The following is a 1047608-nucleotide window of genomic DNA, read 5'->3' as shown; positions in this document are numbered from 1 at the left end:
ATCTCTGTGACTGCTTTGTAATAAAGCTATTTTTTTTTTTAATGCAGCCCGTTTTCCTTAAAGGAAAACGAGATGCATTACAAAAATGAAAACTGAAACATTTTCGTTTAATTTTTTCAGAGCAGGTAGTGGTCCGTAGGACCACTGCCTGCTCTGAAAAAATGCTTACAGTGCCATTCACAGCGGGGAAGGGGTCCCATTGGTACCCCTTCCTTTTTGCGACTGGGTTACCACCCATTTGAAAAGGGTGCAAACTGCGATTGGTTTTCGACCGCATTCGCGGTCACAAAGCAATCCTGCTTTGCACTGCGACTCGCAATTAGGAAGGGAACACCCCTTCCTAATTGCAACTCACACACCCATTTTGCGATTCGGTAACCAGGTTACCGAATTGCAAAACAGGGTTTGTGCTTTGCAATTTGCTTTTTGCACGTCGCAAACAGCGAAATTCGCTGATTGCGACGTGCAAAAAGCTTCGTTCATGTGGCCCCAAAAACTTTATTATTTTGCACCACCAGGTGCTTAGATTTTGACACTTACATGTCCCCACATTGGCCCAACTAATGATTTAGTTATGGTGAAGGTAACTGAATTGCCTATGTCCACAGCAACATGGTTGTGAGAGAAGGATACCACCTTTGTTAGGGAATTTGAAAATGAGTTGTCTAGAAATTCACAAAAAACTCTTTTAAAAACCTCCTCCTTTGATTCCTCAAAGTTTTCTGCCCAGTCTTCGCTGCTGTTAGTCTCCATAATGACTTAATTGTCACAATCCCCAGGGAATCGAGCCACACCAAAACATATATATATATAAAATCACATGTGTGAAACATTCAACATAATCAAATTTCTCCATACAACAAAAAAGCCTAGTTGTTGATGTCAAATTGCAAACATTTCAAACAGAAAAACAGTTTTTCAAAAGCCACCAAACATTTGTCTGTAATCAGCTTGAATTCCCACGGGCCACACCCGGAGGGGGCTAGAGGGGCACGCATGGTAAACGGCCGCAAGGCAAATAATGCATGTCCCAAGAGGGGGCAATGAAGAGGAAGTGGCATCCCCTGCCCCTGAGCGCAGGGGAGAGGGGGTCAAGGTGAAAAGGGTACCAAACATGCACAAATGGCGTGAAACTCGCCCCCCAATTGGGAGGCCAGACTGGATTCAAAATTTACCCCGAGGGCATCCTAACCCTGTTTAGAGGGGGGTCAAGCACCCATACCGGTCATTGTTCATTGTGGGACAGGCGCAACTAAATTTGCAGCCATATAGGCCCATGAGCAAAACAACCACCATTGAGGAGACACCATAAACAAGCACCGCACACCCAGTCTCCACAGAGGCATGGGGAAGTAAGGCGGAGGCAGAGTCCAAGGCCAAGATGGGGGCCGACTAGCACCAGAGTTTTACAGGAGGGGCACACTAGGTCACTCATTCATTGTGAGAAGGGCCACAGGCCTAGCGAGCCTGATTGGTTTGTCAATAGAAGAGCACATCTGGTGCAAATAATTCATAGACATTTTCACAATATTGCAGATTCAAATAGAAGGGCTAGACCTGGCGACATGTGACAAAAAAACAGGAGGACAGGAAAGAGATGGTGTGAGTTAGGAAAGAAAGGAACTTTTCTAACTGGCTAGATGCTGTTAGGATAATGGCTTGCATGATAGTCGAGAAGTTCCCCCATTGCGGGAAAGAGTTGTGGTTGTACGAGTCAAAGATTCACAAACCATATAAGCAATTTGTGGGGAGGCATGTTTGGATTACAATAAGAGGGTTAGGATAAAAATGCAGGCCCACCCAGACTCGGAATCGGGAGAGGAGGATGTCTCAAGCTCTATGCCTAAGATGATGGTAACCAGGGAGGCCAGGTCATGGTCTGGGAAGCAAGAGCAGCCCTTTCGGAAGGGCCAGTTCAAGGGGCATCAAGAGAAACAAAAGTCCTTCTTTAAGCAGACATTTTTCAAACTGGAAGGTGGGGGCGACAGAGAAGATCTTCCCAGCAGTATGTTTCAAATATGACAGGGATGAATGACTTGGGGCCCAGCATGCAAGTTTAGATATGTGTGCTCGACCTGTGGAGGAGGGGACCCAGCAGTCGACTGCAAGAATGGCAGAGGTGACAGAGAGATAGAGAAAGAATGAGAAGGTGAGAAAAAGTAGCTTGGGGGGTGAGAGGAAAAGAAAGGGATGGGGAGGCTTTCAGTAAGCACCCTCTCCCATCAACAACACAGCCTAAGACTGCTAGCTAATCAATACGACAGTAAGGCAGATGCACATTTGCTATGTGAATGCTTTGAGAAAGGTTTTAATATTCCGGTGACAGGACGCGTCAGGGCAGGTGAAGCCAAAAACCTTCACTCAGTGCTCCAACACCCAGAATTAGTGCACAAGAAGATCCTGAAAGAAAAAGAGTTGGTCAGGATAGAAGGTTCTCTAGGTGTAGAGAGGCCAGCTGACTTGATTCCTCCACTAGGGGTGGTACCCAAGAAGGAGCATGGCCAATACAGGTTAGTACACCATTTGTCATTCCCCGAAGGGGAGTCTCTTAATGATGAGATCAACCCCAAGAACTGCACAGTCGGGTATACATCAGTAGATTATGCTATTGGATTAGTGCACGCAGCCAGGCGGGGGCACTGAGGCAAAGGCAGACATAGAATCCACCTTTAGGCTCCAGCCAGTGCACCCCGATAGCTACCACCCTCTGGGTTTTTAATTTGACAGGGAGATATACTTTGTTAACTAGCTACCCATGGGGTGTTCCAAATCTTGCACACATTTTCAGTGATTCATCACCTTCCTGGAATGGAAAATGAATACTCCTGGGGGGGCTTGCACGCTCCAATAACTAGGCAATTTCCTATTTGTAGGTGAACCAGAGGGGGAGATGAGTGTGGGAACCTGCTTGGCACCTTTCAGCTGCTAGTGGCCGAGTTGGGTATGCCATTGGCTGTAGACAAGGAAGTAGGGCCAGCTACCAAGATTGTATTCCTGGGGATTGAGCTAGACTCCTTTGCTGGAACATCACACATTCCTGCAGACAAAGTTCAGGATTTCATGGGCAACATCAGAGCACTAACAGGGAAAGTGAAAGCCACACTGGGTGAGCTGCAAGAACTGAGAGGTAAATTGAACTTTGCTGCAAGGGTCATCTCTGCAGGGACAGTGGTCACAAGATGGCTGAGGCACCTGACGAGAGGACTGCGGAAGAAGTACCAGGGCTGGGTCTTGGACAGGGAACTAGCACTGCACACAGTCGCTGTGGGCAGCCTGGGTTTTTGAAAAATCCTAGGGGACAGGTGGAGCGAAAAGAGGTGGCTTGCAGATTGGTCAGCAGCAGGGACAGCTAAGAATGTATCGTTCCTGGAACTGTTTCCCATAATAGTAGCAGGACAATATGGTAGGCAAAGCTATGCAACATGAAACTGACCCTATGGACAGATAGCCAGGCCATGGTGCACGCCATCAACACCGGGACAGCCAAGTGTCAATGGGATTTGAGGCTATTGAGGCGATTGGTGAAGCTACAATTGGCAGGCAATCTGGGGGTGATGGCAAGACATGTTCCGGGGATCAATAGTGCTCAAGTGGATGCACTCTCTCATTTCTAGAAGGAAAAATTGAGGGAGCTGGCCGGAGAGAGTTATTACCCCCTTTCCAGAGGAGCTTTGATCCCTGGATGATGTGACCTGTCCCAGCTGCTAGAGCACGCTTTGGCACCCAAAACAGCACAAATGTATGCTACATACAAAAAGACAATGCTGAGAGTAATGGGCTGCAATCTTTCAAGGATGCGTGGAGCACAGCTGGAGCTACAGAGCAATTTGTGAGGTAGGCATTTGATCAGAACAAGACTAGATCCTGGGCTCAAACACACCCGGTGGCAATAGCCCATTTTTCCAAACTGGCCACCGGTGAGGATCTCACCACCCCTCACTACCTCAAGGCAGCACTGAAGTGTTGGTGGCTCCCTAGAGTTACATACCCTGGCACGCCTGCTAGGGGCCCCTGCCTGAAATATGCAAAGATGCCTAAGAAGTCACATTATTCAAGGCAGCCTTCTCGTTAGCTTTCCTTGGGGCTTTGAGTGTAAGCAAGCTGGTGGCACCATCCACGCATGACGTGTGGCTGGGTTCAGGGCAGGTAGAGGTAACACTGAGGCGGTCCAAGACCGACCAGCATGCAAGAGGAGCACTTATAAGGCTACAGTGCCTGTCGGACAATAACCTGTGTCCGGTGCACTGGGTGCAGGAGTACCAGGCAGTCCGCCCACTCAGAGAAGGTCCACTGTACAAACACAAGAATGGGGAATGCTTGAGCAAGTTTCAGTTTCGAACAGTACTAAAGATGGTACTCACAAAGGCAGGTTTGCCAGCAGCAGAGTTTGGCACTCATTCCTTCTGCATCAGGCAGTGACAACAGCTGCAAGGATGGCGATAGCAATGGATGGCATCAAACGTATAGGAAGGTGGTGCTCAGCAGCCCACAAGCACTACACGAGAATCCCACAAAAACAGGGGCCTTAGCACATCTCCCCTCACCACGGCACCCCTCACGCAGCTACACTATACAGCAAACTGTCACTTTTTGTCTTGGCGGGTGAGCGAAAGACGGTGTGGATTGTTGGACGCTCTTTCATTTGGAGAACCCAGGAATGGTGGGCACGGCGTGGGGGAGCCAGTCTCCCCAGACCCAGCAAGACAAGCATAAGATGGATGGGAGCACCTGGAATGCGCTGGAAACAGCTGGGGTCTACATTGGAGAGATTGCACAAAGAGTACCCGGCCGAACTGGACTTGCTTATTGCGCACCTAGGAGGAAACGACCTGGTGCATTTGGGAAGAAAGGAGCTGTTAGAGCACATCAGGCAAAATATAACCAGAGCTTCCAGGCTCCTGGGCAGCCCTGGCTTGTTATGGTCTGAGATTGTGACCAGGCAAAAATGGAGGGGAGTTTAGTCCACCAACGCTTTAGAAAATACAAAAAAAAGCTCAATGTGGCAGTGACCAAATACTGCAGGGTGAACGGATGGGACGCTATTCGACATAGTCTAATCAATTTGATGTGCCGGGAATATTCACTAAGGACGGGGTGCATCTCTCAGAAGCAGGAACAGAAGTATTCTGGTCCAGTCTATTAGCAGCCATGGTGCTGGCAAGCTGGCAGTAGAAACGAACACCCGGAGAAAGAGAGAGGTGCCCGAGGACATAAGCCTACATGCCATGTGGCAGTAAAGGAGTAAAATAAATGGAGCTTAAGGAGATTGAAAAGCCACACCTGACCACGGTGGGGTGGCAGACCTGGTACTTACCTTGGGATGCCTCATGGCAGGGTAATGCAGTCAGAGGAAGGGGGACACAGAATACACCACTCGCAGCCCAGGCCTGCTGGTGGACCACACTGAATAAGCAAAGATAGCGAGTTTGGGCCTAAAAAGTGATTGTGAACTACTCCTCCCCCATGTAGATGGTAAAACTCCAGCTCAAGGACTCCAGTAAACACCGGAGTGATTTGTGGCGAGAAATGACTGCCAAGACAACAATGTTCCAGTATGTTTGATTTATGACTTGATTTATGACCTCTGTTTGAGTTATGGTTTGAATTATGACCTGGTGACAAACTGAGCTGTTTTGATTTATGGCATGATTTATGATGGTGTTGTAGCCTCAAGGAGTAATCTGTGATTCATGATGATAATTATAGTCGATAATGATCGCTTTAGGAGCAATAGACGTGCAGGATGATGTATGACCCCAAATAAAGTTGAGGTGGGGTGACTATAGTGGAACATTGGTGTGAATAAAACTGTGGCCAAAAGCTTCCAAACATGTTCAGAGTGTAGCGTTTCAACGCAGAATAGGAGTGGCCGTGTGCGAAGTTTATAGATGCGTGTCTTTGCCTCTTGCTACAAAGTAGCAGAGTAACACCACCAGTGGGACTGCCTTCTCCTTTAATGCACGGCTCACTGGTAATTGATCAAGGCTCAATAAACAAGGTCGCAGACCCTGCTCTGTCACTGTCTGGAAGCCATTACAGGCCCTCTATATGACACATCCTTCATCAGTACTAATATTCAATAGCCTCAAAACTCTCCTCTCGCACAATGTGGCAGTGACCAAATACTGCAGGGTGAACGGATGGGACGCTATTCGACATAGTCTAATCAATTTGAGGTGCCGGGAATATTCACTAAGGACGGGGTGCATCTCTCAGAAGCAGGAACAGAAGTATTCTGGTCCAGTCTATTAGCAGCCATGGTGCTGGCAAGCTGGCAGTAGAAACGAACACCCGGAGAAAGGGAGAGGTGCCCGAGGACATAAGCCTACATGCCATGTGGCAGTAAAGGAGTAAAATAAATGGAGCTTAAGGAGATTGAAAAGCCACACCTGACCACGGTGGGGTGGCAGACCTGGTACTTACCTTGGGATGCCTCATGGCAGGGTAATGCAGTCAGAGGAGGGGGGACACAGAATACACCACTCGCAGCCCAGGCCTGCTGGTGGACCACACTGAATAAGCAAAGATAGCGAGTTTGGGCCTAAAAAGTGATTGTGAACTACTCCTCCCCCATGTAGATGGTAAAACTCCAGCTCAAGGACTCCAGTAAACACCGGAGTGATTTGTGGCGAGAAATGACTGCCAAGACAACAATGTTCCAGTATGTTTGATTTATGACTTGATTTATGACCTCTGTTTGAGTTATGGTTTGAATTATGACCTGGTGACAAACTGAGCTGTTTTGATTTATGGCATGATTTATGATGGTGTTGTAGCCTCAAGGAGTAATCTGTGATTCATGATGATAATTATAGTCGATAATGATCGCTTTAGGAGCAATAGACGTGCAGGATGATGTATGACCCCAAATAAAGTTGAGGTGGGGTGACTATAGTGGAACATTGGTGTGAATAAAACTGTGGCCAAAAGCTTCCAAACATGTTCAGAGTGTAGCGTTTCAACGCAGAATAGGAGTGGCCGTGTGCGAAGTTTATAGATGCGTGTCTTTGCCTCTTGCTACAAAGTAGCAGAGTAACACCACCAGTGGGACTGCCTTCTCCTTTAATGCACGGCTCACTGGTAATTGATCAAGGCTCAATAAACAAGGTCGCAGACCCTGCTCTGTCACTGTCTGGAAGCCATTACAGGCCCTCTATATGACACATCCTTCATCAGTACTAATATTCAATAGCCTCAAAACTCTCCTCTCGCACAAAGCACCACACCAAAAACATCAGCAGTAGCAAGGGGATGTTGTTGTTTGACCAGGCTTATTTATACTCCATTTCATTGGCTGGTGTTTTGTGTTACTTCCTTTCAGAACATGAAGGAGTAGGGGTGTTGTAGTGGGTTAAAGTGCTGTGTAAAGTAAAGTAAGAAAGAGACTGCATAATATGAACCTCCAGTCTTAGGCCCAGATTTATACTTTTTGTAGCACCGTATTTGCGCCGCTTTTTAACGCAAAAGCGGCGCAAACTTACAAAATACAACTGTATTTTGTAAGTTTGCGTTGATTTTGCGTCAAAAAAACGACGCAAATGCGGCGCTAAAAAAGTATAAATATGGGTCCTAGAATAAAATTCACCTTATGTTTGTACATACGCTTGCAGTGAAATTCACCATTGCACAGCCGCTACTATGACAACTGAAATCTTACAGAACGCGCACAACGTAAAGTACTAATAGCAGCTCACAACCATCTTAATTCAGGTATGGCTAGAGGAAACTTTTATTCACTCCATTGGTTATGCAATCCAAAAAAAAGGAACACTGTTGAGTTACCTCTTTGGCATCCTCAAAACTGATTGAAAGGCAATTGGACTAGGACAGTGTGGCAAGCAGGCGAACAATATAATTTGTTGTGCTCTTTAATAACAAACTCTCAATGAAGTATGACAACCTCTTGGAAGGAAGATCTTGGCCAATCCAGCCTCGCTCCTTCTTTCTGTGCCATTTATACATTCACAACGTGGCCACTGCAGTCTTTAATTACTTGTACATTTTAAAAAGAAAATGTAAACAAAATAGCAGTCTCGTTTAAAATGGCAATGCCGGAAATTTACAGACTTTGAAGTACCTGTTGTTTTAATGTATATTGTACCTTAATTTTATGGATTAACTCTTTTTCCTAACAGTTTTAGGTTACACAACTGTCTCACTTACAACCCAGTGGGCCGGTGAAACCAAGCCCTAGACAAAGCACAGTGAAACCAAGCCTCTAACTGATATACACTGCTCCTCCCAACCCAGTCCTCCTCACGCACCCTCTCTCCTCCCTTGACTATGTCCTGAGTGTTCTAGTGTAAGTTCCATCCAGGCTTACCACCAACAGGTCCTACCTGTCAGAACATGCACAAGGTAAAGTATAATAGCAGCTCAGGGTTATAATCTCTTGAGTTATAATCTAAATACTAGTTCTATCAGGAAGGTCAGAGATACCATGAGGGAAACTGTCAAGCAATTGAAACAGTTGATTTGAGTTGACAGAAATTATCTTCAAGAAACAACAGCAGGACCGTTCCCGAAAGCCTGAGTCAAGAAACACAACATAGGGTCCAAGCTCAGTTCAAACTCAGCTGCTTTGTCCTTTAGGGCAAATGGTTTATTTTTCAATACCATGAGCTTCCAGATGCTGGCAATCCAATCCATACTCTTATGTACAAGGTCCATGCACCAGTAGGTGGTTATAGATTGCCTGACCCCCTGGAGAACCTGCACCATCTGCCTTCCCCATCCTCAGTCAGGGCCACAGGAAGGAATGGTTTCTTACATGTATTCCCAGTTCTCTCTCAGGGGCATGTGGGCAGACTATTCAAAGCTTATGACTATTATTGGAGCTTAACAGCGAGAGAATTATTGATACGTTGGAGATGTGCGGTGCCTACAGTGACTCGCTCCCTTAATTGGTGCACTAAAGCAAAGTTGAGTGGTTATCAGGCATGTGGTTAGCAATTTAGCAAGGAGTAGTATATTGTCCAACAGCCCGAATTTGGACACTCGTCACCAGTAATCGGGCAATTTAGATTTTTTCTTTAATTAATACTGGCACAATATTCAACATGATTATTTACAGGCTTTGATTCCTTTGTCTTCCTATTCCAGAGGAGGCCTTGAATGGATATAGGCTGAAACACATTGACCTTTTATTAGGAGGAGCCCCACAATATATAGTACTACATAATTAGTATAGCCATAAGCAGCTAAACAAAGGGGCAGGAACCCCAGGACTCCTCTGACTTGGCGCATACCTCCTGGTGGATTAAAAGCAAGACTTATCATGTAATCACCTTTCTCAAAGTAAAGATGAAGAAATGGCCAATGTGTTCCCTTGCGGTGTGAAGACTCAGGGTACATGTGGCATGTTCAAGTTGTACAATGTGTTGTATATAATATTGTGTAAAAGTGTGATTATTTTAGTTGCTTCATCTTGTGTGTTGGAGACTAAAACCAATCACAGAGTGTAGTTCGGTGTACAGACAGGTTTATGCAATTGAATATAAAATTAGTAATCTGTGATTAAATTCATAACCCAGTGAAAATTAATTGTTTCATTGTGGATCAAATGTGTTGAACATGAATTTGTCCCAGCGGTGTACCACATTCTCATATTTAGTTTTAATGCCCTGATTATGTGGGGCGAGATGGGCAAATCCCCATTGTACCTTTTTCATGCACTTGAATTATGTGGCAAGGCATTACCAAATTATGAGTCAGAGTTAACTAAATTATGCACCAGAAAAGGAAAATTATGCAGCGTAATGCAACACCTTCTGTGTTAGTGGTGATGTAGTTGATAATTTAGTGCTGTCCCTCACGGCATAAATGTCATCAGTGTGTGACAATATATGCATTATGCTAATCAAAGTACTAATAGTTTGAATAAAGAAAGATGCACTGAGAAGTCATTTAAACTGTGCTTTGTCTAAACTAGTGTTAGGAACCCCGGTGGTATCGCTTATAAAGAAAATATTTGCAAGATTTAATTGATATTATGTTAGAATTTAGAACTTAGACTAACAGAATGTATTGAAACAATATTAAATTTTTAATGATTAATGATTTAAATAATTGTGCGAAAATAGAGAAATGCAGTTCGACGTTATACTGATTGAATGTATTAACCAAGTATTCCATTTTATGTGAATGTAACATGAATATTGATGAAGCATTATTGATGTTGATTTCATAAGTTTGCACATTGAAATGTGTATTAGAATGTATTAATTAAATGTATTGCTATAATTCACTTGCATTAGTCTACGTGAGGCCTATTAGATTTGTATTTCATGACTGTGCATGAAATGCTGATTTATTTTCATAATGTGAGTTCTCTTTCAGACTTCGTTCCCATGAAAAGACTAGCTTTGGTAATAGACCCCTATTGTTTTAGACATAGAGAGAAGTGCAACAATGTTCTTGAATGTGGAACATCCAGATCTATGGACTTATATTATATACAATTGTTTCAAACTTGTGTAGAGGTACCTGGATGGATGATGTTTCCATGTTAGACCTGGGAAGATTTATTGATGTTGTAGTTTGGAGTCATGTGATCGATGTTTATTAGATGATGCCCCTTCAACGTAATGTGGACTGTCACCTTTGGTAAATCATAATGCTGTGTGGACTTTGATATATCGATGACCAGTTGGACTTTGGTCAGATCTAGATACCTGAAGAAGAGATGCTGAGCCCCTTTCCTGATTCCTAATAGCTGAGCCACTTGGAGAGGTATTTTCCTCTTTATTTTGCCCTTTTAGAAGCTTTATTGAGACTTGAAGATTTTCTTCCAATCCCCCTTCAGAAGACTCTTGATAGAGCTTCTGATATGCTGAGGCTTTCCCTTTTTACCTATCTTTAACCCACTTCATTACTTTGTGGGCTGAGATTACCTATTTCTGAATTCCTTTTATCCTTTTTTCCTTTTTGTCTTTTGCCTGCATGTGTTCCTCCCTGTACGTTAATCCTTAATTTGGCAATGGTAGGATTTACTCTCTGATTGGCTAAAATAATTACTTTTTGATTTGAAATTGACTGATGCCTGTTAAAACTGAGCAATGCTTGTTTTCTGTTTATCAGATACTTTTGCTGATGTTCTGTGTTATCTTTATTGACTGCCTAGTTCTTTTAATGTTTGCCTTAATCGCCTTGGGCAACGCTTGGTGATTCTGTATCTTTACAACTTTGTTTTGCGAGTTGTCTATATGACTTTGAGCTTGAGTTTGTTATAAATCCCTTATTTTATTCCTGACTGGAGTTTTCCTTCCATGGCCACATTGGTCATGGTGTGCAATGTAATTGGTGAGTATTGAAATTGTGTTAGTGGTTCTACCACACCCTATTCTGTGTCCAAAGATCTGTCGACTTTGAGAGGGGATTGATTCCTGCAAAGAATGAAAATGCTCCAGCAGTGGTACCTCATTATTTTAGCATTTTTACGTATATCAACACTTTTCTGGGAAAAGCTTTCACCTCATTAGTACCAGTTTGACACCCAAACAAAGAAATAAGCAAAAGAAAGGTGGTGGTCAACCTTTGCAAAGGGCTTTCCACTTCCAATTTTTGTTGTTGCTGAAATCTGCAGATTATGCAGCAGATGATGGATTATGTGGCAAATCCATAATCTATTGAGACCTGCCACAGCTGCAAAATCTCATAATCCCAGTGGCAGTGTCCTCTGTGCATTCAAAATACCCCTTGCAGACAAATCCCTAGGAAGAACACTTCCATGGTCCTATGTGTCAGTTCTTATCTATTCCATGAAGGACTGACTTTCAGCATTGTTTCAGTTTTGGGCAAGACCAGAATAAATGTGTCAGGGTCTACCCACCCCCACCTTCTCCACAGCTGCTCCAGGAGAGGGCAGAGCACCACTTATCCCATTCATGTAACTTTATTTGGGTACAATACCAGCATTAGACAAGCATATACTTGACTTCCCTACATGTTGCACTCATCACTGCTTTGTGTGCTCTATTCTGTACCAGTTTTCATATTTTGTCTGTTAGTAGCCTTACAAGGTCTGCTTCTTATAGTTTATGTGTTTTTGGTTTGGGGTTAAAGTACACTAAATCACAAAATAACTGAAAACAAATGTAGTTTCGAGTCCCTGGAGCTTATCCATCTTTCAAAATTCATCATAGTCTTTGGGGCAGATTTAAGAGCCCTAGCACCTCCTTGCGCCACATTAGCGTCATTTTTTTGACACTAATGTGGCCCAAGGAGGCCAAAATCGCAGCCCCAAATTTTCAAAGTGGTGCAGTGCATACATTGCGCCAATTTGTAACCCTTTGCGCTACATTATGCCTGCGCTAGGTATAATGTATGCAAAAGGGGCATTCCACTGAAAGGTGGGGGCCGAAAAAATGGCACACAGAAATCTAGAGATTTCTTTTCATTGTTTGTTTCAGCATTTTTAATGCCTGCTCAAAGGAAGCTCCCATTGGTTTCAATGGGCCTCTGGGTGCTTTGCAGGATTAGCATCAGAATTTTTGAGCTAATCCTGCAAAGCACCAAACTAGTGTCAAAAATTCTAACGCTAGTTCCCTAACTACCGCCATGGTGCACCACATATTAAATACTATGCACACATGGTTAGGGGGTGCTAAGGGGCACAGGAAAAGTGTTGCTGCACTAGGTGCAGCGCCACTTTTCCTTTTCATAAATCTGCCCCTTCATTTCTTAGTAGATGTCCAAGCGGCTTTGGGAGGAGTAGGTCGGCCAGTTAACTTTGTGGTCATGGGAATCCTTCAGCAAAGTATGAGAGCAGCACACTGAGGTTTTCTTCACACCCTTGAGAGTCAGCAGCTATTTCACACATGCCTCTCTCTTACCCTCCCTCCAAACAATGAATGCAACAGGGTCTGAGGTACAATTCACTGGATGTGGTAAAAAAAAGTAGGTGACCCTAAGGAGCTGTATTAATCATGTTGCTGGCTGTTGGGATGGGAATGCCCCCCAGCATGGTAAAGGATGTGTAGTCTTACTTTGAGTGACCCAACTGCAAGAGAATTTAGTATCCTGAATTTAATTTGGCCTCAGCACATGCAAACTACTGAGTATGCGCTACAGGTCCAGGCCAAAATGAACACTGAGGCTTTCATTATAAACATGTCGGTAAACACCATCAGCCGCCATAGCGACGGTGAATAGAAGACCTCTATTGGCGGTGAACAGAAATCCGCCATATAATTATGCCAAAAACAGAAACAGCCAAAAATTCTGCTACCTTCAGCCACCGCCATGGTCCTTGTCGGCGGAAAGGCTGCACACCCCACCCCGTCACAACCAAGCAGACAAATCCCCCGCCCTCCAAATAATGATGCACAAATCACTGCAGCAGATAGTGGATGATGAACGACCATTGGCATGGCCAGCAATGGGACACAACAGCAAGAAATGCACACATTGGCAAGTTTGAAACCCAAACACCTCACACACATCCACAACACTATGAAACACTCACAGACACACCCCAACAATCCTTAGCAATGCCAAGTGCATGACAGATATTGAGAACGCTACACGCATACACCGAACGCAACATCACACAAGTCACACACATAACCACACAACAGCACCCTCACCAATATCCACACAACACTCCACCCACAACACACACCATGGCACCCTCTAAGCACCCACACTTCACAGATAGGGAGCTAAAGACCATGGTGGACGAAATACTCAAGGTCGAGCCACAATTCTTCAGGGCACAGGTCTAGCACACACCCATCGCCAGGAAAATGGGGTTATGGCAGACTATAGTCAACAAGGTCAACGCAGTGGGAAACCATCCACGCACGAGAGATGACATCCGCAAGATATGGCATGACCTGTGCGGGAAGGTGAGGTCCATGGCATCCAGGCACAAGATTGCGGCACGGAAGTCTGGGGGAGGACCCCCACCTACACCCCCCAACTACACTGACTGGGAGGAAAAGGAACTGGCAATCCTGCACCCCGAGGGCCTCACTGGACTCAATGGAGTAATGGTCTCTGGTAAGTCATCTACAATTACTTCATATCCACCACACCTGTAATGCATGCACCACCCCACCCGTCCAACTACCACCAGGACCACTACCCCACCCAGGCCACAAACACTAGATCTAGTCATCCTGCATGCCCACAAACCCACTAACAGGCCCACATCCCTCCCCGTGCATACCCACCCACTCCTGCAAGGAATCACAATGGTACCACACGACCCACAATGCACCTCGACGTCCCATGCAAAATGCAATGGAAACCCCACAATAGGTCCCTGCATGGCCCAACAGGGTAATAAACTGCACAACATAGGGCAGAGCTGTGCATCCTCATCCAATTAAGGAAATGTAACATACATGTCCATTCCCCCCACAGGCACCACCACCCATGCCACCCTGACGGAAAGGCCAAGGAGTGCCACGCCCCAAATGGAAACAGAGGCCCCACTCAGGACTGGAGAGCGAAGTGTGGACAGTGAGGAATACCATGGCCTGTCACACAGTCCTGGACTGTCACCCTCCAGCAGCCCCACCCAGGATACCACTGACACCCCTACCACCCAGCCACCAACATCAGCTCTGGCCAAACGACCCCACACCAGTGTATCCAGGTCACAGGCTGGTGGAACACAAGTACAGAGGCCAAAATCTCCACCTACTAACAGGCAGGATGACGATGGCCCCAGTACAAGTGGTACTGCCAGACCTGTGCAGGGGACACAGGTACAGGGGGCTAGGCCCAGTGGGAGGACATCAGTGGCCCAGGGGGGAGACCAATGGAAGGATGCTGCAGCCCAGGAGGTGATCTCTGACGTCCTGGGAGCATACCAACATACACAAGACAAGATGGGCCAGATCCTGGCCACCCTGGAACAGAGTCAAAGGTTGCAGATAGCTCAATGTCAAGAGACCATGGAGCAGTGGAAACAAACAACTGAATGCCACCATGGCCACCATAGCAGGGGTGCTGCAGCACCACCACCTTACCCAGCCTGAGACCCCCACAAACAAGGAAGCCCCTACCACTGACCAAAACACAGACCAGCCATCTACATCAGCAGCATCAACTGGACTGGTGGCTCTGGCAAAGGACACATAGGAGACCAGCACCCATACCTGTGCAACCCAGCACCAGCCCCTCAAACGGTCCCTCAGACTCAGATATGGCACAGGAACACCTGCCAAGACCAAGGCCCCCACCAAGAAGTGACTCTGACATGGACTGTCTCCCAAGTGTGCCACTGTGCCACCATCCTCACCCGCCAATAGCAACATAACAACGTGCAAGGGACAGATGGACCTATACCCACTGCCAACATTCGCTCAGCCCATGTACCTGTTATGGACATTAGCCCACTCCCTATCTCTGTAAAGTGCACCAATGCATTAAGGACACCAAATAAAACACATGTACACCAATTAATATGTCCCCTGTCATAATGATGAATCAATTGTAAATGTGAATGGATTTGCCAGTCAATTCCATAATCAGACCTTTATTGCAGGAATGGCACCCCGCACACAACATTGTGTGGAGTAAACAGAATGTACACCATGTACACTTTAATATTCAGGTAACAGTGTCAATGACTACAGACCCCACATCCCCATAGTGAATAAGTCAGACAGTTATTATGCATTGCAGACAATATCAGTGAACAGTACCTCATGATCACTGGAAGTATAGTTCGATCAGCTGGTTCCTGGAGTTGACATCTTCCCCCTCTTCATCCTCACCATCACTCTCATCCCCTCTCAGATGATGCAGGTCTGGATATACAGCACCCTCCTCCTCAATTTGGGGGATAGCATCCCTCACAGCCACGTTGTGCAGCATGCAGCGGGCTACCACTATTCTACACACCTTCTCAGGGCCATAGCACAGGAAACCCCCAGAGAGATGAAGGCAACGGAATCTAGCCTTCAGGAGACCTATAGTGCGCTCTATCACTCTCCTAGCACATCCATGGGCCTCATTGTAATTCCTCTCTGCATCTGTCCTAGGATTTCTCACAGCTGTCAGGAGCCAAGGCATGTTGGGATAGCCAGAATAACCTGCAAAAGTGTTTTGAAACAGTACTGTGACACACTGCCATTACCTTTTAGTTGCTGTTCCTCAGGAGAAATTAATCATGGACTGATCCTGGAAACATGGTGTTCACATGTGAAATGTACTGGTCTGCAGTACACTCCAATTGTATGTTCATTGAGTGGATGGTCTTCCTGTTCCTGTACACCTGTTCACTTACTCTTGGGGGGATAAAAGCTATGTGGGTGCCATCAATGGCACCTATCACATGGGGAATGTTAGCAAAAGGCATAAAATTCAGACTTGATGGCAGGGAGATCAGCCCTTTGGGTAAACTTCACATATGTCTACAGGTGTAGTACAAAAGCATCCAGGAATCTAGACAGGATGAGGCTAAACATTGGCTGTGAGAACCCTGCACCCCTGCCCACTGTCACCTGAAATGAGCCCGTGGCCAGAAAATGGAGTACAGAGAGCAACTGCACTTCAGTAGGGATGGCATTCTGATTCCGATTAGCCGGTCTCAGTACTGGATCCAATAATGCACATAGCTCATGGATTGTAGCACGATTAAGTCTGTAGTTGGTAATGATTTGACATTCCACTATGGTCTCCAAATCAACAAGAGGTCTGTACACAGATGGGGTCCTCCCTCGCTACATGGGTCTGTACCTAGGGGAAGTGGAGAACACATGTGAGGTACACATACACATATGAATAACTGCTGTACAATATAAAGGTTACACACAAGCGATGAATGATGTACAACTGTAGGGACATGTATGAGGTGATATCTGGACTGTTGTTGGGAGGAAAGAGTCAATTGTGCATGCGACTAAGGAATGGGGCCCCTAGGGCCTGCAGGGGGCCCATGACCAGGAAATATCTGTGTTGTGCTAGCAAAATGGCAGCCCCCTGCCATCCAGCTAGTTAGCAGTGGAAGTGACCTCATTCCACTGGCGGTTGATGCTATGGCATAATGCGGTGTTCACCGCCGTGCACCCATTCATTGGTTAACATGGTTGTCAATGGGGAACCTTGGCCTATCATGATTGCCGCCGGCGGTGACGGTGCACATTGCTGTGGAGAGTACGCCATGTCGTCTCCCCAGGTTCACTTGACTCCCGGATCCCGTGCATGAAAGTACTCCACTGAGTGTGCTGCTGTGTCCTGACTCTGGTTACTCAAATGGCATGAGTCACAGGGGAAAGGGCCCCGGCCTTCACCACGGAGGAGCTGGAGAAGCTGGTGGAAGGGGTCCTACCCATGTATGCCAAGTTATATAGGCGACCAGAGGTGCAAGTTAGTAGGCGGTTGACGTGCATGGATGTGTGTGATGGTGGCGGATGCCTGTATGCATGTGTGATCGGTATGTACCTGCACAGGCGTAGAATGTGTGGCAAGTACCGTGAGTGAGGTGGTGATATAATGTTGTGAAGTGTCCGTAACCACTAATTATTTATTATCTGGTCAAATAATGTGATGGTATGTTATGTAATTTTATGTTTGTACAATCTGAATACTTTATATTGGATTACATGTGTGGTGATTTTAGGGATAAGCTCATAACATTTCTCTCTTCACCCTACTCATATTCACCTTTAAGTGCATTGTACTGTCTTTTGATTGGTTACATAATAATTTATTTTCTTTGGTCTAATCCTATAAATCACTATTTGTTGTCACAATATAAACAATTTTGGGTTAAATGGTTACATTATTGTATACAATGATTTATATTGGATATCTATTCTAATGAGGTTTATCGTTTTATTATTTATGTAATATGGAAGCGCAAGGTTTAATCCGGCTCTATACACATAACGGATGGATTAATTGTCCACCGTTTTTCCAGTCGAATCATAGCGTTAGTCCTATGTTCTTGTTTACATGAACACTAGGTAAGTGGTCCTTTCTTTATTTTGTTAAAGGTCGAGTTTTTATTAGCGACCTAAGACCACGCCGTATACGGAGTTTCCATGCAGATCAGGTAACAGCTTATGAGCTGTTACTCGCTTTTATTTGGTGTTGGTTTTCGGAAAGAAAAAAAGACAGGTGGCGAGTTTAATATGGGAGCGGTGTGCAGGCAGGTCACGCTTCCCCTGTTAATTTATTGGAGGAGTACGAGAAGGTACGAGCAATTATATAGACATTCAAACCATGCAGATTTATTTATGGTAACAAGAGGTTACTAATGTATATGATTTGGGAAATATTTTCAGGCACTGAACTGGGCAGGCGATAGTAGAATTAGTTTTTGTTGAGGATATGCATCATTACATGACGGATTACGAGGTGAATAGCTAAAGTAGATTTATTTACATCTTTTCCTTGCAGGATTTTCTTTTGGGAGCCACGTATTGACTGAGTGGAAACATTATTGGTAGATTAACTCTGACAACGGAGATGCTAATCGTTTGGAACATTGTATAGTTTACATATATTTTGGATTAGTGTAAGGTAACTTTTGACTGCTTCCAATCTTTTGGGTGATTTTGGATTATTTTGGTGACAACAAATAGGTTTTATATTAACCATAACTTTAACTTTTTCTTTTATGGTCTCTCAATTCAACACAATTATATAATGTCTGCATATGGTTCCTTTCTTTCCACTTTTCGATACTGTGATGCATGATAATGGCAAGCCACTTTTTGGGTGTTTGTATGACTTAACATCTGAAGATCTTTTTGGGATACTAATTCATTCACGAAATCCTTTGCTTGGATACTGGTTTTCATGTCGGTACTAGCATTTCACACATCAGTTTTTAACTCATTGTCACTAAATTTAGTTAATGTCATATTCTCTTGATGACTCTTGGGTTCCAGAAAAACCTTTTAAGAGGAATGACTATATTCCAGCCCCGAGGAAGTCAAACGACGAAACACGTGTTGGCTGAGATGTCGTTGTAAGAAATTTGGACATTTTGTTTTACTATGGAGTTCCACCCAAACGAGAGGTGATGATAAGGATTTCAAGAACATTTGTGTTTGAACTAAATGGACTTTAGAAATCAACATAATATCTTTGGTGTATTCAGTTTACTTGGATTCAGACGGACTCATGAAATTGGATTTGTATAATTATTTAGACTGTATATTAAATGAGATAATTGTAGTAATAGAAGATTTACGACATGTTTATGATGAACTTATCTGATAAGTATTGATGTAAGTAAGTGGTTGCTCTGGCGTAATCGAAGGGGCATACTAGTGTAAAGCATTTAAGAGTCTGTACCTTAGGAAGTTTACTTTGGGTCAACGAGTGCCACGGTATGTACATAGTTAGTTTGACTGTTTTACAGTCAGCTTCTGGGGTTAGGGTGTATTCCCCTTAGTTGTGCACCGTTGTAGATAGTCAAGTCAAAAAAACTGTTCAGATATTGTTGAAACTTTCCTTGGTGCACTGCATCTCCCCCTTTTTAATACACCTTCTTTGTGTACAAACTGTCAAGCTCTTGAGAGCCTGATGCAATTCTGATTGATTGTTGGCCTGAAGACTGACTTTGTTGCTGATCCATACCGTGGATAGGTAGCTATGACAATGTGACTGATTGACTTTTGTGCCTTTTCTTTCTAGGTACCAACTGCGCTGTCTAAATAGTTTTTATTTTCTTGTCTTAACTTAGATGTTTTTCCAAATTAATGTTCTAAACTGTTTTACGCATGAAGTACCACATGCTAAAGCTAATCTGGGTTAGGTAGGGTTCCTATTCTGAGACGTTGACATAAACGGTGACAGACGATTGACGGACAGATTTTCTGAACTCTGCTACTCATGTTAACATGTTCGTTGTTATTGGTTTATGTTGAGGAATTAGAATGCATGTGTTCTGAAGTTCTGATTAGATTATGTTATTGGTGAGTGGATTTGAATAAAGTTTCAATTAACCTCATGGCTTTGTATTGTAACCAATAGGGAAATAAAATTGATAAAACGTATACTGAGTTGTGGTTATTCATGAATGTTGACACTAATAGCTACTGATAAATGTTTTGCTTAATGGTTATTGGGTTGAGTATTGATTAACATGGGTTACACCGTAGCTAGGATACTCCATGCGAATCAAAAGGTTCATTTACTTATACAAGTCCTCTTGTAAGTTTACTAAGGACCAGGTGCGCTAGCATCTGCATGACTTTTTGAACTGTGCCATTTCCTTGGGGCCATTAGGGAAATTCTCCTGTGTTTCAAGTCTAGAAGCGTGACAAAATCAGCAAGTTCATGACCATTTAAGGGGGGCTATGGCAGTCTTCACAACTAATAGGCTACCTCATACTGCAAATATCCAGTCCAGCACTGAGATTATCATTTTCACACTGGTCAAGGCAAGTTTTTTTTTTTTTTGTTATAGGAAAGTATTCATCCCTTATTACGAGCACACGCTTTTCTGTCTGTAAAGTTCCAAAGTAATCATTTGCAGTGTTGTGCTAGAACCCCCACTGAGATGGGACGTTTGAAATGGTGGTAGCTTGTTGACATCACTCACTATCTGACATTGATGACATGATCACATGGTGTCTTTCAACCATCTGCTCCAGTCAGGAAAGCCAAACAGTCACATAAGGCTCTTTTGGTCACCACCATCCCTCGCTTGCACTTCGTTGACTAGTGCAACAATGGTTTTTGAGAGCTATGGGGAGGACAATTCATGTGTCTTGCAGAAGAATGCCACCTGAAGTTACTTCCAGTTCATCATCTATTTGTCAGGAGGGAAGTACGTCATTGGTGTCCGCATCCTCTGAAAGAGAATCCCTGTCAATATGTCACCACTTTCCCTACACTTTTCTACTGTCAGGGTGGAGATCTCCACATGGTAAGGTATAGAGAAAAATAAAATAATATTTATTTGACTAACAAATAAATATTAAAAATACTTTTTGTTAACTATTGATGTAAATTAATTGTATTACATTTTCTTTAAATGTAGAACACAAATAAAAAATGCTACAGCAGTGTTAAAATAATGAATTAAAACTTAATGGAAATTTATTAAATTACATTAAAATTATTTTTCTGAAGTTTAAATTTAAAGCATGGATTCCCACGTTCAATAAAAATAATTTTATATGTGAAGTAGTAGTCATTGAAAGTGATGTGAATTAAAACTATTTTTAATAACATTTATTTTTGCATTATTTTTAATTAAAAACAGGTTATTACAATCTTTTATAATTAAATAATAGATTGGTAATATTTGTACTTTTTTGCAATACTTTACATTGATTTTTTTTTTTTTTTATTTAAAATATTTTAATTTAATATTATTTCCTGTGGTTTTTTTAAAAAGTCCTAAATGCCATGGGTTAAAGTGCAATTGGAACAAGCAGTTGCAAAGCCAATTGGTTGTGTGACTGGCAGCTCTGGGGAGTGAGCACCAACAAAAATAACTGAGAAATATATTCTTGAGAAAATAAAGCAATTCTTTTTTCTGTACATACATTTTTGAGGTACTTTGGTTGGTGCTTGCTCCCCAATGTTACTAGGGCCACTTGCCAACAGATCTCAGATGCAAAGTAGTCCCCTAAGCATTCCAGCGGAAGCAGAAACACACACCATAACCAAAAGAAAAAGAATGAGACAAATAGTACTCCTGTAGGTTGATCCCAGATATGATTGTCAAAGTCTCAAGCTCACGGTCAGGGACGCAGGTTTGGGGGCGGTGTTTTGGGTGTTACACCACCCAATAAATGTATTATGTAGTAAATAGTTGAGTTCAGGTGCTTTCAGTCAGGTATAGTGAGGTGGATGTCAGATTTCTCCTATGATTTCTACATGCACACACAGTAAAAAAACACACACACACACTTTCTATCCTCTCTGTTTTGAAGTTCTAAAAACATGGTTACTTTATATCATAATAGGGCTTATTCAAAAGCTCCATGTGCTGACTGTGCATCACGTTTTGTGATGCACTGGCAGTCCAATCTGCATGTCCATATCTACAAGGCCACGCAAAGCCACTTTGCTTGGCTTTTCATGGCCTGGTAGATATGTTTCAAGGCAACGCAGTGCAAGGGAGGCGTTCCATGGGCGTTGCAATGGGTTTTCCCATGTAACACCCATGGGTTTTGGCGCATTCACCGATTTACAAGGTACTGTAAACCTGTGAATGCGTCAAAATCTTACCCGTCCCCGGGGGAGGCGTAACAAGGAGAAATATCTTTATTTTTCTTATTTGTTCCTCTTTCTGTGTGTGCTGCATTCTGCAGCTTATACAGAAAAGGAAAATTCCCCCATGGATTGTTTTTGTGCAGGAAGGTATCCCAGCCTGCACAGAAACAATCCTGTCTGTGATGCAGATATCCTTGCACTGTTGTGCAAGGGGGCCTTCGTCGGCAATAGCTGCACATTGTGCACCAGCATGGGGGAAAGGACAGAAATGTGCGGTATCTTGTAGATACAGCACATTTCTGCCCTTTACCTGGGGCTAATGGCAGCCAGCAAGGTTACTTGCTGTGCTGCCGTGTGCCGTAGGGCTTGAGAGTAAGACCCATCGTCTTTTAAGTAATCCTAACAATCCACACTGCTATCATTTCCCATTGCCCCTTAAGCTTCTCTTGCTCTGCTTCTCAAATAATGTATTTTACCATTATACGCCTGCGTGATTGTTGGGAAATTTTAAGCTCACCCCTCCCCCAATCTTATTGGCCAAGCTACACCACTACCAACAGTTCCAGTAAAAAAGAGCTAGTGGGTGAAGGAGGCTGACCCAAAGCCCTTCATAGTAAATATAGACAATAGTGTGTTCATTTGAATTGTGCAAGCACCATACACATCGTACCTAAAAGGTCTGGTGCCCAATCAGGCACTACTATGGTAGTACATGATTGGGCTGCTGCCTCCTCAGATTGCAAAGAGGGATATATTCTGAAGTAAAAGTAATGGTGCAGGCGACTTAAATCACAAATACTGAGAGGCTGTGGCTTTTTTTAACTGGGGCCCTCATTTGCAAGAAACAGACTCATTGGCATTGATGCATCAGTTTTCTTGCGCCTGCTTCAAATGTTCTTACAACGCCATGGATGCGCTGTATTTACAATACAGGGCTCTATGGCGCAAGGATTCACGTATGTGTCAGAAATTCCAATGCATATTTTGGTGCTAAAGTGACACATTGCTGGAGTTAGTCATAAGACTGACGCAACTCCAGCAATGCATCATACCACACAGGCAAGTCCCATGTTAAAAGCCCTGTGTCAATCCTTACACCTGGTTTGAGGAGCCATAGGGATTTTGATGCAGTCAAGTTGTAGAGTTCTACGTGACTTTTAACGTGGAAATGCCTACGCTGCATATATTATACCTGGCACAGGTAAAATGTGACATAGGCCTCTACAAACTGACGCATTGGGCCCAATGCGTCAATTTATAAATATGGAGCAGTGTGGAGCACTGATTGTGCTACCGCTGCGTAAAAAAAAAAGCACCTTGTAAATGAGGCCCTAAGTCTTTAGGCAAGAAGATCCTCTATAGTCTGGAGCCTTTCTTGGTTCTCAGGAGAGCCTGAAGTACATAAACAATTATGATAGTTGTGATCATGAGAACAATGGGGTCAGATTAGTGAGTGTGGGGGCAGGGTAAGACAGTTTAAAAACAACAAAATGTTCTATTTTGTGGCCTTTCACACACATCTTAGAAGAAAGATTAATGCAAGGAAATGCATTGTTCTGGTAGGGAAGCACAGTTGGCTAATGTGATCACTTTAGATGCCTTTGTGTTTAAAAGGAGGGTCGCTGATTCAAATCTTTGTTGGTGCAATTGTGAATAATGATAGTATTTATAGTGCTGGGAAGTCCTAGTCTGTGACATAAAGCACTTTGAATACTCAAGACATTAGTTAAAATATGCATCACACACAGCATCAGGTAGATTGTCTCAGTTTAAGTAATTCATTAAAGACATTTAAATATAAATTGCACACAGTATAAGAAAGGCTGCCTCAAATGTGCAAAAAACATTTTTAAGTGCATGCAGTGCCTTAAAAGTTATATATTTAGTACTACACAATAAGACCATACCTAGAGCAATAATTTTTTATAAGTTTCAGTTGAAAGAATGCATTCCAAAACTGGCAAAACCCATACAGTACTTCTCAAAAATAATAATTCTATGCCACAATGAGACATAAACTGTTGCTATAAATTAAAGCCTGTAGACTCTCCCAAGGAGCACTTAGATTTGCTGTTTAACCGACTGGTCGTATTAACATTTCTTTCAGGTGGCATGCTCCGTAGAGGGAAGGCTTGCTTCCTCTTTAGCTGTCTGTCCCATCTCTCTTTTTACAATACAGGAGAACTCCTTTCTTCAGCCTTGTGCAACAAGAAAAGTAATAATAATAAACAAGTAATGGAATTGTTTTAGTAAAATGAACTATGTCTCAATAGAACCTGCCGCTTCAGCATTCTTTTAGGTAGTGGTTGGGGCTACATGGAAATGGTTGAGATTCAATATCTTCAAGCTGGCCAGTTGTGATAAGATTTCTTTGGTGCCAGTGAGGGACTGGATTTCTGGGAATGGAACTGTCACTGATATATATTTGTTGCCCCTAATGTCCAAGGACACCAGCAGGTTGGCCAGAATAGTAAGGCCTTGCAAAAATGAATCCCACGCCATGAAGTGATGAAAATTGTGTTTATTGGGATAAGTGTAACAGTACATCCAGTACAAACGGGCACAGAAATAACTGCCACAGAGGAGCAGAGAATCTACTTACATCAGACAATCTGTTGATGTCACCATGTTTCATACTCCTTCCGTGACATCACCACACTTCTCCCTTCCGTCAACAAGAAGTTACACTTTTAATAATTCTCACATCTTAAATGTTACTGAACTGTTAAATTCCAAAGTCTTGAATAAGTCATTTAAACGTTTCTATTAAACTTTCGATTCCTAAAGAAGTAAATTAACAATTAAATTCCTAATAATACCAAAACATTTAATTTACAATTCTCACATACGTCATTTCAGTTCTTACATACATCGCCACCACTATTTTCCTTTTCTCCTTCACTTTTTTTATTTCCATGAAACAATATAATCTTGAAATGTTTCGGCTTTGAATGGAACACATGTTCTTCTCCTGCCTGATATCATATTGTTGTTATGTTTATGTTTACATTTGTCACTCTCAGAATTCTTAAAAAGTTGCATATTGGTAGAGCCTTCCGATTTTTCCCTAGGACCTAATACCACTCATGATGTACTCCATCAACACCTATCTGCCATTTTTACAGCATTCCTAAACAAATGACATAGTGGTTTCTGTTCTTTGAATTCAGACCTTCCCTTTTTCATTAAAATGGGATTATTTTTATATGAACCCAGTCATCTACTCTCAATTTACACACATCATTATTGGCTTCAGTCTTGATTTTCCTCATTCCAAACACATTAGAGTTTGTTTCAGCTGTTTCCCACATGTTTTTTAGTTTACCACCTTCATGAAATAGTTTTAGGATCCTAAATGGACAAAACTCTGTTGGTGCTTTTCAGTGGCTACATGTGATGTGGTAAGCCCACACTAAATCTTCACTTGCTTGATCCCCATTCATGTTGTTCCTGTATACAGCTTGGACACATTCTACTAACACCTTATTAAACCGCTGTAATCTACCAGTGCTTTTTGGGTGGTAAAAAGGGGTTCTGATACTTAATTTCACATCTATTTAAAAAAATAAAGCATTTCTGTTGAAACAAATTGCACCCAATTATCAATCATGAGCTCCCCTGGAAAACCATCTTGAACAAACTTTTTTTGTTAAGCAGTCAGTTATACTTTTGGTAGTTGGGGCACTGATTGGTTAACTTTAACCCATCTGGATATGTGGTCAATTATGGCAATAAAATACCTCATACTAGACTGTAAAATATGAAAAGGCCATACAAAAAATCAAGTCTCAACCTCTGCTATGCTCTGTTTAGAGAAGGAACAAAATATTCTACAGTTCCCTTCGTGGCCAACACTGTCACTCCTGTTGCATCTCACACGCATCTTGACAAACTCTTTAATTTCCCTATCCATTCTGGCTTACCAGAAATTTACTCTTAATTTCATTTTGGAGATAGGTGACTCCAAATGACCAGTATGAGCTGTAGATATTATTCTATGCCAACACATTCAGGTGGTAGTATTTTCTCATCTCGTACCAGTTTATCACCTTCAACAGATAGCTCGTCAGATACTTTCCAGAACATCTGCAAATCAGTTGATACGTTTTTCTCCTTAGGCTATACCAATTTAACCAATGTCATTACTTAACTCAAAATGTTATCTTTTTTTTTACTGCATCTACCCATTCACTCTGTCCTACAGGCATTTATGTCACTAATACTAGCCACAACACACTCCTCAATCTGTTTTCCAACCTTGTTCTTCAGCATCCTTAAAGCGTAATCTAGACAAACAGTCTACTCCACAAATATTTCCACCAGGAATTGACTCTACTGCAGATGTAAATTCTAAAGGTTTGGCAGCTAGTCTTGCAATTCCAGCTGCCGAATGTTTCACTATCTTACCTGACAAAATATCCACCAAAGGGCAATGGTCAGTCTTCAACAGAATGGCCACTATGCACAGCCTTTGGTCATGTGCAGTGGGATCTCACCTCAGGGCCTTGCCTTTGGCCAGGTCCAATCTCCAGTGCACCCAACTCTGGCTGTGCATGACCGTTTCAACAACCAGGTGATGGATAGAATTCTACAGGTATGCCCAGACATGACTTGCATATGGCTGAGTCAAAACTAAGGTGGCATTGTGGGCAAAAAATGGGAGACTGGGATGCAGGCCTGAGGATTACCAGAGGCTGAGATTAATTCAAGCAGTCCATTCATCACCTTGTTGTTGCAGTTGACGTCTTTAGTGTGACGAGTGTGCTGAGATGTAGTCATCTTGCTCACTGTGCTTTAGGAACCATGGTACACCAGACAGGGCACTGTGATCCTTGACCAGCTTTACACGGGCTGCGCTCGCGCCCCCAACATATGGCAACTCTGCACTTCGCCAAAATAAGTAGCATTCACACCCAACTTTTTACAATCAGGCTGTAGATCCTTAACATATCCTAATAGTGCAAGCAGTGGGGTGAGCAGGAGCACTAGGCCAACCATCCCATCAAACCCTTCCTGCCAAAAGACCTGAATCATTCTGCAACTCCAAGCAGAGTGTAAAAAAATCTGCATCAGGCGTTGCGCATCTAGGGCAGCCTGAGGCCGAACGCAGACCCATGCGACAAAGCCGCAGCGGAGTATAATATAATCGATTTATAAACTTCAAATGTATGAAGTGCAACTGATAATTCGGGGATAGGGCTTGCATATGTGCATAGCAATATTTCCAGACATCATCAGATACGGGCATATCAATATCATGTTCCCATTGCGCCCTAGTGCGCAGCTTAGCAGAAGGAGCAGAAGCCTGTATAGTTGCATATAATTGAGTGACGAGCCACCTAGTCGTTTGGATGGAGTAAAGCAGCTCCAGCGCCTGAAACACCGGGGGAAGAAGGAAATTCCCGGTTCCATCCACTGTTCTCATCTGTAAATATGTATTATAATATTATGCAGTGTTGTGGGGTTCACGAAGCGCTGCTGCAGGGGTCACAAATGGACTCTGGGTACAGGGAGCCCATAGTGATTAGCTGCATATTACAAAGGCGTCTTTGCACATCACCCTCCTCCGTAACAAGCAGCTTGGGCTAATCTAGAAGTGGCATAGAGGGTGCATACAGAGTAGAGGACCCAGTACGGCAAAACAGCACCCACTAAGCCAAAGCTGTACACGCCATCATTTCAATGCTCATTTGCATCCAGCGCGGGGGAAAGACCACCGCCCTAGAGAGCGCGCATGCCAAATAAAGTCAGATTCAGGGGCGGTATGTGGCAGATAGCGGATAGGATGTGTCTAGAAGTGAGAAAATTGCACCTGGGCACAATTGTAATATAATGCAAAATCTGGAGCCGCCAGACCTCCTAGCTCAAAAGGCTGGGTCAGCATATTCCAAGACATTCTGGGTTATCTACCCGCCCAGCAACAAGCGAAACCTCTTTTTAAAACAGGAGGTCAGAGGCATGGGGGTATTAATGAATAAACATAGAAATTTAGGCAGGACCACCATCGTGACAATTGCGATCCACCCTGTGAGGGAGAGGGGCGGAGAACACCAGGCCACAATCTTATCCTCCAACCAGGAGATTGCTCTGCCATAGTTTTCAGTCCAAAGGTTACTCACGTCCCTGCACAGCCAGTTCCCCAGGTAGCGCACCAGCTCTGTTGCCCAGTGAAGCGGGTACCTCGTGGTGTGTGGGACTGTGGCGTCCATCAGTAGAAATACAACAGACTTTGCCCAATTTGTTTTAATGCCCGAAAGGTGACAGAACCTTATAAACTCTAATATAATAAGGTCCAAATTATTATATTGGTCCCGCACATACAAGGTGACATCCTCGGCATACAGCGTCAGCATATGTGGCGCTGCCAGAAGGACCACCTCCTGTTATTGTGATGCAGTTGTAATCTTATGGCCAATGGCTCCATCGCCACAGTGAAAAGAAGCAGCGAGAGGGGGCAGCCCTGTTGGGTGCCCTTGAAGATCTGGAAAGGTTCAGTGAAACACCCATTAATTCTCAATCTCGCAGTCGGGTTCGAATAAAGTAATCAAATCAATTGTATGAATCTGTGGCTTAGTCCCAACTGGGCAGGCAGCGCGAACAAAAAGGGTCATGTAAGGGAGTCAAATGCCTTGGTGGCATCTAAAAAAATCACATCTGCCCACCCTTTTGGACCTATCAACTAGGTCACTGCAAAGAAAGTGAGTAGGTTTTACACAGTTGAGTGGCCAGGTACGAACCCTGACTGGTCTGGCAGCACAATGGTAGGGAGCAGGGGCTGTAGTCTAGAAGCAATCAGCTTCACCAGAATCTTATAACCCACATTGATTAAGGACAGCGGCCTGTAAGACACGCAAAGGATAGGGTCTTTCCCCGGCTTTAATATAGTAACAATGTGTGACTCTCGAAGCTAGGGGCAAAGAGTGCCACCCTCAGAGGATTACACAAACATTTCTAACAAAAGCAGCAGTTCCTCATATACCTTATAAAAAGCTGCAGTTAGCCCATCAAGACCCCATGACTTATCGCTTGGGAGCCCACGTATCACTCGAAAACATCTTCCTCTAAGAATGGGGAGTCCAGGTACTGCCTGTGTCCTTCCCCCAAAAATCATATCAGAATAGTCAGTGTAACACTCAGGCTCTGGGTCATTTGTCACGGAATACAGAGAGGAGTAAAAGTCCCTCGTAATGCTTTGAACTTTCTCTGACTCGCATGTGTTACCCCCGTCATCTCTGAGCTCTACTATATAATCATTCCCTCAAGGTTTACGCAGCGAGGCAAGTGCCTTACCAGCACGTTCTCCCTCACTGAAACGCCTCGCAGTAACCTCCTTCCCCAAGAAACAGACTTCACGTTGTGCTGCCTCATCATACTGTGACATATTGTCCCTGGCCTCCACCAGGAGGGCACTGTCTAGTGACTCGTAAAAGCCACTTTCCAGATATGCAAGCCGACTCTCCAGCTCTGTCAACTCACGAAGTGCCCGGAGCACACCATGCTGCTTGGAGATACATATTCCCAGATGACCACCTTAAAAGCTTCCCATGAGAGTACTTGGAGAGGACACTGATCCCTTGTTGATGGTAAAAAAAAAAGAAAAAGTCAACAATAGCCTCCCGCACCTCCTTCCTGAATACCTGATCATGCGACGCGCTCATGGGGAGACGCCATCTAAAGGTTCTCCTTACATTTCCGGGAATTCACAGCTACAGAAACACTGGAGAATGGTGTGCTAATGTTTGCAGCAGTTGTCTGCCATCCGCCGTCCAGAGTTCTGTGTCTAAAGTGCCGCACCACAAGTCAATGCGGGACCTGCTATTATGCACAGTGTTTACGCAGGTGCCTTCCATAAGCATACCATGCTTAGCATGTCAGATATCAACCAGGGCATGCTCTTTCATAATGTGGTTCATAACGTTTACAGCAGTCAGATGTGGGGGTTGCGCGCAACTACCACGGTCAACAGCTGGATTAAGCATCACATTAAAGACCCCCCCTCCAATAGCAGCATCCCAGTGCCAAGCGTGCCCACCAAGCGCCATACCCCAGCAAAAAATTCTGGGTAGTCCACATAAGGTCTGCATACCGATACCAGCCGGAATGGCCTATCGAAAAGCACTCCTCAAATCATAACATAGCACCCCTCCTGGTCGAAGATCACCACCCTAGTACACCATGACAACCCCTTGTGGATAATGATCGCAACACCACGAGCATAGCTGGAATATGCAGCCATGTGGCACTCGCCCATCCAACCTGCACGCAACCTAGACTCCGCAGCCAAGTGGACCTCCCCTAACATACAAATATCTATGCCATGTCGGCAAAGATATGCAAACGTCAAGCACATTTGGAGCATATCAGTCAGCCCCCTTATGTTCCAAGACAAGCAGCGCAACTTTGTTCTATCGTTTTGAGGCAACATGTGAGCTCACTGAAACCTTACATCGCATCGCCCCTACCAGGGAGACACACAATTTGCAGGAGTGCAGGGAATAAGGATAACTCAACCACATTAAACTCAGTGTATAACATCCTGCATACCTCCCACCAACCACGTCTGCCCCCCAATCGGGCTAGACAGGCTACACCCACTCAAATCATCCTCTCAACTAGACCCAATAACTGGGGGCCCAGCAGTAGCCAGGGACTCATCCTTGGGGGTGCTGAAGAGGCCAGAAGTTCCTTCGCATTAGAGGGAGAGGTGGATAGGAGAGGAGAGAAATGTGTAAAACAGAACCATCCATGCCTCCAGTCATAATGTATAACTGTTCAGGACAGGGTCCTATTGACTATATAGTGTATGACCAAAACAGTCTATGTTCAATCATTGTCACTTAGGCAGCCCCGTTCTCTCCGTCACCCTCTGGGACAGCCAATTCAGGTTTCCGGGGGATAGTTTTTACAAATTGCGAAGCCTGCTTAGGATCTGTGAAGAAATGCAGCTTTCGTTGTGTTGGACCCTCAATTGTGCTGCGTAGATGTGTGAGTATTTAGCGACAGTTTGATTTGGCAAGCACTTTACCGGCAGAAAGGCCCTGAGTGCCGCCTGAACTCCAGGGGTGTAATGTGGAAAAATTGTAATAGTGTTGTTATAAACTATTCAGCTGTGCTCTCTGCCCGGGCGGAGAACTCTATCCCGGTCTCTATAATATAGCAGGCACACTAGTATAGGCCGGGCCGGAGACCCCGGTGGAGGTTGTGGACCAAGAGATCTGTACCCCCGATCCATCACAAGCACCGGGCGCCTGTGAAAAGCGACTTTAACATGTCCTCCACATAGTCCTCCAAACGGCCCATGTCTGTGGATTCAGGGATACCTGTGATTCGGAGGTTGTTCCTCTCAAGCGCCTGAAGATCCTTGTTTTTATTACGGATCACCTTGAGCACACGCTCCATTTGAAGAAGTCTCTTGTCAGAAGGATGGCACCCATCCTCTAAATCAGAAGTATGGGTCTCCTCCTGATCAAGCCGGGTATCATGGTTATCTACTCTGTCCTTTAACCTATCCATGCTGTCTGTGAGATGGTCCAACTTAGTGTCTATGCCAGTAAGGCTTTGCTTAAGGTCCAAGAACATAGTTTTAATGGATGAAGATTGCTCCTCCTCCTCTGGAATTGAACTTGTTGCAACCTCCTCCAAAGACACTCTGCTGGCATGCCCAGATTTCTTCCTGCCTTCAACTGTAAGTTTTGTTTGCTTGTAGTCGGTTTTATCCATACTGGCAGTCTTCCAACTCGGCTGGTCGCACCTCGGGTAGGCCGATATTCGGGATCTCAACAATCCCACGCTCCCAGAGTACAATCACCCTGCAGTTGTTCGTGTCTGGCGTAAGAGTGCCCAGCAGCGTGCCCGTTTTCAGTGGCAGACGAGGGCGGCCTCATAAATGCCCCTGCCCTCCTGCTTGGTGGCCCGGGAACCTCACCGCCCCTTAAAAATTATGTGGCAGCGCTCCTTCGCACACACCCGGTGCGCTCAACCTCCTTATGTCACAGCAAAGTTCAGCCAGACCTTGACCAACCGGGACTAGGTGTCCCATCTCAGCACTAGTTCATGCCCTCCTCCGGCTTACCAGCACTAGAGCTGCGCACATCCTTCGGGGTCTTACCACTATGACTTCCATGCCAGTGTTGAGCCGCAGCACGCCCAGACCTTCCCCACCAGTGTTCCTCCCTCCTGCAGGTACAGTCAAGTCAGGCCTGAATCTCTCTTCACTCCACTCGGGCTGCCATCACAGCCAGGGTGCAGGAAAGGACATACACAGCTCTGTGTTCTATACTGCGGCGTGTACCTCGCCCCGCATATCGGGGCGAGGTACATGCCCCGGATATCGGGGGGATATCGCAACGTCCAGCCCTGTGGTCGTCGGGAGTCCTCACCTCCATATCACACCTCCGGAGCTCTCCCTGCCTTCAGGGCCACAGTCTGGGTGGGCGCTTTTTTTAGCCAGCGCCCCCCCTCCACAGCTGCGGTGCAAGCTGTTCACCTGCCAAGAAGGCTCGGCACTGCATGACACAGTCAGCATAGTGGCCTCCCCCTCCACCAGGCCCTCTCTTCTGCCTCAGTCAGCAGTGAGGAGTCCCTCCAGTGCCTCCCAGTTGTTGGCACCCCGGCCGTGAGGCTGCCACAGCCCAGCCAGCACAACCAGCCGAGAGGCCCCCACAAGCAGGGCAATCTCTCCTCTGTAGGCCTTGGCCAGCCACGCAGCCCATCTCCCTCCACTGCAGCGTAGCCTCCGATCTGCAGGATGTCCAATTCCGTGTACTTTGCCTCTGGGCCTCAAGGCATGCTGCCACAGCGCGTCCACAGCAGCCGATGGTTCTCAGGGAAGAGTAGAAATTCAGGATTTATTCTCCTGTCCTGCAGAGCCTCATAAAGTGGCGGCCATCTTGCGATCCAGCCAAGACACCACACTAGCACAGGCTTCCCAGCAATCCTGGCACAGCTTTCATGCTAAACTCAGCATAAAAGCAGTGCCAGGATTGGTCTAAGTAGCTTGGACTGCCACTGAGACACAGCCCTGGGGGTCTGTGCAGTTTCTCCAGCCCGGCTGTGTACACTGCCGGGCTGGAGAAACCTAGGTGCACATGTGTGTTTAGTCAGCCTGAGACAGATTCATGGTGGCCTTGCGTCATTCCAATGCCACATTAGTGTAATTTGTTTTACGCTAATGTGGCGTTGGAAGGGCAAAAATGCTGTACCATATTTACAAAGTGGCGCAATGCTTGCATTGCACCCCTTTGTTACCCCTTGCGCCACATTATGCCTGCACCAGGCATAATGTATGCCAGGGGGGTGTTCCCGGCACTAGGGGGGCTGTGAAAATGGCATGAGATTCCTTTGTACCATTTTCATAGGCATTTTTTAATGCCTGCCAAGTGCAGGCGTTAAACAGAGGCTCCCATTGGTTACAATGGGCCTCTGAGTGCTTTGCAGGATTAGCGTCATCATTTTTTACGCTAATCCTGCAAAGCACCGGACTAGCGTAAAAAATGATGACGCTAGTCCCCCTGACTACAGTCATGGTGCACCATATTTAAAAAACATGGTGGCTTCAGGGGCGCGCTAAAGGTGCAAGAAAAGTGGCGCTGCACTAGGTGCAGCGCCACTTTTCATAAATCTGCCCCTTAGTGCACTCCACTTCTCCCACCTCCCATTGCCCAGCCCTATCTCACCCTGAACACGCTCCTGGCTGAGCCAGCAGATGAAAGATTAAACAATAATTAAATATGGTTTTATCTTTCATCTCCTGGGTTAGCCGGGAGGAGGGGTCAGGGGGCCTATGCTCCTTCGCCATTGCGAAGGATCCACCCCTGCTTTATTACCTCATATATTACATCATTCATGACCTGTTCAATGACATCATTGATAACATCAATGTGACAATTGAAATGACAATTAATGACAACATTAGGAATAGTAGGGGTGCAGCTTTTATTTACTTCAGTTGACTATAACTGGGGAATCTTTTTTTATTTTATTTTTTAGTCTAAAGCGGAACATTTTAACCAACATTGTCATATAAGTATAAAATCACTTTAGCCTTTTTGCTTGAGTACATTTCCCTGTTTTTTTAGATTTAAAGTGCAATATAATAATCATACCTAACTATAATATCACGTTAACCTTTGTTTTTAGTGAAAAAATTATATATATATATATCAAGATAATACCTTTTCAGGCTTAGAGTGATGAACAAATTATGAAAAAAAGGAAGCAGGGAACTCTGGCTATTCCCAAGTTCAGCTGGAGAACAGCTCCTTTACTGGGAGCACTGTACACGCCACCAACACGCTGAATCTGCTCACCTCAAACCTCTGTTCTTCTAGAAGTGTTTTTTAACATAAGATTAGCTCAGTGCTATCCACGCCGAGCTGAAAAATGACAAGACTTTTATCACTCTAGGCACAGTATTACAGCTTTGGAAGCTGAAAATCTGTTCACCCTAAGAAAGTTAACAGTCTTAGAGCATTATTAGTGACAGCAGGTAGGCATCCTGGAAACTGTTTGTATTTTGTTTTTTGCTCTGCTCGTGCTTAGGGTTTTAGGGTCTAGTCAGTGCAAGCTCTAGGTGCCACCAGCGAAGTGGCTAGCCCACTGGCCCGAGCCAAGTTGTACAACAGCGACGGGTTTCACCTGCACCACTCACGTCAGTGTCTTACCTCTCCGGCATTTCACATTCTTTTGTGTGGTCGCTGCCAGTGAGATATCAACTGTTCACTAAAGCACCCACCCTTTCTTCACTGAGACTCACCATGGTCCCATGAGCCACAGAGCAGACAATAATGGGAGGGGAGTATTTACGACTAGTGCTGCAAAATGTCTGAAATGCTAAGAGTGAAAGCAGGTAAAGACAATGTTCAGAAAAATTGCTCCAACCTTTCAATTTCTATTATGTTGTCTGTCAGGTGTCTCTTGTAGTTGCAAATTGAGCATTCCACTGCCCCCTACTCAACAAGCCACTACGAGCCCCCAACCCCCCCTTACTCAGTGCGCGTCATCTTTTCTGGGAAGCGCGGACATTAGAACTGTCTAGCTAAATGTCTAAAACACTAACAGTGGCAGCAGATACAAACATGGTTGTCTCTCCTTTGCAACAGTATCTCTTCAGGCTTCCTTTGCCTAACTGGTACAGAAATGTTGACGACGAGCAAAGCTGCACCCTTTTGCTACTGCACTCTAACGGCACTGCAGCTTCTGGGTGTCAGATAAATGCCATCAACAAACATTTAACACAAAAAGTAATAAAAGCCATGCCTACCATGGAGATTCTTCACTGGAGACATCTGATATGCTGTGGTGGGCGGCAGTTTTAGGATTGAGGGGGGCGGGTGGAAGCACACTCACACTTACACAAACACACGCACATCCACACTCATTAACGTTCAAACATACATGCAAGCACCAAACATTCATTTAAAAAGATCACACACACTTACCTTCAGCCTTGGAGATCCCAGGAGGGTTGGGACTGCTGCCTTCCCACATTGGCTGACCTTGGGTCAGCCAATGAGGGAAGGCAGCAGTCCCAACTGGGTCACAGAGTGGGATGGGGTCAGTGAGACTGCTGACCCCACCTCACTCTGTGACGAGGTGTCACTGATTGACACTCGTCCTGGGCGCTTCAGGGCTTAAACCTGAAACACCCAGGTGAAAGTCAATGGGTAACGCTTTCCTCGTCACCCAAGGGAGGGCCTCCATGGGCCTTTGCCGAGTCGAGGAGGTCACGCCCATAGTAGCTGACACCTCCTCAGCCCAGCAAAGTTCAGCTCAGGCAGCCAGGAGTTTGCGCAAATCACGCATGTCAGCTCCTGGCTGCATGACCTGAACATGAAGAGTCTCTGTCAGGCTGACCTTTTCTCAGCCTGACAGACACTCTTCATGAGGGGCAACAGGTGGGGGGGCGTGGCCCCTCCGCCCTCAAGGACCGGCCGTGCCTGCTGATATGATCACTGTATGTGCCCCAGTACCTCACCCACTGGGATGTACTACATATGTTTTGCTAACACTGAAGGTCACATCAGTAGCACCACAACTTTGAATAGTTTGGAATGCATTAGCAGCTGAGCAAGTGAATAAGCCCGGAGATGGGTATTGTTTTATAAGTGTCTTCACTGAAGGGAAAGTCAGACCATCCCTTGGGGTTTAAGGACAAGTACTTTGTTAGTATGGCTGTGTCCCATTGAAAAACAGAATGTTTTGGCAGCACACATGGCTCTGATGCACCTTGAAAGAGTTATGGCATTCAAGAAGACTTAAGTGGGTAAGGTTTGGCTTCCAAAAAACTAGCCACTGAAGCTGAGAAATGAGTGCAAGACCCTCTCTTTATTCATGGGTAGAAAATCGTCCAGTCAGTCTCAGGGGTAACCAGACAACCTCATTTTGTTTGAAGGATGTCTGAAAACTTGGGAAATCCAGGCTGGGGATGCCAAGATGACTGAGCTTTTGGGACAGACCTTGATTCTTGAAGCGCTCTCAAGAGTAGAAAGGTTTGGGCACATAGAACCCCTTCACTCCTTCCCTTCAGCCAGTTAGACATGAGTCTGTCCCCTAAAGATCTGCCCATCCAAGAAGATAAGGTGTGGCTTTTGACCCTCCAACCTTCTCTGTTGTGAGAGCTACTTCAAGTCAGTGAAAATCATAATGAGCCACTGAAGGCTAACAGCACATACATTGTTACTGGACTTGTGCATTCCCAGCTTCATTGACTTAAAGCCTAATGTCCATAGAGCCAGATCCTATAGTTTGAACAAAATAATTTGACTAGGGGCACTATGACAGTGCCACCATGTGTTTCAGGGAGAGCGTGGTATACGTGATGTATGAACATCTGTGTATGGGTGACTAAGCCTATGTTGTATGTACCCGTGTCACAGGACATACCTTTCCCCATATGTGGCACTGTTACTTGTGTAACACAAACATGCAACCATTTTTAAATGTGAGAAAAGTGCTCTGCAAAAATGATCATAATATGTCACATTAGTCTGCACTTTAAATTTCTCCCACTTAAAATAATATCTGCATTTTTTAAGTTATAAATATGGCACAAGGTCACCAATCACTGGGAGCAAGATGATGGCTGTGTGTAAAGACAACACTTTGAAATGAGAGAAAATGAAACTGAAGAGTTAACATATGTTATATGGATTCCATAAATCTAAGTTGTTTCAATGTTCTTCCATTTCCAATTGTCCCATTTACAAACAGCAGGCATCTTGCTCTCAGTGCCCTGTAGACATGGTGCCATATTTACAGCAGAAAAATACAGTCATTTGTTTAAATGGAAGGAACTTTAAGTGAAGAAGCATGCTTCATAAAACATTAGGATGTAATTGGCTTAATTGAAAGTGGAGAAAAACATCATGGGCCTGATTTAGATATTGGCGCATGGCTTACTCGATCGCAGCAGTGACGGGTATCCTGCCTGCCAAAATCTAAATCCCATTATTTCCTATGGGATTTAGATTTCCGATGACAGGATATACGTCGCCGTTGTGATGAAGTAACCCATCCTTCAATATCTAAATCAGGCCCCAAGACAATGTTTCATAAAAACAAAAAATCTTCTAATTAAATTTCTAAAAATGTATTTAAAAAAATACTATTTTTCAGTTATAAATATGTCGTAGTGTCTACTGGCCACTGGGATCAAGAGGCCTGTTTGTAAATGGAGCACTTTGAAACGGGAACATTTCCATTGAAAGCATTGAGAAACATTATTTTGCTTTCACTCTCCAATATTGAATTTACAAGAACTTTTATTTAAGAGTTACATTCCTCAATGCTTCAGTTCTTTACCACTGTGCCCCTACACTGGATGGGAAGGCCATAACCATTTTGAACACCGGTAACTGGGGATCAACCGGGTCACGGAGTGGGAAATTCTTAATACTGTTGTGCAGGGCCACTGTATTGGGATGATCTGTTGGGTCAAACAACAACTTGTTGCAGACATTGAAAGTCGAGAACTGAGATTGGCTACAGAGGTGAACTGAGCCCTGGCTGTCATTAGAGGGGAGGTGGTACAGGACCAACGGGATCTGCAGGGGCTTTGGGCATCCCTGAACAAACATCCTTACCTCTTACAGACAGCGACTACATCAGGAGGGAGATAAATCTGGTCGACTATTGGCCTGGATACGATGGTTTGAACAAGAACTCCCACCTATCCTACCGATTTGAGGCCCAGGGTGCAGGTGTGGACAGAGTGCAGTAAGATATTGACGGCCCTAATATCACACTTCCATGCTGTGTATAGTGAGAGGGGGAAGGTCTGTCCTGACAGAGTGGAGAGTTTCTTCAGGAGTTTTGTGGGGGGGTTGTGACACTACCCCGCATTGAACCTGACGTTGCTTGAGACCTTGATGTGGACATCACCCTGCAGGAAATGAGAGCTGTGCTCTGGGATCTGAATAGAACTAAGACCCCTGGGGTGACAGCTCTCCTTACCCTAGTTCTTTCAGGCATACTCTGATATTCTCTGGGAAAAATTATTAAATTTCTTCTTTGGAGGCATGAGGCCTCAGTGCCCTGACCCATACTATGCATGAAGGTGTCATCAGTCTTATGCTGAAAGTAGGTGGAGACCCTGAAGACCCTTCTTCATACAGATACATCATTATGATTAACACTGATGTTAAAATCCTTGCAAACTGCCGATGAAACGTCTGCAGGGAGTCATCTGTACTCCGGTTCACGAGGACCAGTGCAGATTTATGCCCACGTGCAGCACAACCCTTAACCTGCGACGTCTGACCCATGTCTTACATGAGACCGCGGAGTCAGACTAAGACCTTGCCCTCGTATTATTAGACATCAACAAGGCATTCAATACCATACAGTGGAACTGCCTCATGAAAGTACATCAGCAGATGAGCTTTGGCCCAGTCTTCAGGGAGTGGGTATGACTGTTCTACACATGACCCATCGCCTGGGTCAAGGTAGGTGGGGAGGTCTTCGAAGCCTGGCACATGAAGCAGGGCACCTGACAGGGATACCTCACTCTCACCATTGTTATTCACCTTGGCGCTCGAACCCATGGCCTTCCTACTGCACAGCGAGTTGGGAGCACAGGGCAAATGCATTGGCTAGACAACCCATATAATTTCTTTATATACAGATGACAAGCTGGTATATGTCTGATCCTCTGCTGAGGGAATACCTGTGCTGATGCAGCACCTGGAAATGTTGCCATGTCTGTTAATGAGGGGAGGTCGGGCAGACAAGCCAGTACCATATTTAATACAACATACAGCACATATATGGAAATGGTGGTGAAAAAGGTGCTGCGTAGAGCCCCCTTCGACAGAGAGTTACCCATATGGGACTTAGAACCCTTCCGCTCCATTGACAGGGATATGTTCATGGAAAGATGGAGGGCGAGTGGCTATCTTCAGGCCTATATTCAGGGGAAATGTTTATTACATTCCAGGGAGTGCAGACTGCATTTGATGTGGGGCAGGGACATTTCCTGCAAATTGGATAACACTGTAAAAGAACTTTGGCACACATACCCGGCAGCCCCGTCATCCGCACAAACTCTGGGGGGATTGCTTCAGTGGGGGAAGCATAGACACCTCATCTCGCTATACTACAGGGCTCTCAGAGGGAACCATGCAAACAGGGACTACAAACTGAGGGCTGATTGGGAGGCCAATGTGGGAGGAGCTATTGAGGATCCAGATTGGGGCTGTGCATGCAGTCTAGTAAAAACAGTATCTTATAATAATCAGTTTAATAATAATCAGTTTAAACTACTTCACTTTAATTACTTGCACTGCACCTACATTACACCAGGCTCACTTTTAATGACCTTAATAGGAGAGTGAGTTGTGCCTATTGAGGAGCGAAGGGGGCCACATTTTTGCATCTTGCCTGGTACTCTGTGGAAGTCCATGAGTTTTGTGAGGCAGTGGTTCCCCGCATCTCCCCAGCAGTAGGTATGGATATCCCTGTGACACATAGTATTTGCCTGCTGGGAGGGATACAACAGCCCAAGAGATGCAAGTTTACATACAAACTCCTCCAACTTGCACAGCGTAGAATAGCAATGGGATGGATGGGAACACGGCCCCCAATTGAGGTCTTGTGGGTTAATGATGTGGACAGGGAAGTTTCTGAGGAACAACATACGAGGCTGTCTCGTACTGATGACAAGGTCACTGAGGGTTTGTTGGCCGGGAGGGCTGATGTTGGATTCCTTTAATTAATATGATGATATGGATGGACTGGGGGGACACACAACCTCACTCTATGAAAGAGCTGAAAATGCCAGTCAGATTGGCTTAAATCCATAGTGCTTATAACCTGCTTCTTGTCTTGCCAGCCAAAGGGATTATTTCAATATAGTGGACTGGTGGTCAAGCCCATAAGTCTCAAAATCTACTAATGGCACCTGTAACCATGCACTTTGCGTTGAATTTTGCATAAATAAAGGTTTTTAAATTTAAAAATAAATGGTATAAACTAGGCCTGCAGCTGTTAGGTCAATCCACTCCTATTTCATGCCATTCTCATGATAAATATTATCCAACTATAAAAAGGTTTGCCATTTGTCATATATATTAAATCCATTCCCTTCTTCCCTGTGGTGGGATGGCCTGTTAAAGGGAGTCACACTTTAATATGACTCTTGGCTGAAGGTTAGGTTGAATCCATATGTTTCATCCCCTAGACTATCAGTCAATAGTCGCCTTCAACATAGGCATTTGCTGCCCCCTGTTATGTAGTATTTTGTAAGGAATTTACACAGAATATCAGAAACAGAAATATTGTGGACTAAAATATCACATCCATAATAGCGAGGATATGAATGTTGTGAAGGTAAGTTTAAAAAGGTAAGCACCGTTTTACCACATATAACTCCACAGATATGTACCTTAACCAGAGATATATCTTTAAGGTATGTAGATAAAGAGTTAAGAATAGTAAATTTATACTTACGTATTTGCACTTACCTTCTCGATATTTTGGTCCTCGATATTTCTGACACAATATGTTCTGTTCCCGATATTCTGTCAGTGACCCATTTTGTAGGAGATCTTCCTAGGTTTTTGGTTTGGTACTATTCCCCTACAAAATGGAATGAGGACTCAGCATGGAAGCTGCACCACTGATTTAAAAAAACCTCATGGGCTGCAGTCCAGAACGACTCACTCAGAGGTCTTGCCTTGAATATTAGTTGACCATTAATAATATAGACACAGAGTTTATGACCTTTACATTAACCTTGTCCAAGGAATTTTATTTTGACTATAGCATAAAAGTCTAGTTAATTATAAATGTTTTTCTATAAATATACATATTACGATTCCCAGCACGGAACTGCGGTGTTAATCGGTTTCATTCTAGCTGTTCAGAAAAGATTAATACCAATGAAAGCTTTATGGTAAATGTTATCTCAATTATGGAGGTTATCAAATTTCCTATTGGTGACCGCTTAGCAGAAAATATTGTATATGCTTACAATGATAAAAGGGCAAGACGTGTAAGAAGGCATTTGCTTTATCCTGTGCCTCGAAACATTCGATCCATAGGGAATTGGGTTGGCTATTGCTGCAGCAAATTTGGGGCCAGATGTAGGAAGGCATTAGCGCCTTGCAAACGGCAAAAAACGCCGTTTGCGAGGCGCTAATGCCCTCATGCGATGCAGAAACACATATTGCGAGCCGGTACCGACTTGCAAAATGTCTTTCAGACTTGCAAATAGGAAGGGGTGTTCCCTTCCTATTTGCGAGTCGCACCGCGATGTAGAGTTGATTTGTGACCGTGAAAGCGGTCTCAAATCAACTCGCAGTTACCATCCACTCGAAGTGGATGGTAACTCATTCGCAAACGGTAAGGGGTCCCCATGGGACCCTTTCCCCTTTGTGAATGCTCACAAATTTTTTTTTTCACTACTCTGAAAAAAACCGAAACTAAAAGGTTTCGGTAATTTTTCTATTTGCAGCTCGTTTTCCTTTAAGGAAAACGGGCTGCAAAGAGAAAAAAAAACTGCTTTATTGAAAAGCAGTCACGGACATGGTGGTCTGCTGTCTCCAGCAGGCCACCATCCCCGTGAATGCCTAGACTCGCTATGGGGTCGCAAACTGCGACCCACCTCATAAATATTTATGAGGTGGGTCTTTGCGACCCCATAGCGAGTCGCAGAAGGTGTCTGAGACACCTTTCTGCATAACATTTTGCGAGGTGCAAATTGCGAGTCGCTGGGACTCGCAATTTGCACCTCGCAAAATGTTTTCTACCTACATCTGGCCCTTAATCTGCTATTTAAAACACTTATGTTAGTAATATGCACAAGTTTACGTTTAAAATAAACATATGCTAAATGTAAATGTTTGTAGTTGGTAAGCATACTTCTAGGCTGCAAAATTAATAGAAATATTGATCTAATTTACCTAAGATAGCCTAACTGTTGATGCCATGTCAATTGGAAAATGCATGCACTGAAAGGCCCGTTTTCCACACTGAATAAATTTTTTGTGCTAGATGTTTTCTTCTTTTGCTGCAGATGTTGCAACCTCAGAAGCCTACTGTTAGTGAGTAAATAGACACTTGTTTTGTATTAGACAACTGATAGTGAGGGTCCTACCAGGAGCAGATGAAAATGACTGGAAGGATGATTCATGGCAAGAAGTTTCAGACCACAAGAAAACAACTATGTAACCTTTTCAAGGAGTAAAGTCTAAAAGTCTATTATGCTCTGGTGACTGCATGGGGAGTGGTGAAGAAAGAAAATAATGCTGGAACACAGATTTGTGTGTTTATATTAGAGTGTGTTCCTAGAGTAGGCAGGGCAGACATTAAGAATTATTTTTCTCAACATTCTGAATTGAGACTCATCCCTGATCTCTTAGACATCCACATATGAGGTTATTTAGCTTTATTCTATATGTCTGTGAATACATTTCCAGTATGATTTGCGTAGGCTTTTTGCTTGTGCATTGATCTTTCATTAGAGCAGAACTGACACTTTTTCTCTCATTAATTTCTTTCCTTTATGGAACACGCTTGTTGTATTATTGCGACACGGACTGTGATTTTAACCAATATTTTATTCTATTTGATAATCAAATATCGATTGATGGATTTTAATAACGTTTACTCTGAAATTTGCTTACTGAGTAAATAGATGGACTAAAAGTTTTGAAAATAAAACCCTTTTACTCACAGTAAATCTCTTTATTAACTGTATTTAAAGCCTTCTAACGATGTATTGCTTATGTAGATGATTGCTTCTCATTTCTCTTCATCGACCATCAAATTCCACATTACCAGTGGCGAGGGTTGTTTAATGATTACACCCGAAGATTGAGATACTGAAACCCCACTCCATCAAGTGGTGGCAAAGGATGGTTAGTGTCACAAGAGAGGGGAGCTGAAATACTTGTGCAACTTAGAATTTTACGTCTTTCAAGCCCAAAGCCTGAAACTTGAAATTCGAAGGAGTTGCGGTTTTGAAGGCAGTTGTCATGGTGGAGGTGTGAGTATCAATGGGGTTATGCATCACCATTGTCTTAATTCTGAGAATACACTAATATGTTGAGATTATGTTTTTGTGAAATGGTGGTTTCTGCTTAAATGTTGAGCAGTTGAAGTTGTTGTCAGTCTGGAAGTAGTCTATGATCCTGGGATAAACTGTTGAAACGGTGGTGTTATTTGTCTGCTAAAAATTTGTGGTGCAGTTTTGTGACTGCGCAATTGTATTAGGGTCTATAACGTTTTATTGTAAGTGTACCAATACTATTTAGTGTTATTGGAGCCTATTGCACAGAGGAGAAGCTATATCAGTTAGGGAGATTTCCCACTGGTCAGGAGAGAGTGTGAGTGTGTGTGTTGAGAGAGAGAGAGAGTGTGTGAGAGAGTGTGTGTGTGTTTCGAGAGAGAGTGTGTGTGTGTGTTGAGAGAGAGAGTGTGTTATAATCTGATTCCAGCTTGGTTTCTTGTGTGAATGAACTACCTTGAATTATTTGAAGGAGCAGGCCAAAGTTATTTGTTTGTTGTGCTTACTTAGTTTTGTAGAATCTTGTGTAGAAGAAAAATTGTAGAGGCGGCTGAACATCTGCAAGGATTGAAGCGTTACATCAGAGTGTGCTTTGCTGGGATTGGTTGGTTGGCATGAAAAGCCACGCTGAGATTGATTGACGAGGTGACAAGTTTTGAACTGCAATAGTTTTTTAGAGAAATGATTGTGATGGGATTGGAGGAAGAACTGATGTATACGGAATTGAGAACTTAACCAAAACATTGAAATTTTGAATTCGATCTCTGCTCATTTATTATTGAGGCTTTGATATCATGAAATGTTTTATGGCTGTTAGAGATTTGATGAGGGATGATGTACGAGTCCCAGTTTGGGAGGGTGAGGTGGCACCAACGGAAGGTACTTCAGCACATATGGTGACAAATGTAGGGCTACATACATGTTTGTAGCTTCCTAAGGGTGCAATATGGTAATTTTGATTGAAAGATTATTGAGAATGTATGAGAAACGTATGAATGGAGCCACCTCCCTGACCTACACAATATGAAGCGTTACCTACCTGGGAAAGAGCGGCTCATGCAAAAGAGTAAGAAAGGTATCAAAATAAAGCAAGGCGAGTGGTGCAAAATTACACAGCAGCTCAATGGGATGAAGGACAGCAAAGGTGGAAGACGTTTGTAGTCAAGGGGGGCAAGAATGTATCCAGCTATAACCATGGAAAAGACTAAAAAGGATCTGAAACAGGGAAATGATGGTGACAAAACTACAAAGAACAATTACAGTGGAGTATACTGTTCCAATATAAAATTCCAGGTACTATATTAAGAACCTATAATATGGTGGCTCACTAGGAGTGTCTGCTCATAGACGCAGGTGCCCTCACCCACCCAAAGGTGGCATGCTTCATCATCGCGCCTGCTCCTCGATGGGCTGGTGCTGCAAAGCCCAAGAGGCCAGGATAGGGGAATCTTTGCCAGAGATCTTTTTGATTCCCCTGAGAAAAGCTGGTAAAAATAAAACTGGGTTAAAATTGACTATATGTCCTTCGAGGTATGTTGTAATGAAGGTCAAAGATCTATGTCAGAGCTAAAAACGATTCATGAAACCTAAGGTCATAATAATCTTAGTTCCATGTTATGGTGTACTAAAGAATGTGAGATCAAATAATTTAAATTAGATGCAGCTTACTGGTCGACATGTACTACAAACGTACCATGAAGGATCTATAATCAATTTTAGATAGTTTGCCAAGAAGTCAGAGAGAATATTTGTACGCATATGCAATAGAAGTTGTTACTAAAGCTTGAATACCCATCAAATCCTGAGGGATGTAAATCATTCTTGAAGGTGAACCTTACGAGTGTACTCCAAAACATATTCCAGTATTGCAGAGGGAAGTTAGGAGTGGGAAGAGAGTAGTAGGGTTAGGTTCCCTAGTGCTAATAGGTAATTCCCATTTACCTTATTCCCCAGTAATCTGTTTCTGTTCCACCCCTAATCTGCATCTCACGGCGGAAAAGAGGGGATGGAGTGGTAATCCTGTCTTGTTAGTTTTTGGGAGGAAAGGGAACAGTGAGGGCTTAGGTCACAAGCATAAATCGAAGGTGTTGTTATTGCCCACAGGTGACATGACTGGCAGATCTCCAGACAGCAACAAAGAGAACACTCATGCATAAGCAGCCCAACCTAAGCAGAAGCAGTCTAGAGAAGGATAGAGAAGGACTTCTTTCTCTGTATTCCCATTCCCTTTCCCTTAAAGGAATGGTTGCGTGTCAAGAACTTTAAAGGTTCTGTCAGTGGCTAGTACTCAGGAGGACTTGGGAGAAGGATTCAGTGAAATCATCATGCCTCCACGAGACAGTACACTGAAAGGTTAGGGCCTAGAACCTGACATCTATGGTTAGTGCCTAGAATCTGACATCTGTGGTTTGCCGTGGCATTATATAGTTGCAGGAAATTCCCCTATTTTTAGTATGGTTACCCCCCACTTTTTGTCTGCTGTCAGTAAGCTTAGACTGTTTTCACTGGGATCCTGCTAACCAGGACCCCAGTGATTGTGTTCTCTCCCTCTAAATTTGGTTACCTAGGACTTCGCGCACCCCACAATTGGCCCCTAGGATATATACTTAGGTACCCAGGACAATAGGGCACCAGGGGATCCCCATGGGCTGCAGCATGTATTGTGCCACCCATGAGAGCCCATGCAAAATGTCCCTGCAGGCCTGCAATGGCAGCCTTTGTGAAAAGGTGCATGCACCCTTTCACTAAAGGTTACTCTAAGTCACCCCTATGGTAGGTCCTCCTGGCCCAGACAGCAGGGTGCAGGTACCTGTGTGCGATGGCACCCCTTCATGAGTAGAGATGCCCCTATAAACTCCAGCTTCATTTCACTGTACTACGTAAGTGCGGGCAAGCCATTTTACCCATGTACTGGACATAGGACACTACCTGTGTCCAGCTACGTAATGGTAACCCCGAACCTGGGAATGTTTGATATAAAAACATGTTGGAATCATACCCCACTACTGTTGCCAGGCTTCTGTCCTCCTGCTGCTTGACCAGCTCAGGCAGATGAAGGCAGAACAAAGGATTTCCTGTGGGAGAGGGAGGTAACACCCTTTCCCTTGGAAATAGGTGTTAAAAGGCTTGGGAGGAGTAGCCTCTCCAAGCCACCGGTTTCCTTTGAAGGGCACATTTGGTGCCCTCTTTGCATAAACCGGTTTGTACCAAACCAGGGACCTCCGGTCCTTGCTCTGGAGTGAAACTTTACAAAGAAAAGGGAAGTGACCATTCTCCTGTCCATCACCACCCCGGGGTGGTGCCAAGCGCTCCTCCATTTGGCTACTGGATTCTGCCATCTTGAAACCAAGATGTGCAGAGGCCTCTGGGAGCATCTGAGTGACCAGGTCAAGTAGGTGACATCACAGCACCCTCCTGATATGTGGTCACCCTGATAGGTGACTAAACCCCCTTCCTGGGCTATTTAGGGTATCCCTCTTGGGTGGGTCCTCAGATTCTATGTGCAAGATTCCAGCAGGGCTCCTGTGCATCGTTTACTTCATCTCTGGCCACTGGAAACGCAAGTAGACTCTTCAGGAACCTACAATCTGAAACTTTAACAACGACTCCGCTGTGCACCATTGTTTCCCCGGCTCCTTCCAGCAACTGTAAGATTAACCTGGCTGTACATCTTCTGAGGTTAGTGAGACTTCAGCCTGCACTAAGAAGCAAGAAGGAATCTCCCTTGGAGTGAAGGTGTCACTTCCCTGCCTCTGCAGGCACCAACTGCAATGACGACTGGCTGCATGGATCTGCACTCCTCTGGAACTGTGTGGATCCCGGTGGTGGTCTGGAGTGATCCCCCTGGTCCTCTGTCTGCTGTCCAACTTGGGAGACGGTCTGCCCTTGCCTCTCCTGGCAGGACAGTACCCTGTGCACCACGACTTTTGCAGCTACCAAGGCTGATTTACTCTTGCTCCAAGGAATCTTCAGGCTCCGTGTAGCCCCACCCCTAGCAGTTCTTCCCTTCGCCCTCAGCAGTTTTTCCCTCCAAGCACAGTCTCCTATCTCCTGCTCCAGAGAGTCCTCTTCAGGTGTGCTGACTGGGTCTCACTGCGAATGCTGTGCCTGCTGCCATTAGGTTGCCTGTGGGGGCTGCAACTACTTCTGTGGGCCCTCTCAACTCCGACTCCCCTCCTTGGGTCGAGTCCGTTAGACCTTGCTGGTACTCTTCAGCCTTGCAACTCATCCTTTTCTTCTTTTGCATTTGCCAAGGCTTATTGGTGGTTCTTCAGCACCACTGACCCATTTCAACCCGACAGCCGATGTGGAACACCATCTGCATTGCTTTTAGGAACCCCTCTTCATCTTCAGCGCTGCAGAGCTGGTCTTCTTCATCCCTTGTCGACCTGGTCCTGCATCCACAGAAGGGTGGGTAGTGGCTCCTGCCACGATCGGACAATCCATCACGAACTGGACTTGGTCCTCTTCCTTTGCAGATCTTCTGCGATGGTCCAGCTTTGAATTCTTCCAGTCTTGCTTGGATCTGGCACAATCCTTTTCCAAAGTCCTCCTGTTGGGTTTGAGGAAAAGCAGGTACTTACCTCTGCTCTTCTGGTCACTGGAGGGTCACACTGGCACTCACATGTTGTGATTCCTAGTTCCTCCAGCTCCCCTCTACCGATTCCACATTCTTGGGTGCGGGACTGTATTTCGCATTCTACTTATTTAGTGTATGGTTTTGCTCTCCCTTAGGGCCTACACGGTTTCCTATTACTTTTGAAAATGCTTCTTGTTTCTTATGCTCTTTACTGAAAGCTAATGTATGTGTAATAGTATGTTTACTTACCCCCAGTTGGGGGACTACCTATTACTATTCTAGTATTTGTGTTACCCAATAAAGTACCTTTATTTTTGTAACACTGTGTGGTTCTTTCATGTGTTTAAGTGCTGTGTGACTATAGTGGTATTGCATAAGCTTTGCATGTCTCCTAGATAAGTCTTGGCTGCTCATCCACAGCTTCCTCTAGAGAGCCCTGGCTTTCTAGACACTGCCTACACTTCACTAATAGGGGATACCTAGTATAGGGTGACAACACCGTAGGTGTCCACCACACACCAGGCCAGCTTCCTACAACAGTTATGTACTCCCATTATATAGCTTGAATTTCCATATATAACAGTTAAGGCCCTCAATAATACTAAAACCATAATACGTAGTGGTTGGCAACAAACACTATCTTATGCCTTTTACATTCACTTAAGGTAAATCTTCCATGAGCATTGGTCCTCACCAGCACTGTACAGCCAAACAACAAACATCGCCAAATGAACAGGCATGTACTAACTAACAACATCTGTCACATATTACTGCAACCTCAAAATATCTATACAATCTGACTTTTTTTTTACATCTCACAAAGACTCTCAGATATAAGATGATAATATGTCCAATTTGAAATTTCCATCTTGACAGAACTCTCCACTTCTCTTTTCTCTATCACCACCCATGGTATCCTGTCAAGTTAATAAAATCCGCATGCAACACCCAAGGCACATTGTCCATGTCCTGGGACACATTCTACTCTACCAGAGGGGGACCGATCATTAGACAAGTAACCATACAATATTGTTAAATGAAGGACTTTAGAGTGTTCAGTCATTAAAAAAATGGAGACAGTTTTTAATAATAAAATAGGATGTAATAACCAGAAAAAGCTATTAGAGCCTTTTTAAAGTTGATTGGATCTTTCCTTAAATATGATAACAAAGGTAGTTTTTTAAATGTCTGAACAGGTAAGGTTGTGCTGACCTATGCCAGCAGTCAGGCTTATACCTGTTATGAACAATTTAAAACCATCTTAACTCTAAGAATAAGTACCAATGTATTGGTAAACATTCTGCTTGTACATAGCATCCACCTTGCACTACGCTAATTAAGAACATTATTGAGAGTGATACAAGGTACACTTAAAGTAAGTTTTGGCCACATAAAAAAAATGTTTATTGTGACACTGTGAAAAAGAAAGATTTAGAATTAGAAAAACGAAATACATTATTTACCATGGGGTTGTGTTGCTGCAATTATTCTTATTACAATAGAATGTGCTGTAACATGATAAACAAATCTGCCAATATGAACATGTTTAGAATGATAGATTAGACATTCCATGTACCTTAGCAAGAGAGAATAAATGTCCCAATAACATACTTTTAAAGATTACATACCTACATACAGGCCTATGAAATGTTCAAATAAACATTATTAAACATAAATATATTATCATTGTTTTACAACATTATGTGTATAAACAAAGAAAACATTTTGATTTGTCAGAAAGATGGTCATTTTATGTGGATTATATACAGCCTCCTTTTTTTATTTCAAATTCGAAACATCACAAACAAATTATCTACATGAGAAAACATTTTCAATCAATTGCATCTAATTGATTTCTCCTCTTGTAGCCGTCTGCAGAATCAACTAAGTCGTGAACATTCAAACCATTGTATGATGCAACATCATCTTCATTTTCCCATTCTAAATTAGACTAGAGCCTATGTTATGCAGGACGGTACATGCCCCAGTCTTTTATACACACCACTGATAGACTGTAAAAACATTTCACTGCTGACTGCCTAAATAGCTCAATATTGATTTCAATATACCAAATCCCAGCTCCATGTTTATCACATGTTTTTAGATAATTATTATATCTCTTCTAAGCATCATTTTGGATTTGGGCAAACTGAATCATTATCCAGGCCATGTCCTTGGTCAACTAAACAAAAAACACACCAATATAGTGTTTAACAATAACAACAAGAACAAACATCACAAACTCTTAAAAAAAAAGAAAAGCCACTGAATAAATAGTTAAAATATGGATAATGCTAACTGGGGTGAATGCCAAGTTATATTTCACACTTCACACATTGTTAAAGTGAATAGGCTGTTAACATACAGTACATGATGAAATAATACATTTTAAAATATATTAAAGAATATGAAAACATTTAACATTAGACTAATGCTTTGAATCATTATTGACCTATAACTTAAAAAAAAAAGCATTTATGTTAAAGACATAAATCTGAATATGAAATACAATAGGATTGATTAACACCCGAAAAATATTATGGTGTGTTCTGCTAGCACCATTTGTTGGACTCAGCACCAACTCAGATAAACAAATGTGATATACTATTCAAGACAAAGGTCTTGAACCTTGACATGTTCCCAAAATACATTAAAAAAATTCTTAAAGGAATGGCCTGCATGACCTTGCAACAGGTAAAAGTAAAGTGACTGAAACCTGTATGGGCACAAGCACCAACACACTATAAAATCAGAACAACTATATTTGTTGAGACAAATACACATTGTGTAATGTGAAAAAGTGGAGCTACCATAGGTAGCCATAAATAAAAAGAATGTATTATATATTTATTTTTAATTATAACGTTGCAATCCTATGTGAACAAGTGCTGCATTCTGCAGAAACCATACAAAGATAAGCACAGTTTGAAAAGTTAGGTGCAAGAAGGTATCTATTTGTGTATGCAAAATATCTATCCACCAAGGCAGTCAAATATATCATGTTACATATTTGCCTGTGTTGGCTGCAAAAAAGTGTTTGAGGGCAAGGAGAGTTTATCCATTAAACATTTTCTTATCAATATTTTGCAAAATTTCACTATTGCCTTCATACAACGTTTAACACGAAACATAGTTTGTGCTGCTTTCCATTAAACTTTATTAAATGTGGCAAATGTATTTATTTTAAAGAGCATTTATAATGAACAAAATCATAAAAGTAAGGTTTTTAGTGAATGTATTAACAACTAACTTAGGGAATACAAATACTAAAAATATATGACCCACATACGACTGCTACAGAGAATATTTTAATTTTATGAAAAAATAAATCATTTTAATCAAGTACATATTTCAAACACATGCATATAGATTTTTAAGAAAGTTAAAAATAATAGAATAAGTATGTTATTATTCCAACATCATTTAACAAAAATAAAATTATAAAAATTTTAAATTTAAAACACCCAACAGGAATGAATTTCCATGAAGGCCATCCAAGAAATGCTGATTTATAATGTAGTGTCTGAATTTGTAGGCCTTGTGTATATCCATGATACTTGGAAACAACTTTGGTAAACTGTACTTTAGAGTCCACAATAGCATGAACATTAATGGAACAGACGTGCGTCTGATTATAATAAATGTGTGCTGTTGCTGAAGGTAGTCAACTGCTCCCAAGACGTGAGAGAAATAAGTAATTTGATAGAAAAACTTCTTGCATTTATGTTGGTCTTGCTTTGAATTTGGAAATTGAACAAATTGAGGAGTTAGTATAAGGACCACATCCTGGACAGTTGGCAAAAATGATGAAAACGCACACTGGGAAATACCTGCCAACCTGGCAGAAGTGAACTGAAATGATCAAGATGCCAACATATGAAATACTTCCATCAGTTTGACGTGATGGAATAGCAAATGAACAAGCTGTTGATGGTTTCAGACATGAACCAATCTTGGCAGTGAATCCAAGATGTTCTTCTTTAATATGTATATCTGCATCATCACCTACTCCCTGAGATGAATGAGGCTGATCTTCTGCCTGATCTACCAAAAGACCGTCTCCTTCTACCTACTCTGTAGCTGTTGATGTAGAGGTCAGCTGAGACACAAAATATCCTCCCTGGCTGAACATGTTAGGGAAATATTGTTAGGTACAATCCCCTTTTATAAGAATCGAATTGTGTGCCTTTTTGTACCTGTTAGGGCCATGTGTAGCCTTCTGAAGCATTTCAAGCCTTTTGATATACTGCGTCATGCAACATGTTCTTTGTAAATACCACTCTGTTAACCTTACGTTAGGATTTGTGTGGGAACACTCACTGTGCATACATTAAAATCTGCTTAATGCAAGGTGACGTACCATGCAGCCCCAAAACAAAACATGCAAAAAAACACTGCGTCGCTTTGTAAATCTGACTTAAGTCCTTGTGTCTACTTGCACGATGCACAGACTATGATAGATCTTCGTAAATCTGGCCAGAATCTCCTTTTCTAGCCTGTCTAAGCCCGACACATTTCCTTTAAAGTGCTCATTTGTTTTGCAGTGCAGGCTTCCCTTCTGACAACCTTGAAGGACTCCCATAACATACTTGCACTTTGGATCGCACCCTTATTGTGGGAAAAATAGTCTATTATATTACTCTTCAAACCTTCTCTAAAACCCAGTCTTATACGGCATCAGGTGACAGCCTTCATTTAAATTTCAACAGTGTATGCCTGGTATTTGAAGTACCAGAAGGACTGGGGAATGATCTAACAGTGTGCATGGCAAGTGTGATATGTGTGTCTCATGGGTGTATGTCTCTAGTCACAAGCCAATATTTTATCCGGGACCAGGCGCTATGAACACCTAAGAAAACCTTTGCACGTATGATGGTTCATGTCAATACGTTTTCTGTCATTTAAGATATCGGTTGGGCAGATCATGGGTGGTGGCTACAAGAACATCCTGATTGGTTGGGGGCAGGTTCTAGTATGTTTTGCATGCTTATTTGTAAGAGTATGTTTCTTCCTAGAAGGTCAGGGTGTTGCAGTTCGAGGCTTATATATGTTACTCAGTGTTAAGGGTTTGTTGTTGAGTTTGGTGCATAAAATTATGTTCCTTCTTCCTGAGCATTTTGTACCTTTCAGCAGGCATAGTGGTACCCCCTTTCTCACTACTATGCTTGCCCCCACAGGGTAATGAAGAGTAAGAAGCCATATGTTTTGATTTAACCCATTTAGCTTTCAACCAATTCTCAGTGTTTTGTTAGGTGAGTTTCCTGCTGCATGCCTATATCCACACCGTGTCTGTTCATGTATGCTATAACCCGTTGAACTTTGGACCAGGTTATTCAGTTCTCATATGTTCCAAATTATTAATTTAACAGTTTGCATGTTTTATCAGTGTTTTCTTAATGAGCTGGTGGTCACAGGGTTGTCTCATAGCAGTGATCCCATTGTGTTCTCATGCAGATGTGAATTTTATGCTTGCTGTTCTGTTGCTGTGTTCTAAGGTTGTCATATAATGTGTGTGCTGCCAATGTAAAGATCCCACCCTTTCTGACTTCCCCAATTTGTCAGGGAAATAAACATCACTCACTCACTCCTAAAAACTGTAGTTAGAGACTATCCTGTTTCGTGATGGTGATTTCATGTGGAGATCTCTCACTGGGATGGCAGAGAGCAAGAGTGAACCAGTTCTGCCATAAATGGTAAAAGAAGTACTTTTTAGTGCCAACCACAGGCTGTGCAGAGCCATTGTTGTAGAACACACTCTAACACTCATGTATGGATGATATATTTGGCATTTAATATTTAGTGTATATTGCAAAACTTCCTGTGTGCAAAGTATTGGATCATATTAAAATTTGACACCAGTAACTTTTAATGAAGTGACTCACTGTACCCAACCAAGGTGTAGATCTCTCACATTGGGAATACTTGCTTTTGTTGATGCTTCCAGCGTATGTATGGGAGAAACTATAATGATTTGTTTTCCCTGAGTAAGAAGACACTCCTTCAGTACAGCTGTCTGTAGTGCAGTGAGAATTTTCTCAGTAGCAGTAAATCCTCTGCAGAGGAATACTGGTGTGAGGTTGAAACATACATATGTGTAACCTAAAGTGCTAGGAACAACCTTAATTAATAAGTATGTCTTGTTATTCGGTGTCTGTAGATATTTAGGAGCATATTTATGAGAAAGTTGCATCACGTTTTCACCACACAACATGGTATGTGTGTGATGCAAACGTCTAAGTCAGATTCTTAAAGCCATACAAAGCCACTTAGTGTGGCACTGAGTAGTTTCAAAAATCTGGATTAGCAAAATGCAGTGCAAATTGCTGCATTGCGCTACTCTGCCCTGGGAAGGCGTTGTGTGGGTGTGACCCATTCCAAGATTTACAAAAACATGTAGACCTTGGAATGCACCAAAATCTTGTGCCTTTCAAAGGGAGGCATAAAGAGGAGAAATCTGTTTCTCCTTGTTTCTTCCTCTATGTGTGCTGCAGAAAAAGGAATATGCTTCCCAGAATTGCTTTTGTGCATGAAGGTGCCCTTCCTGCAGAAAATACTGCATGTAACAGGCCACTTCAACCATGGTGCAAGGGTGTCTTCATTTGCGCCAGATTGCCAAAAGGGTACCAGCGCAAGAGAAAGAACAGGAATACCCTGTATTGTGATCAATATGGAGCATTCCTGCCCTTTCCCCGTCACACAGTGCAGAACAGCAAAGTGACTTCCTGTGCTGCACTGCGTGAATTGGCCATAAATTTGGCCCCTAGTCCCCAACATGTTGGCTTGCAGCTCATGTAAGACAACTGTGTTTTTGTTAGATTTTTGTCAGAAATGTGGGTGTAATTAACTCAGACAAATACTTAACCTTCTCAGCATAATGTTGCAAGTAAGCTATTCCAAAGTTAAGAAACCCCATTAGGAGTTGTAACTTCCTTAAGGTGTTTGGATGTTGCAAAGTAGCATAGATCTGCAGAAAGCCAGGTTCCAATCCTTTATCCTTAATTGATAACTCACACCCTAGAAAAATCATATATAGGTATGTAATTTTATATTTCTTAAAATTAATTTATACCTATACTGGGCTTGGAGTGTCACTACCCTGTCCAGATGTTCAGTCAAGTCATCAATCACAACATGATGTCAACATACGATAGTGCATGTGAATGGTTTTGTACGATTTTCATAATCCTGGCTGCAAAGAGCCCCGGGCTGTTTTTCATCACCATAGAATCTTGTTTAACAGTACTGAAAACCGCTGAATGGAAAAGTGGTTTGATACGGAGATCCAGGCACTGTATTTTGACTAAAGAACCCATTAGCTATATCTAATGTTTTAGATTTTGTTTGACTAAATTCATCATCAGCCCAGTGCTATGAGCATTTTGTTCAGCACATGTGCATGTATGAGCATTTAGATTTCTATAATCTAAAATTATTCTATATTAATTGTCAGGCCTTAACACCAGAAAACAAGGAGTGCTTGTGGTGGAATGCTTTAAAAACTAAGATATAAGCTACAGTATTAATATAAACTAGTGCTATATCACACCTAAATTCTGGTTGCAGAGGGTCTTGCACCTCCAGGGAAACACGCAAGGAAAAGATTTGTCCCACTGTGCTTGGTTTCTACACAATGCAGGATCCCGCTTTAAAGCCTGCTCACATGCATATTTTTGCCTGAGGTTAACTAAGGAGGAAAATACTTGCATTATTATTTCCTCACCTTGAGGTGCATCCCCCTTAAAAACAAAGGCCAATCATCATCTGTGAAAACAAGGTTTTAATTAATGGGCAAATAAGACAAGAATAAAGCTTTGATTTTTTGCAATATATCACCCTCAGTTTGTATGTATACATCATAAACCCTGTTTGAATGGTTTATATGTCCATCCAGTGTCTCAACCTCTATTTATACTATAGCTGGAGTCACCATCAAGTGCTCCTCGAGAGTCTGGTAAACCGTTGTCACTTCTGTGCTGTCCAAGTTCCGCTCTGCAGAAGTCTCCATAGCCAGCAAGGCATGTTTTTTTTTTTTGTTAATCCGGCTACTTTCTTTTTCATAAAATGTGTCTGAACCTCTCTTTCCCTTATACTAATTTTTCAACCGGATTTATCAACTCACTTTTTAATTTGACTTATTTGTCCTTCCTGCAATAGTCAGTCCATTTTCTCCCTACTGTCCTTTAATTCTCCCAAGAGTCCTGAAAAGAACAGCTATAAGAATACTGCTTTATAAATGTATCTCCGTCCTGCCAATTATTTCCTCCTGCACTGGTGGTTTTTTTTTGGGGTTCCAGTTCTAGTTTTAGTTCAGATTTTTCTTATCTTCCAGTACAGCTTTCTCAAAGCCCTAAGTCTAATTTTTTGCTTTGAGATGCAGCTTTGCAGCCAGAGAATCAGAATTGTAATGGCCCACAGAGGTGTAAAATTCTGAAATAATTCTAGGAAGTTCCCGTTGACGGTCTTGAATGGAAACTGCTGCCAATACGGCACACTGCCAGACCTGCTGCTTCTCCCCGAATGTTACTCAAAACTGAAGAGGAAACAGTTTTGAAATTACCAATTAATTTCCTTCCGAACTCAAGAGCCGGTGTAGCTCTGTGCTCATTCTGTACCTGTTTTAACACATCCAGTAACAGTGCTAATGCAAGCATGCCACACATAGCAGTGTAAATACTTGCTAAGATTGATCCCCATGTAGTACACTCTTCCACAGGTGGTACCATACCAATATACTAAGTGGAGCACACAATTAAAAATGTTGTTTATCCTGGGTATTTTGTGTAGATGGACCTCTATGTGGTTAATTTTATGAGCAATTCAAAAAATCTTGTCTCAATATGTGGGCACTTTGCCCATAATTGCATTATCAGGCTGTTAACTAATGGTCTGCATCGCAGGATGCACTTAATGTGGAGGGATGGGAGTAAATTCACTTGTAGCAGTGGATTCTAAAACATAGCTGTATGTATATTGTGTGTCACCTGTAAATGGCCACTATATGATTTAATATACGACTTACTTCTGAAACTGTCCAATTTGCTGTGTCAGGATATCAAGCATACTCTGCAAATATGTGCCAGGGAGCCCCTTTATTACATGGGTTAGATGTCCACCAAACCATTCTTGATATCCTAATAGGACTTCCAAGTTTCAATGAAGTACATAATTAGCAGGTGTTGCAGCAGCTACGTATGTATAAACATTCCTTTTTGGGATCTGAAGCATCAAACTCCACCCATAAGTAACATATTTCAAAAGGGTATGCAGCTTATGCATTTAGAACAAAATGTACCCCTCTCCCCTTGCTTGAATAAACAGCACCATATTAGGTTGTTGCACCATTATGAAAGAGATTTAAAACATGATATTCAAAACAAATCAGAACAAGGAATTACTTTTATACATCAACCACTTGGCCAGCCTAGAGAGGGAGCACCTACCTGAATTGAAATTACAATTGATGTTTCTGCTATTCGTAATTATTTGTATCTTAAGTGTGTCATCTAAAGTTACTCAAAGATCCAGTCCCACATTGGGCACGATTAATACGTTTTCTATGTTTCTTTCGAACATACAGCCTGGAAATAGGTTTTTAGATCCTTTGGTACTAAGGATTTTAGTCAATATACCAAAATGAATCAAAAATCCCAGTGGACTGCAGTCATCTCACAAACCACTGAGCATTGCTTGAGTGAGATGCGCTTTAGATAACAATCAGTCCTGTGAGATTTTGTAGGGCAAACTTGTGGAACCCAGCTTCTCTTTCGTCATGGAAAGGGACATCCAAGAACACTATAAAAGTAGGAATATATTTATAAGATTTAAAATCAAAGCCCTATTTTGGTGCATACAATATGAATAGAACCTATTATGAAAACAAACAATATTGCAGCAACAATATTTTCCAGGGGGGTAAATAATGTAAAATACTGTACCATGATGATATCAACGTTTATTTATAGCAATATTTCCAACCTCTTTCTATCAGCTGACAACACTTAACTTTGCACCATAAGAGACCTATTCTGAGGTTTGTAGATGATTCACACCTACATATCTTTTCAGAACACTAGCACCAATGCTAAGCAATGAACAGGAGCATCTGTGTCTCAAAGTTGCCAGGTTAGCGGAGTGTAGTCGTGATGAGGATTTCCCATAAGAGGAATATATATTCAAGCAGACTAAATTATTGCATTGCAATGAATAAGGACATTGATAGATGTGCTTTTATATTTGAAACATAAGTCTAAATATATTATGTAGGAAAATGGCTCCCTGTTGCAGTTAACCCCCACATTGTGCCTGATATTGATGATGACTTGACTAAGAAGTGTGCTGGGACCCTGTCAACCAGGCCCCAGCACCAGTGTTCCTTCACTAAAAATGGACCATTGTTTCCACAATTGGCACAACTCTGGCGCCCAGATAAGTCCCTTGTAAAAGGTACCAGTGGTACCAAGGGCCCCTACAGTGTCTAAGTCCATTCTTAGTCATTGTAAGTGCAGGGTAGCCATATTAAGTATATGGTCAAGGAGTTTGTCAAAACGAACTCCACAGTTCCATAATGGATACACTGAATACTGGGAAGTTTGGTATCAAACTTCTCAGCATAATAAACCCACATTGATGCCAGTGCTGGATTTATTACAAAATGCACACAGAGGGCATCTTAGAAATGTCACCTGTATTTTACACAATCCTTCAGTGCAGGACTGACTGATCTGCGCCAGCCTACCACTGAGGCGAGTTTCTGACCCCAGGGGGTGAGAGAGCCTTTGTGCTCTGAGGCCAGAAACAAAGCCTGCACTGGGTGGAGGTGCTTCACATCTCCCCCCCTGCAGGAACTGTAACACCTAGCAGTGAGCCTCAAAGGCTCAAGCTTCATGTTACAATGTCCCAGGGCACTCCAGCTACCCACTTTTGGCAGCAAGTCAAGAAGAGATAATGAGAAAAACAAGGAGGAGTCACCCTCCAGTCAGGACAGCCCCTAAGGTGTCCTGAGCTGAGGTGACCCCTCTCTTAGGAAATCCTCCATCTTGCTTTGGAGGATTCCCCCCCCAATAGGATTAGGGATGTGCCCCACTCCACACAGGGAGGAGGCATAACGAGGGTGTAGCACCCTCAAGGACAGTAGCCATTGGCTACTGCCCCCCAAACCTAAACACCCCCCCCTAAATTGAGTATTTAGGGGCGACCCTGAACCCAGGAAATCAGATTCCTGCAACCTGAAGAAAGAAGGACTGCTTACCTGAAAGACCCGCAGAGACGACGGAGACAACAACTGACTTGGCCCCACCTTAATGGCCTGTCTCCAGACTCAAAGAACCTGCACAGCGATGCATCCAGTGGGACCAGAGACCCCTGAGGACTCAGAGGACTGACCTGCACCTAAAGGACCAAAAACCTCCCGAGGACAGCGGCTCTATCCAGAAACAGCAGCAAAGAAAGCAACTTTAAAGAGACTAACTTCCCGCCAGAAGAACGAGTCTTCCCACTCTGCACCTGACGCCCCCGGCTCGAGTTCAGGACAACCAACACTGCAGAGAGGACTCCCAGGCGAGTCCAACAACATGGACACCCTAAGTCGACCTCCCTGCACCCCCACAGCGATGCCTGCAGTGAGGAACCAGAGGCTCCCTCTGACCGCGACTGCCTGGTAACAAAGGAACCAGACGCCTGGACCAAGCACTGCACCCGCAGACCCCAGGACCGAGAGGAACCAACAACCAGTGCAGGGAGTGACCAGCAGGAGGACCTTATCCTAGCCCATTCGGTGGCTGGCCCGAGAAGCCCCCTGTGCCCTGCCTGCATCACCAGAGTGACCCCAAGGTCCCTCCATTGTTTTAAATGACAAACCTGACACCCACTTTGCACACTACAGCCAGCCACCCCCCGTGCCGCTGAGGGTGTGTTTTGTGTGCGTGTGTGTCCCCGACAGTGCTCTACAAAACCCCCTTGGTCTGCTCCCCGAGGACGCAGGTACTTACCGGCTAGCAGACTGAAACCGGAGCACCCCTGTTCTCCATAGGTGCCTATGTTGTTTTGGCCCTCCTTTGACCTCTGCACCTGACCAGCCCTGTGTTGCTGGTGCTGTGGCTTAGGGGTTGCCTTGAACCCCTATGGTGGGCTACCTATGCGCAGGAGACTGAACTTGTAAGTGCTTTCCTTACCTGGGAAACAAACCAATACTTACCTTCCTCATGAACTGTTGATTTTTTTGCAGTGTCCACTTTTAAAATAGCTTATTGCCATTTTTGCCAAAAATGTGTATACTATTGTTTTAATTCAAAGTTCCATACTTACCTGTGTGAAGTACCTTACAATTGATGTACTTACCTAAATTCTGAATCTTGTGGCTCTAAAATAAATTAAGAAAATAATATTTTTCTATAGAAAAAACTATTGGCCTGGAGTTAAGTCTTTATGTGTGTGTTCTCATTTATTGCCTGTGTGTGTACAACAAATGCTTAACACTACCCTCTGATAAGCCTACTGCTCGACCACACTACCACAAAATAAAGCATAAGTATGACCTAATTTTGCCACTATCAACCTCTAAGGGGAACCCTTGAACTCTGTGCACACTATCTCTCACTTTGAGATAGTATCTACAGAGCCAACTTCCTACATATTAGCATATATAATTCCAAAAGTTTCTATCTGGAAGGGAAATATGATTTTTAAAACAAACTGAAGTTTCAATTGAGCAAGCGGAATCAGCTGACAATTTCCTCTTGACATGAAATTTTATTATGTCCGTTTTTGGCACCACAGGCAGAATCTTTGATATGAGAGCTTATCAGGTCCTTATGAGAGGATGCTTGGCCTCCTTTAGAATGTCCATGCAATCACGTGGCAGATTTCAATGGCCATACTGTCTGATTTCAGATGCCATGCTGCCAAACTTAGCAGTGTCAAGTTTGGATGCTAAATTTGCCCTTCTGACTTGGCCAATGCGTTCTTTTCAAATAGACGCCTCTTGTTGGGTCTAATGGACATTTGAAGCAGAGTATGGTAATATCTTTGATCAAAGTACCAAAGGTCACTGCCCGCTCAGAATGGCCCTGGAACTCTACACAAAATCTAAGCATTTCTTAGTTTGAGCCATTGTGAAGAGTTCTAGTTTTGGAGTTCTACACAAAGGTCATCCAGAACCCACGTGTAGATTGCATCAAAACAACTCAGTAAGTCTGTTGATTTCAACATGTGACTTCTGGCCACAGCCGGATCTCTGCTTCCAGAGAAAGTGGTCTTGACCTCAAGTCTCACTGCTTGTTTAGGTAATGCCTGGTCTCAGTGTTGTTAAGTTCATTTTCTGACCAAGAACCTTGAACTGACTTTTGTCCTAGATGAGTTTCCTATCCTGTTAGTGATACACTTGTGACAATTGTCCTTACACTATTTCTTGCTAAAATGGAGCTCTTGCAGGAGTTTTATCTTTAGCACCACCATGAGTGATTCTTTTGCTAGGAGTGTTACTTGGACTTGGCCAACCCAAATGTATCATCTCTACGACCATTGATGATGGTTGCACTGCTGCAGGGGTTTCATACACAGTCTCACATACAAGACAGCGGAAATACAGAAAGCTGTAGGACCAAGAATAGAGGAGATTTTCGAAGATGTTGGCTTGGCTTGTTCAATAGAAGGTTAAAGCCAGAAGTATCTTCCCAGTTGATAAAGCCATAATTACTTGTCAGAACAAAATCGAGCATAAAGTTGTTCCCATATTAAGGGGCAGATTTATGAAAAGTGGTGCTGCACCTAGTGCAGCGGCACTTTTCTAGCGCCCCTCTAACGCCACCATGTGTGCGCCATATTTAAAATGCAGCGCACTATGGTGGTAGTCGGGCATACTGGCATCATCATTTTTTATGCTAGTCTGGCGCTTTGCAGCTTAGCATCAAAAATGTTGACGCTAATCCCGCAAAGCACCCAGAGGCCCATTGAAAACAATGGGAGCCTCCCTTTAACGCCTGCTCTTAGGAGGCGTTAAAAATGCTAATAAAAATGTTGCAAAGAAATCTCTTTGATTTCTTGGTGCCATTTTTTTTGGACCCCCCCTAGCGCCGGAACACCCCCCTTGCATACATTATGCCTGGCGCAGGCATAATGTGGTGCAAAGGGTCACAATGTGCTGCAATGCAAGCATTGCGCCACTTTGTAAATATGGTGTGGCATTTTTGGGCATCCAACGCCACATTAGCGTAAAAAAAAATGTGGCGCTAGGGACTCTTAAATCTGGGCCTAAGTATTTTAAATTGTCTTTCCAGGAGATAAAAAATGCTTCATTAATTTATAATCAACGAAATACAAATATGACAACGACAGGTTATTAGAAAAATGATTGCTATAAATTCTATAACAGCACCTAAATTCACACAAATACTTGGATTTGACTAACTGATGAGAAGTGAAACCGTCACCTGTGGAATGACATTACACGTGGTGGTAATAGAGTCCTTACAAACAAAAGATTTCACCCCAGTCCACAAATAAATATGTAAAAAGTGTGGGAATGGCTCTCCAACCACCTAAGTTATGGCAACTGCCAATGTAATCAATTTCATTAAGCGCGCACAGCTGGTCATGTCTTGGGTGCTCTTATTTCGCGGGTCAATGTTGATACGTTTCAATCACAATTCTTTGGGGGTCTCCTCATGAAAGGGACCTGGGGGGCAACAGTTAAAAAAATAAATTAGACGAACGTAAGGTCTAAATGAAAAAAAAGCGAAAAGAGGACGGTAAAGTAATGACAAACAGTAAAACCAAGCTCATTGTGGTTCATAATTTCAGAGATAAGAGGTGCTTTATATTATTTCAAAAACGTTCGATTACATTATGATGGAGAGCGACCCTCTGAGGAAAATCGAAAAGCTGGGTTAAAAGATTATGAGTTTGAAAACAATGTGAATGCTCCCACGTAGGCAGGATTAGATTCTTCCCCAGGGCCAGTTCCTAGAATACATGCCACCTGCACCACCGAAGGAGACTATTTTGAGCATGCCCTACTTCTGACTGAAGAATTTACAGTGGGGTAGCCGAAGAAGCTAAATAAAAATTCATCAAAATGTGCTTGGTTCACAGTTTGTGAACTACTTCTTGAAAAAAGAACAAAACAAGAAACATCCCAGGTGATATGCATCACCACGTACAACCCATGCACGAATCAGTTAAAAAAATACCCAGATTGGCACATTTTTCCTTGCACAGTTTCGAGCTGGGAAAAACACTTTCGAACCAATTAAGAATCGATCGGAATATTTGGAACCAACTTGTTAGGCTTACACCAAAGGAGACTGTTCCACCCCAAAAAAAAACTGACAAATTTGGAATTTACAGCTGATTCAAGGACACCATAGATGTGGAGAATGTACCGTTTGTCAGACAATTGAGGGCACAGAATTGTTGCAGAAGCACATCACAATTGTCAACAAAAAGTTATCGAACTATAGAATGAAGAATGCCGTCTATAGCATGCTTTTCCCTTGCAAAAATAAATATAAATCAATGAAATAAACTATGAAGTGCGCAAACAAACCTGCCAAAACAGATCTAGAATACGTTGCCAAAAGATGGCAGCTCCGCTGGTAAACACTTCAGAGAAAACGCACATAATGTAAACCTAGTTAAATGGATGGCTTTTGATGTCCCATTTGAATATCCCAGAGGTGGCAGCGTTGAGCGGAATCTTACTCCTCTTGAAATTGGATACAAATATTGCTGGGCTCAACAAGCGAGCAGAACTACAGAACTATGACCAATTGTCTGAGCACAAGGACCATCTGGCGTGTGGTGCATAGCTCCTAGGCAGAATCAACAGATGTAATAATTTCTTGAACCTAAACCCTTTCTTTGTAATTCTGTAATTCACCACATGTACATTTGACCATCAGGTTTCTCAACCTCCCTTGATACATTTCTCCCAACATTGTCAGCGCTAAAAACATGGGGAGGGGACACATTGAAATATAAGTACCTGATTAGACCATGATAATGTATGCTTTATCTCCATCCACTGGTAGACAATCCCCCATGCTCACATATAAGACTACATCGGCTTTAATTTGTCACATATGACATGGGTGTTCCAATAGCTACACAGCCTTTGCCACATCTACTACATGTCCATTAAGACTTATGGATGTGTCGCCCTTCCAAGATTGAATAATTAAGGAATTGGACTCCAATTTCCAGCATCCGGGCAGCATATCGCATCCCACCTTATGCGTGAGCCTCAGCATCGAAAATAAGGTTCACCAATTCCGGCATTCTAGAGATAGACATATGTACTTTAGGAGCACAATGGACAGTATACCCTCATTGGGGCTGGACACACTTCCAATATTGTAAAACTACACAGAAATGGGACTACAATTCCCAGAACCACTCTTGCATTGCGTCATGACACCTTAAGCAAAGCAATAGCCAGACAGTAAGCACATCAGTCCTGGGATTTAAAAAGAAATGATACTGCAGGTGCTGCAGCACCAAACTGGAAAGGTCCCACATACTCGACTCATGCTGCGAAACAGACTCCACAACAGCGCCTTTCCCTCCTTCTGAAAGCTTTGGCCCCTTGCAGCCACATGGGCAACCCCAAGAGTAAATAAAACAAGGTCTGAATCCAAGATTACTTATGTGAGCCCATCCACATTATTTCCAAATAAACATCTATTCACTTCGCTTTTCGATTTTCAGCCACCAGGGTCGCTCTCCATCAGTTTGCGCTTTAAAAAAAAAATTCAAAGTACCATTCATGCCAGAAGGTATGACCCACAAAGGGGTTGGTTTCACCGAGTTTATTACTTCTCTCCAGCACTCAATCCTCTAAAGCATTTACTCATTTAGACCCCAATTTCAGTAATGCCACTCACTTTGTCCCTGTCCAGGGGAGACACCCGAAGAATTGGGGCCGAAACACTTTTCCCCAGGGTAAAGGACGTCTGCGATGCAATCAGTAGGGCCATGTAAATTAATAACACTGGTAACTGCCCCACATAGATCAATGGGTTCCATTCATCATCACACTCTTAAGGAACTGGGAAGTAATGTTTCTAGATACATTTTCCCATAATTCCATTGCCTGTTTTTGGACTGGTCTTTCGCCTTGGAATCTCTTATGGTATCGCAGAACACTATTTCCACCACATGCACTGCATATCATTCTGTTTCTGAATCAATAACACATTGCTGATTTTAAAAAAAAAGATTGCGTGTAAAACCGGATATTGCAGCAAACGAATGATGCTTTGTTGTGATGGGTAATTACGAATTAATCAACAAGTGAGGTACTTCTTACCTTATCTCTGGAGTATTCGAGTCTAACCTTCCTCAGTCCAAAAGAGCCCATCACTTACCTTGGTTAAATAAAAGATGGCACTTATGCGAATGAAAAGGTAACATCCTCTCCTCCGAAGGTGACACTTATTTCTACTGCATTTACACCTAGATAAGATAAGCGTTGACACTCATTTTTGCTGATTTAGTTGAAGGCCTAGCGGATGTAGCAGTATTATTGTTTCGCTGAAATCATGCTTCATTCTTGACTGATCTCTGAGCATTGACTAGCAAATTGGTACTTCGATATTCATGGAGGAACAAGTAGTGATTCTGCCTTGGAACACAGAGTGCACAACTCAATATTCAGCTTCTGCTTTCCAATAAGAATGATTTCCATTCTTTCAGATGTTTAGATACCGCTCCCACAATGGAGTAACTAATTGAGGGACAGGTATAAGTTATTGTTGCCTGTTGCCAAAGGATTGCCTTCTTGATCTATTTGAAGGACTTTACCTTGATTTGGACTTTGAAGTCTTCCACTGGTAAGTGTACCGCTAGCCTTGATGCTGATGATATTACTGCTTTTGATGCCAGGGAAGGCACTGATCCCTCAGTGGGAAGCACTGCGCTTTAAGGCCTACTTAGAAACTTTTAGGGCCTCCACCTAATTTTTTGATTTTTTATTTCATCATCTCCTCCTCAGTATGTGTATCAAATAACGCATATCCTGAGAACCGGGGGGGAGGGGGGCGGGGGCGGTAGTCTGGACAGGGTCCTTTAATATCGGAGTGTCCAGTTTAAGAGTTTTAAGAGTTGTCAGCTGAAGCAGAGACTCCATGGCAGTAACCAGTAGCCACAAGTCCCACTCTGTTTACAGCATTACTGGTGATGTGGTTAGCTACCATGGATTCTTCTTTCACCATCTCTTCAAAGTCCAGCTGCCTGTGTCGAGTTAGCCATACATAAATTACTTCATCCCCTCCCAGATCTGACATGCCAGCCCATGATAGCTGTCGTTCATCAGAGCTATAGCTGCTATCCTGAACATCTGTCTTCCTGTTGTGTCTATATGCTTATTCCCCATTTTCGGTTCTGTAAGTGGCCCTGGGTCTAAGGCATATCAGCCACTGACTATTTTAGTAACTCCAGGGTCTAATTGCAGAGGCTTACTTTTTTTTTTTTTTTTGGAGTTGCTGACTGTAGGGAGCTAGGTTCTAGTAGCAGTACCCCCCCCCCCACACTTTTTTCCTAGTTTTTATGGTTTAAATCTTTTATGAGGAGTTTGGTAAAAGCTGTAACACTATCAAAATATGGAAACTGTCTACAAAACAGAACTGTAAACAATGCATACTTCTCTTCCCCCCCCCACCCCCCCCAAAAAAAAGGGACACGTAGCTTAGGACAGATGGAGGTATGTAGGCGACAGAAATTGAGTCTATGCTGGCAGTGACTCCCGCGTGCAGTTCGGATCGAGAAGACGCATCAGTTGTAAATATTTAGCACATGTAAATTTGTGGAATTCATGGGATAAAAGTGAGATGAATGGTTGCCACATCTCCTCATATGAGTCACTCTGTGATGTCAGGACCAAAGAGTCTATCCATCTCCAGGATGTTCCATAGTCTATGGAGTCAGGCCAGGTGTGTGGGTAGCGCTGACGTGCCCCAGTGTGCTGGAATTGTCTGATAAACCTATGCATCTGCCCCTGCAGGATTTAAGCCGGTATGTCAGTTGATTGGCGAGGGCCAAAATGAATTATGCCAGGAACCAGGGCAGCTGTGTCTGGTAATAGGTGTCGATGTCTTGTAGCACTTGCTCCCCAAAACGGGCAATATTAGGGCAATCCCATAAAATGTGTAAACAAGTGCCTGCTTGGCCGCGCTGTCGCCAGCACTCTGCGCAGAGTAGCATTTTTGTAAGCACTGTGGGGTGTGGTACCAGTATGCAGTAACTTTAACCACCGTTTCCATACTTGCCAGTTTGCAGGCTTTGTGTCGCATTCTCATTCTAAAGTGTATGTCTGCCCAACCCTTGTGCCCAAATCCCTCCCCAGTTCCTTTTCCCATACCGCTTGCCCAGGGGGTTTCGGCTGTGGGAGAGCCCGGAGTAGGAAACAACAGAGATCTGAAATCATCCCATTGTCAGTTTGTTTATTAATGAGCCATTGTTCGAATGCAGTTAAAGGCCTCTGGGCACCCAGTTTTATTGTTGGGTGTGTCGCCCCAGTGCCTGATCTGGACGTAGTATACAGGTTCATCCTCCAGCAACCCTAAGTCCTCCCTAAACTGCTTGAAAGAAAGGACCCCATCTTCCTCGAAGAGATGGCCAACCGACTTGCACCCAGTTTCCTGCCACCTGTGAAATGCCCTGCCGTCCATCCCGGGTGTAAAGCCTGAATTATCAAAAATGAGCATATGGGGGGATGGGAAGGTAGTAATGCCTGAGGCCATCACTGATGCACCCCACGCCAACAGTAAAGGTTTGGTAACCAAGGAGTATAGGCCCACGGTCTCTGTTTTGTACAGAAAGAGCACTTTCCATAGATGCATGCCCGCTATCGCTCTGTCCATAAAAAGCCACGACTTTTCAGACTCTGTCCGAGACCATTCCACTAGGTAACGGGTCTAGATAGCTTGAAAATATAGCTTAAGTTTGGAATACCCAATACTCCCTCCCCCACGGGCCTTGTGCTCTGGTTGTGCTGTAGGCATGGATACTTGTCTAACCAGACAAAGCAAGTAAATGCCTGTCGGAGAGCTCTAAGAGCTCCCGGCGAGGGATCCAAGGCAGTGCATGGATAACAATAAGGATCCATGGGAGAGCAGTCATCTTAAGCAACGCTATCCGGCCTAGCCACGACAGCAGATATAGACACCATCTAGCAAGATCCTGTGTAATTTGTGTGTGTAGAGAGCGGAAGTTTAATTTAGCAGTGAGAGCCACTGTTGTAGCTAGTTGAAGGGATTATGGTTGTGCTAATGTTTGTGGGAGGCTGACAGGTTCAGAGCCTGCGATTTTTGGATGTTTATCCTATACCCTGCTGCAATGCTAAATTGTTCTGCCTCCCTCAGGAATGCCGGGAGTGAAGCCCATGGGTTATCAAGTGCCAGTATGATGTCAGCATAGAGACAGATGGTGTGTTCCTCCCCCCTCAAAGCGGACTTCCCTGATGGTCGGGTTGTCCCAAACTTGTTGCACAAATGGCTCCATGTAGAGCACAAATAGCAGGGGCGACATTGGGCACCCTGTCTAGTTCCTCTACCAATAAAGAAAGGAGCATAGGTAGTCCCATTTACTCTGATCGTTGCTTGTGGGCGTGCATAATTTCCTAAGACCCAGTTGCGGAATCAAGGCCCAAAGCCGTAATGTAGCAATGTTGCAGCCAAATAGGGCCAGTGCACCCAATTGAATGCCTTTTCGGCATCAACTGCCAGGAGGAGTTTGACTGGCCTGCCTTATCTATGATAGGGAGGGGGCATTTGGTGTTTTCAGCGCACTACCTCGACGAGATTAACCTCGTCTGGTCTGGACTGATAATTCCAGGTATCAACGGGCTCAAGCGCGCTACCAAAATACCCGTCAGCAATTTGGCATCCACATCAAGGAGGGAAATCTGTTTTATAGGATGCACAATCCTGTGGATCCTTGTCGTGTTTGGGGATTACAACTATGGACAACTCCCTCATAAATGAAGGTAACCTAAGCCTGCCTTCTATAGAATTAAAGACTCTAGCCAAAATGGGTGCCAAAGCATGACAGAAGGTCTTGTAAAAACCAGCCGAGAAGCCATCTGGCTCAATCGATTTAAGAGGCTTTAAGCAAGCTATAGCAGCAATGACCACCTCAATGCGTATGGGCTGCTCCAATTCTCCTGCCTGGTACCTGGACAGATGAGTGATATTAGCGGCCTGGAGGTGAAGGACATTAAAGAGGGGGCCTACGAGCTACAAAGCATGCCAATCATCTGTGAGACACATAACAGCTCAAGTTCGAGCCTACAGACTGGATAGTGTCTGGCACACCAAGTAGGACATGTGAATGTCAGATTCTCCCCATCCTTATGGCAATTAACCACATTTGTTTAATGAAACGCTGAGGGCTAGCCCAGACCATACGAATGCCTAAATCTTTGCACTCATATTGTGGAAGAAATTAGCAGAAACCATAAGGAGTAGTTTTGGAATACGTATATTGTTTTATGGAATGTTAAAAATAGAACACGCTAGGAAGCCTAAAATCTAAGTAGATTCTAATGCAAAATCGAAGACAACAAATCAAAAAGATCAAAGAAAATAGTCATTTCAGGTAACCATGGCTTTTACTAGAACACAATCAGTTTGTGCTTAGAGCTAAAAGTCATAAGATCAACCTAGTATGTATACATTCTGTCAATACAAGCATGATTAAGTGACAGAAAACTGTTACTATCAGTGAAAACGTACTTAATGTGCAGGTGTCAGGATCTTTCCCTCAAGGAAGATCAAAACAGTCTTGAGAAGAAAACACTCATGTACACAACACTGACCCTATTATTCTCACAAAATTCTGCTTACCTTGAGAGGTTTGAAAAACAGGTTACAATGCTGGAAAATGTGCAAGGTACAACACTGAGCCAAGGGCTTCTGGCCTACTAGAGTCATGAAGGTTTACAAGCATCTTCATAGACACAGGAAGGTTCACGCTAATATAAAACAACATATTTGATAAATTGGTTGATACATTCAGGACTACACATGCAGTAGCTGAAATTGAACTTCTAAGGAATATATGATCAAAGTACAGATTGAGTTAATTTTCACAGAAGGAAAATAATCTTAAATAAAGTGGACCTCCGTATCACTGAGGCCATTGGAGGACTCTCATATAATAAGATGCCACAGGTGTGACGGTCCATTCAGAGATAGTTATGGATTTTCGTTGGCCGGTGCCCGCTGATTCTTGGTCATCTATGCCAGTATTCATGATGTTGAAGTCCATCTCCAAGGAATACCCTACCTCTGGGTGATGCCAGCAGTAAGACCCTAAGGGACTGTAAAGTGTGCTAAGGAATGACAGGTGTCACTTGTACAGTCAGGAGAGTCCATATTTGCCAATCTACGGAGCCTACGAGTAGTAGATAGCATCCTAGTTGATGTCCATGTACCTTTGTGACTTAAAACGAAAATGATTTGTGCAGTAGTATGGCTATTCCCCTACAGCCAGAGTGAAAGAACAGAGCGTGCTTTGTCTGCCAATGAAGCCACATTTAGAACCTAGAAGAGGAGCCTGCTGTAGGGGTACAATGTCTGAGGAACAACTTGTAATATATTGAAATACCACCCCCATTTTTATTTTGCTGATCAGGCCATTAACATTCCATGTGAGAGTGCAATATTCATCTGGATGTGTCATTTGTAAATATAAGACTATCAATAACAGATATTTTGAGCACTGCATACAGTGTCTCTTGACAATAACTAACTCATATAAAACAAACATTCCCAACTTCCCACCTCTCCATACTTTTGACACTGAAGCATCTATTGCCCAGAACTTAACGTCTTGTAGCAACTAAGCCTCCAAGGAGGGAGGGGTAAACATGCAGATGGCATGACACCCTTTCCCTCCCACATTCCTGGCATCTGTAAAGAATCAAAGAAAGATTGGAAAATGGTACATAAAAATAAATACATCAAAACCACTTATGTAGAACAGGTTTACCTCCTCAATGACCTGAAACCATTGGACAGTACTAAATGCCGCGGAGGGCTCTATCTCCTCCCCCACTCTGGATCTACAGTTGCGATTCATGGTCATTTGTCTCAGGTGCCCCCCGCCAGCTCAGCCTCGTCACCAGTGCCACATGGACTGGAAGTTTGTTTCCACTGGCGTTGCAGTCTCCTCCCACATTGCCTCTTTCCTGTTTCAGGGGGTGAGGAAAGTCATAGTGCTGTACATGGCCCATCCACTAGTTCACTCTAATTCACCTAGTCACATACCACCTTTGAAGTCTAGAATAAATGTGCCTTGCATCGCTTTCAACTTCTACTTTACAGAACTGAAGGACTGTCTCTGATCCTACACATACATAGTATAGAAAGGAAATACCATTAATCTGTTTGAATAAATCTTCACCTAGCCGACCTCTTGTGCTGCTTTTAGTACTGGGTAGTAAAAGAGGCAGTTTATCATTGGGAATGGTGGGACTCCAGCTGGCAGCCCAGGGGCCAACGCTTGAAGAGCTTTTTCTATCACAAAGCATCCTAAGAGGTCTCCCTTGGGAATCCAGGACTTGTAACAGCTTGCGAGGAACTGGATTGATTAGGGCCCTGGTTTGTTTCTGACACTGTTACTGCGGGCCCCACCCTCTGCATCTTCCACCCTCTCTGCTAAGTGTTTGAAGGACACTGTGGCAGAACTTAAGAAAACCACCACAGTCTATAGGAAGTCTTCTGCGGTTGAGATGAGTTTGTCCACCTCTGTAGCGTTAAGGGTATTTTTGGCAAATCAGGGTGACATCCTGATGCAACTCATCAATTCGGCCCTCTAGGAAGGTACAATACTATGGCTTGCAGGATAAGATCCATTATTGCAACACGTGGATCTGCCCCTCCAGACGATACAGTCTGAGGCTTCTGTGTTTTCACAAATGTATCTATATTTGTCTTCATGGTGGCAGCGGCCACCTAATTCTTGACTACTGTGACAGGTGTCCACCAATGTCCCCCAGTAAATTACACCACCAACCTAACAATAACACAGAGGGAGAACAAAAGGAAGGTACCTGGGACAGTTAAAGCCAGGTGGTAGTTCAAGGATCATACACTGGTGCAATGAGTAGAAAGCTAAAGTGGACTTCAATGAGGCCAGCAATTGTGGCTGTCCCAGGACTCAGCAATGCACTGTCCAGGGGTACCCCTGAGAAAAGGGTGAGGCCATCCCTCTAGTGGGCAACAAGTGGTCAAGTCAAGGAAGCTCCAGGCTCACAGTCCAGGCCGCCCTGAACACTGTCTAACAAATGGGTGCCCTAATCTTTATCCCAGGGGCTGGGTCCTTATTTAAGCTACGCAGATGGGTGCCTCTTTGGGCAAAGTCCATAGTCTCAAAGCAGCCGGGCTGACCAGAGTGAACAAGGAGAGCAACATCCCTCCAGGCCCCAAAGCAATGTGCAGACTCATTGTGGCCCTGCCCAAAGCCAGCACATACCAAGCCAACACGTCTTCTCCTCCATGGGGCTACCCACAAACAGCTACTTGGCCCTGGCTCACTCACCGCACCACTCAGGTAGGAGTACTCATCCAGACAAGCAAGAGCAGCCCAAAGCTTGTTGACTCACTAGTCTACCTTCATCATAACAGAACCTCTCTCACTGCCCAAGATCTCAGTCGTCAGGGATGGGGCCTAACAGGCCAATTAAGAGCTGCTGCTACCCCTCTGCCTACTCCACGGGCATAGAATCCATTGCAGGCAGAAAGATCAGCCTGCAACAACCATCTTGACATGCTCGCCATGCCACCTGTCCAGGCCTAATAACCTCATACGTTACTATTGAGCATTACTTCTGGGATTAGAGCTACTGTGTAAGTTAGTTTTAACGCATTTTCACCTCCAAAACCACTAACAATTTCCTTGCGCTATCTGGTCACAGAAGTGCTATTACCCCCACCACTGTTGATTTCATTAGTTCAAAACACTGATGCATCTCGCACTTGATCCAGGAAGACCAGAAAAAAAATAACCATACAAATAAACAATAGGCCTGACATAACACACTTGGGCATACATTGTGTAAATAATTTATTAAATAAAAATCATCAAAATGTAAGTTTTAAAGATTACAGCAGATTGTTTTATACACATCTAAAAAAGTTTCAATATTACATTTTATAAATCGGTAAACGAGAATGTAGCTGAAAATTATGTTGCAGAGTCACCACCACTGCAACCTCTGAGTAATTTCGAAGCCCAGGAAGCCGTTGTGCCAACATCAGGCATGCCATCTCGACCCACGATCCATGCAATCGTGTGCATCCTGTCTATCAACAGGTAAGAAACCATTGTTACTAGATGAGAGGATTCGGTAAATTGTTTTAAGGCCAGCGACATTGGTTGAAGACATCGAAGTCCTACTTGGCTTCAATTCTCAGCAAAAGGAACAGAGAAGTACATGTGCATTTCTCAGACAGTCTAATGTCCAACATACAGGTATCTGTTAAAGGCACACTCACCATTACTTTATTTGCTTCCTAAAACTCCCAGCTACAAAGAGCAACTGTGAAATGAGCACTAGAATCTGATATATTATGTTGAGGGCAAAGGGTGAAATTTGCAACACATATAGACCACCTCCTCAAACATATAGGACGACTATTAATGCACCACAATCATAGTGGAAAAGCATATCTAAAGATCTAACCATCTGAGGCATCCGCTCTAGCATTTTGTTATGGGTGAGCTTTACAAGAGCAACGTTAAAAGATACACTTGCGAATTTCATAGGAATACTTATTACCACCCCTAGTGATATCCTGGGATTTTGTTTAGGAAAAAAAGGTCCCACATTTAGCATAGTCTAGCATTAAAGGAACGGGATTGGGTGCGAGGATGTGAGACGTACAGTCATTAAGATACAAAAATAGACGTAGGTGACAGAAGTGAGGTGTTTCTGGGACAAGTAGCAGCTAATGTAAGTGAGATGAAAGCTAGTAAAAACTGCTGATTTTGGTTCAGTGCTTTCTGTAAAGTGCAGAAGATCGACATCTTCATCTAGCAGTCTTTGGGCATCTGTCATGAGTTGAGAAGTCTAAGAACAGTCATGTATTTAGGGGCAGAATGTGGGTTAAAAACAAAGCAAGACAGAAAAAAAACACAACAGACCCAGACCCTTCAAGTAATGGGGTTGACTTCGGGCATTTCAGCCTGGCCCTCTGACAATGACATTTTGTTTCTGATTACAACCTGGTAAGCAATTATAACGTTTAGGAGCACCAACCTCTGGAACAGTATAAACTGGAGTTCAGACACTGACAGGGGGAAACACCACGCAGTCGACTGGACTGAGCTTTCCTCTTTCACAGGAACAATTCAGAGCCGGGTTTCTAGCAGAGTTAGTATCACGCAAAGGCAGTGTGGCACATGTTTCTAATACCTGGATCGTTATCTTCCACTGTCAGTCAGAAACAGCAGAAAGTAGATGCATGCTACATTTTTAGCAGCACAGTTTCGTGTGATACTAAAATGTCTCCAATAAAAAGCTCATGTTATACACAATATAGTCTGGAACAAACAGTCAGGAGTGCAGAATCTTCACCTAAGGTCCATTACTTGCAGGAGAAGAATTATACAAATGATTATCCTATTTCAGTTATTAAATACTTAAAAACAACATACAAAGGACATGAAATTAAACGTAAAATGTAACCAAACATGAAAGTTTAAACTGGTCCGTCTGTCGACTGGATAGCACACAGTGAGGGATTCAGTAGCACGTTGTTTTTCTTTCATAAGGCATTACGTGTGCTTAATATCTTCAGCAGTAAATATGTTAGTGCACAGCACAGAGAAATTGTGCAAGAAAGTCTTAGACAGCCCCACTTTTACCATCCAAATCGGCCACAGGAGTGAAGCCGCCGTTGGAAATGAGGCGCTAGAGAATCGATAACCTCTCAGCTACGCCCTTTTCCTTTTTAGCACGGAATGTCTACAAAGCCATTCTCTAAAGAAGAAGCATTCAGCGGGAAATCCAGTGGCTTTGGCATCAGACGTGTTCGGTCTTGACCTTGCAGAGCTGCCTCTCAGGCACCATCACATTCAGTAGACTAATCTCCATTGGTAATGCTTGAATTCACGCTGCTGCAGCTCTGTTCATAAGATGGAGGAGCCTCTGCAGAAGAAATGGAAGAAAGTTAAAAGCTCGGAAGGGGGTAATATTAAGAAAAGGATCATGGAGCTCCTAGGACGTTTCCTTATTTTTAATCCTGTTTATTTTAACAAGGTTTTATTAAATATGAACACTTGCAGATTATTTGCGCAAAATATGATAGTGCTAGGTCATGGGCCTATAAAAGCCCAATTCACTGTAATAGCAACGATGTGAAATACATTTTAAGACGAAAGTTTAGTATATTTAATCATTATTCAAGACATTAACAGAAAACAGTATACGTCGACATTTGGATACACATTCTTCGAAAATGCGAAAATAGCCTCAACAGCCTTTAAGCATCAGTTTCACAAAGAGGAAAGCCATAGTTGAATGAAGCTAGTTCTATGGCTAACTTATTCTTCCTGCTGCCCAAGATTCCTATTTTGCTAGGTAAACTTATTTTAACAACAACGTTTGCATCACTCTAAGAACTAACACCTTGGGTGCTAAGACCGTGCTGGCCATGTCCTCAGCACCCTCGTTCAGGTGCTGAAGACGTGTCCAGCACGTCCTAGCACTCACATGGGGGAAGCGCTGCCGCTCTCTCCATGTGCCCCTTTGCAACATGCACCCATCAGCGATGGCAGCAGAATAGCTTCCGCTGCCACCCCTACCCCAGTGCGATGAAGACGTCAGCACGCACATGGCACACTGGAAGCCATTTGCATCTAGCACATCATGGTCCAGGACCTTTTCAAGGTAGGTCCGCTTTCTGGGGGAGGGATCTGGGTTGAAGAGGTGCACCAGGGGAAATTAATGAGTTTTGCTACACCCTCCAGTGTCTCTTAAGTACATTCCTGCTGTGGGACTGCAATCATGCATCAGTAATTCACCCACTAGACACCATGGATGTCTTTTTGGTGTGGGGAGCGTCTAAGATTGGCCAGAATTGCCCTTCAAAATACCTTCTGAACGCTCCTTCGTCTTCTTTCTTCTCTACTCCAGCAAGCCGTGAGTCAAGTATACCTTTTCTCTTGACTGGTTTTATTCCGCTGTGTGTTTAAACATGTCAGCGCGTGCTTTGCCTCCTACACAACTGTAGATTTCACTTTGCTTTAGCAGAGTGGGCCACTGATCGCTCGTCTGTGGTCGCTTTTTCCACCCCTTGATTAATCTGAGCCCATGGGCGCGACGCATTTAGCTGACCGCTAGAGGGCCACACACCAAGCATTCAGTTTCACTCACTTTCAGGCAGTGAAATGCACCGGTCCGCTATTGCATTTCAAACACCTACATGGGGATTGTACACGATGCAGGACCCTTCTGATTATATGGGGGAGGAATCCAATGAGTATTTGGAGGAGGAAGAAATAACCTATCTCCTTATTGATAACGATTTTTGCCATTCAATGGACATGACACATTCAAAGCGGGCTCCCAGACTGTGGCGCCCTTGAAGAAAATACTCCAAATACAAAACGTAGTGCCTACAATCTCTCAATTCAAGGAAGAGTCCTCTGGGCCTTCAGCCTCCTTACCTCCAGGCCAGCCTCAGGCACCATCAGACCTTATACGCAAACGCGCACACAAACCAGGGGTCGACCTGGATGCCTTCTCATGCTTAAAAACGGCTTTCATGGTGTCACATCCTCCTCCCCATTCCTAGTACCTCAAAAGCACCCCCAGCTCCCCCAGTCGGATACTGTGGATGGGGCAGATTCCCCCACAGACATGGATGGTGATGGGGAACCCACTAGGCCTTGGCGTCTGTCCAATACTTCATCATTGTCTGAGGAACATAAGTCAGATCGGGGGCCCTGCAGGGCCAGATGCTGATATGTTTGACCCAGCTGATTTACTGAACCCACGCTCTATGCAGTGGTCCCCAGCCCCCAAGGTAGTGGCCTATGTGGAGGGCCACTTGTGGAAACTCTTAGATAATGAGGTCAGCAGTCGTCTACAGGCAGAATGCCAGCACCTTTCGATGGACAGCAAGGTTGCCCTCACCCCAGACATTGATGAAAGGACGGATACCTTTTTAGCCAAATTTGTGAAGGATCCTAAGAAAGGGTTAGACCGCTCCTGGCGTTCATGAAAGGACAAACTGCTAGACGTAGCAGGTCCCTTAACAAAAATCTTGGACATGGCTGAGGCCTTGTCTAGCTGGGCTCAGCAAGCCATTGTCTTTCTGGGTAACACAAATTGTGCTATCTTCACTGAGAGACGCTAATCCCTGTTAATTAAAATGGACCACAAACTATGGAATTAGCAACATCTGAAGCAGGGCCCATTGCCCATTGGGGCCTTTTTGGCGCCCCCCTTCATATAGGAGGTAGGAAAATTCATCCGTGCATTCAATTCCCTGGATAAGGCTCAGACATCTATTAAAAGGATTTTCACGCCTCTGGTTTTTGCCCACGGCAGTTGTGGTAGGGGGCTCTCGGCTGGCCGTGGTATGTATCAAATCTCCTCCAGTGGACCTGGGATGCAGCGAAGACAGTGTCAGGACTCGTCCAGCTTCGAGAGCTTCTATCCTACCAGAAGTTACCCACACCATAGAGACCCCAGACTAGGCTCCGGGAACAGCGCAACCCTCAGTTCCTTTCAGGGTTAGTGTTCAACCCTATTCAGGGCACAAACTCGGGGGCAGACTGGTGGCCTTTTTCACAACTGGCAGGATCTCACCTCAGACGCCAGTGTACTTCAAACGGTAAGGGCTTTCACAGAGTTTTACGGTTCCCCTTTCATTTCGTTCCTGCTCGGCTCCATCCCTCTGGTCTTCTCAGCAATCTTTTCCTTGTGGAAAAGAGGGATGAAGGCCAATGCCCAGTGATAAATCTCAAACATTTTGAGTGGCTGGTATTCCACCATCTCAAAATGGAAGGAATACATCTCTGAGATCTGCTGCAGGTGAACGACTGGACGATTCCCATCTTCCCTTCCCACAGGCGCTTCCTACAATTCCAACGGTGGGCTCAAACTTTCGAGTTCACCTCCCTCCCTTTCGGTCTATCCTCTGCTCAGTGTTGTTTCACCATCATCCTCAGACCAGTGGTGGAGCACCTCCGGGCTTGCGTGATCAGGATGCTTTTTTATTTGGACAACATCTTGTTATTGGACCAATGTCCCAAGAGATTATTTGGGCATCTCCAACAGACCATCAACCTTCTGGAATCTCTCAGATTTGTGGTCAATGGGAAAAAAATCTTCCCTTCTGCCCTCCCATACCATGCAGTTCTTGGGGTTCCTGGTGGACTCTGTCCAAGCAACTCTGAGTCTTACCTCCCGGAAGCTATCCAAGATCAAGCATGAGCTCAAGAGGACTCTGGCCAAGCCCACCACGTCGTTGAGACAAATTGCACGCATAAGCCTTTTTCCCGGGTTCACTTCACTACCGTGTCCTTCAATGGCGCAAGATTTTCTACCTCTAAAAGGGTCTTACACATTCTCAGTCGGTTCCTCTTAAGGAGGTGGCCGAGCAGGAACTGTAATGGTGGATATCCCACATGGACACCTGGAATAGGTGGGCCATTTCTGGCTCTCAGCCAGACTTGATTATAAACTCAGATGCCAGCAGCTGAGGCTGGGGTGCCTGTTGCAGAGTTTGCCCTCCACAACATGGATAATGAAGTGGTAGTCCGATACAGCAACCATGTCAGAGGCACGAAATTGAACACCCTCTCGGATCTGGCTCGCGACTTCTGGTCATACTGCCTGGACAATCAGATCTCGGTAATGACAGAGCACCTGCCTGGGAAGTCCAACCAGGTAGAGTACTGGAAAATACTATACAGATATTGCAGCTGCAGACCAGACCAGTGGTGACAGATGCATTTCTCCAAGACTGGAGTTTGGTTGATGGGGTTCGCGTTTCCCCCCTTTGCCATGATCATGAGGCAGTCTACCCAACTTCGGAGACAGATGGCAGATTTGGTGGTGGTGACCCCAATATGGAGATCTCAAGTCTGCTTTCCAGTTCTGATGGAATTTTCTTTCGATTTTCCAATCAGTCTTCCCCTCTTTCTGTATCCTCTTCGGAATCCCCACAAGGATCGCTACTACCTAGTGTTAGAGGGCTCTCTCCGTCCCATGGCTTGGAGGTTTACAGGGAAAGCTGGAAAGTTCTGGTTGTTTCTCAAGAGGCTGTGGCACTTCTTGCCAAATCCTGGGCAGGCAGTACAACAAAGCGATACCTCTCGGCCTGGTCTAGATGGTTGGGATGGTGTTGTCAATGGCAATTGGATCCCGTGGGGACAGAAATTGTCAATTTCCTGAACTTTTCTAGCATCCTCGACTTTGGGTGGTCTGGCATGCAGATCCATTAACACCTTTCGCTCTGCCATTTCGGCAGGCCATATTTCGTTAGGTGGACATCCTGCTGGAAAACACCCTATTGTCTGTAAACTCCATAGAGGTATCAGACTGTCCCTTCCTCCAGGTCCCATATATTCTACTCTTTGGGACAGGAATAGAGTGCTGCGCCTATTCAAATCTTGGCCTGCTAACTAGTATTTGTCACGGAAACTGATGTCGGCGAAACTGGCTACCCTGTTGTGTTTAGTGTCCTGTCGTCACGTTTTGGATGTCAGAGCATTAGACATAACAGACAGTTCTGGATGGGGTGACATTTAACATCTGTAGAAGAACAAAATGCAATTCAAGGAGTGTTTCTTACCAGATGTTTCCCTCTGTACCGAAACTACATGTTGTCAGGGCTCTTAAGGTCTATGAATCCATCCCAGAGAACCTCCTCCCTCTGGGGGAGGGGGGTGTCAGTTAGTATTTGCCCTCACTAAACCTCCTAAGGCAGTTTTCTCCCCTACCATTGCACAATAGGTCAGGTGGGTCAGGCAGGAGGTTGGAAGTGACATCAGTGGTCGGAGCCCACTCAACAAGAGGGGCCATGGCCTTTAAAGCGCTCTCTTTGGGCACCAGATTAGAGGAAACCCTCAATGCTGCGGACTGGTCCTCAGATTCTACTTTTATTATTACCCCACAATTATAAAGTGCAACATTCAACTGGCAGGTATCTTGGTGTAAGAAGCACTACAGACAAAAACACATAATTAGGTGCAGATCTGACTTCTCAATTATAGCCCTGACTCAAATCTTCTACTACCTTTAAAGAGATTTACTTTAAAACAGTCCCAAATATGGCGTCACTGGTGTTGGAAAAGCTTTAAAGCAGCCTCCAGTCCAGCCACAGAATGAAAAATGTCCTAGTTAACGTAAAATGTCAATTCTATTGAGGACACAGGCGAGGATTATTTCCCTCCCTGAGTCATATCTCAGCCCCACCCAGTTCAAGGACTGACCTCTTCGTATATTTACTTTGAATCCTTCAAGTTAAGTGTAAATATACCTTGCTCTAATGTTACTTCCCCTGTGTTGGGTTTACGATTGTTCAGTATGATCTACCTTTGTACTAAGTAGTATTGATTCCAATGCTATGGACTTTAAGTTATATGATGTATGCTGGATCCTGACGGCTATGGTTGTAAGATGGTACATCTTCTGCATTAATATAATTAATCAACTATAAGTCATGATCGGTATTTGCTTCTGCAGCAGAGGCTGCATTTTGTGGATAATGCTACAGAATTGCCACAAGAGTACCCGGATTGTGACTGTCTCGTCAAGATTCAGCCTGTCCTTGAACATTTGTTAGATTGTTTCTAAGAGATCTGTGTTCCAGGGAAAGCAATATCTGTGGATGAGCCTCTAGTCTTGTTCAAGGGGCTTTTGCTTTTCCGACAAAGCATTCCCAGCAAGAGAGCATGCTGTGGTATTAAGCTGTACATGTTGTGTGAAATTGCCACTGGATATGTGTATAATTTCAGGGTGGACACTGGGAGGGGTTCAACTGATCCCCATGGTTGTCCTTTCACTTTTGAAGTCAGTGAAAAAATTGTGTGGGAACTTGCCAGATCACTTTTTCACAAGGGTCATCATTTATACATGGACAATTTCTACGCAGGCATGCAATTACTTAAATTGTTCAGAGTGGTCACTGTGGCATGTGGCACAATACACTCTAACCGTTAAGGTCACACTAAAAAGCCTGTGTGTAAAAACTTGAAAGACAAAAGGGCAGTGCTTTGCGTAGTAATGTGCTCCCTGTGAAATTTTCAGAAGAGATATCCATATGCCGACGACTATTCAGGATAAAAGTCCCGCACCTGTGAGTGTTTGGGGTCAGGCTGCAGAAGTGTGCAAACCAGTGTGCATTTTAGACTACAACAAACATGGGAGGTTTAGATAGATCAGATCAAAAGTTGGAGCCCAACAATGCAGCTCGAAAGTCCAGTATCTGATACAAGAAGTTGGCTGTTCATCCATTTCATTTAGCATCCTTCGATGCTTATGTTGTATTCAAAGGTTTTTGTCCAGAACCCAAGATTACTTTTATACAGTTTCAGCAGTGTATAATAGGAAGCCTTGTTGCTGCAGAGCAGGCACGCATTCCTAGAGTAAGAATGGTGGAAGATGTGGACAGATTGAAAGATCAGCACTTTTCTCAACACATTGCCCCAACACCCAAAAAATACTTTCCTTGAAGGAAAGGTAGAGTCTGTGCCCGAAGAGAATTATGAAAGGAGAGTTGTGTGTACTGCCCCGTGTATCCTTCTACTCAAGGCCTATGCGTGCCCACCTTTTAAATTTTACCATACATAACAACTGTTGGGAGCAACCATGACCTTAAAAGGCACTTGCCATTGCTCCATATTGCTATATATTTTCTGATTAGCTGCCTGGATGGCAGTAATTTGATGTGCTTAGTTATACCTGTTGTGTATGCAGTCATAGTTGGTATTTCCTATTCTACCAATAGGTTGGTTCTATCTATTTGAAAAAATGTGCTCTTTTTAGTTGGATGTTTTATGTTTTTTTCTGTCTTTGTAATCTGAACACTGTGGGAGTGTTTTTTTGGAATTGAAAGTGGTGTGGAGCTCCATGGTGATTTCTGAGTATCGATTTGCTGGAGTCTGGCTGGAGGTGTGTTTACTAGTGTTTGGCTGCCAGTATGTGTGTAGTGAGCAGCAGCAAGTCACTACACACACACCCGTCACTGAGTTGCTGGTCCATAGATTCTGCCAGCTGTCAAGTGGATTGCGATTGCTATGTCTGAACTGGCGTTTGGTTCGCTCCGCCAGATGCCATGGCATGTGATTGCTTTGTAGCTCTGTTTTTATGTGATTGTTGTAATGTGCTGGTCCCGGGCTGGAAGTGTGAATGGTTGTGTTCATGTGATCCATGAAAGGGGTGTGAATAGCCGGTAAAGCAGTTAGTGCCTTGGTGCGGCTATACAACTCACAAGCTAAGTCACTGGTTCAGTATTAAAAAAGTACAATTCTTATTAACAGTGATTTCTTTTTTCAAATTTTCGTGAAGTCTTTTGTTAATAAAATTTACATTTTGAACATTTCACTCATCCTGGTGCCAAATCCAACCTGTATGTGGGTGAACCTAAGATGTAGATTGTGGTGCAGTGATATTTGTCTTTCTTGCCAGGGTGTACATTGTTTTGAGGGGATCATTTAACAACCCTAGCTATTTTCATGAACTAGTGACGACAGTGTGGTGTCTTGCATGCATCCCACAAGGTTTTCTAACCCAGAAGCTCTTGCAATCTTCAAACATAGGCTAAACACATATTTCCTTAAAATGTCTGTGACTCAAAGTACTGGAATCTGCAGGGAGCCACAAATGTCCTGCCATCAAGAGTTCCCACATGTCACCTGATAAAAATGACACTTCACCTGAGTGGGTAGGCCTAGTGCCCGCAAACGTGACAGATCCATGACACAATGTGGCAAAATCAACAAAAGGGGTAGCTGCAGGTTTTGGGCCTGGGCTCGGCTGCCATCCAGGGAAGCTTACCAAATACAGGTATTTCTGAAAACTAGACTCCCAGGGGAGTACAGTGTGATGTGCCTCTCGTGGATTTATGTGATGTATTCTTCAAGAATCAGAAAGGTTCCACATAATCCCACCACCCCATGTTCCCCCACATGTCCCATAAAAATGCTGCCCCACTTGTGTGGCTGTGCCAGATGCTCGTGACAGGACCGTAACAAACTAAGGTCAATGGAAGTCCTAGCAAAGAGTCTCACTGACCTTTGTTAGATCAGTTTCTGTCACAGGCATCTATTTTAATGGCGAGGATTGGGGGAATAGTAGGTGGTAGGAAATTTGTTGCTCCCTACAGGTTCCAGAACTTTCCATCACAGAAATGCAAGGAAAATGTGTTTTTTAAAGTCAAAGTTTGAGGCTTGCAAGAGCTTCTGGGTAAGTAAACCTGGTGATATCTACATGTCATCCCACCCTGGTTTCCCCTCTAGTGTCTGGTTTAAAAATAATTGCAGGTCTGCTAGGATTCCCCCTTGGTGCCAGTTGAGCTAGGGGCCAAAATCAACACCTAGCCACATTGCAAAAAAACAGGGCCAGTTTTCAGTGGAAAAATGTAATGTATTCATGTTGCGGTTCGGGCCCTTTCTTATCACGGATACTAGGACTACCCACACAAGTGTAGTACTGTTTTTTATCAGGAGACTTAGGGGAACACAGAATAGTAGAATAAGTGTTAGTACCAAATATATTTCTCCTCGTCTGTGCCTTCCAGGTGTAAGTTAATGTGTAAGAAACAAGACATTTTGAGAAATGCTCTATATTTCACATAGTTAGGTGCCCACAAACTCAGAGATGTGCAGATAACCACTGTTTCCAAACTCTATATCTTGTGCCCATTTCAGAAATACATAGGTTTCCTTGATACCTATTTTTCACCCTATAGTTTACCATATGAATTGCTCTATACCTGGTACACAATGAACAACCACTGCAAACACTTTTGCAGAGCACTTTTTTCCTATCTGTCCCTAAAAATTAGTTTGCTTAAGTAACTGTAACTCATGCCCTAAGGTAACTATACCTCACGGCATGGCGAGGGATAAAGTTATAGTTACCTTAGGGCACGAATTATAGTTACTTGAGTTAACTATAATGTGAATTTCTGTGGTTTTATACATTTAAAACGTGAGCTTAACTATAACATCCCTGTAAACTTTGATTTTTTTAAGTGAATTTCTTTGTCGTTTTTAAATTCTATTTCCTTGTAACCATTGTTTTTTTCAGTGAATTTCCATGTTTTTTTATGTATAATACTTTTCATTACTATACATTTATCTAACCACTGCTGCACACAGCCTTTGGCCGTGTGTGGTGGCTGTTGGCCGTGTGCGGCGGCAGTTGGCCGCAGGGTCTGGTCTGCGGCCAGGCCCTGATACCAACCCCCTATAAGCACCCAACCTTGCGCCGTGCTGGGCCTTCGCCCATGCGCTGCACAGGTTGCATGCAAGGCTTGGCCTGCATGCAGTCCCTGCGTCCAACCTCCCTAACCACCCAACTCTTCCCCCTCCCCCCCAACCTTGCGCATGGCCCTTTCTCTCTGGGTGTGAGAATAGGTGTGAGAGGGTGTATCAGGGGTGAGTGTGCCTGGGTGCGAAAGTGCGTACATCAGTGTTTTAGTAGGTGCGCCAGTGAACCCGTGGGTCCGTGAGTCTGAGTAGGTGTGTGAGAGTGAGTGGGTCTGTGAGTGGGTGCATCAGTGTGAGTGGTGCTGTGAGTGGATGCACTAGGATTTGCATGGGTCTGAGTGGGTGCACTATGTTCTGTGAGTGGGTGCATAAGGTCTGAGTGGGTGTGGGAGAAAGACTGAAAAAGAGAAATTGAAAAAGAGTGAGAGCGATAGAGTTTAAGGTTTGACGAATCCAAGACTTCATCACCAGAGCAAAAGGGTCGGGGTGACTCTACCCTGGCCCCTCACAACCCCCCCACCCCCCTTTTTTTTAATTGTAATTTTTTTTTCTGGGACTCAGCTGAAACAAAGTCCCAAGATGGCTGCCAACACTTCTGTGTTTGAAGTTTTGACAGCCAATCAGACCTGTGCATTGGCCGTGCATGAGCTCTTTATCTTCAAACTCTCTGCTGCCAAAGATCTACAAATGTATTTTTTTTAAAATATTTCCCAAACTACTGGATGGATTTACACAACGTAACCTGCGTACAGAAAGCTAGCCTTCAGACAAATTTGGTGTAATTCCGTTCGATGGTTTGGGCTGTAGCAAAGTTCAAAGGTCCTATGGGAATGCAACTTTTATGACCCCCCCCCCCCCTCCTTCTGTTCTTGGCCCCCACTTGACAGATCACCCAGAGACTTTCAGTGTGCAACAAGAATCACCAGGGCTCTTTTTTGGGGAAATTTCTTGATTTGCAAACAGTGCCAAAGATATAGGCATGTCAAAACAACTCTAATTGTATGGAAACAGGGTCCTAACTATAATTACCTACTGGTGACCGCCACCAGGTAATACACACACATACATATATATATATATATATATATATATATATATATATATATATATATATATATATATATATATACATAAATGTATATACATTCAATATATATTTTTATAATTTTTTCCTGTGGCAACTGCTTTGACATACGTTACAATAACTGCACATTTGTTTCATTGTAGAAATATATTTAACATGTCATTGTCTACTTATGCGTATCTCAACATTTCTACAAAAGGATTACATGTATGCATATCAGGTAGTTAAGGCAAAAAGTGAGAAAAAAGAAAGAAAAAGAGATAACTGTATTCTTCAATTTTTCATGTATCAAAACATTATCATTGAGATAACCATTGCTATTTGTTGACAACATGTCTAAGTCTAACATCAAAACAGTGGTGCCCTTCTAAACTATCTGATCATCAATACCACTTGGTTGTTTGATCCCATGTCCACTACATATAGTCTGTCCAGTACAAGTACATCAAACGTCACTTGATATCGCTGGATCATACTGTTCATCAATGTCCAATACTGAGACACTGATCTTTGTCTCCCCATGACTAATCTCATCATTCTTAGCTCCCCTTTTGGTAAGGGGAGTTTAAGGTGGGTATGTTTTTTTGGGTGGTATGGGTTTTTTAGGGTTTAGAGTGGGTATTGGTTTTTGGGTGGTAAGGTTTTTAGGGTTGGAATGGTATTTTGGGTTTAGAGTGGGTATTGTTTTTTTGGGTGGTATTTGTTTTTAAGAGTTTAGGGTGGAAATGTTTTTTTTTGGTGGTAATTTTTTTTTTTTTTTTAAAGAGTTTACAGTGGGTATGTTTTTTTGGGTGGTTTTGGGTGGGTAAGGATGTTTTGGGGGTACGTGTTTTTAGGGTTTAGGATGGGCATTTTTTGGGTGGTGTTTTTAGGGTTTAGGTTGGGTATGGGTTTTTGAGTGGTACGGTGAGTTAAGGGGGTATTGGTTTTTGGGTGGTAAGAGTTTTTTGGGTTTAGGGTGTTAATATACACACACACACACATACATACTTACCACTTAAAAATTTACCATGCATATGCCTTTACCAAACATGATTCTATAATGAATATTTAATTGAAAAGGCATGCATGGTAACATTTCTCCTTGTAATTGAATGTGTGGTAGTGTTGCGGTTGTTGCAGTAACTGCGGGTAACTGCACGAGTAGTTATGGCATGTGTGGTTCAGTCAGACAACCAGCATTTACATCGCAGTACATTTGAGACAGCATGCATATCTACCAAACTCTAAATCAGGGACAGTTTGGTAGATATGCACCAAACTGCCAGTGCATACCCGGCATGAGGTGTCAGAGATAGATGCACTAACTAGTTTAGTTAGACCTGAAACATAAGCCTGAAACATAGCTTGAGGGGTAGCTGGATAAGGTGTGCATGTGAACAAAAAAACAGCAATTTTGATACAGACAATCAAAAGTGCTTCTTTGCAAGCTACATCTGCTAAACTGAGTATGTTTAATATGTTATTTACCTTCAAGTAACATTCTTTGGGATAAATAAATCTAACCACAGATTCTGTATCTTGTGAATTTCCCAAGGTGCCTGAATGAATACCAAAACACTTGCAATAGCTCATGCACAGTGGGAGGGTATAAATATGAATTAGTTTTACTTTGTCCAACCACCAGGTATAACATGGATCTGCACACAGGCACCACCAGAACGTCTGCTTTTTCATTGTTCTTTTCTGTGCCCTCGAATACAGAGCGCGACCAGGATTTTGAGAACCTCAGAGTGCAAATCTAACTTGGCCCTTCACTAACTATCAAATCTCCAGTCTACATAACAGGCAAGAGGATGGGCATTGAGGAATGTCCAGTAAGAATATCCACCAGAGATAGCATCACCAAAGGTAAGTAACTTACTCTTCTGTTGGCTACTTTTATGCAAAGATTTCACACATTTTTAATCACCAAACAATGCCGACTCTAAGGAAGTGGGTATGAGGAGTGAACTTTACATCAGTAAGTCCTGCAGGATCAAGGGGGCAAAATAATCCCCCTTGCAGACCAGAGTCTCGATATAGTAGTGCCTGGTGAAAGAGCGGATAGATGCACATGTGTCTGCCTGGAAGATGTCCAAAACAGGGACAGAATGGCACCAATGGAGGAAAGCCTCTGAGATGTAGGAAGATGGAACCTGGGCTTGTTGGTGGAAATACAGACCTGAAGGTGGTCTGCTTAGCTGCTGTGAACCAGTCGTCAAGCAGCCTTGACCTGTGAAGATGGGCTATCATCAATGACTTGTCATTTGCAAATATTTGCAGAGCGGTTATCTGTGTGACGGGTTGGATGGTAAATTGGAAGTGGTGTGACCCTAAAGTTATTTCCAATAATTCTGCTGGACCAGCACATGAAAACATGAGTCCTGCAGGTCAACGTACATCATCTAGTCCTTTGGGTCCAAGGACCGCAGAACCCACGGAAGTGTAATCATTCTGAACTACCTGTTGGGGAACAAATTCAATACTCTGCAATCCAAATTTGGTGGCAGGCCTCCACCCTTCCTGAGGAGCAGGAAGTACATGGAAAAACAACCCAGTCCCCCTCCTCCTTGGGTAAGAGTCCTCTCACCCCAATGGCAAGTAATATCACTTCTATGAAAAGAATAGGAGTATGACCTGCTGATGGCATAACAAAAACCAAAGGAATGTAATGTTAGGATGCTCAAGAAGGGAGGGGCATAACCCTGCTGAAAATTATGCCCTTATGCAATCTTGAGGACCCATTGGTCTGACATAAGAGCACCAGTAAGGTAGACAGGACTGGATCTGGCACCCCAACTGGCCCTAATTGCTGACTGCGGTAACAATAAAGCTGCTTGGTAGCAGTGGCATCTGTCAAAGGAGGACTGCTGCTGCTGTCGGCGAGCTTGTCCATCTACCACTGCTATTAGACCTGGAGCAACAAAATAGCTGAACTGGCTGCTGGACCAGCTGCCACTGACGATCATCAAGACCTCTAAAGAACCCCCAATCTTCCAAAATTACTGATGCATTTGGCAGACAGGGAATGCATTCCTAAAAAACGAGTCATTGCTGTGCTGTCAAAGCATACTAGAACCTGCCTTCTGGGCAAACAATCTAGCCCCAAAGAAGAGCCTGTCCACGAGAGAGGCTTGGACAGCCCTGGAAAAGCCATTGGCACACAAACCTGTGGCATCTGATTAAAACACTTATGGTCATAGCCTAGGCAAAACAATGTGTGGTATCCAGTCTGGTGTATATAGGGAGATTCATAATGACTTCATACACACAAGGTTTTGGGTTTCTGCACAATCCCTGTGCCACTGGAATAATTACTTAGCAAAGGCACTCAATCTTCCACAAAATTCTGATAATTCACCTGGGTTGTTAACTTTAAGTTCAAAAATATTTTATTGGCATTTAGAATCCTCAACAGAAGCCATACAGTCTTGTGTGAGATAATCCAGTGCGCTAGGTGTCTGAATGCTGCTACATGAGCTATGTTTTGCAGGCCAAGATCCAGGTACATTTGGGTTAAGGATGCATTTTGGGGTAGGCCAGGACCGATCTCATAAAAACGTTCTCAGCTTTTTCCAATCCTCCTACGTTATGTGCACCTAATAACTCTGCACCGTAATGTGCAACAATAACCCCTTTTGCTCGGTATATTTCAATAACGGGGGCAGCTGGCCAGAACATGCATGTTTTCAATTCCCTTAGTAAAGCAAAGCTAATGGGCTGAATGTTAAGCTTGCTTTTGGAAACATGTGGGGTCCAAGCTAGTGTGTTAGAAACCCTTATCCCTAAATTCTTTGACTTATTCTAAATACATTTGACCTGGCTTCACCTTACCACTTTATGATTTGTGGGGGCTGAATGCCATAAACTTTGTTTTACTAATATTGATCTCTAACCCAAGTTTATTACATGCCTCTGAAAATCTATTCCATAAGTTTTGAAGCCCCATTGGTGTTCTCGATACACGTAGTGTTATCATCTGCCGACAGAAATTACGCTACAAAACAGCCTGCGATCTTAGGTGGGTCTCTGTTACAGTTGGGCAGGGACTGAATTAACCCATTAATATACAAAGTGAACAGAGTTGGGGCCAGAACAAACCCTTGCCTCACCCACCTGCCCACCTTCACACATTCAGTAAGCTCCCCATTTTGCCCCAATCTTATCTGTGCCTACTTTCTCTGGTGGAGCCTTATAATGTAGTCCGGAAGGCCTAACTGTTCCAATGCTTCCCACAACTTGCACCTAGGGGTAAGATTAAAAGTGGCCTGTAAATCCACAAAAACAACATATACATGTTATTTTTTAAACACCACGTATTTCCATAATATTATCATAAACCTAAACACCTGATCAACTGTGCCTGTTTTTTCCCTGAACCCAGCCTTTAGGGGTGAAAAGATCTTTTTCTCCTTGTCCAATCCAGTAATCTTCCCAACAGATGCCTGCAGAACAATTTTTGAGTTATGACTATAAGGCCAATAGGCCTATAGTTTGTAGGATCACTTTTGTTCCCCTTCTTATATACTGGGACTACCTTTGGCCCTAACCATGAATCTGGGATCTGCGCTCCTTTTAAAATAGCGTTAACACATTGATTAAGAATAACGCTCCATACTCCTCTTTAAGAGAGGTACAGGGTTCTTCGGGATTTTATCTAGATCTGGTGCTTTCCCATTCAGTAATGTGGAGAGGGCTAGCTTAGTTTCCTCTGAGCTATAAGCAATAGGTTCTACTTCCCCTACTACCCTATGAGCACCCGAGACTGGTAATCCAACTGTCCCCATAACCTTGGGACTCTGACCAGCATAAAGGGTACTAAAATGGCTTTCCCACAACGGTGATCAAATATGATAGTCTTCTTCTATGGTGTGGCCCCTGGTGCCCTTTGCCACTAATTCCAAAACAATTTACTATCCTTAGTTTTAGCCGCGTTGAGTAGATCTCACCACTGGCTTTCCTTCCAGTCCCTCTTGGCTTCTTTTTGAGCTTTTATATAAAGATTCCTCTTATAGGCCACTGCTATTCTGCACCCAGATTTCAGTGCTCTGATCATTTCCCCCCTTGCTACCTTACAAGATTTATTGAACCATGTGTTTTTTTTTTTTTTTTTTAGTTTTTTTTTGGGAACATTTAACAGTGCTTTTCACTTTAAAAAAGAAGGATTTAACATCTTCCATTAGCTTACAATAGATGTTTACAATCCACTGTATCTCACTCTCACGGTTGCTTAAGTCTATAAGTTCCTATACTACTTTATTATATATCCTGGCCATATCATCTTTGCTTCCCTCAATCTTGGGCCATTTAATCCTTTTTCTATTGTATTTTTAACTATGGGATATGTTATCACGCTCACTGGAGTAGTTGTAGAGTCGAAAAACTTTATCTAAATCTTCAGCCAAAGCATTATGATCGCTATTGTGCTTATAAATTATCTCTATATCACTTGTGTTGTCATGATCATAAATCTAATAGAATATAGTTCATTCTTGAGCAACAGTTAGCCCTCTTAAATGTGTGCTTTAGCTGCTTATCTGAATTTGAGTGCCCATTACAAGCTTGCAAGCCATGCGCTTTAGTGTTAAAGAAGCAATCTGAAAAGCAACTTTTGTATGCCTGGCTGCACTCGCTTGACCCAACCGGGGGGATTCCCAACTCCTCATGTTCTGGCTTAGAAGCATCTGCCAACAGCTCTGAGGGTTCAAAAGTTGTATTTAGATCTCCTGTCACCAAAAGGAAATCAAATCCTTCAGTCCCTTCCAAAAAAATCATCCACAGCAGATACTGTGGGGGATTCCTGATGCTGCGTCGGGAATCTCATATATATTGACCACAAGTGCTGATTTTGACCCCTGTGTTTTTGTTAATTTGAGCACCAGTATATCTCTAGAACTAACTTCTATTCTATTTATGGTACATTGCAGATTGACATTGCCCCATATAATAACTCCCCCGTGAGCCGTCCCATTGTTGAAGGAGTTGCTTCAATACTATTAGTCAACCCCACCCAATGGGCCAATCCTGTAGCCCATGTGTCATGGAAGAGGCATACATCAAAGCCATCTATAAAATTCCCCCAACTCTCATAGTTAAGCTTAGACTTGATGCCAGCCAAATTCCAAGAACAATGTTTTAGCTTCCAAGTAGCTATAGGCAAGGGAGGGTGTGTAGAGGTCCTTACGTAACCCCTTAGCTCACTGCCTAAAGACTGCCTACCACCACGCCCCTTGAATTAGTGTCAAGGACTCCAACTTATTAGGACCAGGAGCCCGCAATCCCTTCCATCGACCTACCATAATGTTGTTCCCTCTTTTGTGCAGCCCCTTCACCCTCTGAACCTATAGTAGATGGTCTATTATGATGGCGTCAGTCCAGGTCATCCAAGGTGGCTAAAGGCTCAAAGGAATTGTGTTTTGGGGCTGCAAATAATGGTTTTCTCCAATTTGACTGGGATGTGTGTGTAAACAAATATGCACCAATTCGGTCAATTGCGCTATAGAAGTATCCCAATGGAACCACTTGACTGCTATTCACAGGATGATGTGCTTAAGAGCTGAGGGCATTAAGGAGGCATTTCACATAAGCTGGTGACTTAAAGCTTACAATCACAAGTTACCACTTTTGACCCTAGGCCAATCCAGGAGATTCTCCCAACCATTTTTATTTCTGTCTGGAGATTTATACATCTCCCCATTTGGGAGGGTAGCCAATCCATTGTTTTATTTTTTAAACTATAAAAATCCTAGACTATATTTGTGGCCAGTACTGGCACATTTTCTAAGATCAAAACATATGGAGTGCACTCAGGTGGAAGTTGGACAAAGAACGACTATTTAACCCCCTTATTAAATATTGGGTTTTTATTTGCCGCAGGCCTCCTAGCATCGTTTGATGATACTCCTACCTTTATGTCTTGAGCACCCTCTACAGATTCAGTAACTGGCCTGGAAATATTGCTTAACACAACTGGCTCAGATACTTGGGGGCAATGCTCCCCTGTGCTAACAGAACCATTACTCAAGGTGCTAGTTGCCGAAATGACCCTAGCTGTCTTAACCAGAAAATCAGGTCCAGAAGCAACCTCAGCAGTGCTGGTTAAGTTGTCGGCAGAACGCATCAGACCCAAACAGTTAAGTTTTGCTTTTATAATTTCTTAACAAGAAAAAAAACAATTCAGACTTTTCCGCCAAGAAAGTCTTAAGGTTGTCACAAATAGCCTTTCATTGGATAAAGGTAGGGCCCCCAGCTAATGATTCCATGCTGGACTGCAGAACAGGTTGTAAAGAGATTGAGTGTGCATGGGCTCTTGGACTTTGCCCCCCAGTCTGCCTTTTTCCTTTTCCCGGACTGTCCTCTGGTTTAGGCACCGCTTCAGAGGAGCGTGCTCAATTCCCCCATATCTACAGTCAGTGGGGTGATAATACTAGCTGGGTCAAAAAGACCAGTGTGACTCGAGCCTTCCTCTGCTGTAGAAAGTGTCCTATGAACATTCGATGCTGTATTTGGTATATTTGCAGTCTCTTGTAGGTGAGGCAGAGCTTGTAGGAGATGTCAGAGGTGAGATTACTGGCAACTTAGTGCTCTGAATTTCTTCATTAATAGCCCGACTGCCCGTTTAAAAAAAAACAAAAAAAACACCAAGTGCTGGCTCTGACACCCAGCTCCCTCACGTTAATGTAGCTGGAACCTTGCACTTACCCATGACCACACAGTACCAGAACTCCATGATATTACCCAGACAAAATTAAGGAGGGACATGCCCAGCCCGGACTCTTCTGGGCACACCATCGGCCCAGGCTTCACCCGCATGTGTCCCACACAGTGGGGGAGGTGTCCCAGATTTATGCAGCGGCTGATACGATTGCAGAGCGACAAGCAGCTCCAGTCGCAATAGTATATGAGGCCCATTGCACTTGGCCTCGTCAGTGGTGTCCCGTGGGCTGCGAGGGAGGTGTGCACCAGCTGATGCAATTGCAGAGCGACGAGCAGCTACAGCTGCAATGGTATATGGGGCCCATAGTCCTTGGCCCCATCAGTGACACCCTTAGTAGTGGGGGAGGTGTCCCAGATTTATGCACTAACTGCCGCAATTGCAGTGTGACGAGTGGCTCCTGCAGAAATGGTATATGGGGATTGTAGTCCTTGGGTCCCATCAGTGGTCTACAGACTTCAGCACACTCCATTTTCCCTCCAGTTCTTTTCTGATCCCAGCATTGACTATTTCACTGCAATTCACATTGGGCAACGGAATACCAGCGGGGTTGCTGGCATTGCCATTCCTCCTGCCTCCCTGGGATCAGTTAGGGCCTGATTTAGATCTTGGCGGAGGGGAATACTCCATCACAAATGTGATGGATATCCTGTCCGCCTTAATATGATCCCATGATAACCTATGGAGAGTGTAATAAGGTGGACGGGTAATCTGTCACGTTTGTGATGGAGTATTCCCTCCGCTAAGATATAAATCAGCCTCTTAGTAATTTTGAGAGGGGCTGGCTCATTTGCCCCTCCACACAAAGTACATCAGTTGTTGGATTTAAATAGCACATCCTGCCAAACCGGAGGGGGCTGAAATAAAGGAGGCAAGGGAGAATATTCATTTTGACTGTGTAAATCATACCCTTCTACCAATCTGTGAGCTAAAAAGGCCATTCCACTCCTAAGTCCTGTTTTATCAACACTGCTGGGGGTGCTAATTAACATCAAAGAATTCTCCTAGATTCTTGGGGATATTTACACCCAGATATTTGATGGACCTCCTAGCTCTACGAAAAGAGAGCATTTGGCTGAGTTTAGCCACCTCATCCTCTCCGAGGATCAAGATTTAGGGACTCTGATTTATCAAAATTAATTTCATAGGCCGAGAGTTTAAAAGGATCGAAGTATATCTATGACCCCGGAGAGGGGAGACCAAAGAGAACCCAAAACAAGCACAAAATTGTCTACATACAATGTGATTTTGCACTCATTTGCACCAAATGTAATTCTCTTGATCAATTCTGATTGCCTAACTAAGCAGGCCAGATGCCCCATAAGGAGGGCAAAAAGTAAGGGAGATAATGGACACCCCTGCCAGGTGTCTCTATCCAACGCCTGAGAGGTTCAACTATTTAAAGCCACTCTAGCAGTCAGGTGAGCGTAGTTAGAAAAGACCATGCCCTGGAAGCCTGGGCCTAGTCCCACCTTCAGGAAGATGAGACGAAGGAAAGACCAATCCACCCTGTCGAAGGACTTCTATGCATCTAATGAGAGGACTAATGCAGGGACATTAAGTGTGACCTTTTGACCAGGTGGATAGTTCATCTAACGCGGTCATGGGCCTGACGTTCCTGGGAGAAAAAAAAAAAAAAAAAAAGAGTCTGATCGGCACAGACCAGGGAGGGCAGGACCTCATTCACTGGGGTGGCCAGAATCTAAGTATAGAACTTTGCATAGATATTCAGCAAGGCTAGGTGAATCGTCTTTCAAAACTGAGGCTGCCAGAATTCCAAACAGTATTTAAATTCTACTTATAGGAAGATTCTTGTCTGCCAGCCTTTAATTCATATTAGGACAGCCTTCAAATCATATTGAGCTACTTCTCAGCCCCAGAGGTGTTAATGTGTTCCCCTTTCTTTGCATCACTGCTGTCAGAGTCATACTGACACTCCAAAGTAGCTCAGTGGGGAGAACCACACAAAACATTCTCTAATAAATAAGACTCCACAGTCCATCTTAGAGGCAAGTTCACATCTTGGTCTCCAAATCGCTCCTAAATTTCAGGGGCCAATCCAGAGTCCTTGAAGTGATGCATCAGCAATATCTGTCCCCTACATTCGGTAGGTGCCACCTCAATTTCTTCAAAGATGGTCAGATATCAGTTTAGGTTCAAATCAGAAAGTTCACTCTCTTCAGTCTCAGAAACATGTCCAAACAGTCCACTCCTAGTTTGGATCTAAACAGGTCAATGTTTTTAAGATAGCACTCCTTAAACAGCTGGCTTAACATATCCAGATTACCCTCCAGCCAGTCTTGTTATATCAACACTGCTGCTTTGTATGTTGTAAGGATGAGCCCCACACACAGCTTAGAGGCAAGGACCACATGATCTATCTAAACTGATCTGATAACCCCTAGTGCAGGATGTTCTCATGTCTGTTTTGGATTCCAATTCCCTGGGGCCCAGTTCAAGCCGTAGACTTTAAACACTCCCAGGTAACTCCATTTCCTCTCCGAGATGGTCCAACAGCACCCAGAGGTGTCACGCTTTATAGCATGTTTCAAAGGCTGGAAGAGGGAACCCTCCTTTCTCACATAAGGCAATTCTTTTCTGGCCATCATAGCTTTTGTTTTATCCCATATAATAGCTCTTTTTCTAACATATAAAATGACAGTTAAATAACGTTTTGTGGTGAGTTCCATGAAAAATTGAGGGTGAAGAATAGTTTGTCCTGTTGAGATATAACTTTAGACATCTGCTCACGTTTAGTGTGCAAGGTCCCACCTGGTGCATGCACAGGATCTGAAAGAACGATTTGAGGGTATCAGTAGATAAATATGAAATTCCATCAGAACCTGCGGAATAAACCGTGGATTTGATTTGAGCAGTGCCATTTCGTTCTTACACTGTAAATAGGACATTTCTATTATGAATGCAAGGTTTTTTTTGACTAACTCCTTTGGCCTGTGGAAAAATGTCCTACAAGTCCATAGGACTGTCTAGGTATGAGAACATATAAAACTAAGAAGCCAAGCCAACAAACAACAATCCTGCATTGTGATGATGGATCTGCTGAAGGAAATTGCTCAGGATTCATGTGTGCCCCCAACGGATTGGTGGTACTTAGGCTATTTGCATGAGTTTCATGAACTATCATGGTGCTTGGGTCACGCTGGTGCGATTAAGATGACCCACCATGGTTCCCTTTTCAGTTTCTCAATGACATTTGCAATCGGTTACCTTAATGTGGTAAAGGAAACAGACAGATACTGGACTCCATTGCTAGTCTAGTACATGCTGTATCAGCAGCATTCCTAATAGCAAAGCAGTATGAGGCATATCCCAGGTGACGTCATGCCTTGTAGTCTTTTAAGTAGTTGTACCTTGACATTTGGTCTCTTTAGAATCTGACTTGTCAGGGCTGCTACCCCAGGGGTCGCCAAGCTTTTCTGCATGGAGAGCTACTTCTGATCAGTAAAAATCATAGCGAGCTAATGAAGGCTAAACAACTCATACATTATTCCAGACACACCCACACCCAGCTTCATTGACTTTAAGCCTAATGTGCATAGAGCCAGATAATATGGTTTGAACAAAATACTCTGACTAGGAACATGACAGGGCTACTATGTCTACTCGCCACAGGGAGCAAGAGGCCCGCTGCTTGTAAATGTGACACTTTGAAATGGGAGAAAATTAAAATGAAGAATTAAGGTAATCATTAAGGTAACCATTTTAATTTTCTCCCACTTAATAGCATTCAGAAACATAATTTTGTTCTCACCCTCCAATATTGAGTTTATATAGACTTATTTAAAGAATTAAATAACTTAATGCTTCAGTTCTTAATCTCTGTGCCTCATCCTGGCTCATAAGTGACTCCAGGACAACTCATTTTCAGGCTCTGCTATCTGCAAACTGATGATAATAATGTAAAAAAAAAACACCCATTCCTTAACTTTAAGAGGAACGTGTGACTGTGTACTTATTTAAAAATAAACACAGGGCCACAAGCCACTCTGCAGGTTTCTGGGAGCTACTGGGAGCTCACGATCCACTGGTTGGAGACACCTGCGCAAGACTCACTTGTCTGTCATGCGCGGCATATGCGTTCATCTTTGGTGTCGAGTGTCCCTAGGAAATGAATTTTGTGTGAAATGGTGCAGGAAAGATTGCTCAGAGACCTAATTCGTGGAGCAGCTGTGTGCAGACTGTTACAGGTTGTTTGTGGTTAGGCTATAAATGCATATGATTTATCAGTTGAGGAATGTTGACCCACGTGTCCGAGATATGCTGCCTCTGGTGCCACAAATGTTGTGAATATCATCAGAGCAGACTTGAGGCCAATATGCAGCACTCTAAAATGGTAAAGGTAACAGACCACTGTTACCCAAAAAACATTTGATAACTAATTGGGTTGTGATAGTAGGCATCTTGCAGGTTTAAGGATGCAAGAAATTCTCTCTCCATTAGAAGCAGCAAATCTACATGTAAAATGATTATACAGAAAGACTGCTTGCTTAAGAAAGCGTTGAGCTAACATAGGTCTTGGTTGGGTCTTCATTTGCTTTAACTTTTTATTCTAGATTAGAAAGAAACTCAAGTAAAAGTCTGTTTCACTAATGTTTTGTGACTGGTTCCATTGCTCCCTTCCGTAGCATGAGGAGGGTGGCATTCTTCAGTAAGTCCATACCTTTGGGCTGGATTCTGAACAGTGGTGGTTGACTATGGACCAATTCCTTTGTTTTTCCAAGGGGCAAGTACTTATTTGCATGATGCCATGAGCTCCCATTTCGACCCTAAGGCTGCACCTCCAGGAATCCCTCCACCTTTGGGGTGAAGGTATCTGGTGAATAGTTAGTAGTAGGGGACATCAGTCAGAGACCTCTAAGGGTACATCCTTCTCAAGGTGACATAAGTGGCGACACGGTCTCTTCTGATTTCATCTGGTTACCACCCCTACACTTAGAGAGCAGCCTATTGTAAGATGCTGATGGTGTTGCTCCATCGATTTACTGCTGCTGTTGACACAGTAGTACTGACTGTAGTTGGCATGCTGTGTCTGGTATAGTTGGCACCTGTACCCCTGATAGCCTCAGTAGTTTGAGTGCTTATTCTGGTGCCACAGAAAAGGCTGCCATCTTTCATGTTGGACAGCTAGAAATCTTACTGTAAATGTATCAATCTTTATATTTATATTTTGAAGAACGTAGGCAATATGCTTTCCGAACAGGGACTCGAAGGGAATATCAGCCTGAAGGATGTCACTCTTAGCCAGCCTAGTTCATGAAGAACATACCACTCATGCTGGCTGCTGAAATCCAAGGTTTACATTGCTGCATCTATGGTATCCACCAAAACTCTTTCCTTGAGGGATGATCACCTTTGATTCCTACTTTTGTCTGGGGGAAAAGCGCTATGCAGGTCCCTACAGCCGATGTATCTGGTGATCAGCTGGGGTGGAGGGGGCAAATAGGGGAGGTTAACTGTACATGGGGTACAGCATGTGAATCTATGAAAGATTCCAATACTGGAGAACTATGGTTACAGGTAAGTAACTTATTTTCTTACTCCATTATGGGAACTTTCATAGATTCACGTGCTTGAATCAAACTATAAAGCAGTACTTAAAGCACACTGCATTGACAATATATCATTTGAAGTAGTGACAGGTCGCTGAGTTAACTGCAAAGACATGATAACATTATAATCTATAAAGATATTGTAACCTATTAGCATACCTAGTTATGTTCGATCAGAATTATATGCAAATGGAAAACACAACCATTAAACCATGCAATGTGTGTATCAGAAAAAAAGGATGGAGGGAGGTAAAATTAGCTCACAGTTACTGGAACGAATGTTCCAGGGCCGCCTGCCCAACCACTACATCGCCTTTAGGGATGGCATACAGACAGCAGTGTTATGTAAACGTGTGAGTACTTTTCCTGGTGGCTGCTATGCAAAGGTCCTGCAGGGGTACACCTGCAAACAGTGCCATGGATGCTGAGACAGATCTCATGAAGTGCACCCTTCCTGAAGAATGTAAAGGCTTAACAGCTGCTTGGTGACAAAAGTTTAGAGCAGCCACTATCCACCTGGCTATACTCTGCTTGGAAAGGACCTGCCCCTTCCATGGGGCACTATACACGACAAACATTTGTGTAGTCATGGGAAAATGTCTGGTTCTCTCCAAATAAAATTTAGGATTTGATGTCCTCTGTCGGAGATGACAGTTTGGAAATAAAGATTTCAATATCAAAGGCTTGTTAATATGGAAGTCTGATGGCACCTTTGGAACAAATTTCGGGTTAATACGAAGTATCACTCTATCATGTTTAAATTGAAGGAAAGGTTCTTGAATGGTCAATGCCTGCATCTCGCTGACACGTCTAGAAGTAAGGGCTAGCAAAAGAGCTGTTTTCCACAATAAGTGCTTCAAATCCACTCTGAATTTGTTCAAATGGGTGTCTCATAAGCTGAGAGAGAACATTTTTCAGCTGCCAAGACAGTGGAGGAGGTCTTAGTGCCAAAAAACTCGAAAGAGCCGTTTAAGAAATTGCTTGACCAATCTAGAAGACCAGAGAGATGGCGATGTCGGCGAATGTCTAAAGCGAGATATGGCCGCCAAGTGCACCCTGATGGATGCATTTGCCAACCCTGTTGTCGCTAGATGGAGGAGATAGGGCAATATGCACTCTGGTGGTGACAGTAGCAGATCAATCTGCTCCTTCTGACACCACAAACAAAATCTTTTCCATTTTAGAGAGTATGATTTGTTGGTGCTATCTGCTCTGGCTTTCGGGGTGAAGGTTTAAATGGGCAAACTCATTGTGTTCATGAGCCAAGCTGATAACTTTAGTGATTTGGGGTCCGGATGCAAAAACTGACCCTCGTTCCTTGTCAAGAGCAGTGGTGAGACTTTCTGCGGCATGTGGTCTGTCTCAGAGCAGGAGGAGTTCTAAAAACCAATGTTGGCAAGGACAATACAGAGCTATCAGTCTGCAATGTTCTCTTTTGATCTTTGTAAGTACTCTTGAGATCAGTGGAATGGGTGGAAAAGCGTAGGCAAATAGTCTGCACCATGCCATTGAAAATGCATTCTCCCACGAGCCCAGATGATGAACCCAACTTGCATAAAAGTGACATTTGGTGTTCTGCGGAGTTGCAAAGAGATACAGTTTGGGTTTCCCCAACCTTCTGAAAACTTGGTTGAGCACCTCCTGGTTCAGCTCCCATTCGTGACAGAAGGACGTCAGTCTGCTGAGGGTGTCCGCTGTCGCGTTCTGCCTTCCTGGCAGATGTTACGCTCATAAACTGATGCCATTCCAAATGGCCCAGTTCCAAATAGTTTGCGATTCTCGAGATAGAAGAAGCAATTTCGTTCCCCCTTGCTTGTTCAAATAATGCATCGCTGCAGTATTGTCTGTTTTTATGAGAACCGCCAAGTGCCTTATCCTGGGAAGGAAAGCCTGCACGGTCAGGAAAACCTCCAGAAAATTGATGATATTTCTGGAAAGAGTTGCTCCCCCTTTTGTTGATCTGAAGGTCTTAAAGATACGCTCCCCATCCTTACAGAGAGGCGTCCGTGGTAATGACCAGCGGAGGTCGAGGAGGCAGAAAAGGAAGACCGGCTGTGATGGTTAGCTGGTCTGCCTACCAATGGAGCGCTTCGATCATTCGAGGAGTTACTGTGATTATGAAGGTCTAGTTCCTCTTGCAGGGGACGGATTCTCAGTCGACAAAACGGGACTAGCTGAATGCAAGAAGACATCATCTCCAGAAGCGACTTGTAGCTGCGCGCTGAAAGACTTTCTTCTTTGTACTCTGTTTGTTAGATACATGAGTCTCGCTTGTCTCTCTAGCAAAGGAAAAGCTTTGCCCCTGATGGTGTTAATTGTCGTCCCTAAAAAGACCCATGTTGGCAAGATCTTCAATTTCTCCCAATTCAGAGCAAGGCCCAGATAGTCAAATAATTCCATGCAAGCCCTTGTTGAGTTGCGAGCTTCCTGATATGACCGCACTTTTATTAGCCAATCGTCTAAATAGGGAAAATTTTGAATTTGTTTCTCTCTTAGAAAAGCTGCTACCGCAGCTAGACACTTTGTAAAGATTCTAGGGGTGGATTTCAGGCCAAATTAATGAACCCTGAATTGAAATGGCTGCCGGCTACTGTGAAACGCAGATATTTTCTGTGGGCAGGTGAAATCGGAAGGTGAAAGTAAGCATCTTGTAGATCCAGGGTTGTCATAAAATCTCAGTGATTCATGCGGAGAGGAATGTCTTGCAATCTGACCATGCAAAAGGTTTGACGCTTGAGGTATTTGTTTAAGTCCCTGAGATTCAGGATGGGATGCCATGAATCCCATTTTTTGCGCACCAGAAACAAACGGGAGTAGAAACCTCTGCCTATTTCTAAAGAAGGAACTCTCTCTACTGCTCCCTTCTTGAGCATGGTCATGACCTCCAGCCGGAGTTGTTTTAGATGCTTTTGAAAAAAGGTATGAGGAGGGGGAAGAAGATGGGCACTGAATGAACTCTAAAGTATGGCCAAATTGAACAATCTTTAAAACCCACTGGTCCGATGCCATTCATTGCCACTTCTGAAAAAAGTGTGATATCCTTCCCCCTATCTTTTGAATTCATGGTGGGGGTGTAGCCAGAGCCTGAATCTGGTCATTGGCGTCTAACCACCTCCTTGCTCTGACGCGTTCTACCCCTGGGTGGAGGTCAAGAATAGGACGCTTGAGGTGGTTGCCTCTGAGAATATTGCGGTCTGAACTGCTGCCTAGTACAGGAGGGGTAACAAAAGCTTTGGTAACTCCCTCTATATGATGGAACTCCCCAACCCCTGGAGGCACGAAAAAGCAACTTCTTGAATTGATGGGTTCCTAAGGACCTGGCGGTGTCTGTGTCCGTTTTGATAGCTTGCAGGGCTTCATCCACGTGCTTGCCAAAAAGAGCCTCCCCATCAAACGGGCGATCCAATAGTTTATTCTGAACTTCCGGACGAAAAGAAGTCACTCTAAGCCAGCCCTGACGTCGCAGCACTGCCCCACCAGCTAATTGCCAAAAAACAGTGGTCGCAATATCCATTGCACAATCTAGAACCTCAGCCGAGGTGCACTCCCTCTCCAAGAGGATCTTCTTCACTTTCACCTTAGAGTCTTCCAAAAGGTGGTCCAGATATGGAGCAATATCGGCCCATAGCTGTCGTATCTCCCGAAGATTGCCAACGAGTTCGCTGCTCTTACTATAAGCCCCGACAGAGGAGAAACGCGTCCCAATGTTGTCCAGCCTTCTCCCTTATTTGTCTGAAATGGGTGATGGATTTTTTGAACGCCTCTGCACTGCCTGGGTTATGACCAAGTCTGGCTTCGGGTGACCAATGAGACAAGCTGGGGTGTCTTCTGGAGCCTTATATTTTTGGTCTAACCTTGGTAAGACTGCTGTCACCGTAGCTGGATTCATTACCTTTAGATCTTCCTCCCAGATGTAGCCCATTATGGGTATGGAGTGGATACCCTTTTGAAAAGGCTCCTTGAAGTTGTATAAAAAAACAATCCATCTGCTTAGATGGCATGGGAAGTGCAAATCTCTTCGCTGCTCTTTCAAGCTGATTATGGAAACCCTCAACGTCTCCTGGGGGAGAATCCACCGAGGTAGGCGATGAAGGGGTTGGCAATATATAGTTCTCCCAATCTGACTGCGCATCCTGCAGCTCTTTCTTCCCTCTCCTCATCCGAGGAGTCTATAACCTGCATGAAAGGGGTACTTCTCGCTGATCTAGGAGACAACCTAGGCTGTGGCACTGGACTAGCAGGTACCGATGGAGGAGGCGCCATTTGTATGTTCTCAGACTGTGGTGCAGACGGAAACCTCTTCTTGTAATCTGATAACATCAGTTGTAAATCAGAGATAAGGGAATTTGGAATACAGATCATATCCTCTAGCATATTTTGTTGGTCTCCGAGGAGAATAATACTGTTGATAATAATCTTCTTCATCCTCCTGACATTTAACATGGACATGGGAGGGACCATGGGCTGCCCCAAACGGCCCATCATTATCAGAATCTTCTTCCAAAAGATGAGTTGGAATTAAAGGTGTGACATTATTTGGGGATGTGGCTCTTGGAGTTATATCCCCTCTTCCAGTCAAGGCTTGAATTTGTCTCATCGACGGTGTCGACGATGGTGCCGTCCATAAAGTCGTCTCCAACTGCCAAGGTGCACCGGTCCCAGTCAATGGTGCCGCCGACGATGGCATAGTCATCGGAATCTTCGACGGTGCTGTTGACGGTGCCGCCCGAATTAACGTCGACAATTACATTTTTAGCTTCAACGTCGACGGTCTAGATTTTGTTGCCGTCGTCGAGGAACAGGAAGGCACAGTCGAGAGGCTGGTAATCGTCAACATTGTCGCCGTTGATGCAGCCACCATATATGTTCTTGTTGACGACAGTCGTCGTCAACCGTCTGTCAGGAGCAGAGGAAGGTTTTCTGAACGTAGTAAGATCCATTTTGTGGAGGTGTAGAAGGCTCTGAAGAAGGTTTAGACACCTCCTTTGAAGTTGAAGACCGATGCTTAGACTTTGAGGAAGATTTTTTTCTCATGAGGTGATGAGACGTCTGCCTTCACCAGACCCCTGGGGTCTTTTAAAAAGTTTTTGAGGGTTGTCCTGACCCCTTTTCAGATTGAGGTGATCTTTGCCTCTTTTGGGATCTTTTAGTAGAACATGAAGACTCCTCACTGTCAGAGTCTGAGACAGAGTTTTTCCTTGATGTAAGCTTCTGGAGCCATAGTAACAGTCTTCCCTCTCTATCCTTTAAAGTTTTTGAGGAAAAGGTACGACATACCTTACAATTAGAAGCAGAATGCTCAGGATAGAGGCAATATATGCAATCTCTATGAGGATCCTCAGAATGGAGCCTTTTCTTCCCACAAGTACTGCAGGCCCTAAAAAGACTTTTCCTCTCTCTGTCAGACATTGTGCTGGTAAAGCCAGGCTCCAGAAAAGTGTGAGTGTGAATCAGAAACACTCAATAATGAAGTAGAAATTCAGATGCAGTGACCGAATCTTCTCCAACAGGAACAAAATGAGCTGAGCTTAGAGGAGACTCCCTAGTACAACGTGCAGTGGAAAATCCGAGGTACTGGAGCTTCTCTCAGGAGGGTTCTAGAGGGTGGGGCAATCTGACTGGCTGAGGCTCAAGTTTAGTGGTTTTTTTACATAAGGACTTGGATAGATTACTAAAATGTAGAGTTTTAAGTTATTGCCGTTATGTCTTTAAGGACATTGTCTTTTCTAATGACCGGGGACTCCCATCTCAAGCATGTGAATCTATGAAAGTTCCAATATGGGAGTAAGTAGTCTATAATTGGCATGGATTTACTGATTTTATGGTCAGTTCCCGAAAATCTTAGAGGAAGTAGTCAGTTTCCTTGCTTGCAATAGGTAGTTCAAATTTGAGGGATGCTCTTTCAATGAGGACAGGAAATACGGCAGTTTCACCTGGAGACGACCAATATGTGGGGTGTAGTTAGATCCACTACCGGTTTTATAATTTGTTCCACTCCACAAGGCCTAGTGGAATACCAAAGTTCTCCTTCCACAATCTGAATAATGATCACTCATCAGATGTATCCACAGTGACCACTCTGGTGACATATGTCCTGGTATAGTCAATGTGAGGCTCTTGAGAGGCAGGCATCACGCATGAGTCTTTGGTTATAGTGGTTCGATTATCTGACAGCAAAGGCAATGTTTTTTGAAGAGTGGTGGAGGAAAGTGAGTTGGGTGGGCTGGTGATTCTGCTGGGAGGTGAGGGTAATATTTAGTCATATGCTTGAGATTCTTAAGAAGATCCACTAGCATGGTTGGTGTTTCATGGAGTTCCTACAGATCCCTTATCACAAGGATCAAAGCGGTGATTAAAATGGGCTTTGCCATCTGGCCATTTCTCATTTTTGTCTGAATTGTGGAAAACAGGAAATGTATTGCTGCAGCGATGGGTCACAGGCCTAGTGTCCTGGCATTTTACTTTGAGCTGCAGTTGGCTATATGCTGTCCGAAATGGGCTGTCTGTGTCAGTGTTTTCCCCCATTTCTGTACCAAATAGGTCAGTGTTTTCCTTGCATTCGGATTATAGCAGCTGGCATGTGGCTGCAGTGGATTCTTGCTTGGGGACATGTGCTCCAGCAGCATTTTTGATAGATGTACCACTTTCCTGACACCACTTACGGGATGGTTAACACATGGTGCTGCTATTGGTGGGACTGCCATTGGCAGGGTGGTTGCGGACTTGATAATCTCCACTGGTGATTTCTTCTTAACCGACTAACATCTACGCTGGCAGGCAACTGTTACTGATTTCTGCTTAAATGACAGTGAAGCCTTAAACAGCAGTGCCCTTGATGGTGGATGTATCAGAATGAATTTGGCTTCTTTGGTTGGGGTGAGTCTGGGTCATGGCATGGAGGAAGATGAAGGTCTCCTGTTTTAGTTTTGTTCTCAGGAGAATGAGATGCAGGTCTGCTAGTCTACATGATAGCCTTTTAAATATGGTTTCTTGAGGCTCATTTGAGGTGGAGACCAATTTGTGATCAAAGGATGATGTTATTGCTAATGTGGCAGTATCTAGATGGTGTTTAAGCTCTTTCTACTCAGTGGGTATGCCCTGGACTGACTCACCTCCAGAAGTGGGAGTATCAGCAGCCTTGGATTTTGCCAGCTTTGAAGCAACTTATGTTTGAAGACTACTCCATTTGTGAAAAATATTCCTTTCTCACACACCAAAGAAAAAGACCCATCTGCCTTAAGAAATAAAAGCTCTGGAACTCCCTTTCCACAAGATGTGCAGTAAAAATCTAATGTGAGGTGTACTGTGGGAAGGGTGACAGCCAGGGTACTGACCTCACTAGCAGCTCTTTGTATTTTTTGGAATGATGTGATCGGGCTGTGTGATGTTTTAAGGGTCTTTGAAGCTCATTATATTCTCATACTAGTTTTATAAGTTCACTGTTCCACCTCGAAAATGGAGAATGAATAAAGCATGTGATTTCATGAAAGATCTAAAGCCGGAGAATCAGGAAGCCACAAGTCCAAAAAATTACATTTGAGGAGCCATAGGTGCATTGTTCTCTGAATAGTGTGGCATTTTAGATGGTTAGAAAGCAGTCTGCCCTCTCATAGATACACCCTTGCCCCAAGACATTAGATGACCAGAATCAGTGTCAACAGTTCATTTGGTAAGGATTACATGCAAGTCCAGGAGATAGAGAATGTAGACTGTCTACTGAATGTTTTGAAGAACTAGTTACTTATCTTTGGTAATGCAATATTTGGTAGAGACTATATCTGGCAGCAGATTCCTTACCTTTGAATTTTCCAGGCATCACACTGGAAACTTTTGCTTTAGCAGTACTGCTCTGTGAGCCGTCAGGTGATTTCATTCAGTTCCACGTGGCGTCGGTGTCGTTTGTGCCAGGTATGATGTTGTGGTCACCTATATAGGTGCCACCCAGGCGTGCGGACGTCAGTAACTTTTATCACAGCTTTCCACGCCAAAGGTGCAGAGCCATGAAACAAACTGAGGACTGTGTGTCCAAACTAGGGCCCTTGAAGGGATCACCCTAACCCTAGCAAATGAGTCTGCAAAGTGGGGAGGCATGGGTGGGTATAAGGAATCTGCAGCTATAGTCTACCAGATAACGTGTTACCGAAGGTAAGTAATTTGGTTAATCTGATAGAGGCTTTTAGCTGCAGATTCCATACCTTTCAATAGAATACCAAAGCCATAACATCCTGGCAGTGGGCTGCGGACAAACATTCCTACATTAGGAAGTCCTGCAGGACCGAACGGGCAAAATGCCAATCTATTTGGACCTGACTGTCTAGGTATTCATGTTTTGCAAATGTGCAGGGATGTCAATGGTGATGCCTGATAAATGTACAGGACTGGAACACTGCACGCTAATGCTGCGGTTGCAGCTTTTCTGCTAGTGGAATGGGCCCTTAAACCCTCAGGAGACTGCTTTTTGGCCAGTGCATAGCAGATTTTTATATAGAGAACAACCCAGAGTGGAATGTTTTTTTCTGCACTGCCCAACTTTCTTTGCTCCCACATATCCCACAAAAAGTTTGTTGTTCACCTGGGACTCTTTTGTTCAGTAAAGGTACAACAACACTCCTTTTGGGTGCAGTCAGTGGAGTCACTCCACTTCCTCAGAAGGATGCAGGGGAGCAAAGAAGGTGGGCAGGGTGGCAGTCTACCCACAATGAAGAGGGGTCTCCATTTTTGGGAGGAAAGAGGCACGGTGAAAAGCCCCACTTTATCAGAAAACAATGAGATATGGAGGTTTGGATGACAAAGCCTGCAGCTCACTCACCCTCTGGGCAGATGTTATGCCACGAGAAAGGCTGTTTTGATAATCAGCAGCCTGAGGGCACAATTATGAAGTGGCTCAAAAGGAGCATACATTAGGAATGAAAGAAACAGGTTCAGGTCCCATTGAGGCATGATGAAGGGCAAAGGTGGAAATATTTGTAGAAGCCCTTTCACAAACCTATTTACAATACGGGACTTCAAGAGGGTTGGTTAGGTAGCTGCAGAAATGTCAAAAGAGCTGACAGTCCTTAAGAGTGCCCAGATCAGAACCCTGTTGGGCAAGATACAGAATGAAAAGAAGGACATCAGATAGAGAAGCAGGAAGATCTATAGACTTCTTTGTACTTTATTTTACATATTTTTACCAACAGCAGGCGTATACCATTTAGGTGGAGGAACACCTGGCTGCTAGAATTACATTACAGACTTCAGACGGATGGTCGAAGGCTGTCAACTATTGCTGCCCAATATCCACACATGAAGGTGAAGAGTTGACAGGTTCGGGTGGAGGACCCTCCCCTGCAACAGAAGATTCTCCCAAAAGGGGCAGCCTGAATGGAGGACCAATGCTCATTTTTAGAAGCTCCAGATACCAGACTCTGTGCCAAGTCCAGAGCCACAAGGATAACTTGGGCCCAGTTGTTCCTGATCTTCTTGAGAACTTAGGGTAGAAGTGGTATAGGCGGAAAGGCGTACAGGAGGCCTGAACTCCAGTCGCGACACAAAGTCGATGAGCGATTACTAACTTGGAACAATACTGATGACATTGTGCATTCTGGTCAGAGGCAAACAGATCTAACTAAGGCTCGACCCACTGCTGAAAGAGGCCGTGTGTCAGCTCTGAAATGAGACACTGCTTGTGGTTCGCCAGACGTCGACGGCTGAGTTAATCTGCCCTGGCTTTCAGAGAACCTGTAATTTGTTGAACCACCAGGGTTATGACCTTCTGTTCCAGCCATGTCCAGAGACAAAGGGTCCACAACCCCACATGGACCTGCTTGGTGCAGTTCCACATTGTGGTAGTGCTGTCCATGAACAGCTGCACTTCCATCCCCTTGACAGAGGGAAGGAATACTTTCCCAATGCTAGCCAGATCGAACAGAGTTCCAGCAAGCTGATATGGAACCCTGATTCCGCCAGAGACCGGAGTACTCTGACCTCCACCTCTCCAAGATGTGACCCAACAGTCACTACTGTAAAATCTGGTTGGGGAAGAGACAGGAGTCTGCCTTTGACCCAATCACTGTTCGAAAACCACCACTTCAGATCTTTTGCAGTTTATTCCGAGATCTGGACCATGTCGACGAGATCCCCCTGATGCTGTGCCCACTGGAACTTTAAATCTCACTGCAGAGCCCGCATATGCCATCTGGCATGATTCACCAGCAGGACACAGAAGGCCATGAAGCATAGGTGCCTTAGTCAGTCTCAGCAAAACCCAGGATAGAGTCCGAAACATCAGTATCATAACCTGAATATCCTGGATTTGCTGCTTGGGAGGATAAGCCAGAAACTGCACTGTGATCCAGAACTGCTCTGATGAAAGGGAGCATCTGAGAGGGAGACAAGTGTGACTTCGGCACGTTTATAGTGAACGCCAGGAATTGCTGGAGATTGGCCTAGTCTGGAGGTGGGACAACAGCCTTGGGCGAGCTCACCTTCAACAGCCAGTCGTCGAGGTAGGAGAAGACTGAAACCCCTAACCTTTGCAAATGAGCTGCAACCATATCCATCACCTTGGTGAACACCCGAGGGCTGCTGGTAAGAGCAAAGGGGAGCACAGTGAACTGAAAGTGCTCATGGCCTACCTCGAACTGCAGGTAATGCCTGTGGGCAGGCAGGATAGGGATGAGAAAATGCGCTTCCTTCAAGTCCAATGCTACCAACCAGTCTCTTTGGGCTAGCGCAGACAAGACCTGAGCCAAAGTGAGCGTCTTTAATTTCTCCTTCTTGAGGAGGAGATTGACGGTCACAAGTCCAGAAAAGGGCAAAGGCTCTTTTTATTTTTAGGTAGCGGAAATAGCAACCACTGCCTACTTCTGATTACGGAACCCTTTCTATGGCTCCCTGGGCCACGAGAGCTGTAACTTCCTCCCGGAGCAAAATCATGTGATATGCCACCAACTGTTCATGTGTTTTCGGTATTCTGGGAAAAAAGGATAGGAAAGGGAGAGCATATCCCGTCTGAATAATCTGCAAGACCCATGCTTCTGATGTAATGGACTGCCAGAGGAGGAGATAATGCTGAATTCTTCCTCCAATTGGGAAAGCATGGTCCTGAAAAATCGCACTAGGAGGGCTTAGAGGCTGCAGCTGCCAAGGGCTGGGTGGCGGATGATTTCTGGCTTCCAGACCCTCTAGGTCTAAAGGCACCACACCCACGTCTATGCATAGCTCGAGGAGCTTGGCAGGACAGTGGCTGGCACAGGGCTGGTGCAGTGGCACAAAAGGGGCGAAAGGCAGACTGTGGAATGAGGGGGATACCCCAGAGGCCCAACGACCTGGCCATAGCCTGAGATTTCTTAAAGCACTCCAGCACAGAGTCTGCCTTCTCGCCAAACAAATGAGGTCCATCAAAGGGTATGTCCAGAAGGTTAGCCTGGATATTCCCTGAGAAGCCAAATGTTCTCAGCCAGGCATGGCACCGTAAGGCCACCATCTGTGAAGCTGCTCTGCCCAGCGAGTCAGTTGTGTCCAAACCACACCTAATGGTTAACTTTGCTGCATCCCTCCCATCTTTCAGGGGAAACAGGATGGCCTGGGCCTTCTCTGGGACCTGTGGCAGTACTTGCGCAACTATATCCCATAAGGTGCATGAGAAACAGCCCAATAAGCATGAGGTGCTCCCCGAGCTCAATTCCAGACTGGTGTAAGAAAGGAGATTTTTCCCCAGTTGGCCCAACCTCTTAGATTCCCTGTATGGGGGAGCAGAAGGGAAGGTGCCAGGGGAAGTTTAGACTTGGACTACCAAGCTCTAAGGGGTTGGGTGTTGGCTGAGAAAACTAGAGTCACCTGGTTCAGGATGATGGTGGTGGGCAACTGTCCTGTTCACAGGAGCCACTGTGCTGGGCATAGATCACGTTCCCACCAGAACATCAGTAAGTGCTTCATTGAAGGGCAAAAGGGTTCAGAAGAGGTAGCCCAAGCTGAATCATTTGTCAAGAGGTTAGTCTTGACATCCACTGAGGGCAGTTCCAGGCCAAGGACCTCTGTGGCTCTTTGAACCACCACTGCGTAAGAAGCGGTTTCCTCCGTAGCCACATTAGGGACAGAGAGCAAGCCAGAATATGGCAAAGTGTCTAGTCCACTGGCATCTCCTAGTTCCTCATACCAGTCAAATGTAGTAGGCTCTAACTGGTGGTCTAGTGACCCATCCCACTCTTCCCCCCCATGCCAGGCTGCTGAACATAATGCTCAGACAACGATTTGGCACCCGTGAGCGCCATCGGCGTTGTGCGATGCCATTCTGGGTCCGGATCGCCTGGATCAAAATGGGGCTGAGAAGGTCGTGTTGTATGACTGGCACCGCTCTGTGATCGGATCCATGAGACCCCATTGGAGTGGAGGCTGGAGCCATCCGTGCAGAACCTGATGGGGCCGCCTCTGACCCCATGGGGCCAAAACATGATCCGGAGGGGTCGGCCCTCTCAAATCCACAGCAAAATGGCCTCATAAAAGTCCTGGACTTGAGCAGCGGTCACCCTGGCCTCCTGGAAATGGAGGAAGCCGTGGAGTTGGACCTGGTAAAGACTAAGCAGAACCATGCCTGGAACGCCGTTGTTCCTCACTCATCACATCAGCCGACAGACGAGGTGAAGTTGAAGTTCGCTTACACTGTGACTTCTTTTTGTGCCTCTTCCCTGAGTGTCGTTAGGACCTCAAGTGGGAGGAAGAGGACTTTGGGTTCATGGAGTGGTCTTGTGACCTTCTCCTCGACTGTGACCTCCGAGGAGTCGTGTTTGCCCGTGTTGACTTTCAGGTTGCAAGCAGCTTTAGGGACTGCACCCTCAAAGCCTTCGGCACTATGGCCCGGCAGTCCGAGCATGACTTCAAATCGCGGTTGCGCTCAAGACACCATAAGCAGACAAGGTGAGGGCCTGTAACCGACATGCTGCTGTGACAGGAGCTACACCATTTGAACCCTACCCTTTCTGGATGACATCCCTCGATATACTTTGAAAAGATATTCAACAAAAGTCAGAAAAAAGCCTGTCAAAGAACGACAACTGGATAGCTCTTTCTGGATTAGTGCTAACTGGTGCAGAAAGAAAATATATCCACACACCTGGGTGGTGCCTATATAGGTGACCGAGACGTCACATCCAGCACTGATGATGCAACGTGGAAGTGAAAGAAGCCACCCGACGGCATGCACAGGGGTACTGTTCAAGCAAGTTTTCAGTCTGACGCCTGGAAAATTCAAAGGTAAGGAATCTGCAACAAGAAGTCTTATTCAGACTTACTCTTTGCAGAATGGTTGCCTTGATAAGCCAGACAATAACAACTGGATATATTAAGACTATTCCAAAGTACCTTCTCCTTTATGCATATGTCTATGGGTTTTAAGTTCTGATTGCATCTTAGTTCTGGATCCTTTCTTTCCATCTAAAAGATAACTGGAATACATGAAATTTCCTTTGTAGGAAACAGGAATCTTCTCTGGATTGTTTTTTCAGATGGATGTTGACTGCCCTGAAGATAATGGACTGTCATTTTAGAGTGAACTGCTGGAGTACAAAACTTGAACACACGCTATAGCTAATTTGAAAAATTATACAGCCCTTATCCAAATTATTTACTTTCTTGATATTTTTGCAAACGACTGATAATGTGAACAAGAGAGAACTCTGTTTCCCTTAGGTTGGAGACTGCCATGTAGCACCACAGATGGTCCTGATGTCATTGAACTACTGACAAAGAAGCTGTAACCCAGCGCTTCCTATCTTAGGATAAAATGACAGCATCCTGCTGGTGGACCTCCCCTCAGAGTGTTGTGTCTGGTGCCCTACATGTCATTTGAAGAGATGGTGAGGCATATTCAGCTGAAGGAAGGGCTCTCTAACTGACTCAAGAAAACAGCACAACTGGCAACATACCTGTGAAAAGCTTTAATGATGAGGCCTCAAAAAACTTAGCTGGAGAAACGGTCTATGGGTGTTAAATGTTTCTGCACCTGGACGGGCGGTTATTAATCAGACATACCATTGATGATGATGAGGAACCAGTTAGTGTAAGTATCTCCTAATGCTTGAAGAAGTAGACCTAGATGCCATGGTGGTTATCCAAATGTTACCACTATGTGGAATGAAATATATACAATGAGAATGTTCTAAACTACTAATGCCTGGAATGATGCCTCTCCAGTGTGTAGAACTTTCTTCTTGGAGTGGCAGATCTTATAGGAGGAGCAAATTTCAATGGAGTCACCAGAAATGGAGGAATAGCCATCACAGGCTACAGATGCTGGAAGGCGGAAGGAAGCAATGAACCTGGAAGTAAAGACACTGGCACATCTACAGCTGTTTTGATGGTCAATAGAGTGGAAGCTGACTTCAAAGGCGGCTTTGAATTACTCTGAGTCTCATGTGGAAGCTAAGCATCTACCCTTCAGCTGCTTGATCCAAGACACTGACAGATTAAGTAAATTAATCTGTGTTGAGTGTTTTGATGTTTCCAGATTCAAAGGGCGCCTCTTGGCTATTCAGTTTGGAGGGCAACACCAAACACCAGACAGGACACCAGCAGAAAATTACATTACTTCTAGAAGGTAATGCCCTGAAACTTCGGACTACCACCTCAATCCTCAAAGGCATCACTTATTTTCTCCCAAAATGAATCTTGGTTGTGGTCAAAACCTGTAGGTTTTACCTGAATCGATTGGAAAAAAATATATATCACATATAACACTTTGGTCAGAAACCCTGATCAGAGGACCCACTCTGAAAAAAGTAGACTATGGTAATTCACATTAAGGAGGGTGTGGTCCTACTCTATGGCTCAGCTTCACTCGGACACTCACTGGCAAAATGCACTTAAGGGTTTTAATATGGCCTACCAAACTATTTAGAGAAACAGCTTATCCCTCTTGCAAAGTACCCCAGGCATTGCAGGATGGAAAGCATCCAGCCCAAGACAAACCTCTGGCTGTGATAAGGCCACTCTGTGAAAAGGCCTGCTGGCGGACATCTGATAGGAAAGGCTTAAAAACTTCCCAATGCCCCTTTTATTAGAAGGACTACTTGCATACAGCTGTGACTGTTGCAGCAATTTTTAGTATACTTCTATTAGACCCTTACGTCAAGGAACGAACATGAACAGATGTAGCTAGATAGGATGCAAACAGCAGGTAGCCCTAAAAAAAAAAAAGAAAAAAAAAAAAGTTACTTACCTTTGGTAACGCATTATCTGGTAGAGACTACCTAGCTGCAGATTCCTTACCTTTGAATTCCCTGGTGTCTGCTTCGAATCTGAAATCTTTTTGCTGAGCAATACCCTGCGCAGACGGGTGGAGTCATTTGGATCCAAGTGCGTCCTCCGGCTCTGCATGACTTCGTCAGCATCGTTGGAGCCGTCTGTGATGTCACCGTCGCCTATAAAGACACCACCCCAGCGCGCGTATGTCAGTTCTTTCATCCACAACACTTCCACGCTAAAAGCACAGTTATGGATCGAACCAACATTTTGTCTGGGCAAAACTAGGGCCTGAAAGGGGTAAACCCTAATCCTACTTAACTTTTCCTCAGAGGGGGAGGCATGGGTGGGTGTAAGGAATCTGCAGATAGATAAGAGTCTCTACCAGATGAACGAGTTACTTACCTTCGGTAACGACTTTTCTGGTGGATACATTAGCTACCTGTGGATTCCTCACCGAATGAATACTCCCATGGTGCCAGCATTTGACGGAAATCTTCTTCCTAGCTTCTGCACGTCGACGACGACGTCACATTTGCCCACGCAACGCACCTGACGTCATACAGGCAATAAGAAGTCCTCGCCGACGTGCCAACGTCAATACCAACATTTTTTACGTGCCTGAGAAAAATAATCTAATGCGATGACAGACAAAAGCAACATCTCATAACATTGTAAACCACACATCATTGCAAGAAGATGGCTATAGATTTAATATATACACTTTTTTTTTTTTAAAGAAATAAATATATACACTAAATATATATATATATATATATACAAATGTATATATATACATATATACACCTATAAACATATGTCCATATACACATAATCTATTGCAGTCCTCAAGACCAAGAGGAACACACTCAAGAATTACTTGGTGAGACCAAACAGGCAACGGGGAGGCGGGTGGGACCGTGAGGAATCCACAGGTAGCTAATGTATCCACCAGAAAAGTTGTTACCGAAGGTAAGTAACTCGTTCTTCTGATGGATACAACTACCTGTGGATTCCTCACCTAATGAATAGAGTCCCAAAGCAGTACCGCACTCGGTGGTGGGTGCCTGTATGGTCAAACCAAGAAATCCTGCAGCACTGACCGTGCAAAATGGCCGTCCCTTCTGACCTCCGAGTCCAAGCAGTAATGCTTCACAAAAGTGTGAAGGGACGACCAAGTTGCGGCCTTGCAGATGTCGACCACAAGAACACCTCTAGCCAAGGCCGAAGTGGCCGACTTAGCCCTGGTGGAATGAGCTCTAATACCATCAGGAGGATCCTTCTTTGCTAAAGAGTAACATATTTTAATGCAAAGAACAACCCACCTGGAGAGTGTTCTCCTGTGGACTGCCTTGTCTCTCCTCTTGCCCACGTATCCGATGAAAAGCTGATCCTCCAGCCTGAAATCCTTCGTTCTGTCTATGTAAAAGCTTAACGCCCTCTTTAGATCCAAGCGATGTAGTCTCTCTTCTTCCTTCAAAGGATGAGGCGGAGGATATAACGTGGACAGAGTAATTGTCTGGGCCAAATGGAAGGGTGAAACAACCTTCAGAAGGAAAGCAGCCTTGGTCCTCAACACCACCTTATCCCCATAAAAAGATGTATAAGGGGGTTTTACTGATAAAGCCTGCAACTCACTCACTCTCCTTGCAGATGTTATAGCCACTAGGAAAACTGTTTTAAGAACTAAGAGCCTTAAGGGGCAAGAATGCATAGGCTCAAAAGGGGACCCCATAAGGAAAGTCAGGACCAAGGATAAATCCCATTGAGGCATAACAAAAGGATTTGGAGGATATTTATTCATAAGGCCCTTCAAAAATCTAAGTACTATAGGAGATTTGAATAACGAAGGTTGGTCTGGAAGACAAATGAAGGCTGACAAGGCAGACAAGTAACCTTTAATAGTAGCCACTGCACAACCCCTCTGTGCTAAAGACAAAGCAAAAGATAAAACATCTGACAAATGAGCACGTAAGGGATCAATCTGTCTCTCTCCACACCATACCACAAATTTAGACCACCTATTAGCATAGATAGATTTAGTGGAGTGTCGCCTGGCCGCTACGATAACATCCACTACATCAGGCGGGAGAGAGAAGGAACTCAGGTTGCCCCGTTCCATCTCCAGGCATGTAGGTGCAGGCTCTGGAGGTTGGGGTATAAAACCTGCCCCTGCGACTGCGAGAGGAGATCTGCCCTGAGAGGGAGACGGAGCGGAGGGCACAGTGAGAGTTGGAGAAGGTCGGAATACCACATCCTCCTTGGCCAATCCGGAGCAATTAAGATTACTTGGGCCCGGTCTTGGCGAATTTTCCTCAATACCCGAGGAATCAAGGGTATGGGGGGAAACGCGTAAAGCAACTGGTCGCACCGGGTTCTCTGAAACGCGTCCCCCAAAGCTCCCTGCACCGGATACTGGAGGCTGCAGAAGAACGGGCAGTGCGAGTTCTCCCGGGTGGCAAACAGATCTATCCGAGGAAACCCCCACATCTGGAAGATTAGACGGACTTGATCTGGATGGAGACGCCACTCATGGTCGGCCGAGAAATGGCGACTGAGACTGTCCGCACGTACATTCAAGACTCCGGCCAGATGATTTGCTACCAATCAAATCGGATGGTCCTTTGCCCAGGAACATAGCCGAAGAGCTTCTCTGCAGAGAAGGTACGACCCCACTCCTCCCTGTTTGTTTATATACCACATTGCGGTAGTATTGTCCGTCAGGACCTGAACCGACTGACCGTGAAGGGATGGGAGGAAGGCCTTGAGAGCCAGATGTACAGCCCGTAACTCTAACAGATTGATATGAAACATCTGTTCCTCTGGAGACCAAAGCCCTTTGATCTCCAGGTCCCCCAGATGAGCTCCCCACCCTAGAGTGGAAGCATCCGTTATGACCGTGGTCACTGGTGGAGGCTGCGTGAACGGCCTTCCTTGGGAAAGATTGTCGCCCGCAATCCACCACTTCAAATCCGTGGCAGCATCTCTGGAGATCCTGACAGAACCTTCGAGATCTCCTCTGTGCTGAGACCACTGCCTTCGGAGGCACCACTGAAGAGCCCTCATGTGCCAGTGAGCATGCGTGACCAACAGTATGCAGGAGGCAAACAGACCGAGCAGACGAAGGACCTTGAGGACTGGAACGAGCGCTCCATTTTGAAACAGTGGAACCAACTCCTGAATATCTTGAATCCGCTGAGGCGGAGGAAAGGCTCGATCCAATGTTGTATCCAGTACTGCCCCTATGAACAGGAGGCGTTGAGGGCTCTAGGTGAGATTTGGGCACGTTCACCGAAAAGCCCAGGTCGAACAACAACTGGGTTGTCGACTGCAGATGATGCAACACAAGCTCCGGGAACTTGGCTTTGATCAACCAGTCGTCCAGGTAAGGGAATACTGCTATCCCCTTCCTTCTGAGCTCTGCCGCAACCACCGACATCACCTTCGTGAAGACTCGAGGTGCTGAAGTAAGACCAAACGGGAGGACCGCAAACTGATAGTGCTGCGACCCCACCACAAAACGGAGATACTTCCTGTGCGACTTGAGTATCGGGATATGAAAGTAAGCATCCTGCAAGTCGACAGACACCATCCAATCTCCCTTGTTCAACGCCAAAAGCACCTGAGCTAGGGTCAGCATCTTGAACTTTTCCTGTTTGAGGAACCAATTCAAAATCCTCAGGTCCAGGATTGTCCTCAACCGACCATCCTTCTTGGGAATCAGGAAGTACCTTGAGTAACAACCTTGACCCTTTTCCTGCTCTGGAACCAACTAAACCGCGCCCTTTGAAAGGAGGACTTGAACCTCCTGTTCTAACAACAGGAGGTGTTCTTCTGAACAATAAGATGGGCGGGGCGGGAGGCGGAAACTCCCGAAAGGGAAGGGTGTAGCCTTTTCCCACAATACTGGTAACCCAGGTGTCTGATGTGATGACCTCCCACTTGTGAAGAAAATGCAGAAACCTTCCCCCTACAGGAGAGGAGTGAGCGGGAATTGGTGGAAGCCTAAGGCTGCTTCCCCTGCTGCACCCCTCCAGAGGATGAGGAAGAGGCAGAGTGCTGCTGAGAGGCTCCTCTGGTACGGAACCTACCCCTCCATCTAAATGACCTAAAGGTGAGAGAGGAGGTAGGTTGTTGGAATCTCCCCCGAAAGGAAGAGGAGGATGAGCCGCGACCAAAACCTCAAAACCTCCTAAAAAACCTGGAGGAGGCAGAAGAAGCGGCTTGCAGTCCTAACGACTTGGCCGTGGCCCTGCTCTCCTTAAACCTCTCCAAGGGTGAATCTGCTTTGGCACCAAAAAGTTTGTCCCCATCAAACGGGAGGTCCAACAGGGTCATCTGCACATCCGAAGAGAACCCCGAGTTGCGAAGCCAAGCTTGTCTTCTCGCAACCACCGCCGTGCCCATCGCTCTAGCCACCGAGTCAGTTGTATCCAACCCAGATTGGATAACCTGGGTTGCAGCAGCCTGAGCATCCGACATGAGATTCAAGAGTCCTTGAGGAAGCTCTGTATGCGATGATGTAATCTCGTCCATAAGAGCATAGATGTACCTCCCCAAGATACACGTAGCGTTGGTGGACTTTAACGCCATGCTACAAGACGAATATACTTTCTTTGACTGTGAGTCCAACTTTATGGAGTCTCTGTCTGCCAGCACTGTTGGAAAAGATCCAGGCGCAGATCTCACAGAACAAGAAGCCTGGACCACCAAGCTTTCAGGCGTAGGGTGTCTGGAAAGAAAGCCAGGGTCAGATGGTGCAGCCCGATACCTCCTGGCCACAGACCTATTGACAGCCGAGGAAGATACCGGCTTCTTCCAGACCTCCAATACCGGTTCAAGCAGCGCCTCGTTAAATGGCAAAAGAGGCTCTACCGATGTAGAGGCCGGATGTAAGACCTCAGTCAGTAAATTTTGTTTCGCCTCAGCCACCGGCAAAGGCAGTTCGAGGAAGTTAGCCGCCTTCTTTATCACAGCATGAAAAGTGGCTGCCTCTTCAGTACACTCCCCTGGAGATGACAAGTCCCACTCAGGGGAGGTATCAAGGCCACTAGCTGTATCCAGTCCATGAAGACCCTCGCCAGAATCTTCAATTTCTCCTTCCTCCAGGACCCGTTGATATTCCTGTTCCTCCAAGAGACTGAGAGCACGTCTCCACGAATGTAACCTCTCCTCAATTCGCGGCGTCGACATGGCGTCTGCAGAAGTTGAGGAACGGCGCCACAGGAAGCTTCGACGCCGAGCCAGGAGTCGGAAGAAGAGAAGTGTGTCTCGGAGTCTCAGAAGGCTCTGCTGGGGTCACTGGCCGAAACCCCGAAGTCGATGGAGCCGAAACCTCCGGAGCCACCGGAGCCGACACCGGCGCCGAGCCCACATTCCCCAAGGGGAGAAAGGGCATGAAGGGTGCTGGCCGTATCGGCGCCGGAGCACCCAAGCTGAAAGCCAACGGGCCCGAGGACCAGTCGGAGCACTGCCTGGAGCCATCTGCTAGAAGATGGTAAACATCGCATTTAAAAATGCGGTATTATCGGCTCCAGGGGCCGGGAAAGCCGGATACTGGGGTGCCTGGATCGAAGGCGACTCCGACTCCGGCCTCGACGTCGGTGAGAACACCTGAGGCTGTGGCACCTCAATCACTGAAGACATCTGCCCAGGCGAAGTCGGCGAAGCCGGAGAAGGCAACGGCGTCGATGGATGAGGAGTGACTGTGGGACTGACCTCCCAAGTCTTCCGACGCCGAGCCGATGATGGTGACCTCAATCGAGACCTCTCCTTGCTCGAATGGCGCCGTGAGTCTCGATGACGTCGATGAGACTTCGGCGAGGAGGATTTTCTATGATGTCTCTTCCCCTTTCTCTTCGACTTCGCCATAAAGAGTTTGGCTTCTCGCTCCTTCAGGGCTTTCGGATTCATGTGCTGACATGAATCACACGTGGCCACGTCGTGGTCGGAACTCAAGCACCACAAGCAGTCCGAATGTGGGTCAGTAACTGACATTTTGCCCCCACACTCTCGACAGGGCTTGAAACCAGACTTCCTCTGAGACATGGTAACCTCAGAGAAAAAACACGGCGCAGAAAAACACACTGTAACTCGAAAAGCAACAGTAGCTCCCTCGAAGATAACCGTTTCGAATGGCACAGAAAAAAGGGAACCGACGTCGGCGAGGACTTCTTAGTGCCTGTATGACGTCAGACGGCATCGCGTGGGCAAATGTGACATCCTCGTCGACGTGCAGAAGCTAGGAAGAAGATTTCCGTCGAATACTGGTGCCATGGGAGTATTCATTTGGTGAGGAATCCACAGGTAGTTGTATCCATCAGAAAATGAGTTACCGAAGGGCTGCGGATACTTCTACTTACACTAAAAAGTCCTGTAGGAGTGACCGGGCAAAGTGCCCATCTCTTCGTACCAGACTGTCCAAGCAGTAATGCTTTGCAAACGTGTGCAAAGAAGCTCACGTTGCCGCCTGCCAAATCTCCAGGACTAGAACGCCTGAGCTTACACAGTGGTAGCAGAATGAGCCCTCAAGCCTTCAGAAGGCTGGTTCGTGGCCAATGCATAGCAGATCTTGATGCAGAGAACGACCCAGGGTGAAATGGTTCGCTTCTGCACTGCCCGACCCTTCTTTGCTCCAAAGTACTGCACAAACAGCTGGTCATCCTCCCGGAACTCTTTTGTGTGGTCAAGGTAGAACGACAACTCTCTTTTTGGGTCCAGTCGGTGGAGTCGCTCCTCTTCCTAAGAGGGATGCGGTGGAGCAAAGAAGATGGGCAGGGTGATGATTTGACCCAGATTGAATGAGGTCACTACCTTGGGGAGGAAAGAGACATGAGTTCTGAGTACCACCTTGTCTGGATATAGTGAGATATGGTGGCTTTGATAACAGAGCTTGCATCTCACTCACCCACCTGGCAGATGTTATCGCCACTAAGAAGGCTGTCTTGATGGTGAGCAGCAGGAGGGGACGGTTGTGCAAATACTCGAAGGAAGCGCACATTAGAAATGTGAAGGCCAGATTTAAGTCCCATTGGGGCATAACAAAGGGCATAAGTGGAAACATATGTACAAGCCCTTTGAGGAATCTATGTACAATGGGGGATTTAAACAGAGAAGGCTGATCAGGCAGCCAAAGAAAAGTCGATACGGCAGAAAGATAGTCCCCCAAGACAGAACCCTGCTGGGCAAGGGAAAGTATGAAGAGAAGAATATCAGAAAGAGAAGCAGAAAGAATATCAATAGACCTTTCTGCACAATATACAAAGCGTTTCCAACCGCAGGCGTATACAGTTTCAGTGGAAGGATGCCTGGCTGCCAAAATAACTTTACAGACTTCGGGAGGAAGGTCAAAAGCCATCAACTGCCACCGCTCAATGTTCAGGCATGAAGGCGCAGAGTTGACAGGTTCAAGTGGAGAACCCTCCCCTGCTCCTGTGACAGAAGATCCTCCCGAAGGGGCAGCCTGATCAGAAGATTGATGCTCATTTTGAGAAGCTCCTAATACCAGACTCTTCGTGCCCAATCCGGAGCCACTAAGATGGCTTGGGCCTGGTCGTTCTTGATCTTCTTGAGAACTCTGGGGCAAAAGTGGAATGGGCAGAAAAGCGTACAGGAGGCCTGAATTCCACTTGCGAAGAAAAGCGTTGCCAAGTGATTGCCGCCTTGGAAACTCCAACTGCTGCACTGCGCAATCTCTGTGGAGGCAAACAGATCTAACCAAGGCTCTTCCCACTGCTGAAAGAGTACTTGCGCCACATCCGGATGGAGATACCATTCGTGATCTGATAGGTATCGACGGCTGAGTTCATCCGCCTGCCATTCAGAGAACCTGCCAGGTGTTGAACCACCAGGGTTATGCCCTGCTGTTCCAGCCATGTCCAGAGACACAGCCTTTTGACAAAGGGTCCCCGACCCCACACCGCCCTGCTTGTTGAAGTACTACATTGCAGTGGTGTTGTCCGTGAACACCTGCACTATCTTCCCTTTCACAACAGGAAGAAATGCTTTCAATGCCAGTTAAATCGCCCGGAGCCCCAGAAAGTTGATATGGAGTCTGGATTCCGCCAGAGACCAGAGGCCTCTGAGCTCCACCTCTTCCAGATGGCCACCCCCATCCCAGAAGTGAAGCATCTGTCACTACTGTGTGATCTGGCTGGGGAAAGGAGAGGAGTCTGCCTCTGACCCAGTGCATTTCAGTAACCACCACTGCAAGTATTTTGGAGTTCCCTCCAAGATCTGAACCGTGTCGGAAAGATTTCCCTGATGCTGTGCCCAAGGGACCTTCAGGTTCCATTGCAGAGCTCTCATATTCCATCTGGCATGTTTGACTACCAAGATGCAGGAAGCCATGACTCCCAACAGCCTCAGATTCTGTCTCACCGAAATCCAGAACAGAGGCCGAAACATCATTATCATAACCTGAATATCCTGGAGTCGCTGCTCGTGAGGATAAACCCAAAACTGCACTGTGTCCAGAACAGTCCCGATGAAAGGGAGCTTCTGCGAGGGAGTCAGGTGTGACTTTGGCACACTTATGGTGAACTCCAGTGAATGGAGGAGGTCCGCCGTAGTCCGAAGGTGGGTGACGAGAGCCTGGGGCATAGGAGCCTTCAACAGATGAGCTGCCGCCACCGCCATCACCTTGGTGAACACCAGAGGGGTACTGGTGAGACCAAAGGGGAGCATGGTAAACAAAGAACATCAGGCCAACTGTAAGGAAATGCCTCCTTGACATGGTTACCACCTGATGTTTTGCCTTTGCTGATGCCAAGTTATGATTTGAAAGTGTGGTGAGGCCTGCTAACCAGGCCCCAGCACTAGTGTCTTTTCCCTAACCTGTACCTTTGTCTCCACAATTGGCACACCCTGGCATCCAGGTAAGTCCCTTGTAACTGGTACCCCTGGTACCAAGGGCCCTGATGCCAGGGGAGGTCTCTAAGGGCTGCAGCATGTCTTATGCCACCCTGGGGACCCCTCACTCAGCACAGACACACTGCTTGCCAGCTTGTGTGTGCTGGTGGGGAGAAAATGACTAAGTCAACATGGCATTCCCCTCAGGGTGCCATGCCAACCTCACACTGCCTATGGCATAGATAAGTCACCGCTCTAGCAGGCCTTACAGCCCTAAGGCAGGGTGCACTATACCACAGGTGAGGGCATAGGTGCATGAGCACTATGCCCCTACAGTGTCTAAGCAAAACCTTAGACATTGTAAGTGCAGGGTAGCCATAAGAGTATATGGTCTGGGAGTCTGTCATACACGAACTTCACAGCACCATAATGGCTACACTGAAAACTGGGAAGTTTGGTATCAAACGTCTCAGCACAATAAATACACACTGATGTCAGTGTACATTTTATTGTGAAATACACCCAGAAGGCATCTTAGAGATGCCCCCTGAAAATATATCCGACTTCCAGTGTGGGCTGACTAGTTTTACCAGCCTGCCACACACCAGACATGTTGCTGGCCACATGTGGAGAGTGCCTTTGTCACTCTGTGGCCAGGAACAAAGCCTGTACTGGGTGGAGGTGCTTCTCACCTTCCCCTGCAGGAACTGTAACACCTGGCGGTGAGCCTCAAAGGCTCACCCCTTTTGTTACAGTGCCACAGGGCATCCCAGCTAGTGGAGATGCCTGCCCCCTCCGGCCACAGCCCCACTTTTGGTGGCAAGGCCGGAGGAGATAATGAGAAAAACAAGGAGGAGTCACTGGCCAGTCAGGACAACCCCTAAGGTGTCCTGAGCTGAGGTGACTGACTTTTAGAAATCCTCCATCCTGCAGATGGAGGATTCCCCCAATAGGATTAGGGATGTGAACCCCTCCCCACCGGGAGGAGGCACAAAGAGGGTGTAGCCACCCTCACGGCTAGTAGCTATTGGGTACTAACCTCACAGACCTAAACACACCCCTAAATTGAGTATTTAGGGGCCCCCAGAACCAAGGAGGAGAGATTCCTGAAGACGAAGAAGGACTGCTGACCTGAAGCCCTGCAGAGAAGACGGAGACACCAACTGCTTTGGCCCCAGCCCTACCGGCCTGTCTCCCCACTTCGAGAAAAACCGCAACAGCGACGCGTCCCCCAGGGTCCAGCGACCTCTGAAGCCTCAGAGGACTACACTGCATCTAAAAGGACCAAGAACTCCTGAGGATAGCGGCCCTGTTCCACAAAAACTGAAACTTGCAACAAAGAAACAACTTTTGAAAGAGCACACATTTCCCGCCGGAAGCGTGAGACTTTCCACTCTGCACCCGACGTCCCGACTCGACCTGCGGAAAACCAACACTAAAAGGAGGACTCCCTGGCGACTGCAAGCCTGTGAGTAGCCAGAGTTGACCCCCCTGAACCCCCACAGCGACGCCTGCATATGGAATCCAGAGGCTCCCCCGGACCGCAACTGCCTGCTTCAAAGAACCCAACGCCTGGTAAACCCACTGCACCCGCAGCCCCCAGGTTCCGACCTCCAGTGCAGGAGCGACCCGCAGGTGGCCCTCTTCCTAGCCCAGGTGGTGGCTACCCTGAGGAGCCCCCCTTTGCCTGCATCGTTGAAGAGACCCCCGGATCTCCCATTGAAACCTATTGCAAACCCGACGCCTGTTTGCACTCTTCACCCGGCCGCCCCTGTGCCGCTGAGGGTGTACTTTCTGTGCTGACTTGTGCCCCCCCCCCCCCGGTGCCCTACAAAACTCCCCTGGTCTGCCAGTCGCGGGTACCTACCTGCTGCCAGACTAGAACTGGGGCACCCCTATCTCCATTGGAACCTATGCGTTTTGGGCACCACTTTGACCTCTGCACCTGACTGGCCCTGAGCTGCTTGTGTGGTAACTTTGGGGTTGCCCTGAACCCCCAACGGTGGTCTACTTTGGACCCAACTTTGAACCCTGTAAGTGCTTTACTTACCTGCAAAACTAACCAATACTTACCTCCCCCAGGAACTGTTGAATTTTGCACTGTCTAATTTTAAAATAGCTTATTGCCATTTTTGTCAAAACTGTACATGCTATTGTGATGATTCAAAGTTCCTAAGATACCTGAGTGAAATACCTTTCATTTAAAGTATTGTCTGTAAATCTTGAACCTGTGGTTCTTAAAATAAACTAAGAAAATATATTTTTCTATATAAAAAACTATTGGCCTGTGTTAGAAATGGGGTTTTTGGTTGGCAGTTAGGTTGCCCTCTGTCCAAGCAAGAACCCTCACTCTAGTCAGGGTAAGTCACACACAATCCAAAATCCGCCTGTGCTCACCCTCCGGTAGCTTGGCACGAGCAGTCAGGCTTAACTTAGAAGGCAATGTGTAAAGCATTTGTGCAATAAATCATACAACACCATAGCATAACACCACAAAAATACACCACACAGTATTTAGAAAAATATATAATATTTATCTGGGTATCTTCAGGTCAAAACGATCAAAGTTGCAATATGAATTTGTAAATATATCACTGAAAAGTGATATAAAGTGTCTTAAGTCTTTAGAAAGTAAACAGAGTCTCTTTCAAACACAAAGTACCTGGTTTCTGGTGGAAAATCTCCTCAGAGGGCCACAAAGGAAGAGGTGCGTAGAAAAAGGGTGTGTGCGTCGATTTCTCCCCAGCACACACGGACTTGCGTCGTTATTTTCCACGCGGGGAAGTCGGGCATCGTTTTCCGGCGCGCAGACAGTCTCTTTCTGTGGGTCACGGGGATTACCAGATGTCCCGGGTCTGTGCGTGGATTTTCCTGCTTGTTTTCCGGCTGCGCGTCGTTCTGCGGGGCTGCGCGTCGAAGTTTTGATCTCACGGCAGGCGTCGCGCCGATTTCTCCTGCGGAGTCGGGCGGCGTTGTCCTTGCGAGGCCGTGCGTCAAAGTTTTGATCTCACGGCAGGCGTCACGTCGATTTCTCCCGGGAAGTCGGGCGGCGTTGTCCTTGCGAGGCCGTGCGTCAAAGTCTCGGTCGTCCCGAAGGCGTCGCGTTGATCAGCGTCGGTGTGCGGCGTTTTTCTTGCCGCGGAACAAGCTGTGCATCGAAAAGTTCGGCGCACGGAGCGTCCAAGAGGAAGAGTGAAGTCTTTTTGGTCCTGAGACTTCAGGGAACAGGAGGCAAGCTCTATCCAAGCCCTTGGAGAGCACTTTTACAGCCAGGCAAGAGTTCAGCAAGGCAGCAGGCCAACAGCAAGGCAGCAGTCCTTTGTAGAAAAGCAGACAGGTGAGTCCTTTGAGCAGCCAGGCAGTTCTTCTTGGCAGGATGTAGTTTCTGGTTCAGGTTTCTTCTCCAGCAAGTGTCTGATGAGGTAGGGCAGAGGCCCTGTTTTATACTAAGTTGTGCCTTTGAAGTGGGGGTGACTTCAAAGAGTCTCTAAGAAATGCACCAAGTTCCCTTTCAGCTCAATCCGGTCTGCCAGAGTCCCAGTAGGGGGTGTGGCAGTCCTTTGTGTGAGGGCAGGCCCTCCACCCTCCCAGCCCAGGAAGACCCATTCAAAATGCAGATGTATGCAAGTGAGGCTGAGTACCCTGTGTTTGGGGTGTGTCTGAGTGAATGCACAAGGAGCTGTCAACTAAACCTAGCCAGACGTGGATTGAAGGGCACAACAAGATTTTAGTGCAAAGAAATGCTCACTTTCTAAAAGTGGCATTTCTAGAATAGTAATATTAAATCCGACTTCACCAGTCCGCAGGATTTTGTATTACCATTCTGGCCATACTAAATATGACCTTCCTGCTCCTTTCAGATCAGCAGCTGCCACTTCAACAGTGTATGAGGGCAGCCCCAATGTTAGCCTATGAAAGGAGCAGGCCTCACAGTAGTGTAAAAGCGAATTTAGGAGTTTCACACTACCAGGACATATAACTACACAGGTACATGTCCTGCCTTTTACCTACACAGCACCCTGCTCTAGGGGTTACCTAGGGCACACATTAGGGATGACTTATATGTAGTAAAAGGGGAGTTCTAGGCTTGGCAAGTACTTTTAAATGCCAAGTCGAAGTGGCAGTGAAACTGCACACACAGGCCTTGCAATGGCAGGCCTGAGACCGGGTTAAGGGGCTACTGAGGTGGGTGGCACAACCAGTGCTGCAGGCCCACTAGTAGCATTTAATCTACCTGCCCTAGGCACATGTAGTGCACTCTACCAGGGACTTACAAGTAAATTAAATAGTCAATCATGGATAAACCAATCAGTAGTACAATTTACCCAGAGAGCATATGCACTTTAGCACTGGTTAGCAGTGGTAAAGTGCCCAGAGGTCAAAAGCCAACAACAACAGGTCAGAAAAAATAGGAGGAAGGAGGCAAAAAGTTTGGGGATGTCCCTGTCAAAAAGCCAGGTCCAACATGACCCCCTACCAGCCTAAAGCCAGGGGAGAACAATCACTATCCTGATGTACTTCCCTGTTTGAGGCGACAGAACAAGGACCCAGGCCCACAACAGCAGGGGCATGCTCCAGTTCTTCGCCTTCCTGACTCCAATTGGATCACTCTGTCCATACTCTCAGGGCCCACTAAGCCATCCCATGGGGAACCTTTCTCCTTACCTGCGGATCCCATCTGTGCAGCACCTAACCTTACTTTGCTCACAGATGTATCCCAGGAGCAGGATAGTACCACCATGACCAACACAGTGGTGTTACCCACTCTACCCCTGGGGTGTGACACTTGTCCCCTCCCCAGGGATAACTCTGTCCACCCGGACAGCAAGCCACAGTGATTACTGCCAGCTGCCAGGGATGAGAGCCAGGCCTCTCAAAGCTCTCCAACCACTGTGGCTGTGGAGCGGGGGGGCGGTAGCCCCAGGTGCTGGGCACCCTTTAACCACTCTCCCTTCCACCAGGTCAGGGATGACAGCCTGAACCTGGTCCTCCCCTCTGGGGCTTTGTACCCTCCCTCCTGGAGCGGTACCCCCAGAGTCCAACATGGTCAGGGTGCTTACAGAAGTCACCCTGTACCATTCCCCCACCAGTGCAGGGCTGTTAACCTGCAACTGGCCCTCCAACCTGGGGCCTGTACCTTCAGGTTGGACTAGGGCCCGGGGTGAGGCTTCCCTCCCCCTGCCCTCCCTTCTGGGGTCCAGCACCCTCCAACTAGGAGTGGCCTCCTCAGAAGACAACATGGTAGGGGCACTGTTATCAGTAGCCCCTCCCTCCAGGTCCGGGGGGACACCCTGAACCTGGTCTTCCAGCCCAGGGTCTGTACCCTCAGACTGGATCACTGCCTGGCAAACCAGGACTTCCTGGGAGGCACACCTACCCCCCACCAGGTCAGAGTTTAACCTCTGCACCTGACCATTCAACTCAGAGTCACCACCCTGAAGTTGAACAATTGCCTGGCACGCCAGGACTTCCTGGAGGGCATACTGACCCTCCACCAGGTCAGAGTTTAACCTCTGAACTTGGCCATTCAACTCAGAGTCACCACCCTGAAGTTGAACAATTGCCTGGCACGCCAGGACTTCCTGGAGGGCACACTGACCCTCCACCAGGTCAGAGTTTAACCTCTGAACTGGGCCATTCAACTCAGAGTCACCACCCTGAAGTTGAACAATTGCCTGGCGCACCAGGACTTTCTGGGAGGCACACCTACCTCCCACCAGGTCAGAGTTTAACCTTTGAGCCTGGTTCCCCAACCCAGGGTCACCACCCTGAGGTTGGGCAATTGCCTGGCACGCCAGGACTTTCTGGGGGGCACACCTACCCCCCACCAGGTCAGAGTTTAACCTCTGAACCTGGTCATCCAACCCAGAGTCAACACCCTGAGGTTGGACAATTGCCTGGCACAGCAGGGCTTCTTGGGAGGCACACCTACCTCCCACCAGGTCAGAGTTTAACCTCTGAACCTGGGTATCCAACCCAGAGTCACCACCCTGAGGTTGAACAATTGCCTGGCACACCAGGACTTTCTGGGGGGCACACCTACCCCCCACCAGGTCAGAGTTTAACCTCTGAACCCGGTTATCCAACCCAGAGTCAGCACTCTGAGGTTGAACAATTGCCTGGCACGCCAGGACTTTCTGGGGGGCACACCTACCCCCCACCAGGTCAGAGTTTAACCTCTGAACCCGGTTATCCAACCCAGAGACAGCACTCTGAGGTTGGACCACTGCCTGGTACACCAGGACTTTCTGGGGGGCACGCCTACCCCCCAACAGGTCAGAGCTTATCCCCTGAACCTGGTTAGCCAACCCAGAGTCACCACCCTGAGGTTGAACCATTGCCTGGCAGGCCAGGACTTCCAGGGAGGCACACCTACCTCCCACCAGGTCAGAGTTTAACCTCTGAGCCTGGTTCCCCAACCCAGGGTCACCACCCTGAGGTTGGGCAATTGCCTGGCACGCCAGGACTTTCTGGGGGGCACACCTACCCCCCACCAGGTCAGAGTTTAACCTCTGAACCTGGTCATCCAACCCAGAGTCAACACCCTGAGGTTGGACAATTGCCTGGCACAGCAGGACTTCTTGGGAGGCACATCTACCTCCCACCAGGTCAGAGTTTAACCTCTGAACCTGGGTATCCACCCCAGTCACACCACCCTGAGGTTGAATCTTTGCCTGGCATGCCAGGACTTCCTGGGGGGCACTCTCACCCCCCACAAGGGACACACCGTCCCCAAGGGCCACACAAGAGTCTGGTTGGCGCAGGTCTCCCGACCTCTGCCCATCCGGCAGAGTCTGGGTTTCCCCCAAACCAGAAACGGTTTCACCTGGGTCATTCCTGGGGGGCTCTGCTCTCAGAGCTGTCCCCTGACTCTCAAGGTCCTCCACTGGGGTCTGCAACCCCCTCTCAACCCTATGTCTGGACTTCTGCACCCCCTCACTAGGAGGGGTACTGCCAGACACCAGAACTGTTGGGATGCTGGCTACAGTCACCCCCACAAGTTCTTCTGACACTGCGGGGCTTCCCTCAAAATGTGGCCCTACGGTACAGGCTAGGCTTCCCTCCTGGTGTTCCCTCATGGAACCCTCTAGGACCTGGGACCTACCTGGGACACTACAATCCTTTCCCACCACACTCGGTTGGGAACCACCTAGACCACTCCCTTCAGGAGCACCCGCAAATGCCTCTTCAGACTCTCTGGTACTCACCCAGAAGTCTGCCTCCATTGTAAGTTCCCTGGGGTCAGAGAACTCACACTCCACCTGGTGTTGGCGTAGCCCTGGAAAATAAGGACCAGACATATGCTCTCCAGCAATTACATCACTCTGCCCTTCACATGTATTAACCACAGTACCCTTCACCCAACCACCCAGTAACTCAACCTTGGAAAAGCACTCTACTTCACCCTCCTGAGACTGGTGAGACAGTATCTGTCTGTCCCTGACACTCAACCCAAACTCTTCTGGGATGTCTCTACACTCTATATCCAGGACGTCCACCAGGGGGGAACCCTTTTCTCTGTCACTCTCTGCTAGAGTCAGTAAAGTGTCCCTCCCCCCAGTAGGAATATGACTCCCTGTGCCAGTTCCCCAATCCTTCTCAGGGACCCTGTGCATAACGGGAACTACCTCATACCCTTGAACTGCCTGGGGTGTGTCAACTCCCTTCTTCAAGTTGGGCACCACATCTCTGGGCTTGTGCCCTTCTTCAGCAGTACTAGATGAACGAGTTACTTACCTTCGGTAACGACTTTTCTGGTGGATACATTAGCTACCTGTGGATTCCTCACCTCATGAATACTCCCATGGCGCCAGCATTCTACGGAAATCTTCTTACTAGTCTCTGCACGTCGACGAGGACGTCACTGTCTCGCACGCGACGCCGTCTGACGTCATACAGGCAATAAGAGGTCCTCGACGACGTGCGGACGTCAGTACCAATCATTTTTTACGTGCATGAGAACAACCAGGCAATGCAATGAAAGAACAAAGCAACATCCATTATATTGTAAAAATACACCACATTGTATGAATAACTGTAAATCTTTTTTATGTACATATATATATATATATATATATAAAACTCTTTCTTTTAAAAATATATACACACACCAAGTATATACATAAAAATATATACACATATACCCATATATATATATAAATATATTATATATATACATCTATTGCACCCTCAAAGATCAAGAGGAGCGCACTCAAGGATTACTTGGCAAGACCATAAAGGCAACGGGGAGGCGGGTGGGACCGTGAGGAATCCACAGGTAGCTAATGTATCCACCAGAAAAGTCGTTACCGAAGGTAAGTAACTCGTTCTTCTGATGGATACAACTACCTGTGGATTCCTCACCTCATGAATAGAGTCCCAAAGCAGTACCACGCCCGGCGGTGGGTGCCTAAATGGTCAAACCAAGAAATCCTGCAGCACTGACCGTGCAAAATGGCCGTCCCTTCTAACCTCAGAATCTAAACAGTAATGTTTTGCAAAAGTGTGAAGGGACGACCAAGTTGCGGCCTTGCAGATGTCGACCACAGGAACACCTCTGGCTAAGGCCGAAGTGGCCGACTTAGCTCTGGTGGAATGAGCTCTAATGCCCTCAGGAGGATCCTTCTTTGCCAAAGAGTAACATATTTTAATGCAAAGAACAACCCACCTGGATAGTGTTCTCTTGTGGACTGCCTTTCCTCTCCTCTTGCCCACGTATCCAATAAACAGCTGATCCTCCAGCCTGAAATCCTTTGTTCTATTGATAAAGAAGCTCAACGCTCTCTTTGGATCCAGACGGTGCAGTCTTTCTTCCTCTTTGGAAGGATGAGGCGGAGGATAGAACGTGGACAAAGTAATTGCCTGAGCCAAATGGAAGGGTGAAACAACCTTCGGGAGGAAAGCAGCCTTGGTCCTCAACACCACCTTATCCCCATAAAAAGTTGTATAAGGGGGTTTTACTGATAAGGCCTGCAACTCACTCACTCTCCTTGCTGATGTTATAGCTATCAGGAAGACTGTTTTTAAAAACAAATACCTTAAGGGGCAAGAATGCATAGGTTCAAAAGGGGACCCCATAAGGAAAGTCAGGACTAAGGACAAATCCCATTGCGGCATAACGAATGGCTTTGGAGGATATTGATTTAGAAGACCTTTCAAGAATCTGATAACAATAGGGGATTTAAATAAAGATGGTTGGTCTGGAAGACATATGAAGGCTGACAAGGCCGATAAATAACCTTTAATGGTAGCCACTGCACAACCTTTCTGCGCCAGAGATAGAGCAAAAGACAAAACGTCCGATAGATGAGCTTGTAAAGGATCAATCTGCCTCTCTCCACACCACGCAACAAATTTAGACCACCTATTAGCGTAGATAGATTTAGTGGAGTGTCGCCTGGCCGCTAATATAACATCCACTACCTCAGGCGGGAGAGAGAAGGAACTCAGGTTTCCCCGTTCAATCTCCAGGCATGTAGGTGCAGACTCTGGAGGTTGGGGTGTAGAACCTGCCCCTGCGACTGCGAGAGGAGGTCTGCCCTGAAAGGGAGACGGAGCGGCGGGCACGTTGAGAGTTGGAGAAGGTCGGAGTACCACACCCTCCTTGGCCAATCCGGAGCTATTACGATTACTAGAGCCCGGTCTTGGCGAATCTTCCTCAATACTCGAGGAATCAAGGGTATGGGAGGAAACGCGTAAAGCAACTGGCCGCACCAGGTCATTTGAAACGCGTCCCCCAATGCTTCCTGCATCGGATACTGAAGGCTGCAGAACAACGGACAATGCGCGTTCTCTCGAGTGGCGAACAGATCTACCCGAGGAAACCCCCACTTCTGGAAGATTAAACGGACTTGATCTGGATGGAGACGCCACTCGTGGTCTGCCGAGAAGTGGCGACTGAGACTGTCCGCACGCACGTTCAAGACTCCGGCCAGATGGTTTGCTATCAAGCAAATCCGATGGTCCTTTGCCCAGGACCATAGTCGAAGAGCTTCTCTGCAGAGAAGGTACGACCCCACTCCTCCCTGCTTGTTTATGTACCACATCGTGGTAGTATTGTCCGTTAGGACCTGTACCGACTGACCACGAAGGGAAGGGAGGAAGGCCTTGAGAGCCAGACGTACAGCCCGTAACTCTAACAGATTGATGTGAAAAATCTGTTCCTCTGGAGACCAAAGACCTTTGATCTCCAGATCCCCCAGATGAGCTCCCCACCCTAGAGTGGAAGCATCCGTTATGACTGTGGCCACTGGTGGCGACTGCTGGAACGGTTTTCCTTGTGAAAGATTGTTGCTTGCAATCCACCACTTCAAATCCACAGCAGCATCTCTGGAGATCTTGACAGTACCCTCTAGATCCCCTCTGTGTTGAGACCACTGCCTTCGGAGGCACCACTGAAGAGCCCTCATGTGCCAGCGAGCATGCGTGACCAACAGAATGCAGGAGGCAAAAAGACTGAGCAGACGAAGGACCTTGAGGACTGGAACTACCGCTCCGTTTCGAAACATTGGAACCAAATCCTGAATATCTTGAATCCGCTGAGGCGGAGGAAAGGCCCGACCCAATGTCGTATCCAGTACTGCCCCTATGAACAGGAGGCGCTGAGAGGGCTCCAGGTGAGATTTGGGCTCGTTCACCGAAAAGCCCAGGTCGAACAACAACTGGGTTGTTGACTGCAGATGACGCAACACAAGCTCCGGGGACTTGGCTTTGATCAACCAATCGTCCAAGTAAGGGAATACTGCTATCCCCTTCCTTCTGAGCTCTGCCGCAACCACCGACATCACCTTCGTGAAGACTCGAGGTGCTGAAGTAAGACCAAACGGAAGGACCGCAAACTGGTAGTGTTGCGATCCCACCACAAACCGGAGATACTTCCTGTGTGACTTGAGTATCGGGATATGAAAGTAAGCATCCTGCAAGTCGACAGACACCATCCAGTCTTCCATGTTCAACGCCAAAAGCACCTGTGCTAGGGTCAGCATCTTGAACTTTTCCTGCTTGAGGAACCAATTCAAGATCCTCAGGTCCAGAATTGGTCTCAAACGACCATCCTTCTTGGGAATCAGGAAATACCTTGAGTAAACTCCTTGACCCCTTTCCTGCTCCGGGACCAACTCCACCGCGCCCTTTAAAAGGAGGACTTCCACCTCCTGTTCTAGCAACAGGAGGTGTTCTTGTGAACAATACGAAGGGCGGGGCGGGATGAGGGGCGGAAACTCCCGAAAGGGAAGGGTGTAGCCTTTTCCCACAACACTGAGAACCCAAGTGTCCGACGTAACAGTCTCCCATTTGGTGAGAAAATGCTGTAATCTTCCCCCTACAGGAGAGGAGTGAGTGGGAAATGGTGGAAGCCTAAGGCTGCTTCCCCTGCTGCACCCCGCCAGAGGATGAGGAAGAGGCAGAGTGCTGCTGAGAGGCTCCCCTGGTGCGGACCCTACCCCTCCCCCTAAAAGATCTATAGGGGTGGGAAGAGGCAGGTTGCTGATATCTTCCCCGAAAGGAAGAGGAGGAAGAGCCACGCCCAAATCCACGAAACCTCCTGAAGAATCTGGAAGAGGCCGTGGAAGAAGGAGCTTGGAGTCCCAACGACTTAGCCGTGGCCCTGCTCTCCTTAAAACGTTCCAAGGCCGAATCAGCCTTAGCCCCAAACAGTTTGTCCCCATCAAACGGGAGATCCAACAATGTGGACTGTACATCTGCCGAAAAGCCCGAGTTACGTAGCCAGGCCTGTCTCCTTTCCACCACAGTTGTGCCCATTGCTCTGGCTACCGAGTCGGTGGTATCCAGTCCCGTCTGGATAATTTGGGTCGCAGCAGCCTGGGCATCAGAGACAAGATCCAAAAGACCCTGGGGAAGCTCTGTAAACGAAGAGGAGATGTCATCCATCAGAGCATGAATATACCTCCCCAGGATACAGGTCGCATTAGTGGCTTTTAACGCCAGACTGCAGGACGAAAAAATCTTCTTCGACTGCGCCTCTAGCTTTTTTGAGTCTCTGTCCCCAGGCACCGTCGGGAAAGAACCAGGCGCTGATTTGGACGAACAGGAGGCCTGCACAACCAAGCTCTCCGGCGTAGGGTGCCTAGATAGGAAACCAGGATCAGTTGGAGCCGTCCGATACCTCCTGGCCACGGCTCTGTGAACTGCTGGGGAAGATGCCGGCTTCTTCCACACCTCTAAAACCGGATCCAGCAGAGCGTCATTAAAAGGTAATAGAGGCTCCGCCACGGCTGAGGCCGGATGCAACACCTCTGTCAAAAGGTTTTGTTTCGCCTCCACCACCGGCAAAGGCAGGTCCAAAAAACTAGCTGCCTTCCGTACCACTGTATGAAAGGAAGCAGCTTCCTCGGTATATTCCCCCGGGGACGAAAGGTCCCACTCAGGGGAAGTGTCCAGCCCACTGTCCGACTCCAGTCCACGCAGCCCATCACCCGAGTCCTCTAGTTCTCCTTCCTCTAGGGCTCGTTGGTACTCCTGCTCCTCTAGTACCCGGAGAGCACGCCTCCTTGAATGCAGTCGTTGCTCAATCCGCGGAGTCGACAACACCTCCGCCGAAGTCGGAGATCGGCGCCGATCTTCCGAAGCCACCGACGCCGCATCCGGCGCCACAGGTAACTTCGGCGCCGACTGAAGAGCAGATGAAACGGATGGACCCACCGGAGTCACAGGCCGAAATCTCGACGTCGACGGGATGGAAATCCCTGGGGCCAATCCCTCCGAAGCCATCGGAGCGGCCACCGGCGCCGACACTGGCGCCGAGCCCACGTTCCCAAACGGGAGAAAGGGCATAAAGGGTGCCGGCCGAAGAGGCGCAGGATCACCCAAAGAAAAGGCCAAAGGCCCAGCCGGAGCACCCCCTGGAGCCATCTGTTGGAAGATGGCATACATCGCATTCAAGAATGCGGAACTATCGGCTCCAGGGGTGGGAAAAGCCGGATACTGGGGTGCCTGACTCGGAGGCGACCCCGACGCCGGCCTCGGCGTCTGCGCCGGAGAAAACACCTGAGGCTCCAATACCTCAATCACCGACGCCTGTCCAGGCGAAGTTGGAGACGTCGGAGAGAGCAACGGCGTCGAAGGATGCGGCGTCACCGTGGGGCTGACCTCCCATGTCCTCCGGCGCCGATCCGGAGACCTGGAACGAGCCTCCCTTGAATGACGCCGAGATTCTCTACGGCGCCGGGAGTCTCGATGACGCCGATGTCTTGGAGAAGACTTTTTCTTGTGATGCTTCTCCTTTGACTTGGCCATAAACAGCTTCGCCTCGCGTTCTTTAATGGCCTTCGGATTCATGTGCTGACACGAATCACAAGTCGAGACGTCGTGGTCGGAGCTCAAACACCAAAGGCAATCGGAATGAGGATCCGTCACCGACATCTTGCCTCCACACTCACGACAAGGCTTAAATCCAGACTTTCTCTGCGACATTATTTCCACAGAGAAAGAGTACGCAGCAAGATATACACTGTAACCGCAAGAGTAACAGTTGCTCCCTCGAAGATAACCGTTTCGAATGCACGGAAAAAAGGGAACTGACGTCCGCACGTCGTCGAGGACCTCTTATTGCCTGTATGACGTCAGACGGCGTCGCGTGCGAGACAGTGACGTCCTCGTCGACGTGCAGAGACTAGTAAGAAGATTTCCGTAGAATGCTGGCGCCATGGGAGTATTCATGAGGTGAGGAATCCACAGGTAGTTGTATCCATCAGAAGCAAGATTTTTGCTGCCACCATCTGAACTGGACTCAGCCCTTCCGGCCTCCAGTTTCAGCTCTTTACAGCTCAGCTCTTGAGCTGCAATCTTTTCTTCTTCCAGGGCTAAGAGTCTTTTTGCCTCAACCTCTGCAAGATACTCCTCTAATTGTTGCTCCTGTCGCCTTTGACTTCGGAGCCATTCATCTATTTCTGGGTCACTGTCCAACTCTGAGTAGTCTTCCTCCTCATCTGAGTAGTCTTCCTCCTCATGTGCGTAGTCCTCCTCCTCATCTGAGGGGTACTTAGTCATTTGGTTTCTTGCTGCCTCTCTCTCTGCCCATCTTTCCTCCCCCCAGACTATGTAGTGATGGAGCATCTCCGCTTTAGTAGATCTCCTTGCTACAGGAAGGCCCCATTGTCTGCAAAGCTTCCTTAGGTCAGCCTTAGTGAGGTGGTCAGTACGAACAAAGAATGAGTAGGTACACAATCCCATTTTGATAAGATCTTATCAGCAAAAACCAAAATCCAAAGTCCAAAATATCAATAGTATATCCAGGAGGACATCAGAGAACCAAGAGCCAAAAAAGATGAAAAATCAAGTTGACCTTCAACTGTGGGTAGGTAGTGAAATACTTAGCTACTGTATGTCACTGCACAAACACAAGTCCTATCCTCACCGCTGATCACCAATGTTAGAAATGGGGTTTTTGGTTGGCAGTTAGGTTGCCCTCTGTCCAAGCAAGAACCCTCACTCTAGTCAGGGTAAGTCACATACAATCCAAAATCCGCCTGTGCTCACCCTCCGGTAGCTTGGCACGAGCAGTCAGGCTTAACTTAGAAGGCAATGTGTAAAGCATTTGTGCAATAAATCATACAACACCATAGCATAACACCACAAAAATACACCACACAGTATTTAGAAAAATATATAATATTTATCTGGGTATCTTCAGGTCAAAACGATCAAAGTTGCAATATGAATTTGTAAATATATCACTGAAAAGTGATATAAAGTGTCTTAAGTCTTTAGAAAGTAAACAGAGTCTCTTTCAAACACAAAGTACCTGGTTTCTGGTGGAAAATCTCCTCAGAGGGCCACAAAGGAAGAGGTGCGTAGAAAAAGGGTGTGTGCGTCGATTTCTCCCCAGCACACACGGACTTGCGTCGTTATTTTCCACGCGGGGAAGTCGGGCGTCGTTTTCCGGCGTGCGGACAGTCTCTTTCTGTGGGTCGCGGGGATTACCAGATGTCCCGGGTCTGTGCGTGGATTTTCCTGCTTGTTTTCCGGCTGCGCGTCGTTCTGCGGGGCTGCGCGTCGAAGTTTCGATCTCACGGCAGGCGTCGCGTCGATTTCTCCTGCGGAGTCGGGCGGCGTTGCCCTTGCGAGGCCGTGCGTCAAAGTTTTGATCTCACGGCAGGCGTCGATTTCTCCTGCGGAGTCGGGCGGCGTTGTCCTTGCGAGGCCGTGCGTCAAAGTTTTGATCTCACGGCAGGCGTCGCGTCGATTTCTCCCGGGAAGTCGGGCGGCGTTGTCCTTGCGAGGCCGTGCGTCAAAGTCTCGGTCGTCCCGAAGGCGTCGCGTTGATCAGCGTCGGTGTGCGGCGTTTTTCTTGCCGCGGAACAACCTGTGCGTCGAAAAGTTCGGCGCACGGAGCGTCCAAGAGGAAGAGTGAAGTCTTTTTGGTCCTGAGACTTCAGGGAACAGGAGGCAAGCTCTATCCAAGCCCTTGGAGAGCACTTTTACAGCCAGGCAAGAGTTCAGCAAGGCAGCAGGCCAACAGCAAGGCAGCAGTCCTTTGTAGAAAAGCAGACAGGTGAGTCCTTTGAGCAGCCAGGCAGTTCTTCTTGGCAGGATGTAGTTTCTGGTTCAAGTTTCTTCTCCAGCAAGTGTCTGATGAGGTAGGGCAGAGGCCCTGTTTTATACTAAGTTGTGCCTTTGAAGTGGGGGTGACTTCAAAGAGTCTCTAAGAAATGCACCAAGTTCCCTTTCAGCTCAATCCGGTCTGCCAGAGTCCCAGTAGGGGGTGTGGCAGTCCTTTGTGTGAGGGCAGGCCCTCCACCCTCCCAGCCCAGGAAGACCCATTCAAAATGCAGATGTATGCAAGTGAGGCTGAGTACCCTGTGTTTGGGGTGTGTCTGAGTGAATGCACAAGGAGCTGTCAACTAAACCTAGCCAGACGTGGATTGAAGGGCACAACAAGATTTTAGTGCAAAGAAATGCTCACTTTCTAAAAGTGGCATTTCTAGAATAGTAATATTAAATCCGACTTCACCAGTCAGCAGGATTTTGTATTACCATTCTGGCCATACTAAATATGACCTTCCTGCTCCTTTCAGATCAGCAGCTGCCACTTCAACAGTGTATGAGGGCAGCCCCAATGTTAGCCTATGAAAGGAGCAGGCCTCACAGTAGTGTAAAATCGAATTTAGGAGTTTCACACTACCAGGACATATAACTACACAGGTACATGTCCTGCATTTTACCTACACAGCACCCTGCTCTAGGGGTTACCTAGGGCACACATTAGGGATGACTTATATGTAGTAAAAGGGGAGTTCTAGGCTTGGCAAGTACTTTTAAATGCCAAGTCGAAGTGGCAGTGAAACTGCACACACAGGCCTTGCAATGGCAGGCCTGAGACCGGGTTAAGGGGCTACTGAGGTGGGTGGCACAACCAGTGCTGCAGGCCCACTAGTAGCATTTAATCTACCTGCCCTAGGCACATGTAGTGCACTCTACTAGGGACTTACAAGTAAATTAAATAGTCAATCATGGATAAACCAATCAGTAGTACAATTTACCCAGAGAGCATATGCACTTTAGCACTGGTTAGCAGTGGTAAAGTGCCCAGAGGTCAAAAGCCAACAACAACAGGTCAGAAAAAATAGGAGGAAGGAGGCAAAAAGTTTGGGGATGTCCCTGTCAAAAAGCCAGGTCCAACAGCCTGGAATTGTCCGAGTGTGTGTGTTCCTCATTTATTGCCTGTGTGTGTACAACAAATTCTTAACACTACCCTCTGATAAGCCTACTGCTCGACCACTCTACCACAAAATAGAGCATTAGAATTATCTCTTTTGCCACTATCTTACCTCTAAGGGGAACCCTTGGACTCTGTGCATGCTATTTCTTACTTTGAAATAGTACATACAGAGCCAACTTCCTACACCAACCTTGAACCGCAAGTAAAACCTGTGGGCAGGCAGGATGGGGATGTGAAAATACGCATCCTGCAAGTCCAACTCTACCATCCACTGTCCTTGGTCTAGAGCAAACAAGACCTGAGCAAGAGTGAGCATCTTGAATTTCTCCTTTTTGAGGAAGAGATTAATGTCCCTTAAATGCAAGATAGGGCAAAGACCCTTCTTGTTTCTTTGAATCAGAAAGCAGTGGGAATAACAACCACTGCCTACTTCTGACATCAAGACCCTTTCTATGGCTCCCTTAGCTAAGAGAGACGTAACTTTCACGTGGAGCAAGGTTAAATGATCCTCCATTAGCCGTTCTTTCAATGGAGGGATAGAGGGATGGAAAGACTGGAAGGGGAGGGCATAGCCCTTCTGTATGATCAGCAAGACCCATTTGTCCAATGTTATGGACCACCAGTGAGGGAGATGAAATTGAATCCTTACTCCAACTGGGCGCATGTGGTCTTGCAGAACCATACTAGGAGGGCTTGGGCATTGTAGAAGAGGGGGGCGCTGGGTGGTGGCCGACCTCTGGTTAGACCCTCCAGGTCTGAAAGTAACTCGACCTCGTCCTTGCACTGGATGTTGTGAAGCTGGAGGACGGTGGCTGACCTGTGGTTGGCATGGTACCCCGCCCCTCCCGAAGCCTCGAAAGGGGTGATAAGCAGACTGCTGGTGAGCGGGCGCAGAGAGGCCCAAGGATCTGGCCGTGGCTCAAGAGTCCTTGAACCGCTCAATCGCCAAGTCTGCCTTCTCTCCAAAAAGACATCGAAGTGCATGCCCATCAGATGTGCCTGGACATCCCCCAAAAAGCCAGTGGTACGGAGCCAGGCGTGGTGACGAAGGGCCACTGTTGAGGAAATCGCCCTGCCCAGTGAGTTGGTCATGTCCAAACCACACCGAATTGTAAACTTGGCTGCATCTCTTCCTTCCTTGACAGCTTGCGTGAGTATCCTGTATGCCCTTCGGGACCTGGGGCAGCACCTGTGCCACTGTGTCCCATAAAGTATGGGGAAAAACAACCCAACAGGCATGAGGTGTTTACAGACCTCAATGCCAGGGTGGAGGAAGAAAACATCTTCCCAAGTTGGGCCAGCCTCTTCGATTCACTATCTGTGGGAGCAGAAGGGAAGGCACCACAGGAAATTAAGGCTTTGGACCACCAAGCTCTCCGGAGTGGGGTGTGAGGTGAGGAAACTAGGGTCTGTAGGAGCTGGTCGATGGTGGTGGCCAATTGTCGTAATTACAGGAGTCACTGTGCTGGGTTTGGACCATGTTCCCCAGCAGGACATCAGTAAGGACTTCATTGAAGGGTAACATCGGCTCTGATTTAGCAATCCCCGAGTGAAGCACCTCTGTCAGGATGTTAGTCCTGACCGGCAACGGAGGCAACTCCAAGTCCAAGACCTCAGACACTCTACGCACCACCATGGCGTATGATGCTCCCTCAACCATAGCCACTGAAGGAGGCAAGAGCATGCCAATTATCTGAAGTACCACTGCCTTCCCTTAGTTCCCCATACCAGTCCTGCTCCTCTAATCTATATTCTAAAGGATCCTCAAACCCCTCCCATTCCTAACCTGTGCCTGGCTGATCAAAATAAGCCTCATGCATTGATCTGAGCTGCGTCGGGGCTGTCGAAGTCGGAATCGGCATTGTGCGACGTCTTTCAGGCTCCGGATTATATGGAATGAGGATGGGGCTCCCACCACCAGTGGGTGGTGGTGGGGAGGGGATGTGTCGATGTCCACTTCGGTACCAGAGGAGGCTGACTGTGTGGAAGTCGCCAGCGTTGAATCCGATTGGGCCCCTGCTTGTCCCCGCGTGGCCCGAAGAGACACCCACCAGGCCAGCACGCAAAAAAATGAGGCGTATGGCTTCGTAGAAGTCTTTAATTTGAGCGGGTGTCGCTCTGGCTCCCGGATAAGGTTGATTCGAAATCTGCCCTGGCATTGGCTCCGCGGAACTGTGCTCGGAACGTCAATGTTCCTGTGATGCCTCGTTAGCCAACAAGCGTAGCAAATTCTTCTTTTGCCTCTTCTCCGAGTGCCTCAAGGACCTTGAGTGAGAGAGAGAGAGAGGGGACTTGGGGCTCCCGGAGCAGTCCCATGACCTCCTAGGAGTCACGCCAACCAAAGTCGATGGCTGGGTCACCATAAGCTTTAGAGACCGCTCTCTCAAAGTCTTTGGGGCCATGGCCTGGCAGTCGGAGCACGACTAAGTCATGGTCCCTGTTGAGGCACCAGAGATACCTGGTGGGGGTCCGTCACCGACATGGCACAATAGCAAGCACCACACAGCTTAAACCCAGTGTTCCTAGATGACATTCGGCGCACAGACACACAAAACGGTTGAAAAAGGCATGCTGAAAAATGCAAAGGGTAGCTCCATCCGGGACCTGCTCTTAATCGGTGCGGGAGGAAAAGAACTGAGGTACGAGCGCCTGGGTGGTGCCTTTATAGGCGATTGTGACACCACAGACTGCTCCAACGACGCGGACAAAGCCACACGGAGCTAGACAACGCATGCAGATCTGAACAACACCATCCAAAAATGCAGGGTATTGCTCAGCAAAAAGATTCCGGATTTGAAGTCGACACATGGAATTCAAAGGTAAGGAATCTGCAGCTACAAGTCTCAATCAGATAAAAACTTTCTGCAGCTTGCATGCCTTTGTCACAACCCGGTACACAATATAGGAATGTTCATTATACTGAGCATCTAATTTTGCATACGAAGTTAAGCCACCTCTAGTCTTGACTGTATCCTTCTAGAAGGTTATGGAGATGAAACCATTTATACCTACGATCATCTACTAAGAGCATCCTTAGGAACCATATGACGATCTCAAATTTCATCATCTTGTAAAGTGCAGAGTTTGCTGCTGACCATATAGTTTAGTGGGTAAAGGTTGGATTATGAAGAGTGTACTGGTTCTAAGTTCCTGAATGCCTGAGATGGCAATCATTACATTGTGCCTCTGTGGCTCCATGACCTCAAAAGTCTGTTGACAAATCAGTGCTTCATTTGATCCAACGACAGCATCGTAGCCTAGAATAAGATATTCTGGGAAAAATGCAGAATAGGCAAACAAAAATTCACAGTGGTGAAAACACATGATCCCTGGAAACAGAAAGCAGCTAAACACATGGTGCCCTTCCAAAGTGTCTGCACTTACCATATGGATATCCCCATGTACTGTACTCCGGGGGCAAGATGAGGGAGTTGGCAGTGGGTATGGGAACAACAGCTCCTTCAGCATAGTATGGGACTGTTGCTCCCGTAGACAGACACAGTGTGGGGTGATTAGGGGAACCACTGGGATCAGCCTCAGTCCTGCTTTCCGGGAAGATTAATCCAGGTGCATAGCTGAAGGGAGAATACTGTTGTTGAGAGTGGCTCTTAGTAGGAATCGAAACACTGTCCATTGGGTGATAACCTCCAGCGACTTCCTCATCCTCTGGTGGTGCAGTTGGCATAACAGCAGAGGGCAGACATGGGGCAGAGCACGCCACAGACCGAGGCAAAGTATTCACTGCAATATTACCAATAACTATTGGTAGAACAAGAGACACTTCTGGGCTCTTCATGGAAACCTGGTGGGTAGAAAAGACAAAAGGATAGTGTCAAGTATGCATAGTAGAAGTTGTGTTTAACATTTCCAAAGTATTTTCACAATACAGAGGGATTTAGGAAGCATTTTTAGAATGCAATCATAGGAAAATGACTGTTGGCATGGTCACCCGCCACTAATGTTGATGCCAGCTTTGATTGGAAGTGTGCTGGAGCCCTGCTAACCAGGCTCAAGCACCAGTGTTCTTTCCCTAAAACTGTACCATTGTTTCTACAATTGGCACAGCCCTGGCACACAGTTAAGTCCCTTGTAAAAGGTACCCCTGGTATCAAGGGCCCTGTGGCCAGGGAAAGTCCCTAAGGGCTGCAGCATGTTTTATGCCACCCTCAGAGACCCCTCACTCAGTGTATGGACACTGCTTTGCAGCTGGTGTGTGCTGGTGGGGAGAAGTCATCAGGGTGCCATGCACACAAACCACTCCCTGTGGCATAGGTAAGTCACCCTTATAGCACGCCTTACAGCACTAAGGCAGGGTGCACAATACCACACGTGAGGGCATAGCTGCATGAGCACTATGCCCCTACAGTGTTGAAGTCAATTCTTAGACATTGTAAGTGTAGGGTAGCCAGACTGAGTATATGGTCTGGTAGTCTGTCAAACACGAACTCCATAGCACCATAATCGCTACACTGAATACTGGGAAGTTTGGTATCAAACTTCTCAGCACAATAAACCCACACTGATGCCAGTGTGGGATTTATTGAAAAATGCACACAGAGGGCATCTTAGAGATGCCCCCTGTATGTTAGCCCAACTGTTAGTGCAAGGCTGACCAGTCTGTGCCAGCCTGCCACTTCCAGACAAGTTTCTGACCCCAATGGGTGAGTGCCTTTGCGCACTCTGTGGTCAGAAACAAAGCCTGTCCTGGGTGGAGGTGCTTCACACCTCCCCCATGCAGGAACTGTAACACCTGTTGGTGAGCCGCAAAGGCTCAAGCCTGGTGTTACAATGCCCCAGGGCACTCCAGATAGTGGAGATGCCCGCCCCTCAGATGAGCCCCCACTTTTGGTGCCAAGTCCAGAGAGATAATGAGAAAAACAAGGAGGAATCACCCCCTCAGCTAGGTTCACCCCTAAGGTGACCAGAACTGAAGTGACCACCTCCTTGAGAAATTCTCCATCTTGCTTTGGAGGATTAGGACCAATAGGGATAGGGATGTGCTCCCCTTCCCAGAGGGAGTGGGCACAAGGAGAGTGTAGCCACCCTCAGGGACAGTAGCCATTGGCTACTGCCCTCTAACCCTAACACAACCCTACATTTAGTATTTAGGGGCGACCCTGAACCAGGCTCTTTAGATTTCTGATGACCTCATCAGAAGAAGGACTACTGAGCTGAAAACCCCACAGAGAAGAGAAGGAGATGACAACCGACTTGGCCCCACCCCTACCGGCCTGTCTCCTGCTTCAAAGACCCTGCAACCAAAAAGCGTTGCGTTCTACAGGATCAGTGACCCCTGAAAAGCCTCCAGGGGACTGCCTGCAACACAGAGGACCAAGAACTCCCATGGGCATTGGCTCTACCTAACCAGAAGAAGACATCCATCTTTAAAGGGACTCTCACCTCACTTCAGAAGCGTGAGTCCCCAATACTCTGCACCCGAAGCCCCTGGCCCGTGTCCAGAGGAACCAACTATCTAGAGAGGACCCCCAGATGACTCAGACGACGTGTCCACCTGGGCTGACCGCCCTGCACCTCCCAGTACGACGCCTGCAGAAGGAATCCCAAGGACCCCCCTGGCCGCAACTCCCTGGGATGAAGATATCGGACACCTAGAGAAGCACTGCACCTGCAGCCCCCAGGCCTGTGAGAAACCAAACACTGGTGCAGCAATGACTAGCGCCTAAGTGACCCCCAGGTCCCTCCATAGAGTTCTATTGAGAATCCAACGCCCTGTTTGCACACTGCATCAGGCCGCCCGTGCTACTGAGGGTGTGGTTTTTGTGCCTACTTGGGGCCCCTCCAATACTCCTCCAAACACCCCTGGTCTGTCCTCGGTCTACGTGGGTACGTACCTGCAGGCAGACTGGAACCAGAGTTCCCCCTGTTTCCATAGGCGCCCATGTTATTTTGGCTCTTGTTTGACCTCTGCACCTGACCGGCCCTGTGTTGCTGGTGCTGGGTGTTTGGGGTTGACTTGAACCCCCAACGGTGGGCTACCTATGCTCCGGAGGCTGAACCCGTAAGTGTGGTACTAACCTCTGAAACTGTACTGTTCTTACCTCCCCCAGGAACTGTTGAAAATTGCAGTGTCTACTTTTAAAATAGCTTTTTGCCATTTTAATAAGAACTGTGTACAATACGGATTTGATTCAAAGTCTAATCAGTAAAACTGGAATTATGAATTGTTGGTGCCAACTGTGAGTATTGGGTCACGTGAAATCAGGCCAAAGTCAAAAGTTAAAGTTGACCGCAAGTGAGTGTTGGTCGGATACATGAGGCTAATTGAGCCCTGTCTCACCTTACTTTTGGATGTAAAAGAAATTTTGAAGAAAAGTCCAGAAAAATGTAGAGTTCAGCGGGGAAAAGCAGCAGGTTGTGTCTGAGAAGGAGTCATCGTAGTCACGGAGTGCTGGACGAGGCCAATGTGAAGCCGTTGACAATAGCAGGAAAAAGCTCAGACATGGAGAAGGTGAATATCCAACCAGAAAGGAGCCAGATGCCTTTAAGCCTATGTCTTTGAGCCCGGGGTAAGATTTTTACCTCTGGACTTAAAGAACTGTTTGGGAGTTGAAATCCTACAGGGATACTAAGCTGCAATACATAGCCAAAAAGGGCTCCATGAGGCTGGATACCATTGTGCAGAGGTCCAGCTGAACAGGATTTTTTGCTGTGAAGAAAGTAGCAGTAGCTGTCACGAAGTCAGGCTGAAGGACGATGCACCTTGGTTGGATAGGCTAGCAGGTAGGTCCTGGTCTTCTGTTGGTTCATCTGGCAGTTTTTGGTGAAAATTCCGAACATTTAGAGTTAGGCAGGAGCAGCACTTCTAACACAATTTTCCAGGATCCAGGAACAGTGGAGCCATAAGTTGGGGGTTAGGACTTACTCCAGAAGAGGCCAGGCACAGGGTTCAAGTTCTCTGGAGCCAAGGTATGTCCCTGTAGCTCGCACAGAAGGCCATGCAACTTGCCCTTGGAATCACACTGGCAGTCCTGGGTTCACGCAGCTACGCAGGCATCTAGCAGCAGGGCAGTCCTCTGGTAAACAAGGGAGGTCTCAAGCAGCAGGGAGTCCTTCTGGAGTCTTCCACACGACCAGGAGTGTACTGAAAAGTTGTTGTGAGGGTCCAATATATATACCTGGTGCCAGCCTTCGACATGGTGGGGCATCCTGGATACCCCCATAATCGGGTTCTTGAAAGTTCTTCTTTTCCCCTGCGAGGCTCCAAGGAGTCAGGGGTGACAGAAGACTAGTGAGATTCCATTCTGTGTGCTGGAGACAAGCCCTTTAAAATTTAAGTGGGGCAGGGAACAGCTCCAGCCCACCCCACAACCATCCTGCCAACAATCTAGTCCCCCTCTGTCTCACTGTCTGGGAGGAATACACAAAGCCCAACAGCCAAGCTATTCACAGTCACGTGACTCAGGGCACTGGCAGCAGGCACTAAATGGTTAGAGCAAGAAAAAGTAAACTTTCTAAAAGTGACATTCCCAGAATTGTGACAAAAAGTGACTTGAAATCCAACTTTACCATTAATGAGGATTTTAAATTACAATTCATTTGAGTCCAAACATGACATTTCTACTTACTCCCAATCAAACCGTAGCACGTATTAAATGCTCTAAGGTAACCCAATGGTATCCTATGGGAGAGATATAGTAGTGAAACACATTTAGGAGCTTTTCACTACCAGGACATGAGAAAGTTAAAATGATGTGTCCTACTTTTCTAAATACAATGCACCCTACCCTATGGGTTTCTGAGGCCTACCCTAGATGTGACATGTATTACAAAAGAAGGTTTAGGCCTGCAAAAGTTTATTTTGTCAGGTTGAATTAGCAGATTAAAAATGTTCTGCAAGTTTCAAGGACAAGCCTGAGACATGGCACGGTAGTAGGTGGCACAAAGTTTTGCGGCCCACTAGTCGCATTTAATATACAGGCCCTAGGGGCCTGTACCACTGTATACTTGGGACTCATAAGTAAATTAAACATGCCAATCAGGTGTAAGTCAGTGTTACCATGTTTTAGGGAGAGAGCACTGGCACTTTACCACTAGTTAGCTGTGGTAAAGGGCACAAAGTACTAATAGCAACAAAAACGAAATTAGGAAAACAGGAGGGGTGAAGGCAAATGTTTGTTTTTTGGGGGGTGGGGGGGGAGTGTAGTGGGGGGTGAGCGGGATGGGAGGGGGGTTGGGGATACCATCCCATTAATTTGAACAACACCAGGTCTAACTTACAAGAATGTCATAGTTTCATAACTGGGGGAAACCTCACAAACGATATAAGGCTGTTTTTTTTTATTCCCACGGTTGCAATCAAAATTGACTGAGAAGGACATTTGCATTGGCAATGATAACAGCCAAATGTACGTCGACAAAAGAGAAACAGATGCCAGATTTAGAAAGAAGTAAAAGGTAAGGAAGCAGCACTGCATCTAAATTTGTGAGTTAAGCTCTCTATCCAGAGAGTGGAAGAGGGATCTTTTCCACTTGAAAGCTTCAAGCAATTGTTTGGGAGGAATCTTTCAGAAAGCATAAGTAGTCTTGTGCAGAATTATATGTTCAAGTTTCATGTACTTGGGAGCAAGGCTATAAAGTCAGTGATGCTGGCTGTGTACTTAAGTATGCACAAAAAAGTGATGTATGGAATGCTTGAATTAATCTCAGCCACTGGTAATTATTCGGGGTGCATCTCAATCCACTGTTAACGTGCACACCATGCTACCAAAGTGTGGGCCCAGCTGTATGCAAATCAGTCTTGACCCAACTCCAACAGGAAGACCAGGCCGATCCCTAAACTGCAACACAAGCAACTCAAGACCTGTTTCGTCCTTATTAGAGCTGGCTATTGTACAGTATTGTGCCTACCATCCTGTACAAGAGATTTCTCTTGACAAAATGGTGACCAGGATCATTGTGGTAGCAGACACAGTAGTGCTAATGCCAGCATGAGTTGAAGCTATCCCCGCATGAGATGCCTTAATTAGATCATTAGGAATAGGTCCATCTCCAACTCCAGGTATAAAAACTGTAGGAACATTTTCTTTAGACAAGGTATAGAAATATTTAGAAGGAAATCAGTCAGGCCATTCCCCGTTCAACATTGTATTGCTACTAAAATGTCTGCATCGTTCTTTGTTTGAGATTGAGTAACAGAATCCACTGTTTTTGCAGGCAAGTGTGCTGCACAAGAACTCTGTTAATTCCTTTACTTTACAGGTCACACTGTGCATTAAATGGACCAAATGAAGCTTGTCCTATACAACAGCTACCTTCTTCCATAGTTTTTTTTTTTCATTTTCTTCCCTTTGAATCTCTGAATCTGTACAAACTCCAATGGGGTAAACCTGCTTTGTATCTTTGGATGCTGAAGCCAACACAACAAGTGTAGGAACAGACAGATCAGCCTTCTGAACAGCAAGTAAGCAACTGGTGATTTAAATAAAATATGCTGATCCAGCAACCACAGGAAAGTCAAAAGAGATAAGTAGACTTCATAGTGCCTGCCTAACCGTACCCAAGGCTATTCCTTCATGAGCTACAATCTAGATGGAAAGCATTTCCAAGTAAAAGCTGCTTTGAAACTCCATCCTCCCGAAGTCTGACATTGTGCATTATCTGTAGTAGAAAGAAGATCGCCTCAGTTCTCCTGATAGCTGGAAGACTGCCTATGCTACTTCAGAGAGTAATTGGCATTTGTGATCCGCAAGCCACCTGAAGCAGAGCTTAAAGGTGTGTAAAGATCAGGCCAGGTGGTTCACTAACAGGCATCTGGTCTCCTGGCACAGGGTCCAGGACCTCATACAGCCTAGCTTGTTGCAGTACCACATGGTAATGGTGTTGCACACGAGCACCAGCTTTCCTTAGATTGTGGGCAGCGCCAAGCAAACTGCCCTCAACTTCAACAAGCTGAAGTGGAGTAGAATCCACTGACCTCTGCAACTCCAGGTTTGGCCTTTCCAACCCAGTAGTGATGCATCAGTGACAACCATCAGCTGTGGGTGCCAACCATCAGCTGTGGGTGTGGTAAAGAAAAGGGCCTGGCACTTACCCAATCATGATCCAGCAACCACCACTTTAGATTTTCAGCAGTTTCATCTGAATACAATCCAACATATTTTCTTGATGTTGTGTTCATTGGTGCTTTATGTCCCACTGCAAGGGCTGCATGTGCCCTCTGGCATGTGATACCAGCAGGATGCAGGAGGCCAACAATCCCATCAGCCTTAGAGTCATTTGCACTGAGATCAAGGATGGAGGTCAAAAAATCAAGATCGTATCAATATCTTGGACTTTCCATTCTGGATGAAAGGTATGAAACCACAGTTTCCACGAATGGCTGAGAAGAAAGGGAGCATCTATAAAGGAGTCTGGTGTGACTCGTTGACAATGAACTTCAACAATGTTAGGAGATTCACCTTTGTCTGGAGGTGGTTCACAGCTTCCTGCGATAAGCCTGCCTTAAACAGTCAGTAGTCGAGATGGGAAAGATGGTAACTCTGACCTCTGTAGATGTGCTGTGATGTGACCATGTGAGAGGCACTAGCTAGCTCAAACTGAGTACTGTAAACAGAAAATGCTCTTGGCCCACCGTGAACTACAGGCCCCCAGGACAGGGATGTGAAAAGGGTCCTGCAGGTCCAACACCACCATCCAGAGCGCAGGACAGGCAGGCCCAGGGAGAGCATGAACATCTTGAATGTGTCCTTCTGCAGGAAGGCATTGAGAGGCTAATGATCTAAAATAGGACGAAAGCCTTCATTCTTCAGCACAAGGAACTAGTGGCAGTAACTCCCATTTTTTTACTTACGAGGCTAGAACTCTTTCAAGTGCCCATTTGGCCAAAAGGGCCAGCACGTCCGGTTATATGACAGGCAGTTCACTGACAGTCACCTGGATGGCTGCTGAAGGTATGTTGGAGTAGAAAGGAAAAAAAGGTCATAGCACCAGCTGACATTTGTAGGACCCACTTCAACTTGATGGCCTGCTGCCCTTGGCGGAAATATCAAATCCTGCCTCTGACAGGGTGGCTGTGTACTGGAAAGGACACACTAAAGTGGTTTCACTGATGCAGATACTCAAAGGGCAGAGGAATAAGATCCACATTGTCCTTGTTGTCCTCCTGGTCTCTGGGAACTTTGTCCTTGGTCACAAAAGTGCTGTAAAGTCTAGTTTGCAAAAGGAGGGGTCTGTCATGAACAAAAAGAGGAAACCTCTACAGTAACTATGAAGAGGCGGAAATTATCAGGAACTCACGATGCCTGTACAGAGATGAAAACGACAGACCTGCAACCCCCTATCACAATCTCGCTGTGGCTGTAAGGGCGCTTCACAAAAGTGCAAGAACAGGCTGGCTCCTCGCTCATCTAGGAGCTGCGCAGACTATGAAGGCCTGTGTGCCAGGGTCCCATGTTCCGGTGTGTATGAGGAGGTGCTGTGGCCTCAAGCAGTTTACTGCGAGTGTACTAATTTGGTTCTTCATTTTAGAGGGTCGCAGTTCAGAGGCCTCATTTCAACCTTTCCTCATCCCCATTAAGCTTGATCCAGGGATTAGCCCTCAGGTTCCTTCCATCCAGTAAGGTTAGAAGATCACATCAGAGAAAATACTGATCTGCTTAATTTACCAGAGTTTACTGCATTTGCCAATCAGAACCTGGTGTAACCATCCTTCAACAATGGGCAGGTTCAAATTGCCAGAGTCCCCTTCCTAGCCCCCCTTCTCCTCCGGCTTGCTGTGGTTTGCTTTCATACTCACTTGTGGCAACCTCAGTATGGCTAGGGCGGTACCAGGTACTATTCAGCCCCGTGTAAGTATCCCAGTGCCCTGGCACAGTCTGCTTGATTTCCAAAAAGACAACATATAACTGTTAAAGATGCCTGGATGTTGCAAGAGAAATCACTACACCACCCTCATGGCACGTCCTTGGCAATCAGTCGTGTCCTATCCTGAGGATATCACAAACCTTGCTGCATCGTATAGCCTGGTTGACAGACATGTATGTCATTTGGAAAAAACAGCAAAATCTGAGCCATCATATCCTAAAGTGCCGGGATAACTACCAAGAAGACCACTGCTATTGATCTATTTTAGAGTGAAGTTCATGGAGAAGAAAATTATTTTGCCAAAAGTCTCTATTTGTTTGGACTCACGGTTTGGGAAAGTGATAGGAAAAGCACTTAGGTTGACACTGCTGGTGGAAGCTTGAACCACTAGACTCTCTGAAATGGGATGCTTTGTGAGGAAGGCAGGATCACAGGGCGAAGGTGATTAGCAGTCCTGGACAGGGCTTGTCCCAAGTACCACAAATGGCGTCAGTAGGTGACTTGTTGAACCTCGTCAGGTTGCAAAACTTTGGTCAAAACATTGGTTTTTACTTCCATGGTCGTCAATTTTAGGTCTAATACTTCAGCTGCCTTTCAGCTGATAGAGGTGCTTTTCTCTGTACCAGGAGCTGGAGATGTGGGTTTGGGGGGGTGGGGGTGGAGGGGAAGGCACAAGCCCAGTATCAGGTGGAGAGTGGACAAAATCATCCACGTAGTTCAGAATCTGTGCTAAATAAATTATGTAAAGTCTGGGCCCTACCATGGGTATGGGCAAGGTATCCATCAGAGAGATTGGCAAGAAGTTGCCTGCCAGCAGCCATGTGGAACAACTTTGGTCAAGGTTATGGCATATTCAATTCAGAGTTGGATAGCACTGTAAACTGTATATCCTTATATAGTGTTGGCATTGGTAGTTGGACCAGCGCAGGGCATGGCATGGCAACAAAGCAGACATTCAGTCAGTGCTGGACCCGATGTGGGTAAAAGGGAGGCAGACAGTGCAGGGAGCTGCTCTGCTGGTGGAAGTCTGACCAGATGCCCCTACTGGTCCTGGGGCCCCATGGGTGCACAAGAGGAAACCAGTAAAGTGCCAAAGATGTGCAGAACAGCCTCCCTGAAGGTTTTTATAAGCTGCAACGTCACATGGTGACCTGGAAAGTCAGGGTACATTGGGAACAGAGATGTAATCATATCAGTTTGAGATCGGGAGCAAGATCAGAGGGCACATTGATGCCTTCATGCTCTCTGGAATTTGAGAGTGGCAGGAAAGGACTGTTTCCCGCTTTAATTTTTTTATGCTTCTTATTGGACCTGGCCCTTTTTGCAGGGTCATCCCCAGACTTTTTGCCTTCCTCCTCCTATTTTTTCTGACCTCTTGTTGTTGGCTCTAGGACTCGGGGCACTTTGTTACTGCGGATCAGTGCTAAAGTGCAGGTACTCTCCCTTCTGAAGTTGGTATGATTTACTTACACCTAACGCACATTTAATTTACCTGCAAGTCCCTTGTATGGTGGTAGCTCTATGCTCAGGGCCTCTAAATTAAATGCTACTAGTGGGCCTGCAGTGCTGCTTGCACCACCCACAGAAGCAGCCTTCCAAACCTGTCTCAGGCCTGCTAGCGGAGGGCCTGCATGTGCAGTTTACTGCCACAAGGACCTAGCATCTAAGTTTACTTGCCAGGCCTGGAACTCCCCTTTTACTACATGTGAGTCACCTCTAAGTTAGGCTCTAGCTATCCCTATTGGCAGGGTGCTATGTATGTGGAAGGCATGATATGTGCCTGGTTGTATGGCCTGTCCTGGTAGTGACAAACAGCCTATTTGGTTTCTCACGTCTGTGAGTGCTGCCTTGCTTATAGGATTGCATTGGAAATGCCCTGCCTTATGTCTGGGGGGTACTGTCTGATCTGTGAGGGGTAGCGTAGGCATGTTTTGTATGGTTGTAATAGTAGAGAGAAATGCCGCTTACTGGTGTAGGTTATACCATTATAGAAATACCACTTCTAAAGAGTGAGCATTTGCCTGCGCTTATGACTTTGGTGTTTAGCAGCTTGACTCCAATCCACATCTGGGGCAGAGTAACAGCTGGGCTTTGTGTATACTTTTCAGACAGCCTGTACACAGGGAGGGTGGAGGTGTCACAGAGATGCATCTCCATATTGAATGGTCTTCCTGGGCTGAGAAGAGAGGGGTGACACCTGCATTTGTAAAGGCTGTGCCCTGCCCTCACACAAAGGGCTTGTTTACCCCCAACTGATGTCTGGAGCCTGTGCTGGAGGAGAGGGGACACTCCTAGAACCAGTTGGAACTGGTTGGAAACTCTTCTCGACCTTTTGTGAAGCCGAGGCGTTTGGGAAAGTGCCCCCCCGGGCACCTGCATGAGCTGCTTCCTGGAAGGAACTCGCCGTGGCCCGGGCAGGTGTGATGAACCCTGCTGCCGCGCAACCAAGAATCACTCTGCAGGAGGACGCCTGCCGGTCGGGCAGAGGGAGAAGACCCCTGCTGGTCTGGAGGCAGTCCTTGGAGGAGGCACGAGGCCTCCCTATACAGAGTCTGGCTGCATATCTATTGGCAGTGGCCCCCTCGCCCTGTTTCGGTGCTGTTGTGTCGGGAGGCCCAATAGGGGGCTTCCCCATGTTCTCATACCTTTTTGGGGGCATCTTGAACATAAATGGCAAGACGGGAAGTGGAATCCTCTGAGGACATTTTACGAAGCAGGCGTGCAGCGGTATTTATGCACTACGGAATTTATCGCCCTACCCTTAAGAGGAGTGCAGGAGCTCTCGCACTACTTCATGTGTATTGCGATACCACCCCTCGTGGAAAGGCCGTGCAGGAGTGTATGCACTGCCGGCAGACTGTGCTTATTGAAAGCTGCACCTTCTCTGTATTTATGATAACGTCCTGGCATTTATGACAATGTGTTCTTCTATGATATGTGCAGTCATGATGGTTCATTTATGACAATATCCTGGCATTTTGGGGTAACGTGCTTACTAGGACATGAGCATTTTTGGTAACGTGTTTACTATTACCTGTGCATTGCTGGGGATAATGACAATAACCTGACTACTGCTTATGGTGCAGGAAAACCAGTAACCTACATATTTTTGTGTGACTACTGTTGGCTTTTGCTGACTATTAGTGACTGAGTCATGTTCTGACAACTGCTTGTGTAGCAGGGTGTTACGGACATGTGTTTGGTCTAATGTTGTTTTGTAAAATAAAGTTTATTTTTATATAACTTGGTGTTGTGTTTCCTTTGTGGTGCACATATTGCGTCAAGTGTGTTGTGTGGGTTGTGCAATCACTTTACACATTGCCTCAGGGATAATCCCGACTGCTCGTGCCAAGCTACCAAGGAGGTGAGCAGGGTTATCTTGGGTGTGTAACTCCCTTGCCCTGACTAGAGTGGTGGGTTCTGCTTGGCTTAGGTACATACCCTAGCCAACCAGAAACCCCATTTTTAAAATTTCTTCTTTGACTTCCCCGAAGACTTCGACGAGAACCTGCCACGAGAACAACATCTTGAACAGGAACTTCCTTTTGACTTCGACTGGCCAAGGCACAGAGCTTTTTTGGGGCTTGGTGATGTAGAGAGTGGCTTCACGTTCATGTATAGCTTTCGGTTTCATCTGGGCACAATCACCACAGGCACAGTCGTATTACTGCAGGAGCCAGAGACATAATTTGTGTCTGTCAAAGAAATGTGTTTGCAACAGTCTTTGCACGCCTTAAATCCTGTGGCTTTAGAAGGTGACATTTCTCTTTCACATTGGATACAGTTTGATGAAAAGCTTGATCAAAAAACAGGGAGAAGCTCCAGATCCATATCTGAAGGTGTGGAAAGAAAGGAAGTGATATTAGCTCTGAGTTGAGCTTATATGTGGCTCTGCTCGTCACTTCAGGACCAGAGCAGCTGCATGATGCAACCTAGCAACATGCAGGAGAACTGCTTTGAATGTTCCTGGATCCAGTCTGAAGCTTAGGAGCAAATCCCAAGGTGAGGAATATGTGGTTAGAGGTATCCATCAGAAAGTAGATATCCCTACAAATACTCTTCCCAAAGTGGTATACTCCTTTACAGGTGATACCATCTCAAGTGGAGCACAAATATTTAAAATGCTATACTGATCGTGAGGTGTTGTGTGAGGACAGACCGATTCTAAATGATTAGTTGTACATACAATCTTCTATAGTGATAGGGTAAGGAGTCATCTGGAGCTGTTCAAATTTGAGGGGTATGTGTAACAGTCCGTCACCCAAAGCGCTCATGTCAGTAACCTTTGAGTCAAGGACAGCCCCTATTGCTGGATATCCAGATTATCAATCATTAATGTTGCCTGAATGTCAGATAACATCTGGTGAAAGTGGGCCTGGATCAGCCAAGTGATCTCGAGAAGGTCGCCACCATTAACAAGAAGTCCGGAGTGCCAAATTGGAAAATGAATGGCAGGGGCTTAATTTGGTACGGGTGAATGCCAACGCTGAACTGGAGAGTTTGCTCGGGACCTATTTGTTACAGTATGAAGGCCTATGGGATGATTTATTTATTTATTAACTTTTTGTGTTTTAATAAAAAGTAGGAGTAAACTGCCTGCTTCTTATGATCACTGGGTGGTTTGACTCTGCTTTAACTGCTAAACAAACAGGAGGGAGGGTCTCAACACACTAGCAAGAAGTGAAGATCTTTAACACCTGAGCTGTTATCCATTTGAATGCTTTGTGGTGCAAATAAGGCAATATATACTTTTGTCCAACAGGTTGTTGAGAGGTGAAAGCATAGTTAGGAGTACCTGGGAGATAGCTGGTGGTTAATTTCCCAGAGCAGCTAGTGTTTGTCAGTGTCTGAAACCCTGGGCCGGCTGCAGTTTCTGGAGATAAAAATGTAGAAAAACAGATTGCTAACTGATGGTCCTCACTCTCAACCATGATAAAGCTCCTTTAGTTCAATTTAAAAAAATCCTTATCAAATTTAAAATGAAATACATCACAACCAGACGCAGCAAGGTCTATACAGCATCCCATACATGGTGATGTAAACAATCACATTATATATTGAATTGTGAACACCAAAGACTCAGGCCCTATAAGGTTGAATGAATAACTCCAATAAACCCAATACAAGGGTATGAAAGAACCTCAAGGCATCAACCCATATGGAGTTAAATTTCATTCAGCAACCAGAACAAAGATAGACTAAACAAAATCCAACCCATATTTAAACTTAAAAATAGTGATTTGTCTCAGTTATTACAGAAATATGCGTGTAAAGGTCCCAATATTTTCTGGGTGTGCCACTGGCGGTTGCAGGGAGACAACTCTGCACACTTGTTACAGACAGCTAGGTTGCTCAACCTGTCCTTAAATCTAGCTGCTTGCCCATTCATTCAGGCCATGGCAACTTATCATTTGGACAACAGCAGCTAGCCTCTTAACTGTAACAAAGGAATGCCAGCAATGGAGAAAAAGGGACATCAGAATTTTGGACAGCAGTCATCAGCTACACCCAAAAGGTTTGCATGCCAAGGCAGAAAAGTACACTTTGCTAAATTAAGTAGTTCAATGGAAACAGTTTACACTGCATATATATAGTCAGGGCTGGAAGAAAAGTTGAATCAATGAAACTTGGCCGGTGAGTGGTACATTTGGTACAAGAACCTTAAAATGTAATTGTTTATGCCTATCACCCATGGAAACCAAAGGAGGGTGCCAAGACGTAGATTTCCAATGTTAATTCCCCATAGGAAACTTCGCTCTTTGATATAGCAAAAATGGCACTATGGAATTACACCAAATGTGGCAGAAAGTTAGACCTTCACTCAGAAATAATGTTTTTTGTTATGTTAGTGCAAATGTATTGAGCTGTTTGAGGAATCAGAATTTAAAGAGGGGCTTGGGTTGGGAATGAAGGGGTTAAAAAGTATTGTATATCTGGACTGTTCACTCAGTGGGAATCACGCAGTACTCAAAATTAAAAAAACAAGGCCAGCTGATTGGCAGAGGGTGCTTTGCCTCCAGAGTTAGGTGCAATTTTGAAAGAAATTTTGTGGTTGCCATTACAGGACCTGGGGACTCAATCCTCATGTCTTGAAAAAGTTTTTTTTTTTTTTAAAGGCATAGGGGGCAGAGGAACCCCTTTCTAGCAGGTTAAAATTAAACTTTAGAAAAACTGGGCTGAAGGTATCATAGTACTTCTGTGGGGCACAGACTGTCCTACTGTGAGGTAATGTGTAACTCCTGCAGGAGTTGCTGTAACATGGTACTGCTGTACTAAGCAGGTTTCCCACAGTTAGCTCGCATGATACCACAGCAGCACGGAGTGGATGTTTGCTTGTCAGATATGGTGGGAGTAATAGAAAAAAAGTTTTACATTTTTTTTTAAAAAAAATGGAGGTTGGATGCCCATGCAGCAGAGGAAGGTGGAGTATAGGGTGCAGCAAACCCTTTGCCGTGCACGGCCAAATGCTGTACTCAGCGGGCAGTAGGCCATCCATGGCAAAGTTGTGCAGAGGACTGGGCCAAAGGTGGGACCCTATGGTCGACCACGTTGCGCTATGTCAAAACGGGTGGTGGTGGTGCTGGTGATGGGGGCAGCGGGAATTGTCAGAAGTCGTAGCAGATTGGTTTAAGAACTGGCCAGAAGCTAGGCCCCAAGGACAACCACTGCCTACACACTGCCAAAGTGTCATTGGCGGTAGGCTGCCTGAGAGCTGGGAGTATGCTGAGGGTGTTGTGTGCATGTTCAGGTGTGAATATGGAAAAAAAAACACAGAAATTACCTGGAAAAAAACACAAAGGTTGAAGTAAAGTCATAGTTGGGTGCTGAGATGAGGTAAAAAAAAACCAGTTTAAATAAATAAATAAATTAAAAAAAATATATATAATAATTCACCAGTTGTAGTTTACTGAGCTGACTACAACTTGCACCTCCGCCATGCACTGCTACGACCTCACATATTACATCAGTCAAGACATTTTAAATACTATCACTGATAAAGTCATCCAGTAATCATGAACGTTCCCTATAGGGTTTGTGGGCCTGATGTAATTCAACATGCTACATCTGTGCTCAATTTTTTTTGTATCTCCAATCACACAAAAAAAAGAGCATAACCTATGATCACATGCTGGACAGATGGCATATATCTGTCAAAACACCTACATTTGGTGGATGTTACCCTCTTTTTACTGGTATTCACCCACCAAACAAAACATCTTTATAGATTTTGATGGAGGCTACTTCTTACTTTTTAAACCTTAAACACCATCCCAAAAAGTTTGTACTCTGTTTACCTTAACAGGATTACCCTCCAAAAGGCTTCAAATGATTAGCAATTTTAAGTCAAGAGGTTGAAAGGTATGCATTTGCCACTGAAAATATACCTTGTTCCAGGCCCTATGGGCAACTAGCAGTAGTTTGGTAAAATACCCTACACAAATTCCTAAAATTGGCACAATGGCATGCATCTTGATTCCATGCTTACACCACCAGTGTGAGATAAACCACTTCTAAGTGGGACACCCCTGAATTCTTAAGTGTCTGGAGCACAGTTCAAGTCAGTGTGTTGTGGCAGGGGAAAGTGGAATTAACAATGGCAAAGTCAATAGGTCTGAATATCAGCTTTTTGGCTTTGTCAACGCTGGTTTTGTTTTTTCATAGTTTTTCCAAAACTGTTGTGAGGAAACTGCTGGGGCCTCTCAGAACCTAAAAACCAAAAATCAAAGGTATTGGTTAATATCAGACGTAAAAGTGTCTCCAGCTCATAGGCAAATGAATGTACATTATATGCATGATACACACTGAGCCTGGAGGAGAGTTCCACCAACGAAGAAGGGGCTTTAATCTAGTGCATGGAATGTCTTTTGCTTCCATTTTGTTGCCTTAACTTCTGGTCAAAGAAAGGCCTCCATGGTGGAATGCAAAAAAGAAAATTAGAAAAGACAGAAATTAAATGGAGTAAACCTACATCTCCAATAGTAGTCAAAGTTGAAAAGCTCTACTTTCAGCCAAGTCCAGCTATATACAAGATGAGGTCAAATAATCACATGCTCCATTTTGGCACACCACCATTACACCTAGAGAGAAATCAATATAGTCTCCCTCCACAGCTAAATTTAAGGAGTACTTTCACAACTTCATAGATAAAATCTGTTCAATTTTGGCTAAATTGAGCCCTAAGGTAACTATAACTCACGCTACCCACCATGCACAGTTATTGCCTCAACGATTTTACTTCAAATGTTACACTGATATTATCAATGATGTTCTAGAAGATGTCATGAGTGATGTAATATCTGGCATAATCAGCTGAATTTCTATGGTTTTGTGTGTGTAAAAGCTGAACCTAACAACCCCATTACCTTTGTGTTTTTTTAGGTGCATTTCAGTGTTTTTTTAATTCTATTTCCTAACTATAATGTCCCTGTAACATTTGTTTTTTTCAGTGAATTTCTTTTTTTTTTTTTTTTTTTAAACGTGAAGTAATATTTAATGACTTTACGTTTATCCAATTACTGGTGTGCAGAACTAAAGGCCGGACCCTGCAGCCGACCCCCTATAAGTACCCAACCCCACGTCCTACGTGCTGGAGGTGCAGCCAGGCCCTGCGGCCAACCCTCCATGAGCACTCAACCCCGCAGCAACCACAGTGGGGATGGACTGCAGGACCTGGCAGAATCCCCATTTGGCTACACTCCCTGCCAATTTAGACCCCGGGAAACACGTCCCAGAGGCCCAGCCAACTATTAAAAAGTGAAGGGGACAGCGAGCCCCCCCACTCCCCTTGCCAATGTTGGCCCTGGGGGCCCATCTCCCCCCCACTCCCCCCAAGACCCTGCCCCATTATTTTAAGGTGTGAAGGCCACCCACCCCAGGCTGATTATAGCCCTCGGGCCCCATTCCCCAGGCCGATTACAGCCCTGGGGACCTCATCTGCTAGAGCCCAGCCACTAGTATGTGGGTGCCCTGGGCCCATCCAGGGCACCCAGTGTACACTGATGGGGACCACAGGGGGAGCCTGAATTCTCCCATGGTCCCAGCCGGCTTCCCGCCTTCTGGGGGAGCCGGCACTGTCCCTGCATGAAAGGAACTGCAAGAAATGAAGCTCCATGCAAGCAGTTACAATCCTTTCACCTGTTTCCCTGCCCGCTTAACAGCAAGAGGGGAAAAAGATGAAAACTATGCTCCCAGCAAGCAGGAGTAGTATTACAGCTCCTGCTTGCTGGGAGCAGATCTGGTGCTTGCTCTCGCCTGGCAAAGCAAATAGCTATCGCCTGATATCAGGAGATAGCAGGAGCCCGCCCTAGGGGGATGGTTCCCAGGGCCATTAATGGCTCCAGGAGGGGGTCCATACAGCCCCCCTCTAATATCACAGTGCATGCCCTTGGGAGGTGGTGGTCCACAGGTCAGTATACAGCCCGGGAAGTAGGGGGGTTTGGGGTGTCAGCACAGCCCCCCTTTCAAAATGTTTACATTTAGCTCCAGGGAGGTGGTGGTCCTGTGGCATCCAGCAGCAACAGATGCGGGGGTTCTGCGTGATCACTCTCCATTAAAAAAACAATAAACAAAAAAAGAAAATCAAGTCCCAGGACGTGGTAGTCCCTGGGGCTCCTAAGCGCTCAATGGAGAGGCTTCAGCCACATCCAATATCTGTAAAAAGGCCCCGGAGAGGTGGTAGCCCCCAGGGCTCAAAAGATCCCTAAGAAGGGGGCCCCGTGCAAGCCATTTTTATTTTTTATTTTTAATTAACTCCTCATTCCCCGGGGACCTGACCCATCCGGGGGCTAAATTATGAACAAGTGCAGAAGACTTCATTTCTTTTATTTTTTTTAAGAAACAAAATAAATATACATAAAATGCTTTTGGCACTAGGCTTAGAGGGTCAAGATATTCCTACCATGTACTCTCTTTTTTTTGGGACTCAGCTGAGTCAGAGTCCCAAAATGGCTGCCAATACTTTTTGGTGGAAGTGTTGGCAGCCAATCAGATCTCTGCACAAGATCAGATGGGGTCACGACAGGTTCGAGCCTCTAGATATACAAATTTGGTTTTCATTTAATATCTCGAAAACTATTGAATGGAATTACACCATATCACAAAAACGGCTTTTTCTTGACCTAGTGCTACCTTTCTGCCAAATTTGGTATAATTCTGTTGGTTTGGGCTGTAATTGTGCTCAAAATCCCTATGGGAAATTGCTTGGGGAAAAAGTGTTTTGTGGCCCCTCTTTTCCTTGGCCCCTACTTGACCAATCACTCAGAAACTTTCAAAACAGCAGCATACTAGTTTTAAAATTTCATGAAGATTTGTCAAACGGAGCAAAAGTTACTGGCAAAACAAAAAACACTTCCTATGAAAACTAGGTCCTCACTATAGCTGCCTATTGGCGACCACAGTAGGTAATTTTTAGATTATATATATATAAATTCACTTAAAAAACGAAAAGGTTAAAGGGACGTTATAGGTAGGCGCACAGTTTACACGTACAAAACCATAGTAATTCATCTAAGAGTTACATCAAGAAACTAACTTCTGCACTAAGATAACTATAACTCCGACCCTGTCATGCAGTTTTTTATGAATATATTTTCAACAAATCTTACAGTTATATTATCAATGATGTTATAAATGATGTCATGAGTGCTGTAATATCTTGGGTAATTAGCAGGGGCCCAAGTTATAGTTACTTGAAATAACTAACTATAACAGCTTATTTTTATTTATTGTTATGTACATTTAAAATGTGAGCCTAACTGTACCGTCCTTATAACCTTTGTTTTTTCAGTGAATTTTGATGTTTTTTTAATTTTTATTTTTTTAATACAAAAAGTAATTTTAATTACTATGTTAATCTGCGCACGGCTGGGGTTGGCTACAGGGCCTAGCCTGTAGCCAGGCCATGCAACCAACTACCTATAACCAACCAACCACGCACCACTTACAATAAGAAATGTTCTGACAAACAGAAAAAATATTTATTTGAAAGAGTAGAGATCACCTTACTATATACACCCTAAATTTTTGAAGTTGAAAATAATTTAAAGCTGAGAAATGACAACTGACACCTGTTCTGGAACTTTCAACATTCTGTGTGAGGGTCTAAGACCTTAACTACTAGGCCAGAGGTGATTCCTTACTACGCAGTGTCCAATCAGCTAAATGACATTCAAGCTAAAGATGGTGATGGAGAAAAAGACATAAATGTTCCATCACAAGGAATGTTTAACATTCAAAACGAGAGTAAATAAATACACACTGCCATTAAATGCTAGTCTTTGAACCTTCAACCTACTGACTGGCAGTCCAAGAGCTTTATCAGCAGGCTAGACGTGAGACTGTTCTGGTGTGCATCAAAACCAAACATTCCATCCAAACATCTCGCTAGTGTGACGTTTTAAAGTCACTGTACGGAGAGACCACTGCAATAATGACAGAAAGTGACAGAACAGCGGAGGCTTTGAGGCCTCAAGTCCCTCACAGTCCTAGCCGGTTGTTCGCATCCTGCGGGATCCGGCATTGCTCCTGCAAGCAGGGAGTGGCTTTAACCACTTGGGTGCCCAGGACGAGCTGGTCACACCCTCTGCTACGGTTGCCCGGTGCCGAGGACAAGACCAGCTCGTCCTGCTATTGGCCCTCCACAGGGCAGGAATGGAAGAGGAATCGCTTCCCCTTCCACCCCGCCCACACCCTGACCACCCCCCCATGGCGTCTGATGGCATCTCATGATTGCGCGCTGACCTCAGAGGCCTACTCCTCCAGCATTTCTCCTCCGATCACGTGGAGGGGCCGCGAGAGGCATCAAAGGAAAGAAAAGGCCTTTCCTTTCCTTTGATGTCTTTCTCAGCATTTCACGATCAGGCAGCAGAAATGCCCACTAGACACAAGGGAGTTTTTTTGTTTGTTTGTTTATGCAGAAGGGGAGCGGCCCCTTGGGCAACGGTCGCTCCCAAGGGGGCAAATTATTTTACGGCTGTTTCTGCCCCCGGGGGGGCAGAAACCCCTAGACACCAGGGATATATATATTTTTTTTAATATGTGGGGAGCGACCCCTTAGGTAAGGGTTGCTCCCCTGGGGCAAAATTAATCCTATTTTTATTAGGCCAATGGCAGAAACCACTAGACACCAGGGATTTTTGTTGTTGTTGTCAATTTCACATGAGGGGAGCGACCCTTTAGGCAAGGGATGTTCCCCTGGAAGGCAAATTTATTTTAGGCAATTTTTGCCCCCCTTGGGGGGCGATTTTTATTAGGTGGATCTGCCCCTGGGGAAGTCAGAAAGTCTACTAGATGCCAGGGAATTAAAAAATAAATAAATAAATAAATAACTAATAGCGGGGTGGTGGCCCAGTATGGGCATGGTTATGCCCCCCACCCCAAATGAACGGGGGTAACAGTCTTTCAGCTTTCCCCCCACACACTAAAACATCTTATCCCACGGCAAGCAAGAGGACATTTGATTATTTGGGGTTTTACATTTACAAAATCGTCCCACTTGGAATGGTGAGGGCTGCACTTTTTGGACTTTGGGACGCTGCCAAGTAGAAAAATCCACAAGACCTAGACACATCTGAAAACTGAACATCTAGGTGAGTCCAGGGTGGTGCGCTTCACATTCACCCCACACCATTTTGTTACCCACAATGCCCTTCAAACCTCCAACTTTGCTTGAAATCAAACATTTTTCCACATTTTTGTGATGGAACCTTCCGGAATCTGCAGGAATCCACAAAATTCCTACCACCCAGCACTGCCTCATCAATACCGATAAAAATTCTGCCCCACTTGCCAGCCTAAATTATAATTTTTTTCTCCCTCAAACTGCCCTTTTGGACCAGCTTTGGTTCCCCCTCAATTTCAGCATGTTTTTGGCTCTTCCCTGTCACAGGCACTTGGCCCACATACATAAGTTTGGTATCGTTTTTACCGGGAGACTGAGGGGAATGGTGGGTGGTAGGAAATTAGTCCCAGTGTGGTGATCCCACACAGAAATGTGGAAAAAATGTTTTTTTAAGCTAAATTTGAGGTTTGCTCAGGATACTGGCTAAGAAAACAGTGGGGGATCCACGCAAGTCACACCTCCCTGGACTCCCTCGGGTGTCTAGTTTTCAGAAATGGTTGGGTTTGGTAAGTTTCCCTATATGGCTGCTGAGCCCAGGACCAAAAACGCTGGTGCCCCCTCCCCCTGCAAAAACAGGTAGTCTTGTATTTGATAATTTTGATGTGTCCAGATAGTGTTTCGGGGCATTTCCTTTTGTGAGCACTAGGCCTACCCACACAAGTGAGGTACAATTTTTATCAGGAGACTTGGGGGAACACTGGGTGGAAGGAAATTTGTGGCTTCTCTCAGATTCCAGAACTTTCTGTCCCTGAAATGTGAGGAATATGTTTTTTGGGCCAAATTGAGGGTTGCAAAGGATTCTAGGTAACAGAACCTGGTGAGAGCCCCACAAGTCACCCCATCTTCGATTCCCCTAGATGTCTAGTTTTCAAAAATGCACAGGTTTAGTAGGTTTCCTTAGGTGCCGGCTGAACTAGAGGACAAAATCCGCAGCTAGGCACTTGTTAAAAAAAAAAAAGAAACAGCTCTGTTTTCTTTGGGAAATTGTGATGTGTCCATGTTGTGTTTTGGGGCATTTCCTGTCACAGGCGCTAGGCGCACGCATACAAGTGAGATACCATTTTTATCTGGAGACTAGGGGGAATACTGGGTGGAAGGAAGTTTGTGGCTCCTCTCAGATTCCAGAACTTTCTGTCACCGAAATGTGAGGAAAAACTGTTTTTTGGCCAAATGTTGAGGCTTGCAAAGGATTCTGGGTAAAAGAACCTGGTGAGAGACCCACAAGTCACCCGATCTTGCATTCCCCTAGGTGTCTAGTTTTCAAAAATGCACGTTTGGTAGGTTTCCTTAGCTGCTGGCTGAGTTAGAGATCAAAATCCACAGTTAGGCACTTTCCAAAAAACACGTCAGTTTTCAATGTAAAAATGTGATGTGTCTTTGTTGCATTTCCTATTGGGGCGTTAGGCCAACCCACGCAAGTGAGGTACCATTTTTATCAGGAGACTTGGGGGAACACAGAATAGCAGAACAAGTGTTATTGCCTCTTGTCTTTCTCTACATTTTTTCCTTCCAAATGTAAGACTGTGTGTAAAAATGTAGTCTATTTGAGAAATGCCCTGTAATTCACATGCTAATATGGGGACCCAGGAATTCAGAGACGTGCAAATAACCACTGCTTCTCAACACCTTATCTTGTGCCCATTTTAGAAATACAAAGGATTTCTTGATACCTATTTTTCACTCTTTATATTTCACCAAATGGATTGCTGTATACCCGGTATAGAATGAAAACCCATTGCAGGGTGCAGCTCATTTATTGGCTCTGGGTACCTCGGGTCCTTGATGAACCTACAAGCCCTATATATATCCGCAACCATAAGAGTCCAAGAGACCAAACGGTATATTGCTTTAAAAAATCTGACATCGCAAGAAAAAGTTACAGAAAAATGGCTGTTTTTTTCAACCTCAATGTTTTTTATTTCAGCTGTTATTTTCTGTAGGAAAACCTTGTAGGATCTACACAAATAACCCCTTGGTGAACTCAGAATGTTGTCTACCTTTCAGAAATGTTGAGCTTTCGGGGATCCAGCTTTGGTTTCACACCCATTTCTGTCACTAACTGGAAGGAGGCTAAAAGCACAAAAAAATAGTAAAAATGGGGTATGTCCAGGTAAAATGCCAGAATTGAGTTGAAAAATGTGGTTTTCTGATTCAAGTTTACCTGTTCCTGAAAGCAGGGAGGCTGCTGATAGTAGCACCACAAACCCTTTGTTGATGCCATTTTCAGGTAAAAAACCACAAGCCTTCTTCTGCAGCCCTTTTTCCCCATTTTTTCTCAAAAAAATTAAATATTTGCTGTATTTTGGCTAATTTCTTGGTCTCCTTCAGGGGAACCGTCAAACTCTGGGTACCTCTAGAATCCCTAGGATGTTGGAAAAAAGGATGCAATTTGGTATGGGTAGCTTAAGTGGACAAAATGTTATAAGGGCCTAAGCGCGAACTGCCCCAAATAGCCAAATAAAGGCCTGGCACCTGAGGGGGAAAAGGCCTGGCAGCGAAGGGGTTAAACAGCAGCTCCCACGCTTGTGATAGCAATGTTTTCTTCTCTTTTCCTGAATGCACGTTTGAGTGCAGGAAAAGAAATGAAAACTCCACTTTCAGTAAGCAGGAGCTGTTTGACAGCTCCTGCTTTCTGAAAGAGAGCGGGCCTCTGCATACTTTTAACAGCATTCTCCCCGGGGAGGTGGTGTTTCCTGGGGTGCGGAGGGGAGTGAGGGCCAGTGGGCCCACCCGCATACATAAAAAATGATTGCCCTGGGGAGGTGGCGATCCTCGAGGCACAGGGGTTCCATGCAGGAATCTCTCATACATAATATGCTGTGCCCCAGGGAGGTGGCGATCCATGGAGATTTGATAAGCCCTGGGAGTGGGCCCCTGCGCCCCACCTCCTATATTTTATGGATGTCTCCGTGGCATTGCCCAAAACCAAGGGAGGGGGGTTTGTGGGGGTAGAGAGTGAGGATGGGGGCACAAAAAACAAGACAGCACTTGCTTTTTTCTTTTTGTTGGAATCCACAGCAAAATTTGCAAATATTCATGATTTTTGCTGTGAATTTTACAAAAAAATGTTTAGCCTTGGGTTGGTGGTGATGTCCTGGGGGAGACCCCTGGACCAAGGCTAAGGGGTTAGGGTAACGGTATCCTACCCCTTTTTGCTTTTTTTTCTTTTTTTTTTTTTTTTTCACTCTGCTGAAGCAGTGTCTCAAAATGGATGCCAAAAATTGCTGGCTGAAGTGTTGGCAGCCAATTAGATCTCGGACGAGATCGGGAGGATTTGTGAACACTTTGCGCCTCTCAACATACAAATTTGGTTACAGATTTACACCAAATAACAAAAAGGCTTCGTTCTGCCTTTCTGCCAAATTTGGTGTAATTTCGTCCAGAAGTTCGAGCAGCAGTGTTCAAATTCCCTACGGGAATTAACATAGAAAAAAAAAAACTTATGTTGACCCCCCTCCTTCCCCAGCCCCCACCCCCTTCCCCCCACCCCTTTTTTTGGCACCCAATTGACAGATTATCCTGAAACTTTCCATGCACAACAAGACTCAACGTAACACTTTTTTGGAAAAATTTCGTAAAGATTCGTCAAGTGGTGCCAAAGCTACAGGCACGACAAAAGACACTTTTTCCATGAAAACTAGGTCCCTATCATAACTACCTACTGCCGACCGCCAGTAAGTGATATATATTTATACAATGTGAGGTACGGTTGGATTACTCCAGTGAGCCAAAGTGTATACCAAAGTGGTGACTAACCGAGTTAATTATATTGGTCTGTGCCACGCTCACATTTTGACATTAATACAAGTATAATATAAGCAAGAAAAACAAAACGTAACTGTTCCGTGATGCATACAAATTTTACAATTGCATATTTGTTATGATATTATTCCATGCACTTAACAAAACTTTTTACTGATCTGTGATACACACACACAAACGTTACTATTGCATCTACTACTGGGGACGCTGGATGGCGCAGTTATTCCACTTACATCAAAGCTATAGAAGGGGACAACCTGCAACACTCTCGACATAACACTAGCTGGCAGGAGTATGCAGAGCATGTGTATTTACATCCACACATGCCATTGAACATTTGGTTTTAGGACTTAGATCTGTCTGTTCCTGAAAGCCGGGAAGATGGTTATTTTAGCACCACAAACCCCTCGTTGATGACATTTGCAAGGGGGAAAAAAAAACAGACATTTTCTTCTGCAGCACTTTTTTCCCCCATTTTTCCCCCAAAACCCCCCAAATTAGCTGTATTTTGGCTAATTTCTCAGTCCCTTCTAGGGAAACCCACAAACCCTAGGTACCTTTGGTATTCCCAGGATGCTGAAAAAAGGACACAAATTTGGCTTGGCTAGCTTATGTGGACAAAAAGTTACATTGGCCTAAGTGCGAACTACCCCAAATAGCCCCCCCCCCCCAAAACAAAATAAGGCCTAGTATGGGCGGGGGGAGGCATAGCAGCATAGGGCTGAAGTGTGGAGATGTCTGTAGTACAAACCATTGTATAGCCAAAGAAGAAAGTCACCCTATAAAAAATGAGAAGCCAATAGCCTGTTATTGATGTGGACGTTCCTCACATGTACCCTGCGATTGGGAAAGAGTGGAAGAATATAAGAATTGGCCTGGGACTGCATAACAGCGGAGGCTGAATTGGCTGATTAAGTATGTTCTAAGACAAAAGCTTGGTCAAAGATAGAAAAACTGAAGGAGTGTTTTGGGGGGTAGTGTTGGCAACTAAGCACAGAAAGTCATCTGTTAGGCAGGGTTACTATTTTAGGCAAAATATTCAATTTGATGGTTAATTGTGGTTTCCCCTAGGCCCATAGTTACTAGAGAATGATTTTGTGAACACTCCGAAAGACTGTTAAAAGAGGAGGGGAAAAGAACCTGCAGATACTGTAACTGAGTCTTTCAGTGGTAAAGCCATTGATTTTATAGGTTCTGTAAACATTGATTTGTGGTTCTTAAAGGGTTGGTCACACTGGGCAAGTTAACATCATTGAGGAGGTCAAGCCCTGTGACTGGGTATCTCCTATTGATATTGTCTGCAAATCTGATCACCAGCTGAGGTTGTGTGTACACGTAGGTGCATTGAAAGCCAATAGTTTTTGACTGCTATCCTTTACCAATTATCAATTAACTTGTTACTATCTTGAAGGTGCAAAGGTATTCTCTACGTTAGATCTCTGCTCAGCTTACTACCAAATCTTGTTAACACAAGACTCATGCCATCTTGCAGCTTTTCTCACACCACAAGTTTGGTCCCGTTCCTTTCAAATATCCTTTTGCCCCGGTGGAGGATGGACTATCACAGCACACACTGCCAGGTTGACATCTCGCCTCAGGAGTATTATTGATGTACAATCTGTACCCAGGAAGTAGATTCTTACTCCTGACTTTCTGTCCAGAGTGCCACCAAGCTCCTGGAGAGACTGACAAGGAGAATTACACCACTACTGTAGTGAGTGTAGGGCATAGAGATTTTTGTGTAATCACTGAAAATGAATGGTTGGAAGCAGACAAGTCATACTTAATTAGGTAGACCTAAGGGTGATGAAGGGTTGACCCAAGCACAAGAAAGTTCCTTTAGAGATTCTACCTTTTTACATATTTACAGAGAAACGGAGGTTGACTGAGTGTTATTACTCAAGGATGGAAAGTGTGTTCCATCTTCAAGTTTTAGGGAACAACTACTAGAAAAAGCTCATGAAAGTCACCCTGGAATGTCCACTAAAAGATTACTGCATTTGAATTTTTCGGTGGCCAGGCATTGACAGGATGGCTGATCCTCTGATGTGTGAATGTCCTCAATGTAGTTGTTGGGAAAAGATGTGTAAAGTGAAATCTATTCCTCCGGTCCTGGTTCACCGTCTGTAGTAGTACATGATAATCAAAAGTGAGAAAACCATTTATTTAACATTATACATTGTGTGCATCATCCACATCAGTGTGATACAGGATGAACACTGGCAATTGAGGTGTAGCGTCTCTTAGCTTCTCTCCAGAGGTTTCCATTGCACAGGTTTGGTTTTCATTAAGTGAATGAAAGTCTCTTATAATGGGTCGGAGTGCACATCGCAGAGAACCTATAATGTATCTAACTGCATTGAAATGTAGTTTCTGGTCTGCAACTTACCTCTCTAGCATTGGGTCTTTCACAGATTCACCTGCTCGAGTTAGGGACAAAAACAATTAATACAAATAGAGGAAGGTGGGAATGAGTCACCTAACTTGAAAAGGTTTCATATATCACTGTTTTCTGATCTTGCTTGTACACCTTAGCAGTAGTGTTTTGTAAAGGTGTGAGTGCGGTCAGAGTTTTTCCAAATGTGCATTAGCGTATACCCGAGAACAGAATTTTGAAGGTTGTTATGCCCTGGCAACGTGAGCATTGACTCTCGTGACCAAAAGTTCTGCCTGCTTCTGTGTGAAACTGAGTAATGGAGGCTGCCATTTATTGAAAAACATGGTTCAAGCACGGTTTGGTCTTTTCGTTTACAAAAACACGAATAATAGGCCTGGTTAAAATATTTGGTTTTATTTAGCTTTCAACATACGACATCTAGTGAGAGCAGTGATCTTTCAGCAACAGAGGTGGGTTTGCCACCGGTGGAGGAAATGCTGGATCCTATCTCCCACAGTGCAGCTGAGCGCTGCTTAGGGCACACTAAAGTGGTTTTGAGGCGGAGGTCACAGTGTTAGGGGACTTGGAAGGTCGCTAGCTCTGATTCAATATCTGCTTGATCCTTGTTGCGGATGCTGAAATGACTGGAATGCCTGCTACTGGGATGTAGGGTCCCTGGAGCTGCCTGTACACCAAACCTCTTGAGTACCTCAGAAAATGATAGAATTGAGGAGGACACCATCTGGCAGGGGTGGAGAGGCTCCGCATTTTCGCCCAATAGGCAAGATCTGTCCAAATGTAAATATAAAAGGGAGGTCTGCACAATCCCTGAAAATCCAGTGGACGTCACCCATGTTTGGCGACAAAGCACTAACTTGTGCCAATTGCTCAGCACAAGCAATCAGTGTATTTAGGCCAGATCAAATTACATACCAGGCTGCATTCCTTACCATGTTTGATAATCTGAGCAAGGGAGGCCACAAATTTTCTGGGACTGGAGGTACGATCTTGCTGACCGTGTCCTAAAAGGCATGAGTATGTCTCCCAAACTGACACGGACACCCCTTAGGGCAAGGCTGGACGAAGAAAACATTGGTTTCCCAAATGTCTCAATTTTCTTCGACTCCTCCCTTTGGGGGTTGGGGTAGGGTGGTTGTAGAGAATGATTTGCGGTCCACATTGGAGGTGGGAAGCTTGTACCACCAGAATGTCTGGTGGGGAAAGTAGTGTCAAAAAATCAGGGTCACCAAGTGCCGGCCTTTGGCGTCTCACCACCTGCTTGTTCACTGGTGGGAAAGAACCGGCCTTCGATGAGATGCACATTAATGTGTCGGTTCAAGCCTCATTAAACAGTAGCAAATGTTCAGTAGAAGCCTGTCCAGGAGGCCAAACCTCAATAAGAGCATCAACACCTATCCTGCACATCTTAACACACCAAAAGAAGCAGTGCCTTCTGTGAATGGTCCTGAGAGGATGGTGGAAGTTTGGGGAACTAACACAGAATTAGGGGGAAAACCAACTCCATATCCAAACCACTGGCCTCCTGTAGAGCCAATGTCAGTCATAACGTGGGGGTAAATAACCCTCATAACATTCTTGGTCGTCTTCGAAAGCTAGCTGACTTTGATCAAGAGGGCGGCTCCATTGTCAAGATAGTGTCTTGCACAATCTGATTATACAGGGACCGGGTTCATTAGTGTGAATTCGGGATGCGATTGTGGTCAAAGCCGAGACAACTTCGGCTCGGAACCGGACTCCGGCAGTAGTAACAAGTCCTCCTCTGGTTCTGGCGGGGTCGAAACCTGTGGCTATGGCGGAGTGGGCGTTGTCGCCAACACTAGTGTGGAACCAGACTTGTTCGGGAGGGTCAGACGGCACAGAGAACAGATTTGCCGGTGGTAACCTACCAATAGAGCTCCTCGGTTCCCTGGGACCCCGGGCATCCCAGTGGGAGTTAGAAGAATGCAAAAGATTTTGCAACACTGCCTCCGTAAAAGCCTCGATCGTTGCGATGCCGCTGATGACCGATGAGGATCTTAGGGTGCACCAGGATAAATGTGCAGTTGGCTACTTGCAAGGAGTTCGGGAGTTAGCTCGAGGTTCACTTTGATGAACTCGCCACTTCTTCGATGGAGAGTGGCAGGATAGGGACGCGTCCTCCATGGGATTCTTGAGCTTCCGCTTCAACCTACCCGAGGACTCCGGTGAGGAGCGGTTGCAGGAACGGTTTTGAGAGGGGCAACGGCTCTGTTCCCTCTGCTTCAAGCTAGTTTCTTGTCCGATGTTCGGCAATGCACAGCTTCGTTTCACAATCCTGGGTCGGCTTTAGGTTCATGAACACACACTCCTTGGACAACCTGGAGTTGTGCCTCCAACACCTAAGAGGCACACCTCTTGCGGGTCTGTCAGTGACATTAGCATTCGACAGTTCCCAATAAGCTTAAACCCTGTAGTCTCTGAAGATCCCTTGCACACTAGTAGTTTCATTTTTAAAAAAGTTGTCTGTAGAAAAACACTTGTCAATAGAGGAAAGTAAGTGGATGAGGCGTTCCAGACCCACATACGAGGCATGGAAAGGAAGGACGTGATGGTGGCACTTATAAGTCTTATTCATCACTTCGGCAGGAAAACAAAGCCAACGTGGAGCCATCTGATGCCACCTGCCGGCAGACGAGAGCAATGCTGTTTAAACCTTTTTCGGGATTCAGTCTGGTACTCGGTGATATTCTATATGTGAGTAAACTGTGGTTAGACGTATCCATCAGAAATTTAAAGTTTATGAACACCGATGAACAATTCCTGGAACTCCCTCAAGGACCAGGAACAATAACTGTAAACATAGCCTACGACGGACACTACCTAATCAATCACTGACTGGTTCAGTACTCTTAAACTGGTATCACAGATAACAAAAACTTGTGTGGGGGGTGGGGGATAGAGGGTTTATATTATGCTGCCTGACAGACAATACTGGCACTCCAGTAACACTTTTTCAGCCGTAGAAGAGAGAACAGGCAGGTTGCCAAACAAGTTAGTTTTCTGCTTCTAGTCATCACTGGCTATAGCAGTATTTACAGTGATTTCACACTGAAAGCCTAATCAATAAAAGCAGAAACAAAGCTAAAACTCTCCAACGTCCTGCGTTTTTCGGTTTTATACAAATAAAATATGATGTTAAAACAGAAAACATACCCCAAACCTCGCTATAACATTTTTCTTTAGGCAAAAGTGTAACTTACTTGAATATAGTAGTCAATGTGAATGAGATTGCAACCCTGAAGGACAGACTGTGGCAGCGCTGGAACTAAGATCTGCTCCTTCCACTCTGCACGCTTCCAAGCCTTCACGGCAGATCCCTCAACTTCCGCAATTGTCCGGAGGTCATATATTGATCTCTTGGATTTATATGTCACTTTCTGCACAGGTGGAAAAGATCATCATGGAATAAGTGACCAGAATTAGCCAATAAAGACAGAAATCAAATGAAAAGGCAGTATGGATTAGCTAGAATGGTATATATCGAGCTAGCAACATAATGAAATATTTAGCAGCAGACCTAGCAATGCCTCTGCTATCATAAAAACTGCTCAGTTCATCTTGCTTTAATTCTGTAAAGAGATGAGATTTAAAGATAGTGATGTTAAATAGATATGTGAGGCCTATGCAGCCTGCTCAATTTCCAGACTGTTGAAATACCACTAATTGTATCCAAGTGCGTTTGTCCTCTGGACAGATGAGACCAAACTGGAGCTGCTATAATGTACAACATGTTTTGCAAAAACTAAACACTCGGGTGTCGCCACGAAAACCCTACACCAACAGTCTAGTATGGAGGTAGAGTGGTGATGATTTGGGCCTGCTATGCAGCTGTAGGGCCTGGATAACCCACAACCAATAGGCTACTATAAAATACTCCCTGCACTAGGCCACTGTGGAGAAAAAGGAGTTGTATTCAACAGCTAAAGCATAGCTAAAAGCACGCCATGCAACAGGAGAATGAATTGAAACGCTAGTTAATCTACAAATGAATAGCTAAAAAAAGAAAATAATAACAATTTTGGAATGGCCAATTCCACTGGCAAGCTGACCTAAAGAGTGCTGAGCTTGCCTTCACCAGTCAGGTGTCCTGGTAAAGTTAAACTTAGATGTCCCTTTGCCTTAGGGCCACTGCCACTCCAATGCACTTTGAGAACACTCATGGGGCCCATTTCAGACTGAAAGCATGACCCTGAATTGTCACTGTGAATGCCCAAGTCAAAATATAACAGATCGCATGTGATGCTTGAAAATTTAGGCTGTGAAAATATGCATTCTGAAGGTCTATGAACACCATCTCGCCTCTGCGAAGAAAATATGGGATGATCCGGTAGAGCACCAACACTGTGAACCTTTCTCTTTTAATCTACTTTCGTTGGCACACTTCAGGACTAAAATCTCATCAATGTTCTCTACTCACGATTAAAAAAAAAAAAATCTGTAACAGGTTGTGTGTGTGTTTTCTTTAGGTGTTCTGGAACCTGCTCTAGAGCATTACCATTCTATATCAGGTACTGGGAAACCATCTGCTTCTCTCCAAACCAACCAACTTCAAGGGTTCCGCTTCAGAATTCATGTACTGGATTTATTTAGTAGCATGTGTTTCAAAGAGAAAATGGTATATTCAAGAATGGAGACAGAGGTGGAGAGGCAAGGGAAGGAGCAAGAAGTGAGAATGGGTGAGTGGGAAGGAAAGAGCGACAATGAGAGATGAAGTGAGAGAAGCAGAGAGAAAAAGAGGCGAGGCAAAGCCAGGAAGGAGCTTTTCATAAAAGGCCATGATATACATCACAAGCTGACAGACCTGTACAGTTCTTATCAGTGCATACAGACAACATTCAAGAAAAACATATTCACTTCTGAACATTCGTGTTGTCTTTCTGGTCCTCCACTGGAAGGACTCCTAGCCGCTAGCTTTCAATAAGATTTGGATGTACATTTCTATGATGGTGGTACAGCTAGCAACCTCCACAGAAGTAGCAGATGTTTACCTGACCCTTCTCTATGGAGTCAACCATATACTACATTCTTTTTCAGAAGTAGCAGAAGATGAATAATTTGCATGAGGAGGAGCTTTGATAAGGGAGAAGTGACTAAATCCCAGAGTCTAGTTTCCCTTTCCATGCTCCTCTTACTGGCTTTATATGGAATGGCAAACAAAAGCTCCCTCTTCCATCTCCTGGCCTTCTCAGTAGATGTCCAGGACTGATGCAGATGTTGAAGGCTTTAGCAGATACTTTTTGTACAGGATGGTCATCGCAATGGAGGTCATCGCAATATTTAACTGAAGGTCTTGGATATCCTTAAAATATCATAATGGGGAATGTCTCAACACTGAAAATCTTGACTATTTCTAAGAGCACTAATGATCTGAGGGGAGATCTAAACATCCCAAGGGGAATATGCGGCCAGATTTGGTTGGACTCAGGATACGTGAGTGTGAAGGATACCTTAGATTGATGTTGCTTGTGAATCACAAGCACACTGACCATACTTCCTCTTGCTCTACTCCAAGGCAGAGTGTCCACAGTACTCTTTCTTCAACAAAAAGTGTGCTTGTCAAATTGCTCGCAGAACTGAGTTAACACCTCCACAGCCAATCAGTGTTCGGCTTGGGTAATGCTTGGCTTGTCATGGTTTTTGCAAATGCTTTTTACTGGGATCTCGTAACTTAAAAAAAACTAAAAAAGCAATCAAAATAATTTTTCGTCTCTAAGCACATGTACCATGTATTGCCACAGTAGTCCCTGGCACATAAGAGAACTACTTTGTGTGTTGATGTGCTTCTTGTGAAAGGGCAGAATGCTGTCATTTACCTTGAAGTTAGGCAGTGGCTGAAGTGGGCCGACGCACAGTCCCACTGGAGTGGGTGGACAAATGTGAATGAAAATAACACCAACGGATGAAGAGGTTTGGCTAACAGCCCCATTAAGTATATAATATATAAAATCTTAGCAAAATTAAAAGGTCTTGCTAACGCCAGACTTAAGAAAGGGGAAAAGGCTCTTACATTATGACAAAATGCATATATAAAAGAACAGACATCAAATATCAAGAGTGCAAACAATATAAGACAATTTCAGTCAACAATAAGCCTTGGAAAAGGCAGAAATGCTTCAGTATCATTCTGTCAGCAGCAGAGAATCTAAAGTGTGTGAGTAACGCTGCACTGCATGATGGGAACGTTCGCAGGTTCTGCAATTCTTACAGCATGATTTTCACACTGTATGTGCTTGCATGCAGCCATTATGAAGGCACAGTTTCTCTTTAGTTTTCAGTAACAAAAACAGTAAATTATTGTTTCAGTCAAATGAATTCTTTGCTGATTGAATAGATTTAATACATTGTCTTTGACCAGCAGCTTTTAATTTATTTAATGTTTTTTAAAATAAATATATTGTAAAACGTGTTTAAGAGATATACTGTTTATTCATATCAGAGAGAATTCCATGACCCAGGAAACTGCGTCCGATCAAATGTTCTGAACCAAAGACCATTGCTGGAGCCCACATTATGTCACAGCCAGGGAAAAGTGACAGTAGCCTAGTCTACAATGCCACAAAAACTAAACTGATGCTATTATGATTAAGGTATACCACAGGTCTTACAACTACCTGCAATCAGACATCTGGGATGCCAATTACACTGGCCATCCAGGTCAAGATGCTGGGTGGTGCATTTTTTAAAAAATAGATAGTGATTACTCATCTTTTGAATATTCCCTAGTCATCAGACTAGATCTGGAAGCTTTTTAATAGTAGGACCGAGAGCCATAAGGTGGTGCTGTGCGGCTCCATAATGATGCGTTCTGCTCCGGAAAGGACATACTGGGCTCCTATAGACACCACTCATGCACGCTGACATACGTTCTTTTTTTTCCGCCCCACCATATGCAGATCTGGCAATTCCCTTGCCTCTCTCAGAAACATTTCCTCAAGATATTTTCCCGTTTGCAAAGGGGTTCACTCCCAAATACAACAGTTTTCAAACCTTACAGGGACGTTGCAAACAAATGTCAGTTACAAATCCCCTCCAGGTATGCCTGGGCTCAGGCAAAGACTCCCGGGCCTGCAGTGACTGCACATCTATTAATCCGAAGGCCGTCGGGGACCGTGAGGGGGAGTTCTACAAGGACTATGGCCTGGGCGAAGAGTTTGTTCAACCTTACCAGGATAATTGGTATGGTGACCTACATGATGCTAGTGGGCTTGATATGACTCCTAAAGCAGGTCTCCTCTCACCCTCTGGGCCGGCCTCAGAGGAATTTATTACACCACCATGGTGATGCGTAGGTCAGCCAAAGTTCTTGACCACCAACTTTCCACCATAAAGGTTAATACCATCGTCTTACTACAAGTCCTCCAACTGGAGGAAACATCTTAGCCCATTCTTCCACTTAACAAGACACTGACTGACACCTTACTCGGGGGTGTGGGCCAACCCTTGCTCCGTCTCCCCAGTTAATTGACTAATTGCCAGGTGCTATTGCCCAGCTCCATGCAACCCTACTTTTCTTACAAAGCACCCTTTGCCTGAGAGCCTGGGGATGCAAGCTTCCGAGTCGACCAAATACTAACACATTTAATAACCCCTCCCCCGACAAGGAATCTAAGAAGGTTAGAAACGTTTGGCAAACATATTTCCTTCTGGCCCTCAGATCTGTTAATGGTAGCTGCTTTATGGGCGGTTACTACCACAAACTTTGGGATTTGGTAACAAGTCTTCTCAGGTATACCTGAAGCCCTTTGGCCTGTTCTCGCTCCGGCGATTCAAGACAGCTGGGATGAGGCCAAGTTCACGATGGCTTGGACACCACAGATTCCACTGAGGAAGCCATAGGCACAACCACCGCCATTCGTCACTATGTGTTGCTGCGAATGACTGGGTTCTCCGGCAATGTGTAGTTCTCCCTGATGTACATGCCCTTCGATGAGACTCGCCTGTTCAAGGTTGATTCTGCTTCAGAGCATTTTAAAGAGAGCAGGGTTACTGCACACTCTTTGGGCCTTTCCTCCCCACCCTGCCACTGCTCCATTTGAGGCTTTGGCCAAGGTGCCCTCTACCAGCCAGTTAATTTAGCCTCCACAGGAAATCTAGCAGTTTCACAGCCGAGGTCGTGGTGCCCACTGCTCCCTGTAACCAAGGTCAACGGGTCGCTCAGTCTACCTCTGTCCCAACCTGCCAAACCTCTTCAGCGTGTACTTAAAGTACCACAGCCACCCAGTGGGAGGCAGAAACCATCAATTCTGCTTGCACTGGCAGGCAATAACATCAGACAGGTAGGTTCTACAGATTGTTCACTGGGGCTATGCCTTATCCTTCCTTTCTTCCCTGCTGCATCTTCCACCGTTTGCTGGACACTGACTGAGCACAATCTCTCCATTTTACAACAGGAAATGTAAGCCCTCATGGCCAAAGGAGCAATCGAGGGGGCGCCTGTGCCAGATGTAGGGCATGGTTGTTATTCCTGCTACTTTCTAGTTCCTAAGAAAGATTCAGACCAGCACCCTTTCAATGTCTTTCTCCTAGAGGAAAACGCAAAATGTTTATTTTGGCAGTCTTGTCTGCCCTCGACCATGGAGAATGGCTAGTAGCGGTGGACCCGCAGGATGCCTATTTCCAAATACCCTACCTGCTGTTTGTGGTGGGACATTAGCATATTATGTTTGCTGTGCTCTGTTTAAATCGCACAGGCGCCACTAGGGTGTTCATGAAAGTGATGGAGGTGGCAGCAGCATATCTTCAGAGGTGCCAGTCTTCCCCCTACCACAACTGGCTGTTGAAGGTGAGTTCATCTAAAGTAGGTGTCAACCACCTTGAGACTATGGCAAACCTCCTGTCATCTTTGGGATTCACTATCCAGAAGTTACGCCTAACTCCTCAGATGCCCCCTTCATTAGAGCTATTCTGAAGAGTTTGGTTTCATGTCTTTCCTCAGAGAAAGTTCAGGACATTCAGGCTATGATCCCAACCTTTCAGCCTTCGTCTTAGTGAAATTTTAGTGAGTTTATCTCAGAGGCTATTGGGATTGATGGCCTCCTGCATTATACCGACCAAACACACCAGGTTGCATACGCAGGCTCTGCAGCTGGTTCTGAGGTCTCAGTTGGCCCCACATCAAGGGAACCTCTTCGACCACATTCAGATTTCAGAAGAGACTGCAAAGGATCTGCAGTTGTGGCTGTTGAACTGCAATTGGGTTGGTGGCAGAATCTCCCTCCCTTTCCCATGCAGAACCTACAGTAGTGACTGATGTATCTCTTCCGGGATGGGATGGTCACCTTGGAGAGGTGCAGATCAGAGGCCTCTGGTCTCCAGCAGAGTGCTGGCTCCATAACAACCTTCTGGAGCGGAAGGCCATCCCCTTGGAGCTGAAAGCCTTCAAGAAGAGGCTGGTTCAGGTGCTCACAGACAACACCACCACCATGTGGTACCAAAACAAACAGGGCAAGCTAAGGTCACCGACCCTGTACCAGGAGGCATTCCACTTCTGGAAGGGGTAGGTCCACCAAGGAAATTTTACTGGTGGTGAACCACCTGGCAGGTTTTTCCACATCCCCGTCCTGCCTGCCCACAGGCGCTACCTGCGGTTCATGGTCAGCCAAGAGCACTTTGTCTGCCCTTATCTCCTTCAGACTTACCAGTGCCCCTTGGGTGTTCATAAAAGTGAGGTCTCTGGTTGCTGCTCATCTGCAAAGGTCAGGAATTCCCTATCTCGATGATTGGCTGTTGAAGGTGGGCACATCCCAGGCAGCTATCTCCCACCTTCAGACTATGGCAAAACCTCTGCACTCGCTGAGGTTTACTATCAACGTGCAGAAGTCACCCCCGAGTCCTTCTCAGATGCTCCCTTTCATTGGAACGGTTCTGGAAACAGTTCAGTTCAGTTTTGGGCCTATGCTCCTGAGCGGCGAGCCCAGGATATTCAAGCAATGAATCTGATGTTTTGGCCTCTATTCTGGATTATGGTGAGACTGACGGAGGCTTTAGGGTCTCATGCATTCTTCTTACACATGCACCTTGGCATATAAGGGCTCTGCATTAGGACCGGAAGTTCCATTCGGCACAGCATTAGGGGAATCTCTCCAACATGGCTCAAATCTCAGAGGGAACTACAAAAGATCTGCAGTGATGGCTAGTGAACTGCAAATGGGTCCATAGCAGAGCCCCCTACCTTCAGCAAACAGAGCAGACTGCAGTGACAGAATCGTGGCTTCTGGGCTGGGGTGGCCATTTGAGAGAGGAGCCTGGACTTCACATCAATCTGTTAGAGCTCTGAGCGATCCAATTGGCACTAAAGGACTTTCTTCAATCAGGGGATGGCTGGATCAAGTGTTCATGAACAACCCCATCGTTATGCTGTACTGCAATAATCAGGGAGGGGTCATGGACCTTTAGTCAAGAAGCACTGCTTCTCTGGACATTGCTAGAAAGTCAGGGCATATCTTTGGTGGTTCGACACCTGGCGTGTTCTCAGAACGCCAGGGCGGACAAACTGGGCCATCTGTGCCTAGTGGATCACAAATGAACAGACAGTATGGAGGGTTGTGCCCATATAACCCCTGGATTCTGGACTAACCAATTACACTACAGCAAAATGAATCAGCTGAATCAATTAACTCCTTTTTAATATCCAACAACACCCTTAACTGTCACTGGGATTATATTTATTACCTCAATTAATATATTTTATAGATTGATCACAAGGGAAATTTACACTGCTTCACCACCACCACGACAATATAGTATTCTCAACATATATAACACAAACATACATAAACCCAATTAAAATGTCCAATATACAACATGTTTTTTTCTGGGATTCCTTGTGTCTTCCGAAGAGTTCAAGATGAGGCGGTTACGACCAATCCTTCTGCGCATCAAATCCACCTCAGCTAGTCCACCATCTGCTGAGGTTCAGTGGGCCAAATGGCCTCCTTTTACCTAGCTATCTCTATGCTACCTACAGTTTTATAATTCTTTTTGGACTCACAAATCACATCTCCATCCAGAGGTGGGGCAAGGTTTCTTCCAAGAAAGGAGATAGGCTTGGTTAGCTCTGTTTGCTTCTGTCAACAATGTGCAATATCAGCAGTTTTATGCGCTGGACTTTCCAAAGTGGCTCTCGCTCCGAGATGCCTTATGTCTTGAGTGGAGTTCAAGCCTCATGTTGCCTTTCTGCCAATACCACTCCTACCCAGAGTTGTCAAGAAGATAAGGAACGACCGCCCCAAGTTACTCTTGTGGCTCTGGATTGGGCACATAGTCTGGTATTCCAAGCTGTTGAGCATGAGCATCAGTCCTCTGATCAGGCTTCTTTGGGAGATCATCTGTCGCAGTTGAACGGCAGGGTTCTGCACCCAAACCTGAAAATACTTCATGCATGGTGACTGAGCGGCGATAGTTGACAGTTTTCAACCTTCTACCCAAAGTCTGCAATGTTATCTCGGCAGCCAAAAGTCCTTCCGCCAACACGGTATCCACTTACCACTGAAGCAGGTTCACTGCATTATGTGCAAACATATACGTTCACCATCTTTCTGCACCCCTTTCAAGGTACTATTGTTCATGCTTATGTTGGCCCAATAGGAGACTGCTTTGAACGGCTTTTCTGCTTTCTATGCATTTCTGCCGTTGCCAGATCAGCCATTCCTGTTGAAGTCCCCTATTGTACACAGGTTTTTGTAAGGTCTCCAACACATGTTTCCACCTGCACCCTGCATTATGCCACAGTGGGACCTTATTTAGTCCTCACAATTCTAATGTGAGCTAATTTCGAGCCTCTATATAAATGCCACTCAAGCTCCTCACAATAACAGCCTTCTAGGATGGTCAATGAGCTACAGCAACTCTCAGCAAATCCTCTGCACCTTACCATCTATCCAGACAAAGAGGTCCTTCGAAATAGAGCATCGCTTTTACCGAAGATGGTAACTCCCTTTAATGTAGGCCAGTCCATCACTCTACCTACCTTCTATGCTCCACCTTACCCCTCTAAAGAAGAGGAGAGACTCCATTGGCTGGACCCAAAAAGGAAGTTGTTCTACTTTGACCACACAGAGTTCTGGGTGGACATCAATTCATCATGGGGTAAGTTGGAGCCAGGACAGGGAGGGGAGTGATGGATAGTGCTCTTTACCAACTATTTGCTACGCATTGGCCAAACAGTAACCTCTTGAAGATTTGCAAGCTCATTCTACGAGAGCCAAGGCTATGACCGTAGTGTTAGTTTGCAGAGTTCCTGCCCTGGCTATCGGTCAGGCATGAACGTGGGCTTTATTGCACATTTTTACAAAGCACTACTACCTGGGCAGTCAGGTCCTGCACGACTCATTTTGCCTGTTCGGTTCTACAGGACTTCCTATTGTAATCTGTACCACAGTCCCAATTCTGGTTAAGTATTGCTTTAGTATCTAGTCAAAGGTAAGGAATCTAGAGGTAAGCTAGAAGTCTAACAGATGAACAAGTTACTTACCTTTGCTAATGACATATCTGGTAGAGACTACCTAGCTGCAGATTCCTTACCAACTCACCCATCCTCCCTGCTCTGCAGACAGATTTCGGAGTTAAGGGATACCTTCCCTTTTAAGGGCCCTAGTTAATGCACCAGTGGTTGGTCAGTGTTCACCGTAGCTCTGTGCTTCTGTTGTGAAAAGAAACGGACATCAGCATGCTGGGGGTCGCATCTATATAGGCAACACTCACATCACTTTTGGCGCAGACAATGCTGACTATGTCACGCAAAGCCAGACAACACCACTAGGGCAGCAGGGGTACTGTTTAAGAAAATATTCTGGATCCAGTCTGATGCCTGCGGATTATTCTAAGGTAAGGATCCTGCAGCAAGATAGTCTCTCTACAGATAAGAGAACACCAAAGGTAAGCAACTTGTTTGCAGGAGGGGCATTTGCCCACTCGGTCCTACATACATAAGTTTCTGGTTTGAAGTATTCACAGACCTGCCTCCAAAAGGTAGTGCTTTCGTATCTATCCAAAAGGTGAGAAATCTGTGTCTAAAAGTCTATCAGTATAACAAGTTACATACCTTCAGTAATGCTCTTTTTGATAGAGACTAGTCACAGATTCCTCATTGACCATTCTTCCTGTCCTACCCATTCTATGATTAATGAAATCCCATATCTAAGAATCTGACCACATCAATTCGCCGTTGGGGTTCTACGTCTGGCACTACAGGCAGCCTCAAATGCATCTGCTGTCAGTACCCGGGGGGGCAACTACACGGGCCCCACACGTCATCTGTGGAACAGCCTCAGTGCAAAGCCGCACGGCACCATCTGACAGTTCGCTGCAGTACTATTGAAAAGTGTCTGGATCCAGTCTGATACTTGGGGATATTCAAAAGGTGAGGAATTTGTTGCCAGACATAGCCTGTACCAGAAAGAGTAATTTGTTCTAATCAAACATTGGAGGAACAAGTCAAAATGTGACAAATGTATGAGGTTATTGCATTTACCTCTCCTACAGAGCGAAGGCTACTATAACAATCTGCTATGGGCATGTGCTTATGGTGTTATTGCTGTAGCCTGTTCACTAGGGATACTAGAGACTTGGTGGGCATTGGAAGGTTCAAAGCTCTGCGGCAAGACCTGCAACCAAAGCAATGGGCCTAGCTGAATCTAATTTTGCTAACCTTGTGTTCCTTTCACTGCTTTCCTATTAAATGTAGAGTTCTGTTCAGAGGTCTGAAGCATACGCATTAAACAGTGCAATAGGTCAGACTCGAGCACTGGACCAATTTGATTCTCTTGGTACACAAGTAGCGCAGGTCAGGCATGTACTAAGCCATTTCTTTGAAGGGTGGATAATCTGTTCAAGTCAACAGACCCCTTTTGTGAGATGGTTTAACACAGGAGGTGAATGAAAACACATATCCTATCACTTAGCTTCTAACATACAAGGATAATGCAAGCGTCTTGAGCTTAGGCACTGTACAAATGGCCCAGGTTTGGATCTGTATTATGGCCATATTGATTTCCAGAGGAGAATTATGCCTTTTAGTGGGAATAAATGGTTACTTAAACACAGCCCTGGTTCTGCATCATAGTGACCTTCAGTGATATCAAGGTTAGATAAATTCCCTGCTACCTTTAGGGGGCCTAGTGCACTTTTTCACAAACGATGTCGAAATTGGTGTTGAATGTAACAAGGCACCCTCTAACTAGCCTATCAAAAAAAAAAATCCATAATTTACACCACTGTACCAATACCATAACAATAACACTATAACAATAACACCATACCAATAACATAACAAAAATAATTACAAAACTACATTGAAGAATCCTAATCTTAGACTGCTGCTAAAAGGTGGGTTAAATTAGCGTAAAAGGAAGTCTGATAGGTGTTACATTAGCACAGTGCAAAGTTCATCTGTGCCTTTAAGAAGCCTAGATTATTCCAATCATAGAATGCTCTTTACTGTCAGCTGTCTCACAGCCAGCCCTTTTTGACAGTTATGCATAGCTACATTCGCGAACCAAACAACCATGGCTGAGAAAACTCTGGGAAGTAATTTAACATTTCTTCAGCATAATAGATCTTCATTGCTAGTCAAACATTACATTAGAGCAGAAAGCAGATCTCTAACTGTGGTCCATGGCTATGAAGGTGGCCCAGCCAATTCAAAGACACTTCTTAGTGGACTTAAGCAAATTAGTGTTTAGGGTAGCACGCTTCACTACTGAGTCAACCCTTGTGCCAGAGCAAATGCAACTATGTTTATTAAACATGCATACATATTCCCAGGAGGCTGCCTTACAAATCTCAGCCAACAGAGCACTTTTTTTGTTATTTTATTTATTTATTAAATCAAGCTATAGTGACTGCTTTGTATCTGGTGGAACATGGTTTAGATTTTTCAGGAAGAGTTAATTCACCAATTATAGTAACAAAGGGATACAAGATACATCCCACAAGAAAAGTATAAATTTGATATCGCCAGATCTGTCACCACTGGACCATAGTTTAGGAATAATTGGACAGACTTGATCAGTTTAGGCTTCTTTAAACAAAACTATAAAAACCATCTTACATCCTTTTTGTAAGGAACACTCAGCTGGCGCAGCTGGCTTGCTAAAGAATACAAGAACTGTGATAAGGTGATATGTTTCTCAGATGGATGCTGCAAATAAGCCTTGTGAATGGGTTTGACTAGATGGCTCATTTTGGCAACTTTTAAATCTAACTCCCATGGAGGTGAAGGTCTCTTATATGAGGGTAGGGAATGCTGGTTACTTTTTTGATTCACTATATCAAGTTTGAAAAAGGAGGCCTGCATTGGACTTTTCTTGTATGCTGCTATTGCCACATGCTGTACAGTGGAGCCATGCTAATAAATATAAAAATGTCAGATTCAGATGGCATATTTGGACCTGTTGTCTCCTCAGTGGGTTTAGTTTACATGACAGCGTCTTGTGTAGGTCTAGAGACGTTTGGAGAAGGTCGGAGTATCACCACTGCCTGTTCCACTTGGTGTCATTAATAACAGTTGCTTTTGAGCATCTTAATCTCTGCTGGTATTTGAGGAATGGGAGGGAACATGTATAATAATCCTTCTAACCATCTCATAAAATTGGCATTGCCCAGAGAACCTAGATTCCTTTTTTGTGAAACCTTTGTACTTTGCTATGGAAAATGGATCATTTACCGGAAACCCCCAGGCCAGGAAGATGTTGTGCAAAACCTCAACACCTACAACGCATTCATTTTCTTTTAAAAATACGTGAAAACTTGCGGTTTGGTTTAGCTGCCCCAGAAGAGGAGCTGCCATTATCGAAAGTTTCCTGGCTAGCAACCACAACCAGATTTTCTGTACTTCAAGCAACAGGGGTCTTGACTTGTTGCCACCTTGTTTATTTATTTAAGTAGTGCATTGTGGTGGCATTGGAGGTTTGCAGTAAAATCTGATCTGCTATCAGAAATGGACTGAACACCCTGGGAGCTAAGAGGACTACTCTCGACTCCAAGAGTTTAATGCAGTATGAGGTTTCTTTCATGCTCCACAGGCTTTGAATGAACAGCTTGCCTTGATTAGCACTCCAGTCCAGTAACAAGGTATCAGTTACAATTGTTTTAGTATATAGATCTTGCTGAAACAACGTCTTGCATTGGACTTCTTGCTTTGCAGCATCAAGCTACAAAGAAGTTTGCTGACTGAGGCAAAATTAACTTGTCAACCTAGCTGTTTGTTCGAGTCAATCAATACTCAAGACATTGCTGTCGAGGCCTCATATGAAATCTAGTGTTTGATACAGCAGAAATGCATAAACTCAGGAGGGATTATATCGGGCGGACAGTTGGATATGGCGAGTTACTGAGAAATTTAAATGTTTCCCCAGATAGATAATACTCTGTACTTCAAAGGAAACACTTTTGCTTGTAACGTTGATCCCAAATGAACCAGTTACTTACCTTTGGTTATGCTTTTTCTGGTGTATACAGTAGCTACTTGTGGATTCCTCACCATATGAATTCCCCCAATGCACCAGAACTCAACTGAAATGTATTCTTTCCAGCTCTCCAAATCCACGAGGACATCATAATTGCACAGCTCCGCACGAGACTCCATTTGACATCTTCGGAGCAATAAGAAGCCTTCACCTGCATGCTGATGTTAGTTTCACCCACTTTGATAATTTTTTTTATTTTTTTTAAACCGTGCCTTTGAAGCGAACAGGTGAATACCAACATCAAAAGCACAATGGTAATGCCAAAGATATTCACCGCACTCTAGGTTGTTTGCAAAAATCCTGCTTTATTAAATATTACAGCAACCACCAACGCGTTTCAACTCATTACAAGTCTTGCTCACGGTTAGTGAGTCCTTCTACTATTTTCCTTAAATAGTGGAAGTCTGTTTTGCCCATTATGAGGCATTCTGGACCACGTAGTCTGTGTATACAACAAATAAAATAAAAACAAACTATACACTGAGAAAATATATATTCGCTAGCGATTCATGGCAATGTGATTTTAATAATATATTTTTTGATTAAATTGTAAACCCTTAAATGATCAGAATATAAACTTCTAATACAACTGGCTTGAGCTAGTCTATATATCCTTGTCAATTCAACACCTGAAAGAATGTAGGAAGAAATATTGTCTGATTAATATGAAGGTCTGAATTTTACTTTTTGGGGAAAACTAGGTTGAGTCCTCGTAACCACCCTGTTCGAATAAAACACAGTATATGGTACTTCTGAAAAAAGAAACTTGTGAGGGTGAACTTCTGTAAGCTGAGATGGCAGCAAGGTGCACCCTGATGGAAGAGAACTGTAACCCCTATTTGGATAAATGCAGTTCCCTCCTGACACGAAATCCATTTAAAAGCATATGATTGTCTTCTAGAAGGTCTTCTAGCCTCCCTCAGAATGTGAATACGCTCCGTAGAAGGTCTGGATGAATTCAGGAGCCATGCTGTCAAGTTCTAGGAGTATAAATTGGGATGTAATATCTGCCCGAGAACTTGGACAGGAGGTCCTGTCGACATGGAGCCTCTTGTGAGGCCTCTCAGAGATGCTGAAGGTCTGTGTACCACCACCATCAAGGCCACTCTGGGGCTACAAGAATTATCTTGGGGCCAGTATAGTTTGAGGATCACCGTTGGGATGAGAGGAGTCTGTGGAAATGTGTAGAGAAATCTCCCTGACCAATTTATCAAAAGGGGATTCCCTTGTGACCCTAATTGGTAGTATCTGGATGCAAAGTTGCACATTTTTTGTTGTTGGCAACTGTAAACAAGTCTGTGAGGATAACTCCACTCCTGATAAATTTCCTGCAATATATCGTAGTTGAGAGCCCAACTGTGTTGATATTGGAAATTCTTACTGAGATCATCTTCTTGGTCGTTTTGAATTCCTGGGAGATGGATGACTTACTGTGAGATACAGTAGCCATTTCCAAATGGTCTGTGCCTCTTAAATGAGAGGGCAAGAGAGTCCCCTCTTGCTTATTCATGTAATGCATCGTCGTTGTACTGTCTGTTTGGACAGGGATGCTGTTGGTCGTGAGTGCTGAAAAGAAGGGCTTTACAGCCACGTGCACAGCTCAGAGTTCCAACATACTGACGTGGTACATTTGTTTACGGACTGACCAAACACCATGTGTCTGAAGAAGACACATGAGCAGCCCATCCCTGAAGAGATGCTTCTATAAAAAGTGTTTGACTGGAAACCTCCTGATGGAAAGGAACCCCCACCATAAGACTGTTCCTTTGAGACCACCATGGACAAGACTGACGTGCAGCTTGTCATAGCATTGGTCTGTCTTCCCAACGGTTGGAAAACTGGTTCCATTGATGTTCCACTGGTGTAGAGGTTGCATGTGCAACCTCGCATTGGGAACAATGAATATACAGGAAGCCATCGACCACAGAAGAGATGCTATCTGTATTGCAGTACGACGAGGTGACTTCGGAAGAGTGTGACACTTCAGAGTGATTGATGATACTCTACTCTGAAGGATACATTCTTGCAGACTGTGTATCTAGTGTTGCTCATAGATAGTTTAACATCTGGATTGGTTTGACTGTTGATTTATGGAAATGTATGTGAAGACCAAGAGTTGCGGGTCTGCACACAAAACTGGAAATGCTTCCTTGTTTGGGACAGAGGAGCTTTTTTATCAACCATCGAGGTATGGATAAATGAATATCTTGTGTCTCCTTAGAAAGGCTGCAATGACAGCCATGCCCTCTGAAAACGTTCTTGCTGCAGATTTGAGTCCAAATGGTACAACTTTGTATTGGTAATGGTGAGATCCCACAGTAAAACAGAAAAATGTGCGATTCCTGGTGGATATCAGGATATGGAACTATGCATCCCGCAGACAGATAGCACACATCCAGTCCCCTTGCTGCAGTTGCGGATATATCTGGTGTGAAACCAGCATCTAAAACTTTTCTTGCCATATGTACTTGTTCGGCACTCTTAGGTTTAGGATGGGCCTGAACTCCTGCTTCAGGAGTTTTTTTCACCAGAGAATAATGGGAATAAATTCCGATTCTAGAAGAGACAATTGGTACGGAGATGTTCTTGCAGGAGGCATAGCTGGAGGAGGGGACTTGAAGCGTATAGAGTAGCCATTCTGCACAATATTCAAAACCCACTTGCCTTTTCTGATGTTGTGTCATTCTGCTGTGTAGTTGCTTATACCCCCCCAACCCAGCAACGGAGTAGAGGAACGGCGAAGGGGGAAGAATATCTTCACTGGTTTGTGGTAGACTTTTCTGGTGCTGCGGGTTGTTGTTGCTGTACCCCTCTACCTCTTGATGGTCTACAAGGATGGTAATGAGACCTTGACTGCGACTGGTGCTGCTGTTACAAGTGAAGGGTTTGAACCCTCTGCTGGCACTACCTCATATCGTAGGGTCTGTAGCATCTTGGGTATTCTTTCATTTTCTCAAAGCCCACCGCTTTGAGAGTGTCCACCTCTGTTTTCATTTTGGACATTTCTTCATCTGAGTGTGTACCAAACAGAGAAGTGCCAGAAAATAGAAGGTTAAGAATGCCATGTTGTGTTTCCGGTTTCAGTCCAGCAAGGCCTGGCCACGAGGATCTCCTTGCACATATGTCACGGGCATATTCATGTGCAGCCAAGTCAGAAGCATCCACGCTTAAGATTTGTTTAACCACAAGACCCCCTTCATTAAATACCTCCAGAAAATCTGGTCGATCTTCCTTTGGCAACTCTTCTGTAAATTCTGAGAGGGAGTCCCAAAGAGATCTGTCATAGCATCCCAGGAGTGCCAATGAACTTGCAACCTTCATGAAGGATGCAGAGGTACCACACATTTTCTTTTGTATTGCATCCAGGTGTTTACTTGGATTACCTGGTGGAGTTAAGGAAGAAGATGCAGAAGCAGTATGTGTGACTTCCTTGTAGCAGGGACTATGACCGAATCCAGAGGAGAGTCAGATCCAAGGAATAAGGGATATTGTTTGGGGCATTTGTATTTTTTTTAAGTATCTGAGATGGTGCTGATACTAAGGCTGCTGGAGTAAAGAATAAATGCATTACTGGCCTAAAAAAAAAAAAAAAAAAAAAAAAAAAATTACAGAGGAGGAGGCAGAGAGCGTTTGAATATCTAGAATTAGGTATTAGTTTTGTGGCACTTCTGATCAGGACATCATTGACGGTGATGAGATCATCCACAGGTGACATACGTGTATGAGGTGTATCTGAAAGTGTCGGAGAATAATTATGTATCTAAGACCTTGATGTAGTAGACCAAGATGGTGTACACCCATGCCTGGTGCGAGATCGAGGCCTTCTGTAAATTGTCCTAGATGGCCGCCTGGTGTGATGGCGACCACTACTTCATGATCTAGGATGATGCCTTGTTTGACTGGCAGACCTTTGAAATCTTGGTCCCTTAAGATGTCTTGTTTTTGTTGCAGAGGCAAGATGAGGAGAGAAACGAGGTGAAGGAGTTTTTTTTTGTTTTTGTTTTAGAGATGGTGTATGGGGTCTAGAAGGCTAATATACCTGGGAATATTCAGACTAGGATGATGTAGGTATTGGCCTTTTCCTCAAATTCTCTATATCCTGGTGACAGATGTATTGGTGAGTGAGACAGTCACTTTGCAGGTGTCTGAGAATGAGAAGATACCTTTGACACATGTACAGTCTTTTCTAGAGACGTTGACCTTTTCTTCGACGCCCTGCACGTCTCTCAACATTGAGGCTGACAGAGTTCTAACCACAAATGATGGGAAAGCTGAATGTGCTAATGTTTGCTTCAATGTCATGTCTGTATGACATCTGGATGGAGTCTGGTGCCTTGAGGTCGACAGGTGTCACGGTAAAGTAGTACGGTGTGTCTTGATGTCAATGAAATGACCGACGTCGACAGATGTGTCACCAGAGATGAATTCTTTGACGACGCGCATCGGGTACGTGCCGACGTTGAGGGATGGCCCATGTCTCCTTTTAACAATGTCTTTGACACCAAGCAAACTAATATTTTCTTTGACATTCTTCCCCTCGACCGGAGTTTTCAATTAAGGCATTTTTCACTGGATCTTCCTCTCTGATGCTGCTTTGAATGAGAGGAGAGCTACTGGAGGAAGTGGTACATTCCCCAAGGCCTCTCGTAGATTTTACTCTCTTTATAAGGCCATGAAGCCTGATCTTCTCTCTATCCCTCAGAGTGCGCTTAGATAAGATCTGGCAATGGGGACAAGAATCAGGACAGTAAGAATCTGGTAGGCAAACAATGTGGACTGAATAGGGATCAGTCTGAGCCTTTTTCTTGCCACAGGCTGGGCACTTTGCGAACAGTGAAAGCATTTTTGACAGGTTTTAAAAAAATGTTCCTGTCCAAAAATAATTTGCCAGTACAGTAACTAATAGCAACTGTGAAAAGAAACCGGATTACACCAAATGTAATTCATTTTTATTGACTTTTTAGTAAAAAAGGAAGAGCTCAGTGCAGGATCCAGGCTGAAGGATCCAGGAAAATGAACGGACCTGTCACCTGTGGGGCATGATGTGAGACAGGGGGTGCTGTGAGGTTGTTAATGGCACAGTGGCCATTTTTTCTATGTTTACTCTTTTAATGCAGGCTACTGGTCCACAATGCCACATATTATCTTTCCTTTTTACTTTTAAATAAAGATTTTGGAGAAGGCTTCCTATGTGCAGGTGTCTTTTGTATGCATTGTATTCATAGAATAGATTTTAAAAGAAAAGTTATTGTAATAATGCCTTGTGTTTTTACCTCGTTCATAGGTTATATATATATATTCACTTAAAAAAAACTAAGGTTACAGGGGCGTTATGGTTAGGCTTACATTTTAAACGTACCAAGCATAGAAATTCACCTGTTATAGTAAGTTATATACAAAAAGGAACTATAACTCGCGCCCTCGCCGTGCACAGTTAACTGATCAATAATTTTTCTGCATTTGTTAGTGACATTATCAATGACGTTATCAAAGATGTCATGACTGTTGCAACTTGTGGGGTAATTAGCAGTATAAAAACTCGTAATGTTTTCTGTTGGAGAATGTACACGGGTGTTTCATTCCGAGGCCAATTACATACTAACATGGCACTAGGTTAGTCCTTTTAGGCCTTAAGTATTGCGCCTGTTTGAAGATCGGACAAGGACACTGCTCAAAGACAGAGAATAATTTAAGCATGCAAATCTAAAGAAGGTCCACTGCTCGAGAATGCTAAGATTTGGCACCAGTCCATTAGTAATTCTCACAACATGCTGTAATTTGACATCCATATTTTTAGGCATGCTTATGTTTGGGACCTCTCATTTATTATCTGTCAGAGAGGTCAGTCTTTACTGAGTAAAGTCAGGCTGTGTGGCACACTCTGGGAAAACTGGCCTGACTGCAAAGCACTCTCAATTTGTGCCCCCATTTTTAGCGGATAATGGTGTTTTCCGACTGTTCCCTTGGCACTGCTAGCCAGTCCCAGGGAAGAGTCCTCTCTTTAAAATGATACATGCAAATTAGGCCTATGACAGCCTATCTGTAAATCTCTAGCACTTGGTAAGGCATGTAGGTTTAGGGACCCAGTATAGTTAGTGAAGGTGCACTGCTGTGGTGTCCAGTCTCATTGTAAAGGCAGGCCTGCCTTGCTGGGGTTTTTAAGTTAAAATTAACCCCAAATTTTACTTAGGAATTTAGAGTACTTCCAGAGTCTCAAACGATCCTATTTTGCATATAAATCACCCCTAAGGTCTGCCGTGGGTGCCCCAAGGATTGGTTGCAGTGTAAATAAGCAGGGACTTTAGAAAAATATGTTTTATAAGCCTTGTTGAGGGAAAAACTACAAAATGTATGTCTCCCCACTGTAGTTAATAGGCTGCATAGGTTAACACTTAAATAATAAATAAATAAAATAATAAAGTCTTATTTTGGACAGAGAGGAGCTACATATGTCAAATTTGGTATCAGATTAAATGTTATAAGACATCCAACAAATTGCCAAGGTTGAATTAATTATAACTTGCACAGAGAAAGATTTATAACTCTTTCTAAAAGTTCCCAAATTCAGCCCTGTAGTGCCCTTTCCTGATCGGTCAGCCTCTGGCAGCCTGATCAAGCTACCTTAATGAGATGTGAAGTGGCCTGGGCTGAGACCAATGAAGCATCTGGTGCAGCAGATGGCAGAGTAGGATGGGGAAAGAGTATCCAAACTGGTTTTCAAAGGAGGAAAAGCCATGTGGGATAGAAACTGGACCTCCTCCATTTCCTGCTCCCCCCAGACCGATGGGAGCCCCAATGATTTGATTAGGAGAGGGGCTGGAAAAGGTGTGTTAGGGAGACTTAACCACATCAGTGGGTGGACTCAGCCAGATCTAACCTCCAAGGAGTAATTTTCTCCACCTTGGAGTTTTAGAGAATGTTGCTTTCTGGGATTGATTTTTGCCACACTTCACAGGAAGTGGTCACCCCAGAGGATTGCGGTCTGCACCCTATTGGGCAGGAGCAACCCCCATGTTTCCCATCCCAGGAGCAAGGATAAGTATGGCAGAGCTGCCCCACAATTCAGATCCCTGCTGGAAGAAGATACTGGAGAAGGACTTCCCTGCTGAACCCCTGGCCTGCACCTGAAGAACTGCACTAAAGGGGACTGAACCAAGATTTACTCAGAAATACAGTTCCTTGAAGTCAATAGCACCACCTGGGGCTATCACGGCATCGTGATCAACAAAACCAACAGCTCAGGCCAGCCGCGGCATGGCGGGCCAGCTACGGTGTCGGGAAGACCCGCAAACAGTACCTTGGATGTGTCGGGTGTCGTAATCCTCACGGTGAGCTCAGGAGAGCGGCGTCACTGATGTCGTGGTGTTGGTTCCAGAGTCTGTTCAGGAGTCGTCGGGCCCTTGAAGTCACACGCGTTGCAGATCAAACTACGGGCTAATGAAGTCAGCAGCGCTGGCATGGACGGCGTCGGGCTGCGATGCGAAGCGGGGCGATGAGACGTGGGGTGCCCAGAGGTCACAGTGCAGGCAGCGGCTCGGTGACGGCATCCAGCGAGACCAGGGCTGCGGTGTGAAGTGAGGCGGTGCAACGTGCGGTGTCCACAGGTCATGGTGCAGGCAGCGGAGTCATCATTGCGGAAGCGCTGTTGTCGGTAGGCCCAAGCCAGAGGTGCAGGGCAGGACAGTGCTTCGTGACCCCCAAGACCGCTGTCCACAGGCCATGGTGCAGGCAGGGATGCCTGGTGATGACACTGGAGTCGATGGTGCTGGCTTCGGTGGACCGGGGCTGCGGTGCAGGATGGGACAGTGCTTTGTGCTCCTCGCGAGCAGTGTCAACAGTGCAGCCTGGAACGAGTAATTAGGAAGATGCAGGATGCTGCTGACTCCAGATGAGGTGAAATCTGACTGGCTTTCTGACAATACCTGTAGAAGACTACAGCTGTTGACGTACATGGAAGTCAGTATTAATTCTGAAGGATACACTCTTTCCACCTGAGTACCTAGTTCTGCTCCTAGATAATGGACGGATAGAACCAAAAATCAATGGATAGAACTGGGATCTAGTTATTGGAAATGGAGATGGAGACACTTACATAAAATGGTGTAGTCTCTTGAAATGTCAATGCTTTTACTGAGCCAGTTATCCAACAAAGGACATAAGGATTTTTTCCTCAGAGATGTGCAGGGACAATCGTCATGAGCCTGGAAAAAGCCCTTGGAGCAGACTTCAGGCCAGACATAAGAAGTTTGTACAGATAGTGAGTGTTGTAAGCTTTCAGAATTTCTTAATATCATGAATGCCATACTAATACACATACAGACGTTATAACTATAATCAAAATTCAGCATTCACATGGCCACCACTGCTTCCTCTAAACCAATGTCAGGTTTTCTCACAGTGAGCAAATATGATCACGACTTCACCCTCAATTACACGGATGCACTTACAAATATTGTAAATAATCTTTCAGGTGAGATTACATATTACACTGAAAGAGAGGACTATGAATGTAGTTTTGTTTATTGGTTTAGCAATGTGTCAATTATGTTGTGCTTTTAGAAGTTGGTACCATATCGGTATAAATATGGTGAGGTTATAATCTTTGCCTTTGGTGTGGGCTTTATGGTTTGCATGGCTACCGTGCAAGGTATAGACTACTCAGCTAACCACAACTTGCAAATTTCATTGGTTTTCTGTTTTAATTGATAGCAGTAACTAACTTCAACTGTAGTTTTTGAGGGAATTTCAGTTTTTTTTTTTTAAACATACACTGAAGAGTGATAAAAAAAAAGCTAACCAGAACTTCATTTTACCCTTGGTTATTTTCAGTTTTTTTTTAAATTTTTTATCATATACTACATACAAATTCTATGAAACTATGTACAACCAAAGCAGCTGGCCACAGGGGCAGCTCCTGCAGTCAACATCGGTACATAACAGTTGTTTGCCCCAGGATCTAGCCTTTGAACAGGCTGCGCACCCAATCTGCTGGCAGCAGCCAACCCCTGCTGCTTTTATGAGCTGTCTGCGGACCCTTGCAGACTCAGAACCTTATACATCCATATGGTTTGTGACAAATGCATAATCCTGCAGTAAACGCTGCATCCACAGAATTAGCATAAGTTTGGTCACCCTCAACACGGTTTTATTTATTTAGAAATTGTTCACTAAAGGTAAACAAAACAAACCTTTTAAATTTCAATCAGTGCTCATTTTATAGGCATTTTGAGGAAAAACGTTTTTTTAAACTAGGTGCCCCAAAATAAACATGCAAATACATAATGGATTAGATGTTTAATATAGTCCTATATTTGCATCACTATGTTATGGTGCGACCTACAATGCTTTACAAAGTCACCAGACGGCACTGCCTCTTGCACTTTTTATTATAGCTTACCTACCCTTTTTCGAATCTTGCACTGTTTTTATTAAGGGTTTTTTGGAAGCTTTATTGATACAAATCCTAGATAACTAGAATAACTGCACCAAACTCTAGTGTGCAGCAAGCCTGTTTCCAAGTTTGGTGGAATCGATCCTGCTTTCTTCACTCGGATATGGGTAATCTCAGATTTATTTTGACGGTTCTCCAAAACTGAAGAATACTTCATCGTCTTTTTGCCTCACAGTTCTTTGCTCTGGCCTTTCAATGAGGTTTTTTTCAACTTCATTTTAATATACCTGTTTGGAAGCCACCGTTTTTAATTCTACTTTTAGTTGGTCGTAAGAACAAAGAGTCCAGCATGACCGGTAAGTGCATTTGGGCATTTTTTATGAAATCCAATGTTTGGGAAAGAAGTGATCTTTCTTATCCGTGTAAATATGTATCACAGATATGAACTACAGTGGTATTGCTGAAGAGATTCTACAAAGCTACAGGATGCCCACAGAAGTGTGGAAAGATGTGGGGTCTTAAGTGGAATCAAATGGAGAGTTTCATAATGTAATCATGGCTGCAACCGATTCTATAAGGTTATAATGTAACAACAGAGTTAGGCCATGTCTAAATTATCATGTGTCACTCAACAATCCCCGACTGTTTGTTGCTACATTATGATTTAACATGAAAAAGAAAGCATTATGGAAAAAATTCTTTTTTCATATTTTCTGCATTTAGATATACAACCTTATGCTGCAGCATTGTTGAGATAAAGGCAGTGGCTGGATCATGAGGTGTGTTAAAAATGCAGTAAAACACAAGATGGGAGAAATTCGAGTGCGCAACAACATATTGAGTCTTAACCATAGGTCCAGAGTTAAGTGAATTTCTCCCCAGCTGGAATAAGAAGAAAATTAACATATAAACATGCATACAAGCATGTAAACATAAATAGCACCAGGCCTAGGTAAGGCAATTTAAGACTATATATTTTAGACACATACTTGAGCACATACTTTAGTATGGGTTATTTTTTTCTACAAATAGATGCAAGTTTATAGGTAAACGTCTTTCACCTGTATGCTTTAGATAGAGTGCTATGACGAAGACTTAATGTGGCAACATTAGTTGCGCGGATGTTAGAAAGGACACGTTCCGATTTGCTATTCCTGTAGAACATATCCAGCTTGATTATACTTTGTCAGGTCTGCTTAGTTTTCTTTCCATCGTGTATGGAACAGTGCCTCAAAGGAATTTGCTTCTGTTTGTTTCTTTAGCTAATAGAAATAGACCTTGGGCTGATCCACTAACTTTTAGCGAGATTCACGAAGGATTTACGTATCTACTTACTTATTTATCAACTACTTGAACTGGGAATGGTCCCAATACTCTTCTTTGGTCCTAATTTCTGCAGCGAGGGAATATTTCGACTTTCTTTTTTTCAGACAAAGTTATCACGTGCTTTTTGTTGTTTGACGTATTCGTTTTAGGTAATATCAAGATCGAATTACAAAAGGAAAATTTTAGTAAGAACATATCAGCAATGGTAAGTTTCAAGAGTATAAGTCAAAGAAATGAAATCTGGAGCTTAGAGTTCTTATTTTAGGTTTAGATTAAGGTTTTCGAGGTCCTAAGTATTAGTTCTATGCCTCGATCTGTAATAATGTGATGAATGTTGTATCATCACCACTGTCTGTTTGGAAAATTGCTGACATTGTGGCATTTCCAGGTAGCACTGAGAATGCATTTATCTTCCTCAATTAAAAAGTTGTTTAGCTAATCTGCTGAGCATCATCCTTTCAGATTTAATATTTTGGTCTGTGTCTTGGATCTGCTTTTTCTTATTTTATTTATTTATAGTCTTTTTTTTGCAGTCCAGTAGTGATGCAGACTTGGAAGTCATCTATTTTTATAACAATATTGAGCATTTATGGAAAAACACTATTGTCAACTATAATGTCTGCCAGACTCTTCTGGCGGCAAAGACGTAAAGTGTTTGTTGTTTGCCAAACAAACAGAGATACAAACAGCGAACAAACAAGCCATGGACTACAATGACTTTTGTGTACTGAGCATGCAATATTTGATAATAAACAATCTAATGAATAAAAATCAGGGATGAAAGAAGACTATGAAGTTTTTCAAAAGTACCCAACAATCTGAATTTAGAGATACAGGCCATTTGTACCCATCAGGGTTTTGAGATTACCCACCAGGTGACATGAAGTTAAAAAATAAAAAAAAATAAAAAAAAGGTATTTTGGGTGGCCACTGAACAGGAACTAATAAATATAGTGAAATTCAGTACGCAATAAAAAGTGTCCAACCACCCAGCCTTCACATACTTCAATTAATAGAAACAGACCAGATGTGTTGGTGGGCCGATGGCCTGTGGCTGGAAAGGCTCCAAAACATGGCAATGTAAAGGGTAAGAATTTTACAGGGTCCAATTTTGGGATGGTGGCTAACCCCTAAATTGTGTTTTTCGTGGTCAGCCGGTGCCCAGGGAAACCTGGCAACCCCAGACTTTCTGAAACTAGATATCCAGTAGTCTAGGGGGTTGTGGCTTATAAGGATCCCTGTACATTTTCTTACAGTTTCCAGCACACATCAAAACTAGGCCTTGAAAACTAAATTTTCCTCAGTTTCCACGGGCGAACAGTACCTCACTAAATCTGATAAATATTTGAGAGGCGAACTGTTCCCACAAGCACTTCCGTCAGTGAAATCCGCTTTAGGCGAACAGCTGCAACTGCTTTCAGTTTCACATTGATGACACCGGCGAGGTATGTGGGAAGATGAATTATGTTTAGCACAATCTGGGCAGTGCTGACAACGAGTCCAGCTCATCGGTTTCAGTGAAGAGGTGAACAACAATGCAAATCTATAAAATATCTAGTGATAAAAATGAAAGTGTTTAACTGATTGAGTATAACCCCAAAATGCTTTATTTTCTAACACACTACGTTCAATAAGTCTGTGCCAAAGTTCAATTAATGTATAAATAAAAAAAATAAGTATTTAAGTAAAATTTGGCGGAAACAAGTCCATTTAGTTCAAGAAAAATAAGAATAGCGAGACAAAGGCTTCGTTCATTAACGCATTGCTGAAAGCAAATGGAATGGCAGACAGCCGCAGTTCTTTTAAGTAAAACAAACACTTTTGGTCGTAGGTAGATCATGGAACAGTTCCATCCTGTAGTCCAGATCCTAAAGCAAACTACTAGGAATAGCAACAGATAGCATTCCATGGGAGTTGCCAAACTTTTTTCTCGTGGGCTACACTTTTTGGGGCTCATCCCAGGCAACTGGAGGGCTTGGACACACAACGTATACTTGATAAACATGATAAGGGCTACGTAAATCTCTAACTGAATAAAAAAATTAATCTAAGGAGATAACCGAGAAAATACTTATTCCAAAGTACACATACTGGGAACCTAATAAGCAGGGAAGGAGCATAACAGAAATCAAAGTGAAAAAGAATGTACTTTCAATTTCTCACCTGCTGCTAATATTTAAGTTCCTTAAGAGTTACATGTGTATGTTTTAGAATGTCTGTACAGCTTGTTCTAAAGTACAATATTCCGAGACAGCAATATCCTTTCACACTGTTTATAAACTGTGGATAACTCCTGATAAAATGGTCACCATCATATCGCAGGCATCCGAAGGGGTTAGCGTACAGTCAGTCTTGCAAAGGTATTTAGAATGTAACAGATGGCCAAAAAAAGTCAGTCATCATTTTCAAACCAGTTCATGACACGGCATACACTGCAGTCACCACACACGAAGTCAGCTGTTGCCACCCACAACTAGCAATCATAGACCATTTAAACTAATACTCCTACCTGTATCAGGCTGATCACGACTGAGCCAGTGTCCTTCCCAGATTTGTTCTCAATATCCGTCTGCAGCTTTATAACCTGACCCACAACATATCCTTTGAGGTCAGAAGACACACCAAGTGTCAAAGTCCCGGTCTTCAACAGCTTGTAGCTAAACTTTTTTGAAATTGAAGCTGTGTTTGGTTGCTGTGAAAAAAATACAACCCCTTTAAGTCACAGCACATTAGGAGTTGGAGCAAGAATAACTTGGCTTCTTAAAGAAAAAATATTTACCTGTAATCATAAGTTTAAGTCATGGATGTTTATGAAATTCACAAACAGAATGTTGCTGTCTAAAGTGTAAAGTTTATCAAAGCCATCTCTTCAACAAAAATACCTTTGAGCATATTCTTACCAGAAGGCAACACCATTTTTTTTTTTTTTTTACTATGAAGCTTAAAGTAAGAGATACTACCACCCTTTAATTTAACATTTTTTAAACTTGCAGGAAATGGAGAAAATGTACCAGAAAGAAATTGGACAACACAAATTTAAGACAGCAGGCTGCTCAACAATTACAGAATCCCGAGCAGTACCAGTCTGTTTAAATGGTTTCCCAGAGAAAGGACTAACATCTTCCTCTTTTGCTGTTTCTATTGTAGAGCTGGGAGAGATGTTTCTTACTTTGATGAAGGAGTGTAGTATTACAGATATGCAAGGTTTCCTATTCCATCATAGGATCTTCATTAAAGGTCATAAGCAGTGAATAAAAGAACACGTTTCTTGCTTTTGGAAATGCTCTTTCGGTTGGATACTCTCCCAAACAGCTGATTTCTCACCTTTTGATCCTTTTCCACCAAGTGCTTTCATGCACCATAGGTGGCACCATCAACTTTGCTGCAGCCTCGTCCCACCTCCTAAAGTGACCCTGTGAAGCAGTATACAGGTGCCACTCTTGCACGCTGACACCAGTTTACAACATAGCATTCCACACCCAGAAAAGCAGAGTATGAGAAGTGGAATGAGCACTGTGAAAAGAACCGAACACGGAGCCCTATTCGAACCTATAAGTGTACTTCACAGAACAGGGTGGAGGGTGGGTTGTGAGGAATCCGAGGTTAGGTACTCTCCACTAGATAGAGTGGTACCAGAGGTACGCAACTGTTGTTCTGAAGGAAATTTCTATGCACAGATGCCTTAATTTATCATGCAGTACCACCCTAAGAAGGGTCTGAGAAGTGCACCTCACACCAGAAAATCCTGTACGACTCTTCAATCAAAAGGGCCCTTCCCGTGGACCTAAGTTAAGGCAACAGTGCCTGGACAAACTGTGGAATGCTACCAATGTACCCACCTAGCAGATATACAGCAAAGTATCACCCCTAGCAAAGCACAGGAGGAAACATGTAAGACTTTAAAAAAAAAAAAAAAAAAAAATGGATCAAAACTGGGGACTTAAATAGAGGGCTAGTCAAGCAAATGTAGAAAGACCAAGAAGGAAAACATACAACTATTAATGTTGCAAACGGCAAGGCTTTGCTGAGCCAAATACAGGACAAAAAGAAGTACTGATAGGTTTGCCTGCAGTGGATTGACTAGACTGTCCTTGAACCAAGCCACAAACTTTGCCCAGCAGCCAGAAAGCATTTATTTAGTGGACTGGTGGCAAGCAGCCAGGTCACATTCACCATCTTTACAAATAAATCAAATCCACTTAATCTCCATGCATGGACATGTAGACTGTGGAGGTAGGGAGGCAGACCTCTGCCCTGCTGTAAAAAACATAGGTCCTCCCACAGAGGTAGACTGGGCGTGGGGCCAACACTGGGACTCACAAGGTCAGGACACCAGACCCTTTAAGCCTGATCAGAGGATCTCAGGATTAGCTGGGCATCTGCCCTCCTGACCATCTTGAATACACAAGGAAGCAGCAGCAAAGGTAGGAATGCATAAGGGAAACTGGAGATCCTGGAAGGCAGAACATGCCCCCAGGGAATCTTGAGGCAGACACTCTACAGAGCAAAAAGGTTAAAAAAAACAAATAGCATTTTCGGCTGTAGTGTTAAGATCTCCCCAAGATATACTGCAGTGGGCAAATAAGTCTTGAAATACTTCTGCATGCAGAATCAGCTCTGGGTCTGCTCAAATGCTTGTGATGAGCTCATTAGCACCAGCATTTTGGTACCCTTGCTGATGATTGACAGACAAGGAAACTCCCCAAAGACAACAGACAGGACTAAAACCTCAGGGCACCTGGCACAGTATGATACCACACATCATCCTGTTTGTTACAATATCACACAACAGTTGTGTTGCCATTTAACCTGCTTGATATAGCCCTTTCTGAAAGGGCCAGTTGACAGCACACAACTCAATACAGATGTGGCGCTTCTGCTTGAGGAGGGACCTGAAACTCTGATCTCTTCATCAAGGTGGCCTGCCAAGCCTAGACTGATGCATCTGTAAACACTGAACTCTGGATGGGTACGAAAGAGTGGCCTGCTGCAATTCACACTAGAATCCTTCAATCATCATTGAAGGTCCTGGACTACCTCCTCTGACATGACGATGTAGTCCGAGTGGCACCACTAGTGCATAGTCCTTTGAAGGAGGAGGTTCCACTGCATAGCCCACATGTGCTAACAGCAATAGGGTGCTAAAAGGATACACTAGGTCAGGAAACCAATAAGCTTCAAAACTGACGGAATGAGTACAAAAGGCAGAGTCCGAAGCATTAGGATCATATCCTGAATATCCCAAGACTCATTGAAGAGGTCTGAAACCTTTCAACCCTACAGTGCCCAGGATGGTTCCTACTGAGAGAATCTTCTGCACTGGCCAGAGGTGGGATTTTGCAATGTTCTTAGGCCTTCCATCCCAAAAACATACAGCAATCCTGAAACAGGACACTTAATTTGGAATCTTTTTAGGTATGGGATGATGACGTCCTCTTTGCAAACTGGGCCATGGGCATTGCTTTGGAAACGTAACATAGTAGATACTCTTTCAGAATTTCCAACATGCTGGTGCTTAGTTCAAATGTCCACCCTGCCAAGCGTCAAGAGCCATGCTATCAAAATCAGGGATAATGATTTTAGATGCTGAATTCACACTTGTAGCCTCATTAGGTTCAGTCTATATAGCAGACTTATAAGCAGTTTGATGAACATTTGAAGCAAAGCTGGATACCACTGTGATTGATTATAATCCATCAATGATTGAGAACTGTATGGTTTCAACAGCACAACTGGAATGAGTGGGATTGGAAAAAAAAGCATCTGGTAACGTCCTTGACCAACTTATCCACTAACTCTGGCTCCGGAGCATTGGAAGCGAAGTCTCTGCATATTTTGTTTTAAGATGATGCAAAGATGAATAGAGATGGCGTTCCCCACTCTTCAAAGATGTCTTACATAACTCTGTTGTGCAGCCCCACACATGGTTTTCACTGCAGAGGTGACTTAGGAATGATGCTTTCTTGTTTAGGGTGCCCAGGATCTGTACTGCTTTCAGCATGATGAACAAGTTACTTACTTTCAGTAACGCTTTTCTTGGTGGATGCAGTAGCTACCTGTGGATTCCTCACCTTATGAATTCTCCCAATGCGCCAGCATTTTTAATGAAAATTTTCTTCCTAGCTCTTCACGTCGACGAGGACGTCACAATTGCACAGCTCCGCACGCGACTCCGTCTGATGTCATTGTGGCAATAAGAACCCCTCGCCGGCGTGCTGATGTCAGTTTCACCATTTTTTATGTGCCTTTGAGGCAAACAGGTGAATACCAACTTCACAAGAACAATATATATATATATATATATACCAATTCAAATACAAATATGAATCACAATATTTGTTTATATTAAAAAAACACCAAAAACGTATATACATTTATAGGAAAATAAGTCTTTGTATGACCAGACAGGCAACGGGGAGGAGGGTGGGACTGTGAGGAATCCCCAGGTAGCTATTGTATCCACCAGAAAAAGCATTACCGAAAGTAAATAACTTGTTTTTCTGATGGTTACAACTACCTGTGGATTCCTCACCTTATGAATAGAATCCCAAAGCAGTCCCGCACTCTGAGGTGCGTGCCTGACCGGTCATACCAAGAAATCCTGCAAACAGAACGGACAAAATGGCCGTCCCTCCTAACTTCAGAGTCTAAGCAACAATGCTTCACAAAAGTGTGGACGGAAGCCCAAGTTGCAGCCTTACAATTTCAGCAACAGTGACACCTCTAGCCAAGGCCGAAGTGGCAGACTTAGCCCTGGTGGAATGGGCCCTAATACCTTCAGGAGGAACCTTCTTTACCAGTGAATAACAAATCTTTATGCAAAGAATGACCCACCTGGAAAGGGTTCTCTTGTTTACGGCCTTACCCTTCATCTTGCCCACATATCCAACGAAGGGTTGATCATCAATACAAAAGTCTCTTGTCCTTTCAATGTAAAAACTCAGAGCCCTTCTTGGATCTAGGCGATTAAGTCTTTTCTCCTTTGAAGGATGGGGAGGAGGGTAAAAGGACGAGAGGGTTATAGATTGCCCCATATGAAAGGGAAAGCCGCCCTGGTTTTCAGCACTACCTTGTCAGCATGAAAATATGTAAAAGGAGGTTTCACACTAAGAGCCTGGAGCTCATACACACACCCAGCAGACATGATAGCTGTGAGGAAAAAACGGTCAAGAATACATAGGCTCAAACAGTGAACCATTAAAAAAGTAAGAACCAAATTCAAATCCCACTGAAGCATGAGAAACAGAGTGGGAGTAAACTTGTTAGTCAGGCCTTTCAAGAACCTAATAACTATAGGGGACTTAAATAAGGAAGGCTGATCAGGAAGGCACAGAAAGGCAGACAGTGTCAATAAATACCTCTTTCACAGTAGCAACTGCCCATCCCTTCTGTGCCAAGGCAAGGGCAAAAAGCAAAACATCAGACAAATGGGCCTTTAAGGGATCAATTTGCTTCTCTCCACACCAAGTAACAAAGTTCGCCCATCTGTTAGTATAGACAGTCGCCTGGCTGATAAGATAACATCCATCACTTCTGGAGGGAGAGAAAAGAAAGAAAACAAGTTACTTACCTGTAACTACAGTTATCCAGTATTAGTATCTTTCATAAAATCAAATGCTTGAATCATCCCCCTCGTTGACGTGGTACATGAAAAAAGCAGTGAATAAAAAATTTCCATAGGCTATAATGCTAGCAAAATCACACATATAGCCTATTTATGTCCTTTTGTAAAAAAGAACCAAACTTGACTCATGACCAATCAGGCTCTAGCACCCTCTAGAATATTCCCCAGAGATGCTCATTCCCTCGGATTTTCTACCGCACGTCGTGTGAAGGGAGTCTCCCTGAGCTCTGCTCAGTTTTTCCCTCTCAAGACCAGATTTTCTTCAGAAAATGTCTGATTCTTCCAGAAGAGCAAGTTACTTACCTTTGGTAACGCTTTTTCTGGTGGATACATTAGCTACCTGTGGATTCCTCACCTTATGAATTCTCCCATGGGCCAGCATCCAACGGAAAATCTTCTTCCCAGCTCTCCACGTCAACGAGGACGTCACAATTGCACAGGTCCATGCGACTCCGTCTGACATCACCGTGCCAATAAGAGGTCCTTGCCGGCGTGCTGAAGTCCGTTTCACCCATTTGTTTACAGGTGAAAACCGACCTCACAATAGCTCCAATGAATACATATAATTCATAAAACCACAATGAATCAAAACCATCATTTGTATATACACATAATTACCAAAACCTATATACACCTGTAAAACAAACATCTTAGTGTAACCAGACAGGCAACGGAGAGGCGGGAGGGATTGTGAGGAATCCACAGGTAGCTAGTGTATCCACCAGAAAAAGTGTTTCCGAAGGTAAGTAACTTGTTCTTCTGATGGATACAACTACCTGTGGATTCCTCACCTTATGAATAGAGTCCCAAAGCAGTACTGCACTCGGAGGTGGGTGCCTGACTGGTTACACCAAGAAATCCTGCAATACAGATAGTGCAAAATGGCCGTCCCTCCTAACTTCGGAGTCCAAGCAGTAATGCCTTGCGAAGGTGTGGAGGGATGCCCAAGTTGCTGCCTTGCAAATATCCACCACCAGAACCACCCTCGCCTGGGCCGAAGTGGCAGACTTAGCCCTGATGGAATGGGCTCTAATACCATCAGGGGGAACCTTCTATGCCAACTAGTAGCAAACCTTGATACAGAGAAAGACCCACCTGGAGATCGTTCTTTTATTGACCGCTCTACCCTTCCTCTGTCCAATATACCCCACGAACGGCTGGTCCTTCAGACAAAGTCTTTCGTCCTTTCAATATAAAAACTGAATGCTCTTTTGGGGTCCAAACGGTGGCGCCTCTCTTCCTCCTTCGAGGGGTGAGGAGGACAGTAGAAAGATGGAAGGGTAATGGCCTGCGCCATATAAAAAGGAGTGACAACTTTTGGTAGGAAAGCCTCCCTGGTTTTCAGCACCACTTTATCAGGAAAGAATAAGGTAAAGGAGGGGTTTAACAGAAAGAGCCTGAAGCTCACCCACACGCCTAGCCGAGGTAATAGCTATCAGAAAAAACATCTCAAGAACTAGAAACCTTATTAAAAAAGTTAGAACGAGATTCAGATCCCACTGAGGCATATGAAAAGGAGTGGGAGGAAACCTATTAGTTAAACCTTTTAAAAACCTAATAACAATAGGCGATTTAAACAAGGAGGGATGATGCGGCAGACAAAGAAAGGCTGACAGTGCCGCCAAATAGCTCTTGACAGTAGGAAGGATTAGTTACTTACCTGTAAATCCTAGTTCTCTTCCAGGGGTATCCTCATCAAAGTCATAAACATTGAATATTCCCGCCCTTGTGCGGGGACCCCGGAGCATGTATAAAATACACACATATAAAGTATGAAATATGCACAAAAAAAAATATATATATAGCATTTTTAGTAGACATATCTTTCATACTAAATTCATATATACATGTGTAAAACAGCAATGCAGACTATAATCATAAACAAGCTAAAATGCTTTATTTCCATGGAGTTTTTATTTTTATTTTTTTAAACATTATAAAATTACAAAAGAGAATAAATATCTACCCAAGCCCCCACAACTGGGCTTAGGGACATAAGCAGCAGCAATATCTAGAGAAAAAAGAGAAAAAACGACATTGAAAAACAATGGAGCATTCTTAGCCAATAGGCTGCATGCAGGTTAACACAGGAGAACCATAAAAACTTTGGCACTGTGCCTTTAAGACCCTGAGCACCTCCAGTATCCCACCATGCCTCAGGGGTGAAGGAAAGGTGACAGTTGGTTCACAGTTAGGTCAGTACTTTTTTACTGTGACAATCTGTGAAACTGATTCGAAAGACAGTCTGTCCTGCACTTCTAGGAGACGTGCGTCCGGGGAGGAGGGTGGGTTGTTTATGACTTTGATGAGGATACCCCTGGAAGAGAACTAGGATTTACAGGTAAGTAACTAATCCTTCTCTTCCAGGGGATCCTCATCAATAGTCATAAACATTGAATAGATTAGCAAGCCCATCCCTAAACTCTGCGGACTGTCTAATAGAAGTGCAGGAATAGATACGTATTATGCAAATAAATTTCTCAAAGAGGCCTGCCCAACCTGGGCGTCTGCTCTTGCATCGGAGTCTAAACAGTAATGTCTAGTAAAAGCATGTAAAGACTTCCATGTAGCAGCCTTACAAATCTCAGAGATTGGGACATTGTTAAGGAGGGCAGCAGTAGCCGCTTTTCCCCTTGTGGAATGCGCTTTAGGCCTAGCTAGTAATTGTTTATTAGCCAGCTGGTAAGTATTAACAATACAAGAAACTATCCATCTTGATATCGTTCGTTTAGACGCTGCCTCTCCTGTCCTCAAATGACCATAATTTACAAACAAGTGGTTGGAATGTCTAATCGATTTTGTCTTATCCAAATAAAATTTTAGCACTTTTTTCAAGTCTAAGGAGTGCAATGCTTTCTCCGCCGGAGTCTCCGGATTGGGAAAGAAAGTCGGTAAAGATATAGTTTGATTGATATGGAATTCTGACACCACCTTCGGAAGGAAAGATGGGTGAGTTCGCAGAACCACTCTACTGTCGTGAAAAACTGTGTACGGTTCTTTGGAAGACAAAGCCTGAATCTCACTGACCCTCCTCGCGGAAGTAATGGCTACCAAAAAAGCAGTCTTCCACGTAAGGTGTTGTAAAGAGGCCTTGTGTATAGGTTCGAAAGGAGGGCCCATAAGTTTTGACAGTACTATGTTCAGTTCCCATGGAGGAGAGGGTCTCCGAATGGGAGGAAAAACTTTCTTCAAACCTTCTAAGAAATCCTTGACTACTGGTTTCGTAAAGAAGGATTCCTGAGAAGGTGACTTACGATAGGCTGTAATGGCAGACAAATGTACCTTAATAGATGATACCTGCAGACTGGACTTTGCCAGATGAAGTAAATAAGACAGTATGACATCCTCCTGAGCCCGTATGGGATTGTGCCCTTGTTGACAGCACCATATGTAGAATCTCTTCCACTTAAAAGCACAAGAACGCCGCGTGGAAGGCCGTTTGGACTCTTTCAAGATGTTCATACACTCCTGCGAGAGCCCTAGGTGTCCATACTGCAGGAATTCAGGAGCCATGCTGTCAAGCTCAGAGAGGGTAGGTTGGGATGTAGAATCCTGCCCTCCATCCTGCTCAGAAGATCCGGTCTGCACGGCAGCCTCCTGTGAGGTTTTTCCGAAAGGTTGAGGAGATCTGTGTACCAGAATTGACAGGGCCATTGTGGCGCTATGAGAATCATTCTGGTTCTGGATTTGTAAAGTTTGTTGATCACAGCCGGTATGAGGGGAATCGGTGGAAAGGCGTAGAGAAATATCCCTGACCAGTCGATCAACAGGGCATTCCCTCGAGATCCCGGACGGTAGAACCTGGATGCGAAGTCTGGGCATTTCTTGTTTACTTCGTCTGCGAAGAGATCCAATTGAGGTCGACCCCATTGAGCGAAGATGTCCTCGACGACTTCGCCGTGTAGGACCCAATTGTGTGCATCCTCTAGGTGTCTGCTCAGGAAATCTGCTTCCACGTTTTGCTGACCTGGCAGGTGAACCGCTGTAATTGACATTCCCCTGGCCAGGAGCCAATGCCATATCGTTTGGGACTCTCGAGATAGGGGTAGGGATCTCGTTCCCCCCTGTCTGTTCAAATAATACATTGTGGTTGTATTGTCCGTTTGTATTAGGAGAGATTTCCCCTGAACCAATGGAGAGAAAGACTTGAGAGCCAGATGGACCGCTCTGAGTTCCAGCAGATTGATATGGTAGTTCCTTTCCTTGTCGGACCACAGGCCCTGAGCTTGGAGGGGACCCAGATGAGCCCCCCCATCCCTGAAGAGACGCATCCGTTACCAGAGTGTCGGATGGAACTACCTGGTGAAACGGAGAACCTACTGACAGGTGAGGTCTGTGCATCCACCATTGCAATGACTGAAGTGCCGCTGTCGGTAGCCGCACTCTGTCCTCCCAGTTGTCCTTTGGCTCCAGTTGCTCTCCAATGCTTCTTGAAGGGGCCTCATGTGCAGCCTGGCATTTGGGACAATGAAAATGCATGAAGCCATGGAGCCCAGTAGCGATGTCACCTGACGGGCAGTAGGTGCGTCGGCTTTTAACAGGTCCTGACACTTCCTGTGTATCGATATAAAAGTCGTTCCTCCGAAGGATACACTCTTTGGAGCTCTGTGTTTAGTATAGCTCCCAGGTAGTGAAGGTTCTGTGTTGGAATCAAGGTTGACTTTTGGTAGTTGATTTGAAGACCTAGAGACTCGAAAACCCTGAGCACAATGTCCCGATGGCTTCTCGCCTGATCCGGAGAGGAAGCCTTCAGTAACCAGTCGTCTAGGTATGGGTAGACGAAGATCTTTTGTTTTCGAAGATGTGCCGCTACCACTGCCACACATTTCGAGAAGACGCGGGGGCAGATTTCAGGCCGAATGGTAGGACTCTGAACTGATAGTGCTGTGAAGCTATTTGGAAACGCAAGAATTTCCGATGCTTGGGAGCTATTGGGATGTGAAAATATGCATCCTGCAGGTCGATGGAGCACATCCAGTCTCCCTGATGTAGTTGCGGGAAAATCTGGTGAAGGGCTAGCATCCTGAACTTCTGTTTTCTTATGTACTTGTTCAGCAGCCGTAAGTCCAGAATTGGTCTGAAAACACCCTCTCGGCCCTTTTTCGCCACCAGAAAATAACGGGAGTAAATCCCCTTTCCTCTGTGCGCAGGTGGAACCTTTTCTATTGCTTTCTTTTGTAAGAGGGCGAGAGCCTCTTTGCGCAGCAGGCTGAGATGAGATGGAATGCAGCTGGCTGGTGGCAAGTGTGGTGGAGGCTGTCTGAAAAGAAGAGAGTAGCCATTTTCGACAATGTTGAGCACCCATTTGTCTTTTGTGATCGAGTGCCACTCGTGAAGATAACCCGTGATACTTCCCCCCCCACCGGAGTGGTGTACAGTGTCGAGGGAAGCGAGATCTCATTGTTTGGCCGGCGCTTTCGGTGTGGACTGTTGAGGTCTACTTGACCCTCGCTCCCTTGTGGGCTTACGAGCCTGAAAAAGGGGGTGTCCTTGCCGTTGTGGCCTTTGGGACAAGTGAGGGGTTTGAACCCTCTGCTGGAACGGGCGCCTGTCATAAGGCCTGTACCTCCGCCTGAAATCTTTCTTTCTCTCCAGGCCTACTGCCCTCATGGTGTCCACCTCTGTCTTCATGTGGGCCATCTCTTCATCTGCATGGGTACCGAACAGCGAGTTCCCGCTGAATGGGAGGTTTAGGATGCGCTGCTGTGCTTCCTGCTTTAAACCAGTCAGTCTCAGCCAGGAAGACCTTCTAGCACAGATTCCATGCGCAGCTAAGTCCGCCCCATCCGCCGCCGCGCTGATGACCTGGTTGGATACCAGGCATCCTTCTTGCAGGATTTCTTGAAAGTCCTGTCTGTCTTCTCTGGGCAATTTTTCTGTGAATCTGTGGAGGGAGTCCCACAGAGAACGGTCATACCTGCCCAGGAGTGCAGAAGCGCTGTAGACTTTCATTGCAGATGCCGCCGTACCGCACATCTTTCTCTCCAGAGAGTCTAGATGCCTGCTCTTTTTATCCGGGGGGACCGTGGAGGATGATGCCACCGAGTGGGTTTTTCGGGCTGCGGCCAATATAACAGAATCCGGTGGCGGATCCTTTCGTAGGAATAAAGGATCCTGTTCGGAGCCTTGTATTTTTTTAAAATCCTAGCCGGGGCAGACTTGAGTGTGGCTGGGGTCAGAAAAGTGTCCATGGTTGGCTGCAATAAGCCAGGCACTAGTGGTAGTAGCTTTTTCGACACTGATCTGTGCTGCAGAGTCTCAAAGATGACTGACGAGGAGGTAGTTGGCTCCGGAACCTCTATACTCAATTTCTGCGCTCCCCTTAACAGCACTTCGTTAAAAGTGGTAATGTCATCCACCGGTGAGATCCTAGCAGGTGGAGAATCTGTTAGGGTGGGGGAGTAACGCCCAACAGATGATCCTGACGACGACCAAGAGGGTGATCTTCTGTGTCGTGATCGTGACCTGGATCTCCGTTGGGAACGAGACCTGCTGCAAGAGGCTGTAACAGAGCGCCCAGGCCTTGCGGTTGGTTGACGAGGAGCAGAACGAGCCCGTCCTGCCCGCGCTGTCGGCGATGGTGTTCTCGGGAGAGAGGCAGTAGGAGAGTACATTCAAGAGTATTGTGAATCCGGGGAGGCCGCTGGTTTATTCAGGCTCTCTAACCATCTAGGTGATAAGTTGATGGGAGAAACATGCCCCGATGATGCCGCTCTCGAATGAGATGACTCGCTCCGTATGGAGACCACTGGAGATGGTGCTTTATCTGCTGGAGGACGATACTGTACTCCCTGCGAGACAGGTAAAACCTGTGTCGACGTCGACTGCTGTGCCGACGTCGAAGGGCACACTGGTTGGTCCGGTCTCGACGTTGAATGCCTCAACGTTGAGTGCCTCGACGTCGAGCGGCAATCTCTGGACCTTGACCTGCTCGCCGTCGTGTGCCTCGACGTGGAGCGGTGAGTGGCCGACGGCGGATGTCGCTCATGCCGTCGTGGCGATTTCGACGTTGTGTCTCTTGACGTCAAGGGGCGTGAAGTCTTCGGCGCCGAACTGGCGTGCCGGTGATGGCTCGAAGTCGATCGGCGGGCTGCCGTCGACGGAGATATGCCCCTGCGATGACCATGTTCCCTCAACGCCGCATCTTTCGACGTCGGGCGGGTCGCCGTCGACGGCGATCTATGCCGGTGAGACGGTGGCAGCGACGACATCGATGGGGAACAAACAGGTACTTTCCTACCTGTTGATGTCGACCTGGCCATTCTCTCCTGAGATTGGCCTGCTGGTTGCCTGGGAAGTGAAGAGGACGATGTCTTTTGCCTCTCATGAAGCCCATGTAGCCTGATCTTCTCTCTGTCTTTCAGAGTCCTCTTTGACATATTCTTGCAATGCTTGCAAGTGTCAGGGCAGTGACTCTGAGGCAGGCACACAATACAAAGAGTGTGGGTCTGACTGGGCTTTCTTCTTCCCACAAGAAGGGCATTTGACAAAAAGTGAAGGCATTTTTCTGTCAGGAAAAAACTGCCAAACTCAGACAAAGATGTTATCTGTCGAGTGAAACAGGAAAAAACGCTGTTTTAAAGGATTTTTCTGAGAAAAACTCAGAAAAACAGAGAGCTCAATGCTCCAGGATCCTCTCAGAAGAAGCCGGAAAAAAGAACTGACCTAACTGTGAACCAACTGTCACCTTTCCTTCACCCCTGAGGCATGGTGGGATACTGGAGGTGCTCAGGGTCTTAAAGGCACGGTGCCAAAGTTTTTATGGTTCTCCTGTGTTAACCTGCATGCAGCCTATTGGCTAAGAATGCTCCATTGTTTTTCAATGTCGTTTTTTCTCTTTTTTCTCTAGATATTGCTGCTGCTTATTTCCCTAAGCCCAGTTTTGGGGGCTTGGGTAGATATTTATTCTCTTTTGTAATTTTATAATGTTTAAATTTTTTTTTAAAAAACTCCATGGAAATAAAGCATTTTAGCTTGTTTATGATTATAGTCTGCATTGCTGTTTTACACATGTATATATGAATTTAGTATGAAAGATATGTCTACTAAAAATGCTATATATATATTGTTTCGTGCATATTTCATACTTTATATGTGTGTATTTTATACATGCTCCGGGGTCCCCGCACAAGGGCGGGAATATTCAATGTTTCTGACTATTGATGAGGATCCCCTGGAAGAGAACTGCACAACCCTTCTGTGCTAAAGCTAAAGCAATAGAACATCGGATAGATGGGCCCTCAAAGCATCAATTTGCTTCTCTCCACACCAAACCACGAATTTCGCCCACCTGCCGGCATAAACGGTCTTAGTGGAGTGTCGCCTGGCCGATAGAATAACATCCACTACCTCTGGTGGGAGAGAGAGAAAGAACTCAGGTTGCCCCGTTCCATCTCCAGGCATGAAGGTGCAGGCTCTGGAGGTAGGGGTGTAGAACCTGCCCCTGCGACTGCGAGAGGAGGTCTGCCCGTAGAGGGAGACGGAGCGGAAAGCACAGCAATAGTTGGAGGAGGTCTGTGTACCACACCCTTCTTGGCCAATCCGGGGCTATTAAAATGACCTGAGCCCGATCATGGCGAATCTTCCTCAGAACTGGAGGAATCAAGGGTTTTGGGGGGGGGGGGGGGGGGAAATGCGTAAAGCAAATGGTTGCACCAAGAGATCTGAAACGCATCCCCCCAAAGCTCCTTCCATCAGATACTGGAGGCTGCAGAATGACGGGCAGTGCGTGTTCTCCGGAGTGGCAAACAGATCTATCCCTGGAAAACCCCACATCTGAAAGATGAACAAGTCCAGATCCGGATGGAGACGCCACTTGTGATCGGCCAAAAAATGCTGACAGTGTCCGCACGTACGTTGAGCACTCTGGCCAGATGATTCGCTACCAAGCAAATCCGATGGTCCCGAAGCTGGGACCAGAGTTTCAGAGCTTCTCTGCAGAGTAGGTACGACCCCACTCCTCCCTGTTTGTTTATATACCACATTGCGGTAGTAGTGTCCGTCAGGACCTGAACTGACTAACCGCAAAGTGACGGGAGGAAGGCCTTGAGAGCCAGACTTATCGTCCACAATTCCAACAGATTGAAATGAAAAGTCTGTTCCACAGGAGACCAACGACCCTTGATCTCCAGGTCCCCCAGATGAGCTAGAGTGGAAGCATCCATCATGACCATGGCCACCAGAGACGGCAGTGAGAACGGCCTTCCTTGAGAAAGGTTGCTGTCCACAGTCCACCATCGAAGATCCGCTGCAGCGTCTCTGGAGATAGTTATCGACTCCTCAAGATCCCCTTTGTGTTGAAACCACTGCTTGCAGTGGCACCATTGGAGAGCCCTCATGTGCCAACGTGCATGAGTGACCAACAGAATGCAAGAAGCGAACAGACTGAGCAGGCATAGGACATTGAGGACTGGAACAACCACTCTATTTTGAAACACTGGAATCAACGCCTGGATGTCCTGAATCCGATGAGGGGGTAGGCCCGATTCAATGTTGTATCCAGTACTGCTCCTATGAACAGGAGGCGCTGAGAGGGCCCCAGGTGAGACTTGGGTACGTTTATCGTAAAACCCAGACTGAACAACAACTGAGTTGTCATCGGCAAGTGATGCAACACAAGCTCTGGAGACTTGGCTTTGATCAATTGTCCAGGAGCGATTCTTGTCTGATTCTTCCAGAAAAGGCCTTTTCCGCCCTTGTAAAACCTGTGGCAAGAAGAGGCTGCATGTGGATGATCCACATAAGGACTGTTTATATTGCTTACATCCTGTACATCAGGTAAAAGATTGTAAGATATACCGCATCTTCTCTGCGAAGACCCTTAGAGATAGAGAAGGAAAACTGTTGACCTGGTTACAGGCTGAATCCTGTACTTCTGGTGAGGAGAGTGATTCAGAAAGACCTCATAAAAGGTCCAGATCTGCAGACCTGGGGCATCCTGAGAAATCCAGAAAACACCAGAAAACGCACCATAAGGAGGTTGCCAAGACCATCCAAAGCTCAATTTCATCTGAGCCATCCTCTCCTCATTACAAAAAGGAGTCCCGTCACCGTTCTCCTTCATTAGAGCCTTCCACTTCTAGAAAGGTTTCTCTTAAATTCAAGTAGACGATGACACAACCGTCGACGACAGTGACAACGGTTTCCACAGCTCACATCTCCACCGTCTCGTCAACGTCTGTTATAAAGGCTTCGATTCCTTCAGTGAGAGTCACGGATAAGTCGCATCCATCGTTGGAGCAGTCGACAAAATATCTTGAATAGCATCCCTGACCCCTTTCTTACTCTGGAACCAACTCCACTGCACCCTTTAACAAAAGGACTTGCACCTCCTGCTGAAGCAACAGGAGATGATCTTCCATGCAAAACGAGTGATGGGGAGGGATGAGAGGGGAAACTCCCTAAAAAGGAAGGGCATAACCTTTCCTCACAATATTCAGCACCCACGAGTCCGATGTGACTAACTCCCACTCACGGAGAAAATTAAAATACCTTCCCCCTACGGGAGAAGTGTGCTTCAAGATGGAGAGAAAACTAGGGCTGCTTTCCTTGTTGGGTTCCCCCAGAGAAAGAAGATGAGGCGGAAGGCTGCTGAGTGGCTCCTCGTGTTCTAACCCTCCCGCACCCTCTATAAGACCTATAGAGAGGGTTGGCAGGATGCTGCATGCTGGACTGTGGCCTTCCACGAAAAGAGGACCTACGGCCAAACCCCCTGAACCTCCAAAAAGATCTAAGGGGTGTGGACGCTGAAGCCTGGGGCCCCAAGTACCTTGCAGTAGCCCTGTTGTCTTTAAAACATCCCAAAGCAGAGTCTGCCTTGGATCAAACAACTTCTTGCCATCAAATGGAAGGTCCAACAAAGTTGTCTGAACGTCTGGGCCCAAATCCGATCCTGTCTTCTACATCGGCATGTAGCTGGGGGAGATGTACAATCCTGGAATTGGCTCCTCCCCCACCCCTTAATAGAATGTCCCAGAGTTTGCTCCTGATAACGTTGTCAAAGGCTGCACTTAAGTACATGAACACCAAGAAGAGACAACCCTCCTTGAAGCTCACATACTTATCCACCAACAAGTGCAGGTTCAGGTTCAGGTGCCGGTCAGATGTTCCTAGGCCATGTCTGAAACTGTATTTGGCAGGTGTCAAGATACTGTTATCATTTGATCAACCCTCAAAAGAACTCTAGCCAAGATCTTAGCTGTGGCATCAATCAACGACATAGGGCGATAAAGAGGATGACTTCTGTCACCTTTTTTGAAGATCGGGACAATGATGGCCCTAGACCAAGCAGTGAGAGTGGCAGCCCTTTCCGTGCTCCTAAAGACATTTGCCTAAACGGGGGCCCACACCTCCAAGTTGCCTTTAAAAAGGCCAACTGGTACCCCATCTGGGGCTGGGGTTTTATTCAACTGACATCTTACATCTCCTAAAGTGATGTGCAGGTCTTCTGTATCCACCACATCAAGTGGATTATGGAAGAAGTGCTACCAAGATGACCGAGGGGTACCAACTCTAACACATGGTCTGCAATAAAAACCTGTCCACCGCGTTTAGGTTATCCAAATAAAACGAAGCATTGACCACTTTCCAGAACTGGGTTGTGTCCTTCACAGATGCATTAACCAGCTGCTCCCATGCCTCATCTCTAATTTCACCCATCCTAATCCTTATAACTTCTTTATAGCGTAACGGGCACATCCTTACTTCTACAGGACTCCTTGCATAATTGTTTAAGGCCTGCATAAGTCTGGCATAGGCATTAGAGCAAGAGCAAGTCTTATCAAACCATCTGGCAGGTCTCTGTAGGTGAAGTCTAATAGTATTTGCTAAGTGTTTCTTAACCAACCCACAAATATTCAAAAAGGCACCAATGGTCAGCACTGGCTTAGGATCGTAGGTAAGGCAAAGCTCAAACCTATCCTTGCATTTCCCCATTAGTTGTACCATGAAAACCTCGAGATCAATATCCCTCCATTTCCTTTGGATGCCCCCATTTCTTACATAGTCAACTAGTCTATTGATTCTACCTCCAATGGTTCTAGGGAGGCTAGCATTAAAACTAAATAGCAGTGGATTGTGATCGCTATAGACAATGTTGAATATCTGCGTAGTCGTTGACTTTGCTGGCCCATGCCTTAGAAACCACAGCAACATCTATTACGGAGTCTTTTCCCTTCCCTGTGTATGTTACCTAAAGGGAAGTGTCTTTCACTGTTAAGTCAATACCCAAGATTATATCATAAAGCTTTAACAGCCTATTGGAGTTATGTCCACACGGATTATGCTCAAAGTGTGAGAAATTGGAAAAAAAATAAAACAACACCATCAGATAACCCACACACATTGTCATCTGCAATAAAGCATAACCTAAGATTATAATCTCCTCACACTATAACAAAATCACCCTTTTAAACAACTGCCATCTCTTCTAAACGGAGTGCAAGAGACTCCATTATGTGAATATTACTTTTGACAAAATTGTTGTGATAAAGGTTAATCAGTATAACTGGAGGATACCCAGACATGGACAGAGATCAATTGGAAAAAAAGAGTCTATCTGGTGTGTGACCACTCAAGTTGTGTTTGAGGGATAAAAGTCTCCCACTAGATCACCCATCAGAAGTTGGTGTAGCATGAGAAGAAAGACAAAAAACCATTAATGTGTATATCACACCTCACCCAAGTTTCCTATAAACAGACTATGGGGGTCATTCTGACCCTGGCGGCCGGTGGCCGCCAGGGCCACCGACCACGGGAGCACCGCCAACAGGCTGGCGGTGCTCCCACGAGCATTCTGACCGCGGCGGTTCAGCCGCGGTCAGAAGCGGCAAGTCGGCGGGCTCCCGCCGACTTACCGCTGCTCGGGGGAATCCTTCATGGCGGCGGAGCGCGCTCCGCCGCCATGAGGATTCTGACAGCCCCTACCGCCATCCTGTAGGGGTGCCGCGGGGCCCCTGGGGGCCCCTGCCGTGCCCATGCCAATGGCATGGGCACGGCAGGGGCCCCCGTAAGAGGGCCCCGCAAAGTATTTCAGTGTCTGCCATGCAGACACTGAAATACGCGACGGGTGCAAACTGCACCCGTCGCACCCCTGCAACTACGCCGGCTCAATTCTGAGCCGGCGTCCTCGTTGCAGGGGCATTTCCTCTGGGCCGGCGGGCGCTCTTTTGGAGAGCGCCCGCCGGCCCAGAGGAAATGTTAGAATGGCCGCCGCGGTCTTGTGACCGCGGTGCGGTCATTTGGCGGCGGAACCTTGGCGGACGGCCTCCGCCGTCCGCCAAGGTTAAAATCAGGCCCTATATGGTAATTAGATAACAGCTCTACCCAACTGCAGTCTGATATTTTACTGTTAATGCCTGCAATGTTCCAAAAAAGCACATTTAAATCTGACGTTACTCCCCTACTACCACCTAGATCAAAGGATCCATCGACTACCGCCAGGGATTGACCCAAATCAACTTGGTCTCTTATCAGTGGGGCAAATAGGGCAGCCACATATTCAATGTACCTATCCTCCTCAATAGTCAACCAAATATTGGTGGAAATAGGAGGGGCAATAACATCCATACAGCCTCCATGGCATGTATTAGTACCCTCACTAACTCTAGTTTGATCAACTGCAGTACACCAGTGGGAGTCAGTTAACATCTTCCAGTGGGGCAAAGCAGTTATATGTGGATACAGCACGATTGTTTAGATCTGGTGCATATCCTCTGTGGCTCAGGTTAGGATAAAAGAAGCTCAAAGAGGACACTTTATTCATGCTTATTTTATTCTCCTCCACAGGACTCTACCCTATTCTCCTTTTAGACATTTTTTGGGTTTACGATTCGCTATTAGTAAGGGTGTGTTTAGGGCGTCCCTTCCTAATACCAGATCGTAGTGGTTTGTATGTTTTGCAACCAAAATGCTGTCACAAAACATTTGTATTTTACCACCAACTTCAAGTAGTTGATAACCTATTTGCAAATAAGACGGGGTGCCCAAGGGAAACCTTCCTCTTTAAAAATGGTTGTAAAATATTTTTAAGAGCAGGCAGTGGTCCTACACACCACTGCCTCTTAAAAAATGAAATGAAAAGAAAACTTTTCACTTTTCTCTCTGGAACACATCTCATTTTCCTTTAAGGAAAACGGGCTGCATTTCAACAAAAAACAGGTTGCTTTATGTAAAACCAGTCACAGACATGGTGGTCTTCTGACCCCAGCAGGTCACCATCCTTGTGATTTTTGCGATTCCCAATGCGTAGCAAACCAAGACCTAACTCATTAATATTTATGAGGTAGGTCTATTTGCGACCAACTGGGAATCGCAAAGTGTGAAAAAAAAACCACATTTGTACATTGGTGTTTGCAATTACCAAATAGAGATTTCTAAAAATTCACTTTTGGTAAATCGCAAACACAAATGTTAGTACATGTGACCCATAGATTTTCCCTTCATCCATCAACTAACTGTGTTGCCCCTACACCAGACTTCTTGGAATCTGCAGACATTTCACATGTCCTGCCATTACAATCCTTTCAATTTCTGCTATTACACATGCTGTACTCGTTCAGCAACTTCTACAGAAAGCATCCGAGTTAATTCATGATCAAAGCCAGAGAACAATTCAAGATTTTCCAAGGATCTCAACAGAATTCACAATCTCATTCTTCTTTGGTTACAAAGTTAATGAAAACTGTTGTTCTATAAGCACCAGCATAGAGAATGGCTCTCTTCAAAAGCGCGCAAACTGGAACTGAACTGGTGAGCCCATGCATATTTCCAAACCCCTTTTTGTCAGAATATGCAATTGGCAGATGAGTGTCAAAAGTGTGAGAGGGGGAAATGTCTGTTTCACCTATGTGACATACCCTCAGCTGCCAATAAGCAAACAAGACATCCAATCCATGCACTCAAACACCCCTAGATTTCCTGCCAAACCCATTTTGTTCTATGTATTATTATGGACTTAAGCTGCCATCAACTCCACCCATACAATTTACCTTAATTCCTTTATGCAATTTATAAAATTAGGTGGAACCATGGATTTTCATTGTCTTGCTATCACAAGCTTGTGTTTTACTGTGAAATAAGGAGTATGGTTATTTATTCTCCATGTAAGCTGGTGTTCAAACTAAACAATAAAGAGACCCTGTCAAAAACTGAAGTTATAGAATGTGGATTAGTAGGGCACACATGTGATGTGGAGGGCATCCTGCGTCTGGAGAAGGGGGTGATGCTCTGGCAGGGACCTACCTCAGTTTTTTGGGGAATTCTAGGACTGAGCTGGTGGAACTATTGGGCAAGTAGAGTTTCTGGGATTTGGGAGGCCAGTAGCTGAAAGTGTGGCCACCTGATCTAGAGATGAGATGGACACGGGTGAGCAGTAGGCTGGCGGAGCAAAGGTGTTTGGTTGAGGTGAGGAGGAAACTGATATGGCTGTTCAGGTAGGTGGGTCATTGGTGGTGTGGTGCTTTTCTAAGTGTGTGAGTAGTTAGAAAAAGGCATCTTTGTGAATGGGAGCTAATGGAGGGCTTTGAAATATGTAGATACGAGAGTGTGGGACGGAAGTTTGAGTGCAGGTCTGACCGCTGCGTTCTGGATGACCTGTAGTCGTCTACTGGTGAGCTGTGCGGATATTCAGACATAAAATGTTACTGTAGACCAGCATGCTGGTAATAAGGTCTTAAGTGACTGTCTTGAGCAGAAGTGAAAGCAGGAGGCGGTGATCAAGTAGACCTGGCTGGACATCAAGGTATGGTTGTTAATCACAAGCTCTAGGTCCCTGACTTAGCTAGGTGAAGTGGGTCTTAATTCTGATGGCAACCATGCGGAGGATCAGAGAAAGGTGTCTTTCCCTAGAGTACCACTTCATTCTTGAGTTGAGCTTCGGGTAGTAGGGCTTTATCCAATAGGCGATTTCTAACATGCAGTCGATTCATTTAGTTTGCGTGAGCTGCAGGTGTCGCTAGAGAGCGAGGAGGATGACCTAGACGTCATCGGCTTATGAAATGACGTTGAGTCCAGGGGCTCAGATAATGCTGGTGAGCAGGGCTGTATAGATGTTGAAGAGCGTGGGACAAAGAGATGATCCTTGAGGGACTCAGCAGATCAGGCTGGAAGCAGAGAGAAGTAGAGGGCCAGGCTGATGGCCTGCATGCTTCCTGGGAGGAAGAAACTGATCTACTGAAGTGCATTTCCACGTATCACAATACTGTGGAGGTGTTGGATGAGGGTCAGTGTAAAACTGTGGCAAAGGCCATTGAAAAGGATAAGAGCTGTGGTGTCACATTGATGTCCATGATGAGACCGATGTTGCTCGGGTGGCAATGACGGCAGTCTCAGTGCTGTGATTAGGTCCAATTCCTGATTGGGATAGGTTCAAGAAGCAGTTTTTGTTGAGGATTCCGGGTCGCCGTGGGTGAGTTTTTCCTGGACTTTTTGCTAGGTAAGGAACCAGGGAGATGGGTCTGTAGTTCAAAAGTTTGAAGGGGTCTCCAGACCTGCTCATTATTTTTCTTAGGACCGGCAGGATGAAGTGTATCCAGAAGTCTGGGAAGTGGCAGTGGTGAGTCACAGAATCAGTGTAACGGTGGTACAGATAGGCTTGAGTACCTTTGGTGACAGCAAAGTGCAGCCAAGGGTCAGAGGGTAACCCCAAATGGATAATCACATTGTGATAGTGGTTTCGAGGAGGGTGTTGGTGAGCCTCAAGGTCACAGCAGTTTTGATGTGCTGCCATGCTGAAGGGCTGCAAGATTGGAAGGGTTGGATTGGAGTGCAAAGTTTTTATGTATTGTGCTGGTCTTTTTGCTGCAGTAGTGAGCAATTTGGAAGCAGAGTTCTTGTGAGGGGGTGATGGTCGTGGAACTGGCATTGGGAAGGTGAAATCCTTCTCTTTGGTGAGAATTTCTCTCAAGCTGTTGGTACGGTTTTTCAATCCATTCGGTGAGCACTGGTTAGATATGAACTGATTGCGGTTAGTAGCAGAGAGCTGATTTGTAGGTTTGTCTTCTGTTGTTTTTTGTGTGAGTCTCCATCGGTGCACCAGTTTTTAAAAATTATATTTGATGAGTCACAGATCATCAGTGTACCAAAATTGTTTGTGGTCTGGTCGGTCAAGTGGTGGTTTTGAGTGAAGCAAGAGTGTTCGTGCAGGAGATGATCCAGTTGTTGGAGCGGGTGATGGATCAGAAGAAGTCATCTTGTTGGTGCCTCAGACTTTGGGTCTGGAGTTATGCAGACCAGGTTTCCTCAGAAATTGCGTTCCATTTTAGTTGTGTGGTCTTGGTGGTTGCAGTTCCCTATTGGTGGAATATGTGTAGGTCGAAATGGACAAAGGAGTGATCGGTCATGGTGAGGGGGTGGGCATGATATCAGAAGAGTTGGTGAAGATATTGGTCAAGGAGATGTTCGGCGCTACTAGTGGGTTCCTTCATTAGTTGAGTACGTTCGCGTGTGCTTAGGTCTTCCAAGAGGTTGTAGGTGTTCAGGGTGGTGTGGTCTTCTAAATGTAAGTGGATGTCTGAGTTAATTTTGATACATTCTGAGGCATCCTACCAGAACTTATCAATATTCGGACACATACTAAACATACATAGATAAAAAGGTATCCACAAAGTTGCAACTTGGGCAACAATCACTGCTCCCTCCAGATCTTCCATCTTAGTAGGAGTGATATAAAGGTGGCAGAGTATCTGAAAATATTGTTTCTTGTACTCAACACTGGTAAACATGCAGGTGCTTAGTGCACAAGTCTTATCCCACAGAACATGAGAGGCTTTGATGCTCCCGCCTCTCCTACCTTTTACAGTGTTTGTAACAATGCTCCAGTCAAGTCTGATGAAACAGACATCTTCATGTAGTACCCATGCTTATAAATCACTTAAAAAAGGATGCAGGTATCTGGGCAAGAATTAATACATACTGAATTAAATAAAGACTAACTCGGCAGCAAGGTAAATTGTTAATCTGTTGTTGGAGCCAATTCATCCAGTTACTTGAGAGCACCTGGACTAGTATTACATAAAGTGCCCATGGGGGGTGGGGGGATTGGTGGAGCGCAATGGATCTGTGTGCCCACTTTCAGTGGGCCAGGGGGACTTTGGAAGTACAGAAGGGAGTGCAAATGCATGCAAGGCCTCATCTGTAAAACATAGCATCAGCGTACATGTAGTACCTGCACTTTCTTAACTGGGGCGTTCTTGGGCTTGCATTGGGGTGCTAGCCAGTCTGCTTTTCACTAATGGGCTTCACTAGGATATGCGGGAGCTCAGTGCTGCTCATTATCAGTAATAGGGCAAATTGTCCTCGTTTGTGCCCAGTGCACTCAGTTAAGGTGTGCCAAGGAGAAAACAGTTTGCCCTTAGCATAATAACACCTAGGTGAGCCTCAATCAATGAAAACACCATGATGCCCCAATTGCAAGTGTACTGATGAATCCATGAGAATTTTAAATACACTTGTCTATCCTACGAGGCATGGATCCTTACTGTTTTCCTTTAAAAAAAAAAAAAAATGGATGATTGATTTTTTGACAAGAAAGCTGGTGGCGATGGTGGTGAAATCTGAGCCGTCCCCAAACTTAATTTGCAGCTCAGACATCTGCCTGGTGCCACACAAAACTGGAGAAAAATATATCTGCCCACCAAAAGTACAGAAGAAAATATGGTTGAGCCAATCCTGATTGAAGGAGACCCAGTGATCATTTTTTTCCCTTGAAACGAGTGGCAGTCTGGTTGACCATATGAAAGAATCCAGTCTGGACACTAGCCTCCCAAAGAAAGATGGCAGGACATACTCCAAGCGATGTCGAATTAGGAACAACAACTCTGGCAGAATTTAAGTTTTCACATGGTTTGCCCACCGAACAATGCACATCAGCATGTTCTAATTAAAATTGAAATTTCAGACCTTTTTCCCTAATAGCCAACTTATTTCAGGTTTTTCCAAGTTGATGGTGGTTGCTGCATTAAGATATTTAACTTGGGAGTTTACCATACTTCGATATTGTTTGAAGCATAATCTATGTGCCAGTTTATAGTCTGTTTTTTAAGCCACGAGTTTTATATCCAGGAACAATCTGAACTCCAACAAACTGCACAATATGTGCACAAGCTGATGTACGGCTTGATTTTAGCAACATGTCATCAGCATAAATCTTCATTAGTTCCCCAGCTGAAAACGCAATATCATAAGGCAAGGTCACATCTTAAATCGCCAAAGGTTGGATGTACAGTGCGAACAATAATAGTGACTCTTAACAGCTTTAACTAATGCCTGGCAATGTTTCTGCTAAATATTTTTCTCTTTCAGTGGCGTCAGAACGCGAGTGTGTTTTTCGCAGCAGTTTGTGGAATTCGGCTTGTAACAGTAAATGTTTTGCGGTATCTGCAACATTAGAGAGGGACAAGAATGTGGCTCCCTATCAGTGATAGGGTGAAAAGCTGCACAACATGCCAAGATTTAGAGGGGAAAAAAACAAGAAAAAAACAAAAAACTATTTTTGTGGATTTCTATTATTTGTATCCTCCTCTTTAAAAAGTGGGAAGGATTATTGTTTGTTAACCTGATCAAATTTTACAGTGCGTTTGTTACCCAAGAATTAGGTATTCTGAGACTAAGTACAACATTTAAAGCACACAGAAAACAGTAACATTTTGTCAAACAATGTGATTTAAAACATTTTAGGAAGACTTTCGTGGGGTTTGCACGTGTAGTTTTGGGCAAAGTGAGGGGCAAATATTGAAGCATACGTGGTCAGTAAGAGGTGAAAACAATGTCATGTAAATACATTTTTAATGAGCATATATTGTGTTGCTTCCAAATCTATTTTCTAAACAGGAGGTGGACATTTGTCCAGAACTAATGATTTTAAAAGACTGGAACGTAAATTTACAGGTGACTTCACTGATGCCCCTTTGGGAATTTTGGGCACAAATATATGTCAAATGATGGATTGTGAACTGGATTTGAGCGGGTTGAAAGCATTTCTAACTTAAAGGGATAGAGACCTGGACGTGACTGCCTTATACTCAGCGGTCGGTGCAGGTAGGGCTACATATCTAGATCAGTCAGCCACCTGCATGACAAGTAGTCACAGTAGGGCTAAGTTACTGGGTTGTGTGTGAACAGTGAGTTGGTGAGGACTGTGCGGAGGCTGAAAGTACTGGCAACATTTCCATTCACAGGAACAGAAGTCCCAAGCCTGATATATAAGTGATAGTTTGAGCTACAGGTTGGGTCAAGGCTCCCTTTTCATGCCAGTATGCCCTCTTGTCTCTTCTTGCACAGTGAATACCTATTGGCTAAGCTGGTAGTGTGCATAGTAAGTCAAATGGCAAAAATGCTCCAACCACCAAGGGAAAGAAGACCTACAATCTCTTCTGTATATGTAGCAGAGATTCCCTCTCTCCCCCTTAAAAATGCCACATATACAAATTTATATTACAAAATATTTAAACTGATAATTTACCATAGTAAAAAGATGGGTTTACTTAGGAGCATGGATAAGACTTCACATTGTGTGGTAGTCGCCTAGTTAATATAAAATGTAGCCATCTATCCCCTCACAAACATACTGACAAGAAGCACTTCTGAAGAGGCCCTCTATATGTTTCATGGGCATTACTAACTTCAAAGGATGGCTACCACTCTTAATGACACAGGGCCAACACGTCTCAACAGGATGGTCTTTACGAAGTTCTATTATTTAGAAACAATGTGGGGCTATGATTATCAGCCAAAATTTGTAGGGTTGTGTGAGGATTTTCTCTCCTGGCCATGTTTAAAAATGAATGCAAATATGTTTATTCAAAAGCTCAACGGCAACCGTGTTCCAAACGCAACATGCTTTAAATACTATACAGACCTAGCTCCCACTTCTCTCTATTTTTATTTCTCCGATTGTCCCTCCAACCTCTGTCTTCTCCCTCTTTATGGGTCTAAATACACGTGGGCAGTGTAAATAGCATTCATCTCCACTGTGACACAAGACTTGCTTTTTTAACCGCTGTCTCAGTCCCCACTGCAATGCCATATCGTACCTGTCGAGACCAGTTGCGGCTTGCAGGTGTTAAAGGGGGCGGGGCGGTGTGCACGCGCCGGGGGGTGGGGGGTTGTTTGGGTGGGAGTGGGTGGGTGGGGGGGGGGGGGGTGTTGGCGGGGGATGGAAGACTAGTAATAAAATAAAAAAAATATAAAAAAAAACAACTTACCTTGGCTCCTGCTCCGCTTCTCTGCTGGCTGCAGGCACAGGCTCCCAGTCTGTCCTGCGGCCAATCCTGACGCGGCTCAAAGCAGCGCCAGGATTGGCTGGGAGCCCCAGGCAGACTAGGAACCTATGCAGGCTCTCTCCAGCCCAGCAACAGTGATGCTGGGCTGGAGAGAGCCCCGTGCGCATGTGTGTTTGGCCGGACCGAGGAGGCCAGCCAAACACATGCGTTCTGAGGGGGAGTGCTGAGAACTCCCCAAGCACTCCCCCTCAGAGCACGTCACCCCGTGGCCCTGCCCCGCCCCTTTACAAGGAAATGATAAACACTGTTTTTATGGTTTCCTTGTAAAGGTTGTGCATCTGCCGCTGCTGGCGGGGGAAAGGGGCGGGCGGCGCTCCTCTGCCCTCATGAAGGAGCCCCCCCCGGTTGAGACAGCACACTCAGGCCCATAATTCAGAGAAAAGCTGATGTGTAACGCAGGCCCCTGCAACGCAGAGAAGGTCTCAATCCTTCAGGGTCCTTGATTAAGTCCAAAACCAGTGAATGGCTGATAAATGTGGGACTCGATATCAGCTCATCACATTACATGAGGTTGTCATCAGTTTGCTTTAGGCTGTTGGACAAAGGGGCATGCAGCAGCACACAGTGCACGCTGAAATATACATGATACAAACACGTACAAACATACAGCAATTCTTTTTATATTGTTATAGTTCATAAAACTCCTGGTAGCCCAGAATAAGTTGATGGTCAAATAAAATATAAAAGAAGAAATATAAAATACATATTCAGGTTAAACTCTCAAAACTATAGATAACTGTCAGGGAGCATGAACATTCATCTCTCCCCCCCATCACCCCCCACACACACACACATTTTTAAGAATGATGCGTGTTAGTACAGCATCCCCACGTCACCATTATGTGACCATGGGCAAGTCACTTCATCTCCCAGGACACCATACCATATCATTTAAAATACGAGCTCTTACAAATAGATTAGAGAATGAGGCACTACAGAAATTGACCTACACATGCATTAAGGTTACCTTTGCTGTAAAGGTTATCTGTGTTTAACCTCAGTATCAGGTCCTAAAAGCTTCTTACAGCGTTTTTACATTCGTACAGCAGTGAACAGTCTTAAGCAGACAAATCTGGATTTTATATGGGTCTGTATATACAGTCACTGAAAATATCCAAAGGTTACAGGGACGTTACATTATTCACACAAAACCATAGAAATTTAGCAGTTATCGTTATGTTATCTCAAGGTTATCTCAAGTAATAGTATTTCATGCCCTAAGGTAAATAACTCGCATCCCCTGTCATGCAGTTTTTTTCATTAATAATTTTACTGCAAAAGTTGTAGTGATATTATCAATGATGTTACAGAAGACGTTATCAGTCATGTTATAAGTGGGGTAATTAGCAGTGCAAGTGACGGCATGTGTTATAGTTACCTTAGGGGCATGATTAGTCTCCCCACAAACACTGATGCATGCAAGTAAACTTGTTAACTCCCACCTAGCGAGGCAGGAGTAAGCATGCCTGCAGCAACCAGCAGGCAGGAGCATGCAAAAAATTGATGCTTCCTCCAGGAGGGAGCAACATCAGCTCCTGCAGTCTATGGGTAGCCAGCTGGGGTTGAGGAAGCATGAGGATGCCGCTCCAGATTGTGATGCTTGGTGGGAGCCCCAGCTTTGCACCGGCCCACCCACCTATAATTTAGAGAGGCCCCAGGGGATGGTGATACCTGGTGCCACAATTCGGCTGGGGTGGGGCATTTGGCTCCCCTTAAAATGGATAGATATACACAAACACACACACACGTACGTCACTTACTGTGATTTAACATTTTTTTTTTTTAATGCAAGAAGGACCTTGGTATAAAAGTGGAAACAGATGTCAATATAGGACTTTGATATTGAGTAAAAGGATCAAAGGCTTTAGTAGAAAATACCTCTGTGATGAAAACTATAAAACGAACTGGATTCTGAGGGAAAACAAATATATATATATATATATATATATATATATATATATATATATATATATATATATCTCAATCAGAGTGTAATGAATACACTAATAAAAACCTAATTAAAATATGACAGGTATACTTACCACATAGAGGAGTGGCAAAATCCTTCCAAAGGAAGGAAATCTGGCACGCAAGTGGAACAAATGTAAAATAACTCCCAAAGATTTCAATAATGAATCTACACAATAGACTAAGAAAAATTGACAAAGAGATACATCTCTATGAAGACTTATATGGACTGTCTGAAGTCTGGAAAATAAATAAGAATGTGAAGAGAAGATTTTGACACTATAGAAAAGTTTACACAAAAGGATAGGAAACACAAAATGCAAGGAATACATAACACAACCCTATAAGACCAAAACAAGGAAGGTCTGAAAATCCTGAAGAAGAGAATGATATCACAGGAAAAAGATAAACTTACTTGTCACAAATTTAAGCATAACAGCTAACCTATTTGATAGCACAGGGGACACAGTAACTAATACTCTTAGTAGAATAGGAAACCCAAAGAGCTGGTAATCTCACCAGTTCCCTATAAGCGACACTATTAAAAAGGTATAAATGCAAAAGTTAGAAAAACTAACTGTCTGCTGTGGGAGACATGGGGGGGCATTAAAGTTGAAAAAGCTTAAAACCAGGTATAAATGGTCTTTAGCATACTAGCATAGGATGTAAATACTCCACTTAGATGTGTGTCTATACCAGACAGGTAACAACTCTTAAGCATAAGAGTGTCTTCAGATTGAAGCAACAACCTCACCTTACATCAGGTGTGCTATAAAGTATAACCTCCATTTGAGCAACATTGACAAAACCTGAAGCAGAAATCATTACTTTACATCAAATAATGATAATAAAGAAAAAAGCCTTAAACATCAGGCATGAAAACTCCATAGGGTGCCAGAGCACCACATTATTACATTGACAAGCCAGGGAAACTCAGCACCTGGCAAGATGAAACACCCATCGGGCATTCCAATGAAGCAATTGGGATAACTGAAAACCTCATGGCCCTGCAAAAGCAAGACTGAAAGAACGAGTAACATCACAGCTGTGATGAAGAAGCCAAAGGATAGTGAGAAACGAAATTAACTTGTTGCTCCACTCCTACTGTCTCGAAAACACCTCTAAGCTGATTCAGCCTGTGCACCAACCAAATGGGCACTATCAAATGGCATGTCCAGTAATGTAGATTTTATTGGCTATGAGAACCCTGAGGTACGTAACCAGGCACTGTAACGGAGCACAACAGGAATAAGAGTGATCCTGACATTATCTTGAAGCAAGAAGGAATAGTTCGCTAAAGAGCCCCATAATGAATGAGAGAAATGTCCAAGAACACAAGACATGTTCACAGACTGTAGAGCAGAACTTGCGGAGGAAATATTATGCCTGCCACAGACATCTAGTCCCCTCGACTCTGTATCGGGGGACTATGGGGGAGGGACTATATCCAGGAAAGTTAAAGCAGCCTGTGCCACTAAACTGCGAGGAGTAGGATGTCTGATCAAACAAGAGGGATCACCAGGGGCAGGATGGTGCCTGTGGGATATATACACACACACACTGGTCAACAGGGGCCCCTATTTCAGGCTTAGCCGAAGCACCCAACAAGACATCATGTAGGGCATCACTATAAGGAAACACCAGCTCAACCCCGGACTGGCTTTGATGGAGTATGTCAATTAAGGGATCTGAAGTTAACTCCATTAAGAGAAGGGTTTGATCTAACCCCTCCGCAACCCTCTTTAGCATGTCTGCAAAGAAGGAATTCACTTCTGTAGCAAGTCCTGGAGGGTAAAGGGGACTGAGGCTGGAGAAGAATCCAAGCCAATAGCTGTATTCAGATCAGACATCCATCTGTCCTTTCTAGGAGGATCAGACTCCAGTACCGCCTCTCCACCATCATCTGCAATAGGAAAAATAGGAGTGGAGTCTTGTGGAGGTATGACCAGCGTCTTTCCCAACATCGACTGGCATCAAGAAGGCGATACCTCGATATCGACCTCAGATGCAAGGAGGGAGTTGACTTCGATCGGTGCCTTCAGCAAAGTCGACAGAGTCGGCTGAATGGACACCGGCGCCAAAGGTGGGAACTCTGAAGGGCTGTGCACTAGCACTGTAACAGTTGCTTCAACTGATTCTGAAGGCCAAACCGAAGCAGAGGGCAAACACGCCAGCATGGGCACAGTTAAGGCACTTTAAACCTCCTTGGAAGGGATTGACCGAAGATTGCATGAATGTAAGAATAATATGCATGCATCTGGTCTAAAGTCGCCTCAAGTCCCAGAAAGGTATGAAGATGCAGGGCGTACCCCGAACCGGTCTCTTCGCCGAGGAAGGAAGGGAGGTAGATTGTAGTGAGGTTGGTAACTCCCGAGGCCTTGACCACTTGTGAGACTTACCCTTGGACACTGACGGAGAACAGCGTACACAAGAGCGACTCCTCAAATGGTTTAGTGCATGGACGTCCGACCGAGAAGGAGGCCTCATACGACAGGCAGACCAGGATTCCAACATTCGTGCCGCAACGAACGAGTTACTTACCTTCGGTAACGACTTTTCTGGTGGATACATTAGCTACCTGTGGATTCCTCACCTGATGAATACTCCCATGGCGCCAGCATTTGATGGAAATCTTCTTACTAGTCTCTGCACGTCGACGAGGACGTCACTCTAGCCCACGCGACGCCGTCTGACGTCATACAGGCAATAAGAAGTCCTCGCCGACGTGCCGATGACAGTACCAACATTTTTTACGTGCATGAGAATAATAATAATAACCCAATGCAATGAAAGAGCAAAGCAACATCTCTTAATATTGTAAATCACACAACATTGCAATAAAATAGCTGTAGATTTAATATAACCTTTTTTTTTTTTTTTTTTTTTTAAACAAATAAATATATTTATACATACGAATCATGTATATACCCAATATATATATAGATTTATATATAAATATACACATATATACAAATATCATACATGCAAAATGTATTGCAACTTTGAAGACCAAAAGGAGCACACTCAAGGATTGCTTGGAGAGACCAAAAAGGCAACGGGGAGGCGGGTGGGACCGTGAGGAATCCACAGGTAGCTAATGTATCCACCAGAAAAGTCGTTACCGAAGGTAAGTAACTCGTTCTTCTGATGGATACAACTACCTGTGGATTCCTCACCTGATGAATAGAGTCCCAAAGCAGTACCACGCCCGGCGGTGGGTGCCTAAATGGTCAAACCAAGAAATCCTGCAGCACTGACCGTGCAAAATGACCGTCCCTTCTGACCTCAGAGTCCAAACAGTAATGTTTCACAAAAGTGTGAAGGGACGACCAAGTTGCGGCCTTGCAGATGTCAACCACAGGAACACCCCTGGCCAAGGCCGAAGAGGCCGACTTAGCTCTGGTGGAGTGAGCTCTAATGCCCTCAGGCGGATCCTTCTTTGCCAAAGAGTAACAGATTTTAATGCAAAGAACAACCCACCTGGAGAGTGTTCTCTTGTGGACTGCCTTTCCTCTCCTCTTGCCCACGTATCCGACAAACAGCTGATCCTCCAGCCTGATATCCTTCATTCTGTCGATATAGAAGCTCAACGCCCTTTTTGGGTCCAGGCGATGTAGTCTTTCTTCCTCCTTTGAAGGATGAGGCGGAGGATAAAACGTGGACAAAGTGATTGTCTGAGCCAAATGGAAGGGTGAAACAACCTTCGGAAGGAAAGCAGCCTTGGTCCTCAACACCACCTTATCCCCATAAAACGTTATATAAGGGGGTTTAACCGATAAGGCCTGCAACTCACTCACTCTCCTTGCAGATGTTATAGCTACCAGGAATACTGTTTTAATAACCAAATACCTTAAGGGGCAAGAATGCATAGGCTCAAAAGGGGACCCCATAAGGAAAGTCAGGACCAAGGACAAATCCCATTGAGGCATAACGAATGGTTTTGGAGGATATTGATTCAGAAGACCTTTCAAGAATCTGAGAACAATAGGGGATTTAAATAACGATGGTTGGTCTGGAAGACAAATGAAGGCTGACAAGGCCGACAAATAACCCTTAATGGTAGCTACTGCACAACCTTTCTGCGCTAGAGACAGTGCAAAAGACAAAACATGTGACAGATGAGCATGTAAGGGATCAATCTGTCTCTCTCCACACCACATAACAAATTTAGACCACCTATTAGCGTAGATAGATTTAGTGGAGTGTCGCCTGGCCGCTAAGATAACATCCACTACATCAGGCGGGAGAGAGAAGGAACTCAGGTTGCCCCGTTCAATCTCCAAGCATGTAGGTGCAGACTCTGGAGGTTGGGGTGTAAAACCTGCCCCTGCGACTGCGAGAGGAGGTCTGCCCTGAGAGGGAGACGGAGCGGAGGGCACAGTGAGAGTTGGAGAAGGTCGGAGTACCATACCCTCCTTGGCCAATCCGGAGCTATTAAGATGACTTGGGCCCGGTCTTGGCGAATTTTCCTCAACACTCGAGGAATCAAGGGTATGGGGGGAAACGCGTAAAGCAACTGGTCGCACCAGGTTATCTGAAACGCGTCCCCCAACGCTCCCTGCATCGGATACTGGAGGCTGCAGAATAACGGGCAATGCGCGTTCTCCCGAGTGGCAAACAGATCTATCCGAGGAAACCCCCACATCTGGAAGATTAAACAGACTTGATCTGGATGGAGACGCCACTCGTGGTCTGCCGAGAATTGGCGACTGAGACTGTCCGCACGTACATTCAAGACCCCGGCCAGATGATTTGCCACCAAGCAAATCTGATGGTCCTTTGCCCAGGACCATAGCCGAAGAGCTTCTCTGCAGAGAAGGTACGACCCTACTCCTCCCTGTTTGTTTATGTACCACATCGTGGTAGTATTGTCCGTCAGGACCTGTACCGACTGACCACGAAGGGATGGGAGGAAGGCCTTGAGAGCCAAACGTACAGCCCGTAACTCCAACAGATTGATATGAAACACCTGTTCCTCTGGAGACCAAAGCCCTTTGATCTCCAGATCCCCCAGATGAGCTCCCCATCCTAGGGTGGAGGCATCCGTTATTACTGTGGCCACTGGTGGCGACTGCGCGAACGGCTTCCCCTGTGAAAGATTGTTGCCCGCAATCCACCACTTCAATTCCACAGCAGCATCTCTGGAGATCTTGACAGTACCTTCTAAATCTCCCTTGTGTTGAGACCACTGCCTTCGGAGGCACCACTGAAGAGCCCTCATGTGCCAGCGAGCATGCGTGACCAACAGAATGCAGGAGGCGAACAGACCGAGCAGACGAAGGACCTTGAGGACTGGAACTACCGCTCCATTTCGAAACATTGGAACCAATTCCTGAATATCTTGAATCCGCTGAGGCGGAGGAAAGGCTCGACTCAATGTTGTATCCAGTACTGCCCCTATGAACAGGAGGCGCTGAGAGGGCTCCAGGTGAGATTTGGGCACGTTCACCGAAAAGCCCAGGTCGAACAACAACTGGGTTGTTGACTGCAGATGATGCGACACAAGCTCCGGGGACTTGGCTTTGATCAACCAGTCGTCCAAGTAAGGGAATACTGCTATCCCCTTCCTTCTGAGCTCCGCCGCAACCACTGACATCACCTTTGTGAAGACTCGAGGTGCTGAAGTAAGACCAAACGGGAGGACCGCAAACTGATAGTGCTGCGACCCTACCACAAACCGGAGATACTTCCTGTGCGACTTGAGTATCGGGATATGAAAGTAAGCATCCTGCAAGTCGACAGACACCATCCAATCTTCCTTGTTCAACGCCAAAAGCACCTGTGCTAGGGTCAGCATCTTGAACTTTTCCTGTTTGAGGAACCAATTCAAGATCCTCAGATCCAGGATTGGTCTCAACTGACCATCCTTTTTGGGAATCAGGAAGTATCTTGAGTAACAACCTCGACCCTTTTCCTGCTCTGGGACCAACTCTACCGCGCCCTTTGAAAGGAGGACTTGAACCTCCTGTTCTAGCAACAGGAGGTGTTCTTCTGAACAATAAGATGGGCGGGGCGGGATGAGGGGCGGGAACTCCCGAAAGGGAAGGGCGTAGCCTTTTCCCACAATGCCGAGAACCCAAGTGTCCGTTGTGATAGACCTCCACTTGTGGAGAAAACGCTGTAATCTTCCCCCTACAGGAGAGGAGTGAGTGGGAAACGGTGGAAGCCTAAGGCTGCTTCCCCTGCTGCACCCCTCCAGAGGACGAGGAAGAGGCAGAGTGCTGTTGAGAGGCTCCTCTGGTACGGACCCCACCCCTCCCCCTCCCTCTAAATGACCTATAGGGGAGGGAAGAGGCGGGTTGCTGGAACCTCCCCCGAAAGGAAGAGGAATAAGAGCCACGCCCAAATCCCCGAAACCTCCTGAAAATTCTAGAAGAGGCAGAGGAAGAAGGAGCTTGCAGTCCTAACGATTTGGCTGTGGCTCTGCTCTCCTTAAATCGTTCCAAGGCCGAATCTGCCTTGGCTCCAAACAGTCTGTCCCCATCAAACGGGAGGTCCAGCAGGGTCGACTGCACATCCGCAGAGAACCCTGAGTTTCGGAGCCAGGCCTGTCTTCTTGCCACCACAGCCGTGCCCATCGCCCTGGCCACCGAGTCGGTCGTGTCCAGCCCAGACTGGATAATCTGGGTCGCGGCAGCCTGGGCGTCCGAGACCACATCCAAAAGACCCTGGGGAAGCTCCGTGAATGAAGACGAAATATCATCCATCAGCGCATGGATGTACCTCCCCAGAATGCACGTGGCGTTGGTGGCCTTCAACGCCAAACTGCATGACGAAAATATTTTCTTGGACTGCGCATCCAGTTTCTTGGAGTCTCTGTCTCCAGGCACCGTCGGGAAGGAACCAGGCGCTGACTTTGAGGAACAGGAGGCTTGCACCACCAAGCTCTCCGGCGTAGGGTGTCTAGAGAGAAAGCCAGGGTCAGATGGTGCAGCTCGATACCTCCTGGCCACAGCCCTATGAACGGCCGAGGAAGACACCGGCTTCTTCCACACCTCCAACACCGGATCCAGCAAAGCCTCATTAAATGGCAAGAGAGGCTCAGCTGCAGCAGAGGCCGGATGCAATACCTCTGTCAGCAAATTCTGCTTTGCCTCTGCCACCGGCAAAGGCAGGTCCAAAAAGCTCGCTGCCTTCCTCACCACAGCATGAAAGGAAGCAGCCTCCTCCGTATATTCCCCTGGAGATGAAAGGTCCCACTCAGGGGAAGTGTCCAGCCCACTGGCTGTATCCAGACCATGCAGTCCGTCTCCAGAGTCCTCAATCTCTCCCTCCTCTAGGACTCGCTGGTACTCTTGCTCTTCTAAAAGACGGAGAGCACGCCTCCTCGAATGAAGTCTCTCCTCGATACGCGGAGTCGACATGGCCTCCGCCGACGTCGAAGAACGGCGCCGATCTCCAGAAGCATCTGACGCCGCGTCCGGCGCCACAGGCAGCTTCGGCGCCGAGGCAGGAGCCGGAGGACGAGGTCTTGGAGCCGATGGACCAACCGGAGTCACAGGGCAAAATCCTGACTTCGACGGAGGGGCAACCTCCGGGGCCGAAACATCCGAAGCCACCGGAGCGGCCACCGACGCCGGCACCGGCGCCGAGCCCACATTCCCAAAAGGGAGAAAGGGCATAAAGGGTGCCGGCCGAAGAGGCGCAGGATCACCCAACGAAAAGGCCAAGGGCCCCGAAGGACCAGCCGGAGCAGCTCCTGGAGCCATCTGCTGAAAGATGGTATACATCGCATTAAGAAACGCGGTACTATCGGCTCCAGGAGTGGGAAAAGCCGGATACTGGGGTGCCTGGATCGAGGGCGACCCCGACGCCGGCCTCGACGTCTGCGACGCCGGAGAAAACACAAGAGGCTGCACCACCTCAATCACTGACGCCTGACCAGGTGAAGTCGGTGACGCCGGAGAGGGCAACGGCGTCGATGGATGCGGCGTGACCGTGGGGCTGACCTCCCAAGTCCTCCGACGCCGAGCCGAAGGTGACCTCGAATGAGACTCCTTGCTGGAGTGACGTCGTGAGTCTCTACGGCGCCGGGAGTCTCGATGACGCCGGTGAGACCTTGGCGAAGAAGACTTCTTATGATGTTTCTCCTTCTTCTTTGACTTTGCCATGAATAACTTGGCCTCGCGCTCTTTGAGGGCCTTCGGATTCATGTGTTGACATGAATCGCAAGTCGAGACGTCGTGGTCGGAGCTCAAACACCATAGACAGTCGGAGTGAGGATCTGTAACTGACATCTTGCCCCCACACTCTCGACAGGGCTTGAAACCCGACTTCCTCTGAGACATTGTTACCGCAGAGAAGACTACGCAGCAGACAATACACTGTAACCACGAAGGTAACAGTAACTCCCTCGAAGATAACCGTTTCGAATGCACGGAAAAAAGGGAACTGTCATCGGCACGTCGGCGAGGACTTCTTATTGCCTGTATGACGTCAGACGGCGTCGCGTGGGCTAGAGTGACGTCCTCGTCGACGTGCAGAGACTAGTAAGAAGATTTCCGTCAAATGCTGGCGCCATGGGAGTATTCATCAGGTGAGGAATCCACAGGTAGTTGTATCCATCAGAAAAGCTTCATTTCATGCTTTCGAAGAGCCTTTGGACAAAGTCGCTGACAGGAGCCGGAGTCCTCAGCGTCAAAGCTCACCCAGGCACCACATGCACACTGTATGGGGTTCCGTAACCAACACCTGCTGCCCACAGGATTTAAACCTCAAAGACCTAGGAGGGAGTTATATGGACTTGTCACATCCAGCGGACGCCGTCATTACGCAGTCACGTGACGTGCTCTACCGACACGCAGACTTACTAGGGGAAAAAAAAAATCCACCTCCTGGCTGGCACCTGGGGAAGATTCTAGGTTAAGCAATCTGAGGCTAGATGTCTCCATCAGTTACTGTGTGTTTTTCTCTGACTTTTTCGAAACAGCAGGAAGGGCATTTGCCAAACAGAGGTGGCACTGTGGGTAAAAACACAAGGTCATATGTCACTATTTACAGAAAGTTTTTCTTTTTGGAATAGGTTGAAAGATGCACTTTATACTACTAAGGTACAAATTCCAATTGGATTTGAAACAAAATACAGACATTTTTGCCTTTTGTGAGCTGGCCATACTGATCAACAATCACAACATAACACTCATACCATGGCACTGTATTGCTTTCATGCTTGTGGAATCAATGATGGACACATGGTGGCTGCAGAATGCCGTGTATGCGATGACAAGGGGGGGGAAGTTATATGACTTGTTGTCACATCCAGCAGACACCGTCATTACGCAGTCACGTGATGTGCTCTACCGACACGCAGACTTACTAGGGTAAAAAATGTCCCCTAGTCTTGGCAAATCTTCCTCAGAACTTGAGGAATCAAGGGTATGGTGGGGAAATGCATAAAATAACTGGGTGTCCCAGCTCAATTAAAACACGTCTCCCAAAGCTCCCCGCATCAGATACTGGAGGCTGCAGAACGATGGACAGTGTGCATTCTAGAGAGTGGCAAACAAGTCTATCTGAGGTGTACTCCCTAACCTGAAGATGTGAAGCACCACCTCTGGATGGAGATGCCACTTGTGGTTGGCTAGTGCCAGCTGAGACTGTCCACACGTACGTTCAGTACTCCGTCCAAGTGATTTGCCACAATGCAAATCCAATGGTCCTGAGCCCAGGACCATAGTCGCAGAGCTTCCTTGCAAAGAAGATACAACCCTACCCCTCCCTGTTTGTTGACGTACCACATTGAGGTAGTGTTGTCCGTCAAAACTTGCACTGGCGGACCGCAAATGTAAGGGAGGAAGGCCTTGAGATCCAGATGCATCACCCGCAATTCCAACAGATTGATGTGAAACAACTATTTTTCTTGAGACCAAAGTCCTTTGATCTCCAGATCCCCAGATGTGCTCCCCGTCCTAGAATGCCCACTGGTGGCAGAAGATGCAATGCTTTCCTTGTGCTAGAAAGCCCTCTACATCCCACCAACCGAGATCCGCTGCAGTGTCTCTATAGATCTTGACTGACTCTATGAGACCCAGTTGTGTTGAAAACTTTGCCTGCGGAGGCATCACTGTAGGGCCCTCATGTGCCAGCATGCATGAGTGATCAAGAGAATGCAGGAAGCGAACAGACCAAGCAGGCGTACGACCTTCAAGACTGTACATGCAGGGAGAACTCCAAGCCTTTCAACCAGGCAGCCTATTTGGAATTGAAGTTCTCATGGCTCTGGCCACAATCTGCTGTATCAAGGCCTTATGGCATCACCTGTTTTGCAGCAGCCTGTAATTTAAACACTCTGCAAAATGGCCCTGAACATCCTGCAGTAGCTTGGGAACAATGTCCCTGGTCGAATCCATCAAAGCATAGATATATCTGCCTAAAAGACAAGTGGCATTCACGGTTTTCAATGCCATGTTACCAGAAGAGAATATCTTCTTTGCAGATTGTTCCATTCGTTTAAATTCTAGATCAGGAGTTGTTGGAAAGAAACCAGGGTCTGATTTAGAAGAACAAGAAGCCTAGACCACCAAGCTTTCCGGTGTCAGATTTGGACTCAAAAACCCAGGATCTCCTGATGCCATCCTATATCCCCTAGTGATCGACCGTAACACCGCTGGAGTCAATACAGGCTTCTGCCACCTGTCTAACGCTGGTTCAGTCAGTGCCTCATTGAATGGCAACAAAGGCTCTGATGCAGACAAGAAAGAATGAAGGACCGCCCTTAATATATTTGATTGTAATTCCATTGTGGGACGAGGCAAGACCAACAGCTCAGTCACCTTTCTTATTACCCCATGGTATGATGTAACCTCAGGCCCCCCTGGTAATCATAACTCCCACTCCGGGGAAGTGTCCAAACCACTTGCTACATCAATGCCTTCAACTTCCTGGGACAGTATAGGAATTTCACTCTTCCAATTCAGGGTCTTGGTGTGCATCTAAATATTGTTACTCCTCCAGAAGCCTCAACATCTCCCTTCGAGACCTCAATCTTGACTCCAGTAGCGGCATTTGAAGGGAATATACTGGCATCAGCGATGTCTGTTGCGGCGCTGGTAACTAGATACTCAAATCAGTCAAGCTAGAGTAGAATGATGTGACGTCGGATGTGTCCTCTCAGAAGTCAGTTGTCAGTCGGTGAAAACGTCATCTTCCTCGGCACCATCAAAGGCCAGGGATACTGGGCTGTTGGCATACAAGGTAGGAACTGAGCCTACCAGAAAACCTCCAAGGGTGAAGGACAAATGACGCGTGGGGCCAGCAGGCGCACTAGAGCGAGTCGTTGCTCTGCTGAAAATGCTATACCTAGCATTTAAAAAGTTGTCCGGTCTGTCCCTAGAGCTGGAAACGCATGAGAATCTTGATCCTGCTGAGGAGGTCAAACAGGACGCGCTGCAGGCACTTCAGTGTCCTGATCCGGTGGTGTAACCAGAGAGAACTGCGCTATCGGAGTCTTAGGTGCCATCAGGATCTCTACTAAAGATGTGTCGGGGAACCTTTAGGCGACTTCGGAGGAGGAGACAGAGGCTGAGGACTGACTTTGAGAAGAAAGACGCCGTGAACCATGGCGTCGTCTCTTCTTGAGTGACCTCAGGGACCAATAAGAAGGGGACTCTGTTAGAGGTCAGGATCTATGACAGCCTCACTTGTCCTTTTTCACCTTAGCCAAGAACAATTTTGCTTCTCTCGCCTTCCAAGCTTTAGGATTCATGCTCTGACATGAAGCGCAGCCCCCAACATCATGATTCAAACTAAGGAACCAAAGACAAACTTTGTGTGGGTATGTAACCGACATGTGGCCTCCATACTCGAGACAATGTTTGACCCTGACTTCTTAGGTGGCGACATTGTCGTGTAAGGGGACAACAACATCGAGATTCCCTTGAAACAGTGTAACCACGTGGAGAGATAGGAAAAAACATTATGCGTTGAAGGCACGGAAAAAAGTGAACTGACGTCAGAATGCCAGCGAGGATTTATTGTGGCTCCGATGACAGACCGTATTGTGCGGAGTCGTGCCATTGTATCGTCCTCGTCAACGTGGAGAGCTAGAGACAAAATAAATTCTGTTTAATGCTGGAGCACTGGGGGGTATTCAGAAAGTGAGGAATACACAGGTAGATGTATCCATCAGAAATATTTCATTCTGTTAAGCTAAAACCTAAGTACTCCAATGGCTAAAGTATGCAAAGACTTCTCTGGGACATCAACTGATTCTTAAATAAAATTAGCAAACAACAAAACATTCCACTACAAGTAAGTTGAGATTTCTTGTAAGCTTAGCTTGTGCAAAAGAGCAAACACTTAAGATTTTGTAAAAGCAAATCTTGCTAACTATCTTCACAAGCCAGTCATTCATAAATAGATCAACAGTGGAGATGTGTAACCCTCACTCTTAGAATCTTTGTAAAATACCTAAAGGTCCAAACCCAGTCTGAAAGGAAGGACAGAAAATGGTATTGTTTATCGACAGTAAACCTCTTGAATTTTCTGTGATCCTGAGCTCAAAGCTGGCAGATGTCGTGTTTACCAAGTAGATTGAATGAGAAGAGGAATAGGCTGTTATTTGGCTGGATTCAACAGTTTTGCACAAGAACCCTTCAGCAAGATATGATTTAGTCCACTTGAATGTGTGCCTGCTGGTATTCTGTAGGGTAATATCTGCCCGGGGATTTTACCCACTCCTGAGGAGGGTCTTAAAATCTTCCCAATCCCTGAGCTTATCATAGTAACCCTAATTTTCCGTAAGACCAGCCTCATAATGAGCTCATGGTGATAAACACTCATCACTCTATAGTAAAAGGGGTGAATTAATCTTAGCCACTGTTAACTACTTGGGGCAGCATTCCAGACCATCGTTGTTGCCCACTATACCACCTCGGAGAGGAACCAGCCATATGCAAATCCTTTGGACTTGCTCTAATATGAACAGGCCAGCTTTCAGTGCCAGGCCAGGTCCCTTCTGAGGCAGAACACAAGAAACCCAGGACAGGTTTCGACCAAACTGGGCCTCTTCTGTAGGGTGCATCTTGATTCCAGTAGCAAAGTGAGCTCCTACCCTGGCATATGCTGAACTCGTGTGTTATGGATTGTGGGCAGTGTAGGATTGTCGAAAGGATGTCTTCTAAATTAATGTTTTATTCTTCTGCATCCAAAATATAGGTAGAAAGGTGGTCTGATTTGTTACTAGGCAGAGGATGGTACGTGAAGGTCAGCTGGCCATCCATTCTCTAAATTCATAGCTTCCTGCCATGTACAACCCTTGTTTCCAAAGACCAGAAGTCTATGGCAGTGTGAAAAAATAGGCAATTGTTGCCTGTCGACGAGGAGAAGCCCATACATAGTACTTGCCAACTGACACGATTTTGTCTTTAGAATATTTTTTGGCAGGAAAGGTGACAGAACGTCTGCCACAGCTGACTTTTCACATCTCATTTCCTGCTGAAGGGTAAGGATGATGAGCGCAATAATCAAGAGATTTGGAATGCATTTTTTTTAAGCAGATGCTGACTTTGCATTGGCTTCCATGCTGAACACCGCAGGCACTTCCTAATGTTTCCTCTTCTATGCCTTTTTAGTTAAAGTTGCTGGCGGGGCATCCCTCAGCACTGTCCCTGGAGGGTGAGCCATGGCTACAGGTGGAAATTTAAATTTTGCTCTTACAGTTTTTGAAGGGAAGAGCTTAAAAATGTCATTTTGATGCCTGATGTTTTGGATGAATTCAGTAAATGCTTTTAAGTTGTGGCTCATCCACAAAAAAAAAAAAAAAAATCTTCAATCCATAAGCTAAAAAGGGTGTTCAAGAGATTTCTTCTTTTCTGGGGGAGTGTGGCATTATGACTGAATCCACCCCTGGCCTAGGAGAAAAAAACTCAAAAACACCCTCTGATTTGGCAAGCGTGTTTGGGCCTGGGATGTTATTCAGAGAATGAATCAATAGGAAATCTTGACGTTTGAGGTTATAACAGCAGGCAGATCAGAGCTGCATACGGGGACTTGTTCACATTCAAAGTGTGATAATAACATTAGCTATGGTGGCTTCTAAAGGGAGTAAGAATACTTTGTGCATTCACCTCACTAGTTAATGCTTGAGTGCTCTTAAATGAGGTGAATGTGTTAAACTATTCCTGGACCACCTGTCACTAACAATATTTATTTGGCGGTTTTAAACTATCAGAGATTCCAAACCTGGTGATGGGAAACAGTTTAAGCAAAGGAATACATGAAAGAAAAATAAAATAATATCATCCTCCTAGTAAGTTATTAGGAGAACCCGGAGATGACTTGGGTATAAAATATTACATTAGTATCTGAAGAATCTATAGTTGGTTTCATAGGTTTTCTAATGGAAGGATTTTGAGTATGCTTTCTCAAGTTCAAGATAAATTCTTTCCTTTTACGGAAAATCCATTGAGCTCATCTTTTTGCTTGCTAGGCTTCTGAGCTGGAACTCCGCAAGCATGAGGCAGCCATAGCTCAGTTACTATGTTCCTCTGTGCTGGAAGGTCAAGTTAAGGTGTATGAAGATTTGAGGTCTTTGAATTAAACATCAAAGCTGAGTGTTGTACAGCAGATTTGCATTTTAGCATAATCGTAACTTGATACAGCTTTTGATGTTTTACAGATTTTAAAGACTACTGAATGGATTGACATGGCATGTTATTACCTCAAATGATGAGTGAGCCCCCAACATCGATACATTCTATGACTTGTAAAGGGTATTGCTCTTTAGTGCTGCATAGCACTGTATTCATTCTCGATGGCAACCTGGTAAAAAACCCTTTATTAACTCTGTTCAAAAACCTAAAAATTAGGTTTAAGGGACTATAGGGAGGTTCCTGAAGTGATAATTGGGTTACAGAGTTAAGAGAAAATTGCTTATAGAAATGGTAGCCCATTTTACAGAGTGTTTTAAACAAATTTAAAAGCAAAGTTCCATGGAACTCAAGTCACTATGAGACTCACACTATCAGTTGTTTGAACATGTTTCAGCCAACTCTGCCTACAACAGAGTCGGACTTTCTTCAGGTCCAGTAACGGATTCCCCTTGCTGTCCCAGATTTCTGGGAAGGGTTTTTTCCCCAAGAAAAACTGTGTTCATATCAAATATAGACTGTAAAGACATTTCAGTATGCGTGATTTATTTATTTGTATGAGGAAAACCTGAAAATACAATGATAGAGAGAAAGTTATAAGAAATTATGATGCGTTGGCATACTACTGCAGTAAATTCATAGACAAAGGGCTAGTTACAATATTTTTTTTAAAGATCCAAAGATGTTTCAGTTCATGCACCCCTGTAAAGAACATCAAATCAAATACCAGCACACATATGCAACATTTCCCAAATTGTGAATCAAATATGTAAAAACATATTGTAGTCTGATCCTGGACTGTCTTAACCTAACGTTTTTGGGTTAGTTCTTCATAAGGAATGGTGGTCATGATACACCCCTGTAGTAACTGGGGAAGGGAGCATATGTCCGCCGATGTAACAAACGTTATTACTCGATAAACATTGAATTCCTAGCAAAAAGGGCTTCACCCTTTATGTTTGATCTGTAATATGTTGAGGAAGATCAGCAAGAGCGCTGGTGGTGACCGTTACTGCCTTCTATCTCTAGAACTGCTCTATGAGGGTATTTACCAGGCTGCTTTTCCACACTTCATCCTAATTCCAGTAAACCTCTATGGCAGATTTATTTATTCTGCATCTTTTTATATCCTACAGGTTATCTTTTGCTAAAACTTGCAATCCCCCATAACCCTCCCCCCCCTTAATTCCAGGAGGGCCGACATACCATACATATGCCAGATGGGTCAATTGCTGCCTTTTTATTTCAGCATACTGAAAACCTGACAAATAAGGAAGGAATATCTTCACTCTTAAGTACGAACAAATGTAGTCAAATAGGTTGCCAATGATAAAACTGTCAATACTGTTAAATCTAATTCATACGATGAAAAAACAAAATCAATCATCTGGAGCCAAAAAACAAAGCACTGGCGAAACAGTACACAACATGCTAGGAGATGGAAGCTTTTGGTATATATATGTATATCTATAAATATAATAATTTTTTCACTTGAAAAACCAAAGGTTACAGGGACGTTCAAGTTAGGCTCACATTTTCAATGTACCAAACCATAGAAATTCACCTTGTATAGTTGTACCCTAAGTCAACTATAACTCACAGCTGTGCCATGCACAGTTTGTCAAAAATTTGACTACAATATTACATTGATATCGTCAGTAATGTTAGCAAGATGTCGTGAGTGCCTTAATTTGAGGGGTAATTAGGAGGTCATGGCGAGGGCACGAGATATAGTTAGTTATCTCCAGTGACTACAAACAGGTGAATTTCTATAGTTTGGCACGTTTAAAATGTAACCTTAACTATAACGTCCCTGTAATCTTTGGCGTTTCAGTCCATTTCCATGTTTTTTTTCCCCGTAAAGTAAAATTCATTAGTATAGTTTAATCCAACCACAACTATGCACAGCTTTTGGCCCTGTGCAGCAGTAGTTGACCACAGGGCCTTGCCTGTGGCCAACCCCCTATATACACACAACCCTGACCACAGTCGAGGGAAACCCCTATAACCATCGGGCCGTGGACACCGGGGGTTGGGCACAGGGCCTGGCCTGTGGCCACTCCCTGCAGCCAACACCCTTAACCACCTAACCCCACGTTGCGCACAGCCTTTGCCATGCACAGCAGTAGTTGGCCACAGATCTGCATGCCCCACTTCCCCGGCCGATTTCAGCCCCAAAGACCACAGCTCCTGGGGCCTACCTTCTGAAATGTATTTTTTTGAGGGTGGAAGGGGAGACGCACGCCCTCCTTTCCCAGGCCGATCTGCTGATCTCTCCCCGGGGTCCCCATTCTCTGGGGTGCGTTCCAAACTTTTTTTTTTTTTTTTTTTAAGGATGGGGGCCTCTCGTCCTCCGAAGGCTGAGCTCAGATCCCCTGGGCCTGGACTAATGATTTTTTATTTTATTTTTTTAACGGGTGCGGGCGGGGAGGCTTGGCTGCCCACAAGTCAATCTCATCCCTTGGGAACCCAACCCCAGGGGCCCGGGCTAAATATATATATATTTTTTTTTTTAATGGGGGGGGGGGGAAGGGGTCACATGGACGATCTTAGCCCCGGGGACATCCCCATCCCACAGCCATGTGACCTGGTTGCCCCCCAGGGCACCCAGTGACAATGTTGGGGACTGCAGGGGGAGCCTGAAGGCCCCCGCGGTCCCAGCCGGCTTCCCACGTCCTGGGGTAGCCAGCATTGCTGTCACAGCAAGGGAGTTGCTAAAGCAGCTCCCCCTCTGTAAGAACAATGCTTCCTCTGTTTCCCTGCCTGCATCTCCGCGGGCAGGGAAACAGAGAAAACCTTCTACTGCATGAAGTGAGAGCTGTGTGACAGCTCTCACTTCATCCAAATGGAGTGTTTATTGTGACTTAGTTGGAGATGTCAAAGCACCCTGGAACAAATTAGGAGCCGGCCCCAGGTGGTGGAGGTCCCCAGGGCCATTGTAGGCTCCACAAGGGGTGCTGTGTGGCCCACTCCCCCAACTCTACAATTTAGCCCCAGCGAGGCTCACATAGCTACATTCAAACTGACACTCGCACACTCACTCACAGACGCACTCACTCATGCACCTACTCACAGACCCACTCAGAGACTTATACACCCACTTACAAATCCACTGAGACTCAAGCACTCAGACCCACTCAGACTCACACATACACTCAGACTCACACACACCCACTCAAGAGACCCTTTCACACTGAGACACCCCCTTACACTTACGCTCACACCCAGACATACTCAGACCAACTCACATCCACATAGACCCTCTCACACTCACTCCCATACCCAGACACTCAGACCAACTCGAACACCCAGATACACCCTCTCACACCTATTCCCACACCCAGAGATACAGGCCCTGCGTCCAACTCCTGCCTCACATGGCAAAAGGCTGTCCGCAGCGCAGGGTTGGGTGGTTAGGTGGGTTTGCGGTGCACAGTGGTGGTTGGATTAACATACAGTAATGAAAATTACTTTACGTAAAAAAAACTAAAAAATGTACTGAAAAAAAAAGTTTTAGGGATGTTATAAGTAGGAAGCCGAATAAAAAAAAAAGAAAAAAAACAACACAGAAATGAACTTAAAAAAACCAAAGGTTACAGGGATGTTATAGTTAGGTGCTGAATTTACTCGCACAAAACCAGAGAAATGAAAAAGTTATAGTTCGTTATTTCAAGTAACTATACCTCGCACCCTAAGGTCACTATAACTCGTGCCCTCATCATGTACTGCTAATCACCCCAGAAATTACAGCACTCAGGAAAACTTATATAAAGTAATTAAAAATATAAATGAAACATTACAAGTCAAATTATTGAAGACAAAAATGTGCATGGTGCGTGCGCAAGTTATAGTTACCTTAGGGCGCAAGTTAGTTACTTGAAATATCTGTAACTGCTGAATGTCTGCGGTTTTGGTCAAGTAAACTCAGAATTCAATTATAATGTCCCTGTAACCTTTGTTTTTTAAGTAAGTATATATATATATATATATATATATACCACCTTTTGTCCCCTCATGAAGAAGGTGTCAGGCTGAACAAAGGTCAGCCTGACACACACTCTCCATGTTCATCTCAGGCAGCCAGGAGCAGACATGCGCGATTTGCGCACACTCCTGGCTGCCTGAGCTGAACTTTGCTGGGCTGAAGAGGTCACAGCTCCTATGGGCGTGACCTCCTCGGCTCAGCAAAGGTGCCTCGAGGCCCTCCCCTGGGTGACGAGGAAAGCGTCACCAATTGACACTCTCCCTGGGCGCTTCAGGTTTAAGCCATGAAGTGCCCAGGGCGAGTGTCAATCAGTGACACTTCATCACAGAGTGGGGTGGGGTCAGCAGTCTCACTGACCCCATCCCACTCTGTGACGAGGCTGGGACTGCTGACTTCCCCCATTGGCTGACCTAGGGTCAGCCAAGGGGGAAGGCAGCAGTCCTAACCCTCCTGGGACCTGGAAGCTGAAGGTAAGTGAGTGTGAGTGTGAGTGTGTGTGTGTGTGTGTGTGTGTGTGTATGTGTGTATGATGTTTTAAATTGAATGTTTGGTGCGTGCATGCTTGAGTGTTATGAGTGTTGTTAATGGATGTGCGTGCGTATGTGTGTGAAAGAATGTGTGCGATTTTTTTAGATTAATGTTTGGTGCATGCGTGCATGATTGAATGGTATGAATGTTGTTAATGGATGTGTGTGCGTGTGTGAAAGAATGAGTGTGTGTGATGTTTTAAAATGAATGTTTGGTGTGTGCATGCATGTTTGAATGGTATGAGTGTTAATGGATGTGCGTGCGTGTCTGTGTGTGAAAGAGTGTGTGAAAGAGAGTGAGAGAGTGAGTGTGTGAGTGTGTGTGTGTGTGTGTGTGTGTGTGTGTGTGTGTGTGTGTGTGTGAGAGTGTGTCCGGCCCGCCACCCTCCCTCCTAAAGCTGCCGAAGAGTGACAGCAAATGGAGAATCAGGGGTCGACAGTAACATTAATAACCCAGATAGCCATGCCCCATCCTAGAAACAAACCAAAATAACCCTCCACCCCGAGAAATAAAGATGCTCTTACCTCTATGTCTGTGATGTCATTTAGGTTGAGTGGACTCAAGATATAAAAGAGCTTGTTGCATTTATAGTCCTTTGAAAATCGAGGAGTGTCGATGACCGCTTTCACCTGGTGTATTACCTTGCCAAAAGGACCTTCAAAGGATGTAGGTGCAGAAACTGAAACAGAGTAGGAGAAACATGTCAAAAAGGAAAAGAAAATTGTACTTTCCTTTAACACTTGTTCTTTGCTAAGGGAAGCTTCATTAAATTAATTAACAGCGAATTGTTGCGCCCACACACAGGATAATAGAACACTTAAAAGCAAAGAATAAAACTATCCAATAAATCAGTACAGTGAAATGTATATAAAAAGGAAACGTTTGTTTTACAGTTTTGCTCTTTTTAAAAAAAGAACTAAGGAGTAAAACCATCATAAACCCCAATATAAACTTAAATTCGGGTTAGAATACATACAGCAGCTATGATGGTCAAAAACATTTAATCTGTTTCCCTTTTCAGAAGTGAGGAAAAATGTAACAAGTTTTAGCATAGGTACACAGCCTAGCAAAGAGGAAAAACTGTCCTGCCACTTTACGGTTGCAGTTGGGCCACCACAATCTCAGCACATGGCGCAGTGACAGTCCTCCAGATCATGTTGACAAGTTGATTAAAACAAATCATGAGTTCTTTTGACCAAACATTTGCAGCCATTCCTGTGACTTCACGAATAGGAAGGTGGGTGGTTTATGCATTTAAATGAAGATACCCTTGACAGAGAACTAGTGTTATAAAAAAGCAACGCTTTCTTCTTTCAAGGGTTTTTCAGTAATATTCATGAACACGGAGTAGACTAGCAAGCAGATCTCCTTTTCAGATGTGAAGCCACATGGAGTGGGAGCTAAGAGTACACCCTGACAGCAACAAAATAACTAAGATGTGCAAAGACATATACACACACATATATATATATATATATATATATATATATATATATATATATATATATATATATATATATATACATACACATACACACACATATATACATACACACATATATATATATACACATGTATATATATATATATATATATATATATATATATATATATATATATGTATCTCAATCACATCTCATATATGCCAGTATACCGGAGTAATTTATCAAGTGCGATAAATAGAACCTATTATGAGTTTTGGGGATTACCAGGTGGATTTTGAAGTTTAACGCATGATACGTGAATATAGTACACTTTAACCCTATTAAATCTCGCCAGGTTTGTCCTGACTAAATTTAACATAAGATGAGGTAGTTAACACATCTAGCAATTACTCGGTGTGTTAAGTACCACCCAACTCATGAATCTGGCCCTTGCAGAAACAGGGGTTTATGCAAACACTGACATACTAGTAATCATGGAATAAGATACAGATGCAAGGTAAGACTACCGGAAAAACTTCAGTATAGTTTTTATGTATTAAATTATCTCATTATTTTAAAAACAGTAGTGCAGATAATAGCTTTCAAGCACTGAGAATTGGTGATCAGAGAGAAAAGAAAAATAAGAACTACTAATGAGGGGAGACTGCACACAAGGTATTTGAAAAACATCAGAAAACAAGAAATTCTCCATTACATCTTGACAGAAGAAAAAAAAAGAAAAAAAAGAAAAAAAAAAGATGAAAGGATGCAAGAAGATTAAATTATAGAGCCAGGAAGATATGTGCAAGTTACTGATTAATAATGCAAACAAAGATAAGGCTTTCAAAAGAACAGACCGCACATAATCTGTGTCAAATCCTAAAAATATCTAAAGTTCGTAGAAAATACTGAAATATCTACTTTGGATTTTTTCTAAGAGATCACCATGAAACTGTGCCGTGCCTGACAAAACTATCTACTCAAATTCAGAAGTCTGAGGGAGGTGTGTTAATGGTGGTGCCCGAAACATTACAACTGATAAGAAAGTTATGCAGTTTAAGACGTGTCATGCTAAACTCTACTTGTCACCACCAAAAAGATGTACTAAGGAGCCTCCAAAAAACACTGCATCACTAGCTTGCCACGTAAAAGAATCATGCTAAACTTAACTGTACCGTTCATATCAATACCTTTGCTGTCGAAGCAGGTACCTGAAAGGACTAGCATAAATGCTTCAGGTCAACATAAATATGTATTTATGAAAGCACTAATTTAGTCAATAATATTCTCTGAAACAAATGAGGAAATTTGGTAATGCTTTATATAGCAATGTTTTACTGCAGACCATGCTGTTGTACAACATGTTTTACAAATGCTGACGAAGGCAGTTGTAATGTCTGTAATAAAATTAAGTAACTTAGTAGTGAGTGTGAGGTCTGTTGAATAGGTTGTCAATTTTTGTTTACTGGGAACCCAGAACCCCATTCTAGTACCCGAGTTTTATATGGCATTGAACTAGAGTACCGTATGGTGTGCTTAGTGTAGGTGCTGTATGTGATGAATGCACATTTTGGGTATATAACAATAACACTCAAAGTACTTATTGTACAGCTTGCGTTTTTTTATTTGAAAAACGAAAACTATATTTATTATAAACACACACTAACTTGTACAACTAAATATATACTTGAGGTAATGAAAGCTATTTTCAGACATTTATTTTTTCAATTGACGTCTCCCGGCAAATGCACTGAGATACGATTGATGTCATTGATACGCAACAGACGTATGACAAAACAGCTGCTGATCTATACTGAAATCTGCGAGTAGAAATAAAATGAAGTCCGAAAGCTAGGTAACAGAATGGATGTGTTCCGAAAAAGGCACAGTTGCACAAATTACATGCAGTCATCCAGGAAGCTTATTGTTGAAAAATAATTCGAACACTGAAATCTGTGAGCGTGGTAGAGAAAAGGAAGTCGATACAGAATAAAAAACAATGGATGTGTTATAAAAAATAAAATAAAAATAATAATAAAAATATCTGCACAAATGACAATTCATTGACACCCAAGCTTGATCACAAATAAAGTAGGTCCATGAAAAAAAAGCAGATGGAAACTTCAAAAGGAAGAAGTACTTGGTGCAGGCTCTACAGAAAGGATAAACACAAAAAAAGAAACCAAGAGCAAATAAGCTACAGCCAGAAAGAGGGAAGGAAAATAGAGTGACAAGCAGGCCAACAAACGGGAAGTAAGATCAGGCTGTAAGTATAAGTTACTTACCTTCGGTAACGAAATATCTGGTAGAGACATTCTAGTTGCAGGTTCCTTACCTTAGAATTTTCCCCCAGGCGTCAGACTGGATCCGGAGATTTTTTCTTCGAGCAATACCCTTGCGCATCAGTAGGTGTTGTTGGTCGACTCCACGGGCGTCGCTGGCATAGTCGCCATGATAACGTCGGGAGTAGTACATAGACACCGCCTCAGTGCAGTGACGTCAGTTTCCTTTAACGACTTTCCACGCCAAAGCACAGAGCTGCTAGGAGCTGCCGCAGCCCAGGAGACCTTGAATCTCTCCAAGGCAGAGTCCGCTTTGTCTCCAAAGAAACAGGAGCCATCAAAGGGCATGTCCATAAGAGACTGTTGGACATCCCATGAAAAACCAGAAGTACGCAACCAGGCGTGGTGTCTCAAGGCCACCATTGTAGCAACCGATCTGCCCAGAGAGTCGGTCGTGTTCAGCCCACATCAGATCGAGAACTTCGCATCTCTCCCATCGTTGACAGCTTGGGAGACAATAGCACAGGCCTCCTACGGTATCTGCAGCAGAACCTGCACTACCGTATCCCACAAAGTGGCTACAGTGGCCCAAAAGGCATGCAGTGTTCACAGACCGCAGTGCGAGCTGGAGGAAGAAAACATCTTCCCAAACTGTTCCAACCTTTTTGATTCCCTATCTGGGGGTGGGGAAGGGAATCTGCCTGACAAAGAATAAGCCTGGATGACAAGACTCTCAGACGTGGAGTGTTGGGACAGGAACTTAAGGTCTTTTGGGGCAGGCTGATGGCGGTGTGCGATAGTCCTGTTCACAGGAGCCCCTGTATTGGGTTTGGACCAAGTACCCAAAAGGACATCGGTGTGGGCTTCATTGAACGGCAAAAAGGGCTCAGATGTGGAAGCCCCTGGCTGAAGCACCTCTGTCAGGAGATTAGACCTGACCTGTACAGTAGGTAGCTCAAGGCCAAGGACCTCAGCCGCCCTACTGACCACCAAAGCAGAAGTTGCTCACTCCACCGTAACCACGGTAGGAGGAGGCATGCCGGCATCTGGAGCAGTGTTGTGTCCACTTGCCTCACCGGATTCCTGTGCCCACTCCAAAGCTGGGCCATCCTGGTATCCATAAGGGTCCAGGGACCCCTCCAATCCTTTCCTGAATTCGTACCCATAAGGAAAAGGGTCCAAATCCAACCTAGGATGAATTGGCCCCACTGAAGACAGAGGCGGCTGACGCTGTTCCAACTCTGAATCGTCGGGGATAAGGATTGGGTCAACGTCGCTGGTGGGCACCACCGTCATCAGGAGCACCGACAAACTGGCGCCGGGGAAGGTCTCAGTGGTATGACTGCGAGCAGATCCGAACGGGGCTTTGGTGGCCAAAGCCACCAGCACGGAACCCGAAAGCCCCTCGACTGAACCACTGGGGCCCGAAGGCTCTGTATCCGGGTTGGCCTGCCCAAAAATGAGGGGCATGGCCTCATAAACCTCCTTTAAATGGGCAGGGGTCGCTCTGGCTCCCAGAAATTAGAGGAAGCGTGCAGCGAACCCAGAGGCAGGCTCTGAAGTCAGAGGCCTCAAGCATCGACGTTCCTCCTGCGTCGCATCAGCTGAGCGACGGGGTGAAGTTGAAGGGTGACGGGACCACTTTGACTTCTTCTTACCTGTGGCTGAAGACTTGGAGGAAGAAGAATGGTGGTGGCTCTGCAAACGGTCTCAAGACCTTCCCCTTGAGCGGGACTGGGACCTATGTAGAGTCGAGCGCCAGGCCGCCATAAGCTTGAGGGACCGGTCCCTCAATGCCTTGGGTGCATGGCCTAGCACTCGGAGCACAACTTGTGGTCGTGGTTGCGCTCCAAGCGCCACAAACAGACCCGATGCAGATCCGTCACAGACATTATGCAACGACAGATCTCGCACGGCTTGAAACCGGTCTTCGAGGACATCACCGCACCAAAAACTACCCAAAAAATGACAAAACAGTTGAACTTGGGCAAGAAGGGACCAAGGTAGCTCTCTCCAGTTCAGCGCGTGGCGCGGAAAGAAAAGAACTGACGTCACTGCGATGAGGTGGCGTCTATGTACTACTCCGGACGTCATCACGGCAACGTCAAAGCCAATGACGCCCGCGGAGTCGACCGACGCCACCTACCAACGCCCAAGGGTATTGCCAGAAGAAAAAATTTCCGGATCTAGTCTGACGCCTGGGGTAAAATTCTAAGGTAAGGAATCTGCAACTAGAAGTCTCTATCACATGCCCTTTTTCAGACCCCCCCTCCCCCCCACCCCACACACACTTACAAGAGAATTCACAAGCAGGCGAAACCTAAAAAGGATTTTATCAGATAACGGTTTCCATAGACCGTCATCCTTCGAAAAAAATCAACAAAAGATTACAATATGTCTTCAGAAGCAAAGTTAACCTGCCAGAGTTTTAAAGACCTAGGGCCTGATTACAACCTTGGCGGATGGGATACTCCGTCAAAACGTAACAGATATCCCGTCCACCATATTAAAAGTTCCATTATAGCCTATGGAACACGTAAAACAAAAAGAAGGATATTAGTCACATTTGTGATGGAGTATCCTTTCCACCAAGGTCGTAATCAGGCGCCCAATGTTTCCCTTGAGGGCAGAAAATTGCCCAATGCTAATGGATAGAGGAATACCCCACATTTTTTCTACTGTACACCCTGAAAGTGAAGTACTACGATAGCAGGCATCTGGCATTTCAAGCCATCAAGTTGTATTTATCTTTGATGAACTAACTACACCATGGGCCTGATTTAGAGTTTGGCAGATAGGGTACTAAGTCATAACAGAAATAGCATACCTTTTCTGCCAAACTGTCAGTCTGCCTACCCGATTTACATTCGGGTGCACCTTAAGTAGGTCAGCCACTGAGCCTTTTCTGGCATTGTCAATGTCATACACCTCCAACGGCCCAATGGTGTACAGGCTTTTGAAGTTTTGGAAATTCAACCACCCACCCAATTTGGAGTGGGAAGTCAGGTAGCAGATTTTCACTCTCCTTTACTTCTGTGGAAACACCTGGTGGTAAGGGACAGTGAACAGGTTTAAATGACCCACACAGCACGGGAGAAAACTGCCATGCAGTGGGGGCATTAGTTTTTTTTTTTTTTTTAAACTGGAAAAAAAAATAATACGTTGGATGGCGAGACTTCATGTTTGGCGGGACCATCCATTAATCTTTTTCCACACTGACCAGAACTGCTGTTACAGTGGTTGCTTGCCAATTGCTAGAGATGTCCACATGCCCGATGGACATTCTAAATGTGCAGAACAGGCACTCAGGGTGACAGAGTTTTTACTCTGTCTCCCTGACAGAGCAAAGCAGGTCCTCAGCACTCTAAATCAGGCCCGTACCCATGTGAAAGAACTAGGTTACATTTTTACGTCAAGTCTATGAGACAGCCATACACAGTTTGTTGCCAGGCATACCGCAGAGTATCAAGAACAGAGGGCCTTGGAGTGGAACACTGAGGGTGCTTGGTGAAAATATGGGACCACGAAGAACCCTATCTGAAATGGCAGAGGACAGGTCATATGGGCTTAGGTAAGAGCATATCTCCTCTATGGCCCATGCTCGATCCTGATGTATGCTGCTGGAGACTCTCAGACCCAAGCCCAACAATGATAGTGACATTTTCCCCTCAAAATCCTTGGAGAAAAGCGCTCGTCTCTCCTCAGAAAACAAAATCAATAGGAATACACAAGGATTCACCCTGATGCTCTAGCAACCCCCAGAAACGCAAACCTTCTTGGCACAGGACCCCACTACGCCCTACTTGGTGCAGTACCACACAGCAATTGTACTGCCTATGAGAACTCGCACCAGCCACCCCTTGATGGATGACAGGAAGACCTTCAGAGACAGATAAGTGGTTTGTAGCTCTAGTAATTTGACATCCTCCACAGGAGACCAGAGGCCTCTGTTGTCCACCTCTGCAAGAAGACCCCCAAAACCTAGCAATGATGTGTTCGCCACCACTGTCCGTTCTCAGTGGGAAAGGAAGAGTGGCCTGGCGCAGGACAGACTGTGATCCATCAGCCACCACTGACAATCTTGAGTTATCTATTTCAAAATCTAGATGGTATCGGAAAAGCAGCCTTCAATCTGGGCATGCATACCGCTAAGAGCCCAAGAAACCACCCTCACCAGAAGAAATAGCAGGAATAACAACGCTCGCTCTTCTCAGTCTGGAGCACTCTCCACAGCACCCTTTGGGGCCAAGAGGAATAGACCCTCAGTGGGATGGACAGATTGTCTTAAATTCATTGTGAGCAGGAGAACATTGGTGGAGGAGAGGGTAGAGAAAGAGTATGGTGTAGGCCTTTTGCAAGACCCATATGTCAGACGTAATGGAGAGCCAATTGGGAGTGAAGTGTTAGGTTGTGCCCACCACTGTGTGTATATCAGCCGTGGAGGACAAACCTAATTTGTTTGTTGGGCACTGCAGCAGGGGAACAGAAGTCGGAGGAAGGGTGCCCCTGCTGGCCTGTGTGCTGTTTGCTGTTTCTGCATCCACAGTCCACACAGGACAGAGCCGTCTACTGCGATCTTTGCTGCCAAGGCCGCCTCTGGCTATATGTCAGACCCCAAAAATAGTTCCAAAAGTTTCACAAAAGGTGTCAAAATTGCTTTGCAGAGTGTAGGTCTGAGAATCTTTAAAGCATTCCAGAGCTGAGTTAATCTTCTCTCCAAAGAGATGAGACCCTCCTAAGGTCATATCCATTATCAATGCCTGCACATCAGTAGAAAATATAGATCTCCCCGAGACATGTCTAGGATGCTCAATACTGGTGTTGACTGCCCTGCTAATGCAGTCTGTGGTATCCAAGCCTGAATGGGTGACATACTTCTCTGCATCCTGCCAGTCCTGGATCGTATGAGCCAAAGAGGCCGTAAGATCCTTTGGGTCAGCTGCAAGATCTCACCATAGCCCAAAGGGAATGTGCATAACGGCCCAAAAGACAAACTACACGCATTCATGGATCTTAATGGCAGGCTGGCAGAAATAAGCACTTGTTTGCCATAGGCATCAATCTGTTTGGATTTGTTGGAAATGAAATCGGATTCACTTTACTCGTCTTGTCGCAGCACGACTTGAATCCTGTTGTTTTCTGTAGGGACACTGTTCCCTAGCACACTATTTAAATGTAGGTTTTAAGAGTTGCTGGAAGACTGACAAGGGGAGTGAGTGGAGCTCCGGGTCTGCACCAGAAGGCATGTAAAGAAAGGAACTGATATCTTCCAGGACACTATAAAGTCAGTGCAGAGCTGCACATGCAGCCTACTAGCACACTGAAGAACTGCTACAAAATTCTCTCTGGATCCAGTCTGCACCTTGGGGGATATTCTAAGGTGAGGAAACTACAGTTAAAAGTATCCAACAGAATGTAATTTTACATTGGATTTTTAATTATTAATCTCCTCAGTTTTTAAAAGTGCATAAATGTTAAGCAAACATTGCCTGTTTATCAGCATTTAAATTTTTCGATCTGTTGGATAGTTCTTCTCTCTGTTTTTAAAAGTGTTCCGGGGATGCACGCATAGGCGGCACAATTGAGTATTTATGAATATTACCAAAGATCCCTTGACAGATAACTTTAAAACATCTGCAATTTAAGACTTTTTGAAAAACACTGTCCCAAATCCAGAGTCAGTAAAGCATACGGTAACGAAAATGTTACCATGTAACCATCTGTTCATGTGGTGTACTGCTTTAGATTCACATGGTTTGCATACTCCTGCCATCTAATGTTGGGTACGGATGTTTGCATGTTGCTTTTCTTCCAAGTTATTTTTGAGTCACAAGATCTGTGGTAACTCTACCTTAGCCCACAATGCACCAAGACAAACACTGCAACTCAGATTGCTTTCTGCTTAGTTAGTGAGTAGGGACAGTTGAGTGAAGTGCTGAAAACAGAATAATATATGTTATGCAACATGGAACAGAACCATGGGGAAGACGTGTGATCACCACCACCTTCCAAGGAAAAGTGGGTACCTGTATCTTTACAGCACTAAACAATATGAAAAGATGGTTACAGTGCAAGTAGTATTTTCCATTTTTAACGTGTGGCAGTAGATACATATACACTGCATACTCTGCAAGCCAAATGTGCCTTGGGTGGTATGTGTAGTGAACACTGACCCTTGGTACAGCCTGTTTGTATCTATTAAACAATTCATCTGGCCCATCCCAGTCTTCAAACTGGGGTTTCCTATGAGAGACTCAAAAAAAGCCACAAACAGATAGTTTGTCTTGCAGACGGAATTGGTTATGTCCAAGATACATATACGTGAGTGTCCTCTTGACATCTAAAGTGTGTAATGCTCGTTCTGCCAAAGATTGTGGGTGTAGAAAAACAATAGGTAAATCAACAGTTCTTTTAATGCGAGAAAGGAAAAACACTGTGACTAGAATTTTTTTATTTGTTCTCAAGGCCACCCAATTACTTTGAACTTGAATGAATGGTTCCTTTATAGCCTGAAATTTACTGACACTCATATTTGATCATGATTAGACAAACTGCCTTCCAACAACTGCATGTCACAGAAGTGTACAAGTTTGAAAGGAGGACCCATAAGTCTGATGAGAATTACACTGAAGTTCCAAGTGGGTGCTGGAGCTGACCTTGAATGCACAACTCCCTCCATAAATGCCACAATAACAAGAATCTTAAGGGATGGACAAATACTCTCTAATCTGAATATAGCTGATAATGCATCTAGGTGTAAATTGACAGAACTGTATGTTAATCCAGCAGGCTGTAAATTCCACAATCAACTGATTAGCTCCTGAGCATAGACGTCAGAGTGTTCCATGTGTAGTACAGTAATAGAGGGCAAACCTTTCCTCCTAGCTGCATAAAAGGTGAGTGGTAGGAGTACTCAATATTTGCACAAACTCCTCTGGAAGTTTCAAGTAACCATACTAGGGCCTCAGGAGCCAGATGGCTAGAATCAGTGGACTGAAGTCTGGGAACCTAAGCGGGCCCTAATGCTTAATCAGACAATCCGGTATTTTATCATGTAGATCTACAGACATCTCTAGAAGCATGGGGTGCCAAGGTTGCCTCGCCCACGTTGGTGCCATTAGGATAAGAATTGTCAAAACGTGCCTCTTTGTGCACCACACACGGGGTCGGAATTAGTGGACAAAAAGATTAAGCAAATATACAGATCATCCATAGAGCACTGTCCCTGCAGTCCATGGGCAAGGATGCAATTTCTGGAATTTTGCGCAATGAAACAGATTGATGGTGGGAGAGTCCCACTGGTGAAAGTACTTTTGAAGAACCTGGGTATTCATCTCCCATTCGTGGACTTGGTACATCCTGCATACCAGGTCTGCAAGGTCATTCACCCATCAGAAGGTGCTCAGTCAGGAGCTCAATGTGGTAATGAATGGCCCAAGGCCACATGTTCTGGATCTGTGTAAAGAGCTTTGAAAAGATGATGTATTGGTTCTTTTTTCAAGCCAAGGGGAGATGAAGGACATTAAGGTGTTATTTCAGATCCAGTACAGATATGTTGAAAAGGCTAATCTCTTCTTTACTCTTTTGAACCTTCATTTACAATCTAGTGATATCAATCCTCAACGTGTTGGCCACTTGAGATGGTAAACACTTTTCACTGGCTAGGTTAGTGAGCTGGTAGGTATTGCTGTGTGATAATGCAGATCTTGACTATGTAAATTGTTCTTCAACGGAGTCAAGCCTGAACTAGAAATAAACTACCCCTGCACTGACAATGTCAAGTGGGGAAGAACAAGGCTTGTACTGTGGGCCTGAAATTCACACTGCAAATGTAAGGTTTAACTCTGCAGGGAAAATCTAGCCAACATCAAAGTCTGAATATTTTGCTGATTTGGGTCCTGAAGGAAGAGGCTGCTAATGGTGAATCCCTGCATTATGAACCACTTGTTCTCTGCTTTCATATAGTTTCATTACTGTCACCCATGAAGAGGAAGGTGCTTGTTTGAGCTCTAAGGAATGGGTACTAAACTATTCTGGGTGGAGTTTCAATTAAACTAAAGCGGTCTACATCCAGAAAGGTGAGGCTGACTGAATCACTTGATATCCCTGCTTGTCGACACTTTCATGCAGAAGTGTGACATCAGAATTCACCATGCTGCAAATTGAGCTTTTTTTCTAGGAGATACCATTTGTAGACAGACAATGGAATAAAGCTGCTGTTCCTAACCTTTTGACTACTGTGAATCCTCACTGAATCATTACTGGAATCCACGGATCCCCAATGAGTAATTACTGGATGCTGTGGACTTATGACCTAAGCAAATTTTATGCTTTGTACCGCAATACAATGCAGAAACACAAGTATAACCAAACAAATGCTCAAACCTCAAAATCAAAACATAACATTTCAGTTTTGCATCTTTATTTGTATACATCTTAAACATTTTAATGGATTAATTTTAATATTTCATTTTTGTAAAACAGCATGGACGCTCCTGAGGAGGCTCGCAAACCCCAATAATTCTTGGACCGCAGGTTAAAAAGCCACTGGGATAAAGCATTCAGCTTTGTGCTATGCTACAATGCACTCTGCCAGGACTCGAGGTTGCCATCTGGACATGATCACATCTGTTGCAGAGGTAATATGTAAACAAGAGAGGAGGTATCTAAACACATGTATATTTGAAAGGCATCTAGCAAGGATAGTTAACCGTTCTGCAGGCTGTTAACAGATCAAAGATGCTCAGGAAAAGGGTTTTGCCAAGGTCTCCGAATAGCTGGGCATTATCTAAGACCTGCAACAATTTATCACTTGGCGCCACAGAAAGTGGTCCTAACTATACTTTGTACATTTAATGTAACAGGTGTTAATTTGTTGCTGCAGTTGGATGGCAAATGCTTTATCTGTTAACTTTCTGAAGAAAGAATGAAGACTTTTGGGATGAAATTGACAGCCAGCTGGAAGGGAATTCGTTTTTATAAATCAAGTATTTACCTAGTTTTTGATTGGATCATGGAATATATCTTTTGTGAATGAGAGGCGGTAATTATGGTAGGATGATTTCACTGAAGATTCATTTCAAACTCATCACTGTTAGAGGGAAGAAAGTTACTCACTTGTATCCATAGGTCCCCAACTATGATATCTTTAACTGATTTACATGACTGAATTTCAGCATCGGGCTGGAAATGTGTAGTAGTCTATGTTAAGACTGCAGTGTTTCATTATGCAAAAACATTGGAAAGTGCCATAAACTATATGAAAGTGATCCACTTCATGTGTTCCTGCACATCTGGCCAATACGGTGGAGTGATAGAGGTCCAGCTATGAACAGAGGCTGAACTGTTTTAAAAGTTTTGCAGATAGTCAAGCAATACCTACACAAAGCACATAGTTGGGGAGTTGAGGGGGAAAGAATGTTGGAGAATTGTAGGAACAGGAAAGGAAATTCTTCTTCTCGAACATTAGATCTATAATAATTTCACATGCTCATCCAACTATTACCAAAGCAGTATAGATATGATATGTTAAGTCAAAGAGACTCACAGAAATAGACTGTCTGGTATTGCTTATTCCATGTCAGATATCATCTGGACCACAAGGCAGTAATACTTTTTGAAGGTGTGGGTAGACTTCCAGGTCTCTGTAGAAAATTACACTGCCTTGCAAACCTCTATCATTTCAGCAAATAACACTGCTTTTGCAGCCTTGCCTTGGTGGAGTAAGCTAAAACATTGCTCGGTAGAGAACTGATGCATTTTCTAGGATTTAACACGGTCCATGCATAGGCCCAGTGATCCTACAAAGCAGAACCTTTGCTCGTGTTACCAAAGGGAAACAAGGAACTGATCAGATTTCATCCATGGCTTAGTGATAACAAAGGACTTTAAACAACAGTTAATGTTCAAACAATACAGGTTCTATTTTAACAAGAGAGGCAGGCTGTGTAAAGAAACTCGAGAGACTGATCTTTTAATTCAGGTGAAAAGGCCCAAAGCATTTTCCTCTTAAACACAGGCTTGTTCCAATACATTGGACTTCGTGCATTTTAAGTATGGAGGCTCGATGGATATGGCTTTTACTCTACAATTTTCTTAGCTGATATAAATGGCAACAGGGAAGCTGTTTACAAGGCAGTATTTAAAGGTAAGTTTTGAGAATGAGTTTTCGCAAGAGGGCCCTTTTTATTGATCTCTCAAAACACCAGCCAAATGGACACAAATGGATGTGGATGCATAATTCAGGCCAGATTTCGTTAGATGTAAAAAACCGTGGAGACTACTCCGTGGGCGCATAATGATCTGGAGCTCAAAAGCATAATCTTTTGCGTTTTGAAGAACGTTTTTGGAGAAGAGGCTGTTCTAGCTGCTTTCAGAATTGTATGACAATCAGGTGGGAAAATCAGAAAGCCAAATTCGAAGTCTGCATCAACTTTGCATTTAAGCGAAGTGACTGCAGCCTGTGGTGAATAACATGACTAGGATTCTTGATCTGTAGATGAGTTTGTTCTGAAATTAATTGTAATGCCCACTGACCGTTCCAAAATATAGCTGTACAAGAACTTCTGAGTCCAAACATGTGCCACTAAGTGTTTGAGGTTGTGAAGCAGGACCCAGAGGTAGGGTCTCAACTTGCTGCAACTGTACCATATATTGTGTCCCGTCTTCTTTTCTCATGTAGTAAATGGTTCTCATATTGTTCATTCTGATGAGGACCCTTGCCTGGCAATGCAGGGTAGGAAAGCAGTTAGCACTAGCTTTACCACTCTCAGACACAGATGTGGAGTTGAGGTTCTTCTGGAGATCACACCACTGGTGGAGAGATCCTGCAGTTGGGCTCCCCAGCCTCAGAGGATTGAATGCATCTATGATACAGTGGATTTGGAGTGTTCAATGAACATATATTCACACACACATACATATACAAGTTACTTACCTTTGGTAATGATATATCTGGTAGAGAAATTCTAGTTGGAGATTCCTTACGTTTGAATTCCCCAGGCGTCAGACTGGATCCAAAGATTTTTCTTCGAGCAGTACTTGTGGGAAGTTGGCTCTGTAGATACTATCTCAAAATAAGATATAGTGTGCACAGAGTCCAAAGGTTCCCCTCAGAGGTAAGATAGTGGCAAAATTAAATAATTCGAATGCTCTATTTTGTGGTAGTGTGGTTGAGCAGTAGGCTTATCAGAGGGGAGTGTTAAGCATTTGTTGAACACACACAGACAATAAATGAGGAACACACACTCAAAGACTTAACTCCAGGCCAATAGTTTTTATATAGAAAAATATATTTTCTTAATTTATTTTAGAACCACAAGATTCAAGATTTGAAGTAAATACATAAAATGCAAGGTACTCCACACAGGTAAGTAAAGGACTTTGAATTATATCAGTAATATACACAGTTTTAGTTAAAATGGCAATAAGCTATTTTAAAAGAGGACACAGTGCAAAAATCAACAGTTCCTGGGGGAGGTAAGTATTAGTTCGTTTTTCAGATAAGTAAGGCACTTACAAGTTCAAGTTCCTTGGCATAGGCAGCCCACTGTTGGGGGTTCAAGGGAACCGCAAGGTCACCGCACCAACAACACAGGGCCGGTCAGGTGCAGAGGTCAATGGAGGGCCCAAAACACATAGGCGCCTATAAAGAACAGGGGTGCTCCGGTTCCAGTCTGCCAACAGGTAACCTGTGTCTTCGGAGGGCAGACCAGGGGGATTTTGTAGAGCACTGGTGGGAGGGGAGGGGGGGAACACAAGCAGGCACACAAAACACACCCTCAGCGGCGTAGGGGCGGCCGGGGTCAGTGTGCAAAGCAGGCGTCAGGTTTGTAACAGAAATCAATGGAGTGACCTGGGGGTCACTCTAGTGGTGCAGGCAGGGTACAGGGGGGCTTCTCGGGCCAGCCACCCACTGGGCTAGGCAGAGGGTTACTCCTGCACTGGAGTTCGGTTCCTTCTGGTCCTGGGGGCTGCGGGTGCAGTGCTTGGTCCAGGCGTCGGGTTCCTTGTTAGAGGAAGTCGCGGTCAAGGGGAGCCTATGGATTCTCTCTGCAGGTGTCGATGTGGGAGTCCAGGGGGGTCATCTCAGGTTACTCACGAGGTCACAGTCGCCTGGGAGTCCTCCCTGTAGTGTTGGTTCTCTGGACCTCGAGCCGGGGGGCGTCGGGTGCAGAGGGTGAAGTCTCACACTTCCGGCAGGAAGAGTGAGTTCTTTAAAAGTTGCAAAGTTGTTGCTGTGGGTGAACAGTGCTGCTGTTCTCTGGAGTTTCTTGGTCCTTTGGGTTTCAGGGCAGTCTTCTGAGGCTTCAGAGGTCGCTGGTCCCGGTCGGATGCGTCGCTTTGCAGTTTTCTTTGAGTCAGGAGACAGGCCTGTAGGGCTGGGGCCAAAGCAGTTGTCTCTGCAGGGCTTACAGGTCAGCAGTCCTTTGTGTAGGCTGCAGGAATCTGATTTCCTGGGTTCTGGGGTGCCCCTAAATACTGAATTTAGGGGTGTGTTTAGGTCAGGAGGGCAATAGCCAATGGCTACTGTCCTGGATGGTGGCTACACCCTCTTTGTGCCTCCTCCCTGAGGGGAGGGGGCACACCCAAAATCCTATTGGTAGAATCCTCCAAACTTAAGATGGAGGATTTTTAAAGGCAGGGGTCACCTCAGCTCAGGACACCTTAGGGGCTGTCCTGACTGATGGGTGACTCCTCCTTGTTTTTCTTATCATCTCCTCCAGCCTTGCCGCCAAAAGTGGGGGCAGTGGCCGGAGGGGCAGGCATCTCCACTAGCAGGGATGCCCTGGGGTACTGTAAAAAAAGGCATGAGCCTTTGAGGCTCACCGCCAGGTGTTACAGTTCCTGCAGGGGGAGGTGAGAAGCACCTACGTCCCGTACAGGCTTTGTTCCTGGCGACAGAGTGACAAAGGCACTCTCCCCAGGTGGCCAGCAACTCGTCTGGTTGTGGCAGGCTGGCAGAAACTGGTCAGCCTAGCACTAAGAGTCAGACTGGTATTTAGGGGGCATCTCTAAGATGCCCTCTGGGTGTATTTTAAAATAAATCCCACACTGACATCAGTGTGCATTTATTGTGCTGAGAAGTTTGATATCAAACTTCCCAGATTACAGTGTAGCCATTATGGATTCTGGAGTTCGTATTTGACAAACTCCCAGACCATATACTCTTTATGGCTACCCTGCACTTACAATGTCTAAGGTTTTACCCTAGACACTGTAGGGGCATAGTGCTCATGCACATATGCCCTCACCTGTGGTATAGTGCACCCTGCCTTAGGGCTGTAAGGCCTGCAAGGCCTGCTACAGGGGTGACTTACCTGTGTCATAGGCAGTGTGAGGTCGGCGTGGCTTGTTCCAATACATTGGATTATGTGCATTTTAGGTATGGATGCTGGATGGATAAGGCTTTTACTCTACAATTTTCTTAGCTGATATGAATGGCAACAGGGAAGCTGTTTACAAGGCAGCATTTAAAGGTAAGTTTTGAGAATGAGTTTCCGCAAGAGGGCCCTTTTTATTGATCTCTCAAAACACCAGCCAGGGGAGTGCCATGTCGACTTAGTATTTTTCTCCCCACCAGCACACACAAGCTGTGAGGCAGTGTGCATGTGCTGAGTGAGGGGTCCCCAGGGTGGCACAATACATGCTGCAACCCTTAGAGACCTTCCCTGGCATTAGGGCCTTTGGTACCAGGGGTACTATTTACAAGGGGCTTATCTGGGTGCTAGGGCTGTGCCACTTGTGGGAACAAAGGTACAGTTTAGGGAAAGAACACTGGTGCTGAGGCCAGGTTAGAAGGGTTCCAGCACACTTTCAATCATAACTGGCATCAGCAAAAGGCAGAAAGTCAGGGGGTAACCATGCCAAGGAAGCATTTCCTTACAGTACCTCTGCGCGCCGTCAGCTGGCGTCGGTCAACTACAAGTGCGTCGTTGGCACAGTGCTCGCTGTGATGTCGCGGTCGTATACAGGCGCCAGCCCTGCGGCAGACAAAATTTAATTTTCACGACTTTCCACACCAGTAGCGCGAAGGCATAAAGAACACAGAGTGGTGCGCCAAAACTAAGGCCCCTAAGGGGAAGTTACTGCCCCTTAAAATCAGTTCGCCGTGTGGGGAGGATGGGCGAGTCGGTAAGGAATCGGCAACCAGAATATGTCTCTACCAGATATTTCATTGCCGAAGGTAAGTAACTTGGACTTCTATTTGCAGATTCCTTACCTTTGAATAGATACCCGAGCAATGCCATCACCGGAAGTGGGCTGCGAACCAAGATCACACCAAGAAGTCCTGCAGGACTGAACCGCCAAAGTAGCCATCCCTTCGGACCTGACTGTCCAGGCCGTAGTGTTTGGTAAAAGTGTGCAGATATGTCCATGTCGCTGCCTGACAGATGCCCAGGACTGGTAGCTGTGGTAGCAGCAGTAGCTCTGGTGGAGTGAGCACGCAAACCTTCAGGAGGTTGCTTCTTAGCCAGAGCGTAGCACATTTTGATGCATAAGAGCATCCATCGTGAAATGGTCCTCTTCTGCACCGCCTTCCCCTATCCCACAAAGAGTTGATCGTCCACCCGGAAGTCTTTGGTACGATTAAGGTAGAACGCCAATGCTCTTTTTGGGTCCAGACTGTGGAGTCTCTCCTCTTCATGAGGGATGTGGGGGTGCATAAAGTGTAGGCAAGGTGATGGACTGTCCGACATAGAAGGGTGTCACTACTTAAGGTAGGAAAGAACCCCTTGTGCGAAGTACCACTGTCACGATGTGTGGCCAGGAAAGGTGGCTTAGATGACAGAGCCTAGAGCTCACTTACTCTGTGGGCAGAGGTAGTGGCAACTAAAAAGACAGTCTTGATGGTTAAGAGTTGTAAAAGGCAGTTGTGATGATGCTCGAACGTGGGTACACATAAGGTATGTTAATGCCAGGTTTAGATCCCATTGAGGCATGATGAATGGGACAGAAGGAAAGAGATGTGGAAGGCCTTTAAGAAACCTCCCAACTATAAGATATTTAAATAAGGAAGGCCAATATGGTAACCTCAAGAAAGCAGAGATAGCAGAAAGATATCCCTTAAGAGTGCCAAGGGTGGAACCCTGCTGGGCAAGGGATAGATAAATAGTAGGACTTGGGAAAGAGGAGCAGATAGAGGATCGACAGATTTGTCAATGCACCATGCCACAAATTTCTTTCAGCAACAGGCGTATATAGTTTTGGTTGAGGGACGCCTGGCTGCCAAGATAACGTTACAGACTTCAGGTGTTTGTTACTTAATGTTTACATTTTTTATTTGTTATTAATAGGGATTTATAAAGAATTAAGTCATAAGCCCTGAGGAAGTCGATGCGAATATTCTTCGCTTGACGAAACACGTGTTGGCTGTGTTTTGAAGGCTGTTAATTCGGAACTTGTAAATAAATAAGTATTTGGACTCAAGCTGCTGATTTTTTTTTATCATTTGGCCCTTTACAACAAGGAGAAGATGTATGGACACTCAAGATATGGACACTAATACTCTTTTTATTTACACGTAGTGTCTTGGAATATTTGTGTTAATCCTTGACATTCTCTTAGGGGAATTTTGGAGGAGTTGGGGAGGACCCTCCGACCAGGAGCACTGTGTCAATATTGGTTCAATGATGAATTAATGGTGTAGTTGCTGTGAGCGCCATCCCTTTATTTATTTTTCTCCCCTCTTTTCAGAAGGCAGGTAAAAAGAAACTATTGCCACTCAATTTCCACGCAAGGAGGCGGAGGCTGGACAGGTTTGGATGGAGGACCCTCCCCTGCTGCTGCGACAGAAGACCCTCCCGAAGCGAGAGTCTGATCAGAGGAGCTATAGCCATGCTCAACAGCTCAGGATATCAGACTCTTCATTCCAAGTCCAGAGCCACCAGTATAACTTGGTCCTGGTCTTGCCTGATCTTCTTTAGAACTCTGGGCAGAAGTGGTATGGGTGGAAAGGCGTACAAGAGGCCTGAATCCCACTCTCGACAAAAGGCATCGTCAAGCGATTGCCGCCTTGGAAATTTCAACATGCAAAACTGCTGACATTGCGCGTTCTCTACGGAGGTGAACAAGTCTAACCAAGGTTCTCCCCACTGAAGGAAAAGACCTTGCACCACCTTCGGATGGAGACACCATTCGTGGTCGACCATGCAGCGTCAGCTGAGTTAGTCTGCTCTGGTGTTCAAGGAGCCCACCAGGTGCTGAACCACCAGGGAAATGCCCCTTATGTTCCAGCCAAGTCCAGAGGCGAAGAGCCTCTTGATAAAGGGTCCACGACTGCAATCGCCCTGTTTGTTGCAGTACCACATGGTGGTGGGGCGTGAACACTTGCCCTGCTTTCCCCTTGAAAGAGTGAGGGAATGCTTTCAATGCTAGTTGAATCACTTGGAGCTCCAGATGGTTGATATGGAGCCCGGTTTCCGCCAGAGGCCTCTGATCCCCGCCTCTCCCATGTGGCTGCCCCATCCCAGGAGTGACGCATCTGTCACAACTAAGATCTGGTTGGGGAAAGGAGATGGATCTGTCCTTGACCCAACCCCGATTAGTTAACCATCACTGCAGGTCTCTCGCAATTCCTTCCGAGATCTGGACCTTGGCGGAGAAATTCCCCTGATGCTGCACCCACTGGAACTTCAGGTCCCACTGCAGAGCCTGCATATGCCATCTGGCATTTTGAACTAGCAGGATTAAGGAGGCCATGAGGCCCAGCAGCCTCAGAGTCATTCTCACCAAAATCCAGGACAGAAGCTGGAACATCAGTATCATAGCCCGAATATCCTGGACTCGCTTTTCAGGAGGATATGCCTGAAACTGCACTGTATCCAGAACAGCGTCTGAGAAGGAGTCATGTGTGACTTCGGCACGTTGATAATGAGCCCCAGCTAATGCAAAAGGTTCGCAGTAGTCTGGAGGTGGGAGAAGACTGTCTGGGCGAGTTTGCCTTCAACAGCCAATCATCGAGGTAAGGGGAAGACTTAGACCCATAACCTGCGCAGATGAGCTGCCACCACTACCATCACTTTCGTGAACACCTGAAAGGCACTGGTAAGGCCAAAGGGGAGCACGGTAAACTGAAAGTGCTTGTGACCTACCACGAATCGTAGGTAACGTCTGTGGGCCGGCAAGACGGGAATGTGGAAGTATGCGTCTTGCAAGTCCAACGCTACCATCTGGTCTCCGGGATCCATGGCAGATAGGACCTGAGCCAATATCAACATTTTGAACTTCTCCTTTTTGAGGAATAGGTTGAGGGACCGAAGCTCTAATATAGGGCGAAGACCCTTGCCCTTTTTTGGCACCAGAAAGTAGCAGGAATAGCAACCATGACCTACTTCTGGCAATGGAACCCTCTCTATAGCTCCTTTGGATTACACTAGCTACCTGTGGATTCCTCACCGTTTGAATTCTCCCTTGCGCCAGCATCCGACGGAAAATCTTCTTCCCAGATCTCCACATCGACGAGGACGTCACAATTGCATGGCTCCATGCAACTCCGTCTGACGTCACCGTGCCAATAAGAGGTCCTCGCCGGCATGCTGACGTCAGTTTCACCCATTTTTTACATACCTTTGAGGAGAACAGGTGAAAACCGACCTCACAATAGCTCAAATGAATACATATATACATAAAACTATAATGATGCAATAGAATTATAACCATCATCTATATATATATACACACACATATTTACCAAAATCTATGTACACTTGTAAAACAAACATCTTGGTATGACCAGACAGGCAACGGGGAGGCGGGTGGGACTGTGAGGAATCCACAGGTAGCTAGTGTATCCACCAGAAAAAGCGTTACCGGTAAGTAACTTGTTCTTCTGATGGATACAACTACCTGTGGATTCCTCACCTTATGAATAGAGTCCTGAAGCAGTACTGCACTCTGAGGTGGGTGCCTGACTGGTTACACCAAGAAATCCTGCAGTACAGATCGCGCAAAATGGCTGTCCCTCCAAGCCACCGAATCCAAGCAGTAATGCTTTGCAAAGGTGTGGAGGGCCACCCAAGTTGCTGCCTTGCAAATGTCCACCACCGGAACCCCTCTAACCAGGGCCGAAGTGGCGGACTTAGCCCTGGTGGAATGGGCTCTAATACCTTCAGGTGGAACCTTCTTTGCTAACGAGTAGCAAACCTTGATACAAAGAATGACCCACCTGGAGATCGTTCTTTTATGGACCGCTCTGCCCTTCCTCTTTCCAATATATCGCACAAATGGCTGGTCTTCCAAGCGAAAGTCTTTCGTCCTCTCAATATGAAAACTGAGAGCCTTTCTGGGGTCCAAATGATGGAGCCTCTCTTCCTCCTTCGAGGGGTGAGGAGGAGGGTAGAAAGATGGAAGGGTAATGGTCCGCCCCATATGAAAGGGAGTGACAACTTTAGGTAGGAAAGCTGCCCTGGTTTTCAGCACCACTTTATCAGGAAGGAATAAAGTAAAGGGAGGTTTAACAGAAAGAGCCTGAAGCTCACCCACATGCCTAGCCGAGGTTATAACTATCAGAAAAACTGTCTTAAGAACTAGAAACCTTACGGGGCAAGAATGCATGGGTTCGAACGGTGACCCCAATAAAAAAGTTAAAACAAGATTCAGATCCCACTGAGGCATAAGAAAAGGAGTGGGAGGAAACTTATTAGTTAAACCCTTTCAGAACCTAATAACAATAGGCGATTTAAACAAGGAGGGCTGATCCGGAAGGCAAAGAAAGGCCGACTGTGCCGCCTAATAGCCCTTAACAGTAGCAACTGCACAACCCTTCTGTGCTAAAGCTAATGCAAACAACAGAACATCGGATAGATGGGCCCTAAAAGGATCAACTTGCTTCTCTCCACACCAAGCCACGAATTTTGCCCACCTGCCGGCATAAACGGTCTTAGTGGAGTGTCGCCTGGCCGATAAAATAACATCCACTACCTCTGGTGGGAGAGAGAAAGAACTCAGGTTGCCCCGATCAATCTTCAGGCATGAAGGTACATTCTCTGGAGGTGGGGGGTGTAGAACCCACCCCTGCGACTGCGAGAGGAGATCTGCCCTAAGAGTGAGACTGAGCAGAGGGCACAGTGAGAGTTGGAGAAGGTCCGTGTACTACACCCTTCTCGGCCATTCCGGGGCTATTAAAATGACCTGAGCCCGATCTTGGCGAATCTTCCTCAGAACCAAAGGAATCAAGGGTATGGGGGGAATGCGTAAAGCAACTGGTTGCACCAAAAGATCTGAAATGCATCCCCCAAAGCTCCTTGCACTGGACACTGGGGGCTGCAGAATGACGGGAGGTGCGCATTCTCCTGAGTGGCAAACAGAACTATCCTTGGAGAACCCCACATCTGAAAGCTGTGTTGGACCAGATTCGGGTGAAAAATGTCGACTGAGTGTCCGCACATACGTCGTTGAGCACTCCGGCCAGATGATTCGCTACCAAGCAAATCCGATGGTCCCGAAGCCAGGACCAGAGTCGCAGAGCCTGTCTGCAGAGAAGGTACGACCCCACTCCTCCCTGCTTGTTTATATACCACATCGCAGTAGTGTTGTCTGTCAGGACCTGAACTGACTGACCGCGAAGGGAGTGGAGGAAGGCTTGAGAGCCAGATGTATCGTTCGCAATTCTAACAGATTGATATGAAAGGCCTGTTCCACTGGAGACCAACGACACTTGATCTCCAGGTCCCCCAGATGAGCTCCCCACCCTAGAGTGGAAGCATCAGTCATGACCGTAGCCACCGGAGGCGCAGTGAAAATGGCCTTCCTTGAGAAAGGTTGCCATCCACAGCCCACCATTGTAGATCCGCTGCAGCGTCTCTGGAGATCGTTATCGACTCCTCAAAATCCCTTCTTTGTTGAAACCACTGTTTGCGGAGGCATCATTGAAGAGCCCTCATGTGCCAACGTGCATGAGTGACCAACAGAATGCAAGAAGCGAACAGACCGAGCAGGCGTAGGACCTTGAGGACTGGAACAACCGCTCCATTTTGAAACACTGGAATCAACGCCTGGATGTCCTGAATCCACTGAGGCGGAGGATAAGCCTGATTCAATGTTGTATCCAGTACTGCCCCTAAGAACAGGAGGCACTGAGAAGGCTCCAGGTGAGACTTGGGCAGGTTTACCGAAATGCCCATACTGAACAACTACTGAGTTGTCATCTGCAAAGTGATGCAACACGAGCTCTGGAGACTTGGCTTTGATCAACCAATCGTCCAGGTAAGGAAATACCGATATTCCCTTCCTTCTGAGACTTGCTGCAACCACCGCTATCACCTTCGTAAAGACTTGAGGTGCTGAAGTAAGACCAAACGGAAGAACTGCAAACTGGTAGTGTTGCGACCCGACCACAAACTGGAGATACTTCCTGTGCGACTTGAGTATAGGGATATGAAAGTAAGCATCCTGCAAGTCCACAGACACGATCCAATCCTCTCTGTTCAACGCCAGAAGTACCTGTCCTAGAGTCAGCATCTTGATTTTGTTCCTGTATGAGGAACCAATTCAAAATCCTCAGGTCTAGGATTGGTCTCAATCAACCATCCTTCTTGGCAATCAGGAAATATCTCGAATAACAACCCTGACCCCTTTCCTGCTCTGGAACCAACTCCACTGCACCTTTTGATAACAGGATTTGAACCTCCTGCTTCAACAATAGGAGATGGTCTTCTGAACAAAACGAGGGACGGGGAGGTATGGGAGAGGGAAGTCCTGAAAAGGGAGAGCATATCCTTTCCTCACAATGTTCGGAACCCAGGAGTCTGATGTGATTAACTTCCACTCATGGAGAAAAAGACGTAATCTTCCCCCTACAGAAGTATGGCTGAGAATGGGCAGAAAACTAGGGCTGCTTCTCTTGTTGTTGTCCTCCAGAGGAAGAGTATGACGCAGGGTGCCCCTGGGTGGCCCCTCTTGTCTGAACTCTCACCCACCCTCTAAAGGACCTATAAGGGAGGCTGGTAGGCTGTTGGACTGTGGTCTCCCACGGTAAACAGCTCCACGCCCAAACCCCCTGAACCTCTGAAAGGACCTGAAAGGGGTAGTAGTGGAAGCCTGCAGACCCAAAGACTTTGCTGTGGCCCTACTGTCCTTAAAGCGCTCTAAGGCAGAGTTCAGCTTTAGCACCAAAATGTTTTTCCCCATCAAAAAGCAAGTACAAGAGAGCAGTCTGGACATACGAGGAAAAGCCAGAGGACCTCAACCATGCATGCCTCCTGGTAGCAATAGAGGTACCCATCGCCCTAGCCACCGAATCTGTAGAATCCAGACCAGACTGGATTATCTGTTTTGCTGCAGCCTGAGCATCCGACAGAGGTTCTCCAAATTGTCCCTGCACCTCCTGCGGCAGGTTCGGAACCATAGCCCTAGCTGAATCCATCAGGGCGTGCACGGATCTACCCAATACACAGGTAGCATTTGCTGCCTTGAGGACCATACTGCAAGAAGAAAGTTTTCTTCGCCGACTGCTCCATTCTCTTGGATTCCCTGTCCGACGGAATCACAGGGAAGGAGCCTGGTGCAGACCGTGTGGAATAAGAGGCCTGAACAACCAGACTCTCTGGGGTAGGACGGTTTGACAAGAATCCTGGATCCCCAGGCGCCACCCTGTACCTCCTTGCCACAGATCTGTTGACAGCTGATGACGACACAGGCTTCCTCCATACCTCTAAGATAGGCTCCGTCATTAAACTGAAGCAATGGATCCCCCGAAGTAGAAGGATGCAGGACCTCAGTTAAGATATTTGTTTTGACCTCTGCATTAGGCACCGCAAGATCCAAAAAATTTGCCACCTTCCTGACCACAGTATGGAAAGAGGCCACCTCCTCCGTAAACTCCCCTGGTGAAGAAAGGTCCCATTCCGGGAAAGTGTCTAGCCCACTGGCAGAGTCAAGCCCTTGATATTCCCCCAAGGGCTCCACAATCTCCCTTTCTTCCAACAACTGCCTCTGGTACTCCTCTTCCTCCAAAAAAGTCTTAAAGCCTTTTACGCGACCTCAGCCTGGCCTCTAACCTTGGCGTCGACATAGAATTAGCCGACGCGGATGACATTGGCTTCAGAACCGAAAGGCGCGGACCAGGAGAAGGTTGACTTCGGTCTAATCGGCAGCCATCCGGTGCCGGAGTGGATCCCATTGGCGCAGTGGACACCTGAGGCTCCATCATCGGCATCGACTGAAAGGGTGATGACACCGGCGCCGCAGGTCTAAAAGGCGACGTCATTGGAACTGCAGATCTCTGAGGCAACGTCATCGGCACCGACCCGGCACCCTCAGCCGGATACAAGGGCATAAACGGCACCACCTTGTAAGGAGCCGGGGAGCCCAACGAGAATGCTAAAGGACCCGTGGGACCAGCCGGTGCACCAGCAGGGGCCATAGCATTAAACATAGAAAACATGGCTTTTTAAAAATGCCGCCAGATTCGCTCCTGGAGCCGGGAAGTCATCCGAATCCTGCACCACAGGTGAAAAGCGAGGACTCTCTGGAGGCGCGACCACCTCGAAGACAGATGGCACCAGAGAAGGGTTGTGGAGTCAGTCGGACTAACCTCCACCAGTGCTGTCGAGACGGAGTCCTGGACCTTGAACGGCTCCGAGCCAAGCGACGCCGAGAGTCATGACGACACTGCCTCTTGTGCTTCTTCGACGAAGGGTGAGAAGACGACCTGCAAGGGCTTTTATGTCCTTTTTTGCCTAAAGAGCTTGTCCTCCCTCTCCTTCAGAGGCTTAGGATTCATGCTCTGGCAGGATACACACTCCTCAACGTCATGCTCGGAGCTCAAACACCAAAGGCAATCATCATGAGGGTCAGTGACTGACATGCGACCCCCGCACTCTCGACATGGCTTAAATCCCGACTTCCTAGGAGGAGACATTGTAATCATAAACAAGATTGTAACCAGAAACAAGATGGAACACCTCCAACAGTAGCGAGAGCTAGGAGAAAACAGTTAGCGTTGAAGGTCCGGAAAAAAGGGAACTGACGTCAGCACGCCGGTGAGGACCTCTTATTGGCACGGTGACGTCAGACAGAGTCACGTGGAGCCGTGCAATTGTGACGTCCTTGTCGAAGTGGAGAGCTGGGAAGAAGATTTTCCGTTGGATGCTGGCGCAAGGAGAATTCATAAGGTGAGGAATCCACAGGTAGTTGTAGCCATCAGAAGGGCTTGAACTTCCTCGCAGAGAAGTGCCATATGATCCTCAGATATTTGATTGCATGAAGGTGGTATGGCTGGAAGAGGTGTCTCGAAGGGGAGGCTTTATCCCCTTTGGACAATCTGGAGACCCACCTGTCCGAGGTAATGGATTGCCTGGGGCAGGTGATGGCGAATCCTGTCGCCTACTCGTTCCTGGTGTACCCGCAGACTAGGAAGGTTTGGAGGCTGAGGAAGAGTGGGGTGGACTGGGTGAAACACTGGCTCCCTGATCCCTAGGGGCGTTAGATCCCACGGGCACGCAGGGGCTGTACAGCATGCGTGGGTCGATGGCCAGGGGAGGAAAGGACACAGTTGGATGCTCCTTCCGTAGCCACGAAAGGTGGACTGCTGGGGTCTAGAAGTGGGCGCGAGGCCAAGGGACTGGGCTCTGGCACAGGAATCCTTAAACCACTCGAGCGCCTCGTCTGCCTCGTCTCTGAAGAGACGTGTGCCATGAAAGGGCATGTCTATCAATGATTGCTGGACATCCCCTGAGAAGCCAGATGTTCTCAGCCAGGCATGGCGTCTCAATCCCACTGTCAATGCAACCAATCTGCTCAGAGTCGGTCGTATCCAGTCCACAATGAATCATGAACTTCGCTGCATCCCTTTCATCTGTTACGGCTTGGGAAGGATAGTCTGGGCCTCCTCTGGAACTCTAGGCAGTACTTGCACAGCCGTATCCCAGAGAGTATGGGAATAGCGGCCCAAAAAGCATGCAGTGTTCACGGACTGCAGCACTAGACAGTTGGAAGAAAACAACTTCTTCCCCAAATTGTCCAGTCTTTTTGATTCCCTATCCGAGGGTGCGGCAGGGAATGCGCCAGATGAAGAGGAATCCTGGATGAAAAGGCTCTCAGGCATGGGGTGTTGGGTGAGGAATTTGGGGTCTGTTGGCGCAGGCCGATGGCAGCGGGCAATCGTCCTATTCACTGAAGCCCCTGTGCTGGGTCTTGCCCAAGTACCCAAAAGGACGTCTGTCAGTGCCTCATTAAAGGGAAGAAGGGGTTCGGAAGAGGAGTACCCCGGCTGAAGCACCTCAGTTAGGATATTAGGCCTAATCTCCACAGAAGGTAGCTCGAGGTCCAGGACCTCAGTCACCCTTCTGACCACCATGGAATATGAGGCACCCTCCTCAGTAGCCACAGTAGGAGGAGAGATCATACCAGTGTCAGGGGAGGTGTCTAGACCACTGGCATCACCCAAATACTGCACTCAGTCCATTTGGGGGGTCAATCTGGTATTCTAAAGGGTCCAGTGTCCCCTCCATAACCTCCCTGTATCCATACCCATAAGCATAAGGGTCTGGATCAACCTGGGCCCAGGACAGCCCATAGAGAACAGAATCGGTGTTGACGATGTCGCTCCGGCTCAACGTTAATTGTGGGCCCAACAGACATCGGGAGCATCGACGTCTGACCCGACACCAGGGAAAGTCGCTGTGGCACGACTGGTGCCGGGACAGATCTGCGATTGGATCTGGAGGAGTCCTCCGGAGCTGCGGCCGAAGCTGACGACTTTGAACCCAAGGGGGCCCCCACCAACTCACCTGTGCCCGAGGGCACCGAAGGTGGGTCGGTCTGCCCAAAAATGAGGCGCATTGCCTCATAAAATTCTTTGAGCTGGGCAGGGTTGTCTCTGGCTCCCGGGAAGTTGGGGGAAGCGCAGAGCCGACCCAGATGAAGGCTCCGAGGGTGGAGGCCTAGAGTGTTGACGCTCTTCCCACACCGCATCGTCCGAGCGACAGGGTGAACTTGAAGAATGCTTGTCCTCCTTTGACTTTTTTGTGACCCGAATGTCCCGAAGACTTTGAGGACAGAGTGGTGGTGACTCAGCAGCTGTTCTTGAGATTTTCCTCTCAAACAAGACCGTGAGCGCCGCGGAGTCGAGTGGCAGGCCAACAGGAACTTTAGGGACTGCTCCCTCAAAGCTTTCGGGTTCATGGCCCGACACTCGGAATACGACTTCAGGTTGTGATTGCGCTCCAGGCACCAAAGACACACAAGGTGCGGATACATCACCAACATAGTTTGGTGATAGGAGTCGCAGGGCTTGAATCCTGTCTTGCGGGACAAATTCGACAAAAGTGTTGAGGTAGTCAAAAAATGACTGAGGTAGCTCTCTCCGGATCTGTGCGTAGGCTGGCGTGGAAAGAAAAGAACTGACGTCAGCGTGCCGGGGTGGCGCCTATATACGACCGTGATGTCATCACCGCGAACACGACGCCAACGACGCCCGTGGAGTCGACAGACACCACCTGACGGAGCTCAGAGGTACTGCTCGAAGAAAAATCTCCGGATCCAGTCTGACGCCTGGGAAATTCGACGTCTATCAGATTATATATATATATATATATATATATATATATATATATATATATATATATATATATATATATATATATATACATACATACATACATACATATACACACACACACACACACACACACACACACATATACATACACACATACACACACAAACGCACACATACACTGATTTCTGGACAACACTTCGCAATAGGCAACCATGGCACAGAAACTGCCTTGGTTTCAGCTGTGGATAGCTTGTTGATGCAGGGCAGGCTGTGGCATTGATCCTATTGGATCTGTTTGCTGTCTTTGATACCATCTCTCCAGCCCTTCTGACAGGCTACTTATATCAGCTAGGTATAACAGACTCAGCTGTGAAACTTTTAAAACCTTCGCTCACAGAGAATTAAGATAGTGACCTTTAATCATATCAAGTCGGACTCTTCCGCTCTTGCCATGTGGGGTACCCCAGGGATCTTCCCTGAGCCCAACATAATTCATTCAATATCTATACCCACTAACTAAACTGATATGGTCATTTGTGTTATAGGCCCTCATATGATGAGGGCAATCAAATAACTGTGTCCATCACAGATGATAGAGTCCATCTCTGCCAACGTCATCAACTGCATGAAGGCAGTTGCTAGCTGGATGAGAGCTAATTGCCTGAAATTAAGTGCAGACAAGACAGAAGTCATCAACATTAGAAGTCAACCCTCCATATGGAACAACAACTAGTGGCCTTACATGCTTGAATTGTTGCTTACCCCCACTCATTCTGCTGGGTGCGGTTGTGGACAAAAATCTTGCATACGACCTTCAGGTTAATTGCACAATTTCTACATGCTCTGAAATTATTAGGATCCTTGGCGAAATCTTCCCCTACATCTCAGCATCAGTGCGCAAACAAGTGGTCCTGGCCCTAATATCTTCACAACTTGACGACTGCAATGCTCTTTATCTGTATATTAATAAGTCAGCCCTGACCAAATTACAAACTGTTCAAAATGCAGCAGAGAGATTGATATTATACATCCCCAAATTTCAATCAATCTTGGTGGGTATAAATACAAATAAACTTCATTGGCTATCAGTGAAAAAGTGTATAATGTTTAAGGCCTTGTGTATTGCACACAAGACCTTACAAAGCTCAGGTCCTACAGCAATCAGAACCATGTTCGTTTGGCAACTCAGAATTTAGTGGTGTTCCCCAAATTTAAAATAAAGTGAAATGAGGAGGTAGAGACTTCTCTGTGGCCACCGCCAAATTATGGAACTCCCTCCCCCATAATGTTACCAGTCTGAAAAGCCACACAGCCTTTAGGAAAGTCCTTAAAACTTAGCTCTTCACTCTAGCTCTGTTATAAAACATGGGCCTGTGGAGTCTCTGAACGGATAGCCTGTCTTCATCGGATCTAGCAAAGTCTTCTAGGGCCTTAACGCCCTTGGGTATTTGTGCGCTCTTACAAGTTTGTTTTATTTCACAAAGATCCCGACTTTCACTGATGCTGCAGTGGTTCATCCATCCAACTGCATTTAGCTTGGCTTTGGAAGGTATCGAGCCCAGGTTGGCTCAAACATTTGTGATCTGCTTCCATTGAGGGTCCAGCTGCATGTATAGAGTACAGTGAGCAGAAAAGAATTTCAGCAAAGCTTTAGACAAAGCAAATTTTAGACTTCTGGCGCTCCTTGATGTAGAGGGGAAATGTGTTGCATGGATTCATAATGAAGAGCTGGAAACTTGGGCCCTAGGGAAGCGCCTAGTGCCATTTTTTCAGACTGGGTTCCGAAAAGGTGGCACTATTGAAAATAACCTCTTCTGTCTTACCACATTGATTGAAGAATTGATGTGAAAAAAAGGGAAAGCTACTCTATGCATCGCTCATCGATTTTGATACCGCCTTTGACTTTGTGGCAAGCGATGTTTTGTAGATGAAATTGCAAACATGGGAATATCACCAGACCTCTTGAAAGCAATAATTGCACTATATGCCGATACCTGGGTGAAAGTTAGGGTTTCCTCATGCTGGTCAACTTCTGAAAAGATTTACACCAACAGAAGCCCGAAACAAAGCTGCATCCTTGCCCCATTATTGTTTGTCCTATACTTAGTGGACCTCCCTGCAGCTCTGGGCACTGCAATAGATTTACCCACTAACTTTACCATCTAAAATATTCAGCCATTACAATGGCTTTAATCGGGCATTGCAGAGTCTGGAAGCAGCAGACCTTTGGTGAGCTTCTTTGCTCCGAAGCTGCGTGCAAGATCACTCTCTAAACAGGCAAAAGCTATCCCTGCGCTGCCTTATGCAGAGGAGCTAGCACAACTATCTCACTGCAGTTGAGTCGTTAGGCTATATGAACGCCTCCAACTGCCTTATGTATTTAACTCAACTACTTCCGAAGATTCAGAAACCTCTATCAATGCAACTAAGATTCAGCCTGATTCCGCTAAATGGTTAGCGGTACAGAAGGCTGAAGGGGTCAAATTGTCCATGCCGCCTATGTGGCTACCCAACGGAATCATTATCCCACGTAGTTGGTATTCATGAAAAGCTCTCCCCTTATAAAAAAAATTTGGCTGCGGACAAATGTTGAGAATTCTTAACATTCACACCTGCAACAAGGCGGTGGAAAGCTGTTTAAAACAGAATCCACACAGCTGGCACCAAGAGTTTCTGAAGGCAGCCATCAATATTTCAACCTTCCAAGAAAGAAATAATCCCTAAAGCCTTTTGTCAGGTACAGAACGTTTTTTTTTTATTTTTTATAAAACACATCTGTTTTTACCAACATTTTCACACTCGTCATTTGTGGGGAGCCTACTGCCAAAGCCCGACCTAGGTTATTGGCTCCCACATTTTTACACAATTTATTAATATAGTCGGAAGTTCTCTCTGCGAAAGTAATTTGAATATATTTCAATATATCTTTGCTTAGACGTCCCCAGGTAGTCTTCCAATGCACTTTCACTTATCACGATCTTTCCAAAGGTTCATCAAAACGTCTAATGGCCAATGTAGTTGCGACTTATCTCCATCATTGACTGGTCTGAGAACGGTGCTCAGTCTATATGTTCTTACAAAGGATGTTTTTTTTTGTTTTAATGTTACTTTATTTCTTATTGTTTTTAATATTACCTAAATCATTTTCTGATACTTCAGTGCCCCTACAATGATTCACTCTCTGTATTTTAAGTACAGGGTGTTTTCAGCACTTTCTATAACTCCATGGTCAGGTGCTTTGTAATGTATTTTACTAATAATGTGCTCTGCTTTCTAAGAATTTATTATGTACTCAATGTGCTATTTCAATAGCAGATCGTTTGTTAGTTGCATTGAATTACGACTCGGGTCTCCCATAGTAGTTGTTCACGACCAATTAGTGAAGATTGATTTTAATACGTTTTCACGTTGGTGGTGTATTGGAGTGATTCTGGCAATTATTTCTATTCTTTGTGCTAAACAAAAGATTTATCTTATCTTTATCGGGGGGACACTATATATGTGAGTATGTCTCTGGACAGCAGCCGAGATTACTGGCAGCCTTGACTTGGTTAAGTAAACAAGCCAGGGCAGATACCATTTTAATTTAAAATTTATTTTCAAGTCTGGCGAAAGAGGTCAACCCTGTTCCCGGGTTCTTCATACAGGCAAGCAAGCCCTTCTCACAAGTGATCATGCTGAGGAATTAATTTTCTGGAGCATCTGGTCCCGTCTTTAAAGCCAACAAGCATTACAATGAGTCTCGCGTTTGCTCGAGTTAGAGCTATAAGGGCTGTAAATTCCTAACTGGACTTATCTTGCCACATAAATTGAAAATGTAAAGTAAAACAGTTGACATCAGCAAGTCAATTCAAGAGCGCCATGGCTGCCGTGAGAGCCATGGAGAGACCCTAAAGGAATAAAGTTTGCTAGCAGTCAAACATATTGGCAAAAGTGCAATTAACCATGTAACCGGGTCGGTCCCCAAGGCGGTAACAAAACCGCCCCACGGACGGACAAACGTATAGCATTTACAAAGGATTTTTGAAAGGCAAGTCCACGAACTAGTGAAGAGTGATGGGCGTGGTCAAAAGCCCTCATAGATACCAACACGTCAGAAAAGAATCACTTGCGTGCTGCTATGCTCGACCCCAAAAAGGAATGAGGTTTCTAAAATGGTGGACAGCAGCAGGACGAATTTACGAGAAATCCTGGCAATAAGACTATAAAACCAGTGTATATTGTGAGGTTGAGAGTGCCCTATTTGCAATTAAGACCTAAGATCGTCACCCTGGACATAAATAAGGAACTCAGGAGCCGAGTTATTAGAAATGCTGTCTTTATCATTGCCATTGTTCTCATTGCGGCCTGATCTGCACTGTCTAAATCAATCTTGGCTGTTGTGTTTCATTTCCCCAGCGGTGTGTCATAAGTGTTTGGTTTGAGGCACAATGGAAAGCAAACCCAGAGGTACATGCTGTACTACACTGTGTCCGGCATCTGGTGAGAGAGACAATGGCGGTGATGCCAATGGCCGTTGTTGGCTCAAACTGCCTGGTTGCAGTGGAGAAAGTTACAAAACAGGCTGTGCCATTAAAGTAAAAAAAAAAAAAAAAAAAAAAAAAAAAAGCAGAGGTGGATACTGCATATAGTACCCTCAATACGGTCAATTACAACAATTATCCATAATGTGTTTTAAAGTATCACTTTGTCTGCTGGGACTTGGCTAATCTACTTAGCCCAGAAGTTGCTTGTAGGTATGGTCATCAGCGAGACAGGGCATCCAATGAAAGTCCAAGTCAACAGGGTCAACTGCCTGGTGATTTTTGGACATCCCAGTACAAATCATTGATGAATATGTCTTCCTCTTTACATCACTCACTAATGTCTTTGCCTTCAAGGGCATCCAATTTGTAAACTGGTCAGTATTAAGGGCATGCTGAAGACCAAAGGACTGAATCACAAGAGAAAATACAGTTGTTGGTGATGCAATCATTGTCTGTGGCTCCAAGGTCAACAAGGACATGGTCGTCGACAGAGTGAGGTGGAGACCACGTACAATACTACACTGTTTTTTGGCTAGGCTCACACAATAGAAACCCTATAAACATATATAAAGAGTCCTCAATGTCATGACCATTGATGAAGTGGTAGTCATCTGTGTACACCTTGACAAGGCAGTGCAACCAGTTAGCCTTGTTGAGTCAAATCTGGAACTGTCGAGAAAGAGATTACTGGTGTCAACGAGGCACATTTGATTGCAGATGTGGAAGACTGGATCATTGAGCAGGTGGGATGCTAGCCATGAAGAGGACTCTGAGGTCTGAGTCAACCAAGCACCAAGGGGGCAACAAAAACAGCTTACCGTCTATAACAGTAAGCAAAATCCCAAGAAGATCAGACATTCAATGATGCTATCAGCTTAACTGCAGGGAAAAATCTCAACACGTCAGCCTCTGTGGGAAGTTGGATTTCCGGGTCTTATCTGTTTCACTGGTCACAGTTTGGCCACATATTGGGTTAAATACACTACACATAGTCCAGGCGTATTTTAATTGTTGTTTAAGTGAACTGAAGCACTGATGTATAGACAATGACTGAACGATTCCATGCCTGGCAACAGGGAATATTCAAGCATGCAAATCTATGAAAGATCTAATGTTGGAAAAGCATCAGTTCAGCTTTATAGAAGTGGACTCCTTCAAAGATGGACACCAACCACCATTTTTGGGACCTGCCTCATCCTGCTCAAGTATTTCTCTTCAGGGACCAGTCCATTATTGGGAGGTGGCTTCTGGTCTAGCAGTATAAATAGAGTCTCTGAAAGTGGACAATGTGTTGCAACTGTTATAACTTGCTCCAACTGTTGGAGTCTCCACTCCTGCTTCAGTTCTTCTAGCTGCAGCTCTGCTAGAGTCCTACCAGCTTCAGTCCTCTCAGCTCTCCTGTATTCCCTCCACGTTCCTGGTCTGCTCCAGTGCTGATCTAATTCAGGTAAGGAACTTCAGCCTTGCCATTAATGCCCTAACATTTAAACCCAGTACTTTGGAGATGTTCTGTGGTATTTTCCCTTCTGGTCCTGCCACCCACAACTTGTCCTCTCTGTAGCCAGGGATACACCCTTGAGGCAATATGGCTTCTAGAGGACGTCCTTTCAGTTATAGGACCAACTTCTATTTACAGCCATTGATAATCCGGTCAGTAGGCTGGGAGCTGTCACCCCTTTGTAGCCCAACGAACCAACTTCTATAGTTTTGGATAATTCTTTCTGCATCCTGCGCAATAGCCCAGACAATCCGGGTGAATTTCGCAGTGGGTGCCCCTTTCCATCGATTATTCAACAAAAACCCAAATGACTGACTCCAACATACAGCCCTTTACAGGATGCTGTCTTCATAAGGTGGTGGTTTAGGAAGCTAAGGTTGCACTGGAGGTACGTGTGTGTGCATGGTCAGAAGACTTATTTAAATGTATAGCATGAGGTGAAGGAAAGAACAGTGCTGCTTTTTTTGCATTGACAAATAAGACTAATGGCATTGAACTTGTTGGTTGAAGGAGGCGGTGGAGTTTCTGTTGATGAAGCTGTTCAACAGCCTTGAAGAAGGTTCTGTTTTTTTAATTTGTGGATTGAATGTAACAAGCAGCATCTCCTTAGATGAGGTTTTTGCAGTCATAGTGTGTTGGGTCCCTGAAGAGTGTGGGAAAGAGAGAGTGTGAGAAAGAGTGTGTGAGAGAAAGAGTGTGTGAGAGAGAGTGTGTGTGTGAGAGAGAGAGTGTGTGAGAGAGAGAGTGTGAGAGGGTGTGTGTGTGAGAGGGTGTGTGGTGTGTGAGTGGGGATGTGTGTGTGGTGTGTGAGTGGGGATGTGTGTGTGGTGTGTGTGAGTGGGGATGTGTGTGTGGTGTGTGTGAGTGGGGATGTGTGTCTGGTGTGTGTGAGTGGGGATGAGTGTCTGGTGTGTGAGAGTGGGGATGAGTGTGTGGTGTGTGAGAGTGGGGATGAGTGTGTGGTGTGTGAGAGTGGGGATGAGTGTGTGGTGTGTGAGAGTGGGGATGAGTGTGTGGTGTGTGAGAGTGGGGATGAGTGTGTGGTGTGTGAGAGTGGGGATGAGTGTGTGGTGTGTGAGAGTGGGGATGAGTGTGTGGTGTGTGAGAGTGGGGATGAGTGTGTGGTGTGTGAGAGTGGGGATGAGTGTGTGGTGTGTGAGAGTGGGGATGAGTGTGTGGTGTGTGTGAGTGGGGATGAGTGTGTGAGTGGGGATGAGTGTGTGGTGTGTGTGAGTGGGGATGAGTGTGTGGTGTGTGTGAGTGGGGATGAGTGTGTGGTGTGTGAGAGTGGGGATGAGTGTGTGGTGTGTGAGAGTGGGGATGAGTGTGTGGTGTGTGAGTGGGGATGAGTGTGTGAGTGGGGATGAGTGTGTGGTGTGTGAATGGGGATGAGTGTGTGGTGTGTGAGAGTGGGGATGAGTGTGTGGTGTGTGTGTGTGAGAGAGTGGGGATGGGTGTGAGTGGGGAGGAGTGTGAGTGGGGAGGAGTGTGAGTGCATGTGCGTGCGCGTGTGCACGTGTGTGTGCGCACGCATGTGTGTGTGTATGAATATATATGGGGTGGAGAAGATCTGAGTGGCTCGATGTCCCCATACTTTAATTTTAGACAGTTCCCCTACCTTTTGTGGAAAGAGCTGAAATGCTCCAGCTGAAGTGCAAAGCAGGGAGTCTCCTGTGAAACCTAGAGAGGTGCAGACAGCTAAACAAGCTTTCTTGCCAGGGTGCCTGCTTCACTGAAAAAGAACGTAAATCTGTTCAACTGGTCAACCTGCAAAATGTAAAGGGTGCTTGGAAGTGGTATGTGCTTTAATTGATGCATTCACTTAAACTTCCTAATGACACATTTATTCTTTTTGAGAGGTAGTGGAAGGGAGCTACCAGCTAAGCTGTGAAGAGTGTGTTTTTATAAAATAGTTGTAGGGAACTAGGTTCTGGTTACAGTAACCCCCTACTTTTTGCCTGTTTTTTTAGATGCAACTCTGACTCAAGTGACCCTTCCCTAAAACAAGACACATGGTCACTTCATCCTCAAGTAACCAGGTCCTTCAGCCCCCTGTAAGTCCCTAGTAAATGGTATTTGGGCCATGGGTTCTGAAAAGGGCCCCTCATAGCTGCAGCACACTTGTGCCACTCTGAAGAACCCAGCACCAACCATGCAGACTGCAATTTAGGCTGCATGACAAAGCGCTCCCAAAACTGAAAAACAAGACATCGTACACTTTTGTGCCACGTCCCCTAAAACACTGCTTGTAATATTTGTAAGTCACCCCTACAGCAGGCCTTTAGCCCTAGGGGGGTTGCATTATATTAAAAGTGAGGGCATATATGCATGAGCAAATATGCCCCTACTATGTCTCTAGATTCTTGGACTTTGTAAGTGTACAGGGAAGCCATTTCAAATACATGTGCTTTGACATTGGTCATTACGAGTTCCCCAGCTGCATGATGGCTCCTCTAAACCTAGGGATGCCAGGTATCAAACATCTTGTATTAATCCCTCACTGATTCCATTGATGGATTTATTAATATATTGACCCAGAGGAAACATTACAGGTGCCACTGAAAAAACCTACCAACTGCTGGTGAGCTCGCTGACTGGTTCCGGCCAGCCTGCCACCAACAGAATAGAATCTGACCTTCCAGGGGGAGAGCCTCTGTTCTAGACGTCAGAAACAAAAGCCTGTCCGGGCTGGGGTGTTACCCTCCCCCTCCCCACAGGATGACATGCATTCCAAGAAAGGAGCATCAAAGAAGCTCACCCCCTTTGGTTTGCAGATCTAGCCTTCCTCAGATGACCATGCCAACCCCCCTCTACCCCAGGGCCCATCTGGCACCTAGACAGGTGGGAAAATTAGCTATGCAGGAGGCGTGTCACACTTCCAGACTGGGAACACCCCTAGGGTAGTCAGCCTGAAGTGGATATAACTTAGGAAATTCCGCTATCTAGAATGTGTTGGAATTTAGGGACTCTGGACAGGGTGAAGCCCAATCCCAAGAGGAAGTAGTCATTTAGGTGGACTAGTGACCCCAAGGGTAAGTAGCCCATTGGCTACTATCCTTCACTCCCATTAATGCCCCTAAATTGAGTTTTTAAAAGACCCCGATACCAGATCCTCAGATCTTTGCTGGACACAAAAGGAGAAGTGGATGAGAAGCCTGCTGATCCTGAGATCAGAGGAGCATGTCTGACTTGGCACCACCCCTGCCGGCCTGCCTGCTGTACCCGACCCTTGAGAAGCAACTGATCGGTCCTGCCACTGCAGCCTCCAAGAACCTGGAAAATCTGCCAGTGCTCAGCAAATCGCCAAGAAGAACTCCCTTGGAGTGGAAAAGCTGCTCCCTGTGCAAAATCTCCATCCCTCCCAACTTCCGAATCCAAACAATAATGCTTCATGAAAGTGTGGAGGGAAGCCCAAGTTGCTGCCTTACAAATATCCACAACTGGTACACCTCTAGCCAAGGCCAAAGTGGCAGACTTAGCCCTGGTGGAATGGGCTCTAATACCCACAGGAGGAACCTTCTTTGCCAGTGAACAACAAATCTTTATGCAAAGAATGACCCACCTGGAAAGGATTCTCTTGTGGATGGCTTTGCCCTTCAGCTTGACCACATATCCAACAAAGATTTGATCATCAACACGAAATACTTTTGTCCTTTCAGTGTAAAAACTCAAATGTCCTTCTTGAATCTAGGGGATGAAGTCTTTCCTCCTCCTTGGAAGGATGGGGAGGAGGGTAAAAGGAAGACGGCCCCATAAGAAAGGGAGCAACAAACTTGGGAAGGAAAGCCTCCCTGGTTCTCAGCACCACCTGGTCAGCATGAAAGGACGTAAAAGGAGGTTTCACACTAAGAGCCTGGAGCTCACTCATACGCCTAGCAGATGTGATGACTGTGAGGAAAACCGTTTTCAAAACTAAAAATCTCAACAGGCAAGAATGCATAGGGTCAAACTGTGAACCCATTAAAAAAGTAAGAGCCAAATTCAAATCTCACTGAGGCATGAGAAACGGAGTGGGAGGAAACTTGTTATTCAGGCCTCTCAAAGCTCTAACAACTATAGGAGACTTAAATAAGGAAGGCTGATCAGGAAGACACAGAAAGGCCGACAGCACTGATAAATAACCCTTCACAGTCGCAACTGCACATCCCTTCTGTGCCAAGGAAAGGGCAAAAAGCAAAACATCTGACAAATGGGCCTTTAAGTGATCAATTTGCCTCTCTCCACATCAAGTAACAAATTTTGCCCATCTGTTGGCATAGACAGTTCTGGTGGAGTGTTGCCTGGCCGATGAGATAACATCCACCACTTCTGGAGGGAGAGAAAAAGAACTCTGTAGGAAGTTGGCTCTGTATGTACTATTTCAAAGTGAGAAATAGCATGCACAGAGTCTAAGGGTTCCCCTTAGAGGTAAGATAGTGGCAAAAAGAGATAATTCTAATGCTCTATGTTGTTGTAGTGTGGTCGAGCAGTAGGCTTATCAGAGGGTAGTGTTAAGCATTTGTTGTACACACACAGGCAATAAATGAGGAACACACACTCAAAGATAATTCCAGGCCAATAGGTTTTTATATAGAAAAATATATTTTCTTAGTTTATTTTAAGAACCACAGGTTCAAGATTTACAATCAATACTTCAAATGAAAGGTACTTCACTTAGGTATCATAGGAACTTTGAATCAGCAAAATAGCATGTACAGTTTTGGCAAAAATGACAATAAGCTATTTTAAAACTAGACAGTGCAAATTTCAACAGTTCCTGGGGGAGGTAAGTATTGGTTAGTTTTGCAGGTAAGTAAACCACCTACAGTGTTCAACGTTGGGTCCAAAGTAGCCCACGGTTGGGGGTTCAGGGCAACCCCAAAGTTACCACACCAGCAGCTCAGGGCCGGTCAGGTGCAGAGGCCAAAACGCATAGGCTTCAAAGGAGAAGGGGGTGCCCCGGTTCCAGTCTGCCAGCAGGTAAGTACCCGTGACTTCGGAGGGCAGACCAGGGGGGTTTTGTAGGGCACCGGGGGGAACGCAAGTCAGCACAAAAAGTACACCTTCAGCGGCACAGGGGCGGCCGGGTGCAGAGTGCAAACAGGCGTCAGGTTTGCAATTGGTTTCTAAGGGAGACCCAGGGGTCTCTTCAGCAAAGCAGGCAGGCAAGGGGGGGCTCCTCTGGGTAGCCACCACCTGGTCAAGAGAGAGTGCCACCTGGGGGTCACTTCTGCACTGGAGGTCGGATCCTTCAGGTCCTGGGGGCTGCGGGTGCAGTGTCTTTACCAGGCGTCGGGTTCTTTGAAGCAGGCAATCGAGGTCAGGGGGAGCCTCTGGATTCCCTCTGCAGGCGTCATTGGAGGGGGCTCAGGGGGGCCAACTCTGGCTACTCACAGGGTCGCAGTCGCCGGGGAGTCCTTCCTGTAGTGTTGGTTCTCCGCAGGTCGAGCTGGGGGTGTCAGGTGCAGAGTGGAAAGTCTCACGCTTCCGGCAGGAAATGTGTGGTCTTTAAAAGTTGCTTCCTTGTTGCAAATTTGCAGTCTTTGTGGAACAGGGCCGCTTGTCCTCAGGAGTTCTTGGTCCTTTTAGATGCAGGGTAGTCCTCTGAGGCTTCAGAGGTCGCTGGACCCTGGGGGACGCGTCGCTGTTGCAGTTTTTCTTGAAGTGGGGAGACAGGCCGGTAGGGCTGGGGCCAAAGCAGTTGGTGTCTCCGTCTTCTCTGCAGGGCTTCAGGTCAGCAGTCCTTCTTCGTCTTAGGTTGCAGGAATCTAGTTTCCTTGGTTCTGGGGAGCCTCTAAATACTGAATTTAGGGGTGTGTTTAGGTCTGGGAGGTCAGTAGCCAATGGCCAATGGGTGGCTACACCCTCTTTGTGCCTCCTACCTGAGGGGAGGGGGGCACATCCCTATTCCTATTGGGGGAACCCTCCAAAATCAAGATGGAGGATTTCTAACGGCAGGGGTCACCTCAGCTCAGGACACCGTAGGGGCTGCCCTGACTGGTGGGTGACTCCTCCTTGTTTTTCTCATTATCTCTCCTGGACTTGCCGCCAAAAGTGGGGGCTGTGTCCAGGGGGGCGGGCGTCTCCACTAGCTGGATTGCCCTGGGGCATTGTAACACGTAGCCTGAGCCTTCGAGGCTCACTGATAGGTGTTACAGTTCCTGCAGAGGGGGAGGTGTGAAGCACCTCCACCCAGAGCAGGCTTTTGTTTCTGTCCTCAGAGAGCACAAAGGCCCTCACCACATGGGGTCAGAAACTCGTCTCTCAGCAGCAGGCTGGCACAGACCAGTCAGTCCTGCACTGAACAATTGGGTAAAATACAGGGGGCATCTCTAAGATGCCCTCTGTCTGCATTTTTTTTTATAAATCCAACACTGGCATCAGTGTGGGTTTATTATTCCGAGAAGTTTGATACCAAACTTCCCAGTATTCAGTGTAGCCATTATGGAGCTGTGGAGTTCGTTTTTGACAAACTGCCAGACCATATACTTAATATGGCCACACTGTACTTACAATGTCTAAGAATAGACTTAGACACTGTAGGGGCATATTGCTCATGCAGCTATGCCCTCACCTGTGGTATAGTGCACCCTGCCTTAGGGCTGTAAGGCCTGCTAGAGGGGGGACTTACCTATGCCACAGGCAGCATTTTGTGGGCATGGCATCCTGAGGAGGATGTCATGTCGACTTTGCCTTTTTCTCCCCACCAACACACACAATCTACAATGGCAGTGTGCATGTGTTAGGTGAGGGGTCCCTTAGGGTGGCACAACATATGCTGCAACCTTTCCTGGTCACCAGGCCCTTGGTACCACTGATACCTTTTACAAGGGACTTATCTGTGTGCCAGGGGTGTGCCAATTGTGGAAACAATGGTACATTTTAGGTGAAAGAACACTGGTGCTGGGGCCTGGTTAGCAAGGTCCCAGCACACTTCTCAGTCAAGTCAGCATCAGTATCAGGCAAAAAGTGGGGGGTAATTGCAACAGGGAGCCATTTCCTTACACACTCATATAGCCCTTTTCAATCTCCAGGCATGTAGGTGCAGGCTCTGGAGGCGGCGGTGTAAAACCTGCCACTGCGAGAGGAGGATTGCCCTGTGAGGGAGATGGCGCAGAGGGCACAGAGAGAGTTGAAGGTCTGAGTACCACACCCTTCTTGGCCAATCCAGAGATATTAAAATGACTTGGGCCCCGATCTTGATGAATCTTCTTCTTCTGTCCGCACATACATTGAGAACCCCCGCCAGAAGGTTTGCTACTATGCAAATCCAATGGTCCTGTGCCCAGGACCAGAGCTGCAAAGCCTCTCTGCAGAGAAGGTACGACCCTACTCCTCCCTGCTTATTGATGAACCACATTGCGGTAGTGTTGTACGTCAAGACTTGAACTGACGTTCCGCGAAGGGACAGGAGGAAGGCCTTGACAGCCAGACATATCGCCTGTAATTTTAACAGATTGATGTGAAACATCTGCTCCACTGGAGACCAATGACCTTTGATCTCCAGGTCCCTCAGATGAGCTTCCCACCTTAGAGTGGAAGCATCCGTTATGACCGTGGCTACCAGAAGTGGTAGACAAAACTGCCTTCCTTGGGAAAGGTTGCTGTCCACACCCCACCATCGTAGATCCATTGCAGCGTCTCAGGAGATCATTATCGACTCCTCGAGATCCCCTTTGTGTTGAAACCACTGCTTGCGGAGGCACTATTGGAGAGCCCTTATGTGCCACCGTGCATGAGTGACCAACAGAATGCAAGAAGCGAACAGATTGAGCAGACTTAGGACCTTGAGGACCAGAACAACCGCTCAGTCTTGAAACATTGGAATTAACGCCTAAATGACCTGAATCTGCTGAGGCGGAGGATAGGCCCGATTCAACGTGGTATCCCGTACTGCCCCTATGAACAGGAGGTGCTCAGAGGGCTCAAAGTGAGACTTGGGCACGTTTACCATAAAGCCCAGGTTGAAAAGCAACTGTGTTGTCATTTGCAAGTGATGCAGCACAAGCTCTGAGGACTTGGCTTTTATCAGTCAATCGTCCAGGTAAGGGAATACAGATATTCCCTTTCTTCTGAGGTCTGCTGCAACCACTGCCATCACCTTTGTGAAGACCCAAGGTGCAGAAATAAGACCAAAAGGAAAGACCTCAAACTGGTAGTGTTGTAACCCTACCACGAACCGGAGAAACTTCCTGTGCGACTTCAGAATGGGGATATGAAAATAAGCATCCTGCAAGTCGACAGACACCATTCAGTCTTCCTTGTTCAACGCCAGAAGTACCTGTGCTAGAGTCAGCATTTTGAATTTTAGCTGTCTGAGGAACCAATTCAAAATCCTCAGGTCCCATATAGGCCTCAATCGACCATCCTTCTTGGGAATCCGGAAATATCTCAAATAGCATCCCTGACCCCTTTCCTGCTCTGGAACCAACTCCACTGCATCATTTAACAGAAGAACTTGCACCTCCTGCTGAAGCAACAGGAGATGATCTTCCGAACAAAAGGAATGACAGGGACGGATGGGTGGGGGAAATTCCCGAAAAGGAAGGGCATAATCTTTCCCCACAATATTTAGTACCCAAGAGTCCGATGTGACTAACTTTCACTCGTGGAGAAAATGAAATATCTTGCCCCCTGTGGGAGAAACACGATCCAAGATGGATAGAAAACTAGGGCCGATTTCCTTGTTGGGTTCCCCCAGAGGAAGAGGATGAGGCAGGATGTTGCTGGGTGGCTCCTCGTGTTCTAACCCTCCCCCACCTTCTAAAAGACCTATAGAGAGGGTTGGCAGGCTGTTGAGTGTTGCACTATGGCCTGCCACGAAAAGAGGATCCATGTCCAAATCCCATAAACCTCTGAAAGGATCTCAAGGGTGTGGATGCTGAAGCCTGTAGCCCACAAGGATCTTGCAGTAGGCCGCTTGTATTTAAAATGTTCCAAAGCAGAGTCGGCCTTGGACCCAAACAACTTCTCACCATCAAACGGAAGGTCCAACAAAGTTGTCTGAACGTCCGTAGAAAAGCCAGAAGACCTAGGCCATGCATGCCTCCTGGTCGTCACTGAAGTGCCCATTGCCCTGGCCACTGAATCTGCTGTATCCAGACCTGACTGAATAATCTGCTTGGCCGCCGCTTGTGTCCAAAAGGAGCTCAAACTGCCCCTGCACATTCTGAGGCAAGCTTGGCACCACAGCTCTTGCCATGTCCATCAGGGCATGAACATACCTCCCCAGCACACAGTTAGCATTGACTGATTTCAGGGGCATACTGCATGAGGAGAAACCTTTCTTGGCTGCTTGCTCCATTCTCTTAAGACTCTCTGTCCAATGGAGTAGCAGGAAACGTGCCAGGTGCAGATCGGGCAGAAAAAGAAGCTTGAACCACCAAGCTCTGAGGAATCAAATGTTCAGATAAAAATTGAGGATCCCAAGGAGCAACTCTGTACCTCCTAGCCACAGTCCTTGAAACCGCTGGAGTTGTGACAGGTTTTCTCCAAACGTCTAAAATAGGTTTAGAAAGAGCATCATTAAAAGGGAGTAGGGTCTCCGCAGACGTAGAGGAAGGATGCAAAACCTCCATCAGATGTTTGTCTTCACTTACGATGCTGGTAACTGAAGTTCCAAGAATTCAGCAGCTTTCCTTATAACAGTGTGATAGGATGCTGCCTCCTCTGTAAATTGCCCCAGGGATGAAAGATCGCACTCAGGGGAAGTATCCAGTCCACTTACAGAGTCCAGACCCCGAAATTCCCCCATAAGCTCAGAAATCTCTCCTTCCTCCAACAGCTGTTGCTGATATTCCTGCTCCTCCAAGAGCCTGTTTCAAGGCAGATTGACGCTCTGGTGGAGGAGATATACTGCGTCCCAACTGGAATCCATCTGGTGGCGGCATCGACTCCATCAGCGCTGTCGTTATCATCATTAGGGGCAATGACATCATCGGCGCAGAACCAGCAATCTCAGCCAGATAGAAGGGTACAAACTGAGCCTGTTTGTATGGCGCCGGCAAACCCAAAGAGAAAGTTAATGGACCCGTGGGACCGGCCGGTGCCCCAGCAGGGGCCATAGCCTTGCTGAAAATGCTAAACATAGCATTAAGGAAAGCCGCTGGATCCGCTCCCGGAGTCAGGAAGGCAGGAAACCTCGGTTCATCTTGAAGCACTTAGGTCGGATCTGAAACTTGCTCCACTGACTCCTGAGCCAACACAGGTGAAAAGTGAGGCGGAGGACTCACCGGGGACTCAACGATCTCAATCAATTACTGTGTCGGAGAAGACTGGGGACTCTGCGGGTGGGGAGTGATCGTTGAACTGACCCTCCCACGCCGTACGGTGTCGTCTCTGAGGGGACCGAGACCAATCTCTGGAAGAACTGCCAGTGCCGCTTCTTATGAGATCTCGAGGACTTGTGTGAAGAAGAGTCCCTTGCCTTAGATCTTTGATGACCCTTGTGTCCCCTCTTAGCTTTTGCTAAGAAGAGCTTAGCCTCTCTTTCTTTTAAGGCCTGCGGGTTCATCCGCTGGCAGGACATGCACCCCTCCACGTTGTGGTCCGAACTTAGGCACCACAAGCAGTCCTCATGGGGATCTGTGCTTTGGCGGAGACATTGTAACTAGTACAACAAGACACCTTCGAAACAATAGCTGTTTGAGAGCCAGGAAAAACCGTTAGCGTCGAAGGCACGGAAAAAAGTGAACTGACGTCAGCATGCCGGCGAGGACTTCTTATTGCTACAATGACGTCAGACAGTCATGTGCAGAGCCGTGCACTTGTGACTTCCTCGTCGACGTGAAAAGCTGGGAAGAAAGTTTCCATCAAATGCTGGCGCACTGGGAGAATTAATAAGGTGAGGAATCCACAGGTAGTTGTATCCATCAGAATACTGATTTACATAGTAACAGTGCTTTCTGTTACAAACTGGGAACTTTTAGCAATAAACATAGCACTAAACATACAGAAATTACTTTTCTGCACTGCACCAAGTGGTTTCCTAAAGCACAATAGTGCATTTTCTACTGGTTAAAATAACTTGAATTTAATTTTCATTTAAGCTGAGCGTTATTTTATATGTAGTTACTTTAAGGTGAAAGATCAAATTTACAGAATATTTTTTCTTAACCCCGCCTTTAACCAATGCCCACGCTCATCACTCCACCCCCACTGAGTGAAGCACCACGATTGGTATAGCTTTTTAATGCACTTCGACCACTGGTGCAAACCAAGCTAGAGAGTAACAGAGGTCTGAACACATGCACAAGCCCATTGTTGTGCACACGAAGATAGTATTTCCCTGCTTGCTGAGATTGAGATGTGGAATCATACCCCTAAAAGCCCTCAAATATGGCAGCCTGAAGGGCGCAGCAGATTTGCACTGCAGATTGTGGGAGTACAAACTTGAATCGTTATTGCCCATAGTCTGGGCCTGTAAGCAATCGAGGGGCTTGGGAGTCTTCTGGGTGCCTTCTGTGTGCTAAAGGCTTGGGATTAGAAAGTGTCAGAGTGCAGTTGTTGCACATTTAAACGGGGTTTACCCACAGTTATCTGTAAGATTTTAAAATGTTGTCAATGCAGCAGTCATATCTCTGAATAGGCTCGCAATACCTTGTCAAAGCAGTTAACATACATGCACGAGGCACAGGGGAAGTGGGGGAGGAGCATTAGAACTTTTGCTTACAGAGATAAAAAAACAAGCTCTGTATTTCATACCGCAGCAAAAAGGATCGATGTACCAAGGACAAGAAGTTAAAGACAGTAATAAACCTTACCTGGCAACAGGAACTGGAATGGGAATGAGTGTTGTCCAGCAGGCAGAGATCCTGCAAGAGATTGGAAGAACGGGAGATGGAGATGATTCAAAAACAACAATATAAATGCTCTTTTGATCACACATATGGGTCATTTGTCAAAGTAAACATTTAAAAGTCATATTACAGCTTTAATGTGCGTCCACATCAATTACAATGCCCGCTTCCATTACAGCAAAAACCATGCATGACGATTTGCTACTACCTCTTAAACGTACTGTGTGTTTCACAAGGTACAAAGACTACTAACTGCCTCACATGCTTTAAATACAAGTACACTGGTAATGCACCACTAATTGGAAATGTGAACACAAAGTCTATGCCCTAAGCGGAACTCTGATCTATCATCCAGCAGGATAACAAGTAAACTTCACCACCAACATCTCAGACTTAAAAGCCACATTAGCCATGACTTCAGTGTCAACATTCCTCTAGAAGATTTTACCTTCCACCTAGAACACCTGACTGACCCCCACCCCCTACTCAGCCGCACACCTTGAAATCCTAAGAAACCTCAGACTTACCCAATGCATATCAGCCCCCAGCCACGCTGCAGGACACATTCTGGACCCCGTTTTCACCTCAATTGCATCATAATTAATATACCCACTACCGTCAGCTGGACTGACCACACCATCATTTATCTATCAACATAAAAAAAGAACCACCATGATGTGCCCTGATCAACAACAATAGAACAAGCTATCTTGGGTAGATTGAGTCTCCGCTCTTCACAGAAACCAACCAGAGCACATAGGCCACCTATCAAACAAAGTCACAAACTCAAACTGGATCCCCACATGCACGAATACCCTGGCCTCTCGGAAAAGAAGAACAGCAGCAAGAACATGTATTAAGGTTAGCTGGTACATGGAAGATCACAGAATGACCAAATGCCATTGCAAACAACTAGAATGGAGATGGAGTGATCCAGGAAGAACTGGACAAAGAAGTATTCAAATCCACCTAGGGAAGCTTTCACAAGCAAATGTCGGAAACCAAAAGGAAGGTGGCTAGCTGAGCACAACAACCGATCCAATAACAGCAAACAGATCTTTGCTATCATTAAGGGCTTCACCAAACCAGCAGCAACCACCGGAAACATCACCCCAACCCCAAAGAACCTTTCAGGATACTTCTGTAACAAAATCACAGACACCTATGTAAACTTTAACCAACATCTGGACCTCATCAGCCTGGAAATAAGTCTCCTGGTATCAGACAGCAGCAAATACCCTTACAACATGGAAAACCATCACCACAGAGGATACCCCAGCTATCATGAAGACTATCCACTTCAGGGCCCTGTCTAACCCTTGCCCCACCACACCTTCAGCAAATCTCTCATCTCTATCCTCAACACCTCCATAGACAGCAACTTTTCTGCAAGCCTGGAAGCTTACAGCCATCAAGAACCTCCTGAAGAAACCTTACAAGACCCAGCCACATTGGCTAACAACCAACTGATCTCCTTCCTTCCATACCCAGCTAAGACCAGACAGAAAGCCATAAACAGACGACTCGCCAACCACCAGTTCCTCAATCCTATGCAATCAGGTTTCAGACCCCATGGTACAGAAGAAGCCCTGATAGCAGCAACAGACATTCATATGAGCCTCGAACGAGAAGAAGAAAAAGAAACGCAACCCTCACCCTTCTCAACAACGCAGTAACCTGCAACACGGTCTCCCACCCCATCATGATCAAACAACTTCATGAAGCCTGCATATATGGACCTGCCACCAGTTGATCTGCACATTTATCACTGGAAGAACTCAGTCAACCAGCCAATCATCTCCTGAGAAGCCTAGATACTCATCTACAGCATACCGCAGGGCTCCTCAAACAGTGCAACCCTCCTTCAACATCTACACAATACCGCTGGAAACATCATTGAAGACAGCAGCCTACTCCGACTACACACAACTGATATAGTATCTGACAAAACTCAACACCAGGAACAACTTCAAGCCCCTGCATGACTGAAGAGGCCACCTGGATGAAATCCAACTGCCTCAAACTTAAAGGCAAGACTGCAATAGTAATCTTCAGAAAGGATGCCCCACTGTGCAAGAACAGAATTAAGAAACCTCGGGTTGGGTGTGTGGATTGCCAGCAGATGGCAGACTCATGAGCCTACTTCTCAGAATAAGCCCGGCTACAATCCTGAGCATTCTGCTGTCCTGCGGCACTATCAGCCTCAGAGGTTGATTCCCCTAGTGGAAAGGAGAGGCATGGATGGGCCCCTGGCAGAGGTAGATCGAGAAGCTCCAGGGTGCGTGCCAGAGCCAAGATGGCAGTGCAGGCCCGCGTTGCGCTCCAAGCACTGAGCCCCTGAGCCTCACGAAGTGGCGAATACCTCTGCATTTCCCTTCAGGGGCTCAGACTCCTGTGGCGTGACCACCCCAACGCCCCACCCAACACCCTCGCTGGAGCTCGAAGCCGCAGCAGTGTGCCACAAGAGACCTGTGGCGGTGAGTAATAGACCTGTGTGACTGGAGCTGGGCAGAAGACTGGTGTCCCTCTGGGGAGTACCCTGATGCAGGACAGGAGTGAGACGGCTGACCCGCCAACAGGACAACAGTGTTTGAGCCCCAGAGGCAGTGGGGGTGGCAAAGGACTGGAGTGGCACTGTCCAGGGGCCTGAACATCGTGTGGGGCCTAACTGGAGAGGCGCTGCAGCACGCAGGACTCCAAGGGCCATGGCGAGACCAAAATTGCAGTGCCTGCCTGCACTGTGCTAACAACAATGAACCACTAGACCACACAAAGCAGCACATACTCCCTGACTTTGATTTTGGAGGCCCTGAAGCATCTGAAACTCTGCTCCTGATTCTGGACAGTGCTCAGTACCACAGTGGAGTTACTGAAGGGGGCTGGCGACAGATCGGTAGTGTTGTGTGCTGAAGCGAGGCCTGAGGCTGGTGCTCCTCGAGGGTGGTCCCTGCTTCAGAAGGGGAGCAGATCGACTTTCTGATGCCTGGAGAAGGGCATTGATTCTTGAGCCCTGTTGGGGGCAGAGGGGACTGTACACCCTGCGCAGCCTGGTTAAAGAGGCGCTGTGATCCAGGGCTCTCACAGGCCTACCTCTGCAGCAGGATGGTGATTAAGGAGGTGGTGATCCAACCTCCTGTTGTGGGGCCCACAGATGGTGAAGAGGGGGCTTGGGTCTCTTACAAATCTGCCTCCCCCCTTTGACTTTTGCAGGGGCAGCAGGCCTGGAATCTACTGGTTGGGATTGATCCTGGATGGTTCGAACTGGGCCTGGGGCGCCTCCAGTGCAGCGGGGGACATGGTTCAAAGAAGGGCCCGCTGCTGACTTACCCTGTGGGGTGAAGTGGGGGCCGGGCGGGGGGGAATTGTAGCTTTTGCCAAGCCTGGTCCTGTGATGCACCCCTACGCTTGGGGCCTCATGGAGTGTGCTTCTGCAGAGGGTGGAGAGGCTGTGGGCAGCCCCCATTTGTGTGGGTGACCAAGCCTGGGTGTCCGCTGGCCAGTGGTGAACGGCCTTGTTTTGAACGCTTGAAGGGAAAATCTATGAGCAGTAGTGCACGGTTGGGCTAGTGAGAGCCTTGGCCTCTTATCTTTCCTGTGGACACTGCCATGGGTAAATCCATGACGAGGGGGCAGGGGTCTCCAGCAGCTCCTATGGATCATGCGGATGGTATCGACTCTCCGCCACCTCCTCTTCAGGCTCAGCTTAAGAAGATATTGGAGGCTATTGTGGGCACTAAAGACAGCCCCAATTCAACAGGCACTGTGCCTTGTCAGGCTGGAGGGTATTACATGCCGATCACCACAACCTGGCCAATAGAGTAAAGGGGGCTGAAAAACACATCGAGGAGCTCAGGCCGGACTAGCAGGAACTGGCTGCACAAGTCACAGGCTTGGCAGAGAGCCTGTGAGTGCTGGCGTGCAAGCTAAAGACGTTGAGGGCTGCAGCTGGCACAATAACATTCACATTTAAGGCCTTCCTGGGGATATGGTGACCTACCTGAAGCCTGGTTGAAGAATGTGATGGCCTGACACTGCTAGTCTCATTCCTCACAATGGAGAGGGCAAACTGAGTACCGGTCCGTCTGCCTGCCCCTGGACGGCCACCTAGACCAGTGGTGACTGGACTGCTCCATTACAAAGACAGGGAGGTGCGGTTGCAGAGGTCCAGGCAGATGGCCCACTCCACGGTGGGAGGGAGGGGGAAAGACAGTAAGGTGTGGCTGTTCCCAGACTTTACTGCTGCGGTTCAGTCACAGAGAGACACCTTGGCAGTAAAGCAGGCGCTGCAAGAGAAGGACCTAAAGTATGCATTGCTATTCCTGGCATGGCTCAAAATCATCTTAGACGACAAAGCTCACTTTTGCAAAGATGCAGTTGAGACCTGGGCTTGGCTAGAGGCCTATAAGCTAGGGGAACGCTTGGCAGAAATTCAGGATGAGTGCCCGGCCAATATTTGCAAGTCCAGAAAGTGCACCCGCAATAATCCCCAGAGACAGCTGCTCAAGAAGCTGACTAGATCCCAGAAAGAGCTGTAGGAAGCATAGGTGTTGCTGGGGACAATCACTGTGCACAGCCAGGAAGACCTGCTGGAAGCAAACGCTCTGGATAGTCGGATTTGGATGACTCTGCGCAGGGCAGCAGGGACCACCCCCAAATGTGACACTGCAGACCGCTGAGGAACTTATTAGACTGCTTGGGCTCTGCCAGATGGACTGAGCAGTTTGGTGACTACCGAGTACTGTTACCTGAGGGTCTCCATTGAGAGCTGAGTGGAGTCATGACATCTTTAGTGTTTGTGCAGCCAGCTGTAATCAACTGCTCTTGGGAGGAGTTGTTTGAGAATGGTTGGATTGTTTTTTGTCTCTGGGTGTGCTGTGCGCCCTGGCTTGTGGAGGCTCAGGGGCAAGACTGGAGACCACTGAGATGTTTTCCCAATGGCTACTGAATGCTCCTGACTTGGAATATTAGAGGAATGGAGTCCACAGATAAGCAACACAGCTATGTTAGACACTGAGGGGTTCATCTAGCCATGTTGCGGGAAACGCATCTTGTGGGGGTGGAGGTGCGACTATAACAGCGCTGCTGGTGAGGGCAAATATTTGCTACTCAGTACTCTGTTTATGCTAGAGGAGCCCTCTTATGGGTGTGGTTGAGGACCCCATTTGAAGCATAGACCACTATCAGACAAGGAGGGATGCTATGTGTTAGTCATGCAGGCTTTATGGTAGACAGGTAACACTAAGGAGCATATATGCACCCAACAAGAACCAAATGGCGTTTCTTGAACTGCTGTCTTCTTCCTTATGACATCTAGATGCAGAAGCACAGCTATTGGGGATGCTCCAGATACTGCTGTACTATTTTATGAACCTCCCAGTTAACATGCCGGTGACCTATTTCAAGCAGTTGGACTCCAGCTCCAAGAGTTGGTTTGGGATGGGTCGGGGGGGGGCAGGGTCACCACAGAGTGCCTGTGCCCACCGTTCGGCACCCACTGGGCATGGTCGCCGGATAATACTTTTTGGTAGTCCTGCATCAATGGGTGGCTCATTGGTTAGATAGCACGTATTACAAGGCGCTCAGCCCAACCAGGGTGTAGAGGATCCTATTTAGTTTTAATTGGAATCGGGAGTTTAGCTTAGCCTTCTGGCTTGCAGGCCTATGCCCTCGTCACCTAGGGACTTTTAACATACTTAGCTTGCACTATCTTAGTCTATTTATTTATTTATTTCAAAATGTTCAAAATGGCCGCTATGTTTATAGTTAGTGAAATGTTTTGATTTTACCTTATCAGTATAAAGGCGTCCCTATCAGAGTCAAAGTTAACCGGTTCTGTGCCCAGGACGTAATGGTTACGTCCTGAGGCACAGTGCTGCTGTGCCCAGGACGTAACCGTTACGTCCTGGGCACAGAGCCAAGAGGGAGCGCTAGCGCTCCATCTGAGGGGTTCCCCCCCACCCCCTCAAGTCAGGGATAGAAGGGGAAGCCCTTCCCCTTCCACCCCGAGCCCCCCAACCCCATCCCCCGTGACGTCAGCTCGCGCGCTGACAATCACAGAGCCTCCCCCATCGCCATCGAAAGAGAAATGCTTTGCATTTCTCTTTCGATCACGTGGGGGAGGCCCGGAGAGGCTTCAAAGGGAAGGAAATGTATTTCGTTCCCTTTGAAGTCTCTCCAAGCGTTTCAAAAGCCGGATTGCTTGCAATCCGGCTTTTGAAATGCCCACTAGACACCAGGGATTTATTTATTTTTGGGAAATTGTCATAAGGGAGCGACCCCTTGGGCAAGTGTCGCTCCCAGGGGGGGCATTTTTTGGGAAGGCCTTTTCTGCCCCCCCTCGGGGGCAGATGGGCCTATTATTAGGCCGATCTGCCCCTGGGGGGGCAGAAAGGGGGGCCCCCAGAGGGGCACCAGGGATATATATATATATTTTTTCTTTTGTTTTTGTTTATGTTTTTGTTTTAGGTGTGGGGAGCGACCCCTTAGGCAAGGGTCACTCCCCTAGGGGGCAAATTATATTTAGGCCATTTCTGCCCCCCCTTGGGGGCAGATTGGCCTATTTTGATGAGGCCAATCTGCCCCCAAGGGGGACAGAAACCACTAGACACCAAGGAATTTTTTTTTAACGTGAATTTCATGCAAGGGGAGCGACCCCTTAGGCAAGGGTCGCTCCCCTGGGGGGGGGAAATTATTTTAGGGCATTTCTGCCCATCTGGGGGGTAGATCAGCCTATTTTGATTAGGCTGATCTGCCCCCAAGGGGGGCAGAAACCACTAGGCACCAGGGATTTTTTGTTTTTTTTGTTTTACAGATGCAGAGCGACCCCTTGGACAAAAGTTGCTCCGCTGGAGGGGAAAATTGTATTAAGGCCATTTTGGCCTATTTTTGCTACACCAATCTGCCCCCAATGGGGGCAGAAACCACTAGGCATCTGGATTTTTTTTTTCTGGGGGGGGGGGGGGGGGGGGAGGTTGAGGCAAATTTATTTGAGGCCATTTCTGCCCCCCCCCCCCTGGGGCCGGCTGAGCTAGAGGCCAAAATCCACAGGTAGGCACTGTTTTCTATGAAAAATTTTTATGTGTCCACGTTGTGTTTTGGGACATTTCCTGTTGCGGGCGCTAGGCCTACCCACACAAGTGAGATATCATTTTTATCGGTAGACTTGGGGGAACGCTGGGCCCATTTCTGTCACTGACTGGAAGGAGGCTGAAAGCACAAAAAATTTTAAAAATGGGGTATGTCCCAGTAAAATGCCACATTTGTGTTGAAAAATTGGGTTTTCTGATTCAAGTCTGCCTGTTCCTGAAAGCTGGGAAGCTGGTGATTTTAGCACCGCAAACCCTTTGTTGATGCAATTTTCAAGGAAAGAACCACAAGCCTTCTTCTGCAGCCACTTTTTCCCATTTAAAAAAAAAAAAAAATACGACATTTTCACTGTATTTTAGCTAATTTCTTGGCCTCCTTCAGGGGAACCCACAAAGTCTGGGTACCTCTAGAATCCCTAGGATGAAAAAAAGGACGCAAATTTGGCGTGTGTAGCTTATGTGAACAAAAAGTTATGAGGGACTAAGCGCGAACTGCCCCAAATAGCCAAAAAAAGCCTCGGCAAAGGAGGGGGAAAAGGCCTGCCAGCGAAGGGGTTAAGTGAGATACATAGGTATTCACATCATGTCCCTTTCACACTTACGTGTTACAGGAACATAGTGTACCTTTGGAGGGAATGGTTTATATAATTGCCGCCACAAGCATGCCTCCTTACCTACTGTTTGGGAACATACCTACGTCAGGGGTCCTACAAAATCTGTATAAATACATCTCACGCAGACAAGGTTATCAGAGTGATTCCTACCAGATGCTATTGACGCCATCTATGCTGCACGTCGCCTTGATGCAGACCCAGCCTTCGTGTCACCACGGAGTCTGATCTAGAGACCTCATTCCAAGTTAACAAGGGTATGGGGGTGCTTCACATGGACACAGTATTGGCAGATTAGGTTTATAACACCTAGCTCTCGTTAGGTTAGAGATTAGGTGCTCTGTGCTAACGTTTTAAGGATATTTTAGATTTCATGTTTTTGCATGATCGTGGAAGTCTTTGTATTTATGACTCATCTTTACAAGTCTGCTTCTTGCATTGTTAATTACCCCAATCATTGCAGTGCATGCATTTTAAAGCAGAATGCAGTATTTTTAATAAACCTATTAAAAACTCTCCTGCATCTCCTTTATTGCCTGTGTGTGACTGAGACTTATTACTAATGTGAGAAAAGGGTAATCTCAGTTCCACCACTAATCCCCATAGATGCTGCATTCTAGAGTCCTTGTGTAACGGCTGCCCGAAATCGCCTTTTACTGTTTCGCTTTTTGGTGAGGTACTGCTTGTGAGCCCGGAGGGTTGGGCTGACAGTTGTGACTTGTTGTAGGATTGGCACAGTCATCTACAAACAAAAGTGCTGTCATCCCTAAACCAGCAACCTATGACAAGGGCACGTTGCTGTGGCTCCACTGCTCCACCCAGCTATTGGAGGCCGGAGACTCTTGGCAGCAGCGCTGCACTGTTGGTGACACCGTGTCAGACACAGCTGGTTTTGGATTTACACCCCAGACCTCCCTTTGGTTGGGCTCCTGCATGGTGAACCACTAGTACCAGTCGCGGCTCCCGGGGGTTAACCGGGGCAGGAGAACGGGCGTTAGTAAAAAAAAAAAAAAAAAAAAAATGTAAACATTTTTTTTTTAAATAAAATAAAAAACTTTTTTGCTGCGCCGCTCCTCCGTCCCCTCATCAGGAACAGGCTCCCAAGCCTGCCCTGCGGCCAATCCAAACGCTGCATGAAAGCAGCGTTAGGATTGGCCAGAGCGCCCAGCCAGGGTGCTCCCAGGTAGACTGAGAGCCTCTGCCTGCTCTCTCCAGCCCGGCAACAGGGCCGGGTTGGAGAGAGCACAGTGCGTATGTGTGTTTGGCCAGCGCAAGACAGCCGGCCAAACACACATGCGCACTTAGGGGGGTCCACTCGTCCCAGTCATCCACTGCCCCTTTAACAACGAAACAATAATAAACAGTTTATTATCGTTTCGTTGTTAAAGGTTTGCAGTGGATGCTGCTGATGGGTGGAAGGGGTGTGGGCGACGCTTCTTTGCCACTGCTGACTAGTAGACTTCTCGGCTTCACAGCTGAGCGACTGGACTGAGAGAGGGGTGGTGACAACTGGAGACTGTTTTCACATAGGAGTCTTGATGACACATGGGGAGCTGGCAGAACACTATACACAGCAGCCAGGCGAGTTCCTGACAGACAAAGCTTTAGTTTGAACATTTAGAAACCTATGGAACAGTGGTGAGAACGGGTCCCCACACGCATGACGACTTTCAATTCCTGGTGACGATAGGGTTGGCCCGGGATTTGGCAACGTGGCTTTATAGGGCTCTTAATGAAATAGTACTCCATCAACTGACTGTAGGCACAGAGCGAAAGGAGGTGTCGACGGGCACAGAGTTCGCAGATAGCGAGTGGTCTTGTAGACTGGAATACCCACATAAAGGGTACTGTAACATGAGTTCGAAATATATCCAGTTTAATTATGTTCAAATGACCTACCTCGCGCCACAAAGGAACCGGTCCATCTATGGTGGAGAACCTAGAAGTTGCCCGCGATGTACGCAGCTTGATGCTACTTTTGGCATATGACTTGGGGCTGTTCCCATTTACAGACGTACTAGAGGAGGTGTTGAGAGGCTGAAAACCACTCTTAGTCATGTGCTTGTCTGCTCTCTGGAAGTGTGCCTATTGAGGCAATTCCGTTGACCCAAGAGCAAGAAAGTGGGTAACAGATTCTTAGACCAGGCTCTTCTGCTGGCTCAGCATAGGATGCAATGACTTGGAAGTCTAGGGACGGACCCCTAGTGAGGTTATGGACCAAAGATGTGTGCACTTGGGCAGTGGCAGAGGAGAGAGTACTGCAGCGAGAGGAGGCTCGCAGGGTGCACAGATGCCCGATAGCAGTGCTGTGGGCAAAGTCTTGAAGAATTGGGAGAACCCAATTGGAGGAGTGGAGTAGGAGGAGGAGGACTCTGATGGAGGCAATAACCCTAATGCGGGTGGCAGTGTGAGTGAGTGACAGTATAGGATGTAGAGACTAGCGACGGGGCCTCAATGTGGCGGCCTGGCCATTTGATGCACAAGGAGTCTTCCCTCCCCTCTATTCCGGACCTTGCTCCCTCCCTTTTCTTTTTCTTTCTCCCCTCCGTCCACTCGCCCTTCAAATACCCCCCAAAACCAACCTCCCCTCATTTCTGGCTGCTGCCTGTAGCTCGGACCACCTTCCCTGTGGGTGTAGTGGCAGCCTGGGAATAAGCTCCTACTCACTGAACTCCTGTAGGCTGTAGGCCACGGGTCTCCCAGCTCCCACCTACCTCCTTCCACCCTCGCATTTGCCTTCACATGCAGCTTGGCGCATTGACCTCCTAGAGAACACTAGTTGGACAGGCTGTTTTCCAGTTTGTTCACCTCCTGTTGGGGTCAGCTGGCTTGTGCTTGGTTACATTATGTTGCGAAATGTGAGAAAGTCTGTTCACTTCCCACGGGGTAGTGAGAAGAGGAAATATCTGTAGACTGTCCCAAACGCCCCTTGACTCATTAGCTGGACTATATGACTGAGATACAGCATTGATGTTATACTGTCTATTCTACATCATACCCTTATACATTGTTTTTGTATTCTGCATTATGTGCTGATACTCTTGACTTCTGTCGGAGCTCTTTTCAGATTACAGTTATCCGTTCCCAATTGCACTGCATTTGCTGTTTTTTTAAAATTCCAATATTATTTTTTAACGGCATTACCATGGCCTGTTTCCATCCACTGAAGATGCTGAATTGCTAGGAGATTGGAACACACTATGAAGGAATCACCAACAACCAAAATGACTTCAGTCCATCCAGAACACAGCAGCCAGACTGAACCTCAACCTTCAACGTTGGTCACCATACTTTACGGAAGTAAAATGGCTCCCACAAAATCAGCGAGCACAGCTCAAGCTCTTCAACCTACACATACAAAGCACTACACAATATCTGTCCAGCCAACCTGAACAGTTGCGTGAACTTCTGCCAACCCTCCACACACCTCTGCTCAGTGGGTCCCTCACTAGCACCCATACCAGCCATGCGATAAAGCAGAGGTCAGGCCTTTCCGTTCATCAATCCTAAAGCATGGAACAATCTACCACTTAACATCAGAGCGTGGTCATCGAATTCCACACAAAGCTGAAAACCTGGCTCTTTCTCTAAAGTTCTTCAAAGCAAGCACCAAAGAACTGCACAGTGCTGGGATGTCCTCACAGGTGATAGGGCAGTATGAAAATCAACATAACTGAACGTTACTAGAACTTTAACATTCTACTGACACTCAAAGGATTTCTTTCCACTCATCCACTGTGCCTACTACAGCACTTATTTACGAGTGAAAACAGGAAAGGTTAAAACTTATTTAATAAAATTTACCGTAATAATGAAAATATAATCACAACTGAAGGAATGTAAACCACACACTTTAAATACAAACATTCCTGTCACAGCAAAGGCACTTTTAAAGCACATAAGTGCTCCACTTAGGATTCACATACAATATTTGCTAACTTACTTATAAAGTTCACATTTTTCTACTCATGTTGTTACATCTTTACTACGCCAGTGACTACTCCTTGCTGGTTAATGTTACCCCTCCAACTCTGAGTTCAACTAGCTTTTTCTAATACTGTATTGTAATCCTCTGTACACCACACTGCAATAACATCAGCATATTCTACTGTACTGCAACATTTATGTAGCGTTTACTACTCTTAGGGGGGCACTGAAGCACGTGCCTTAATGGACACCACACTACACCATGTAGGATAAGTAGTTGGAAATAGAGGTAGGCAAGCACCTGAAAGACTGTCAGACTCGAGTCTGAAGCCTGGCTATGACTAAACTAGAGTTCATCGAGCCCATGGCAAGCTGAACTTTCATGTGATTTCTACTTGCCACCCTAATTCTATCCTTAAAACAAAGCATTAACATTTGAGTTAAAATTTGAGACTAATAAATATACTATAAGTGGCTGATTTGAACAATGCAAAACTGGAAAACCTGGATTAATAGTAGCTTTGCTGCTTAACCAAATTCTCTGTTCTTAGGCAAGTATTTAAAGTTACCGATCTTCGTTTTCTTCACCATTGCATATGAAAGCACCTTCAAATACCTGAATCCAGAACAAAACCTATTGTGTTTTATTTAAGAGACTACAATGTTGCTTGATCTATAAGAATCTAGGCCCAATACCGGGTTCACATAAGTGCATTTCCTTAGTTTACTAATAGAACTGTCGTGGGGAGTGGGGTGAGGTTGGAGGGGCACACGGATGGTGAGTACCTGCCCCCTGGGGAAGCACTGCCTGGCCTATGGAGGTTAGAAATGCTTCCTTGCTGCTCTTGTTACTGGGGGCAGATATTGCAGCACCGCTGCAAAACCGCTCCCCTGCAACAAACTCTCACCCCTTGCAAATCCAGCACCCACCCTTCAAGCTTCACTGGAAAACGCCAGATGCCCGCTACGGCAAGGTCGGCTCTGCTTTGCACATATGAGTCACTAAAGGTGGCAATAGTAAGGAGAGAAGGGTTACCCCAGGGTGTGTCGAGGAACAGAGACTGGGATACAGCATAGCACAGTATGGTCAAATCTGTGCCTCTTCAAGAGACTAGGGTCATTCTCGAGATGCCAATATGTAATGAAACCCTCAAAATAACTCCATGATTCAGTCCACACCATGTACATGCTTCGCTCCACTTGCGCTCACCTTACATCGACCTCTACCCGGATCCCCACCCTGCTGACATCAATGCGGCCCTTGACCACACCACAGACCATACTTTTTGGTCCCTGGAAAAATGTCTGCCTGTACCCATGGAGTCGGCACCACTAAACCACTGGTGCAAAGCCAAAAGGTCCCAAAGGTGATACCTATTGGCTTCGCCAATGTTTTTTTCTCACCTCAGTGGCTGGTCTGGTGCTCTAGCTTCCTTCTCTGCTCTTCATGCAGGGTACTGTATCCATCCTGCCGTCCCCTCTGTACAGTGTACTATACGTTTATGTTCAGCTCAGAACACCCTTGTGTCCTTAAGGTCACATGCAGAACAAGCTTCAATGATTAGAGAATACATCTGAAATAACATTTTTAATGTAGCAGGGAGATCTCAGATATGTAGTACTGTATACTGAACAACAGAGATTATGAGGTCAAACAGAACATATTACAGAAACCTAGATGTTATGATGATGAGAGAGGGATTTAGGTTTTTCAGGGCAGAACTGTTCGGTGCATTGTTAATTTGGAACTGGAGCATAAGTATTAAGAGCTCCTTCGTCAACTAAGTCATTTTAGCTCTCAAACCAATAACCAGGAAATAAAACAGGGAAGCAGGCAAGGTGCGGTCTCCAAAAGAAATTAATGATTGTAAACATTTACTTTAGATACGATGACATTCTGAGGCATACAGAATAAAGGTTTTGCCCTGAGTTATTAGACTATTTTTCCATTTGATCTGCCAAAACGGGGCTCAGAACGCCTGTTGCATAGTTTGCGTGTTAGCCACAAACTCACATCTCTCTTTTCTTATCACTGTCTCAATCTGCTGTGCTTAAAGCTCATAGCACTCACTCTCCTTCTCTTCTCTCCCTTTACAACTGCCCTCCAAGCTCTCTCCTTTCGGTGGCGGTGTGCTCCCTGCGCCTTCCTATCGCCTCAGTGCAGCTATCCGTCTCTTTTTCCTGTCTCTCCCCCACGGTCCTCGGTTATAACTCTTCCCCACTGCTTCTCTCCAACTTCTGCCTTTCTTTCACCAGTGGGCGCCTCTTCTTTCTCTACGGTTTGCTTTCGTTCTCTATCCCCACCTTTTTGCATTCCTGAGCCCTCCACTTCTGTGCCTCCCCCCCACCTTTCCTCCTCCCTTAGCTCACCTGGAGGGAGTCCGGGGCAGTCTCTAAAGGCACGCAGAGCTGAAGTCTAAAATGTAAATTCAAACTACCAAGGTTTAAAATGGAGGAAGAAGTGGGGGCGGACTGTACAGGTTCAAAGGGAAACCGACTATCAGGAGAGGTGAGAAACAGCTTGGAGGATTGCGAGCACAAAACAAGCATTGGCATGGCAATCTGTCTCGCCTATGGCTTTGACAATATATTTCTGCTGTGTTGTACACTAGTGTGGCTGCTGTTCAGTATGGCTAAAAGTTACTGGTGCAAAGGGCTGTGGACTGTAGTGTTATTGAATGGCGTGCTGCGGAGTTGAGTGATATGGTGTGTTATCGAGTGGCGTGTTGCGGAGTGTGATGTAGGGAGCATAGTGTTATATAGAGAAAGGACGTCGAGTTAAGTGAAGCAGATGTGAGTGTTAGAGTGGAGCAAAGTGCTGTGAAGTGCTACAGAGTGTTGTGGAGTGGTGTACAGCAGATTTGAGTGGATAAACGGTGCTGCATAGACTGGAGTAGAGTGGTTTAGAGTGGAGTAGATTGTGAGAGTGAAGTGGCGTAGAGAATACATGGGAGCGTGCGTCAGTGTATAAGTATAGGTGTTTATGTGACAGTCTACAGCATGTGAGACTTAGTGGGAAAGAGTGTGTGTGTGTGTGTGTGTGTGCGTGCGCGAGAGAGAAGAGAGAATACGATCGCAAGGCAATGTTTGTGAGAGACTGACCTCCAGGGTGAGGTAATTGAGGTTGACTATTACATGGACATAGCGGGATTGGTAGGGCTCACCACATCTATTTTTTGGAACTTAAGGTTTATACGTTTTGATCAAGTTCTGAAATGCACAAGTATGGGAACTTTGCAGAAGTTGTCTATACACTAATGAAATAAAATTCAGTACATCCATAGCGTAATCTGTAATAAATTGCAATTACTAACTTGGTGAACTTGAGAAAGTGTTTTGAGACAGTAAAAGGCAGTTAAATAACTGAGATACCAATAAAAAAAATATATTAGACACACGTAATTTAGTTACTATTGCGATTAGTTTACAAATGACAAAGTTAGCATTCCTGTACCAGACATATACGGAGAACTAGGTGTGAAAAGAGGAATAAACAGATTTGAATGAGCGGTCTGTTTATACACTGCACATTGTATTATTAATTTGCCTCTTAGCACTTGATAGTAAATGTAATGACACTCCTATTTCTTTTGGAAAGATGACAGACTGAGTCAGCAGATTCAGAGGTGGATCTACACACAGACTTCAACTTACTGAACCATCACCTTATGTATCGATCAGGAGCAATTTCTGGTATATCCTGCTCTCATTGCACAAACCTCTTGTTTTACAAATATGGTGAGGATATAGAGAGGCCCTGCGCCCTTGAAAGCAGTGGATCGATTTTAACCCGGCCAGAGATTGCTCTGGTGTAACAGCTGAACAAGCGGAGCACCGAGTGGAATCATGGGGATGCAGCGTCGAGCCCTGGCCACACTGTCAGCTCCATACTCAAGACAGACCAGTCAACTACACAAAGGATGCTGCGGCGCTCCCATTGCAAGCACTACTGATTTTTAGATAGACAGCTTGGTATATTGACAAGCACACCGTCAAGAGATGAGTGCAACACAAATAAAGGCAGGAGCGACTCCTCCACGATGCCGGAGGAGCGTCGCCCCCCGCCAGCATTGAAAGCCACAAAATCTTTACAAGGAAACAATAACAAAAAGTGTTTTTTATTGTTTCCTTGTAGAGGGGCGGAGCCAGGGGGTGTCGTGCTCAGAGGGGCAGTGCTCAGCACTCCTCCAGCACTCCCCCTCAGAACGCATGCGTGTTTGGCAAGCCGTCTCGGGCCAGCCAAGCACACATGTGCACAGGGCTATCTCCAGCCCAGCAGCACAGGCTCCCAGCCAATCCGGACGCTGTTTTGAGCAGTGTCAGGATTGCCCGCTGGGCAGGCTGGAAACCTCTGCCTGCCTCCAGCCAGCAGAGGAGTGGCACGTGAGCCAAGGTAATTTTTTTTATTTTTTTTATTTATTACTATCGCCCGCCACTCCCTGCCCCCCCCCACCAGCATGTGCCACCCTGCCCCCTTCAACACCTGCGAACCGCGACTGAATAAAGGTCATTTCATCCACTAATTTAATTTGCAGACTTTTTTTTTTTTTTTAACTCAATCTGAGTAACACTGTGATGAGGTTTGTAAATAGCATATATTTACCAAAAAAACTGGTGATCTGAATAGTGCACCAATGTCTGCAAAGCTTGCATATTAGGAACACAGCAAAAAACACCTAAATATGTTCTTAGCCATGAACTAACAAGCAGCCATTAGAGATTATTGGAAAATTAAGAACTCCAAAAGGGCAATTTGTGCATCTGCACATCTATTTATTTTTGTGTTTTATAGAGCACCAACAAAGAGGTGGGGGTGTCTGGTACTTAAAAGCAGATGAAGTGTATTCATAGTCCAAGTACATAAAGAACTTTATGTTCTCCAATAAGCATCATGGACATACATAGCTCCTATGTGCTGCACATGACTGCTGGTATACTGAAACCAGACTATTAGCTATGTGACTGAGATCTCCAGTTTCCTCGAAGAGCATCCCGCCAACTGGCTTTTGACAACAGCTGCACTACACAGAAACCGGCCATGGATGCTGCAACACTTCATACAAATGAAAAAGAAGGAATCTGACGGGAAGAGAAAAGTTTTCACTCACCAATTAAGCCTCCTATCAGGAACGCCAACATGTGTGTGTTTCAAGATCGGAGAGAAATAACAGTAATAGCAATAAAATACACAGTTTAAGGATGCATAGTGGATTTAAACACCGCAAGGTGGTGCAGAACTTTTACTCGAGTAACTATCCTTGTGCTCCTTCCTTTTCTCACAATACATAGAAAAAAAAAAGCGCCTTGGATAAACTAACCCATTAAAACGAACAACCTGGCAATCTTTAGGCTTTTACTGCTTAAACCCAAACGTTTTCAGGTGTGCCAGTTAAGATAATGATAGATGATCATCGTGCAAAAAAAACAAACAAAAACAAAAAAACACTATAAATACATACATTTAACTTTTGTTTTAACTTGTTTTGTTTGCAGTAAATTAAATATGCAGAACCACAAATACAACTACTTCGAAACAGATTGTGAATCCTATTATTAGTAATTCCATTTTTCTCACGAAGTTTGTTCGCTTGTTTCACACAGAACAAATCGCCTTTACAACATGGCACTCATTTCGAATTGCACTGAACTGCACTTTCATTTTAGTCCCATCTCTAGGTCTCGCAAAAATATGAGTTTCACTTACAATAAAGAAGAGTGTTCGGTTGTGACATTGTCAACAATATTTGCATATCCACAATGCTTCACGTTTTCAACTGAGTGAAAGGCAATGTTGTTGCAAAGACTTTTTGTTAAAGTGTGAATAATTCACTAGATATTGAGGACTACATAAGAAACACTAGCCATAGATGAACTCACGACTGAAAAGCCTATTTTAAATAAGCATCCCTACTTTGAAATATTGTAAAACATATTTTATATATCAGCTTAATCGGCAAAACACACAAAATTAGAACTTGGAGCTTAAGTAAATGGTGAGCGGCCACAAGCGTGCAGTGCTGCAGCCAGGCGGCTGATGCACCCATAGGCGACCTGGAGAGAAGACTCCAGTTCCCTGAGTGCCGCCTCGACCCACAGAAGAACAGGTCAACAGCGGCACACGGAGCCCCCACACCAAGCAGCGCCGTAAAGGACGAGGAACGAAACATGCTCACATCATGACATTACAAAAGAGATTCGTACCTTTAAGCTGCCACAAGGAACCCACCAAAAGAGAAGCTTCCACAGACCAGCAAAAAAGAAAGAAAAAAATAGTCCCAGACACTAACAGATAAGTACCAAAGTGGAAAGATACCAATAGTTACACCCTGTTCCGTGGGAGGAAACAAATGACAAGGCGGGACAAAGGTAAGATTAACTTCTATCAAGCAAGCCTTTGTAAAGGACATTCAAACTCACAAATAAAAAGCAATGGGCGGGAAGTAAGTCCACAAAGTCTACACAACATGTCTTGGAGCCAGAACAAGAGCTGTCTTGGCTCGACCTAAAAACAGCAGAGGAAGTGGCAAACTCACTGGGGAACCTTGTGGAGTTAAAAGAAACGTCCATCTCTTAGCACTACAAGAAGAAGGGTAGAGACATTTTGTAACAAAGTTTACAAAAAAAACTACAACAAAAAAAAGAAAAGGAGGAAAATGCTGAATGCACCCTCAATATATCCAAAATACAGCAGGGCAACGTTCCCAGACCTTGAAATATAGAAACAATATATTACACAAACATGCTCACGCGTCTAACATATAACCATCATACTTAGCAAGGATACAAATAGGCATCATTCGCAGAAAAAGAACCTAGAAATTAACAATTTGATTTTCAAACCACTCCACGTAGGGATCACACCCTATATTTATGATAAAGCATTAAATAAAGGTGTACATGCTCCCCTCTCGAGGCCAAGAAGATGGCAGGAACAGGAGCACAAACAGCGCACGCCCGCTACAGAGAAAGCAGCAGACCACAGCTATTGTACTGCCCTTCAGGGGTATGCTCCTAAGAGACTGCACGCAGCCACCAAAACATCAAAGTTGAGCACATCATAACTGAATAAACACGTACAAGCAGCTGTATGGTGAGCACTCTGCTATTACCATTAGGTGATAGATGAGAAAACTGCAAACACTGACAAAGGGTTGTTTATCAAATGTAAACTAAAAAGTGTCAAAAAACAGTAGCGCCTTGTGTTTGTAGTATTACTGCTGTTGGCAGGAAGTTGGATAACTTAATTTCTACACCCTTCTTCCCTTCTCCTCCAAAGTTAGTAGATTCAGTCTCCTGACTTTCAGACTATGGTGTCCCTTGCATGAATGGAGACTGGCCTCTCTCCCTGCGTGCCCACAGCAAGCCTGGGACCCCTCTGCAAGACTGCAGCTAGTGCCTGCCTCACCCTGAGCAATTTTAACCACTTACCTTTCCAAAGGGTCTCAAGTATCCCAGAAATGTCACATCCACATGCTGCCTGACTGGAGCCATTTACCCACCCTACCCCCACCTCCACACACAGGGAGGTCTGTAGCTAACAATCATCCATATATCTATGAATATGCTTATGCTAATATGGATGCTTTGGAAGATGAATGATACCTATGGGGCTGTGTGTAGGTATTACATATTTAATTTTAACAAATATTGCCACAACACGGTTTTGTACTTAGCAGAGCCTCGCATCCTTGTTGGGTATGGGCCAGAATAGGACTCCAGTTTGATTACAAAGTCTGTTTTAAGTGTATGTTTAGAAGTTGTGGTTGTTTAATATGGCTAGTACTGTTGTGAGATTGGTGATAATCATGACCACTGGAATTATGCAGCCGGGGACGACCAATTTATGAGGTAGGAGTGACTTCATTTTGCACCAAGAAAAGCCAAATCATGCAGCATAATGTGGCACATTTTGTGTCAAAATTACTTCCTTATTGTGTCTATTTGCTAACCTTGTGTTGGTAAATGTTTCACCTCATGGATACGGTTATGAATGTGGCAAATCCATAGCTATGGAGGCCAAATTATGCAGCACGGCTGAGTAAATTATGTGACAAGAAAAGGCAAATTATGCAGCATTAAGTGGCACATTTTTTAATGATATTAATTATTTTGTCATTTTTAAACTTGGTAACACTCCGTGCATTGGTTGCACCTCATTAATACCATTTTTACACCTAACTCTCGGAATAAGCAACAGAAAGGTGACCAATCCAGCTTTGCAAGTGGCCTTCCACTGCACGGCAACTAGTGTAGTCACATTTCCAGTAACTTTTGAAGCGTTTAGGCTAGAAACAACAATTTCTGTTAAAAACTGCAGATTATGCAGCAGATGTATTATGTGGCAAATGCGACAAACCTGTAAGTATGCGAAAATCGTCACAGCCGCACAATCGCATAACTCCAGTGGCCCTGGCTATATAGAATATCCGAGCTATGTGGTAGGTCGGACATTATGAAAACCACCTGCAGTACTCATATGCCAAACACTTTTGGGAATGTAAGCACACGGGGCAACTGGCTGTGCAGTTGTCTGAGCGAGCATCCTTCATCAGGAATACGGTTAAGCTCTCTCGCTATGCTTATATAACATTTAACGCTTGCATTTGCACACTGTTACTAAGAAGTCCGGTCATTTGCTTGTCTACTGAATGAATCAAGCCACGCAATGAATAAATAATTGGGCTACCTGTATGCCTATTCGTTTTGTTACACTCTAGTTAGAAAATATTTTTTATTCGGTAATCAAGTTACCAAATTTTATCTAAATTATGCAACTGTAACGTATTGAACGATCCGCTTGTTTGCCGCTTACTTGAGTTTCTTCTCTGATGAGTGGCACAGCAACAAACTGAAGCCGTAAAATGGGAAGTAGCTCCCTCAGAGGCGACATTTACAGACGTGAACAGCCCAAAGTGGGTCCTGCTCCCACAGTTCAGAAATACAAGTCAATACCAGACGTGCCAACTTACATGGTGCCGTGTGTCACATGACGTTGGCTCCCCTCACATGGTCGCCCGGTAAACAGCTGATTATACATAGTGATAACCTGGTGATCTGGAAACCCTTAGATTGTGAGTTTCCAGCTCGTTTGGGGATTTGTTATAGATTTCATAACTTTCAAAGAACCAGAAATGTGAAGGAATCGTCAGAACGAAAGACCTGAATCTCACTAAACCTTCATGCGGATATGATTGCTGGTAAGAAAGTAGACTGATACAGAGTATGCTGCAAGGTGGCCCTATGAATGTGCTTGAAAAGGCCACATTAGGTTTCCCAGAAGGAGGGGAGAGGTGGATGTTTTTCTTAATGGTGGACGAAACTTTCCTTATGAAAAATGTTTGTTAAGGACATCTCTCTAATAGGCCAGGGGCAGCAGCCACCTCCTAGTATGGAAAAGTAAAGTTATGTTGCCAATGCAGATGCTGAGCTGGGTTTCCAGAGTTAGATATTGTTGGGCTGGAAAAAAAAGAGAAAGCATATGATATGGGAGTGCACACAATACTTGAGGGTGGAAATGATGGTTTCCACACTGAGCCAGTCATAGTGCTCACCTTTTCTGCATGCACAGAAGTGCTGTAGGAAGGAAAGTTGAAAAGGAGAGTTGCTCATGTCTAGAAATGTGTGCATTCTAAAGGAGTTACCTGCTTGGTGACCATGTCATCACCTTTCAGGTTCCAATGGGCTGTAAATCGTTACAGCTGTGTTAATGTTGTTTGAACATAATCGGTTTTCATGCATGTGAGTTGAATGCAATAAGATAACATTACAACAGGATGCAACTGTCCTGTGCTTGCCAGATCAAGATAGACAATTATATCTCCTTTACTCAACAGTCCCATGCATACATTTGAGATGTGAGGCTGTTCAAGACCAGAAGTCGTGACCACCCCAGTTGCTTATTCAATGTTTTGCCTTCTGGCATTTATAGCCATATGTATTTGAAGTAAAAAGGAGAACCAGAACGAATAGTTATATCACCATATTTAATTTCCTTTCTTTTTGCTCTTCTTTCACAGCTCGCTTTTTATTCTTTGGAAATAACATTTCCACTTTTTCTTTTCCTTTCCTTTAATCCCAAGGTCCTTTGTGCTACATATTATTACTTGTCTTCTGGTTTCAGTAGTGGTCAATGTTTATCCATTCCTTTGTCTCACCTGTGTGCGGTCTCTTGTATCTTCTTTGTTACGTGCATTGATTGCTGGTCTTAAAAATCAGCTTCTTCCTCCAGCTGGACGCCCCATAAATTGCTCGTTTTTTTAAAGATACATTTATTGTTTGTGTTACATGATCTGGACATAGCAATCTACTTCTGCTGATAACTTTCATGCACTAGGAGTAAGCATATGTTGAAAGAAAACGTCAGAGTTATGGCATTTCCCTTCAAAATTAGGGATATTTTAAGTACTTCATAGTGGAATTTTCACACCTCGATTCTGAGGAATGTTATACCGTTCAGCATACCAGTCACTTCTCCTGACAGAAAACATATCCAACACACATGGCCGTGCCTTTCGTGCAGGACAGAAAAGGTCCAAAACTGTACCTGTCTGTAGTCAGTGTATTGACTTCACGTGGGCGAGGCTGCAGTATGCGAGCCCAGGGACACCTTGCACCACAGGTAACCCTACTATTCCCAGCCATTTCTGATTATCAGAGACACACAAGAATACATTGTGGTGTAGATTTCATAGAACCCAGCTTTTTTTAAAAACAAATGCAAAACACCCACATTTTTAAAATATGATTTAAAAAAATCCATTCATTTTCCTCTAGTACGGCTTCAGTATTTGCGCCAGTGGTTAACTGGCACTCAGGAAACCCTCTCAGACAGAGGTATATCTGAAAACTAGACCTGCACGGAAAAACCAGGTGGAGCGTGGCTTTCGTGGATCCCACTTTTTCCGTACCAAATATACCCTGCAAAAGCCAAAGTAGGTATAACAAAACAATTCCCAGTGATGGAAAGCTCCAGAACCTCAAGGCAACGCCGAAATGCCTATCATCCATTGTTTCCATATTTCTCCCGATAGCACTGGCACACCTCTTGCAGTGGCAGGAACTGCCAAAACTGGGGCCTTCTGAAGACCACACTGGCCCAAAACTGTGACCATGAAAATAGCACACTGACAGAACATTGACATTACAGTGGCAAAGTTTTGGCCACATCCTATCCAATTTGCCCACTCATCCATGTGGGGTACAATTTCAAGTGGCACAAGTTAGGGGAATCTGTCCGCTACAAATTCCAGAACTTGCTGTCACAGCAGTGTGAGGGAAATCCATTCTTTGAAGCAAATTTTGACTTATGACTGCATTCTGGCTAATAGAGAGGGTGCATTCATGCAAGCCACACCACCCTGAAAATAAATAAATCCAGTATTTGTAAAGCGGGGCAAACCACCTATGAGGCTCTCAAGGAGCTGAATTGTAGGAATTAAGTGATTTGCCTAGAATCACAGGATATTGAGCTGATGCCAAGACTCAAACCCAGTTCCCCCAGCTCTGAAGTTGGCAGCTCAGGCTGTTACACCACATCCTCCCCATGAACTCGCCGGTGTGTTTAGTTTTCAGAAATGTCTGTGATTCGAAGGTCTCCCTGGGTGGTGACTGACCTTGGCCCAAAGTATTGCAACTATCCCATTACAATTATGAAGCTAATTGAAAGTATCTTTCTTGTCCTTTCAGCGGTCACGTTCTTGCCTACGGCATGAAAGACCCAAGCGGTCTGCACACTCACGTGGGATACCGTTTTTATCAGAAGTGGTGGAACACAGGATGGTAGGACATTTGGTATTATCTATTAAGTTCTCTATTTTTTTTATAAGTATATTCATTTCGCTAATGAAACAGAAAAACTAAAATTTCAAGTAGCATTACTGTATTACCACATCTGGGCGTGGTAGAGCATACATTAAACACGTCATACACTTGTGGGTAACTGTCTTCGGAGGGTGATCTATGGTGCTCTGTGGACTCCATTTCCATCAGGGCCCCTACAGGCCTCGGATCTTTGTTCCTTTTTGACCCCCCACTGAGGTATCCTTCATCATCAAGACCATAGTAGCTTTCCATACTTAGATTTTCCTAACTTTTTGAGGGCATCCTCTACTTTAATAGACTACTCTTTCAAGTGAACTGTAGGTTACGTGACCTGGCTCACTTTGGATAGCTTAGAGCACATAATATGCATGCATCCCTGTCTAATAGATTTAAGATAGAAACTCCTGAAACCAGAAAATGTACGCATGGGGAGCAACTGCCAAGAGAGGTTACTGGATTTTGTGATGCAGATCTTACAAAAGTAGTCGACATCCATGTATATTTTTTCGAGCTTTCAGTGAAAAGACTATATAGAACAGGCTACAGGAAGGGACAAATCTTTGCAGTGTTATTTGGGCTATGGACAGTGTTATTCTTTAGCTAGGGCTAATGGTGATTAATAATATTGGGCCTGATGTATCAAAAGGGTTTTACCCCTACGGTTTGTGGGGAAATGCATTGGTACATAATGGCCAGTCCTTGTTTCTTTAGAAAGAGCCCAGAGTTTCAATCATATAGTCATTTAATACATAAGACCAAAAAAACTCACCTACAACTCCTTCATTCAAATGTAATAATTAATCTGTTTTTCTGTATAATGAAATGTTTAATGCAAGTTGACTAATAGCATAGAAAGAACATGTAAGATATACACCAATAATCCATCAGCTAAAGAAATTTGTATTTGAATAATTGTGTAAAATGAGTTACATGCCCTTTTAGGTTACTAATAGCTAAAAGAAATAAATACAAAAATGAGACTTAAAAAAAGACTAGTGCTCCAAGGTCAGGAGAACTGCACTGGAGACAGCTGGAAGAGTCAAATGAACAGAGGATGAACATAGGGAACCTATGCTTGTTCCCAGCAATATGTGCCCTTGAGACTTAACAAGAAGAATCGTGAACATAGTTATCAGTGACTCAGATGCAGTCATTGAGGCTCTAGTGTGTGAAGCTCACGAAGGACCCCAATTACATCTTTCTTTTACTATCCAGACAGGTTCATTTTCCTCACTAGCATTATGGTCCATGGCCCTCTTGTTATGCCACTGAGAGGAAGTCTGTTAATCAATAATTCTTTATTGCTAGATTTGTTAAAACCATTGCAATGTAATATACAATAAAAGCCATTGTTAAAATACATCAAACATACATGAGTAATCATTAACATTAAAAACAGTATCATCTGTAACAACCAGGGAACCCATCTAAACCAGAAAGTTTGAGGAAATTCGAGAGGAACTCGCTTCCTGCCCAGAGGCTTAATGAGGAATACAATTTGGCACTTAGGCTTTAAGCCAAGTGAATTAATAGCTGGAACGTATAAGTAGATAATGCCCTGATGTAAGTTATTTTTCCATGATGGTCCACTCTTCCCCAACTTTAAAAGGTTGTTATTATGGACTTTGTGACTTGAAAGTGCGCAGGAAGTAAGTTGAAGTGCAGTGTTTTGTGGCAGTAAAGAACGAGTGCTACAATATTAATAAATATATTAAGTAACAGACAAAACAACAGAAATTAGGTGCACCGTCCAATGATGGGGTAAATTAAGTTATATGGACATTGTCAACAGAAGGTGCCAGAGCAACAATTTCAGTGAATTAAGTACCTTCTCCAGCCGCTAGTGCCTTACTGCAAATACGGACTAGATAGCAGGGATTAAGAGCAGCATCAAAGGAAGTGGCCCCTGGGAGCAGAAAGTTAGATGACCAGGCTTGTTCCACAAATCATTCCCATGTGCTAAAGGAGTGTGATGTAAAGTGCAATCAATAGGATGAATGGGTGGCAGCTTTAGAAATTTTGCCATCAGCTTTAATTGTCACAGGGCCCCCTAGTCTTGAAAAGTACGGGGTCACGACAATTGAAATTAGAAGTAGAAATGCGGAGCTGTGAGCTGTGCCCTTTCAGGTTTTCTTACTAAAATGTAAGCTGTAATTTGAGCTAGTCACCTCCCTCCCCCGTGGCAGCTTGCCCATAGCCTCGAACTTTTTCCTGACTCTCTGGAGGAATTACACCTTTGGACAATTCAGCCTTATATCCAATGGTACGAATCAGGCCTTCACTGCCTGCAGGACCTTATGCCAAGCTCATTCCACGATCTCCGTAGTAGCTTGTGCCAGTCCTTTCTTAGGGTGGTGCACAGGCAGAGAATGTGAATGTAAATGTCTTCTCGACCCTGATCGCATAGCTGGCAGTTAAGTTGCACCTCCAATCTGGTCCAAGCGGGATAGTGGCTTGATATCGGCAGTATACCCAGCCTACGTTTCAAACTTTTTGTCTTGATCCACTCACTAAAGGGTTCTCTTAGGTGGCCCGAGGTTTCAGCCTGGTGTGACAGAAGCGTCATCCAGCCTTGCTTCCGTCATGAAGGGAAATCCTTGCCCTCAAGCAGTGACAACAGCTGTGTGCTTGTTTTAACCAGTTTTTTAAACTCCAGGTGACTAATAATTAGGTCCACATCGCTCGTTATGCTAAGAGTTCTCAGGGCCTGCAGCAGGTAAGACCTTGCGAGGAACTGTGCCTTGTTTCAACTTTTGACCAGAGATAAAAGCCCAGGGAGCCTTCCTTTGATGACTTAAGTTTGTGGCAATGCCGCCTTCTGTGCAAGGGACTGTTTAACAATGCCAAAATCCAGCCTGTTCTGGGCAGGCGATGAACAGAAGGCTAGGGGGAAGATTTTCCTGTACACCTTAAGTAGCACTTTGTCCAGTGCTGTGCTGCCCCGTCCTCAGAGTGCATTACTTCCATAGGTCAAAGATGGAAGTACTTTTGCTTGGGCCACCTGCAGAACTGGTGTGAGCGATGGACCTTTCAACTTTCTGTAAAGTGATCCAAGGTCGAGAGCCAGGACATTGACCTTTCTCAGTTTCTTGCTGTTCGCCATACCTCCCATTCTCGTTAAAGTAAACACTGAGATACTTAAAGCTTTTTACCAGCCCTAGTTTTTCTTGGTCCAGGAACCATATATGTTTTTGATTTCTAGAGCCCTGAACTGCTAAGATGTGTCTTCTTTCTGTCGATTGTCAGTCCATTCCTTAGGGAGAAGGCAGAGGCAGCATTAAGAAAGCGATGCAGACAGGCTTGAGTTCTACTGATTAGGACAAGGTCATCGGCATACAGCAGATTCGAAAGCTGGAGGCCCCCCAATTTAGGTGGATGAGAATTTAGTGCACTTAGAGTCGGAGTGAGATTTGATAGGAACAGGTCAAAAAAATGTAGAAGCTATGACACAGCGGTGCTTGAGGCTTTGCGTAATTTTAATTGGCCTGGATAGTCGTGAGCTATCTCCAATTTTGATTATGACCCATGTATATGTTTGCAGGAGCTCGAAGGCCCTGGGATGTTTAGGTTGGCCAGTTTCCACCACAGCTTCCTCAAATACAGAATTGTAGTCGATGACTTGACTGGCTGTAGGACTTTGCCCCGTCATTTAGCAGGGAAAGCGTCATGATGTTAACTGACTTCCCTGTGTTTTTAGTGAAGCCAGTTTGATTTGATGGGCAGATGGCATTGGCATTAGCCTCAGCCCACTGCTGCAGCTCCTTTAGTAGCACCGCTGCAAAATATTAAGCGGCGTTATCGATTAAAGCCACCAGACGATAATTCCCAGCATTCCCCTTGATCCCCCCCCCCCCTGGCCTTTTGAAGCCAGGGGGGGGGGGGGGGGCAACCAATTGTGCCAATCCCCAGATATGATAAGGTAATTACTTGGCCTCTCAGACCTTAAACCTATTATGATGTCTAGCAGCTTGTCAAAGAGCTCAGACCTTGATCTTGCATTTGGATGAATGTAAACATATACCATGGTGTTTGTGTTAGTCTGGCCATTAGATGTTTTTAGCATCAATCCAACAGTCTGAAGACACGCGTCATTGAAATCCTGTTCCTGACAATCAATTGCGCTGGTGGCAGATAGGTAAATGGCGAGACCGCCTATGCTGCATACATACTTGCATTTCTTGGTTGCTGGAATAAAATAGTTTGTGTAGCCCTCCAAGTAAAACGCCATGTGTAACCATGTTTCTTCTAGGAGCACTCTATGGAATGAGTGTATATATTGGCTCGTTTCAGGGTCTTCCAGCTTGTGAGCCAGGCCATTGACATTCCAAGAGCAGACCTTCAGCACCCTATCTTTGGAGTTGATCACACGAGTGCTTTGTCACTGTAAAAATCTAGTTGTGTTCAGGGCTCCAGACAGGAAGGCTGTCAAGTTGCATGTAGTGCAGAAAGAGGACAACCTTGTACCTGCAATGTGTGGACATATGCCACTGTACTCCTTTGATATCCACCCTTAAACACGCTTTAACCACTGACTTTCAACCCCTACTTCACACACCCATATTGTCCAGCCCCAAACATCCTTCTCCCAAGCCTTTACTAGGGCATAACTCTCAGGCCTCCTCCTCTATTACTCAACACTAAGAAGCTGCTCTGCTTTCCTTATGCAGCATAAATGAGATCAACCATTTACCAAAGGATGGCTGAACCAACTAACTTGTATGAATGAGATAAACGCATTACTAAAGAACAGATAACGTCTAAGAAAATGGTGAAACCCGGACCGGTGTGAGGAAGGTGGCTACTTGATTAACGGAGAGCTGAGTTGATAAAGTAAAGATAAAAGGTTAAATTCAAGAGGCAACAGTCAGATCTATGCCACCCCTACTGCTTGCAGGCCATGAATTTAGGAGGTGTGGTCTAGCAGCTGACCTGTTGATTGCGGGACCAGGAGTCCTGCCCTCCACCTCAGCCCTCGAACGAATCATTTCGTTTTGTCTCAGTTCCTGTATCTGTTACAACAGAGATCATGTAGACCTGGCAAATGCAATTAATAATACACTCATGCTAAGCTCTGCATTTGACTTGCATATTTCTTGACCTTTCAATGGCTATGTATGCGAATTATGTATTTCTCGTTGGTACAACGGCTGCTTCACCAAAACATTATTACCTCACAGCATTTTGTGACTAAGACAAAACAATCTTCGCCCGCCAAGCAATTCAGACAGTGGCCGAATGCCCTATTGGCCAGTCCGATTATGCACACATACGCCTACATTTTAGACTGCATCCCACATGTGGCTGTAAGCTGCCACCTGTCCAAACCTGGAGGAGCAACATGCATGGTTCAGTTGGAGTACTATTAAAGGGCACCTTCCTGAGTATTTTGGTCAGAAGATTCAAGTTCACTCATTACAGGGTTTTTTGCTTTGTAATCTGTGTGCCAAAAATGTAAGATGTGCAGGTGCTAGCGCAACAGACAACATGACTGCTCAAGGATCAGGTCCCATCAATGCCGAAATCCTGAGCAACGTGTTGTTGATCAGCCGCTTATGGGTAACTCTGGGAAGGAGAGAAGCCCGTGGCTTCGTCCCACTGGGTTTTCGGGCATGTGGTGCGCACTAGGGACCAGATGGTTGTTATGGCGAATAACACAAGCTGGGAAGTCTGATGGTGTTTTGAAGATAGTTTTATTATCAAAATTGCAAGGACAGCCCACGATAATTCCCGACAACCACTCCATGTCCAACGCAAACTGATTAGATCTGGAACGGTACGACCAGAACACCGGTGCACATTCTTAAATGGAACAATAAACAAATGTCCCAAAGTAATCAGAACTCTACACGCATCTTTCCCCTTAACAATATGAAAACAAATTATGAATGAAATAACAGTCAAATTAAATTTGCGATATATAGAGGACAATAAAATTACAGCCATCGCACCACACTCGTATTAGTGCTGTCCGTGGCCTCGGTCTGATGGTGTTCAGAAGATTCTCTTAGAACGAGATTGCACGGACAGCACAGCATGATTCTCGCCGACCGCCCCGGGCACAACGCTACCCGACTGGATAGTGGCCGTGCGACCAGGACACCGGCGCACGTCCTTAAATGGAACAATAAACACATATTGCAAAGTGAACAGCAGATTGCAATGGTCCATCGAATTGATATTCTGAGCCTGGGGTGGGGCTAGGTTGTCATTTGGTGTCTGCGATGTCACAGAGACCTTACTCGCTTGTGGCTGTAGACCAGCGAGGGCTTAGTTTACTATACCGACCCCCCCCCCCCCCCCCCCCACATTTTTCGTTAATTTGGGGGCAAGTTTTGTGGGCTGTTATCAGGCGGATTTTACCACTTTTGTTGTACCGATTCCTCTTTTTCCTTTCCCCTGCGGCATGCTCTAACATCTCTTCCAAATATTTTGTCCCGCTTTACTGGATAATTTTAGTTACAAATTGGCATGTATGTGGCTGTTTCTTTTGCCGCTGAAGGGGCAGGCTGTGCTGTTTTTTTTCATGCGTTAAGTCGGAAGGCGAGGTGGTCACCTTGGGCGCTGGAGGAGGGGACACCTGAAGGCAACGTTAGGGGAAGGCTGCAGATAGAGTGGTTAAAATGATTTTTTACAGGAATGTATTTTGGAGTTGATTGGGGGCGTTTTGTCGGGGTTCGGAGGGTTAAGTGTGTATGGATAGGTTCATTAAATGTATTAGTGAGGCGGGGTTGTCATTGTAATGTTTGAGGTTAACTGCTCACCTGTTCTAATAAAACTACCTTTTCCTCTCACTTTGGTTTCAAGCCGACTCGCTAGCTATATGTTTTGTTCGTCATTTGCTCACGCTATAATGTGCACAATGCAAAAGTCTAACACTAGATGTCACTGTTTCTCTATATAAGTCAAGGATGAAGTGGTTTCTGTAAAAAAAAAAAAATAAAAAATAGACCGAAGGAGTAAGGGACCACTGAGCAGCGAGGTGGGGGAAAGGGAAAATCTATCTAGGGGCGTGGAGTGGCAGGTGGCAGCAGAACCACCCTTGGGGAACCCCATTAGTATCACACGTATTCATTGGCTTTGAGCTTAGAGACCGAGGGCCCTAGAGGCGCTGAAGTATTCGTGCTGCTGCACCCTCAAAATAACCATGCTGGAGTTTAGAGGCTGAACGTGCAATAAATTCGCCTTGACATTTGTTTTTATGTGGTTACATTTGCCGTGCTCCAAAGACAGTGGTCAAATATTATTCATTAACTTCAGGCAAATTAGTGTTTAATGTTTTAAAAACATAGATGCGGTGCTATTGTTCTCAAACTGCAAAGTGAGATGATGTTGTAAATAACTATTTGGCAACCTTGCTGGAGGACGGTAGTCATTTGTTCTAAAACATAATACAGTTTAAATACCTATAAACGATCTGTACAAATGTGTCAGACTATTTCAGCTGTTTGGAAAGCACAATTCCTTTGCAATTCTGATGGAAACGACGATTTTATTCGAATTACAACAAATAAAGATATACTTTTTCCTGTAACCCGATTTCCACATAGTACTTGGGCACCGTTTAATCAGTAAAAAACTGTAAATCTGGACAAATTGCCCATTTGCTTGGCATTACGGAGACAGGAGGCAACAACTTGTTCTACCTGAGAGTCGATGTCAGGAAACCATACTTTTTTAGTGGATTCTCGTTTTTGTTGCGATTCCCTGATGTCTGTGGTGTGCCAAATGTAGGACGTTGGAAACTAAAGCTATGAGCATTACAAATCATCTTCCTCTACAGAGTAGCACCTCATCGAACAAGGACAACTCATCTAAAACTTGCTGAAAGATTCATAGCCGTGTCTGAGGACTAGGTGTTGGGTATGGAATGGTGGTCATTCGTGCTCTTATCCATCGGAAATCATTGCCTGCCTAACTCTTGCTAGACAGTCATCGCTTTGGGTGGTTATCATCTCTTCTTGTGCTATCTGGCTAGGTCTCAAGTCATCTATGAGCAAACACACCTAGTATTACAGGTTTGGTTTGCCTCATCTCTGGTAAAATTTGTCAGGTGCCTCAATAAGTAGTTTGCTGGGTTCCATTGACCAGGTCGACAGACTATCTCAAATTCGTACTGTTTAAGGTAGCAGATCGACTTCTTGATGCAGTGGTTTAGAAGCAATTAACCTGAGTGGGGGAAAGAGTATTTTGTGGTAAGAGCTTATTTGGAATTGGCTGCCACACAGATATATACATGAAAATGTGGACACCCCAAAGTAAAGGGATCACTTCCATTTCAATATAGGAATATCTCCATTCTGTCTGTTAAAGCTCAGCTGGCAAAGGCTTCTGGTGCCCACTAGCCAACACTAGCCAGCTGTCTGCATCTGTTGCAGAACAGCACCCAGAGCAGTGGGACTAGTGTAGACTACAAGTTCTGTGGTTATATTCAAGATGTAATATCTCATGGCAGTGCTCAGACAGAGCTTCCTTGGTATTCCAGAAAGCTTCTTATTAGTGCACCCAGACCCACGGGCCTTCAGCTTTTAGAATGCCTTGTAACGGCTTGGTAAGGGAGTCAAATTGGGAATAAAATGTCTACATTACATGCGCTACCCTAGAAAGCTAAGTATTTCTGTGACATTCTAGGGAGTTACTGTTTTGATATCTTGCACTTCAGGTCAGGGCTACCTTGTCCACTGTGAAACGGTATCCAGCGAAACCAATACTTTGCATTAAGAAATCACACATTTTTATATATAGGAGGCCAGTCTACTTTCCTTGGCCCTAATTAGGAGGGTTCTTAAGGATGTGGTTGTGTTCCTATGCAGATTGGTGTACATACACACACATACATATACACCCCCCCCAACTCCACCCCCAGTGGAAATAAAAAAACAAAGGTTACCGCTTCTAGGAATCCTAGATAATCTTTCTTTAGAAACGGTAGGATTTCTTGAAAGATTATTATTCAGAAACCTTTCTGTTCCTTATGTATGTGTTTTGTTTAGCCTTCTGATGTCTAAGAGTGCTTCTCTGGATTTCTTTCAATATAAGGATAAGGAAAAGAAAAAAAAAAAAACATAAATAGAACTCTAGATTTTCTGGTGATGATGGCACTGGTTTCATAGCGTCCTTGAGTACTAACTTGTGCACTTCCTGAAGCAAATGGTTTAAGTGTTTGTGGTTTTCTTTTGTTGGCGACTGCTTTTCTTTTTTTTTTTTTGTAACAAATTTTAATGTGTCCGAATTTGTATTTATTTAAAACCCACTTGTTTAAAGTGATAGTGTGCCAGTTTTGCAGGTAATGAAATATCGTCTCTCCCACTGGCTGTTTGAGAAAGGAAAGATGTATTCTTTCCAAGTCAATCCCTTTCTCCTTTGTAGTACTTAAACAACAGATTTCGAACCGCGTGCAATCCGTGTCTACACGCGGCATACTTGTGTGCGCCTCCGGTCGGCCAACCAGAAAAACAAATGCAGGACTCTGCCTTATTTATTCATTTATTGTAGTGCCGGCCATCGCCGACACTACATTTTTGGCGACGAGGGTGCGGAACCCTTGCAACGTGCCCTACCCCGCGGCGGCCGCAGCACGTGCGGTGCTCGTGCCGTGGGGGGAATCTGTGACTGTGTGCTGTTGCCTGCCAACAGTGAAATTGCCGTAGCCTCACTCCGGCTGGAACAGGAGTGTTCAGGCCAGCTGGCAAGCAGCCAAGTGCTCTGAGAAGCATAAGAAGGCTCTACCTGCAGTTTTTTTGGTTTTTCCAAACAACATGTGGCAGTGAGTACAAAACTGTTGATGGTGGTTGACTGCTGGGATGTGACACAGCACACATACTTTGGGCAGGAAACGTCCTAAAGCCCCTGGTGCCTGTAAACTGAGCTGCCCCAGCCCAGATCAACACATGGTAACACACTCTCTCTGTGTCTGAGGAGAAGGACCCATTTGAGTGAGTGCTGCTACAACCAGTTTGAAGGTGTTTTCTGAAAAAAAAACAAAAAAACTGCTCTGCGATATTGCCCCAAGTCCACGTTAGTCTTACAGACATGCCCCACTTTCGTCCATCATGTCTGTCATACCACCCATCGAACCGTCTGTGGAGGAAGGAGCCCCGTCAGCGCAAGCTCCAAAATGGAGAGACTGGGTGGCAAGAGTCATGTTGTTTTTGAGGCAACAAAGGTGGAGGACGATCAGAAGAGGGCAATGATCATTCATCTGGGGGGAAAGGACATTTATAATATATCCAAAAATCTTCAAGAGGACGCCCTCAAAACACATCACACCCTGATAGCTGCTCTGAACAGACACTTTGAACCAATGGCTAACACAGACTATGAGCAGTTCGTTTTTAGACAAGCAAGACAACAGACTGAGGTATCCATTGACTCGTTCCATTTGCGGCTGCGTTGCCTGGCCAGTACCTGACGATTCGCAGATGAAGCGGAAGAAATACGAGGGCAGGTAATATAGGGGTGTGCATCTATAAAACTTTGTGAGTGGATCCTGGAGGAATCAGGGAGGTCATTAGCTGACATTCTCATGATGGGACGCACTAAGGAGCTGTCAAAGGTGAGGGCGTCTCACATGGAGGCAGCGCTGCAGAAGCCCATCAAAGAAGAGGCGTTGAATGAGGTGGCTGCAACTGCAACAAAGAAAGCCGCGCATGCCAAGACAATGTGGGTATTGTGGTGGCACACCACATCGACCGACGGAATACCCGGCAAGAGGAAAGAAGTGTGCAGGGTGTGGGAAGCTCAATCTTTTCGTGAGAATATGTTGATCTGGTAAGCCACGCACTAGCACAGCAGCAGTAAATGTCGCAACCAGTAAGTCAGAACAAGGAAGTGACATGGATGACGACGAGGCTGAGGAGCATGTCATTCATTCGCTGTTTACTATTGGGTACACCGCCCAGTCGTCAAAAAGATTACCTAGATGCCAGATCACGGTGGATACCCTGACATTCTTGCTGTTGTCGCCACAGGGTCATCTATAAATATTCTTGCTGCCAGCGAATATAAGAAAATGAGCCCGTTACCGACACTCACAAATACAAAAGTCAGAGTGTATGCCTATGGACAGAATACCCCGTTAGCACTAAAGGGTATGTTTCATGCAACAGTAGCACATGAGTCTAACGCAATTAGTGCTAAGATCTATGTAGCCAAAGATGGACATGGAATGCTATTAGGCTGCCAGACGGCGGAGGACTTGGGGGTTGTCACTTTTGCATTTGGGATACATCAGGAAGCAGTGACAGAACTCTTAGCCCAGTATCCTGGGGTATTTGAGGGGATTGGTGGCCTCAAGGGCAAGGAGGTGAGACTGCATATTGATGAGACCGTCCAACCAGTGGCTCTCCGGCACAGAAGAATAGCATTCCACGTCAGGCCCCAAGTAGAAAAGGAATTGGAACAATTGGAGAAGGCTGGAATAATCGAGAAGGTAACAGGACCGACCCCCTGGGTGTCGCCCATAGTGGTTGCGCGCAAGCCAAAGCAACCCAGACAAGTGCGCATATGTGTGGACATGCACCTTCCCAACACTGAGATAAAAAGGGAGAGACATCCAACACCCACCATAGATTACATAATAGCGGAGCTGAGTGGGTCATATTGGTTTTCCAAGTTGGATTTACGCTCCGGATATCACCAGTTGGTTCTGTCGAAGGAGTCGAGGTATATAACAACCTTCTCCACCCATGTCGGTTTGAGGAGGTACCGACGTTTGAGTTTTGGAGTATCCAGCGCAGCGGCGGCGTTTCAAAACACCATACAAGAACTTTTGAGGTATCTGCCTGGCACAATTAATGTAAGTGACGATATTTTGATTCACGCCCCCACTGTTGCGGAGCATCACTCTCAGCTCCGCAATGTCTTACGGAGGATTCAAGAGTCGGGTCTCACTCTCCATCGCCAGAAGTGTGAATTCCTTATGGACCACATTCAGTTTTTTGGCTATGTCTTTTCTGCTGCTGGTGTAGCTCCTGACCCTATGAAGGTAAAAGATGTTAAGGACGCTCCTCCCCGACCTGTGTGACTGAAGTTTGAAGTTTTTTAGGGATGGTTAACTATTGTGGCCGGTTTATCAAAGACTTGGCGTCGTTAACACAACCACTTCGAATTCTGATGAAATCAGAGTCTTGGGTCCGGCTCACCAGGAAGCTTTTTAGGCTGTCAAGGGTGCTCTTTCAAGTGATACCACGTTGAGGTACTTCGACCCGCAGAAGGACACCAAGGTCGCAGTGGACGCGGGCCCAAAAGGGTTGGGTGCGGTACTGTTTCAGAGACAGAGCTGTGGAGACTGGTCCCCAGTGGCGTTCGCAAGCAGGTCTCTGACTGACACTGAGCAGAGGTACTCTCAGATTGAAAAGGAGGCCAATGCGGTGCACTGGGGCTGTAAGCACTTTCATATGTATGTGTATGGTCGTCCATTCTTAGTCACTACCGACCACAAGCCCCTCATACCTCTGTTTAACGGCACTGCTTCAAAGCCCCTGCCAAGAATTGAAAAATTGATGCTCTAGCTGCAGGACTATCAATGCCAGCTGGAGTATCGTCCGGGGTCAGACAATCTGGCAGATTACCTTTCTAGACACCCCAGAGCTGCCTCCGATCAAGAGATTAACGACACAGAGGAAACAGAAGAATATGTCAGGTTGATTTCTGACCAATCCCGTCCGAGACCTCTCTCCGTAGCTGAAATTGTTCAAGCCACAGCCAGCGATGAGTGTTTCCAAAAGGTATTCCGAGACATCCAGAGTAATCAGTGGTTTTTGGTCACAAAACGGATTCCCTTATTGAATTCTTTGTCGCAACAGAATCTGGGGAGTTTATACCATGTGAGGGATGAATTGACAGTAGATACGGAGGGGTGCCTCCTCAGAGAATGCCGTTTGGTAGTCAGGTCGCTGCTCACATCCCGCGTGATACAATTGGCTCACAATGGACACCAAGGTATGGTGAAAACAAAGAACCGGCTAAGGTCCAAAGTGTGGTTCCCACTCCTAGATGAACAAGTGGAAGAAGTGGTAAAAACCTGTGAGTGGTGTCAAGCGTCAGGAGAGTCAAACCGACCCGCTCCTGTGGAAACTGAACGTGGCCCGACCTCTCCGTGGACTTCTGCCAGCCTGGACTTCCGGAGTCTTCCGGATGGACAACACACATTGGTTCTTATTGATGACTTTTCTAAATATCCTGAAGTGGAAGTGATCTCCTCTCTTTCTGCGGAAGTGGTAATCCCTCGTTTGGAAAAGATAATGGCTACTCATGGCCTCATATCGAAGATCAAGACTGACAATGGGCCTCCGTTTCAGAGCAAGGAGCTGTCTGATTATTTTGAAAAGTCTGGTGTTCGCCACCGAAGGATCACACCGAGGTGGCCTCAGGCAAATGGTGAAGTTGAACGCTTTATGCGTACGCTAAACAAGGTGTTCTGCATCGCTCATGCCAGTGGCCAGCAGAGTGAATATGCTATATATTCTTTCTTGAGAAATTATCGTCAAACTCCCCATTCCACAACTGGTAAGGCGCCAGGGCATATCGTGTTTGGGAGGCCGGTTGTGGACTCCATACCTCATCATAGGACATAGGTTCCCAACCCTATTGATCCTGTTCAAGTCCAGGAACGCCGATCTGCCACCAACCGATGGGCAAGCTTTTTTCAGAGGGCTCGGACGTCAGATCTGAAAGTGGGAGATCAGGTACTGCTCAAGATCACCAATTCAGGCAGCAAATTCCACATGCCGTTCCATCCTGTGCCCTGGAGGGTTTTTAAGCGACGTGGGTCGTTGGTTGTGGCTCAAAGAGGCAACGATGTGGTGACCAGGACCGTGCCTTTGTTCAAGAAATTCAACTGTCCAGAAGGGTCTCAAGTGTATGTGGATGCTCACGCATCCAATGACGACCTATCATCGGTTACTGCTGGCGAGGACTCTGAGGAGCGCTGTGCCGAGAGTGGAGTTGGTGTTACACCTGTGCCTGTGTCAGATGATACGTCATCCCGTGTCAGGTTCGTCGGTAAGCACAGGGCGAGCCGAGAATACCCAGTACAATTTGCGCCAGAATCCTGCCCCCTCCGTCAGACTTCGTGATCATATGGTGGATGTTTAATGTGTGATATTCTGTGGTGTGCCCAGTTGTTTGTTTTTCAATTTTTAGGAGGAATGTAGTGTCGCGCCAGTGATTAAACTGTGCGCCCGGCACTACCAACTATGTTTGGTGCTGGAGGGGAGGTGTTCCTCCTCCACACCTGGTGGTGTTTCATCCTGCGAAGGGTGTGTATAATGGTTTAACCCATGGTCATGTGACCCGGGCAATAAAAGGGCTTGGAGGGCTGGGGACGACACAGCTGAGCCGCGGTAGACAGAGGTGCAATCCGTGTCTACACGCGGCATACTTGTGTGCGCCTCCGGTCGGCAAACCAGAAAAACGAATGCAGGACTCTGCCTTATTTATTCATTTATTGTAGTGCCGGCCGTCGCAGACACTACATAAAGCATGTATATGGAAGAAATTCCTTTTCAAAAGTGCCTTTGATTCAGACATCTGTAGTTTTGAAAAAGCTGACGAGATTGTAGTACTTCTGAGACCTGGCAGTGTCTGTCCTTTTCAACATTTTGGAGAACCTCATCAATTTGTTCCTGCAAATAGGTTATTGCCGTCGAATGGCATATTGATTATCTTCGACTGTACCTCTGGTCAGAAGGAGGTGCTTTTTAGTTATCCGTAACGTTGCATAACTGCTGTGTTGCCCATCTCTCTGTATATGCACATCAAGAAATTTCAGAACAACAAAATACCCCCGACTATACTTCACTACCATATTACCCTCTATCACACATTCAGACAACCATCAAATTACCACAAAGGCAAAAAAGAAAGGCAAAAACAGACAAGTTATGAACATCAGGAATTCCAGTTCCTGAATGATAGGTCACCCAGCACAACTGTTCGGTATACTCTCCCGAAAATCGCTAAACACCTACAGATTAGCCCTGGAAGACCAACTTCCTCTGGTTGTGGTTCAGTACTTGAACCCTGAAGAAAATACATTAACATTTTCATCAAGGATTTTGTGCAATTAACATGTCAGATATATATGAGCCAGTGTGGGCTTTATTAATCAAATAAAAGACATTCCCTGGAATAGCAACGGTGAATTTTTGGCAACTGGATATCAAATCATAATATATCCATGTTCCCCAAATGCTCAAATAGATGTAATTACTCAACCATAAAACAGTAGACCGGTACTAGTAATGGTCCCCACTGAATAGATAACTCAGTGAGGAGTCTGCTACTGGGCAGAATCCCCATTACTGCAACCTCGTCAACAGGGGAACTGCCTCCCATGTACGTGTCCTGGATATTAAGCAACTCTATGCAAGGCTAACATGACCTGGAGCATAGCCTGGACATCTTCCGAAAATGCCGACAGTGTACAGCGGGTCTTATAGACAGAGCAACCACATGGCCAGATTTACTCTTCGGGATCTGTTTTGATGATCCTAGGCCATCGCTCACTAGGTCAGAGAATGGCTTCTCATACATCTGGCAGATGGATAGTTGCAAGTTTCGCCAGATCCCATAAGTCTTGCGTGTAGCAGCCTAAAAGGCAAGTGGCATAAACTTTGCAGAAAGTGAAACTGCTAACAACAAAAACTCTATGACCCATGGCATCAAGCTTCTTTATCCCCAGTACGGGAAGCCGAGGGGAAGGTGTTTGGGTCCTGCTTTAAAAACCATGCCTGAATCACCAGACTCTCTGGTGACTGGTGGGAGAAGAAAATGAGTGGAGCTGCAGGAGTGGGTCTAGGACATTTGGCAATCTGTCTGTAGACTGCAAGGCCTGGAAAGTGTGTCTCACCTGAAGTAATTATAGGATCTAAGAGAGCCACATTAAACAGAAGCAATAACTCTACAAAAGCAGTGGAAATTTGCAAGACTTCTTAGACTCCATAGCCAAGGTGAAATTGAACCAAAAATCTCCACTAAACGGGCAAATATTTTGGCCAAAGGGAGGTGGTTACAAAAGGCTTTATGACCTACTTTGCCACATAAATTATATTTTTCCTTATCAACAGCTAGATCAGTGCCAGATTGTGGTCTGTACGTGGCACCACTATCTGCTTTGAAAGGGATGCCGAAAAAGTGCCACAGCAAATTGGGATGGCACGCAACCTGGTTCTTCAGTAAAAACAGCAACCCCAATCAGCCTTTAAATTCAAAATATGTTAATTCATCTCAAGAAAAATATAGATATATATGTACAGCTCAGAGGATTTTGGTCTTCATTTATATTTATTTTTCTATATAAAAATATATTTTCATATTTACCATCTTTCATATACAAAACATCAATACATTATAATCAGGCAATATGTCCTCAACGTCTTAAACACAGGTCTCGATGAAAACATACATTTTGTTTTATATAAAATAGCATATTGCTCATCTACAAACATACACAACACATACACATTCTTTCTTCTACACACCCAAGCATATAAAAATAAGTTACTTACCTGTAACTGTGGTTCTCCAGTATGTATTGGTATCTTTCATAAATTCACATGCTTGAATCAATCCCGGTCACTGAAGTGGGCGTCCCAGGGTACATAGAAAGCAGTAATTAATCTTTTTTTTACAGTGAATTTAATGTAAAATACATTCACTTTCAAAGCTTTTTTCATAGCTTATTAGTGTAATTAGAAATTATCCAAAGACCAGCCAATCATGCAACCGCACCCTGTAGAATCCTCACTATAGAGGTTCCAGGCTCTCAGATTTAATTAATACACCTACAAGAAGACCTAAGGGGGGCCTCTATGGGGAGGAGGGTGGGTCGTATGTGAATCTATGAACGATACCAATACTAGAGAACCATAGTTACAGGTAAGTAACATATTTTCTTCTCCGGTATTGGATCTTTCATAGATTGACATGCCTGAATCAGAATAGTTAGCAGTAAACATTCTAGTATTAAAAAATATCATACAAATGAAATAGTGTCAGGTGGGAAGAATAGTGGCTCACCTTATCGAAACAGATTATGTAGAACTGCTTGTCCTACTGCTGCGTCAGGTCTTTCTGCAGCATCAAGGCAGAAGTACTGAGCAAAAGTGTGCCTACTAGACCAAGTTGCTGCTCGGCATATCTGTTGAATGAGCACACCTGTGAAAAGAGATGTGCAGGTGGAGACAGTTCTGGTGGAGTGGGCTTTGACTTTAGTAGTCCATGGTTTTCCTGCTTGTTGACAACAAAATTGTATGGCAGACGCAATCCATCTTGCTATAGTCTGTTTAGAAACAGGAAATCCCTTGATGAGGTCCCCATAGGCCACAAACAACTAGTCTGCTGTGCGTAAGTTGTTAGTCCTGAGTATGTAGAATTTGAGCCATTGTTTGATAGCTAATGTTTGCAATGATCTTTCTGCTGGAGTTTGATTTTCTCAATACGACTGGCTCGTTTAAGTGAAAGTCTGATGGGACCTTAAGAATAAATGTAGGATTAGGCCTGAGGAGGACACTGTCAGCCTTAAATCGGAGAAAAGGTTGTTTGATTGTAAATGCCTGGATGTTGCAGAACTCGCTTTGCCGAAGCAAGCGCGAGAAGAAGGGCAGTCTTCAAGAAAATGTATTTGAATTCCGCCTTGTGATCTCGCTCAAATGGGTGTTTCATCAGTTGCAATATCACAATACTGAGATGCCAAGAAGGAGGAGGGAGTTTCACTGGAGGAGACAATCTGAATAGTCCCTTAAGGAATTGTTTTATTATTCTCGAGGACCATAATGATGGAGAGTTACTGGTACGACAAAATCTGAAAATGGCTGTCAGATGTACTTTAAGGGATGAGTGAGAAAGACCAGATTTTGGAATATGAAGTTACATAAATATCTGTTCTTGTTAGGATGTGAAAGGGTGGACCTTGAAATCCACACACCAGCCACAAAATCTCTTCCACTTAAGATTATATCTTGTTCGTGGTCTGCACTCTAGCATTAGCGAGTATCTCGACAATCAGAAGAATATCTAGGTTGGCGAATTCATGGATCTAAAGAGCCAGGCCGATAAACAAAATGTCAGGCTAGGATGACAGACATATCCTTGCTTCATCGTTAACAGGGTCAGTATTGGTTACAATGGAATGTGAGGCTACTCCGAGAGGAGCAGGAGCTCCGTAAACCAAAACTGGCAGGGCCACCTGGGAGCTATGAGAGGCACTCGACAAGGCTCTCTTCATCTCCCCCAGAACTCTTGGGATCAATGGAGTCAAGTGTGGGTGGGAGAGGGTGTGGGGGGTGAATTGTGAGCATAAATTCCTGACCATTTGATAAAAAATGCATTCTTCCACGATCCTTTCTGCGATTACCAACTTGTGAAGTACTGGCATTTGTTGTTCTCATTCATCACAAACCGGTCTAAGCTCGGCTTGCTTCAGTGATGGAAAAGATGACAGTTCATTGATTGAGTTCCCACTTGTGTCAGATCGTTGTGGTTCTGTTTAGCAAGTCTGCAGGGATGGTGGACACGCCTGGAGCATGTTCTGCCCTGAGAGTTATGTTGTGTCAAAGGGCCCAGTTCCATATTTCTTGCACGTGGAGAGTATGCCGGTGAACGTGCTCCGCCCTTGCTTATTGAGGTAGAGCATGCTTGTGGTGTTGTTGGTTCGGATGAGAACCAATGATCCTGTGATGTTGGTTATGAAATATTTGAGCGCCAGGGAGATGGGATTTAGTTTCAACTAGTTAATATGGGGCACGGTTTGCTGGGTGGCCCATTTTCCTCTCATTGTCAAGTCGTGGAGATGAGCACCCCAGCCCTACAGGGATGCATCTGTGGTCATGACATATTCTGGAATCTGTGTCAGGAATGAAGGACCCTCAGAGATGTTTGATGTCTTCGACCACCATTTCATGGCCTGCCTCATTGTGGGCATAATCTGAACAATATTGTTAAGAGATACGCTGGTTTGGAGCTATTGACAGTCCAACTCCTCCTGAAGTGATCTCATGCAGAGACTGCAGTTTGGTATAAGGGGAATGCAAGAGGAACGCACACCCATGAAAGACTTTTAGAGCTGGATAGAAGTGGAAGTTCTTTTGGAGAGGTGTAGTGTCAGGCTGTGAATCTTTTCCTGGTCTTGTAGGAGGCGAAGGCTCTTGCTTGTTTGGTATCTAGCATAGCTCCCAGAAAGGTGATGTTGGTTGTAGGAGTTAGATGGGACTTTTGGTAGTTGACTGAAGGGCCTAAGGAATGGAAAAGAGATAGATATGTTGCTGTGTCCTTGGCTGCTTGCTGTGATGTGCTTGCCTTAATGAGCCCATCGTCCAAGTACGGAAATACTTGAACTCCTCTTTGCATGAGATATGCTGCCACTGGAGCTAAGACCTTGGGGAATACTCAAGGTGTTTATCTCAGACTGAACGGTAACACCTGAATTGTTAGTGAGTGCTGATTAGCTTGAAACGCAAAAACTTCCTGTGGTTGGGGAAGATTGGGATATGAAAATAGGCGTCTTGGAGATCCAAGGCCGTCATATGATCCCCTTGATTTAGCAGGTCTAACACAAAAGGACTGTTTTATTTAGGAACTTGTTGAGTTGACAAAGATCCAAGATAGGGCACCAGTCTCCTGTCTTTCCGAATAAGAAAGAGAGAATAGAACCGATTCTCCTGTGAGACTTTGGTGCAATTGAAATGGCTCCTCTGCGTATCATTGTGGTAATTTGCAATAGGAGTTCTTTCAGGTGGGTAGGTGGTGGTCCTAGCGATGGTACATTCTGCGCTGTGGGGTTTGCTGAAACTCCAGGGTATGTCCCCAGGGTATGTCCCCAGGTGATATCGAGGACCCACTGGTATAATGTGATCTGAGACCACTGTGGGAGGTAATTGTAAATCCTGCCACCTTTTTGAGTAGTCGAGGTGTGGTGAGGGCTGGCACTTGCAGGGAGGTTACTATTTCTTGGCAGTCTCTCTACCTCTATATGAAGACTGTCCTCTGGCGGAGTTGTCTGTAGGCCACAGATGGTGATTGCCTATAGGGCTGCTGGTGTTGCTGGGGAGCGGCATGACGATATTGGCCCTGATAGAGTTGGTACTGATGGTAACCACCTCCATAAGAGGACACTCCTCGAAAGGGCGGTCTGCTATATTCGAGGGTGCCCAAAGATTTAGCCGTCTCAGTGACATTTCTTATAGACTGGAGTGAGTCGTCGACATGTTTACCAAAGAGCAATTCACCTTTGTATGGTTATGTCTAATATCTTCGTGTGAACTTCCGGGCGGAAGGAAGTAGCTTTTAGCTATTCCTGGTGTCATAGACTGCCTTACCGGTTTGCTGTCTAAAGCTTGTGGATGATACATTTATGGCACAGTCTATTATCTCTGCAGAAATCTTTTCTCCCTCATGTAGATCTTTTGTGCTTCCAATTTTTGCATCTGCGAGTAGGAGGTCAATATAGAATATGTCCAACCACATTTGGCGGTCGTATCGCCCTAAGATTGCAAAGGAGTTTGCCGCTCGGAGTAGTAGCAGTCATTGTAGAAAACTTTTCCCCAATACTGTTGAGGTGTCTCCCTTCTCTAGCTGGAGGCACGGAAATGGGAGACGATGGATTTCTCGACCTACGTTGGGCTGCCTGTGCTATTACAGAGTTAGGTTTAGGTTGGTCAACCAGAAAAGCCGGGGAGTCCAGGTGCTTTGTAATTCTCGTGCAATCTGGGAGGTACCACTGGTATTGAGGATAGAGTTTATCACCTTAAGGCCTTTGTCCCAAATAAAATCCACAATCCAGATAGCACAAACTGCTTTTCTAGATTGTTCTTTAAAGTGATATAGAAAGCATTCAGATTGTTTTGTTACTATGGGAAGCTGAAATCTCTTGGCAGCCCGTTCAATAGTACCATGAAATCCCCCGATGTCCACCGGCGGAGAATCTACTGGTGGTGTAGTAGAAGGGGGACAGTGTCTGTATTTGGTATTCATCCCACTCATTGGGAATTGAAGTGGTATCTTGAATTTTACCCTCCTCTTGATCGTCATCCATGGAGGGCGGATAGTCCACTGGAGGTGCAGAAAGTGAAGCAGGTAAAGTTGTCAATGGTGCTGAGGGTGTCGCAAAAGCTGGAGATGTACATCTGGGAGAAGGTCCCAGAGGAGATGATCTCTGTGGTGGTATCTGCGGCACTGGTGTTGCAGACCCTGATGATGGGAATCTGCTGTAGTAATCTTGCAGCATATGCTGTCAATTGGTGATCAGTGAAGCTGGCATTTGTACAGTAGGTTCATGCTGTTGTGGATCGGTTATATCTTGCTGGTGTACATATTTATCATGAGCATATTGTTGCTCATAATTTTGTAGGTCTTCTTCATCCTCTTCTTGGCACTTAATGATTAAGTCTGAAGGGCTCTGAGCCACACCAAACACTCTAAGTCTTCATCTGCATATTCTTCTTCCTCATCATCAAGGATATTATCTGGATGGGCCGGTGACACCTTACTGGGTGAGGTATGAGAGGGTAACAGTGTCTCCTACGATGATATGCGCTTTGATGGTATGAGCACTAAGTGTACAAGTGTGCTTCTGGATCAGGCCTTGTCAATGGAAATGATCCTGCTGTGTCAACAGTCTTTCCATAGACTCTGGTGTTGCAATCGAAAGTGCCGGCTCCGACGGTGCTGCAGTCGACGGTGCTGTTGCCAACGGTGCTACCGCCAATGGTGCTGCCGTCGCTGATGTTGACGATTATATTGTTGACGCTGATGGTACAGGTCTGGATATTCCTTACATCGATGGTTCCGGCAAGGAGGAACGGAACTCCTGTGTCGATGGGTTTATTTTAGAAGCTTTCGCCGATAGTTTCTTTACCGTCAGCAACGGTAATGTAGGCTTAGTTTTGATCTTGATTGACGATACAGTTGTCAATGAGAAGGGCGACGCAATTATCAAGAGCGAAGCTGGTGTTGTAAACGTCATTGTTGCTGTGGTAGCAGTCCTAATGGAGACTGCCACCAACAGGGCGCTCTGTGTCAGCAAGAATGAGCTTTTTATTCTCTGAGGTGAGAGAAGTGTTTTTGTCGACGGTGGAAGAGATCTGGTAGGTTTTTTAACCTTCACAGTCATGGTAGATGGTGTGGAGGATTTAGAATGACCCTTTTCTGGGGTAATTTTTTTTTTTTTTTTTAAAGAGATTGCTGGGTGTTCATCTGTCCTTGACCTTAATAAAAGGGTTTTCCTGACTGCCTAACTTGATTTTGTAGATACTCTCCACAAATCTCTCTCTTTTTTTGAGACCACAGCATTTAAAGAAGTGTCACTGTCCTCATCAGATAGGGGGTATTCCTTGGCTTTACGATTCGGCAGCCACAGCAGAATGTCTAGTCTCTCTCTCCCTTAGAGGTTTGTGAAAAAGCACAATGAATGTTACAATCTTTCACCTGGTGGTCAGGGTGCCTGCAATAGATGCAGTTCTTGTGAGGGTCTTCAGAGTGGCGAATCATTTTTCCACAGGTGCCGCAGGGGCAAAATAATCCTTTCCTGGCTTTAGTAGGCATGATGATAATAGTCACAGTCCGCTGGGCCAAGAGTAAAAACGCTGTTTGTCAGAAGAATTTCTGTTAGAAAGACTCTAAACTGAGCAGAGCTCAGGGAATCTCCCATCACACAACGTGCAGTAGAAAATTTGAGAAACTGTAGCCTCTGTGGTGATGGTTCTACAGGGTGCTGTTGCATGATTGGATGGACTTTGTATAATTTCTAATGACACTAATAAGCTATTAAAATGAATGTCTTTTGCATTAACTTCAATGTGAAAATTGTTGAATTACTGCTTTCTACGTACAGTGGGACTCCCACTTTGACAACAGGGAATGATTCAAGCATGTAAATCTATGAAAGATCCAATACTGGAGAACATTTCTCATATCCATGTCTTGATAATTTCAAAAAGTCTCAATAACTTAATTACATTGGTTAAAGTCTCATTTTCATTTCTAGATATAGTGCAATTCTATTTATAAAATTATGTTTCTCTTTATTTGCTACTGTGGCTTATGAAAAATACTTTCAATGCACATTTCAGAATGAAACATCATCAGGATAACACATATTCAAGATGTCACTGTTTCAGGAGAACTGCAAACACATACATTACCATACAACCCTACTTAGCTGCACAACCAAAAATACATAAATAAACCAAGGACATGTGAGAGAGAAAAAACACCTATGACCAGAGGGAAACATCATGTCCTAAGCAACAGTAAGAATGCAACATTAACTGTGCAGTCACACAAAAGGTATATTTAATCTATATATTGATTTGTGTTGTACACCACAGCTTACCCACACCAAAAAGGGGTGAGCAACAAGTAAAGCTGAATCTAAATATTTATGCGTGCAAACGAGGAATAAACTATTTTATTCAAGGATATGATGGAGAAGGTAACTTATGTCAGTATCCAAAAAGAGGACACTGCAGGATCACAAAGGGCATACCAGTGAAAGACATAAGACATTCTAATGGTGCATTAAAATATCTAAATCGTGAAGATATTCAAATATTGTAACCTCACACTCCGACACTTCAGAGGAAGACAATGAAGGCAGCTCTCATTTTGATGCATCAAGAAGGAGATTGCTCTAAGAGCAGGGACCTAACAAAAGTTCCCCTTTTTCAGCCAGAAGCAGGCGACTGGGACCACAGAGACAAACGTTTCAACTGAGATATCAGGGAGGATATCACGCTGGCAACAATGGGCATCAGTATCTGGAAACAAGAACTGACAGTACTGGAGACAATGAAAGAATCCTACCTTCAATCTTTCCCAGACACCATTAGATGAAGCTACCAACCTTTTTGAAGCCAAGTTTGTCTTATGTTCCTAATACCAATGCAAATAAATTTGAATTATTTCAGGACATCTTTTTCTTTTTTAGAAAAATGTGGCGAATTTTTTTGGGGCAGATAAAGATTTACCAGACACTAGATATTTTAATGCCTCTGGCTTCTCCATTTACCCACTCACTAGAACAACGTGGTCCAGAAGTGGTTATTTTTTAGAAGGGTTCTTAATGAACGTAGAGAATCTACTCAATGCATTCTGAGACCTCCTCCTAATGTCGAAAATGAAGAACGCGTAGCTCTCAAAGCCCTAATTCAGAATAAGCAAGTCAGAGTCAAAAGCAGTGACAAAGGAGGCGGACTAGTTTGACAGACACAGATCAATGTTTTTAGAAAATGAAACTCGCCCTGAGCAACATGGAGCATTACAAGGGCATTATCAATGACTCCACGAAGAGCGTCTTAAAAGATACATCTCACTACCCAAGCCCTTACTGTAGGCACCATATGCACAAAGGAATTTGAATTCCTGAATGTCAGTAACCCCCAGTTAGCAAGCAGTTATGGAGTACCCAAGAGCCATATGAAATCAGTACGATCCCCCATTGCGAAACATTGTTCCTACGTTTGAGTTAGTCACTGAACACTTACTGAAGTATGTTGATTCTTTTCTGCACCCCATAATCCCTCAGATTAAATCATACATAAAGGATACTAGACATACGATTACATCTATGGAGTGTTTGGCCACCAACAAACAAATTCTTGTCACACTAGATATTGAGACACTGTATAGTAACATTCCACAGGAGGCGGCCATTATTGCTGAAGATCTATTTGTACAACACCTTACAGAAGCCTCTAAAACATTTATAGAGGAAAGCGTTAAGATTGTTCTGCAAGAAAATACAATTACATTTCGGGGAGATTTATTCCTCCAAAAGAAAGGAGTGAGCATGGGTGCCCCATGTGCGCCCAACACAGCAAATATCTTTATGAACAATTTTGATGAGAAATATAATCGACAATGAACTGGCTCCCTTTTTTGAATGAGTTAAATCGTGGTCACGTTATAATGACATTTTTGTTATTTTGGGAAGGAGAGCAGGAGTATCTCCATGAATTTCTCAATGCTTCAACGTATGAGACCGCAATTTGAAATTCACAGCCAGCACAAGTAGACAGAAAGTAGAATTCTTAGCTATATGGATCCAACATAAATCAGGCAACCTAGAAGTGGATCGTTTTGTGAAACCAATTGCACAGAATACCCTTCTACATTTTAACAGCTATCATCATAGGAACCAAAAACAGGGGATTCCTTTTGGTCGGCGATTAAAAGGCAACAAGGGAGAATTTTTGTAAACTTGGATATCCCGAGAGGCTCATTTGTGAAGCATACAAAAGAGCTATATTCTATGACAGAGACCACCTCCGGTGGAAGGAAAAAGTAAAAATGACCCTAAACTAGTATGCATTACCAGAGAATCTGTGGTTAACGAAAATTATTAATTCCAATTGGAACCTCACCCATCGCCGAAATAAAACCCTCAAGGACAGCATAGTGAAATTGTGGCTTCAAAATAGTGGTTATGTTATTGTAAAAAAAAAAAAAAAAAAAACACATTGATGGTATGAACTCTACAAATGGAAATTTTAAATGTGCCCAATGTTTGGCTTGTGACCCAGCTTTAGAAACAAGTATCTGTACACATAATGGATACACGGTACAACTGCGAACATTCACCAATTGCAAAAGGCAAAATGTCATCTATCTTTTCAAATGTCCTTGAGGACAGGGATCTGCAGGCAAAAGAAGGTTACTGTTTTCATATTCATCTGGGTGAATATCGTTCAGCTGTCATGACTCTCAAATTAATTGCCCCATGGTAAAACATTACTTGGAAAAGGGACATCAGTCAGAGGACATCAAATGGCTTATTCTATAAAATATTTCTAGGGATGGTATAGATCTGGCAGAAATAAGAAAACTGCAAGAGGTATTTTGAATATTCATCAACAAACCCATACTTTATGACTTCATAGTGAGATTCCATGTGAGAATGCAACCAGTTATGGTTAAAGCAGGTTGGAGCGGATGGTATTTTCTATAGATATCCTAAGCTGCCAGCATTTGGTTCCCGGGATAAACATTAAGCGATGCAGTATAAGCTCCTCTGCCTGTTGCTGGGCATTAGGAAGTATTTTAGCAATTGAGGAAATCCTGATTTATCCCTGTAAAGATGGCCTCTGCGGTTTTCTCTCCCCACTAGCAGAGTAAAACAAGGGAGGAGTCCCTTGTCCATACCTAACAGTTTGGAAGTTTCCTATTCAACCCAGCAGTTTAATCGTTTCGACTGAAAGGCAAGTCATGAACCTGAAAAGAGGATGCACTTTATGCTGGGACCGGTTAAATTACTGAATCAATAAGTGAGTAGTTAACAGGTGTAAATACGGACACATCCTCTATCACTCTAAGATGGCTGCATAATAACTCATGGGAGCATTACGGTGCATTCAATCGGCCAGCATATTTTCGGTATTTAAAGAGACATGGTTGGGGATTCTGATTTAAGTACTATATATGGACACAATGATTTGGACATGCTGTGTTAAATGAGTGGAAGGTAAGAGCACCTCCTGTGTTGCATTCTTGTAACATACGCTATTTTGCAGAGCTTGGGTTTAGTAAATCCAATAACTTGTCTTTAATGTTGCGGTGTTGCAAGTGGGCCTCTTTAGGCTGAGGCGCAGCCATTTGTGAATAACCACCTTTGAAGCCCATGTTTGCATGCCGTATTTAACTTTTGGACTCCACATTGCAAGTTTGTTAGAAGTAGCCAATAACACAATTGCCATGCTCTGGTGTCCTCCCTGCATGAGGAGACAAGATGGTAGTCACATTTTAAAGTTTCATGATGATGCAAACTATAGACATTAATTTTAGGGAGCTCAGAGTTTAGTGAAGACAGATGGTCTCTATCTTTAACATAATCTAGGACGATACATAAAGGATTTACAACTTTATATCAGCAAACATGTGTGCATCAATGCACAGTTATCCTAATTTCTTCAATGTATTTTGTGCAGTCATTTCCAGAGCTATATCGATCAGCCCATAAAAACAAAGCATCTTTATCACTACTCATGAACAACAGCTTTCCCTTCTCTATGATTATTTGAGGAGCGACACAGGTAGAGTGAGGTTACAACAGCTCAGTATCTTTAAGATTTACAATCGCACCATTAAGATGTCTTTATTTCTTTTGTTGTTACATTCTGTAGTTAGCATCACCTTTGTGATCCTGGTATTTCCTCCTTTTAGATACTGACATGAAAAGTTACCTTCTCCAGCATATTCCCAAATAGGTATTCCATTCAATGTCTGCAGGCATAAATATGAAATTTTACTCTCCTCTTGCTCACCATTTTTTCAGTGTGGGGAAGTTGCAGTGTACAACACAAGTCACTATATATATTAAATATACCCTTTCTGTCTCTGCAAGGTGATCGTGCATGGTTACTCTTACTTGGGACATGGTGTGGTGGTAGGTAGTTTTTCCCTCTCAGATTTTCTTGGTTGTGCAGCTCAGTAGGGTTTTATGTTGTATCTTTGCAGGTCTCCTGAAACGCAGTGAGGTCTTGAATATGGGGCGTTCGTGAAGGCATTTCATACCGAAACAAAAGTTGAAAGTATTTTTCAAAAGCCATAGTAGCAAAGAAAAAAAAACAAGGATGTGTGTAATCAAAATTGCACCATGCCAAGAAATGAAAATATGAGACCTTGAATAATGTAATTAATTTAGAGACATTGTGAAATTATCAAGACCTGTGTTTGCATGGATGTGAGAAATTATTTTTGTACATGCATGAGTGTATAAAAGGATCAGTGTGTATGTGTTGTGTGAAGATGACAATATGGAGTTTGATTAAAAAATGTACGTTTTCATTGAGACATGTTTTCAAGACATTAAGGACATACTGCCTGATTATGCCTGCCTGATTATGATGTACTTATGTTTTGTATACGAAAGAGGTTAAATAGGAAAACATATTTTGGTATAGAAAAAGTAAAGAATCTAATTGAAGACCAAAATCCTCTGAGCTATAGCACACACACACACACACACACACATATATACATATATCTATTCACATGCTTGAATCATTCCCCCCACGGTACACAGAAAGCAGTAAATTAAAATTTTACATTGAAGTTATTGGAAAAATACATTCACTTTAATAGCTTATCAGTGTAATTAGACATGAGCCAAAGTCCAGTCAATCAGGCGAGAGCACCCTTTAGAACTCTCACCACTGAGGCCCCAGTCTCTCAGGTGTTCTAGCACAAGTGATGTATTAAAGAATAAGACATGAGGTGAGTCTCTATTGGGAAGAGGGTGGGGGGTTGCATGTGAATCTATGAAAGATACCAATACTGGAGAACCACAGTTACAGGTAAGTAACTTATTTTCTTCTCCAGTATTGGGGTATCTTTCATAGATTCACATGCTTGGATCAGAATAATTAGGAGTAAACATAATAATTACACACATATATATATATATATATATATATATATATATATATATATATATATATATATATATATATTATATATAAAAAAATGGAGAATGTCACTTACCTAGCTTACATCTGTTTGTGGCATGTAGTGCTGGAGATTCACATGCTTTGCATAAGTCCACCATCTAGTGTTGGGTTCAGAGTATTACAAGTTGTTTTTCTTCGAAGAAGCTTTTTGGAATCACGAGATCTAGAGACTCCTCCTCTCAGTGATAGTGCGCATGGGTTTTGAGTCCTTTGTTAGATTGTTTTTCGTGCAGGAGGGTGAAGGAGTGAAGAAATGTATATGTACATATACATAGTAAGAAAGAATGTCCATGCAATGTATATACATATTTACATGTAGAAAGTACCACAATGGCTATAGGTTTCCGGGGAGGAGGGAGGGCGCCTGTGACTCTGCAGCACTACATGCCACGAACAGATGTACACTGGGTAAGTGACATTTTTCATTCAATGGCATGTGTAGCCCCAGATGCACATGCTTTCCATAGACTGAACATCAATCCCCTCCTATAATAAGCTGTGGCTAGCCTGTAGGAGTTGGAGTAGTTTAAAATAGTGTTTTAAGCACTGCTTGACCAACATTGGCTTGCTGGCCAGATAGCACATCCACACAGTAGTGTTTAGTAAATGTGTGTGGTGTGGACCATGGGGCTGCTTTGCATATGTCTGCCATTGGTATATCTCCTGAAAATACCACTGAAGCATCTTTCTTTCTAGTAGAATGTGATTTAGGAGTTACTAATAGTTGCCTTTTAGCTTTAAGATAACAAGTTTGAATACACTTTACGATCCATCTGGCCAATCCTTGCTTTGAAATAGGATTACCCTTATGAGGCTGTTGAAAAGCCACAAAAAGTTGTTTAGATTTTCTAAAATCTTTTGCTCTGTCTATATTATACATGAGAGTTATTTTGAGATCAAGAGTGTGGAGAGCTCTTTCAGCAACTGAATCCGGCTGTGGCAAAAGACTGGCAATCCCACTGACTGATTGATGAGAAATGGTGAAACCACTTTTGGTAGAAATTTTGGATTTGTCCTAAGTACTATTTTGTGATTTGGAATTTGGAAGAAAGGTTCTTCTGAAGTGAATGCTTGAATTTCACTAACTCTCCTTAAGGAAGTTATTGCTACCAGGAAAGCAACTTTCCACAGCAGAAATTGAAGAGCACAAAAACGCATGGGTTCAAATGGTGGACCCATAAGCCTTGTGAGCACAATGTTAAGATTCCAGGCAGGAGCTGGTGGAGTTCTAGGTAGAATAACTCTTAAGGCCTTCCATAAAAGCTTTTATGACAGGAATTCTAAACAGAGAAGTATGCTGTCTGTTTTGGAGGTATGCGGATATTGCTGTTAAATTAATTTTAATGTATGAATATGCAAGATGAACGAGTTACTTACCTTCGGTAACGACTTTTCTGGTGGATACATTAGCTACCTGTGGATTCCTCACCTCATGAATACTCCCATGGCGCCAGCATTCGACGGAAATCTTCTTACTAGTCTCTGCACGTCGACGAGGACGTCACTGTCTCGCACGCGACGCCGTCTGACGTCATACAGGCAATAAGAGGTCCTCGACGACGTGCGGACGTCAGTACCAATCATTTTTTACGTGCATGAGAACAACCAGGCAATGCAATGAAAGAACAAAGCAACATCCATTATATTGTAAAAATACCCCACATTGTATGAATAACTAAATCTTTTTATGTACATATATATATATATATATATATATATATAAAACTCTCTCTTTTAAAATATATACACACACCAAGTATATACATAAAGATATATACACATATACCTACATATATATAAATATATTATATATATACATCTATTGCACCCTCAAAGACCAAGAGGAGCGCACTCAAGGATTACCTGGCAAGACCATAAAGGCAACGGGGAGGCGGGTGGGACCGTGAGGAATCCACAGGTAGCTAATGTATCCACCAGAAAAGTCGTTACCGAAGGTAAGTAACTCGTTCTTCTGATGGATACAACTACCTGTGGATTCCTCACCTCATGAATAGAGTCCCAAAGCAGTACCACGCCCGGCGGTGGGTGCCTAAATGGTCAAACCAAGAAATCCTGCAGCACTGACCGTGCAAAATGGCCGTCCCTTCTAACCTCAGAATCTAAACAGTAATGTTTTGCAAAAGTGTGAAGGGACGACCAAGTTGCGGCCTTGCAGATGTCGACCACAGGAACACCTCTGGCTAAGGCCGAAGTGGCCGACTTAGCTCTGGTGGAATGAGCTCTAATGCCCTCAGGAGGATCCTTCTTTGCCAAAGAGTAACATATTTTAATGCAAAGAACAACCCACCTGGATAGTGTTCTCTTGTGGACTGCCTTTCCTCTCCTCTTGCCCACGTATCCAATAAACAGCTGATCCTCCAGCCTGAAATCCTTTGTTCTATCGATAAAGAAGCTCAACGCTCTCTTTGGGTCCAGACGGTGCAGTCTTTCTTCCTCTTTGGAAGGATGAGGCGGAGGATAGAACGTGGACAAAGTAATTGCCTGAGCCAAATGGAAGGGTGAAACAACCTTCGGGAGGAAAGCAGCCTTGGTCCTCAACACCACCTTATCCCCATAAAAAGTTGTATAAGGGGGTTTTACTGATAAGGCCTGCAACTCACTCACTCTCCTTGCTGATGTTATAGCTATCAGGAAGACTGTTTTTAAAACCAAATACCTCAAGGGGCAAGAATGCATAGGTTCAAAAGGGGACCCCATAAGGAAAGTCAGGACTAAGGACAAATCCCATTGCGGCATAACGAATGGCTTTGGAGGATATTGATTTAGAAGACCCTTCAAGAATCTGATAACAATAGGGGATTTAAATAAAGATGGTTGGTCTGGAAGACATATGAAGGCTGACAAGGCCGATAAATAACCTTTAATGGTAGCCACTGCACAACCTTTTTGCGCCAGAGATAGAGCAAAAGACAAAACGTCCGATAGATGAGCATGTAAAGGATCAATCTGCCTCTCTCCACACCACGCAACAAATTTAGACCACCTATTAGCGTAGATAGATTTAGTGGAGTGTCGCCTGGCCGCTAATATAACATCCACTACCTCAGGCGGGAGAGAGAAGGAACTCAGGTTGCCCCGTTCAATCTCCAGGCATGTAGGTGCAGACTCTGGAGGTTGGGGTGTAGAACCTGCCCCTGCGACTGTGAGAGGAGGTCTGCCCTGAAAGGGAGACGGAGCGGCGGGCACGTTGAGAGTTGGAGAAGGTCGGAGTACCACACCCTCCTTGGCCAATCCGGAGCTATTAAGATTACTAGAGCCCGGTCTTGGCGAATCTTCCTCAATACTTGAGGAATCAAGGGTATGGGAGGAAACGCGTAAAGCAACTGGCCGCACCAGGTCATTTGAAACGCGTCCCCCAACGCTTCCTGCATCGGATACTGAAGGCTGCAGAACAACGGACAATGCGCGTTCTCTCGAGTGGCGAACAGATCTACCCGAGGAAACCCCCACTTCTGGAAGATTAAACAGACTTGATCTGGATGGAGACGCCACTCGTGGTCTGCCGAGAAGTGGCGACTGAGACTGTCCGCACGCACGTTCAAGACTCCGGCCAGATGGTTTGCTATCAAGCAAATCCGATGGTCCTTTGCCCAGGACCATAGTCGAAGAGCTTCTCTGCAGAGAAGGTACGACCCCACTCCTCCCTGCTTGTTTATGTACCACATCGTGGTAGTATTGTCCGTTAGGACCTGTACCGACTGACCACGAAGGGAAGGGAGGAAGGCCTTGAGAGCCAGACGTACAGCCCGTAACTCTAACAGATTGATGTGAAACATCTGTTCCTCTGGAGACCAAAGACCTTTGATCTCCAGATCCCCCAGATGAGCTCCCCACCCTAGAGTGGAAGCATCCGTTATGACTGTGGCCACTGGTGGCGACTGCTGGAACGGCTTTCCTTGTGAAAGATTGTTGCTTGCAATCCACCACTTCAAATCCACAGCAGCATCTCTGGAGATCTTGACAGTACCCTCTAGATCCCCTCTGTGTTGAGACCACTGCCTTCGGAGGCACCACTGAAGAGCCCTCATGTGCCAGCGAGCATGCGTGACCAACAGAATGCAGGAGGCAAAAAGACCGAGCAGACGAAGGACCTTGAGGACTGGAACTACCGCTCCATTTCGAAACATTGGAACCAAATCCTGAATATCTTGAATCCGCTGAGGCGGAGGAAAGGCCCGACCCAATGTTGTATCCAGTACTGCCCCTATGAACAGGAGGCGCTGAGAGGGCTCTAGGTGAGATTTGGGCTCGTTCACCGAAAAGCCCAGGTCGAACAACAACTGGGTTGTTGACTGCAGATGACGCAACACAAGCTCCGGGGACTTGGCTTTGATCAACCAATCGTCCAAGTAAGGGAATACTGCTATCCCCTTCCTTCTGAGCTCTGCCGCAACCACCGACATCACCTTCGTGAAGACTCGAGGTGCTGAAGTAAGACCAAACGGAAGGACCGCAAACTGGTAGTGTTGCGATCCCACCACAAACCGGAGATACTTCCTGTGTGACTTGAGTATCGGGATATGAAAGTAAGCATCCTGCAAGTCGACAGACACCATCCAGTCTTCCATGTTCAACGCCAAAAGCACCTGTGCTAGGGTCAGCATCTTGAACTTTTCCTGCTTGAGGAACCAATTCAAGATCCTCAGGTCCAGAATTGGTCTCAAACGACCATCCTTCTTGGGAATCAGGAAATACCTTGAGTAAACTCCTTGACCCCTTTCCTGCTCCGGGACCAACTCCACCGCGCCCTTTAAAAGGAGGACTTCTACCTCCTGTTCTAGCAACAGGAGGTGTTCTTGTGAACAATACGAAGGGCGGGGCGGGATGAGGGGCGGAAACTCCCGAAAGGGAAGGGTGTAGCCTTTTCCCACAACACTGAGAACCCAAGTGTCCGACGTAACAGTCTCCCATTTGGTGAGAAAATGCTGTAATCTTCCCCCTACAGGAGAGGAGTGAGTGGGAAATGGTGGAAGCCTAAGGCTGCTTCCCCTGCTGCACCCCGCCAGAGGATGAGGAAGAGGCAGAGTGCTGCTGAGAGGCTCCCCTGGTGCGGACCCTACCCCTCCCCCTAAAAGATCTATAGGGATGGGAAGAGGCAGGTTGCTGATATCTTCCCCGAAAGGAAGAAGAGGAAGAGCCACGCCCAAATCCACGAAACCTCCTGAAGAATCTGGAAGAGGCCGTGGAAGAAGGAGCTTGGAGTCCCAACGACTTAGCCGTGGCCCTGCTCTCCTTAAAACGTTCCAAGGCCGAATCAGCCTTAGCCCCAAACAGTTTGTCCCCATCAAACGGGAGATCCAACAATGTGGACTGTACATCTGCCGAAAAGCCCGAGTTACGGAGCCAGGCCTGTCTCCTTTCCACCACAGTTGTGCCCATTGCTCTGGCTACCGAGTCGGTGGTATCCAGTCCCGTCTGGATAATTTGGGTCGCAGCAGCCTGGGCATCAGAGACAAGATCCAAAAGACCCTGGGGAAGCTCTGTAAACGAAGAGGAGATGTCATCCATCAGAGCATGAATATACCTCCCCAGGATACAGGTCGCATTAGTGGCTTTTAACGCCAGACTGCAGGACGAAAAAATCTTCTTCGACTGCGCCTCTAGCTTTTTTGAGTCTCTGTCCCCAGGCACCGTCGGGAAAGAACCAGGCGCTGACTAGGACGAACAGGAGGCCTGCACTACCAAGCTCTCCGGCGTAGGGTGCCTAGATAGGAAACTAGGATCAGTTGGAGCCGTCCGATACCTCCTGGCCACGGCTCTGTGAACTGCTGGGGAAGATGCCGGCCTCTTCCACACCTCTAAAACCGGATCCAGCAGAGCGTCATTAAAAGGTAACAGAGGCTCCGCCGCGGCTGAGGCCGGATGCAACACCTCCGTCAAAAGGTTTTGTTTCGCCTCCACCACCGGCAAAGGCAGGTCCAAAAAACTAGCTGCCTTCCGTACCACTGTATGAAAGGAAGCAGCTTCCTCAGTATATTCCCCCGGGGACGAAAGGTCCCACTCAGGGGAAGTGTCCAGCCCACTGGCCGACTCCAGTCCACGCAGCCCATCACCCGAGTCCTCTAGCTCTCCTTCCTTTAGGGCTCGTTGGTACTCCTGCTCTTCTAGTACCCGGAGAGCACGCCTCCTTGAATGCAGTCGTTGCTCAATCCGCGGAGTCGACAATGCCTCCGCCGAAGTCGGAGATCGGCGCCGATCTTCCGAAGCCACCGACGCCGCATCCGGCGCCACGGGTAACTTCGGCGCCGACTGAAGAGCAGCTGAAACAGATGGACCCACCGGAGTCACAGGCCGAAATCTCGACGTCGACGGGATGGAGATCCCTGGGGCCAATCCCTCCGAAGACACCGGAGCGGCCACCGGCGCCGACACTGGCGCCGAGCCCACGTTCCCAAACGGGAGAAAGGGCATAAAGGGTGCCGGCCGAAGAGGCGCAGGATCACCCAAAGAAAAGGCCAAAGGCCCAGCCGGAGCACTCCCTGGAGCCATCTGTTGGAAGATGGCATACATCGCATTCAAGAATGCGGAACTATCGGCTCCAGGGGTGGGAAAAGCCGGATACTGGGGTGCCTGTCTCGGAGGCGACCCCGACGCCGGCCTCGGCGTCTGCGCCAGAGAAAACACTTGAGGCTCCAATACCTCAATCACCGACGCCTGTCCAGGCGAAGTTGGTGACGCCGGAGAGGGCAACGGCGTCGAAGGATGCGGCGTCACCGTGGGGCTGACCTCCCATGTCTTTCGGCGCCGATCCGGAGACCTGGAACGAGCCTCCCTTGAATGACGCCGAGATTCTCTACGGCGCCGGGAGTCTCGATGACGCCGATGTCTTGGAGAAGACTTCTTGTGATGCTTCTCCTTTGACTTGGCCATAAACAGCTTCGCCTCACGTTCTTTAAGGGCCTTCGGATTCATGTGCTGACATGAATCACAAGTCGAGACGTCGTGGTCGGAGCTCAAACACCAAAGGCAATCGGAATGAGGATCCGTCACCGACATCTTGCCTCCGCACTCACGACAAGGCTTAAATCCAGACTTTCTCTGCGACATTATTTCCACAGAGAAAGAGTACGCAGCAAGATATACACTGTAACCGCAAGAGTAACAGTTGCTCCCTCGAAGATAACCGTTTCGAATGCACGGAAAAAAGGGAACTGACGTCCGCACGTCGTCGAGGACCTCTTATTGCCTGTATGACGTCAGACGGCGTCGCGTGCGAGACAGTGACGTCCTCGTCGACGTGCAGAGACTAGTAAGAAGATTTCCGTCGAATGCTGGCGCCATGGGAGTATTCATGAGGTGAGGAATCCACAGGTAGTTGTATCCATCAGAATTACTTTTTGTAAGTGAAGCAAATAACAGACAATATCCTGTACTGATGCTTTAAGTGGATCAATGTGTGTGGGTTGACAGTAGTATACAAAGTGTTTCCATTTAGCTGCATAGCACTGCCTGGTTGTAGGTTTACGTGCTTCCTTTAGAATGTCCATACATTCTGATGGAAGCTGTAGATATCCAAAACGCCAGGTTGAGCATACTGGGATTGGGATGCCTGATCGGACCTATGTTTTAAGTCAATAGGTTCAGTCTGTTTGGGAGCTTGTGATGTGGTACTACAGACAGATCCAATAGTGTTGTGTACCAGCGTTGACGTGCTCATGTGGAGCTGAGTATCATAGTGAGGGAAGTGTGAAGGATCTTGTTTACCAGAAAATGAATTAGTGAGAGGAGGAAAAGCATAAGCAAATATCCCTGACCAATTGATCCATAGAGCATTGCCCTTTGAGCGAGGGTGTGGGTAACTGGATGCAAAGTTTGGGCATTTCACATTTTTTCTTGTTACGAAAGGGTCTATGTTTGGCATTCCCCCACATGTGAAAGTACTGTTGAATTACTGGTGGGTGACTCTCCCATTCGTGTATTTGTTGCTGCGTCCTGCTTAAAAGGTCCGCTAGTTGGTTGTGTATCCCTGGGATATACTCTGCTAATAGGTGAATGTGATTGTGAATTGTCCACTTCCAAACTGTCTGTGCTAGAAGGGACATTTGGGATGAGTGTCTGTCTCCACCCCCACCCCCCGTTTTGGCACATAATACATTGCTGTCAATTATCTGTCCTTATTAACACTGATTTGTGTGTGATCTGTGGCTGAAATGCTTTGAGTGATAAGAACACTGCTAGCAATTCCAAGTGGTTTATGTGGTAAGTTTGCTGGATTGAGTCCCATTCTCCCTGTATAGTAAGATTGTTGAGATGGGCTCCCCAACCTGTCATTGATGGATCTGTGGTGATTATGGTCTGTGGCACAGGGTCCTGAAATGGTCGCCCTTTTTATAAGTTGACGTGATTCCACCATTGCAAAGAGTTGTAACTCTGCCAGTCCAACAACACTAGATCGTGAAGTTGACCCTGTGCCTGAGACCACTGTTGTGAAAGACACTGTTGTAGGGGTCTCATGTTCAAATGTGCATTGGGCACTATTGATATGCACAATGCCATCATTCCCAAAAGTTTCATAATAAACCCTATTGTGTAAGTTTGATTGTATTGTAGTTGAAATATGAGACTGTGGAATGCTTGAATTTTTTATGGGTTTGGGTAAGCTAATGCCGACTGTGTTCAGAATTGACCCCAGATATGGTTGTATTTGCACTGGCTGAATGTGACATTTCTGGTAATTGATTGTAAACCCTAGACTGTGTAGGGTATCAATCGTATATTTTATGTGTTGTTGACAGGTTTGAATGGTGCTGGCTTTTATGAGGCAGTCGGCCAGATAGGGAAATACATGTATATACTGTCTTCGGAGGTATTCTGCAACCACTGCTAGGCATTTGGTAAATACCCTTGTTGCGGTTGTTACTCCAAAGGGAAGCACTTTGATTTGGTATTGCTTGTCTGCTATCACAAATCTTAGATATTTGCTATGTGCTGGATGTATGGGAATATGGAAGTAAACGTCTTTTACATCTAATGCTGTCATGTAGTCCTGTTTTTGTAGTAAAGGAATGACATCCGGAAGAGGGACCATGTTGAAATGCTCTGAGAGAATGTATTGGTTGAGGTGTCTGAGATCAAGGATCGGTCTGAGTACCATCCTTTTTTGGTACGAGGAAGTATAGAGAATATACTCCTGTTCCTTGTTGAGTTATAGGTGCCATTTCCATTGCACCTTTGAGTAACAGTGATTGTACCTCTTGTTTTAGCAGAACAAGGTGTTCTGGAGAAAGCCTGTGTGAGCGAGGGGGAATATTTGATGGAGTGGAGATGAGTTCTAGGCAATAACCATTGTGGATAATTGACAGTACCCATTGGTCTGATGTAATGGTGTGCCATTGATGGTAGAAATGTTGCAGCCTTCCTCCCACAGGAGATGTGTGCTGTGTGGGGATGCAGAGAATGTCACTGCTTTGATGAGGTGGAGGCACCTCTTGTGGCTGTGGATTACCCCCTACTTCTAAAGTTTGGTCCTCTATAGGATCCTCTGAAAGACCCTCTAGAGTAATACTGTTGTCCCTACTTTTGTTGAGACGTAGAGGCCGCTGATCTATGGGACTTAAAACCCCCTCTGAATTGGGGCCTGTGAAAAGTACCCCAAACAGGTGTTGTGTAAACGGCATCCACAGCCTTTGCTTTGTCGGAGTCCTTTTTTAATGTTTCAATGGTGGTATCCACCTCTGTTCCAAATAGCTGCTGTTTGTTAAACTGCATATTAAGGACCGCTTGCTGTATCACAGGTTTAAATCCTGAGGACCGGAACTAAGCATGCCTCTTGATTATGACACTAGTATTTATACCCCTAGCTGCGGTGTCTGCTTCATCTATGGCTGATCTAATTTGATTGCTGGCAGTAGCCTGTCCTTCTGCAACTACCTGCTGTGCCCTTTTTTGGTGTTCTGATGGGAGATATTGGAGGAACTCTTGCATCTCATCACAATGGATCCTGTCATACCTGGCTAAAAGAGCTTGAGAGTTGGCAATTCTCCACTGATTTGCAGCTTGAGTTGCCACGCTTGCCTGCTGCATTGAATCTGCAGCTTTCTTTATCAGGGGTTGAGCATCCCCAGTGGACTGACTATTTGCCCTTTTTCTAGCTGCACTGACAACAATGGAATCAGGAGGCAATTGTTGCATTATAAAAAGTGGACCTAATGGTGCAGCTTTATATTTTTGTCCACCCTCAGTGTTATTACTCTAACCTTTGCTGGTTCTTTAAAAATGTCATCAGCATGTTTTAGCATGCCTGGTAGCATTGGCAAACATTGGTATTGTTTATGTGTAGAAGATAGCGTGTTGAATAGGAAATCATCCTCTATGGGTTCAGAGTGCAGCTGCACATCGTGGTATGTGGTTGCAATAGCAATCACATGATTATAGGACGTGGTGTCTTCAGGTGGAGCTGGCCTTGTGGGATACAGATCAGGGTCATTAGATGGGATAGGGTCTGGATCATACACATCCCATGGGTCTACAGTATACGTATTGTCACCCATATTATCCCCAGGTGAAGAGCCAGGAGATGGCATAGAATACTGTGTGGGTGAAGGTGGTGGTGGAGTATCAGGTGGTGGAGAAGTGGGAAGCAAAGGAGAATGCGGTGGAGAAGGCGGATGTACTGCCTTTGGTTTCTCCTTGTGCTTCAATATTTTTGCAGGCGAAGGCCCAGCTTTCAAACTTTCTTCGAAAGACAGTTTGCTATTGGTTATAGAAGGAAGAGAGGCAATAATTTTCTCAAGGATCCTTTTGGGTTTGGATTTTTCGTTGTTTATGGTCCATCACTTTAAGAATAGGCCTAATGTCTGTTGACTCCTCTGCAGATGGAACATGTTTACTTCCCCCAGTGATGTGCTCCAAAAGCTTGGTGAGTGAGTGCTTTAAATCGGGCCGAAAATGTGGACTCAGAAACAGATGAGTTTTTTTGGCTCCGAAGAGTTTCTTGGATGCTTTGCTTCGTGGTGTTATACAAACGTTTCGGTTCCGTAGTGGAAGCCTCCACCTTGCAACTCGAACCCAAAACAGGCATGTCCGTCTGTTCGGTCAAATGCATTTTGGTCTTCAACGACGAACTAGAGGGCCGGTCGTTGAGATGTAACTTTCAGGTCCATCCCTGGCCGGCAAGCAGTGGTGGACCCAAGACCATCTGTGCTGACCTTTTGGAATGTTTTTGGTGCTGGGAAAGGGCTGGTGTACTGCGTTGCAGGAATAACTTGGCTGTCTCCATCTGAGTCACAGTCAGAATCATAGTCCGCGATGGAAACTGCAGCTTGTGCCTGTTCCTCACCAAAAATGATGGCATTTGTTTGGTCAACTTCAATGCCATCTGTAGCCGATACGCTCTTCGATCCCGCAGTCTTCTTGGAGCGGAAGGATCAGCTCTCCTCGCAGGTTTCTTCCTTATGATCCAGAGAGAGGCAGAGTTACACACCGAGTGTAGGGGAACTTGGCGTGGCACAGAGGGCAGAATAAAAATGGAGTCCGATCCATAAGCCTGTGACGCAGTAGGCCCGAGGAGGGCAAAGGTGCCCAAAAGGGCATTTATTCGATCCAGATGCTACAATCGGATCGAATGTATAATGGAAACTGCGTTTGAAAAAGATACTGATGTTTAAAGGAAAGATAGAGAAGTTCAGTACGGAACCGAGATCTACCGGAGCGAGCGGGAACACGTCTGAAACTCAACGGCAAAAGAAAACAATCTAGCAAAGGACTCGATGCCTTTGATCTCATGACTTGAAAAAGCTTCCTCAAAGAAAAACAACTTGTAACACCCGAGCCCAACACTAGATGGTGGCAAAGCATGTTTATCTGTAGCTACATATGCGATCGAACACACACACACACACACATATATATATATATATATATATATATATATATATATATATATATAAAATGTCACTTACCCAGTGTACATCTGTTCGTGGCATGTGGCGCTGCAGATTCACATGCTATGCATAGCTCTTCTGACATCTAGTGTTGGGCTCGGAGTGTTACAAGTTGTTTTTCTTCAAAGAAGTCTTTTCTGAGTCACGGGATCGAGTGACTCCTCATCTCAGTTACAGTGTACATGGGCATCGACTCCATTGTTAGATTTATTTCCCCCAAAGGGTGAAGGAAGGAGTGACAGAGTATAAGAATATAAAGAGATGTCCATGCAAATGTAAATGTATCTACATATGTACAAACGTTAAACTTGAACCACTACAGGCTTCCGGGGAGGAGGGAGGGTGCATGTGAATCTGCAGCACCACATGCCACGAACAGATGTACACTGGGTAAGTGACATTTTCAGTTCGATGGCATGTGTAGCTGGAGATACACATGCTATGCATAGACTACAAAGCAGTTAGTCCTCCCAAAAGAGCAAGTTACTTACCTTCGGTAACGCTTTTTCTGGTGGATACACTAGCTACCTGTGGATTCCTCACCTAATGAACTCTCCCCATGCGTAGCATTCGACGGAAACTTCTCTCTAGCTCTGCACATCGGCGAAGACGTCACAATTGCCCGACTCCACCTGCCTTCATCGTGGCAATAAGAGTCCCTCGCCGGTGTCAGTTTACGCCATTTTTGACGTGCCTTTGAGACGAATAGACATCTATAATCCAAACACTTCATGATTATAACCAATAAAACTTTATAGAAAACGCAAATGTCAATAACAGAAACAATACCAATAGTCCTTCTGAAAAGATCTACACCATCATGAACAGATTTAAGAACTTGCAAATAAGCGAAATGCAACTATATGGAAAATGTCACTTACCCAGTGTACATCTGTTCGGGGCATTAGTCGCTGCAAATTCACATGCTGTGCACATCCCGCCATCTGGTGTTGGGCTCGGAGTGTTACAAGTTGTTTTTCTTCAAAGAAGTCTTTTCGAGTCACAAGACCGAGGGACTCCTCCCATTTCGACTCCATTGCGCATGGGCGTCGACTCCATCTTAGATTGTTTTGCCCGCAGAGGGTGAGGTAGGAGTTGTGTATGCTAGTAATAGTGCCCATGCAATGGAGTGAATGCGTATGTACATAATAAAGTTTTAAGTAATATATTTACAAATGTACAAATGTTTAAGATCTACTTCTAAACGGCTACAGGCTCCCGGGGAGGCGGGTGGGCGCATGTGAATCTGCAGCGACTAATGCCACGAACAGATGTACACTGGGTAAGTGACATTTTCCGTTCGATGGCATGTGTAGCTGCAGATACACATGCTGTGCATAGACTAGTAAGCAGTTATCTCCCCAAAAGCGGTGGTTCAGCCTGTAGGAGTTGAAGTAGTTTGAAATAATGTTCTTAATACAGCTTGACCTACTGTTGCTTGTTGTGCAGTTAGCACATCTACACAGTAGTGCTTGGTAAATGTATGAGGCGTAGACCATGTTGCTGCCTTACATATTTCGTTCATTGGAATATTTCCTAGAAAGGCCATGGTAGCACCTTTCTTTCTGGTTGAGTGTGCCTTTGGTGTAATAGGCAGTTCTCTTTTAGCTTTAAGATAGCAGGTTTGAATGCACTTAACTATCCATCTAGCAATGCCTTGTTTTGAAATTGGATTTCCTGGATGAGGTTTTTAAAAGGCGATAAATAGTTGTTTTGTCTTTCGAATTAGTTTTGTTCTGTCAATGTAGTACATTAGTGCTCTTTTGATGTCTAATGTATGTAGTGCTCTTTCGGCTACAGAATCTGGCTGTGGGAAGAACACTGGTAATTCTACCGTTTGATTTAAGTGGAACGGTGAGATTACTTTTGGTAAAAATTTAGGATTGGTCCGTAGAACAACTTTATTTTTGTGTATTTGAATAAATGGTTCTTGAATGGTAAATGCTTGAATTTCACTTACTCTTCTTAGAGATGTGATGGCAATTAAAAATGCAACTTTCCACGTTAAGTATTGCATTTCACAAGAGTGCATGGGCTCAAAAGGTGGACCCATGAGTCGTGTTAGGACAATGTTCAGGTTCCATGAAGGAACTGGTGGTGTTCTTGGTGGTATAATTCTCTTTAGGCCTTCCATAAACGCCTTTATGACTGGTATCCTAAACAATGAAATTGAGTGCGTAATTTGTAGGTAAGCAGAAATTGCCGTAAGATGTATTTTAATGGAAGAGAAAGCTATGTTAGATTTTTGCAAATGTAGTAAGTATCCTACTATTTCTTTTGCAGATGCGTGTAAAGGTTGAATTTGATTATTATGGCAGTAATAAACAAATCTTTTCCACTTATTTGCATAACAGTGTCTAGTGGTAGGTTTTCTAGCCTGTTTTATGACCTCCATACATTCCTGTGTGAGGTCTAAGTGGCCGAATTCTAGGATTTCAGGAGCCAAATTGCTAGATTCAGCGATGCTGGATTTGGATGTCTGATCTGTTGTTTGTGTTGTGTTAACAGATCTGGTCTGTTTGGCAGTTTGATATGAGGTACTACTGAAAGGTCTAGTAGTGTTGTGTACCAAGGTTGCCTTGCCCATGTTGGTGCTATTAGTATGAGTTTGGGTTTGTTTTGACTCAACTTGTTTACTAGATATGGAAGAAGTGGGAGAGGGGGAAAAGCGTACGCAAATATCCCTGACCAGTTCATCCATAGTGCATTGCCCTGAGACTGATGTTGTGGGTACCTGGATGCGAAGTTTTGGCATTTTGAGTTTTCTTTTGTTGCAAATAGATCTATTTGTGGCGTTGCCCACCTTTTGAAGTAAGTGTTCAGTATTTGGGGGTGAATTTCCCATTCGTGGATCTGTTGGTGATCCCGAGAGAGATTGTCTGCTAACTGATTCTGAATCCCTGGAATAAATTGTGCTATTAGGCGAATGTGGTTGTGAATCGCCCAATGCCATATTTTTTGTGTTAGGAGACACAACTGTGTAGAGTGTGTTCCTCCCTGTTTGTTTAGGTAATACATTGTTGTCATGTTGTCTGTTTTGACAAGAGTGTATTTGTGGGTTATTATGGGTTGAAATGCTTTCACAGCAAGAAATACCGCTAACAGTTCTAAGTGGTTTATATGAAACTGTTTTTGCTGAATGTCCCATTGTCCTTGGATGCTGTGCTGATTGAGGTGTGCTCCCCACCCTGTCATGGATGCATCTGTCGTTATTACGCATTGTGGCACTGGGTCTTGAAAAGGCCGCCCTTGGTTTAAATTTAAACTGTTCCACCATTGAAGCGAGATGTATGTTTGGCGGTCTATCAACACCAGATCTAGAAGTTGACCCTGTGCCTGTGACCACTGTGATGCTAGGCACTGTTGTAAGGGCCGCATGTGCAACCTTGCGTTTGGGACAATGGCTATGCATGAGGACATCATGCCTAGGAGTTTCATTACTAATTTGACCTGTATCTTTTGGTTTGGATACATGGCTTGTTTGACATTTTGGAATGTTTGGACTCTTTGTGGACTTGGAGTGGCAATTCCTTTTACTGTGTTGATTGTTGCTCCTAGGTATTGCTGTGTTTGACACGGCAGAAGGTGTGACTTTGAGTAATTGATTGAGAAACCTAGTTTGTGTAGGGTTTGTATGACGTAATTTGTGTGTTTTGAACACTGTTTTTGCGTGTTGGTTTTGATTAACCAATCGTCTAGGTACGGGAACACGTGTATTTGCTGCCTTCTGATATGTGCAGCTACTACTGCTAGACATTTTGTAAAAACTCTTGGCGCAGTTGTTATTCCGAATGGCAACACTTTGAATTGGTAATGTATCCCTTGGAATACAAACCTTAGGTGCTTCCTGTGTGAAGGATGTATTGGTATATGGAAATATGCATCCTTTAGATCCAGTGTTGTCATGTAGTCTTGTTGTTTGAGCAGTGGGATTACTTCTTGTAATGTAACCATGTGAAAATGGTCTGATTTGATGTATGTATTTAATATTCTGAGATCTAGTATAGGTCTTAGAGTTTTGTCTTTTTTGGGTATCAGAAAGTACAGTGAGTAAACTCCTGTGTTTAGTTCTTGTTTTGCTACTAAGCCTATTGCTTCTTTTTGGAGCAATGCTTGAACTTCTAGTCCTAGAAGATTTATATGTTGTTTTGACATATTGTGTGTTTTCGGTGGAATGTTTGGAGGGAATTTGATAAATTCTATGCAATAACCATGCTGGATAATTGCTAAGACCCAAGTGTCTGTTGTTATTTCCTCCCAATGTTTGTAAAACTTGGTTAGTCTCCCCCCCACAGGTGTTATGTGTTGGGGATTTGTGACCTTGAAGTCACTGTTTGTTTGGAGGAGTTTTGGGACCTTGGAACTTTCCTCTGTTCCTTTGAAATTGTCCCCCTCTATATTGTCCCCGAAAACCTCCCCGCTGATACTGGCTCTGGTAAGTGGGCTTTGTTTGTGAGGCTGTGACTTCTGTGGTTTGCCCTCGAAACCCCCCTCGAAATTGTGTCTTTCGAAATGTGCCTCTGCTCTGTGGGGAGTAGAGTGCGCCCATGGCTTTGGCCGTGTCAGGGGCTTTAAGTTTTTCGATCGCAGTGTCCACTTCCGGCCCAAACAACTGCTGTCCGTTGAATGGCATATTCAGCACAGCTTGCTGTATCTCTGGTTCAAATCCTGATGTACGCAGCCATGCATGTCTTCTTATTGTTACAGCTGTGTTGACAGTTCTAGCAGCTGTGTCTGCAGCATCCATTGCTGACCGTATCTGATTATTTGAGATACCCTGTCCTTCTTCTACTACTTGCTGCGCTCTTTTTTGGAACTCCTTGGGTAAATGTTCAATAAGGTGTTGCATCTCATCCCAATGGGCCCTATCATATCTGGCTAGCAAAGCTTGCGAATTTGCAATACGCCACTGGTTTGCTGCCTGTGCCGCCACCCTTTTGCCTGCAGCATCGAATTTTCGACTTTCTTTATCTGGAGGTGGTGCATCTCCTGAAGTATGAGAGTTGGCTCTTTTGCGCGCTGCTCCCACTACAACAGAGTCTGGTGTTAGCTGTTGTGTAATGTACACTGGGTCTGTTGGTGGCGGTTTATATTTTTTATCTACTCTTGGAGTAATGGCTCTCCCTTTAACAGGCTCCTCAAACACTTGTTTGGAGTGTTTTAGCATTCCGGGTAGCATAGGAAGACTCTGATATTGGCTGTGTGTGGACGACAGTGTATTAAAAAGAAAGTCGTCTTCAATGGGCTCTGAATGAAGGCTGACATTATGAAATGTAGCTGCTCTTGACACCACTTGTGCGTAGCCTGTACTATCCTCTGGTGGCGATGGTTTAGCTGGATAGCATTCTGGACTATTGTCTGACACTGGTGCGTCATAAAGGTCCCATGCGTCAGGGTCATCTTGACTCATTCCTGTATGAGTTGGAGATGGCATCATTGGTGGAGTGGCTACCGGTGATGGTTGCGGAGAGTGATGTGGGGATGGTGGTGGTGTTACTTGTTTAGCCACCTTTGCATGTGGCTGTTTGTCTTTGTCTTGGAAGGCAAGCTTGCGTTTCATTTTGACTGGAGGAAGAGTGCTGATCTTCCCTGTATCTTTTTGAATAAAGAGCTGTCTTTGTGTGTGATCTGGCTCGATTGCCTATAATTCCTGTCCAAATCTATGTGTCTTCATTTGTGTGGACAGTCCTTGTTCCTCAGTGTAGGAACTTGTTTTCGGTTCCGAGGCCGGATATTTCGGTACTGAAACCTTTTCGGCTGCTTTTTTCAGCTCCGACGAAACGTTTTTTTACTTTCGGCGTCGTGCTCTCTCGGTGCCGACCCGTTTCGGTGCCGCTGTCTCGGTGCCGAATCTTCTCTGAGCCACTATCTCAGGCCCGAGATTGCTGTGTGCCGGTATCTCGACCGGAGTCGGATGACTTCGACACCAGCTCGCCCTTTTTCGGTGCCGATGAACGGTCACCTACTTTTCGGGTTAAGCCATGGCCTGTTGGCGGTGGTGTCCCCTGGGCTTTAGCGCTTTTCTCGTGAGTTTTTGTTTTCGACGTCTTACTCACGGTTTTCGGCGTTTCCTCAGGATCGATCTCCTCAGAGTCCGACTCCTGGGTGGAGAATGTTTCTTCCTCCTCCTCGAAACGCTCTTGTCCTGTCGGCGCCGACGCCATTTGCAGTCTTCTTGCTCTTCGGTCTCTGAGTGTCTTCCTGGACCGAAACGCTCGACAGGCCTCACAAGTATCCTCCTTGTGTTCTGGTGATAAACACAAGTTACAGACCAGATGTTGATCTCTATATGGATATTTGTTATGGCATTCTGGACAGAAGCGGAATGGGGTCCGTTCCATCAGCCTTGAAGAGACACATGGCCGGGCCGACCAGGCCCCAACGGGGATGGAAGAAAACCCCGGAGGGCCACCGGAGCTCTTCTTAATTCGGTGTCGATCTGTTGTAACTAACCCGATACCGAACGCAAACAATACCGACGATTTTTCCGAGATTCTAACTAACTTTCCGACCCGAAACACGGAGCGAAAAGGAACACGTCCGAACCCGATGGCGGAAAAAAAACAATCTAAGATGGAGTCGACGCCCATGCGCAATGGAGTCGAAATGGGAGGAGTCCCTCGGTCTTGTGACTCGAAAAGACTTCTTCGAAGAAAAACAACTTGTAACACTCCGAGCCCAACACCAGATGGCAGGATGTGCACAGCATGTGTATCTGCAGCTACACATGCCATCGAACATGTATGTACATATATACAAATATACAAAATTAAAACCGAGAAATGCACACCCAAGGTGATCCCGGTATGACCAGACAGACAACGGGGAGGCGGGAGGGACCGTGAGGAATCCACAGGTAGCTAGTGTATCCACCAGAAAAAGCATTACCGAAGGTAAGTAACTTGCTCTTCTGATGGATACAACTACCTGTTTATCCCTCACCTAATGAATAGAGTCCCAAAGCAGTACCACCTCGGAGGAGGGTGGCCGTCTGGTCACACCAGGAACTCCTGCAGCACAGACCGCGCAAAATGGCCATCCCTCCGCACCTCCGAATCCAAGCAATAATGCTTTACAAAGGTGTGGCGGGAAGACCAAGTTGCGGCCTTACAAATGTAACACCTCTGGCCAGAGCCGATGAGGTTGACTTGGCCCTAGTGGAATGGGCCCTGATCCCCTCAGGAGGATCCTTCTTCGCCAATGAGTAACATATTTTAATACAAAGAACGAACCACCTGGACAGCGTTCGCTTGTGGACGGACTTCCCCTTCCTCTTCCCCACGTATCCAATTAAGAGTTGGTCATCCAAGCGGAACTCTCTCGTCCTGTCAATGTAAAAGCTGAGAGCCCTCCTGGGGTCCAGACAATGGAGTCTTTCCTCCTCCTTAGATGGATGCAGAGGAGGGTAGAATGTCGAGAGAGTGATGGATTGTCCCAAGTGAAACGGAGACACTACCTTGGGGAGGAAAGCCACCCTGGTCCTCAAAACCACCTTGTCTTTATGAAAAGATGTAAACGGCGGATGAACAGAAAGCGCCTGGAGCTCACTTACACGTCTAGCCGACGTGATGGCTGTCAAACACAGTTTTTAAAAACAAATACCTCAAGGGACAAGAATGAAGTGGCTCAAAGGGAGAGCCCATCAAAAAAGTCAACACCAGATTTAAGTCCCAATGGGGCATGATAAAAGGAGTGGGAGGAAACCTATTAGTAAGCCCCTTCAAGAACCTTAATACTAAAGGGGATTTGAACAGAGGGTTGATCAGGAAGACATAAGAAGGCAGACAGGGCCGAAAGATAGCCTTTAACAGTGGCCACAGCACAACCACGCTGCGCCAACGACAAAGCAAATAACAATATATCTGATAGATGGGCACTTAAGGGATTAATTTGTTGCTCTCCACACCAATGAATGAATTTAGCCCACCTGCTCGCATAAACCAATTTGGTGGAGTGTCGCCTGGCTGATAAAAGAACGTCCACCACCTCTGGCGGGAGAGAAAAAGCACTCAGATTGCCCAGTTCAATCTCCAGGCATGAAGGTGCAGGCTCTGGAGGTGGGGGTGTAGAACCCACCCCTGCGATTGCGAGAGGAGGTCTGCCCTGAGAGGGAGACGGAGCGGAGGGCACAGCGAGAGTTGGAGTAGGTCTGCGTACCACACCCTTCGTGGCCAATCTGGAGCTATTAGAATGAGTTGGGCCCCGTCTTGGCGAATCTTCCTCAGAACCTGAGGAATCAAGCGTATGAGGGGGAAACGCGTTAAGCAACTGGTCGCACCAGGACATCTGAAACGCGTCCCCAAACGCTCCTTGCGTCAGATACTGAAGGCTGCAGAACAACGGGCAGTGCGCGTTCTCCCGAGTGGCAAATAGGTCTATCCTGGGAAAACCCCACATCCAAAAGATGTAAAGAACCAGATCCGGATGAAGACGCCACTCGTGATCGTCTGAAAAGAACCGACAGACTGTCCGCACGCACGTTTTGAACCCCGGCCAGATGGTTTGCTATTATGCAAAGCCGATGGTCCTGAGCCCAGGACCAGAGTCGCAGAGCCTCTCTGCAAAGAAGGTACAACCCTACACCTCCCTGCTTGTTGATATACCACATCGCAGTCGTGTTATCCGTTAGAACCTGAACCGACTGACCGCGAAGGGAGGAAGGCCTTGAGGGCCAAACAAATCGCCCGCAGTTCCAGCAGATTGATAGGAAACATCTGCTCCACTGGAGACCAATGACCCTTGATCTCCAGGTCCCCCAGATGGGCTCCCCACCCCAAAGTGGAGCCATCTGTTATCACTGTGGTCACCGGAGGAGGCAACGAAAACGGCTTTCCTTGAGACAGGTTGTCGTCCGCAGCCCACCATCGGAGATCCGCCGCAGCGTCTCTGGAGATCTTTATCGATTCCCCGAGATCCCCTCTGTGTTGAAATCACTGCCTGCAGAGGCACCACTGAAGAGCCCTCATGTGCCTGCGTGCATGAGTGACCAACAGAATGCAAGAAGCTAACAGGCCGAGCAAACGAAGGACCTTGAGGACTGGAACAACCGCTCCTTCTTGAAACATTGGAATCAACGCCTGAATGTCCTGGATTCGCTGTGGCGGAGGAAAAGCCTGATTCAATTTAGTGTCCAGTACTGCCCCTATGAACAGGAGGCGTTGAGAGGGCTCTAGGTGAGACTTGGGCACATTTATTGAAAAGCCCAGACTGAACAACAACTGGGTTGCCAGCTGCAGATGATGCAACACAAGCCCCGGAGACTTGGCTTTGAAAAACCAATTGTCCAGGTAAGGGAATACCGCTATCCCTTTCCTCCTGAGGTCTGCTGCAACAACCGCCATCACCTTCGTGAAGACCCGAGGCGCGGAAGTAAGACCAAATGGAAGGACCGCAAACTAGTAGTGCTGCGATCCCACCACAAACTGTAGATACTTCCTGTGCGACTTGAGAATGGGAATGTGGAAATAAGCATCCTGCAAGTCGACCAACACCATCCAATCCTCCTTGTTCAACACCATAGGCACCTGTGCTAGAGTCAGCCTTTTTAATTTCTCCTGCTTGAGGAACCAATTCAAAATCCTCAGGTCCAAGATAGGCCTCAGACGACCATCCTTTTTGGGGATCAGAAAGTACCTTGAATAACATCCTTGACCCCTCTCCTGCTCTGAAACCAACTCCACTGCGCCTTTCAACAATAGGGACAGAACCTCCTGTTCTAGCAACAGAAGATGATCTTCTGAACAAAAGGAAGAATGGGGAGGGAAGGGAAGGGGAATCTCCCGAAAGGGAAGAGCATAGCCTTCTCTCACCACACTGATGACCCAGGAATCTGATGTTATGGACTCCCACATGGGAAGAAAAAGAGAAAGCCTCCCCCCTACTGGAGAGACATGAGAGACAATGGGAAGAGGACTAGGGCTGCTTTCCTTGTGGCATCTCTCCTGAGGAAGAGGAAGGGTGCTGCTGCTGGGGGGCCCCTCTAGTGTGGACCCTACCCCGCCCCTTAAATGATCGATAAGGGAGGCTTGAAGACTGCTGCCCTGGCTGCTGCGATCTCCCACGAAAGGAAGTTCCTCTTCCAAAAACTCGCAGCCGCCTAAACAATTGAAATGGGGTGGAAGCAGCCTGCAGGCCCAACGACCTAGCAGTGGCCCTACATACCTTAAAGCGCTCTAGCGCAGAGTCCGCTTTAGACCGAAACAATTTCGCCCCATCAAAAGTCAAATCCAACAACGTGGCTTGAACGTCTGAAGAAAATCCAGAAGGGCGCAACCAAGCATGGCACCTGGTGACAACAGAGGTCCCCATGGCTCTTGCAACAGAGTCCGTGGTATCCAGCCCTGACTGAATGACTTGCGTAGCCGCTGCCTGGGCATCTGAAAGTAGGCCATGCAAGTCCTGGGGCATATCTGGTAAAACTGTCTTCGCCGCGTCCATTGTAGCGTGTATGTACCTGCCAAGAATGCAGGTAGCATTGGCAGATTTTAACACCATGCTACACGATGAAAACACTTTCTTGGGAGACTGTTCCAGAAACTTGGATTCTCGGTCAGATGGAACTCCCGGAAAAGAGCCAGGAGCAGACCGCGAAGAACAGGATGCCTGCACGACCAGACTCTCTGTAGATGGATGCTAGGACAAAAACTCAGGGTCTCCAGGTGCAGACCTATATCGTCTGGCCACCGACCTGCTCACAGCTGAGGTGGCGACAGGCTTCTTCCACACCTCTTCTATTGGTTCCATAAGAGCCCCATTAAATGGCAAGAGGATCCGCAATGGCTGTAGCAGGGTGCAGTCCTTCCGTCAAAAGGTTGGTCTTAACCTGAGCTGTAGGTAAGGGAAGTTCCAAGAAACTTGCAACCTTCCTGATGACTGAGTGAAAGGTGCCTGCCTCCTCCGTGTACTCCCCTGGGGAGGCCAGATCCCATTCTGGGGAAGTATCAAGAACACTTGCTGTATCCAATACTGGAAACTCACTCTGGGGGATCAGCAATCTCCCCCTCCTCAAGGATTTTCTGCTGGTATTCCCTCTCCTCCAGCAACCTGAGGGCCTTCCTTCTGGATCTTAACTTGGCCTCCAACCCCGGCGTCAACATTGAGTGCAACGACGTCGGTGAATGGCGCAGAGAAGGCGTCATGATAGGATCTTCGGATCCATCAGCGTCATGGACAAAGGCCCTGCATCCGACGACGTCATCCGGCCTCGAGGCTCGATCTCATCCGACAACAGTGTTGAAGGTCTCTCCCTCGACGGCTGCGCCGCCGGCATAGGCGTCTGATTAGAATCTCCTGCCAGACAGAACGGCCTGTACGGAGCCGGAAGGCCCAGATTGAATGCCAGAGGACCAGTGGGGCCAGCCGGTGCACCACCTCCCGGTGTCATATTCTGGAATATGGTAAACATGGCCTTTAGAAATGCCGCCAGATCCGTCCCCGGAGCCGGAAACGTAGGATAGCCCTGAGGAGACGGGGCCGGCACCGGGCTTGACTCCTGCACCCCTGGATGCTCCGGAGAAGCCTGATGACTTTGAGGCTCCACCACCTCAAAGACTGACGGCGCCTGGGACGTCTGCAGAGTCACTGGCTGTGGTGACACCGTCGGGCTGACTTCCCAAGACTTACGGCGTCGAGTCGACGGAGACCTCGACTCCAACCAGCTCCTGGACCGACGCCTAGAGTCACGATGACGCCTTTTCTTATGACTCGACTTCCCTGAAGACGAACCATGGTGGCGCTTCCTCTCTTTCTTCGGCTTGGCTAAGAACAGCTTAGCCTTGTGTTCCTTCAAGGCCTTCGGATTCATCTTTTGGCATGAATCACATTCCTCGACGTCATGATCCGAACTCAGGCACTAAAGGCAGTCGTTGTGGGGATCAGTCACTCTCTGCAGGGTTTAAAACCTGACTTCTTCGGAGCCGACATGTCGAGAAAACCACAAAGTATCCCTTCCGAAGAGCGAACGATACAGGTAGCTAGAAAAGTAACCGTTATCGAAGGCACAGAAAAAAGGGAACGGACGCCGGCGAGGGCCTCATATTGCCACGATGACGTCAGGCGGCGCCGCGTGGAGTCGGGCAATTTTTACGTCCTCGCCGACGTGCAGAGCTACAGAGCAGTTTCCGTTGAATGCTACGCATGGGGAGAATTCATTAGGTGAGGAATCCACAGGTAGTTGTATCCATCAGAAATAGCGGTGGCTAGCCTGTAGGAGTTGAAGTTGTTTGAAATAGTGCTCTTAAGATCCCTTGACCTACAGTTGCTTGTTGCTGTAAAAGAACAACACAGTAGTGTTTTGTAAATGTATGAGGAGTTGACTATTTGGCTGCTTTACATATATTAGCCATTGGTATGTTTCCTAAAAATGCCATTGACTCACCTTTCTTTCTTGTAGAATGTGCTTTAGGAGTGATTAAACGTTGTCTTTTTGCTTTGATATAGCATGTTTGTATGCATCTAACAATCCATCTTGCTAATCCTTGTTTTGATATATGATTGCCTTTATGTGGTTGTTGAAAAGCAATGAAAAGTTATTTTGTTTTACTAAAGTCTTTAGTTCTGTCTATATAGTACATAAGAGCTCTTTTGAGATCTAGAGTATGAAGAGCTCTTTCTGCCAGCCAGAGTCTGGCTGTGGAAAGAAGACTGGCAATTCCACTGTTTGGTTGAGGTGAGAAGGAGATACTACTTTTGGTAGAAATTTTGGATTTGTTGCGAGTACAACTTTATGTTTGTGTACTAGGAAAAAAGGTTCTTCAAGAGTGAATGCTTATATTTTACTAACTCTTCTTAAAGAAGTAATAGCTACAAGGAAGGCAACCTTCCATGTTAAAAACTGAATTTGACAAGAGCGCATGGGTTCAAAAGGTGGGCACATGAGTCTGGTAAGTATGATATTTAAATTCCAAGAAGTTACAGGTGGTGTTCTGGGTGGAATAATGTGTTTTAATCCTTCCATGAAGCCTTTAATAACAGGGACTCTGAATAAAGAAGTGTGTTGAATAGGTTGTAAGTAAGCAGATATTGCAGTAAGGTGGATTTTGATGGATGAGAAAGCTAGATTTGATTTCTGAAAATGAAGTAAATAGCATACAATATCTTGTATAGATGCTGTAACTGGATCAGTGTTTTTAGATTGACAGTAGTAGACAACTCTTTTCCACTTGTTTGCATAACATTGTCTAGTAGTAGGTTTACTTGCTTGTTTAATTACTTCCATACATTCTGATGGAAGCTTTAGATAACCAAACTCTATGACTTTAGGAGCCAAATCGCTAGATTGAGAGCATTGGGGTTTGGGTGCCTTATTTGACCTTTGTTCTGTGTTAACAAATCAGTCTGTTTGGGAGTTTGGAATGAGGTACTACAGACAGGTCTAGGAGTGTTGTGTACCAATGCCGACGTGCCCACGTTGGGGCTATGAGTATCATGGTGAGTGAGGTTTGATGTAGTTTGCTGACTGGAAAGGGAAGGAGTGGGAGAGGGGGAAAAGCATAATCAAATATCCCTGACCGATTGATCCATAGATCATTGCCCTTGGATAGGGGATGTGGGTGTCTGGATGTGAAGTTTTGGCATTCTGCGTTTTTGCGTGTTGCGAATAGGTCTATTTCTATTGTCCCCCACTTTTAAAAGTACTTTTTAAGTATTTATGCGTGAATCTCCCAGTCGGGAGATTGTTGGTAATTCTTGCTTAGGATATCTGCCAGCTGATTGTCTATCCCTGGAATGTATTGTGCTAATAGATGAATGTGATTGTGAATTGCCCATTTCCACATTGTTTGGGCTAGTAGGGATAGTGGAGATGAATGTGTCCCGCCTTGTTTGTTGAGGTAGTACATGGTTGTCATGTTGTCTATTTTCATTACAACAGTCTTCTGTTTGAAAAGAGGTTGAAACACTTGTAGGGCAAGAAATACAGCTAATAATTCTAGGTGATTTATGTGAAGCTGTTTCTGTTTGGCATCCCATTCCCCTTGAATGGTACGATTGTTGAGATGAGCTCCCCAACGTATCATGGATGCGTCTGTAGTGATTATGGTCCGAGGCACAGGGCCTTGAAATGACCGCCCCTTCATTAGATTGCTGAGATTCCACCATTGAAGGGACATATGCGTTTGTCGGTCCATCAACACCAGATCTTGAAGTTGACCGTGTGCCTGAGACCATTGTTGTGAGAGGTAGTGTTGTAAGTGCCTCATGTTTAGTCTTGCATGTGGAACTAAGGCTATGCAAGATGCCATCATCCCTAGAATTTTCATGACAAATCCTACAGTATAATGTTGATTTGGCTGTATGTGTGGGATGAGATTTTAGAAAGCTTGTATCCTTTGTGTATTTGGATATGCTAGGGCTTTTTGAGTATTTAGAATAGCACCTAGGTAAGGTTGTATTTGTGCTGGTTGAAGGTGTGATGTTTGTTCATTGAGAGTGAACCCTAGTGTACGTAGGGTTTTTATCACATATTGAGTGTGTTGTTGGCATTGTGTAAAATTGCTTGATTCTATTAGCCAATCGTCTACATATGGAAAGACATGAATGTGTCGTCTTCTTACGTAGGCTGCTACTACTGCTAGACATTTTGTGAACACTATTGGAGCCGTTATGCCGAATGGCAAAACTTTGAACAAGTAATGTTTTCCTGCTATGATGAACCTGAGGTATTTTCTGTGAGCTGGATAGATGGGTATATGGAAATACGCATCTCGAGGTCTAAAGCAGTCATGTAATCTAGTTTTTGTAGTAGTGGAATGACATCCTAAAGAGTTACCATCTGAAAATGTTCTGACAGGATGTATAGATTGAGAGGCCTGAGGTCCAAGATGGGCCTGAGGGTGCCATCTTTTTTGGGAATGAGGAACTATAGTGAGTATACTCCTGTTCCCTTTGGAGAATGTGGAACCAATTCTATTGCTTATTTTAATAGTAGAGATTGTACCTCTTGTTGCAGCAGAACGTTGTGTTCTGGGGACAATTTGTGGCAACGTGGTGGAATGTTTGGAGGGGTGGAGATTAATTCTAGGCAACAGCCATTTCGGATAATTGATAACAACCAAATGTCTGTGGTGATATTTTGCCAATGAGTGGAACTGCTGTAGTCTTCCCCCCCATAGGAGATGTGTGGAGTGGAGGGATGGGAAGGAAGTCACTGCTTAGATGGTGTAGTGGCTTGTTTTGAGGCTTGGAACTTGCCTCTGTTCCTGAAAAATTGTCCTCTGTAGGGCCCTCTAAATCCCCCTCTGATATTGAGTTTGTTGTCCCTGCTTTGTCTGGGAGGTAGAAGCGTCAGTGGAGTGTGGCTTAAATCCTCCTGTAGCAAGTTGGCTCTGTATATACTATATCAAAGAAGAGATAGTGTGCACAGAGTCCAAGGGTTCCCCTTTGAGGTAAGATAGTGGCAAAAAGAGATCATTCTAATGCTCTATTTTGTGGTAGTGTGGTCGAGCAGTAGGCTTATCAGAGAGTAGGGTTAAGCATTTGTTGTACACACACAGGCAATAAATGAGGAACACACACTCAAAGACTTAACTCCAGCCCAATAGTTTTTATATAGAAAAATATATTTCTTTATTTTAAGAACCACAAGTTCAAGATTTGAAGTAAATACATAAAATGCAAGGTACTCCACACAGGTAAATTAGGAACTTTGAATTAGAGCACTAGCATACACAGTTTTATTAAAAATGGCAATAAGCTATTTTAAAAGTGGACACAGCGCAAAAATCAACCGTTCCTGGGGGGAGGTAAGTAATGGTTAATTTGTCAGGTAAGTAAGACACTTACAAGTTTAAGTTCCTGGGCAAAGGCATCCCACCATTGGGGGTTCAAGGCAACCCCAAAGTTACCACACCAGCAGCTCAGGGCCGGTCAGGTGCAGAGGTCAAAGAGGTGCCCAAAACACATAGGCGCCTATGAAGAACAGGGGTGCTTCGGTTCCAGTCTGCCAGCAGGTAAGTACTCGCGTCCTCGGAGGGCAGACCAGGGGGTGACACAATGTAGGCACACAAAACACACCCTCAGCGGCACAGGGGCGGCTGGGTGCAATGTGCAAAGCAGGCGTCGGGTTTTGTACTGGAATCAATGGAGGGACCCTGGGGGTCACTCTAGCGGTGCAGGCAGGACATAGGGGGGCTTCTCGGGCCAGTCACTGACTGGGCTAGGCAGAGGGTCGCCTGGGGGTCACTCCTGCATGGAGGTTTGGTTTCTTCTGGTCCTGGGGGCTGCAGGTGCAGTGCTTGGTCCAGGCATTGGGTTCCTTGTTACAGGCAGTCGCGGTCAGAGGGAGCCTCTGGATTCTCTCTGCATGCGTCGCTGTGGGGGTCCAGGGGGGTCGTCTTGGGTTATTTACGAGGTCGCAGTCACCTGGGAGTCCTCCCTGTAGTGTTGGTTATCTTAAGCTCTAGCCAGGGAGGGAAGGGAGTGGGGGGGGTCAAGTGCAGAGGGTGAAGTCTCACGCTTCCGGCAGGAAGAGTGAGGTTTTAAAAGTTGCAAAGTTGTTGCTGTTGTTGAGCAGAGCCGTTGCTCACTGGAGTTTCTTGGTCCTCTGGTTCAGGGCAGTCCTCTGATGCTTCAGAGGTCGCTGGTCCCTGTCGGATGCGTCGCTGTTGCAGTTTTCTTCGAGTCAGGAGACAGGCCAGTAGGACTGGGGCCAAAGCAGTGGTCGTCTCCGTCGTCTCTGCAGGGCTCTCAGGTCAGCAGTCCTTGTTTCAGGTTGCCGGAATCTGATTTCCTGGGTTCTGGGGTGGCCCGACATAATAAATTTAGGGGGGTGTTTAGGTCTGGGGGGCAGTAGCCAATGGCTACTGTCCTGGAGGGTGGCTACACTCTCTTTGTGCCTCATCCCTGAGGGGAGGGGGGCACATCCCTAATCCTATTGGGGGAATTCCTCCAATCTCAAGATGGAGGATTTCTAAAGGCCGGGGTCACCTCAGTTCAGGACACCTTAGGGGCTGTCCTGACTGGTGGGTGACTCCTCCTTGTTTTCCCTATTATCTCCTCCAGTCTTGCCACCAAAAGTGGGGGCAGTGGCCGGGGGGGGCGGGCATCTCCACTAGATGGGATGTCCTGGGGTGCTGTAACAAAAAGGCATGAGCCTTTGAGCCTCGCCACCAGGTGTTACAGTTCCTGCAGGGGGAGGTGAGAAGCACCTCCACCCAGTACAGGCTTTGTCCTGGCCACAGAGTGACAAAGGCACTCTCCCCATGTGGCCAGCAACTCGTCTGGTTGTGGCAGGCTGGAAGAAACTGGTCAGCCTAGCAAAAGCAGTCGGACTGGTATTCAGGGGGTATCTCTAAGATGCTCTCTGGGTGTATTTTACAATACAATCCACACTGGCATCAGTGTGCATTTTATTCTGCTAAGAAGTTTGATACCAAACTTCCCAGGTTTCAATGTAGACATTATGGAACTGTGGAGTTTGTGTTTGACAAACTATCAGACCATATACTCTTTATGGCTACCCTGCACTTACAATGTCTAAGGTTTTGCTTAGACACTGTAGGGGCATAGTGCTCATGCACATATGCCCTCACCTGTGGTATAGTGCACCCTGCCTCAGGGCTGTAAGGCCTGCTAGACGGTGACTTACCTATGCCACAGGCAGTGTGAGGTTGGCATGGAACTCTGAGGGGAGTGCCATGTCGACTTAGTCATTTTCTCCTCACCAGCACACACAAGCTGTGAGGCAGTGTGCATGTGCTGAGTGAGGGGTCCCCAGGGTGGCATAAGACATTCTGCAGCCCTTAGAGACCTTCCCTGGCATCAGGGCCCTTGGTACCAGGGGTACCATTTACAAGGGACTTAGCTGAGTGCCAGAGCTGTGCCAATTGTGGAAGCACAGGTACAGTTTAGGGAAAGAACACAACACCGGTGCTGGGGCCTGGTTAGCAGGGTCCCAGCACATTTTCAATTATAACTGGCTTCAGCAAAAGGCAAAAAGTAAGGGGGTAACCATGCCAAGGAGGCATTTCCTTACACCTCCTCTAAACTGTGGTCTGCGAAAGGAGTCTCTATATGGTGTGGTATATACTGCCCCCATTGCCTTTGCAGTATCTGAGTCTTTTCTCAGTTTTTCTATAGTGGTGTCTACTTCAGGGCCAAATAATATGCCTTTAGATAAGAAACATTTAAGTAAGGCCTGTTGAATTTCTGGTTTAAAACCAGAGGAGCGTAGCCATGCATGCCTTCTAATTGTAATGGCACTGTTGACACTCCTTGCCGCTGTATCAGCAGCATCGAGGGCAGACCTTATCTGGTTATTACTTATAGCCTGTCCCTCTTCTACTACCTGTTGTGCCCTTTTTTGACGCTCTTTTGGGAAGTGCTGTATAAATTCTTGCATCTCATCCCAATGGGCTCTATCGTATCTGGCCCGAAGTGCTTGAGAACTGGCAATTCTCCATTGGTTAGCCGCTTGCACGGATACTCTTTTGCCAGCAGCATCAAATTGTCCTTATCAGGAGGAGGAGCATCTCCTGATGACTGGCTGTTAGCTTTTTTTTCTAGCCACGATAACTACCACGGAGTCCGGAGGAACCTGATGTGTGATGTAGTCTGGGTCCGTAGGGGCAGGTTTATATTTTTTGTCAATTCTAGGAGTAATGACTCTAACTTTGACAGGCTTACTAAAATCATTTTCAGCATGTTTAACCATTCCAGGCAACATCATCTTCCACTCACCCCAGATACAGTGTCTCTCAGAGTGTTGAATAAACCAATCCTCTTCCAGGGGTTGTTTGCATAAGCACCCTAAGATAAGCAGCTGCCCTAGAGATTACATGAGTGTAGGCAGTAGTCTTCTGGTGGAGAAAGTTAGGAGGGGTATAGATCAGGATCATTATCGCGAATGGGATCAGGGTCAGAGATCCCACGGCTCCACCATAGCTCCATGAGAGACTAATGAGTGTGTTGGAGACGGCAATGGTGGTGGACTATTGTGAGGTGAAAAAGAAAGCTGTGGAGAGTGAGGAGGAGAAGTAGGGAGAGGTACTGGTTTCTCCTTTTGTTTCTGCACTTTTGCTGGTGGTTGAGCAGAGTCTAACTCCTCTTGAAAGGCAAGCTCTCTTTAAAAGAGGTGCAGTGATGATTTGATTCGATCAGTCTCTTTATGTATATGGATTCTTGATTGCCTTTCATCCATAACCTCCAATATTGACTCAATCTCAGTCTCTTCTTCAGAATCTTTGTGAGATTGTTGATTGGGCTTCGAGATTTGCTTTAATTTACTCAAAAGTCCTTTTTCCTCTGTGTAGGAGGACTTTTTCGGCTCCGAAGTTTGGTGATCTTTTTCGGTCCCAAAAACAAAGTCAGTTGTTTCGGCTCCAAAGCTGGGCGTCGAATTTTCGACTCTGAAGAGTGAGGTTGCTTACTGGAGTCCGAGGTGGAAGTTTTAACTGACTTGCTCGACTCCGAAGTGGATGGAGGAGTGGCCTTTTTCAGCCCCGATCCATAAGGTTGGTCGCCAGCAGTCTTTTTTCAGGTCAAAACATGGCCTTCCGGCAGTGGTGCACCCAAGGCCTTCAGTTGTTTTTTATATGTGGGCATAGGGGCAGACGGTCTCACGTGCTGACGAGCTGTGATGGGTCTATCATCTTCTGCTTCTTACTCGGAGTCTGTGTCTTGTATGGAGACTGTGGTCTGCGCCTGCTCTTCCTCCATGACGTCGAGATGTTCAGTGCTTTTTGATGCCATTTCTAGTTTTCGGGCCCTGCAATCTCTCAAGGTCTTCATTAATCGAAACGATAGACAGGCTTCGCAATCTTCCTCTTGATGGTCCGAAGAAAGGCACAAATTACTAACCAGATGTTGGTCTGTATATGGGTACTTCGCGTGGCACTGAGGGCAAAATTGAAATGGAGTCCGAATCGGGCACACGCGTCCCGAAGGGCAAAATGAAGATTTCAACAGAACTATTGGTTCAATGCTGGATGGGAAACATGATCAAAACAATACAAACGATTAAATAGGGTTTCTAAGGTTTTCCGATTCGAAATCTCCAGAGCGAGAGGAAACACGTCAGAACCCAACAGCGGAAAGAAAACAAACAATGGAGTCGATGCTCATGCGCGCTGTAACCGAGAGGAGCCGCTGCTCGATCCCGTGACTCCGAAAAGACTTCTTCGAAAAAAAATAACTTGTAACACTCTGAGCCCAACACTAGATGTCGGAAGAGCTATGCATAGCATGTGTATCTGCAACTACACATGCCATTGAACCCATGCATATATACACATATATACATACATATATATATATATATATATATATATATATATATATATATATATATATATAGTGGGTAAAAAAAATAACTGTCTCACCTTATGCAAATAAATTCCATAGAACTGCTTGTCCAACTGCTGTGTCCATCCTGTCTGCGGCATCTAGGAAGTAGTGTGGACTGAAGGTGTACCTACTAGACCACGTTGCCGCTCTACATATTTGTTGTATAGGCACTCCTGCAAAGACAGCTGTGGAGGTGGAGACAGCTCTGGTGGAGTGGGCTTTGGCGTTGGTTGTCAGTGGTTTTCCTTGCTAGCTGATGACAAAATTGTATGGCGGTGGCAATCCACCGAGCTATAGTCTATTTGGTAACAGGATATTCCTTTTTTAGTTGTCCATAGCCTACAAACAATTGATCTGCTTTGCGAAAGCTGCTAGTCTTTTGTATGTAGAATTTGAGACATCTACGGAATGTAGTGCTCTTTCTGCTGGAGGTTGAGGATTTGGGAAAAAAAGTTTTTAATGTATCCACCAGAAAAGGCGTTACCGAAGGTAAGCAACTCGTTCTTCTGATGGATACAACTACCTGTGGATTCCTCACTTATTGAATAGAGTCCCAAAGCAGTACTGCACTCGGAGGAGGGTGCCTGAATGGTCAAACCAAGAAATCCTGCAGCACTGACCGTGCAAAATGGCCATCCCTCCTAACCTCTGAATCTAAGCAATAATGTTTTGCAAAAGTATGGAGGGATGACCAAGTTGCGGCCTTGCAGATGTCAACCACAGGAACACCCCTAGCCAAAGCCGAAGAGGCCGACTTAGCTCTGATAGAATGAGCTCTTATTCCATCAGGGGGTTCCTTCTTTGCCAGAGAATAACACAGCTTAATGCAAAGATTGACCCACCTGGAGAGTTTTCTCTTGTGGACTGCCGTTCCTCTCCTCTTTCCCACGTACCCGATGAAGAGTTGATCCTCCAGTCTAAACTCATTCGTTCTGTCCACGAAGAAGCTCAGCGCTCTTCTCGGGTCCAAACGATGTAGTCTTTCTTCCTCTTTTGAAGGATGAGGTGGAGGATAAAAAGAGGAGAGAGTAATAGATTGGCCCATACGGAAGTGTGAAACAACCTTCGGTAAGAAAGCAGCCTTGGTCCTCAACACCACCTTATCTACATAGAAGGATGTATAAGGGGGGTTAACAGAAAGAGCCTGCAGCTCACTCACTCTTCTAGCTGAAGTAATTGCAACAAGGAAAACAGTCTTCAAAACTAATAACCTTATAGGGCAAGAATGCATTGGCTCAAACGGCAAGCCCATAAGAAAAGTTAAGACTGGATTTAAATCCCACTGAGGCATAATGAAAGGAGTGGGAGGAAATTTATTGATGAGACCTTTTAAAAATCTTAATACTAAAGGAGATTTAAATAAGGAAGGTTGGTCTGGAAGACACAGAAAGGCTGATAGGGCCGACAAATAGCCCTTCACTGAAGCCACTGCACAACCCCTCTGTGCCAGGGACAAAGCAAAAGACAAGACATCTGATAAGTGGGCACGTAAGGGATCAATTTGTCTTTCTCCACACCAACACACAAATGTAGCCCACCTGCTAGTGGTAGATAGATTTAGTGGAGTGTCGCCTGGCCGATAAAATAACATCCACTACCTCAGGTGAGAGAAAAAAGGAACTCAGGTTGCCCCGTTCAATCTCCAGACATGAAGGTGCAGGCTCTGGAGGTGGGGGTGTAAAACCTGCCCCTGCGATTGTGAAAGGAGGTCTGCCCTGAGAGGGAGACAGAGCAGAGGGCACAGAGAGAGTTAGAGAAGATCTGAATACCATACCGTCCTTGGCCAATCCGGAGCTATTAAGATGACTTGGGCCCGGTCTTGGTGAATTTTCCTCAGAACCCGAGGAATCAAAGGTATGGGGGGGAAACGCGTAAGCAACTGGTCGCACCAGGACATCTGAAACGCATCCCCCAATGCTCCTGGCTCCGGATACTGGAGGCTGCAGAACAATGGGCAGTGCGAGTTTTCCCGAGTGGCAAAAAGATCTACCCGAGGGATTCCCCACATCTGGAAGATCTGTCGGACTAGATCTGGGTGAAGATGCCACTCGTGATCGGTCGAGAAGTGCCGACAGACTGTCTGCACGCACGTTCAGGACTCCGGCCAGATGGTTTGCTACCAAGCAAATCCGATGGTCCCTTGCCCAGGACCATAGCCGCAGAGCTTCTCTGCAGAGAAGCTACAACCCTACTCCTCCCTGTTTGTTTATATACCACATTGCGGTAGTATTGTACGTCAAGACCTGAACCGACTGACCGCGAAGGGAAGGGAGAAAGGCCTTGAGAGCCAAACGTATTGCCCGCAACTCCAACAGGTTTATATGAAACATCTGTTCCACTGGAGACCAAAGACCTTTGACCTCCAGGTCCCCCAGATGAGCTCCCCACCCTAGAGTGGAAGCATCTGTTATTACTGTGGTCACCGGCGGAGGTTGTGAAAACCGCCTTCCTTGAGAAAGATTGCCGTTCGCAATCCACCATCTTAGATCCACTGCAGCGTCCCTTGAGATCTTTACCGATCCCTCAAGATCTCCTTTGTGTTCAGACCACTGCTTCCGGAGGCACCACTGAAGAGCCCTCATGTGCCAGCGAGCGTGAGTGACCAACAGAATGCAAGAAGCAAACATACCAAGCAGACGAAGGACCTTGAGGACTGGAATGACCGCTCCACTTTGAAACGTTGGAACCAACGCCTGAATGTCCTGAATCCGCTAGCTGAGGTGGAGGAAAGGCGCGATTCAATGTTGTATCCAGTACAGCCCCTATGAACAGGAGGCGCCGAGAGGGCTCCAGGTGAGATTTGGGCACGTTCACAGAAAAACCCAGGTCGAACAACAACTGGGTTGTCGACTGCAGGTGACGCAACACGAGCTCCGGAGACTTGGCTTTGATCAACCAGTCGTCCAGGTAAGGAAATACCACTATCCCCTTCCTTCTGAGCTCTGCTGCAACCACCGCCATCACCTTTGTGAAGACTCGAGGTGCTGAAGTAAGACCAAACGGAAGGACCGCAAACTGATAGTGCTGCGATCCCACCACAAACCGGAGATACTTCCTGTGCGACTTGAGTATCGGGATATGAATGTAAGCATCCTGCAAGTCGACAGACACCATCTAATCTCCTTCGTTCAGCACCAAAAGCACCTGAGCTAGGGTCATCATCTTGAACTTTTCCTGTTTGAGGAACCAATTCAAGATTCTCAGGTCCAGAATTGGCCTCAAACGACCATCCTTCTTGGGGATCAGGAAGTATCTTGAGTAACAACCCTGACCCCTCTCCTGCTCTGGAACCAACTCCACCGCATCCTTTGAAAGGAGAATTTGAACCTCCTGTTCTAGTAACAGGAGATGCTCTTCTTAACAGTAGGAAGGGCGGGGCGGGATGGGGGGTGGAAACTCCCGAAAGGGAAGGGCATAGCCTTTCCCCACAATGCTGGTGACCCAGGAGTCTGATGTTATATCCTCCCACTTGCGGAGAAAGTTCAATAACCTCCCCCCTACAGGAGTGATATGAGTAGGAATTGGTCGAAGACTAAGGCTGCTTCCCATGCTGCACCCCTCCAGAGGAAGAGGAAGAGGCAGAGTGCTGCTGAGCGGCTCCCCTGGTTCGGACCCTCCCCCTCCCCCTGTACGATCTGTAGGAGAGAGCAGTGGTGGGCTGTTGTTGAAATCTGCCCCGAAAGGAGGAGGATGAACCACGACCAAACCCTCTAAATCTTCTAAAGAGTCTGGACGAAACAGAAGAGGAGGCCTGCAAGCCTAAAGACTTAGCCGTGGCCCTACTCTCCTTAAATCTCTCTAGGGCAGAGTCCACCTTGGAGCCAAAAAGTTTATCCCCATCAAAGGGAAGATCCAGCAGGGCTGACTGGACACCCGACGAGAAACCAGAGGAACGAAGCCAGGCCTGCCTCCTTGTAGCCACAGCAGTGCCCATAGCCCTGGCCACAGAATCAGTCGTATCCAGCCCAGACTGGATCACTTGGGTTGCCGCAGCTTGAGCATCGGAGACCAGATTCAACACCTCGTGAGGCACCTCAGCATGGGGCGACTATCTCATCCATCAGGGCGTAGATGTATCACCCCAAAATACATGTAGCATTAGTAGATTTTAAAGCCATGCTGCATGAGGAAAAAGCCTTCTTGGAAGAATGATCGCTCTTCTTTGAGTCTCTGTTTGAAGGCACACCCGGAAAAGAACCTGGGGCAGACCAGGATGAACATGAAGCCTGAACCACCAGGCTCTCAGGGGTTGGGTGCCTGGACAAAAAACCTGGGTCCGCAGGAGCCACTCGATATCTGTAAGCCACCAATCTATTAACTGCAGAAGATGACACCGGCTTCTTCCAGATTTCCAGAATTGGATTAACAGAGCCTCATTAAAAGGCAGAAGTGGCTCTGCAACAGTAGAAGCAGGATGTAAAACCTCTGTTAGAATATTAGGCTTAGGCTCAGACACCGGCAAGGGAAGGTCCAAAAAAATCAGCTGCTTTCTTTATAACAGAGTGGAATGATGCAGCCTCCTCTGTATACTCTCCAGGAGATGTTAAGTCCCATTCTGGAGAGGTGTCCAAACCACTAGCTGTATCTAAACCTTGGAGGTCCCCCAGAGGTTCCTCAATCTCTCCTTCCTCCAATGCCTGCTTCTGATATTCCTGCTCTTCAAGAAGGCAAAGAGCAAGCCTTCTGGAATGCAACCTGGCTTCAATTCTAGGCGTCGACATGGCTTCAGCCGACATCGAAGCCTGACGCCGATCCTCGGATCCATCTGACGCCGGATCCATCGGCGCCGTGGACTTCTTCGGCGCCGTATGAGGCAAAGGATGGGCAGGAGAACGCTCCGGCGCCGGACCCGCAGATCTACTCGGCGTCACCGGCTGCGAAGTTGACGCCATAGGAACTGGCGCCGAGCCAACACCTCCCATAGGAAGGAAGGGCATAAAAGGTGCCGGTCGTAATGGAGCCGGAGCACCCATGTTGAAGGCCAAAGGACCCGAAGGGCCAGCCGGTCCACCACCTGGAGCCATCTGTTGAAAGATAGCACACATCGCATTTAAAAATGCGGAACTGTAGGCTCCTGGGGCCGGGAAAGCCGGATACTGTGGAGCCTGGGCTCGTGGTGACATCGGCGCCGGCCCCGGCATCTGAGAAGCTGGTGAGAACTCCTGACACTGAGGAACCTCAACACAGATGGTGGATTCAAAGGCGACGCCGGCGAAGCCGGTGATGCAAGAGGCGTCTGCGGAGAGATGGTAGGGCTAACTTCCCATGTTTTACGGCGTCGAGCTGAAGGCGACCTTGAACGCAATCTCTCCCTACTCGACCGGCACCGAGATTCACGACAACACAGGGAGTCACGATGACGCCGATGTGACTTTGGAGAAGATGACTTGCGACGATGCCGCTTTTCTTTTTTCTTGGACTTCGCCAAAAAGAGCTTCGCCTCTCGCTCTTTTAACACCTTCGGATTCATCCGTTGACAAGAGTCACATTTGTCAACGTCGTGGTCGGAGCTGAGACACCACAAACAGTCTGTATGTGGGTCCGTCACTGACATTTTGCCTCCGCACTCATTGCAGGGCTTAAAACCAGACTTTCTTTGAGAAATTTTTTCTCTCTCGAAGAAAGAAACAGTAACAGTAACTGTAACTACGCAGAGTAGCAACAGTAGCTCCCTCGAAGAATAACCGTCGTTAGAATGGCAAGGAAAAAATGGAGCTGACGTTGGCACGTCGGCGAGGACCTCTTATTGCCTGTATGACGTCAGACGGCGTCGCATGGGCAATTGTGACGTCCTCGTCGACGTGCGGAAGCTAGGAAGAAGATTTCCGTCGAAAGCTGGCACAGGGGGAGAATTCAATAAGTGAGGAATCCATAGGTAGTTGTATCCATCAGAAAGACCCGATTTTGCCAAGTGAAGAAGATACAGAAGTATCTGTTCTGGAGTGGATGTCAGAGGATGGACGTCGGAATCCTTACACCCTATACAGAACCTTTTCCATTTGAGTTTGAATGTTTTATTTGTAGTCTGGGCTCTAGAATTAGCAAGCAATTCACGACAATCAGGTGGAATATTTAGCTCAGCAAATTCATTGAATTCAGGAGTCAGGCCAATAACCGAAGAGAAGTCGGGTTGGGGTAATGGACCTGGTCTTGATTCATTTGCTATTTGTTCCAACAGAATGTGAGGATGCATCGAGAGGAGTAAGAGTGCTGTGAACCACAACTGGCGTGGCCACTTGGGAGCTATTAGTAATAGCTGATGAAAACTGCAGTCTGCGCCTGTTCCTCACCAAAAATGTTGGGTGTTTGTTCGGACGACTTTGATGCCATCTCAAGCCAACATGCTTTTTGATCCCCTAGAGTCTTCTCGGAGCGCAAGGATCTCTTCATTTTCATTAGAACTCCTAGGATAAGTGGAAGTGGGGGAAAAGCGTAAGAACATATTCCTGACCATTTGATCAAAAATGCATTCCCCCACGACCCTCTCCGCGGTTGCCAGAAAGAGGTCCAAACTGGGCTTGTCCCAGCAAAGAAAAAGATGATTGAGAGTTGTCTGGTTGAGCTCCCACTCATGGCAGGTTGTTGTGCCCTGCTTATTGAGTCCACAAGTGGGTTGGTCACTCCTGGAACGTGTTCTGATTTGAGAGTTATGTGATGCTGATGTGCCCAATTCCATATTTCTTGCGCCTGGAGAGACAGTGCTGGTGAGCGTGTACCGCCTTGCTTATTGAGGTTGTGTGCTTGCGGTGTTGTCGGTTCAGATCAAAACTGATGAGCCCCTGATCTTGGTTAGGAAGGATTTGAGCTGTAAGAAAATGCCTTTTAATTCTAGCAAGTTGATGTGGAGCATTGTTTCCTGGGTGGTCCATTTCCCTCTCACTGTCAGGTCCTGGAAATGGACGTACCATCCGTCTGGTGATAGATCTGTGGTCAGAACATGCTCTGGGATTTGATTCAGGAAGGAGAGACCCTCTGAGATGTGTAACGTCTACAACCACCATTTCATGGCCCTCTTCATTGGTGGGGTTATTTGAATGATGTGGTCGAAAGATCAGTTTATTTGTGTCCACTGCCTGTCTAATTGTTGTTGAAGTGATCTCATGTGGAGACGGCAGTTTGCTATCAACTTAATGCAAGAGGAGAGCATTCCCAGAAAAGATTTGTGGATCTGGTCAGAAATTGACTATTTTGTTGAGGCAAAGCGCTAGATTTCTAAACGTCTTCTGACTGACTGGATAGGCAAAGGCTTTTGCTTGTTCCATATCTAATACGGCTCCTAGAAAGGTGATGTTGGTTGACTGAGTTAGGTGTGATTTTTGGTAATTGACTGAGAGGCCTAAGGTCTGCAAGAGAGATAAGCATGTTGCTGTGTCTTTGGCTGCTTGGCACACTGTGTTCGCCTTTATGAACCAATCGCCCAAGTAGGGAAACACTGGAACTCTCTTTTGTCTGAGATATGCTGCCACTGGAGCCAAGACCTTGGTGAACACTCGAGGAGCTGATCTCAGGCCGAATGGTAACACTCTAAATTGGTAGTGGCTGGGGTGAATAGGGATATGAAAAAAGGCGTCTTGGAGATCTAAGGCTGTCATGTGATCTCCTAGATTGAGCAATTTTAGTACATCCTGAGGAGTTCAGCGGTCATCTCCTTTACTATTGAATCACTTCTGCGATTTTGCATATTGATACATCTTATGCCAGTATGGAGTTTAGTTCCTCTTGTTTATATATGCCATGCCTTTTAACCCCTTCTGTGCCTTGGACGAGGTGATCTCGTCCAAGGCACCGGTTCCCCCCAGTCGTGGATGGAAGGGGAATCCCTTCCCTTCCACCCCCGACCCCACCCTCTGTGACGTCAGCGCGCATCGCGCGCTGACAATCACAGAGGCCTCCTCCATCGCGCTGGAAGCGGAAGAGAAATGCAAAGCATTTCTCTTCCGATCACGTGGGGCAGGCCGGAGAGGCTTAAAAGGGAAGGAAATGAATTTCCTTCCCTTTGAAGTCTCTCAGCGTTTCAAAAGCCAGATTGTAAAGCAAAAAGGGAGCGACCCCTTGGGCAAGAAAGGGGGTGCAGAAACCTCTAGGCAGCAGGGATCATTTTATTTTATGTTTTATTTTTGTTTTTAGAGGTGGGGAGCGACCCCTTAGGCAAGGGTCGCTCCCCTAGGGGGCAAATTACATTTAGGCCATTTCTACCCCCCAGGGGGACATATTAGCCTATTTTTATGAGGCTAATCTGCCCCCAAGGGGGACAGAAACCACTAGACACCAGGGAGGTTTTTTTTTCCTTCGTAAATTTCACGCAACGGGAGCGACCCCTTAGGCAAGGGTCGTTCCCCTGGGGGGCAAATTTATTTTAGGCCATTTCTGCCCCCCTGGGGGGCAGATCAGCCTATTTTAATTAGGCCGATCTGCCACCAAGGGGGGCAGAAACCACCAGGCACCGGGGATTTTTGTTGTTGTTGTTTTACAGATGGGGAGCGACCCATTAGGCAAGGGTCGCTCCCCTGGGGGGCAAATTGTATTTAGACCATTTCTGCCCCCCTGGGGGGCAGATCGGCAGATTTTTGGTCAATCTTTTGCACCAATGTTACGCAAGGGTCGCGACCCCGTAGGCAAGGGTCACTCCGAGGGGAGGGGGGTTGGGGGGGGGGGGGGGGAAGAGGGGAATTAGGCGCAAGGGCAATTATTATTATTATTATTTTTTTTTAAGAGGTGGGTATCGACCCATTAGGCAAGGGTCGCTCCCCTGGGGGGCAAATTGTATTTAGACCATTTCTGGGGCAGATCGGCCAATTTTTGTTAGTCCAATCTGCCCCCATGGGGCAGAAACCACTTAGGCACCAGGGATTGGTGTGTGTATGCATGTGTTTTCTTTAGGGAGGCAGCCCCTTGGGTAAGTGTAGCTCCCCATGGGAGCACATTACTGTTGGCCATATCTGCCCCCCATTGGGGGCAGATGGGCCTATTTTTGAAAGGCCCATCTGCCCCGGGGGGGGGGGGGGCAGAAAGCCCACCAGAGGCCAGGGAAGTTTTTTTTCCAAAAATAAGAGGGTGGGGGTATGGTCATACCCCCACCCCAAATAAATGGGGCCAAAGTTGTTCTGCCCACTAGTGGGCAGATGGGGCAACTACCCCTGATCCACAACCCGGGGGGCAGAAAGTCTACTAGATGCCAGGGAATTTAAAAAAAACAAGAAATATTGGGGTGATGGCTACCAACCAGTATGGGCCTGGTTACGCCCCCACCTCAACTGAAGGGGGTAACAGATTTTCAGCTCTCCCCCGCACTCTAAAACATCTTATCTCACAGCAAGCAAGAAGGCATTTGATTATTTTGGGTTTTAGTTTTACATTTGGGCCATGAGAACTTGGCTTACTCTCAAAATCGTCCCACTTGGAATGGTGAGGGCTGCACTTTATGGACTTTGGGACGCTGCCATGTAGAAAAATCCACAAGACCTAGACACATCTGAAAACTAAACATCTGAGTGATTCCAGACTGGTGTGTTTCACATGCACCCCGCACCATTTTTGTACCCACAATCCCCTGCAAACCTCCAACTTTGCTGGAATTCACACATTTTTCCCACGTTTTTGTGATGGAACCTTCTGGAATCTGCAGAAATCCACAAAATTCCTACCACCCAGCATTGTCTCATCTATACCGATAAAAATTCTGCTGCACTTGTCAGCCTAAAAATGTTTTTTTTCAAACTGCCCTTTTGGACCCCCTTTATTCCCCCTCAATATCGACATGTTTTTGGCCCTTCCCTTTCACAAGCACTTGGCCCACCTACACAAATGAGGTATCATTTTTACCGGGAGTCTGAGGGGAACATTGGGTGGTATGAAATGTGTCTCAGTGCGGGGAGCCCACACAGAAATGTGGGAAATTTTTTATTTTTTAGCTAAATTTGAGGTTTGCTGAGGATTCTGGGTAAGAAAACATTGGGGGATCCACGCAAGTCACACCTCACTGGACTCCCTCGGGTGTCTAGTTTTCAGAAATGTCTGGGTTTGGTAGGTTTCCCTAGACCAAAGACGCAGGCGCCCCCTTGCAAAAACAGGTAGTTTTGTATTTGATAATTTTGATGTGTCCACGTTGTGTTTTGAGCCATTTCCTTTCGTGGGCGCTAGGCCTACCCACACAAGGGAGGTACCAATTTTATCGGGAGACTTGGGGGGGAACGCTGGGTGGAAGGAAATTTGTGGCTCCTCTCTGATTCCAGAACTTTCTGTCACCGAAATGAGTGGAAAAAGTGTTTTTTTGGCCAAATTGAGGTTTGCAAAGGATTCTGGGTAACAGAACCTAGTCAGAGCCCCACAAGTCACCCCATCTTGGATTCCCCTAGGTGTCTAGTTTTCAGAAATGTGCTGGTTTGCTAGGTTTCCCTAGGTGCCGGCTGAGCTAGAGGCCAAAATCTACAGGTAGGCACTTTGCAAAAAACACCTCTGTTTTCTGACAAAAAATGGGATGTGTCCACGTTGTGTTTTGGGGCATTTCCTGTCGCACGCGCTAGGCCTACCCACACAAGTGAGGTTATCATTTTTATCGGGAGACTTGGGGGGGAACGCTGGGTGGAAGGAAATTTGTGGCTCCTCTCAGATTCCAGAACTTTCGGTCACCGAAATGTGAGGAAAATTTGTTTTTTTGGCCAAATTTTGAGGTTTGCAAAGGATTCTGGGTAACAGAACCTGGTCAAAGCCCCACAAGTCACCCCATCTTGGATTCCCCTAGGTCTCTAGTTTTCAAAAATGCACAGGTTTGGTAGGTTTCTCTAGGTGCCGGCTCAGCTAGAGACCAAAATCTACAGGGGCACTTTGCCAAAAACACCTCTGTTTTCTGTCAAAAAATGGGATGTGTCCACGTTGTGTTTTGGGGCATTTTCTGTCGCAGGCGCTGGGCCTACCCACACAAGTGAGGTATCATTTTTATCGGGAGACTTGGGGGAACATAGAATAGCAAAACAAGTGTTATTGCCCCTTGTCTTTCTAATATTTTTTTCCTTCCAAATATAAAAGAGAGTGTGTAAAAAAGACGTCTCTATGAGAAATTCCCTGTAATTCACATGCTAGTATGGGCACCCCGGAATTCAGAGATGTGCAAATAACCACTGCTCCTCAACACCTTATCTTGTGCCCATTTTGGAAATACAAAGGTTTTCTTGATAGCAATTTTTCACTCTTTATATTTCAGCAAATGAATTGCTGTATACCCAGTATAGAATGAAAACCCACGGCAGGGTGCAGCTCATTTATTGGCTCTGGGTACCTGGGGTTCTTGATGAACCTACAAGCCCTATATATCCCCACAACTAGAAGAGTCCAGCAGACGTAACGGTATATTGCTTTAACAAATCTGACATTGCAGGAAAAAGTTACAGAGTAAAACGTAGACAAAAATGGCTGTTTTTTTTCACCTCAATTTCAATATTTTTTTTCAGTTGTTATTTTCTGTAGGAAATCCTTGTAGGATCTACAAAAATTACCCCTTGCTGAATTCAGAATTTTGTCTCCTTTTCAGAAATGTTTAGGTTTCTGGGATCCAGCATTGGTTGCACGCCCATTTCTGTCACTGACTGGAAGGAGGCTGAAAGCACAAACAAATCGTAAAAATGGGGTATGTCCCAGTAAAATGCCAAAATTGCGTTAAAAAATTGGGTTTTCTGATTCAAGTCTGCCTGTTCCTGAAAGCTGGTCATTTTAGCAGAGCAAACCCTTTGTTGATGCCATTTTCAGGAAAAAAACCACAAGCCTTCTTCTGCAGCCCCTTTTTCCAATTGTTTTTTAAAAAAACACGAAATTTCACTGTATTTTGGCAAATTTCTTGGCCTCCTTCAGGGGAGGCCACAAAGTCTGGGTACCTGTAGAATCCCTAGGATGTTGGAAAAAAAGGACGCAAATTTGGCGTGGGTCGCTTATGTGGACAAAAAGTTATGAGGGCCTAAGCGAGAACTATTCCAAATAGGCAAAAAAGGCCTGGCACAGGAGGGGGAAAAGGCCTGGCAGCGAAGGGGTTAAAAGCCTACTAACTTATTGATATTACCTGTTATTTAGTTTAGGATTACATGAATTCATATCACGATTTTTACAAATGACTACCAAGCATTTCCAAAATGTTATTGCTGATATTTATGGTCATGACTTTATTTCAGAGTCCTCGATCTCTTTCGTAATATCGAAGTTAGAGCTGCCATCAGAATCAACACCCCATTTTTACTTTTCATTTTTCTTTTTGTTCCATAAGAAAAGAGCAGACATATAGGTAGAGAGGATGAAGCTCCCTTCTTTCCTCACCCATGCGGAATCTAGATTTTGAGGTTTTGCCAATAACAGTCGTATGTTTATCTCTGCTGACACAATTTTTGATGTTTACATTGCAAATTGCTTTTCTTACCCAACGCAATTTTGAGAATTTTTGGTCATTTCCTTTATCAGTAGACTAGAGATGAAACTTTTACCTAGTCAGTGATATACTCTTTTTATAAATTTGTGTTTCCTTTTTGTTGTATTTAGAGTCACATGAGTCTAATAGTACGTTTGATCCTAAGGAACTCATTCCCGAGGAGAGGACGGTAAGGAGTTACATTGGCTACTTATTAATGTATGGGTCTAATTGGGACCACCAATTTTTGCACTGAGTTTCACCACACAAATAGGTGTTGTGTTCAGTTTGGTCATTTTTTTAGTTCTTCAGATAATTATAACTTTTTCTTCACACGGGTTCGCTAACTTAGACAATTGACTAAGCAAGGTCTAAGTAAGTAATTCTGACTCTTCAGATACGTTTTTTGGCATAGCAGAAAGAGTGTTACATCTATTGGTACTGACGAAGCGCCATACGATCCGTAGGGACAACAAGGGCGCGAAACATGTTGACCACATATATGATTATGTACTGAAGCCACAGGGAAGAAGACCCCTATTTTTCTTTTTGGTGAGTGGAGGACCCTTATTTCTTTTCCACTCCTGATGTGTTTTTAACCTTGACCAAGGCCCTCCATTTCAATAAAATCCACAGTTACGAGGTCCATGAGCCAATTTTAATCAGTTTTTTCTTCTGCTTCTCTACAAGGGTGGGTTTGAATCCTTTCCCAACCCTGGTTTTTGGTATACGCTGTCACTTTTTTGGGAGTCCGCCAGATATTGCAGTGCCGGTCTGGCGTGGTGCGGGCTCTATGATGAAGCATGACATCCAATGGATGTGTGAGGGCTTGCATTCTTAAATATTATGAGTACCGGAGTTGAACCTGTCTCCACACAACTTTTCTTAGGAACAGTGTACCTTTTTTTAATGTTTTTTCTGTTAATTTTTTATTTTTATTTTTTTGATGTCATCCTGAAGAGTGACCATTCGAAATGATTGTTTTCTCAGGAATTGGTTCAGCTGTCGAAGATCCAGGATGGGGCACCAGTCTTTTTCCGAATGAGAAAGAAGCAAGAGTAGAAGCCGGCTCCCCTCTGAGACTTCGGTATGATCTTGATTGCTCCCTTGTCCATCATTGGGGTAATTTGTAAGAGGAGCTCTTTCAAATGAGCAGGCAGGGGTCCTTGCAGTGGTACATCTGGAGGAGTTTGTTGAAATTCTAGGGTATTTCCTCTGGTGATATCTGAACCCATCGGTCTGAGGTGATTTGGGACCACTGGTGGGAGCAGCTGGAAATTCTGCCCCCTATCTGAGTATTGGCATCAGGGTTGGGGGCAGGCACCTGGTGCAGATCAGTATTTTCTGGATGTGTCCTTGCCCCTGTAGGAAGACTTACCTGATGTCTGCAAGCTGTAGATAGGGTGGTTGTTGCTGTTGCTGCATGGCAGGTGAACAAAACTGGCTCTGATAAGGTTGGTATTGTCTATATTGCTGGAGGCCGCCTCTATAGGAGTAAAGACCTCTACCTCTCGCCCCTCGAAAGGGCTGCCTTCTGAATTGTAAGGTACCCAAAGAGCTAGCCGTGTCCATGTGTGTTTTTATCGATTGCAGTGACTCATCGACATGCTTGCCAAACAGGAGTTCTCCATCATATGGCATGTCTAGAACTCTCATTTGAACCTCCGGACGGAAGGAAGTGGCCTTTAGCCATCCCTGACATCTTAGTACTGCAGCTCCGGCTAGATGGCGAAAGCCTGTGGATGATACATCTATTGCACAATCTAGGATCTCAGCTGAGATTTTCTCTCCGGCCTGTAAGATCTTCCACGCTTCAGCTCTAGCATCCTCAGGAAGGATATAGATGTATTGGGAGATGTCCGACCACATCTGGCAGTCATATCGTCCTAGGATCGCTAATGGGTTTGCTGCCCTGACTGCTGTAGCCACCAATGTGGAGAAGTTCGTCCCTACTGTGTCCAAGCGCTGTTCTTCCTTATCTGGGGGTGCGGAAAGCTGAGAAGATGGGTTTCAGGACCTGCGTTGGGCTGCCTGAATTATCACAGAGTAGGGTTTGGGCTGACCAATCAAACAAGCTGGTGAGTTTTCTGGTGCCTTGTACTTTTTGTATAATCTGGAAAATACTGCTGGTATGGAGGATGGGATCGCACAAACTGACTTTCTGGTATCTTCTTTAAAGTCATAAAGCAAGCAATCAGATTATTTTGCAACAATGGGAAGCTGGAATCCTTTGGCTGCTCTTTCCATAATGCTATGGAACCCACCTATATTATGTGGCAGAGAATCTACAACGTTATTATGGGCGAAGGCGGTGCTGATTACGTTGCCGTTGCTGTGGTAGCAGTGGTGATCAAAGCTTTCATCGATGATGCGCTTGTCGATAAAACTAAGATTTATGAAGTCGATGGTGGCAGAGATCTGGATGTTTTTTTTTTTTTTTTTTTATTGTAATGGCAGCTGGTGTGGAAGGTCCAAAAGGACCCTTCTTCTCTTTCTTTGAAGTGGAGGGAATTTCCTCCATTTCTTCCTCTTCCAGGGTGCATTTTCTTGGCTGCCTTACTTCGTTTTGGAGAGAAACTCTCCACAGATCTTTTCCTTTTTCCTCAATGCCACAGATTTCTGAGAGGTGGCACTGGCATTATCATCAGAGAGGAGCTATTCCTGGGATTTCAGCTTTTGAAGCCAAAGCAGGAGCCTGGCCTCTGTCTCTCAAGGTCTTGTGAGGAAAAGTTCGACAAATTTTACAATCTTTCACCTTGTGCTTTGGGTGAAGACAGTGTATGCAGTCCTTGTGAGGGTCCTCACGGTGAAGCCTTAGCTTTCCACACGTGCTGCAGAGTCAAAATAAACCTTTCTTAGCTGTAGACATGATGCAGAATTCACAGTTGTATAAGCAAAAAAAAACTGTATCCAGAAGAATTCCTGTCAGAAATAGGAAAAACTGAGCAGAGCTCAGGGAGACTCCCTTCACACGACGTGCGGTAGAACATTTTAGAGACTGGAGACTCTGTGGTGAGGGTTCTAAAGGGTGCTCTCGCCTAATTGGCTGGACTTTGGGTCATGTCTAATAACACTGATAAGCTATTAAAGTGAATGTATTTTTCCATTAACTTCAATGTAAAATTTGTATTTACTGCTTTCTAAATACTGTGGGACTCCCTCTTCGACAATGGGGAACGATTCGAGCATTTGAATCTACGAGAGATACCCCAATACTGGAGAAATAAATATATATATACACATACACACACACACACACACACACACACACACACACACACACACACACACTATATATATATTCATAATGTATTAATTTGAATTTAAAGGTTGACGGGGGTTGTTGTTTCTATTAATAGATCTCTCTGCCCCAGTTACCCTGTTTAAGCAGGGAGTCCCATAAGTTTGAAATTGACCCAAGCTGGTTTTAACTTTGCCATAGGTGTCATGGCAGAAGCCCATGGGGGCGAGATGTCTGGAGGCACCTTGGTCGCTGGGGTTGCCAAGCCCATAAGAATTGATATCCCCATAGGAAGTAATCAACTTCTTGGGCAGGGGCTGAGAAAGTGGGATTTGGAGGTTAGGGGGGGGTGGGATGGGGGGCTGCCAGAGGTCAAGGAAAAGACCGACATAAAGGAACGGTGTAGATAGTCTGAATGGCCCCAGAATAGGACCAGTTCCTAAAAGAAAAAGATAACTTCTTCAAACACAAAATTAAAAACACGAAAGTGCCACAGAAATGAGATCTATTGGGCGATTGGTCACTGCAAAAGTGGGAGAAGTAGTCCACTTGAGTCTTCCGTTTGGCCTTGATCAAATTGAACTTGGCCTGTTTCTCACTGATGAAGTGGGTGGCACAAGAGTCACTAACCACAATATCAGGTGCCACATACCATTGTTATGGGCATCCAAAAAGGTTATCTTCAGCTACCATATGCAAGGCATAAAACTGGAGGCCCTTTGCAAAGACTTTTCAACTAGTCGCTGTCAAAAGCTGAGGAATAGGATGTTCAGAAACCAAGAGAGTTTCAGACCCCATGTATAAGGCGTGGATTAACAGGAACTGAAACAAGCATGTCAAATGGAAACTAATATTCTCCAGTAACAACACAGCACAGGTGAAGTCACAGCTAAAGCCTTGTGGCACCACCTGGAAGAGCTGAAGAGTCATTGTTGGGGAAAATGTTTGCCTTACCAGTCAGAAGTCTGGAAGGGGTATTCATAAGGTGAGGAATCTGCAGGAAGATGTATGCATAAACATTTCTTCCTCTGGCTTTGTTCTGGATTTGTTCTAGATAAGAAAGTGGACTATTCCTATAAATGGCTGCCTCCCTTTGTGGCTCGTCTAGATGGAATTTGGGGACAGGTTTCTGATGAGTGGATAGCGGTGTTGTCCTGAACCAAATGTGCGTGCCTACTTTATATAATGGTCAACATAAACCTGTTGTAGTTGTTTTGTGATAATTCCCCTCGGACATCATAGTGAAGAAGAAAAAAAAGATGGAGGACAATTGGAGAAGTCACTGCTTGGTGCTAATGGGTGACTTAGCAGACAAAGATACCTGGTAATTTTCCTACCTCTGGAAGACAGTCTGATTGAATGACATATTGCCGCTGTGGCTAGAACAACCACTGAGGGGATTGGAACTTACTTCCATGATAAAAATGCTTGCCTTGTCTGCGTAAAGTGAGACAAATAGACCAAAAGGACAGAGCCTACAACCAAGGATGCATGCTTTTTAATTTACCTTCAAGTCTCAGCATTTTAAAACCTAGCCAGAATGATCTTTTTCATGAGGACTGATGAGAACATTAAGAAATTGCCAAACTTGAGTTCACAGTGCCGCTTATGATCCGGAGAACTTCGCTGACCACTGACAGCAAAGTCTTGCCTTCATTCTTTTGGAAGATCTTTGGTGAACCATTACTTTTTCTCCCACAGTGCTGTAGCATTGGCCACTAACTCATACAGCTGCAATATCACAGACTGCTCGCAGTACCTAATCAATTTACTCTCCCTGTCTAGCGTCTGCTTCTGTTACTAATAAATGCCTTTCCCTCTCTACAATAACAGATCGGGGGTTAGGGTAATGAAGGAAGGCTGGGTCATCCTCCAGGCTTGCCACCTTGTTTGTGGCTGCAGTCAGAAATATTTCCATCACAAGCTCAGCTAGACAATGGATTATAGGTAACAATGACCTTGGGGAAAAATAAGATTGAAGTGTCTCCATAATAACATGAGGTTATGTGTGGTGTTTTAAATTGTGTTAAGTGTCAAGGCATCCCTGGCAAGAACTTCATTAATGGTGGTGATGTCTTCCACTGGAGAGATTCCAGCAGGATAAGAAGCTGATGAAATGGAAGTGTTTAAAATAAAGTCCACGTCCATTATCCATACCCAGGTCATTGAAATATGAACGAGGAATATGCATTCCACCATGGATCAAATATGAGACATTTATTTACTGAGATGAAACACAAATAGATACTTGATAAATCTCTGTCCTGGGAAGTAAACAGTTTCCACCAGAAAAGTCGTTACCGAAGGTAAGTAACTCGTTCTTCTGATGGATACAACTACCTGTGGATTCCTCACCTAATGAATAGAGTCCCAAAGCAGTACCCCGCCCGGTGGTGGGTGCCTAAATGGTCAAACCAAGAAATCCTGCAGCACTGACCGTGCAAAATGGCCGACCCTTCTGACCTCAGAGTCCAAACAGTAATGCTTCGCAAAAGTGTGAGGGACGACCAAGTTGCGGCCTTGCAGATGTCGACCACAGGAACACCTCTTGCCAAGGCCGAAGTGGCCGACTTAGCTCTGGTGGAATGAGCTCTAATGCCATCAGGAGGATCCTTCTTTGCTAAAGAGTAACAGATTTTAATGCAAAGAACAACCCACCTGGAGAGTGTTCTCTTGTGGACTGCCTTTCCTCTCGCCCACGTATCCGATGAACAGCTGATCCTCCAGCCTGAAGTCCTTCGTTCTATCAATGTAGAAGCTTAACGCCCTCTTTGGGTCCAAGCAATGTAGTCTCTCTTCCTCCTTTAAAGGATGAGGCGGAGGATAGAACGTTGACAAAGTAATTGTCTGGGCCAAATGGAAGGGTGAAACAACCTTCGGGAGGAAAGCAGCCTTGGTCCTCAACACCACCTTATCCCCATAAAAGTTTGTATAAGGGGGTTTTACCGATAAGGCCTGCAACTCACTCACTCTCCTTGCAGATGTTATAGCCACCAAGAAGACGGTCTTAATAACTAAATACCTTAAGGGGCAAGAATGCATAGGTTCAAAAGGGGACAAATCCCATTGAGGCATAACAAATGGTTTTGGAGGATATTTATTTAGAAGACCTTTCAAGAATCTGAGAACAATAGGGGATTTAAATAACGATGGTTGGTCTGGAAGACAAATGAAGGCTGACAAGGCAGACAAATAACCTTTAATGGTAGCCACTGCACAACCTTTCTGCGCTAGAGACAGAGCAAAAGACAAAACATCTGACAGATGAGCATGTAAGGGATCAATCTGTCTCTCTCCACACCACATAACAAATTTAGACCACCTATTAGCGTAGATAGATTTAGTGGAGTGTCGCCTGGCCGCTAATATAACATCCACTACATCAGGCGGGAGAGAGAAGGAACTCAGGTTGCCCCGCTCAATCTCCAGGCATGTAGGTGCAGACTCTGGAGGTTGGGGTGTAAAACCTGCCCCTGCGACTGCGAGAGGAGGTCTGCCCTGAGAGGGAGACGGAGCGGAGGGCACAGTGAGAGTTGGAGAAGGTCGGAGTACCACACCCTCCTTGGCCAATCCGGAGCTATTAAGATGACTTGGGCCCGGTCTTGGCGAATCTTCCTCAACACCCGAGGAATCAAGGATATGAGGGGAAACGCGTAAAGGAACTGGCCGCACCAGGTTATCTGAAACGCGTCCCCCAACGCTCCCTGCATCGGATACTGGAGGCTGCTGAATAACGGACAATGCGCGTTCTCCAGAGTGGCAAACAAATCTATCCGAGGAAACCCCCACATCTGGAAGATTAAACGGACTTGATCTGGATGGAGATGCCACTCGTGGTTGGCCGAGAAATGGCGACAGACTGTCCGCACGTACATTCAAGACCCCGGCCAGATGATTTGCTACCAAGCAAATCTGATGGTCCTTTGCCAAGGACCATAGTCAAAGAGCTTCTCTGCAGAGAAGGTACGACCCTACTCCTCCCTGTTTGTTTATGTACCACATCGCGGTAGTATTGTCCGTCAGGACCTGTACCGACTGACCACGAAGGGAAGGGAGGAAGTCCTTGAGAGCCAGACGTACAGCCTGCAACTCCAACAGATTGATATGAAAAATCTGTTCCTCTGGAGACCAAAGCCCTTTGATCTCCATATCCCCCAGATGAGCTCCCCACCCTAGAGTGGAAGCATCCGTTATGACCGTGGTCACTGGTGGTGACTGCGCGAACGGCTTTCCTTGTGAAAGATTGTTGCCCGCAATCCACCACTTCAAGTCCACAGCAGCATCTCCGGAGATCTTGACAGCACCTTCTAGATCTCCTTTGTGTTGAGACCACTGCCTTCGGAGGCACCACTGAAGAGCCCTAATATGCCAGCGAGCATGCGTGACCAACAGTATGCAGGAGGCAAACAGACCGAGCAGACGAAGGACCTTGAGGACTGGAACTACCGCTCCATTTCGAAACATTGGAACCAACTCCTGAATATCTTAAATCCGCTGAGGCGGAGGAAAGGATCGATTCAATGTTGTATCCAGTACTGCCCCTATGAACAGGAGGCGCTGAGAGGGCTCCAGGTGAGATTTGGGCACGTTCACCGAAAAGCCCAGGTCGAACAACAACTGGGTTGTTGACTGCAGATGATGCGACACAAGCTCTGGAGACTTGGCTTTGATCAACCAGTCGTCCAAGTAAGGGAATACTGCTATCCCCTTCCTTCTGAGCTCTGCCGCAACCACTGACATCACCTTCGTGAAGACTCAAGGTGCTGAAGTAAGACCAAACGGGAGGACTGCAAACTGATAGTGCTGCGACCCTACCACAAACCGGAGATACTTCCTGTGTGACTTGAGTATCGGGATATGAAAATAAGCATCCTGCAAGTCGACAGACACCATCCAATCTTCTTTGTTGAACGCCAAAAGCACCTAAGCTAGGGTCAGCATCTTGAACTTTTCCTGTTTGAGGAACCAATTCAAGATCCTCAGATCCAGGATTGGTCTCAACCGACCATCCTTCTTGGGAATCAGGAAGTACCTTGAGTAACAAACTCGACCCCTTTCCTGCTCTGGGACTAACTCCACTGCGCCCTTTGAAAGGAGGACTTGAACCTCCTGTTCTAACAACAGGAGGTGTTCTTCTGAACAATAAGATGGGCGGGGCGGGATGGGAGGCGGAAACTCCCGAAAGGGAAGGGTGTAGCCTTTTCCCACAATACTGATAACCCAAGTGTCCGATGTAATAGTCTCCCACTTGTGGAGAAAATGCCGTAACCTCCCCCCTACAGGAGAGGAGTGAGTGGGAAATGGTGGAAGCCTAAGGCTGCTTTCCCTGCTACACCCCTCCAGAGGACGAGGAAGAGGCAGAGTGCTGCTGAGAGGCTCCTCTGGTGCGGGCCCTACCCCTCCCTCTAAATGATCTATAGGGGAGGGAAGAGGTGGGTTGCTGGAATCTCCCCCGAAAGGAAGAGGAGGAAGAGCCACGCCCAAATCCACGAAACCTCCTGAAAAATCTGGAGGAGGCAGAAGAAGAAGGGGCTTGCAGCCCTAATGATTTGGCTGTGGCCCTGCTTTCTTTAAATCTCTCCAAGGCCGAATCTGCTTTGGCTCCAAACAGTTTGTCCCCATCAAACGGGAGGTCCAACAGGGTCGACTGCACGTCCGCAGAAAACCCTGAGTTACGGAGCCAGGCCTGCCTCCTTGCCACCACAGCCGTGCCCATTGCCCTAGCCACCGAGTCGGTCGTTTCCAGCCCAGACTGGATAATCTGGGTTGCGGCAGCCTGGGCATCCGAGACAACATTCAAGAGTCCCTGGGGAAGCTCCGTAAATGAAGATGAAATATCGTCCATGAGAGCATGGATGTATCTCCCCAGAATACAAGTCGCGTTGGTGGATTTCAACGCCAAACTACAAGAGGAAAATATCTTCTTGGATTGTGCATCCAGCTTTTTAGAGTCTCTGTCTCCTGGTACCGTCGGGAAAGATCCAGGCGCTGACCTAGAGGAACAGGAGGCTTGCACCACCAAGCTCTCCGGCGTAGGGTGTCTAGACAGAAAGCCAGGGTCAGATGGTGCAGCTCGATATCTCCTGGCCACAGCCCTATGAACATCCGAGGAAGATACTGGCTTCTTCCACACCTCTAACACCGGATCAAGCAAAGCCTCATTAAATGGCAAGAGAGGCTCCGCTGCAGCAGAGGCCAGATGCAGTACCTCAGTCAGTAAATTCTGCTTCGCCTCTGCCACTGGCAAAGGCAGGTCCAGAAAGTTAGCCGCCTTCCTCACCACAGCGTGAAAGGTAGCAGCCTCCTCCGTATATTCCCCTGGAGATGAAAGGTCCCACTCAGGGGAAGTATCCAGCCCACTGGCTGTATCCAGACCATGCAGTCCACCACCAGAGTCCTCAATCTCTCCTTCCTCCAAGACTCGTTGGTATTCCTGCTCTTCCAAAAGACGGAGAGCACGCCTCCTCGAATGTAGTCTTTCCTCGATACGCAGAGTCGACATGGCCTCCGCCGAAGTCAAGATCGGCGCCGATCTCCAGAACCATCCGATGCCGCGTCCGGCACCACAGGCACCTTCGGCGCCGAGGAAGGAGCCGGACAAAGAAATCTTGGAGTCTCCGATGGACCCGCCGGAGTCACAGGACGAAATCCTGACGTCGACGGGATGGAAACCTCCGGGGCCAAAACCTCTGGAGCCACCCGAGCGGCCACCGGCGCCGAGCTCACATTCCCTAAAGGGAGAAAGGGCATAAAGGGTGCCGGCCGTAGAGGCGCAGGATCACCCAATGAAAAGGCCAAGGGCCCCGAAGGACCAGCCGGAGCACCTCCTGGAGCCATCTGTTGAAAGATGGTATACATCGCATTCAGAAATGCGGTATTATCGGCTCCAGGGGCGGGAAAAGCTGGATACTGGGGTGCCTGGATCGAAGGCGACCCCGACGCCAGCCTCGACGTCCGCGACGCCGGAGACATCACATGAGGCTGCATCACCTCAACCACAGACGCCTGTCCAGGCGAAGTCGGTGACGTCGGAGAGGGCAACGGTGTCGATGGATGTGGCGTGACCGTGGGACTGACCTCCCAAGTCTTCCGACGCCGAGCCGAAGGCGACCTCGAACGAGACTCCTTGCTGGAATGACGCTGTGAATCCCTACGCGCCAGGAGTCTCGATGACGCCGATGAGACCTTGGCGAAGAAGACTTCTTATGATGTTTCTTCTCCTTTCTCTTCGACTTCGCCATGAATAGTTTAGCCTCACGTTCTTTCAGGGCCTTCGGATTCATGTGCTGACATGAATCACAAGTTGCGACGTCGTGGTCGGAGCTTAAACACCATAGACATTCGGAGTGAGGATCAGTAACGGACATCTTGCCGCCACACTCTCGACAGGGCTTGAAACCCGACTTCCTCTGAGACATTATTACCGCAGAGAAAATCCATGCAGCAGAAAATACACTGTAACTATGAAAGTAACAGTAGCTCCCTCGAAGATAACCGTTTCGAATGCACGGAAAAAAGGGAACTGACGTCGGCGAGGACCTCTTATTGCCTGTATGACGTCAGACGGCGTCGCGTGGGCTAATGTGACGTCCTCGTCGACGTGCAGAAGCTAGGAAGAAGATTTCCGTCGAATGCTGGCGCCATGGGAGTATTCATTAGGTGAGGAATCCACAGGTAGTTGTATACATCAGAAAGGTGCCATTCAGGTGCTCCAACATCAGTTTCTTTTCACGACTTTCCAGGCCAGAAGCGCAGAGCCATGAAAAAAACAGACTACTGGTGTGTCAAAACTAAGGCCCGGGGGGGGGGGGGGGGGGCATTCCTGCCGTTAGAAATCCATCTGCAGTGCAGGGAGGACGGGAGGTTTGGCAAGGAATCAACAGTGAGAAATCTGCAGCTAGATATAGTTTCTACCAGATGGGACATTAATGAAGGTAAGTAGCTTGTCCATCGGACAGACTTTTAATTACAGATTCCTTACCTTTGAACAGATACCCAAGCAATACCACCCCCGGAGGTGGGTCTGCAAACCAAGTTCAAACTAGAAAGTCCTGCAGGACGAATGGGCAGAGTGCCCGTTCCTACAGACCTGATTAGCCAGGCAGTAGTGTTTGATAAACGTGTGCAAGATGTCCTCGACTGGAACTCAGCATGCTAACACAGTGGTCACAGCTTTAGCTCGGGTAGAATGAGCATGCAAACCCGCAGGGTTGCATTCTGGCCAGAGCATAGTAAATCATAATGCAGAATACGACCCATATAGAAATGATCTGCTTTTGCACCGCTTTTCTTCGCACCCACCACTTTCTTTGCACCCACAGTCAGTCATCCACCTGGAACTCTTGTATGATCAAGATAGAATGCCAGTGCTCTTTTAAGTCCAGGTGGTGCAGTGCCTCCTCTTCTTTAGAGGAATGTGGGGGGGTGCACAAAGTAGACACGGTGATGGAGCGGTTTACATGAAAGGGAGTGACTACTTTTGGCTGCAAAAAGGCCCTACTGCAAAGCAACATTTTGTCAGGATATGTAGAAAGGTAGGGCGGCTTAGATGACAATGCCTGCTGCTCCCTCACTCTGCAAGCAGATGTAATTGCTTCAAGGAAAGATGTTTTCATGGGAAGCCTGAGAGGACAATTGTGAGAAGGCTCAAAAGGAGCGCACATCAAAAAAGTCAGAACTAAATTCAGATCCCTTTGGAGCATAACGAATGGGGATGGAAGAAAATATGTGCAAGACATTTGAGGAACCTAAGTACAATAGGCGACTTAAACAAAGAAGGTTGATCAGGTAACTGCAAAAAAGCAGAAATAGACATACCTGTTGAGCATGCCTAGAGCAGAGCCCTGTTGGGCAAGGGACAGAATGAAGAACAGGACCATAGAGAATGGGGGGGGGGGGGGGGAGAAGAGGGTCAACAGATTTGTCTGTGCACCATGCCATAAAATTCTTCCAACGGCAGGCAGGTATACAGTTTTGGAGGAGAAATGCCTGCTGCCAAGATAATGTTACAGACTTCGTGAAGAAGGTTAAAGGATGTCAACTGCAACTGCTCAAATCTCCACAGAAGATGGTGGACAGGTTCCGGTGCAGAACCCTCCCTGGCTGCTGCGAAAGAAGATCCTCCCAAAGGGGCAGTCTGATTGGAGGATCAATGGACATGCTCTGCAGCTCAGGCTACTAGACTCTCCGTGCCCAGTCTGGAGCCACCAGGATTATTTGGGCCCAGTCGTTCTTGATCTTCTTGAGAAGTCTGGGCAGGAGTGGTATAGGCAGAAAGGCACACATGAGACCTGTACTCAACTCAAGACAAAAAGTCTCTGAGCGATTGCCGCCTCAGAATCTCTAATGTGCAAACCTGTTGACATTGCATGTTCTCTGAGGAGGCAAACAGATCAAACCAAGGCTCTCCCCACTGCTGAAAAAGATCTTGCGCCACTTCAGGATGGAGACGCCATCTGTGAACTGCTAGGCATTTTCGGTTTGTCCACTATGACGATCAGAAAGCCTTCCAGGTGTTGAATCCCCAGGGGTATGCCCTGCTGTTCCAGCTACATCCAAAGGTGCAGAACCTCCTGACAAAGGGTCCACAACCCCACCCAGCTTGTTGCAGTACCACAGGGCGGTGGTGTTGTCCATAAATACCAGCACCATCTTTCTATTGATAGAGGGAAGAAAGGTCTTCAATGTCAGCTAGATCACACAGAGCTCCAGCATGCTGCTGTGGAGTCCCGATTCAGTCAGAGAGCAGATTCCTCTGATCCCCATCTCTCCCAGGTGGCCAGCCAATCCCAAGAGTGATGCATCTGTCACTACTGCCAGATCTAGAGAGAGGGGGGGGGGGGGGGGGGGGGGGGGGGGAAGTTATCTGCCTCTAACCCAATCACAGTTCGTCAACCACCAGACTGCTGGTCACCTGACACATGAGGTCGGTGGGTCCCGCGCCCTAGCCACCCAGAGGCAGGGCAGTATGCGCGGCATGGAGGCTGACTGGGAGTGGGTGCGGTTGGAGACCCCTTGTGTAGCCGCGAAAGGCAGACTGAGGGGTGCAAGAGGCTGATGCGAGGGCCAAGGACCTGACCGTAGCCCGAGAATCCTTGAAGCGCTCAAGAACAGATTCTGCCTCATCTCCAAAGAGACAAGTGCCATTAAAGGGCATGTCTGTCAAAGAAGCCTAGAAAAGCCAAATATCCTCACCCAGAGGTGGCGCTTCAGGGCCACTGTTGATGAAACCACTCTACCTAGGGAGTCGGTCGTGTCAAGTCTGCAATGAATTGTGAACTTACCCACGTCTCTTATCAGCAACAGCCAGAGAGAGTATAGCCAGGGCCTCCTCCAGGAACTGTGGCAGCACTTGCGCAACCATATCCCACAGTGTGTGGGAATAATGACTCAAAAGGCATGCGGTGTTCACTGACCACAATGCAAGGCTGGAGGGAGAAAACATCTTCGCAAGTAAATCCAACCTTTTCGATTCCTTGTACGGGGGATTGGAAGGGAATGCGCCAAGGGAGGTAGCGCCATGGGCCCCACCAAGCTCTCAAGGGTGGGGTGTTGTGTCAAGAAACTTGGGTCCCCAGGTGTGAAGCAATGGAGTCAGGCAATCATCCTGTTCACGGGAGCCCTTGTGCAGAGTTTGGACCAGGTACCCAGTAGGATGTCAGTGAGGGCCTCATTGAACAGGAGCAGGGATTCTGAGGCGGGAGCTACTGGTTGCAGCACCTCTACCTAAAGGTTAGTCTTGACGGACACCAAGGGCAGCTGAAGTTCTAGGACCTCAACTGCCCTCTTCACCGCCATAGCATAAGAAGCTCCCTCCTCCATAGCCATGTTATTGGGAAGAAAGCATGCCAGTATCTCGAGAAGTGTCCAGTCCGCTGACCTCACCCAAGTATTCAAGCCTGTCCATATCTTCATGGGGCTAGTATTCTAATAGGTCCAGCAAACCCTCCCACTCATCCTCAAAGCCTAACCCACAGGAAAAAGGGACCACAATCTGAACAAGGAAGCATGGCTTCTGCCTGCGCCTGAGTTAGTGTCGTACGACACCCATCTGGTTCCGTGTCAGAGTCAGGAATAATAATGGGATGGCTCTGCAGACTCGTATGCCTCCAGGAGCGTTTGCATCAGGACCAGTGTCGGGGAAGATTGAGGTGGCATGACCAACACCTGTCCAGATCCAGGACTGGATCCCTAGGAGACCCTCTGCATCAGGGCCAAAGCAGAACCCAAACCCCATGGGGCCAAATGGTGCTCCAGCAGGGTCAGTCTGCCCAAAAAATGAGGCGCATGGCATCATAAATCTCCGAGTTGGGCAGGGATAGCTCTTTCTCCCGAAAACTCAGGGAGGAATGGAGTTGGCCCAGGCTCAGATTCCGCAGAACGAGGAGTATAACTTAATCGCTCCCTCGTCTAGTCAGCCGATGGATTAAGAGAAGTCAAAGAGCGCTCAGACTTCCTGGATTTTTTCTTGCACCTTGACTTACCAATCGCCTGAGGACTTGTAGTGGTAGGACGATGACTTCAAACTCCATGCCCTGTTCTGGGACCTTTCTCTTGACTGGGACTTCAACTTGTGTGGACTCGAGCATTGGGCCACCATCAGCTTTAGGCACTGCTCCCTCAAAGCCTTTGGATGCATGGCCTGGCACTTGGAGCATGACTTTGGGTTGTGGTTGCGCTCCAGACACCAAAGACACACGAGGTGAAGATCAGTCATGGACATTACCCAATGACAGGTTCCACAGGGCTTGAATCCGGTCTTCTTGGAAGACACCTTCAACACACCAGGAGTGAAACTCGAAAAAGACTTGACAAAAAGCTGGAAAAAAAAAAAACAGTCAAGTAGTGACTGAGGGGTAGATCATTTAGGATCAGTACTGAGCTGGCGCAAAAGGAAAAAAATTGATGTCGGTGTGCATGGGTGGAAGCCAACGACATATCTGATGCAGATGACGCCAACATAAGCACAGCCGATTGGTGCTACCTATTAGCGCACAGGGGGTAAGGCTCATGAAAATCATCCGAATCCAGTCTGACATCTGGGGAGAATTCAAAAGTAAGAAATCTGCAGCTAGAAGTATTAATCAGCTCTTTGATTTTACCAAATAAGACAGGATTCAGAGTCTTCAAAACTAGGTGGTCTGAAACTTGCTTGCAAGGTTTGAACTTGAAGAGGAACATGAAGAAATAAACTTCTCCCACCATACACCATACTAAATATACAGTTTTGGTAAACAGACACTTGGACGCCAATATAACTCCATTCACTTTGGGATAAAGATGGAAAATCATCAACTGTCCCCACTCAAACTCCACGCATGGAGATATAGGTTGTGCAGGCTAAGTTGCAGGACCTGGCCTTGCTGCTGCAACAGGAGATTCTCCTGTTCAGAGGACGAATGCTCACAGCCAGGTGTTCTGAGTACCACACTCTTTGCCCAGTCCTGGGCCACTAGAATGACTTGGGCCTGGTCTCGCCAGATTTTTTCAGTACCCTGGGCAAGAGACGAAAAGAGGGGGGTCCGGGGAAGAGGCATACAGGAGTACCTAGCCCCAGTGTTGGCAAAATGAGTCTCCTGGAGAGGACTGCCTTAGGAACTCCAATGCACAAAAACTGACACGGTGTTCTCTGTGATGAAACAGATCGAGCTAGGGTTCTCCACATTGCTGGAAGACAAAATATGTTACCTCTGACAGTAACTGCCTTTTGTAATCTGCTAGATAACGGTGGCTGAGTTTGTCTGCTCTGCCAGGTCTGGAGCGATCAGGGAGACACCCTGAGTGTTAAGGCACTTCCTACTGGCTAGTAGAGCCTCCTGGCACAGGACTCCCAACCACACAACACCCTGTTGGTTGCAGTATCAAATGGTGATTGTGTGGTCTGTGGGCATCTGCACCAGTTTCCCAGCCTTGATGGTTGAAAGGAACATGTTCAGTGCTAAGCGAATCACTCACAACTCCAGGGAGTTGATAGGGAGGTGATCTGCCAGAGACTAGAGTCCTCTGATCTTAACGTCTCCCAGATGACCTCCCAACCCAGCAATGTAGTTCTAGGTGGGGTAGAGAGAGGGGACAGCTGCCTGTCGAACTGCAGTTGAGTAGCGACTATTGCAGGTCTTTTGCAGTCTCCTTCAACACCTGTCTGACTGCCTTGGTGCCGAGCCCACTAAGACTTCAGATCCCACTGCAGAGCCCGCATGTGCCACCTATTGCGGTCCGCCAGCAGAATGTAGAAGCTCAGGAGGCCAGGAAGCTTCAGAGCTGATTTCAACCAGACCCAGGCCAAAACATCAGGATCAAGTACCCAATATCCTGGACAAGATGAGTCTGCGGGATGACTCTGAAATCACTGTATCTAGGATGGCTCTGATATAGGAGGGAGCCACTGTAAAGGAGTAAGATGCAAATTTGACAGGTTCCTGGAAAAACCCAATGTCGTCAAAAGGTTAGCAGTCATCTGGAGGTAGTTTACAACTGTTTACCACACTGGTGCCAACTACCCTACACTGAGGTGGTGCAGACTACCCTACAGTGAGTCAGACATGTACAGCCCATGTGTGGGGTATTTTGCCACATCCTGTCTGTCCATTATTAGTCATAGCAATTAGACTCCGGCGCCATCGACAACAGCTGCCAAAACCTCTTCCACTCTGTCCTACAGTGCGTCCAAGCACCTGCTCAGGAGACGAGATTTATTCACTGATCTTAGGGCAATGCGGGTGGACAAAAACACGCGTTTTGAGAAGGTTTCCATTCGCTATGATTCTTTACCAGGGAGCGTTGTTGAGAAGGCATTTGGGTTTAGTTGGCTGGTGGATGCAGTTTTCTGGTGGATGCCTGCACCGCTATGCTCTTCAGCGTGGGAAGCTGAAGTAGAAAGTCTGGGTCCCCAGGAGCAGGTATGCCACCTTGCCACTTGCTTATTGACAGAGGGGCAAGATCCTGGCTTTTCCCAGGTGCCTACCAGCATGTTCATTAATGCCTCACTGAAGGACAGGAGGAGTTCTTGTTTTATTTGTACAGGGTTGAGGTCTTTGATAAGCACACTAGTTTTGACTTCTGGAGTTTGCAAGATGATGTCTGGGATTTCCACTGCTCTCCTGGTCACTGTGGAAAAGGGAATGAATTCTCAGTGGCTATAGCTGGGTTTGGTGAAGACCAACCAATGTCTGTTGAGGTGTCTAGACCCCATGCATCCTGCAAGTCTTCAAAAATGTCCCCTTCATCATGCTAAGTGTCAGTTTCATCATTAGCATCATCCGGTCTGACATGGTCTGCTTCCGAGTGTCTAGTTGAACTCAATGTCCAAATACGACAAAACTATTTGGTCTGTGTCTGGCATCAGTGATGTCGGGCTCAGCGTCAGTAGGTTGAGCAGTGGCAGCATTCTCAACATTGTAGCTAGTGCCTGCCATGGGGCCAGTAGAGTATGTGCTAAAGGCTGGGTCAGAGCTGGTTGTGAGGCCACATCTAAAGCAGGGAACGGCATAGATTCAAGGTTGAATCAAGTGGTGTGCACCAGGGAAGGATCTGCCAGCAGGGATCTGACTGCCATCCACCTTGAACCCCTGGGGTCCAAAGGAGCTCCAAGTGGATCCAGGGAGGCACCAAAAATGTTATCAATGGCTAGGCAAAGCTCAAGGAGAAGTTGGGGCACTGCTGTCCGTTGATAATTGGGCTGGACTAGTACCATTGGAGGTGTCTGTTCCGGGCGCCGAGACAAACATCGTGACCTGGAGTTTCCTGTAGTGCCCCTTGACCCCAAATGATGGACAAAGATTCTTGGAGTTTTTTATGCTTTTTATGAGAATTTTGCAGAATTAACCAAGCCCTCTAACTTTGATGACGACAGGTCCAAGGAACGACCACAGGAAAGAGCGAGACAGCAGTCGTGACTTCGACAGAAACTCTACTTCCTGAGTTCGGAGACAAGTTTGGCCTCTCCCTCCCGAACGGCCTTTCTAATCGCACAGCAGGTCCACAACCTCGAGTCGTGTATGGTGCCAAAGCACCAGAGGCAGTCGTCGTGGGTGTCAGTAACCGGCAATGGCCGATTATAGACAGAACAGGGTTTGAATCGTGTTTTAGAGGCGTCATGCTGCACACTGAAAAGCTTTAGAGGGAAAAGATCTGCGGTATGGCAGTATTTCGAAGCTCCGGATACCCAACAGCCTCGGGAAAAGCAAGGAACTGACATCAGTGTGTGGAGGAGGCACATATAGAGGAGCCCTAATGTCATTATCGGAGGCAGGATAGATCTGACGCGCAAGGGAATTGCTTTGAAAGTTTCAGGACCTAGTCTGAAGCCTGGGGATATTTAAAAAGTGGGGAATATGCATTTAGAAATCTATCAGAAATATTCTGCACAGCAGCTGACTGAGCGGCTATTGTCAAGACTTAGCTACCATTAAGATGTTTTTTTAATTTGCTTTTATCTGTGGTGCCATTTAAGAAATCTGCACAAAGCTTTCAAAAAAACAGCGCTGAGTGACTACTTTTCACCAAATTCAGTTCTGTGTCTTGGGAAGGGTGGGTAGGGTACCTAAAGAAGAGAAAAGTTAAGTTGTTTTTCCATGTTAACTTCCATGGGAAACCTTACTCTGATACAGTTAAACTGAATTGCACCAAACTTTGCACTAACGAGAACAATAACTTTTATTGCTTTCATGTACATCGGTTCGGTAGTTTGAGATATTTGCACTACACAAGGAGTCTGGTGGACTTTGAAGAGGTAACACAGCCACTTAGATTTTTATTTCATGAACCCAGATCCTCAAGCGCTCAGAGGATAATACATCTAAACATTTAATATAAGTCTGTAAAATAAAGAAATCGGAGTGGTAGACTGAGCATTTTCCTCCTTTCACCATCCCTGATGTGGTGGCCAATAGCAGATGGCATATACTGAAGTTTGTTCCTCAAAATAAATGTAGGAGATAGGTTTTAAGGGTGCTGGAGGTGCAACCCCTGATCACAGAGAGTATAAACAGGGTGTCCCTTAGCAGGCAGACCCTGCCACAAAAGTAAAAACAAAAACTATATTCTCACAGGATTTGAAGAACCAAATTTGGATCTGCAGAGCAACAAATTTGTTTACACATTTTTAAAAACAAAATCCCGAATAAAGTTGAACAAAAATGAACCGGAAGTGCATCTCTGCTTAGAAAAGACCGTGAGCAGAGCCTGCTCAGACTCCAATCACATGCTAGGCCCAGTGCCAAGAGGCAGCTGTGTACGGCTAAAGACAGTGAAGTTCCAACACATGGAGGCCAACGCAGAATCTGCATGAAGAACTGTGTGAGGTTGAAAGCATGCATATCTGCTATGCAGTGTAGTGGGGTTTGGGTGCACAGAAATTTGACTGTGTGGCCTGTGGCCAACCGTTTGGAGCCCGGGCCAAGCACAAACCTCTACACAGGAGCTCACGGCTTGATTTCTTGCGATTCATGTACTCGTCCCACACTCAGTGGTAATAAATAGCTTACTGCACTGGGCACATCTGTATATATACTCTAAAATAAATGTCTTGGATCACACAGTTACTATTTAAATGATTTTTTTACTAACAATGACGAACCCAACATGAAGAAGGAATACCGGTTCTTAATATGCCCATCGATATGAAAGGCAGAGAAGTGACAAAGAATAAAATAAAACATAACTATACTACCCAGAATGATTGCTTACTGAAGTCTACTTTTACTCATGAGTCAGAATCAAGACAATACCTTTTAAATGCATGTAAGTGGCCGTTTTGTATGTGTCTGCAGTGATAATATTTCTAGGCACTGCAGGAATAATTTACTCCTTGTGGAATGTGCTCTGGACCTACCAGACAAAGTTCGATTACCATTACTTTAGAGTAAAATGCAGGAGACAATCCACCCAAAATGGCCTGTATCCAAGTGGCTAGCCCATACACATATGGGGCCAAAATTAACAAATGGATCATCCAATGGTATTCTGTGCCTTTTCACTACTGTTTCGAGAAAACAAACACTTTATATGCAAATTCAAACAAGCTAGCAATGCCATGGGTTTGATATTGCCCAACGCTCTCTTCAAATCCTGTACAGTAGGCAAAGAAAAGGTCAGCCAAGCATGTGCTGTAGCATACATGTGTTACCTGATGCGAACAGTAAATAAAATATAGACCAAAACGTGCTTTATAAACCACCTTAATTTCTCAAATTTGCCATAAATTACTCCATTTGCCACTCAGTTTTAAAAAAAAATTACTCTGGGGGGGGGGGGGGGTATGACCCTCAGAACCTCCCTAATGTCAGATGGACATGACACTCATCCATACATTTTACGTCACACCACTTTGAAATGTCACCAGACGCCACTGCCTAAAGATTGAAGTGAATAAAACCAGGAGAGCTGCTTTCCAGGAGAAATGATGTAAACTAGCTTTATGAAGAGGCTCAAAATCGGGGCATGGTAACTTTGATAGAATTACATTAAACTGTCAAGGAAGAGAAGGCCTCCTTAGGGGAGTGAAGGCTTTCCTTTCCTACTAAAAAATCTTTTACAACTAGGGTCAAACCAGAAATTTGATAAAAAGGCTTGCAAAGGACTTTCTATAAGAGGCAATGGCTGCTAGATGTCCCTTTAGCAAAAGGTTTGCTACAATTTTGTTCAATAAATAAAGAAGGCATGAAAGTGTAAATTCTACTCAGCATCAGATTGGATCAATATTTCTTTGAATACACTATATGCAGAACCTCTTCCATTTAAAAGAAAAATAATGTTCTGGTGGACTGACGTTTCACTTCAGTAAAGATGGTAAATCAATCTTGCTGATGACTTAAATGTCCATAGTGTGACAGTTCAGGAGCCAAGCTGTCATTTTAAAACAATGGAAGACTGAGGTGCTGTGTCTAGCCTCCAAATAAGAATAGGAGATCTAGTCTGTGAGCACCTGCCTCCCTTTGATGGACGCAAGGAAGTCTTCAACGCCAACAGTATGGCTTGGAGCATCATGAGGTTGATATGGAGCCGGCCTACGTGGAAGATCAGAGACCTCCAATCTCCAAATCTCAAAGGTGGCTGTCCCAACTGAGAAGTGACGCATCTGGCATCACTGTTAGCTCTGGGTGGGGTATGGAGAAGCATCTACTGCTGACCCAATCGCAGTCCAGCAACCACTAGTGCAAAATTTTCGAAGTTTCCTCTGAAATCTGGACGTGGTCCGAGAGGTCCTCTTGGCATTGGGCCCACTAAGACTTCAGATTCCAATGCAGAGCCCGTATCAGCCACAGGCATGCTTGATCTACAGGATGCAGAGGCCATCAATCGCAGCAGCCTCAGAGTCAACCACACAGAGCCAGGAGGGAGCCTGAAAGATCTGGACCATCCCCTGAAAGTCCTGGACACTTTTTGGGGTGAAAGACACAAAACCAAACCATATTCAGAATGACTCAGATGAAGGAGAGCGTCTGAGAAGAAGGCCAGTGTGACTGCCATGTTGATAGTGAACCGCAAAGATGACAGAAAACTGGCGGTAGTCTGGAAGTGGCTGATAGCTGCCTGGTGCAAGCTTTCCTTCAAAAGTCAGTTAAGGTAGGGGAAGTCTAGGATCCCCTCATCTAAAGGGGTGCTGTGACCACAGCCACCACTTTTGTGGTCACCTGAAGGATACTGGTGAACTAAAGGGGGGCACAAACTGAAAATGCTCCTTTCCCACCATAAACCACAGATAGCACTGATGGGATTACAAATATAGGATTTGTATATGGAAAAGATGTTCTGCAAGCATAGCACAACAATCCACTTTCCAGGGACAGTTAAGACCTGGGTCATTGTGAGCATCTTAAATGTTCCCTTTTGGAGGAAGGCGGCGAGAGAATGCAGGTCTAAAATAGGCCAAAAGCTACGGTCCTTCTTTGGCATCAGAATGAAGTGGCAATAAAAAACAGCCTACGTCTGGAGCAAAAGGGCTCCCACTTCTTGCCATAAAACAGAGATGGTCCTTGTAGGAAAGTGCCACTGTTGGTATGGTTACACCCCCCGACACACACACAGGTTTTGCCTAGTGTTGATGTCCACTTTGATTTAAAGTGTGCTAGTACCCTGTTAACCAGGCCCCAGCACCAGTGTTCTTTCCCAAAATCTGTACCTTTGTTTCCACAATTGGCACAACCCTGGCACACAATTAAGACCTTTGTAAAAGGTACCCATGCTACCAAGGGCCCTGTGGCCAGGGAAGGTCCCCAAGGGCTGCACCATGAATTATGCCACTCTAGGGGACCCCTCACCCAGCACATGTACACCACCTTTGCAGCTTGTGTGTTCTGGTGGGGAGAAAAAGGCAAAGTCGACATGGCACCCTTCTTGGGGTGCCATTCCCACAAACCACTGCCTGTGGCATATGTAAGTCACCCCTCTAGCAGGCCTTACAGCGCTAAGGCAGGGTGCACTATACCACAGGTGACAGCATAGCTGCATGAGCAATATGCCCCTACAGTGTCTAAGTGCATTCCTAGACATTGTAAGTGCAGTGTAACCATATTGAGTATATGGTCTCGGAGTTTGTCATTACGAACTCCGCAGCTCCATAATGGTTTCTCTGAATACTGGAAGTTTGATATCAAACGTCTTAGCACAATAAACCCCCACTGATGCCAGTGTGGAATTTATTTAAAAAATGCACCACAGAGGGCATCTTAGAGATGCCCCCTGTATGTTAGCCAAACCACTAGAGAGGGACTGACTCACTAGTGAGGGACTGGACGGTCGGTGCCAGCCTGCCACTCTCAGACACATTTCTGATCACATGGAGTGGGAGCCTTTGTGTACTCTGTGGTCAGAAACAAAGCCTGTCCTGGGTGGAGGTGCTTCACACCTTCCCCCTACAGGAACTGTAACACGTGGCGGTGAGCCTCAAAGGCTCAAGCCTCGGATTAGAGTGCCCCAGGGCACTCCAGCTTGGGGAGTTGCCACCCCCGGATAAAGCCCCACTTTTGGCAGCAAGTCCGGTGGGAAAATTAGGGAAATCAGAGAGGAGTGACCACCCCAGCCAGGACCACCCCTAAAGTGTCTAGACCCATCCCTGCAGAATCTTCCATCTTGGTTTGGAGGACATGGACGAAGAGGATTAGGGTTGTGCCCCTCTCCCCAAAGGGAGTGGGCACAAGGAGGGAGTAGCCAACCTCAGGGACAGTAGCCATTGGCTACTGCCCTGTGAACCCTAAGACTCCCATAAATCTAGGATTTAAGGGCCTCCCTGAGCCCAGCTCACCAGATTTCTAGCGACCTGACAAGAAGGACTGCTTAGCTGCAACCCCCACCAGAGAAGAAGGAAGACGACAACTGACTTGTCTCCTGCTTCAAAGAACCCGCAAAAGAACAGCAACACATCCAGCAGGACCAGTGACCTCGGCCAAGCTCCAGAGGACTGGCCTGCACCCGAAAGGACCGAGAACTCCCGTGGACAGCAAACCTGTCCAAGAGGAAAGCAACTAAGGACTCCAACCTCACTCCAAACATGCGAGTCCTAACCACTCTGCACCTGACGCCCACAGCCCGCGCCACGTGGCCCATCCAGCTACAGAGGATCCTCAGGCAGTTCTGAGCAAGTACCCACCCTGGGTTGACCTCTCCACACTTCCACGACGACCCCTACAGAGGGAACCCTGAACAATTGTGTACACTTTGACCTCTGCACCGAGCCAGCCCAGTGTTGCAGGGTGTTTGCTGTTAACTTGAACCCCAACCTGTGGACTTCCTAACCCCGGGGACTGAACTTCAAATGTTGTACTTACCTGTATAACGATCTACTTTTTCCTTCACCCAGTTACTGGTTCTGAAAATTGCACTTCAAATTTTAAAATAGACTATTGCCAATATTTCAAAAACAGTATAACTTATCAATTTCAAACAACGTACTGTTGATACATCTGTGAAATACGAATTTATTGAAGTACTTACCTGCAACTTAAATATTGAGGTTCTAAAAATAAATTAAGAAAAGTTATTTTTTGATATATAAAAAACATTGATCTGGAGTTAAGTCATTGAGTGTGTACCTCATTTCTTGACTGTGTGTACAACAAATGCTTTGCACTACCCTCTGATAAGCCTAACTGCTTGGTCACACTACTAGAAGAGTGAGCATTAGTATTATCTACTTTAGCCTAGTTAGAGTATATACAGAATCCGCTTCCTACACGGAGCTACTAAACTCCAGGCCAATGGAAGCTGCCGCTACATAGCCCATTCCTCCGGCACTATTTAGGTTGTAGCCCATTGGGGCGGACTTATGTCACCTTCTGAAGAAGCTGACGAGCAGTTGGGAGGGAGACCTAGAGACTCTGCTTTCAGGGGTGGCCTGAGCCTCGATTCTGGACAGAAACTTCTCTCTTCACCCCTCCCCCACCCATTGTCAACTGATTAATTTCTATATATTACATTGAGCATACTTGGCCCTAGAATGCATTCAGCATTATTTTCAGGTAGCAGATACTGCCTGCCACAGATATGGTGAGGTTGGGGGTGGGGGGGGCTGCGCCACATGCTGTGGTCCTGCTCCTGACTGCACCTCTATTAGGAAGAGACCCGGAGATCCCAGAGGCAGTTCTGAGTCCAGATGTTCCATGTATACAAGGGCACTGCCTCCCAAGCTGGTTTCTGCATTCCCCTAAACCTAAAGCCACTAGTAGATTTGCCATTTCTCTTTGCAAAGAGGGAAATTACTATAAATTGGAAATCCTTAGGGGGTCCCTGTATACTCAGATGGCAAAAAGAACTAGGCTTGTGAGGGCAGAGTGCTGCTATGTGAGGCTAGAAGGTAGATATGCACTGTCGAGATGGCCCGGGCATGTGAGGCCGTGGTGACAGATCTTCAGGCCATCGAACAAGAGGATGAGGAAGGTGCGTGAGAGACCACTGTTGTACTAGGCCGTGAATTAGTCCTTATTCCTTCACTAGAGGCAATGAACCTGAGTGCTCCACCCCCTCCAGGCCAATGATCAACATAGGTGCCATTGGGTATGATATGGCTTTTACCCGGAGGTACTAAAGAAGCATTTGCAATATTACTGATAATTCATAATAGATGTAACGATTGGTGGGGGGGGAGAAAGTGCACTAACAGAAGAATATTGCTGTTCACTGTTAACAGAGTTTCATGCTACATAATATCAGATACCTGTAATGAACATATTTGTCATAACTTCTACAGCTAAGAGTGCCTATTGAAAATCACGATTCTTGAGAATAACTGGGTATGTTGCATGTTTTATTTTCTCTGGGTTTGAAATTAAATAAAAAGCGTTCCAAAAAAATAACAGGCATTGGTGGACCAGCGGTGGGATCTACGACTTTGCATTTGTTGGACTACTCAGCCAATACCTTAGCTTCTTTTTTTTTAGATTTAAAAGTTATTTTAAAATTAGGGTTTAGTTACTAAAAGTAGTTTTAAAAAAGTAATCCCAACTTTTAGTAACATAATGAGCAGCTCAGAGAAAATGGTGATGGAACTTAACCTCACCCCTTACCTCAATCTAAGGATGACAGATTTAAGGTCCCTCTGTAAGCTGAAAAAGATTAGAACTGATTCCAACTCTACCAAGGTCAAGTTCCAGGAGCGCTGGCACAGTACACCAGAGACCACCCTGCTGAGGAGGCAGAACTACACTCAGACAGGGAAGATGTTAGAGATGAGGTGGATGACTGCTCCCCTCCTCACCTGAATAGGGAGACCAGGGTCCCCAGATCCCTATCTCTAAGGACAGAACTCACTGGATCTGGATCATCCACTGGGGAGTCCAGCTCCTCTGTGAACACTGAGGGCAGCCTCAATGAAGAGGGCATCCTTTAAGCAAGGATGGTCAAAAGGTTAGCTTTGGAGCAGCAACTTCTGGTCATAGAAAGGGAGAGAGCAGAAATGGGCTTAGCACCCATTAATGGTGGCAGCAATACAAATAGGGTCAAATAGAATTGATATCCTCAACATCCCCAAAGGGATTGTCTCAAAATATGAAGAAGGTGATGATATCACCAAGTGGTTCACAACTTTTGAGAGGGCTTGTGCAGCCAGAAAGTTAAACAGATCTCACTGGGGAGCTCTCCTTTGGGCACTGTTCTCTGGTAAGTGTAGGGATAGACTCCTCACACTCACTGATAAAGATGCTGTATCCTATGACCACATGAAGGCTACCTTGATTGAGGGCTTTGGATTCTCCACTGAGGAGTAAAGGATTATGTTCAGGGGGGCTCACGAAACCTCAAGCCAGTCCTGGGTTGATTTTGTTGACTACTCAGTGAAAACACTTGATGGTTGGATAACTGGCAGTGGAGTGCATGACTATGATGGGCTTTATAGTTTGTTTATGAAGGGCACCCGTTAAGTTACTGCTTCAATGACAAGTTGCATCAACATCTGGCAGACCTACGTCCAATTTCTCCCCAAGAACTGGAAAAGAAGACAGACTACTGGGTCAAGACTAGGGTGAGCAAAACTTCCAGAGGGGGTGACCAAAATAAAGGGGTCACAAAGCCTCCCCAGGGAAGGGAAGGGTGGTGAGACACCCAAGGACAAAATTAGCCCTCATAAGGGCCCCAAAAAACCTGCTTAGGAGGGTGGGTCCCTTGCCAGTTCACAGTCCACAGATGGGTACAAGGGTAAAAACTTTGATCCCAAGAAGGCCTGGTGTCACAACTGTAAACAGCATGGACACCAAACTGGAGACATGGAATGTCCCAAGAAAAATCCCACTAGCACTACTCCAGTTAGTACTGGAATAGCCAGTCTCCAGGTGGGATCAACAGTGTGCCTAGAGCAAATCAGGGTTCTCACTGAAGCTACTCTAGCTTCTGAGGCTGGGGTGGATATAGCCACACTGGCTGCCTGGCCACCTAACATGCAGCAATACAGGCAGCAGCTCTTAATCAATGGGACAAAGGTAGAAGCCCTGAGGGATACAGCTGCCAGTGTCACCATGATGACAGAGAAACGGGTTTCCCCAGGACAGTATTTGGCTGGACAAACATATCCAGTTACCAATGCTGACAATGTGACTAAAGTCTATTCCATGGCAATGGTGACTTTAGAATGGAGAGGGGTTACTGGCCTGAAACAGGTAGTGGTCTCTTCTGCAATTCCAGTGGAATGCTTGCTAGAGAATGATCTAGAACCCTCAGCTTGGGCAGAGGTAGAGCTCAAAACCCATGCAGCCATGCTGGGAATCCCTGGACTGGTGTGTGTGAAAACCAGAGCACAAAGCAGAGCACAGGCAGGAAAAGGAATGTTGGAGCCTGGAATAATGGCCCAACCTTCCAAGAGAAAAAGTAAGAGGACTGGGGACCAGCCTCTGAACAGCAAGAGAAACAGGACCTCTCTTCCCAGGAAAATGTCTTATCCCCTGAAGTAACGGAGTCCATGGAGCCGGAGCCTTATCAGGTAGAGCTCTTGGGCCCAGGGGGACCCTTAAGGGAACAGCTGTGCCGGGGACAAGAAACTTGCCCCACTCTTGAAGGCCTGAGGCAGCAAGCTGCTGCACAGGAGAAGGGAAATGTCAGAGGCTCCCACAGGGTCTATTGAGAAGATGGACTCCTTTACACTGAGGCCAGTGACCCCAAACCTGGTGCCACTAGGAGAGTGGTAGTGCTTCAGGAGTTTAGAGAGTTTATCCTCACGTTAGCCATTGACATCCCCCTAGCTCGGCATTTGGGACAAACCAAAACAACGTGGAGCAGACTTATAAACCACATTTATTGGCCCAATATGTCCCAGAAAGTGAATGAATTTTGTAGCTCCTGTGTCACCTGTCACACCAGTGGCAAGAGAGGAGGCCACCCAGAGACACCCCTCATTCCACTTCCTGTGGTGGGGGTACCCTTTGAAAGGGTTGATGTGGACATTGGGGATTCAACTGAGCCACCCACAGCCTCAGGGAACCAGTACATACTGGTACTAGTAGAACATGCTACCAGATACCCTGAAGCAATTCCCCTTAGGTATAATACTGCCCCTGTAGTAGACAAGGCCCTGATTCGTATTTTTACCAGAGTGGGTTTTCCTAAGGAGGTGGTTTCTGACAGAGGTACAAACTTCATGTCAGCATACCTGAAACACATGTAGAATGATCGTGGGGTGACTTACAAATTCACCACACCCTACCATCCACAAACCAATTGACTTGTTGAGAGAGTTAACAAGACATTGAAGGGCATGATCATGGGGCTCCCTGAAAAAAAAAAAATCAAAAGGAGATGGGATGTCCTCCTGCCGTGCCTTCTTTTCGCCTACAGAGAAGAGCCACAGAAGGGAGTAGGGGTTTCCCCCTTTGAGCTTCTGTTAGGCCATCCGTAAGGGGACCACCGGTACTTGTTAAAGAAGGCTGGGAGAGAACTCTCCATGAGCCTAAACAAGATGTGGTGGACTACAGAGGGCTCAACTCTGTCACTAAGAGAAGCACACCCTATAACGAGAGGAGATGAATAGACTGACAAATTAGGTGCGGCCAAATGTTTTAAGTACCTTTGATTTAACTGCAGGGTACTGACAAATTAGGATGGCACCTGGAGCCAGCTTCCTACAGTCCTCTATCAGTCATCCTGGGGACAGTGGAAGGTCTGACACAATGGCAATGAAAGACAGGATAACCTGCAGGACCCACCTGTCCGATGTTACAGTCCGCCAACCTGGCAAGAATATTAGAGTCCTGCCTCCAAAAGAGTGGCTATGCTCCACTAAGAGCACATTGAAGAGGTCTGGACGATGGGACAGCAGGGTTGGGAGCTTGGACGTGAGCAGCAGGGATGGGTGATGGGGCAGTAGACTGAGTGGCTCACTGACAGTGACCACAGAGCAGGTAGGTGCAGCAGTCTCTGCCCCTAAACTGCTGGGCACTCTGCTGCAGCTGAATTGGCTGTCGATAAGGGGTACTTCTACCAAAGCAGCAACAGGAACGGTAGGTCTGATGCGGTTTATAAAGTGGGCCAAATGAGGCCAGAGTGCATGCTGTGGCCCTGCTTTTCCTTAACCTCTCCACTGTTTTGTCACTAAACAGGCAAGTCCCCTCAAAGAGCATGTCCATGAGGGACGATCGGACTTCACCTTAAAAAGCCGCTGAATGCAGTCAAGCGTGGAGGCTAATGACGCTGTTGCCAATTGCTCACCCGATTAAATCAGTGGTGTCCAAGCACACCAAACTGTGATCTTTGCTGCATCACATCCATCCTCTGTGGCTTGGGTTAGGACAGGCAAGAGGGCCTGCGAGAACCTAATTGACCAAACCCCAAACAGTGTAGTAAATAGCCGTCCAACAGGCAATTAGCATTCACAGACCGTACGATCAACTGGTGGAAAAAAATACCCTCTACCCAAAGGGCTCAATATGTTTGCACTGCCAATTTGGTGGGCAGGAGCTGGTGGGAGCAGTCAGAAAGTTATTTGGGTTCATACGACTGGTACATACCTACACTACCAAGCTTTCAGGGGAAGGGTGCAGAGGCAAAAATGTTGGATGGCCCAAGGCTGGGCGATGGATTTCCCAACTCAGGTCTCGCAATTTGGCAATTGACTGGGGGAGAGGGGAAAGGGGGTGAAGAGGGGAGAAATATCATTGTAGGGGAGAAGGAGCTCAGTAGATGCTTGCCCCAGTTGGTGCACTTCTGTCAACAAAAACAGAAAGAGGGCAGAAGTAGTGGGAGATTTTAAAGAAAGAGAAAAAAATGGTCCTATGCATGATACTCACAGATAAAATCACAAAACTACTGAATGCACAGTTCCACAGAAAAGATAATGAAAGCTAAACTCAATGAGGGAAAAGAGGAAAACAGGTTCCTGTGAATATCCAAAATCTGGAACAAGAGCCCTCACTCACCAATTGGTGACATGCTTTATCATCAGCCTTTGCTCCTCGTCAGGCCGGCACTGCAATGCCCGACGGGCCCCTCAAAGGGGCTCTTTGCCAGAGATCTTTTGTTGAGGATGTTTGCTGGTGTATGAATGCATTTATGTGGGGGTTGGTAAAAAGAGATGCTGTTAAAAATGGCTAGAGGGAAAAATCACAATGAAAATTTATTGAAAAAAGCAAAGCTCCCTGTCATGATTACAAACAATGAGTAAGGCGAAAAGAGAATAATGTCTATTCTGCCCTATTAACATCAGTTTTGACCTCTAGGACGATGGAGGTCAAGACCTTCTAATGCTCTAAGCAGGGCCACTGCGTAAGATGCATGCGGCCCAGTGGCAGAGCGCTGGGGTTAAGAGAAGTCCCAACTTAGGGAAAGTGTCAAGGCCACTGGCTTCTTGAAAGTCTTCATACCAATTGATGTGGTTGTCATATCTCATCACCTGCATCATAACTGTTGACCGAATCCATACCATATAAGGAATGCAACAAGTGTTCTCCTTGTGGAGGGGGGAAAAAAATAAATCAGGAGCTGCGGTCATGGAGTGTCACGATTCAACAAAGCGAGCGCAGCACCAGTCGAGGTCGCAGCTGTGTTGACTGAGTCAGAGAGCACAATGGACACCTCGTCATCGGGCACTGATGAGGCTCTGAGGTACAGAAGTGGAACGTGGCAGAGGAGTAGGTAATGGAGCTGGGGGATGCTCAGTGATAGATCTGAAGGGTCCAATTCTCAAAGAGGCCTCTCTGCCATAGTTCCCTCTAACGTGTGCTTGCGTGTGCACACACAACCTTTTGCCAGTGCATGCACACACTCCCAAAATGTGAACATGACCAAGAGAACATTCATTAGCTGCATACTCAAACATGAGTGCTCCAAAAAAAAAAAACATGCAGAATGTTCACTTTCTTGTGATGTGCGCAGCACTGTTTTGCAAGGCTGGTCAGAAAAACAGCTATTCTGCCATGCTCACATTTCGCAGGGGCGTAGCTTCAGGGGTTCAGGGGTTGTATGGGGTGGAACACTCACCAAATAATTTTGAAAGTCAGGGCAGGATGAGTGCCATCAGCCTAGTCAAAGTCTGGTCCTTTCATCAACCATCACGGTAGTAAGCTTTGCCTGTGTTTGCTCCAACCATGAGCAAGGCCCAGGATAAAGAGGCACAAGTCGGATTTCGTTTCAAAATAAAAGTGTGCTGGCATAACAAGTTTGTGCCTCACACTAGCCGTGTATGGATGACCTCCTTTGGAGCCCATGGAGCAATTGTGAACGTTGGGGTAGAAGCTGCGTGCCAGGTGATGGATCTTATAACACTGCTTTGTGCTGCAGCTATTTAAAAAATAAGGTCTCACTCAGGGTGGGACTGGCATATAGGGCATTCAGGCCGCTCCCCGAAGGGCTGGTCTGACAGATCAGTGTGTGGGCTGGTCTTTTAGCAGTTTGTGGGCCGGTTTTATGGCCAGTATCCTTAATGCAGCAGTGTCTTTTAGAAGCTCTCTAAATAATATCTTATGGGGATAAGGCAATCTGCAGAGATCTTTGTGTGTCTAGCAAACCTCAAGGTATAATAATAACAGTAGGATAATTCTGGTGATTTATGCAGTTGCTGGAGAGATTTGAGTTTTGTATAGTTACAGTTTTGATTCCATGTTGCATAGAGGGTTAGTGTTTCTCCTGCAAAGCACGTTGTGTAACATGCAGATCACAGATTTGTACTTTATGTAAATAGGTAAGTAAGCTTTTGCTTTTGGCACAAATCCTTGTATTACTTGCAGTTCATAAATTGCAATCCTAATCCAGCACAGCAAGCTATGAACCAGCAACAAGTTGCATGCAAACTGCAATCATGAGTTAGAACCTTGCTGTTTTCTTTCTCAATTATTCATATAAGGCAGCTAAAAAGGGTTACCTTGCATAGTTGTGAAGTCTTATAGCTACAGACAACCCCAAGTACTCTGTTACATTTAAAATCTTGACTTTTTGTTTCTTCCAGCTAAGCATTCTTAACATATAATGCCTACCTTCTTATAGCACATGCATTCAGCTTATATACAAGAGGTGAACAAAGTCAAAAACCTGTCTCAAATGATTCTCTTTAGTACCTGACTTAAAATGATAAGCCGTGTTCCTTTGTGTCCCTTCCATTGCATTGACATCTAGGTATTAGATTCCAGGCAGCTCCAAGCCAGGATCATCAATGTAAAAAAGTAGGGCTGATAACTATTTTAACGAGGTTTTTGTTCTGGGCCTAGTTGGAACAGTAAATAAGTAAGCCCCTTCACTTGTCTGCAGATTCCTGCTCGGAACCGAAATCAGACATGTGGGCACTGCTCATTGTGTCTCAGTGTCAGCAAAGTATAAGGGAGGGGGGAGGGGGAAAAGCATAATTCACTGGGTCCAACCCAGATCCCAGGTCAGGCTTACTAATAGCTGCCTCATTCTTTTGACTGCCTGCATCAACCCTACTGTTCAGTAAAATCTGATAATGGTACAACCTTCTCAGTCCTGTCCTTTTTTAAACCTGGGTGTAGGTGCCACAAGAATAACCAATTTGTCATGAGGGGTTCTATTATCTACATTGCAACTGTCTCAAGACCCTAACACCTGGTTTATTTCTTGTTGTAGACAAATGTTTGGAGTGGTAATTGCCACAGATTTAAATTGGTGGGTTCAGCGCTCGCAAGCATGTTAAGTGCCTTGGTGTGCATAGCCTTGACAGCAGATCACAGAGCTCTTTAACTGCCGTACACAGAGCAAAGAAATTAGAGGGAACATTGCTCTCAGCTCCTTGGGGCCCATAGGTACACCAGAAAAGGTCAGTAAGGATCAGAAGAGTCGGAGCATAGCCTTGCAGAACTCTTAGATATCCCTCAGTGTCACAGATGGCCTGAGAAAACTGGGTTGTGCTGGATGAAGTAGTGGAACAGCCTCCAAGGTCGACAGACTTTAGAAATGAGAAAGGGGCATTGTGATGCCCTCGCACCATCTCAGGTGAATGTGAGGGGTGGGAAGGGTCTGATTACTGCTTGGATTTAGGGTTTTTTCTTAAATTTACCACAAGACTTGGAGCGCAATGATGACTGACCGCAGGAGCTACTCCAGAGATTTCTGGACTGAGACGTTCCCTTGGACCATTCTTGTTGAGATGTATTCTGGTGCTTGATGAGTTTTGCCTCATCGTTTTGCATGGCCTTAGGGTTCATAGACTGCAGTCTCAGAGTCGTAGCTCGACCCCAGGCTCCACAAAAAAACGTGATGAGGATCTGTTACAGACATTTGTATGCGACAGTCTTTACAAAGCTTAAAACCGGTTGTTTTTGGGGAGGTTAAGTGTCTCAAAAAGACAAGCAGGAGCCCTGCATCCGTTTCTGGTGCAGTGGAAAGTAACTGACATCAGTGGCACCTATACAGGATCTGCACATCATTTATGGAGCAGAACAGTATTGTTGCAGAGCCACATTGTACCCACTACCGGCATGCAGAGGTACTGCTGAGAAACGTTTAAGGATCCAGTCTGATGTCTGCGATTAGAAGTCAGGTGTTTCATATCAACCTGCTAGAATTCCGGGCAATACGTTTGGCTCAAGTCTTGACGGACAACATCACCACGATGCGGTACATCAACAAGCAGGGAGGAGTAGGGTCGTATCTTCTCTGCAGAGAGGCTCTGCGGCTCTGGTCCTGGGCAAGGGACCATCGGATTTGCTTAATAGCAAACCATCTGTCCGGGGTTCAAAACGTGTGTGCGGACAGTCTCAGTCGGCTACTCTCTGCCGATCACGAGTGGTGTCTTCATCCAGATCTGGTCCTTTCCATCTTTCGGATGTGGGGGTTTCCCCAGGTAGACCTGTTTGCCACTCGGGAGAATGCGCACTGCCAATTGTTCTGCAACCTCCAGTATCCGGTGCAGGAAGCGTTGGGGGATGCGTTTCAGATGTCCTGGAACGGCCAGTTGCTTTACGCGTTCCACCCCATACCCTTGATTCCTCGAGTTCTGAGGAAGATTCACCAAGACCGGGCCCAAGTCATATTAATAGCTCCGAATTGGCCGAGAAGGGTGTGGTACACGGAGCTTCTCCAACTCTCAATGTGCCCTCCGCTCCGTCTCCCTTTCAGGGCAGACCTCCTCTTGCAGTCGCAGGGGCAGGTTGTACACCCCCCTCCTCCAGAGCCTACACCTTCATGCCTGGAGATTGAACGGGGCAATCTGAGTTCTTTTTCTCTCCCGCCGGATGTGGTGGACGTTATTTATATCGGCCCGGCGACACTCCACCAAAGCTGTCTATGCGAGCAGATGGGCTAGATTAGTTGGTTGGTGTGGAGAGAGAGACAAATTAATCCCTTAAGTGCCCATTTGTCAGACATATTGATGTTTGCATTGTCGTTGGCACAGCAAGGCTGCGCTGTTGCTACTGTCAAGGGCTATCTTTCGGCCCTTTCAGCCTTCTTATGCCTTCCTGATCAACCCTCTTTATTTAAATCCCCTTTAGTGTTGAGGTTTTTGAAGGGGCTTACAAATAGGTTTCCTCCCACTCCGTTTATTATGCCCCAGTTGGATTTAAATCTAGTCTTGACCTTTTTGATGGGCTCGCCTTTTGAGACGCTATATTCTTGCCCTTTGAGATTTTTTTGTCCTAAAGACTGTTTCTTACGGCCATCACGTCTGCTAGGTGTGTAAGTGGGCTTCAAGCTCTTTGTGGTCACCCTCCTTTTACGACCTTTCTTAAGGACGAAGTGGTGCTGAGGACCAGGGTGGCTTTCCTCCCCAAGGTAGTGACTCCTTTTCATTTGGGACAGTCTATCACTCTCTCGTCATTCTATCCTCCTCCACATCCATCTAAGGAGGAGGAGAGACTCCATCGACTGGACCCACGGAGGGCTCTCAGTTTTTACATAGACAGGACGAGAGAGTTCCGCTCGGACGACCAACTCCTTGTCGGATATGTGGGGAAGGGGAAGGCCACAAACGAACGCTATCCAGGTGGGTTGTTCTTTGTATCAAGATATGTTATTCTTTGGTGAAGAAAGTTCCTCCTGATGGTATAAGGGCCACATCGGCCCTGGATAGAGGTGTTCCAGTGGCAGACATTTGTAAGGCCGCGGACTTGGGCGTCCCTCCACATCTTCGTAAAGCATTATTGCTTGGACTCGGAGGTGAGGGGGGGATGGCCATTTTGCGCGGTCTGTGCTGTGGGATTTCTTGGTATGATCAGTCAGACTCCCACCTCCGAGGCGGTACTGCTTTGGGACTCTATTCATTAGGTGAGGAATCCACAGTTAGTTGTATCCATCAGAAGAGCAAGTTACTTACCTTCGGTAACGCTTTTTCTGGTGGATACACTAGCTACCTGTGGATTCCTCATGGTCCCATCCGCCTCCCCGCAGTCTGTCTGGTCATACCGAGATTTCCTTGGGTGTGTACATGTATAATGGTTTGTTTCTGCATTATGAGAGTATACATTTATAGATATTTGTATGTATTGGTGTACATTCATGGCTATGTATTTTTACGAATGTGTTGATACTGTTTCCTATTATTATTTGTTTACCTTTTCTATAAAAAAGTTTTCTTGAATACGGTCATGATGAGTATGGAATGTCGATATTCACCTGTTTGCCTCAAAGGCACGTTAAAATGGTGCAAACTGATGTCAGCACGCCGGCGAGGGCCTCTTATTGCCACGATGATGTCAGACGGAGCCGCGTGGAGTCGGCAATTGTGATGTCCTCGCCGACGTGCAGAGCTGGAAGGAAGTTTTCGTTGAATGCTGCGCATTGGGGAGAATTCATTAGGTGAGGAATCCACAGGTAGTTGTATCCATCAGAATGAAACAATTTGTTATTTAAAAAAAAAAAAAAAAACAAACACAAATATTTATCTTTTCAAAGTGCTTCGGGATCCTACACATGGGCGGGACAATTTTTTGCTTAGGATTATAAATGGAGATTCCCTGAAGGAGACTATATATTCCCTAAAGATGCTTTACCGAAATAGAAAGTTTATGCACAGTTCTGAGCAGTCACTAAAGAGCAGTTTTATAGACAGCATGAACCAAAGATTAGTGATAGTTAAGTAGATAGCCTGAAGTGGTGGTCAGTGCATCATTTGTTGACCTGCTTGTAAAGAAGAGTTAAGATAATCATACCTTTATCTGCCAGCGACAAAGTGCTATTGAAGTATTGTTCTTCCACAGCCCATGACGTCTCGTTCACCTTGTTTGAAACACCACATGACCCGACACAGCTCACCTTGATTGCTAGAGGTGGAAAAAAATAGAAATACATGAGCTACTTTAAAAATTAGAAACCGGGAAACATGCTAGCTTTGCTCCTTTTTTCACAGTTTTTTAGTTTTTTTAAATAGTCTCACCATTACAATCTTAACGGCATATGGAAACCTTACCGCTGTCAGTGTCATGAGGCTGAGTTCTGAAACCAGTTTTATTTTCAAAGGTAACAATTAAAGTAAGTTATTTTGTAAAGCGCAGTGACTGTTGAAAGGTTCTCAATAACATATTGTTGATTCACATAATCCATTTAGTCAATTACAGCACTACCCCTTCCACCCTAAGAAACAGAGTCACATACTAAAAATCAACACATGCAACTGTAGCTCATTATAGTATCCTAAGATGGCCTAAGCCTGCAGAATGTAGCTGACTCCCTGAAAACAATTTGTGATCTCATTGTGTTTTATGCTTCTAAGTTGGTTTGTTCCTGAGGAAACTTGAAGCGCAAACCACGCACTGGAGCACTGATCCAGAACATGGTGGAGAGATACTGATCGGAGGTCATGGCGGGGAAGTCCAAGACAACTAAGGCCCAAGAGCGTCCTGTACCCGCAGTGCTACTGGGCAGACAGCAACAAAGCCTAGTCTACGATCCCTAGAAACCACGCTACAAGCCCACTCGACCCAATTCGAGAAAATTTTGCAAGCGATCATGGATGCTAAATCCTCGCTAGAAAACAGAATTGACACAGTATCCCAAGACCTCAACCTACTAAGGGTGGATCACCGTAACCTGACAGAGTCGGAACAGTGGAGGACACGCTGGGAGGGCTGAACCCACTGGCCGCAGAGAACCAGAAACAAATCCAACGCTTGGACTCTGAGGTGAAGGTCCTATGGAGACGTGCTGAGGAAGCTAAGGGTAGGTCGCGCCGCAATAATGTCCGCTTTTTGGGATTTCCCGAAAGATAGGGAAGGGCAAAACTCTGAACTATTCCTGGAGCAATGGCTGATCAAGGAGGTACTGCATGGTGCCCCATCAAACTTTTTCTTCGTCGAAAGGGCACACAGAGTCCCGGGAAGACAACCAGCTCCAGGGCTACCGCCTAGATCGAGGATTGCTCGATTCCTAAACTACAGAGATCGAGATTCGATACTACAACATTTTTGTAGTAAAGGTCCTGTTCAATACGAGGGGTCCTCTATTACTGCCTACCCTGATTTCACCCAAGAAGTTCAGCGACAACGCAATTCTTACATGAAAATCAAACAGCACCTTCGCAAGCACAATATTAAATATACCCTGATGTTCCCTGCTAAACTGCGTGTGATCTCAGATGATCGAACTCACGTATTCAACACCCCAGAAGATGCTTGGACATTGAATCACGCCAAAGGAATGGCACAGACTCAGGAGGGGGCAGGGGATGGTGATGCATGGATCACATCGCCCGCACGGAGGAGGCCCATGAAGCGCTCAAAGGCACAACCTGCCAAAAAACAGGCTGCAGCCGAGAGCAAAAGTGTTGAAGGAAGCGACTTTGCACATGCAAAACTCCTTCAGTGTGCTACAGGCTAACCTAAGCGACCATATGGCTCGGACTCGGCTAGCTCTGATTCAACAGTTCTGGAGGCGCTGAGGGGTCCGAAGCTCACGCCCAGATCGGAAGATGCATTGCGATTGTCCAGAGGAGAGAACAGTGGAACTGCCTCATTCTTTAATGTGCTCCGCGGCATTACAGTGGAACCTTGAGACCGAGGGGCTGAGCAAGACAGGAATGACACTGCCTTTAAATATAAATATTAGCTGGTTAGCCCTCTCTATCCGTACACTTGTAATATACAATATTGAGCCCAGAGTAATAGAGAGGCTAGACACCCTGGGAGCGCCGACATGTTCACTTTCTGCTTCAATGTTGGGAGCCCCTTATAAGGGCCACCTCCAAATATTAACATGACTCCCCAGAAGTTATCCATATGGATACAGTTTTTCACTTAAAAGTCTGCTGTGTTTTTTGTTATCAAGAATGGCAGTGAGAATAGTACAAGTATACCACAGTTGTCGGGGGTTTGAAGGGGTGGGAATGGTTTAGTTCATGTTCACTAGGTTTACCTAAATTGCAAAGTATTCTACTACAGTTGTTAGTTTACAGTAAATATCAGGAATGGAACAGTACAATTTGTGGTGGAGCTGAAATCCGGAACATAACACACGCACAAACATGCTACAACAGAACTCGGTTCAGGGTGCAATCCGCGTTAAGCATGAATACAACAATCACGTGGAACGTGCGAGGTATGACAGCGCAGGGCAAGAGAAACCGAATTTACACCCACCTCAGACGTCAAAGGATACATATTGCCATCCTACAGGAGACACGCCTTTTGGAGGCAGATTTGGGTGCACTAAGGGGTCGTTGGGGAGGACAGATTTTAGGCACATCATTTTCGGGCCTATTCAAGGGGGGTATTGGTGTGGATAGCACAGGGGGTACCGTATGTCCAACACATCCACAGGATAGATCAGGGGGGCAGATAGGAGTTAATAGAGGGACAACTAGATGGCAGACAACTCACGATAATAGGGATCTATGCCCCCAACAGCACGTTGACTGAATTTCTACGCACACCGACACCAGCATTGCTGGTGAATCCCGAAGCGCCGGCCGTTAGCGGGGGGGGCGACTTTAATAGCACACCGGATATATAGTTGGATAGATCAACACCACCCCTGGGGAGGTTGACACATGGGAGCGTCACTAGCCCACTGTTGACATGGGCGGGAGACATGAGACTATATGACATTTGGCGCATCGGACTCCCGACGCAAAGGGAATATTCATTCTACTCTGCACGCCACAAGGTATACACCAGGATAGATATTATATGGGGGACCCCAGATATATGCTCTCTAATTAAGGACTATGGATACTTGGCCAAAACACACTCTGATCATTCTCCACTAGTGATGACACTACGATGGGGTAGGAGACATTCCATTATCCCCACTTGGAGCCTACAGGTGGAGTCCCTCCAGGATCAGGCATTTAGGGAAGAATTGAATACAATAATAAGACAGTACTGGGAAACAAATAGGGGCTCTACAGAAACAAGAGCGATGGAGTGGGATGCACATAAAGTAATCGTTCAGGGTTATTGTCTATCGGTCACTTGGGGAGTGCGGCGCACCCTTCATGCTGAGGTTGCCAAGTTGGAGAAAGAAATGAGAGCTCTGGAAGTTGCGTGGCTCAAAATGAGGCACTATACACAGAACTCGGATCTCTGCGTACGAAATATGATGAGGCGGATTTACGGCTTCGCCGACATGATTACAATTACCACCTGGTGCGCTTACAAACAGAAGGTGACAGATGGGGGAAGCTGTTGGCATGGCTCCTTCGTGAGGATAGTCAGCAAGCTCCTATAGGGACTATACGCCTGGCTGATGGAACTATGGCCACCAACAAGAAGCGATCAACGAAGCGTTCAAGGACTACTACACAGGCTTGTATAGGGGGCAAACTACATGCACCACCCAACACCTGGGGTCTTTTCTTGGGGAGGTGCCCCTAGCACAGTTGTCACAACTAGATAAGGAGACATTAGAGGCTCCTCTAACAATGGAGGAGTTGGAGGTGGCCATAGCACAGATGTCCCGAAACAAAGCGCCAGGAATAGATGGCTTGCCCGTAGAGTATTACATCACTTATTCAAAACACCTGAAACCCCACCTATTGGCGGTATTTGAGGAAGTGTGGTCCCGCAGTCTGCTCCCGCCTTCGCAAAGAGAAGCACTGATAGTGGTCCTTCCTAAGCAAGGCTGTGACCCCGCAGACGTTAGGTCGTACAGACCGCTTTCTCTCGTAAACTTAGATTGCAAAATTCTGGGCAAAACAGGCTTGCCCCCATAATACATACCTTAATACACGAAGACCAGAATGGCTTTATCCCAAAACGCGATACATTCCTAAATATCCGCAGACTGCTGAGCATCATGGGGGATACTCCGCCAGGGGCATACGATAATGTGGTGATGTCATTAGACATTGAGAAGGCATTTGATACATTGGGGTGGGACTTCCTGTTTCCCACCATGCATGACATGGGGTTTGGCCCCAGTTACATACGCTGGGCGCAGACATTATATGCTGAATCCAGGGCTAGAGTGAAAACGGGAGGCATTGTATCCGATAGCTTCCCCATTGGCAGAGGAACCAGGCAGGGGTGCCCGCTATCCCCCTGGTTGTTCGCCACTGCGATGGAACCACTGGCGTCTAGGTTGCGAGTGGTGGGGGAGCAATGGGTGGTGTGCAGAACTGGAATCCGTCACATTATCTCACTATGTGCGGATGATGCATTGATATACGTGGAAAAAGGGAGCAGGACGATCCCTTCGGTGATTTCCCTACTAGACGATTATGGGAGAATATCAGGCTTAATGGTGAACTGGGATAAATCCTGTGAATTTCCACTGACTGATTGGCCTATGGAGGCGAGGGAAGATGCTCCAACAGGACGCCTGAGGTGGTGTTTTGATACTTTAAAATACCTAGGAGTTCACATTTATCATAAACCTGGGGATCTGAGAGATGGTAATCTGGGCCGTGCGCTGAACTCCATGAAGGGATCCTTGAGCTTTTGGTGCTCATTGCCGCTGTCACCGCTAGGCAGAGTGGCGGGGGTGAACATGTTATTACTTCCCCGCCTTCTTACCATTTTGTGGCATTACCAGTCGCAGTGCCCAAAAGCTTTTTCCGCAAATTAAATACAGTACTACTGGGACTTATATGGGGAAAGGGCAGGACTGGAGTAGCACTCACCACCCTGCACCGACCATTAAGTGATGGTGGGTTGGGCACCCCCAACTTTGAACTTTACTTTGCTTCAGCGCAATTGCAGTGGGTGTTAAATTGGATACACAGACCCGAATCACCAGAATCTGCATGGGCCACCACGCAGCTACACGGCGTGCCACTGATTACATGGCTGTCGAATAACTTAGTGAAAGGTGCCTCCGGTAACCCCTTAATGATAGCTGCACATGAATGTTGGAAATGTACATACAAAAGGGCCGCATGAAGTCCCCATACTCTCCCATTATCCCCCTGGGGCAACTCCTGGGAAGGGTCAATACATCCACAGCGTACTCCACTGCTGCTTGGGCAGAGGCAGGGATATTAACAGTAGGAGATTGCTTTGAGGAAGGCGTCTTAATGTCATTTGAGTCCATGAAAGACCTCACATCGGTGGGACCAGATCAGTTCATAGCATACTACTCTATATTCCATTTAATCAAGAAGGCGTGGACGTCGGGCGACCGGGAACCAGCTATCTCACCTGCACTACACCATATGGTGCTATATGACAGTCAAACTAAAGTCATAACAAATTTCTATAAAGTCTTAAATAGATTCCCCGAAACTGGTTTGGAAAATGTAAGGGGGCGATGGAACGCTGTTCTGCCGAACCAGCTATCTACTAAGGATTGGTCTCAGGCCCTCTATCACACTCGACAGGTGTCAAGGAACCCTAGGTTTCGATACACCCAATTCAATTATACTAAGACGTACCTATCACCAGCACGGCTGAGGCATGTGTTCCCTGAGTCCGACCCTTTATGCCCCCGCTGCGGCTCCCAGTCAGCCCACTTTTATCATTTGGTATGGGAAAGTGGTCCTTTAGAGGAGGTGTGGCGGGAAGTAGTAGCTGATATCTCAGAAATAACGGACCATTTATTCCCGCTAGACCCCAGATCCTGCTTACTGGGTGTTAGAATAAAAGGAAAAAAGCACAGATACATCCATTGGTTTGCAAACCTAGCACTCAATGTACAAAAGATTGATTGCAATGAACTGGAAAGCCCCTAAGGCACCAGAACTAAAGATGTGGCGTGCCTGGACACTGCACTGGACGCGTACGGAGCATCAAGTACTACGCAGACTGCGAGACCGAGGCCAGACACACACAGGAAGTGACGCTTGGGAAACATTCGTCACTAGACTAGAGGTCAAGAATGACGAGCACCCACCATGAATCCCGATAATATAAAAGCCCGGGGGAGGAAGGTCTTCCGGTCACCGCCCCGCGCACATAGAAAAATAACCACACAAAATACACCCAGCGAGAACGCACAAGTGGACTAACATTGGCCCAGCACACAGTAAGGGCTCAATGGCAAGGCTGAGATGGGAATGCAAACGTGCCCTAAAACACTGCGGGATCACGTTCCCATGGTACCAGACATGACGGGGGACAAGTCAGGGCTCGCGCACTCCACGTTAAACAAACAGCTGGAGCACACACATTAACTCGCGCTATTACATTGTACTCCACCGCCACATGATGATTGGGAAAGAGGGGAACAGATTCCATCAAAAAGCTGCTGTCCACAGCACCACTAATAACTCTTGATACAGCTGTGTACTAAAGAATGTAAAATCCTGACAGACTTAATTAGACCTAGACCGTTGTTAATTTATCATGTTTCTAAAGATCAGCTGTATCCTGTTATTGCTTCAGCAGAATTTATTGTTAAGTATCTGTGCTGAAAATAATTTAAAAAAAGATGTTTAAAAACTGAAAGATGTTTGTTATTGTCTATTGAATTTCACTACATTTTCGGCTTCCTACTGCAAGTCTATAGCCGCAAAAACACTTTTTGAAAACACTCCCTTACAATCATCTGGGATCAACGGTAACATAAAACTGGAATAGGTACAAATATCAGACACCTAAACTCAGATTCAAGGGTCAGTTTACATAACGCATAGTTAACCAATTTCCACTTCTTACATTTTTCAGTATCAAGTGATGCATGTTCATTACACAATGCTAAACACCTGCTGTAGGAAGTTGGCTCTGTATGCACTATTTCAAAGTAAGGAATAGTATGCACAGAGTCCAAGGGTTCCCCTTAGAGGTAAGATAGTGGCAAAAAGAGATAATACTAATGCTCTATTTTGTGGTAGTGTGGTCGAGCAGTAGGCTTATCAAAGGAGTAGTGTTAAGCATTTGTTGTACATACACACAGGAAATAAATGAGGAACACACACTCAGAGACAATTCCAGGCCAATAGGTTTTTGTTATAGAAAAATATATTTTCTTAGTTTATTTTAAGAACCACAGGTTCAAATTCTACATGTAATATCTCATTTGAAAGGTATTGCAGGTAAGTACTTTAGGAACTTTGAATAATCACAATAGCATATATACTTATTACATAAAACACATTTAGCTGTTTTAAAAGTGTACACAGTGCAATTTTCACAGTTCCTAGAGAGGTAAAGTAATGTTAGTTCTTGCAGGTAAGTAAACCACCTACGGGGTTCAAATTGGGGTCCAAGGTAGCCCACCGTTGGGGGTTCAGAGCAACCCCAAAGTCACCACACCAGCAGCTCAGGGCCGGTCAGGTGCAGAGTTCAAAGTGGTGCCCAAAACGCATAGGCTTCAATGGAGAAGGGGGTGCCCCGGTTCCAGTCTGCCAGCAGGTAAGTACCCGTGTCTTCGGAGGGCAGAACAGGGGGGTTTTTGTAGGGCCCCGGGGTGGGGGGGGGGGGGGGGGGGGGGTTTGGCACACAATCTCACACAAAAAGTACACCCACAGCGGCACTGGGGCAGCCGGGTGCAGTGTGCAAACACGCGTCGGGTTTTCAATAGGTTTCAATGGGAGACCAAGGGGTCTCTTCAGCGATGCAGGAAGGCAAGGGGGGGGCTCCTCGGGGTAGCCACCACCTGGGCAAGGGAGAGGGCCTCCTGGGGGTCACTCCTGCACTGGAGTTCCGATCCTTCAGGTGCTGGGGGCTGCGGGTGCAGGGTCTTTTCCAGCCGTCGGGATTTTAGAGTCAGGCAGTCGCGGTCAGGGGGAGCCTCGGGATTCCCTCTGCAGGCGTCGCTGTGGGGGCTCAGGGGGGACAACTTTGGTTACTCACAGTCTCGGAGTCGCCGGAGGATCCTCCCTGAGGTGTTGGTTCTCCACCAGTCGAGTAGGGGTCGCCGGGTGCAGTGTTGCAAGTCTCACGCTTCTTGCGGGATTGCAGGGGTCTTTAAATCTGCTCCTCTGGAAACAAAGTTGCAGTCTTTGTTGAACAGGGCCGCTGTTCTCGGGAGTTTCTTGGTCTTTTGGAAGCAGGGCAGTCCTCTGAGGATTCAGACGTCACTGGTCCCAGGGAAAGCGTTGCTGGAGCAGTTTTCTTCTGAAGGAGGGAGACAGGCCCCTAGGGCTGGGGCCAAAGCAGTTGGTGTCTTCTTCTCTGCAGGGGTTTTTCAGCTCAGCAGTCCTCTTCTTCGTAAGTTGCAGGAATCTGAGTTCCTAGGTTCTGGGGAGCCCCTAAATACTGAATTTAGGGGTGTGTTTAGGTCTGGGAGGGCAGTAGCCAATGGCTACTGTCCTTGAGGGTGGCTACACCCTCTTTGTGCCTCCTCCCTGAGGGGAGGGGGGCACATCCCTAATCCTATTGGGGGAATCCTCCATCTGCAAGATGGAGGATTTCTAAAAGTCAGAGTCACCTCAGCTCAGGACACCTTAGGGGCTGTCCTGACTGGCCAGAGACTCCTCCTTGTTTTTCTCATTATCTCTCCTGGACTTGCCGCCAAAAGTGGGGGCTGTGTCCAGGGGGCGGGCTTCTCCACTAGCTGGAGTGCCCTGGGGCATTGTAACACGAAGCCTGAGCCTTTGAGGCTCACTGCTAGGTGTTACAGTTCCTGCAGGGGGGAGGTGTGAAGCACCTCCATCCAGAGCAGGCTTTTGTTTCTGCCCTCAGAGAGCACAGGGGCCCTCACCACATGGGGTCAGAAACTCGTCTCTCAGCAGCAGGCTGGCACAGACCAGTCAGTTCTGCACTGAACAATTGGGTAAAGTACAAGGGACATCTCTAAGATGCCCTCTGTGTGCATTTTTTAATAAATCCAATACTGGCATCTGTGTGGGTTTATTATTCTGAGACGTTTGGTACCAAACTTCCCAGTATTCAGGTTAGCCATTATGGAGCTGTGGAGTTCGTTTTTGACAGACTCCCAGACCATACACTCTTATGGCTACCCTGCACTTACAATGTCTAAGGTTTTGCTTAGACACTGTAGGGGTATAGTGCTCATGCACCTATGCCCTCACCTGTGGTATAGTGCACCCTGCCTTAGGGCTGTAAGGCCTACTAGAGGGGTGACTTACCTATGCCACAGGCAGTGTGAGGTTGGCATGGCACCCTGAGGGGAGTGCCATGTCGACTTAGTCATTTTCTCCCCACCAGCACACACAAGCTGGCAAGCAGTGTGTCTGTGCTGAGTGAGGTGTCCCTAGGGTGGCATAAGACATGCTGCAGCCCTTAGAGACCTTCCCTGGCATCAGGGCCCTTGGTACCAGGGGTACCAGTTACAAGGGACTTACCTGGGTGCCAGGGTTGTGCCAATTGTGGAGACAATGGTACATTTTAGGTGAAAGAACACTGGTGCTGGGGCCTGGTTAGCAGGGTCCCAGCACACTTCTCAGTCAAGTCAGCATCAGTATCAGGCAAAAAGTGGGGGGTAACTGCAACAGGGAGCCATTTCTTTACACAAGCCCCCCCAGCCCACAGGCCAGGAGACTCAGCCAAAGCTGGGAGAGTCTTCCTAGTCTGTCAGGCGAGGAAGAGTAGAGGAAATAGGCTGGTTTGTTGCAGGGCCTACTCTGCCTTACATCCTCCTGTTCAGGTCATTCCCTCTGGGGAACTGACCCACTTCCACAGTGATAGGACCTAGTCTGAATTGCCTCTTCTCTGTGTCTTTAATGTCTCCAACCCATTCTCTCTATTTTGGGGTTAGAGGTATCCACCTCTGCTAATCTTATCTTAGCCAGGGTCACCCCTAGCTTACCCAAAGAGATTACCCAGAGCTGGAGTAACCCCACCATGACCAACAGGGTCAGGGGGCCTAACTTGCTATTTGGCATGGGGTCAGACCACCATGCCAAGGATAGTGCAGCCATAAAGGCTAACACCCAGCAGAGGCCACTGACAGCTGTCAGTGCCCAGAACCACACCTTTAGCTCTTCACCTACAAGGGAAGGAGCTAAGTTACAGGCTTCTTTGGGTTCAGGGTGGCTGTCTGCTGTATTAGAGTGGGGGGTTACCACATCTTGTAGTAAACACCCTTCTTCCACTCTTTCTTCTGTTAGCTGAGGAGCCGCCCACTCAGGCTTAACAGTTGCCTGACTAGCCAGGACTTCTTGTGGGTCAGGTTGGACTTTACCAGTGCCACTTTTGGAGTTCTCCCCTGCTGGAGCAGAATCTCCTTGGCTTGCTGGAACCTTGGCTAAAGGTTGTTCACCCTTCCTACACTGTTTTCTTTTCTTTTTCTTCTGGGGCCTACTTGCATTTACTGCAGAGGCAGGACCTCCAGAATCCTTGGGAGAGGACTGGCACTGGACCAGTTCCTCTCTTGGGCTCTGACTAACCTCTGGGTAGTCATTTCCAAGGAGACAATCAAGGGGGAGGTCTGTACTGACTACTACCCTTCTCCAGCTAAAAGTCCCACCCACTTCTATGGGCACAAAAGCCACAGGCCTTTCAGTGACCCTGTCTGGGCTAACTCTTACTCTGGCAGTCTCACCTGGGATGTACTGGTTTGAGAACACCAGCCTGTCATGCACGATAGTGTGACTGGCACAAGTGTCTCTCAGGGCAGTGGCTGGGATTCCATTCACCAGTAGGTGGTGGAAGTGTCTACTTCCCTCTGGAATCTCCAACTCACCTGTTGGGCCCTTTTTCCAGTTGAAGGCTATGAAGAACTCCTCATCTGAGGAGTCGTCCCCAATGGCTACACTGGTCACCCCTGGGAATTTGCTAGGGGGTTTGTTTTTGGGACAAGAGGTGTCCTTGGTGTGGCGCCCTGTCTGTCTACAGTTTTGGCACCATGCCTTAGTGGCATCCCAGTTCTTACCCTGGTACCCTCCTTTGTTTTGGGTTGTGTCTTGGGGCCCACCCACCTGATCTGGTTTTTGGGGGCCTATAGAGGACTCTTTCTCTTTGTTTCTAGTGTCACCCACTTTCTCCTGGGGAGGCTTTGTAACCCCTTTCTTTTGGTCACCCCCAGTGGAAGTTTTGGTTACCCTAGTCTTGACCCAGTGGTTTGCCTTCTTTCACAATTCTTGGGGAGAAATTGGACCTAGGTCTACCAGATACTGATGCAACTTTTCATTGAAGCAGTTACTTAAAATGTGTTCTTTCATAAACAAATTATAAAGCCCAACATAGTCATGCACTTCATTTCCAGTTACCCAACGATCCAGTGTTTTCACTGAGTAGTCTACAAAATCAACCCAGGTCTGCCTCGAGGATTTTTGAGCCCCCCTGAACCTAATTCTATACTCCTCAGTGGAGAATCCAAAGTCCTCAATCAGGGTAGCCTTCTTGAGGTCATAGGATTCTGCATCTTTTCCAGAGAGTGTGAGGAGTCTATCCCTACACTTTCCAGTGAACATTTCCCAAAGGAGAGCACCCCAGTGAGATCTGTTTACTTTTCTGGTTACACAAGCCCTCTCAAAAGCTGTGAACCATTTGGTGATGTCATCACCATCTTCATATTTAGTTACAATCCCTTTAGGGATTTTCAACATGTCAGGAGAATCTCTGACCCTATTTATGTTGCTGCCACCATTGATGGGACCTAGGCCCATCTCTTGTCTTTCCCTTTCTATGGCTAGGATCTGTCTTTCCAAAGCCAATCTTTTGGCCATCCTGGCTAACTGGATGTCCTCTTCACTGAGGCTATCCTCAGTGATTTCAGAGGTGCTGGCCCCTCCTGTGAGGGAAGCAGCATCTCTGACTATCACACTTGGAATCAGGGATTGAAAGTCCCTGGGTTCCCTAGTTAGGACTGGAAGGGGGGAATTTTCCTCCATGTCACTAACATCATCCTCTGGGGTGTCATCCTCAGAGGGGTTGGCTTTTTCAAACTCTGCCAAAAGCTCCTGGAGCTGTTGTTTGGAGGGTCTTGAGCCAATTGTGATTTTCTTTATTTTGCAGAGAGACCTTAGCACCCTCATCTTAAGATGGAGGTAAGGGGTGATGTCGAGTTCCATCACATTCACTTCTGCACTAGACATTATGGGGGTGATTCTAACCCAATGTTCCCCCGACAAAATACCGCTCCGCGGTCACAAGACCGCTGAGGGTATTTTGAGATTTGCCCTGGGCTGGCGGGCGGCCGCCAAAAGGCCGCCCGCCAGCCCAGGGCAAATCTACCTTCCCACGAGGACGCCGGCTCCGAATGGAGCCGGCGTAGTGGGAAGGTGCGAAGGGGGCAGTTGCACCCGTCGCGTATTTCAGTGTCTGCTTTGCAGACACTGAAATACTTTGCGGGGCCCTCTTACGGGGGCCCCTGCAGTGCCCATGCCATTGGCATGGGCACTGCAGGGGCCCCCAGGGGCCCCGCGGCACCCCCTACCGCCATCCTGTTCCTGGCGGGAGACCCGCCAGGAACAGGATGGCGGTAGGGGGTGTCAGAATCCCCATGGCGGCGGAGCGCGCTCCGCCGCCATGGAAGATTCCCCCGAGCAGCGGAAAGTCGGCGGGAGACCGCCGACTTTCCGTTTCTGACTGCGGCTGAACCGCCGCGGTCAGAATGCTCGAGGGAGCACCGCCAGCCTGTTGGCGGTGCTCCCGTGGTCGGTGACCCTGGCGGTCACCGGCCGCCAGGGTCAGAATGACCCCCAATGTTTCTAAAAGTTGGAATACTTTTTAAGAATCTAAAACTATCTCTAGAACTTAATTCAAACTTTCACAAAACTTTTAAACTCTAAAAGAAATGCTAACAGGGACTAACACAAGGCCCTAGCAGGACTTTTAAAAATTTAGAAAAATAGCTCAAATTGCAAAAATCAATTTCTAATGAAAATTTTTGGAATTTGTCGTGTGATCAGGTATTGGCTGAGTAGTCCAGCAAATGCAAAGTCTTGTACCCCACCGCAGATCCACCAATGTAGGAAGTTGGCTCTGTATGCACTATTTCAAAGTAAGGAACAGCATGCACAGAGTCCAAGGGTTCCCCTTAGAGGTAAGATAGTGGCAAAAAGAGATAATACTAATGCTCTATTTTGTGGTAGTGTGGTCGAGCAGTAGACTTATCAAAGGAGTAGTGTTAAGCATTTGTTGTACATACACACAGGCAATAAATGAGGAACACACACTCAGAGACAATTCCAGGCCAATAGGTTTTTGTTATAGAAAAATATATTTTCTTAGTTTATTTTAAGAACCACAGGTTCAATTTCTACATGTAATATCTCATTTGAAAGGTATTGCAGGTAAGTACTTTAGGAACTTTGAATAATCACAATAGCATATATACTTTTTACATAAAACACATTTAGCTGTTTTAAAAGTGGACACTGCAATTTTCACAGTTCCTAGGGGAGGTAAAGTAATGTTAGTTCTTGCAGGTAAGTAAACCACCTACGGGGTTCAAATTGGGGTCCAAGGTAGCCCACCGTTAGGGGTTCAGAGCAACCCCAAAGTCACCACACCAGCAGCTCAGGGCCGGTCAGGTGCAGAGTTCAAAGTGGTGCCCAAAACGCATAGGCTTCAATGGAGAAGGGGGTGCCCCGGTTCCAGTCTGCCAGCAGGTAAGTCTTCGGAGGGCAGACCAGGGGGGTTTTGTAGGGCACCGGGGGGGACACAAGCTCACACAAAAAGTACACCCTCAGCGGCACTGGGGCGGCCGGGTGCAGTGTGCAAACACGCGTTGGGTTTTCAATAGGTTTCAATGGGAGACCAAGGGGTCTCTTCAGCGATGCAGGCAGGCAAGGGGGGGGGGGGCTCCTCGGGGTAGCCACCACCTGGGCAAGGGAGAGGGCCTCCTGGGGGTCACTCCTGCACTGGAGTTCCGATCCTTCAGGTGCTGGGGGCTGCGGGTGCAGGTTCTTTTTCAGCCGTTGGGATTTTAGAGTCAGGCAGTCGCGGTCAGGGGGAGCCTCGGGATTCCCTCTGCAGGCGTCGCTGTGGGGGCTCAGGGGGGACAACTTTGGTTACTCACAGTCTCGGAGTCACCGGAGGGTCCTCCCTGAGGTGTTGGTTCTCCACCAGTCGAGTCGGGGTCGCCGGGTGCAGTGTTGCAAGTCTCACGCTTCTTGCGGGGATTGCAGGGGTCTTTAAATCTGCTCCTCTGGAAACAAAGTTGCAGTCTTTGTTGAACAGGGCCGCTGTTCTCAGGAGTTTCTTGGTCTTTTGGAAGCAGGGCAGTCCTCTGAGGATTCAGAGGTCGCTGGTCCCAGGGAAAGCGTCGCTGGAGCAGTTTTCTTCTGAAAGAGGGAGACAGGCCGGTAGGGCTGGGGCCAAAGCAGTTGGTGTCTTCTTCTTCTCTGCAGGGGTTTTTCAGCTCAGCAGTCCTCTTCTTCGTAAGTTGCAGGAATCTGAGTTCCTAGGTTCTGGGGAGCCCCTAAATACTGAATTTAGTGGTGTGTTTAGGTCTGGGAGGGCAGTAGCCAATGGCTACTGTCCTTGAGGGTGGCTACACCCTCTTTGTGCCTCCTCCCTGAGGGGAGGGGGGCACATCCCTAATCCTATTGGGGGAATCCTCCATCTGCAAGATGGAGGATTTCTAAAAGTCAGAGTCACCTCAGCTCAGGACACCTTAGGGGCTGTCCTGACTGGCCAGAGACTCCTCCTTGTTTTTCTCATTATCTCTCCTGGACTTGCCGCCAAAAGTGGGGGCTGTGTCCAGGCGGCGGGCTTCTCCACTAGCTGGAGTGCCCTGGGGCATTGTAACACGAAGCCTGAGCCTTTGAGGCTCACTTCTAGGTGTTACAGTTCCTGCAGGGGGGAGGTGTGAAGCACCTCCACCCAGAGCAGGCTTTTGTTTCTGTCCTCAGAGAGCACAAAGGCTCTCACCGCATGGGGTCAGAAACTCGTCTCTCAGCAGCAGGCTGGCACAGACCAGTCAGTCCTGCACTGACCAATTGGGTAAAGTACAGGGGACATCTCTAAGATGCCCTCTGTGTGCATTTTTTAATAAATCCAATACTGGCATCAGTGTGGATTTATTATTCTGAGAAGTTTGGTATCAAACTTCCCAGTATTCAGTGTAGCCATTATGGAGCTGTGGAGTTCGTTTTTGACAGACTCCCAGACCATACACTCTTATGGCTACCCTGCACTTACAATGTCTAAGGTTTTGCTTAGACACTGTAGGGGTATAGTGCTCATGCACCTATGCCCTCACCTGTGGTATAGTGCACCCTGCCTTAGGGCTGTAAGGCCTAGTAGAGGGGTGACTTACCTATGCCACAGGCAGTGTGAGGTTGGCATGGCACCCTGAGGGGAGTGCCATGTCGACTTAGTCATTTTCTCCCCACCAGCACACACAAGCTGGCAAGCAGTGTGTCTGTGCTGAGTGAGGGGTCCCTAGGGTGGCATAAGACATGCTGCAGCCCTTAGAGACCTTCCCTGGCATCAGGGCCCTTGGTACCAGGGGTACCAGTTACAAGGGACTTACCTGGGTGCCAGGGTTGTGCCAATTGTGGAGACAATGGTACATTTTAGGTGAAAGAACACTGGTGCTGGGGCCTGGTTAGCAGGGTCCCAGCACACTTCTCAGTCAAGTCAGCATCAGTGTCAGGCAAAAAGTGGGGGGTAACTGCAACAGGGAGCCATTTCTTTACACCTGCCATTCTCAGAGTCAAAAAACGACGTGACAACTCTATTGCTTAATTTACTTCCCTACACCTACTTTTTTTAAATATTATTTATTTCAACTGTTATGCTCTTTAGGAAATCCTTGAACAATCTACAAAAATGAACCCTTGCTGAATTCAGAATTTGTTCAGTTTTCAAAAATGTCTAGCTTTCTGGGTTCATGGGTTTTACTCGCACCTTTTCCCCTCCCAAGTTTTAAGTTGATAAAAACAGCAAAAACATGAGATATTCACCACCTGTTAGAAACCAGCAAAACCGGTGGAGAAAAAAATATACTTTTCCAGTCTCCCAAATTCTGAAATCTAGGAAGAGCTTAATCTTAGCAAGGCAACCTTTTGCAGATGCCATTTTATGGATTTTTATTTTGCAATAATATATATATTTTTTTCCCCTTTCTCACATATTGGGTATTTTCTCCAGGAAAAATCAATGGCCATGTGTTTCTTGGTACAATTTTAGGTTAGTGGTGCCAATGGCTGTCAGAAGTTACTTGAGCGATACAACATTAGGCATTTATCAGTTTGTTTTTTAGAGTCTGCCCAGCCGTTGGTATTCCTGTTGGGTGAATAATGTCAACAAGGGAGCAATGTCCAGGTTTCCAAAGGCTGTTTGTGCCCTACATGGTCTAACTGTTCAGTACAATGCCCCATATCCCTTATGCTAGACCTTTGTGTAAAGTAGGCATGGATGTTTGAGTACTGTATTTAGATTTAGTAATGGAGCTCCAGCAGGCAATGTCTGTATTCTGGAGCTTGTGTGTAGATGAGTTAAGCTGCTACTCCTTTGTGATTGTAAATAAAACATGTGATTACTATTCATCACGTGCTGGGTTTGTTAATCCAACAGCTAACCTGCCTCAGCCCCATGCCAGTGTTACATTTGTTGTTTTACATCCACTCTCAACACCCTCTGGGTTTAACACCACACCTCACCCAAATGTGAACCAAACAAGCTGTTCTCTTGCCACAGAACCCCATTGCTTTGTGCTTCCCCATTCCCTCCACTCTGGAATCTGTGTTCTCTATTGGGGAGGGGAGGGGAAGGGGAGAAAGAAAAGAAAGAAATGAAAAGAAAGAAAAAAGGAAGGAAAAAGGAAAGAAACCCTGAAGAACAAGTACTCACCTTCAGTAACGCCTTATCTGGTAGAGACTGTCTAGCTGCAGATTCCTTACCTCAGAATTTTCCCCCAGTGGCAGACTAGATTCAGAGATTTAGTTTTAGTAGTACCAGTGCACGAAGGTAGGCGAGTCATTCGGCTCCATGTGATGTTGTGGCTACTGGAAGCGACATGATTTGTACCTACATAGGCGCCACCTCGGTGCACTGACGTCAGTCACTTTCGCAACTTTCTACGCCAGGAGCACAGAGTTACGATGAGCACTGACCAACAGTATTATTTATTAAGGCTCTTGAACGGATGTTCCCTACACTGTAATTGTTTCGCAGAGCGGGGAGGATGGAGGGTTGGTAAGGTATTTGTAGCTAGACATTGTCTGTACCAGATAAAGTGTTACCTAAGTTAAATACCTTGCTTATATGATAGAGACTTCTAGGTGCAGATTGCTCACCTTAGAATAGATACTCGAGCAATACCTTCCCAGAGGTGGGACTGCAAAACCAATTACATTAGACCTGCAGGACCGAACAGGTGAAGTGCCTGGAGTGATGGACACAACTGTCTAGGCAGTAGTGCTTAGTGAAAGTGTGCAGTGAGGCCCACGTTGCTGCCTGGCAGATGTACAGGACATGAATGCTGCACGCTAACACAGTGATCGCAACCTTGGATCTGGTAAAGTAAGCACACAAGCCCTTGAGGTGCTGCTTCTAGGCCAATGCACACCAGATCTTAGTGCATAGGACAATCCATCCAAGATGCTTCTCTTCTGTACTGCCTGGAAGTCTCTTTTTTGGGTTTAGATGATGGAGTCTCTCCTCCTCTTTGGAGGGATGAGGTGGAGCAAAGAAAGTAGGAAGGATGATGTTGTTCTTCCCAAAGGTTCTGACTTGATTCCATGTAGGCCAGGAGGTGCGTATCCACAGAGCCAGCTTGTCCAGATAGAAAGTGAAGTAAGGAGGATGCTTTGAGAGAACCTGTTACTCCCAGCCATCCTGGCCGAGGTTTGCCCACTAAGAAGGCACTTTATAAGGTCCCGAACCTAAGAGGGCAACTGTGAAGAACTTTGAATGGTGTACACATGAGAAAAGTGACAACCAAATTGAGGTCCCACTGAGGCATTATGACTGGCATAGGGAGAAACATGTTGCAGGCCTTTAAGGAACCTAGCCACTATTGTTGACAGAGAGGGTTGATTCAGCAATCAAAACGATGCCGAGATGGCAGAAAGTTAGCCCTTAACTGTGCCCAGAGCGGAGCCCTGCTGGGCCAAAGATAATGCTAACAATAGAACTTTAGATAGGGATGCAGAAACGAAGTCAATGTTGTGGGAGGCACACCATGTCCCAAACTTATCCCAATGGTAGGAGTATACCAACTCGGTGGATTAATGACTGGCTGCCAATCGCAGTCCTTATCCACCACTGTAGATCTTTTGCAGTTCCCTCCAAGATTTGAACCATGTCAGAGAGATTTCCCTCATGCTTTGCTCACAGGTCCTACTACAGAGCCTACATAAGCCATTAGCCATGAATAACCAGCAGGATGCAGGAGGCCACGAGGCTCATCAGCCTCAGAGTCAATCTCACTGAACTCCAGGGTACAGCCTAAAAAATAGGAATCACAGCCTGCATATCCTGTACTTGCTGCTCAGAAGGATAGGCCCAAAACTGAACTGTGTCCAGAACGGCTCAGACGTAAAGAAGCATCTGAGAGGGAGTAACATGTGACTTTGGCATGTTGATAGTGAACCCCAGCAAATGCAGGAGTTTTGCTGTAGTTTGAAGGTGGGAGGCAACTGCCTAGGGTGAGCCCACCTTTGTCAATCATTGAGGTGGGGAAAGACTGGGATCCACGGCCTCCACAGATGAGCTAAAACCACTGGCACTTTCGTGAACAACCGAGGGGTGCTGGTAAGGCAGAAGGGGAGCACAGTAAACTGAAAGTACTTGTGGCCCACCATGGGCAGGCAGGACTGGGATGTGGAACTATGCATCTTGCAAGTCCAACACTACCATTCAGTCTCCCGGGTTGAGGGCTGACAGGAGTTGGGCAAGCATGAGCATTCTGAATTTCTCTTTCCTCAAGAACAGGTTGAAAAGGCGCAGATCTACAATAAAAGTAACTCCTTCAAATTTCTTTGGAACCAGAAAGTAGTGGGAAGAACAGCCACAACCTACTTCTGATGCAGACACTCTGACTCACTTGGCCAAAAGAGCCTGCATTGCACGATGGCGCAAGGAGAGATGGCCCTCTATCAGCTGATCGCGTGTGGTGGCATGGGTGGGGGGTTAATTACAAAGGGGAGGGAGTAGACCCTCTGTATGATCTTGAGAACCCTGCGGTCTGATGTCACTGACTGCCGGTTGGTCAGTTAATGGTAAATCCGGACTCCCTCTAGATGCCCAAGGTGGTCAGAGGACAAATGAAAGAAGCTTGGAGGCAGCAGCTGATGGAGGAGTGGGTGACTGACTTAAGCACGGGCTGCCTGTCCTACATTGTATGTGGGACCATGCACCCTCAACCACGAAAAGGCTGGGAAGCCTGTTGGCCATGGGGGCTGGGAGGGTAAGGGTTAGTTTCCAATTCCATGGCCATGAAATGGACAAAAGACCGACTGGGGTTGGCAAGGGATCACAGAAAGCCCAAACCTGGGCATAGCTCTGTCCTTAAAGCGTTCCAATGCTGAATCTGCCTTCTCTCCAAAGAGGTGAGCACCATCGAAGGGCATGTCAATGGGAGAAGATTGGACAGCCCCTTAAACAGTTCTCAGCCAGGCGTAGCTCAGCAAGGCCAATGATGAGGAAATCGCTCTGCCCAGCAAGTCATTTGTATCTAGCCCACACCTTACGGTGAACTCTGCTGTATCTTGCCCATCAGCAATGGCCTGGATGAGTGCGGCTCTGGCTTCCTCCAAGACCATAGGCATCCCTTGTGCAACTGACTCCCATATCATATGGGAATAATGGCCCCAAAAGCATGCAGTGTTTATCGACCCCAGTGCTAGGCTGGCCAAAGAGAACAATCTCTTGCAAAAGGTGCCCAGCCTCTTGGCTTGTCTAACCAGTGGAAATGCACAAAACGCGCTAGAGTTCATCCTGGATGTGGAAGCTTGAACCACCAAGCCCTCAGGGGTGGCGTGCTGGATGAGAAAACTGGGATCCCCAGGAGCAGGGATATGGGGTCATCGCCCTATGCACAGGAGCGAGCTTGGACCAGTCCCCAAGTAGGATACTTGCAAGGGCTTCACTGAATAGGAGAAGGGGCTAGGAAGGGAAGACTCCTGGGCTGAAGTACCTTGTCAAGGTCAAAAACCTCAGGTGCCTTATGCATCACCATCACAAAAAAAGAGGCTTCCTCCTCCATAGCCATGCCAGGAGGAAAGACTAGGCCAGTATCGGGTGAGGTATCTAAACCACTGGCCTCCACCAGTTGCTCATACCCGTTGTCCTCATCCTACTCTTCTTTAGGTAACAATAAGGGCCCCTAGACTCCTCACATTAATCTCCCACTACATGCCTATCAAGTAAATAAGTCAATGGCTCTGCTCCGGGAACCATGGGCTCAGACGGCGTCTGAGTCTGCCTCGGTCAACAGTGCTTCAGCTCTGTGTCAGAGTCAAGAATAATACTGGGGCGGTGCCGCCTAGGGGTGTCTCTGTCTCACTGAAGAATCTGCTTCAGATCCAGCAAGAAATCCAAGGGGCTAAACTGGCACAAAGGGCAAATGTACCAGCATGGATCCAGCAGGGGCCTCTCCCATGCCCACAGGACCCTAAGGCACTCCAGCTGGGTGGAGGTTCCGCTGGTAAAATTGAGGAAGCATTGAGTAGACCTTGATTCAGGTTCTGCTGACTTGTGGGGCCTGGAATGTCAGTGTTCCCTCATCTCGTCAGAAGACTTTTACAGACGCTGTGAAGTCGAAGATCTCTTCGACTTCTTGGCATTCTTATGCCTGTGGGACTTACCCGACTTCAGACGATTGAGTGCGATGACAACCATTGGGACGGGCCCCACCCCTGAACAGTCCCAGGACTTTTTGTGCAAACAGGCGAGTAGCTTGAAGAAGCACTCAGTCTTGAGGTGCATGGCACAGCAGTCATCACCAGCATTGGAGTCTTGGTTCCGCTCCAAGCACCACAAACACACTGGGGGGAGCGGCCGGCAGAGGAGATGTCAACGAAATCTGCCTGTGATGGGCCCCACACGGCTTGAAACCAACTGGTTTCTTAAGTGGCATAGCAAAAACAACAAGTGATGGACGGAATGCTGAACATTGTCAAACACTCACCCTCAGTCATAGATCTGGGTTTAATCCATCGTTCTTTTGCTTACCATGCCACCCCAGTTTGGACCCAGCCATATGCAAATCAGTCGTGACCCTGTTCCTCATGGGAACAGTCCAGACCGAACTGCCAAGCCAGGTCCTCACTGGACTGGAAACAAGCATCCTGGGACCGGTTTCGGGGTTTCACCCCTCATCAGCCAGGCTAGCTTGAATCCAGTGGCATGGGAAGCACGGGACCCACGTCTGGGCATACCCTTCCCACTTAGGGCGACAAAGCAAAAACAACAAGTGATGGACGGAATGCTGAACATTGTCAAACACTCACCCCCAGTCATAGATCTGGGTTTAATCCATCGTTCTTTTGCTCACCATGCCACCCCAGTTTGGACCCAGCCATATGCAAATCAGTCTTGACCCTGTTCCTCATGGGAACAGTCCAGACCGAACTGCCAAGCCAGGTCCTCACTGGACCGGAAACCAGCATCCTGGGACCGGTTTCGGGGTTTCACCCCTCATCAGCCAGTCTAGCTTGAATCCAGTGGCATGGGAAGCACGGGACCCACGTCTGGGCATACCCTTCCCACTTAGGGCGACAAAGCCGTCACACATTTAAGACTGGTTCTGACAAAACCTCATTGAATGGCAGAAGTTGTTCAGATGCCGCAGAGGAAGAATAAAGAACCTCAGTTAAAATATCTGACTAACTCAGTAGTGGGCAGTGGCAAGTCCAGTAGTTCTGCTGCCTTACTAAATTATCCCATGATATGAGGAAACCTCTGAAACGGGTATGCCCCTGGGGAAAATAACTCCCACTCAGAAGAACTGTCTGGCCTACTCTCCACCTCATTGCCTACAAACTCCTGGTAAGGCACTGGAATCTCTCTTTCTTCTAGGTCCTGATATTGCTGGTCCTCTAAATACTGTTGCTCCTTCAAGAGCATCAAGGCTTCCCTCCTTGATCTCAACCTGGATTCCCAACTGCGGCGTAAAAAGAGAATGCACCAGTGTCGAAGAAGCCTGTTGCTGTGTCAAAGAAGCCTGTTGCAGTCCTGGCAAAGCCGGTGGCAGTGCTGGGAGCTTATTCTGAGCAGGGGTAGAGCGACTAGACGCACTAGACAGTGTTTTTCTCGGCACCGTTACAAGCCATGGATATGGAGTCATATGCATGAAAGGATCCTGTCTATATGGTGCTGGAAACCCTCCCAGAGAGCAAAAGCCAATGGACCTGTGGTGACCGCAGGAACATCAGAGGGGCTCACTGCTCTATTAAAAATGCAACACACAGCATTTACAAAATTGGTAGGGTCTGTCCCTGGGGTTTGAAAGGTCAGATATTCCTGCTGCAGAGTCTGATTCTGACCTGTTGCCTATGCTTCAATCTCCTCATCTAGGGGCGTTACAGGAGAGAACTGCACCACAGGAGTTGTAGGTAACACCAAGATCTCCACCATAGATGGCCCGGTGATGCAGCTGGTGACTTTGGTAGTAGAAGAGACAGAGTGGGACTCCCTTCCAATGTCTAGCGAAACTGGGACTTCGAAGCCAGAGAAAGATCGAGGACTGGTATCCCAAGATGAAGGACATGAACTATGGTGTCACCACGTCTTGTGCGACTGTGAGGACCTGTGGGTCCCACTTCTGTTTAGTCTTCGCCAAAAATAGTTGCGCTTCCCTTTCCTTCAGAGCCTTTGTGTTCATGATCAGACAAGCAGAGAATCCACTGACTTTGTGATCCAAACTAAAACACCAAAGGCAGTTTTGGTGTGGGTCAGTGACCAATATGGGACCTCCACACTCTCGACAAGGCTTAAAGCCATACTTCTTCGGCAGAGACATTGTCGCAGAACAAACCTTTGACAGTGAAAATCCCCTCGAAACAGTGTAACCACACAGAGGCAGAAAAACTGTTACGACTCGAAGGTGCGAAAAAAAGGGAACTGACATCAGCACATCAGTGAGGAATTCTTATGGCTCCGATGCCATCAGATGGAGTCGCGTGCAGAGCTGTTCTATTGTGACGTCCTTGTTGACATGGAGAGCTAGAAAGAAAAACAAATTTCTTTTGAATGCTGGTGCATTGGAAGTATTCAAAAGGTGAGGGATCCACAGGTAGATGTGTCAATCAGAAAAAGTATTTTATAAAATTCTTGCTGAATTTCGTAAACCTAAATGCATGGAAGGAACGCATTCCATTCCTCAAGACTTTACTGATAAACTGGCAAATCATTACACAACCAAAGCAGACATGTTGGACTCCTATCTAAAACAACAGAAAACCACCAGCACCAACCCATTTCCAACAATCCACTCCAACAGCAGGCTAACCCAGCCTCTACATTCCTACAAACAACTATCCGAAAGTGAACTTATGGATATGGTCAAAGCAAGCAGGCCAGTCGGCTGCCCTTGTCCACCACAAACCTTCAACAACATTCTTTTAACTACCTCTGCTGCTACACCAGTCAGAACAATCATCAATAATTTGTTAATTACAGGAATCTTTCCAGAAGACTTAAAAAGGCATACATACACCCATTAAGGAAAGAAAAAAAAAAACCTGGACCCGCATGACACACCCTACTACAGACTGATTACAAATGGATCTTTCCTGGACAAAATGATAGAAAAGCAGCATTCACCCAGATGTCACAATTTATTCAGGATAACTGCATACTTTCCGACTTCCAAACAGGATTTCAGCCAGGAAGAAGCACTGAATCTGCACTAGCACCATATGGCATGACCATAAAAGCACAGAAGAATGGAACTGGGGTGCAGGGGGGAGGGGTTGTCACTGCACTACTTCTCTTAGACCTTTCAGCTGCCCTCGATACAGTTAAATCATAACACACTAATCCAAGAACTCTACAGAGCCAGTATAGGGGGGACTGCTCTTGACTGGATCACACCCAAACTTCAAAACAGAAGAAATGCCATCCATGCTCCCCCTTTCTCATCCAAAATGCACCTCACAAAAGCAGGGATTCCACACCCATGAAGTTATTACCGGCATTGATCAATGAATTTCAGCATACTTGCTAAAACTACACAGATATGACACAAACTCTTCTTAAACTGGAAAGCCCCAAAAACATTGGAAACTAAAAACATCTTAAGTTGCCTCAGAGCCATTGATCAGTGGATGACATTGAGTCAATTTAAATTGAATGCATTCAAAACTGAAATATCCACATGCGGTGAGTGACAAAATTATGATCCACTCCGCGCCTGACCTGACTATCTGGAACCACCTCTTAAAATGTTACAGGAAGTAAGTAACCTTGAAATTACTATGGACTCCAAGCTATCAAAGAATACCTAAGTGGATAAGTTAGCGAGATTTAGCTTCATTACTATGTTAATTCTGCGATGCATCTTCCCCTACCTAGGATTTCCACAAAATATCCAAGCTATCTCTCTTGTACTGTCTAAACTTGAGTATGCCAATGGCCTATACCATGGATCATCTTTATCAACTATAAAAGGACTACAATGAATTCAGAACTCCATCAGACTACTCCTGCATGTAAACCCACAAGCCCACATCTCCCCTGCATTGAGAGACCTACATTGGTTACCAGTTGCCAGAAGATCCGCCTTCAAGCTGCTTTGTATCACCAACAAAGCAACACATGGAACAGGACCACTTTTCAACAGGAATAAAAATCACCAAATACATACACCAAGGAACCATCGTTACAAATTGCCACCTGACCTCAAAACCCCAGCATACAAGGAAAAAAAAAAAAGAAAAAAAAACACACATGGGTGGTACATCTTTCTCTGTTCAAGCAGCCAAACTATGGAATTCATTACCCCCAAACACAGGATCCACAGATAACTATCTTTTCTTCCAAAGACTACTGATGAGTTGGCTCTTTTCTACATGACTGCCTTACTCAAAACACTGAATATATATATATATAAATATATATATATATATATATTTTTTTTAAGTGTGGGTTTAAAATCGATATTCTTGCGTCTGCTTAACAAATGTATATATTATTTATGGGTATATATTATTCTATGCTTAACATACATATAGGTCACTGTATAGTTTGCAAACAAGTTATTTAATTATACCCTTATGGGTCTCTATTTTATCTATCACAACTTGTATGTATGATTGTAATAATTTTATGTATAAGTGTTTCACTATTTAAATATTGGGGAAATATCAAATAAAAATGCATAAAATTAAAAACTAAAATACAAATACACAAATAAGTTAGTTTTACGTACAGCAACACCTGAAAGTCTGAGTTTCTATTTGTTCATGCCTACACATATAGGATTTGGATAATACAACTTTATCTCTCTATGATTTTCTATATACATCTATACCGATGTATTTATGTATTTATATATTACTTTACACGTACTGTGACTGGACCACAGGTTGGGAACCACTGAATTAAATTCCTTGTCTGGGTTATTTACTGTGCAAAGACTGTTCGACATATTTCTAGTCAAGCGAAGCAACAAAAACAAACATTTTGTGGTGGAACGCCATAATGCAACGTAACTTGCTTGCTCATAAATTAACATTTTCTACCTCACACTGATACTATCTACTCACCTATAACACTCAATGGCAGAGTATCTCCCAGATTAGGGACATTACAATTTTTTTTTAATTACATTAGACCTTTTAGGGCGGACAGCACGACATCACATAGAATAACTGTGGGAAATGGATAAAGAAAGCTTGGGCACAAAATGGTTTACTTTGAGAAGGGGAGCATCGTTTCCAAAAGTGGCTTACAAATTCCACTTTTATTCTATTAAATTAAGAGCTGAAGCATTCTGCAGACTCAACTTCTCAACTCCATGGAAACTAAACTAAAACAATGTGAAGAAATTGTTTTGCACAATGAAAAGGATTAAGTCTATTGAATAAGAATGCAGGACAGCAGGGGCAGCAGCTGCAAATCCATAACGCGATACAAATAAAACACTGCACAAAAATCAAACAAGTTAAGAGTAGGGGCTTGAGAAGACTCAGGTACTGCAAGTGAAGTAGCAGTGCTAGTTTCCTCTCACATATAGAATGGACAGTACAGACAGCAGCAGTACAAACATTCCTAACAGAGGACAGAAAATCCCATCCACTAGCAGTGCAAGATTCCGTTATAAACACAAACTAGCAGATCAGGAGATACAATGTGTGTCTGCGCGATCTCTCCCAATTCCCTTCTGTAAAATGGTGGATGTTTCACTCAATGTAGATCCTATAACTGAACAGTCGGAAGATTGTCATAGAAGTATTCTACCATATATTTGAGGGATGAATGAACAGGCAGCCATCATTTTTCAAAATGTGAGATAATAAAAGTGGTGAACTGTGCATGCTCATTGTTCTGTGAAAAACAGGCTCAGCAGTCGAGGCTTATAGCCCCTTCGTAGTTTATTTTTTTCCTTTCTAGAGATATTACTGTTAGATTTGCATCATTCTAAGAGAAAACTATTCCAGACATGGGGATGATCTTCAGTAAATTAAAACATCCATTGTACATTTTGGATGCTTTTCCAGATGCAGAATCCTACATCTGTAAACAATTTGAGGCTTTAGTTAAAAAACAACATAGATCATGCTCTCCTACCACTGCATCCTTTATTACACAGTCCCCTGGCATACAGGTCACTTTCCATACTGGGCAACACTCAACCTTATCAGCAAAACTTTCAGCTCAATATCAAGAGTGAATCAAACATTCCCCATACAAAACCAGTATATGATAGTACTTTGAATTTTGTCATGTGTAACAGTTTATTCAACTAAAATGGTTTGACAATGGAAAGTCACTTTAGTTTGACTGATTTTAATTAAGCTGTGAACCAAGGAGTAGTAGTTGATAAAGCGGAGATATCATAGAAGATCAAACGTCAATGCCTTCATAGAGGAAGCAAGCTCAAATTCTGTTTAGAAGAAGAGATGCTCTTCACCAAAGGTGTCTGAGTGAGCTGGGCAGTGTGGGTCTTTACTCAGCTTGTGAAATTGGAAGCAGCTGAATCACTGGAATTTATTTCTAAACTATGGCACATACGGTGTGCTATTTATATCTGTAAAGGCCCTTATAGTTTAAATGAAAAGCCTTGATCTGTGAGACCAATTCTTAAGATTTCAGTCAAAAGTGACATCCAACCAGATGTTAAAATCACCTAAAAATAAATAAGAGTTAAAAAGTGGTAAATAGATACTTAAGACCAGGAATTCAATGAAGTGAATGATGTTTTTAGGTGGCCTGACTGATGATAGTTTAACAGCCAGGTGATACGTTTGAGAAGAATACAAGTAGATAGCTCCCAAGAATTCACATTTCTGATAGGAGCCTGAAGGACAAATAAATAGGATAGGTAGAAAAGATTTGAAAATCAGGCCCAACCTTCCTATTCGCATGGCTTGTTCCTAATGCAGTAATGTGTTGGCAGGCACTAACTCATTAAGAAAGGATACAATATGCAGCCAGGTAGCTTTGAGAAATTATATCAGGTTTAACAAATTTGCTGGGGGTTACCATTTTGCTCCTAGATGAACCTAATTGCCAATGTGGGAGCCTAAAGGGATATAAATCTCTATAATGCTGCCAGCAATTACAAACACTGTACCTCAAAGTTAATCACACTGGGGATGGCCATCTTGATTTCTAGGACATGTTCTGCCATCGTCTTCACAGAAGCAGAAATAAGACTTCCTTGTTGAAACTGAATAAAACAAGTCCCATTGTTGCAAATTATGTGGCTTACGTTTAAATAAAAACAAGGCCCATCACCACAGAATATGTTGGCAAAGGCAGCCACTTCTACCGCTTCTAAACTTGTCATGAAGCCTTTCTTCACAGAAATAAAGTAGGTTGTCCTTGAGTTTTCCCTAACTAAACATAATATCCATCACCACAGGACACTGACATAAGTTTAAAAGTAAGTCTAGGATGCACAGCACTGTTACTGTACTAGGGATTAATTTTTAAATACCCCTTGAACACTCAAGCGAAGTATCAGACTTAAGGCCCCTTAGGGAGGAGACTTTCCCTAAATTAACGCGAGTGGCTGTCCATGATCCCTCCTGTGGGTATTCCATAGAAAATCAGCTCACAGCTCACTTGGGTCTCATCTGGGACCTACTTTAAAAATCGGACTATTGACCAGATAATTTATATCACGAAGATCTTGTGTGATAGAATCTTTGAGCTGCAGTCTTGATGAGCAAGTTACTTACCTTCGGTAATGCTTTTTCTGGTGGATACATTAGCTACCTGTGGATTCCTCACCTAATGAATTCTCCCCCTGCGTAGCATTCGACTGAAACTTCTCTCTCTCATCGAGGCAATAAGAGGTCCTCGCCGCCGTGCTGACATCAGTTCACGCCACTTTTGACGTACCTTTGAAACATATAGAGAACATCGACAATTCACACCCTTCAGGATTTGACAGAAATAAACTTTATAGAGAAGCTTCACGTAAAAACTTCTCCACAACTCCTTAAAAAGGAGCATACCATCATGAATAGTCTGCAAGATTAAAATAGTCTGAAAAACAACTATAAACATATATACATATAAAGAAACATTGAAATCAAAGCACTGAAGCGCACACGCAAGGAGATCTTGGCATGACCAGACAGGCAACAGGGAGGTGGGAGGGACCGTGAGGAATCCACAGGTAGCTAATGTATCCACCAGTAAAGCGTTACCGAAGGTAAGTAACTTGCTCTTCTGATGGATACAACTACCTGTGGATTCCTCACCTAATGAATAGAGTCCGAAAGCAGTACCACCTTGGAGGAGGGTGTCCGTCTGGTCAAACCAGGAACTCCTGCAGCACAGACCGCGCAAAATGGCCATCCCTCCTCACCTCCGCATCCAAACAATAATGCTTCACAAAGGTGTGGAGGGAAGACCAAGTCGCGGCCTTACAGATGTCCACCACCGGAACACCTCTAGCCAAAGCTGATGAGGTCGACTTGGCCCTGGTGAAATGGGCTCTGATCCACTCGGGAGGATCCTTCTTTGCCAATGAGTAAAATTTTTATACAAAGAACGACCCACCTGGAGAGTGTTCTCTTGTGGACGGCCTTCCCCTTCCTCTTCCTCTTCCCCACGTACCCGATAAAGAGTTGTTCATCCAACCGGAACTCTCTCGTCTCCTGTCGATACAAAAGCTGAGAGCCCTCCTAGGGTCCAGACGATGAAGTCTTTCCTCCTCCTTAGATGGATGAGGAGGAGGAGGAGGGTAGACCGTCAAGAGAGTTATTGACTGTCCCAAGTGAAATGGAGACACCACCTTTGGGGAGGAAAGACGCCCTGATACTCAAAACCACCTTGTCCTTAAAAAAAGTCGTGAAAGGAGGGTGAACAGAGAGAGCCTGCAATTCACTAACACGTCTGGCCGACGTAATGGCTGTCAAAAACACAGTTTTGAAAAATAAATACCTTTAAGGGCATGAATGAAGTGGCTCAAAGGGGGAGCCCATCAGTAAAGTCAACACCAAATTGAGATCCCACTGCGGCATAGTAAAAGGCATGGGAGAAAATCTATTGGTAAGCCCCCTCAAAAATCGCAAAACTAAGGTAGATTTAAATAAAGAAGGCTGATCTGGAAGATATAAAAAAGCCGAAAGGGCCGAAAGATAACCTTTAACAGTGGCCACAGCACAACCATGCTGAGCCAACGACAATGCAAACAATAAAATAACAGAAAGATGGGCATTTAAGGGATCAATTTTCTTCTCTCCACACCAACGAACAAAATTAGCCCACCTACTCACATAGACCGACTTGGTGGAGTGTTGCCTGGCCGATAAAAGAACGTCCACCACCTCTGGTGGGAGAGAAAAGGAACTCCGGTTGCCCTGTTCAATATCCAGGCATGAAGGTGCAGGCTCTGGAGGTGGGGGTGTAGAACCTGCCTCTGCGACTGCGAGAGGAGTTCTGCCCTGAGAGGGAGACGGAGCGGAGGGCAAAGTGAGAGTCGGAGTAGGTCTGCCTACCACACCGTTCGTGGCCAATCCGGAGCTATTAGAATGACTTGGGAACGGTCCTGGCGAATCTTCCTCAAAACCCGAGGAATCAAGGGTATGGGGGGAAACGCGTAAAGGAACTGGTCGCACCAGGACATCTGAAACGCGTCCCCCAACGCTCCTTGCATCGGATACTGAAGGCTGCAGAACGATGGACAGTGCGTGTTCTCCCGAGTGGCAAACAGGTCTATTCGGGAAAAACCCCACATCCGAAAGATGTAAAGAACTAGATCCGGATGCAGATGCCACTTGTGGTCGTCCGAGAAGAAGCGACTGAGCCTGTACGTTTTGGACCCTGGCCAAATGGTTTGCCACTACGCAAATCCGATGGTCACGAGCCCAGGACCAGAGTCGTAGAGCCTCTCTGAAAAGAAGGTACGACCCTACACCCCCGTTTGTTGATATACCACATCGCGGTCGTGTTGTCCGTCAGAATCTGAACTGACTGACCACGAAGGGAAGGGAGGAAGGCCTTGAGGGCCAAACAAATCGCCCGCAGCTCTAGCAGATTGATATGAAACCTCTGCTCTACTGGAGACCAACGACCCTTAATCTCCAGATCCTCCAGATGAGCTCTCCACCCTAAGGTGGAGGTATCCGTTATCACCGTGGTCACTGGCGTTGGCTGCGAAAACGGCTTTCCTTGAGAAAGGTTGCCTTCCGCAGCCCACCATCGGAGATCCGCTACACTGTCTCTGGAGACCTTGATCGACTCAGATCTCCTCTGTGCTGAAACCACTGCTTGCGGAGGCACCACTCAAGAGCCCTCATATGCCAGTGTGCATGAGTGACCAACAGAATGCAAGAAGCAAACAGACTGAGCAGACGAAGGACCTTGAGGACTGGAATTACCACTCCTTCTTGGAACATTGGAACCAACGCCTGAATGTACCGTACCCGCTGTGGCAGAGGAAAGGCCTGATTCAATGTTGTGTCCAGTACTGCCCCTATGCACAGGACGCGTTGAGAGGGCTCTAGGTGGCACATTTATTGAACAACAACTGGGTTGTCAGCTGCAGATGATGCAACACAAGCCCCCGGAGACTCGGCTTTGATCAACCAATCGTCCAGGTAACTGAATACTGCTACTCCCTTCCTCCTGAGGTGTGCTGCAACAACCGCCATCACCTTCGTGAAGACCCAAGGTGCGGAAGTAAGACCAAAAGGAAGGACCACAAACTGATAGTGTTGCGACCCTACCACAAACCGGAGATACTTCCTGTGCGACTTGAGAATGGGAATGTGAAAATAAGCATCCTGTAAATCGACCGACACCATCCAATCCTCCTTGTTCAATGCCAAAAGCACCTGTGCCAGAGTCAGCATTTTGAATTTCTCCTGCTTGAGGAACCAATTCAAAATCCTCAGGTCCAAAATAGGCCTCAGACGACCATCCTTTTTGGGGATCAGGAAGTACTTGGAATAACACCCCGGACCCCTTTCTTGCTCTGGAACCAACTCCACTGCGCCCTTCAATAATAGGGAAAGAACCTCCTGTTCTAACAACAGGAGATGATCTTCTGAACAAAAGGAAGGATGGGGAGGGAAGGGAGGAGGAATCTCCAGAAAGGGAAGGGCGTAACCTTTTCTTACCAAACTGATGACCCAGGAATCTGTTATGGACTTCCATAAGGAAGAAGAAAAAGAGAAAGCCTCCCCCCTACTGGAGAGGTATTAGAGACAATGGCAAGAGGACTAGGGCTGCTTTCCTTGAGCTAACCCTCCAGAGGAAGAGCCCCTCTTGTGCGGACTCTACCCCCGTCCCCTGAATGATCAATAAGGGAGGCTGGAGAACTGCTGCCCCGGCTGCTGTGACCTCCCACAAAAGGAAGCCCCTCTACCAAAAACTTGCAGCCGTCTAAAAGATCGAAACGGGGTGGAAGCAGCCTGCAGACCCAAAGATCTAGCAGTGGCCCTACATTCTTTAAAGCGCTCTAGCGCAGAGTCTGCTTTTGAACCAAATAGTTTTGCCCCATCAAAAGGCAGATCTAATAGCGTAGTCTGAACGTCAGATGAAAATCCGGAAGTGCATAACCACGCGTGCCGCCTGGTGGCAACGGAAGTCCCCATGACTCTTGCAATAGAGTCCGTGGTATCCAGCCCTGTCTGAATAACTTGCGTAGCCGCCGCCTGAGCATCCAAAAGAAGGTTATGCAAGTCCTGGGGTATATCTGGAAGAACAGTCTTCATCGCATTTATTATAGCATGGATATACCTACCAAGAATACAAGTAGCATTGGCAGGCTTTAGAGCCATGCTGCAAGATGAAAACACCTTCTTGGCCGATTGGTCCATCTGCTTGGATTCCCGGTCCGATGGTACTCCCGGGAGCGAACCAGGGGCTAACCTCGAAGAGCAGGATGCTTGCACCACCAAGCTCTCTGGTGAAGGGTGTTTGGACAAAAACTCCGGGTCCCCAGGCGCAGGTCTATAACGCCTGGCCACTGACCTACTAACAGCCGAAGAGGTGACTGGCTTCTTCCAAACGTCTTAGATCGGATCAATCAGGGCCTCATTAAATGGCAGAAGAGGATCCGCCATGGCTGTAGCAGGATGTAAAACTTCAGTCAATAGGTTGGTCTTAACCTGCGCTGTTGGTAAGGGAAGATCCAGAAATGCTGCGGCCTTCCTAATCACTGAGTGGTAAGAGGCTGCCTCCTCTGTATATTCACCCGGGGAGGCCATGTCATACTCTGGAGAAGTGCCAAGATCACTTGCAGTGTCCAGCCCGGGGAAGTCACATTGGGGATCAGTGATCTTCCCCCTCCTCGAGGAATTGCTGTTGATATTCCCTCTCTTCTAGAAGTCTAAGGGCCTTTCGACGAGACCTCAACTTAGCCTCAAGCCCCGGCATCGACATGGAGCGCAACAACGTCAGTGAATGGCGCCGGGAATGCGTCATGATAGGTTGTCCGGATCCACCCGACACCCCAGATGGATCCATCAGCGCCATGGACAAGGCACCCGCATCAGACGCCGACATCCGATCTCTCGGCTCCATCACCTCCGACACCGGCGTCGAAGGTCTCTCCCTCGATGTCGAGGGCTGCACTGCCGGCATAGGGGCCTGACCTGAGTCTCCAGCCGAACAAAATGGCATAAACGGCGTCGGCTTATATGGAGCCGAAACGCCAAGATTGAATGACAGGGGACCAGTGGGGCCAGCTGGCACACCACCACCCGGAGCCATATTTTGAAACATGGCAAACATGGCATTAAGAAATGCCGCTGGATCCGTACCCGGAGCCGGGAACGAACGATAACCCTGCGTAGCCGGCACCGGGCTGGACTCTTCAGCGTCTGGATGCACCGGCGAAGCCAGATGACTCGGAGGCTCCACAACTTCGAAGACTGACGGCGCCGGGGACGTTTGCGGTGTCACAGGTTGAGGGGACACCGTCGGACTCACTTCCCAAGACTTGCGGCGCCGAGACGATGGAGACCTCGACGCAGACAGACTTCGGGAGTCACGATGACGCCGCTTCTTGTGAGACGATTTTCCCCGAAGAGGACCGATGGTGCCGCTTCCCCTCCTTCTTGGACCTCGCCAAGAATAGCTTCGCCTCACGCTCCTTGAACGCCTTCGGATTCATCTTCTGGCAGGATCCACATTCTTGGACGTCGTGATCCGAACTAAGGCACCAAAGGCAATCGTTGTGTGGATCAGTCACCGACATGCGACCTCCACATTCCCTGCAGGGCTTGAAACCCGACTTCTTTGGAGCCGACATCGCAGAAATACACACAGTATCCCTTCCGAAGAGCTAACGATACAGGTAACAGAAAAGTAACCATTATCGAAGGCACGGAAAAAAGAGAACCGACGTCAGCACGGCGGCGAGGACCTCTTATTGCCTCGATGACGTCACACGGAGCCGCGTTTGAGTCAGGCAATTGTGACGTCCTCGCCAACGTGCAAAGCTAAAGAGAGAAGTTTCCGTCGAATGCTACGCATGGGGAGAATTCATTAGGTGAGGAATCCACCAGTAGTTGTATCCATCGGAAGAAGGCGTTTCATGACGGAACGTACATTGATAGCATTATAACATTACAATATACAAACAAGTGTTGGACAGACAAAAACTGCACCATGTTTGGGGGCAATAAAAGAAAAAAGAATAGTAAATGGATGTAACCATCTAAAGGAAAAGTTTATTTTCTTTGACCATGGAATTTATTAGAATGATACCATGAAAGCAATGAAATCTGAGATGTAAATTCAATGTAAATGCAGTTGCCAAAGTATAGGAATGTACTAAGTTACAGTGATACCAAGGCAGGATAAAGACCCTATAAATATAGATACAAAGCTTCCTCTATGTATGAGATTGAGTGGCCGTTGACTGGAATGTTTGAGTATGAGGTGTGGGTAAGAAAGAATGAGCAGTAACTGAGTCTTTAAAAAGACCTACATTTAACCGCTTCTATGCCTTGGACGAGATGATCTCGTCCAAGGCTACAGTTCCCCTGTGCCTTGGACGAGATCATCTCGTCCTAGGCACAGGGGAACTTGGGGGAGCGCTAGCGTGCCCCCCGTGCACCCACCTTCCCCCCCCAGGCGGGGATGGAAGGGGAAGACCTTCCCTTGCCCCCTCCCCCCCCCCAGGGCAATCCGATGACGTCAGCGCGCGCACAGCGCGCTGACGTCATCTAGTGTTGCCGGGCGCGCTGGAAGCCATTTGCTTCCAGCGCGTCTTCGGAGAAGGACCCAAAAGGTGAGTCCTTTCCGTTTTGGGGGTGCGGGGTGGTGAAAACAGACACGGGAGGGAAAGGAAAGGGTTTTTCCTTTCCCCCTGTGCCTGTTTTCACAAGATTCCTGCTCCACGATCGCCGGCCCAGGGATTTTCTTTTTTGTTTATTTTGGGGGCGACCCCTTGGGCAAGGGTCGCCCCCCCCCGGGGGCAATTGTTTTTAGTATTTCGCCCCCCCCCCGGAGGCAGATCGGGGGGCGAAAACCACTAGACACCAGGGATGTTGTTTTTGATGTGTATTTTGGGGGCAACCCCTTGGGCAAGGGTCGCCCCGCCCCGGGGGATTTTTTTTTTTGTATTTCACCCCCTCCCCCCCCGGAGGCAGATCCGCCGATTTTTCAGCGGATCTGCCCCCAGGGGGTTGGCGAAAACCACTAGACACCAGGGATTTTATTTTTTATGTATATTTTGGGGGCGACCCCTTGGGCAAGGGTCGCCCCCCCCCCCCGGGGGCAAATTTTTTTTCTATTTGCACCCCCAAACCCCCCCCCCCCCCCCGGGGGCAGATCCGCCGATTTTTCGGCAGTTCTGCCCCCCGGGGGGGGGGTGGGGGGGCGAAAACCACTAGACACCAGGGATTTTATTTTTGGTGTGTATTTTGGGGGCGACCCCTTGGGCAAGGGTCGCTCCCCTGGGGAGCCATTTTTTTTTCTGTTTCGGCCCCCCCGATGGCAGACCAGCCATTTTTTGGACGATCTGGCCCCCGGGGGGGGTGGAAGCACACTAGGCGCCAGGGATTGTGTGGTGTGTGTGAGTGGTGTGTGTTTGGGGGCACCCCTTGGGCAACGGTCGGCCCCCTAAGGTGGGGAAAATTCGTATTGGCCATCTCTGCCCCTAATTTTGTAGGCCCATCTGCCCCCAAGGAGGGCAGAACCACCAAAACGGCAGGGATTTTTTTGTTTTGTTTTGTGTTGTGCTGGGGGTGCCCCCTTTGGGAAGGGTCGCCCCCTAAAAGGGGGCACAGAGGTGTTGCCCATTTCTGCCCCCCTTGGGGGCAGACTGGCCAATTTTTTTACACCCATCTACCCCCGAGGGGGGCAGGATCCACTTAGGTACCAGGGACAACTTCTAAGTTCTTGGTGGTGGGGTGTTTGTCAACTGGCAAAGTATTTGTATTTGTATTATAACAATTTATTTCTTCTTTTTCTTCTAGTTCAACGCTTTTGCTTCCTTTGCTGTGGATCTTTGCGGTTTTGGCAGTAGTTGTCCTGCGGTTTGCATAGTTGCATGCTTTAGGTAAGTGAAAGCAATTTACTCCAAAGGAGTATTGTTGACATGCATGAATGACATGTTTGTAGGTGGTGTACTAAATGCAGTATTGTGTGTTTGACATGGTCCTTAGATTTGAGCACAGTGATGTTTGTGTTGTCATATGTCTAATTTGCTTTTTTCTTTTTAGTGGGATATCATTGGTGATTGCTGTGTCTGTGCAGAGTAGTTGCTTGGTGAGTAGCTATTTCAGGAAACTGAGTGGTATAGTTTTTGTAGTACATAACTCTTTGTGATAAAGCTACACTTTGTTTACTACTTATTTTAGTGCTAGTTGTTGTTGGCAATCCATTTGTTGTTAGGATCATGGCTAGCCGCAAAGTGACCACTCAGCAGGTTGTTCGCATGCTCTTTGAGTCGTCTTCAGAGCATGATTACGACACTGACTCTGCATCTGAGGCAGAGGAGGAAGCAGGAGATTCTGGAAGTGAGTTTTCTGTCCGAGAGTATTCTTCTGATGAGGAAGCTACTCTCAGTGCAGATGAAGGGCCTGTGTTAGAGGAGGACATTGATGTGCCAAGAGTGCAGCAGCCTGGGGCTGAAGGGTTTCCCATTGGAAGACCTGACACCTGGATTGCCCCAAACATGGAGCAGCCACAGTTACCTGCATTTACTGGTCTCCCAGGGTGTAGAGTTAATACGGAAAACTTTTTGCCTGTCCATTTCTTTCACTTGTTTATGGACGATGTATTTTTGGAAGAGATTGTGGAGCAGACAAATGTGTATGCAGAGCAATATTTGCGGGACAACGCTGCCAAACTTAAGCCTCAGTCTAGAGCTACTCAGTGGGTTCCCACATATCTGGAAGAGATGAAAAGGTTTTTAGGTTTGTCTTTTTTGATGGGGTTGATCAGGAAGCCGTCACTGGCTTCTTATTGGTCTACTAGTCCCTTGATGGCAACTGCTATATTTCCTGCAACTAGGACACGTAATCGGTATTTGCTTCTTCTTCGTATGCTGCATTTTGTAGACCATGCTTTAGCCTTGCCACGAGATCACAATGATTGTGACCGCCTTTTTAAGATTAGGCCTGTCCTTGATCATTTTGTGGATCGGTTTTCAGAGGTCTATGTTCCAGGCAAAGAGATAAGTGTGGACGAGTCTTTGGTCCTTTTCAAGGGGCGTTCAGTTTTTAAGCAGTACATTCCTAGTAAGAGGGCACGGTATGGGATTAAATTGTATCTGCTGTCAGAAAGCAGTACAGGATACGTGTATAATTTCCAGGTCTACACTGGTAGGGATTCCAGTATTGACCCTCCTGGTTGTCCGGCCACTTTTGGAGTTAGCGAAAAAATTGTGTGGGAACTTGCTAGACGGCTGTTTAACAAAGGTCACCATTTGTACGTAGATAATTTCTACACTGGAGTGCAGTTGTTCAAGGAGTTGTTTAGGGTGGACACTGTTGCTTGTGGCACAATCCGTTCTAACCGGAAAGGCTATCCAAGGGAGCTTGTCTGTAAAAAACTTGAGGGGACAGTGCAGTGCCTTGCGGAATAATGAGCTGCTAGCTCTGAAATTTTCAGACAGGAGGGATGTGTACATGCTATCGACCATCCATGATGAGAGTACTTCCCCTGTGGCTGTTTGGGGTCAGGTTGCGGAAGTGCGCAAACCTGCGTGCATTTTGGACTACAATAGGCACATGGGTGGTGTTGATAGAGTAGATCAGAGGTTGGAACCTTACACTACTCTTCGTAAGTCTTATGTGTGGTATAAAAAGTTGGCCCTACATTTATTTCATTTGGCAACTTTTAATGCCTTTATTGTATACAAGGATTGTTCACCTGAGTCAAGGATGACATTTGTTAAATTTCAGGAGTCGGTGATAGAAAGCCTTATTGTGGTGGAACCGGCAAGAGTTCCTAGAGTAGAAGTGGTGGAGGATGTGGCTAGATTGAAATATCAGCACTTTCCAGATCACATTCATCCCACTCCCAAAAAAGACATGCCCACAAAGAAATGTAGAGTATGTGCCCGGAGATTAATCCGGAGGGAGAGCCGGATGTACTGCCCCGAATGCCCTTCAAAGCCTGGGCTGTGTGTGCCCGGCTGTTACATAAGTTACCATACCAAAAACAAAATCTGGGAAATACCTTGAGCGTAAGCGGTCTGTTTTATATTTTCATATGTTTCACGGTTGGCATCTCTGTCATGTATTTAGTTAGAGCTTTTGTGTTTGTAGTTTTGTGCTTATTTTATAATTAGTGGTTTCTTTGTTGTTTATAAACAAAAAATGTGATGGTGGTGTGCTTGGGGTGGCGCTTGGCAGGCGGTGTGCGTGGGGTGGCGCTTGGCAGGCGGTGTGCGTGGGGTGGCGCTTGGCAGGCGGCGTGCGTGGGGTGGCGCTTGGCTGGCAGTGTGCATGGGGTGGCGCTTGGCTGGCGGTGCCAGCCAAACGGCAGTCCACACTCCCATCAGCCGGTGTGATTCTTGTATCAGGCATGTGGGCGTATGAAAGTGATGGGCCCTTGAGTGGCGTGGTCTGTCGATGTGAGTGTTGTAATGTGCTGGGCCCGTGGCGGGCGGTGTGAATCGTCTTGTGCGTGTCATGTATGAAAGGTGTGTGAATGGACTGTAAAGCGGTTGGTGCCTTGTCGCGGCTTTACAGCTCACGAGCTGTGAGTCATTGGTTCAGTTTTTTGCCTTTCAGTTATTAGCAGTGCATTTCATTTTTGTGAAATCTCTTGTTAATAAAATTTGATCCACTGAACCATCACTCACCCTCGTGCCAAATCCAACCAGTATGTGTGGTAAAAATGACAAAACCTGCTCCGCTGTAATCAGGCGTCGCAGCACACCTGTGACACGCTAGGTGCCTCGGGTGGGACCCCGATGATGAAGCATGCCACCAACTTGGTTGGTGGGTGAGGGGTCTTCTTCACATAACCTAAGTGTGTTTCTTTTCACAATTTTAGTGTTTGGCACATCACGGACGTATGTGCACACATCAATATGATATATTACAAAAATACCTGTTTTGGGGGGGGGAGGGCCCACCTATGTTTTTGGTCCTGGGTGCGGCCTTCATCTAGGGAAACCTACAAAACCCAGACATTTTTTAAAACTAGACACCCCAAGGAGTCCAGGGAGGTGTGGCTTGCGTGGCTCCCCCAACATTTTCTTACACATACTCCTCTGTAAACCTCAAAATTTGCATAAAAAAGTATATTTTCCTGACTTTTCTTAGTAGGATCACCGCTCCAGCACAAAATTCCTACTCCCCAGTGTTCCCCTCAGTCTCCCAAGTAAAATGACACCTCACTTATGTGGGTCCCCAAAGCAGAGTCCGTCTAAAGATGTATAAAAGAATATGCCCTTATAAACTTGCTGTGCTATCCCTTCTATCTCTTCAAGTTTTGGGCCTTATTCTGTTGCAGGCACCTGGCCCACCCACACAAGTGAGGTATCATTTTTATCGGGAGACTTGGGGGAACGCAGGGTGGAAGGAGATTTGTGCCTCCTCTCAGATTCCAGAACTTTCTGTCACCGAAATGAGAGGAAAGGGTGTTTTCTTAGCCAAACTTTGAGGTTTGCAAAGGATTCTGGGTAACAGAACCTGGTCCGAGCCCCACAAGTCACCCCATCTTGGATTCCCCTAGGTCTCTCGTTTTCAAACATGCACAGGGTTGGTAGGTTTCCCTAGGTGCCGGCTGAGCTACAGGCCAAAATCCACAGGTAGGCACTGTTTTCTTTCAAAAAATGGGATGTGTCCACGTTGCGCTTTGGGGCGTTTCCTGTTGCGGGCGCTAGGCCTACCCACACAAGTGAGGTATCATTTTTATCGGGAGACTTGGGGGAACGCTGAGTGGAAGGAAATTTGTGGCTCCTCTCAGATTCCAGAACTTTCTGCCTCAGAAATGTGAGGAACATGTGTTTTTTTAGCCAAATTTTGAGGTTTGCAAAGGATTCTGGGTAACAGAACCTGGTCCGAGCCCCGCAAGTCACCCCTCCTTGGATTCCCCTAGGTCTCTAGTTTTCAGAAATGCACAGGTTTGGTAGGTTTCCCTAGGTGCCGGCTGAGCTAGAGGCCAAAATCTACAGGTAGGCACTTCGCAAAAAACACCTCTGTTTTCTTCCTAAAATTTGGATGTGTCCACGTTGCGCTTTGGGGCGTTTCCTGTCGCGGGCGCTAGGCCTACCCACACAAGTGAGGTATCATTTTTATCGGGAGACTTGGGGGAACATAGATTAGCAAAACAAGTGTTATTGACCCTTGTCTTTCTCTACATTTATTCCTTCCAAATATAGGAGAGTGTGTAAAAAATACATCTATTTGAGAAATGCCCTGTAATTCACATGCTAGTATGGTCACCCCGGAATTCAGAGATGTGCAAATAACCACTGCTCCTCAACACCTTATCTTGTGCCCTTTTTGGAAATACAAAGGTTTTCTTGATAGCAATTTTTTACTCTTTATATTTCAGCAAATGAATTGCTGTATACCCGGTATAGAATGAAAACGCACTGCAGGGTGCAGCTCATTTATTGGCTCTGGGTTCCTTGGGTTCTTGATGAACCTACAAGCCCTATATATCCCCGCAACCAGAGGAGTCCAGCAGACGTAACGGTATATTGCTTTCGATAATCTGACATTGCAGGGAAAAGTTACAGAGTAAAACGTAGAGAAACATTTATGTTTTTTTCACCTCAATTTCAATATTTTTCTTTTTCAGTTGTTATTTTCTGTAGGAAACCCTTGTAGGATCTACACAAATGACCCCTTGCTGAATTCAGAATTTTGTCTACTTTTCAGAAATGTTTAGGTGTCTGGGATCCAGCATTGGTTTCATGCCCATTTCTGTCACTGACTGGAAGGAGGCTGAAAGCACAAAAAAATTGCAAAAATGGGGTATGTCCCAGTAAAATGCCAAAATTGTGTTGAAAAATTGGGTTTTCTGCCTGTTCATGAAAGCTGGGAAGCTTCTGAGTTTAGCACCGCAAACCCTTTGTTGATGCCATTTTCAGGGGAAAAACCACAAGCCTTCTTCTGCAGCAACTTTTTCCAATTGTTTGGAAAAAAACGAAATTTTCCCTGTATTTTGGCCAATTTCTTGGCCTCCTTCAGGGAAACCCACAAAGTCTGGGTACCTCTAGAATCCCTAGGATTTTGGAAAAAAAGGACGCAAATTTGGCTTGGTTAGCTTATGTGGACAAAAAGTTATGAGGGCCTAAGCGCGAACTGTCCCAAATAGGCAAAAAGAACGAGTTACTTACCTTCGGTAACGACTTTTCTGGTGGATACATTAGCTACCTGTGGATTCCTCACCTCATGAATACTCCCATGGCGCCAGCATTCGACGGAAATCTTCTTACTAGTCTCTGCACGTCGACGAGGACGTCACTCTAGCCCACGCGACGCCGTCTGACGTCATACAGGCAATAAGAGGTCCTCGACGACGTGCGGACGTCAGTACCAATCATTTTTTACGTGCATGAGAACAACCAGGCAATGCAATGAAAGCGCAAGGCAACATCCCATTATATTGTAAAAATACACAACATTGTATGTATAACTGCAAATCTTTTTATATAAATATATATATAAAACTCTCTCTTTTAAAATATATACACACACCAAGTATATACACAAAGATATATACATATATATAAATATATTATATACACATCTATTGCACCCTCAAGAACCAAGAGGAGCGCACTCAAGGATTACTTGGTAAGACCAGAAAGGCAACGGGGAGGCGGGTGGGACCGTGAGGAATCCACAGGTAGCTAATGTATCCACCAGAAAAGTCGTTACCGAAGGTAAGTAACTCGTTCTTCTGATGGATACAACTACCTGTGGATTCCTCACCTCATGAATAGAGTCCCAAAGCAGTACCACGCCCGGCGGTGGGTGCCTAAATGGTCAAACCAAGAAATCCTGCAGCACTGACCGTGCAAAATGGCCGTCCCTTCTAACCTCAGAATCCAAACAGTAATGTTTTGCAAAAGTGTGAAGGGACGACCAAGTTGCGGCCTTGCAGATGTCGACCACAGGAACACCCCTGGCCAAGGCCGAAGTGGCCGACTTAGCTCTGGTGGAATGAGCTCTAATGCCCTCAGGAGGATCCTTCTTTGCCAAAGAGTAACATATTTTAATGCAAAGAACAACCCACCTGGATAGTGTTCTCTTGTGGACTGCCTTTCCTCTCCTCTTGCCCACGTATCCAATAAACAGCTTATCCTCCAGCCTGAAATCCTTTGTTCTATCAATAAAGAAGCTCAACGCTCTCTTTGGATCCAGACGGTGCAGTCTTTCTTCCTCTTTGGAAGGATGAGGCGGAGGATAGAACGTGGACAAAGTAATTGCCTGAGCCAAATGGAAGGGTGAAACAACCTTCGGGAGGAAAGCAGCCTTGGTCCTCAACACCACCTTATCCCCATAAAAAGTTGTATAAGGGGGCTTTACTGATAAGGCCTGCAACTCACTCACTCTCCTTGCTGATGTTATAGCTATCAGGAAGACTGTTTTTAAAACCAAATACCTCAAGGGGCAAGAATGCATAGGTTCAAAAGGGGACCCCATAAGGAAAGTCAGGACCAAGGACAAATCCCATTGCGGCATAACGAATGGCTTTGGAGGATATTGATTTAGAAGACCTTTCAAGAATCTGATAACAATAGGGGATTTAAATAAAGATGGTTGGTCTGGAAGACATATGAAGGCTGACAAGGCCGATAAATAACCCTTAATGGTAGCCACTGCACAACCTTTCTGCGCCAGAGACAGAGCAAAAGACAAAACGTCCGATAGATGAGCATGCAAAGGATCAATCTGCCTCTCTCCACACCACGCAACAAATTTAGACCACCTATTAGCGTAGATAGATTTAGTGGAGTGTCGCCTGGCCGCTAATATAACATCCACTACCTCAGGCGGGAGAGAGAAGGAACTCAGGTTGCCCCGTTCAATCTCCAGGCATGTAGGTGCAGACTCTGGAGGTTGGGGTGTAGAACCTGCCCCTGCGACTGCAAGAGGAGGTCTGCCCTGAAAGGGAGACGGAGCGGCGGGCACATTGAGAGTTGGAGAAGGTCGGAATACCATACCCTCCTTGGCCAATCCGGAGCTATTAGGATGACTAGAGCCCGGTCCTGGCGAATCTTCCTCAATACTCGAGGAATCAAGGGTATGGGAGGAAACGCGTAAAGCAACTGGCCGCACCAGGTTATTTGAAACGCGTCCCCCAACGCTCCCTGCATCGGATACTGAAGGCTGCAGAACAACGGACAATGCGCGTTCTCTCGAGTGGCGAACAGATCTACCCGAGGAAACCCCCACCTCTGGAAGATTAAACGGACTTGATCTGGATGGAGACGCCACTCGTGGTCTGCCGAGAAGTGGCGACTGAGACTGTCCGCACGCACGTTCAAAACTCCGGCCAGATGGTTTGCTATCAAGCAAATCCGATGGTCCTTTGCCCAGGACCATAGTCGAAGAGCTTCTCTGCAGAGAAGGTACGACCCCACTCCTCCCTGCTTGTTTATGTACCACATCGTGGTAGTATTGTCCGTCAGGACCTGTACCGACTGACCACGAAGGGAAGGGAGGAAGGCCTTGAGAGCCAGACGTACAGCCCGTAACTCTAACAGATTGATGTGAAACATCTGTTCCTCTGGAGACCAAAGACCTTTGATCTCCAGATCCCCCAGATGAGCTCCCCACCCTAGAGTGGAAGCATCCGTTATGACTGTGGCCACTGGTGGCGACTGCTGGAACGGCTTTCCTTGTGAAAGATTGTTGCTTGCAATCCACCACTTCAAATCCACAGCAGCATCTCTGGAGATCTTGACAGTACCCTCTAGATCCCCTCTGTGTTGAGACCACTGCCTTCGGAGGCACCACTGAAGAGCCCTCATGTGCCAGCGAGCATGCGTGACCAACAGAATGCAGGAGGCAAAAAGACCGAGCAGACGAAGGACCTTGAGGACTGGAACTACCGCTCCATTTTGAAACATTGGAACCAAATCCTGAATATCTTGAATCCGCTGAGGCGGAGGAAAGGCCCGACCCAATGTTGTATCCAGTACTGCCCCTATAAACAGGAGGCGCTGAGAGGGCTCTAGGTGAGATTTGGGCTCGTTCACCGAAAAACCCAGGTCGAACAACAACTGGGTTGTTGACTGCAGATGATGCGACACAAGCTCCGGGGACTTGGCTTTGATCAACCAGTCGTCCAAGTAAGGGAATACTGCTATCCCCTTCCTTCTGAGTTCTGCCGCAACCACCGACATCACCTTCGTGAAGACTCGAGGTGCTGAAGTAAGACCAAACGGAAGGACCGCAAACTGATAGTGTTGCGATCCCACCACAAACCGGAGATACTTCCTGTGTGACTTGAGTATCGGGATATGAAAGTAAGCATCCTGCAAGTCGACAGACACCATCCAGTCTTCCATGTTCAACGCCAAAAGCACCTGTGCTAGGGTCAGCATCTTGAACTTTTCCTGCTTGAGGAACCAATTCAAGATCCTCAGGTCCAGAATTGGTCTCAAACGACCATCCTTCTTGGGAATCAGGAAATACCTTGAGTAAACTCCTCGACCCCTTTCCTGCTCTGGGACCAACTCCACCGCGCCCTTTGAAAGGAGGACTTGCACCTCCCATGTCCTTCGGCGCCGATCCGGAGACCTGGGACGAGTCTCCTTTGAATGACGCCGAGATCCTCTACGGCGCCGGGAGTCTCGATGATGCCGATGTCTTGGGGAAGAAGACTTCTTGTGATGTTTCTCCTTTGACTTTGCCATAAACAGCTTCGCCTCACGTTCCTTGAGAGCCTTTGGATTCATGTGCTGACATGAATCACAAGTCGAGACGTCGTGGTCGGAGCTCAAACACCAAAGGCAATCGGAATGAGGATCCGTCACCGACATCTTGCCTCCACACTCACGACAAGGCTTAAATCCAGACTTTCTCTGCGACATTATTACCACAGCGAAAGACTACGCAGCAAGATATACACTGTAACCGCAAGAGTAACAGTTGCTCCCTCGAAGATAACCGTTTCGAATGCACGGAAAAAAGGGAACTGACGTCCGCACGTCGTCGAGGACCTCTTATTGCCTGTATGACGTCAGACGGCGTCGCGTGGGCTAGAGTGACGTCCTCGTCGACGTGCAGAGACTAGTAAGAAGATTTCCGTCGAATGCTGGCGCCATGGGAGTATTCATGAGGTGAGGAATCCACAGGTAGTTGTATCCATCAGAAAGTCTGGATTTAAGCCTTGTCGTGAGTGTGGAGGCAAGATGTCGGTGACGGATCCTCATTCCGATTGCCTTTGGTGTTTGAGCTCCGACCACGACGTCTCGACTTGTGATTCATGTCAGCACATGAATCCAAAGGCTCTCAAGGAACGTGAGGCGAAGCTGTTTATGGCCAAGTCAAAGGAGAAACATCACAAGAAGTCTTCTTCCCCAAGACATCGGCGTCATCGAGACTCCCGGCGCCGTAGAGAATCTCGGCGTCATTCAAAGGAGACTCGTCCCAGGTCTCCGGATCGGCGCCGAAGGACATGGGAGGTCAGTCCCACGGTTACGCCGCATCCTTCGACGCCGTTGCCCTCTCCGGCGTCTCCAACTTCACCTGGACAGGAGTCAGTGATTGAGGTATTGGAGCCTCAAGTGTTTTCTCCGGCGCAGACGCCGAGGCCGGCGTCGGGGTCGCCTCCGAGACAGGCACCCCAGTATCCGGCTTTTCCCACCCCTGGAGCCGATAGTTCCGCATTCTTGAATGCGATGTATGCCATCTTCCAACAGATGGCTCCAGGGGGTGCTCCGGCTGGGCCTTTGGCCTTTTCTTTGGGTGATCCTGCGCCTCTTCGGCCGGCACCCTTTATGCCCTTTCTCCCGTTTGGGAACGTGGGCTCGGCGCCAGTGTCGGCGCCGGTGGCCGCTCCGGTGGCTTCAGAAGGATTGGCCCCGGGGATTTCCATCCCGTCGACGTCGGGATTTCGGCCTGTGACTCCGGTGGGTCCATCTGCTTCAGCTGCTCTTCCATCAGCGCCGAAGTTACCTGTGGCGCCGGACGCGGCGTCGGTGGCTTCTGAAGATCGGCGCCGATCTTCGACTTCGGCGGAGGCATTGTCGACTCCGCGTATTGAGCAACGACTTCATTCAAGGAGACGTGCTCTCCGTGTATTAGAAGAGCAGGAGTACCAACGAGCCCTAGAGGAAGGAGAGCTAGAGGACTCGGGTGATGGGCTGCGTGGACTGGAGTCGGCCAGTGGGCTGGACACTTCCCCTGAGTGGGACCTTTCGTCCCCGGGGGAATATACTGAGGAGGCTGCTTCCTTTCATGCAGTGGTACGGAAGGCAGCTAGTTTTTTGGACCTGCCTTTGCTGGTGGTGGAGGCAAAACAAAACCTTTTAACAGAGGTGTTACATCCGGCCTCAGCCGCGGCGGAGCCTCTGTTACCATTTAATGAAGCTCTGCTGGATCCGGTGTTAGAGGTGTGGAAGAGGCCGGCATCTTCCCCAGCAGTTCACAGAGCCGTGGCCAGGAGGTATCGGACGGCTCCAACTGACCCTGGTTTCCTATCTAGGCACCCTACGCCGGAGAGCTTGGTGGTGCAGGCCTCCTGTTCGTCCAAGTCAGCGACTGGTTCTTTTCCGACGGTGCCTGGGGACAGAGATTCAAAGAAGCTAGAGGCGCAGTCAAAGAAGATTTTTTCGTCCTGCAGTCTGGCGTTAAAAGCCACCAATGCAACCTGTATCCTGGGGAGGTATATTCATGCTCTGATGGATGACATTTCCTCTTCGTTTACAGAGCTTCTCCAGGGTCTTTTGGATCTTGTCTCAAATGCCCAGGCTGCTGCGACCCAAATTATCCAGACGGGACTGGATACCACCGACTCGGTAGCCAGGGCAATGGGCACAACTGTGGTGGCAAGGAGACAGGCCTGGCTCCGTAACTCGGGCTTTTCGGCAGATGTACAGTCCACATTGTTGGATCTCCCGTTTGATGGGGACAAACTGTTTGGAGCTAAGGCTGATTCGGCCTTGGAACGTTTTAAGGAAAGCAGGGCCACGGCTAAGTCGTTAGGGCTCCAAGCTCCTTCTTCCACGGCCTCTTCCAGATTCTTCAGGAGGTTTCGTGGATTTGGGCGTGGCTCTTCCTCCTCTTCCTTTCGGGGGAGATATCAGCAACCTGCTTCTTCCCATCCCTGTAGATCTTTCAGGGGGAGAGGTAGGGTCCGCACCAGAGGAGCCTCTCAGCAGCACTCTGCCTCTTCCTCATCCTCTGGCGGGGTGCAGCAGGGGAAGCAGCCTTAGGCTTCCACCATTTCCCACTCACTCCTCTCCTGTAGGGGGAAGATTACAGCATTTTCTCACCAAATGGAAGACTGTTACATCGGACACTTGGGTTCTCAGTGTTGTGGGAAAAGGCTACACCCTTCCCTTTCGGGAGTTCCCGCCCCGCCCTTCGTATTGTTCAGAAGAACACCTCCTGTTGCTAGAACAGGAGGTGCAAGTCCTCCTTTCAAAGGGCGCGGTGGAGTTGGTCCCGGAGCAGGAAAGGGGTCGAGGAGTTTACTCAAGGTATTTCCTGATTCCCAAGAAGGATGGTCGTTTGAGACCAATTCTGGACCTGAGGATCTTGAATTGGTTCCTCAAGCAGGAAAAGTTCAAGATGCTGACCCTAGCACAGGTGCTTTTGGCGTTGAACATGGAAGACTGGATGGTGTCTGTCGACTTGCAGGATGCTTACTTTCATATCCCGATACTCAAGTCACACAGGAAGTATCTCCGGTTTGTGGTGGGATCGCAACACTATCAGTTTGCGGTCCTTCCGTTTGGTCTTACTTCAGCACCTCGAGTCTTCACGAAGGTGATGTCGGTGGTTGCGGCAGAACTCAGAAGGAAGGGGATAGCAGTATTCCCTTACTTGGACGACTGGTTGATCAAAGCCAAGTCCCCGGAGCTTGTGTCGCATCATCTGCAGTCAACAACCCAGTTGTTGTTCGACCTGGGTTTTTCGGTGAACGAGCCCAAATCTCACCTAGAGCCCTCTCAGCGCCTCCTGTTTATAGGGGCAGTACTGGATACAACATTGGGTCGGGCCTTTCCTCCGCCTCAGCGGATTCAAGATATTCAGGATTTGGTTCCAATGTTTCAAAATGGAGCGGTAGTTCCAGTCCTCAAGGTCCTTCGTCTGCTCGGTCTTTTTGCCTCCTGCATTCTGTTGGTCACGCATGCTCGCTGGCACATGAGGGCTCTTCAGTGGTGCCTCCGAAGGCAGTGGTCTCAACACAGAGGGGATCTAGAGGGTACTGTCAAGATCTCCAGAGATGCTGCTGTGGATTTGAAGTGGTGGATTGCAAGCAACAATCTTTCACAAGGAAAGCCGTTCCAGCAGTCGCCACCAGTGGCCACAGTCATAACGGATGCTTCCACTCTAGGGTGGGGAGCTCATCTGGGGGATCTGGAGATCAAAGGTCTTTGGTCTCCAGAGGAACAGATGTTTCACATCAATCTGTTAGAGTTACGGGCTGTACGTCTGGCTCTCAAGGCCTTCCTCCCTTCCCTTCGTGGTCAGTCGGTACAGGTCCTGACGGACAATACTACCACGATGTGGTACATAAACAAGCAGGGAGGAGTGGGGTCGTACCTTCTCTGCAGAGAAGCTCTTCGACTATGGTCCTGGGCAAAGGACCATCGGATTTGCTGGATAGCAAACCATCTGGCCGGAGTTTTGAACGTGCGTGCGGACAGTCTCAGTCGCCACTTCTCGGCAGACCACGAGTGGCGTCTCCATCCAGATCAAGTCCGTTTAATCTTCCAGAGGTGGGGGTTTCCTCGGGTAGATCTGTTCGCCACTCGAGAGAACACGCATTGTCCGTTGTTCTGCAGCCTTCAGTATCCGATGCAGGGAGCGTTGGGGGACGCGTTTCAAATAACCTGGTGCGGCCAGTTGCTTTACGCGTTTCCTCCCATACCCTTGATTCCTCGAGTATTGAGGAAGATTCGCCAGGACCGGGCTCTAGTCATCCTAATAGCTCCGGATTGGCCAAGGAGGGTATGGTATTCCGACCTTCTCCAACTCTCAATGTGCCCGCCGCTCCGTCTCCCTTTCAGGGCAGACCTCCTCTTGCAGTCGCAGGGGCAGGTTCTACACCCCAACCTCCAGAGTCTGCACCTACATGCCTGGAGATTGAACGGGGCAACCTGAGTTCCTGCTCTCTCCCGCCTGAGGTAGTGGATGTTATATTAGCGGCCAGGCGACACTCCACTAAATCTATCTACGCTAACAGGTGGTCTAAATTTGTTGCGTGGTGTGGAGAGAGGCAGATTGATCCTTTGCATGCTCATCTATCGGACGTTTTGTCTTTTGCTCTGTCTCTGGCGCAGAAAGGTTGTGCAGTGGCTACCATTAAGGGTTATTTATCGGCCTTGTCAGCCTTCATATGTCTTCCAGACCAACCATCTTTATTTAAATCCCCTATTGTTATCAGATTCTTGAAAGGTCTTCTAAATCAATATCCTCCAAAGCCATTCGTTATGCCGCAATGGGATTTGTCCTTGGTCCTGACTTTCCTTATGGGGTCCCCTTTTGAACCTATGCATTCTTGCCCCTTGAGGTATTTGGTTTTAAAAACAGTCTTCCTGATAGCTATAACATCAGCAAGGAGAGTGAGTGAGTTGCAGGCCTTATCAGTAAAGCCCCCTTATACAACTTTTTATGGGGATAAGGTGGTGTTGAGGACCAAGGCTGCTTTCCTCCCGAAGGTTGTTTCACCCTTCCATTTGGCTCAGGCAATTACTTTGTCCACGTTCTATCCTCCGCCTCATCCTTCCAAAGAGGAAGAAAGACTGCACCGTCTGGATCCAAAGAGAGCGTTGAGCTTCTTTATTGATAGAACAAAGGATTTCAGGCTGGAGGATCAGCTGTTTATTGGATACGTGGGCAAGAGGAGAGGAAAGGCAGTCCACAAGAGAACACTATCCAGGTGGGTTGTTCTTTGCATTAAAATATGTTACTCTTTGGCAAAGAAGGATCCTCCTGAGGGCATTAGAGCTCATTCCACCAGAGCTAAGTCGGCCACTTCGGCCTTGGCCAGGGGTGTTCCTGTGGTCGACATCTGCAAGGCCGCAACTTGGTCGTCCCTTCACACTTTTGCAAAACATTACTGTTTGGTTTCTGAGGTTAGAAGGGACGGCCATTTTGCACGGTCAGTGCTGCAGGATTTCTTGGTTTGACCATTTAGGCACCCACCGCCGGGCGTGGTACTGCTTTGGGACTCTATTCATGAGGTGAGGAATCCACAGGTAGTTGTATCCATCAGAAGAACGAGTTACTTACCTTCGGTAACGACTTTTCTGGTGGATACATTAGCTACCTGTGGATTCCTCACGGTCCCACCCGCCTCCCCGTTGCCTTTCTGGTCTTACCAAGTAATCCTTGAGTGCGCTCCTCTTGGTTCTTGAGGGTGCAATAGATGTGTATATAATATATTTATATATATGTATATATCTTTGTGTATATACTTGGTGTGTGTATATATTTTAAAAGAGAGAGTTTTATATATATATTTATATAAAAAGATTTGCAGTTATACATACAATGTTGTGTATTTTTACAATATAATGGGATGTTGCCTTGCGCTTTCATTGCATTGCCTGGTTGTTCTCATGCACGTAAAAAATGATTGGTACTGACGTCCGCACGTCGTCGAGGACCTCTTATTGCCTGTATGACGTCAGACGGCGTCGCGTGGGCTAGAGTGACGTCCTCGTCGACGTGCAGAGACTAGTAAGAAGATTTCCGTCGAATGCTGGCGCCATGGGAGTATTCATGAGGTGAGGAATCCACAGGTAGCTAATGTATCCACCAGAAAAGTCGTTACCGAAGGTAAGTAACTCGTCGTTCTCTGCGACATTATTACCACAGCGAAAGACTACGCAGCAAGATATACACTGTAACCGCAAGAGTAACAGTTGCTCCCTCGAAGATAACCGTTTCGAATGCACGGAAAAAAGGGAACTGACGTCCGCACGTCGTCGAGGACCTCTTATTGCCTGTATGACGTCAGACGGCGTCGCGTGGGCTAGAGCGACGTCCTCGTCGACGTGCAGAGACTAGTAAGAAGATTTCCGTCGAATGCTGGCGCCATGGGAGTATTCATGAGGTGAGGAATCCACAGGTAGTTGTATCCATCAGAAAAGGCCTGGCACAGGAGGGGGAAAAGGCCTGGCAGCGAAGGGGTTAAAGGTATTTTTTGCTTGTTTAATAAACTGTAGAAATGGATTGTTTGTTATCCAAATGTTAATGTAAAAATTATGCACTGAGTAAATAAAAGATTTAATTTTGAGCCAGAGGCACACATATATGTACATACAGTTTTTTTCAGACAGACTGTTAACAATATATTGAAAGGTTAGATAGGGTTTACTTTTTGCATTGGGCATTGTTCCCCCGTACTGGAAACAATATTCTAGCACGGGCCCCTCTTCTTTTTTCTGGATACCTTCAGGTCTTTTCCCCAGGAGGCCCACCTGAACAGGGGGCAGTGCACAGACCAGAGCTGTGTGTAGTTATTTGAGAGCTTGACATTCTCCAACAGACAGGGTGTGCCACCAACTACCCCCTCCCCCCACCACCAACCCAAACTTGGTGCAGAGATGGGGTAAGGACAAGGCACATGGTACCAACCACCAGGACAACCGGCATCCCCATAGAGAATGGGACTGGCTGGGGGCGTTGCTCATCTGAGCCAGACGCCTTGCTGGATTCAGCGATCTCGTCTGTCACCATTTTGCAAGCCATTAAGGACTCTCACAGTTCTGGGAGAAAATGAGGGAGTTTGTTGTGTGTGGATTCTTCTACTCTGGCAGGGCTTTAGAAATGTATCAGCCAGCAGAAGGGAGGCCAAAAACTGGAATTCCTCCTTAGAGCTGGAGCTGAAACAATTACAATCACTAGCTGCTCAGCTGGAAAAGCGCACAGATTATGCAGTCGGAAGATAGAGGAGGAATAGTTTGAGAGTAGTGGGCATTCATTAAGGGGCGGAAGGACCCCACCATGTGCAATTTCTGACTTGCCCCAATTCAGAGCCCTTGAAGAGAAATTATCAAACTTTTGTGCTGGAATGAGCTCACAGGGTGCTAACCTTTAAAACCCTCCACCCACCCACCGCAGGCTATGATCATCAAAGTACTTACCTATGTAAACTACAAGCTGTTTGCATGTCCCCTGACCTCCAATGTGATTCCCAGAAAGTCAGGATATTCCTGGACTACACTGCAGGACGTTTTCCAAGATAGACACTCATACCAGCAACCTGGGCATCACTCTGCGACCCAGGGATTGAGTCCCTTTGTTCTTTAGAATGTGTTTGAACAAATCACTTTAGATACGCTAGACCGGCACACAGAGCTGCACATCGCTCAGGCATTAGTTGCACTTACGTCATTCTGTTTTTAGGAGGGGTGCTGTCTTAAATTCAAACAGTCTATTCAGTTATTGGGGTAACCGATGCTTCATGTTTTGAAGTGTTGGGTCAGGAAAGTTGGGGCTAGGTTTTTACCGCAATTACAGCACAACACAGCATAAGCAAGGTACTGTGGCTATTCAGAGGTCTTACTGGGCCTTCCCACCACAACCCATCGCACTAGTGACTCTAAATATGCACTGATTTCTTGGAACATGAATGGACTGATCAAATTTAAGTGGGGGACAGTTATAGGATAAGTGAAACACTTGTCCCTAAAAACACTCCTGCTTGGAGAAACCCACTTGTTAGGGACTAATTGTCATTTTCTAGGCTGCTATGGCTACAGTGGGCTCCTCCAAGCTGAATTGGTAAGTGGATCGTGCAGGGCTACTATTTTGCTTTATCGTTCGTTCCCCTCTGGTTATTTCGGCAGTGGAGTTCCTAGGGACTAGGAAGGTATATTTAAATTTCGGGCACAACGGGACAGACCTAGACTACATTTTGTATCTGTTCCCCTCACAATGTTAGAGAGCACCCTGAGTGATCTATCTCAGATACTCTTGGTGTCCCTAAATGATAGAGTTGGATAGGTTGGGGACTTGCACTCCTTGATGGACCTCATCCAGAGCTCTAGGGATGCCGGGTCCCGCAATCGCTCTGCGTTCCTTTCAGATTGATTTGTCTCTCTAGGACTTAACAACGTGTGGAGGATATGGAACCCATAGGTTCTTAATTTTACCTTTTATTCATATGCTCATAAATCATATTCAAGATCAGACTACTACTTCATTCCTGGTGGAGATCTGGGAGGGCTGGTGGGTGATAGAAGACTGCCTTGCTCTCTTTCAGGCCACTCACCTCTAAAGATAACTTTGGGGCACCCTTCCACACAGGTAGAGAGACAATAGAAACTAAGCCCTTTGTGGCTGCAAGATGGGAAATTCTAGGACTTCATTGGTGGAGTGCATAGATGGCTATCTGGAGATCATCTGCACCCAAAGACATCATATGGAGTCCACTAGGAGGCCCTGAAAGCAGTAATAAAAGGTCAAATCACTACCCATCTTTCAGATAGGAAAAAGACAATAAAAAGGAAAAACAATAATTTGGAACTGTACATATTCCACCTGGAAATATGGTGTCAGTGGTCCCTGGGTGAGGCAACAGCATTGCAAGACAATGCTAGAGCAGCGCTAAAACAAAGGAATTTAGATGAAGCAAAGGTAACTTGATCACCTCGCAGCACAGTATCTATGAACATGGCACTAAGACTGGGAAGCTGCTCAACTGGCTAGCCAATAAAGATATGGAGGCTAGATTCATACCAAAGATTCTCAACTTTAAGAGTGATCTGATATATGCATCACAGGGGTTCGTAGATATCCTTGCAGATTATTATGAACCAGAGATTACGGCTGCCGGGGGCACCGGAATGTCAACACCCGATATTGTCAACACAATGTCAACACTTGATATTCCCACATCTTTCTGCCATCTTACAGAGCATAGCTCGATCGTCCTCTATCGGAGGAAAAGTTCACAAAAGCAATGCAGGGGATGCCTGCTGGATAGACACTGGGCTGAATGGTTTTCCCCTGGTATTTATAAAAAGCCAGTGCCCCGTTTAATCCTGTAACTATGGTCTATGTTCAATAAAGACAAAGGAGGATTGACCAAGCTCTCTTAAATCCAGTCTTTTACTTGGTTAAATGTGTGACCTTTTAAAAGATCTCAAGTGAGGAAGAGACTAGCACCCAGGTAAATTAATGCTTTTGCCACATTTTTTTTATATATTTGTTGGTCCTCACCCACAGGTACTACCTGTTGCCTGCTTCATCACTGGAAGCACACCCAAATCACCTAATGTGAGTGGGTGAAATCTACGCATTTGTAAGCAGAGCACTTAAAAGGTGAAAGGCAAGGGATTGTATGCAAGAGTTAAAATTGCCTCATAGATTCTATAATTATTGTTTAATGAGCAAGGCCTTGGGCAAGAACAAAACAGTCAGATGTCAAAAGGATATGATGGTCCTTGACATCAGAAGGATGCTGTGTAGCTGCCCCTAAGGGTCAATTGGATTTCTTCAGGACCAAGTTTTAACAAGTATTTTAAATCCCTGCATGGTGTGGTTGGGTTTTCCAGCCTATTTAAATGCACTCAAACAGGTTTAAGGAAGTATGCATGCAATTTTACAGATCCTACTTAGGACACTTTCCTCAATATGGTCATAACTGAAAAGAGAGAATAGGTGTTATAATCATGACATTATAATACATTCCATGTGGAATATCCTATCGCTTAAGACACGCTATCCCTTTAGAGTGCGGTAGAGCATGCAAACATCTGTAAGTCACCCCTCACTTAATTCTGATTTCTAAAAGTCACAAATATATACAGATAAAAAGGCACAATGGACAAATGAAGAAATTAAATTTAAAATCAAACTTAAAAGTAACAGTATACAGCATACACACACACACACACACACACACACACACACACACACAGTGACAGTCTACCTACATAATCTATGCTAATAAGGCATCATAGAGTTTTGCAGAGAGGTGCCGGTCCCTGTAGTCAAACACTAAAAAAAGAAAAAACTGTGATTTACTTTGCAATAGGTCTACTCTATCCAATGATCCTGCTGAATGTGTGAGTTCAAGAAGTTTGAGGCACTTACTTTGTCAAGGGATTGCATCCTACGTAACCTCCATTTCTCCCTGCATCTTGGATTGCCTCGCACTTAATGGCATTTAAAAGGGCTCTGCAGAGAATGTCACCTGACCTGTGATTGGTCTATCACATGATCGGATGTATATGCTAAATATTGTGTGTGCCTGACAGTCTTGGACATATAGATTAGCGTTAATCATAATCATAGAGGGAGCAAAAAGGCATTGTATAAACAGTCCAGGAGTGCACCTCGTGGGCTGATGACTGTAGTCCTACTCTTTCATGAAGAGTGACTCCTGCCTGAGTGCGCATCAGCTGCACGTCTCATATTCAAGTGCAGTCTGTCAGCAGAAAAAGTTTTTTTATTATTAATGCCAGTCTAATTTATGCTCATCATGCCCATTAATCACAATCATAAAGGTCACCTTTTTAAGTCTTAGGCCAGGGTCGGATATGAAGAAGAAAGTGCAACAGAGTCCAACGGGACTTGAAAGACACACAGATGTAACCGAGGGGCATGTCACAGACACAACATAGACCAAGCACATCGACAACTTACTGATTAACCTGACATACGACTCGCACAAATTCAGGTACTCAATAAAAGTCTGGGTTTTGAGCCAAAACCATCACTTGGCAAGTTTCACTTACATTGTGAATTAAAAGGTTTTAAAAAAATAATAAATTACGGTTGAGAGCTCAATTTGGAGACCAAGATCACACAGAGGAGACCTCCTCAATAGGCCTACGAAAATAAATTCACACACTGCGCTCCCATCCCATCCACCCACTCCACACCAGTAGAAGTATTGACGTTTGATAAGGAAGTATATTCAGAACTAGAAAAACTAGACTCTGGGACAGTAAGAATATTCCAAAACCTAAAATACACCGAGTCGAACTTATTCTGCAAACAACCACTGAATACAGAAGGATTTAGAAATCTATTCCAGTCAAGTTAGATTTTATCAGGACCACCTATTTTTAGAGCCTACTGCCCATTCTGGCGAGCAAATAAATAACAGGTGTTCTGTTCACTCACACAGTGAATGAGCAAAAAATAAACACAGGAGTAATATATGCTGTAGAAGGGTTAGCACTGAAATGACAGAACATTTTATCTCTACAAAACACAAAGTGAATGATTTTAAATGGATCATCCTGGAACATAAAAGCACAAACAAGGAACCTAGAAAGAATTATTTTGAAAAAGAACAGAACAGAGGTGGATGTACAGATTATCCACCCATTATCAGGGGTCTCAATGATGAAATTCCACAGTGGAATATTTTATAATGCAATCATAGGTTAGTACCACCTTGACAGATCAGACTGTAGCAAAATCCTTGTAAATCTGTAAGGCAAACATACTAATTTCTGTATTATAAGTGTGTGGTGTTATAGAATTGTTGGTACAGAAATAGCCGAAACATAGATAGGCCCCTTCGTGTCTTGTGGCAGAACTCTGCATAAGGCATATAGCCATAACTCTGCCCTTATACACTGAATGCAGCACTCGCTAGATCAGGGAGTCCATCTCTTTATTGACTTATCTTTTGGTTAAAAGAAAGATTTGGGTTCTATAAGTTTTGGTACAATCCGTTAATGGGCATAATGAGCAAAAAATTAGACCGGCATTGGTATTAAGAAAAAAAATAACTTTTTTCTGCTGAGAGTGCACCGGAATACACGAGTGGGCAAGGAGACCACCGATCCCAGCATACCCGCTCGGACGTCTGGTTTACGTGAACTCGCACAGCCGTCACTCCTCAGGGAAGCGAGCAGGACTACCGTCACCAGCCCAGGAGACACTCCAGAACTGTGTTTATAAAATGCTTCATTACTACCTTTATGATATTGATTAATGGGCATGACAAGCAAAAATTAGACCGCCGTTAATAATAAAAAAAATAATTTAAAAAAAAAATGCTTTTTTGCTGACAGACTGCACTTGAATACGAGAGTAGGCACAAGACTACCACTCCCAGCATACCCGCTTGGACATGTGGCTGACACGCACTCACACAGCAGTCACTCTTCATGAAAGAGCAGGACTACAGTCACCAGCCCACAAGACACTCCTTGACTGGGCTTGTAAAATGCCTCATTGCTACTTCGAAGTTGGTGATTAAAGCTAATCTGGATGCCCAAGACTATGTCGGGCACACATATTTAGAGCATACATCTGATCATGTGACAGACCAAACGTTGGTCATGTGACATCAGTTGCAGTCCCTTTTTAAACACCATTAAGAGCGAGGCAATCCAAGACGCAGGGCTGCAGGGGGAAATGTAGGTTGCGCATGGATGCAATCCCTTGACGAAGTAAGTGCCTCAAACTTCTTGAACTCACACATTCAGCAGAATGACTGGATAGACCTACTGCAAAGTAAACCACTGTTTTTTCTTTTTTTAGTTTTTGACTACAGGGACCGTCCCCCCTCTGCAAAACCCTATGATGCCTCAATATATAGGCTATGTAGGTAGAATGTCTCTTGTGTCACTGTATGTGCATGCTGTACACGGTTACAGTAAGTTTGATCTTAAATTTTATTTCTTCATTTGCATGCTTCATCGTACTCTAAAGGGTCAGTGTGCATTAAGTGATAGGTCATTCACCATGGAATGTCTTATAATTTAAAGACTATGATACTCATTCTCTCTTTTCAGCTATGATAACAGTGAGGAAAATGTCCTTAGTAGGGTGTGTATAACTGCATGCATGCTTCCTTAAATCTGTTATGAATGCATTGACAAAGGCTGGAAAGCCCAACCTCACAACTCGGGGATTTAAAATACGTGTTAAAACTTGGTCTTGAAGAAAGCCGATTGGCCCTTAGGGGTAGCTACACGGCTGAAACATGCGGACCTTGTGATGTCAAGGACCATAATATCCTTTTGAAATCTGACTGCTTTTAATCTTGCCCAAGGCCTTGCTCATTAAATACTTTTAGGATCTATGAGGCAATTTTAACTTTCACCTTCTGAGTGCTCCACTTACAAACCGAGCCAACCCATTCACATTAGGTGATGTGGGTCCAATGATGAAGCAGGCCACATGTAGTACCTGTGGGTGAGGACCTAACAAATATATCCAAGAAATGTGGCAAGAGCACTAATCTACTGGGGTGCTGGTCGCTCACTCACTTGAAATATTGTGGAAGGTCACACATTTAAATGAGTAAAAGACCGGATTTAAGAGAGTTGGGTCTACCTTCCTTTGTGTATATTTTGGATCAGTTTGGGAAGCTGATGGTCCACCTGATAGAAACTTTTTACTCCTTCTTTGTGTTGATGTATGTTCAATTAAGCTCTGCAGACAAAAGAACTACCTACAGACCTGTGTGGAGCCACTATCGCAGTCATCCCTAAATTGGATTAGCCACCTACAGATTGTGCTTCCTACAGGTCGATTTCCCTAATCACTGGGAAAACCAAAATAGCAGCCATAAATCTGGCTAATAGGTAGGTCAGGTAATATGCTCCCTAATTAGATTAATGTCCTGATGAGGCACTAGATACTGCATTCCCAGTCTGCAGGTAGTGATGGCTCACTCTGGCGAACTAAGTGATTCAATGGCTCTAGCATTGTTGGACTTTGAAAAGACCTCTGATTCAGCAGAGTTGTGATTCCTCCACCAAGTGCTGAAAAGAAACCGGGGTTAGGCCCTATTTCCAGAAATGCATAAAGGTACTATATTGTTCCCCATGGGCCAGGGTACTAGCAAATGCTACACTGTCACCGCCATTCCCAGTCGCTCAGGAGGGCTGTTAATTTGCCTTGACAATAGAGCCACTAGAACAGTGGATCAGGCAAGATGCACAGGTAAGGTATCTGCTGGGGTGGCAGCAAATGTTGCATCTCTCTGTACGTGGGTAACGTCCTGCTATTTATGCAGAAGCTGGACCTTAGTTTACAGAGACTGCTGCAAATCCTAACTGCATATGGTGAGGCCTCTTTTCTTTTGGCAAATTGGGATAAGTGCGGTAGGAAGTGGGCTGCGGAACTTGCCAAACACCAAGGTCAGGCAGGGAAAGCTTCTGTTCTGCTATCTGAATGCCCATTGAATATGAAGGGTCGGGGGGGTGGGGAAAGCAGCATTTAAAATTATAGTCCTCCCTCAAATATTACACACTTTGCATAATTGTCCATACAGGACTCCCCTCTTACTTATTTTTCTGCCACCCAAACTCTAATAAATAACTATATATGGTTAAGAGGCCCTCCTAAAGTAGCCCACAAGAAATGCATACAATCCATGTTCAATGTTGGGCTCTGCATAGTAGAAGTGAAGTTGTTGGGTTTACCAGTTTATTCCTAATAATGATGATCTTTGGAAATTGAACAGGCCTGACAATCAGACTGGAAATAGTATCCCTTGGTTAATGTGGGGTGTGGTCCACCCCACAATAAAAGTTAAAAGATTATCTTACACTAGCTCCGGTGACAGCTGTGCCTCTGGAATACTGGCACCTTGCGTAGAGATGGATGTGCTGGGATAGGAACCTGACCAAGGAAACACCCCTATGACAGGGTACATGGCTACCAGAAGTCTTGAGGCTGAGCGGGTGGTGGGCATGGGAAATAATTGGCATCTCTAAGATAGAGGATGTCTAAGCCTCCGACCACATGGTCTCTTATGCACATTCGACTGAAGCGTTTGGGCTACAAAAATAATTCTTCATTTAAATTACAAACAAGGCACACACTAGATGCGTACAAAGAAAGATTTACTGCCCTTCCAGAGTTCAATCCTCTAGAGTCCAAGCTCATCATGGAAAAGATAACAGATAGGGAATTTCACAAACCTACACAGCACTGGTAATGAACATACCTGACCTTACATGGGTTGAAGGAAATGTGGGAGCATGATTTGACAAACCTGTTCGATGACGAATGGGTCTAGGAAAACAAAACTGCAGGAAGGTCCCTAGGTGATTCCCACCCCACTAAGCTTTATCCAATACTTGCACATAGTCTACTTCATGCCCAAAAATGAAAAATGTCCTAGCTATTGTGAAGGAAAGTTTCAATTCTACTAAGGACATGGAGGCAAAGATTAGGCATCACTTTCTACGCTTCATTACATCCAGCAGCCATTAAAATTCAAACACAACTACATTTCTTAAGAGCACTAGGGAAAACAAACATGTCCAATTAGGTTGCTCTAATTCTTTCAACTGCTCCCAAGGACAATCTCCCCCTCTTTTTTCCTGCAAACACAGCTGATAACCCTCAGACTCCTTGTTTATTCAAATTCGATCCTATGAAATAAAATCTCTTTCAGCCAAAATGTTCCACACAACTCTTAATAAGATATCCTCTCAAATACAATTATAGTGTTTCAAATAAAACAAAATATCCAATATATCCGAACCACAAATAAAAGATTACTTACATAGATACATAGAAAATAAAGCAGAACAGGTAGAGCAAATCTCAGGGTGGGCTAATCCTCGCCTCCGTGTCCTTAATAGAATTGAAACTTTCTGTCACGATAGCTAGGAAATGTTTAATTCTATGTCAAGACGAGGATTAGGCTGGTTCAAAGATTGTCTAATACCAAGGTAGCCAAATTTGAGATCGGTTTAAAGTAAAACCTTTTAAACATAGAGATTGAAGTCCATTCTGCTGCATTCAGAATATCCTCTCAATGCGCTCCCAATGAAAAAGCCTTAGAGGTCATAGCCCCACACACAGTGTGGGCTCCATAACAAGTAAATCAATTCCTGCTTCTTGCATGGCCCCAGCGAACCCATCGGGCAATAGGCTAAGAAGAAACTGCCTTGTGCGGTTTTGAGAGAGCGATGAAGAGTTGTCGCTCTCCGTGTGGGTGGATATCTTCTTTTATCACCTCATAGGCCTTCAGAGTCCCGACCACACACAGTTTTAGTACAGCCGGGAACGATGGATATGATATTGAACTAGAGTTTGTCTTCGTCCTTCTGTAAATATGAAAAGTAACTTCTTCATGAGTACCTGACAGCTCCAGAGCCTTACACCTGAAACTCCACAACAGGATATCAAGCATAGAAGAGTAGCCAACTTGGCATAAATTTGTTTTCTCTAAAGATATTTGTTGGATGGCCAGGTTCTAAAGAGGTTCAAGACCTTGTTCACATTCCATAAAGCAGAATAACGAGGCTCTGGAGGAACAGACAAACGAATACCCCTAAGGAGTTTGCATACCAAAGGATGTTCCCCAATGGGTTGGCCATTTACTGGAACATGCCCAGCTGAGATAGCAGGCCTAAAGGTGTTGACTCTTCTATAAACTAGACTGTCCAAAGCTAAGGAGGACAAGAAGTTCAAGACATGGACAACGTCCATCCTCATAAGATCCAATTGTCGTTGACGACACCAACCCCATCATCCTGACCAAGCCGATCGGTATCTTTAGTTGGTGTTATCCACCCAAGCTCTGGAGAGTAAAGAGGCAGCCTTTGCCGAATGTCCTGGGACTTGCCAACGCTCCATGTAATCCGCCATGCCATCAGATGGAATGAACCAGAGAGGACCAGGGGATGATAGTACATTAGGGGACCCTGGAGAAGATCTTGACATGGGGTAAATGGACTGGAAAATCCCAAGAAAGTTCCATCAGAACCAGAAACTAAGCTTGAGACCTCCAGATCGCAGTGAATACCACCAGATCCAGCATCTGCCTTCGAACTTGTGTAGATAATCTCATTATCATCGCAAAAGGTGGAAATGTGTATCCCTTCCCTTTGCTCCAATCCTGGAGACAACATCAACTGCCGTTGCCCCCGGATCCGAGCGCCAGCTAAAATCTCTCTCCAGCTGGTTGTCCAGACGGGAAGCAAAAAGGTTGATCGAGAACAGATCCCGAATTGCTCGAAATATTGCTGGGTGGAGCTTCCAAAGACTGGAGTCCTTCCAATGGCGAGTCTGTGACCTGGTTGGAAACTCCCAGGAGGTTTTCCACGGTCAACAGAATTTTGTTGGCCAAACAGAATGTCCAAAGATCTTGAGCCAGGTCTGATAGAGCTTTTGGCCTTGTTCCACCCAAATGGTTCACATAAACCTCTGCTGCCTTGTCCAATTTTGTATAAGACGCAGGATTGAATCCTGTCTCTGGCCCAGCACTTTACTGCAAAGGACCCTGCCATCAGCTCCAGGCAATTTATGTGTAAGGCCTTTTCTGCGGAAGACCACTTTCCTCCTGTGGGGAATTCCCCACAGCGAGCTCCCCAACCTGAAACGCTGGCATAGGATTCTATCACTAGGTCAGGTTGGGAACCGAAGATGGCTCAACCGTTCCATACTTCCATGTGTGATATCCACAATTAAATCTCCGTCTTCACTTCCTCTGAAAGTGGGATGAATTGAGAATACGAGAGGCCTTTGTGCAGGTAAGATGTCTTGAGTCACAGTAAGGCCCAGAAAAATGGTCTGTATTGAAGAAGAAAGCAGGCCTACTATCGTTTTGGTTTTGGCCAACACACGCCCAAGTTCATGCTTGATTTTGGAAAGTATGCACAAGAGAAGGCAAAGTGAGTCCACCATAAAACCCAGTAATTAGATAGTCTGAGATGGGAATAGCTCCAACTTTGCTTCGTTGACCACAAAGCCCAGATATTCTAATAACCTGATGGTCATCTGCAAATGAGAGGTCAGGCGAGTCGGGCACTGATTCAGAATCAAGATGTCACCCGGATAGACGATTAATTTGACACCTAATGCTCGTAAGTGTTCCACCACAGGTCTCATCACCTTGGTGAAACACCACGGAGGGGAGGACCGACAGAAAAGAAGGGAGGTAAACTTGAAAATCTGAAACCCCCCCCCCCCTCCCAATTGAAACTGTAGGAAGTGTCTGTACGGGGCAAAGATATGAATTGAAAGATGCACGTCCTTGAGATCCAGTCTGACCATCCAATCATGTTCCTGTAGCAGGTCTCCGAGAAGATGGATGCCCTCCATCTTGAAATGTCGATACACTAGCCAGTCGTTTAACTCCCAAAGTTTTACGACATGCAGGTATCCCCAGTCTCTTTTCTCCATCAGGAACAAGTTGCTGAGGAAGCCCTTTGGATGAAGGACCGACTGGGCACTTGCCCCTTTCTCCAGGAGACTGAATATTTCCTCATCCACTAACGACATGTGGTTGGGAATGAAGATGAGCGGCTTGGGACGAGAGTGCGGAGGAGAAGATTTGTAAAACTCTATATGGAAACCTTTGATTGTCTGTAAGGCCCATGTGTCTGATGTCAGGGATGTCAAACTGTGTGAAAAGAGAGCAAACCTGCCCCCTATACTGATCCATTCTAGGCTCTGCACATTCACCTTGTGGAGAATTGTAGGAGCCACTGCCCCTGCCTCTGCCCCTTCTCCGGCAGGGATAGAACCTGGTCAGGTAGACTATTCCAAACTCGGCCGGATTTTTCCACTGACCTCTGCGGGAGACTGTACTTCTGTAGGAGGCTTGGTAAGATGTACAGCCTGTCGAGCACCCCCTTCAAAGATCAGCACCAGCAAAAACAGAGGGCGTGAAGATGCACTTCACAGAATACTGAGCCTTATCTAGAGAGCCAAATGTATTTACAAATTTACCCAGCTCTTTTACAAAAGGGTCACCAAAAAGGTTATCCTCCGCCACAGGGCCTGCTTCTGCTGTCGATAGATCCCCCAACGTTGAATTTATCTTTATTAATAATAGGGACCTGCGCCGCTCCATAGAAATTGCGCAATTTGCACTCCCTAACAAAATTATGGGTCTCTGAGCACAGCCAGAAAGAGCCTCAGGGGATATTAAGGAGCGGTAGGCCTTTGCATCCTACACCAGATCAAGGATCTTTGCTAATGATATCCAGCAATTTACCCTGTCATGCACACCAAGATCTATCAGATCTTTGATGAACTTCACCAGAAAAGTAGCCATTTTCACATCCAACTCACAGGTAAGGGCTACTTTCCCCTCCAAGGATGATCCAGGGCAGGCGGCCTTAAGACAACAACGTACCTCTTTGTCTAAAGGCTTACACAGTCTAGCGGCTATATAGGATGCCACCTTAGGGGCAGGGGTCTGTTCCGCTGAGTGTGGATGTAGGAGCTTGTCCGGGTCTAGCATGTCAGAATTTGACTCTTGTGGGTCAGGAACCAGATTGTTAGATCCCCCGCATCAGACGGCTCCGGAAGGTCGCCAAGGTCTGCCTGAATACCCATCGGAGATATGGGGACAGTCTTCGGGGTCCCTTGGAGTGGGTGAATCAGTACTAAAAGAAGGCCCTTCCCCGTGACTTAGGTCACTGGTAGTAGAGGCGGAGGCTTTTATTTGCAGTAGTTACTAATGTACTTCATACTGAGGTTGTATGGTAAATGAGGGGAATAATAAAGCAGGGATGTCCCCTGTAAAGCTTAGCCCTGAAAGGGTTAATTAAAGAAGGCTTGGGACTAGATATTCCTTATTCTCTTAGGGACTTAAACCTGTCTGGGCCAGTCCTGCTTCAAAATTGATCTTACCCGTAAAATGGGTGTGCCGCTCCGGACAGTGGCTCTCTATAATTCGGTGAGCAACAAAATGCAGTTAAGCCCCTATAAGTGTCCAGCTGTACGCATCTCACCAAGCCTCTCAGCGAACAGTGAATGACGTGCCAACCGAGCAGGGTCTAGACGCGCAGTGCATGTTTCTTCCGATGCACAGTTCCTCTGGCAGTCAGAGGACCGCACCGCCTGAGAGAGCCAGCAAGAATTGAAGCCGACGCAAAAGGAGCAAGAGCGATCGGGTGTCCGCGCTGAAAAGGAAAGCGTGGTTAAAAAGAAACACAAACACGTTCGCCTAGCTATCGGCTGGTTGATGACACCAGTCGTTAACAATAACTTCCCCGAATTTACACAATTAAGCCCACACACGAGAGGAGAAACAGGACACTTATCTTAAGCTGCTGGAGCAGCGAAGAAGGAGGGGGATAGAGAGTCCTCGGGAGCAGTTAAAGCAATGGGAGCAACCTGATTGAATATGTTGTTTAGGTTTCCCCTAGTGCTCTTGGGAAATCTAGTTTGTGGTTAAAGTTTAATGTCTGCTGAATGCAATAATAATTTTGTTCAGTATAGGTGTGAAAGATCAAACATTACTTGCACATTTAAAACTAATTTCTCAGGTGAAATACACTCTAGCAGATGAAGCATCCAGAAAGCCTCAGAAACTGCAGTCTGATAATCACTTGAAAAATCAGCCTCCAGTACCATAAGAAGAGTATATTTCAATGCTACTAAAACTGTTCAACTATTGCTACCCTCTTTGCTCTTCATTGCTCGCTTGCCCTTGATCTTCTTGTTTTAATGGCACATAAAGGGATCTGGCACAGAAACCCACATCAGATCATTAAACACACCTTCAAAGTTAGTGAACGGTGCTATTTTTGGGTATAGTGTGAGGTTTAGATTTTTTTTTGCCAACAGTAACTAGATGCACTGGACCTAAGAAACAGGTGAAAAGCTAATGGGATTTTGGAGGGAGGTAGACCCAACATGCACAAAGGGACTGGGTACAGGGCATATCAATCTTCCTTTTACATTTTTGAAGGATCTGAGTGCACCTGACCAGTTCTGTGGAATTCTGAGACTAAGCGCGAATCCATAGTAGCACAAAAGCAACATCAGATTTGAATAGGTCAACTGGTATTGTGTGACCCAAAGTCGACACAACACTATTATTTCCTGTGCTACCAGGCATACTTACCCAAAGTGATATCAGCTGGACTCTCAACATAACGGCAGAAGCAAATAGATTAAAGAATCCCAAATAAGACCCAAGTCTTGTAAGGATCCACCAACAAGTAGAAAGCATTGCATAGTGTGCATTGCTTGTAGATGGGTTTTGGGGTGTGGCACATTAAAATGCAAGAAGCACTACAAAATTGGACTTCTAAGAGCTCCCAGCTGTGTCATTATAATCATCAAGGTGGTGGCGGTGTGGGAGGGGAATAAAACAAAACAAATGATAGTTAAAATAAAAAAAGAAAAAGAAAATAAAGAAGAAGAATTGAGCAGGGTGGGTGAACTCGGGAGAAAAGCCTACACCTGGCCCGGGTAAAAAAAAAAAAAAAAAAAAAAAAAAATATAAAGTGCAATCTTTTGCAACAAAGAATTCTGATATAAAAAATAACTCCGATTTCCGGGGCCCAGGATTCAAGAGAGAAGGACATTAGTTTTTGGAATATAAGGAGTATGTGGAACCCATCAAACTAGGGGTGGGGTTGCCACTGATCTAAGACCCAGCAGTGATCAGTGTCTTTCCCAGTACTGACCTCCATAACTCGCAAGGCTTCCAGTGAAATTACGGTGCATGGTTTTTTTAGGCAGCTATGCTTTGCACTTGCAGGACTCCAACTCATTTTAGTGTCCTTGGATCCCTCCTGCTTGAGAGATTAGGCATATGGTACATTAAGTAGATGGCTTGCAACATGTCCAGTTACGAGTTCCATTACAGCACCTTTTTTACCCACCAAAGTGGAAAAAATATAGTGAGGGGAGTAGAGTTCAAACCAGCATGCTATTCAAGAACCACTGAACTCAAACTAGAGTAAAGTGATGCTTGAGTGAAGTGTTTGTGAGCTTGGATGACGGGGGAGATTGATTTTATATTACATCTACTTATCTGCCCCGTTGACATTTGATTAATACAATAGCCTATTCTATTCTCTGGGAGTCGTGATGAAAAGATGGACAGGTGTAGTCCAAATGGAATGCAATAATTTCTAAAGGCAGCTGCTCCAATCATTAAAAACCCTGCCTCTGCCTACAGCGATAAAGACTTAGAGGATTGGCAGTATCCACTCCACTGAAAAAGCCATCTGTATCTGATGAAAGAATAGATGTATGTATCTTTCCACTTCGTGGCCCAGCAAAGAGACCTTTCAAACCAGACGGGGCAAGGAGAGGATCAGGATTGTGTAATACAGGTTAATAATCTCAACCTTTCGTTAAAGATGAAGCACTAATCCAAACAGATCAACTACTGACACTAGGGTGACCAGCTGATATGGAGGCAAAGTCTGGCCAGTGTTTGAAGAAAAAAGAAAAAGAAAAAAAAAGCACAGAACAAATGGTCGAAAGTTCAGACAAAAGGTCAATTTTACAGACCCACCTGCGGAGGTCAAGCAATAATATAAAAGTAAGCAAACAGAGTGCCGACACAGGTAAAAGTCAAAATGGGTTTTTGTCCTTTGGTTTGTATAATACATACTAGTACTGAGCAACCATTCACTGTAACTGAACTTCAAGATTAAAAAACAGAGCAAACACATGCACATAACCCTTAGCCTTCTTCCCCTCCCCCTACTCATGTCTTATGAAATATGCAACTCTAACACTGGACTATACTTAGCTGTTGTAGCCTTGGGGACTATGGAGGGATCTCTCTTCTTGTGGTAAACTGCCAAAGTGACTACACACCAAGTGAATGCCAACAAGGAAATCAGGTAGGCCCCCTCTCCCCCCTGGTGAAACGCCAACTAGGAAATACGAGTCAGGTAACCCACTAACAGACAAATGTGTATCAGGTGAGATACCATAAATTGAGTGCTCTTATGTAATAGTCAAATGGGATATAGAAATAAGATCCTCAAGTATGTTGGAGTTAAATGAAGGACAAATCCGAAAAACAAAATCAGGCATTCCAGTGAAACAGAAACATATCCCAGGGAATCAACCAACAGCTACATACGCCACAGAACTCCCCAGCAGGTAATACCTGCTAGGAAACCACCAAAGGGGAAAACATTCAAGGTAATCCACTCTAGAAGCCCACCAGCAGGGACACGTATGCTATGTAATAGCCAACTGAGTTTGCGTGCTTCTGGCCTCTGCCAATATTTAACCTTAAGCTAGGGTATCAACCAAAAGGTAAACAAAGAACCATGCACAAGGAAAACCCCAAACAAGAAAACAAGCTTGTAAGAAATTGGTGTATTAGTTAGATGGGGGGTAACTATCCACCTTAAGAAATTAACACAATCTTTGTCAGGGTAAACCACTAAATGCGCTAAATTAACCTGAGCTCAACCCCCTGGTAGCTACGGCACTGAGCAGACAGGCTTAACTTTGAGGCAATGTGTAAAGTATTTACGCAGTACCAACACTTTAAGAAAGTTACAACACTACAAAATAAAAATAAAAATCCAGTAATGGGAACCAGAGACATTTTCTTTTTAATTCATGGCAATATAACACCCCAAAAATGTTTCGCACCAACTGTGGTCAACCAGACAAAATAGAACAGGACCTAGGTACGACTGAGGCGGACTGCTGTGGTCCGCAGGCGCAGATACAGCAACCAGGTTTAATCCAGTCTGCAGTTTTACCTTGGGACTTAGTCTAAAATGTGGAAGTCAAAAATGTTTAGCTGGGCAAGGCAGCAGGCTGTAGCTGAAAAAAGCTCCACAAGGCTGATTGGCCAATGTACGAGGCCCTGCGGCAGCCTTTGGTTTTTGGCAGTAAAGCTCAGAGTGGGATAAATTACAATTTCTCACCAAGGAAAGGTCCATCCCCGGGCAGCTACTTTTGGCATCTTCACCAGGTCAAGATTTCTTCATTTGCACTTAGTCACTTTTTGAAGCTCTGATTCTTCCAGTGGGGCAAAGCTGATGGCCTGGCCAAAGATGGCTCCATGAGGCCTCATACCGTCTTCGCAAGGTCCTGCTGCGGAAGATATGCCATTGCAAAGAAGCTCAGAGCAGGAGAAACCTGAATTTTCAGTCCAACAACAAAACACCTTGGTCATACCAGGATGGAAGGCTAGTCCCGGTCCTTCGAAAGTTTTTGGAGCCAAAACATTAAGTCCTGGGTCCTGAGGGATGGTAGGAGAAAAGCCTAGCCAGCCATAGCCAAGATTCCAGGACCTAAAGAACTGCACTTCAGAGGTCAGGACTCCAGCAGAGGCTAACAACAAGGTCCAGGGTAGGTCCACTTGGAACTGCTAAGCTAGGCAGTTGCAGTAAAGGCCTTGTAGCTTGTTGTGTCCTTGTAACTGGAACAGGAGGAGGTCAGCCTTATGACCCTGGGGGCCATCTGTCCTCCAATGGAGGGGGAATCCACTACCACAGACAAGGTAGGGGTCGGTCCCTCTTGGGAATGACAGCAGAGGCGACCGCTGCTGTAAACCCAGAGAACTACTTGAGACATGACATTAATGGACCAGGTGCATATAGGTACAACCCTAGAACTGTTCACAAATTAGTTACTCCAAGTGGGATCAGTTCCAGTTTGGGGGACAAATGTTTCAGGAGTAGAATATAGAGCAGGGATAAGTTGGGGAAGGGTATATGTTTCCAGGGTTTGTTTAGCTGTTGTGGCACACAGCAGCACGGCATTTATGCCCAGATGAACGAGTTACTTACCTTCGGTAACGACATTTCTGGTGGATACATTAGCTACCTGTGGATTCCTCGGTGATTCCTCACCTATTGAATTCTCCCCTTGCGCCAGCATTTGACGGAAATCTTCTTCCTAGCTTCTGCATGTCGACAAGGACGTCATAATTGCCCATGCGACGCCGTCTGACGTCATACAGGCAATAAGAGGTCCTCGCCGACGTGCCGACGTCAGTACCAACATTTTTTATGTGCCTGAGACGAATAGGCCATTGAAACAATCAACCATATAACAAAATTTAATAGCATCAAAGTTAAAAACATCATTCCAAAAACTCATTTTTTTTTTTTTTAAATAAATAAATACATAAATATATATATACAATATATGTACAAGCCCTAAAATACCAAGAGGAGCACACCCAAGAATAACTTGGTTAGACCAGACAGGCAACGGGGAGGCGGGTGGTACCGTGAGGAATCCACAGGTAGCTAATGTATCCACCAGAAAAGTCTTTACCGAAGGTAAGTAACTCGTTCTTCTGATGGATACAACTACCTGTGGATTCCTCACCTATTGAATAGAGTCCCAAAGCAGTACCGCACTCGGTGGAGGGTGCCTGAATGGTCAAACCAAGAAATCCTGCAGCACTGACCGTGCAAAATGGCCATCCCTCCTAACCTCCGAATCCAAGCAGTAATGCTTCGCAAAAGTGTGGAGGGATGACCAAGTTGCGGCCTTGCAGATGTCGTCCACAGGAACACCCCTAGCCAAGGCTGAAGAGGCCGACTTAGCTCTGGTGGAATGAGCTCTTATTCCATCGGGGGTTCTTTCTTTGCCAGAGAATAACACAGTTTAATGCAAAGAATGACCCACCTGGAGAGTGTTCTCTTGTGGACTGCCCTTCCTCTCCTCTTTCCCACGTACCCGATGAAGAGTTGATCCTCCAACCTGAAATCCTTCGTTCTGTCCACGTAGAAGCTCAGAGCTCTCCTCGGGTCTAAGCGGTGTAGTCTTTCTTCCTCTTTCGAAAGATGAGGTGGAGGATAAAACGAGGAAAGAGTAATTGTTTGGGCCATATGAAAAGGGTGAAACAACCTTCGGCAGGAAAGCAGCCTTGGTCCTCAACACCACCTTATCCCCATAAAAAGATGTGTACGGGGGTTTTACAGATAGAGCCTGCAACTCACTCACTCTTCTTGCTGAAGTAATCGCAACAAGGAAAACAGTCTTTATAACCAATAATCTTAAAGGGCAAGAATGCATTGGCTCAAACGGCGAGCCCATAAGAAAAGTCAAGACTAGGTTTAGATCCCACTGGGGCATAATGAAAGGAGTGGGAGGAAATTTATTAATGAGACCTTTTAAAAATCTCAGTACTATAGGAGATTTAAATAAAGAAGGCTGGTCTGGAAGACATAGAAAGGCTGACAGGGCCCATAAATATCCCTTGACTGTAGCCACTGCACAACCCCTCTGTGCCAGGGACAATGCAAAAGACAAGATATCCGATAAGTGGGAACACAAGGGATCAATTTGCTTCTCTCCACACCATATCACAAATTTAGCCCACCTGTTAGCGTAGATAGATTTAGTGGAGTGTCGCCTGGCCGATAAAATAACATCCACTACTTCATGTGGGAGAGAAAAGGAACTCAGGTTGCCCCGTTCAATCTCCAGGCATGAAGGTGCAGGCTCTGGAGGTGGGGGTGTAAAACCTGCCCCTGCGACTGCGAGAGGAGGTCTGCCCTGAGAGGGAGACGGATCGGGGGGCACAGAGAGAGTTGGAGAAGATCCGAATACCATACCCTTCTTGGCTAATCCGGAGCTATTAAGATGACTTGGGCCCGGTGTTGGCGAATTTTCCTCAAAACTCGAGGAATCAAAGGTATGGGGGGGAAACGCGTAAAGCAACTGGTCACGCCAGGTCATCTGAAACGCGTCCCCCAACGCTCCTTGTACCGGATACTGGAGGCTGCATTACAACGGGCAGTGCGTGTTCTCCCGAGTGGCAAAAAGATCTATCCGAGGGATCCCCCACATCTGGAAGATTTGAAGGACTTGATCCGGATGGAGACGCCACTCGTGATCGGACGAGAAATGCCGACTGAGACTGTCCGCACGCACGTTCAAGACTCCGGCCAGATGGTTTGCTACCAAGCAAATCCGATGATCCCTTGCCCAGGACCATAGCCGCAGAGCTTCTCTGCAGAGAAGGTACGACCCTACTCCTCCCTGTTTGTTTATATACCACATCGCGGTAGTATTGTCCGTCAGGACCTGAACCGACTGACCGCGAAGGGAAGGGAGGAAGGCCTTGAGTGCAAAGCTGTATTGCCCGCAACTCCAACAGATTTATATGAAACATCTGTTCCACTGGAGACCAATGACCTTTGATCTCCAGGTCCCCCAGATGAGCTCCCCACCCTAGAGTGGAAGCATCCGTTATTACTGTGGTCACCGGCGGAGGCTGCGAGAACGGCCTTCCTTGGGAAAGATTGCCTTCCGCAATCCACCATTTTAAATCCGCAGCAGCGTCCCTGGAGATCTTTACCGATCCCTTGAGATCCCCTTTGTGTTGAGACCACTGCTTCCGGAGGCACCACTGAAGAGCCCTCATGTGCCAGCGAGCGTGAGTGACCAGCAGAATGCAAGAAGCAAATAGACCGAGCAGATGTAGGACCTTGAGGACCGGAACGACCGCTCCACTTGAAACATTAGAACCAATGCCTGAATGTCCTGAATCCGCTGAGGCGGAGGAATGGCGCAACTCAATGTTGTATCCAGTACTGCCCCTATGAAAAGGAGGCGCTGAGAGGGCTCTAGGTGAGATTTGGGCACATTCACTGAAAAACCCAGGTCGAACAACAACTGGGTTGTCAACTGTAGGTGATGCAACATGAGCTTCGGAGACTTGGCTTTGATCAACCAGTCATCCAGGTAAGGAAATACTGCTATCCCCTTCCTTCTGAGCTCTGCCGCAACCACCAATATCACCTTTGTGAAGACTCGGGGTGCTGAAGTAAGACCAAACGGAAGGACTGCAAACTGATAGTGCTGCGACCCCACCACAAACCGGAGATACTTCCTGTGCGACTTGAGTATCGGGATATGAAAGTAAGCACCCTGCAAGTCGACAGACACCATCCAATCTCCATCGTTCAGTGCCAAAAGCACCTGAGCTAGGGTCAGCATCTTGAACTTCTCCTGTTTGAGGAACCAATTCAAGATCCTCAGGTCCAGGATTGGCCTCAACCGACCATCCTTCTTGGGGATCAGGAAGTATCTTGAGTAACAACCTTGACCCCTCTCCTGCTCTGGAACCAACTCCACCGCACCTTTTGAAAGGAGGACTTGAACCTCCTGTTCTAGTAACAGGAGATGCTCTTCTGAACAGTAGGATGGGCGGGCGGGATGGGGGGAGAAAACTCCCGAAAGGGAAGGGCATAGCCTTTCCCCACAATGCTGGTGACCCAGGAGTCTGATGTTATAACCTCCCACTTGCGGAGAAAGTTCAATAACCTCCCCCCTACAGGAGTGGTATGAGAAGGAATTGGTGGAAGTCTAAGGCTGCTTCCCATGCTGCACCCCTCCAGAGGAAGAGGCAGAGTGCTGCTGGGCTGCTCCCCTGGTTCGGACCCTACCCCTCCCCCTGTACGATCTGTAGGAGAGAGCAGAGGCAGGTTGTTGCTGAAATCTGCCTCGAAAGGAGGAGGAGGAACCACGACCAAACCCCTTAAACCTTCTAAAAAATCTGGAGGAAACAGAAGAGGAGGCCTGCAAGCCTAAAGACTTTGCCGTGGCCCTACTCTCCTTAAACCTCTCTAGGGCAGAGTCCGCCTTGGAGCCAAAAAGTTTATCCCCATCGAAGGGAAGGTCCAAGAGGGTTGACTGTACATCAGACGAGAAACCAGAGCTTGCCTCCTTGTAGCAAAAGCAGTACCCATAGCCCTGGCTACAGAGTCAGTCGTATCCAGTCCAGATTGGATTACTTGGGTTGCCGCTGCTTGAGCATCAGAAACTAGGCTCATCACCTCTTGAGGACCTTCAGTATGGGACGACTTTATTTCGTCCATCAGGGCGTAAATGTATCTTCCCAAAATACATGTAGCATTTGTGGATTTTAAAGCCATGCTACATGACGAAAAAGCCTTTTTAGAAGAATGGTCCATCTTCTTTGAGTCTCTGTCCGAAGGCACAGCTGGAAATGAACCTGGGGCAGACCGGGATGAACATGAAGCCTGAACCACCAGGCTTTCAGGGGTTGTGTGCCTGGACAGAAAGCCTGGGTCAGCAGGAGCCACTCGATATCTTCGAGCCACCGATCTGTTCACTGCCGAAGATGACACCGGCTTCTTCCATATTTCCAGGATTGGATCTAACAGAGCCTCATTAAAAGGTAGAAGTGGCTCTGCAGCTGTTAAAGCAGGATGCAATACTTCCGTTAAAATATTAGGCTTAGGCTCAGACACCGGCAAAGGAAGGTCCAAAAAATCAGCTGCTTTCTTAATGACTGGGTGGAATGATGCAGCCTCCTCCATATACTCTCCAGGTGATGTTAAGTCCCATTCTGGAGAGGTGTCCAAACCACTGGCTGTATCCAAACCATGGAGGTCTCCTTGAGATTCCTCAATCTCTCCTTCCTCCAATGCCTGCCTCCGATATTCTTGCTCCTCAAGGAGGCGAAGAGCAAGCCTCCTCGAGTGTAACCTGGCCTCAATTCTAGGCGTCGACATGGCTTCAGCAGACGTCGAAGCTTGACGCCGGATCCATTGGCGCCATGGATTTCTTCAGTGCCGTATGAGGCGAAGGGCGGACAGGAGACTGTTCCAGCGCCAGAGCCACAGGTCTACTCGGCGTCACCGGTTGAGAGGGTGATGCCATAGGTGCCGGCGCCGAGCCCACATTTCCCATGGGAAGAAAGGGCATAAAAGGTGCAGGTCGTAACGGAGCCAGAGCACCCATGTTGAAAGCCAATGGGCCCGAAGGACCAGCCGGTCCACCACCTGGAGCCATCTGCTGAAAAACTGTAAACATCGCATTCAAGAATGCGGAACTATTGGCTCCTGGGGCTGGGAAAGCCGGGTACTGAGGAGCCTGGACTGGAGGAGTCATCGGCGCCGGCCCCGGCGTCTGTGAAGCTGGTGAGAACTCCTGACGCTGAGGAACCTCAAATACCGATGGAGGATGCACAGGCGACGTTGGTGATGCAAACGGCGTATGCGGCTGGGGAGAGATGGTGGAACTCACTTCCCAGGTCTTCCAGCATCGAGCTGAAGGCGACCTCGAACGCGATCTCTCCCTACTCGACTGGCACCGAGATTCACGGCGACGCCGGGAGTCACGATGACACCGATGCGACTTCGGAGAAGATGACTTGCGATGATGTCGCTTTTCTTTTTTCTTCAACTTCGCCAAAAAGAGCTTTGCTTCTCGCTCCTTTAACGCCCTCGGATTCACCCGTTGACAAGAGACACATTTGTCAACGTCGTGGTCGGAGCGGAGACACCACAAACAGTATGTGGGTCCGTAACCGACATCTTGCCACCGCACTCATTGCTGGGCTTGAATCCGGATTTTCTTTGCGACATTCTATCTACTCTCAAAGAAGAAACAGCAAAAATAACTGTAACTACGTCAAGTAGTAACAGTACCTCCCTCAAAGAATAACCGTCGTTCGAATGGCACGGAAAAAAGGGAACGGACGTCGGCGAGGACCTCTTATTGCCTGTATGACATCAGATGGCGTCGCATGGGCAATTGGGACGTCCTCGTCGACGTGCAGAAGCTAGGAAGAAGATTTCCGTCGAATGCTGGCGCAAGGGGAGAATTCAGTAGGTGAGGAATCAATAGGTGAGGAATCCACAGGTAGTTGTATCCATCAGAATGTGCTAGCCTTATCACATCAGAACCAATGGCTGATTTGTACAGGCTGGTGAAGGTCCTGCTTGGAATGTCAATATGCTCCTTGATGGAAATAAATGAGGCACGGTGATGTAATATGTGAAGTGGCTGAGCCCAAGATCCTTTTCATACAAGAAACCTGCCTTTTGGGCATTAATTGTGCTTTTTGGGGAGACATGGTTGTACCAGATTTTATCATTCAGGCTTTCCCAGAGATTTTATGTTCCTTACATTGATCAGCTCCACCTTACAGGCCCTGACCGAAGTGATATTACATCTCCACCTGGGAATGTTCGTGTTGGGAGTGAATTTAATACACTGCTGGACAAGTCACTGGACACCATGTCGGAGGAGCCATCCTCCACGACAAGAGCTCTGGCGTGGTGGGTGTCATCTCTGGGCCGGTTTGATGTTTGGCACACCTGGAACTCGTATGCTTGCCACTACACACTAGTCTCCTCACGATTGTAGCTCCAGAACTGATTGCTTCTTTATGCTGTTGTGACTACTGGTGCCTGAATCCTATGTCGGGGTCTATCGGACTACGTGCCGTTTGAGATGGCCTTTCGTGGTCCTCGCCGGTCTGTTGAAGGTATGTGGCGCTTTGTCTGGTGGCTCAAGGAGCAATCCTTGGTGGTCTCCCTCTGCAAAGTCATCACTGAATACTGAACACTGCTACCTTTACGTGCTCTGTTCTGTCTATGGAAGGTTTTCAAGACAGTGATTCAGGGTAAATGTTTCTCTCTGGACTATTGACGGGAGAGACATTGCAAAGCTGAAGACTCCAATCCTTCAACTAGAACAATTAGCTGAACTGGGCCTCTTAGGGGAGCCCTTCATGAATCCCTTAGGAAGAGGTACCTTGATACAGTCAAATTAACTGGGGCGTTGTCTCAATACCAGTTTTATGAGTGAGCAGGATTAGAAGGTGGGTAAATTGTTCTAGTGGTTAGCCCAGAAGGAAGCTGGGCCAGGATTATCCCATCTATCTGTGCCTGACAATGGTCTTATCTCTAAGTAAGATGGTAATGCGGTGATATGCACAGACTATGATCGGGAGCTTTACTGTGAAAGACACCCCCCTTCACTAGAGCTTGACACTATTGTCAACGACTTGGTGAAAAGGGGACTCTAGACATCAGACAGGTATGAACTTGATGAGCCCCTGGGCCTTAGAGGAAATTCAATCACCAATTGCGGGATTCCGGTCAGGCAAAACTCTGGCCTATCAAATTTTTCAAAACACTTCTCCTTCCTTTTACCACAACACCTGCTGATGCTATTTGAGGAGACTGAACTTTCAGGCTCATTTCCAGACTACATTCTCTGCAACACTATGAGCACTATCTTTAATAGGGCAAGCTCCCAGAGCTATGTTTGCGTTACAGGCCCATCTTCCTGTTAAATGTGAGCCTGTGCTCCTTGCCAAAACCCTGGCCACCAGACTGTCCAAGGTTATAAATACACTGGTCCATGAAGACCAAAATGCATACATGCCTGGACAGGGCATGAGCACTGTTTACACAGACTACAGCGTGGACTCTCTAGGCTCAACAAACTGTGGCATTGCTGCTCATAAATTATGAAGATACAGTACATTGGCCCTTCCTCTTTCAAATACTACTTAAGATGAATTTTGGTCCCTGGTTTACGATTTTGGTGAAGTCCTCGTAGGATATCCTCAGAGCAAGAGTTAATGGGGCACTTTCACTGACTTCCTATATTGCATGAGGCACCCATCAGGGTTGCCCACTAGCTCCTCTCCTCTTTCCCCAGTTATGGAACCCCAAACTTGGTAGATTAGGAGAGACTCTTAAATACACTGCTGACGCTGGATTGAGGGTTGTGAGGACAGGTCACCATGTATGTCAATGACATGCTTTTATATATCCAATGCCCACAGAGCTCCTTGTCCAATGTGACAGACGTTGAAAATACAGAACAAGGCGTACAGACTTGCAGTTAACTGAGGAAAATAGTGTATATATATATACACACACACACAACTGAAAGGTCCACTGCCCTGTTCTCAACAGGTGGCCAGTTTCAATTCACCAATGGCCCTTTTGTTTACCTTAGGATATCAACTACGCCCCAATCCTAAAACATACCCATCTGAATTTGGATGTGTGGTCCTCCTTGCCATTCAATTTAATGGAAAGGTAGCTCTTAAGATATTGGCCTGCCCTCATTTCCTCTAATTCTTACAAAACTACCAATTGCCTCCCAACGCTTTCCAAGACACCCAAACACTTCGCTGTCAGTTTCTTTGGGTGGGCAAGTTTTCAAGAGTCATATCAAATGCACGCTTACCAATATTTGGGCTGGGAGTCCATGACCTTCAACTTGATTACTGGGTGGCCAATAGATTACTGGCTCTGTGGAGACAGACATGACACCTCCTGGAGGTTTGAATTATCCACACTCAAAAACATCTAGAGCCCTTACCTTTATGTATGGAGATACCCTGTGACATCACTCCCGTATGTGTTGAGGCTGCATTTCTCGAGTTTGCAGGCATCCCTGTCTCATATAAAATGGTTTAACAAGGTTACGGTGCAGACTCCACTCTGGGTTGATACTATGCAATATCATAAGAACCTTACTGCCAATGTAATTGTAACAGAGTCCTATACTTACAAGGCTTACTTTGTTGTCATAGTTGGTGCCAAAATTTCATGTTAATGGCTGTTCTGTGTACTTTAATAATAATAAACAGATGTGTAAAAACAAATTTAAATATCTGATATTGAATTGGGGTTTTATAAAAAAATATTACAAAGAGTCCTGGAATGATGTATCTAGCTGTTTCAAAGCCAAATATAGCATTATCAAATGTAATAGTGGATCCAGCGTTTCTTTACAGAGCAATCCATACACCTTGCCTTGTGGGCTACAAGGCCTACGTATGGGTGACATTAATATTTAGAAGGGTGGTTCCGATTATCAAAAGGGTTTATTTTAACAGGTCGAATTGCAGGTTTTCCACAGCTACAGTCAGGCTACAATGGTAGGGCTGAGGCTATGGTTAAACTGCCACTGTAGTAGATGGCAATTTATATGCTGCAGTCCACTGGTGACATTTAAGTTACAGGCCCTGGGTACACTTTGTAATATCAGGGACTTATAGGCAAGCTAAAAAGGTAAATTAGGGGGCGTGTATCAATTCAATCAAGTTAAAAGAGCAAAAGGCACTCTCGTACTGCAGGTCAACAGAGGTCTACAGCCAGCAAAAACTGATAAGGTAAAAATCCAGAAGTACACAAAGCTGTTTAATTTTAAGGGTGGGAGGGCAGAAGGTATTTAAGAGCAAGCGCACGTAACAAAATGGCCAGGAATCCAGTCTCACTAGCCCCTGCTCACCAAGGAGCTTTCGGATAGTCACTGGAAGCAGAGTTGACCTTCTGTTGCTTGAACCCAAGCACACTGCCATTAGCCAACCAACTCAAGCCCCTTTTTCAGTCAATGAAGCGAAGCACATCATTAACCTCTGCCTTCTCCTGAAGCAACCTCTGGGAAGCAGTTACTAAGTTACCTTACCGACTAGGTTATGTTAGTCTACCGTGGACTGCCCAGGCAGGCAAACTCCCAAATGTAGGCGACCCAAAACATGGTTACAGGAATGTTAGTTGGGAAGCAGCACCAGGACTGAAATCTGTGCTCAAGCTTCCAGTGCACATCTGAGCTACCTCAAATACCTGGGCAACCACCTACAGTGCCACAACGATGGGTAAACTATACGATTCAGTGGCAAAAATCCTTCTCCAAATCCTAGGACTGTACAGCAGGTGATATATAATTTGATTGTCCTGAGCCATCACTATAGAATGCACTCTAAATTACCATTTGCACCAATAATCTCACTGCAAAACTATCCACCTCCCAACGAAGTCATCCATCCTGCAGCAATTCCACACCCTCACTACAATGTGGACAACCATGGAACAAACGAAGTTGACCTTGCAGCAAGACCAGCCATCTTGCAACAATTGCATGCCCACAGCAAAGCCACCAATCTTGAAACAATGCACACACACTCTCAGGAAAAAAAGTACCTCGTCTTTGGACAAAAAGCTCAAAACTTGTTTTCTGATCAATCTTCCCCCTTCACACCTCCAAGACCACAGTGAGGCAGTAGCAGTTCACAGAGCCATGCAAGATCAGTGGTTTCATTAATTTAAGTTTTTCTTTATCATCCTCTGCACAACAGCTTTTGCGCTCAGATTACCATCAGACTTCACTACTGCTGCAGTAACAGATGCAGTGGAACGACCCGTGTGTTGGCCGGATTTGGAGGTGAAAATAAGGAACCCCTCTCACTAAGTACAGGTTGCTGCTACGACTGAAAAGCAAATAATGTGTGGGCGCTGTTAAATGCATTCAGCATATTTCAATGGTGAAGTAAATCAAATCCATTTCAGATATGCAACTGAGGCACACTCGTTTTTAGGCAGAATTGCACATGTGAGATAAATGAAGTCACTCAGTGCAAGAGAGCTAATGGCTGAAGTGAGCTGACTCACTGCCTTATGTGGTCATGGATGGATGGATGGAATAACAAGCATTTGCAATGCAACGGGTCTTGTGTTTGCTCGAGTAGCTAGAGTGTTGTAAATTCCTAACTGGACTTTTCTTGCCACTTAAATTGAAAATTAAAATTAAAACAGTTCACATAAGCAGATTCAAAGCGTCACGGCCTCCATGAGCCCGTAAGACAGACATGAAAGGAAAAAGAAGTTAACAGTCAAACATATTGGCAAACATGCAATTATCCATATAACAGGGTCTATGTCCAAGGCGGTAAACAAACTTCCCCAAGGAGAGACAAACGTAAAGCATTTTTTTTTTTCCAATTATAACAAAGGATTTTTGAAAGTCAAGCCCACGAACGGGTGAAAGTGATGGGCGTGCGGTAGGACGTGGTAAAAAGCCCACAGATAGATTAAAACAGGTCAGAGCACTTACGCGCTAGACCAAAAAATTACCCATACAGACAAGAGGCAGAAGGGCTGAGCTAAAGCATGTGTAAGGTTGCACACATTTTCATTATTTTTTTCTTATAATTACAAGATCTGGAAGACAATTTAGCCTGTCAGGCCTTCTGAAGAGATTCTAGAAAGAACTATCATAGTGAAAGTCTTCTATCCATAGCATTTATCAAAGGAGGTAATAACACAAAATCCTTGCCGATAAAGGTGACTCTTAAGATTTTATGTAAAAAACTACAAGTCTGAAATATCAATCCAGTCTTAAAGGCCTTTTGGCTTGAAGACGTTTCATTAAAAATAAAAGCAGGCTTACTGACCATGTCGGAACTTTTCCTATTTAACAGATCAGTCCTATGACACCTGAAATAACTTTGCCCAGTGAAACAATTAGGCCTATATGATTGTCATGCAACTAACTGCATTGGACATAAACTTTCTCACAAGGTACCCATCAGATATACTGTAACTAAATTACTAATGCCCTACAACCTGCTGCTGGCGGACTGACAGGGTCTCCTCTGACTGAAAGAGGCTCCACTACAGGAGAGAGAATCCACCGTGGCCCCAATCCTGATCCCTGGCCCACGGTAGTGACTGGAGGGAACCAGTACTGCCCACCCTAAGTTACTGGAAATGATAGGGGCAGGCTGTGACAGGTGAGAGAATGAGCTGCATCGTCACAGTTTGCGGGTAACCTCACACCTGCCAAGTTTTCAGATGACTTGTGTGTGAAATTTCTGTGCTTTCAGTGTGCATGAGTGACATTCTAAAGTCAAATGTGTGACACCTTGAGTGACACGTTCCTGTGAGTACATCGAAGCAAAAACCAGTATGCAAGTAATTTAATTTTCAGAGGATGAATCTAGACATGTAACACAACAATGAACATATTTCTACAACTATCCAAACCTATTGGCTTTGCTAATGCTTGTTACGAGTATAGGGTCAATGAGTAGTAACAGTAATTGCAATTGTCACATTTGCTCTGCAAGGAGGCTACAATTTGGATTAGAGTGCAGTCTCACCAACAGGCATGAGAAACTTTCACTGACTTCAGCCTGAACTCCAGAATAAACCAATCGGTCACTGGCCTGCACACCCACCCATAAAATTAATTATACACGAGGGAGAGGTTGCCTGTAGCACTATACACGAGTGAGGTTGCTTGAGAAAAAAACTACAGTAAACATTTGGCTAAATGATGTACTCTTAGGGGACGCAAGCTCTGGTAAAATGGGCATATGGCCGGAGTTTGAGGCCACGGTAAATTACAGCCTATATGCTAATATCAGGAAACCCAGTAGTAAAAATGGCCTGCTAGTCCAAAAAACAGGCCACAAATAGCCATAAAAGGGCCCAAATACCGACCTGTCGGACTGGTCCTGACACAAATTTTCGGCGCTAGACTCTACTTGGGCGAGGGTAGCCAAATTGCAAAAGGCCCCTGTGTTACTCGACTGGACAGCCTCAATGGGATTGTGCAATGCTTGGCAAATATGCCACCCACATACAACAAAGTGCACCTATATCCCAGCTGCACATAGGAGCAAGTCTAGAACTGATTACCTATTCCTTCTAGCTGGGGACATCATGCACAACAGCAGCAAACATCCTACCACAGGGAACCTCAGAACACTCAACAGTCATAACTGTAACAGATACCATCTCCCCAGATTGGGATGCCGCCCAATGTGGCATAAGAGTCTGTGGTGCATAGATGATGCTTAATGCTTGGAGTACCTACTACAAGAACTAAAGCCTACTGTGTACACAATGTGGATTCGGTGGAATCCCCCGTGACACTGGGCTGCAGGGACAGCCACCATACATGGTAAGGCCAAAGTCACCCTGAGAAAAACAAAATTGAGAAAAAGTAGACGTGCATTCTAAAGGTGAAGGTTCTCACACCCTAACATGACTACCTTGCTAAGAACCAACACCAAATGTAATGCCAGCTAGCAACCAATAGGGCTTCGCTACATTACCTCTGTGTAGAGGATGCTCAGGGGTGCTGGACTGTCTCAAATAGACAAATCTAAGAGTGGACGGCAAATCTGGGAAATTCCTATGCTAGCTGCCAACTAGAGATGTCACTTCTGGAGTGATCCCTGAATTATGGGACCCAACAGGGAAACAGATCAATACAGTGACAAAGATCGCCTCTGCTTTCTATTATCGAGATCAGTATGCCCCTCAGGAATGGTCTTCACGTGATCTCCCACTGGATTGCCACGGGGGTCCCTTGCGAGGCAGCACCTGCAGCATGTCCTGTACTTGGTTCCATGCAAGATGCTCATCTCTGTATTCTGGTACAGCATTTAAAAAAAAAAAAAAAAAAAAAAAATGAAACAACATTTTTTATTTTAGTTGGCCTACCTCAGGTGTGCGACTGTTTCAACCTGTGCACCTTCCAGTATTGATTGAGCAGCACTTGCGCCAACTTTCATGCATGTGGCCTGCATTCGCTCTCTGAACTGGCAGAGCTGAGGGCATATGCTGAGGGTTCACTCATCATCCGGGCGTTGGGGAAGTGCCTAGGGATACTCTGAAAAGATCCTGGTGTGGCCAGCAATTTTGGGGGAGGATAATAATGACAAGATAATTTTGTTCTGCAATGCAAGTGATGGAGATCTGCGATTTGTCCACTCCTAGTTTTTCGCCACAAAGTAGAACAGAGTGTTAATGTTGCAAACCACAATGTTTAACTTGCGCATCACAGATTTATTATTTGTTGTAGATCGCTCAGTGGGTGACTGCTTTTGTCAGAGATCATTTTGTTCCTTGCTGTTCATGAATTCTAATCCTCCTAATTAATACTGCACAGTGAGCTATGGCATGGCATCAAAGATCTGCATGAAAACTACATATCACAGGTTTAGAACCAGTGATTTATTACTCGAAGGAAGCTGAAAAGGGTATTTTGAATAGTATTACATTCTTACTAATGTAGATAACCCCAAACACTGTGTTATGTTTTAAATGCTGAGTTTGTGGGTCATATTTGCTAACACTTTTTCGTCAGATTAGCGTCACAAAGGTGACAAACCTAGTGCAAAGTGTTGTTTTAGGATTATAGAAAATATTGCTTTGTGCTACTTTGCAACAAGGCGGCATAACATCAGTGGTATAGTAGCATTTCCATGCACCCGTTCATGGATTTTCATACTAATCCCCATCTAGTAATATTAGTCGAGAGAGATTTACATTAAAAATTACACCTCTTTGACACAGACGTAATGGAGAAAAGTTATAGTTACTTCAAAAGTCTCCAACTTTGCATGTGTGCTGCACTGTATAGCACACCTACAAAGTGGGAAGTGTTGAAGCATAATGTTTTGTACTGGACGAGTACCCTTCTTTTGGTAGTGTTGCTCATCGTCGACAACGACAAGCAGAGAACACTGACTGGGTACGGTGTGTCCTGCTGTGGCTGATCAGTCCAATGTGGGCTTGGAAAGCTCTGCAGCATGTCGGGTACAAGTGGTCTGCTGGGTTGGTTGGCAAAGCGTTAGCTATGAATTCGTGGAGCTCACGTTTCTTCTGACCCTCTGCAATCCTGCTAGGCTTGGATGGTGCAGGGCTCTGTGTGTTGGCCCATACATGCCAACAGGCCCGATTCAGACTGGAGACTCCAGATTTTTTTAAAGACAAAAATAGCCTTATTATAGATGTTTCCCACCTGAAACTACATCTGCTTCAGTATAAGTCAACTGGGAAAATGAGTTCCCCAATTTGTTATTCTAAATCTCCTACTTTCCTTTTCTAAGATGTTGGCCTGTATGCCAAAGTGTTCCAGCGCAAGGGGAGAGAGGAACAGTGACATCTCTTAGTAAATAAGGCGGTGTTAGGCCTCTTTTGTAGATAGGGAGCACATCAGTATAGGTGACATGTGGCTCCTACTCCCTCCTTGTAGCCCTCATTGCCTTTTCTAACATTTCCCATACATTTACTGACGCACGTGGATGTTTCATTATCTCCAAGTGTGTGCATGTATGATGTAAAGCTCTCCGACACCCTAAGGTGGGATCTGCAGTGCTATAAAAGACTGAATAAATGTTAGGGACAGACTAAGGTCAGAGGAGGCACCAGAGGAGGATGGTAGTGAAGGAATGTGTTGAGAAGGAGGTTACTTTGGTGGTGCCAACAAAGGTTGTGGCACCACACACCACCAACAGAAAAGCAGGCCCTGGGGACATGGACAGGCAGAGCGCGATTTGCCCAAACAGTCTGTTAAAGGAGAACCAATACTGCAGAGCCCTACTGCTTGTTTCAAGGGCTATACATTCTGGTGTATAGTGACAGCAGTGACTGCCCAAGAGTACACCATTTAGCCAAAAGGGGAATTCAGCAGCAAGTCCTGTGACTCCTGGTATCCAATTTCCCACTAGACCACAGCAGGGATGCTGCTGATTGAGGCCAAGAGATTGCCCTTTCCAGGAAATTCTACTATTTTGGGGGCTCCGTCCAGATTTTGATGCAGTTTGTAATCACAGATTATTTAAATTTCGGTGAATGGATAAAAATAAAAAAAAACATTATTTTATGAATCAGATGTCCTAATAAACAATGAGCGGTAATATGCCTTATTGGTTCACTGAAAAATGTTTTGTCAGATATCACGAGTCTGAGCTTTTTATTCTGAAAAGTTATGACAGAAGGAGTAGCCGAGCTTATTTATTGTGAAAAGCACACGTTAAATCCACTAGATCTTTAAAGCCTTACAGTGTTTTGAAACGATAATTTTTACATGACGATTGACAGATTATTGTAATAGGGAAACGTTTTTGTGTTATCCCCTCTGAAAAACCCATGTATGTAGCCATTTTGCACAGTTCTAATACTTGTTAATCCCTCTGAAAAATAAGCTGTATGTTGTTTTTGTAAACTGTATACTCTGTATATTTGCAATTTGATGGTGGTAGGCCTGATGGATACTTTGTGGAAAGCCTTATGTTCAGTATAATAAGCGCGAGCTGGTCATAGTGGCTAACAAGGATATTGGCCTCATTTGTGCCTCAGGAAACATTATGTTAGATGTCATGGTCTCTATTGTCTGTAATAAAAGGTTCTGAAAAAAAGGAAATAGAGAGGATACATTTATTGTGAGCAATACATATTTAGTCAGTAGTCTTTTAATGATGGGTTAAATGCTTCACACAAGTATTTCATTACTTGGATTTCTCTCACAAAATTCAATTTCCGACAACGGACTTAGTGCTGGCTACCTCCAGACAAACCGAGGAGAATGTAGAGTTTCAATGTGAACTCTTCATAAATCAGGCCTTAGAGCGTTTTCACTAACTTAATTGTGTACGGATTTATGATTTTATGACTGTACACCTAACGGCTGCTATGTAGCAAAATAACTCTCTAAAGAACCGATCATGCAATAGCCTTTTTCGTTGCCCCATTAGAAAAAAAAGTATTTCAGGCACCATACAGTCCATGTATTTATGTTGAAAAGTTACAAAGGCAGAAGGGCTCACTTATTTCTTGTGAACAGTAGGCCTTTAAGGACGGATTGCTATTTGAATTAATTGTTTAGCTTCCGTGACATTTTACCAGTTTGCCCATAAAGCTACAAACCTATAACTTCGAAAAGGTGTTGAAAGTGTGCACGTTGTTCTGACCTTGGCTTTGTTTCTGCACCTGTTCAAAATGTTGAGGGCCACCACTGGTGGGCACACTAAATAGAAACGGCCTAGACCAACCCGTTATGCTAAAGGAGACTGAAGCAGCCATAAGCAATGTGAAACCAGGGATACATTTTAGCCAAATGAGTTCCACCTCAATTATTATAATAAATTCAAGTGGATCCTCTGTCCCTACTTATTAAGCATGCACCATACTCCTTTTTGTGTGTCAACCCCAAAACACTGGTCCTCAACTGATCTGTATATTGAACTTTAATCGAGGCAGAAGGCCTCAAGGTCATTTGGTCAAAGACATTTCTGATACCACTCAAGGGGAAAAAAAGACTGCTGATGGGAAGACAGAATTACCACTCTGCAGACTTTGCTTCCAAAACCTGGAAATCCGCATCGCAATAGAACCGGGACTTACAGAGTCTTAATCTCGCCCTACTGCTGGCCTGGACACGGAATGATCTAAGTAAGTGGCCCAACTCCCAACTGAACATTCTTAGTAGTGTAGCTCTTTTCATAATGATGGTCTTGCCCAGGTTTCTACAGGTTTCCAAAACTTCCCCCAGTTATCCCCAAGAACTGGTTTTTGGACCGGACTGCTGACATGTGTTCCATTCTATGGGCACATCAACCCACCTCCTATGTATTGCATTTACCAAATCATACCCAATCCACCTATGACGGGGTTGGGGTGGTTATGGCCAACCTTAGCCTCTGCTACTGGCCCTCAGATTCTGGTGGAGGATGACTGGCGGCTCTATGGTGCTTATGAGCACCAACATCTAGCACTGAGATCTCCCTAGCTAGTCAAGCCCTACTGTGTGGAGACAGAAGATCTCGTGGTATGTCTGGGAGTCAATTCAAGAGCAGCTAGTGTCTCTACCAGATAATGAGTTACCGAAGGTAAGTAACTTGTGCATCTGATAGAGACTTCTAGATGCAGATTCCTTACCTTAGAATGGATACCCAAGCCATAACCTCCAGCCGGTGGACTGTAGATAGATTTCCTTTATACTAAAAAGTCCTGCAGGATCTAACAGGCAAAGCATCCATCCCTCCGGACCAGATTATCCAGGCAGTAGTGTTTTGCAAACATGTGCAAGGATGCCCACGTTGCTGCCTGACAGATAGCCAGGATTGGAACACCTTGTGCTAGCAGCCTTGTCCCTGGTGGAATGAGCTCTCAATCCCTCAGGGGCCTGCTTCTTGGCCAGTGCATAGCAGATCTTATTGCAGAGAATGACCTAGCGCGAAATGGTTTGTTTCTGCACTGCCTGACCCTTCTCTGCTCCCACGTACCCAACAAAGAGTTGGTCATCCACCCGGAAATCTTTTGTGAAGTCAAGGTAGAACGACAACGCTCTTTTTGGGTCCAGTCGGTGGAGTCACTCCTGTTCCTTAGAGGGATGCGATGGAGCAAAGAAGGTGGGCAGGGTGATATTCTGAACCAGATGAAATGGGGTCACCACCTTGGGAAGGAAAGAGGCATGTGTTCCGAGAACTACCTCGTCTGGAGAGATAGTGACATACAGTGGCTTTTATGACAGAGTCCTTGCACCACCCCTGGGTGGAAACACCATGCATGATCTGCTAGGCATCGACGGCTGAATTTGTCCGCCCTGGTGTTCAGAGAACCTGCCAGGTGTTGCACCACCGGGGTTATGCCCTGCTGTTCCAGGCATGTCCAGAGACAAAGGGTCCACGACCACACACCGCCCTGCTTGTTACAGTACCACATTGCGGTGGTGTTGTCTGTAAACACCTGCACCATCTTCCTGTTTACAATAGGAAGGAATGCTTTCCATGCCAGTTGGATCGCCTGGAGCTCCAGTAAATTGATATGGAGTCCGGATTCCGATGGAGACCAACGGCTTCCGATCTCCACCTCTCCCAGATGGCCAAACCATTTTAGAAGTTACACCAAATGTCACTCCTGTAAGATCTGGTTGAGGAAGGGATAGGAGTCTGCCTCTGACCCAATCGCAGTTCTCTAACCACCACTGCAGGTCTTTTGCAGTTTGCCTCAGAGATCTGAACTGTGTCGGTAGGATTTCCCTGATGCTGTGCCCACTCGAACTTCAGGTCTCACTGCAGAACCCTCATGCGCCATCTGGCATGTTTGACTAACAGGATGCAGGAGGCCACGAGGCTCAGCAGCCTCAGAGTGTCTCACAGAAATTCAGGAAAGAGGCCAAAACAACATTATCATAACCTGAATATCCTGGACTCGCTGCTCGGGATGATAAGCCCGAAACTGCACCGTGTGCAGAACAGCTCAGACGAAAGGGAGCTTCTGAGAGGGAGTTATTTATAGTGAACCCCAGTGAATGCAGGAAATTTGCGTTAGTCTGAAGGTGGGCGACAAAAGCTTGGGGTGTAGGAGCCTGTAGTCATCAGTGAAAGTAGGGGGAAGACTCAAATCCCTAACCTGTGCAGATGAGCCGCTACCACCGCCATCACTTTTGTGAACACCCGAGGGGCACTTTTGAGACCAATAGGGGGCACGGTAAACTGAAAGTGCTCATGGCCCACCTTGAAACCCAAGAAATGGGCAGGCAGGATAGGGATATGAAAATATGCATCCTGCAAGTCCAGCCCTACCATTCAGTCTCCTTGGTCTAGGGCAGACAAGACCTGAGTGAGCATCTTGAATTTCTCCTTTTTGAGGAAGAGATTAACTTCCGTAAATCCAAAATAGGTTGAAGACCCTTGCTTTTTTTGGGAATCAGAAAGTAGCTGGAGTAACAACCACTGCCTACTTTTGACGCTGGGACCCTTTCTATGGCTTCCCTGGCCAACAGAGCTGCAACTTCCTCGCGGAGCAATACTAGATGATCCTCCATCAGCCATTCTTTTAATGGAGGCATAGAGGGAGGGAAAGACTGGAAGGGGCAGCAATAGCCCTTCTGTATGATCTGCAAGACTGATTTGTCTGATGTTATGGACCACCAGTGAGGGAGATAAAATGTAATCCTGCGTCCAACTGGACGCAAGTGGTCTTGCAGAATCATACTAGGAGGACTTGGGTGCTGTAGAGGGAAAGAAGGGGGGGTGGGGGGGGGGGAAGGAGGAGGGGGGAGGGCTGGGTGGTGGCCGACCTCTGGCTAGACCCTCTGGGTCTGAAGGTACAACTACATTGTCCTTGTGCTGGATGGTGAGTTGACAGAGGACAGTGGCTGATTTGTGGGTGGCATGGTACCACACCCCTTCCGAAGCCTCAAAAGGGGTGAAAGGCAGACTGCTGGCGAGCGGGCACCGAGAGGCCACAGGACCTGGCCATAGCCCAAGAGTCTTAGAACCGCTTAAGCGCAGAGCTCATGCCTTTTTGGAGAAAAGGCAGACTATCGAAGGTCATGTCCATAAGGTTCGCCTGGGCATCCTCCGAAAACCCAGAAGTACGAAGCCAGCTGTGGCGTCGAAGGGCCACAGTTGATTAAATCGCTCTACCCAATGAGTTGGTCATGTCCAAACCGCACCTAATCGTAAACTTGGTTGGGTCTCTCCCATCTTTAACAGCTTGTGAGAGTGTCCCATACGTCCTGCGGAACATGGGGCAGCACCTGTGCCACCATATCCCATAAAGCATGGGAAAAACGGCCCAATAGGCATGAGGTGTTCAGGGACCTCCATGCCAGGCGGGAGGAAGAAAACATTTTCCCCAGTTGGTCCAGCCTCTTGGATTCCCTATTCAGTGAAGCGGAAGGGAGGGCATCATGGGAAGTGAAGGCCTCGACCACCAAGCTCTCCGGGGTGGGGTGTTGGGTGAGGAAACCAGGATCATTAGGAGCTGGTCTATGGCGGCGGGCGAATGTCCTATTTACAGGAGCCCTGTGCTGGGTTTGGACCACATTCCAAGCAGGAGATCAGTGAGGGCTTTGTTAAAGGGTAACATTGTTTCTGATGTGGAAACTCCAGGCTGAGGCACCTCAATTCAGAAGGTTAGTCCTGACTGGCACCGTAGGCGAGTATATGTCCAAGACCTCAGCTGCCCTACGTACCACCGTGACATATGAAGCTCTCTCCTCTGTAGCCACAGTAGGAGGTAAGTGCATGCCAGTATCTGGAGAAGTATCCAGTCCACTGGCTTCACCTAGTTCCTCATACCAGTCCAAATGCTCCAAACCATATTCTAAAGGGTCACAGGACCCCTCCCATTCCTCTCCTGTACCTGGATGATCAAAATATGCCTCAGGCACTGATCTGGCCCCTGTTGGCGCAGTCTGAATCGGCGTCTTACAACCTCGTTCCAGCTCATCTGGAATGAGGATCGGGCTTGCACCGCCGGTGGGAGCCAGCTAGCGTCGACACCGGAGAATGCTGATTGCGTTGTTCTGGATCCGGTATCGGATCCAGGAGACCCCAACGGCACCGAGGCCAAAGCCACTGGCATGGAATCTGATGGGGCCCTTGCTGACACAGCGGGGCCCGGAGGTGCACCAACACACTCAAATTTGAGGTGCATGACGTAAAACTCCTTGAGTTGAGTGGGGGTCACTCCAGCTCTCGGAGAGGGAGTTGGGGGGCGAGGGGGAGAAGACCTGAAGTCGGCCCTGGCTTTGGTTCAGTGGAACCGTGCCTGCAACATCGATGTTCCCGAGATGCCTCGTCGGCAGACAGGCATTGCAAAGTCTAAGTCCACTTGGACTTGGTCCCGTCACCACCTCCTTGATCGGGATCATGACCTCCTAGGAGTCGGCCCAACCAAAGTCGACTGCCGAGCTGCCATGAGCTTCAGAGACCTCTCTCTCAAAGCTTTCGGAGCTATACCCAGTCAGTCGGAACACAACTTCGACTCGTGGTCTCTGTCGAGGCACCAGAGACATACCTGATTTGGTGGGGGGGGTGTCAGTAACCGATATGATGCGATGGCATGGCTTGAACCCCATTTTCCTCGATGTCATCCTCGCCGACTCGAAAAAGCAGCAACAAAAAGGTTGAAAAAAAAAGGCCTGCCAAAAAAGGCAGAAGGTAGCTCTAATCCGGACCTGCGTTTAACTGGCACGTAAGGAAAAGAACTGATATACGCATACCGGGGTGGTGCCTTTATAGGCGACAGTGATGTCACAGACAGCTCTCACGACTCTGACGACCACACTCTGATCCGAGCGACGCAACCCAACGACTCACGCAGGGTACTACTCAGCAAAAAATTACAGATTCCAAGCGGACGCCAGGAAATTCTAAAGTAAGGAATCTGCAGCTCGAAGTCTCTCTCAGATATGGATCTTTCATTTGGAGGTAGGAGGTGGAAAGGACCAGCAAAATACAGACCCAACTTCTTCCACTGTTCTACTGGAATCTCCACAGGAGACAACTTTAGATACAGATCTGCTTATTACTTCTGGCACACGAAACACAGTCCTTAACTACACCCTCTACATGTCCATCTAATCGTGGCTATCAGTACCATTCCCTTACTCTTGACTTAGTGAGATTCCTCCCGAAATGGCCTTCAGACACTAAATTCCCAATTTTCTCTCTCATTGATCTGGGTGGAATTATCCTTGTGCCCCTAAACAAATCATTTAAATTCAAACTGAATTTATTACTTACATTCCAGAAACCTTTCACCTCTTCTGAGAAGGACCTAAACTCCTACCAGTCTGTTAGTATAAATTCCTTGAGTTCTTTAGTTTCTTCACTGGTTTTTCTCGATGATTGCCACTCATGCAATGCACTCATAGACCCAGATGACATGCTCTACATCCGTTGACATAATCAGGTTCTTATTAGTACATCGCAATGTTGGGTGCTCCACTGAAAACATAGGAGTGCTCTGGGCTTCTAATGGCCAGCAGAAGACCGGAGCGGCAACATTCCACTCAATATTGTCATTCACCGCTGATGCTGTGAACAAGAGCCTCACATAGCCAGAGGTTCAATCCTCTCGGGCTCCGTGAGGACTTTGTTTTATTTATTAGAACATTTTGCCCTTTAGTGACAGAATGTTTTAATAGCTTTATAGCCATCTGTAGCTGGGCTATACCATCATTAAAGTCCTGCTCCCTTGTTAAAGGCCTTCACCTTTGGGTCAGGCCTTTAGCGCTGGAGCAGGCCTTTAATGCCCGGTATAGCCCACTACAGCAGGCTATAGTGGAAAATATGTGGACTAATGGTCTATGATCGGATTTAACCACAAATGGCATACTCGGCACCAACCCTGAATATACACTTCTCCTTAAATGCCAACTCCACTTCAGTCAATCTCACCTTCATCAATGTACTATCATGTTCCTCAAGATCTATACCATAAATCAGATGTCATCCTGGAAGAAAAGTATACTTGGCACCCCATCCAACACCAGTTTCATAATCCTTTGGAAACATGTCACTGCGGATTCAAATTGAAAAGGCATCCTTATAAAGTGGTATGCTCTCTATGGTGGGACAAATGACGTCAAATGTCTGACTTCATTAAGTAATTTAACTTTATGATACACTGATGTTAGGGAGAGGTTGGCAGTCAACCCAAATGTGCCTGTTTAGATCTCAGATATCAACATGCCTCCTAATTTGTTTGCCCCCCTTCTTAGTTGCCAACACAATTCGGGCCAAACACTAAAGGTCTAATTTCCCCAATTACCTCATCCTAAAATCAATCAACCTGTTAATTCCCTGCTTCAACGGTTCGAAGATAAGGTTTGGAACTTTTCTGACTGTGACTACAGGAAGAGTCATTCTTCAAGAAGATCTTGTGCTCAAAGTTCTTAACTAGGTCCATCTTGTCACCAAACACGTTAGGGAATTTAAACAAAATATCTGCATACCCTTCTTCTGATGATAAAGACATGACCAGTTGCACAGCATTAGGATTCAGCATAATCTCCATATACCGTGTGATGCCAACCCACAAATTATCCCCTCATTTTGCTACATACACCTTCCCTACTACCACCTCCTTGTCCATGAATGTGATCCTCATAACTGTATAACCCAAGACATCAATCTTAGATCCTCTATAACTCATAGGATTTATGTCAGGAGGAAACAGTTATCTGCTCCCCACCAAATTCTTTCTCCAGATTCTTTTCACCTACCATTGTGTAAAGTGAACCTCAATCACCTAAGATGATAATGTACTTATTGTACAGTTTAGTAAGACATTCTGGCATGGTTAAAGGACCCATATCTACTTCACTCTGATTAGAATTTATGATTAACACAATTTTTCTCAAATCGTCACATGCTGTGCCAACTGTGTTTGATTTTTATCACCTTTACAGACTCTGGCATAGTAACTTTTTACCACACTTCCTACAAACAGAATTCCTGGTGTAGCATTGGGTATTGTTTGCCGAATGACCTAGACTGCCACAGCAATAGCATTCCAATTGATTATGCTTGCTCTCTTTCTTAGCGCCACCTTGTTTCCCATCTTGATTAACCTTATCTGAAACCTCTCCTACTATTTTGGTTACAACAGGATTTTTGCAATCACCTTATTAGAAAGGCGGCAGCACAGGTCGCATCTCATGAACCCATGTGCTTGTACTTTCTGCACCTTCCACAACGGCAATAGCCTCCCTGAGATCAGGGTTCTCCGCCAGTAACCTCTCTTTAACCCTTTTAGTATTAGTGCACCGCACCAATTGGTCCCCACTGAGCGAGTCAGTTAATGGATCTAACTCACAAGTGCGTGCCAGTGTTCGTATGCAAGCTATGTCATTTCCTACACTCTCCCTTCACTTATGTTCAAAAATAATTTGTGACGTTCCAATAACACATTGGTTCTTGCTTCACAATGTTTCTCCTACATCATTACAGACATGTCAAAAACATCTTGCGTCTTCCTCTGCATTACCTGTAGGGATGGCCTCAAGACTGTTGTAAATATTATGGCCTTCCACACCTAAATTGTGGCATAACCCTCCCTGCTTTCTAACCACTGAAAAATCTTCACACCAGTAGCTACAAGGTATGAATCAAGTAAGTTCTTCCATCTTTTACATGGTATAATTGGTTCACCCTTGTTCGACAGAAATACAGGAGGAGTAGACATATTGACTGTCATCATAGTGGTGGAAAATTACTAATGGCACAGTATTAAAGTCTTACCATAAACAACACAGAGCACTCTAGAAAGGCAAATGATGCAATTGTACCCAAGTTGCAATGCACAGCTCAGGTTTCACTCATAACCATTTAGTTACTTGTTCCGCGATGGCTTTACTGTATCCAGTTGTCTGCATAAAAATAGGATTACATTAATTCAAATGTTGCTGCTCCTATGAACTCGAGGGTTCTAAACTTTTTGATTACTCCCATCGTTGAAGAACATTAAAGTGTTCTATCACCTGAGTGAATGGATGCTACACTCAAACACACTGCATGAACTGTCGGTTGACAAAGCCAATGACCGCATCATTAAGCGTCTGTAAGGAAAAATCAGTCTCTCTGTGCTAGTTGGGACAGTCTGATGAGATTACCCACTCATCGCAGTAACTCGCACAATGTATACACTCTTAACAGCATCCACAATCATGCTGGATTGCAGTTAACAAATATGCCACCAATGCTGAATCCATCTCAACCCCCAGGTTCCTTACCCCAAAGGCAAAGTCATTCTCCTGAAGCAGAATTCCTTTTTTTTTTTTAAAGTACCACTTGTTGAGGCAGAAAGATTGGTGTATGATGCACAGCTACAGCTGATAACAATATGCGTTTTCCGAAATTGCGCCACAGCGGACGTTCAGGCAGATAGTTCAGTGTAAGACGTTCTGCTGCTACTGATGACAGAATGCGTTTCAGTCTTTTACAAAATGGCTCATCATTGGTACAGCTCCTCGTCAGACCGGCGCTGCAATGTCTGACGGGCTCCACCCCAATTGGGGGGGCTCTTTGCCGGAGATCTTTTATGATGATGGTGCCATGCCCCAGAGTTGAGTGGGGGGAGGACAGAGTGTGTAGGAGATCAAAAAAGTGAAAGAGATAAAATTGGCTCTCACAACCCCCAATGGTTAAATACTTTATTGAGCCAGTTGGAAGGTAGGGACCAAGATTAAAAACGTGAAGTCAGACGAGTGAAGTAGAAACAATGATCAATCACTCTAATGAGATCTATGAATCAACGGGAGGTTTTTACACAATTTGCGAACCAACCCTTTTCATCGGTCAACATGTTTCGCATCCTAGTGGCCCATACGGGTCCATTGATGCTTCGTCAGGACCAAAATTGACTTGCTATATCTCCTAGTCAAGCAGAACTAATGTGTCTTCTAAATCGGAGTACCAGTAATTACAGGTAACTACACAGATCTATATAGAACAGGTATCAAATTACTTACATAAGTCAGGTAAATATGTTTCCTAACTAGAGCCCACCCGCATTAGGGAAAAGTGCTCCATAGGACTACGTGGACCAATGGTCGACCACAATTGCAAGTTACAAATGCTGCCGTGACCGGTCAGTAAACCTGCCCGTATCCGCGAGTCCTGCATGCAGAATTCCTTTTTTTGCATGCAGGCAGCATGCAGGACTCGCGGACACGGGCAGGTTTACTGACCGGTCACGGCAGCATTTGTAACTTGCAATTGTGGTCGACCATTGGTCCACGTAGTCCTATGGAGCACTTTTCCCTAATGCGGGTGGGCTCTAGTTAGGAAACATATTTACCTGACTTATGTAAGTAATTTGATACCTGTTCTATATAGATCTGTGTAGTTACCTGTAATTACTGGTACTCCGATTTAGAAGACACATTAGTTCTGCTTGACTAGGAGATATAGCAAGTCAATTTTGGTCCTGACGAAGCATCAATGGACCCGTATGGGCCACTAGGATGCGAAACATGTTGACCGATGAAAAGGGTTGGTTCGCAAATTGTGTAAAAACCTCCCGTTGATTCATAGATCTCATTAGAGTGATTGATCATTGTTTCTACTTCACTCGTCTGACTTCACGTTTTTAATCTTGGTCCCTACCTTCCAACTGGCTCAATAAAGTATTTAACCATTGGGGGTTGTGAGAGCCAATTTTATCTCTTTCACTTTTTTGATCTCCTACACACTCTGTCCTCCCCCCACTCAACTCTGGGGCATGGCACCATCATCATAAAAGATCTCCGGCAAAGAGCCCCCCCAATTGGGGTGGAGCCCGTCAGACATTGCAGCGCCGGTCTGACGAGGAGCTGTACCAATGATGAAGCATGACATCCTTTGGATGTGTGAGGTTAATTGCTCCTACAATTGAGGACCCTCTTGTGTGTTTTCATTTCATTTTTTCCTCCTGGAACAGTGTATCACAATACTTTTTATAGCTTTATCTGGGGACATACACTGGACCATAATACCCCTCTATCCCTCTTTTTGTGGTTTTACAAAATGGCCTCACGTCAGACGTTGCATCACTATGTTGATGCTGATGTTGATTTTGACATCTGTTGCGCCGTTCTTTGGCCCATACAGAGTTGCACTCTCCTGGACACACACTCCTGCATGCATACTCCTGCTCGCATTCTGAGATGTGACAGCTCGGGAGAGTACATTCAGCTTGCACTAGGTTCTTGAGACCGTTTCAAGCTCGAGCTAATTTACACACTACCATGCGCCGATTTAATGCATGTATTATTAATAAATTAAAGTCCATTTCACACGAATATTAAGCCGGTATGCGAGTCATACCTCCGCAAGGCTGTCACATACAGAGTTCTGCTCCAAAATTAGATGCCTGTCTCCTCCTAGGCAGCTCTTCACCATTGTTGTGAAGTGCATGTGATAAGTGCTTCGGAGAACTTTAATGAATACACTTGCACCAACCGAGAATAACTGCTTCACCTTTCAGTTCCGAGCTCCAACGTATACTCCTGGAATCCTCTTTGCCCATCATTCAAGGATGACATGCATTTGCAAGGATAAGTGACATCATCATAAGTAAACACAAGCACAACTCAGAAATATCAAAATAGGTTTACTGGTATGCTTTTTGTTCCAATACAGTATGTTTATATAACACCCACTACAAAATGCACAAGAAAACACCAAGGTACTAAAGTCTAAAAATATCATAAGATCTGAACATGCTAAATATACTAAAGTACGTTGCTGTTTAGAATGCAACTTGGGCATGTTTGACAGGAGTCATTACTCCAATCCAACCTGGCCCACTCCAGAGTATTATACGATATGGTTATTTAAAGGACAGTTTCCATAGCACTAACAATATTTAACTCTAGAGTGATCAGAAGTCCCAGGTTTCCCCAGACACTCCCAGTGTGTATATATATATATTTGTTTTTTACTGACTGCCCTGCCGTCCCGACAATTTTACCACAATATTTAAAGTAGATTGTTTTTCTGCTTGCAAAACAAGTACCACCTTTCTGGAGAAATGACAGGAGAGTCCAGGACAATCACAGGCTCAGCATTTCTCTGAGACAAATCACAAAGCTACGGTTTTAAAGCAGATAAAAATAAATTAGCCTTTATTCCTATTTTTTTTTACCCACATCAGTACAGTAAAAATGTCATTTTTTTATGTTTTTTATTTTTAACTTTTGGAAGTGAAGTCTTGGGCCCTAAACCCGCATGCAGCAAAAAGGAGAACACGGACACATAGTTACTGTACATGCAACTGGCTAAGGGCACTTGCACCCAGCCCTATTTATTGGTAGGGTCACCTGACTGGTGATGGATGCCTCTGGTGGATGGATGTGGAGGGGGAGATGCCCGGCCAGCCCTCAGACAGTGACTAGCAAACTAGTATAAGGCCAAACATTAGAACGTGTCCAGCAAGACACTACAGTGGATTTATAGTTTTAGCTTTAAAAGGGGAAGTGAATATAACAATGTATTTGTAGCAGCATTTTACCAAAGTCCTACATTGGTGAGCTATTTGATTAAGTATAAACAGAATAAGTATCCTTATATAGCCCTTTGTGTCCATGCAAGTCACGGTTGATAAAGGCATTGGTTGCCGTTATATTTATAGGGGAAACATGAGATGTACTGTACGGGGACTGCAGGTGGGTGGAAATGCAGAGTGACCTTAAAAGCAAATGAGCTGAAGTGTTGCGGAGTAGGCCAAAAACAGAGGAATCAGTGCATACCTTTGTTTTATATTGGGTGTAGTCTAATTCTACTTATGATGTTTGAATTGTCCATGGATTGAAAAAAGCTGTCCAAGACTGGGGGAGTAACTAATAGTACTCCAATAGTGTTGAACCGTTGAGGAAAATCTCATCAGCAGTCTTCTTTGACCGTCTTGCTGTTCTCCGTTCCCCCTTGCCACCTAACCTATTTAGCACCAGAACGCTTTTTGGGCTTTCTGCCACACTTCACAAACAAATGACATAGCTTATGGTCGTAGAGATAGCTTCAAGAGTGTTCTTGAATGTGCATGTGAGCAGACAGCAGCAAGAGATTAGGCAATGCTAACTGATATATGTTTTATTGACAATTAGTTAAATACACACACTTTGGGAGGAAATGTTGCCATTGTCATCAATCCCAGTTGATAGTTTGAAATTGTTGGTGACCGTTTGACAGTAAGTTTCGAGAGCTAATGCTTTTTCAGTCACATTCCTGTTAATGAGTTGCAGTTTCGGATTAGTAATACTTTTCAAACAGACTGGTTTTTTTAAATTCGGATAGGCTTCTGATTCATTATTTAATTGTGTTGGAATTATTCACAATGTGTTAAAAGTGAGTTTTAGCTTTTTTTAATGGTTGCCTTTGTACATTCTGCATTGTCGATATTAGGTTCCGATTTTTTCTTTGTTGCGAGTATATATTTGAACTGAGCCAACTTTGCTTTCTGGTGCGTTGCCTTTGTCTCAAAGCTTTAGCAGGAACTTCTATATTGACGGCCTTGATGAGCCACTCCTGGAATGGCTCAGCTGGCATCAATGGGTTCAGAGGGCCAAGAATTGTTCCTGAAATATATTGATTTTGAAGGTCTTCCAAGGTCTGTAGAGATGTTCTTGTGTGTTATTAGTGATGCCGTTGTTAAAGTTGGGTTGCAATTGATGTGATGGGCTATACAGCTGACTGAGAAAAGGTCCTTTGAGGAAAACAGGGGAGCAAGAGTATGACCTTTGCTGCGTGTTGCCCCGTGACAATCTGGTTGTGACTGAGTACTTCAAGGATATTAAGCAGGTCGTCAGACTGGTAAATATTGATTCCATCAAATCAGATGATGAGATCACAAAGGATAAAAAGTTTATAGCGGTCAAGAGTACAAAAGGGAGGGGGGGGTTCAGCAAATGTTTTATTATGTGAAGGCGGCTGGTAGATTAAAACGAGGCAGTGATAATTGGTAGGGGCGAACAGATGAAAGGCAAGGACTCTCAAATTGTGTTGTACGAGTGTTGATTGTGTATACTGCCTATCGGCTTCTGCAACTCTTGGTTAAGCCAATTCCCATTTGTAGTAAAGTATTTGTTAGGGGCAACTTCATATAATACAACTGAAGTACCATCCCCAGGCATGTTTCAGTGTTAAAGTGTTGGTCCAGCTTTCGGCTGCTTAGTAGGTCATGTATGTGGCTACTTCTCTTCTTTGAAGATCTAGCTTTTATTAAGATGCATGACAGTTGCGTTTGGGGGCAACTGGAAGTCTGTTTGTTCCCCACTACCTTAGGTAATATAAATATTTGATTTATATCTTTGGTCTGTAGGTATCTGGAAGGTGAATATTGCTCCAGGTGCTTTGATTTTTTGCCACCCAGGGATCTGAAGGCCTTTCTTGCAGTACCATTAAAAATTCCTGTGATGTACTAGATACTCTTGGGAAACAACAGGAGTTCCTCCAAATGTTGCTGAGACAATTATTTGTTGTACATTCTTCTGGGTGGCACCCCTTTAGTGTTGATTATCTAGTCTGTACAGGTCTTAGGAGCTGGAAAGTTGATTTATGCAGACTTTGAATCAAACCACACAAAAAAGTGATGGGAGGATGCTTGCAATAGTTTAATCACTTGGACTCGCACTGGTTAGCATTCCAATCCATTGTTCTTTTGCCCACCATGCCACCTCAGATTAGACCCTGCCATAGGCAAAACAGTCTTGACCTTGTTCCAACAGGAACAGTCCAGCCTAAAATGTTAAGGCAGGTCTTCTCTGAAATGGAACCTAAGCAACTCAAGACAGGTTTCACCCTGATTTAGCTCTGCAAGGGACCTCATATCTGGGCATACCCTTCGGCACATATGGCTTTACATCAAATAACTGGAAAACCCGGCCTGGCAGTTCGGAACTGGACTGTTAATATTGGAACAGGGTCAAGACTGATTTGCAGACAGTGGAGTCCAAACTGAGGTGGCGTGGTGGGAAATAGAACAATGGGAGGAATACTTGCGATAAGCAGTGACAATTGCTCAGAATAGCATTTCAACCCATCACTTTTTGTTTTATGTAGACTTTGTCCTGCAGGGCAGTGGATCGTTCTTGGTTAAGTTGGTGGTTCCAGTTCTTGCTTTGACAAGCATTACAATGGCATCTTCGGTAAGCAGGTTGGCCAATTCAAGTTTGGGATGGGACAACCTTAAAATTCAACAAGAAAACAAGTTGTCATTAACGTTTCCTTTTCAATTTTTAATTAATGGCAATGCCCAAATTATTCTTTACAATATAATCTTTAGACACAAAGCTAAAAATTATACTTCTCAGACTGATACAGTCAGTCACAAAAGAGCTCTGTTGGCGAGGGGAGACTGACAATCACATTTGAAAAGCGATTGGATAATAAAGGTTGTGTTTTACTTGAGATCAGGGAATTTAGTGGGTAACTGTAAAAATACTGTCCTTGGTAGTGAATGAAATGAAACATTAGTCAACTGCAGGTATTAGCATTTAATTCAACAACAAATTTGAAGGGGGAGGGACATTTGTCGGTTAACTGTAAAGCTGGAATTACTAGTACCAAATAGAAACACCAGGCATCACTAAGGGCCATATGTACGAACACATTTTCCCATATGGACAGAATGGGTAAAACCCTTTGCTACATCTGGCCCTAAACGTGGACAGCCTTGTTTGGGGCAAACGTCTGGCTCGACCCTCGTCTCATTGGGACACAAAAGCCAATACATAGCCGAGCGGAGCATCAAGGACACAGCTATTTTCTCTCCTGAAAGCATTTTTCAGAAGAAAAAAAATATACAACAAAACATAGGACAGCTGAGAGTACGGCATACAAAAACGTTCTTTATTGCTGGGTCTGCAGCCACGATGAGGTGCAAATTCACATGTCACGTTGCAGACCTGTAACCAGACAGCAATCTCCGAGATGTATTTTCTTTGTTTTTCTAATTGATGCAATTGTGGTCACTGAGGTGCTGACCTTCTCTCGTTTGTGAAGTCAGGAAAAGACAGACCATATTGATCTTGCTGCTGAAGTGCATAACGTGTAACCAGGTGCTCAAATACTGGCTTCTCCGTTTGTCCAGAAAATGTGATTCTTTACTTCACTGTGCCCCGTTTTGATGGGCAAATCTGAGAGCATTGTTCTATAAATATTTTAATTGTGCAGCGTTTAGTAGGAAATGTTGCACCACATAGAACATGCTGTGTCCATGAGAAATTGACATCTCTTGGTTCACTCACAGCAGTGATGTCGGAGAATTGCGGACGGAGCAAATTGATCTTCAATACTATTATTTTTAACATATGTTAATGAAGTAAGTACATATAATGCGTTAAAGTGTTTCACACACGTTCACGAAATATCTTGTGGAAAATGTGAAAGTATTGCCATATTTTAAATGGCCTTTGCTATGAGCTGGGCTTATAATTTGGCTCTTGCAACTGTCAACGTTCTAGCTCTTCATTTACATTTGCTGTTTTTCCCAGGTCCAAACATCACCAACAAAGTATGTTTGGAAGCCAAAACCAAAACCAATAAAATATATAGTGGAAACGCAAGGTTACAATGTCATGTAAAATCAGACTGTGAAAAAGAAGGCATTACTGAACTGTAATATGCATGTGGGGTTCTGGATAGCATACCCTGCATTGTAATTGTTTTGTTTATAGCAATTTACAAATGATTCTGGAACTTAACTCTCAAACGGTTGATAACTGGAAACTCGCCTTTAAAGAGCCAGAATTTCCCAGCTAAAAGTAAAGAGCTTTACTTCTTATCCCAGATTCCTTCAGACCGACCATTAGAAGAGCTTGGGGTCTACCTATCTTGATTGGACCAGCCATGTTCACGTCTGATCAGACCAAAAGAAATAAAAATGACGAAGAACCAATGCTCACTTTGGATGTGTAACAGGATCCTTTTGTCAAAGTACAGCTCTTTTCAAGGTGTGTAATGAAACAAGGCAAGTGTGTCTGCTGGGTAAACGATCAGTAGAAAGACCAGTAGGAAGGCAGATATGGAAATATTTTCGTTTCTTTAATTTTGGAAGAAAAGGGAGGCTATTAATGGAACGTGATACATTGGTACCCATTCTAGCAAAGTTACTTTAGTAGACCTTTATAAAAACAGTGACTTTAAACACATTTCTTCGATTTAATCCAATACCAAGTGCTGGCAACGGTTACCCAGATTCACATCACTGAATTCAGTTTGCCAAAAGGCAAAGTCAACAGCTTAGCAGCCCAGAGTGCTGGGCAATGCCATATTTTTTACTGCTCCAGTAAATCTATGGAACCAGTAGTCCAGTCAAAATGAGTTGACTGTATGAATGAAGGTATAACTTGTTCATAAAACAAGTTTTCGTCTAATGGTTGTAATCAAGCATCCCTTCTCCTAATCCCCAAGAGGTTTTTTTGAAATTCAAGTTTTCCCAGTCTTTTGCAACCACATATTTGGTAAAGTCAGAGGTGTAGAATTCCTATAGCCCGAAGCCCAGGACATATTGTTTGGGGTCAGGGACAACAGGTGTTCAAGTTTATGGTGTCCCTGGGACAAGTAGGCTCAACCCCCTTCAGCACAAACCCTTGGGCTGCCAATTTACAGTACCATACAGAGCATGCAAATAAATTGTCTGCAGTTGAAGTAATATATTTGAATACATATGTTAATTCTGTTTGAACTTTACTCTAAATAATTATAAGCTCGGACTGCACTACTGACAATGGCTCCAGTACAAAAACATGTGTACACGTTTCCTGAGTTTAAAAATATGAGGCTATGTATAATGCTCCCAGAATGCTCTCTGATTAACTGAAAATATTTGCAGACCCTGGAAAGCAAGATTAATTATTTTTTTGCTTTCAGAATGAAATGTTCATAAAAAAATGCAAATAGGAAAAAAAACGTTTGTTAAACTACTGTACATTTTCCGGACCATTTCTTTGAAGCATCATTTAATAAAATGCGTTGAGGCATGCTAGTATTTCTAAAAAATATTCATAAGGGAATGTCAATGCAACTACTTTCAACAAGATTATGGGAAACATGAATATGAAGAAGAATTGGCAAAGCCAATAGGTCTAACATTGTTGGTCAGCCTTTTGGTTTTGTCAATGTAGGTCTTGTTTTGACATGGCTTTGGTAAATCTTTATTGTTGTGGGAGGCTCTGGGCCCTCACACCCTTGTACCAAATATTACCAAAATAGCAGAAACACTTTTTGGTCACAAAAAGCACACATTTCCACAGTAGTTCTTGGCACTGAAATAAACTGGTTTGTGTGCCGATATGCTTCTTGTGAAAGAGCAGATTGCCATCATTGTAATGTAACATGGTTTTGTAGAGGGGGGAAAATGTCAACCGTGAGGGTATCCAGGCACAGAGAAGTAGCGCGTTCTGCAAGTAGGATCAGTCACAGTAAAGCGAGACGAAAGACAGAATTTTAATAAAATAAAAGGTCTTGGTTAACACCAGACATGATTAGGGGGGCAGTTCTTAAAGAAAGTGACAGAAGTGCATCCATGGTATATTCCTGTGCATTACTGCAGATTTGTGCATTTCATGAATTAACAAGAATTTACAGAAGTGGACCAGTAAATCATACTCCTAGAAAATATTTGTGGACTGTATTTTAGCAAGAGGAAATATGCAGGCGTGGATTTGTTCATGGGAACATTTGTTGAGCATTTACATGTTCACTTTCCCTTTAACCACTTTTTTCCCCAACCCTGGAATAAGTTTTATTTCTGACCCTTCTCAGGATTTTACAACCTTTCAAAGTATGGGAAATTATTACAAAACAGCTGGTGAAAACCCTTAAAGCATGTAAGTGAGTAGGTTTGCACAGACTCAAAAAGGCATTCCAACCCTGGAACTATTGCTTACCGCTACCTCCAGCCTCAGATCTGCGGAAAAGTGTGAAAATAAGGTAATTGCTAGTATTCAAGCCTTACTATAGTATTATCCCTGACATAATCAGAGAAACTTTTATCAGAACTCTTATATTTTGAGATTGCTGCCATATTTTGCAAGGCTGTGTCTGCCTTGTCCCCAAACAATCTGGACCCGTCAAAAGGGAGATCCATTAAAGTGGACTGTACATCAGGAGAGAACTCGGACCCCTTAAGCCATGCATGTCTTCTGTGTGTTGCTAGAGCCATGGGGACATGGATTGCAGAGTCTGCCATAGCCAGGCCCAATTGAAAAACTGGTCTAGCTGCTACCTGACAATCCTGAAGCAGCTTCCTAAAATGTTCCTGGACATCCTGTGGCAGTTTGAGAACAATCTCCTTGGCCCCGTCCACCAGTGCACGGATATATCTGCCCAACACACATGTAGCATTTACCGACTTCAATGCCATGCTACCTGAGGAAAAGATCTTTTTAGCAGATTGTTCCATATGTTTTGACTCCCAGTGAACTGTGTGCAGAACTCATGGGCGAAGCCAGATCTCAACCAAAGACTCACCTCCCAGGTCGAACGGCGCAGAGACTTGGAAGCCAGAGACAAAGACCGAGGGCTAGTATCTCAGGATGAGCGACACAGGAGGCTGTAGCGACGCTGCTTCTTGTGTGACCGCGAAAACTTGTGGGATGACAACTCCTCTCACGGCCTGGATCTTAGACAGCCCCACTTCTTCTTCATAGCCTTTGCTAGGAAAAGTCTTGCTTCCATTTTCTTTAGTGCCTTGGGGTTCATGCACTGACAAAAAGAGCATCATTCAATATCATGGAAGAAACATAGGCACCAGAGGCAATTTTCATGTGGGTCAGTGACTGACAAGCGACTTCCACACTCTACAATGCTTAAAGCCAGACTTCTACAGCAGAGACATTGTCACATGAAGACAATTCATAGGAGAAGCTCCCTTGATACAGTGTAACCACCTGGAGCAGTAGAAAAACCTTTAGCATTGAAGGTGCATTAAAAAAAAAAAAAAAAAAAGGCAACTGATGTCAGCACACTGGTGAGGACTTCTTATGGCTCCAATCATGTCAGATGGAGTCCCTTTCGAAACCGTTCCACTGCAATGTCCTCATCGACGTGGAAAGCTAGAAACAAAAATTCTGTTGAATGCTGGCACAATGGGAGTATCCAAAAGGTGAGGAATCTACAGGTAGATGTATCCTTCATAAATAAATTTTATATATATATATATATATATATATATATATATATATATATATATATATATATATATATATATATATAGCACCCTTGTGTTAACTCTTAATACGGAAGTAAAAGCTGAGAAGTGTTTGACAGATATTCAAACAAATGCTATTCGAAATTACAGTACACAGTTTCATTGAAAACCTACGTAAAAAACAGGATTGTTGAGAAGAAGTGTACCAATAAGGGCTCATGTGCGCATTACATTTTGCAATCGGCATGCGCCAGTGGTGGTTGAACAATTTTCAGTGGTGTAGGTTGCTCAACTAAACTTGCCAACAATAATATAAAGGTTTTTTTTTTTTCCTTTTTCAAGCGGACTGGGTAGTACAAGCAAAAGATAGGAGAGTGAGGATGGAGGCGGAACATTGAAGCAGCACAGATAAGGGTGGCAGAAGCGACGCAGAAGCAACATGGGAGGAAATGCAAAAGCCACAGGGGAAAGGGTACAAAACAATGGGCTTGGGAGACAGCAACACAGAGTGTGGTAAGGAAAGTAAAAGAGAGAAGCACACAGATGTGCAAAAATGAGTAGGGCAAATCAGACAGGCAACAGAGAGCAACATAAAAGGGCAGGGAGAAAGAGACAAACTGGTTAGGCGGCTCAAAAACATGCACTCTATTGGGGTATCACACATAAGAAAAGAAGTAGTGCTTGAAAAGAAAGAAGTGGAAACAGATGCCAGCCAATCAAAGACTGCCCTTCCCATGGAGCATGTCTACTTCAATAATACAAGATTGACAAACTAAGACATGAATAAGAAACAGGTAAATGAAAGGCATAAGGAATGGACAGGCTCCAAGCTCCTCTATGTTCTTGGTAAGGAAAATATACCTAGCAACAAACAGCGCAAGCACTTTCTAGTAGGCTCCACCTGCAAAGGGTAGACTGTCCAGCTTCCTAATAGACCTATAAACAGTTATTATGGGCAAACATATTGCAAATATGTGCCTTGGTGACATGGGGTGGTTGATCAAAAAATTAATAATAAATAAATAAATAAATTTAACAATGAGATCAGAGTCAAGGGACGGCTCTGGTTCTAAAAGCCCATGTAAGAAGCTAGCCTTGAAAATATCTGGCTAGTAAATCATTCAAACATGTTAGAATAAATTAAGGGGCCTTCAAAATAGTATTTCTTTAACACGCACAAGTGTTTCATCATAGTACATTACATCTCTGCATTCAGAAGTATTATCAAAAGTGGGTCTTTAACCATGCATTGAGAAACATTCCTTTCCAAGCCCGGATGACAATGCCATTAGTGAACTAATAGACAAGTCAGTTATCATATGTACCTTCTATTTTGGCAGGTTGAATTGTAGTTTTTACCTTCTATGTGGCCTAAATTCTCATTATAGCTAGAGCAACAGTCTATCCTAACGAACACAGAGGTTTTTGTACTGCACACTTTCGGAACCCATGTATTTGAAGGTGCTCTTATATGTGATAGTGAACAAAAAGAAGATCTGTGAAATGAAGTAATTCCTGACAATTACATCATTTGATCAAGAAGGGAAACCAATACTGATCACAGATTTTCCAGATTCACACACTGCAGTTCAGCCACTAGGGGGTCGTCTCCTTCTCACAATGGGTAATACTTTGACCTTAATCCTTGGAGGATGAGATTAGAGTGTGGATCACAGGCAGAAACCATATTTTATTTTTAGCGGACACTGTCCGCATTATATCTTTTTTTCTCCTCAACACAGGGAGATTTAACATCATTTGAACCTGGTTAGCCAAGTTGCATAGTTGGCATCTGTATCCACTAGACCACATTGTTTGCAGTGAAAGCTCAGCTCCTTTTGAGTTTCAAGTTCGAAGACAACCTCAAGCAGATCTAGGCTTGTGTCCCAAGCTTTCATTGGCTCGCCCACCTCATTCGGTGACATGCGGGAAGAGGCCAAGGCATTTTCACCTACGCTGGTCATGTGTGGTCTCTTTCCTTAATGGGAGTCCTCACAACATCAGGTTATGCACCAGCCTCTCCCAGACACTAGGGGAGAGGAAAGAGCCAAACAAGAAATTCAGGAAAAAATACAAACAAAATCCAACTGTAAAGGAGCAGAAACTCTGAGATGGATGGAATGCTGAAAATGCAAACATTCACCCCCAGTCACAAAGATCTTGGTTTAGTCCATCGTGTCCCCCCCCACCCTCCCCATATCACCCCAGGAAACAGGGTCAAGACTGATTTGCACATGACTGGGTCCAAACTGAGGTGGCATGGGGGCAAAAAAAAAGAAAACAATAGATTAAACTCAGATCTTTGTGACTGGAGATGAATACTTTTAATGTTTAGTATTCTCTCCATCATTTGTACTTTTTGCTCATCACCCTAAGTGTGAAGGGTATGCCCAGATGTGGGTCCCATGCTCACTGCGCCACAGGATTCAAGCTAGCCCGGCTGGTAAGGGGTGATACTCTGAAGCCAGTCCCAGGATGCTTGATTCCAGTCGAGGGAGGACCTGGCCTGGCAGTTTGATCTGGACTGTTCCCCTGGGGAACAGGGTCAAGACTGATTTGTATATGGTTGGGTCCAAACTGGGGTGGCGTGGTGGGCAAAAAAAAAAAAAAAAAAAAAAAATAGATTAAACCCAGATCTTGGTGACTTGGGGAGAATGTTTGCATTGGTGAGTATTCTGTCCATCATCTGCTCTTTTTGTCTTTGTTCTACTAATGTCAAGGTAGTGAGGGGCATTACTGTTTCCAAATTCATGTTTAAAAAATAATTTCTAATAAAAGGTCACTCAATGCAGTAATACATTCCAAAATACTAAAGTAAAATGTAAGGGCATGTTAAAAGAAGTACAGGTTTTAGAATTTAAATGAGTCCATCATATTTTACAAGGCACTTGTTGCACAAGTTACATGAGAAATTATTGCTTGTCTTGTATCACGGCTCTTAAAGCCAAGCTGGACATCTGACTCGCCTAAAAAGTCTTCATAGAATTTCTAAAGGTTAGTCCATTCACTTCAGTGTCTGAATCTCCACTTTCCATCCATGACGCTTCTAATTTTTCATTTCTGTGTAAAGTAAACTTCAGTTTTTAAGTCTGGCTTGACAGTACAGCTGTGAGGGTAGCATTTAACAATTCTTTAAAATATGAAAACAGTGGTCTTTAGCTTGATCCCACCTAGAGGACTATTACTCTCTCACACCATGCTGTCAGCTAGCAATCTTTCAATCGACTTTCCAGGAACTGTTTCATGAGGAACGGAATGCTTAAGGGGCTATCCTAAATCTGAAAAATAAACTCAGTACTTTGTCACATTCAATTATTTGTCTCCTACATGCATGCAAAGCTGAAAACAATATATATTATATATTATATATTTATTTGTTTAAAAAAAAAAAAAACTTTTTCCACAGCATTGGCAAAGCTCGTGGGGCAGGCTTTTGTGATAACCAACATTTGTGAATGCCTAGTCTACATTTGTTGGTTCATTAAAGTCAGTTCTATTTGCTTCGCTAAGGATCATCTACGAGGTATCTGAAGTAGCCAGTATTACTAAATATACTTCTGAAGACAGAAGATGAGTTACAAAATCTAAAAGACTTTGTATACCAACGTTTAGGAGGCACTACTTACAGCTTTTATTTTCCAAAAGGCTTAGAATGTAAATTTCTATGTTGTGAGGTGTCCAAAGAGGACAAGCAAGAACTTATTCTTGAACCTCAGAATGAACAGCTGGTGACCAAAATGATTGTCCAACCAAGTGCACCAAAGTCTAACAAAGTTTTAACTCTTATAGCTAGAACACAGCAGAGCCATGAGGCATTCTCATAACATCTAACTGCAATGTTACAAGAACAAAAATAGTAATAGTTTGAAATACAGCTCACTAAAGCCAACAGAGTAATAAGCTCCTCTAAATTTTTTTCGGATTAATTTATTCTTGAACCATCTTAATGCCACCAAACGGTATAACTCCAATCACTTCACACAATGAGAATAAACTATAGGATGAGTCACAAATCAGGATAAGGACAAGCTAGAGCATCAGCCGGAATATATTAAATGTATACTAAGTGGAAAAAATGCCCATCTAGCTTGTCCAATATTGCTGCACTGAAGATTTCATAACCTCTTCTGTATATTGCAGGAAATCCACCTTTCTGAATTGTCACCCCAGATTTCCCCCTTTTGCTGGATCTCATATTTTTGCTGGCTTTACAACTCTGTGCACTTCGCCCCTGCTAACCAGTAGTAAGTAAAGTGCATGTGCTCCCCCTTTTAATATGGTCAAATTGGCATATTCCTAGCTGGTATGTATAAGCTGCATACAACTCCCTAACATATTGTAAAAAATTGAGCCAGGACCTGAAGTTAAATGTCACCAGTGGACTGCAGTACCTATTGTGCCATCTGTGGTGGTGCTGCCAACATGAATTCAAGCCTACCACTGAAGCCTGACTTTAGCAGTGTAAAAACTACAATTTGGCTTGTTCAACCTGCCAAAATAAACCGTTTGGAATATCAATAAGTCATCCCTATAGAGGCCTTGTAGCCCACAAGGTGGGGTGCAAGGCACAAGTCCTAAAAAAAAACAAAAAAAAAAAAAAGTGGGGTGGAGTAACCAAGTTAGACAGTATGCAAGTGACATCATGGCTTGTGACACTGCATGTGGCATCACAGGAAGTGAACCCAAAGGAAGTGACATCTTAAGAAACAGATATTAAGCCCTTACACACGTTTACCATGTCTACCATGAGTACATTAAAGTGCATTACGAGAATTAACAAATGAGGTTTTGCAGTGCCAAAACAATGGTGCAATCCCCAGCACACAATATGGGCCTCAACTAATACATTTTTTTTCCAACTCTGCCACAAAGGAACTAGCAACAAGGAGAAACATGTCAGTAGATATGTTCTGCTTAATTGGTTGCAAAGTCTGCATTTTAAATTATCTTATGGGTTCAGGCAACTGTTGCAGATATCTTTGTGCGCACAGTAAATGGCAGGGAATAATAAAAATGGTAATATAACTCTCGAAGTTAAAGATTTTGCTGGAGAGACCTGTCGTCCAGAAACATTTGAGATGGATCAGCAATGTCTACCCAATCATAATTACTTCTCTATTGATCCCAAAACACAAATGTAAAATTAAATTCTCTGGACAACATTTTTTTTTTTTTTAACTGAGGTACATCAAGGGGCAGAGCTTATATACAAGGAATGAGAAAAAAAAAAAAAAAAGCAGGACTCTCCAAAATAGCTGCAATAAGTTGTGTGCCTTTGTTTCTCCTCCATTGCATTTGCATCTAAGTGTGAGGCACAGATACAGAGTGGCCCTTTAAGTTGGCCTTTATCCTTAGCCCAGCTGGAGGTGAAAATAAAACAAGACACCCCTTCGGTGCCTGTATGTTGCTGTTTAGAATAGAGAGAGAAAGAGAGACAACATTCATGCGCTGCTGAATATGTCCCTGTGTCTGAAAATTACACTGGGACAAGTTCAGCATATTTCAGTGGGACCTAACTTCTTGGTCGGGTGAACTGAGTACACGCTGTGAAAGTAATGGGTTGATGCCATATACCTGCATGTACCCTCGATTTGTGCCCTCGTCTGCTGCATGATATTTAAATGAAGGGCATGTAAAAATATAATAGTAACATGTTCTTACAGTGACTCTTTGTAGTGGGTAGCATCCAAAAGCTGTTTTGCAATATTAAACACTAATACCATCTCTCAGGAATGGGACTAGCTAGAAATATGATTAAATTACTGTTATAATAGTTACTAAAAGTCCGATTCAATGGTGACATCAGATTTTTACTAAATATTAAGGGAAGGTAACTGTTAGAAAGTTACTTTTTTATTGCCTGAAGTTCCTGGAGGCTAATTTGCATTGATGCTCCAGTTTCTGAACACCAGTAATTAACAGTGAAAGTGTGAAACTCTCAGGAGCAGACATTAGGCTTACCTGAATGGGCAGAGAGGACTTCACTGAATATGCTGGGTGGGGCTGATCTTGCTTGAGCGTCAAAATCCAGATTTACAGCGGTTCAAATATAACACTGGTGACACATTGGAGAGGGGAGAGAACAGGATGCCAATACAATTATTATGGATCTATTATTTAGTGGCAAAAGGGTTCTGCTTTTGTCCTACTAGACTTCTGTCTCGAGGTTTATTGCAGGTACAATGGCTGCCTCAAACTGGATTTTAGGGTCACATATAGGAGGATACTAGGATTACCAAAGTACACCACTCACACACACTCCCCGGAGCCCAAGTTTAGTTTGTCCAGACTTTTGCCACCTTGATAATGGCCAAAGCGGGTAGGGTTGGACATGGGAACCTTTACTCCACTGGTTAGTGCTAATTAGAGTCATTCCCACCCACAACTAGTGCCATGTACACATTTGGCACCTCCAGGCATCCACTTCAGAACACTTCCCCCCCCCCCCCCCCCCCCCACCGCCTTCTTGTACCCAGGACAAAGATATGGACACCAAGAGGCATAAGGCGGACCTGTTCAAGCTACAGGGATACAACAAGCTGGAAGAGTCCTTTTACTGAAAGTACCCAGCTGATCAGGGGCAACCGTACATGTGGTTAGCCTCTTCCTGATACTCTGAGTCCCTTAGTGCCTCCCCCCGAGAGCCAGGGGGTCTTTTTTTTTTTGTTTTGTTGTTTTTTTAAAGAATAACTCAGAAGGTAAAATCTTTGGCTAGTATGAACCTGGTTGGTGTACCTCACCCGCAATCCATCAAGGCCAGACTATTCCCTGGTCTACTGTGATCATTAGGCATATTTAGCGCTTTTTCCACTATTTTTTAATTTAAAAAAAAATTATAATAATAACTTTAAAAAAAAATTAAAAAAAATCATATCTCAGGTTCCCCTTACTGGATGCTTGTCATTTTGGTGTCCAATTATGTTTTACTCAATTTTTCCAATTCAGTTTGGAATTTGTATTGTTTTGCATTTTGCCATTACTGCTTTGGTACTGCATAAATACTTTACACAAAGGCCGAAGTTAAAGTCTGTCTGCTCTGTGCCATAGCTACCAGGTGCTTGAGCTCAGATTAATGACGTCACCCACCCCAAATAACAATCCAATTTCTTATGTATGTTTTAATATAGACTATAAATCTGTTCCATCTAGAACAACCACCTAGGCTAGATACAGGATACACAGTGCAAATGACTTACCTCTTTATTCACCATTGTCGTCCCGGTCAAGGTAGTGAGGAGTATTATAGTTTTAAAGTTCAGGTTTACAAACTGTAAGTGCTAAGTGCCGTAATATAGTCCAACATACTAAAGTAAAATGAAGTGTACGTTGAAGTACATGTTTTAGAACTTACAAGAGTCTATCATATTTTAAATTAAATCTGTTGCACGAGTTACATGTGAAAACAGTTTGCCTTGTGTCTTGGCTTTTGAAGCTAAGATAGACAATTTCTCTGGTAACAAAGTCTTCAGAGAATTTTTAAAGCTAGTCTGGGCTCCACCCCTTTCACTTCAGTGCCTGGGTCTCAACGTTCCACCCAGAGAAATGAAGGCAACACATTTCCATTGTGAGGGAAAGCCCCCATCCCTCAACCTGCACCATGTTATTCAAAGGGGATCCAGAGGAGTCCACTTTTCTTCTGCAATGAATACAGTGAGAAACCTTTAAAGGTGAACAGCAGAAGACCTCTTCTCCAGCATTTGTTGAATCTTCTTTTTGATGTTTGCATTATTTACCCAATATATTCTCTTATGCTTACAAGGTTACGGCCTCTATCAAGTACTTCCCAAATCTCTTGATATTTCCAAATTTACTTTTTACTTACAACTCCTGAGCTGAACAGCTGCCCTCTCTAAAGGGGAGGTCAAGTTGTAGTTGAGCAGCGGAAAGACTGTTCATCTGAATCTAGCGCCTAGGAAAGTACCTAACAGAGCTACATGGAAATAATGTTTCTTTTGACTGTGCAGCATCCACAGATTGCATGCTAGCTCAAAAAGCCTCTATATTCCTAAACCCCTGATTGAAAACGGTTTATTTCTCCTTGCCAATCTCTATTTATCTTCGACTAACACTTTCTTACTTTTCATTCCTGTACCCCTTCTCTCTGAACACAGCCACTCTGGCACATATGTTTGCCTTAATCTCTATTACTGCATTTTTGAAAATTGTTCACACCTCTGTTCAAAGATCATAATCTCCTTTGCAAGTAATACTTCTGCATTCGTTCTAGCTCGTTTATGAGCCACATATGTGCAAACTCACACACCGAACACTAATGATCATACCCGAACCCCAATAATTTAGTCTACCACAAATTTATGAAATGCATGGAATGGTATCCTCACACAAAGATTAATTCCAATAACAGTAAATTACCAATAAACACTAGACTAACCACGTGTTCCCAAGGCAGCGTGCTGGCATAAAGTGTTTCAATGCCTCACCAGAGGTAAAAATCATTAAATAAATGCTGTTGAAGTACAATACATTATGCTGGCTTGCCCACGTCTAAATCAAGTGCCCTTAGCTGCAATACACAGTTGGGGAAAATAAAACAGAATGAAGCTGACAAATTACTTCAACTGGGGAGGGGGACCACATATTACAGCAGACCTTCACAGACATATCCTTCTGGAATATTTGAAGGCTGGCACTATCCTGGGTGGGCTTCAAGTTTGTAACACTCCTGACATATTAACTGAAGTTCCATTATACCAAAAGGACTACAGTTACATTGTCATAAAATGCAGCCATGACTGGATGGTCTTGTCCATCGAGACAGCCTAGCATCTATGTATAAGACAGGCAGAAGTAATGCTTCAATTGGAAAAGGAAATTAGAGACAACAAAGCCTTCACTGAAAAGATTGAGAAGGGTAATAATGATTTTACTATCAATCACAAATTAACTAAACAGGGAAAAAAGACACTAACACTGTTTATCCCTGCCTTAAAGAAGGTTTCTACTCAAGGCCTGAAGCACAAAATAGCACTACCCGATTACCAAGCAAGACCAAAACACAGGTTTATCATCTTTTCTGAAAATCTTCTTTTCCGACTCTTCAGAAGAAGATCCCGCAGCTGGGACCTCTAACCAGAATCTTCCTCCTACACAAGCAACAATATATATCATTTTTTTTTTTAGAAAGAGGCCAACAAAGGGGCGGAGGCAGATACAGATAAACCAACCACGGAAGATGTGTACCAGAGAACAGGCTTGCAAGAACCAATGAAAACGCCCATTGTTGGCCTTTCTTCCAATTCTATAACGCGTGACCAACTATTATTTCTTGACAAAGGCTTATCATTTGCCCCATCCACTCAAACAGATTTCATCAGACTCAAAAGTGGAGCGCTAGAATTTTTTTTAATGAAAGATTAGTCTGAAGGTGTCTTTCATAAACAAAAATGCTGCTACATTATGGAAACCTCCAGGTTAAGAAACAAAACAACATTTTGGCCATTGACGAATGTGATGCTAAATTAAGTTCTAGTGTTGGAGCAAATTAGCCAACTTGAAACCAAGCCGGAATTTTGCAAAATAAAATTGTCATTACAAAAATGGGGAGACAGACTTGAAGAATGGCAACATTATAGTCATCAAGTCCGCAGATAAAGGTGGAACTATTGTACTTTGGGACAATCAGAAGGTCACTGGCAGATCTTTAATCAAGAACCATCAGGCATCAACAGTACTAACCAAAGAGACCTCCAAAGACTCCTTCAAGCAGGCTATGAAATGGATTATTGGCTCTAAAGAAATTGAATTTCTGGAAACAAAACAAAACAAAACAAAAAAAAAAAAAAAAAGGCACGGCCTCATTGTTTACCTGCTACCGAAAATTCATAAAGATCCACCTAGCAGACCAATAAGCTCAGAATGCAATTACTCGCTTGAGCCAAGCTCAAAGTATGTGGATACCTTTAACAACCATTTGTAACCAGAGGTCCATTCTTATATCCGACATACAACAAATAAGTGGAACATTTGGCATTCAATCCACACACACAATGGTTGGCCACATTGGATGTGGTTTCACTTTCCACTGTTATTCCACTATTTCATGTGCTTATTGCCATGCAGATATACATGGAACAAACCTCATAAGGTTACCACTAATTTCATCATGTCACTGGCAAGACAAGCATTTTAGTTCAATGACTTCTTTTTTCAAATGAAGGGGACTGTGATGGGATGTTCCTTTGGCCCAGAGATGGCCTTCCTCTATGGGGCAATCCTAGGGAAGATTTGTACTCAACAACAACCACCACCACCACCACCACCACCACCCCTTCAGTGCAGTGATGTTTTTCAATGGTTAAACAATCACACACAAAAAGTTTAACATGAGCAAAGCCACAATGCAGGTCACATTTGACGCTTAAGTTAAAGCACTTGAAAAACAATTAGGCACATCCCTCTCTATTAAACAAACAGAGAAGAGTAGTGCCATACATTACTTAAGTGATCACCTACCGAGGTTTACGTGATGATCTCCGTTTTGGGCATTTTTTGTTTTTTTAGTTTTTTTTACTAGAAGTTGAAACTGTTTGAACAAAGAAAACTACTTCTACGATGCTGAGCTACTTTCTGGAAAATTGAAAGATAAAGGTTTATCCGACTAAGCTGATAACATTCCCCTATAAGAGCTTGGATTACCTCACGTGAAGCTTTTAGTCACGAAAAAGAATGTCTGAAGAAAGGATTAGCTGTGTATCTAAATAGCTGTCCAAGCAACAACTGGCTCATCAAAACGGGCATAGTTTAATCCAACATTGACAGCAAGCAGGAACCAGCTTTATTTGCCCCAAAGAAGACCCGCACTGTATTCAAACAACTAGTACTGGCTCATTTGCCAACATAATCTTTCATTGGAGAAAGTCTGAGGAACCTCGCGCTGCTGCAAGGTCCAAAACAAATGTGGAGCTTGTTCTGTTTGTGTACAAACAATGCAGGGTTCTCAATTTCTTTTGAATTCAATCAAGTGATTTCACACACAGTTCTCATCCTGCTAGATAAGAGATGTGATATATGACATTACATCCCCAAATGAGAAGTTGAATATCGGTAAAACTACTCAGGAAGGTCACCATCACATAATGCAGCACAGATCTTGCTCGCATTCAACATAAAACATTAACCGCTCCACTGATTAATCATTGTGTCACACATGGGCATCGGGACATAATTCAGTGACAACCATTCAGTGTAAAAGTTCCTTTATTTAGGACAAAATTGCAACAATAAAGCATAACCTTAAACTTTTCAACGTAAAACCCCAACTTTAATAAAGCCCACCATTTAACATTTACTCACTCATCCTCTCACTCAAAACGCACATTTTTCGCTTCTATTCCCCTACACACTCCCCTTTTCCTTTCATGCCCTACTTGCTTCGTGCGTACCCCACACTCTGATCCTTCACCTGCTTGCTTTTTCCCCTGAAAGGGTAGCCAAGCCCGCATCTGACTCTCCACCCTCCCCCATCTACTGCCTCACTCTTTATTACAAACCTGCCCTAACTGACGTTCAGAGCCCCCTACCTACACTCGCTCATTATGTACCTACATCGCTACTCACCCCACTGCTCCTATTGCCGGGTGGGTGGCAAAATTTCGCCCCGCGTGATGATCGGCGCGGAAAAAGGCTGATCCTTCCCCCCCACCCTCCTTTTATCCCACCTGCCCTAGTCCCACCCCCACCTACCTGCTACCAATCCCGTCACTTCCTTCTCTCCCGAACATACCCGCAGAGAGACTAGAGCAAGAGTGTCTCTCTCTCTCTCTCTCTCTCTCTCTCTCTCTCTCTCTCTCTCTCTCTCTCTCTCCCCCCCCCCCCAAGCCCCCCCCCCCCCCCCCCATGGGCCTCTCCAAAAGCACGCCTGTGTGTTCTCAAATCTGACGACGTTCATCACCCCTCCAAAATAATGTAAAGTGAAATCAGGTGGTGGATTTTATATGTATATATATATATATATATACACACACACACACACACACACACACACACAATCCTTATTGCATGTCCTCCTTGTAAACAGACAACAATATTTTTCAAATTTCTTCATCAAAAAGCAGCTCAGCATACAGGGCCTGTTCCTGTGCAAGACTGAACATCAATAAATGCTGCCAGTAGGATCATAGTATTGCCCGAGGATGAAGATAGGCCCACATATTCACTTCCGAGGTAGGCCTTGTGGAATTAATCACCTTGTCGGTGAAACGGGCTAAAATGAACCATTAAATCCTTCCTCCCCAATTTAATCACACTCCATGCCGCAATGAACAACAGAATAACTAAGTTTCAATACCTCACCATACGATAAGAATCACTGCGAATCGCCAAGTATTATGTAAACTGCAGAATTCAAAATGGGCGGTTTCTTTTGCAAACAAATTCTACATTTTTTCCTTAACATCAACTGTTCATTTGAATTTTTATCTTTGTTTACAGGCAGCCAATGCCAAAAAAACTATTTGTACAAGAGTTTATATACAATGATATGCTCAATATTTTTTTCAATCAATGGTTAGTGGAAAATCAATGATGATCAAAACAGGTTCCCAGAGACTGAACACGAAACAACCCATTAGAAAAATGTCTTCTACAAAAATATATTTAAAAACAAAATGTAAAATTATATATAGATATTCTTTTTTTTTCCACTTAAATAAACCAAACGTTACAGGGACGTTATAGTTGGGCACACATTTTGAACGTACCAAACCATAGAAATTCACCAGTTATAGTTATCTCAAGTAACTATAACTCATGCCCTAAGGAAACTATATTCAAACATTTTACTGTAAATATTACATTGATATTATCAATGATGTTATCAAAGATGTCATGAATGCTGTAATTTTTGTGGTAATTGCCAGTGCATGGCGAGGGCTCAAGTTATAGTTACTTGAGATAACTAACTAATTTCTATGGTTTGGTATGTTTAAAATGGGAGTAACTATAACGGTCCCTGTAACCTTTGGTTTTTTTCAGTAATTTTCTAACTTTTTTTTTTATATTTAATTTACCGTAAAGTGATTTTCATTACTATATGTTCTTCCAACCACCACCACCGCGCACAGGCAGCCCCTGCAGCCAACTGCGATAACAACCCTGCATGGCCATGCGCAGCTGGGTTTGGTCTCAAGACCTAAGACCTAGGCTGCGACTAGTCCCGGCTACTGAACCCTATGACAACCCAACCCTGCCCCCCACTCCCACCCTCCCCCAATTCCCTGGGGCCCAGATTAAATATAAAGAAAATGTTTTTTGGGGGGAGGGGGCAGCGTAGTCCCCCCCCCGGCCTATCTTGCCCAGGGGACCACATCCCTGAGGCCGGGCCTAATTCCTAATTTTTTGTTTTAGGGGAGGGGGCCAACACATGTGGAAAATGTAATGAAGATTCATCAACCAGCGCCAAAGATATAGGCAAGTAAAAAACGCTTTTTCTATAGAAACTAGGACCTAACTATAACTACCTAGAAGCGACCACCACTAGGATATCTATCTATCTGTATATTCACGTATATATACACCCATGTGTGCATAAGACCTATTGGGAAACACTTGGTAGTCCATGTGAGTGGGAAGGAGGCATCCATGGCTTTAAATGGAGGGTAGCATGTGAACTGTTCCCGTTTCATTTTCCAGTGTGGTCTAGTAATGGACTGGGAGAAGATGCCTGTGAAAAAAGAAAATCATGCCTATAGCACCTCCAGATCTGGTAATCTGAAAGTTTCTGTACCACTGAACGAAGGCAGTTCAAATGGATAATTGTGGAGCACAATGAGCCCTAGGTGAGGCACATTAAAGAAGTACGCAATGGCACATCAACCCATCATTATACCTCCAAAAGAAAATAATCCAATTGATTAAATAAATGCTTAATTTAATCTCAGCCACTGGAATCGTTCAGGGTCAAACTCCAGTCATTTCTATGCCCATAGTCACTCAAAACCAGGGTCTCTTATGCGTACCACAGGCGCTACTGTTAATTCACAAGCACCCCGAAAGTAGATCTCAAAGGTGAATCTAAGCCCAATACCTCATTTATAGAATCTACGCATATTCAACAAATAAGGAAGCACTGCTCATCTCAAGAGCAATTGCAGGGCCTCATGATAAGCCTCATACACACACCATGTCGGTCTGTGGGGTCTGCCACAAATAATATGTTTTCACTCTCAATCTAGCTGTCACAAGAAAATTGGCTGTGTTGTAGGCCCTGGGTCACGAAAGAAGAGTGTCAGCAGTAACCAGTGCAGACCCACTGAAGTGCTGAACTACAAGAGCCAAAATCAAATGCATTACTTAGGTGCATGATCAGCATAAAAGCTTATGAGACCAGGCTACAGACCCAGAGCTGAGACAATTAAGTGCCTCATGTGCATACATTGGTGGGGTATAATGTGTGTGTGCGCACCTCCGTAATGAACCATGTCGCTACCTGGAGGCAAAAAAAAAGTATATGCTACATTCGATCAAGAGTGGTTAATCTCTGGCACAAGTGTGTCTATTCATGGCACAGTAGTAGTCATTCTATTTTGGGCACTCTTAGTCTAGTTGTGGCAACTCGGAGGGGCATTGTTGCATAACAAGGGCATGACTGGCCTATTTTTAGACATCCCTTGCATAGTAATGTCTATGACTGATATATGGTGGGCATCCGGCTGTTAGGGGCCAGCCTTGGCACAATGGTGGTCCTGGCATAATGGTGGGCATTATTGGCATTGCACAGGCATCCATTTTATTATGGTGAACATCCATGGATTTGGATTGTAATGCCTTGGCATTTGATGCAGAATCTGTCCATTTGAGGTATTTGTAGGTCATTACACCATGAAAATGGCAAGCTGATGTTTGCATACTCCATTTCCTAAAAAATTGAAACTTATATTTTGAAGGCAAAAATGATGTGTTTTCCTTCTGGAAAATTTGGTTTGCCCAACAGAAAAGTGTTTTTTCATAGAAAATATGTGCATTTCAAGAAACTGACATGCGGTTGAAGACAACTGACTACAATTACAAAACACATTTAAAGTTGAAAGTTAATTGATAATTCAAGCGGAGTTGCAGAGGCTTACTGCTGTGGCTATCTCCTCTTTGCAAGAGAGGACCTGATGCTTTAGCTGGTATTTCTTTGACAGATGGAGGTATTTAATATTGATGAACTAAGACATGGCGTTTCTGTTGATATTCTAGCCTGAAATGCATAGCTGATATCTGTTTAGAGTATAATGTTAAGAGATGTAGTCAATATTTAACAGGGATCAAACTTCTTAGTAGCTCAAGAGGACTTTCCTTCAGCAGAGGAAGCTCTCAATACAGAAAAGGTTGGAGACCCCATGGTTTAGGAAGAAACATATGAACTAAGTCTGGAAAAAAATGCATCCCAACTACAGAGGGTTAGTCCGGTACAAACAAAAATACAGAAAGAGTCCACAAAAACGGTTACCAGAGCCCACTGCAAGTCCTTGCTGGGCCAAAGATAAAACAAGCAGTAATATATCCAACAGTTTGGCCTCCAAGGGCCACTCTTACATATGCCACACAAGCCACAAACCTTTCTCAGCACAAACAGTCTTTGTTGAAGGACACATGGCCACAACAATGACATTTACTACTTCAGGAAGAAGATTAAATTCAGTTAACTGCCACACTCACTCTTCACACATGGAGGCATAGACTGCAGAGACACAGGTGCAAGACCTTGCTGCAATAGTTGATCCTCCTGAAGATGCAGCCTTATTGGATTACAGATGCTGAAGCCCAGAGGTTCCAAGCACCACACTCTCGAGCCCAGTTCGGAGCCCACAGGATGACTTGGGCCTGATCGTTGTTCATCTTTAGAACTGAAGGCAGGCAAGACAACAGCGGAAAGGCAGGCAAGAGCCTTCTTGGGAACGCCAGTCTGCAAGAGTATGGACATAGCACTTTTCTGACAGTGGTGAAGATATTAAGCCAGGCCTCTCCGTATTGCTGGAAGACATCCCTGTGCCACTTTGGGTGCAACTGCCATTTGTGATCCGCTACACTTCGCTGGTGAATTTTTTCCACCGTGGCTTTTGAAGATCCAGTCAAATAGTACACAATCAGGGAAATGCCCCAACAATTCAGCCAGTTCGAGAGGCAGCGAGACTCCTGGCATAAGGCCCAGGACCCCACTCTGCCCAGGCTGTTGCAATACCACATGGCAGTGGTGATGTCCGTGACAACTTGCACCAGCCTGCCCTTGCTGGATGGCAGAAATGTCTTAAATGTGAAGCAGATGGCCTGTAACTCCAAAGGTTGATGTGGAGATGTCACCAGCTGAGACAAGAGTCCTTGATTCTCCACCTCTCCCAGATGCCTCTTGCCCCACACCGCTTCCCCTAGACCACCAGGAACGTCCCCATCACAACTGTCATCTCTGGGTGAGGAAAGGGAGAGGGACCTGCCGCTTTTCCAATTGCAGCTGAGCATTAACTACTGCAGATTTTGCCACTTCCTAAAAAAATAGGGCAAGCTATAGGGAAACTGACTACACTACACTAAATTGTAATTTTATTTTTTATAGCACTTACTACTCTTAACGAGGTGTTGAAGTGCTCTGAGACATGCCACTTCACTCCACGAGATACAATGCCACTCCGACAAAGCCAATAGATCTCACATAGGTGAGACCTATAGCTCTACCAATGCTTGTTTGCAATGAAGATTTTGTGATTTCAGGTAACCCAGACATACACTGCCCTATTCGAAGGCACACAAGTGGCAATCCTCAAGGTCATTGGGCAAGGTACGCCAAAAGAAAGGAGAGATCCAACATAGTTCCACATTTTAAGATTAGCAGCGTATCTCTACCGTGCTGCAACTATTAATAGTCCTTCTTAAAGGCAGAAGCATAAAAAGAGAACGCTTTTTGGTAAAATTACAGCTGCTTCAGTGCCAGGGTCTTGGTCAAAAACAACGAATACTTAACTTGGCTTATGCATGCTACCTTTAACCCCTTCGCTGCCAGGCCTTCCCCCCCCCCCCCCCCCCACCTCAGGTGCCAAGCCTCATTTGGCTATTTGGGGCAATTCACGCTTAGGGCCTCATAACTTTTTGTCCACATAAGCTGAACATGCGTCCTCCCCCCCCCCCCCCCAACAACCAAGGGATTCTGCAGGTACCCAGAGTTTGTGGTTTCCCCAGAAGGAGACCAAGAAATTAACCAAAATACAGCGAAAATTTTGTTAAAAATAAACATTTTAAAAAATATAGGGGGGGGGGGTGGGGAGGAAAAAAAAAAAGCTGCAGAAGGCGGCTTGTGGTTTTTTCCCCCCTGAAAATGGCATCAACAAAGGGCCCATAGCAGGATGACCTGGTCTCGTCCTTGGCACTGGGCAACCGTGGCCAAGGACTACACCAGCTCGTACCGGGCACCAAGGGGTTAAAGACCAGGATTTGTTTATTTTGACAATACAAAGGAATTGGAAAGTTAGATTTCGGAGTGTTTCAGAGTGTTCAAAAGTGTTGTGACCTGCCTCTAGTCTTAACCAAGTGGACGGTCTTTATGAATTGCTCCATCACCATAGGTTAATGGCATGCTCATGTATCAGTACTCCATCTTCGATCAGGCCTGTTTTAGTGTCCTTACTTGTGGACACTCTTCTACTATTAAACTTAGCCACTCCTTGTCTTTCATAGATAGCTCACGATTATGAGACAGTTGTGCAATCAGTATCATCTGTCAACATCTGGATAACACTCACAGGTTCTTAAAGATTACAAATAATATATATGCGTGCCTGCGACCCAACAATAGCAATCTAGAAAAGTGCTGAACTTCTGATGGAAGATGAATAACTGCGCCTAAAAACAAATTCACTAAAGACAACATTGTGGATGTGCTGCGTACCCAAGAGCTCTTAAAGGCAGACATTTTTGTAGCTGGACCTAGGATCTTTTATATTATGCCTATGAAAAACATCAGTCTAATAGTAAGCCACCAGCTTACAACAAGTAGAGGGGATGAGGAAGCCAAGGAGTGCACATTACCCTTAAACATTCAACAGTAATATGCAATAATAATTTCACATGACCTATGAAATCAAGCAGTAATCTGGCATTCACAATTAAGAAAGGAGGGGAGGCACTACACAGAAAAGGAATTGCTGGCTATTATATAATGCTTTTTGATGGGACCAAACAGAATCGCCAGGAAGGACATACAGAGCCAAGCTATGGAGCTAATTAAAGGAGAATTCTGATGAAATTTGACAAAATCGAACGGAGGAGGAGGAAGGAGGAAGGAGGAAGGAGGAAGGAGGAAGGAGGGAGGAAGAAGGAGGGAGGAAGAAGGAGGAGGAAGGAGGAGGAAGGAGGAGGAGGAAGGAGGAGGAAGGAGGAGGAGGAAGGAGGAGGAAGGAGGATTCAGTCTCAAAATGCACACATTGCCATAGTAGTTCCTGATGCAAAGCAGTACTTTGTGTGTGTGTGCGATCCTTGTGAAAGGGCAGAATGCAGTCACCCAAAGCAGAGCTCACTAAAGGCTGAACAGGGATGACTGATTGCCCCATGCTATATTTTGCAGTAGGCAATTAATAAAAAAAAAAAAGAAAAAAAAAAGAAGAAGAGCTGTGCAGGGCAATAACAGACCACAAGATCAAGATGGCTTGCTGAAAGTCCCTTTAGAGTACATTATACATATCATCTTAGTAACATCAGTCCGTCAGTTGCCTTACAGAGGTCTCAGTCGAAAAGGCAGGTTTTCAGCATCCTATGGAACTCCTGTAGAGTAGGGGACGCCGTTTCAGGCTTTCGAGTATGACTCTGCATTGACTTGGGACCGCATCGTGAGTTTGCTGTCCAAGATGATACAGAAATTTCTGCCATGCTTAGCTAGGGTTGGGGTGGGCCTCAGTTCTGTGGGCCACCAGGAGACGTCCCAGGGGGAACTGTAGCTGCTGAAGGTCAAGACTTCCATCGCGTCTGTGTTAAACTTGAGACAGCTATTCCTCATCCAATTGGTGACGCTGGTCATGCATTGATGGAAGTTGGTTCTGGCAGCGGTGAAGTTTTTGGAGAGGGAGAGGATGAGTTGCATGTCGTCAGCATAGGATATAACGTAGAATCAGAAGGATAGGACTATTTTGGTAGGGGGGGGGGGAGATATCCATTTGTTGAAGAGGGTGGGGATGAATGAAGAGCCTTGAGGGACTCTGCAGATGATTGGTTTGGATTCGGAGGTTAAGGGTGGATGGTGGACTTGTGTTTGGTTGGTGAGGAAGGAGGCCATCCATCTGAGAGCAGCTCCTTGGATGCCTATGTCATGAAGTCTGACAATGAACGTGTGGTGGGAGATGGTGTCAAGGGCTGCTGAGAGATAGAGGAGGATAAGAGCAGCTGTCTATCCTTGTTGAGGAGGGCCAGGATGTCGTCTGTGGCTGCGATAAGGGCTGTCTCGGTGCTGTGGTTTCTTCAGAATCCAGATTGAGAGTCGTCCAGGAGTCGATTGTGCTCCAGGTCAATGGCTTTGATGACTTTGGCCATGAAAGGGAGCAAGGAGACGGGTCTGTAGTTGCCGAGGTTCGCTGAAGGTTTCTTCAGCAGGGGTTCGATTTCTGCATGCTTCTAGTCTTTTGAGAAGGTGGCAGAATTTAGTGAGGTGTTCAGTAGGGAGGAAAGTTTGAGGCCGATCCTGGATACTCCTATGTTGAAGATGTAGTAGGGGGGATGGGTCCCGAGTGGATGGATTTCATAATGATGGTGTCCTGCATGGCAAGGTGGTTCCAGATGGTTACCTTTGGTATGGTCGCGTGTGGAGGTATTGCCATGGAAAAAGTCTTCAGGCTTGAATTGGGTCTTGACGTTGCTGTAGATTTTGGCATGGAAGAAACCTGTGAGGCTGTTGCATAGGTCCCGAGAAGCAGAGATGTTGCTTTTCATCATTGCAGGGTTGGTTACTTACTTGACTACGGAAAAAAAAGATAACTCCTTACTGTTAGCATCGAAGCGTGATGCCAGGGCTTTTTTTTTTTTCCCCTCACGTAGTTGGTGGTGGTTCAAGTGCTGATTTGTATGTGGTTCTGTCGACTGGGTGTTTGTTGGTGTGCCTCCTTCTCTCGGTGCTTGCAGTGGCACTTGGCTATCCTGAGGTCCTTGGTTTATCAGCTGGCTTACTTGGTGGATCTTCTGTGTTTCTTGTTCTTGATGGGGCGGCTGTCAGCACATTCATTGATCCAGGTGTTGAAGCTTCTGACATCCAGGTTCATGTTGTTGTGGTGTTTGGGCAGGTTAAGGGCAAAGATGTTGGTCCATTCGGTCTCAGAGGCCTTGTTCTAAATGAGACAGGGGGCACTGGGTTGTATCCAAGGGAGGGCATGGGAGTTGTGATGATGAAGTTGACATTTGAGCAGTTGTTTCATGTGAGTTAATTTGTGTGGATATATTCTATGCAGTCGCATGGGGGGGGAATATAGGGTTGAGTCTGTGTCCTGCGATGTGCGTGCGGTTGTGTTCAAGTTGGGGGGAGACCAATGTTGTTCATGCTTTCAAGGAACCTGCTGGAGTTAGGGTCCGTTATGTCGTTGAGGTCAAAGTTGAGCTCACCCAGGAACATGTAGTTCTTCGAGAAGAAGGGAGGAGGGAATGAAGTGGCAGAGAGCACCGCTAAGCAGGAACATGAAAAAAGAGCAGACAGGTAAGAAAGGGGAAGGGTGCTTTAGGTTCTAAAATAATGGTAACATGTTGGGACATGTACCATGAGAATATTGTCACTGAAATGCCTTGCATGCTTTGAGTTTCAAATAACATTCATCCAATCTGGTTCCTTTGCAGACTCGTCCCACCATTTCTGGAAGTTTTTTTTTTTTTTTTAAACATATACCAACTCTTTTGGTGCAAAGCGAATTATTTAACTCTTTCCCCAAAGATCCCACATTGCATCACACTCCATGAAGGTGAATAAGGAAATAGATTCCCTTGAATCCAAGGCCTAAATCACCACATGTAGTGACTTAGATAGCAAGGAGAAAGTCTATATTAATCTATGTAACTTTTCAGAATCAGAGGGGGAAAAAACGGAAAAAAGACACATAATGTTAAAAAAACGGAGGCATTTATCCCAATACCCAAACCACTTAGCCAACAGGCTGCAAAGACTGTAGAGTGCGCAGCCTGAAAGTGGGATAATTTTTTCAGACTCAAGACCAGCTTTGCTAGCACACCACTTGCACCCAGTAGAGTCAAGGATCAAAATGTGCATAGCTCTTTATTATGCAAAAGGCACTTTGCAACAAAGGTCCTGGGTTACCTACAGAAACTGAGGCTACTGTCAGCCTACTTCCATATGATCCAACAACAAGCCTTCAAGGTGCTCGAAGAAGTAGGCACGCAGGTTCATAGCACCAGAATCTTTAATGCTTTGATCCCGACCCTCACAAATGCAAGACCAAACTACACACGCTTGATAACAACTGAAATAAAGAGTTGTTAAAAGCAACATTCAACTATTTAACCAAGTTTGGCTCATAACGTGGGGGTGGCTGGAAAGACTGCTTGGGACAGAAAACAATCCGTTCTGTGCTCCAACCCCCAAAAGGCACTTGTAAAGCTGTGTTTTGTCAGTTCTAAGAAAATAAACATAGGGAGAGTGGAGACCGACCACTCCCTACCCCTCACCTCTGAAAAATAACAATTCAATCTCTTGATTAACTGCATCTCTGATATATAGATCCTTTGCTTTCTACGCATTACAAAGCAATGCTGGGCAAGTAAAAGGTTTTGGCTCTTCAAAGCCGTCAGGTTAGCTACGGGCTAACATTGTAATGGTCTAACTGATTTGTGTTTGGGTAGTAAGGAAGAGGATCTACTTCTCTGTAAGCACTTGGTAAGACAGCTGTTAAATCAATATGGCATTAAGAAGAGTTCACCATTAATAAACATGGGCCCAAAGGTGAAACAGAGGAAGTGGTTAGTGGCCAATGCTTCCACTGATGATAAACAATACATTAGGGTGCAGCAAGAAGCAGAGAACATACATCGGAACTCCGCAAAATGGAATCTATTTCATAACCACGTTCATTCCTGTAGGCGCTCAAGAGAAGATACATTATGCAACGACTGATATGGCCAAATGTTGCCTCGAAGTATCAGTAACTCTGTTTTAGTGAGAACAGCACTTTATTCCCTGGGCACAAAGGCAGCAGGATTACGAGGTAACCATTTATGTGGAGAGTGAATCCCTCGGCAAGTGTGTGGAAGTGGGGGAAAGGGATCCAGGAAAAGTTATACACAGAGGAGAAGAAACCGCGATGTTGTACGAAAGCATATTAGGGCGAAGGGAGAGAGTGATTTGTTGAAAATTCTAGGTTAGACTGCCAACTGAAAGGAAATGGAGATGGTGCATTATTCACAATGTAAAATGGCTGTGGAGAGGGCAGTAGATCACAAGAGAAATAAACAACAAGGGGGTGGGGGGGTTCCACTGTTAAGTTAGTGCTATCCCAGGAGCCATCGCCTGTTTATCTAACTAGTCGCACTATCTGCAGTGTCTTTATAAGAGGCACAAAAGGATCCAAGTATTTTTCCCTTTGGTAGTGCTAACAAGATATGCACAGGAAAGCAATACTGTATAAGACGACCCTGGTTATAGCATACACCACACTTCATCATCAGATAATGGATGTGCAGAGGTTTCCAACGCCAGGTAATCTTAAGAGAGTGTTACAAGGGTTTCTGGATGTGCAGTTAAGTGTATGCAGAGGCTGGAGAATTTATTGGACGGCAGGTACACATACGTAGAGGTGGAATAATGGGACTTGCAGATAACTACAAATCAGAAAGCCAATCAATAAGCATGCTGTTCACCCAGATTAGATGTTTCAGCATCAGGGTGATTTATATGGAAAATGGATTTCAGTCTTTACAGTAATGCCCAACACAGCAAGATTTAGCATGGAGATGGCCAATTCAAAGAGCGTCCTGGGTCTCAGAGTATGCAAATTCTTTACTTTTTTACAGTTTGCAAAACCGTGTTTTAAAGTGAAATTACTTTGCCAATACAATATCGTGCCATACATATATCTACATACATGTTGGACTTGGCCCTCTCTGCAGGGTCACCCCAAGACTATTTTCCTTCACCCCTCCTGTTTTCAGGATCAAAGTTTTTGTTGGCTTGAGGACTGTACATTTTACTACTGCTAAGCAGTACTAAAGTGCTTGTGTGTTCTCCTCTAACCATTGGTAACATTTGCAAACACCCAATTGGCACATTTCATTTACTTGTAATTCCCTATTAAAGTGGTACTCCATGTACCTATATATACTCAGGGCTTATAAATTAAATACTACTAGTGGGCCTGAAGAACGTATTGTGGCATTGACTTAAGTAGCCTTTTCTAGATCTGTCTCAGGCCTGCCATTGCAGCCTGTTTGCAGTTTTAAACTGCAGTTTTGACCTGGCAAAACAACCCATTAACAAGGCCTCAAACTCCCTTCTTAATACATAAATGTCACCTCTAGGATAGGCCCTAGACAGTCCTTATGGCAAGGTGGAATGTATTCAAAGAGTTGGATATGTCCTTTTAAGTTTTACAAATCTTTGCAGTGAACAACTCCTAATCTTGCTTTTCACACTGCAAGGTCCACCTCTCCCACAGGATAACTTTGGGTTACCTTATTACATTTAATAAGTGGTAACCTTTGGTTAGAAACAAATAGAAATTTCATGTTTGGTCTCCGAATTTAAAATCCTTCTTAAATGTTAGTTGGATTTTAGGTCACAACTCTGAATAAACTACATTTAGAAAGTTGGTATATTTTTGCCTAATCATTTGGTGTCTGCAGCCCGTTTCCTGAGCTACATGACTAGGTGTAGTTAACTACTTTGTATTCCTCCCAGACAGTATCACAAAGGGGGACTGGTTGTTGGGAGGATGGGCCATCTTGACCTGATGGGAGCATCAGAACTGTAAATTACACTTCGAAGAAGTTGCCTTATCACTCACAAATAACTTCACCGTAGCTTTTTGTGACTCCAGACATACTGTGACCAGAGAAGGAAGAGAGGAAGGAAATTTCAAGATGGTAGGTTGAGGGAGGGGGGCAAGTGGTTTCTTGCACTTCAAAGCTGGCACTGGGTCTAAAATTGGACCCACAGACCAACTCCTTAGTGCAGTGGTTCCCAAACTTTTTTGATCCCCGGCTCCTTTGACCTATTGGCTGTGTTGGCCACGGCTCCCCGTTATGTTACTTTTTTTGGCGGGTGGGGGAACGTAATCCCAGCCTGTACCTGTACCTACACTATTTACCGTTTGTCTTCTTTATTCTCTCCTTCACGTTGCTGAAAACCATTTATTGGAAACTATTTTTGTTATAGGGATATTATTAATGGTACTTTGGCGCCCTCCGCTGGTCAGAATAATTAATGCAGGGTGTTTTTTTCCAATACCACGAGGAAAAGCTACCGATTCAAAGCACCTCCGAGTGGTTTCCAGACTGTGTGCGGCGCCCCTGGCTAGTTTTGACGGCGCACCAGGGAGCCGCGGCGCACAGTTTGGGAACCACTGCCTTAGTGCACTATTGACCTGTAGAAGAAGGACTGCCCAGCTGCTTGAGGCCTGCCTTGTCCAAGAAGGAAGACAAGACTGCTCCCTTCATCTAAGGCTACCTAAAGTGACTCCAAAGGTCAGCTGACTGATCTTCTGTGCTGGCTGCTGCAAAAGTGTGTTCCTAATCCCCCATGAAGCGCCTTCTCAAGTCCTGGGCTCTTTGTTAGCATCAGAGTGCACTCCACTGACACAAGTGAGAAATTCTGAAGTTTTGAGCTCTTCATAACCGGTTATGGGCCTTTTGGCATCAAGATCTTGCCGCCTACGCCGACTGCCAATGAGAAGCTCCAGTGTACCAGACCCTTCGTGCTACAGTGACCGCCAATGACAAATGGCAACATGAGATCTGTACTTCGTGCTACAGCACCAACAGCCTGCAGTAACCACCAACGTGAAACTCCCTCAACTACCATCTGCAACAGACCTTCATGTTACAGACACGCCCACCTGCAATGCTCTCCATGGCTCCTGGAGTAGTCCTCCACTGTGAACTGAACTCTTCACCCTAAATTCTGAGAAGGTAACCCTTTAACGAGGACTATCGAGGACTGATCTGGTCCCCATATCTGGGCCCGCACTCCATTGTGGTTGGCCAGAACTTTTGTCTTTCACCCAGTCTCGCACAACCAGATATGGATATGGAGAGTGGTGGTTTGTGATTTTAGGCACTATACTTACTTTAAATCTTTGAAATTGCCTATCTCCAGTGCTCTCGGTTGGATTTTTGTTGTTTTGGTTTCACATAATTTATTACATAAATTGGACTATTTTTCTAAATTGGTGTGGAATTTTTGTTGTGATGTGTTTTCACTTTATTACTGTTCAGGTGTTGCTAAATATTGTACACTTTGCCTCTAAGATAAGGCTTACTGCTTTTGTGTGTAATAATCAGCGTTTATTCATTTTGGCGCAAAAAAAAAAAAAAAAAACACACACACTGAAGAGACCTTGTTGTTCCATTTTTCTTTTTTTTTTTTTACAAAAAAGCTTTATTGCAATGCTAGCTTATCCCACCAATACCCCAGGACATATACCGTTTTGTATTACCCATTACAGGACGAATACTCTGAGAAGGAATGCAGTGATCAATGGTTGATGGACTGGTTTAATCTACACAATTTTTATCTTAGAAATGTACTACACTCGTACAAAATCGGATTAGTTATAGAACACTATAAAAACGTTTTAAATTAATGACGACTCTCCTTTGCCCTTTCTTTCCTCCCATAAACACCGTTATGTGGGAGAAGGGCATCTCAGTATTGACGCTGGAGACCGGCAGTTCAAGAATACTAAAAACGCAAACTGTGAGCTCAGGCCACTGTTGTCGCATTCCAAGCCAATACCCTTGTTCCTGGAGATGGCTATTCTTAGGTACTGGCATATATATATATATATATACACACACACACACACACACACACACACACACATATATACACACACACACACACACATATATATATACACACACACACACACACAGAACTGGCTACGTATGCAATTTTGGTGAAGATAGTAAAAAATGAACTGAAATGTTTGCACATCTGAAGCAAGTTATGCTTTGCGAAAGGAGTGGAGAATTTGCACCGAGTACCAGACATCAAATTACATTCAAGAGAATATTGTGACACATCATAGCTTGCCATTTATGTATTGCTGCATGAAATGCCTTCTACAGTTCTTTGTCTCCCAAGTGACAATCACTCTAACAGTGAGCATGTTGCTGTACCAACGTTGTTGAAAGTATTCCACTAGCTCTTTTTCAAGCAGAGGTTTGACTTCTTCACTAGTGATATAGTACACTTGGCAAATTAGTGTTTTCTAATTCATTTTTTTTAGAACTACTATTGCAGTCATGCTCTTTTGTGCAAAGCAAATGGTGTTGTAAACTAGCTTCGCTCCATCAGTGCCACCAACTGTGCTCAACTATAGCAGGTCACACAACAGTGGTGGGTAAATGGAAGGGGCTTGAAGTGTTCCTTTTTCTTTTCCCTGCGGCTACCCACTGATGTTGTGGCTGAATGGCTACGCCTTCTGCAGTCTAGTGGCATACACTGCCAGTGGTTTCGGTTTCAACCTGGATGGGCTGATTTTCGTCCAGCGAGTGTTTATGGCAAAAATCTGTTCAAACCGAACACCTGTACTCACTCCTGGAAAGGTTTCAGGGTGATCAATCAAGCGGGAACTAAGAAAAGAGGAGTGTCTCAAAACACATTTTCCACACTAATTTTTCCATAGGAGAAACTAAACTACAGTACTGCAAATAACTGCTAAACGTAATTACACTAAAATTGGCAGAACATTAGCTCTTGCTCCAGAAAGCATTTTTTTTGGTGTAAATCCGTTGTATAGGTTTTGAGGAATTAGTGCTCAAAAATAATTGTATATTTCATACCACAGGGGATCCGCAGATCCAACAGATCAAAATATTTTATCTGACTGGCTGCCACCACACCAACAAAGGTGTGGTGGCAGCCATCTGAGGACTCAGACTCTGCAATTCCCTGCCCTCAGAAAAAGAAGGAGGAAAGAAAAAAAAAAAATATATATATATATATAGGGGCAGGGATACAATGTACCTCTAGGCCGTATTTGGGGGTGGTAGGGGGTGTGGGGAAGTCTGAGGGGCCAGCTCTGAGACCCAAACATATCTTTTTTAGGCTGAGCTTTGCAGCATACAAGTGGATGATGATGAATGATGATGATGGCTCTCGCATGGCTGGAAGTTTTGTTTTACAGCTGTTAGTAGTTTGGTTTTAAAGGCCTTGTTTGTAATATCATCGCAGTAGGCCTGCTAGCCCTGAAAATGTGTAATGCACTATGCGCTCCAGGGCTAAATATATGGTTACACTGCATTACTTTCTACCATTCTGTTTTCATGTGGTTATACCCTCTAGGTGCTAACTATACAGTTACATAACCATGTTTCTTACAAATGCTATTTTTATTGTGGTTTTCTCTAGGGGCTGTTCTAAGCATTACAGTCAACATACTACAATATTCGCAGCACTCAGAAACTTGCTGCATATTGCTTTGCAGGGCATTACTTTTACAAACCATGTTTGCTCATAACTCAGCCTGTGGCCCTCCTAGTTAAAAATTAAGTGGGGCTGTCCTGAACCCCTCACCAAGTTTCAAAAAGGCCTCAGACACCCCATCATCAAATTTTTAATAATGGGGAGGGGCGTGCAATCCCCCTTCCAGAGACTCATTGAGCCTGGTATATTGTAACATCACATTCATGCGGTCAACCCCACATCTTACACACCAAATAGCCTGCATGGCATGCGGATTGCTGCCTGGGAGTGGGGTTCCTAAGCAGGGTCAGATACCACATGGTCCTACCGCATGGCATGGGGTTGGCTGCCCATGGGAGGTTTGAAGCAGGGTGTGGCGTAAAATATTACTTTACCCTGGAAAGTCACTGAAACAAACCAAAAGCTGAAGTGACGTTCTAATTAGGTATTGTGTTAAGATCCTACTTTGCATTTAAAAAAAAAAAATAATAATAATAATAATAATAATAATAATAATAATAATAAATATATATATATATATATATATATAAAAAAATAAAAACACAACTTACTAATTCACTGGAGAAAAACAGAGGTTAAAGGAACATTACAGCTAGGTGAAAATATCAGCTAAAACATACAGTTTTAAACAAACGAAACCACTGAAATTCACCAGTTATAGTTATTTCAAGTAACTATAACTTGTGTCCTCATCGTGCACTGCTAATTACCGAACATATTCCATCACTGATAAGTTCTTTGACATCACTGATAACATCACTTCAACATATAAAATAACATGGATGACAACACTGTGCATGGTGGGGTGCCAAGGAGAACACCAAGCTCAAGCATAGAGGTAGTTCTCACTCACCTAGATTATGCCAGGGGGCTATATAGATCTCCTTTTTAGATTTCAGAGTACCCAAAACCACACTTCGACTACTTCTGCAAAGTTGTAATCGCATTACTTTAAGCCTTCATGCTGTTTAATGGATTCCCTTGGCCAGGCACAACTGTTTGAAGACTCTCTGCAACACATATCGTGACAGTCATGGTGATTTTCCAAGAAAAAAATAAATAAAAACACACACACCTTTTTGCAAGTATCAACCACGGACCACAAAATTAAAATTGCCACCTCACCCTTCGTTACAACAGATCTAGGAGCCCCTCAACAAATCTTCTCCTAGTAAGCCGACCCCCCATAAGGTTACACAATTAACACTTTCCCACTGATGCACATTTGACACTTGCTAAAAACCGGACAAGTACCCCCAACGCTTCGGGCCATCCGAAAGGTAGGAATGTGCTACATAAACGCTACAATACAAGGAATCTCAGTTATCAGCTTGGAATAATTATCATGCGGAGCATCTGAGTGTACAGATTTAAAATTGGTAGGTAAACCAGTTTACGAGGAACCCTTGAACAATAAATACGTTGTACCGATTTAGGAAAAGCAAGGAGGAGCTTAAAAAAAAAGTAACTGCTGCAGCAGCAGTATCTGGCCGGCAGGCAGGGAGGTACATTTGAGATAGGCAACACAAAAAGGACTTGTAAGCGTTCTGAACAAAGTCACCAATCAGAGTAAAACCGTGTGTTACCGAGCCACCGTGCACGTAAATAGGAGGAGCAAGTGACTTCACATTTAAAAAGGGATAGGTGGTGCCACCTTAGCCCTAAATGTAAACATACCATATACTCCAACGCGCAAGGAAGTATAGCTTTAACAGACTACTGAACAATGTACTTGCAGTTTTCATTTTGAGATTTTCTTGTGAACAACCGCCCTAGTTGGTCCCAAATGGCCAGTCAATGAGCTAGGTCAATGGCGAGATTCCTTCATAAAAATGAAGGGGATTACGTAACGATTAAAAAAGGCATTCAGGAAAGTATGCAATTAAAAAATAATAATAATATATAAATTGTAGATATGTTTGACGTTTCAAAGTTCACAAATTGGCATATCCAAAATGGCAAAATGCTGCTCATAAAAGTGGCTTTCTAGAATACACAAGAAAACTAATTTTGGGCACAATGTGGGCAAAAACCACAAGTTTGGTTGATTTTGGAAAAAAAGGAATTAATACGGTTTCCTAACCCTTGACGCAAGCATGATGTTGTTTCTAGCATAGCACTGATAAAAATAAAATCTGAACAGGAGGTGCAATCTCAAACGTCCAGAGGAGAGGCGACTGCATTGGGTTATATAGTGAAACGCTCTGGTAGCCCTTGCATAGAAAAAGCCTACCAAGTAACCTACAGAACTCACAGTCCCAACGCATCTCAGAAAGAAGCGACACAACATTTACATCCATTCTCCTTCAGCCTAATAATACACGAGCCGGTAGGCTTGAGTACACAATGAAAAGCATATCCGTGGAAGCTTAAAACAGACATTACCACTAGGTTAAGGATGCGGCTGTGCACTTAGATTTAGATCGCGTTGTTGAGAGGAAAAGCAAGTTTGGTTAATAATGTTGATGCCGTATGTCGAATGCGCACAAAACTTCATAGGAAAAAAAATTAAATGCAAATCAAATCGGTTTAATGTTTCATGTCCCTCATGAATGAAAATGAAATTTATAGCAAGCTACATGGGGGAAATATGATCATCTTCTCTCACGAAAACACTGTTGCATATCAAAAACCTATTCTGACTTGCTGCTCGATCACACTTCTATTTACATCCAATTAACCATTCCTCAATTACTCAAACACGTGATTCATTTCCACATCACTTTTTACAGAAAATACCCATGTTCCTTTACAGATTACCATCTCTATAATCTCCACCTTGTCCAACATAGTCACATCTTGCACTGTGCAATCAAAATCACATTCCCTTTTTCTTATCTACTTCCACCTCGCCTACAAATGTAATCAGCATGCACACTGGCTCTTCCTGGTACATATTCAATGGTACATTGCTACTCCTGAAGATTAGTCGCTAGGTGAGCAAGTCATGACATTAAACATTTGCCTTCACTTGCAAATAATAAGTTAACTAAAGAGTTGTGCATAAGGGAAAAGAAGCATAAAACACAATTCTCCAGAACTCTGTAAAGATACGACCACAGGGGAAACCCATGATGATGGGTATTTGTTCAATGGTTTACTTAGCATATAAATCGTTTAACATGTCCTTCAATTTTTCTCATTTTGGCTAAACGAACGTTTTTAACATCAAATCCTAATACATATACACTATACTTTACAATTATTTGGTGTTTGAATGCCTCAGATTTTCCAATTCTCTCCTTGAACACCTTGGAGAATGTTTTTTTATTTTTAATATCAGACACAACGTTTTTGCCATTTTCATCTTCACACACCATGTATACAGGGGAGGGAGCATTAAGATCCAAACGAACAGCCATTTCTTGTGGGTGTTGTTCACCCAGAATGGGATCACCTTTAATCACCAGGTAAGTATTTTATGGAGTTTTCCCACCTTTAAATTCCAAATTAACCCAGACAAATCAATATAGTGCCCAGTAGAACCTCCAGGTTGAACTCTGGAAGGCATAATTATTGTTCTCCCATCAGCTCCATCATTTGATATATAATGCTAAACCACACCCAGGAATCAACCATGATGGATGCATTCTTGTCATCAATTCCTATAACACATTTTGGGAAATCATTATGATGCTTATCTCTTACACAGAGAATCACTTTGGGATTTAAATTTGGTTCAGCATCTTCCTGCACTGTGATGCAATTAACCATATTTACAAGATTAGTCTTCCACCCTCTACTTGACATCTATTGCACACCTTATCTGTGGATGGGCATCCTTTAAAATTTCCCACGTGGTACAAACTTCCAAAACATGACCATATTTTTCACCGCAGACCTCTAGGTGTCACTATCTCTTCTATCTTTTACAATACAGATATCCAATTTAATGTCATTTTCTTTGGCCAGTGGCACCATATGTCATGTAAAAATGTCTCAGATTGCTCAGCTGCCTTAGCAAATTGTTAGGATAGCACTTTCTGTGCCCATTCATAATATTCATCCACTTTCTTTCCTGAACCACTCTATTTATGTGGTAGACGTGAATTCACCGGCTACAGCAAGGGTTCTTAAGGCAGACATATATTCTTCAATTGATTCATCTTCATTTTGTATCCGAGTAAAACAAAGCTCTCTATCACTGTTATTTTTCCAAATATTAAGCTCAAATGTTTTGTGGCATGTTCACACACATCCACATTTTGCATTCTTTTAATCCCACTCCCTAAAAAAATCCAGTGTTTTAAATGGGATAATTCCCTTGAGGTGAACATTCTTCACCTTCCAATACTTCCAAATGAGCTGTAAAAACATGATACCACAATTCCCTGCCCATACTTGGATCACCGGTGGCATGCAAAAAAAAAAAAAAAGGGAGAAGAAGAGCGGGGTGCGGAGGAGTGGCAATGCTCGAAATAATGTTTAGGGTCATAAATACACCAAAAAACATTAACAAGTCTACACCAAATGCCCAGTAAGACTTACTGGGAGCAGAAAATATCACATCTGCAAACAAATTGACAGCTGATTGAAAAAGGGCAGTTGCAGTTAATGAAGATTGAGAAGCCAAGTACTCGATGTTTATTTCCAATAAACAAAATGATTTAACCCGCAGATGTAGAATAAACAAAGAAAACAGAAAATATGTTTGTCTTAACAGCCCTTCGGCTAAAATACACTCAGGGCACAAGTCCTAAAGTAAGAAGTGAGGGCACTTGACATCAAGGGACATGACATGACAGCACGTGACATCACACTTGGCATTACAACCAATGACCTCACAGGAAGTGGCATCAGATCAGAACACCTCAGACATATGTTTAGCAGTTCCATCATGGCTATATTTGAGTGCATTCCAAGATTTTAAAAGAGAGATTTTGCATTGGAGTTGTGCCAAAAAAGCTACACAACCCAGACACAAAATCCGGCCCTCAACTTGTTCATTAATTTTATAAAAACGCTGGCACAAAGAAATTGACAGCAAGGATAAATGTGTCAGTAAATCATTTCTGCTTAATTGGTCGCAAAGTCTGCATTTTAAAATATCTTATTGGGTTAAGGCACCTGCTACAGAGATCTGTGTGTGCCCAGTATGCTTCAGGGAATAATAATAATGGTAAAATAATTCTGGAAATTAACACACTTGTTGGAGAAGTGTGTTTTTTCTAGTCCAAGTTTTGAATCCAAGAAGCATGACAGATAATACCTCTCCTGCAAAGTATATCATGTAACACACAGATGCCAGATTTTTATTTTATGTAGATAGGTGTGTGGGTGAATGCTTTTAACACATATCATTTTGTAACTTGCAGTTCACAACTTGTAATCCTTCTACTATAACACAGGGAGCTACAAAGAACATGTGCCCCCTGTAACCCTCACTGTATTATTTAACACATCCAGTACATTTATTTACACACGTCGTTTATGGTCAATGTAGAACGCAAAGCACTCAGACACCCTGAATTGGGGTGAGTAGCACCAAGGATGGCCGGCTCTACCGGGCATTTCTCTGGGAGAATGGAAGGGTGGGGGGCTGCCTCTGTTGCAGTACAGCAGTTTTAAAAGCACTGCAGAGTTTCTTGTACATCTAACAGTTGTTAGGCAACAATAAAAGTGCCATAATAACTCTGGTTATTAACTAATATACCTGCTGGAGAGAGATATGAGTTTCTGTCTAGTGGCAGTTTTAACCCATCTAAGGTAGCACGAATGGTTAATTTGTCTGCCGCAAAGACAGTGTACTATACAGATCACAGAACAGTAGTTATGTGTATAGCTCAGTGGGATACTGCTTTAGTCACAGACATCCTTTCCTTACTGTGTCTCATTGTAGTAGTCAGGCTCCTTCGCTATGCACCCTGTGGGGCCTGGTCTGATACAATTTGCCAGGGCGACTTTGGGTTCCTAGTTTGAACCTCTGTAGAAATATAAAAGAAATAAAGCAAAATAGTGGTATTTAAATTGTTATATGTGTAACTACTGGGACAGACCAACACATCAGACATTCTTACAGTATATGCATATGTCTTACATAGAGGGACTGAATAAAGTGAAAACCATGCCTCTCTAAAGTACCTGTGAAGAGATATCAAGCTATGTGCCTTTGTTTCCTCCGTTGCAGAAAGGAGTGAGGCTCCAGCTGGCTTCCAGACAGGATAATAAAACAAAAAGGAAGCCCGATGACCCCTTAATTTCAGCCTTTGTCCTGGGTGAGCAGAATTTAAACTAAGAAAGCCCCCCTCTTTGTCCTGCACGTTGCTGCTCAGAACAAAGGAAAGCATACAATGTGTAGGCACTGCTGAAGTGTGTGCAGGAGCTCCTGAAAGTGTCCTGCTACACCAAGACAAATTCACAATATTTTACTGCAGCCCAACTTCATGGCAAGGTGGACGGTGTCACACTGAAAATAGTGGGTGGATGCCAGCCACCCGCATGTACACCCAATTTATTTGGAGGAATGGAGGCGGCAAAAGCAACAACAATGGTCATCTACTTATGAAGACCTGAACAGCTCATGACCTGTTGATCACAAACATATTCTTCTATCTACCCAACCATAAGAAGGCGTCCTGGATGCACCCACGCAGCAAGCACTGGCATCTCATGGACTATGTCACAGTAAGGAGAATGGACAGGCAGGATGTGACTAAGGCCATGTGCGGCACAGACTACTGGACCTACCACAAACTCATTCTCTCAACATGCAAATCCAGCCCAGGCGGTGCCCACAGGGGAAAAAGACCAACAGGCGATTGAATGTCAGCAATTTAGAATGGCACTCCACGCAGCAGAACCTCAGTGAGCACCTCAACAGTAAGCTTGACCAACTGAGCTTTGGCACAAACGGTGCAGAAGAGGACTGGGCAGCTTTTAAAGATGTTATCTACCACACCGCTATCACTCACTTGGACCAGAACACACACAAACACCAGGACTGGTTTAACAACAATGATGAAGACATTCAGAAGCTGCTGGATGAGAAGCGTGAAGCCTTCAGATCCCTCCGACACTATATCTGCCTCCAAGGAGGCAGCCTACAACTCCATCAAAGGCCAGGTGCAAGCAAAGCTCAGAAAGATGCAAGACTTCTGGATCAGCAGAAAGGCAGATAAGACCCAGAAGTACGCTGACAGCAACAACTCCAAGCATTTCTACAATGCCCTGAAGACCATCTACAGGCCACAGTCCTCTAGAACATCGCCACTGCTTAGTGCAGACGGGTCCACCCTGCTTACTGACAAGAACGCCAACCTGAAAAGATGGGCTGAGTACTTCAGTGTCCTGGACAGGCCGTCCTTTATCAATGCCAAAGCCATTGACCGCATTCCACAAGTCGCCATCAACACCTGCCTGGCAGAACCCCCAAAGGAATCAGAGGCTAAGGAAGCAATTAAGCTTCTCCCTAATGGTAAAGCACCAGGCTCTGACTCAATCCCAGCTGAAATTTACAAGGCAGGGGGACCAATCTTGTTACATAAGCTCACCGATCTCTTTCAGACCATGTGGCAACAGGAAGTTATCCCTCAGGAGCTTAAAGATGCCTCCATCGTCCATCTCTACAAGAGAAAGGGAAACAGGCAGTCTTGTAACAACCCTAGAGGAATCTCTTTCCTGGTCATTGCCTGCAAACTCCTTGCCAGAGTTCTCCACAACCGCCTCACTCAACACATGAAAGATGGACAACAGCCAGAGTCAGTGCAGATTCAGTGAGGGCAAAGGGACAGTGGACATGATATTTGCAGCATGTCAACTACAGGAGAACCTGTCCAGGAACAATACAGGGACCTTTATACAAAGTTTGTGGACCTGACCAAAGCCTTTGGCAACGTCAGTCATGAGGGGTTATGGCAGATCATGGAGAAGTTTGGTTGCCCAGGCAAATTCATCAGTATGGTGCACCAGTTCCACGACCGCATGCTTGCTCAAGTACTGGACGATGGAGACTCCTCCATTGCCGTACCAGTCACCAACGGAGTCAAGCAAGGCTGTGTGCTGGCACCCACGATGTTCAGCATGCCATGCTGTCAGATGCCTTCTGTGATGACGACGAAACCAGCATCAAGATCAGATATAGGACTGATGGCTGGCTCTTCAACCTGCAAAAGCTACAGGCCAAGACCAAGGTTGAAGAGGACTTTGTGCACAATTTCCTGTTCACAGATGACTGCACACCTCAATGCTTCCACCTAGGCTCAGATGCAACAGAGCCTGAATCGTTTTTCCACTGCCTGCAGATATCTCAGCCTCACAATCAGTACCAAGAAGACGGAGGTCTTGCATCAGCCCGCACTGGAGAAGACGTATACAGAACCAACTATCACTGTTGAAGGAGAAATCCTGAAGGCTGTTGACAAGTTTACATACCTCAGCAGCACACTCTACCTCATCATTTATGTTCACAGATCTGGAGACACACACATTGCCAAGGTAAGCTGTCCACTTGTGCTCGACGTGCAGCAGAGCTTTCCGAGCCCGCATCGGACTGATCAGCAACAGCCAGACACACTGTTCCCAGTCAATCTCCTCAATATGATGTCCTTGGTCATTGTCGACAACGGACAAAAACCATGACACCCAATTTGTGCCCTGAATATACTTAAGCTTGCTGTGTAAAATTATCACGGCCAACATCTATGCTGATAATTTCACTCCTTCACTAGATTCCTGTAGACAGTTTCACAGCCTTTGCAATGAAATCCTCCAGGATAAATTTCTGTAGACCGAATCACTGCTGCTGCATGCTCCATAGGTTCAGTCAGAGGCTCAAGTAATGTCAGAGCCTCTGTGTAACGTAATGCATTGTCACCAATGACATTGAAGTTGCAGACTGATACATGTCACACTAGTTTCAGGCTCCCATCAATTGCATGCATGCAACCAAACTGATCTGCTGTCTTGTGCGCTCAGCCACCTGATTAAAAGACATTTCATGTGCACTGTCACAAAGCGATCATATTCAGAGTTCCCTTATTTAAAAAAAAAAAAAAAAAACACACAACTGTACACATGCTGTCAACAGAACTGCAGCTCAGGGGTGATGGACAACCAGAAGAGAGAAATTAACCTAGAAGAAAAAAAAAGGCACTCCTTTATTCATGGTTTCCCTTTACCTAATTGCGGATTACAAGCTTGTTCAAATAACGCTCCTACACATTGAAGGAGGTCTTGAAAAACTGTAATACAACAAGAACCCGGAGATAAAGAGCAGCGCTCCCTCCACCTCAACATAGGGTCTGGGTAAGAAAGTTAGGAGCCCTTTCTCAACCACCATTCCACGTTGGTGGAAGCCAATCTTACACTTCACATCCCATGTTGGCACATGCCACAAAGCTGCTTCTGTATTTCAACAGTCATCATCTACAATTTTGAAAGGAGGGGCCACACGCATGTAAGTTGAAGTTTATTCCATTCTACAGGAGCAGCTCCCAACAGCGACTATCTCCCAGTTGAGCCATCATCGTTGTCCTTTATTCCACCCTCACGTTTCAGAACCCCCAGAGTAAGTATTCTAAGAGCTAAATATAACGTACTGCAATTGCAGAATATAAACACATAATCTATTCAGAATCTGTACAAAGCAAGGCTAGTAGGTTAAGGGGCCATAAACTAAGGTATCTATACAAGAAATATCTGTTTTGGCCTTTAAATCTCCATAATTCTGGCAATATTTATGGTCATTGGTTAAATATTATATTTTCACAAGATAAGGCTAATGAGAAGCAGATCAAGAAGCTACACATTAGAAACAATCAATGGAGTAGACGGAATAAAAGACTGTCAACACATGGTTTCTTGGTCTAGTGACAAATATGTTTTCCATTTGCCTGTTATAGGCCGCCACAATAAATATTTCAGGTCAACTATAAATTAATAATGGGGGGGGGGGGGGGCAAGGACAACAACACAATCCATCTGTGGTGGTGGGAGCCTCCGATACTTTCAGGAGTTTATACATCCTCATCCCATAATTTTGACAGGGATCCAGTTTCTGCTCTACAGCTTCCTAGTTAGCAAGAAGACAGCCAGCAATGAACTAGAAAGAAAGGTGTGTGTTGAACGGATGGAAACAGAAATTAGGAAATGGGACCGAGTGTGAAAGCACACTGAGGCCAGGAGAGGGATGATAAAACCTGGGCAGCTGGATTTTGGGAATGATACTCTCAGATTATGGCACTAGAGAGGTGGACAGTGACATAAATAATAGGGTCAAATATGCCGAGGGGAATGAAAATGCCTCTGAAAACTAGAGACATTGAGACCCCCCCCCCCCCCCCCCCCCCCCCCCCCCCCCCACCACCAACACCGTGCCAGTATGTTCTGCTTTCTCTTAGATTCTTTGTTTGGCCAATCTATTTTGTAGCAGAGACTTGAAGGCCAGAGACAGAGAAGCAAAAAAAAAAGTTGTTTTGGCAACAATATATTTTGTAGGTAGAATATGCAATATAAAAGGTGACAAACGCATTACGTTATACGGGCCAACACACTAGATCACTAAAAATAAAGATATTTGTTCGAAGGAGTGAATAGGTGAAAGATGGTAAGAAATACACTGGCGGACCAGAATTACCTAGAAGATATCGGTTCTCATTACAACTCACTTGTTATACAACATAAGAACTACTTACTGCGAGAGAATATACACCATCCTAGGTACACACAGGGCAACGTAAGCAGGTGCAGTAGAGTTAGCAGCCATACACTTAAAATGTAACCTGAAATGGCTTCCTTTCATTAAAAAACGTAGTTCATTGTCAAAGGTTATACATCCATTATGGTTATTAGTTCTTACAATACATTAAAGTGAAATGCATACGTAGTACAAAAGCCAACAGGTAAGAGATACTTTCCTGGAAACGAACAGGGTTACCAGCGACAGATTACTAGAAGTGAGATCTAAACAAAGATTCCCTTTGTTTTGCTGAAAGACCATAGGCTTGGACTGGGAACCAGTTTCCCTGTTCCCATGATACCTTCTGTTATCAAGTGCACTGTAGTCTAACATCGTAGGTGCTACTGTGCAGTGCAAACGTGTCCTATTTATTGCATCTCACTAGAGTGAAAGAAGCACCTCGGCTGTCTAATGCTCAGTACAAGCTAACCATGCAATGAACGCAACAGGCACATGCCAAACCAAACACAAGGCCTACCCTCAATTTCATACCACATTTCGAAACAAGATAATAAACACTAGTGAAAGGGTGGTGCGGGGTGTTTACTGTGGGCCATAAGAAGTGTGGAGCTCAAAGATGCAAGGGGCAGGCAAGGCTAAAGAAAGGAGAAAACTAAGGGAAAGCGGCGGGCGCTTTAAACAGGCAGGTACTCACAAGCACAGAGTACCTGCATTTCTTTAACTTTAAATGGAGAGTACCTGCACTTCTTGGTGGGAATGTAATACCTGTAACGGGGGACTAAAAGGAGGGGTACCGAGACTTCTCAGCAGCTCACAGGTACTCTGGGGCAATAAGTACCTGCACTTCTGTAATTCAATTTCTAGCACTGAGTGGGTGCATGTTCTAATACGGACAGTTGTGGTGCGAGGAAAACTATTGGTAAGAGAAGTGACAATTGGATTGGAGATACCAAGCGGGGGTGGGGGTACATGAGATATGCCTAAAGTAGCATGGGACGCGAGAGAAGCACACGTCCGGCCAACAAAGGAGGGGAGAAACCACAAGTCCGGCAAGGAGGTGAAGGGGTGGGCACAATTCTGGACAGTCAAAAGAGGGGTAGGATTAACTGTGGCAGCCAGGTAATGAGTGTGAACTATTGGCAACGGTACGAGGGATACAACTGTGGCACGAGGGTGAGCACGGTACACGGGTGGAAGAGGGAAAGGCACAGTAGGGAAAGTAGAGGGCAAAGTACGGAAAGAATCAGTACTCTAGCCGCACACCCATGGAGCTCTGTTCTTGTCTGTGGTCAACCACTTCTTCACAGTGCTACAACCCCCGACTGCCCCACTCCCCTCACGGCAGGGCTGATTTTACCCCGCCCCCAAAGCCCTGTCGCCCACATTTCGCTCACCGCGGTACTGCAGCGGCGCTCCCAGCTGCAGGGTAACGGTGCCGCTGAGTGGCTCGCCGGGCCCGTAGATGACACGACTCTCCCGCAGGGTGATATCGAAGTGCTGCACCTTCCCCATGGCCGTGGCAAAAGGCGGTGGGGGGGGGTCGCAAGGGAGCGAAGAGCTCCAACGGCCGAGGGGGAGCCGGCGCGAGCCGCTGAGTCACTTGTCGGACAGAACGGCAACCCAGCCGCTGAAGGGAGCACGGGCCGGCAGCGCGAGACACAGAACACGACCTGCAGCCCGCGAGCCCAGGCTCTACCTGCTACTGTCCCCGTGACGTCAGGGCCGAGGAATGCGGCCTGCCCCTTAAAGGGATCGCGGCTTTCTCACGGCTCCCAGCGCCGACGGTTTCTAACACCGGTCACAGGACAAACACGGGTAGTGGAGTCCAGCTGCTGCCACTGATAGGGTGACCACCCGTCTGTCATTTACACGGACCGTTCGTAATTTCTGCCCAATATCCGTATGGAATTTGTAACGGACAGCATTTGTCCGTACTTTCAATGATGCGAGCTGACAGGTCTGAGGCCTGATGGGCCGACTGAGCTCTTTTGCCGCATTAATAGTACATTTTGAGTTGTTTGTAGCCGAAGTTCCACAGCTTAATCGCCAATTTGTGCTCTCTCGCGGTCTCTTCTCTACTTACCGAATATCTCCCACGTTATTGTGCCTTTCGTGCTCCTTATGGTGCCTGCCTCTTATTGTGCATCTATAGATTACATGCATCTCTTCCTCTTCTTACAGTGCCTGTCCCTCTCTCCGAACCTTCAGATTTCTCCCTTAACGCTGGAAAATAATGAACTGCTGTCTTCACAGACATGAGCCTATAAAACACAACCCATTAACAAACGTGCAAACAAACACAATGCACATCAGCCAGGCTCTGCTTCCTTGCTTTTAATCTTTGTTATCTTTTGTTACGGTGATGCGGACAGGCCACAAGCAGTATTTATTATTATTGTGTTTTCAAATTGCTGCTAAAAAACAAACGGGTGTGTTAAATCGAAGTTCAGACGCTGTGGTTGTGGGTATAAATGTAAATATTTATCACAAGTTTCCAGAAAGAAACAGCTCAGCCATCCAACTCCACCGTTAGCCGCTTACATCTGTCACTTACATTCTATAGAGTCTCACTTCTATTCTGGGATGATGTCAGGCTTGCTGACATCAGCTCACAATACCACCGGGTCTCACGCGGAGTTTCTGCCTCCTTAAAAGGTTAAAGGGGAAAGGTATGTATATGCTGGAAGCAGATTTCCACCATCATTAAGTATTTCATATCTTTGTATTGCGTACACCTGGACTCTTGGCATCAGAGCGCTGTACACATTAAAGAAGTGAAAAATATAATTAACACAAACAGGCACTTTCAAAGCCAGTAGATCTCACGTTTCTGACCAAGTGACTTGGCTAGTAGTTTTTGACTTACAGCACAGCATTCCCAATACTATGCTGCATAGCCAAAAAAAAGTTACAAAAATGTGCCTTGACATGATGTTTGCATTAGAGTTAGGCACGTGCACCACTCATGCACGCCTACAGAATGACACAAGCTTTTTTCAATTTAGTGATTTGGACTAGTGAATAAAAAAAGAAATAGCGCAAAGTGTTTGTTTTTTAATAGCAGGTTGGAAGGAGTGATAACAATGGGTAGGGGTGAGAAGCAAAAGCTGAGAGAGGAGGAGGGTGCAGGTGGGGAAAGCAAAACAGAAGGCAGGGCTAGACAAATAATGGTCAAGAGAGGAGAGTGTGGGTGGAGGGGCTACAACACAGTGGGTGGGGAGAAGGAATGGGTGAGAGAGGAGGAACGCACTGGTGTGAGAAGCAACATGAAGACTGGGTTGGGGCCTAGAACCAAGGAGCAGTAGGATAACATGGAGCAGGTGGTAGAGAAACGCAGAGGCAAAAAAGCAATGGGAGGATTACACAAGGGAGATCGCAACATCAGGGCTCAAAAAATCCACTCAACCACTTGCATTGGCAAGTCTTATTTGATCAGGTCGAGCTATTTTTAATACTTACTAGTCCCTTCTGGTGAGTTGACACTGAACAGGTGCTCTGTTCAGTTGAAAAGTGGAGGGGTAGTAAAAGATGCATTTAAATCTTGTTCTTATGTCACATTTGCTCTGTGTTCACAGACAGAGGTCAAAAGTCAGTTTTTCTTAAAATTAATTTCCCTTCTGACTGCAGAGTTCCAGGACTTTGTAAGGTGAACTGTGTGACCTGCTGCTTAAAATGTAAAATAAAAGGATATAGGGTGTCAGGTATTTCTTAACACACAACATTTAAATGACTAAGTCAACTGTGCAGACATTTCAAAATATATTTCAGTAGTTGTGAAAGCCCTTTTTTATATTTCTGTGTAATGAAAAAAATATTTTAATAGGATGAAAACAAATCGGAATACTTTAGGTGTTGATGTGCAATGGATATGTTTTCTGAAACCCAATTTTCAAAGATTGTTAATACACCATATAGTTTTATCAGTAAAGCTGCAAGTTAGTGGAGAGATTTTTAGACATTTCTTGGAAAGTTACAGTGTGTAGATGACAATATGTTACCACATCATGGTTTAGTAGTATATTTATTGAAATTGAGTGTTTAAACAAACTGAGAAACTCTCCTGTCCTGATGGCAAAGTTGTTAGTAAACTAAAAGAAGTCCTAGATTATGTGGGCTAGACGTCATGGGTATGTAGGCTAGATTCTTGTGATGCATGCATCATACTTTAGTCTATTTAATCAAACAAAAGAGGTTTTGTTTGTACTGCAGAAATGCTGAGCTCACATATTTGAAGGTGCAATCATATGTGAGAACGAAGAAAAAGGAGACTCTGTAAACTATTTCCCTAGGATCACACTATTTGAGACCCGTTTAAGGGTCAAGTACATAACAGTCAGGTTGAGTAGCTTATTTAAGTTACTTGACCTGCAGGTCTAGTAACATTTTTATGATTTTTCGAGCCCTGAACATGGAGGTGGCAGGGAGAAGCACACTGACAACAGACAGCCACTCAGCATGCAGGAGGAGAGAGGAATACAAGGGAGACAGTTGGAAAACATCTGCACTCGGATGGAGCGCTTATGTCAGGTTCGTCAGTGGCCGGACTTCTATTGATAGCCTTGGAGTGATAGAAGAACCTGCAAGTCCAGGTTTTGACTATCCTTGCCTGCTGAAGGTACGGACGACCCTTTCTTATAGCCACAATGCCACCAACAGTGGAACGTCTAAGCAGGTAGTGCCTTCCAGACGGAGCCCCAAGAGGAAATCCCTAAGGGAAACAGCCTCTGATAGTGATTGGAGACTTCCAGGAGGGCAATGAGGGCTGGTACTGAAGGCTGAAAACCAGGACTGCAGCAAGGCACAGAAGGCGCAGATAAGGCAAGTGGAAATGCCAAGAACCAGGAGAATAGAAAGGTTAAGTAAAGGAAGCAACAGGAGCAAGAAACACCAGCAGGAGCAAGGACACACCAGCAGGAGCGAGGGGTGTTGCAACACAAGAAGAAAGACAATCCTGATCCTAATATACCCCAAAACGGGAAGTGACATGGAGAAAGAAACAAGGCCGCCATGATGAATTGGAAATTGCTGACAGGAATGCATGATAGAGCCTCCATGATGAGGATTGGGTATGTAAAAAGCCTTCCACAGGAATTCTCGGAAGGAGAAGTTACAGCTGGCAAGAATATGGTCCCCAAGGAGAGGAATGCCCCAAGCCCACTTGATCAGCGAGGCAAAGAATGACCCTCTGCAGGACTTCCCAGGCTGCAGGTGAGTGTTTTGGGTGTCCCACTGTGCAACGCAGGACACCAGGGAGACAGTTGAGTGAGTGAGCCACAGTTTTTGGTATGACTGCGCGTGAAGTATGATCCCCTCCCGAGGTTCCAGGTATATCAGGGAATTGCTGAAAAAAATCAGCAAATCAGGATAGGAGCACAAGCAGAGGCAGCACCTTTCAAAGATCTCTTTTTAGGAGGATAACACTTCCTATGAATCAGAAACTGTAAATGGTTTCAAAAGAACTGAAAGTCACAAATGTCCTGAACCTCATACTCAGAAATATCGTCCACCAAGACTGGAAGAGGATGAGAGAACACATGGTGGAAGGGATCAAGAATGTAGGGCTTAATTTGAGAGATGTGAAAAACAAGATGCATCTTCCCAAAACCTGGCAACTGAAGTCAGAAGGCCACTGGGTTTATGATATGCATTATCTTGAAAGACCCGTAAAATCATGGTTTAAATTTCTTTAACGAGACATGGTGAGGCAAGTATTTAGAAGATAGCCAAACCTTGTCACCAACTTGATAGGAAAGGGACTGTCGCCGATGAGCATCAGAGGAGTCCTTCATCCTCTGCTTGGACCTCCGTAGATTAAGCAAAACTTTTTGTCTTATCTTTCCAAAGAGCTATTTTCAAATTTTGTAAGGCTGTTTGAGCTTGTTCTGTCCACTTAAATCCACATTTAAGGTTCTCTTTCTTGAGAGTTCAGGCTAGTCTAAGAGGCACAATTCTCAATAAACCGGTGATAGAAATTTGCCAAGCCAAGGAACCATTAAGTCTCCTTAATAGAGGAAGGAGAAGGCCATCCAAGAATGGCACACACTTTCTGAGGGCCCATGGCAGTTCCTGCCTTATTTAGACAGTATCCCAAGTATTCCACTTCAATCTGGTCAAATTCACATTTTTCAGGCTTATAGAACACTTTATTTTTGCATAGTGTATCAAGGACTTGACAAACATGATTGTGGTGGGAGGAGGGATCAGATGACTAAACTACATGTAAATATACCACAACAGTCTCGTTTAGCAGGTCTGCAAATACGTGATCCATGACGTGCTGAAAAATGTATGGAGCATTACTTAACCCAAAAGACATAACACAATATTCGAAACGCCCTGGGGGGTGGGGTTCTGAAAGCAGACTTCCACTCATCTCCTTCTTTGATATGAAGGGGGTGGTAGGCTCCCCGAAAGACTAACCTCGTGAACCTTTAGGCTCCTCTGACTGACTCTGATATCCCTTACCTCTTATCAAGAATATTTTAGTCTTTTATGGTAACTCTATTCAATCCTCTGAAATCAATTGATGGCCATACATCTTTGGCTTTCTTGGGTACAAAAAGGAGAGAAGCCCCCCAGCAGGAGATGAGCGTGTGATGAGTTCCCTTTAAATGTTCTCCTGAACATAATGCCTTACCGCCCCCTTTTCGATTTCAGAAAGTGAATACATTCTTCCAAACAGAACCGTGGCACCAGGCTTGAGGGAGATAACACAGTAGGTAAGAAGACTTCTTTAGGTTTCTGAAATAAATCTGCATACTTCTGATAATGAACTGGGACTCCATGTAAAACTCTAATGGTACCACACAGTTTCCTTGGCGATAGAAGGCTCCTTAGGAGCCAGTAATCTTCTCTAACATAACACAATTTATGACAAAATTAGGAAGCTAAGGATAGAGTTTGAGTCTCCCAGTTGATGTACGGATTGTGTATGACCAGCCAAAGAAGTCCTAAGATCATAACATGGTTGGAAGAGGTAATAATAAGGTCAAAAGATAAGATGTTTTCCAAAGGTCAACCTTAAAGGAGTGGTCATCTCTTTAACCGGTCCTGAGACCAATGGTGTTTCATCTACTGTGTGGACCTGTTCAGGGGATTCTTTGGGATCTCGGGGTATTTGCCTTTCTAGTGCCCATTTTTCTTCCAGGCCCCCTGCTTGCCCGCTGTCCAATAAGGCCAGCACCTTTTCATTTTTTTCATTAGGAAGTTCCAGAAGTATGGGCAAGAGGAACACCAGAATAACCAGTTCTCTGGAGGAACAAATAGAAAGGTTTCCTGACTTTCCTGTCCTCTCCTGGCTTACAGAGGAGGTAACTGGTGTTTCCGGGAACATTCTGTGGACATGTGGGACAACTGCAGATTAGATGACCAAAAGAGCCACAATACATACATAATCCTTGCTTTCTTCTGTGTTCCCTTCCTGTCTCAGAAAATATTTTGTGAGCTACCCCAATCTGCATAGGCTCTTCTCCTGAAGATGAAGGAGTCTCAAGTACTGAGACAAGCCATTCCTTCGGGTTTGCGGAACTCAGGACCTGTGTTTTTTATATCTACATTCACTGAGCTGGTGTTCGGTGGACAGGGCCTGATCCATAAATGCTGCCGTTGTTTCTGCGCAGGTCGAAATGCACTGGTTCATCTTTTATTTCATCGTGAAGGCCCAGGTGAAAGAGAGTTACTAGAGTCCAATCCACCCATATGGTCTCAGCTGATAACTTGCGGAAGCGAGTGATGTATTGCAGAACATTTTGATTACCCTGTTAAATGTCGCAAAGAGCTTCTCCAGCTGTCTGTAAACCAGGTCTTTCAAACATCTGCTTGAAGGGTGCAAGAAGAGCTGCGTTGTTGGAAAGGCACGGGTCTTCTGCGGCTACCAATGGGGTCGCCGACTCTAATGTGGAGCCTGGTAAGGCGCTGATGAGATAACCCACTTTTGTTCTAACCAGAGTATACTGGCCTGGACGGAAGGTGAAGAATATTGTCAGGGAGTCTAGAAATTCTTTTAATTTGTTTGGATCCCCCAGAAAAATGAGGGGTTGCTGAAAAATGGTTGGCACATAGAATGGTCTGGCAGGAAGTGCTTGAAGTAGGGCCAAGTTTTAATTTTTAGGTGTTGCGGTTCTTGAGCCAGTTGTTGAACTGTCTCAATCAAAGCTTGTGCAAAATCCACCTCCCAGCATGAGGTAACACTTGTGAAGCTTTCGTGCTTCTGCGGTTCAAACTGGAAATTAGGTATTGCAATCTGTCAGGTTCTTCAGCGGATGGGCTTCTATTTACAGCTTTGGAGCAATGGGAAAATCTGTGAGTCTAGGTTTTGAGTATCCTTGGTATGGGAAACCCCTTCTGGTAGCCACGATTCCGCTGACAATTGAACATCTAAGCAGATAGTGTCCTCCAGAAGGAAACCCCAAAAAGACAAAACCCTGAAGGGAAAAACCTCCGATGGTGATTGGAGATTTCCAGGAGGCCGATGATGACTGCTACTGAAGGTTGAAAATCGTAAGTGCAACAAGGCACAGAAGGTGGAGATAACGCAAGTGGAAATGCCAAGAGCTAGGAGAATAGGAATGTTCAGTAAGGGAATCAACAGGAGCAAGAATCACTGCAGGAGAGAGGAAGCACCAGCAGGAGTGAGGTCTCACCAGCACGAGCATGGAAGCACTACCAGGAGGGAGGACACACCAGCAGTAAGGAGGACACACCAAAAGGAGCAAGGACACAACAGCAGGAGAGAGGAGTGTTGCAATGTAAGGAGAAAGTTAATTCTGCTCCTTATATTTCCAAAACAGGAGGTGACAGCAAGGAAGAATCAAGGCCGCCATGATGGACTGGAAAAGGCTGGCAGGAATGCAAGATAGAGCCTTCATGATGGATTGGGTAAGTAAAAACCCTTCCCCAGGAATTCTGGGAAGGTGAAGCTACAGAGAGAAAGAATATGACCCCCAAGGAGAAGAATGTCTCAAGCCCACTCGAGAAGCGAGGTGAAAAATGGCCCTCCACGGCTCTCTGCAGGATTCCAGAGGCTTCGGGTAAGAGTTAAGGGCATCCTGCTGTGCGACGTGCGATGCCACGAAGGCAGTTGAGTGAGCTGCGGGTCGTGCTGTGACCTGCGGCATGACAGCTTAACCCAGAAGAAAAAAGCAATGCTTTGAAAGCAGGCAATGGAAGCACAGAAGCCAGGTAGAAACAATAACTGGTAAAGAGGCTATGCTGTATGGAAACTGTGCTCTTTGGGTGGGACAAACAAAACATTGACAGACTACAACATGAATAAGAAGCAAGAAAATCACAGTAACAGGTAAGCCAACCAGTGGTAAGTAATTGGTGGGCTCCAAGGTGTGTATATTTCCGGTAAGTCCCCGGTATGTTTAGTAACAGATAGTGTCCACAAAATTGTCCTCATCTATCACTCACCAACCTTTCCATCATGCTGCTAGTCAACCACTATTGAAGGGGCAGTCCAGTGAAAATAAAATAAAAAGATTGTCCTTTTACCCAATCTTGCATCCTCATCTGTCAACAATAATAAGAGTGCCCAAATCCCCTTTTCTTCAATTATGTCTGGTTGGACTGTAAAATGTTTAGAAAGGTAATTCACTAAGTAGCCATTTAACTACCTTCATTCTTTAGCTACTAGCCAGCCAGTGTCCGCTGAACATTTCTAAATTGATGTACTTGAACAGAGTCTCTCCCCTTAACTACCATGTACATTTCATATTAACACAAAGATCCCACTTTACTAAACTTTTCCCTTCCCTCTCTTAGACTCTACATATTGCCTATATTAGACAAATTAATGTATCAGGAAACAATATTTCTAATTAATAAATCATATTTGCTTGGTGTCATGAATAATTTGCATTGATTATGAATTTTTTGCACTCTATATAACTGTGCTTTCATTAAAGTAGGCTAACCTAGGCCTTAACTCCATTTTGAAATAAAACAGTGACTATGTATTGATTTAATCTCTCTCGCCACTTACAGCAAAATGTGCACAAGAAAAGTTATTAACCCCTGCGCTGCCAGGTCTTTTCCCCTCAGGTGCAAAGCCTTTTTTTGGCTATTTGGGGCAGTTCGTGCTTAGGCCCTCATAACCTTTTGTCCACATAAACTACCCACACCAAATTTACATCCTTTTTTCACAAACTCCTATGGATTCTAGAGGTACCCAGAATTTGTGAGTTCCCCTGGAGGAGACCAAGAAATTAGCCAAAATGCAGATCAAATTTGGTTTTAAAAAAACAATGGGAAAAAAGGTCTGTCTGAGAAAGCTTGTGTTTTTTTCCCTGAAAATGGCCTCAACAAAGGGTTTGTGGTGCTAAAATCGCAATCTTCCCAGCGTTTCAACACAATTTTGGCATTTTACTGGGACATACCCCATTTTTACTATTTTTTGTGCTTTCAGCCTCCTTCCAGTTAGTGATAGAAATGGGTGTGAAACTAATGCTAGATCCCAGACTGCTAAACATTTCTGAAAAGTAGACAAAAGTCTTAATTTAGCAAGGGGATTATTTGTGTAGATCCTTCAAGGTTTGCCTACAGAAAGTAACAACTAAAATAAAAAAATATTGAAATTGAGGTGAAAAAAAGAGCTGTTTCTGTCCACATTTTCTTCTATAACTTTTTCCAGCTATAGCAGATTTTTTAAAGCAATATACCGTTACATCTGCTGGACTCTCCTGGCTGTGGGGATATTTAGGGCTTGTAGTTTCATCAAGAACCCTAGGTACCCTGACCCAATAAAGGAGCTGCTTCTTGCAATGGGTTTTCATTGTATACCGGGTATACAGCAATTCATTTGATTAAATATTAAGAGCGAAAAACAGGTATCAAGGAAACCTTTGTATTTACAAAATGGGCACAAGATAAGGTGTTGAGAAGCAGTGGTTATTTGCACATCTCTGAATTCCGGGGGTCCTCATACTAGCATGTGAATTACAGGGCATTTCGCAAATAGACATCTTTTTTTACACACTGTCTTACATTTGGAAGGAAAAAATGTAGAGAAAGACAAGGGGCATTAACACTTATTCTTCTATTCTGTGTTCCTCCAAGTCTCCCAATAAAAATGGTACCTCACTTGTGTGGGTAGGCCTAAAGCCCGCGACAGGAAACGCAACATGGACACATCACATTTTTACAATGAAATCAGATGTGTTTTTTGGAAAGTGCCTAGCTGTGGATTTTGGCCTCTAGCTCAGCTGGCACCTAGGGAAACCTACCAAACCTGTGCATTTTTGAAAACTAGACACTCAGGGGAATCTAGGATGGGGTGACTTGTGGGGCTCTCACTAGGTTCTGTTACCCAGAACCCTTTGCAAACCTCAAAATGTGGCAAAAAACACTTTTTTCTCACATTTCTGTGATAGAAAGTTCTGGAATCTGAGAGGAGCCACACATTTCCTTCCACTCAGCATTTCCCCAAGTCTCCAGATAAAAATGGTACCTCACTTGTGTGGGAAGGCCTAGTGCCCATGACAGGAAATGCCCCAAAACACAACATGTACACTTCACATTTTCCCAAAGAAAATCGACCTGTTTTTTGCAAAGTGTCTAGGTGTGGATTTTGGCCTCTAGCTCTGCCAGCACCTAGGAAAACCTACCAAACCTGTGCATTTTTTAAAACTAGATACCTAGGGAAACCCAGGATGGGGTAACTTGTGGCACTCTCACTAGGTGCTGTTACCCGGAATCCTTTGCAAACCTCAATATTTGGCCCAAAAACACCTTTTCCTCACATTTCTGTGATAAAAAGTTCTGGAATCTGAGAGGAGCAACAGATTTCCTGCCACCCGCCATTCCCCCAAGGCTCCCGATAAAAATAGTACCTCACTTGTGTGAGTAGGCCTAGTGCCCGCGAAAGGAAATGCCCCAAAGCACTACATGGACACATCAAACTAATCAAATACAAAACTACCTGTTTTTGTGGGTGTGGGGGAGGGAGGGCTCCTGCTTTTTTGGTCCTGGGCTCAGCAGCCATCTAGGGAAACCTACTAAACCCAGAAATTTCTGAAAACTTGACACTGGAGGGAGTCCAGGGAGGTGTGCCTTGCGTGAATCCCCCAGACTTTTCTTAACCAGAATCCTCAGCAAACCACAAATTTAGCAAACAATCACATTTTCCCCACATTTCTGTGTGGGATCACCGCACCGGCACAGATTTCCTACCCCCCAACATTCCCCTCAGTCTCTGGATAAAAATGATACCTCACTTGTCGAGATGGGCCAAGTGCCTGTGACAGAGAAGAACCAAACACATTTCGAAATTGAGTGGGAATCAAAGCGGGTCCAAAAGGGCAGTTCGAAAAAAACATTTTCAGGCTGACAAGTGGGGCAGAATTTTTATCGGTATAGATGCAACAATGCTGGGTGGTTGGAATTTTGTGGATTCCTGCAGATTCCGGAAGGTCCCATCACAAAAATGTGGTAAAAATGTGTGATTTCAAGCAAAGTTGGAAGTTTGCAGGGCATTGTGGGTAAGAAAATGGTGCGGGGTGCATGTGAAGCACACCACCCTGGATTCACCCAGATGTTTAGTTTTCAGATGTGTCTAAGTCTCGTAGATATTTCTACATGGCAGCATCCCAAAGTCCAAAAAGTGCAGCCCTCACCTTTCCAATGGGACGATTTTGAGAGTTAGACAAGCTCTCATGGCCCAAATGTGAAACCAAAATCCAAAATAATCAAATGTCCTCTTGCTTGCCGTTGGGATAAGATCTTTTAGTGTGCGGGGGAGAGCTGAAAGACTGTTACCTCCTTCAGTTGGGGTGGGGGCATAACCATGCCTATACTGGGTGGTATCCACTACCCCACTATTTTTTTTTTAAATTCTCTGGCATCTAGTAGGCTTTCTGCCCCCCTGGGAAGTGTATTGGTGTAACTGCCCCATCTGCCCACCAGTGGGCAGAACTTCTTTGTCCCCATTTATTTGGGGTTTGAAAAAAAAAATTCCCTGGTGTCTGCTGGGCTTTCTGCCCCCCTTGGGGGCAGATGGGCCTTACAAAAATAGACCGATCTGCCCCCAAGAGAGGCAGAAATGGGCAACAGTAATGTGCCCCCATGGAGAGTGAACTTGCCCAACGGGCTGCCCCCAAACAAAACACACACACACTAATCACTGGTGCCTAAGTGGTTTCTGTCCCCCTTGGGGGCAGATTGACCTAATAGAAATAGGCGAAGGGGGGCAGAAATGGCCTAACATAAATTTGCCCCCCAGGGGAGCGACCCTTGCATAAGGGGTCAGCCCCGATCTGTAAAAAAACAAAACAAAGAAATCCCTGGTGCTAAGAGGGCAGAAATGGGCTAAAATAAATTCCCCCCCTAGGGGAGCGACCCTTACCTAACGGGGCGTTCCCCTTGCATGAAATTGCCATTAAAAAAAATCCCTGGTCTCCAGTGGTTTCAGCCCCCCGCGGGGGCAGATCAGCCTAATAAATATAGGCCAATCTGTCCCCAAGGGGGGCAGAAATGGCCTAAAATAAATGTGGCCCCTAGAGGAGCGACCCTTGCCTAATTGGTCCCGCCCCTCCTGTAAAAAAAAAAAAAAATTATCCCTAACGTCTAGTGTTTTCTGCCCCTTTGAGGGCAGATCGGCCTAATTAAAATAGGCCGATCTGACCTCAAAGAGGGCAGAAATGGCCTAAAAATATTTTGGCCCCCTGGGGAGCGACCCTTGCCTAAGGGGTCGCTCCCCTCATGTCAATAAACAAACAAAAAAAAATCCCTGGTGTCTAGTGGTTTCTGCCCCCCTTGGGGGCAGATTGGCCTAATAAAAATAGGCCGATCTGCCCCCAAGGGGGTCAGAAATGGCCCAAAAACAATTTCACCCCAGGGGTGCGACCCTTGCCCAAGGGGTCGCTCCCCACGTGTAAAAAATAATTTTAAAAAATGATCCCTGGTGTCTAGTGGCTTCTGCCCCTCCTGGGGGCAGATTGCCTAATTAAATAAAGTAGGCCAATCTGTCTCCAGGGGGGAGGGGCACAAATCGCCTTATAAAAAATGCCCCCCCTTGGGAAGCGACCCTTCCAAAGGGGTCGCTCCCCTCATGCCAATTTCAGTAAAAAAAAAAATACCTGCGCATAGCGATTGGGCTGCAGGAATGCTCAGAGAGACATGAAAAGGAAAGGAAAAGCTTTTCCTTTCCTTTTCATGCCTGCCTGACCTCCCTTGCCCCCGTACCAAGGAGAAACAAATTTGTTTTTCCTCGGTATCGCTGGAAGCTGACATCATCAGATATCACTGGAGGGCGTCGGGATTGCAGGGTAAGCGCTTCCCCTGGCATCCCTGACCAGGAGAGGGGGTGGGAGGCCCATGGGGGAGCGCTATCGCGCCCTGTGTGTACCAGGTGCAGGACGAGCTGGTCTCGACCTCAGCGCTGCAGCCCAGTGCGAGACCAGCTCGTCCTTGACACCGAAGGGGTTAAATGTAAAATGTGTTGTGTTGTTGTTTTTTTCCTATCAATCATAAGTTGTTCTTGGTAAGCACCAGAGGAAGTTTTTCTCCCAAATGTTATGGTTCAAGATTCTTCCTGCACGAAGGTCAGTGAATCCATTAATTTAATAAATATGTTCTTGTTTTATGTGAAACAAGATTTGTACTGTCATATCCAATGACATTAGGGCAAATGGGGTCTAATTATTATTCATGTAGTTGGATGCTATTGGATCCTTTTATTCTGTATTGTGATTTGTTGGGCCAATCATTTTGCTCATATCATGCTGACTGTATGGAATGATTTTTCTATGTATGTTGCAATAAGAGGGCTCATTTTAACAGTGAGCCAGACCAGTTTTCCTCAGTCTTATTTGTAAGATCTCATGCTGCATCTATTAGCAAAATGCTAGATCATACTTGGTTTTAGCTTTTGATTTCTTTATGTAATGGAGCATGAAACCTTATACTAATAACCTGTATACCACTGAGTGACTAGCTATATTTTTGTTTTCTGTAATGATAATATACTTTAAAAAAAACCTTCATGGTTTCTAACTTATACCTGTTTCAAGAAGGCTTATTTCATTGACCATGCTATTTAACTTGTTCCCTTTTAATTTAGAAAGGGGCACATTTCATCTTATATTCTTGAGGACAAGAATACCCCCGATCCTGCATAGATGCTTTATCTTAGATATCTAATGAGACTGAGTCATCAGTTTTATACTTATATAGTATTTCTACAGCACGAAAACAGCCAAAACTCAGCAGAGCATTGTACATGTGCAAAGAAAAGCATAAAATCAACAATAGGAGAGGAAGCTGAGTTGTGTATGGATAATGCATTTTGATATAGCCTTCCTTAAAGAGGTGAGTCTTCAATTCTTTCCTAAACTGGACTAGCCTTGGGACAGTCCGGATGAATATGTCAATGCTGTTCCAGATCCTGTGTGTATGGCCTACTGTCTTGTTTTTTTTCTTTTTTTACACTTCTTAGCCCGCAATCCGATGATGTCTTGGCTGTGGGTGGTCTGACAACTATATCAGAAGGCAAGCTTCTTTGTAATATAAGCGGATTGGTAATTGTGATGGCTTTGTACATGACACAGCTGTTTTCGAAGATGGTACAGGCTGGCAAGTGTAGCCAGTGGAGTTCCTTCAGGATAGGAGTGATGTGATTGTATTTCTTAATGCCCTAAATCATACACTTTGCGGGCAGGATGTATTTCAGGGGTGCCAGTGTGAAGACTTTGAGCCCATTTAGTAGGGAATTACCATCATCCAGAAATAAGAGTATGATGGCTTCAACAGCAGTCCTGAAGTCGCTTTCTGGTAGATATATCCCACTCATACGTTTTTTTAGAGTACAAATATATGTATGCTCTTCATGCCACACGTTTTAAGGTATTATCTGTGATGAGGAAGTGAATGAAAATTGCCAGGAAAGAAAGCACAACCGCAATGTATATTCATTATGTAACAGATAATGAACTTGTCAAATTGAGAATCATCGATATCACAGACCTGACTCACAACTCAGTGAAGGATGTTATCTATATGCAAGGTGCATTATAGTTCAGGGTATTTCATAAATCTCCTATACAAGTTTCATTAATCTTTCAGCTCTAGGACGTCACAGTTTTCATCAAACGTACAGAGACAGGTATACAGAGGTTTTCACAAGGTAACTCCTATTTCATATCAGAAATAGAGAATTATAAAGCAATTATCAGAGTACTTAAATAGTTATTTCTTGTTTTAGATAATAACTCTTCTGGAATGTAAGTTGAGCCCAACAGTAAGAACATGACGAGTTAAGGTGTCCATGTTTTTCTGTTTAGTTCCCCCTTGTTCCATTCCAATTTCACTGGGCGAAATAAGTCGAAAAAGGAAGTACTACTTTTAACAGAGAAAGAGACCAAGCAAAAAGCTTTAAAGAGACAAAGAAGGATTCACCAAATATGAGATAAGAATAAACTGTTTTAGTAGGATTAAGGGAAAGTTCATTTTCCTCCGGCAAATGGCATGGGTTTGGAAATTACTCATGACTGTGAGACCTAGATGCATTGTATATCACTGTTACATTAGTACATTTGAAGCAGTGGTTGCCATTGTTCACTAACCGTGGTCAATGGCATCACATATGTATTGAAAAATGATGATGCACTACTAATTACCTCCCATGTTACATAACTCATGACAAGTTCTATGACATCACAGATAACATTACTGCAACATCTGGATTTACATCATTAATGAAAAAAATATGCTTGAGTTATAGTTACTTTAGAGCACAAGTTAAAGGTACTTGAAATAACTAAGGGCCAGATGTAGGAAATTCCTGAATTGCGACTCGCAAATTGCAAGTCAGAGAGACTTGCAATTTGCGAGTCGCATTTCAGGATGCAGGATGTTGTCCCTGATTTGCGACCCCCTTGCGACTCGCAGCACTCACAGGGATGGTGGCCTGCTGGAGACAGCAGACCACCATGTCTGTGACTGCTTTTAAATAAAGCAGGTTTTTTTTTGTAATGCAGACTGTTTTCCTTAAAGAAAAACGAGATGCATTACAAAATGAAAAAATGAAACGTTTTTGTTTCATTTTTTCAGAGCAGGCAGTGGTCCATAGGACCACTGCCTGCTCTGAAAAAATGTTTTCCATGCCATTCACAAAGGGGAAGGGGTCCCAGGGGGACCCCTTCCCTTTTGCGAATGGGTTACCACCAGTGTGACACTGGTGGTAACTGCGATTGATTTGCGACCGCGTTCACGGTCACAAAGCATTGCAGCATTGCGCTGCGACTCGCAATTACGAAGGGGAACACCCCTTCCTAATTGCGACTCGCAGTCCCGTTTTGAGAGTCGGTAACCAGGTTACCGACTCGCAAAACGGGAAGTGGGCATCGCAATGTGGGTTTTGCACGTCACAAGCAGCGAAATTCGCTGTTTGCGACGTTCAAAACCTTTCCTACATCTGGCCCAAAGAGTGGTGAATTTCAGTGGTTTTGTTAGTTTAAAACAGTATGTTTTAACTGACATTTTCGCATGAAATGTTATATAGATACAGATATATATGTTAGGCACATATACATGGCGTTAGGTATAGAAAATCTATACATACTTACCTGTCTATATTTTTGTCCTCCATATTTTGGCTTCAATATTAAGTTATGATATTGCTACTTAATATTCAAGAAACACACCCTATGGGTTCAATTTCCTTCCACAATTCTGAATCCTGTTAGATATCCATTAACTGTGTTGCTTTGTTACACGTATTCTGGCAGTCCCCTTTTAGTTAATTTTCAAGGATTTGTATGTGTTAATGGGTGTTTGAGATTAATATTTTGTTAGATAGGACCCTAGGCTTGGCCACTGATCTCTTCAGGAGTGATGTAACTACCGCCTGCTTCAGACAACCTAGTATTCTTACAGTCTGGGAAAATGCATTTAGGAGGTCTGTACGAAGTGAGCAAGATTTTGTGGCAATACCACAGTACAAGAGAATGATCAAGCCTTACCCAGCAGGTAAGCTGGTGTGCAGATTGATCCCTTCTCATATTTTCATGGGGTTTAGGGACAGGCAATACGCATCTACTGAGTGTGTGTGAAATAGGAGGACATAAGTCAATCTTCAGCGGTATTTGCTTTAAATTCATGGATCTTCGTTAAGAACGAACTGAAGAATGATGGTTCATTTATGCACAATTGTGGGGATACATTCTGAATATTTTTCTAGGCCTCCGGAGTTGGTAAGGTCTCAGAGATAGTGATAATTTTCCTAGGTTCCTTAGTTGATTTGTTGATATGTCTGGAACCGCAATCTTAGTTTATAGTCGTTGCTGCTCTTTAGTGTACTTGCATGTGATTTTTACTTCACCACCCACACCCACCTGTGCATGTTGCAGTATTCTGTAGTACACCATTCGTCGGTTGCTTTCATTTTTTTTAAATTGCTCAGTGGTGCAATTTTGACGACCGTCATGATTATACTGTAAAGGGGAGTGTCGTAGTCCTCATGGCTGAAGCGCCTGCTGGATTTGAGAGCTGTAGCCAATCTTGTAGTTTGATTAATGTATTGTGTTTCGTTTTTGGCACATAACCAAGCTAAAAAGACCTAGCTATTCCTGGAAAACTTTAAGAAAATTTCAGGAGCCATTTAGGAAAAATCCCAATGCTTCAGAATCTGACACAGCTGCTGGTAGAATTGTGCTTACTAGAATATCTTATGCTGCTCCCTAGAGGACCCTTACAGGACTAGAAACCTGAGCTCTCTCAGTTCATCCAGCTCTGAAAACGGGCTTCTACCCTCCAGCGTAATGTGTGGCTAAATGAGTCACTTGCAAAGATCATTCAAGATATTCAAAAGATGACCAGTGACTGGTCTGACCTCAGTGTGAGTTGAATTACAACGGATGGCTGTTGTACTGTTGTATTTAAAAAATCTTGGACAGATTTACCATCCTCGTTCTCAAATCAGGATGTGAAAATTGCGCAATGACTGTTTGCAAACGGGGTTGAAATTTACCATGCGACATTTGTACTGTTAAGTCATATCACAAATTGTACATTCACAGGGGATTACAAAATGTTTTGCCTAATGAAAATTCATAAATTAGTAATATAGGATCTCCTGCAATTGTTTTTTAATATCAACAGGAGTGTAACCACGTATCCCAGAATTCACAAAGGAGTCCCTCTTGTTTCTTTTGGGAGACCCTCAGCAGCTATTTTCTACCACAAGCATATTATTACTCCGGTGTACTCATAGCTAATAGCATCATCATGGGGTCTCCTTCTTCCCCTAACCAAGGGGGTAGTTTCCACATAAGTCCAGGGAACTATCAGTATTCCGTGAACAAAAATAATAAAAAGTGCAGTGAAATTGAGCTAAAAATTTCTCTATCACTCAGCTACAATCCAAATTCACTGTGGCAGGGGTATGTTTAAGGACAAATATAGGGCCTCATTACAGCTGCAGTGGAGGTTGGAGCGCCGCCAAAGCAGCGGGTTGCCGCCAGCCGCCAGCCTGGCGATCTCAATCCACCAGGGCAGCGCTGCCCTGGGGATTACGAGTCCCCTTTCCGCCAGCCTTTGCATGGCAGTTACCCTGCCATGCACAGGCTGGAAGAAAAGGGGTGCATGGCCCCCCATTGATAGCCTGCCGTGCCTTCCACTGCCTGATTTACAGGCAGTGGAAAGCGCAACGGTACCGCCACATTGCCACCGGCTTGACTACGAGCCGGCGTCAGTGTTAACGCCCTGTTCACTGCAGGGCCGGCGGTGAACTCGTAATAGGGCCAGCGGTGTTCTGGCGGTCCAATGGCAGAGGCCACTCGTCAAACTCGTAATGAGGGACATAATGTGATATGAACAAATTACGTGTCCTTCACACATATCAGGTCAGGTCAACATGTTTCAACCCACTCTTGCCCAAAACGGTAATTGGCTTTCTCCAGTACCAAAGAATCACCGGATCCCAAAGTGCCCAGATATGGGTTTTACCTTCCTGGACTTCTCTATTTAGTGCAATGACTTCACGAGCTCCATACTAGAAACTACCTGGTCATACAAACTGCTGTTGGAGTGAATTCACGGACGTTAACACAATGATGTAAAACATCAAGAGATGTAACTGTATAAAACAGAATGAGTAGGTGATTCTCTTAATAAGGAGCAGTTCGGCACCAGAAGTATGGAGCTTACGAAGTCATGTGTGAAGGACACATAATTCATTTGTATCACATTATATTTGTTTTTAAACTTACCCTATCCCAGCCATAGCAAAGTTGGATTGTAACTGAGTGACAGAGGCATTTTTAGATCACTTTCTCACTTTCACTGCACTTTTTAGTATTTTTGTTCATGGATCCCTAATAGTTTCCTGGAGGTATCTGGAAACTACTCCCTTGGTTAGAGGAAGAAGGAGACCCCATGATGATGCTATTAGCTATGAGTACACCGGAGTAACAATATACTCATGGTAGAAAATAGCTGGTGAGGGTCTCCCAAAAGAAACTTGAGGGACTCCCTGGGGAATACTGGGATACGTGGTTAGACTCCTGTTGATATTAAAAGACAGTTATTAGGGAAGCTGAGTGGTAACCATATACTTCTACCTCTCCTGTTTGATTATGGTGTATCCCCTGCAAAAAGGCTGAATGCAAACGCAGGGATGAAGAGCTGCTTGTGACAGTAAATTTCAATCCCTGCATTTGCATTCCAAGACAAGATATTTTTAAAACACCCTATGTTAGATAAAAAGAAGACATCAGGGGTGCTGTTTACTACTGCCTGCGTTCAAGAGGACTTTTTACATACAGCCCTAAGATCGGAGTATGACACTCATAGCTAGCTGACAATCATAACTTCCTTTTTCTCTAAGAGATCTATTGCATGTTTGCTTCTTGGGCATCCTCCGGTATCTTAAAATCTTTGATAATTAAAGTTTCTGACGCATGCTCTCTAGGGATTTGATTTAGGATGTCATCCAAGAATGAGCTAATATGTAATTATATACGGTATTCCACAGCTGTGATAAAGGAAGTTTGTGCAACAAGTATGCAGCAATAATGGGCCATTCAAATGATCACCATATTGAGATGTGAATTTCAGGGCATGGCCTTCAAACATACATGCTATCATAGCTATTACTCCTCTTCCTACATATTATATTTTAATGATTTTGTAAGATGGGGCTAGATTTTCATACAGAACTACAACAGATTTTTGGTCTCACCTGTTATCTCAGTGCTTAGAGCTTACCAGAGAATACAAACGTTCAGAAGAAGACTGTGCTTGACTCTCACAACCAGACGGTTTGTTGCTGGGTGCCGAGTTCAGCACATGGTTGAGCATCCTCACCAAGCTGCACTGGCATTCTGTGCTTGCGGCCACCTAGAAGCATGTTAAACGAGCTGTGCAGAATGTTACAGATATTCCCACCGTTTTCTGTGTACATAGCTATTGAGGCTCTAATTTTCTCACAATGCCGACTGACATCCTCACCACCCCTTTGAACCTTGCCTCATGTAGTGGCTTATTTATATTATTTTACTGTGCTATTATACCTGTCATGACCCGGAATCATTACTCCGTTGGTGTGTTTTTACAAAGCCACTTTCTTTGATGCTAAATCTTGATACCCTGGAAACCTAACCCGCTTCCCAAGTTAATTTGATCTTATTTGAGTGGCACAACATTTCAGAGTTAATTTTAAATACCATATTTAACATACAACTATTCAATTTAATTGTTTTATTCTCTCTTCTCAAACCCATTAATTGCCTAAATTACCTATGCATATGCCAACAACTGTAATTTTCAAATTTAATATAAAGATATACAAAGTACAATACAGCTATGTCAGTAACACTTCTTGATCTTATAGTATCTGTTGGAGATGACGTTTTTGTGTGGTACACCCCCACATTGTAGCTTCCTGTTGCTGAATTTATTTTTGCTGGCCATAGTACTATATGCACTTTTCCCCTGCAACTAGAGGGAAACTGCTTGCGCTCTCCCTTCTAAACAGAGTTAAATTGGAGTTTACTTACCTTTGGCTGGTGTCAAAATGTACCCCTTCTGGAGTTTCCTGAAACCTAGAACTCAGAAACCTTTTGCTCTAAATACCAATGGGGAACCGGGTCCAACTGCCCAGGCCTATTTGTCAAAGGTGCACCGCTCCTGAGCCAAAGATTCAGGTTGCTCCCACAACATTATTCTCCACAGCAGCCAATGCAATACAGCCTGACCTTGCAGAGAATGAGTCCGGCCTCGTGGGGTCTTCTTCAAACCTATTGTTGCATATATAAATATATATACATACAAAAAGGTATTTTACTTTAAAGAATTGTTTTGTTCCATCCACAATATCTGACTCTTTCAAGTTATCTCAAGTCATGATATCGCCAAAAGTTTCTACAAAATATTACTTGGTATTGTCCTGGGATACTCCACATCAGCCATGAGGTGTGCAAGCACTTTATTTCCTCTTTACACACACATGCAAAATGTCCTATTTGCCCACACGTATTGGACTCCTTCCCAGCAGCAGGGCAATGGAACGAAGAAGCTGGATGTTTAAATCTACCACATCTATAACAAGTAATAGTTTTGTCGTGTTTCCTTCTGCTTGTCCACTTTTACGCACAGAATCATCTTCAACAGCACACACTTAGGGGGTTAGTACAACTTTGGAGGAGGTGTTAATCCGTCCCAAAAGTGACGGTAAAGTGACGGATATACCACCAGCCGTATTACGAGTCCATTATATCCGATGGAACTTGTAATACGGCTGGTGGTATATTCGTCACTTTACCGTCACTTTTGGGACGGATCAACACCTCCTCCAAAGTTGTAATAACCCCCTTAGTCTGTCACATTAAAAAATTTTACACTACTAACTTGTACAGACTTCATCCATTTTTCTGAATGCTCAATCACTTTAGCAGAATTAATAGCTTTTTGCAATTTTGTGTCTCCCTAATAATCTTGTCAGTAATATTGGCAAAATAACAGTACATCGACTGTGCCCCTAAAGACGTGAAAAAATCCTCAAAAGTTTCTCCTTCAGGTTGAGCCCTCGTATAGAACTTGAATCTTTTCACAGCTATACTGGAAGAAGGCTTAAACCTCTGTTCCATTCGCAATAATGCTTCCTCAAATGAAACTGCTTGTAGTAAAGTCCTAATAGCCATTTGCCCTTCCTAACCTAAACACTGAAGTAAAATATATATGTTTTCTTTTAGCCCCATCCTATCCTTATCAATGGCCTTTATATATGTTAATAACTCCTCCTTCCATCAAGCCCAAGGTATGGGAGCATTACCCTTGTTTTGTAAAAACTTATTTGGGGGTTCAAATTGCATGGCTCGTAAGTGTAGCAGAAAACATAGTCACCCTAAACCACACTAATGTGATTAGTTCTCAAATATGTATCCATGTAAATGTCAAATCTTCTTCCTCCTTTTTTTCTTTTGAATACAGATATTATTCCCAATGAATCTCTTTAAATTAAAATTATGCATGACCATGCACATAGGCATAGAAAATCTTTAATTATACCATGCGTATTGTGTTGTTAGCACTCCCAACACGCACAAAACAGAGGGTATTGCGCCTGATGCTGTCCCTATCAGATTTACAAATGCATTGCTAACACAGTTTGAGTACAGTAAGACACCCAATCCAAAATGGCGTCTTACATTGTCTCACATTGCATAGTTGCTTGCGTGCATATGTTTCGTAGTTGCTTGGAGGCAGAGAGTCAATCAGAAATCTGCACGAAGACGTCACTGCGCAGGTGCACTTCCCGTCACCCAGCAATAGCATTGTCTTCGTTCCAGTCTTGTCCGTGCAAGAATTCCTTGCTCCTCTGCACATTCCATTATTTTGTTGTTTCATGACATCACCCAACCATTTGAAAAATGCAAATACCAAATATGTGGTAAGGCACTAAAAAAATCCAAAGTACCAGAAAATCCAGCAACTCAACATTGTTGTTTCTTTCGGGGATAATAGAAGAGCTCCTGTTTCAAGTTAAAGTGAGAAATCCCATTCATTGCCTAACATCAATGAAGTGGTGAGCGTGTTGGAGGGTGTTACTGTATTTTCCTCGATTTGTGGTCAGCATATCATCAAATTGAGCTAGCAGAAGACTCCGAGTGTTTGACTTCATTTATCACTCCACAGAGTTTGTTTCAATTTAGAAGGATGCGGTTTGGCCTTGCGTCAGAGGCATCTGTGTTCCAGAGGGCAATGTTTCTCATGTTCACACACATGCATAGCTTTGTCAAATGTTTCCAGGACGACATCCTATTCTTCTCTAAAAACAAGCAAGAACAATCAGAACAATTAACTAAAGTATGTGAGGTGTTGAGGAAGCATGGTTTAATATTAAAAGAAAGTAAATGTAAGCTTTTCTGTGAGTGAGTGGAATATCTGGGACAAACTTTATCTAAGGAAGAGGTTGTAGCCAAGAAAATGTTTATGGATACCATTACCAATGCACCTGCAGCAGATAATAAGTAGAAATTGCTTTCATTTGCATGCCTTTGCGAATATTACAGTAAATTCTCCAAGGATTTCACTACCAAAATGGAACCCTTCAGAGAACTGACCAGGAGATACGTGGAGTTTATGTGGATAGAAAAACAGCATCAAGTGTTTGATTTAGTCAAGTCAGAAATAGTGGGGGCACCTACTTTGAAACCTTTTTGTGTAAACAAAGAATGCATAATTACTGTTGATGCAAGATTGTACGTTGTGGGAAGGGTATTATCACAGAAGTGTGGTAAGGAGGAGTGGAATGTAGCATTTGCCTCTCACACCTTGAATGATACTGAAAGGCATTATGTTATGAGAGAGAAGGAATTGTTGGCATGTGTGTGGGCTATAGAACATTTTCAATATTATGTTTGGGGCTTTCACTTCATTTTAAGAACGGATTACAAACCTCTAGTAGGAATATTGTCTCCTGGAGGGGGGTGCACTGCTATGGCACATATTGCAAGATTAATGTATAGACTCCAGGAATATAATTTCAAAGTGGAACATGTACCAGGAAAAAATAATGTCACAGCAGACTGTTCATCCAGATTACCACATGAACAAACAGAGAATGTTGATGGAGTGGATGATACTGAGGGGATAGCCAGCATTACAGATGTGATGTCTGGAGAGTTTAAAAGTGTAAATGCAGAAATGAGTAAAGTAGCCATGGAAGGTGATTTCTTATATAAAAGTGTAGTGAAGAATGTAAAGGAACGATGGTCAAAGAAAAAAGGGGTTTCGGCAAAGTTGTTTCCATATTGGAAGATCTCTGGAGACCTGGAAGTGGAGGGTGATATGTTATTTAAGGAAGGGAAGTGTATACCACGCAATGAGTTGCGGTGATCATATATTGTCCTTAGCCATGAGGGACATTTGGGCATGCCGTCTATGAAAAGGCTGATAAGAACTACATTTTGGTGGCCTGGTTTAAACAAAGTGGTAAATTAGGTTGAATGGGAGTGTTAAGTATGTGCTAATAGTGAGAAGATGCTCAGAGTAGTAATGGTGCCTTTGTGTTCTGTGGAATGGCTAGAGTTTCTGTGACAGAAGGTCGTTTTTGATATTTAAGGACCGTTCAGTTCTTTGCCACATAATTGTAGATTTGCCATGGTTTTAGTGGCTTATCACTCTAAATGGCCCGAAGTGAAGCTTGCTTCCCAAGTTATTTGCTCAGGAAGGCTATCATGAAGTCCTTATCACTGATAAAGGAGTGCAGCTGAGATCAAATGAGATGGAAAGTTTATTTAATATTGCAATTTTCAGGTGGAAAGGTTTAATCATGTGCAGAAGGAAAGAATGTAATTTTGGAGGGGAATGGAAAGACAGACTGAGAGAAAAGTTGTGGTCATACTACGTTACTCCTCATTCCACTACAGAAGTTAGTCCATTTAAACTGCTTAAAGGGAGGGACCCAGTCTCTAGGTTGTGTCCCTGGTGGTTCAAAAGGAAGCAGATAAGAAAGGAAAACATTAGTGAGGAGTAGCACTAAGTGTGAAAGAGAAACAGGAGAAGGTAGGAAACCTTTTGGAAGTGTGGCTTCAAGGGTCAAGCAAACCAATCGTGAGAGGAAGCCTCCATGTAAGTGTGCTTATTTTCATTTTGCCTTATTTTGGGTTTTGATTTGTGTTATCCCCTCCCCTTTCCTTTTTTTTTTAGTTTATTTATGGTTAGTGTTCTTTCATCAAGGGGATAAATGTGTTACATATATATATAGATATATTACTTTTTCATTTCAAATTCCTTTCATGCGAGAGCTGCTATATATATCTCATTCTGGAATGGTGGAGGAGTTGGGATCTGACTGCAAGGGCTGTAGACAGATACTTTGCTGTTTGTGAATACATCTTTCCAATACATCTATTTGGACTCATGATGTCTGAAATCTAACACCCACATTCACATATTGACAAACCAGTTTGGCTGTTTGGGCAGCCATGTTGCACTAGTTCCTGCTTACAACTTTGACAGGATGCTTGGCTTTGCCTGGCCAGTTCAGATCCATGTGGACATTTGTGACTCCTCCATTTGTCTTGTGTATAAAGCTGTACGGGATGAGGAGTATGCATTACATCTCTCCAGTATACTTTCTCATGGCCATTTTGGTACCTTCCACACCCGTCCTGTATTGCAGTATCTGGGAAGGTGCGCTTTGCTGTATCTTAGTAGAAGTATGGTTATTAAAGGTGGTGGACCTTCTCAATGGTCTTCACTTCCAACCAGTTCCCTGAGTTTGAGATAAATACTGGCTTTCTGGAGCCAGTAGGTTGTGTTTATCTGGACTCTTGAGAAGGTTCTATATTCTCAGCCCAGAGAGACATCTGATCAGGATGAGAACCTTATGCTGCTTATGTCTAGGACCAAGTTTATATATCAGAGTAGTCCATCTGTTGGGACTTGCCTGGAAGTCCAGCTTCTGAGAAATCTGTGAATGAAGGAGCTGATCTGTGGTTAAACTCAAGGTCCAGCTGACTACCATGGACAATGAATAAAGTAAGGGAACCTGTACAGACGCCCTGAGTCCCAAGCAACTATGCCCAAGCTGACGACAACTGAATTACTTCAGTATAGAAGAATGTGCTACGACAGTTGAGGAACTATGGGGGTCATTCTAACCCTGGCGGTAAAAACCGCCAGGGCGAATGACCGCGGTAGCACTGCCAACAGGCTGGCGGTGCACCGCTGGGCATTCTGACCGCGGCGGTTCAGCCGCGGCCAGAAACGGAAAGTCGGCGGTGTACCGCCGACTTTCCGCTGCCCTTGAGAATCACACACACACACACACATACACATGTACATATACAATTTTAAGACAGTTGGTGATTGTACATAACAAAAATGTTGCACATCAAGTACAGGCCATTCAATATTTCCCATTAATGTCTACTACGGCCCAATCAAAAACCTGCCTTCAGTTTAACAGATTGTAATGTAAAGAAAAACAAAAGTAAGGTAATGTAATGTTTAACAACATATCATCCCAGTTGTCCCTAATTACAGCCTAACCACACTGATAAAAAAAAACACAATATTAGATGGCACCTGCCTGCTTTGAAGTCATAAATTGCTACAAGACGTCTAGTCTGTTAAATGCATTTTGTAATACAGAGTCTTATGGGAGGTATCTATGCCCCAAGTCAGGCAGTGATGCGGTGTGAGGAAATGATGATTGGAAACATCTCTGTGGTTTGGACATATGTCTATATTTAGTCTCTCCATAACAGTTTCAACTTTTGTAGTTATTTCTTTCCAATTGTTCACTATGTGTGTAGGAAGACTACAATATTAGTTGATAAAAACCTGTTCCTCTGTAACACACCTAGGTCAGGTTTTTTGATGTAATGGGGCAGATCTTGCCAATTTTGTTTGGGGTAAGATGTGTTCTATGTAAAATATGTGGGAGTATAGTGCATTACTGAGCTCCCTTTCGTCCAAGTGTTGGCTAACATCTATTTTACATTGTTTGTGTGAATGAAATCATGCTAAATGCAAGTGTTTTCTTTTTAGGTCTTGCTACTAAAGCTTGTTTTTGAGACATCATTTTATCCATACTTAAAAGTATTATGTGTAAGTAGCAGTACAGAGAGAATGGGCTCTGGGTAGTCATGCAGTCATTAACATTAATAGGTTTTCTTTGGGATACAGTTGCTTAGATGGGCTGTCGATTAAAGTCATGGCATTTCACCATTTGTTATACTGCTCAATTTTTTTTCCATTAGGTGACCTAATGTATAGTTTGTAATTCAGCATCAGTGTGTGTTCCTTGATGTGTTTACTGCCATGACGTTTAATTCGTTAGTTTTTTTCATTATTTAGGAAGCACATCCTGTTTGTCTTTAAGGCAAGCAAAGGCTATTCACTAATCACCATTGCAAATTATTTTGTTCTACTTTGCTGTCTTCATACCGTATTGTTAGATGAACAGCCTTTTTGCTTACAAAATAAATACTGTACATACATTTTCTGCAAGCTCTACCGAAAACACTGGTCCACTGTCAGAAGTATTTTCTATGCAATATTTTGCTGTTCTTACCTCTTAAGTTCACCACTTACATTGCAAGACTCCCTTTTTGAACACTTTTCTTTGAGAGTATAGTGCAAATTTGCTAATGTTGTCTCTCGAACACAGAGTCCCTGCCCCCACCTTCCAGGTAGAAATAGCCCAAGTTGTCTCTCTCCCTTATGGTATTTTCTATCCAGGTTAGTTGGGATCAGCACACGCACAGTAAAAACATTTACCCTAATACAGGGACAGACAGCTTTTGCCATTGCATGTTTGAAAATAGTGAGACCTATTGGAGTTGCCAATGCTTGTTCATTAATGTAATAGCTTCCGATTTTTACTTTTGTTATCTATGGCCCTGATTACAAGTTAGACGTTAGGCTGCGAACCGTGTTGTCGGGTGAATCGCAAATGAAGTGATAGTTATCAAAGCTAGCAATTACCATGTGTGATAAAGATAACCTTTGTTAAGCAGGTCAAACCTCATCGAATTTAACGAAATGGCTCGGTATTTACCAGTTCATGTGCATTTTGCTGCATTCAACACGAAAATCCGCATGTTACTTCACAAAAACTCTGAATATGCGGTAATTATATCATCCGATGAATTCCCCAAATCTGAGAGTCTGATTTTTATCGGACGCCATAATTAAAGGATTGGAATAAGACCCTGTGCTGGCGAGAGCTTCAGCCTTTCTGTAATTTTTTTTTGGTGCTTCAGGGTTTCCTGGTTGAAATGCTAATTGTGCTTGCAGCATGTTTGGTGTTTTGAGTGCAGATCACTGCCTGGGTGTTTATTGGCGCCAGTTATCTCCATGATTGATATTTAGTTCATATTTGATGAGGGTGTTCCCTTGATATACATTCCGTTGATACAATGAATAAATAATAGCTTCCTCAGCTTTTTGCTTGCGACAGAACCGGTTGTACTCTGCTTGTGTGCTGCATTTGGGACCTGGTCTGGACAATTTTGCATAGAGGGCCTGAGGGCGACAGTGAGACACTGTGTAGATTGTATCTCATCAATAAATGTTTGATTGGAGAGACTGGGGATCAAGGGGCCATATATAGTTTCGTCTCTGAACAAAACAATTGTCATCAAAAACCTCCTTTGACTAATACTGGGATTGCTGCTCACAAATTAAACCACATTAGAGTGCAGAGTAACGTATTATTTTCAGAATGGCAAATATTTAAAATGACATCGACTTAAATAAATATTGCACCAATACTTGTAGCAATCTCCCAGTGAAAACGTGATGTGTGCCCCAGTAAATGCAGGTCGCGGTGACAGTCGGCAACACCAGAGGTGGTCTCTAAGAAAAAGTAGGGTCTGCCTCAGAGTTTGGCCCAGATAATGTATGCACGTAGGGACATTGTCCATAGATTTTCCCTAAGAATCCTGATGCATGGATGCTTTCTACTGACAAGGAAATCTTGCTTCAGTAATCTTCAGTAAGCTCCACCACAATGGCATCCAAGGGGATGCGCTCAGATGGATCACTTCCTTCTTCACCTGAAGAACATAGAAGATCTACCTCCCACCTTTCATCTCCGAACCCAAGGAGATCACCTGTGGTGTCCCCCAGGGCTCATCCCTCAGCCCCACGCTCTTCAATGCATATATGACCCCACTGGCCAACATCGTCAGATTCCACAGTCTCAACATAATTTCCTACACAGGCGATACCCAACTCATCCTCTCACTCACCGACGACGCCTCCACCACCAGAACCAGCTTCCACAGATGCATGACAAGCATCACTGATTGGACGAAGAACAACTGCGTACAGCTGAACACAGACAAGACAGAAGCACTGATCTTTGGCAACAGCAGCAACACATGGAATGACTCCTGGTGGCCATCAGGCCTAGCACCCACACCCACTCCCTCCAAACATGCCAGAATCCTCGAAATCATCATTGACAACAAGCTTACCATGAAATCACAGATCAATGCTGTCTCCTCAACCTGCTTCCTCACTTTGCACATGCTACGTAAGATCTTCAAGTGGCTAACCTCTACACACGAGACGCACCGTGACACAGGCCCTCATCACCAGCCGACTAGACTACGACAATGCCCTCTACATAGGAATCGACGCTCACCTCCTACGGAGGCTTCAGACCATACAGAACACTGCAGCCAGACTCATCCTAGGCCTTCCCCGACGGACCCATATCACACTCCACCTAAGGTAACTCCACTGGATCCCCATACAGAAGAGATGCAAATTCAAGCTGCTGACCCACACACACAAGGCTCTATACCACCAAGGACCCGCATACATTAACCACCACCTGAGCTTCCACCAACCATCAAGAAGACTACGCTCTGCCTCCCTTTTACTTGCCCATACTCCAACTACCGAAACAGAAGTGGAGGATGATACTTCTCTCCTGATCATCACCTCACTTCTGGAATTCCGAAGGGCCCTTGAGACCTGGTTGTTCGAATAAGCCTCCAGGACCTGCAAGCACCTGGTTACCCTATCAGGTGATTAGCCGTGCTTTATAAATCCTGATTGATTGATTGATTAATTGATCTTGGTGTTCGACTTCATACGGGGTACACTATCTTGCTGCTCTAACTATCCTCCTTTTGTTTTGTGATGTTACTTTTTGGATAATGGCTGCATTATAAGTGTGCTGTCTGTTACATGTTTGCTGACTCCTCTGTCTTCCCTCACTGCACCATTAAAACTTCAAATAATGCTTTTAAAAAAAATAGAAAATGGAAGGCCATGTTTAATGGGAAATGCCTCATAAATGTTTTCTGCGATGTTGGTCTTGAAAGTCTTAGTTCTTTTATTTTCATCCTCACATGCATTAGGTTGTTTTCTGTCTACATTACCTTTGTTGTGAGTAGGTATTTGGTTCTCTTTTTCCTGGGTATCCTTATTTGGTGATGGCCTAATTACTAGTGTGGTATTAGTGTACAGATCCATGTGGGGTATCTCTAGCTCTCTAGTATGACTAGCCTTGTGCGTGGGTCTGCCTCTGTGGTGTTCTTCACTTTGCATCCACTTTCTGACTTTATGGGCCTGATTACAACTTTGGAGGAGGTGTTAATCCGTCCCAAAAGTGACGGTAAAGTGACGGATATACCACCAGCCGTATTACGAGTTCCATAGGATATAATGGACTCGTAATACGGCTGGTGGTATATCCGTCACTTTACCGTCACTTTTGGGACGGATTAACACCTCCTCCAAAGTTGTAATCAGGCCCATAGGGGGTCATTACAACCTCGGCGGTCTTTTAACAAGACCGCCGAGGGAAAGCCGTGCGGAAGACTGCCAGTAGTGGCGGTTTGCCGCTCGGCGTATTATGACCGTTGGCTGCCCTCCGTCGTTTTTCCGACGGAGAGCCACCAACAGCCATACTGGCGGGCGGCGGGGAAGTGGAGGTTGCTCCACCTCCACCGCTACGCCAACAGAACACCGCCCAGCTAATCACGTCCTGTGATTCTGCGCGGCGGTGTTCTGTTGGTGGTGTGGTGTTGGGCGGACCTGCCCCCATGGCTCCCGTCCACTCCCGGCGGATCGACGGAACAAGTCGATCATCCGTTAGGAGAGGGGTTGGGGGGGTGTTGTGTGGGTGCATGGGGGTGTGCGTCTGTGTATGTAGGGGGTGTGTGAGTGCGTGAATGCTTGCGAGGTTGTTGCGTGTTTTGGGAATGAGTCCGTTTATGTCTGTAGGTATGACTGTATGGATGTGTGCGTGTATGTTTGAATGTGGGTGTGCGTGTCTGATTGTGTGTGTGGATGTTGGCATGTATGTAGGTGTGTGTGTGTGTATGTGTGTTGGTGGTGCCTGTGTGCGTGTCGGGTGTGCATGTGTAAGGTAATGTCGGGGGTTGGGGTGGGGAGGGGGGCCCTGCCACCTTTGGGGGGTGGCAGGGGTGGTGGGGGGTAGAGGAGGGAGTCGGGGTGGGGGTGGCAGGTGGGGGAGACCCCTATCAGTGCCAGGGAAGGAATTCCCTGGCACTGATAGTGCTTACTGCCATGGATTTCATGGCGGTTCCTACCGCTGGAAATCCACGGCGGTAATCCGGGTCAAAATACCGGTGGCGGTATTGTGACGGCTGCCGGGCTGGAGACCCAGGTCTCCAGCCCAGCGGTCGTCTCCGCCCTGGCGGGCGGAACGGAGAAGCGGCGGATGACCATGGCAGTAACCGCCATGGTCATAATAATCAAAAAAAGACCGCCAGCCTGTTGGCGGTCTTACCGCCGCTTTAACACCTTCCGCCAGGGTTGTAATTACCCCCATAGTCTCTTTGTGGCTTTTCCACCAATGTTGGTTATCTCTTCTCTATATTTTTATTTTGTATTTTTGTATATCCCTTAGAAGTTCTTCAGGTTGCTGTCTCTTGTGTGACAAATCATTGCACTTTTCGTGTAGATATTTATAACATGTTTCATTTTGTGGCAGTGCAGGTGCAAAGATACTGCTAGCTCCAGCCTGTGCCCCACCCTTGTATTTCTACATTGCTGATCTCATTCCAGGGACTGTTGTTAGTGCTTCCTCCCATATCTTATCCTTCGGTGTAAAGAACAGTAAACCTGTCAGGGATTTGCCCATCTTGTTACTCTGGCAGATGTCTGCAACAAGGGTTTCCCAAACATCTTTTTATTGTTAACTTTGTGATTCTTTGGCTGGTTTGGAAATGTGCAGAGTCTGGGTGAGCCAAGTGTGAAGCTCTTGGATTTTGTGCTTCTTGTCCTCTTTCCGAGCAAAGCTGTTGCTTCTCTAATAGAAATCACCCTTCTGTGAGGCTGTGTGTAGCTTTTTAGGTCTTTTCAGTCAGACTTTAGACTTTAGTTGTTCTCCCTGTTTGCTCCTCTAACTACCCTCTTTATTTACAGCTATTTCTAATGTGTTTCTCTATTTACCTTTGTCTCTCTTTTGCTGTTTTTCATAAAGAGGTTTCAAGAGGCTAGATAAAGCAGTTGTGGCGTGCCTCTTCTAGGTGCCTTCCCTTTGTCAGTTGGGAGGAGGGCAGTGGTAGCTCTCCCAGCTACTAAACAACAACAGCTATTAAATAGCCAATTCTGACAATTACTGCTCCTCTTTAACTACCACTGTTATCCCATAAATATCAAGGACCAGGTGCCACTCACTGCTTTGTTACTGCTTTCTGAAAATTATTTTCTGCCCCTGACAAACCATTTGTACTGAACCACCACAGACCAAATACTGTCACTTAATAAAACATGCCACCGAGTGGCAAAATGGCTGAACGGATTTACAACCGCAGGTATATAGTTTAAGGTGTGGAAAGGGTCCTTCTTTGGTTACTTGATCTAAATTTGTTTAGTTTTTTTTTAAACAAAATGGAACAAAAACGTTTATATGTTGGGCCAAGGGATACTGAGCTACCTTCATTGGGTATCACAGTACAAGGCGATGAAGAAACACAGCCTTATTAGTTAATGAAAGCCCTTGCAAAATAAAAGGGCATCCACATTGTTTATGCTGCTCTTTGTGCTTGATTTATATGTGGGCAGGAACGGAACTCTGTTGCGATGGTGACAGAGTTGCATTATTCTTCTTGAATGTTTAATGGTGTTGATGTGAGTACATTAAATTTGTTTCATAGATTTAGTCAGCCTGTTGTGTCTATTTATCTTTACAATTTGATTTTGCATGCAAGTTATGTGACTTTGGCCTTGTAGTTACAAAATAAAGCTTTGAAACTTTCAGTGTTTGGAGTATTCTTCCATGGCCTTATGGGTTATGGTGTTTACATTTTTCTTGGGGTTGTATTGATAGGAATTGGTTACCACTCTTCACTGAGCGAAAAGATCCTCCAACCTGAGGAAAGGAAGTGTATTTCAAATCCTGCAAGGGGTGGCAAATTTGGTAGAAGAGTTGTTCTGTGGTTAGTTTGAGAGGTTGTTGAAGTCTCAACGTTGTGTTACAAGTGTATGGTGGATGTGTAAGTAGGGATTTGCGCTTACAGTGCTTTTTGCTGCGAATTGCGGTGAAGTGTGATGTTGTGAGGTGTTTGTGGAGTTGTCTTACTCAAAGTGATTGTCCGCGGTTGTTGTTGTTGTTGATGGGTCTGCTGTCGTGCAAGACCCTGAGGTAATGCACAAACGTATGGAGACACTTTGTTAATTTATTCTCTGTAGTGAGGTATTGGTCATGAGGCGCCATTGACAATACCAGTAGTTTTCCTTGAGTGAGTGTGAGTTGTTGGTTGGTATTAGGTGAATACTAAGTGCACGTGGATGATCCGGATCAATCAGGGTGAGTCTTGCTGGTCACCTGTATAATTGCGAAAGCCACAGTTGGATGTGTAAGCCGTACAGCTTTCAAAAGCGTTTGAGTCTTACTCATAGAGAGCAGAAAGGTTTTTGTTTTTCTAGTGCTTTCAATATATTGCATTTAGTGTAAGTGTGAATTGTGTCATAGACAGCTGCAAAGCGACTTGCAGCTGCTGAGTGAAGTGAGTGTGACATTTGTTTTGCGCTGAGATAGGTTGGTTAGTGAGAAGCCGTGCACGTATTGGTGGACCGTACTGCACTGCCATTGGTTGAGAACAGCTCGCAAAAAGAACTGTGCCACTGAATTTACTTTCTGGTTTCATTGAAATTCATATTATTGACTGACATTAGTGCAAAAATGAAAATGTTCAAAGCTTTAAGAAGTGCACTGAGAGGAGATGTGTTTGTTCCATTTAGGGAGTGTGAGCAGACAGCACGCTAAGGAACACTGGCATATGAAGTAGCAGAGAGGCAAGAGGAGTTTCAGCATGCATTTGGGTTGAACAGTGGCGTAAGATCACTGAGAAAGGGTTCTTTGGCTTTTCCATGTTATGGAACTTTTATTTGAGAATTTTAGAAAATTTGAGGAGAATATTGTGCAAATTGAAGCCTCTCCAAGAACCGCACAATTTGAAGCTCTTGCTATTTGGACAAAAGAAACAGAACAATTTCAGAACAGAATGAGGAGGGCAGAGAAGACATTAGCAGAAGCTAGATGGGATGAACAACAGAAAATGTGGAGAAAAGAAACATTAGATGCAGTGAGAATGTTTCCACCATTACAGAAGAAGGGAATGGTAGTACAAAACTTACAACAAAAAGGAAGCAGACAGACAAAACAGAGCTGACAGCAGATGAGAATAAAAAGACAGCTATCAATCAATCATTAACATTTATAAAGCGTGCTACTCACCCGTGCGGGTCTCAAGGCGCTAGGGGAAAGGGGGGGGGTTACTGCTGCTCGAAAAGCCAGGTTTTTAGGAGTCTCCGGAATGCGGAGTGGTCCTGGGTGGTCCTGAGGCTGGTGGGGAGGGAGTTCCAGGTCTTGGCTGCCAGGAAGGAGAAAGACCTCCCACCCGCCATGGAGCGGCGGATGCGAGGGACGGCAGCGAACGCGAGGCCAGAGGAACGGAGGAGGCGGGTTGGGACGTAGAAGCTGAGGCGTCGGTTGAGGTATTCCGGTCCCTTGTTGTGGAGGGCTTTGTGTGCGTGGGTGAGAAGTCGAAAGGTGATCCTTTTGCTGACTGGGAGCCAATGCAGGTGTCTCAGGTGTGCAGAGATGTGGCTGTTGCGGGGTACGTCGAGGATGAGGCGGGCCGAGGCGTTTTGAATGCGTTGCAGGCGTTTTTGGAGTTTGGCGGTGGTCCCAGCGTAGAGGGTGTTGCCGTAGTCCAGGCGGCTCGTGACGAGGGCGTGGGTCACGGTTTTTCTAGTGTCTGCGGGGATCCAGCAGAAGATCGTGCGGAGCATGCGGAGGGTGAGGAAGCAGGCGGAGGACACGGCGTTGATTTGCTTGGTCATGGTGAGAAGAGGGTCCAAGATGAAGCCGAGGTTGCGGGCGTGGTCTGCGGGGGTCAGTGCGGTGCCGAGGGCCGTGGGCCACCAGGAGTCGTCCCAAGCAGATGGGGTGTTGCCGAGGATGAGGACTTCCGTTTTGTCAGAGTTCAGCTTTAGGCGGCTGAGCCTCATCCAATCTGCGACGTCCTTCATACACTCTTGTAGGTTGGTCTTGGCGCTGGCAGGGTCCTTGGTGAGGGAGAGTATAAGTTGGGTGTCGTCGGCGTAGGAGGTGATGATGATGTCGTGCTTGCGTACGATGTCGGCTAGGGGGCTCATGTAGACATTGAAGAGTGTCGGGCTGAGCGATGAGCCTTGAGGTACGCCGCAGATGATCTCTGTGGGGTCTGAGCGAAACGGTGGGAGGTAAACTCTTTGGGAACGGTTTGAGAGGTATGAGGCGATCCAGTCCAGAGCCTGGCCTTGGATCCCAGTGGAGCGGAGGCGGGTGATTAGGGTGCGGTGACAGACGGTGTCGAAGGCAGCCGAGAGGTCGAGGAGGATGAGGGCGACTGTTTCACCGTTGTCCATCAGGGTTCTGATGTCGTCTGTGACTGAGATGAGGGCGGTTTCCGTGCTGTGGTTGGTTCGGAATCCGGTTTGTGAAGGGTCGAGCAGGTTGTTGTTTTCCAGGAAGGTGGTCAGCTGTTTGTTGACGGTCTTCTCTATTACCTTGGCTGGGAAGGGCAGGAGAGAGATGGGGCGGAAGTTTTTCAGGTCGCTCGGGTCAGCCGTAGGTTTCTTTAGTAGGGCGTTGACTTCGGCGTGTTTCCAGCATTCGGGGAAGGTAGCAGAAGAAAAAGAAGAGTTGATGACGGCCTGGAGGTGCGGGGCGATGATGTCGTCGGCTTTATTAAAGATGAAGTGAGAACAGGGGTCCGAAGGGGCGCCGGAGTGGATAGAGTTCATGATGGATATGGTTTCTTCAGTGTTGATGTGGGTCCAGTCGTTGAGGGTGATGGCCGGGGGTGTGGGTTCGGTGATGCTTGGTTGGTTCTGGTGTCCGAAGCTGTCGTGGAGGTCGCTGATCTTGCGATGGAAGAAGGTGGCGAGGGATTCGCACAAATCCTGTGAGGGCGTGACGGCGTTGGCGTTGGGGTTGGAGAACTCCTTGACGATGCTAAAAAGTTCTCTGCTGTTGTGGCTGTTTTTGTCCAGTTTGTCGGTGAAAAAGTTCCTTTTGGCAGCACGGATCAGGTGGTGATGTTCGCGGGTAGCGTTCTTGAGGGCGTTCATGTTGTCAGTGGTGTGGTCCTTGCGCCAGGCCTTCTTGAGGGCGCAACAAGTTTTCTTTGAGGGTGTCAGAGAACCAGAGAGGTTTTTTGGTGTTGGCCTGTCGATGCGTGCGTTTGAGGGGAGCAAGTTTGTCTGCGCAGTTGGAGATCCAGTTTGTGAGGCTGAGGGCTGCGTCGTTGGGGTCGGTGGTGAGGGTGGGTTGGTTGGCGGCGAGTGCGGAGAAGAGTTGCTCTTCGGGGATCTTGTTCCACTGTCGACGAGGGATGGGTTGAGTGCGGAGGTGGCGGGTCTCACGTCGGAATGTGAAGTGGACACAGCTGTGGTCGGTCCAGTGTAGAGCGGAGGTGTGGCTGAAAAAGATGTGTTTGCTGGCGGAGAAGATAGGGTCAAGCGTGTGTCCGGCGATGTGGGTGGCGGTGTTCACCAGTTGCTTGAGGCCGAGGTTGTCGAGGTTGTCGAGCAGGGCGGTGGTGTTGGGGTCGTTGTTCTGTTCCAGATGGAAGTTGAGGTCGCCTAGGAGGATGTAGTCCGGCGAGGCGAGGGCGTGCGGGGAGATGAAGTCGGCGATTGCGTCGCTGAAAGGGGCGCGCGGTCGGGGGGGACGGTAGACGAGGGATCCTCTGAGGGTGGTCCTGGGGTCGGTGCGAATCTGAAAATGCAGATGTTCAGCGGCGACAGGGGTGTCTTCGGTGGAGGTGGTGACGCTGATGGAGTCTTTGAAGACGATGGCGATACCTCCTCCTACTTGGTTGGTGCGGTCTTTTCTGGAGATCTTGTAGCCTTCGGGGATGGCAGTGGCGATGTCTGGAGCTGATGATGCGTTCATCCAGGTTTCCGTGATGAAGGCGACGTTCGGAGCTGTGGAGTCCAGGAGGTCCCAGAGTTCAACGGCGTGTTTGTGGACAGAGCGAGCGTTGACCAGGATGCATTTGAGGTGGTTGATGGCGCGTGGGCTGGTGGTCGTGGTAGTTGCGTGGTGGAAGATGCGTTTGCAGGAGTTACAGGCGAAGGGTCCATGGGTGCGTTTGGGGTGGGCTTGGAAGCAGGTGTTGGAGCGCCCGGGGTTGAGGGCGTGGAGGTTGGTGGGGTCGTAGCGGGTCAGCGGGGTACGGGAGAGCTGGGGACCAGGGGTCGTGGCGCTGGGCACGGGCCAGGCACGGACGGGTGCAGACGGGCTCGCCTCTGGCGCGCCAGCGGCGCGGTCGCGCAGCGGCCGCCACAAGAGGGAGGAGGGGGGGGAGGGGTCAGCTGGGGGCGAATGGGAGCTGGGGGGCGGGGGCGTGCAGGAGGTCACGGCGGGAAAGCGCGAGGGAGGGGGGACAGGTAGAGTGAGAAGAGCTGGGGGAGGGGGGTGTGTGTTAGAGCTTTAGGAGAATAGGGAGATAGATAGGAGTAGGGTTGAGAAGATAGGGGAGGAGGGGTGGTAGAGGTGGGTGAGGGTGAGAGGTAGAGTGAGAGGATAGGAAGATAGGTAACAGAGGGGGTGTCGGGACGGGGGGGAGAGATACATGAAAGTGACTCAGAAGACAAGATTATAAATCAGCTTTTAATGACTCGTTCCCAGCATATCGTTCAGTTGACAAAGTAGTTCAGAATGTAGACCCGAGTGTGCCTACAGCTCCAGTTTCACAGTCTGATTCAGGTAGTCCTGAGTACACCTGTCAATTCAGTGATGTAGGTACCCACAATTTATCCTGCAGTTCCTGTTGCTAGTTCAGCACAGCAAATTATGAGCTCAGTTGTGAATCAAGTAAAGCCAAGGACAAACATGGTACAGATGGAATCAACACCTAATGTGAAAGCATCCTTGCAAAATTTTAATCAGAGACAGACAATGCCCATGTAGTCTCCATTAGCGACAACCCCATATATTGCCCTGAATCAATCAGGACAGACTTTCAGTACAATAATAACAGGTCCAAGTACAGGGGTGATGATTCTGCAAAATCAGACAGGACCCAATGCATTGACAGTCCCTGTAACCATAGGTCAAGTTGTCCCACTGTATGCTCCATGTAATACTGGGAGTAGCCTCCAGACCCAAATCCAGTGTCTGCAAGGGTTTCACCGAGCGATATGCAAAATCAGTGTACTTAACTAATTTGGAAATGGAAAGATTAGCCACGTCTGTTCTAGCTTTGCCCCCATGAGGATTGCAGACCCCAACCAGATGTTAGATTTAATAGGCCCAATAATAGATGTGAGATGTCCTCCAGGAGCTCCAGTTAAACACGTCTTCACCAGAACAGATTATGAGGGTACCATGTAATACGCCATAGAACATGACACAGGTAAACAACATCAGTTTGCAGGGAATTTCCACACAGCAACTGACTGAGTGGTTAGACAGTCTGAGTGGAGCAACCGGTATGGTAAACAATAGTGACAGACAGTGAATGTGCCTAGATTAAACTTAGATTTCAATGAAACAATTCAGGGAACACTTGAGCTGGAAAGATTGGATACGTATAATGAAGAAGAACTGAGCTTCATGTGCAAAGATGTCACAAAATGTGCAGGACAGGCTTATGGGAAATTAATGTAATTGGCTGAAAATATGATGTCGATTTAGAGAAATCAAAGCCCTTGAGATGGAGTTACAGATTAGAATTTAGTTTCGAAGACATTGTAAATGTGACATCACCTGGCATGAGAATGCACATTAAAGAGTGAATTCTGAACATTTAAATGTGGGGAGCATTAAATAAATGGGAAGGCAGATGGGCAAAGAAAAGAGACCAGAAGAAAGCACGGCTGTGAGAGGAGACCAACGGCCTGCAAAAAGTCCAGACCCAATAGCAGATGTGCTTCTAACTATAATTGAAGTAGTTGAAAAATCGGATCAAAGTGACAGTGAAAATTGAGCAGTAAGGATATCAAAAAGAAAAAGAGTGCCCAGTCGCAGGCACTCAGCACCTGAATGGACATACTTTGCTGCTAATCAATGGGAGAAGGAATTTATTGCCTTTTGTCTTGACAATTTGAATCTAGCTGAACATTTTGGAATTTGAAATTGCTCTTGAACAGAACTTTAAAATTTAATTGCTGCTTTATGAGCAGAGACATTACATGCTGGAAGTGCTAATCAGTGGTTACCAGCTGGTGTATTACTAGAGCAGGGATGTGGAATTCCTATCACCTGGGACATATTGTTTGAGATCAAGGGCAACAAGTTCTCATGTTTATTTTGCCCTTGGGACAAGTAGGTCCAGCCCCTGCAACACAAACCCTTTGGGTACCAGTTTACAAAGAAGGGAACTGTCTGCAGTTGAGGTAATATGTGTGTCCATAGGTTAATGTTGTTCAAATTTGTATTTATGGTTCATAAATGAAAAGCCTTCATTATTAGGGTGAGCGCTGTAAATAAACGTTTTAGGGTCACACTGCACTACTGACAGTGGTTCTAGTAAAAAAAAACTAAAAAAACATTGTAAACATATATTTGAAAAGTTTAACAATATGAGGCAAAGTATTATGCTCCCAGAATGCTCTCTGATTGGATGCATGTGTTTGCAGAAGCTTGTAACAGTGATGATTATTTGCTTTCGAAATAAAATGTTCAGAAAAAAATGTTTCGCTAATATTAAATTTTAGGTGCTATTTCTTTGAAGCATCATTTGGTAAAATGTGTCGATGTATGTTAGTATTTCCCAAAAATATTCCTAATGGAAAATCAGTGTAACAATTTTCAACAAGATTATGGAAAGCATGAAAATAAACAAGCACTGGCAAAGCTAACCGAGCCAACATTTTAGCGAGTCTTTTGGTTTCATCAATGTGTGTCTTGTTTTGACATGGCTTTTGTAACCCTTTCTTGTTGTGGGAGCTGCCAGGTCCTCACCATTGTAACAAACTCTGTCAAAAAGAAAAAAACAGTTTTTTTCTCAAAAAGCACACATTGCCACCAGTGGCATAACTAAGGCTCTGCAGCCTCCCTCCCTGGGGCCCTCTCAGCACAGCATCTGCCCTGAGTGAGTCTGGAGGGGGGCCTCCAGGCTCTTTACACCACTGATTGCCACAGTAGTTTCTGGCACTGAACAAAGCTACTTTGTGTGCCAATATGCTCCTTGTGTAAGAAAAGAATGCGATCACTCACAGTAAAGCCAACCGTTAGATAGAGAGAGGAATAGAAGTTTAATAAAAACAAAATGGCTTTGTTAACTCCAGACCTAATTAGGGAACCAATTCTTAAAGAAAGTCACAAAAGTGCACCCATGGTATATGTCTTTGAATTAGTGGCTTTCATGAATTCACAGGAACTTACAGAAGTAGACCAGGAAATCATACTCCTAGAAAATATTTGTGAACTGTATTTTAGCAAGAGCAAATATGCATGTGTAGATTTGCTCATGTGAAAATCTATTGAGCGTTTACAAGTTCACTTTCCCCTCCAACCACTTTTTTCCCAACCCTGGAAGAACTTCTACTTCTGCCATTGTCAGGAGTACATTTCCAACGTTTCTCATTATGGGAAAAAATTGAAGAAGAGCTGGTGAAAATCCTTCAAACATGCAGGTTAGTAGGTTTGCAGACTCAAAGGCATTCAAACCCTGGAAGTATTGCTTACTGCTTCCTCCAGCCCCAGTATGTAGATCTGCGAAAAGGTGGCAAAATAAGGAAATTGCTATAGTAGGGATTGAAATTGCAAGTATTCAAGTCCTACTATAGTAGTAGCCCTGGCATAACCAGAGAGGCTACTATTAGAGCTCTTACATGGCACCAAAGACACAAGAAGATATTTTTACAGGACAAGTAGATTTAAGAAGCAACCTGTCTCATGGGCAAGTAGATATTTTATTAAATTCCACACCCCTGTAGAGACATTTGAATTTTTGGTACAGATTTTGAAACTTTGCAAGAAAAGAAAAACTTGCTGAACTTTTGAAAGATGAAGAACTGTTGTAAATAAGTGCAATAGAGTTTGAAAATATTTTAGATTTGATTTTTGCTTTGCTCACGCTAAGAGAAAAAACATTTTAAAGGCCGCTTCATATTTTTCATTTCATTTTTGCTTTTTGATTTTTGAATTTGGTGTTTTGGTCTGACTCTAAACAAGTCATAAATCCGGATCAAGGTACACGGAGTAAGTGTAAGTATGTGTGTATAGGTTTAGCAATAGTGTGTGTGATTGTGAGCATTTTATTAATTGCTGGTTTGAGTGTGTCTGTGAAAAACAAAGGTCAGAGCACAGTTACACCAGTGCATGAGGAGTCGCGTACAAGACGAGATACTTTGTATGATGATGAGAGATTGCTTCATCTTGGCGGCTCAAAGGGAAATTTTTCTTCAAATGTATACTAAAAGTACTGTATAAATACATTGAAACTATGGATATGCGTTATTGTCATGTGTGTACACAGATCCCTTCATCAGTGCAGGAAGAAATCACCTATCACATTCTGCCTTTAACATATGGAATTAGTTGAGTCTCATATTAACCCAATTGTATAATCAAGAGTTTATACAATAGTTCTATTTCAATGTAGACCTTGTCTTTTCCTTTGTGCCTATTAACCAGCATTTGAGTAGTATTGCTAAAGCTATCAATAGAGACATAGTGTAAGGTTTCCTTAAACCGACCCTAACTTTTGGAACTGCTTATGCGCAGAATAATTTAACATGCATTCTCTCACAAGTAGAGAAAGATTTCATTAAGCAAGTGGATGACCAGGAGAAAAGCAATGAAAACCAAAATAAAAAAAGAAGTAGTTTTACAGGCTTGGCAGAAAGATGTTACCCATTTTTCAGGTGGTGATACACAAGGACACTTAGCTTTATATTGGCAACATGTAAAGAAGCTATGTATACACAGGCCACAGTCAAAGACTGACAATAAGTTTGTAGGGACCAGTGAATGTAGACGTGTTTTTGTTTAAAAGTGTTTTGAATTTTATGTTAAATGACAGGACCCTGCCGTACTTCATTTGTGGGAAAAATGCCTTTTACAAGCTGCTGAAAGACTAGTATGGTACATGTTACTTAGGGGTAGTTTTCCCGAAATTCTACCATGTGGAAACTTCTGACAATCCAGTTTGGAGACAGAGACCTATATCCAGGAAAAGAAGAGAAGCTAGTGGAACAGAGATTGCAGGTGATATATTTGGTGCCTTTATTCCATCAGTTGGTGTGATCTTGCATGATATCAAGATTATAAAGTTATCAACAATTGTGGACAAGATGTGTACTGATTATGTTGTGTGTGGATACAGAAATGGTTGCTATGAGATCAATGGTTTTGCATGGTGAAGGAAGGCAGAGTCTGCAACACTGTTGTACATTCATTCCAGACAATAGAAAGAGATAAGGAGGTTCATATTGAATATGACAAATCTGAAAAATGACCTGAAAAGATCTGAAGGAGACAGGTATCTGGGGGACAATAGGTAAAGGATTTGCTGATGTTGGATCATGGTATGGAGATTTGGGAAAGGGAATGGTGAGAATGATCCTGAGACCTTTGTTGTTTGTGACATCGTGTGCTATAGTTGCACTTAGATTTTTGTCACGAGCTAGAGGGAACCTCAAAGCAGACAATGCTTTCTCATCCACTCCCTGTCGATTCTGATTCTAGCCGTCTTTTTATTCAACAGGAAGTAGAGAGTGGGTCTTTTAAATTGGGGGGCAACAAAAAGCAGTGGGCTGAGTCCCCTTTCGATGTCTGTGCTCAAAACCTCCAGGATACGGAGAGTCAGGGAGCAAAGCGAGAGGATCCAGGAGGCGGCGCAAGGAACCAGAGCAACGGGACTCCATTGGTGGAAGAAGTCAATATGGGAGAAAAGACTGAAGCTGCCAAATGTCCAAAAGCGGACGAGTTCCCTGCACTGGTCGTGGTGGAAAGCGTACCCCACCCAGTGCCGGCTGAAGCACAACGGGAAGGAGCCCGCTGAGACACTTCCAGACCCAGCCATGTTCCAGGGGAGAACGCGTGTGATACAGACAATACAAACCCTGACCTGCTCACTATTTTTCTTTTCGTATTCCTATTCTTTTCACATCCTTGTTCACAAAGTAACCACTTAATGCAGTACCAGTTTTTTGAACTATAATTCTTCCCACATCTTACAATATTCATTGTGAGAAGGGGTCTAAACAAAACAAGCCAACTAACTACCCCGAGAAACATAAAACAACTTACCGAGTGAGAGGTCACTGGGCGATTGGTGACAGGTATACATTAATAAACAGAACAGAAAGACTTAACTGCGCTTCCCTTCTTTTTCTCCCTGAGGTACTCAGCGGGATCCTCCAGTGCATGGACATACGACCTGAGGAAGAAAGAAGAGACATTTAATGACAAATAGAGCGCTCATAATAAATAATTATAATAAATAAAGGTGTTGAAACACGTCATCAAACTGCCGGCCCCTTATTACAAAAAGAAGTTTATCACAACAATTTTACAAGTTATACAGATTTTGGAAAGTACAAAGAGCTAAGAATAAACAGAGGAGGGAAGAGACTGAGATGGAGAAAATGATGAACAGTTATTACAAGAACTTAAAAAGAATTGAGAATTTCTGTAGGCCAAGGTCATTACATTATCAGACCCCAAGACCTTGAGTTGTCTCATTTAAAGGAGAGGTGTCCTTTTTGTGACAGCATAATTTGCTGTCAGAGGAGGGACTGTTGGGGCTTAAATTTTGGTAATGCTTTTTAGTGCACCAGAAGTCAACATCAGGTAACATTTGTATTCATGTTTGAAAAGCCAAACGTAGAGAAAGCTGTTTTGACACATATTTTAAAAGTGTACACATTTATATTATGGCAGACATTGTGCCTACCAGAACTGACAAAGTGCTAACATGATTTATCAATGTTGAAATATATTTTAATCATTAGAATGAATTATTATTAGTAGAAATGAATATGATTGATAATGATTTATGATTAATTAGTATAACGTTTTGTGTGCAGAAAATTAAATGCACATATTTGTTGTTTTTGATGTGATGTCTTAACAAAGATTGCAATTATTATTAATGCAATGCCTTTGCATATTTTGATGCTATATTACTAATACTTAATTTATAAGTTTTCATTTTATGTGTGTTCTATTAATGACAATATTAACGCATTATGAGGGTCATTCAGACCCTGGCGGGCGGCGGGAGCCGCCCGCCTGGCGGGAACGCCAAATGGCCGCTCCGCAGTCAGAAGACCGCGGATGCAATTCTGGCTTTCCCGCTGGGCAGGCGGGCGACCGCCAAAAGAGCGCCCGCCGGCCCAGCGGGAAAGGCCCTGCAACAAGAAAGCCGGCTCCGAATGGAGCCGGCGGAGTTGCAGGGGTGCGACGGGTGCAATTGCACCCGTCGCGATTTTCACTGTCTGCTAAGCAGACAGTGAAAATCTTTATGGGGCCCTGTTAGGGGGCTCCTGCACTGCCCATGCCAGTGGCATGGGCAGTGCAGGGGCACCCAGGGGCCCCACAACACCCGTTCCCGCCATCCTGTTTCTGGCGGAGTTGCAGGGGTGCGACGGGTGCAGTTGCACCCGTCGCAATTTTCACTGTCTGCTAAGCAGACAGTGAAAATCTTTATGGGGCCCTGTTAGGGGGCCCCACGACACCCGTTCCCGCCATCCTGTTTACAGGCTGGCGGGAAGGGGGTCGTAATCCCCATGGCGGCGCTGCAAGCAGCGCCGCCATGGAGGATTCCCCCAGCCGGGGGAAATCCGGCAGAAAAACGCCGGACCCGGCTGGGCGACCGCGGCTCGGAATACAAAATGAAGCACCGCCAGCCTGTTGGCGGTGCTTCAGCCGGCCTCGGGTCAGAATGAGGCCCTATATTTCTTGTGTTAGCATAACGAGGCCTGAAGTCTTTATATTTGCAGCAGCATAAACTCTTGAGTCATTTCTTTTTCTCTGACATCAAGTTTTCCATTAGGTTGTTTCACATGATTAGTAAAGTGTGCTATTATATTACGTGTAAGTTTAACACTGCAGTGTCCTTGAGTGTTTCAACATTAGAACATGATGACTGAAAGGAGAGTAGTATTATTGTTTAATGGGACTGTTCCCATAAGAAAGGTGAAAACCGTCTTGTGCCATGGGAAGGAACATGGATTACAATAAGTGATGTACACATTTTTAAACTACTGGAGTCACACGAAAAGGAGAGATGACTTCACACCAACCCTGAGGGATTTTCCTGATGTTTCAAAATTGACATGTGTGTTCATTTCTATTGGATAATGCCCTATTTACGTAATGTGGACTCATTGAATGGACCAATCAAAGTTATTTGAGTATGCCTAATCAGAGAAGGACTTGTACCTTTTAGTGGTAGTCCCCTCATGAATCTTGTTCTGGTAACTTGTGCCCTTGGATATTTCCTGATTTCCGTGTGCAGCTCATGTTCTGCACTTTCCCCCCTGATGGTGCTTCTAACGGACTTTCTTGATGATCTACATGCTTTGCTGACGAAACTGAATTGAATGCTTACCTATGAAAGGTCTATTCTAATGCAAATTTTATTTTCCTCTGACCTGCTTTTCTAAGCAGAGTTACCATGCTGACACCTTTTTTTATTTTTCTTAGTTTAACTTTGTCCGATGTTTTCCAAAATGTTTTTGTCTTTTCTTTTTTACTTTTGCCCACATGTGTAGCTTGCTCCCACACTTGCTTGTCCTGATTTGGTTAGTAGTGGGGAGAACCTATGTTCCAATCCCTGAATTCTGAATCTATGATGTTGATATGACTAATGTGTTCACTGTCTGAGCTGAAAAATGTCTTTGTCTAACAAGTGATTGCTTTATTAATATGCATTATTCTTTTTGAATGTTTAATGGTGTTGATGTTGAGTAGATTCAATTTGTTTTGTAGATTTGGTCAGCCTGTGGTGTTCATTTATCTTTACAATGTGATATTGCACAAAATTTATGTGACTTTGGCTTTGTGGTTATAAAATAAAGCTTTGAAACTTTCAGTGATTGGAGTGTTCTTCCGTGGCCCTGGGGTTGAATTGATTGTAAACGGTTACCACACTCTTCACTGAGCAAAAAAATCCATCGACCTGAGGAAAGGAAGCATTTTATGAATTCTGGGAAAGGTGAGGGAAAACGTGTTCGCACTAGTCTTTAGCAATGACTTGTAACAAGTATTAGAAAGGCATTTATCATGCATATTTGTAAGATTTCTTTGCAAAAGATTTTCAGCCCTCCTAATGCATACATTATGCCTGGCACCGGCATAATGTGGCGCAAGGGTTTACAAAGTGGCCCAATGCAAGCAAGCTCGAAGCTAATGAAAAACTGTTTAACAAAAGTGAAAGCACCACTGTAATATCTCAATACTATTGTGGTACCTCTAAAGTTCACAAATACAACGTACAGTTACAATGCTAACACACATTCCATTAAAACACAAAACTAGCTATCAAAACCTAGGGCCATATTTTCATTTAAAAATAAATCTTTGGTGTACATATCATTTTCAAATTTTATGGAGGTACAGCAGTACCAAAAGAAGCTTTAAAAAAATTCATGACATAATAAACAACATTATATGATTGGATCAATTTAAAAAAACATACAAATTCAATTAAAAATCAAAAGTTTACAATTAATTACAGTTAGGAAAACGTTAGGTCTACACAAAACCAACTTAAATTACACAAACCTTAGAAATTCAAATGTAATATATTTGTAACTTAAAGTTATAATTCACGCCCTACCCAAAACTTACCATAATTCGTGCACCTCTATACCATTGAGTTGAATACACTATGTATGGATGTGCACAAGTTATAATATTTGAAGTGTTGCATAAGGTATAAGTTAAGAGTTTAGCATTTTTGGCAGTTTGTTTGGTTTGTAGATGAAGAAACAATACAGTTAGAATAATGTCAAGGTGGCGCTTAAATTATAAATTGAAGGTATAACTATCAGTATAGGTTTTGTCATATTTAGGTGGTTTAAGTTTGGTATGTATATAAAGATTAAATAAAGTTTTCCTAACTATAATAAAGGTTTATCCTTTGTTTTTTCATTTAAATGCAACAACTTTTCTAGTAAAAACTTTTTTAGATCATCAAATTTACTGTTGTAGAGTGGAGTGAAATGTAGTGGAATACAGCAGAGTACAGTGCAATTGCATAGAGTGGAGTAGAGTAAAAGCAGAGTGGCATACAGTGGAATGGTGTAAACTGGAGGGGATAAGAGTAGAGTGATATAGACCTCCCCAGAAGGACCCACATCACACCCCATCTCAAAAAACTACACTGGCTCCCGATTCAGAAGAGCTGCCAGTTCAAGACGCTGACCCACGCCTACAGGGTCCAATACAAGGAAGGATCAGCATACATCAACAAACGCCTGACCTTCCACCAACCAACCAGACACCTCCAATCAGCTTCCCTCTCCCTCGTTGACGCCCCATGGATCCGTTGAGCCAAAAGCAGAAGACGCTCTTTCTCACACCTGGCAGCCAAGTCTTGGAACAACCTCCCCCTGCAACTCAGGACCACACCGTCATTCCAGCTATTCAGAAGAGAACTAAAGACCTGGATGTTCGAATCATCATTCCTCTTTGCAGCAGCACACAGCTCCAACGCTTCAAGATCATCACAGGTGATTTGCTGTGCTCTATAAATGTTTGATTGATTGATTGGGATACCGTTCAGTGGAGTGCTATACAGTGGAGTGGCGTACAATTGAGTAGTTTACACCGGAGAGGGGTAGATTTGAGTGGCGCAGAGTCTAATTGCATAGTGTTGAGTGCCATAGAGTCTAGTTGCATACAGTAGAATAGCATATTGTGGAGTGTCTTAGAGTGAAGTAGGGTACAGTGGGGTGGCGTACAGTGGAGTGGTGCAGAGTAGAATAGCATATAGTGGAGTGGCTTAGAGTGAAGTGGGGTACAGTGAAGTAGTGTACAGTGGAGTGGCAAAGAGTAGAATGTCATACAGTGGAGTGTTGTAGAAAGCAGTAATGTAGAGTAGACTGGAATACACTGGAATAGTATAGCGTACAGTGGAGTGGGGTAGAGTGTAAAAGCATACAGCAGAACAGCAAAAACGGGAGAGGTGTAGAGTGGAGTGGCATACAGTAGAGTAAGGCAGACTTTGGGGCATTCAGTGGCACAACATACAGTCGAGTGGTATAGAGTTGAGTAGTGTAGAGTGGAATGATGTAAAGTGAAATAGTTTACAGTGGAGTGGTGTAGACTGCAGTGGCACAGAGTGGAGTGTGCAAGAGTGGACTGGCAAACACTGTAATAGTATAGAGTGGAGTGGCGTAGAGTAGAATAGCATGCAGTAAAGTGGCATAGAGTTGAGTGGTGTACAGTGGAGCGGTGTAGAGTGGGTTTAAGTAGACTGTAGTGGTGTACAGTGGAATAGTATATTGTGGAGTGTCACAGAACAGAATAGTGTACAATTAAGTGGCATATCGTGGGGTGGCGTACAGTGAAGACCACATATTCTAGGGCAGGGGTCTTCAAACTAGTGGGCAGGCCCTCATAAGGGGGCCTCAAATGATTCCAGTGGGGTGCCAGAGTCTGGCCAAGAGAAGTATTATGTGGATAACAGGCCTTTGTTTTAAGCTAGAAAAAAATGAGCAGTAGTAAACCGCTCTGTAATGGACCATCACTAACATGTGTTGTCATTTATATCCAAGCTGGGAGTATGTCTAAAAAGGGAAGGGACTCCAAATGCTCTTTAAAATCCCCACTTCACCCTACCCCCCACTTCTAATAATCACACTGTGGATGCGTTTACATGTTCGTAAGCCTGCCTGATCAGAATTGTATGTTTGCCATCATGTATATGACAGCATAGTCTAGACATATTTAAACCATGCCAATTTACTAGAACAATTGTGGAAAATTCAGAGGGGGGGTCCCAATGATTTTTTTCCTGGGGACACGGCATTAAAAGGTTTGAAGACCACTGTTGTCGCAATTATAATGGAGTGGCGTACAGTGGACTGCTATGGAGTGGATTAGCATAAAGTGTAGTGTTATAGATTGGATTTGCCTAGAGTGGAAAAGCTAGAGTGGAGTATCATACAGTGAATGGACGTTCAGTGGAGTGGGCTACACTGGAATGGTATACAGTTGAGTGCCATAAAGTGGAGTGGCCTGTAGTCCAGTGACATAAAGTGGAGTGGCGGAGAGTGTAATAGTGAACAGTAGAGTGGCATAGAGTGTGGTATTTTGCACACTGTAGCGTGAAATTGGATGAATGGATGTAGATGGCAGGAATATAGATTATAAGGCGTAAATGTTAATTTTTGGTACTAGGTGTAAACAGTATAAGTAGTGTTAAAGTTATGAGTGTTGAAATACTAGTTACATACCATACTGCGGTATACAGAGGTAACTTTGCGGTATACTGCGGTAAATACTAATGAGAAGGCAGTTTGTGATGGGCTAATGGCTAGCTTTACAAAACAGAAAAGGCAGCCATGTAGTTTCAGCACTTTCACTGTGTTAGGACCTTAAATATAGGTAAACAGTAGGTTTTATTGTTTGATAAATGTATTTATATGTTTCTCTATATTTTCACAGCACTTAATGGAAAAGCAAGCTCTTTAAATAAGTTTTAAATTAGCAAGGTAATTTATAGGTATTACCACAGTACTCCATAGAGTTTATTTTTTAAAGAAATATATATGTAAAAAATACACTGGATGTTTAATTATTCATTTGTATTTTACATTTTTTAAGATTTTTATTTTTTTCAGTTTATGTTAAGCACTGTTGTACTTCCAAGGCAGTACTGAGGTACACTGTTCATTTTTAAAAAATATATAGAAACTTATAAATTATTGTTACCTATTACCAAATTAATTAAGTGGTAATAGGTAGGGAAAAAATATCAACCCTAATACTTATCTATATTTAAGGGTGTAATGCAGAACACAGCCAAAGTATACTAAAAATATTGCTGTCTTTAATTTTTATAAAGGCAGTCATCAGCCAATCACATTACAACTTCTCATCGCTAAGCACCACAGTAGTTGCACAAAATATGCAACATTTTGCAATACTACAATGACAACAGATATCACTAAGTTTAAATGCCATATAACTTAAAAAATACTTACCCTCCTTCCCTGTAGGACCCAGAAGGATAATCTGCCAACCATAATGTATAATCCTGCCAAACTTCATGGCAATCCATTCAGCCATTTTCGCGCTACATGAGATACAAATATTGTATGGAAAATGCATTGGTGGAAAAACGCGTATTGGGACCCACCTTTTATCTTTGCACCTCCTCGAAAAATCATCATGAAACTTTCCATCCTCTGCCAGTTTAGAAAAAGCTAAGGGTCTGGAATTTTTTGTGAAGAATCATCAAACAGGGGCAAAGTTATTTATGAGCGCAATTACACAGAATTCCTATAACTGGGAATCCTGACTGTAACTACAGAGTGGCTAATGCCACTCTGTAATATATAACTAATTTAATTATTTTAACATTTGTTCCTATGGAATGTTAGTTTAAACAGATTATTCTCTTGACGTTTAGAGAGTCAATTTTAAACATCCTTCTTTTTTTATCTCCTTCCTTTACACTCACACCTAGGGTCGTGGCATCATCTCAGATAAGATCTCCGGCAAAGAGCCCCCCCATTTGGGGTGGTGCCCGTCAGACATTGCAGCGCCGGTCTGACGAGGAGCAACTCCGATGATGAAGCATGACACCCTTCTGGGTGTGTGAGGTTTTTTGCTCCTAAAAATTAGGACCCCTCTGACATATCCTTTCTCTTTCTAGCTGGAACAGTGTATTATCTTTATTAGCATATCTCTTGGGAGGCTATACACTGGACCAATATTCCTCCCCATCCCCTTGTTTATTGCCGTGATTTGTATAATACCTATATGCATGGAGAGCAGAAAGGATAGGCCAGGCAGAGATCTCCACCTATAGGTTTGTGAATAGCTTTTTGTGGTATCTGAGTAGTACTATTTTACGTAGCAAATAATGCGGTTTGTGAATAGGCCCCTATATTTTTTCTGCACATTCAGGGCTATGTATTGGTGCACATCCAACATCAATATCTCATTGCAGATTCAAAGTATCTGCAATGCAGCTTCCCGCAGGCAGGTCGCTCCTCGCGCCGCCACCCTGCGCCGCCTCCACTTTGCCGGTTGTTTCATTCCCAGCCTTCATCCATTTTCTTTTCTAAAACCCCTGCCACTACATCCCTGCGGCCCCTCCCCCCACCTCCTCTCCGTCCAGTTTTCCCGCCGCTGCTAATCCCTGCGGCCCCACCCCCCCTGCCTTCCCATTCACCCAGCCCTCCCTCCTCCCAGCTGCCACACCCTCCCTCCTCCCTATTTATGGCAGCCGTGGCGCCGAAGGTGCGCCAAAGGCAAGCCTGTCTGCGCCCGTCCACGCCAATACCGCGCCCAGCGCCAGTTCCCCTGCTCCCCTCAGACAAATCTACTCCCCCCTCACCCTCCACTCACTCAACCCATTCCCTCGCCCCACCTGCACCCTTTCCAGCCCCACACACACTCATGGCCCCTTCACCTGCTACACCTGTCATTTCTCCTGCTCCTCATCCCTCACACCACACACCAACCATAGCGACCCCCCAACAAAAAACACAACACCCCCAATGCAATACTCACTTGCTCTGCCCCCACCCCACCAACCAGCCCCTCCGCACACCACCCCACAACCAGAACACACCCCGCAACAACACCCTCTTGGACCACACCAACACCACCCACCACAACCACCTCAATTGCCTGCTCCTCAACACCCGCTACCTTCACAAACATGCCATAGAACTCTGGAACCTCATCACATCACACTCACCTGACATCGCCGTCCTCACGGAAACCTGGGCCAACCCCTCCTCAGAACCCGACATAGCCATCACCACCCCCAAGGGATTCAAACTCCAACGCAAAGACCGCCTCAACAGGCCAGGTGGAGGCATCACCATCCTACACAGGGATACCATCAAAGTCACCACGTGCTCCCAAGACACTATCGACAACACAGAACACATGCACTTCCTAATCCACATTAACAACAACTCCACCCTCAGAGGTACACTAATCTACAGACCACCAGGACCACGCCCCGCCTTCTGCGACACCATCGCCGACACCATCAGCTTGCATGCCCTCACCTCCACAGACTACATCCTCCTCTGTGATTTCAACTTTCACTTGGAGAACCTTCAAGACCACAACTCAACCTCCCTCATAGACAACCTCACCAACCTCGGACTCAAACAGCTGGTCACCGCACCCACCCACTCAGCAGGACACACGCTCGACGCAATTTTCACCTCAAGCCAACACATAGCCTACACCCACACCACTGAACTCCACTGGTCTGACCACCACTGCGTCTACTTCTCCTTCACCAAACCCCCCACACACCACTATCAACACACCGCACCCTACCGCATATGGGACAAGATCCCCACAGAACGCCTGAACTCCCAACTGGCTCACAACCTCTCCCCCACACCAACGACCCCAAAGCAGTAGCACACAACCTCTCTAAATGGATCACTTCCTGCGCAGACACACTAGCCCCCCTCAGAAAACACATCGCCACCCGCAACATCAAGAACGCCCCATGGTTCACCCCCGAACTCCAAGACTCCAATCTCAAATGCCACCAAGCGGAGAAAATATGGCGGCAAGAACCCTCTACAACCAACTTCTCCACCCTCAAAACTATTCACACCCGTCACCAACTCATACGCACCACCAAAAGAGATTACTACAAGACACGCCTTGACAACAACTCCCAAAACAGCAAAGAACTCTTCACCATCATTAAAGAGCTAGCCAAACCCAAAGCCAGCAACATAGACCCCACACACACACAGCCCCTATGTGACACCCTCTCCAACCACTTCCACCACAAAATCCTGGACATCCACAACAGCTTCATACCACCCACTGACCACACACACCTCTCACTCACCCAACTCATGACCCCCCCAACACACTCACCACCTGGGCCCCCACCACACATGAAGAAACCGAAAACAACATGAACTCCATCCACTCCGGATCCCTCTCCGACCCCTGTCCTCATCGCATCTACAACAAAGCCAGCCCAACCATCGCCCCCATACTACGTGACATAATCAACTCCTCTTTCGACTCCACCACCTAACCAGACCCCTGGAAGCACGCAGAAATCACTGCTCTCCTTAAAAAAAACAAAGCCGACCCGGAGGTCCTCTCCAACTATTGCCCCATCTCCCTCCTCCCTTTACCCGCCAAGGTTGCAGAGAAACTAGTCAACGCCCGCCTATCCCACTTTCTTGAAGAAAACAACACTCTTGACCCCTCACAATCTGGGTTCCGCAAGAACCACAGCACGTAAACCGCCCTAATCTCATGCACTGACGACATCAGGACCAAAGTCGACAAAGGCGAGACCGTCGCACTCATCCTCCTAGACCTCTCCGCAGCCTTTGACACTGTCTGCCACCACACACTCCGCACACGCCTCCACAACACAGGAATTCACCACAAAGCCTTAGACTGGCTCACCTCCTTACTCACCGACCGGACCCAAAGTCCGCCTTCCACCTTTCCACTCCACCGCTACCAAGATCATCTGCGGAGTCCCCCAAGGGTCCTCCCTCTGCCCCACACTATTCAACATTTACATGATCCCCCTAGCCAACATCCTCCAACCACACGGAATCACTATCCTCTCCTACGCAGACGACACCCAACTCATCCTCTCCCTCACCCGCAACCCCACCATCGCCAAAACCAACCTACACGCTGCTCTCCTCGACACCGCCAACTGGATGACAACTGACCACCTCAAGCTTAACTCCAACAAAACTGAGATCATCATCTTCGGCCCCAACAAAACCATATGGGATGACTCCTGGTGGCCCACTGCCCTAGGCCCCGCACCCACCCCCACAAACCACGCACGCAACCTCGGCATCATCCTGGACCCCTCTCTCTCCATGACACAGCAAATCAATGCACTAACCACCTCCTGCTTCCACACACTCCGCTCTCTAAAAGAATCCTTCAAATGGATTCCACCAGAGACCAGGAAGACAGTCATCCATGCACTCATCAGCAGCAGACTAGCCTACGGAAACGTCCTCTACGCCGGTACCACACTCAAACTCAAACGCAAACTCCAGAGAATCCAGAACACAGCTGCACGCCTCATCCTTGGCCTCCCCCGCCACGAATGGATCTCACCACACCGGAAATCCCTTTACTAGCTCCCCATAGACAAGAGAATCACTTTCAAGATCCTCATCCACGCACACAAATCCCTTCACAACACCGGCCCGGCCTACCTCAACGAAAGAGTGAACTTCCACACTCCCACCGCAATCTCCGATCAGCCGACCTCGCACTAGCTACAGTTCCCCGCATCCAACGAACCACCACAGGAGGCAGGGCCTTCTCTTACCTCGCCCCAACAACCTGGAACTCCCTCCCCACCAACCTCTGCAAAACCAAAGACCTCCTACTCCTCAGAAAAAACCTCAAGACATGGTTGTTCGAACAGTAACCCCCCACCCTCACCCCCCCCCACAAGCGCCTTGAGACCCTCAAGGGTGAGTAGCGCGCTATATAACATTTTTTGATTGATTGATTGAAGTACATATGAAACAGTGGTGATATTGTAATTTTTTTTACAAATTTGCTCAATATTTTCTTTCATTTCTCAAAAAGACACATCTAAATCCTGGAACCATAATCAAGAAAATGTTCTCTTCTATGTCTGTAGTTTGGCAATACCAAATGTGTGTAGGCTTTCCTAGGAAATGTAGCCTGCACAGTCAAATGTGTGATATTAGCACAGATCCCAAAATGTGGCAGAGACACTTTTAAGGTGCATTGTTCATATGATAGCATGTATGACAAGCATTGGCAAAGTCACCTATTACACCTATTAGATTTTGCCAATGTTTTCGCTGATGCTCGGCAAAAAGGCATGTCGACAAGTCATTCTGTGGTGTGGGAAGTATTGCTAAGAAAAAAAAGAGGATAAGAGGCATAATGATAGGTCATTCCCAAGGCCCTTGTACGTGTGATGATGTATGGACGTTCATGAGTCAGCATGCCTACAAAATGACACAGGCATAATTTTTTCTGTTTTTTTTTTTACATACACAAGAAGAGGCTCTCTATTTGGATAGGTTGATAAAAAGGCGCAATTGGTCATAATGGGCTTATGGAGCAATGGAAGAGTGGATGGGATGAAACAATTGGTAATGGGTTGGAGCTAGGGGACAAGGAATGCTCTTGAGGCTGCGACTAGAGGATATGAAAAAAACATAATAACAAGCATTTGCAATGCAATGGGTCTCGCATTTGCTCAACTTAGAGCTATTAGTGTTGTAAAGTCCTAACAGGACTTTTATTGCCACATAAAATGAAAATTAAACATAATACAGTTTTACATAAGTGACCTGATTTAAAGCACCATGCCATGAGCCTGAAGGAGCACACAAAATGAAATAGAAGTTCACTCGCAGTTAACGTATCGGCAAATGTGCAGCGAGATGGCGCTGCATAGGAAATAGAAATAAAAAGTAGTCCAGAAGATGTGCTGAAAACATGGGGCCTTGTATGTTTTCAGTAGTTGGCGGGTGTGCCCGAGGAAGGCTAAACACTGGAAAAGGCATGACGTATGCATGCCTTTCACAAATAAAATCAAGCAATATTTAAAAAGGCAAGCCCACAAACCAACGAAACTGATGGGCATGTGGTGGGCATGGTTAAAAGCCCACAGAGAGATTACAGCAGGCTAGAACGCTTGCAAGCTCAACCCTAAAAAAGAAAAGCCAGGGAAAGTAATGTGAAAATGTGGGGTGTGGTGAAAGCAATGGGCGAGGTATGGGGGAGGGATTAGGGGGCAATATGGAGCATGAAGGTGTTGGGCAGCATCAGTACAGTGGGGAGTGCAACAAAACAAACACACTCGCTTGGAGTGTTAGAAGGAAAATAAAACATTAAGGCCCTCATTCCGACCCTGGCGGTTTGAAACCGCCAGGGTGGAGGGCAACGGAAGCACCGCCAACAGGCTGGCGGTGCTTCCAGGGCTATTCTGTTACCGCCGCAGTCAGAAAAGGGGAACCGGCGGTTTCCCGCCGGTTTTCCCCTGGCCCAGAAAATCCTCCATGGCGGCGCTGCTTGCAGCGCCGCCATGGGGATACCGACCCCCTTCCCGCCAGCCAGTTCCTGCGGTAAAACCCGCCAGGAACAGGATGGCGGGAACGGGTGTCGTGGGGCCCCTGGGGGCCCCACCATTATTTTCACTGTCTGCTATGCAGACAGTGAAAATCGCGACGGGTGCTACTGCACCCGTCACACCCCTGCAACTCCGCCGGCTCCATTTGGAGCCGGCTTCCTCGTTGCAGGGGCTTTCCCGCTGGGCCGGCGGGCGATCTTCTGGAGATCGCCCGCCGGTCCAGCGGGAAAGTCAAAATGACCCCCGCGGTCATTTGACCACGGTGCGGTCTTTGGGCGGTTTCCGCCCGGCGGGCGGTGCCCGCCGGACTCGGAATGAGCCCCTAAATCCTTGAATTTGTGCTGTGGAAGAATACCAGTCATCCAATCAAATGTATGTTAAAGAGGCTATGCCCCAGGCAAGGGAAAACACAAGAAGAGAAAGAACAGCCACTGAATATGAATCAAACAATCAATAGTGAGCTATGGAGGGGTTCTAAACTCACTCTATGTTTTTGGTATTGTCCACAAGATATCTTTCCCAAATAGGCCAGTCTAAGAGGTGAGACCTAAAAATGTGGACTACATAAACAGTATGATAACTACACATTTTTATAAAATTATGTTCAACCTAAGAAATACATTGGTGCAAGCCAAGCCAGACATCCCTTTACCTGAATGGCTTGCTGGTAGAAGATACTGAACATGACATTTTGAAGATTTTTAGCAAAAACTGGTAATTTGTCCCAGTCTCCATTGTGCAGGAAGAAATGCCTGTCAAGGATTAATCTCTGTCTGTATCCTTCTGGGTCACCTGGGGCTATAGGTACCAGATATAAATTTGTTTTCTACGGGTTCAGTGTGTCCATAGGTAATGAAGTGGGTATATTAGGGAAATCTGGAAAGCGATTGAAAGAGAAACACCAGTTTAGACTACTTGTGTGTTGGTCGCAAGAATCGCCCCTGAAACATACCAATACAAAATGTTTACAATAGTTACACATCCTAAAGTTCCATTGCTGGATACCAGACCTGTCTCACGCAGAATGACTGGCCAGTAGAACACACTGTATATGACAATTTTCAGATTTGTTAATTTTTTTTAATCAAAATAGGTAAATTCCCTTTAATCCCCCTCATGCAAGACATATCCCTGCCAAAGTGTAGCCTCTAACTTTGTTCGTCGGTGTCTACTTAGCACTGGGGTACCAGACATGTATGGTTTTCTATGGGTTCAATTTGGCCCCAAGCTATAAGCTGCAGGAGATTGGAAAGTTAGGAAAGCAACTGAAAGCATGCTGATGTAGGGTACCTGTCTTTTGGTCACAGGTGTGACCCCTGGATTGTATGGACACATAATACAATCACATATTTTTAGCATCTACACAACCTAAATATTTAATTGCTGGGTGACAGACCTCCCTCCACCTGAGTGGCTGGGTGAAAGATCATGCTGATTGAGATGTTTGTCATATTGGTAGCATTTGTTTTCAAAACACTCTCATGCAGAGACATATCACTACCAAGGCCTGATCTCTCCCCCTTGTTCCTCAGCATATCCCAAGTGTGGGGATGCCAGACATATACATGTTTTTAAGAATTCAGAAGCTGAATACTTGTTCAGTTTATCTGAATTCTGTTTGTATATATCCCATCTAGGCTGTGTAACATTCCACAACCAAACATGTTTAACATCTATATATCCTACATTTTCTGTTGGTGGGTACCAGTCCTCCCCTGCCCAGATTGGCTGGCAGGAATAATGCACTGAACATAACGTTTGCCAGATTTTCAGCTCTTTTTCCCCAAAAACTTGGTAAATCCTTTCAGTAATCCTGTCACAGAAAGATAGCTGTGCCAATGTTTGACCCACATCCTTAGTCCCCCTGGATTCTCGAATGTGGGTACTATAAAATCATTACGTTTTTCATGAGTTTGAGCAAGGATCCAAATATTACACACCAGAGAATGTTTTGATTGGAGTGCTTCCACAGGGAATGTCTACAGTATTTGGGCCCAGGATTGGCCGGCACCTACAGAAACCTACCAGCTTAAATATGTCTAAAATGTATAGACTCAGTGGAAGCCAAGGTGATGTAGCTTTTACAAGTCCTACACATTTCATCAACTGGAAAGCCCTGCAAATATCAATGTAACAAAATTGCCATCCAACATTTCCACACTTCTGTTGATAAAGGTGATGCCCCATGTATGTGGGTGAGACTGTTGCCAGGGAGAGGAATATGTCAGAACTTTGACCTTGTGACGACCAGAATGACAATAGAATGACTTCACACTGTCAAGTTTTTGGCCATCCTGTATGTAGTGATATGCCCACAAACACATGCAAAGTAACATTTTTATCTGTAGAAGTATGGGAAAACTGGTTGTTGGTGCTTTTGCTGCTCCCACAAACTCCAGAAATGTCCATCACAGAAATATGAGAGAATTATGTTTCTTTAACCAAAGTTTAAAGTTTGAAGGCCATTCTGGGTAAGACAAAATGGTGGTATCCATATGTCATTCTACCTAGAAGTCCTTCGGTTGTATCATCCTCAGAAATGTCTTAGGTTGATAGATTTCCCTAGGTGCCAGCTGATGCTGGTTCCCAAATACCACAGCTCCCACATAAAAAAAACAATCCGCTGTAATGCCATGTTTCTTCCTTGCACTTCTCACAGTTGCATTCTTGGGCCTTTTTTCTCTCGACTGATAGGCCAACCAACACTTTTGTGGACCATTACAATAAGAAGGGTGGACTCACAGGATGGTGTGATATTTTGTAAAGGTTATTGAATTTGCATTGGTGCACATTGTTGAGAAAGCCTTCTGCCAGGTAGGGTCTTACCCTGGCAATGTGTGCCTAATTTGTAAATCCTTCATACATAAGGCTTCTTATAGAATATAATGTTATGTTATGTGTATTTGCATGGGCACTATCATCTATAAGGGTATAATGGTGCTGAGAAGGTGTGTGCCTAGCCCTACCTGTGGTAGGTTGGTTAATTGAGAAGCCAGGTCCTCAGCTTCTTGTGGAATTCAAGAAGAGAGTCGGAGGCTCTGATGTGGAGAGGGAAGAAGTTCCATAGCATCAAGCTGCTTTCATTGAAAATTGTGTTTTTGATTACCATTGTACCATCTGGATAAATCATCTAACTCAGTGGTTCCCAACCTTTTGACTTCCACTTTATCAATACTGGAACCTGGGGACCCCCACTGAACCATTATTGGAATCCGGGTACCCCCCACTGAGTCATTACTGAAAGCTGGGGACCTAATTGATTAATATTATTTAATTTTCTAAGCAGTTGCGGACCCCCCGAGAAGGCTTCACGGACCCCGAGGGGTACACGGACCACAGGTTGAGAACCACTCATCTAACAGCAATAAATATATATATACCTCTAACTCATGCTTCCACCAGTATTAGGTGATACACCTGACACACGTCTGTGTTTCACAGTAGTTTTGGCTGCATTTTAGCCATTGTATCCTCCAGACTTTTCCCCACTTTTCCATTGCTAAGTAAATGTTGCTGAGGCCAGCACTGATTTAATGTACACCGTTTTTAGGTCTCAGCTCTAGACAGCGTGCATGCACTGTCTTGAACCAAAACATGCTGTATCTACATCGTGGGCTTCAGCCCACCCACAGGCTTGCCCTTTGCGGGCACCATCGTCGCTCTATTTTACGTTCTCCCCATTTGGCAAGGGCATGCATATGTCATGCCTCTTCCGGGGTTTAACCTTTCCCAAGTGCACCGCCTAACTACTGCTAAAGCTAAGCAGTGGGCATTTTCTTCCTTTGTTTTGGGGCTACTTTTTTTGTTTTGAAATGACAGTCCCGCCACACGTTACGATCGCTGGTTGTGCCTCGCTGCCCCATTTAATCACATATTTACACTGTGGTTAGTGTACACCTCACACTGATTTTCAGCTTGGGAACAAAGGCATGAGCTTCAGTTTTCATCATTTGGGAGCCACAATTTGCCTTGTTAGTTTCAGTGCTTTATATATTTATCAGTTACTTTAAATAAAACGTTTTTTTGGGACAATTAGGAGTTCTACAATTGATTTGGATATATTGCTTTTGCTTTATCATTTTGTGACACTTTTTTGTTTTTCTCTTTCCCACTCTTGCTCATATGTTTATTTTGTTTGCAGTAAATGCCTGATGCAGAAAACTAAGGGGGTCATTATGACCCCGGCAGACATCGTTAATATGGAGGAAAGTACTGCCAACAGGCTGGCGGTACTTTTCTCCATATTAAGATACTGGCGGTTTGGCATACCGCCAAACCGCCAAGGTATCAAACTGACCGCCACAACGGTAACGACCGCCGGGCTGGAGACTTCATCGGAATTATGACCCCGCCTACCGCCATGGTTTTCGTGGCAATTTTACAGCCACGAAAACCATGGCGGTAGGCACCATCAGATAGGGGTCTGACCCGACCTCCCACCCCCTCCCCAGATTTCCCCCCCACCTGCCCCTTCTCACCAGACCCCCCACTACATACACGCACCTTCATTCACACACGAACACACGCATACACACACATACCCACATTCATCCACGCATGCATACATCCATTCACACACACTTACATACATACACGCAGACACGCATTCACACAACTCAACATACACACACTCACACCCTGACATGCTCACACATACAACATGCAACACACACCTGCATACATGCACGCGCAGACATACACACACACCCCCACACACAACACCACCCACCCCCTTCCCTGTTGGAGCATCCAACTTTCCTGATGTCAGGGGGTCCTCCGGCAGGAGACAGGACACTGCTGCCAGCAGCAACGTCCGCCAGCAGAATACTGCCAGGCTGTATCATGGGTCATGATACAGTCTGCAGCGGTCTACTGGCATGGCGCTGCTGCTGGCAGCAGCGCCACCTTACCGCCATCTGTCGGCATGACCACAGCTAGATTTCCGCCATCATTCTGGCGGAAATCCGGCTGTGGTCAAAATCCGGCTAACGGCTGGTAGCCACGGTGACGGTCTTTTGGCTTTTGGTTTTTACCACTGGGGTTGTAATGAGCCCCTAAGTGGTTAATGCTGAGGCACCATAATCCTAAATGTGTCTCAGGCCTCTTTAACCCATTTACAGCCAGTCCTTGCCCCTTCAACTCAGTATTGCAGCTTTCTGCTTTCTCACTTTGTGACACTTTTTCATTTTTGTCTTCACTTACATTTCCTACAGGTGTCTTTTGCTCGCAGTAAATGCCTGATGGTGAAAATCAGTGTTGGCCCTCCAAAAAAAAAGTACTGGTGCCCCACACCGGAAAGGACTGGCTCAAATTAAGCACTGCTTACAAGAAAACCACTTAAAGTTAAGCACGCTTACAAGTAAACCAAGAGGAATGCCTTCTCCGGGTCAAGCTGTAAGTCTACACCACCTGCTGATTTTCAGCTTGGGAGAGAAGGCACACACTTCTGTTTTCGCATTGTGGGAGCCACAATGTGCCCTGATAGTTTCAGTGCTTTACATATTTACCAGTTACTTTAAATTCCTCCTCTGAAACATGCGGCTGCTGCATTTAAATGTGCGAGCACAGAATACTGTAGCAGCATAATCTTAAAGCCATCTCGGGCCTCTTTCATACATTTAGGTCAACAGCTTACTCTTGAAGCTTTCTGCTTTCTCCCTTTGAGACACTTTTCCGTCTTTCTTTGCTCCATCTTTCCCATATGTGTCTTTTGCTCGTAGTAATGGCCAGATGCAGAAAAATAATATAATGCCATCGGTGGCAGAGTGTCATTATCTACAGTGGGGCGATAGCAAGCTACACTTAGGACACAACATTTCTTTGAGAGCAGCTGTTACCTGAAGGGTCCAGCATGTTTTTACATATTGCATATGTTTGTGAAACAGAAATAAAAAAAGCACTGGCAAAGCCATTAGGTCTCGGCAGTCCGAGAGCTATGGGCATTGGCAATGTTAATGCATCTATGTATATAAGTAAAACCAGCCCCAGACCCGTACACGAAAACATTTACATTGCCAATGCCTATAACTCTTGGACTGTCGAGACTTTCTGGACAGAACGCTATTCGATTTTTTTCTTAGTAAAAGCAAAAACAGCCACTGGCTTCTTGGTGGGACACAGACACACAAAACTATGCCACAGTAAGGGGCAAGAGGCTGTTAGGATGTTTGTTTTGTTAGCCTGAGAGAAAACCTTAATTTCCTCCTTTCCTGTGTCACAGCTGCACCCAGTGGCGGCTCCTCCGCTTGGGCGGAGGAGCGTCGGCCCCCAGCCAGCAGCAGAAGCTGCAAACCTTTCACAAGGAAGGGACAATAAACTATGTTTATTGTCCCTTCCTTGTGAAAGGGGCGGGGTGAAGGGGTTGACGCGCAGTGAGGGGAGTGCACTATGCACTCCCCTCACAGCCGATGTATGTTTGGCCGGCCGGCGAGAGCTTGCACGGGCTCCGAGTCTGCATGGGAGCGCCCTGGCTGGGGGCTCCCAGCCAATCCTGACGCTGCTCTGTGCAGGGCCAGGACTGGCCGTAGGGCAGGCTGGGTGCCTGCGTGCAGAGTCAACGCGGGAGAGAGGAGCAGTGCAACGAGGAGGTGCATGGAGGTAAGTTTATTTTTTATTTCAATTCCTTTAACCCCCTCATCACTTCTCACCCCGTGGGCCACCCCGCCCCGCCCCCTGTAACCCCAGCGAGCCACAACTGGTTGCACCTCTTGCAGTGTGTGTCACATCCCTGTCACATGGTCTACCTCTGACTTCCATTACCAGCCTTTATTTGCTTTGGAAATCAACCTTTTATCAGAGAGGACAAACACACTGTGATAAGAATAGTGTTCTACCTGACGTTAATGGAACAATCATTTAAACACGTTTGGCTATGGTGGGCATTCCCCTATCCAACATCAGGGTGAAAAGTCTGCATTGAATGTCCTTAATGTTTGCCACATGCCTTAGCTTTGCAGAGGTTAGTTCAACTGCGACTAAAAGATTTTTCTGAGAACTGAGGGAGACATAACATATTTTTTTCTACACAGGCAAATCAACCAGGGCCAAATACTGGTTGCAAGACTATGATGCTATGTGCTAATATATAGTCGTGTATGACAGTGCTTAATTTGTAAAGAATTAAGTGACAATGCCTTTCGCAGGAGGCCACTGCAGTCTGCACCACCTATTGCCCCTGCCAGCGCTGCCAACATTACCAACACAACTTTTAACCACCAGACACCTACAAGTGTGACAATTCTGACTTTCCAGGCCACTCAAAGTTATAAGAATGACGTGAAATAGTCTGATTTGTCATTCTTAATGTATACTGAATTAGTAAAACTGTTGTTGAGCTCATCTCAAAATTAGACATACAGGGGGTCATTACAACATTGGCGGTAAAAGCTGCTTAAAGCCGTGCAGAAGACCGCCAACATACCGCCGCGGCCGTGGAATACCACCACTGCCATTATGACCCACAGCTCGGAATCTACCAAAATCTAGACACCCACACAAGTCCGCCACACCAAAGGTCAGTGATACACTGGCAATAACAAAACCGACACCGTCACGCCAACAGGAATACGCCCACACTATCACGACCCACGAATCCACGCAGCGGTCTTTCAACCGCGGTATTCCATTGGCGGTACACACCGCCGGGCTCAAAATACACACACATTTACAAAACACTACCACATTGGACAATTCCAAATACACACACCTGATACACATACACACACCATTCCCACATATCCAATACAATATAAAACACACACCCACATCACCCACAATAAACAATTGCGACAGAAGGCCAGAGAGAGACACCACCAGAAAGAACAATGGCATCCACAGACACTCAACACCATCACTCACACAACATCCACGCACCTCACACAACACACGTCTAAACATCACCCCACACATCACAACACACACCACCCCACCCCACACATCACCCACACCACCCCATGGCACCGCAAAGACACCCCAGGTTTTCTGAAGAGGAGCTCAGGGTCATGGTGGAGGAAATCATCCGGGTAGAGCCACAGCTATTCGGATCACAGGTGCAGCACACTACCATAGCTAGGAAGATGTAGCTATGGCGAAGAATCGTGGACAGGGTCAACGCAGTGGGACAGCACCCAAGAACTAGGGATGACATCAGGAAGAGGTGGAACGACCTACGGGGGAAGGTGCGTTCTGAGTCTCAAGACACCAGATTGCGGTTCAGAGGACTTGCGGAGGACCCCCACCTCCTCCCCCAGAACTCACAACATGGGAGGAGCAGGTCCTGGCTATACTGCATCCTGAGGGCCTCGCAGGAGTAGCTGGAGGAATGGACTCTGGTAAGTCAAACCTTTAACTACTTCATCCCCCACCCAACCTGCATGCTATCACATACCCCCACCCTCGCCCTCACCCCCATCACTCCAACTCCTCACATATGTCCCAATTTCACAAACCACACATCCCAAACCCAAGCCCTGCATGTAACACCAAAGCATGGGGACACCCATCACTAAAGCATGTCCACTGCACATACCCATACACCCCCTAAACCATTATCACACAAGGTCCCACACAAGAATGCAAGCACTGGGGTACAGGGTCACCCACCCATTGCACACCATGGCACACACAGATGCAATAATCATGCTTTTACACCCCTGCAGGACCCCTACCCAACGTCACCGGACAGGAGGGTCCAGACATGTCCACTCCACCCACAGAAGAGGCCCACAGTGATGACAGCAGCTCTGTCCAAATGGATCTAGATGACCAGCCCGGCCCATCTGGGACCTCGGGACAGTCGGTTCCCCTCACACTGGCACAGGCCACTACAGAGCTTCCCCCCTCTGGAAACACCAGCACAGCACCCCCCCAGCCGGCCCATACCTCTGTCCCCAGGACACGTCAAGCAGCAGTGTGTCCACCACTACAGGGAACCCAGGCTAACCCACCACCCCAACAACACCAGGGACCTGGGGGCAGTGGTAGTGGGCACACGGTTCTGGGGACAGAGGCCCAGGGAAACAGGGGAACTGGGAGGGCTGCTGTGCGACAGGGGGAGGACCGGCCCAGGGAACCCACTCCCCACGAGGCCCTCTCCAACATCATGGGAGCCTACCACCATTCCCAGGAGACGATGGCAACGGTACTGGCCAAGTTTCAGGAGACCCAGCGGCAATGTTCCCTCTAATTTAATTTCCACTGTGTGCGGCAGTGTGCGGTCTCTGTGCGCTGCAGCCAAGGATACGTGCGCCAAGGAATTGACCATTCACACAAGCGCAGCGCATAACTAGCCAAGATCTTTGGCATTAGTCTCTCCATACCACTAAAGCAAAAAAGGGATATCATTGCTCCATGCAGTAGGGCATCAAGGCAGTTTTGTGACCTGGTTGTACACCCCAAGGACATGACCTGTTAAGTGCCACCTACACCCCAGTTAGAGAAAACAGAAATCAGGAGGTTGAACCATTATGAAACTTTAATGAATACTCTCAGAGTGCTGCAGAGGACCCCGCACATCAAATACAGCCAGTTGTACAATTGGTTAACATTTACAGTTTGATGAACACACTGCTGATGAATGCCATGATGCCCCTGCCAAGATACAGGCTGAGAAACGTTCCTACCCCACCCACACACGGACTGTAGGAGAAGCCGCATCAGAGTTTAGACAAGTCAGGTGCCAACGTTAGATGTGTGACATGTTTGTTTTTCTCGCCGGTCCTTGCCATTTTTCCAGTGCTGATAAACTCGGTCTAAATCAACTTTCCCATTTGAGAGGTAAGCCTTTGTCCTCATCAGCATATCTAGGTGACTCTCCTCTAGTCTGTTTCTTAATTTGGACTTGATTGAGTTCATGAGGCTGAATCCTCGTTCGTAGTCTGCACTTGAAGCCTGGAAAGTTGCACGGATATCAACAAGCTGAGATACAACACTATACTGTGCAGCATTCCGCAGAGTGAAATTCACCATGTCTTGAAAGGTCCTAAACAATCCGTTTTTTATATGCGCTGCCACCACATATTTATAATCTCTGTACTGCCGAACAACATCACCAGGGGTGTCACAATCACCCAGGACCAAGACCTTCTTATACTTCTCAACAAGTCTTTGTACATTCTCAGTCCCAAAATCAAACTGTGATTGTGTTGTTACTGTATGGAAATCAAAGCTTGTCCATTCCTTCAATTCATCTTCTGGGAATCTTCTTTCCATGTGCTCACAAAGAAGTTTAATGAAAGATAACATCGGCTCACTATCATACTCTCCGTCCTCTCTGCACAAAGCCATCAGATCTCTTACTGTGTCGCTCCAAAAGACAGTGTCGCCCAAGTACTGTTCCTTTATTTGGGTAATTTTTGCTCTTCCATACTGTACAGCTTCAACGGTGGTCAAAGAGCTTTTCTGAAACAACTTGCACAAAGATGCAAGTTCACCCAGAATGTCATTTAGTGCTGCAAAGGAAATATGGTAGTTTGAATCCAATAGTTTTTTGTAGCAATATTTAGCAATTGGGTCATTCTCCTCAACTCTTTCATGATCAAAGTATTTGAGAGCAACCTCATAATTACGCAAGAGTGCACCAACAGCAAAATGCCTTGAAAGCCACCGCACCTCATTGAGTGGCCGAAAGGAGACCGCTTCACATTCAGTGACCAAAGCAATTTCGTCCAGCTTGGCCTTTCTTAAAGGTGAGCGGGAGAACACAGTGTAGACAGTCCTCAGTAATGTTTCCATTTCCCTGATCATCGGCACTTTTTTCCAGGCATCATCAGCTCCCAAATCTTCTCTGTGCGCAACACAGTGCTGCTCAACTAGATGAGGAATGGATTGTTTGAGGCGGGTAGCAACACCATTGTTCTTTCCCAGCATCACTGATGCACCATCTGATGTAAACATGACCATTTTCTATAAGGTCCAGCTTATTGGCAGTGTAGAACTCTTTTACAGCTGTAGTGATAGCCTCCGCATTGCATGCACTCAGAGTTACAATTCCCCCAAACACTGTTTTGTGCTCTGTTGATGTTACAGATCGGAACTTGAAGTAGAGGATGAGCATTTTTGTAACTGAAATATCTGTGCTCTCATCAATTATCAATGTGTGATACCGAGCACTGCGAAGTTCTGCCATGAAGTCAGAGCGTATTACGCTGTTGATGGCCTCCAAAAACTCAAAGGCATAGTTCTTGCTCCTCCAGCTGTCTGGTATCTTCACATACAATGCGACGTGGTCATGGATGTCTTGAACAGATAACATTGATGTGTTCATTTTGACTGCTAGCAACACATTGTTGATGAGAATCTTTATCTCTTCAGGCAGGGATCTTTGCCGTTCAACTACTTCTAGTCTGTTTGCTCTGTCACTGGCGGTTTCCGTTAGCATGGTGCGCACTCCAAAACCCAGCCTGGCAGCAGCACTTTTATTTCTCAGTGTCACCAAAGCAGATTCATGAACTCTGCTACATAAATGGCGTTTCAAGTAGTCCAGCTTCCAGCCATCACTCCATTTCTTCCCAGTAGAAATGTCCGCTGCGATCTTTGCTTCTGCACATACTTTGCAAATCAGGCCTACTTCTGGATTGTATAGAAATAGCTCTCCAAGTTGTACGCAAACCTTGCTCCTGGACTTCTGTGTCTCAGTCTCCACAATTTCTTTCAGCCATTCTTCTTTGAACACAAGACAGCATTTCTTCCTTTGTGGTGAAGCACTGCTCTCTGATGAAGTCACAGCTTTGCGCTTGAACATTTTGGTGGCAATCAGTCTGAGCCTACTGTGCCGCAAATACTGCAAAAAAAAAGGACATTAATTAAAGTGAGGAACATTATTTAAAGTTGTTTTTTATGCTATTGAATGCAATCTACCAGACAAGACTGAGCTATCTCTTGGAAAATGTAGCAAGCAATTACCTGGGCCTTTCTGTTTGATCTCACACCTGCCTGTAGATGTAACACTGTCTAAGATGTCTGCAATAGAAGAAAAAACATGGTTACAGCACATGCTTGTGTTCAAGATGTACTGCAAGGAAAAACTACTAAATATTTACCTGGTCTTTCTGCTTGTAGTCACGTCTGCCTTTTCTAACCAATGTTAGAACTGTCTAAGAAGCCTGCAAAAGAACAAAAAAAGGGTTTAAGAATGTTTTCATTTTATAATGTACTAGGTGCATCACAAGTGAAATCTACCAAATAATGACCCTTACTGTCTGAGATGCCTGCAGCAAAAGAAAAGATGGTTAACAGTTGGTTACATCATGTTGTCATATTATAATGTGCCAGGTGACCCAGATGGGGTACCTACCAAATAATTACCTGGTCCTTATGCTTCTACACATGTCGGTCCATTCAAATCTTTAACTTGCTCGTCCGACAAACCTGTAATAGAAGCAAAGGTGTAGATCATGAACGGGATTTATGTAGAGACCCTTAATCCCACCTGGAACGTCTACAGATTTACCTGGTCTTCCTTGGTACTCACGCCTGCCTGTTCAAATGCAAATGGTGACTGGCTGTAATTGGGAAGAAGATATTTAGCTTAGGCTATAGGAGTTACAAAAACATTATGCATGACAGTTCCAGAGCAATTGAGTAGTTACCTGGGCTTTCAGTTTAGATGAACTCTGGTTCCATATTATTCTCTGTTGGAAACCTACATCATGCGTTAGCCCTTCGATGATGCGGCCTTTACAGACCTCAAGTTATCTGCTCAGCCACTCGCTATGACTAATCGGATTTATAAGGGTGAGCCATTTTTAGGCCTACTGGCTCGTTCTGGCAAGTGGACAAAAAAAAGTGTTCTGTCCATTCAGACGGTGAATGAGCAATGAAGGTGCCTTTACATCTTGTTGTTGTCTGGTCACATTTGCTGTGCATGATGCAGGGAGCGACGTTGAAAGAACGTTGCAACGTGCGCGCTTGCCAAAGGGGCCTGCGCGATGGGGGAAGGAAAGGTGCGCGCACGCCTTACAGGGAACATTGCCCGCGGCCTTTAAACGCTGTTTTCATTGACTTCAATCCAGATTCAAATATGAACATTTTCTGCAATAGGAGAGCACAACTATCGCTCTAAAAGGCTTATTTGAGCTGAGAAAGTGATAATGCATATAAACAACTATGAAGTATGACAATGATGGAAAAGTTGATAACAGCACATTTTCTACTGTTCTGAAGCATTTCCTAGCTCATTAACCATTAATTTTCAACATAAATATCACTTGCTCGCTTGTATGCTAAAGTACGCCAACTGATGTTTAAAACACTCCCAGCGGCCTTTAAACGCTGTTTTCATTGACTTCAATCCAGATTCAAATATGAGCATTTTCTGCAATAGGAGAGCACGACTATCGCTCTAAAAGGCTTATTTGAGCTGAGAAAGTGATAATGCATATAAACAACTATGAGGTATGACAATGATGGAAAAGTTGATAACAGCACATTTTCTACTGTTCTGAAACATTTCCTAGCTCATTAACCATTAATTTTCAACATAAATATCACTTGCTTGCTTGTATGCTAAAGTACGCCAAATGATGTTTAAAACACTCCCCGCGGCCTTTAAACGCTGCTTTCATTGACTTCAATCCAGATTCAAATATGAGCATTTTCTGCAATAGGAGAGCACGACTATCGCTCTAAAAGGCTTATTTGAGCTGAGAAAGTGAAAATGCATATAAACAACTATGAAGTATGACAATGATTGAAAAGTTGATAACAGCACATTTTCTACTGTTCTGAAGCAAACCTGCGTCCTGAAGATGTCCTTCCTGCTCGGCGGCAAAGAGTGACCCTGTCCTCGCGCTGTGGCTGTTTTGAAGATGCAGCGCTGACGTCCTCTCTGCCGCACGATGCAGGGAGCGACGTTGCAAGAACGTGCGTGCTTGCCAAAGGGGCCTGCGCGATGGGGGGAGGAAAGGTGCGCGCGCGTGCGCCTTACAGGGAACATTGCTCAGCGGCTGCAGGAGGAACAGTATTTGGGGTTCAGGGAGGAACTCAAATCCATCAATTCCACCCTGGGCACCATTGTAGGGGTGCTGAAGGAACTCGTCAACACCAGGAGGGACACTGTGGCACAACAATGGGCCCCTGACACTAGCCTGGACGATGAACTGCCCACCACCTCCGCCGGCGCTAGTGGACAGGAGGCACCGCTACAGGACCACCACACCAGCACCCCACCCCCTGCAGATGGAAAACCACCCCGCAAGCGGTCCCTGAGATCCAGGACAAAGACAGAGAACAATGCCAAGACCCCCGCCAAGAAATGAGACCACCCTGATTGTCATCCTTCTGTCCCACTTTGTCACCCTGACCATCCATCAACTGCCCCAGCTCCACTTCCTATGCCCCTTTGGACAATGCACCTGTGAGACTAATAGACTGGACTCTGCCATGGACATTCCTCCACCATCACCCCTGATCATTTTACAACCACCTCAAGTATTTTGTACTTAAATAAACACCCTTAAATCACAAACAAATCTGGAGTCAGTCTGTGCTTTCAAAAATGTGTATTACCAATAACAGTGGCAAAATGCTATATCCAATGTAATGTCAACATAGCTATGTCACACAGCTCTAGTCCATGCGGACAAAAAGCAGAGGTCACACAGTGGGACCCACATCTGTGAAATCGAAAGGGAAAGTGACAACTCAGTGTCCATACACTGGGTGAAAATGACAGACAGATGAGAGTTAGAAGAATTTAATCAGATGTAGCAGGCAGTGTTGTCTTCTTACCTGTGTCTCACTGGAAGTATTGCTGGATCACTGTGTTGCTGTTGCCTATGTCCTCTTCTTCTGCTTCCTCGTCTTCACTGTCCACAGGCTCCACAGCTGCCACAAGACCTCCATCTGGACCATCCTCCTGCAGAAAAGGCACCTGTTGTCGCAAAGCCAAGTTGTGAAGCAGACAGCAGGCCACGATGATCTGGCACACCTTCTTTGGTGAGTAGAATAGGGAACCACCTGTCAAATGGACGCACCTGAACCTGGCCTTCAGGAGGCCGAAGGTCCTCTCTATAATCCTCCTAGTCTGGCCATGGGCCTCATTGTAGCTTTCCTCTGCCCTTGTCCTGGGATTCCTCACTGGGGTCAGTAGCCATGACAGGTTGGGGTAACCAGAGTCACCTGCAAATGTCGAGGGACAACTGTTAGACACACACTAACTCTTAGGGACATCCCCAGACCCAGACACCTAGTCACACTGTATTGGGTCCATGTCCTCACCTAATAGCCACACTCGGTGCCTCTGGAGTTGCCCCATCACATAAGGGATGCTGCTATTCCGCAGAATGTAAGCGTCATGCACTGAGCCAGGAAATTTGGCATTCACATGGGAGATGTACTGATCTGCCAAACACACCATCTGCACATTCATAGAATGGTAACTCTTCCAGGTCCGGAACACCTTTTCACTCCTGCGGAGGGGGGGACCAAGGCCACATGTGTCCCATCAATGGCACCTATGATGTTGGGGATATGTCTCAGGGCATAAAAGTCACCTTTCACTGAAGGCAAATCCTCCACCTGAGGGAAAACGATGTAGCTGCGCATGTGTTTCAGCAGGGCAGACAACACTCTGGACAACACGTTGGAGAACATAGGCTGGGAGATCCCTGATGCTATGGCCACTGTTGTTTGAATAGACCCACTTGCTAGGAAATGGAGTACTGACAGCACCTGCACTAGAGGGGGGATTCCTGTGGGATGGCGGATAGCTGACATCAGGTCTGGCTCCAACTGGGCACACAGTTTCAGGATTGTGGTACGATCAAGTCTGTAGGTGAAAATTACATGTCGCTCCTCCATTGTCAACAGGTCCACCAGCGGTCTGTACACCGGAGGATGCCGCCATCTCCTCACCTGCCCCAGCGGACGTGCTCTATGGAGGAGAACAGCGAGCACAGAGTCAACCAACACTGAGGTACGTAAACACAACTTAATCGGAAAATGTTTTTAAATCGACATATGGCTGTATTAGTGTTTAAACAAGGCCTAGATATGTGTGACGCAGTCAAAAATAATGCCATGTGGCCCCCTGAAAATGGCAGCTGCCTGACCTGTAATGTGGGACAAGGGGATATGAGGTAACTGCGCTGGCGTTGTACACCGTCGCCGTAGGCGGTTGAAGACCGCGGCGCAATCCTGCATTGGTTAACATTGGACCCTATGGGTCCCAGGAGCCAATGACAATGTATGCCAGCGGTGACGGTACGCACCGCCGTGGACGTCACTGCCATTTTCTCTCTGTTCAATCACTTGATACCTGGTCTTCGACAGGAGAGGACCTACACTGCAAGTGCTGCTGTGACCTCAGTCTGGAAGAGACAATGACTCGTGTGTCCGGGGAAAGGGCCCCTGCCTTCAGCACGGAGGAGTTGGAGAAACTAGTGGATGGGGTCCTCCCCCAGTACACACTACTCTACGGTCCTCCAGATAAACACGTGAGTACACTGTGAGCATGCTGTATGGGCAATGGCTGTTTGGAGTGGTGTGGATGAAAGATGGGGGGAGAATGAGGCGTGCATGAAACGACGGTGAGTGCATGTGCGTCATGGCAAGGGTAGGGATGCAGGACAATGACTGTGACGGCGCAGAAGGTTATATCTTCTCCTTTTCCCCTGTACTATTCCTGTAGGTCAGCGTGCACCAGAAGAAGGATATTTGGCGTGCCATCGCCAAGGAAGTCTGGACCCTGGGGTTCTACCACAGACGGAGCACCCACTGCCGGAAAAGATGGGAGGACATTCGCCGCTGAAGCAAGAAGACGGCAGAGGCCCAGCTGGGGATGGCCTCCCAATGGTGGAGGGGTGCCCGTCGCACCATGACCCCCCTGATTCAGCGGATCCTGGCGGTGGCGAACCTGGAGTTGGATGGGCGCTTGAGGGCATCACAGCAGCCACAAGGGGGTGAGTACACTCTCATTCAGCTGATTCAGCGCGCATTGTAGGTGTCTGGGTGGGGGAGGTGGGCTGTGGGTTCCCCTAGGCCAGGGCGAGTTTAGTAGGCAAGGTCCCTTCTTAAGGCAGGCCCTGTGGCACCCCACCCCACCTCACCTGTGTACAGAGCCAACTACACCTAGTCAGGCTCCTGTGACTTCCAAGCGTGCAGCAATCGGGCATAGCCTTGTAACCCATGTCCCTGTGATTGATTAGGGAACTCCAAGTGCACTGCATAGTGCAGGGGGCTTCTGTGTCTGTAGTGTTCGTCAACTGTAGCGGTATTGGATGCACTTAACATGTCTTTCTTCTGTTCCCCCCCCTTTTTGTGGTCTCCCTGTGCTTGTGTGCATTAGCATCATCAGGCGGAGGAGCAATGGCACCGGAGCAGGAGGAAGCTGCAACAACACAACAGAGTCAGAAGCCACCAGTGGGACGGAGGGCGAGGGGAGCTCTATGGCGGGGACAGGAGCTGAGACCAGTGACACGGACTCCTCCTCTGATGGGAGCTCCCTTGCGATGGCGGGCCCCTCTGTGCCCCCCGCATCTACAGGTACAGCCGCCACCCCCCCTACCAGCACCGCCCTCCCAGCAGCCCCTCAGCATTTGCCCCGTGGCCGCTCACCCAGGAGGGTGGGCATCTCCTTCGCCCCAGGCACCTCAGGCCCTGCCCCAGTCAGCCCTGCTGCCCTCAGTGAGGAGGCCATTGACCTCCTCAGGTCCCTCACTGTTGGGCAGTCTACCATTTTGAATGCCATCCAGGGTGTAGAGAGGCAGTTGCAACAGACCAATGCATACCTGGAGGGCATTCATTCTGGTCAGGCAGCCCATCAGCGAGCTTTTCAGACTCTGGCCTCAGCACTGATGGCAGCCATTGTCCCTGTCTCTAGCCTCCCCCCTCCAACTTCCTCCACCCAGACCCAAACCCCTGTACCTCAGCCTATCCAAAGCACACCATCAGACCAGCATGCACACACGTCAACACTCAAGGGAAGCTCTGGCAAACATAAGCACCACACATCCCAAAGGCACTCACGCAAGCATCATACACATGCAGACATACCAACAGCCACTGCCTCCACTGTGTCCCCCTCCTCCTCGTCTCCCTCCTCCCTCCCAATCTCGTCTCCACTCACACCTGCATGCACTACATCGTCAGCCACTACCTCCATCACCAGCACACTCACCACCACACCCGCTCACGTGCAGTCACCACCCCCACTACCATTCACACATCCCCTGTGTCCTCTCCCAGTGTGTCTGTGAGCCCACCTCCCAAGTTACACAAACGCAGCCACACACCCACCCAACAGCTATCCACCTCACGACCGCCTCCAGCCCATGCACCTTCACCCAAAGTCACCAAACGTACATCTCCTACAACCACTACCTCTTCCTCCACTCCCAAACCCCCTCCATCTACCCATCCCAGTGTGTCCAAAAAACTTTTCCTGTCCAACCTCGACCTCTTCCCCTCACCTCCCCCACCCCTTCAGTCTCCTAGGGCCCGCCTCTCCAAGTCCCAACCCAGCGCCTCAGCCACAACATCTGCGGGAACAGTGGTGCCAGTAGTAACTGGCTTCTGGAGTGCGCCAGGCAGCAGGGCAGCCAGTGTGCCAAGGAGCCAGAGCACGGACAGTCCCCCACCTCAAAGGCACAAAAAGTTGGCCAGTGCCCGGCGGGAGAGAGGAAAAAAATCTTCCACCAAAGCCTCTCCCAGGGGTACAGTTGGGAGTGTGGAGACAGCTGCGCCACCATCCAAGGTTGGGGAAGGGGTACAGTAAAACAGGCAAGTCTGGGAAAACCTGCACGGCGGACAAGACCGCCACAAGCACCGCTGCCAAGGACACCGCCGCCACAAGCACCGCTGCCAAGGACACCGCCGCCACAAGCACCGCTGCCAAGGACACCGCCGCCACCAGCACCGCTGAACAGGACACCGCCGCCACCAGCACCGCTGAACAGGACACCGCCGCAACAAGCACCGCAGGCCAGTGAGTGCCAAAGATTCCGACGCTACTGAGGCCGCCACGAGCAGGATGAAGCACTCTGGGCACAAAGCCCCCTCCAGAACCAGTGGAGATTCACATCCACTACCTCAGTCCTTGGCAGGATGAAGCACTCTGGGCACAAAGCCCGCTCCAGAACCAGTGGAGATTCACATCCACTACCTCTGTCCTTGGCAGGATGAAGCACTCTGGGCACAAAGCCCCCTCCAGAACCAGTGGAGATTCACATCCACTACCTCTGTCCTTGGCAGAATGAAACACTCTGGGCACAAAGCCCCCTCCAGAACCAGTGGAAAAAGGCATCCACTACCTGAGTCCTTGGCAGGATGAAGCACTCTGGGCACAAAGCCCCCTCCAGAACCAGTGGAGATTCACATCCACTACCTCTGTCTGTGGCAGGATGAAGCACTCTAGGCACAAAGCCCCCTCCAGAACCAGTGGAGACTGTTATCCACTTGAGAGACTGTGGCTTTGCACTCCCCAGGATAAAGCAGTGGGCAACCCGCCCACTTGAGAGACTTGAAAGACTGTGGCTTTGCACTCCCCAGGATAAAGCAGTGGGCAAACCACCCACTTGAGAGACTTTTGAGACTGTGGCTTTGCACTCCCCAGGATAAAGCAGTGGGCATACCACCCACTGGAGAGACTTGAGAGACTGTGGCTTTGCACTCCCCAGGATACATCAATGGGCATGGAGCCCCCTCGTGGATCTGGCGTCGTGCACTCATCCGGGTGAGGTGCCCCCCCTTCCCTTCCCTCTGAGGTGCCTGTTGTATTTCTATCTGATGCCCCAGCATTGTTCTCTCCGTTTTGATTGGGTATTGAGTGTGGGCCTCGCCCATGCCTTTTGGGCCCAGTGGTCCACGGACTATGATGGTGGAATACCTTGGACTTGTATTCTTGGTGTATATAATTGTTTCTAGTGTAAATTTATGTATATTAATGTATATATTTTTGATTACTGCTTTTGAATAGATTACAAATGTTCGACTCATTTCCTTTTGTCCTTGCATTCTTCCAGGGGGATTTGGAGGTTGTAAATGTAATGTTGCTGCATGTACTTGTGTGTGTGTTGTAGTGGGTGAGGGTGGGGGTGGGAGTGTTGCGTGTTGCGTGTGTGTGTGTCACTCTTTTTTCCCTCTCACCTCCCCTGTGTCGTAGGTGCAGTACTCACCGTGGTCTTCGCCGTCGTCTTTGTTGTTCCTGGTAGAGAAGCAGGAAGATAAAGGCTGGCAGTATCTGGAGCTCGGGTTCCATGGCGTCCTGATTCCTTGTGGGGTGTGTAGAGGTGAGCGTTTTCCCTTCCAAGTCCTGTTTCCGCTGTGTTTTTGTTCGTGGTGAATCCGCCCCAGAAAAGGTGGGCGGTACTTTGTCCTCCGCCTGTCTGTTGGCGGTGACCGCCGCGGTGTTTGTTGCTACCGCCGTGGCAGTCGGAGTGTTAAAGTGGCTGTCTATGTTGGCGGTTTCCGCCATGGTCGTGATTCCATATTTTTTACCGCCGGCCTGTTGGCGGTTTTACCGCCGCTTTAACACCGACTGCCATTGTTGTAATGACCCCCACAGTGCCACCATGTAGTGGGCTGTCATTAGTGCCGGTGTTGAGTATTACATGATGGTGCTGAGTACCGGAAACCACCTGCACAATTTAAGCACAACTGTATGTCCTTAAAATGAAAGACAACTCATCCCTAATCTTAAAGGGACATTTCTCTGTTGCTCATGCGCGAGACTGCACATGCGTTAAACACCGCTTGGACGGCAGACAGCAAAAGTAAGAGACCAAGAGAGAGAGAGCGAGAGAGAGGCAGACAGACAGTGTCTGTGCCCTAGCCCCACAGACCTGTCATTTGACTGGCTCTGCCCCAGCTCCACAGGCCTACCATGTGAATGGCTCTGTGCAGTCCCACTGACCAGGTATGTTGCATGGCTCTGCCCTAGCCCTGCAAACTTGATATGGGACTAGCCCATCCCCCATTGCTCTGCCACATGACAGGTTCTGTTCTCTTGCTGGCCTTTTTTAGGTCGAGCGCACAAGCACTTTGACCAGTTGTAATCTATCTGTGGGCTTTTAACCACGCCCACCGCACACCAATCACTATCACTCGTTCATGGGATTGCCTTTCAAAAATCCTTTGATATAATTGATAAATGCTTTACATTGGTCCATCCTTGGGGCAGTTTGGTTACCGCTTTGGACACTGACCCTTTTACATGGATAATTGCACTTTTGCCGATTTGTTTGAATGCGAGCAAACTTCTTTTTCCTTTTGTGTCTCTCCTTCGCGCTCATGCTCATGGCGGCTGTGGCGCTTTGAATCGGCTTGCTAATGTCAACTGTTTAATTTTTCTTTTTCAATTCATGTAGCAAGAAAAGTCCAGATAGGAATTTACAATGCTAATAGCTCTAACTCGAGCAAATGCGAGACCCATAGCATTGCAAATGCTTGTTGCTTGTTTGGTTAGCTATCCAGACCAAGGGTCCAACTGTTTGTATTTAGGGATTTTGCATGAAATGTAAATTCTTTATAGGTAATGGCAGAAAACACTAAGAGTCAGATGTACAAAGGTTTTACAAGGTCACAAACAGCCCGATTCACAGAATGGGGATGTTTGTGACTGCAAAAACACTTTTTAAATTTACAAAAGCAAAATATGATTCAGTAACTTCTCACAAAATTGAAATTTGCATTTGTAATTCTGTATTTGGATGAGGTGTGTTTAGGGTGCCCTTCCAAATACCGCAGTAGCATATGTCTTATGGCAAATTTAGTCACAAAACATTAATTCTTTAACATCAATTCCAAAGTGGTGGTAGCCCATCCACAAATGGGAAGGGGTCCCCAGGGGATCCCTTCCCCTTTGAGAATGTTTTTAAAAATATGTTTTAAGACCAGGTATTGGATCAACATACCACTGCCTACTCTTAAAAAAACAAAATGTAAACATTCTATTCTCTTGTTTTAAATACATCTTGTTATCCTTTAAGGAAAACAGGCTGCATTAAAAAAAATAAAAAGATGGGTTTATTTAAAAGCAGTTACAGATACAGTGGTCTGCTGACCCCAGCAAGCCAACATCCATGTGAAGGCAGTCATTTCTAAATGGTCGCAAATTGCAACCTACCGCATTTATATTCCTGAGGTAGGTTGATTTGCAGCCTACTAGGAATCGCTATTTGTGTATAAAAAAAAATAATACATTACATATACTGATTTGCAATTCAGAGATAATCACAATTAGGAAATTAGTATTCCTTATATTTGTACATCTGGCCCTAAATTTTCACAGCGAGCATATATGCACAAAGATATTTAGGTGTTGTTGTTCTAGAATGAGCGTTACTTACAGAATAATAAATTAACATGTATCTCCCCAGAGAAGCAGACAGGTGACAACACTTTGGCCCAGATTTGCTAAGGCTTTGCGCCATTACAAAGTGATGCAAAGCAACAAATTGGTATTGACCTTCCAGGAGAAAGCATATTTTGCACTGGATATGTGCGTTTTCTCAGTTCAACAAGCGTGCTTCATTGCTTTGCATCAAGTGCATGTTACTGGGGCTCTTGAGCACATAACGTAAACAATGGCATATTTCTACTAGGATTGTCAGACCAGTTTTGTGTTAAAAATGAATACTTCCTTAATAATGATGTTAAAAAGGGGAAATGTTATCATTTCTCCAAGAAAAATGCATTGCATCTTTGCTGGCATGCCAGCGTTAGATACTTCTGAATTAATAAAAGCAGAGAAATCGTTACTCGAAGGGTATGCTTCAACTACAAATCCTAAATCATACAGTGTACACTCATCTCTGCACCATGGTGTGAGGCTGTGTGTTGTCCGAGGCAGTGCAGGGGATAACATCACCAGCAGTCCAATCTCAGTAGATATGGCTCTGTGCTTTTTTCCCCATTTGGCAATGCAGAAAATGTGGTTTCTCTGCTGCTTTGTGTGGAAAAACTAGTAAGCCTGTCCTGTCCACTTGAAATCTTTTGAAGTATGCAAGATGGTATTTCCCGAATGTTGACTTTAGCTAGTATACCTGGAAAAAGTGATAGACGTTTGAAAAAAAAATCACTCTATGATCCTACCACTTTGTATCCTGGGATGTTCAATGCCATAAAACCTATATTGGGTGGACCTGCCCTCCCAGAAGAGTAATGATTGGGAAACAATCTGGGCAATTACTGGCATAGATACTGTGTAAGACTGTATGAACAATACATATTTCGTTATTAATAAAAAAGATCAAGATCATGATATATGGCAATTAATACAAATATTGAATTAGTATGTTCATATGGATAGGTTGAAGAATATGTACTCCTCTGAATAACTGGGTAATGCAATACCCCATATTGGATATGAAACTTTCAACCAGAGTGTAAATCGTGGATTATGGATCCCTGCACCGCAGTGTATGATGATGTGGGCATTAAGAGTCCCTGGCAATTCCCCATGTGTCTTAGGGTGACAAGAGCTATTGCTCCTTATCCCAGTCTGGTGGTTGGCAAGATGCCCTCCATCCCTTAGCCTTCTGACTGCTCTGTCCACTTTGACCAGTCATCTGGTGAGTACCACTGAGGATTCAACTATAGAGTCACATTGGCACTGTTCCATCAGGTGATGGCGAAGTTTACAACTACAACAGTCACTAAATCAGGTAACTTGTGGACAGAAGTTTGACAAGGAAGGTTCATGGCTTGTCTCTTCAAACTCATAATCTAAGCCTTTGCTCCTATTTGTAGACGTGTTTTGCAGTCTAAATACAATGTTATCACTTCAATCTTAACTCATTTAACTGGATGGTGAACCTCATGGGGCTTCCTGTGAAATTAAACATCTACCCTGCAGTGTTTCTTGCCTCAGGACCAGGGAAGAATCTTCAAGAGGGCCTAAAGGGGAAATAATGCCTGTACTGGGTCTAAAGGGAAAGAATTACAGAAGAGAGCTTAAATGGAAAGGATCCCTGAAGAAGGTCAAAAGGGAAAGAATCTTCGAAGAGGGTCTAAAAGTACAAAATCCTTGAAGATGGTGTAAAGGGAAAGAATCCCTGAAAAGGGGTCTTAAGGAGAAAGAATGCATGAACAGGGTCTAAAGGCAAGGAATCCTTGAAGAGGGCCTAAAGTTGAAGAATCCCCGAAGAAGGTCTAAAAGGGAAAGAACCCATAAAGAAATTGTAAAGGGAAAGAAGCCTGAAGAGGGTATATAGGGAAAGAATCGCTGAAGAGTGTATAAAAGAAAATAATCCATAAGGGTGGAGATCATGGAAAGAATAGTAGATAACGTTGGGAGCTTTTCTGTTATTTCATCAGGTTTGCATAAAGTATGCATTTGTCGACTGCGTATGTTACTTATTTATTGAAAGTACCTGAGGTTTTCTGAACTTCCACATAGTAAATAAAAGGTGTGCAATTAATAATACAGTGAGCTTCTTGTTATTTACATTGGAGTTCCATTAATTATACTTTGTTTTTTTATGAGTCATGCACAGTTAGGTTCTTGGATCACGATAAACCACATTGTGCTCAGCGCTTGGCAACTATTACTTTTCTTAGTATGTCTGGATGGTTACAGAGACAGCTAAACAGGTAGGCTTATGTGTAAAAACCCATGCTCATCAATTGTTTGTTTAAAATACCAAGCCACAAATAATCCTTGCAAGCATGGTAAGAAGAGTGGTAGGCAGGGGGGCAATGGTTTACTATTAGGTCCTAGAATACCTCTTTTTAATTGATTCAGTAAGGCAGATGTCGAAGTAGTCATCACAGTTTAGCAACCTCTTCCTCGTTACAGCAGGAACCAACCTGGTGATACTGTGAGGCCGTGTCAGTCAGTGGTTACCGGGCATTACGTTTGGAGTCCATGTGCTATACGCACTATTATATTAACTCTGGTATCCCACTGCCATGGATAATACTACATTACAATTGGTACCATTACTATTTTACTACTATTTGACTGGCCAAGCATACTTTTGACTTTTCAATAGTAACTTGGTGTACAGTCAAGACCGATACAGGGAGGTAATAGCATAACTGGAAGTCAGATGCTGCTTGAAACACAGCTTTCATACACTAATGTTCGACATGCATACAGAGTTGCTCTTTGTGAATAGAATAGTCTTGCATTTACAGTAGATGTTGGCAGAGTAGTTAAAACAGTGATTCACAAAAAAACAAGCCTTAATAGCGTCTTCTGTGGCTTAGATATAACACCGAAAAAAATCTTAGGGCTTGCACAGTAAATTCTTGTACCTGAGTAGAAGTTCAATGTTACCTTGTTTCTCCAACAGACTGTCCATCTGGGTCTCTGGTAATGTCCTTAGATCCTTTGTGGTGAAATGACTGTTGAACTCTCAGAGTGCCGGGAGTCCTGGGTTATGCAAACCATCCCATAACTGCCTTTGGGGGAATAAAGAGGCTCCATCCATCCAGTGGCTCCACTTTGTTTCAAAGACAAAGCACTTCTTGTAACTAAATTACTATAGACTAGCCTCTATTGAGTTCCATGACATGGATAATTCTCATGAGCATTATTGATCTTCATATGATATAAGAAGATTCACTTTCCTGAGGAGGCATCCCAGTTGGACCCTCTAGACGTTGTCCGAATCACCCTAACAGAGACACTCACAAAGGGGTAGTACATTCATACTTCTCACAGAGTGACCATTGTGGTCTCACAAATGAGAAAGGGTAGACCAACATACTCTTGGTGCCTATGACTGTTAGACGTGGCAGCTTTTTGGCTTGTCTCCCCTGTCTTTTTGCCTTATGACCTCCTGGTTTTGGACCTCCTGGTTTTGCTGGTTTATTGTCTCTGCGCACTTTACCACTGCTAACCAGTGCTAAAGTGCAAGTGCTCCCCATATAAATTGTACTGTGGATTGGTTTATCCATAATTGGCCTATTAATAAGTCCCTAGTAACGTGCCCTAGAGGTGCCCAGGGCCTGTGAATCAAATGCTACTAGTGGGCCTGCAGCACTGGTTATGCCACCCGCATTAGTAGCCCTGTAAACATTACTCAGACCTGCCATTGCAGTGTCTGTGTGTGCAGTTTTAAACTGTCAATTCGACTTGGCAAGTGTACCCACTTGCCAGGCCTCAACCTTCCCTTTTACTACATGTAAGGCACCCCTAAGTTAGGCCCTAGGTAGCCGCAGGGGCAGGGTGCAGTGTATGTTTAAGGTAGGACATTTACTAGTGTGTTTTATGTGTCCTAACACTGAAATACTGCCAAATTCGGTTTTCACTGTGCAAGGCCTATCTCTCTCATAGGTTAACATGGGGGCTGCCTTTAAATATCCTTAAAGCGCAGATTCTCTTTGAGAGCAGATAAAAATGTGGAGTCTAGGGCCTCTGAGCTCACAATTTAGAAAAATACATCTTTTAGTGAAGTTGGTTTTTAGATTGTTAGTTTGAAAATGCCACTTTTAGAAAGTAGGCATTTTCTTGTTTAATCCATTCTGTGACTCTGCCTGTTTGTGGATTCCCCGTCTGGGTCAGTTTGACAGTTGGGCTGTTCACACCTCTCCTCTAGACAGTGACACAAAGGGGGCGGGGTGTAGCCTTCATATCTTGATTAGCCATCTGTGCTGGAGGGGAGGGGAGGAATGGTCACTCACACCTGAAAGGACTGTGCCTGCGCTCACACAATGCCGTCTCCGACCCCCTGGCAAGTGTCTGGGGCCTGGCCTGGACAAGGAAGGATCTTGCAAACACTTGAGACTTTGCTTTGAAGTTTGCCAACTTCAAAGGCTGGGTATAAGAAGAAGACCCAAAACCCCAGACTTTTAGAATCTTTCTGGAATCAAGAAGAACCTCTGCCCAGGAGAAGAGCTGAAGAGCTGAAAGAGGAGTACTGTCCCTTTGCTGTGCTGCTTTGCAGGACTGGCCTGCAGTTGCTGCTTATGCCTGAAAAAAGTGCAAAAGGTGAACTTTGCTGTGTGTCCTGCTTGAGAAAATTCTCCAAGGGCTTGGAGTAGAGCTTGCCTCCTGTTGGAAGTCTCAGGGACACCAAAGACTTCAGTTTCCTCGACCTGCAGCACTGGGAACTTTGTGTTTTGTGCTGTTCAAGAGGAGAACCCACTGCGACTGCCGCTGGCTTGCACCGTGACCTGCCGACGCCACATGGAGTCGCATTGCCCCGCTTCGCACCGCGACCCTGGTCTCCCTGACGCTGCCATCGGACGACTTCACCGAGCCGCTGCTCGCACAGCGACCTGTGGGCCCCGCACTCCGGCATCGCCTGCTCACACCGCAGCCTGGGCATCCCCGACGCCGCCACTACTGCTCACACCGGCGCCACTGCCTGTGCCGTGGTGTGTGGACACCGCTCGTGAGGTAGACGATGCACCGTCCCATCCTGTGCCACAGCCCCGGTCCACCGACGCCAGAACCATCGACTCCTGTGTCGTCACCAGACATCCTGCCTGCACCGTGTCCTGAGGACACCGCTGGTGAGGGTCATGAAGCACTGTCCCGTCCCGCACCGCTGGCTTGGGCCTACCGACAACAGCGCTTCAGCAACAACAACGCCGCTGCCTGCACCGTGACCTGTGGACATCGCACATCGTACCGCCCTGCTTCACACCACAGCCCTGGTTTCACCGAGCCGCTGTCTGCACCGTGACTTGTGGGCACCGCACGTCACATCGTCCCACTTCACACCGCAGCCCCGACGCCATCCACATCGGCGCACCTGACTTCATCAGCCTGGAGTTCGATCTGCAATGCGTGTGACCTCAAGGGCCCGACGACTCCTGCACTGACTCCGGACCCGACACCGCAACGTCAGTGACGCCGCCCTCCGGAGCTCACCGCGAGGATCACGACGCCCTGCAAATCCAAGGTACTGTTTGCGGGTCTTCCCGACACCGTAGCTGGCCCGCAATGCCACGGCCGGCCTAAACTGTTGGTTTTGTTGATCACAACGCCGTGGTAGCCCCAGGTGGAGCTATCGACTTCAAGGAACTGTAGTTGTGAGTAAATCTTGCATAATTCATATTTTTCTTACTGTATGTTTGATTCTTATCGTATTTGGTCTTGTTTTATATAGATAAATATTGGCTATTTTTCTAAAACTGGTGTGGGGTCCTTTTGTAGTGTTTTCACTTATTACTGTGTGTTATGTGCAAATGCTTTACACATTGCTTCTAAGAAAAGCCTGACTGCTCGTGCCAAGCTACCAAGGGGGTGAGCAGGGGTTATCTGAGTGGGTATCTCCCTTACCCTGACTAGAGTGAGGGTCCCTACTTTGACAGGGTGCAAACCAACTGCCATCTAGAGACCCCATTTCTAACAATAACCCACTGGATTTCTCTGTCTCTGTGAGAATTCCTCAGTATTTCTGCCCAGCATTAGACTCCACTTTGCTTTGAGTGAACTCCTAAGGTACTGGAAGAAGTCTGTCAACAGACATAGACCTAAATCTGTGGTTTACTCCAGCTACTTAGCTGCCTCTCCTATTACTATGAATTCCTACAGCTAATGTTTGTTGCCAGGACCCTCGGCAATCTCATAGCGGTAGATGCATCTGCTATCAGCCAAATAGGAACACAGTACTGGCCAGCCCTGTGTACAAGGCGCCCCATGGGAGTGGTGTCCTTTGTGGTGGCTAGACATGCTGCCCACCCCAGATGCACGGCCATCATCAGGCATCTGTAACTAATGCCACATCAGTCCTACAGAAGTTATGAGCACCCAGGCATCCCCAGGACTTAACCACCAGCATGAACTCTAATGCTATTATTCAAAACCCTGGCATACAGGTCTCCTTCTCAACACTGGAGCTCCCCTTAGGATTGCTGCAGCTGTAGATGCCCCCTGCAGCTCCATGTCAGCTTCTCCAGGCAGACATTAGGTACTCTCTTCCAGCCACATAGTATCACACTCTTGCATCACAGATACTGATAGTCAGACCCTCCCAGGCAGTCACTGTACTATGATGAAAGATTACTATTGATGTTTTCCTATTCCACCTAGGCCATGTACCACCTAAGAGGCCAAGAGGAATATTGCATTCAAGAAAATCCTAATAAAATCCTAATTCCATTCATGTGCAGTCTGACTGGCACAGCATTCATACTATCGCCCAGTCGGGTTAACTTAAATGGTTTGCAGTCTAGGACACTCAACTGTGTTAACCCATTGTTAACTAGCTGCAATGATTGTTATGGACATGATAGAAATTACTCAGAACTATGTGTATTGCATAAACACTGCCAATGTCAGACAACCCCATGGGAAAATAATTCAACATTTATTGTGACACCTTATCGGACTACTTAAGGACAGCAAAATTCTTGGGATGATCATTGGACTGATTTGTAAAGCACAAACTGCTATCTCTAGAGATGAATGGTCACTTTGGCTGGCTGTAACCAGAGAGTGCCAAAGTCAGCCTGATTAACCTAAGGAACGCATCAACCTACAGCCCTTTCTCGAAGTCATTTGGAGGTTTGTAGCCCTCACCAAAGGCAGGCGTTTTCCTACAGTCTAGTGCACCTGAAAGGCTGGTAGGTCTTCTCCATCTCGGGAAAATTCAGTATTCACATACCTCCTCCCCAGCAACTAAATACACATACCACTCATCTCTACAAACAGTCCCCACATTGGCCATGCACTACACATTTTGCTGATTGAAGCACATTCGTTATACACCAAGCAACAGACACCATTAGTGCACACTAGTTGGATGCACGTTTCAACATTGAGGACTGGCTTACACCCGCTTCTGCATACATTCCAGACAAATCCCTGGGCCACACAACACATTGACTATGTAAATGAGAGAGAGAGAAGGCTTCACATTCATTAACAATTCCTCCTGTCCTTTTGCTCTCCATTAACACACGACTCTCAATCTTATCATATCTGCCTCTCATCTGATCTTTAGAGTATGCAGAACCAATCTTCTAAAATGTACTTATATGTTTCTAAAGGACACTGTTACCTCATTTAGCGCCTTGGTACTGAGGGATTGGGTGAGGAGGACTGTCAACGAAATATAATGAACAGCTGACTGGACAAAAGATTTTATTTAATTTATGACGAAATGTGAGAGGATTAGTAATGGAGAGCATGGAAAAGGGCATGGTATGACAAAGTTTAGTGGCCAGGGAGGAAAGGGGAATGTGAAAGCAGAGCAGGAGTCTTTGGGGACATAAAGTACCAGCCTATCCTGGAGCCTAAAATGAGGTATCGACCCCCACCCCACCACCATCTAGCACTCTAACATAGATGAATTTGTAGACATGCTCAAGTGCATGCCTTGCTGACTTAATGGCACCCCCCTGTATCCACTACACAGGAAGATAGCACACTCTCATTTACCATTTAAAAATCCTCTAGAGCAGCACTTAAATCTTTTCCTAATACTCTCAAAACCTGACATATCTTTCCACCATTTAAGAAAGCAAAGCCCAGCCCTGATGACCTTCCAGCTACCATCCCTTTTCGGACAATCCATTCCTCAACAAGAGAATTGAAAAGGCAGACACCAACAAACGACACAACTAAATCTGCAGGTCACCTACTCTTTAATTCCTATTCTGATGTAAAACCCAAATGCAGCTGTAACTCAGCAGCTCTTACATTGTGGACAATCCCAAACACATCACAGACAAACGGTGATCCCTGGATCTTGGTCTTACTTGCTTTTTAGCAGTGTTTGACACCACTGAGCATCAAAACCTGATCAAGATATTACCGACATGCATGGAGTTGAGGACACTAAATGACTTTTTCCTCATATCTCCTCCAAAGAACACCAATTTACCAGCTGTATATCTTCAGATCCTAACCAATACTGGTGACTACTGATACCTTCATGGTTTTATGTTTTCTCTTCTAATATTCAATTTGTAGGTAGGGCCTCTTGCGATCCTCCTCACTGGCAAAGGCTCTAGCTTTGTATCTCTGACAGTATATTGGAAACACAAATATTGTGTGGACAGAATAGGATTCATTTAGTGATATTGTGTTCATCACAGTATTGTTAGGGACACACGGCATGTCGATCCACCTTGGGCACCATATTATAGGAGTATTAACTGGTAAATATCCTTAGCCCTAAAAGGAAATTTATACTTATCAGAGAAAATGAAAACTGGTAGGTAACTCTCATGCCTCTCCTAAAGAATTATGCTCTGTTAGAACATAGAGTCCCAGTAGTCAGGCCATCTGTAGGTAATGATAAATGGAGCTCTACAATTGTAGCCCAAAAGCAGTAGCATTCAACATAGGATTGTTTATTTTGCAGTATCTGCCTACAAATCATGTGTATTAGAATGATCACAATTATTGCAAACAATTCAGCAGGTAATATTTAATCTACATGGCTGTATTAATTTGATAATCCTAAAATATGTCAAGCCACGCACATTTCCCTTGCACACCTTGTGCTGTCATCCAATCAGCAGTCATAATTTTTCACACCAACATCTTCCCTAGGAAACTAGTCCATATGTGTAACACTCCCCCTGCACTGGTACATTATATCCCTTTATCACTAATGGTGTCTTAAGGAACAAGGAAGAGTCACTTGTGCTTGGCTCCTGCTTTGCTACAAAAATATGCAAAACAATACCTCTTTGCAGGAGCATGCGGAAGCTACAGAAGCGAAGGCTACTTTCCCTTCACCTTTCAAGACGGACTACGCAAGGCCATCTTCCATTCCAGCAGAGATTGCAGTAGGTACACCTGAGAAATGAGAAGACTTTCTTCTCTGGCCTGGTAGTTTAAACAGAGTCCGAAAACAGGGAGTTTCTATACTGAAAAACATGGCAATCAAGAAAGCATTCATTAACATTATAATTCAGTTAGTTTACTTCCAGACCCTGGGCCTATCAAACACTTTCTCTATTTTTAAATGCAGACGTGTTTAGATGCAATCTGGCCTATTTTGCTTGTAACATGCATTATCATTACATGAAAGATTTGCCACACCCGACAGTTAAAGTTATCTCTCCTTGAAAAGTCGTTATCACCCTGAAAACTAGGACAGTTTTTCACATTGTTTACTAATCCGACCTAAGCTCCAGACTCACGGAGTCTGTCATGCCAGTTCATTGGAGCCTGCATAATTCGGGGCTAGTATTGCCACTCTTCCGCAAAACACAGACCACAGATGCTACTAGGATGCCACCTAGATGCCTACTACCTGCTTATAAGGGGGTGGCAAAGTTGATCAGGAAAGGCTTACTCTTGGCGGGTGGTGAATGGTGTAAACATAAAGCTCAGACAGGACCTATATTACTCATGATAAATATATTGACCAAGCATTAATATTATTTTTGTAGTATCTATAAATTTTATATGTCTATGCTGTATGTGTGGTTTATAGTGTATACATTTAGCAGTGCTCCCATCTAATAGCCAAGGACAAGTGCCTGCCCTGCGAGTGATCTTATGAGTGAATTTGTTAACTGATTTGAGACTTGGTTGATCATCTCAGGAAGGCTACCTGGCAATCACAAAAGGATCCCATGCTGGTTAATCAGAGATATATAGTCTTCGGCTACCCACTGCTCTGCAGAAGGATCAAAAACCCCAGGGTACCACAGGAGTCAGTTGGCAGCAGTGGCTAGTGGTACAGAGCGTGGGTTCCTCATACCATTAAACACAAGAGGGAAAGATTGTAAATACATTAAAGAGTGCAGCTCATGGGCCCCACAGAGTCATCAATGTGGCTTTAAGAAAATGATGCATGGTAAAGTAAGGTGCAGTCCCCAGGGTCTAACTGAATCATCAGCACCACAAAGAAAAGCAACTGAGCAGCAAACGGAGGGTGCAGGTACACAGGCCTTGTGTGGATATCCATGCAATATAGTTAAGGATTCATGCAAACAGGAATAGCAGAACCATGCTGGCTTTGGGAGTGCTGCACGCATGAGATTCACGGGTCTGCCAGAACAGTATCTGCAAGCCCCAAATCATAGCAGTCTTCGTACTTCTGACCTTCTCACGGCAAGCTGCTGAAAGCTGAAGTGTGTCTCTCGCTGAGTAGGGCAAGTCTTCTCCTCACAGGGCTATCTCCCTCCTGGGCCTTTGAAAAGAAGCAGTAGCTGCAGCCAAGTTTCTTTCTCAGTCCTTAAGGTATGTAATTACCTCTAAAAATAGGTACAGTCAAGATTCCTTTTCTGATCCTCATCTTCGTCGCCCCAGGTGGTGCACAGCTTCAACAGTGAAAGGTGAGCACATGATAAAATGGAGTATCCAACTTACATTCAGTTTATATTCAGTCCTGTAGCAGTTGGCTCAATCCAGCTAAACAATGAGATTCAAAAATAGTCCCAACCATTTTGTGGAAACCAATGAATGCAAAGTCAGGTCAAAGAAGGGCCTGCTGAACTGGTTAAGCCAGACCAAATGAACAATTAATGGTCTCTCATTCTGTGTTGGTACAGTTATTGTAGCCAGACAGTCTACTGAGTTAAAAACACATTCTAGAAGGGGGTAGCTGAGAGGAGCAGAATAGAGGTGGGAGTGGGATGGAGAAAGGGCCTGCAGGGGGACACAGAGAAAATACTTTCTGACGACAACTAACTTCATGGAACACCCAGTGAGCCTAAGGGCATTATATATGCAGAGGGGGTCAGGTACCTAATCTCACATGTTCTACATATTTTCATCCATGCCACACTCACGTTAAATGAAGTGGTCAGGTGTGAACTACTGTACAGAGATGCCAGACAGAGTCAATAGGCAGCAAGCTAACTGGGATGCACACAAATATGGCCAGCAACCCACTACTATCATCAGCTGCCACCCACTGTAGGATGATTCATTGACTTGTCATGGAGTCTATAGCCACTCATATTAAAAGGAGCAGTACTTTGGGTGATGCCCATTTCTTCTTCCATGTGGAAGGTTGCAACATACTGCTTGCCATTGCGTCTCAACTTACTCCAGCTCCACTTAAAGTCATCTTGCACTCTGCTGCCCACTTCAGAGGACTAAAACCACCATCACTTCCACATCCACATTGCTATTGGCTGTCTACTCAGGCCCATTCCATCTTCAAGACTTAGTAAGTTGCATAACAACCAATTGACCACTGTACAATGCAGGACAATTATCAGAAGTCCAAACAAGAAAAACATGGAAAAAGAAAACAGGTTTTGGCAAAGCCAATAGGTCTTGCATTTGGCATCACGGTTGTTGCACAGCATGGCTAAAAACGATGCCGCAGCAGCCGCATCATTTTGTAGGTGATTGCACCACACATGTATACACTTGCAAAATGACATAAGCACTTTTTTTATTTACAGAACTGGATCGGTACATTAAAAAGAAAAGAAATTGCGCAAATGTGTTTTTTTTTGTTTTTGAAGAGTGAGTGGGGAACCAACACAGAGGGTGCAGGTGGAGGGAAGCATCACAAATGACCTGGGGGGTGAAGATGGGTGGCAGAAAACAACACAGAGCCCTTGGGTGGCTGGTTCAACATGAAGGGTAGGGTTGGGGGAGACACAATGGGTGAGAGAGAGCAACATGAAGCCGGCATGGTAGAAGCTCACAGGTGGAAAGCAACACGAAGGAAGAAATACAAGAAGGCAAGCACAACATGGAGAGGGCCTGCTAGAAGCACCCGGATGACAGAGAGCAACACCGAGTGCAGCCAGGGGGAGAAATACGTGAGAGAGACATCTGGAAAACATATGCACTCTCATATAACATTTAACATGAAATTAAAAAAGTAGTTCTTGAAATGAAAGCAGTGGAAAAATCACAAGTAATGATCCCATGCTCCAAGGGAGGGTAAAACACGGGAAGAGGAAAGAAAGCCCACAGAAGCTAATAAATGGAAAGTAAGCTAATCAGAGTGGCAGTAAAGCCAACCAATGATAAGCAATGAGTGGGCTCCAGGTTCACTGTAAGCTGACAATAGGCCTTTATAGGACAGACAGCTTGCACTCTCTGGTAGGCAGGACCTACAAAGAACACCAGTCGTTTTAATCTATGTTCCTAGGAAATTGAAAAACTCATTTCTCCATACATGAGTTGTATCCCTTCAATTCTTCAATTCAGATAGGAGCTCAAAGCATATCTTAGGGAGACCTTCACCCCCATTGATAATAAATTACCTTCTCACTCTGCCTCAGGGCTTTTCTCCTCACACTAATGGTTAATGTACACAGCATCAAATCGTTCCCTAGTCCTCAATTTTATGTACAGTCCTCTGATGCTATGGAGTTCCGCTTTGCATAACGACCAGGACCTAACCCCGGCAGAACCACCGGCACTTCAATCAGAAATGTAACACATTATGGCGGTCATTCTGACCGCGGCGGTCGGCAGTCGCCGCCCGCCAAGCGGTTCCCGCCGAAAGACCGCACTGCGGTCAAAAGACCGCGGCGGTCATTCCGGCTTTCCCGCTGGGCCGGCGGGCGACCGCCAGAAGACCGCCGGCCGGGCCAGCGGGACAGCCCCTTCAACAATGAAGCCGGCTCGGAATGGAGCCGGCGGAGTTGAAGGGGTGCGACGGGTGTCACTGGCGGGTTCCCTGGGCCAGCGGGAAACTGGCGGGAAACCGCCGGCTCCCCTTTTCCGACCGCAGCTTTACCGCTGCGGTCAGAATCGCCCAGGAAGCACCGCCAGCCTGTTGGCGGTGCTTCCGCCGCACTCCGCCATGGCGGTCATGGACCGCCAAGGTCAGAATGACCCCCTATATGTACGATCATTTAAATGACATATTTAATGTCTTTTCATGTGCAATTACATTTTGCCTTTTTTGGCCCAGCTACCTAAATCTCCCCAAAATCCTAAATCTCTTCCTGTTTTTCTCTTCGTAAAGAATATGGTAATATTTTAGGGTTTATGTTAAACACAAGTAATACAGAAATGTGTTTTATTTGGTTCACAATACCGCTCTTGGTGCGCTGTAAGTAACGTGTTACTGTTAAAGATTTTTCTGACCTGAGATTTTGGGTAACAAATTATTTGTGCTACTTAGTAATTTTAATGATGCATATGACCGTAGCCAATGCACTAATGATTTTGCACTTACAATTATATGATTATTACATTTGAACATGTGATAAAATAATGCAGTTTAGTTATACCACGTTTTAATGTAAGACACCATTGAGTTATAATGGGTGGCAGTTTCTGGTATTCTGCTCATCTTGCTCTTGCTCATTTTCCCCTCCTATTCAGATACCCGCTGCCAAGCATTCTCTCCTCACTGTTTCCGCAGAACACAGAGCACAATGACGCATATAGATTGGAGTATTAGGCAGCATGTATTGTGAATAAAACTTTCCATCCTGTACTTGATGGCTTTTCGCTGGAAGTTCTGATGTAGGCATGCAGATGTAGTGGATCCTATTTAGTTTTAATTGGAATCAGGAGTTTAGCTTAGCCTTCTGGCTTGCATGCCTGTGCCCCTGTCACCTAGTGACTTTTAACCTACTTAGCTTGCTCTGTCTTAGCCTATTTATTTCATTATTTCTTTCAAAATGGCGGCTATGTTTATAGTTGGTGAAATGTTTCGATTTTACGTTATCAGTGCCACTCTGTAACGGCGTCATTATCAGCATCGAAGTTAAGTGAGATACATAGGTATTCACATCATGTCCCTTTCCCACTTACGTGTTACAGGAACATAGTGTACCTTTGGAGGGAATTATTTATATAATTTCCGCCCCAAGCATGCCTCCTTATCTATTGTTTGGGAACATAACTGCTTCAGGGGTCCTAACAGATCTGTATAAATACAGCTCACACAAACAGACAAGGTTATCAGAGGGATTCCTACCAGATGCTATAGACGCCATCTATGCTGCACGTTGCCTTGGCGCAGATTCAGCCTTCGTGTCACCATTGAGTCTGATCTACAGACGTCATTCCAAGGTAACGAGGGTTGGGGGACTCTTCTCATGGACCTGGTAGAAGCAGATTGGGTTTATCACACCTAGCTCTCTTTAGGTTAGAGATTAGGTCCTCCATGCTAGGAATTCGGGTATATTTTACATTTTATGTTCATTTTCAATATGGTGGGGGTCTTGGTATTCACGACTCTCATCTTTACCATTCTGCTCCTTGCATTGTTCACTATTCTAATCATTGCAGCTTACACATTATACAGTAGATTGCAGTCTTTTTAATAAACCTGTTAAAAACTCTCCTGCATCTTCATTATTGCCTGTGTGTGACTGAAACTTATTGCCAATGTTAGAAAAGGGTAATCTCCGTTCCACCACGACTCCCCTGAATTGTCACATTCTAGAGTCCATGCATAAAGGCTGCCAGAAATCACCTTTTACTGTTAGGTTATATGGTGAAGTATTGCTTGTGAGCCGGGAGGGTTGGGCCGTTGTGACTTGTTGTAGGATTGGCCTAGTCACCTACAAACAAAAGTGCTGTCATCCCTAAACCAGCAGTCTCGCCTAGGAGCAAGAGTCCAACTACGACATGGCACGCCCAACGATGGTGTTTTGGCACTAATTTACGGATACCCTGAGTATCGCTGTCTCACACACAACAGGTACCCTTAGTACCATTATGCTGAGACATCCGTGGTCTCTGGGATAATCCTCCTCAGCTGAATAGTGAGCGCCTAACAAGGCTGTAGGTTGTTCAAGCTTGAACTCTTAAAAGGACTTTCTCCCCATCTGGTGTTCTTTCTCTTTACCCATTATCCAACATGGCTCACGCCATAGAGATTCCAGAAAATGTGAGACATGCATTAACACTACATCTAATAGCGCATGATTTGAAAGATGATGGCTGGGATGTCACATTCATAACAGAAGCTAATGAAGGTTACAAAACAAACACATTCTATTCCTGGGTTACTTTTTCTGAGGAAAACACTACAACATAAACATATAACACATATGAAATAGCGAAAGTACCACGACGATACCAAGCTTACCAGTATCTTGAAATACTGATTACCTATCAACAACATCAGAACCAGGTTAATGGCGTCCTACAACACATAGTACAACCTGTGAGATTAGGTCCTTTAAGTAATGATGGACCAACGTGGCCAATGTTTGCCACATGTACACCACACCCAGGTGTACAAACAATTCAGGCAGCTGATCTGCGTGATTTTTACTATGAATTAGAAACATTATATAGACGACTTGTTCTGTTTGTAATGTAAACTTTGAACACCAGCGCGACCTGCACCACCAGCACCTGCCAGCTACCAATTGGCTGTTACTGGGATTAACCCACAAACAGTACATTCTACCATGGGCAAGGTGCCCACGGAACACAAGAAAATCCTTTTCTGGATAGCACAAAAAACGTATCAGCTGAAAGCTGTGTTTCCCCATACGAGGTCTCAGGAAAAACATAGAATTCTCAAAATGTGCTTGCCATTCGGCATGGTTCCCTCAGTGGACAACTGCACCACATGGGGTACAGTCTTCGCTGCCATTTACACTACAACACATGGTACCCTGACACTTGCCAATTTACCGGAAGTGTTAAAACAAATTCAAAATGAACATGCAGCTGCACCAGTCTGATGACTGGGATGTTCAAACAGTTGATTCAATGCTTGCTGAGATGCAATAGTACACTGAATTTGAAAGTGATGATGTGTACACTAACAGAAAGAATTATGGGAAATGTTCTGTTATAATAATTGGGGACATTACTACCTGCACCGACCAACAAGACACTGATCAGTATTTAATTACATACAGTGGGAACACTGTTCAACACTGTTCATCACTGTTCAACTCCTCATGTGGGGAGGCCAAAGCATTATTTAGATAAATTAGCATTTGCATTTGCATGACATTACAAATGCAGAGTAATACTACTTCACGTTACCACCTTCTAAAATTAGGAAGATCTTGCTAACAAACACTAAATTGATCTATTCAGAGTCCTTTGTTTCTCAACTTATATTTGAAGAATATGAATACTGAAAGAACACTATTGCTATAAAAAGTGAATGGGGAACAAAAGATTGGCAGATTTGGGGTAGGGAGGCTTTGTTTAGATCATGCCTTATTCCTGTTCAAATTATATTTTAAATGACACAGTTCAGCAGACATCCTGCCTAGGGTTAGCAAAAATGAAGGAAAGGAGTGCGCCCAGTATCCCCACACCGGGAAAATTCACTAATTGGCAATCCTTCCTAAATGTCACAGAGGAAGAATTAGACGCAAAGGTTCAGACAGGTACCTATAATTCGTCACGTTCCAGTCCAGGTGGGTGGTTATTGTGGTCAATGGACACAAATGGGTGTCAGGCACGTTTTGTTAATTCCTCAGGGGGTTTCAAGATTAGCCAGCCGGACCCTCACTTTGTCTCGGGTCAACACTCGGGTATAGTTACCACATACAGTGTGGGTAAACTGTGCCAACAATGGTTACAGATGAACACCTTAGCAGCAGTTAAGGAACATCTTCATCTCCATTCAGAGTGAATGGACTTGCAGGATTTCTTGCTAGATCCCAGAAAGACTTGCTCTAAGAGATTCGTGTACGCCATATACAATGAGATCTGGAAGCTTTTGCAAGTAGAAGTGGCTGCACGTATAAGGCAGATAAGGAAAACTTGGAAAAGGCTTTAGCTGTTGTCAATAATGGCATGATGGGGGCATTCTATGGAAATACACTAACAGTAGTGAGGTGTTTGCTGCTTTTAATTTATCCAGGGAACAACAGATAATGGTTAAAAGGGAAGCGAGTTTCACCATGATTCATATAGAAAAGTTAGAAATGTTGCCTTTCACGGTTGCATAAAGTCCATCAACAGTATGGCTTGTACGTGGCATTATAAATCTGCCCATTTCCACCTTTTGTTTTACGAAATGCTTGAAGCATCTTACTGTGGGCAGTTAGGAGTGGCTAGAAGATAGCTATATTAAAGAAGAGTGGGAGTTGTCCTTTGAATACAAATGTCTGAACAGCGAAACAGAGGTCTTTCTCAGCCGAAGTGAATGTGAGACTACCATTAGTCATTCTATGATTTGCAAACATGTGTCTCTTCATGGCCTTTGCAACGCGGGGGGTGCAAACTTGGTCTGTTTTCTAAAGGGTACTCCGAGACCTTTGATTCGTCCAGCATTTCATATATTTTCAAATGGAAGTTATGTGGTCCTGAACTAACAGAGCTGTTGCGGTTTGAGATCAGGAATTTCCTACACAATTTCACTCTCTAGGATTGTAAATTGTTGCGTCATGTTCTATTCCCCCCCCACACAAAAGATAAGAGATGCAGAAATGTGGCCACACATTGATACTACTAATGTAAATTATGACAAACTGAGCAGACTAAAGGCGCTACTGTTCCAGAAACAATGTTGCGTTGACATTGTCTAGAGAGACGTATGCTCTTTAGGTAGCAAAATCATTAGCCGAGATACAATCCCTATTAAATACCAACTTCTCAAAGCACTTTCCAGGCTATTCAACCCTTCAAGCACTAGGGGGATTGTGCACTTCTTTAAGGCTGTTGAGTCTGGATTCATTTCAGTCTTTCAGGCTGTCTTCGGAGTAATTCCTTCAGCCATCCGTTCACTGTTTTCAAGTGTGTTTGGCATCTTTCTGGTGACTTTGGCATTGATTGGTGAAATACTGCTGCTGCTGTTCCTAATACGCAGTGGTTGTGCCTTCTCAGCTAAGCAGAGTGATGGAGCTACTAACACCAGCCCAGCTGTGCCGTGATTGCATGGTGCAGTTCTTTGGTGTTCCATTGCTGGAAGATTTGGATCATGATTGGTCATTGTCATTTCGACCAATCCTATGGTGCGTGCAACCTGTCTTCCAATGCACCTGGTGCCTCTTTGAGTGTCTGCCTTCGGTGTGCCTTGCTGAGGCTGATTCGCGAGGCCACCTATGAGCCACTCTTTGTTAAATTCTCCTTCAGGCACTTTGGATGGTACTGCCTTCGCGGATGATCCTGCGCTTGAGGCTGCTGCACACTTCTGCTCCGTGGACCAGTCTGCATAAAGACTGCCAGAAATCACCTTTTACTGTTTGGGTATATGGTGAGGTACTACTTGTGAGCCGGCATGGTTGGGCCGGCATTTGCTACTTGTTGTAGGATTGGCCTAGTCGCCGACAAACAAAAGTGCTGTCATCCCTAAAGCAGTAGTCTCGCCTAGGAGCGAGAGTCCAACTACGACACAGAACATGATTGTATGGGCTATTGTTAAGAAATTTTTCATACATATTAGGTTGTACGTTTCTGGAGCACGGCTGCTGAGGAAACAAGCGGAAGATATCTCTTACCTTAAGAAATGGGTTAATGTTAAGAACCTTGTACATTTAAGAAATCGTTTTTGATTTGCCATTGTGAACTAACTATGATCCTACTATTTTAAATTTACAGTTTTGTGAATTAATATTCCCTGGCTTTGAGGGATTGTGGCAACTTTCCATTTTCCTCCCCAAGACCCTGTCTGGTTATTTTGAGACGTTCGTACTCACTTAGAATATTGTCAGCACTTTCTATGAGTTTGACACTTAGGTGGTCATTCTGACCCTGGCGGTCTTTGACCGCCAGGGCGGAGGACCGCGGGAGCACCGCCGACAGGCCGGCGGTGCTCCAATGGGGATTCCGACCGCGGCGGTAAAGCCGCGGTCGGACCGGCACCACTGGCGGGGTCCCGCCAGTGTACCGCGGCCCCATTGAATCCTCCGCGGCGGCGCAGCTTGCTGCACCGCCGCGGGGATTCCGACCCCCCCTACCGCCATCCAGATCCCGGCGGTCGGACCGCCGAGATCCGGATGGCGGTAGGGGGGGTCGCGGGGCCCCTGGGGGCCCCTGCAGTGCCCATGCCACTGGCATGGGCATTGCAGGGGCCCCCGTAAGAGGGCCCCTACATGTATTTCACTGTCTGCTGCGCAGACAGTGAAATACGCGACGGGTGCAACTGCACCCGTCGCACAGCTTCCACTCCGCCGGCTGGATTCCGAGCCGGCTTCATCGTGGAAGCCTCTTTCCCGCTGGGCTGGCTGGCGGTCTGAAGGCGACCGCCCGCCAGCCCAGCGGGAAAGTCAGAATTACCGCCGCGGTCTTTCGACCGCGGAACGGTAACCTGACGGCGGGACTTTGGCGGGCGGCCTCCGCCGCCCGCCAAGGTCAGAATGAGGGCCTTAGAATCTTGAGGGACTTTTATTAGGTGACATGGATTCTGTATGATTTATGATTCTGTATTTTCTGTGTTCTGAGCCTTCATGGCTAAATTTTGCACTTCTCTAAAATGTTTTATGAACAATTGTGGGGCATATTTAAGGAAAGTGGCGCTGCACATTCCTTGCACCCCTTGGCGCCCCAGTACTGCGACCATGTGTGCGCCGTTTCTAAGATACGGCACACCATGGCGCAGAGTAGGGGACAATCGTGTCATTTTTATAGAGGCTATTGGTGTACTCTGCAGGAGTAGCGCCAAAATATTGGCGCTACTCCTGCAGAGTACATTGGGGCCCATTATAAATAATGGAAGCCCTCTTTTAACGCCTGGTCTGAGCAGGCGTTAAAAATGCTGTAAAAATGATGCAAAGAAATCTGTTAGATTTCCTTGCACAATTTAATTGGCCCCTCTAATGTGGGAACGCCCCTTTGCATACAGCATGCCTGATGCAGGCATAATGTAGTGCAAAGGGTTACAAAGTGGCGCAATGCATGCATTGCGCCACTTTGTAAATATGGTGCAGGGATTTTGGCCTCGTTGGGCCACATTAAAGTAAAAACAATTATGCTGATGTGGTACAAGGTGGTGCCAGGGGCTTATAGATATTCCCCTAGGTATTTAACTATAAAAACTTAATTTTGATCTAGAACTCAGTTGTTGAGTGGTCCCAGTTTCTAAATATGATTCTACTCGGCTACGTTTGTGCCACTAGTGTGAAGCGTGGTTTCTTACCACTAGATCAGTGTGAAGATTCACAGAGATGAGCTACCTATGGTAAAATTTGGGGTTCATGCAATATTGTGGTTCGGGATATTATTGGGGTTTGGCTCCCACATTACTAAAACCCAGTTTATTGGCATTCAAGTTATTGACCTCAAAAAGATAAAAGCCTGAATTAGACCTGCCAGGAAATGATCAGCAGGCCAAACCAGAATTAAATTATTGAATTATCTTGTAAGCTGTTACCACTCTATTTTTGTACATGTGGACATAGCTTACTTTGTGGGGCAAATGTATTTCCACTGGTGCTACGAAAATCAAGGGTTCATAGGTTTGATTCCTTCCCATCGCCCTGCACTTCCTTCCTTTCTATCTTACTCTTGCAAGTTGTTTTCATCCCTTCTTTTGTTCCTTTGTCAGTGCTTTAATATCTTTTAATTCCTTCTTTCTATCTTTTCTGCCTTTCTCTCTCTTGCTGTGGGTCGAAGTCTGATGATGAAAAATAAGACTTGGGCCTGTATTGATACTTTTTTAGCGCTGCGTTTGCGTCATTTTTTGACGCAAAAGCAGCACAAACTTGCAAAATACAACTGTATTTTGCAAGTTTGCGCCGCTTTTGCGTCAAAAAGCGGTGCAAATGCGGCGCTAAAAAAGTATAAATACGGGCCTTGGTCCCCAAAACTTAGTGCTGGGCCCACCACCTGCAACCGCAGACACAAATTAAACATTGATTACACTGAAACTTTACTATATTAGAGACCTTTTGACTTGTCCTGAAAAAGATGCACTCAACATTCTCTCTCTCTCTCCCCATATATATATATATATATATATATCACTCTCTCTCTCTAGGTTTGATATATAAGAGTCTAATAACATGATACTCAGGGCATGATATAAGCATGCAGCGTCACTTTCCTTGCGCCCCTTAGCGCCCCCTAACGCCACCATGTGTGCGCCGTATCTAAGATACGGCAAACCATAGCGGTAGTTAGGGGAACTAGCGTCAACATTTTTGACGTTAGTTTGGAGCTTTGAAGGACTAGTGTCAAAAATGTTGACGCTAATCCTGCAAATCCCATGGAGGCCCATTGAAAACAATGGTGTGCCTCCTTTTAAGGCCTGCTCTGTGCAGGCATTAAAAGTGCCGAAGAAAAGGCCGCAAAAAAAATATTTTAGATTTCCTTGCACCATTTTTTCGCCCCCCCCTGACGGGGGACAGCCTCCCTTTGCATACATTATGCCTGGCACGGGCAAGGGGTCACAAAATGGCGCAATGCATGCATTGTGCCACTTTGTAAATTAGATGCAGCAATTTTAGCCTCGTTAGGCCATATTAGTGTAAAAAAGAAAATACACTAATGTATTTATGCACGGAGGCGCTAGGGGCTCTTAAATCTGCCCCTCAGTCCTTTGATTTAATAATTACTATCTATACTCCCAGACCCATTCTGAATCGGCTTTAAAGAAATATTAATAAATGCATTGCACAATTTTAAGGAATAAGGGAAACAAGTAGAGATATCCCTTGGGAAAAGTGAAAAAATAAAGGACTCACGAAGGATGTTCGCAAAGTTCATAAGCCTTTACACCTCTGTCAACAGGTCCCCTCCTGGCCTCATGGAAACTGCAATCCATAGACTAACACTGATTCATCTTTAGGGAATATTAACAAATTCAGCTGCATTATTCGTCCTTCGAAACGCGAAAGACTCAAGTGTGAGCGAGAATTCCTACGTCTTAAGTGAATCTCGCAAAATAATTAGAAATGGTTCAAGACATCTTTGATGGCCTGGAAGCAAAGAGTGTCCATCTTCATCTGGCACTTTAGCAATTGAAGCATTAGCTACATAATTACATTTGAAATAATATTGTAATTAATATTTCACCCACAAAAGAACAGGAAAAACTAGGAGAAAAATTGAAATGACTGAGAAGGCTTAGTGGAAAAGTACAGGTGCAGGAGGGAGGAATTGACGCGGGAGAAGCAGCAGCGAGTGCAGCCTCAGACAGGCATTGCAGGTCGAGTGGATGCAGAAGAGAGCTGTGCTACTTAGATGATATTGAGGAGAAACAGGATGTGATGCAAGGGAGAACTGCTTCAGAGTGGTAGAGCAGTACTTCAATTCAACACAATAGGGAAGAGTTTGGAAAAATGCAGAAGGTATCTGAAAATCGCTAAAACATTGTCAAGAATGTTGAGAGGACAAAGGCCCGCAAAAGCCTAGATGTACGAAAGATGGATGGGTGGGCATGTGTCGGGAACAGTGAGGCTGAGGAGGGAGGTCGACGTTTTGTGGGGGATGGTGGACATAGCAGTTTTCTTCAGTATAACGATAAAACATATCAAATAACTTACATTTACATGATAGAATAACTAAAGTATTTTCAGGCAAAATTAAAGAAGCAATATGAAATAATTACAAATGCTATCAAACACAGAATATCAACTGAAATCCATTGAAGAAGCTGCGTCACTGAAAGCACAAATTATCTAAATGGATAATGATAATTCATTAGTTATAAAGAGGCCCAACAGCTTAAATCTTTCACAAAAGTAAAACAACTTTTCTCCACCAAAAACCAAATTTGAAAACAACTTAAAACAACTTCAGGTCATGTAGTGAATAGTAAATCTTTAAAGATGCTGTCATCAAATGCAGTAAATACTCGGGGTTAAAATGCACTCCATCTTCTACAGGATACACAAATCTAAAGAAAATATGACAAACCTTTACAAACTCTCAAGGGGTAATCAAAACACAAGAATGTACTCCGGAGCCATACTCAAAACTGTACTTGAATGTGACCCTACAAACAAATGAGAAGGTGAAATTACAGTCGAGAATCCTTTTACGCCAGCTAGTATGATGCTATATTTGTTCTTAGTCAAATATAGATCACTCAGCCACTGGTATCTCCTTACACCTCTAAGTTCAAAGAGGTAATGGTGGTGGTACTAGGATACAGAAAGGGCTAGCGGTATAAGGGTAGAAGCAAGGGTAGATGTATTGGTGTTATAAGGGCATAGGTAAGGGTAGAGTATTAGGGGTACTATGATTTAGGTGGATTAAATGTACTTTGCTGTAGAAAGGGTAGGATTCTAGCGTACAGGCAGATGTACGGGCAGTAGGTTACAGGTAGAGCTATAGGTACTAAAATATATCTGGGGATGGAGGTACTACAGTACTGTAATGGGTGAATGAGGGGATGGGAAGAAGGAATAGGACATAAATTGGGGCAGTTCTACCATGTTAAAGGCAGGGACAGGGGCCCTAACTATAAGCAAATGTAGAGGAAGTAGGTAATAGGTAGGCATATGGTCACTGTTAGGTGGACCAGGGCAGCGGATGTACAAGATAGGTAGGGGCAGAGGTAGCAGACTGTAGGTAGGGATAGAGATAGAGTGCAGGTACTGGTAAGGTACTAGGGTCTAGGAAGGGGTGGAGGTTCTAGGGTTCAGGTAGAGAAAAGAGGTACAAGGTGATAGGTTAGGTTAGAGGTACTATTGAATAGGTGAGTGAGGAGGATGTACAAGAGAGGTAGGGACAGATGTACTAGAGTTCAGGTAAGGGTAGAGGTAGTGTATAGGTATGGATAGGGTAACTATGGTTTAAGCAGGGGTAGAGAGGTACTAGGCTTTAGCTAGAGGAAAGTTGTAGTAGGGGATAGGCATGGTTAGAGGTATTATTGAATAGGTGAGTGAAGAGGGTGTGCATGGTAGCTAGCAGCAGAGGTATTAGAGTAAAGGGTAAGGCAGAGGTAGTGTACTCAACGTTGGGCAGAGGAAAGAGATAGTAGAGGATAGGCAAGAATAAAGGTAATATTGAAAAAGTGAGTGAACAAGTTGTACAGAAGAGGTAGGTGCAGGGGTACGAGAGTACAGGTAAGGGTAGAGGTGGTGCATAGGTATGGATGGGTTAGCTAGGGTTTAGGCAAGGGTAGAGGTACAAGGTTTAACAGGGAAAGAGGCCCTGGAGTAAAGGCAAGGATAGAGGTAGAGGATGCTAGACATGTGTAGAGGTACTGTTGTTTTGGTGAGAGTACATGTTGTACAAGATAGGAAAGGGTTCTGGTTCTACAGTACAGGTAAGGGTAGAAGGGTGTGATTAGGGTTACTGGGCTCTAGGCAGGGAAGTGGTACTAAGTTATAAGCAGAGGCAGCAGTCCTGACTATAAGCATGTGCAGAAGTAGTAAGTGATAGGCAGCAGTAGCAGTACAGTTGTACAGGTAAGGATAAAATTATGGGTTAAGTAGAAGTAGAGGTACTAGAGTATAGGTAACTGCAGACATTTGAGTGTGGGTAGAATAACTAGGCGTTAGGCAGGGGTAGAGATAGTATGCTACATATAACATCTCCAACAATTTCAACAACGAGAGGATAGACACTGAGGAGGGTGTTTTGGGGGATGATCCTACCCTCCCCCATGAAGGATACCACAGGTCTATGTCCTACTGAAAAAAACAGAACTGCTGGGAATGTCTTTGGACATAAGGGGCATTGACAAGCAGGGCACGATTGAGAAACCAATAACAGCCCTGCAGAAAAATGCTCATTCCAGCCAGCTCCCTTTGTCTTCTTGCTCTATTGCTCTCTTTCCATCCATACATGCATTCTTTCTTTCTCTTCTCTCACTTACCCTCTCTAATCACCTTCTCTATACCTCCTCTTTTGTTCCACCTCTTGCTCTCTCTCTTAAAGCCACCCCATGCCTGCTGCAGTTAACCTCAGGGACTAGTGGAAAGTGACAGAGGTACCAGGAGTGGTCCTGGGTTTTCAAGGACAGTATCTGAGGACTTTAGCCCACCGCAGAACTGCCTGGTGGACTAAAAGACTTCTCCAGCCCTGTTTACTAGGATGGATGCAACATGTTAGAATACCATTTATTTCTAGAATTTGAGGAAACAAGTTCACGGTGAAAGTTTCTACAGACCAGAGGCTCTCATTATGAGTCTGGCAGTCTTCACACCGTCAGACTCATGGTGGCAGTCCCACCGCCGATGGGCCGGCAGTGTGGACCGCCACCGCCACTTTCCTGTGCTTACCACCAGGGCGGTTGGACCTTTGGGCCGGAAATAAGCATCTCCGACCCACGGTCCACCAAAGACTGCCGGCGGTATTATGAGTCCCCTTTAAAGCCAGGGATTTCGTGGCGGTAGAAGTGCCAAGAAATCCCTGGCGGAAGGCTACTGGTGACAGGAATTTACATTCCTGTTGCCGGTAGACAACTCCCCCCATCTACCCAAGAGCCCCTACACCCTTCCCTTACAACATTCCCACTCCCCACCTCCCAGAACCCACCAGGTAAACCTCGCCACCCCGCTCCCAGTAGTGACCATCACCCCTCCCGCATACATGTACTTACTCCCCACCCTGATCCCCGTACGAACCCCACCCCCTGCAAACACACACGCACCCAAAGACATGCACACCCTGACACTCACTCACACTCACATCACCCTTACATTCACAAGCACACAAACACGCAACACCCCCAAATCCATATATGCACACATGCACCACACCCTGACTCATACACACACTCACTAAATTCACCCCCATTGACACGCCTACACACTCCATCTCCCACACACTCCTTTCCTCAACACACATACACACACAACCCTCATCCCTGTCTACATGCATGCACACATGCACCCCGACCCAGCATTCACATTCACCCACACATGCATCGGCATCACCACATTTACACAAAGACACACACGCAGGCATGCACAAACACTCCCCCGCCCTCCCCCCATTCATGACACGCATACGCACACACACACACACACACACACACACACATCTATTCACACACCTCACACCCTTCACCTTGCGGAGGACACTTACCTCCCTGAGGGGACGGGACCTCGTGCCCCACCGCTGGCAGCGCCCCACCATCAGGACACCGCCAGGCTGTATTACAGGTTGTGATATGACTGGCGGAGTCCTTTTGGCGGGGCAGGGCCTGCGGTGGAATCATCTCTGCACTGATGATTGCCAGCACAACTGCTGGCAACTTTCCACCTAAAGAATGGTGGAAAGCTACTAGTAGTCGTGATATGGCGGTCTGCAAACCGCCTGCACTGGCAGTCTAGTAGCAGCTTTGGCGGTTTTGGAAAAAGACCACCAAAGTCATGAGGGCCAGAGTGTTTAATATCTATTAATGTCCAGAGTCACCTGCAAGTGTTGGCAAGGATCATGCTCCCTGGAAGTAGCTCATTGCCCTCCAAGCCACTGGGAGTGTTCTACCTGTCCCATACAGTCAGACTAGTCCTGTTCTTTAATCATTATTCATATACAGAAACTCTAATGTGATGGATTTGCTGTGTTTAAATGCTTACGTGCTTATTGTGGTTCAAGAGAGTAGAATACCAAGAAATATTTTGCTTCTTCCTAAGCAAATAAACTATCTCCACAAAAGTATTTTCTGAACATTCAGTAATGCTAACATTAATAATTTGCTTTGGTATCGCTCTTAATACTGCAGGTTTGTCATCATTTCAATGGGCTGCTGTTAATATTACCCTTTTTAGGTCGAGCGTGCAAGCGCTTCTGACCTGTTGTTAGTATTGTGGGCGTTTAATTACGCCAATCACTTTCACTCGTTTGTGGGCTTGCCTTTAAAAAATCCCTTGATGTCAGTGATAAAGGCTTTACGTTTGTCCCGCCTGAAAGCTGCATTGTTACAGCCTTGGGGACCGACCCTGTTACATGGATAATTACACGATTGCCAATATGCTTTACTGTGAGCAGACTACTTTTTTATTTGTTTTGTCTCTCCCTTTTGCGTTCCATGTCGCTCTCAAGTCTTACACAGCGCAAACTCGATTGGCAGTATTGGAGCGCTTTGCAAATATGTGTTAATAGTAGTTTACATGTGGAGCACAGAGAAGTGAAAGACTGAGTTAATATTGAGATTATTAGAATTTATGACCTGCATGGCGGCCGGCAGCTTTAGGAGGGAGGGGGGCGGGCGGGAAGCACACACACACACACACACACACTCATTCTTTCACACACAGACACGCACGCACTCACATCCATTAACAACACTCATAACATTCAAACATACATGCACGCACCAAACATTCATTTTAGACGATCACACACACTCATTCTTTCACACACACACGCACGCACATCCATTAACAACACTCATAACATTCAAACATGCACGCAAGCACCAAACCTTCATTTTAAAACATCACACACACACACACTCATTCTTTCACACACGCATGCACATCCATTAACACTCATAACATTCAAACATGCACGCACGCACCAAACATTCATTTTAAAAGATCACACACACTTATTCTTTCACACACACACGCACTCATATCCATTAACAACACTTATAACATTCAAACATGCACGCACACACCAAACATTCATTTTAAAACATCACAAACACACACTTACCTTCAGCATCGAGGTCCCAGGAGGGTTGGGACTGCTGCCTTCCCTCATTGGCTGACCTAAGGTCAGCCAATGAGGGAAGGCAGCAGTCCCAGCCTCGTCACAGGGTGGGATGGGGTCAGTGAGACTGCTGACCCCACCCCACTCTGTGATGAAGTGTCACTGATTGACACTGGCCCTGGGCGCTTCAGGGCTTAAACCTGAAGGGCCCAGGTCGAAGTCACAGGGTTACGCTTTCCTCGTCACCCAGGGGAGGGCCTCCAGGCACCTTTGCTGGGCCGAGGAGGTCACGCCCATAGGAGCTGTGATCTCCTCAGCCCAGCAAAGTTCAGCTCAGGCAGCCAGGAGTCTGTGCAAATTGCGCACGTCTGCTCCTGGCTGTCTGACCTGAACATGAAGAGTATCTGTCAGGCTGACCTTTGTTCAGCCTGACAGACACTCTCCATGAGGGGCAAAAGATGGGGGGCCGTGGCCCCTCTGCACTAAAGGAGGGGCCGCGCCTGATGACCTGCCAGTCGCACTTGGTTTGGGCAGGAAGCGCTTAGGTACTGTCCTTCACCCTGATATAATCATACTTAATCACATATTGATCCAGAGTCCATGAACCTGCTTTTTCTTAATTTGTAATAATCTCTCAGTGTACCAATGTGAGGTTTTGCGCTTTTCATGCTGCTTATAAAATAAATCAATAGAAGTCATCACACTTTAATAGCTACTAGTTCTGCTCAAAGCAAGGGTTCTTGCAGTTAGTGAAAATGGTCACCATGTACAGTCAGGAAAATAAGCATCCATAAAAGCAAGTAACATATTTCTAGATCTGACTTACTCAAACGGAAATTGTCACCGTGGTAATATGGTATTTCAATGTGTCACTTGCTGTATAAATACTTGTAGCTTCCGCCACGTGAGACGGCAGAGGCCCTACGGTGCAGCACGTGGCGCCTTTTCCCGTAGATAAATGCCGCAGCGCGTTATTAGGGCCACCCGTGTGCACGCGCGCGGCTTTGTTTTGCTTCCGAAAAGGCGCGCAGCCAAATTTCCCGAGGCCTTCGAAGACACGTAAGTGACTCGGCTCTGGGCCTGGCCTCTGCCTTTGCCGACATGTGGTATTGTGTGAAATTATGCCATGGAAATATATGAAGAGGCTGTGCGGGGGGTGGGCACAAGGAGCTGATATGGACGCTGACCTGAAGCGTGAAATATTAAGGAAAGTTTGCTGAGTCGCAGAACTCCTCTCTATACACTCAGACTGTCCATATTGAATGGGGCATCCAGTTTTCCAGATCTAGAATATGGTACAATCACATGTGTTAAATCGGAACTGGCATTTGAGAAACTCACTTCAGTTTGGTATAATCCAAATATGCTGCCATTCATTCTGGTCCGAAATAGCCGTATTTCACAGGGGTGGCTACTGGGAAAGTCTAATTACAGATCAAGTGAACTGAAAGGATTAAGCCATACGTTATTCGTAGACATACCAGCTCAAGCCAACCATAGTCTGACGTTGCAAGTTCCAGACTGATGAAACAGGAGCTCAGTACACGCAGCAGAGGATTTTTTTCTGGTGATATAGTGATGACATTCGCATTATTTAGGAATGAAAACAGGAACTGCGTTATCATGGAGTAACACACTCTGCAGCCTGTCAATCATCACAGCCACCGTATCCTGTACTCACTAGTCTTTGCTGTGCCAAGGTCACTGAATTTGTATTGCTGAATGAGGTTGAAAACACCACCCTTGTCCAGGATTATTACTAAGACATGTACATGGGTCAGGCGGAGCACCCCACCCTTAATTTGAGCACCCCCTTGTTTTTCTGATGCCAAGCCCTGTATGGAATTCTACTGATGCACCTCAACTCTGACCTTCATCTTTTCCTGTTGTAACAGTACTAACCTTCAGCACTGGTGATGTATCTCGGCCTTGCCCTGCAGCTCCTAAGGGTATTCTCACAATAAGGCCACCTACCGCTGTACTGATGCTCCTTAATCCTGCTCTTCACAACCATTAATTCTTCTATTACTACCATCCACCCCCAGCATTGCCAATGCACCTCCATCGTGCTTTGTAAGAGAACTCAAAAAGCAGTGTGGCGCTGGTGTCTGTAACACTGCACAGGACACTCAATTGGTGTGTTTACGTGGACCGGCCTGCACCAAGATACTTGGGGGTGGGGGGATATCACTGCATTCTAGAAATGTGTCTTTATTCATTCATTCTAAATAAAATGAGCTCAAATAGGCCCTGAAGAAGAGCAATAGGATGGGTACTCCTCTTCAATATAACACAACAACCAGGGACCCACCAGTTCACAGTAAACAAAATAAGTTGTATATTTCGTTATTTATTTAGTAATAAATTAATATAGTACCCATTCCCCAACTTAGACATCTTAGCACTATGAGGCAATAACGCGCAAGAGGCGTATGAGAAAGTGACAATTAAGACAACCAGTAATACAGTAGTGGTTTTCAAGCTTTCCTAGATATATATGTATTTATGAGTAAATGCTTTCGAAAGAGTAGAAGATTGTGCCGGAGTTGTGGGTCCAGAAGTCGAAGAGAACAGCCACCCATGCTGGAAGAGTGAACAGTAGCTGTGAGTTAAAGTTCAAGGTTTTTCCCTGAGTGTAGTGGGTAAAGAGTAGACACAACAATGATGTTTCTGTTGTGTAAACATCCTGTGCGAAAAAATCGGACTTTAATATTCATCCTCTTCTTAATCAGAATTCTGGATAACATGGTCAATATTCTGCAAATTACAAACTGTTAAATTCTAGATCCTATGAAATTTGGCTGGGGATGATTGTGGAAGGCCCAGGTAACAGATGTTAAATGAGCATTGACAAAATACTGGCTAACTACCTGAGTGGTGTGTAAAAAAATCTATGAAGCAAAATGATATGATCAGGAGGAGAAAAGGATGCATGTAAACATTGAATAACATGGGATAGAGTGAGAAGACGAGGGATAACCTACAGATATTGGTTTGGGTGGTAGAGTAATCAGTCTGAAGGGCAAGAGGTTGAGCGTAACCTTTAAGAAACCTTTAGAACCAAGCAGCCATTGCCCCTTCAATGCCGATTTCTGAAAACGTCTGTGGCATACAGATTCAGGCTTCTCTCTGAACAGTGCTCTTTTCAAACAGTTTGATGCCGCTTATAGGTCATGAGGCCTGCCTTGCTCCAGTTTTCTTAGGGCTAATTGTCTTTCCTTCAAGTGTTGAAAAAACATTAATTGGAGCTTTGTATGCATGGAGATTGAAAGACTGGTGGGGAGCCCTTGATCCAACATTTTCACAAGAGAGGTTATAAAGACGTTCAAAGCTTCAGAAAGGTTATGTAAGCTAAAAGGGGTGCAAACTAGCGGTTGTAGAGCCTTAATGACCACTTAAATTGATTTTCTGCAGGCTTGTGAGGAAAGCAAAGTGAGTGCTTTGGCAGGAAGTACCGGTTTAGACTGCTTCATTTGAAAATTAATTCAACAAATGATCTGTTCAAAGGAGCAACTGAGAGGAAATTAAGGTGTTTGAGGACAAGTTGTGATGGGGTGAGTTGCATTTGATGTGCATGGACCCCCCTGGCTGTATTGAGACACCCCAATAATTTGTGGTATGAACAAACTCTGGTGCAGTGAGATCCTTAGTATCATCAATGTGAATGTTAAAGTTGCTTAAGATTGTTATAAATAGAAAGATGATGACCAGGTGCTGCCTGTATAGTGCTCAGATCTGTTTAAAGATGAGGTGATTGGTGTTACCTGCCCAAATTCTGGTGTTTTTGAGGAATGTTGCGATTTCAAGGGGTAAGATGGAAGTATGTGCCCACAAATAGATGTGGAAATGGGCTGAATATGTAGGCCTACCTTGGCCCAAAGGCAAATTTGAATAGGCAGGAGCAGTATGCTCCGTTGATCGTATGGACTGTGAGTGGACGGGCACGACTAGGCTTGCAGATGGTACTTGCATCCGGCCATACAGCAGTTGTTCTTAACTAGGGTTTAGCAGGTCTGAACAGGTCTGATTAGGGATGTGCAATGGCACATCACTCAGAATGGATGCCTTCCAAGTGTCATAAGGGTGAATTCTCCCAAGATGGCTGTTGAAAGCCTCAGTGGCTGCAGCCACTCAACGGGGGTAGCGATGCAGGACGGGACGGGGGGGTGGAAATTTTTTTTTTTTTTTAAACACACTTACCTTTGTGGAAACGTGTTTTCCTCCCCTCTGTCCTCGTCGTCTTCCTGGCTGCACACAGACTCCCAGCCAATCACGATGCTGCTGAGCAGTGTCGTGATTGGTCTGAGTGACCTGCTTCACCGCTCAGACTGGGAGTGGGAGCCTGGGCATGTTCTCCACTCGGCTGTGCAATACAACTGGGAAGGGAAAATGCAAAGTGTGCATGTCTGTTTGGCCGGCCTCTCAGCCCAGCCCCACCCGCCCCTTCTAACAGGAAAAATAAAATGATAATAACGTGTTGTTATTATCATTTTATTTTTCCTTTCCCCACAATCCAGTGGGGCGACGTGGAGGAGCCATCCCTGGAAAGCTATTAGTCCCAGTTGACCTGCATACACTCTTTCCACTAAAACACAAAGGTTGCAGATCAAAGAGCGGATGTTAAGGATAGTAGTGAGAATCCAACAGCATTTAGGGAAGCTGGAGATGAGAGTGGGAGGTATCAGTCTTCTGATGGATACAACTACCTGTGGATTCCTCACCTAATGAATACTCCCATGGCGCCAGCATTCGACGGAAATCTTCTTCCTAGTCTCTGCACGTCGACGAGGACGTCACTCTAGCCCACGCGACGCCGTCTGACGTCATACAGGCAATAAGAGGTCCTCGACGACGTGCCGACGTCAGTTCCCTTTTTTCCGTGCATTCGAAACGGTTATCTTCGAGGGAGAAACTGTTACTTTCGTGGTTCCAGTGTATTTTTGCTGCGTAGTCCTTCGCTACAGTAAGAATGTCGCAGAGAAAGTCGGGTTTTAAGCCTTGTCGGGAGTGTGGGGGCAAGATGTCAGTTACGGACCCTCACTCCGACTGCCTTTGGTGTTTGAGCTCCGACCACGACGTCGCGACTTGCGATTCATGCCAGCACATGAATCCAAAGGCCCTCAAGGAACGTGAGGCAAAATTGTTTATGGCGAAGTCGAAAAAAGAAAAACATCACAAGAAGTCTTCTTCACCAAGGCATCGGCGTCATCGAGACTCCCGGCGCCGTAAAGAATCACGGCGCCATTCAAGCAAGGAGACTCGTTCCAGGTCTTCGGATCGGCGCCGGAGGGCTTGGGAGGTCAGTCCCACGGTCACGCCGCATCCATCGACGCCGTTGCCCTCTCCGGCGTCGCCGACTTCACCTGGACAGGCGTCGGTGATTGAAGTGGTGCAGCCTCAAGTGTTGTCTCCGGCGTCTCAGACGTCGAGGCCGGCATCGGGGTCGCCTTCGAGACAGGCACCCCAGTATCCGGCTTTCCCCACCCCTGGAGCCGATAGTACCGCATTCCTAAATGCGATGTATACCATCTTCCAACAGATGGCTCCAGGGGGTGCTCCAGCTGGCCCTTTGGCCTTTTCTTTGGGTGATCCTGCGCCTCTACGGCCGGCACCCTTTATGCCCTTTCTCCCTTTTGGGAACGTGGGCTCGGCGCCGGTGGCTGCTCCGGTGGCTTCAGAGGGATTGGCCCCGGAGATTTCCATCCCGTCGACGTCGGGATTTCGTCCTGTGACTCCGTTGGGTCCATCCGCTCCGAGTGCTCTTTCATCGGCGCCGAAGTTACCTGTGGCGCCGGACGTGGCGTCGGTGGCTTCTGAAGATCGGCGCCGATCTTCGAATTCGGAGGAGGCATTGTCGACTCCGCGTATCGAGCATAGGCTTCATTCGAGGAGACGTGCTCTCCGTTTATTAGAGGAGCAGGAGTACCAAAGAGTCCTGGAAGAAGGAGAACTAGAGGACTCGGTGATGGACTGCATGGTCTAGAGACGGCCAGTGGGCTGGACACTTCCCCTGAGTGGGATCTTTCGTCTCCAGGGGAATACACGGAGGAGGCTGCTTCCTTTCACGCAGTGGTATGGAAGGCGGCTAGTTTTCTGGACCTGCCTTTGCCGGTGGTAGAGGCAAAACAGAACATTTTGACAGAGGTGCTACATCCGGCCTCAGCTGCGGCGGAACCACTCTTGCCGTTTAATGACGCTTTGCTGGATCCGGTGCTAGAGGTGTGGAAGAGACCAGTATCTTCCCCAGCGGTTCACAGAGCCGTAGCCAGGAGGTATCGAGCTGCACCAACTGACCCTGGCTTTCTTTCTAGGCACCCTACACCGGAGAGCTTGGTGGTGCAGGCCTCCTGTTCATCCAAATCAGCGCCTGGTTCGTTCCCGACGGTGCCTGGAGACAGGGACTCGAAGAAACTGGATGCGCAGTCCAACAAGATTTTTTCGTCCTGCAGTCTGGCGTTGAAGGCCACCAATGCAACTTGTATCCTGGGGAGATATATTCATGCTCTTATGGATGACATTTCCTCATCATTTACGGAGCTTCCCCAGGGTCTTTTGGATGTTGTTTCAAATGCCCAGGCTGCCGCGACCCAGATTATTCAGACTGGGCTAGACACAACCGACTCGGTGGCCAGAGCGATGGGCACAACTGTGGTGGCAAGGAGACAGGCCTGGCTCCGTAACTCGGGGTTTTCTGCGGATGTGCAGTCAACCTTATTGGATCTCCCTTTTGATGGGGACAAGCTGTTTGGGGCCAAGGCAGATTCGGCCTTGGAACGTTTTAAGGAGAGCAGGGCCACAGCTAAATCATTAGGCTCCAAGCTCCTTCTTCCTCTGCCTCTTCCAGATTTTTCAGGAGGTTTTGTGGATTTGGGCGTGGCTCTTCCTCCTCTTCCTTTCGGGGGAGATACCAGCAACCTGCTTCTTCCCATCCCTATAGATCTTTTAGAGGGAGAGGGAGGGCCCGCACCAGAGGAGCCTCTCAGCAGCACTCTGCCTCTTCCTCATCCTCTGGAGGGGTGCAGCAGGGGAAGCAGCCTTAGGCTTCCACCATTTCCCACTCACTCCTCTCCTGTAGGGGGAAGATTACAGCATTTTCTCCGCAAATGGAAGACTGTTACAACGGACACTTGGGTTCTCAGTATTGTGGGAAAAGGCTACACCCTTCCCTTTCGGGAGTTCCCGCCCCTCATCCCGCCCCGCCCATCTTATTGTTCAGAAGAACACCTCCTGTTGCTAGAACAGGAGGTTCAAGTCCTCCTTTCAAAGGGCGCGGTGGAGTTGGTCCCAGAGCAGGAAAGGGGTTGAGGTTGTTACTCAAGGTATTTCCTGATTCCCAAGAAGGATGGTCGGTTGAGACCAATCCTGGACCTGAGGATCTTGAATTGGTTCCTCAAACAGGAAAAGTTCAAGATGCTGACCCTAGCTCAGGTGCTTTTGGCGTTGAACAAGGAAGATTGGATGGTGTCTGTCGACTTGCAGGATGCTTACTTTCATATCCCGATACTCAAGTCACACAGGAAGTATCTCCGGTTTATGGTGGGATCGCAGCACTATCAGTTTGCGGTCCTTCCGTTTGGTCTTACTTCAGCACCTCGAGTCTTCACGAAGGTGATGCCGGTGGTTGCGGCAGAGCTCAGAAGGAAGGGGATAGCAGTATTCCCTTACTTGGACGACTGGTTGATCAAAGCCAAGTCGCCGGAGCTTGTGTCGCATCATCTGCAGTCAACGACTCAGTTGTTGTTCGACCTGGGTTTTTCGGTGAATGAGCCCAAATCTCACCTGGAGCCCTCTCAGCGCCTCCTGTTCATAGGGGCAGTACTGGATACAACATTGAGTCGAGCCTTTCCTCCGCCTCAGCGGATTCAAGATATTCAGGAATTGGTTCCAATGTTTCGAAATGGAGCGGTAGTTCCAGTCCTCAAGGTCCTTCGTCTGCTCGGTCTGATTGCCTCCTGCATTCTGTTGGTCACGCATGCTCGCTGGCACATGAGGGCTCTTCAGTGGTGCCTCCGAAGGCAGTGGTCTCAACACAAAGGAGATCTAGAAGGTGCTGTCAAGATCTCCAGAGATGCTGCTGTGGACTTGAAGTGGTGGATTGCGAGCAACAATCTTTCACAAGGAAAGCCGTTCGCGCAGTCGCCACCAGTGGCCACGGTCATAACGGATGCTTCCACTCTAGGGTGGGGAGCTCATCTGGGGGATCTGGAGATCAAAGGCCTTTGGTCTCCAGAGGAGCAGATGTTTCATATCAATCTGTTAGAGTTACGGGCTGTACGTCTGGCTCTCAAGGCCTTCCTCCCATCCCTTCGTGGTCAGTCGGTACAGGTCCTGACGGACAATACTACCACGATGTGGTACATAAACAAACAGGGAGGAGTAGGGTCGTACCTTCTCTGCAGAGAAGCTCTTCGACTATGGTCTTGGGCAAAGGACCATCAGATTTGCTTGGTAGCAAATCATCTGGCCGGGGTCTTGAATGTACGTGCGGACAGTCTCAGTCGCCAATTCTCGGCCGACCACGAGTGGCGTCTCCATCCAGATCAAGTCCGTTTAATCTTCCAGATGTGGGGGTTTCCTCGGATAGATCTGTTTGCCACTCGGGAGAACGCGCATTGTCCGTTATTCTGCAGCCTCCAGTATCCGATGCAGGGAGCGTTAGGGGACGCGTTTCAAATAACCTGGTGCGGCCAGTTGCTTTACGCGTTTCCTCCCATACCCTTGATTCCTCGAGTATTGAGGAAGATTCGCCAAGACTGGGCGCTAGTCATCTTAATAGCTCCGGATTGGCCAAGGAGGGTGTGGTACTCCGACCTTCTCCAACTCTCAATGTGCCCTCCGCTCCGTCTCCCTTTCAGGGCAGACCTCCTCTCGCAGTCGCAGGGGCAGGTTTTACACCCCAACCTCCAGAGTCTGCACCTACATGCCTGGAGATTGAACGGGGCAACCTGAGTTCCTTCTCTCTCCCGCCTGATGTAGTGGATGTTATATTAGCGGCCAGGCGACACTCCACTAAATCTATCTACGCTAATAGGTGGTCTAAATTTGTTGCGTGGTGTGGAGAGAGGCAGATTGATCCCTTACATGCTCATCTATCGGACGTTTTGTCTTTTGCTCTCTCTCTAGCGCAGAAAGGTTGTGCAGTGGCTACCATTAAGGGTTATTTGTCGGCCTTGTCAGCCTTCATTTGTCTTCCAGACCAACCATCGTTATTTAAATCCCCTATTGTTATCAGATTCTTGAAAGGTCTTCTAAATAAATATCCTCCAAAACCATTCGTTATGCCGCAATGGGATTTGTCCTTGGTCCTGACTTTCCTTATGGGGTCCCCTTTTGAGCCTATGCATTCTTGCCCCTTAAGGTATTTGGTTATAAAAACAGTTTTCCTGGTAGCGATAACATCTGTAAGGAGAGTGAGTGAGTTGCAGGCCTTATCGGTAAAGCCCCCTTATACAACTTTTTATGGGGATAAGGTGGTGTTGAGGACCAAGGCTGCTTTCCTCCCGAAGGTTGTTTCACCCTTCCATTTGGCTCAGACAATTACTTTGTCCACGTTCTATCCTCCGCCTCATCCTTCTAAAGAGGAAGAAAGACTGCACCGTCTGGACCCAAAGAGGGCGTTGAGCTTCTTTATTGATAGAACAAAGGATTTCAGGCTGGAGGATCAGCTGTTCATCGGGTACGTGGGCAAGAGGAGAGGAAAGGCAGTCCACAAGAGAACACTCTCCAGGTGGGTGGTTCTTTGCATTAAAATCTGTTACTCTTTGGCAAAGAAGGACCCTCCTGAGGGCATTAGAGCTCATTCCACCAGAGCTAAGTCGGCCACTTCGGCCTTGGCCAGGGGTGTTCCTGTGGTTGACATCTGCAAGGCCGCAACTTGGTCGTCCCTTCACACTTTTGCGAAACATTACTGTTTGGACTCTGAGGTCAGAAGGGACGGCCATTTTGCACGGTCAGTGCTGCAGGATTTCTTGGTTTGACCATTTAGGCACCCGCCACCGGGCGTGGTACTGCTTTGGGACTCTATTCATTAGGTGAGGAATCCACAGGTAGTTGTATCCATCAGAAGAACGAGTTACTTACCTTCGGTAACGACTTTTCTGGTGGATACATTAGCTACCTGTGGATTCCTCACGGTCCCACCCGCCTCCCCGTTGCCTTTCTGGTCTTACCAAGTAATCCTTGAGTGCGCTCCTCTTGGTCTTCAAGGTTGCAATAGACGTTGTATATATGGATACGTGTGTATATTATCTGTATATATATATATATGTATATATATATATATATGTATATATCTTTGTGTACATACATGATTTGCATATATTTGTTCGTTATATTAAATTTACAGCTATTCATTGCAATATTGTGTATTTTACAAGGTTATGGGATGTTGCCTTGCTCTTTCATTGCATTGGGTGGTTGTTCTCATGCATGTAAAAAATGTTGGTACTGACGTCGGCACGTCGGCGAGGACCTCTTATTGCCTGTATGACGTCAGACGGCGTCGCGTGGGCTAGAGTGACGTCCTCGTCGACGTGCAGAGACTAGGAAGAAGATTTCCGTCGAATGCTGGCGCCATGGGAGTATTCATTAGGTGAGGAATCCACAGGTAGCTAATGTATCCACCAGAAAAGTCGTTACCGAAGGTAAGTAACTCGTTCGTCAGGTCTATATTAGAGGGAAAAACACAGAATTGGGAAACAAGAAGGCAGAGAAAAATGATGAAACAGTCACAATGGGAGAAGGCAGGCACCAACAAGCGTTGGATAACAGGCCAGGGAGTGCCTGGAAGCGGACTCATGCAGCCTGGGGTGGGTCCTAGATTACGCAACCTTGGTATTCGGTGTGTGCCAACATTTAATAGCACCGTCAGTGGGATTCTGAGCAGAGGTTTGGGCACAAGCACTCATTCTTTTACAAATTAAGCACTGTAAATAACAGTCCAGCCCATGCTGCCCCGGCAGGACCCCTCCAGTTGGGAACACAAATAACTCCAGACCACTTTCAGCCGACTTAATCCTTATGGGTGAGGAACAGCTTCAAATCTGTGGCACAGTGAGAACGGGTCCGATGTCTGGGCAAACCAGAGCATGCACCAGTTTCTGGGTGTGTGTCAGGTCGTATTTACTGATGGTATTTTTAGAGAGGGATGCCTGCTTCTATCTATGGTGGTTTGTACCAGTCAGCATAACATAAAGTAAGCAGGGCAGGAGCCTGTCATCAAGGAAAAATGAGGGCAAGCGCAAAGGGTCCTCAAACAGAAATGCAGAGAATAGAGTAATAGAATATTGTATTTATAGGCCACAGGATTGGGCAGGGGACATGGGCAAAGGGCTCTTGCTTCGTGGCAACTGAACAGGAGTTGCCGTGTTTTGGGGTTCCCTGAATGACTCTCAGAGTAGTAGCCTACCTACGCTACATCTAGGACGTACTTTTTGAAACACTGATGAATGGTGGATAAAGACGCATAGAAGAAATTGCCTTTTTGAGCTCAACCTCTGCGCACAGCCTACATTGAAGGATCAATGCTCTACTAAAACTGATAATCCCCCATCTGTCCCTACGTTTCGTAAATGGAGGAACTGAAAGTCAATCGAAGTATTCCAGTCGCCAGGATTACCCGTAACAAAGTAACAGATTGCTCACACGCCGTGCAGGAAATATGTCACGTTACATCAGGTGATACAGATAACTCGTATTTTTTTGATGCGCTGTTCGCAGCCCCAATGGATGTACTTCGGCACGTGCTGGTTCCCACGGTTTCCCTCTCGCTCCGTTTGCACCTGCATGACAACAAGCCTGGTGTCTCGCGCTTTACTTTAAGGCAGCGTTAATCAGTCGGGTGCATGGACCCAGCCGAGTCCGACCTTCCGGACCCTGGCTTGGAACAAAAACCAGTTCTTCCTGATGAGGAGCATAATCTGTACGCAAGGGAATGTCTGCTCGGACACGTCCAGGGAAACTTAACTGCCTAATTATGTGTACGAGAAACACTTCCCCTGCAGGCCTAGTGCAAAGCGGTCCAAACGCCAATTTACCTGTTAAAAACAAAAACACAAGTCTGTCACTAAAGTAACTGATTTACTACGGAGTCAGTGGGAACAAAGGTCAATACAGTAAAACTGCTAAAAAATGCCAGCCGCAGACTTTAGAAGAATTTTGGCTGTGGCTTTGGCCTAAACTCTAAGGATGCACAATAGATTCACTTCACTTAGGACAACTCCGACCACCCACCCACCTCCCTCACTTGAGGGCGCCCTGGGTGCTGAAGGAGGGAGCCTGAAGTTCACAGACTTCAGCCTCTTTAATTCACCTCGTGCTGCTTCCGTGGTAACGGGGACAACGCTAAATACACGAGAGCTACGACCACGGTGTAATAAGCTTAAACCCCTGCTGTAAACAGCGAGAGAGGGCGTCACAAATACATCCAGAAAGCCTCGTTTTACCTGAGCTAGCCTGTAGCAATGCGCACTCTCCAAAAAAAAGATTCCATTATTTGTGCCAAGTGGAGCCGCCCATGAGAAAGGAAGGATGTACTCTACTGAAGCATTTAAAAAAACTGCCATGCACACGCGCCCGTGTGCCTAGCTGTCAAGTAGAAATAGCCTCGGCTATTGAATGAAACGACATCTTCGTGTGTGTAAATCAGTTTACTCTTCTCTGACATAACTGACAACAGTACCTGGGCCGCTTTACTCCACTCTAGGGCCCATATTTATACTTTTTTTGCGCCGCATTTGCATCATTTCTTTACGCAAAAGCGGTGCAAACATACAAATTACAGTTATGGCCCAGATTTATACTTTTCACGCAAAACTGTGCTAACGCAGTTTTGCGTGAAAAAAAGCTTACCGCCAGCTAGCGCCATTCCAAGACACCGGCCGGGCATCACATTTATGGAATGACAGTAGCCGGCTGTAAGGCCCGGCTAGCGTCATAAAAAAGGATGCTAGCCAGGTGGGAGAGGCGTAGGGGGAACAGAAGGTTGTGCGGCAACGGATGACGCTAGTCTGGTTAGAGCCATAACAATGCCTCTAACCAGACTAGCGTCCTTTTTTTGATGTACAACCCCCATGGACATGAGTCCTGTCTTGGTAAAGACAGGAGTCATGCCCACCACCCCAATGGCTGTGCTCAGGGGACATATGTCCCTTGGGCATGGCCATTGGGCCCAGTGCCATGCAGGAGGACCCAAGTTAGGCCCCCCCATGGCGCTTTAAAAAAAAAGGAAAATACTTACCTGTACTTACCTGGGATGGGGTAACTATCCTCTGGTGTCCCTCTGGTGTGGGTGGGGGTGTTCCTGGGGGTAGGGAAGGGCACATGTGGGCCCATTTCATGGTCTCGGAAATAGGCCCACAGGTCCCCTAACGCCTGCCCTGACCCAGGCATTAAATAATGGCGCAAAGCAAGCTTAGTGCCAAAATTTAAGGCCCTAAGCAAGCTTGGCACCAATATTTAAGGCCCCCTTGCCTGATTTTAGCACGGGGGATAAATATGGCGCCTAGGCCATATCGTCATTTATTGCACGGGATAGCCTACTGTGCATTTCATTGATGCAAGGTAGTTTCCCGCTAGCAAAACATTACGCTAACTCCAAAACTTTGGCGCTAGAAGGGTCTAGTGCTAAAGTATAAATATGGAGTTAGGTTTGCACTGAATTTGGTAAAAAAATAACACAAATTCGGCGCAAACAGAGTATAAATCTGGGCCCAAAATTTGTACGTTTGAGCCTCTTCTGTGTAAAAAAATGACGCAAATGCGTCGCAAAAAATGTATAAGTATGGGTCTAGGTCTCCAAGGATGCTCTCAGCATTGAGCTTTGTTGCCGCTCTACAGGCTCCGTTATTATCTCTCCAGTGTCAACCTTCACCGAAAAACACGACTTCTGGCTTGATACTATAAGAATAAGTCACAGCCCAAAAATCTTCAACTTTTCTTCCATGAGGGGTCTCCAATTTCTTTATAATCATTGATTATAACAAACGATTATAAAGGTCAGAACTCACTTGCCTGCTGCCAGAGCCAGCAACAAAGGTAAAGACACATGAAACCAAAACTTTTTTTTTTTTCTCTTTTTTTCCGGCTGTACCATGGCAACAGATACATTTTTTTAAGGTAGTTATAGAAAAGTTAGAGATTTCTACACATTCTGAGCTAATGCACCTTAAAAAACATGCTAACATGTATTAAACCAATTCTAATTTTTGCAACAAATATCCAACAACGCTTTTGAATGTGTTTAACTTTGCTTTCGAGATTCTATTTTTATTCTTCATGCTTGCAAACACCTTCTCTCTTTCTTATGAAAGAGCTATGCACCAAAGATTTAAGTGGTTTGTGGGAAAGGTTATGGTGTGACCATATATTATAAGGAATGACACACTCCTAGCCCTACGTTCTAAGGATATTGCAAGTCAGGTTAGAGTTCCATAACCTCATAAAGGAACTTGGCTTTCATCATTGTTCCTGTATATGGTCATAGAACTCCTCAGTGACTTACAATATCCTTAAAATATACAGTCATGGGTACGTTATCCCATATATATTAGGTGTCTGGTGATACACCCAGTTCACTCTTATAAAGAAATGGCATAGCCCCTCAACTGTAATAACTTGTTACAGGTGAGGATTGACATCACGCTTCCGGGTGCCAGAACTAGCAGCCAAGGGGGAAGGCAAGTCAGGTCACTGGGCATAATTAAAGCAGCAGTTTAAAGAACGCAAAGGAAATATGACTACTCTGTCTTCTGTTTTTCTAGCTGTACAGTGACAGGCAGAAAGTAGATTTGTACAGCAATATGTTTATTTTTTGTACTCCTTAGGTAGGTATAGAAAAGTTAGAATCATCCTGCTTGTTTCTACACATTCCAAGCTACCGCATATTTTTTTTTAAACTGAATTGTTTTAAACTGATTCTAATATATTTTTTTCACAATTATCTAAAAAAAAATTGATATGTTTAATTCTTCACTAGAAATTCAATTTTTATTTTTCATGATTGCAAACATGCTCTGTTTTTCCTATGAAAGAGCTAGACACAGAGGATTTAAGTGGTTTGTGGGAGAGGTGATGGTGTGACCGTGTATTATAAAGCATAAAGTACCTCTTACTGTGCATGATAGGAATATTGCCAGTCACTTCAGAGTTCTATAACCGTATAAAGGAAATCGGTTATCAGCCTTACTCATTATGGTCATGGAACGCCTTTGTGACTTGCAATATCTTTATAATGACAGAAGGGGGGTACTTTATCCCTGTATATATTGGGAATATCTGCGAGACCAACATATACTCACTTTACAGTAACGCAGAAGCCCGACAAAGTAGCTAATCACATCCACAATAGCTGAAAATGATAGGAATTCGGAAAAGCTATAATACAGCCACTATTTGAACCATTCACCCCAAATATTTTTTCACAGTAAGTAGGATCTGGAAGCAGAAGGAAATCCCCACCTTTGCTTTGAATCTATGTTATAGTTTATGGCAAATAAGGTTACAACATTTTCATTCCACTGCAAGCCAAAGCACAGCAACACATAGCAAGAGTACACTAAGAAAATACCGCCTGCATAAGCCTCTCTATGAACAAACTCCCTTCCAACAAAGCATGTCCAACAGAGCAGAGGAGTGTGCTATCTGTACACAAAACATTTTGGTGCCTTTCAAGAGGCAGGCTGCACTATATGAATGCAACTATTTTTTTGACAACATTTCTCTCTGTCTTCTATCTCTGAGTTCTACTGTGTAAAATGAAATTATTAATAAATAATCACAGTGTAGAAATACATCGGTGAGTATAAGGAATCGATTGGGAACATTTCAGCAGCACTGATAGTTTCCATTGAAGAACTTCTTATGAGGGTTCTGTCACCTACTACAATCAGGTGAGTTCCAGGCTTGCTGAATCAAAGTTTAGTGCCCTGTTTACTTACTTGAGAACAAGGTTTAGATAGTTGATCAAAGTACATGCTGGCCTCTTTCTTCCAGTAAACAAAATAGTTCTGGAATGTGCTCGGAAACCAGTAATTCCAGTTGTGTCACATTTTAGGCGTGCTGCTAGGGCTCTCATAAATGATGAAATATAGCATTGCAACTCTCTGCCAAGGGCTATACCATTTGTTAAAGGCCCTGAACCTGAGTTAGAGACCTGCATGCGAGGGCCGATAATGAGGGAAAATGCCTTTACTAACTAGTATGGTCCAAGGCAGAAGGGCTTTAACGCTATTAGAAATTTCCATCCACTGAGGGTAGACTGTTCTAAATAGAAAAGGAAGAAACAGAAAGAGAAAGGGCCTGATTTAGAGTTTGGCAGACATGGATGGGCCATCAAAAACTGTCTGTTTACCTGTCCCCCGCCTTGGAGGTCTGTTCATTAAACTTAAGAGTATTACAGGTTTGATGAACAGAAGTCTGTCTGTGGCCTGTACCACATTTTCCTTCCTCCATCAACATCAGTATAGCCTAAACGCAACAAACGGAATGACAGGAAGCCACTACTATGGCTGCATTATTTAAAGTACAATTTCCATTGATGGAAACATGGTGGTTCTTCCTCCACATCTTTGATGCAGGACAAAAACATAAATAGCCAAACCCTGACCACAACAACCATCAAACGTATTCTGTCAACATGTCTATGTTTACTCCATGGCCTGGAACTCTCTCTTGCAGTGCTGGAGAAACAACAACAGAATGCACAACAAAAGAGAAAGGAAAGACAACTTTTAAAATATTTTAAATGCACAATGTTAACTATCAGTGGCACTCAACATAATGTTATATACACCAAACCATTTCTAACAGCAGTTAATCCTGTCTCCCTGCCTGGCCAAGTGCCTCACACTACATACCCATATTAAATACTCACCTAATACAGTTTTAGTGCTCTCCACACCATAGTAAGTGAATGCATATTTTTTTATAAATGGTCATGGGCAGACAAATCATGCTAAAACTCTGTAACTGAACAGTTTTAAATATTTTTAAAAATAAATGTACACTAATAATAATTATATCATATATATGTATCATAAATCATACAACTGTTCTGAGCCTAACTTTCACAGCACTTTACCTACTTACCACACACCACAGTCATATGATTCAGCCAAGTACCCTAAGTACACATTTCCACTACCCACCACTCACTTGTGTGTTACGTCTTTAAATCTGGCACACAACGCAAGTGCTAGACACAAACTCAAATGGCAGATATTCCACCCATAGCTTTAACCTGGGTTAGACATGTAGCCTGTATTAGCTGTGATTGGGGAGGACCCACCTACGGGACCCGGAGCTTGACCCGCCTAGACACAGGGAGGCAACATGGACAATTCAGAGGGCCCATGGAGGAGCCGAGCGGTCCCTCACAGAGTGGCAGCAGGGCACCTGCAGTCCCTGAAGCCAATTGAGTGTCATGGCGACCGCCTGGTGGAGCTGGTGAAGGTGCGGCACTACTGTGTGTTGTGTGGTCCCCAGGTGAGTAGTGGAAGCACTGGCCCCGGGGGATTACCCCCCTCACAACGGTGAGTCGACGGAGACAGGGGCCACTGGTGTAGAGCTCACCCGATGAGAAGAGTCTGGCCCCAACACCCCCTAGGTAAAAGAGGTACACAGTGAGTGCTGTAGCCAGAAGCCAGGCCCAGACTCTGGCACACCTATGAAATACCCAACAAACTAGTTGTCGGAAGCAACGGATTGCCTGGGCAGCTGGGCCAGGAGAGCTATGTTCAAACCAAAACTGTCAAATCTCTGCACAGCACCATCATGGTACAAGACAAAAGGCACAAACTACCTCAAGTCAACAAACTTGACCAATGTGCCTTCAGGCGCAAGAAAGACATCAGCACAGCTGACTCGCCGAAGAGCATTAAACAAGAGAAGGGCCAGACACCTCACTTAAAAACCTGCTGCGCACCATCACTGACACTAATACCACACGAGTGCACGAAATAGATACTTTAGTAACTGACTTTGCCCTCATACGGTCTGTGTATAAGAAACTTTCATCCAGGATTAATATGGTGGAGCAAATGAGCACAGAACACTCTGACTCCATCTCTACTCTGCAGCAGGAGGTCCAGCAACTACAGGAAACCCCAAGACCAACCAGAGACTACATGTCAGGGAAGAGGATGCAGAAGGTCAGTACTGGCACAATAACGTCAGGGCGGTGGCCTTCCCAGAATGCTGTGAAGGCAGAGCCCCTGAGAGCTTTTTAGAGGGCTTTGTCCTAAAGATTACTCACCCCACAGCCCTCTTTGGACATTTGGTGGTTGAAAAATTACACAGAATACTAGAAGCCCCCCCTAAAATCTGGACGCAAAGCCAAAGCCTGACCTCTAATCACCCGTATCCTCAACTACATGGATCGAGATGCCATTCTTGGGGCGGCACGTATCAGTGCTCCCCTAAAATATAAAAACAGCACCATCATGAGAGATCTTTTGAAAGGACGAAAGTGGAACTGAGAAAGAGGAACATCCAATATATGATGTTTTTCCCCGCAAAGCTAAAGATCCTTTCAGACGAAGGCCCTGGATTTTTGCAGCTTCAGAAGAGGCCAATGAATGGCTGGACAGCTGGCTCTCAGTCGATAGTAGATAGTAGCGGTGGAATCCTTCCCAGGACAACCATGGAGACAAGACTCCCCAGCACACAGAGCCCAGCAGATGGCCTAGCGGAATAGGAGATGTAGGGCAATGAGGAACCAGCAGTCACAGAAGATCCCTAATATCTATGTGGAAATACTCTTCTCCAGAGCCAGGTTGCCCCGGAAGCGGTGGGCAGTTGGCATAATGGAGCCATGAACAAAGACTGTTCTCCCCCTCTGAACCTCACCTTTTTACTTCTCTGTTTTCCTAGTTGTCCCAACTTGGCCCCAGCGAGGTCACTGTGGGCGATGACTGAGCTGTTCTTGTTTTGTTTTTGCTATATACAAGTTTGACAAGTAAAGATGTTACAAGAGGGAGGGCAACAGCCGCCTTGTGAATTGGGTGGTGGTCAGTTCTAAGCCTGCAACATAAGGAGGTAGGGTGGAAGGTACTGAAGGGTGGTTGTTGCTACCTTCAAGAACATGGGCACATGTACACAGTATAAGTTCACAGTGATATCCATTGGCACTGAGACACACCTAACAGAATCAATATGGAGACGCATCAGAGCAGGGATCTAAAAGTCCTTACTTGAAATGTCAATGGTCTTGGCCACAAACTGAAGAGGGGGATTGTGGCCAAATACCTTAACTGACCAGACCAGGACCTGATACTTCTGCAGGGGACCTACCGCATAAGCAACATCTGTGAGTTTATAGGTAGGGGTCGATACAAGGTTGTGGCCCCCTCGCAGTTTACCTACAGTTCACAGAGAGTAGCCATTTTGATGCGCAAATCACTCCCCATTGATGGTGGAACATGTCTAGACAGATAAAGAGGCCTGCTATGTAGCATTACAAGGTGAGTAGAACACAGGAAAAACTGGTGGTGGTATCGATGTCCTTCCCACCAAATCTACAGTCGATCATGCTAGACCGCATCGGGAAAAAGCTTGTACAGGCCTCGGAAGGACTACTCCATTTAGGGAGTGATATAAACCTGACACTGCAATAGGGCCTCGACAGACTTGCACTGATTGTCCCACGGAGTGAGATGACAAATGCTTACAGCCCTTTCTTATGGCCTCCTGGATTTATTAAGGGACTCTCACCCTGAGGTGCGAGAAAACTCATAATGTTGCCACTAACAGACAATCCCTACCTCAACTCGACTACTTCATCCCAGTCATACAAGGTGGCAGATTGGTAAACACTAGGTTCCTGCACCGGGGCATCACCGATCATTCCACGCTCATGATTGCTTTACATACACAGACCTCTGAGGGGAGACGGGAGGCTTGATCCTTAACTCTTGTGGGACTGGAAGACCAGGACACAACGAGACAGATCACCATTTGTCTACCTGAAAGAGAATGTAGGGGAAGTGGCATTGGGGATAAGTCAATGGAAATCTTACCAAGCAATGACACGGAGACAATTTATCACCATCCGTGCAGGCAAAGAAAAAGACAGGGAGGAGAGGATTCAGGACTTAAAGAAGAATCTGGAAATAGAGGAACTGAAGTATATCCAGGCACTTGACTGTATAGAACTCCTGAAGGAGGAATAAAGACAAGTAATAGAGGACGAGGCACAAGCTTTCTTCTGCAGTAAGCAGCATAACCTATATGAGGTGGGAAATAAGGTGGGTAAGTTACTGGCCTGGTTAGCAAACAGGGAGGAGGGACAACGATAGAGGACGCGGTCCAGCTGGACCAAAAATTCGAAGTGGAGGGAGATACAAGAAGCCACTAAGCAAATGCACTCAGGGAGCACCCTGGGCCCTAACCGCTACACCTGGAATTCTTCAAGTGCCCTGGGGGCTTGCTGAGGGAACTGCTTCTACAGATGTACCTCAGGGTAAGGGAGGAGGGCTCTCTGCTCCAATACCTTAGATTAGCCACTGTGATCCTCATATATAAACAGGGTAAGCCCCCCTGAGGACTGTTCCTCAGACCAACTAACATCCCTACTGAATACAGAAGCTAAGATACTGGCCAATGTACACACCAGTCACATCTACCAGTGATTGATAAACTTGTCCATGCAGACCAGTCTGGATTTCTGCCCTAAAGAGTGACACAACATAATCTGTAACACCTCCTCGGGATCTTGGCAAGGCAAGACATATCTGGAATTAACAGTGGTGCTGGCCTTTGCTGCAGAAAATGCCTTTGACTCCCTATAATGGCCTTACCTTATGATAGTCCTGTGAGTAGAAATCCTGTCTTAAATTACTATACATGGATTCCATGGCAAGCATGAGAGTGAATAGGGTGTTGTCCCAAAACTTCTGTCTGGAGTGAGGAACAAGGCAGTGGTGCTCCCTCTCCCCCATACTATATGCCCTGGGTTTGGAGCTCCTGGCCAACTAGATTTGCTGTGATGTCCAACTGTAAGGACTCTCTGGTGGGACCAGCACTAGGAGGATGGTGTCTCCCTATATGCAGATTACATGCTTCTATATGTGCAGATCCACTGCCCTCTATTTCAAGTCTGCTTGAGAAACTACACATTTTTTGAGGTGTATGCAGGTGTCCGTACCAGGTGACACAAATCCAAGGCAAACTCACCTACACACTGGTGCTCACTGACAAAGTGGGGGAACACAATACATTGGACAACAAGAGTGTTCACACACTTTTTGGTTTATATCATGCAGGCCCAGTCAGTCTCCATGAACAGGAGCATAGGTAGAATACAGAAAACGTATGACAGATGTTGAGCACTGGAGGAAACTCCCCATGTCCATAATGAGTCGGGTGACCCTGTTTAAAATGATCTCCCTACCCCTGTTCCTGTACACATTGCAAAAAATGCCTTTCAGGGTCCCGGACTCCTTCTGGGGTGTGGACTGCATCACAAGATCCCCCTACAGCCACAGTCATTAAAATATGGCAGGAGGCAAACAAATAACTGGGATAGAGGGGGTTAACACTAGAAATGCCATTGTAGGAATCACACCTGTTGGCTGACCTGATGACACTGGACGGTTTTAAAAAATGGGACCTTGTGGGCATTCAAAGCTGGGGACGTATGAAGTCCTGAAGGACTGCTTCCATTTGGGGAACTTCAACAACAGTATGTGCTGACCGAGGCCTACTAATTCTGTTACTTACAGCTTAAACATGCACTGAAAGGGTTTACGTCCCTCCTAGTTCTGATTGAAGACAAATCCTTCCTGGAGATCAAAGTGCTGGTTGCCCCCCTGCACAAACATGCAATAACCCGAATATGTAGGACACTGATCACTAATACCCAAGGCTAATCTTGGAACCCTGGGGGATGGAGATTGGGGGGAAGCCTGCAGGTACCCAGGGAGGCGGCGATTAGAGCGGGTTTCTGCTTAATACAACTTAAAATACCCAACTGGGCCTCCTTTACATGAACACATCGGTGCAAAATGGGGAGACTAGCCATTGCTACCTGCTTACATGGATGCCACTTGTAGGGGTCCCTGATACATACCATCTGGGGCTACTCAAAGATCCAGCGATGCTGGGCTGGAGTTCAGTGTCAGATTTCTGGAGCCCTGGGGAAGTCTCTAAAGCTTACTCTGCAGTTAATTACGTTAGGGATCTGAACTGACCAAACCCTTTCTAAACATGTCCCACTATTTTGTAATCTTGCATTAAAGGTGACAAAAAAGATATTATTTGACTGTGGGGCCGTGATAGTCTTCTGAGGGTGGCCTACTTGCAGCGCAACATGGATTGGTGCATTCAGGCTGAGGAGAGGGTCTATCGAGCTTGAGGCTGCTCCCATAAGTACTCTAAGATATGGGGCTCCTGGGAGGAATCTAGGGACACCTCCTGAAGACATTTGCAATGCCAGTGGGAGGTGCTTTGCGGTTGCTGAGTGGCATGAGACATTTGCTAACTGATGTGCTACTGGAGGACTGGTTCTTGCCCACACCCCCATGCCCGACCATGAACTTGACTAACGTGATGCTGCTAGGGCCTGGAAATATACATGTATTCTGTGTTCTGGGTTTATGTGTTCCCTATGTGGAGAGTACTATTTTGATTATTACGGTGAATTATAAGAAAATAAATAAAATTATTAAAAAAAAAAAGAGTAAATAATAAAGGGCAAAAAAAATATTCATCCCCTGGGTGTAAATATTTTTAAACTGAAATAAACAAGCCATGTATAGCCCGGAGTTTGGTATTAAAAATAGAGTCCTGTTACAGTCTTTATGCTTCTCCGTGTAATGATGTTGTCTCCACATCACCGTAGGTTCCTTGTCATAGGGCGGTATATCGTCCAGGAGCAGACGGATGTCTGGCACCTATTTTTGGATTGTGGTGGGGTTTTTAGAATTGTATTAGGTGGGGCAGGATAAAGTGGGTTTGGGGAGGAACGTTAACGTGAATGGTGAGCTGTTGGGTGAGGGAGTGTGTGGGGGGGAAGGGAATGTTTAAGGGTACCAGGTGGTTTCAGGATAGGCTGAATGGTGGAGGGAGGTGGAGGGATTGGATCTGAAGAAGAAATTTGGGTGGGCTGTGGAACGGGGTCGGGGCTCTGTTTGGGGTCAAGGGGTGCAATGGGGTCATGAGTTGGAATGGGATCAGAAGGAATGTGGTCAGGGGTGCAATGATCATTGGTGCCAGCTGAGACACTAGGAGAGAGGGAACGTCTCTGTAATGCAGAGAGGCCAGAGCACACATCATAGAGGATGTCAGTCACTTGTGGGAGTTGCTGACTGACACCCTGGACGTCATGCAACAAGCCGTCTGCTCTACAGAGAGGTTCTTTAGAACTTCCAGTGCTTCCTCTGACACCAGTGCTGGGTGATGGAGGGAGGTACCCAGGGTGAAGGAGACCCCATCCTGTTTACAGACTGGGTGCTGGCTTTGTAAGTGGGCAGGAGTGAGGGTGTGGCTAGCTGGTAGTGGTGGTGGTGGCCACAGGAGCAGATTTAACAGACCGTGTTGTTTCGGCCAGCATGAGGCCTCAGATTCTGATGTTGTTGTGGCCTTTTAGACCAGCACCATCACCTTCATTGACACTGGGTCTATTGGTGCCGGTGACTCCACCTTCCGGCTTCCAGTGGCTTTTCTGCATGTCCCCTGAAGTCTGGCCACCATCTCTTTGCTTGCTGTGGATGACATCATAAAGCATGATTATGATTGTGGGAGACAGGTTGATCTATCACAAATGTCATGGATATTAGACTACCTTGCTACAAGTGGATTATATAATATACCACTTGTAAAAGGCAGGTTGAATACCCATCACTTTTGTGGTAAACTATCCATCTGCAAAACTCAAAAGACATGCACTATGTGTGTTAATGAACTAACTTTGTAGTAAAGCTGCATTTACCTAAGTAGCCACAATTGTAATCTAATCTCAAACACAATGTCACATCTACAAAGTTATTTTGGTCCTGATTTAGAGTTTGATTGACTAGTTACTGTGTCACAAATGTAATAAATAACCTGTCCATCTTCTTATAAGTGCCACAGGATATAATGTACTTGTAATAAGGTGGGCAAATATCTGTCACGTTTGTGATGGAGTAACATGTCTGTCAAAGTGTAAATCAGGGCCTATGTCACAAATATGATGTACATTTTGGACAACACATTTAAAGTTAGATACATTTTAATACACTTTGAAATGGTGTATGTCTGCTCTACCATCTTTTTAGGAACTGTCCTACCTGGCTAAGTGAAACTCTGCCACAAGTGGGTATGTGTTTTTTTTACTTTGAAATGTATTTGACAGCAACGTTCCACACATGATATATACTGCTAACCCATGCCCCGCCTTCACAGTTGTAGATATCTGCATTCATACTTGCAAAACTATATGAACCAAAGTTAAAAGCTATGTGTATGTCAATGCCTAGGTCACCTTTTTAACTACAGTGTCTTCATACATTTCCAAGGGATCTGGATGTTTTATACAAAATACAGCCTGAATTAGTAGCCAAGAAATATTGTCCATGTCACATACTATATTTTAAAACACAGTTGTGTCCAGACATCATGTTTAATATAAATGTGAGCATGTCCAAAACTGTTTACGCGCACCTAAGGAGTGTGACTCCCATGAACCACTAAATGAAAGGACAGCGATTATTTTTGAGGGAATAATCCATCACTAACATATCACACCAGCATAGTTACAAAACATTATTGATACAGTGGCTCATTTATAGTTTAACAACTATATTACTGTGTCAGAAATATGACAGACGTCCAATCTACCTTATTGCAAGTTCTTTACATGTAATTACACTTGTAATAATGTAGCCATCAAACGTGATGGAATAACTGTCCAGAAAAATCAAAACCTGGACCAAAGTCTAATAGAGGCTGTGGTACTCGTAATAAGAACTTATTTTAAACGTTTACAATTATGAAGTCATTATGCAACCTGAAAACTTGAGAGACTGATTAAGAACAACATATACATTTTTTCAGATGAATGCTTTTACCCCCTTTGTTGCTGCTCGAGGGCCTTCTGATCCCATCCAAGCCCTGGTATGCCACTGCCAGGATGCGCCGCATCATGGGGGTCAGTAAGTGCTGCACCTGCTTCTTTTTAGTGGGAGGCAGTGCTTAATTTGTGCTTGTTGTTTCCGGGGCAGGACACCGGCACTTATTTCTTTAGGGCCGGGGCTTATTCTTCTGGCTTGAGCATTTGCTAAAATCAAAAGACACACATGGGAAAGACGGAGGAAGGGAAAACGAAAAAGCGTCATAAATCGAGAAAATAGAAAGCTGCAAGAGTGAGCTGAAGAGGCAGGGAGTGGCTTTAAATGGATTAAAGAGGCCCGAGATGGCTTCAGGATTACGCTGCCTCAGTATTCCGTATTCACATATTTAATTGCAGCAGCCGCGTGTTTAAACTTTGCGCACCGGCACCTTTTTATTTACAAATTAAGCACTGCTGGGAGGACCTTTCCAGCTTCGTAAGGGCGATGAGGCGGGTGAAACGTTGAAAGGTCCTCCTACCGTTTCCTTCAAATGGATGCTTCCCCGGTTGGACTTCTATGTGGGGACCGGGAAATGCGCGACACCTTTCTTTTCTGCCAGCGGCGGGCGATTATTACGCTGGAGGTGATAGAGCGTTCCGTACTAATAAATTACCTATATTTGGACGCTCTTGGGTCGATGAATCTTTTGACCAAGTGGGACTCTCTTCACCCGAGATCAATCAATTTAATCAAATCAATAATCAATAACGAACATAAGCAATACCCTGATCAACATAACACTTAACAATTAATCCAGAAAACATTTCGGCGAACCATGACCTTTCGGCCATGAATAACCACACCAGTTTATTCAAAGTTAATGAATTTATTTCCCTATATTAACAAAGCTAGCACAATATATATGTGTCTCAACACCAAATGATATATGTAAATAAACATTAATAGCTGTCCATAACGGCGAAAAAGATGCAATCTATGCAGCATTTGAATAACAATGCATTCGATAATAGCAACGCAAACCACTAAAACTATAATCTGTAATGAGCTAATTGCATACATTAGTCAGCATAACAAGGTCTCAAATTGCATCGTGCAATAAATGAATCCTCCTCTAACCTCAAATTAGCATCTGCATGTGGGACTTCATGCAAAAACAATTTAGCAACATTAATTTAGAAAACTCCTAACTAGGGCTCTTATAAAAAATCAGCAGTTGGTTACCTAAAAAGAAACACAATGCAATTGTACATTTTCCTTTCATATTTACCAAATTCAATCAGCATTCAAGGAAGTCTTCGTCTCACAGGTACCGGTTTCTCGATCAGCATGGGACGGGACAAAGGGGCAGGGTGGACGGGGCAATTGCCTCACGGCGGCAAGATAAACTACTACTTCATGCAAAGGGGCAGTTCAAAGTTAAAGTCTCTAGGGCAAGAATTACTTAAAGTCTCTTTCTCTCGATTAGAGAAAGCATCAAAGTCTCATTCAAAATTGGCGTCGAACATCAATTGGCATCGTAGAAGATGGCAAAATGACGAAGTCGGCAAGATGGGCCATAATGTCTGCAATGTCCTGCAAAATGGCGGGTATCGGGCTACTTTCTTCTCGTGCACCAGGTTTAAATAGACAACAGTTCAAATCCAGTAGGGTCCTCCATTGGAGGGTTCATAGGTTGGCTTCAAATTGTCCAATCAAAAACTACAATTTACAAGCTTCTACCTAGGCATACATTATCCTTGGAGTCGGGAACGTAAGTTGCAACATATTTTACCAATTAACTCACTTTCAGAGCTTCCATTGTCTGCACCTGCAGATTGACCTTGGAGCAAAGAAGAAGATGCCAGGCTGGCACGAAACCTTAAAGATAAGCATGTGAACCGATCTCACTGGAAAAGTACAGCTTCAAGCAGAAATACACGTTTATTAGCACATTAGAAAAACACGAGCATCTAAACCGTGAGACAAGGCAACTAGGCCGAAGCCTCCACTAAAGTTATGCTAAGCTAAAACATTTCAAACAAGCAAATCATAGCACACGTTTGCGGTTATGTCAGATTAGTACAATTCTAATACATCACGTTATATAAAGCACGCTTATAAATGTTGGCGAACTACTCTGAGGGCACATTTGTCCCCGTACAATCTTTATTAGTTCGGTTAAAGTCACACTTGATTATTGCAGCACTACGATTATGCGCTAATAAATGTAAAACCTTAATTTCCGCGTCATCAATCCCTCCTCTGATGACTACTTGTCATCACACAAAACTATTCCCACAAATTTTATTCCATTAAAATTCTGTCAGTTCACTTTTCCTTTTAGTTCCCCTTGTTCTTCCTTTGTATTCTTCTGCCATTCTTTTCATCATTTTCTCTTCCTTCCTTCTCTTAATTCTTGCCATTATCATTAGTATTCCTCTCTTTATTCCCCAAATCCCAAAGATGCAAATTAGTACTATTAGTATTCCCTGTATTATTTTTAGTAATATTCCATTCCAAATGCTACCAAGCCAATTTCCCACTGAAGCAATTCCCTTTCCAACCTTCTCCCAAACTCCTGGTTCTTTCAATTCCTTCAAGTCTGCACTCTCTTTTGTTAGGTTAGCAAGCATTGTTTTAATCTTTACACTGTTGTCTGGTATATACGTGCAACAGTGACGCGCACCAAGCATTTTGCAAACGCCGCCATCCTTTGCTAAAAGAATGTCTAGGGCAAGCCTGTTTTGAAGAGTCATAGCTCTTTCTGCTGCAAGTTCAGCATCCATCAGGATTATAGCACCTGAAAACTTTGTCAACATGTTATCCACTATAGTAGACAACTTTCTTATTTTGATGGAATTCAACACAACTCCCAGTGAAGGAATCATGGCTCCAAATATATCTCCTACCACAGCAGCTGCGGTCTCTCTTTTCTGGATACGATGAGATCCAGACGTCTTTGGAATCACCGATAGGTCATCCAGTTGATAAACCTTTGGGAACACTATACCCAAATAACATCTCCCCCACCATCCCTTTGGAAGACGATAATAGGCATTATGCCCACAAATGTAATATACACCAGGTATGACAGGGTCAAGTCCGTTCAGCATGAATGTCCATTTGGCCTTAAAGATAAACGTATGTTTACATTCACTCGCTCCCACAAAAATGTTATCATAATAGGATTCACCACGATATATACAAAATTTCCCTACATGCCAAGCGTCTAAAGCTATTCTCCCTTGTGTTTTTATTGCGGCAAAAGCATAATTGTCTACTGAAGTCCTCTTACTTAGCTCCTTTTCTAATTTCGCATTCATTTGTGCCCTTCTATCATCTGTGCGATCTAAAAAGCTTATTTCTACTGCAGTGAGCGAGCAGGTAAGGTTCTCCCTATGAGCGTGAGCTGTTTCAAAAGGTTGCATTGGCTCGAAAAATTCCCTCATTATTTTAGCATCCCAATCTTTAGCAATCTGGCTTAGTTGCGTTATTATAGGAACATATGCAAAGGTAACATCATAATTTGAATAAAAATACTGTATGTTAGTTTGACCATAAAATCTAGAAGTTACTATACTACATGTAATCCCATATGTAAGAGGCATGTGGTGATAAGTCACCCCTTCCTTTACCGATGTCGGTATCTGTGTACACACATAACAATCTTTCGCATCCATAGTCTCAACATATTCTGTTAGTAGGCGATAGAAAACATTATACGAAAGTTCCTTCTTATCATGCAAGTGTCTCTCATCTAATTCTAATCTTTTCAATGCGGTTAGTTCAGTGACAGTAACAGGAGCAGATGTAGAAGCATCAATTTTCTCATTCTCACCCTTTCCACGTGTTGCAAGCACTATTGCCATTATTATTAGTACACATGCAGTTATCAAGCCTATACACGCATATTTACAATATTTCACTCTACTGTTTTGTGTAGCCATGATCTGTATAGAATCAGAGAGCTAGAAGCACCTATAAAGAAACGATTTAGCAATTAGTTACAAAGCTGAACGAGCGCAATGTTCACACAGTTTTCTTCAGGAGCCCAGTCACTTATCGGTTAGCAGCATTTGTCTCAATTTGGCAATAACTCAGTCTTTTTTTTTTTTTTTTTTTTTTCAGTTAGCAACGTTGTCTCAAATCGGGTTTAAGAGTCAATCAGGTTATCAAAGTCTTATCAAGTTAGCAAATGTCTCATCCGGTTTAGCAATGTCTCAGCTGGTTGTATCACGTTAGATTATAGCAAGCAATGTCATTTATCACCCTTTCAATCAATAGTGTCCATAAAACTTTTCTTTTCTATTGGTATCTCTTCTTCTTCGTTCTCGAGGCTAAGAGATACAAATTCGTCAGTCCAATCGTCATTGACTACATATGCCCATTCTGGACCGGAATATCTCCTGTTTGGTATCCTTTTCCTTTTCAATTTTGCATCTCTCTTCGATTCTGCCTCACTGGTACTTTCCTCTTTGGCCAAGTCCTTTTCTTCACTTGATGTTGGTACCACGACAGACACTTCCTTTCTTTTCTCTTTCACTCTTGGCCTTTCACTGTCGTTCAACTTTTCTCTAGTTCTTAGTTTTACTGGTGATATACTTTGTCTCCTCTTTGCACTGTGTCCACTTGATGGACCTGCGATCTCTTCTCTGGAAGTTTGAACAGTTTCGTTCTGTTCTGCCTTGTTCCCTCCTTCTGGGGAGTCAATCAGGTTTTTCTTTTCTTTTTCTATACCGTCTGCTTCTGGGAAAGCCCTCCTCTGATCAGGCTCTCCTGCTTCTTCACCTCTTTCGAGCCCTTTGTCACCGTTACTTTCTCCAGGCTCTTTGTTACCTTCAGCTGCTTCGGGCTCTTTGCTACCCTCAGCTGCTTCAGGCTCTTTGTTACCCTCAGCTGCTTCAGGCTCTTTGTTACCCTCAGCTGCTTCGTCGCTGTCTGAGGTTTCTCCTTGGTCTTCCCCAAGTAAATCGGTTGTTTCGTCCTCAGAGAATATTTCTCTCTCTTCTATTTCTGCCTGTTCGCTTCTAGTTCTGTTTTGCTCTGTCTCAGCGCTCGGCACTTTGTTATCAGGTACTGGCAGTTTCAGCGCTTCAACTTCCTCTTCTGTGGGACACAACACCTTCTTTGTGTGACTGGCGTGAATCCAGTTGGGAACTCCCGCACACTTCACAGCGGTAGTGGTCGTCAGGATCACTTGGAAAGGGCCTTTCCAACGGGGTTCCAGACACGACTTCCTCACGTGCTTCTTTATCACGACCCAGTCACCTGCTTTCAGTGTGTGTCCTGGACCTTGGATCGGTGGCAAGGTGGTTGCTTCCACCTGGTGAGAGAAAGAGCGAACCACGTCAGCCAGACCTTTGCAGTAGTCTAACACCATATCATCTGTAATATTCAAAAGCGCGTTTGCGGGAACTGCAGGAAGTCTCATGGCCCTGCCCATGAGAATTTCGTGCGGGGACAATCCAGTCTTTCTGTCAGGGGTGTTTCTCATTGACATTAACACCAAAGGCAATGCGTCAGGCCATTTCAAATTTGTCGATGCACATATTTTCGCCATTCTTGATTTCAGGGTACCATTCATCTGTTCCACCAGTCCTGAGGCCTCTGGGCGATAGCTACAATGCAGTTTTTGCTCAATGTTCAGCGCTGCGCAAAGTAACTTTATCACCTCGTTATTGAAGTGACTTCCTCTATCTGATTCTAAAGAGATCGGGAATCCGAAACGTGGTATCAACTCCCTCAACAATAGTTTTGCGACTGTAAGGCTGTCATTTCTACGTGTGGGGTATGCTTCAATCCAGTGACTAAAAATGCACACAATCACCAACACATACTTTAGACCTCCATGCACAGGCATCTCAATAAAGTCCATCTGCATTCTGCTGAACGGGCCTCCCGCCCTGCCAATGTGGCTCACGTTCACAACCGTTCCCTTTCCTGGGTTCATCTGCTGACAAATGACACATCGATGGCAAATTGCCTCTGCAACTTGACGGAATCTGGGATTAAACCAATCAGTTTTGAACAATCTTATCATGGCATCTCTCCCTAGGTGAGCCTGCCCATGATAGAACCGCGCTAGCTGCGATAAGAGACCATTTGGTAAAACAAATTTTCCCTCATTTGAAACCCATAGCTCATCTGGTCTCTCTTTGTACATTGTGACTTAATCCAGGAAACTCTTTCATCCTCCCTGACGCTATTCTGTAATGCTTTTAGTTCATCCATTGTATCCACGACCTTCAAGGCAAATGCTTCAGCTGGTTCGAGTTCTGGTTCACTTATCAAATTCCATTCATCCCTGAGCAATATACAGTTCAAGGCACAAAATCTTGCGACTTGATCCGCATATGCATTTCCCAGGGAAACATAGTCCTGTCCTTTTGTATGAGCACTACACTTTACCACTGCAATTTCGGCTGGCATCTGAATGGCGTGTAACAATTCCCTTATTCTCTCCCCGTTTTTCACTGGGGACCCTGAAGAGGTCAGGAAACCTCTCTGTGACCATAGTTGCCCAAAGTCGTGCACAATTCCAAACCCGTACTGACTATCAGTGTAAATGGTAACCTTCATCAATGTAGACAGTTGGCATGCTCTTGTAAGGGCTACAAGCTCTGCTACTTGTGCGGAATAGACTCCTTGAAGCCAGGATGCTTCCAAGACACCTGTTACAGTACATACAGCATATCCTGCTTTCAAAATTCCCAATGCATCTCTTAAACATGATCCATCAACAAAAACAATTTGGTCATTTTCATCAAGCTTAGTATCCTTAATGTCAGGCCGGGGTTTTGTGCAAAATTCAGTCACCTGAAGGCAGTCATGCTCGACGTCTTCAGCGTTCTCAATTTCAGCATTTTCACCGGGAAGCAAGGTTGCTGGATTCAACGTAGTGCACCTTTTCAGCTGCACATTCGGTGAGCCCAGAATTATTGTTTCATACCTTGTGAGTCTTGCTCCAGTCATGTGTTGCGTTCGGGAGCGGGTCAAAAGTATCTCGACTGAGTGAGGGACCATGACTGTTAATGGGTGTCCCATCACTATTCCTTCACTCTGAGTGAGGCTGATACCAACTGCTGCTACGGCGCGCAAACACCCTGGCAGTGCTGCTGCGACCGGATCCAAAGTAGCTGAAAAATACGCTACTGGTCTGTTTATGCCACCATGGGCTTGGGTCAAGACAGACAAAGAACATGCATCACGTTCATGACAAAACAATGTGAAAGGCTTTGTGTAATCAGGCATACCTAAAGCTGGAGCCCTGCACATGCATTCTTTCAATTCAATAAAAGCATCCATCTCATCTCCTTTCAGCTCAATTTGATCCAAGGCATCCTTCTGGGTCAGTTTCAGTAAAGGCTTTGCTAGAGTTGAAAAGTTGGGAATCCACTGGCGACAGTAGCTCACCATCCCCAAAAACTTCCTCACCTCCCTCCTCGTCTTCGGTGGACTCATTTGAAGTACACTTGTTATTCTTTCCTTCATTATTCTCCGTGACCCTTTCTCTATTTGATGACCCAAGTATTTCACCTTCTTCTGACAGAACTGCAACTTTGAAGGAGACACCTTGTGTCCATTCCTTCCCAAATGGTTCAGTAGAGCAATGGTGTCGGCTGTGCAGCCACTTTCTGTCTTAGATGCAATCAGTAAGTCATCGATGTACTGTACTAGGGTTGACTCGAATGGCAATTCTAACGCTTCCAAGTCTTTCTTTAGAATCTGATTGAAAATTGACGGTGACTCCGAAAACCCTTGAGGAATTCGACACCAACTGTAAACTCTGTCTAAGAATTTGAAACAAAAGAGAAATTGGCTGTCCTCATGAAGAGGCACCGAAAAGAATGCTTGTGACAAATCAATGACTGAGAACCACTCGGCATCGCAAGGGACTTGAAACATTATCACAGCTGGATTCGGTACTACAGGGCAGCATTTAATTATGATGTCATTTATTTTCCTCAAGTCCTGCACTATTCGGACCTTTCCACTCGCCTTTATTAGTCCCATGATTGGTGAATTACATGGACTGCTTAACACTTCTTTCAGTACTCCCTGTTTTACAAACTCGTCAATGAGTTGGGCGACTTTCATGAGGGTGTCTTGTGCCATATGGTATTGTGGGGTCTGGGGAAAGGTTACATTGGGTTTTACGGTCACTTTCACTGGTTCCACTCCTTTCATCAATCCCACCTCTTTTCCTGTCATATCCCACACTTCCTTTCCGACTGTTTCCCGTAATTCAGCTGGAATATCTTCTTCAGTTATCATCGGAAAAAGGTTAATCAGAGGATATTCTTCATCGACAGTTTCCATCTCCTCCCCTTCTACACTGTCCTCTTCTTCCCCATCACTGCTCGTCTGAATTCTAATTCCATCGTTCGAGCACATAATCGAACATCTCAATTTGCACAACAGGTCTCTCCCTAACAGTGCTATCGGGCTTGAGTCACATACCACAAATTTATGGGACCCTTGATAGTTACCAATTCTGACTGGTACTGGATCTGTGATTGGGTTCGTCAGGTGCCTGTTTGCTACTCCCACTACTTGAACTGTTCTCCCTGAGAGTGGCAAATTTGGTACTTCGATGCTCCTAACAGTTGAACGTGTGGCTCCTGTGTCAACCAAGAATGAAACACTATGACCCATAACTCTTCCCTCCACATATGGACCCTTTTGATCAACTTCCAAGGATGCTGCAAGCACACAATTTCCCTCCTCATCTGAACTTTCACTCTCCCATACATTGTTTATTCCATTCTCACTGTGTAATGGGAACTGTTGTACGGTGCCATTTGTACTCAACACCTGACCCAAGACCTGTGGAGGAACCATCACTTGCTGCTGACTCACTGGTGCCAAAGGTATTTGCATTTGCTGATTAGGTACCATGGGAAACTGCTGTTGCATCGGCTGCATTTGCGTCATCTGCACACGGGGCATCTGCATCTGCTGCGGCTGCATGGGCTGTAATCCCTGCAGCTGATTTATGGTCTGGAAATTTGGGTTTGGACCTCTCATTTTCGGTCCCCTCATTGTCTGGAATGCATTGACATCATTGTTTTGCTGACCAACACCTGCACCTTCCTGCACCACCATCGGGCACTCGCGTTTCCAATGAACGACGATTCCGCACACGTGACACGGCATCACCCTTTTCATTGCCTGCACACCATTCGGAATTACAACAGTGTTCAAATCCGGACCATTACTCCCAAAACCTCCTCTGCCTCTGCCTCTCGCCTGTGGCTGAAACACCATATTTCCCTGCGGCTGCGGTATCTGCTGTTGGAACCCTTGCAACCCTTGCTGACCTGTCTGAGCTGCTTTAAGTTGCATCATCATCACTTTCTCTTTCAACCTTTTCTGTTTCACTTCAATTTCGTCGCTACAGTATTTCGCATAATTCAACACCTCATCAATAGGTTTCGACTGCCAACAAATCAAATGCGTCTTTATCATCTGACTTATCTCTGGTCTCAGCCCTTCCACAAATCTAAACACAAAATGAAGCATGTCCTTCGCCTCTATTGTTTCCGTGCCACTGTAGTTCTTGAACGCCTTCAACAACCTCTCATAGTAACCATGAATCGACTCTTCAGCCTCTTGGGCAGTTCGATCAATCTTCTGCCAATCCACATTTTTCGCGGCAACCTTCGTCTTCAAATGCTCAATCACCTTATAGTACAAGCTCATCACCATAGGTGATGGTGCACCCGTATCCCTGTCTCTCTCTGGTTCACTTGTCGGCCAACCTACAGCCCTTTTGCAATCCTCCCACAAATCTGCCGGAACCACAATCTCAAAGAGGGTGTTCAGATCTTCCCAAAGACATTTTGCAAGCTTCACAAACCTATCAGTCTGTTGATACCATTCAATCGGTTTCTCTCTCAGTTTGGGAAAATCATCCGTAAAAGACTGAATGTCGCTTCTGTGCCACGGTACATGTATTAATTTTCCCCCTGCTGTCTTCCTCATTGGTAACATGGTTATTGCATCACTACTCTGTGGTCTTTTCTCGTTATGCTCTGGGACACTGTCTTTCCTCTTTTCCTTTTTCTTTACCCATCTGCTTTCCCATTTGTCTAAGCACCTCCACACTTGTGCACTCTGCAGCAATTCTCTAAGGTGCGTTTTCATGCCTGCTGACCTCATGTGTTCAAAGTCTGTGGTCCCGAAATCCAATCTATAGCTCCTGCTCAAGTGTTTTGTCTTGTCTATCTCAACCCCGTTTTTGTCAGCTATTTCTTGCAACCTTCTATGTACCTTGTTCACTTCTCTCGTAATCCTAGGACATAGATACCTCAGCTCTTCTTCCGAGTAGGACTCTAACCTATTCACACCCATAGTCCCTTCCACCAATTCTTCTGCTTCCATGTTCAACCTGACCCTATTCAAATAGTCTTCTCCCTTCCCACTGGCTGAGCTTTGTGTGGAATTCAGACTGTTGAACCACTGTGTCAGCTGTTGCGCATTCAACCCCATCAGTGTAGCATTCACATCGACTGCCATTGATGGTAGCGGCAACTTTTCAGTGTTCGATGATAGCGGTATCATCAGTGGGGGACTCGACCTCACCACTGTTGACTGAGCACATATGGGACTGAACTCCATCAAGGACCCAGATCCAGTTGGCAGAGCCGCTATCGGAGTTGTCTCTGGAGTGTTTTGTATGCACCTCCTTTCCATCCCACTCTGCACCATTGATCCTTGACCGCTCATACCTGAGTTAGGCTGAATGTACAAAGGTACTGGTGGACCTACAGTAATGGGTAGGGATATCGCATCTGCGTTCTGTCCATTCCCCATGTTCTGAGGCATGTTCATTCCCACACTATGGGTCATCATTGCCGGCATGCCCGTCTGACTCCCCGTCATCTGAGCATGTGCGTTTCCCCCCTGCATCTGCTTTTGAGGCATCAAAAACTGGGTTGATTCAGCTTGTGCCAATGTTGGGTTGCGACCATTCTGTACTCCCATTACGGTTGGATCTAGGGTCATTCCCGTACTGTTGTCACTGCTGTTGTACCTTGGGACCTGCGGCTGATAATTTTCTGCTGTTTTCAATATAGGCACATCTGGATATATTCTCCTAACCTGCGGTATCTGCGGGGTAAACAGTAAACTCAGGTCCTTAGATCCCGCTGGCGTTCCTGAACTCGGAGTTTCATTATTCTGTACCGGTGCCGGAGGGGCAGAACTGGTACTTGGACCTCGTCCACTCTCTGCATAAGGTGGTGGACAGTCGTTCAGCAATTGCATTATTAACTCCTCATCCTCTAACTCTTCTCTCCTTAACTTTTCCTCGTCCTCTCTATCTTTGGAACACCTCCTGTTTGTCTTACAGGTAGCTTTCTTGCCTGTCGCCTCTTCTTCCTTAGTAATTGCGGGAAACAATTTTATCCCCTGCAATACATCTGACCTCCACACCTTCTGTGCATTATCCCACCTAGCGTCCGCTAGTGTCTTTTCTACCTTTCTTATCCTGGTCTCAAACTTATTTTGCTGTTGCTGTCTAGCCATTAGTTCCCAAATCGCTAGAGCCTCAAACTGTGCTGGCCTTGGAGGTACCTTCATGTCGTACATCGCGAATCTCAAATTCTCTAGGATCCTTATATTGAATGTCCCATGGATCGGGAACGCTACGCTCCCATGTTTCTCTGTCAGCTTGTGCCATTGCTTTAGCCAAAGGCACGGAGCTACCCCTTTTTCCTCCATTACAATGTAAGCTGGTGTTCCTTCGGGTGGCGTCTCCTCTCCTACGCTCGCTTTAATGTAAGACTCCCCCTTCATCGCACTCTTTAATGCTTTAAAAAATTTCATTTTCACGTCTTTTATTTCACAAAGTTTGTAATCAATAAGTGACTTTAATTCCCGGAATACTCTTCGCTTGCCTTTCCCCTTCCAATCGAGCCCCGCGGACTGCGTCCAATCCGTGCGCGACCCTTCTTTGCAACCAACCTATCCCAGCGCGGCTCCTAGTGACGTCACACTCACACACACTGCGGCTGACAAAGCCTCGCGGCTAGTCCTCCTTCACTCAGCTCCTCTCGTAACAACTTCTGGCATGTATCGCGAGCAACCAAATAATAATAAAACAGATCTGTCGGTTTACTACAGGAAGGGTAACACAATCGCTTCAGGACCTTAGGGATTTTTCACTAGCCTCGGCAGTTATTCCATCTTTCTCGGTCCCCACTTTCGCAAGCAAATCTGACCCGCAGACTCTGCTCTCAACTTGTCAATGATCTATTCTAGTGCACTTAGAATTTGTCAAAGCCCGAAGTCGAAGTTTTCTTTCACTCCCTTAACACACGTACCGACTCGTTGACCACGCCCGGTCAACCTACTAAACCGACCAGACCACAACATAAAACAAGTGTCTCATACACTTTTCAACATACTCCGGAGTCTCTTGACCTCGCAGGGCCCGTCTCAACAACAACAACCACGTGGACCTTTTTCTGCACAAAGCGCCACATGCACATGAAGTTCGACGACTTCCCTACTCTCACACTCGGTGTCGCACCTCCGCTATTCTCTAAAAATCCTCGCAACCTTTTCAAACAATCTGCGGCAATAAGCTGTGCAAGCGCAAAACCCTGACTTCACTCATACCGTCACTAGTACCGCCAATGCCGATTTCACACCTCCATTCTCTCCATTCGCAAGCTCCGAGATCCCGGGAAAGTCGCGGGGGACTTAGGGCATCACCATTCTCTCAATCTGTTTTTACCCAAGAAAAATCTAATTCAACACCATATACCTTTCGAGTGGGGTCCCAAAAGTCGGAACCGTCCTCTGCTACCATCTACTGATAGAGCGTTCCGTACTAATAAATTACCTATATTTGGACGCTCTTGGGTCGATGAATCTTTTGACCAAGTGGGACTCTCTTCACCCGAGATCAATCAATTTAATCAAATCAATAATTAATAACGAACATAAGCAATACCTTGATCAACATAACACTTAACAATTAATCCAGAAAACATTTCGGCGAACCATGACCTTTCGGCCATGAATAACCACACCAGTTTATTCAAAGTTAATGAATTTATTTCCCTATATTAACAAAGCTAGCACAATATATATGTGTCTCAACACCAAATGATATATGTAAATAAACATTAATAGCTGTCCATAACGGCGAAAAAGATGCAATCTATGCAGCATTTGAATAACAATGCATTCGATAATAGCAACGCAAACCACTAAAACTATAATCTGTAATGAGCTAATTGCATACATTAGTCAGCATAACAAGGTCTCAAATTGCATCGTGCAATAAATGAATCCTCCTCTAACCTCAAATTAGCATCTGCATGTGGGACTTCATGCAAAAACAATTTAGCAACATTAATTTAGAAAACTCCTAACTAGGGCTCTTATCAAAAATCAGCAGTTGGTTACCTAAAAAGAAACACAATGCAATTGTACATTTTCCTTTCATATTTACCAAATTCAATCAGCATTCAAGGAAGTCTTCGTCTCACAGGTACCGGTTTCTCGATCAGCATGGGACGGGACAAAGGGGCAGGGTGGACGGGGCAATTGCCTCAAGGCGGCAAGATAAACTACTACTTCATGCAAAGGGGCAGTTCAAAGTTAAAGTCTCTAGGGCAAGAATTACTTAAAGTCTCTTTCTCTCGATTAGAGAAAGCATCAAAGTCTCATTCAAAATTGGCGTCGAACATCAATTGGCATCGTAGAAGATGGCAAAATGACGAAGTCGGCAAGATGGGCCATAATGTCTGCAATGTCCTGCAAAATGGCGGGTATCGGGCTACTTTCTTCTCGTGCACCAGGTTTAAATAGACAACAGTTCAAATCCAGTAGGGTCCTCCATTGGAGGGTTCATAGGTTGGCTTCAAATTGTCCAATCAAAAACTACAATTTACAAGCTTCTACCTAGGCATACATTATCCTTGGAGTCGGGAACATAAGTTGCAACATATTTTACCAATTAACTCACTTTCAGAGCTTCCATTGTCTGCACCTGCAGATTGACCTTGGAGCAAAGAAGAAGATGCCAGGCTGGCACGAAACCTTAAAGATAAGCATGTGAACCGATCTCACTGGAAAAGTACAGCTTCAAGCAGAAATACACGTTTATTAGCACATTAGAAAAACACGAGCATCTAAACCGTGAGACAAGGCAACTAGGCCGAAGCCTCCACTAAAGTTATGCTAAGCTAAAACATTTCAAACAAGCAAATCATAGCACACGTTTGCGGTTATGTCAGATTAGTACAATTCTAATACATCACGTTATATAAAGCACGCTTATAAATGTTGGCGAACTACTCTGAGGGCACATTTGTCCCCGTACAATCTTTATTAGTTCGGTTAAAGTCACACTTGATTATTGCAGCACTACGATTATGCGCTAATAAATGTAAAACCTTCATTTCCGCGTCATCAGAGGCACCCCAATACCACTAGATCAGCTGACTGCAGATTACCGACTGGCACCGCAACAGTTATTAGCCAATAGAGCCCTGATACCGGTGTTTTACACTTCTTATTACGCTGGGGAGCAGTGACCACCTGGCTGTATAGGGCGGTCAACGGGTCAGTCTGCAGTGGCATGGCCAAGACAAAATGCTGGTGGGACGCGGACCTCGGACATGCAATCACAGCTGAGGAGTGGGGCAGGATACTGATTTACACGCAAAAGGTGTCTCAGAAGACCAGATTAAAAATCACACAATTTAACATTCCACCAAACATATCTAGCCCCCGGGAGGTTATTGATATATATGGTGGGGGAACCCAGGACCCTTCCGGAGATGCAGGTCACTAGCGGCAACCTTTGTGCATATGGTCTTGGCGTGTCCGGTGATAAAGACTTATTGAGACAAAATAGTTTGACTTTGCACTGAACGCCCGCTGGAGCCAACACCGGAAGTTTTCCAGACTGCCACCTAAGCAAGTGGGAAATATACCATTAGATTTAGTCATGGTCTTGGCCAGAAAACTGATCGCCAGGCACTGGAAGGGGAACGTAGGCACTACATACACCTGAAGGTGGGTAGAAACTGAGCAATGATCAAGGACGGAGACGGATGCGCGTCTGCGAGAAGAGGCCTACACGATACACAGCCCCCCCCCCCACCTATCATATGCGGTGAAGTAACCCGCAGTTTCATCGAATATTCAGCACAGACCGAAACAATACCATCTGAGCAATCAGTCTAAGTGCCATGTAAGGCCCTGGCGCCGCTGGACCTGACCAACTGTGGGACAGGGAGTAGGAAAAGGGTTAATCATTTGGGCACCGGGTGACATAGTTAGACAGATGCATTGCTCAGTGACCTCAGAATGCTATTCCTCTACTAAAGTAACTGCAGATAAATCAACACGCACAAGTTATACCTGTTATAAGTTTGTTATGAAAACTAAAACCTCACTCGTGCATAGATCTGTACTATATGAACAATTTGCAATGCAAAAAATTCATAACGTCATATTGGTACACTGTGACTAAAAAAATAAATGCCAATAAAAAGAGGTTTAAAAAATGTATCCTAATTATTTTGGCACTTTAATTGCTGTTGTTGCGGGTGACCACACAGCTTACCCGTGCCAAGAGGCTCTGTGTGCTCTCACCAATGTCTGACTCGTTCGTTTGTTATGACAACATTCTGTGCTTGTAAAGTCTGTAGGTACACTAATTAATTACTTTTTTTAGCAATCAATAATGGTGGTGTTCGTAATTTACTAATTCCTTACATACTTAAGTAAATAAAACTTATATCCACCACTCATCCTCCTGTCATTACATCAAAGTTCTGATCGCCCCAGTGCTTAATTTGTAAATAAAAAACGTGCGGGTGCCCAAAGCTCTCCTCTGAAACACGCGGCTGCCCTAATTAAATGTGCGAGCACAGAATACTGAGGCAGCGTAATCCTGAAGCCCTCCCGAGCCTCTTCAATCCATTTGCAGCCTCTCCCTGCCTCTTCAGTTCACTCTTGCAGCTTCCTGCTGTCTCCAATTGTGACGTTTTTTCGTTTTCTCTACCTCTTCCATATGTGTCTTTTGCTCGCGCTAAATGATTGATGCAGAAAAAGATTTTCTTAATTTCTCTAAAACTACTGAAATTTACACCAAATAACAAAACAACCTCTTTATTTTGGGCTGAGAGCTAACTTTCTTCCAAATTTGGTGTATTTCTGTCTAGTGGTTCGATCGTTATTGCTGTTCAAAATCCCAACGGAAGAATGAATTAGGGGGAATAGCGTTTTGGGAACCCCTCTTTTTCTCAGCCCCTGTTTGATGGATCACCCCGAAACTTTCCAGACAGCAGCTAAAGTGACCACCATTTTTTAAAACTACCTATTACTATATATATATAGCCACTAGTTATTATAGTTAGGACCTATTTTCTGTAGAAAAAGCATTTTTTGTTTTGCTAATAACTGGCGCTGTTTGATGAATCTTCACAAAATAAAAATAAAAAATAATAATAATTCAGTATTAATGCCAATCATCGTTTTCCATTAATGTGCATCTCCTGATATATATAGAGTTCAACAGTTCATCAACATTTATTTTAATTTAGTTTTAAATCAAGGTGCATCGCCTTCTGTGTCAATGTTTATCATACATTAAAAATATGTGTTCATCCTTGACTTTGTCAAATAGTTGCTAGTTCATCAAACTTTAAGTAAATAATAAGAATATTAGTATCTCTTGTCTTTATTTGTTTTAGGGGAAAAAAACTATTTAATTTACCAATTCCATCAGAAAAGAAAAAACAATCAGATAAGACTCTCTTAAACTTATTGTTAGCAAAATTGAAGGGATTGCCGCTTTAATGATGTTCCTTGTTTGATGTATATTTTGCAAGTTGCCAAGAGGTCAGGAGCGAAGATTCCAAGGAAGCAGGAAGCCTGATGCACCTGACGCCGGAGAATGAACACGCCGAATCCAGCAGGAGCCGAGGAGGTCGAGCAGGCGGACAAGGAGAAGGCAGAAGGAACACCGAAGAACAACGAAAGATGCCAACGCCGACAGGTAAGGGCAGGTGAGTACGGGGAAGAACACACTATGACGAGCAAGCGTCCCGGTGAAGCGCGCATAGTTAAAGGCTTATGCGCTACACCCCTTAAGGGGAACACACACTCCGCGGTGCGCCCGGCAGTAGCACTTTCAACAACTCTTCCAGCCTAGCCAGAAAGCCCATTGTGAGAGGGGGCGGAGCACAGGCACATAGGCCCTCATTACTACGTTGGCGATCAATTCCATTGACTGCCACAGCCGAACCCGCCATTCGACCTTCATAATACGAGTGGTGGCTGCTCGCCGCCATTTTTGAGGTGGAGTGCAGCATCATTCGTTCTGGCGGTCGGCGGTGCAGAGGCTGTTCCCTCGCTGGCACCGCCACGCCAGCAGGACTCCGCCTGCCATATTACGAGCCGTAATACGGCTCGGCGGTGTCCTGCTGGCATGGTGGTGGTGGAGAGGGAAGACCGCCAGGACCCATCCCCTCCTGGACGTCCTCCTCGACGGAAGAGGTGAGTGGGCGTCCGAAGGGGGTGAGGGGCTCTGTGGTGTGTTTGGGTGTGTGTGTGTTTGCGGACGGGGTGCTGAATGCGTGTGTGTCTGCGAGTGTATGTGTGTGTGCGTGTATATGCGCGTGTATGGAGGCGTCTGTATGGATGAATGCGAGTGAGTGGGTTCGTCTGAGAGCATGTATGCATATGCTGCATGGGTGTGCATGTGAATGCATGTGTGCGTGAATGGGTGGGGGGGTGCCTGTAAGTGTATGGATGGGTGGGGGGGGTGTGCATGTGTGGTGATGTGTGTGTGTGTACCGGCGACAGAAAAGAAGATTCTGTCGCCAGATGCGTGACTGCCAGGCTTTTCGTGGCGGGGTGACTGCCACAGAAAGCCTGGGGGTGTGCAATCTCGTAATCCAGACGGCAGCCTGAGGCCTGCCGCTGGATTGGAGGAGGTCACCACTAGCCGCTGCGGTGCAACCGCACAGGCGGGCCAGGCGGAGTTGAGAAGGTTTGGCTTCAGCCAAACCCCACAGCTTGTAATACGGCAGTCTTAACCACTGGCTCTGCGGCAGTGAGACCACCACGCCAAGTCTGGTGGTCTCAAAACTGCCAGGCTTGTAATGAGTGCCATATTGTTGATTTGGGCAGACCTTGACGGGTCACAGTGACAGCCTGCCACATAACGGCCCAAGCTGTCCTGCCAAATGTGTGAGATCATCAATGGAGTACACTTTCTGATCAGAATGGCTGTGCCCCTTGAACCTCTATGGAAGTCTGCATGGTAAACCTGGGAGTGCCCTCTACATGCGAGGAATGGACAATTAATTCCCATCAAGTGAGTTTCTTGGAGGAGAGCAAACCTGCCCCTGTTCTCAGCGCTGATTTAAGAACCACTTCCCTCTTAATCTTATCTAAGAGTCCATTTGCATTCCATGACAGTACTCAAAGAGTATCTAACCTAGTAGAGGGTGCACTGTCATTCCCGGACAAAATAATATCTGCCATAGAAAAGTATGCCAAAACATTGCATCTGCCACCATCGAGGATGTGTGTTGTTTCTGTGTTGGGTCCCACTACCTGAGTCAAAAAGAGAAAATAACCTACCCCTCCCTCCATCCCAACTCCCCCCATACTTCATCAACCAGAAGTACCTGTTGTGATGTGTCTAGGGACTTAGCCAACTGGGCTAAACTGTGATAAACATCACCCTCAACACCTAACCCCCCCCAACCCAACAACATTCCCCCCCAGCACAATGGTGAACATGACCGCAAAAATGATTCTTCACAAAATCCCCATCCCTCACATGCAGATAAGTATAGGAGGACCATCCATGCCATACTCAATTTTTCTGCCGTGCATCAGGCAGCGGCCCCTACTCCATAATGCCCTTGCTTCATCCCAGGCCAGCCAGAGAAGTGGCCATATCTTTCTTTTATCCAGCAGGCCCATGTTCCAGCAAGCGCACCCATCTCTCCCTCCTCCGCCTCTGCCACAGGCCGGACTTTCCCGCCACAGCAAATCAGGAAGATGGGTGTCGGCAAATAGCTCTCTCCGCTTGCCCGTTGTCAATGGAGCACAGGGGGATCAGTATTTGTATTTGTGTGCGTATATAATTATGGATGGTGGATGGTGGAGGACAAGGCTAGTGAGCTGCAGGGGCTTCACTAAGCTGCAGCTATTTTGTTCGGTAGTTTGCCACACCCTCTACATGTCCCACTTTTCAATATAATACACACTACCCTGGATGGTTTATTTATATTTAAAAGGAAGTTTTTCCCTGTCAAAAACCATTATTTTTGCAGGTCATACTGCAGGGTTTACAGTGTAGCAATCAAGATACATAGGCTAGGACTGAAGTCATTTTTGCCCTGCCACTGGAGTAATGCAGTCCACTAGTGGCATTTAACATCCAGTCCCTGGGTGCACTTTTTACACCAATTACTGGGGATTTACAGAAAAGTAAAAATGGTGTAATTAGTAATAAGCCAATTCAACCATGTTGAAAGGGGAAGCACGAGCGAGGGTCGGAATGGCTTGTAGGGCAGCCAACAGTGCCTTAAGGGCTGGTCGGACAGGCCAGTGTGAGGGCCGTTTTTTTTAATGTTTGTCCTGTTTTATGATCTGCTTGGCCAGTTTTTACTGTTATTTTCCCTTATATTAAAACACACATTGCCTGCAGCAAGCGCAAGTCTGTGCAGTCTTCCATACCTTGCAAAAGACTTATACTGCATGACTTTACAAATTCAGAACAGCCTCAATGTGCAGCCATGGGCAACATTTCTAGCTATGCAAGTCATAATGGGGGCCACTTTTATTTTCAGGGTCTGTCCCAGCCTGACCGTGGCAATGGCACTTTACCCGTGGTTAGCACGGGTAAAGTGCACAGAGTTCTAAAGCCAGCAAAGCCAAAGGGCATATATCTAGGGCAGGGGAGGAGGGACTCACGCGAAATATGGTCAAGCCACTATCCATATATCCACTGTCAGAAATTCAGGAGAGAGTCATGTCGGCAGCATGGGGATGGCATGTGAAAGAATGAGAGTGGGGCATGGAAGATAAGGCAGATTACATTTCCCACAATCTATGGCATGCAATAGGTAATCTGGCTATAAGGGGTATCGAGAGGCTGGGTTGTGGAAAATGAGATCAAGACTAGAACGCTAACCCACTTGGGTACTCACTTCCAGGTAAGAATGTCCACATCTGGAACAGTGTAGGCAGTGAGACCCTTTATCCTGAGGAAGGTAAATAGTAATTGCCTGGCAACTCTCTTTTCCTTCTATAGCTTTCTATTTTGGCTAGTTCAACAATGTGTTCTCCTTTCCCTCACCTTTGTTTCTTCTTCCCTGTCCCAGTTCTCTTGTGTTAGCGGAAGTAGCCTAGTTATATTCTCCTTGCTTGTGCAAAACAACCCTTGAAGTCTAAACTTTTCTTTGTGTGTAGGGGCTTCACATATGTATCCAGGTCGGCCTGGGATTGTAATAGCTCAGCCCACCAAGGAGTTTGGTAAGAAATGCAAATTATTGACTTTTTGTTCAGATAGTTTCCGTAGTATACTTTCTTGAATGTGTTCTTTTACTTTAAAGACCCAGTATCTGTTGAGACTGTCTATACTCTTGACAATCTGTTGAAGCAGACAAGTGGTACATGTGTCTCTCTCCAGAGGCAGCTGCCACTGAACAGGAGAGGCAGCGGGGAAATGGTGATTAAAAAACAAAAGAAAGAAACACCCCCCCACTAACCTCTTTCCTACGGAGACGGGTTTGACTCCTCTGTCCTCTTCCTGGAAGCACACAGGCTTCCAGACTTCCCTCCAATCATGACGCTGCTGTCACCAGCATGACAGCCGTGCCGTGGTTGGTGTGAGTGCCCTGCTTCAGAGCTCACAGAGGGAGTGGCACCCTGTGCACTTTCTCCTCCCAGCTGTTCAATACAGCCAAGTGGAGAAATGCGAAGTGCGCATGTCTGTTTGGCCGGTCGAACATAGCCGTCCAAACACACATGCGCACTTATGGTGCACCAACCACTCCTCCCTCCAGCCCCGCCTTAACCTGGCTCACTAAAACATAAAATGATAATAACGCTTTGTTATTATTATTTTATTTTTCCTTCCCCTTCTACTGAAAGCGGGGGGGGGCGACACTCCTCCCCCTTAGCGGAGGAGTCTCCCCTGTCTCTCTCCCTTCTTTCATTCTGAGCTTGTTGTGAGTCTCCCCTGTCTCTCTCCCTTCTTTCATTCTGAGCTTGTTGTCAGTGGACATCTCACCATCAACAGAGAGCTGGCAGAAGGTTTGGGATTCTTGATGGATCTGTAGCCTCTGATCCAGGTTTGACATCCATCCGCACACCAAACTATGAGTGTAAATGCTTGTTCATCAATCTATTTATTTCTCTCTTCATCCATACTACAATGCATCCACAGTCACTTCCATATATTTCATCCTTCCTTCCATTCATCCAGCAATCAATCAAAAACCCTTGAACTTATCTCTGCTCTGGCCCTTTGCCCATTTCTACTCACTGCCACAGTTCAAGTAGCTTTTATTTCAAATGTGTTTCTATTTCTCATGCAAAGGTCCTAGAGATGAAAAAAGCATGTTAAACTTTAACATACCCCCATAGCTGATGCTTGCCATGAGTTAAAAACCCCCACCTAATATGTTTACTTTGATCCAGCCTACTCATAACCCAAATTGACCACCCATCCACCTAAATGAGTATTCTCCCATCCATCAGCTTTCCTACTCACCTTCCTACTGATCTACTCATTCCTCAATTAACTACCAATCCAAAACACCTGATATGTATGTATTTGATGAATCTAGTGGGAATCTGGCTACAAATTAGTGGAGTGCTGCACAAGAGAAGTGGGTATACAATACAATATGTAGAGTTATAAGGGAAGAGTAGAGGAAAACAAGGCTGGCGTGAGATTTACTGTAATGAGTGGCTGCAATAGTTGTTGGGATGTTAGAGGATTCTCTTTGGAGAAGTGTGTAAAGTAGCATTTGAATAGTAGCTACTTTTGGAAATGAAGAAGGATAGAGAATGCCAAATCTGGGCAAGGATGGAGTCATAGAGTTTTGACACAGAGCAAACGAAGGCTGGACATTACATCTCCTTATCTAGCACATCTGGCTATAACTCTGGTGATACAACTTCTAAAGGTGTTGCAGATACACATGGGATCCTCACTTTGTTTTCCAGGTATGGTTGGATGCTTGGATGGCAAATTAGTAAATGAAGCAGCAAGTATTCAATGTGATACGAACAGGTGGAAGGAGCCAATTGGATTTAGTTCTCTGTGGGTAGGTATAATTTAGTGATAGCAAACTTTTTGAAAGTCACAAATCTTGCAGTTCTTAAACTTTAAGGGGGTCATTCTAACTTTGGCGGGCGGCAGAGGCCGCCCGCCAAAGTTCCCCCGCCAGAACACCGCAGCGCAGTCAAATGACCGCCGCGGTGATTCTGACTTTCCCGCTGTGCAGGCGGGCGACCGCCAAAAGGCCGCCCGCCCGCCCAGCGGGAAAGCACCAGCAACGAGGATGCCGGCTCCGAATGGAGCCGGCGGAGTTGCTGGTGTGTGATGGGTGCAGTTGCACCCGTCGCGATTTTCAGTGTCTGCCACGCAGACACTGAAAATCAATGTGGGGCCCTGTTAGGGGGCCCCTGCAGTGCCCATGCCAGTGGCATGGGCACTGCAGGGGCCCCCAGGGGCCCCACGACACCCGTTCCCGCCAGCCAGGTTCTGGCGGTGAAAACCGCCAGAACCAGGCTGGCGGGAAGGGGGTCGGAATCCCCATGGCGGCGCTGCTTGCAGCGCCGCCATGGAGGATTCCCTGGGGCAGCGGGAAGCCGGCGGGAAACCGCCGGCTTCCCTTTTCTGACCGCGGCTTTACCGCCGCAGTCAGAATGCCCCCGGAAGCACCGCCAGCCTGTTGGCGGTGCTTCCTCCGTCACCTACCCTGGCGGTCTATGACCGCCAGGGTAGGAATGACCCCCTAAGTCTTTTCAACAGCTAAAACTTGACTGGCAATATGCATTAGAAATCCAAATATCCTTGCGACTGATATGGACACATTTCAAATCCTTGCGAGTTGGAAGAGGAAGGATGAAATGCAACAATGATTTGCACTTGTAATTGTAATCACAAACCATTAAAATTGTATAAAGACATCCAAAATAGTGCTATCCATTCGTGGAGTTAGATGTCTGTCATGTTGCAACCAGCTTCCACTTGTGAATGCTACATGCTGGCAATAGGTGGAGAATGCAATAGTCCTGTGGATTTCTGCACAAAGCCCTTACACATTTTAACAGATTTTCTAAATCCTGCACCACCTGTGCCATTAGGGGATAAGGGGCAGGTATGGTGGCATTCTGCAAATGTGATTGTAGGGTTGGTGATCAACTATTCCTCTCAGGCCTCCATTGATCTGTTTGCATGATTTCAAATCGATTTACAAACGAAATCCCAGCTACATTAGTAATAGAGAGGTAGGGATTCTACAAATCCTTCCGAAAATCATTTCTGTTTAATACATATGTTTTAGTGCAAAAGTAACCTTGGGTCGGATTACAGATGATGCCCAAAAATGACTTTGGCAATGCAACACGAGAGTAGTACATTATGGGACTCATTAGGACCCTGGCGGCCGGCTGTAAGCTGGTGGTACCGCCAGCGTATTATGACTGTGGTGCATTAGCCACGGCCATACCGCCGGCCCCTCCAACATACCGCCAGGCTTCCGCCTAGCAGTCATAATCTCCAGGGCAGCGGTGAAAGCAGCGCCATGGAAAGGCTGGCGGTAAGGGGGACTTGGGGTGCACCTGGAGGCCCCTGCACTGCCCTTGCACTTGGCATGGGCAGTACAGGGGTCCCCAGACAGCCCCATCGCGCATTTCACTGCCCAAATTTCGGGCAGTGAAATGCACGACGGGTGCTGCTGCAACCGCTGCACATCAACATTGCCGCCGGCTCTATCATGAGCCGGCTGCAATGTTGATGTGACTTTTCCGCTGGCCCACTGGAAAAGTCAAAATAGGGAGCCACAAATACCACCAGCACTAGCGGTATAGTGGCGCCCGCGGCTTCCACGGTCTTTCAGAAAGACCGCCGAAGTCGTAATGAGGGCCTTTGTCCTATGTGAGTTAAACTGTTAAATTAGGTAGTTAATAGTGCCCCAGAATATATTGCATACATAATTTGCCTTTAATAGGTTGATATGCAGGATAATGTTCTTTCCTGAGCTGAACAATTTGCTTTCTTCTGGCATATACTTTAGTAAACCCTGACACAAGAATTGCTCCTACATTGCAGCATAATTCCAGAAACCTTGGTGACATATCATATATTTGTATTTCTTAGCATCCTCAGCAAACAAAATACCAAGACATCATAAAGCATCATGCATAGAAACAGCAACCTTTTCTATGAGCTCAGAAACGGCATGGAGAAAGCACTGTGTCGTCTCCAATGGTGAAGAAATCAACAGGCTACGAATGATGCAGAAAATCCACCATTATACCTTCCAACAATAAAGGCAGAGAGGGAGAATGAAGAGAACATTAACAGCATACGCTTATCATATGCAACCACAAGATCACTAAATGAGCACTAATCACTTATCTTTTCCAGAAAGATGCCACCTGAGGACCAGGAATCCAGGGAGAACTTGACATCCACATTTATTCTGGGAGGTCACATGGGCTGCAATACTAACCTCCTACTCTTTCATAAAATCTATATTTCAACTTCACAGTGTGAGGAAAGTCCCCCTTTTAGAATAGGGAAAGGAGCTACCCATATGCACATTTAAAGCTGTACTAGCACACAATTGGTGACATGCTCTATAGACTTTGAAAGGTTTATCCTAAGGGTGAAGGCGCAAGTCTAGTCTGTCATTCCATTTCCAGCATGCCTTTCAGCCTACAACTAGTGCGGAATGCCTGAGGGCCACTGCCTTGCTTACTGCCTATGTAAGTGGCATCATTGTCAGCTCCTTGCATCTTGCCTCAATGGACAAGATTTGGGAGATAAGATGTTGGACAGCAAAGGCTGGGCACAGGGTCACTTAATTGCTTTGTATGAACAGATTCAACAAAAGATCGACCTGCCTAAATTCCACTGAATGGGCTGCGAAGTAGAGACCACATAACCTACATCGAATCAGATGATATTTGTTGTTGTCCATGTGGTTTAAGATACTAAGTGAATCAAGCTCTAGAAACCCTATCTCCTCTGCAGTACAGGATAGTTTATATCACAGTCTCTTAATATGTATGAAGAACCCGGGATCACCTGAGCATTTATACAACCAATGCGGCACCCCATCACATTCTTATAACCCCATTACATTTACCCGAGTACAAGGAGAGAACCAGCGGGATGGGCTGAAAAAGGGAAAGAGTAACCAAAATGAAAATGAATTCAACCCAGGGGTTTTGTATACGATGCAGGATCCTGCACGTCATAACACACATCCTTCTCTAAGGAATGGTCCAACAGGATTCCCATCCTATTGATAATAGAGAGATGAGATGTAGGGAGGGGAGCAGATTAGGAGATGAGCACATTTAAGGGAGAAGCACCCATTCAGTGCAGGGTTGGTCTTAGAGAGAAGTGGAGGTATCAAGCCAGTCTTCTTTTTTTTCTCCACAGGCTAGCCTAGTAGATTGAAAGTAAAGTATGAGGTGCTAGACTTGATTGGCCATGGAGGGAGGGTGACATCCCAACACAATTCTGTTCTCTTTCACAGGGAGAATCGTGGGTTTTGGGGGTGCTTCCTACATCATGTTTGATGTCATAATATGAATGAGACTACATCTTTCAGCTGTGGACTTCAATAGATACAAATAGCTACAATGTGAAACCAATTTTACATATCTCCTTAGACCACTTGTACATTGTCACTGGGCCATCCACACTGGCAAAGGCTTCCATGTTGATCAACAACCAAGTATTCCACTGAGGGTGGGTGACAGATTTATGCATCAGAAGAGCTCAATAACAAGGGCGCTGGAGTAACACAAGGCAGTGCAAATTGCTGCCTTGCGTTACTCTGCAGCAGGAAGGTGTGCCACGATTGGAGCATGGATGTTCCCACGCATCCACCCATGGACTCTGACATATCCCCAGATTTACCAACACTGGTGTTAAAGGATGAGTGAACCATGGCCGCACTGGAAGAAACAATGCTGGAACTGCCTCAACTGGCTGATGGAATGACTTGTGTTTAGCTTTTCTGCCCCAAAGCCTTTCTCTTCCTAAATGTGTTAGAAATAGATGCCTATGCCCGACTTAAGGCAATGAAAGTGTTAACAAATATGGAGATTTCCATGTGCATTTTTTCTCGAAAGATTTGCTGACATTTCACCACAGGACAAGCACCGACTCACACGCCATGCCTGTGTTTGCCCAGAGGTGACTGCCTCTTTCTATTTTTACGGGGTCGTGCCTCCTGTGCCCCCTTTCCCACTTGCCCACTGGTATATCACCACTTACAACCGCAGAGCTGTGTCATGAAGCGCAGCAGCGCAGGCGACAAAATGGCCGTCGGCAAGAGTGACATGGCACAAAGTCCATTTTTCATAGGCATTTTTCCCAAATGTGTGACAGCATTGGTGTGTTTCAGAAGGCAAATGGCAGGCCTTTTCCATTTTCTCCTTCTAGGGGATTCTCAGTCATATATCATCACTGGGAATCCACTTGGAACAAGAAGAATAGAAAAGGTAAAGTTAATAAGAATGCAGAAGCGAAGAAAGGTGCTATTTACATTTTCAAAAATGAATAGTCATGTGTAATGGCATACCTGGAAGAAGGGCCGGCCTTAGCGCTGGTGGCACCATGTGCGACAAAGTTGGTTGGCGCCCCCCAATGACCACATCCGCCACGGATTGCCTCATTACCACCCTTTAACAGTGCCCCTCAAAACTCCATCTCTCTTCAAGCAGAACATTAATCACCAGAGTTATCTTGACATTTGCATTGTTGCCTGAAAATTGCTGGAGGCAAGGAACACTGCAACAGGTGCTTTTAAAATCATAATATACTTGCAAATAGGGCGCCCCCACCTAGGGCCGGCCCTGCCTGGAAGTCAGGGGTTGTAACAAAGAATCTGATTGGAAGTTGCAGGATGGAAAAATTAAAAGTTATACAGGTCTTCGGTCATACACTGCAGTAACAGATGTTCCATGGCTCATACAACAAGGAATTTTACAGATAGGAGGCAGTTTACGCTCCTCTTATAGGCTCAGACCTCAGTCAGCAGTAGTCATAATATCATAAAAAACTTTAGTGATGTAGATGGGGAAATGCTTTTAGATGATTTAAGCAATATGAGCTTTAACAATAAGTGCCATATTTACAAGCCACTAGCGCCACCTTGCACCACCCTAGTTTTTCACGCTAAGGCGGCGTTAAGGAGGACTTTCTCCCGTGCAGTATTTACAAAGTGGTGCAATGTTTTGTAAACCCTTGAACCACATTATGCTTGCGTCAGGCATAATGTATGAAAGGGGGGCGTTCCGACATAGGGAAGCCCGAAAAAACGGAGCAGTGAAGTTTACAATATTTCACTGTGCCATTTTATCCGTCATTTTTAATGCCTGGTCAATGGCCTCCCTGCGCTTTGCTGCACTAGCATAAAGAATAGTGTGAAAAATGTTGATGCTGCTGTCCTAACGACTCCCATGGTGCAACGTATTGTAACTATGGCGCAACCATGGTGCCGTTCGGTGGGGCAGTGGCAACGCAAGAAAAGTGGCAAATTGGGACCGATGCGCCACTTTCTTCTAAATATGCCCCTAAGTGCCATGTGGTGCCAAGTAATCAACATAAGTAACAAGCCTACAAAGCGTTTCAAATGGCAGAACTGAATGTATGTTAGAAATGCAATAAAGGTGTCCACCCAATGATGTTGTCAATTTCTGAAAAAAACGTCAGTTTTTATTATCAAATAAATTTTTTGTATTGGATAAATGAACTGACCCCCAAACAAGTGTTTGTTATTTTAATGAAAATCAATGTTTTTTTATCCAGAAATACCAACCTTTTCATTTTAGTAAATCCACTTTTGGCTCCCGCATTGTGATTTTATTACAGGAACTCCCTAATAATTTCGAAATCCCCCACACTGTGGCAATAATTATGCTCATTATTTAGGGTTGGGCACCATCAAGCTTTAGATCCCCACAATACTGCATGCCAAGACTATGCAAGGCCCACGTTATTGCAAGGGTGAACCCCTATTCTGCTAGAGATGCACACCATTTGCTGATAATGACTAGCATTGTCATAACAGAAATGCCGACACATTGGAATACAAGAATGGGTGACGGACTTAATTTTGCCAGCGATAAACTTGACCATGCCTAAGAGACTCTTAATTTTCCAATATGAGCCACTAATTCACCAGCAATAGGTCAGAGAGGGCCACCATATGCCGGGGGCCTAGAACATGTCAAAGAGAAGACTATTACACCAGGCAACCACACCACACACAATCACACGCACACACAAACAGGGTCTGTGATGGAAACCTCAGTTTTTTTGACAAGTCACAATGCCTGCTGTGGTGTCACAATATTGACATTTTGAGCTCTATATGAATTCCAGATAACATAACAATGAACGCACATATTTGGAGACAGACACATACTTAGACACACTCACAATGACCACATCCGGTGCCAGTATAGGTTCTCACCCAACGCAGGTGTCTATCAGGCTTCTTCCTCCACTTTGTCTTCTTCCAGGTCACACAATTCAACCGCCCAGGTGGTGAGGGCCTGAGGAGGTCTGCCAAGAACTAGGAATATATGAGTATTTTTGAGACACCCATTATAATGCAGCTTACAGTGAATCGTGAAGTTACTGGCCATATACTGCACATCCTATGCAGTCAGCCATCCTTGGTTTGTGACCACACCGCCTACCAGAGAACTATTATTAGCTGAGAGTGAGGACCAGATAACTCTGAGCAGATGGCTGACGTAGCACCCCAATTCTCTAACAGAGCATAAAGAGCCCTGAGTGTTTTTGACCCCAGAAAACCATGCTGGTTGCTTCTTGTGACACACACTAACTGGATCTATGTGGTTCAGCATCCTGCAGTATAGAGAAGGAGGCCTATCCGTAGTCTTGTTCCTCCGACTGACCCCTGTAGCTTCTGATGGTGCTATGCCTTTGGACAATTCACCACACTGCTAGCATTTGTCTTTAGAGGCATGGCTATCCGCGTATTAGTTAAGAAACATTTCAGGCTGTACTCCATTATTGGGGCTTAGAGAGCCGAAGGAAGCTGGGATTGAACATTGTCTTTCCCACCGGGTCTTGGATCAGACAATTTCGACAAGCAGTAGACAATCGTTTTAACAATAAAGACTATTTACTGTCAAACACGATGATTCTCCCTGTGGAGCAGGTCCTCAAGACCGAACTACTGGATTTCAGAGAAAACATCATGGATGTATATATTCAGAAAGCAGTTCTTCTAGATGGATTTCTCCACCTCATCACTTTATATTTAAACAGATCTCTGGGCTCAACCAGCTGATTCTACACTCTAAAAGGATTATTCACTGATGGTGCCTTAGAAAATGTAGCACCATCAGCTGAGAAGTGTACGAGAAAACAATATTTTACCACTGGATGAAGGCAGAACCCAGAATGTTGCAGTAAAAATATATAGAAGTTAAGTGTTATTGTTATCTATTGTTAATCCTTGCTCTTCCTGCCTTCTGGTAACTCTTTCTCCTGTGTCATTTTTGCTTGCAGTGCACGGCTAGGTGAGAAATCATAATTAGCATTATCCCTAGGCATTAGGTGCTTTGGGTCTGGCATCTTTCCTTTCAGCTCATCTGTGTCCCCTGTTAATCAGGAAGATCATGTGGGAGGAGAGGAGTGGTGTCGCCATCATTTGAAGTGTATAGACAAGTCTGACAATTTGTAAGCCATCCCACCTTTTTAGTGGCAGCAGGATTAGTGACGTTAAGCCAACCAGCCTAGTTCAAGTGTCTTGCTCAAGGACATTAGCTGCTGTTCAAAACATTGCTTAATGGTAGGGTGGCATTAAGCCCCTATAACTTGCCTAAGGGCATGTGGGTGCGTTTTGTTTTGCCCACGGAAAGGGTTGGATGACAGCGTTTTAGCATCCTCCCACCTTTCTGAAGAGCTACGGTGTGGAGCATTGAAGGACATAAGGGATTTAAACCCACCTGCCACTGCCAAAGGCAAGAGGGTAAATTAGTGATGCTTTTTTTAAATCTAGCTTGATGTTCATGAAGTACAGGAGAGATCGAAAATGTGTTTGGGGTTAGAATGTTCAAATGACCTCCCCAATAATTGGACTTTCCCCAGTATTTGTTCCACTGGAATTGGTAATGTAAATCAGCCCATCCCCATTATATCCACTTTCTCCACTGTTCTTAGGGGTGGAGTTAAAATAAGAAATCTGCCCCTCCCGCCTTCCAAAAATATATGCACTTTCCCCAGTGTAAGTGGGACTGGCCATTTAATGTGACCCAACCACACAATATATGTATTTTCTCAATGTCAGTTTTACTGGTGGTGGAACGTTGTCTCTGATGCTCCCCCACCACAAAAAAGTATGCACTTTCCCCAATGTTAGCAGGACTACATTTAGTATAGAAAATCACCCCCACCAAATTACATGTACTTTCCTTGATCTTCCTGGGACTAGAGTTAATCTGACACACAATTATATGCACTTTCTCCAATGTTCCTATAACTAGAGTTAGAATAGTAAACGTGGCTCCCCATTCTCATGCACTTGCCACAGTGTTTGTAGAACTGGTGCTAGAAGAGCAAATCTAACCCATGCTACCCTCTGAAATATATGCACATACCCCAGTGTTTGTAGGACTGAAGTTAGAATAGTAAATCTGACCCTCTTCTACTCATAGATTCACATTTTCCCTTTCTAAAATGGGTGCGGTTAGAACTTTTCTGAAGACTGGGAAGCAGATCATTCCATAATTTTGCCGCCAATACCTAAAAAGCCCTTCCCCCTGTCTGGACATGATTAAATCTAGAGACGGAGAGAAGCAACGAGTACTGGGAGTGTAACAAGCCCCCAGGCACGTAGATGATTTTTTTTTTTCCCTCAGGTAATATGGGCCAGGGTGATAAAAGGCCCTATATACCATTCAAAGGGACTTAAAGGTGATCCTTTTGGCCACAGAAAGCCAATGTAGCATGTCTAAGGCACAGGAGGCAGACCTAGGCCATCCGACAGCTAATTTAGCTGCTGCATTTTGGATGTGCTGAAGCTTCTTCAGCACACCCGAAGGGGCTCCCAGGGAGAGGGAGTTGCAATAGTTAAGAAAACTAGAATAGCTGCCTGAATCACCATCCGATGGGCATTTGTGGGAAGCAGAAGGGTATTTTTCTCTGCACCCTCAATAGGAGAAAGCAGGTTAAAGTCAGGTCATTGGCTTCAAAGGCAAATTGTCCTTCAAGAAGAAGCCAAGATTCTTATCTAACTCTTCTGGGCTTGGTGAATCCAACCAAAAAGGAGGCCAGATAGCTGAGGGGAAGGTCTGGCCGAAGACATAAGAAGAGGGATCGGAAGCACACATTGAGAATGACTTGGAAAAAGCTCTGATAAGCGACCACACGTCAGTCAACAGGTCAAGTTGCTTCTGAGCTGTTTATTCATCAAATTCTTCAAAGCATAAAACACAGTATTTTCTTCAAGTGGCTGCCTTCACTTTACATGATATAACCCTGTCCATTCTTGGCCGGGCTCACAAGATTCGAAATTAAACACTACACACAGCTCAGCTTGAAGCGGATTTTTCAAAGTGCCTCTAAGTTATTAGCAATTCAGCAAAGCCATTTCCCAAGCGAAGTGTAACTTAACCATAACTGCATCTGACATGCGTCGCGTGCTGTGATATTACTCACACTTACTTCACTGCACTAATCCTCTTGGTCGCGCCTCGTGTCATTTGTTCTAGTTCTATTATGACTAGAGAGACAATGTTACATGGCGTCATTCCTTCCCTGAAGGAAAGGCCTATCAGGAAGAATGCACATACCTGGCTGATTCATTTTAACACAACAGTGCCAGGCTCAGGCAGAGAACGAACGTGAACAAAGCAAAGCATGTAATATTTGGATAAACCGGTCTCCACGTTTGATGTGACAAGCAATACAGCTGCCAGAAACACACAAAGCAGCATTCTTCCGTCTCCTAGGAGGCAGATGCACGTGAAAAGAGGAGGCCTCTCCGACTATCCGTGTGCCGCAATAGGGCGAACAAGGAAGCCCGGGAAATTAACTGCACCTCTCGCAAGAGCACGTTCACCTCACAAATATCTAGGCAAGGTCAAAACAATCAGAAACACATGCTAGAGTGCACATTTCATCCCAGAAACATAAACATTCAGATATGACATACAACAAGGAGCAAGAACTAGATAGAGCGCATGCAAGAAAGTATAGATAAAAACAACCTCCTGCACAATGGAGCTTCAAAGAACCTCACTAAAACCAAACAGACCCTGTCCAGGAGACCATTGGGTAAAGAGGGACCACTGGGCCACATCGATGGGAGATGGGACTTTTTACTACACCTGCCCTGTAAACTGGGCCAGGTACAACCCTTTCCATGCTTGACTCTCAATAGTAGTTAGGGCGACCTGTCACGGGCTTCTTACGGAGGTCTTCATGCCTAGGACCTTTCACTTACCCAGCTCATAGGAGCAGCATAGGGCTGCGTTTGGCACTCCTGCGGCAGCAGATGCTCTCTGATAGGAGGAAACCTTCTAGATGGCACACAACAGTCTTACAGGGCGAGGCACAACAGCCAGTTATGTAGCATGTCTTTCGCAGGGTCGGGATAGGAGCAGAGCCTTCCATGCGTCCCTCGTCCTGGTGACGGGTGATAGATTCTCTGCACACCATGCGGCTCACTCAGGCACGCCGGTTGGTTCTTGACTCACAGCGACTTTCACTTCTGCACGCCAGTGAGCACCTGGTACTCCTTAAGTGCTACAAGTGCTTCTTCTTGAGCGCTACGGGCACACGCCTCAGGTGCTAGTTCTTTGATGTAGTGATCACCAGGCATTATCCTCGGCACATAGAGCCTCGAGGCAACAACCTCTATTCTTCATGAGGCTCCCCCAGGGTACCTCTCTTTTCACTTGGTCTTCATGACTGGTCTTGCCCAACTGTAGACTTGGGCACTTGTGGGGCACAGGGCCACCAGCAGGTGGTTATCCTGGCTTCAGCCATGGTTACCACTTGGGTACACTGCTCCAGATGCCTTGGTAGCTATGATGGGGACAATGTACGAAAAGAACACTGTCCGGTCCAGCAGTACTGTGATTCCATCAACCCAGCTGTTTAGCAAATCTTTGCCAAAATGATCCAGCGTAATGGTCAGTTACAGTTGTCTATTTCACTATCAGCTCCTCCTGCAAGGTTGGTTACTTCCTTCACCTGCTCACAGGTGGGGTATCAAGGTGCCCAGGACAGTCCAGTAATTCCTGGTTCAAATCATACTCCAGGCAGTGTTCTGTCACCTCTAGTGGGTTGGCTGTCAGTGCAACAGCAACCCTTGGCTGCTTCATATTCCTTGGTAATATTGCAGAGTAGCCACTCCTCCGTAGTAGAGACCATAACAATGAACACTGATGGTTTTGGGCTCCCCTCTTCATACCGATTTCGCAAACGGGGAATGTGCATTGCAGGCCGGCTTACTTAGAGCCAGTTTGGGTTGATACACCTTTCATGTGTCCTAGCTCGACCACCTTCCAGACCTGCCTTAGTGTTCAATGGAACTCTGCTCAGTACGGCAGTCTCCAGGTGAAGAGCCCATCACAAAAGTACAAAAAGGTGTGATCAGGCTGTATCTAGCTATTTGCACCCCCTACTCAGAGATCAGGAAGAGAGACAAGATCAGGAAGAGAGACAATAATCTGTGCACTTACAAAGGATTTCTTTCCATAACAACTGATACTTCAGGCCTCACCGTGTACCCCCTGCCTTCTACCTATCGGCATGGTCAGAGTAATTTACAACTCATTGTATCAGGAAGCACTCTGGCACTTCCAAAGAAAGCCTACTTTCTCTTTCCTCACTATAGTGTCTTGTACTCCCCCTTCCATTTTGAAAATATCAGCAGTACACATATGATCTCAGGGAAAAGCAACCCCTCCTCTATTGTGTGCTCTGGTCCAGGCTGTGGGCTTCCAAAATGAAACCCACAGGCTTCTATCACTCATGCATTGCACACTGCTAATCCCAGCAAACATGCACATGTACAATGCACAGGATGCTGGCGCTTAAGATTCTGAGTTCATCGTGCGTAGCATAACTGTAGATGAATGGGGTTGTAAGAGCACATTCATGTCGGACAGGTATAAACGCCTGCCTCTATAATTCATAAACCATGGTTTACTGTCACCACTGTGCTCCATGCATGAAACCTGTAGCAGGGAGGGTAGTCCTCTGTCACTATGAGGGTGTGCTTGGTGCACCCCTCCCATTTCAGGATAAAGTCCAATCAATCATAGCATTTGTAAAGCGCACCTCTCACCAGTGAGGGTCTCAAGGCGCTGAGGGGTGGGGGGGGTGCTGCTACTGACAGCCAGGTCTTGAGGTGTCTCCTGAAGGTGAGCAGGTCCTGTGTCTGTCGCAGGTGGATAGGAAGGGTGTTCTACGTCTTGGCGGCGAGGTGGGAGAACGATCTGCCACCGGTGGTCATTCTATGGGTGCATGGAACGGTGGCGAGGGCAAGGTCAGTGGAGCAAAGCTGGCGGGTCGGAGTGTAGAAGGTGAATCGTCTGTTGAGGTATTCTGGTCCGGTGTTGTGCAGTGCTTTGTGAGCGTGGGTGAGGAGCTTGAACTTAATTCTCTTGCTGACGGGGAGCCAGTGCAGGTCTCTGAGGTGGGCTATGATGTGGCTGTGGCGGGGGATGTCCAGGATAAGGCATGCAGAGGCGTTCTGGATGCGTTGCAGTCTTTTCTGGAGCTTGGCCGTGGTTTCTGTGTAGAGGGCGATGCCGTAGTCCAGTCTGCTGCTCACAAGGGCTTGGGTGACAGTCCTTCTGGTTCTGGTGGGGATCCATCTGTAGATCTTCCGAAGCATGCGGAGGGTGTTGAAGCAGGAGGAAGAGACGGCGTTGACTTGCTGGGTCATTGATAACGATAAGTCGAGGACGAACCCCAGGTTGTGAGCATGGTCGGTGGGTGTCGGTGCGGTTCCCAGTGTGGCAGGCCACCAGGAGTCGTCCCAGGCGGAGAGGGTGGAGCCGAGTATGGGGACCTCATTTTTGTCAGAGTTCAGTTTCAGGCAGCTGTTCTTCATCCATTCGGCGATGGCCTTCATTCCTTCTTGGGGGTTGGTTTTGGCAGTGGCCGTGTCCTTGGTGAGGGAGAGGATCAGCTGAGTGTCATCGGCATATGAGACGATGTTGAGTTCGTGTGATCGGACGATGTTTGTGAGCGGTGTCACATGACCGTTAAAGACGGTCAGGCTGGGGGATGACCCTTGGGGTACGCCACAGATGATCTTGGTGGCTTCAGAGCGGAATGGAGGGAGGTGGACTCTCTGGGTTCTGCCGGTGAGGAAGGAGGTGATCCAGTCCCGGGTTCTGTCATGGATCCCTGTGTCATTGAGGCGTGTGTGTAGGGTGTGGTGGCAGATGGTGTCGAAGGCAGCCGAGAGGTCCAGGAGGATGAGGGCCGTGGTTTCGCCATTGTCAAGTAGGGTCCTGATGTTGTCGGTGGCGGCGATGAAGCCGGTTGCGGTGCTGTGGTTGCTGCAGAATCCAGACTGGGATGAATCCAGAGTGTTATTCTCCTCGAGGAAGCAGGTCATTTGTCTGTTGACAATCTTCTCGATGACTTTTGCCAGGAAGGGGAGCAGGGAGATAGGCCGGAAGTTCTTGAGGACCTTTGGGTCCACCTTGGGTTTCTTGAGGAGAGCGTTGATCTCAGTGTGTTTCCAGCTCTCCGGGAAAGGTGGCGGTCTCGAAGGAGCTGTTGATGATCTTCCAGAGTTGGGGTAAGACGACAGAGCTCGCTTTGTTGAAGATGTGGTGAGGGAAGGGGTCGGATGGTGAGCCGGAGTGGATGGTGTTCATGATTTTGATGGTGTCGTCATCGTTGACGTGGGTCCAGGAGAGCAGGAGGTTGGTGTGGCTGGGGGGCAGTGAGTCTGTGGTGTTGGTGGTTGACTGGGGGGGTCTGGGTATTGAAGCTGTCATGGATGTCTGCGATCTTGCGGTAGAAGGTGGCTAGGGAGTCACAGAGGTCTTGCGATGGTGGGATGTCGTTGGCGTTGGAACCGGGGTTGGAGAGTTCCTTCACAAATCTTCCAGAACCTATCATTAACACAAGCTGGACCTAGGTCAATGTGTGCATAAAGGATTAATGTGCAGCCTGACCAAAAAACAGGTATCTACAGTTACAGCACGCAGGGAAGGAGACACAACTGTACTTTGTGCAGGGGACATCCCCGTTCTATCGGATGCAAAATAAAAAGTTTCATGAAACCTTATGAAACCTTCCTAAACACCGGAAACACCATACTACCAAAGTGGGCAATGCAGCGGGACTAGAACAGTGCCTTATCTGCCATTCACATAAAGCGGGAGAGGTCAGTTCCAAGCTTCAGGAACCATGCTTAAGCCTGTCAAACCAGTGTTACGTTAGTAGTACTAGTAATAATAATACTATATGGGTATTCAATGGGCTTCAAACCATCAGATCCCAGTCCAACAGACAGGAATTCCAGTTGCAGTAGAAGCTATTGGTGGCACTTTAGTGAATTCTGGCCTAGTCACTAAGGAAATCAAGCCTTACCTCTATGGATTACTGCCTATTATGAGAAACTTACCTTTGATTTAATCTTCACCTCTCTGTATCCTGTTATTTGGAGATCAACTGGTGAGCTCAACAAAATCCTTAAATAAACTGCTCAGCAAAATCCTTGTTCCTGGATCCAGAGTTTTGTGCCTCACATTGTACAGCTGATCATCTTACTTCTACTGAAAGTTCCGGAGTCCTTCATAATAGTTCATAATAGTTCTACTTAGTCAATTACACAATTATCTGGGATCCCTGGTATCAATCATAAATATCTTGATATGTTCCAAGAGTTGACTCCCAAGGAGTTACCTCCTCATCGACCCTTTGATTGCACCTTTCTGAAGCTACAGTTCCTTTTGGGCACGACCTTCCCATATCTCCAGTTGGAGCTTCTTTTTTCTGAAGAAGGATACTTCAGAACTTTGACCTTGCATTGATTACAGGGGGTTTAAATCTAGTTATTATTCACAACTGTCATCCGTTGCCCCTCATTTCTGATATTTGTGAAACTGCCCAAGTGGCTAGAGTATCTACTAAATTGGATCTAAGAGGAGTCTATCACCTGATCCGGATCTAATAAGGTAATGAGTGGAAGACAGGATTCAGAACACTATCTCAGCATTACGTATATTGTGTGATGAAGTTTGGCCTCTGTATTGTCTCTGCTGTCGTCCAGAGCTTTATGAATACAATCTTTTCTAGTCTAATTCTCCAGACAATGGTTGTCCATCAAATGACATACATGTCTTTTCTAAATTTCCAGCACACCATCATCTCATGTCAAACAAGTTGTGAAGCATCTGAGAATGAAGAAATTACTAGCCAAACTTGAAGGGTTTCTCTTTGTATAGGATTTGGTAAAATATTTCGGTTATGTTATATCTTCTGAATGAATAGCTGCGGACTCTTTGAAGGTTCAAGCCATCATAAATTGGCCTACTCCTTCTTCAGTAAAGGAAACACAAAGTGTCCCAGGCCTGGTAAACTATTACCAGAAATGTATCAAAAATGTTTCCAAAATAGTCTCTCCAATCACTGACCTATTAAAAAAGAACAAGATGGTTCAGTGAAATTAAAATGCATCTTAGTTTCCAAAAGACTTAAGGAGTGCATTCAAGCTCCTATCTTTCTACACTCTGATGCCTCTAACCTCTTTATTCTTGAGACTGATGCTCCAGACCAAGCTATGGGAGCTGTCTTGATTCAGCTCGGTCAAGATGGGGAAAAACACCCGATAACTTTTACTCTGGAAAATTCTCCTTTGCAGAAAAGAACTATTATGTTCTCGAGAAAGAACCTCTCACATTTAAGTCTGCATTTATAGAATGGGGGCATTTTTTACTTACCGCTCAATTTTGAGTAATTATCCACATCGGCTACAGAAAACTTCCAAGTTCTCCTGCAGGTAGAATGTTGGAATAGTAGGCAAGCTCACTAGACCTTCGTCTCTCAACTATTAGTTTTTTTTCTTACCCATAGTTCCCTTTCAGAACATGTAATTCCAGATTCTTTATTTAGAAATTATCATGAGCAAGGGCAGGATCACAGAGAAGGTATTTGTTCCGCAAGCATAGGTTTCCTCGGGCACCTCCAGTGCTCAATGTGTGCTTTTTGTTTCCGGTGTGGAGCACCCGCACTTATTTTTGAGGGCTGGCACTTATTTTTCTGCCTCAAGCATTGACTGCGAGCAAAAGACAAATATGGGAACGACGGAGGAAGAGAAACACAAAAAAGCGTCACAATTGTAGAAAGCAGAAAGCTGCAAGAGTGAGCTGAAAGGGCAGGGAGTGGCTTTGAATGGATTGAAGAGGCCCGAGATGGCTTCAGGATTATGCTGCCTCTGTATTCCGTGTTCACACATTTAATTGCAGCAGCCGCATGTTTAAGAGGAGGCCTTTGGGCACCGGCATGTTTTTATTTACAAACTAAGCACTGGGCACCTCCACAAGTATTAATCTTCATAACCTGACAAAACATTTTTCTTGTTTTCAGTTAAAGAAAACAAATGGTTTGATTTTGTAAAAAACAAAGGGCCTCATTATGACTTTGGCAGTCCCACCACAAGGCCGCCAAAGCTGCGGGGAGGACACCACCATTTTACAGGTGGCATCCCCCAAGCGTATTACAGTGTTCCTGCTGGGCTGACCGGCGGGAACAGTGCTACGGTATTAGCCTCAGCTCGTTTAAGGGAGCCAACGCCTATATTGCAGCACACAAGCACCATCGGCATGCGCACTGTCTGCAAAGCAGACAGTGCTTATTCCGATGGTGCTGGGCAGGGGGGTCCGCAATGCCATGGGCAGTGCGGGCCCTCCTGTGGCCTCCAGCACTGGCTTTCCCCCAGCCTTTCCATGGCGGGGTCCCCCGCTGGTGGGAAGCTGAGTTGTAATCAGCCAGGTGGTGCTGAATTCAGCTCCATTGCGGTTGAGTACAACTCAGACCACTGTCAGCCTGTCACAAAACCATGTCCCCGGTGGGGACGGCAGTCCCCTGGAGGGTCCACCCGTCAGGGGTGTAATGTGGTGGTCGGACTGCCTGGAGTGCGGCGGTTCAACCATCACTGCGAGTGTGGCGGTCCTCGGATCGCTTCACTCATAATGAGGCCCAAAATCTTTATTCCTTGAAAACATACTCAAAGAGTAATAGTTAACCTCTGCTATGACTCACTAATCTACTAATCTCTGGACATTCAGGAAGAGAAGTTGCTGAAGAACATACCCTTTCTCTGTTACTCCTCCCCAACCCCTCAACCCCGTGCTAAGCCTTTTTTGGCTAGTTGGGGTATTTTGTGCGTAGGCCTCTATAACATTTTGTCCAAATAAGCTATCCACACCAAATGTAAGTTCTTTCTTTCCAATATCCTCGGAATTCTAAAGGTACCTAGGATTTCTGGATTCTCCTGGAGGGGGCCAAGAAAGTAGCCAAAATATGGCTACTCTTTTATTTTTGGGGAAAAATAGGAAAAAAGTGTTCTGGATAAAAGTGTCTTTTTTCTCTTAAAAATGGCATGTTGTGCTAAAGTCACCATTTTGCCAGCTTTTAGGAACATGCAGAGCTGCATTAAAAAACATTTTTTAAACATAGTTTTGGCATTTTTGAACGAGGGAACCCATTTTTTCTATTTTTGTGCTCCCAACCTACTTCCAGTTTGTGGTGGAAACCTTTGCAAACCCATGGGTGTTCCTGAAATGCTGTAGATTTCTGAAACGTTAACACATTTCCAAAGTCAGCAAGGGGTCATATGTGTAGATCCCTCAAGGTTTTCCCAAAGAAACTAACTATTGAAATAAACAAATACTGAAAATGAGTAGGGAAAAATGGCCATTTGTGACAATGTTTCATGTATAACTTTTTGTCACAATGTCCAATTTACAAACAAAATATACCATTAGGTCCTCTAGGACCTTCCAGTTGCAGTGATATATAGGGTTTGTAGATTTTCCAAGAACCCAAGGTTCCCAGAGCCAACAACAGAGCTGAACCGTACAATGGTTTTCCATTGAGTACCGAGTATTGACCAATTCATATGGTGAAATGGATATCAAGGAAACCTATGTATTTCTCAAATAGGCACAAAATATGGAGTTTAGGAGCAGTGATTATTTGGACATCTGAATTTGTGGGTACCCGTAATAGCATGGGATTTAGAGAGTATTTTTCAAAATGCCTTATTTCTTACACACTGGCTTACCTTTAGAAGGCGCAAATGTAGTGAAATCCAATTGCTAATAATGAATATCATACTATTTTGTGCTCCCACTTGTTTTCTGATAAAAATGGTACCTCACTTCTGCGGTAGGCCTAGTGCATGTGACAGGAAATGGCCCAAAATACAACATAGATACATTTTGTTTTTCTACTCACAACCTACCTGTTTTTTTACAAAGTGAGTAGCTGTGGATTTTGTGCCCCAGCTCAGCCAGCACCTAGGTAAACCTAGCAAATCTGTACATTTTTTAAAACTAGACCGGTAGGGGAATACAGGATTGGGTGACTTGCATGGCTCTTACCAGGTTGTTTTACCCAGAATCCATTGCAAACCTAAAATTGTGACTAAAAACAGATTTTCCTCATATTTCTATGATGGAAAGATCTAGAATCTGAGGAAAGCCACAAATCTCCTTCCACCTAGCGTTTTCCTAAGTCTTCTGATATAAATGGTACATCACTTGTGTGGGTAGGCCTGTTCCCACAACAGGATATGACCTACAACGCAACTTGAATACATCAAATTTTTCCACTCAAAACTGACCTGTTTTTTGCAAAGCGGGTAGGTGTAGATATTGGGCCCTAGCTCAGCCGGCACCTAAGGAAAACTACAAAACCTGTACATTTTTTAAAACTAGATACCTAGGGGAATCTAGGATGTTGTGACTTGGGTGGCCCTCACCTGGTTGTTTTAACCAGAAGCCCATGCAAACCACAAACGTTGACTAAAAAACACATTTTCCTCTCATTTATATGATGGAAAGTTCTGGAATCCGCAGGAAGCCACAAAATTGCTTCCACCCAGCATTCCCCTAAGTCTTTTGCTTAAAATTGGTACCTCACTTGTGTGGGTAGGCCTAGTGGTCACTACAGGAAATGGGCCAAAATGCAACATTGATTCATCACATTTTTCCACTAAATACAACCTGTTTTTTTGCAAAGTGTGCGGCTGTGGATTTTGGGCTGTAGTTCAGCCGGAACCTAGGGAAACATATGAAAACTGTACATTTTTTTAAACTAGATATCTAGGAAAGTCCAGAATGGAGTGACTTGTGTGGATCCACTGAGATTTTTTTAATCACAAAGCCCTGCAAACCTCAAACTTTGCCTGAAATCATGCATTTTCCTCACATTTCTGAGATGGAAACTTCCGCAATCCGCAGCAGTCCACAAAATTCTTACCACCCAGCTTTGCCCCACCTGTGCGGATAAAAACGCTGCCCTGCTTGTGTGGCTGGGCCTAGTGCCCACGACAGGAACAGATCAAACCAAGGACAATGGGAGCCTTTAAGTAAGGACTTCAATTGATCTCAGTTGGATCCATTCCGGTCACTTAATTCTCAAAATATGGGTTTACAGAACCCCAGGATAATAATCTTGCACAGCCACAGAATGTACAGAGAATGAGAATGCAAAATTTCAATTTGCCCCCAGCCCCAGTGATGCAAGTTCTGCGAGTCCCTGATTGAATCAAGTCCCAAACCTGAAGCAAATTTCTTTCCAAAATCAGGGTGCATTCGAACTGTTCCCTATGCTTGAAGCATTTGAGGATTGCGGTTCTGACCCATCTTTTTGACAGTGACTGAGAGGGGAGGAAGGTTGCGTTCTTGGCTTAGAGGTAGAGTACAGTGGATCATTTTTAGATGGTGAGGTGTATAGCCATCCTATATCTTTCCTGATCAATACTGGTGCTACTCGCTCTACTGTTAGAACAGTGGAGGTTCCAAACCTACCCCTCTCTGGAAAAATAATTTAAATTGTAGGGGTTGCAATATATACAAATGTCAAACCCCCGTAACAGAAGAAGTACCTGTCAAAATAGGATCATTTGAAGAGAATCACCAATTTGAGGTATGTGGTTCTAGTCCAGTGAGTCTCTTGGGAATAGACCTCTTAAGCAAATTGAACTGTTTCATGTACTGCGCACCGAGAGGTGTTGAGCTGCATACTCATGATGAGGATGTTGCCTTTAAATTGGCAGGAGATGGCCTTTATGTTGCTCTCTTTCTCAAGATGACCATTAATGAATTACTACCTGATCTTAGAGATACTATGAAGCCTGAAGTCTGGGACTTTTCAGGACATAGGTCTCATCAAAGGTGTTGAGTCCATTTGTATAAAAGTGAAACAGAATGTTGACCCCTGAAACCATTGTAGGGCTTACTCCAGTGACTGAATGCATGATACAAGACATTTTGAAGGAGATTATGGGAAGACCATGTAACTCACCCATTATAGGTTTGCAGAAGCCTAGCGGTAAGTACTGCATTGTTCAAGATTTGAGAAAAATAAACACCACTGTTGTTCCATGTTGTCCCATTGTACCGAATCCAGCTATGATTTTATTCCACATTCCATGTGAGGCTGAGTGGTTCACTGTCATCTATCTGTGTCAGGCCTTCTTTTCCATACCATTTCATGAGGACAGTCAGTTCCTCTTTGCCTTTCAGTTTCAGAACTGTGTTTTGACATGGTGCTGAGTCTCACAGGGGTACACTGAGACCCCCTCCATTTTTAATAAGATCCTCAAAAAGAATCTTGGGTCCTTAGGCATGCCCAGCAATTCAGTTTTAGTGCAATATATCGACAACGTGCTGGTGGTGTTCAATACACAGAACGTTTGTAGACAAGACACCATTGCCCTGTTGAACCACCTAGCTGAGAATAGACATAAAGTGACCCAAAGTAAGTATCCTGGACATGACATTGAGAAAAGAGCGAGGAGGGTGTCACAAGAAAGGATTTCAGCAATCCTGAACATTAATCTGCCAACTACTCAGAGAGAAGTCAGAATGTTTTTAAAATAGTGGACTACTGTCTCCAGTGGATGCCCAACTATTCCCTATTGGCCAAGCCTTTACAGAGTCCGACACACAAGGATGTGTCTGATCCGGGGTTTTAGGATAATGAATGTTTGGTCACCTCACAAGAGCTGAGAGAAAGTCTCTGTTGTGCCCCAGCACTGAGAATGCCTGATTACAACAAAGCATGTGCTCTCTTTTGCAGTGAGGTGGAGGGCTGCACTCCCTCAGTGCTTACATGGATGCACGGGAACTCCTAGAGGGCTGTGACCTATTTTTCTACTGCTCATGACCCCGTAGCGGCAGCTCTGCCTTGATGCCTTTAGAGAGTGGTGGCTGCAGGTGTCAGCATCGAGAAATGTGAGAATATTGTGACAGGTCATCCACTTACTGTGTTTGTGCCCTACTCATTTGAGTTGTTGTTGAGCTGTACCCAGCATTTGACCAATAGCTGCTTAACCCACGATGAGTAGGTTATTCTGGCCACAGAGAATGTGAATCTGAAATGCTGTACTACCTTGAATCCTGCTACACTGTTACCCCTTCTTGAAGCTGAAGGAGAGGAGGAAGAAGTAGAGCATGGCTGTCTAGATGTCACTGAGCTTTGCACCAAGCCAAGACCAGACATTCAATATGAACTACCACCTGAGTCTGATTTCATACTGTTTGTTGATGGGTCTTATTTGAGAGACCAAGAAGAAAATATGAGAGCTGCTTATGCCGTTTGTACAGTCTCAGGCATAGCTGAAGCCTCCTGGCTTCATAGAGTTCTCTCCCCACAAATAGCTGAATTAGTTGCCCTTACTGGAGCATGCTGTGTTTCTGAACAGCAGAGTGACAATTTTCATTGATAGACAATATGGCTTTGGTGGGGTCCACAACTTTAAACAGTTATGGTTACAGTAAGATTTCATGAACTCTTCTGGTTCTCCCATAAGAAATGAGGAATATGTAAATAATTTATTTGAAGCTTTGCAGTTGCCTACCCAGATAGACAAGACCACAGATGAGAACAATTACAGCCTTTTGTTAGCCACAGCTGATACCTTGAAAGAACTCAAGAGGGCGCAAGAGGAAGTGCCAGAGGCAGAACAGCAAGTTTGGGTGAGAGCAGGTTGTGGCCAAGGGGATGATGACATTTGAGTTTCAGCAGATGGAAGACCTGTGTTACCAGATAGTCTGTTTCCCCCTATGGCTAGACATTTCCACGGTCCTGCCCATGTAGGGAGGAATGTGGTTCTAAAAATTCTGGACCCATGTAATTTACTTTGCCACAGCAGTACGATTTTAGTATCAAAAGACCGATAATGACTAGTACACTAAGCATGAGCATTTTCGCTCAATTCCAGCAGCGTTTTCACCTCGAAATCGCCATTTTCGTCCTGCACTCGTGGCTCCCATTTTATACACGGCAGCCATTTTAAAAGTTGCCCTCACATAGGCTTATAATACAGTCAGATTTGATTCCAAGGACACGTACACCTTGATTGACTTTTCTCTTACCTGGGCAAGCTGGAACCATTGCCTCAGGCCAAACCTGTTTGGTCAGTCCCTCTCCCAGTGGCCGAATCAGATAGCATCAAGGCACACCATGCCATAAAACCCTTATTATCGCTCACACACCCTACCTAATCTTGCTCACACCTGCACCTGCTCTTTTCTTCCTCTTACTTTACGAGGGGGAGGTGCCCGTTTTTATTGGGGGTCCACACTTATCTGATGTAAAATACTAGGCCTTGCCGGGTAATTTATTATGGGTTGGATGACATGAAATATGAGGTTTCATCATGACACTGTTTTTTCCTTTGTAGTGAAAACATGTGAATGACCAACCAAAATGTCAAGAATGTTTGCCTGAAGCTTAAAAAACTGTATATAAGGAAACCTGACTTTGCATTGAAACACAGTCTCCTGAGAACATACAAATCGTGCTGTTGTACTTCTAGGACACTTGTCAATTGGTTGCAGCCAATAAATTCGATCTTTGACTTCACCTAGAAGACTCTGAGTTTCTGTAGTCTGAATCAGGAAAGTACCCGAGGTCTTTGGGTGTACCCTGGCACCGCTGGGTTACCGGATCAGTACCGGTTCTGAAAAACCTAGTACCTCAGTTGGCGCCCAACGTGGGGCGATACCAGCGGTACCGGTCCAAGCCTGAGGTCCGTGGGGAGCTTCGTGTGAAAATTCTGGAGGAAGGCCGCCACTTCATCGACCCCTGCATGTCGACGTGGTCCGAAAGTCTTTGTTGCGAGGTTCCACGCTTCCCGACGGCTATGAAGGACTGCTGCCCTGGCTATCGCCCTGATTTGGACCCTTGATTTTTGGTAGAGCGAAACGATAAGACGAGTCTTCTGGTGACGTCATTGATATTTTCAGTTAAGTATAAGTGGAGCGTCTCCCAGTCCTTAGTTGGACACTTGGTTTGGTCCTTAGTTGGACACTTGGTTTGGTCCTTAGTTGGACACTTGGTTTGGTCCTTAGTTGGACATTTGGTTTGGTATCCCTTTAGGATCACTTTGATTTGGAACTTGCAAGTACCAAAGCCGAAGGACTCGTGTATTCACAAGACTATCGTAAACGATAATCCTTTGAAGTTTGAAGCTAGACTAGTGAGCGAAGATGCCTGGTCTTAGCAGACCTGGAAATTTGTTTTGTCTTGGTTGTAAAAGGGACTCCCGGTTGGAGGACTCATGTCCGGTTCCTCCGATTGGAACACCAACCTATGAACTATATGTGAAGCACGGAGTAGGCCCCATCACGTTTAATAAAGTATGGGTCCGCTATTCTTGGAAATAATTGAGAAAAGTTTTCATTTTTTTTTCTTGTAAATATGACTTACAACTAGGATCTGCAAACGGTTCTGTAAGTAAATTGCGACGGCGCTATTTATGAAAAATGGCTAAAGCGCGCTGTATTATGTGTACTGAGTGTTTTCTGTTTATATCTGAAATGAGCTCAATGTGTGTTTGTGGGTCTTCTTGATGTTTACAGTTTGTTAAGTAAAATGTTGGTTAATTAATATTAAGTAGAAACTTAGAAAACATCCAGAAATGAACCATGTGATGTGCTAACATAGCTATATGTTGCTCTTTAATTTATAGAATGAGCAATTGTGCACATATACAAAACTGCCGTTAAATGCTTAATAAATTAGAAAACACATTCAATAGATATAAATAGGGCCCCAAAAAAAAAAAAAAAAAAAATTATCTATTTTTGCAAAAAAATAAATAAATTTACAGCATTTTTCTTAGATGCATTGTATTAGATGTTCACAGGCAAACTTTTCAGCTGCAGTCTATTTGATAGGAATGTTCAATTCAGCCAGCACTTTCCCAGTTAAACATGGGTGGAATTTTGCATAACCTTCCTTTTAAATGAAAGTGGCGCAAAAATGTGACGCATTTCAAGTTAGGCTTATGCGCTTAGGCTTGTGAGTTAATGTATCCCAAATAATAGGCAAGGGATGCAGCTTGCTTTTATATGTGGAATTATCACAAAAAAAGAATAATTGTTTTTTTTTTGTTTTTTTTTTTTAAAAGAAAATTATTAATTATGGATAAATTATTTAAAAAATAAGTGCCTTTCAAAATCGTTTTTTAATATTTATAAAGCTTAATACCTATACTATGACCTCCTAACATTAAAATTTAATTTAAGTTATGTTGCACCGCTAAAATGACATTTGTATGTGCAATTTTCCCTTGGCGCAGGAGCAAACAAGCTCATTTCTATAAAGTATAAGTAATATTTTCAATGGCTGACTCATGGATTGTGTAATAGACATTCTGGTAATGCATATTATGCAAGAAAATTGTAGGATATTGATTTTTTAATGCCTAAAATATCAAAGTCGATTTTGGGCAAAAGCACTGTTTAAACTGCATTTTCTTTCATTCAGAGTACTTTTTAAAGTGTCTCAGGCTTCAGTAAATGCATACATTTAGGTTTGATATATATTTGCAGGTTGTGCCTTCTTATGATTCAATGAGTCAATGTGCCAGTACAAAGGCTTGTTTTAATATCAAGGTTGAAGGTTCTAACTTCAGCTGGGCCTACTGAGACGTTCATTCATTCGAGGTTGATGAAATATGTACCATTGCATGGGATTGCAACAAGCATTTATTCTAACAACTGGTATGTGTGTTATTAAGGTTTGTGAATTATTCACAGTAAATGTAGTTTAATAATCTGGAAATAGAGATAATTTTTTTAGCGCCTAAAAAGGAAAAATTATTTTTTTCAAAATAGAGTGAATTATTGCAGGTTAGAAGGAAAATAAGAAGGCCTACTGTCTTTGACAGATTCAGAGTGGCAGAAGCTAGGAGAGCTACAGAGGCTGGCTCAAGTCATGCTGCTGAGATGCTATCTTTAGTTTTCCCATAAACAATGGAGGAGGCTGTCATGTTGACACTTGTGACCTTTTAAATTAGGGCCTTGTCTCTGTGAAATGCAGAATGACCCTATCAGGCCTCTAAAAGTGGGATTTCTGGTTTCTCCAGAAGAACATCAATACAATTAAAGAACTTAATTCCAAAGGGAAAATATAAAAAAAAGGGGGTTTCTTCGAAAGTCCCAACATCATGTTAAATGCTCTGCAGAACGGATACATTTGTGTCTCCGCTCTAAAAAAATAAAATGATGCCTGCTAGTTGCTTTTATTTGACAGAAAACGAAGTGTTGCATTAAGTCTTAGACAGAAAATAAGATGCAGCCCTTTTCTAAAAATTTGAAGGCTACATGCCTTAATGAGAACGATTTGCCAATTAAGACTTATTTTTCACAGTGGAAATTGTAGGTGCCAAATTAATATGGAGTGTCAGTGTAACAATTTTTACTTTTAGAAAGGTAAAACTAAGGTGGCTTGATGTTGTGAAGTAACTGACAAGAGGGTAACAGTTAAGTAATGGAAATTTATTTTCATGTATTTGGTCCTATCATGAATTGTTCTTGCTGGTCCTGTATGATAGAAGAGAAACAGTAAAGTTATATTTGACAGCAGATTTCCATTGCCTGGTGATCTACTGTCAAAAGGAGGGTAAGGATTTTAAACCTGACAAATTAAACAGGCCCAAATATTGGGTTTTGGGCCGCAGGTTTACAGTGCATAAAGTACATGACATGGTGTTGTGTGTCACCGCTTATTCACACATGCTATTGTTTTGTCTGTGCTTTTTGTGCTTGATGCACAGCAAGTATATCTGATGGCTTGACGTTTTGTGCGTTTTTATTATTTTTGGTATTTGTTTTTTGCATGTTTGTTGCTGCTTTTGATACTATTACAAGCTCCCCTGTGTTGTGAGGGGATGGTCATGACGATGCCCATCGCTACGCAACAGTTGGTTGAACTTGTTCTGGTTACTAAATTCCACAGATAATGATATTTCATGCTGTGAACATAAAAGATAACACTTCACCAGTGCATGTCTATTTGGCTATAATGGTATTGAAGGAAAATAAAAAGAGATATACAGGATCAAAGTGTGTCACCTGCAGTTAGTCACGTTACTGCCCCTTCCCTTAAAGGAACAGGCAGCCCTACATTTATGTATCCTTGATTGGACCTAAGGATGAAATTATAGATCTGTGACTCAAGGTGGCCTAATTTCTATATTACATTAGTTAATGATGGTCTGTTTCCTAAGTAGCATATGGCTTTCGTTCCTTAAAAGAAAACCAGGTTTTAATTTTTTCCTGAAGAAGGAACTGAAACATTAGCTAGGAGTACCGTATATGGTGTAGTCGCCAACGGTAGAGTTAAAATTTGCGTAACTTTGGCCTTTGTGTATCACCCGTACTCTCGGTGTTGTGCCACATGCCTGACTATCACCCAAATAATTTTTTTTGTTCTTCCTATAGATTTTTTTTCTTTTGTTACTTCCCCTGACCAATGTCGCATCATGCTTAGTTATTGAGATTTTAGCTATGTCCTAGTCCCATTTCTCTTTTTAATTCCTTTCACCAGTCAGCCCTTTTATTATTATTGATGTATTGTTCAGGTTCACATTTCCAGACTGCAGTGATGTACCAGGGACCCCCATGTTATGTATCATTCCCTTTGGTATGACCAGACTGGTTTTCAAGAATTTGCCTGCTTCAATGTTTTCCAGCCTGACTGTCAGGGTAGCGATAGACTGGTTAACTGACTCAATATTATAGTAAGACAAGTTTTCCATTTCAATAGGAGATATCTTATGTTTACCTTCTTGAACATGACGAATTGTCAATGTCTATTTTAATTTGGTTTTCGGTTCCCTTCTGTTCCTGCTACTTTAATTTTTTGTGGGATCAGATGTGTCCTAATCATGCAAATATCAGGACCCTCTAGTTCTTGTCTTTTTGTTTGCACATTTGACTATTAGCCTGTGTATTGCATAGTGCACCTGATGCACAGTTTTTAAAGGAAGGTTTCTACATGTCCCTGATAATCGGTATCATGTGATTTCTCTATTGAGATGTTCTAAGGTAAGGAGGAACACCTAGACTTAATCATTGAGGAAAATATGTGTTTACCCCATTAGACAATGCCACTGTGTGAGGAAATCCATTCAGATAGAATTCGCATGTAGCTATAGATGGCAGAGAATAATGGAGAGAACTGAATTAAAGATGCTACAGACCCTGTTTTGCCCTTCTGCCTTTGTCTTTGTATTTTATGCCCATGGTGTATGGCTACTCCTTTGAAGATTGCAGACCACCTGCTTGCAGTCCCCTTGTTAAAAACCATGAACTGTTTTTGTACTAAATTGAAGGAAACTAACAGCTGTGGCACACTTCCTACGTCACTAGATTCTGCGGGTATCAAGTCATAATAACCTGCAGGACATTGATTTAAGCCTAATTCCCATCAGTGACAGCTACAGATGAAAGACGGACGTCTTGGCCCTACAGTCTCAGCACCCAGGAAGTAGCAAAGCTGGACAGCGATCGCCAGCGCATGGTATCGTACTTGCTCCATCAGACGGCGTTGGACATCACAAAACCAAAGTTTCAGTGTAAAAGAGCTAAAGAGAAGGATTCCTGTTGTTGATGGCAGAGCTGTTTTGAGGTTTCATTTCTCTACCTGTCATGTGCTGGTAACCTCTGACAGTGTGCAATCCCTTGAGCCCCTTGGCCTGAGTTTTGGCCACACACCCCCTTTTCTTTGCTCCAACGGAAGAAGGGCAGTGCACCGGAGATTTCAAGTTTGGAAAAAGGCACTATATTGTGGTGCCCATGAAAGAGCAGCTTGAGCGTCCTCTGACACTAAATAATGAGTGTTGGAGTCTGAAAGTGCTGCTGAGCTTGAGCTATTTCCCAATTAATGGTGCTTGGGTCTGCACGAGATGATTTGTGCCCTTGATCAATGAAGAGCACATTGTTTGTAGTATCTGCCACAGAGGAGAGACACTGGTGCATTGCTTTAAGACATTGAGACTTTCGAGTGAGCTGTGGGTGTTTGCCAGGAGGGCACTCCAACTAAGCAGTACTTTTCTCACGAAGAGGCCTGAATTGAGAGGCCCATGCGAAAGAAAACAACAAAAGAAAATTTGATGGACAATAGAAGCCTGCCAGAGAGGCTTTTTGAACGGACTCGGGGCATAGTTGGTTTCACAAGAGGTTTCCGTGTGATTGTATAGACTAGGTGTTAGGAGACTGATTGTTTTGCTGGCATTGTTTTAAAGTACTATTCTGTTTAGTAAAATCAGAATAAAGTCCATTTTCTGTGGAAAGAGTACCCCCTTTTCACCTTAGAGCATTGATGAGAGTCACCACTGTTCCACCTGAACATACAAAAATTACTGAAATGCAGAGGAGCCCTAAAAATGTTACTAGATAATTTTAGGATTTGCTTTTTGGTTAGGGTTGTGAAAAATTATTATTTCATTTGTAAATAGTGGTCACTACTTTCTCCCGTTGTCTATATGTTCTTAATAACGTGTTTTCTAGTGTCTTTTAAACATGACGTTGTCATTTATGGGTGGGATTGTTTTTCTCTACTCAATTGACTTCTGCACCCACTTCCCAACCTATGTCTTTTCCTACTATTGTTTCTTTGCACTCTTTTCACCCTTTTCATGAACATGAGCAGGTTAGAAGATCAGAATTTGTAAGCAATTCTTTTGTACAGCTTCTGCATCAACACTAGTTAGTAGTGAACATCACTAATTGTTGGGTGTGTGATCTTATGCCACCTACTGCAGATAGAGGTATTCCTTATTTTGTCCTGCCATATGTGGCCTTTTGTGCTACTTCATGTTCGAGGAGACCTGTCCAGAGAGAGTTACCAAGTACTAGAATTTTGCTCCAGCAACATCTCCATGGCCTTATAAACATAGACCTGGACTCAGATTAGCAGGAGAATAGGTTTATTGCCTATGTAAGGGCAAAAGGAGGGTTTGTGGTTCTAAAAATTCTGGACCCATGTAATTTACTTTGCCACAGCAGTACGATTTTAGTATCAAAAGACCGATAATGACTAGTACACTAAGCATGAGCATTTTCGCTCAATTCCAGCAGCGTTTTCACCTCGAAATCGCCATTTTCGTCCTGCACTCGTGGCTCCCATTTTATACACGGCAGCCATTTTAAAAGTTGCCCTCACATAGGCTTATAATACAGTCAGATTTGATTCCAAGGACACGTACACCTTGATTGACTTTTCTCTGACCTGGGCAAGCTGGAACCATTGCCTCAGGCCAAACCTGTTTGGTCAGTCCCTCTCCCAGTGGCCGAATCAGATAGCATCAAGGCACACCATGCCATAAAACCCTTATTATCGCTCACACATCCTACCTAATCTTGCTCACACCTGCACCTGCTCTTTTCTTCCTCTTACTTTACGAGGGGGAGGTGCCCGTTTTTATTGGGGGTCCACACTTATCTGATGTAAAATACTAGGCCTTGCCGGGTAATTTATTATGGGTTGGATGACATGAAATATGAGGTTTCATCATGACACTGTTTTTTCCTTTGTAGTGAAAACATGTGAATGACCAACCAAAATGTCAAGAATGTTTGCCTGAAGCTTAAAAAACTGTATATAAGGAAACCTGACTTTGCATTGAAACACAGTCTCCTGAGAACATACAAATCGTGCTGTTGTACTTCTAGGACACTTGTCAATTGGTTGCAGCCAATAAATTCGATCTTTGACTTCACCTAGAAGACTCTGAGTTTCTGTAGTCTGAATCAGGAAAGTACCCGAGGTCTTTGGGTGTACCCTGGCACCGCTGGGTTACCGGATCAGTACCGGTTCTGAAAAACCCAGTACCTCAGGAACACCATGGTTTGGTTATTCTGACAGATTTGGTTTAATCCCACGTTTAGACTGCTGGCTGAAGGATTGTGTCACAGATGTGTTGTGTGTCAACAGATGAATGTAGGGAAAAGAACTTCAGAACTCTAAGCCACATAGGAAGATCAGGTAGTCCCTTCAACAGGATTCAGTTAGACTTCATCAAAATCCCTGTGTGCAATTGGCCGAGAAATGTCCTGGTGGTTGTGTGTATCTTCTTGCGTTGGGTCGAAGCTTACCCAACCAGAAGGAATGACAGTCTTACAGTAGCTAAATTGTTGTTGAGGGATCTCACCTCTAGGTTCGGTTTCCTGACTTCTCTGGAGTCATACTGAGGGACCCATTTCAATAATAAGGCCCTGAAACTGTTGTGTGAGAGGCTACATTGCAGCTATCGACCTGAGGCTTCAGGGATAGTGGAATAGGTGAATGGCACTCTGAAATCCAGACTAGCTAAAGTATGTGCTTTGACATCTTTGAAGTGGTCTGATGCTATGTCTCTTGTGTTGATGAGTCTTCACAGTATTTCTTATTTGAGGACAGGACTGTCGCCTCATGAGATAATCATGGGCAGAGCAATTAGACTGCCAGCTGTGTCTGCAAATGCGCTTGTGAACATTACAGATTATATGATTCTTGATTACTACAAAGGACTGGCTAACATGGTGTGTTCTGTATCTCACCAGGTCAGGACAGCCACAGCTTCGCCACATCAGGAGTAGTAGTCCTGGCGACTGGGTCCTGGTGAAGAAGCATGTGAGGAAATAATGTTTGGAACCTTGTTGGCGTGGACCTTACCAAGTTATCCGGGTAACAACTACTGCTGTTAAATGCAGAGGTCTCCCCAACTAGATCCATGATTCCCATAGTCGCAAAATTGAGTTTCCCCTTGATGATGTGCCAGTGGTGAGAGAGAGACAGAGGGAGGAAGTTAGACAAGCTGTTGGGGACTGATAAGAGTCTCAAACAGCATATGTTCGGTCTGAGACTCTGGATGTATCAACTGCTGAAGTTGAGACAAGAGAGTATCATCCTGTGGTGTTGAATGAGTCAGATTCAGACCCTGACAAAGGACCTAGTGCTGTGAAAATGTGAATGGGGGCTGGAGACCACTGTCCAATAACGCAAGAAAGAGAAAGGTTGAGTTTGCCTGAGGGGCGTGTACCCCAAACTATACCAGAGGATTCTGAGGATGCGGCCTGGGGGATAGTGAGGACAAAAAATCAGCACTAAGGAGGTTGAAAAGAGCAAGGGTACCCTGTTGCACGTACTCATCACCATAATGGACATAATTTGCTGCTAATGCCGGGGAGAAAGAATTTGGGGATTTTGAGGATAACAGTGCAAATCCAACTGAACCTTCCTGATTTGAACTATATGACTGGACTGTGTTTTGAAATTACGTTGCCACTAAATAGACTGACCGGATTTGTTATTAGTGTGGTTTCTAAACTGTGTACATATTAGAGACGTTCAAACAAACTTTGTTAGGGAATTAAGAAGATTCCCAAGGCCTTAGGCAGTTGAAGAAGAATAAGGGTGTCATTTAGAAGAACACGGAGTAGGGCAACAGAAGTCTCATGAAGTTTTGGAAATAACATCATCGTATCTGTTGAACTTTGTTTTGCAATTTGCACAGATGGGAATCTAAAGGGCAGACTCTGCTGCTGCTATACTCCACCCAAATGTCTGATTTCAGAGAAGTAATGGAAATTAACCCTAACCCCAGAAGACGTCAGTACTCAACTGAAGGCGCATTAATAGTTGTAGTTGTAGTATTAATTGTTTTGCTTGTAGGATTATATCCATCTACATCTACGACAGTGGATGACAAGCCCAAAGTTAATTCGAAACCCTCACACCTAAGTGGAAGTGGAAGTGGAATAATAGGTTTCATTTTTAGAGCACTTGTGATAATTGCTTAGTGTGTGATATTGTTAGTTGTGATCTTTAAGGAGTATAAGAGGATACAAGCAAAGAGAGGAGTGAAAAAGAAGAGAGAGCATAAAGAGTTGGAGGAGAGTCATTGTAGGTATTATGATAAGATGAAGCATCTTGAGGAGACCAGATGAAAATACATAAAACTTATGAGGTTTTGATTGGTTCATCTGATAAGAGACTTATCTTGATTGTGATGACTTGATTTGCCATCAGAGGGGGATTGCAGGAGCGTAACTTGGGCTGCACCCTTATACGTTACAAAAGTAATACAAATGTGTTACCATCACCATATATCTGTATGCCTTAAGATTATAACTGTAAAGTGAAGCATCAAAACATAATATTGAAGGTGTATTCACTGAAGAAGTTAGAGTTATATATATATGTATATATATATATATATATATATATGTTCTAATTTGTAGCCTTAATGTGGAGAATGTAGTTCTTATTCACATTTACACTTATATTTTGGTATGTTGCAATGTTGCATTTATTGAAAGACACTGCATATGTAATCATGAATTCATTTATTAATATTTTGCATTTATTCTTACATAATGCTTGCACGCGTAATTGTGCATTTGAAGTGCATATTGACAATGATTTATTAGGTTAGCATAATTAGGCACTCTTTTTAACATGGGATGTGTTTTCCAGTGGTCTGCATGAGTTTCTTTTGCAGGTGTGCATCTATGATTTCTTAGTTAGCGAAATAAGTATTGTGTATTAGGGATAGAGAGACCTGAGAAGAGAAGTTGTGGCTGAATCAATGAGTAGAAAAAAACTCCTATCCATTTCATATCTGGAGTGAAGATATTCAAGGTCAATGGAGCTCTGTGGGATGGAAGATGTGTCCAATATTGCAAGTCGTGCTCCGTGAGAAAGAGAAATAATTGAGTTTCTGGTGACGTGTTTGGAGATATGGACGCTCCTGGAATTTTCCACTTTAAGTTAGTGTTCACATTGCTAGAGTTACAGCAGATTTCTTTGGACTTGGGGAGGTACAGACCTCTCCACACCCTTTTGGCCCTTACAGTGCGTAGCTTCATGCTAACATCTTTCTTTTTAAGACTTCTACTGGAATCTTTATGATGCTGACCCAAACATACTTTATTCACAAACCTTTACCTTTTAGCCTGAATTATCCCATTTTAGTTAGCTCTTGACCTAGATGATCTTAAATCTATTCATACTTAGAAGGATCAATCCAAATTCCTTTAAGGAATGTCAATTGTGTTTCTTAGTATCTGTATTGCAGTGACTATATTTTCTGTATAAATTTATTCTGTCATTTGAGCTTGCTGGTTTTAAGGCTGTATCTTTATAATTTTATACTGATTTGAGCATATATTGTAGTGACTACTTATTTGTAATAAATCTATTATAATTTCCATAATGATTCCTGGTCCTCATGGTGTGGCCAAATGGACTTCCCAAGTTTTAAATTGTAAATCTGTTATTAACTCCTTTGCCTCCCTGCCTACCGCAAGATCCATCTAACAAGAGACCAGCATCCGATTCCATGCACCCTCCCTCAATGCCAAGGAAGTTATGAATTCAATGTCAGGACCGGAGGCTTCGGATTATGCTTCTCTTTCTTTACTGTCAATTAAACAGCAGCCAATAAACTTACAGAAAACCAAAAAACTACATTTCCCAAGAGCACCTGTAGTCCAGCCTGTCCAATCCCAGGCTTGCTCTTCTCTACAAGAGTCACCATAACAAAAGTCCTTCCTCTTTCTTTGCTGCAGTGCAGCCGAAGCTAAGTACTTTTCTCCTCATTGTTTATCATTGTTTATTATTACTGTTGTTATTTGCTAATTGGCCCGTGGAGTGGGGCTGAGCTGTGCTTGTCACAAGGGCTTGTATTTCAACGGACACGCTCTGCGGTCCCTGCCCTGGTTGCATTGGTGGCCGCCCGTGCGATCCGAGGACGTTTCCCTTCATCTCCGTTTGCGCGAGGCGAGTCAGCAGCATAATCTGATAGTTACGGGTCTCTGTGGCCACCCGAGTGATCGGAGGGTGTTTTCCTTCATTTCCGATTGCGCACGGCGAGTCAACAGCATAATTCTATAATTACGGGTCTCCATCGGATATCCGACAAGTGCCGCAAACAGAGCTTGTCTGCTCTCTATTTCCATAGTTTCACTCGTGCATGCGCACACGCTGAAAATTCCAATCTTTTGAATCGGACTTCGTCGTGTGCCTGGCGTGAAATAAATATTTCATTTAATGCCTTGGAATGTCCGACAGGGCACAAAAACGGGTAAAGGCTTTGACTGAGGAGGATATACAGGTGCTCCCTCCATAGTTATATTGGACCTTTTTGTGAGACAGTGTCTCAGTAAGATATTGGACAGAAAATTCTTCCTTTTTGACCTGTAGGGGTTTTCCTCCCCCTTGAACTCCATCTGTGCCTCCTATCATGGCTTACTTTGCTGAGGAGGATGAATATTATCAGGAAGAGGTGGAAGGACCCTTCTAAGATCAGATGGAGGAAAAATTAGTACAGGTCTTAGGCCATCATGTACAAGATTCAGTTAATCAAGCTTTGATTAAGGCCTTAAAACCTTTTACAATGCCCCTGGTTAGATTTTGGCAAAGAGAATTAATGGGACCTCCCCTCCCAGGGTCAAGGGTTAGAGAACCTCAGTCTGATGGATGGGGTATGAACCCTAAAGCGTCCTTAGGATCTTTATGCTCAGCAGAGATTCTTTGCAGATGGCAACTGCGGTCCTCAAGGATCATGAATTTGGTCCTGGACTAACACCTGCTTCTGACGTGTTTCCACCTCCATCAGGTACTTGTAAGGAACTTTCTCAGTCCTCTGATTCTCATTATGATTCCGAACTCTCTGAGCCTAAATAATCGGGTAAACATAAACGTAAATCTCATCACGTCCCAGAAGAGGTAGTGATGCAGAGAAATTTGCTGTTTGACCCTGAGAACATTATTCATCCCAGGTCTACAGAATGGGTGCCATTTGTGGAAGTGGCCCACTATGTGCAAGACGGATTGCGCAGGAGTTTCGACAAGGACGTGCAAAGTACATTGCGCTCTGAATGTCCCTGGCCCTCGCTACTTGGGAAAGTAGCTGATACTCCTGAACTAGATCCTAGTGTGGCTACCTTCTTGAAGAAGTTTACAAAAGATCCCAAGAAGGGGCTGGATCGTGCCTGGAAGGGTTGCCAGGATAAGATGTTGGATCTTTTGGGCCATTCTTGAGTGAGCTAAAAGAGCCATCCGTCTTCTAGGGAACGCTAATTGTGCTATCTCCACAGAATGACGAAAGTCATTTCTGATGTGCATTGATCCCAAATTAGCGGAGCTTGCTCCTACAGAACCAGGATCTCTAGCTAATGGACTGTTTTTTGGAGACAGGTTCGTGAAGGACCTGGGTAAATATGCCTCTACTTTCTCAGCTCTAGACAAGGCCCAGACCTCAATGAAAAGAATGTTCAGTCGGGACCTTTTTACCAAGGCCGGACGCTATTGGGGTCGGGTGTCATGCCGAGCCTTTCAACCGAGCTCCCCCAACTACGCCCCTAGAGGCCAAGGCTACTATCAGTCCTCCTCAGGATTCTCTCCCTCCCGGGCCAGAAGAGGCCGAGGTCGTGGTTATAGGGGAAAAGATGATGAACGCAATACAGATCCTTCCAGCTCAGGTGAGGATTATTCCCTTTACAGAGGTAACCCTTGGGGGGAGGTTGGAGAGTCATGTTCAAGCTTGGGAGCACATAACACAAGACCCTTGGATTCTGCAGACGGTGCAGGGTTACAGATATAATTTTATTCCACCCCATTTCAAAGTCATCCTCCTCTGCCCCTCCTTTTTTCCCAAAAAGAGTGTATATTTATAGACGCAGAAGTTGAAGAACTTCTCCGCAAGCAAGCGATAGTCTGCTCAAGACCACACCCAAAAGGCTTTGCAAGCACTTTTTTCTTGGTGCAAAAGAAAGGAGGAGGTTTTCGCCTAGTACTAAACTTAAAAGATTTAAATTCTTGGATAGTTTATTGTCATTTCAAAATGGTGGGTATCCATTTATTATGAGAGCTTCTACAAGAGGGAGATTGGTTAGTGCGTCTAGATCTCAAGGACGCATATCAGACAGTACCGATTTTTTGTCCGCACCGATGTTTTCTTCAGTTTCTCTGGAGACACCAATGGTACGAGTTCAGGGTACTCCCCTTTGGTCTGTCCTCTGCCCCTTGGTGTTTCACCCAGCTGCTACATCCCGTAGCGTAGTTCCTTTGAGAAACAGGCATTCTCTTCGTCATTTACCTTGACGACATGTTAATCATGGCCCAAACCAAAGACTTAACTTTAACTCATCTGGTCTGGGTGATTCAAATTCTTCAGGATCTGGTTTTCTTGATCAACAGCGAAAAATCAGTAATGTCCCCCTCGCAATGTCTAGAATTCTTAGGTTTTCAGGTGGATTCTGTGCAGGCTCAACTCAAGTTACCGTTGTCAAAACGGACCTCGATCAAGAAAGAGTTACGGAAAGTCCTTTCCTCTCCGACTATATCATTACGGATCTTAGCCCGGCTGGTGGGGCTTCTTGCTTCGTCAATTCAGGCGATCTTTCCGGGCCCGTTACATTATTGAGCCCTTCAGTGTCTGAAGATCATGCATCTCCTCAAAGGCCTGGCTTATACAGAGGAGATTCTGTTATCGGAAGAAGCCAAGATGGAGATTGCATGGTGGCTGGATCACATGGAAGTGTGGAACGGCATGGCCATTTTTGCGTCCTCACCGGAGAGAGTGATAGAATCAGATGCCAGTCAGTGGGGTTGGGGAGCTCGTTGTGGCTCTGTGGAGATGGGAGGACGGTGGTCCTCTGAGGAATTGAATCTTCACATCAATTGTTTGGAGTTGCTAGCGGGAGCCTTTGCGATCCGCTCGCTCTCTCCAGTCAAGGCCAGCTGCTGCATTCTGTTGCAGATGGACAACATCTCAGCAGTGAGATATATAAACCAGCTGGGCGGGACCAGATCTCGCACACTGGCGGAGATTGCCAAATAATTTTGGCATTATTGTCTTCAGACCAAATTCATGTGATAGCAGAATACATTCCGGGCCGCTCCAATGTGGTAGAGGATTGGAATTCTCATGTTCTGAGGGACGGCAGCGATTGGAAACTCCACTAATAGATTTTTCAGAATCTAACGGAGAGATGGAGTTCGTGCTCAATAGACCTTTTTGCATCCTGACTCAATTCCCAACTTCCACGTTTTTTCAGTTGGAGGCCAGACCCTTTAGTGATAGACTCGGATGCCTTCCTTCAAGACTGGTCCCAGGGTCTTCTTTATGCTTTTTCCCCATTTTCAATGATTCAGAGAGTCCTTGCGCAAGTCAAAAGACAACTGGCCGAGATCGTTTTAGTGACACTTCTCTGAAAGATCGAGGCTTGGTTTCCAGTAGCGATGTCCCTATCATGTGCACCCCGAGTTCTAATTCCATTAATTCCGTTGTTGCTCCTGGACCCATTGAGTCTTCCCCATCCTCTGATAATACAGGGCCAGTTAACTCTCATGGCATGGAGACATTCAGGAGACGCTGGCAAATGCCAGGTGTTTCAGGAGAAGCTATGTTCTTCCTTTCCCAGTCTTGGGCTCCCCTCCACCCATAAACATTATGAAGCCTCTTGGTAGAGATGGGTGGGTTGGTGCAGTGAATGGAGTATTGATACCTTGGGGGCCCAAATTTCCATGATTGCAAATGTTTTCTCAGAATTAGCAACTCAGGGGCTTTCCTATAGAACTATTAAGAATTTTAGATCGGCAATTTCAGCAGGTCATCCACACTTAGACGGTAAACCTATTGGGGAACACTCTTTGTTCTCTAAGATCCTTCGTGGTATTTGGATGGTTAAGCCTCCTCAAACACGATATTTGGTTCTTTGGGATGTAGATGTCATCCTGCGTTTTATCAGATCTTGGTTGTGTAATGTAGATTTGTCGGTCCTCTTATGCCTTATTTCATGTAGATATGTCTCAGATGTGAGAGCACTGGATTTGACAGGTAGAGTATTTACTCCTTCCGGAGTTTCAGTCACGGTTTCTAGACATACAAAAACTGAATCTAGATCTATTTCTTATCATGCCTTTCCCTAAAATCAGAAGTTGTGTGTTGTACAATGTTTGAAAGCTTACGAGAGTTGCACGCAGGAGTTTCGCAGGGATGTAGGAGGTCAACTGTTGATTTCTCTGCAAAAACCACATGGCCCAGTGTCATCAGCTACTTTTGCTAGATGGGTTAAGTTGCCTTTGAGGGAAGCTGGTATAGACACTTCTGTTTTTGGTGCTCATTGAGTTCGTGGAGCTATGGACTCTAAGGGCCAGATGTAGCAAAGGTTTTTACCCATTCTGTGTCTATGGGAAAAAGTGTTTGTACATATGGCCCTAAATCTTTTGAAGCTGGTTCGAGATTAGAGGATATCATGGTAGCTGCAGATTGGTCTTCAGATATTACGTTTAAAGTGTTTTAGCATCAACCTATTGTTGATATATCGTCGGAGGTGGTGGATCGGCTTTGAACTAGCATAATCTGAAGCATCCGGTCCTGACATAGAATAAAAAAAATTCTACCTATTGCGTCAAGAATTTTCAATTCTATTAAGGACACAGAGGCGAGGATTATCCCACCGTTAATGCTGATGTTTCTGATTTTATTGCGTGTTAAATGTTTAAAGACTTGTACTTTTTTATGATGAGATATGTATATAACTATAAAGTTTTACCCCCCCTTATGACTTATTCATTTCCAAATAGTATTATTAGTGCGTTTCTTTTATCCATGGGTTCCGCTAATAAAGGTGATTGATAGACTAGACAGATGATGATTCATGACCACACCGCCGTTGGTTTTCGTAGGACAGCTCGTTCCACTGCAAGTTGCTGAATGTTGAGAAGAAGATTTCGATTTGGTGCAAAGAAAGAGGAATGGCTTTTGTTATGGTGACTCTTATAGAGGAGAGCAAGCCTGAGATTGGACAGGCTCGACTACAGGTGCCCTTGGGAAATATAGTTTTTTGGTTTTCTGTAAGTTTATTGGCTGCTGTTTAATTGACAGTAAAGAAAGAGAAGCAAAATCCTCACCTCTGTGTTCTTAATAGATCTGAAAATTCTTGACGAGATAGCTTGAATTATTTTTATTTTAGATCAAAATCTCTCGACTGCAAGCAACCTATGATCAAGCTGGCCATTTCTGGGTGTCCCTGACCATAGTGGTAATTTTCAGGACTTTAATCCATTCATGCTAACCTTTTTAGAAGAGGAAAGCGAAAGATTAAAAATAAAGAAAATCTTGTAACATATTTTCCTTATAGACTTCTATTGAAGGAGATGTAATTTCAGGCCAGAGACAGCCAAAATAAAGCTATTGTTGACTTTAAAATGGTGAGTTTCCCACCTGAATAGGGACTACTGGCCTGTATGTTAATATTGTTCAGGCCAGTACACTAACAGATTATAAATGGCTTTATGAACAGAGCTGCAAGGGCTGTGCACATTGAGAAGGGTCGCAGCTGGAGGCTCTGTACTCAAGAGCAGGTGCGGTGTGGACTCAGCACAGAATAGGAGCGGCCATTTTCCATGACGTCAGTGTGCTGCAAACGCTCTGTCTGCATAAACAGCAGAGAATTTCTTAATTCGAAATCCTATTTTTTTGCACAGGTCACGAATAGGTGACTGTATATGAAGTGCTACATAAAGAGGTCACCACTCAGGTTTATCTGCACACATCTGAATGACTACTCCCGCGCACTGGCCTCGCCGTCTCCTTCATTGTCAGATAGTATTTCAGTGCAACAAATTAGAAAACGCTTCCGTGAACGTGAGTCACAGCTAAATAAAGAAACGCTGCCGTCACGCGTTGCTCTCCTTTGAACGTTAGATATGAGAGAGCTCGGGCGCGTCACCGGAAGACGAAGTTCTGGGAACGGCTGCACAGCACACTACTTCCTCGTGCCCTACTGGTTAAGTCAACAACGCTAGGTGATGTCACTAGAGGCCTAGTAAAGGTAGCATGGGTTCATGCATACATGCCAACATTTTATAAGAAGAACGTGGGACATTTAAAAAAACATAATCGGGAGAATGTATTTCTCCCAGTGACTCCAGTTTAAGCCGAGGCAGTTTCATGCGGGAGACAGCCAAAACAAAGCTATTTTTCGCTATTAAAAATCGTGAGTCTTCCTCCCGGATCTGGATTACTGGCAAGTCTGCTAAGGGAAGCAACTAAATACCTTCCACCCCTGGGTTAAGTGATAAAAGACGGCCATCACTGAGGGCAAATGAGCTCCAACACCCCTCTCCACATGCTGCATATATGATAACTAACTGCAGGAAGGCCTGCTGTGAGGGACAGGCCTTCAGGCAGGAGTGTCTAGAGAGTTTCCGATAGGCCAGTGCCTCTGATGAACCAGGATGCTGTGGCAGACTCATTAACATATCTTTGTCTTTCAAGGCAACTGGCCTAACCAGATATCTTTTGCTTTTTCAGCAGCCTAGCTTGTTTTTTCGAGCTCTGACCTTGACCCCTTACACGCCCAATGACATGGCTGAGCACAGAGCTCAGGAGCACATGCCCATAGACCCGATTCAGACGGAGACTCCCAATTTTAAACCAAGAATGGCTTTATTTTAGCTGTCTTCTGCATAGCATCGGTAATGCGGTAGGCAAACCGGCACCTGGCACCAAATGCAGTAAGAGGCCCCTAAACTCACATTATAAACTTTTTTTTATTTACTTCCAAGGAGGAGCCTCCCGGTGCCCTAACTCTGTCAGATCACCTTGCTGCATCCTAGCAGACCTCTTGACTCCTGGGTGCCCAGAAATAGTCATTCCCTTCTCTCTACTAGTGGCCGGTCACTTCACTCCTTGTGCCATGAGCTGGTCACTTCACTCCTGTGCAGTCACGAGGTGAATGTACCTTGATCCAGTGGTGTCACCTCGCTGAGTCTGTAGCTGGCCAGTGCACCTCTGACTACCCCTCAACGCTAGACACCTCCCCTCAGCTCCCTGCACACGTCCCTGGTCCCTTCATTTCCCTGTGCCAGGAGCAGCAACTTCAACTCTCTGTTCCCTAAAGCTATTAAGTTAATCTCTCGCTGCCCCAGTAGGGCCACCTCACTGCCCTTGCCTTGAGCTAGTCTCCTCCACTGCCCGAGCAACCCTCTGGTTATTTCACCTCTTTGTGGCTGGAGCAAAAATGTTCAGGTCCCTGTGTCCTGGGCTCGTCACTTCCTCATCCTGCGTCCTTTGCTGGTCATTTCACTATCCCGTCCGCTGAGCTGGTCACTTCACCTCCCAGATCAAGAAACTTCAGCTCCCAGGTTCCTGATCATAGTACCCTCAACGCAGCGTGCCCATAACTGGCCACTTCACTCTCCTGTGACTTGAGAAAATCACTCCATTCCTTTCAGTGGTGAGCGGGTCACATTCAGTCCATGTGACCTGTATTAATCACTTAAATCCCCTGTGTTACGAATGGGACACTTCCTGTCTCTGTGCTCTGAGCTAGTAACTTAATCATTGATATGCAGAGCGCTGATCACTTCTACCCCCTGTTCCATTATTAGGTCATTTCATGCCCCAGTGCCCACCTATCAGCATCTTCCTTCTCCCTTAACAAGTAATTTTCCGTCCCTGTGATCTGAGTAAGTTATGTGGGCCCCGTGCCATATGCCGGTAATGTCACCTCCTTGTGCCCTCTGATGGTTAGTTCACCTTCGTGTGCCTTGGGTGGGTTAATTCACCTCCTTGTGCTTTGGGCTGATTAATGCACCTTCTCGTGTCCTGGGCCAGTGGCGTAACAAAACTTGAGCCCCACCACCCCCTTGCTTAGTACACTCATGAGCTCTCCAACCAAGGTACTATGCTGACATGGCCCCCTGGAGTTCGCTCCCCTCACCGAGGGGGCTGTGGGGGCCTTTGTTACGCCACTGCCCTGGATATTTCACCTTCTTGTGCCCTACACCGGATACTTCACCTCCTAGTGCCCTGCGCTGGTTACTTCACCTCCTTGTGACCTGGGCTGGTTACTTCACCTCTTTGAGCCCTGGGTTGGCAACTTCATATTCTTGTGCTGTAGGTTGGTGATTTCACCTCCTTGTGCCCTGCGCTGGTTACGCTGGCTTCTTGTATCATTAGTGAGCTACTTCATCACCTTGTGATGTGAGTGTGTTACTGTACCTCTTTGGGTTCTGGTGTGGTTATGACACCTTCTTGTGCCCTGTGCTGCTTACTACACCCCTTGTGCCAAAAGTGGGTAACTTCACGTCCTTGTGCCCTGTGCTGGTTTCTTCACCCCGTGGTGGCCTAGGATGGTTATTGCACCTCCTTGTGCTGTGATTGGGTTATTTCATCCCTTGTGCCCTGGGCTCGGTACTTCACCTCCTTGCGCACTGGGCTGCTTACTTCACCTCCTTGCACCCTGAACTGATCACTTCACCTCATTGTGTGTGCGTGGGTTAACTGTGGTGTGAGTGGACTACTTGACCTCTTTGCACCCTGGGTTGGCTACTTCAACTCCTTGTGCCTTGTAGCAGGTTAATTATCCTCTTCGTGCCCTAAATCGGTCATTTTTAGCTCCCTGTGCCCTTAGCTAGTCTGTTTAGTGCCTAGTGCAGTGAATGCGCCATTTCGCTCCTGGTCCCCTTAGCTTGCCACTTCACCTCCCTGTAAGAAAGCCTGGAATAAGCTCGTCAAGATGAGTCAAGCATCTAAACCACATTAGCCTGGAGCAAGGAAGAGTCACTTCTAGGATTTGACAAGGGCCCTCTAGATCTAACACTGAAATCAATCACCACGGCCTGAAGAGCGGTCTTAAGCCAAAGAAGACTGACTTGATGAACAAGATCGGCTTCACTTTCTTCTAAAGTGCCCTCTGCACGGAGAACCCTGGGAGAAGACAATCACACAAACAGCTGCTGAGAAACACCTGGAGTCAAAGGAAGGACAGGTCTTCTGTTTACTCTACGACTTGTCACTTCCACAACAAGACCAATGGTCAGTATCTGAAAGGATGATGGGCTGCAACTGACAAGCACCTAACAAGCTGGGGGTGCCCAATGAATAAGGCAAAACCAACTTGTAAGAGTAAGAAACTCATTCAAACACCCCACACCCCACCACTGGGTAAGACCCGCACCACTTGCCTGACACTGGGCAACAGATGTATTTATTTTTAATCTTCAGGCCTTTTAGTTAAAAAATGTATGTCGGTATGATTAATTCTCTGTGTAAAAGGCATCCGTGCAGATAGCACTTAAATTAAATAAAAAATGTGTGGGTGTCCTACGCCATCCTGTGACCTAAGCTGGTCATTTAATCTTTTGGTGACCTGAGGCAGCTGCTTCACCCGTGTGCAAAGATGTGGTGGGGGGGGGGTGCCTGGGGTTGAGGATTACTTCAGAATCTAAAAGCTCTAAACAAACTGAGTGACTTTCCTTAGCCAGGGAACTCCTTCATTTGCCTCAAAGTCCTCTCCAGAACACACAAACTGTGTGAGCACCTAGCACATAGATAACAACGATGTAGTAGGTGGACAAAAGTCCCTTCTATTTGATTTGAGTTAGAGAGAGCAACGGAAATCATTATTGTAGAAAGCTGGCTCTGTATATACTATACTGTTGTAATATAGGTAGCTTTAATAGTATAAAATAGCAACCTATATGTATATATATATATATGTAGGTTTGTTTAGATTAGCGATAGTGATATTTATATAAGTAGTATGTTCCTCCCCCCTTTCCTTCCCCTTAGAATGGAATGTTCTGACAGTTAGGTACATGAGTTTACATTGGAATGTTAAGAGTGAGCTGAGGGAAGACGGTGTGTGAAGAGCTGATGAGGAGAAGTGGAGATGGAAAATAACGGCTTACTCTAAAGAACCCTCGTGATTTCTTTACAACATATACCAAAATGAGGTATAGTGTCCATAGAGTCCAGGTGTTCCCCAGAGGCTAAAGTAGATAATACTAATGCTTTCTTTTGTGGTAGTGTGGTCGAGTAGTCAGGCTTATCAGAGGGTAGTGCAAAGCATATGTTGTACACACACAGTCAAGAAATGAGGTACACACTCAATGGCTAACTCCAGGCCAATTGTTTTTATATAGTAAAAATATATTTTGTTACTTTATTACTAGAACCGGAAGGTCTTTGTTGTAGGTAAATACAGTTGCAAATAGGTCTCAAGCATAAGTATCGACTGTACTTTGTTTGATTTTTGCAGGTAAAGCAGTTTACAAGTAAGTAACACTTTTTAATTACAAAAGTTGACAGTGCAATTTTCTGTACGAATCAATAGAGTTCTGGGGGGGGGAAGTATTAGCAAAGTTAACAGGTAAGTACACAACTTACGATTCTAGTCTTCGGGACTGGCTGGGTGCAGAGGTCAAAGTTGTCATCGGGTTTACAATGGAATCATTTGAGGACCGGGGGTGTTTGGTAGAAAGCAGATGGCAGGTAAGTACCCGCAGTTCCAGGACACCGGCCTCAGGGGTTTAGATCAACATCCTTGGGGGACAAGGGTTTACACCAAACACACACCCTCAGCGGCTCAGGGGCAGCCAGGCGCAAACACAGAGCTGGGCACCCAATGCTTTTGTATGGGGCACCCTGGGGATGACAAAAGATGCTACAGGCTGGGTCCAGGTGGTCGTTCTGGGAAACCAAAGGCTGGACAGGCAGGGGAGGTGCCCGCTGGACAATGCTGGACTGTCAGTCAGATTCTCCACGGCCAGGGGGCTGAGGGTGCAGGAGTCTCCTTGGCCGTCGGGTATCTTCGTCGGATCCAGTCGCAGTCAGGGAGCTCCTTTGGATTCAGTCTGCAAGGGGACCTTGTGTTGGCCAAGAGGGGTCAATACAGGGTGTACTCGAGGTCAGAATTGCCTGAGGACCTTCTCTGGTCCAGTGGGCCACCTGGACTCGTGCCGTGGGCGTCGGGTGGAGAGTGGGCAGGGCTTGCAGATCTGGGTCGGTTCTAGAGTCATTTTGGAGGGTGTCTTCTGGGCAGGGCTGCTGTCCTTGGGAGTTCTTGGTCTTCTGCTGGGTAGGAAGTCCTATGGGGATTTGTAGAGGTTGCTGGACCTGCAGGATGCGTCGCCTTCTTGAAGCAAGGGTCTTTGAAGCTGCAGACTGACCGGTAGGGCTGGGGCCAAGTCAGTTGTTGCCTGGAGTCTTCACTGCTGGGGTCGGCTTGGCAGTCCTTCTTCTTTCTTCTGGAGTTCATGAGGAATCTGGTGAGTAAGGTTCAGTGGTGCCCCTAAATACTAGATTTAGGGGCACTACAGGGGTCAGAAGGCAGTAGCCATGGGCTACTGTCCCTGAGAGTGGCTACACCCTTCCTTTGCCCACTCCCTTTGGGGAGGGAGGCAAAGTCCTATCCCTATTGGTCCCTCTCCTCCAAACCAAGATGGATGATTCTGCAAGGAGGGGATTGCTTCAGCTCTGGACACCTTAGGGGTGGTCCCAGCTGAAGTGGTTACTCCTCCTTGTTTTCCTAATTTTCCCTCCGGACCTACCGCTAAAAGTGGGGATTGGTCCAGGGGGCAGACATCTCCACTAGCTGGAGGGCCCTGGGGCACTGTACCAGGAGGCCTGAGCCTTTGAGGCTCACCGCCAAGTGTTACAGTTCCTGCAGAGAGGAAGTGTGAAGCACCTCCACTCAGGGCAGGCTTTATTTCTGACCCCAGAGAGACCAAAGGCTCTCACCCCATGGGGTCAGAAACCTGTCTGTTAGTGGCAGGCTGGCACAGACTGGTCAATCCTGCACTAAAAGGTTGAGTAAAATACAGGGGCATCTCTAAGATGCCCTCTGTGAGCACTGTACAATAAATCCAACACTGGCATCAGTTTGGGTTTATTGTGCTGAGAAGTTTGATACCAAACTGCCCAGCCTTCAGTGAAGCCATCATGGAGCTGTGGAGTTCATAATGACAAATTCCCAGCCCATGTACTTAATATGGCCACATTGCACTTGCTATGTCTAAAAATGGACTTGGGCAATGTAGGGGCATATTGGTCATGCAGCTATGCCCTCACCTGTGTTATAGTGCACCCTGCCTTAGGACTGTAAGGCCTGCTAGAAGCATGCCATGTAGACTTTACCTTTTTCTCCCCACCAGCTTACACACACTGCAAAGGCAGTGCGCCTGTGCTTGGTGAGGGGTTTCTTAGGGTGGCACAATACATGCTGCAGTCCTTAGGAACCCTCCCTCCTCACAGAGCCCTTGGTACTACTGGTACCTTTTACAAGGGACTTAGCTGTGCACCAGGGGTGTGCCAATTGTGGAAACAATTGTACAGTTTAGGGAAAGAACATTGGTGCTGGGGCCTGGTTAGCAGGATCTCAGCACACACTCAGTCAAATTAGCATCACTATCAGGCAAAAATGTGTGTGTTTGGGGGGGGGGGCTAACCATGCCAAAGGAGGCACTTTCCTACAATTATCTTGCCAAAGCACCCCATACATTAAGGGTAGCAATTGCCACCGCTGTGTTGCTGTCTGAAAATTCTGTGGGCCTCTATGCCCTCTTGGATTTAGCCAAGCTGATATTTCAAAAGTGAGGTGGCCTTACAGTTTCTACTGGTTGTGGGTGCCACTTGTGTGCCTGTTAAGCTGTACAATTTGTATTACTATGCCGCAGCTCGTTTTATTAACACATGCATTAAAAAAAATTGGACATTACCTCATTATCTGTGCTATGATGTAATGAAGGCAGGGTCAGAGATGTGTGTTGTCACTTCCTCTGTGATGTTAGTGAAATGACATCACTGCTGATAAGATATCCCTTCATGCTTCTTCTCAGCTTCTGCCAAAAATATCCAAAATATCATTCACATTCAACTCTGCACCTACTCTCTGCTTGATTCACCAACTACTCAACTTAGGAAGGAATGTAGCGTCATTGGGCAGATCTGTGTGCAACACCTCTTTGAAAAAGTACTAATCCAAAATGTAGATTGACACACGTGAAGATGTTGAGGTAGCTGATAACTACATACCAACATTAAACTTTCCTCTGTTCAGCAGGGGCCCAGTGAAATGTGGTGCCATCCAGATGAATTCTCATCAGAACTCAAATGATGACATAGACAGCTCCCTTTGAGGCTTCAGATCAGCTAACAAACCATGTTGACAGCTGTGGACAGACTATTAGATTAAGGGGTGAGATGCGGAGGACTCACTCATGCTGATACTATAGATTAGTTGCTAATTTCGGACCCAATAGGTTATAAAAGTCAACTCAAAAGGTGGCAGATTTTTTAAGTGCATGTCAAAATGTTTCCTCTCTTATCTTCAAAGAAGATAGTCAAGTGTGGGCTGATGATGCATCTGAAGTTATCAAACAAACATCTAATAACCGAGATAGCACGTACTCAAACACTTGTATTGTAAATTAATCTTTTCCATTGTTGACTATGATGTGGATGTAGCCATGTAGCAAAGGCATTAGCTTGTAAGCAGAGGTAGTGTTGCATGCTCAGCCATGTGCCTGATTCCATCATTCACACACTATATTATCTGAATGCACATGAAGTTTCTTAAGGGTTTCTTGTGCTTATTTAGGGGTGCATTAGTGGTGGTGAATGAAATGTGGCTTAATAGAATGCAAGAAGCAGCTGAGGGCACAAGATACAGATGAGACTCAGAGGAAATAAAATACTAAGCAGGATTTCCTGTGCATCACCACAGTTCAGGCTGGACTGTTCCCATGGGGAACACGGTCAAGACTGATTTGCATATGGCTGGGTCCAAACTGAAACAGCATGGGTAGCAAAGAAATGATGGATTTAGGCCCAGATCTCTAAACTGGGGGTGAATGTTTGACATTGTTCAGCATTCCGTCCATCACTTGTTCTTTTTGCATTTGCTGCCCCAAGTGGGAAGGGTATGCCTGGACGTGGGTCCCGTGCTCCCCATGCCACTGGAATCAAGCTAGCCTGGCTGATGAAGGATGATACCCTGAAACCGGTCCTAGGATGCTTGTTTCCAGTCCAGGGAAGACCTGGCTTGGCAGTTCAGCCTGGACTGTTCCGATGGGGAACAGGGTCAAGACTGATTTGCATATGGCTGGGTCCAAACTGGACTGGCATGAATAGCAAAAAAATGATGGATTTAGGCCCAGATCTTCGTACTGGGGGTGAATGTTTGACATTGTTCAGCATTCCGTCCATCACTTGTTCTTTTTGCATGTGCTGCCCCCAAGTGGGTAGGCCTGACGTGGGTTCCGTGCTCCACATGGTTCTGTGCTCCCCATGCCACTGGAATCAAGCTAGCCTGGCTGATGAAGGGTGATACCCTGAAACGGGTCCTAGGATGCTTGTTTCCGGTCCGGCGAGGACCTGGCCTGGCAGTTTGAGCTGGACTGTTCCCATGAGGAACAGGGTCAAGACTGATTTGCATATGGCTGGGTCCAAACTGGGGTGGCATGGTGAGCAAAATAACGATGGATTAAACCCAGATCTTTGACTGGGGGTGAGTGTTTGCATTGTTCAGCACTCAGTCCATCATCCTTTTGTGTTGCTAAAGTTGCCTCATGTGGAAAGGGTATTCCCAGACGTGGGTCCCGTGCTCACTGTGCCACTGGATTTAAGCCAGCCTGGCTGATGAAGGGTGATACCCTGAAACTGGTCCCAGGCTGCTTGTTTTCAGTCCAGCGAGGACCTGGCCTGGCAGTTCGGGCTGGACTGTTCCCATAAGGAACAGGGTCAAGAATGATTAGCATATGGCTGGGTATAAACTGGTGTGGCATGGTGAGCAAAATAATGATGGATTAAACCCAGATCTGTGACTGGGGGTGAGTGTTTCCATTGTTCAGCACTCCGTCCATCATCCTTTTGTGTTGCTAAAGTTGCCACAAGTGGGAAGGGTATGCCCGGACGTGGGTCCCGTGCTCCCCATGCCACTGGAATCAAGCTAGCCTGGCTGATGAAGGATGATACCCTGAAACCGGTCCTAGGATGCTTGTTTCCAGTCCAGGGAGGACCTGGCTTGGCAGTTCAGCCTGGACTGTTCCGATGGGGAACAGGGTCAAGACTGATTTGCATATGGCTGGGTCCAAACTGGACTGGCATGAGTAGCAAAAAAATGATGGATTTAGGCCCAGATCTTCGTACTGGGGGTGTATGTTTGACATTGTTCAGCATTCCGTCCATCACTTGTTCTTTTTGCATTTGCTGCCCCAAAGTGGGTAGGCCTGACGTGGGTTCCGTGTTCCCCATGGTTCTGTGCTCCCCATGCCACTGGAATCAAGCTAGCCTGGCTGATGAAGGGTGATACCCTGAAACGGATCCTAGGATGCTTGTTTCCGGTCCAGCGAGGACCTGGCCTGGCAGTTTGAGCTGGACTGTTCCCATGAGGAACAGGGTCAAGACTGATTTGCATATGGCTGGGTCCAAACTGGGGTGGCATGGTGAGCAAAATAACGATGGATTAAACCCAGATCTTTGACTGGGGGTGAGTGTTTGCATTGTTCAGCACTCAGTCCATCATCCTTTTGTGTTGCTAAAGTTGCCCCATGTGGGAAGGGTATTCCCAGACGTGGGTCCCGTGCTCACTGTGCCACTGGATTTAAGCTAGCCTGGCTGATGAAGGGTGATACCCTGAAACTGGTCCCAGGCTGCTTGTTTCCAGTCCAGCAAGGACCTGGCCTGGCAGTTTGGGCTGGACTGTTCCCATAAGGAACAGGGTCAAGACTGATTAGCATATGGCTGGGTATAAACTGGGGTGGCATGGTGAGCAAAATAATGATGGATTAACCTGTTCTGTGCCTTGGACGAGATCATCTCGTCCAAGGCTACAGTTCCCCTGTGCCTTGGACGAGATCATCTCATCCAAGGCACAGGGGAACTTGGGGGAGCGCTAGCGCGCCCCCCTTGCACCACCCTCCCCCCCAAGGCGGGGATGGAAGGGGAAGACCTTCCCCTTCCACCCCCGACCCCCCCACCCCCCCTGTGACGTCAGCGCGCGAGCGCGCGCTGATTAGTCACAGGGGCCTCCCCCATCGTGCTGGAAGCAGAGCTTCCAGCGCAATTGAAAGAGAAATGCTAAGCATTTCTCTTTCAATCACATGGGGGAGGCCCGGAGGGGCTTCAAAGGGAAGGAAATGTATTTCCTTCCCTTTGAAGTCTCTCGGAGGGTTTCAAAAGCCCGATTGCTTGCAATCCGGCTTTTGAAACCCCACTAGACACCAGGGATTTTTTTTTGTGTGTGATATTGTCATAAGGGAGCGACCCCTTGGGCAAGGGTCACTCCCAGGGGGGGCATTTTTTCGGGAAGGCCTGTTCTGCCCCCCCTGGGGTCAGAAACCTCTAGGCACCAGGGATAATTTTTTTATTTTATTTTTACGTTTTTTTTTTTTTAGGTGGGGAGCGACCCCTTATGCAAGGGTCACTCCCCTTGTGGGAAAATTATATTTAGGCCATTTCTGCCCCCCATCCTCTAGGCGCCAGGGCAAATTTTTTTTGTTGTGTTTTTTTTTTTGTTTGTTTGTTTTTTTAGAGATGGGGAGCGACCCATCAGGCAAGGGTCGCTCCCCTGGGGGGCAAATTGTATTTAGACCATTTCTGCCCCCCTGGGGGCAGATTGGCCGATTTTAGGTCAATCTGCCCCCAAGGGGGCAGAAACCACTAGGCACCTGGGATTTGTTTTTTGGCGCCAATGTCACGCAGGGGGAGCGACCCCGTAGGCAAGGGTCGCTCCCAGGGGGGGGTTTGGGGGGCAAATTTATTTTAGGCCATTTCTGCCCCCAGGGGGGTGCAGAAACCTTTAGGTGCCAGGGCAAAAAAATTTTGTGTGTTTTTTTTTTTGTTTGTTTGTTTTTTTTAGAGATGGGTAGCGACCCATCAGGCAAGGGTCGCTGCCCTGGGAGGCAAATTGTATTTAGGCCATTTCTGCCCCCCTTGGGAGCAGATTGGCCGATTTTAGGTCAATCTGCCCCCAAGGGGGCAGAAACCACTAGGCACTGGGGATTTGTTTTTTGGCGCCAATGTCACACAGGGGGAGCGACCCCGTAGGCAAGGGTCGTTCCCAGGGAGGGGGGGTTTGGGGGGGGTCAAATTTATTTTAGGGCATTTCTGCCCCCCCCCCCCCCGGGGCCGGCTGAGCTAGAGGCCAAACTCCACAGGTAGGCACTTTGTAAAAAACACCTCTGTTTTCTGTGAAAAAATATGTTGTGTCCACGTTGTGTTTTGGACCATTTTCTTTCGTGGGCGCTAGGCCTACCCACAGAAGTGAGGTACCCTTTTTATCGAGAGACTTAGGGGAACGCTGGGTGGAAGGAAATTTGTGGCTCCTCTCAGATTCCAGAACTTTCTGCCACAGAAATGTGAGGAACATGTGTTTTTTTAGCCAAATTTTGAGGTTTGCAAAGGATTCTGGGTAACAGAACCTGGTCCGAGCCCCACAAGTCACCCCATCTTGGGATTCCCCTAGGTCTCTAGTTTTCAAAAATGCACAGGGTTGGTAGGTTTCCCTAGGTGCCGGCTGAGCTACAGGCCAAAATCCACAGGTAGGCACTGTTTTCTTTTAAAAAATGGGATGTGTCCACGTTGCGCTTTGGGGCATTTCCTGCGCGGGCGCTAGGCCTACCCACACAAGTGAGGTATCATTTTTATCGGGAGACTTGGGGGAACGCTGGGTGGAAGGAAATTTGTGGGTCCTCTCAGATTCCAGAACTTTCTGCCACAGAAATGTGAGGAACATGTGTTTTTTTGGCCAAAATTTGAGGTTTGCAAAGGATTCTGGGTAACAGAACCTGGTCCGAGCCCCGCAAGTCACCCCATCTTGGATTCCCCTAGGTCTCTAGTTTTCAGAAGTGCACAGGTTTGGTAGGTTTCCCTAGGTGCCGGCTGAGCTAGAGGCCAAAATCTACAGGTAGGCACTTCGCAATAAACACCTCTGTTTTCTTTCAAAAATTTCGATGTGTCCACGTTGCGCTTTTGGGCGTTTCCTGTCGCGGGTGCTAGGCCTTCCCACACAATTGAGGTATCATTTTTATCGGGAGACTTGGGGGAACGCTGGGTGGAAGGAAATTTGTGGCTCCTCTCAGATTCCAGAACTTTCTGCCACAGAAATGTGAGGAACATGTGTTTTTTTAGCCAAATTTGGAGGTTTGCAAAGGATTCTGGGTAACAGAACCTGGTCCGAGCCCCGCAAGTCACCCCTCCTTGGATTCCCCTAGGTATCTAGTTTTCAGAAATGCACAGGTTTGGTAGGTTTCCCTAGGTGCCGGCTGAGCTAGAGGCCAAAATCTACAGGTAGGCACTTCGCAAAAAACACCTCTGTTTTCTTTAAAAAAATTGGATGTGTCCACGTTGCGCTTTGGGGCGTTTCCTGTCGCGGGCGCTAGGCCTACCCACACAAGTGAGGTATCATTTATATCGGGAGACTTGGGGGAACATAGATTAGCAAAACAAGTGTTATTGCCCCTTGTCTTTCTCTACATTTTTTCCTTCCAAATATAGGAGAGTGTGTAAAAAATACATCTACAGGGAGTGCAGAATTATTAGGCAAGTTGTATTTTTGAGGATTAATTTTATTATTGAACAACAACCATGTTCTCAATGAACCCAAAAAACTCATTAATATCAAAGCTGAATATTTTTGGAAGTAGTTTTTAGTTTGTTTTTAGTTTTAGCTATGTTAGGGGGATATCTGTGTGTGCAGGTGACTATTACTGTGCATAATTATTAGGCAACTTAACAAAAAAAAATATATACCCATTTCAATTATTTATTATTACCAGTGAAACCAATATAACATCTCAACATTCACAAATATACATTTCTGACATTCAAAAACAAAACAAAAACAAATCAGTGACCAATATAGCCACCTTTCTTTGCAAGGACACTCAAAAGCCTGCCATCCATGGATTCTGTCAGTGTTTTGATCTGTTCACCATCAACATTGCGTGCAGCAGCAACCACAGCCTCCCAGACACTGTTCAGAGAGGTGTACTGTTTTCCCTCCTTGTAAATCTCACATTTGATGATGGACCACAGGTTCTCAATGGGGTTCAGATCAGGTGAACAAGGAGGCCATGTCATTAGATTTCCTTCTTTTATACCCTTTCTTGCCAGCCACGCTGTGGAGTACTTGGACGCGTGTGATGGAGCATTGTCCTGCATGAAAATCATGTTTTTCTTGAAGGATGCAGACTTCTTCCTGTACCACTGCTTGAAGAAAGTGTCTTCCAGGAACTGGCAGTAGGACTGGGAGTTGAGCTTGACTCCATCCTCAACCCGAAAAGGCCCCACAAGCTCATCTTTGATGATACCAGCCCAAACCAGTACTCCACCTCCACCTTGCTGGCGTCTGAGTCGGACTGGAGCTCTCTGCCCTTTACCAATCCAGCCACGGGCCCATCCATCTGGCCCATCAAGACACACTCTCATTTCATCAGTCCATAAAACCTTAGAAAAATCAGTCTTGAGATATTTATTGGCCCAGTCTTGACGTTTCAGCTTGTGTGTCTTGTTCAGTGGTGGTCGTCTTTCAGCCTTTCTTACCTTGGCCATGTCTCTGAGTATTGCACACCTTGTGCTTTTGGGCACTCCAGTGATGTTGCAGCTCTGAAATATGGCCAAACTGGTGGCAAGTGGCATCGTGGCAGCTGCACGCTTGACTTTTCTCAGTTCATGGGCAGTTATTTTGCGCCTTGGTTTTTCCACACGCTTCTTGCGACCCTGTTGACTATTTTGAATGAAACGCTTGATTGTTCGATGATCACGCTTCAGAAGCTTTGCAATTTTAAGAGTGCTGCATCCCTCTGCAAGATATCTCACTATTTTTGACTTTTCGGAGCCTGTCAAAGTCCTTCTTTTGACCCATTTTGCCAAAGGAAAGGAAGTTGCCTAATAATTATGCACACCTGATATAGGGTGTTGATGTCATTAGACCACACCCCTTCTCATTACAGAGATGCACATCACCTAATATGCTTAATTGGTAGTAGGCTTTCGAGCCTATACAGCTTGGAGTAAGACAACATGCATAAAGAGGATGATGTGGTCAAAATACTCATTTGCCTAATAATTCTGCACTCCCTGTATTTGAGAAATGCCCTGTAATTCACATGCTAGTATGGTCACCCCGTAATTCAGAGATGTGCAAATAACCACTGCTCCTCAACACCTTATCTTGTGCCCTTTTTGGAAATACAAAGGTTTTCTTGATAGAAATTTTTTACTCTTTATATTTCAGCAAATGAATTGCTGTATACCCGGTATAGAATGTAAACGCACTGCAGGGTGCAGCTCATTTATTGGCTCTGGGTTCCTCGGGTTCTTGATGAACCTACAAGCCCTATATATCCCCGCAACCAGAGGAGTCCAGCAGACGTAACGGTATATTGCTTTCGATAATCTGACATTGCAGGGAAAAGTTACAGAGTAAAACGTAGAGAACAATTGATGTTTTTTCACCTCAATTTCAATATGTTTCTTTTTCAGTTGTTATTTTCTGTAGGAAACCCTTGTAGGATCTACACAAATGACCCCTTGATGAATTCAGAATTTTGTCTACTTTTCAGAAATGTTTAGGTTTCTGGGATCCAGCATTGGTTTCATGCCCTTTTCTGTCGCTGACTGGAAGGAGGCTGAAAGCACAAAAAATTGCAAAAATGGGGTATGTCCCAGTAAAATGCCAAAATTGTGTTGACAAATTGGGTTTTCTGATTCAAGTCTGCCTGTTCCTGAAAGCTGGGAAGCTGCTGAGTTTAGCACCGCAAACCCTTTGTTGATGCCATTTTCAGGGGAAAAACCACAAGCCTTCTTCTGCAGCCACTTTTTCCAATTTGTTTGAAAAAAACGAAATTTTCACTGTATTTTGGCCAATTTTTTTTGGCCTCCTTCAGGGGAACCCAAAAAGTCTGGGTACCTCTAGAATTCCTAGGATGTTGGAAAAAAAGGACGCAAATTTGGCTTGGTTAGCTTATGTGGACAAAAAGTTATGAGGGCCTAAGCGCGAACTGCCCCAAATAGGCAAAAAAAGGCTTGGCACAGGAGGGGGAAAAGGCCTGGCAGCGAAGGGGTTAAACCCAGATCTGTGACTGGGTGTGTGTGTTTACATTGTTCGGCACTCCGTCCATCATCCTTTTGTGTTGCTAAAGTTGCCACAAGTGGGAAGGATATGCCCAGATGTGGGTCCCGTGCTCACTTTGCCACTGGATTCAAGCTAGCTTGGCTGATGAAGGGTGATACCCTGAAACTGGCCCCAGGATGCTTGTTTCCGGTCCAACGAGGACCTGGCCTGGCAGTTCGGGCTGGACTGTTCCCATGAGGAACAGGGTCAAGACTGATTTGCATATGGCTGGGTCCAAACTGGGGTGGCATGGTGAGCAATATAATGATGGATTGAACCCAGATCTGTGACTGGGGTTGAGTGTTTGCATTGTTCAGCACTCTGTCCATCTTCCTTTTGTGTTCCTAAAGTTGCCCCAAGTGGGAAGGGTATGCCCAGACGTAGGTCCCGTGCTCACTGTGCCACTGGATTCGAACTAGCCTGGCTGATGAAGGGTGATACCATGAAACCGGTCACAGGATGCTTGTTTCCAGTCCAGCGAGGACCTGGCATGGAAGTTCGGGCTGGACTGTTCCCATGAGGAACAGTGTAAAGACTGATTTGCATATGGCTCGGTCTAAACTGGGATGGAATGGTGAGCAAAATAATGATGGATTAAACCTAGATCTGTGACTGGGGGTGAGTGTTTGCATTGTTCAGCACTCCGTCCCTCATCATTTTGTGTTGCTAAAGTTGCCCCAAGTGGGAAGGGTATGCCCAGACGTGGGTCCCGTGTCCACTGTGCCACTGGATTCAAGCTAGCCTGGCTGATGAAGGGTGATACTCTGAAACCGGTCCCAGGATGCTTGTTTCCGGTCCAGTGAGGACCTGGTCTGGCAGTTCGGGCTGACTGTTCCCATGAAGGACAGGGTCAAGACTGATTTGCATATGGCTAGGTCCAACCTGGGGTGGCATGGTGAGCAAAATAACGATGGATTAAACCCAGATCTGTGACTGGGGGTGAGTGTTTGCATTGTTCAGCACTCCGTCCATCATCCTTTGGTGTTGCTAAAGTTGCCCCAAGTGGGAAGGGTATGCCCAGACGTGGGTCCCGTGCTCACTGTGCCACTGGATTGAAGCTAGCCTGGCTGATGAAGGGTGATACTCTGAAACCGGTCCCAGGATGCTTGTTTCCGGTCCAGCGAGGACCTGGCCTGGCAGTTCAGGCTGGACTGTTCCCATGAGGAACAGGGTCAAGACTGATTTGCATATGGCTGGGTCCAAACTTGGGTGGTACAGTGAGTAAAATAACGATGGATTAAACCCAGATCTGTGACGGGGGAGAGTGTTTGCATTGTTCAGCACTCCGTCCATCATCCTTTTGTGTTGCTAAAGTTGCCCAAAGTGGGAAGGGTATGCCCAGACGTGGGACCTGTGCTCACTGTGCCACAGGATTCAAGCTAGCCTGGCTGATGAAGGGTGATACCCTGAAACCGGTCCCAGGATGCTTGTTTCTGGTCCAATGAGGACCTGGCCTGGCAGTTCGGGCTGGACTGTTCCCATGAGGAACAGGGTCAAGACTGATTTGCATATGGCTGGGTCCAAACTGGGGTGACATGGTGAGCAATATAATGGTGGATTAAACCCAGATCTGTGACTGGGGTTGAGTGTTTGCATTGTTCAGCACTCTGTCCATCTTCCTTTTGTGTTGCTAAAGTTACCCCAAGTGGGAAGGGTATGCCCAGACGTAGGTCCCGTGCTCACTGTGCCACTAGATTCGAACTAGCCTGGCTGATGAAGGGTGATACCCTGAAACCGGTCACAGGATGCTTGTTTACAGTCCAGCGAGGACCTGGCCTGGAAGTTCGGGCTGGACTCTTCCCATGAGGAACAGTGTAAAGACTGATTTGCATATGGCTCGGTCTAAACTGGGGTGGAATGGTGAGCAAAATAATGATGGATTAAACCTAGATCTGTGACTGGGGGTGAGTGTTTGCATTGTTCAGCACTCCGTCCCTCATCATTTTGTGTTGCTAAAGTTGCCCCAAGTGGGAAGGGTATGCCCAGACGTGGGTCCCGTGTCCACTGTGCCACTGGATTCAAGCTAGCCTGGCTGATGAAGGGTGATACTCTGAAACCGGTCCCAGGATGCTTGTTTCCGGTCCAGCGAGGACCTGGTCTGGCAGTTCGGGCTGACTGTTCCCATGAAGGACAGGGTCAAGACTGATTTGCATATGGCTAGGTCCAACCTGGGGTGGCATGGTGAGTAAAATAACGATGGATTAAACCCAGATCTGTGACTGGGGGTGAGTGTTTGCATTCTTCAGCACTCCGTCCAGCATCCTTTTGTGTTGCTAAAGTTGCCTCAAGTGGGAAGGGTATGCCCAGACGTGGGTCCCATGCTCACTGTGCCACGGGATTCAAGCTAGCCTGGCTGATGAAGGGTGATACCCTGAAACTGGTCCCAGGATGCTTGTTTCCGGTCCAGCGAGGACCTGCCCTGGAAGTTTGGGCTGGATTGTTCCCATGAGGAACAGGGTCAAGACTGATTTGCATATGGCTGGGCCCAAACTGGGGTGTCATGGTGAGCAAAATAACAATGGATTAAAGCCAGATCTGTGACTGGGGGTGAGTGTTTGCCTTGTTCAGCACTCCGTCCATCATCCTTTTGTGTTGCAATAGGTGATTTGAACAAGGAAGGCTGATCAGGCAGCCGTAGAAAAGCATGCAGAGCAAATAGATATATCCTTGAGTGTGCACAATGCAGATCCCTCGTGGGCAAGGGATAAAATAAAGAGAAGGATGTCAGAGAGAGTGGCAGAAAGAGGATCAATAGAACTTTCTGTACAATCTACAAAACGTTTCCAATGGCAGACGTATAGCGTCTTGGCAGAGGGATGCCTAACTGCCAAAATAACTTTACAGACTTAGAGAGAAAGGTCGAAAGCTGTCAACTGCTGCCGCTCAGTCTCCATGCATGAAGGCACAGAGTTGACAGGTTCAGGTGGAGAACCGTTCCCTGCTGCTGCTCATTTTCAGAAGCTTGGGATACCAGACTTTCCGTGCCCAGTCCGGAGCCACAAGGATTAATTGGGCCCAGTCGTTTTTGATCTTCTTGAGAACTCTGGGCAGAAGTGGTATGGGTAGAAAGGCGTACAGGAGGTGTGAGCTCCACTCAGGATGAAAAGCGTCATCGAGTGAGTGCCACCTTGGAAATTCCAACGTGCAATGCTGCTGACATTGTGTGTTCTCTTTGGAGGTGAACAGATGTAACCAAGGCTCTCCCTACTGCAGAAAGGGTCCCTGTGCCACCTCCTGATGGAGATGCCACTCGTGATCTGCTAGGCATCGACGGCTGAGTTTGTCCGTCCTGGCATTCAGAGAACCTGCCAGGTGTTGAACCAACAGGGTTATGCCCTGCTGTTCCAGCCATGTCCAGAGACACAGGGCCTCTTGGCAAAGGGTCCACAACCCCACACTGCCATGCTTGTTGCAGTATCACATTGTGGTGGTGTTGATTGTGAACACCTGCACTATCTTCCCCTTAACAAAGGGAAGAAATGACTTAAACGCTAGCTGGATTGCCCGGAGCTCCTGTAGGTTGATAGGGAGTCTGGATTATGCCAGAGACCAGAGTCCCCTGATCTCTACCTCTCCCAGACCAGAAGGCCGCCTCATCCCAGAAGTGATGCATGTGTCACTACTGTGAGGTCTGGTTGGGGAAGGTAGAGTAGTCTGCCTCTGACCCAATCTCGGTTCGTTAACCACCACTTCAGATATTTTGCAGATCCCTCTGAGATCTGGACGTTGTGAGAGAGATCCCCCTGATGCTGCGCCCACTGGAACTTCAGGTCCCGTTGCAGAGCCAGCTTATGCCATCTGGCATGAGTTACTAACAGGATGCAGGAGGCCATGAGGCCCAGTAGCCTCAGAGTCTGTCTCACCAAAATCCAGGATAGAGGCCAAAACATTAGCATCATACCCTTTATATCCTGGACTCGCTGTTCTGGAGGATAAGTCCGAAACTGCACTGTGTCAGAACAACTGCAATGAAAAGGAGTGTCTGAGAGGGAGTCAGGTGTGACTTCGGCATGTTTATAGTGAGCCCCAGTGAATGCAGGAGGTCCGCCGTAGTCTGGAGGTGGGAGACGACAGCCTGGGGTGAAGGACCCTTCAACAGCCAGTTGTCGAGGCAGGAAAAGACTGAAACCCCTAACCTGCGCAGATAAGCTGCAACCAGCACCATCCCCTTGGTGAACACCCGAGGGCCACTGGTAAGGCCGAAGGGAAGCACGGTAAATTGAAAGTGCTCGTGGCCTACCTTAAACCGCAAGTAACGCCTATGGGCAGACAGGATGGGGATGTGAAAATACGCATCCTGCAAGTCCAACACTACCATCCAGTCTCCTTGGTCTAGGGCAAAGAAGACCTAGGCTAGAGTGAGCATTTTGATTTTCTCCTTCTCGAGGAAGAGATTGATGTCCTGCAAATCCAGAATAGTAGCAGGAATGACACCCACACCCTACTTCTGATATCAGAACCCTTTCTATGGCTTCCTTGGCCAAGAGAGATGTAACTTCCTTGCAGAGCAAAATCAAATGATCCTCCCTCAGCCGTTCTTTTGAGGGAGGAATTGGAGGAGGAAAGGACAGGAAGGGTAGGGAGTAGCTCTTCTGTATGATCTGCAAGACCCATTTGTCCGATGTCATGGACCGCCTGTGAGGGAGATGATAACATACTCCCTCTCCAATTGGACAAGTATGGTCTTGCACATTCAAACTAGGAAGGCTTGGACACTGTAGAGGCAGGGGGCTGGGTGGCGGATGACTTTGGGCCAGACCCTCTGGGTCTGAAGGCACCACAATCGCACCCCCACCACTAGCTGTGGGCCTGGTGCAGAACAGTGGCTGGTATGTGGGTGGCGCGGTGCCATGCCCCTTCCTTAGCCACGAAAGGGGCGAAAGCCAGACGACTGGAGAGGACTCGCCCAGAGGCCCAAAGACTTGGCTGTAGCTTGGGAGTCCTTAAAGTCCTGAGTTTGCCTTCTCACCAAATAGGTGCAACCCATCGAAGTGCATGTCAATAAGGTCTGCCTGGACATCCCCCAAAAAGCCAGATGTCGGTAACCAGGTGTGGTGCAAAAGGGCCACCATCGATGAAATCTCTTTGCTTAGCAAATCAGTTGTGCCTAAGCCATACCGCGTAGTGAACTTTGCTGCATCTCTACGGTCCTTCACTGCTTGGGAGAGAATGGCTTGTGCGTCCTCCGTGACCTGGGTAGCATGTGCGCCACATTATCCCACAAAGTGCGGGATTAACGGCCCAATAAGCATGAGGTGTTCACCAACCTCAATGCAAGGCTGCTGGAAGGAAACATCTTCCCAAGCTGGTCCAGCCTCTTGGATTCCCTATCTGGGGGTGCGGAAGGGAAGGTGCCCTGGGAAGTCGAGGCTTGGACTACCAAGCTCTTGGGGGTAGGGTGTTGGGAGAGGTGATGGTGGCGGCCGATTGTCCTGTTACAGGAGCCACTGTGCTGGGTTTGGATCAGGTCCCCTGCAGGACATCAGCGAGGGCTTTGTTAGAGGGCAACATTGGTTTGAAAGATGAAGCCCCTGGCACCTCTGCCAGGAGATTTGTCCTGACTTGCACTGAGGGCAGTTCGAGGTCCAGGACCTCCTCTGCTGTGTGCACCACCATAGCATAGGACGCTCCCTCTTCCGTAGCCAAAGAATGGGGATAGAGCAAGCCAGAATCTGGAGAGGCGTCCAGTCCACTGACTTCTCCTAGTTCATCAAACCAGAGACCCCGCCATTCTTCTCCAGTGCCTGGCTGGTCAAAGAAATGAAAACGAAATAGAGAGGGAAAGGGAGGAATTGGTCGGTCCAGTGTACCCCTTCAAGGTCAGCCTTGTTTGTTGAGGTTTTGGATGGGTCAGTGATAAAGTATTTCTATTGATATTTCTGCATGTTTCCTTGCTGAGTTGGTAACACCTTGGGGGTAATGGCGATTCACCAATTTCTGTGTACTTTTTTTGGCTTTTCTGTGGTAATCTTCTATGTTGCCACAGTTTTGTCGCTACCACAAGAATAGACTGAAGGGTAAGTTGGCATGTAGAGCCCTCAGATGGTGGCTATCATAAAGGAGTAAGCTGTTCTGATCAGTAGGTTTATGAGAGGTAGATGTCTGTATAAGCCCTTGATGTAGGGTGAGATGAAAATCCAGAAATTAAATCTGTTTGTTAGAGGCTGTAACAGTGAACCTCAAATGCTTATCAAAAGTGTTGATCCAATCAGTAAAGGTAGGCATGGTTTTATCTGTACCTTGCCAGACAATTAGAATGTTGTCTATGTAAAGCCGCGATAATTTAATATAATTGGTAAAGGGATTATTAGTACCCAAAATGTAAACATGTATAGGCTGGCCAAAGATGGAGCAAAGGTACTACCTATGAATGTTTCTCTAATCTGATGATACAGTTGATCTTCAAACTGGAAAAAGTTCTCCCTCAACGTAATGGTTGCACATGCCACCACAAAATGTGTGGGCGTAGGAGAGTCCCATTGTTCAGATAACAGCGTCTCTTTAACAACTGCTAAAGTGGCTGCCTGGGGTATGCTTGTGTATAGTGCTTCCACATCATACTAATCAAGACATCAGTGGGTCCTTGGGTGAGGTATGTGGAAGTGCATTGTACTACTGGTCTAAGGAAGTGATCATAGAATTTGAACAGCCATTCCAATACCGATCCTATACCAGAGACTGTAGGGCATCCAGGAGGGGGTATTTTGCCCTTTCGTATCATAGGTTGGCAGTAGAAGTAAGGAATATGCAGTTGTTTGTTGCATAACAATTCCACCTTGTGTTTGGTAATCCACCCAGAAAGTTCTGCTTCTTCCACCATAATCTTGATGGTCTGCAAAAGAAGCAGAGTTGGATCACTATAAATCAGCTTGTAATATGTAGTGTCCCCCAGCAGTCTCACACATTCTTGTTGATATGCTGCTGTGTCCTGGATCACTACAGCTCCTCCCTTATCGGACGGTTTTATAGTAATCTCCTCGTCATTAGCTGGAGTGTTGACAGCTGCTCTCTTTAGTCTGGACAGGTTGTGAAAAGGCTGTGTGTCATCTGAACATTATTCAGGACCGCTGTCTCAAACGTAAGGACCTAGCATGGAATTATGTTAGATGAAGGTGTAAACATCGAACATTTCTCAAAGCAGAGGCCTCGGGGTGGGTCCTCCTAGGTTGGTCTTTAAAGAAAAAAAGTGCAGACGAATTTCATTCGCAGTTAAATTTGAACGGGTCCACCTTAGGTGTAGGGACGAAACCCAATCCTTTATTCACACCTGTATTTCTGTTGGAGTTAGGGATCTTGATGATAAATTCACCACTAGGTTTTCTTGAGTATCTGTTTCCCTCTGCTCCTTGTGACCATCTGGGGTTCCTCTGTTTCCCACTGGACATGTCTGCTTCTTCCTCTGTTTCTGCCTCTTCCTCTGCCCCGGCCTCTTGCTAATGGGGTGCGGTTGGTAAACAGGATAGGAAGGTTGCCACATTGGAGGTTCCTAATAAGGAAGTGGTAATGGCAGAAAATATTGTTGTTTCTTTCTCCAGTCCTCATCACTACTCCAGCCCTCAGTGCTGGGATTACTACTGTAGTGTTGTGGTTTCCTCTGGGGACCTGGGGCTTCATACGATGACCTCCATCCAGCTTCCTCTTGAAAACCTCCTTTGGTGTAGGGAAAAATATTTTCTTTGCTAAACATCTTGATATACTTTTGTAGCTTGGATATTTTTTGTCGTGCCAAACACTCTTTGTTCTCATTCAACTCAGAGTTAATTTCTGGCAAACGTGTTTTAAACAGAATTAATTGTACAGTCATTTTAAATGTTGACTCTGCCATGTTAATCTGAACGGTGACGCTCTCAGCCAACTATTTCGAGGTATTTATGATGAGAACGAGCTACTGCCTCGTGTACTTCCACACGATCTGTGCCCAGTCTTTTCTAAAGGCCAGATCCGTTAAGAAGATGAGAGGAACATTTGTCACAATCAGTTGGGTGCAGGTGCTTTCAGTCAGGTATGGTGAGATGGTTGTCAGATTTCACCAGGAAGTTTTACACACACAGACTCTCCCTCTCTCTGTTTGAAAAAACTTTTGAAATGTTGGCTATTTCTCTAAATAATGTGATTTCTCTTGCGTGGTACACCTACCAATCCCCATTCCTCTCCCTTTACACTGACTTTTAAGGTCTTCTTCTGCACCCAGCTTATTGTATTTTATCATCATGTGCCAGCGTGATTGTCAGGAAATCCGAAGCTAACAGCCCCCAATCACACTGGCCAAGCTACGCCCTTGGGCATGTATGGGTTCTGTCCAGTACCTAGAAGAGCTGCTTTACCAAAGGAGGTGATAAAATGGTTACATTTGTACACACCAATGTGGTAGAGTCAAAACATTACTAACTCCTACGGAAGGGTCAGGGTCACACGGGGAAGATAGACGGCATATTTTTGCATATAGCGCGAACTCTACCCGAAGGTATTGGAGCGATTTGCATGGACACCAGTTACCTTACACAAGGACATATTCATTTTTGGTAGGCACAGGGAGATTAAAGGATTTTTTTGGTAGGCACAGGGAGAGTAAAGGATTTGCCAACAATCAAAGATGTTGAGCCGGCGCAGAGACTTGAACCTGGTTCTCTATCGACAAAGGGGACAGCTCCGGCGGTTACACCACATTCTCTCCCCTAATAGCAGCGTCTGTCAACGAATTACCCACTATCAATTTGTCCTTAATCGACAGTCGAAAACTGCATCTTCCTTCTGGGTCAATAAATTCGAGTACAAGGTCTGAGGACTCAGGTGGTGTCCGGAATAATTTCGGAAGAGTGTGTTTATATAGACATTTCTGTGATGCTTTGTTTTGCAGGAAACGCCTTTTCCGCATTTCTCGGTTAATCTAGAGACATACTGCTAGTGCCCCCATGTGGACAAAATAAGAGTTGCTTCCTTCGATATTGTGACTTATTTCACACTACCAAGCGAATTTTGCTACTATGTAATCATTAAAAGAATGAGTTAAAAGTGCTCCGTGAAATGTCAGCAACAAAGGCGGGATAAATACGAAAACAGTACACGCCCAACTTTCCTTGGCATACATACTGGGCAAAAGCAAATCAACTCAAAACATGTTCTCATTCTCCAGCACAACACGAGAGAGCTCGGCACAAAGACGAATGATTAAAAAAACAGACGAACCGAAAAGAATCCTAATGCATATAAAAGACAGAATACACAAACACAAGAGGACCCTGCGCCAACATAAAATCGCAAGCAGATTTTGAAACCCAGATACACTGCTTTTGCAAGCACACCATGAAATGGCGAATTGCTTTCCACTGTGAACAAAACTACTGACAAATTTCCAGCAGAAATGGTATCAAGACAGTGCTTGTGCCAACACTGATCCATCCCCTCTGTGGTTTGGTGGAAGCCTCTTAATTATGTTATCAGTTATTTGTGATTATAAAATCGACAAACCAGCATTGAAAGGATTAATCTTGTGGTCATATGTTTTGTTGTCATCACAAACATTAGACTTCAATGTCTCAAAAGTTCTTATAATTGCAGTGTGTGTTTGCAAACCAAGCCCCATAACAACTTGTGTTGGTGCTAAGTTGCTCACAGATTGAGCTCCTGTGGCACGAGGGCACTGTCCAAGGGAAAGGGGGTAGACAATGTCCCAATTGACCGCTATTAAACAGAGCCCTCAGTTTGTGAATCCAGGTGCCTGATGCCATTCCAAGTCAAACATATTTCACAACTCCCAAACATCTCCCAAATCAGGCATAATTGTGAAACCTGAAGTCAGAAGTTCACAAACCATATACTGACCATGCTCACATAAGGTTCACAAAAGGTTCAGATGGGTTCACAAACCACCACCATGTGCTGAGTAAACAACTTAAATGTAACTCTCCATAATCGATGAAGAATTGTAGAACTGAGGCCTACAACCTTGTGGTCCCAGGAGCTCAGATCAACACAAGCCGTCTATCAGTGGTTTCCTATGTGAACCAAGTCACAAGGAGTGCTTTATACACCATGCCTCATTCGGACTCTACAGGCACCCAGCGCTCTTGTAATTTCTCGCATAGATTATGCAAACAAAGTGCACACATGGGGACTCTTCTCTACCTACTTCAAAGTCTGCAAAGATTCCAAAAAGTTGCATCAAGGCACTTCTTCACCTTCTCCTGTGTAATCACATGACAAAAGCCCTCTAAATGCTTCACTGGTTACACATAATCAGAGTCCATTCACAGGGCACTCTGCTTTGCTCACAGGGGCATTTACAACAAGGGCCCATTGTTCATCCAAATAAAACTGGAAAGATACTCACAGAACATAACTCTATATTTTAAACCATCACATTGGCTTACGTTCCCTACCCAAAAGAATGTGCTAATCACTAGAGCATCCTTCGCTATACAGGAAGCTAAATTATGAAACTCTCTTGTGGCAAAGGCAATACATATTTAAGACAACTGTGAATTCAGGAAGCTGTTCAAGATCTGACTCCCCCACTGCAAATGCTAAATTGTACCATTGAACACAACCTGAGTCCTGTACTGGGCGGAGGTACAGATGGCACAGAACTTCGGATACTACCCACCCTGGAACTGAATCTGAATCTCCTACATGGGTGGTAGGTATGTTCGCCCTTGCAACTGTCTCTCAGACTTCCTTCCTCCAATTAAAGCAGCAAGATTAATAAGAGGAGCCCTGACGATCAGGCACAGCACCAAAACTCTTCCCACCAGCAGACAATTTCACATTCCCACACACTTACACCCACACACAAGAATGCCTGGTAATCACAGGCATCCCGTACCTCATTCCTTTTCACTCCACCACACGCCCAGCCTCTGTGACATATATAAGAAAGTACAGTTTTTAGCCGTCACACACAACACAACACCATCCTTTAGACGGTCGCCTAAGAGTAGCACCAGAAACAGAAGAAACAGGACATTAACTGAAAACAAAAATAGCTTTGCAATTGCTCCGGACTTCACTTGCTGGGGCACAAGCCATGGATGAAACTTGCAACTGTTTCAATTTGCTCCACCAACTAAGGAGTTGCTATCTTGTTGGCTAGCAACACAGCCTTCAAGGCCTCCCAGACCACAGAGTCACTGGGCGGGGCAATATAAAGGAGTTAAAAAGTCTAATTTCCAGTGCTTGATTTTAGCCGCTGGTTGCAGTGGTTGCCACCAGCACCTATTTGTGAGGACCGGCACTCATTTCTCTGCATCACATATTCCCCAAGAGGTAGAGAGCAAAGAGGAAAAAACACACAAAATGGAAAGATGGAGGAAGAGAAAGACGGAAAAACCATTACAAAGGGAGAAAGCAGGAACTTTGAAGAGTAAGATACATGGGCAGTGAGTCCCATTTAAAAAGGCATGGAGGTGGATTAGGCAGCCTTTGTATTCGGCACATCGGTGTTCACTTCCCTGCCACAGGCCTCTGAGCACAGCTACTTGCACTATTTTTTTTTTTTAATTAAGCACTACTCATTTCAGTAGTCTTTGCTCACCTGTCTGTACTATTGATCGGCCACAGTAGATGTGAAGTTTTGAAATTACGTATGTGTGCCTTTCCTTGTGTTCAGTGTGCTTAGGTGTACCATTTAATTGCCTTATCTATGACATGTGCCATTTTATTGCAAATAAAACCAAGCAACCGGGACTTAATAATGAGATCATTTTCACAAATGGACAGGACAAAATAGGAAGCCAAAAGTATGAAAGGACTTTGTGATCTCAAACCATGCAATATTCCCAACCACTGGATTTGCGACCACAAAACCCCGATTTCAAATGTACAAAACTCATTGTAAGAGAACCTGATTTGTAAAGTGGGTTTTGCGACCCATAATGAATAGCAGTTTGGAAAGTGCATGAAAGGGACATCTCGATTTGGTATGGTACGTCTCAATGGTGTGTGAATACAATTATGGTAGCAAACAATTGAATAGTTACTGACTCCGCAAAGGAGGTGGTAACTGATTCACAAAGGGAAAGTGAAGTGGTCTCCTAGGCACCCCTTACTTTTGGAATTGGGTTGGCACCCTCAACAGGAGTAGGCAATGGTGGATCACTGTCTGCCCTCCCTGAAGATTGCCAAACAGGAAAACCTTTTTTTTTAAGTGGCACTAGTTTAGTTAAGGAGCACACTCTGCTTAAAAAAAAGATAAAAAGATTACTATTTGGGAATGCAACACATGGTTGCAGATTGCAACCTGCCTAATGATTATTACTTAGGCAAGTTGTTCCGCGACCCTCTGTGAATGGTAAATTTGCAAAGTAAACTCCCAACTGAACATAGTTTGGTTTGCAAAATCAGATTCCATTCTCAAAAACACAGTGCACTATTTTCGTGAATGGAATCTAAGAAATTGGCATATGGTGTTTCGTGTTTTTAATGGTAGGTTTTAGTATTTTTACTACTGAATGTTAATGTGTAGGTCCCTGCTGCAGGTGTCACCTCTGCCAAGTGTCACTCATCAGAGTTTTTGTGGATTAATGCCATTTAATTAGCGTTGTGCATGAACACACTGATTTAAACTATCACATTATTTAAAATGTATAAGAGGTCATTTTAATCATGGGTGGCTCCAGGTAATAAATACTTGCCACCCGCGGTGTCTGACTGAGCGTGATAGAAACATCTGCTACCATTCTAGTTGCCCATGCCAGTCGAGGGGTGGTCAGGGGTTTGTCTGTGGTTGTGCTCACCACATGGACTTATAGCCACCAGAGAGTTCTACATGTGGTGGGCTGGATGCTAAGCCTGCTGCAGAGACATTTTAAGGCAATTTCCTAGACCCCCCAACTTCCAAAGGGCTTCCTAGTAAAGTGAGAAAGACAGTCAAAATTCCTGCCATAGTTACAATTCTCCTAATAAGCATCTTCATTTTCTAATTTGAGAGCACAGCATGCTTAGCTGGAACTTTGGACCAGATTTACTAAGGGTATGCAAAGGGAACAGTCAAACAAACTGACACAAAGCAGCAAAAACTCTTGCAAGGGTATTTACTTTCCATGGCAAGTGGTATTTTGTGCTTGAAAAGAGCATATTTTTGCAGCTAAAATAGCATTTTGTGCTGATTGGCACCACTCACCATCAAGAAGACAATACTAGGGTGGATTAGCATAAGCCCCCATAGGTATTTACTCAAAGCCCTATCTACTAGGATAGCCAGACCTGGCTTTACGGCAGAAACAACATGCATTCTTGAAGCAGGAGTTAACGTGGAGAAATGTTTACATTTCTTGGAACAATCCACATATTTCATGTGTGCTGTTCTGTACAACACATGTACAATGTGTGAAATATCTACGAATTGTCTAGGCACACGTTTCGCATTGAAAGGGCATGCTTCCAGTACAAATCCTACGCTAGACAGCACACACACACACACACACACCTCTGAACCACTGTGCCATCGATAACTGAGGCTGTTTGTGTGCCATCACAGGGGTCGCGAGCAGCAGCAGGCCATACTTAATAAATGTGGCTCTGCAGTGCCTTCTCTCTCTTGTACACAATGCACCACAGCAAGTTCAAAGTTGTTCCAAATGGGAGAGTGTGGGGGGTCCAAAATATATATTGCCCATGGGCCCACAAGTCATTAAGATGTCTCTGGCCTGCTGCACTCTGCCTGTGAGAATAGGTGGCAGAGGGACTCTCCAACTCAGCATCTGAGCATCTGTGGAAAAACCCAGAGCCTGATGCACTCTGACTGTCTGGTTACTACTGGCTCCAAAATCATACTCGGATTCAGAGTCCGCTGACTTAGACTGCCTAATGTAGAGCATCAGCCCCGTCCCTGCCCTGCTGACCTTGATGACCCAGTAGCGAGAGAAACTGGTGCCTGTGACTCGATCCACTGAGCATCTCCCGATTCGTTTCAATACAGAATGTGTCCAGCTGACAGAGCGGACGTGATACCGCTGCCCTTGTACCTACGGGGCCATAGATGAACTGGGTCCTATAAAGTAGGGGTGATGGGAGCTGCGCTTCCAGGCTAATCACTGTTGTCCGACACAGGATGAGTTTGGGAATGAGTTGCTGGTAAATGGCAGCTCTTAGTTGTGGAGAAGCGTATTTGTGTACACAAATGTATGCCCACATGGAATCCTTATGTACTTTTCGTTGTAGTAATTTAGCAGTTCTTGTTGTCGACGGGTTCTCCTGGCCACACTCCTCAGACCATCCATTGTTTTATTTTTCAACAATTTTTATTGATTTACTGATACATATATATGAATCACCGTTATATGCAGATTTACTTGCTACATGAGTAGTTAACGCATTACAGGTGCATTACATATAGTGATACATATTGTGCATGAGGCAGGAGTCGTGGCTCATTGTTAAATTAAAAAAAAAATTACTTAAACTTGGAAGTTAATATGTAGGTTCAAAGGAAAAACATACAATTATTGGGTCATTATTAGCGATATTAAACATTGTGTCTGTAGTTTAACGCGACTTTGTGCTTTAATCTCATCGTTATGAGATGTATTCCCAGCCTAAGGTATCGGACGCCTTTCCTAGATCCAGTAACATGCATGCAGCATATGGCCACTGGGCTGAAGCGTGCTTCATGGCTCTGTGTAATCTTCTAATATGTGGAAGCCCTCATTGTTAATAAGACTGACACCCCACTCCTCATTAGTTATTTTTTCTCATTCCTGTTCAGTCTCTTGGTAGGGGTTGTACACTACAGCATATGAGGAGTTGAGTCAATGTAGAAACAGCAATCAGCCAATCAGTGGAAGAGGTAGGACAGCAAAGTCTCTCTCTGTTGGAAGATGAGCGTGAAGCTAAATGCACTGAATAACGCTGAAACTATGACAGAATGCCAGGTATGGGTCGCAGCAGCCACGATTAGTCACTAACCTGACAGGAATGAATTGATGCATCATCACGAGGTAAGGTGAGAGGAATACATGTGTCATACTCAGCTTTGTTTACTGAGGTTCAATCCTTGCTGTGAGGAGGACAAATTAATAGAATGTGGTAGTCCATCCTGAGAGGTGTGTCTGTACCTGGAATTAGGGGCTGTCATTGAACATTGGGGCTCTAATGAGGCAGCATCTGGTACATGATGCCTGCCTCTAGGTATACCTCTGATATGGTAGCAGCACAGCTGGCACATGTATAATGAAAAAAAAGGAGACTTGTATCTCCCTTGTCAACCTTTTTGTTATTGTAATAATCCTGGATTTAGTGTGTAATTTCGCCACTATTGCAGTTTTTTTTATTTTGGTGATGTCATGTGACCACTTCCTACTATACACCTAGTGGTGTGGTTACAGTATGTCATTTCCTGTGATGCAACCAATGCTCAAAGCATGTGCGATGTCACTTCCACTACCCCTGGCATTTTGGTATATTGCCATCCATGCAATGAGAGCCTGTGAAACTGAACAGCGGCAATATGTTAGGAAAGTGAGACCGCGCAGGAGCGTGATTTACAATCTCTCACCAGGCACATCTTTTTATGTTGACTGAGACATTGAGGGAATCAACAATATTAAACAGTTTAGATTTCTGTGAATCCCATTTGGCCACACAACCAGAACCAAGAATCCATAATTGAAGATAAGCAATTTATTTCCAATCAATAACCATCCAATCTATAGGAAAGTCATGAAAATATTGAAAAGGTACGGGATTACAGCAGGCAAGCTGAAATATTAAAATTGGTTTATTCTCACCAAATTAAAATACAAAGCAATAACAACCACGGCAATACAGAAGCTGAGAATTAGAAATAAGTGTTCCATAAAGAAACCACTGCTCTTTCTTCTAAACACGGAGTGATTCTAAAATCATCCAGTCAGAATTTTAAGTTAGGAATAAGGGTGGTTGGAATTTAATTTTAGAGAAATTCTGAAATGCAAGGTGTTAACATAGCAAAGGCTTCAGTAGAAGACCTCTAGAAAAAAAGGAATAAGGATTTAGCATGAAGCCTCACACAAGGAACACACCATCCATTCAAAACCCATTTTAGAATTAGGCCCTTCAGTCAATTAAGTTAGCCTGACTTTATCTAAACATTTCATGTGCATTTTGAAGACATGGTTATAGATGCACACATTAACTTTCAAAGTAAACATAAATGTGAATAAGAAGAATACATTTTACTTGAATAAATGCAACTTAAAGACTAGGGCCCTCATTACAACCCTGGCGGTCGGTGATAAAGCAGCAGTAATACCGCCAACAGGCCGGCGGTAACAAAAATGGAATTATGACCATGGCGGAAGCCGCTCAGACAGACAGCCACTTTAACACACCAACCGCCACTGAGGTATCAACAAGCACCATGGCGGTAACTGCCAACAGCCACTTGGAAGACAATGTGCCGCCCACTGTATTACGACAGGCCTATCCGCTACCTTTTCCGGGGCAGTACCAACAACATCAAAAGCACGGCGGAAACAGAACACAGAAGTCAAAGGATTCACCTCTGGAGACTCAGGGAACAACCACGACGCCATGGAGCCCGAGCTACACATATTTCCCATGCTTGTCTACCTTTTCCTGCATTATGAGCAGCAACGCCGGCGAAGACGACCCCGGTGAGTACTGCTGCCTAGCACACAAGGGAGGGGGAGGAAAAAGAGAGTGACACACACACACACAACACGCAACACGCAACATGCAACACCCCCACCCCCAACACCATACACACAACCAAATGCACAAGCATTACAAATCCACCCGTACCCCTCAGGAATAATGCAAGGACAAAATTATTGGAAGAAAGTGAGTGTAATACGATAAAATAACATGAATAAGTGAATCAAATTACAAATGTATATACATACTGCCCAGTCCTCAATGTCCGTGGGCCACAGGGCCACATCACAAAGGCCAAGGCCCCATTTCACTCCTGCAACAACACGAAGAGAACACTGCAGGGGGCATCACGTCGAAAATACACAGGCACCTCAGGGGGAAAGGAAGTGTGGGGGGCTCCTCAGCCGGAAGATGGTGCAACACCACTGGTCCTGGAGGGGGCAACATGCCCTGTGCGCTGTCATGGGGAGTGCAAGGCCACAGACTCTCAAGTGGGTGGTTTGCCCACTGCTTGGTCCTGGGGAGTCCACGTCACAGTCTCTCTAGTGGGTGGTTTGCCGCCCACTGCTTGGTCCTGGGGAGTGCAAGGCAACAGTCTCTCAAGAGGGTGGTTTGCCCACTGCTTGGTCCTGGGGAGTGCAAAGCGACAGTCTCTCTAGTGGATGGCTTCTCCACTGGTTCTGGAGTGGGCCTGTGCCCAGTGAGCTTCATCCTGGGAAGGATGGGGTGAGTGGATGGCTTCTTCCACTGGTTCAGGAGGGGGCCTTGTGCCCAGTGTGCTTCATAGTGGGAAGGATGCAGTGAGTGGATGGCTTCTTCCACTGGTTCTGGAGGGGGCATTGTGCCCTGTGATGCAGATCTTGGGGACTGCAAGGTCACAGTCTCTCACCTGGGTGTCAGACCCACAGGATTTGCTGGGGCAAGGACGCAAAACAGCCAATGGAGGCAGGATTACACACTGTCCGCCGGCGGTGACGGCTGCACAGTGGTGGCAGTGGCGGTACTGGTGGCAGTGGTGGGGGGAGGCTCCAGCCCTTCACATGCATCCTCAGACGGCTGAACCACCATGATTGGCGGTGGGGGCTCAGAATGAGCCTAGCACCAGGCCTCCTGTCCCTTTTGCCTGATGGTGCAGGCCCCCTGCCCTTCCTGTCAGCAGCCGGGGATTGCCCCTTCCCATTTCCTGTCGCAGCTGGTGGTGCCCCCTTGCCCTTCCTTGAGGCACCCTGTGTTGCTGCCTCGTGCCCAGGATCCTCTCCCACCTGCAGTAGCTGTCAACATTACTGTGACCGTGGACTGGATGGCTGAGGTGCTCGCCTGGGTTCTGACCACCCTGGTCCGATGAGAAGGACATGGGGGGGGGGGGGAGGGAGTGGTAGGGAAGAGGTCAAGGGTGGAGAGGAAAAGCTCCTTAGGGACAATGGGGCGGGAAGAGGGTGAAGGTTTGGGAGTGGAGGAAGAGGAAGTGGTTGTAGGAGGTGTCTGTCTGCTGTGTTTGGGTGCAGGTGCATGGGTTGGATGCTGTTGTGAGGTGGATGGCTGTTGGGTGTCTGAGTGTTTGCGTTTGTGTACTTTGGGAGCAGGGGGCACAGACACAGTGGGAGAGGACACAGGGGATGTGTGCATGGATGTGGGGGTGGTGACTGCCAGTGAGGGGCGTGTAGTGATAGGCGTGATGGTGGTAGTGGATGAGGATGTAGTGCATGCAGGTGTGAGTGGAGCCGCAACTGAGAGGGAGGTGGACAAGGAGGAGGTGGGGGACACAGTGGAGGCAGTGGATGTTGGTATGTCCGATTCTGTATGGTGTTTGTGTGAGTGCCTGTGGGATGATGTGTGGTGCTTGTGTTTGCATGAACCACTCCTGTGTGTTGTCCTGGGTTCATGCTGGTCTGCCTATGTGCTTGAGATAGGTTGGGGTTGAGGGTAATGGGATTGGGATTGGGCAGAGGAAGTTGGATGGGGGAGGCTAGAAACAGGGACAATGGCTGCCATCAGGGAGGAGGCCAGAGCCTGGATTGATCTCTGTTTGGCCGCCATTCCAGAGTGAATGCCCTCTAGGAATGCATTTGTTTGTTGCAAATGGCCTGCCAGCCCCTGGATGGCATTCACAATGGCTTACTGCCCAACAGAGATGGAGCGCAGGAGGTCAATAGCCTCCTCACTCAGGGAAGGAGGACTAACTGGGGCAGGGCCTGAGGTGCCTAGGGCGAAGGAGATGCCCACCCTCCTGGGTAAGTGGGCACAGGAAACACACTGAGGGGCTGCTGGGAGGGCGGTGCTGGTACAGGGGTTGGCGGCTGTACCTGTAGTTGGGGTGGGCACAGAAGTGTCCATCACCACCAGGGAACTTCCACCGGAGTAGGTATCACTGTCAGAACTGTCCCCTCCAGTCTCCGTCTTGGTGCTCCCCTCACCCTCTGTCCCATTGGTGCCCTCTCCGTCGGTGGATTCGGCCTCCTGGGCCCTGTGGGATGAAGCTCTCTCCGTCGCCGGTGTCTCTGCTCCTATGCCAGATGAAGCTAATGCACATAAGAACAGAGTGGCAAAACAAAAAGGGGGGAGACAAAGGATACCCTGGGTCAATGGCGACAACAACACTACTGCTGGCATACATGACACACACACACAGGAAACAGCCCTATGCACTAGGCAATGCACTAACAGTCACAATTCTAGTCACCAACCCATGGACAGGGATACGAAACGCCAATTGCAGCATAGCTGAGGCCCACAGACCCCTGCCCAGTGGTGGATGCCTACTAGCTTGGTTGGAGGAGGTGTACATCAGACCCTGCCCAGCATGGGACCTACCCTGCAATGTCCGGCCTGGGCTAGAGGCACCGACAGGCCCACATTCCCCACCCGGATGCCACCCCACCCTGCGTAAGTAGTATATTGGGGCACTGTACTCACCCCCTTCTGGCTGCTGTGATGCCTTCAAGTGCCCATCCAGCTTCAGCTAGGCCACCGCCAGTATGCGGGCCATCAGGGGGGTTAGGGTTCAACGTGCACCCCTTCCTTGCTGGGAGGCCATCCCCAGCTGGGCCTCCTCCATCTTCCGTGCCCAGCGTCTCAGGTCCTCCTATAGTTTCCGACAGTGGGTTCTCCGCCTGCCGTAGACCCCCAGGGTCCACACTTCCTTGGCGATGGCACGCCATAAGCCCTTTTTTGATGGGCGCTGACCAGCAGAGAAATACACATGGGAAAAGGTATCAGTCAGACCGTCCTGCCTGTTACACTCATGGCCCAACATAGCTTTCACATCCCGTTACGCACAGACATTGCCCACCATACATGCAGCATGCTGCCCAGGGCCCATCCACCAACCCCCCCACACAAGGCCCTCACACACAGCATGTCATGAATTCATGCCCATGCATCGTGCTCACAGTGTACTCACCTGTTGGTCTGGTGGCCCATACAGCATTCGGTACTGGGGTAGGACTCCATCCACTAGTCTCTCCAACTCCACAGCGGTGAAGGCAGGAGCCTTTTTCCCAGTGACACGAGCCATGGTTGGTTCCAGACACAGGTCACCGCATTGCAGTGTAGGTCCTCTCCTGTTGAAGGTCAGGTAGCAAGTGAGTGAACAGATAGAAAATGGCAGTCACGTCCACGGCGGTGCGTACCGTCACCGCTGGCGTACATCACCATTGGCCACTGTAACCCATAGGGCCCAATGGTATCCAATTAGGAGTTGCACGTCGGTTCTTGACCGCCTCCCGCAATGGCGCACAACCTCAGCGGAAAATCCCTCCATACAGGACAGGCGGACGCTATTTCAGGGTGGGGCAGGCGATGGCACTTAACTGCGTCACAGTACACATAGGCACCATTTGGGCCTATCCAACAATATACTGTCACAGTCACAACATGCAAAGCAGTGTAGCGTTCGGAAAAATGGAATACTGACCATCTGCTCACCGTTTGCCCCCTAGATTGCAACCGCAGATGAATAGGAGATGGAGACATCCCCCCGTGTACAGGCCCCTGGTGGACTTGGCAACAATGGAGGACAGGTACATTATCCTCACCTATAGACTGGACAGGGCCACAATCACAGAGCTGCGTGCCCAATTGGAACCTGACCTGATATCTGCTATCCGTCAGCCCACCGGGATCCCCCCTCTTGTGCAAGTGCTATCAGTGCTCCATTTCCTGGCAACTGGCTCCTTCCAAGTGACAAGGGGCGTGTTAGCAGGAATGTCTCAGCCAATGTTCTCAATAGTGCTGACCAGAGTGTTGTCTGCCCTGATTAAACACATGCGCAGCTACATCGTTTTCCCCCAGGTGGAGGATTTGGCCACAGTGAAAGCATATTTCTATGCAATGAGACATATCCCCAACATTATTGGGGCACTAGATGGTACACATATTGCATTTGTTCCCCCCCACCAGCGAAATGAACAGGTGTTCAGAAATCGAAAGAGCTTTTACTCTATGAATGTGCAGATAGTGTGCCTGGCGGACCAGTACATCTCCCATGTCAATGCAAAGTATCCTGGGTCTGTGCATGATGCCTTTATCCTGGTGAATAGCTGCATCTAAAATGTGATGGTGATCCCTGGTTCCCACCCAGTAGGTGTTGGTGTATGGGTATTGTGTGGGCCCTAAGGGTTAGTGTGTGTCTAACAGTTGTCCCTCGATATTTTCAGGTGACTGTGGTTACCCCAACCTCTCATAGCTACTGACCCCTGTGGGGAATCCCAGGGCAAGGGCAGAGGAACGTTACAATGAGGCACATGGGCAAACAAGAAGAATAATAGAAAGGACATTCGGCCTCCTGAAGGCCAGGTTTCGTTAACTCCATCTAACAGGTGGATCCCTGTACTACTCACCCAAGAAGGTGTGCCAGATCATCGTGGGATGCTGTATATTGCACAACCTTGCCTTGTGTCGCCAGGTGCCTTTTCTGCAGGAGGATGAGGCTGGAGATGGCCGTGTGGCAGCAGTGGACCCTGTGGACAGTGAAGATGAGGAGGCAGAGGATGAGGATGAGGACAACAGAAGTTCTATAATACGACAATTCTTCCAAAGACACACAAGCAAGACACTGTAATTTCACTTTACATTGACAGTTTTGTGTTTGACATTGTCACTGGCAGGCTGATTTTCCCACCTCTATGGTCACTTACTGTACCCTTTGGCACTTTGCAGATATTTGTGCCCCACTATCGCTACTGGTGTGTTGACTGCGGCCAACTACAGGTCATTCCTATGTATGCATTACTGTACAGTTGTTTTGCAGTGTTTAAAGCTGGTTAAACAAATACATAATTCAATCGTTTGATAGACTCCATACTTGTATTTATTCAAATGGTTTTATTTTAGTGCTAATAAGTAGAGGGAGACGTGCAATGGGCTGGGGGTGATGGTGGAGGAAAGTCCAGGATGGAATCCAGTCTATTTGTATCACAGGTGCATTGTCCAAGGGGGCATAGGAAGTGGAGCAATGGCAGTTCAAGGTGGACAGGGTGACAGAGTGGGACACAAGGGTGACAATCAGGAGAGCCTTATTTCCAGGCGGGGGTCTTGGCAGTAGTCTCTGGCTTCAGGGACTGTTTGTGGGGTGGTCCTCCTTCTGCAGGGGGTGGGGTGCTGGTGGCCTGTTGTTCCTGTGGTGGGGCCACCTGTCCACTAGCGGCAACGGAGGTGGAAGGCTGTTTATTGGTTTGGCTAGTGTCAAGGGCCACTGCCTCCCTTATGGTGTTGGCCATGTCTGGCAGCACCCCTGCAATGGTGACCAGGGTGGTGTGGATGTCCTTCAAGTCCTCCCTGATCCCCAGGTACTGTCCCTCCTGCAGCCTCTGGGTCTCCTGCAACTTGTCCAGTATCTGGCCCATCGTCTCCTGGGAATGGTGGTATGCTCCCAGGATGTTGGTGAGTGCCTCCTGGAGAGTCGGTTCCCTGGGACTGTCCTCCCCCTGTCTCACAGCAGTCCTCCCAGCTTCCCTGTTGTCCTGTGCCTTTGTCCCCTGAACCTTGTGCCCACTCCCACTGACTCCAGGTCCCTCATCGTCCTATGCTTGTGGTGTGCCCTGGGGCCAGAGGTATGGGCCAGCCAGGTGGGCACTGTTCTGGTGTTTCTTGAGGGGGAAGGCTCTGTGGTGGTATGGGACTGTGTCTGGGTAACCGACTGTCCGGAGATCCCTGATGGGCCAGGTTGGTCATCCAGATCCAGGCGTCCAGAGCTGCTGTCATCACTGTGGGCCTCTTCTGGGGGGAAGTGGATGTTGCTGGCACCTCCTCTCCGGTGATGTTGGGTGGGGAACCTGTGGGGATGTAAATGCAGTGTTATTGTTTCTGTGTGTGTCATCTTGTGCATGGGTGTGTTGCTCTCTATGGTTGTTATTGCCCTGTCAGCTTTGCCTTGTGTGAGTAGTTATTCTGTGGGCTAGGTGATTCTCTCTATTGTGTATGCTTTAGTGATGGGTGTCCATTCAGATCTGTGATGGGTGGGGTCCGTGCATTGGTGTTACATGTAGGGCTTAGTATTGGGAGGGGTGGGTTGTGATGGTGGGGAGTGTGGGAGGTGGTGAAGTGATGGGAGTGTGGGTTAGGGTGGGGTTATGTGATGGCATGCAGGTAGTGGGGGTGATAGTAATAGAGATTTGACTTATCAGAGTCCAGTCCTACTCCTACTCCTGCCGGGCCCTCAGGATGCATGATTGCCAAGACTTGCTCCTCCCATGTTGTTAATTGTGGAAGAGGAGATGGGGGTCCACCGCCAGTCCTCTGTACAGCTATTTGGTGTCTTGCTGCTGTGGAACGCACCTTCCCCGTAGGTCGTTTCACCTCTTCCTGATGTCATCCCTTTTTCTGGGGTGCTGTCCCACGGCGTTGACCCTGTCCACGAATCTCCGCCATAGCTCCATCTTCCTTGTAATGGATGTCTGCTGCACCTGTGATCCGAATAGCTGTGGCTCTACCTGGATGATTTCCTTCACCATGACCCTTAGCTCCTCCTCTGAGAACCTGGGGTGTTCTTGTGGTGCCAGGGGAGTAGTGTGAGTAGTGTGGGTGAGGGTGTGTGGGGTGATGTGTTTGGGTGTGTGATGTAAGGTGCGTGGATGGTGTATAGGTGATGGTGGTGTGTGGCTCTGGCCTTGTGTGTGTGTGGCTGTGTAGTGACGGATTGCTACGAGTGGGTCATTGTATGGTTGGCGGTAATCTGCTGCGGCGGCGGTATGTTGGTGGCAGTCAGCATGGCAGTAAGCGGTACTTACCGCCAATGTCATAATGAGGGCCTAAATGTTAAATGTGAATAATGAATGCATATAAGCATTTTAAATGAACATTAGTGCGCACATTTATAAAACTTCAGTTTTTCAGTGATTACATTACATTAATGCATTTAACATCCATCTACGTTAATAATATTAATACACCCAGTAAATATAATGTCAGATGTAAATGCGCATTTTGCGCAATGATGATGTGTAAAGGATGGAGTATAAATTGTGCTATTCCAAAAAGAAAGACTCAGAAAGGAGGCAGAGTGAGCAGAAATAATTTCAGGGGAAAGAATAGGGAAAAAGAAGGACTTCTGAGACCGGGAATAGGAAGAGAGCACTGAATAAAGAAAGGAGGAAACAGACACTATAAAAAGACTGGAATGCTGACTGGAATACAAGGAAACTATGTTCCCCTAGAAGATGTCAGATGCTGCAGCAACTACAGACAAGAACATCACAAAGCACGAAAAGAAAGCAGATGAGAGGAAGATGGTCAATCAGCTCTTCCTAGCAGAGGAGACTGATACTCTGCCACAGAAGTGAATATCTGGGAGCGTGGGGGATGACGATGAGAATCGGGAGGAGACTGTCCTTGGAAGAAGGAAGGCAGGGGAACTGAGTTTGCACTGAAGACGCTGAACGCTGACCTGGAGGGGATGCACTGACCTCGGTTAGGGGGGGCGAGGGAGGTGAGAGTGGGGAGCTGTGTTAAGCAAAAAATTTCAATTGAATAGCACCTCCTGCAGAGCAACAAAATGCCAAAATAACTCTTGTGATTGTTCTTCCTGCTGGAGAAAGATTGTGTTTTGTCTAGTGGCAGTTTTGACTTGTCATACAGTAGCACAGAGGGTTAATATGCAGCTGCAAAGAACATATCTGTATTTTATGTGGGGAGCTGAGTAGATTTGTAAAGCCAGCCTTACCAGCACTTTAAAATAAATGAAATATATGTGAGAGAAGGGCTATGGAGAGATGAGGGGCACTTTTTTCAGGTGGTAGTGAGGGAATCCAAGGAGGTCGTGTGGGGGAGGGGCACCAAATAAGATTGTCCCAGGCGCCACCAGCGCTAAAGCTGGCCCTGCGCACACGTTTCAAACCCTTTGGGACACTTATTTAATGGAAGGGAATAGGAATAGGGATGTTTTCAGGAATCAGAGCCTAAAACAGTTGTGTCCGAGACGTTGGGTTAAAGCGACACAGGGTTTCCGGCCACGAGGGGAAGCCAGGATAAAGAAGCAGGAAGAGACAATTAAAGAAGCACAGGAGATAGAAGTGAGAATGGCAGGGCTGAGTGTAACTCACTCATGTATTAACTTACTTTTGCTCTCTGAGGATGACGTGATGCACAGAAAGATGTGCCCCAGTCTGCAACCTGTGTGCCAAGTAATGTAACCTGTAAGGAGAGAAGAGAAAATAAATTGAGTGAGAAATTTGGATTCTGAATTAAAAAGGACAATTTGGTGTAGACAAATGCAAACTCTTATTTCAGTAAAAAATAAAAAAGGCAGATAGCTATAAACAGTAGTGGTACATTGCCTGACAATTACTTAACGTATAACTACTCGCCCTAGGAATTACACTGTGTAACTTTTGGTCTGTTTTTGCCTTTTGATTGGAGACATAGACAAAAATTGAGGGGCATATTTTGCTTTGCCCTGCGCCCCCCTAATGACACCACATGTCCGCTGTATTTACAATATGGCGCACCATGGCGCACGTTAGGGCAATAGCATCAAAAATGTTGATGATATTGTGGCGCTTTGCAGGATTAGCGGCAAGAATTATGGCGCTAATCCTGCCAAGTCAAAGGAGGCCAATTGAAAACAGCGTCACTTTAACACCTGCCTCAAGCAGGCGTTAAAAATGACACTAAAAATGGCGCTTGTAAATTTCACTGCACCATTTTTACGGCCCTCCATGCGTGAGAACCCCCCTTGCATACATTATGCATGGTGCAGGCATAATTTGATGCAAGGGTTACAAAGTGGTGCAATGCATGCACTGCACCACTTTGTACATATGGCTCGGGGAAATGACCTCCTTAACACCACATTAGTGTAAAAAAATGACACCAGTGTGGCGTTAAGTATGTCCCATCTGACGAAATGTGTTCAGGTCTCCGAAGAGGGCAGTTCTGCTGAAATTAAACCAGAGTTTTTTTTACTGGACCTGAGAATTAATGCTGCACTTGCTTATGAAATACATTTAATACACACATAAAAATTATATAAAAAAACGGTTATTGTGTCTCATGTTGAATTTCAATGGCAGCTGATATCACTGTTGTGCTATGGGCGGCTCAGTGGTTTCCTTTGAGAGTGATGATTCTCTCAGTGATAGTGCCAGGCCTTCTTCTCAGAATCTGGATAGGGCAGATGGATGATTACATTCGAAATGAAGGTGTTCTGATGAGTCTCAATGGACTTCCCATGTGTGGTATTGGGGAAGTTTGATCCATGAGTGTCGAGGAAGCGTCCTCCATAGGGAGGGAGGGGAGGATGTAGAGGCTTGGGAGTGACCATATACAGAATATTTCCATTTCCATGCTATTCGTATTACTGCTCTCCTCTTCCTTATTTTTTAATACACTTTATTAGCATTTTTCATATAACAAGAGTATACCTTGTCACAAGATTCATAGCAGTTACAGGCGAATACACAGATTCGTATCAACTTGTTTGGGCAGCCAAAATGTTATAGTACACATTGCTGAATGCTGTGCCTCCTTAAAAAAACTATTCATCCTTGAGTACTTCAGATTGAAGGAACTGGCTAACAAAGATATTATCAAAATAAATTACAAACTGCAAAAAAGGAAACTTCCTAAAATCCCACTCCCACATCCCCTAGAAATCTATCACAAACCTGGCACAGACATTTGCCAAGGAGAGTACCTTAGGCTTCAGAAGGTAAAAGGACACTGCTATATCAGAAATGCTGAGAGCAAATGGAGGGTAGAAATGATGTATAGAAGGCACCGTGGACTGGGATTATATTGTAAGGAAATTCACCCTGATGGGCCCCAATCCTCTTCCTTACTCCTGTCGATTCAACCTGAGATGTGGAGTGTAAGTGATGCGACTTTACTCCAAAGTTGTGAAATAGTGATAGAGCTCAGAAGAGGGATATATGGTTAAATGCTGTACTATTGTTACATTTCGGACATAAGTCAAATGTGATTAACTGTTATAATGTCTAGCGGTGAGTTGCTAATAAAAATTATTGCAATGAAATATTAGATTTTTTTTGCTCACCTGGAAGCCGCTGATTTGCTGTCTGAAATAGACCTGCTGTCATCACAAACAGAGTAGCTTCTGGCATGTGGGTACTACTAGGCAGCGGCAGCCCTCCCATTAGGACAGAGGAGCGTCGCGGGACTGGCCCTGACTCGATGACCCTCCACTGTTGAGGGTCACCGGCCGCCACTGCTACTGGGTACCTTTTTGGCAGACTGAACCCTTGAGCTCAGCTTGGTAAACTGAACTGGTGGCCAAGCCTGACAGCAGGGATTGGGGATCTGCTGTTAAAGGCTGGCTGACCTCCCAAGTCACATGGTGTGGTTGTATGTCACATGATATCGGCTCCCATCACATAGTCACCTGGAAAAGAGCAGATATCATATGGTGGAACAGAAGGTGAGCTGGAAATTTCAGTGATTTCAGGAGCTCAAAACCCTTGCACTCATAGGGGAAAATGTATACTTGGTTTGCGCTGGATTTACGTCATTTCTTTTTACGCAAGTCTAGTGCAAACATAACTCCATATTTATATTTTGATGCTAGACCGGTGTAGCGTCAAAATATTGGAGTTAACGTCATTTTTTGCCTGTGGAAAACTACCTTGCGTCATTGAGATATAGGTAGGCTTTCCTGGGCAAAAAAATGACTCTAAGGCCTTTGCGTCTTATTTATCCTCCCGTGCAAAAATCACGCACAGGAGGAGGAGGGCCTTAAATATTGGCACTGAGCCTATTTAGCACCATTATTTAACGCCTGGGTCAGAGCAGGCGTTAGGAGACCTGTGGGCCATTTTCCATGGTCAGAGGCCATGGAAACAGCCCACATGTGCCCTGCCCTGCACCCAGGGACACCTCCACCCACACCTGGAGGACACCTAAGGATGGGCAGACCCATCCCAGGTAAGTCCAGGTAAGTTTTTTTTTTTTTTTAAGTGCCATAGGGGGGCCTAAGTTGGGGCCCCCTACATGGCACTGTGCCCAATGGCCATGCCCAAGGGACAAAAATCCCATGAGTATGGCCATTGTGCAGGGGGGCAAGATGTCCACGGGGTTGTGCTTCAAGTAATGACGCTGGTCAGGTTAGAGCCATTTTTCTGACTCTTACCTGACTAGAGCCATTCTTTGACGCACAACCTCCTGTTTCCCCTATGCCTCCCCCACTCGGTTAGCGTCATTTATTTAGACGCTAATCGGGCCTTACCGCCAGCTAGCCTCATTACTTAAATATGACTGGCATCCAGGAATGGTGCTAGCCGACGGTAAACTTTTTGACGCAAACCTGCGCTAAAGTCAAAAAGTGTAAATCAGGGCCATAGTGTTTCCAGCTTGTGGTTGGAGGCTCTGGACACTGGGGAAAGCTTCAGAAGTTGTGTTGTTGGTGTAGGCTGAGCAAAATACCTTTACGGATCCGAAGTACCATAGTCAATGTCCTTCTCAAAGGCGCACCCCCTACAAGGCCCTATACACTCCCCACACGCAGCTAAAAGTTCTTAGATGTTGGCAGGTCTGGATTCAGAAACATCACCTGCACTCTGAGTCTGCTTCTCCACTGCCCCAGATACTATTTCGAACTGGGCCTCTTTTAAGTAAGTCCAGCAGCATAAGTTGTCAAGCCTTTTACATTTCAAATCCCAAAACTCGTCAGCAAAGTGACTCAGCTGCTGTGCTGCAACGGGTCTGGTTCTGTAGAGGAAATGCTTTATTTTCAATAGTAACACAGGGAGCCGAGGGTGGCCGTGGCATCCTTGGCCCGTCTGTTGGCCCCCCGCTGAAATGCTGGTCACCACAAACACCACCTAACACAACACAACTGCACCACTGGGATTCTGGAAAAATATGTATCAACTGTTTGGCTACTCTCTGCAGCTGGGAAGATGAATCAGCGTGAAAGTCTCTGTACTGTGAAGAGCAATGGGAATATATTACAATACTTTTCTCTGAAGACCCGTGCATTCTTATCATGGGCACAAGCTGAAGAGTAAACAAGAAATATGCTAAACACAGGGGTTAAGAGAAATATTTTTCACATCTATGTTCCCATCTCATTTAGACTTACTTGAGCTAATTTCAGATGTAAATGCCCTTTGCGACCCTGTGTATAAGTACATTTACCCACTGCAAGAGTTAGTATAAAAGAAATCTGGTTGATGGCAGTGTCAACCAGTACTATGATGAAACCTAAGGGTTTCTCCTGAAAGGTGAGGGTGGCTCGACACATCACACCTCCATACTCTTACATCATTGAATGCACTGCCACACCATCCCCATGCATCATTCCACCACCGCCTGGTCTCCATATGATGTGAGACTTTTTGTAAAGCCAATCTCTTGTTGGTAATTGATGAACATCATGAAAACCTTTTTTTCTAGATTAGTCACTGTACTGCCATTTGATAAGTTTTGTTTTGACCAATGACTTTGTGTTTCACCACTGCGCATATTAGTTGCTCAATGTTCACCAGTAGCACATGGTATGTTTTGTTCAGTTGAGCCGCCTATTGGCTTTGACATGGCATTAGCCATTACTTTCTGTATTCAGTTTAGCCGCCTATGGGCTTTGACATTGCATTAGTCATTACATTCTGTATTCTGCCTATTGGCTTTGACATGCTGTATCCAGTCTAGCCGCCTATTGGCTTTGACATTGCATTCCTATTGGCTTTGACATGATGTATTCAGTTTAGCTGCCTATTGACTTTGACATGCTATTAGATATTCTGCCTATTGGCTTTGACATGATATCATATATTACATTTTGTATTCAGCTCCGCTGCCTATTGGCTTTGACATGATATTAGACATTGCATTTTGTATTCAGCTCAGCTGCCTATTGGCTTTGACATGATATTATATATTGCATTTTGTATTCAGCTTAACTGCCTGTTGGCTTTGACATGATATTATACATTACATTTTGTATTCAGCTCAGCTGCCTATTGGCTTTGACATATTATACATTGCATTTTGTATTCAGCTCAGCTGCCTATGGGCTTTGACATGATATAAGACATTGCATTTTGTATTCAGCTTAGATGCTTATTGGCTTTGACATGACACTAGACATTGCATTTGATACTTAGGTTAGCTGCCCATTGCCTTTAACGTGGAGTTAGACATTGCAGTTGAGAATCCAAGCACCAGAGAACCAAGATGTTTTTCTCACAGTAGACTAGACATGATAAGAGAGAGTACATGGGTGTTTTTCTCTTCGCTTGAGCTTGGGAACAGGAGTAGTCTTCGAGACCTGGCCAGTCTCCAAAAGGCTTGCTCAGTTTCCCAGGTCTGAGAGGAGGGGGCACACCTTTGTAACGAATGTAACAGGCTGCAGAGGGTCAGATTCGAATCTGCAGGACCTCGTGCTGGAGCTTGGCGCCAGCTGCCAGCAATCCCGTGTGGGTAGATGAATCTCTTTCCCGCGGCTGACAGGGGTCATCAGCTTGCAGACCTTAGAAAGATGAAGCTGTAGATAGTTCCCACACGGTGAAGTATTTGTTTTGCTTTGCATTCAATATCTTATAAATATAACCTGCTGTGTATATTGCAAACTGATATATTTTGTTTGATTAACGCGGACTTGAAAGCTACTATTTCGTCATACATAAAAATTGGGGTTGGGGAAGAATTAACAACAATAAAAGTCTTCTCTGACCTCACAAGTGCATTTCTAGTGTGTTATGTTAGTGCTTAGAAACTAGATAAGAGGAAAGCACTACAGTCACTAACTACAAAACCCTTTCCATCATTGCCATTTTGTTTCCTATAATCTGTTTTCATCAAAACCTCACAATGCCTCTGAGATCTGCCTATTCAGAGGAGAAATAACCACGGGCCTGATTTACAGATTGGCGCATTGAGGCTACTCCGTTGGAATGGCAGAGGACATTACCTCTGACATCTCTGGGACCTTCGCCATCAAAGACAATTCTGTACATTGACAGGAACCGCTGTCATTGCGGTTCCTGTTAACGTATGAAAGGTTTGACAGAGCGTACCACCGGCCATACTGGTATTATCCACAGTCAAAAGTTTGAAACCATATAGCCATAACCTTATAGCCATATTGGCAGTCAAACTTTTCAAAGTTTTTCAATGCCAAAAACAAACTCTCAAAGTAGGAGTTTGATTTTAAATAATAAAAACTAATGACTCTGACAACCAAGCCATTTTCTCCCCGGAGGTTAATATTGTTTTTTTTTTTTATGCTACTTTCCAACAGGTTTTGTTCTGGCAGTGACAGACAGGAAAAAAATACTTAATAGGGCAGACCTGGTAAAGTCCTTCCTCCGATTGCCCCTCCTTTGTCAGGCAATCAAAAGAAGTATGCCATCAATGGAGCCAACATCGACAGGCATACAGTTTGCCCGATCCTATATGAAGCAGGTGGACTATTGCATGCAGGCATGGAACCCAGTTGCGTTTGTGACGGAGTACCCTGTCTGCCGAACTTTAACTTTTATCAGTCCCTAAATGATTTCCCCACTGAGATATACATAGTCAGTGCATAATTCGTAAAACAAAAAAGTGCAGGGCCCAAAAAGGGTTTCCGATGAGCTATCTCTCCTGAATGCCGGGTTTGTGAAATACCAAGGCTGCTCAGATTTCACCTCCAGCCCCTTTCTTTCACTACCCTACATTTTTTTTATATTTCATTTACTCTTGTGGGTTCGTCTTCATCCCTGTTTTATATCTTCATCTTCATCTTTGTTTTGTTTTCCTATCTTTATTTTTCTCTTTTTTTGCTCCTTTTAGTCAATGTCTGGGGATAAAAAATAGGTCCTGGTCTCCAAAAATTAGTGCTGGCATGGCCAGCTTTGGCACTGGTGTCGCCCGGTGCGACAGTCTTTTTTGGCATTGCACTGCCATGACATCCTCAGATTCCCTCAATACACTCAGGCAAAAGTGCTCCTCATCTCTCCATAGCCTGTCTCTCACATATATTTCCGTTGTTTTAAAGCTCCAGTAAAGGCTGGATTTACTAATCTATTCAGCTATCCACACAAAATACAGATCTGTTCTCTGAAGCAGGCATATTAACCCTCTGCACTACTTCATGGCGAGTGAAACTTCCACTAGGCAAAACTCCATCTCTCTCTAGCAGGAACATCAATCACAAGAGTTGTCTTGACATTGTTATTGTTGCCTGAAAGCTGGATGCAGAGGAACTCTTTAGCAGGTCCTTTAAATTGAATGTTATTGCTGAACACAGTGGCCTACCTGAAGTCAGTGCCCCATCTCCTGGGCAGCACCTAGTGCACGAGGCTCCCGCAACTCAGGATGGGCCCGCATATAGTAACCCCGCTAGCTGGGAGCACCCCGTTGGGGACGGGTCTCAACGAGCCCTCAAAACCCAATCAAGGGTCCTGCTGGTTGGAGGAAGCATCAGTGTGACCCAGGAAGCACTTCTAGAGCTTCCAGGTCATGTGCAGGAATGACACCATCAGCCTCGCCCATAAAAGGGGGTTGCAGTTGGCGAGCGGGTCTTTCATTTCCACTCGCCGACCGCTCCTGATCCTCCGCATCAGACATACAGTGTCGGTTGGTTTTCTTTGTCTTCTTTGTCCCCCCCTCATTTATGTGCTGCCGTAATTCAGCTATGAGGTCTCAAGACTGACAGCACACTCCGCTCGCACTCTGCATTTAAGGACCACATGGAAACGGGTGATCTGATCTCCACAGCAACAGGCCAGTGCACCTTGCCAGGAGCCACACAGGTTTGACTCCACCTCACGTGACCCGAGCACTGTTCAGTGGCGGCTCCGGTGGGGGCCCTGGTGCTGTGGTTGAGGGAGTTTTGTTCAGGGGGCTTAATACAGCGGGTCTTTTCTGATATAATGCTTACTGCTTGTGTGTGCACTTTCTCTGTTTTTTTGACTAGTTAGTAGCTGGTTAGGGCTGAGATGTTAGTGGTTATGAATGTGGGAGGATTTTAGGGGCTAGAATGGAGGTGTGTTGGTGGAGTGTACTTGATAGGGGCTACTTTTCTTGGCTGCTCGGTTTGGTCTCTGGTGCTGTGTTGTGCTGGTGTTACTTAAGGGTGCACTACTGTAAATCCTTTAGGTTATAGGGTCTAGTGGTCTAGCGTGCCTCCCCAGGGTCTGGTGAATGGATTGTGCCATTTAAACAGAGTTGGTTGATTTTTACCCATCATGGCAGCAGGGTGGCATAGAGGTTCAAAGCGTTCATGCACTGAGGAGCTGCTGGAAGCATTAATGGTTAGGAAGGACGCTTTGGATAAGGCCATGACATTGTTTTGTTTTTTTATTAACTTTTATTCATGATTATTGCATAGTACAGAACAAAGAGCAACAAGAATGGCCCCGCATTCATAGAAACAATTTGTAGCAAAATACAGCCCTCCTCTGCCTCAAAATAGATACTGTTCAACCGAGCACATAGTTCCGCCTAAATGTATGTCAAGTTCTGTATTATCAGCACCGGTCCAGATCATCAGCCGCCAAAAACAGTATAGTCCCCATATAAAGTCCAGGAGGGATGTCTTACCCAGATGTCGAGGCCAGGAATAACAACAGAAGGAAAATAGCAAACAAGAAAAAGCCAAACAAAAATCAAAAGGCAGGCAGAGCTCGCAAACAGAGGTGCACCAACCAGCATCAGCCATGCACGTACCACAGCCCAATCAGGGGGAATGAGAATGGACAACAAACCACGAGCAAGCGCGTATCATTCTTCCTGCCCATTCAAGGTTGTCAGGTAAGCTCGCAAAGGAGCCCAAATATCCTTCGGTCGAGAGCCTTCAGGCATAAGCTCCCAAAAAATCATCAGCTGATCCTGGCAAAAGGCAGCGTCCCGCAACTATTCAGGCCTATGTGGCTCACGTCTCCTGCCCCAGCACATAGCAACTCTGCGTTTAGTCAGCAACAAATGCAGACCCACCAACCTTCTATAAGGCCCACTGATCTCGTTCACATACCCAAGCAGCGTAACTTTGGGGGAAATGGGTATCTTCGATCCGATCATCTCAGCAATTATGTGCAGAACCTCCACCCAAAAGGCATGAACCTCAGCACATTTCCATGCAAGATGCAGAAATCCGGCATCCGGAGCACGGCAGCGGTCACAACACGCATCCGCTCGCAGGCCCATAGAATAAAGCCCACTAGGCGTGTAATATACACGATGCAGAAACTTAAAGTGCAACAGCCGCAGCCTATAATTCGGGGACAGCGCCCTCATATGCGTACAGCAACTCCGCCACATTTCTTCTGTAATAGGCTCTCCCACATTTCTCTCCCAGCGGGCCCTAGAGGGCGCACCAAGGTCACCCCGCTGTTCCTGAATACAATTGTATAATTTGGTAACCAGTTTGCGTGACGACTGCGCGCAGCACAACACCTCTAAAGCATGGCATTCCGATGGAACCTCCGGTAGGCCAGGGAACTGAGCTCGAAGCATAGCACATACATTCACTGCAATGTAGTGATACGTCGATCGCCGAACACTTCTCCAGGGGAGATCTAACGACCATCCACAAACCAGTCTCCCAGCTCCGTTAGGCTGGCATCCCGAAGAAATTCACGCAGTCCCCGATCACGAAACATCTGGGCATCAGCTACCGCCATAACAGGCAGTGAAGTAGCAAAAGACATGCCAGCACCAGTATACTGCATTACCGCCTTCCACGTCCTCGCTGTACATGCCACTGTGTCAACCCCTGAGGTCGAGGCCGAGACGGGCTCCCGAGCACACGCACCAAACCATCCGGCCACACCACATCGCTTTCAGGTGCCAAGTGCGGCAAGTATCGAATCGGGCGCAACCAATAATGTGCAAAGTGCGCCTGCGCACAATTATAATATAGCTCCAAATCGGGGGCAGCAAGCCCGCCCCAGCTCAAATGGCAGCGTCAGCTTCTCCCAGGAAATGCGAGGTTGGCTACCCGCCCACACCAATCGGATCAGAACAGATCGAAGGTGCCGCAAGAAGCTCCTCTTGAGCGGAGGCGGGAGATTGACAAACAGATACAAGAATTTAGGGAGCACCACCATCTTCACAATAGCAATACGCCCAATCAGCGAGAGCGGTAAGGCCTGCGAAGCCTCAACCTTCTCCTCCAACCACGAAATTGCTGCGCCATAATTGGCCAACCAGAGAGTTTCAACGTCGCAGCTCAGCTGGATCCCTAGATAACGGACTGATCCCTCCGCCCATGCTATAGGGTACCGGGAGGAGAACATTGCCCCCCCTCAGATAAAGGCAGAACCACGACTTGGACTAGTTGATCGCGATGCCCAAAAAAGTACCAAAGAGTACAATCTCATCCAACAAAATATCTAAATTCAGACGCGGATCCCGCACATATAACGCAATATCATCCGCATACATGGACACCAGAACTGGTCGCTGCCGGTACTGCAGACCTCTATTGTTATGTCTTTGCCGTAACCCATCCGCAAGAGGCTCCATTGCCACCGCAAAAAGTAACGGGGACAACGGGCACCCGTGACGCGTTTCCCGAGCAACAGAGAATGGGGCCGACACACACCCGTTCAACCGCAGCCGAGCTGTGGGCTTAGTATACAGCAGCCTAATCAGTGGGTTTTTAGGCATGAGTCATGATATCAGTGGGTGCTTCACTACCTTGATGGCTTACTGATCCTAGACCCCCCCCCCCCGGCTCTGGACAGTGTGCAGAGGCTTTGGGAATCTTTCAGTATCTGATGGGTGAGTCTAGTTTTTTTTTAGCGGAGGGCAAAGCCACTCTACCACAATTGAGTTCCTGGGTATCAATTAGATTCTTTGGCAAGGGTATCCTGGCTTCCGATGCGTAAGGTTGATGCCTTTTCACAGGCCTTACGGGTATGTCTCAGGGCTAGGACGGTCAGGCTCCATCATTTGTAATGCCTGGTTGGGCAACTTCATTTCGCCCTGCGGGTCATTCCCATGGGACGTCCCTTTTCGCGGTCGATTGCTCGAGCCACACCAGGCTCTCCAGCGAGGTCAAGCAGGACATGATAATTTGGGAGTCATTCCTGCGTGACCTTCATGAGACTCTTGTGTGGCCTATTCAGCTGAGGTGCTCTGTAGAGCTGGGGCTGTTCTCAGATACAGTGGACAGTGAAGGGCTTGGTTCTATTTTTGGCGCTGCTTGGTGAGTACAGTGCTGGCCCAGGGAGTGGGTATACACTGGTCTGGTGGCAAATATTGTTTTTCTCAAACTGTTCCCGATCCTCATAGTTTTGTCAGTGTGGCCAGAGCATTTTCCCAATCAGTCTGTGATATTCTGGTCGGATAACATGGCAGTGGTAGAGTGTATTAATTAACATTCCGCAAAGTGTTGAATGATCCTGAAGCTTCTGAAAGAGATTGTGCTTCTGTGTTTAAGGTTGAATGTCTTGTTTATAGCTAAGCATGTGCCTGGTGTTCTGAACAATGCTGCCGATGCCCTGTACCATTTTAAGCTGCAGGATTTCAGGTCCTTCCACCCAGGAGCAGTCAAATTCCCAACGCCCTTCCCGGAGCATCTGTGGCAGATTGTGCCCAAGATCACCAGACCTCGTGGCAGCCAATTTATCACCTAGGACCAAAAGGGCCTATGAGGGGTTTTCTCAGCCTATTCAGCTTTCCTAGGGAATGCGGGGTTATCTAACTGGTCTGATGCATTGTCAGTTATGGCATTCTTGGGGGCCCTTCGGAAAGAGGGAAGGTCAGTTGCATGCGCTAGATGACACACTGCCTCCATATCTTCTTTGCTCATCTGCAGGGGGCACCTGATTGGATTAAATCTTTCCTGGTACGGAGGGCTCTGAAAGGCTGGCAGCAGCTCCAAGGGACCAGATGGGATACCCTATTGACCCTGTGAAGCTAGCAGCTATTTTGAGGGCTCTTCAGGATATATGCACCTCCCCGGTGGATGCCACCGTATTTAGGGTGGCTTTTACCTTATCCTTTTAGTTGGCCCTCAGCCTCAGGGAGTTGGTGGCTAGAAATAAGAGGAATGTTGCAGGGGACTACAGCTGGCAAACATTCATTGGCTGGATGGGGTGAGGACACAGGCCATCAACATTCTTCATTCTAAAATGGACCAAGAGGGGAAGGGCGATCACATATTGTTGCGAAGGGCTATGGGTAGTGAGTGCTGTCGGGTTTTCAATTTATAAGCCTTCTTAGCTCAGTGGCCTCAAGGAGTGGGGGGCGGTCTTGGTGCATGCAGATGGTACACCGCTAACCAGGTACCAGTTTTCACACATTCTCAAGCATTCCCCACCTGCAGCAGGGTTTGACTCCTCTGAATTCTGTACTCATCCCTTCAGGATCGGGGCTGCCACGGCGGCTGTAGCAATGGGGCTCTCCAGTTCAGTGGTTAGGAGAATTGGCCGGTGGTCCTCTGATTGTTAAAAATAGATATGTGAGACTGCATATGCTGTGAGTGCTTGTCTCTTAGCATTCTTGTTTTCCTATCCTGTCCTCCCTTAGATTGGCTGGTGCAGTTTTCTGGAAGTCCCAAGAGTTCCAGTGTATGCAGGAGCTGCAGGGATCACCGAGGTTTGGGTCATTGGACACTCTTATGTGCAGTTGAGGATGGTGCTGGACTCAATTCTGCCCCAGGGGCACTTACACTAGCACATCATCATTGTTCATCTAGGCCATGGGTACTCACAAACTTTTTCTCGGGGGCCAAAATTGAAGCATGGTTTGCGGCCGAGGGCCGCACTGAAGTGACAGCGGGGGGCGGGGCTTAGAGGGGGCGGGGCTTAAAGGGGCTAGATTTAGTAATTAGTGATATCTGGCGCGGATAGACTGCTTGCTCCTGTCACCCTCATGGACACAGATGGCACAGCTCGGAAACACAAATATCACGTCTGTTCCTGTCTCTCTCCCAGATGGCTAATTTCCGCTAAGTTGCCACTGTTGACTCTACTTCTAGCATTTTAATGTTACACCCCCGAGCAATCCCACTAACAGCTGACCTCTGGAACATAAGAGAATTAATGGTTCAGCAATACCAAATAGATTGATGCAATTGTAAAACACATCTCGGTTGGGGTAAAATAGGAAGGCATGTTCATTTAAAATTTTAAAAAAGTCCTGGTTTCGCGGAAAGCGTACATTAATCTCTTTGGACGGAGGACCAATAAAATATTGCAAAAACTCCATATCACTATTATTTCTAGTGGCATCAGCCCTCGGTATTCCCTTTCTGACTGCGCAGCAATTCCCTCCAACAACTGCGGCATGTCAGTAAGTAATAAAATTTGATTTTCCTCTGTGGAGAATGAGATAAACAAAATGTGTTGTGCTTTAATTAAAAATGAATCGGATGATCTTAAGATGTGTGATACCTCGGGGATCGCACTGTGGTGCACGTGCATGTGGCACTAAATTTCGTTAGGGAAGAGAGCAGATACTTAAGCAGATACAGCTAATTAAGAAGCTTATTCTAGACGTGAAAAAATAAATGCTCAGACGTCTTCCGCGCTGACGCCGCGCAGAAAATGGAAGCTGAAGATTGGCTCATTCTTATTTGACCATCCACCACTCACTCGCGGGCCGCCAAGGTAGGTCTGTGGGGCCGCTGGCGGCCCGCGGGCCGTACTTTGAGTAACGTTGATCTAGGCGGTAATGACTTGGTCCCCTTAGGTCGGTAACAACTTTTTGAACTGGAGGTCTATGAGGTTGGCAAAGAAATGTTCACATGCAGTGCTCATCTGGTTGAATATCATCTCCAACTTCGGTGGAGGGGCAGCATTTCAGATAAGATCCCTAATGACTCCGTGAGAAGGGTAAACAACAAGGTTGCCAAGCTGTTCAGGCCACCGAGGCTGGTTGTCATTCCCCATGGCTATATACAGGGAGAGTGTTTCTTCCTGCAGTATGGGGTGCACCTATTACAGGCTGGCAATGAAATGTTTTTGGAAAACTTCCTGGTTTGGCTAGTTCACCGCCACAGTAGAAGAGAGACTGCGGAAGGGAGGAGGCCAGATAATCTACTATGTTGGCCTGTGGCAGGGTGAGATCATGATTGATGGGCCAATTAACTTTACCTTTTCTTACCGGAGCAGCACATAAAGGTAATAGGACCCTTCAAGAGTTCTGGCTGGGAATTGAAAATGACATCCAAGGGTGCTGGGGGCTGCAAGCCGTTGCTGGCATCTGATCCCTAGGGCCAACCACCTGTGCATGTCTCGAGGCTAGTACTGGCCCTTGTGGGGAGGTGGAGTCAGAGGGTATAGAGGCACCGAGGTAGGTATCATGGCGGGCAGGCAAGCCCCCTGCACAGTAATTCCACATATGAAGTTTGTCTGAAGGGGGGGTAGGATATTCCCATAGGGAGGGCCTATCCCAGGGCCAACTAGACATGGGGTGTAGCAAGGACTGGGATGTCTCCCTAGGAATCAGTCATGATCTCATTCACAGTCACTGAAGTGGTTATGCAGGAATTCACTTTTGATAATGTTAGGAACTCACATGTTTTAGAGTACTTTCTAAATTCAAGCATCTAAAAAAATTGTAAAGTAATATGTAAATAATTTTGGGTTACTGCGTAAAGATTTTTTGTTGATTGTGATTTTTTCTTGTAAATAAAATATGCCCGGGTGTTTATGAACCTTGAGCCAAAAGTTGAGCTTTATGGTCCAAAAGGTATTCCTGGGACAGGCAGAAGGGTGAACTTTGGGGTGGGGGTAGGTGGGAGGCCTCAGCGGTACTTGGCCATGTGCAGCTGCACCAGTGACACTGCCCTAAAGCCGGCCCTGAGTGCTGGTGCACAACCTCTGCAACCACAGGCATACATTAGGCACTGTGCTTGGTGAAATCCCCATGATGACTGGAAACGGGTTGTACATTACATCAAGGTTAGTTTGCAAATAAATAAAACGTTCATATTCATAAAACTGCAAAGTGTTACTGCTATATTGCCTGGGAACAGGTTGTATATTATTTAAAATGGTATCTGTAAATATTGGAAACAATAATTATTCCCAGATGTGCATGGCATTTCCCCCTACTACTTGAATGTGGCCCAAAGATTATCTCATACAGGTGTTTTAATAACCAAAGCATTTACCATCCTCAAAGCTTCTTAGTTTAACTCTTGAAGTGCCTGGGAATATGTCTTATATTCTCTCAAGGCGGGTTTGTAAATTAATAGGAATTCAGCACTCTGATAGGTACATAATAATACTTTTTATACTGCCTGGGGACATGTTATGTTTTATGAGATCGGTAAATAATCAAAGAATCCAGGCCCCAAAAGCAGTGAAGTTCCTGTAAATCATTAGAAGCTTCAAGTGTACCCTGTTAACTGGAAAAAGTTTGGTAAATTTTTAGAATGATGATTTGTTGTAGATAGTATTCATGCTTAACACATGAGTTAGCAGCCTAACTTGATTTTCGGCAGTGATTTCAATGCTAAATTTCTTGGCAATACCACAACATTTAAGAACACCAATTTACCCCACTCTAATCAAAATCTAACTCTCTACTCCAATCCACCCCACTCTACTCCAATTCACCCCACCCCACCCCACTTAACTCTACCCCAATCCACCCCAATTTTAATCAAATCCACCCCAAACCAATCCACACTACCCTAGTTCAGTCCACCCACTCCATTCCAATCCACTCTAATCCAATTCACCTAAACTCACCCACTCCAGTCCACCTTAATCCATCCCACTCCTGTCCAATACACCCCAATCCACCCCACTCCAAACCACATTCATCCAACCCAAACCACCTTAATCCAACCTACACCATTTCAGTCCACCCCACACCAAGCCACTTCACTCCACACCACTCCAATCCACCCAATCATTCCACCCCACCACCAATCAAATCCACCCCAATCCATTCCACCACACTCAATCCAGGCCACCCCAATCCAACCCCCTCCAGCCCAGTCCGCCCGACTCCAATCAAATCCACCACAATGCTCCCTACTCAAATCCAGTCCACTCCAATCCAATCCATCCCACTCCAAAAATTAATTACACTCCATTCCACCCACCCCAATCCAATCCATGTCTCCAAACCACCCCACTCCATTCCACCCCACTCAACACCCCCACTCCAGTCTAATCCACTCCACTCCAGTCCAATCCAACCTGCTCCAGTCCACCTCACCTCACTCCAGTCCAATTCACCCCACTCTTATCCACCCCACCTCAGTGCAAGTCACCCACTCCAATCCAGCCCACTCCAATTCATCCCTAGTCAACCCAACTCCAATCCACCCACTTCAATCCACCCCACTCCAATCCACCCTCTCCACTCCAATCCACCCCACTCTAGTCCAATCCACCCCACTCTACCCCAAGCCAACCCACCTCACCCAGGTTAATCCATCCCACTCCAATCCATCGACCCCACTCCAATCCACTCTAATCCAATCCAATCCACTCCAGTCCAATCCACTCCGGTTCACCCCACCCCGCTCCAGTCCAATCCACCCCCACTCCAATCCAGTGAATCCAATCCACCACACTCCAGTCCACTCCAGTCCTCACCACTCCAGTCTAGTCCATCCCACTCCAATTCACCCCAATCAAAACCACCCCAATCCAATCCACCCCATCCCACCTCAATCCAATCCACTTCACCCTAGTCCTATCACTTCAATCCAATCCACCCACTCAATTCAATCTAATTACCTCACTCCAATCCACGTCACCCTACTCCAATCTAATCCACCCCACTCTATGTAAATCCACCCCGCTACCTCAATCCACACCAACCCACTCCACCCTGTTCCATCTCACGCCACCCCCTGCCACGACACTCTCTGCCACTGAACCACTGAACTCTACTCTCCTCAAATCAACTCTAAGTCATTCTACTCCCACACTCCACTCTACAAACACTCTACTCTCCCACTCCACTCTAAGACATTCAATGCCACTAATGGTTAGCCATGCTGAACACCAGCCACACTGATGTACAAAATGGGAAAAACACATTGCCGAAGTCAATCGCTCTTGCATAGGCAAGACCTATTGGCTTTGCCAATGCTTGTTTTACTTGCCTTTGTCTCTCCCACTATATTTGCTGCTCTTTCTGTCTGTTATTTCCATGTTCACCTCATTTCTTTCTACTTTACTGAACTTGAGTCACATTCCCAGCTGTTCCGTAAGATTGTTTCTGCCTGCAGCCGTGCAAATAGTGAGACTTTTAGTGGTGACCCCCACTTAAGCTGCTATAGCGGGGGTTGATGATGCACTGTTCTAGAGTCCCAGGTCCTCCAGAGCTGTGGAAAACAGACTTGTTTCAATACCATTGGGATGTTAAAACTGCTCTCCTCTTTTCTGTCATGAATGAAGATAAAAGATAGTTTTCATGTGTTTATTGTTGTGAGTAGCTGGGGCTGGAGAGTAGACACGCCCATGCCCTATCAAAATTCAAAATGTAACTCTCTTTATTTGCTGTGATGGCAGCGAGCGTAAATACACTATATAGCAACGGTCCTCTATTCATATTTACTTTTGGTGGGCTAAGTAGTGGTACTGGTCCTATACTCCAAGCATCTCTTCGACTTTGGGGGTGGGAGAGTGTCGTAAGGACTCTTGTATCTCAACAAGCCTGCTAGATTTGGGGCAGCAGCACCTCTGCCTATAGTCGAGTGAGTCACTCACACAACAGTTGGCAGCTGTCGGCCCAACCCTTCTGGCTCTGTAGCAGCACCTCATTCACCCAAACTGTAAAGGTGATTTGTGGCAGCCTAGCACATGGAACTCTGAAGACCCCCTCAGGGAAATTGTGGTGAACAAGCCGTATCCTTTTCTCTCCAGATACAAGCCTCTTACATACACACAACCACACACACGCACACACACAGGAAAGAGATGCAGGATAGTTTTCAATACATTTATTGAAAAGACTGCAATCTACGAAAAAATTTATGAGTTGCAATGATTAGGAAAATGAGGAATAACACAATCAAGATTGCGAATATCAGAGATGTAAAGATGAACAACCCCCAACATATTGCAATATGAATATACAATTCCCATATAAAGCCTATTATCTAGCCTTTAGCGAAAGCATGGGAGTGTAAGCCAAATCTTTCCGTGCAGTGTCCATGAGAAGCACACCCCACCCCACTCCTGTTACCTTAGTACAAGGTCAGCCTCCAGTCTCCCGACACATAGGCTGAGGTCGGCTGCAAAACTGACATGCAGTGTAGATGGAAAGCCTAGCTGGAACCCCCTCTAATGCCCTTTGTCCTACAAGGTGTTTATAAAAGGGACAAGTTTTGTTCTTGCAAAATAAGTCTGACACGGGTATGTACCTAAGTGTTAGACTGTTTGCACAGCCTTGTAGCTGTAATACCAAAATATTATCCTGTGTTCTTATTCTGTTCTTGTCAACCCGGGGTAAAGAACACGATGAAAATATGTTATGCATAACACTGGTAATGACGCTTTTGCAGATTTGCAAGTGCTTGTGAAAATAAAACATGACTAATAAAACAAACTGTACTAAAAGAAATAAAATCAAATAAATGAAAACAGAGTATATTATCGGGGTGAAAGGGCACAGGACGTAAGACTAAGCTAAGCCAAATACTGTGTCCAAGCAAGGAGCTAAAATGGACCCACAACAAGAGAAAAAAGGGTTATACTTGTAGTCTTCCCTGTATTGTATATTTTAGTGGCGGGAGTGGGGACCGTACCCACAGCCCTTCAATGTGAATTATAAGGCTATGGTGTAAAGATTTGTACACCGCAGGGGTGGCCAATTCAGGTCCAGAAGACGCAGATAAATGACAAGGTTCAGGATATCCATATAAAACAAATGCATGTGTACTGACTCTAAATAGACACATGTGTGGCTCACTCCTGCTATTAATTGGGCCTTGTGGCACTCCTGGACATGTGAAAAATGCCCTCCCACGTGGCATTGGACTTTCCCACTGACTTGAGACATAATCTGGGTAACTGTCCTGTCTGTGTTTGTATTCTCTGCAGTATTTAGTGGTGGCTTCTGGTGATTTGCCATAGGGTTCAATAGTTTACGCACTTCTGAGTGAGCCATAGGTCATTTTTAAAAATAATATGAAAAAGGCAAATTGCATAGTACTAAGCGGTCTCTTTATTAGAAAGGCGAAATTAAATTGGAACCTGTTTCTTATCTCCCCACCTGTTGCTCTTTTTCGCTACCTCATGTTCGGGGGCATGCCTTCCTAGTGCTGTAGAGGGGGCAGTGGAATGGGCATTAGGTTAAATACCCCTCGTACTCAGCTTCAGAAAATTAAACAAAAAGCTATTCGGACATCCTCGTGCTGGCGTCTAGGGTTGTCCTGATCTTGTTACAGTAACTGTAACTAACACCCCATTCAAAATATCAGGTTTTATCAACCACAGAAGGATGGAAGTTTGTATTGGCCCCGCTGGCATTCAAACTGTTTAAATATCGATTGCATCAGCAGGAACATTAATTATTAGAGATATCGCTGACTGCTGCAATTTGTGACGTGCAGGAGTCCACAACAGGTGCCCAAGGGGCTGAGCCGACAATGGAACCTGGAAACCAGGCTCCGGTCCTGGCCTCAGCTCAACACCGTGTGATTCCGAGCAAAGCACTCGATCTCTCTGTGCCCACTCACCCAAAAAAGGTTAATGTAAACTCAACTGGTGCTCGTGTAAAGCCCTGTAATGTCATTGGACCATCGAGCTGTGCACAATTGCAAGGCATAAACAATTTAAAGGTCTGTCGAAGCCACATTAACCCCTCTTTGTTAACTTACATGATTTGGAACATGTGAGGTTAACACATACAGTTCTGCAGCAGGTGAACTAAACATTGACTCATTTATTGGGATTGAACACTGTTCTGCTTGTTATACAGAAATATTTGTTCCAAGTGCTTTAACCTTCCTTAGAAGGACTGTAATGTGGCTCCTTCAGTCATACCCAGATCTTTGCAGAAGGAGTTTGCCTGCTTTAGCAAAACTGCAACTTATGACGGGTTTCATATATATTTCTACAGCCGAAGTAACATATTGAGACTGTAACCTGTGATCTGCAAGTTTGACACAGACAGTAGCAGAGACAGTGCCTCATGAGCCCCGGTGCAAAGAAAGAAAGGGGGTCCTGGCTACTGTTTGAATTATCAAATACAACGCAATAATGAGGTCTCAATGGGCCTCTCATGCCTCTGGGCCCCGGTGCCACTGCACCTGCTACGCCCAACAGATTGCAACAGACTTCGCGATATTCAAAGCCCTGGCTAACCAGCAAATTTGGAAGCTGGATTTTGTCCTTTATTCCAATTTTACATAGTACATTAAATTCACACTCGGATACACAAATTAAATGGAAAAGTCTGCGGTGCACTTTTTCCCCTTTAATCTTATTTGTAAACATTTTATAATTTGTATTCACTTCATCTGAACAGATGGTTCCGACCACATCTCAGAACTGCCAGGTACTGAACATACCATTCCCCCATTTCCTAAGTAACAATATAAGTACCTTCAGGACCCAAGAGAGACTCCCATACCAGAGTACACATTCAACCCCTCCACCACACCGCATTTTCCATCCGAACTCTCTCCTTTCGTACCTGTTCCGCCTTCAAGCTGGACGACTATTGGGAAGGTCCGGACCGGCAGCCTAGTCAAAATCTCTGCCCACTCTGCTAACCTCCTGTTGCTTTATCACCCCTCCTGCCAGTTTCCTGTGATGCTCCTCGCCAGTGACCGCCGCAAGAGGCCTGCCTTACACCTAGCCAGCTATGGCTTCTGGGGCTAGTCCGATGACTCGCAATTCCTCTCTTCAACAGAACTCTGCCCAGTGATAGCAGCCTCGTCCTCATTTTATAATATTTTTTGGCAGGAATATTCCCATTATACACTGTAATATAGAATTTTCGAGCGTTATCCGTGTAGCCCCTTTCAAGTTGTCAGACCCTCCGCAAACCTCACTACCCACAGAAAGGTTCATGTGCAGGAAATCCCCCCCCCCACCAACTTCCATATCTGCTACAAGCAGAAGGTTGATCTGGGTAAGTAATAGCTAATTTCCTTGGGGTAAGATGGGTTTTATGCAGAAAATAAAATTGTACCAGGTTAAATGGTACCCTGAGAGACTCCCTTAAGGCCTTCCTCCAGTCAGTCTCTACGATACATCTCCTATCCCACCATACACACCTATCCCAGGCCCTTTCTGTGCCCTCCTCCAACCCCCATCCATCACTAAGGCTGCATAAAAAAATGCCTTATAAATTCCATACTACCCGCAAAATCTAGGATGCCTTTGAACAACACGTGCGCTTCTGGAGCAGGAAGACCTCCATGTTTCTTTCAGAGTATGGGCCATTTTAGCATATTGCAAGAATTGTCCCACATCCAACCCCAACAGCGCCTGCGTTTGCTCGAAGTAAACAAACTTCTTGTTTATAAACTCGTTTCAAACCGAGCGACGTCCTCCCTCCCTATAAGTAAGGACGTTATGTCCTTAAGCATACTAAATAAAGGCTTAAGGGAGCATATCGGGACCTCTTCCGCAAACAAACAGGTGCCTCTTCGGAATATTGCACCCCACTCAGTTTCATAGCTCACCCACCTGTGGTATAAGATACAGAGACCCCTCCCTATTATAAAGGCTCTCGGCCAGTGGGGTAATGCAAAATGACAGGACTATTGTGCAAAATGTGATGACGGGCCTCTCGTCTCCCATATCTCACAGATATTCATTGACCTTGGGATGAAAGAACCCTTCAAAGGTTGCCCTCTCACCGAGGTTTGGGTCCCCTCTGGCTTCACGGGTCTGTGTTATGCCCCTGTGTAAGTGTAATTTGCATAATTACCCTCTAAAAGGGCCTTCTACCAGTTATTGGAACATATATGGAAGTCCCTATCCAGCCCTCGCCCACGGCAGTATAAGGGCAGGCAAATCTGGCCCAGTTGCGTCGCCCAGCACATACAAATGCTGACAATAAGCAGGGGCGTGCTTTCAGGGGGATGTGTGGTGTGTTATAACCCCTAATAAATATATTTGCTGGTTAAAAAGCTGGGTACTTGAGCTTTCAGGCGTGTATGGAGAGGTGTCTGTTGGATTTTACAAGGCATTTTTACATATACACACACACACATACTCTCTCTCTCTCTCACCCCCACCCCCCTCTCGGTTTTGAAAGTCTTCAAAAATGTTGGTTATTTTAACAAATATTGAGTTTTCTCTCACCTAGTACCCCAACAAGTCCATATTCTTCTCCCTTTACACTGCCCCTATAAGCCCCTCTCATGCACCCTCCTTGTCTACAATGTATGTTAACAAAATATGCCAAAGTGATTGTTGAAAAATCTGAAGCTCATATCCCACCAATCTTAGTGACCAAGCTAAGCCTCTGACAATAAGTGATCCAGCTCTCAGAACATCATTGCAGGTACAGGACAGGAGGAATTTTGAAGGATAAACAAACACCTTGGTAGAAACACCATCTTTGTCAGAGAGCTATGATCTATGATTGACAAAAGCAACTAGTACCAGAACTTTCCATATTAAGGGTCTACTGTGATCTACGTTCCTTCACTTCCCTACTCCTTGGATATTTTACATTTTCCACTTCCCTCTCAGCTCGCATGTCAGTTAGGGGGGGACTTACCTCCACCACCCGATTCCCTCAATCAGAAAGAGCTTTGTCTTGCTAGTTGTTAAGGTTTATCCCTAAACCGGAGAGAGTGCCAAACTTCTCTAGCTCGCCCAGCAAGTATGGCAAGGTATTAAGCGGGTCCCGCAAAATCAATCAGCACGTCACACATGTACATAGATACTATGGCCCTCATTACAAACCTGGTGGTCGGTGACAAATCGACGGTAATACTGCCAACAGGCCGGCGGTAACCAAAATGGAATTATGACCACGGTGGAAACTGCTCAGACAGACAGCCACTTTAACACACCGACCGCCACAGCAGTATCAACAAGCACCACAGCGGTAACAGCCAACAGCCAGGCGGAAGACAATGTACCGCCCACACTATTACAACAGGCTCATCCGCCACCTTTTCCAGGGCGGTACCAACCACATCAAAAGCATAGCGGAAACACTGAACAAAAGTCAAAGGACTCCCCTGTGGAGACTCAGGGAACAACCACGACGCCAAGGAGCCCGAATTGCACATATTTCCGATGCTCGTCTACCTTTTCCTGCATTATGAACATCAGCACGGCAAAAACAACCACAGTGAGTACTGCCGCCTGGCACACAAGGGAGGGGGGAGGAAAAAGAGAGTGACACACACATTCAACACCCCCACCCCCAACACCATACACATAACCAGATGCACAAACATTACATATTCACCCTGTATCCCTCAGGAATAATGCAAGGACAAAAGGAATTGATTAGAGTGTAATACAAAATATAACATGAATAAGTGCATCAAAATACAAACGTATATACATATTTACAAATGTAGGGACACTGCCCAGTCTTCAATGTCTGTGGGCCACAAGGCCACAACACATAGGCCAAGGCCCCACCTCACTCCTGCAACAACACAGAGAGAACACTGCAGGGTCATCAGGTCGAAAATACACAGGCACCTCAGGCGGACGGGGAAGGGGGGGGCACCTCAGCCAGAAGATGATACAACACCACTGGTTCTGGAGGGGGCAACATGCCCTGTGCGCTGTCCTGGGGAGTGTGAGGCCACAGTCTCTCAAGTGGATGGTTTGTCCACTGCTTGGTCCTGGGGAGTGCAAGGCCACAGTCTCTCAAGTGGGTGGTTTGCCCACTGCTTGGTCCTGGGGAGTGCGAGGCCACAGTCTCTCAAGTGGGTGGTTTGCCCACTACTTGATCCTGGGGCGTGCATGTCCACAGTCACTCAAGTGGATGGCTTGTCCACTGGTTCTAGAGGGGGCCTTGTGCCCAGTGTGCTTCATCCTGGGAAGGATGGGGTGAGTGGATGGCTTCTCCACTGTTTCTGGAGGGGGCCTGGTGCCCAGTGTGCTTCATCCTGGGAAGGATGGGGTGAGTGGACGGCTTCTCCACTGGTTCTGGAGGGGGCCTTGTGCCCAGTGTGCTTCATCCTGGGAAGGATGGGGTGAGTGGACGGCTTCTCCACTGGTTCTAGAGGGGGCATTGTGCCCTGTGATGCAGATCTTGGGGAGTGGAAGGTCACAGTCTCTCACCTGGATGTCAGACCCACAGGATTTGCAGGGGCAAGGACGCACAACAGCCCACGGAGGCAGGACTACACACTGTCCGCTGGCGGTAACGGCTGCTCAGTTGTGGCAGTGGCGGGGCTGGTGTTAGTGGTGGGGGGAGGCTCCAGCCCATCCCCTGCAGCCTCGGACGGCTGCCCACTGGGGCTGCTGCTGCTGGCAGTGGTGCTGGTGTCGGTGCTGGCAGTGGTGGGGAGAGGCTCCAGGCCATCCCCTGCAGCCTCGGACGGCTGCCCACTGGGGCTGCTGCTGGCAGTGGTGCTGGTAGTGGTGCTGGTGGCAGTGCTGGCATTGGTGGGGGAGGCTCCAGCCCATCCCCTGCAGCCTCGGACGGCTGAACCACCATGGTTGGTGGTGGGGGCTCCGAATGAGTCCCAGCACCAGGCCTCCTGTCCTTCCTGCCTGCTGGTGCAGGCCCCTAGCCCTTCCTGTCAGCAGTCCGGGATTGCCCCATGCCCTTCCCTCCAGCAGCTGGTGGTGTCTCCTTGCCCTTCCCTGTTGCAGCTCGTAGTGCCTCCTTGCCCTTCCTTGATGCACCTGGTGCAGGCACCCTTTCAGTGTTGCTGCCTGGTGCCCGGGATCCTCTCCCACTTGCAGTAGCTGTCGGCACTACTGTGGCCGTGGAATGGGTGGCTGAGGTGCTTGCCTGGGTTCTGACCACCCTGGCCCGACGTGAAGGACAGGGCGGGAGAGTGGTAGTGAAGAGGTCAACGGTGGAGAGGAAAAGCTTCATAGGGACATTGGGGCAGGAAGAGGGTTAAGGTTTGGGAGTAGAGGAAGTGCTTGTAGGAGGTGTCTGTCTGCTGTGTTTGGGTGCAGGTGCATGGGCTGGATGCTGTTGTGAGGTGGATGGCTGTTGGGTGTCTGAGTGCTTGCGCTTGTGTAATTTGGGAGCAGGGGGCACAGACACAGTGGGAGAGGACACAGGGGACGTGTGCATGGATGTGGGGGTGGTGACTGCCAGTGAGGGGCGTGTAGTGATAGGCGTGATGGTGGTAGTGGATGAGGATGTAGTGCATGCAGGTGTGAGTGGAGCCGCAACTGAGAGGGAGGTGGACAAGGAGGAGGTGTGGGACACAGTGGAGGCAGTGGATGTTGGTATGTCCGATTCTGTATGGTGTTTGTGTGAGTGCCTGTGGGATGATGTGTGGTGCTTGTGTTTGCCTGAACCACTCCTGTGTGTTGTCCTGGGTTGATGCTGGTCTGCCTATGTGCTTGAGATAGGTTGGGGTTGAGGGTAATGGGATTGGGCAGAGGAAGTTGGATGGGGGAGGCCAAAAACAGGGACAATGGCTGCCATCAGGGAGGAGGCCAGAGCCTGGATTGATCTCTGTTGGGCCGCCATTCCAGAGTGAATGCCCTCCAGGAATGCATTTGTTTGTTGCAAATGGGCTGCAAAACCCTGGATGTCATTCACAATGGTTGACTGCCCAACAGAGATGGATAGCAGGAGGTCAATAGCCTCCTCACTCAGGGCAGCAGGGCTAACTGGGGCAGGGCCTGAGGTGCCAGGGGCGAAGGAGATGCCTACCCTCCTGGGTGAGCGGACATGGGAAACACGCTGAGGGGCTGCTGGGAGGGCAGTGCTGGTATTGGGGGGTGGCGGCTGTACCTGTAGTTGGGGTGGGCACAGAGATGTCCGCCACCACCAGGGAGCTTCCATCAGAGGAGGTATCAGTGTCAGAACTGTCCTTTCCAGTCTCTGCCGCGGTGCTCCCCTCGCCCTCCGTCCCACTGGTGCCCTCACCATCAGTGGATTCAGCTTGCTGGGCTCTGTAGGATGCAGCTCTCCCTGTCACTGGTGCCTCTGCTCCTCCACCAGATGATGCGAATGCACATAAGGACAGGGTGACAAAATAAAAAGGGGGGAGAGAGACAAAGGATACCCTTGGTCAGCGGCAGCAACAACACAACCGTTGGCGTACACATCACACACACACACAGGGAACAGACCTACGCACTAGGCAATGCACTAACAGTCACAATGCAAGTCACCAGCCCATGGACAGGGATACCTAACGTCAATTGCAGCATACCTGAGTCCCACAGACCCCATCCCAGTAGTGGATGTCTACTACCTTAGTTGGAGGAGGTTTACATCAGACCCTGCCCAACATGGGACCTACCCTGCAATGTCTGGCCTGGACTAGAGGCACCCACAGGCCCACAGGCCCACATCCCCCACCCGCCTGCCACCCCACCATGCGCAAGTAGTATATTGGGGCACTGTACTCACCCCCTTGTGGCTGCTGTGATGCCCCCAGCTGCCCATCCAGCTCAGGATAGGCCACTGCCAGTATGCAGGCCATCAGGGGGGTCAGAGTTCGACAGACACCCCTTCCTCATTGGTAGGCCATTCCCAGCTGGGCCTCCGCTGTCTTCCGTGCCCAGCATCTCAGGTCCTCCCACCGTTTGCGACAGTGGGTACTCCGCCTGCCGTAGGCCCCCAGGGTCCGCACGTCCTTGGCGATGGCACACCATATACCCTTTTTTTTGATGGGCACTGACCTGCAGAGAAATACACATAGGAAAAGGCACCAGTCAGACCGTCCTGCCTGTTACACTCATGGCCCACCATAGCCCTCACATCCCCTTATGCACAGACATTGCCCACCATACATGCAGCACGCTGCCCAGGGCCCTTCCACCAACTTCCCCCTACACAAGGCGCTCACACACAGCACTCCCCATGCATTCATGCCCCATGCATCGTGCTCACAGTGTACTCACCTGTTGGTCTGGAGGCCCATACAGCTTTCGGTACTGGGGTAGGACCCCATCCACCAGTCTCTCCAACTCCGCAGCGGTGAAGGCAGGGGCCCTTTCCCCAGTGACACGAGCCATGGGTGGTTCTAGACACAGGTCACTGCAGCACTTGCAGTGTAGGTCCTCTCATGTTGATGGTCAGGTAGCAAGTGAGTGAACAGATAGAAAATGGTGGTCACGTCCACGGTGGTGCGTACCGTCAGCGCCGGCGTACATCACCATTGGCTACTGTAACCCATAGGGCCCAATGGTATCCAATGAGGAGTTGCACGGTGGTTCTCAACCGCCTCCCACAACGGCGCACAACGTCAGCGGAATTACCTCATTTCCACATGTCCCTCATACAGGACAGACGGATGCCATTTCAGGGGGGGAGCAGGCCATGGCACCTAACTCCGTCACAGTACACATAGGCACCATTTGGGCCTATCCAACAACATATTGTTACAGTCCCAACATGCAATGCAGTGTAGTGTTTGGAAATATGGAATACTGACCAGCTGCTCACCATTTGCCCACTAAATTGCAACCGTTGCGGATGAATAGGAGATGGAGATATCCCTGAGGAGGCTTTGCAGACCCCCAGGGGTCCCCGGCCCACAGGTTGGGAACAACTGCCCTAGGTGGATGATTTGGCCACAGTGAAAGCTGATTTCTGTGCAATGGGACATATCCCCAACATTATTGGGGCTATTGATGGTACACATAATGCATTTGTCCCCCCACCCCCTGGAGAAATGAAGAGGTGTTCAGAAATCGAAAAAACTTTCACTTGAAGAATGTGCAGATAGTGTGCCTGGCGGAGCAGTACATCGCCATTGTCAATACAAAGTATCCTGGGTCTGTGCATGATGCCTTTTGTCCTGAGTAATAGCAGCATCCCATATGTGATGGCTCAACTCCAGAGGCACGGGTGTGGCCAATAGGTGAGCCCTGGTTCCCACCCAGTAGGTGTTGGTATATGGGTATGGTGTGGGGCCTAAGGGTTAGTTTGTGGCTAACAGCTGTCCCTCAATATTTGCAGGTGGCTCTGGTTACCCCAACCTCTCATGGCTACTGACCCCCATGAGGAATCCCAGGACAAGGGGAGAGGAACGTTACAATGAGGCACATGGTCGAACAAGAAGAATCATATAAAGGACATTTGGCCTCCTGAAGGCCAGGTTTCATTGCCTCCATCTAACCGGTGGATCCCTGTACTACTCACCCAAGAAGGTGTGCCAGATCATCGTTGCATGCTGTATGTTGCACAACCTTGCCTTACGTCGCCAGGTGCCTTTTCTGCAGGAAGATGAGGCTGGAGATGGGCATGTGGCAGCAGTAGACACTGTGAACAGTGAAGATGAGGAGGCAGAGGATGAGGCTGAGGACAACAGAAGTGCAATAATACAACAATGCTTCCAATGACACACAGGTAAGACACTGTAAATTTACTTTACATTGGCAGTTTTGTGTTTGACATGGAAGGGTGATTTTCCCACTTCTATGGCCACTTACTGTACTCTTGGCATCTTTATTTTCAGATATTAGTGCCCCATTATCGTTCCTGGTGTGTTGACTGCAGCCAACTACAGGTCATTCCTGCGTATACATAACTGTACAGTTGTATTGCAGTGTTTAAAGCTTGTTAAACAAATACATAGTTCAATCATTTGACAGACTCCTTACTTGTATTTATTCAAATGGTGTTTATTTAAGTGCCAATAAGTAGAGGGGGATGTACAATGGGCTGGGGTGATGGTGGAGGAATGTCCAGGATAGAGTCCAGTCTATGTAGATCACAGGTGCATTGTCCAAGGGGGCATAGGAAGGGGAGCAATGGCAGTTCAAGGTGGACAGGGTGACAGAGTGGGACACAAGGGTGACAATCAGGAGAGTCTTATTTCCTGGCGGGGTCTTTGCAATAGTCTCTGGCTTCTGCCTGGATCGCAGGGACCGTTTGCGGGGTGTTTTCCTTCTGCAGGGGGTGGGGTGCTGGTGGCCTGTTGGTCCTGTTGCGGGGCCTCCTGTCCACTAGCGGCAGTAGAGGTGGAAGGCTGTTCATTGGTTTGGATAGTGTCAGGGGCCCGCTGGTAAGCCACTGTTTCCCTCATGGTGTTAGCCATGTCTGCCAGCAGCCCTGCAATGGTGACCAGGGTGGTGTTGTCCTTCAAGTCCTTCCTGATCTCCAGGTACTGTTCCTCCTGCAGCTGCTGGGTCTCCTGCAACTTGTCCAGTATCTGGCCCATCGTCTCCTGGGAATGGTGGTATGCTCCCAGGATGTTGGTGAGTGCCTCCTGGAGGGTCGGTTCCCTGGGCCTATCCTCTCCCTGTCGCACAGCAGTCCTCCCAGCTTCCCTGTTGTCCTGTGCCTCTGTCTCCTGAACCGTGTGACCACTGCCACTGACCCGAGGTCCCTGATAGACCTGTGTTTGTGGTGTGCCCTGGGGTCCCTGTAGTGGTGGACACACTGCTGATTGACATGTCCTGGGGACAGAGGTATGGGCCCGCTAGGTGGGTACTGTTCTGGTGTTTCCTGAGGGGGGGAGGCTCTGTGGTGGTATGGGACTGTGCCTGGATAACCAACTGTCTAGTGATCCCTGAGGGGCCAGGTCGGTCATCCAGATCCAGGCGTCCAGAGCTGCTGTCATCACTGTGGGCCTCTTCTGGGGGTGGACTGGATGTTGCTGGCACCTCCTCGCTGGTGACATTGGGTGGGGGACCTGTGGGGATGTAAATGCAGTGTTATTGTTTCTGTGTGTGACATCTCATGCTTGGGTGTGTTGCCCTCTATGGTTGTTATTGCTCTGGCAGCTTTGCCTTGTGTGAGTAGTTTTTTAGTGGGCTAGATGATTATCTCTAGTGTGCAAGCTTTAGTGATGGGTGTCCATGCAGGTCTGTGATGGAGGTCCCTGCATTGGTGTTACATGCAGGACTTGGTATTTGGAGGGGTGGGTTGTGATGGTGGAGTGAGGGTAAGGGTGGGGGTTTGTGATGGCATGCAGGTAGGGGGGGGTGATAGTAATAGAGAGTTGACTTACCAGAGTCCAGTCCTGCTCCTACTCCTGCCAGGCCCTCAGGATGCATGATTGCCAAGACTTGCTCCTCCCATGTTGTTAGTTGTGGGGGAGGAGGTGGGGGTCCACCGCCAGTCCGCTGTAAAGCTATTTGGTGTCCTGCTGCTGTGGAATGCACCTTCCCCCGTAGGCCGTTCTACCTCTTCCTGATGTCGTCCCTTGTTCTGGGGTGCTGTCCCACGGCATTGACCCTGTACACGATTCTCTGCCACAGCTCCACCTTCCTAGCAATGGATGTCTGCTGCACCTGTGATCCGAATAGCTGTGGCTCTACCCGGATGATTTCCTCCACTATGACCTTTAGCTCCTCCTCAGAGAACCTGGGGTGTTGTTGTGGTGCCATGGGTGTAGTGTTAGTGGCGTGGGTGAGGGTGTGTAGGGTGATGTGTTGGGGTGTGTGATGTAAGGTGCGTGGATGGTGTATAGGTGATGGTGGTGTGGTCTTGTCTGTGGTCTTGCTATCTCTCTGGTGGCACTTGTTTGTATTGGTAAAGGGTTGTGGGTAATGTGGGTGGGTGTTTTATAGTGGTGTGGGTGTTTGGGTGTTGTGGGTGTATGGGTGTCAGGTGTGTGTTATTCAAACTGTCCAATGTGGTCTTGTTTTGTATGTGTGTGTGTATTTTGAGCGCAGCGGTGTGTACCGCCAATGGTTTAGCGCTATTGAATGTCCTCCGTTGTGATTCGTGGATCATAATGCTGTGGGCGTAGTTCTGTTGACGTAACAGTGTGGGTTTTGCTACCGCCAGTTTATCACTGACCTTAGGGCTGGCGGACTTGTATGTGTGGCTTTATAGTGACGGATTGGTGTGTGTGTGTCATAATATGGGTAGTGGCGGCAGTATGTTGGCGGCAGTCAGCATGGCGGTAAGCGGTACTTACTGCCAATGTCATATTGAGGGCCTATATGTGTTATAAATGCCATACGTGTTAATGTCCCAACTTTGATACCATAAGGAAGCAGCACCTGCCAACAGCTCTATAGTCAGAGCAAACAGCACCAGAAACAGTGGGCAACCCTGCCTCTTTCAATAACCCATTCATTCAATAGTACATCTCCTGTATGCATCGTGGCTGTGGGCTTAGTGTGTAATAACTTTGCCCATCTAACCATGCAGCACAATTTAAATGGATTAATTTGTATTAACATCTGTTTTTATTACTGGCCAACTTATCGGTACTCAACCCATTTATGGTCCAAACATGTGAACCTGCAGTTTCTGCAGAGCTTTGCACCAGGAGGGCTGACAACTCTGCAGAGGTCTCGGATGCGCTGTAACAGCTTATGAGACAAATTATAATACATGTGCATCTCGACCAGAACACCAGTCACACCACAGGTGAAGACAGAGGTACATTGGGAGAGCTCAGCGAACGCTTCAGATCCTGGAGTCCTGGGCATTTGATCAGGAAAAAATGCTTTCAACATCTGAATATGCAGGGCCCAACTCTAGCATGATGTGATAGGGTGCTTTGCAGGCTATACCGTTGCAGCCATTGGCATAGCTTCCTGGGGTCACCTGACCTGCCCTGCGCAAGGGTAATCCAGGACCGAGAAGCGCACAAAGCTCAGAGTGCTCATGCATTGCTTCAGTGACATTGCACCTTTCCTCCCAAATCCTTTCCTATCTCCTTGTTTACCCTCAACTCTATTTTACCAAGAACAAAACATCTTAAGAGCCCTAACAAAGACCACTGACAGTGATCTTCCACCTATCCCGACCGCACTGCAAAAGGTTTTTCAGGCATTGGAAGACACTTAGCAAACTTCTGCTGCCCTCAAGAGAGTAAATAAAAAGCATGGAAAGCAGTCACGTTTGAAGGGAAAGCTGGAGATGGTGGGTGGGGGGGGGTAGCTTCTACACACCTCCCTTGTGTCTTTCTGTGTATGGGCCTCATCCCATGACAGCTCCCTCTCCTCAACCATCAATCAATGATCCACAACTAAATTGCTATTTTTAGGTTTGGCTTGTGTATTCAACAAAAAGAGAGCTTTCAGGAGTAATACTGAGTATCATAGGCTCTGCCCACTTTATTGTTTCCCTGAGTACAGCATTTGATTGAGGAAAAGCTGTGAGCTTCCACTGAAAGCGAGCTTGCAGTGCACGCTTTGGCTTGTAGGAAAGTAATACATCAAAACTGAGTTGGTTATGGTGTCAAGCCAATGATCAAAGCTATAGGACTGATCTGTTTATTATGAGAAGCATATGTTTAACTCAATAGGTCTTTAAGAGTGGATTGTTATTACTCTACATTAAAAACAGCTGAGAGGTTTTTATCGCATATAATCCCACAGACTACCATAGCAGGCAAGGGTTCCAGTATTAGTAACCCTTTTCTGACAAACCAAATTGGAATTATCTTTTTGGAAAGATAAAAACAATGCACCCCTTGCCCTGGGAGTTTCCTCTCACGGTAAGCGGACATTGAGCACTTTTCAATACCTCATACTGTCAGGTTTTCTTGGTGGTGACAGGTATTGAAAAACAGCTATATGTCCATCCATCCAAATTAGGTGGCAGACATATAGCCAAACCTATAACAACCCCTACTCCGTTGAGCTGTCAGAGGAGTTTGACACCGGTGGAGATGGAGTAGTCTTTGCTGTCGTGAATCTATGGCCCGCCCAAATTTAAGTCCAGCTTGTGGACCATTATGTTGGAGATAAATTAATTCCGTTGCTGTAGCGACAGAGTTCTGTCTCTGCCAAAATATAAATAAGCCCCTTAATATTCCCAATCACGCATAATAGGCAAAATAATAAAATTACATAAAGCTGAACTAAATATATCAAAATATAAATACTAAAACATTATTACCACTGAAATCATATCGATACAATATATTAATTACAAAATATACTCTAATAATACAAGTTGAATTCCAATTCATAAAATAAACAAAAAATAATATGAAAAAAGTGAAAATAATCCTTAAAAATTAAAAAAAGTAGCAATACAAAAATAAACCTCTTCATTAAAGTTAAAACTACAACTTAGTTACAAAATACAAGTAAATTCATTCATGTTTTTTGAGCGCACAGTTGTTTTTTGATGCCTGTTTCTTAATACCGTGTTTTTTTTCTAACATTGTGTATTTTGGGTTTTAATTCGAGTTCTGGCCGGGGAGGAAGGCGAGGAATGGAGGACTTACCTCCAGCTCATTTTTGCTCATTACAAGCACTGTATGGTGGCAAAGGGCCTATTAGAGCCCGAGACTAGACTCTTTGGTGTCGCATATACTTGGTTGACCATTTGGGAAAGGGACGCCGGACCAGTGATTCTTTCTGGCACCACACCCCACTTTCACTACATGTGCTGGCAGATAGCATATAGCCAGTGCTTAATTTGTAAATAAAAACGTGCCGGTGCTGAAAGCTCTCCTTTGAAACACGCGGCTGCTGCAATTAAGTGTGGGAACACGGAATACTGAGGCAGCGTAATTCTGAAGCCATCTCGGGCCTCTTCAATCCATTTAAAACCACTCCCTGCCCCTTCAGCTCACTTTTGCAGCTTTCGGCTTTTTCGTTTTCTCTTCCTCCGTCTTTCCCATATGCGTATTTTGCTCGCAGCAAATGCTTGGGGCAGAAGAATAAGCGCCGGCCCTCTAACATAAGTGCCGGTGCTCCGCACCGGAAAAAACAAGCACAAATTAAGCACTGCATATAGCAGCAACGGACCACGGACGAGCAGCAATTAAGAATGCTGACGTGAGATTTATTTACTCATTTCCCCGTTTAAATGTAAACGTAGAAACAAAACAATGCTGATTCTTCTTGCTGCTAATTTTTAATGATGCTCGTTTTTTAATACTGTGTTTTTTTTAAATATTGTGTATTTGGGGTTTTAATTCGAGTTCTGCCAAGGTGGGAAGGCGGGGAACGAAGGACTTTCCCTCAAGTCATATTCGCTCATTATGAGCACTGTTCGGGGGGCCTGTTAGAGCCCGCGACTGGACTCTTTAGTGTCAGCCATACTTGGTTGACCACATGGGAAACGGGACGCTGGACCAGTTTTTCTTTCTGACGCCACGCCCTCCTTTCACCACGTGCCGGCAGATAGCATATTGGAAGGACAGGCAGCAAATGCACACAGAGGCCTAAGGCAAGCCTGTCTGCACCCGTTCGCACTCGACCAGATTCAGGGACTAGAAATGGCGCCGGCCTTAATGACAATACTGCCCGGATACAATATACAGGGGCACAGTTTAGGAGCTACATGCTCAAAATTTGCTGCAAGATAATGAAGGGGGCCCCTCTCCCTCTAGCTGTGGGATGGAGCTGCAGGTATTCTTCTTAGAAACCCAGGGTATGTCCTAACACTGACAGTGTAGTTAGTGCCTTGGGAACACTTAAGAATGATCCATCTGGGAGTGAGGAATGGTCACTCTCAACATTCTAAGATGCGGGCTGATCAACGCCCGTTCACTAATTAAACACAGTTGGAGATAAGGGAAGTCATTCTGGACTCTAAACTGGATTGTTTATTCCTGACGGAGACCTGGGCCAACGCAGATTCTGACCGGAACTTCGTTACTGCTTTACCCATGGGTTATGATGTGGTGAGAATAGATAGGCACAACAGGGGAGGAGGTGGTGTGGCGATCATTTTTAAAAGAAGTCTGTGCTGTTGTATGGATCCATTAACAGATAATTCAGACACCTGCAAAGGTGGCTACTTCAAGCTCAAGCAAGGGAACACGCTAAGAATAGAAGGGCTCTTGGTTTATTGTCCACCTGTACCCAAGATGAAACTCCTGGAGAATTGGTCCCAGGTCCCTGAACCTCTTACTTCCATAGATCACAGTTTAATCATAGGAGATTTTAATTTCCATTTAGAGGAAAGGGAAGATAGTGACACTCCAACTCTTCTGGACTTCATGACCTGCTTTGGCTGGACTCAAGTGGTTACTTCAAACACCCTTATAGCAGGCCATGTATTGGATGGGGTTTTCTCCTCACAGGAATTGGTTACTGTAGGGAAATGCCGGCAGCTGGATTGGACAGGTCACAGCTTGATCCCATTTGAAGTAAGATATAGGAGGCAAAATGACCCTAAGCAGACTTTCACCACTTACAGTAGGAATTGGGACCACATAGAGAACAAGCATTTACAATGCATCGGGTCTCGCGTTTGCTCGTGTTAGAGCCGATCGCGTTGTAAACTCCTAACCCGACTTTTCACCTATCGGGCAAAAGTGCATTTATGCACGTAACCCGAAAAAGTGAAATCAAGTAGGTAAAGCGCTCGACTTCTGCCAAGCGAGATCGGGGTCGTAAATTAGTTTAAAAAAAAGTCCACCAGCCGGATGGAAAACAGCGAGCCTCGCATGTTTTCTGTACTTGGTCGCTGCGCTCGAGGAGGGCTAGCCACCGGAAAAGGCATGACCTATGCGTGCCTTCGACTAATGAAAGCAAGCCGATTTAATTAGGGAAGCCCACGAACCAATAAAAAGCACTGACGTGAAGTTGACAGGGCTCGGAGCCCTTTTCTAAATACTAAAGAGTCTCCCTGCTATACGCATGCGCGAGCGCATGCAAAGCAGTCTCGACCCTAAAAAGGATTTCATTCTAGCCCTAGAGAGGCATGATGGGAGGCCTGACGGAAGTTCAGGGTCACGAGTGGCGGATTTAGATTTTTGGATCAGGGACGCAATAGAGATAGTGGCCACTTTGAGGGAAGTCAAGTTTAAGACTGGGAAAAAAGTTTCTGCCCTCTGGGCTACAAAAGAGCTAAAGGCACTCCAGAGGCCATGTAGAAGACAGGAAAGAAAATGGAAACTCAACCCTGGACTCCTAGAAAGAACAAAGCTCAGGGAACTACGGGAATGCCATTAAAATCACTAAGTCATGCTATTATTCACAGAAAATCAGAAATGCAGGTAATGTCCCCCAAACAATATTTAAAGTAGTAAAGGCCTTAGCTGCCCGCTCTCCTGCACATGAGTTAGAAAACTCGCAGACTTTCTATGACAGGGTTGCTGAGTTTTTCTGAGATAAGATTTTAAAGATTCACTCTGAGTTCCCAACCCCCACCTAGTGCCAGGGGAGCAGGACACTGGTTCCAATGGCGAAGTGGTTAGGGGCCCAACCTTGACAAAGTTTGCACCTTTAGCAACTAATAAAATCAAGTCCCTTCTATCCGGGACCTACTCAGGGTCCCCAATGACCACTGCCCCCCAGAGTGCTGCAAATGGTTAGTGAAGCCATTGCACTGCCATTGTGAGATGATGTATGCAGAAACGTGGAAAGAGACTATCATTATGCCTATAAAAAAAACAGGAGAAGATTCAGGGGACCTTAAAAAACTTACGTCCAATTGCTCTCCTACCTTTGTTGACCAAAATTTTAGAAAAACACATCAACCGAGAACTTGCCACCTTCCTGTTGGACCATGATTGTCTGGATATTTCCCAACATGGATTCCAGAAAAATGACAGAACGGAGTCCACCCTGATTGCTACCACAGACACCATTAGAAAACAGTTAGATCGGGGAGGTAGACTATTTTAATCCTGCTGGATTTGTCAGTGGCATTTGATACTATTTTGCCCCAGATATCGACACACCACCTATATCATGCAGGTTTGAGAGGATCGGCTTTGAGAATTTTGGAGACATTCTTCTGAGGCAGAACACTGTCAGTCAAGTGTGGGCACTTTAGCTCTGCTCCTTTCCAGTTCCCTTTGGGATCCCCCAGGGATCTTCTTTAAGCTTGACCCTTTTTAATTTGTATATTGCCTCCCTTTCCCTTGCGAAATTGGTTCGATCTTTTGACTTCCAGGTGTCCTCATATGCTGATGACACACAGATAATTATCTCCTTTAAAGACAAGGTGCACATTACAGCTGAAAAGTTTCAAATCTGCATTAGAGAAGTTAATGTGTCAAAATTGGCTGAAAATGAGTGGTGACAAAACTGAGGTTATTATATTTGGGGCAAAAACCTCTATTTGTAACCTAACCTGGTGGCCCGAGACATGTGGGACTCTACCTGCACCTATATCCGCAGCTAAGAACCTCAGGGTTATTTCAAAATTTAGCTGTCTGACTGGTGCTTGGGCTATCCAAGTTTACACCCACCAAGGAGGGTATGAGGGAGCTGCACTGGCTCCCAATTAGGAAACAAATTGTTTTCAAGGCACTATGTTTCACTCACAAGACCTTCATTCTCAAGGCTCAGGATACTTGAGAACAGCAATCAATTGGTACATGCCCAGTCACCCATTAAGATCATCTAACCTTAAGATGGCACAAACCTTGAGGAGCAAAACAGTAAAATGGGGAGACAGGGCATTCTCAGTAGCAGCTAAGTTATGGAATTCGCTCCCTATAAAAATTAGAAGAATCTCACTGCTTCTTCCTTTCTGTAAGCAACTCCAGACCTGCTTGTTCTCACTTTAGATCTCGGAATTGCATTGGCCTCTCTTACCTGCTTAGCTCTTCGATACCACTGGCCTGAATGCGCTCTACAAGAAACATAAATACAAATACAGAAACATAATACCTCATTTTAAAACATACTACGGACATTTAACAGAAGTCATAAAAGTTTTACACATTCCTCCTCTCCAGCTAAGCATTAAGGACCAAATGATATTTCCACATCCATAAATCTCATCTCAACTAATAACATTTTTGCAGAATCACGCATTAAAGTGCAATATTTCATAAAAATAGGTTTCATGTAATGCAACACTTAAAAACTAAAACTAAAATTACAAACAGTAACCAAATAAACAGAAATAAGTAAAATGAATATACAATATTTCAATACACTGGGTGATTTACTAAACTTAATAACAGATTTAAGTGTGTCAGGTGTGAGCACTTAAGTTACATTTATGTTACATTTTTTACATTGTTTACATGGTTTGGTATTCAGAAAAGCTTGTAAGTGCCTTCTTAAACTTTTGTAAATAGTTGTAAGAAAATGGTTATCTTACACATTGTTGTGTACCTTGTTGCGTAACTTTCCTGACTTTTAAATTTTTTAATTAAATATAAATATAATTGATATTATAAAAACTTCTTTCATATCATACTGCATTGCAATACATTTGTAACTTAGGGGGTCATTCTGACCCTGACGGGCGGCGGAGGCCGCCCGCCAGAGTTCCCCCACCAAAATACCGCTCCGCGGTCGAAAGACCGCTAAGGGTATTTTGGGATTTGCCCTGGGCTGGCGGGCGACCGCCAAAAGGCCGCCCACCAGCCCAGGGCAAATCATCCTTCCCACGAGGACGCCGGCTCAGAATTGAGCCGGCGGAGTGGGAAGGTGCGATGGGTGCAGTGGCACCCGTCGCGTATTTCAGTGTCTGCATAGCAGACACTGAAATACTAAGTGGGGCCCTCTTACGGGGGCCCCTGCAGTGCCCATGCCATTGGCATGGGCACTGCAGGGGCCCCCAGGGGCCCCGCGGCACCCCCTACCGCCATCCTGTTCCTGGCGGGAGACCCGCCAGGAACAGGATAGCGGTAGGGGGTGTCAGAATCCCCATGGCGGCGGAGCGCGCTCCGCCGCCATGGAGGATTCTCAAGGGCAGCGGAAAACCGGCGGGAGACCGCCGGTTTTCCAAATCTGACCGCGGCCAAAGCGCCGCGGTCAGAATGCCCTGCGGGGCACCGCCGGCCTGTCGGCGGTGCTCCCGCCGACCCTGAGACCGCTGGGGTCAGAATCAGGGCCTTAATGTTTACTTAAAATTTTATGTATAACTTAGTTATCATGCCATAGCTTACATCATTATATCTAGATATCATCCAGTATCAAATATAAGGTATTATCAATGGTGTAATCTATGTAAATGTTAATTTATTGAAAATACATTTTCTAGTATTTTTTATTTTAGTTCTTTAAATTATATTGATTACTCACACATGCATTTTAGGGGCATTATATTGTTGATGATGGTGTACCATGCTCACTCATGCATTTCTCACGCATTCTATGTATCTTATGCACTCTTGAAAATATGCATGAGAGTAAGATAAGCATAAGTTACGTATGAGTGAATAAGATATGTCATGTAAGTTACTCATGAGGGCACACGTTATGCCAAAAATGTTAGTGATAACTTCAAGTTGTTGAAAAATTAGGCATAAAATAGTTATCCAGCGGGCACACCCAATGTTCATAAGAAATACTGGGCTGAATAATGCAAATATTAAGTGTACATATTTTGTGTTATCAGTTTTTAAGTTAATACAACCATTCTCTTAAAGGTAATAACATTCACAAAAATTCTTAAATCCATTCAGTCTAGCTCATATCTGCCATAAATTAAGTATGCAAAATTGTGGATTAAGTGTGGTAAACCATGTGTGAAGGCATTCCAATCACCCAACTTTCACAGGCAGGATTGAGTAAAAATAGAAGTGTCATAGAAAAATGATGCTGCTTAAGAGAAGAAAAGTTGTTTAGAGTTTAAAGAAAATGTGTAAAAACACTATTTATTCAAATGGTGTACGCTAACCACTTGTCCCACTGGTGAGGCTCAGTTGTTTGCTGAAGAGTGGAGTGATGGGTGGACTAGCTTGAAGAGTCTGAAGATAATGCAGCAGCTGACTTGCACTGGAAGAACTGGCACTAGAAGTACTGTGTTAGAGGACGGTTCTGACCATCAGGTCTGCCATGATTTTTCACTTTTTGACCACCTGGTTTTTGACCTTTTACTGTGAGGGAGCCTCCTATGCGGGGTCTCACGCACAGTAAACTCATGGTAAAATGGACTGCGCGTGTTTACCGTCGGTGCCGCCGTGCTAAGGAAAGGCTGCTGTGGTGCAGCAAGGGCAGGAGGCCCCGGGCGGGTTACATGTGATCATGTGTGCACATGGATGTGCAACCATGTGAGGGCTGTGGAAGGAGGATTCCTGGTGTGCGCAGCCCAAGAACTGCGCTTAGGTAAGCCTGGTGCAGGAGGAACTATGCAGAGTGGGTGGTGACCTGGAGTAGGCCTCATGAGAGGGGTGTACACACGTGAGGTAGGGACACTCAGTTAAATGCCAATGTCAGTGTGATTAATGTATTTGCATTGTGGGGATACTGCATTAAATGTCAATGGGGAAGGATGGCCTAGGGTGCAACTCCAGTTCTCTGGGGTCCACCGAGACCAGAGTCACACCCAGGTACACTGTAACCTGTAAGAAAAGAATGATGCAGTAGGTTACAAGAGCATAGTTGTACAACTTATGGGTCATCCAGGGATGTCATCTTTCTCTGACTCCGCTCAGGATTAGGCCCAATTACTGCTCTGTCCAGTTGTTTGAGCAGGGCCTTGCATCAATCAGCCAGCTGTCATTCCGTGCCAGGAGCAGGCTGGAGAGGCCCTGAGAGGAATGTCAGTGAGGAGGAGCTGAACCTTTCAGAGCACATGTGGCAACTAACTCCTGGATAATGCCATTTTGAGCTATCACAGAAGACTGTGCAAGAAGGAGGGGACGGGCAAAAGGAAGTGATGTGGCACATCTGGATAGGCCAGAGGTGCAGACCTGCTGGACACTTCTGCCCCCACTTAAAAGGTCCTGCATAGGGGAGAGCGCTCTCTTGGCTGTGCTTCACTGCTGGACACTGGAACTGCAGACGGGCGTCATGGACAACTGGAAGGAAGAACCCCCTGACTGCCCTGAGGCAGGGACTCTGCCCCTGAAGGACTTCAGGCCAGCGAGGTGAATGCCAAGCCAGGCAAGCTGGCCCCTTTACCCCCCCCCCCCCCCTGAGGACTAGTTGGGGGAAGGACTGGGCTAGCGCAAGGAGAGCACGCTGCCTAGAAGGAAGAGAGGGCACCCAGAGGAAAGGCTGGCGCAGGGAGTCAGTGGGACTGGCTCCTTATAATCTGAGACCCTTCTAGGCCAGGAGGCCTAAGGAGAGTGCTCCTGGTGGCAAGGGCTTGTCACCAGGAGTGAAAGGACGCTGGAATCATGAAAATCGGTCCTTGGGGGCCCAAGATATCCAGGGAAGAAGGATTCTGACCTTTGACCTTCAGAGAGGCACAGATGAAGCGTGTGGGGCTCCGCCGCTGCTCCAGACTGTGCCCCCGGGGTGGGCCAGGGCCCGGGGGCTGCCCCAGGAGATGAGGAGCGGGGGTAGTGCTGTCGCACTCCCCCTCTGGAAGAAGAAGGGGTCCCAGACCCCATCCTGGGGCCCCGTGAAGCATAGCCAGTTCAACTTGATGGGGGGGACATTGCGCCCCACCCCTGCCACGGTGGATAGGGACCCCGGACCCCATCCCGGGGCCCCGAGCGGGCGAAGTAAAGTCAGGGAGCGCCGTCACGCTCACCGTGAAAGTGGTGAGGAGGGTCCACGGATCACATTCCGGGGCCCCGTGAAGAAGGAGGAGTGGGGGTGTGCCGTACCGCACCCCCGCAAGATGGCCACTGGCTGTGGAGGGGCCGGCAGCAAAGAAGAAGCCGGGGAGCGCCGTCGCGCTCCCCGTTAAGATTGAACCGGGGGGGCCCCAGACCCCATCCTGGGGCCCCAGCAGAAGTCAAGTCAGGGGGCACTGTCGCACCCCCGTGAAAATCACCAGAGGGGCCCCGGACCCCATCCTTGGGCCCCATGAGGAAGATGATGTTGGGAAGCGCAGTTGCACTCCCCGTGGAGATGAGGCAGGGCCCCTGACCCCATCCTGGGGCCCCATAGCTGTAGCGGAGGAAGGTGGGGTGCCGTTGCACTCCCCCAGGCGGCCCGTCCGACCGCAGCCCTGCACGCGTCTGCCCGTGGGAGCTTGTAGACACCACAGAAGAGGGCCGCTCCCGCGGCAGCACACAGAGGTGCTGGCAGTGCGGGGAGCCGGTGGGGGCGGCCAGGGGTGGGCTCCCTGCGCCTCCCTCCTACGAGGGAGAACTTACCTGGTATAGGGGTGTCCGGGTGGGACCCAGCACCCCCTCGGCAGAACACCAGCTTCGGCGGCACTGCGGCTCTCCCCGGCTCAGCGGGAGAGCCACTCATTTAGTATGCTGCTGCCCCAGCATGCTTTGCAAAACACCTGCAGGGAGTTAGGCCCCTCGCCAGCTTGTGGTGGTCCCAGGAAGATGGGGCCACCACCAAACCAGTGCCCATGGACAGGGGGAGCTGCAGGAACAGCGCAGCCTCCCCCCAATGCAGTTTGTGTCCCCACCCTAGGTAGGGTGAGACAAAAGAATGATAACCCCCCAAGGGTTCTACAGCTAGTTAAAGTACAAGCTTATGTGGACTTTTGTTCTGGCTTGTGTGACTGTGCAAGTTAATAAATTTTATATTGAAAATGTAATGCATAACTTATTTAATGGATATCAGGAGCCAGGCATAAGCAATTTTGTGGGAAAAATAGAATGAAATTATATTATGTTCTCAGTTAAATATTGAGTAAGAGTCAATAATAATTGTCTTACAGATGATGTCCGAGGCATAGTACATACTCAATCCATAGGTCAATATAGGTGATTAAAAAAATATTATGTTCATAGGTCAATGTTCTTGTGATGGAAGCAGTAGACAATGTGAGTGTAAACAACCCTTTGTTGCGATTCTAGGATATAAGTTATCCTTAAAGGTTCCCAAATAAGGAAAACCCGCGGCAGAGAACATCAGAAGGGGAAAGGTGTTATTTCAGGTAAACTTAGTTGGCAGAATAATTAGACCGAGTTGCTTGATGAGAAATGAGGGGTTAGATAAATCCACAAACTACTGAGTACTACCCTTAAGGGCATAGAAAAAAATACATAATAGAACACCTCTGGGGGAGGACCACAAAGCTGAGACAGGAGACAGGACGAGAGAAAACAACAACGCCTTGAAGAGCTGCAGTAGTTCTTTCTTCTCTTCGCCCTAGCCCCCTTTCCACTTGAGGGCAATTCTAATTTTTCATGTGTTGCTATATGTGACGGATGAATGTGTTTGGAGTGGAATTGGGAGCCGGCATCTATTCACACTTTTCGCTCCCACAGGACCACACATTCCAGGGTGAGTGCACCAGGCCTCACACTAGGCACATTTCTTCCCTAGTTCATGACCTCCCGACCACCATCAGTACACAATTCTCTCCTCTTAAATGTCTGAATATAGCACTCCGTGGGTGAAAGGTAATGTGTACCTTTACTGTGTGAAATAATGAAACATGGTCATATTTGGAACCATAAACTACCATTATACCAATGTTTGTTGGTCTCTTTGAAACGTGGGGCTGTGAGGTTACAGTGTTGTGTATCCCTGAAAACTAAACATTTGGAAAAGTCCTGGGACGAGGGAGACACTCTTTTTGGGGATTGTTGGTTAATGATCAAGGAGACCTGTTTGATGAAACGCACTTCCATCATGCAGAACACTGCTAGCATTGCCCTGTTCTCACATGTGACTAGAAGCACTCTTTTGCCACCTCCAGGAACTCTTGCCAGAGGTGGTGTCTTCATAAATGGCTATTATCCCATTGCCAGCATGAACTGTAAATCTTCTTTGCATCCTGAAACTTGATACCGTTCTAAGGTTCTCTAATCAGTTTTAGACAAATTAACTGTCGGCTTTCTTCCTACCTGACTTGTTTTACTCCAAAGTTCCCATAGCATTTTCAGTGCACTTCTCTACAAATATCTAGAGTTGGGGTCCACCTGGTAAGATAAAGCCTAACAAATGAGAAAGAAGGCTCTGCATGCATCAGTGCTGCCCAGGCTATTACTGAGTGCCTACATTTATTCTCCTGGAGTTAACACAAATGTATTGACCAAGCATCATAAGAAGCAATCTTTACTGTGTGATAAGAACCTTCTTTCAGACTATCGTATTATTTTCATTTATTAAAATGCTTTGCTTGAAATTTGAGTCTTGTTCCCCTAGCACAACTTCCAGTTCCTTCTAATGAACTAATAACACATTAGAGCAACATCAGAGGATTCCACGTTGAGTACATTCAGCAGGAGTGAGGGATTGACTAATCAGCAGAGTGCACTCACCTTTGTCACTGAACAAATCAATGGGTGTAACAAAGGCCCCCGCAGTCCCTGCACTTCAGGGGGGTCCGGAGGTCTAGGAGTCCCCCTCAGCGTGCACAGTACGGTCACACGGACAGGGACCGTCTCTGGGACCTAGTTCTAAAATGACCCTCTCAGTCCTGGTCGCTCATAAATCATAAATGACCTGGTGCATGCACGGGTCTGCGGCGCGCGCCAGGCAGCTGCGTGCTCTTCAACGCTGGCTTCAGCCCCTCAGGGTGGGGCAGGGCTGAGCTGGTGTGACTGAATTGTAAACTGCAGGTGCGGTGGCTGGTGGGTCCGGGTCGGACACTAGGACCAAAGTCAAACTAAAATTGAAGTGCCAGCCGCTGTCTTCTGATGCCACTGAAGCTGCAGGTCGCAGGCGAGTCAGTGAGAGAGAGTGAGACGACGAGACACCTGGTAGTCCCTCTCGCTCACTATCGTGTTGAGTGCTGTTCAGTACTTCAGTTATGCTCTCTCTTATAGCTTCTTTGCGGTGGGGCCGGGGGCTGCTTTTATTTTGCCCCGGGCGGGGTTGCTTGCTACTGTTGAGGGACTCGCGCCACCACAGCGGTAAAAGCCTCACAGTACTTACCCGCTATATTGGCAAATTCGAACCTGCGGACCTGCCAGAGCATAGTTGGATTTATTGATGCATCTTTATAAGAGTGTCCATCCGGTGACTCTCCGGTCGCTGCAAGGGGGGCAGAGAGTGGGTGAACTACCTAGTGACCAGCTTCTGTTTCTCTTATTAGTCTTAAAAATACCTTAAAAGAGTATCATGGTTGGATTTGAAATGTTATCTCGGGGGAGCATTCCAAAACAATGTGGCAGTTCCTTAGGTGACTTTTACCCCAACCCTGTCTTGCCTCAGAGTAATCTACGATACGTTCCCTCCAAATATCTCATCCCTTTATAATTTCAGCAACTCGAGCATCCCTATTTGTTGCGCATTTCATGATGCCAATTTGAAATTGTCAAACACATTGACACTTGAACCACCAGTAAGAATTTTAATTCCATGCTGTTGAGTTCCGTACAGAAGAAACGTTTTGTTTAATTAAAAAAATGTGATAAATACAGTACCCGACTATCTAATTTATTCTGCCCTTAATATCATACTTTCAATATTCTGAAGATACGTTTATACAGGCAAGAAGAAATGTATTGAATTTAAGCTGATATAAATGCCCATTTCTTTTCCCACACTTTCTTTTGTACAGACAAAAGGGGCATCATTTGATTAAATATATATATATTTTTTTTGCTGCTGGCCTTGTTATTGTTTTGCCAGTCACTTTTAAGTATTTGCGCCTTCATACACAAACAAAAGGGTCATTTGTTGACTAGACAGGTTTGGTCTTTATGCTGCTGAGCTTGTTATTGTTTTACCAGTCACTGTGAAATATTTGCGCCTTCATGCACAAACAAAAGGAGAACTAGTTTGACTAAACTGGTTTGCTTTTTGTATGCTGCTGCCTGCTGCATATGTTAATGTTGTACCAGTCATGTTTAAATATTTGCACCTGCATGCTACAAACCAAACCAGGGCATTGCTTCACTAAACTGGTTTGATTTCTGTATGCTGTACTTGTTATTGTTTTACTGTCACCTTGAAATATTTTCGCCTTCAAAAAGGGAATTGTTTGCCTGAACTGGTTTGATTATTTCATGATGCTGTACCTGTTATTGTTTACCAGTTGCTTTGAAATATGTGTGCCTATATGCACACACCAAAGGGGGAATTGTTTGACTAACCCGGGTTCATTTTTACACACTGCTGGACTTGTTTGTATCATGCATTTTGAAAGTATTTTCACCTTGATGCAAGAAGAAAGTGGGATTGTTTTACAAAACATGCTTGATTTTTGTATATTGCTGGACTGCTGATTGTTTTACTAAGCACCTTGAAAGTATTTTCACTTTTCCTTTTGCTTTTCTAACTACAGATTGTATAGATTCTCTCATTGAGTACTTGCTGATATGGTTTGTATTTATTCTGCATGCTGTTTCATTTATGGTGTTGTTTGCACTTGTCTGTAATATGACCGCCTTAAATCTTGTAATTAGCATTGTTTACACTACCGAAAATATAATTTCAAACAAACAATCATTTGCATCAAAGTTCTGAAGCATCCAAGCAGTTTTCAACCTCAGCCTCGTTTGCCTGCCTGTAATTGTCCTGCTTACTAATAAAGACATGATGGTAGAGATTGAAATTGCTTCCTCAGTTCATGTTATTACCATGCAGAACCCCTGACAGTCGCAAGTTTGTGACATGCAGATAATTCACCAGTTTATTTCTCTTGGAGGAAGCAAGATACTGAGATATATCTTGTGTACTCATTGTGTATATTGTCAGATGTGTCTATAAAATTGCAGGTTTGGGATGGTCTTTCTATGTTTCAAGTTATTGTCCATCAATGTAAAGTCAAATTCAGATCCTACATAGTTGTTCTTTGTTCTTCAGCGATAGGTAGTTCCTGCGGCATTAGGACCGCTCTTTGGCACTGTTCTAATTGCTATCGCAATAAAATAATCTGCTCTTGACAATAATGTTACAAATGGCGTTGTTTATATGTTAAGAGTGTTGCCCACTTTCTTATAAGAATGTTGAGCAAGACAATGTAGAGTCATCTCATTAAATATTGGAGGGTTCCCATCAAAATATACCAGATTTTTGGGTGTTGGGGCAAAGTGGCAGGTGGTGGGTCGGGCTACTGGGGGGTTCCATGTACTTTGCAAGGGGCCCCTGAAGTTTTGTAACGCCACTGAACAAATCCCCAGATATTCCACCTAGGTGGATCGGCACTAAAATGCATTAACGTTTCATCAAATTTGATAAAAACAATGATTCATGCAGTTGTCAAATCTGCCTTCAACTAATTGTCACAATTTACCCTCCCTCAACTACCTGAGCCTAAGCGACTACCATTCAATAAAACAAAAACTTTAAAAGTACTGCCTGAACTTTAAAGTGCTTTAGCATTATGCAAAATCTGCAAAACGTGTGTTACATAAGGCATGTTGTAGATCCCTCTTCAGCCTAAATCTCTGTGTTACATTTGCCCTTATATGTGATACACAACTAAAACATTGCCACAAATGCCCAGATGTTTCACCATAACAATTGTTTCAAAATTGCATTGTCATCAGTCAAGTCAAATAACAACAGTTCATGCAGTTGTCATAGCTACCGTTCAGCTAAGAATCACAATTAACCCCTTCCGCTGACTATATATGATGGAGTGCTGTACAAAGATTAAACAATTTAAACATTCCGCTTGGACTGTGAGGTGCTTTAACGTTATGCAAACTCTGCAAAAGATGCATTATGCAAGGAATGTTGTTGGACCTAAGTTAGCTTTCATCTCGATGTTACTCAGGAGTTTCATCACCAGGTTTAAAAGTTTAGTTCCTTGGCAAACCAGGGGAATTGAATCTCCGCACAGCCATGTGATGAGAGTTTGCATACAGGTGCAAATGTGGAGCTTCTGAAAATGTGGTGTCAGTAATTTCTTCCTAGCCTCCAAAACTGTCAGACACGTACATAGGATGTGAGATATTGACTCTTTTGTATCCGCATAACCAACAAGGTGGGTGTGTCGGTCTACCCTTCCATGTTGGGATGCGGTCTTTTGTATCCCATTGTCCAAATCGCTATAGCATAAAAGTTCTTAGCGGGAGAGAAATAGGCAGTTATATACGCCTGAGGTTTCAGTCTGCTGTAAAAGTTAATCACTGTCCAGGCGTGCCGCCGCGCTACAAATGAATTCTTGTCTTGTAAAAGTGAATGATGCTTTATTAAAGAATTTGTTATTTGACTGAATGGTGCTCTTTCAACGTTACTGTCCTATGGGTCCTGGACACCTAATTCTTCTGAAGCCTGTTTTAGATATTCTCCCCAAGAATTTGCTTGATTTTGCCTTATTTGGGCCATGATTTCACACCAGCATAAATTATTCAAAGACCCACTCTCAGGCGTGCAGTTTACAGCACAGTTTAATGAAGGCGTTCGTTCTTTGTAGCTTTTGATTTTTAAATCCAAATTCGAACTGCACCTGTGCTGGAAGGTTGATTTTGGTAGAGTATAAACCACTTTATAAACATTTGTTTGAAGCTGATTTAGGAAGTCGTCTTCCTTACTGTGCATAATTTCCAAACCATATGCCTCTGGCTTGGGATGAGCTGGCCTTCCATTACCTTTAACAAGTGACCATGCTAAGGGTAGTTCAATTTCTTTTTCAGGAGCTTAAACGCAAGAGTTAATGAGTGGGCTTTTGCTTGTAATGTGGCCAGATGTTTCTGTAGTAAGTACTCTGACCACCGGATGAAGATAAGTACTGGGTTATTAGTAGAGGCTACACGGTTGGGGAGCAGCCCAGTCAGAGAATATTCAGAGCATCTTCAATTGAAACAATAACTACCCAACACTTCCAATATCAACATTCTAAGAATGTTCCTACTCACAGCCCAGCACCAGAATGTATCACATCTTCACAGTAATTATCACAGTACAACAAATCTTCCCTTCTTCATGCCAAAAAAAAAATCACTTAACATAACATCAACAGACCAGATAAAAACATAGCAATAAATAAATACAAAAACGTATATAAAAATATAGCAAAATATACTAACGAAAATTATTCACAATAGCTCCTCGGAATGACTATGTTTCCTAAACTCTGCCTCCTTTTCGTATTATTATTCCTCTCACCCTCATAATTTTCTTCATTGGGTCTTTTCACACCAACTTGTACAGTTTCTGGATCACCAGCTTGACAACAACTTTTTACCTTTACAACTTTAGCAAGATTCCACCAATGACCTCCTTCAACTTGGATGGCATTGCCAAGAATCTTCAAAACTCTAACAGGTCTCCCAAATTTACTCTTCCCCGTTTTTAAATGTATTGGTGACTTAATATGAACCATATTTCCAACTTGTAAAGGTGTTACTTTGATACCCTTTTTGGTGACATACCATTTCTTTTGTTTTTGTGGAATTTGATTTATGTTTTCTCTTACCACCTACATCAAACTTGTCACATCAGAATTTCTTTTTTTAACCACTCTGCCATCCACTATGGTCTAAAACGTCTTCCCCTTAATAACTCAAAAGATGAGACTTTTGTGGAAGAGTGAGGTGTAGTCCTGTAAAACCAAATCATACTATTTAAAGACTTCTCTATTTCATGGTGTCCATTTTTGGCCCACTTAATACACTCACCCACAACCCGATTCATCCTCTCCACCAAACCATTGCTTTGTGCATGATAAAGAGAACTTTTCACATGTTTAATGCAACAAGATTCCACAAACGTTTCAAAAACATGGCTTACAAATTGAGTACCATTATCTGAAATGAGAGTCTCTGGGAAACCTTCTCTCATAAACGTTTTCTTAAGCAAATCAACTACTACACTAGTGGTAGGTTCCTTAACAATTTTCATCTCAGGCCATTTAGACACATAACCCATCAACACCAAAATGCACTTATTACCACAAGATAACGCATAAAAAGGTCCCATAACATAAATCCCTAACTTTTCCTATGGCCTGTCTGGACACTCAATGGGCATAAGAGGAGGTGTAACCACTTTCAAACTTTTATCAGCAAATCCACAAACACAACAATTGCCAATTACCTCCTCCACCTCCACCTCCACATCCATTCTTGGCCACCAGAATGTTTCATACGTTCATACGGCGCTTGGTAAGGGACATACCCAAATGGCCATCATGTGCCTTCTTGATAATATCCACTCTGACTGAATGTGGTGGAATAATCTTATCCTTACGTAATAACATTCCATCTTCAATAGAAATCTTACTACTTACTTTACAGTAAGGTTGCAACAATGGACACAACATTTTCTCACGGGCCACCCATTTCTAACCATTTCGCAAACTTGTTGCAAAATATCATTTGTCATAGCAAGCATCCGTTCATTCTCTGTGCATGTCCTCATGTCAGGTACATCCAATGCTGCTACCATACAATCTTCACAATCTCAGTCCCCCAGATCAGAAAATTCTACTGCCTCATCTTCTTTCTATCGAGGAAAATGTGACAAATAGTCAGTTCTTCCTTTCTTTCCTCCTGTAATATAGTCAATATCAAACTGATACTGGAAAGGTTTTGAGACTAACCTCAGAATTCTGGGGGTACAGCACTTATTCACTTCACTGCCCAGTATATTGACTAAGGGTTTATGATCAGTTAACAACTTGCAACACCTTCCCAAATTACAATATAAACTTTTTAATGGCCCTGTGACAGGCTAGACGGTATAAACCAGACTGGAAACGGCGTAATAGGGTGAGTAAATAGAGATTTATTGTTCTAGTGTCTTTTCTTATCTCTTATTTTCTTTTCTATTTGGTTTCACCTTTGATAAGTATCTGTAATGTCTATCGTTTAGAGTCTTCTCTTCCTTAATCTCGTCGTTCTTCTTCTTCTCGTTCTTCAGGTCAACGTTCTCAAGAAACGCGAGCAGCTCCTGGGAGAAGACCGGCAAGAAAACAGGAGAAAACCGAAGGTAAGTAAATTAACTATTTCCTGGGGTTTATCTTTCAAGTAGGAAGAGGGGAAGGGCAAGTGGGGTATAGAGGTGGAGGGCAGAGACACCCGTGCACTATACACAAACATGGTGGTGTATTTTGTTTTAGACACACTGTGCTCCCAGACCAAAGGGGACAGTCAGGCTCCTTACTTAGTTAAAGAGTCTCCCCTTCCTTCCTCCTCCCTCCTCCTCCCTCTCGTTCCTCCCAGTTCCCTTTCCCCGTGTGGTTTCCCCTTTCCGGTCTGTTCTCCCTAATAAGGACCGTACCTTTGTAAGCCACGACCCTCTGGGGTCGTGGCTGGCTTCTGGGCTCCTCGGCTCCAGTGCTCCGTGAGGTGATCTCTCCTTTTCCTCTTCGTGGTTTGTGGATCCGTCTCCCGGCTTCGTCCCGGTCTGCTCTTCTGCGCGGTCACTGGTCTCCGTCTGTCCTTCTTCTCGCTCGTCCTCCTGAATGTTGACTTCCTCTTTTTCTTGGCCGGGGGCCCGGAAAGCGTTGAGCGTTTCCCTGGAAACAGGGAAACGCCCCCAGGACGCTGAGGCCGTTTCTATGGGAACGGCTGAACGCGGCTCTGACGTGTCGGGGTTGCCCGACACGTCGTAGGTTGCTTCGCCTGGCGGCTTGATCGAGGCCGCCCGTTCACTGGCCCATGCACACACTAATAGTTCCTTCTCGATAACAGGATATTGAAGTTCTGCTTCTCTGAGTACCCTAAATGCAAAAGCCACTGTATTTTCAGAGCCATCAACTTCTTGTGTTAACATAGCTCCTAGACCTATTTGACTGGCATCAACAGTAATACAGCATGACTGTTTGGGGTCAAAATGTTTGAGAGCTCCACTCTGACCTAGCACCACTTTACTTTCTTCAAATGCTTTCATACACTTGTTCTCCCACACAAACTTTACTCCTTTCTTTAAGAAATTGCAAATAGGACGCACCTTGGTAGCAAAGTCTGAAATGTATCTGGAGTAAAACTTGCATAAACCATGTAAAGATTTAACCTCTGTCTTGTCTGTAGGAGGAGGAGTAATGGTGATTGCATCAACTAAACCTGGTCTCGGTTTGATTCCTTCCGCTGAAATCATGTGTCCTAAGTACTCAACTTCTGTGCACCCAAACTTACACCTTTCTGTCTTCAGAACTACTCCTTGTCTTTGAAAAGTGCTTAATACTTTTTGGAGAATTGCTTCATGAGCTTCTTCTTTGTCAGGAAAGACCAGAACATCATCCTGAAACACAAGTACACCCTCAATCTCTTTAAGCAAATTATACATGACTCTTTGAAAGACTGAAGCTGCGAAGGCCAAGCCGAAAGGCATGCGTCGATATTGAAAAGTTCCTATATGAGCAATGAACACAGTGAAATGACTTGAATCAGTATGAAGTTCGACAAGATGATAAGCACTGGCCAGATCGAGTTTAGAAAATATTTTGGCACCCCTGAGACATGCAAAAAGATCACTGATCTTTGGTAGCAGGTGTGAGTCCACCCAAATGTCCTTGTTCAAGGACATAAGATCAACACATTCCCTTAATTGTCCATCCCTTTTGCGAGCTACAACCAAAGGTGAAAGCCATAATGAGGACTCAATGGCCTCAATAATGCCATTGTCACACAACTTAATAAGTTCCTTGTCTAAGTCTTCCCTAATACTGAAAGGAACACTCCTTAGTTTGTGTTTGGTGGGAATACCCCTTCTTTGATTTTAATGCTATGTTTGAACCCACAAAGGTTACCTAAACGATTCTTGAACACAGAATGAAACCTGACCTTCCATTTTCGACTTTCCCCTCACAATCCACTACTACAACCTGTTATTTCGCTCCAGGTTTCAATACCATGCCAAATAAACCCTGGTGAAACCACCTCAGGATGTCAAGTCCTTTCACAGCAACATATATCTTAGCTCTGATCCTTCTACCTTTAAATTCTAGATCATCCTCAATGTAACCCAATAGTTCAATTCTACGACCTTCATATGAGACAGGAGGACAATCAGGTAGTATTAAAGGTCTATCACCCTATGTTTCATTGCATAAAGATTGTATGATCATATTGATTCAAGAACCAGAATCAACTACTGATTTAAGAACATTGTCCCCTACGTGTATTTCTATGATAGGATCAGCACAGTCCTTTACAATAATTGTCTTATTTAGCATCATCAACCACAGAAACAGTTTCAGGCTCTGATTCATTCTCGGATTCCACAACACAAACTGTGGATTTCTTTTGTACCCTTTTTTTTAAATACACTGTAGCAAAATGCCCAATTTTTTTACAATAGTTACAAAAAAACATTAATTGCTGGACACTTCCCCCCTTTTGCATGTGGAGCGTTACCACACTGAAAGCACAAATGTGTATTGTTGAACCCCGAGTTAAAGCTCTTGTTTGGTCTTGCCCATTATGCACAGGCTTTGTGATTGCAGCTGCTTTCAGCATTTCAATTGTGTTATCATCAAGCTCCTTTAAGGAGACTTGTGAAATATCATTGCTTTCTGCTACCTTGATAGTCTCTTCAAAAGTTGGATTGCTCATGGCTAATAATTTTTGCCTAATTTGTTTTCAGATTGACACACAAACTGATCTCTAATAAGTTGGTCTGTGAAATTTTCAAATATACAAACAGAAGCAAGTCTACGTAGTACTGAAATGTATGACCTCACTTCCTCTCCTTCATTTTGTTTTCTTTTTGAAAAATTTATGTCTCAAGTATATAAGACTGGGTTGCTTGTCAAACCTATTCTTCAATTTCAAAATAGCTGTTCCATATTCATATAAAGCATTATGAACCTCTTGTACCGGTACATCAAGTAGGTGTTTGCAGACAGATCTACCTTCAAACCCTATAAAAATTGAAGAAGAATACGTTTTCCTTTCTGCACTAAATCTTAAGGCTCCTATAGTAGCTAAATACATTTCAAATACATCAAACCATACATCCCACTTAACAGGAGGTTCACCTGGCATATCTAAAAATGCTGGTGGTGGTGAAACCTCTTGAACATCAGACATGCTTAATGTTAAAACAACTGCGCTGTTTGAATTCTTTTTCTCTTAGATAATATAGTAAGGTGTGCAAATCACCGTGATCCGCGATGTGAATCAACAAAAACATAGTATTCAAGTGAAAATAGTATGGTGTACGAATTGCCGCGATCCACTCTATGAGACAACAAAAACACAGTATTTAAGTAAAAATAGTATGGTGTGCGAATCACCGTGATTCGCTCTGACAAAGTAAAATCAAGTACCATCAGCCATATAGAAATAGAACATGTTGTTGCTAAAAACAAACTTGGTATCCTTGATTAAGTCTGCGAATCACCGCGATCCGCAGTGTGACTGACGGAGCTCAGCAGACGATCTGCGCACTGTCACGTATGCAAGTCAGGCAGCGTCAAACAAGAACGCCTCACTTGTAGGAGGGCGTACAGAAAGGCATCACAAACAGGCAGAGTCAGGCAGAATACGAAAGTGTATGCACGTAAAACCCAATGAAGAAAACTAATCTAGATCCTAAGATTTTGAGCAACTATAGACCAATCTCATTACTGCCTCTAATTGCCAAACTTGCGGAGAAACACGTACACTCCCAGTTATCCACGCTCCTGGAAGAAAATAAACGTATACACCCGACCCAGATGGGTTTTAGACCTAAACATGGCACAGAAACCGCACTGATTGCCATTACAGAAGAAGCAAGGAAAAGGATGGACAAAGGTATGGAAACCGCTATTGTCCTCCTTGACCTAAGTGCGGCCTTCGATACAGTTGATCTAAAAATCCTCATAGACAGATTGTGAGGATGTGGAATTTCTGGAACCGCGTTAGACTGGATTTGCTCTTTTTTATATGGGAGGTCATTTTAGGTACTCGATAAAGAGTATATTTCTAGGAGCACCTTCAGTAGCTGTGGGGTTCCGCAGGGCTCGGCCTTAAGTCCATTACTTTTCAACATCTATATGCGGCCACTAGCAGGTATAGTTGAGCCTTTCGGACTGAATCTAGTATCATATGCAGATGATACGCAACTGATAGTCTCTTTTTCCAAGGCCTGCCCAGATATGGGCTCAGCACTAGGTCCTTGTATGAAAGCAGTTGCAACCTGGATGTCTGAAAGTAAATTAAAGCTCAACGATGACAAAACGGAGGTTATGTTTTTTGGAAATAAAATTCCCCCTTCCAATCTCAGCCTACTGAGAGGGGTGCCTACCCTTCCACCCCCTAAATGTCTCATTAAAAGCTTAGGGGTTTGGCTGGATCCTCTCCTCTCAATGGCCCAACATGCGAAGAGAATAGCAGGAACTGCTTTTGCTCTGCTAAGGACCCTGAGGAAGGTTTTAACTATTTTACCATTCCCAGCCAGAAGAATGGTTGTCCAGGCACTGATAGGCGCTCGGATTGACTATGGCAATGCTTTGTTTATAGGCTCCCCGAAATATGTAATTCATAGATTACAAAGGGTACAAAATGCTGCGGCTCGTCTGCTACTAAATATTCCTAAACAACATTCGATACGGCCAGGAATTGCCTCCCTACACTGGCTCCCGGTAGCGGAAAGGATCCAGTTTAAGACCCTGTGCCACTTTCATAGATCCATATTTGATAAGGGACCTGAAATGTTGAAAACACTGGCACAGGTTTACATTCCAGCCAAGCCACTTAGATCCTCCTCAGCTAATCTGGCCATAATTCCAACAACGAGGAAAGCCAGATGGGGAGGAAGATCGTTAGCATACCAAGGCGCTTTGCTTTGGAATAATCTCCCTCTCAAGATGAGAGTAAACCCTCAAGAGATGTCGTTTAGGAAGGAATTGAAGACTTGGCTATTTAAAATTTAAATCCCTCGTATAAACATAAACAGTATGTCACCGCTATGGCAGTATAAGCGCTACGAGGCCGTTGGGCAGTTAGGCGCTATATAAACCATTATAACATAACATAACATGTGGCGCTATGAACCACTGTTGGCATGGTTACCCTCCGCTTTTTTCCTAGTGTTGGTGCCAACTTTCATTGAAAGTGGGCTGGGACCCCACTAACTAGGCCCTAGCCCCAGTGTTGTTTCCCTAAAAACGTACCTTTGTTTCCACAATTGGCACATCCCTGGCACACAGTTAAGTCCCTTGTAAAAGGTACCCCTGGTACCAAGGGCCCTGTGGCCAAGGAAAGGTCTCTAAGGGCTGTCATATGTATTATGCCGCTCTAGGGGACCCCTCACCAAACACATACAGACTGCCTTGCAGCTTGTGTGTGCTGGTAAGGAGAAAAATACAAAGTCAACATGGCACCCTTAGCAGGGTGCTATGCTCACAAATCACTGCCTGTGGCATAAGTAAGTCACCCTTCTAGCAGGCCTTAAAGCCCTAAGGCATGGTGCACCATACCACAGGTGAGAGCACAGCTGCATTAGCAATATGTCCCTACAATGTCTAAGTCTATTCTTAGACATTGTAAGTGCAGTGTAGCCATACTGAGTATATGATCTGGGAGTTTGTCATCACAAACTCCAGAACTCCCTAATGGCTTCACTGAATACTCAGAAGTTTGGTATCAAACTTCTCAGTACCATAAACCCACACTGATGCCAGTGTGGGATTTACTGAAAAATGCACACAGAGGGCATCTTAGAGATGCCCCCTGTTTGTTATCTACACTGCTAGCGAGGGACTGACCAGTCTGTGCCAGGCTGCCACATTCAGACAAGTTTCTGACCACATGGGGTGAGTGCCTTTGTGCACTATGTGGCCAATAACAAAGCCTGTCCTGGGTGGAGGTGCTTCACACCTCCCCCTCTACAGGAAATGTAACACCTGGTGGTGAGCCTGAAAGGCTCAAGCCTCGTATTACAGTGCCCCAGGGCACTCCAGCTAGTGGAGATGCCCGCCCCCACAGACAAAGCCCCACTTTTGGCAGCAGGTCCGGCGGGAAAAATTAGGGAAAACAGAGAGGAGTGACCACCCCTGCCAGGACCACCCCATAGGTGTCCAGAGCTGAGGTGACCCCCTCCCTGCAGAATCCTCCATCTTGGTTTGGAGGAAAGGGACCAATAGGGATAGGAATATGCCACCCTCCCCAAAGGGAGTGGGCCCAAGGAGGGTGTAGCCACTCTCAGGGACAGTAGCCATTGACTACTGCCCTCTGACCCCCAAAATGCCCATAATCTAGGATTTAAGGGCCTCCCTGAACCCAGCTCACCAGATTCCTGGTGACCTACAACAAGAAGAAGGACTGCTAAGCTGAAACCCTCAGCAGAGAAGAAGAAAGACGACAACTGCTTTGGCCCCAGCCCTACTGGCCTGTGTCCTGCTTCAAAGAACCTGCAAAAGACCAGCGACGCGTCCAGCGGGACCAGCGATCTCCTTCTAACTCCAGAGGACTGCCCTGCACCCAAAAGGACCAAGAACTCCAGAGGACAGCGGCTCTGTCTAAGAAAGCCTACAAACAAGGACTCCCACCTCACTCCAGATGTGTGAGTCCTGACCCATGTACACACGACGCCCATGGCCCGTGTCCAGGTGGTCCACCCAGCAAGAGAGGGTTCCCAGGCGAATGTGAGCAAGTGCCTGCCCTGGGTTGACCTCTCCACCCCTCCACGACGACACCTGCAGAGGGAATCCCGAGGACCCCCCTGACCGCGAAGCTCTGGACGAAGATATCTGACACCTAAAGACACACTGCACCCGCAGCCCCCAGGTCTTGGAGAAACCGACACCTGGTGCAGTCACGTCTAGCAGGCAGTCCTCCTCCCTGTCCGACTGATGGTGTGTCAGAGACACCCCGCCCCAGACCTCACCTGCAGCCTCTGAGAGACCCCCTGGTTCTCCTCATAGACCACCATTGAAAACCCAATGTCCTGTTTGCACCCTGCACCCGGCTGCCCCTGTAATGCTGAGGGTGTGAGTTTGGTGCCGACCTGTGGCCCCTACAGTGCTTTTCTAATCCCCCCTGGTCTGCCCTCCGAGTCGCGGGTACTTACCTGCAGGCAGACCGAATTCCGAGTACCCTCAGGCTCCATAGGAGCCCACATTAAATTTGCTTATCTTTTACCTCTGCACCCGGCCGGTCCCGTGTTGCTGGTGGTGGGTGTTTGGGGTTAACTTGAACCCCATCCGGTGGACTTCCTAAAACCTGGAGACTGAAACTGTAATTGTTGTACTTACCCGTAAAACACTCTAAAATTTCTTCCCCAGGAACTGTTTCTGAATTGCAGTGTCATTTTTAAAACAGATAATTGCCAATAATTAAAAAACTGTATAACTTATCGATTTCAAACAAAGTACTGTTGATACATGTGTGCAATACGCATCTATTGAAGTACTTAACTGCAACTTGAATCTTGTGGTTCTAAAAATAAATTAAGAAAATATATTTTTGATACATGAAAACCATTGGTCTGGAATTAAGTCATTGAGGTGTGCTTCTTCTATTGTCTGTGTGTGTACAACAAATGCTTTGCAGTACCCTCTGATAAGTCAAACTGCTCGACCACACTACCACAAAAGAGAGCATTAGTATTATCTACTTGAGCCTTTGTTAAGCCTCTGGGGAACCCCTGGACACAGTGCACAGTGTATCTCACTTTGTTATAGTATATACAGAGCCAGCTTCATACAGGAGCTTATTCCATATTTCCTCTCGGGCTGGTTTTTGGTCTTTCAGCATTCTTTATGGTATAATAACCTCATTGTTGTAAGCTGCAGTTTTTCTGACTTCATCCCAATCTTTGCTTCCGCTGCTAGTCTTCTCATTTCTCTGGTAATTTGTTTCTTTATTTCCAGCAGCCCAGTGGTGTACCAGGGTTCTCTTCCCACACCTTCTGTAGCATTTTTGTCTTCCATTGTCTTATAGGGTGCGGAATTGAGTGGAACGTTTGTCAGAAGAATCATAATGAGGTTAGCCCAAGCCTCTTTGCGGGAGGCAGCTCCATCATTAGGCACTTCTTGCTTTCCTCCATGGAGGTGAACAACTGTCATCTGATCAAAGCACATCCCAAGCCATTTTAGCCTTTTTAAAATATAAGCTGCTAGTTTTTAATTTAAGGGCCTCATTACGTGTTTGGCGGTCTGTGGACTGCCGTGGCAGCATTGGTGGTCCGACCGCCAGATTACGAGTCATGCTGGCCTGTGGAGCAAATACTGCCGGCAACACCAGGCAGCACAGGCCGCCAGGGTCACGAGACTGCACAAACAGGCCAGCGGAGCCTGTGTTTCCACCAGACACATTATGAGGTCCAACCACTCCGTCCCAGCAGGCATAAACGGGGACTATAAAGGGAGACACTCACATGCAGACAGCCTTACACGTCCGGGGCTGCCATGGAGCCAATCACAAAAGTCCTGCTGCTGCTGCTGCTGCAGATCATTAAAAGTGCATGAAATCCATGCTGCCTTGGGCACAACTGACCTTAAGTACACCCGCCTACCTGTGTTATAAACCGTAATAACAGATCGTTGCACCATCGTCCACATGATATGGGCGTCACACTACAGGCACCAAGTACACATGTCATTGTGTCACGGCTTGGAATAATACACAAAGAAGGACACATGAACAGTCACAATACACCCCCTTTGGGCAGATCACTCACACTGCACGCAACACTAAACAAAAACACATGTCTGACCATCTCAGGGACAGGGACAGAGAAGTGTACATAACCTTGTCTCACACAACACCAACAATACACAAAAATCACTTCTACAAATACCACTCACACACTCACATTGCACACATGCCATAGACTGTCGTCACATTCACAAATATATGTATGGATAGGGCATGGAACACAAACAACACTCCCACTAAACAGCCCTACATTGGATACACACATCACCCACATTGCAACACAATGGAAGGACAATGGGATGCACAGTAGTAAGAAAGGCAAATATACTTCACAATGCAAACAATATCTGCACGATAGGGATGGAGCCGGCAGGAATACCCGGGGAAGGAGGTTGCACTGGGACACATATCACCTTGCAACTGCCCATAAAACAACTACTGCTCAGGAACTGACCCCTGAGGTATCTCAGGGACAAACAATACTAGACCCAAATGACATGCCTATCTGCACAATGTGGAAGTGCAAGTCAACAAAGCACATACAACTCTAACTGCATCGGACATACCTCTAAATGAAGTAGCTGCAGGGTAGACACTGCTCCATGGTCTCATGCACAGTCAAATGCAAATCAAAGGCAGCACAAGTGAACACACTTCTTGTCTGCACAAACAAAACTAAAGCTGTCACAAATCAGATGAATACATAATCCATATCAGGGGGACGAGTCTAACACCATACATGCTCACATTGGAAAACACAAGATGAAATACTTACTATACCAAACAGCAATCAATGCCACAACACCAACAACGTATTTGCACTCACTTATCCATACACGCAACATATACCCTTGTCTTGGAGGACACCAGCACTGCCCACAAAGTCAGATACTGCAAACAACAGCAAGTGGATCATCAAGCAGGCTGAAACACACACTACTGTAGGCACACAACACAAATTACTCAGGAACAACATAAAGGTAGAAAAGGAATTGCAGGGCAAGTCTATACCCCCCCCAAAAAACTGCTTGTGTTTATTAAATGATAAATATGAAAAGTCCATAGCCATTGGCCCGGCCATGTGTGTTGGCACAGGCATATCATGGTGCCGTCAATTTACTTCTAACTGCCACCTCAGGGATCATCCCTTGGGGGAGGGGCAGATTTGGAGAGGGTGGTTTGGGGTTTGGCAGGGGTGGTCTGCTTTTTGGGAAGGGTGGGCTTCTTCTTTGGGGGAGAGGTATGGGTGCTGGCAGGGAGGGGCTGGGAGGCATTGGAGGTTGAAGGGAGGGGCTGGGAGGTGGATGGGGGCCTCTTGGGTTTGGAAAGGGGGTAGAGGGAACAGAAGAAATGGCAAGGTCAAACAAAAAAACTTTATTAGGGTCACGGGGACAGTCAGCGGAAGTGGGTGGGGATTTGGAGTTTGAGAGAGGGGTTGTCTGCTGTGTTGGTGTGGATGTTGTGGGTGTGTGCTTCTGGGAGGTATGCTTGTGTTTGGTTGGTGTCTGTTAGGTAGGTGAGTGTGTTTGTGTGTCTTGATGTCTGGGAGGTAGAGGTACTCAGGGATGGAGTGGTGGATGTCTGTGTGTCTTTTGGGGTGGTAACTGCAGGTATGCTGGATGTGGTGGAGGTTTATGTGTCTGCAGGTATGGTGCTTGTGGTGGATGTCTCAGTGTCTGTTGGTGTGGTGGATGGGGGTATGCTGGGCGTTTCACTGACAGTTGTGGTGGTGCCTGTGGGTATGCTTGATGTTGTGTGTGTAATGCTGAGGGTGGTGGGGGTGTCTGGGGAAGTGGTGACTGTTGTTGTGTCTGTGAGTGTCTGTTGTTTGCTTACGTATCGGTGTGTTTTGTGGTGCTTGTGTCTGTGTGTGCTGCTCTTGTGTGTTGAGGTGGATGCGTGCAGATCGGTGTGTGTGCTTTGAGTAGGTAGGGGAAGGGGGGATTTGGATTGGGAGGAGGGAGGTGGAGAGGGGACAGAAGGTGGGGGATGACTGGCTGCTGTCAGTGAGGAGGCCAAAGCATGAAAAGATCTCTGTAGGCCAGCCATTGCACCATGAATGCCTTACAGGAATGTATTTCTTTGTTGGCGTTGGGTTGCCAATACCTGGATGGCATTCACAGTGGCTCACTGAACCACTCTCAGGAGGACATTAGCCTCCTCACTGAAGGCAGCAGAGGTAACAGGGACTGGGGAGGAGGTGCCTGCGGCAAAGGAGATGCCCAACCTCTTTGGTGAGCAGGCACGGCCACTGGGTGGGGAACAACAGGTGGGGGGCGGTGATAGGACCGGGTGGTGGACAAAGATGATACAGGGGGATGCCCCAATGGGACTGCCACCACTAGTGAGTGTATACTGGAGGAAGAATCCAATGATGAAGAGGATGTTCTGGTCTCCCCCGTGGCACTGTCCTTGCCCTCCACGACCCTGGGTCCCCCTGTCTCAGTGGTGTCATAACCCGAGGTCCCGTGGCCAGGTGCTTCCACACTCAGCTGTGCCCCGTCTCCTTCGCTTGCTGGTGCTGATGCTGCAAATACAAAGAGAAATAGGGTAATCACACGTCCATGATTGCACTTGAACAACAGCTCTGATTAGCAAATGTTACCTTGATATCAAGTAGGCCCATGCAACAAACTCTACCTACGAGGCCTGTACATGTGCCATCCCATATGCATGCATATCATCTGAACTGTCAACAGTTGCTCACAGGAAAATCAGGGATCTCAGACAACTACAAGTGCAAGGCTGAAGTTGTGCAATCACAATACCCATTCAACAAGTAGGAGACTCCATCACCCTCATTGAGCAAACCTCAGTTACCTGTTGTCATACAATAGTAGGCCAAGGCCAAATGCATTCCCACAGATCCCACACAAGGTCATGCAGACATCTATTTCTCACATACATAATGACCCAACAATAAGACATCATGCTCCTAAATCCTGCCATGTTGCTGACAAAAGTACAATAGCCTGGAGAAGGTGACATGGAAATACTCATGTCACACTCGAAGAAGTTCCACTATGCACACTTCACCAAGTGATATTTGTCCCAATACACTAATGGAAGTAGTATTAATGTTGCTCAGATAGTCCACACGTGGCATGGAAATGGAAACTGTAGACATCGTGTGCAATATGTCAGGGAGAGATGTCCTCAAAATCCACAACACATTGCATCCGCAAGCCCCAGGCTAATTACCACTAATGTCTGACAATGACATACTCTGAGTGCATAAGTAGAAGCCAATAGTCCCTTGGATGTTGGAGAGGCCCAGAGATGTGATAGTACTTTTGAAGGCCCTCAACAGGTTGCCCAATTGGAAGCTACATCATTGTCTCCATTATGGTCATGCAGACCCAGATGTCTTTCTGTGGATGAATGGTTGCACCCAAAACCGTGATTCCAACATAACTGCAAGTCACTCCATGATGCTTGCCAACAGTCAGGTCACAAACCTTACTCACTGCACCTTTGCAGTGCACTTTTCCACATGATGCCACATCAAGGGCACAGATTGTCACATTGGAGCTCAAAACCTAAGGCTTACCTGTCATTCACCTCATTGCTACTGCAGTAGTACATGCGCATGAGGGAATTTGTCAGCCAATACACACTGCTGTCTGTGGCACAACATGAAGTGCACCCCCAGTGTATTTGTCCTATCCACACACAGCGTGGCATGCACATATATATGAGGGAACACAGACACCATCCCATCAACATAGGTAGACCATGCATGAAACAGAACCTTACCAATGTTTTTCAAAAGAGAAAGGGACACATGCTAACATGTTGGAACAAGGAATGTTGGAAACTGATGGCACATAAATCATGCCAATGGACATTGTCCACTTACCAAAGGAAAGTAGTGATCTATAGCTGACCCAAAGAACCATGAAGTATCTGTCACATGTCTGTTGGCCATCTACACATTACAGACTGCAGTGAGGCACCAGCACCTGTCATACGCTAAAGACAAATAGCCTCTGGGTGCAGATGCCTATATACTCATATAGCCAGATACATGGCTGAGGACAGTGATCTATCACTTACTTAACTTTGGCCTGTAATATTGAGGAGTAGTGGTCAGTTGCAAAGAATTTACACACACTACAACAACAAACAGTAGTTGATTGGTTAATGTACCCAGCCATATGTCATCCCTGGCGACAAGTGGTTTGTGGATCCTACCCAGTTGTGTCCTTGGTCCCTGGCCCAATAGGCAAGGCACATCATTATGTACCACATGACATGGCATGGCTACACAAACAGTCACTCATCTACTGTGTGACTCATGGCTCATCCCTAATTGTGAGGGGGGCTGTCAGAACTTAACTAATTCACCTGCAATGTGACAGGCAAGAATATGCCCTGTACTCACTCTCTTGTGGCTGTTGTGCTGCCCTCAAACACCCACCAAGGTCTGGATAGGCCAGAATGTGCACCATTAAGGGGGTCATGGTCTGGCGGGCACCCCTCCCACGTTGGGAGGGCATCCCCAGCTGGACCACAGCGATCTTCCAGGTCCAGCATTCCAGGTCCTCCCACCTTTTCCTGCAGTGGGAGCTCCACCAGGTCTGGATCCCCAGAGTCGGCACCTTCTGGGAAATGGCTCCCATAATCCCTTCTTTTGATGGGTGTTGACCTGCAATGATGCAAAAGGCAAATCAAGAGATCATGATCACAAGTTTCATCCCAAATGGTTGAGTCACAAACATGTCAGTAACATCAAGCCAGGACTCTCCTATTTGTCAATACTCCCCAAGCGTGACACATACCAGCCAATAAGTACAGGGAAATGACTACAGACATATATTTTTCCATCAGCAGACTAACCTGGTACCCTGCTCAGGCCCTACAATGACTAAGAAAGCTTACTGACATCATGTAACCCATGCTCTAGCAATCTGTACTGTGTACTGTGATGTCTTCCGAAACACATCAGACATATGTGGCTTCTGAAGGGCAAACTCCTTAGACATGAATGGACCAACACATTCACACTCTGTGAGAATGACTCACTGCAAACAATCCCTACAGACAACTGTCAGAGTACAAACTAAAGCACTAGTAGAGTAACAATGAAGGGACTGACATGGTGGGTACAAAAAGTGTCTTCCCTGTCCATGTGTGGACATGTGCAATAACAAATGCAGACTCATCCCACTTCAGGGAGTGGGGTTCTGTGCTTCTACCTGTACCAGAGAACACTCCTTTGGACATATGTGTCCATTCTACGGAGATGGCTGTCACAAACAAAGGAATGTGTTGTACAGTTTCTACTATGTGACCAATCTTATGAGTCATATATCATTGTCTCTCAGGAATCAACACCCTGTATGCACTTTGGAACTGTCATGTGTGAAGTAAGCCTATAGAGGACAAATATGACCTGTGGAAAGGTGACAACAGAGCTGTGGGAGTGAGGGACCTGTCATGAGTCAAACACATACATTGACAAGTGCACATATGGCTCAGAGTAATGCTTTACCTTGTACCCATTCCTAATCTAGACAAAGGAATGAGACATTCTGGGCAGGATTTGCCACCAGAGCCTCATATTGGCCACATGACAGGATCTGCTGGGGTACAGGGAGTGGGGCCAGTGCCACAGTTGCATAGCCACACTGACTCTACCCTAGACTAGACTAGACTAGGTCCTTCCTGGGAGATACATGTGAGCAACAAGCAATTTGACATGTGGTGTGTGTGGCAACCTGAAGGGCAGAGTGAGTCATGATATGCCTTCCAAACAACAGTTTAGCAAGGGCAGATGTGTTTAGAAATCTCTGTGCCACTGTACACATTGCTCACATTACTCTAAACTGACTCATACAACATGCATACTCATCTCATGATGTCATGCACATACATGTTGTCTGACATTTATAACAATCATGAGGAAAGAGGTGTCAGTGGATGGCAGTAATGTCTCCTCATCCTAGTTATTTGCATCCAACACAAGGAGGATCTAGGACCCCAAAAACCTCACACAACACAATGTGACTGAACTTAACATATGTCACTGGCCCCCAATACCTGTACATTGTCCCTCTCATTGATGTCATACAGACTGCAACAAAGGGCACACGAGTAGTCAAACTGGTACACATGGCCACATTCTAGCCTGTGAGGAGGTAAAGGATGGTGAATTATAGCGAAATTTGTGCACATGAGATACTTAGCTGCTCCTGCGGTGAACCATAGATCTGTTCATACAAGGGTAGGACCTTTTAAACTAGCCTCTTCAGCTCCTCTGGAGAGAAGGAAGGGGCCATATCACCTGCTGGATGTGGCATAATTGCTCCCAGAGGTGATACACAGCAGCTCAGGTCATGGAGGTCTTGCTGGAAGCAGTGTTAGGAGTCAAGTGAATAAATCTGTAGAACATGGTGGTCATGTCCACCACATACACAGTCGTCACCGCCTGCGGACACCACCATTGGCCCGCGACAACCACTGGCAACAACGTTAGCTTATGGCTGTGTCCGCCGCGGTTGCAACCGCCATGATGACTTGCGCCGGCAGTCGCAGGGGTTTCCTAATGTCCAGAGAAGTAGGTCAGGCAGCTGCCATTTTGGCGGCCTGAAATGCTGTATTGGGCTTTAGAAACTGCATCACACCTCCGAAAATGTATTTTTAACCTTACAAACATGTATATCCTGTCTTTTCATGTAGGTCCTACTACTCAACAACCATTGTAGTATGTTGCTGGGCACAGATGGCATTTAATATTGGGGCACAGTCCACCCCCACAGACTCACATTTTGGCTGTAGGAATATCTGGTCACATTTTGAGAGACAATTGTGTTGCACATCTTTGACTTTGGTCCATATACATGTTGTGCACGTGTGGAAAACCATGGGGCTCACATGTGACTGTGAGCTCTGATGTGTACTGATTGCCATGTCTATCCATTCCGAAATGCCTTGTCACCTGATATAATTGACAAGCATCATTTATGTTGCTGTGGACACAATAACTAATGCTAAAAATCATGTCTTGTCAAACATACGTACCCAGGGAGAGGGAGGATGCGACAACCTCCGGTCTACCATCCACTGCCAGACCTACAGACCATGGAAGAATGTCACATTCTCCTTTTTCACCATCTGCAGAGGCAAACAATAGTGGATTTATGTCATCAGTTGAAGCCAGATCTGATGCCAGCTATTAGTTATCCAACCAGCATACCACTGATTGAACAAGTCATGTCAGTATTGCACTTACTAGCCACAGGGTCCTTCGTTGGCCCTTTCAGCTGGCATGTCCCAACCTCTGTTCAGTCTTGTGTTGAAGGATTTCCTCTCATCAATGTTGAAACACCTGGACAGCTACATCCAGTTTCCTCAATGTCAGGATTTAGCCCATGTGAAGACTGGCTTTTATGGTTTTGCACGCATCCCACATGTGGTGGGGGCCATTGATGGTACACATGTTGGCTTGGTCCCACCACAGGCCAATGAACAGGTATAGCGCAACAGAAACCACTTCTATTCCATCAATGTGCAAGTTGTCTGTTTGGTGGATTTATACATTTCACAGCTCTGTACCTGGTATCCGGGTTCAGACCAGGATTCTTTTATAATGCAGAACAGCATCTCACCCCAGCTGATGTCACAACTGTACCCAGAAAAGGCCTAGGTGGTTGGGAGGTCACGTCTGTACTGTTTGTGTTTTTGTAATGTTTGGTGCTACAATCATGAAGTGAGTGGCTCGTTGCACATATGTCCCATTACTTAACAGGAGACTCCGCATATCCAAACTGTCCTTGGTTGTTGACGCCAATAAGGAATCCAACTATGCCAGTGGAAGTCTGCTTCAATAAGACCCATGGAAGAACAAGGGGAGTAGTGGAGCAGGCTTTTGGGCTCCTGATTTCGCTGTCTGGACTGGACTGGTGAAGCCCTCATCTACAAACCCGTTTTAGATTTTCTTTTTGAAAATAAAAAAAACATTGTAAGTTTTCTGTACGAAGCCACCATGTTCATGGAGCAGTTCGTCAAACTTACAGTGCATTGACAGGAACCACCATGACGATGATCACTTCCAGTGCTAGAAATGTCCCTTGGGCCAGCAGACAATCGTACATTTGGCAGGCAGTGCCTCCATCAGTGCTATGGAGTCACTTACTTGTTGCCCTAGGGGAGAAATTGGCCATCCCCCAAAAATTAAATGGGTACTTAGTCATTAGTTCTTACTGATTTGCTCCAGGGTAACAATCTAATTGCTGTTTGTAATTTTTTCCCTTCTACTTTTCTTCTAACATCAGATTTTGCTACAATCATTACATAGGTACTACCTTCCAAGCCTTCTTTGTTGCTTTGCCAATTATAGACCATCAAAAGTATCACCAGCTGGTGGGGGGAAAGAGTAGTTTCTGGCATTTGTCCCAGGCACTAAATTATGACCAGTGGAATGTGTGGTTCTGCAGCCATTTTTCTTTCCGCATAATTTACCTTACTTGCCATATAGTCCACAAACTGCTGCATAATTTATAAACGTCAACACAAACTAAGATTTTGTTTCCAGCTTAAAAATATTGAAGGTTACAAAAACAAAGCCTGTATGTGGCAGCCGTGGCCCATCCTAATTGGCATAGGGACCAGGTCACCTCACCTTTTGCCCACAAGAAGTGTCTGTCAGGCTGAGCAAAGGTCAGCTTGGCAGTCACTCTTCTTGTTTAGGTCAAGCAGCCAAGAGCTAGACGTGCACTAAATGTGCAGGTTCCTGCCTGCTGGAGCTGAACTTTACCAGGCTTTAGTTGTCACATCTCCTGTGGGCGTGAACACTTCAGCCCAGCAAATCCTCTTGAGACCCTCACTCTCGTCACGAGGGGGAGCATCACTGATTGCCTCGGAGTTGGGCGCTTCAGCTTTAAACCCTGAAGTGCCCAGGACCAAGTGTCAATCAGTGACCCCATCCCACTGTATTATGAGGTTGGGAGGTGGGGACTGCTACCTCCTAGGGTCAGCCAATGAGAAAAGGAAGCAGTCCCAACTCTCCTGGGATATCTGAGGCAGTGCTGCAGCTGTTACCGACTGCCACTGGTATGTGGTGCTCCTCGAGGGAAGACCCTTTGCAAAATTTAACTAGTCATATTTTAGTTGCTGATTGCTGGATTCAACTGTTAAATTGGTACAAGTTTAGTGAACCTTTTTTCACAGGCTGTATTAAAGTGTTTAAAATCACAAAACAGTGAAATGATACTGTCACAGAATGTCCCACACTATGCTGTAGAGTTTTCTTTTTTTTTTTGCTGCATAATTTAGTCAACCCTGCTGCATAATTTGTTCCTCCACTCCCACATAATTCCAGCGAACTTCAGCATGTCACACAAGCATGCCTTATTTCAATTTTTAGACATAGGTGGTAATTTACTAGCACTTGTTGCCGGATTTGCAACACATGAGTGATGCAAATCCAAAGAAAAGTGTTGTGGTGGGATCCACTTTCCAAAGAAAATTCTGATTTGCATTGAAACGTGCATTTCTTCGGATTAGTTTGTGTTAGCACATGTTTCTTGGGTGGTACATGGCATTTCACATGCAAGCACCTATGGGTTTCAATGATAAAAATGTATGCCTTTTTCGAAGCTGGCTTAGAGAAAAGTTTTCTTTCTTCAAAACCTTTCACACTTTGCATGTGTGTTGCACTCTACTGTGCACATAAAATGGTAAAAGTATTAAACTACATCAAACTATTGGTTTTGTACTGAAAGGGAATTTTGGTTGCTGCACTGCACGAACATTTTGTCAATTTGCCTCGTAATCCCAATATCCTTGTTCTGGCTCTCAGTTCTGATTTTTAGCTGCCCATCGCACTGTGCTTTATTGTTATCATGACAATGAACCTCGCACACTCTAACTGAACCCCAAGTGTCCACTCACACACCTACTGCAGTACCCCTCTATGTCACTGTAGATCCCTCCGTTGTCCATGATTCCAAACCTTCAGAATTTGAAGTTAGAGGTTAGCCTCACAGGATACGTTGTGACCCACACTGTATGCAGAAAAATTAAAGATGTATTTGGCACTATAACTTAGATTGAAATGAGTGGAATGAGTGAAAATTTAAGAAGAAAGCGAACCAAAGTATGTGGTATGTGTGTGGTTTGGCTAAGTGAGTTCATGATGATACAGGGAGATGCATGGCCGCCACAAGGAGAGGGAAGGTTCTTTCACTTTTTGGGGCCGTACGTCCTGCTACAAAACATATTTAAATAATAAACAAGCACTGGCAAAGCCAACAGGCCTCACCTTTTCAACCTATTGACTTTACCAGTGCTTGGTTGTTTGTTTCCATATTTTTTCTGGTGTTGTCAGTCTGTCCTGTGTCGCCTTTAATATTCCACATCTGCAAAAAAACACAGTAATTGCTGTATTGCTGATGCGGAACAACACCAATAAAAATAAAAAAAGCAATATGACGCATATGCATACGAGTCATCACATGTGCATGCACGTCATCACGTTACTGCATCATTACAATGTATGTGCACCGGAGCGGCTCCTCCGTAGGGGTGGAGGAGCATCCCTCCTCCCCCGCCTGCACTGCCAGCTGTAAACCTTTTTCCAAAGAAAGTTCATAAACTGTGTTTATGATTGTTTTTTGGGAAAAGGGGGTGGGGCCACGGGGATGACGTGCACTGGGGGAAGTGCCCAGCACTCCCCCTCAGAGCGCATGTGTGTTTGGCCGGCCGTCTCGGGCTGGCAAAATCGCGGGGCTGGAGAGAGCCTGAATAGGCTCCCAGTCTGCCTCGGAGCACCCAGCCAGGGCGCTCCCAGCCAATCCTGACGCTGCTCTAAGCACCATCAGGATTGGTGCAGGGCAGGCTGGGAGCCTGTGCCTGCAGCACCGGTGAGACAGGAGGAGACAGAGGAGCGGCGCAGGAGCGAAGGGTAAGTGTTCTAAAAAATATATATATATATTTTTAATTAAATTCTCACTCCTCCCCTGCTCGTGTGCACGCTGCCCCGCCCCTTTCAGTTAGCACGAGCTGCGACTGATGTGCACACATCCGTAATGACAGGAGGGGGTATTTTGTTTAGGAAGGAGAAGCCTGTCAACAAATTGCAGCTGCTTGGTCCTCCAAAAAAGACAACTTTTTTTTTTAAAGGATAAGACAGAAAGCAGGGTAAAGCAACTGTGGTGGGGCTGGAGCAATTGCAGAAATATGACCGAAGCAGCCAAGGGCTAATTGGGAGCAACAGAGGTGCAGGACAATGGAGAAACATTAAAAAAAAAGAGAAAAACAGAATGCTGAGGGGCTGAGGGAGCAACAGGCAGATGAAGAGAGGGAGCAGAGATTTTAGCAGAACATGAGAGAGAGATCAAGAATCCACCAGCACTTGTATGGAATGCAGCAAGAAAATAAAATTAGGTTCCCTGCAGCTGAGCAGTGGAAGAAGTAATTTAATCAAAAGAATGGTAAAGAAACTATGCTCCAGGGTGGGACAGACATGTGAAGGGAAAGGAAAGACATCAAATAAAGTTAGTGACAAGAAAGCCAAGCTTTGGTAAGCAATGGGCCGGCCCAAAGCCCACTGTAAATATTGGCAGTGTACAAAGTAGGTGTTTGGCACCAATACGCTAAGAACTGTCTGTAGACAAGACCTCAAAAATAAGCCTGACCAGTTTCTTCAGAATGCTGCTGTTACTAGAAGGAGGTATAGGTGCTCCAAAGTAAGAGTGGTACTATGTGGCAGGACAGCTTCAATGACCGATGTGGTAGCTGGGTGACTGGGTTGCCCGGAAAAGCCAGAGCTGTCAAGCCCCCTAGGTCATGAGTTGATTTTGGAGTGGCTGCTGGAGCCAACCTGAGCATCACCTGGGTTGAAGAGACTAGCAACAGTAGCTAAGATCTGTTGGTACAAGTATGTGACAGTGATCCTAACGTGTGGCTGACTCTGTGTGCCTCATATCTGCTGCTTTGGCTGCTGCTGGAATCCAGGGAAACCTCTGCTACATAGGAGGCTGTGGACTGGAGTAGGCATGCTCAGCCTGGGCAACATATGATCAGGGTAAACTTAATACATTTTAGGAAATGATAGAGAAATACGGTGTAGGACCGGGTCACTCTTTTGGGTGCAATACATTAATCTATACGGCGCATAACATCTGAGGCCAGAAGGAACCCATCAGTGGGGTAACACTGCAGTTCGAAGCAACATGGAATGACAGGCCACTTTGAGCATATAATTATTACCAGAAGATGCTCGGCGAATCATTGAGTTGTTGTTTCTTAGGGCAGGAGCAAGGCTAGCTTCTTTATTTGACAAAAGAAGGGGTAAAGCCCAAGGAAGGGAAGTTGTATTGAAAACTATGCTTTTATACGTGCTGGGGTATGTGGTGGTACTCCTGGCGTACCCAAAGTGTTCTTATATCTGCCCGGTGATACAAATAAGTACACTTTTTTGTTATTGTTTTGATTGTATGTGTCTCAGGTAGATTGACCATCCCTGTCTACACAACGGATACACATGTTGTGTCACCCCTGTACCTTTACTGAGGGAGCAGACAAAGTAGGCGCTGCTCATGTTCATGTCTGCTCATTTATTGTGGTGGGTGACAACGTGGCTTTATGTTATACAAATTAATAAAAAAATGTTTTACCAAAAAGTTGTAGGAACTGATAGAATTGCGTCAGATGAGAAACTGTTCTTCTCAGGGATTACTGTTGATGTATGTAAGTATGAATATTGTGTATCACTTTCTATTGAGAAGATTAAAAAGACAACCATAGTTAAAGCAATCTCTGACATCAATGATGTCATAGGTGTCTTCTGCAGTCTCTCACTCAGACATGCCCTTTTTTCTACCCAGGTCTCTCTGAAACTCTCAATTATTTTATCGCACTTTTTCCTACAATTACCATTGGCCCACATTTGACCGCTGCACTATCTAATCTGCAGGGGACAAGAATTTGATGTGCAAGTGGTCTGCACACCTCCATGACCCACTTACATGCACTGTGACACACTCGCACTGCCTTCAGCTGCAGTGCTCAGTCGTACACCATCATAATATCCTACCCAGAAACTGAGCTTACTCAGACACTTGGAGGCGTCTTAGTTTAAAATGTGCACTATACAGAGTATACATGGAAAAAAACTGAAACACAACATCCTGAAAAACAAAACAAATACTCCTAGACAATACAAGAAGAAGAAGTAAAATATTTGAAAGGTAATCAGAGATTGCATGATATAAAATACATTAAAGTTTTTTAGGGTCATTTTTGTGAAAACGATCAGTCTTTTCTGCCAGTAAAATTCAGGTCATGAACATGGAGCCCACTGGGTACCCGTTTCAAACAGTTGGGTGTTGACCTACTTAAGACCCAGGCAACTTAAAGCCCTGGATATCATAATGGAATAGGCTGTGCTAAGGGAAAGCAGAGCATGTGAGTTGTGACAGAGAATGGCTGGAGCACAGCATTGGATCCATTACCCTGAAAGGACAAGAGCTTTACTTTTTCCCAGTGTCTAAAGGAAGCTTCTAACAGGGCATCTTAGGCCTATCTTATGAAATTCCCAGACTCCTGAAAAAGTGACTCATTTTAGAAGAGCACCCCTTACTTCCGTATGACAGTGACTGTGAGAAGTGGGTCCTGTGATAATAAAGCGAACATGTCGGGATGACTCAACATAGAGAACAATATCGTAATACAGAAATATCGTGAAAAATATTGAACAGAAAAATATTGTCATCCAATCCTTAAATATTAAAAACAAAAATATGACTACAAAACATCATTGTTAGAATATCCAAATATTGAAAACTAAAGAAACACACAATATTCTTACCTCCTTTATTATATAGAACACTACCCAAACATGAAAATAACATTATCGACAACCTAAATATAATTCATTAAAAAATAGCTTTAAATAAAATCCACTAAACTACTATTTTAAAATAAAGGGCTTCCTTATGAGTTTGGCAGTCCCGGGACCATCATGGTGGCAGTCTGACCGTCCTCGGTCTAGCGGATGTGACCGCTGTATTACGAGTTTGGTGGTCATACCTACAGAAGACCGACCGTGATCTGCCGGCACTGCCAGGCAGCATAGACCGCCACGGTCATGAGGAAGCACAACCAGGCCAGCGGAGCCAGTGTTTCCACCAGATTCATTATGAGGTTGCAAACCGCCCATGTGACCGTGGCGGTCCAACCACCATGTATCATAAGGCGGAAACAGACAGTATAAAGGGAGACATTCACCTGCAGGCAACCAACTGCTGTCGCCGTGGAGCCATTCACAAACGTCATGCTGCTGCTCATTGATAGATACCGAAGTCAACGTCGCCGTGGACTTCAACAACATCAAGTACAAACACATAACCGCATCGCCAACCTTAAAAATAGCTTGTAGCGCCGGGGAACACATCATAGGGGGGCCACGCCATGGGTAGCAGGTACACGTCTCAAACAACACACACTCACAAACATACATCAACACAGACATGCACACAGTCACAATATGCCCCCTTTGGACAGCACACTCACACTGCACTGCAACACCACACAAATACACATGGCCAGACAGCTCAGGCACAGGGAGACTGAAGGTTACACAACACTGCCACACACATCAACAACAACACACCTACAACACATACAAATACAGCTCACCCACTCACATTCACCACTGGAAAGGGAAATGTCCTTAAATATAACACATATATGTATCCATGTGGCATGGAACACAAACAACACCACCAGTAAACAACACTGCAATTGACACACCCATCACATCACAATGAAAGTACAATGACATGTACAAAACACAGAGAGACAAACAGATCAAGAAGAACATGACAGCTAAACCTACGCAATGGGGATGGGGCCATCTGGGTCACCCAGGGAAGGAGACTGTACTGGGAAATACAACACTTTGAAAAGGCCCCCAAACAACATGTGCCCAGGAAATGGCCCTACATGGGTCTCAGGACAAACAATACTAAAACCAAATGTTATGCACATCTGCACAAGGTGGAAGGGCATGTCAATAGGCACACACAACTCCTACTGCATGGGACATAACTCTACAAGAACTAGCTGCAGTGGACACACACCTAAATGGACACATTCACAGGGAAATGCAAACACAGCTCGCACAATTTAACACACTCCATATCTGCACAAACAAAACTGAAGATGACACACATCACATGTATACATAAGCCATATCATGGGGACACGTCTAACACCATACATACCCACATTGGACAACACAAAAAGATATACTTATCATACAAAACAGTGCACAATGCCATGACACCACCATTGAATTTACACACATACCTATACACACAACATATACCCTTACATTGGGGGACAACAGCACTGCATACAAACTCACATACTGTAAACAACAGCACATAGAGCAGCAAACAGGCTCAAACACACACAACTGGAGGCACACAACGACGGTCACTCAGGAACAGCATAAAGCTAGAAAGGAAATTGCAGGGCAAATTTATACCCCAAAAAAACTTTTTTTGGTTTATTGACTATAAAAACTATGAATGTCCAAAGGCCATTGGCCAGTCCATATACTAGTTCAATAATGGCAAGGTTTGTGCCAAAACGTGACCCTCGAATGCCATGTAACCTCCACAGGAAGGAGCATCAAGAGGTCAGGCAGGCACCTCAGGGATTATCCTGGAGTGTGCGGTGTGGTCAGATTTGGGAGGGGTGGGTTTGGTCTTGGGCTTGGGAGGGGTGGTCTTCTTGGGAGGGATGGACTTCTTCTTGGGAGTGGTGGGCTTCTTTAGGGGGAGGGGTATGGCTACTTGCAGTGAAGGCAGGGGAGGCACTATAGGTGGAAGGGACGGCCTGGGAGTTGGGTGGGGTCCTTTTGGGTCTGGGATGAGGGGTGGGGGGGAACAGGGCAAAGGTTAAGGTTTAACAAAAAATGTTTTTTGGGACACACGGGGACGGTCACCAGAAGAGGGTTGGGATTTGGAGGTTGAGGGAGTGGTTGTCTGATGTGTAGGTGTGGATGTCATGGGTGCGTGCTTATGGGAGGTATGCTTGTGTTTAATGGGGATCTGTTGGGTGGGTGAGTGAGGGCATATATGTGTCTTGGGCCTAGGGGGAGTGGAGGATGCAGTGGTGGGTGGGTGTCTGTTGTGGTGGTGGCTGCAGGTATAGTGGATGTATGTATGTCTGTAGTGTGGTGGCTGCGGGTAGGATGGGTGTGGTGGATGTGCCAGTGACTGTTGTGGTGATGTCTGAAGGTATGCTTGATTTTGTGGGTGTGATGCTGGGGATGGTGGAGTTGTCAGGGGAAGTTGTGAGTGTTGCTGTGTCTGTGGGTGGATGTTGTTTGTGTGAGTGCCAGTGTGTCTTGTAGGGCTTGTGTTTGTGTGCGTTCTGTTTGTCTATTAAGACGGATGTTTGTGGATCCGTTTGTGTGCTTTGGGTAGGGGAACGGGGATTTGGACTGGGAAGAGGATGTTGGAGGGGCACAGAAGGTGGGGGGTGACTGGCTGCCATCAGTATGGAGGCCAGAACCTGAAAATATCTCTGTAGTCCAGCCATTGCAGGAATGCATTAATTTGTTGGAGCTGACTTGCCAATCCCTGAATGGCATTCACAACGGCTGTCTGACCCACAGAGATACTTCTCAAGAGGTCAATAGCATCCTCACTGAGGGCAGCAGGGGTAACAGGAGCTGAGGCAAAGGTGCTTGCGGCAAAGGAGACACCCACCCTCTTGGGTGAGCAGGCACGGCCAACTGGGTGGGGAACAACAAAGAGGGTGGTGATAGAACAGGGGTGGTGGACAAAGATGGTACTGGGGGATTCCCTGAATGGTCCGTCACCTCTAGGGAGTGGCCACTGGAAGAGGAATCAAATGATGATGACGATGTAGCAGTCTCCCCTGTGGCACTCCCGTTGCCCTCCGGGCCACTGCGACCCCCTGTGTCGGTGGTGTCTTGACCCAAGGTCCTGTGGCCAGATGCTATCCCACTTGGCTTGGCCCGTCTGCTTTGCTTGCCTGTGATGATGCTGCAAAAAGAAAGAGAAATTGGGTTGTAACATGCCCATTATAACACTTCAATCACAACTTTGATTGACATACAATACTATCATGTTAAGTAGGCCCCAGCTAAAACTTACACCTGACTGGCACATACATTTCTCTAAACATATGCATGCATGCATCTGGAATTACAAAAGTTGCCCACAGGAAAACCAGGATCTCAGACAACTACAATTGCATGGCTGATAACCATACAACAACTAGGAGACCTCTCCATCCTCAAAGCTGTGTCACCTGCAGCAGAACTATGTTAACTTTTGGCAAATAATGGTATCCCATTGTAAAATTAATTCCCACATTTCACACACAAGGTCATGCACTCATCTATTTGGCACATACACAATGTACTACTAGTTAGAAATGATACCATGAAATCCTGAAGTAGGTGACAGAAATACCCATGCCACAATAGGAACATTTCAACAATGTACACTTCAACTAGTGACAACTGTCCCAATAGAGTCAAGGAGGTAGTACCCATGTTACTCAGATAGGCCTCACATGTGCCATTGAAAGGTACATTATTGATGTCAAGGTCAATATGTCCAGGAGATATGGCTCCAGAATACAGAAAACATTGATTCAGTAAGCTCCAGAATAGTCACCACTAATGTCTGACACCCATTACAATATCTGTGTGTTTCTGTAGTAACCATCTGGTCTTTGCATTTTGGAGAGGCACAGAACTTCCAATGACTAAGAGAAGGACCTCAACCGGTTGTCCAATGAGAAGCAACATCACTATCCACATCTTGAACATGCCAGCCCTGGTGTCTGTCAGTGGATGAATGCCTGTACCCAAACACATGTGATGTCAATGTCAGTGCATGTCACAACATGATGCATGAAAACATTCAGGGCACAATCTCAACCATTACACGTGTGCAGTGCACTTTTACATATGAATTCACATCAAAGGCATAGATAAACAGAGAATGGTTCTACAAACTGGGCCTAACTGTCATGTCCCTCATTGCTACTGCAGTCCTACATGCCAACTGACATACTATAATGCAAGAAGGTATCTGTCAGACAATAAACAATGGTGAGACACTCCTGTCTGTGGCATAACATGAAATGTACCACCATTGTAACTGTACTATTCCACAACACTTTCCCATGCACATATTTGTGAGGGAATACAGACATCATCCCATCAACAAGGGTAAACCATGCATGAAATTGCAGATTAAGAATGTTTCCTAAAGAGAAAAGGACACATGCTGACATGTAGGCAAAAGGAATGGTGGCAACAGTCATGGGACATAATTCATGTCAATGGACATTCCCCATTTACAAAGTAGACTGCTACACCTGCAAACAATTAGCCATGTAAGCCATGTCACATATATGATGTACACCTACACATCACAGACTGCAATGAGGCACCAGCACCCATCATATACTGAAGATAACTACCTTCTGGGTGGCAGATGTCTACATACACATATACCCAGACACATGGCAGAGGACAGTGGTCCATAACCTACTTACCTTTGTCCTGTAACATTTAGGGTTAGTGATCTGTAGGTTAGAAATTGCACCCACTACAACAACAAACAGTACATGAATGAGCACTGTACACAGCCATTTGTGGTCCCTGCGGAGCAAGTGGTTTGAGGATTCCCCCAGTTTTGTGCTAGGTCCCAGGTTCAAAGGGCAAGGCACACCAGCTTGATACACATGACATGAAAACACAAACAATCTTCCATCTACTGTGTGACACATGGCTCATCCCTAATTTTCTGGGGGAGCAGTCAGTACCTCACTCAATCACCTGGCAATGGGACAGGCAGGAAATTTCTATATACTCACCACCTTGTGGCTGCTGTGCTGCCCTTAAAAGCTCATCAAACTCAGGGTGGGCCACCTCTAGAATACAGGCCATTGGAGAGTCATTGTCTGACGGGTACCCAATCCACGTTGGGGGGGATAGCCCCAGCTGGGCCTCCGCGGTCATCCGGGCCCGGCATATCAGGTCCTCCCACCTCTTGTGACAGTGGGTGCTCCGCCAGCTGTGGACCCCCAGGGACAGCACTTTCTTGGCTATCCCTTTCTTGTGATGGGTGTTGAACTGCATGGATGCAGAAGACAAGATAAGAAATTATGTCCGCAAGTCCCATCCAAAATGGCTGAGCCACATACATGTCAGTACACAAAGCTAAGAACATTTTGGGCCATATTTATACTTTTTGACGCTAAACTGCGCTAACGCAGTTTAGCGTCAAAAAATTTTGCGCCGGCTAACGTCATTCTGAAGCGCCATGCGGGCGCCGTATTTATTGAATGGCGTTAGCCGGCGCAAGCAGACCGGCGCTGCCTGGTGTGCGTGGAAAAAAACCACGTACACCAGGCAGCGCCGGCGTTGGGAAAAAATGACGTTAGGGCGTCTTAAAATGGCGCAAGTCCGGTTGACGCTAAAAAATCGTCTTAACCCGACTTGCGCCATTTTTTAACGACGCCCATCCCCCATCAACATGACTCCTATCATTGTAAAGATAGGAGTCATGCCCCCTTGCCCAATGGCCATGCCCAGGGGACTTCTGTCCCCTGGGCATGGTCATTGGGCATAGTGGCATGTAGGGGGGCACAAATCAGGCCCCCCTATGCCACAAAAAAAAAAAAAATACTTACCTGAACTTACCTTAATGTCCATGGGATGGGTCCCTCCGTCCTTGGGTGTCCTCCTGGGGTGGGCAAGGGTGGCAGGGGGGGTCCCTGGGGGCAGGGGAGGGCACTCTGGGCTCATTTTGAGCCCACTTGTCCCTTAACGCCATGCCTGACCCAGGCGTTAAAAAGCGGCGCAAATGTGCCGTTTTTGGCCACGCCCACTCCCGGGCGTCATTTTTGCCCGGGAGTATAAATACCACGTAAAGGCCTGGGAGTCATTTTTTAAGACGGGAACGCCTCCCTTGCATATCATTAACGCAAGGAAGGGGTTCACGCTAAAAAATGACGCACACTCCGGGCACTTTGGCGCCCGAAGCGTCTAACGCCATAGTATAAATATGGCGTTAGTTGGCGTTAGTTTAGCGTCTAATTTGCGTCGAAAAAAACGACGCAAATTCGGCGCAACCAGAGTATAAATACGGCCCTTTCTTTGCCCAAACTGCCTAAGTGTGGCACATACTAGTCATTGAGTACAGGGCCATGCCTCCAACACTCTCCAATCTGCAGAGCCACCCACCACCCTTCTAAGGCCCTTCACTGACAAGGTAGATCAACTGACATCTAGAGGGACATGCTCTAGCAATCTGACTGTGATCTGAGGAACTATAGGACACATCACCTATCTGTGGCTTCTGAAAGGTAGACTTACAGGCTACCGCCAGAGTACAAACTCAAACATTACACATGGGTAGCAAAGAGGGGACTGGCATGGTGGGCACAGAAAGTGTCTACACTGTCCATGTGTGGACGAGTGGACTAACAAATGCATATTCATGCCACTTCAGGGGGTGGGGTTATGTGTCATGTACCTGTGCCACAGAACATGGTTTGGACATGTGTGTCTGCCCTACAGAGATGGCATCCAACAAAGAAAGGCATGCATTGTTCATTTACTGCCATGTGACCAAGCCACTGAGTCACATATCATGGGTTTCAAGGAATCAACACACTGCCTACAGTCATTTATGAAATAAGCCTGCACAGGACTAATTTGACCTGTGTGAAGGAGCCAACAGGGCTGTGTGAAAATGAACCTGTCAGGGGACAGATACACACATTGACAATGATGCGTAGTGCAGATTGGTCACAGACCATTAACTCTACCCTAAAACCACTTCCATACTCATCAGGGAGGGAGCCTCAATAAGTTGCATATTAGCACAGAGCCTAGCTTTGGACACATAACAGGATCAACTGGGATACAAGGAATGGGCACAGTTGCATAGCAAAAGTGGCTCAACACCAGCCTAGACTTGGACCCATACAGGGAGATACATTTGACAGGCCCTGGACTCTGAAGGCTGAGCAGAGAAAACTTACATGAAACGCCATACCTATCACTCCCATGCATGACAGTACATCATGTAGCAACAGCAATTTGGCATGTTGTGTGTATGTGGAAACCTGAAGGGCAGAGTGAGTCACAATATGCCTTCAAAACAACAGTTTAGAAAGGCCAGATGTGGTTTGAAATCTCAGTGGCAACATACACGTAGCTCAATTTACATTCACCTCACACATACAACATGCATACACAGCTCATGCTTGTATGCAAATACATGTTGTCTCACATAGACAACATCCATGTGGTATGAGACTTATGGGGATGACTTCACCTAGTTTTATGCATCCAACATAAGACAAATCGGGATGCACTAAAAAAAAATACACAACAATGTATTAGGACTTAACATCTGGCACTGAACACAGATACATGCACATTGCCTTTCCCTTTGATACCACACCGACTGCACCTCCATGGCCCTGACTTCACATTCTGGCACACATGGGCACAATCTAACCTGTGAGGAGGGAATATATGGTGAAGTACAGCAAAAAAAATGTGGACATGAGGCACTTATCTGCTCCTCTGGTGCACCATAAAGCTGTTCATACAGGGGTAGGACCTCTGTGACTAACCTCTCCAGATCCTCTGGGGAGAAGAAAGGGGCCCTATCACCTGCTGGACGTGGCATGATTGCTCCCGGAGTCAGTACACAGCAGCTGAGGTAGTGGAGGTCTTGCTGGCAGCAGTGTCAGCAGTCAAGTGAGGGATTTTACAGAACATTGCGGTCACGTCCGCCACATACGGGGACGTCACCGCCAGTGTTCACAGCCATTGGCCTGCGAACGCCATTGGCAACAACGTTAGCCTATGGCTGTGCCCACCACGGTTGCAACCACCTACCGCCATGACGACTTCCACCGGCGGTCGCGGGCGGTTCCTAATGTCCAGTGGAGTTGGCCATTTTAGAAGCCTGAAATGCGTTATATGCCTCCGAAAAATGTGTCACAACTCCGGAAATTTTGTTTTTTCCAGTGATAATTGCTTGTCTTGTTTTGTCATGTAGGTCCTCCTACTCAGACACCATTTTTGTACATTGTTAGGCACATATGCCAATTTGCTTTGGGGCACAGTCCCCGCCGACAAAGGTCATTTTGAAGCTTGGGACATGAAGTCACAGTCCAAGTGGCAAGTTTCATGCACACATTGTTGATGACCAGATAGATGATGTGTACATGTGTTGCAAAGAAAGGGGGGTTAACATGTTGCTGCTGTGTGATTAACAGTTGTGATATGCACTGTGTATCATGTCCTCAACTTGTGACTTGTCACAGTTTGTCATTGACGTATATCATGTATGTTGCCAGGGACACATTGAATGATGGCAAAAATAGTTTATTTTCATACATAGGTAACCAGGGAGAGGGAGGATCAGACAACCTTGTGTCTATAGCCCACTGCCAGACACTCATACCATGGAAGAATGCCACATCATCCAGATCTACCCTCAGAATCAGCAAACAATCATGGATCTATGTTGTCAGTTGGAGCCAGATCTGATGTCTGCCTTTCATCATCCAAATAGCATACCACCTACTGCACAAGTCATGGCAGTGTTGCACTTCCTGGCCACTGGTTCCTTCCAAAATACAGTGGCCCTATCGCCTGGGATGTCCCAGCCTATGTTTAGTCTTGTTTAGAAGGATGTATTCTCAGCAGTGTTGGAACACCTGGACAGCTTAATCCGGTTTCCTCAAAGTGAGGATTTCTCACATGTAAAGACTGAGTTTTATGGTTTGGCACATATCCCACATGTGGTGGGAGCTACTGATAATACACACGTTGCCTTGGTCCTACCGCATGACAATGAACAAGTGTACTGCATCAGAAAGTACTTCCATTCCATCAATGCCCAAGTTGTTTGTTTGGTGGAGCTCTACATTTCAAGGGTCTGTGCCCATTACCTGGGCTCAGTCCATGATGTCTTCATTATGCCTATCATCGCAATCCCCCTGCTGATGTCACAACTGTACCCAGAGAGGGACTGGGTGGTTGGTAAGACACATATGTCCTGTTTGTCTGTGTGCAATGTCTGCTGCAGAAATTCTGATGAGAGGGACTCATAGTTGCACATATGTCCCATTCCTTTACAGGGGACTCTGCATACCCAAGCCGTCCATGGTTGTTGATGCCGGCCAACTAAGCCAGGGAAATCCACTTCAAAAATGCCCATGGAGGAACACAGCATGTCGTGGAGCGGGCTTTTGGGCTCCTGAGGATAGATTTAGGTGTCTGGATAAGACAGGTGGAACCCTCCTCTATTCACCAGAATACGTGAATAAGATAATTGTGGCCTGCTGTGTGCTCCACAACATTGCCCTGCGGAGGGATATCCCATACCTTCCAGATGAGGGGGAGCTAGCAGTGCCACATGGTGAGAATCCTGAAATGCCAAGTGAGGACGACAGTGATGAAGAGGAAGGTGAAGACTTGAGGGCAGATCTCATCGATTACTACTTTACTTGAGTGTATGTAATGTTATGTGATTACTGGAACTGTATGAGGAACTGTAGTTGTCAGGATGTGTTCAGTAGGGTTTTTATTTCCGAAAGATAGCAGATCTTATGCTTTGTAGTATGCAGCCAAGGTTTGCTTGCTTAGTCAGACTTGAACATTTTACTACTTTGATTATCTGCTTTGTTTGTGTCAGACGCATTGCAATGTAAGTGCATCTACTGATGTTTCATATGAGGTTTTGGTCTTAGGTATTACATTTCCAGCCTAAACTCCTTGTATTGTTTTTGACCAGGTGCCTTCACCGTGATATCCTCATGTGGGCATTTCAGAGTTGTGACAATGGCAGGTATCTGTTGCTGTTCTGACATATGAAGTGGACATGGATTGATCCAGGTAATGTTTGTCACAGATTTAGGGTGTAGGAGTCCTGTGCCAATGCAGGTTGGTCAGTAGGTGGGTGCAATTCTGAAGTGCACAATACACTGGTTTGATGTGGTGTGTTGGTCCAATTGTTTCTTGTGTGTAATGACATCGCCTTGAAATATGTTCTCATCAAATGCAATACATGCATTCTCCCTTCGCATTGTGTTGACAGTGATCCTGTATGACCTTTTTATAGCTGTAGATGTGTTTCATCATTGCAGGTCACAGTGCCTGTGCCACACCATGATATAGGTTTGTATCATACCACCAGATGCTTGGTCATTGTAATGGGATGGACCTATGATCATTGACTTTTGTACTGCCCCTCTGTCTGTGCCATGGCGTATGTTATGTTGGCAGACCTGGTTTTGGTATGTGATAAAGCTCAAACTGGTGACAACATTCACCAATCTGTTAGCCTATTCTACCGGACAAAGTCTGAAAAAGCCCTTTCTTCTGTGGTCTGGGGGACAGTACCTTGGGATATCTAGCCTGACTCAATATGGTTCAGCCGTTCTTGGGTATGACATGCCAGACATATATGCTGTACAGTGCATGGCACCTCCATTTTGTGTTCCTCTGTGCATCTCCCCTGTGTCCTGATACAGCCCAGTGTTCAAGGATTGCAAAAAGACCTAGGTAAGGAGCCCAAAGATTTTTCTGGGTAAATAGTATTATTTGTTCAAAAGTGTTTGTTTTACGGTGGACTCTCTGTGTTTCAGGCAGCCTGGCCTCTTTTAAAGTGGTATTTTTTAAAAATCGTTTTTGCTGTGACTGTGTGAATTCCCTTGCTAGTTTGTGGCCCCCCGCCTCCCCCCTCTGCCCCCCCCTTTTCTCCCCTCTTCTAAGTAAAAAGGCTACATATATCTTGCAGAGTGTGGTTTTAGGAGATTGTTTTAATCTGTTTGTGTGATTTAAATTGTGCTTAAAAACTGTCTGCCCCCCTGTACTTTTGCCATTAAAAAAAGCCCGATTTTAGAGTGTGCGCCCAGCACTATTGCAGTGTTTGTCTCTTAAACAATCTCCCCCTTGCCTGGAAAGTAGACTCTGCTAGCTTGGAAGTGTGGATTCAGCCTGTCTGTATCCAAGGAGATTCTGAATAGAGCAGCAGTTGCCTTTCCCCCTGCCCACAGGGACTGGACTTAGCTGATTGGCTCCCTGAGTCTCTGCTGCACCTGAGACCCCCCCCCCCCCCCCACCAGCTCTGGCTCCTTAAGTTTGTGGAGGGAAGGCCAAGACAGGCACCTCCATTGTGTGTTCCTCTGTACATCTCCCCTGTTTCCTGATACAGCCCAGTGTTCAAGGATTGCAAAAAGACCTAGGTAAGGAGCCCAAAGATTTTTCTGGGTAAATAGTATTATTTGTTCAAAAGTGTTTGTTTTACTGTGGACTCTCTGTGTTTCAGGCAGCCTGGCCTCTTTTAAAGTGGTGTTTTTTTTAAATCGTTTTTGCCGTGACTGTGTGAATTCCCTTGCTAGTTTGTGCCACCCCCCTCCCCCCCTGTGCCCCCCCTTTTTTCCCCCTCTTCTAAGTAAAAAGGCTACATACATCTTGCAGAGTGTGGTTTTAGGAGACTGTTTTAATCTGTTTGTGTGATTTAAATTGTGCTTAAAAACTGTCTGCCCCCCTGTATTTTTGCCATTAAAAAAGCCCGATTTTAGAGTGTGCGCCCAGCACTATTGCAGTGTTTGTCTCTTCAACAATCTCCCCCTTACCTGGAAAGTAGACTCTGCTAGCTTGGAAGTGTGGATTCAGCCTGTCTGTATCCAAGGAGATTCTGAATAGAGCAGCAGTTGCCTTTCCCCCTGCCCACAGGGACTGAACTTAGCTGATTGGCTCCCTGAGTCTCTGCTGCACCTGAGACCCGCCCCCCCCACCTGCTCTGGGTCCTTAAGTTTGTGGAGGGAAGGCCAAGACAGGCACCTCCATTTTGTGTTCCTCTGTGCATCTCCCTTGTGTCCTGATACAGCCCAGAGTTCAAGGATTGCAAAAAGACCTAGGTAAGGAGCCCAAAGATTTTTCTGGGTAAATAGTATTATTTGTTCAAAAGTGTTTGTTTTACTGTGGACTCTCTGTGTTTCAGGCAGCCTGGCCTCTTTTAAAGTGGTGTTTTTTAAAAATCGTTTTTGCCGTGACTGTGTGAATTCCCTTGCTAGTTTGTGGCCCCCCGCCTCCCCCCTCTGCCCCCCCCTTTTTCTCCCCTCTTCTAAGTAAAAAGGCTACATATATCTTGCAGAGTGTGGTTTTAGGAGACTGTTTTAATCTGTTTGTGTGATTTAAATTGAGCTTAAAAACTGTCTGCCCCCCTGTATTTTTGCCATTAAAAAAGCCCGATTTTAGAGTGTGCGCCCAGCACTATTGCAGTGTTTGTCTCTTAAACAATCTCCCCCTTATCTGGAAAGTAGAGTCTGCTAGCTTGGAAGTGTGGATTCAGCCTGTCTGTATCCAAGGAGATTCTGAATAGAGCAGCAGTTGCCTTTCCCCCTGCCCACAGGGACTGGACTTAGCTGATTGGCTCCCTGAGTCTCTGCTGCACCTGAGACCCGCCCCACCCCCCACATGCTCTGGCTCCTTAAGTTTGTGGAGGGAAGGCCAAGACAGGCACCTCCATTTTGTGTTCCTCTGTGCATCTCCCCTGTGTCCTGATACAGCCCAGTGTTCAAGGATTGCAAAAAGACCTAGGTAAGGAGCCCAAAGATTTTTCTGGGTAAATAGTATTATTTGTTCAAAAGTGTTTGTTTTACTGTGGACTCTCTGTGTTTCAGGCAGCCTGGCCTCTTTTAAAGTGGTGTTTTTTAAAAATAGTTTTTGCCGTGACTGTGTGAATTCCCTTGCTAGTTTGTGCCACCCCCCTCCCCCCCTGTGCCCCCCCTTTTTTCCCCCTCTTCTAAGTAAAAAGGCTACATACATCTTGCAGAGTGTGGTTTTAGGAGACTGTTTTAATCTGTTTGTGTGATTTAAATTGTGCTTAAAAACTGTCTGCCCCCCTGTATTTTTGCCATTAAAAAAGCCCGATTTTAGAGTGTGCGCCCAGCACTATTGCAGTGTTTGTCTCTTCAACAATCTCCCCCTTACCTGGAAAGTAGACTCTGCTAGCTTGGAAGTGTGGATTCAGCCTGTCTGTATCCAAGGAGATTCTGAATAGAGCAGCAGTTGCCTTTCCCCCTGCCCACAGGGACTGAACTTAGCTGATTGGCTCCCTGAGTCTCTGCTGCACCTGAGACCCGCCCCCCCCACCTGCTCTGGGTCCTTAAGTTTGTGGAGGGAAGGCCAAGACAGGCACCTCCATTTTGTGTTCCTCTGTGCATCTCCCTTGTGTCCTGATACAGCCCAGAGTTCAAGGATTGCAAAAAGACCTAGGTAAGGAGCCCAAAGATTTTTCTGGGTAAATAGTATTATTTGTTCAAAAGTGTTTGTTTTACTGTGGACTCTCTGTGTTTCAGGCAGCCTGGCCTCTTTTAAAGTGGTGTTTTTTAAAAATCGTTTTTGCCGTGACTGTGTGAATTCCCTTGCTAGTTTGTGGCCCCCCGCCTCCCCCCTCTGCCCCCCCCTTTTTCTCCCCTCTTCTAAGTAAAAAGGCTACATATATCTTGCAGAGTGTGGTTTTAGGAGACTGTTTTAATCTGTTTGTGTGATTTAAATTGAGCTTAAAAACTGTCTGCCCCCCTGTATTTTTGCCATTAAAAAAGCCCGATTTTAGAGTGTGCGCCCAGCACTATTGCAGTGTTTGTCTCTTAAACAATCTCCCCCTTATCTGGAAAGTAGAGTCTGCTAGCTTGGAAGTGTGGATTCAGCCTGTCTGTATCCAAGGAGATTCTGAATAGAGCAGCAGTTGCCTTTCCCCCTGCCCACAGGGACTGGACTTAGCTGATTGGCTCCCTGAGTCTCTGCTGCACCTGAGACCCGCCCCACCCCCCACATGCTCTGGCTCCTTAAGTTTGTGGAGGGAAGGCCAAGACAGGCACCTCCATTTTGTGTTCCTCTGTGCATCTCCCCTGTGTCCTGATACAGCCCAGTGTTCAAGGATTGCAAAAAGACCTAGGTAAGGAGCCCAAAGATTTTTCTGGGTAAATAGTATTATTTGTTCAAAAGTGTTTGTTTTACTGTGGACTCTCTGTGTTTCAGGCAGCCTGGCCTCTTTTAAAGTGGTGTTTTTTAAAAATAGTTTTTGCCGTGACTGTGTGAATTCCTTTGCTAGTTTGTGCCCCTCCCCTGCCCACCTTTTTCCCCCCTCTTCTAAGTAAAAAGGCTACATACATCTTGCAGAGTGTGGTTTTAGGAGACTGTTTTAATCTGTTTGTGTGATTTAAATTGTGCTTAAAAACTGTCTGCCCCCCTGTATTTTTGCCATTAAAAAAGCCTGATTTTAGAGTGCGCGCCCAGCACTATTGCAGTGTTTGTCTCTTAAACAATCTCCCCCTTACCTGGAAAGTAGACTCTGCTAGCTTGGAAGTGTGGATTCAGCCTGTCTGTATCCAAGGAGATTCTGAATAGAGCAGCAGTTGCCTTTCCCCCTGCCCACAGGGACTGGACTTAGCTGATTGGCTCCCTGAGTCTCTGCTGCACCTGAGACCCGCCCCCCCACCTGCTCTGGCTCCTTAAGTTTGTGGAGGGAAGGCCAAGACAGGCACCTCCATTTTGTGTTCCTCTGTGCATCTCCCCTGCGTCCTGATACAGCCCAGTGTTCAAGGATTGCAAAAAGACCTAGGTAAGGAGCCCAAAGATTTTTCTGGGTAAATAGTATTATTTGTTCAAAAGTGTTTGTTTTACTGTGGACTCTCTGTGTTTCAGGCAGCCTGGCCTCTTTTAAAGTGGTGTTTTTTAAAAATAGTTTTTGCCGTGACTGTGTGAATTCCCTTGCTAGTTTGTGCCCCCACCCCTCCCCCTTCTGCCCCCCCTTTCCCCCCCCCTCTTCTAAGTAAAAAGGCTACATACATCTTGCAGAGTGTGGTTTTAGGAGACTGTTTTAATCTGTTTGGGTGATTTAAATTGTGCTTAAAAACTGTCTGCCCCCCTGTATTTTTGCCTTTAAAAAAGCCCGATTTTAGAGTTTGCGCCCAGCACTATTGCAGTGTTTGTCTCAAACAATCTCCCCCTTACCTGGAAAGTAGACTCTGCTAGCTTGGAAGTGTGGATTCAGCCTGCCTGTATCCAAGGAGATTCTGAATAGAGCAGCAGTTGCCTTTCCCCCTGCCCACAGGGACTGGAGTTCAGTTAACTTGCTCCTTATATAAGTTCCTTTTGGTTGTTGCATATGCTGTTGTGATAGGTTGTTGGGAGACGGTGTTTCATTGGTTGCTAGTTCCAGGGATGCAGTTATGATTGGTGGATAGGGCTGAGATTCTGATTGGCTGTTGTTTCTAGGGCTGTGATTGGTGGATAGGGCTGAGATTCTGATTGGCTGTTGGTTCTAGGGGCAGGAGGACTGGACTCTGGAAAGTCATATCTTATTTACCAAATCCCCCCAACCCACCTGCATGCCATCACATACCCCCACCCTCACTCTAACACCTCACATATGCCCCACTATCCCAACCCACACATCCCAATACCAAGGACCTGCATGCAACACCTATGCATGGACCCCCATCACCAAAGCATGTCCAGTACAGATACCCACACAGACCCCAAACCACCTATCACAAAAGGGCAAACACAAAAATGCTAGCACAGGAGTAGAGGGCACCTCACCCAATGCGCAAGATGGCACACACAGATACTAAAACTATGCGTTTACACCCCAACAGGACCCATACCCAACGTCACCGGACAGGAGGTGCCAGACATATCCAGTCCCCCCACAGAAGAGGCCCACAGTGATGACAGCAGTTCTGCACACCTGGATCAAGATGACCAGCCCGGCCCATCAGGGACCTCTGGACAGTTGGTTCCCCTGCCACTGTCACAAGCCACCACAGACCCTCTCCCTTCAGGAAAACCACCACAGCACCCACCCAGCGGGCCCATGCCATTGTCCCCAGGACACGTCAATCAGCAGTGTGTCCACCACTACAGGGACCCCAGGCAAACCCACCAAACCAAGACAATCAGGGACCTGGGGTCAGTGGCAGTGGCACACAGTTCGGGGGACAGAGACACAGGACAACAGGGAAGCTGGGAGGACTGCTGTGCGACGGGGAGGACAGGCCCAGGGAACCGACACTCCACGAGGCACTCTCCAACATCATGGGAGCATACCACCATTCCTAGGAGACCATGGGCACGGTACTGGCCAAGTTTCAGGAGACCCAGCGGCTGCAGGAGGAACACTACCTTGGGATCAGGGAGGACTTGAAGTCCATAAACACCACCCTGGTCACCATTGCAGGGGTGCTGGCAGACCATGTCAACACCATGAGGGACACAGTGGCACACAAACGGGCCCCTGACACTAGCCTGGACGATGAACAACTCTTCACCTCTGCCACCGCTAGTGGACAAGAGGCACTGCCAAAGGAACAACAGGCCACCAGCACCCCACCCCCTGCAGAAGGAGAACCACCCGCAAACGGTCCCTGAGATCCAGGAACAAGACAGACAACATTGCCAAGACCCCCGCCAGGAAATAAGACCCTCCTGAATGTCACCCTTCTGTCCCACTTTGTCACCCTGTCCACCTTAAACTGCCATTGCTCCCCTTCCTATTCCCCTTTGGACAATGCACCTGTGAGAACAAGAGGCTGGACTCTACCATGGACATTCCTCCCCCATCGCCCCAACCCATTGCACACCCCCCTACACTTATTAGCACATAAATAAACACCCTTGAATCACAAATCAATCTGGAGTCAGTCTGTTCTTTCACAAATGTGTAAATGCAACCTCTCTGAAATATAGCAATGTCAATGTACTTGTTCACATACCAATGTTACACAGTAGTTGGCCAGCAGTAAACATAGCAGAGGGCGCAAAGTGGGACCCAGATCTGTGAAATGGAAAGCCAAAATGACAAGTCAGGGTCCATACACAGAGGTAAAAAGGCAGATTTATGCTAGGTCCTACAATAGTATGAGATGTGGAAAGAAGTGCCATCCTCTTACTTGTGTCTCACTGGAAGTATTGCATGATGATGTTACGGTTGTCTACATCTTCTTCTGCCTCCTCTTCTTCACTGTCCACAGGCTCCACAGCTGCCACAAGACCACCATCAGGCTTATTCTCCTGCAGAAAAGGCACCTGGCGTCGCAAAGCCAGGTTGTGCAACATACTGCATGCCACGATGATCTGGCACACCTTCTTCGGTGAGTAGTAAAGGGATCCACCTGTCAGATGGAGCACCGGAATCTGGCCTTTAGGAGGCCGAAGGTGCTCTCTATTATCCTCCTAGTTCTCCCATGTGTCTCATTGTAGCATTCCTCTGCCCTTGTCCTGGGATTCCTCACTTGGGTCAGTAGCCATGACAGGTTGGGGTAACCAGAGTCACCTGCAAATATTGAGGGACAACTGTTAGATATTCACCAAACATTAGAGAATCTCTCATACCCAGACAGCAAATGAAACTGTGTGGGGAACTTGGGCTCACCTATTAGCCACACACGGTGCCGCTGGAGTTGCCCCATCACATAAGGGATGCTGCTATTCTTCAAAATGTAAGTGTCATGCACAGAGCATGGATACTTGGCATTCACATGGGAGATGTACTGGTCCGCCAAACACACCATCTGCACATTCATTGAATGGTAGCTTTTCTGGTTTCTGTACACCTGTTCATTCCTGCGGGGGGTGGGGAGAAATGCCACATGTGTAACATCAATGGCACCAATTATGTTGGGGATATGTCCCAGGGCATAAAAGTCATCTTTCACTGTGGGCAGATCCTCCACGTGAGGGAAAACGATGTAACTGCGCATGTGTTTCAGCAGGGCAGATAACACTCTGGACAACACGTTAGAGAACATTGGCTGTGACATCCCTGATGCCATGGCTACTGTTGTTTGAAAGGAACCATTGGCCAGGACATGGAGCACTGACAGGACCTGCACTAGAGGGGGGATTCCTGTGGGATGGCGGATACCTGACATCAGGTCTGGCTCCAGCAGGGCACACAGTTCCTGGATTGTGGCACGATCAAGTCTGTAAGTGATAATGATGTGTCTGTCTTCCATTGTCGACAGGTCCACCAAGGGTCTGTACACCGGAGGATGCGGCCATCTCATCACCTGCCCCAGCGGACGTGCCCTATGGAGGAGAAGGGTGAGCAGAGGCTCATACACCACATAGGTTTCACAAGGCTGTTTAGCACAATCGTTAATTGTTCTCTATGTGCCTTTGTCTGTCCATATTCCTGGCCTAAATAGGTGTGACGCAGTTAGTTGCCTGCCATGTGGCCCCCTGAAATGGTGGTTGCCTGACCTGCAAGGTGGGACATGGGGAAATGAGGTAACTGCGCTGGTGTTGTGCAGCGTTGTGGTAGGCGGACGAAGACTGCTGCGCAATTCAGCATTGGTTATCATTGGTCCCTACGGGTACCAGGAGCCAATGACGATGTACGCCGGTGGTGACGGTACGCACCGCCGCGGACGTGACCACCATTTTCTATCTGTTCTGTCACTTGATACCTGACCTTCAACAGGAGAGGACCTGCACTGCAAGTGCTGCTGTGACCTGCGTCTGGAAGCAACAATGGCTACAGTGTCTGGGAAAGGGCCCCTGCCTCCACTGCGGAGGAGTTGGAGAAACTGGTGGATGGGGTCCTCCCCCAGTACACGCAACTCTACGGTCCTCGAGTCAAACGGGTGAGTAAACTGTGTGCATGGTGGATGGCACATGATTGTATGGAGTGTTGTGGATGGAAGAGACGGGGGGAGCAGGCCAGCATGTGAGGGTGGTGTGTGTATGTTTTTCTGGGCGAGGGTGGGAGGTTTGTGGCCATTGTGTGAGAAGAAATGTACAGGGGAGTAACATCCATTTTTACTTCACTATTCCTCTAGATCAGCGCCCACCAGAAGAAGGGTATTTGGCGTGCCATCGCCAAGGAAGGGCAGACCCTGGGGGTCTACCATAGATGGAGCACCCACTGCCAGAAAAGAGGGGAGGACCTGCGCTGCTGGAGCAAGAAGACGGCGGAGGCCCAGCTAGGGATGGCCTCCCAACATGGAAGAGGTGCCCGTTGCACCATGACCCCCCCTGATGTACTGAATCCTGGCGGTGGCATATCCTGAGTTGAATAGACGCTTGAGGCATCACAGCAGCCACAAGGGGCTGAGTACACTCTCATTCAGCTGACTCTGTGCGCTTGACGAGGTGCCTGGGTGGGGGAAGTGGGCTGTGGGTTCCCCTAGGCCAGGGCAGATGCGCAAAGGTAGATCCATTGATTTGCAGCCTCATTCCCAGTCCAACCCCAAAGGTGGTATTTGCCCTCTACACCTAGTCAGGCTCCTATGGGTTCCAGCTGTGTTGAAATGGGTCTAGACAGAGTCCCCCATGGGCATGTGCTTTTCCCCTGCCCTGTTAGTGCATGGCTTAGTGCATAGGGCTGCTCCCTGTGTGTTATGTCTGCCAACGGTAGTGGTGTTGCAGGCATTGACCATGTGTCTTCTCTGTCTTTCTCCCCTTTTTGTTTTGTCACCCTGTCCTTGTGTGCATTAGCATCATCTGGCGGAGGAACAGCTGCACCGGAGCAGGAGGGAGCTGCATCCCACATGGCCCTGGAGGGTGAAGTAACGGAGTCCGAAGGCACCAGTGGGACAGAGGGCGAGGGGAGCTCCATGACGGGGACAGGAGGAAACACCAGCAACAGCGACTCCTCCTCTGATGGGAGCTCCCTTGTGGTGGCGGGCACTTCTGTGCCCACCGCATCAACTGGTACAGCCGCCACCCCCCTACCAGCACCACCCTCACAGCAGCCCCTCAGCGTGTTATCCTTGCTCGCTCACCCAGGAGGGTGGGCATCTCCTTCGCCCCAGGCACCTCAGGCCCTGTCCCAGTCAGTCCTGATGCCCTCAGTGAGGACGCTATTGACCTCCTGAGATCCCTCACTATTGGGCAATCAAACATTTTGAATGCCATCCAGGGTGTTGAGAGGCATTTGCAGCAAACAAATGCATACCTGGAGGGCATTCATTCTGGAGTGGCGGCCCAACTCTGGCCTCAGCACTGATGGCAGCCATTGTCCCTGTGTCCAGCCTCCCCCCTCCAACTTCCTCTACCCAGACCCAATCCCCTGTACCTCAGCCTATCCCAAGCACACCATCAGACCAGCATGTACTCTCATCAACACACATGAGTGGACATGGCAAACATAAGCACCACACATCCCACAGGCACTCACACAAGCACCATCCCCATGCAGACACACCAACATCCACTGCCGCCACTGTGTCCCCCTCCTCCACGTCCTCCTCCCTCCCTGTCTCATCTCCGCTCACACCTGCATGCACTACATCTTCATCCACTGCCTCCATCACCACCACGCCCATCACCATACACCGCTCACGTGCAATCACCACCCCCACTACCATGCACACATCCCCTGTGTCCTCTCCCACTGTGTCTGTGAGCCATCCTCCCAAAGTACACAAACGCAGGCACACACCCACCCAACAGCCATCCACCTCACAACAGCCTCCGGCCCATGCACCTTCACCCAAATTCAGCAGACGTACACCTCCTACAACCACTACCTCTTCCTCCACTCCCAAACCCCTCCCATCTTCCCATCCCAGTGTGTCTAAGAAACTCTTCCTGGGTAACATTGACTTCTTCCCTACACCTCCCCCGTCCTTCCCCTAGGGCCAGGCAGTCCAGGTCCCAGCCCAGCACATCAGCCACCAACTCATGCAGAACAGTGGTCTCAGCAAGTCTGGTCACATCGCGGGCGGCACCCATCAGGGCTGCCAGTGTGCCACCTAGCGAGGTCAAGGAGCAGGCCATTCTGCCACCTGCCAAAGTGAAGAAGGTGTCCACATGCCGGAGGGAGAAGCCGCACCAACCACCAAGCAAGGGCTCTTCCAAGCTAAAAGGGGACAGTGCCAAGGGACCAGCAGCGACATCAAAGGTGGGGAAGGTACACAAGGTGAAGAGCAGGTCAGGACAGGGCACGGAGGCTCTGGCTGAGGGACCAGAGTCACCCCTTCTGTCAACCAGAACATCAACCTGTACGGCGGTGGACACCGCCATCTGCACCGCCAACTGCACGCCTGCTGCATCAGCAACAGTCGCCAGCATCATCCCCAGTGGGCAGCCGTCCGAGGCAGCAGGAGACGTCCTCCTGTGTCCCTCCACAGGTGCAGACACATGCACCACCGCCAGCACCTCTGCCACAGACACCGCCACAACCACCGCCACCGGCCCCGCGACGTGCTCTGACAGTACCACCACAGCTAACATGGCTATTATCCCCAGTGGCCAGCCGTCCGAGGCTGCAGGAGACGTCCCGGACCCTGCACAGCGTACATGAGGCACAACACCCAGCACTGTTAGTACCAGCAGGTGGCAGGCAAAGTCGCAGCAGGGTGGAGTGTGTCTCTGCCTCCATGGAGTATCATGCTACCTGTTCCAAGGCAATCTCGTGGCACACACACCCAGGTGAGGGAATGGGACCTGCCACACTGCATGTGAAGCATTCTAGGCACAATGCCCCCTCCAGAACCAGAGGAGAATCACATCCACTACCTCAGTCCTTGGCAGGATGATCACATCCACTACCTCAGTCCTTGGCAGGATGAAGCACTCTGGGCACAATGTCCCCCCAGAACCAGTGGAGAATCACATCCACTACCTCAGTCCTTGGCAGAATGAAGCACTCTAGGCACAATGCCCCCTCCAGAACCAGTGGAGGATCACATCCACTACCTCAGTCCTTGGCAGGATGAAGCACTCTGGGCACAATGCCCCCTCCAGAACCAGCGGAGAATCACACCCACTTCCTCAGTCCTTGGCAGGATGAAGCACTCTGGGCACAATGTCCCCTCCAGAACCAGTGGAGACTGACATCCACTTGAGAGACTGTGGCTTTGCACTCCCCAGGATACAGCAGTGGGCAAACCACCCACTGGAGAGACTTGAGATACTGTGGCTTTGCACTCCCCAGGATACAGCAGTGGGCAAACCACCCACTGGGGAGACTTGAGAGACTGTGGCTTTGCACTCCCCAGGATACAGCAGTGGGCAGTGCACCCACTGGAGAGACTTGAGAGACTGTGGCCTTGCACTCCCCAGGACCAATCAGTGGGCCCCCTCGTGGAGCTGTGGCGTCGTCCGTTCATCCGGCTGAGGTGCTCCCCTCCCCCTGAGTTGCCCGTTTATTTTCCATCTGATGCCCCTGCAGTGGTCTCTCCGTTTTGAGTCAGGTATCTTGTGTGGGCTTTGCCCATGCATTTGGGACACTGATCCACAGACAATGATTTCATTCATATCCAGACTTGTGTAGTTGGTGTACATATTTGTGTATACTGATATTTCAATTAGACCTATCTGATTTTTTTAATGATTACACTTGTTACAATCATTTCATTTAGTCCTTGCGTTCTTCCAGGGGGTGACGGGGTGTATATGTAATGTTGCTGCATGTATTTGTGTGTATGGTGTTGTGGGTGAGGGTGGGGTTGGGGGTGTTGCGTGTTGCGTGTTGCGTGTGTGTGTCACTCTCTTTTCCCTTCCCCCCTCCCCTGTGTGCTAGGTGCAGTTCTCACCGTGGTCGTCGCTGGCGTCTTTGCTGCTCCTGATACAAAAGGAGGTAAAGCAACATGGGCAGGACCTGTAACTCGGGCTTCATGGTGTCCTGGTTCTTCCTTGAGTGTCGAGAGGTGAGTGGTTTCCCTTCAGAACACTGTTTCCGCCGTGCTTTTGATGTCGTTGGTACCGCCCCGGAAAAGGTGTTGGATAGGCCTCTTGTAATACAGTGGGCGGAACCTTGTCTTCCACCTGTCTGTTGGCGGTTACCGCCGTTGTGTTTGTTTCTACCGCCGTGGCGGTCGGAGTGTTAAAGTGGCTCTCTATGTTGGCGGTTTCCGCCATGGTCGTGATTCAATTTTTTTACCGCCTGCCTGTTGGCGGTATTACCGCCGCTTTAACACCGGCTGTCAGGGTTATAATGAGGGCCATAGTCACTATGCTGGGCCTTACGCCAGACTTCAAAAAGATCACAAATAACAACCTCATGAAATGTATCAATGGAGTCATATAAAGTAGGTGGGTTAAACCTAGATTTTAGTTTAAATGGAGTAGTTTTTGATCTATTCAATTCTAAATCCAAAGACTCAAGAAACTCACGCTCACTCATACCAGTGGTTTCCACTTCCTCCAATTCAGCCAAAGTTAGAAGTCCCTCAATATCACTTAAACATAACTCAGTAGATGCAGAATTATTTGCATCTGAGGTGATATCTAATTCATCATGTCTCCTCTTATTTCCTTGTTGTAAAAGTAACTTTCTAAATTTTAATTTACATATAAAGAGGAATAAATCAATTCTAGTTTTACAAAAATCAAAGTCAGTCATAGGCCAAAAAGATAGACCAAGTTCCAATAGTGATTGTTCTGCTGCTATTAGTTGATGTTCAGACAAATTAATCACTTTAAGGGAACCATCACCCTTCATTTCTTCTTCGCTTGTCTTGTAAATCTCCCTTGAGATGTTGCATCTTTGGCCATTCTAATTGCCCCTTCGCCCTCTTTTTCTCCTACGTTGCTTCCTCCTCTTCCTTTTGGGGGTCTGCCCCATACAGTCTGATTTCTTTGTAAAAAACGATATTCATCCAATGAAGTAAAAGGAAGAAGATCCTTACAAGCCATTGTCTGGGCATCGTCATAATCTGATGAATAATTTTCAGAACTAGATTCTGATGTTACCAATTTTTGTTTCCTCAAAGAGCCAACCTGTTTATACTGCTTACTAGCTTCATCAAATCTACACCCAAAAGTTAAAATTCTCCCCTGGGTATAGTCCTGTCTGTCTCTTAAAAACTTTTGTGTCTTCCTTTGTTTAATTTAATTTTCTTAGTTTTCCAGTCTTTTGTCTATTTGACTCAAAAAATTATTTATTACCTCTTGCTCCGGATTTTTGTCCAATATTTCCTTCATTTTAGCTAATTCTTCTGGAGCCTGATCTAATTCCAAGGAAGCATATTTCACCAACAATTTCAACATTGACTTGCCTGTATCTGCCATCAATTTAGACCATTCTTCCAAAAGTTTCGTATTGGGGTTCTGATATGTAGGAGTAATGAGGATCCTAAGGCCTCCATCACTGCCCAACTGTTATTGATTTCCTTCTTAGATAATTTCTCATAAAGTGTCAGTTGTTGTTTGATTGTCCTCACTGCAGTTTCATCACCTTGAGTTAAAGTTCCCAAATTGCTCTGAGATTATTCCTCAGTCTCATCAAAAAGATCTTTAGCAGCTTCTAAGCGTTTCTGGCGAATTCCATTCATTTTGTACACTCCCTATCACAAGTTTCTCCACAGCACTCCCAAAAGAAACTTAAGCATTCCATAAAAAAAGAGAGAAGCAAAAAGACATGTTTTACCTAAAACCTATAATAGGACAGGTGACGTCTCTGCTGTTTACAGCATACACTCATAAGACCTAATAGTTCAATGATGTGCTCATTAATGGGCCATAAAATCCTCATATATCACTTAACAAGTAAACAGATGTATTACAAATCTGCTGGAAAAATATATATATACATGTTTGCTCACCACAGCTCGGCGACTAATCTTCGTGTTCCCGTAGTGGACTCCTTTAAGAAGCAGCGATTTAAAGAGAACACAGTGTCTCAGACGAGTTTGTCAAGAAAGCAACGCTCCCGTGATGAATTCCCTAAGGAGCGGCAATTCAAACCGCAAAGAACAGAAAAAATACAAACAGTGTCTCTGACGTGTTTGCCACAAGGACACAGAGCTTCGTCAGCACTCGCGTCACCGCTGATGCTGCCGCTTCCAGGGACTACAACTCCCATGGATCCCCAAACACATCCGTCAGCATCAACTCCAAAACCCGTCAAGGGTAAACCGAGACGCACTCCAAACGCCATTGCCACCTCACCATAATTGTTATTTTATATTTATTTTTATTTCTACATCCATTGATGAAATTTAGGATTCTTTTTGGTAAATTGGGGAAGTATGAGTATTAATGTGGAACTTCCTTGATGTTTTATGTTCATGGTAGTATTTCTTTAATGTTAATGAACTGAGTGTATTTAAGTCTAAGGGTATTTGAGCACAAATTATTTCGATTGGGCCATGATGAAGACACTTTGGTGTTGAAACGCGTAGCCAAGTCAAATAAAGAATTTGGATTGAGAAGCTGACACGTTGGGTGTGACTTTTCTCTGCTATATGAAATAATGTTGCAGGAACATTAGATGGATATATATATATATATAATATATATACACACACACACACACACACATACATAATTAATATAAATATTTATTTTACATATGATTTTTTTACATTTTAGATGCTTTACTATGAATATATATATATATATACATAGTTTACACCAGATAAATGTTTTATATTTTAAATTTATTAATAGTAATATATAACATTCATACACAATAAAAATATAAAACATTGAATAAAAAAATTATTCAAGTAGACAATAAATAAAATATTAATTGGAAAGTCAAAAACATTTACAAAAAACACTATAAACATTCAAAAACATTTAAAATTAAAAACAAATAATGTATAATCTAAAAAACAAAACAATTAATGCTATAAACTTTATTTAACCAATGAAAACTTTTGGAGTCTAAGAATATTAAAAACACTATTCCCACTCTACTTTGTGCAATGATAGAATTTAGGAGGGGTGAAATGTACTATTTCGACTTCAGTCAGTCCAACATTAAGGAAAGTGTTGAACTTTGGAGGGGTAAAATGTTCTCTTACCACTCCAAACAGCACAACAGGAGGGAAAGTTTTGAATTGAAAAGAGGTTAATTCTACTATTCTTACTGCAGTCTAAACAAGAGTATGGAAAATACTTCACTTCAAACACATTCCATATACAAGTAACACCATGAATGTAGAAACAATCTAAACTCCTAACATAAAAATTATTACCATTAAAATATGTATAATAAAAAATAAAAATAATCACTTGTCATAATTGCTATTCAATAAAATAACTAATTATTAATTACTAACTAATTATTATTAAATTATTTATTAACTTATCATTCTATACCCCTACAAACCCAGCAACCCACCCCAAAAATATACCTTAAAAGTATTCCATACTTTCCATATTGGAAATCAATTAAAAATGAATTAACAATTCATAATAAATTATTAATTACTTAATTAACTTTCCAGCCTAGACCGCTACAAACCTAGCAGCTAACAACTAAAATATAATTAAAATAAATAAGTATTATATAATTTGAATGTTTGAAAATCATATAAAAAATCAATAATAACACATAAAATTAATATATAACTAAAACACATTCAACTAAGTTAACCCATCCCCAATATTTGTAACTACTATATTATGGAAAAAGATAATAACATCAATATTATTTAAAACAATATTAGTTACCTCAAAAAAACAATATTCTTGTCAATGATATTTGTGCATCACAATGTTTATGTACCACTATATTTATTTTCCAATATTTATGCCTCCAGGTAGTTTTTTTTCATAAATAATTTTTATTGATTTGAACAACATTAATACCACACAGTATAACCAGTTCCATACGTCTACATAATAGGAACAAATCTATACACAGTTATTAAGTCCTTACATCCATTCCATGATGGTCCCACCACTTGCGCCAGAACTTATATTATTTTCAGGGGCACCCCCATGCCTCATAAATCAGCCGCTCTTGGTGAGCACATCTGTCCACCCTCCTTCTCCATTCCACCATCGAAGGGTTTCTGCGGACCTCCATTTGCGAGCAATGTCGCGTTTGGCCACCAGTGTTATCACCCCAATAAGGGTCAGTCCCCTAACTTCTAATAAGCCCAGCAAGGCGACCCTGGGGTTAAGGTCAATCTGGTAGCCAGAAAACATGGACAGGTCGTCTCCTATCCACTCCCAAAAGAGGGTCAGTCTAGAACAGGCCCAGAACATGTGGAAGCAGTCCGCTTCTGCCAAGGAGCAGCATGTGCCTGGGAGGCCCTGCTAGCTCTGTGAAGACGCAGAGGAGTCATATAGGCAAGATGCAGATAGTTAAGTTGGATCTTGCAGAGGCACGAGGAGATAGCCATTTCCCTAGGGACCAGTATGGCTTTGAGCCAGTCATTGTCATCGAGGTGCCCTACCCATGCTCCAACTGCATGCGCAGTCCTGGGAAGTGGTCTGGAGCGTTAATAACTAGAGAGTGACAGATTCTAGAGATGGCTCCCATCCCATCAAGATCTTAGCTTCAAGAGGGTTAATTTCTGGAATTTTAGTGCCTGTTGCAATATGTGTTAACAATGGATGGCACAACAGCAGATATTGATGAGACTGTGTAAAGGAGAGCTGATATTGCTCCTGCATTTCCTGAAATGACAGCATGGCTTCACCTCCCCAAACATCCCCCAGGTGGGTGATCCCTATTCCGTCCCTCCTCAAAAAGCCTTGCAGGGCGGCAGTATGGTGTAAACACGTCCCCTGTCACAGTGGAGTCATCATCATCAAATCCGCTTTATTTCGGCAACATTATACCATAAAAGCATAATACAAATCTTTAAAAAGATAAAAATGTAAAAGCGTTGGTTTTTAAATACAACGTTCAAAATACTGTTTAAATAAAAAATGGGCGAAAAATACATCTTAATTTAAATAAATTTGCAAATGATATGCGAGTACATGCAATAGCTACGAACCGACAATGTACCATTTGGGTATGTACTACTAATCATACATTAAATCACTTGGGTTGTTAAATTACAATTCCCACTATAAGTGTATGGTGCTAAAGTTGACCTTTTTGAGATTCCAAGCCGAATATGCCAGATGGATTCCAGACATTTTGCCAGGGAGCATGCCATATACACGGTTCGATCCGATTTAAGTATCCTTAGAGCTGGTAAACAATTTCTAAAACCCTTGGATTTGCATAGCGGGACGATCCAGCGAGCCCTCTGGTTGGAATACGCGGGGCATCGGAAAAGAACATGAGTAATAGATTCATCAATCTCACAACCCATTGGGCATAGCTTGGATTTGTTGAGAGAAGTAGGCCATTTGTGGGTTAGGGTACATAAAGGAAGAGACCCTACTCTAAATCTGATGTACAATGCACGTGCAAATGGTGATAGTATTGCATCCATATAGTGCTCAAATTCATAGTGGCATTTAATTTGTAAAAAACTACTAGTCATAGTGAAAGTAAAAGCTTGTGCTAATTTGAATGTTTGAACATTTAGCCAAAAGGCGTCCTTTACACTCTGAGTGGCATTTTTAGGAAGGGAGAAGGGATCCGACTAGTAGTTACCCAGCCCAAGGTTAATGAAGGACTGCTCCACATAAGTACACCATCTAATTTTAATAGTACTGGTGTTTACCAGATTACTCAACCAATTTCAATAGGGACTTAAAATGTCTCATGACCAAATCCAAATCCAATAAAGTAACGGTCTTAAGGCAACAATATGTAGAATGGAAAAAATATTTAAGTCCATTCGAATTGGCAGGGTGGGGCTGCTAGTAGGTACCTTTAACAACATCCTTAAAAAGGAGTTTTCAACTCTTTCTAGGTCCTCCAGATTGCAGTGGCCCCATAGTTCTGCCCCATACAGGGCTCCCCTCCTTGCTTGGGATTTGTATATTTCTATGGCAGGGGTAATAGCAAATCTGGAAGACTTAGCTGCATGTCTCACAATACCAACCACCCTGTGTTTCAAACATGTAGATGATTTCTGCAGTTGGGAGTGCCATCTGTGCGAGTCCTCTAGTTTTACCCCTAAGTAATCAAAGGCGCTAACTCTTTTCAAAATGACACCCTCCAACGTAAGCATCTCTTCATTTTATGTCTTATATCCCCCAAATACCATGTACTTGGTTTTGGTTGAATTAATTTCCAGTCTGTGATCTTTACAAAAAGCCACGAACTTTATAAGCAAGTTGGAAAGACCAATGGCCGTTTGAGATAATAACAAAGTGTCGTCTGCGAATAGCAGGCATGGGAACTTTTGTCCTCCCAATCTGGGAGCGTCATTAGTACATTTCAAAAGATAAGGGAGGTATGCATTTATAAACAGGAGAAAAAGGGTAGGGGCTAACACGCACCCCTGCCTCACGCATCGACGTGTGGCAATCTCAGATGATAGCTCACCTTTCGCCCCCATCGGATTCTGGCAAAATTGTCAGAGTAGAGATCTTTGATTATATTTAGCATGGAACCAGGTACCCCCGCTCTACTCATAACTTCCCATAACTTGTGACGTGGACAAGATTGAAAGCAGATTTCAAATCTACAAATGCCACAAAAAGGTTCCCTGCATCCACATCAACTGTTTTTGATTTGATGGTAAGAAAACGGAATACCTGATCGATTGTGCTTATTTGATTCCTAAACCCCGCCTGAGATGGCTAAGCACCTGGTTATCTTCAATCCATTTTTTTTAGTCTAGTTAGTAACTGATGGCAGAATTTTTTTTGTTAATTGTCCAGAAGACTGATGGGTCTATAGTTTCCCGGAATACCCCTCTCCCCTTTTTTATGTTTCGGAACAATAATTGCTCACTTCCATGATGATGTAAATCTACTTGCCAACACGGCGTTTGAGACCCTGTTAACATAGAGGCCCCAACGGTTCAAATCCGATTTGAACATATCCGAAGGAATGCCATCTGGCCCTGGTGCCTTCCCAGATTTTTGTGCTGTAATGGCAAGCTCTGACTCTTTCAATGTAAACGGTGTCAGAGTGTCAGAGGTCAAATCTGGATATGATAATTCCCCATGGCCTACAATGTCACAATCAAGGACAGAGCCATACAGCTCAATAAAATGCGTCAACCAAATTTCAGGGGGAAATGTGGCACTCAGGTTTTAGGTTTTGATTTCGGCCATTGCTGGCCACCAAGGACCCGAAGCGTTTAGAGTCTGAGTCCCTGGAGGCCTGAGCTAGTTCCCTCCATGAAGTCATTCTTTCAAGACTTGAGTATAGAAGCATAATTACTCCTAGCATTGATTACTTCGTCTCTATCTTTGGATCTTAGTGCTTCTACCAAGGAGCTCTTGGCCTTCCTGCATCTCTTATCAAACCATTATTGTTGGAGTGTGATTTTGGGTGAATGGTCTCCCTAACGGATCTGAGGAATAGCTCTTTAAGAATGGAAAAGAGATCAAAATGCATGGTCATTACGTCATGTGTGGTGAGTGAGAGATGGTCAACACATAACTGATGGCTAGAAACTAAAGCACACAATTTATCCCATAATTTATGGGGGTTCTTGAAAAATTCCCATCTCACCACACGCTTGTTAGTTGACACCTCCAAAGTTTCAGTGGTTACATAGTCAGGGGAGGGTTCGATACTTTGAAAAAGCTGTCTGTCATATGATACTAATAGGGGAGCATGGTCACTGGTATACTGGATTCCCACTCTTACATCTTTTATGAGATGCCGAATCCTCAAGTCAATAAGGACAAAATCCAAAATGCTACAGTATGACCCTCTAAAAAAGGTTGGTTTGACAGGGGTATCTGCGGGGAAACGCCCATTACCAGGCCAAAGGCCATAGAGTATCATAAGGTCTATAATCTCAAGTGCCCTATTGCTCTTTTTAGGGGGCTTCATCTGAGAGGAGTAAGGAGGGATGTTCCATGTGGAATCTTCAGTCTGCCTGGCCTCTGCGAAGGCGAGATTAGCCTCAATTGGCACATTAAAGTCCCAAGCTATAATAATGTGATGAGTTGGTTGTAAATCTGATACAAGGGAATTCAGAATCTGTATAGTGGGAGACATCTGATAGGAGGAGACAGGTTCGATGTAGATGTTTATACGCAGAACAGGAGGGCCCTGTTTCGACTGTAATGCTAAGGCCAGGATGTCAGGGGAATCTACGTATATTTCTTTTGCTCCACTCACCTCTGACATTCTTACTCAAGAAATAAGGCCCCCTGCTGCTCTACCAGCCGCAGACGGTTTAGCCTTTTTTGAAAAGGAGCAGAACCCCTGCCTGTGAATATTGTGAATAGCCCAAGTTTCCTGGAACATACAAATTTTAAACTTGTCTACAAACACCCCCCAGTCGACATCAGCCAATTTACTGCAGATGCCAGCCACATTCCAAGACAGAAACTTCGTCACTAACGAAAACAGGCATCCCACTTTGTCATCCTTCACCTGCTTCTTTTTCCCCGGTGGAAGGGAGGCCAGGCCCACATCTGACCCTCCACCCTCCCAATCTACTGCCCGCACTAGCAAGCTGCCCTAACCCTGCCATACAAAACATTATACACCCCTCCACCCCAACCCCAGTTCTTCCTAATCACTCACACTTACCACCCTTGATGTCAACCTGTAGGGTGGAAGGGCGGCCAATCCTAACAGCAGCGCGACAAGCTGCAAGAGAGGCCGATCCCCGTTCCCGCCCCCTCCTTATACCCTTCCCGTTACTCCCACACCTTCCTCCCCCCAGCCTATCCCACCTCAGGCCGTCTCCTCCCGGCCCGAAGCTTCCCGTGGAAAGACTGGACTGCGTCCATCTCTCCACGGGGCCCTCCATCGGGACATAAACACACAACACCCTTCTCCATAGTGTAAAAGGCCATTTATTAGGACAGGCTTGCTCCATAACATAACATTAACTTAACTATAACTTGATTAAACACTTTCTTCTTTTCTCTTTGAACTCCCTTGTCTTCCAATCTCATTTCCTTCCCTACGTCTATGTTCACCCAGCATTCCCTTCCATTCTCACACGCATCACCCTTTTTCATTTGTCTCCTGCCTGAAAAAAGGCATCCTACTCTGTCAACCGTCACCTGCTTCTTTTTCCCCAGTGGAAGGGTGGCCAGGCCCGCATCTGACCCTCCACTCTCCCCATCTACTGCCACTCAGCCTGATCCCTTTTGGCGTTTTACTGCCCCACCAGGGAACCCACTGCAACTCGAGAATCAGACAGGTTCAGTCCTCCATAGCTTCTCCCTCCACAAATTAGTCAGCAAAAAAACGCAATTCCATCATGTAATGCGAGTTCCCCATGTTTGACAAATGCACCCCATCATCTCTGAAAAGTCCCTGTTCACTTTCTTTAATCCCTTTGTGCGTCAACACTTTGATGTCCTACGTCCCACAGAACACCTGCACAGCCCGATTAAGCTTTCTCCTGGCCCACTCAATGGCCCTATGCTTCAAGGCTCCTCTCCATTTCCTTCTGGGCACAAACTCTGTCCATACCACACTAGTCCCATGCATGTTGTGTTTCAGTAATGCCAGGTCCCTCTGCATGTGTTGCAGTAGGGTGAGCCCCGATAATCGGACCAGATCATTTTCCCCCAGGTGCAATACCAGAACATCAGGAAACCCCATGTCGGCAACATTGCAGTTATAAAAGGAAGCAAATTGCCCCACCTCATGCCGATCTTCCCCCACCATAACACCTCATGTCTACTACTCGGAAGTCCCAATGAACGGCCATAAACTTGCTTTTTGGCATATTTTGCAGCCCAGTGAATAAACGAATGTCACCGCTTTTGCTTTCTCCGGGCCGTACACACAAACTAGAAGGATAAACAAATGTCAGTGTAGGACAAAATTCCAACCCCCCCAGCGCATAAAATTGTCCTGCCCTTGAAAATACTCCCTCTCAAGCCCTGACAAATCTCTCGCAACACTTTGATCTCCATCTCCCAATGCGCCTGATTCGGTCCCAGTCCCAGCCCAAACGAGCCTCCTTAGTTGCCGCACCAATCCGGAACAAATGAGTTCCAAAATTACCCAGCTGCCTTCCAACCAGCCTCAAAGCCATTCTCATCACAGCAACAATTGGAAAGCTGTAAGCTTCTTCCCGTTCATGTGACAGAAAACACCCCCCCGCCTGCTCCGAAACGTGTTTCTGGAAAGAGTCCCACTCCTGCTCTGGACATGCTTCACCCTCCTCCCCTTGATCCAACCATATCGACTACCCCTTCCCCAACTGGTCCGTTTTTGAGCGCCTCAACCAGATGCCCAAACGCGCACCCTGCCTTCACATATCCTCCTTTCGAATGCCACAAGCTTTACCTACGCCTAGCAACTCAGACACTCGGAAGGCCCCAAAAAACATCCATATCATACACAAACGAAAAAGTGCCACTTCATACGCATCCACACAACAGACCGGGTACACATGTAACAATTGTACCAATATTTCAAATGTAATAGCCTCACACACCATCCTTCCTGACCCTGATCGCGCATGCCCCAATCTTTCAACATTCTCACCAACATATCATCCTTTGCAGGGTCCCTGCCAAAAAACAACTTCCCAGAGAAAGACATACCCTCCAGCTTAACCCCAATCGTGGCTGGCGACAAACCCTTGTGACTCAGGAATAACATAAAGTGCATCACTTGCACTTCAAGCACACCCCTCCCTTGCCACCAGAAGCGATCCCCATTTGCCTCAAAATCCTGAAATTCCAACCATGCTAAACGGTAATCCTCCTCCCCGAACCATCCTCCATCTCAACCTGATCTGACGCAAAAATTGCAGGATTTCAACAACCTTGTTTGCAGGCAAACGCGCCAAGAATGCCACTGTATCCAGCTCAATACCCAAAAAGGACAGCACGCAAGTAGGTCCCTCTGTCTTTTCAGGTGCCAGAGGCACCCCAAGATCCTGCGCCAAATTCTCAAAACACTGCAAGGCCTTCCCACACGCTCCCGAATGTGGTGCCCCTAAAAAAAGAAAGTCATCCAAATAGTGTGAAACCGTCCGATGCCCACTCATCTGCACAAAAACTCACTGCAAGAAGGTACTGAAAGTTTCAAACAATGCACAAGAAATTGCGCACCCCATGGGCAACACCCTGTCCACATAAATAGCCCCTCCCAACTGCATCTCCAGCAAGGAGAAATCCTCTGGGTGAATAGGGAGCAGCTGTTAAGCTGCCTTAATGTCACACTTGGCCAACTCTGCACCATTGCCATATCCCCTAATGAACCGGATAGCGTCACCCACAGAGGCATATACCACCTTAGTATCCTCTGGTGAAATGAAATCATTGACTGATGCCCCCTCCGGCCATGACAAATGGTGTATCAAACAAAACTCCCCCTTTGCTTTCTTGGGGACCACACCCAAAGGTGAGACCATAATATCATCCATGGGCCACCCGTAAAAGGGGCCCGCAATTCTGACTGTAAGTTCTCCGCCCATCTCCTCACCTGTGGCCCTTGGTACCCTACTCGAAAACCTTGTCTGAAACCCCATTCCAATCTGCGTGCCATGTCCCTATCTGGGTACATGCGCAACCAGGGCAGTAACCTATCCAATTTAATTGGTGTAGGCGCCCTTTGGCCCAGTAGTGCCATGGCCTTCTCTGCCCCTGGAAGATCTCCACTGCTTTGCCGGACTGGCCAATGAAAAACATTGTGTGACTGGGTGTCTCCCCACACATTTGGAACATTCGTGCTTAGATTTGCAAGGGTGCCTAAAGGAAAACCCCTTGTTGAAGTTCCAGCATGCTCCTGAGTTAGGCAATGGTGCTCTTGGTACCTGACCTGCCCCGGCAGGAGTGGGACAGTGCTGAAAAGGCCTATAGACCACCGGAAGGCCACTAACTGTATGGGTGGATGCAGGAGACTGCGAAGAAGCCATCCACTGCATCCATAGCTCCGAGTCCACGTCCCCCCACGGCTTCTCAGGATTAACACTCACTTGAGCCCGGAACTCCTCATCATAACTCAACCATGCAAAACCTCCAAAATGCATTTGGGCCTTGCGAATAATATCCATGTATTTAAACATAGCAATGGCTCTGTCTGCATATTTTTAACAGTAAATACTGGCATAAATCAGGAATGCCCAGGTCCAATTATCCATCGTGATAGGTACCCTAGGCCTACACGGTAGTTCCCACTCTTCCTCCTTGGAGCCTTCTTTAGCCTGAATGTCTCTATGTAGGAGCTGAAAAATGTCAACATACTCATGCTTCCATATCCGAGCCTTCATCTTCTCCGCCACGTGAGACCCCAGTGGCATCGCTAAACCCATGTAGTGGAGCCGCTTCTTATGGCCATCCCCTTCTTTACCGTCACTTTCCTTGTCTCCGCTCGCCACCGCGTCTCCCTTTACGCCCTGTGGTGTCGCAACCTTCTCCGCCTCTGGCTCTTTATCACCTGCAGGTACCGCACTGGTATGAAGTGTGCCATGTACTGAATCATCCCCTACTCTAATAGACTTATATTGGGCCGCACCGGCCTTGCCCCTCCAATCACCCCACAGTGCCCACCAGTCTCCCTTACCTTGTACTCCATGAGCCCGAGTACTATCCTCCCACAAGGTCTTAGGCCCGCTGCCTCCCGTGCGCGACACCTTCCTTGATCCAGCGTCATTCTTAGATGTCTGTAAAACATGAAAAGAAGAGGGGGTTGAGTCGCTCCTGCGCCCTGTTCCCCTCCCTTGGTCCGGCTCACCTCTTTGTCACGTATCTCCCCTTCTTCCCATTCATCCAATTCTTCATCACTGTCCAACTCCACTACATCCTCCTCGTCCATACCCCATGCATCATTGTCAATCTCAACATCCACTGCATCACGCTTGCAGACTGTCCCGAGACCCACATGGCGTCTGCCATCTGCACATTTTGTGCGATCCACGGTGTAGAGAAAGCTACAGAGGACCCCTCTAGTGCTTCGGACCAACGTTCAGGGGCCATGATGCACCCCATTGGCTTCGCCACCTTTCTGCCAACCTCTACTGCTGGCATTGACTCCCTGCACCGCACCTGGCTGTATGCGCCATGTGCGCTTGTCGTGCTGCCCGCCCCACCGGCAGCATCAGCCTCCTGCTCCCTACCTTGTTTTTCTCCTGGGACCCGTACCCAATTTCCATGCCCCAAACTGCACCCCCGGGGCACCTCGCTAGCCCCCCCTGACTTTCTCTTTGCCTGCCTTGCCCAGCCCTCAGCCTCACCCCTTTCCTTACATAAGCGTGCCCACTGCTCCTCAGTCTCTGCCACTAGCTTCCTCTGCGCCTGTATCCTGGCCTCAATATCCACTGCTGACCAGTCAGTGGTGGGCTGCTGCTGACAAAACTCCCCCTCTGGCCCCCTCCACCCCTCTGGGCCCCCCACACCTGCCTCCCCCTGCTCCTTTCTGGACCCCATGTCCTCTTCCTCCACCCTGCTTTCACTGGCACCCGCCTCAAAGAGGCCTTTCCTCTGCCCCTCCCTGGCCTCTCAGTCATCCCCTCCTTGCCAACCTTGCTAGGCCGGCCGGCCACCGAACGGTCCAGAGGCTACTCCAGGCTTGCAGGCCCGCCAGGCCTCTGCCCCTCACCAGTGAAGTTTTGCCCAGCTGCCTCCTCTGTCTATCCTTCCCCCACCCACCTGCCTTTGCTTCTCTTCAGGCTCCCCCACTGCCCCAATCGCCGTTTTTGGACCGGGGGGCAGATCTGCAGCGGCCCTGCCCCCCCTTGACTTCCTCCTCCCCCCCCTTGTAGGCGAGCGGCAGGTGGCAACTGTCGTGCAACGCTGTGTGTAGCAGCGCACATTGCGTGCTGCATCCCCACCCAGGCCTGGTCTAGGACACCAGGCCTGAGGAGATCGCTACGGCCTAAAATGCGAAGTGCGGCCCGTATAACCGCTGTGTCATGCACCGCAGCCATGCCCTATCTCAAAATACCCTTTTCCCCGGGGATCGGCCAATCCTAACTTCAAGAGAGGCCGATACCCGTTCCCGCCCCCTCCTTATACACCCCCTTTACTCCCACCCCCCTACTCCCCCCAGCCTATCCCACCTCAGCCCGTCTCCTTCTGGCCCAAACCTTCCCGTGGAGAGACTGGTCTGCGTCCATCTCTCCACGGGGCCCTCCAGAGGAGTGACTGGAAAAGCACTCCCTGAGCCTCCCAGAATCAGTAGCACCCCTAGAGAAAGAAAACCGAATACCTGCGACTGCTCGCAGCAAACAATCTCAGTTCCATTTGAAAGATAATCCGGCACCATCAAACAGGCTGAAAGAATTTATGCTATAATGTACCACAGAGCTGGGGCTGTTGTGTATGAGTTATTCTTTTGTATAGTTTTGGAGGAATGTAATGTAGTGAGCGTCACTCCGGGAGTGAAAGAAGAGACTCCCATCTACTGGGAAGGGACAGTCCTTGATTCTTCTCTGTGAAGGCTGCGGTAATGGGAATGACCCAGATATGACGTGCCAGAGTAAAAGAAAGAAAGTCCGGGTTTCCGGGGCATTAGTATCCACTAGCATTGTGTCGGTGTGGTTCATTGTCTGGGGCTGTCACTGATGTAAGCTAGACGGGCCTGTCACAATATTATTACAGAGTTTCAAAGAGAGGGAGCTCCTCTTCTACCACAAACTATTCCAGCTAAATCAAAAGGGGAAGCTCTCTCATGTATAATTTTGTGCATCACTATAGTTCCTATCATGCATAATTCCATTAGGAGTGAGTGAGGTGCTAGACTAGGATATTGCAATAAATATTTAATGACATCAGCTTCACCGACAAAAAACAAACAGGAAAAAATCAGTTCAAACTTGACCATGTTAATGTTTAGTTTTTTTCCAAAGAACCACTCTATTGGGATATCATGTCCTCAGCAGTGAAGAAGCCTACGCAAAGAAGGTATGTCCACTTTTAGCACTGCTTCCATGGTGTGCTTAGTGTTGCACCCTCATGTGATGTGACATACTGCTTGGTTTCAGTTTCCGGCCTTTGGTTTCAACACAGACACAGATGTAAAGCCCCGCAGACCCAGTGCATAATAGTATTCTACCACTATATTGAATTTTTAAAAGCTTCCTGCTAATATATTGCAGCAAAATATATCCACCACCATATTATGGTGAACATAAGTACATGTACATATATTCGACTACCTGAATCATCAATCTCTCAGATACTGGACTTTGATCTACTCTGTCTGGATGCAACAAATGGGAAGCTCCAGCTCTGCAAGATTAATGCCATGACCGCTCCTTCGAAAGAGGAAGTTGAATATCCAAACTTGGAAAAATTTAACAGCAGCCTTGGCTGCAAGGATATATGGACCAGATGTACAAATCAGTTTTTCAGTTGCAAACGGAGACCAAAAACCGCTTTGACAATGTACTGAAATCATTTTAGGAATCAGTAACTTTGTCAGGCTCCTAAAATGGGGTTAGAAATGAATAAGGAATTGCTCTTTGGAAGGGATGTGTTGCAGTCGTCTCTGAAATAGCAGTGGTAAACAATTGAAAACGTACTGGCCCCCACGTTAGGGTGGTAACCCATTCACAAAAGAGTCCCTCATTAATTTCAATGAGGTAGGTCAATTTCGGCCCACTACTATTCCGAATTTTAAGACCTGATCTACTACTAAATAGGTAAATTGTTAAAAATATTTACCAGTCGGAAAAATACTGGTCGCAAATTGTAGTCACTATTTTGCGACTTACATATAGTACATCTAGCCCCTAGTCTTTCTACTGCCTGATGCCAAAGGACCTCTGACCTGCAGCTGACAGGGATGTGGTGCACCACCCTTTACTTAAAACACATCTGGACAATAATGGTTCACAGCTCTTAAATATCAGAGAGTGCCTCTAAGAAGACTTGGAAACACTAATTGGCGAACTGGAAAATGTGACTGGAGGAAAAACAAGTACAAGCAGCCCAGCTATTGCTAGGGTTCGTGTTAATGATTGATGCTGACTCCTTTGTTGCATAATCTGTGATCATACTTCAGACTGCCAAAATAAAGTTTGTAGCAGCCGCAATGTCTTCAGAATGTGCAGCCATACTGATTACAAGGTGCTGCTGGCACGATAACATTTCTTAAGAGACTGTCCAACATCTCTGGTTGCCTGGTGTGTAATAGGTGAAATGTGAGGCTCTATGTATGGTGCACTAGGAATACTTGAGATGTTGACCATGGTTCCTGTCCTCCAGATTCCATTACACAACACAAAACCTTTGTTCATCCCAACACTCTATGCTGCATTTACGCCCTTTTTGTAGGGCACATCTTGGAAGTAGTGCATTTGTAATCCAAGCATCTCAAACATGGTAATTTCTGCCTCTTAACCTTCATTTGCAGTCCCATTACTGAGCTTTCCAAAAGCAGCTCAAAACCTGGATATCTTCTGACTCTCTTGTGCTCTCAAAATCACTTTTTGGCTCCAAGAAACCTCCCATAATTGCATGCTGTGTGGGGGCAAAAATGGTAACCCAGATTTAGCCACCTCAAGATTTACCTCAATTAATGTTCCCACATTTCACCTGATCAGAGAAGGTGTTAAACCTCAGTTTCATGAAGCAATGTGTCCCCACATTATGGCACCTTCCCAGACACCATAATCAGAAATACAATCAATTAGATAAATGATTTGGGATTAAATGGGCCCATTCAATAACTAAGTTCTAGATCAATGGAAAGTTAAAGGGTTTTATCACAATATTTAAAAAAAAGTGATACAGAGTCAGTGCCATTAAGGTTCTTACCGCAGAGTTATATGGGAAAGCAAAAATCAGAAATTATTCTAAGTCCCAAATGGGAAACAAAATCGGAAGACAAACGGACAGCATCCCTAATAGCAGTTAGGAAAGCTCTGGCTCACCTGCAAAATAGAGGGTTTTCATACATTATTTTCAAATATGAAATTACAGAAACTACAGACTCACTGTGGTGTGACAAATTCATAATTTCATCAGCAAATCAGAGCACATGAAAAATAAGCATCACATTACCTTAACTCATAAGCACTAACCCACTATATGAATAACTATTCAGCACCCTCTATGCTAATGTGATCCGGAAATGCCAGGATATAACTAAATAAACAATAATATGTTATGCAAATTAATGGAGCAAAGTGAACCAATAAAATAACCTTGTAAATGTTGTAAGTTATGGTGAAAAAGGAGAACGTTCGATACCGGAATAAGACTAACAGTGGAAATAAACCTTTAGATTGCAGCTTGACAGTGAGCAGCAGAGTGAGTGTCGAGAGAAAGTGGGCGGGGGAGGGGAAGCACATGAATGTCAATTCACCAAAATGTCAGGGGCATCGGAAGTGGTCTTATACCTCAATGACATCACAGGAAGTGACATCGTATGACTTTTGACTCTGATTCAGAGAAAATTATGCCCCACGACCTTAATCCTGATGACATCAAAGTAACTTATATCACTTAAGCCTACTGTATACCCCAAAGGGAGAAAGTATTGCTAAATCACAGGGAGAGGCACACAAAAAAAGAAAATAGCGGTCAGGCCCACAAGTACTAATACATGGGGACTATAAATTGTAGTTGAGCTATTTTGTGGCTTGATTTGGTCCTTTTCATTGATAACACACATTAATGTATCTTCACATATAGGAACTATCATAAATGTTGAACACAGAGGTGACTGTTGTGTTCAAAAACATTTTTTACAAATATTCAGAGTACTGAAGCATGACTACAATTTTCTTTTAATGTATTTTTTAAATGTATTTCTTTTTATTTTGTTCTCTAAAGACTGCCATCGCAGTTCTGAATTTATTTAAAGTGTAATTTCCAAGTAGCATCTGCAGAAGGTAAACAGAGTTCATCAGAACTGTTTACCTTCTGTGCTTTGTTCTGCGTTTGCCTCCTGTGAGGCCAGGGGTCACAAATGGGGAGGAAGGAGGCATGCCAGGGGTCACAGTTGTGACGGTTGGCAAGCCCCTAAATGACATCCATGTGAAAGCAGGCTAAGTGACAAAGGTGGAATCCATCAAAGTTAAGATGGTGTTTGTATTAAAATGAGACCTAGTTCACGTATATCTGAAAAACACACTTCTACACATCATAGTTCTTAGTCCCAAAAACAATATTATTACATCAGTGTATACATGCAAATTTGAGTGTGAAAATGCATTCTGCTCATTTTTAACAATGCACAAATACATAAATTCATGAAGATGGCCCAGCTGTATAGGTAAAATAAATAAATAATAAAAAGCTCACTTTTGTGAAAGTCAGGCCTTTGGACTTATTGGTAGGATTGGAATGGGTCAGGATATGGGGATCTCGTTGTCACTCCCTCTCCCACACCAAAGAGACAAATGATTATGTATTTACCTCTGCCTTCGCTGGAGATAGTCTACAAACTGTCAAACTTGAGCTGTCAAACTATCAGTACTATTCATGGACACGCAATGCTATACATGGTTAATGCCTGATCAGCTAGGGAGGGTTGACATTTAACTTTGTTTTTATCAGAAATTTGGGCAGGTCAGGCCGGGTACCCGTCAAAACATTACAAGAAACCTATAGTGTAATGGTATATTGTTCTGGTCTTACCACAACCACAACATTAATACACTCTCTCAGTTAACTGGATTGAAGTTGAGAGCTGCGCTTTATCAGATAAAATAGTTAATATCAATAAGTTAGCTCTCTGATCAAAATAATTATAACACTTAAAATACACTTTTGATCATTCAATAATCTACATAAAAATATTATCAGGTTAAAATGCATACAATAGCTCACAACAACACTGTTATAAATTGTTAGTTTATAAACCAAAGCAGTCATCATACCACAGAGCAGTTATTCCAAGGGGTTCAGTTGCTGCTCTTCAACCCATCCAATGAGCAACCCATCAAGTGGCTATCATGCCTGCCAAATATACAGATTCACTGAGAAGCAGATTGAGGGTTGGTTTTTCCTATAACAAAGTGCAAGTGCACCCCTGGAGCTTGTAGAGCCATCATAATAAAAATAGAAGCAACGGCCATTTGCTGTGCATTGCAGTTGGCTTCCTGCACAGAAGCATACAGTGCACAATGGATTCCAGACTCTGCATTACAATCATAAAGCCACCACAGAGTAGTGCAGTCTCCTTCCGCTTCTCTAGTGGCATAGTGAAGGCGCTAGGGGCCTGTCAGGATTGCAGCCACGCGTCCCTACTCGGGGCACGTGTGCAGCGGTAGCCAGTAGTCAGGAGGAGGTTGAGGCAGGGGGCTCAGTCCAGTGTTGTCACATCACTGTGCATCCGACTGCCTCCTGGAAGACTGCCCTAGTCACAGTTAGGATTCTTGGGTGCACCATAATAAAAGGTGCACCCAGGAGAATCCTTGCTGCCTGCAATTAATACAAAAAGAATTAAACAATGACTTGCCTGTATTTTTTAAGGTCGCGCTCCCTGTCCTGTTTTGTGACCGCCTTCTGGACCCTTCCTGGTCTTGATTCCTAAATTTCCCATTTGTCTTCACCTCATTTCTCTTGAGACTTGCAGAGAAAAAAGGGTACAAGAGTGGTTATCAACAGCTGCCTGCTCTTCTAAGTTGTGAAGGTGTATGCTTACAATACGTTTTTGAATATATATATTCACCATCCTGTGCTGTGATTCTATGAACTCCTTTGGAAGGTGATTGTTTTCTCTGAAAAGGAAGTAAAAGACTGTTATTTTGCTTTAACACTTCTAAAGCACAGCAATTTAGATTTAATGACTACTTTTTATAAGACTCTTCTGGCAATCCAAGGACCATTACTCAATCTCTCACCTTGTGGATTTTGTTGTTAGACATTTAAGAAATTATTTAAATTGCATTTGTTTCTGGACAGACATGGAAAACTACCTATTTATTTTGTAGGTAATTCTAGGTTGTTGATTTTAAGACTTTATTTACGAGCAGTCTATATGTGTCCTATTCCCTTAGGAATTACGTTGAATAATCAGGATTCCAGCTTCTAGATTCTAGCGGAAAAGTGAGAGGTGATAGGTAAAAACATACATAACATACATCTACAAAACCTCGAGTAATGCATAGTTATGTTTATACCTGAGAAGTGCAAGTTCTAAAAACAAATTGTATTCTTTTAGATGCATGACGATACTAGAACACTGAAGAAACCTGCAGTTCGGAGAACTGACGTCCCATTGAAGGGACACCAAGGATGCCATCTTCTTTTGTTTTTCCCACGTCCCCTTTCCTCTGGGTGCTGTTGTTGTCTGGAGTTATATTTGCATTTCAGGTGGTTGCAGGGTTATGGTGGTGTAGGAAAGCAGCTTCTGGCATTTGAATCTCACTCCCACAAGATGCACGGCCAAATCATATTTGGTTGTGTCCAGACATTACAGGGCCCTAATTCAAGAAATGAAAATGGTCCCCCTGACCAGGAGTTAGACTGCAGAAGACAGCCATAACTGAAGTGCAGCGGGCCCCTCACACATCTGTACTGTGGTGCTGATGCACTTGCCGTGCTAACGATATCCACATCCAGCACCTCCCTTCAAATATAGTTTTGCAGTGTTTATCTCACTCCTTTCTTCTACAACCCCCTACCATGGCTATTCTGTTGTCCTTCTTCAGTGGTAGCATCCAGTGAAATCCCCCCTGCTGCCCCTACCGTACCACCAGTATCTCAGCTGTGTTTCTATGAAAAATGTGGAGTGCCTGATAATCCCCATTCATATTATACTGGATTAGCATACAAGCTGCAGTGGTAGCACAGATCACATACTGTGGTAGTACAGGAAATGCAAAGTTTCAGTGCTGCCCAGGTACATGCTCACATGATATTGCGGCTCTATGAGCCACACACAAACTGCACCACATCTCAAACTGCATCAACAGTATTAGAATGCGTGAATTGTTAGTGCTACTAATGATTCCAATTACTGTTAAAGGAGGGTCCAAGCACTAAGAGGTGTCTGTGACCAGAGTGGGACTGCAGTCTTCTCCTCGCCTTCTAGTGAACGGAGGAGAACCACAGTCCCAGAGAGGGCAGGTTAGAGCTAGGGTAGTGCTGTCAGCCATAACCACATTGTAGTTGTGGTTAGGAAAGAGGTAACCATGCTCATATCCTTAAGAGGGGATCAGGCATTAGACAACCAGCCTCCGTTTCCGTGCTCCGGGCGTCAAATGTACTCCTTCACCGTGACTAGAGGCAACTAAAATCTGCAAAGCAAAATGTGAAGATCTCTGGAATTATTTTTAAAATTCTGCAGAAGAATTAGGTAAAATCAGGTACAATATGCGACAATTATAACATTTGTTAGACTAATTCCAAAAATATTGAGAAAAGCTCATCTAACCACATTCAATGAATGTTTAGAAATCAGAGCAATTGAATTTTCCAGAATTTCTGCCCCCCTGGCGCACATGTCTCATCAGCTACAATTTGCAAGTCCTAATGCCAGAGCCTTGTCTCCCTTCCACTTCACTTTACTGGCCACACACATCTCTGTAAGCAACCATACTGTGCCCCAGGCCCAGCTCCGGGATCTGGAGAAGATTGGGTAGACCCTCTTCCATCCCAGCTCTCTCTCCAGACTTTACTGTCCTTTGTCTCCACTTCACCTTCCTGTCCCGCTCACCTCACCCTCTACTTCCTCCCAACTCACTTTCTTCACCTCATACTTCTCTCTCTCCACCTTATCCACCTGTTCCCCTGCGGTGCCATTCTCTTTCTCCACGTCACCCTCATATTTCTCTCACCTCACCCTCCTCCCTTTCTGCCTCCAGGACCTTTACATTGGGTGAATGTAACCCTCTAAAAGTTACTTTTCCTTAATATGTATTAAAAATCCGCTTCACAATAGAATTGTATTTTTTATTTTTATTAAAAATTGTGGTTTAATTGTTTTCTTTGCTGATCCCAAATTTGAGATAGCAATGTTAGTATATTAAACCCTACTCTGGTTATCTGTAAGGGACAGCGAGGCCTGTCACAGTGAAAATAGCTTTTTGGGCCTTGTCACTGTAGACTCAATGAACCCTACTCTGTGGGCTACAAATCCTACATATAGGTGACAGATTCATATTTAAAAGTGATTGTTTTAACATTTGGAGTGACCATGCAGAAAAGCCAGATTTCCTACACTGTCTCACTCTACTTTTTCAAAATTGAAATCCAAGTAACAAGATTTGAATTTATTAAGTCGCAGATTGTATGAAAATCTTGACAGAATGTGCATTAGCTTAGTAAGTTATCTTATATCTTATCAGTTTATGACCTGAGGGGTAACAGCAGCACTATACTCAGGGTCACTGGAATAATGCAAAAGGGGAGGACAAAAGTATGCAGCAGAGTTGACTAAATTACGCAGGGCAATGCGAGTTAGATTTAATGTAATATATCGTCCCATTCTGGGAACCCATAAATAGGGGCTCAAGGTGTGGCAGAGGAAATGGGTGGGGTCATGAGGGGTGGAGCTTGAAAGCAGAGCCTGCCAGTCTACTTGTACATTTATTTATTTTAAAAACCCTGCTGCAAAGAAATTAGCAACATGAAAACATGTAACAGTACATCTGCTGTACATTACTTCATTGGCCATAACAAGGCTGCATTTTAAAATAGCTTGTAAGGTTAAGACACCTCTTGTAGAGATCATTGTGTTCCATTTCAAAGGAATCAGAATAGCAATAAGTGAACTCTAGCAGTTAACACAATTGTGGGACAGTTTTGTGTTTTGTCCAGTCACAATTTGACTCATGAAGTAGCATAGAGGGCTAAGGTGCTTGCTGCAAAGCACATCATGCACCATGCAGGTCACAGGTTTACATTTTATGCATATATGTATGTGGACTGCTGCTTTTGACACTGTTGTCACTTCATAAGTTGCAGTCCCTCTAATATAGCACAGTGATCTATTTACCAACATCAAGGAGCAGCACGCAAACTGTAAATCATGTGTTTAGACCATTATTGTTTTTCTTCCTCAATCTGCTGTTATTCTAAGATTACGAAGAAGAATTCCGTAGGGAAGCAATGAACTCTTGTTAGTACAAACAACCTCAATTACTGGTGTGGACAGCAGTAGGTTGGCGGGTCTGCCCGCCAACCTCATAATGGGGCGGTCGGACCATCACAACAGTGGCGGTTGACAGCCACCACAGCATTGGTGGTCTTCAGGCCACCAATGTTGTAATCTGGCCCTTTGTGTTTCTCCCGACCATTCAATTCTAACATATGATGTCTACAAGTACAGATGATATAAGATTCCTTCACCTTATAACTCTCATGGTCTTATGTATAATTTCCTGTGCATTAATGCACACACTTGTATGATTTATTGTCCCTCTGTGCGTGATGCATAGGGCTCTCACAGACTACATAGGGGTGAGTAGAGCCATTTAAATTAATACTTGTGTATTTACTCATACAGACGGTTAATTCTTGCATTCTTACAGTGAAAGCACATCTCTTAGATAGGGAGTTTAACAAAATTCAAAACCTGCCTCCAAGAGTTTCTGTTAAGTTCTTGTCAAGTGATAAGGTGTGTGCTTTTGTTCCCTTCCATTGTATTGGTGTCAAGGTGTTAGGCTCCAGACAAATTCAACGTTTCCTGGACTCAGAATTGCTGGATCTGGCAGGATCCCCCTATTTCCCAGCACTGGTTTCACCTCATTCATACTAGTTTAAAAAGCGACTATAGCAAAGAACATCAGAAGGTGACTAGTTAGCCTCTATGAAGGACCTTTCGCTGTGCAGCAACACGTCACTGCGTTTCAGTAACTTTTGATCAGTTTAAAATGGCTTTTAGTTAAATTATGCAGCGGATAATGGATTATGTGGCAAATTTGACAAATCCATAATCATGCGTAAAATGCTGTGGCTGCAGAATCATATAACTAAAGTGGGCCTGACTACAATCCATTTATGTCGATTCATATGTCACATGAGGCATGTTGTTTGGAGAGAGAATACATGCACAGTCACCAGTGCCCCAAAGAAAGGAGTCTGTTCTTTACGCTCCTTCTAGTTACATTAGCGATCTCCTCCTGTGAGCACTTTGGGAGATTCTGAGTAGGCAAGACAGTGGCAGCACATGGTTCCAGTGCTTCTATGGAAATGTTGCCATTGCTTTTCTTGGACTAATAGGCAGCTGCACTGCTCCTACCCATTCTTTATCTGTGTTGTATTAGTGAAACTTGACAAGCCTTTTCACTTGGGAGGAGTCAAACCTTTGCCATTGTCAGTCTGTTTTTGCTCAATACTGTGTCACAGGCAGGGCCACTGGAATTATGTGATTCTGCCGGTGCGGCATATTCCACATTATTATGGATTTGCCACATTTTTTCACACAATCCACCATCTGCGCACAGTGTGCAGATTTTAACAAAAAAAACTTATTTCTACATCAAAACGATCTAAAGTTACTAAAAACACAGTGAAACATGTTGCAGTGCAGTGGAAGACTTCACAAAGGCTGAACAGCCACTCTTCAATTGCCTATTTCTGTATTATGGTGTTAACTTGGTGCTAACGAGGTGTAACCTTTGGCAAGACAATGTTAATGCATAAAAATAAGTAATACTATCACAAAATGTGCTACATCACGCAGTGTAATTTGCCTTTTCTTGCTGCATAATTTAGTATACTCTGCCACATATTCTGTTTTTTCTCGGCAGCCAAGTTCCAGCGCCCCTCGCCACAAATTAGGGGTAGCGTCACAACAGAAAGAAAATGAATCAAATCACCACTAAGATATATATCCTGATGGTATATACATTTTCACTCATTTTTCTTGCAAAATTGCCCACACAGTTTCTGCCTAACATTTTTCAGATCTTAGGGCCAGATGTATCAAAGGGTTTTACCCATTCTGTGTCTATGGGAAAATGTGTTCATACATATGGCCCTTAATTACTTTGTGACGGATCTTGCAGTCTTGACATAGTAAGGTGTCTGAGGCACCCCTTCAGTTTTTCGGGTGCACAGTATTTAAGCTTTAATATGAAGGCTGTTGGCCTACTTAACTGTTTTTAAGAAAAATAGATTTCTTGGTTGTAAATTGGGACTTAGATGGGTCATGAGGAAATCTTGGGAGGGCCTGGCCCACCTTCTAGAACGGGCCTGCTGTGCCCTGACATAATCAAATCTGTACCATTGTACTTCTCCTTTTTCTAGCCCCCTTTGGAAGTTCATACACCTAACTGCACACATGCATGCTGCATCCAATTAGTGATATGGGGGTCAATAGGTGACTGAGTTACCGGCTTCTGCACTCATTATACATGTGCCCATCGCTCAGCCCAGGCTGCAACTCAGCTGAGCTGATATTAAAACGAATGAGTCCCTCAGTCAGTGCCGGGAGTGTTAGCAGTCTATCTTAATAGCTGCCACTGTGGCTTTTCTTCCATTTGCGCCCGTGAGCTTTGTAAAGAGTGTTCATGTAGTTATTTACATTTTTCTATAGCACCGCTCTATCCGGGGTGTCGGTGTGCTCTACAGTGAAACAAAAACCAGTGAGATGAAGCCAGGGCTGGCTTTAGTGCTTTTGGCACCCTGTGCCACAGTCTTTTTTGGCGTCCCCGACCCCATGACCACCTACTCGGATTCGCTCACCACCACCTAGCAAATGTGCCCCTCATCTCTCCAAAGCCCCCCTTTCACATATATTAATTTGTTTTAAAGCCCTTGTAAAGGCTGGCTTCACTAATCCACTCAGCTGTCCACATAAAATATAGGGCCAGATGTATCATCACGGCCCTTTGCGATTCGGTATAGCGATTTTTAAGAAATCGCTATTACCGACTCGCAAAGGGCCATGTATCACATTTGCGATTCGGTAATAGCGATTTCTTAAAAATCCCAAATGCTATTACCGAATCGCAAATTGCAATACCGGCCCCATTCGCAGCTATGGCCCATAGCTGCGAATGTTTTGCATTTCCAAAATTGCGATTTCTGAACCAGAAATTGCAATTTTGGAAATGCAAATCCCCAGGGTGCTGGGGGCCTGTGGCCCCTTCTGCTGAACCCAAAAATGTTTTGGGGGACATGTAAGGTGCACACGTGCCAAAAGGGCATGTGTGCTTTACATGTTCAATTTAAAAATGCATTTTAAATGCATTTTTAAATTTTGCACCAGGTTACCACCTGGTTGCAGTCCATGGTATTTTGCATGTGCAAAATGCCATTCTGCGAAAAATCGCAATTTGCGATTTTTTGCAGCATTGCCTTGCAACCTGGAATTTGCGAATCGCAAATTGCGACTCGCAATTTCCAGGTCGCAATGCAAGAAATCGCAATTTTAGCGATTTCTTATTTGTGGTCTGCGAATGCCTTTCATGCATTGCAGACCACTGCTTTGCACTTGCAAACGGCCAAATTTACCGATTCGCACCATTTGCGAGTGCAAAACTTTTTCATACATCTGGCCCTTAGTTCTGTTTTATGGAGCAGGCACATTAACCCTCTGCGCTACTTTATGGCGAGTCAAAGCTGCCCCTAGACAAAACTCCCATCTCTCTCCCTAGCAGGAACGTTAATTACAAAAGGTATCTTGACATTTTAATTGTTTCCTGATTGCGGGACGTACAAGGAACTTTTCAACGGGTGCTTTTAAATCGCAAGTTTCATACGTCAGTGCTAAACACAACAACCCCCTGAGGTCAGCGCCTCCCAGTCTAGTTCAGCACCCGCCCTAAAGCCAGCCCTGAATGAAGCCTCCAATTACTTTAAAACATTGGTAGGGACAGAATTTTACTACTACAAACAGATCAGCGGAGAACCATCATACATTTGGGATATGAGAGGAAAGCTAGTAAAATGACTGGAGTGAGGAGAGTGAGTAAAGTAGAAAGAAGCAAAGGAGGAAGTGGAGCAGGATATGGTAGAGGATTCTGCAGGAGGTGGAATGAGAGAGAGGCAGTGGGAGCTAAGAGGGAAAGGTTAAGCAGAGCAAGCATTGGCAAAGTCAATAAGTCTCACCTACGCAAGAACTTTTGGCTTTTCCAATGAGTTTTTTTCCAAATTGTACACTAGTGTGGCTGCGGTGCATCATGGCTAAACGTTAGTGGCGTAGAAGAGAGTGGAGTGTCAAGGAGTGGAGTGTGGTAGAGTTTTGGAGAGTAGAGAGTTGTAGAGTGGAGTGTCGCAGAGCAGAGTGGAGTGGCATAGAGAAGCGTGGAGTGGTACAGAGGGAATTAATTGTACAGTAGTGTAGCATAAAGTGGAGTAAAGTGCTGTAGAGAGATGTAGGGTGGAGTGCCGTGTGGTGGAGTAAAAAGGAGTGGTGCAGCATAAGGTAGATAAAGATTTATTTAATTGGAGTGTTTACAGTGTGAAATGGTGTAGATATTGATAATGTTTATAGAGCTCGCAAATGTCCGAAGGTGTCTTGGTGCTAGCATCTGCTGATTAATACAACGGTGGACCAATAGGGCAGGGTGGACGAGAATAGCCAGGTTTTAAGTAGTTTCCTGAAAAAGGTGAGATTGGTCTCGGTTTTAAGATGCCAAAACAGCTTGCTCCATACTTTACAAGTAGCAGAATTATTTGTCGAACTTGGGGATTGCCACTGTTTTGTAGACAGATGATCGGTGAGCTCTCGTAGGTATGTACCATTCAGTTTTCTTCCTGAGGTAATCTGGGCCTGTAGAGTGTAGAAAAGTGATATGCAGTGTCGTAAAGTGGAGTGTCACTGAGTGGACTGTTTTAGAGTGAAACAGTATAGAGTGTTGTAGAGTGGAGTGGCGTAGAGTGAAGTGGCGTGTCATAGAGTGGAGTGGAAGAGAGTGAAGTAGAGTGGCCTAGAGTGAATTTGAGTAGAGCGGAGTAGAGTCATATAGTGAAGTGCCAGAGCCTGGCGTGGTCTATAGTGGTGAAGAGTGGCCGAGAATGAAGTGGCACACAGTGTTGTAGAAGTGAATAGGGTTGAATGGAGTTGAGTGGCATAGAGTGGAGTAGCGTAGACAATCATAGAATAGAGTGGCATAGAGTGGAGGGACATAGAGTGGACATGTGTAGAGTGGAGTGTCTGAGAGTCGTGTAGCGTACAGTGGAGTAAAGTGTTGTAGAGTGGCATAGGGTTGAGTGCTATGGAGTGCAGTAGAGGAGAGTGGTGTAGCATACAGTTGAGTAAAGTGTCATAGAGTGGAGTGGTATAGTGTGGAGTGGCACAGTGGAGAAAAGTGACAGAGGATTATATGACGGAACACCGAATTAAAAACAACTACTAACCTTAACAACGAGGTCGGAACACCGACCTCGTCCTTACTACTAATGATTTTACCACGAATGCCTTAACAACGATATTTCGTTGTAAAGGCATTCCTGATAAAATCATTAGCAATAGGCACCATTCACCCTACATCCCTCACCCCACCCCCCCAACCTCACCCCAAAACCTAAAACCCCCTGACTCCCCACCCACTCCCCAAAACCAAAAACACCCCACCCCCCAACCTAAAACCTAAAACCCCCTGAACCCCCAACCACTCCCCAAAACCAAAAACGCCCCAACCCCACCCCAAAACCTAAAATCCCTGACCCCCCACCCACTCCCCAAAACCAAAAATGCCCCACCCCCCAACCCCACCCCAAAACCTAAAACCCCCTGACCCCCCACCCCCTCCCCAAAACCAAAAACGCCCCACCCCCCAACCCCACCCCAAAACCTAAACCCACTACTTACCTTCGCCAACTCCCTTCTTTGTACCTTAACCACGCATGTTCGTTGTTCAGAACATACGTAGTTAAGGCACAAAAATACGAAGTCGTGGTTAAAAAAAGCATTGTTACGCTTTCGTTAACCACGACTTTCGTAATAAAAAAGTCGTAAAAAAGGATGTTTCCCGTGACAGAGTATCGTAGAGTGGAGTGTTGCCGAGGGGACTGTCGTAGAATGAAATGGCGAAAAGTCAATAGTGTAGAGTGTTGTAGAATGGAGTGTCATAGAGTGGAGTGGCAAAGAGTGAGTGGCAAGAGTGGAGTACATTGAAATACACTGGATTTGTGTAGAGTGGAACAGAGTGAAGTGTTGTGTAGTGTTGTGGCGTGGAGTAGAGTGTTGTGGAGTAGAGTGTTGTGGAGTAGAGTGCGTAGAGTGGATTTGCGCAGAGGGTTGTAGAATGGAGTGTCGCAGAGTGGTGCATAGAGTGGAGTGGCATAGTGTGCCATAGAGTGGGTGACGTAAAGTGGAGTATGCATGGTATGGTAGCGCACTGCCATTACAGACTACACATTTTCAACTGAAATGACCGTTACATTTGCACATAGAGTTTAACTGAGAAAAGTATACTGGGGACAAAAGATAAAGGTGGTCATTACAACCCTGGCGGTCGGTGTTAAAGCGGCGGTAAGACCGCCAACAGGCCAGCTGTAAACAATTGGAATTACGACCGTGGCGGAAACTGCCAACAAAGACAGCCACTTTAACACTCTGACCGCCACGGCGGTACAAACAAACAGCTTGGCGGTCACCGCCAACAGAGAGGCGGAGGACAATGTACCGCCCACAGTATCACAACCTACCAATCCGCCACCTTTTCCGGGGTGGATTCACCGCAAACAAAAACACAGCAGAAACAGGACTTCGAAGGGAAAACGCTCACCTCTACACACCCCACGAGGAATCCGGACGCCATGGAACCCGAGCTCCACATCCTGCCAGCCTTTATCTTCTTGCTCCTCTACCAGGAGCACAAACGCCGGCGGCGAAGACAACGGTGAGTACTGCACCTACAACACAGGGGAGGGAGAGGGAAAAAAGAGGGACACACACACACGCAACACCCCCACCCCCACCCCCACCCTCACCCCCACCCCCACCCCCACCCCCACCCACTATAACATGCACACTAATACAGCATGATACATTACAGTTACGCCCCCAGACCCCCCGGAAGAATGCAAAGACAAAAGCAAATGAGTGTAACCATTGTAATATATTAAAATCCAGGACGCAAAGATATATATACACTATTAACAAATATATACACCAAGAATAGTAGTCCAGGTAGTGCTCCATTGAAGTCCGTGGAACACTGGGCCCACACGGCATGGGCGAGCCCCGCACTCAATCCCCGAACATGATGGAGAGAACACTGCAGGGGCATCAGATAGCAATAAAACAGGCACCTCAGGGGGAAGGAAAAGGGGGGGGCACCTCAGCCGGTTGAGTGCACAACGCCAAATCAACGAGGGGGCCACATGCCCACTGTTCAATCCTGGGAAGTGCAAAGCCACAGTCTCTCAAGCCTCTACAGTGGGTGGGTTGCCCACTGTTCAATCCTGGGGAGTGCAAAGCCACAGTCTCTCAATTCTCTCCAGTGGGTGGGTTGACCACTGTTCAATCCTGGGGAGTGCAAAGCCACAGTCTCTCAAGTCTCTACAGTGGGTGGTTTGCCCACTGTTCAATCCTGGGGAGTGCAAAGCCACAGTCTCTCAAGTCTCTACAGTGGGTGGTTTGCCCACTGTTCAATCCTGGGGAGTGCAAAGCCACAGTCTCTCAAGTCTCCACAGTGGGTGGGTTGCCCACTGTTCAATCCTGGGGAGTGCAAAGCCACAGTCTCTCAAGTCTCTACAGTGGGTGGTTTGCCCACTGTTCAATCCTGGGGCGTGCAAAGCCACAGTCTCTGGAAGTCTCTACAGTGGGTGGGTTGCCCACTGCTTCATCCTGGGGAGTGCAAAGCCACAGTCTCTCAGGTGGATGCCTTTCTCCACTGGTTCTGGAGGGGGCCTTGTGCCCAGAGTGCTTCATCCTGCCAAGGACAGAGGTAGTGGATGGATCTTTCCACTGGTTCTGGAGGGGGCCTTGTGCCCAGAGTGCTTCATCCTGCCAAGGACAGAGGTAGTGGATGGATCTCTCCACTGGTTCTGGAGGGGGCCTTGTGCCCAGAGTGCTTCATCCTGCCAACGACAGAGGTAGTGGATGGATCTCTCTACTGGTTCTGGAGGGGGCCTTGTGCCCAGAGTGCTTCATCCTGCCAAGGACAGAGGTAGTGGATGGATCTCTCCACTGGTTCTGGAGTGGGCCTTGTGCCCAGATTGCTTCACCCTGCTCGTGACGGACTCAGTAGCATCAGTGCCCTTTGCGCTCATAGGCCAGCGGTGCTTGTTGCGGCTGTGTCCGTGGCAGCGGTGCTTGTGGCGGCGGTGCCCTTGGCAGCGGTGCTTGTGGCAGGCAGGTGTCCTGTTCAGCAGTGCTTGTGGCGGTGGGGCCTTTGGCAGTGACTCAGCTGCTGGCGGTCCTGTCGGGCCCAGCAGGGCTGGTGCTGGCGGTCCTTTATGGCCCAGTGGGGCTGGTGCTGGCAGTCCTTTATGGCCCAGCGGGGCTCGTGCTGGCAGTCCCTTATGGCCCAGCGGGGCTGGTGCTAGCGGTCCTGTCCTGGACAGCAGGGCTGGTGCTGGCGGTCCTGTCCTGGGCAGCAGGGCTGGTGCTGGCGGTCCTGTCCTGGGCAGCTGGGTTGGTGCTGGCGGTCCTGTCCTGGGCATCTGGGATTGTGCTGGCCTCCTGGGCAGCGGGGATGATGGCGGTGGCCTCCTGGGCAGCAGGGCTGGTGCTGGCGGTGGCCTCCTGGGCAGCGGGGATGATGGCGGTGGCCTCCTGGGCAGCAGGGATGATGGCGGTCTTCTCCGCCGTGCTGCTCTTCCCAGACTTGCTGAGTTTCTTGTTCCCCTTCCCCACCATGGAAGGTGTCGCAGCTGAATCCACAGTCCCACCTGTACCCCTGGGAGCGGCTTTGGTGGCTGGAGTCTTCCCCCTCTCCCTTCGGGCACTGGCCAACTTTTGATGTTGACAGGTGGGGGACTGTCCGTGCTGTGGCTCCGTGCCACACTGGCTGCCCTGGTGGCCGGTGCACTCCAGATTCCAGTGACTACAGGCACCACTGGTCCCGGAGATGTTGTGGCTGAGGTGCTAGGTTGGGACCTGGAGAGTCAGGCCCTAGGAGACTGACGGGGTGGGTGAGGTGAGGGAAAGAGGTCAAGGGTGGACAGGAAAGGTTTTTTGGGAACACTGGGACGGGTAGCTGGAGGGGGTTTGGGAGTGGAGGAAGAGGTTGTGGTTGTAGGAGGTGTTCATTTGGTGACTTTGGGTGAAGGTGCATGCGCTGTAGGCTGTCGTGAGGTGGATGGCTGTTGGGTGGGTGTGTGGCTGGGTTTGTGTATCTTGGGAGGTGGTGTCACAGACACACTGGGAGAGGACACAGGGTACGTGTGAATGGTAGTGGGGGTGGTGAGTGCACGTGAGCGGGGTGTGGTGGTGTGTGTGCTGGTGATGGAAGTAGTGGCTGTAGATGTAGTGCATGCTGGTGTGAGTGGAGACGAGACTGGGAGGGAGGAGGGAGATGAGAAGGAGGGGGACACAGTGGAGGCAGTGGATGTTGGTGTATCTGCATGTGTGTGATGCTTGCGTGAGTGCCTGTGGGATGTGGGCTGCTTATGTTTGCCAGAGCTTCCCTTGTGTGTTGGCGTGTGTGCATGCTGGTCTGAAGGTGTGCTTGGGATAGGCTGAGGTAGAGGGGATTGGGTCTGGGTGGAGGAAGTTGGAGGGGCGAGGCTAGAGACAGGGACAATAGCTGCCATCAGTGCTGAGGTCAGAGTCTGAAAAGCTCACTGAAGGGCCGCCTGACCAGAATGAATGCCCTCCAGGAATGCATTTGTTTGTTGCAACTGCCTTTCTACACCCTGGATGGCATTCAAAATGGTAGACTGCCCAACAGTGAGGGACCTGAGGAGGTCAATGGCCTCCTCACTGAGGGCAGCAGGGGTGACTGGGGCAGGGCCTGAGGTGCCTGGGGCGAAGGTGATGCCCACCCTCCTGGGTGAGCGGGCACGGGGCAAAGGCTGAGGGTCTGCTGGGAGGGCTGTGCTGGTGGGGGGGTGGCGGCTGTACCTGTAGATGCGGGGCCACACCACAAGGGAGCTCCCATCAGAGGACGAGTCCGTATCACTGGTGTCAGCTCCTGTCCCCGCCGTGGAGCTCCTCTCGCCCTCCATCCCACTGGTGAATTCAGAGTCTGTAGTCTCGCCCTCCAGGGCCATGTGGGATGCAGCTCCCTCCTGCGCCGGTGCCAGTGATCCTCCGCCTGATGATGCTAATGCACACAAGAACAGGGAGACCACAAAAGGGGGGGGACGACAGAAGAAAGACATGTTGAGTGCATGCATTACCGCTACTGTTGGTGGACACGATAGACACAGAAGTCCCCTGCACTACGCCGCGCACTTGGGGTCCATTGTTCAATCCCTGGGACATGGTCTACAAGGCTATGGCCGACATCTGCACACATGGATGTCACAGGAGCCTGACTAGGTGTACTTGGCACTGTACACAGGTGGGGTGGGGTGCCACAGGGTCTGCCAGAACAAGGGGACCTATCTAGCACACTCGCCCTGGCCTAGGGAAACCCACAGCCCGTCTCTCCTACCCAGACACCTCCACTGCGCGCAAAATCAGCAGAATCAGAGTGTACTCACCCCCTTGTGGCTGCTGTGATGCCCTCAAGCGCCCATACAACTCCGGGTACGCCACCGCCAGGATCCTGAACATCAGGGGGGTCATGGTGCGACGGGCACCCCTCCCACGTTGGGAGGCCATCCCCTGCTGGGTCTCCGCTGTCTTCTTGCTCCAGCGGCGAATGTCCTCCAATCTTTTACGGCAGTGGGTGCTCCGTCTGTGGTAGACCCCCAGGGTCCGGACTTCCTTGGCAATGGCACGCCAAATATCTTTCTTCTGGTGGGCGCTGACCTACAGGAATAGTACAGGGGAAAAGAAGAAGATATAACCGTCCGCACCGTCACAGTCATTGGCCCCCTTCCCTACCCTTGCCATGTGGCACATGCACTCACTTTTGTTTCATACACGCCTCAATCTCCACCACCCCAATCTTTCATCCACCCCACTCCACACAGGCATAGCCCATACAGCATGCTCCCAGTGTACTTACCTGTTTGTCTGGAGGACCGTAGAGTAGCGTGTACTGGGGGAGGACCCCATCCACAAGTTTCTCCAACTCCTCCGATGTGAAGGCAGGGGCCCGTTCCCCAGACGCACGAGCCATTGTCTCTTCCAGACCGAGGTCACAGCAGCACTTGCAGTGTAGGTCCTCTCCTGTCGAAGATCAGGTATCGAGTGATTGAAGAGATAGAAAATGCCGGTCACGTCCGCGGCGGTGCGTACCGTCACCGCCGGCGTACATCATCATTGGCTCCTGGGATCCATAGGGTCCAATGTTAACCAATGCAGAATTGCGCTGCGGTCTTCGACCGCCTATCGCAACGTTGTACAACGCCAGCGCAGTTTCCTCACATCCCATCGTCCCACTTTACAGGTCAGACAGCTGCCATTTCAGGAGCCCACATGGCTTAATTTTTCACTGCGTCACACATACCTAGGCCTTGCCTCAACACTCATACAGGCCACTTTTCGGATTATGATTCGTGTTCTGTGCAAGCTGTGGTTATGTACCTCTGAGTTGGTTGACTCTGTGCTCGCTGTTGTCCTTCATAGGCACCGTCCGCTGGGACATGTGAGGAGATGGCGGCATCCTCCGGTGTACAGACCGCTGGTGGACCTGTCGACAATGGAGGAAAGACATGTGATCATCACCTACAGGCTTGATCGTACCACAATCCTGGAACTGTGTGCCCAGCTGGAGCCAGACCTGATGTCAGCTATCCGCCATCCCACAGGAATCTCCCCTCTAGTGCAGCAGGTGCTGTCAGTACTCCATTTCCTTGTGAGTGGGTCATTTCAAACAACAGTGGCCAGAGCATCAGGGATGTCCCAGCCTATGTTTTCCAACGTGTTGTCCAGAGTGTTGTCTGCCCTGCTGAAACACATGCACAGCTACATCATTTTCCCTCAGGTGGAGGATTTGCCTACAGTGAAAGGTGACTTCTATGCCCTGGGACATATCCCCAACATCATAGGTGCCATTGATGGGACACATGTGGCTTTGGTACCCCCCGCAGGAGTGAACAGTTGTACAGAAACCAGAAGAGTTATCATTCCATGAATGTGCAGATGGTGTGTTTGGCCGACCAGTACATCTCTCCGTTGTGAAGGCAGGGGCCCGTTCCCCAGACGCACGAGCCATTGTCTCTTCCAGACCAAGGTCACAGCAGCACTTGCAGTGTAGGTCCTCTCCTGTCGAAGATCAGGTATCGAGTGATTGAACAGATAGAAAATGCCGGTCACGTCCGCGGCGGTGCGTACCGTCACCGCCGGCGTACATCGTCATTGGCTCCTGGGATCCATAGGGTCCAATGTTAACCAATGCAGAATTGCGCCGCGGTCTTCGACCGCCTATCGCAACGGTGTACAACGCCAGCGCAGTTTCCTCACATCCCATCGTCCCACTTTACAGGTCAGACAGCTGCTATTTCAGGAGCCCACATGGCTTAATTTTTCACTGCGTCACACATACCTAGGCCTTGCCTCAACACTCATACAGGCCACTTTTCGGATTATGATTCGTGTTCTGTGTAAGCTGTGGTTATGTACCTCTGAGTTGGTTGACTCTGTGCTCACTGTTGTCCTTCGTAGGCACCGTCCGCTGGGACATGTGAGGAGATGGCGGCATCCTCCGGAGTACAGACCGCTGGTGGACCTGTCGACAATGGAGAAAAGACATATGATCATCACCTACAGGCTTGATCGTACCACAATCCTGGAACTGTGTGCCCAGCTGGAGCCAGACCTGATGTCAGCTATCCGCCATCCCACAGGAATCTCCCCTCTAGTGCAGCAGGTGCTGTCAGTACTCCATTTCCTTGTGAGTGGGTCATTTCGAACAACAGTGGCCAGAGCATCAGGGATGTCCCAGCCTATGTTTTCCAACGTGTTGTCCAGAGTGTTGTCTGCCCTGCTGAAACACATGCACAGCTACATCGTTTTCCCTCAGGTGGAGGATTTGCCTACAGTGAAAGGTGACTTCTATGCCCTGGGACATATCCCCAACATCATAGGTGCCATTGATGGGACACATGTGGCTTTGGTACCCCCCGCAGGAGTGAACAGTTGTACAGAAACCGGAAGAGTTATCATTCCATGAATGTGTGTGTTTGGCCGACCAGTACATCTCCCATGTGAATGTCAAATTCCCTGGCTCAGTGCATGACACTTACATCCTGCGGAATAGCAGCATCCCTTATGTGATGGGGCAACTCCAGAGGCACTGTGTGTGGCTATTAGGTGAGCATCTGGAAGCAAGTCAGTGGGAATGGTTGTCTGGGTCTGGAGATATCCCTACAGGTTAGTGTGTGTCTAACAGTTGCCCTCGCCATTTGCAGGTGACTCTGATTACCCCACCCTGTCATGGCTACTGACCCCAGTGAGGAATCCCAGGACAAGGGCAGAGGAACGCTACAATGAGGCCCTTGGGCGAACTCGGCAGATTATAGAGCGGACCTTCGGCCTCCTGAAGGCCAGGTTCAGGTGCCTCCATATGACAGGTGGATCCCTATTCTACTCACCAAAGAAGGTGTGCCAGATCATCGTGGCCTGCTGTATGCTTCACAACTTAGCTTTGCGACGACACGTGCCTTTTCTGCAGGAGGATGGTCCATATGGCGGTGTTGTGGCAGCTGTGGAGCCTGTGGACAGTGAAGACGAGGAAGCAGAAGAAGAGGACATTGACAACAGGAACTCGGTAATCCTGCAATATTTCCAGTGAGACAAAGGTAAGAATACAAACCTCCCTACTACATGTACTTTAACACTACTACCTCTCAACTGTCTGTCGTTTTCACCCAGTGTATGGTCACTGAGTTGTCACTTTCCCTTACGATTTAACAGATGTGGGTTCCACTGTGTGACATCTGCTTTGTTTCCTCATGGACTAGAGCTGTGTGACATAGGTATGTTGACATTACATTTGAAAGAGCATTTTGACACTGTAATTGCTAATACACTATTTGGAAATCACAGACTGACTCCAGATTGTTTTGTGCTTCAAGGGTGTTTATTTAAGTGCTCAATAGTGTAGGGGGTTGTAAAATGGTGAGGGGTGATGTGGAGGAATGTCAATGGCAGAGTCCTGTCTATTAATCTCACAGGTGCATTGCCCAAATGGGCATAGGAAGTGGAGCTGGGGCAGTTTGAGGATGGACAGGGTGATAAGTGGGACAGAAGGATGACATTCAGGGTGGTCTAATTTCTTGGCGGGGGTCTTGGCATCGTTCTCTGTCTTTGTCCTGGATCTCAGGGACCGTTTGCGGGGTGGTTCACCCTCTGCAGGGGGTGGGGTGCTGGTGTGGTGGTCCTGTGGCGGTGCCTCCTGTCCACTAGCGCCGGCGGAGGTGGTGGGCAGTTCATCATCCAAGCTAGTGTCAGGGGCCCCTTGTTGTGCCACAGTGTCCCTCCTGGTGTTGTGGACTTCCTTCAGCACCCCTACGATGGTGCCCAGGGTGGAATTGATGGATCTGAGTTCCTCCCTGAAGCCCAAATACTGTTCCTCCTGCAGGCGCTGGGTCTCTCCTGGAACTTGGCCAGTACCGTTGCCATCGTCTCTTGGGAATGGTGGTAGGCTCCCATGATGTTGGAGAGGGCCTCGTGGAGAGTGGGTTCCCTTGGCCTGTCCTCCCCCTGTCGCACAGCAGCCCTCCCAGTTCCCCTGTGTTCCTGGGCCTCCGTCCTCTGGACCGTGTGCCCACTGCCACTGCCCCCAGGTCCCAGTTGTTGTTGGGTAGGTGGGTTAGCTTGGGTTCCCTGTAGTGGTGGACACACTGCTGATTGATGTGTCCTGGGGACAGAGGTATGGGCCCGCTGGGTGGGTGCTGTGCTGGTGTTTCCAGAGGGGGGAAGCTCTGTGGTGGCCTGTGACTGTGTCAGGGGAACCGACTGTCCAGAGGTCCCCGATGGGCCGGGCTGGTCATCTAGATCCAGTTGGACAGAGCGGCTGTCATCACTGTGGGCCTCTTCTGTTGGTGGTGTGGACATGTGTGGACCCTCCTGTCCGGTGACGTTGGGTAGGGGTCCTGCAGGGGTATAAAAGGATGTTTATTACATCTGTGTGTGCCATGGTGTGCAATGGGTGGGTGACCGTGTACCCCAGTGCCTGCATTCCTGTGTGGGTCCTTGTGTGATGGTGGTTTAGGTATGTGCAGTGGCCATGCTTTGGTGATGGGTGTCCATGCTTTGTTGTTGCATGCAGGGCTTGGTGTTAGGATGTGTGGTTTTGTGATGATAGGTCATTTGTGAGGAGTTGGAGTGATGGGGTGAGGGTGAGGGTATGTGATAGCATGCAAATAGGGTGGGGAATGTTATAGTTAAGATTTGACTTACCAGAGTCCATTCCTCCATCTACTCCTGCGGGGCCCTCAGGATGCAGAATTGCCAAGACCTGCTCCTCCCATGTTGTTAGTTGTGGGGGAGGAGGTGGGGGTCTGCCGCCAGTCCACTGAACCACAAGGTGGTGTCTTGAGACCACGGAACGCACCTTCCCCCGTAGGTCGTTCCACCTCTTCCTGATGTCATCCCTATTTCTTGGGTGCTGTCCCACTGCGTTGACCCTGTCCACTATTCTGCGCCATAGCTCCATCTTCCTAGCTATGGAGGTGTGCTGCACCTGTGGTCCGAATAGCTGTGGCTATACCTGGATGATTTCCTCCACCATGACCCTGAGCTCCTCCTCAGAGAACCTGGGGTGTCTTTGCCGTGCCATGGGGTGGTGTGGGTGATGTGTGGGGTGGTGTGTGTAGTGATAAGTGGGGTGATATTTAGTGGTGTGTTGTGTGAGGTGCGTGGAAGTTATGTGGGTGATGGTATTGTGTGCCTGTGGATGCTTGGTAGTAGTTTGTAGTGTCTCTCTCTGGCCTTCTCTCTGTAAGTTTTGTCGTAGGGGTTTGTGGGTGATGTGGGTGTGTGTTTTGTATTGTAATGGGTGTGTGGGAGTGGTGTGTGTATGTGTATCAGGTGTGTGTATTTCGATTTGTCCAATGTGGTAGTGTTTTGTAGGAGTGTGTGTATTTTGAGCGCGGCGGTGTGTACCGCCAATGGAAAACCGTGGTTGAAAGACTGCCGCGTGGATTCGTCTGTCGTGATAGGGTGGGCGTATTTCTGTTGGCGTGACGGTGGAGGTTTTGTTTTCGCCAGTTTATCACTGACCTTTGGTGTGGCGGACTTGTGTGGGTGTCTGAATTTTGGCGGATTCCGAGCTGTGGGTCATAATGACCGTGGCGGAATTCCGCTGCCGCAGTGGTGTGTTGGTGGTCTTCTGCACGGCGGTAAGCAGCTTTTACCGCCAATGTTGTAATGAAGCCCAAAGTGTGGAAATAGAATCACCTAGTGCAGTGGTTCCCAACTTGTGTTACGGGGACCCCTGAGGGTCCCTGAAGCCTCCTCACGGGGTCCGTGATTGATTAGATAGTGTATTAATTAATTTTGATTGTATTCGAATATTTGTTTCCACCATACTTCAGAATCACCAAAAAAATTGCTTCATTTGTGCTGTCCTCATTCTAAGGTAATCTGAAATATTTAGACAGTTCATTTACAGACATTTAAATTGTGTTGTGTGCTAGGAAAAAAACTTCCCCCACCCCTGAATCCAGCAAGATTGTCATGTAAATCCTGTAACTTTGAAGTAAGCAAATACAAGTACACACCAAGCTCCCTTGGAAAACAGTAGCCTGACATTTGACCTGTCTTTGACTGCACAGCAAATGTGATAGGTATAAAATTTAAAGGCCTGTTTACAGAACGCAAGCACTCATAGAAGAATACAAGGAGTGATGGTAAATGGGCTATGCTCCACAAGAGGAACAAAGACATACTGGACAGCCTAAAATAAAGAAAGCAAGCAAACAGAAAGCAAGCAAACGTGAGTTGCAAACCACAAAGCCAATGGATGGAATGCATTCCCAGGGAAGCTTTCAGGATGTCCTCAAGAAGTATTTTCGCAACCAGACATCTGTGTTGTCTGGTAGGCTATGACCTAAAAAGTAATATGGAAAGAGGGGAGGTGGAATGGGGAAGGGAAAAGGCAGGAATGGAAGGTCAGGAGGTCAAGAAGGGAAATAGAAAAAGAGAGCGATAGGGGCAACCAGTGCAGGAATAGAGTTCATTGCAGGAATTAAGTTTGTTTTGGGAATTAAGGGCCAGATGTAGGTAGCCTTTTGCGCAAAAGGCATTCCGCGATGCAGAGTCACATTTTGCGAGTCGGTACCGACTCGCAAAATGTGATTCCGACTCGCAAATAGGAAGGGGTGTTCCCTTCCTATTTGCGACCGCATCGCGATGTTCAGTTGATTTGTGACCGCGAAAGCGGTCGCAAATCAACTCGCAGTTACCATCCACTTGAAGTGGATGGTAACTCATTTGCAAACGGGAAAGGGTCCCCATGGGACCCCTTCCCCTTTGTGAATGCAAAAAAAACATATTTTTTCAGAGCAGGCAGTGGTCCTATGGACCACTGCCTACTCTGAAAAAACCGAAACAAATGGTTTCGGTATTTTTTCTGTTTGCAGCTCGTTTTCCTTTAAGGAAAACGGGCTGCAAAAAGAAAAGAAAAAACTGCTTCATTAAGAAAGCAGTCACGGACATGGTGGTCTGCTGTCCCCAGCAGGCCACCATCCCCGTGAGTACCTAGACTCGCTATGGGGTCACAAACAGCGACCCACCTCATAAATATTCATGAGGTGGGTCCTTGCGACCCCATAGCGAGTCGCAGAAGGTGTCTGAGACACCTTTCTGCATCTCGGATTGCGAGTTGCAATTTGCGAGTCGCTATGACTCGCAAATTGCAAGTTGCAATGCTCAACTTACCTACATCTGGCCCAAAGCTCATAGCAGGAATTCATTCTGATAGCAATTAAAGAATAAAAAAAATTGTCTTTTTGTGGAAGGTTACTAGGCCTTCATGGCATTGCATTTCAGCAGGCAGAGAGTTCTAGGGCGCTTGGAGCTGCTTTGCAAAAGGACTGTTTCAGGGCAAATTGGGTATTCGCGTTTTTGGATTCAAGTGTCAGGATGTCTTTGCTTCTTAAATGTTTATTTCAGTTAGAGATTTTTATGACTGAATGAAAGTAATTTGTGTAAAGAGAGTGAATTGTTTTGAAAGTTATGCATGCTAATTTGAACATAAATCTGGTCTCGATAGGGAGCCAGTACAGGTCTCTTAGTACACTTAGTACTTGGGTGATATGGTCATATTTACTGTTGCCAAAGACCAAGCAAGCAGCTGAAAAAGAACAACATTGATACACAAAAAGGACTTTGGAACTCTGACGAGAGGCGCTTTTCCACAATCAATTTGAGAGTATCAGGAATTGCACTACAAGACAGAATTCTTTTTATGATAAGAAAAGTTTCAGTATGTTTTTTTCAGAGAGAGAAGAGAGATTCTGGCAGAATTTGCTGTGTGATTAATGTGCCAGTCGGGTGTGGCCAAGATGGCACCATGGATCGACGCTTGGCACTGAGGCTCTAGTCTTACCTGGGCCCAGCCGCATTTATCCTTAATTAATCCTGCTGACTCCAGCACCTGGGGCTCCCGGCAAGGTGGGGACCTCCTGACGGAGCTGAGTGCCCCCGCTGAGCGACTGAAGACAAGCAAGGGGCTAGGTGTGGCAGTCGTGGGTTGCAGAGCTCAGCCTGTGCGAGCTCCAGCCCCTGAAACCTGACACAGAGCGCCACTGCAGGGAAGGGTGTGCTTATGTCGTGCACAACTCTACAGCTCATTGCCCTGGGACTCCTGTGTGAATGCCGCAGGACCTGCAGCGCTTGGAGTGCTCCTTTGGCTCCTGGTATCCGTGACACCGAAATTGCTGCAGGAAGGAGAAAGTACTTGCGGGCCAGAGGCCCCGTCTGCTGGGCTACCACTGCCTGGAGGAGGACTGGGCATGATGATTGAGGCCGGTGGCCCCTACAACTACAAGCAAGGTGAGTGAGTCTGGTCAGCTGGGAAGAGTACTGAGCCCAGGAGGCAAAGCCACAGAGGAGCGACCGCTACGAGGGTCAGAGTGTGCCTACCGGGTGCTTGGCACGCCTGGGGGAGTGGTAGGGCCTGGCATGGACTCACAGCACACCCCCTATTCTCCTTAGGGCCGACTTGTGGTCAGCCCGGACCCTTCCATGTGTGGTGTATCCCGGTTGGCAATCAAACCTAAAAGTCTTCCTTGGTGCAACATGAGAGGCCTGCAGCCTGAATTGGGACCCGCAAGCTTGTGATGCCTAGGGGCCCTGGACTGAGGGTACACTTCAGACAGCCTCCGTGCCCTGTACCAAAAGGTAAAGCCAGATGAGGTGCTTGACGTCATGCCACGAGCAGGTGGGCCCAGCTGTGACGGGCGACCAGGTGCACTGCACTGAACCAAGACACGATACAGCCCATGTGCCCTCCTCTGGAGGCCACAGTGTGTGGTGTTGCCGGCGGCTGCTGTTTGGACACCAGTGCTGGAAGGATAGTGTGACCTGCGCTCCCATGCCTCCCTTCCCCTGGGGCGGTTAGGTCATCTGGTGTGGGATTTTGCGACATCTAATGCTTGCTGTCTGCCCTCTGCATTCCTGTGTCTGCACCCCCTGGATGCAGCGGTCACCGGTTACGGAGCCATAGTTCTCCCAAAGGCATCTAAGCCCCACCCCAGAAATCAATCATGGCGTGCTATCGGCCACCGCAAATCTGGTAGATCCAATCCATCAATTGGAAAGTACACTAGAGAAATACACAAGATGTTTGACAAGAATTGCAAGCTATACATGCTTCGAAAATTGCCATGGAGCCCCAACTGGGTGCAATACAAATTGAAACTGGGTTACCACGGGCTGACTGAGCCAAGCTCGTAGATCGTGTGGACAAAATGAAGTCCTCCATGAACACAATCAGGCTTGCTCTGGTGACCATGCAGGACCAATTGAAGGCTTTACAAAATGAGGTGAGGAACCTCAAAGTGAGGGCTGAAGCTGTAGAAGGGCACTCACAACGCAATAATATCTGTTTATTAGGTTTTCCTGAAGGCTTTGAGGGTCCAAATGTTGAACTTTTTCTAGAAGACTGACTGACGACAACAGTCCTGGGTGCCCGGGCCCTGGAGTTCTTCTCTATTGAAAGTGCACAAAGGGTTCCTTGTCACCCTCCCCACCCTCTGGGGCTTTGCCACACCTTATTATTGCGCGCCTTCTCAATTCCAGGGACAGGACCTACTGCTTCAGATGGTCAGGCCGAAGGGCCCTTGGATCTTTAATGGCAATGTCATAACAGCATACCTGCACTACACGGCAGAGGTCCAGAGAAGGTGCAACACTTTCGGGGTGGTCAAGACACAACTATGAACCTTGAGACTATCATACACATTGTTGTTTCCAGCCCGACTGCGAGTGGTGGATGCTGGAGCAGCTCACTTTTTCTCATCTACGGAGGAGGCATGGATGTGGTTGCGCTCAAAAGGAATACATGCACAGCCGGAGGCCTCTGGCGATGGCTTACTGGACTGATCCGACAGGAGACTAAGCGCTGCTGCTGCCTGCACAAGCCAAAATCCTGCCCTACAGAAGAGCAGGCTGCTTAGAAATGAAGCAATGGTGGTGGTGGTCTCATCACGCAACACCAACAGATTCCAGGCATTGGCCCAAGACACAGATCTGGACTCGGAGCTTGGGGCCCCAGGCTCAGTAGACTCTAGGGGGAGAGCTCATTGATTAGGCCGCTGGGATCACCTCACAGGGAGATGCCAGATCCGTGACATACTCCAGGTTGTGTTTGCATAATAACACTGGACTAAGTGCTGGGACCTGGTGCAGGGCAGCTGTGAAGTCACCTGCTATCTCACAGTCAGCAGTGTGGGTATGGTATGGCTAGTCACAAGCACAGTAGGTGGGCCCGCTGGGGTTCTGCTGTTCTGCTGTCCACCAGACATGGCCCGCCTCTCTAGAGACATCTGCATGGACTTATTACCATTGAAGGTACTTATTAAATGCATGTTGTGCTGTTTAGGAATTTGTGGTACGATGCCTGTTGGCATCTAAGCCTAGAGTAGGGGAACTAAAATTCTGTTACAATTTTGTGCTTTTATTCTGACTGGCTGGGGAGGCATTGGGAGGGGGTGGTGGGTGCTGTAGGAAAGGGTGTAAGGGCTGGCTTGGAGTTGTGGGTCCTGGAGTGGTTTTCTGTTGGTATGGTCACCACATTTAACAATGACCTAGAACATTCGGGGCATGGTGACTCCTGCACGGCAACACAGAATATATGCATATCTCAGGTGCAGGCGCATCTACACTGCATGCTTTCAAGAGACGCACCTCACTAAAGTGGAGCTTGAAAAGGTCAGCATGTGCTGGAGTGGGCACACATATGGGACCTCTATCTTTGCTTCTGTTATTCTAATATGGGTGGCCCCTGCGGTGACCTTTGTGAAACGCAGGGTGGTGGTGGACATGGAGGGCCGCTATGTGCTATTGGAAGCAACTTTAGATTGTTCTCCCCTCTCGTTCATATCCATATAGGTGCTCAATACACTCCAGGGTGAATTTTTCAACACCTTATCCCCATCCATGTTGTCGGATTACCAGGCCCTGGGGCTCTGGGGTGGAGACTTCAGCTGCATACACAACACTCACCTAGATCGGGCTATACCACTACTCCTGGATATGCAGGGCGTGCAGGCATCTAAACACTTCCAACAGTGGACCAGGATTTGCCATTTGCACGATACCTAGTGATTAGGTCACTCCAGGGAAATGGAATACTCGTATGATACCCCGGGCCACCAGATGCACACTAGCCTGGACTACATTTTCTCTAACACTGACTTTTGGCCCCTGGTGCACAGCTCTGAATATTCAGGCTTGACCATATCAGACCATGATCCACTCAAGGTTGTGTTTTGATGGGGTAGGTCATGGGCTGTAATTCCAAAGTGGAGACTGTGGACTAAGGCACTACGCAATGTGGCATATAGGGAATGGACTGGTACACACCTCTTACAGTATTTTCCTGAGATTGAGGGAACGGTGGGATCTCGGGGACTGGATTGGGACGCCATGAAGGTGGTTATGAGGGGCCATTGTATAAAAACGCCCTTTAGAGTAAGATCATCTCTTCTCTGCAACATTGCCAAGCTGGAGTCATGCCTGAGGAGCACGTATATTGAGACGGTGACAGTGGTCGAAGCTCGACCACTTCTGACAGAACTCCATTGTCAGTACCACAAAGAAGCAAAATGGCTGAGCGATCCTGACTGTAAAGCTTCCCCAGCCTGGCAACTTGCAGATGGCGACAAACCAGGGCATACACTGGTGTGGTTGCTGCACTCTGAGATTCCCAGAATGCTGATACGTCCAATTCACTACTGTGCAGGTCATACAGTCAACACCCAGATGGATATCAACAAACTTTTTTTCCAGGATTATGAGGAGCTGTATTCTCCTTTGCTGGTGGCCCCTCCCACCGAATGCATGAGCGATTACTTTCACAGGGTCACCCTCCCCAACCAGTCACCTTTGCAATTGCTGAAATTAGAGCACTCCCTGCAGCTGAAGGAGATCCAACTGGCAATCTGCAAAATGGCTCGAAACAAGACCTCTGGCACAGATGGGTTTCTTGTGGATAAATATGCAGCATTTTGAGCTACCTTGTCCCTAGGTTGCTTGACGTCTACCCTGAAGCCCATTAGCGGGTTGCACTGCCTGCTTCCCTTTGAAAAGCCCTCTTAGCGGTGCTACCAAAGCCTGGCAGAGACCCCTTGGATGTGGGCTGTTAATGCCTGCTATCAATGTTAAACATTGATTATAAATTATTAAGCAAGGTACTTGCCAATAGGCTGCTTCCTATGCTTAGCTCATTAGTCCATCCGGGTCAATGTGGTTTATTCCCCAGCGAGTAACCTACTACAACATGAGGCAGATGTGTCACATAATGGGTGCCATGGAGGAGATGGCTGACCTTCCAGTCACGGTCTCCTTAGATTTTGAAAAGGCGTTTGATAACCTTGGTTGGTCGTATCTACTACTGGTATTGGAGGCCATTGGGATGGGTCCCAAGTTCCTTGGATGGGCTAAGTTGCTATACACAGAACAGTGAACAAGTGTACGGACTGGGTGTCAAATATCAAGCCATTTCACAAAGGGAACGGAACCAGACAGGGATGCTCTCTTGCACCCTTAATTTTCGCGCTGGTCATAGAGCCCCACTGGTATGCTGTGTGCCAGGGGACCTGACTGGGGCTTACTGGTAGATGCAGATTGGCACACTATCTACCTGTACGCAGTTGATGCACAGGTGTATCTATGGGGCCACGTGTGTACACTGCCTGCCCTCCACGCCCACTAGATCTCTTTAGGGACATAATGGGTCTTGGAGTGAACTGGGGAAAGTCATGTATTTTCCCCCTGCGTTGGGTGGAGCATGGTGACCTGAATGCACTGGAGCCTGGTCGACCCCCCTGGAGTTTTTAAACTTTCAGATACCTGGGAGGTGCACATATTTCACAAGGACCGGGATCTCCCAGGTGGCAATCATGGAACGGCCCTGACATTGATGTGGCAGTCCATGAACATTTTGGAAGCGCCTGCCCTTAAGGCCCATGGGGTGCACATCTATAGCCAAGATGCTTGTTCTCCCACGATACTTGTACTTTTTTGCAGAGCTACCAGTCATGCCAGCTAGATCCTTTTTTAGAGACCTGCAAGGGTTGGAATCCGATTTGATATTGGTGCTGTCCGGGGAAAGTAGGTCACCTCGGGCAGAGCTTGGGGATATTGGTTTGTTGGACTGGCTGCTCTGATCCGGGGGTCTGGCTAGAGGATTGGGCAGACTCGCATGTGGAGATAAGCTCAGTTGGAATAGGTACATGCAACCTAGGTGAAATCAAGTCCATATGCCCCTCAGATGCCACTGTGTAGTGTTCACGCAACGAAGGTCCTGCTAAAGGGACATGATCTGGCCCCATGACAGGAGCTAGCGAGGGAGATTTGTATAGTGATGGCACCCTGCGCTATTTTCAGGATATGCAAGACCTCTATGGGCTAGGAGCCAGTTTCTTCCTTGCATTCAATGCACTCGTACTAGTGATCAAAAACATGCGGTCGGCAGGGCGGGACATTCCAGGACTCCATCCTGGGCTGCAGTGCTTCCTCACACATGGGGTGGGCAGCAAGGAGGTTTCCATACTCTAGCAACACAAAAGGATGATGGACGGAGTGCTGAACAATGCAAACACTTACCCCCAGTTACAGATCTGGGTTTAATCCATCGTTCTTTTGCTCACCATGCCATCCCAGTTTGGACCCAGCCATATGCAAATCAGTCTTGACCCAGTTCCCTCATGGGAACAGTCCAGCCCGAACTTCCAAGCCAGGTCCTTCCTGGTCTCCATACTCTACACTTCGCTGCAGGTAGGGGGCGCGAACTGTGCACTTTGCAGTAAGACCCGATGGGACAACAGCCTCGGTATAGCACTCACCGGCAAGCAGTAGATGATGGCATTGGAACAGGTGAAGCGTGTATCATGCAATGTCCGCCTGAAATGTATGCAATTTATCTGCATCAAACGAATCTCACACAGCGCCGGCTGCTCATGATGTTCCACGGGGTGTTGCAAACCTGCCTACGGTATGGTCATTCTGATGCCACCTTTCTCCATATGGTGTAGGAGTGCCCGCCACTGGTGAGCATATGGGTACCACTGATAGAACACGTGTCGACATTGATTGATGTTCAGTTGACTCCGACCCACTCCTATGTCTGCTTAGGGTCAGGAAGTGCACCAAACATTCTACATACATAAAACTGGTAGATTATACCATTGCTTTGTTCAAGCGATTGATTGCAATGACCTGGAAAGCTGCACAACCATCCAGTTACTAGCTGGCTTCGGGTTGTTCATAAATGGGCTCTAGCTGAGGCGGAGGCTGTGGCACATGACAAGCGGCTTAGTGGAGGTGAGGGGGCTGCCACAGTCAGGGACACCTATGTATTCAAATTGTTTGACAAGCAACCCACTGACCCCTTAGACCGCTGGGACAAGTAGGGTGGGAGTGTTGCAGGTTCTGGACACAGACGCACTTGTGTACCCACCAAAGCTACAGGCATCAAGTCATGCCTCTCAGCAGCCCTTACACCGCCGCTCCACACATCTTATCACTCAGGTGGCACTGTTATATATCTCATTTGTCTTGCACTAATGTGTCCATGACTACACCGTCAATTGGTGGCTCCAGTCAAAAGTTTGAAAATGTTTGTTATTGTTTCAGCTTTCTTATTTTGTTAGTTGGTCTTCTGATGAGCAGGACACAATGGCCCGAATCGTACTGCAGAGTTGATTCATTCATGTAGCACATGACATATATTGCACTCTTTCCGTTGCAGCCTGCAACGTTGATGCAAATATGATCGCTGGGTGTTATAAGTGTAATGTTGAAAATAATGCTACCCCCTGTGCAACATGTGGATGTACTGTTTAAATGCCAATAAAGGAATATAGAAAACAAATAATGTCAGTCATTGACAGAGAGTGGTCGGTACAGATGCCCAGATATTTTAGTTTAAAGGATTGGGTTAAAGACATCAGATTGCAGTTCGTTTAGCCATTCGTTCTTGAATCTGGGGCACTATTGAGTATACAGGAGGATTAACTTGTTTTTCTCCAAATTGAGTCTGAAGAAGGTGGCAGTCATCCAATCTTGCAGATTTTCTGGATGCAGATGTCTTTGAAAACGTTATTTTTCACATTTATTTCTGAATGCAAATTTGATCAATAGTGATATAAAAATGTGGCCACAATATGCAAAATGTCCCAACTCTTCAGGAATCAAATAACTATACAGGGACCTAAAACAAAACTTTTATTTTTCCGCAGAAAAATAGGTGCTACAAAATTGGTCTGTCCCTGCCTATGATTCGCCCACCACGCCACTGTTGTGGCATTGCCCAGTGCAGAGGACTAGAAAACTACGACCATGCAGAGGGACCTGCATCCCTTCTTTTCATGATGATATTTTGTTCGAACCGGATCAGGATAGGATCATTGTGTTTTAGGGTCATGTGCCTATGGGGGAAGGGAACACCAGGGTGGAGGAGTGGTGAATAATAACATTTCTGTTCCTACTTTTTGTTAAGGAGTTCTTTCTCTGGAGTTTAGGCTGTTGTTGAACAGGACTGAGAGGCAAGTAAGAATTTACGAAAGCTAATAACTTCAAGAACCCCTTAAAACACAAAATTGGAAGGAATGTAGTTGTAGATGGGAAAATAACTGAATCTCAATGTAGAAGGGAGCAGAGCAAGTCCAACCACGAATGTAATGGTGGCTAAGGCATTGCCTTGGTTGGTGAAATCATCAATGCACCACATGTCCCCATATTGAACAACTACCCTTTGACTTGGGTGTCGAGATATTCTGTGGCACAATGAGCAAATCTCCCTGTACCTGAATTCTCTTCACAGTTACCTCCCTCTGAAAGGAGAGCTTTCAAAGACTTTTCTTATCAAGTAACACCCCAACTACCCTGACAGCACATGCTTTCAGTGCTGATGGCAGTTCGCCTCCAGGCGAGGTCACCTCTCTTCAGCGGCAGGCTGTACCAGGTCTGCGCTCCACAGAATCTAACAACGATGATGTGTTTTTACAGGATCCAGGGCTTTCAGAGGTTACTGTCATCTACCATTGGTTCAATCCTGACTATCCAATGGCACGTTGGGTGAGCAATGAAGGCTTACGTGCGAAAGTTATAACAGGTTTGGAAAGCGAATACAGCAAACACAGTAATCACACACAAATATTTACGCTGAGTCAGAGGTAGCTATAAAAAGAATATTTTTATTTGCAGTAAGAAAAAGGCAGGGTTGTTACAAAAACAAGGAAGTCTAATTGTCTTAGCACTTTCTGGAGCTGAGAGAAGATTTGAAATTGTTTAATAGTGGTTATAACAGAGGGCCCTACAGCTGATGTAACATTGTAGTCTACGGCAAGGTTATTCTATGGAGATGCATCACAAGGGACTGGCAATTTTCAGACATTTTGAGGCTTCATCAGATTTACTACGATTCTAGGTCCACGCACCAAACAACGATATCTTAATGTCAGAAGGAATTATAATGTGTCAAGACGGCTATGATGAACCTGGCTTTGGGCTGTAGATGTGCAGACTTCTCATAGGTTGAGCTGAAATGTGGCACTATTGCCGAAACATACCAAACAAAAATGTAAAGGAGCCTAAAACCTAGGCCAGATTCTTGCATTAATAAGCATCCATTATACTGGAGTCTCCTAGCACTGCAGTGGTCAATTGGATGGTGCAAGACACAGTGCAAGAGGCTTAATGTTGACAATACTGGTTCCAGTTCTAGTCAAAGGTGATAGGAAATAGCACAGAACCCTACATCAGCCATTGCAATTTAAAATTATGCCTAATGAGGAATGCTTTCGTAAATTGTTAAAAACTCACTTGTTTAGCTTGTAACAATAGTGCCTATGATCTGGATCTGCCTATAGTGTCGGGACACTCTCTGAGTAACTACGCCCTCTATAAGCTTGGATATTCACTCATTTATCTGTCAACCAATGGTGTTCAAAAGCCACAGGGGCCTCTATCTTGAAAACATTAGGTTGCATTCTCTCTCTCTCTCTCTATGGTCAATGTAGAGCCTAAACGGAAAATTAATGGACGAGGACTCCCCTGTCAATTTCCTATACGTTGGAACACTCACTGCTGGATCTCCTCCTGCTACAGAAGTGGTATTCAAAACATGGAAAGCCTCAAACACATTGGTTGAGCTGGTAGACTTACAGATCAGGCCCCTGTGTGGCCAGGTACCACTTTTCTACAAGAGGCACTCTTGAGGGCTTTGAAGAATGGAATCACCCTGAGATATCTACTTTGGGAGATGTAGTACTGTGTGGTATAATGAGTCCCTTTGTAAAACTCAGGGAGAACTTTGGGTTACCACAAGCTCAATTTTAGACATCCCTCCAATTTTGACATGCGAAAATGCAGTACTTATCCGACCATGAGGGGAACCCTGAGTTCAGCCCCTCAAGGTGAAACTGATAATATTTCTTCTACGTCAACTAAAACCTTCTGCCTATACAAAATCATTGTGTTTAACTCACCTGACACCTTCATCAAGCTTAGTGAAAAGTGGGAGTCTGATATTGTTCCACTTGATGATGAGCAATGGATATTTTCACTCATCGTTCTGCGTGAGGTAGCTACCTTAAGCAGTTCAAGAACTTACATAGAATTTACTTGACCACTGAAGGACTGTGTAATTTCATAGGGACTTTGGGCCAGAATGTTTGCGATGCAGTGGGAGATTTTCTTCACACCATTTGGGTATGCACAGCCTTGAGCCCTTCTGGTCAGAGATGTTCAACATGGTGCAAACAATCACAAAACAACTAGTGGAATTGATCCCAAGATGGCCAGTTTTATTATCCTGGGGAATGAGGGCTTCACAAATGCTTAGAAGACTTTTTGAGATTGGGACTGATGCTGAGGAAGAGAGACACTGCACTGAAATGGAGAAAGCCAGCACCTCCAAGTGTTTCACTGTGGAAACGTAACATGAACAGATGTTATATTCTTGAGATCCCTATGTATGAAGCTTGGGGTTACACCCCAAAACAAAGTAAAATATGCAGTGGTAAGTAGGGTATTACACAGATGTGGCAAACATCTGACTCTCTAACAAGATTTCCTCACTATTGACACCACCCCTGTAGCGGTTGCAACACACACAATCGTGGCTGACATTACTACATCTGCATGGTGAATGGGAATCCATTTTCTTATGTTATTTTACGAAAGATGTCCTGTGAAGAACATGCTTGTGCTCTTGGTGTTTTATTATTGATATTTACATGTAAAAACGTAATTAAGACATATGTTCTCTGTATTGTAGCATTTATATAATGCTTCATACTCCTCCATTGACCATTATTGCAGCCTTGGGCATTTCCATGTGTCAGCACATGCCTCACATAAGCCTGCTAAGACCAGCACACTCACTTGTCTCTAACATGCGTCCAGCAAAGTCACATGAAATTATCTAGCTAAGCTTTGCCAAGCATGCGATGTGCCCCCATGGCAGAGGCATTCTTCTACCTGGTGGTGCTGCTGTGCCATTCTCTGGTCAGCATATGGGCCCATTCATACCCAGAAGCATGTACAATTGTCCCAAGAGACATCAGGAACATTTACCTTTTCAGTCTAAGTTTAACAAATGTCTTTCACAGAGCTTTCAGGTTCCTGTTTCCATCCAGTCTAAGGTTTATAATGGTTTAAAAAAGACACAAATTACAGCATGCAATAAAAAACTGAACGGGATGAGCTAGTGGCACGAGTAATTGGGTAAACTGCTCCGCTCTGCTTGCAAGCTCTTGGCTCTCTGGAGGAAAGTGAGGGTAATTAAAAAGGAAAGGATGTAAAGACTAGGACTACAGTAGTTTGTGTATGTATACATAGGTACGTTCAATGATTTGGGAGCATACATTGCCTTAATGCTGTCCCTTGACAGATACCAAATTTCCCTGATCCATGCTTGAGTAGCTGATCCATTCTAGGTTTTTCTTTGCATTCTGGGACTGGTAGTCCTGGTTTTATAATTGTGTGAACAAAACGATACTCAGCATGCAAAGAAAACACTTGGACTGGGGCATGTAGTAGTGCATAGGCCTAGAAAGGTGGCAGGACTGCCAGGCCCTTTCCCCCTTGAATTGAAATGGGTGCAGATAGCTCCACCTACCTACTCTCCTCACAACTCATCTTCTACACAAAAGACAAAATGGTCCAGGTTCTTATAAGGTGGCAGTGGCTGTAATGATAACTAGATTAATTGCTGTGAAGCTCTTGATGTCAATGGGTGTTATTTCATAAAGTCACGTTCTGAGATGTTTGTAGATATATAGAGAGTGAACCTAGCTGTAAAATAAGGAACAAAATTGTGAACATCAAGCAGAGACTACCCAAATACATTTAACCCACATGTAGGCACAGGGTGGTTATGCAATGTGCCTAAAATCATATAACAGTGAGTCTACCGCTGAGGTGAGGTTGCAAAGTTGCACTGCTTCATTTGTAAATGAACAAGAGCTGGTGTCCAAAGCTCTGTCCACAATCCTGCAGGCATTGCTTTTATAAGTCGGTGCTCCGACTACCAAGGCTGCATAGTTTTGAATCCACCTCAGGCTTCATTAATCCATTACCTGCCCCTTTATCTCACCTGTTCAGGTCCCTGCTTTATCCAAATCTAAATTGTAAATGTCAGGGTTTTTCTCTTCCTCTTTCTTCCCACTTGTGTGTTTTTAGGTCAAGTTTAGGTAGTGCGCATGCGCTGTCTGGCAACACATGCTGTGTTCAGTCAATGGGCTTTAACCACGCCCACGACTGCCATTCGTTCTTTGTGGTGCTTTTCTGAAATGCTTCCTTTTTATTGGAACATTTTTCTAAATGTCTCGCCTTTGTCTGCTTAGTTCTCACCCAGGCGATTTCACTAAGAGAACATTTTTGCTGGCCACCACACTACATTCACGCGTGGTCACGCTTCCTCCAGTTACAGCGTGTGATGGCCCTTCCTCCTGTCTGGTTTTGGTTTTGCCTTTTCTGTTTCTCATTGTTAGAGTTTGCAAGGATTTACCAGCCTATTCGAAACGCTGCATCCATTACATGGCATTTATTCTGCACCAGCATGTTCCAATTTCTTATTATGTCGCCTTGTTGCTAAAGCTTTACATTGATTTGTTTGTGAGTTATTGGGGATATTTTGTAAACGTTTTGTAAGGTTTGCCTATGTTCACGCAAATTTATAAACATCGTGTTTACAAGTGCTTCCTTAAATTTATGTCCTAGTTTATTTGTTTCTTGCCCACTCTGGCCCTCCTTGTGGAGCCATCGGAAGGACTATTTCGCTTACAATGGACTGTGTTTCACAGGCTTTGTAGGCCCTTGTGAGACACTGCATATCTCACATCCCCAGCTCTACTGGCAGTACTGAAGCAGTTGTTTTTTTATATGTGACTGTTTTTTAACGGCTTGCTTCATCCTCAGGCCTACCGACCGGGCAGAGGCACAATTTTTTAAAAATATTTCACTACGATACATGTGGCTTCATCCCCAACCCGACTGGCCTTTTAGAATTATCGGTGTATTTTCTGTGAATGCTTTATAAGTGCCTGTTTTGTATCTAGCCCTGCATCTATTTTTTTAGTAGTTCTATATAAAGGTAACTTGCATACAAGGTATTGGAGCGCTTATTACACAAGGACACATTAATTTGTGGTTGGCATGGGGAGATTAAGTGAGGTGCCTAAAAACACACCATGTTAAGCCAACGCCCAGTCTCTACTGGGTTCCAAAATAGGCTGCTCTGGCCGTCATCCCACATAGATGTGATTCATTCTGTTCGTGTCCTTTTAGAAGCAGCAGTCTATTATATGTGGCTGCTTCATAAGTGCCTAGTTGTATCCAGCTGTGCATTTATTATTTGTTTATAGCAGTTTTATATACTGCAAACAGCACACAAGGCATTGGAGCACTGTACATATACACCAGTTACATCACACAGGAACACATTCATTTATGATTGTCATGGGGAGATTAACACAGCATATTAAGCCAAGGACAAGGCTCTACTCGGTTCCAAAATTCAAAAATCGGCTTCTCGGGCCATTGCCACTTATTCATTGTGTTCCAGCCTTATAAGTGCCTGCTCCATCCCCAGCCCTACTGGATAGGCACACAGTTTTTAAAATTCATATCTCACTAGTATACAATTGGCTTCATCCCAGCCTTTGCAAGCCGCTGCATATCTCACACACCCAGCCCTGCTTGCGGTTTAGCAGCAGCAGTTTCTTATATGTAACTGCCTTTTCTTGCCCAGTCTGCCCCGCAATATCGGCCCATCAGACGCACTACTCCGCTTATAATTAAATCACTTTAACTCGCTATAGGGGCCCTTGCAAAATGCTGCATGTCTCACATCCCAAGCCTTACTGGACATTTTCCTAAATGTAACTGCTTTACAAGTGCTTGCTTCATCACTAACAAGTATACAAATCACATAGGAATCACTCTAAACGAATACAAGCACCTGCAATCTACACCACTCCACACAAAAAAAAACAACAACACCCCACACAAACATACATCAAATCATCAGCAAAACATTAAAAACTAGTGGATTAACACAAACACAAACAATATGCACTTAATGTCCAGAGAACTACTATAGAACATAGAAAACAAGAATAAAACCTCTCGCAAAAACGACACCTATTTGCTTTGCCAATGCTTGTTTTACTCTGTTTGTTCTCAGTAAATATACGAGTATGATAAACAAATGCCGGACCCCAAAATGAGTGCCCGGGGTACCCACTGGCAACCACTGGTTCACATTAAGCACTGCATAGTCGGAAGGGGGAGAGGCTAGGCCACATCTCTTCCCCAGAATACTCATTATCTCCTCCCCGAGATAAGGTTTTTTGCCTTTCAAGCGTGTCACGTCTTTTCCTAGCACTGAGGTACAAACTGGTAGAATTCTAAACAGTCGTAGCCACAGGCGTGGTGCCAGTTCTTACATCATAACTTCCTGTAATCTGGCCTGGAGGGAGGATTCGCCATACGTCATTCAATGTACGGGGGCAGGGATGAGAGCGCGCGGGACACGTCAGGTATTGCGTACAGTTTCCGAAGCCAGTGTATTTTGGGTGTGAACACAGTCACACCCATCCTCAGGGTGATTTCAGTGCAGTTTGGCGCTTGCGAAGCCGTTAACACAGAACACATCCTACTTAGAAGTAACCAAATCACAGGAACATTTGGCCCATGACCCTTTACACAAAAGCTTTTTGCGTTCTGGGATTTGTCGTTTGCTGTTTCCCAATATAAGCGTTGTCTAAAAGTCAGGTTGGGCTCTAAGTATTAACAGGGATGGGGCTTCCTCGCAGCAATGTTCAGTTCCTGACAGGCATGTAGAGTAAAGTGACATAGTAAGTAGGACTTGGGGAATAAGTACAGAAAGTTAACTGAGGAAAGACAATAAATAGGTTTTACTCAGGGATCATGCCTAACTACTAGAAGATGTATAGTCCTGGCCACCAATCAATGAATGAGACATAGCCCCGTCAAGGTCTGCCATCATATAGTGAGTGGGGGTGAATGTTTGATTTGTTCAGCATTCTGTCCATTATTTATTCTTTTAGCTTTTCTCGCCCTAAGTGCGCAGGATAGGCCCAGACGTGGGTCCCGTGCTCACTGTGCCATTGGTACCCCCAAAACATGTCCCAGGATGCTTGTCTCCGGTTCAGGGAGAACTTGGCCTGCCAGTTCGGGCTGAACTGTTTCCATGGGGCGAAGGGTCAAGACTGATTTGCATATGGCTCGGTCCAAACTGGCCGACGTGCTGCGATGGATTAAACCCAGATCTGTGACTGGGTGTGAGTGTTTGAAAAGTTTTAACACTCCATTGATCATTTTATTAAGTGGTGACTTCCTTCGGAGTCGTTTTCTTTTTAAATAATTGTTGTTTTACATTTTTAGCTTGCTTTAACTATTTTAATTTCTCTGGTGTTTTGGGGTCATCTTTTTTGGTGGGCATAATAATTTTGGGGCAGTTTTTTTCTCACATTGGAGCTGCCGGTTCCCGTGTTCAGTGGTCCAGCAGTCTCCATTCTTACTTTCTACTCTTTGACTTGAGAGGCAATTTTCGGCCGCCATTTTTGTTAGCGGTCTAGCCGCTAGTGTACTCGGCGTCAGGCCTCGCCTGATGGGGGATTTAAAGCCTGCTGTGTGCCGGCCGCGCAGCGGGCGTGCCGCTGGCGCGTCAGAGGCGCACCAGAAGCAAGCCCGTCTGCGCCTGTCCTCGCCCAGACGAGCCCAGAGCCCAGAAATGCTGCTCCTCTGGATATTGAGAGGCCCATCTACTCCCCTTTACCTTTACCTTCATCTTCACCTAAATCTTTTATGACTGGTGAGTGCCTCTCTAACACTCTGTGGTCGTGCAACCTTTCAGTATGCCTTAGTTGCCCCTGGAAGCCTATTAATTCCCCTTCTCTCACAAACTCCTCTAATCAATTAGGCAGAATGTTTCTGCTTAATTGTCGCTCTCTACCAGCACACTATTTCCACATTTACACCCTGTTAGAAGATCTCCAACCTGATGTACTATTTCCTACTGAAACATGGCTGACAGATAATTCATCTGCTGACATTTGTAGAACCTTACCACCCCCTTACTCTATAATTCATGTAAATAGACCCCTCACAAGGGGTGGCGTTATAGCTATCATTCATAAGATGGCAATTAAATGTGTCGCTTCGTCATTTGACATCGCAGGATGTGAGAGCATGTCTTTTACACTATACTTATCACCTACTTTCACTTTCTCTGGTATTTTTCTTTATCGACCTCCAGGCTCCTGTGTTAATTTTTTGGAATCTTTGCCTGATGCCGCAGCCAGTCTCATTTGTAATTCTCCCAACTTGACCATTCTCGGAGACTTTAACATACATTCCGAGAATGCAGACTGTCCTGCGGCCAATCCTTACTAGCCTCCCTGGCTGCTTTGGATTTGGTACAATATTCTACCGATCCCACCCACCTTGAAGGCCATACTATTGATCTTATTTTCAGTAATGTCCCTGACTTTATGATCTTTACCCCTTTGCCCCTGTCCTGGACAGATCACTACCTCCTGTCCTTTTCTCTCTCACACAATTACACCCCAGGTGCTCATACTACGATTAAAACAGCAGGACGTATCTGGTCCAAGTTAGTTCCCACAGATTGGCATAAGATACTTTGTACTTCTCCTCATTCTTCGTTGACTATGGCAGAGTCATTCAACAAGTGGATTTCTACTTCCTTAGACTCTCTCTTACGCATTAAAACAAGATTAAAGAAGCCCACTCATAAGACCAACCCATGGTTCTCACCCCTTCTGTTACAACTCAAAAAGAACTGTGAAAAACTTGAAAGAATTTGGAGAAAGAACTATACCCTCCCTTCTAAAGAAGCCTATAGGCAAGCCATCAGGTGTTACCATCAGAATATTAAAGCAGCTCAGGTGACATACTATAGTATGAAAATAGAAGAATCTTCTAATTCCCACAAAGCAATTTTTCAGATTTTCAAGGAACTGACTTTGGTTCCTCAAACTGACTCCCCTATAGAGGCATCTATTAAACAGAGCAATTCATTAGCCACTCATTTTCGGGATAAAGTTATTAAAATATATTCTTCATTTTCCTTTGCCTCTTCTCAAGAATCCCTGGACCCTCAATCAACTGATATGTCCGGCCCGAGTACTGTATTAAGTGTTTTTCAACCCCTTACAGATACTCTGGTAGTTAATTTACTTTGTAATATCAAATCTGGTTCCCCTCTTGATCCGGCCCCCCCTTCCATTCTGCTGTTGGCCTCAGACATTATTGTTCCCCCATTGACAAAAGTTTTAAACCACTCTTTATCCTCAGGCATTTTTCCTGTGTCTTTTAAACATGCCATTATTAAACCCCTTCTTAAAAAACCCAAATAGGATCCCTCTTCTCTAGATAATTATAGGCCTATTGCTCTTCTTCCCATCTTAGCAAAAGTCCTGGAAAAACATGTTAATCATCAACTCACAAGTTATCTGGAGAAACAGAAACTCTTGGATTCCTCTCAGATGGGCTTCAGAGCCCAGCATAGTACTGAGTCTGCTCTTTTAGCAGTCACTGAATCTGCCAGGCAACTTCTGGACCAAGGAGGCCATGCTGCTATTATATTACTTGATCTTAGTGCAGCATTTGATACGGTCGGCCATAACCTCCTTTGTTACAGACTCTCTAAGATGGGGATAGGAGGCATTGCTCTTTCGTGGCTTTCCTCTTTTCTCACAGGAAGATCTTTTCAAGTTTTAGACAGTTCTTTTTTCTCTAATATCTATACTTTAGCCTGTGGAGTCCCTCAGGGCTCCTCTCTGAGCCCAACTCTATTTAATATTTATTTATCTTCCTTAGCAAAGGTGGTCTCCCCCTATTATCTTTCCATGGTCACCTATGCTGATGACACTCAGCTAGTAGTATCCCTCTCTAGCACTGGGCATTCTTCCTCCGCCAGCCTTTCTGGCTGTCTGGCAGATATTGCCAACTGGATGAATCTATCCAAATTGAAATTCAATGACGGAAAATCCGAAGTTTTTGATTGCAGGTAATGGCCCCCGCCTCTCCTCTAACTTCTAATTCAGAGGTTTTCAGTAGCCTCCCTCCTCCTAAGACTCATATTAAGAGCCTTGGTTTTTGGCTTGAGCCCCGTCTCACTATGCAAATCGAGGCTAAAAAGGTCTCGTCTACGTGCTTTGGCCTTTTGAGAACTCTTAGGAAGATCTTGAATCTTCTTCCATTCAGGGCTAAAAGAATACTCGTTCAGGCACTGATTCTCTCCCGCCTTGACTATGGCAATTCTTTGTTCCTTAGTTCTCCAGATTATGTGATAAGGAAACTTCAAGTTGTACAGAATGCCGCAGCTAGACTGCTTACTAATCTACCTAGGCACCTGTCGCCAAGCCAGCACTTGCAACTCTTCATTGGTTACCTATAAAACAACATATTCAATTTAAATCCTTATGCCTGGTCTATAAAGCTCTACATGACAGTGTCCCTTTTTTCTTAGACATTGTCTCTCCATCTACGCCCCTGCAAGACCTCTCCGTTCATCTACCTCTCGGCAAGTCCATATAGCACGATTTTAGAGATCTTGGGGAGGTAATTCCTTCACTGTGAAAGCTGCTTGGTTATGGAACTCCCTTCCGTTAGAGTTACGACACGAGTCTTCCAAGCGCTTATTTAGGAAGAAGCTAAAAACAATTCTCTTTGCGGCCAATTCTTTGCCTTAATTCTCCGTTTTCTTTTCTGTCCTCCTTGGGAGCCTTCACGTATCTCAGCGCTGGGACGCCTTAGGGTAGCTATGCGCTTTACAAATACATAAACTCAAACTCAAACTGTTGCTATGTTGCCCTTAAGTGGCCAGGGTATGCCCAGATGTTGTTCCCTTGTTCACTTCACTTCTGGATTTAAGCTAGTCTGGCTGACAAGGAGTGATACCCCGAAAGCGGTCCCAGGATGCTTGTTTTCAGTCCAACGAGGACCTGACTTGGCAGTTTGGACTGGACTGTTCCCAAGTGGAACAGGGTCAAGATTGATTTGCATATAGCTGAGTCCGAACTGGCATGGTGATCAAAAAATTAAGGATTGAACCCTGATCTGTGACTGGGGTGAATGTTTGAATTGTTCAGCATTCCTTTCAAGGTGTGTCCAGACGTGGGTCCTCTGCTCACTGTGCCAATGGATTCAAGCTAGCCTAGCTGATGATGGATGGTAGCATGAAACTTGTCCCAGGATGCTTGTTTCCGGTCCATTGGTCATTTTATTAAGTGGTGTTGCTATGTTCCCCTTAAGTGGCCAGGGTATGTCTAGATGTTGGTCCCTTGCTCACTTCACCACTGGATTCAAGCTAGTCTGGCTGACGAGGAGTGATACCCCGAAAGCGGTCCCAGGATGCTTGCTTTCGGTCCAAGGAGGACCTGACTTGGCAGTTTGGACTGGACGGTTCCCAGGTGGAACAGGGTCAAGATTGATTTGCATATGGCTGAGTCCAAACAGGCGTGGTGAACAAAAAAATTATGGATTGAACCCGGATCTGTGACTGGGGTGAATGATTGAATTGTTCAGCATTCCTTTCAAGGTATGCCCAGATGTGGGTCCTCTGCTCACTGTGCCAATGGATTCAAGCTAGCCTAGCTGATGATGGATGATAGCCTGAAACTTGTCCCAGGATGCTTGTTTCCGGTCCAGGGAAGACCTGGTCTGGCAGTTCAGGCTGGCCTGTTTCATGGGGAGCAGGGCCAAGACTGATTTGCATACGGCTGGGTCAAAACTGGGGTGGTGTGGTGAGCAAAAAAACAATGAATTAACCCAGATCTGTGACTGTGGGTGAATGTTTGATTTGTTCAGCATTTGTCCATCATCTGTTCTTTTTGCTTGTGTCATTATAGCTCGGCTGACCACATCACTCCATGCCATTATTAAACATGTTCTCCAGTCCTTGCTTCCTTTAATGACACTGCCTATGTTCCCTTTAGGGGTGATCGCACGTACCCTGCTTCCTCCAAGCAACCAGAGACTTTTATCCAAAAACAAAGAGCATTTTGGTGTAGATGCACATCTTAAAGAAGGCACGCATGTGACAGGCATCATGTCTGTTGTTGGATAGCACTCCAGGAAGATAAAGGAACGGGGAGTGCTTCTGAGGTGCCTCTTGTCATTTGATGCACAATTAGAAATGCGTGAGCCAATAAATTAAGCAGAGCAGAGTTAATGGTCTCACTTTGCACAAGCGCAGACCTTGAAAATGTTAGATGTAAATGAGATAATGAAACAAACACCACACAGAAATATGACAAAGACTTTCAAATAATTCGAAAAAGAGCATTTCTTTAACATTTGACCTTTCACTGCACTGAGAGACATTTATTAAAAGCAACCGTTTTTTTAAATGAACTTAAAAACAATCAGGCCTCTCACTTCCACACCAAATCAACAGGGCATTTGTCTTGTGCGCCCAGTATGTACCCTAGGTTCTTATTAGACATGAAACAACATCATAGTCTATCAAACCAAAACACAAAAAGTTTTTGTACAGTGCCCATACTGAATGCATATTTGAAGGTACTTTCATATGTGATAACTATTTTCATAGAATCCAGTGCTGGACTTTGAAAAAAAATACTTCAGGAACCCATAAATTGAGGGTCAAGGTGTGGGAGAGGAAGGGGGTAGAGTCTCGAGGATCGGAGCGTGAAAATCAATCTGACAGTGGACTTCTCCATTCATTGCTCTGCTGAACATGCCAAAAAGGAAATATGTAACTAAATCTATTCTAGATTACCTAATTAGTCATAAAGGGGCTGCATTTTTAAACATCTTACAGGGTAAAGCCACCTGCTGCAGAGATCTTTGTGTGTGCCCAGCAATTCTAGATTAATCTAGTGGTTAACACAGATAGGGGAGAGTTCTGTGTTTTGTCCAGTCACAGTTTAGGCTCCTAAAGTAGCATAAAAGGCTAATATGTCTGCACATCGTGTAACATGCAGATCACAGATTTTTATTTTATTTAGAGAGGTAAGTGGGTTACTACTTTTGACCCTGAGATCATTTTATTACTTCCAGTTCATAAGTTGCAAGCCTTCTAATATATCACAGTGATCTGTTTATGGGCTTCAAGGAGATGCATGTAAACAGTATGTCATGGGTTTAGATCCTTATTATTTTTTTCTCTTCTTGCTGTTGCAAAGAAGGGTTCCTTTAAGAAGTAATAAAGTCTTGTTAGTACAGCCAACCACATTCACTATGTTACGTTTTATATCCTGACTGTTTTTTTCCGACCACTCACTCTTTATAAATGAAGTCTACATACATGGATGATAATGTGATTCCTACACTTTATAACCCGCATTGTCTTAACACTTCCTGTACATTGTTTACACACTTCTATGACTTATTGTCCCTCTGTGTGATGTAGCGCACCCTGACACCCTACACTGGGATGAGCAGCACTATAAAATAATTAAATAAGGGGGGGCGTGGCTAGCAGTGCCAAGATGGCAGACACATCCTAGGGAGGCTCCGCAATACTGCCACTTTACCGTCACTAAACCCAGATACCGCCACCCATCTGGAACATTTTAACATATTACTTTGCTCCTGGGATTGCCCTGCATCTGCCGCTGTCCTTCCTGCTCAATTTAGAAGCGGCGAGTGGAGTTTCACATTGGGTCTAGCCATGGCCTCCTGCCATGAGCCGGCAAACTGGGAGCAGCCGCCGCATGTGTGCGGATGAGAGGACCTCTGAGCCCTGGCTGGTGCCCTGATTAACTGAGGAGAAACCTACTGATTGCAGCCAAAAAGCAGTGAGTGGGGGTGCTGCAGTGCAGCGTGCTCCACACGAATTGTGCACTGTAGGGGTCCCCATCCTCAGATCTACATGCTGAGAGCGGGCCATGGGGTGAGTGCGGAGAATGCTGATGGCGCCTGATGTGCCCCTGTGGCAACCCTTTGTGCGGGGGTTAAGGTGGGTGGCACTGCGGAATTGCGGCAGTACCGGCCTTCTCCTTCCTCCCCCGTAAATATATTAATTGTGGGGATTTGGAGGCCTCACAGGGCCTGAGATATTTGGTCCTGAGGCACAGACGCGGGCTGCACTGTGCGGCCCGAACATTCTTGGCAACACTGAACTCTTAATGAAGGCCCGCGCTGGTAGGGGTGATGTCAATGAACACGCCTGCAGGAATATCAACAGTGGAGTACATGGTATACCGAGAATCAGACACCGGCCCAGCTCAGATCGCTCTGCACACTTATCTTGCATCACTCACAATAGAAGCAGCAGACATTCGTTTTCTTTTCTGCTTTCACTTGAACCTACCTCCTACCAAACTAGCTACTTATAAAACTATGGCTGTGCTCGTAGGTAGGGCCCAGAGTTTCGTTTGGACCTAGACCCAACCACTGCTACAACCACAGACTTTGACGTGCCATCCGGGAAGGCGACCACCTCTGCCCCCTTTCTTGCGCTTGGTGCTTTCTGGGCTGCTCTTGCGGTGGCGCCCCATCGCTTCCTAAGGCGCAAGCAAGTGGGGCCTCACTAGTAGTGCTAGTACTGGAATCCCTGGCAGACATGGAGAGGAACTTTTCTAGATGCTGACCTTAGGGCTTACAGAACCACATATGCCATGCTTCCAGCAAAACTCCTACATACCAAAAGCTAAAGGAAGAGAGGGACCTCTACAGTCTATTCTGTCCGACCCAGACCCCTCTAATGCTCAACACACATCGTTGGCCATTGGTCACCTACGCTCTGGTACCCAGTCTGTAACATGGTGACAGATGTCAACTATAGAACGGCAGCCTGAAGACCTGATGACAACGAAGACATCTGACTCAGCTGTGTCCCTTGGCACCAAACTAAACACTGTGTTACAAGCTGTGGAGAAGCTCGGGGCAAACCTCAAGCAGACACACACATCTTTTGAAAGCAGAATCGATACAGTGATGGCAGACTTTACCCTGTTACATGCCGAGCACCGTAAGCACGGCATTCAGCACATGCTAAACTCCAACGGACGACTTGTGAATCAGTGTCCCTGGTACAGACCTTAATGGACCCATTATGCACCCTGGAAAACACAGCAGAGGATGTGGAAGGCCGCGTTAGACAAAACAACATACGAGTAGTTGGTCTTTCAGAAGGTGTGGAGGGTCTAGACGCTATGGCTTATGCTGAATCCTGGATCTGTACCCTGCTTCAGAGCACGTCGCTGTCCCACTTCTTCTGTGTCGAACGGACTTCCTATGTCCAGTGAGCAGACTACCACTCAGAGCCAATCCCAGACCTTTTCTGTTTTGACTGCTTAACTAAAGGGATCGCGACTCGATCCTATATAAGGCATGTAAACTGCAAGAAATAAAAGTATACAATGCCTCTGTCATGATCTTTCCTGATTATACTATGTCAGTGCAGCAGCAGAGGGGCTCCTTTCTAGCCGTCAAGAGATGTCTTCGTGAACTGGACATTCATTACTCGCTCCTGTTCCCTGCCCGCCTCTGGATGCTGGTAGACAGGACCACACACTTCTTCGATTCAGCTGATGAGGCATGGAGCTGGATGGAGTCCACTGGGCTTGTAGATTCGTGCCCTCCACCCTCTGAGGCAGCAAAACCACGGGGCACGCAGGGAGCTGACGCCGTGGACAACACAAACAGGAGTGTTGCCACTCGCAAACTGGCTCTGCAACAAATCTGGAGCAAGTAATCTTAAAGAGACGCCAGGCAATACAGATAGCATCCACTATGTGTGATCATGCTGAGAGCCCAACTCAGACACAAGCTGTATGAAATCCTTCATTGATGATGGTTCCTCTAACATGTGGCCTTCAAAAGCAGACTTGCTGGCCCTTCCTGATGTGACCCCCCAAACTGCTGACGACATCATATGATTCATTGATAATTATAATCCCAAAAACATTACCTCATTTCCTGTTGACTGTTTTATCCTTGCATCACATTGTTTACACATGTGCTAACCAATCTTCTGATGCAGCTGACCGTGAACCAGTTCATGGGGCATACACAATTTATTTGCTATGAAGGTAGTCTCTTACTCTTATGTAACACAGTTATATGTAGACATGTCGCTATGACTGGTGTCTCCACATCCTACACATGAGGGGCAATACATCATTGACTTTAGCACTGTCCCGCTCTCCATTTAACCAGCCTGCAAGGATGGTATTTGTCACTGGTAGTTTTGCAATGTGCAACCTGTTGTCCCTCCACTTACATTATGTTATGTGCTTTGCTCTTCCTTTTTTCCTCAGTTATGATAGTTTGCCCAGGAGTATCCTGCCCCTCTGATCACTTTCACCCATCAACGCCATTTCACACTACAGGAATCCTGGCCCTCAGTGGGTTGCCTGCAGATGAGTCAGCAACATTTTCCCACGTGAACCACACTAACATTATCACATGGAATGTGAGGGGTATGCATAGGGTCACGTGATGTTATGCTGTATATTCCTATCTCAATCGCAGATCTACACACATAGGGCTATTGCAGGAGACACACTTGACACTGACGGAAGCCGGCAGACTGCAATGGCGGTGGCGAAGTCAGATGTTCGCTACCGATTACTCCTCCTATGTCAGAGGAGTGCAGGTCTGGGTGAAACTAGGGATCCCTTTTGCAGCAGATGAGGTTGTGGTAGACACTGATGATCGATATGTACTAATATGTGGTCACCTAGATGGTCGTCAACTCCTGTTGGGAGCAATATATACCCCAACACATACCAGACTTCGTTCCTCCATGTACTATCCAACAAAGTGTGATCCCGTGGCTCCTGGAGAGTGATTTTAACTTCTTCCTCGATCCAGCCTTAGACCACTCCTCCCCCCACCACGTATGCTAGCCACATCCAATGCCCAAGCGCTAGACGACTGGCTTCTTCAATGGCAACTTGTGGACATAGGGCATGTCCGCAAACCCACCCTGCATGTGTACTCCTTCTACTCCTCACCACATAACTTACATGTTAGACTTGACAGAATTGTAGGATCGTCCACCCTCCTCTCAGCTATCTAGCGTACGGTTTATTTAGGAGCTTGCACTTGGACCACAACCCCCAATTCATGCAGCTCACATGGGAAGACAGCATACCTGATATACCCACGTGGTGCCTTCAACCTGCTGCGCCGGAAGACCTGCCCTTCCGCAAATCTGTAGGCACCACCAAAGCAAAACACTTTGAGCTCAATAACAACTGCCACTGATAGATTAATTGAATGGGATGCCTTTAAGGTGACCATCAGGGGGCACTGCTTGGTATTGGGCTGGAGTGTTTGCAAACAACTGGATGACAATATCACACTCATTGAGCACAAGCTCCTGCAACTTGAGACACTTTCGGTCACTGACCCAACATACACCCAATGACTCGCAGAGGCACATCGCAAGCACTAAGCACTGCTCACTACTGGAGAAGCTGCACTTTCTGAATTATACTGTACATTCATCTCGCACCCATGCAACATCGGATTGCGCAGGTCGCTTTCTAGCATGGTTGATACGCCAAGACCAGACTTTGCAAGCCATTCTCTCTCTGCATTTCGTGACGGCACACCTTTCCAGGGTCAAGGGGAGAAACCCTTGATCCTGCTTCAGGCAGGTCGCTCCCCCGCACTGCGTGCTGGTCTCCTCCGCTGCTCCTTATCCGTTTGGTCCTGCCTGGTGTTCACCGCCCTGGTGTTCCCCGCTGCTGCGTCCCTGTGGCCCCGCCCCCTCCCTCCACATAATTTTTTGCCTTTTTCCGCTGCTGCGCCCCTGCGGCCCCACCCCCTCCCTCCACATCGTTTTTTGCCTTTTCCCGCCGCTGCGTCCCTGCGGCCCGCCCCCTCCCACCTCATTCGCTGCCCAGCTCCATCCCCCCCTGCTGCTCCTTCCTCCCACCTCCCCTTATATGGCAGCCGATGCTCGTCCACGCCCAGACCGTGCCCTGCTGCGTCGGGACCCCTGGTCCCCAAGACCACCACGGCAACCAACGCCTCTACACCGCCAGCACCCTCCACGCACTCACATCGGACGAGCACACGCCTGCTTCCTGGCCTCCCCTAAGAACACCCAGGGACCCTTCACCTGCCGGAACTGCAGCCTCACCAGCCTCCAAATCGCCAAACCTCCTGCCAAGCCAGACCGCAAACACGCCGTCGAACTCTGGGACCTGCTCGACACCTCCATCCCAGACGTCTCCTTCCTGACCGAGACTTGGATGAATGCCTCCTCGGCCCAGACATCGCCCTAGCCATTCCGGATGGCTACAATATCACCCGCAGGGACCACACCAACGGAATCAGAGGCGGAATAACCATCGTCCACAAGAACACCATCAGGGTCACGACCGGTACCGACGACCCCCTCAGCACCGCCGAACATCTGCACTTCCAGATCCACACCTACCCCAACACCACCCTCAGTGGCACTCTCGTCTACGGACCCCCCGTACCACGACCTCAGTTCTGCAACTCCATCGCCGACCTCGTCAGCAGGCACGCCCTAACCTCCGCACACTACATCCTCCTCGGCGACCTGAACTTTCACCTGGAGAATAACAACGACCCCAACACCACCACCCTAATCGACAACCTCGCCACCCTCGGACTCAGACAACTTGTCACTACTCCAACACACTCCGCCGGCCACACGCTGGGCCCCGTCTTCTCCACTAGCCCCCACGTCACCTTCAGCCACACCACCAAACTCCCATGGACCGACCATTGCGGCATCCACTTCACCTTTCTGAAACACACCACCGTACCCAACAGCTCCCCCACCGCAACTGGAGCAAAGTCAGCCAAGAGCAGCTGAACACCAACCTCGCCCGGGAACCTCCCACCAAACCCACCAATCCCGACCTCGCAGCCAGCAACCTCTGGCACTGGATCGATGACTGCGCCAACACCCACGCCCCGCTCAAGAAGCCGTCCAACAGAGATGCCAACAAGAGAGCAAGCTGGTTCACCTCGGACCTTCGAGCCTCCAAGCAAACCTGCAGAAAACTGGAAAGAAAGTGGCTCCACGGACAGACACCGGACAACCATGCTGCCCTCAAGAACGCCATCTGCAATCACCATCACCTCATCAGATCTGCCAAGAAAACCTCCTTCAAAGACCGCCTGAACAGCAACGCACCCAACAGCAAGGAGCTCTTCAACATCGTGAATGAACTCGCCAACCCCAGCTCCAGCACAAATGACATCCCACCATCGCAAGACCTCTGCAACTCCCTTGCCACCTTCTTCCACCACAAGATCACAAACATCCATGACAGCTTCTACAGCCAGACCTCCCCTCCACTCACCGACTCCGCTGACTCTCCACCCACCTTCAACTACGACCCCCTGCTCGTCTGGGCCAACGTAAACGATGACAACACAATCAAAACCATGAGCACTATCCACTCTGGATCTCCGTCAGATGCATGCCCGCACCACATCTTTAACAAAGCAAGCGCCACCATCGCACCCCACCTCTGCAAAATCATCAACATCTCCTTCGAGACCGGTACCTACCCCGAGAGCTGGAAGCATGCTGAAATCAAACCCCTACTCAAGAAACCCATGGCGGACCCCAGAGACCTCAAGAATTTCCATCCCATCTCCCTGCTCCCATTCCTGGCCAAGGTCATCGAGAAGATCGTCAACAGACAACTGACCCACTTCCTTGAAGAAAACAACATCCTGGATCCTTCCCAGTCAGGGTTCCGCAGAAACCACAGTACCGAAACCGCCCTCATCGCAGCCATCAACGACATCAGGGTCCTGCTTGACAACGGCGAAACCGCGGCCCTCATCCTCCTGGACCTCTCGGCCACCTTCGATACCGTCTGCCACTGCATCCTATGCACACGCCTCCACAACGCAGGGATCTAGGACAGAGCTCTGGAGTGGACCACCTCCTTCCTCTCCGGCAGAACCCAGAGCTTCCACCTCCCCCCTTTCTGCTCCGAAGCATCCAAGATCATCTGCGGCGTTCCCCAAGGATCATCCCTCAGCCCTACACTATTCAACATCTACATCGCCCCTCACGCCCACGTTGCCCGGCTACACAACCTCAACATCATCTCCTACGCCGACGACACCCGACTGATCCTTTCTCTCACCAAGGACCCCCTCACCGCCAAATCCAACCTCCACGAAGGAATGAAGGCCGTCGCAGAATGGATGAGAAACAGCAGACTGAAGTTGAACTCAGACAAGACGGAGGTCCTCATCTTCGGTGCCAACCCCACAGCCTGGGATGACTCCTGGTGGCCGACCTCTCTGGGAGCAGCCCCAACACCCACCGACCACGCATGCAACCTGGGCGTCATCCTCGACTCAACACTCTCCATGTCCAAGCAAGTCAGCGCCGTCTCCTCATCCTGCTTCAACACCCTCTGCATGCTCTGCAATATCTACAGATGGATCCCCACAGATACAAGAAAAACAGTCACCTAAGCCCTTGTCAGCAGCAGACTTGACTACGGAAACGCCCTCTACGCAGGAGCCCCGGCCAAACTCCTCAAACAACTACAACGCACACAAAATGCCTCTGCATGCCTGATCCTCGATGCCCACCGCCACAGCCACATCACCCCCCGAGAGACCTACACTGGCTCCCCATCAGCAAAAGGATAACCTTCAAACTCTTCACCCACACACACAAGGCGCTCCACAACACCAGTCCAGCCTACCTCAGACAAATCACCTTCTACACCCCATATCACCAACTCCGCTCCACTGACCTCGCTCTCGCCACCGTCCCCCGCATCCGAAGAGTGACAACTGGAGGCAGATCCTTCTCCCACCTCACCGCCAAGACCTGGAACACCCTTCCTATGCCCCTACTTCAGACCAAAGACCTGCTGACCTTCAGAAAGCGGCTCAAAACCTGGCTATTCGAGCAGTAGCAGCACCCCCGTGCCTTGAGACCCTCACGGGTGGTAGTGCACTCCACAAATACTTGATTGATGAAATACACATGAAATAGACATGACACTACACTTCACTCTACTAGTCGGTCATGGAAACCAGTTCAGATCACCTTGAGGCATTTTTCTCCATATTCCAATTACCCATCATCACATCAGAACAGCGTGCAGAATTAGACGAACCTATTATGTTTTTTGAAATATGAGAGGCCATTAGGGCCTTAGCATCAGACAAGACTCCGGGACCAGATTGTCTAACGGCTGAATACTACAAAGCTCATGCCCCCCCGACTGCTCGCTCTATATGAAGCAGCCCGCCCAACTTCCTTCCTCCCTGAGTCACTATGTGAAGCCTTGCTCATCTCCCTACCTAAAACTAATAGAGACCCCACTGCTTTGGGCTCTTACCGTCCCTTGGCTCTACTTAATACTGACTATAAAATCTTAGCCAAAATACTAGCTGACCGCCTGGCCCCTTGGTCCCTTCTCTGATCCATGCTGACCAGAACAGGTTTGTTCCATCACGCAACACCTCACTGAATCTGTAAGGCTTTTTTCTGGGGCTCCAGATACTCTGTACTTCACTGACCCCTCTCTGGGTTTCTGGTATTAGACCTCAAAAATGGGGGATGAAACACATGTGATCTCTCTATATCCTGATGATTTCCCCTGTACATTCAGGATGTACAGTCGGCCCAAATACAGTAGCCCAGACACTTAATGAATTTGCTGCCCTTTCTGGACTACAAGTTAACTGGGCCAAGTCATTTCTGTATCCATCTGTACATCATACCCCGACCCCACCTTTGTCCTTAGTGGTGTCCCTGTACTATGGCAACCCATCATGTTTCGCTACCTAGGGGTTGGAGTGTACCATCACCCAACTGACTTGTCAGAAGGTAATCTTGTGAGAGCAACAACTGCCATAGGATCCCAGATGTCCTTCTGGTGCACACTCTCACTGTCTGTCAAGGGTTGCATAGCACTTCTCAAAATGGTGGTCCTCCCTCGTTTACTCTATTTTTTCACTAACCTATCCGTATATAAACACACCATCCTTCTTCCACTCTTTCGAGGGAACCATGAGAGAGTTCATTTGGAACAAATTGCGCAGCAGAGTGGCACTATCAAAATTATATTTTACCTACAGATCAGGGTGGGGTTGAAATACCAAACATGGAACAATATCTCAGCTCCGATGGGTGGCTAGATGGATCGCAGGGTTATAACTCTCAGACACTGCCAAGTTGATGTCACTTATCTAATGTTGCTTCCCAGCTGAGAGCGCTGTACCCCTGTGCACCTCTCAGGGGGACTGCGGTAACCTCCAGCGGGACTATAAAGAGAGGTGACCCCACTCCTCTCACAGGGAGGGGCTGCCTCAGGCAAGCCACCCTCACCCGGTCGAGGCCTCCGTTGAGGCTTCCCTCGCGTGCGGCAAGGAATGGAGAAGAGGCGAAGGAAGAAACACCCAACTTCCACGTCAGGGGAAAAGGCTTCTAAAGGTTGGCCCCAGCGTGGGAACCACACATGGGGCTCTATTCACAGAAGGGAGACCTTCATAGGCCCCCTGCATAGAGCCAAATGTCAGTCGCAAGCCAGCAGCTGCCGGCGTCCTAGAGGCGGCTGAGCAGCACTGGCGACTTCCGAGAAAGCCGCGACCAAGGAGATCTTGTCTCCAACACTAGCAAAGCAGCCTGGCAGGGTGAGACTCCTGCCTCAGGACCCCGCCTAACATGGAGCTCAGCCTTCATATACTCTCAGGGCCAGGAGGACTCTTAACTTGCCCAGCCGGCGGAAATCTCCACTCTCTACGGCCCCTGGTGTCTTCAGGTGAGCTGGCCATCTGTTTCTTGGGCCCCGGAGGTGGCTCCTCAAGAGGAAAGGCCCGCTGGTACCCCGGGGGCAAGGCAAGGAGCACACTTGTCCATGCTTAGGACAGAAGGGCTCCTCTCCACTTCCACCATGTCGCAGAGAGTGCACCCAGAGCGACACGGGCTCTTCCTTATGCCTCAGTGGCAATTATCAACAAAAAGCACCTTTCACGTGCTGGGGCCAAGGAGTGAAAGGCTCTTCACAATCCTGGTGCTGAAAAAAGCTCTCTCCATGCGCTGTGGCAGTGAAGCCTGCAGCACCCTCCATGGGCTCAGTAAAAGTTGCAGAAAGCAGGGTTCACCACGCGCTGGGGGAGCACGCCTCTGGCCACAGACTGTAGTGCTCACCCCACGATCAAGAGTAGGGACGGAGGGAAGAGGGAGAAGAGGGGGCCACCCAGTCCCTGAAGAGCTGGGGCAAGCAGCAGGCCAGCACATCAGGGTCTGTAGCGTTCAGTAGCAGTCCCTATGGTGACCTAGCAGGTCTCAGGTCAGCACAGCAGCATGGCAGTCCCAATGGCAGCTCCCTGGCAAGTTCCTCCAGAAGCATCTGGTTCCTGGTCCAGCAGTGTCTCTTCTTGTCTCTGTCTGCCAATTAGGGGAACAACCCCTGGTACTCATTTTGCACAGCTTCCACCAAGTGGGAGAGGAGGTTTCAACCAGCCCTAGCTGGTTTCAGGAATGTCCCCTTTCTCCTCCAGCACTGGCTCCAGACATTAGTAGGGGGCAAACGAGCCCTTTGTGTGAAGCCAGGGCACAAAGATGCATGTGTGCCCTGCCTCTACCTCTCCCAGCCCAGGAAGACCATTCAGTATGCAGATGCACTCTTGTTACACCTCCACCCTCCCTGTATACAGGCTGTCTAAAAATGTATGCACAAATCCCAGCTGTCACTCTGCCCCAGACATGGATTGGAGTCAAGCTGCAAAAGCACCAGAGTTATAATCACAGAGAAATGCCCACTTTCTAAAAGTGGCATTTCTGCCATGGTAATAAAACATCCACCTACACCTGTAAGCAGCATTTCTCCCTTCCATTCCAAACATACTAAACATGCTCACGCTATTCCTCATAGATCAGAAGATATCACTTTGACATATGCCAGGGCATTTCCAATGCAATCCTATGAGAGGAGCAGCACTCATAGCGGTGATAAACTAAATAGTCTGTTTGTCACTACTAGGACATGTAACACAATGACATTTGTCCTACCTTTTACATACACAGCACACTGCCCGTAGGGCTATCTAGGGCCTACTGTAGGGGTGCTTAGGTGTAGCAAAAAGAAAGTTAAGGCCTTGGCAAGTAGTTTGACTTGCCAAGTCAAGGTGGCAGTAAACTGCGTGCTCGGGCCCTGTGGTGGCAGGCCTGAGACAGGTTTGAAATGCTACTTCTGTGGGTGGCGCAAGTTGTGCTACAGGCCCACTTGTAGCAGTTAAGTTACAGGCCCTGAGTATAAGGGATACCACTGTACAAGGGACTTATGGGTAAATTAAATGTGCTTATCAAGTGTAAGCCAATTATACCAAGTTTAGAAGGGAGTGCACATGCGCTTTAGCACTTATCAGCAGTGATAAAGTGCCCAGACTCCTAGAGCCAACAAAAAGAGGTCAGAAAAATAGGAGGAGGAAGGCAAAAGGTTTTGGGATGACCCTGCAAAAAGGGCCAGGTCCAGCACCAGGACAAATTCAGCATGCTTCACTTTGTTGGCCAGATCTCAGATCCAGCGCAGAAATAGCTGCCAGAACCAGAATCAGGCTCTATCACCCTATGATCTAGCACTGATAAAATCACACTTTGGTGAAACAGGGAAACTGTGGATCCACATTGTGTAGTTTATGCATAAGATGGGTATCTCTTTCTCTTGCCTATTTTACATCTACGTACCACGGTTTGCTAAGAAAAGGCAGGCTGTCTAACCATGTGGTTCAGCCCATGGCCAGAAATTCAGAAGCCTGCAGAGAGACAAGGGGTGTCTACAGTGAGGGGAAGAAAGCACTGAGAGATGCCTATGCCCATGCTCTCTGTTGCAGGTGCTTTGTTGTACCTTGTAATAAAGTAGTGCCTTTTGTAAGGCCAGAAGTTATGATTGGGATACATCAGTCACAGGTCAGACACAATATGAGGCATAGCCATGTATGAAACTGACTACTGGTCTTTCAGATGCGCCATCATGTCAGAAATATCCTTATTGGCCTTTAGTCAGTATATTGAAAATGTTAAAAAGCTGCATAGCAAATACCACAAACACGATGGTCTCCTTCTGGATCTTGAGCAAGATGTTGGTACTTCTTTCATCATGTCTCTGGGGAAGGAATGATGAATTTGCATGTTTTTCTTGAATGTATTTGTATAGCACATACAAAAAAATACAGTGTTCATGGAGGAATTATTTAAATTGTGACTTATTGTATGAATGACTTAATTCAACCCGCATATCATCAAAAGATAAATGAACAAAACACAGCAGGCAGCATATTGGTATATGAACATTAATATTATGTATCAATCAATCAAATCAAAACTTTAAGTAAATCCAAAGTAGTGAAGACTGGATGCCCTCCACATAATGATCCAACATAACCGTAATTTCGAAGTCATCCGAGGATCATCGCAAGGCAAAACCTGTTGACATTTCGGTCTCAGATTGGCTGGCGTCTTGTAACTTGCGGGTTATGGCAGCGCTGCTGTGGGGCTGACGTTAGCGGCTTTCCAGATAACTGAGTGTAGTTGACCATTGTTATACCAGCAAAATTGTGTGGTGTGTTTTCAACATTGATTACTGATGATGGTCTCATGGACCGGCTGGACAATCTGAGACCAAAACGTCAACAAGTATTCCTCTTTAACCTCAGTGATGAGAACTTTGGGCTGAGGCATTCCTGACATTTGTATTCTCTTGGAGACACTTACTTTGATGCTTAGACTGATAATTATATTGTACCATCAGTTAAGAGGAGGTTTTGCCTCTCCATGATCCTTTGATGTACTGAAAATTATGGTTATGGTGGATCATTATGTGGAGGGGCACTGTATTTTTTTGTATTTACCTTACCCAGTTCCCTGGAGGTGTTAATCCTTCCCAAAAGTGACGGAAAAGTGACGGATTTACCACCAGCCGTATTACGAGTCCATTATATCCTATGGAACTCGTAATACGGCTGGTGGTATATCCGTCACTTTACCGTCACTTTTGGGACGGATTAACACTCCTCCAAAGTTAGAATAACCCCCTATGATTTTCACAAAATTTCAAAAGCCTGTTGCACACGATCCAGAATAAAAATAACACATAGTATTAGTTGCAGGTAACTAAAAGAACAATACAGCTGTCTGAGACTGTGGATAAAGAGGTGACAGAATTTAAAGGAAAAAGCTTGCCTACGCCTAATTTACTTTCCACAAGATCCGGAACTCAAACAAATGCTCAGGCTATTTGGTGCTCTGGAGCAGACCAAGGAGTGGATTTACGAGCCTCCAGAAAAGAGAAACCTCTATTCTGGTCATGCTAAGTACACTTTCAGCCTTTAACTCAGTCGAGTGAGTGCAGCAACCTGTCCCCTGTACATAGCCATAAATGCTAACTTTGTGTGCCAAAGCTTTAGCTTTCATACAACATGTGACTGCAAGAGACAAAACCAAACCAATCCAATGCTCTTCAGCCAAACTCCAGCAAATACAGACCTGTTGCCATGCTTTTACAGACAAGGTGGAAGGAGTGGGAAATAACAGGGAGCGAGAGCATGGACAGGTATGTGAAGGAAAAGCAGCACAAGGGAAGGGAACAGGAAAACATATGCACTCCCATGGAATGCTCAAAAAAGAAGAACATGCCTGCTGTGAGCAGCGGAGAAATACACGTGATCCAATTAAAAGAGGAAGGAAAGCTATTGAATAAGAAGTAAGCAAATGAGAATGACAAGATAGCCAACCAATGAGAAGTAAGGGATTGACACAAAACCCACTCAAGTATTGGCATTGTACGCAATAGGTCTTCGGCAACAGACAGCTAAAACTATCTACAGCTAAAACACAAAAATACTGACAAGGCTGGTAGGTCTACAGGCGCGCGGCAGGGGTAGGTCCCCGGACAAGCCAAGGAAGTTTCAAAATTGACCCTCCTTGGTTGATGCTAGCGCAGACCTAAGGAGCCCAATCACTAATAAGGGATGGGCGACTGTACTGACCAACTGATATAGACATACTTTGTCTCCTACTCTGTAAGTGACTATAAATGCACTTAATTAATTTCTGACACATAGGAGAAGTAGTTTAATTATTAAAGACAGTTTTTTCGTGGGTCCTGAAGAAGCGTCACAGGATCACTTTGTGACCAACCATAGACGCGAAACATGTTGACCATGTAGGATGAGGTAAACTACCTTCCCTTATTATAGAATGTCCTGGTACATTATTTCCAGTTAACATTCTGAAATCTTTGTTTTTAATCTTGGCCTGAACCCTTCCTCTATCGCATTAAAAATAATAGCTTAGGGTCAGAGCTAATTTTAAGTACTCTGTCTTCTTTTCTACACTCTCCTTACTTTATTTAGTTTTTTCAGACCCGTGTTGTTAACAACTTCACTATGGTTGAGTGCCACCCAGATTGCTGGGTTGCCCGCCAGGCATTGCAGCACCAGTCTGGCGAGGAGTAAGCCTGATGATGATATCAGTCACCCAAGTGGGTGCTTGAGGGCTCTCCTGAGGATACTCAGTACAAACATAGGTTGCCTTATATATTCTTTCTCTAGTGTGGAACAGTGCACCCTGATTGATATTATTGGTAGCATACCAGTCAAGTGGCAACTCCAGCCACAAGAAGGTGCCAAATTGCAGCAAACGGCCTATGACTAGCCATATTGCAAATTAAAGCAAAAGGCCCAAATAACAAACATCTGTCTGGCTTTGAAAATCATTGCATTAGAGATGCGCACGGACTAATTTTTTAACCAGTCATCTAAACTGCCGCTCGACAAACGCCAAAAGTGATGCAGCACAACATACTAGATTTTGAAGTGGAGCAGAAACCAGAGCACTTCAAAAAGGGATTATACAAATCACATTTCCAAACCATTGAAATAAGACTTGCTGTGGAGTGCTGAAGCTGAAAAGGAGATAGTAAAACATTTCAGCCATGCAACTCAGAGAAATAAAGAGCCAGAACACGAAACCCAAAGTCGGTGGTGGGTAGAAAAAGCCTGATCCTCAGAAGATGCAGTTTCAAGACCAGGGGATACACATACTTTAATCACATGCTTCCTAGCTCTTACACAGTGGTTTATTCTTTGATCTTAGCAGAACCCTTTAGTAGTTGTTCAATAAGGTGATACTAATACCCATCCTCCTATCCCACACAGGATGCAGGCGTAGAACTACACATGGAACAGACACCACAACACACTGCTGCTACAGAACCAGAGGAAGGGGCTTGCATCCCACACTAGTAATTTACAGATAACATTGGCCTTGATTTAGTCAAGGCTCTGGTGTTAAACTGGTACGTCAAAGACCATGCCTGAAACCACTGCAGGTTCCTGAACTGGGTGATTTAAATACCTCTGAACCTATTGTTGCCACACAGGTGCTTTGTTGACAAGGATAGCTTTTTAGTAACTTAGCTCAGTTAATACAGCCAACACAATTTGGCCTCACTTCAAGGTGATATAGAGTTCATTACAGAACCCAGTAGCAGGCACTCAAGAGATAGTCGGGTTCTACAGTAAATTAAAAGGTCTCTTTTTAGGTCTGACCTAGAGACAGCTTTACCTCACCAGCCAACAAATTAATACATCATGTTCATAGTAATCATACATTCAGAAAGAGGCTGCTCAATTGCACTTTAGGTTAGCCCGCTGGGCAGCACACAGATTGGGAGACTTGGTAGGCCCCCTTCAGCCTTGTAGGCAGAGTCTATCACAGTTTGTTGTATGAGCCAACAGGACTACCATTCAGTGTTTGGCGTATAAGGGAGTGAGGGTAATGACATTTTTCTTAATTACTGTCTGCTTCCGCATCAGGCCAGAAATGTGGACTTGAGCTTTACCTGGGCTCGTTGTGAGCAGTTCACTGTTGCTCACAGTAGGGCAGCTCCTGCTTTAATCCAATCTTCTTTGTGGGCCGTCGTATTATCACATTTATGTAATGCTTACTAACTCTAGGTTGGATGCTGAGGTGCTTACCGCATGGGCAGCTTGCTACTCTGTGTACATTGTGGGGTTGGAAGGGTGTTTATCTTCTTATGATCCTATGTGGATAGTGTTTCTGTGTGTGTGCAGTGAACACTAATGTGCAGTATATAATGGAATGCAACGATAGGCAGTTTGATGGTTGAAGAAGTTTGAGGGATAGGCAAGCAGTTTATAGTTTTCATTAAGATGGCAGCTTTGAGCAGCTCTCTTTGCGTCCCTTTATTATGTTTCTTGTAATTATAGTCCACTTAGATGGTCACTATGCTGGGTTGTGCATTAGGAGACATTTTGTTTAAAGTTTATGGTCCTGAGCAGGAGCTGGATGGAGGGAGATAAGGTGAAGCAATCTGATGTCTGACTGTCATTGGGAGATGTCAAGTAGCAGTCATAGTATGTAGCTTATGGGGACCTACAGTGATAGACCAAAGTCCTCCTTTGGCATGTGGCATGTGGTAGATCTCTTTAGTTATTCCTTACTTGTTCAGTTGGTAAGGGGTGATTTATTGCTGTGGAAAGGATGATGGGCATGACCTGTAACAGTCTGTCTTTTCTGATTGTAAGAGTGTCAAGCAGTACAAGGGAATTATGCAGCCTGTATGAACTGCAATAGACTACTCAACGACTGTGTATTATGGTATGGTATTAGAATGGGCCAGAAGGGCTATATATTGTTTTGTTTTGTAATTGCATTTAGAAAGGGCTTATTTACCCCTGAAAGGCATTGAGTGCTTTATGCCAGGGAATGTACTGTATAAAAACCCAAAGTTAGTGGCTTTTTCATTGGTTATTGTTGGCTACAGGGATTAGCCTTGTGCTCTTAAGGAAACCGTTGTTGCCTTTATACCCATTTTATGTGGTAGATTAAATTAATAGGAGTTAGGGGGAATCAGTAGGAGAGGCTATGTATAAGTAAGTAATAAATATATTTGTTCAATTAATTAAAATTGTTACAAAAAGAGGCATCACCTTGCATAAAATACGCAGCACTACACATATGTAGGTGATTAGGCTATACTTAGTATAAAACTCAAGTTTAAGATTCATTGGCGTCTCGATAGTCTAGTCGAAAGTTTCACCTTTAAATAAAATTAAAAGAACAATGAGAAAACCATGCAGATCTAGCAGCAAATGTGCAGCAAATCATTGTTGGCTTGGCTAATATTCCGCCCAGCAATCCGCCTGCCCCACACTTATCGAGACATTTGTTACAACAGTATGGTAATAGTTTTTAGGGGGGCATTCGTACATTCTCCATGCCGCCATTAGTCCGCAAGCCCCATTCTCATTGAGTCCTTCCTGTCATCAATGTGCCCACTGACCTTTTGGTCCTCTTGACTGTACTCCCTAATACCAAGCGGTGCTCGCATTGAAGCCCACCCTATGATGAGTGTGTGCTCATTTGTGAGAAAATAGTGCAGAAAGTTTTAGCTGCTTGGGCAGCATTACTGTTGCCAGAACAGTTTTATATGTAGGTGTGTTCACGAGCACAGCTACAAGTGGCAGAATGCATGATGATCCTAAGGCCATGCCCTAATGGCAACTTCAGGTTGTCCTTTTAGCAATGTCTGTCTCACAGTCCTGTATTTCCAAGTTTTGCCAGATCTACCGGAGTCTCAAGACAGTAAAGTAGCTCTTTAGCTTCCTTGCAGACGTGTGCCCCATGTGCTAGGAAGACTGGTTTTAATAAACTCCGAGGTGCTTTAAGAAGAGTTGGAGATTTAATCGTCAGGTTATATTCCAACAGCAAGGCCTTGTGCTTTCCCATTTCAATACTTTTTGCCTTTGGATCAGCAGTGGCGTTCCACCTGTGTACCTGTCTGCGACAATCCAGTCTCAAAACTGTAAGTTCCGCCAAGAAACAGGGCTCAGAGGGTTTATTTCTTGTCATAATTTTGATCCTGAGCGGGGCAATACTGTCCAAAGAGAACATGACCCAGGTATGAAAGCTGCGGAGGAATAACTTAGGGAGGAATAACTTAGGGAGTCGACTAGACCAGATTTTGAAGAGTAAAGTGCCTGTTCTAGGTTGGCTGGGGTTATTATATTCACATTCCGACTGATAATGGACTTTGGAGTGACCTGGCTGAATATGGACTTAAGGTGGGGGGAGGAAATGCTAAAAATAGCAGCTTAATGGTCCATCTAACTAAGAGGGTAGACTCTATTGATCGTTAAGCCGGTATTATTAGAGAATGTACCATTGAGAATATGCCTAAAGGAGTGTGTAGGTGTACCAACCCTCTGGGAAAGCCCTAGGTTGGATATCAGTTCTAGTAGTACAGTTGTATCCTTACAGGAGGGGTCCTGTATGACCTATGAACCCTAGGTGGGTTCAATCATCTGTCCCCAAGACTGAATGAAGCTAGCCCTCGAACCCGGAGGACGATAGACTAAGATGCCTGAAAAAGTATCCTCAGCCAAGACCCTCAGTCTAAAGAAAGCAGCCTCCGTCCCATCTTTGATGTTTAAAGTTATAGGATCAAGAATACAGCCAAGCTCATCCCTTGCTATGATTGCAAGTCCTTCTCCCACTCGACCCTGAGGATCCTTTCCTGTCTGCTTACAGATCGCCTGGCTTGTGCAGTTCGGGACAAGTTGGTTTTTAATGTTGTATGCGTGGACGGCATCCTGAGCGTTTTGTATCCCCCTCTTGGTGTGATCCATTAAAAATCATGTTGTCTGTGTACTGCATCAGGAATAAGGGCATCTTGAAAATTTTGGGTACATACAGGTTTGCAGTTTTTAATGATTGTCCAAGATCAGCGGTGTACAAATTAAAAAGCATAGGTGCCAAGATACATCCTTGCTTTAAGCCGTTATCAGTATAAACTTTAGGGGTTGTGAATTAATGCAAATAATTGGCAGTATGCATTTGATGATTAGTTATTGATAGGTTGCAGGGAAGTTACTTTTAGAGAAGAGGTAGTGATCTTTAAAGGGAAGCGGCCTTAACCACGACTCCGTAACAACGAAGTCGTGGACAACGAAAGCAGAACAACGCTTTTGTTAACCACAACTTCGTTGGTTGGTGCCTTAACCACGCATGTGCTGAACCACACAGATGTATTTTTAGTTTTAGGGGTGGGGGGGTCGGGCGGTTTAGGTTTGAGGAGGGGTATTTTTTGTTTTAGGGGCGAGGGTGGGGGGTCGGGGTATTTTCAGTTTTAGGGGTGGGGGTCGGGGTGGTTTAGGCTTAGGGGCGGGGAGGGGGGGCCGGGGCATTTTTAGTTTTAGGGTCGGGTATTTTTAGTATTTGGGGTGGGAGGTCGGGGTGGTTTAGGTTTTTAGAGGTGGGGTGGGGGATTGGGGTGGTTTAGGTTTTAGGGGTGAGGGTTGGGGTGGTTTTAGGTTTTAGGGGTGGGGTGAGGGGTTGCGGTAATTTTAGGGGTGGGTGTTGCAGTGGTTTTAGGTTTTAGGGGTGGGTTGGGGGTCGGGTAATTTTAGAGGGATTGGGGGATTTTTAGTTTTGGGGGTCAGGGTGGTATAGGGGAGGGGGGTTGGGTTATTTGTTTTAGGGGCGGTTTAGGTTTAGGGGTGGGGGAAGTGGAAGGGGTGGTCGGGGTATTTTTAGTTTTAGGGGAGGGGCGTCGGGCGGTTTAGGTTTAGGGGCGGGGAAGGGTATTTTTAGTTTTAGGGGCAGGTTGGGGGGGTCGATGTATTTTTAGTTTTAGGGTTGTGGGTCGGGCGGTTTAGGTTTGGGGAGGGGTATTTTTAGTTTTAGGGACGAGGGTGGGGGGATCGGGGTATTTTTAGTTTTAGTGGTGGGGGATCGGGTGGTTTAGGGGTGGGGGGTCGGGCATTTTTACTTTTAGGGGCAGGGTGGGGGTTCGGGTATTTTAAGTATTTGGGGGTGGGAGGTCGGGGTGGTTTCGTTTTTTAGGGGTGGGGTGGGGGATTGGAGTGGTTTAGGTTTTAGGGGTGAGGGTTGGGTGGTTTTAGGTTTTAGGAGCAGGGTGAGGGGTTGCGGTAATTTTAGGCGTGGGTGTTGGGGTGGTTTTAGGTTTTTGGGGTGGGTTGGGGGTTGGGTAATTTTAGGGGGGTTGGCGTATATTTAGTTTTGGGGGTCAGGGTGGTTTAAGGGAGGATCGGGTTATTTTTTGTTTTAGGGGCGGTTTAGGTTTAGTGGTGGGGGAAGGGGTAGTCGGGGTATTTTTGGTTTTAGGGGAGGGGGCGTCGGGCGGTTTAGGTTTAGGGGCGGGGAGGGTGGGAAGGGGTATTTTTAGTTTTAGGGGCAGGGTGGGGGTCGAGGTATTTTTAGTTTTAGGGGTGGGGGTCCGGCGGTTTAGGTTTGGGGAGGGGTATTTTTAGTTTTAGGGGTGGGGTGTCGGGGTGGTTTAGGGGCGGGGAAGAGGGGTCGGGCATTTTTAGTATTTGGGGGTGGGGGTCGGGTGGTTTAGGTTTTTAGGGGTGGGGTGGAGGATTGGGGTGGTTTAGGTTTTAGGGGTGGGGGTTGAGGTGGTTTTAGGTTTTAGCGGCGGGGTGAGGGGTTGCAGGAATTTTAGGGGTGGGTGTGGGGTGGCTTTTGGGGTGGGTTGGGGGATCGGGTAATTTTAGGGGTGGGGTGGGGGTTGGGGGGTTTAGGTTTTAGGGGCAGGGTGGGGGGCTCAGGGTAGTTTTAGGGGCAGGGGTGATGGGGTGGTTTTAGGGGTGGGGGTTGGGGTTGTTTAGGTTTTAGGGATGGGGTGGGGGTTAGGGTTGTTTTAGGCGTGGGGGTTGGGGTAGTTTTAGAGATGGGTTGGGTAATTTTAGGGGCAGGTTGGGTGGTTTGGGGGGGGTTTAGGTTTTAGGGGTGGATGCATATAATTTTGTTCTGGGTGAGTAGGTTCCAGTATAAAATCTATGCTTAACAGTACGCAAACACCTTTGCACCATGGTGCATGGGTGTGTGCTTTGGTGCAAGGCAGCCTCAGGTACGCCAGCACTAGCGAAGACAGCAAGAACAAAATATTTTATTAGTTACACTTCTGTTGTGCTCTTTCCTTTTCTTGCAATGCAGTGCAGCAACTTTGGTTACTGTACATCATAAAAACGTACTTAATCTGCCCCTTCATTTCTTCAGACCAAACGCTCCTAATATATAATACCTACCAGTATGGATGGCCTGTGACTCCTACACCTTGTTGTCCTTCTTGTCTTAAGTAATATTTCCTATTCTTCGATTTACACACTTGTATCACTCGCTGTTTGTGATCTAAAGCGCTTTAACAGACTACATTGAGATGAATAGCGCTATAAAAAAAATAAATGTGATAGAGGGGCTCAGGAGAGCGGTAGTTAAGTAACCGATAAATAAGGGGGTGATTGATTGTGGGAGTCCTAGAAAGATGATCACACTTTACGATACCATCGCTAAAGCCGGCCCTGATCCTCATGCTGACACTTTCAGATCATTCCAAATCCAGCCTATCTTCAGCCCTTGCCTTGTAGCAGCTGCTGCCCAGGAGTTTCTTGATCTGACGCCTAGGGCAGAGCCTCCCCTCCCCCCCCCCCTACACCACCACCACCAGAAAGAGGGTGCCCAGGCACCTAGCCAGAAGCTGCTTCAGCAGCTCGCTCGGGCACCTCGATCCCTGAACTTCTCCACTACCTCCATTGACCACCCCATCTTCTTAGAATGTGCGCCTGCTTCCTGTGTGCTGGCTCCAAGATGTCAGCCACGCCCGTCAGTATCAACAACACATAAGATGTGCTATGTAAGAGGAGAGAAACAGTAAAACTAGCACACACCACATATGGCATTCCAGCTCATTTGGTTTGGTGGGTTCGAGAAGACACTCCTTTTGTTTCAGTCGAAAACATTAGCCTCGCCCAGCTATAAAATGTACAAATACCCATGTTTTGAAATATATTTCAAAAGAAAGTTTACGTTGGAGTAGTGCTTTCGCTGACAGCAGCCAACATCACACAGCTGCTGGTGGCAATCCTTGCCCTTCCTCCTCGCCACCCTCAGTGATGGCTCACAGAAGAATCTAGTCTGCCTGCGTCACACGGCTTCTCTAGTAACTACGCACCCAGCCTGCTAGTTAATGTTTAACTAAAGGCGATGCGGCGCCCAAACAGGACATTTTGAGATCTGGCCAGTGAAGTGCCTAACTACTGTCACTACGTACTTGTGTTTATTTTTAAACACACTGCATGTTTGACAGCAGGGTGTATAACAATGTGTGGTATGGGTATGTGCGATAAATTATGCTTTTGACATCAGTAAGAAAAAAACGAGCACTGTCAAAGCCAATAGATTTCGCCTTTGGGACCTACTGGTTAGGCCAGTGGTTTTCAGTCTTGCTAAGCAGCATGGGCATGGCTATGGCTAAAGAAAAATAAAGCAGTGTGACACTGTAGTTGTGTTATTTTGTAGCCACACGCCTATGACATGACACAAGCAAATGTTTGTATTTACTGAGGGCTAAAAGAAAAGCGCAGGTATGGCGGGGGACAACATGGAGGGCGATTATGGGGAGGAGAAGCAAAGGTCAGGGAGAGCAGGGTGCGGATGTGGGGGAAAGCAACAAGGTCGACGACGGTGGGAAGGTGAAGTAATGTTAGAGACAGGAACGTGAAGAGAATGAGGGAGAAACACATGGGTGAGAAAGCAAACAGGAGTACACGAGGGAGAGTGAAACATGAACATGTGGGGGAAAGCACACAGGCGATAAAGAGCAACTTTGAGTGATGTGGAAGAAAAGTTCGCAAGGGTGAAGCTGGAAAACATAGGCACTCCTATAGAATGGTTAGCCCAAAAGAAAAAAGTGGGGCTTGAAAAGCAACCAGTAGAAGCGTAGAAGCCAGTCTAAGAGACGGCAAATAGGCTATGCTCCAAGGGATGGACAACCACAAGCTGAATCACCAACAGAAAAGGTAAAGGAGAGTGGCAGAAAAGCCTACCAATGATAAGCAATGGGAAAGCTTCAAGTCCCTATATGTTCTTGGAAAGCCTACAATATGTCTCGCAATAAATAGTGCACTTGCTGTCTAGTAGACTCAAACTAAAAGGGGACAGAGAGCTCAAATTGTTTCGTATCAGTCCAACGAGCTCACTGAATCCTGTTTTCTTATTTTGCTGCTTGACATTGTGCATTTAAACTAGGAAACTAAGTATAAGTACCAAGATGCAACACACTAAAACGGCATGCCATAATCTATTCATGCTTATGTGACAACCTGACATTTTTGAAAAGCCCTAAAACAGAAACAACCGAAGATGCAAATATGAAGACAACAGATGGTCTGTCTAGCAAGTAAAGAAAAATAGGCAAAGTAAATGACATATAAACCCTCATCTGCTGTCAAATCTTTTGATTCTGCTTATTCATGAATGCAAATATGTACTTACTTACCGAGTGCTTCATACCAGCATTTAGGGCCATATGTACGAACACTTTTTCCCATAGACACAGAATGGGTAAAAACCTTTGCTACATCTGGCCGTTAGACCATTTCTGAGCACTCCAAATGTATGCAGGGTACTGAGGAACAGAGAGAGAGGCAGGCATTTGCCCAGATTCAAACCTAATGGACAAGTAGAAAATACATGAACTCCAATCCAGAGCTCTTGAATCTAAAGTCACCATTTTAGTGGCTGGACCACATCTCCAGCCAACATGTGAAGGTTTCAAGTTGCCTTTGAGTGTTCAAAATATGTGAGCATTAATAGAAGTAAAATTATAGCATTATTTGTATGCAACTTTACCATTAATAAAAAAATAATGAGGACTGTGCAAGCATAGGTGTGTCACCTACAACTTGATTAGATCTCCAGGCTTTTGTGATTCCCGTCTATCTCTTCATCATAATACAAAGATCTTCAAACTGCATGAGTGTGGTGGCATCCTCAAAAAAGTGCATAAGAAGAACAAAATATTCTGTACCTTTTTTAGTTTTGCATGTGAAATAAACTACCTTAGATGAAAAATAAATGCAAGTTAAACTATTCAGTGGGAAATTACTATTTTATCTTATTAAGACTCAATTGGGTAATTAATTTACTAAAGATGTCCGTAACCAGAGAGTCACAGAACTGAATTCCGTTTGGTGCAGTGGAAAATAGTGACGTGCATTTATAGTGCTGCAAGGACCCAGTCTATGACAGAAAGCACTGTAAATATATGTTACTCTTTTATTATTGCACTACGCGCAGTATAAGATAGGCTGCAGCAAAATGATTTAGGCCCTCATTATGACATTGGTGGTAAGTGCCGCTTACCGCCATGCTGACTGCCGCCAACATACCACGACCACGGCGGTATACCGCTATGCGTATTATGACACACACATAGAAATCCGCCACTATACAGACACACACACAAGTCCGCCACACCAAAGGTCAGTGATAAACTGGTGCTACCAAAACCCACACTGTAACGCCAACAGAAATACACCCACAGCATTATGACCCACGAATCACCACGGCGGACATTTAATGGCACAAAACCATTGGCAGTACATACCACCGCGCTCAAAATACACACACACATACAAAACACCACCACATTGGACAATTCAAACAACACATACCTGACACACATACACACACCACACCTACAAACCACTATAAAACACAGACCCACATTACCCACAACCCTTTACCACTGCAATTTACAACTGAGAGAGAGACACGCCAGGAGCACCCACAGAACCAGCGCCGCAGAACAACATCACCCATACACCATCCACGCACCTTACAGCACACACCCCAACACATCACCCCACACACCCTCACACACACCACTCACACTACACCCATGGCACCACACAGACACCCCAGGTTCTCAGAGGAGGAGCTAAGGGTCATGGTGGAGGAAATCATCCGGGTAGAGCCACAGCTATTTTGATCACAGGTGCAGCAGACGTCCATTGCAATGGAGCTATGGCGGAGAGTCGTGGACAGGGTCAATGACGTGGGACAGCACTTCAGAACAAGGGATGACATCAGGAAGAGGTGGAACGACCTACGGGGGAAGGTGCGTTCCGTGGTTGCAAGACACCAGATAGCTGTACAGAGGACTGGCGGTGGACCCCCACCTCCTCCCCCACAACTAACAACATGAGAGGAGCAAGTCATGGCACTCATGCATCCTGAGGGCCTGGTAGGAGTAGCAGGAGGACTGGACTCTGGTAAGTCAAATCTTCACTACTTTCACCCTCGCTACCTGCATGCCATCACATACCCTCACCCCCATCACCCCACCACCTCACATATACCCCACCATTACAACCCACCCACCCCGGTAATCAGCACTGCATGCACCACCAATGCATGGACACCACTCACAGCCCTGCATGGACACCCATCACCACAGCATGCACACTAGTGACAATCACTTAGCCAACCAAACACAACTCACACAAGCCAAAGCTGCCTTGGTAATAACAACTATAGGGGGAAACATACCCATGCACAGGATGTCACACACAGTAACAATAACACTGCTTTCACATACCCACAGGACCCCCACACAACATCACCATAGAGGAGGTGCCAGCAACATCCAGCCACTACCTCGAAGAGGCCCACAGTGATGACAGCAGCTCTGCATGCCTAGATCAGGATGACCAACCTGACCCATCAAGGACCTCTGGACAGTCGGTGACCTAGGCACAGTCCCATACCACCACAGAGCTTCCCCCCTCAGGAAACACCAGCACAGCACCCACCCAGCGGGCCCATACCACTGTTCCCAGGACACGTCAATCAGCAGTGTGGCCACCACTACAGGGACCCCAGGCAACCCCACAAACACAGGATGATCAGGGACCTAGGGTCAGTGGCAGTGGGCACACGGTTCAGGGGATAGAGGCACAGGACATCAGAGAAGCTAGGAGGACTTCTGTGTGACAGGGGAAGGACAGCCCCAGGGTACCGACTCTCCACGAGGCACTCACCAACATCCTGGGAGCCTACCAACATTCCCAGGAGACCATGGGCCAGATGCTGGCCAAGTTGCAGGAGACCCAGCAGCTACAGGAGGGACAGTACCTGGGGATCAGGGAGGACCTGAGGGACATCCACACCATCCTGGTCACCAGTGCAGGGGTGCTGGCAGATATGGCCAACACCAGAAGTGATGCAGTGGCACACCAACGGGCCCCTGACACGAGCCACACCGATGAACAGCCCTCCACCTCCGCCAACGCTAGTGGACAGGAGGCCCCACCACAGGAACAACAGGTCACCAGCACCCCTCCCCCTGCAGAAGAAGGACCACCACGCAAAAGGTCCCTGAGATCCAGGCAGAAGCCAGAGAACATTGCCAAGACCCCCGCCAGGAAATAAGATTCCCCTGAATATCACCCTTGTGTACCACTCAGTCACCCTGTGCACCTTGAATGCCATTGCCCCACTCTCTATGCCCTCTTGGACAATGCACCTGTGATACCAATAGACTGGACCCTATCGTGGACTTTCCTCCATCAGCAACCCAGCCCATTGCAATACCCCCTATACTGATTAGCACATAAACAAACACCCTTGGAACTAATACAAGTATGGAGTCTGTCAATTGATTGAAATATGTATTTGTTTATCAAGCTGTAAACATTGCAATTCAACTGTACAGTTATATATACATAGGTATGACCTGTAGTGGGCAGCAGTAAACACACCAGGACCCAGAGTGGGGCACAGATATCTGAAAATAGAGATGCCAAAGGGTACAGTAAATGGCCATAGAATTTGGAAAATTAGACTGCCTTGCACAATGTCCAACACAAAACTGCAATGGAAGGTGAAGTTACAGTGTCTTACCTGTGTGTCACTGGAAGTACTGTTGAATTATAGTTGTTCTGTTGTCCACATCCTCTTCTTCTGCCTCCTCTTCGTCACTGTCCACATGCTCCACCGCTGCCACATGACCATCTCCAGCCTCATCCTCCTGCAGAAAAGGCACCTGGCGTCTCAAGGCCAGGTTGTGCAACATGCAACATGCAACGATGATCTGGCAGACATTCTTGGGTGAGTAGCACAGGGATCCACCTGTCAGATGGAGGTACCGGAATATGGCCTTCAGGAGGCCAAAGGTACGCTCAATGATCCTCCTTGTTCACCTATGTGCATCATTGTAACGTTCCTCTGCCCTTGTCCTGGCATTTCTCACTGGGGTCATTAGCCATGAGAGGATGGGTAAACAGAGTCACCTGTAAATATCAAGGGATACCTGTTAGCCAGACATTCACCCTGAGGCCTAAACCCACACCCATATACCAACAGAAACTGGGTGGGGACCATGGTCTCACCTATTAGCCACACCCTGTGCCTCTGGAGTTTGGACATCACATATGGAATGCTGCTGTTCCTCAAAATAAAGGCATCATTCACAGACCCAGGATACTTTGCATTGACATGGGAGATGTACTGGTACGCCAGGCACACTATCTGCACATTCAGAGAGTGAAAGCTCTTTCGATTTCTGAACACCTGTTCATTTCTCCGGGGGGTTGGGGGGGGGGGACAAAGGCAATATGTGTACCATCAATAGCACCAATGATGTTGGGAATATGTCCCGTTGCATAGAGGTCAGCCTTCACTGTGGCCAAATCATCCACCTGGAGGAATATGATGTAGCTGTGCATGTCTTTCATCAGGGCTGACAACACTCTGGGCAGCATGTTTGAGAACATAGGCTGTGACATCCCTGCTGCCATGGCCACTGTCGCTTGGAAGGACCCACTTTCCAAGAAATGGAGCACTGACTGGACCTGCACAAGAGGGGGAATACCAGTGGGGTGGCGGATAGCTGACATCTGGCCTGGCTCCAATTGGGAACACAGTTCTTGGATTGTGGCCCTATCAAGCCTGTAGGTTAGGATACTGTGCCTGTTCTCCATTGTCGCCAGGTCCACCAGGGGTCTGTACATGGGGTTATGTCTCCATCTCCTATTCATCCTCAGCGGTTGATCTCTAGGGTGAAAAACAGTGAGCAGATGGTCATATTCAAAGATATCCTCAGATTAAAATGCCTTGCATTTTTTTTTTACAGAAACAGTATGTGAACGTGTAGGTCCGTTCATGTGCCTATGTCTACTGTGACGCAGTTAGGGGCCATGGCCTGTTCCCCCCTGAAATGGCGGCCGCCTGACCTGTGAGGAGGGACAAGTGGAAATGAGGTAATTCCGCTGACGTTGTGCTCTGTTGCGGAAGGGGGTCGACAACCGCTGTGCAACACCTTATTGGTTATTATTGGGGCCTATGGGTTCCAGGAACCAATGGTGATGTGTGCCGGCGCTGACAGCATGCACCGCCGTGGACGTGACCGCCATTTTCTATCTGTTCACTCACTAGCTACCTGACCTTCAACAGCAGAGGACCTACACTGCACGTGCTGCTGTGACCTGTGTCCGGAAGCGACCATGGCTTGAGTGTCTGGGGAAAGGGCCCCTGCCTTCACTTCGGAGGAGTTAGAGATACTAGTGGATGGGGTCCTACTCCAGTACCTTTTTACTTTATGGTCCTCCAGACCAACAGGTGAGTACACTGTGAGCACGATGCGTGGGGCATGAATGTATGGAGTGCTGTGTGTGTAAGCCTCGCGTGGGTGGTGGGGGCTGAGGGGTCCTCAGCAGACTGCTGCATGTTTGGTGGGCAATGTCTGTGCGTAAGGGGATGGGAATGATATGGTGGGCCACGAGTTTAACAGGCCGGACGGTATGACTAATACCTTTTCATATGTAACTTTTTCTGCAGGTCAGCGCCCATCAGAAAAAGGGTATTTGGCGTGCCATCGCCAAGGAGGTGCGGACCCTGGGGGTCTTTGACAGGCGGAGCACCCACTGTTGCAAACGGTGGGAGGACCTGCACCGCTGGGCAAGGAAGACGGCAGAGGCCCAGCTGGGGATGGCCTCCCAATGAGGAAGGGGTGCCCGTCGTACCCTTACCCCCTGATGTTTTGCATCCTGGCGGTGGCCTATCCGGAGTTGGATGGGCGCTTGAGGGCATCACAGCAGCCACAAGGGGGTGAGTATAGTTTCAGAATCATTAAATTGTGCGCGTTGAGGTGTTATCTGGGTGGGGGATGTGGGGCTGTGGGTGCCCCTAGGCCAGGACGAACATGGCAGGGTACGTTCCATGATGGGCAGGCTCAGATGCACTCCAACACCAATAATGTTAGTGGGCATCTACTACCGGGCAGGGTCCTGTGGGTTTCAGTTGTGCTGCTATTGGCGTTAGGCATTGTACCCCATGGCCTGGTGACTAGCATTGTAACTGGTAGTGCGTGGCCTAGTGCATAGGGCTGTTCCCTGTGAGTTGTGTACGCCAACGGTGTTGTTGTTGCTGGCATTGACCAAGTGTATCCTCTGTCTCTCCCCCCTTTTTATTTTGTCAACCTGTCCTTGTGTGCATTAGCATCATCTGGCGGAGGAGCAGAGGCACCGGCGACGGAGGGAGCTGCATCCCACATGGCCCATGAGGCCGAATCCACCGACGGTGAGGGCACCAGTGGAACGGAGGGAGAGGGGACCACCACGGCAGAGATTGGAGGGCACAGTTCGGATAGCAACACCTCCTCCGATGGAAGCTCCCTGGCAGTGGTGGACACCTCTGTGCCCACCCCAACTACAGGTACAGCTGCCACCCCCGTAGCAGCACCGCCCTCCCAGGAGCCCCTCAGTGTGTTTCCCGTGCCCGCTCACCCAGGAGGGTGGGCATCTCCTTTGCCCCAGGCACCTCAGGCCCTGCCCCAGTCAGCCCTGCTGCCCTCAGTGAGGATGCTATTGACCTCCTGAGATCCATCTCTATTGGGCAGTCAACCATACTGAATGCCATCCAGGGTCTGGCAGGGCATTTGCAACAAACAAATGCATTCCTGGAGGGCATTCACTCTGGCGTGGCGGCCCAACAGAGATCATTCCAGGCTCCGGCCAACTCACTGATGGCAGCCATTGTCCCTGTCTCAAGCCTCCCACCTCCAACTTCCTCTACCCAGTGCCAATCCCCTCAACCCCAGCCTATCCCAAGCACACCTTCAGACTAGCATGAAACCAAATGAACACACATAAGTGCTCAGGCAGACACAAGCACCACATTTCATCCCACAGGCACTCACATAAGCACCATCCAGAGGCAGACACAACAACATCCACTGCCTCCACTGTGTCCCCCTCCTCCTCGTCCTCCACCTCCCTCCCAGTAGCATCTCCACTCACATCTGCATGCACTACATCCTCATCCACTACTTCCATCACCAGCACGCCTTTCACTACATGCCCCTCACTGGCAGTCACCACCCCCACATCCATGTACACGTCCCCTGTGTCCTCTCCCACTGTGTCTATGCCCCCTCCTCCCAAAGTACACAAACGCAAGCACTCAGACACCCAACAGCCATCCACCTGACGACAGCATCCAGCCCATGCACCTGCACCCAAACACAGCAGACAGACACCTCCTACAACTACTCCCACTTTCTCCACTCCCAAACCTTCACCCTCTTCCAGCCCCTGTGTCCCTAAAAGGCTTTTCCTCCCCCCCTTGACCCTCCCCCCCACGTCCTTCACTTTGGGCCTGGGTGGGCAGAACCCAGGGTGGGCAGAACCCAGGCCAGCATCTCAGCCACCCAGTCCACAACCACTGTAGTTTCTGCAGCTACTGCAGGTGTGAGAGGCTCCAAACAGGCACTGCCAGTGTGCCTGCACCACCTGCCAAGGTCAAGCAGGGGTTACCAGCCCTGCAAGGGCAAAGCACCACCAGCTAGCAAGGGCAAGAAGGCACCACCAGCTAGCAAGGGCAAAAAGGGACCACAAGCTAGCAAGGGCAGGAAGGGAACACCAGCTGGCAGAAGCAAGGAGCCACCACCAGCTGCCAAGGGCAGGAAGGGAACACCAGCTGCCAAGGGCAATGTAAAAGGCACAGACGCCGCAAGCAGGATGGATCTGGTGCCTGGGGCTGGAGAAGCGGCTGGGCAAATAACACCAGCCATGGCACTTCAGCCATCCGAGGCTGCAGGGGAAGGGCTGGAGCCTCCCCCGCCACTGACAGCACCGCCACTGACAGCACCGCCACCTGCACCACTGCCAGCAGCAGCAGCCCCAGTGGGCACCCGTCCGAGGCTGCAGGGGAAGGGTTGGAGCCACTCCCCACCACTGACAGCAATGCCACCTTCATCGCCGCCAGCACTGCCACCTGCACCCCCGCCAGCACCGCCACCTGCACCACTGCCAGCAGCAGCAGCACCAGTGGGCAGCTGTCCAAGGCTGCCGGGGAAGGGCTGGAGCCTCCCCCCACCACTGACAGCACACCACCAGCACCGCAACTGCCACCACTGAGCAGCCGTCACCGCCGACGAGCAGTGTGTAGTCGTGCCTACATGGGCTGTAGTGTGTCCTGGCCACTGCAAGAACCGTATGTGTGACACCCAGGTGAGAGACTGACCTTGCACCATCCAGGATCTGCATCGCTGGACACAAGGCCCTCTCCAGAACCAGTGGAAGAAGGCATCCACTCACCCCCTCCTTGCCAGGATGAAGCACACTGGGCACAAGGCCCCCTCCAGAACCAGTGGAAGAAGGCATCCACTCACCCCCTCCTTGGCAGGGTCAAGCACACTGGGCACAATGCCCCCTCCAGAACCAGTGGAGGAGCCATCTACTTGAGAGATTGTGGCTTTGCACTCCCCAAGACCAAGCAGTGGGCAAACCACCCACTAAAGAGACTGTGGCTTTGCATTCCAAAGGAGCAAGCAGTGGGCAACCCATCCACTAGAGAGACTGTGGCTTTGCACTCCCCAGGACCAAGCTGTGGGCAAACCACCCACTAGAGAGACTGTGGCATTTCACTCCCCAGGACCAAGCAGTGGGCAAACTACCCATTAGAGAGACTGTGGCTTTGCACTCCCCAGGACCAAGCAGAGGGCAAGTAGCCCCCTCCAGCAGCAATGGCGTTGTACCATCTTTTGGCTGAGGTGCCCCCCCTTCCCCTTGAGGTGCCTGTGTATCTTCGACGTGATGCCCCAGCAGTGTTCTCTCAGTTTTGAGGCAGGAGTCAAGTGTGGCCTTTGCCTATGTGTTATGGCCCCGTGGGCCACGGACATTTTGGACTGGGCATTGTCCCTCCATTTGTATATATTGTAGTTACTGTTTTGTGCTTTAAGGACGTATTTATCTAAATGTATATTATTACACGGCTTCACTCACATCCTTTTGTCCTTATGTTATTCCTGAGGGTTACGGGGTGGATATGTAATGTTGTTGCATCTGTTTGTGTGTATGGTGTTGGGGGTGGGGGTGTTGCATGTTGCGTGTGTCACTCTCTTTTTACTCCCCCCGTCCCTTGTGTGCTAGGTGCGGTGCTCACTGTGGTCGTCTTCACTGCTGTTCATGTTCCTGGTTTAGGAGGAGGTATATCAGCAAGGGGAAGATCTGCAGTTTGGGCTCCATGGTGTTGTAGTTCTTCCTTGAGTGTCGAGAAGTGAGTCATTTCCCTTCTGTGTACTGTTTCCGCTGTGCTTTTGATGGCGTTGGTACAGCCCCGGAAAAGGTGGCAGATTGGCCTCTCATAATACAGTGGGCGGTACATTGTCTTCTGCCTGGCTGTTGGCAGTTACCGCTGCGGTGCTTGTTGCTACCGCCGTGGCGGTCGGTGTGTTAAAGTGGCTGTCTGTGTTGGCGGTTTCTGCCGTGGTCAAAATTCAATTTTTTTTTATTGCTGGCCTGTTGGCGACCACCAGGGTTGTAATGAGGACCTTAGTGTTTAATATAAACAAGTGTTTTAATATTGTGTTTTAAGTACCCCTTAGAATCTACACTCTACTCCCTTTTCACCCCTATTAAACTCCCCTTCGGCACTTTTTCTCTTGCAATGTATTTTAACATGTTACACCAGCATGGTTGTAAGAAAAACTGAAACTCACTCCCCTCAACCTTCCCGACTAAGCTAAGCCCCTGCATATATTATAGTAAAAAGTAAGCAATCTGTACCTAGTGAAAACATTTTAATGAGTACCCATTAAAAGGACACTCTCCAAACCTCAGCTGATAACACTATTAGGTTACCTCTCAGAAAGAATAAATCTTTGTTCCCATGAAGTTTTAAGTGACTTCATCAATTAGAGCCAAAGCTAGCTTCCAAGCAGCCTTTTCATTTGGTGATTAATCAGCCAGAATAAATTTCTTTCAGGTAGCAGGTATCTGGTGAAAAGGCCTGTTTCTTCTATAGCTCCCTGTGCTGTACAGAACAGGAGATTAGTCCCCCCCTTTAATTTTCAGCTAGAAGTACTTTACGATCCACATTAATCACTCAGACAGACGATTGTTTTTTAATAAAAAGTACTGGAACTACCAACATCGAAAAACAGGGGTGGGATGTGGGACTTTTCCCTGTTTTCTTTTTACACAAAGGGGCAGACAACCTGCCGTAGGCTTTAGGCCTTGGAGTGGTGGCCGGTTGAAGTGGGCAGAAGAGAAGACAGACTGTAAATACCATTGCTTCTGCAGGTGCAGTGGCACTGGCACCCAGGGGTGTGTGGGGCCAACTAAACCCAAATTAGGGCTATTTTACTATACTTCCTTGCTTTCATTAGCACACAGGGCACCCTCACAGTTCCAGTGTTACTTTGGGCCTCTGAACAATGGCGAGGAGTGGAAACATTGAAGTAGATGTAACCTTAGCTTGGCCCTCAGAGAAATAGCAGTCAAATAGAGCAAGATGAGTGTTCATGTTTTTTAACAAATTGAATAGGAGATAGCCCGCTTGTAAGGAAGGAGCAAGTAATTATTATTAGTGAGGCAGGTGCAGTGGCATTGTGGCCCATGTGTGTGAGGGTCCACTGCATCACAATTTTGATTACCTTTCTTTACAACAGAGACTTTGAGGGGCATGTTCTCTTATTCAGGGAGAGAGTGATTGAAAAGTGAAAGAGGAAAAGTCTGTAGCTATCGCTAGTGCAGCAGGTGTAGTTACATAGGACACAGGAGTTCCAGAGACTCACAACAACCTAAGTATGTGGAGCAGTTTTTGTAGATCAATTTCTGTTTTTGTTTGATGCATTTGCTCTTTTATAAGTCACACATTTTGTGTGAATATGAGCTACAGAAGAATATCGCAGAAATTACGACATAAACCCTGCTACCTGCCCTCAGTACTGCCCCTCCTGCTCCCCCAATCATTGCAATACATTTTTTAAAGGGAGGCTGAGTTGAAATCATTTTACTTAGGGAGGCTCAGTGCATAATGTGTGATCCTGAGCAAAGTCATGGATTCCCTGTGCCTCATCTGCCATATATGGAGCACCGGCAAATTCACTCACCCTGCTCAGTAGAGCGCTCATATGCAGTAAAACGTGAATTCCCTTCGCCACATTCAATCTCATAGTAGCACAAGAATTTTCAGAACCTACAAGTCTCACATTTGTGACCTATTGGCTTTGCCAAATGCTTTTAGCCACATGGCACAGCAGTGTAAGAATAAAAAAATACTTTGATGTGAGTGCTGCTTCATTATGTGAGTGCACCTATAAAAAACTTGTGTTTTTTTCCTTTTTAGTTACCAATCAGAATTTTATCAGCTACTAAAAATAACATGTAGTTTTTGTTTAAAGCAAAGAGGGTGGGAGGGTGTTCATTCAAAGCAAACAGGCTAGTAAGGGGTTTGGGTAAGCAAAAGCAACACAGGGAAGGGGGTAAAGCAACCCGGCATGTGGCAAAAGGGACGGCTAAGTCACTGAGAGAGTGCCAGTAGGGGAAAGAAACACAGAGGGTGCGGGGCGGAGCACTTGGCTGACAGAGAGCACACAAGTAGATAAGTACAGGAGGGCCCCAGATAAAAAATACATGCCCTCTCATGGAGTATGTCACGCAAAAGAAAGAAGTAGTGCTTGAAAATTACGCAGTGGAAGCAGCGATATCAGCCAGTTAAAGTGATGGCATGGGGCAACAGTTGATAGGAGGGACAAACACAGGCTTGACAAGTTGTCGCACGAATAAGAAGCAGGCAAATGGCAGTGACAGGGAAAGCTGACCAATGGTAAGGAATGGGCATGCTCTAAGCCTTTCTGTTGTTGGTAAGCCACAATTCGCATCACATCAGAAATAGCATGCACTGTCTACAGGCTCGACCTAAAAAGGAACAATGTCACTTGATTTTGCAAAACATTTAGAACTCACCTGTGTGTTCTCATAAAATGTGGCTATCGGTATTTAGTAATTGAATGACCAGGCAAGCAATTGTGTGTTCGTAATGCATACGGGTCTGTTTTCTCTTTACCCAAGACTGGCAGGTTTAGATTCTTTTAATGAAGGTCCGTGGTTACTCCAGAAATCACCCCAACTGCCAACTCAATTAGAAATCCTAATTCCTTCAGGCTGGGAGGTAGCCATGCCTCAATCGCCATGACTTAGAGTTACAGACTTACGGTTCGTCTTGCTTCTGGACAACTTTCTAGTATTTGCTTCAACCTTCCATTAAGAATAGGGCACAGTATAATCAAATATGAGATGGGCGAGCAGCAGTGTTTGAGCAGGTGCTAGAAGGTGGAACCTACCAGTCATGGTTAACCCACATAGAAAGTGACATCATGCTGTGTGGCATCACAGCACGTGGCAACACAGAGCATGACATTCCACGTGGGATCACAGGATGTGACATCACAGGAAGTGGAATCACAACACATGGCCTCACAGGAAGTGACATCACAAGAAGTGACATCAGATCTTAAGACCTCATACATATGTTTAGCAGGTCTATTATGAGGACATGTGAGCACATTACAAGATTTATTAAATGAGATTTTGCATAGAGGTCGTGGCAAAAAAGTGACACAACCCCAACACAAAATCTGGGCCTCAACGTATAAATTATTTTTCTTAAACTCTGCCACAAAGAAATTGGCAACAAGGAGAAACCTGGCAGTAAATCTGCTCTGTGTACTTGGTTACAAAGCCTGCATCTTAAAATATCTTATGGTTTTAATGCACCTCCTGCAGAGACCTTTTTGTGCCAAGTACATTTCCAGTAATAATAATAGTGTGATTACTCAGGAGGTTAACTCATTTGCTGGAAACATCAGTTTTTTATCTAGTCCCAGTTTCGAATCAAAGTACCACAAAGGGTTTGATTCTCCTGCACAGCTCATCATGTAAAATGCAAATGACAGAATTGTATTTTATGTAGATAGGTAAGTGGGTTACTGCTTTTAACACAGAGACACTTTTGTTACTTTCAGTTCATACAATGCAATCCTTCTAATATTGCATAGTGAACTATGAAAGACATGTGACTCCTATACCTTGTAACCCTAACTGTTTTATGTAACAAATCCTGCACATTGATGTACATATATGATTTATTGTCAATGTATATTTTGTATGTGTGATGTAAAATGCTCTGACACCCTGAATTGGGATGAGTAGCGCTATAAAATAAATAAAACAAAATATTGGTATTTAAATTGTTATTTGTATAAATACTTGGACATACCAACATTCTGGCAGTGCATGCATAGCTATTGTATACAGGGACTGAACAAAGTCAAAACCATACCTTTGTGAAGTAACAACAGGAGATGCACCTTTGTTTCATCTCCATTGCATTTGCAATTAGGTGTGAGGCTCCAGATAGGTGCCATCCAGAATACTCAAACAAAAGGAGGCCTGGTGACCCATTAAATTCAGCCTTTGTTTTGGGCCTAGCTGGAATTCAAAACAACAAAGCCCCCTCACTGCATGTATCTTGCTTACCCTGCTGCTTTGAACGGAAGCAGATAACGTGCAGGTACTGCTGAATGTGTCCTGGTGCGGGAAAATTAGACGGGGACAGGTTCAGCATATTTCAATTTAGCCCAAATTCTTGACAGGGTGGACTGCGTCCACCCTGTGAAAATAGAGGGTGGACACCATCTACCCTCCTGTACCCTTGACTTGTGCCTTAGCACCAGCACTCATTTTTAGGGACTTGCACTTATTTTTCTCAACAAACTTTGATCAGAACAAGAGAGAGAAAAACTCATATAGAGGAAAGAATGAGGAAGTGAAATACGGAAAAACGGTGACAAAAGGACAAAGCAGGAATGAAAAAGAACCTGCCAGAGTGTGATTAAAAGGTAATGAGTGTGTGGTGCGGGATAAAAGAGGCACAAGGTGGAATCAAGACTACGCACTCTTGTATGTATGCAGTGCCCCGACCATCAGTAGTGGTGGCTGTGGGCTTCTGAGCAAACTTGGGCCTCCACACGTATTCCTTTACAAAATAAGCTCTGATGAACAAGGCTGCAGGAGTTGCTTCAATCCTCATACACAAGCTCTGAGGCAGTTACACTGCATCATGCTAGAAGATGCACATAGAGCCCGGCACAGTGGCATGTGGGCTTCTGGGTTTCCGAAGTCCATAACTACAGCTCTGCCAAGTTTCCCAGGTCTATTTTTGATGTGCTGATCTAGCCCAGAGTTTATTTTTAATTCTGAGGCTTGTAGTCTTGCTTATTCCTTTTTAAAGCAAGACTACAAATATCAGAATCCAAAGGAAAAACCTGGACTGGAACTGTACATCACACATCGACTTGGGAAACTTGGCAGCTATGTAACCAATACTACAACACAGTTTGTGGTATCAGAACTCCTTAATACCCGAGATGCCTGTGCAGATGTCTATAATTTCTTAGTTCCATGTGTAATCCATTCAGTCCAGTTCTTCAATACTGCATTCAAGGATTTCATTATGAAACCAGCTTTGCAAGTTCCAAGAATACAAAGAAAATGCCTGCCCTGGATAAGCTACTCAGGCATGCCATGGAACTGGGAAACTTGAGAAGACTAGCTTCTGCCCATGAAAACGCAGTCAACAAAAAGACACAGAAGCTCCTAATCACACTGTGCGACTTCTTTGGGGGAAACAAGCACTGGCAAAGCCAATTGGTCTCGTGTATACAAGAGATATTGGTTTTGGCAATGTGCTTTTGCAATGTTGTACACCAGTGAAGCTGTTGTTCAGCATGGCTAAATGTGATTTGGAGTATCATAACGTGGAGTGGGGGAGTAGAGTGTCATAGACTTGAGTAGAGAGAAGTAGAGTTCAATGGTACGGTGGCAGAGACTGTCATAGAGTGCAGTGTCATTGAGTGGAATGGGCAGTGGGTTGGAGTGGATAGAGGCAGAGAGGTGGATTGGACTAGAGTAGAGTAGGGTGGATTGGATTAGGGTAGAGTGGTGTAGATTGACAGGAGTGGGGTGGATTGGATTGGAGGGGGTGATTTGGAGTTGGGTGAATATGATTGGGGTGAGTTGGGTTGGACTGGAGTGGGGTGGATTGGATTAATTGGAGTGTGGTCGACTGCACTAGAGTGGGGTGGACTGGAGTGGACTGTATGAGAGTAGGCTGGAGTGGGGTGGGTTGGATAGATTGGGCTGGAGTGGGGTGGACTGAACTGGGGTGGGAATGGATTGGGCAGAGTCGGGTGGATCGGAGTAGATTGGATTAGAGTGGGGTGGACTGAAATGGGGTGGGTGGATTAGATTGGGGTGGAGTGGGTTTGAGTGAGTTGGGCTCAAGTGGGGTGGACTGAAGTAAGATGGGGTGGACTGGAGTGAGGTGGAATGGAGTGGGGTGGATTTGATTAGAGTGGGAAGGGGAGGACAGGAGTGGATTAGATTGCAGTGGGGTGGATTGGATTGGAGTGGGTGGTATGGATTGGTGTGGATTGGATTAGGGTTGGTTTGATTAGGTGGGATGTATTGGGAGGGTGGATTGTATTGGGGAGGGTGGATTGTATTGGGGAGGGTGGGTTGGACTGGAGGGGGTTGATTGGACTGGGGTGGGGTGGATTAGATTGGAGTGGGGTGGGGTGGAGTAGGTTGGAATGGATTGTGATTGGGTGGATAGCAGTGGGGTGGACTGGAGTGGAGTTGAATGGAGTGGAGTTGAATGGGGTGGAGTGGAGTGGAGTGGGGTGGGGTGGGGTGGAGTGGAGTGGGGTGGGGTGGACTGGACAGGAGTGAGGTGAATTGAACTGGAGTGAGGTGGATTGTATGTAAGTAGGTTGGAATGGAGTGGTGTGGGCTGGATTGGAGTGGTGTGGGCTGGATAGGTTGGATTTGAGTGGAGTGAAAGGAACTGGGATGGGTTGGATTGGACTGGGGTAGAGTCAGTAGATCACAGTATACTGGATCAGAGTGGAGTGGGGTGATTTCTAGTGGGTTGGGTGGATTGGATTTGGGGGGGTTGGGCTGGATTAGGGTGGGTTGGACTTGGGGTGCGCTAGATTGGAGTGGGCTGAATTGGAATGAGTGGGATGATTTGGATTGACTGGGGGGGTTTGGATTGAGTGGGGTGGATTGGTTTGAGTGAGTTGGGCTTAAGTGGGGTGGACTGAAATAAGGTGGGGTGGACTGGAGTGGGGTGGAATGGAATGGAGTGGGGTGGTATGGATTGGTGTGGATTGGATTAGGGTTGATTGGATTGGGTGGGATGTACTGGGGAGGGGTGGATTGGGTGGGGCGGGGTGGGTTGGACTGGAGTGGGGTAGATTGGGCTGGGGTGGGGTGGGTTAGATTGGAGTGGGGTAGATTGGGGTGGGTTGGGGTTGGGGTGTATTGGAGTGGATGGACTGGATTGGTGTGGGGTGGATGGGATTGGAGAGGGTGGGGCAGGGTAGATTGGAGTGGAGTGGGTGAACTGGATTGTGTGGGGTGGTTTGGAATGTGTGAATTGGATTGAGGTGGGGTGGATTGGATTGCAGTGGGGTGAATTAAGGTGGATTGGAGTGGGGTAGATTGGATTTGAGTGGGCTGGATTAAGGTGGCCTGGATTGGACTGGGGTAGAGTGGATTGGATTCGACTAGATTAAGGTGGATTAAGGCAAATTGGATTGCAATTGGATGGATTGAATTGGAGTGTGGTGTACTGGGCTGTGATGAATTTGAGTGGACTGTGTTGGATTGGAATGGGTTGATTGGATTGGGTGGGTTGGATTGGAGTGGGGTACATTGGACAGGGGTGGGGTGGATTAGATTGGAGTGGGGTGGATTGGGGTGGGGTGGAGTGGATGGACTGGATTGGTGTTCGGTGGATGGGATTGGAGAGGGTGGGGTAGGGTAGATTGGAGTGGAGTGGGTGACTTGGATTGTGTGGGGTAGATTGGATTGGAGTGGGGTGGATTGGAATGTGTGAATTGGATTGATGTGGGTGGATTGGATTGCAGTGGGGTGAATTAAGGTGGATTGGAGTGGAGTAGATTGGATTTGAGTGGGCTGGATTAAGGTGGCCTGGATTGGACTGGGGTAGAGTGGATTGGATTAGACTAGATTAAAGTGGATTAAGGCAAATTGGATTGCAATTGGATGGACTGAATTGGAGTGTGGTGTACTGGGCTGCGGTGGATTTGAGTGAACTGTGTTGGATTGGATTGGGTTGGGTTGATTGGATTAGGTGGGTTGGACTGGAGCGGGGTAGATTGGGCAGGGGTGGGGTGGATTCGATTGGAGTGGGGTGGATTGGGGTGGAGTGGAGAGAAGAGGATGGACTGGATTGGTGTGGTGTGGATGGGATTGGAGGGGGTGGGGCAGGGTAGATTGGAGTGGAGTGGGTGAACTGGATTGTGTGGGGTGGTTTGGAATGTGTGAATTGGATTGAGGTGGGGTGGATTGGATTGCAGTGGGGTGAATTAAGGTGGATTGGAGTGGGGTAGATTGGATTTGAGTGGGCTGGATTAAGGTGGCCTGGATTGGACTGGGGTAGAGTGGATTGGATTAGACTAGATTAAGGTGGATTAAGGCAAATTGGATTGCAATTGGATGGATTGAATTGGAGTGTGGTGTACTGGGCTGTGGTGAATTTGAGTGGACTGTGTTGGATTGGAATGGGTTGATTGGATTGGGTGGGTTGGATTGGAGTGGGGTACATTGGACAGGGGTGGGGTGGATTAGATTGGAGTGGGGTGGATTGGGGTGGGGTGGAGTGGATGGACTGGATTGGTGTGGGGTGGATGGGATTGGAGAGGGTGGGGTAGGGTAGATTGGAGTGGAGTGGGTGACTTGGATTGTGTGGGGTAGATTGGATTGGAGTGGGGTGGATTGGAATGTGTGAATTGGATTGATGTGGGTGGATTGGATTGCAGTGGGGTGAATTAAGGTGGATTGGAGTGGAGTAGATTGGATTTGAGTGGGCTGGATTAAGGTGGCCTGGATTGGACTGGGGTAGAGTGGATTGGATTAGACTAGATTAAAGTGGATTAAGGCAAATTGGATTGCAATTGGATGGACTGAATTGGAGTGTGGTGTACTGGGCTGCGGTGGATTTGAGTGAACGGTGTTGGATTGGATTGGATTGGGTTGATTGGATTAGGTGGGTTGGACTGGAGCGGGGTAGATTGGGCAGGGGTGGGGTGGATTCGATTGGAGTGGGGTGGATTGGGGTGGAGTGGAGAGAAGAGGATGGACTGGATTGGTGTGGTGTGGATGGGATTGGAGGGGGTGGGGTAGGGTAGATTGGAGTGGAGTGGGTGAATTGGATTGTGTGGGTTGGATTGGATTGTAGTGGGGTGGATTGGAATGTGTAAATTTGATTGAGGTGGGGTGGATTGCATTGCAGTGGGTGAATTAGGGTGGATTGGAGTGGGGTAGATTGGATTGGAGTGGGCTTGGTGGATTAGATTTGACTTGATTAAGGTGGATTAAGGCAAATTGGATTGCAATTGGATGGACTGAATTGGAGTGTGGTGTACTGGGCTGCAGTTGATTTGAGTGGACTGTGTTGGATTGGATTGGTGTGGGCTGGGTTGGAATGAGTTGGATTGGAGTGGGTTGGATTGAAATTGGGTGGATTGGAGTGGGGTGGGGTGGGTTGGATTGAAATTGGGTGAATTTGAGTGGACTGTGTTGGATTGGAATGGGTTGATTGGATTGGGTGGGTTGGATTGGAGTGGGGTACATTGGACAGGGGTGGGGTGGATTAGATTGGAGTGGGGTGGATTGGGGTGGAGTGGATGGACTGGATTGGTGTGGGGTGGATGGGATTGGAGAGGGTGGGGTAGGGTAGATTGGAGTGGAGTGGGTGACTTGGATTGTGTGGGGTAGATTGGATTGGAGTGGGGTGGATTGGAATGTGTGAATTGGATTGATGTGGGTGGATTGGATTGCAGTGGGGTGAATTAAGGTGGATTGGAGTGGAGTAGATTGGATTTGAGTGGGCTGGATTAAGGTGGCCTGGATTGGACTGGGGTAGAGTGGATTGGATTAGACTAGATTAAAGTGGATTAAGGCAAATTGGATTGCAATTGGATGGACTGAATTGGAGTGTGGTGTACTGGGCTGCGGTGGATTTGAGTGAACTGTGTTGGATTGGATTGGGTTGGGTTGATTGGATTAGGTGGGTTGGACTGGAGCGGGGTAGATTGGGCAGGGGTGGGGTGGATTCGATTGGAGTGGGGTGGATTGGGGTGGAGTGGAGAGAAGAGGATGGACTGGATTGGTGTGGTGTGGATGGGATTGGAGGGGGTGGGGTAGGGTAGATTGGAGTGGAGTGGGTGAATTGGATTGTGTGGGGTGGATTGGATTGGAGTGGGGTGGATTGGAATGTGTAAATTTGATTGAGGTGGGGTGGATTGCATTGCAGTGGGTGAATTAGGGTGGATTGGAGTGGGGTAGATTGGATTGGAGTGGGCTTGGTGGATTAGATTTGACTTGATTAAGGTGGATTAAGGCTAATTGGATTGCAATTGGATGGACTGAATTGGAGTGTGGTGTACTGGGCTGCAGTTGATTTGAGTGGACTGTGTTGGATTGGATTGGTGTGGGCTGGGTTGGAATGAGTTGGATTGGAGTGGGTTGGATTGAAATTGGGTGGATTGGAGTGGGGTGGGGTGGGTTGGATTGAAATTGGGTGGATTGGAGTGGAGTGGGTTGGTTTGGAGTGGGGTGGATTGGAGTGGGGTGGGGTGGGGTGGACTGGAACGGGTTGGTTTGGGTTGGATTGGAGTGGCGTGGATTGGACTGGAGTGGGTTGGATTGTTGTGGGTTGGATTGGCCTGTGGTGGGTTGAATGGACTGGAGTGGGGTAGATTGGATTGGAATGGTATGGGGTGGACTGGATAGGAGTGGGGTGGTTTGTGGAGGACTGGAGTGGAACGATTTGGGGTGAGGTGGATTGAACTGCAGTGGTGTAGATTAATTTGGGGTGGATTGGTGTGGGGTGAATTGTGGTGGAGTGGGGTGGACTGAATTGGAGTGGGGTGGATTGGGGTGAGGTGATTGGAGGGGGGCAGACTGTTTTGGATTGGAGTGGGGCGGATTGGAGTAAGGCAGATCATTTTGATTGGAACCAATTGTTTTAGAATGGAGTGGAGCACATTAGTTTGGATTGCAAAAGGGCAGATTGGAGTGGGGAAGACTGTTTTGGTTTGGAGTGAGGCAGATTAGAATGGGGCAGATTGTTTTGGATTTGGGTGGGGCAGATTGGAGATGGGCAAATTATTTTGGATTGAAGCGGAAAGCCTGGAGTGTGGCAGAACAGAGTAGAGTGGGGCAGATTGTTTTGAATTGGAGTGGACTGACTGCTTTGGATTGGAATGGGGTGAACTAATTTAAATTGGAATGGGGCACTCTGGAGTGGGGCCGATTGTTTTGGATTGAAGTGGGCAGATTGGAGCGGGCAGATAGTTTTGGATTGGAGTGGGCCAGTAAGGTTTGGATTGGAATGGGTCAGATTGGTGTGGGCCATATTGCTTTGGATTTGAATGGGCAGACTGGAGTGGGGCAGAATATGTTGGATGGGAGTGGGGGCAGATTGCTTTGGATTGGAATGGTGCAGATTGAAGTAGGGCAGATCGGAGTGGGGCAGACTGTTTTGGATTGGAGTGGGGCATATTGCTTTGGATTGGAATGGTGCAGATTGGAGTGGGGCAGAATGTTCTGATTGCAGTAGAGAAGATTGTTTTGGATTGGAGTGGGTCGGATTGTTTTGGATTGGAGTGGGGGCAGATTGGATGGTGACAGATTGTTTTGAATTGGAGTGGGGCCGATTTGATTGGGGTCGATTGGTGTGGGGTACATTGTAGCATGGCAGATTGTTTTGGATTGGAATGGGGTGAATTGTGGTGGGCTGGATTGGAGTGGGGTGGACTGGGGTGTCATAGTGTGGATTTGGGTGGGGTAGATTGGATTGGGCTGAAATGGGGTGGATTGTATTGGAGTAGGGTGGATTGGAGTGGGGCAGACTGTTTTGGATTGGAGTGAGGCAGATTAGAATGGAACAGATTGTTTTGGAAGTGAGTGGGATGGATTAGAGTGGGGCAGATTGGTTTGGACTGGAGAGCGGCAGACTGGAGTGGGGAAGATTGTTTTGGATTGGAGTGGGGCAGATTGTTTTGGATTGAAGTGGTTGAAGTGGGGCAAATTGGAGTTTGGCAGATTGGAGTAGGGCATATTGTTTTTGATTGGAGTGGGGCAGATTGGTGTGGGGAAGACTTTTGCATTGGAGTGGGGTAGACTGATTTAGATTGGAGTGGAGCAGATTGATTTGGATTGGAGTAGGGCAGATTTATTTGGTTTGGAGTGGGGCAGATTTTGGGGTGGAATGGGGTGGAGCAGATAGTTTTGGATTTGAGTCGGGCAGATTGAAGTGGGGTGGGTTGGGAGGATTAGAGTGTAGTGGATCGGATTGAGGTGAGTGGTTTAGATTGGAATGGTTTGGATATGAAAGGGGGTGCTGGATTGGTCTGGGGTGTATTAGATTGAGTAGGGTGGATTGGATTGAGTGGGTGGATTGGTGTGGGGAGAGATGGTGTGGATTGGAGTGAGGCTGATTGGATTTGAATGGAGTGGGGTGGATTTGGGTGTATTGGACGATTATGTGTTAAAGCATAATTTTGGAAATTATCCACAAGCAAGAAACAATGTCACTGCAATTTTTAGAACAAGATAATTGTCAGATTTTGAGAATACCGCCCATGAACAAATACAAAAGAAAAGATGAGTGCAAATGGAGAAAAGAATACTTGGCAGACTAAAATAAAAGAGTTAATTATAAAAAAATCAAACGTTACACTTTTGTTTGTCCTGCTGGACACGTTGCTGCCAAATACACATCTTCTGTTTGCAGGGCACTAAAAGTTAAAAAGAACAAAATAGTACCTCAATCATGTCAGGAGCAGTGGACAGGCACTGCTTACGTTGAATCAATCAGTGCTTGGTCCCTGCTCCATGGACAGGAACAGAAATGATGATCTGCCTTCAGTGACAAATTATGAAGCTGTAGAGAAGAGTGCCACACAAGCCAACAAATGGGAAGCAACAGGCAGGCTATACACCTTTTTCTGTTTACAAGAGTGTCTCACAAGTAAGATGTATGTGCTAGCGCATGGTATTGCAGGGTCAACCTTAAAAAAAGCTTTCCAGGAACACAATGATGCTCACCTAAAGTAGTCTGCATACAGATTTGGAATACAATAGAGAAAGGTTCACTCTTTCAAGATGTTTGGCAATGTTGAACATATGTGCAACATGCAGTTCAATGTCATGTTGGTTTCCATTCTGCACCTTTTCCATAAACCTTGAGGTTGAGATGTAAGTTCATCATCAGAACTGCAACAGTGTTCTACGTAAAGCAAGGGGGAATGAGGAGAGCAGCGTCTCTTTATGGGTGTGAGTGGTTGAAGGTACATAAGGGCAAGCGCAACATGTAGAGACTGAGGAGAAGTGCACGGGGAGAGAAGTACACAAAAGAAACATGTTGAACACACATGCCTCCTCATGGAATGCCTAGCATCAAAGAAAAAAGTAGTGCTTGAAAGGCAAGCAGTCAAAGCAGGCATGCCAGCCATTCAAAGAGCGGATATAAAAGCAATGCCAATGGGAAGGTTGAACACAAGATTCACAAACTGGGACGTGACTAAGAAGCAAGCAAATCAGAGTGACAGGAAAGGTAAGTAATGGGTGGGCTCGCAGCCTTGTATGTTCTTAGTAAGACCAGACAGACAACAAACAGCACATGTGCTGTCTATTAGACGATCTAATAGAAGGACAGACCTGTTAACTTTACTCCGCTATGTTTAAATTTGTGGTTTTTCTGTTACAGAAAGGAAAAATGGAGAACATCAACACTACTTCCTAAGGCTAGTGAGGCTCCAAGGTGAGGAAAACTGTCAAAAACATGAAAGAAATGAGGTATAGACTTTGCATAGACAGGATGAATGTGATAGTAAATATTTGTTGCCCTCGTTTGAGACAAGATACAGAAATGAATTTGCAATTCTACTCTTTACTGTTAATTTCTCCAGTCCTACGTATTAACACAGGTGCACCACAGGAAAACCCTTCTGCACCCTTACACTGTCTTTCTCAAAGTATGCTGTGGGTTTTTCCCCAGGACCAGTCACAGAGCCTAAGGGTAAGGATATTATCTCTTACAACACTTCTGCCACTGTTCTTTTTTTTCTATAATATTTCCCACAAACAATGTGCTGGAATAAATTTGCTAACTATGTGTATAAAGAAACACAGGGCCTGATTTGGAGTTTGGTGGACAGGTTACTCAGTCACAAACCTGATGGGTATCCCATCTGCCGTATTTCAATCTCAATAGCCTATTATGGAATCGTAATATGACGGACAGCAAATCCATGTGATGGAGTAAGCCTCTCGGCCAAACTCTAAATCAAGCCCACAATCTCTTATTTGCCTTCCTCTCTGCCAGTATTTCCCCCCTTAACATGTAACACATAGTGGTTGATTTAATGCTATGCAACAGAATGTCAAATCTTTGGTAACATACTGCTCCAGATATATGCTCATTAATTGGGAATTTCCAATTACATCCACGTTTTCTAACCAAAACCTTGCTAATCCCTCATAGTGGACCCTTACTGGATGAACTGGTCCCCTCTGGTTTACATTTTTTCATAATGACCACTCAGTCAACAGACGTGGCAGAGAGTGGCACTTATTCACCATGAAGATTTTAAAATTATTAGACTTTAAACTTGTTAGTCTAAATTGTCCAAACATAGAAAACCTTATGTTTTCACTAAAACTGAGGACACACATCCCTTTTCTTCTAATCTATAAAGCATTTGGACCAGCAAGCTATAAATATTAGCTAAGGAGCTGAGCTCACTGTCGCCAGAAAAAAACAATCTTATCATTTTAGGTGATTTTCAACTTTGGTTTGATGCCCCCGTGGTTTAGCACAATATATGAGAGGAAACCTGAAAACTCATGGTATGAAACTTATGAAGTCACCCAACCTAATTCTATTTTTGCTGTGATTGACTTGAAGTACAGAAACAGTTTACTATGGCCTGGCGTGATCATTTTGGCAAGCATGTAGGCTAGCCCTTCATCACAATTCTGGTAATAAAGAAGAGCTTCAAACCTATTTTGCTTACACATATTATAGGCTCAGAAATGTGATGCAGATTAGACAATTTAACATTAACCCCCCTGAAGCATACGGTCAAACACTAAGGCCCTCATTACAACCCTGGCGGTCGGTGTTAAAGCGGCAGTAATACCACCAACAGGCCAGCGGTTAAAAAAAAATGGGATCACGACCATGGCAGAAACCCCCAACATAGACAGCCACTTTAACACTCCGACCGCCACGGTGGTAGAAATAAACACCGCGACGGTAACCGCCAACAGACAGGCGGAATACAATGTACCGCCCACTGTATTACAACAGGCCTATCCGCCACCTTTTCTGGGGCAGTACCAACGCCATCAAAAGCACGGCGGAAACAGGACTTGGAACGGAAACCACTCACATCTCGACACCCAATGAAGAACCAGGACGCCATAGAGCCCGAGTTACAGGTCCTGCCCATGTTGGTTTACCTCCTCTTCTACCAGGAGCAGCAAAGACGCCGGCGACGGCCATGGTGAGTACTGCACCTAGCACACAGGGGAGGAGGGAGGAAAGAGAGAGTGACACACACACACGCAACACCCCCACCCACAACAACATACACACAAATACATGCAGCAACATGACATTTACACCCCGACACCCCCTGAATGATTTTAACGAGTGTAATCATCGAAAAATCAGATAGGCCAATATAACTTAAAATCATCAGTATATACAAATATGTACAGCAACTACACAAGTCCAGATAGTGTTGCAATCATTGTCCATGGACCAGTGATCCCAAAATGCATGGGCGAAGCCCACACGATTCCTGACTCGAAACGGAGAGAACACTGCTGGGGCATCAGATCGAAAATAAACAGGCACCTTAGGGGGAAAGGGAGGGGGGCACCTCAGCCGGATGAACGGACGACGCCACTGCTCCGCGAGGGGGCTCCATGCCCACTGATTGGTCCTGGGGAGTACAAAGCCACAGTCTCTCAAGTCTTCCAAGTGGATGTTTTGCCCACTGATTGGTCCTGGGGAGTGCAAAGCCACAGTCTCTCAAGTCTCTCAAGTGGGTGGGTTGCCCACTGATTGGTCCTGGGAGTGCAAAGCCACAGTCTCTCAAGTCTCTCAAGTGGGTTCACTGCCAACTGATTGGTCCTGGGGAGTGCAAAGCCACAGTCTCTCAAGTGGGTGGTTTTACCACTGCTTGGTCATGGGGAGTGCAAGGCCACTGTCTCTCAAGTAGGTGACTTCTTCCACTGTTTCTGGAGGGGGCTTTGTGCCCAGTGTGCTTCATCCTGCCAAGGATAGTGATAGTGGATGCCTTTCTCCAGTGGTTCTGGAGAGGGCTTGGTGCCCAGAGTGCTTCATCTTGCCAAGGTCTGGGGTAGTGGATGCTTTTCTCCACTGGTTCTGGAGGGGGCTTGGTGCCAAGTGTGCTGTACATGCAGTGTGGCAGGTCCCATTCGCTCACCTGGGGGTGTGTGCCACGAGATTGCCTGGGAACAGGTAGCATGATACTCCATGAAGGCAGACACACACTAAACCCTGTTGCGACTTTGCCTGCCACCTGCTGGTACTAACAGTGCTGGGTGTAATACCTCATGTACGTTGTGCAGGGTCCAGAAGGTCTCCTGCAGCCTCAGACGGCTGTCCACTGGGAATGTTTGCCATGTCGGCTGTGGTGGCTCTGTCTGAGCACATCGCGGGGCTGGTGGCGGTGGTTGCGGCGGTGTCTGTGGCGGAGATGCTGCCGGTGGTGAATGTGTCAGCACCTGTGGAGGAAGACACCAGGATGTCTCCTGCAGCCTCGGACGGATGCCCACTGGGGATGATGCTGGGGACTCTTGCTGAGGCAGCAGATGTGCAGGTGGCGGTATCCACCGCCGTACAGGTTGCTGTTCTGGTTGCTAGAAGGGGTGACTCTAGTCCCTCAGCCGGAGGGTCCATGCCCTGTGCTGACTTACCCATAGCCTTGTGTCCCTTCCCCACCTTTGATGTCGCTGCTGGTCCCTTGGCACTGTCCCCATTTGGCTTGGAGGAGGCCTTGCTGAGTGGCTGGTGCGGCTTTTCACTACGGCATGTGGGCAACTTCTTCACCTTGGCAGGTGGTCGAATGGGCTGATCCTTGGCCTCGCTAGGTGGCACACTGGCAGCCCTGATGGGTGCTGCCCGCGATGTGACAGGACTTGCTGAGACCACAGTGCTGGAGAATTTGGTGGGTGAGGTGCTGGGCTGGGACCTGGACATCCTGGCCCTAGGGAAAGGACAGGGGGAGGGGGAGGGGGAGGGAAGAGGTCAATGTTAGCCAGGAAAAGTTTTTTAGACACACTGGGACGGGAAGATGGAGGGGGTTTGGAAGTGGAGGAAGAGGTAGTGGTTGTAGGAGGTGTACGTCTGCTGAATTTGGGTGAAGGTGCATGGGCAGGAGACTGTTGTGAGGTGGATGGCTGTTGGGTGGGTGTGTGCCTGCGTTTGTGTACTTTGGGAGGAGGGCTCACAGACACACTGGGAGAGGACATAGGGGACGTGTGCATGGTAGTGGGGGTGGTGAGTGCATGTGAGCAGTGTGTGGTGATGGGCGTGCTGGTGATGGAGGTAGTGGTTGAGGATGTAGTGCATGCAGGTGTGAGTGGAGACGAGACAGGGAGGGAGGAAGGGGACACAGTGAAGGCAGTGAATCTTGGTGTGTCTGCATGGGGATGGTGCTTGTGTGAGTGCCTGTGGGATGTGTGGTGCTCATGTTTGCCATGTCCACTCTTGTGTGTTGATGAGTGTGCATGCTGGTCTGATGGTGTGCTTGGGATAGGCTGAGGTACAGGGGATTGGGTCTGGGTAGTGGAGGTTGGAGGGGGGAGTCTGGACACAGGGACAATGGCTGCCATCAGTGCTGAGGCCAGAGCCTGAAATGTGCTCTGTTGGGCTGCCTTGCCAGAATGAATGCCCACCAGGTATGCATTTGTTTGCTGCAAATGCCTCTCGACACCCTGGATGGCATTCAAAATGGTTGATTGCCCAACAGTGAGGGATCTCAGGAGGTCAATAGCCTCCTCACTGAGGGCAGCAGGACTGACTGGGGCAGGGTCTGAGGTGCATGGGGCAAAGGAGATGCCCACCCTCCTGGGTGAGCGGGCACGGGGAACTCGATGAGGGGCTGCTGGGAGGGCGGTGCTAGTAAGGGGGGTGGCAGCTGTACCTGTTGCAGTGGGCACAGAGGTGCCTGCCACCGCAAGGGAGCTCCCATCAGAGGAGAAGTCGCTGTCGCTGGTGTCTGCTCCTGTCCCTGTCACGGAGCCCCTCTCGCCCTCCATCTCACTAGTGCCTTCAGACTCCGTAAATTCACCCTCCTGGGCCATGTGGCTTGCAGCTCCCTCCTGCTCCGGTGCCAATGCTCCTCCGCCAGATGATGGTAATGCACACAAGGACAGGGTGACAAAACAAAAAAGGGGGGGGAGACAGAAGAGACACATGGTCAATGCCTGCAACACCACTACCGTTGGCGGACACAACACACAGGGAGCAGCCCTATGCACTAACAGTGCAGGGGGAAATCACATGCCCATGGGGGACTCTGCCTAGACCCATTTGATGCACAGCTAGAACCCACAGGAGCCTGACTAGGTGTATCGGGCAACTACCACCTTTGGGGTTGGAGTGGCACTGAGCCTGCAAAACAATTGATGAACCTTGGCGCGTCTGCCCTGGCCTAGGGGAACCCACAGCCCACTTCCCCCACCCAGACACCTCGTAAAGTGCGCAGAGTCAGCTGAATGAGACTGTACTCACCGCCTTGTGGCTGCTGTGATGCCCTCAAGCGCCCATCCAACTCAGGATATGCCACCGCCAGGATCTGGTACATCAGGGGGGTCATGGTGCAACGGGGACCCCTTCCACCTTGGGAGGCCATCCCCAGCTGGGCCTCCGCCGTCTTCTTGCTCCAGCGGCGCAGGTCCTCCTATCTTTTCCGGCAGTGGGTGCTCCGTCTATGGTAGACCCCCAGGATCCGCACTTCCTTGGCGATGGCACGACAAATACCCTTCTTCTGGTGGGCGCTGACCTAGAGGAATAGTGAAGTAAAAATGGATGTTACTCGCCCGTCCAGGTCTTCTCACACATTGCCCACAAACCTCCCACCCTGGCCCAGAAAAACATACACTCACCATCATCACATGCTGGCCTGTGCCCCCTGTCGCCTTCCATCCATGACACTCCATACAATCATGTGCCATCCACCATGCACACAGTTTACTCACCTGTTTGTCTGGAGGACCGTACAGTAGCGTGTACTGGGGGAGGACCCATTCCACCAGTTTGTCCAACTCCTCCGCAGTGAAGGCAGGGGCCCTTTCCCCAGACACTGTAGCCATTGTCGCTTCCAGACGCAGGTCACATCAGCACCTGCAGTGTAGGTCCTCTCCTGTTAAAGGTCAGGTATCGAGTGAGTGAGTCGTCATTGGCTCCTGGAACCCATAGGGCCCAATGATAACCAATGCTGAATTGCGCAGCGGTCTTCGATCTCCTACCGCAACGCTGCAGAACGCCAGCGCAGTTACCTAATTTCCCCTTGTCCATCCTCACAGGTCAGGCAGCCGCCATTTCAGGTGACCATATGGCAGGCCAACTAACTGCATCACAGCACTTTTGGCCAGGAATATAGACAGACAAAGGCACACAACGATTAGATCACGATTGTGCTAAACAGCCTTGTGAAACCTATGTGGTGTAAGACCCTCTGCTCACCCTTCTCCTCCATAGGGCACGTCCACTGGGCCAGGTGATGAGATGGCGGCATCCTCCGGTGTACAGACCACCGGTGGACCTGTCGACAATGGAAGACAGACACATCATTATCACCTACAGACTTGATCGTGCCACAATCCAGGAACTGTTTGCCCAGTTGGAGGCAGACCTGATGTCAGCTAGCCACCATCCCACAGGAATCCCCCCTCTAGTGCAGGTCCTGTCAGTGCTCCATTACCTGGCAAGTGGTTCCTCTCAAACAACAGTGGCCATGGCATCAGGGATGTCACAGCCAATGTTCCCTAACGTGTTGTCCAGAGTGTTGTCTGCCCTGCTGAAACACATGCGCAGCTACTTCGTGTTCCCTCAAGTGGAGGATTTGCCCACAGTGAAAGGTGACTTCTATGCCCTGGGACATATCCCCAACATTATTGGTGCCATTGATGGTACACATGTGGCATTTGCCCCCCCGCAAGAATGAACAGGTGTACAGAAACCGCAAAAGCTACCATTCCATGAATGTGCAGATGGTGTGTTTGACAGACCAGTACATCTCCCATGTGAATGCCAAGTATCCTGGCTCTGTGCATGACGCTTACATTGTGAGGAAAAGCAGCATCCCTTATGTGATGGGCCAGCGCCAGAGACACTGTGTGTGGCTAATAGGTGAGCCCAAGGTCCCAACACAGTTGACATAGGTGCCTGGGTATGGGAGAGTCCCTAAGGGTTGGAGGATGTCTAACAGTTGTCCCTCGATATTGGCAGGTGACTCTGGTTACCCCAACCTGTCATGGCTACTGACCCCAGTGAGGAATCCCAGGACAAGGGCAGAGGAGCGCTACAATGAGGCACATGGGGTGAACTACGAGGATATTAGTGCACACCTTCGGCCTCCTGAAGGCCAGATTCCGGTGCCTCCTTCTGACAGGTGGCTCCCTATACTACAAAAACAAAGAATACACAGTTCCAATACAGAAAGAAGAAGTGCGATCCCTGCAGAATCCCAGGGGCATAAAAAAGAGATCCCTGAGGTCCAGATATACTGGAACAAGAGCCCTCACTCACCAATGGGTGACATGCTTCATCATTGGGCTATGCTCCTTGTCAGGCCGCCACTGCAATGCCTGGTGGGCCCCACAAAGGGGGCTCTTTGTCGGAGTTCTTTTGTTGTAGGAAAATGCCGGTTAACGTGTGTTGGATTGGTATAGAAGGAAGATACTGTTAAAAATGGCTAGAGGTAAAAATGATAATTTATTTAGTATTGAGCCTGTGTCATGATTAAAAACAAAAAAATTAGGGGAAAAGAGGATAAGGTATCGTCTCCCCTGCTTCACTCAAAAATCAAACTACGCTACCCTAAATTCTGGGAGTGCAGTGTAAGCAAGTACAGGAACTCCTATACTGCTTCTACATGAAGGTCAACATGTTTCTCGCTACATAAGTCTATATGATCTAATGCAATTCATCAGGACCAGAAAAAAACCTACCTAATCCTAATTGTCACAGTACCTACAGTGGGTATTGCATTATTACGCAGGAACCTAGAAAGTGAATGTAAAAGAAAGTCAGGAAAAAGCATATTGCACAACTCATATTGTATATTGTGTAGCACACAGGACAAAAAAACACACCCTATCCTACTCATCAAAGAAGGTGTGCCAGATCATCGTGGCATGCTGTATGTTGCACAACCTGGCTTTGCAACGCCAGGTGCCTTTTCTGCAGGAGGATGGGCCTGATTCTGGTCTTGTGGCAGCTGTGGAGCCTGTGGACAGTGAAGAGGAGGAGGCAGAAGAAGATATAGACAACTGAAACAACATCATCATGCAATACTTCCAGTGAGACACAGGTAAGAGGATGGCACTGCTTCTCACATATCATACTACTGTAGGATATAGCATAAATCTGCCTTTTTACCTCTGTGTATGGACCCTGACATGTCACTTTGCCTTTCCATTTCACCACAGATCTGGGTCCCACTGTGTGCCCTCTGCTATGTTTAAGGTTGCCCAACAACTGTGTAACATTGGTATGCGAACATGAACATTGACATTGCTATATTTCTGAGAGGTTGCAATTACACATTTGTGAAAGTACAGACTGACTTCAGATTGATTTGTGGTTCAAGGGTGTTTATTTCTGTGCTAATAAGTGGAGGGGTATGTGCAATGGGCTGGGGTGATGGTGGAGAAATGTCCATGGTAGGGTTCAGTCTCTTGGTCTCACAGGTGCATTGTCCAAGGGGGCATAGGAAGTAGAGTGAAGGCAGGTCAAAGTTGTCAGGGTGACAAAGTGGGACAAAGGGGTGACAATCAGGAGAGTCTTATTTCCTGGGGGTCTTGGAAATGTTCTCTGCTTTGTTCCTAGATCTCAGGGACCGTTTGTGGGGTGGTTCTCCTTCTACAGGAGGTGGGGTGCTGGTGGCCTGTTGTTCCTGTGGTGGGGCCTCCTGTCCACTAGCGCCGGCGGAGGTCGAGGGCTGTTCATCGTTCGGGCTAGTGTCAGGGTCCCGTTTGTGTGCCACTGTGTCCCTCTTGGTGTTGGCCAGGTCTGCCAGCACCCCTGCAATGGTGACCAGGGTGGTGTTGATGGACTTCAAGTCCTCCCTGATCCCCAGGTGGTGTTCCTCCTGCAGCCGCTGGGTCTCCTGAAACTTGGCCAGTACCGTGCCCATGGTCTCCTGGGAATGATGGTATGCTCTCATGATGTTGGAGAGTGCCTCGTGGAGAGTGGGTTCTGTGGGCCTGTCCTTCTCCTGTCACACAGCAGTCCTCCCAGCTTCCCTGTTATCCTGTGCCTCTGTCCCCTGAACAGTGTGCCCACTGCCACTGACCCCAGGTCCCTTATTGTCTTGGGTTGGTGTGTTTGCCTTGGGTCCCTGTAGTGTTGGACACACTGCTGATTGACGTGTCCTGGGGACAGAGGAATGGGCCCACTGGGTGGGTGCTGTGGCGGTGTTTCCTGAGGGGGGAGGCTCTGTGGTGGTTTGTGACAGTGGCAGGGGAACCGACTGTCTAGAGGTTTGTGATGGGCCGGGCTGGTCATCCAGATCCAGGCGTGCAGAGCTGCTGTCGTCACTATGGGCCTCTTCTGGGGGGGGGGTGGGGGGGGGGGGAGGATATGTCTGGCACCTCCTGTCCGGTGAAGTTAGGTATGGGTCCTGTTGGGGTGTAAATGCATAGTTATTGTATCTGCGTGTGCCAGCTTGTGCATTGGGTGAGTTACCCTCTACTCCTGTGCTTGCATTGTTGTGTTTGCCGTTGTGTGATTAGTGTTTTGGGGTATGTGTGGGTATCTGTACTGGACATGCTTTGGAAATGGGTGTCCATGCTTTAGTGTTGCATGCAGGGCTTGGTATTGGGATGGCTGGGTTGTGATAGTGGGGCATATGTGATGTGTTGGAGTGATGGGGTGAGGGGGAGGGTGGAGGTGTGTGATGGCATGCAGGTTAGGTGGGGAGATATATTGTAATTAAGATATGACTTACCAGAGCCAAGTCCTCCTGCTACACCTGCGAGGCCCTCAGGACGCAGTATTGGCAAGACTTGCGCCTCCCATGTTGTTAGTTGTGGGGGAGGAGGTGGGGGGTCCACTGCCAGTCCTCTGTACAGCAATCTGGTGTCTGGATACCATGGAACACACATTCCCCCGTAGGTCGTTCCACCTTGTCTGTATGCACTATTTCAAAGTAAGGAATAGTATGCACAGAGTCCAAGGGTTCCCCTTAGAGGTAAGATAGTGGCAAAAAGAGAATTCTAATGCTCTATTTTGTGGTAGTCTGGTCGAGCAGTAGGCTTATCAAAGGAGTAGAGTTAAGCATTTGTTGTACACACACAGGCAATAAATGAGGAACATACACTCAAAGACAATTCCAGGCCAATAGGTTTTTGTATAGAAAAAAATATCTTTTCTTAGTTTATTTTAAGAACCACAGGTTCAAGATTTACATGTAACACTTCAAATGAAAGGTATTGCAGGTAGGTACTTTAGGAACTTTGAATTAGCAAAATAGCATATACAGTTTTCACATAAATCACATATCGCTATTGTAAAACTAGACAGTGCAAATTTCAACCGTTCCTGGGGGAGGTAAGTATTGGTTAGTTTTGCAGGTAAGTAAACCACCTACAGGGTTCAAAGTTGGGTCCAAAGTAGCCCACCATTGGGGGTTCAGGGCAGCCCCAAAGTTACCACACCAGCAGCTCAGGACCGGTCAGGTGCAGAGGTCAAAGTGGTGCCCAAAACGCATAGGCTTCAATGGAGAAGGTGGTGCCCTGGTTCCAGTCTGCCAGCAGGTAAGTACCCGCGTCTTCGGTGGGCAGACGAGGGGGGTTTTGTAGGCCACCGGAGGGGACACAAGTCCACACAGAAAGTACACCCTCAGCGGCACGGGGGCGGCCGGGTTCCGTGTGCAAACAAGCGTCGGGTTTGTAATAGAAACCAATGGGAGACCAAGGGGTCTCTTCAGCGATGCAGGCAGGCAAAGGGGGCGGGGGGGGGCCCTCGGGGTAGCTACCACCTGGGCAAGGGAGACGGCCACCTGGGGGTCGCTCCTGCACTGGAGGTCGGACCCTTCAGGTCCTGGGGGCTGCGGGTGCAGTGTCCCTACCAGGCGTCAGGTTCTTAGAAGCAGGCAGTCGCGGTCAGGGGGAGCCTCAGGATTCCCTCTGCAGGCGTTGCTGTGGGGGCACAGGGGGGGCAACTCCAGCTACTCACGGTCTCGCAGTTGCCGGGGAATCCTCCCTGAAGTGATTGTTCTCCACAAGTCGAGCCGGGGGCGTCGGGTGCAGAGTGCCAAGTCTCACGCTTCCGGCGGGAAACACGAGTTGTTTCAAAGTTGCTTCTTTGTTGCAAAGTTGCAGTCTTTGGGTGAACAGAGCCACTGTCCTCGGGAGTTCTTGGTCCTTCTAGATGCAGGGCAGTCCTCTGAGGCTTCAGAGGTCGCTGGTCCCTGTGGAAAGCGTCGCTGGAGCAGTGTCTTTAGAAGTGGGGAGACAGGCCGGTAGAGCTGGGGCCAAAGCAGTTGGTGTCTCCGTCTTCTCTGCAGGGTTTTTCAGCTTAGCAGTCCTCTTCTTCTTAGGTTGCAGGAATATGAGTTCCTCGGTTCTGGGGAGCCTCTAAATACTGAATTTAGGGGTGTGTTTTAGGTCTGTGGGGTTAGTAGCCAATGGCTACTAGCCCTGAGGGTGGCTACACCCTCTTTGTGCCTCCTCCCTGAGGGGAGGGGGGCACATCCCTAATCCTATTGGGGGAATCCTCCATCTGCAAGATGGAGGGTTTCTAAAAGTTAGAGTCACCTCAGCTCAGGACACCTTAGGGGCTGTCCTGACTGGCCAGTGACTCCTCCTTGTTTTTCTCATTATCTCCTCCGGCCTTGTCGCCAAAAGTGGGGCCGTGGCCGGAGGGGGCGGGCAACTGCACTAGCTGGAGTGCCCTGGGGTGCTGTAACAAAGGGGGTGAGCCTTTGAGGCTCACCGCCAGGCGTTACAGTTCCTGCAGGGGTAGGTGATAAGCATCTCCACCCAGTACAGGCTTTGTTACTAGCCACAGAGTGACAAAGGCACTCTCCCCATGTGGCCAGCAACATGTCTGGTGTGTGGCAGGCTGCTAAAACTAGTCAGCCCACACGGATAGTCGGTTAAGGTTTCAGGGGGCACCTCTAAGGTGCCCTCTGGGGTGTATGTTACAATAAAATGTACACTGGCATCAGTGTGCATTTATTGTGCTGAGAAGTTTGATACCAAACTTCAGTTTTCAGTGTAGCCATTATGGTGCTGTGGAGTTCGTGCATGACAGACTCCCAGACCATATACTCTTATGGCTACCCTGCACTTACAATGTCTAAGGTTTTGCTTAGACACTGTAGGGGCATAGTGCTCATGCACTTATGCCCTCACCTATGGTGTAGTGCACCCTGCCTTAGGGCTGTAAGGCCTGTTAGAGGGGTGACTTATCTATACTTCATAGGCAGTGTGAGGTTGGCATGGCACCCTGAGGGGAGTGCCATGTCGACTTAGTCGTTTTCTCCCCACTAGCTGGCAAGCAGTGTGTCTGTGCTGAGTGAGGGGTCCCCCAGGGTGGCATAAGACATGCTGCAGCCCTTAGAGACCATCCCTGGCATCAGGGCCCTTGGTACCAGGGGTACCAGTTACAAGGGACTTACGTTGATGCCAGGGTGTGCCAATTGTGGAAACAAAAGTACAGGTTAGGGTAAGAACACTGGTGCTGGGGCCTGGTTAGCAGGCCTCAGCACACTTTCAAATCAAAACTTAGCATCAGCAAAGGCAAAAAGTCAGGGGGTAACCATGCCAAGGAGGCATTTCCTTACACACATCCTCCTGAGGTCATCCCGTGTTCTTGGATGCTGTCCAGCTGCATTGACCCAGTCGACGATTCTCCGCCATAGCTCCATCTTCCTAGCAAGGGAGGTGTGCTGCACCTGTGATCCGAAAAGCTGTGGTTCTACCCGGAGGATTTCCTCCACTATGACCCTGAGCTCCTCTCCAGAAAACCTGGGGTGTCTTTGAGGTGCCATGATGTGGTGTGGGTGATGTGTGAGGTGATGTTTTTTGTGCTGTGTGATATGTTGTGTTGGTGTGTGTTCTTTGAGGTGCGTGGATGTTGTATGAGTGATGGTGTGGTGTGCTTGTGGATGCCTGTGTAGTGTTTGCTATTCTCTCTCTCTTCTTCACAAAAATGTAGTTGTAAGGGTTTGTGGGTAATGTGGGTGTGTGTTTTATAGTGGTGTGGTGTGTGTATGTGTATCAGGTGTGTGTATTTCGATTTGTCCAATGTGGTTGTGTTTTGTAAATGTGTGTGTATTTTGAGCGCAGCAGTGTGTACCGCCAATGGATTACCACGGTTGAAAGACAGCTGCGTCGATTCGTGGGTCGCGATAGTATGGGCGTATTCTTGTTGGCGTGACAGTGTGGATTTTGCTATCGCCAGTTTATCACTGCCCTTTAGTGTGGCGGACTTGTGTGGGTGTCTGTATTGTGGCAGATTACGAGATGTGGGCCATAATACCTGTAGCGGACTTCTGCCGCGGCCACGGTATGTTGGTGGCCTTCAGCACAGCGGTAAGCAGGATTTACCACCAGGGTTGTAATGAGGGCCCAAATCGTCAAACTTTAGATGAAAATACCTCATAAACTAAGGAAATTCATGAACTTAAAATATAACCACCTGGTTTGGTGAACATTTGTCCAAAAGTAAACTACAAATATGCACAGCTGAGAGACTATGGTGAAAACCTGATGATTCACATGGTAAGATTCACTGTTAGCAAGAAGACATTGGAAAAATATGAAATCTGCATAAACTCTAGTTCATGTCTATCCACAGCCAACACTATAGCTAAAGAACTGTTTAGGATCATCAATGATTCTTACAGAACGTGCTGCTAGAGCCACAGTAATCTCTCCATCCAGTCTTTATTTGAACATCAGATATATTTATTTTTGATTAAAAAAAACAAAATTGAGAGTTGGAATTGATAATAAACTCATTTATTGGCCATCTTTTCTTATTTAAACCCCCACCACAGTTTCCCTAGTGACTACTACTAATATGCAAAACAATAACGAAGCCTTTTGATCACTTCTCCCTCCCACCTGAACATGACTTGCTGGCTATAACTCAGTCTCGCCCCACAGGTTCCCCATCAAATGTATGCCCAGGCAAGTATTATCAAACTCTGACCAGTTTTATGATCTCAGGCAGATTTTCAAACTCTTGTTTTCAGTAGGGTCAGTACCCATATGCTGGAAATATGCCATGGTGCGCCCATTTCTGAAGAAACCAACCATGGTCTGGACTATTCCTTCCCAGTATTAAACCCCCTTACAACATTTCTATCCAAGAACCCTAAGAAAAACTTTTCCCAGCTGCAAGACTATGTATTATCCAACGTTGTTGGATTATCAACAAACATGATTTCATCCAGGTCATAGCACTGAACTCAAAGGCACTGCAGCCCTGAACAGTTTACGCAAGATGATGGATACCAGGGTTTCGGGGAGGTCCTGACCCTCGACAGCATTCTGTACCATTAACCATATCATCCTGCATGACAGGTTCACTGAATTGTTAAGCAAAGGCTTGGCTTAAGTCTTTCCTTTCAGGTACTCAAGAATATTTTCTTTGTCCTTCTCTTCTTACTCTAAAAAGCATTGTGTTTGGTGTCCTAAAAAGCTATGTTGGTCACCATTATTGTTTAATATATACATATGCCTTTTGATGAAGTTACACCAACTCAGCTCATAATGATTTATGTATGCTGATACACAATGACATATTACTGCAGAAACATAACCTGAAGAATACATTGGTGGATGACATAAGACAATTACCTGAAATTGAATCCAGACACGACAGAGCTTCTGCTCACCTCCCCAAATGTGACATCCTTATTGTATGGGTTTTCCTCTCAAAGCAGCAACTTAAGTCCACAATTTAGCAATTTTTATTGAACAAGCATCTCCAAAGAGTAGCTCAAGAGCTCTCTAGCAACCTGTAAGCAGCTCTTCCGTGTGCATTCCAACCTACTAAATTAGAACTTTTGCTGGTTGAATTAATATATCCATCTAAAAAGTGGAAATATTCATTTGAGATGAAGATGTGTATTTTCATTACTCATAACCTGATGTTTGGAGAAAAATGGTTGGAATTATTATTTTAAAGCCGATATATGAGCGATAAATAATAAAGCATTGGGGAGACTTATTTAGGAATATTATTTCCTTGGTACCGAGGCATTACATCTATGGCTGTCATGAATTAACCGTGTAGAGGACTTCCAAATTGACAAAGCTTTTCTCCCATTACTGCTGGTAAATCTGCTGAACGCACTGAGGTCCTGGGAATGTCACATGAGGTGGTCACTAATGTAAATGTGTCTGACACACACTACCACACTAAAATTAGTAGCTTGGTATGATTTTCGCTTAAGTAGGTCTTGTTACAGAAAAGGTTATAGAATGAACACTGTTCTTAGCTACTTGTTAGAAATGGGGTTTCTGGTTGGCTAGGGTATGCACCTAAACCAGGCAGAACCCACCACTCTAGTCAGGGCGAGGGAGTTACACACCCAAGATAACCCCTGTTTACCCCCTTGGTAGCTTGACACAAGCAGTCAGGCTTATGCCAGTGGCATTGTGTAAAGCATTTACACAACACAAATGTGACACAATAAATACACCACAAAGGAAACACAAGAAGTTATATAAAAATAAACTATTATATAAAACATCATTAGACCAAAATTGATATGTATCAGTAATACCCTGCTACACAAGCAGTTGTCAAAACATCACACAGGTTACTAGTACTCTGCCAAAGTAAGGAGTTTTCTGGTAAACATATAGGTAATTGGTATTCTGTAACACCAGCCGTAGTCCGGCTGTCAGTATCACCAAAACTGCCCATGTCAGAATGACATTATGAATGCACATAAAATGAAACATTCCCAGGAGAGCTGATAAAAGGGAAACATCTCCCTATAGCACACGTCAGAAAACATTTCTCTCCCCAACACAAGGGCATTCCCGAAATACGTCCTCCCAATGCATATAATGTGAAATCTGAAATATATTTGTCCGTGGTAGTAAGGAGAAACAGTATAATCCATCAGGGAAAAACCTGCCTCATGAGTAAAGAAAACGAAATGCAACAGATACCATAAGGGCCGGAATATCAGGGGGAAAAGGTAAATGCTACATCCTCGATCATATCCAACTAGGAGGATACAGCATAAACGATGAGGGCATAACCTCTCACTGGCAAAAGACAGACTGTCCTGAATGCCCATCAAACATCACCAGGAATGCCTCAAAGGGGGACACTGCCACCTGGTATAGGCCCTCTACCAGGACTTTCTACATGCAGGTTGTCGAGCTCATGCAGTGCGCCTACACTCGGGATGGTAACCAATACACCTTGGTCAACTAAGGAGCACTCACGCTCCTATACTGCAGGTAAAAATGGTCAGCCTGGCTAGGCAGGAACGGGGCCTCCGTTAAGGGTTCCTTCCCACACTGCACACCGCTTGAAAATGTCCCCTGGTGTCTGGGCTGGGACCTCACTGGTGGTTCTCCGTTGGCGGGGCCAATCCCTGCCCAGCCTCAGGGAGATGACTGCGGCCCTTCGAGCAGCCATGGGGCCCAGTTGAAGGATAGAAGCAGCTGGTCACGCCCGCTCAGTCTCTCTGAACCGACGGAGGGGAGGCAAGACTGCGAGCCAACTGGTGGTTATCCGTCAGCAGGGCCACATGCTAATTCCAGATTTAGAGAAGCACCCTTCAGGCACTGGGCTACTCGGGGGAAGGTGAGCGATCCCCATGCGCTAATGCTGAAAGGAGGCCTGGAAGTAGGACACAGCCCTACACCCCCCCCCCCCCCCCCACCCCCTACATGCACTAGGCTCCTGAGGGCACTAGAGGGAACCCAATGGGGAAGGCATGCCAGCACAAAAGAAGAGGTTCTGGTGGTAGTTCCTCCTGGTAAGCCCACCGAACCTTGGCAGTCCACAATCAGAGGACCAGCTGGCAGCAGGTTGACATACAGAACAGCAATCCAGATGAGTATTTTGGGACACCCAGTAGACACCAGGCAGCAGGGCAACAAAGGAAGAGTAGTCCAGATGAGTCCTTTATGTAGTCTAGCAGTCCCTCTGGCAGAGGTTTATTCCCAGTTCTAAAATTGCTCTCCAATTGTGGGAGACAGCCCCTTGTACTTATTCTCATTTTGCGCAGCCTCCACAAAAGGAAAGAGGGTGTTCCAACCAGCACTAACCGTTCCAGTAATGTCCCTTCTCTCCTTCAGCACTTGCTCCAGACATCAGTGGGGGGGTGAATGAGCCCTTTGTGTGAGGCCAGGTGCAGGTGTGCCCTACCTCTACCAGTCCAGGAAGACCATTCAGTATGCAGATGCACTCTTGTGATACCTCCACCCTCCGTGTACAGGCTGTCTAAAAAGTATGCACAAAGCCCAGCTGTCACTGCCCAGATGTGGACCTAACCAGTCTGCCGCTTATAAACCTGCAACCCACTGGCCCAAAAGGAATCCCTCATGACCAAAACAGCACTGACTCCCAGTTTGTCTGGATCCCAAACTTCTGGTTTTACAAGTCCCTCGCCTTTGCACTGGTACTAGAAACTGCATCTTGCCATTGGAACTCAGCTGCCCTGCTTCACTTCTTGCAATCTGCCCATTTAAGAGAGAGTCCGGAAAAAGTACTCTAACACACAAAATGCAGTCTGGTAGAACGAGGGGCCTTCTTCCGGTGAGACACGCAAAAAGAAAAACTGCTTGTTGGTGTGGAAGAAAAAAGACTAACCTCCCACTACTAGCAAAAACAATAGTAGAGCTACCAGTAATACCACTAGCAAAATGGTGCACCTAAACCCAGAATGAGGAAGTTAATCCCAGCCATCGAATCCTCCTGACGCAACAGGGACGCCTCCTATCCAAAAAGACAAACAAAATGCAGCAACTCAAGATTCACAGTAAATGATCTTTTAATGATCAAGCAGCTGCAATCTTTACATCTAATGTAAACATCCTGGGGTTACCCTCCCCCTCGAACCAACTGCTAGTAAAAAAAAAGATCACTTCTTACGGCCTCTTGCAAAACTTACTACAGGAGCCGACCACTTCGAGTGCAAAACCAAACTTCTCAATTGAAGAAGCTGCAGAACAGGAAGCTTTAGGTACACTCTCCAATGTCAAGAACACGATGGGAGCAACCACCTGCAACAAGGACTTGACAAGACATGGAAACTCATTCTGAGCCCCCAAAAACAGGACACAGTAAAATACCCCATTTTGTATACACCTTTTTCGTGCACTTTCACTCAGGCCCCCAGACAGTAGATCTACCAAACTCACCCAATCGTGAGGGAAGCGGAGACCTCTCGCTTTATAATTAAAGCAATAGGACCTGTGGAAAGAAAAGTGGTTCATTGCTCATCTTCCACTCCTACAATTTCCTCCAGTCGGCACAGGAGGTAATTGCTAGTAGAAAAACAGGTTTTCAGCAAGATGAAAGCACAGACGCAAGTGACATCTGTAGGAAGCTGTCCTGGTGTGTGGTGAACACCTTACACCAGGTCCAGGTATCCCCTATTAAGTTAAGTGTAGGCAGTGTCTACGGAGCCAGGGCCCTCAAGAGGTAGCTGTGGATGAGCAGCCAAGACTTCTGCAATGCCGCAAGTCACACAGCAACTTGTCACACATGAAAGAACCACATAGTGTTATATAAATAAAAGTACTTTATTATAGACAGTCCCCCCAGCTGGAGTAGGTGCACACTAATTATACACACATTAGGAATCAGTAAGTAGCATTGAAACAACAAGCATTGGCAATACTTAGCAAAAATAGCAAGGGCCCTAGGGGAGGCCCAAACCATATACTAAGGAAGTGGAATGTGGGATTTAGTCCCCCACCCAAGGATGTGGAGTTGTAAGAGGGGGGCTGGAGGAAGACCCCCAAGAGGAGTACTTAAATGACCCCCAGCGATCAGGAGAGCAGAGGTAGGTACCTGGTCTTCCCAAGGACTAACAGGAGGACTTGGAAAAATGATTGTACAAGAACAGGACCAGACAAGAAGAAGCCAAAGGTGGATTCCAGTAGAAGAGGACCTGAAACAGAAGGGCACAGAGTCCAGTCCATGATGGAATGTCCAGTGGGGGCAGGAGCCACTACCCACCCTTCTTTGGATGCAGAACCAGGTCGACAAGGGGAGAAGATGACCAGCTGTGGATCCCAGGAGCTGAAGAGGAGTCCTTGGAGCAGTGCAGATGTCCCACATCAGTTATTGGGTCCCAGATGGTCAGTGGTGCAAGAGAACCACCAACAAGCCTTGGCAAATGCAAGAGGAGCAAAAGAAGAATTGCAAGGCTGAAGACGACCAGCAAGGCCCAGGGGACTCGACCCAAGGAGGAGAGTCCGAAGTGACCCTCAGCAGTCTGGAGAGCCAACAGAAGCAGTTGCAGCCCCCACAGACAACCCACTGCCAGCAGGCACAATAAGTTGCAGTGAGGCTCAGTCCGCACACCAGAAGAGGAGTCCCACGTCCCTGCTGCAGCAGAGAGGAGACTGCTTAGCATGATGGAGTGCTGGGGGCCAAGGCTACACGGAGCCTGAAAATCCCTTGGAGCAGGGGCAAAAAGTCTTGGTAGCTGCAAGAGTCAGCTGCACAAGAGTACTGGCCTGCAAAAACAGGCAAGGGCTTGCCGTCCCCCAAGTTGGACAGCTGGCAGAGAGGATCAAAGAGACCACTCCAGACCACCAACTATGATGCAGGATCCATGCGGTTCCAGAGAGGAGCAGATCCACAAAGCCTATCGTTGCTGCAGTTGGCGCCTGCAGAAACCTGTCTGAGGGGTGGCAACAGCACAGGCTGCCTGGAAAACCCCAGACGACTGGTAGGATCAATACTGGGGGTCCTCTAAGGAGCCTCTAGAGTGCATGGACTCATACTACCAATACTGACAACAGTACTGGGGTATGATTCGGACATGTTTGATACAAAACATGCCCAGGTCGGAGTTACCATTGGGTAGGTAGGTACAGATAGTGTCCTATGACCAGGACATGGGTAAATGTCTTCCCCACACCTACAAAGTCCAGTGTAATGGGGCTGTAGTTCGTAGGGGCATCTCTTGCTAATGCAGGGGTGCCCTCACACACAAGGACCAGCTCCTTGCCCTCTGGGCCAGGAGGGCCTACCATAGGGGTGACTTAGTGACCTGGTGCAGTGACCTATAGTGAAAGGATGCCTGCACCTTTCACGCAGGCTACAATGGCAGGCCTGCAGACACATTTTGTATGGGCTCCCATGGGTGGCAAAATACATTCTGCAGCCCATGGGGAGCCTCTGGTGCCAAAGGTATCTAAGTACCATATACTAGGGACATAGAAGGGGGCACCAATATGCCAATTGTGGGGTGTACAAAGTGCTAGGCAACCACATTTAGGAGAGTGCACAATCACTGGGGTCCTGGTTAGCAGGATTCCAGTGAAAATAGTTTAAGCATAATGATAGCAGGCAAAATGTGGGGGTAACCATGCCAAAAAAAAAAAAAGTACCTCCCTACAACATCCCAGCAAACTTGAAGGAACTTAACAATGAACACTGACAACTGCCAGCTGCACCTCATGAACCAGCCCATGTTAGCACCACAGAAAAATCAATACGTCAGGGCACACTTGTTCAGTACACTGCAATCAACAGTTGAAGCTCTTAATTGCCAGTCCATTAAAATGAACACCCAGGTCAAGTTAAACACCATGGCAGGTTTCATTTCTGGGAATGACAGTCAATATCAATTGTTTAATAACTAAAGCTCAAAAAGCACCTGTAATTTTGCAACAGGTAGACCTCTGCACTTTTTTCCCTAGCCTGAATAAATTGGAGTCACTCCCCGCAGACCCAGGAAATAGTCTCAACATCCTTAAGACTGCTTCAAAGCCTGAAAGTCCAGCACACTATTCTACACCAGAAGTAATACTGACTCCGAAACTTCTCAAAAGTCCAACCGGTTTGTTTTACCATCAAAATAGACCAATGAGTGTGTGCCTGGAAACTGTCAATGTGAATCTTGGATGCTACAGCAAACCATCTTCCTACAGAAGGAGTTTCCTCTGGAACTAGCAGGAAGATATCCGAAAGGAATCGGGACACTTGAACAGTCCCAGACCAAATATCAGTGGGCCCACAGAAGAATTGGCACAAAGCATGGAAGCATAGGAAAACCCCACCACGAGGAATATCTACTTTTTAGCAACTCAAATAGTAACCCAAATGTGTGCTGCCAAGACACGCCGGAAAGCAAACTAACACAGACCTGTCTGACAATATGGTAATCCAAGCAGATGGCACTAAAAAAAACCCTGGACATAAACACTACAGAAGCTGACGAAGTCTGAAGAGCATACCATCAACTAGTACTCCAAGTAGAGAACTTGGACTCTATGCCTTCTGCAGGCATCGATAAATCTCTCAGATTGAGCAACCAAGAGGAAGCACAAACTGAAAGCTGCCTCCTTAGTGGGTCCAGCAGCATAAAAGGTACAACGAGCCCAGAGACCAGGAGCATATCAATTCAGGCAGGAATTCGGAACCCAAGTTTACCAATAGAGCAGCAGACTCCAGCACAAATCACAAAGCCTAATAGGGGCACAAACAGCTCAACACTAGGAGAAAATGGTTTAAGGACAAACCCAGACCAGAACTAATAGCCATCCTCGCCAGGCTCAACAAGCAACCAGCCATACAAAAATACTACCCCCTGGGACAGAGCCTCAGCAGCCTTTAGGTGAGAATAGTACCGTTGATGACAGGGTAACATTGCTTAGTGCCATGGATAGCCAAGCAATTCTGATGTAGCCAGTTTCAGTCGAGTCCATTTTGATGTACTTGTTAGAGGCACAGGAGACCATGCCAGGCCTGCTGCCCATGTCTTTACTGTGTGCTGGTCTCTGTTTTTGGTACTCTGGGCACCTTACCACTGCTGACCAGTGCTAAAGGGCAAGTGCTCCTGTGTAAATTGTGTAATTGGCTTTTCCACGATTGGCATATTTGGTTTAATAGTAAGTACCTTGTAAAGTGCACTTAAGGTGCCCGGGCCTGTAAATCAAATGCTACTAGTGGGCCTGCAGCACTGGTTGTGCCACCCACATTAGTAGCCCTGTAAACATGGCTCAGACCTTCCAGTGCAGTTTTAAACTGGCAATTTAACTTGGCAAGTGTACCCACTTACCAGGCCTAAACCTGGCCTTTATATACATTTAAGGCACCCCTAAGGTAGGCCCCTAGGTAGCTCCATGGGTAGGATGCAGTCTGTTAAAGGTGGGACATGTACGGATGTGTGTTACATGTCATCTTAAGAGTGAAACTGCTAAATTCAGTTTTCACTGTTGAAAAACCTCAGATTAACATGAGGGCTGCCTTTAAATATCCTTAAAATTCAGTTTTTCTTTGAGTGCAGATAGAAATGTGGAGTTTGGGGTCTCTGAACTCAATTTAAAAATACATCTGTTAAGTGAGTTGGTTTTCAGATGGTTAGTTTGAATATGCCAGTTTCAGAAAGTGGGCATTTTATGCTTCAACCATTCTGTGTGACGGATTCCCCGTCTGGGTCAGACTGACAGTTGGGCTATTTATGAATCTCCTTTACACAGTGACAAAGTGTGTAGCCTGCATATCCTGAACAGCCACCTTAGCTGGAGTGGAGGGAGTGGTCACTTAAACCTAAATGGGCTGTGCCTGCCCTCACACAATGCAGTCTCCAACCCCCTGGTGTATGTATGGGCCAAGTAGGATCCTGTAAACAGACTCCCCTTTGAAGTTTGCCTAATTCAGAGGCAGAAAGGGGTTTGAGTATTGGACCCAGACTTTACATCACTTCTAGAAGCAAGAGTAACCTCTGTCAAGGACCAGAGGTAAGGAGAAGTGCGGCCCCTGCCTGCTTTATTGGGCTATCCTGCAGTTGCTGCTTCTGCCTGTAAAAGGGACAAAGACTGACTTTTGTGCATTCCTGCTTGAAGCAGTCTCCAAGGGCTTGAACGGAGTTTCTCCTGTTTTGAAGTCTCAGGGCCATCAAAGAGTTCCTCTGCCAGCACCTGAATTCTCTGCTAAGACTCCTGTTAAGTGGTGCCTTATCGAGTCCCTTGAAGGGTGAAGTTGGCAGAACAAGAGATCAAATCCATGCACAGAACACTGTGCAGGGAAATTTGATGCGCCATCTCCGACGTGGCTGATAAACACCACATCACCCTCTACGCAGCTAAAACTGACACTCCACCTGCATCGCGGCTGAGAAATAAGACGCATCACAGCTGGAGAAACAATGTTAAGTCTGCTTGTGACTGCGGATAACTACGCAAACCAAACCCCATGCAGCCCCAGTTTCCAACACCTAGCAACCAGATTTCTCCCTGGGCATCTGTCATTATGAATTGATGCAGATCCAAGGTGCCTTATCTGGAAATAGACACTGCTCTTGCACTGGAGTAAAACTACACATCGGCTACCCGACCAGAGAAGAAAATGCACGGCCTCACTTGCAAGTAAGGAATTGATGCATCGCCGACTTGACATGCTGGCCCGTGCGGCTTTATTTTTGATGCAAACGAAGTACTGGAAAATGTTGCTTTTTACAGTGTTTGGAGTAAGACTTATGCTTAACCCAAAAGCAATGTGTGAAGTAGGTCTGCTCATGCCATGCTACCAAGAGGGTGAGTGGGGATTAGCCAGGTGTTTTGCCTTTGCCCTGACTAGAGTGGGGACTTGGACAGGGGGTAACCTGACTGCCAACCAAAGACCCAATTTCTAACAGTACTCAACTGAGGTAACATCCTCAGTCTATTAAGCCAAATACCAGACATCGCAGTTAAGTTTGCGCTTCATGACTAAGACGCATAAAAAAAAAACCACCAAGGTAACTTGGCACTTGTATGAGTCTGCTAACCAGGTATTAAGGGCCACAAAGATTAAAAAAACTAGAGAATACTGTGTCATCCATAGAATCATCTTATCACCATTTTTTCTTAGCAAATCAAGACAAATCAATCTTCTATCAGCCAGCCCAAACACTAAGTTGATCTTGAGGGATGCACTGATCAGATCGCCAACTCTCCTCAGCTCTCATACACCTTTGCCAACCTGATCATCCACAGAAGGCTATCACACAATGGTGGCTGGAGCTGGATTCTAGAAGCCCTGAACAGACCAAAAAAAGCTAACATGAATAGGTTCCACAACTGCCACAAAGACTGGCCAGCTGCAAGCTCAGGATCTGCTCATGGAACATCAGCCTACCAGATAGGTTTACCAGCAGCAGCGACACCACCACTGCGTAAGCAGCCTCCCCACCCAAGCCACCACCGCAAATCCTTTAGCAAAGGAAGATAAAGAGTTTATTATTTTGTTGTAAAGGAGGTGGGCATTGGGGGTGACTAGGGGAGTGCACATTCAAGCTGGCCAAACAGACATGCGCACTGCTCTCCAGCCTGGCACTGTTGCCAGGCAGCGAGAGAACAGGCAGGCTCCCAGCCAATCCCAACGATGCTCTGAACAGCGTCTGGACTGGCTGCGAGCGTATGCTGTCTGATGAGACAGGATTGTGTAGGTAAGGTTTTTTTCTCCCCTTTTTAATATTAATTCTCCCCCACATGCGGTCCTACCCCATGTAACCCCCACAATCAAAGTTAGCTGATAAGGAAACTTTCATTTCTCTTCTCCCACATGCTGCAAGAGACACGAGTAGAAAAGGGGCTGGGGATTCCTGATTACAGGACTGTCAGCCACAAAAGCAGCCACTTCTGGCCGCCAACACAGGGCATAGATTTATATACAGACAGCTTCAAAAGGTAAACATACCATGAACATCAAGCAACTGCATATTCTTCTAACCAGCTTGAAGCAAGGCCCCACTAACACTTAATCTGGTGCCTGTGAACATATACATCCTTTCAAAAGTGGCTGTCAAGCAGTTATAGACCACCTGATCGGATATTTCAGATCTTCGAGGACTAAAGCTGATAGAAATTTCTCTCCTGGGACTTTCAACAGGAACTTGCAGGGGCACCACAAAAATCTTACAGCTCAAAATGCATTCTGGATGGTCCCAGGACAAGTTCAAAACCCTGTTTAAGCATGAGACTTTTTGGTAGGGGGAGAGGGAAGGACAGCTCAAAGGATTAGTGTTCTTGAACCTATGAAAGCAACTGTTGACAGCTCAAAGTGACTTCCCACCTTTACCTACCACAACTATTAAGTCCTGCTCCTTAGACTACACTACTGTCCACCCATTCACTTTTTCCCCCAATCGCGCCAAGGTATTTAAGTGACCACTTAATGGAACAGTTACTCCTTGCTCTATCCCTGGATTACCATAAACCAGCAGATGCAATACAAGAGAACTATACAGTCAATAACGAGACTGAAATAATCTGCCAATACAATCTAAGATCTGAAGCCACCAAAGGCTTACTGGCAACCCTCCTAGAAAGGACTAAGGCACCTCATAATCTGGGAGCAATTCAAGGCTGAAGTGGTCAATATAAAGTTGAAACAACTAACAAGCTCTCCATAAGAAGAAAAAAAAAAAAACTCAGGTCAGGATTAAATTAGGCAAAGGCTTGCATTTGTAAAGGAGGATTCCAACTCATGACTGGCTAAGGCAAGGATGCGTGTTAGCCCCCCACTCACTTCAACTTTACAGTATCTTCCTACTCACCCTACCCCAGGGTAATTTGTACACCTCTAAACTAACATCTTGTTGCCATACACGATGTACACATATACCTTTTCCAAGCTGCACAAAAACTGGCCGCCAGAAGATTTTGAATGCCATAGCTTGTGTCCCAAAATGCAATGAAAATTAACTTGTAGTCCAAATTATTGATCCATGGGAGCCATCACTGTCTCAAACAGTGGCACATGGAAAAGTAACAAGCATTTGCAATAGGTCTTTTTTTGCTTGAGTTAGAGCTATGGCCTTGTAAATGTCTAACTGGGCTTTTCTTACCCCATAAATTGGTCAACCCTGCCACAATTTGGTTTCAACATAATTCTAGTGGCCCTGCATGTAACTAAAGCACTTTAGTTTACCTTCTTCCTCGGTCTGTATGAGAAAAATATATAAACCTTTATGTAGTCATGTAAAGCACTCGCTCCGAGCGAGTTCATGCTGTATGACTTTTTTTTTTTTAAGTAAAGGACACAAACCCCAACCAGCTTGCAACCTTTGAGTAGACACCAAAAAAAAAATGCCCAAAACAAGGAAGAGCAAGAAACATACAGTGCAAGTCAGAAAGATGAAAAAGTAGTGTCACATTTAGGTATGACTCATCATGCAATAATCCATTTAACAGGGTCAGTCTCCAAGGCAACAAAGCAGCCTGAAGGTGGGGACAAGCAACATCCACCTACAAAAAACGAGGACATTTTGAAAGGCAGGCTAAGGAACAAAGCGATGGCCGTGGTGAAAGCCCACAGATGTAGGTTACAACATGTTGAGAGCTTGCATGCTGCCTAGGCTCAACCTGAAAACTGGGGGGGGGGTCCTTTGGATTCCAATAAAGCAGTAAGGATAAAGTGGGGGTCCACAAAAAGGTGGAAACTACTGGACTACATAAAGCACTGCAAAAGCAGTTCATTGCAGGCCTTGGAAAGGAAAAAGTTACTAAAACTGCAGTCGAGTAGCTTGAACAATCTACGCGACCTAACTAATGTACTCGACCCAGAAAAAGGTCTCAAATTGTGTGCTCTATGCAAATAGTTTTACAATCTTCATTCTCATGAGTGTACCTTCAAATGTGAAAGTTCATAATTTCTCCTGTTTAACCACACTAAATGTTTGCTCTATGTAACATATAGCCCATACATGACTTGCACCTTATTTTACTAATAGCTTTGCCATCAGGGCAAGAGTCTGTTTATGTTTAAACACTCACTTTAGTAAGTATTACTAAAGCATGTATTGCAATTAGACAGTAAATTTCCCCCCCCAAAAAAAAATATTCCACTAGCTTTAAGCTTTACTGATAAAACCATATAGTGTATTCATCTGAAAATTGGATTTAAAAAAAAATAGCTCGTTTGCACATCACTATGTGTTCTGACTTTTCATCCTGCTAAAATGTATGTTTGCAGGACCCCCCCCCCCAAAAAAATTATTTCTGTAATGTGTGCTAGGAAAGCCCAGATACATAGCCTCTCATTTCACCTTACCACGATTCTTTACTCTGCAGTCACAAGGAAAAGTATTTGCATTTTAATGATAAACCGACTTTTGACCCACTTCTGAACACAGATGTGACCAGAATAAGATTTAAAGGCATCTTAACTGCTAATTCAGTTGTCTGAACAGAGCACTGGTCTTGTGCACTCACCAGAAGGAGTTCTAAAAAAAAAAGCGTGCCTTGGTGGTGGGGGGGAGAAAGGGGCAATAGCGAGTGGTTTTTGCGAGTCCTGCATGGTGGATATATTGAGTGTCTGTAATAGAAAACAGGGGTAAGCTTTCCTATTATAAAATGTCATTTTTAGTCGCTTTATAAAGCAGTAAGAATTGTTGTGATTGTAATGGATGTCACCAAGTAATAGAAATCGAGTGAGTGTTGAAATTCTGGATGAGGGAAGACTGCGGAAACAGATTAACTGGCTTATTTGTTGGGGGTCAGATCTTTCCAAAATAAAGCTAATTTGCCAAGGAATAGGCCTATATCGCCATCTATACAGCATCTCAGTGCACTGGTTTTATGTAACTGTACAGGGAGCACTGCAACCCCCTTGGGGAAAATGAGGCATGAACAAAGTGAGCTACCATTTTCAACTATTTTTATTTATCAAGTAGGAATGCGGTTAAAAATAACTTTCCAGCAGCATTTACAGGAATATTTACACTGACAGTCACTCACAAAACTCAAGTTCAATCATCTCAAAGTGTTAAAAACATAAATAGGACCCCATGGACATTCCTGACAAAAAAAACTCTAGGGAGGACCAGCAGATTCTGACAGTACAATAGTAGTATGGTGGAATACTGCGTAAGTGCCAACTTTTTGGCACTAGTACAAACAGGCTAGTGAGCCCTGATGGATGAACCCCAATCCAAGGAGGTGGGTGGAACAGTTAGGGTATTTCAAGTTAACATTAAATCTGGTAGTCCACGTTCTACACTGAATTCAAGACTGGTGAGGATTAGGCCTGGGTTGTCTGCAATGTGCTAAACTAGGTCATGCCGAACATACCACTGGCCATAAGAAAGCCAAGCGACTAATACCTACTGCCACTGGGATTAGACGCTCGCATCACCGAAATAAAGAGTATCTTCGGGAACTTGAAATAAGTGAAATACAGAAAGATGGAAGGGAAAAGTTTGACTTTAAAAAAAAATTAATTCTTGCTACAGTCTCTAGTTTCACTGTCGGTCTCGTTGAGAAGTGTTGTCCTCACCAGGGCTTCTGTGACAGCATAAGGGTCACAGTTGGCAGAAGGTCGGCGGTCTTCAAAGTAGCCAAAGCCTTCTTGGCCCACCTGGCGTGGGATACGGATGCTAGCACCACGGTTGGCTACACCAGCAGAAAACTCATGGATGCTGGAGGTCTCATGTTGGCCAGTTAACCGCCTGGAGTTGTCCTTGCCACCTCGTGGGTCATACACACAGATGTGATAGTTGTGCCGCTTACTGAGCTTCTCAATGGCATCCTCGATGTGCCTTAAGAAAATAAAATGAGGTTAGCATCAACAAGATTAGTTTATCATAAACTTATTGGAGCGTTTAACAGACTGGCTGCTACCCAGTAGTAATAGGTCTGCAGTCAAACCTAGCTCAGAGCTTGCACTGAAAGACGTTCTGCTGGAAAAGACTGCTTTAGAATAATTCTCTTTACAGTGCAGAAGGCCAATTATGAAAATTAGTGGTTCACGGTTGCTACAAATATCCAGTCATCTTACTCATTGTTTTGAGTCCTAATATTAAGTAGCTTTACAGTTTCAACGAGAAACTTCATTTTCTAGCTTATGTTACCATAAAAAAAAAAAAAAGTCTTAGTGCACTTTACACTTAGCTCAATGCGCACATTCAAGCAGTTAAGCCAGCCGATGAGGGAATTTGTAAAAAGAAAAACAGATTAAAAAAGCAAGTCATTCAGGTGAGTCCCACTAAGAATTAAATGTATTTTTTGTAAGAGCTTCATGCACCCATTAAAAACCATGCGTTTGAATACGATTTAAAAAAGTAATGCCTATAGAAGGTGGTAAGTGACCGGATATGTAGCAGGAGTATTTATGAGGAGAGAATGCTGGCACTCAAGACAGGGCTCGTTACAGTGTAACCACCTCAAATGTCAAAACACCGACTTAAAAAAAAAAACGGAGTTCATATCTGCATAATACATCAATGCCAATTTACTTCTGCTTGCTTATTTTTAGGTCTACAGCGCCAATCCTAACCAAGTATTCACAAGTGCCTCACCTTCTCGTGAACATAAACCTAAGTGTTTCACTGCAGCTTCACCAGGGAGTTTAAAAATCCTTGGTAAAGCAGCAAACACTGTATAAATCACCGGACAGGCGGTTGTTTTAGCCCGCATGTGTGGCATTCATCTCACATGATTAAGAGTCACCCCTCATTTTCACTTCTATAAATTCTATGTGCTAAATCGCGAAAACTAATGGCTTAATTTTTTTTTCTTTTTTTTTTTTTTTTTTTAAATGGGGTTGACAGTTTTTGTATCCTTCCACAAAAGGAAAGTGCAAGATTAAGTTGTGAATGTCCCTTTATTTGAGGTCGGATTTGCTTGACCAGTGTTATCCTATTAAGTGGGCACCCCAAGGTAGTTACTGATAGGTTGGCATATGGCCATCAAATCCACCTTTGACAATAGCTACCTAGGTGTGCCCCTTCTCTGGGCAATATTGTTGCAGTCCAGCAGACAATACAGCTATGCAACTCGATAGCGCGCACAACAAAGCTACAGTCGAGTTGACAGGTGACTTACTTGAGCCCGCCTGCCTTGCGCATTGCTTCCGTGCTGTAGTTCGTGTGACATCCGGCACCGTTCCAGTTTCCAGTCATCGGCTTGGGATCCAGCGTGGCCACGACCCCAAAGTCTTCACATACTCTGTGCAGAATGAAGCGAGCCATCCAGAGGTGATCTCCCATGGTAATGCCTTCGCAGGGACCCACCTGGAATTCCCACTGAAGATAAAAATTAAATAGTTTGCTGGTTAGATTTTCCTTCACATACAAATGAACAGTTAAGAGTGCAGTGCAAAAGCCTTATTCCTTTTAGATAGAGTTGTTGGCCTATACGTGACCTGCAGTAATAGTCCAACTCCTCTTGGCACAAGAGGCCCCTTGAGTAGGACTGAACTACATGTTAGGACTGATGGGAGGGCTCCAAGTTAGTTACGTTGGGTATGACCTCAACAGTCCACTGTTTCATATGGGAGCTTCCAACTAACCCCACTACAGCCATTCACCAACCACAACTAGTACAAAATATTCCTTGTTTCCTAAAGTTTGACACACTGAAAAGACTGCCAGATTTAGTTGGCTGAAGGGGTTACTCAAATGTGACTGTTATCATGTCTACTGTATTTCCATCCCATTCTTGCATATGGAGAACGCAATATGGTGGCCAGGATCAGTCACCTTTGTGAAGGAGCATTCATTCTGCCGAGACTGAAATGAGACCCTTGGGCTTTCACTTTGTATCCTTCCAGGCATGTAAGAAGCTGCTGCATCTACTGTATGTTCTACAGTGCTTCTGGTGGACACAAGTCCTTCTCTGCAGAGACATTCTTCTGTAAATAAGCTAAGCACTACATGACTAGCAGTCCACCCTTAACACTTCCTGGACTATAAGCAGGTACTTGCAGAGAGAGGGGGGGGGGGGGGAAGAGGGGTGACAGTTTGTCAACCCTGCCTTTTTGGACAGCTTTGTTGTAGGAAGCTGTCCTGGTGTCTAGCAGGAACCTGAAGTACTTACATACTAGGTACCCCCTATCAGTGTAGTGTAGTAATATCTAGATGCCAGACTCTAGAGCTAGCTGTGAATGAACAGCCTAAAATGCTTCTAGGAGACATGCAAAGCATATTCAATGCCACTATTCACATAGCACTTCCACACGAAACAATGTGTTACAAAAATAAGGTATTTTAGTGACAATTACCAGAAAGTACGAGAGGCAACCCTCCAATAGGAGTTAACACTAGCAATCAGCAATGGGCATAGCAAGTGCTATAAAACAGCACTAGACAATAGTGACCTGGGGGGGGGGGGGGGGGGGGGGAATGGGGGAAGGCAGGCAAAACCATAGCCTTAAAAAAAAGGATCCAGGTAAGTGAAGGGGGGGGTACTAGGAAAACACCTAAGTACAACAGTGCCCCCATAGTGACCAGGAGGAAAGGAGGAAATTAAGATTTCCCTGAACCACTCGAGAGGAAAAAAAACACACCAACAAGACTGCAAGAAACCAGCAGTTAATTCCTTAGGGAGGAAGACATGTGGAAGGGGGCGACGTCACAAACAAAAAAAAACGTTGTGGATGCAGGAGCTGATCGATGGTGGGGCAAAGACGGTCAGGAATGCAGCCTTCGATCAGGCTAACAGTTCCTGAAGGATGCCCCACACCAGATGGATGATTGCAGTCAGTCGTGTGGAAGAGTCACCTATGAGCCTTGACAAAGGCAGAAGTTGAGGTGAAGCAAAAGGGGAGCTGCATGGGGAACAGCAAGGTCCAGGAGGACAACCAACAGGAGACTCAGTGGATGAGGTCACAGGAGTCTATGCAGCACTACTGGAGGGGTCCCATGCTGCAGAAGCAAGCAGAGGGCTGTGCGTCACAGGAAGGAGTGACTGGTCTACAGAGCCTGAAGATCCTTGAAATGCAAGCAAGGCTTGGTAGCTGCAAGAGATGCAGTGCACGAGGTACTGTCCTGCGTCGGAAGGGAAATGCTTACCTCCACCAAAGTTGGAAAGCTGGCAGGACTACTCCAGGCTACAACCACCACCAGTGATACTGGATCCTCTCAGTGTCTGTGGATGTAGGTGAGTGACTCCTTCACTCCAAGGGATATCGACTCCCTCTTATACAGACTGAAGACTTGCTGCCCTCAGAGGATGCACAGCTAGGGAAATGTTGCATAAGCTGGAAGAAGCCTTGGAAAGAATGTTGCAAGCAGATGGTCATGGATGGTGATAGTTCCCAGAGGGTCCAGTTGCAGTTCCAGTGGCTAGAAGTCGAAGGAGGTTGCAGAGGTGTCCTGCTGGGATCTTGTAAGCTGAATCTGAAGACCCATCCAAGGGAGACCTTAAATAGCCCTGAAAGGGGGGGCAGGCAGGGGTTAACCTAGCCAGTTGAAAACCTATCAGGAGGTGGCTCTGACATCACTTGACTGACTTGGCCACTCAGATGCTCCGAGATCCCTGCACAATTTGATTCAAGATGGCATAACCCAGTGACCCTCTGGAGGAGCTCTGAGCACGACTCCTGTCATTGTCCAGTTTTGTGCCACAGCAGGGATGACTTAGTGACATGTAGAAAAAAAATACACATGCATCCTTTTATGCAGGCTGCAATGGAAGACCTGCAGTCAACACTTGCATGAGCTTCCCATGGGCGGCATAACATGCCGCAGCCCATGGGGATCCCCCTGGTACCCAAATGCCCGAGTACCATATACAAGTGACTTACATGGTGCACCAGTATGCCAAATGTGGGGTGAAAATGGTACAAGTGACCAACTTAGAAGGAAGAGAGCAGAAACACTGATGTCCTGTTAGCAGGATCCCTGTGAACAGTCAAAAATACGGGACGTAATCATGCCAAGAAAGGGTCCTTTCCATCATTTGGGCATTGTAGTGTTTCCATTAATAACAGTAACAACCTTTATTACCGCAGTTACACGAGACTATCGTGCCAAAAGGTGGTTAGCTGAAGTGTACTCAGCAACAGTGTCACTCTGGTGGCATCAGTATTAAAAGGCAGCCACCTCCACAGCATAAGCAGGTAGTTTACAGCAACCTGCTAAGGACATTGCGACAAACTTCTTCCACATGCCATCAGTCTCCAGTGCCTCTTGCATGCAGGCTACCGGCTGTAGAAAGAAAAACCCACAAAGCCACACTCCCTTGCTGTGACCAGTTTGTTAAGTGCCCCGTCGGAAGCAGTGTACCTGAGAAGGCATGACTTCAGCGTTGGTCCCACAGATCTTGACGCCGGCATACAGGCACGCCTTGTAGTGGGACTCTACAATATCCCGTCCATACACCTTGTCAGCACCAACACCGCAGTAGTATGGCCCTAAAATGGACAACCTCCATTAGAACACGTTATTTGTCCAACCATTTATACACTAGTAAACGACAGGCCAAAGACTGAACAAGAGCTGATCGCAGGCCACCCCTCAGCTTTCTTCTAAATCATCCGTTTTGAACTAAACCAAATTTGTGAAAATCGGCAAATTCTACAGCAGGTTGGTGTGGCAAATTCAGAACTATGCGGAAAAAGGCAGCCGCAGAACCACAATTCTAGTGACCCTGCTAGTAAGGTAATCACAAGCTATGTGGTATGGCCCCCAACCAGTTGCACGCGAAGCAAACACGTTTTCCACTACCCTGGTCAACTTGTATATGCAAGTCTGACTAACGCAGCACCCAGTTTACTGGTGAGGTTACCACGGTTTTAGGTGGCAGGCACGCTCACAATTGCAGCGGGCAGCAAACGGACACTAAATCACTGCAGCAGGCGCACAATGCTGCATATCCCTTTGTGTGGTAGGGGCTTTCTAGTCAGTAGCTAGAGAGCTCAATGAAGAAAAGTGCTCTAAAAGCACAACCCGAGTTAATGAAGCACAAGGCAAACACGAAGGTAAACAGTTGGCCGTGTGCATAGACCACATGACCAGCAACGTTACTAGATCGCATGACCTCCAGGGTGCAGACTGATCCCATTAGTGGGGCACAGGATAGGAGTATCCACTCTACTAGGGGTGTTTTAAAGTTAAGTCTATTAAACAGTAACATGTGCTTGCTAATTATCCACGAATCACAGCAAGATTTGACTGTTTCAGTGATGACAATACCCACACATACAACTTATCAAGTCTACTGAAGTCTTATTTCAGGACCAAACTAGCACCCATCGACAAGAGCACCTTACCCATCAGCGTCATCCTTACCTTGGGGTCCTGGAAAGCCGTTCTCTGGCCATCCATATGGATGTCCGTTTATACCCAGCAGCGTGTACTCCTGCTCCATGCCAAACCATGGGTGGGCGTCGTTCACCTTCTCCATCGCAGTATTGCATGAGTGTCGCAGGTTGGTTTCTGTGGGGTTAATGCATAAGTTAAAACACAATCACAAAAAGTAGACCGATTGGCACCGTGGAACTAGCCAATCCAACCGATTTTTCTCAACGAACAACCTGATAATGTACAAATCAGAAGACAGGGTGAATGCTAAACGCAAAAATATCTTGGGCTTGCCTCGGGTGAAAACTTACGGAGTTTGATCCTTTTAAGAAGGGAAAATGCACACTCACTCAGTGGTTACCCAATGGTTGAAGTACACTACACATCCAACCTTCTAAAGTCACAATGTTGTGACTAACGCCAGACGTAAACCGGTCACCAACACGATAGCTAACCGGGGGTGTGATGGCATAACTATCAGTCTCACAAACAACCCTGTATTTAAGGTGTAATAGTTCTCAGTTCGAACTTTGTAGGCATCCAACTGTACCGCCCCACCCTCCTACTTGCGCATAAATACGAAAATGAGGGGTAAAACTGCAACAATTCTTTTTTTTACTAATTATCAAAGGAGGTGGAAGACACATTACAGTAAGCCATATTACGAGCTTAAATGCATTATATTCCCATGGGTGGTACGCATGCACGGGGGGCCGGAGGGAAAAAAACTCCAGATCGTAACTAAACCACTAGAACCTGCCTAGATGCCTCACCAAGAGCAGGTAGTGATGAGCAAACAGTGGGGTGGATGCGTTTAGTCAAGCTATGTTTTAGTGTTCAGTCCTCACCTGCGGGCTTCCTGTTGTATTTCAGTACTTCACACATCACCAGCTTGTTGGGATCCAAGCAGAAAGGGTCTCTAAACATCTGGACTGGGACCAAGTACATGTCGCTGTTGGAGCCCTCTGCTTGGTAGGTACTAGAGCCATCAAAGTTCCATTCTGGGACATCTGTGTATAAAATTCAGTGTTAGCCAGTAGAACAAGTACATGCTGGCGCCATAACTTAGTGTTGACCATTTACCAATGCGAACCTGCCCAGACGTGCCATCATTCATACGTTTGAATAAAGTGGCAACCCCATGGTTCTAGCCAGTAGTAGTGAGAAAACCCCGTTTGGACGCCCTCGGAAACCTAAAAGGGTAACGCCACCGATGTTAGAGGCAGGCAAAATCATCATGCCATAAAAGCTAATTATGTACCGGCACCAAGAAGCCATTCACAGCGAAACATTTAAAAGGGTGTTACAGGGCCACTGAAGTTCTGCGGCTTCTTTCGCGTAATTATGAGCTGGTACGTAATGCCGTTGCTTTGAGCACAGTGAGTTACTTTGGTTGTACCCAAATCCCTACCTTCTATGCACTTGGGTTCGTGGTCCACAGTTTTGGTCTTGCAGCGGACGCCTTCCCCGGTGCCATCGATCCAGACGTATGTAACCTGTACCTGATCACCCTGGGGGAGTTTCATGTACTGCTCCCGGACAGATTTGTTGAGCTTGGAGCTGTGAGAGACCGACATGGTGACAGACCTACAAGAGGAGAGAAAAGAAAAAAAAGTGAGGCCAGGGTCCCCCTGCACACACAGCAAAGAACAGACCGGAAGCAAACTCAGGAGCAACGGCCCCTTCCCGGAAGAAGGCCATTATCCGTCCCCGAACTCAAACGGCAATTACCCGCCTTCCAGGCGGGAGGACAACAAAAGATAGTCAAAGCAGTGCTTGACAAGGAAAAAAATAACAATCTATATCAGACAGAAGTGCTGGTACTATGGAAAAGCAAATCAGAGGTGGTAAGGCAGCTCTTAAAAAAATAACCCCCGCAAACTAAACAGTGCTGGTTAAGTGGGGTGTTCGGGAAACAAATAGCAACATTCACGATTCAGGAAACCGGAACCCCTCAAAGGCGGGACATTTATACCCTAAAGGTATGTCCGTTATTTATAATCCTTGGATATATGACGTAACAAAAAGGAAGCCATTGTTCACATGCTACAGGCAAAGCAGATAATGCCACTGATGAAAACCAACACGAAGGCCGCCATTATTGTAACTCCACAATCGCTACCCAGCTCCTAAACAGCCCAGATACCACTAAACAGAAAAGCAAAGTTTCCGCAGACTAAAGCGGACAGTGATCCCAGTAAGGGGCACACATGATGAAAATAAACTCAAGGCCAGCCACAAAGCTACTCACTGCTGCCTACACACGTAGGGTACCATACCTGACAATATCCCCCCAAGGGGGAAACGTGTTACCCGCGCCTCTAAAATATTCATCCTTAAGCACGGTTCGACAAGGTAACCCTCCTAAAATGGGTTAGCTTCACTAAAATAAATGGAGCCCCACTGAGGCTTCAGCCCGCAACCTCCTCCCTCTGCCGGCGGCGGCGCGCGGCACTGGCAGGAACCGGCCGGATCCGCCTGTCACTTCCTCCCCGAGTGACCGCGTGGAGCCCGCGAGGCGGGGGTCCGGGCTGTTTACAACATTCACGGAGGTAGACATCTTGTGGGGAAGGGGCGCTCCTCGTCATTAACGTCGAGCCCAGGGAATACCAGCACCGCCGACGGCACTGAACGTATATCCCACTCACCTCACTGCAAGCCATACGGTAAACGGACCCGGACTGCTTAAGCTGACCCTACGTAAGTCCCCAGCCTCGGCACTGTCTAGGAACCGGTGTACCACTAGCAGGCTCCAGAAACAGCAAAATGCCCGCTCACGAAACTCCTCCGACCCTACGCCGGTCGGTTCCCTCGTACTCACCCGGTTACTCCCGACAACTCCAGATGAATGGGATGGCAGTGGCGATTGCGTTGCGGATTCACCTGAGTTTATAACGGCTAAACTCCTCCCTCTGGCTGCAGAAAGCCCTCCCCTCCAAACCCAGGAACCTCCCAGAGAGCAGCACCTCCATGCACATCCGTCGCCTGCTTTCTCTGAGCCGCCCATCCCTCCAAGGAAACAGTTCCAAACTGCTTTCAAGTCCGGACAGAGTACCTTCCGAGGCCCTCCTTACTTTCAATTCATCTCGGGATTTGGTTGTTTTTTCTCTGAGTTAACCGGCTGCATTCTACAAATACATCACGGATTAGATTAGAACTATCCTATGCATAAGAGATACTTCGGTTTCTGTAAGGACTTCACGTGTCATGCGAAGTAAACCGAAATAAAACAAGTTAAAAAGAAAACAGGGGCAGTGCTGAGTAAAATAATGTGTTTACTTTTTGAGT

The 1047608-nt window shown here is 45.9% G+C and overlaps 2 protein-coding genes and 1 long non-coding RNA gene across 5 annotated transcripts; 1 reads left to right on the top strand and 2 right to left on the bottom strand.

Moving 5' to 3' along the window:
- Positions 1–73263: 73263 nt before the first annotated feature.
- ARRDC1 (arrestin domain containing 1) lies at positions 73264–572815 on the bottom strand. Of its 2 annotated transcripts, XM_069241475.1 has the most exons (9): positions 572506–572815; positions 569486–569545; positions 427247–427357; positions 294509–294559; positions 248061–248215; positions 200075–200257; positions 173583–173759; positions 143147–143564; positions 73264–75366 (listed from the first exon to the last, which is right to left on the bottom strand). In XM_069241475.1, exons 2-9 carry the CDS (start codon positions 569487–569489, stop codon positions 75302–75304), a joined length of 1164 nt encoding a protein of 387 aa, XP_069097576.1. In that variant the 5' UTR covers positions 569490–569545; positions 572506–572815; the 3' UTR covers positions 73264–75301. The 2 variants fall into 2 exon arrangements, with proteins under 2 accessions (XP_069097576.1, XP_069097575.1); XM_069241474.1 differs by lacking the exon at positions 569486–569545.
- A 241488-nt stretch (positions 572816–814303) lies between these two features.
- On the top strand, positions 814304–905008 carry LOC138302191 (uncharacterized). The gene is made up of 3 exons (XR_011205327.1): positions 814304–814341; positions 857169–857237; positions 904441–905008. It is a non-coding gene; the product is annotated as an uncharacterized lncRNA (long non-coding RNA).
- A 132931-nt stretch (positions 905009–1037939) lies between these two features.
- LOC138301229 (glutamine synthetase) lies at positions 1037940–1047316 on the bottom strand. 2 transcript variants are annotated; one of them, XM_069241472.1, is made up of 7 exons: positions 1047142–1047316; positions 1045732–1045907; positions 1045169–1045330; positions 1044309–1044455; positions 1043304–1043431; positions 1040122–1040321; positions 1037940–1038836 (listed from the first exon to the last, which is right to left on the bottom strand). In XM_069241472.1, the coding sequence occupies exons 2-7, from the start codon at positions 1045895–1045897 to the stop codon at positions 1038515–1038517; spliced, it is 1125 nt and encodes a 374-aa protein (XP_069097573.1). In that variant the 5' UTR covers positions 1045898–1045907; positions 1047142–1047316; the 3' UTR covers positions 1037940–1038514. The 2 variants fall into 2 exon arrangements, with proteins under 2 accessions (XP_069097573.1, XP_069097574.1); XM_069241473.1 differs by lacking the exon at positions 1047142–1047316 and adding an exon at positions 1046600–1046770.
- Between the last annotated feature and the right edge of the window lie 292 nt (positions 1047317–1047608).

The sequence above is a fragment of the Pleurodeles waltl genome, chromosome 6 (genome assembly GCF_031143425.1).
Source record: "Pleurodeles waltl isolate 20211129_DDA chromosome 6, aPleWal1.hap1.20221129, whole genome shotgun sequence".
NCBI lineage: Eukaryota > Metazoa > Chordata > Amphibia > Caudata > Salamandridae > Pleurodeles > Pleurodeles waltl.
The sequence above is the reverse complement of the archived record's forward strand: the minus strand, read 5'-3'. Positions and strand labels throughout refer to the sequence as shown.

Bases quoted from the DNA above. Each gene is read 5' to 3' on its own strand.
- LOC138301229 (XM_069241472.1), bottom strand. From the start codon at position 1,045,897: ATGTCGGTCTCTCACAGCTCCAAGCTCAACAAATCTGTCCGGGAGCAG. The intron at 1,043,432-1,044,308 runs GTAAGGATGACG...TGTCCATTTTAG, and splicing joins CGGCTTTCCAGGACCCCAAG to GGCCATACTACTGCGGTGTT. The intron at 1,038,837-1,040,121 runs GTAAGTCACCTG...TATTTTCTTAAG, and splicing joins CGCAAGGCAGGCGGGCTCAA to GCACATCGAGGATGCCATTG.
- ARRDC1 (XM_069241474.1), bottom strand. From the start codon at position 572,623: ATGGGGAAGGTGCAGCACTTCGATATCACCCTGCGGGAGAGTCGTGTC. The intron at 248,216-294,508 runs GTAAGGTTTATT...ACTCTGTTTCAG, and splicing joins ATTCCAGTTCCTGTTGCCAG to TTTCTGCACCTACATCCTTT. The intron at 143,565-173,582 runs GTAAGTTACACT...TCTACCCACCAG, and splicing joins ACATTGACTACTATATTCAA to GTTTCCATGAAGAGCCCAGA.